Below are 977,015 nucleotides of genomic sequence, written 5' to 3'. Positions count from 1 at the left end.
TGAAATTCAAAACAAAATAAATACTAGAACGCCGATAAATACACATTTTCCTGCACTACAATGCAGAGGAGAAAATATTTATGCATCACTAAGGGAAATGTTTGTCTGGCTCTGTTTACTGTAGGTATTCATTTTTATGTTCATTAGTAAATAACTGCATTCATGCAGCTATTGACACGCTTCCCATACATACACTATTAACTTATAATCGTTGAAATATATGAGTATTTAAGTACTTACAATCAGAGGAACGAAACCAAAATAATTGTGTGACTTTTCAGACAATATTAGAGACTTCAATATATATATAGCAATTATTAATATATCTACTTAACCGTGAAGTGGATCGTCTGTTCATATTGAGCAAGACATGGAAACTGATTTTAGGTGTTCCTACTTAATTGTAATATCTCAATATTTTAACTGTTTTATGTGGTCTTAGGTCAACTGTAACGCCTTTTTCATTAAACTCTATAAATCATTGTCACTATAACACCATAGCTTTATACGCCATATTTATTCTAGTGCATCGTGGATAACACTATGCAGAAGACATAAGTAATTAATTTGTATTTTATTCTTCTTCTTCTTCCTCGTGTTTTAGGATAAATCCTGTATTTTCCAACTTTGCTGTCTTAATCCGATGTTGATGTCCCAAAAGTCGTGGGGTGTCCAACTTTCCTTTCATTGCGATTTTCGGGAGTCGGTCTTCCGTCATGCTTAATACATGGTCCTGTCATCCTTTTCTTCTGGTCTTGATCCATTTTGTCACGTCCTGCACTCCATATTTTTCCTAATCTCATCATCTGTCTGTCTGTCGTATAACGTAACACCAGCAATACTTCGTAATGTCCTCATTTCTCTTGTTGTCATCATTTTTGCAGATTTTTTTGTTCCTGCTCGAGTTTCAGTTGCATATGTTAATACTGGCCTTATACACGTTTTAACATATGCAACTGACTATGCTAAAGGCTGGCATTGGTCACAAGGAGTACCACTAATGTCGATAGGTAGTACTATTACACGCCAACTGACACAACATCGGCACCTCGGGTCCACACCTGTGGAGTAACGGTTAGCGCGTCTAGCCGCGAAACCAGGTGGCCTGGGTTCGATTCCCGGTCGGGGCAAGTTACCTGGTTGAGGTTTTTTCCGGGGTTTTCCCTCAACCCAATATGAGCAAATGCTGGGTAACTTTCGGTGTTGGACCCCGGACTCATTTCACTGGCATCACCTTCATCTCATTCAGACGCTAAATAACCTAAGATGTTGATAAAGCGTCGTAAAATAACCCACTAAAATAAAATAAAAAAAATCGTCAGCTCGGCCAGCAAATCCTACTCCCACTTCCAAGAAGGCTAAGGCCGCGTGGCCCCTGGGCAATGCAACTTCGGTTGTAGCAGATTGGAGAGGGTGAAGGCGAAATCTCGGCGCCTTAAAACTGGGACATTCGACTAAGGGAGCAGACCCCTACAGAAAAACACACTTAAGCGAGGTTAGCAACCTACTTAAGTGGAGATCAAGATTGCTCGAAGTACCAACGGTATTTTTATTGTCTGTATTAATAATATTATGTATTCATTTTATTTATCCAGAAAATATTTATAGTTCTATTTTCCATACATTTATATTGCATGACATGTCCATGGCGCATGAAGGGCCGAGGACGACCTGCCTACTGGGGCCTTTATTGCCTCTCGCCTGTCCACATGCGTCTGAGCAGAGTAAAATGATCATTTAACCAGTACAGTGGTAACGCCTGGTCAGCACAATTATAATTATTGCTCCAAATCGGATTTTGCTACCTATTATACCTCATAATATTCATCATGATGCTGAGTGAGTATCGCTTTCATACATTGGCCGAAATTTCATGACAAAATTCCTTCCCCAGGGGGATTCGAACTAGTGCACATTTTGTGAAAGGAGTTCTGGCTGGGTACCTTGGAGCAGAACAATACAGCACGTTATATCTTAATATAAATATATATGTTCTTCGAATGTCTCATTTGAATTCCTGATACGAGGCCTTGCAAATACAAAGGGCTAACTCAACAAATGCACATTTTGAAGAAAATGCTTTGAAATGCTTTCATTCAGATGAAATAAAAAAAAATGTAATTTCACAGGTTATGTACTGCTTCATACATTATTTATACAACAGACAGAACTGATTCTTATTCTAATCTTTCGTATTCTGGATTGTTAAATATTATCAAGGACTGAATATATCTAATGAACAAATGGACTTACAATACTCTTTTCTCCAACTAATCTTCTATTGCAAAAAATAAAATTATGTTCTTTTAATCGTAGTCAATGATGTCCCCCCCCCTTTTTTTTTCTTTTTAAGCCACCAAAGTTACTATTGTATTATCAGCAGATAATTCTACATTTTTTTTTTGTGGATTATACAGTCTCATCCCTTTGGATATGGATATTATTTTATTATTGTAAAGCTATTATGATAGTATGAAAAATTTCTTGTTGGTTATATCACAGTCTACTATATACAGTCGCGAAGCTCAATATGTAGTAAAAATGCAAACAGGGGTAGTTGCCCACCACTAAGATCGCTACTATCGCCTCATTATCGCTTATCTCTCTCCTAGCAGACGACAAAGTATGTTAAACTTTCGTTGTCGTGTTCTTTTGGAAAAATTAACACCTTCCTTCCATTATTTAAATATTAAATGCATAGAGTTAATTTATTATTTTAATGAAGTATATTAAATTCCACCATAAACTCGAAGATACCTGCAAGAAATAAGTTAATATAATTTTTGTTTGTGCAAAACGAACTGAAATTTACTATAATAGCTTCACTCATTCAAGATTATAGCGATAATTAACTATGAAACCAATAAATATTAATTTGCATTTTCCTTTACAACAATAATAATGGAAATATGAATTAATGGAGTAACTTACGTGTACCGGTATATGTAGTGTAGGCTTACATAGTTAACAAAGTGGGATGAGGTTAAGCAATAATAATCACACCAGAATTGGAAATAAAACGTGATCAATAAATTTTATTGTAACAGACTTTTTCTACGTCTCCAGTAAAGCAACAAATAAAAATAACAACAAAATTAACAGCTATAATTAAAAACATATCCTTTGAAAATAAAAGTAGGCCTAAGCAATAATAATCCCACGAGAATTGGAAACAAAACGTGATCAATAAATTTCATTAAAACAAACTTAATTTTTTTACGTCTTTAGTAAAATAACACATAAAAATAATAACAAAATTAATAGCTAGAATTAAAAATATATCATCTGAAAAAAAAAAGCAGACCTAACCTTTATTTCTCTGGAAATTTAGCAGAACTTTAACCGGTATCTAATGACCTTTCGGTTAGACTGAAACATTTCATTGTGAAATTTAAGGATATAATGTATTCTAACAGTCACAAAGAACTTCAAAATTAAGAGTTTTGTTTCTGCACGGAATTCTTGTGGAAACCCAGGAACCTTTCTGAATCTTTCGGAAATCGGAAAAGGATAACTCTGGCCTCTTTCTCTTACTGTTGCTACTATGTATAGCACTACAAAACTACAAACGTCTCCTCCTTGTCCCATATTATTATTCCAATTACTATATTTTAGCCATTAACATTTTCATTACAACCAATAACGAACATTTCACAAGCATCAATGTGACATACACAACGAGCTAGCACTCGATAGAAATACGACACAGTCCAAAGTCGATCATGGACTGTCTATTGTTTCTAGTTGCTAACCGCTTGGAGCGCTTTATCACGAGATTTGCAAAAAAACACCTCAAGCTTCGCGACTGTATATAGTAGACTGTGGTTATATTATGATTAAAAGATGGGAGTTTCCATATATGACAATCAACAATGCATAATCTGAAAGGACAAATGAAAATCGTAGATGATTGAAATGGCTACTACAATTCAACAGTAGACACAATGTGTTCTTAGGTATGCTAAATTTGAGAGTGTTAAAAGCCCTACAAACCTAAATTAAATGTATTACATAAAATTCACAAACAAAATATACTAACCAGGGGCCTGTTTCACAATGTTTACAAGCTTTGTAATTTGTAAACTTTGCTTGTAGATTGTAAACTTCTGTTTCACAATCTTTGTTTGTAATGTTGAACTTTACAAAGGAAATAAAATCTTTACAAATTAAATTTTGCTCACTTTACAAACATTCTGTTTCACAATGAAGTGTAATTTTACAAACGTGTAAACTTTACTTGTAAAGTTAGCACATTTTTCTACAATAGCTCTGAGATGTGTAAAGTTTGATATTGCAACAAATTCTGAATAAATACAATAAAGATATATTTATTAAATTAATTTTTGAGTAACTGGGTAATATTAAGAATTAAACTAGAGCAGTTTTGGTGTTATTAAGTAGTTCTAATGACTCAGACGAAGATATTGAATTTAGGCCTAATCAAACAAAGACATACGTAAAATTTTCCTGCCAAGAATTAATAATACGTTCGTATCATTGTATGAGTTTAGTGAAAGGTTTCGAATGAGTCCCGCGCTATACTTCAGAATACCGCATGAGTATTTATATACGAAGACTGTATTTAATAAATAATCGCACTTAAAAACGAAGTTCCCTGCACCAAAAATAAATTAATTCAATAATACAATAACGACACTGAAGTCGTTTCGAGTCCCGTTTCGCTGGAATCTCTCCTCCAAGATATGGGACATCATATCCAACATGGAAAAGTGGTGCCCTAACCTCATAGCGAGAACTGTATTGTTTTGTATTGGTTTAATATACTAGCTGTCAGTCCTGTCAGTTCCGTGCGTTGGTAGATAAGCACGGAATTTCTAAGTTATGAGTGCAAAAGTGCCTATAGGGTAATTGATGTTGTTAAAAGAGTTAAATTCGAGACAGGTTTTTGATAATAAATACAATAAATAAATACTTATAAAATTGATTTTTGAATAAGTGGATAATATTAAGAATTAAACTAAAGTAGTTTTTATGTTATTAAGGAGTTCTAATGACTCAGACGAAGCTATTGAATTTAGGCCTAATTAAACGAAGACATATACGTAAAATTCTCCGGGCAAGAATTATTAATATCACGTTCGTATCATTGTATAAATTTAATGAAAGGTTTCGAATGAGTTCCGCGCTATACTTCAGAATACCGCGTAAATATTTATATACGAAGACTGTATTTAATAAAGACTCGCACTTAATAAAAAAGTTCCCTGCACCAAAAATAAATAATTCAATAATGCAATAGCAACATTACTTCCGCGGTATTCTGGTCGTTTCGAGTCCCGTTTCGCTGGAATCTCTCCTACAAGATATGGGACATCATATCCATCATCCAAAAGAGAAAAGTGATGCCCTAGCCCCTGACCTCAAAGTGAGAATTTTATTGTTTTGCATTGGATGCATACTAGCTGTCAGTTCCGTGGGTTAGCAGATAAGCACGGAATTTCTAAGATATCAGTGTGCAAAAGTGCCCACAGGGTAGTTGATGTTGTTAAAAGAGTTAAATTCGGGGCAGGTTTTTGATCACCAAAATGTTATTTACTATAGCACAGAATTTTTATGCTGCTGATGGGATCACTAGTGTTTGTGAGGTTATGGATGCAACATTAATAAATACTGATGGATCAACACAAAAAATTAACCTGATTTTGTGGTTAGATATCGTAATTATTTTATCAATTACATATTTGTACGTGAACCAAATCTGTTATTTTTCTTATTTGACTGAATTTTGTGCTAACTTTGCTTATTTAAGTAATACTGTAGACGTATTGGTATTCTCGACCAATCACAAAAACATGAAATTCCATTGTCGCCAATATATAAAAATCAAAATACTTTTAATTATTTTTAACAATACTTTATATTTTCTGTTGGTGAAATATGAATCAGCAAGCTTAGAATAATCTATTTTAGTACAAAATATAAACATATGTATCGACAGTAGTAAAAATACAGCGATTTTAGCTCTGCTCCTTAGCGGTTTTAGTAAACTGTAGTTGGCGATATTGTGTAACCAATAATGCGTATTTGTAAATTTCTTTAGCTGATTTTGTAAAGTTCGTCAGACTTTACAAACTAATAAAATAGCATTGTGAAACACAATTTACAAGCATTTGTAATCTTTTACTTGTTATTTGTAAATTGTTAATTTGTAATTTGTAAGGATTGTGAAACGGGCCCCTGGCCTCTTATAAACTACAAGAATGCACCAGCATACAAATTAGCGAAATATATAGACAACACTCTAAGAAATAGTATAAAATTTGAAAACCCTACAACAATAATCAACACCATAGACCTAGTTAACAAAGTAAAACACAAACATATTCCACACAACACAACATTAGCATCATTTGACATCGAAAATCTATATAGAAACATACCAGTAACAGAAACATTTGAAATACTTCGAAAAATACTTATCAATTTAACATACCACAAACTCACATTGACGAAATTATACACATTACAGAGATTATTACAAAACAAAATTATTTCATACATAACAATAAATATTATACACAAACTGAAGGATTACCAATGGGTTCACCTATATCAAGCATATTAGCGGAGATCTTCATTCATAATATAGAACAAACACACATACTAAACACTGACAGCAACAAACATGCAGAGAGAATAATGTACTGCAATCTATATGTAGATGACATAATAGTGTTATATAATGGAAACAAAAGACAAACAGAAAATCTACATCAACAGCTCAACAAAATACATTCCATACAATAGAAACAGAACATAACCAAACTATAAATTTCTTAGACATCACCATAACCAAAACAAATGATAAACATAAATTCAAAATATACAGGAAACCCACCACAACTACAATACACATACACAATTCATCAAACCATCCCATACAACATAAACATGCAGCTTTCCGTACAATGACACACAGATTAATTTATATACCAATGAACAATGACAACTATACTGAAGAACTAAACACAATAAAATATATAGCACAAGGCAATGGATATAACCCTAACATGATAGACACACTAATAAAGAAGGCAAAACAAAAACGGAACAAACCAACACAAACACCGCATGAGAATAAATACATAACATTAACATATCACAATACCAATACTTACAAAATTGCAACTTCATTCAGAAAACTAAAATACACGATAGCATACAAAACAAATAACACAACACAGAAATATCTAAATAATCACATCAAACATTCAAATAAATATCACTCAACCACGGCCCTTTAGCCCGGATAACATCGATCCATCTGCTAGATAATTTGGTAACATGTTTTATCTGCTTTCTGAATGGCCTTCTCCTGTACATGCTGTAATAAAGGTAAGTTACCGGTAATTTAACTTTCAACTACTGGTATATGATTTCCAAACATATTTTTAACAAAGAATGCAACTAAAATATTATTAAATTACTAACGATTTAATTTTATTATATTTCTTAATCTTCGTTTCATTTATTTTAGACATGAAAACAGAATAATCCATCACGATTCAACATGTGGCTTCAACGATGAGGGTTGCATGTTACACTAACACTTAAATCACTTTGCTGTATACTGTACCCTGAGTTATGCAAATCGTGTGTCATTATTCAGCAGTAACAGTTGACCCTTGTCATAGAACATTACGCCATTAGACCTACAGACAAATTGTTTGCATTTGCACGGTGGGTAATAAAAATATATAGCAATAATAAATGTCCTCTAGATCCTATACTCTCAACTTCTTATACATGAATACAAGTTACGTACAAGTGTATGCATTCTCTGTTATTTGTTTACATATAAACACAAAATTAATTGCACAATTCTCAAAATACACAATTATGTTTGATTAAAACAAACTGATACCAAACAAAAATACGAACAAAAAGTATTCGCACACTGCTCACACTTTAGTGAGTTCCTTTTCAGTTATAGTACTTTGTAAGGTAGGCCTTGCATTTTACAATAGTGTCTAACCTTCTGGATATAGAATTAACTAAATTTGAAGTAATACTTGCTGAAATGTTGTTCCATTCTTCTATGATTGCAGCCTTAGAGATTCTTTGCTGCTAATATGCCTGGTTCTAAGTCTTCTTTCTAAATACCAAAGGTGTTCGATTGGGTTGATGTCTGATGACTGGGGACGTGTCTGAATGTACGAAGGGATGTTATAGAGAATCCAGTATTGTGGGCCGTATGTTTGAGATCGTTGTCTTGCATGAATATGAATTTGTCTCTGATGCCCACTTTTTCAGCACTAGGCACTACATGACCCATGTAACGTTGGTGATCCATATTGCCCTCTATAAAAGCCAACGACCCCACTCCTGCTGAACTCATGCACCTCCATACTAGACTTCATTTCCACCGTGTTTCACTGTGGGATGAAGACTTTTCTTTTCCAGTTCAGCATTTTTTTTTTCTTCACATAAAACTTCTCCAACCTGACTGAAATATATTGAACTTACTTTCATCAGTGAAAATATTCTGTCCCAAAATTCTTGGGGCGGGTTAAGATTTGTTTTAGCAAAGACTAATCTTTTATTCTTATTAACTTCACTGATGTATTTCCTATGTGCGATTCTACCTTAGTATTCACTGCTCCTTAGGTAATTTCGGATTGTACTGTCTCATACAATTATACTTCAATAACATTGAAGCTCTGCCACAATTTTTGGTGCACTAATATGTGGATTCTCTTTAATTTTTCATATGATTGCTCTGTCACCTGTAATCGTTTATTTTTCTCGCCTGGACACTTCTCCTTAAATTTTCGTTCGATTTTCTTTCCCCGTATCTGTCTATGATTCCCTTGATGGTTGACTTACCTCTATTCACAATCTTATAAAAATTTCTTGTGCGTATTTGCTATGTCATACATTATTATTATCGTATTATTATTATTATTATTATTATTATTATTATTATTATTATTATTATTATTACTCTTCGTGAACAGTTTATTTCATATCAAGAGTTAATAGTAAGCCTACTTCATTTAGGTCTTAATGTGTAGTAAGAAAATCGTCGTGTGAATATTTTTTACATTCACTGTATATGAAGGGTACACAGAAAAAACAATGAAAGTCACAATCCTGTTAAGGGTGATGCCATTATCTAATTTAAAAGATTACTACAAACTTTAGTGTTGTTCTCACTAAAACGTTTAAAAAGAAGGATTATCACAAGGATATAGTCATCCTTTCTTCATTTTTAATACGAACAGCAATAAATTTTGCAGTGTTACACTGAATTTGATAATCTCAACAGAAACATGATATTCATAGTTCTTTTCGCTGTAGCCTTCATATAATTTTCCGGATTATTTGAACCCCCAACAAAATTGGCCACGAGCCGCCAGTGCCCTTAAGACAAACTATGAATTATACCAGTTTAATAATAATAATAATAATAATAATAATAATAATAATAATAACAACAGGCCTAATGGTTTTAACCTGGCAGAGTCTATGTAAAGCCTTCTCTTACTATCGACAATTTTCAGTACCGGTAATTAATATGAAGAGGAAACAAAACTTGAAAGAAAAACAGGTAAATGAAAAACAACTAACGAAAGTAAAATAAGCAGCTGAAGAATGTACATAGTTTGAAAGAAACTTTTTTATTGAACAAACTGAGGCTTTCGGGAAGAAAAATTGTAAATTTCATTAAATAACTTTGAAAATCTGCATATTATTATTTGCAGAAAGAAGAGTTGAATGACTTCCGCCGGTTTTGGAATAGACCACTGTTGCCAACATATCGCTCTACAATCTCGCTAACTTTTCAACAAAAAGTAGCTAAATCTCTCCAAAGTTTGTTAAAAAAATTCCCAGAAATGTCACTCAAAATTAATAATAAATACGAAGGTGTGGGAACAGCTGATTGTGAGTATACTGCTCTTGATCCAATCACTGACACTACACTTTCTGACAAATTGTAAGTGTGGAAATTTTCACTCAAACGTTTGACCACAATTGTTTTTGTGAAATCTAACACTTTTTAAATCTTATATATCAAAATATATTATAATCAGCAAAAACTACAGTCTCATTTGCTTCACACGAACTGTCGGCACAAAATTCCAAAACTCAATTGCCTCGGGTCGGATCGGAGTGGAAAATCTCCGCGTTGCGGGAAAGAACAAGATTACATTATGTATGATTTGAGGCTTTCTCGGCGTTGGTTCGCTAATATGTTTTCGCGGGATATCAGCCGAGTTAAGATTTTGGAATGCTCCAAGCTTTCGACTGCTATCTCTGCAGCCATCTTCAGGGAAGTGATGTCCGAACAGAAAGTCGAAAGGTTATATAGATGTGGCTGTCTCAGGTGAAACGGGATTGGTTGGCGGATCGGCCAATCCGGGGCCGGGAATTGTCATCGCTCGTAAGCTCCGCCCCTCCCGGGATTACTGCGTGAAGTTTGGCGGGCGGAGAGCCCTGTTCCGCCGGTTGGAATCGGTTGCCGTCCTCGGTCCGTGATCTTCATGACCTTGATTGTAAGAGGGCCTGAGTTGGTCTAAGGCCGGTGTCCATGCCTGACTGAGCTGGAGTCCACTGTCTCTGTTAAAGTTGTTTTTCTCCAGCTTGATCTCTATGGCCTCCTTGATTGTACGATCCCAGTAGTGGCTTGATTTGTTAATGACCTTGGTGTGGTCAAACAGTATTTTATGCTCCTTTTCTATGCTGTGTTGCGCCACTGCAGATTTTTCCGGGTAATACAGCCTCAGGTTCCTCTTATGTTCTTTGATTCTGTCTTCTATTGTGCGGCCAGTCTGGAGGAATGAACGACTAGCGCTCCGGGAGCTACGTGAAGATGAGAGTATAGTCGTTCTCCAGGCAGACAAAGGAAACGCTACGGTGGTGTTGGACTCTTCAACGTACCACCAGAAAATTGTTGAACTACTAGCAGACACGACCTACAAGAAACTGACACGTGATCCCACTAACAGGATCATTAGAAGAACCACCACGCTGCTGAAATCTTCCTCGCTGCCTGCCGAGGTTATGAAAGTTCTACTACCACACTCGGCCACACCACCTCGGATTTACGGGCTCCCCAAGATCCACAAACAAGGGCTACCATTACGACCCATTGTTAGCACCATCGGGTCGCCCACATACCACCTGGCCAAGCAACTAACCAACATGCTCCAACCCCTGATTGGAACGTGTGAACATCATGTGAAAAACTCTACAGAATTTGTTAGAATTCTGGAGAACATCACAGTGGTCCCATCAGATCTACTAGTGAGCTTCGATGTAATTTCACTCTTCACAAAGGTTCCGATAAAAGAGGCTCTTGAACTGGTAGCGGAACAATTCCCGGATGATATTCTACAACTCTTCCGACTGGCCTTGACTACTACTTACTTCACGTACAACAGTGAGTTCTACGAACAAACCGACGGCGTGGCAATGGGCTCCCCGCTGTCACCTGCTATTGCTAACTTTTACATGCAGCACTTCGAACACCAGGCCCTAGACTCAGCCACACACAAGCCGAGCCACTTCTTCCGCTACGTAGACGACACCTTCGTGGTCTGGCCGCACGGACAAGACAAGCTACAAGAGTTCCTACAACATCTCAACAGCATCCACGCCAATATCCAGTTCACCATGGAGGTGGAGTCAGAGGGCTCACTGCCGTTCCTGGATATCCACATACACAGGAAAGCAGATGGTACTCTCGGACATGGCGTGTATAGAAAGCCGACGCACACTGATCTGTACCTGAATGCACTCAGCCTCCACCACCCCTTCGCAGAAGAAGTCCGTCCTGACCAGTCTACTACATCGCGCCATAGTCATTTCCGATATCAACAACTTGCCTGCAGAAATGGACCATCTTCGTAGAACACTACAGCAAAACAACTACAGCCGGAGAGACATCAGCAAAGCCCTCAAACAAGTTACCACGAGATGTAACACAATAGACTTAGACAACAAGCAAGAACCGACAAAGAAAGCTTTCATTCCATTCTGCGGGAGCGTGTCACACAAAATAAGCAGAATCCTCCAGAAGGTTAATATCAAAACCATCCATAAACCACAGAGCAAAATCCGGAGTCATCTACGTCAGGTTAAAGACAGTCAGGGCTTAAGGACTCCAGGGATTTACAAGATTCCATGCGAGTGTGGCGAAGTATACATAGGGCAGACTGGCCGCACAATAGAAGACAGAATCAAAGAACATAAGAGGAACCTGAGGCTGTATTACCCGGAAAAATCTGCAGTGGCGCAACACAGCATAGAAAAGGAGCATAAAATACTGTTTGACCACACCAAGGTCATTAACAAATCAAGCCACTACTGGGATCGTACAATCAAGGAGGCCATAGAGATCAAGCTGGAGAAAAACAACTTTAACAGAGACAGTGGACTCCAGCTCAGTCAGGCATGGACACCGGCCTTAGACCAACTCAGGCCCTCTTACAATCAAGGTCATGAAGATCACGGACCGAGGACGGCAACCGATTCCAACCGGCGGAACAGGGCTCTCCGCCCGCCAAACTTCACGCAGTAATCCCGGGAGGGGCGGAGCTTACGAGCGATGACAATTCCCGGCCCCGGATTGGCCGATCCGCCAACCAATCCCGTTTCACCTGAGACAGCCACATCTATATAACCTTTCGACTTTCTGTTCGGACATCACTTCCCTGAAGATGGCTGCAGAGATAGCAGTCGAAAGCTTGGAGCATTCCAAAATCTTAACTCGGCTGATATCCCGCGAAAACATATTAGCGAAGATTACATTAGCTTCAGCTCGCAACTCGTAGCGTGCCAATCAAAGTTGCCACCGTTTATGGGTATTGGAGCAGTAGCATTGAGAGAGAGAGAGAGAGAGAGAGAGATCTAACCCGTGAGCATTTTTCACCCCTGATCACTGATCACAAATATATGAGATCAGGGCTTTCACGAATTAGACTACTCAGTCATGCATCCATGCATCTTTTAAAACTAAGTGCACGACTTCAGTTGAATGTTTTAACTTAAAAGAAAGGAAAAAATGGACGAATATAAAAGTCAGCAGAAAAGTCGCTAATCATATTCTACCAAATTTGTCGCTGAGACTGATTCAAAATTCCCTAGATTTAGCGACTAACCTAACCTTACCTGTCACTAAAATCCTAAACTAACCTAACTCGTCACAGATTTGCCTATAAAAGGCATAGCAAAACCCTAAACTGCTGTAACCTGTACTTGTTTTTTTCTTTTTTTTTAAGATGGGACATGACGGGAGCGTTGCAATCGGAAAAACAACTGAATGTCACATAGCGTGATAGGCCTGTTTGGTGACAGCGGTTGAGTTGCCAAACTTACAGTTCGCACGTGGCGAGTGCTTAATAGCTCTCTTGGCGACATTTATTGTGCACACAATGTTAGCATTGGTACGTTTCGTCTTTTATTCTCTGTAGATTTTTGTATTGTTTTCTTACCTTCGCATCAATTGTCAATTAATGTTTTAACGTCAGCCATCTTAACGACAATTGCTAACTTCCATCACCACATATACTGTATACAGATGGATCACGACACAAAAGTAATCAACTGGAAGTAGGCTCCGCATTTGTTGCCTACCACAGTGATAATGAAATATTTTGCACCAAGATAAAACTGTCTCCTTATTGCACAATTTTTCAGGCAGAACTTCTAGCAATTAATGAAGCTATGAAATGGTGCATTAAGAACGAAAACACAGCGCGCATATTTAGTGACTCCCAAGCTGCCTTCACTGCATCGCTGACAAGTACAACCGTTACCCATTAGCGATAGAGGTAAGGGAATTATTTGAGAAATACTCACAGCACATAATCCTCACTTGGGTCCGTGGACACAATGGTGTAAGAGGAAATGAAAGAGCTGATGAGCTAGCGAAAGCTGCAGCATCCAGCAACGAAACTCCGATATACCCTATACAACCAATATCTTATATCAAGAAACAAATACGACAACAGACACATCAAAACTGGAATATTAGATGGACGACATGCACAACCGGATCATTAACAAGAGACACCTACTTCCCAACAATCCACGACCGATTCAAAAGCCATCGCTTCAAACCTACTTTCGTAACAACGCAGTTTCTTTATGGACATGGGAAATTTGGTACTTACTTCGACAGATTCAACATTCCAGCAGACATCGACTCTACATGCTCCTGCGGCGAAGACCTTCACAGTGTGAAACACCTTCTATTTGACTGTCCTATTATTGAAGCAAAGAGATTTCAAATAGACCCATCTTCTGGATTGCGACACCGAATACAGGACTCCACTATGTGAAGTAATAAAAAAACCTTGCTACAGACAATTTATAGACTTGCTAAAATTTATCTTCAAAAGACTGTAGATACATATTTCACCATTATCTGTGTAAAAATTAGTAGTATAGATAAATAGTATACCGTATAACAAAAACTAAAGCCCTAGAGTAATGGACCGGAGAAAAATTCTCTCCGGCGCCGGGATTTGAACCCGGGTTTTCAGCTCTACGTGCTGATGGTTTATCCACTAAGCCACACCGGATACCACCCCGTTCCATTACTCTTTCATCGTATGATGACGCAGAATATCTGCATGGAAATATCATAAGTACTTCGGTACATTAAAATAATATATATGATATGCGTAAATCACTTCGTGATTTAAGATGGCGCTTATTCCGTCGGATCCCGGCCAACTAGTCATTCATAACGAGTGCACCTCAGCACATGTGTGGACTTCGGTCCTACGTTCATAGACATCTATGACGTAGTGCAGAGGGCGGCCACTGGAGGGAATCCAAGAGTTGGAACTTAATCTGAGACGATTCTGTCTGACGCCGGGGTGGTATCCGGTGTGGCTTAGTGGATAAAGCATCAGCACATAGAGCTGAAAACCTGGGGTTCAAATCCCGGCGCCGGAGAGAATTTTTCTCCGTTCCATTACTCTTTCATCGTATGATGACGCAGAAAATCTGCATGGAAATATCATATGTACTTAGGTACATTAAAATAATATATATCTTACATACATTGTTGAAACCAACCTTATAAACCTGATTAATGTGTTTCTGGAAAAACTTTATCCAAGAAATATTCCGACATTCTGTAAACACATTCAAAGGAGGAACTGGATTTGGAACATTCTCTAAAATATTAAGATATGCATGCTTTCCTGAGTATCCTACAATAGTAGCTATGTTCGAACAATTATTTGCGGAGCAGTATTTCACCATTTTCTTGTTATTTCTCTTCAAGTGTATTTATATTTATTCGTACTCCTCAATAAGCATGAACTGCTCGCACTGCCGGCGAAGCATCAACTCCTTTTAATGGCGGCCGAACAGCGGTTCAATTTTGTACGCGAAACTAGCGCCGTTGGTGTCTCTTGTTATATATTACAAACTTTTTTGCCGTCTTTTCACAGATTACGGCATCTATTGAGTCAGTATCGCCAACTGAAGCGTACGAAAAGTCGCCAAGCCGTTGTTCAAAAGTCGCTAGATTCCGTATTATGAATAGAGACAATTTTATTTTCGTTGTTAGAGAATGCTGAAATAGTCCCTAAACCCCTATTTAAACAATAGAGAAGTTAAAAGAAATGGTCGCCGGAAAAACAGTTCAAAGTCACTATGATCTAGGGTGGAATTAATCATTTTTATTTTTATTGATCTCTGGGCGAACCTAGCGAAATTGCAGTGACACTCCCCTATCCACGTGGTCAATAAATGAAGCAGTTTGTACGTAATATTACGTAAGCTGTTTTAAAATATTAGAATCGCCTTTTACTTATGCATGTTATTGACTTTGTGAAATGTTAACGAAATTTGAAAGCAAGTCAGACCGTGTGAAAGGATTGTCGTTTCATCCAAAACGGCCATGGATTCTTGCAGGGTATGTTAAAATATGATCCAGTAGCTGATATTATAATAGGCTAGTTTTCATGACTATAGTCTAATCTCGTAGTTGATAATCAAATAAATATGTTATTTATTTATCAATATGTCTAATTTTGATTAGAAATTATGCAATGAATAGGTTCTATATAATTTAGCACTAACCATTGCACCTCAGTATCAACATTGTAAGTTTAGGTTAGGGTTGGATGTTGCAAAATCTATCATTTTGCTAATTGTGTGTCTCCAATGCCAAAACGTTTGGAAACTTAACCGTTACCTATAATAAGTTTTATTACATTCCAATACTTTTACGGTAATTCTTTAGAATAATTCATTACCACATTAAGTTACAAATATATTTACGTAGGCTAATTGGCTTCTTGTGGAGTCATAATATGTACCGTAAAAAAAAAAGTGAAGGTTACTTATGTCCCAGCCACTATAGGAACTTGATAAAATATCTTGAAAATTCCTTTGATTTATAGTATTGATTGCTAGAAATTGATGTGATCATTGGGAGAGCTGTAAAACTTACCTGACCCTAGCTAAATACGTACCTTAACGTACATACGAAAATTATCTTGCGTGAATGAAGAATACGGCCATATTTCATTAATGTAACAATGGGTTTCAGTGTCTCCAACATAGTAATAATACTACACACTTAATCACATCTAATCTAACCTCATAATACTACACACCTAATGTAACCCAACCTGTCATATAATACACACCTAATCTAACCTAACCTGTCACATAATACTACACACCTGTAGTAACATTCCTCATGTTTAGTATCATTTCGTTTGCATGTATTCCCGACCCTGTCGCGTCGGTCGGTAGCCATGTAGTGGAAGTAGATCGTAATTCCAGGAAGAAAATATTGCAACTTTCATAATAAGTACATTTAGTTCGTTCAGTGTATGTTTTGTGATATACTAAATGTGTTAAAGTGGTAATCATCCCATATAGTGCAATATATTCATTCAGTGACCGGTAGATACTCTACCTTGTCCAAAAAAAATTGAATGCCGATGTCGATATCGCACCGAAAGAAGACTTGAAAGTTGCTGTGAAAGTGGGGACAACGGAGATGTGCAGGCAGACAGGACTACTCCGTCAAAGAGGAAAGGGTAGGTGGCAACATATACATCTCATTTCCATGCGTTTCCTTATTGATCACAGAAAAAATCTGAGTTTTCGTAAGGTCGAATCAGTGACAGGTTAGGTTAGGTTAGTTTAGGCTTTTGGTATGCCTTGGAAAAAGGGTACATTCTTAATGAACTGTGAGTATATGCAAGGCATATCAAAAACCTAAACTAACCTAACCTAACCTGTCACTGATTCGACCTTACGAAGACTCCTCTCAGCTCTGTGATGAATATCGAAACGCACGGAAATGAGATGTATGTGCTGTCCTTGTCGGCTTCCTCTTCCACCTTGACAGAGTGATCTCGTCTGCCTGCACCTCTCCGCTGGTCCCACTTTTACAGAAAATTTCACGCTAGTTTCGATGCGAAATTAGTAAAAAGCACTCTGAAATAACACTAGAGTTATTCCATGTCAAATGAATTCACTTTCGAATTAAAATCTCCCATGACCTTTTAGATATTGTGTAAACTTGCCATATCAAGTGACCTTTTTTTTCTCGAAGGAGGGCTCATAGGCAAGGATCACAGCCTTACGCTTATTGTGCAATCTCCTTATTTTGAGTGATTTTTAAGTCCTTAGGACTGTATTCAAGCATGTGATTCACTGCTTGGTGCCATCTTCTCGATTCAGCTATGGGATCCAGTTCTTATGGAGTCATTTGAACAGCAATGCCCTCTGTTATCAAGTAACCTTATATAGTTATGAATGGAAATCTTAAGAAAAAATTTATTTTATCTTGTGTTCAAAAGTTATTATGTATTAACTTTTTTTTTACCGAAAATACTGCATTCTGAAGTAGTTAATTACCATTTTGTGTGGAATCAGTTGAGATACAGATCTGTGCAATGTCTCATTCAAAGCTCTTTTAATGGGCTTTATAATCACAAAACTACTTCATACTATTATCTTACACCACGCAAAGTTTCATTTTGAGATCATAATGGGATCAGGTGATAGAAATACAGTAATATAAGTTAAGAAAAATAATCAGTGTATCTCTTCTAGACTTTGACAAAGTCTAGCATTAGACAAATCTAGCTCATTTATTACTAGCACTTTTAAACAATATGATATTGGTTAATATAAATTCTATTTTTAGTAGCCTATAATATGATAACTAAAAAAATTAATTTAATTTGTAAGAAAAAGATATTTCTCTTATCAGCTTACCTCAGAACATTAACATAGTAGCTAACTTATTTGTCTGATATGCTGGAGGTGGTGGCTTCTGCTAACTCAAGTCTATCGGTCTTTTGTTTAGTCCAGGAAGTCAGAAATACGTAATATCTTATTCCAAAAATCATTGTTGTAAATAACTGCAAACCCCTTAAATAACAATATATAGTTTTAATGGATTTTACATTTGCACTGCTCACTAGGAGTGCCTTTAATCAGAAGAACATTTTGGGATCTAGGACTGCAAAACTTAGAATACCCTATGTTCACGTTATTATTCTCTGCTTTAACCTTCTTTCATGTGTAGCCTACTGTAAGATAATATTTGCGAACACGTTTTCTAATTCCATTTTCCCATAGTCATTTCATCACGCATACCTGGCAGTGTATACAATGTCTGATCGACATAAGAATGCTTCCACTAGAATTAGTGTATGTTGATTATTGTTGGTACCACTAGATTTTCTTCTCCATTTGTGATTTTAAATCCACTTCCTCCACCATATTATTCACAACTGCTAATCACTCATGTAATATTGGCAAATCTTTTAAAGTTTTCTTCACTGTCTTACCTAGAATTTGTGGAATTCTGAAAGGTGAAGCTTGAGGGACAGAAGCAGTGGAAGGACGTGGTAACTCAGCTGAACTATTCTTGTTATTATTTATGGAAGCTCTGCATTTCCTCTTTCCTTTTCTAGTTGATTCAGTTAGTTTCTTCTTCTCTTTCTTTGTCATAGTTAACTTAATGCTTATGTCTGTCACATAATTTTCTGTCGTTTTTCTTTTTCTTTAAAACTTGCATCACTTTTCTTTTTCTGGCAATACTTTCTCTGATTGGCAGCCTCCCTTGCTGTTTTAACATTGTCCGTATTTGATATTAAAAACTTTTAGATCAAATATAGATCTTGCAGTGTAGGCTTTCACGGCCGGAGTCTATAGATCTAGATTCATTTTCCGGGCAGAGAGGCCATGGTCTATTGGTTGGTTTTATACCAGACGTTTCGTCTGCAACTGCGGCAGACATCTTCAGTGGAGTGGTATCCGAGGTCGCAAGACTCTTCTCGGCATACCTGAGGCAACTGATCCTGTGGCTGGTTGTGCGGGCGTATTTATAGTGCGACTAGAGGGCCGAGGCCTGTTGTCGCTGCGGTCCGCGCCGTTTTGTTCGCTGAACGGAACCCAGAACGGGAGCAGCGAACAAAGCGGCGCGGACCGCAGCGACAACAGGCCTCAGCCTGCTAGTCGCACTATAAATACGCCCGCACAACCAGCCACAGGATCAGTTGCCTCAGGTATGCCGAGAAGAGTCTTGCGACCTCGGATACCACTCCACTGAAGATGTCTGCCGCAGTTGCAGACGAAACGTCTGGTATAAAACCAACCAATAGACCATGACCTCTCAGCCCGGAAAATGAATCTAGATCTTTAAATATAGATGTTTGTTGATATCAGTTGAACTCCACTGTCTAGCTTCTATAGTCACCGTGTGCTGTGAAGAGGAAGTTACTAGAAATTAGTACTGGTACCATCTAATGAGAGTCCACATCTGTGGAGTAATGGTTAGCGAGTCTGACTGCGAAACCAGGTGGCCCGGGTTCGATTCCCAGTCGGTGCAAGTTACCTGGTTGAGGTTTTTTCCGGGGTTTTCCCTCAACCCAATAGGAGCAAATGCTGGGTAACTTTCGGTGTTGGACCCCAGACTCATTTCACCGGCATTATCACCTTCATTTCATTCAGACGCTAAATAACCTAAGCTGTTGATAAAGCGTCGTAAAATAACCTAAAAAAATCTAATGAGAGCATTAAAAACTAAGGATACAGTGCTGTCTAATGTAAACATCTGCAATTAATTACATTGTTACATACATGACTTCTCAGTCACAAACCTGACCGATCACATGCATGACTATCATGGATTCTGATATTAAATCAAATTTTTATTTTTGTGGGGGATTTTGATAAAGTTTTATGATTTGTTTTTACACGCAATGTTTAAAAAATTTATATTTTGATTAATACAAAAGTTCCTACGTACATCAATATCCAGAGACATTAATTCACCCCTTTCCTTGAAAGAAACTATCTGCTGACGCAACAGTGCACAGTGGTCCAAACCACGAATTTAGCGGGACAAAAATAATTTTGAATAATTTCAAGGGAAAAATTGTTCCGGGGCCGGGTATCGATCGCGGAATCCTTTGCTTAGCGCATGAATGCTCTACCGACTGAGCTACCCAGGAACCATACACGACACAATTCTTCCCTTTATATCCACACAACTCAAATAGGCTGACAAGATGCCAGAAACCAAACTTTGAGTGCACACAAACTTTATGTGACTTAAATTGTGGCAAAACAATATTGTGGAGGGGGGGGGGGAGAATACTGTATACGCGTACCAACCAACGCATATTTTGTTTTTCATTGTTGCTTAGGAGTTTAGTGTAATGAAAATCTGAGAAATTTCTGTTATTTGTATTCAGAGGGTAAGTTATTTTATTGACTTAGACTGAACCTTGACGAACTAAACTAGTATATCTTTGTCGTGGACTGGGAAAAGTCAACACCAGGATCGTTACTTCATTTAAATGTAATGATTGTTTTACAGAAGGCCTATCTTTGTTTCACATCAACACAGTATCGTTTGTAGGCATATTAGTGTTTGAAGTTAAAGGTTCAGTTAAAGAAAAGTCTTTAATTTCAGAACTGTTAGTTTTTCTACACTGGTAATGCTAGTAACAAATCTTTCCATAGAATCACTGATTTTACTTTTATAGTCTTTCCACGTGATCGTTTTCTTTCTCTGTGCATAGCCGGATTCAAATTTCCTACCAGTATCCCTGTCCCTCTTTCCATTTCCAGAGATAATTACAAAACCTACCAGAACACTTACCAGAATATACACTACATAGAAGATCCCTACTAACGATACAAGCAACTTACAGCTCACTTTCAGATACAACAAACCACAAGAAAATGTCGCTAAACTCAAGTCAGCATTTCTGAGCTGCCTTGCAAGGATTACTGGAAATACAGTGTAGTCAACATTTCTTGCGCCAATTAAGTTTCGAACTCCCACACAAGGCCAAGTAGGAATACAATGTAGCCAACATTCCTTGCTCCAATTTAATTTTGAGCTGCTGCTCAAATGTTACTTGGAAAACAATGCAGTCAACTCAGTCCTAATGCTCCCTGCCTGTAAGATAACAGTAGTAGTTTATGTAGTCTTTAAACAAAATTTACCTAATTCGCGAGACCCTAGGCTTGGTTGAGGTTTTTTCAAGGGGTTTTCCTCAACCTATTAAGAGCAAATGCTGGGTAACTTTCGACACTGGACTCTGGACTCACTTTGCTGACATTAGGCCTATCACCTTCATTTCTCATGCTAGGTAACCATTGCAGGTGATAAAGCGTTGTAAAATAAATTCATAATAATACACTATGAAAGAGTATTATGTCGACCTACAATGTTGTAATTTCTTGTAATAATTCCTTGTCGCCTTCTAAATCTGTAGAATTCGTATTAAGTTCGAAACAGTATGGTTGAACAAGACTCATGTTCGGACTATTCGTCCTGCTTGAACGTATTTCTTTCTAATTTTTATTGTTTTCAATAATTTAACGTCCATCTGTCAAAGCATGTAGATTTCTATAGAGTGGGCATACACGCACGCGCACACACACACACACACACACACACACTCTCTCTCTCTCTCTCTCTCTCTCTCTCTGCGTTTCTTCAAGCATGCAGCACATGCTAACTGGACTGGAGAATTTTCCCCTGAAAAATGTATTTCTAGTTATGTTATCTCCACCTACATATGCCGTATAAACAAAATGTAGTCTCTGTGAATTAAGTATGTTTCATATTGTTCACAGTTTGCACAGTGGTGTTATCCAGCTCTGGGATTATCGAATGTGCACAATGTTGGACAGATTTGATGAACATGATGGTCCAGTTCGTGGTATTTGCTTCCATAATCAGCAGCCACTCTTTGTGTCTGGAGGAGATGATTACAAGATAAAGGTATTGAGTTCAATTACCGGATACTTTTTATTTTGTGTGAATTATGCCATAGTAACAATGTTTAAGTTGATACAAAAATAAATGCATACACATATGAAGAGTCCACTGCAAGAATGATGGATGTCATTTGGAATACATTTTGCAGGAGAAGCAATTGAAAGTTTGAAATGCTTAGTGCTCAAAGCTTAACTGTGATTTTCCGATCATTACTGGACAATGACTATCAGTGTTAATGCCATATAACTCTGTATGTACATTCTATATGTGTTAAGCTATGCATTGACAGTCTTGGTTCATTTTCGACAAGAAAGTGACATCCATCATTCTTGCAGTGGACTCTTCATATGCAGTATATATTGCCATCATCTATTATAAATTATTTTTCAATTTTCTTTGGTTTTTATACCCACTTTCTTCTTTCTCCCTCCTCTTCTCCTTATTCTTGTCCTGTTCTTTCCGTTCTTGATCATTAGGATTATTATCATAATCATATTCGTTCTACTCTTCGAAGATAGAAGTCAGTATTTCTTTCCATTGCAGTTCGACTTTCATTTCATATAATCATCACTGCACAAAGGCATCACTTAGGCCTACGTTATAGGGTAAATAGAAGACAAGGTGCAATACATCCTGTCTCCATGGGAGAAGGGTAAATCTGGAAGCATGTGACATAAATTTACATAGGGTGTCCGACTCTCCCGTATTTTCTGGAAATTCCCACATTGGAACTAATTTTTTTGTATCCTTCTGACTCCCGTACTAATATCCAAATCCTCCCGTATTTTTCTTTATTAATCATAATCGCCAAATTTTTATGTTACCTAATAATAATAATAATGACCAGTAAATACAGGATGATTCAGATCACCCATAACAATAACTTATTTCGGAAACTAGTGCATTAAAATTTTCGAGACAAAAATATTTGTACCGGTAACTAAAGCACATGTGAACTTTCACTTGAGCTTCATTTCATCAATCAGCCGTAACAGGAAGTAGAGTCAGTGGCGTATCACTTTAAAATTTCAAATGGGAGTTGGGGTCAAATAGGGTTCTTCACAACAAACAACCTTCATAGGAAACGTTTTTATCAATCTCTACTCTTTCAATGAGAAAACGTATGAAAAGACAATGCCATCAATATTGAGAAATGGTGGAAGACGAAAATGTAAACAAGACAATTAGTGTTGACAGACGTTACTGAAAGACTGGATAATGTCATTAATTTTTCCATATGTTCAAACTGTCCGCTGTTCTGAGCAGCACATACCCATACTCTTCTTCGAACACTGTCAGTGACTCCTAACACTTAGGTGTGGTCAAGTGACTGGCAGGTCTCCCGGATTCGCTGTTTCATGTCATCTCTTGTTGTAGGACGATCTTGATAGACAATGTCTTTTAACCGCCTCAAAGATAGAAATCCAAAGGATTCAAGACAGTAGATCGTGCTGGCCATGCCACAGGATTGCATCTCCCAATCCATCGCCCAGGGAAGAGCTGATTGGCTGTGTCACGTGGTGCCAAAGAGAAATGAGCTAGGCAATCATCCTGTTGCAGCCACATTACTGCTCGTGTTATCTGTGGCACTTCTTTCAAAAGCTGGTTGAGGATGTTCTTCAGGAAGTCAGCATACATGACACCATTCAGAGTACTTAAAAAAAATAAGGTTCAATGATTCAGTGTCCGAAGATGCCACACCAGACATTTACACTCCACTTAAGCTGGTTGCCCATTTCTCTCAGCCAAATACTTGAGACCAGTAATGAGCATTATGGATACTGACTTCCCCATTGCTCTTGAATGTCGCTTCATCTGTCCAGGAAATACTGCGATGCAATGAAACCAGTGCTTTTTGCCTGCCACTGACCCAATTGCAGAAAATTACACGACTCTGAAATTCTTCTCCTTGAAGTTGCTGTTGCATATTGATGTGGTAAGGATGATATTTACTGCCATTCAGAACCCTCCACACCATTGTATGACTAATGCCAAATTCCCTAGGAATTCTCCTGGTTGAGTCATGAGGATTGACAAGAATGGCAGCAATGACATCAGCTGATCTCTCATCGTGCACAGGTCGTCTGATATGTCTATTTTGATTATGGTTAGGCTGCAGCTGTCCAGTTGCTTGTACACGAGCAGCAAGACACCTGAAAACATTGCAAGATTGACGAGCACGTTGCAGGTATCTCTCTCTGTGTACAGACACTCAGTAGCCAAGAAGTTTCTACGAGATTCACCCAGTACCATCAACATATCAAAACCTTCCTGATTTGTGTAAACCATCACTGTTTATAGTACATAGGAGGTATTTGTAATCACTCTTAACTTTTAGGTACTGGTACTTATTTTATTAGTCACAAAAGTAATTGCAAAACATGAAAAATGTACCATACATACCTCTCGCCACCCTCATTTCTCAGCTCCCACAGACCTAGCGTAAACTCTTCAGTTGTGTTATTGGATAAATGAGCTAAAGGTAGAACGGCTATACTTAAACACATAACCACTTTAATTAGAAATACAATTAAGAAAATAAGAATATAGCCTATGTATGTATAATTGAACCATATCAAGAAATGTTACCCAAAGTATATTGCACAGTGCACTCTGATTACAAATATATATAAATGCTTCAGCAAACACTCACGTGAACATACACAATATACCTATATTGCATAGCACACCCTTACATAACCACACACTGCAATTACAATTATATATAAATGCTTCTGAAAACACTCACGTGAACCATACACAATATACCTACCTCCTAAAACCACACATTATGCGCCATACCACCCATAAAATAACTCTTCACTCCGATACCTCTCCTGTAACTCAAGTCGAAATAACCACATTATAACAATGCTGAGCACACAATAATCATTTTAAAGTACGTGTTCCAATCAGTAAACGAAATCTGGTACACGCACAATAACGTCGTACGAACTAAGCACGCACAAATAGAAATATCCGAGTGCATTTATATCAATATATCTACTGTAGATATGTGCACTGCTCCACTATCATACACTCCATCTCCGACTGGGCATACTGGGCATACCAGAACAAAAATCCTCGGCACATGAGTCACTGCACATACACCAAAATGGCATAACTCGGAAATCACGTAACTTAATGCCAACTTACGAGACATTACTAACCAGTGCTGCAACTAGAAGAACAAACAGCTGGTGTAAAGGACTCGACAGAGTCCGAGCAACGCAATGCACTCCATAATGCGGTGCTTTCTGCTACCTTCCTGCCCAGTATCAGGGCAAATATCGGCATTGCTCCAATGATGTCGACTGCCAAACTCCCATAGCGGAGTGCACATCACTCCGCTGATATAAACTGGCCACCTTCCTGGGTGACTCCCATCACAACCACGATGTTAAGTACCCAATTCCCAGGGCAAGACTCCATTACTGCGACGATGCTAAGTGCCCAACTCTCAGGGCAAGTATTCCATGGCTCCAACAATGTTAACTGTCTCACGCCCATAGCGAGTGTCCTATTTGCTGCTACGATGCTAACTATCTCATGCACATGGCAAGTGTCCTACTCGCTGTGACGATGTTCACTATACCGCCATCAGGGCGAGAGTTCATTCACTCCAGTGATGTTCACTATATCGCCATCAGGGCGAGAATTCATTCACTCCAATGATGTTCACTATACCACCATCAGGGCAAGAGTCCTCTTCGAATGGGGCTGGATGAAACTGGAAAACACCAAAAGATGTTACTTTTAAATCAACCAATGGAAACTCAAAGCCTCCATCCCAGGGTTTCTAAATATTACATTATCCAGTATACTTAAATAAAACCTAGCGGTGAACGTAAGAACCAAAACTCACAGCCATCTATAAGAAAGGTACAGGAATTACATAGAATTGAAAGAAAATCACAAAGGATCAATGCGAAGAAAAACCAATAAATGAGAAAATGGAAAAGAAAAACAGAGTGGCAAAAAACAATCGGCACAAGGCCACCTGAGCTTATTGCCTGGCTAAGTGCATTGTACATGTAGACTTGGTCGTATTTACTGTAGGTATTGTATTGCGGTGACTAAAGAAAACGCTGTTGGACGAGCAAAGGAGAAGGGGTAATTTACTTATCTTCACCCTCGATGGTGCTGCCGGCCACCAGGTCTACACTCAACTAGGTAATTGTGTGTGTGTACTATGTCAACATTAAATGGACTTATCTTGTTTACATTTTCTTCTTGTAACATTTCTCAATATTAATGACATTGTCTTTTCGTACGTTTTCTCATTGGAAGAGTAGGAATTGATCTAAACGTTTCCTATGAAAGTTGTTTATTTTGAAGAGCTCTATCAAATGGTACCCTATTTGACTCCAGCTCCCATTTGAAATTTTAAAGTGATACGCCACTGACCCTACTTCCTGTTAGGGCTGATTGATGAAATCAAGCTCAAGTGAAATTTCACATGTGCTTTAGTTACAATTATTTTTGTTCTCGAAAATTTTAATGCACTAGTTTCCGAAATAAATTACTGTTACAGGCAGTCTGAATCACTCTATATATTTAGATATAAACTGACATTAATATTGATAGTTTAGTAGGTACCAATCAGTACAGAATCGGTGATCTTGTAATATGTAACTGTATGCACGTCTGATTGTAAAGAGTTTTTTTTCAGCGTCAATAGGAAGACAAAAAAAATCAATTTAAATGTTCTATGACATTCTGTGGCCACCCTAAATATACGTAATGGTTTATAAATAGATATAGACTTTGTTAATTGTACTATAACATCTTTCTGACAGTTGCTCTCACATATCATTCAGTATTACCACTAGTATGTGCAACTTTCCAGACACTTAATTACAGTTATTGTTAGTTTCAATAGTCCATACTTGACGAATTTTTAACGAAACTGTTGAGAAAGGAAATTCATTATATTCTCTTCTTTTGGCTTAACATTCACTTTGTTTACTTTCTTATAACTTTTTATTTTTGCGTTTGAAATATATTCTGTAAGTAATATTGTAATTTTCACCAACAGGTTTGGAATTATAAACAGAGGAGATGCGTCTTTACATTACTGGGTCACATGGATTATATCCGTACTACAATGTTCCATCATGAATATCCATGGATTCTGAGTGCCTCAGATGACCAGACGATTCGCATTTGGAACTGGCAAAGTCGCATCTGTGTATGTGTGTTAACAGGACACAGTCACTATGTGATGTGTGCCCAGTTCCATCCCAGTGACGATATTGTTGTGTCTGCCTCCCTCGACCAAACAGTGCGAGTGTGGGACATTTCAGGTATAGTCAACAACTTGGAAGGTACAAGCGTGAGCAGACAGCTGCTCTGAAACTTATGCATGGCCAGGGGTGGGGTGGTAATTGACCAGCTGCAGTAATGTAGAGAAATTTTATAACATAACCAGTGGCGGCTGCTCCCTACGTGCTAAAGTGCTGTAGTGTTCCATAAAATTATCGTCGAATGATATTGTTAAAAACGCACATAATACAAATTCTATTTATAATAGTTCACTGTTTTCGATAATTTGGTGCTGCATACCCAATGGAATCCATCCTTACTCTCAAACGTTTCCAACATGCTGATTCCCAATTCAGCACAGCTAGCAGTGTCTGCTCATGCGCAGAACAACACTTCACTTTGCCTCTCCATGATATTTTGTCCTGCTTTTTTACACAACACCGTGCTCATTATTGTGCAGCCTGGTACACTCTTCTTCACTTTATTTTGGTGAAACTTTCTCTCTTCCCTTTTATGTTGTTTGGTTCATAATAGTCGACGGAACAGTGCTGCCTGTACACTGCTAAAGATATAACTTTGAAATAAAGAAATGTATTATATATGTGGCCTTGTGTTTTTCATAAATATAGTCATATTGAAGTACATTTTTAACATTTGTTTAAACAAGATTAATAGATATTTACAGTACCGGTATGACTATTTATAATAATCAATGGTTATTCAATGAGAAGTGTTGTCGAAAAATTGCTACAAAGTCATTTAAATATGTGCTCCTGCGTATAGTAAATGGCTTGAATGTCTTAAAAACGCAGGTAGTTAGGCTATTGATAATACTAAGGAAAAGAGTTCGGCCAGCACCGTGGATCATGTTCCAGTATAGCTCAGATGGAAAGAGCGTTCAGTATGCATTGCTGACAGGTCCCAGGTACGATTCCCTGTGCTGGAACGAATTTTTCTCAAATTAATAGATATTTACATGTGGCTACTTATTCATTCATTCATTCATTCATTCATTCATTCATTCATATGTAGCACTACAGCCCATAAAGGGCCTGGGCTTCCTCAATCAATTGAAAGCATTCGTCTCTGTCTTGCGCCCATTGTCTCCATCTCCTACATCCAACTCTCCACAGATCATTCTCCACGTCCTGAAGCCATCTCAACCTTGGTCGTCCTCTTCTCCTGGATGTCACTATAGTGCTCATTTGGGTAACCTGTTTTCTGGCATACGCTCAAGATGTCCAGTCGTCTGAGTATGCCTCTCTTAATAAGGAAACTGTGCTCGGCTCTCCATACATTTCCATAAACTCTTTGTTAGTTCTATTTCTGAATTGACCATTTTCGAAATGAGGTCCATATATCTTTCTGAGAACTTTCCTTTCCCAAACATTTAAAACATTTTCATTATTTGTTGTTAAAACCAAAGCTTCACTGGCATATATGACTACCGGCCTTATAATTGTTTGGTAAATTATTTTTTTTTGCACATATAATTAGATAGTGAGCTAAATTTCACTAGTTTTCCCAGCCCAAATAGATGCCTATTACCTTCTATTATTCTTGTTTTTATTTCTGATTTATATTTCTTTTGTAGCACTGCTACTTACAGACCTGTTACTAAATCTACGTATTACTCTGTGAAGAGATTTATTAAATCTACATACTTAGACTTCAACAAACAAAATTTGATAACTCAATCCCAAGGGAAAAAATGGAACTGTCTGCATCAAAATCCACAGTTAATTCCCGATTTACCACGAAAATCGTCTGTAGCTTCATTTAGATTGGCAACAGGCCATGATTGTTTGGCCAAACACCTGCATAGAATTGGAATGTATCAGTCCCCTAACTGTCCATTGTGCAACTCAAACCAAGAAATGGATTCGGAACACCTCAAAATCTGTGCTTCAGTGGCTAGTCATGATAATATCTTTGAAAAATATTGGAGTGCAAGAGGTCAAATGACTTTATTGTCAAACGCCTGGCATTAGAAAACAACAACATATTTTTTTTGTATAAAAATCAATATTTTCACAGATATTAAATTACGAAAATTGATCTTTTGAAGAGGTAGAGAAGTTCAAATATCTTGAAGCAACAGTAACAAATATAAATGATTCGGGAGGAAATTAAACACAGAATAAATATGGAAAATGCCTGTTATTATTCGGTTGAGAAGCTTTTATCATCCAGTCTGCTGTCAAAAAATCTGAAAGTTAGAATTATAAAGCAGTTATATTACCGGTTGCCTGTATGGTTGTGAAACTTGGACTTTCACTTTGAGAGAGGAACATAGGTTAAGGGTGTTTGAGAATAAGGTACTTGGGAAAATATTTGGAGCTAAGAGGGATGACGTTACAGGAGAATGGAGAAAGTTACACAACACAGAACTGCACGCCTTGTATTCTTCACCTGACATAATTAGGAACATTAAATCCAGACGTCTGAGATGGGCAGGGCATGTAGCATATATGCGCGAATCCAGAAATGCATATAGAGTGTTAGTTGGAAGGCCAGAGGGAAAAAGACCTTTAGGGAGGCCGAGACATAGATGGGAAGATAATATTAAAATGGATTTGAGGGAGGTGGGATATGATGATAGAGAATGGATTAATCTTGCTTAGGATAGGGACCAATGGCGGGCTTATGTGAGGGTGGCAATGAACCTCCGGGTTCCTTAAAAGCCAGTAAGTAAGTAAGTATTAAATTACGAAATTCTCGAAAAATCGCGTGCACCATTTCCTTCGATCAAACTATCTCCAGTTATAATCATTTATGTTATTTAGTCTTGGACTCAGATAAAGGTAAAATATATTTACGTATTGTTATGGTGATTTATGTGCAATAAAAGTATAGAATATGATCTAGAGCTTTGTTCCACAAGCATGCATACTTCCTAAATTCTTGAATTAACTGTTCACATCCATAATATGTACCTATTTATTCAAATGAAAATACATGGAAAACACAAGTTGTGAATCTGAATGTTGCAACCTGAATGCGAGTTCTGCACTTGGCATGAAAGAAACCTGTCCAATGGTCTACTGTGCATGCCCATACATAGTGACGTTTTGAAAATATAGCTGAGAATCAAACACTCCGCGATGCAGTTAAGATACGAACATACGTGCCCAGTCCAACTGTGAATAAAGAGAACTGTATTTTGCGAACATTGCGCTCTGTGTGTCCTTGGCATTAGCAATACAAAAATAAAACTGGCACACATTTTCTAATGAGCATCAAATATTCGATAATGCTGCTGCAGGTTTCTGAAGTTTCTTGGTTTCTGCACAATTTACTGTTTTCTGTACAAATAAACTGCTTAACTTGACTGATAGGATGATGAGAACTGAGACATAATGTTTGAATCAAAGGCAGTGATTACAGTTTTATGATGATGTTGGTAGTAATGACCTGATAGTAGTGGAAATTTTTATGATGATGGTAACAACGATGGTGATAGTAGTGCTGGTGGTGGTGATATTGAAATATAAAATATCAATTTCATGTCTGTTCTTAACAAATTTAGCTGAGTACAGTAGAATTGCTCTTAAACAGCACCAAAACGACCAGGCGAGTTCTTGAACGAGTTTTCGCCAGATAATTAAATAAATATTTAAAAACAAATTATCTGTTCGAATTTATGATGCCAACTGTTGAAGCTGCAGCCATGTGAAACCTATTTGTCAATCTCTTGATCATAACTAAATAACATAAAAACTGTGTGAATTTTCTGCATTAAAATACATCACACAACACAAAAATAGTACACCAATTTAAGGTTCGAATATTTACTGAACACGGTTCCTGTGAACTTCCTAATGTGGCAAGTGATGGCTGTGGTAACACAGTAGAGTCACACATATTTCTGTTCCAAGTGAAAGTGCCACTGTTTTGATATTGCTGGGTACGAGGGATTTTACTATACAGTACTTTCTTTCTTTACCCCAAATTGAAGTTCAAGAGAGAAGGAAGGTAGAGAAAGATAATGGCTAAATTTATTTGATAGTAAATTGTACACGCCTGAAAAACTTGAATATTGTCCTATTCACTTGACTCTTCTTCTTGTTTATCCTTTGATAAGATACTAGCTCTCTTTATATTATATACTTGTGTTAACTGAAGAATCTGTGTGCGAACTACAGTGATATTTCTGATTTAAAAGAATCTTTTATAAATGTTTGTTTTTTATTTCTTATTATAGGTTTATTTAGACGTTAAGATGGCATATTAAGTGTTTAAACGAAAGTAAGGTAAAAAGTATATATACAGGGTGGCACATGAAATATCATACCATTTATTTTACACAGAACACGTATTGATTTGTTGATTAAAGTTCTCGTTAACACTTTGTTAAAAACATAAAATTTACTTTGTCATACGTTAAAAGTGTTAAAATTGTTAAAAAAGGTACATACCTTCGACAGACGGCCCATTTCGATGCTATGTGTCGTCGTCCTCAGTGTCTCTAGCAACATTAACACATAAACAAAAAACCAAATACAACACCACACACAAATTCCATCCTAAGGTATTCAACAATACCAACATAACAATTAGCCAAAATGAAACGAAATTACTTGAAAAAGGACTAAAACATAACAAGACACCAAGAACACAACAAATGCAAACGATCATCAATGCAGAAACAGCAATTCAAAACACACAACCACAACACCAACAATACATTCGACAAGATTTATTAAGAAACATAGATGAAATAAACAAAGCTATAACTGATAAGCATGAAATTAAAACAATAAAGACATTAACAGAGAAACAACAAGCACACAATTTAACATTTGTGAAAGCTGATAAGGGTAATTGCACTGTAATAATGAATGCTCAAGACATGAATGACAAAATTAACACATTTTTTCACGAAAATAACATCACAGAAATAAAAACAGATCCAACAACAAAATATAAAACAATAGTCAAAAATACAATAAATCAAAACACTCACATCATACCTAACAATAAAAAAACAACAATTGAAACAAATTAAACCTCACGCACCTAAATTAAATGCATTACCAAAAATTCACAAACAAAATATACCAATCAGGCCTCTTATTAACTACAAGAATACACCAGCATACAAATTAGCGAACTATATAGACAACATTATAAGAAATAGTATACAATTTGAAAACCCAACAACAATAATCAACACCATAGACCTAGTTAACAAAATAAAACACAAACACATTCCACACAATACAACATTAGCATCATTTGACATCGTAAACCTATATACAAACATACCAGTAACAGAAACACTTGAAATACTTCGGAAAATGCTTATCAAAAATAACACCACAGACTCACATTAACGAAATTATACACATCACAGAAATTATTACTAAACAAAATTATTTCACACATAACAATAAATACTATACACAAACTGAAGGATTACCAATGGGTTCACCTGTATCAAGTATATTAGCTGAAATCTTTATTCACAACATAGAACAAACACACATACTAAACACCGACAACAACAAACACGCAGAGAAAATAATGTACTGGCATCGATATGTAGATGACATAATAGTCCTATATAATGGAAACAAAAGACAAATAGAAAACCTACATCAACAACTCAACAAAATACATCCCAAATTAAAGTATACAGTAGAAATGGAACATAACCAAGCTATAAACTTCTTAGACATCACCATAACCAAAACAAATAACAGACATGAATTCAAAATATTAATTAAACACAATAAAATATATAGCACAAGACAATGGATACAACCCTAACATAATAGACACACTAATAAAAAAGGCAAAACAAAAACAGAACAAACCGACACAAACAGCACGCGAGAATAAATACATAACATTAACATATCACAATACCAATACCCACAAAATTGCAACTTCATTCAGAAAACTAAAGTACAAAATTGCATACAAAACAAATAATACAACACAGAAATACTTAAATAACCACATTGAACATTCAAATAAATATAATTCAACTGGAGTTTACAAATTAAAATGCAATAGTTGCCCACATTTTTACATAGGACAGACAGGAAGATCCTTTCACACAAGATATAATGAACATATTAAAGCTATAACCAAACCCTACATCACATCAAATTATGCAGATCACATTATCAACAATAATCATGACTACAATAATATAGAAACAGATATGGAAATTTTACACATTACACCAAAAAGTTCACAGTTAAACATCCTAGAACAGTACGAAATATATAAGAATACAATAGCATACCCACAATTATATACTTAACACACAACTGCAGTTCGATACGCACACATTATTTGACGTCATAATAAATCATAACATACAAACAGCCAACCCCCACCATAGGAGCAACACACCCCCACCCCTACCATCGACAACTGCACATCGCAGAGTCAAGATCACCAGTGGTTCAATAGACACTGAGGACGACGACACATGGCGTTGAAACGGGCTGTCTGTCAAAGGTATATACCTTTTTTAACAATTTTAACACTTTTAACGTATGACAAAGTAAATTTTATGTATTGATTTGTATTAAAGCTTTATAAAATTATACAGAATTAATAATTAGGATCCACACCTGTGGAGTAGCGGTCAGCACGTCTGGCCGTGAAACCAGGTGGCCCGGGTTCGATTCCCGGTTGGGGCAAATTACCTGGTTGAGGTTTTTACCGGGGTTTTCCCTCAACCCAAGATGAGTAAATGCTGGGTAACTTTTGGTGCTGGACCCCGGACTCATTCACCGGCATTATCACGTTCATCTCATTCAGACGCTAAATAACCTAAGCTGTTGATAAAGCGTCGTAAAATAACCTACTAAAAAAAATAATTAGGATTTGGACTTTTATCTCTAATGCAGAACATGTTCCATATGACTGCCGTTTTGCCTCACAACCTCTTCCAAACGAGCCCTTACATTCGTCACCACTTTTTGACACAAGTCTTCATATAGCGCACGGCGCAACTCCACTAGAAGGGCTCTGAGCTCCACCACATTTTCTGGCCTCCTTTGGTAAACTTTCTCTTTTAGGAATCCCCATAAAAAGAAATCGTATGGATTAATGTCCGGGCTATGAGGCGACCACATTTTGCGGCCCATACAGAAACTTTTGCCCCAAACATTTCTTTTTCATGCAGTATGCGAGAAGGTTCCTTCGCCCAGAATCGAACGTTTTGTTTATTCACAACACCGTTCACACGAAAGTAGACCTTGAGTCAAAGCCACGTGAACCTCTTCGATGTTTCCAGGCGTACGGACACTAGCGTGTCACGGCCACTTTTTTTTTCCAATATAGAACCATTAGTTTCAAACTGTTGGGACAATCTGTAAATTGTCTGCTTGTTAGGAACCCATCTTGTATTAAAGTGAACACGAAAACGTCTCCGAATCCTCACAACACTCTTCGTTTTGGCGAAAAACAGAAATAAGTTTCACCTTGTGTTCAATAGTCACTCTCCCGTTGTTCGCCATTTCACAAATTGATGTTTGTGCTCGTAGCTATAATTACATCCGAATTGTGATACTAACTATAGGATTTTCCATGAATTTCGGCATCCACATCGAAACTACAATATTAAAATTTTAATGAGATAATAAAATGGTATGACATTTCGTGTGCCACCCTGTATATTTAGTTTAATTTATTGGTCTCACCCAATATTTTGGGTTTGTCTTGCGACACAGAATAGCTCACAATAAAATTTAAAATGAAAAATTATATAAACAGGTTTTAAACAAAAGAGATTAAGACATAAGAAAAAAATAGGACCTAGTGTAATTTAAATTGAGCGTACACCATAAAGATATATATATTTTTTCAATATTACAGGACTTAGAAAGAAAAACATTGTTCCTAGGCCTGGAGGCTTGGATGATCATCTAAGGAATCCGGGTGCAACAGATTTATTTGGACAAGCAGACGCTGTTGTGAAGCATGTCCTGGAGGGCCATGACAGAGGGGTGAACTGGGCTTGCTTTCATCCCACTCTGCCTCTGGTTGTGTCAGGTGCAGATGACAGGAACATAAAATTGTGGCAGATGAATGAAGCAAAGGTGAGGAGGTAAATCACTGCATTGCAGTGCTTAAGTGTTAATACAATATTAGATCCATTTTCATACAGTGACCACTAAAAAAACAGACACAATAAACATGGTGAAACTGGGTGATTTTGTATTGTTTGCTGTTTAAGATATATTTTGTTGAATCATTATCAGGCAATGGTCAAGTCATTGGTTTATTTTTCATGTGTGTGTTACTTGTAAGTTAACCATTAGCTAGTTTAGCTACGTAATTCTTCTGTTGAAGTATCATTGATTAATCCAAAGAAAGAGAAATAAGAAGGATTATATGGGCTTATAAATGATCAGGGAACCTGGAGAATAAAAGTTAATTGTAAGGTGATGATGATGATGTATCATAAAGCTGAGCTGATCTCAGTGATGAAGGGAAGAAGGCTTCAATGGTTAGGACATGTTCATAGGCTGGACAGTAGCAGGAGTGTCAAGAAAATCCTAGATGGAAGCTCAGGGGAACGAAGACTTATAGAACGCCTTTGTACAAGATGGCTTGACGATTATAAGAGGATCTTAGGAAACTTGGAGTGAGAGGATGGAGGAGGAGGACAGAAGACATCTACATCAGTGGTTGCCGAAAACCACGAAATTGTGACGTAATAGAAATGCAACCCGCACACCACTATCGCAGGGAGAGGGGTGGAGTGGGTATCTCCTCAGGTACTGCAGTGAATAACAGTGCAGAGACGGACTGTGACCAAAAAACGAAAGCAATGTAATATTCTTCTACTTATTAACTATACACACTTTTTTCCATGTTAATTTTTTATCCTCCTATTAATTATTTTTGTATTATTAATAAAATAACAAATTTATTTTCTTATTTAATATAGAAAGAGCGTGTACTTTACATCAGCAGTAATTTGAAATGAGAAGAACGTACCAGGCTGGTCACGAAGTTGTAAATTACACTACATACTTAAAAAACGTTGAAGTATTTTACTCCGATTAAGACATAGAAGCCGATATTTTTTATTGTTTATTTATTAATGAAATATTCAAATTACACTCATACATAGAAAAAAAAACGTGGAAGTATTTTACACCGATTAAAACATAGAAGCCAATACGTTTTATTGTTTGTTTATTAATGAAATATACAAATTACACTACATACGTCGAAAACAAACGTCGAAGTATTTTACCCCGATTAAGACATAGAAGCCGATACTTTTTATTGTTCGTTTATTATTCAAGTTACAGGTAAGGGCGCGGTAGTCTTCATAACAAGAAAAATAATGACAACGTACATTGTTCTTTTATACTTCATTTAACATTTTACAACAAACTAAGTAGCCCTGTCTCATATTTTTGCCATCTGCACAAAATAAATACTTTTCCTTCCATGCTCCTTAAAATTAAGTTTTTACTTACTATCTGTTTTGCAAAAGACATCGAAACACTTGTAACATTACATGTGTACGTCCGCTGCTGATAAATGTCTTTACTTATTTCGAAGTGATAGCTGTAAACAGAGGGTGGGGATATGATGTCATGGTTACGCTTGAGTGGAGACAGGGGCATGTGTCGCGACACAGCTTTTGGCGATCACTGGCCTACATGGACCAGAATTGTCAAGGAAACCAAGACTTTTCATGGGCTGTAGTGCCACAGAGTTAATTATGATTAATCCAAGCCATTGTTTACTGACAAAGTGACCAAACTGTTTGCTGAAAGCATGGTTAACTCTTTATCAATTTAATTTCCACATGAGAGACCCAAGTTCTTGGCGAGTCGAACTGGAATTTATGGTGAAAAATGACGAAATGTGGACACTTTCATCAGGTCTTTCCCATCGTCATTAGGCCATTCGGTCATAATTCCTGATCAGCTGTGTAGCTCAGGCAGTAGGTGTATTTGCATGCTGCTCTATTGCTGTGCTTGAGTGTGGATGTGACTTCTTCTTGGGCTGATTACCTGGTTGAGCTTTTTCCGAGATTTTCCCGAATGTCAGGTAAATGCCATTGTGAATACTCAGTCTCATCTCACCAAATACCATGCCGCTGTCACCAATTTCATCGATGCTAAATAACCTATACTGTGTCCTACGATGTTTGAAAGACAGTGACTCCAATCTTCCACTCTCCTGAACAACGTGCATGCTTTCTCATAGTCCCAGTCCTAAAACATTAACCACAGAAGTGCCAACTATTACGGATTGTCTGTAATTGTTACGAATATCTGCCTATTATTGTGAAAGGGGAAACTGTTATGGAAAAACAGTATTACAACAGAAGAAAATAATATCTGTCTATTTGAAATAAAAAATATTCAGCACCTTAACATCAATGCTTACTTTTTATATTGTGTGTGTGAGTGTGTGTGTGTGCGTGCGTGCGTGCGTACATATGCAGAAGGGTGTTAAAGAATAGAAATAGAAAGTTTCTTCGAAGTCTCATATAAAACACATATAAGTGCTTTTTAACTTTTATATTGTAAATTTTTATTCAAAACAAGAATGTAACTTTTATTGTTTCTATAATTGAATGTAAACATTCCCGTCAACAATGGGATTTCCACTCCACACAGTAACACAGTCAATTACTACTCTGTGTCGAATTTGATCAAAAGCAGCGAATATTCGCAGTCGTTCCTCTCTGGTGTCAATTCGAGTGGTGTACATTTCACGTGTCCCCTAAGAAAAAAAAAGATTAGGGAGCATGAATTTGGGTAATCACATTGGTCACGCAACATATCCCGCTCTCCCTATCCATTGCTGCCTGTAGTTGTTCAGATGTGCTCTTACAACTAGGGTGAAGTGTGTTGGGACATAATGTTGGAATCACATGTCTCCACACATCCTGAAGGTACATCCTCCATGAGCAGCGAAAGCATATTCCGAAGGGCACTCCATTCAAACAGGGCAGCAAAATTTCAGGACACTTGTAACCTCTCCGCAAAGGTACGTGAAGAAATAAATGAATAATTTGTTTCATAATTGTAAATGTCACTAAAAACCTGTTTTTTTTTTTTTTTTTTTTTTCGATGTTGCATAGCTTCTAACCGAGGCATAGGAGAACATGGGTTGCTTCACAAAAAAAAAAATGAGCCTCAGCATTTGTCACAGAGGTCCTGAATCATCCTATATATATATATATATATATATATATATATATATATATATATATATATATATATATATATAGATAGATATAAATATAGATATAGATATATAAAATGCTGGATACTTGGCTTGACTGTTTGTCATTCAATTATATGAAGCTAGCTGCATAGACCAATTTACCGAGAGTGTCGTTGGTCAGAGTGCATCATAGGAGGCTGGTCTACACTATACCCACAGTAAGATGAAATGAAGGAGATTTCTTGGATTCACAAGGGAACTAGAACTCCAAGAGAAAACCCTATGTTACTGAACCATGGGCTTGCCCTACTCAAGTCATTAATCAGGAATATATCAGGAATCGAACCTGGGTCCACAGGATTATGAGTGCAATGGTCCAGTAACAGATTTTATAAAGTTTATTTCTCTCTCTAAAGATAGTATGGATTTATGTATGTTTCCAGTCTTATGTAGTTCTATTAAAACTTTAATTTGTTGCATATAATGGATTGTTTGTATAACTTACTAAACTAATGTTTCTAAAATTGACAGGCATGGGAAGTTGACACATGTCGTGGGCACTACAACAATGTTTCATGTGTGTTGTTTCATCCACATCAAGAACTCATGCTTTCCAACTCGGAAGATAAGAGTATTCGTGTGTGGGACATGAAAAAACAAACTTGTCTTCACACTTTTAGACGAGAGCATGACCGCTTCTGGGTGCTTGCTGCCCACCCTTCTCTGAATGTTTTTGCTGCAGGCCATGATTCCGGAATGATCATTTTCAAGGTGAGTAGACGTTGAATGATTCTTTACACTTGTGTGTGTGTCAGTTAAAGTAAAAGCATAAGATTTTAAATACAATGAACAATTAATGCATCTGAAAAGAGTTATTATTTACAGAGCCCCTGTTTATAACCTTACTGCTAAGCAACAATTCACTCACTGGCTGCAGATGTGGTATAACTGTCTTTCCCTTAAAGCAGGGCCAGGCAACCGAATGCTCCATGGAGCAGCAGGAAGCAGTTCTTGCTCACGAAATATTACTGCCAGCTCTCACTATTACATCCAGAGCAAAAGAGTTGTGGAGAGGTGGGTTACAAATTGCAGATAATATCACACATGGAATGCTACACTACACCATGCAGTAACCTTTTGCTATGCATTGTTTTCACTTGGATCTCATGAGGTTTTCCAGCTGCCGAATAGCTACAATTGTGGATATTGACATGGCTGGTAAAGTGAAAATCCGCCTCATCTGCCATGAGAAGATGGTGAATGACCACGTAATCTGGAATGTTGGAAAGCTTCTCACAAACAGAATCACGATTTATGATTTTCTGATTTCTTAATGCTTGTGCTGTAACCATTTTATACGAATGGAAACTTAAATCATTGTGCAGTATACAGTGCATTGAACGGTCTGAAAATCTTAGTGTACTGGCATATTTAACTGCTGGTCGTTGAGGGCTTCTGCCAAACTTATTTGATATTCTCTGCAGTTCTAACAGTACACTGTTGTCCTCCATCTTTTGAAGAGCACCACCCACATGTAATACTAAGTGAGCAAGCACCAGGAAATAGAATATGTTCTTATTGGGCCTATATGAATACATAAACTAAATAAATAAACAAATACAATTTTAAAACACTCATACAGGATAATGATACCCTTGAACTTGAATTTTATTCAGAATTTTAGTGATGTCCAAGGAGAGGGCAATTGTAGCTACACGTGAATAATCCTGCAGATGTGAATTTGTTAATCGTGATCGTGGTATTTAATAAGCTAGAAAGTTTTTTTTTTTTTGCATAATTAGATTGTCCCGAACATAACCAGACAAATGAGGGAAACATTCTGCAGTATTTGGAGCGTGTCTATATATTCTGGTTCTCAAAGGCTATGCATTTTTCATTTTAAAATAAATATTTCAGCGCTAAGGAGGACTGAACATCTATCAATTGAAGTTCCGCAAGAGCAACCAAATTATTCTCTTTAATAATCTTGATTTCTCTGATTAAGTCCACATTGAATTGAAAAGGGTTCTACACCATGTGAAATACGAGAATGCCTATTAGCTCTCTAAGATATTATAATGGATGGACAGGAATGCTATTTATTCAGCCTCGTACAACAAAGTTTGAATTAAAAAAAGTACCCCAGGAGCGTTCGTGCTTGCGACTACTTTTTACTCAGATGACAAGAGCACCAAATATCATTGAAAGAGCACCAGGTTGAGAATGCCTGTCCTACAGGTATCTTGTTTAAATCAAGAGCTATTTCCCTGAGGCTTCACTGATTTGCAGCTAGGAACACTGTCATTCTGATTGATGATAAAAATGCCGTGAAATAACCATTGAGTTGCTATCAAAAATAATCTCCACAACAAGGGCGCAATATTGAATGCCTTGGCAACTGAAATCCTTTGAGTGAAGCACCATGTGTGCTCAAGGTTATCATTTTCTGCTCATTTGTTTCATCCACAGCCTTCTCTAAAAACCAGACCATCATTCTACTGGACCCTGTATATTGCACTGATTCTTTTGGGTACAGTATTGTTTTATAGTGGTTTCTGTAATATTCAAGTTGTGATATGTAAGCTTTTTACTATGGAACATATATTTCACCTGGAAAAAGCTGTAGTGAGGTTATATTCTGTATTTGTAAAAACAGAATGGCCATATACGAGGGCTATTCATAAAGTAACTTCCGTTTTCATATAGCGTGCGTAACAACAGAGACAATGGCGCCACTCTTGCGGTGGAGTGTACGTTGAAGCAGTACACGTCTTGCAGCGCTAGAGTCAAGGTCTTGTCTTTGTTCCTCTCTGAGGCACATGCTGTCAAAATGTGTGCTGCAATCACAAGTCCCACCAGGTGTGAGGTACGTTCTGTAATAAGATTTCTTGTGGCCAAAAACAGTAAAGCTAGTGAAATCTATCGTCAACTTTGTGAAGTTTATGGGCCAGACGTAATGAGTGAAGGTGGTGTAAGACAATGGTACCATATGTTCAGAAATGGGCAAACCATTGTCCATGATGAAGAGAGAAGTAGTTGATTGAGTATCGTGAATGCAGATCTGATTTGTTTGGTTGACGAAAGGGTAGAGCAAACCGCAGGTTTACCATGTCGGAGCTTAATGAGGATCTTCCACAGATTAGTCGTACTCTTCTGTACAAAGTGATTACCGAAGATTTGGGCTACCAGAAACTTTCTGCCAGATGGGTGCCTAAACTCTTTTCTGAGGAACAAAAGGTTCAGTGGATGGTAGCAGCACTGTCCTTTCTTGAGCGTCACGAAAGAGAAAAGTGATGCTTTTCTCGATCAGATTGTGACAGGAGATGAGACTTGGGTGCAGTATGTGAATGCAGAAACAAAGCTTCAATCAATGCAGTGGGGCCATACTCACTTCCCGAAAAAACCCACAAAGTGTTGTCAAACACTTTCCACAAGGAAACTCATGGCAACTGTCTTCTGGGACAGAAAAGAAATTTTGCTAGTGGAGTTCTTGGAGAGGAATGCCACAATTAACGCTGAGTGTTACTGTAACATACTAACAAATTTGAAAAGGGTCATTCAAAACAAATGTCGGGCATGTTGAGCTCTGAGGTGATTTTCCTGCATGATAACATCTGGCCGCATACAGCGCGTCGTACTGCGACCAAACTGTAAGAGTTCAACAGGAAAGTATTGGATCACCCTCCCTATAGCCCAGATTTGGCACCTAGCGATTACCATATCATCATGTACATGAAGACGTGGCTTGGCTCGAAGCGCTTTGACGATGACGAAGAGTTGAAAACCAGCGTCGTAGGTTGGCTTCAGTCGCAGGCGGCTGAATTCTGTGATTGCGGAATTTCAAAACTCGTCAAACGCTACGAAAAGTGTCTCAATGTGACTGGAAACTATTTGGAAAAATAAACTAGAGTGTATACTTTCAAACATATTGTAACTCAATTCTGTAATGTCATTCACAGGTTTGTAAAAAAATAAACGGAAGTTACTTTATGAATAGCCCTCGTAATATACATGTGGTACTGCAATATGATTGATTAGATATATGAGATGAGCTGTCTGTTTCTTGAAAATAGAGAAATATTCTCAGTAGTAATTATATATTGAATTATGCTACTGTTAGATAAATTAAGTTGTTTCAGTAGTCTCATAACACAAAATGTAACTGTTTGATGTTGTAAGAATTTACTTGCTCACTAGCTTGTAAAACCTACAGTTATTTTTAACTTTGTTGTGTAGTTAGACCGGGAACGTCCAGCCTATGCTGTGCATAAAAACATACTGTATTACGTGAAAGGTCGGATCCTCCGGAAACTAGACTTCACCAACTCCAAGGACACAGCAGTGATGCGACTTAGAGAAAGTGGTCGATCCCCTGTGCACAGGTATTGATTTAATTAGTGCTGCAGATGCATACAGTCTTTGTTGGAAAAATGCTTACGTGTTTATTTATTTATGTTTGGTTATGGTACTTTTCTTTGATATGACATTAAAGAGTTTTCGCACTCTCTAAATGGCTAATGCTATGTTGACGTCAGTAGTAACATATTGAGTGGTGTATGTTCATGTTCGTAAAACTTCAGAAAGAATTGTAAGGGATTGGTGCACGTATTTCTTTAATGTAAGGCTCTATTATACGATATTTCTCGCTCTCTTAAACATTTATCATGTGGTAGCTTCTATGATAGTCAATCAATCACGCAGTAATTTTTTTAATTGGTAGCTCAATGTCTAAGGAAAGCATAAAAAAATAATCGAAATGAAAATCTTTTTTGAGAAGTGAGAAAGAAAATACAAACTTCGATGTGATCTGTTCTGAGTCAACATTTAAGGTACCGGTAAGTGTTCACTACATCGTATCGCACTCCTCGTATGAATCGTACGCAACGGATATTTTAAGTGCAGTGCGTTCACTGTAACAGCTTCACCTCATCGTCTCATCGGATTCCCCTATCAGCTGTTTAAAACATGACGTCGTATGATATTGACATTACTGAAAGCAGAGGAGTTGAGGTTAGGTCTATTAATTACGTCTGTTAGCGAATATGAATTTGTAATTGCTTCATGCGTCTTAATTGAAGAGGAAGAAACGAAAAAAATATTGGTTACATAATAAATTTACAAAAAACGACTTGATTACTGTAATGGGAACACCTCAAATTATATAATTCTTCGCAATTTTCTACACGCGAAATAAGTTTTCCGTCTGCCATTTTGGCGCGACACTGTACATGGCACAACATAATAGTAACAGTTGACCGATTAAAATTGATTTATTAAAGAAGGCCATGATCGCACGCATCGGAAAAGTTGCCCATCCGAGAAACATGGACGGATTTGCCGAGAGGCGATGCATGCGATATGATGTAGTGAACGCGGTTACATAACAATTATAGCAAAGATAGTCTTTTTCCGATCCTTGCAATTCGTCCGATGCGTGCGATACGATGTAGTGAATGCTTACCTTTACACCTTCAAAAGTTGGTAAGCGGCAAACTTTTTTATTTTTCACTTTAGATGGTGGGTCAAAGAGAGATAAATATTCAGAAAGAATGGAAATTACTTTTAAAAGTGGTTGCTACTCAAAATCTTTACTGGTTTCCGAGTTATGACGAGTTAAACACAGGAGCATTTTTGCTTGGCATAGTACTTACGACTTAATCTTTTGTCTGTTGGAATCTCAATGAAAAATTCTTTCCTGAACCTTCTTGTACTTCAGCCTGAATAATTTATGTTCTAAGTAGATGAATATCGACCACAGTGGTAAATCTCAAACACAATGCCATGTTTTAACACTGAATTAGGCCTACGGTAAATTTCATTCACTTCCATGTTATCCAACCAGAGATAGCACATGCGATATTGAAATAACATGAGGCAAATGGCTCTGATTGGTTCTTTGATCAATGACGTCAATGTAGAATTAACTGTTTCGTGTATCAAAAGCTCTCTATTGTCGTTTATAGTCTTAGCAGCTTGAATCTAAAATAAACTTCATAATCCCTTCTATCTGTGACTTGAATTCAAATTGATTTCTATAAATGTAGTGTTACCCATAGCAAATTTCCTTATCCGCATTATGTAATAATTTTGTGTCACCATATTGATATTTTTGTGTTACAGCATGTCCTACAATCCAGCAGAGAATGCATTTTTGTTATGTACAAGGACCAGTAATGTGGAGAACAGTTCATATGATCTGTGTGTTATACCAAAGGAGTCAGACAGCCAAAATCCAAAATTTGCAGATAGCAAGCACTCTTCTGGTGTTAGTGCCATATGGGTGTCTAGGAACCGCTTTGCAGTTTTGGATCACACTCATTCAGTATGTTTAAAATTTCTTTACCATATTAGAATACTGAAGACCTTATTCATAACAGATTCTTAGTATGGATTCACTAGTGACTTCTGGTGGATTAACAATGAACTAATGTTTTTAGTATTCATGAACTGGCTCTTGTGATATCTTAGTACTAAACACTTTAATCTGGCTTTAGATTTTAGTCTCAGGTGCACTGTTAGCCGAACAGCTACTTTCCACGCTGCTAACCTGGGTTCGAACCCCAGTGAATCCAACTGAAATTTGTATTGGACAGATATGATGTTTGAGTGTAGGTTTCCGCGGAGTAGTCCCATTTCCCCTACTGACATTCCAAAGTTGCTCCATTAATCATCATATGGTGTTCTTACTTCGCCCTCTGTGGTGCACCAAGGGCAATGCCTTTGTGGCAGCTTAAAGAACTACAAACTTCAGCGTGTTGTCCACTAGATGGAAACTCTTGGAAGTCAAGTGCCCACCATTAGTTAAAAAAAAAAAAGATTTTAACCTCACTCGGTAGGGTAAGTTAAAGGTGGACTATTTCTACAAAATGGCTGACTGTGAACTTTAGAACGTCACTTTTATTAGTCGAATTCGTGAAATGAGATGGAGGAGGAAAGTATACTTTACAATATTGAATTTATTTAGAAAATATGTCAGTTTTTTTAATTTAACAGATTTACTAGGAAAATGCGAGATTGGTAGAGTTGGTACATCCTAACCCATATGAAAACGAAGATAATCATGGGTTATCAGTTTCAATGACGACACAGGTTCTAACTGCAATTTGTTATTATGCTAGATTGGAAGATTTTTCTCAATATTTTTCTCTTAGCATTTTTTTAGCTTAATGTAAATTAAATTAAAACTCATATAGGGCTTTGGGTTATAACTTTGCTTAATAATTTTATTCACATTTTGCAATATACAAACAATATTACATTATTCAAGTTACATGCGAGTACAAAGTACATTCAAAGGACAAAGAGAGAAAGTCAAATGAAGTATACCAACACAGTACATGAATTAGCAAACCTCATTACAAAAGAAATGAAATCGTGTAAATATACGTAAATACATAAACAATATTAAGGAAGGAAGGAAGGAATAGGAGGGGAAGACTTAATGAAAATTTGATGGACGGAGTAAGAAGAAATATGCAACTATAAGGACTACAAGATCCATATGCACTAGATAGGAAGCAATGGAGGAAAAACATTAAATGAATAACATGATACTTTGTTTGGTTGAGAAAAAAAAAACAACAACACTATAGAAAGTCATATAATAGATAAAAACAATATTAAGAAACAACAATTTAACAACAAAAAAATTGGATAAAAGACTGCTACAACCAACCAAGTTGAAAACACAAACAAGTTTCCTGTCCAAAGTCACGGAAATAAAAACAGAATTGAATCTCCCTAAATCTAAAGAAACCATTTTAACCAGAGAAAACCCTCTAACCTTCGAACCAATTAATTTTCAGCTAGATTTAGAAGAACCAGTTACAAAATCTGAAACTTCCAAACCTGTACTAAAAGCGCTAGCATTGGAAGCTGTGAACCATAGATACCCACCAGGAGAATGGTTACACATCTACACAGATGGGTCTGCTATCGATAACAACTCAGGTTCAGGAATTACGTGTGCGTTATTCTCATTTTATCAACCAGCAGGATATCATACAACAAATTTTGATGCGGAAATAATGGCTATTCATATCTTACTCCAACACCTACTATACAGAATAGATACATTTCAAAATGCTGTCATATTCTCTGATTCTAAAGCAGCATTATACCCAATAAATTCATATAAAATGATGTCAATCCAAATTGTCACAAAATGATTCAACAACTTCAAAAACTACAGAAAAGAATTCAATTGCAATGGATACCTGCACATTGTGGAATTGCTGGAAATGAAACTGCTGATTTTCTTGCCAAAAAAGGCTCCAATTTAATTCAGAATACAAATAAGAGCCTATCTTTTCAATCCATGAAAAGACTAATTAAAAGAAATATAAAATCAAGCAAAACCAAGCACTATGTAACAAAGCCGAAGATAAAAAATGGAATATTTTAATAAAAAAACCAGATATTATTCCAGAAATCACACGTAAAATTGCAGTAGCAAAATTCGGACTGCTTACGGAACATGATTATTTGGCCAAACACTTGCATAAAATAGGAATTTACACGAGTCCTAAGTGTCCTCTATGCCTTAAAGAGGAAGAAATGACTGCAGAACATCTACAAACCTGTCAAGTTCTACCTGTTGGATCCACCACAGAGAAATATTGGAGAGCAAGAGTGCTAATGGCTTCATTGCCAAAGCAACAACAACATATTAAGGAAATAAGTATAGAACTAGATATTCCTCCTCATTCCAGTGTTAACACATATCGTATTCTATCAGGTTATAAGTGATGAAAATCATCAAATTCTGGATGAGTGTCATTAAAAAAGACATGAGTTACTGCTAAATTACCTTCGGGTTCCTTAAAAGCCATTTGCAAGTAAGTTGTGAAGAAAGTTTGCTGACTGTAATTTCAGTGAAATTCTGCTACCATATATTTATCCTAAGGCACAAACTACACAGATCCAAATATCATTAAAGAATATACTTATTCTACAAACAAATTAGGCAAAATACTTACTTTAACTTGATCAGAAATTAACTTGTAAACCTATGTTGAGGAAAAGCTTTGCATCAGCACTAATCAGATTATGCTCATGAAAAGACTTCTGCGTATTTACTCACACTGAAAATGAGTCTTAACTTGATCAATCTTTCTTCGATCCTGATGTTATTAGGTTTCGAGGGCTAAGTATCATTCCTTTCATTTCTCTATCAGCTTATAAATACATTTGGCTGTTATGGTGTAACCATACATTCCATAGTGGTGGAAGTGGGAAAAGTCGATGGACTTACTTAAATGCTTCAAAAAACATAAGTAAGTAAAATTCTTTCACATATGCTTGACTTTCACCATTCCACTGACTGACATATTTCATGGTTTTGAAATATTCTTTGAAGCTTCATCTTATAGTTTGGCATAAGCTCTATTAGTCTGCCGTTGTACAACCATCTGGTATGGGATACTGAAGAAAAACTAAGTTTGACGATTTGTTCAAATCTTCGAGGATTCGGGGGAGGGGGAAGAGGCAAAACCAGAAACTGAGTACCAGGTTTAATTTGTGAATGTAACAATGTACAACGAGTGCAGAAGGATATTTATCTCTCAAGTTTTTGCAAACCATTATGTTGTCCAGTCGTGATGGCACAACCATCTTATGTCTGAACTACAAGCTTATTTTCACAAATAAATTCATGCAGCTGAACAGATGTTCTGTCAAATTACCAGCAGTGCAATCATCACTAGAGTGGAACACACCCAGGAAGGCGGCATGAAGATGGTTGCGCAGTAGCATTTGCACACTTTTTGATATGAACTGTCTTCTGCTGAGCCAATAGAATCATTTCAGTAACAAGTGATTGATTGTGCGGTTCACGTGTGAATGTTTTGAGAGTTTTATTTATAATTTTAAGGTAAACGTAAGATAGGCATAAGATTTCTCGCTTAATGTAGTCTGGGCTGTGAGTTCGATTCCCATCTGTACAGATTATTTGGTTTGGGTTATTTCCGTAGTTTTTCCCATGTGTGAGGTGAATGTAAGGTAATGTATGGGAAATCCTTGCCCTCGTATCACCAAAATAACATCTTGCTATCATCAATGCTAAATAACCGAATACTTGATAACAGCAATGTTCAATGACAGACTATAGGATTTAATATGTAATATACAGTAATAAAATTTCTGATTGACTAGACATCGTTTTATTATTTTTAATTTTTAATAGTTACAGTTATAAAGATCGCATATATATATATACACACACATATATGAGGTGTTCAGTAAGAGAAGGGTGAGCCCGCGAAGAGTCGAATTTTGTGTTTTTTACTCCTCCGAATATTTAAGACACATATCTGCAACATAAGCCTGGCAGACGTTGGCGGGCTCATCCTTACTACATCGAAATTGTCATTGTTTGTAAGGTTGGAGAAACTGCGTAGCCTGTGACAGGTTCATAATATTCATATTACTCCGTACGAGAAGGGCGAATACGCCACTCTGCCTGGAGGCGCGCACCATTCATTGTCTCAGTGTTGTTGTAACCACACATGAGTACAACCGTAGTGAGGAATTACGTGTATTTATGGACATTGTAATAGCTTATTATGACTAATAGTAACTGTGATAATCAACCAGACATATCTGGTTATTGTACGAAACGTCAGAGGCATGTGGAAAAATGGAAAAATGTACAAGCAAAGATTAAAAGGAATAAAGGTGAATCGTACATTAGTACGAAAACATCTCGACATGTGCAAGCTCGTGGTATAGGCCCGCCATGTACTTGTGGGTGCTTCAACGCATTAGGTATGGAGGAAATACAACCTGTATTTCGTAATTTCTGGGAGTTGGGTGATTATGACCTCCAGAATGCCTATATTTCTGAGCTCGTAACCAGTGTTTATGTGAACAGATGTCGCATTAAGAACAGGCCGAGCAGGACACTACGCCGCATCAAGTGCACTGTGATTTGTGAAAATACGCTACATACTGTGTGTTCCCAGGCATTTTACAGTATTCACAGTATTTCGGAAAAGCATGAGCGAAACAGTCACCAAGTAAAACTGCCCAATCAGACCAGCGTAGGAAGGGACAATGTGTACGTACAATCAGTGCTGCAAGAAAACAGTCTGTTCGGGATCACATAAATAGCTTGCCTAAAATGTCCAGTCGTTACAGTTGTGCTAAAAGTCCTCACAGACAACACCTCCCTACAGGCTTAAACATTAATTCCTTTATTCCTTGTCCTGTGATTGGTTGAAGGAAAACTTCAGAGACATTAGAGCAGTGACCTGCAGATATTATCGTGATGTTTTTAACAGTGACTTCAATTTGGGTTTTGAACCAAACATGTGCTTATTGCGGTCAGGTGATGAATGAAATTAAGAATCTAAGTGAGGCAGCTGATGATGAGAAAATAAAATTGCTAACAGAAAGAGAAGGTTACCTGAAACGCACTAAAGCAACACATTCTATTTTAAAATCTTTCAAAGGCAATCAGAACCCTCCATTGTCCGTGATTTGTTTTGATTTGCAGCAAGCATTACTGACACCAAAGATAACAACAGGTGTGCAATATTATAAAAGAAAACTTTGGACCTACATTTTCTGCATTTGTGATGTAAAACGTGGTACAGCTGTCATGTATGTGTGGAATTAAGAGTGTGGCGAGGCGTGGTTCCAGTGAAATTGCAAGTTGCATTGAAAACTAAATGAACAATTACATTCCGGGTGAAGTAACAGAATTGGTAATGTTTAGTGATAACTGTGCCGGCCGAAATAAAAATGTAAATGGTTCTGGGATGCCTTCGTAAAATTCATGAAGGGAGATTCAATAAAATTGAACACTACTTTATGGTTCCAAGACATTCATATCTACCGTGCAACCAAGATTTCAGACACATCGAGAAGAAATTAAAAGATGTGGAAGTATACTCCAAGGAGCACTATGTCACACTTATTCTAAGCAGCAGAACCACTAAGCCATTCAATGTGGTGAGAATGGACAACAATATGTTCCTCGACTATGGTATCCTCCAGAAGTCCATCTTGAAGAGGAAACCAAAAGAGTCGAAATTTCAGGACGCCCGAGTTTTATTATACTCCACTCGGTACAAACAAAGCTATGTCATCAAAACCACCTATGATGATGATGATGATGATGATGATGATGATGATCTGGCATTCCCGATTAAGTGCAGCTGCAGAAAGGCAAGTCCAGGTTATATGATCAGTCATCTTTCAACCTCTCTCAGCTGGTGTCACGCCAATAAAGCTCACTCCTGAGAAAGTAAAGCATCTGAAAGCTCTCTTATCTATGTGCCACATCACCACAGAACGTTTCAGCAAACTAAACGTGCAACTAGCAGTGACCAACTCAGAGGAACATCTTCATGAAGATGATGTGAACGATTATTAGCACCTCTGTTCCCAGAACAAGTGAGGCCACTTTTGATAGCAAGGGTAATAACATGACAGGCATCTACTTATTTTTGTTTATTATTAATTTCAGATACTATATAAATGTCATATCATAGTGCGATGAAGTATTATTTATTATTATTATTATTATATTATTATTATTATTATTATTATTATTATTATTATTATAATTATTATTATGTCTGCCTCTGTTGAGTTCATTCTACACCCTTTGCTTTTCCTAATATAGTGTTTTCAAATTATTCCCATAATGTTGAAGAATTCATGGTGTCATCTGGGATCACTATTAACTTAGAATATTAAATTGAACATTTAATTGCAATTTTCAATAAAAGTATTCATTTTTCAGTGTACAAAGTTAATATCAATGTTTAAAGATGTGTCCTTGGTGGATTCACTCTTGTCTCATTTACAGGTAAAATACTTTGAACATGGATTATCTCTATAGGTACATATGGGTTCCCCCTTCTCTTACGGAATGTCTTATATATATATACACACGCACGCTCGCACACACACCCGCGCACGTGCGCAAAAATCACGATATTAAAATCTTCAATGTCTTTCACATTGAAATATTTAAAAATGGAGGTTATGAAAGATGGCATACATTTTACAGACACTTTTCTTTCAAATTCTTTCTGGACAAACTACCTTGTCTTTGCTTGTATGTAAAGAAGAAAAATATTATTACTCTTGTGTTCGGGATGTATTTCTGATTACCTTGCTTCATTATTAACTCTGTGAGGCATCTATAGTGTTGTATGACTTAATTTTCTTGATGTGTTTGCAATTTGGTCAGTGTGTTGGTTCGAAAGCAAGAGTTTATAATAGTATATTATGCAACGAGCCTATAATGGTAGTAATTAAGACGCGAGTATGTTTATGAAACGAGCGCAAGCGAGTTTCATAATTTTCATATGAGCGTCTTAATTACCATTATAGTCAAGTTTCATACGACTTTTTATGCTCGACCATATTTCTAACTTGAAATTATTCATAAGTATTCATGTTATTCTTATCTGAATGAGGAGCGGAACTGACCTTGTGCAATACCTCGTAAATTGTGAGATGTGTGCAGACGCGAAAGTATTGATTTTTTCTGAGAAACAAATGTCGACATTGACCTTGATATAATCTAGAGAGTAAAATAAATATTAATCTTGATATAATCTTGAAATTGAATTAGGCATTGAAAAACGAGATGAGAAATTGAATTTATTTGAATATTATTTACAATTAACGCTAATTATTATAGTAACAGAACGTACTTTATTTCAAATATAGGTGATTTATTGTGTAATTGGTGAAATGAATTTGCGGGAATGTTCTTTGTGAAAGGCTGGAAGATGACAGTGAATTGATGTTAATTTGTGTGTTGTTTTTTTCGACTGAGTTTAATATTGTATTTGAGATTTCAATTTTATTTTGGATCGATTCTTCAACATAACCTTCTGCGACAGTATTGGATTTCCAGCCTCCGTGACGTTTCAATGTTGTGATGTCGCCGCCAGCGTCTACTAAAATTGTCGCAGAACTCCTGCGAAAACAGTTGTCTTTCGATTGCATATCCGAGAATAATCCATACTTGGCGCTTTCATATTGCTACAATGGTATTTTCTGATTGGTGGAACACCTGAACTTTAATGAATAGGTGTACTTTAATGAGGTCCATTAAAGGGCTGCTACCAGGTGTATAATTACTACATTTCGGCATGGTCGAGCATAAACAATTTTATGAAATTATTTATTGTATATTCACTTGGTTTCATTAGTTGGTGATCAAAGACTTGAAAAATGAGGTGACGAAAAAGGTACAGACTCCAAACTGTGATGAGATTTTCTACGCTGGAACTGGAAGGCTGTTCCTGCGGGACTCGGCTGGTGTCACCTTGTTTGATGTTCAGCAAAAGAGGCAAGTATGACATCCATGCACTCTCACTTACCTGGTGACAGCAATAGTGAGAATCATTATAACATTGAAACAAAAATGTATGTATTCATCCTTATCTATGCAGGACATTGAGGGCACGTATATTCTGTTTCTCCAATTTTTATATTTCCATTTCGTACAATCATATTAGTTCCCGATTTACCACGAAAATTGTCTGTAGCTGCATTTAGATTGGCAACAGGCCATGATTGTTTGGCCAAACACCTGCATAGAATTGGAATATATTAGTCCCCTAACTGCCCATTATGCAACTCAAACCAAGAAATGTATTCGGAACACCTCAAAATCTGTGCTTCAGTGGCTGGCCATGATAATATCTTTGAAAAATATTGGAGTGCAAGAGGTCAAATGACTTTATTGTCAAACGCCTGGCATTAGAAAACAACAACACAACAACATACGTTGTCTTTTCGGGATTTACTTCCAAACCATTCGCTTTACTTGCTTCAAGTAAAATTTCCGTGTTTTCCCTAATCATTTGTGGATTTTCTCCTAACATATTCACGTCATCCGTATAGACAAGAAGCTGATGTAATCCGTTCAATTCCAAACCCAATGTGCCTGTTATCCTGAACCTTCCTAATGGCATATTCTAGAGCGAAGTTAAAAAGTAAAGATGATAGTGCATCTCCCTGCTTTAGCCCGCAGTGAATTGGAAAAGCATCAGATAGAAACTGGCCTATACGGACTCTGCTGTAAGTTTCACTAAGACACATTTTAATTAATCGAACTAGTTTCTTGGTAATGCCAAATTCAATAAGAATATTATATAAAACTTCTCACTTAACTGAGTCATATGCCTTTTTGAATTCTATAAATAACTGGTGGACTGCACCCTTATACTCCCATTTTTTCTCCGCAAAGCAAAATCTCTGAATATAATAGAAAAAGAAAATCTCTATTTAGCGTGAATATAAATAAATAAAATTTATACTTTGTACAATCTTGATAACAATAAGCCTCAGAATCTGAATATTGTAACAAATCTCTTTATAAAACATAAAATATTTCCTTCTGAATCTCTGAGTTTCATAAGTTTGTTTATTCTTAAAGCAAGGACAATAATGAACATAAAAATCAGTCAAAGGACACAACTGGACAGACTAAATTGAACTACGAATGACTTTCTTCAATTTGACATTCAAACGATTCTCGACTTTCTTGGTCCAAAAATGGGAACAAATGTCTCACGTCACTTTCCTTTTGATGATTCAGGGGCACACTCTGAACAGACTTCGGCTTCAAGCCTTCTACAGCATGCTTCTCATATTTGCTCTTCCAGATAAGGAATGGAACATAGTTTGCTGGTTCATAGGTGGCAGAAAATAACAATGTACCACCTCGTTGGTACTTTAGTAATACATTGTTGGCTTAGAGTGTAAACCTGCTAACTGCCAAAAAGAAAATTTTACAAGGGAAACAAAAAACTGAGTTTAAATTAACTCTGAAACTTTAGGACCAAATCCAAAGTACAGGTGGCATTTGTAACTGTACTTTGGATTTGGTCCTAAAGTTTCAGAGTTAATTTAAACTTAGTTTTTTGCTTCCCTTGTAAAATTTTCTTTTTGGCAGTTAGCAGGTTTACACTCTAAGCCAACAACATATTTCTGTGTGCTGAACACACGTCCTTTTGTAGTAGGCTTGACTAGGAAAAAGGAGACAATGCTTCATTCCAGTCTTTTATTATATTACTGTCCACAGTTAGGTTGAACAGTGTTGGAGTGGATCTGCAAGTGATGCCATTTTTCTGGTTTTTGTCTTCAGAACTCCAAAGTTGCGGTCATATTGACCAAAAGAATGTCCACACACAGGAAAGACGTGTGTGATATTTACATTGTATCATTTTGCAAGCCATGAACAAAATTTTACGATACTAATATTTTTGTTTTGCCCCCTGCAGGCATCCGAGAAAAAAACAATGTGAGAAATGCCTGTAAACTTCATAAATGTCTTTTCCACAATCTGCCAGAAACGATGCGATACTATTTGCATTATTGTTGACATCAGTTTCTAAAAAAACTATAGAAATAGGAAGAACCATCATTATGGACGTGGACATTGAACATGTAGAGGCATATCAAGTACTTATAGAAGTGCCGCATGACGTTTAACTTGGGCAGAGGCAGATTCTGTGAGTAATCAAACTCGAAAACAAGAAATGTTTTATCTGGCTTTGCTTGTTCAATGAACTTGTTCTTCATATCCAAATAAATCTTTGCTCTCTCCTTATGTTGTACATACTCTTCTTTGCAGAATTTATTGTTAACTTTTGCTGACAGATTGCGCAAAAGTCACACACATCTGTTTTTGGTTTTTTAAATTTATATAGGTCTTTATTTTTATTTATTTTTTTTTATTTTATTGGGTTATTTTACGACGCTGTATCAACATCTAGGTTATTTAGCGTCTGAATGATATGAAGGTGATAATGCCGGTGAAATGAGTCCAGGGTCCAGCACCGAAAGTTACCCAGCATTTGCTCGTATTGGGTTGAGGGAAAACCCCGGAAAAAACCTCAACCAGGTAATTTGCCCCAACCGGGATTCGAACCTGGGCCACCTGGTTTCGCAGCCAGACACGCTGACCATTACTCCACAGGTGTGGACTATAGGTCTTTATTTGTGAAATACCTAAAATATGCGGAATATTTCATTTTGTGTTCATTACCTATTTTCTCTTTGTAGTAATCACAAATAAGATAATGGAGAATTTTTACATTTAGTTCAGGATTGTCAAAATATATTTTACATGAATCAATGTAATGGCTCTTGTTTTGTGATATTGTTGTCAGGTGTTCATCTACTAGTATCCACACATTTTCTGAAAATTTGTGCTGTTATCGTGAGAGCCCCTTTTCTCTGTAAATATCTGATTATTTAAAAGTGTACTTTGAATGACACGTAATCTTTTTTCTGAAACACCATACACCTGGAATACCCTCTTTTGATATACTTGGATACGTTTTCCCTCGCCCAACAAAAAATATTTCCAGGTATGTGATCAGTGCCTTCCAGAATTCTCTATTAGCTTACACTTGTATTTCGGTTCCAATATTTTCATACACCTGGTCAACTCACTATCTTGCAAAATTTTTTCTTTAGTGTTACAGAAATATTGAAAAATCTCCCTCTGGCAAGACGTACTTACTCTTTTGAAGCACTTCTGACTGCAACAAATTTCAGTTACGTTAATTTTCTTAGGAGGTACAAATTTTCCACTTGAAATGTGTGGTTCTCCCTTAATCTTACGCCTTTTTGATGTGTCTTTCTTTCTGTTTGTCTTGTTGTCGTCAGGCACTTTGACCCCATCATATTTGCTTGATTTCTACTAAGAGAACACAGATACAGTGTAGTATCCAGCACTAGCTCTACTTGTAGCACTGTTGCCAACATATCGCCCTACAATCTCGCTAATTTTTCAACAAAAGTAACTAAATCTCTCCAGAGTTTGTTTAAAAAATCCCCAGAAATGTCGCTAAAAATTAATAATATCACTAAATAAAGATAAAAACATACATATGCGAAGAAAAACATTTCCTCGCCGTCACCCTCTTCTGTGGAGTCTGGTTGTGATGTTGAGGTGGAAGGTGTGGGAGCAGCTGATTGTGAGTACACTGCACTTGATCCAATCATTGACACTACACTTTTTGGCAAATTGTATCACTTTTTAAATCTTACATTAAAATATATTAAAACCAACAAAAATTACAATCTTATTTGCTTCACATGAATAAAATTCCAAAACTCAATTGCCTCGGTTGGTTCGGAGTGGAATATCTCCGCGTTGCGGGGAAGAACCAAGATTACATTAGCTGCAGCTCGCAACTCGTCACGTGACAATCAAAGTTGCCACTGTTTATGGGTGTTGGAGCAGTAGCATTGAGAGAGAGACCTAACCCATGAGAATCATTGAATCAGCATCTTTCACCCCTGAGAACTGATCACAAATATATGAGATCATGACTTTCACGTATGAATCATTAGACTAGTCAGTCATGCACCCATGCCTCTTCTAAAAATAAGAAGTACATGACTTCAGTTGAATGTTTTAACTTAAAAGAAAGAAAAAAGTTGAATACAAAAATCAGCCAGAAAAGTCACTAATCGTATTTTACAAAATTTGTCGCTGAGACTGGTTCAAAATTCCCTAGATTTAGCGACATCGCTAAATATGGCAACACTAACTTCTAGGCTGACGAACTAAACTGCGCACACACTGCAGCCCTGCCCTGCAGGTGTGTACAGTACAATCAAAACAAAATTTCTCTGCTATAATTAGCGAATTATTCACTACATTTTCAATCGTTTTCTCGAAGAAGGGCATATAGGTCTATCCGTCTTTCTTTCAAGAAAGCCCTCAATTGTTTGTATACATCTGAAGTCTAATTAGTGTAATATGTAACTAGTCAGCGATGTATGAAATGGAGGGGGAAAGGAACTGGTCACCCTACCCCATTATCTCCTGGCTTAGTTGTCTCATGAATAATACCTTATTGGTGTCACTTGTGAGGTTCAAACTTGTCTTCGGACTACCTGAACAACAACACCATTAATATAAAAATTTTTGGACACATACTCTCAGAAATTTTCATCCCTTTATCATATTTACACACATGGAAACAACGAACAGTAATCACTTCATTCAGCCGAAAAAATATGTACCTATTGAATAAAATGCACACATCTTTAATAATTTACTTTGACGCATATATTATTACTAGCGAAAGAGAATGATTTCTGGCCCTACACTTACAACTGGAACCTTTATTTCGCAAAATCTTTCAAATGTATACTCTGGCCGCAGTTTAAACAAGAAGTTCTACTCTATGCCTAGCAGTGGTCTATGACGTCATTTGTTCATTAGTTCAATATGGAATGATGAAGTGTTGCTGAATTCTGGTCCTTTTAATTTCATTAACACAGTGCCATTGTTCAGGACCTCTGTGATAGCCAATGCAGAATCAAAAATATCACGAGTATTATAAATGTAAGGACTTAATTCACACTTAATTGAAAATATATAGTGAAATATCACATATAATTAGTACCAAATTAAAACGGATCGAAATGGACCATGATGGAACAGAAAGATTCCTGAAATTTACGAACCAGAACACCATTCTGGTCCATTTCGAGCCCTGCTTGAAATCTATTTTCTTCATAGAACACTGGCACAAGTGAAGATAGCCAAGTTGCGCCATGTTGTGTGGGCAGCTGACATGTCTCGTGTGGCGCTACTAGCTAAGCACACTGTCAACATTTGTAACCGTCGTCTGGAGTCACTCTGTTCAATTCATGAGAACACACGTGTCAAGTCGGGAGCATGGGATGACAGCGGTGTGTTCATTTACACTACGAGTAACCACATCAAGTATGCCATATCGAATGGGTAAGTATGAAATAGCAAACATTATTCACAGAAGCCCATTGATTTAATTGAAATTATGAGTGGTACTGTTATGGCTCCTTTATAGCGCATTTAATTATTTAATGACTTTTCAATAAAGGGACCACAAGCCAATCCCTAAGCAGAGTTTTTGAGAAGAAGAGGCTGTGGGACAAGCTTCCTCTTAAACATTTCAATTATCCATACGATTTTAATATAATTAATACCAACTCATAACCATATCTTCGCCTTGATGCGCCTGAATGAAGCCTATACATTAAAAAAAATGTTCAGTAGAAGTTTACAATTGAAATATTAGTATGCACACTAACATATAGCAAAACATTTTATCTTACATAGACAGAAATACATAATTTATTACTACTGAATTATTCATAAGTTTATGTTATTGTGATATAGCTGTATGGAGATTATTATGAATCCTAATGTGAAGATCTCTCTGAGTTTGTAATTTGAATTCCAACTTGCAGTGATCATGGCATCATTCGTACCCTGGATCTACCAATTTACATCACCCGTGTGAAAGACAACCAATTGTTCACCTTGGATAGAGAGTGCATACCACGGGTTCTAAACATTGAGCCTACAGAATTCAAGTTCAAGTTGGCCCTCATTAACAGGAAATATGATGAAGTAAGTATAAGGAAACTTAAACTGCTGAAAAAGATTTTAAAAATCCTGTAGAATGTCTAGTGGTAAGCAAGGAGTGTTGAAGATTATTATTATTATTATTAATTATTATTATTATCATTATTATTATTATTATTATTATTATTATTATTATTATTATTATTATTATTATTTAATGGGTTCTGAATATGCTTCACTCACTGATGGAGTGACTTTCCTGTCTCACTTAATCGTGCTGTATTTCTATCTTCTTCTTTCTGTATTCTAACCTATACATGGCCATTATTCTCATTTCTTAGAATTCCTTTCCTCGTTTCCTTAATGCATTCACATATTTATTTCCTGGTTCCCACCTCATGACCACGTCATCTAGGGTTGTCAGATGTACGGTTTTACCCAGAACAATACGGTTTTTTAGTTTAGTTCATAAGCAATATCAGTCTTAGTATTCCTGCTAAGGGTTTAAGATTTCATAAAATTTTTTATAATAGAAATTCTAAATCTCCCTCTCCGGTCTGCAGATGTATAAAATATGCTAATTTGTATGTGTTGAACTTGGATCCATTTGATGTGTAGTATATATTTTTTTAGTTTTATATCAATTGTTATTAATTTATGCGTTTTGTTTAGATATGTATTATAATATTCTCGTCATCTTGTATATCTTTGTAATACTATTTATATGATTCCATTCTTCATTTATATGATTCCATTCTTTCATTTGCAATTATCATCTCATTTAACTGCCATTATTTTAATACTTATTGGATTGTACTTTTATTGTAATTTATATCATTGCTATTGTTTTTGTTATATGTCTTTGTGTTGAACTGTAATTGGCCACTGGCTGTGGTACAGTACATTAAATATAAGTAAATAAATAAATAAATTATTATTATTATTATTATTATTATTATTATTATTATTATTATTATTATTATTATTATTATTATTATTATTATTATTATTATTATTCATTGCAACTGTCATGAAGAGTAGACGTGTTTTTGCTTTGCTGTGCTGTTAGCATTGTTTCAGTTTAGCAACACGTCAGTGTTTGTGTTGTGCAACATGTAACGCGTATTTTACAATGCCTGCAAATAAGGACAGATATCCTTCTTGTGACGCAGTTTTCTATGGAAGGCAAAAGTTTTTGAAGTGTGTGGGGCCCTGTGGTTCTCGTTTCCACCTGGATTGTATAAACATTGGTGATGCCAAGTACGACTTCTTTATGGAGGACGGAACATCGTCCTATTTGTGGAGTAGCTGCTTAAAGACTTCGAAGACGACCCAAAAGGAGGATACACCACTGAGGAGCAGATATCGTGCTACTCAGAAAAAGATAATTTCACTGGAGCGTGAGCTTCAATTGCCTAAGCATCCATCCCTGGACTGAGTATCGGTTCAGGTTGAAACTGTGAGACTTAATAGTGATTCAGTTTGTGACATGCTTTCAGATGTACTTGAATATGTCAGAGACTTGAAAAAAGAGATGATTGAACTTAAAAATGAAAACGCAGCTTTGAAATCACAAATGGCCGAAATTTTATTAAGGGATCATTCCTATACTAAATCAGTGGTTATTGACCCTTATGTAGGTCAGCAGGCTGCGGTAAGACAAGTTGCTAAATCTTACAGTAAAGCTTTGACTGAGTCAGGGGTTGCTGTTAAAGTTGCCAAGTCAACGCAAGTGTCTGTTTCTCAAGTGTCTGCGAATCAGCATGTTAGTAGTAATAGTATTAATGAGGTCACAGATCCGACTGAGTGTGTCAATAATGATGGTTTTCAAATTGTTTCCAGGAAGAGAAATAAAAACAGAAAACACGCGATCGGAGTACTCAAATAGAGTTCACTTGAAGTTATATCTGAGAGAGTAAAGTCAAAAGCATTATTTGTGTCAAGATTTAGCCCTAATGTCAATTGTAAAAACATTGATGATTCTCTTAAGAATCAGATCAACTTAAGGTCACTGGTTGTAACCAAGTTAAAAACTAAATACCAAACATATTCATCTTTTCACATAGTAAATTACAGTAGACAATTTTAACTCAACACAAATACATTGCATTAGAAAACTCCCTCTGCAGTGAGTAAAACACTAAGAAATCTGCTAAATATGAAAAGCGGATGGTCATACTGGCAGTTGTCCAAGTACTCACAGACTGAGGTGATCAGCCTTTGCTGAAAATTATGTCAAGGCCAACCGACCTTCACTGAGGATTATCAACATTCCATGCACTATAAACGAACTTTGTTTTCTACACTGTGGAGAAAGTTTTCTAACGCACTGTGTATAGATTTATTATTTCTGTTATATATGTAGGTCTAACTTTAAAGAATATATAACATATTATTCATGTACGGTAGGTACTTAGTTTCCCTTTAAAATTTGACTCCGTAGCCCTTATGGATGAGCTGCAACTGCATACCGATTATTTTCAGGTACTGCACATTGTTCGTAATGCTCGTCTTGTTGGACAATCAATCATTGCATACTTGCAACAAAAAGGCTATCCAGAAGTAGCTTTGCATTTTGTTAAGGAAGACAAGACTCGCTTCAGCCTTGCTTTGGAGTGTGGCAACATTGAAGTGGCCCTTGAAGCAGCATGTAGGCTTGATAACAAGGCATGCTGGGAATGCTTGGGTCAGGCTGCTCTTATGCAGGGCAATCACCAGGTTAGTCGCAGCAAATTGCTTGCAAGGGAAAATCTTCTAACATTTTGGTCTAGAATTCTTTTAAATCCTGTCAATTTATTGTGAAACTGTGGAAATATGACGATAGTTTCTTGTGTTGTTTTCATATATTTCTTGATCAGCCATCTTTAAGAATTAAATGGTTAGGTCCTATGTTCGCATTTTTAGTCTTGATGAAGGTTGATGGATTCTTAATTCTCGTCATGACATTTTAATAGATAGGGCGTTCATGTTGAATTAATTACACATAAACAAATGTGCAACAGGAAAAATTTACTATTCTTTGCAATTTTTGTCAGAATAATTCTGCAGTGCTTGGGAAAAGTGACGTAAGTCAGTTTCCACAAACCTTTTTTGATAATTTATTGACAACTTACACTGGTTTATGTCGATTTGATTTTTTTCTGTATCAATTATTGTAATGGGAGAAATACTTATGTATTTTTTTCCTAGCGAGCAGATGTTCCGTGAGTTGTCAATAAATTATCAAAAAAGGTTTGTGGAAACTGACTTATGTCACTGCAGAATTATCACTCTAATTTAACAGTATAACATCAGATTGATTTCCACTCCACTTCAGAAATTGAATGATCTTCTATCAGGCTAATAGAAGAACTACTGAAGAAACAGTTACTTGTGAAATTCTATTTATGTCACATTTTAATTCTGAATTTTCAATAATTTTTTGTTATCCCTCTCCCTGCTGCATTTCATTCACCTTTAGGACGTTAGAGTATATGAAATTTATCATGCTGTGAAAAGTAGTAAAATTTGTTTTTAATAGGAAGGAATTGAGTATGTAGTTTCCACAACCAAATTTTGTAACGAAATGTATTCGAATGCCTGACCACAGATGTAGTATTTATTAGATTTTCTTACAATTGTAATGTTTTACATCTTTTTTTAGACTGAAATTTCCTTCTGGTGATTGAAGCAGTGGCGGTTCCTCGGGGGAGAGAAGGGAGGAACGTCCTCCTCACATTTTCTTCTTTTGAAAGTAAATACCAAATAAAATATGTGCCTTGAAATTCGAGGAAGATTGGATAATTTTTAAGTTCACAGTTATAAGAAAAACTCAGTTGATCGAGTTTTAAACGACGCGCGCTCATGTGCTGCAGAAAACTGTGAGAAAGATGCGAGATTGTTTATGTGGAGGAAAGGCACTCCATTCCTCCTCTACTGCAGTTAACACACATAGACAACAGCGCACTAGCGGCCAGAGAAAGAAGCAGAGTTTTAAAGCAAGTAAATGGACGGCGAGGGAGGAGATCCTCCTATGAATCAGTCATGGGCGGGAAATAGAAACTGATGGTCGTGCAGTAAGCTCACTACCGCTGCCACCTAATGATGTTGCATTCAACCGGACTATAACACATCTAGGAGGAGACACAACAAAAACAGTTTTAATGCAACGCTATGAAAGACACCATGTAAACTTTTTTTTAATTATAAATCAAAAATATTATTCATTGCACTTTATATAGGCTACTATTCATGGTTTGAAACTTTCGTGGATTTTTTAAAGTTAAATTCGGGTTTATGTAAAACAAAGAGGAAGTAGTTCTACATAGTTGGCCCCTGAAATTCACTTCTATTCATTGTTTACTAGATAGGGCAAGAGCCAAGTTGTCAGTTTTGTACAAACATATTTGAAACTGAAAGTAGGTACTCCAAACTACATCATTTTTAACATAAAAAATTAATCGGCCACCAGCAGCTTTGAACAATAATGGTAGTATGACTTTACAAGAACTGACATTCTTCAAAAGCATGTGATACTGAACTTGTAAAATGTACATGTGGCGACACAGACTACGTGGGTGGGTGCAGTGTTCTCGCTTTCCTCAGATTATTTCCCATTCCCATTTCCATTTCCGTAAAATGGTTCTGGTTACGAGTTAGTAGCTAGCCTCTTCCAACACGTGTAATGCTGTAGTGTGCTCGAAAAATGCTACGAGGTTATGAATTTCCTTGTAATTGTTAATTTGCGCAATTATTCAACAATGAATGGAAGTGAAAACATAATGGACAATTTACGAAACTCAGTTTACGAGAACAGATTATTGCTATACAGAAGGGAAGGCCAACCCCAACACTACCTGGTCTTACATGAATGCATGTAGGCTAATTTGTAGCATGTTTCATTCAAGAAGGTGTCATTTCGTGCTGTTAACTTCTTTCCTCCTCTTAAGAAATATGCAGGAGCCGCCACTGGATTGAAGCACTGTTATGAGTGCACAAGGTTCAGTTCATGAAATGTAATATTTTAAATTTTTGTAGCTCTAATAAGTCAAAGTAAATTCAATTTCAGCATGTAAAAATTAATGTAACTTGGGTTCGTGCAGGTTGTTGAGATGTGCTATCAACGAACAAAGAATTTCGACAAGCTCTCATTTTTGTATCTCATAACTGGAAACCTAGACAAGTTGCGCAAAATGATAAAGATAGCAGAAATCAGGAAGAATATATCTGGCCAGTATCAAGGAGTTTTGTTCCTGGGTAACGTGAATGAGAGAGTCAGAATCCTCCAGGTTAGTTAGATAAAAATATATGTATATTTATCAAAAGTTTTTTCCTAATGGCACCATCGACTTCACACATAGATCGTAAGGAACTATATTGAATATTGAATATAGTAAGAGAGTTCACATTTCATGATTATGATTTTTCATTTGCAAAGATACCTGTTTAAAGTGAAAGTCCAATTAAAAACGACATCATTCATTTTTATCAATTGGTTTCAACAGTGGCGTAGCCAGACTAATTATTTTGGGTGGGCCAGATATGCAGGTTTTAGAAAGTACCTGAACCCACCCCCGAACAATGCCGCTGCCATCAACTCTCTTGAAACTCATTCTCGGAAGTCTTATTTAATAACATAAACAATCATGGAAGGTATACCTATACAATCGCTTCATAAGGTGAACTGAAGCTGTCGAGATTTCCTAGCAACGAATCTGTCGATCGCTGATGAGGGGTCCTTCAACAAATCCCAACTCTTCTCTCTCTCAATGAATAGAATTGCTAGATTACAAAGCCTTGTGCTTGACATGATTGTCGAATTTTTCTTCGTTTCAGAACTTTGAAAAGTTTTATATCATTGCTTTAATGAATTTTTTTAGTAGGTTATTTTACGACGCTGTATCGACATCTCAGGTTATTTAGCGTCTGAATGAGCTGAAGGTGATAATGCCGGTGAAATGAGTCCGGGGTCCAGCACCGAAAGTTACCCAGCATTTGCTCAAATTGGGTTGAGGGAAAACCCCGGAAAAAACCTCAACCAGGTAACTTGCCCCGACCGGGAATCGAAGCCAGGCCACCTGGTTTCGCGTCCAGACGCACTAGCCGTTACTCCACAGGTGTGGACGTCTTAATGAAGGACGAACATTTACTAATATCCATTTTTGGAGACTGAGGTGCTTCCGATAATGAATTTGCAAGGGTGAGAATATCATCTAAAAGTACCAAATAAAATAAGGTGTCAAATTTTTCTAGCTGATGTAATTCAGTAGCCTCCACAGTTTCCTTCTTTTTATCGCAGTCAGACAATTTTTTACGCCCAATCCAACACAGTTAAATTGGTTCTTGAAGAAATGAACGCATTTTTTACTTCTTACCTTAATGCTATCGGGTGTAACTATTGCTCTGGATCCATGGTTTAGTTTTAATATTGAGTATTTTCCATAAAAAACGCAAAAATTCGCATATTTTTTTGGGTGGGCCTGGGCCCACCTGGCCCATCTGCTGGCTACGCCACTGGCTTTCAATATTGCTGATATTCATTTATTATAATATGATTGTCATCTTTTTTTACATTTGGAACTGGGCAATAGTTGAACTCCAAAAATATGCTAAGAACTTGGTGTACATATATTCTGATACTTGCATTAACTGAAGCATTTCGGACAATGAGGGACACCATCTCGAAACTAGTCAGCTAGGTATTTTTATAATATTAACAGAGTAAAGAAGTTACTGTTAATCAGCAAAGCATTTCCTTTATGATGTTCTATTAATTTTTTTAGAACTGTGATCAGCATTTTCTGAGTCACCTCACTGCTGCTGTACACGGACTTGTGGAAGCATCTCCTCAGATAACAGATATGCCTTTTCTACCCACACGACCAAATGCAAAGTTCCTCAAGCCTCCTGTGCCCATAATGGAAGCTGAAACAAACTGGCCTCTTCTCACTGTATCAAAGGTACACATAGAACTTTTCATTCCTAGGCTTAGACATATATTTGTACACAATAATAAATATCGAAATAATTCACAGGTACTTCTTTCTGGACTAGAGATGGGTGATAGTCACTTACGATAGTATCAGTATGTTATGCAGCTACATCTGCCCTACTTTGGTTTATCAGTTTCGGACAACACCACTGAATAAAATTTCAGCCAAATTTCTTTCTGATGCTGATGTTCTTATTAAAACCACATTGAAGGAAATACTCTAGCTTCTCACCAATACGCTAGACAACATGCTTTATGCTGACAGAAAATACAAGGGATTGGGACTATTTAAATCTAGCTGGGAAGTTTTTTTGCAGCATATCAATGCATGTCAGACTTTGCAACGATCCCAAAATATCCATGTCAATGCTTGTCACAACTTGTCTAGTGAAATTGGGGTTTGTTTAAATAAACTTGGACTTCAAAACATCTCTTCTGATTCACTTCAAGTGAAAAAATTGAGACAAGAGCTCAGGGAGCGAGCATTTGAATCTTGGTGCTCTTTAAATCAGAAAGGGAAAGGCGTCATCCTCTATAAGGAGTTCACTCCTGCCAATAAATGGATCCGACAACCTGATCGCCTCACTAGCAGTGAATGGAGACAAGCTCTTAAAATGACAGCTAATGTTTGTCCGCTGCATGCTATACCAGGAAGGTCCCGAGACGGAAACCAGTGTCATCGTTGTGTCAGTGAGATTGAAACTCTTGGCCACGTTTTGGGTGCCTGTCCTTTCAGCAAAACACTGCGGAACTCTAGACATCACAGAATCAGGTCCATGATTGCCGAAGCCTTGAGGAAGAAAGGTCTCACTGTACACGAAAAAGTCCATGGCATCTCTCAAGAGGGATCCTGTCGGCGAATTGACATGCTTACCATTCCACCAGGCTCTACATCTGCCTACATTATCGACCTGACTATCATGTTCGAGGCACAGGAACAACAGCCCGCTGAAGTCCACGCAGAAAAATGCAGGATTTATGAGCCCACAGTTCCATTCTATTTGGAGAAATATCACCTCACCTCCATTGAAGTAGTTGGGCTAATGGTTGGCGCTAGGGGCACAATACCTCGCCTCTTTGTCACTTTCTGCAAGAAGTTCCAGCTGAACAACGGCTTCATTCGTGATGTTTCCCTTACTGCTATCAGAGGATCACTTGCCATTGTAAAATACCACCTGTACTTTGTTTCCTAAAGAGGAAGAACTTTTGTTTGAACGTCTAATCCGTTTGTTTATTACGTTTAGGCCTGTTATATGTATGCTCCCTTTCTTGTCCGTTCCCCACATTTCTCTTTTGTGGTCTGTTTTTGTTTTCACTCTGTGTGTTGTGCTTTGTCCAATGAGGCAGTCCCATTATTGGGAAAGCTGAAAGAGTGTCTTTCTTCTTTCTTTATATATATTGACTGTTGTTCCTACTATCAGTAGTCCTGTCGATAATTATAATCAAAACTATCGATAATAATTACAAATTTTTTTGTTAATTGGTCTGTTGATAATCTTCGGGGCTTCTACCGCGTTGTCTTGGTGTTGGTGGCTGACGTTTCGACCGCTGTGTTGTGGTCATCTTTAGAGCAGTTGGATTAAGGAAATAGTCTGTGAGCTCGTATATATATAGTAGTCTCGATGGGGGGAGTACTTTCGGTGATAGGTCGTAGGTTCTCCTTCTGGCATCTGATTGGTTCTTCGTTGTCCAATCCGGTTGAGGTCTGTATGGAGGGAAAACATCAGCCACCAACACCAAGACAACACGGTAGAAGCCCCAAACATTATCAACAGACCACGTACACCAGCCACGGAAGCCTACGTGAACACTTTTTTGTTAATTGTTATAAACTGAAAAAAATATATATATGCGCGTACTGAACCCTTAATTTAATAATAATACTGAATTGAATCTGAATTACGTACTAATAATACACAATATTATAATCTGTTCTTAAAGTCTCAACATTAACTGTCGTTATAATGCTTTTTTTTACATGTGACCATTGCTGCAAGGATGGTCTAAGTTTCCCATTAAAATAAGCATTTCCACTTTGTTGGGATGCAGATGGTTTCGTCTTTCATTGATCATGATGAAGGATGGGTGGAGCGGAGAAAAATTCTCTCTGGCACCGGAACTCGAACCCAGGTTGTCAGCAATGCAAAATTCCTGCACGGAAATGTCATGTGTACTTCGGTACATCACATTAATATGTTATGCGTAAATAATCACTTAGTGATTTAAGACGGCGCTCATTCCGTCGGATCCCGGCCACTTAGTCACTCAGAATGAGTGCATCTCTGCACATAGTGTGTTGGACATTGTGCCACTGTCACACATTTGTGACAGTGCATGAGGGTTGGCCATTAAAGGGAAACTAAGAGGTGGAGCTTAAACTGAGAGGATTCAATCCGGCATCGGAACTGGAATCTGGTGTGGTTTAATGAATAAAGTTTCAGCACATAGAGCTGAAAACCCAGGTTCGAGTCCTGGTGCCGGAGAGAACTTTTATCTGATCCACCTATTCTTCATCATATGGTAATACAGAATTCCTGCACGGAAATATCATATGTACTTTGGTACATCACAATAATATTTCGTTGATTAAGTTTTCTCGTATTCCAACTTGGAGTGACAATTCTTTCACTGTTACGTGTTTGTCAGCCACAACCATGTTGTTAACACGCTGCACATTGTCAGGACTTCGTGCAGTGCAGGATCTGCCACTGCGAGGAGTATCCCGAATATTGATGTGCCCTCTTTCACCAGATTATCTGCTTGCCCACTGACTGACCATACTGCGACCGACAGCTGCATCTCCATACACCATTTTCAACCTCTTTTGAATGTTTCCTACTGTCTCATTCTCACAGCACAGGAACTCGATAACAGCATGCTGCTTCTGATGAATGTTAAATACAGCAGTCCAATCTGTGGAGTAACAGCGCGTCTGACCGCGAAACCATGTGGCCCAGGTTCGATTCCCGGTCGGGGCAAGTTACCTGGTTTTTTCCGGGGTTTTCCCTCAACCTAATATGAGCAAATGCTGGGTAACTTTCGGTGCTGGACCCTGGACTCATTTCATCAGCATTATCACCTTCATCTCATTCAGACGCTAAATAACCTAGAATGTTGATAAAGCATCATAAAATATCCTACTAAAGCAAATACAGCAGCCAACTTGAAGGAGTGTTATCATGACGCCATTCACGGGAATGACTTAAATTAAAATTGAATACAAGCAGAAATGATGTATCTATGACCTCCATAAATTGCAAAGGTGTAGAATAAAAAATAAATTTAAAAAAAGTTATGCATTACTTTTGAAGTGACCCTCGCACATCGAAAATATTCTACTTGACTTGAGCGCAACAAATGGGATATTTTATACAGGCGTTATATATGAAATGTCCAGGGACCAGACAAAAAATATATACCAGTATTACACGGGATAGCATAATAAGTGGGCATTTCTTATCGAGGTTTTACTGTACTGGATTTGCTTAGTTAAATATGAAAAATAATGAGTCCATGCCTGAAATGTGCGTAGTAGTTAAATAGGGATTTAATGTAAAAATTGTACTTGATAGTAAGGTTGAGTTTATAAATTATAATTGCGAATAACTATCTTCCATAATTTTATAGATTAATGGAAGTCATGAAAACTGGTTCCAGCCAATCAGAAAGAGACAATCCAATGTCTCAACTCTTATCATAAAGGGCCTGCATCCTTCCTAAGCCTACTCTGCCGTCTATGTGAGATATGTAGAACATTTTTATTCTACCCATGATTGCAAAATGAAAAATCTTGTAGCCGTTTGTTTACGATTCAAAAGAATACTTGGAATCATAGACTGGAATGAGTACTGAACAAACTCTGAATGAATCGTTAGAAATGATTCGTAATGCCTGAGTCGCTGAAATAGAATTGTGTTGCCCTTATAATATTATGAATGATCTTTCTATTTTTCGATACTATCAATAGTCACCAGAACTGTCAATAGTATTGGAAACAAATTGACTATTGATAGTTTCAGATTGTTACCATGTATAAATATCGTATATAGAGACCCAATTGATATATTTTGATGGTACTCAATCTCTCCAAGAAGGACTATAGTTATTACCCCATAATTTTTTCAGATCGCCAGGACTGTACGCTAACATTTGAAAGAGGAATGATCATTAGTTCTATTCGCTGTTTTAATTTATATTTTATTTGAGGTATTTTTTACATTTGTTTACTATTGATGGTGTTGGATTACTTTTGTTCATATTATTTTTTGTTCAGAAGGAGTAAAGTAAATGGTCAACAATACTCTGAATTTAAGTACATATATTTAATATTGTCAGTAATTGTGAACTGTACTTCAGAGAGCCTTCACTTTAAAATTTGCTTTACTTGTAAGAAACACAGTTGTCTCTGTGAGTAGAAGCAATAAGTTGTGTATCCGAAGACGAAGGAATTTGTTGTGACAGCTTTTTGTGTACCTCCAGGTTCCACTTGCCCTCATATCTTGCATTCATTTCCATTAGAACATTATTAAGTATCTCTTAGGTACAAGAATTCTGTGTCAGTGAATAATATGTTCTTCTGATTCTCCTCCTCTCGACAATTTAGCAGCATTTTAGTACCCTTTTGGAAATGCTGTTCATATCTCACTGCTTAGCAAGTAGGTCGCATGCATCCTCAACTTGGTTCATAGATTAGCTGATGTGTAATGACTTTTTCTTACATACTTCAAAAAGAACATCACTTGAATTAAATATAATATCGTTCTGTGTGATGATTGAAGACGAGAAACCAAAATGTTGATGTCATTAAGGGCTCCTCTGCACAATTGTACTGATTTTCCATCAGATACTTCATAATTTATTATCTCTTCAGAAACTGGAGTTTGTCCCTGTCATCTGTATAGCACTAAGAAATTTAGAATTATAACTATGTGTAATACCAGCCACAGTCAGGAATCTCATTGCAGCTCTAAACCTATGATTTCTTCCTACATAACGTCAAAAAGAATATCAGTTAAATTAAATATAATTCAGTGCATTGGCTAAACACGTGAAATCAAAAGTGTTTGTCATTAAGCAATCATTTGCACAATTACTCCGATTTTCTATGAGATTCTTCATAATTCATTCTCTCTTCAAAAACTCCCCAGTTTGTCCCAGTCATGTGTATAGCACTAACAGGTTGTCTACTAGTAACGAAGATAACCAAAAAGTAACCAATTTAAGTAATTGGGAACAAAAGTAACGAAATGTAACGAATTTAAAAGATTCCAGTGCTCATGGATAACGAAATTATGCATATTGTTCAGTTTCACTTATTTAATCCTGGCACCACTGCCTAAGCTGTGGTGGTCAACAATTACATATGCGAGTCTAATACAGTCTTGAAGGCTAAGAAAGAAGTTAGTTGTGCGTTCATTGAAATGAAAATCAGAGAACTTGAGAAACAAGTATGATGGCAGATCGTAAGAGGACTGAAATGTGCGATTAATGTTTTTTCATTGCGCTTATGAGTTATTACTAAGTTGTGGTACCTAAAATGTAACTATCTTTTGTGTTACATTTTCGGTAGACACCCTGACTAAAAAATCTAGAATAGAAGTCTGTAGAGTATCACTTACAGTCAGGATTCACATTGCAGCCAATGAGTCTAGTGCATAATTTCACTGATGAGTCAGATGGTTGTAGGATAAGACCGAGAATTACGAACAATGTGCGACACTAAGAATTTTTTTAAACTTTGTTGTATAGTCATATTTATTCAGCAATGGATAATTTTTTAATTGATTCATTTTACGACACTATTCACTGCTATGGTTATCTAATATCTGAGTGAAATGAAGGTAATAATGCCAGCGAAAAGAAGTCCAGGGTCTAGCGCAGAAAGTTACTGTTGTGGGTTGAGGGGAAAAATCTCGGAAAAACTCCAACCAGGATTTGAATCTGGACCCACTCGTTTCATGATCAGACATGCTACCCATTACTCCACAGTGGTGGACAACAGCAATGGACAATGACGCTTGGGGAGCAGTATCTTTAATTCATGTTTCATGTTCACCTAAATGCAAACTCTATCACCACACATTGTAGTTATTTAACGTTGATATATCAACTTCTGGGTTGCAAATCTAGCTTTCAGGTATAGCTCCCTGTCAAGCTGATTTGAATAATTTCAAAGGAAAAATTGTTCCAGGGCCGGGTATCGAACCCGGGACCTTTGGCTAAACGCACCAACGCTCTACTAACTGAGCTACCCAGGAACTCTACTAGACACCGACTCAATAGAGTTTCTGGGTAGTTCAGTTAGTAGAGCGTTGATGCGTTTAGCCAAAAGTCCCGGGTTCGATACCCGGCTTCGGAACAATTTTTCCCTTGAAATTATTCAACTACTGGGTTATCTAGCGTCGTGGAATTGGTGATAGTGGAATGATATTTGGCGAGATGAGACAGAGGATTCGCCATAGATTACCTGACATTCGCCTTAGGGTTGAGGAAAACCTCGAAAAGAACCCAACCAGGTTATCAGTACAAGCGGGAATCGAACCTAATCCCGAGCGCACCTCCGGATCAGCAGGCAAACGCGCTACTGCCTGAGCTACACCAGTGATCATGACTTGAAAATGCGTTGGACAGCAGCAGTCAAAATGTTCATCCTCACCACAGACGAGGACTCGATACTTGATGCACAATAACTACTTGAAGCATCACCGTCTTCAAGACTTTCGATGGCGTCAACCTCCCCATCGTCATCAGAAAAGTTCTGGTCATACTTCGTCAACAACATAGCATCACAATCGCATCATCATTTTCTTCTAACAAAATTTTGCATACTTCACAATCGGGCAGATTTAGACCTACACCAGACATAGTTTAGTCGCTTATCAGACCGCAAAACAAAGGCAGTTAATTGCTGAAGTATTAGTGAAATCTTGCCGAAAAAATTAAGAACTGAACTAAAGACTGTCATAATCTGCCACTAGGTAGCATAAGAGTTAATTACGAGTGGTTTGTCCGCAATAAATTATAAACCACACAAAATGTCGTTTTGGTAATAGATGTAATTAAATCAATATTTCAGAAACTGAAAATTGTAGATTAGAAATATTTTACGGAGTGTCATTAACCTAAAATAAATTAAAGTCAAAAAGGGGGAATAAAAAAAACATTTTTTGAAGTAGATATGAACGATTTGTTTAATACGTAGGGTCAGTATTGACCCCACGGTAGTAGGAGGGTTAAGCAAATAAGAACTAAGATGTGTCCACAGTCGCTGCCAAAAAAACCAGCAGCCACCAAAAATGATTAATAATACAGATGGTCCTAAGGGCAGAAAACAAAGTGGCCGACCAGACAGATAGAAAGTTACAATTTGAATTCCTAATTACGAGTAGTTACAAATATAAGTAATTATCTCATACACAGTATTTCTACTTGGTATTTTTGAAAGCCAGTAACTCTGTATACAAACATGTTCGTTTCATTTTGTAAGGCATTAATGGGAAAAAGGTTCTGTTGTACATTGCCAAAGTAATCAAGGGAGAAATGAAACGTTGATTTATTGACCCTTTGTAAGTTGTGTATTGACCCAAGATATCCAAACATGCCTCAGATGAAAAATAAGAAGCATTATTCAAGAACTGTGTTGTGATAAACTAGAGACTCAGTCAGAAAATACGAAAAGAAGGTGCAGTCAGGAGCCAAATTTAAGCATTAATCTGTATTATAGCAATATCGAATAGAAACTGGCTGAAGTGACCCTTGACCTATTGTATTTGAATAATGACCCTGGTTGAAAATTAGATAATATTTACGTACAGTTTATGGATTATCATATGCTTGTTGATATTCTCTTAATTTATATTTACTCTGTCAGGGATTCTTCGAGGGAGCAGCAATGTCTAGAGGCCAGACTCTTGCCTCCGGAACTGTGGAAGATGAGGGAACCGAAGACTGGGGTGTTGATACAGAGCTTGGACTCGATGAAGATGTTGAGGAAAGCGAGCTGAGCACTGCTGCAGGCGACACAGGAGGTAAATTTGTAAAAAGGGAAAGTTTATCACTAGTGTTTTGTTTGAATGCATTGTGATATGAATGCGATTCTCTCTAACTATGCAAAATAAATAATGATAGTATTGCAAGTTCTTGGGATATCTGGACGAGAATAATATACAAACCTACCATGCTAACATTGGAAGATATTTGTGTCCCTTAAAAGTTCTTTCGCTTAAGTAATTCATGTCTTCAGATTATTACAATTAAACCACAATACAATAAATACAGTTCGAAACAAGAAGTTTACTACAGAGAGAAAAGAAAAGGTAGATGATTCCAGTGCTAAATATCTGTAACGCTCAGTTTCATTAACATACAAGACTGATTAATAATATTCCTGTAAGAAATAATTGCTCAAGCTTGATTGCAACATTTTAATTTTTCCCACCAGAAATTACAGTTACTTAAATTAAGCTGTGTGGTGCCCCACGTCATTTGTATTACTTAATCCTCCCTTTCTTGTTACTGATATAGTTTACATAGCTATATTTCTAAATCCTGTCATATGGAGGAGGAGCTTGAAGGCTACTTATTTCGGAATATAAAATATATACTCGTAAGTTACCATATATGCTTTCATGTATCAATTAACTAGGTTACCTTGTTGACTAGTTTCAGCCTGTGGGCTAGTCTCAGAACTGGGTGGTCTTCACATCTTCTAATTATGTTTCCTGTGGGGGTATGTTTGTGTAGTGTAATGTGGAGTCAAAAAGTGTGTGTGTTCTGAAATTAAGTTGTGTGTTGAGGATTTGATGTGTGTTCTTGTGTGCCTATATATTTCATATTGTTCTAGTGTGTGTAGTGTATGGTTTTTTGGTTGGAGATGTGGATGTATAATCAAGATGAGACAAGTCATATAATACACAAATACAAGTCCGCGCGAATTAAAGCCATAAAAACATCATGTCACATAAGCTTCAATCTTGAATGCCTAAACCAACAACTAACATTAAAATACGCACAAATCAACATAAAAAACACATCATACCCAGCACAAATGACAAAAACCGCAGTACAAAAAACATATATACAAAACAACATTAAACACGTACACAACAGAAAAAGTCAACATAACACAAATGCCTAAAAAGTACGTTTACAATTAGCACGCACTGTACATTACTTAGAACTTGAAGAGGTTATAACAGAAAGAAACAAAATAATAACAGAAATAAGCAGAAAATAAAAAAAGACACAACAACAAACTAGCAATGCTAAAGACACAACAAACAGCATGAAACACAAATTCCACCCAAGAATATTCAACACCACCAACATACCGGTAACACTCAACCACAATGAAACTAGACTCTAGAGTCGACGGTAATTCAGAAGGCGGTAGTCTGCTAGTGTTCGCGTCGAGAGAGACAGAGAGAGCAAAGCAGCATACAACATTGCCACATCGTACTTCACGCGCATGTGCAATACAAATAGCGCAGGAGAGAATTTAAATTATCAAAAGACAATAATGACCTTAGCCGTTGATTACTGTAAGCATGACACCAAACAAACTCTCTTTCCTTCATTAGCAATATTCTTTGCACGGTTCTCAATCCCAACCACATGGTCTGCAGTCGTTTCTTGCGCATTGGCAATGCAGCCAGCATCAAGATGGCCGGCAGCGTTCTGCTCATTAACGTTTTCAAAATAATTATACATCTTAAACACTGTTTTCCGCACCTGCCTGTGCAATACTTGTCTTGTTACAGTCTCTTTTTCCAGTTATTTATCTTACACACACAGTAAATGTTAGTTTTACTTATTCAATGTATTGAAACATTCACACGTAAACAAACGAACTCGGAAAGTACTTGTTATAGACTGATTCTGATTGGTTCTACTGTACAAGCTTGTGATGTCACATACCAGAAATGCTATGGCGCATATAGCAGCTGAACGCCTTCCGAAATGCCGTCTAGTCTAGATAAAAGATTGAAACACAACATACACCAAAACAACACAGGAACAAGACAACAAATACAAACTATCATAAATACAGAAACTGCAATACAAATACACAAAATCAACATCACGAATACATAAGACAAGACATAATAAGAAACATAAAATACCAATCAAAATTGGCGAAAACGTTTGTTTTTAAATCTGTGTAAATGTTATTATAACATGTTTTATTGTGTTTATGTTAAGTATTGACTGAATAGAACTCATTTTTCAATTAACATTGAACTTAACGGGACCAATATGCCTTTGAAAATAACAAATATTATATTCAAACCAAAGTCTTACCCATGGGACACCCAACATACTAGCAGAAATATTCTTACACAACATAGAACAGACATATATACTAAACAAAGACAACAACAAATACACAGACAACATCATATATTGGCACAGATATGTAGACGACATACTGATATTATACAAAGGAAACAAAAGACATTCAAAGCCTACATCAACACATAAAAAAATACACCCAAAGCTACACTACACATTAGAAATTGAAAGCAACACATCTATAAATTTCATAAACATCACAATAACAAAAGTTGACAACAAATACAGATTCAAAATCTACAGAAAACCCAGAACAATAACAACAACACATCAAAAATCACCCAACACAACACAAATAAGTTGCATTCCGGGCAATGGCACACAGACTACTCAACATACCAAAGAGCCAACAAGACTACAAAGAAGAGGAAACACAATCAAATACATAACACAAAAAACGGATATAACCCCAACATAGTAGAAAGCATAATAAGAAAGACAAAACAGAATTACAAAAAAACATAGGAATACAACACAAACACCAGAACACAAAAAAATACATCACACTAACATACGAAAACAAAAACACACACAAGATTGCAACCTCATTCGAGAAATTAAATTGCAAGATCGCATATAGAACACAAAACACTCTACAACAGCATCTCAACACACAAACAGCACAAACAAATACAACCACACAGGTGTATACAAACTCAAATGCATTACCTGCAACAACTTTTACATAGGACAGACAGGCAGATCATTTCAAACATGTTACACATCACAGCCATAAGCAATTCACAAAACACTTCCACATATGCAGATCACATCACAAACGCCAACCACACCTACAGCAACATAAACACAGACATGGAAATTCTACATTTCCAACCGAAAAACCAGAAACTAAACACATTAGGACAATATGAAATATACAGGCACACAAAAACACATCCGTATCAAATCCTCAACACACAACTCAATTTCAGAACACACACACTTTTTGACTCCACATTACACTACACAAACACACCCACAGGACACGCAATCAGAAGAAGTGAAGACCACCCAGTTCTGATGATGACTCACCAGCTGAAACTAGTCAACAAGGTAACCTAGTTAATTAATACGTGAAGGCATTATATACTTTATATTCCGAAGTGATATAGTGTTAAAAGTTGTGTAATCAAGATGTTTACTACTTATTTATATATATATATATATATATATATATATATATATATATATTTACTCATTTATTTATTTATTTACTTACTCATTTATTTATTTACTAGCCATACCCGTGCGCTTCTCTGCACCCATTAGAAATAAATATAAAGTAATTACATAATTAAAATAGGACATTTGATCCAGGGAACATTCGTGTTTGATAGAAGGATAAATCGTTTAATATGTTACTTAATTTAAATGCGATCATTTTAGTCCAGAGACCACTCATTTGGTGCAATGACAATTCCTTTAACATGTTTCTTAATTTTTATTATATGCAACCATAGTTTAATGAAGACTGACATCATTTAGATTTAATGTGTATATTTTATATTACTTGCTATATGTTTTCCTTGTTTTCTACATCTTCAGTAAATGGCGCTTAGCCCACTATGGTTCTGAACTCTTCAAATAACTTAAATAGTGATATGTAATTATATTTCTTTCTTTCGAAAATGTAAGAATTCACGATCCATTGCCATAGATTGAATAAATGTGTTTTTTCTTTCTACTCAAAAATTTTGTATTTTGCACATAGGAGTTATTGCAGGAACAACAACGCTATAATCTGAGGTGGTGGTGAAAATGTATTATATTGTTATTTTAAAAGTCTTGTATCCTAGCCTTAAATATCAGTTCTATCAAAATTTTGCATAGAATAAAACTTGTCGGAAATCATTTTAAACTTTTGTTATGTAACATTTTTCACAAAAAGCAATAATAAGCGAGATATTTCGATTTATTTAATTCAGTCCCCTTTAAATAAAGTACGGTATTTTGAATGCCACATAGCCTAAAATCTAAGTTAAAACGAACTTAATTTATATTTCAATTTTCATCGAAATCCGTTCAGCCATTATCGTGTGAAAAGGTAACAAACATCCAGACAAACAGACAGACAGACAGGTAGACATACAAACAAAAATTTAAAAAAAGCGATTTTCGGTCTCAGGATGAATAATTGTACATGTTAACACCAATTATTTTTGAGAAAGCGAAAATTACCACAAAAATTTCGGTTACAGATTTATTATTAGTATAGATTATATTATATTATATTATATTATATTATATTATATTATATTATATTATATTATATTATATTATATTATATTATATTGTGTTGTGTTGTATTATATCATATTATATTATATTATATTATATAAAAAGTGTGTTGATAACGGATGTACTCTGATAAGTAAGTTTTTAATTTGTGATGGGGGCTCTTGAATTTCAGGAGGAACAACTTTTACAACAGCGCAACATAATCTGCTTGGCTCATTACCCAATTTTTTTCCATTGCATGTATTGCATATGTATTTTAACACGATTCAATTGAGCATGGTTAAAATTTGGATTATAAAATAATGGAATGCCAAGTTAACGTACTATTACTGCATACTAAATCAGTACACTCTCGTTCGTTAATTATCTGAGATTAAAATGAATGTGTACATAAACGTTATTTTAAGAAATACAGGAAACTAATATAGGGGCAAATCGCAATATAGCGAACGTAGAAGCTCCGCCCACGACCCCTTCCATTTTTCCCCTACTAGCTCACCAGACACTTCCCCTACTGGCGTTCGCTATATTGCGATTTATCCATATACAGAATAACCTATCAAGTTTTCTGTGCATAAGAAGCTATTTTAATCTTACCTGTCCTCGATTCACTCAGAAGTTACTGTAATAACATTATAGCATTATGTCCATCTAGAGAAACTACACTTTCCAATGGTGAATTAATAATTAATTATACAAATCGGTTATTTAGCTTCCGATATTACTTCATACAAACACAGAAACATTCTCTGTAGGCTATTTTTGATAGCTTTCGTTTGTTGTTGTCCAATGCCCCTTATAGACGAAGTCATTTGTTTCTATTTCATTACAGCCCCTTAAGATGGCGTTATTATATTAATTTTAAAACTCATTTATCTCATTAAATATCAGTCCTATCAAAATTTTGCATAGAATAAAACTTATCGGAAATGATTTTTAAAGAAACTTTTGTTATGTAACATTTTTCATGAAAACTAATAATAAGGGAGATATTTCGATTTATTTAATTCAAGCCCCCTTATAATCCCCCTTTTAAATAAAATATTTTGAATGGCATATAGCCTAAATTCTGAGTTACAACTAACTTAATGTATATTCCAATTTTCATATAAATCGGTTCAGCCATTATCACGTGAAAAGGTAACAAACATCCAGACAGACATACAAACAAAGATTTCAAAAAAGCTATTTTCGGTTTCAGGATGGTTAATTATATGTGTTAGGACCAATTATTTTTGGAAAATCGAAAATTACCAGAAAAATTTCGGCTACAGATTTATTATTAGTATATATTTATCTATCTATCTATCTATCTATCTATCTATCTATCTATCTATCTATCTATCTATCTATCTATCTATCTATCTATCTATCTATCTATCTATCTATCTATCTATCTATCTATCTATCTATCTATCTATCTATCTATCTATCTATCTATCTATCTCTCTATCTATCTATCTATCTATCTATCTATCTATCTATCTATCTATCTATCTATCTATCTATCTATCTATCTATCTATCTATCTATCTATCTATCTATCTATCTATCTATCTATCTATCTATCTATCTATCTCTCTATCTGTCTGTCTGTCTGTCTGTCTGTCTGTCTGTCTACCTACTTATTCATTCATTCATTCATTCATTCATTCCTTCATTTATTCATTCATTCATTCCTTCACAGGAGGTGGTTGGGATGTAGGATGTGAGGATTTGGTTCTTCCTCCTGAACTAGAGAACACAATTACACAAGGAGTAGAAGATGATTATTTCATACCGCCAACAAAGGGTCCCTCGCAGGTTCAAGTGTGGGTGAGCAACACCAAACTTCCTGTGGATCATATCTTAGCTGGGTCGTTCGAATCTGCTTTTAGATTACTACATGAGCAAGTAAGTGACAAGGCTATGACTCACAATATTTTCAGAATGATTTTGTTACACTTTGGCAGATGACTTCTGTGGTGCCAACGTAGAACTTAAGTCCTTCTGATAATCGTCATGTTATTATTATTATTATTATTATTATTATTATTATTATTATTACATAAATGTTCTGTCCATGGGCAGCTCTTTCACTGCAAACTCAGCATTTTCCAATCTTTCCTATTTCCTGCCTTCCTCTTAGTCTCTGCATATGATCCACATATCTTAATGTCGTCTATCATCTGATATCTTCTTCTGCCCCGAACTCTTCTCCCGTTCACCATTCCTTCCAGTGCATCCTTCACTATGCAGTTTCTTCTCAGCCATTGACCCAACCAATTCCTTTTCCTCTTTCTGATCAGTTTGAACATCATTCTTTCTTCACCCACTCTTTCCAACACAACTTCACTTCTTATTCTGTCTGCCTACTTCACACGTTCCATTCTTCTCCATATCCACATTTCATATGCTTCTATTTGTTTCTCTTCATTTCGTCGTAATATCCGTGTTTCTGCTCCATACAATGCCACACTCCACACAAAGCACTTCACTAGTCTCTTCCTTAGTTCTTTTTCCAGAGGTCCGCAGAAGATGTTCCTTTTTTCTATTAAAAGCTTCCTTTGCCATTGCTATCCTTTTGACTTCCTGGCTGCAGCTCATGTTACTGCTTATAGTACATCCGAAGTATTTGACGCTGTCCACTTGCTTTACTGTCTCATTTAGAATTCGCAAGTTTACCTTCTTTATTTTTCTTGCGACAACCATGGCCTTCGTCTTGTTTGCATTTATCTTCATCCCATACTGCTCACAGTTGTCATTTAGCTTCTGTGGCATACTCCTTAGTATCGTCTCCTCTTCTGCCAACAATGCCATATCATCAGCAAATCTTATACTCGTTATTCTTCTTTCTCCTACTTTTACCCCTCCCACGCTCTGAAAACAGTTCTTCACCAAATCCTCCAAGTAGATGTTGAACAGGGTAGATGATAAAGGGCATCCTTGTCGTACTCATCTCCCTATTTCACTTCCTTCAGACATTTCTTCTCCTACCCTGATTTTGACTCGTTGTTTCATATATAGGTTACTGAACAGCCTCATGTGTTTCCAATCCACATTTATTTTCTTCAGGATGCCCATCAGTTTGTTCCAGTCCTCTCTGTGAAATGCCTTTTAAATCCACAAATACTATATGTTATGTTTTATTTAACGACGCTCGCAACTGCCGAGGTTATATCCACCAGTGTGCCGAAATTTTGTCCCGCAGCAGTTCTTTTACATGCCAGTAAATCTACTGACGTGAGCTTGTCGCATTTAAGCACACTTAAATGCCATCGTCCTGGCCCGAGATCGAACCCGCAACCTCGGGCATAGAAGGCCAGTGCTATACCAATTTGCCAACCTGGCCGACCACAAATACTATATACACTTCTCTATTCTTCTCTAGGTATCTTTCGCCAATTGTTCATAGTAGTCCAATTCCTTTTCTGAAACCAAACTGCTCTTCTTCCAACTGTCCTTCCATCTTGGAATATAAACGTCGATTCAATATTCCCAGGAGAATCTTCGCCGAGTGCAATATCAGGCTGATAGTCCTGAACTTCTTACATTTCTTGGCATTATCTTTCTTCAGTATTGGCAGCAACACCGTCTCTGTAAAAATCTTCAGGCCATTCGCCTTTCTCATATGTTTCGTTGCATAATGATAGAATTTCCTTCTTGTCTTCACTCAAGCATTTCACTAACTCAATGGGTATTCCATCAACTCCTGTTGCTTTCCCATTCTTCATTTCCCTAAGCACTAGTTCATCTTCTTCTCTTAAAATAGAAAATCCTTTTTCGTCTTCTAGGGCTAACTTATCTGGACGATTCCCTGACTCATATACTGTAACTTCTACATATGTGTTCAGTATTCCTTGTTTGTCTGTTATTTCATTTCCTATATCATTTCTATCAACCACATGGATTTTCTGTTCTTATTTGTGAAGTTCAGACATTTAACTTCACGGTAGGGATGCATTGTTTGTGTCAACTTTATTCATCTCTCCTACTGCTAAGCAGGTGTTTGTGTTTGTAATTTCCGAGAAGCGAAGCTGCCAGCAGATCTTTTTCCACTACGAAAATACTGAAGAGATTTTTGAGTCCAGCAATGTCCCAGCAAAGAGTTAGTCACATTGCTGTTACATATAGAATATGTCAGGATAGTGCTGAAAAGTTGGATTTAGACGGTGTTGTGACGAATTTATAGGGAGAAATGGAGTCAGGAGAAATACATTTGCTGTGCTGTATAATAGTGAGTTCGCGTTATATTTATTTCTATCTTAGAAAGGAATCAAGTTCCCAAGTTAAGAAAGTTTCATAATTATTACTTTCTATTTAATTATTAAAACTGGTTAGACTGAGACATCACATAGCTTGTAAATTTTTATTTCGAAATGTTTGTGCTTTTTAGGTATATATTTCTTGAACACCATCCTCTCCTTGAATAGTACAATAATTTAATCTACGGCGAAATGTTCATTTGGGTTATATAATTTAGAATAGAGGTCATTCAGTGAGTCTAACATAGTTCTCAATTTCCACAGTCTGTCATAGTTTTCGTCATTCCTGTCAGGCCCTTTTGTGTTGTCAGTGAAATGTAGAAAACAAAGTATATGCAAAAATAGGTTACGTCTCATTGTGTTGGTAAAGAATGAGATGTGAAACTGGTCAAGTATTGACCAGTAGTCTCTCAGTAAGTCCCGTACATCATCGCCCATTTAGATGATGATAGCCAAAAAGCGATAAATTTCGTGCTCAATAACATCAGAAAGAGACGTCATTCCTTTTTCTTTGTCTCCATGTACTGATGGTAGTAATGGTTTGTATCTACCACTAGCAGTTGAATAACAGACTTGCATATTTGTAGTGGGGTGACTATTATAACACAAAACGAAATCTTTGTCGAAGTCACGAGTTGCATTCGGCAATAAAATAGCCTAGCTTCAGAGAAATAGTGACAAGTTAGCATCTAAGAACACTTTGCCTAGAGACCACGACACATGGCAGGTTCAAGTCCAATACAACTGTAAACTATAAATCACAATATAATGATCGCATTCACTTAGAATGCAGCAAGGTTCATGATGCAATTGGCAAGGTTACATGATGAAATATGTTCCCACACACTATACAATAAATGTTAACTAATATTTCTTGACAGAAAAATAAATGGAAAGAAATAATTCAGATTATAGTAATGCGCACACTTTTGTAATGCTTTCAGAATTTTTACTTTCGAGAACATTGCATAGGTGTGGCATTTATTTGTTCCTATTAAAAGTACTGGTAGATCGTCAGCTCACTGTTTTAAATGCCCCGGCATTTGAAAATTAATTTAAATTCTGTTAGGCAGTGAAGGGAAAATAGCTTATCTCAACCTGACCATGGTACTTCTACTTAAATCTGTTTTTTAATTCATCAGATAAATATAGTTGATGATCAGAACTTATTAAATTAGATTTCTTCATGGGCTCATGTGAGAATATAAGCTTTGGCCACAAGCGTAGTCAAGGATAACGAGTGAGGTTATGCTCAGGCTTGGATAGAATTCCACTTTGGCTAGTTATTTGGTTGAGTTTTCCTTCAACTGTAGGGCGACTGGTGAATCCTCGGAGTAGTCTTGTTATAATACCATCCCACTATTACCAGTTCCATTGATGGTAGATTACTGTGCTGTTCATATAACATCATTAAAGTAACTGATTAAAAATAATTAAGTTTGTGAAAATTTGTGACATAGTATTGTTTCTTCTTTTTAGGTTGGTGTATTGGATTTCAAACCATATCAATTGTTTCTTCTTTTTAGGTTGGTGTATTGGATTTCAAACCATATCAATTGTTTCTTCTTTTTAGGTTGGTGTATTGGATTTCAAACCATATCACACTCTGTTTCTAAGCTTATATTCAAGTTCCCGTACATCGTACACTGCCTTTCCATCATTGTCACCACTGTATGGTTATCCTCATAGAAACTGGAAATATGCAGGTCCTAGAGGCGGAAAACCAGCCATTAGTCTCAAACTATCAGACCTGGTTCAGAGACTGCAGGTAATGCCAACTGAGGCAGAAAGTATTTCACAGTGTCATGTTTTGTATGTATGTATGTATATATGTATGTATTTATTTACACTGCAAGTGGGCATGCACCCGGTGGCAGTGGTATACACAATATAAACAATACACAATAAAGAAATGATAAGCAATACACAATACAATTATATAATACACAATAGGCCTACAATTTTATACACAATACAATAAGAATACACAATATAATTTCACACAATAATAATAAAACATAAATAATATACCTAATTTTACATTACAACCTACATTATTATGTATAGGCCCTACATAAGTTTCAATAGTCTTTCACTTTATTCTCATCTCACTCACTGTAGTGGCACTATGACGCATTTCACTGACACTTTAGCACACATTTCACTGACACTCTGTAACACATTTCACTGACACTATAGAACACATTTCATCGACGCTATAAATTATCACTGATCGGAACTATTCACTGCACTGTAAAACCATAACTTCACTGACTCACCTCGCTTCACTGATACAACAGTTCAAATAAGTCAAATAATTACACCCTTATGCATACTGTACTTATAAGCAGAACTACATTTAAACTAAACACTATTAATACTTTATTGCACATCCTTTGTAACTGCAATGGTTTGTTAATGTTTAAACACGAAATAGATTTTGAAAGATATATCTATTTAAAGAGAGGTAAAAATTTAAAGTACATTATCTTACTTACTTACAAATGGCTTTAAAGAACTCGGAGGTTCTTTGTCATCCTCACAAAAGTCTACCATCGGTCCCTATCTGAACAGTCCAGTCCCTGGCATCATATCCCACCTCCTTCAAATCTATTTTAATAGTGTCCTCCCATCTATGTCTCGACCTCCTCAAAGGCCTTTTTCCCACAGGTCTTCTGACTAACACACTATATGCATTTCTGGATTCATCCATACATGCTACATGCCCTGCTCATCTCAAATGTCTGGATTGGATTTAATGTTCGTAAAGTATCTCCAAAATCCTGATTAAAGTATTTGGTCTGGTATGTTCAAATGGAATCTGAAGAATCAGGTACAGCCATGAATTATATACCTTGTATGATGATGTGACATTATCAACTTACATACACATCAGGATATTTCAATGGATTGGACACCTAGTTAGAATGGAAGAGGAACGAATATCAAAGAAAGTTCTGGAAGGACACTTTGGAGGGAAGCGATTGGTTGGAAAACCCAGAACCCGATGGGAATACATGGTTGGAAAGGACACTGTGATCCTGTTCCATATAAAGAACTGGAAAGCAGTTGGGGAGGCGATGGCCCAAAAACGAGCCGAAGCTTCATTGATTCATTGAAATATCTCCGATTTTCAATAAGTTTGCGGACATGCCAGATGTTTAATCCACATCTACACTGTGAATGATAATTTACTCTAGGAGTTTGCTTAGTTATAACAATGTAATTGTAATAGATATAACAATGCAGTGCATGTTGTTTGAAAGAGAAAGTTTCAAGTATTGTTGTGTCATACTCTGATACAACAAAATGTCCATGCGACCTTGAATGCAAAAGAAACTGAAGTTATGGCTGCAATCAGAATGTGGACAGGAGCTCAGAAGGCTTCCTGTCTTCTAAGGGCCAACTAATTATTAAAGTGCAGCCACATTTTCCTGCTAGATTTCACGAGATTGCACCTACAAATAAAGCAATATGCCAGTGGTACCTACAGTTCGAGAACAAGGAATGTCTGTGCATACTGAAATGCCCTTGGTGATCGGGTCCAAGTGAGGAAACAGTCGATCGAGTGAGAGATGCCTTTCAACACAGTCCCATGAAATCAATCAGGCATGCTAGTCAGGAATTACAAATCCCACACAAGACAGTGTGATGTATCTTGCATTGCTCCCTTCAAACCCTAAACAAAAATATATAAATCTTCAATTAATACCTAATTATTGTATTATGTTCATGTGTATTTACTACTTGATTTTTTTATTGCTTCCAGTATACGTCAAGAAATTTTCTCTCACCATTAGCTTATTTCAAATGATAAACATGAAGATAGAAATCTTAAAATAATAATTTCATTATTGTAGGAAATACTTTAATTCCAGCTTCATAGCATATTTGAAGCTGTGTTCAAAGAGAGATGTAGTAACTTAATCTGCAATGTACCGATATGTTTTTTTTTTACAGGTTTGTTACCAGCTAACAACTGCAGGGAAATTTAGTGAGGCAATAGAGAAATTACATGCCCTGGTCATCAGCATTCCTCTGTTAGTGCTGAAAACACGCCAGGAGATAACAGAGGCCCAGCAGCTGCTTATCATCTGCAGAGAATATATTTTAGGTACATATCTGGAATAAAAGTACCTTCTATAAGCTAGAGCAATAAACATGACAGATGTTAGAACCCTCTTAGAGAAAAGATCTTTTTCACTCATTTTTAAGTCTGGATAGAATCCATATTATTTTAGAAATTCTGGAAAGGAAAATGTCTAGTTTTAAACATTAAATGCACAACTTTCTACTCCATATTGAGTTGCTCTACCGAATGAGCTGTTTTTTTTTTTTTTTTTTTTTTTTTTTTTGTTACTGGAACACAATACTCATACATTTTAATAATTTCTCTTCATAGTGTAAGATTGCTAATATGTTAATGACTTGAAATCGGTATTTATTCGTGCATTGGCCTCATCTTTTCATGCAAATTATTATACTCTGGAACATGGATGGTGCCGTTACATGAAGCACACTAACATTTCACAAAAATCGCCATTTTAATAATTAGTACTAGTATACATCTGTAATTGAATATTTCTGTATTGTAAGGATGATAGTTGGTGTTCCATGGCATAATAAATACTTTTAAAAATATCTTCATCCACATTATTACACTTCAACTTCAACAGATTTGCCACTGTGTGCATATTTGCATAAGAAGTAGTGCAAAAAATTGATGTAGTCTGCTGACCAACTTAGACTATTTACTGACAAAATGCAGTATCAAAATTTTCATGGCTGTCAAACTTAGCTTGTGATTAAAGAGCAAGCTTGAAGAAATCATTTTTGATCACAAATTTATTTCCACCTTAAGCGCTCAGAAAATTAGAATAATTAAAAATTAAATCATAAGCAATATAAATATAAGTTGCACAAATTAGTTCTAAAATGTGTTTGTATCGTGAATTTAATGTGGTATGTTCAGTCACTTTCGCTTTTGCCATCAGTCTAATTAATCTTCTGCAGCATTGTCACTGTCACTCTATCAGTCTCGTCTTTCATTCATTCATTCATTCATTCATTCATTCATTTATTTTATTTCATAGATCTTACATGAGCAATGAAGCTTTAAGATGTGGAACATGTCAACATTTTACAATATTACAATTACAATTTTTACAAATTTTTATAGTTTTACAATTTAGTAATTTTCTACAATTTTTTTACATTTGTTTACTTTTTTTTTTTTTTTTTTTGGCGAGATGTAGTGAGATGCACCATTGTCACCTTTTCTCTCGTTAACAGTCACATTTTCTGCAGCATTGTCACTGTCACTCTATCAGTCTCGTCTTATGCACCATTGTCACCTTTTCTCTCGTTAACAGTCACATTTTCTGCAGCATTGTCACTGTCACTCTATCAGTCTCGTCTTATGCACCATTGTCACCTTTTCTCTCGTTAACAGTCACATTTTCTGCAGCATTGTCACTGTCACTCTATCAGTCTCGTCTTATGCACCATTGTCACCTTTTCTCTCGTTAACAGTCACATTTTCTGCAGCATTGTCACTGTCACTCTATCAGTCTCGTCTTATGCACCATTGTCACCTTTTCTCTCGTTAACAGTCACATTTTCTGCAGCATTGTCACTGTTACTCTATCAGTCTCGTCTTCTGCAGCATTGTCACCTTTTCTCTCGTTAACAGTCACATTTTCTGCAGCATTGTCACTGTCACTCTATCAATCTCGTCTTCTGCACCATTGTCACTTTCGCTTTAGCTAGCTGACAGTCTTATTTTCTGTAGCATTATTACTATCGCTCTAGCTGCAAGTTTCATCTCCTGCACCATTTTCACTTCCACTTTAGCTAGCTTCTGTAGCATTATCACTTTCGCTCTAGCTGCCAGTCTCATGTCCTGCGCCATCGTCACTCTCACTTTAGCTCACAGTCTTATTTTCTGTAGCATTGTCACTTTCGCTTTAGCTGCCAGTCTCATGTCCTGCGCCATCGCCACTCTCACTTTAGCTCACAGTGTTATTTTCTGTGGCATTGTCGCTTTCGCTTTAGCTGCCAGTCTCATGTCCTGCACCATCATCATTTTCGCTTTAGTTTCTGTAGCATTATTACTTTCACTCTAGCTATCAGTCTCGTCTTCTGCACCGCCACTTCTCCTCTTGCTTGCTTATTAGTCTCATCTCCTGCACGGTCCAATTGAAATTTATTACATTATAGTTAGCTTATCGGAAAACCAAAACAAGATGAAATTGTTAAATGCTAGTCAAGCAAAATTAGTATGCATACAAGATAAGCATAGACGGTCCAATTGAAATTTATTACATTATCACTTTTGCTTTAGCTGCCAGTCTTATTTTCTGTAGAAATATTACTTTCACTCTAGCTATCAGTCTTGTCTTCTGCACCGTCACTTCTGCTCTTGCTATCAGTCTCGTCTCCTGCACCATTGTCACTTTGGCTTTAGCTAGCTGAGAGTCTTATTTTCTATAGCATTATCATTTTTGCTCTAGCTGCCAGACTCATCTCCTGTACCATCGTCACTTTCGCTCTTGCTATCAATTTTATTATCAGTCTCATCTTCAGCATTGTTGTCACTTTTGCTCTTGCTATGAGTTTCTCCTTATACAGTGTTGTCCATTAATCAGCTACAGACTAGATCATGTTCAGTTCCATTGAGGGCATTCGAAATGATTGCCACTTGAAACGTTCTCTTATTGTATCTGCATAATTATCAGCCCAGAATTTATGAATCCAGCAGTGGAATTCACCAGAAAATTAATTCGACTTTTCTTCATATTTTTCCGATAACTTCCACTATGGCAGTTGAATCCACTTGATGAAACCTCTTGATCTAAGCTTATTTTCTGCTATTGTTATTGATTGATAATGGTGTCGTCGAAAAAGTTTTCTGAACGGCCTATTTATTACAGTGTCCTGGGTCTGCACATTTTGATCACCCAGCAGGATAGGACAACTATGTCGAATCTCTGGTTTCACCTTGTTCATAAGGTGGTCCTGGAAACTGTTGGGAAACCAACGTCAACTTCTGTCATAGTAGGCCACCAGAGCTTGTAGTCCATACTATATTTATCCAGTCTACTACCAAATCGTCCATCCCTTTTCCGCGGCTCATTGTTTAGCACCTCTTATCATATGTGTAAATGCTTGAAAATGTTCTTTAATTTTTTAATAAGACTGTCGAAAATTGTCAAGATTTGGCCTTTAAAATTTCTATCATCAGTAGCATGAAATAAGTCGGTCAACTTTTGTACTGTGTATATTTGAACTGTCATGACTTTCTTCTTCTTCGTCCGGAGTAGAATTGCTTTTAATATGAAATGCTTTATCTTTAAGTGCACTTTTTATTTTTTGTAATTTCTAATGCGGGTAACGTTTTTGAGTGAGTTTCCTTTCCTTAATGGGAGATTCCCCTAATGATACCAAGCTTTCATTGACAATAGATAAGTGAGCCCTTTCCTTAGCTTCTTTTACAGAACCCGTAGTAGCAGACGAGTCTGTATCACTACTTTCTGAACTTTCATGGGATTTGGGTTCAGGAAGACTTTGAGAATTATTCCCCGGTACACACAGGTCACTAGTTACATGCTCAGAGTTAGGAAGTTTTGAAATTTTTGCTCGACAAGTATCACAGACTTTCAGTTGTGACGATAAAACTATATTCTCCAACTTCAATTTCACTAACATAGCATTTGTCACACAGCACAAAGACTTTCTTTTTTTATATTTGTGACTTTTTTTTCGTTGAATGGGTTAAGACACGCACCATACTCGTGTCTTTTTGCGTCACTCATGATGCACGATATTGGATTCACAAGTATTCCGTAAAATCCCAGCTAATGATATTTAAACTGAACAGATTGTTCTCCATGGACAACACATGAAAGACTGAGGTTTATTAGTTCCTTCACTCCCTCCCTTCTTCCAAGAGAAAGGTAAATATACACTACTATAAATAAATCAGTAGGCATTCCACTCCCTTTTATGCCGGTCACGTAACATAAACAGTTGCTGGATGATAAGCAACCAAGTGGCTGAGCATTACTTCTGCAGCAGTGTATCTCATATAAACATTTATTTCACATACTTGTAAAAAAAACCCACTTTTAAACTTGGGTGGCCATTAGAACAAACATCAAGAAATATTCTAGTATTTTTCATACATTTTTAACATATTGGGTTAACTTAATGTTTCCTAAATTAATCATCTTAAATTCAGTTATCCTGAACTTCAATTGCATTTGAAATAATTATATAGTTTGAAATCCCACATTTTAAGCTTCAAAATGAGCTATGAATTAAACCTGTATGATTTACAGATTCGGAGGTACTTGTTTTTGTAGAACACCGCAAGTGGTCAATGTCTATAAATTTGACTGTGAATAATTTTGTAAGAAGTTATGTTACATCAAAATTAACATCGTGAGGTTACTTCCTTTGATGTAGGAAATGTATAAAATAAGTTTGAACTTTTTGATTTCTAAATGTTTCATTTAATGTAGAATGAAATTATATACATTATCACAATGTTGGCATTTTTTTTAGTCTCCTGCTCTGAATAGACTTTTGTGGAATTTCAGGACTCAAAATGGAGACTGCAAGGAAGGAGTTGCCTAAAGTCACTTTGGAAGACCAGAAGCAATTGTGTGAAATGGCTGCTTATTTGACGCATTGTAAGCTACAGCCTGTCCACCTGATTCTCTCTCTTCGCACAGCTCTGAACTTGTTTTTCAAGTTGAAGAATTACAAAACAGCAGCATCATTTGCACAGCGCCTCTTGGAGCAAGGACCGCGTCAAGAAGTGGCACAGCAGGCACGGATGATATTGCAGGTGATATTTCAAATACATGATAAATTAAGATTTAATGAAGAGATTTAAAATACATAGCTTGGCTGTAATGATTTAAAAATTGTAATATTTTTTTTAACTTTCTAGTGAATGCAAACTATGTTTAAGATAATTTTGTCACATAGGTACAATAAGGACATGGTGAGTAAGAAATGTGAGCACTTCGTTTACAGTTGTGTATGAGTGCAGTGAAAATATGAAACTGCAATGCTAGAATAGTACATTATGCAACGAGCCTATAATGAAGGTAATTAAGAAGTGAGTATGGATATTTATGAAACGAGCGTACGCGAGTTTCATAATTTTCATACGAGCTTCTTAATTACCATTATAGGCGAGTTTCATACGACTTTTTATGCTGGACCATATTTCTAACTTGATATTATTAATTTTAATTGTATCTGACTTTCAGCAATGTTCCGTATGTTGTGAGATGTGCGTAGACGCGAAAGTATTGATTTTTTCCGAGGAACAGATGTCCACATTGACCTTGCTAGGCCATAAGAACCTAGAGAGATAACATTGAAATTAAATTAGACATTGAAAAACGAGATGACAAATTGAATTTATTTGAATATTATTTACAATTAACGCTAATTATTATAGTAACAGAACATAACCTTCTGCGACAGTATTGGATTTCCAGCCTCCGTGACTTTTCGCTAATTCTCTTTCGATTGCATATCCGAGAATAATCGATACTTGCGGTTTTATAACGGTAGAAAGCTGACCTGTCATTGGCTGAATAGTTGTAACCTGAGTCGTCATTGGCTGAAAGACCTGACCTTTAATGAGTAGGTGTACTTTAATGACATGCATTAAAGGTCTGCTACCAGGTGTATAATTACTATGTTTCGGCATGGTCGAGCATAAATTTATTTTTTCTACAGTTCAACATTAGTTTTATGTATTGCTACCCTGCAGTGAATTTATTTCGATTTTATTATTGGAGTTGTTTTGTTTCTGTGTCTGATTTTATGTCGTGTTTGTTGTCTCTAAATTAAGCAATTTTATATATTCGTTTTAAATTGTGAAAGTAGGGGAGACTGTTGTACCTTCAGCATAGTGTACCTTTGAACATTTTTTGTTTTTTAATTTTTGCTGCTATCTCGAGGACTCAAAATTAAGTAGATTGTAGAGAAAGCCGCTAAGTAGCTCTGGTCGTAGTTTCAGTTTGATTTATTGCAAAGTGTGAGTTCCGTGGACAAAATAAGTTTTTTTAGTACCAAAAGTAAAGATTTCGTTCATTGATGTATGTTTTCTAACACAAAACCAGATTGCATTTGTTAATATCTTTCAAGTATGGTGTGTTCCCTATCATCTAGTGAGTAATAACATATTTTAATTTCCATGATTTATTTGACTCTCTAGTTTTCAGAGCCATATTTGTTTAAACGTGCACCCTCTTGTACCTTTGAACACAAAACATCTTGTACCATGGAATATGTTCCAAATTACACGATACTATCGGTTTTTGTTTTTCTTTTATTTTAAGGTCATGTCACGAAGTAAGTCTGGAATTAAAGAGGTCCCCAATTGATTCAGATGTCTTGAAGAAAGCTGTTGAAGCAGTTATGCTTCTCCAGGAAATAAAATCTAAATCAGAGAAGCCTGCTCTGGTTTATGATTGAAAATACATTTTAAATATGATTTTCAGTTTTTACAGCTATATTCCCACCTATATTCCATGTGTTCCAACTTACAAGGGGGTATGTTCCAAGGTACATGATCCTGTTGTACCTTTGAACACATTACATATCCCTACATTTTATTTATTCCATCCTTAATAGATCTGTGAAACAGGAAAATACATACAGGAAGTTGTAAAGGAATCTTCAATAATTATTTCAAGCATTTTTTCATTAAAAAAATTTCATTTCCCGAAATTAAAAAAAAATAAAATGTGAAAAGTGTTTAAAGGTATAACAGTCTCCCCTACTACAAGATTTTATGAAAATCAGGTTTACATTCCTACGTGTTTGTTTTGTTTCTGAATTTAAATTTAGATATGAAAGTGGCAATAAAGAAAAGCTATCTTTATGATGCTAGAAGCAATTTCTCCTTAAAATGGATCAAAACTATTTCTCGATAAGATGGAAACTACTTGTGATCTTCAATTTTCAGAGAAAGATGTGCAGTTCTCTGAAAAAAATATTGTTTAAAAGTAAAATTTTTTTATAAACTTTTACAAATTTTCCAGTATATTTGCAATATAATTGCCAAGACAAAGATGTGGTTTCAGCTTATTGGACGCTATAGGATACTAGTACTTATTTTATTAAAGCCTTTGTAATGTATTTCTTGCAAAGATTTGATTGATTCCAAAGCATTTCATAACTGTATCATTAAGTCTCTACGAGAACAAAATTGTTAAATTAAGTTAAATCTAGAATAGTCTACAAATTGCAAATAACATCAGCACATAATGGTGTTATAAAAATTTACATTAGCAAGCTTGTAAAAGATTGGGAAGATTGTATAAATATAGGTACAATTGCATAGAATTACTATTTAATGCTTTTTTTTTTTGTATACATATGAAAATGTAAAATTACAAAATAATGAAAATTAATTTTACAAATTACAAAATAATGAAAATGAATTTTACATGTACTTTAAATTATGTGTTTTATGTCAAAATTATGGAAGATATGGCAAAACTCAAAATTACAGTACCAGTATCTCAGTAAAAATTTCTGTTAGTTAATAAACTGTAGACTAGTGTATTGCAGATTCAGGACGGGGAAAAGGTGTTGAGATGTATAGTGAAGTAACAGTCGCCAACCGTTGGATTGCAAACAAGAAAGGATTTTCGACTAGTGAATGGATATCTAGCCTGAAAATGACAGCAATTTAGCAGCTGTTCGTTCTGTTCCCGGCAGATCTTTCGACGGTACCCGGTGCAGACATGGCTGCCCGGAGATTGAAACTTTAGCACACGTCTTGGGATTCTGTGAACAGGGATTGCTCTTGAGGAACTCTAGACATCATCTTGTAAGATCCAAAATTGCTGCCGCATTAAGAAATAAGGGCTGGATAGTAGAAGAAGAAATCTCCTGTCTAGCTGAAAATGGGTCAACGAGACGAGTAGATATTTTAGTGTACATGCTGACACTAAACAGGGCATCATTGTGGACCCCACGATACGTTTTGAAGTAGAATGTCATCAGTGAGCCGAGGTTCACCTTGAGAAGAAGTCGTTCTATGAGCCTACAGTCAACTATTTCAAGCTGAAATATGCCTTAATTCATGTTGAAGTACTCGGCTTGCTCATAGGTGCTCGAGGGACTATACCAGCTTTTTTCGAATAATTTCGACGGCAGTTTGCTCTGCCAACATCTCTGAGGGATGACATTGTGTTAAAAAAATCGTGCCAAATCCTAATTAATCACATGGTGCCACATTAATAGCAATTGTAATTTTTCACGCCCTTTTCTTTGTTTCCCTTCTTTAAAATTTAATATCTATGTTTACATATGTATAATAATTTTTTTTGAGGATATACTGAGTCCGTAAGGGCTACCCTCAATGGGAGGCAGTTTACTATTATTATAAGTTTAACATTTAACGTAAGAATATTTTAACATAATGTAAGTGCCCCAAGGCTATAGTTTGTAGTAGATGACAGCTGCTATGGTCGCCAAGCGAGCCATAACCCTCTCATAGTAGCCAGTGACCTTGACAAGACTGTTACTTTATAACATTCTCATTCACAGCTATTACAAAAAATTCAAGTTAATAATATTAAATCTACTGTACTAAGAACAGCAATCTGTTATTTAATTATGCTATATGAATATTAGATTATTTAGTGTTTATGGAATTGATGATAATGAGATGCAGTTTGGTGGGATGAGGTTAAGGACTCCATGGGATTACCTGATATTCGCCTTACAGTTTGGAAAAACCTCTGAAAAAACTCAAAGAGGTAATCAGTCCAAGAGAACCGGACCCATATCCAGGCACAGTTCCAGATCAGCAGGCAAACATGCTGCTGCCTGTTCTGTACTGGTGACCATTTAATTGTTCCCAATGGTTATCCCATAATGGAGGTTCACTCATTGGCTAAAAATTAGTTATTTCACTTAAATCATTAATTTTAGGTAAAATTGATAATAAGCTTTTCACTTCTAATCAGCTTCAGAAACTATCTCTAATGCAGTTAATTAATTTTGCCCCCTTCCACGTTCACCGCCATATCTTATTTCATTTAGCACATATGTTAAAGCATTTCTCCATGTTCCAGGCTTGTGATAGGAATCCTGTAGATGCGCACCAGCTTCAGTATGATGGACACAACCCATTCTCACTCTGTGGACGCACATACCGTCCCATTTATCGCGGGAAGCCAGAAGAAAAGTGTCCACTGTGTGGTGTCAGCTACATGCCCCAGTTCAAGGGAACTGTTTGTGCAATCTGTTTGGTGGCAGAGGTGGGTAAGGATACAGTTGGATTACGCATCAGCCCTCTTCAGAATGATTGAAAAATAGCTGTTCTCAGAGTGTTCAGAAATTGTTGGTGCATATGAGACATTTATACAGGATGAATATGAACTTTACCGACAAACTCCCAGAAGTTGTTCAGGGATTTTAACTCATTGTTTTGATATAAATAACTCATGGTCTCCAATGCTTCGTTATTGAGTAATCATCCCAGCCAGTGATGAAATATGCTAACCTCCTGGAATATTAGAGCGTGTGCAACAATCTATAGTTGTTGTGCACACTTGTCATGACCATAGTGGTCGACATTTTGAACAGTTGCTGTAAAGAATCAGTATCCAACAAAAAGAACGAGTATTGATGTACAGTAATTTGTTTAGGGTTATTTCACTATTTCATTATTCTGTCAGTTATCCATTTTATAGTAGTTAATATGTTAATCATGAGATTATGATAGATGGAAATGAGTTATAATTAATTTCTGTGTAATGTATCAGATGTCGTCTATCATAGTCTTATGGAGATAATTACAATCTATCCAGTGGTGTATTTGTAAACAAAAAATTGCCCTGGCTCTGATTTCGGTAGTCCGGTAGTAGTTGTTAATGATATATTGTACCTTGTCAACTTTCATACTGATTAGGAGACTGAAATGGACAGGACATATAGTCAGGATGGAGGAGGGAAAGATACCAAGGAGAACTTTAGAGGGGCAATACAGAGGAAAGAGACCTCTTGGAAGACCACGGAATAGATGAGAGGATATGGTTCAAGAAGATACTACCAGTTTGCTGTGATTGCGGAACTGGAAGGTGGCAGCAAGGGATAGAGAAGAATGGAGAGGAGGAATTGGGGAGGCCATGGCCTGAAAACGAGTCGAAGAGCCATAGATAGATAGGTAGTAGTAGTTTTCGTCGTCATCACCACCACCACCACCACCACCACCACCACCATTTCAGCAGGAATACTTAGACAAAGATACATCGGTTCGAATCTAGATATAGAGGTTGTTAGGTCTGCCAAGTAGACCTCATTATGAAATTTAAAAAATATGAATAAAATAAGACTTTTTATAAATGCAAAATTTGACAATAATATGAAAATCTTAAAAGTGCCCTTGCACCACATGAGCTCGAAAAATAGCATCCTGCTGCCACCAGAGCCCGCCAGGCCTCAAAAATACTCCCCTGATTCTACCACATTAATAAATAATTTAGTAATGACACACCCTCTGGTTTCTTATACCAGGACACTCAACTAACAACCTCTGGAAATCTGTCGGTAAAGTTCATATTCACCGTCCATATTGTCAGTCAAATGACCTCCGTTTGTGTGTGTGTGTGTGCGTGCCTCTTTTTTTTTTTTTTTTTTTTTTTTGTTTTGCGTGCGTGTGTTGAAAGAGCTAGGAGAGAAAGAAAGGTGTTCACAGAAAAATGTTAAGTATGTTATATTTAGAAACTATTCCAAATTTTATAACATTATTATTTCGGTAGTGTTTTCACCATTACTACTTATGCAAGTATTACCATTATCGCCTTGATCAGTATGCTACAGATTGTAATACCAAAAAAAATATATATATTTATATTGTGGGTCAAATGATGTTATATGTATATTAAGACAAAAGATGTTGAGTGTATTAATTTAATTTTTGTTCTATTTGCATAGTATTCACAAACTATTTCAAATTTTCTTAATGGAATTACGAGTCTTATTCCTCACTATTATTTGTAGCATCTCTGCTTATGTGGGAGAGTATTACTAATATTTGTAATGCTACTGTCTGCTTTGTTTTATGTGTTCCTTCATGCTTCTTGAATAAAGTAACTATCGGTAAATCTGTAAAACTTTATTACTGGTATTACGAAACAATACTTACTTACTTACTGGCTTTTAAGGAACCCGAAAGTTTATTGCCGCTCTCACATAAGCCCGCCATTGGTCCGTATCCTGAGCAAGATTAATCCAGTCTCAACTATCATGTCCCACCTCCCTCAAATCCATTTTAATATTATCTTTCCATCTACGTCTCGATCTCCCCAAAGGTCTTTTCCGTTCCGGCCTCACAACTAACACTCTATATGCATTTCTGGATTCGCCCATACGTGCTACATGCCCTGCCCATCTCAAACGTCTGAATTTAATATTCCTAATTATGTCAGGTGAAGAATACAATGCGAGCAGTTCTGTGTTGTGTAACTTTCTCCATTCTTCTGTAACTTCATCCCTCTTAGCCCCAAATATTTTCCTAAGAATCTTATCCTCAAAGACCCTTAATCTCTGAACCTCTCTCATTCATTCATTTATTATCTTCCATAGATCTTACATGAGCAATGAAGCTTTAAGATGTGGAACAAGTCAAAATTTTACAATATTACTATTACATTTTTACAAATTTTTACAATATTTTATAATTTTTACAGTTTTATAATGTAGTAATTTTCTACAATGATGAGGTGAGGTCCGAGGATTCACCAAAAGATTACCCGGCATTTGCCTTTTGGTTGGGGAAAACCTCGGAAGAGCCCAACCAGGTAATCAAATCAAAGGGGGAAATGAAGTGATGCTGAGGACTCACCATAGACCATCCGGCTTCAGTCCCATGGCTGGGGAAAACCTCGGAAGAAACCATTCATTGAGACCAAAGGGGGATCCAACCCAAGCCCGAACGCAGCTCCGGATCAGCAGCCCAGCAAGTCTGCCGACTGAGCTACATCGATGGCTCTACTAAAAATATACAATACATAGCCAATCAGATTATTAAATTTACAAACGCAAACGATCATTCATCAGTTGAGCTATATGTATAATACAAAACACGTAAGTTAATTAAATTTAAGGCATAAACAATCCAATCAGTTGTGATATACAGCAATTGATAATACATATCATGCAAACTACTTCAAATTACAAACACAAACAATTTATCAATAGAGCTATACAAATTACTATTCTATTTTAAAGCATATACAATTCATCGGCCAAAGCTATACAAACATATACAATACAAAGTAAGCAGATTAATTCAATTTACAAGCATACTTTCATTAAGCTATACAAATTTGTACAATTAATATCAAGTAGATTAATTCAATTTATAATCATAAACAATTCATCAGTTGAGCTATACAGACTACTATACAATTTACAGCATATATAATTCATCAATTGAGCTATACAGACTACCATTCAATTTAAAGCATATACAATTCATCAGTAGCGCTACTGTATACAGACTAGTATTCATTTTAAAAGCATATACAATTCATCAGCCAAACTATACAAACATATACAATCAAATTAGTTCAATTTACAAACTTATTTTCGTTAAGCTATACAAAACAGTACAATTCATATGAAGTAGATTAATTCAATTTATAAGCTTAAAAAATTAATCAGTTGACCTGTACAGTATACTATTCAATTTACAGCACATACAATTCATCAATTATGCTAAACAACAGATTAAGTCAATATAAAAACATATTTTAGTTGGGCTATATAAAATTGTACATGTCATTTTAACTAGAATAATTCAATTCACAAGCATAAACAATTCATCAATTGTGTAGAAGGTATGAGTATGTAGAAATTTGATTAATTCTTTTCTCATGGTTCTTCAAATCTTTAAGATAAAGTGAGAGTCCAAGTTTCACAACCATACAGAACAACCGTTAATATAACTGTTTTATAAATTCTAACTTTCAGATTTTTTGACAGCAGACTGGATGATAAAAGCTTCTCAACCGAATAATAACAGGCATTTCCCATATTTATTATGTGTTTAATTTCCTCTCGAGTTTCATTTATATTTGTTACTGTTGCTCCCAGGTATTTGAATTTTTCCACCTCTTCAAAGGATAAATTTCCAATTTTTATATTTCCATTTCGTACAATATTCTCGTCACGAGTACTTTATCTTTTCGGAATTTACTTCCAAACCTATTGCTTTACTTGTTTCAAGTAAAATTCCCGTATTTTCCCTAATCGTTTGTGGATTTTCTCCTAATATATTCACATCATCAGCATAGACAAGCAGCTGATGTAACCCGTTCAATTCCAAACCCTGTCTGTTATCCTGAAATTTTCTAATGGCATACTCGAGAGAAAAGTTAAATAGTAAAGGTGATAGTGCATCACCTTGCTTTAGCCTGCAGTGAATTGGAAACGAATCTGACAGAAACTGACCTAAACGGACTCTGCTGTACGTTTCACTGGGACACATTTTAATTAATCGAACTAGTTTCTTGGGAATACCAAATTCAATAAGAATATCTTATAAAACTTCTCTCTTAACCGAGTCATATGCCTTTTTTTAAATCTATGAATAACTGATGCACTGTACCCTTATATTCCCATTTTTTTTCTCCAATATCTGTCGAATACAAAATGTCTGATCAGTAGTTGATCTATTACGTCTAAAACCACACTGATGATCCCCAATAATTTCATCTACATATGGAGTTAATCTTCTCAAAAGAATATTGGACAAAATTTTGTACGATGTCAACAAAAGTGATATTCCTCGAAAGTTACTACAGTTAGTCTTGTCCCCCTTCTTAAAGATAAGTATGATTATGGACTCCTTCCATTGTTCTGGTACAATTTCCTTTTCCCAAATAGCAAGTACAAGCTTATAAATTTCGTTAGGTAATGCGCTTCCACTCTCTTGTATTATTTCTGCTGGAATTTGATCAATACCTGGAGACTTGTAATTTTTCAGATTTTCTAACGCAATTTGGACTTCAGAAAGTGTGGGTTCGGGTATAAATGGCTCAGCAGTTTGTATTTCAATTTCGTCCCGATCATTTCTATTTGGCCTATGTATATTTAGTAACTGCCCAAAATAGTTTTTCCATTTATTCAGGATTGAATGAGAGTCTGCAAGCAAGTCACCATTCTCATCCTTGATCACATTTACCCTTGCCTGATATCCTTTCTTAAATTCCTTTATGCCCTTATATTAATCTCTAATGTTTTTATTTTTACTATTTGTTTCTACCTCATTCAGTTTTTCCTTCAAATAATCTCTCTTTTTATTTCTAAGTGTACGATTTGCTTTCTGTCTTTTATTGAAGTAATTATCTCTATTTGCCTCAACTGGATCCTGTAAGAATTTCAATTTTGCTGTTTCCTTCTTTCTACTACAATCTTCATCAAACCACGGTTTCTTTTTCTTAGTTTCATAATAACCTATGCTCTGCTTAACTGCAATTTTGATATTATGTCGGATATTTTCCCACACCCTATTAACATCTATCTCTTCCTCAACTTCGTCGGAACTTGCTAATACGGCAAACCTATTTGTAATTTCGACCTGATAATGTTGCTTAGTTTCCTCGTCCTTTAATTTCGGAATATTCAATATTCAATCTTCTAATATAAACTTGTTGTTCTACTCGCTTGGGTACTGATAGTCTTTCTCTTCATTCTCCAATTACCATATAATGGTCAGAATTACAGTCTGCCCCCCTGAAGGTTCGAATGTCTACTATACTAGTATGTCTTCTTTTATCTATCAAGATGTGATCTATCTGGTTATGTGTCAATCCATCTGGAGAAGTCCAAGTATATTTATGTATATCCTTATGGGGGAATGTTGTACTTTTGACAATTAAATTTTTTTATGTCGCAAAGTTGACTAAGCTAACTCCATTATCATTACTAGTTACATGTAGGCTCTCTTTTCCGATAGTTGGTTTAAATCTATCCTCCTGTCCTACTTTAGCATTGAAATCTCCCAGAAAAATTTTCATGTGATATCTAGGTAACTGATCAAAAGTGTGTTCCAATTCCTCATAGAAGCTATCCTTTATATGGTCGTCTTTCTCTTCTGTAGGGGCGTGAGCATTTATAACTACGACATCGCACCATCTACCCTTAAGTACTAAATACGATAACCTGTCACTGATAAATTCGACCTTTTTTACTGCTGATTTTATTCTTTTATGGATAAAGAATCCTATTGCTAATTGATGATTGTTTTCTTGCCCATAATACAACAAGTAATGTGCTATTTGTGATATGCCGTTTCCATCTAACGGAACCTCCTGTACTCCCACAAAGTCTATTCTATACCTAGCTAGTTCTTTTGCTACTAACATTACCCCTCCTGTTCTATATAGACTTGTAACATTCCAAGTACCAACTCTCATAACCTTATTCCTTTGCTGTGGTTGTGGCACAGAATCAGTCCCATTCCGAGGCTTATTTTCAGGTTTCGTAACAAGCTGTTTTTTACGGTGATGGGTTGTTAACCCTTCGCCCAACCCCCAAGCTAGAGGACCACCCCTCATCAGCTGTCCACGACTGCTTATTCAATATATTCACAGCTACTCTCCATATCTGGAGGCCGTCTCCTCGATCCGCAACCTGAGAACGCGCCATGCCATGGATTAAGAAACAATATTTTTATTTAATTTAAATCATTCGTCTACGAACTTCCCAATACAAAGCACCTATTGTCATGTAATGAAAGGTTTGTAAGGTTTAATATATGGTCCCAGTCCATAACACTACTCGCAAGTTTACTCAGAACGCAAACTGATGATGGCAGCCAGAAGATCGTGACCAGTGAGGATATGGAATTTTGCAACTGATTCCTTACGCAGGTGGTTTGGAATAGCTTCGGATGTTACGAGGGTTACCCAAATGAAAACGAGAAATAATTTTTTTTTTCTCCACAGAGGAATTTTATTTCTCAAAATAATCTCCACCAGTGTTTAGGCACTTATCCCACCTGACTGTGCCGTATTTCGCTTTGTTGTGTAAACTGTGAAATGTTCATTATCGGTTGTAATAACTATAAATGGCTAAAATACAATAATTTGAATAATAATATGGAGCAAGGAGACGTTTGTGTTACTGTAAGAAAAAGAGGTCAGAGTTATCCTTCTTCCGAAAGATCGAGGAAGGTGAGTTTATAGAATATAATATATACTTTATGAAAATAATATATAAACATGTATTTCATATTTCAACAGTGGAAGGAAGGTGTTAATTTTTCCAAAAGAATACGATCTCGAAAGTACAATACATTTTATCGTCTGCTGGGGAAAGGGAATGTGATGGGGCGATAGTAGCGATCCTGGTGGTTAGCAACTATCTATGGATCCGTATTTCAACTGTTTATGTATGCATATTTAGTAAGTATTGAACTTCGTGACTGTATATACTAGACTGTGGTAGCCGTTGCTTACGTGATATCTCGTAAGCAACGGTGGTAGCAATCTCATTGTAATGTCACGGCAGCCTTGAGTCCTTGCTTGATGTCCATTCAGCTCAAATGCTGTCGATGTTTATCCCAGTTTGTATAAAATGTGAATATTATAAAGTGCTTCATTTTTACAAGGTGAATTGCTTCATATAATACTATCACCTGTGACGCCTACACAACGTTCAGAGGTAAGGACTAGCCTATGTACACTGTAAACAAAAAAAAAAAAATCGTACTTATTTGTTTTATCGATACGGTTTGTATCACCAAATACCTTACTATAATAATACCGGACAGCTAGCAGTTCTGCGCGCGAACGACGCTGGTGCTGCTACCTAGGCGGCCGGTGTGGCGATACTCGCGAAACAAGCTGTAATTAACTGCAATGTATATTGTTGTTGGGCTAGTTAACAGTTTTATTAATAATTAATTATTAATAATTGCTCCAAATCGTACTTTCGATTTCCGAGGGATCATAAAACGTGAGTCAACAACATTCTTTAGTAGGCCTTAATTCCTCCGTCTTTATTTTGATAGAAAAATACCAATTAGCGCTATACTGGAGAATTAGCACGGTCACTTTGAACCGTGCCGTTACGTTTACCATCAAATTTAAGTAAATACACAATGTCACCAACACAAGAACATGACGTTGGTGTGTGGCGTAGTTGGCGGGAGAAATTTTTTCTCTCTCTCTGTCTACCTCCTTCGTTCTGAACATTATTGAGAGATAGCACCACTGTTAGCGACAATGTGCATTTGCGTAAATATTGCGAGTAAATTATGACGAGTGCCTTAGATGAGAGGCTCGGGACAGAAACAGGTTTGCTGTAGCGCATGCGCGGACCTCTCATGCAGTGGGAGCGTGATCCTTACTTGAATTTATTTTTGCGTGTACTTGCAGATTAAATGATTGAGATCCCTTCTTGCTCCGGTTACAGGCCTTGCATTTACGAAGGTTATGTTATGTTAGGTTAGCTTAGATTAGCTTAGCTTAGGTTGGTTAGATTAGCTTTGGTTAGGTTAGATTAGTTTTGGTTAGGTTAGCTTAGCTTTGGTTAGGTTAGGTTAGCTTTGGTTAGGTTAGGTTAGCTTTGGTTAGGTTAGCTTGATTTGATTCGTCCATGTAGTAGTTAAAATTATATAATATGACAGTTTTTGATTCGTAATATTGTTAAAAAATAATAGGCCTATAATGAAAGCGGCGAAAAATTTCATGGTCCTTAAATTTTTTTTCGTAAAAGGCTAGGTATTTTTCTATAGGCTAGAAATAAAACAGCAACGCCGTCATAATTACGTACTTTACGCTTTGGCGAACATTAACTGGAAATTTACTTTCCGTCATTTTAATTGTATTCCGTGAAACACACCTTTTTTTCCTGTTAATTTCCTTGTGATAACCTAGTTTATTATCTTATTACATCTTCATTTTCTTTTAATGCATTCAAAAAACCGCCGTTGTACTACATAAAACCTTGAACTTGACTAATGGAGTGAATTATTTAAGAATATAGTCGCGAATTTGACTACCACCATTTCGATTATATTTTGTTTGATTCGGCTCGGTACGGCCCGGTGACTAGTGGCCAGCGAGTAGAGTCGACTATCGATATTGGTCTGCCGTGCGTATTATCCAGTTGTTCCCCAATTAGCTTTTTAATTTAGACCTAACAAATGAATAGGAGTTAAAATGTATTTGAAATTTTAAGGTTTTATCAGATTAAGTTTTATTGTTGTCCATATTGATTTACTAATTATTACAAGAATCAGATTACTATCAATTTTATCTTTGCAGTTGTCAGCAATGCGTATATAAAGCATTATTGTAAATTCATTGCTAATGTCAGAATTGATTTTGTCTCACTAAACCAAAGAAAAAATATGTAACATTACGGAAAGTAATATGAAGTACCTATGCAATATTTCTCATAATATGCAGCTTTGATAAAAGCTAATAATATTACTTGGAATATTATTCAACATTTAAGTGTTTCATATAATATTATTCCACATTAGTAACTCATGTTTTAAACAATAATCCGAATTCCGCTATGTTAATATTTGTATTCGTGGACGTAATTCCACGTCGCTCCGCTAGATGTCAGGTCCGCGATATTTCGCACTCACGTCAATGTTGCTATACCGGCTATAGTATACAGCTGTCCGGTATTATTGTAGTAAGGTATTTGGTATCACTATTGTACCACTTCTTCCTGTGTGACTTCATCCCTGATCACATGTAGCCTAGGCTATATCAGATTGTAATGCTGATATAGCAACAAGAATGTTCAGTTGTTATGTATTTAGATGATTGTTACAACTATAATGTGGAATACAGTTTATATGAAAAGTCTTCAGATCATTTTATGTTGCTATTTCATAACATTGGAATGATATATAGCCTATATGTGATCAGGGATGAAGTCACACAGGAAGAAGTGGTACAATAGTGACACAAACGGTATCGATACAACAAATAAGTACGAATTTTTCTTTTGTTTACAGTGCACATAGGCTAGTCTGGAAAATTTCAGAACACGGTTTGCACCTGTTATCCCCACTCCAAGACACTATGGGCCGTGGGAATTAGGGGTAATATTGGGTGGGGGGAAAGAGAAGGGAAAAAAATTAGGAGAGGCAGGAGTCTGTAGGGAAAGTAGTTTGCTGCAGGGTAGGTATGGTGGGGAAAGAGGGGAAGGGTTGAATCCGTGTTCTGAAATTTATCCCTTAAATAAATCAATGTTGTAAAATTCAGATTCTTCAATAATTTAGCTTTAAAATAATGTATTTGTATGTTGCCAATGCAGAAAAATGAAACAAATGTCAAATGTTGCAGGGTTAGAAAAAACAGTTTTACTTAAAAAAATAAACACACACGCGCGCGCGCGTTTAGTTTAAAGGAAAGGGCAGGATATATGATTCTGATCGATTTCTTTCTGGAGACTGCACAGTGGACAAAGTGGTGAAAAAATTCCAGTTTCGTTGAAGTGTTTTGACAAATAGCCATACCCTGTGTGTCATCAAAAGGATGGCAGTCTGAGAGATAGAGTAGTGTAAAATATATTTCAAGAGAGAAAACAAGAGGTGAGGTGTATGGCCAGGAGAAAAATTACCATGACAGCATTGAATACACAGTTTGACGAAAATACATACATTGAAATGTAGCATGTTCAGATGGACTGTTACTAGTGTGGGCCCCAATCTTCACAAAAAAGCAATATTCACCAAATGAAAGTATGGTACCAGAAAGGTTATCAAGAGCAGCATTGGAGATGAGAATAGAGAATAAGAAGAGGACAGTGGGAAGACCAAGAATGAGGTGGTTGAACCGGATAAAGGAGAAGTTAAATGGAAGTGGAATGTAGTGGACAGCTGTGATGAGTGAAAAATCTTGGAAGGATAGAGATGTCTGGAGGAGGCTAAATCAGATGATCCATATAAATGGAAATGTCCAACATAGAAAGAAGAAGAATAAGATTCACTGACAAAATTGATTTATGCTCGTACATTGAAATGAAATATGGTGGTTACTACTTTGCAGCAATCCTGAAATGTCATAAAACGACAGGATAAATAGAAAAGTTGTTGTGTTTGGGTTTGACTGATTGCTTCTACCAGAAGTACTTCGTACATAAAAATGAGTGTTCTTTGGAAATTTTAGGTGATATGGCAAAACGTGTATCACATCTGTAATCAGCACATGGAAATACATTGTGATCACTTTTTTTTTTCCTTGTTAGGAGGGAGGGAACATCCCACCCACTACAACCTGAGGTCTATTGTACATCCCCTATATGGGATGATTTGCATGCCCACTGATCCTCTATGCGCAGCGACCTAATCACTTGACCCCCTTAACGAACGGCCCCTACAGCCAACAGAGTCCATGTACAACTCCTGCTTCGGCAACCCCCCCAAGGCTCCCTTAATGGTGCAAGGCAGAAATCCTCCCCCGAGAAGGTCTTCCCCGGGTTCCGTTGCAGAAGCTATCAATCATCACATGAATACAATCCACGGAGGCCTGTTGAGAGAGCCAGCAGCTTCGAAGGGCCACCTGTAGAGCGATCTGAAAACCAGAAGAAGTAACGGGATGATGAATGAAAGGATGATAGGGGAGGAAAGGAAGTGGCGAAGATGAGTGGGGTTCCAATTGCCTGATAAAGTTACCTGATATTCATCCATAGGAGTGAGGGAAAAACCCGAAAAAATCTTATCCAGGCAACTCGTTCCGACCGGGGATCGAACCTGGGCCCGCTGGGTTCGGAGTTAGACTCCCTAACCCCCTCAGCCACAATGATGAACTTGTGATTACTTAGTTTTATTTGAAGGAAAATTTCATTCTGTGTTAGAAATAATTAATTTTATCTAACATTCACGTGGTGATGCTTTCCTCAGCTCATAAAAGTGTGTGTAGGAGTGCACACACACACACACACACACACACACACACACACACACACACACACACACACACACACACTGCAGAAATGTGGACATGTCAGAAAGCATAATCATATTCATAATAACGTTCTTCACATTAAAGAATACCCATACTTTTGTATGTTTGTTGTTTAGTCAATTGTCTGAAGACAGGTCTGAACCTCACAAAATTACAAAAATTAGAATACTATGGTATTAAAGGCATAGCATATCAGTGATTTGAGTCATATCTCCAAAACAGAAAACAAAAAGTGGAAATCAACGCATTTAATAACTCCTTTAAATCTACTTCAAAATGGGGAAATGTTCATACAGGGGTCCCACAAGGATCTACTGTATATCAGGGCCTCTTCTTTTTCTAATTTTTATAAATGACTTTGGCCCCATAATAAAAGGAATAGGTTATCCTATACTATTTCCAGATGACACAAGTATCATAATTACAGACAAGAACTTTGCCACATTCAAATATAAAACAGAAATAATTCTCCTTAAAATTTATGACTGGTTTACAACCAATATACTTGCATTAAACATTAATAAAACTAACATAATTCAATTTAAAGCCACTTCAAATTTAATCTCTGAAACATTGGACACAACTATCAACAATATATCTCTACTAGAAACATCAACAACCAAATTTCTTGGTTTGCATATTAATAATACAATAAATTGGAAAAATCATATCAAAGAAATAACCCCCAAACTTAGCTCAGCATGCTTCGAAACTAGGTCGTTACAACAATTTCTAAACAGCAGTATCTTAAAGACAATATATTTTGCCTATTTTAATTCCATTATGTCCTACGGAATAATATTTTGGGGAAATTCTGCAGATAGTAAAAATATATTCTTATTACAAAAAAGAGCCCATTAGAATAATAGTTGGAGCAAAGGCTAGAGAATGATGTAGATTATTTAAAAAAAAAATAGAGATTCTAACCTTAACAAATCAATACATATACTCTACAATAAATTTCCTCTTATGTAATAAAGAAAATTTTCCAACTAACTCAGCCATACAGAGTATAAATACCCGCAGAAGGAATGATTTTCATATGCCATCATCAAATTTATCATGCTTTCAAAGGGGAGTACGTTACATGGCGATAAAAATGTTCAATAGTCTTCCTGAAGACATTAAGAATCATAGCCAAAATCCTGCATTATTTAAGGTAAAACTAAAAAATTACTTAATATCTCACACTTTCTAATCTGTAGATGAATTCTTGACATTTCACAGTACTGTGTAAATATTATAATACTATTAAATGGTAAACATATTACATTGTATAAAATATTATTGTTATTAAGGTATTAATTCTGAATATATTTCATATTTGCATTTTATATGTATTGCATTTTATTGTTAAATGTAAGAATTGGACATGTTCTTTATTCTATGCTATAAAGCAAATGTAAGAATATTATGGAACGAATAAATCTATCTATCTATCTATCTATCTATCTATCTATCTATCTATCTATCTATCTATCTATCTATCTATCTATCTATCTATCTATCTATCTATCTATCTATCTATCTATCTATCTATCTATCTATCTATCTATCTATCTATCTATCTATCTATCTATCTATCTATCTATCTATCTATCTATCTATCTATCTATCTATCTATCTATCTATCTATCTATCTATCTGTCTATCTGTCTCTCTGTCTGTCTGTCTGTCTGTCTATCTATCTATCTATCTATCTATCTATCTACACCAAGAAGCCATCACTTATGAGGCAACTAAGCCAGGAGATAATGGGGTAGAGTTTCTTTCACTCTCCGCTGCATATATCACCGGTTAGTTACATATTACACTAATCAGACTTCAGATGCATACAAATAAATTATTCTTCCTCTGATACATATAATCAAGTGAGATGTACTGCTTGATAATAGATGTACATATCAGCCAGAACCTCAATCAAAGGATATTCTTTTGTATAGCAGGTAGTAATTGGTTTGTAACAAGAAGCTAATAAATCTTTCCCAACTCCTCTTATTCTGCAAACTAATGTCAGCTGCTTAATGATCTCTTTCAGTTGTAATGGATGTGGTCAAGATGGAACCAGAGTTCGACCCATTGGCTATACCAACGTGTGATAACACGGATGTAGAAGAGAAGAAGCCTTCACGTGAGGTAAATTGAAGGTCATTATTATCTATTTTCTGCAGTATATGCGACAAAAACAATGTATTAAGTGACAGAATGAAGTATATACCTACATCTCCCAAATTATTTTCAGTAACCTTAATCAATTAAACAAAACCAAATGTAGAGTTTCTCGTCTTACCTACCATCATGGCACATGATATATTTCTTTTACATGTAATTATGTTTATGAGAATTGTTGAGAATTTCTTATATAACGTAGGTATCAGTTAACGTCAAACTCTTGTGCAAGTTTCTTCCATAGGCCATGCAAACCTTATACTTATTTTATTTTGCTACATTGTAACTAGTGGGATAAGTAATTTTAAACTAAATGGTTATTTCAAGTAATCATCCATATGTACAACTTTGGAATACACTTGATGGAGGAGATGATGATTCAATTTGTCACATTTGCAGCAACCCAAGGTCGGTCTCTGTAAGAATGCCAGCCAGCTTTTGCCACTAGAGATCATATTCTGCATATTCTTTACATGAGCGACACTTAACATATCAGTTTGAATAATCATTGCTGAGATTAATTTGTGGATACCTCGTGAGATTCACGATGTCCCAAAATATCTGTACACTGCGATTCTTATGGTTGTAAATGCAATTCCTGCATGCTGACTTCTGGTAAGTGACGGAATAAGAGCCAAGACATGCCAAAAACTACCATGTTTCACTAAGATTGCAAATTTAAGCATGCAAACCTAGTAAAAGATGGTAGTTTTTGGTGTGTCTTTCTTGCCAGATGACTCATGTGATAATAGCAGACAATTGTTGGCTTATTATTGCAAGAGAGTGTTTATTATTTTGATATCTTAGTGGAATCTTTCTTCGCTCACCAGGGAGTCCTTGTCTTTCATCAGTGTACGTATGTTCGGTATTTTGTAACGTATACTCGTATTCCTGTTGTAATTAATAATTTTCGTCTAACTGCTGAACAGTGTGTTTTCATGTGTTGCAAGTACCAATGTCCAGAAAGAATTATAAGAGAGTTTCGTGGAAAATTCCCCGGAATGTGAGTTCCAGCATCTTTTGGGATTCATAAACTAGTAAATAAATTCAAAACCACAGATTCGGTATTCAATAAAAGGGTCATAAGAATCGTACAGTGTTAATGCGTGAAGGATTCACTTATCAGAGAAATTGCAAGAATTTCCGAGGATAAATAGGAGCACCACCTCATGTTAGAACACACATTATGTCCACGCTAATGGAGAACATTTCCGATACGGTACCTGCTGTATTGTGGTAAGTCAGATTCATTTTTTTTTTAAATTCCGTTATTAATAATAACTGTTTTTATTTCGTGCATTTTCTGTGCGAGTGCTTGGCACTTATCTGCCTCCCATACTGTCACTTGTTGGGAGCAAGTTTGCAAGAACCATGTGTGCAACCATAAGAATCGCACTGTATCGTATATATGAGCCGTTGAGAGCAGAAGTGGTGTAAGTCAAAAATGGGTAATGAGGGTTAAAGTAAACATTCTGTAAAATACAGCGCAAAATAGCAATTAATATTAAATTTATTTAAACTATTAGTAGTCAGTGGATAGCACGAAGGACATATTAATTGCTACTTTGCACTCTATTTTAGAGAATTTTTACTTCAAACTTCATTACCCAATTTTGACTTACACAGCTTCTGCTCTGAACGGCGCATATAAAAGTGAATGTGTGTATGTATGTATGAATGTATGTATGTATGTATGTATGTATGTATGTATGTATGTATGTATGTATGTATGTATGTATGTATGTATATGTTCTTGATACAAATCTACACGCTTTGACCAATATTTGCAATATTTAACATTCATAACCAGGAGAAAGACATAGGCTACGTTAAAATTGGATAAATGGACTTTAAATTAATTAAAAACTAAATAAACATAAATATGATCAAACGTTCATGTATAATATTAAAATGCAATCTTCTACAGTCAATTATTGTTCTTTATTATTGTCTGTTGTATTCAACATCGACTGTCACAAGGCCGTGAAAAAAATAACACGAAATTTAAAATATTGTTGATACAGCATGAACAACGAGTTAGAAGAGAGATTATAGAGTGACCAAGTTGTCCTGTACAGTGCTCTTTCCAGTGTCGCCTCGAAACACGACAGATATGAAATAAACACCTTCTGTTGTAAAAATTCGTCTGCTTACAATGTTGTGTATACGGAGATAAGAGCTACGAAACAAACAAAAAAATATGCTTCTTTTATGTGCTGCATATGAGTAGTTTAATATCAAAGACGGACATCTGTCGTCTCCATAGTTTTGATCTAGAGGCAATTTTTTAATTCACAGTGTTCTTTGTAATATTTAACAGAATTTATTTTATAAATATAGTGTTAGAGTTTGCATATGGTTTCACTGTAACTGGAAAGAGTATGAAAATTTGTATAAAAAACCACAGCTACCTAAATTTCGATTGAAGTCAGATGTCCATCTTTGATATTAAGCTACTCATATAACAATAATGAAAGGAAAAAGACAAATGATATATCATAGTTCAGGTAAATTTTATGAAGTTACGTCCATAGTTTTGTTAATTAGTAGCATTTTTTTCATGTGTAAATGTGTAACAAGGCCCGGCATACCATGTGGTGTGCACAGTATTTTTCTTTTCTTGCAAATTCCCTTTGAAAAAAAGGGAACTAGTGAAACAGTGGGTAATAAATACGAAACGAGACAAATGGTGTACTCCATCAAAACACTTGTTTGTAATTTATGATGCAGTTTCACACAACCTATTGTTCATGTCCCTAAATTATTTACTGTAGTTTTGGTGAACTGCATTTTCTGGGGAGAAACTTGTTTTCGCGCCTAACTGCAGTCGCAGGGCGGGCATGTTCTGTCTTTGACTCATTCATTGTCACTCAACAGTAGCTCTGTGAGCTACTGCGATCTGTTTCCATTTTCAAAGTTCGTTTACCTCCCTATTCGTTTATCAACAACTGAAACTCCACACTGGACAACACCCCTCTCATCCCCTCGCCCCGAAGAGATATCCAAGATCAAGCCAGTCTACATAAGAAGTACGGTTGTTTACTTTGGCAAGTCAACGATGAGGCTCCTACAAACGATTATAGTTGGATGAGAAACTTACTACAGCTGATCATACTAATTGTGTACTTAGACCACAATAATTTAACTTTTATTTAAACCAAAATATCCGTAAATATTTTTAGGTGTAGCACAAACTTGCTACAATCTTAAGGAGCCTCACCTGATTGAGCACCCAGTGCAATAATGGGGTAAATATGAATGTATTTCGTAACTACTTACGCTATTATTGCACGTGAGTGCTCAGTTGTACACTAATAACATTGAACAACAAGAATTTTGCTTCGACTTAAAACAGTGTGTTCTTTATGGTTTGGTGTGAGCTGAATCCGAAAATGGACCTCTTTTCTTGGTATCATGTAAGGTTTTAAAGATGTACTATGATTTCCATTTTCGATAAGTGCTCTTCCAGGAAACATCTGACGTTGGTTTTGGGTTGTAAACCAAAACGAAAGCTAATGAATTTTATGAGTTTATAACTTATTTCCGGTTTCTTATGGTTATGGGCATGTTCTTGTGTACTTCCAAGAAATAAACAAGTATTGGTCCCTTCTATTCAGTAAATTTCATAACAGTTCAAAGTGAGGTCTACACAATGAACAAACAAAAGTGTGGTTTTCAATATTTAAAAGAAAAGTTCACTTTTTTTGAGTGAAGGCAAATTAAAAGAGGGCATTTTCATCGGTCCACAAATTCACAAAGTTATGACTGACTCTTTGTTTGAGGAAAAACTTTACATTACAGAAAAAATGGCATGGAGCACATTCAAAGATATTTGCTCAAATTTCCTTGGAAATTCTAAGTTAGACAACTACATAGAACTTGTTGTGGAAACCATGACAAGTACATATGAGAAAATGGAGTGTAATATTTCTCTCAAAATATACTTTTTACATTCTCATTTGGATTTCTTTCCTCCTAACCTTGGAGTGGTAAGCGATGAGCATGAAAAAAGATTTCATCAAGAAATATCTGAAATGTAAAGGCGAAATAAAGGAAGATCATGATCCAGCATGCTTGCAGACTTGTGTTGGTTCCTTGTGAAAGACAGTCCCGGGTCTAGGTGTAAACAGAAGTCGTCCAGAAAATTCTTTTAAATGTAAGTTCAAATTCCGAGATTTTTTCATTATACACATGAAATATTTTTATTGTTGTTGTGTTTTAAACTATGTAACATCATTTTTGTATCCAGTATACATTTTTCAAGTATTATGAGGCATTTTGAATACCTAGTGTGTTATAATTTTATCAGTAGCAGTGAAAAATTTAAAAACAAGATTTTTTTTTATTAAAAAATTCAATTCAATTTCCGCGGAAAATGGTACGTGATAGGGCAATTTGGATTTTAAATTCAGATTTAGGCCACATATATTAGTAATATTCACCTGTTTTTATTTCGGAGCAAGACAAAAAGTAAAAATTTGTTGTTCGGTATAATAATAATCTATGGTGACACAGTTCTTGAAGGGTCCAGACAGACCAGCCAGCTGTTGGCCTAACGTTCACATTCCGATAATTATACACTACTGTTATAAAAAAAACTGAAAGCGTGTTTGGTCATGTTTTACTCAAGTTACAAGCTTAGAGGTAAAGATTGTTTACTACAGTTAGGGCCTACTTTCATTCTGTATCTTATGGTATAATAAATAGTTTTGCAACGTGTAGAGACTGAGAAAACATTTCATAAAATCATTCGAATCATACTCGTTCATTTTATAGGCAATCTTGCAGGTCGCATTTGTAAAACCCAGGAATATTAGCGTTTTCTTCAGTATATTGCTGGAACTCTTTGTTATATGGTCGGCCTCAGTTGCGTAGTCAGTATAGCGCTGGCCTTCTGTGCTCGAGGTTGCGGGTTCGATCCCAGCCCAGGTCCATGGCGTTTAAGTGTGCTTAAATGCGACTGGCTCATGTCAGTAGATTTACTGGCATTAAAAGAACTCCTGCAGAACAAAATTTTGGCACACCGGCGAGCATCATTAAATAAACCATAATTTAATTTTTTTGTCATATGTACATGACAATTTTGCTCAGATTATTCTTTTAAGTTTTCCTTCTAGGAATAGCTCAAGTGTTTTAAATTTAGCGTATATAATTTCTTTATTTTAGATTAAGTTACTAGCACGTATTTGACGAAACACAAGGTATTTCCACTTCAGTTTAACTGGTTTATGCAAACGAAATTTTGACAGCTTCACAATTCCAACGTTACTTATCGCCACGTCCACTTTGTTTTGGGCGCTTATGCTAATGCCGGAAGCTCTTTCAATTTTCTTCAAACATGGTGGCGCAATGGTCGCTCTGCTCTGTAATCTCTTTCTAACTCATTGATCATGAAAGCCAAATCTAGACAATTCATGCAATAAATGTCTTTACACATTCCAGTTCCTCAATACTGTTGTAGATAGTGAGCAGGCTGTGTTTCACCAACTGACTTCTTGACTTCTTTGAAACCACAAGGACTATCAACAAATAATTTAATACAGGGGTCTCCAAACTTTTTTGTTAGCAGGCCGCATTGGCTTATGCATGAAAGATTTTTCGAAGCATTAGGAATGATATATATGTTTAAATAACAATTAATTTAATACAGAAATGTACAAAAGCATTGGGAATCATAGTCAAAATTTGACAACTCATTTAATGCAGTCTACTAATGAGAAATTTTACATTCTTTTGCTGTACTAGAGTCGACGGCAATTTGGAAGACGGTGTCTGCTAACATTTGCGTCGAGAGAGACAGATAGAGAGGGCAAGGTAGCGTACAACATTGCCACATCGTACTTCACGTGCACGTGTAATACAAATAGCGCAGGAGAGAATTTAAATTATCAAAAGACAATAATGACCTTAGCCGTTGATTACTGTAAGCATGACACCAAACAAACCCTCTTTTCTTCACTAACAATATTATTTGCACGGTTCTCAATGCCACACCACATGCTTCTACTGTCGTTTCTTGTGCGTTGCCAATGTTGCAGCCAGCATCAAGATGGCTGGCAGCATTCTGCTCGTCAACGTTTTTAAAATAATTATACACCTTAAAGACTCTTTTCCGCTTCTGCCTATGTAATACTTTTCTTGTTACAGTCTCTTCTTCCATTTATTTATCTTACACGCACGCACACACACACACACACACACACACACACACAGAGTAAATGTTAGTTTTACTTATTCAATGTATTGAAACACTCACACGTGAACAAACGAACTCGGGAACTACACAGACTGATTCTGATTGGATCTACTGTACAAACTTGTGATGTCACATACCAGAAATGCTATGGCGCATATAACAGCTGACCATCTTCTGAAATGCCATCCAGTCTAATTTATCTATGTCTGGTTTTATAATGGTTGTTGCGATTTGCAGAAGTGTGGAGCCATCATTCTTGTCCTTATTTGGTTTCACGTGCTTCACTTGACTGAACAGCTGTTCACACAAATAAGTGCTACCAAATATGGACAGCATGCACAATGCATTTTCCCATACTTCAGATTTTTTTTTTTTTTTTTTTGTGAGAAACGTACATAAGCTTAGAATAGAAATCAACAAGTGATGATCCGAAGAACTTGTCTTTTAATGTTGAATCGTTTTGGAGGTGTGCAATTTACAGTACAAATATAACATGAGAGGTGTATACAAACTAACATGCAATAGTAGTAATGACTTCTACATTGTACAATCCAGAAAATCTTTTCAAATATGTTACAAAGAACATATCAGAGCCATAACTAAAGAACACAACAATTCAACCTACGCAGAACACTTAATAAACAACAATCACAACTACAGCAACATAGAAACTGACATGAAAATACCACATATTCAACCAAAAACCAGAAACTCTATACTCTCGAAAAATACGAAATTTATAGACACACAAAAGAACACACCCACAACGCATCCTCAACACTCTCTTACACCTTATCTGTCTCCTTTAACGTTCCTTTCTATATTCTACTCCAAATCATCTCACTGTACTTCGTTATCATTTCCAACTCAATCTACGTTACGCAACAAATCACTTTCGTTAAGTCTCTTATTCCAATTCAGTTCATTCTAATGCTCTTGCTTGCTGTTTGGACTCTCATTTTTTCCATTTATTTTTACTGCTAGATTTACATTACTCCCCTTCCCTCTTTTCCAAGTTTCTAATCACTCCTCTTATTTACTTATTCAATTTTCCGCCCCATTAACTAATTCCCTTAATAGCTTCTCCATATCTCCCCTCATTTCACACATTATTACATTTATTGTCACAGATTGTCCTTTCTGCACTGTTTATTTCTACCATATTTCTGTCTTTATTGCTATTGTTATTCCCCTCCCTTGTATTACTGTATTTTATGTAATTATATATACAGTAAAACCCCGATAAGACGCTGTTCAAGGGACCGCGTATTAACCGGGACCGTGTATTAGGCGGGTATACTAATTTTGACTTATATACAGTATCTGTTAGCATTTTTCTTTCTTGAAATACATGATTCATGAAAGGTAATATAGTATTACTCCATTATGTAATTACTGTACTGTACGTCAAAGGCATTTACAATATGTAGTGTACTTAATTCTTTCGGAAAAAAAATCATTTATAGTTGTTTGCCATGTGCATGTTCTCCAAGTCCTCATGTTTACCACACTTCAGTTTCTGCGATTACATCCTCCCGACGACGTCGCAACTGTAGTGATTGAGTCGCGATTTCTTATTATCATTCTTAATATCGATGATGGGATTCCTAATGAAACAGAGAGTTGTTTCTGAGTAAGAGTACTGTTCTCATCGTACTTTCGTAAGATTTCCAATTTTTCCAACACAGAAAGCGCTTTTCGTTTAACACTCATTGTAATCACATTCACAGACACTTCAATACACTAAAGGACAACAAACTGCCCGGCAAAAATTTCCAGAATTTTATTACGGCCGAGTGAGGAATGTTGTTTGAGAGAGAGGGTTAGCAAGAGGGTGAGGTATTGTAACTGTATGTAGGCTTTAAACGCGCAGATAAGGAGTTGAATAAGAGAGCGTAACAAGAGGGTGAGGTATATTAAGGTATGAAGTATGAAGGTTTAAATGCGCAGGTAAAGGGTCGAATACCAATACTTTTCAGGTTAATGGCACCATTGAGTTCAGTGACCAAGATGTTTCATTGCTATTACAGTACATTGCTGAAAATTGCATAGAAAATATTCCATAAAATGAGTATATTATGCGGGACTTCAGCGCAACAAACAGGGTATTTTATAAAGGTGTTATATATGAAATGTGCAGGGACCAGACAAAAATAGCATATTACATGGGATAGCGTAATAAGCGGGCGCGTCTTATATATATATATATATATATATATATATATATATATATATATATAATTTTTTTTTTCCATTGTTATAAGGAGTAAAATTATTCTAAGGAATCACACCCATGCACATACACATCACTTATGTACAGTACAATCTACATATAGACTACAGAAACAATTTTTCACAGTCTATGTATGCAGCTGTTTTTTTTTATTGGTCTAGCATCTGAGTGAAATAAAGGTGATAATGCCAGCGAAATGAGTCCAGGATTCAGCATCGAGAGTGACCAAGCATTTGCTCATAATGGGTTGATGTAAAACCCCGGAAAAAAACCTCATCCTAGTAACTTGTCCCAACCAGGATTTGAACGCGGCCCAACTCGTTTCACGGTCAGGCATGCTAACCGTTACTCCACAGTAGTGGACTTATACTGCTATTGATGTCTGGTCTCTATTCTTCCATTTTCTTTATTTTTTTAATTTCTCGTCTGTGTTGCGAATAGTGTCCAAGCACAACTACCCAGAATCAGAGTGTAGCCTGTAAGTTCATCACAGCCAATGTAAATTGAGGACCTAGATACAAAACAGCGTAAGTAGATTTAAGTTATTTTGAAAAATTGAAAGACAAAGTTTTAAATTTGAATAACTCAACTATAAATAATAGTGTGAGGTTAAATGTTACACAGGTTGTTGTTAGCAATCAGATAAGGCATTTCTAAAGTTTGTACTTGAATATCTTGCATGATTTCCAGGATATAAATAATTAAATTTTCTTAACATACGCTGTTATTGCAGGGAATGCACAAATATTATTTAAATACAAGTTTTGACTAATTTATCAGATGAACATGAATGCACTGTGATTCGAAAACAGGTTTGGATGATTCTTTAAATTAATTAACATGGTTATGATTCAGTTTAACATTTTTATTTCTCTTATGCTTTCTTACAATCAGATTCATTTCTGACTTAGCTCACAGTTGACTTTCATATCACTCTACATTTTCAGGTTTCAAATACTTTGTTAAAGAGAGTACATCGGTTCTTTTTTGTGATTTTTACACCTGGCTTCTTTACATTATTTAATTTTAAATCAGTGTAAGAGAGAAATTTAACCTTCTTATTTATTAACATAAATGGTTGGAAGTTGGCATTGTATGTTTGCCATCGTGATAATGAAGTTTCACATATTTCTGAATTGAAAATTTGTACCCTTTCGCAGTAGATACTCTTAGGAACAATGGTTTGAGTGCTGAGGCCCAATGTTTTATCAAGTTGGCTGAGATACATGCAGGAAAAGGTACTGGATTTTTTCTGTCCTTTTCATTATGTTGATGTACTCTTCAACAGTTTCTATGTTTTCAACCTGAATCACTACAATTAGATACCACTTTATTAGATTTATAATTATTATTATCGCTTTTATGCACTGATCTCGCACATGTCTCATTAGTAGGCGCCATTTTGTTCTATTCACGCTGTAGCTGAGGTATCGGTTTTGTTCCGTGCAATAAGAGCGTAGCACATGGCAACCATTTCTGTGAGCTCCTGACCTTTAGGAGGTGCGGACGGAATTAAGAATAAGTTTATCAGATAGCAGAAGGTTTAAGGATTTTGAAAACGATGTTTATGCAATAACAGCATGAGTAGACTTACGCTGTTATTGTATCCAGGTCCTCAGTTATTCATTTGAAACGTCTCTTTGCTCTGCAGGAAGTGGATTTATTGACTCAGCACTCGACTCAGATAAAGGGGGAATGTGTGGACCACAGCTACAGTCCTGCAGCTGAGATGACATTTGAGGAAGCTCGAGTGCCAATTAATTTCACTTTTGTGAAGTGTGAACTTGATGTAAGTGGAGTACATAGGGTGTGATAGTTATTCTTCCTTTATTCGTCTCCTAAATTTTAACTTATTTTCTCTTTGTGATTGATTGATTGATTGATTGATTGTTTATTCAATACATTACTATATATACATGTATGTACACACTATTCAAAACATTGGTAAAATACATTATAGATTAAAAACACAATAAATTATATTAAAATATATTATAGATTAAAAATACATTTAAAATAATTGACATATCAAGTAGTATTACATATATTGTATTTTAAGAATTCTTTTACAGAATAAAAACATTGATCAGTTAAAATCTATTTCATCTTCACTTTGAAATTTGTATATCAATGGTAGCTTATTAAAACACATAATGCCAGTATAAGTAGGTGATTTTTCATATTTCTTAAGTTTATGATTTTCAACAGTGACCAAATATGTATTTCGCATGCTATAATTATGAAAATCTGAATTCTTGTTGTATTTATTCTCAGTCTGTTTAAAGAAAATTAAGCATTTATAAATGTAAATGTTAAAAGTTTATATTATTTAAAATAAGGTTCACATAAGTCAATACTCTTTAATTTAAAGATGGATCGTATAATTATTTTTTGAGAAATAAATATCCTATTTGCATTGGTAGAATTACCCCATTAAAACACGGTATGTGGCATGGCTATGATATGAATAAGCAATGAGTATATATTGAGATTAATATTTTGGTATTTATCATATCTCTCAGTTGCAAAATGGCAAAATTAGCAGATCAGTTTTTTAGCAACAAGATCACATTGCTCATTCCAAGTCAATAGATTTCCATAACCATGCCAAGAAATTTTTTATTATGTTGGCTTTGAGTCAATATATCCCCAAATTGAAAAGTAAAATTTGTATCCACAAGTCTATTGACAAATTTAAACATAGAGTTTTATTAAGATTAACAATTAATTTATTGTAATCACACCACTTTTTGAATTGACGGATAGCTAGTTCAACTTTACTTATCAAATTATTATAACATTCTGAACAGACAGTAATAGAGGTGTCGTTATCATATAGTAAAACTTTACCTTCTTTCACATAATCGCTCAAATAATTTATATATAATAAAAGTATAAGGGGCCCAAGTACAGAACCCTGAGACACTCCCTTATTTAAATTAAACTCATCAGAAAGAATACCATTAATGTTTACACATATCTTACTTTTCGGCAAATACGATTTTAGAAATGCTAAAACTTTGCCTCTAAAACCTAAGGCCTCTAATTTTATATACGTATAATTAATATTGGAACTATGAAATGCCTTGGATAAATAAAAAAATAAAACAGTTATATGTTTACCTGTATCAAGGTTTTTATAAATATAATTATTGAATTCGTAAAGAGCAGTTTCCGTAAACTTATCAGGGAGAAAACCATATTGATTGGGAGTAATTAAATTAAATTTTAACAGAAAATCTAACATTCTATTAAAATATGTATTAAACGTTCAAGTATTTTAGAAATTGTGCTTAACATTCATTCTTCCCAAGGGCAGGTCTTTCACTGCAAACTCAGCTTTCTCCAATCTTTCCTATTTTTTGCCTCCCTCTTTGTCTCCTCATATGATCCATATATCTTAATGTCGTCTATCATTTGATGTCTTCTTCTCCACTGAACTCTTAACAATGATATAGTCATATAATTATTTACATCAGTAGAATCATCTTTCTTATGAATTGGTTTAATAAGATCTATTTTAACAAAGATGGGAAAACTCCACTATTAACACAACAATTAAATACAACAGCTGGGGGAAATGCAATAATGTCACTAAGCACTCTTCATAGTTTCAAGGATATATGTATTGTCAGTACCAACACCATTAACATTTTTTAATGATTGAATAGTTTTAATAATTTCATTGATATCAATATCATACAAGACAAAACTATTACTAATGCCTAAAGATTTGATACATAATTAATATTTACTTGCACTAAAATATTCAGTAAGAACATTCTCCACATTGGTTGAAAAATATAACCCAAATGCGTTGGCAACATCACTGTCATTTGATATCCGTTTATTATTATGTACAATATTAATACATTCTGCATATTCCTTTCTATGTAATTTACTATTTACCAGATTCCAAATTTGTTATTGTTCATTTTAAGAATTATAAATAAGCTGATCCTTGCAGAAACTTGGCACAGGAAGGGAGCATTAGCTGTATAAACTCCGATGTGTGTGTGTATATCAGTGTTAGTCTTAACATGCATTTGATGCATGCCGACTCTTAACAAGCAACTGCACTCACATGGAGAGGAAAAGCCCCAACTCCACAATGTGCACGCAGAAATGTGCAGCTGCATATCCTGGTAAAATGTGGTTGTTTTGGATGCTACTGTCTCACCGGATGACTAAAGCAGCATTATTACAAGCAAGTATTTATTATATTGATGTCTTAGCACAATATGCTTTTGCACACGAAGCAGTCCTTGGCTTCCATCAGTGTATATATGTTCGTTTTTCATAACAGATAGTGTATTCTTTGGATTAATGGCTTTTTCTCCAACTACTGAAGAGCATATTTTCGTATGTTGCCAGTTCTTTAAGTGTTAGAAGAAAGTTCTGTGAACAATGTTCTGGAGTGCTTGTTCAAACACATTCCAGGATTTATGAACTAGTGAATAAATTGAAAATGATAGATTCGGTACTGAATAAAATAGCCGAAAAATATCGTACGGTAGTAATGCATGTCGAATGCAATATTTATCAGAGAAAATGCAAGAATTCATGAGGATGAATACGAACATCATCTTACTCTAGAATGCGTGTCTACGTTAATCAAGAATGTTTCTGGCACTTGCTGTAATGTGATAAGGCAGACTCATTTTTTTAAATTCCATTTATTGATAACTTTTCTTTTGTTTCTTGTTGCGCATTGTATAATTGGAGCCCCTCTTCTCTGTGCAAGTGCATGGCAAAGCCCTGGTGCTCACACTATTTCTTGCTAGCATCCAGCGTGTGGGAACCATGTGCACAAGTGAGAATCACTCTGTGTTCATTATGGTACAGGATACAGTAATGGAGGAAAAAAATGTTAATTATCTAAAACGAACTGAATTTCTAATTGCTTTGACACTAAAGAGTAATTGAACAATCATAATAATACACAATCTCTGCAATGTTTCAGTCATTAAAAGCTTGGATAACAACAATAAACACACCAAAACTTGTTTGACTACATGAGAATACGCACAAAGATAGAACACATCATCCACACTGACAGTTAGCAGCGAGCTTTGAACGAAATGGATTTGGCTGTTTTACTCATCACGCATTTATGTACGCTTACAAGTTGAATTGTGCATACCTATTTTTCCTACACAATTCGTCGTCTCGTTCCCTTTTGAATGGTAATAAAAGTGTCATTTTAGACTAAATGGATGGATTTAGCAGGTTTACTCTCTAAGCTGACAATATGGATTAAAAATGGTGGTGGAACTCTATGTATAATATATTGTAGCAGACGGGGAATTGAGTACTGTCCATTGGACGGGAATTTTGCCGCTTTTAACCTCCTTTTTGTCCGACTTTAAGACTTCCGACACTTAAGCAGAGTTCAAGAAAAAGCATTTATTAACCCATTTTTCGGATCTATAATTGCCAGGAGCTTGTCGAATAATTGCTGCAGCTTCAACAATGCAGCAACCAGCTCTTCTGCCATATCTATCGAGTTCTCATAAACCAAACGTTTTAATTTCCTCCCACACAAAGAACTATTTCCTTGTATCCAGAGACGTAATCAATAATTACAGTGCAAAGAAATTACCGGAGAGATTATGGAGGAAATGCACCTGATGGGAAAACCATTAAGGCATGGTGTGAGAAGTTTCTGGCAATCTGGAGGTTCTAGTCGACGTGTCTCAGAAGAGAAGATTGAAGAAATTAGAGCAAGATTTCAGAGAAGTCCTCAAAAATCAATTCGCCATGCATCCCGGTAGTTCAATGTGCCGAGATCAACTGTGCATTGAGTGCTTCATAAGCAACTTCGTTTGTACCCCTACAAAGTGCAAATGGTTCAACAATTAAAACCAGATGGCAGGTCAAATTCTCTTTCCGTAATTTCTTTGCACTGTATTATTATTATCGCCGCCCGCCAAACTTCACGCAGGAATCCCGGGAGGGGCGGAGCTTACGAGCGATGACAATTCCCGGCCCCGGATTGGCCGATCCGCCAAACAATCCCGTTTCACCTGAGACAGCCTAACATCTATATAACCTTTCGACTTTCTGTTCGGACATCACTTCCCTGAAGATGGCTGCAGAGATAGCAGTCGAAAGCTTGGAGCATTCCAAAATCTTAACTCCCGCGGCTGATATCCCGTGAAAACATATTAGCGAACCAACGCCGAGAAAGCCTCAAATCATACATTATTATTATTATTATTATTATTATTATTATTATTATTGTTGTTATTATTATTGTTATTATTATCATTATTATTATTGATTTCATCTCTGCATACCAGAAAACAGTTTGTGCGCGTTGTTGCAGAGACGCCATTTTGTTTTATGCTTTTGTTGCCCAACATGTAAGAGATGAATTAACTTCAAACAAATGAAATAATAATTCTTTGAGTTTCTCTTTCTTTTAATACCAGTCTCATTTCTTAATTCTGCAACTTTGTTAGCTACGATTTTTTAAAATGTGGTAGGTTTGAAAGAGACACGATGTATTTCACAAAGAAATACAAGATACTTTCCTTCGTGGAGAGTGTTTAAGCAACAGATAAGGTTCAACTAGATGGTCATGTACAAAGCCAGCCCATATGTCTATTGCACATCTTTGTTGATATCAATCCACAAACATTCCCAGCATTCCAGAAGGCCTCTGAATCATTGTGAAAACCAAAGTAAGATCAGAAGGAAAAGAAGAAAGGGCAAGAAAAGATACGAGTTTTTGTTTATGGTTATATATTATGGATTCACAGAAAAACAGCTAATTGTCTCAGCTTTGCAAGTGAAATTTAATGTTGATGAACCTGTTTGATCGATGGGTAAAATTTTAACTGTACGTTAATTATTCTTTTTTGTGTAATGGCAACAGTGGGCATTGATAATGCAGTGAGCAGAATGGAGTAGCCAGACATAACAAGGAAAGCTTAAAAATGTTAGTGAGTATATCCTGGTGTGTCTCAAATTGAGGGGTCTCCAATGGTCCAGTGAGATAGGCCCCTTATGCAATAATATAAAATGTAACACAAGCACAAAATATAAGCACACAACTAATGAAAATTCGTTTACTACAGTGATATGTAGTATTGAATTTTCTGTTCACACAGTTTAATCCTTCGGTACTATTAAGTTGAGGTGAATTCTACGAAATTGGTGACAAGACATTCTAATAATGATTCATAGTTCGAGTTCATTTCTGCAGCAACAGTTGGTTAGTTTCATGGTTAAGGTATAGGGAACAGAAGAACTACATGAATCATGTGCCACAAAGACTGTCTTCTTTTATTAAAAATTATAATTGGATTCAATGGGATTGAAATGCAAGCCTCTGGCATCGAAAACTGATAGGTAAAGTTTCTCCAAATTTCTATTTTATTTGCTCTCTACTTTCAGGACCAGTGTGACTTGGACAGAGTGAAGGAAGAGTTGAAGGTGGAAGTAACAGAAGAGGAGGATGAAAACTTCACTAAAAGGTGTGAGAGTCTTCATTTTCTCATAAAAATTATTACCAGTATATAGGTTTGGCAAACATTTGTGATGTGTTGTGCAGTGGCGGTTCCTCGGGGGAGGGAAAGGAGGAATGTCCTCCTCACATTTTTCTTCTTTTGAATGTAAGTACCAAATTAAATATATGCTTTTAAATTCGAGGAAGATCCGATAATTTTTAAGTTCACAGCTATAAGAAAACCTTGGTTGATCGAGTTTTTAACAACGCACACTCATGTGCTACTAGAAAACTGTGAGAATGATGCGAGATTGTTTGTGTGGAGGAATGTCAACCCATTCCTCCTTTACTGCAGTTAATACACATAGACAACAGCACGCTAGCGGCCAAAGAAAGAAGCAGAGTTTTAAAGCAAGTAAATGAACGGATAGGGAGGAGATCCTCCTCTGAATCAACGCATGGGCGGGAAGTAGAAACCGACTGGTCCTACAGCAAGCTCGCTACTGCTGCCATCTAACGATGCTGCATTCAACCAGACTATAACATATCTAGGCGAAGACACAATAAAAACAGTTTTAACGCAAAGCTATGAAAGACACCATATATATATATATATATATATTTTTTTTTTTTAATTCTAGATCAAAATATATTATTCATTGCACTTTATAAACGCTACTATTCATGGTTTGAAACTTTCGAGGATATCTGAAAGTTAAAGTTGGATTTATATAAAACAAAGAGGAAGTAGTTCTACATTAGTATCGCAGATCTTTTTGGCCCCTGAAATTCACTTCCATTCATTGTCTACTAGACAGGACAACAGCCAAGTTGTCAGTTTTGCACAAATATCTTTGAAATTGAAAGTACTGCAAACTACATTATTTTTAACATAAAAAAATTAATCGGCCACCGGCAGCTTTGAACAATAATGGTAGTATGACTTTACAAGAACTGACATTCTTCAAAAGCATGTGATACTAAACTTGTAAAATGTACATGTGACAACACAGACCACGTGGGTGGGTGCAGTTTTCTCTCTTTTCTAAAAGATTATTTCTCATTTTCATTTCTGTAAAACGGTTCCGGTTACGTGTTAGTAACTGGTCTCTTCCAACACGTGTGATGCTCTAGTGTGCGGGAAAAATGCTGTGAGGTTGTGAATTTCCTTGTAATTGTTAATTTGTGCAATTATTCAACAATGAATGGAAGTGAAAACATATTATATTTTTGACAATTTAGGAAACTCAGTTTACAAAAACAGATTATTGCTATACAAAAGGGAGGAAGGCCAACCCCAATACTACCTGGTCTTACATGTATGCATGTAGGCTAATTTGTAGCATGTTTCTCTCAAGAAGGTGTAATTTTGCGCTGTTAACTTCTTTCCTCCTCTTAAGAAATATGCAGGAGCCGCCACTGGTATTGTGATATATTGTACCACACCTATGGACGTTGTTCACATGAACGTCTGAGTATATTTTAATTCTCAAGTTGCATAGGACCACATTAAAACCATAACCATCACCATTAATACTGCTCCCACTACTACTACTACTTCTGCTGCTGCTGCTGCTACATTACTGTATAGTACTTCAAGAACCTTAAGCTCATTTGAAACGCCAAGGCACTCTTTTCTTTAAATACACAGTACAGTACCTCCTCCATAATTATTTGGCCATCATTTCTCCAGGTCCTCCAACCGATTTACTTGGCCTTCTTGCTTTCCTCTTAACAGTTCCCTTTGTAAGTGGCTTCTTTTCTGTCCTTACAACATAACGACCTCATTGCAATCTTCATTTTACTTGTTTTACTATGTCTAAGTCTTTTCTACTATATAATTTATTCGGTCTACCATTTATTCTTATTTTTCAAACATGAAGATCTTGCTGTAGTTATGATTATAATACTACTAGTGGCTTGTGCAGCAAATGCTGCAAACTAAGTTCATTAGACGTTCAAATAACAAATTTCCAGATTTATTTTCAATGAAAAATACCAGACATTTTGAAAGTTATTTGCTTCCATAATAATGAAACATACTCCCTCTGAATATTTTTTTATGCTAAATACTTTTTCTTGAACCTATACACATGCTGTTCTCGAGTTTCAACGCGAAAACGCAAGTAACAATGTCAGGATGATCAGTCGGTTTTTCATGTGGGAGTAAAGCAATAGCTATTTCAGATCATTGCGGATTGTAGGTGAAAGTCAAAAAAAAAAGAAGTCAGGTTTACTATGCTTTCGAACAATAGACATAGCGTCTTGTATAGCTGCTGCATGTTTCGTGAACTACCTTGAAATGTAGAGGGTAAAATCATTTTATCCTGCAAAGAGATCTTGCTGAAATGATCGGGAGACTACAAAATCTTGTAGGCCTCATATTTTATCAGTAAGTAATACCTTTTGGTCTTTCCTTAAGAACTCTAATTTTTACACTCTCTCGAGCCAATACTGAAGAAAATCACGCATATAAATCGACACCACACCACCATTAAATATATGAAAAAGACCCAACCCCACTTGATTAATAACTACAAAAATATTTGATTTTTAATAACAATATTATTATCTTACGTAAGTTTTATAGTTTTCAATGACATACTATATATGCTGTATAGCCGCCACTCAGTAAATTATATAAATCAAGATCTAATTTAAGATATTCTCTACATCTACTTAAATAACCCCAAAACGTTTCACTTTCATATCATCAATATAGCATTAATAGTAAAATGAATGAAAAATATTCACAGCATGGCATTAACTATAATAATATCTCATTTCTAATTGTAATAATGTCACCAAGCCACCTCAAGCTTTGTATAGCTGTACTCAGAAAATTACACACCACAGAATCAGACCTGTAAATTAATTTTAGTAAGTCTTGAAATTTTTAATAACCAATTTAATTTGAGCTCTAAATATGTCAGCATTCTTGCAGATCATGGCCTTCGTGTAATATTGTTTACTGCAGTGTGTGTTTTGTTTTATTCTGAAGTGCATTTAGTTAGTGACGACAGATGGATTTTAGAAAATAGGAAAATTATGTTGAAAAATTGACATTTCACTCAAAACTACTATTTTTCTGAAAAACTTTGGGTTCCAGGCTTCAGAATGAGGGGTCATTTATTAAAATCCGTTCAGCAGTTTTCCCGTAATTTCCATTACCAGTTCAAATTATACATATAGATTAGTATTATCTGTTAGTTTCATTTTTCTTTCTTTTCTTATTGTTGTTGAATTGTCATTCTCTCTGGTAAGTACATGCTTGCACAATCATCTCGAAATAAAGTTGTGCAGTATTTAAAATAAATATAGTGAGATGATTGTCCTTTCTATTTATTGTAATTTGAAATGTTATTTACAATATCAATTTCTTTGTTACTAAAATCTTATACCCGATCGATGTATCAAAGCAAATGTTACACAGTGATAACGTGGATGTAGGACTCCAATGAATATATAAATGTTACACTAACCAGTCAGTGACGTGCGGTGGCCCAACAGATTACCTAAGCAGCCGTGCAGTCAAGTTTTCTTTTCCTTCTTACTATTTATGTTTGATTCAAATACTTATAACATTACTAATTATAAAAATACGTTGGTATTTGGTACCCATTTTTTTTTACAAAATCTATAAGATTAGGCCTATTGCAACTACGAGCTATTCCATCTTGTTGGGGAAATGTGGTAATAATCGTCGACCCAGAAATTCATCAAGAAATTTTGTGCGCTTTGATGATTTGGAGAAAAACACTGCAAGCCCAAAAAGAGAAGCAAAAATTATACGGCATTCAGGAATACTTGAAGCACTTTGGGACAGTGCATAGCAGTGAACAAAACTTGTGGAAAAGGAGCCTTAATATTAGCTTGACACCATGTAATGAAGAGGCCATCACTGCACTTCCATCATAGCTCTGTGCGACAAGTTTCTTACTGCATTTTGAAAAGTCTTGAATATGTCTTAAAAATAAGATCAGAATGTGCTGCTGCTGTTTTGTCCTCACATCACGGAGGCACACAAACCGCTCTACCACCCTTCCTTCAATCGTATATCGATAAACGAGAGAAAATTGTGATTTATTTGAGACGTCAGTTGTCTCATCAGGTAATATGGCAAAAAAAAAATCAGATTTCTGTAATTACTGTTTAATTTCCTTATTAAGTGCACTGGAAACAGATTCAATTAAATCATTTTGAATATGATTTGATACATCTTTGAATACTTAGATGTCTCCAAGTGATTTTTTAGAAGAGGGTCGTACTGGGCGGTGTAATCCAAAAGTTCTAAATAATTACAACGGTTGTTGGACCTTTTCGACTTCTGTTTCCTCTAAATGAAAGTTCCAGTTTTGCAAGTAAACAAGCGGCATTTATAAGCCTTTTCAGAATGTCTCTATTGCGTGTTACCTTTTCATTATGTAGAATAAAACTTTGTTGTGTTTGGTCACTTTGCTCAGTTTCAATATGCACAGTTACAAAAGTCGCGAGTGCGTTAAAAGCACGAATATGTGCAATAACAACATCATGATCCCGTAATGCTTTAGTTAAATTACTGTATTTAGCTTTCGTTGCTGTATTAAATTATTATTATCACCAGACATAATGAAAACTTTTTATTGCACTTATATACACGTACACATTGTAACTACAAAGTACCGGTACAAACAAACGCGAGAGAAACAGTACGTTTTACACTCATTCGATTCCGCGCAGCCCAAGCAGACTACCGGCTGCTTGGGGTATATACATTTACTGCAGTCTCGTGAGGCGTCCCTCATTGGTTAGAAATTATGATGACGTGGGTTGTCATGGCAACTTCCATGCTAACCTGCATTCAGCACTGCTGGCACGCTGATGTCAGCTCTGGAACGCAGTATGTGCATTGTATATGCCCCATCACGCGACTTGCAATTAACAAAACGTACTTAGAAAAGTTTCAGGACTTTATGATTAAATAAACAGAAAGTTTAATCATGTATTTATGTAGATATCGTGATTCTTATAATCAATCAGTGCTGCCCAAGCCGTGCTTGGGTTGCTTGGGTGGACTGCACGTCACTGTAACCAATACATATCCTATTACAGTTCATTGTGTTATGCCCCTCAGATTTCATAGGGAACGGAAGTAGGGGAGATTCGTGGAGGACTTCTGTGCATCATATTTAGTGACATATAATCCTCAAGTACAGTACAGATACTTTTGTTGGAAGAGAGCTTGCTGGAGTAGGAAATATTTTGATTTGAGGCTGCACTTGATCATGTGTTCGAATCCTGTTTGGACTTTTTCCAAGGTATAGCCTAGCCTACTCTTATTGTAAGGCGAATGTTATGTAATCAATGGCGAATCTCAATTCATCTCGCTGAAATAACATTTCACTATCACCAATTTCATAAATGCTAGATAAGCCCACAGTTGACACAACATAATTAAATAACTAATTTGCAACAGTCTCAAGCCTCTCCTTTATTTTATAATTTTCCATCACTTTCTAGAGCAGTAGGCCACCATTACATGTGAAGTGCGTACCACATCACCCTTTCATTCTTGCTGTCTGTTCTTGTGATGTCTGCCTTCACTATGGTATTACTTAAGTTTGCCTGCGTATGTTCTACTCCTTCTTCCTCTTTTACTTCTTAACCAGTGTTGGTCGTTGTACATGCATTTTGCTAAGTATCAAATTCAAATGACAGTCACACCAAAATGGAAGGGGTTGCAAATTTGAGCCTGTCTTTATACGTGTTGGATATTACCTGCTAGAAGAATTTTCTTCGAACAGTACACATTACTCTGTAGAGAAAATATTTCTGAGACCAGTAGCTCAGTTATGACAGAATAATTACTCTCATGTCTTTGTAAAGTCAGTGGTCTTCTAATCTTATTCGGATTTATTATTTGCCTTTAAGATTTCCTAAACTTACCCTTTTCTAAAATAAAATAGGAACATGTTCAACACAGTGGGTCCGGAAAGTATTAAAGCAGGTATGGCATTTTTTTTAAAACAAACTGTAAATTGTGATACATCAAAAGAAAGCCCCAAGTTTTAAGAAAACATGTGTTGTCACTCCGACTATGTATTTCATCCCTCTTAAAAGTTATAACAGAAAAAATCCAATGTAATGCTTGCCTTAGCAAAATGTGAGATATACGATCACCTGAATGACACTGTATGTACTGACTCTCCTGGGTTAATATAATAGAATCTATACGTCCACACCTGTGGAGTAACGGTCAGTGTGTCTGGCTGCGAAACCAGGTGGCCCGGGTTCGAATCCCAGTCGGGGCAAGTTGCCTGGTTGAGGTTTTTTCCGGGGTTTTCCCTCAACCCAATACGAGCAAATGCTGGGTAACTTTCGGTGCTGGACCCCGGACTCATTTCACCGGCATTATCACCTTCATATCATTCAGACGCTAAATAACCTAGATGTTTATACAGCGTCATAAAATAACCCAATAAAAAAAATAATCTATACGACTACAGAATTTAATTCTTTCCAGCCAAACCAGTCAGGCTTATTAGATTCCTGCCCCACAGTTTTCCTATGAACCCTTGTCTGTTTGTAATTCATGTTTAGATGCCCATGTACATCCACATACTACCTCTTTGAGGCCAAAAATTGTTCAGGCACCCTATTGGCCAACTCTGTCTGTGACGGTGAAAGTATCACTCCAACCTTTTACTTGTGATTGAAGAGAATTACAATGTAATCAACCATGAGATCCACAAACTGAAATGTTGTTGGATTCTTCGGTGTAAGATTGAGGGTATGAGTATTTATTCCCAGAGTAGGACAAGAAGTTTTAATGAGGCACATTTATAGAATTTCCTATAAGACATTATAGCGTTCAGAGATGATTAAAGGAAACTGGAAGTGAAGAAAATTGTTTGAATCTGGTTTCGAGGAGATCCATCGAATCCAGTTTCAGATTGGCTCTAATTTGATGACTTGTGGTACAGTGGTGTTGCTTATGCTTTTTCTTACATCTATCATTCATTATTTTTCACTCTTCCATTCTCTATTCTCAGGTGTCTGAATCGCTAACAGCCATTTTGTTTGTTTCTGCAGCGAGTTTATGAGAAGTTGAAAACTGTTCCAACCTCAACTATTGTGCCTGATCTGCGACAGTCAGTTTGAAAGTAATTTAAAACTATCTCTTCAAGAACACTCGTGTAAAATAATTTACTAATCTATTATACTGAAGTCAATTTCACAGCATATTTTAGTCAGTAATATAGATGAGCATGGAAACGTAAAATATTAATGCAAAAATTACATGTGTGCCAGTTCAGTGACTACATGTGAAACACAACTATCTTAATGCGCATGTGTCATTGTGATTTGAGATTGGTTTGCTCTTGATCTAGAAATCTTTGCTTTGTTTAATATTCCCTTACAATATAAATTTGTACTTACATTTACATGCCAGTTCCATTCTACATTTCCTTATTTTAATAATGAAACAGCATTGTCTCAAAAAACTATTGATTCCAGAACTTCAGAAATTACTGATATCACCATAACTGCAGCAGAACAGTCTATTCCCACTATCAAACAACAGTCTTGTAGACCTATGAACATCTGGTGGACTAATTATTTAACTTACATGAGAAAACAACAGCAATCTGCTCGGCAAGAATGGATGAAAACGAGGACAGTTGATGACAAAATAAAATAAAGGAAGAGCAAACCTGAGAAGAAGTATTCTTGAAGCCAAAAGAACAAGCTGGCAGCAATTTGTTGACTCCTTAAACCCAAATACTCCGCCTACAACTGTATGGAAAAGATTTAAAACCATAGAAGGCAAGAGTTATGAATACATCACCCACCTTAAAGATAGTAATCAAACAATAATAACAGAAAATGCTAAAAAGGCAGAACTCTTAAATTTACACTATGTCATCTTCATCTTACGATGTTTGGTGATGTATACACGTCCGTTGATGTGACATATTAATGAATTTAAATACTATTATAGTCATAATAGTACAATAGTATTTAAATTCATTACACTATGTCCAAAGGCTGACTAATAATTCATCATGGCCTAGATATATGAACAAAGAAGAACAATATCTTACAAGTAATATTCAACTATTTTTCCTCATAATGATATAACAGACAATGCTTTTACCACTGAAGAAATAGACTTGGCAATATCAGAGCTACACAATTCTGCTACAGCATGTTATTGAATTCCTCTGATAAAATTAGACAAGAAATTCTCCATCTCTTCAGTAATATTTGGAAAACAGGCTTTTATCCTAAAACTTGGAAAAATGCAATTGTAATTCCTATTCTCAAACTAGGTAAAGACAATCGGACCCTAAATCATATAGACCAATATCTTTAACATCCTGCATTTCTAAATTACTGGAATCCATTGCTCATAGAAGATTAACCTGGAGACTTGAGACTTTCAATCTTTTAAGCCCATATCAGTTTGGTTTTAGACCATCATGTGGCACAACTGAAGCTCTGTTATATTTTGCTCAAGAAATTTATAAAGGTTTCAGAGAAAAAAAGACCACATTAGCTGTAATGATAGACTTTGAAGCCACTTTTAATAATACTCCACACAGATCCATTTTATTACAATCTATGAAACTTGGTATCAAAGGCAGAATGCTAAGATTTATACATTCTTTTCTTAATGAAAGAACATTTCAAACCTCAGTAAATAATCATTTATCTTTATCCAAAAAACTTACAGGTGGTATACCTCAATGTTCTGTTTTAAGCCCAAATTTATTTAATGTAATGTTACATGACTTACCTGATGTAAAAATCTATGCAGATGATGTTACAATATGGGCTACAAACAGTGATCCAAACGAATCATTAAAAGTTATACAAACAGCTATAAATAATATCAGTAATTGGGCATCCAACTGGAATCTATCTATCTTACAATCAAAAACTGAATATACTGTCTTCACAAGAAGATATAGTTTTAAAAACTATAAACCTCACATTTATTTGAATAATCAAGAAATTCAGTACAATCAAACTCCTGAGATCCTAGGATTAATTTTTTATGAAAAACTTTTATGGAAAACACATTTAACCAACGTTGCTTCACAGTGTCTACCACGATTAAATCTCCTGAAGATCATAGCTAATAAGGAATAGGGATCAGAAATCAGGACAATGCGTCTGTTTTATAATGCTTATATACGATTAAAATTGACCTATGGATGTGAAATATGGGGAGGAGCATCAGCAACTCATCTACAAAAAATTTCTGTTCTTCAAAACTCAACCTTAACATTATGCTTAGGAGTACCAAAAATCACATCGACTGTTGCCCTAGAAATTGAATGTAATATTCAATCAATCAGACACTATGTATTACAAAAGGATCTAAAAATACATTTAAAATTGCAAGCCTCATCCAGATCTCAGCAAGCATCATCCAGATTTCAGATGTTCTTCAAACTGTCAGATAATATTCTCTGTAATTTTTATAAAATAAAAAAGAAGAAATACCAATCTATATCACAGACACACTCATTGCTAAAAACTCCAGTTGTGAACGAAATCCCTCCATGGAAATGAGTGATTCCAGAACATAGCATACAAATTCCAGGAAATCATTCCATAAATGATCCTCCATACATTCTTAAGTTAGATGCCATGGAACTACTCTGCAGCACATACAAGAATCACCTTCAAATTTATACAGATGGATCACTAAATCCTAATAATGGGACATCAGGAGCAGGGTATTATATTCCAAAATATCAAGAAATTTATTTCATACGATGTTCATCCTCCTCCAGTCTTGACACTGAATTGCTAGCTATTGATGCTGCTCTTCAGTGTGTTACTCAAATTTCTGAAAGATCTATTTGCATACTTACCGACTCCAGGGGGCTATATTTAATATAATTAAATATTACCAAACCTATACGCACATATAATTATTCCAATTCAGAAACAACTAAGTAAACTAAAAAAACTCCAAAAGGAAATAACATTTCAATGGATACCTAGTTATTGTGGTATACCTGGAAACGAGAAAGTCGATAATATTGCAAAACAGGCAACATATTTGCAACCAAGACCTCTTCGAGTGATATCTCTATCCAGTGCTTTTGCTTCAGTAAAGTCTCATTTTATAAACCTATGGATCAACAATTGGCTCTGTACAAAAGAAACCAAATGACCTGAAAATGTATAAAAACTTGCCCAGACATGTTCAAACATTTTTAACAAGAGCCAAAACAAATCACATTGTCACACAATTGTACCTACACCGATTTCACATTCTTCTATACTGTCCATTCATAAACGACAAAAGAAGTAAATTAAAATCATCAGTACCAGTTGCAGAAGAGACAGCCCTGCAGTATATATTGACTACACCCCACCTCTGGCTACCAGCAACAGGCATCTATAAATGAACACCGATGAAAATATTCTCGTGAAGAACAAAAACTGAATAGACTACATGAACTATAGTGAACTTTATGTTGTCAGCAAACAGCTTGATACATTAAGAAGATTGATTGATTCCATTCTACATTTTAAAAATACAGCAAGATTACCATTACAATATCTAGAACCTTGCAGTGTGTATTGCAGTATACAAGAGGAAATGCAGTTTTTCGAAACTTGAAATTGATATGTCTTATGTTATTTAACTGTCTTTCTATCGTCATTTATCTGTGGCTTATGCAAAACCATCTTTCTTGACATCCTCAAAAATGTAAAATCTATTTCCCCATTCATTATTTGGCTATACGAGTGCAGAGGAAGTTCCCTTCAAGCTTCACTTATACACCTTCAGTTTCTCTGACATGATTTTTGTTAGTACGTTAATTTCAGTGATGAATCCTAGTCTTAACTTAGCAAATGCAGCAGGCACAGTGTGCAGTCCTTCCAGATTGCTGGTGATGAATCTTTTATGGACAGGAATGTCAAGAATACAAAATAAGTTGTAAAATTCTAGTTCTCCCACACAATATGGATGAGAGTCTGAAACCTGCTATTAACCTCAACTGTTTACATGTTATTCCTTGTGCAATTTTATGCAGCTGTGTGTTTTTATTTATTGAATCTATTGTTTACATCCTAGCGTTACAGGTACGCATGGCATTAATGTGTCGTCACAGAGTGACAGTATTGCCCATGAACATTTGACAGTAGAACATAATTCCAAAAATTGTTCTTCGGAGATATCTACCAACGAAACATCTATTCATTTTCGCAATTATGACAAAGTATTGGCAGGGGACGTTAACGTGAAGAAACAATCTCACAGCAACAAAACTGTTTTTTCAGTTCGGAAAGAAACAGTTGGAACTTCATCTTCTTTGTCTCTGAAATGTCAATTGCAGACTCAGACAAGTGAGAAGCAATTCAAATGCGATATCTGTGGAAAGTATTTCTTGCACTTGTTAACCTTGAGAAGGCATGTACTCAAGCACACAGGCGAGAAGCCTTTCAAATGCGATGTTTGTGGAAAGTCTTTCTCGGAATCGGGTGTTCTAAGGAAACATGCACGTGTACACACAGGCGAAAAACCAAATGCGATGTTTGTGGGAAATGTTTTTCCCAAGTGTCCCACCTCAAAAGCCACGAACGCCTCCATACCGGAGAGAAACCATTTAAATGCGACGTGTGTGAAAGATGTTTTTCGCAGTCGATAACCCTGAAAAGACATGTACTCAAGCATACAGGCGAGAAGCCATTTCAATGCTCTGAATGTGAAAAGTGTTTTTCTACCTTAGGTGATGTGAGAAAGCATGAACGAGTGCACACAGGCGAGAAGCCATTTAAATGCAATATCTGTGGTAAGTGTTTCTCGCAATCCAGCCACCTCAAAACTCACGAACGCCTGCATACTGGTGAGAGATAACTGAAACGAGATATATATCTATAGAAAATAATTGTAGCTGTTACGGTACCTGAAAATGCATGAAGTATGGATACAGGCGAGAAACGATTTATATATCTAGTCTGTGAAAAGTGTACTTTCTTGTTGGAACATCTCGGATAACTTTGCATACCATACACATACAATAAGCATGATTCTAGAAATCAATTTTGTGTACTGGACGCCAGAGTTAATAACGCCCCTCTGGTGACCGCAGAAAGACTTAGGTATACTCACAGCAATTTATATGAATCATGCAATTCAAACATACAAGAAAATTAAGTGTTACACAGTAAGTAATGAAATGGTAGTACTCTTATAGTGGGAAAATACGGTATTAAATTACACAGCCAAGATTGTACATCTTTGCTTTCACTGAAAAAACTGTACTATATTATTATTATTATTATTATTATTATTATTATTATTATTATTATTATTACTACTACTACTACTACTACAATAACATGTTTCATACATATTCAAAAAAATTAAACGTAATACATTGTAATCAATCGTCTTAATGTATCGTCTGTTTGCTGGCAACATAAAGTCCACAATAGTCCACTGTAGACTTAAAATATTAGGTACATTCAAGCAATTTATATGAATCATACAATTCAAATATACAAGAAAATTAAGTGTTATACAGTAAGTAATTAAATTGTACTCTTATAGTGGGAAAAACGGTATTAAATTACAGTACCAAGATTGTACATCTTTGCTTTCACTGAAAAAACTGTACTATATTATTATTATTATTATTATTATTATTATTATTATTATTATTACTACTACTACTACAATAATAACATGTTTCATACATTTTCAAAAAAATTAAACGTAATACATAGTAATCAATCAATCTTCTTAATGTATCCAGCTGTTTGCTGACAACATAAAGTCCATTATAGTCCATTGTAGTCTATTCAGTTGTTGTTTTTCAAGAGAAATGAGTGTTATTTTGATCGGTATTCATTATAGATGCCTGTTGCTAGTAGCCAGAGTTAGGGTGTAGTCAATATATATGCAGGGCTGTGTCGTCTGCAACTGGTACTGATGATTTTAATTTACTTCTTTTGTGATTTATGGATGAACAGTATAGAAGAATGTGTTCCAAATCTTCATCATGATTATTACACCACAGACAAGTAGGATAATAATACATAGTAAAACAAACAAAAATTTTATATCGTCTGAAACGTAATACATGCAATATTTGTATGTTTACTATGACAAATTCAACTCTACAGTCTTTTACATGTTAGACTTTATATTCCTAGAAGGACAAATTCGAATACTGCTTTTTAAAGTATTAGCATCAGTTAATTGTTTCCTGTATTGATTCTTGAGTATCTTCACAACTGAAAAGCTTTGCTCACAAGCATAACTGCTTCCGAACAATTCAATAATTTTTTGCAGGATTTTCGCGCAAATGGCGAAACTTCGAGGGATCTAATTCTTTATAAAATTGGATTAAAGTAATTGAGCTAGAATTATCAAATTTCTCAACAAGACGTCAATTGCACCTGAGGTCAATGAACCCCATTTGAATAACAGCATCTGAAATGGTGTGAAGATCAATATAAAGTTGGGTTTCGAAAACAGAAAAATGGTGAAGTTTTTCCACATCTTTGAAACGCCTATTGAATTCCTCCTGGAGGTGTTGCAAAATGTCACTATATTCCTGTAATGCACGTTCATCTTTCATGTTGGTTACTTCTAACGTGGGGAAGATAACGAATATTTCCGTTGTTTAAACACTAACTCCAAAACCTTAATTTCATTTTGAAAGCATAGATCAATTCCCACATTTCTGTTACTAAACTTTGTTTCCCGTAAAGCCTAATATTCAAGTCGTTCAGATGCCCCACAATGTCTCATGAAAACAAATCTTAGGGATTCCATATCATCCGTACTTTGTTGTTTTTCTTTTAAGAAATTAATGATAGGTGTCAGCAGTTAGAAAAATCTTTGTAACACTTTCTCTCGGCTGAACCATCAAACATCACAGTGATAAAGGATGTCACAATGTTCTCAATAGATTGCAGAAAAGCCTTGAACTGCCTGCGATGTAATGCATTTGCTCTTATATAGTTGGTAACTTTTATTTCACGATCCATCACAGTTTTCATGTTAGCACTTTTTGCACACAACACTTCCTGATGAATCAAGCAGTACAACACATTTAATTTAACAATGCCCTTTAGTTTTGTTTTTAGCATTTCCAGGAAACCTTTGTTTGCCCCTTGCATCGGCCATGCCATATCCATGGTGAATTCAACAAGATTTTCTCACTTTAAACCTTTACTCCACATTCTCAAACACGGAGTTGAAAATGACGTCTCGAGTTGTGGTCCCTTTCATCGGAACTAGATTAAGAAATACCTCTATTGTTTGTAAATTTTCATTTACCCCCTTAATATAGATACACGACTGAGCTATCTCACTTGCATCAGTACTTTCGTCCTTCGCAAGAGCAAATCATTTGAGGTTTTGGAGGCTTTCCCGCAATTGTAACTCTATATCTGATGCCATATCTTTCACCCTACATAGAATTCTGTTTCGAGGTAAAGAACATTTTTCGAACTTTTCTTTTTCTGCTTTGCAGATATTGTCAACTTCACTGATGAGGCACTCCCCATGTTTAAGGGACTTTCCTTTTGAGCAAATTAAATACGCTAAATCATAACTAGTCTTAAGCAAAGTCCCCGACATGTTGATTTCACTACGGAAAAGCAACTAACCACGGAAAAACAACCAACCACGCTCTGCTATCAATTGTGGTGCTAACCCCTTTCTTGGTGAGTGAACCTCGCTAGATGTTATAAGCATTGAGTTTCGGAGTGGGCGCAGTGGAAGACATCGAAATAAGAAATGCAAATTTGTAATAAGGAATATAATTAATAAACAATAAATAACAATACGGCAATGAATTGATGAATTTGTGATACATGAAATAATGAAGTTAAATAGACAAAATGATATGACAAAGTAATTTGAAAATATGTGGCACTTTAACGTCCACCAACTTCAATAGGTTTCAGTCTTTAAAGCACAATTACGCATTCGAAGTTATAAATTAGACTTGACTAATAAGCTCCATAATTACTAATATACCAACTCACAAGAAAACATTCTATAATGGAGCAGCCACACACGCTCAGTCAACATGAGGCAATATACTTAAGAGATAACTATCATTTCAACTTACAATAACATCTTTGTACCATAGAATAACCAAAATGTCGCAGAGAGAGAAAGAGAGAGCAAAATGGGAGGACAATAAGTCTGAAGTCGTGTACAACGAATAATCAATTTAGAATTCAATATTTACGCCCAGCTATAGACAGACCAATTTGACTATACAATATTGTTCTAGTAGCTTCTAAGCAATTCAGAACCAAACAACTATTACCGGTGTGCAAATAGCATAAAAATATTCTTTATGCAAAATAGCAATTATCACCGTAAGAAATAACACACAATACTAATCGTCACGATACCGGATTGTTCACACTATTAAAAGTAAAGAGAGATACGTAATTCCAAAATCAATACATCACCAAGCTTTAACACAAGCCACCCAATTCCGATGTGAATATATCTGATGTCCAATACCACACAACTGATTCCGAAATCGTCCTCTCCACACGGCGATAGTTTCCAAGTCGACCTCTCTATATGACGACGAATTCCTGAGTCGAACTCTCTACATGACGATCAGTTCATGAGCGATCATTCCGTCTTTTAATAGTCAGCAGGAAAGTTCGCCTTCCCTCTCTCTCACATATGTCAGACCCTAACCGGCCAATAGGAATTTATGTCGGAAAAATAAAGGAAAAAGATGGTGCTGTCAGTAATATGGCAGAAATGCCATATTGTGTTTGTTTATTACTCTGTGATAAGTTTGAAACAGCTTGTGACTCTTGTCTGTTGCGGTTTGATTTTGTAATCGACGATGGTGGATCAACTCACATGATTTCCGTATGAAAGCCAACTTTTACATTTGGAGCTTAAGGGCATGCAATTTAAATAATCTCTGGAGTGTAACTTTAGATTTCAACTTTGCACAGTACACTGATATGAGTTCTAATATAGATGATATGGAATGTGAGCGCAAGGTAAAACTTAAATTCTTGTACAGATTTTGTACGCATTATCCTTATATATATATATATATATATATATATATATATATATATATATATAATTACTATTTTACTACATTGCATAAATAATTTTTTTATCCTGTTATGAAAATTGTAACTTTCACTGAATAAAATTATTTTTCTTTCAGCATTTTCAGTACTTACGAGAATGAAACGCTGCAGCTGAGGTACACAAGTAAGGAAAATTGTGTCTTGTCAGAGAATCTTTCCCATGGAAGTACATTTGATCCCAAGTGTTCAGACCAAACATTTACTAGAAAGAACAACTTGCAGGTACACTCTCCCAGTCTGACAAACAATTCATTTAAGTGTGATATATGTGGCAAATTTCTAGAGACGCTGCACAGTCTCAGCACGCATATTCGCTCACATATTGGCGAAAGGAAATTCAGATGCGATATCTGTGGGAAAGCTTTCCCAAAATCAGGAAAACTGGTAGCACATATACGTACGCATACAGGCGAGAAGCCATTCAAATGTGACAGTTGTGGGAAATGTTTTACTACAGCAGGTCATCTTACACTTCATTTCCGTACTCATACCGGAGAAAAGCCACATAAATGCGAATTTTGTGGAAGATGCTTCTCACAATCTCAACACCTCAAAGCTCATGTACGCAACCATACGGGTGAAAAACCATTCAAATGCGATGTGTGTGGCATAAGTTTCGCACATATGCGAAGTCTCAAAATCCATGCACCTAAGCATACGGGCGAAAAACCATTTAAATGCGATTTCTGTGGAAAATGTCTCTCAGATTCAGAAAATCTCAGAGACCACATACGTACGCACAATGGCGAGCAGAGATTCAAATGTGATACCTGTGGGAAATGTTTCACACAAATGGGGAAACTCACATATCATGTCCGCATCCACACTGGAGAGAAACCTTTCAAATGTGATGTTTGTGCAAAATGTTTCTTTCGACCAACGCATCTTGAACACCATGCACGTCAGCACATTGCAAAAATGGGAATTGTGTAGCACATTTTTAGACAACGTGAACGTATATATCTGCTAGCATAGTGGAGAAGCCATTTCGAGGGTTTGTCTTATGGATATATTATAATTAATATTATTTATGTCTGCACATACATTGAACAGTGATTTGTGTAGTGCGGTAACTGTTTTCACAAATAAAATATTGAAATATTCCTTATACAGAATGGCGCAAAAAAGATGTAGCCGAAAAATTATGATAACTTTATACACAACACAATACATATCGCACATGTATGTATTCAACCGCCATGTATGACGTGCACCTAGTGACGTAACATCACGTCTCTCTTCTTACATTGTACAGAACTGTTTCACTGTTTTCACGAAGATCGTCTAGACTACGTGAAATGGAAGTGAAGCACTGTTCTTTCAATATCTTCCACAAAAACAAATCAGGACTTCGTGCAGAATATCAAAATTCTGATTGTCTAGAAATCAACTGATCAGGAAACATGTTGGAGTAGGGACCCATTGCCATGATCAATATGGTTTGTCGCTCCAGCTAGATGAAACATTTGCTTGTCCATTCTGGATTGTTTAGCTCACAAAATGTTACCAAATCCCCTTTAAAACGTTTAATGAACTGTGGACCAATGATACCATGGCAAGACAGCTGCCCACAGTGTTACTTTCTGCGAATGTAATGGTTTTGGTAATAATAATTTATTTTATTTATTTACTAATATTTATTGTGCTGTAGGGCAGCCTGGGGCCAATAACAGTTCAGCACAAGATAAAAGTTAGCACAAGATTTACAGTGTACAAGGAATAACAAAACAGTGCGTACAAATAATTATTAAAATTACAGACAAATACAAATAAGCAATAATGACAAACTGAATAGATAACAAAAACAGTGCATACAAATACTTATTAAAATTAGACACAAATACAAATAAACTATAATGATAAAATGAATAGAGAACTACAAAAATACATGATAGAGAAAAGCTAAAAACAACACAAACGACTGAAGTTGAAATGAATATGCTTAATATAAGAATAGCCAAACAACAAACCATACATTAAACGGATCTGATTTAATATAATGTAAATTGGCAGCTTTCGTGCATCTGACAACTGGAGAGAGAGCTTTAGGCTTATAGGTATAAAAAATTGTTTGAAATCTTAAACCATTCGAAGGGGCCCGAAGGTAGATATTGCTTATGAAGGATTCACAATCAATATCACCCATTAAGGGCTTACAAAAGAATAGGTAGTCAAGTTTAAGACGTCTAGCATAAAGGCTAGAAAAGTTAAAATATTTACAAGTACGTCCATAATTTAAAACAGATGAATTTGGTAAAAATCTAAAAGCACATATGGACATAAATTTTCTTTCAATAATTTCCAATTTAACTGAATCAGTAGAAGTAATAGAATTCCAGGCGACAGATGCATATTCTAGTTTAGATCTGATTAATGTATAGTATAGAATTACAATTGTAGCTGGAGTAGAAAAAGAATACGGTATGGACCTTATAAGTCCGAGCATTCTAATGGAATGATTATAAATATATTGGACGTGATTATGAAAATGTAATTTGGTATCGAGTAGAACTCCCAGGTCTCTAATACAGTCTTTTCTTATTATGTTGATATTATTAAGAGTGTAATTAAATTTAAGAGAAGTGGTTTTTCTAGAGAAGGAAATGACAAAGGTTTTCGATTCATTAATTTTCATTCCATTATCAGCAGACCATAGCTCAGTAGCATTTATATCATTTTGCAAAGTTATACAGTCTGCCAGACTTTATTTTGCGAAATATTTTAAGGTCATCGGAAAATAAAAGGCAGTTAGAACTTATTCTTTTACAGCTGATGTCATCTGTAAATATTAAAAATAGTAGGGGCCCTAAAGTGAAACCCTGTGGAACTCCGCATAACATTAAATTTACTTCAATATAAATAGAGATTGAGTGATGATAAATATCCTCTAAAACTAGAGAGTTATCGGCAAGTTTAACTACACTATTATTGACATTAGTAAAAGCCAAATCAAGAAGATTTTTACTAGTAACGGTAGAGTTAATTTGATTTAATCCAAGAAGACAAGACGAGGAATATAGTGTTTACTGGTAAGATCGTCTTGCCGGTATTCGGGCCAATGAAGGTTGCGCCATCCTACTCCGGCAAAGTATCTTTTCTCTGTTATCAATATTAACACACCTCATCAATGTATAGCGGCTATAATAACTTTACCTAGCGTCCAGTTTTCAATAGTTTGTGTGTATATGCCTCCAGATATATCTCACACAGTTAATGTCGTGGAACACATTTTATCGCAGGTACTGGTTCCATATCTGTTAGTGGGGGATTTTAATGCATATCGCCACCCTTGGGGCTCTAATTCTGATCATGACGGAGGAAATAAAATAGCAGAGGTATGTACTGTCTGAATCTGATTAGCCTGAATTCCGGGGAAGCAACTCACCTATCCTCGGCTTACAGCACTTTCTCCATAATAGATATCTTCATTTGTAGCCCAGTTATGTCCACGCATTTCGAGTGGTCAGTTATTCAAGACCTACATCATAGTAACCACTCCACTACCCCATCCGAATGTGTATGCCCGCATTACGTTCTGGGTATTCTCGCTCTCCAATCTGGGTTATTAAAAAGTCGGACTGGGTCGGATTTCGGAGTCCATATCATTCGATGGTAACAGACATGAGAATGTGGACGCGTAGTAGAACATTTCTCAAATGTGGTTATTAAGTCAGTGGAATTATCGATCTCCCAGTCGTCCTGCAGGCCAAAACGCTTCTCTGTCCCTTGGTGGACAGATGCCTGCAGAGATGCAATTCGAGACCGCAAATGTGCCTTACGTCAATTTGAGCCAAAGCTCCTCGTCCTGTGCACGACGCTGAAAAGACGTCCTGGACAAACTACGTCACTTCATTGAAAAAGAACGTTCCAGCTAACACAGTATGGGACAAAGTCTGCCGAATAATGGGGAAACGTAATTCTGTAATTCCGGGTTTTCTGAACAATGGAGTAATGACAACCAGTGCCATAGAATTTGCTGAAATATTCGCTAGCTGACTTGCATAGATAAGCAGCCCAAATAATTATGACCCGGAATTTCTAAAAATCAAGGCTGCTGCGGAAAAACGACCCTGAACTTTATATCTGATAACACTGAACACTACAATGCACCGTTCACATCTGAGGAGCTGGAGGCGGCACTAATCGCATCCCCGACACCTCTCCTGGGCGTGATAACATCTATAACCGCATGTTTCGCCATTTCCTGCCAGCTGGAAAATTTTTCTTCTGGCAATGTACAACAAGATCTGGACTGAGGGGTATTACCATCTGCTTGGCGTTCCGCCATTGTAATCCCAGCCCAGAAACTGGGAAAGGATCCTTCTTTACCTGGGAGCTATGGGCCAATTTGTCTCACAAGCTGTGTATGTAAGGTTATGATAAAAATTATAAGCAAACGCCTGATGTGGGTACTCGAATCGGGAAACCGATTATCTCTTATCCAATGTGGTTTTTGTAAGCAGAGATCAGCCGCTGACCATCTTGTTCGGCTGGAGACCGCCATTAGAAATGCTGTCCTCAAGAAGGAACATCTTGTGGCAATCTCCTTTGATCTAGAAAAGGCTTATGATACCACATGACGTTAAGGAATTCTACAAACTCTGCATGATTGGAGACTTCGTGGCAGTCTCTCAACGTTTATTGCTAAGTTCATGGCAGAGCGGTATTTCCCAGTTCGAGTAGGCACGGTGTTCCGCAGCTATCTGTATTAACCGTTATTCTTTTCTGAATAGCGATCAATGGGATTTCCCACAGTGTGGGTGACCGAATATCTTCTCTGTTGTACGTTGATGACTTAAGTTTATATTACAGCTCTCAATATCTTCCATCCATCGGTCGACAGTTGCAACTGGTCATCAACGTGCTTTTACAGGGCTGGGCAGTATTTGAAATACATTTGTATTTTGTAATTTGTAAGGATTTTAGGAAATATTTTGTATTTTGTATTTAAATACATAAAATTGATTATTTTGTATTTCAAATACTCAAAATACTTTCTTCTTCTTCTTCTTCTTCTTCTTGTCTAAGTTTTGGATTTGGATTTGAAGAATGAACTTTTGTATTATTTGCCTACACATTTCAGATGTGCTAGCCATACACTTAGTTTTCTTGCCACAACTGATTTCCTTAATGCCATAAAGAAATAAATGTTCAGCATTATGGAATGCGTCTAGGAGACCCAAATCCTCAGAAATTATATCAGATGTCTTGAAATATTCATTAAAGTGTCCTTGCCCAACTCGATGGAATTTTCTTTATGACTCAATCTCTCAAATATTGGAATTCAAACATGATATAAACAGTAGGCTATATATGAAAAACTGGGATTGTCAACCTTCAAAGTTGTTGAATGTCAGTACCTTGAAGAATGTTGTGCAGTTCTGAAACCCATTGTCATAGCCTTTGATTTAATGCAAAATGAGAAGACGTGCTATTATGGCCAACTTTTGCCCACATTAATTTCCCTCCAAAACAGATTACATATTCTGTTATCTAGTAATCTACGCCATCTTTTCCAAGTAACTCCAATCCTAATAAGTTCGCTTTCATTAATATTTAAAGCAATGTTTGATCTGACCCCAGAAGCAAATTGAGCTATTTTGGCAGTTTGCTTCCACCCATTATTTAAGATGGATAGCTGGCTACCTGACACTGCCTCACCAAATGATAAGAAGAGGGCACAGAATATGTGCGTGAAATCAGCTGGGCAGTTCTCTGCTGAAGACATCAAAACAATTCTTATGTTTTCAACTCAAGTACAACAGACTTTGAAAAGCAAAAAGAAAAGAACTTGTCTAGTGCGGAGTATGAGCTCACACAATTCTTTTGCAAAGAGACAACCCTGTGCACTCTACAGAATTATCCAACAATGAAACAAGCTTTTATAGAGTATAATACAAGTTTGTGGCCTGTAGAAAGTCTGTTTTGTTTTGCAGGATTTATTCATTCACAAACAAGTGGATCCTTATCTGATAAACTTTTTGAGAGAGTGGTTTCTTTGAAAGGGAGCAGTAATTATTCATATATGGCATAATTTCATTGCTGACTTGGAAAAGGAAAAATGTTCAGTTACAGTGTTTATATAAAACTTCGAGGTAAAAATACTTAGATTTTCAGTAATATTCTTATTTCTTTATATCCTGTATCGAGTATTTGAAATACAAATGTATTTTGAGTATTTGAAATACAAATGTATTTTGGTCAATTTTTAAAAAGTATTTTGTATTCGTATTTCAAATACTATTCTGTGAGGTATTTTGTATTTGTATTTGAAATACTTGGATGTCAGTATTTTGCCCAGCCCTGATGTGTTATCAGAATGAGCTGTTCGCAATGATTTTAAATTCTCCACTCTAAAAACGCAGTGTGTACACTTCTACAACCATCGTGGACTGCATCCACATTCCGAACAGCGTCTTAATGGAGTGGAGTTCCAATATACAGACACTGCGAGATTTTTTACTCTTATCTTTGATTGTAAATTAACGTGAGACGTGCATATACGTGATTTAAGAAGATGTTGTGAGAAATCCTTAAATATTTTACGCCTTTTGTTAGGAGTTCGCTGGGTGCAGACTGCATAATGCTTTTACGTGTATATCGTTCTCTTATCCGGTCAGAGCTGGATTATGGCTGTCTCATTTATGGCTCAGCAAATAAATCGAATTTACATCTCTCAGACACTATCCATGATCATGGGATACGACTCGCTAGAGGGCCTTCCGAACATGTCAGATAGAAGCAGGAGAACCATCACCGTATTGGCGACGTAATGTCATGTCTTCATATGCAGTTAAGCTCCACTCACAGCCCGAGCACAATTCTTACGACTCCTTTTATCATCTATCTCTTTACGCCCGATACAGTAAAAATCCACGGATACTTCGTCCAGGAGGTGTGCGATTTTGTGAACTACTCTCTGAGCTCGACATCCGCCTGCTAACAATTCTCTCACTGGAATATACGACCACTCCACTGTGGATTATACGACGTCCCATATTTGATGGAAGTCTAAGCCGAAGTTTTAAGAATTTTACACCAGCTTTTGTTTGTAGACTTCGTTTTAGTGAACTTTTATCACAGTTTCCAAATTATTCATTAGTTTTTACTGATGGATCCCGAGTAAATGATTGTGCTGGTTGTTCCTTTGATGCAAATGGACAGATATTTAAATATAAATTGAGCCAGTACACTAGCGTTTTTGCGTCAGAACTATATGCTTTTTATAGAGCTTTATTGTTTTTAATTAGACAACCCCGAGGGAAATTCCTTATCTGCTCAGACTCTTTAACCGCCATTCAATCCTTGCAGTGTTTGAATACTGATGATCCGCTTGTGTTGAGAACCTAGGAACTTTTCCACACTCTCCTAACCTCTGATTATGAGATTAGCGCAGTGTGAACTCTGGGTCATGTTGGCATTTCTGGTGACGAGGCAGTGGATGCTGCAGCAAATGACTGTGCTATGAATGGATCTGAGTTGTATTGGCGTGAGAAGTGGCAAGATGTTAAAAATTACCTGAAACATACAGTATGGTGGAAATGAGAAGGATAATGATCTGTACAAGAGGAAAATAAATTACGAAGAATAAAGAATACTGTTTGAGTTTGGGATTTGTCCATAAGAGCGTCACAACGCGAAGAAGTTTTACTCATCTGTTTGAGGACTTGCCACTGTCATCCGACACGGCCATCTTCTATGTGGCGAGCCTCAGCTGGAATGTGATATATGCCATGTTCCTCTTATGGTAGAACATTTTTTATTGCATTGTAGAAAATATGATAGTGTCCATCGGCAATGTAGAATTCTGCCGACTCTGTGTGACTCTTTGGAAATGATTTTAATTGTACAAATGCAGTTCTGAGATTTTCATTGAATACAGCACTTGACAGGGTGATTAATTTCTTTATTGATCCATTTCACTTATCCTCTGCACCCTTTACATCTGAAGGTTACATTTGTTGTTTAGTATATTTTTTTAACAAACTTGACATTCAGACCTTTTACATCCGAGCATTTTAAAAATGCACCAGATATTTCTGGTAGGATTTGTTTTATTATTTTATTGTTTCTTTTAAATACTGACTAGGGTCTGTGAACTACTCACTTTTATGTTTTTTATGCATCACCTTGTTGAAACTGCATTTGCGAACCTCGTTTTAACCGTGACAATGCTTTTTAGTTCTTTTAAGCATTCTGATTATTGTATTGTGTTTCTGTTTTGTGAAGGATTTTAGATAAGGGCGCAAATAGCCATAGTAGCTGACATGTCCTTTTTAAACCCACTTTCTAACGTCATTCATTCATTCAGTGTTCTGCCCAAGGGCAGGTCTTTTACTGCAAACCAACTTTCTCCAATCTTTCCTATTTTCTGCCTTCCTCTTTGTTTCCGCCTATGATCCATATATCTTATTGTCGTCTATCATCTGATATCTCCTTCTGCTCTAAACTCTTCTCCTGTTCACCATTCCTTCTAGTGCATTCTTGAGTAGGCAGTTCCTTCTCAACCAGTGACCCAACCAATTTTTTTTCTCTTCCAGATAAGTTAAGTTTCTTCACTCACACTTTCCAACACAACTTTATTTCTTATTCTTTCTGTCCATTCCATACATTTCATTCTTCTCCATATCCACATTTCAAATGCTTCTATTTGCTTGACTTCTCTTCACTTCATTGTTAATGTCCATGTTTTTGCCCCATACTAGCGTTGTGCATTACAGACACTATGTTCGGATCAAGTTTGTCGAGTATGGCGAATTTCGATCCTCGCCAGTGTTTGCTCTGCAGGAGGAAGTATGTTGCGTTTGTTCCACCTTGTTATAAAAATATTCGTTATCCTTCACTCATGTTTTAAGATACCCCGATTTTTACATACTTGGATTCTAGTCTTATCATTGGTAGCGCAAACAAAAGAGAAATTGAACGATGACGCCAATTTCACAGCGGAATAAAGGTGGAAAGTTGTTGTGAATGTGATGGTCAGGTCGAAGCATAATTGCATGCCATGCATTAAGTTATTTGGTAGGTACATAGCGAGTTTTCGTAAGGTTTATTATCAGTAACAGGTTAGATTTGGTTAATTGGAGCTTCTGTCATTCCTTGCATATATGCAATTTGGTTGATAGGTGGGCATGCATTGGATAACATTCCTTGGTAGCGAAATTGTAAATATTTTTCCACGATGGTGAAATTTTGATCACGGCATCCTTGATGAAGATCATTTTTTGCATAGGGTGCTGTTGGTTCCTTGTCCAGAGCCTCTCGTGTTGAATTGAATGGAAATGGAAGTTCATACTGAGGTGTGAACCGTTTCGGCGAATTGAAGGGAATAGTGGAGTGATTTTTATAATTAGTTACACTTTATGTTTTCCCTCATTAATATCATAGTTATTGACATAGTGACCGTGATTTGTAAATTGCTGAGCGGGAAGTTAATTAGCTTTCGAAACTGAAGGATACGGAGTCATTAAATAGGAGGAGAAGAAAATGAAGATTATTCCGTATTACATAGCAAAACTGCAGGCAATGGTAAACTTGTAGACGTGAATTCCGAATTTTATGCCTTGCATTATACGATCGTCTGCATCTCCACAAAAAGTATCTTATAAATTCAACTATTTTCACTCCCGAAATCACCGAAACTACCTCAGCGCTAGTTTCACCGAGTACCTACTACAAATAATATACAGTACAAAGCACGTGGTTATACCACAGTCTACTATATACAGTCACGAAGCTTGAGTTTTGAGGGTGCTAGAAACAATAGACTGTGACGGTACTATTTTGCATTGCCTGTAATGAGGCGATATTAGCGATCCTAGTGGTGAGCAACTATCTAATGTTTGCATATTTACTACGTATTGGGCTTCGCGACTATATACTAGACTGTGGTTATACTGTCTGCAGAATAATCTAAAACTATTTACATGTTTATTATGTAGGTATATTATCTGTTCAGTTGTTATTCTGGTATTTCTTTGTAAATGTGTTAGCACTTCAAGGTGCAAATGTATTTACATACTTTGCTTCTAGTAGAGTCTTTTGTAAGCCTACCGTAAACATAAGACAATTTTAGTACCGACACCAATTTTGCACCATATGAAAGTGGTGGCCGGTGAAGAGGTTGGACCAGATGGGATCGCTCCATGAAGGTGGAAGAGGTAGACAGCAGGGAGAGACAGCACACATATCTCATTTCTGTATGTTTCCTTCGTAAGATCGAATCAGTGACAGGTTAAGTTAGGTTAATTTAGGCTTTTGGTATGCCTTGCATGCTTGTGCTCAATTGTCTAGGAATGTGCCCTTTCTTCCAAGGCATACCAAAAGTTTGAACTAACCTAACCTAATATGTCACTGATTCGATCTTATGAAAACTCGCTTATTCTCTGTGAACAGTAAGGAAACCCATGAAAATGAGATATATATGCGTTGTCCCTCCCTGCCGCCTAACTTACCCCTTTCATCTCGATGGAGTGATTCTGCCTGCCTGCCTGCACCTCTCTGCCAGCCACCACTTTCACAACAACTTTCCGCCCTTACTGTGGTGCAAGATTGGTGTTGGCACTCAATTTTTATTTTCTTTATGGTACATGTGATTGGACTAGAAGCAAAATACCAGTAGGTAAATACATTTGTGCCACCACGACAACGCGTTTTAGTTCTTTTAAGCATTCTGGTTATTGTATTGTGTTTCTTTTTTGTGAAGGAATTTAGATAAGGGCCCAAATAGCCATAGCAGCTGACACGTCCTTTTTTAAAGCCCACTAACTAACTACATTTTGTACCTTAACATGGTAGCGCAATTGAAAAGAAATATTGTAATTGTTATTTTGGCTAATACAGTATCATTACTAGAATGTTCCCTTTTTAGACAACAAATGTTAACAATATATGCTTTATATGTTCTATTCCACCACATAATGTATAGGCCTATCTGTCATTTTGTATATTACCCCTAAAACCATTCAGTTTTCACTCTCCTAACCTAGCAAAAACAATTCTAGCATTTCTATCGCATATATGCTTCTTTACTCCATACAGTTTTCACTTCCCCGTGATTTTGTAGTGAAATTTTGTTACGTAACAAAACATTTGTTGTTTTTTTTTTATTGATCGCCTTTGTCTAATACATTTAAAGGGCATACTGAAAACCAATAAACTGGCACATTAAATTTAATGAGGATAAACAAGGTCCGTCTATGCTTATCTTTAGAACAATTAATATAAAGTTATTTGTCACTTTTTTACTTGAGTTGAATGTTGCCGACTTGATTGAATCATCGAAAGAAGCTATGCCCTTGAATACATAAATACATGTAGATTAGAGTACGCATGTGTATAATCTTAATATAATAAGTTAACACTAAACATGTTGCAAACTTCTGTTGTAAAATGCAATTGTAAAATCTGATAAATATGATTAAAGGGTCATTCCACAGTAAGAGTTTCGTTAGTCACAGGACATTCAGAGTGTTATATATCTAAAACTAATGTATATATTCATGTCCTGTTTTTTTTTTTAGTTTTATACAGCTCAAAATCTGCTACTAATTTCATATTAGTTCAGTGCAGTATTGTTATTATTATTTACTGAGCAAACAATAATAAAATGCAGTGTTAGTCACAGGACCAAGAAATGTTGACTTAATATGAAGATCATTTTCAATCCTCTAATTCACAGCAGTTCTAAGGAGGATAGGATTGCAATCTTAATATGCAAGAGTACTGTCATTGCAAAACAAAATGAGACATCATTCATAAATTTATTACTCTTTGTTATAATATTAGGGGAAGAAATATGGAATGAAGTCATGTTAGTCACAGGACATGGGCCATGTTAGTTACAGGACATATTCCCAAACTCATTTACTTACATTAAAGTTTATGTAACCTTCTCTACACAATAATACTTGAAATGTATATTAATACAGTAGAACTTGGTTATAACGACATCCAAGGGACCTTACAAATTATGTTGTTATAAACGAGTGTCGTAGTAACCGAGATTCACATTATCAATCTAGTGAGGTGGAAAATAAAAAATAACAAACTTAATTAGACTTCTTTTAGATTTATGTATTGACTTTTAAGCGTACAATGAACATAATAAAATACACGTAGACTTACAATTATAAATACAGTATTCTGTATTAAAACAGTTTGTTCAGTACTCACCAAACTACTTTACTTAGAAGTGAAGTAATCAGTCATTTTACTCTGTTGTCTTCTACTTGCCCAATACACACTTTCTAGGGCTAAATTACGTTCTATGTTCATAATTTCAGTTGCAATTTCACTGCTCCCTTCCTTAGCTTCATAGAACATGTTCATAATTCTAATGACTTCTAAAGCGTCACTCACTTCTTTTAGTGGCTATACTGCATTAAAATGCGTGCACTTAGTGAAAAACTTCCTGTCGAAACTGATCTAATACCGCATGAATTCGGGCAGGTTACAGTGGAGTGGGGAATCCGCCTCCATTCCAGAGTTCTATGACAGAAGGAGACTGTAAAGAGTTTGTCAGGGTCAGATTTCAACAAAATATTTCTTAAAATACTTTGGTTCTTAGAAAATCTTATTCCAAACTGAGGTTGAAAATGACGTTATATGCAAGGTAGACGCATATGTGTTTGTCATATTTAGCAAGGTAGGTAAGCACATGTCTTATGGGGAATTTGTTGGGACCACAGAATATTTGATGTTATAGGTGAGGTGTCGTGCAAAACGAGGTCGCTATAAGCAAATTCTACTGTATTAGTTTTGTTACATTTAGGTACACGCGATATTTGGATAAGTGGGCCTACAATCACAATTTCTTTCTGTAGTTATTTCAAGGTTTTTTTTTATATTAGCTAAATCCTCCATAATAACTATCTAATAACTACCTCTTCACTTCAATTGTACTAGAACCTGCACCTCCTGTATCATAATGCTACCATGGACATGGTTAAATGTGATACTATTTGAAAAAGTGATGACATCACGTCTATCTTGTACAAGAATTCAATTACATGAGCTAAATCTCCATACTTATGTTAGCCCCTTGTTGTAAAATAACTTTCAAAAAAAAAAATTTCAATTCCAGTCCAAACATAAAAGTTATTTGAGGTGCACAAGATAAATGGGACACTGTTATTTTCACAAAACTATATTACTTTTTACCTTCTACATTTAATTACAATTCTGTTTATTTCCAGTCATTGTCATTCCATGAATCTGATATTTTTGGTACTGATGTCCCGAATCTACTTTTCATATCATCTAAAATTATTATTTCTGATCCCAGAAACTTCCATGCATACGTTCTACTTCCTCTAATTGCTGATAAAATCTTTCATTATATAAATGTGATTCTCTCAGATGATATGCAGTTCCTAAGCGTAATTTTATATTTATTTCATAGTTCTTCATATAAGTATGCCTAACCATAGGCCTATTGTATAAAGTTTCGTAAAAATATTACAAGTTATAGTTTGAATATTTTCTCTTATATATATATCTCTAATCCTCCTACATAGCGCCCTTTATCAGTTCTTCTAGACTTACCTTACCTGAAGTTTATGAACTCTATAATATCGTAACTCTCTCCTTGCTGAGCCCATGTCTCTCCTAATCCTAAAATATCTAGCCTACTTCATGTAACAAATCATATAAGCTCCTATTAATAATATTTTGTTTAATACCTTCCATATTCCAATAGCAAATTTTTTAAATAACTGAAATCACTCCAGGGTTACAAAAAACAGTTTGATTTAACTCACTGGGTGTATATATTCGTTTACAATTTTCATTGTGACCTGCATTATCTCATGTTGTTGTTAATTGTTCCAAACCAGTTTCGTATATCTGTTGGCACATCATTCATGTCAGTCATCATCTATCTGATAATTGTAACATGGTCCCAGCTGTCATAGTCACAATCTCTGGTGATGTTGATTCCCCAGCCGATGATGATTTTGCATTTCTCTGCTGTACTGTATCATTTTCCAGTATGACATCAGTTCTCTCTAGTTGGACACATTTTTCTTCTTTGCGTCCTCTCTTGGAGTTTTGGTCACATGTACTTGTTTCTCCTGAGTCAGATTGCACCAAGTCATTTCTGTTTCTTGTGACTCAGTTGTAGCTGCTTGCCTTCTGTTCAAATCGATGATAATGTTTCTTCTACATTAATTTACTAAAAGAGACTTACCATTATTGTACACAGCAGTAACACGTTACAAAATGATTATAGTATTACTGTATTTCTTGTGTAATAAACATATCAGCAAACATCCTCCTCTATACATGATACTGCATCTTAGTCCAGCCTGTCTGAATTGGTTTTGTCTCCCGATGTTACAACTAAAATATTGTTATTATACTCTGATTGTGCAAGCAGGTATCGACACATCTGTGTTGTAGAAGAACAGGAAATGTTTCGGTTAAGTGCATATGTTCATTGTGCTTCTGTCTATCTGCTTTACCCGATGTTTCAATATTCAGATATAATTCATAGTACTGAACTTCCTTATTGAATTCACACAATATGTCACATCAGTATCTTGCATCTTGAAAACCTCCCACACATTAAATTTAATTTCTCACCCTTTCAGGAAACAAATTTGCACAAAATGATTAAACAAGAAAGGGAAAGAGAGAAGGACCCTTATTTCATTACTACTACCACGGCTTTAGTTTTCAACCAGCCACTAAAATCTACTTATGCCTATATAATTTTTTTTTCCCCATTCACAATTAATTTATTGCTTCTCAAAAATTCCCTGTGGCCTCTTCATTTAACATCCATTAAATATATTTTAACTCATTTCTTGTATTTCTTTCTTCTATGAAAAGAATCATATTGAATTCGAATTCTTGTGCCTGCTAAATATTTGCATTTCACGAAAACTTCTGTTCTCTTTGGAAAATAATGATGTGATTAGCCTATCATTTATGTCGAAAATAACAATAGATCTCTTATTTTTCTTGTATTGTAGTATTTCACAAATGTCTTGCAGCTTCTTGATGTGGTCTAGGATTTCTTTAGAAAATTTGTCCATTTCTTCTTTCATCAAATAAGAACATTCTTCCACTTCTTTAATGTTTGTGAATACATCATACTACTTTTACATAAAGCAGAAACATAGCTTTATATCAATGTCATTTCATTCTGTCGAAATTTCTTTTGTTTTGATTTTACAATAGACTATGTCACTTGTAGTTTGTCTATTTTCATTTCAGGCCCAGGATTGAGTTCCACATTTCCAATCACTAGTAGGTAGCACAAATTATTATTCTTAACAACAGTTTTTCAGGTTTAGCACCATCACTTTCATTTACTACTTTGTATGTTAACTTAACACTTCTATTATTCCACCTTCCAATCCTAGCTGTATACACTGCTATGTCGATCATATTGCTTCTCCACACGTCTGTCTCCTACCAGTGTCAGCAGACCTACCAGTTGTACAGAGTAATGAATAGACGTATACCCACCATATTGTCCACATCAGACATCACGAGCAAACAGATCACCATTTAAATGTAAAACGGTTGTTAATTATTATGTCCTTTGGTAATAATCTCTATCTCTACTGGCACTAAGAATGCTTTCTTGCTGGTGCAATCCATGCCTCCAAGTACAGAAATTGGCATCTGAACCTCGGAAACAAAATTAAGAATTTAATTATATGTCTCATCAGCTCATACCATGTTGGATGAATGGTTAATGCATGTGCCACTATTTTCTGAGGACAGTGGATGGAGTCTATCTCAGGTAAATAATTTATAGTAAACATGTGCATTTAAATGTGCATTGTGGTTTCAGGAGTATAGCTGAGACTAGAGAATAACAGAAGAAACGACAGAAAATTGGAGAGAAGGAAGGAAGAGAGATAAAGAGAAACAGAGTCATCTAGTGATTACATTTTTAATCTAATGTCTTCTGGGTCTTTCATTTCCCTATTGATGTGGACAGTATAATAATAATAATAATAATAATAATAATAATAATAATAATATTTATTTGTCAGAAACCAGTGTACAAGGCCTGGATATGACATCGTCAGGTTCGATAATATACACAAGCATCCATTCATTACCAAGTACAATTGGTGAATAGTTCTAGGTTATTCTGTGGAAACTATTGGGTGTCTGAAAGTAAAATCACGTGCTTACTATCTGTACTTTTTGTAGTACACAATTGTTAAAGAAAAGTGATGCCTCCTTTGGTTTAGTTGTTCTGTAGAATTACCCCAAGTAATTAATTTAATGTAATTGTTAAACTAATAAATATGCAAATAGTTAGAAATTATAATTCATTACATTACTATACTAGAATTAACTAATGTTTGTATTTCTGACAGTTGTATATGGAGTCACAGGGGATAGTGTTCTGTTGCTGCATTGCAATGAGAGACGGACGGGACAGTGGATTTCAAATTGAAAACTACATCTTATCTCACGTTGCATTTAATTAGGCTCGAATTCTAATTTGTAATGCAGGTATCTTGAATCCAAGATTGTTATTAGAGCTGTCTGACTAAAAGACATTGTCGCAAAATTAAAAGTAGTAAAAGTTCACGGAACAAAACGTTACAAATTTTGACCAATCCATACTATCACACTACTAATACCACTACTGCCACTACCATACCACTACTTTTAATAATAATAATAATAATAATAATAATAATATTAACCTTCTGAGGACTGGGTAAATTTTCTTACATAAACGAATTATGTGCTCTTATTCTTTGAAATAAGTATGTTTGTTGCTTTTTAAAGTACATTTATTCACAAAAGCCTAAATAATTAGCCTATATACCGAAATACTCGTAAATGAAAACAAGTAATATGGATTTAAATTTGTATTTGCAGGAACTACACTTCAAATTTTGATTGTTTGCGAGCAAGACAGAGAACCTCAACAATGAACGAATAAAGTTAAAATGTGCGACATATTTAATATTTAAAGAACATTGTTGAAAAACCAGTACACGAACATTGATATGAGTAGTTTAATATCAAAGACGGACATCTGTCATCTCCATAGTTTTGATCTAGAGGCACTTTTTTGTTTCACATTGTTCTTTGTAATATTTTAAAACAATTTATTTTTATAAATGTAGTGTTAGAGTTTGTATATAGTTTCACCATAACTGAAAAAAGCATGACAAAATGTATAAGAATCCACATTATCTAAATTTCATCTGAAGGTCAGATGTCCGCCTTTGATATTAAGCTACTCATATAATCTACAACACATTTCAATACCAAAAATATAAAAATTAAAAAGTGGTGCAGAAGACTTCATGTACTAATTAATTATGTATTTTCTAAGAAAATATGAATATATGTGGTGGTGAATGGGATCATTTTTAAATGAATCAAGGTCCGTGACTGGCTTTGACCTGGGTTTGACTTTTCAGGGAGTTTCCAGCAACGCATCTGCAGGCCCAGCTGTGTGCCACCTCCTTTTCATTTTCGCACTTTTCCTAGTCAATATTGATGACAGTATTTCTGGAAATTTTTAGAGCAGCAGCAGTTCTCTCCAACACTTTATTAACATCTGTCTTTCTAATATTCAAAATAAGCCCTTAGAGAGAATACCATTTCACGGGCTTGGCCACGAATCAATGTTCCTTTGCCTAACCTTGCAGTTTTTCTTTATGGAGAATGAAGTCGTGGCTGCTCTCTTTTATCTTTAAGGCTTGACTGTGCCATTTTAAATTTAAACTTAAAAATAAACCGTAAAAACTAATAAACACTAATAGGCCTAACGACACACACATGCACGCGCGCACACACACACACACACACACACACACACACACTCTCTCTCTCTCCCTCCCTCTCCCCCTTTCTCTCTACTTCTCTCCCCTCTCCCTCCCTCTCTCTTTTCTCTCTCTCTCTCTCTCTCTCTCTCTCAAAATATTAAACAATAAAACTAAGAACAACGAACAGTGAAATGCCATCACAGAAAACCACGTGCAGCGTATATTTTGTTGAACTGACAATGCTTCACATGCTTGTTGAAGGTTGGTGGCAGTAGAGTGACAGGGGAACGGATTGTGATTGGGCGTTGCTATGGCAACGTGCCCCCATCTCATAATGTTAACTGTCAGAAGAACAAACATTCATTAATTCTAGTACAGTCTTAAGCATGCCCAACAGTTCACAAGCTGCAAACTGATTTTCTGGCACTGTTTTTCCAGTTGTGATGGATGTAATCAAGACTGAATCCGAGTTTGACCCGCTGGCTGCGCAGTCAAGTGAAGACGCAGATACAAAGTGGCTAAGTCCTTCAGATGATGTAAGTGTAAAGATCTGTTCATTCATATACTGTATTGTTATTCAAAGATGGAATGCTACTCGGCCAGAATTTGTATACAAATGAATTTGAGATTCGAACTTGTTTCTGACAATTCACATCTTCCAATAATCACTTGATAATATACTTTGACTCACGTATTCGAAGTATTACATTTTAACGAGGCATAGATATTATAAGCTTTGATGGTTAGCCATATGCATATTTCTACAAAAAGACTTAACTTGTTCTGAAGGCCACAAGACACCTCTACTTGTTCCAGCATCATTTACAGTGTTGAGCTTATGAACTGTCATGACTAGAGGATGGAATGATATGCGCTAAAAAAATTGAAAAATATGCATGTACATATGCCCTTAAGAACTAGGATATGCACTAAAAATAACAAAATATAAGCTTACACTATTAAGAAGGAAAAACTGATTTTATTTGAAGCATTTTACATTAATTTACTGTTCACGTAATTAATACCCACAAGATTTTAAGTCCCTTATACTTTCTAAATTCAGTAAAGTTATCCTATTGTATACAAGAAACTTCAAAATCTGTGAAATTGGAGTTGCAATAAACTACTACACATTTTTCCAAATTTACAGAAAACAAAGATTTTCTATTGTCTACAATGTTTTTATAGGAGCTGTTAAGTAAAATGCTAACTCTGAACTTGCCATTAGTCTCTCTGCTGTGCAAGTGTGGCTTACAGACGTCCATAATGTCGAGAAATGTACACTACTTAAAGACTATACAGAGGGCACCACAGCAGTGGGTCTACATTATACTCGTAATTAGTGAATTGAAATAATAATGATGGTGGTGGTGGTGGAGGTGGTAGTGATGATGATGATGATGATGATGATGATGATGATGATGATGATGGAGAATTGCTGGGATGTCACGTTATATTTGTCCAGAAAAACGAGTTTAATAATGAATGCTTTATTATGGTGGTGCCACCATCTGTGTTTTGTTAGATTACAACATTCGTAAGTTAAATGAAATTGAAAAGTGACTGTTGTCTCCATTTCTCGTAATTTTCATATTGCGATTTTCCATTTTTAAACATTATTTTGAGGCTTGACTGATAAAAAGGAACAAATATGTATTTATATGCACTGAAAGTGGAAATATACATTAGCGCCTGAAATATGCATCTATAAAAACCTGTCATTTGGTTGCAAATTCAAATATTTTAACTAATACCGGAATATTAGAGCTATATCTGTAACTATGAGAGAGGATCGAAAAGTAATGCACAACAACTTTTTGTGGCAACATATTCAATAGGTAAGCAAAACGAAATAATGCAGAAAAAATCTACCGGTACAGGTTTTACTTATTTTTCAACATAGAAATCAAGTCTCTCGACACATTTCCTCCATCGTCACACCAGATTCAGTACACCTCGTTCATAAAACTCCATTTTCTGGGCGTATAACCACCTGCGCATGACTGATTTCACTTCTTCATCTGAACCAAAGTGTTGGCCTCCTAGGAATGTTTTCATTGGTCTGAAAAGGTGAAACTCAGATAGTGTGAGGTCTCGGCTGTAGGGTGGGTGATTGCCACCTCAATGCCTCTGACATTGGGTGGTGTTACAGCAGTCACTGGTCAGCCAGAACGTGCTTCGTCAGTAAGATTTACTCGGTCCTCTTCGAAGAACCTGCACCACCTGGAGATGTTGCTACAGTCCAGACAATCAGTATCAGACCGAATTTCACACGGATTTTTTTGTTTTGCTCAGAAAAACGGACTACACCTCACTGCTCTTCAGAAGTAGACAATGCCAGCATACATTCCATCTTTACTCAGTAGTTACCACTCATTCCACCAGGGTGACACCTAATCAAGTCATTGCTGTCTGTAGCGCAAAATTCAAACTAACTATCTGCCAACTTTGAATGTCCTAACCAAAATAGTATATCGTAAAGAAATTGTTGTGCATTACTTTCCAATCCTCCCTAGTAGTTGGTTCATCTTTAACACCTCTCTTAAAAATTGGTAGGCTATAACTTGGTATTTTCAAAATTTAAGAGATATTATTGGTCTGACAAGTTAAACATATCATATAAAACAATTAATAAAATCCTTTAATAACTGTCTTAGTTTATCAGCCTAATGAATTACAAATAAAAAACATTAGGTCATAGTTACAATTGTAATGTGACTCGCGCTTTTGCCATGTGTGGCATCATCAGGTCTAAAAGAGTAACATAATTATATCAATAATATGAATGTAAAAACATGAACAGTGTGCAAATATAGTATATTTTTTTTTTATTCAATGCAGTGGCACTTGATTAGAGTCATTGGTCGTACAAATATAGTATGACCTTGCAAAATACATAACGAAGATAATTTTTTATTTGTATAATTCATTAGGCTGGTAAGCTAAGACAGTTATTGAAGGATTTTATTAATTATTTTATATTGATATTTTGAGTCAGGGAAATTACGAGTAATTAGACAATCATTAAAATAATTAGTAGTGAATGTTTGTATAATATACTGAATAATTTATTTAATAAAGTAATTAGACACTTAATAATGTTAAGGTTTTTTAATTATTCAGTTCATACACACATTTTAAAATGTCATTACTAGTAATTTCTTTCCATTTAAAGACAACATCTGGACAGTTATTAGTATACATTAATTCAGTGGCTGAAACATATGGATAATTGAGTTCAGCTTTCATTCTACAAGTACATATATTCTGTAAAGAGTTCTTTAAAATGATTAGGTGTTATTAAAATGTTCTCATTTATTCTTGAATAATTATTATTCTTCTTTATTAAAGTCAAACAGCTTTGCTTTTATTAGGCAATGTCTCAATGAAATTTATGTTAGCAGCTATTTTGACTCTCTTTATTTCAGTTTTATACTTTCTATTTATTTGTATATATTCACTTTTAATTTTTGGATCATTGCTACAATTTGCTGTTGCTTTATTTCTAATATCATCTAATTCACTTGTGTACCACTTTTTACAAATTGTCGCTGCATGTCCAAAAATCACTGTGTGCATTTAAACAGATTTTTGAGGAGAAAGTAAAAAGCACTGAGCATTATCACTTTTAATTTCCTTAATTTTCAAGGTACTTTTGGTATAATTTCAATTGTTATATGAAGAATGATGAAATTATACTGAAAGTAGCTTTGAAAATCAAGAGAATTAAAAGTGATGTTTTTTTCTTCTCCTAAAAAATCTGTTTATATGCACATAGCAGATTTTAGAGGTGCAGCGAGGAAATATTAGACAATTTATTTCTTTTCACCTTGATATTAATTAGGTGAATATAAGTTATATGAAAATTGTTATACTGTATGTTATAACTGGGAGTTTTTCAGGTCGCAGAATATGAATATGGCATTATTTCCAACAAAAATTATATCATATGTAATATAGTATGATTGAAAGTGTAGGCCTAATAGTCCAGTGTGCAAAGTTTGCAGTGCAGTTGTAGTATTTCAAGAGCTGGTTGTGTGCTACTGAATCTGACAATTGAGGAGCGTTTTTGCAAAAATTGATAAATACAGAAATCAAAATTTTACAGAAATTACATTTTTTAATTTAAACACACAAATATTTATTTTACAACAACAGTTTTTACACAGGAAACATTCTTTGTTCTGAGGCAATGAAAGTAAGTTTGAAAAATATAAGCTTTTCTTTATTACTTGTTCATTTTAACTGCAAAAAATAAGAATCTTTTCAAAAGTCGGTAGCTGCAGTATATCTTCATATGAGTCTCATTACAACACCAATAAAATTGAAGAAAATTATTAGTCTCAACACAAAAATCTAGTGGGACATATCTGCTAGAACGGTTGTGTAGAAGTCCTTTGCCTCAGCTGTTATTTCGAAATACGACATGAGTTTCTTAACATCAATCTTTTTTTTCTTTTGAGACCATGTTGACTTCTGGAAGAATAGGGCAGTTTAACATACTACCACATGTTTTAATTCTCGGTTTTAGCACACAGACTGCCACTGGATATACTGTATATATGTTCTGCACTGTAACAGAAACATTACGATGTTTGTCCGAAGTTTTACTGTAAATGATCACTCGCTGCAGAGCCATATTGAAGGACAACGTCAATCTCAACATCTTTTGAGCACTCGATTTTAAGTCCATGATTTTCCAGTTCTTGTTGAGATTCTTAACTGTGCCATGATTTTCTAGTATCTTTTGGTAGTTATTGAGGGCCAATATGTCTTCCATTCCCCTGTACTCTTTTTCTAGTCTTCCAAAAACACGATCTGGAGCTGTGATCGTGTATCAGAAAGAAATGAAAAATGCGAGTAAAAATACTGCTTTGTTCCAAAAAAGCAATGAAAGTTGCCATAATAATGCTCTTCTTGTTCTTATTGGCACAAGAATCAGAAAATAGGTGAATGGTGGAAGGGGCATTCATTGCGGAATTTTTTTCTAGATTAAATAAAAAATCTAGCTATGTAGATGCGACTTGGTTACATCCCCTTGATGACTGGTCTCCAACCAAGTATAGAATGAAATGTCCTTAATTTCTTGTGTCTTTGAATGTTTCGTAACACAGAGGTTGTAGAGCCATACTTGTCTTGTGTAGAACACTTCACCCACCGATAATTTCAGCAGAGGTTTGTTTTGTTGCAAGTCAAAACATATCTTTACTACTTCTGGATTATCCTCTTTCACAATTTTGTAAAACTTGTCTGCACGGAGTGTATGTAGTCTATATTGGGTCCTGATATTATCTGTCCATATGTTTTTCTGATACTGCATTTAATTAACATATTTTTTTTTTTTTTTTGAAGACTCGGTATCCACCACCCTATGCTTTGGTGATATGATGATCATGAACTTAATAAGTAATTTGTCCTGATCTATTTAGCATAAAGTCTTAAATTTATTGTGAAATACACTAATGTCATCAAAGGTTAACTCTGCCACTTTACACTGTTTACTTCCTTTCGCTATTGGATTGAAGGAAGAGTCTGCATGTCCATGAGAGCATTTATATTTGGTCCACGCTCCTATGTTTTATGCTTCCCTGTATGAGGACTCTTCTCTTTAGTTCTGGATTTTCTACCACCCACCACTTCTTGAATCATAATCATTTCACCTCCTGAATCCATTATTTACACACAGAAACTAACTAGAATGTCACAGCATTGGAAAACGCTCTTACTTCAAACTCATCTGAAATCACTCGTGAATGTATCCGTTTTGAAAAGCATTTCACTTCATATTCGCCCCTTCACTGTCAAGTTGGGTGGGAGAAATAGGTAAATAATTTTTGCCTCAGTAATGTACAGTTACACGAGAAATCCTAAACAGTTTGGGGAAGGAAAGAGAGCAAATAGCTTCCATCTCAGCAATTTACTGCTAGGCGACAAAATAATAGCATTCCACTTCTGCCGACAACCCCTAATAAAAGTAAATTGTCTGAAATACTATGCTGAAAACTATTTTATTTGACCTTGCATATATTTCAAATAAGGACTTGAGCATCTATCGAGTTTTGTTTTAACTAAGTGACAGCATCTCATGAGTTTTGAAAAAACCTGGAAGATTTGATATCTACATATGGCAGGAATGAAGTTTTGCTAAATCCGATTTCAGAGGTCGATTCCGAAGCTATATACGATAACCATATATATAACTCATTTTCAGAAATTTCTGCATCTATTGACTTCAGCAAAAATGCTCCTCAATTGTGTTGGACAAAATAAAAACAACTTATTAATGAGGTATCTGATGTGGCGAGTGATATGTGATAAGAATCTATGCTGTAAAATATCTTTCTTGCCAACTGGACACACAGTTTCAACCAGATCTATATTTTGGATGTTTCAAGAGGGCATTCTGAAAGAACTCTTGCGCTACCATAAATGATGTTCTGAAAGTAGCACAAAGGAATTGCCTCTGTGGTGAATCTATAATTCCAAGAGTCAGGAAAGATATCTATTCCGACCTTTGACTGGTAATTAAAATTTAAGACAATAAAGATTAAGAACATTCCAAATATAACTCAAATTCACCATTTTGAATTAAGGAAAGAAGCTCCTGGCCAAGTGCTTACTAGAAGTTCTCTGCATTCATAAATTGTGCAGTTCAATATTCTTCATGGTAATGTGCCTGCAAGTTTTACAGACATGCCGGAAATCATAAGACCAAGCGCCCTTACCCAAGAGAGACAGACTTATTTGTATGACAAGATACTTTGCTTTGTGCTTGAAGGTAAGACGAATATAATGTGACCAAGATCTATATTCAGAAGAAGGTGACAGATTATCTACTCTACCTCCTTCTACATCTGCTGAATGTTCAACTTCTACTAATAAAAAATGGAAGCCTCTTACTCCGAGAAAACTATCTCCTAGAAAAAGAAATCGTCTACATGAGTTATCACAGTCTACTATATATAGTCACGAAGCTTGAGTTTTGAGGGTGCTAGAAACAATAGACTGTGACGGTACTATTTTGCATTGCCTGTAATGAGGTGATATTAGCGATCCTAGTGGTGAGCAACTATCTAATGTTTGCATATTTACTACGTATTGAGCTTCGCGACTGTATATACTAGACTGTGAGGTTATTCTAAGAAGATGGGTCACAGAGATCAGACAGTAAAGGATGTGGTCATTTGTTCAAGACGCAGAGATCAACAGCAGTAGTCAAATTCATGTGTGATTCGAACAGATCAGTTAAATGTGAATTTATGTAAAATAAACAGAGACAAATTGAGATTGAAAATCTGGACGTTCTTGTGGATAAACAGATGCCAGAAAAAACACTAGCCTACATTACATTTTCACTTATTTTGGAAATTAAGGTCTAAATAAAACATGTCAATGGAACAAAAAATAGCATAATCAGCGTAAGTGATGTATCTAACCAGAGTTATGAATGTTTAAATTCAATACATTTAGAAACCTCTATACTGAAAATAGGTTTTTCGTTAATAAGAATATGGCATCGGTTTTACAGGTCTTATTTTTCTTAAAAGTGGGTTATAAAGGGGTCTTAATTAAATAAATCGAAATATCTCGCTCATTATTGATTTTTATGAAAAATATTACATAACGAAAGTTTCTTTAAAAGTGATTTCCGATAAGTTTTACTCTATGCAAAATTTTGATAGGACTGATATTACTATGAAGTACCGAAGTACATGATGATATTTCCGTGCAGGAATTCTGCATTACCATATAGCGAGATATATCTGTTTTAAGATATCAATGCTTTTTTATATCATGGCCAAGTCAGGTTAATATACGAGTAATAAAGATAAATGACTCTGCATTTATTTAAGGTGGCCTTGGAGTCCTTGGACAACAATTGGATTAATATACGGATGATATATGTGTTTATAATATACTAAACTTTATTATATTATAATAGATTGAAATAATTCTTTCATCATTGGAAAGTGTAGTTCCTTTAGATGGACATAGGCTTTATATCATTACAGAAGCTCATGAGTGAATCGAGGACTAGGTACAAATGCATATAAGGTAGGACTAAACAGAACCTTACGCACAGAAAACTTTATATACCGGTACTGTCGAAACTAATAATTAGCTATATGTACTGCAGTTAATTTTAATGCTATTTGGAGGTACTGTACTGAAATTAGATGTCTGATTTGCGTTGCATTTTTTTTATTAACAAATGAAAGCCAGAGATCGAATAATTTTACAAATATACACGTGGCACATATTAAGTATTAATTATTCAGTAACAACAGTACATATTTGTATTGCTTAATTACATATTTGGGTGAGCTACGGTAATGTATACATACTAGGTAACAGTTCTATGTGGTGCACAATACTCCATATTGAATAATTAACAAACCAACATCTTTAGCATGACTTGTGGTTTGTAGGCCATCTCAAACCCCAAACTCCACTCCTCTGAGCACGAGATCTTTTATACTGGTACTCGGTCAGTTATGGCTGAATGTTACAATAAAAACAATTAACAACATAGGTATTTCAGTCATAACGTCATACAATAACAGATGAAACTGTGAAGTAATTACATAATTGAAATACGACTATTTGGTCTAGGGAACATCTGTTTTCGTTGCAAGAATAATTCGTTTAACATGTTTGTAAATTAGTCTTGAATACGTTGCACTGATGGAAAAGTTTTTTTTTTCTGACATTCAAGAGCCCTCACAACCAATTAAAAACTTAGGCAGGTACTTACAGTAGTACATCCGTTATCAACACACGTTTTAAATAATATAGGGCAGTACAAAACCTTATTTCAAATGGTATCGTTTGGTGACAAAACCTTCTTCCAGCTGAGAGTAACAACCTTCAGTTCTTACAAATATATTCTATTTCAGACGCTGTTAGGTCTAACATAATACCAAAGTAGAATAAATCGAACAACTCCAGAACCTTTTGCATTGTGATAACAGTTACATTCATAGTTCTAATTACAACTTTGAAAGTAATTCAAGAGCAAACGATTTATAATTGATAATAAACTATTTATTAACTAACAATAACAAAGCTGTATTTGGAAATATAACAGATTTAAGTCAATGATATTTATTTATAACAAGTGCAGCGAAGCGCGCGGGTACGACTAGTTAAAAGAAATAAATTTGTAAATATGTAATACACAATAATTCAGACACACAAAGCATTCACAATGACGTTTGCTGGTTCATTGCTATCTCACAACTGGCATCATTCTAATGAATGCGTGCTACACTGGTTCACTTTTGTGCATGTCTGTACACAGTATAGAGAACATACAGTAAAGACACCTAAGCCATTTCGTGGGAACAAATTCTGAGTGCGCATGTCACGAAACTGGGTGTATTATCTGGAACCTCCACCAGATGGATCTCCATCTACGACAGGCTGGCATAATTTAATATTAACTGAAAACATTCATTACTCATCTTTTAACAATTTTAAAGACATGAGGCAAAGGAATGGCAATATAACCATAGTAATAATTACTTCCGTATGCAATCATCATGAAAATATTCACTAATTGGCGCTAACGTTCAAGTCACTGTTCGAGTCTTATGTTGGTAAAATTGATCCAAGTAGAACATAATACATCATGGCGTCCGTTGCTGTGAAGTGCGAACATGAACGTCAACAATGGATATAAATATTTTGACTTCCTAGCGACATAATACTAATGATAGATACATACAAGATTATTCTTATTATTGACCAATAAAATAAATAAATAAATATTTTACTAATATTTTGATAGTAGTTTGATACTAGCGACATAGCTGGATTCATTGAGAACTAGACCTTACTGAGCTTGAATTTAGTACCAACAACATCAAAGGTGCCGACAAGAGTTGTCCCTACTGATTCTTCTTATACTGTGGTCTGTACATGTCTGTGGATGTGTATTAAGCAAGCAGTGGTCTGTACATGTTTCTATATGTCTGAACCTGTACAACAGTAGCAACGGTACCATTGGTTCCATATATTTATAATGCTCTAGGAGTTTTTATTTGACATTGGACAAATTGACGAAGAAACATTTATTTTACAAAGTTGAAGTTGAAATGAAAAAATTGTGGGTAATGGAGAACTTCCGAATTCATATTTGAAAACACGGTAAAAAAACTGCATTAAGTACAACTATTGGTACTCATGAGACAAAAATCATGTTGACCAGTTTTATCTAGCAAATGGGAGAACAATAACTGGAGAATATTACTCAAGTCTCCTGAAAGGGAAAATTCGCGAGGAGAGGCCGAGTATGGCCAAGAAGAAAGAGTTGTTTCATCACGACAGTGCACTGCTCACATCTCTACAATCGCAGTTGCTAAACTACATGAACTACGGTTCGAATTATTGGAACCCCCCTACTCACCAGATCTTGCATTCTCAGACTTCTTTTCCCAAAGATCAAAGCTTACTTGGCTGGTAAGAAATTTTCGTCAATTGAAGAGGTTATTGCAGCAGAAGAAGGCTTTTTTTACAGATCTCGAGGAATATGTGTACAAGGAGGGAGGAGCAGTATTGCAGTACTAGTGAATCAAGTGTGTGAATATCAAGGGGGATTATATTGAGAAATAAAGATTGTTTCAGAATAATCCTGCGTTAATTTTTATGAGAGACTAGGAACATTTTCAAACAAATCTCGTACTTCTAAATAGAAACTGAAATTAGCGTGCTATGGCAGAGATATTGCAACATTGTATTAGACTACTGGGTGTTCATTTCAAAGTGTGTCATGACGTACTGTTGTTGGGTCACCGATTTGAAGCGAGTTTCAGCTTATATGTCGGAGAAGTTGCCCATTATTTAAGGCGTTCTTCAATCTGAACTTGAGAACGTGTACGGTATAACTTGAACGTCATAGCAACAGATGGTGGTCTGTACGGTCTGTGTGCTACCATAACCTCTTTCGAACTGTGTTTTGCGCCGGCAAGTCGTTCGCGGGGTATTTGTTATCATCGGTTGCATACGGCAACATTCCACAATACAAATCAAATGCTCCGTGTCCATGTTGACCGTCGAAGTTAATGTCAACAAATACGTAAGTAATAGTCTTAACCAGGGAAAGGATTTATATGTAAATACATATTTACTTATAAAGCTAATATAATTTATATTTTGCATTATCTTTATGTTTCACAATGTGTAGGGTTGAAAAATCCTACTTTTATTTTCCATATTTTTCCATATTTTAGAGTTTAGTACATATTTTCGTTAATTTCCATATATTTTCCATATTTCATATAAAACAGTCCATATTATATTAGGTTTAACAATAAAACAAAACAAAATTCCATTAACTTTTAAAAATACATTTCAACAATAGAGATTTAAACACATGTTCAGTAATCCCTTTAACATCAGAGTTATTTGAAAATTAGCAGTCCTATCAACAATGGGAAAGTAAGTTACAAAACTGTATTAATTTAATTTAAAATTTTTAACAGACTTCAGTTGTGCAGCTCAACAGTTAAATGCCAGTCAGAGTACACATAGGTTCAGTTTTGTAAATCATACTATAAAGACGGTAAATATGCCAAAAGTACGTCATTCAGTCAATTTAAAATCAAAACTAACAAGTTACATTTCAGAATTTAAAGAAGATGGTTTATCAACTGACAATAAAATATTATTTTGTAATTTGTGTCAGTGTGCAGTATCATCTACACAAAAGTTCCTGGTGCAACAACACATTACAACTAGTAAACATCAGGCCAACAAACAACTAAATTCCAAGCAGAGACAATTGTTTTTAACACAACCAACAACATCGAATGTAAGATCTGAGTTTAACATCGACCTGTGCCGTTCTCTCATCTCTGCTGATATTCCTCTCTACAAACTAAAGAATAAGGTCTTCAGGGAATTCCTTGAAAAATATACTCAACATACAATCCCGGATGAGTCAACACTTAGGAAGACGTATGCTCCATCCATCTACGATGAGACAATACAGAAGATAAGAGATGAAATTAAAGATAGTTCAATTTGGGTTTCCATTGATGAGACTCCCGACAAAGAAGGTAGACTTGTTGGTAATGTAGTTATCGGTTTGTTAAGTGAACAATATTCTGAACGAATTCTTTTACATTGTGATGTTCTAGAAAAGTGCAATAACAAAACTATAGTTAAACTGTTCAACGAAGCTATGGGTATCCTGTGGCCAAAGGGTATTATGTACGATAATGTGTTATTCTTTATTAGCGATGCTGCCCCTTATATGGTCAAAGCTGGACAAGCATTATCTGTTGTATATCCTAAATTGACTCATTTTACTTGTGTGGCGCATGCATTTCATCGTGTGGCAGAAGTGGTCAGAGACAATTTCCCTAAAGTAGATTTGTTGATTTCATCAGTGAAAAAAGTATTTCTCAAAGCTCCCAGTAGAGTTAACGTGTTGAAAGAAATGTACCCTGAAATTCCATTGCCACCAAAGCCAATTTTAACTAGATGGGGTACATGGCTAGAAGCAGTTGAATATTATGCCGAACATATAGACTCTATTAACAATGTTCTCCTTGCATTGGACTCTGAAGATGCAGTCTCAATTGATACTGCGAAAACAGTTACCTGTGACATAAGTGTGAAGAATGACTTAGCTCACATTCAGCATACATTTTCATGCATCATAAAAACGCTCAAAAGTCTCCAAAATAGGCACCTTTCACTATCTGAAAGTTTTGAAATTATAAATAGTACTGTGGAACAACTGAATCGTGGTAGAGGTAAAGTTGCAGATGCAGTAAGAGCTAAGGTGGACACTGTACTTTCAAAAAACCCTGGATATGAAGAACTACAAAAGGTTGTTGCTGTGATGAGTGGTGAATCAACAGTGAAGATTAACTTGGACTTATCCCCAGCAGACATTGTGAAATTGAATTATGTACCAGTTACTTCTTGTGACGTCGAACGCTCTTTTAGTCAGTATAAATCTATCCTCAGAGACAATAGAAGAAGATTCACTTTTCAGCACTTGAAAGAAATGTTTGTAACCTATTGTTATGGTAACAGACAATAAAAATTGTGTTTTGTTGAAACTACATTGGAAGATAAGGTACGTCCATTATATTTTTTGTTTAGTTTGATTAAAATGTACCAATATTTAACGTACATAGTCATTTTTTTATAATTTTAAGTCCATATTTAATTCCATATTTTGGTAAAAATCCATATTTAATTCCATATTTTGGTAAAAATAACTACATATATATTTACATATTTCATATATTTTTAGTCCATATAAATCCGTTCCCTGGTCTTAACCCTCTCCCCATATCCCGACAGTACGTATTTCCAAACAGTTCACATTCCTGCCACTACCAGCGTTACCGTATGTATCAGTACATACTCTTCAAAATGAATGCCGTACTTGCTAGGCAACTTCTCTGCCTGATAGGTTATACACCTCTGCGGAAGTGTAGGAAGATTGAATTCTCTAGGCTCATCGGCTAGCCACATGACGGCATACAGCGAGCCATGACACACTTTGAACTGAACACCCAGTATTTCTGGCCACTAATTGACAGAGCTGTGCAATGGTGTGGGGATACCTACAAAGACAGTTCTTGGTAAAATGTTGTTATAACCTCGCCTGGACTGTAGTAGCTAGGTATTATTATGTGAATCCAGAGTTAAGGGCTGAAACATATGAATTCATTTTTCAACAAGCAATAATTTTATTGTTAATTAAAAATTTATATTTTGTGTGTATTCCACAGGAAGGAAATTTATTGAAACCATGTGTACCTTTGACAACAGTGGAGAGTGTGGATCCTGAATGTCCTTCGTCATGCAAAGTGGAAGTTGAGCAAAATACATTTCCTGTGAAATGTGAGTTTGAGGTGAGTAATTTTATTGTTTGTTCTGTTCTCAAAACTCTATATTGAGCTCATGATGCTTTGCCGCAAACATGTCCTAATACCTGATTCAGAATGATTTGAAGTGCTTGCTTAGGCATTCAATATACTGTAATTAAGACATCATTAATTAATAATCTTATTAAATGTGAAGCACAGGCACACCATTTCATAGTTTCGAATTAACACGCCAAACGAATTATCTTTGCACCAAAAAACAGATGCTCCCTGGACCAAATTATCGTGTTTTATAATTGTTTGAATCCAACAGAAGTCAGAAGTCTTGCTAAACATGTTATTGCTGAAGCACTACAAAATGCCACTGAACGAATACTTCACACTTTTATCACTGCCAATGTTGCGCTATAAACCAATTTTCGGCAATCTAATGTAAAAGACTGCCTACAAATATTTGGAAAGTTTCAGAGAAAATACACAAATTCAATCTTCTAACACGATTTTTTTGTTTTTATGAATTAAGTAATTTGCTGGGAGACATCGTTAGATATAGACCACTCTTACACTAAACTGGAGTATCAGTTGCCACCAAAGAGTTTGTAATATATAACTAGAGACACCAATGGCGCTAGTGTAGCGTACAAATTTGAACTGGTGTTCGACTGCCATTAAAGGGAGTTGATGCTTCGCCGGGTGTGCGAGCAGTTGATGCTTATTTGAGGAGTACGAATAAATATAACTACACTTTAAGGGAAATAATAAGAAATGATGAAATACTGAGCCGCAAATAATTGTTCGAACATAGCTTACTATTATAGGATGCCCAGGAAAGCATGCATCTCTTAATATTTGGAAAAATGTTCTAAATGCAGTTCCTCCTTTCAATGTGCTTACAGAATGTAGGAACATTTCTTGGATAAAGTTTTTCCAGAAACACATTAATCAGGTTTATACGGTTTATTTCAAGAATGTATGTACGGGTTAGATACCATCATATTACAATGGATTATAATAGCAAAGTGCATAAGAAAATCCTTAGACAGTATCTGTATAAAACTGTTTTGTTTCAGAATAAATGAAATCATGTAATTTCCGTTTGGTACTTCTAGTTTATTCGTGAAAATATAGCTGATGACCACAAATTTATTACCACCACCACCTCCACAACTTGCCTTGCCATCACTATTACTAGGCCTACTAATACCACTACTACTAGGGCTACTAATACCATTACTACTAGACTTACTATTACAACTACCACCACCACCAGGCCTACTAATACCACCAATTCTAGGCCTACTATTACCACTACTATTAGGCCTACTATTATCACCAATACTAGGCCTACTACTACTAGGCATATTAATACCACAAATACAGTAGCGTGCAAATTAATCTGAACATTGTAATTACTTATGCAAAAACACTCAAACGGGATAAAAAAAGGATCTAAGACATACCTCAGTAATCTATGTGGCCTCCCTTGTTCCTAATAACAGCTCTGAGACGATTTAGCATGGATTCCACTAATTTCCCACAAATATTCTTCATTTTTTCATCGCGAAACCATACACCAATGAGGGCAGAAATCATCTTCTCCTTTGTAGAACAATCCATTTTTTGCATTCTTCTTTTGCAAATTGACCACAAGTTCTCAATGGGGTTGATGTCGGGTGAGTTGCCTGGCCAGGGGAGTACCTGAATATTCTTCTTGTTGAATTCTGTAGCTTTTCGAGACGTATGGCATGGTGCCAGGTCTTGTTGGAACACACTTCTGCCATCCGGAAATGATTTTTGCAGCTGGGGTACGATTCTGGTTTCCAATAAGTGAATATATTTGTCAGAATTCATCATTCCCTTGATAGGTATTAATGCTCCAGGCCCTTCATGTGTAAAACAACCCCAAAACATTACTTTAGGGGGGTATTTGGGTGCTTGTTGGAGATGAGCTGCTGTTACTTTTTCGGATCCTTTCCATACGTAAGAAACACGGTGGCTGTGGACCTCAAAATGAGACTCATCGGAAAAAAAGTACATTCTTCCAGTCATTCACTGTCCAGTGTTGATGTATTGCCCACATTAAGCGTTTTTTGCACATAACAGGGGTTAGCAGTTGCTTCTTAATAGGCTTACGAGCCCTTCGTCCAGCTTCCAAAAGCCTACGCTGTACTGTTGTGACGTGAATATTCGCCCCATTGGTAGCCATTAACTCGCGGGTTAAGTCGACAGCAGTTAGTCTAGGATTTAATTTACTTTTCCTGACAATTAAATGATCATCTGCAGGTGAAGTTTCTTTTTCCGGCCACAGTTTCCTTTTTCTGGGTGTGATGGATCCAGTCTCCCTGTATCATTTTATGATCGAATTAACAGTACCCAAACCGATGTGACATTCTGCAGCAATTTGCCTCTGTGTCATAGAAGAATGCTCTGCTAATGTTATAATTTTAGACCGTTCTCGTGGAGTTGTATCCATTTGTGAAGACGACAGAATGTACACAGGATTGCAGTATTAAGTCTTCAACACTACTGAAATGCTTATAAGTACAAAACGACAGGCAAAATGTCACATATAAAAAAAATAATAACGACAGACCTTCACCAATGGAATTACACGTACTACAGATGTCAAGTAAAGCGGTATGAGCAGCTGTGAGGCCAACAATGACAGAAAATGTAAAAATATGTCGTGTTCGGATTAATTTGCACGCTACTGTACTAGGCCTACTAATATCACCAATACTAGGCCACTATTATGTCACTACTACTAAGTCTATTAATACTACTGCAGTAAAAAGCCTGTACTGACAGCTATACAATTAATAAATTGTTTAATGATAAAAATTTATTCTTGTTATGTTTTAAATCAGGTTTCCAGAATTTTTATGATCTCATATTTCACCACTAAACATTTTCTAAGCACCATATATCTTCCACTTCCTTTGCATGAAAGGACTAAAATATAGATTATTTTAAATATTACAGTAGATATCTATTATTATGGCCCTAAAAATACTGGTAATACTGAAAATTCATGTTGGTATTGCTATTATTCAATATTTCACTTACTTATCCTGAGTATATATGGGTGATTGAATTAATTTTTTTATAATATCGCCGAAGATGAATCATATAATACTTCAATAAATACAGCGCTCCTCTGCCATTCATCTTTATTTCATTACGACCCATTCTTGGTAAAATACGTTTAAAACAATGTCTATCACCAGGCTACATCAATGTATTGTGGTACTGTTTTCGAATTTCGCGCCACAAACACTCCCTTTAATGGCGGATGCTAGCCGATTCAATTTGTGACATTTTCCTTACCTTCACTCACAGGTATGTGTCTCTAGTAAGTATTATAAACTCTTTGGTTGCCACAGGTACCCCTAGCAGAAGACTTCAACCTAGGTTACGTAACCACTGAAGATGTCTGCCCCAGTAGTAGATGAAACGTCTGGGAATATCTTCACCAGTAGACCACAGCATCTTAACCCGGAAACTTCTTTTCAACTAGACACTGGCCGTGAAAGCCTACATCTAAAATTAATTTAATTCACTAGCGTTTTCGACCATTTGTTGCTTATCTTCAAGTGATATATAAATAATATAAATATAACTGCTTTGAACAGAAACATGTAGGGGATATTGCATACCATGTTACAAATGTGGAACTATACAATAACACAATCAACAGGCATATATCCTCCGTCAACATCATCTTCAGACTATTGTAAGCAAATAATATATTAATAAATTTCCATAAATTTAATTTGAAAACTATACAGTTTCTTATAATATTTTAGATGTCTCTTATTAGATGACATTGAAGTGAGCACAACACTTTGTAACACCTATCAAAACTCGTAATACAACATACGTCATAACTTACAGCTTTAAGTACTTAGACGTAATATGTCACCACACACGTCGGTTTATGCACGCAACTCTCAATTTAATTTGTTTTTATCAAGTAGCATTTAATCATGTGACTTTGTAAATAATATGGGTATGGTATTTAGTATTAGTATTTATTTATTTAACCTAGGGAGATTCCAACTGTAATATGATGAATAAAATTACAATTAGTATTAAATTTACAATTACAATTACAAATAAAATTACAATTAGTATTAAATTTACAATTACAATTACAAATAAAATTACAATTAGTATTAAATTTGCAATTACAATTACAATAAAAATCATATTACGAAAAGATTACCTCACTAATTAAAGCTAGATAATTTATCATAGAAAAACAAAGAATATTTTATATTTACTGAATTACAAATTAAACCTAGAATAACAAAATTGTATATTGATGAAATTACTGGATATTGAAATATTTTGTGATAGATTAAGGCAACTATTTATAAGAAATCAATTACTGACCAAGTGCCTAGTAAGTTTGCGTTTGAATTCAATTTTATTTCGACAGTCCCTGATGCTAGCAGGTAGCGAATTCCAGAGTCTTAGCAGGGCTATTGTGAAAGAGGATAAGTATGAGGAAGTGCGATGGGATGATATTGTTAGTATTGTTTCATGACGAGAGCGTGTGTTCAGATTATGGTGGGAAGAATGGTAAGTGAAGTGGGACGACAGGTACGAAGGAATAGAAGAGTTCAAGATTTCGAAGAGAAAGAGGAGTGAATGTAAATTTCTTTTCTTATCTAGTTTAATCCAACCTATTGCTTCCAGGGATGGGGCAATGTGATCATATTTACGAACATTGCTTACAAAACGTACACACAAATTATGAGCATGTTGAAGTTTCGTTTTGTTGTTGTTGGAGAGGTCAGTGAGTAAAATGTCAGCATAGTCAAAATAGGGAAATACAAGTGTCTGCACAAGGGACTTTTTTAAGCAAGAGGGGAGATGAACATTTATCCATTTTAGCACATGGATAATAGGATATACTTTTCTGCAGGTTTCTGTGATTTGCAAGTCCCAGTTATGATTGTTATCCATGTGAATGCCAAGATTTTTTACTGAAGAACTGAAAGGGATATGCACTGTACTTACTTTAACAGGGGAAATTTCAAGGTGTTTTACAGCGTTGGTTTGCCGTTTGTGTCCTAATATAATTGCTTGTGTCTTTCGGATTGATTTTAAGATGTTTCTTTGTCCATGTCACAATCGAGTCTATGTCTTCGTTCAATTTATCTATAGCATCATTTACTCGGTCTAAGCAGGAAGAGATGTAGCATTGAAGGTCGTCAGCATACAAGTGATAGTTACAATGCCTTACAAGAGATGTAATATCATTGACATATATTGTGAACAACAATGGTCCGAGTACCAACCCCTGTGGTATACCTGATGTTATGTCAAGCCAGGAGGAGCTTCAATTCCCGGATACAACACAATGTTGTCTTTCCTGTAAGTAGGATTCGAACCAACTCACAGCAGTCTCTGACAAATACAGATTTCTCAATTTATGGGTGAGCAGGTCAAAATTTACAGAGTTGAAAGCTTTGCTAAGGTCAAGAAATGTTAATATTGTTACTTTATTAGAGTCGATTGCTTCATGAATGTCTTTGGTCACTTTAAGTAGAGCAGTGCTTATGTTGTGTCCAGCTCTGAAACCTGACTGATACTTGTCGAACAGTTTGTGCTCGTTCATGTATGGTGTGATCAATATTATACAAACAATATAATAGAATAGTGTAACATATATTGTCATATACCTTTGTTTTTAATATGCACTTCTTTTATTAATTGTGTTATTGTATGATTCCGCATTTGTAACATGGTATGCTATATTCTCTAGACTTTCTGTTCAGAACATTTATATTTATATTATACATATAATCTTCTGAAGATGACCTACAAATGGTCGAAAACGTTAATGCATTATATTACTTCATGAATAATGAATTGTTAGGTTAACCTTCAGTATACTTGATAAGTTTGATGACTGAAACAACATTGAATTATATCATAAGCATTTATATAACTTATCTGAAAATAATTAAAAAAATGATCTTCAAGTAATAATAAATAATTTGTTTTAGTGTTTTTAGCTTGTGAGGTGAACAGTGCTCTAATGAATTTGAGGACATTAAACTGGTATCAGTATCTTGCGATGCTCCAAATTCAGCTTGCAGAGGATTGAATTTCCTGTACATGTTCAATGCAAAGATTACATCATTGGAGTGAAAATTATTAAAGAGAAAGTTAATACGCGTAGTTTATAGTTGTTAATGTCTCCTGCTATCCTTTTAGCTCTTCATTCGCTGTAACTCCAATACCAAAACCACTCAGCACGCAAATACAAAAACCAACACTTGAAATTCGTGCATGTTTATTAATCGTATCATTGCATGTCCCTGAGAAAGGAGAATAATAAATGTTTCTCTTGTATGAAGTGCACAATGAAAGCACATACACTTCGTTATTGAAATCACGAATGTTGAGAGTTCGTAGCGTATTTCATTATATTGTTTTAATTACACTACATTAATTTCTTTGTCCATGTGCGTTTCAGTTTGCATGCATCAATCTTTTCTCTTGTTATTATTTTCAGGAGGAGACATATGATGTGATTACAGTAAAAGAGGAAGATACAGCGGAAGTAAATATAGAAGTATGTGACATCTTGACTGAGAGGTGAGTGTAGCATATCTTCATTTTGCATTAATTTTGTTTCGCTGGTTCAGGTAAATGATGATTAGCTTCTATGACAATCTGTAAGAAGGAAATATCTCTTACTCTATTGTGGTGTTCTGATACACAGAGACTGTTGCAGCATTAGTGATGGAACAGAAACATGCAGATCTATTGAGAAGTGCAAAACATATACAAAGAATATACCTTCTCAGCAAGTTTCAACTTATGATTAATATTGAATATTTTTTAGATTACTTTGCTACTTTTAAGCAGGGGCAGCTCTCCCATTAAATGTTATCAATTTCATGGAGAAAATATAGAAATTAGAAATAATTTTTTTTCCTCCCCCTCCACCCCCCCAAAAAAATATACACTAGTTTTATTTGAAGTTATATTTTGTGCGCAAGCTTAGCAATATCAATGGCCTCACATCCCAGTGTGGACTTCTTGTCTCATTCTTTTATCATCACCCCTGACTTTCAGCTGAGGGAGGTGACGGGGGTTATGGGTAATAGCATTGCTTTCAGTCACAATAATGTTGTGGTTTCACACTGTAGCGTTGATTTAGAAATAGTTATCTCTGTGATTGCTAGATGGTTCTTGGAGTATTTTTTTAAATAAGGCCACAAAGACTACATATTCAGTTTGGCAGGTGGTGAGTAGTTAAGATGACCTGGTAACTTCTTATGCTTGTTTAGTGCTTGTTAGTGGTAGCAGTGTTAAACATGTGGTTTTGTTGTGAGTTGTTTTAGTTTTGAGCAAGTGTATATCATATTTTATTTTTATATTATTTATATTTTTTATTATATACTTATTCAATTTTTTATATTATTTTAGGAAAATGAATCAGGTGAAATATTTGAAAAGCAAAGCTTTAACTAACGAAGACCGGGTGTTAGCTAAGAAATTAGGACCACCAAGACCAGAACTTTGCATTAATCAAGTGTTCAAAGATAGAACCAGAACATACAACAGAAATTTTAATAAAACTGTATACGAAAAGTGGAATTGGATGTGTGGGTGTCCTTTGGATAATGCAGTGTTTTGCTTTCCATGTATTTTATTTGGTGGGGAAAACATGTGGACTAAAACAGGTGTCAAAGATTTAAAACATTTGCTTGACAAAAGTAAGAAGCATGGTATGACAAGACGTCATTTAGATAATGAAATGAGTTTTGCTGTGTTGGGAAAAACCGATATCAGAAAGCAACTTAATGATGGTTATAGAGCATCTGTTCGCAAACATAACGAGCTTGTGGACAAAAATAGGTACATTTTGTCACGCATCATTGATGCAGTTAAGTTTTGTGGGGAATTCGAATTAGCTCTGCGTGGCCATGATGAAACTGAGGGCTCAGACAATCCAGGCATTCTTAGAGGTCTCATTAATTATACTGCAGCCCTTGATAATGCGTTAAAAGATCATTTAGAAAATTCCAGTGTCTTCAAAGGTACCTCATCAACAATTCAAAATGAACTTCTGGATGCTATTCTGTCGATTTGTCAAGAACATATTTTATCTGAAATTAGTGAGGTGGACTTTCTATCTATTCAGGCAGATCAAACAACAGACAATTCGTGTAAAACTCTATTGTCACTTGTTTTTAGATATCAGATCGAGGGCAAGATAACTGAAAAATTTTGGGGATATTTTGAAGTGTCGGATAGAAGTGCAGCAGAGATAGCAACAATAATTCTAAACCAGTTGCGTGAAATTGGAGTTGAAAAATCTCCCGAGAAACTCATCTGCCAAACATACGATGGAGCTTCTGTTATGAGTGGACAGAATGGTGGTGTGCAGCATTTGATCAAAGAGAAATATTGTAATGCTAATTATGTTCATTGCTATGCACATCAGGGAAATCATATCCTTCAAAGTGCCACATCTTCCTGCACCAAAAGCAGAATTTTTTTTCAAGATTTGCAAGGGATAGGTACATTCTTTTCGAGATCACCAAAAAGAATGGATTATCTAATTGAGTTTGTACAAGAGAAGCTTGGTTCTGTCCCACCAACAAGGTGGCATTTTCAACACCGGACTGTTAATACAGTCTTCGATAACAAAGAAAATTTGATCAAGTTTTTCCAACATATTAGGGACACTGAAAGAAGCGACACTAAGGCCTCAACGGAGGCTACAGGGTTTGTACGAACATTGACAGATCCCCAGTTCGTTTATTGGCTTAATTTTTTCCATAAGATTATGCCTCATGTTGCCGTATTTTTTGATTCCATTCGGAAAAAAGACATTGATTCTGTTAAAGTCAGTGCATATGTCAAGTCTCTTGCTAATGCAATAGAGCATGTGCGTAAACTGTATGAAAATGAAGAAGAATCTTTAAGTGAGCCCTTGAGAAAAAGGCAATGCGTTGAATATGGAAGCAGCAGAAATAATAGATTGGCTGTTTCTGAAGTTTGCGATATGATTACAAATCATATTAATGACAGATTTAAGTTTTCGGATCATTTATGCACCTCTAGGCTATTTTTTGTTGACAAATTTTCCCAGTACTGCAACACATTCCCAGAGAGTGATTTTTATACCACCCTGAAATTGTATCCTAAACTGAATGGTGCAAAACTGCGAATGGAATTGGAAGTGTTGTACAGTCGTGAAGATCTGCGTAGTGCCTCCGGTGCAGCGCCCCTTCTGCAGTTTTTCTACGACAATAATATGTGGAAAACATTCTCCGAGTGTATGTTGGTGTTAAAGATCATAGTGACTATTCCAATGATTACAATGGAAACCGAAAGAACCTTTTCTACTTTAAATAGAATAAAAACATTCATCAGAAATTCTAAGTGGAACGAAAGACTGAACGCACTAGCAATGCTGTCCATTGAGAAGAAAATGATACACTCTATTCCAGACTTCAATAAGCGAGTGATAGAGAAATTTGCTTCAGCCAAAAGTAGGAGGATAGAACTGATCTACAAGAAATAAAATAACAAGGTAAGCTTTGGATAAACATGACTTATTTTTAAGGTATATTTTAGATGTGCCTATCTCTTTTTAATCCAAAGAGTCACTGATGCTTCTGAGGTATAAACTTCAGAATTCGGATTCCTTACTTCCCCTCCACCTTCACCACTCCTACCTTGTATACCAGTCACTTCCAACCAGTCTTCTGCTGTCAGCTCTCTGCTTCCACCTCATTGAGTCTCTCGTTCCCTCACATTATTTCATTCCTCGCAGTGTATCGAGGCAGCCCTGATGTTGAGACACATGATGAAAGCAGGGTGTGGATAGTAGCCCCGATGCTAGGATGCACATTCGATGTCCAAGTGTAGTGTGAAATATTAGAATTGATAAACCAAGACCCCTTCCTAAGTGTTTGCTGTACAAGTGCTTTGTGCACCTGTTTCTTACAACATCTCTATGCGACACTATCATCTATATCATTGCAGACACCAACTTACAGGTATCACAGCAAAAATGTTTGTGAATGACTCCAGATTGGTTATTCAACACACAATAGCACTCCAACACCCTTGCTGTAGGCACTCAAAGATGCTACTAATGTGGGAACCTGCTAAGACCTTTCCACAATTGTCTCAGTACCCTTCCACATGACTTCCACTGAGTCATAGACTTTCTGTTCCTCATAATGGAAAATAATAATTATCGTTTTATTAAAACACATTCTGACTTTTAGCTACTCAACCGCCAATGTATCTGAAATAACATTACATTCATGTGGCAGTTATTTATTAATGCTTAAAGAATTTCATCTCATGGTTATACTTTTATTTTGCCTTCGCAACATATACAAGGTATCTCCAACCTTTAGGTTTAAAATTGTACAGATGATAGAGGACTCTAAACTGAGCATAAGAAAGGAGTGGTCAGAAATGAATATTTCGGATGCCACGAGATCTTAAAAGTGTATGTGAGGGATGTTTCTGTAAGCTGCTTTAATTTTCATAACAAACAACTACCTTGCGCTTCCATGGTGATATTTGTTATTGCTCTGAGCTCAAAGTTATCGCTGAGGTGTATGTTCTTGCTATGAGAAGTATGTTGTTTTGGAAATAAAACATTAAATATCTTCTTGTTTGCAAGAGAATGTGGTTGTAACACTGCCCACTTCATATCAATGATCACTTGGCAACATATTCTTACCTGCCTGCCTCATTGTACAATAGACACCAGGGATATTTAAGAGAGTGGAGCAAAATGTCATGCATTTTTCTTGATGTATCAAGGCTGGTGATCATCACTTTGAACAGTTGCTATGAGATGTAAGTTGTTCTTCAAACTTATTACTTGTTCAAGACCTTATATCTCCTGAAATACCCATTTCCGACCACTGGTTCCTTATGTCAAAATGCTCACAGTTTAGAGTCCTCTGTCCACACCTGTGGACATATGGCCGCGAAACCAAGTGGCCCGGGTTCGATTCCCGGTCGGGGCAAGTTATCTGGTTGAGGTTTTTCCGGGGTTTTCCCTCAACCCAATATGAGCAAATGCTGGGTAACTTCCGGTGCTGGACCCCGGACTCATTTCACTGGCATTATCACTTTCATCTCATTCAGACGCTAAATAACCTAAGATGTTGATAAAGCGTCGTAAAATAGCCTACTAAAATAAAAAAATAGAGTCCTCTGCCCTAAGTGTTGGAGACATCCTGTATATAATTTCGAAATTCTTCCCGCTATAAACACATGTTTTCCTGTGATACTGCTGCACATTACTCTGAGATTTCAGAACAACGAATATGGAATGAAATGAAGAAATACAAGAAATCGACACAGATGAAGTACACGAAACCGATGATAGAACAGAGAGGTGGTGAAAAAGAGAGAGAAGGAGGAAAGGAAGAGGAGTGAAGGCGTAAGAAGTTAAAGGAGAATTTTTTGTAGCGAGTAATTTTTTTCCCCTCCCTTGCTTTCCTTTATATCCAACAGCCCCACAGTGTCTCGGGGTGGGAATATCCAGAGGAATCCATATTCTGAAGTTGTCTCCTTTTGAGGAAGCTAAATCTTTCCTTACTGTCCTGGGATGGGCCAGAAATTAACATCTGAAATAGTGTAGTATGAGTTTATTTATATTGTAGAGCATTTGTTGTTTCTAGAAGACCACTTGGTAAGATTGTACTGAGATTAAATTTGTTCTATCAGATAATTAAAATACAGGGTGATAAGTATCTGAAGAGCATATGGGAAAAAGAGGCCTCGTCAACATTTTCTAAACTTTACAGGAGAGCTTTTTAATCCATGTAATGAGCACATTCTTTCTCTCTTCGGAAAGATTTCAAATGTGTTTTATATCTTGTAAGATGCTTCTTTTTCCTAGTTTGCCTTGATCAAATTAAAGTCCTCATGATAATGTCCAGATGGTGCTAGTATCGCAATATCTGGAAAAGACGCAGTGCCCCCATTTCTGCAAAAATTATTTTTATATGGAAGTGCTATTACAACATCATCATCATCATCATCTGCTTCAAGCCATAACTGGCTCGTTCCGGTCTCATGAATTACAACTGCTGTATCCATCTCCTTCTCAGTCTGCCAACATTCCTTACACCTTTCGGTTTATAATTCAAAATTAATTTTGGAATGCGGTCATCTTCCATCCATTCTACATGCTCCATCCAGTCATTCCTATATTGAGATATTTTTTCTGTTAATTTGAATATTTTGAGTTCTTTTCGAATGTCATCATTTCTTTTCCTATCCCATAAAGTATATCCAGCCACACCTCTCAAAAATTTCATTTCTGCAGCTTCTATTCTGCGTTCTTCTTTCTTATTTAGAACCCAAAATTCTGCACCATACATCAACATAGGAACTGCTACCACTTTGTAAAATTTAAGATTGGTGTCTTTCCACGTAGTCTTTAAACATCTTCTTATTGTACCGCATATGTAATTGAATAAGTTGATTTATTTTATCTGTAAAGTCTTCGTTTTTCAAATATGATATGTTGCAACTGAGGTAATTAAAGGAGTTGACCTGTTCAATAGGTTTTTCTTCTAATATAATTTTAGCTCTTATTGTTTCCGATCCTCTAAATACAAACACTTTTGTTTTATTAGGAGAAATGTTTAAAGAGTAATTGTTACTTATTATATTTAATTTGAATAAGACTCTTTGCAGATTATCTTCTGAGCTACAAATTAAAACTTGATCGTCAGCGAACAATAATGTGTCTAAGAATGTATTATTAGTTTTAAAATGTTCATCTAATTCCATCATCCACGTTCTCACGACTTCGTCATTAAATATGTTAAACAATAGCAGGGAGAGGGGCACCCTTGTCTTACTCCTTTGTTTATTTTTGCAATGATATTCTTCTTGTTATTTGATCCTGTTTCTATTACAATTTTATTTTCTACACACATGCTTTTTACCACTGTTATAAGATGTTGTGGTATACCTTTCTGGGCCATTATACTCCATAATTTATTTCTATTAATTTTGTGAAAGGCCTTTTCAAAATCTATAAAGGCTATATAAGTTGGTATATTGTATTCTCTGTGTTTTTGTATTATCTGGGTGATTGTAAATATGCAGTCAGAGCAAGCTCTCCCTTAACGAAATCCATTTTGAAACTCTAAGATTACATTTTCTATTATTTTGTTTAATCTATTCTTTATTATCGATGCATAGATTTTATAACAAGTATTTAAAATACTTATTCCTCTGTAGTTGTTACAGTTGTGTCAGTCTCCTTTTTTAAAGACAGGGCATATTTTTGCTGAAACACAGACTTTAGGTTCTTTTTATAATGTCCACAATTTTAATGTCCATTTTATTATGTCCATTACATAAAAGTCCATTACACTATGTCCATAAATATATGTCCTCTGAAGTATATGTCCACTTTATTTTAGTCCAATTGCACAAATTTTATGTCTACATTTTTACGTCCACGACATGGTTGTCCATCTACAAATTTACTTCAATTCCTTACTCAATCTCTTCTGCCTGTTCATCTTCATACAGCTTCAGATGATAACTAATAGCTTTGAGGTAAGTTCTGATGTGTCCTTCTTCGTTGTAGTGGTTGTAATTCCGAATAATCTCTTCAACTCGACTTAAATTTTGTAGGTACGATCTTTTAATAGCGTGTCGCACATTCAAATGCCCGCTAAGCAATTGGATTATTATAATTTCATTATTCCTTTGGTTTTTCTTGATAAAGTCCATGAATTTCCAGACCTATGCGTGCTGTGTGACGATGTGTTTCTGAAAGCGATTGTGCCAGCCCTCGACTATGTTAGTTGTTCCATGTTGTCCTGCCAGAACCTGATTATAGGTGTTCCATATTTCAGGTGCGAATCTAGGTGGCATTGCTCTTCTTCTTCCTAGAGCAGGTGTTCCTCGGATGTAAGTTCTTTCCATGTGCAATGCTAAATCCATTATAGCAGGCTCAATATTATCTATAGGGCTATCAAAAACAGCCTGAACATCTTCCAGTGGTACAAAATGAATTGACTTAAATAAAAGTGGACATAAGTAAAAGCGGACATAAGTAAAAGCGGACTTAAATAAACGTGGACATAACAGTCATGGACCCAAAAAATGGACGCACATAAAATGTGGACATAAATGAAAGTGGACTAAAATCTTAGAGGACATAAGTCATATGGACATGGTTTCAATGGACTTAACGTCTTGGAAGCATTTTTGCTACTCTCCATTCCTCTGTATATGTCCAAATTTCCAACATGTATTTAATAGATCTAATAATCGATGGTGCAGTAATTCAGAGGCATCTTTAATTAGTTCATTGTTTATGTTATCAATTCCAGGAGAATTCTCATTCTTACAGATATTTTTGATACTATATATTAACTCCTCATAAGTAATTGGGTCAATATATTCATCTGTCTCTATTAGAATGTTTTCTTCCTCCTCTTGATTTCTTTCCGTCCATAAATCTTGGAAATACTCTATCCATTTTTCTTCAGAAATTAGATTTAATTTTATGGCATCTTTGTCTTGTTGATTAAGATGTTTTAATATATTGTATGCCCATTCTTGATTACCATGCTTAATCAGCACTTGCAGTGACACCTGTTAATCATGACTCATTTTGTAAGGAAGAAGGATGTTGCTTTCCTTACAGTTCAATTCATATAGTACAATACATCCACATATTGTTCCGTACAAAACAATGACTCCAAGAAAGCATATCCTATACATATTGCTTCATTACTTTATGTCCTTATCAGTTAGGGCTATGCCCATTGATTATTCGTTTGTTAAATGATGGATTGTGAATTGTATTTGACTATAAAGGCTTTCTTTTAACAAACAATTACAGTATTCTATCATTGTCTTATAACGTTGGAAATGTGATGGCATTTTATAGAGTTTGGAAGTAAATTGTAGTGGAAAATAAAAAAATTGGCTGCAAAGGCGATAATGTCCAAAAGAAGTAGACATTAGGCACATAAGTCTACCTTTTCACAAGTCACCAGGTTTGTTTCCAGTTTACCTGAACTGATTTCTGTAAACGAAATGGCTTCAAATGTTTTATGTTTGATCAAGCTGCAGTTCTAGGATTGAAAGAGGCTTATTTAAACAGTGAACAATTGGAGATCAGACACGATATTTTAGAACTTACAGTTTTGCCTTTTGTGCTATTAGAAGATGTGATGCAGACCTTTGATGATTTACATGAAGTAGTCTATTTTGCATCATACATTGAAGCAACCCACATAAGTGGAAGGCCACCAAGTGGTCCAATGTTTCCACCAAGCAAGTGGGACATATATGACCTTGTCTTAAATCAGTGGCAATGAACATGTAATGCAGTCAAGAGGCTCCATTCTAAACTAATCAAGGCATTTGCTACCCATTACCCAAATATCTGGTGGTTTTTAGATGGAATAATACACGTTCAACATATTATATATTATTATGATGTACCGAAGTACATATGGTATTTCCGTGCAGAAATTCTGTGTCAACATATGATGAAGGATGAGTAGAACAGAGAAAAATTCTCTCCAGCACTGGGATTTGAACCCAGGTTTTCAGCTCTATGTGCTGACGATCTATCCACTAAGCCACACCGGATTCTCATCCCGATGTCGGATTGAATCCTCTCAGTTTATGTGCCAACTCTTGGGTTCCTTCTAGTGGCTTACTCTCATGCACTGCGTCATAGATGTATGACAGTGGCACAATGTCCATACATGTGCAGAGGTGCACTCAATATGAGTGACTAAGTGGCCGGGATCCGACGTAGTAAGCGCCGTCTTAAATCACTAAGTGATTATTTTTCGCATATCATATATTATTATGATGTACCGAAGTACATATGATATTTCCGTGCAGAAATTCTGCGTCATCATATGATGAAGGATGAGTGGAATAGAGAAAAATTCTCTCCGGCACCAGGATTTGAACTCGGGTTTTCAGCTCTACGTGCTGACGCTCTATCCACTAAGTCACTCATACCGAGTGCACCTCTGCATGTGTATGGACATTGTGCCACTGTCATACATCTATGACACAGTGCATTAGGGTAGGACACTTGAGGGAACCCAAGAGTTGGAACATAAACTGAGAGGATTCAGTCCGACATCAGGATGGGAATCCGGTGTGGCTTAGTGGCTAGAGCGTAGGCACATAGAGCTGAAAACCCAGGTTCAAATCCCGGTGCCAGAGAGAGTTTTTCTCTGTTCCACTCATCTTTCATCATATGATGACGCAGAATTTCTGCACGGAAATATCATATGTACTTCTGTACATCATAATAATATATGATATGCGAAAAATAATCACTTAGTGATTTAAGACGGTGCTTACTCCATCGGATCCCGGCCACTTAGTCACTCAAAACTAGTGCACCTCTGCACATATGTGGACATTGTGCCACTGTCATACATTTATGACGTAGTGCATGAGGGTAGACCACTAGAGCAAACCCAAGAGTTGGAACATAAACTGAGAGGATTCAATCCAACATCGGGATGGGAATCTGGTGTGGCCTAGTGGATAGAATGTCAGTACGTAGAGCTGAAAACCTGGGTTCAAATCCCAGTGCTGGACAGAATTTTTTTCTCTGTTCCACTCTGTTCATATTATTGTACAGTTGAGAGTGGAGATTTACGATGCAAAGCTCCAGTTTCGAAGAGATACATCATGAATTAGGAATTATGAGGAATTATGCTCCTTAGAAAGACAGTGACGAAATGAAAACTTTTTTGTGATAGTTGCATATCTCAAATTAAACAGCAACTCACATGAACATGGTTATGCATGAAAATTCTCTGTTTTTCATCCACGATTATAATCACTTTTGTAGAAATATAAGTTTCCAGATTTAAATTTTTTTTCTTCACTTCTGAATATCTTGCCTTAATAGCATACGTGTATATTATATTTTGCCTAAAAATAAAGGAAGTTAAAAGTATTGTGTGTTACAAAAATGTAAATTGGACGAAAATACAAAGGGGACTAAAATATGAAGTGCACAGAATGACACAAAGGACAAAAAAGGTTGATGAATGTAAAGAGGACTCAAGGAAAAGGACCAAAAAGTAGAATGGACTAAAGGATTTGGATGAAAACTCTGAGAACCATTGCTTCTGCCAGAGATCACAGTAAAACAGATAGATTGTTACGATTTGCATACACTACACTGTGCCCTTTAATATATTTCTGCTAATGTATTCTGCTCAGTAGTACAGTGCAGTCTGGTCATAATGATTTTGCAATCTGGTGTGTTACACTCGGTACCATGAATCATCAGTTTTCCAAAATGTTATCATCTTGTGTTTTGACTGCATTAATTTCATTTAATTGCAAGCAGAATATTATGGTCACAATTAGACCTACATCTGCATTCACAGATTTGGCCTTCGGGTTTTGTTTCTTCAGATGATTTATTTGATTAGTGTTTTTCGTCAGATCCTGTACACGTGAGAGTGTATTCCAATGATTTGTTAATACATTTCTAGTCAATCTTCAGACTCTTTACATCCCACTATTTCATTTTATTCCAAAACAAGTCTAGACTTTTACATCTTATGATTGTAGTTATCCTGTATGATAGATGTTTCGGTCTCTCTTCTTTTAACAACAATAAAAGTGATGACGATGATGATGATGATAGTAGTAGTAGTAATAATAATAATAATAATAATAATAATAATAATAATAATAATAATAATATTAATAATTAATAGTATTTTCCTTACTGTTCCTCTTATCCCTTCTCAAAATTTCACTATGATGCTAAATATATTTTTCTCTATTTCTCTTTGTACCTGCATATTATGGTTTTGTTCTTGTTAACTTCCACTAAGAATTAAGAATGATGCATCCTGCATACACCACCATTATTACTACTACTGTTGCTGCTGCTGCTGCTGCTGCCACTGCTATTGCTGCTGCTATTACAACTACTACTACTGCCTCCAATTTCACCTCTTCTTCTACTACTAACATCACCACAATCACTACTACTAATTCTAATATTACTCTTGCTACCACAACAGCACTAGTACTACTATTAACCAGTGGCGTAGCATGAAATTTTGAGCAGGGGAAGCTAACTCAAGTTGTCTTCCATGTACATATGAGAAAACTTATTACAAAAATATAGCCTTAAAATAAATAGTAGTCAATGTCAAGTCACCAGTCCGAAGATTGGTTGGAACATCGTAAGTAACACCAATAAGGCATGACCTCAAATGGTACGTAGTAAAATATGATTTCATGGTTTACACATATCTCTAACAAACAGACACGGTCATTTGTTTTTTAAATTGCACTTTTGTTCGTAAGTCAGTCTTGATAATAGAATTGTCCTAAAAATTCAAGTAAATTGGTGTCAGGAACTGTTATTTCACTCATTCTTTATTATATCAGCCACAATGCACACTAACACTTCAACTGAACACAACTCACGAAAGGGATAACTCAGAAACTTTCAATGTAAAAGCTAGCTTCTTCCGTGCCTTGCGACCTTAGTTAGAAAGAGATGAATATCTGCGGGGTGGGTTACACAGAAGAATGAGTGAAAGAAACCAGTCTGCTTGGAAGCTGGTGTGTGCAGGCTTCTTGTTTACTGCTGCATCACAAATCATCCTGAGCTGCCGCATCACAATATTTAACGCATAAATATAAACTCTATTAAAATTAATAAGTAATTTTGTCCATAAACTGCAGGTTTATTATGAAATTATTATTAACTGGGGAAGCTGAGCTTTTTAGCTTACATTGACGCTACGCCACTGCTATTAACTCAGCGGATGTTGTCACATACTCGTGCAGTAGACCTATCGTTTGGGTGGTCACATACCTGGCTTTTTGCCAAGGCTAGCACAGCATTGGATTTTACATGTGGTAACTTTTGAAAGGGATGAAATTTCGGGCAGAAGTGAGAACACGTTTTCTTAAGACTTGAGCCTTTTTATGTATTTCAGAAAGAGGTCTTTTGTCTGGCGAAATAACTGCATTCAAGGAAAGATTTGGATCTCTTAAAAGTAAATAATAGACCTGAATGAGATCAGAAATCCACTGGGTTTACAAAGGCATGACAGTAATTATTCCATCATAATTTAGCTATTGGTCTGACAAGTATTTTCTCTACAGATACCGTGTATTCTCCTGTGCTAAGCAAAAATACCGTAACTCCATTTTTTTTTTTTTTTTTTTTTTTTTTTTCAAATTTGAGTTATGTATACCTATGGAAGCAGGGTAACATTTCTGTGTTTAAGTAAAAAAGTTTCACGAAAAAAATGACGTTTTATTTATGCCCTAAATCCCAATATGAAGCAAATCAACAGTATCTCCAAATAAGCGAAAATGCAGTAAGTAGCCTACTTATGCTGTCTGGAATTACGGTTTTATAGCTTTCAGCTTCTTATGTTTACTGAGCAGAAGTTGGAACTGAACAATGAACCACAGAGAAATGTGGAGATAGTCACACAATCAAGACTAGCAGCATCATTCTTCAGATAGCATTATTTTAACTCTATCATTACACCATAAAAGAAGCCTTGAAAATGAAATGATAAATGAAACAAACTCCATATTTCATACTATGAGTATTTCTTACCATATTCTCATTGCTATCCTCCTGCTCATTTGAAAAGGAGAATTAAACGCGACAATATCTTACCTCTGTTTACTAACTGCATAGATGCAAAAGAAGGAAAAAGAATAAAATGAAAATTATTTGAGTGCGCACAGCCATTATGCCATGAAGTGCCGGGCCAGTAGAGATAGCTTATTGAGTGTGTGCACTGCGCATTCTGATTTCCAATCTGAGAAGTTGCTAATTTCCATTGCTTCACTTGTTACTTTCCCACTGTTCCATTGTTTCACACAATCGTCAAAGTTCTTGAAATCATACCTACACTTTGCCCATATGCTTCAGGGGCAGTAATTTGTTATTTTATAGAATGAGCTACAATGATTACGAAGCAGTAAGACAGTTTGTCTTCCTAAACACCAAGGCAGTGGGTAATGGAATTCTACCTAATCGTACTAACAAATGCTATGGATTTTCCCCTGGAACAAGTTGGATATAATATATAAGCTGTTACCTCTTATGCATGAAAACAAAAAAAAAAAATATGCTGAATATTCAAGCCTCAGAAATCTAGACCTGTACGTGAACTATGAGTAATTAAAACAATAATAAAAGCATTGTTCTTAGTGATTACTGCATTTTTGTACTGACTTTAAGCTCAAAATATTATTAGTTTTATTTTAAATATATGTTGTTTTAAAATGCCATACCATTGACTAAAACTGTAACAAAAGTGGCATTAATGTTCTTCCCATGTTAAAACCTTGGTGTTATTTGAAAATGATTGCGTACAAAACATGTCATTTTAGTTCTTGTTAGTAAGTGTAACAAAATTTGTTTCATAATTTGTATTTGTCAATTATGTTACTCAATAATGAACTAATACATATTCTAAATTGAAAGTTGAGCTTATACCATCGTAAGCCTGCAAATGCCTCCATACGTAATTAATCTCGCATGGACATGCTACTGACTTATCCTATTCATATTAAAAACGAAATCCAATTAAGAAGCCAAAACACCTTATCTCCATTTCTACGTATTTGGCGGAAATATACTGCCTAAATTAAACACCAAAACATTTTCCTTCTCTCACAAACTCAAAATACATCGAAATGTTGCATAAAAATACAGTGCAACATTGTTGCATGGACACAAACGCGTTTTTGTGATTTTCTTAAAAACAGATCTGGAGGAGATGTGGTATTTAGCTTAATGCAGCAGTATTGTTCGAAAAAAAATATTCTAGCTGGTAGTAGCCAACACTTACATAAAGTCATCTAGAAAGAGATACAAACTTGCAACCCCCTCCATTTTATGTGATTGTCATTTGATTTTCATACTTAGCAAAATGCTTGTACAGCGACCTGGAGCAGGTTAATACTACTACCATTACTACAGCACTTCTAATATTACCAATACTGCTGTTGTTGCGACTTCATTTCTCAGATATCATTGTAATGCATATGTTTAGTTTCCACAACTGTAACAAATTTGACATACTATCACAGCATAAAATTTAATAACTTCTTTGTACTTTAGTGCACTCTTAATACGTATGGCCATTGAGTTCGAAATTCTTTTCAAATATATAATAGATATTCTCTTATCATCTGTATCAAAAACTTTTGAAAATTTATGAATTCAGTGGAGTGCAATGTATAAATTCAGAAAAAAGATTCTTCATTCTTTTGTTTTTAAATAATCAGTTTGTTTATTTCTCTTGCAAAGCTGCTTCATATTATTTCAGCATTTTTCATTGTGTGCAAGACAACAATTTATATAAATTTTTAGGTTGATTGTAGTTGGATGCAATGAACAACAGTTTGGAATCCAGAAGGCACAAATTTTTTTGTTTCGTTTTTGTTGAATTGGACAGATATCAGCATTATGCCACATACTGGCAGTTTCGTCCTTCCGTACAGTACGTGTGCGACTGGTCCAAGAGTTGCAACTTTCGATATGGGGGATTTATTATTCTTCAGTTTCTCATTTACTTCCAGAGCGTTCCCAGGTTTATAGCCTCAGTATTTGTTACTTTGTTTCCTTGTGATACTGCAATAATTTTCGCAGAAAACAAGCAGACTGAGACGTTGTTCTAATAAATTCTTGAGTAATTTTTTGTTCTTTAATAGATTACCTCTTATTTTTCATTTGCAGCATTCTTTAATTTTAGTGGTTGCATTTCATTATGGACTTTTCTTTTCTTTAACTATCCTTCTTTCACATTGATCTTTCTCCATAATTAAAGTTACTTCTTTCATTAACAACGTCTTCCAAGATACACATACACGTCGTCATTTTGAACTATACATTCAAAATTTTTATCTCTGGTGGCTAATACATCTATTATCAGGCACTACATCTCACTTGAAGTTATGTTTTAGAAAAGGACAATTATTGCATATATCTCAGGTCTGATGAATGAAGTATGTTACTAGTCAGTGATGTAATAATATCAATATAAAATTATAAAAATAAATCATATTTGTCTGTTGTTGATATTTAGGTGAGAACTTCGAGCTTGAACGCACGAAAACTACGTAAATTAATGTTTTCATTTTCTCAAGTCTCCCTTATTGAATTAAGTTCAATATTTGCGAGCTTTTCACATCTACATTTACAAGAACTACCTACTAATTGGATGTCTTGCCATTTTTTTTTAATTTTCAAAATTTTAGCATTTTTTGTACAACCAATCACCAGTTCCCTCCTTCCTGCCACTTTTAAAAAAATATTTTATGTTCGACCATGCCGAAATGTAATTATACACCTGGTAGTAGCCCTTTAATGCACCTCATTAAAGTACACCTATTCGTTATAATTCAGTTGTTCAGCCAATGAGAAATCACCATTGTACCATTATAAAACCGCAAGTATCGGTTATTCTCGGATATGCAATCGAAAGACAAGTAGCGAAAAGTCACGGAGGCTGGAAATCCAATACTGTCACGGAAGGTTATGTTCTGTTACTATAATAATTAGCGTTAATTGTAAATAATATTCAAATAAATTCAATTTGTCATCTCGTTTTTCAATTCTAAATCAATTTCCAGATTATATCAAGCCTAATTAATGTTCATGTTATTCTCTAGATTATATCAAGGTCAATGACATTCGTGTCTCGGAAAAAATCAATACTTTCGCTTGCGCTCGTTTCATAAACAAACATACTTGCGTCTTAAATACTACCATTACAGGCTCGTTGCATAATGTACTATTAAATGTGTTTTGTCTGGGCTATTCCAATATGTTGTAACAACAGCGTGAATCAGTATCATTAAATTATTTGCAGCGTATTTCAATTTTTCTGAAAATGTCCACTAAAAAATATTTTGTTTATATTTTTCTATTAATAATAGGAAAAATGTATTAATCCCCATAGTACAACATATATAATAACCTATATACAACACGACATAGAGTATATAATAATCATGCAAAATTTATGCAATTATGTTTAATAGTTTTTTTAGTTACGAGGGAAATAATTTGAACATTTTAAGTTTCGGAGAATGAGCGACAAACTTCCAACAGGTGGTGCTGTGTAGTACTCTCCTGGTGCATATTTTGGCCATAACTCGAAAACTAATAGAAATATTTAGGAAGTTCCTTGAAAGACAAAAAGAAAAAATGCTGTACTTCACATTTTCAGTGAAGTTGGGTGTCCCCACTTTATATATATATATATATATATATATATATATATATATATATATATATATATATATATATATATATATATGAAGTTGCTATTCTTTTTTTCAGATTACACCATGACTTCCTTATTGTAAATTTCATTCCAAGGTCGCTGTTGATGAAACTTGTATGACTTGAAATACTAAAGATATTACATTATGATTCAAGAATTTACTCACTGTACAATGAGTGAAGGCCAGAAACCTGCTGATTGTGATTCGTTGTGCATTTCATACACTTATTTATGATTTTATTGTCATTGTACACCTTCATTATTGTATAAACTGATTGTTATTTTCATCATAGCATTCTAGGTACACATGAGAATAATGTGTCATCCCAATGCAATGGTATGCATGACCACGTGACGTTGGGCCGAACATGCGATAGTTCAGTATCTTCAGGAGAGCAGGCTGCCTTAAGTTCTTCTGAATTGCTTAATTTTGACAACCTGTGCAGAAGGAAAGATAATAATTTAAGGAGACAGTTTCGTAGGCACACACCTGAGTTCTCAAGTCTCATTAAAACTGTAGACTGTTTAAACAAGTGTGATAATATTGACAACGATTCAGCAAATTCTTTGTCTCTTACATGTGGATACAAAGTCAAAAAACAATTCGAATGTGATGTGTGTGGAAAGTGCTTCACTCGCTTGGAACATCTAAAAAATCATGCACGCGTGCACACTGGCGAGAAACCATTGAAGTGCGATGTATGTGGAAAGTGCTTCTCTGTGATGGGACATCTAAAAGAACATATACGTGTGCACACAGGTGACAAGCCATTCAAATGCGATGTGTGTGGAAAGTGTTTCTCCGGTTTGGGAACTCTCAAAAGCCATGCACGCATTCACACAGGCGAGAAACCTTTTAAATGCATCCAGTGTGGAAAATGTTTTTCGCAGTCGGGACACCTCAAAAGTCATTCACGTCTCCACAGCGGCGAGAAACCATTCAAATGCGATGTTTGTGAAAAGTGTTTCTCAAGTTGTAGAGATCTCAAAACTCATTCATTCAAGCACTCTGCTGAGAAACCATTCAAATGTAATGTTTGTGGAAAGTACTTCACGTGTGCTGGAAGTGTCAAAATACATGCACGCCTGCACACAGGCGAGAAACCATTTAAATGCGATGTTTGTAAAAAATGTTTCTCGCGTTCTTCTGATCTCAAAACCCATGTACTCTATCATACAGGCGAGAAACAGTTTAAATGCGACGTATGTGGAAAGTGCTTTTCGCGTTCCGGAGCTCTTAAAAGTCATGTACGCCAACATACGGGCGAAAAACCGTTCAAATGTAAGGATTGCGAAAAGCGTTTCTGGCGTCCTGGCGATCTTCAAACTCATACACGCCTTCATACGGGCGAAAAACAATTTAAGTGTGATACTTGTGAGATGTGTTTTTTTCGTTCTGGTGATCTCCAAAGTCATGTACGCTGTCACACGGGCGAAAAACCATTCAAATGTAATGTTTGCGAGAACCGTTTCTGTCGGCCTGCAGATTTGAAAACACACGAACGTTTACACACAGGCGAGTCGCCATTCAAATGCAACATTTGTGGTAAGGTTTTCCCGCGTTCGCAAGGATTGAAAAGGCATGGGGTTGTTCACACTGGAGAGAAACCATTTACATGTGATATCTGTGGAAAGAGTTTCACGCGTTTAGCGCAACTCAAAAGCCATTCTCGTCTTCACACGGGGGAAAAATCATTCTTATGCGATGTGTGTGGAAAATGTTTCTCGGAATTGGGATCTCTTAAGACCCATTCACACCTGCACAGTGGTAACAAACCGTTAAAATGCGATATTTGTCAAAAGTTATTTTCACATTGGAGAATTTTTAAAATACATACACTTGTGCACACAGGGGGCACACCATTTAAATGTAATGTCTGTGGGAGGTGTTTCACGCGTTCGGGGCATCTCAAAAGCCATGCAAGCGTACACACTGGCGAGAAACCGTTCAAATGTGATATATGTGGAAAATGTTTCTCCCGTTCTGGATATCTGAAAAGCCATGCACACCTGCATACGGGGGAGTCGCCCTTTAAGTGTTATGTTTGTGAAATGTATTTCTCATGTTCGGGAAATTTGAGAAACCATGCACGACAGCATACTGGTGAAAAACCATTCCAGTGCAATGTCTGTGGAAAGTGTTTTGCGTTGTCTTCTACTCTCAAAATTCATGGTCGTGTACATTCTGGCGAGAAACCATTTCAATGCAATGTCTGTAGAAAGTTTTTCTCGCAATTGCAAAATCTAAGATCACATTCACGTCGCCATACCGGAGAAAAGTCATTCAAGTGTGATGTATGTGGAGAGTCCTTCTCGAAATCGCAAAACTTAAAAAATCATACTCACCAGCACAGAGTTCACAAGCAATAAGATTGTGATGCTCCTTCAAACTTATCCTTTGTATTTGGACAGCTCATTACTCGTGCAAGTCCATGGAGAATAAAAGTAATTTAAATGTTATTTTTGTTGAACTTATTCCTTGATATCAGAACGTCTAGCCGTTTCACATAATAGCTCGCGCATAAGGTTTGAAAGCCTGGTTAACGTCACTTGGAAAGGGGAGAGAACTGAGTGAAAACGACAAAGATTGTGCACTAAACATCTAATTGAAAACATTGACCTCTGATGTTGAGTCGCTACTCGGAGTCCTCAAGCACTGCTATTCCATCCATTTCATTGTCACAGTTGGAATTACTAATTATTGTCATAATCACTGATACAACAGAGATTTGTAATAATGGGATCTATGATGTCATCAGGAAATAACTCTCAATTCATATAATCTTTCTCAATTTTTTTCTAACATTTTCACAAAGAGGATGCCGATTTCATTCGAGAATATTTCCTCAGTTAACTTCTGAGCTTTTCAAATTAGTAGTGTGTATGATTAGTAGGCTCTTCCCCCTTGATACCGACGCTAGAAGTTCATGTGCTGAGGTGTCGCTCCTCCGAGATTGGCTGTGCAGATGGGATAACAATGCATGACTCATCGAGATACACATTTCTTCTCTCAGCTCGATAATTATAAATTCGCCTGTGGTAGGTAGTTTATCCTCTTCTTTTGAACTCTATCTTCTAGTCCCAGGTATCACAGTTTCCTCCCATTCTGACAGCGCCATGTTGAGATATTAGCTCACGATACTGCTCAGCATTTACAATGCTTTCCATGGTTCGAAGCCTTCCAGACATTAATACAGGTTGGTACCGTGGGTACATGTTGGTTTGTAGCGTTACTTGAAGAAGAGATCCCATTTACACTTTTAACAATTATTGCAAATGTTAAATTAGGAAACTCTAGAACAATTATTGCGGATGTTAAATTAGGAAACTCTAAGTAAATGGAAAATTGAAAGTTACAACTTAAAATTAATACACAAAACTATAACATAGCCTAATCACTGCAACCAATTTACTTTCATTGTTCAGTCTTTACTCACAAATCTTTTTCCAATTATAGGACACTAGGCTCTCTTTCTAGCCTTGCGGGGAGTCACTTTAACTGGTCTGTCATCCATTCTGAAAATGCGTTACACTAGAACTACTCCAACAAAACCAAACAGTGATATTCGTATAAAGAGGGCTGAGGGGTGAAGATGTCACGTGATAGCAATCCGACCATGCTATTAACTGATATAGATTGCTTACCTTTACTCCAGTTTTTAAAAATAATAAATATGTTTTATTTAACGACGCTCGCAAATCCCGAGATGATATCAGCATCGCCAGTGTGCCGGAATTTTGTCCTGCACAAGTTCTTTTACATGCCAGTAAATCTACTGACATGAGCCTGTCGCACACTTAAATGCCATCGACCTGGCCCGGGATCGAATCCGCAACCTCGGGCATAGAAGGCCAGCTCTCCAGTTTTGAAAAGGTTGGTGCACTTGGGCATCAGTGAAATCAATGAAAATTGTTAATTTTGCAGTAAACATAGATATTGAAATCGGATTTTATCTCGGAAATTTCCAGGTTAGATCTGCTTCCTAACATCCATGTCCATAAAATAGTTGCAGTTATATTCAGCGGCAAATCTGCATATGATGAGAACCAAGAAAATATCGCTGTGCATTGTAGGGGAAGCTGTTGTACATGGGAACAGTTTTTTTATTTAGATTTTTTAAAATGTTGTATAAGCTTTTATAGCTGTCTATTATTAACAACAATATCTTCGAATTGTAAAGTATATTAGAAAAAGATAAGGTTTCAATTAAATAATTTTTTGTAGAGATTTTTTTTAGTTTTCGTGAAGTGCTACATACTGTCCCTACGTACATAAGGCTGATGTACATTGGGACACAGGGTGATGTACTTTGGGACATGATTCAACATAATGTAACTAATATTTTATGAAGTTTATAATTATACAAAATACAGACAATTTACTGTTTTCTAATTATTGACAGGTTTTTCCTTTAAATTTAATGCAATAACAGTAGTGATAATGTTACTAAGTTTAAATTTTAAAATAATTCTCAATTTTTGACAGAAAACAATATTAGGCTTTCCAATTAAATGAATTTATTTTTATCGAAAGGGCGTATCCTTCAAATTGCATTTTTAAAACATACTTCTTAGTGCTCCTTCAGCTTGAACCTTTTCTATGAGAAGGTGAGGAAGATTGTTCACAATATCCTCTGAAGGAAGGTCAAATATTTCTGATTGCTCATCCTGTAAAAAAAAAATTGTCATATTTAGTAAACTTCTATAGATACTGAACTTCAAATTCTCTTTCACAAATATTGTTACAAATTCTACCGACAAAAAAAATTATAATTAGTCTGTCTCTTTCCTGCCACACGAATGAGAACAAAATTTTCTTCTCTCATTTCTTCTAAATTCGCTCAAGCAATCAACTCAGTGCCATTTACAGTTGAAATGGCATCTTCATCATCATTATCATTAGCACTAACATCTTCCTCGACTCATCTGCAGTCTCTTCAGAATTATCATCTGGAAACAACTTCTTCCGTTTCTGAACTTTATTCATCATATTTCTCTTCTCACTCATTTTTCTTTCTTCTATATCGGTTTTCTCTGGCGTATCTGTTAAAATGCATACCTGTCCTTTTTTAGGATTATGAGTTATTCTTTTCCTGGGAGGAGCATAATTTAGCTTTGTCAGGGTGTGTCTCTTGATTTTTAATTTGCTGCGTGATATTTCTACTGAAGTTGAAACCCCATAAAAGTCATTGCTAAATACTGTTTTTGATTACTGATCATCAGAGTAATTTAGTTACAAAAATATTTAAAATATAACGAGGTCCACCTGAAGATAGTTGTCCCCAGGTACATCATTCCTAGATACATCAGGAGCCAGTAAAATAAATCTCAGCAAGTTTTCAAAACTGGGGTTAGGAAAACAGGCCAATAACTACATGGATTCGTAGCTGGAATAACAAGGTTTAAAAATATAGATGTAAGTTTTTAATCGTGTATGTAAAGAATTAATTAAAAAAATTACCTACATTTTAGGTTCAAAAAACAGACTTTTAAAATTAAAATCTCTCCAGATTGCTTCAACAAAAAGTAAATCATTCGCAGAATAGCTAAATGATGGTCAAAGGGTGGTCAACTGCGAAAAAAAAATTCCACCACATAACCTTGAAAATAAACAAAAGTTCACAGGTACAACAGCTTCTAATATCGCTGGCTTGTACTAGAGAGTGGCATCTCGTGCGAGAGAAAGATGGCGATACTGGTGGGAGAAGGAGGAGATATGCATTTTCCGGCTTCGTTAACATTTATTATGTCGTAGCTCCTATGATAGTCAATCAATCGTACTGTAATTTTTATGATTATAAAATCAGTATCTAAGAAATACATAAACAAAATTCTAAATCAAAATCTTTTTTGAAATGAGAGAAAAAAATTGTAACTTCAAAGTGATGGGTTCAAAATAGACATTTATATCTTCAAAAGTTGGTAAGCGGCGAACTCTTTTGTTTTTCACTTTAGATGAGGGTTCAAAGCAAGAGAAATGTTGATAAAGAATGGAAATTGCTTTTAAAAGTTGACCCTATGTAAAATCTTTATTGGTTTCCGAGTTATGGCGAGTATTATGGACGTTTCACACTAGATGACACACACACATGTAGCAGTATGCATGGAACATGATGCATGCATCGAAGAAGAGTAAACAAACGTCTTTAGGTGCTGCTATTCAAACAAAATAACGCAGGACGCAAACAACCTGATGCATGTGTCTTGCATCAACTCAACATGTTGATTCTTTGTGTCGTGCTTCATGCAACCTGGTCCCTACAGTCCAGAGTTCAGTTCGGTTCACTGTGCACTTCCCGATCATGAGGGACGACCAGAAATTTAATGTAGAGTTTGTAGGTGTGGTGGAAAGGTATCCAGTTATTTACGATTATACAAGAGCAGACTATTCAAAGAAGAATGTCATAGATAAAGTTTGGGCGGCGATAGCTGCAGAAGTAAAAGATAGACCGAAGGAGAATTGTTCGAGTAAGCAGCTATTTAGTACTCGTATATTTTATCTATCTATCTATCTATCTATCCATCCATCCATCCATCCATCCATCCATCCATCCATCCATCTGCGGAAATTATTTCGTACTGTGGCATCAGTGTTTGGATTATTTTCCACGGCAGGTTGGCGCATTTTTCCGTCTCTTGTTTTCACAAAATTGTGCAGAATACATGTACACTTGATAATATCGTTTCTAATTTACAGTTAATTGCTGTGTCCAGTTCTTTAAATTTAGAATATAACATCCCAAATGCACATTTTACATTCTTTCTAGCTCTAGATAGCCTGTAGTTAAAAACACGGCGCTCCTTTGTCAATATTCTCTTGGAAAATGGCCTCATCATATTATGCTTTGACAAGGAAAATGCCTCATCTGCGACGAAATAGAGTGGAAAGTTTGGTGGTATCTTCTTCTGTTGGTAACGGGCAAGGAGGTGGGAAATTTGTCCCTTCATTAACAACCTGGTACATGTCAGAATATTTTTAGCACAGTACCATCACTAATTCTACCCATGTCTCTAACAGAAATCGTAGTGAAAAGTCCATCAACCTCAGAAAAAAAGCTTGATCCTGAGTTAAATGGGTGCCTAACTCTCACATGTTTTCCGACTATACTTCCCATGCAGTTAGGAATATTCCACAGTTCTTCGTATCTCTTAGAAGTTTGCAGCTAATTACACTTCTCAGGGAACTTCATGGACTTATCTTGAAGTGAATTCCAAATCACCTTTGTGGTTTCTGAGATAATTCCACTTATTGTTGAAACTCCTCGGAAAGACTGATACTGCAGTGCAATAAAAGAATGACCAGATCCCAAATATCTATTCCTATTACAAAAAAGAGCAATTTGAATAATAGTAGTGCCAAATCTAGGGAATCTTGTAGGACTATTTTCAAAAAACTACAAATAATGCCCATGGCTTGCCAGTATATCTTTTCATTAATAATCTTCCTCTTATGTAATCGTGAAAACTTTGTAACTAATTCAACAGTTCCTAGCATAAATACACGTCAAAAAAATTACTTTCATACTCCATTGGCAAGTCTATCGTGCTATCAAAAAGGAGTGCGTTATATGGCAGTAAAAATTTTTAATAGCCTCCCTATCGATATAAAAATGAAACTCAAAACCTAAGATTATTTAAGGCCAAATTAAAGAAGTACCTAATTTCTCACGCCTTCTATTCTGTAGGTGAATTCATGACATTCAATAACGCTTCATGAAATTGATACTAACACTTTGTGTTGTACTAGTAGACTATATTGTAAATCTCTTCTGTATATATTTCATCTAGACTATGACTATAAATTAAGACTTTATAACAGTATTAAGTTTTTTGACTTGTTCCATATTCTAGCTGTGAAGCAATTTATGAATACCTTGGAATGTTAATAAATACAATACAATACAATCTGAAAACAGAGTATATTTCTAAACTATTGCATACTGTTACATTGCTATCAATATAACATATCACATTTTTTCTTCTAGGATATGACTGCAAAAATCGATGGAGAGTGATTTGGTCATCTTATGTATGATTGAAAAAGAAGAAGATAAGGAGTCAGTGAACACAAAGAATTTTACGTCACTCAATGTATGCAATTTTTGCTGCCATTCACTAAGTCCAGAATATGAGTAAATATTTTACCATATTAACAATTGATTTTGTCTCCATACATAAATTGTTATATTTCTGTTTATTATTATATTAATTTCGAATATTAGCAATGTAAATGTGTCATAATTTTCGTCTTTGCATTGATTTTTGTGGATTATACTGAATAAAGTCATATTTTCTTAGGCAAAGCAGAAATATCCCATATGTCAACGATCGCAAACACTCAGAAGATACTGAGATAATAATAATAATAATAATAATAATAATAATAATAATAATAATAATAATAATAATAGTTTTATTTTCCCTGGCAGAGTTAAGGCCATCAGGCTTTCTCTTCCACTCAACCAGGATAAAATCACATACAAAAAAATACATATCGGTATACAAATATTAACTTAAAAATAATAATAAACATAATTAAGTAAAAAAGAGAGATTGAATACATATACACAATCAGTATTAACTTTAAAATAACAATAATAAAAAATATATATATATATATAATACAAAAGAGACTGAATACATAATCACAAACAGGAAAATACATCTAGTATACAGTATTAACTTAAAAAAAAAAAGAATTAATACAAATGAATATAATCTCACAACTAAAGGAATGGTAGAATTAGTATGATCAGCACAGCACATGTTACATTGAGACAATGACAATTACCTAGATATAAGTGTTAATGGAAAAATAAAGTAATGACTGTGTAAAATAATAATAATAATAATAATAATAATAATAATAATAAATAAAAATGATACCTAAAAACTAATTCTTTGCATTTAAAATATATCTAAACAACCTAATTTTAAACAACTGAGGACTAAGACTACCCTTGATTTCGAGCAGCAGCGAATTCCATGAGCGGACCATGGCTATTGAGAAAGAACTTGGGTACAGAGATGTCTGATGACGTGGTATTGATAGCAACAGATTGTGCTGTGAACGTGTATTTCGATTATGATGTGAAGTTAGGAGAGTAAACCGAGAGGCAAGGTAGTTGGGTGTGGAATCATGTATAATTCGATATAGCAGGCAAAGAGAATGTACTAAACGTCTATCTTGCAAGCGGAGCCAGGAGAGTTATAGAAAATGTTCCGATATATGATCATGTCGGCGGATATTGAAAATAAATTGGACGCAGACATTATGTACATTATGTAATGGCAGGTGAGGTTGAGGTTGAAGATGAAGAAAGTAATCTTATGGCTGGAATGTATAAGGAATCAGATGAGCTCCCTGGCGGCTCATTCACCAATGGTAGGAACAAAAAGGAAACACCAGGGAAGAGAAATGGATGAGTTTGAAACGAGGACACTCGAATATTATGAAATGAGAAAAAGCAAATCAGCCGAATCCCCTGATCTGCATTTCTTCATAGGTTTGCTTCCTTGTATTGAAGACTTTATGTCAGAGGAAAAACTTGAATTTCAAAAAAGTGTACTGAATGTGATATCCAATATTTATGATTAGTGGATACAACAATCATATGATCTAATGTCATATGATTCAGGGAGCTCTAGTGGTTTGTCTGCTTTGGCCCATGGCAGTCAATCCATCAACCCGAATAAGAATAATCCTCCAGCAGACCATCAGTACTAATTTAGTGGTTATATTGAACAAAATTCCTATTAAAATTCATAATAATATACACAGTGAAAGTGATACAACTGTGCAGGTAGAATGGGGCGATAGAATACATTAAAATAAATAAACTATTATGTGCTTTGTAAATTAATTTCATGGTTAATTAGAAAATTAGGCCAAAAGTCTATGTGCTTTGGCACCAGCGCACGTACGAATACACTTGAACTCAGGTCTGAATTGCAGCATTTCATCTCTTTGTTACTCCACTAGGGTTGCCAGACTTCCTAATGGCAAGAAATAATTACATGTGTTAATCTTTTTATTTAATTCTCAAGAAAGCCGTCCATTTTATTGAGGGCTGTAAAGGGATAAATCATTCCTTATCAGTTTCTCTAAGTAAAGAGTAAAAATCATAATAGCACAGATAACTTATCTAGTAAAACAAGAAATAATCTGTTAAAATCTGCACAGTTATATTACTACTTATTGTATAAATACATCAGTTCAAATATATGTTGTTATTTTGACACTTATCTAGGTATATTTTATTGAATGGATAATGTTTCTGTGCATACCTAAGTGTAATGAGTTATCTTTCAGCAGGACAATTGCACAGCAGTAGTTAGTATCTTCCTTCTCAATGGCTGGGGTTACAAGATTCAGTAGTTCTTCAAATGATGTTTTAGACATTCTGTAATATTCTGCGAATTTATCTGGATGCTGCGCTAACTCTACTGATAAAACACTACAAGCACCATGACTTTCAACGTTTTGAATCAATAGTGGATGAATCCAAAATTTACGCCTTTTTTGTCGCCTTCTGATTATTGACAATAGCAAACGATCATCATCAGCTGACGACTCCATACTAAATGACTCATTAGCTCTTGCAACATAGGTATTATCGTGTGCGAACATGCATGTTGCAGCATTATGTGTCATGCTCCATATGCCATGCATCATGCTTCTTGCATCATCCGTTGTGAAGCTCATCTTAGAGGACCATTTTCGCTTAGCAGGATGCAAGACTCAAAAGTTTGTCTGTTAAAAGAGAAAGAATACTAGGATATTAAACAAAAGAGACTCGTAGATCTAAATATCAAGTTGTCATGCGTGGCTGTTACTGTAAAACAAAACTTTTTGTCTCTTTTTTATCATTACTACTAATTGCTTTACTCAATGGCATGGTGTAACAGAAATATTCCTTCTTTGCTTCTTGTGCAACATACAAAAACGAAGGTAGAATCATAAGATTGTGTGGAGTGTGTTTTTCTTTTCTGTTTTCTTGTAACTACGTGTCTTGTGTGATGCAGATGTTCTAAACAATAGCGCTCTTCTTCCAGAATATGTTAAGTTCAAACACTGCACTATAACTGGTATCTTTAGAATAATTAATTATACAGAGGGATTGGTTTGACCTAAAATGACGGTATTTTTCGGACATACTTAGAATTTCATTATCTTTATATCTGACAAGCTGCTGAACTTCAGAATTCAATAAATGTCTGACCGCCAATGTCCCATTTGACAATGATACTTCTTTATTAGGGAATGCTGCGCTTCTCTGCTTTGCGGGAGCTGTGAATCTGTTGAAGACCATATGCAGGAGATTTGCCGCGGAGAATAGATATGAATTGGGCCAATGAAAAAGAAATTCTAAGAAAGTGAAGATATTTGGCTCTGTTTGCTATGACACAACCCATACAAATAGAAAAGAAGAGAACTTCACTTATGTTACATATTTATTATCCAGAAATTGAGCGATGGAGGAAGATATTCGAATGAAAATTGCAAACTTTTCTTGATATTTGTAACAATATTATGTATTCGAGAATTGGAGATGCCCTTTAAGTATGATTTTTTTTTTGTGTTAGTGCTCGGTAATGGCAGTATTATTTAAATGAAATAATTGTAATGAAGTTACTTTTATCGGTAATGAAATAACGAAAATATCATTACTATTTTTGTCACTTGTACTGTAATATTTTGTTGTAAGAATCTCAGACAATGAAGTACCATCCTTATTTATAATAATGATTTCAAATGTTATTTCGATTACTTCAACAATGCATTAAGCCTGCTCATATCCACCTGATTCATTGCAGCAATTGTAAAAAATGTAAAAGGAGAAATGTCCTTGTAGGGCAATGTTAAACATTTGGTACCAGTACACTGTAGCTACCTTCAGACTCATTAGAGGTCATGATTGTTTAGGCAAACATCTCCACAAAATTGGAATACTTCCATCACTGGACTGCCCTCTGTGGTGCAATGAAGAGGAACAATATGTGACGTACTTTCAAATTTAGACCTTGCAATTGGTGCAGTGGTTAAAAACCATCAATGTTCATGTATTAAAACTTGTTTTTCTTTATACTGATGTTTTGTGACATTCCCTGTTCTCCTGCAACACTCTTGATATATTTCCACTGTGCTGTTAATCTTTCTTTATTCTTAATGGCATGTATGTTGAGTTGTCTAGTTGAAGTAAATTAATATAAATAATTATAGAAACGATTTATTATATTTCATTGGCATCCATTTCAAGAGGGCTACAGATCATTATTTCCTCACAGATGAGAAAAATGTTATGTTTTATTTAACGACACTCGCAACTGCAGAGGTTATATCAGCGACGCCGGATGTGCCGGAATTTTGTCCCTCGGGAGTTCTTTTACATGCCAGTAAATCTACTGACATGAGCCTGTCGCATTTAAGCACACTTGAATGCCATCGACCTAGCCCGGGATCGAACCCGCAACCTTGGGCATAGAAGGCCAACCAGGTCGATCACAGATGAGATATTCTAGGTCTGGAGAAGGTATCAGAACACAGTTATAATTTTCTTCAAATGTAACTGTGCTTTGATAACTGTAATTGTAACTCTGTTACTTTTTCTGATACGTAACTGTAACCTAGTTACTAATCAGCAAACTCTGTCCATCTTGTTTACAAAGAATCCAGCTAATGCCTGATATTTATACTCTTATAAATCATTTCATATCCAATGTAACTAATGATATTTAAACGGCTCATTCTCTATCCAGTGATTTATAAAAAACCTTTTTTCAAAAATACAAGTTATTGAGAACAGTGAAAAAAATAAACATAATTTAAGTATACATATTTGAGTTGTTTAGTCAACTGTCCGAAGACAGGTTGCATCACCTCACAAGTGATACAACAAAGCACCACTTATGAGGCAACTAGATCAGGAGATAATGGGGTAGGTTGGCCAGTTCCTTTTCCCCTCCATCGCATAGGCTACATCGCTGACTAGTTACATATCACACTACTCAGACTTCAGATGTATAGGCCTACAAACAATCTTCCTCTGACATATATCGTCAAATGAGATGTACTGCCTGTTGTTAATAGATGTACAAATCAGCCAGAACCTCAATCAGAAATACTTGTAACATACTTGAGTAAGGATACTAAAATTATATTACACATATGTATAAAAAATTTACAGCAGAAAAATATCAACCAAATTAAATTTGGATATAATGTTTGTTCATTTATCTTCTTAACAACCAATATCATATTATCATGTCGGATTCACGAAATGTTAACAGGGTCAGGATACGAGTGTCTTATACGAGTTACTAGACATATCCAAAAACATAATTTATGGTTAAAGAACCGATAAGTATGGAATACTGTAGATTTCTAATCGTCCTATGCAGTTCTCTATTTCAGCAAATGAGAGTTTATATTTTTTTTATTTCGCACACAAACTAGTCACTTAAAAATTAAGATTTTCCTGTCTCTGATTGTAAATTAACTATGTTACCAGAGCGTTTAGAATAGAAAGTGTGGTAACTCGGCAAGGATTTAATGGGACTTTTAAACCCCCTGGTGTCGCCATGGCAACTGAGCAAAACATTGGCGTGACGACCGTTTCTTACTCGCAGGTTGATTATATGGCAGCGATAACATATTCAGTTTTGTTTATTGTTGTAATAGTAGTGGCTTGAAGATGCTTTAATTGTGGAGGTGTAAATTCTATATGAGGTATGTTAGATTTGATGATAATAGCTGTACTACCAAATCCCAGTGTAGGACCTGGTGCATTATAAATTCTGTAACCTGGAATATGCCAGTTGAATTTTTCAGATAGATGGGTTTCGCCAACTAGGGCTATATTGTACAATTATTGGAAACATAACTTTTCGGCGTGGTATTACTGCCTTGTGTTGAATTCTTCTGATTTTTAATGTCTATAGGAGGTAGATGAGATTTTGTTTTGAAGTATTTGAGAATATGTTGAGGAATCGACATTTACAGATCAATGTTTGACCTCATAAAATGGTATATTACGTTAAATCATAATATTTGAGGAAATCAGGATATATTTTATCATCAGAATTAGGCCTATGGTTTTTCTTTCTGTTTGCAATTACTTGAATTCGATTACCGGTAGTACAATAATCATACTCCCTATCGGACAGCTTGTAAATTAATATTTTTTGCCAATTATTTAACCTTTAGCATGTTTACTGATTCAGTATACTGAATGTTCCTTAGGGAATAGAGTGCAAAGCGACAAGACTTAATAAAACAATACACATCTCTATTATTATTATTAACAGGAACATGTATGGTACATAAGTGTCAGCCTTAAAAGGCTTTTACTTTAACAGAGATGGTTAACAAGCAGGAACATTTATATTTTTAATTGAGGTGACCGATCTTGACGGTAGTTGTTATTTTATACTCTTGTTGCCAGGGCTCTTATCAGAGGATTGGGGTGGTACAGCAAGTCCTTATGAAAGTTTTCTGTAAATTTCTGTATAATGTCGTAGAATGATTCTATTTCAAGCATGTCTTGTAGTTGTTTATTGGTGGTTCTATAGTCTGCACCAATGATAGTTAGGGATACTTTTCTCTGTATAGCATTATGACATCTGATATTTTGGAATTTTGCATTGCTCCAGATTTCGCAGCCATAGGTCATTTGAGATCTTATAACAGAAGTGTAAAGGATTTTTTTCAAGGGAAGTCTGATGTAAGGTGACTTCAACAATGGATATAGATGAATGAATCTGGCTAATGCTTTGTTACGAGCTGCTTCAACATGGTGATGAAATCGAAGTTGTTTATCAAGTGTGATCCCGAGGTATTTTACAGATTGTTTATAGTAGATATCTTCGGAGAAGAGATTGAGGTGATCTGGTATTTTTGGCTTTCTTCTGGTAAAAATGATGGCTTATACTTATATTGACTTTTATTCTCCAGTTTCTTAGCCACATTTCCAATATTTTGAGTTGTTTTTGCATAGTACATTGTGCAATGTTGATTGAAATGTCACTGGTGAAGTAGGTGGTGTCATCTGCGTATAATCCCATATTGCATTCAGCAATCAATGGAATATCATGTACATAAACTGAATATAAATGCGGTGCTAAGACGGAACCCTGTGGAACTCCGGCTTTGATATTCTTGATTATTGATAATGTGCCATCCATTTTGACTTGAAAAGTTCTATCTGTTAAGAAACTATGTATTAGGCGATTAAGGCTATCATCTATTGACAGGTCCACACCTGTGGAGTAACGGTTAGCGAGTCTGGCCGCGAAACCAGATGGCCCGGGTTCGATTCCCGGTCGGGGCAAGTTACTTGGTTGAGGTTTTTTCCGGGGTTTTCCCTCAACCCAATATGAGCAAATGCTGGGTAACTTTTGGTGCCGGACCCTGGACTTATTTCACTAGCATGATCACCTTCATCTCATTCAGATGCTAAATAACCTAAGCTGTTGATAAAGCGTCGTAAAATAACCTACTAAGATAAAATAAATCTATTGACAGTTTAATTAATTTGAATAAAAGACCCGAGTGCCAAACTGTGTCAAAAGCTATATCCAGAAATGTAACTATTGTATGTTGGCTGGCTTGAAAGTTATTTGTGATATGGGTTGTGATTCTTTTAAGTTGATGAATTGTTGAATGATGTTTCTTGAAGCCTAACTGTTCGTGATGTACTTTTGATGGAATTTGAAGAATTGGTAGAAGTCTTCTTGCAATAATTTTCTCTAGAATTTTTCCTTGGATGTTCAGTAGACTAATCGATCTTCTATTATTTGGAATCATTGGATCTTTTCTTGGTTTGGAAAAAGTGACTATGTGAGCATGTTTCCAGGCTTTAGGAAAGTACTGCAATTTTAGACAAGTGTTGCATATTTTTGTAAGATATGTAGTAACATTTTTTGGAATATACACAAGCATTTCTGTTGTCACTTTATCAGATCCTGCAGATTTCTTATGTTTGAGTTCCGCAATTATAGATTTTAACTCTGATGGTGATGTAGGAGTAATAGTATTCGTTGATGAAAGGCTGAGATATTGTTGAACTTGACATTCTATATTATTAATAAATGTCTGATTGATTGGAGGGGTATTCGGTCTAAATCTGTTTTCTAAGGAATGAGCAATAATGTTTACTTTATCTATTGGGGAATATCTTCCTGCCTCGTCTTTTATTGTTGTGTTTGATGTCTTTGTTGTTTTTCCTAACAATCTTTTGTGTAAGGTCCACATCTTGTCTGGGTTTTCAGATATTTCCTTTACTACTGATTCAAATTGAGAAATTTTATGAAGTTTAGTTTTATTTCGGACGGCTTTGTTCAGTCTATTGTAGCATCTTTTTGACTGCGGATCACCAGTAGCTTACCATTTTTTTCGTTCTCTGTGCTTTGCTTTTATGAGGAATATGCGTTCTGTATTGTCAGTTGTGTCACTGATATCTTCTTCGGAAAAGTGGGAAGCTTTGCTGTAAGAATCTAGCAAGGTATCTGAGAAAATTTTTATCCCTTCATCAATATCTTGTGTAGTGTTTAATATTGAATTACCTGGAACAACTTCACTTAGATCATTTTTGTATTGTGACCAGTCTGTACAAGGTTTTCTGTAAATTTTAGAAGTTCGTATACCAGCAGAAGAGGTGAACTGGACAAGAATCGGAAGATGGTCGGAGTCAAGGGCATTTATTGTTTGAACATTGCCTGGAATTGCCGACGTTTTTAGGAGGAATATGTCAAAGACGTCTGGAGTTTGTTCTTTATTGTAAGGATAATGAGTAGGTAAGTTTGGAGCAATGACGCAATAATTTTCTTGATCGGCATGTTTTAGCAAAACTCTTCCTTTTGGATTAATTACTTTGGAGTTCCATATTCTGTGTTTTGCATTTAAATCTCCCCCTATGATAAATTTTGTGTGTGTGTTTGTGATGATGGACATTTCATTTGGTGTGAGAATTTTATTGGGAGGGAAGTACATAGCTGCTACCATCACTTCTTCATTGTTGTGCAATAGGATCTTTATTGCTGTAATTTCTGCTGATGTGAGGCCGTGAATTTGGACTGGAATGTACGTTATATTACTCTTGATGATAACAGCTGTCCCACTACCTCTTCCATAGGGCCTGTCTGTGCGGATTATTTCGAATTTCTAATGCTCAGTCTATCTCTCGATTTTAAATGAGATTCACTAATAAGAGCAATGTCGATATTATTTTGTACAAGGAAATACTGGAATTCGAAGATTTGTCTTTTTAAACCATTGGCGTTAAAAGCAATGAGCCGAAGTTCCCTGTGATTTGTCTGTTTATGGTGCTGCATGCACAGGAGTTAAAATTTCAGTTACAGCCTCAAATAATATGAACATTTTAGAAAATGTATCGGGAGCTTGTTTGAGTTTTTGCGTGACGAGTTTTAATTGGGCTACAATTCTGTTTAGTCCTAAACCTTGAATAAATGTATATAACTCTTTGATGTCTTCCATGATTTCAATTTTTGGGGTCGCTTCATTGTTGGGTGCATTAGACGTCCATTCTGGTGGAGGCTGAACCGATGGAAGTCGTGGGAAGTCTTTCATAGAATTTAAAGTGAGCTTCTCTGTTTTGCAACCTCTGTTGTTTGTTCATTTTCCTTTGTTGAAGGGCGTTTTTTTGTTGAATGGCTGTTTCACATTGCCTGAAATTAGCTGTATGGGGCTGACCACAATTTGCACATTTGGGTTCGACTGAATGTCCTTTTATTGGACATTCTGCTATTCTGTGATTTTGGCTACATTTAACACATTTGGATGGCAGATGGCATCCTGCAGAAGTGTGTCCATATTGTTGACAATTAAAACATTGATATATTTTAGATTCTGGATTATATGATTCAATTAAAACTGGTTGATACTGAATAGCCTTCAAGTCGTATATACTCCTGCCATAATCATTGTTGGTTAGAGATACAACCAAGACTGGAATAGGACATTTGATAAATGTTCCATTTTCTTGTTTAGTAATTGTCAACTGTGACATTAATAACAGGGAAATCGAGGACTTGCAGTTCTTCCTGAAGTCGTTGGGCTGTAACATGAGTTGGGAGCCTTTTGATAACAATTTGAAGTGGCTTTTGAAATTTTGGTGTAAATGTGAAATAACCTGTACGCTTTTCACGAAAAATATTTTGCAATTTATCAAAAGCTTCTTGCGAAGTAACATGGTATTTGGTTCCTTGTTTCTGATGGTAAATTATTTTCAGGGTGTGTCCTAATTCCTTTTCAAGTTGCCTATGATATTCAAAGTAGTTATTATGGGATGGGAGAGTTGGAACTATAATAGGGGGAAATCTTTTCGTATTCTGTTTGTCATTGCTTTGAGAGTAATCTTCGTTTATGGTACTTGATTCATTTGTTTGCATTTCTTTGTCTACAATTTGGTTAAGTAGATCATAATAGTTATGTGTAGGGACGGCAGCTACAATGTGACTTTCTTTGGTAGAAATGGAAATAGTTGGAGGATTGTGGTTCTCAGATGAGTTCTCGTTATCTGGTATTATGACCGAATTTGTTCCAGTGGAGATTTGGTTTGAAGCTGTCCTCATAGTCGCTTCTGTAATTGTGATGCGTTTATATTTCTGAAGGTGTTCTTCATCAGTTGGAAGCATTCTTTTCACTTTATCTTTTTTACTATTTACTTTTGCAAGGGGCATAACTTCCTGCCCTCTAGCCGTGAGATAAGTTTTTGGTTTTTGACTTCTTAATAAGACAAGATGAGAAGTATCGTCTTCTACACCGGGAACCTGATTCGAATTCACATCTGAATTTGAATCCCCTTGCAGGGAACCTTGATCTGTGTCGTGTGATTTGAAAAACAGTACGGTATGTAAAAGAAAGAAAAAAAAAGGCGTAATTATATTAAACTATTGGATAATACCAATCTCAATGTTTGGATACTAGCCTGTCCTTTAAAATAAAACTGTATTCATTATTTACACAAAGTTTCTCTTCTTAATATTACACAACAAATAAAAACACACTATCTAACGCTTATTAACACATACAATGCTAAACACACTGAATTAATAAGATAAATTAGTTTTTTTTTTTAATTCAGATTACGCAGTTTCAGTCAATATGCAAATAGCTGTAATACAACAATCCGCACATCTCTATTTTTCGGCTTTAGTGTTGCCGCCATCTAGCGTCACGAGATTCTATTAATATGAAACCTGTAACACCACTGCCACTTGGCGAGTGAAATTCTAACTTCTTACTGAAGTGATACTTACTTTGGTAGGTTAGGCTTTACAGTCGCGCTCAAACCTCCTGACGTTTGCAGGTGTGTCTGCTTATCGGCGATAGCCAATAGCGGCAGTGCTGCGTTGCAACATATGGGCTACGCAGACCCGCCGCATAGTCGCCGCTTAGAAATCTCAAAATCAAATAACAAGTGCGCTGGGAAAATTGGTATGTTGTTGGGACCCTGCATGTATATCTGATGAATGCTTAATGTTTTCCGAACACATAGAAACAAATATCACATTTCTACCCCCAGTGGTTCCAATTTTATGGGTTAATACGGTAAAACCCCGATAAGACGCTGTTCAAGGGACCGCGTGTAAACCTCGTATTAATCGGGACGGCGTATTAGACGGGTATACTAATTTTGACTTACAGTATATACAGTATCTATCTATTAGCATTTTTCTTTATTGAAATACATGATTCATAAAAGGTAATACAGCATTACTCCATTATGTAATTACTATACTGTACGTCAAAGACATTTACATTTACAATATATACTGTATTCAATTCTTTCGAAAAAAAGTAATTTATAGTTATTTGTCGCATGCGTGTTTCCAAGTCCTCATGTTTATCACCTTCACTTTCCTGCGCTTACATCCTTCCGACGTCACAGCTGCAGAGATTAAGTCGCGATATTTTATTATTGTGCTTAATGTGGATGATGGGATTTCTAATGAATCGGAGAGTTGTTTCTGATTAAGAGTACTGTTTTCATCGTAATTTCGTAAGATTTGCATTTTTCCGTCACAGTTGCCTCTGTGTCATTCCTTTTGTGCGGACTTCCAGCAATGAAGCAGTGGACGATGTTTATACAGCTGCGATGCGATAAGGAATGTTTATCATATGTAAGAATTTTGAGAACCATAAACTTACAGCTTCAAACAAAGGGTCCCTTCAGAATATAAACAGAGTTATCTGTTTGTGAGAGGAGAGAAGAGAGACTAATAAATTGAAATGTCAGTTCGATTTCTGATGGTGTTGTGTGCAGTTGGCTCTGTTTAAAGTACGGTATGTGAAAGTGTAATGTAATATCTTTTTCGTGTGTTGGCAATTTGGCATTCTCAAAGCAATTGATATGTCTCTTAATGAGCCCAGTACAAGTGGGAATGGTGGATCGAGTGGATATGACAGTAAAATTCGGAAAATGGTGTTTAGTGTTTATACTTTCTTTAGGAAATACTCTTCTGAAGAAATGCGTAAAAATCTTAACTTTTCAAAATGTCAAGCACTGACTGCCGAGGCGTGTTCTTTAAGTGTCTCTATAGTGTCCCGGGTATGCAGAGAAGTTAAAAGGTCGCAAACACAGGGTGTCGATAAATTGTTCCATTCTCCTAGAAAGCATATAACTGTTCCTAAAAGAGTTACAAATCTAGACGACTTCCAAAAAGACGTTGTACGACGTACAATTTTTTATTTTTACGATAATGGAACATTTCCGACAGCTGACAAATTAACCATAGGCCTACTGCTTAGAAAAGAAATTAATTACTCAGGTTCAGTTTCTTCCACTAAAAGATTATTGAATCGGTTGGGATTCCGCTACAGGAAAACCAATGATGGGCGAAAATATCTAATGGAACGGAATGATATCGTTGCCGCAAGACTGAAGTTTCTGCGCAAAATGCACATGATCAGATCGTCAGGTGACATTCGACCCACATTTTACCTTGATGAAACGTGGGTCAACAAAAATCATTCTCTGAAATATGTTTGGCAATACTCAAATAAAAATGGAGGTCTTAAAGTCCCTTTAGGAAAGGGAGGTAGACTTATTGTTTACCATGTAGGGTCAGCTGAAACGGGTTTCGTTCCAGGTAGTAAATGGGTATTCAGATCAAAGAAAACCAGTGATTATCACGAAGGAATGACGGCACAATCATTTCGCGATTGGTTCTTAAACAGATTTCTAAATCATCTAGAGGAAGGGAGTATAATTGTAATGGAAAATGCTCCATACCATTCCGTTAGCATTAATAGAACACCAAATACCTCCTCTAAATAATGCAATAGAACTAATTTGAATCCGGGCGAAAAGGGAGGTCGCTAGAAACAACAAAACTTTAAAATGTCGAATGTGGAATAACTTGTAAATAAGGAACTTGATAATGTGACGACTGGGTAAAATGCGTAAAACGCGCGGTGAAATTACAAGAGGAAGATTTCGCTAAAGAGTTTGTTCGGGAAAACATTTTACAACCAGTGGTTATTAATTTACAAGAAGACAGTGACACAGATGACAGTAAAACTGATGGTGAGGGGGCTGACGACGACGATGTTGGCTCACCATTAGCTCTGCCACTGGAGCACAAAAGGTACGTTTTATTAATTCATCATTTTCCTTAAACGAAACACAGGCATATAATAACCGCTATTTTTGTAAGAATGTGCTCTGACAGCATGGACATAATGCTATTTAGGGCCATGTCAATTCAATCAATTCATTTGAACGGAAAATTACTATTTAAAATTAATCTTATCATTCAATTTATTTGATCAAACTGCGCCTTTGTGCTATTCGACAACTTCATTAACCCTAATAAAAGTAAAACTTACAAAACTGATATAAATTCAGCGAGTTAGGTCTGACTCAACTAATTTTTCTATATTTTGTGACTTTTAATTTAATTCGATGCAATCTGAAGATGATAATAATAATAAATATTATTTTTATTATTATTATTATTATTATTTATTATTATTATTATTAAGTCTTCTGCATCTCCCTATCAAACCAACCTCGGGTAAAGGGTCGCGCTCCACAGTTTTAAAAGTACTGCCGCTGAGAGACAGAGACGGAGAGAGTAGTTATGACAACATCGCGCTCGCATGTTGCTGGCTTTCGCGAAACGTCAGGAGGTTTGAGCGCGACTGTAGACGCAAGTGTTTTGCTGAGATTACATTTTAATGATTCAGCATTGCAGTATAGAATGCGCTAGCAGTTCTACACAGAGGCGACGTTGTAGGAGAACTCTTATACTACGTATCTGTCGCAAACGTTCGAAGTATCAATGTCTGTGAAGATCGTTGCTTACGAGATTACACAAGCTGGCGCATAGCACGATCGAGAGTAGGTCTCTGTGAGTCATGACAATTTCTGCCGCTAGGTTCGCCTCCCTGCCCTATGAAATGATGAATAGTACCATTACAAAGCATTGTGCATCGTGAAAATAGTTCGATTAATTGTGCATTACTCATTGAGTACGAATATTACAAATATGCCAAGCAAATTACAGTGTTATTTGAAGTTTGTTCAGCTAAGTTATATTCGAAAATTGTCTGTGTTTTGCTATGTGAAGAACTCTGTACCAACAGGTCGTATCTTTATAGGTTAAGGTAAATGTCAAAGTTCTCTCATATAACAAGCAATGCTATGTTAAAAGTGGCGAATTGCATTTTCCGACTCTCGAATGATGTGACCCGAAATTTAAAATAATTTCATGAATTGTTTCACTTACCAAGCATTACTGATATAGGCCTAATGAAAATGTGAACGACGTGATGTAAACATTGAAGATAATGTTGTTACTGTTTTCCCTTTCTCTTTTAGAAAATACCGACAAAAGTAATGAATTATCTTCATGCTGTACTTATTAGGTAATTAATGTGTATTTGTCAGTATTTTATACCTGTGTATTGTTACGTAATTATCAGTGAATTAGGTTAGAGAACTTAACAAGGTTAGTATGAGATTAGGTAATGCACCTCAAACTGGTAACTAATAATAGCTGCTGCGAAATAGGGTGAGGTGGTTATCGTGTGAATCAAATTATATCTAGAATATCTAGTTTTATTATATACGGATACGTAAAGTTTTTTTTTTGTTTTAGCATGTGTTTGTAATTTTGTGAGATTATGTCTAGCCTAATTTCTTTTTATTCTTTTATCATTACCAATACATTAATTTATTTTATATTCATTTCAGGTGTTACGGAGGTGTTACATCTATGGTGGCAACTCTACTTATGTTAGGATATGAAGTAACAGTATATATTCAACTTCATCATTTGCTAAAAATTAAAGAAAACTGTATGTCTTCGACTCATTCCATCGTCATTTCTTCTTATGTATGTGAACCACGTTCATTCTAAAAGTGCTACATTAAATGAACACTATAGACAACGTGATGGAACAATTTACAAGTTACTGTTAAAGTGCTCAACATTTTCAAGTGGTGCTATACCCATTGTTTCAAAATGTACATACATATTTTTACATTTCTATAAGAGGTGTCATAAATTATTTCAGCATATTTGTAAATTCTTCAAAATTAATTCTTCTAATTAATACCATAAAGTAATGAAATAATATAGCCTAGGCCTATATGTGATTTTATACTACCGGTATTGATGTTGATCTTGGTAAATTAATCCAATTTCACAGTGTTGTCTTTTGTATTGTGGTTCATAACAATTATAACAGTATGTACGTGGAAATGTTTTTAAAATAATAAATTCTAGCGCATGATTTTAAGTGATCGTTTCAATGGGAGGTTATATTGGAAAGATGATCACAAATGGATAATTTACTGCAAGATACAAGAACTGAATATAAGTGAGTGTACCGTTAAAAGTGAAAGTGAAAATTTCGTTTTACAAGAGCTAAGTAGGCGTAATATTTATTTTAGAAATTATTTAAAAGCTACAGAATATGAAGAATAGACCTGTAACCATAGAAATCAACTGCGAATGGTGAGTGGCCAGGTTTCATTCATAATTGAAAGGAAGTAAAAATTATTTTCTTCTTATCATCCTGTTTTCAATATTTAAATTTAAGCACCTTTCTCTTCCTTGTTATTTCGTGAGAGATTACTTCATACTATCACATAAGCTAATTTTTTTCTGTACAGATAATAAAAATTACATACATAAGTAGGCTACTTGAATACTGACGATACAAACTTCATATAGGCTACATACCTCATGAGGTATATTCAAGAAGACATCTAATGTACTGTAACCAGCCCATGATTAAAATACTGATCAGATGTCCAACAGTTTCTTACTGCACTCTTCACTTCAAAAGTTTGGCACATAGTTGATGAAAATCTTCATCAGGAAATCATTCATAAAAAAGTTAAATGTACACGTTTAAAACTTTCCTATAACATAGCGCATCCTCATTGTTACTTTTAAGTTTTAGGAATGTACGCTTATAACTGTATCACAATCTGAAATAATCATAATATTTATAACATGAGGGTCCTTGTAGATAGTCAGTTCCAGTGTTCTATATGTAATTAAGAAATGGCCCAGTTTATTGCACTTGCAGCACTTTTCTATTTAGGGGCTTCTGATTAAGTTTCCTAATCACTTCGTATTTACTGGAAATATCTTTGGCAATATTGTCCAGTAGTGGCTTCACAAGTTTTCCCAAAAGAAAGAGGGACATTTCCTCATCTTTACATGTGTCGCACTTCAGTTCTTGCGAAAATCTTGGCTTCAGAAAAGAATACTACAGCGTTTACTATTACTATGCTCAATAGATTAATCAGTAGGCCTATAGAAATGTTTTCACCACTGCGAGAAAAAATCGCGTAATAATTATACTTCTCAATTATTGTGACGTTCGTATTTTTTTTAAAAGAGAGGGAAAAGTTACGCCTTCTTGCAAATGCTTAATTATGAATTCAAGGAAATTAAAGATAATGCAGTACCTTAATTAGTTGCAATATCTTATTTAATAACAATATTAATAATATTAGGTGAAAAGGGTAGGCTATAGTGCGTATATGTAAGATGTCAAGTTAATTTATTTCCGGAAATGTTTGGTGTATGAACTGAAGTACAGAGCAGACAGTCCCTCAGTTTATATGTAATATGTTTTAATATCAAGAATGACAGCCTTTTATTGTAATATAATTGAGGAGTAGAAGTTTGAAAATTACGTCTATTGTCCATAAAATATTGTACGAAGCATTTAATAAGCAATGGTGAGTCCTTTAAATGTCCCAACAGGAAATACTACAGCAACAGGAAATACTACAACTGTCTTTACATGGATATGTATTAGGTTCTCATTTCTGTAGAGATGTCTTCAAAAAAGGGGGTGCCTGTATTTTTATCAGAGAGGATCTATTATTTAGTAAAATTGATATATCTGATTTTTGCCTTGAACAAGATATTGAAATCTGTGGAATACAAATTGGTTATGAGATATCAAATTTAATTATCTTATGTGTTTATAGGGCGCCAATGGGAGATTATAAGAAATTTACAACTAACTTAGATTCATTATTGAAAAGACTTTATAAACCACATACCGAATTTGTAATCTGTGGTGACATAAACATAGATTATCTATCAGAAAGCTCACGTAAAAGAAAATTGAACTCACTTCTTGAAACTTATAATCTTAGTCACACAGTAAGTTTTCCAACCAGAACACAAGCTGGAAGTAGTACTGCCATTGATAATATATTTATAGATAAAAGTAGATTGAATTCCTATTCAACAGTACCATTAGTCAATGGCCTGTCTGATCACGATGCACAAATTCTAAGTGTTTTCAATATGAGTGAAAAATTCCAAAGTGTTAATCTAAAAATAAAAAAAAGGATTATAAATGCTGAATCTCTTCATCATTTAAATACATGTCTACAAAATGAATCTTGGGAAAATGTATATAGTACCGATACCATTGATATTAATACTAAATTTAATGCATTTTTCACTACATTTACGAATTATTTCAATGAATGTTTTCCAGTCAAGGTGGTGAAAAAATGTAAAAGTAAAAACATGTGGATAACTCAGGGAATTAAAATATCATGTGCTAGAAAAAGGAATCTATATTTAATGAGTAGGAATAGTGATGATCCTCATGTTCTTAATTACTACAAGAATTACTGTAAAACTTTGACAAAAGTTATAAAAGATGCAAAGAAAATGTATCTGAATGAAAAAATACAAAATTCAGATAATAAGATTAAAACTATTTGGGATATTATTAAAAATGAAACTAATCGATATTCAAAGAGTGAAAATATTACTTGCATTAAAATCAATGATAGTAAAATAGATAACCCAAAATCAATTGCAAATCATTTTAACGACTTCTATATAAATATTATTCAGAACTTAAACATTCAAGATTGTCCAGAAGATGCTGCACTTGGTTACCTAACTGATGCATTTAACACTGAGTTTTTAGGTCTCAAATTTATTCCCACTACCGCAGCAGAAATCATGCCTGTGATAAAACAACTAAAAACAAAATATTCCTCTGGATATGATGAAATTCCAAGTAAAGTTCTGAAAGCTTGTTCTGAAATATTATCCCATCCGTTAAGCTATCTATGCAATTTGTCAATGCAATGTGGTATTTTTCCAGAAAGACTCAAATATTCAATAGTAAAACCAATATACAAAAAGGGAGATAAATGTACTATTGCTAATTACAGACCCATATCATTATTAACAACATTTTCAAAAGTGTTTGAGAAAGTTATGTATAATAGATTATATCATTACCTGGAGTCCAACAATATATTAGTTTTAGAACAGTTTGGATTTAGAAAACAAAAATCGACAGAGAATGCTGCTTTTAGTTTGGTGGATGAAATACTAAATTCATTAAATTCGAAACTACATGTAGGTGGGATTTTTTGTGACTTGGCTAAAGCATTTGATTGTGTAGACCATAGTATATTAGTAAGAAAATTGAAGTTTTATGGTATTAAAGATGAGATGTTGGGTTGGTTTACATCGTACTTATCAAATAGAAAACAAAAAGTAGAAATAAATGTACCGAATAGTCATAAAGTTACTTATTCAGAATTTAGAAATATTAAACATGGTGTTCCGCAGGGGTCAATTTTAGGTCCATTGTTGTTTCTAGTTTATATTAATGATTTAGCCTTGACCATAAACAATTCATCCCATGTAATTTTATTTGCAGATGATACAAGTGTAATTATTTCAAGCAAACAATACGATAATTTTATAAACACTTCTAATACAGTGCTGAATCTAATGAATGAATGGTTCCATGCAAATAAACTAGCACTTAATGTTGATAAAACCAGTGCAGTCAAATTTAGTACACACAATAGTGCTCAGGTTTCCTACAGTATTCGATTAAATGGAACTCATCTCAAAGAATCTATAAGCACAAAGTTTCTTGGTTTAGAATTGGATAATCACTTGAACTGGAAAACGCATATAGAATGTATTACTCGTAAATTGAGCTCTTCCTGTTATGCATTAAGATCCTTATCTACTATTGGTGATATAAACTTACTTAAAATGTCATACTTTGCATATTTTCACTCTGTAATGAAATATGGATTAATATTCTGGGGTAACTCGTGTGAAGCTAAACACGTTTTTGTTTTACAAAAGAAAGCTATAAGAATAATGACCGGTGTGCATAAAAGGACCTCATGTAAAAATATTTTCCGAAACTTAGAAATCTTGACTTTACCTTGTGAATACATTCTTTCCCTAATGATGCTGTATATTAAGAACCAAGATAAATTCAGTACTAATCAAGACATTCATCATTTTAATACAAGACATAAATCAGATCTTCATCTACCCTCTGTTAGTCTAAGCTGTTTTAAAAAAGGAGTTCGCTATTCATGTATAACAGTCTTCAATGCACTGCCTAATTATCTTAAAGATTTGAAGAACAACGAGAAAAGGTTCAGAAAAGAATTAACCAAATTTCTACATACTCATACCTTCTACACAATTGATGAATTGTTTATGCTTGAGAATTGAATTATTCTACTTAAATGACATGTACAATTTTATATAGCTCAACTAAAATATGTTTTTATATTGACTTAATCTGTTTACTATGTATTGTATTTTTTGTTTAGCATAACTGATGAATTGTATGTACTGTAAATTGAATAGTATACTGTATAGGTCAACTGATGAATTGTTTAAGCTTATAAATTGAATTAATCTACTTCATATGAATTGTATAGCTTAACGAAAATAAGTTTGTAAATTGAACTAATTTGATTGTATATGTTTGTATAGTTTGGCTGATGAATTGTATATGTTCTTAAAATGATTACTAGTCTGTGTAGCTCTACTGATGAATTGTATATAGACCTACTGTAAATTGAATGGTAATATGTATAGCTCAACTGATGAATTGTTTATGATTATAAATTGAATTAATCTACTTGATATTAATTGCACAAATTTGTATAGCTTAATGAAAGTATGCTACTTTGTATTGTATATATTTGTATAGTTTTGGTCGATGAATTGTATATGCTTTAAATTGAATAGTAATCTATATAGCTCTACTGATAAATTGTTTGTGTTTGTAATTTTAAGTAGTTTGCATGATATGTATTATCAATTTCTGTATATCACAACTGGTTGAATTGTTTATGCCTTAAATTTAATTAAATTGTTTTGTATTATAATATAGCTCAACTTATGAATGATCGTTTGCGTTTGTAAATTTAATAATCTGATTGGCTATGTATTGTATACTTTTAGTAGAGCCATCGATGTAGCTCAGTCGGCAGACTCGCTGGGCTGCTGTTCCGGAGCTGCGTTCGGGCTTGGGTTGGATCCCCCTTTGGACTTTGGTTGCTTCCGAGGTTTTCCACAGCCGTGGGACTGAAGCCGGATGGTCTATGGCGAGTCCTTGGCATCAACACCTTTGATTTGATTACCCCCTTTGATTTGATTACCCCCTTTGATTTGATTACCTGGTTGGGTTTTTCCGAGGTTTTCCCCACCGAAAAGGCAAATGCCGGGTAATATTTTGGCGAATCCTCGGACCTCATCTCATCTCACTACATCTCGCCAAAATGTAAAAAAATTGTACAACATTGTAAAAATTGTAGAAAATTACTAAATTGTAAAACTATAAAAATTTGTAAAAATTGTAATTGTAATATTGTAAAATGTTGACATGTTCCACATCTTAAAGCTTCATTGCTCATGTAAGATCTATGGAATAAAATAAATGAATGAATGAATGAATGAAAATGTCAATGTCTTTTCAATGTTCTGCTATGAATATATAGGGCAGAACAGCGCTCCGAGCGGCGGAATTGGCATTACGAGGGAACCACTTCAGACTCGTTTTTCAAGCTCTATGCGCCAGCTTGTGTAATCTCGTAAGCAACGGTGAAGATACGCTTTTAATAATTTCCTGTTAATCACGCAAAATTACAAATAGGACGACTAAAATTCTAATGGGAGACGGTTGTAAGTTTTGCGCGTTAAGGAAACGGTTCCTTTACAAACAGTAAGTCATAATATTATAATATGAAAGGAGAAACTTATTTGATGGAAGCTTGTATTAATTTCAATTAAAACTATATTATTTAATGAGGTCCACACAACGCTTGTATTAACATTTTTGCTGCTGACGGCGTTGTCCCATAACCAGAGACAAGTTTGTCGTTGAAAATACAGAAACTATAACAAGACAATAACATTCAGATTTACGGAACGTTTACTGGACAACAATAAACAAACACGCGAGTATATTGAGTTTACCGGTACCAGATGTTTCATCCAGAGAGTGAGAGAAAAGCACAGAAAGAGACAAACAGAGAGTCCTGGAACGCAAGAAGAAAGATTAGGGCTATAGTAAACTGTTTTAATCGAAATATTTTTAAACGTGGTTATTTCAGACTAATTGCATTGTGACAATATGATGTAGATATATGTAATTAATTTTGCTGAAGTTCAAGTAAAATAGTTACATTAAAATATTTACTGCATAGTGTTGCCTCAAAGCAACACATTACTTTTTATTTTTTTTATTTTTTCTGTGTGATGTTCAGATGCATTCTGTTGCTCTGAGGCAATGCTCTGAAGTTAGCAACGAAGACAGAGTCGAAGAAAATTTAAGAAGTTGGTATCTGTGAGTCTATGGCGCCAATAAAACAGCTGAAAGTTATTTGAGTAAAAATGACTCATGCATTAGAGGGTAATTTTAATACTCTACGTAGGATAATTGAGTGTCTCAGTGCCAGAGTTACCTAACCCACAATTTTTTAAGCCTCAGATTTCTGCATAGAATGACTGTAAATGATCATTTATATTGTGTGCCAAAGTACATACACTAGATAAATATTAGATGATAGTAAAGGAGAAATAGCAGTTGGCTACGGACTGGAAGGTCCGGGGTTCGATCCCAAGTGGTGACGGAATTTTTCTCGTTGCAAAAGTTCTAGAACGGCCCCGAGATTCACTTAACCTCCTATAAAAAAATTGAGTATCGGGTCTTTCCCAGGGGTAAAAGGCAGTCAGAGTGTGGTGCTGACCACTAGTGCCGAGGTCATAGAAAGCATGGGGCTCTACCTCCATGCCCCCCAAGTGCCTTCATGGCGTGAGACTGGGATACTTTTACCTTTTACCTTTAATAAAGGAGAAATAATTTCCAATTGAGAGCATATAAGAAAACGACGTCTAACAAGCAAACATTCTGATGAGGACAGATAAAAAAGTTAAAATTTTTCTTCCACCATGTTAATAATGTCAAAAGAATTGCTTACATAATTTTTTTCCACTCGACCGGAATTACAAGGCCGTCCATAATGTGATTTTCCCTGAGGCCGTTTACCGGGAAAAAAAAAAAAAAAAAAAATGCATGGAAAGATTTATTGAAACAGATACAGCAATTGTTGCGCTATTTTTCAACATATCCTTCACTAGAATTGAGACATTTGTGATACAATGGGATCAATTTTTGTATCCTTGTGTCGTAGAAGTCAGCCGCCTGCGATCGGAACCAGCGTTTGACAACTGTCTGCACCTCTCTATCGATCCCAATTCCGGTGGGGAATATGTTGAAAGTTAGCTCAACAATAGCTGTGACTGTTTCAACAAATTTTTCCAGTGAAATTGTGTTTTCTTTCTGTTAACTGTCACTGGCGAACTTATTTTTTACGGCCCTCGTAATTGCGGTCGAATGGCCAAAATTTGTATAAGCACTTATTTTGACATTATTAACATGGTGGAGAAAACGATTAACTTTTTTATTTGCCCTATCAGAATGTTTGCTTGTAAGTTTAGGCTTCAGTAACTTTTTCAGTGTAATTCTGGTTAAAGTATCTCTGATACTGAGCCACTCAATTGATGGGAATATAAGAGAGTACATTCGCGCCTGTCATCAATTCATGTTTTAACGTCAACCATCTAACGTCAGGTCGTAGCTCGCATCAGCTGATCTCCTGGTCCCCTATATTGACAACATAGCTCTGTAGTATCGATCATGACTGTTTAACTGTCACCCCATGTTTCGGAAAAAAAGCAGATATAGTAGTAAAGACATAGAGTTAGTATGGAGGATTTGAATTTCTAAACTGCTTTTTCAGAGCATGTGAGAGTGATAATATTAGGAATAAGAATAAAGTGCATAAGATTTGCTATTATATGCTGTTGCTAACAAAAGAGGAGACGATACTAAGGGATATGCTACTGGAGCTGAATGACAGCTTTGAGGACTATGGGATGAAGATATATGCAAATAAGACGAAGACCATGGTTATCGGAAGAAAAATAAAGAAGGCAAACGTTCAAATTCTAAATGAGGCATTAGAACAAGTGGACAGCTTCAAATTCTGTACTTGGAGTATACTTTAATAGTGACATGAGCTGCTGTTAAGAAGTCAAAAGGAGGGTAGCAACGACAAAGGAAGTTTTTAATAGAGAAAAGAGCATCTTCTGAGGACCTCTGGAAAAAAATAAGGAAGAGACTAGGGAAGTGCTTTGTGTGGCATTGTAGATAGGACAGAAGCATGCACATTACGACGAAGTGAAGAGAAGCGACTAGAAATATTTGAAATGTGGGAATGGAGAAAATTGGAGCGTGTGAAGACAGAATAAGAAATGGAGCTGTGCAAGAAAGAGTGTGTGAAGAAAAAATAATGCTGAAACTGATCAGGAAGAGAAAAAAAAATTGGCTGTGTCACTGGTTAAGAAGAAATTGCGTATTGAAGGATGCACTGGAAAGAATGGTGAATGGAAGAAAAGTTCAGGCAGAAGAATTCAGATGATAGAAATATTAAGATGCACTCTGTTTGTGAAAATTGCAACACCCAGAAAGAATGACCCGAACGACTCCGGACTCGGGAAATGTGTAGAACAGTGTATCACCAATAATTGATTACGTTTCCAGAGAGATGGCTTACACATAGGCCCAGCAGTGACGTCGCTTGTGTCACCAGCATGGTCAGTGTTATGCCTTGCTCAGTCAGTGCAGAGCTTCCAAACGAAGTGGAAACGTGAAAGCTAGTGCAGGAATGCCTTGTCGACGTGGAAGGGCGCAATATCAGCACGTGAGTGTGTACGAACGGGACAGAATGGTTGGTCTCCGGGAAACAGGTTTATCATACCGTGACATTTCGGATCGTACAGGGTATGCTGCTACGACAGTGATGCGTGTGTGGAACCAGTGGATAGAAGAGGGTCGTACGCAGAGACGAGCGGGTACTGGACCACGTAATGTGACCGCAGCACGGGATGACCGCCATCTTGTCCGCATGATGGACAGCTTCATAGTGTTGAATCGACGTTGGAGTACTGCCACGGGTGTGGACCTGTCTGCATCAACAGTTCGTCGCCATCTTTTGAGGGCTGGACTAATGGCTCGCATGCTGTTGCGTCGGCTTCCATTGTCCAGAAACCACCAATACCTCAGACTGCAATGGGCACGTGAACGCCGTCACTATCGTTCTGAGTGGCAAAAGTAGGGTTTTCGGACGAGTCCCGCCTGAACTTGCCCTATAATGATGGCCGCATACGTGTTAAACGCTGCCGTGGTGAAAGTAATCTGATAGCCTGCATTGTAGAGCGGCATAGCGGAGAAACGCCTAGTGTGATGGTTTGGGGCGCCATTGGATACAATATGCGATCTCGCGTCCTACGTATTCAGGGCAATCTGAACAGTAACTCCTACATTAGAGTCCTAGGTGCTGCTTCTCGTTGAGGCAACTCCACATGCCATATTTTGAACTTTTCTTTTGTTTGCTCCTATTGCTGTTTCACAGGAAAGTTTTCTTGGATGACTCCTACTCGGCCGAAGTATCGCATCCCCATGCACAGAAGCAATAGAATTGCATATTTCTTCGGGAAAATTGAAGAAATCAATTTAGGTAATCAGCATTATATTTTATGAATCTTTTCTAACGTCTATGGCACATTAACCAGAAGAACATATAGAAAAATCTCCGATAACTGTTTTAATTTTATTTCAATATCACTGGAAATATCTTTCAGCCCTAATTATACTATACATTTATTTAAAAGTTTTCATTCTGTAATTCAGCATTACCCCGGCACCAAACTCCAAAAAGGTGCCGGCGGGATATAACCGTCATGCCACTGAAAATAATTGATATCGATTAACTTCGCACATATACGCAACCCAGCAAACAATATCTCATACAGATAATGACGTCGGAATATAAATATAAAATTGTTTTGATAGCTTATAGCAGCTAGTGTTTTATAACTCAAGTAAAGTGAAAGCTTTGGGAAAAGATATGTAGGTAATGTCCTTCGTACCAAATAAAAGCCGTATTGTGAACTCTAATTTAGTAATTTAGCTAAATTAGACATTATGCTGAAGCATATAGGTACCAGGATTTACAAATTTCATGTGAAAGAAGAAAAGAAAACACAATTTTCTGGCTCTTAATGTGACTTCCAGCAAAGCGCTTTCTATTGGCTAAGCGATCGACGAGCCCTGCATTCTCTTGTTCTCTTATTTCAAATTCTGTGCACAGCTACCCCAATCTATTTGGCTTCTCGTTTTCAAAATTTATCCGCATATCATCAGCTAAGTACAAGATCTCATCAGAACAATTTACTCATTATACCCTACCACAAGACATCGTTATATTCTTCATCTTATACAGTTTCATTTGCTAGAAATTGGAACTCGCTACCGAGTGATGTAAGGGGTTGTTGGACAATAACTTCATTTAGGTCAAAATTACATAAATTCTTACTTAACAAATTAATTGCTGATTAATATTTATTATATATTATAATGAAACTAACATCTGTCCATTCCTATTAATATCATTAATTTCTCTAAATAGATTTACAAAACCTCTAATGGCAATTACATTAATATTTTCATTAAAGAAATATATTTTAGATTTATATTTTTTTTCTCCCTGTAACTTAGTTCTAGTAAGCTTTTATTAAATTAATTTTCATCATTTTACTAGCTATCTCAAACCTCAAATTAATTATAATTGATTGAATTAAATTAGCTCATAAATTAAGTTACTACTTTACCTTATAGGTTTATCTAAATTTAAATAAATGTGTAGTCTACTAGTCGTTAACTTAACTGAAGAATATTGCTGGAGAATATTTTAAGTGTAGTGTAAATATTCGTAATTTAAATATGTATTGTATTGATTAAGGCTGGTTGAGTGGAAGAGAAGGCCTTATGGCCTTAACTCTGCCAGCGAAAATAAAATATTATTATTATTATTATTATTATTATTATTATTATTATTATTATTATTGTGTCTGAGGAGTGTGGATTCAACACTCCGCAGGCAGCAACGTTTATGCTACTCTAAAACAAATAAATTTCGCGCATTGTCTTCATAAGATACCTCGCACATTCAAGAATATACATATACATAAAAATACATAGTGAAATCAACAAGTCGAAAAATGGATTTTGCCCAGCTAGATTAAGAAACTTGCACATTTTGCGTCGCGTCACGCTGCGTCTGATTCTGTGTGCAACTGGCCTAATAAATAAAAAAAAATACATAGCAGTCAGGTGCATTTAAATAATAATAATAATAATAATAATAATAATAATAATGTCACGTTTATGAAGCAATGGTAGAAAGATGATAAGGGAAATTGAAATATTTCGAGAATATATTTTTAAAATCCGGTTTTTTCACAAGAAGTGTGACAAGGTAAAGTGTGGTTTATATTTCAATAATGATGCCACGATTGTGGAGTAATGGTAAAAATGACAGGAGAAGCCAAAATATTTCGAGAATAACTCCTGAAATCAGGTTCGTTTTCTTCAAATAACAAACTACTTGATGTTGCCACAGTCGTGGAAGAATGATAAAAATGATGAAAAGGGAAATAGATACCCCAACAAACCTGTTGCTCAGCCGCCTTTTCGCCACAAATCCTAAAAGAGGAAGCTACTCGAAGACTGTTAAATGATGGTGGGCTGCCGGTTCTGCGTTTATTGACAAGCCACAGTATTCGAGAAAACAGGTCTATCCGATATCGAAGCCGGGTCCTCTTTGTTGGGAAGTCGTCAACTGACTGAGCTACGGCTGACCGGTGATGCAATGAACGCAGTGGCCTGCATCACGCTCTGTAAGGAAAGCCTGCAAATTCAATCAAGTTGATTGATGATAATGGCGAGTGCAGCCATCTGTCTGAGGAGGACAGCTGCTCAGCGTCACCTCCTTGCTGCTCGTTAGCGCTGCCACCAGTCTTCTACTTCTTCCTATAAAATGTTAATATGTTATGAACATAAGCTACAAAATAATGTAGTCTGATAGTGAGAATTATGTATGTCTTTGAGACGTGGCTGAGAATTTACAATAAATAGTTGGAGTCAAAATCAAAATTCTGAATTGCAAAATATAAATTACTTTATCATAAACGTTCTACTTAAATCAATATTATTACCAATGAAGGGAAAATCAATTATTTATGCAACGATAATATTGCTTGTATTGGTTTCAGGCGTAATAGATCGACTATTGATCAGATTTTTTTGTATTCGACAGATATTGGAGAAAAAATGGGAGTATAAGGGTATAGTACATCAGTTATTCATAGATTTCAAAAAGGCGTATGACTCGGTTAAGAGAGAAGTTTTATATGATATTCTTATTGAATTTGGTATTCCCAAGAAACTTACTTACTTACTTACTTACAAATGGCTTTTAAGGAACCCGAAGGTTCATTGCCGCCCTCACATAAGCCCGCCAGCGGTCCCTATCCTGTGCAAGATTAATCCAGTCCCTATCATCATATCCTACCTCCCTCAAATCCATTTTAATATTATCCTCCCATCTACGTCTCGGCCTCCCTAAAGGCTAAAGCAGGGAGATGCATTGTCTGTCACCTCTACTTTTTAACTTCGCTCTAGAATATGCCATTAGGAAAGTCCAGGATAACACGAGGGTTTGGAATTGAACGGGTTACATCAGCTGCTTGTCTATGCGGATGACGTGAATATGTTAGGAGAAAATCCACAAACGATTAGGGAAATTCTGCTTGGAGCAAGTAAAGCGATAGGGTTGGAAGTAAATCCCGAAAAAACTAAGTATATGATTATGTCTCATGACCAGAATATTGTACGAAATGGAACTATAAAAATTGGAGATTTATCCTTCGAAGAGGTGGAAAAATTCAAATATCTTGGTGCAACAGTAACAAATATAAATGACACTCGGGAGGAAATTAAACCAGAATAAATATGGGAAATGCCTGTTATTATTCGGTTGAGAAGCTTTTGTCATCTAGTCTGCTGTCAAAAATTCTGAAAGTTAGAATTTATAAAACAGTTATATTACTGGTTGTTCTGTATGGTTATGAAACTTGGACTCTCACTCTGAGAGAGAAACATAGGTTCAGGGTGTTTGAGAATAAGGTGCTTAGGAAAATATTTGGGGCTAAGCGGGATGAAGTTACAGGAGAATGGAGAAAATTACACAACACAGAACTGTACGCATTGTATTCTTCACCTGACATAATTAGGAACATTAAATCCAGACTTTGAGATGGGCAGGGCATGTAGCACGTATGGGTGAATCCAGAAATGCATGTAGTGTTAGTTGGGAGGCCGGAGGGAAAAAGACCTTAGGGGAGGCCGAGACGTAGATGGGAAGATAATATTAAAATGGATTTGAGGGAGGTGGGATATGATTGTAGAGACTGGATTAATCTTGCTCAGGATAGGGACCAATGGCGGGCTTATGTGAGGGCGGCAATGAACCTCCGGGTTCCATAAAAGCGAGTAAGTAAGTAAGTATTGATTTGGATAGGGATATTGGACAATAAGCAAGGAAACTCTTGAATTTTACTAACGTTTGAGAAAAATGACGAATTAAAGAGTATAAATTTCAGGCAAAAGATAAAAAATCAGCAGTAACATTGACGTCAAAACAATGTATTTAAAAATCGGGATAGGCTAGAGACACAGCTGCAAGCTGTATGCGTGAATACATCTCTCGAGATGGTATGTTCAATGCAAGATATCCGTTGCTTATAGCCTATTCCCGTTGCCATTTTAGCTGCATTTGCCTCGATTGTGAATTTTCTCTCCTCACACACGAAGTTTTCCAATTTAATTTGTCCACTGCTAATTTATTGTCAATTTAATTTTAGCCTGGTTCGTTATGAATCGTTTGGCACCACTTCGAAAAAAACTCAACACACTAAAACAATATGAAATATATAGAGACACACTAAAACACACCCCAATCAAATTCTCAACACACAGATCAATTTCGGAACACACACACTATTTGACACAACTCATCATCAAACGAACACACCCACACAACAGGCAGCGAAGTTGAGATAGCGCCGAGATCTAGTAGGCTTTGAGGATGGTGTCGAATAGCACCGAAACAGCTGTAAGCCGCACATGCTTACATAATTAACACGAGTAAGATCGCCATTTGATCGATTATTGATTTTAATTGTACAAATGCAGTTCTAAGGTTTTTGTCGATTACAGGACTTGGCAGGGTGATTTAGTTTTTTAATGACCCGTTTTACCTATCCTCCAGACCGTTTACATCGAGAGATTACTTTTGTTCAGTATATGTTTTTAACAAACTTGACATTCGGACCTTTTACATCCCAGAATTTTAGAAATGCGCCAGTTAATTTATTTCTGGTAGCATTTGTTTTATTATTTTATTGTTTCTTTTTAAATTCTAACTAATGTCTGAGAACTGTTCACTTTCGTATTTTTTATGCATCACCTTGTTGAAACTGCATTTGTGTACCTCGTTTTAACCGTGACAACGCTTTTTAGTTCTTTTACGTATACTGGTTACTGTATTGTGTTTCTGTTTCGTGAAGGATTTTAGATAAGGGCGCAAATAGCCATAGTAGCTGACGCGCCCTTTTTTAAACCCCACTAACTAACTTGTTGTCCACATGTCTTTACTAATTATTACAAGCATCAGATTACTACCATTTTTATCTTTGCATTTGTCAGCAGTGGGTATATAAAGTATTATTGTAAATTCATTCTTAATGTCGGAATTAATGTTGTCTCACTAAAGAAACGAAAAAATATGCAACAATTATTAGCGAAAATAATATGAAGCATGCAATATTTCTCACAATATGCAGCTTTGACATAGAATACAGTAATGTTACATTAAATACGATACTATTCAATTAATATTTTTGTATTTGTGGACGTAATTCCTCGCCGCTTCGCTAGATGTCAGGTCCGCGATATTTCGCACTCACGTCAATGCTGCTAATATACAGCTGTCCGGTGTTATTATAGTAAGGTATTTGCATTCACTACGTACAACGTCCTTCAACATTTTGCTGCAGTATGCTATGCGCTAGAGGCTGTATTTTAATGCGAAGAGGTTTTGGGGGACTGTGAATTTGGTGTGAATTATTTGGAGAAAGTTTGGTTCCCTACATCTAATGTGGACAGTGGGAGTGACTTTTCTGTGTACACAAAAATACTCACTGACTGTCGCAAAAATCTTCATGTGGACAATATAGAGGAGACCATACTTAAAATATTTTGACGATAGTACCTAACAAAAAGGTTCATATTAAACATAACCAGGGGCGGCTCGTCCATAAGAGCTGCGGAGCTGAAGCACTCCCTGCTTTGAAAGGAAATTAAAAATAATATTTATTTTAATTTGTAGAAGAATTGTTACAGCTTTGATTGATAAATTGCTTTATATTTCATCTGGCCGGGAATATGTACTATTATCTTATGCATAATCTTTTTGCGCGTCGACTGTATTGGAATTGACACTGCATTCAAAGTCGTCCTGGGATCTGCAGGGTGGGACAGATCATAGTCAGTGTGTCTTGCATGGTCAGGGGGTAGAGAGGTGAAGGGAAGCAGAAGGAAACTGCTGCTGTTTAAAACCCATATTTCGCTGCAGTGGCTTGCAGAGCCAGGCCACATGGGATCTTTCCTCTCCTCCCACACCGCTATTGTAATCCTGCGTCCATGTGCTGCTGCAAATGGATTCTCTATTCCCTTGAAACTTAATGACAAAATTTTTATTTTCTTTTCACATACTTGTTGTTGTAGAATCTTATCGAGTTAATATAATGAAATTAATATTCTCTTTTGCCTTAGTATTACGTATATATCCAGCCTCCAGCAGAACCTAATATTTATCTTAACTCAAAATGATTGCACGAGTAGAATCCTTTTGATATAGCACGTAAAATACGAAAGAGACTTATTTTCCAGTTTTAGAAAATTGTTGACCATCAGTATATCTGAGTGTTGCTTTGGTGTGACGTCTTAGTACCGTAACTTAACCAGTCCAATTTGCAAGCATGAGTGTGTGTGAATTACAGAATATTAATTTTATTTTTCTCAACTTTCCCTTGCGGAGAAGATTGATGTAATGAAATGAAATTAAAGGGTCGTCCGTTACCCGACTTAAATCTTACTCAAGCTTCATCCAGCCGAAATAGTGCATATATGTAAGGAAGTATAACAATGAAATTTACGCTAAGCATTTGTGGTTACGTGGATGTGAACAAAAAAAAATCTGTATTTTGTTTTCCTTGCCTCCTCTTCGGTGGTGATGCTGCATGGACTAGCAGTGGTGTGACAGATTTAGGACATTTGCCCCTAAAAAGCAAAATGCACGAATCTTCGCACTCTCACCTGAAAAATGTTGTTTCATTGGCTATGTTACGCAAAACTAATACTGCTGTGCACTTAAGTGAAACGAACAGAACAAACATTCTCAAACATAATCAAGAAGTGAGAAAAAATCGTGAAATTATTTTTTTTTTTATATTTATTGTATCAAATTTTGTGGCCAATATGAACTTCCCCTTAGGGGACATGATGAAAAAACGATTCGAAAAACCCTGATGTGTTTCGTGGGTTGCTACAGTTCGTGAGTAATCTAAACGAGCCTCTCAAAAATCATTTGGAACATGCCACTGTTTAAAGGTTATTCTAAGACAATTCAGAATAAACTGGTAGATTGTAAGTTGAGTGTCTGCCGATCTGAAATTCAGACTGAAATCGATGGTATTAGTTTTTATTAGCGATTAGCAAATGATCCCACAGACATCTCCCAACTAAGTCAGGAAGTTTTGGTTCTTCGATATGTAGTGCATTTATTTTTGTCCTATACTTATTAGTAATGGTATCAAGAAGTGAAATTTGTATGTACCGAAATCTACTGCTGCTCTCCCAATCCACAAGTTCATGAGCCGCCACTGAAAATAACATAGGCCTAATACATTTAATTGACAACTCATTAATGAAATACCCACCGAATTGGCAACTTATTTCACGAAATATCTACCGAAATAGTGGGATGTTTGACATCCAAATTACCCATTCTATTTCACCAAAGAATATGGTCCCTGTATGCCTTCGTTGCAGTACTTTCTTTATACTTTGTGTAGTAATAAGACGATACGTAATAATGAAGATGCGTGCATTAAATAAATAATTAAACTACCGGGGCACCAATACAGTTAAAGAGGATAGGCCTAATAGTAAACGGTAAGAACACGGAACATGTGTGACTCAGTGTGAAGAGTGTTTTGCATAGTCGTTCTCTACAAGCTGTGATGTTTCAACCATTGAGCAGACGACAATGACAATCGAGCGCCCAGGCATTTTGCTGCCTCAGGATTAAGACAAGGAGCGGATTCCTATGTAGTTAAATATTATTTTTGCGTGTGATAAAACACAATTAACAAATATATTATTTTAATGTACCGAAGTACATATGATATTTCCATGCAGATATTCTGCGTCATCATACGATGAAAGAGTAATGGAATGGAGAAAAATTCTCTCCGGCGCCGGGATTTGAACCCGGGTTTTCAGCTCTACGTGCTGATGCTTTATCCACTAAGCCACACCGGATACAACTCCGACGCCGGTTAGAATCGTCTCAGATTAAGCTCCAACTCTTGGGTTCCCTCTAGTGGCCGCCCTCTGCACTACGTCATAGATGTCTATGAACGCAGGACCGAAGTCCACACATGTGCTGAGGTGCACTCGATATGAGTGACTAGTTGGACAGGATCCGACGGAATAAGCGCCGTCTTAAATTACGAAGTGATTTACGCATATCATATATATTATTTTAATGTACCGAAGTACATATGATATTTCCATGCAGATATTCTGCGTCATCATACGATGAAAGAGTAATGGAACGGAGAAAAATTCTCTCCGTCGGATCCCGGCCAACTAGTCACTCATATCGAGTGCACCTCAGCACATGTGTGGACTTCGGTCCTGCGTTCATAGACATCTATGACGTAGTGCAGAGGGCGGCCACTAGAGGGAATCCAAGAGTTGGAGCTTAATCTGAGACGATTCTAACCGGCGTCGGAGTTGTATCCGGTGTGGCTTAGTGGATAAAGCATCAGCACGTAGAGCTGAAAACCCGGGTTCAAATCCCGGCGCCGGAGAGAATTTTTCTCCGTTCCATTACTCTTTCATCGTACAATTAACAAAGTTAAAAATTCCGAACATGAAGTTTCAAGTTTAAAACCCGAATTTTATTTCACATAAAAACACATATTTTCACAAAAAAATTATGTAAATACATATTTTCAGGAAATATTTATAAACACATAAATCTCGGAGTTTTTTTACTTAAATGATTTTTTACAAGAACTTTTAAACATTTTAAAACTAAATCAATTATGTCACTCAGAAGTATGTTATCTTTTTAAGAATTCTTGGTTGCTTCGTGTTTCTAAGCACTGTGTGGTGTATCCGTAATCCATTTTTGTAATAGTATCGCCTCAAGTTCTGAGAACTGCTAGGCAGCATATCAGTGTTATTATTAGAGAATAAATTAACATGGACACATAATTATGAATATTTATTGTAACTGAAGATGATTCACTCCACGCTTTGTTTATGAAACACAACAGATAAGAGCTTGGGTATGAACATTATTTAATTTAAACAAATCTCTCGCCTCTCGCTCATGTCCATCAAGTAAGGCAATATATCTTGTGATTCCTTGTTATCAGGCTTTGTCAATCGATATCATTCAAGATATACTGAAAGATGGTTGTTTAAAAAACGATTTGGCTTTCCTATTAGAAAATCTAAGCTTTTTGTGTGACACCATAAAAAAACTCTTAACATCCAAAAACCTGTTGTCTGAAACAGGGAGGTGCGTGCCGTGAAAATTAAACTAGACTCGCTACCAGGTTCAGGGGTACAAGTACTAAGAGACAAAATCCAGAATGTGTTTGGGAAAAACAGTGGATATAAAAAAATGTGTGAAGTTGCTCAAGTATTGGAGGGTGTGCCTGTAGGTGAAATTGACGATGTTTGTGTTTGTGACATTCCTCTCTTTAAATATGCACGTCTGACGTCCTGTGATCGTTTTCACAGTATAAGTCGTTGTTCAGAGATAATCGGCATGCATTTGTGATGGAGAATTTGGAGATGATCTTTGTTGTTCACTGCAAATCTCGGCCAACTACTAGCACTCAAGTGTGGTTGGTGAGTACCTAGTAACATTTTTTTTTTTTCAAGCTAAGTAAGGTAGCAAATATTTTCGTAGTTTTTAGCACATAAAAATAAATATATTAAAATTTTTAGCACATAAAAATCCGCTCCCTACTGATAATTGCATTTGAGTCCGGCGTGGGTGCACACTGCACATTGATTTTCTAAACAGATCTCGCCAACCCTACTTCCTCGGGGTATCAGTCGACTTGGAACGTGTCGTGTACGGCTTTGTGGGCGGGTTGTGGGCTTCGAATCATGCCCACGTCGTTCATCCTGTGTTTTTTTACATGCATCACTGTTTCACAATTAAATTCTTTTACAAGTGTCTCATTACTCCGGTGTAGTGGGTGAAGTTTAGTGTTTTGAAGAACAAATGAGAGGAATATGTGGGCAAAATTAACAGATATATGTTTATATCAAATGTTCACATCTCTTAATTAGAATTGATATTTCAAGTTTTGTTTTTGTTAGACTGTTAATATTGTTGCCAGCGTTAGCCTACGTGTTTTATAGATGAGGAAGCGAGACCTGGCATGTGGGCTGTGCGAGAGGGGGTAAAATAATCTATGAGGAAGAGAGTTTGTTTCATGATGGTTAATATTATACATATGTACCAACACAGAAGTTCATTTCACACTAAAACATTATAAGGTCACAGGGCAGGTCTTGCCTCCTCTATTGTAACTTTTCTCGCGAAACGGGAAAAATTTTAAATTTTGCACGGTAAGCAGTAGCCCATATTAGAAATGATATTTCGGTTACTCCATATCGAGTCCCTTAACCTCGAAGAAAGAAGAAGGAAAATTTGGGCATATAATACAAGTTAATTTACAAGATAAACCGTAAGTAATGTCATTAATTTCAGGGAGTTTTTTGGAACATTTTTAACGAAAAAGTTCAATACAATTTTGCTCGCTTTTGCTTCCTTTTGGAGATAAAAAAACTGTTTTATATGAAACATTTCGTAGCGTGTTTTGGGAAACCCATTGATTGCATTATGTTAATAAATGATTGAAAGAATTTTAGTTTTGTCCTGTAAATGATCCGAACAAATGTAATATTGAAAAATTCCTTTGTAGAACGAAAAGTTACATTTGTTTGGATCAAATTTCTGCACATTTAAAGGACAAAACTAACTTTATTTCAATCATTTATTATCATAATATACTGCTCTTTTAATTTGACTGCGCATATTGGGAATTAAATCAATGGATTTCCCAAAACATACTATGAAATGTTTCATATAGAACAATTTTTGCTCGAAAAGAAAGCAAAAACGAGTAAAATTATATTAAATTTCTTTATTTTAAATATCTCAAATAATGATCCCTTAAAATTAATGAATGACATTACTTACGGTTCATTCTGTATAAATAAACTTAAGGGAAGAATGGCAAGCGGTTTGTCGTTGATGCTAAAGGCACGGAAAAAAGGAATATAAATTCATAAAATAAACGGGTCTAACCGAAACGTCATGACACAAAAAAAAAGCAAACAAAACTACCTGAACAAATATGTATACTTCTTTATGAACAACAATAACAGCTAGCACTATTCTAATTATTAAAATAATTTCTGGATAATTATGAAGACATAATAATAAAACAATTCCCTAGCTGACTGATAGATAGATAGATAGATAGATAGATAGATAGATAGATAGATAGATAGATAGATAGATAGATAGATAGATAGATAGATAGATAGATAGATAGATAGATAGATAGATAGATAGATAGATAGATAGATAGGTAGATAGGTAGATAGGTAGGTAGGTAGATAGATAGATAGATAGATAGATAGATAGATAGATAGATAGATAGATAGATAGATAGATAGATAGATAGATAGATAGATAGATAGATAGATAGATAGATAGATAGATAGATTCCACATCTGTGGAGTAACGGTTAGCGCGTCTAGCCGCGAAACCAGGTGGCCCGGGTTCGATTCCCGGTTGGGGCAAGTTACCTGGTTGAGGTTTTTTCAGGAGTTTTCCCTCAACCCAATATGGGAAAATGCTGGGTAATTTTCGGTGTTGGACCCCGGACCTAAGCTGTTGATAAAGCGTCGTAAAATAACCCACTAAAATAAAAGATAGATAGATAGATAGATAGATAGATAGATAGATAGATAGATAGATAGATAGATAGATAGATAGATAGATAGATAGATAGGTAGGTAGGTAGGTAGGTAGGTAGGTAGGTAGGTAGGTAGGTAGGTAGATAGATAGATAGATAGATAGATAGATAGATAGATAGATAGATAGATAGATAGATAGATAGATAGATAGATAGATAGATAGATAGATAGATAGATAGATAGATAGATAGATAGATAGATAGATAGATAGATAGATAGATAGATGGATGGTAGGTAGGTAGGTAGGTAGGTAGGTAGATAGATAGATAGATATGCTTTATTAAGTTTGGCTTGTGTCTACAGACAATCAAACTAAGTCAAGAAAGAATCAACATAAGTCAAAGGAACACATTCTTAAGCATAGCATGAAAATCACTTATTCTATAATATGGATGGATAGTAAAATGGTTTTTTAATACAATCTTAAAATATCTCGTATCCAAAAGTTTAGCGTCATTAGTCAACATGTTATAAAACTTTATACTTTGTTTCATAAATGAAGAATTTGTTTCTTCAAGTCTAATCAATGGTAACTAAATATCATTACAATATCTGGTAGCGTGCTCGTGATAGTCTTTACGTAAAAGAAGCTGAGTTTCATTTCTTTAACATACAACAAACATGAGTAAATATACAAAAATGGAAGTGTCATAATTTGAAATATAATAAACAATGGTTTGCAATGTGTTACATCATTACTGCCAGATAAAATTCTAACAGTCTTCTTTTGTAACAGAAAAATGTCAGTCGGCTGACCAACAGACAGACAGAATAATTCACTAATTGGCTGATTAACTGAATAATTGACAAACTGATTACCTTACTGAAGGAATTTGTAATTAAGTGGCTAGGTGACAGACTGTGTGAATAATTGATTGATTGGCTGAACAACTGACCGACTGAATAATTTGTTAAATGACTGAGTGAACTATGACTGACTGACTGACTGACTGACTGACTTACTCTTTTGAACGACTGGTAGTCTAAATGGTTTACTAGTTCACCGCTGTGGGTTAACGGTTAGCATGGCTGATCGCGAAACGAGTGGGCCCGGGTTAAAATCCTGGCTGGAACAAACTATCTGTTGAAGTTTCTCCGAGGTTTTCCCTCAACCAATTGAAGCATAATAAATTTGCTGGGTAACTATCAGCATTGGACTTAGAATTCATTTCACCATCATATTTACACTTCCCCTCTTTCATCATCATCATCATCATCATCATCATCATCATCTTCGTTTCTTTCCCATATTTCGGCTCGCTCCGATTTAGAGTCGGCTGCGGGCCGCCACCACTTGGAATCCGTGGTATGTGGTCATTAGTTGCTGGTGATAGTGTTATATACCGTGAGCTAGGGTGACCTCCCGGCTCCCGTACTGGTCTCCTAATCTCTCGTATTTTTTTCAATCATGATCTCGAATTTTAATGCAGTCTAATAATAATAATAATAATAATAATAATAATAATAATAATAATAATAATAATAACAATAATACAATATATTTAGATATAAATCGGCATTAATATCGATAGTTTAGTAGGTACAGTACGTATTAATCAGTACAATTCAGTCCCGGTAATCCTGTAATCTTTGGTGTTATTGCATGCACATATGATTGTAAAGAGATTTTTCTTCAATTTGCATAGCAGGATAAAAAATTGAATGTTCTGCAGTATCTCGTTGACAAATCAGAGCCTTCTTCAGTTACAAGCCGGAGCATGGGTAGGTTTGGCAACGCTGAGTGGAGGCGGGCGGAGGCGAAATAAAGGCATGACGTTTGACGTTTTAGTGCTTTGATTTCGTTGTCACATGTACATTTTCGACATTAATTGATACAAAACTAAGTGCATATGATCAAGATTCAGTGTATTTATGTACGTAATTTATTACGGAATCCAGAATGGTATTTTATTTGAGTTTTAGAATACTGCGTAAGTACTTGTATACAGCCACTTATAACTTAAAAAAAATTAAAATTATACGTGTTTTCAATTGATGGTACTAGGGAAAGTAAATAAATACTTAAAGAAATGTTACTTCTACCAAAAATAAATAAAATAACGACGTACTTTCGCAATACCGTATTCCAATCAATTAACCATTATGTGGCTATTAAATTGACAATGCTTTGTCGCTTTATGTTGTTTCACCTCTGACGTGAAAGGTCTAGCATATCATATAGGCCTACATTTTAATTCCATGTGATCTGTGCTTGTCAATAAGTATTTCAGATACCCAGGAAGCCAGTTTTAGTTTGAACCTCGTCAGTCATCATAACAATGCTGTTATCCTAAATTAATTGTTATAATTTTTTTAAAATACAATTTTAAATAGGTCAATGCCAAGTATAAAGATCTATGAGAAAATTAAGGAAAATACCTTCAACATAATACGTAACAAAATACATCATTATCTATTAAGTATGTGCCAATTAGCGTAAACTTAGTGAACTTTAAATCCTATAAATACGAAGTGACAAGAAACATGTTTATAACTAATTTATTACAAAAGCCCGACTGTCAAAAGGAATAATATTAATAAACAAACCTTGAAAACCAATAAAGTGAGTGTATGACTCTACAAATTATAGATAGTTCTGACGTATAGCAGGCATTCCGAATCTTCAAAACTGCAACTTATTTTATGGGATCAGAAAACAGCTGTTTACAATGAACTTGAAAATCAACGGCGTAACTTTATTGATATAGCAGGCGAGACCCAACAATTTGACTACAATTCTGATGCACCACAAACCACAAGTAAGACTATAAAAATGTAGTTTATGCAATATTTAATATTTAGAAGAATTGTTAATTACTTTGTCATCACTAACCGTAAACATTTCCAAAGACTGCAATCATTTTATTTTCATTTATTGTCTTGTTTTTATCGCCAACACGCACTTAGTTTATAATACATCAACAATGAACGTATGGTACGACCGTGAAAATAATTCCATCGACACACACTTATATTGTAACATTAATTTACATTGAAAATCGGCATTAACACAAACACGTGTACTCTATGGTCGGCCTCCGGTTGACAGTTAATTACAGTGTTGCCGACGTATGGCTCCGGCTTGTAACTGGAGAAGGCTCTGTGACAAATATAATTAGGCCTACGTTAAGACTGAGAAACATTGTATTCTGAAATGTTTTTGTACTCATTGTTGTGAGCTAAACCATATTTGCATTATAGATAAATTATAGTTTTATATCCAACAATGAATCCAGACTTCGCACCCCCAAAAAATTGCGCTAAAATTTGTCGTGACTATATCTCCCGTATTTTTGTGATTAGAAGTTGGTCGCCCTACCATAAGCTCTCCTTGGGGCTCTTGGTATCTCGTGGAACGTGGTTGAGAGACACGGTGATGCCTACGTGGAAAGGTAAAAGGAATTCAGTAGGCTGTAGGGGAGTTCGGGGGCGACCCACCGGGGAATCGGTAGCGCAAAGGGCTTTAGGACATGCACACCATTCCATCCGGATAATACAATGGGCCCACCCTAGAGGTCTATGTGCAAGGACAATCCCCAGCTCTTGCCCCTCCTAGATCTGTCTAGCTGACTGAGAGTGAGTGAGTGAGTGAGTGAGTGAGTGAGTGAGTGAGGTGATTCGATGTGTGTGTCAATTGAGTTGAATGTGGGCGAGGCGTGGATGGTTCGTAGGCAGCCCGCATTCTGGGCGATAAGCCTCGGGGTGTGTACTCATTCCATTTAAAACTTCAAAGCTGGGCGTACGCACTGCAGCTGAAGGTTATGTCACAATGTTAAAGCTTTGTACTCGTTGAATCTTCCACTTGACAGTTCTCAAAGACGATCCTTATTACTAACTTTCATGCATTGTTGTTGTATTCCAGTGCCGTCTGTTATGTTAGTACCGGCAGTATAGTGAGGTGACTTGTGTGAATTTCAATACTTCAAGACAAAGCCTAGGTAGACCTGTATTATTGTAACAATACTCATACTGAGTGGAAGATCCTCAGTCTATGTACTCGTAAATTCTGTGGATTAGAATGTATTGACTTCATATCTTTGAAGTTTTCCAAGTTTTTTAAATACAGTATAACTTGGTTATAACGACATCCAAGGGACCTTAAAAATTATGGTGTTATAAACGAGTGTCGTAGTAACCGAGATTCACATTATCAATCTAGTGAGGTGGAAAATGAAAAATTACAAACTTAATTAGACTTCTTTTAGATTTATGTATTGACTTTTAAGCCTACAATGAACATAATAAAATACACGTAGGCCTACAATTATAAATACAGTATTCCGTATTAAAACAGTTTGTTCAGTACTCACCAAACTACTTTACTTAGAAGTGAAGTAATCAGTCATTTTGATCTGTTATCTTTTACTTGCCCAATACACACTTTCTAGGGCTAAATTACTTTCTATGTTCATAATTTCAGTTGCAATTTCACTGCTCCCTTCCCTAGCTTCATAGAACATGTCCATAATCCTAATGACTTCTAAAGCGTCACTCACTTCTTTTAGTGGCCATACTGCGTTAAAATGCGTGGACTTAGTGAAAACTTCCTGTCGAAACTGATCTAATACCGCATGAATTCGGGCAGGTTACAATGGGGTAGGGAATCCGCCTGCATTCCAGAGGTCTATGACAGAAGGAGACTGTAAAGAATTTGTCAGGGTCAGATTTCAACAAAATATTTCTTAAAATAATTTGGTTCTTAGAAAATCTTATTCCAAACTGAGGTTGAAAATGACGTTATATGCGAGGTAGACGCATATGCGTTTGTCGTATTAAGCAAGGTAGGAAAGCATGTCTTATGGGGAATTAGTTGGGACCACAGAATATTTGACGTTATAGGCGAGGTGTCGCACAAAACGAGGTCGCTATAACCAAGTTTTACTGTATTCGTGATCATACCTGTGATTCTATTATTTTTTGTACTTTGTCTTAGGCTACTCTCTTTCTTTCTATCATTTTCTATTTATTTCGTTTGTCTTCTTTGTTCTTCATTGTTCTTAATGCCTCTTTCCCTTTCTACGCCTTTCTAATTGTTTTTACTTTCTCATTGCACAAGAGTAGCTTAAGTAATGCGATCCTGGAAAAAAAATTCTATATTTCCACAGAGCCACCACTGTGGTCCAGTTGCTAGAGCGCAGGACTCATTATCCTATGGGTTCGGGTTAGATCCCCGGCGTACCCCCGATTTATATCTTGTGTTGGGCAAATCTCTGGTCCAGGTACCACTGGTGTTTTCTTCTGAAGCTGCGATTTCTCTGTGGCATCCCAATAAATCATCATCATCATCTCATCCCACCCCACTCCACCTACCCCAACCCAACCTCATGTCATCTCATCTCATCTCGAGTGTAGAGTAACCAGCTTACTATGGTGCAGCCTGGGCAAGGACTTTGTCGGTAAATTTATCTACACAACTGCCATCATATGGGTGAATGATGAACAGTCAAGTATCCGACATTAGTAAACAAAAATCACGGAAATACACGTTTGCAGATACCTTGCACTTCTTTCGAAAGATTTTGTTAAATGTAAATTGGAATGATGCTCATGAAATATACTGTAATGATTTAGTAAATAATTTTTATTTGCAATCAGTAACACACAAATTGCAATTTACTCCAAAGAAGGAAGATTGGAAAATTCCATTAAAAGTTTGCTTGATTTTATAAGTCAAATAGCAGTGCAGAGGGCTATAATAACACTCTTGGATCTGCTTTTCTTCGTTGAATAGTCTGTATTTCTGAGTAGGCTACATGGAAAGAATAAATAATAATAGGATATTATAACAATAATTAACATACTTGGCGGTTCAATAAAGTAATGCACATCATTTTTTTTCTTAATCAAAGTTTGTTTCATTGCATATCCAAATATACAGTATTATTCCCCAATTAATTAGCTACAAATACCTATTTTTATGTAGTCTTCATTCAAATCTATGGCCCCACTCCACCTAGGTGTTAGATCCTGTATATCATCTCGGTAACATTCAGCTGGTCTTCCTCTCAGCCACGTCATCGTCGTTATATCGCTTCCCACTTATCGCATCCTTCAGAGGACCAAACAAATGAAAATCAGATGTTGCGAGATCCGGACTGTAGGAAGGACGGTCCACTCGAGTTTTTTTATTGACGAGTGCACACGCTTGTGTGTGGCTTCGCATTGTAGTGGAGAAGGATAATTTTGTCGACACATAGAGATGCCGACTTGAACAGCAAGTTGTTTGGATGTTTCTCGTCTGTCGTCCCGAATAAGCCTATCGGTGCGTTCAACTGTCTCCGGTGTTACAGCAGCACGTGGTCGTCGCGAGCGTGGAAGATCTGAGTCTCGCTTTACCTCGTTCTGTCGCTGACACTCTGCTAACCCAACGGCTGACAGTACTCCTATCCACTGCTTGATCCCCATGGACATGTTGTAAGCGCCTGTGAATATTTGTAATGGTTTCCTGCCCCGAAAAGAGAAATTCAATCACAGCTCTCTGGTCGCCATTTTAAAACTAAACTACATCAACAGCCATCTAACGGAAAACGGCGAAACTATATGACGAAATGCAGAGAGCTTTAAAGATGATTTGTATAAAATTTCGTTATTTTCCAATGATAGGCAGCCAAGAAAAGAATGATGTGCATTACTTACTGAACTGTCCACGTATTTCTGAATGGTCATGAGTAAATTCTATATTTCTGAAACTTCTTTGAAAGCAGTTGATAAGTTGAAGTAACATATGACATGGCCTGGCTTGGCTTTTCGAAGGTCGTATCCTTAAACTTGACTTCCTTTGGTCCATTACGTGCCCTATATATGCTGATAATATGTTGTCGAAGTCCAAGTGGCCCTGGGGCATTCGTGAATCCGATGCTGACACATGGGTCATCCTGCTCATCTAGATCCCTTCCTCAGACGAATGCCTACTGATCCCCAGGATCCGGAGCCCCAAGCCCTCAGCATCGGAAACCCGTACTATCCCCTAAACATCACCCAAGCCTTTTTTCAACTGTTGCAGATGATAGATGGAATGAGGCGAAGGTGAAATTAAATAGTGAATCGGGAGTATCCCGAGGAAAACCCTCCGCGACGTCTGCTCTGTTCATCACGACTAGGGCAGGGATCGAACCCGGTAGCGCGCTAGCACTTGAACCACAGACGCGGCTAAATACTCAAATATTTGTAAGCACCTTGATTTCTGAATGATCGTGAGCAGATTCGTGTATTTCTGAAACTTCTTTGGAAGTAGTCGAAAAGGTAAAGCAACACGTCTCTCGCGTTAATGATTACATCCGTGTGAAGTAGTCCATGTCGAATTCTATCATTCTCACGACCTTATCTTTCTTTGAACACACCGGAGGATCTTTTTTTTATGTTTTTTTCAAAACGAAATAACGTGACTTTTTAGCACTCATTCATAAATACGTAAGTTATTTATTTTTCGTTGAAGAAGGCTCAACAATGATAATTTATTAATCATCTACATAGATTTGTTTGTGTTTGGCTGAAGTGATCTGACAATTGAGGGGTTAGCTGGAGGAAGGGCGTAACTCAGAAAACATGCTTTTGAGATAATCAACAAAAACTATCTGTACACTGCATCTCTTGCTGGAATATGGCACTATTCATATATATTGTAGGGTAATACGTTCTCTTGTGATTGTGTTTAAATATTGTACGAGAACGAAGCATTGAATCTTGTTTAATTACGTCCTTCTTCCATAGAAGAGGGTTGAAAATACTGCAATATTGTTAACTTTTATATACTTCTATAAGAAAAGCTAGATATAGGTCTATACTACAATAATGAAGATAATTACAATGTATGTTCTACAATATATATATATATATATATATATATATATATATATATATATAATATATAATATGTTCGTTTACTAAACTGTTATCACAACATTATAAAATAATTAATCCCACTCTTATTTTACGTTTAACTGAAAGTACCTAGAATACAAGCTTACAAACACTATACCACTTTAAGTGATCTGATAACTTAACATAAACAACATGTAGAATCTTGTGAGGCCTATTGGAGTGTTTGGCTCTCATATCTGTCATTACAGTATCACCTAGTTTCACTATATTTTGTACAGTTATCACTCGTTTCTTAGATATTTTAAACAATGACAGAATAAAGGACTTGCATAAAAATTCTTCTCTGTCATGATACTATACACCCGAGAACATTTTCGGTGCTGTGGTTTTACAGTTGTTTGTCGTTGCTTAATAGTCCTCCTCTCCAAAAATCCCATAATAAATGTATCCTGTTGGCTTTTTATTCCTGTTTTCCAAAATCATCAATGGAAAATGGCTTGCTCCTCTGTAGACATCTCATATTTCTTCTGGCAGCAACTGGCTTAAATGTTTTGCTGCTAACTTGTCAGAGATATGGTCGTTCCTAAATGATTGACTGCTAGCCTGGATCTAGCATTTTATAGCCACTGCATACGCTTATATTATTAGTACCTTATATTCATTCTCCATTCACATTCTTTCACCATTTTTCCTGACCTACTTGTATAAGCTTTGTCGTAATTTCGTCGTCGCTTGCTAGATTATTCTTTCATTGTTTGTTAAACCGTTTCCGATTTCTATCTTTCCGTATATAATTCTTTTTCACTGATAATTCCAACATCAGAAAGCTTATAATCGCTTCCCTTAGGCTAAAGATAGGATAAACACTATCTACCAAAAAGTAATTGGGCATTGTTTTTGCCCGTTTGGATCCTTATGGTACCACCTCTTGTTGCCATAACAGCAGCCACCTTGTCAGTCTTGCTCTCCACTAGTTTGTGTGAAATGCATCGGCATTCCTCTTGCAACATGGCACTTAGTTGGACGATGCAAGTTGGCCCCATGTTTCGGCGGCTACTATGCAGTGGTATGCAGACAATAATGTTCACAGGTTGGACTGGCCTGCACAGAGTCCTGATCTCAATCCCATTGAGCATCTTTGGGAAGAATTTGACTGGTGATTGAGGCCTCGGAAGATGCGGCCAACTTCCTTTGTCCAACTGAGTGCCATGTTGCAAGAGGAATGGCGACGCATTCCAGTGGATATCCTACACAAACTAGTGGAGAACATGCCTGACGGGGTGGCTGCTGTTATAGCAACAAGAGGTGGTACCACGAGGTTCTAAAGGGGCAAAGACAGTGTCCAATTACTTTTTGGTAGATAGTGTAGATTAACAGCAGTCATAGGGATATTCCAGTGGTCGAAGCTGCTGTTAATCAGACTGCGATGTTCTACTCCAAAACCTTTACTGCACATTTGAATTCAATCATACATATTAATTAGTTCCTAACTATCAATTTTCCCGAGAGCTAATACCGACCGACGAGAGTGTGGCGCGTGGCTGTATCAGTTGCTGATACGGAGCGAGCCGGCAGATTTCTCCTGTATGGTCCGTGAATGCAAATAAAATGGAGCGATCGTCGCTTGTGGTGGAATTCAACTTTCTCGTGCGACATGGCCATGGACGCTTTGTTCTTGGTCAGCTGACTAATTGCCTCAGTGCCTTTCTTCTGCTTGTTTGTATTTGCACTTAACGATCACACGCATGACTAGCTGTCCGAGACAGTGGACGTCGCGGGTCGGGGAAATACCACAGATAATACGAATGAGCGTGGAAACAGTAGTCCCCATCAGTAGGGATGAAACTGCATCTTTTCTAGAAATGTAGTGGCTTTAGCATTTACATGTTTTGTGGTTAATGGAGTGTTTTAAGACATATTCGGTACGGAATTTCTTTTTCTGCAATTCTTTCTCTTAAGAGTATTTTTGTTCTATTCAGTCTTTTTTTGTGCATTTTCGTTGAATTTTAGTTAAAAATCTCCATTAAGGCCATTATTTCGGTTTTATTTCCTTTGATATATCTCTACACATTTTGATCATTAATATCCATTATTATGTAGGATATTTTAATAGCTTTTGTACACATTAATTAATTAATTATATACAATTTTGTTTTCAGTCTAAAAATCACCTTTTTGTTAAAATGTGTTAATAAAATGAAGGTGTTTATTAATTAACATTTTTGCATTTTTTGGAATCATCAGATATGCATAATTACAAACAATTTCTATTACGTAATAATGGAGAGCGTGTGTAACTGCATATTAGTAGACCTAATATGAACATATTAAGTAACTGTATATAGTAAAATTACAATAAATATAAGTGGATATTAATATTATCAAATATATTTAAATATTGAAAGCATAAAATCATAAGTTTCATTCATTCATTATGTTTAAAAAAAAAGTTGGTAAACTATCTAGAAAAAAAAGAACATTTTGAGCGAAATTCAATTTGGATTTCATACATCGAAAGGGACAAAAGATGCTATTCTAGCTGTTTCATGGAATGTTATGAGAAAATTAGATACGAGAAATAAAAGTTTAGGAATATTTTTTGATTTGAAAAAAGCGTTTGATACAGTTAATCATGATACCCTTCTTTTAAAATTAGGAAACATTGGTATTAGAGGAGTTGTACTCCAAATTTTTCGTTCATATTTAGAAAACAGATATCAAAAACTCAAAATTGACGATTATAATTGCAATTGTCAATTGATCGATATTGGAATTCCACAAGGTACAGTATTAGGACCAATCTTATTTATAATATATATTAATAATTTGTTGAAAATTGATCTAAAGAAATATGGTGGTAATATATTTTCTTTTGCAGATGTTATTGTACTAAAAATTAATGGGGAAAATTTGGATAATACTTATTTAAAAGCTAGCAGTGGAATTAAAGTAGTGAAAAATTGGCTTGACTCTAATCTCCTGTCCTCAAATACTAATGAAACTATCTATATTCCATTTTCTTTAACAACGAAAGGTTTACCTCCACCTATGAATAATTATCACCAGGGAAAGGATTTATATGTAAATACATATTTACTTATAAAGCTAATATAATTTATATTTTGCATTATCTTTATGTTTCACAATGTGTAGGGTTGAAAAATCCTACTTTTATTTTCCATATTTTTCCATATTTTAGAGTTTAGTACATATTTTCGTTAATTTCCATATATTTTCCATATTTCATATAAAACAGTCCATATTATATTAGGTTTAACAATAAAACAAAACAAAATTCCATTAACTTTTAAAAATACATTTCAACAATAGAGATTTAAACACATGTTCAGTAATCCCTTTAACATCAGAGTTATTTGAAAATTAGCAGTCCTATCAACAATGGGAAAGTAAGTTACAAAACTGTATTAATTTAATTTAAAATTTTTAACAGACTTCAGTTGTGCAGCTCAACAGTTAAATGCCAGTCAGAGTACACATAGGTTCAGTTTTGTAAATCATACTATAAAGACGGTAAATATGCCAAAAGTACGTCATTCAGTCAATTTAAAATCAAAACTAACAAGTTACATTTCAGAATTTAAAGAAGATGGTTTATCAACTGACAATAAAATATTATTTTGTAATATGTGTCAGTGTGCAGTATCATCTACACAAAAGTTCCTGGTGCAACAACACATTACAACTAGTAAACATCAGGCCAACAAACAACTAAATTCCAAGCAGAGACAATTGTTTTTAACACAACCAACAACATCGAATGTAAGATCTGAGTTTAACATCGACCTGTGCCGTTCTCTCATCTCTGCTGATATTCCTCTCTACAAACTAAAGAATAAGGTCTTCAGGGAATTCCTTGAAAAATATACTCAACATACAATCCCGGATGAGTCAACACTTAGGAAGACGTATGCTCCATCCATCTACGATGAGACAATACAGAAGATAAGAGATGAAATTAAAGATAGTTCAATTTGGGTTTCCATTGATGAGACTCCCGACAAAGAAGGTAGACTTGTTGGTAATGTAGTTATCGGTTTGTTAAGTGAACAATATTCTGAACGAATTCTTTTACATTGTGATGTTCTAGAAAAGTGCAATAACAAAACTATAGTTAAACTGTTCAACGAAGCTATGGGTATCCTGTGGCCAAAGGGTATTATGTACGATAATGTGTTATTCTTTATTAGCGATGCTGCCCCTTATATGGTCAAAGCTGGACAAGCATTATCTGTTGTATATCCTAAATTGACTCATTTTACTTGTGTGGCGCATGCATTTCATCGTGTGGCAGAAGTGGTCAGAGACAATTTCCCTAAAGTAGATTTGTTGATTTCATCAGTGAAAAAAGTATTTCTCAAAGCTCCCAGTAGAGTTAACGTGTTGAAAGAAATGTACCCTGAAATTCCATTGCCACCGAAGCCAATTTTAACTAGATGGGGTACATGGCTAGAAGCAGTTGAATATTATGCCGAACATATAGACTCTATTAACAATGTTCTCCTTGCATTGGACTCTGAAGATGCAGTCTCAATTGATACTGCGAAAACAGTTACCTGTGACATAAGTGTGAAGAATGACTTAGCTCACATTCAGCATACATTTTCATGCATCATAAAAACGCTCAAAAGTCTCCAAAATAGGCACCTTTCACTATCTGAAAGTTTTGAAATTATAAATAGTACTGTGGAACAACTGAATCGTGGTAGAGGTAAAGTTGCAGATGCAGTAAGAGCTAAGGTGGACACTGTACTTTCAAAAAACCCTGGATATGAAGAACTACAAAAGGTTGTTGCTGTGATGAGTGGTGAATCAACAGTGAAGATTAACTTGGACTTATCCCCAGCAGACATTGTGAAATTGAATTATGTACCAGTTACTTCTTGTGACGTCGAACGCTCTTTTAGTCAGTATAAATCTATCCTCAGAGACAATAGAAGAAGATTCACTTTTCAGCACTTGAAAGAAATGTTTGTAACCTATTGTTATGGTAACAGACAATAAAAATTGTGTTTTGTTGAAACTACATTGGAAGATAAGGTACGTCCATTATATTTTTTGTTTAGTTTGATTAAAATGTACCAATATTTAACGTACATAGTCATTTTTTTTATAATTTTAAGTCCATATTTAATTCCATATTTTGGTAAAAATCCATATTTAATTCCATATTTTGGTAAAAATAACTACATATATATTTACATATTTCATATATTTTTAGTCCATATAAATCCGTTCCCTGATTATCACTTAGTATTACATAATATTTCATGTAATGAATTAACAAATAATTATTGTCATTGCCCACATCCAACACCTTCCACACAAGTTAAATATTTAGGAATGATTATAGATCAGCATTTACGTTGGGATAAACAAATTGATTTCATGTCTACAAGTATAAGAAAGACAATTTATAAATTCATAATACTTCGAAATTTTGTCACTAAGGACGCATTGAGAATAACATTTTTAGTTTTAGTACAATCATTAATACAATATGGTATAATAAATTGGGGTGGAGTAGCATTATCTATACTTAATCTATTAATTTTATTACACGGAAGATCAATACAAATTTTTCTGACCAAAAATATGGATTACCCAACAAATTTAATTGATAAAGATTTTAAAGTATTAACTACTGAAGAAATTTATAAATATAGTTTACTAACTTACTACCACAGAAATCAGATAAAACATAAATCTAATCGACATGAATATCGTACTCGAAGACAAAAGTATACTTTCCCATTAATTGAGCCTAAATGTTATACAAGTGCAGCTCTTAAACATGGTGCTAGTTTCGGCCCAAGACTTTATAATAAAATTACAAACCACTTTCCAAATTTGAAATATTTTAACATTGAAGCTTTTAAAAGAGAAATTTATAAAATTATTCATGATATGTAATATTAACAAATGTATTATTTTTTTTTTTACCTTTTATTTCTGTCGACTATACTCATGTTTTTATTGAATATCACTGGCTTCTGTCTGATTGTCAATTTAGTTATATTAAATGTGTTTTTCTCTCTTTTTCTCTTTCTTCTTTTTTTGTGTTATTTAGTGGTTTGAATTAAATTACTTACTGTATTTTGTAAAGTGTACTTGTAAATTTTATGTTATATTGTTGACTTAAGACCTCACGGTAGACGAGCCTGGCTCTTGCTGTAGTGGCTAGAAACAGTTTTGTTTTATAAATTTAGTTTGTACTAACTAGCTAGCTAACTAGTTAAATAAATAAATAAATAAATAAATAAATAAATATACAGATAGTATCAAAACAATGTAACTTAAATCATACTATACTTAATAATAATTACTCATAACTTAAGTTACATTGTTTCGCTCGCTTCGTACTATACGCAGCAGGCTGGCTGCCGCGTGCCCTGACTCCGCAGGAAGCATAACACCCGATGAAGCATCACAGCCGAACGGTTGTCCCGGTCGCTCGAAGAGTATCATAGGCTGAAAACTGTCTTCGATCACAATATGCGCTATGGAAATGTTAAACTGTCTGATGCTTTGTCACGTAATTAATGATCCTAGTAGTTATATAGGCTATCAGAGTGAATGAAAATTGCAAATAAAGTATTTAAATAATAGGCCTAATAATCAATTAATAAATCAATAAAATGAAATAAAATAAAATTTTGACAACCTATGTCGTCTATAAGAATATAAATATAAAGTTTAAGTAACACTAAAAGGATACTTAAAAACATGTTGGTCTTTCTCCTCTAGTTAAACGGAACATTTAACTTATAATATTTTGTAACACTGTTGTATTGGTAATGGCACAGGACAAAAGAAACTTCTAGATAAGATTGAACAAAAATGATTCATTTTAAAACAAAATAGCGATTTTTCCGTTGATTCCTTTAATTTTGGAATAACTTCATCACGAATTTTGTTTGCTCTATCCTTAATATTTTGTGATATGGTCGTTGAATATGTGTGTGTGTGTTTGTATCCAATGCCTACCCACTTCACTTGTGTGATTCGGGTTCCGCGTATTGCGGATAGATGGCAGAACTGTGGCCCATTTTCTAGTTGTACACCACTTCGGCGGGTCACGCTGTACATGATGTGTATCCGCGGAGAGTTATGTCGTGTGAATGTGTAAGTGTTCGTGTAAGTGTAGTGTCTGGAATGTGTAACGAAGATGAAGATGAGGAAGGGAGAAGGGGAAACCCGGTGCCGGCACGTAGCCTAATCCTGTCGAATAGCACCAAGGGGGCCACCAGGCTTAACGTCCCCATCCGAAGCTATCAAGATTAAGAGAAAGTTACTGCCAGTTGTAATATTTGCCTGTAACGAAATTGGAAAAAATTTTGGCAAAAGAGAACTGAAACTGACAACTAAAAAAAAATCACTGTAGTACACTACCAAACTGTATGTACGTACGTAGAAGGGGAAAACTGTTAAGGTTTGACTTTGAGAATATAAAGAAACAAGACCCGGGCTCTTAGTTGTCATGGCTGAAATTAGCTCGAAGTTGTCGTCCATTGGTTTTCTATTGTTGAAAAGTGTACGTACCGGTATTGACAAAGTTAACAGATATGTAGTACTTTTTTGGACAGCATTTACATTTGGCTAAAGTTACTGTATTTCAAATTCCTTAGTTGAAATGCAGGGGAACTTCGAAAAAAACGTGGTGTTCACTATTTCAAGCAAGTCATCAATTCTGTCGTTAGTAAGGAAGCTGGAAATAGTTCTCTGATGAGCAGCCTGTAATGCCTCAGGATCGGATGGATGATGTTCGACAACTCACCACAGAAACCGTTGAACCATTAAACAGGAGACAGGCGTATGCAGTACAGTATAACATGTCAGAGCGTAGCGAAGGACCCGGAATACTGCCGTAAAGAGTAGCCTACGTCATGCAAAATTAAAGAAACAATACAAAGTCAAGCGAGTGCGACATTACAGATAGTTCTAGGCGCGCCCTACGTAATGTGCAGAGATGAAGCATATTAGCCTGTCTACAAACACTGCTGCATTCTGAAAAGGTTGTGGTCTGGTTTTCTGTGCCTGCCATAAGCATCACTGGCTTCATTTTCTTCGTTGTGGCAATGAACACTGGCGTTTAGGTCGCATCTTCATTGACTTCTTAGAACAAGTTGACGACATGTACAGCTCCCGCGAAAGATCTGAAAGTTTTGCGACCGTTGAGATTTAAACTGCAGGTATCGGTTTCTGGACAGGCAAATGTATTTCTCTCTCTCAATAGGTAACTCGTGTGCTTGTATTCAATCGCTTTGTGTTACATTACGGAAGTTTTAAAAATACTCAATGGTTGCATTTATATGTGTATATATAGTATGTTATTTAAATTGTGTGTATGTGCAGAGTTAGTTGAAGTGTTTTTAAGTTGCAGTTCTTAAAAAAAAATGGTTCCATTCTGTTTCAAAATTAAAAGGGAAAAAGTCGGCCTAGTCGGTTCTTAAATGTGGCAGACTCATGTCAGTAGATTTACTGGAATGTAAAATAACTCCTGCGAGACAAAATTCCTGCACACCGGCGACACTGATTTAACCTCGTTGAATAAGACAATAAAGAAGAGAAGAAGATTCAAAATCAAACTAAAGAAGTTACAAACAATGTATCGGTGTTTATGTCTACAGAAGTTTATCAAGGGACTGAAATTCCTTCACACAAATTTCTAGAGCGAGTGACAACGGCTGCAGGCGTGTCCCATGGTAATGTCCAAAAATGTGTGACAGAAACGAGGCAAATGGAAAGTGACAACGTTGCGTCTTTCGAAACGCTGGATAAGAAAAAAAAAACAATTAAAAAGTGTCTTGAAACTAGACGCATTTGATGAAAGTGTAGTGCGAAGTATAGTGTATGGTTTTTACATCACCGAGAAACGCTTTCCAACAGTCACTGCAATTAAGAATGAAACTGAATGACGCAATTGGCTTTAATAGGGAAAATACTAGTGTCAGAAATCTGCTAAAAATGTGTCATTTTCTCGGAAGAAGACGAAAACAAATAGGTCCTTATTAGTTGAAAAATACGATATTAGACAAAAGAGGATAAACTACCCGAGGCGAATTTTAATTATCGAGGTAAGAGAAGAAATAGTGCAAAGGTTGGTAATATTGTGATAGTTCCTTTTTACAATTTATTACAATTTTACTGAGCGAGAGAAGGACCGGTTTTGTGCAGAAACTTGTCCACGAACATTTCCTTAATACGTTGACGCAAAAACCCGATCTTCCTCTTGCTCAGTACAATTGTAGTAAATTCTCAAACAGAACTATCACAACATTACTCAGATCACAATATTAACAACTTTTACCCTATTGTGTATATCGGCGAGTTATACGTTCTGTCATCTCATCTGCACAGCAAGTCTTGAAGCGATGTTCTTAAATGAATCAAATTGACGATCTCTTTGTGTAAATTTTAAAAAGAATTTGAAAATTGTTATATAAAATGTAAGTTATTTTCTGATACCGCCATAGACCACATTACCATAGAGCTCGGTGGTATTAGTGATAATGATGACGAAGATGGTGGTTCCGGCTCCGACAGTGAAATGGATAGGATGGCACAGATTGATGACGCCGACCAGCAGCTTTTCTATTAGATGGTTAGCGCGCACTTTTTGTAGTTTTCACTTAGGTCTCACCCTGTTCCAAGTGACGTCAGACAGGCTTCCAGATCTTCTGTGCGAACTGTAATTTTATTGACGGAAGGCTACCTGCAGCTAGATGGTTCTACAAACCACGCATCCAACGGGAACATCAAACTCATAAGCAGTTTTCACGTTAACCGCAAACTTTCAAAGAAGCTGTGGCCCTCTAGGTCACCGAACCTAACCTCTCCAGACTTCTTTTGGTGATATTATGTAAAGGACATTCAGGATGTACAGAAATCGTTCAAGGACACTTTCTCAGCTTCCAAAAATTCGGTATGGCATAGTTGCGCCCCTAAGAAATCAGGTAGTAGGATGGACATGGCATAGTTGCACCCTATGGACATAGTACACTCGAAAGTGATTGTCATAAAATAAATAAATTACTTACAAATATTATAATGGTAGCTGCATTGAAATCAGGTAGCATAATGGGGAGGGCATAGTACACACGTAAGTGATTGCCATAACATACGGTACAGGGTTTCGCAAATATGAACTTAAAACCGTTGTGAAGTATTAACTCTTTACCCTTATCACTAAACATAACATTAATTTTAAATTAACCTCACTATACGCCACAGCTGGTGTGGAAATCAGTAATAGAAACATCAAGATTGCTAAGGTCCCATATTCCAATGACTCACTCATTTGAATATGTCAGTTAGTTAATAAAGTACTGCCAACTTCATGCTGTTCATTTTTACGGTAGGCTATCGATAATCACTGCATAAACAGTAGAAAAACAGTTAATAAAGTACTGCTAACTTCTTGGTGTTCATTTTTACAGTAGGCTATCGATAATCACTGCATAAACAGTAGAAAAACAGTTAATAAAGTACTGTCAACTTCTTGGTGTTCATTTTTACGGTATGCTATCGTTAATCACTGCATAAACAGTAGAAAAACAGTTAATAAGTACTGCCAACTTCATTGTGTTCATTTTAACGGTAGCCTATCGATAATGAATATTAAATCGAATAAGGTTGGTTGATTACGAGGCTCGAGTTCCCGTAATGTCTTTTTCTCTACCTATTTCATCGGGACACAACTATGCCCACAAACAGGGACTCTTTTTTTATCTGCTGCATCTTACCTGACCGTGGGGCGCAAACATGCCCTGCCCGAAAAATTATCAGAAATGAAGTCAACAACATTGGCGACCATACATTTCAGTGAACATCACAGAATATGATACGACAAGGGCAATTATTATAAGTGGAGGACAAGTCCATTATAAAGAAATCTGTTACCTCACAATATTATTAATGTACGGTTTAGAAGTGAATTCATACCTTTGTTATTTCTTTTTGTTCAGATGTCATAACTGATTAAAACCGTAAACGTGTGCATGGATCACTCTATAAAAGTTCACATTAAATCGAACAAAGAAAAATCGAGTCAGCAGAGGTGAGGTTTTTAGGAATATTGTTGGACATATTTAACTTAATAGGGGGTCTATAAAAATTGAAGCAATATTGGTACGCATACATATAATAATGCTAACTCGGAAACTTCCAAAATAATACTATCTACAAACACGCAATACGAAGATGTCGAACACCTTGTGACTAGGTAGGAGATGAAATTCCCTAGAAGTTTAAAGCAGACCAAACAGCTTAAATGCGTATTTAGTATATTACAGCTGCACATTAAAGGACAATTTAGCAAACTGAGCTTCCATAATGTAGGCCTAACTATAAAATATAAAAAGGAGTTCTTTTAGTGCTGCGAAAACTCATAATGGAAAGTGATGTTTGTTTTTATTTTATTTTACACTAGCTGTACCCGTGCGCTCCGCTGTACTTATTAGAAATAAATACAAAGTAATTACATAATTAAAATAGAACATTGGGTCCAGAGAACATTCGTGTTCGATAGAAGAATAAATCGTTTAATAAGCTACTTAATTTAAATTGTATTTAAATAATTAAAATGCTGCCGTTTTGGTCCAGAGACCACTTATTTGGTGCAAATATAATTCGTTTAACATTTTTCTAACTTAGTCTTGAATGCATCCTTTAATAAATCACTCCAAATTAATAGAGTTGATTGTGTACAAAGATCATTTTTATGTTAACCTTACTATGCATTTTTTTGTTAAGTTTATTTTATTCACGCCTTAACATCTGTGGTCATATCGCGTGTGTAGGATGTGTGGGTATATCAGCAGGCCGTTTTTACTCTTGTTGAGTTCCTGTTTCTATTATGTGTTGTAGATGGCTTGTGCTCATGTAACTGATTATAGATTTTGATTAATGGTTTTGGTATTGGTAATTGAGGCGGTGATGAATAATGGCATGTATCTTTCCAATCCGGCATTTGCCTTTATGACTAAGGGAAATCATGAAAAACCCCAGTCAGATTGGTCGGACACGGGGTTTGAACCCGGGACCCCCGAATGCGTGTTTCAAATGCTATCGCCTGAGCCAACTCGCTCGGTTGTATATCATTGTTTATGCAAATAAAAAATGAGGTACCCTACATAAATATTATTTTAAGAAACACAGGAAACGAATATGGGTAAATTATGAGCGCAGGAACGCCATTTCATGACATCTTTTAAAATAACTCGGCTCCAGTGATCTCTATGGTAAAATGAGTGTATAAAATTAGAGTATTTTATGTAGACCAAATAAAGTTGCAATAATCAAGTTATACAATATTTCGACAGAATACCAAGTTTTCTATGCGTACAGATTTCTTTTTATCTTACCTCAGTCCTCATTTGTTGCATTACATCCATCTAGAGAAACTACAAATTTCAAATAGTGAAGGTTAATTAGCTTCTGAGATTACTTCATACAAACACAAAATATTATCTGTATATTAATATTGATAAACGTCAAGGCCGCCTTACTCGTAAATAGACGGAGTCATTTGTTTTAATTTCATTGTAGCCATCGTCGTCGTTCCTGCAATAACTCCTATGTCACATCGATTTTCACATTTTTGCTCTATTAAATAACTTAAATATGGGAAATGCGTGTTATTATTCGGTTGAGAAGCTTTTGTCATCTAGTCTTCTGTCAAAAAATCTGAAGGTTAGAATTTATAAAACAGTTATATTACTGGTTGTTCTGTATGGTTGTGAAATTTGGACTCTCACTTTGAGAGAGGAACAGAGATTAAGGCTATTTGAGAATAAGGTTCTTAGGAAAATATTTGGGGCTAAGAGGGATGAAGTTACAGGAGAATGGAGAAAATTACACAACGCAGAGCTGCACGCATTGTATTCTTCACCTGACATAATTAGGAACATAAAATCCAGACGTTTGAGATGGGCAGGACATGTAGCATGTATGGGCGAATCCAGAAATGCATATAGAATGTTAGTTGGGAGGCCGGAGGGAAAAAGGCCTTTGGCGAGGCCGAGACGTAGGTGGGAAGATAATATTAAAATGGATTTGAGGGAGGTGGGATATGATGGTAGAGACTGGATTAATCTTGCTCAGGATAGGGACCAATGGCGGGCTTATGTGAGGGAGGCAATGAACCTCCGGGTTCCTTAAAAGCCAGTAAGTAAGTAAGTAAGTAAATAGTGATGCAGCAAATAATACAATCTACTATAGCCTATTTAACTTAATTATATTTCTTTCTTTCGAAAATGTAAGAATTCACGATCTCCTATGTACTACTGCCATAGAATGAATAAATTTGTTTTTCTTCCTACTAAAAAATTCAATATTTTGCACATAGAAGTTACGGAACAACGATACTATAATCTGAGGCGGCGGTGGAAATGTATTGTTATTTTAAAACTCTTATATATCCTTAAATAACAGTCCTATCAAAATTTTGCCTAGGATAAAACTTATCGGAAATCATTTTTAAAGAAACTTTTGTTATGTAACATTTTTCACAAAAATCAATAATAAGCGAGATATTTCGGTTTATTTAATTCAGGCCCCCTTATAACCCTCCTATTAAATAAAGTATTTTGAATGCTATATAGCCTAACATCTAAGTTACAACGAACTTAATTTATATTTAAATTTTCATCGAAATCTGTTTAGCCATTATCGCGTGAAAAGGTAACAAACATCCAGACAGACAGACAGACAGACAGACAGACAGACTTAAATATCAGTCCTATAAAAAATTTTCCTTGAATAAAACTTATCGGAAATCATTTTTAAATAAACTTTTGTTATGTAACATTTTTCACAAAAAATCAAAAATAAGCGAGATATTTCGGTTTATTTAATTCAGGCCCCCTTATAACCCCCCTTTTAAATAAAGTATTTTGAATGCCATATAGCCTAAAATCTAAGTTACAACGAACTTAATTTATGTTCCAATTTTCATCGAAATCCGTTCAGCCATTATCGCGTGAAAAGGTAACAAACATCCAGACAGACATACAAACAAAAATTTCAAAAAAGCTATTTTCGGTTTCAGGATGATTAATTATACATGTTAACACCAATTATTTTTGGAAAAACGAAAATTACCAGAAAAATTTCGCTTACAGATTTAGGCTACTGTTAGTATTTAGTTTAGTTTAGTTGATTTATTTTTGTCTATTATATATATATATATATATATATATATATATATATATATATATATTAGAGTAGCAGTAACCCTTTGAAAACCCCTGCTAAGTAGACTTCACTAATGTACATCAGAATATGGCGAAATCCTTTCCAGAAGACTCGGAACACGCAGTAACATCACGCAACTTCCAGATCCAGGTATCAGAACTGCTTCAGTACCCAGCAGAACTTGTTGAAAGTTGAGGTTGTGGAGCACACTACAGGTGATTAGAGTCCATAAACCACGAAGAAGAGAGTAACGGGATAATAGAAAGGCAAAATGGAAAAGGGGAGGGAAAACGAAAGCAAAGATTAGATGTAACAGGAAGGCTAAGTAAAGGTATAATATAACAGAATTGCATAAAAATAGGAAAATTTGAAAGAAAGAATGCAAAAGAAGCGGAATAAAGATCAGAACAAAGTAGAATAAAATATGAAGTTGTAAAAGAGGAGAAAGAAAAAACAAAGCAAGAGAGTAGGGTTATATAAAGAAATAAAGAAAATACTAAGATGCGGTACAAAACCTGGAAGAAATAAAGGCAATAAGGAAGAATAAACGAACAAAAGGAAGAAAAGAAAACAAAGAGGAAATGGAAAAGGAACGCGAGAAGAAATGTAGAAGTGAAAAGAAAAGAAAGAAAACGTAGAAGGAAAAAGAGAAGGAAGAAGAAAAGAAAAGTAATGTAGAACTAAAGAATTAAATGGTTAAATGGAAAGACTGAGAAAGAAGAAATGATGAAAAAATGAGTGGAAATATATATATATATATATATATATATATATATATATATATATATATATATATATGAATAAAATGACAAAGAGAAGGATAAGGTAAGGAATGAAGAAAAGATGAAATACTCACATTATTGTAAAACTCTTTAGGAATTTTTCCGGTATTAAGACAATTTCAATAAAGTTCCTTCATGGACTATAATCACCAAAACACCCGACTATCACTACGAGCTGATGCTGGTAATATGAACACTTTTTTTTTGCACAATAAATATTTATTTTATTTATTTATTTAATAATAACATATACATAAAAACGTTACATTAAAATACCCCGAAAGAGCAAAGCTCGTGTTCGGGGACAGTTCCGTTACATAGATACACATACTTTGTAGACAAAATACTTAAGAAAAAAGCTCACATAAAGATTGTAATAAAATTAGTAAATAATAATACTAATAATAACTGAGTGAAAAAAGAGACGATGTTTAGATTGATGGATTGATATTAAATTATTATTAGTAGTATAATTAGTGCAGGTCATGTTGATTTAGTAACCAAGATAAAATAGAAAAATACACTTAGGATAGAAATAAACTTGTTTTACAATACATGGTACATAATAAATATACAGGGAAGTCTGTCATATAAATTTTTTAATTCTGGATCTGAAAATTTCATTGCTTAAAGTAGTCAATTCTGGATGAAATTTTATTATCGAATTATATAGCCGTGGACCATAATTTGTACTGTGTAGTAAAGCAGCAGATGTCAAATATTTAGGTTCAACTAATTTAAGAATTTCATTTCGTCTTGTATTATGAGCATGTGGCTGAGGTACAAATTTCATTTTATTTTTATGATAGAATTTCATTAAATAGTATTTATAAATTTGGTCAATTCTAAAAACATTCAATTCAGAATGGATCAAATTTGTTGGATAATCCAGTCGCTTTTTCAAACAAATTGTGATTATACGTTTTTGCAACATAATTAGAGGAAAAAGAGCAGTTTTTGTAATGCCTCCCCATCCAATTATACCATATTGGATAACAGATTCAACTATAGCCAAATAAACCAAACGTAATACATGAGTAGGTAAGTAATGGCGAAGGTTTACAAATTTGTAAATTGTTTTACGTATCCTGTTACATAAAAAGGTGATTTGTCTATCCCATTTCAAGTGTTGATCAACAATAATTCCCAGGTATTTCACATCTACAGATTCTTTCAGGCAAGGGCATTTACAGGTTGTAGAAAGTTTACAAAATGAGTTGTGGATTATTAATTTTAAATGAGAAAGTGATTTCAATTTGTTCAATCCAGAGACTGTTAAAGAAAATGGCACCAAAGTAGTTTTAGTTATATTTAGAGATAGCAAATTTGCATCAAGCCAGTTTTTGATCAAATTTATACCTACATTGGCATGTTTATAAGTGTCCTCCCAAGTTAAACCACTGAAAATCACCACCGTATCATCAGCGTAAGAATAACAGGAGCCGTTATGTACTTTCAAATCAATGTTTAATAAATCATTAATATATATTAAAAATAGAATAGGACCTAAAATTGTTCCCTGAGGGACACCTATATCAATATTTACATTTTCACTGATATTATCATCAATTTTGGTTACGTGAGTTCTTTTGTTTAAGTATGATTGAAATACCTTATGCGCAATACCCCTGACTCCTATATCAAATAATTTGTCCAGAAGTAAACGATGGTTAACCGTGTCAAAAGCTTTCCTTAAATCTAAGAAAATCCCTAAACATTTAGAACCGTTATCCAACTCCTGCATAATTTTACCAGTGACTTCAATAATTGCGTCATCCGTAGATAATTTATTTCTGAAGCCATACTGATGTTTGGAGAGAATTTCATGTTTGGAGAGAATTTCATAGAATTGAAAGTTCACATTAAGTATAATTCTGAAAATTAATTAAAAGTCAGATTAATGATTAAATTGGGAATCCTGCTCCTCTATGTCTTGTGATAAATATTTGATATATTAAATCCCACAATATTCCTGAGAAAATGCAATTTTTCCCTCGTTTCACGTAAAATTTATTTTTGGTTTATTAAATTTATGATTTTGTCAATACTGATTCAATACAAGCCACATATATCTTTTATGTTCTCATTTTATTTTATTCCTATTGTTAATGACTTGGATATTCTTACTGTATAACTGTAATAAAAATAAATTATAAGTTAAATTGTTCATTTATATTTATGTGAAGAAGGTGCTCTGATGGACTTCTAGGCTGTGTACTTTGCTATAAGACATATTAAATGAATTTAAATTTATAAATTAAGTCTTACTGTTGGGATTACAAATATTGCCGCTTTTATACATAGTTAATCGAATTTGGGTGTAAGCTTAAATTAAATGACATAATTTACGTGAGCCTTTCCAACAAAACTCGAAGAATATTATAAACAAAAATATCACTCGCAGCATGACAACAGAACAGATGTAAAATTATAATAAGAAAGTATGTGCCAACTTCCTGACACTCACATTTTAGTAATAAGGAAAGTAAATACTGTTGAAGCTTACGTCGCTTGCATAAGTATTAAACTACAGGCCTATCACTAAATTTCGGTAGAATGGAGGCTTTCAAGAATTATACACAATTGTGTTATCGATATTTGGGAATCGCTGGTCTGGTGTGTGGTCTGGAATGTTGACAACTGAATACGAATTCCGTAACTGTTTTCTGGCGCCGTGGAGTCCAACTACAAGAGGAGCAATGCCCGGCCTTTGCCAGGTGACATTGCCCTTGTCTGTTTGTGTGTATTCGTCTGCAAACAGCACCACCTATTTCTCAGAAACAGTGCACACAGTTACGCGGACAAAATGTAGCAATGGAGCAATTTTAGCATTATTTTTGTTTCATCTTTGTTTTGATTTTCCGATAAGCTCACTATAATGTAATAAATTTCAATTAGACCATCTATGCTTATCTTATGTTACAATTATAACTTTTATTAATTTGTCACATTAACGTTTTCGGTAGGCCTACGTTGGTGTACCATCTTCAGATGTGTGTATTAATTAGTATCATATACACACATCTGAAGATGGTACACCAACTTACCTAAAACGTTAATGTGACAAATTAATAAAATTTATAGTTGTAACATAAGATAAGCATAGATGTCTAATTGAAATTTATTACATTATTTTTGTTGTTTAACCGATATGCCGTTGAGTTCAGGTGGATTTAACGAACAAATCAATTAGGTCACTGTCGCCTGAAGATGCAAGTTACGGATACCATGCTACTGGTGATTCCATATGTAGACAGCTCTGAGCTGTGACAGCTTCGGAAAAATCACTGTGATAGAAAATAGTGATTTTGTCACAATATGTTCGGATGATTCTTGGCGATTGTGGTGCTCCGTTTCCTGTCTGTAGATATCCATGTCGTCGTAGAACTTAATATTACTGCCCTCTGCTTATCTCTGAACAAACCACGACGAATACCCATCTTTCTCATCACGATCCGACGGATGTTTATGTTTATCGCTCTTCTGCGAATTGAGTTTATATACCTGTGCCATGTCTTAAGGGCAGTGGAGGCTGGTGGTTTGAAAATATGGAGGTGCACAATGGATATCGAAGATGAGTTAAACATACTTTACTTTAAAGTTTAAAACCGTGAATACCTGAGAACGTATACATATAAAGTTAATTTATATGCAATTAATAAGTAAAATGACTAAATACAAGCATACCTATTTATACAGAAACTCCAAAAGTGGAAGGGATCGTGGGCGGAGCTTCTACGTTCTCTATATTGCGATTTACTTATTTACTTACTTACTCACTTACTTACTTACTTACTTGCTTACTTACTTACTTACTTACTTACTTACTTACTTACTTACTTACTTACTTACTTTTAAGGAACCCGGAGGTTCATTGCCGCCCTCACATAAGCCCGCCATCGGTCCCTATCCTGAGCAAGATTAATGCAGTCTCTATCATCATATCCCACCTCCCTCAAATCCATTTTAATATCTTCCCATCTACGTCTCGGTCTCCCCAAAGGTATTTTTCCCTCAGGCCTCCCAACTAACACTCTATATGCATTTCTGGGTTCGCCTATACGTGCTACATACCCTGCCCATCTCAAACATCTATTTAATGTTCCTAATTATGTCAGGTGAAGAATATAATGCGTGCAGTTATGTAACTTTCTCCATTCTCCTGTAACTTCATCCCTTTTAGCCCCAAATATTTTTTCTAAGCACCTTATTCTCAAACACCCTTAACCTATGTTCCTCTCTCAAAGTGAGAGCTCTATATTACGATTTACCCTCATGAAAAACATTTGAGCACAGAATCGTCATCAGAATCTACCAAGTACCAAATGCAACGTTTTCGTTCATAAAATTCAAATGCAGCTTTCGTAGGCTGTCGGGAGATAGCAGCACTTATTGTCAGAACGACAACTCTTAGAACTTTAAAGCAAAATACAAGCTCCTTTATGTATTGTGCCGTTTTTGTGCATGTAGATTGAGAAAGTAATACGCGAAATATGCGACTTTTCGTTGCACAAGCTGAATGAATACATTTTTCATGCTTATTACTTCGGACAAATGTCTAGTTGAAACAGACACTTTCCCAGTGAATTTAGTTTCTTCTGCACTGACATTGGTATCCATGTCAGGGAGTGCGACAAACCGTTCTCAATGAGGATAGCAGTAGACTACGCCTCTAACCCCCCTGTCCCCGCACTAGCCGAACATCTCTATAAACTACCTTCCATAGGCTTTCAACATCTCTGCAAACCAAGAGGCTCGGAGGCTCTCTGCAGATGTACAAAACAAGACGCCAGCTGCAGACAGTCATGAATCAATATTGTAAAATAAAATTATATTTTTAATAGTAAAAGAGCCGGGAGATTAGCAACATTACTGGGGGTGTACAAACCTGCAACCCCCTTGAGAAGCCGCCACTGCTTAAGGGTAAAAACATGTTGGAGTTGTTCATCTCGCCTCTCCGAGTAGCTCACCTCGCCATTCATCTCGCCACACTTCTCGACGTTTAATATGGTGGGAAAAATTCAATTAGCCACTTAGTTCCTTTCAGAGAACACAACGTAATAAAAATTAATACTTGGATTGTAAAAAACACACCAGACTTGGTGAATTGTGTCACTTGTGTCAGCAGCTAAAGACATTTTCAGATAGATCGTACGAATATTTAATGATGTCTCAGTCAACTTTCAATTGTTTCTCGACCCTAGCAGAATCTAAAACCCACATACATAAGCAACATTTACTGCTGAAAAGAGGTTGGCAGTATATATCAGGTAATAATTATATCTAATAGAAGTGATGTACCATACTTAAATTGTAGCAGTATGCGATGAAGATAATACAAATAAGACGAAGGCCATGGCCATAGGAAGAAAAACACAGAAGATAAACTTGCGAATTCGAAATGAGGCAGTAGAGCAAGTGGCAGCTTGAAATACTTGGGATACTACAGGGACATTATTTTATTTTTACTAACATTTTTAATATTAACTTGCCTATACCTCTGGATCAACGCCGTTTGCTACCCACTTTCATGACTGGAGTTCGATGATACTGGCGTAATATACAAACAAATCACTTTACTAGGTATAGGAGGGAAGAAAAGTAGTTCATCTATTTACGTAAACTAGGAAATACTGCGCTTTTGAGTTTGATTATTTTCATTAGGTTTTTGTTTAATCAAAATACAGTACTGTATTAACAATGAGTGTTTTTACTCACGAAGTGAGCTGTCCATGTGGACGTATTCATTATGCAGTGTATATTATACTGTCTACAGCACATTAGCGTACAATATAGAGAATGAAGTTAAATTTAAAAATAATCATAATATGGATATTTAAACACATTTTTTAAAATGGTGGACGTTTATTTCGATTCAGTCTTCAGTTTTTTTGTGCATATTATCGCACTATAGACTATTGTACCTAATTTCAAGTACCAGTTTCGTTCTTCGTACTAGTAACTCATGTTGAAATAATTCTGTACCTAATTTATAAAAGAGTACCTTACGTACTGTAAATTCAATCTTCACTTCTGCCCGATCCGAAAAGATAAAATTACTGAGACATACTATCTACTGTCCGTCCAAGGGGTTTTGTAGTAGGGTCTTGAAAGGTGGGAAATCACGTGACAGTTAATTACATAACGAGGCCCTTTCATTTAAATTATTTTAAATAGTTGTATAATATTACGTAGACGTCCAATTCCTAACAGAAATTAATGTTTTCAGAAAAGAGCTAAGACAGCCCAGCCACTAGCTGGCGAATAAAAGCTGGTGGGGGAAACCGGGATGCGACGTAGGCAAATGGACAACGGTACCTGTCCGAAAATGATTCAATATTGAAAGCTCTTTCGTCACTGGAAAACGTGAACATATTTTTGGAACGTACTGTTTGCTGTGACCGTAAGGCTACTATGATGCGGTCTTGGATCTGTGTGGAGGACGGTTGAACTTCATTAGTAGAAGGGGTGGGAGTGAAGTACATTCAAAAACTCAGGTACAATAAAAATTGAAGTATAAGTATAAGTATAAAATGACGTCCCTGTATAAGCAATAACATGAGCTGCTGCCAGGAAGTCAAAAGGAGGATAGCAATGACCAAGGAATAGAAAAAAGGAGCATCTTCTGCGGACTTCTCGAAAAAGAACTAAGGAAGAGACTAGTGAAGTGCTTTGTGTGGAGTGTGGCATTGTATGGTGCAGAAACATGGACATACGACGAAGAGAGAATGCCGAGACGAAGAGAAGCGAATAGACGCATTTGAATTGTGGATATGAAAAAGAATGGAACGTGTGAAGTGGACAGACAGAATAAGAAATGAAGCTGTGTTGGAAAGAGTAGGTGAAGGAAGAATGATGCTGAAGCTGATCAGGAAGAGGAAAAGAAATTGGTTGGTTCACTGGCTGAGAAGAAACTACCTACTGAAGGATGCACTAGAAGAGTTCGTGGCAGAAGAAGATATCACATGATAGACGACATTAAGATATATATGGATCATATGAGGAGACAAAGAGGAATTCAGAAAATAGGAAAGATTGGAGAAAGCTGGGTTTGCAGTGAAAGACCTGCCCTTGGGCAGAATGAATTAATTAAATTGTATTATTTATCATTAGAAAAAATTCCATTTTTCATAATTTTGTGTCCAAGAGTAGGTATTTCACTACAAACCCAACGTTTTCCAATTTCCTATTTTTCGCCTTCCTCTTGGTCTCCACATACAATTCAAAAATCTTAATGTTGTCTGTCATCTGATACCTTCTTCTGTCCCGAACTTTGCTCCTGTTCACCAGCCCTTCCAATGCATCCTTAAATTAAAGAACTCAGGATTAACTCGAAAACCTTACGGAATGAAAACATTTTGAAAACAAATTTGAAATCAGGGCCATTATTTCTGTGAGAATCCATATTTTTTTACAGACAAAATTTTAATCTCTCTGCATACGAAGTCCGCCAGGCACTTCTTTAACTCCCCGAAAATCGGAAACCAGTAAGGATTTTGAGCAGCAGGCACTTGTGAAAGTAATTTACATTCTTTCTAAACATTTCTCTCGCTTTGATTCCCTATCTAATGTGAAAAATGAAAAAAAAAAAAGTTTGTCATTTATCAAGTTCTGCATATTTTCAACGAATCACTTCGAAGTTATTTTTTTTTACACTTTCCAAAAAAAAATAATTTCGAATTTTTATGTGCTCTCCTTAGACATTTATCTATGGATCCTAAAAATTACAGCGCGATTGATTATCATAAATGCTACTAACACTGTGAAGATCATTCTCTGCTTGCTAAAGTCGTTAGCCCTAGATACAATAATGACGTTCCGTTGCGACAACCAACTAATCATAGCGCTAGTTTCAGGCAGTTGCATCCTGGAAATCAAAAAATTTCAGTTTTATTCCCGCTAAACGGGGAATTACTCGGCGAGGTGAACGGCTTCAGCATATTTTTCCCATTATCTAACGTTGGCTTGTTTCCTAATCGGCACACGGTGATATGCGCGGCGAGATGAACTACTCCAGCATGTCTTTACGCTTTTATTAATGATCAGGCGCGGCTCCTTAAGGTTGTAGCAAGTTTGAGCTACGCCTAAAAAAATTACGGATATTTTGGTTTAAAATACAACTTAAATTATTGTGGTCTAAGTACACGATTAGTATGATCAACTGTAGAGTCTGTGTGATGTATCTTGTCTCACTGTGAAAAGAGAGAGAAAGGAGATATGTCTTAATTCGTCTGTATTGTTATGGCGATGGGGGATGGAGCGATGCCGTCCATCCATCCAGTGGCGGAAGGGACCAGTTGATACATTCTGTAGCGCAAAATAAAATTACAAAATATCTCTCGTTGTACTGTGTAGTTCCGTCACTGAGCTTGTCTTTCAACAAACGGAGTTCCGGCAGCCTGTACAATAACAAGGTTTTGAAAGGAATCCTGAAAATTTACAACCCTCCTATAATCTCCACCCTCACTTGCTTTTATTGCTACTGAGACAAGATAAACCTTACCAGGTATAGTAAGTTTTTCATCCAACTATAATCGTTGACTTGGCAGAGTAAACGACCGTACTTCTTATGGAGACTGGCTTGATCTTGGGTATCTCTTCGGGGCGAGGGGATGAGAGGGGTGTTGTCCAGTGTGGATTTTAAGTTGTTGATAAACGAACAGGAAGGTAAAGGAGCTATGAAAATGGAAACAGATGGCAGTAGGTGATGAGTAGGCCCCGGGAAAAGTATTGCTATCAGCTTAGTATGCAACATAGCATATACTTTTTTTTTTTCATGGAGTGCAGTTTCATGGAAAGGACTTTGCCGACAGACCTTCTACTGCCCCCTACTAATTGGTAGTCATAAATAAATGTCTTCCTTACTGTGACGGGAATCTTGTCTTCTCTTGTTAGTAACCAATCACAACCCTCGTTCAGAAGAATTGACAGGTGCCCGTCAAATCCACGTGGAAACAGAGTTGCCGCATCTTTTCCGAATTTCAAGAATACCGTCAGTTTCACTGCATAATTTCGAAGGTCACCAGGATTGTGGCAACTGTGCAATGTTGGGACGAGGGGACAGGATGGAATTGTCAGAGTTGTTTGTATAGGAAGTCATAAATCTGTAAGTGGGTGTTCAAAGGAGCCACCGAACTGCACTCCTTGAAATAAAATAAGGTATACCTGCTTTGAGAGGGATGGGGTAAATAACGATAGACAGCGTGACGTTGGCAGTAGTACAGTTTGGTTCATGAGAAATGAATACATGAAAGTCTCATTATTTGTGCGTCCTTTTGACTAGTTTTCAGTGATTAGCTATGAAGTTTACAAAGTGCAATTCTAATTTATTCTCATTAAGAGACCTAAATATTTCATTGTACTTGACATACTGGTAATAATATTATTTACGTATTGATGCGTTGCAATGAACTATGATATGCATGTGCAAGATATGTAACGTGTATCATATTCGGATAACGTATTTCAAGAAACTTAGCAGATTTCTTCATATAGTTTGCAGCATCTGTAACATACAGTAACACATTTTCGAATTGCACACATGATGGCCATAGCAACTCCATAGCACTATCAAAAAGTTCACATATGGTGGAATAATTAACCCTATATAATACTTCACTCATTAAGAGATAGGGTCTACAGCAACATTCCGCACTAAGGGCAACATGACGTCCAACGGAGTCCATGCTTTCATCTATAGAAACCCATATCTTCTCATTTTGTAATTTACACTTCACTTCACGCAGACATTTCTCATATGCATGTTGCACATACTTCTTCCGCAGTGTTGCTTCTTTAGGAATTTGTTTTCCAGTGTACTTTTCTGAAAAGCCACGGAGTTTCGCGTTTTCTAATTTGTTTAACGGAATATTTGAAGCAATATGCGTCACACATATCTTCATAAAATGTACGTTCAAGTAGTTGTGAAGGAGATTCCTGCTGTACCTTGCTTAAATTCTGTTGTCTTTTACATGCGAGTTTATGCTTATTGCTATTTATATGCTTCTTAACGTTGCATGCCATGTCGGCTGCCAATTTCACAAAACAGTTCATTATCATGGATGGAAAACACACTTTATTGACGAACATATTCCCTTAGTGCTTCTATCTTGCGTACTTTTGGTCTCGGCATTCTGAAGACCAGTGTCGATTGCTTTTGACTGCGTTGTACTAAGCTACGCCGGCACTACTCCTACCTGCACCGTGATGCGTGCAAGAGTCCTCGGTTCATAAACATTAGCTATACTACATCGGGTGTTTCCCTGTAAGCAATACTTTCTCCGGGGTCTAGTGATGAGTGACAATGAATGAGTCAGACAAAACATGCCCGCCCTACGACTGCAGTTAGGCGCGAAAACAAGTTTTTTTAGGGTAGAGGGTGAGCTTTTATTTTATTGGTGTTTTTATTTTCCATTTCACCGCAGTTACTGGAATCGAGCAAGTAAAGCTAGTGGACAGCTTGAAATACTTGGGATGTACTATAAGCGTGGTGGCGCGTAAGAAGCTGTTTTAATAAATTGTGTTGTTTGTGTTATTCTACTATATTAATAGACCCTAGTTGAGATGAATACAATTAAATATTTAACAGAACATCCGTTTTCATCGTGCAGCTTAGAAGAGAAGTGTGAAATTAAGCGTCTTGGTAGATCGACTCCGAACCTTGAAATTTCGCAGTGCGTGAGAACCAAAACTAGGTCGTTTAACAGAAAATTCAATTCTGATGCGTACAAGAAGTTTCAGTGGTTATGTGGCTGTGAAATAAGAAAATCTTTGTATTGTTTTCCTTGTGTTTTGTTCGGAGGAGAGTAGGAAAACACTTTCAGCCTCTGAAGTCGTCATAGGGATCGTTAGTAAAATGTCTAGTAATTTTATACACTCGCCGAAAGTTGAACATAAATTGTCTCTGAAAAATTCCATTACAGACACACAGCCTGAAATGTTTCTGAACTCGTCTGTGCCATAAATAACTGAAAGTTCAGTGCGAATATTCCTTCCATTTATGAACGGATACGCTCTAATGACACTACGAAGAGACTCTCCTGGGAAAACATTCTGGAGATAAATAGGTGAGTTTTTGCAAATTTTTACGACTGCAGCATGATAAGCCTAATATTTTGTAGTAAGAAAGTAAACGAACAAAATTTTGAAGCACCAGCCGCCACTGTTAATAATAGTGATCAGCACTTCGAGTATACTGAAGACAAAACACGCTCTGACATCTGAGCTGTGTTATAACTTATCACTATGTGTGAGCGCGTATATTCTCCCAATAATGTTTACGAATGATTAAGTGAATCTTTTATAAAATAATATAGCGAGTTCATAGCTTCAGTATCAAAGAGTTGCAGACGTTAACCTTTAGAGTGGAACGAAAATTAATTAGATCCCAGTTACGTTGTCCTTCAAGTTAATCTTCTGACTTGCAGTTGTCTGGACTCTATTATGTAAATCAGTCGCCTTCGCTGTGAGTCACCCTATCGGGCAGAGATGACGATTTCTCGGAGATGTGATTTAGGAATTGTACTGTGCTCCAACCACGAGAAAGTCTCTGCCGGATGAGACGAAGGAGGGTAATGCTGTGAATGAATGTTGATGTCATAAGGTCACACACGTGGGTACTCTTATCTCTATTGGCTAGCTCTCACAGCACAAACCATAACATTGATACAGACAAATTGATACTACCCTAGTTACAAAATTAGATCACAGTTAATCTCCTGGTCTTTTAATCTCTTCGTACAGGAAATAACATATGCAGGAGAGCGCATGGTTTTTAAACCGGCGTTATAATGACAATATTATTTATCTACTTCGTTCCAATAGATGAGGCAATAGTAAGCACATTCCTTTCACGGTTGATCTCCTGGTTGGAGAACAGTAGTCACAGTCTGAACCAGTGACAAAACTATAACAGCGATAACATCTCAGGTCTTACCTAACCATTACTGCTTACTGAAGTCCTTGATGGTTTCTATAATTTGAAGTGCTTTAAATAGGCCTAAGCATTATGAGAATATTTTAAGTTCCTCAGGGGGGAGAAGAGAGAAGGAAGCCCTTAGAATTGACTTTGGTCTATCGACATAGTGTTATAAGTTAAATTATAATCAGTCTAAATTTCACAAGTAGACATTACTCTAACAAACGCAACATAGCTCTCTTCCATCGGAATTGAGCCAATGTAATTGTATTGTGTTTTTCCTATGTTATGTTAATATTATCTCAAGCATGACTGACTGGCTGTCTTTACGAGGACAGGATCCGGGACGGTCCGTACACTGTATACCCTATATATACGATGATTGTTCAAGTCCGACAGGTGTCCGGATGGCATTCGTGAATCCGACGATGACATGTGAGCCATCCTGCATCAGTCCTTGATAGAGCCAGGTCCCGCTTCGCGTAATAGTAACATTATAAGCCCAGAGTCCCAAGGCCTTCCTGATCAGGCGACGCTAAAGGCTGGTTCACAATAAACCGGAAACGAGAATCGAAACGAAAACGAAAACGGTAAAATTGTTAAAATGTGTACATTTAAATGTGAGCATTCACAATTAACGAAAAGCTTGCCGGAGCCCGGGGTCAGGAACGGAGAGTTGGCCAAGTTTCAACTTTGGCGTTCACGTTTCCGATCACAGGCCCACTAGATCCATTCTATTGCCATGTAAAAGCTATTTTGTCGTATATTTTGTAGCAAGAAGACCGTGACATAACCTATGCATTATTTTGTTCTGTGCTATGCATCATGGAGCATGATGAGATTCTAATATTGAGTATCGAGGGAGATCCTCACGTTTACGATAAGCGGCGCACCTCATATAAAGATGAGAAAATGACGGAGAATACGTGGCTTTCAATAGCTACATCTTTGAACACCGATCGGAAGCGAATCATATTTTATTACTGTATTGGTTGTATTACACACTACATGTTCATGCTTCAATTCAATAACTACTGTTGTGTTCATTTTTGTTCTATTACAAATGTTTCTTCTCTAATTATTTTACGTTATGGTAGACTTAAAATAGGTTGTGATAATAAAGATGCATGGTCATATTTATAGTACCGTACCTAATGAAATGTTTCAGTTGAAATTTCGAAGTTGGTTAACCTGTGTTTATTTTCGCTGCCTTGTACTCATGAGAGAACGCCATTGGTCGATTATACACAAATAACATCAGAATGCGTAATATCGACTTTACATATCGTTATTGACATACATATCGATATGCATAGTCGTCTACGTTCTCGGTTTATTGTGAATCAAAAATTTTCATATTGACATCCTCTGCTTCTCGTTTTCATTCTGGTTCTCGTTCCCGGTTTATTGTGAACCAGCCTTAACAGATGGGCTATCTTGAGAAAGGTCCCGTCCGCATACGAGTAGGCTGATGAGCCCCAGGGTTCTGGAGCTCAAAGCCCCTACCTACATCAGCATCGTACTACCAACAAGACTTCATCCTAGCCAATTTTTACTATTGTCGACGTTAGATGAAAATGGAGAGAGATGGAGAATGTTGGCGAAATGAAAGAGGGAAACGGGAATATACCGAGAAAAACCCCTCTACAACGTCTGCTTTGTCCACCACGACCTGGCCGGAGACATCTCAAGTCTTGATATTGGTCAGATTACGCAGTGCGAGACAAGTAACAAAAATTCATAACACAGCTGTGGATAATAAACAATGCCTTCAATGACAAAATGAATGAGTAGATACCTTTTGTAACTTTTGTGAGTTGAACTTTGAGGTAGTGCTAAATATAATGTATAGACAATAGTAAAAAATGGAAAAATTGTAGAAAAATATACGCCGAGAAATTCACTCTGTAACAAGAGACGAATAATTGCGCCGTGTAGTAAGGTTGTCCTTCGCATATACTCCTCCGTCGAAATAGGAGAAATCCAATGTTTAACTGCTTAGATATAACACGCGGAGCAAGTCCCCTGCAATCGGTAAGCCTCATGTTTAGGTAGAGCATGAAAGTCGAGGAATATTATGGACAGAACAAAATCAATCATATGGGATGAGTATTTAAGAATTGTTAACCCATTAAAGAAACGTAAATGTGATATAACCTTAATACAATTTAATTTTATTTCCTAGAATATATCTATCTCTAAATACAGTAATAAATAAATACATAAATAGATAAATAAATATACAAATACGTTGGCCTACATAAATGAATAAATAAAAATACATAGATAAATAAATAAATACATAAATAAATAAATACGTAAATGAATAAGTAAATAAATTTTACCTTAAACTCTCCAGCAATATCCTTAATATCTGCGCCGTTTTCTGGGCGTTGAATAATAGTCACGTTGGCAAAAATACTTAGGCCTGAACGTTTTGTGACAGGATGCCTTACATGATGCGAGGGCTTCGATTCTCATCGCAACAAAGAGCACGTTGTACTGTTTTCTACTTTCTTCAGACCGAACCGCATTCTACTAAATAGGCGGAGCAGTGTATAGCAAATATGTAGGGGAGAGTCGGGTAGTATCGGACATCGGGTAATATCGGACAGTGAGTTTCTTTCATCTACCACACGATGATAGTACCTGACTGACATGGTTACGTTTCTGTGATGTCGCATAGAGAAACGTAACCATGTCATTCAGGTACTACCATATGGTGGTAGATGAAAGAAACGCACTGTCCGATACTACCCGATGTCCGATACTACCCGACTCTCCCCTATGAATATCCATTGTCAACATTTGAAACATAATTTTGAGGCTAATTGGAAGGTTTAAATAGAGTTATGAATTGTATTTATATATTTTAATGTAATCACAGTATTAGCGGTAACAAAGAGTGCTGCCTTACTGGAAGCATGATGGAAATTGACAGCATAGATAGGGCATGTCAGAAATCAGACACTGAAAGTGCAGTGTATGTGCGCGGAACGCCGGTCTGTGCAGATTGCGTCATTCACGTGTTGCTCTTACCAGTTCTTAGCGGGAGGGATGTACAAGAATCTATTCTGCGCTTCTAGTGTTCAATTAAATTGACATTTGAACATTATAAACAGTGTCTATATTTGACAATTGTAACACATGAAACAAGACTTACTCAGTTACAATTCACAAAGCAGTCGTTTGTAAAGAATCATTTATTTACATGATTTGTATACAGTATTTGAAGAAAATATACACTTATTAATATATCAGTAATTTCGAAACAACAAAAAACGAACACAGTATTTCATTTTACTTAGTAGATATTGATTATTTCAAAGTAATACTCTTTCATTGTTCCTCAAGCATTATTGGGACCATTGATGCACAAATGTTAAAGAAAATATTTTACTCCCAATTACATGCAATAGGACATTGTGAGGCTTTTACACTGGAATAATTTCCTTGCTGTATATTAATATAAATTCACATTATTATTATTATTATTATTATTATTAATAAATTGGATAAATTAAACTTGAATTTAAATGTATATATAGTTTATTTGGAAAACGTTGAGAGCAAGTATCAGCAAGTTGGGAACGTTACTGAATTGAGTTAAAAGAGTGCTTCACAAACTGTGAAGCGAGGACATTTTTGAAGTCAGGTTTAAAGATTTATTAACATAAGTATATTAAGCTAATATAGGCCTAGTAACGTGAGATGGAAAATTCGCCATTATGTATTATTTTTCCAGAAAATTTTTCCGCCTTACAAATAGTTGCTTTCTTCCTTCCCTTACAACCTCAAGACCCTCACATGTATTCTTCACTCAATATTCTAATCACTTATCAGCTTATCAAATAAAAGTTGTAAGTTGTCTAACCATTGATGGCTGTGTTAGTACAGACTCCAAAACAACATCATTGTCATGTTTGTCTTGCCGTAAGAGTACTGATTAAGAAATAAGAGCTGGCGAATATATTTTGAGAACTTTACTAATCTGATTTAAATTCTCACATCACTATTAGGTCCACATGATATGATGAAAGCCTTTCATTTTAAAATAATTACTGTTGGCTGAGGAAAACATCATAACAGTTATGTTATATGATTCGTGATTTCTCTTATTCGTTATATCTGTGGACTTCTCACTTTATTTTTCATAACGCATTCACAATCACAGCTCAATGAGCACCCGTACTGATCTGTGTTACTGAAACCAAAGCTGTTCTGCTATTGTCGCGTTCCCCTCCAAGCCGATTCACTCCCTCCAGGTAGGGGAATAGGAACTGCACATTGCACAGAGACAAGTGCACAATGTGCAGGGTTTTAACATGCCTGGCATAGATCATGGCATGTAAAAACGCTGTAAGATAGTAAGGTTTTTAATCAGACACACTGCATTTTGGAGTGACGGTATCTCCGGTAAGATTCAAGACAGTGAAACTTTGAACAGGAACACGAAACAAAGTTACAGAGAACAGAAAAAAATTTAATAACCGGGACTGTCATGTGAAACAGTGAACAATAATTTCATTATAGAATTCACTGTAATATCGGGAATTATAAACAGCACTTCAATATCTAATTTAGATCAGGATATAAAATATAGGATAATATTTATTTAAAATTGAACTATTGTTAAAAACAGACGCTAGATGCGCGCGCATGAAAAATTAATGATTTCGTAGCTGCAAGCAGTTGCCGAAGGTGGGGGAGTGGACTTACCACCAACAGACACACGGGGAACGTTCGCTTGGACTCACTGTATTACTATTATTACTAATACTATTATTACCACTACTACTACTATCACACAAAACTAATCTAATGTCAAACTAATCTAATCCAATCCAGTATCAATGTGCTGCAACCATCCAAATTCATTTAACTCAGTCTAATCAAATTTACCCCGTTTCAGAGTAACTTAATTGCCTATAACGCCTTGAACCTAATTTGTCCACCGAAAATCTCCAGGGATCGAACACTGGTGCCTTGACTGGACGAGAGACTGCGGTTGTTCTTGAATTGAAAGAGGTGAATTGGGAGGACAAATTTAAAAGGTACGCAGACGCGTCCTTGCAAGGGGTTCGGGGCTGCAAGAAACTAAATATGTGAGCTCCAAGCCTGTTGGCCACTAGTCTCACTCCGGGTTACCCGGCTCCACTGAAGGAGCTCTAGAAAATTTTTAAGGGGAAAACTGAAAATGGACGTAACCTCTTAGGTACCACATACGCGAGGGGGGCGGAAATGTGATCAAAATGATCACGGGACGGGACGAGGAGGAGATGGCTGGTGTAAATCTTCACATTGAAATGAACTGTGTCATTTCGCAGTGCAGAAGGAGTCGAGAAGACTCTGTCGTCTGTTGTTCAATGATAAGGCAGGTGAAGACCGCCAGGAGAGACGCCGTGAATTCTGAATCTGCAAATTGAAAGGTTCCCTGTCGTTTCGCATTGCGACTACATGAGTGACGTTGCACATGTATTTCGTAATTTTATAGACTCTGAACTAGGGCATTAAGTTGTTTGTTAGAAAAAGGGGAATTTATGGCGGAGGGCATATAGGTCCGTGGCCCATTTCTCTTAGGGCTCATCCCGACATTTGTCTTAACGCCTTTGGAAAACCACGGAAATACCTTTGGCAGACTAGCCAATTTGGCTTTTAGGTAATAGGTCGATTGATTTATGAATTTATGATAGATGTAATTATTAATTAATTTAGAGTAATTAAAGGGGTCATGGGGATATGAATGCAAGTCCTAGTGACTTGCTTATCTACCTGCTTGCTTGCCTTGGGGTCGGGGAAGCTTGTGGACGTGTTGTGAAGGAGATCAAGTGATTCTATCTCGCGCTGTTGACAGTTTTAAACTATCGGTATCATTGCTTTAAATTCAGTCACAAGTATTGCAGGTGAGAGCCATCCTGATCTCGCTGTCAATACGCTCTGAGCACCGAGACCCCGAACCATTCGCGCTCACAATCTGAAACAACACCAAGTTCACTCCAAATCACCAACGCGTTTATACTCTCCGAGCATGTTTAAGGAGTTACATACACATTCCATCCTTAAAATTTATGTTTTTTTTTTAATTTTTTCCTCCATATCCTTAAGCCCTATTTTGTCGCAATTTTATAAGCTTTACATATGAAAATTGCGCTTACATGTAGAAGAAAAAGTATTTGCCTGCATAAAAATATTTTAGATTGTGAATTTTTTTAATTTTCATTTTGCAATTTGTACCAAACTTCTCTTTAAAAAAATAATGCCATAATTTCTAATAATCTTTCAGTAATCCATTTTTGCCTTAAAGTTAGCTACTACGATCACATTTCGCCTTCTTTCGATAAATTATTGTGGTTCAGGTTAAATGAGAGGAGAAAGTTGCATTCCCTTTCTCTCTTATACCGAATTTTGCACACCTCTACTCCCTCTTACTTATCTGTCCGATTCCACAGTCTTTCTCGGTATCATAACTTAAATACTCGATCACAATATGATAACACGCTAGAAATACCACTCCACACATCATCTCTTTATTCTTCATCTTTCACTGTTGCTATTTCTCGTCACTGGAATTCTCTGCCGCCTGAAGTCAAGGGCTGCCGAACTTTAATTTCCTTTAAATGTAAATTATAAAAATATTTTATGATGAGTTGCCAGACCTAACGCGTTGCAAATATTTAATGGAATGTGTTCCACTGTATTTATTTTTATTTTTATTTATTTATTTATTTATTTATTTTTGTTTCTTATTTTTATTATCTAAATCGTGTTTATTTATCACTTAACGCCAATATGTATCCCACTGTGTTGTTCTTTTATTATTATTAATCTATTTTTGTGTACATTTTATTCAATCGTCGGTTTCTGGTTTAATTATGTAAATCCTACTTAATTGTAATCTAATACTAATATGTACACTAATGTGTTTATTTTTATTTTTACTGTGTACAATTTTTATTGAATTATCGGCTTCTGTTTTTATGTGATTCGTATTTGATTCCAACAACATTAATATGTATTTCACTATGTTTATTTTTATTTTATGAGGTAAATTTTATGTAACTACCTCTTTTGATCTCATTATGTACCTAAATTGTATCAGTATGTAATTACTTAATTCCGATCCAGTTTTATGTTCAACTGTGTAAGCAAGTTTTAATCCTGGTTGAGTGTAAGAGAAGGCCTTACGGCCTTAACTCTGCCAGGTTAAATAAAGCCATTATTATTATTATTATTATTATTATTATTATTATTATTATTATTATTATTATTATTATTATTATTATCAAGCCGCGTCTCCACTGCAAGAAGGATAAAACATTTTTTTCGTCATGTATTTACATTTTTAAGAAATTATCCGTTATTGTTTTATTTTTGTTAAAGATAGGTTACAGTTTGTTAGTTTTACTATGAAAAAGGTCCATGCAAAATTTTATACAGTTACCTAAAAAGTTGTGGAAGATGTGATTTTTTTTTTTTTTTGCTTTATTTATAGCGGCTTTAACTATAGTAGTCATATCGCGACTTTACTATGGAGTGATATAATTTAGTGTGAACTTCGGCGTTCTCTCTGATACAGAGACATCTGACACTCCGACCTGGGGTGCTCTCTCACCATCGCAATATCCACAGCGCCTGTTGGACACTTAAACACGCTACGAATATTTATCAGTTACGACAATTCTGCAGGGCTTGGGAAAAGAGACATAAGTCAGTTTCCACAAACCTTTTTTGATAATTTATTGACAACTTACACTGGTTTTTGTCGATTTGAGTTTTTTTCCTTTATGAATTATTGTAATGGGAGAAATACTTATGTATTTTTTTCCAAGCGAGCAGATGTTCCGTAAATTGTCAATAAATTATCAAAAAAGGTTTGTAGAAACTGTCTTATGTCACTTTTCCCAAGAACTGCAGAATTTTACTGACTTTCTGTTAGAATCTGTGTAAATAGGCCCAAGTGCACACACGGTACAATTTAAAAACTCTTAAAGCTCTGTCATCTTCATTCAGCATTCACCTCAATAAACTGTTACCATGTTCCTATTATATTAGACTATATAAGTATTGTGGTGTTGCAAAACCTTGATTTCAAGAATTCACATAACTATAGGCTATAGGTAACGCTCCTTACTTACCTACTTACTTACTAACAGCTTTTAAGGAATCTAGAATTTCATTACCGCCTTCACATAAGTCCACCATCGGTCCCTATCCTGAACAAGATTAATCCAGTTTCTACTATCTTATCCCATCTCCTTCAAATCGATTTTAATATTATCTTCCCATCTACGTCTCGGCCTCCCCAAAAATCTTTTTTCCTTCCGGCCTCCCAACTAACACTCTATATGCATTTCTGGATTCGCCCATATCTACGTGATACATGCCCTGCCCATCTCAAACGTCTGGATTTAATGTTCCTAATTATGTCAGGTGAAGAATACAATGCGTGCAGTTCTGCGTTGCGTAATTTTCTCTATTCTCCTGTAACTTCTTAGCCCCAAATAATTTCCTAAGCACCTTATTCTCGAATACCCATAACCTCTGTTCCTTTCTCAAAGTGAGAGTCCAAGTTTCACAACCGTACACAACAACCGGTAATATAACTGTTTTATAAATTCTAACTTTCAGCTTTTTTGAGAGTAGACTGGATGACAAAAGCTCTCAACCTAATAATGACAGGCATTCCCATATTTATTTTGTGTTTAATTTCCTCCCGAGTGTCATTTATAATCGTTACTGTTGCTCCAAGATATTTTAATTTTTCCATTTCTTCGAAGAATAAATTTCCAATTTTTATAGTTCCATTTGGTACAATATTCTGGTTACGAGACATAATCATATACTTTGTCTTTTCGGGATTTACTTTCAAGCCTATCTTTTTAGTTCCTTCGAGTAAAATTCCCGTGTTTTCCCTAATCGTTTCTTAATTTTCTCCTAACATATTCATGTCATCCGCTTAGACAAGCAGCTGATGTAACCCGTTCAATTCCAAACCCTCTCTGTTATCCTGAACTTTCCTAATGGCATACTCTGTCTAATACCGAAAAAGTGGTTTTCGGAATGCAGTTTTTCTCTGTACAGGGATTTCTCTTCAACTATCGAAAGAATTTTTTGACATCATAAGCACTCAATAGCTTTTTACACATATTTAAATCAGACGGTTTTATTCGTGGTTTTTTATGTTACATAGTAAGAAGAAATATAAACAGTTCCATCGGAATTCTAGCTTCACTCCCCAAAAAATTGCGTTAAAATTTGTCTTGACCAAGTCTCTCTAGTTTTGTTTTCAGAAATTGTGTGCGTAAATAATGTGTGCAGATTAGTAAAGACTCATCTAACAAGTATCTGTCGCAAATAACTGCGTCGCAGGACTAAATTCTTCTAACAGAATCTTCTTCAAAGCCATTGTCTGTCGGAAATCAGAATATAATCTGCCTGATGCCTTTCCGAATAGCGAAATATGTTGAGCCAGTTCGAAATGATAGATAGAAAAGTTCATTTCACTTTCAGCACTTTTTTGTTTTATCTTTGAAAGTGGGAAGAATATGTCGATCAGGCGGACAAGTTTGCGGAAGTGTGTGAATGGAAAAGAGTCCGATTCTGAATAGATATGAGATCAATGTGACAGTCATTTCTAACATCCACTCACAGACTGACTTCGATAAGTTAAAACTTTCTCTGGTTTAGATTAAGAAGTACGAATATCGACTGTAAAGACAGGTTTAAAAGTTTTATGTTGTTTTAAAGGAGTTTAAAAGTAGAGCTGGCACAATGTTTTCAGAGCACTGTGGAAGGTATCCTGCACTTCCACTGTGTTTAATCCGTTATATGAAAGTCAACCTTTGTAGTTTTTATCCTTCTTGTTATATATACCTGATTTCTATCAATGACAATGCAATTTTCTTTTTTCAAGCAAAGCTATGGTCGAGACAAAGATAACACTGAGAAAATTTCAAACCAAGTTTGAAGAGTGGGGAGAAAAGAAATAACATAACCACAGATTATGCTACTTTGTATTGCGTTTCACTTGCTCTGTGGTCAAGGTAATATTTCTATGGTAATTTTGACTTCTAAAATCGAGTCTTTTAAACGCTTTTGTCGACAGTTGTCTGAAGTTTTTACTATAATACAGGGGGATGAATTATGGTTCAGTACACTACATTCTGAATTCTATTTTTCAGTCTTTAACAACACAAATACCCGTTAAGTGAATAACTTATTATTTCTATTCCTAATTTTCGTCTTTATCCTGTCTTTTCATAAACTATAATCAGCTAAAGTATACAGGGTGGAAGTGAAATAAGCCTGCAGATTTTCAGGGCGAATAGCTCATGAATGTAACAAAAAAGTATAATACTGTATTGGTGGGAAGTTAATGGTTTTCTCAGAAAAAAAAATTCCCAAATGTTTTACATCATCTTATTCGGTAACTATTGCGAGTAGGATCGTGATTTTTGTCCACATTGATAGAATATCTAATAAGTGATTATGCATCCCTCTGGCGTATTTCAATAGCGTGGATGGTTTTCGTGTAAATTTAACTCTCCAATCCTCGCGCCTCATTTTGTGACGCCAGTGCTCGCATGGATTACAATAGTAATCCATAATTTACTTGGAAAACTGATATACTACACACCAGAGGTCTGCATCGGACGTTTTCGCTCGAGCGCTAAGTAGTTCATAGCATAATCCGATAGGTAGCGCGAATGCGCGTAAAATTGTCGCGAGCGATAAATCCTTGAACGGTATAAGCCGAGCGTTAGGCATTCGTTCTTGTTACTGTCAAAATGGAGAGCGAGCTAAAAGATGTAGTGAAGTTGAAACTACTCAACAAGGAATACAAGTTAAGTCCTAAAGAAGGTATGAAGACTGATGTGTGGGAAAAATTCTTACTTGTGATACTTTGTATATCAATCTTTGCGTCTGTAACAGTTGTGCAGCATGATTATTCGGTTTATTATATTTTCTGTGACGTTATCTCTGTACTAATATTGTTATTAATCTACTGCTATATCAATAATATTTTGTAAAACGTTTCTACATTGTCGCAGTATATAGGCGGAACACTATGTATGGTCCTATCATATTATATATGTGGTAAATCAAATATTGAATAATTATTAATTAACAATAATAACTGTATATCGAAGTTTTTCATACTATTTTATTTATAACTACATGTTACTGTTTTGGTATGTTCCATTAGACGTTTGTCATAAACGCAGAAAATAAAGCCTTATTTTTACGGTGTGAGCAAAACATATGTGTATCTTATCTGTCGCCTTCCATACGAGATAAGACATGTCGGTGAGATGACCTTGTACTATGCTTCCATTTATTACGAGCGTATCACGACAGACCTTATCTCACTCGAGGGTGCGACATTCGACCGAGTTCAAGCGAGCGATTTAACTCCAATGCAGCACTCTGCTACACACGAAACTTGAAGCTTTAAATGTAATTATTTAACTAATATAAACATTATAGTAAGTCGAAAAAGTAACATAATAAAATTATATGTTTTGTCTGATTGCTATTTAATCTTACTCTAATATTTTCACATAACATATAAACATACCCAAATCTACGACCTAAAGTGTTCACACAACAATGAGATATTTATAACAGTACCAGACTACGACAATATTACATAAATGTTATGATTCGAAAACATCTATCAATTATAGTCGCGACGCTCTTATTTCCGGCGTGACTCCTCCTCTTTGCTTACGTCTTAGGAAGTGAAGGCTCTATAAAGTCAAGGTAGGTAGTATTGTTCGCCATTTTTGCTCTTTCTTTGCCGAGCTACCAGACGAGGGATCTATTTGCCAAACCGTTAAAGATTATCATGTCGTAGCTCCTATGATAATAAATCAAACGCACTGTAATTCAGCAAATAATTGAGCGGCAAATAACGTCCTCGTGTGCTTTCTGCGAACGCCAACGAAAGAGCCAAAATGGCGAGCGATTATTTTAAGTATTTATCAAGCCTTAGGAAATACATGACTTCTTCATCAGCGAATTACAAGACACACACGTTTAAATGTAGCCGATCTACAACGTGATTGGCTGCCGGAAATTAGAGCGGCGGGACTATAACTGTGTTTGGATTTCCACAAGGGATAGCCAAAACAATTACTTCAAATCAAACTTACAGTATGTTCAAATGTAGAAACAGGTGAAGATTTATAAAATATTAATTTACATAGGATCAGGAACCAAGAAACAGTAAAAAATACAATATTATTTACATATCTCTGCTTACACATGGGAAATTATTACACTTACCAGTGGCGGTCAGACGTTTTGGTGACGTTGCTGACGTGCGTGGTTGTTTGAATGTCTGTGAATCAATCTGTGTCCCTTTCATTTGCACAATTTCTGCATACTGTGTCTGCATGACTGGGGCATATCCACCTCATGCATTGAGAACATGACTTTCTTGTGCTTTTATTTCTTGCTGTACCACACATGTAGCAGCGCCCAATTCCTTCTGGTCTAGGTCTTTCTTCAGGAGCTTCTTCTTGTATTCCCAAGAGCAGTTTTTCTGTTCTTTTTTATTTCTGCAGGTATAACTTCTTTAGAACTGCCCTCTATGGTGAATGTTTTTATTACATCTAGAGCTAATGTTCTCAGAATTTCTCGTCTCACAATTTTCTGATTCCCATTATTTGTGGCAAAAAGAATAAGAGAATTTACCCCTGAAATATTGAGCAGGTTAAAAATTTTGTGAGGGGCCAGCGACGAGAATTTCTGGAGACGTCATATGCAGAACACAACTGGTCCAACAAATCGACTGTACATTTCGTTATATTATAAAACGTCATTATTTCTGGTTCCTGTTCTTCACCAGTTTCAGTGTCAATGGATTTGTCATGATGCATAGTTAAAGTAACCAGGACACATTTCTTTTTCTTTGATAAATAAGACACCAATGTACCTAAATTGTATCAGTATGTAATTACTTAATTCCGATCCAGTTTTATGTTCAACTATGTAAGCAAGTTTTAATCCTGGTTGAGTGTAAGAGAAGGCCTTACGACCTTAACTCTGCCAGGTTAAATAAAGCCATTGTTATTATTATTATTATTATTATTATTATTATTATTATTATTATTATTATTATTACAGTCATTTGCGAATCCAAAAAATGTGCTTAATTTCTCTATTATGAGTGTTATGAACTCAAGTGGAATTTCTCTCTTGTTTTTTCTAAGTATCCCTACAAGTGTAAGGTTGTCATTCTTCAATAGATCCAAGGCCAAGTCGACCTGTTTGGCGAATTGGTATAGTGCTGGCCTTCTATGCTCAAGGTTGCGGGTTCGATCCCGGGCCAGGTCGATGGCATTTAAGTGTGCTTAAATGCGACAGCCTCATGTCATTAGATTTACTGGCATGTAAAATAACTCCTGCGGGACAAAATTCCGGCACATCCGGCGACGCTGATATAACCTCTGCAGTTGCGAGCGTCGTTAAATATAATATAACATTTTTTTCCAAAGCCAATGGAAAATTCGAAAACCAATTTTATTGTCGACTGTCACATTTCTTCCTGTTTTTTTGAATAGGCTGAACTAATCTCTTCACCACTACACGTCCGCTGTTGCCTTCATGAAATGGTCCTTCAGGTTGGGTTCCAGCATGAATTTCAAGGTTGTCTGCCTATAAGGTTTTTATATCCACCATAGCAAAGTTTTTTATCTCATATTTTGCTGGTTTACTAGGTAAATACACTTTCATGGAACAACGACCTCTGAATGCAAGCAACTGCTCTATTGTCACGTACTCGCTTGGTATGTAGCAACTTTGTAATTTTGAACAAAATTTTCAAATAACGCTCGAATTGCTGCCAGTTTATCTCTCTCCTTTGCCCTCTATCGGGAATGTCACCTTAACAGAAACTGAAATCTGTTATACATTGTTAGATATATAGCTTCAATACCAGTACGAGTTGTGTTCCACAATTTTTTTACATTGAGCCTCCCAGATTTCAAAATGCCAGCAAGAAGTAAAATTCCTAAGAGGGCTTTGATTTCAACCTCCCTTGTTAATTTTGCATCTATGACTCGCTATATTTGCTTCTCACACTCTCGATGTAAATGTTGGTACAGATTACAAGTATATTAATTACAGATTGATCAAAGAAGGAACTAAAACAGTCCAAATATGATTTTGTATTTTTAGCAACTCTTTTAGGCCCAGGAAAATGAACAATATTATGAGCTCTTGTTTTAACATTTAGAGCTCCTGGTTCTTTTCGCCACTTAGTGATATTATCTTTCCCCGTATACAAATTGTCATTAAAATTTTCGCCTTCTTTTCATCACTACTTTGTTCTGGCTCTGAATTATATTTACTTAGGCCTTCATTGATAATGTCTGGTGAACAGTGTTTATCATCACTTTCATGAGGGATGTCTTCTCCTCTAGGTAAAATCTCATCCAACCATTGGCATATTTTTTCCTCTGCAGCCTCCATTCTGTCCACAATAGAACGTCGAGTGTAAGGAACAATGTTTCTCAATGTAAATAAATAAAATAACAATAATAATAATAATAATAATAATAATAATAATAATAATAATAATAATAATAATAAATCCATTATTGACTAGATATCAAAGAAATACATCTATGCATACCTGTTCAGAAATACTGGCATCAGTACTAGCGCAGCATACAATTGTAATCGATTCACAAAATCGTGTTACTGTGGCACACAGAGCAGTAATAACTACGTCCAAACTCATGAGGAGTCTCGAGCATATTGTAACTTGAAGGTACGTAAGCGCTGAAGTCAGCACCACCACAGGCAATGGAGCAGTGGCGGAATAACTAGCAGTGGATTACAATAGCAATTCGCGCGAGGACTGGAGGGTTAATATAAAAAAACACACTAATTTGAAGCTATTGACCGATGTGACCAGGTTACAACGTTGTAGTGAGAGAGGAAGATGGGGCATTTCACCTTGGCAGACAGGCCTGAGTTTGTTGACCTCTTGCATCAATCTTATGAGAATAAAGAGGAGTGTGTTAGCGGTGATGTTCCCAGACTGCTGAAATTTCCAACTTCATTTTCTAATTAAGGGGAGGGACTGGTGAAAATCTCCTATTTTCGGCCAAAAACTCATTTTTTTTTCATGTTAAAAAATAACTGGAAACCTAAGTAACAAATTTCTGAAGTTTCAAGACCCTGACGCAATTGGAACACCTATTTTCATCGCCATATTTAAATATCCGCGCTAGGCTGGCCATTTAAAAAAGGCGTGGTGCCTCCACTTCCACTCAATATTCTCTCGTTTCTTTCTGTTTCTCTAGGGAATTTTCTTTATTCTGTCGAACTGAGCCATCGTGATTGTGCTGTGTAGTTTTCTCTTCTGCCAGTAGATGTCAGAAGAAAATAAGTGAGTAACGAAAACCTAAATTCAGAAATCCTTTGAGAACAATATTTGTAATGCTGTTTCAGAAGGCACACATTGTAAACAAAGCCATGCTTGTTTTTCTGTAGTGAAATTTGTGGGAAAGTAATTCTGTAGTTGAAAGTATAGTTAATTCTGCAGTTATTTTATCAGTGTTATTATTTTCGTTTAGTTTCAGTGTGATAGTTTTGTTTAGAGAAAGCTTTAGATAGTTTTAGTTCATATATAGTTTTATTTAGATACCGGTATAGTTTTAGAGTAGACCTACATAACCTTTGCTATGGCAAGGACAAAGAAACATACTGTAGAACAAAGTAAGTGCAGTAAAAGAGCCATCAGAGAAAGAAATAGACAGAAAATAAGTGCAAGATGGTCAAAGAAGATAGAAATCCCTGCTTCTTCTGATGTATGAGTTTCTGGATCAGTACCAGAAGAAATAATAGTGCCTTCTCCTGCATCCAGTGTGAAAGAAAACACTCCTAACAGGGGAAAAATTAATTTAGAACGAATAATCACTGAAGAGGATAACAAGGTGAAAATGAGAGTGCTCCACAATATATATTCATTGATTTGCAATGTTTGGATAGACTGATAAGTAACTTCGCATGTGAAGTGTGTGGTTATGACTTTTGGTACTACTCTTCTGGAAAGGTGTCTTGAAGGCAGGACACAAAATTGTAATGAGTGTTTACACAGCCTGGAGCCGATGTCCTAAAGATAAATTTGCTTCAAAGCGAAAAGTTGAGCTAGCAGTGGCATCAGCTGTGACAGAATTTAATTTTTGATATAGCCATATGGTGTCAAAAATTCAACAGAAGGCTGGGGTATCTCCTGGATCCAGAATATCAACAGTAGGCAGAGCTGGAGACATTAGGCGCATGAAACAACTGCAGCTACGATCTACTCAGAAGTTTCGGTGGTACCGCAGGCAAGTGAAACTGGCCAAAATCAGGCAAGAGGAAGCTCAGCTACAAGAGGAAGGGTGTAGCTACTCAGCAGGTGCCTTCTGATCAGGTCAGACATATAAAACCATTATCATTCTGATTTTCTGAGCATTACATATGTTGAAACTTTAAAAAATGCATTTTCTCAAAATTGAATTTTTTTAATCTTTTCCATACTTAGTAAACAAATTTCTCGGAATTCCTTTGATATAGAAAGTTGAAATTTGGCACATGTGTTCTACAGTATGCCATCTCTGAGGTTGGATATTTTTGTTTTGATAGATTAAGTAGGTGATTTTATATCATTTTTTAAATATAAAAGTAACATTGTTTTCTTCGAAAATATTTATTATATGCATAATTTATTTTTTTGTGGAAAAACTAAGAAACATATCAAAATAATAATACCCAGACTCAATGGCAAGCACATTAACTGCATATTAATCACAAAAAGATACTGGTATCTTTTTTAATTTTTGAGAAATATATTTTCTAGTTAATACATTTTTCAAAACATAAATTGATATGTATTATTTTTTTAAGTTGTTAATTTTTATTATATTCGTTTGAAATTTTGGTTACATGCATTTCATTATAGTACTAGCCTATATTGTGGGAAAAAAATGGGATTGATACATATCATAATAAGGAAGTTAGTAATTTCACCAGGCCCTCCCCGGACTGGAGGGTTAATATAAAAAACACTAATTTGACGCCATTGAACGATGCGACCAGGTTACAACATTGTAGTGAGAGAGGAAGATGGGGGCAGTTCACCTTGGCAGACAGGCCTGAGTTTGTTGATCTCTTGCATCAATCTTATGAGAATAAAGAGGAGTATGTTAGCGGTGATGTTGCCAGACTGCTGAAACTACCAACTTCATTTTCTAATTAACCATGCGTTTTATCACAAAACGCATTATAAGTTTTCTATTCATTTAAGTGTATCCTATCCTCTTTTTCAATCTGAAGGATTATTTCACTTTCACCCTGTATACAGTATTTTTTCCTTTAAAAATGTCACTTATCATTAATACATGAAAATACAAGGGAAATATGCAATAAGCATGCAAATGTGTACAGAACTTAAAACAAACAACATTATTTATCTTGACTGTTACACTTTCACTACGTTATACTACTTTTGACCAGTAAAACGGTACGGAACTGCGTGTTTCAACCAAACATGACTGCTTATCCTACAATTTTTATCACCTTTCTAGCATTTGTTTTTAATCATCTCCCTAGCAATTGTATGTTTTATCACCTCTGTAGCAATTTTTCTTTGTTTGCAAACATTGCACTTTCAATAATTATAGGCCACCTTTCAAAATGATTTATGTTTATTTCATCATTCTTAATTGAAAATTTTCCATAATTTATTTTGTTTAAAGTATATTTAGGTTATGTTATGACTTCTGCTGTATGCCAGTCGAGGTGGGTTCCTCCAAGTTGGTGACCGAGGGGTGCAATGGTGGCTCTCGTGCTCTTCTTTTCGGCCATTTTCCGTATTATCACCAACCACCTCTTTTTGTTCTCTCGTCTTTTTCATAACTCTATTTCCCTCCGCCGCACAGTGGTCTAAAATGCAAATTTAGAGGGACATATTAATAACTTTTCAGCTACCTAACAGATTTTTATGAAATTTTGCACAGTAGTTACAGGCAGCATATATGTTTTGTATGCAAGCTCTCTTTAACGTCGCAATTAGACAAAATTAGTAACTTTTCTCCTATTTAACAGATTTTTATGAAATTTTACACATTAGTTACAGGTAGCATATATGTTTTGTAGACAAGCTCTCGTTAACGTTGGTATAAGGGGAACTACTCCTTATAGGGGGGCACAATTAGACAAAATTAGTAACTTTTCTCCTATTTAACAGATTTTTTATGAAATTTTACACAGTAGTTACAGGTAGCATATATGTTTTGTATGCAAGCTCTAGTTAACGTTGGTATAAGGGGAACTACCCCTTATAGGGGGGGGGGGCCAATTTAGACAAAATTAGTAACTTTTATCCTATCTGACAGATTTTTATGAAATTTGATAAACAGTTACAAGTAGCATATATGTTTTGTAGACAAGCTCTCGTTAACGTTGATATAAGGGGAACAACCCCTTATAGGGAGCCCAATTAGACAAAATTAGTAACTTTTCTCCTATTTAACAGATTTTATGAAATTTTACACAGTAGTTACAGGTAGAATATATGCTTTGTATACAAGCTCTCGTTAACGTTGGTATAAGGGGAACTGCCCCTTATAGGGGGGGGGGGCGCATTTAGACAAAATTAATAACTTTTCTCCTATTTAACAGATTTTTATGAAATTTTACAAAACAGTTGCAAGTAGCATCTATGTTTTGTAGACAAGCTGTGATTACGTTGGTACAAGGGAAACTACCCCTTATAGGGGGCGCAATTAGACAAAATTAGTAACTTTTCTCCTATTTAACAGATTTTTATGAAATTTTGCACAGTAGTTACAGGTAGCATATATGTTTTGTATACAAGCTCTCGTTACGTTGGTATAAGGGGAACTACCCCTTATAGGGTGGCGCAATTAGGCAAAAGTAGTAACGTTTCTCCTATTTAACAGATTTTTATGAAACTTTACAAAAAGGTTACAAGTAGTATATATGTTCTGTGTACAAGCTCTGATTTCGTTGGTATAAGGGGAACTACCCCTTATAGGGGCCCCAATTAGACAAAATTAGTAACTTTTCTCTTATTTAACAGATTTTTATGAAATTTTACAAAGCAGTTACAGGTAGCATGTATGTTTTGTATACAAGTTGTGATTACGTTGGTATAAGGCGAACTACCCCTTATAGGGGGACGCAATTAGACAAAATTAGTAACTTTTCTCCTATTTAACAGATTTTTATGAAATTTTACACAGTAGTTACAGGTAGCATATATGTTTTGTATACAAGCTCTCGTTACGTTGGTATAAGGGGAACTACCCCTTATAGGGTGGCGCAATTAGGCAAAATTAGTAACGTTTCTCCTATTTAACAGATTTTTATGAAACTTTACAAAACAGTTACAAGTAGAATATATGTTTTGTGTACAAGCTCTGATTTCGTTGGTATAAGGGGAACTACCCTTATAGGGGGCCCAATTAGACAAAATTAGTAACTTTTCTCCTATTTAACACATTTTTATGAAATTTTACACAGTAGTTACAGGTAGCATATATGTTTTTATACAAGCTCTCGTTACGTTGGTATAAGGGGAACTACCCCATATAGGGGGACGCAATTAGACAAAATTAGTAACTTTTCTCCTATCTGACAGATTTTTATGAAATTTTACAAAGCAGTTACAAGTAACATATATGTGTTGTATACAAGCTCTGATTACGTTGGTATAAGGGGAACTACCCCTTATAGGGTGCACAATTAGACAAAATTAGTAACTTTTCTCCTATTTAACAGATTTTTATGAAATTTTACACAGTAGTTACAGGTAGCATATATGTTTTGTATACAAGCTCTCATTACGTTGGTCTAACATAACACATGAAATGAAATGTGATTTCAGTATTTTCATTCAATAGTTATCAAGGGATTCTAAGTACATTCGTCAACGTTTAAGCTGCTGCACTACTTCATGTAAAGAGTTTAATTCATTTTTGTCACTGGTAGTGTTGTGGTCAAAATGTTAGTCTTTAAGTCATAAGCCAGAAGTTCGAGGGTTCGAATCTTTAAGTGAACCTCTATGTTCAGTTGTAATTACTTTCTACGTTTAAATTAATTGATTCATTTCAATTGAAACATTGACATACTATTTACTTTACTTATTAATTTGTAATAAATTAATGTTCATCGAAACATTAAACCACATAGGGGCTACTTTTCTTTATATGTTTAAATTAGTTATCGATTAATTAATTTTCATCTAAATATTATCGCCCATAGGGTCTACTTTACTTTATATTTTATATTTTTAATTAACTCATCCATAAATTTTCTTTTAAATCAATACACATAGGATTTACTGTACTACACCACTTCATCCATGGAGAGAAGTTTTAGTCAGGATCCCCTAATCAAAAGCAAATGTATCAAAAATTAAATTAATATACTGCTGATATGTAACTACAGTGAAAGCGTACTGTGTTCCAACCTCAAACTTGCATACATATTCTACCATTATCATTCCAGGAGTCAGAATGGTGAATAAATTGACTGGTGGTGTTTAGAAAGACAGATTTGTAATGCACGATGTATTACAAATTTACACTTAACTGCATTAAATCACCTACACGAGGCCAGCTGAGTGGATGTCGAAGTAAATGAAACATATGCCACACTTAAGAACAGAGCCAAGAACGCCCACCACAGAGTCATCGAGAATATTTCGCGATGTAACTGGAGAAATTAGAAGTGAAGAGGCTATGACAAAACTTCCAGACAGCACGAACTTGAGACGAACTACAAATAAGGAACAGAAGAAAATTAAACCTAACATGCAATCCTTCTTCAAACCGGTCATATGAACATTAGAGAACCCGTCAATTAGAACTAAGGGGAATGTAACAATGTACCTCAGGGTCATATCACAGTCTACTATATACAGTCGCGAAGCTTGAGGTGTTTTTTTGCAAATCTCGTGATAAAGCGCTCCAAGCGGTTAGCAACTAGAAACAATAGACTGTCCATGGTCGACTTTGGACTGTGTCGTATTTCTATCGAGTGCTAGCTCGTTGCGTGTTTCACATTGATGCTTGTGAAATGTTCGTTATTGGTTATAATGAAAATGTTAATGGCTAAAATATAATAATTGGAATAATAATATGGGACAAGGAGGAGACGTTTGTAGTGCTATAAATTGTAGCAACAGTAAGAGAAAGAGGCCAGAGTTATCCTTTTTCCGATTTCCGAAAGATTCAGAAAGGTTCCTGGGTTTCCACAAGAATGCTGTGCAGAAACAAAACTGTTAATTTGAAGTTCTTTGTGACTGTTAGAATACATTATATCCTTAAATTTCACAATGAAATGTTTCAGTCTCACCGAAAGGACATTAGATACCGGTTAAAGTTGTCACTTAGGCTGAAAAATTTCCAGAGAAATAAAGGTTAGGTCTACTTTTTTTTTCAGAGGATATATTTTTAATTGTAGCTATTAATTTTGTTATTATTTTTATGTGTTATTTTACTAAATACGTAGAAGAATTAAGTTTGATTTAATGAAATTTATTGATCACGTTTTATTTTCAATTCTGGTGGGATTATTATTGCTTAGGCCTACTTTTTTCTTCAAAGGATATCTTTTTAATTATAGCTGTTAATTTTGTTGCTATTTTTATTTGTTGCTTTACTAGAGACTTAGAAAAAGTCTGTAACAATAAAATTTATTGATCACTTTTTATTTCCAATTCTGGTGTGATTATTATTGCTTAACCTCATCCCACTCTGTTAACTACGTAAGCCTACACTACAAGTACCGATACACGTAAGTTACTCCATTAATTCAAATTTCCATTATTATTGTTGTAAAGAGAAATGCAAATTAATATTTATTGGTTTCATAGTTAATTATCGCTATAATCTTGAATGAGTGAAGTTATTATAGTAAATTTCAGTTCGTTTTGCACAAACAAAAATAATATTAACTTATTTCTTGCAGGTATCTTCGAGTTTATGGTGGAATTTAATATACTTCATTAAAATAATAAATTAACTTTATGCATTTAATATTTCAATAATGGAAGGAAGGTGTTAATTTTTCCAAAAGAACACGACAACGAAAGTGTAACATATTTTGTCGGCTGCTAGGAGAGAGATCTGCGATGATGAGGCGATGGTAGCGATCCTAGTGGTGGGCAACTACCCATGTTTGCATTTTTACTACATATTGAGCTTCGCGACTGTATATAGTAGACTGTGGTCATATCGTATCGTTATGTGCCTCGAGAGGAAAATGAAGATGACAATTGACGTAATAAAGTGTATCTACTGTACTAAAAATATTAAAGCATTATAAAGTTTGGGTATTTTACTTATTGGGTATTTAGTATAATTGATTGGACATTCATGCACTGGACATTTAGACACAGGATAATATTTAGTATCCACATATAATATAATAAAACACAATATATAAAGAAGTAGAAACAAAAGTCAGTTTAACAAAATAATGAAGAGAATGGACAGCGTTAAGACAGTGAGGTTTCTCCTCGTGCGAAGTAATCTAGTCTGAAGACACTTCCATAAACACAACAGTATTATAATTCAGGACAAATCAACTATTAGTGACTTGCATTTGCCGAAACATGGAAAAAAGAAAGTGTTGTACAGTGAAAAGTGTTACAAATGCATACTGTGTAGCGGTTCAGAATGAAATGGCATCTAGTGAGCAAGGACTTCACGTCCGGCTTTTCAGACAACATCGTGAGTCGCTTTAAGGTCGGTCCGTGTCTGTTCTTTCGGCAGGCTCTGACATCTTTGGAAAATGCCGTTGCAGTTATAATCTGACATAAACGTCGTCGCCTGAATTAAAGAACTAGGTAACTTGATTTTTCATATTTTGTAACATTGCCTATTTACTTATTTATTGCACTAAGGAAAATGTCTCGTTTTCTTGTACCTATTTGTTATATTGGAAAATAGGTGTCGCTGGTATCGTTCGATCAGTTACCTAGATCCTGGATTACATTTTTTGCTATTTTTGCTATGCTATAAAAGAGGTAACTAAAAAACGCAAATTTCTAGTTGCCTAGTTCTTTCATTCAGGGTTAGTTAAAAATCCCGCTCTACCTAAATAACTTTTGAAGCATGTGGTTCAGTGACATGAAACTTGGTATGTGGGAATAACCATTTACTAAGAATTCAATAATGGTATTGTCGAGTTTTTTTCTGCTTCCGGTTTAATCGGAAGTAACTCCATCTCTCTTATTTTAAATGAAACGCACATTATATATTTTTACTTTTGAATAATGCTCATTAAGAGCTTTTCGAAAAGTACCCACACTTGATACTTCTGTACAAATTCAGTGTTGCTAAATCAAGAAAGCAGAAAAGTGTATCGAATATTAAAATAATAAAATACTCCCTCCTTAACAAAAACAAAACAAAGCTAGCTCACCTTCTAAATTCTGTATTCAAACTGATAACTGGTAGCCCTCAGCTATTTGACAATGTGCCAGTCGATCATAGAAACCATTTAAGGAATGATTTAACCAGACTTTAGGAATATCTTGCACCACTTCCATTATTCGATGCTCCAGATCTTCTACGTTGTTGGGTCTTTGTCGATATACTACTGACTTCAAATGACCCCACAAAAGTCCAAAGGCGTCAAATCTGGGGATCCAGCTGGCCACTCTATGTGACCTCTCCTACCAATCCATCGTTGTGGAAAAACCTGATCTAAATGCTCACGAACATTCTGTCCATAGTGAGCTGGAGTTCCATTTTGTTGGAAATAGATGTCATCTCTGGGTAGACGATGGTTGACTGGATGTGGAAACATGTTTGCGATGGCCGGTACTACTTAATTTTCTTAATTTTGGAGCAAATCCAAGTATCTATTAGAATTTAGCGTTTCTCTAAAGAAGAAAGGACCAATAATATGGTCACCAACAATACCAGCCCAAACATTAAGTGTCTGTGGATATTGCGTGTGGTTCTCCTCCATCCATTGTGGATTTACGTCTGACCAGTATCGTCAATTGTATCTGTTAACAAATCCATTCAGGCTGAATGTGGCTTCATCTGAGAATATGATTTGTCTAAGAAAAGCCGGATTGCTGTTAATGCGATCCATCATTAATTCACAAAACTGCATTCTTCTGTCGGAATTGTCCTCTGAAAGTTCCTGCAAAATTTGAATTTTATAAGGATGTTGTTTGACACTTTTAAGGATTTTCATTACGGAACTTTGGCTTACATTAGATTCTAACGCCAAATTTGTAGTAGATACTTTTGGATTTTCTTGCACACGTAGGAGAACGTCCAATGAAATATTATCATCAGTTGCACTTTTCGGGCGACCTGATCTTGGTAAGTCCTTTACGCTTCCATTTTCAGTGAATTTCCTTACGATCCTTATCACTGTTGTGTGAGGAATTGGATTGCGATCCGGATGCATACCATTAAATAAATTCGCCGCCTTTCGATGAGATCGTTGTCTGTCTTCATAGCCAATATTCATTAAAATTTGAATTCTTTCGCTTTCGCTCAACGTTAGACAGAATTATTTAACACACTAGAATGTCAGATTCAATAAATTCCTTAAATAAGATGTCTGTATCAATAAACATGTTTCCATGGATATAAACAATGGACAATCAAATCACAGTAAATAAAAGAAGCGTTTTACTCGTATTATTCGTTAGACCTACACTTTTCTGTTTTCTTGATTTAGCAACACTGCATTTGTACAGAAGTATAAAGTGTGGGTACTTCTTGAAAAGCTCTTAATGAGCGTTGTTCAAAAATAAAAATATATATTGAGTGTTCTATTTAAAATAAGAGCGTTGGAGTTACTTCTGGTCAAACCGGAAGTAGAAAGATCTCGGTAATACCATTATTGAGTTCCTAGTATATGGTTATCCCCACACACCAAGTTTCATGTCATGCTTCAAAAGTTATTTAGGTGGTGCGGAACTTTTATCTAATCCTACTTATATATATATATATATATATATATATATATATAGTTATATTAAGGATGCAGCATATGATAATACCTTAATCTATTACCGACCCATTGAATTGTACATACATACATTCATACATACGTACGAGGCGCATCCAGAAAGTAAGTTTCCCTATTTAAAAAAAAAAGAACACACTTTCAGGAAAACATTTATTGGTAACAGGTACAGCAATGTTTCAGATATTTTTCAACAGAGCCACAATCAGAATTGAGACACTTGTCATATCACTTTTGTATCCCTCTGTCGTAGAACTCTGCCGCCTGTGAATGGAACCAGCGTGTGACAGACGTCTTCAGCTCTTCGTCGCTGCCAAAACTCTCACCGGAGGACAGGAATTTCTTAAGGTGCAAAAGAGAGAGAGAGAGAGAGAGAGGGAGGGAGGGAGGGGGAGAGAGAGAGAGATGTTCGGCCCATACACCTGACAGAGCTGCCGATGAATTTCAATTGGCGCAATGCTTTGTGCATTAAAGAACTTTATCACCGACATAGATAGATAGATAGATAGATAGATAGATAGATAGATAGATAGATAGATAGATAGATAGATAGATAGATAGATAGATAGATAGATAGATAGATAGATAGATAGATAGATATATAGATAGATAGATAGATAGATAGATAGATAGATAGATAGATAGATAGATAGATAGATAGATAGATAGATAGATAGATAGATAGATAGATAGATAGATAGATAGATAGATAGATAGATAGATAGATAGATAGATAGGTAGGTAGGTAGGTAGGTAGGTAGGTAGGCATACAGACAGACAGACAGACAGACAGACAGATTTATTGATATAGTTCACAAAGTACAAAACTTAATAATTTAACAAAAGATCTATATACAAATGTAGTTCTACATAATAAATATACAATTTCCTAAACTAATTAATTTATCGCAAATCTCAATAATTTATTGGTTCAAACTTGCACTTACGTCTGGTTTTAGTGCATGTTTAAACCAATCGTGATAACTATTAAGACTTTAAACCTTATTTATCTGCTCCTTTTCACAATTTAATTGTAATTTTTATGTCTTATATCACCGACATACGTACATACATACATACATACATATATACATACACACATACATATATACGTACATACAAACATACATACATACTACATAATTACATACATACGTACATACATACAATGTATAATACATATGTACATAATTCATGGACACTACAGAAGTTCAACGTTGACCAATAATTTGGGATAAACTATATACAATATATATTTTTCTCCCCCCCCCCTCTCTCTCTCTCTCTCTCTCTCCTATCCTGTTGCAATGTGTCGTGATGAATTCCATTTGAAACTGAATTACATGATAACCTTGAAAAATCACAGGTCTGCAACACGGACTAACGTCGTAACCTACGAAGCAAAAACTTGCCAACGATGCCTCTTACTTCCAGGCGAGGTGGTTAGACCGTCTCAAGCGAAGCTGATTCGGAAAATAAAATCAATTCGACTGCAACTTCCATCAACTAAGTTATTAATTCTGGGTAATTGATGATTACAGTGCTTTGCCACAATTATATTTAATGATTCATCACAACTGTAACAAAATGCGCGACTTATTTTCTTTCGAATTCTTGGACAAAGTCAATGAACTGAAGAATGCGGTCTGACGAGCGGTAACAAATATCAGCACTACACACGCTGGAATGGCTGCAGGAATGCGCAATTTCACCTCTTAGCAATTGAAATAAAATCGACAGTTTCCAGAAAGTAATATGGAAGGTTATCATCCTCAAAATGATCATAATCAACAACAGCTGCAACGACTAGGTGGTATGATAAAGTATCGATAAAGACTCGTTTAACATGAGATTATTCGGAAAATAATTACGTACACGTAGCATTACCAACGTAAGTTACATTTTCTAACATGTCTTACCGGTAACAGCAATCATACGTAGGCTACCACTAGATCCGAGATTTGTAGTAGAAGGCTCTTAAAGGTCAATAAAAATCCTGAACAAGACTTTTTTTAAGATATTTAAAACTGTAAGTGTCTGTTCGTCGAGATATGACATATAAATGAAACCTATATCTGAAGGGAAGGGCCGTAGGAAAAATTTGCTGATCATTTTTCGCTCTAGTCAAAATTTCGGTCGGTGTAAGTGTCCGTCGATTTGCCTTTCCTCATCTACAACCCATCAAATGCTTAATTCTACTACTCGTAGCTTGAGGAAATTTCGTAAAAAATACCTGAATAATAGTTAGGCTTAATCATTGGCTCGCACGGTGTGTTGGCAGCTGCAAGAGACACTAGGAGGAGCGGTCTGTCCTACTGCGGCGCCTGCGCCCTTGTAAGCCTACTACTCGGGTAAAATTAATTTGCTTTGTGTGACATGTTAGTTTTTAGCAGGTTATTTATCAACGCTGCATCAGCTATTAGGTTATTTAACGTCAATGAAAATAGTGATAGTGAAATGTATTTGGCGAGATGAGGCCGAGGATTAACCATATGATTGCCAGAGTTACAGTTCCAGAAATCGACAAAAACAAATCCAATCAGTTAATATTCCCAAGCGGGAATCGAATCTATGCTCAAACGCAAGGTTAGTTCTGCTTAATATTGTCTTATGTGAATCCCTAAGCATTATATGTTAGCAATGGAGATTCGGCAAGGTTATTCAATAAGGAAAGGGAAGCTTTGAGGTCTGTGGTTGTCTGTTGCCAAACTTAAATATTAGTAAGGTGAGTGATGCTGTTTAAAATGTATGAGTTAAGATATCTTAGTTTAATTTACAATAAAGAAACTGATTTAAACACTTAATTTCGTAGGTGGGTCTTTTTTGGTGAGTTATTTTATGACGCTGTATCAACATTTCATATTATTTTGCGTCTGAATGAAATGAAGATGATAATGCCGGTGAAATGAGTCTGGGGTCCAGCACCGATACTTTCCCAGCATTTGCTCATATTGGGTTGAGACAAAACCACGGAAGAAAGCCTCAACCAGGTAACTTACCTGACCGGGATTCAAATCCGGGCTAGCTGGTTTCGCGGCCAGACGCGCTAACCGTTACCCCATTCCGTACGTAATCTTAAGTAACTCATATAGGAACAGTGTGTTGAATGTGTTTTAATAATCATGGCTGGAGTAAATTCAACGAGTGAATTATTTTTGTTCAGTTTGTTTTTATTGTGTTTTATTAATTGAATTCTATTTGACATTTATAACAATGAATCTATTTTTCTTGTTAGTAATTTTATAGAAAAAAATAATGATCAATAGGTTTGTAATGTTGGGGACCGATTACACAAGTTGACTGCAGCATGGTTATTGTAGGTCGGGGACGTAAGCTAATACGAAGACATTGACTTGGTTTTGCGATCCATTACACGAGTAACAAGGCGCACATAAATAAATCTGGCCAGCTCTAAAAGTAAATGTACGCTACATAGCATTACAAAGATATATTTTTGTGCGAGATCGTGCGTATTTGCTTGTTTTCCGCACAGAACCAATACGCGGTAAGTGTGAAATACCACATTCAGTATTCCCAACGTAACACACATAACAATTTCCCTCTTCTTACCGCTTAAGCGCGACATTCATTTTACTGCTTTAGGCTTTTAACATATTATTTTTAGAGACGTTTAACATAGTAATAATTATAAATTGGAAACTTACCGCTGCAATTTCACCTAAATTACAATGTTAATTATTGTTTTTAAATATTTGCAAAAATTAAGTAAAGTCTATTACTCCACGAAACTTATTGCGTTCCTGATACAAGTAACATTAAGGAAGCCGTGAAAAAATCAACAAGATTCCAGATGCCGATGTTATTACTGCAATATGTTATATAAATAATATTGTTAAAATATTAAAATGAAAAATAAATCATTACATCACCTTATAGACTGGGGGAAAAAAAGGACAGACGTATATCACGGCCTGCTGGAGTATAGTAAACACAGAAAACATTTAATAGCAACAATGTTGAAGAAAGATATTTTGGTTTTCCGAAGTTGCCGTCATTAAACAGAAACCAACATGGAGATTTCATTGCAACTAATTAGAAATTCGTCTTTCAGGTATGTAATAAACGATCTTCGCACAAAATAATGTACGATACACGAGCGGTATGTTTGTTTTCATGTTCTCGGAAATTAAAAAAGCTCAACTACGTTTCGCTTTTTCAATCTTTTCCTCGAACATGAAAACGTCAACATGCCGCTCTTGTAACGTATATTACTATTACGTACCTTTCGCTATGTGCAGAAGACTTATCATAGAATTATTCGTGGGTTTGAGTTTCCTCCTTTCTTTTCGTGTGTTACAATGTTTCTGTATATAATATCGCTTAGCACCTCGTATGTTTATATTATATAATTTACATGTAGACTATTGTACCCGTCATTCACTTCCAAACACTCACCAAATTCCGCTGCAAAAATATGCGCTTGAGAAGCTTTAACCTTCGGCATTATTATTCAGCAGGTACAATGTTTACTCCTCCTACGGTAGTGCCTGGCGGACGGAGTATTCAGCAGGTGCACTGTTTACTGCATGCTAGAGTACTGACTGGTGAACGGATAGTCAACTTGAAAACAACGTAACGCATCCTATCGATCCCCAACATTACAAACCTAATGATCAATTTTCTATATCCTTTCCCAGCATTGAAACACACACGTACTTCCTACTATACACAAAAAATACTAGTAAATTCTTATGACGGACATTCTAATGAATACCGCTACATCACAATCGGTCAACTCACTATAGTCAATCAGCCACTCTCTGATATGCAAAAAGACTGAATGAAGGACCGTCCTTAATGGATAGTTTTCGCGCCTAATGATGTTTTTGTAAAAGTGAGTACAATTTCTTAAGAAGCTTCAGATAGCTGCAAAGGAGGCAGATCGTACTAGGGAAGGGAACTACCAAGTTAACTTATAGGGACAATACAATGCATTTTTCCTTTAATGAGCAAGCAATACTTGCAAAATCAAATGTTTATTTCATTTTATTTAGTCACGTTGTTAAGCGTCATCGGATATCAAAATTTTGAGTACTTGTGTAATTAAATTTATTTTCAGTAAGATTCAATTATTTTCATACTTTGTCAGCATTATTACATCACCTTCATCAACTTCGCCGTTATCATCGTCGTCCTCCTGTCATCAAAATTATCATAATCGTCATCGTCATCACCACCATCATCATCATCACCTTATCATGTGCGTCATATCTTAATAACGAATTTTTAGCCATTTTTTTGTATAAATATCTGTAGCTGAAATGGAGTTTTAAATAAACATCATTAAAGGTTTTGTCTGTCAGATATTTTATTTAAGAAAGATAGGAATGAAAGTGAATTTACATTCCATAGTATTGAGAAATCCATGTATTGTGGGTCCCTATCACCACGGCATGGCGCGTCCTCAGGTTGCGGATCGAGGAGACGGCCTCCATATATGGAGGGTAGCTGTGAATATGTTGAATAAGCAGTCGCGGACAGCCGATGAGGGGTGGTCCTCCAGCTTGGGGGTTGGGCGAAGGGCTAACAACCCATCACCGTAAAAAAAAAAGCTTGTTACGAATCCTTCAAATAAGCCTTGGAATGGGAATTGGAACATTAAATCCAGACGTTTGAGACGGGCAGGGCATTTAGCACGTATGGGCGAATCCAGAAATGCATATAGAGTGTTAGTTGGGAGGCCGGAGGGAAAAAGACCTTTAGGGAGGCCGAGACGTAGATGGGAAGATAATATTAAAATGGATTTGAGGGAGGTGGGATATGATGATAGAGACTGGATTAATCTTGCTCAGGATAGGGACGAATGGCGGGCTTATGTGAGGGCGGCAATGAACCTCCGGGTTCCTTAAAAGCCAGTAAGTAAGTAAGTAAGTAAGTAAGTATTGAGAAATAATGAAGAAGACATTGTAGCAAATAACCCGTTTACGATCACTTTAGACACACTAGTAAATATTTCACAGCGTGTACGCTTTTAAAAACTGAAGTTATGAGAATTAGAATGAATATCTGAAAACATCGCGCAGCTTCAGTGTTTAGTATTGCAACCAGTTTTTCTTAATTTCTCTAAAAGAAATTGCATGGATCTTATTCAAACAACATTAATTATATGCACATAATTTTCTTCTCTACTTTTTGCAGACATTAGTCAACATGACATCAAGAAAGCGACAAATTAGTATTGTGTTCATAATTACATGCATTCGAGCAAGTGGTACGTGTGCTGACGTCACACGCGCTGATTAGTTTTCAACCAACACAAAAGGAAGACAAAATACCAACTCTTTTTGTGTACCCTTTCATTTTTGCTGGGCGGCCGCTCCTTGGTGTTCAAGGTGAACGAGATTGGACTCACGGGCGGGTGTGTTGGCGACGGAGCACGAACCAACACCCAGCTGACTGTGGCTCATCGCCCTCAGATTCTCCGTTACGGTCCACCCACTCACTCTTACTTATCCGGTATTGTTATTGTTCAGGACAAAGAACACACTTATATGAGAGTGTTAGTTACTTACAAACTGCTTTTAAGGAACCCGGAGGTTCATTGCCGCCCTCACATAAGCCCGCCATCGGTCCCTCCAGAGCAAGATTAATCCAGTCCCTACCATCATATCCCAACTCCCTCAAATCCATTTTAATATTATCCTCCCATCTAAGTCTCGGCCTCCCAAAGGTATTTTTCCCTCAGATCTTTCAATTAATAATCTATATTTATTTATTTATTTATTTATTTATTTATTATTTTGCTAATAATTGTAACATAAAATATAATATATACAGAAAAACTTTAGCTCGCCCCTGAAAGAGTAGAAATCGTGCTCAGGGGCGGATTCCTGAATTGAAATTAATAATTATACAATACAATTTGTCTTATGTCTACTGTGCAATTATAGTATATAATTTTTTTTTACAATTTTTCAATTTTTATAAAATCCATACATAACTTTTTTAATTTAATACTAGAACTATTAGAATTGACAAGATTAGGATATTTAAATGTAAATTTGTTATATATTCTTGGGCCTAAATTACTACTATGATTAAATACTGTAACAGTGTTGCATTTTGGTTCAAACAATCTTAAAGAATTCATACCTTTTGTTTCATAACTATGAGAATAGAATTCAAAATTATTTCGATTTTTATGTATGAATTTTATTAATACAATATAATAAATTTGTCTTACGTTAAGTACATTAAAGTCTAGAAACAAATTTTGAGATGGAAAATCAATAGGTTTATGAAGACATATTTTAATTATTTTCTTCTGTAATAAATAAAGTGGATTAAAATTGGATTTAAATGAGCTACCCCATCCTATAATTCCATACATAATTACCGATTGAAATAAAGTTAAATATATTGTACGTAATAAACTTATTGATAAGTAATTCCTCAATAAAACAAAATAATATACTATTTTACGTAATTTATTACAAAGGTAATTAATGTGTTGCTTCCATTTTAAATGATTATCGAAAATTATGCCTAAATACTTAACTTCAGAGGACTCTTTAATAATAATCGGACATTTACACTGTATAAGACAACAATCAGAATTATGTAATTTAATACTTAATATAGGCTAGATGTAGGAGGTTTGTTACATTTTTCAGATAATGAGAATGGAATAATTATGGTTTTATTTTCGTTTATAGAAAGATAATTTATGTCAAACCATTTTTTTTTATTAATTTAAGTCCATTATTTGAATTATTATATGCATCATACCAGGTTTTTCCACCAACAAGTAAAACTGTGTCATCTGCATAAGAATAGTGAACACCATTGTATTGTTGTAAGTCAATTTTCAATAAGTCATTAATATATATTAAAAATAAATTAGGGCCTAGAACAGTGTCTTGATCCATTCATACGTGCTACATGTCCTACCCATCTCAAACGTCTGGCTTTAATGTTCCTAATTATGTATGTGAGGAATAAAATGCGTGTAGTTCTGTGTTGTGTAACTTTCTCCATTCTCCTGTACAGTAACTTCATCCCTCTTAGCCCCAAATATTTTTCTAAGCATCTTATTCTCGAACACCCTTAACCTCTGTTCCTTTCTCAAAGTGAGAGGTAGTCCAAGTTTCACAACCATAGACAACAACCGGTAATATAACTGTTTTATAAATTCTAACTTCCAGTTTTTTTTAAAGCAGACTGGGTAACAAAAGAATCTGAACCGAATATTAGCAGGCGTTTCCCATGTGATCGCGGAATCATTGTTACAACAAAGAAATTGTAACACCGAGAAGAGCGAAGAAGCAATAAGGGAACTTCGGCTGAAGTTTTCGACCAACTCTCTATCTGTGCCAACACCATGTCTACCAACTTGTGAGCACTCTTTAGAGATAAAAGATTCCGATTTTCGTTGGAAGCATCCTTAGATCCGTCAAGAAGACAGCCGAAAAGAAGATGTATCTCACAAATGAGAAAATTCCTTCTAGTAGACCGAGCTGGTGTCACATCAAGAAAAGTTACTACTGAAGTTCTAGAAAACTCCAATATAGTGAGCAGAATAAAACGTCTAATAAAAATTGATAGATCTAAGCAAAATACAAAGAGACGTTGCTAAAAGTCGAAAGTTTTAAGAAGTATAGAAATGTCAAATATAGGGAAGCCTCATTTCATATATACTATTTCGACGGGAAGAAAGACCTAACGCTTATGATGTCTGGAAAATCACAGGGATTCGAAAATGGAAGAGTATTATTCTAGAACTGAAGAACCGGGCAACGAATATCTCGGCCATGCATCATTAACCGGATCAGCAACAGCCAACATCTATTGCCATCTCCAGCGATGTAAAAGAAAACGTTAAAGAACTTTCAGATTTGGTGGCTACAAGCTGCAATGAACTAATATGAATGTGGGATCTAAAAACGGAGTAATTCAAGAACTGGAAATCCTCTTATGGAGGTTTTTGCAGTAGTCCATATGCTTATTATATTTCTGAGTGGATGGATGGATGGATGGATGGATGGATGGATGGATGGATATAATTGGTAGCCACCTCTCCATAGTAATTTCATGGTTGATGTAGCCTGTAACACAGAATCCATACCTTCAGTTTAAACCATTTGAGACTAGAATTGAAGCCTCGCCTCGAGTAGGGATGTAAGCGCCACAATCGTCGAAAATGAGTTATTAGTGGATTAGGAATCTATGATAGTTTCTCTATCATATGAACCGTTCAGAGCAAAAGTGGTGTAAGTCAAAATTCTGTAAAATACAGCGCAAAGTAGCAGTTAATATGTCCTTCGTGCTATCCACTGACTACCAATACAGTAGTTTAAATACGGCAAATTGAATATTAATTGTTACTTTGCGCTGTATTTTACAGAATGTTAACTTTAACCCTCATTATCCATTATTGACTTACCCTACACCATTTCTGCTCTGAACGGCTCATATGGAAACATCTATCGGTAGCTATGGATACTTCGGGTTGAAATTCCAAAGCCGAAGTTCGTTCATTGTGGAAGACAGATATAGCTCTAGGTAGTTTTTCTTACATTTCTCAGGAATATATAATTGGAGCTCTTAGATCTCTATTCTGGGCAAGGCTTCAATTGTTTTTTTTTTGTTGTTGTTGTTGTTTTTTTTTTTTTAATTTTCGGAGGATTCTCACTCCCCCTACCCCAATATTTAAATACTAGCCGTACCCGCGCACTTCGCTGCACTTGTTACAAATAAATATCATTGACTTAAATCTGTTAGGCCTATATTTTCAAATACAGCTTTGTTATTGTTAGTGAATATTTAAATTATTATCAATTATAAATCGTTTGCTCCTGAATTACTTTCAAAGTTGTATTTAGAACTATGAATGTAACTGTTATTACCATGCAATAGGTTCTGGAGTTCGGTAAATTCTACTTTTAACTTGGTGTTATGTTAGACCTAACAGCGTCTGAAATAGAATATATTTGTAAGAACTGAAGGTTGTTACTCTCAGCTGGAAGAAGGCTTTGTCACCAAACGGTACCATTTGAAATAAAGTGTCGCACTGCCCTTACTTACTTACTTACTTACTTACTTACTTACTTACTTACTTACTTACTTACTTACTTACTTACTTACTTACTTACTTACTTACTTACTTACTGGCTTTTAGGAACCCGGAGGTTCATTGCCGCCCTCACATAAGCCCGCCATTTGTCCCTATCCTGAGTAAGATTAATCAATTCTCTATCATATCCCACCTCCCTTAAATCCATTTTAATATTGTCTTCCCATCTACGTCTCGGCCTCCCTAAAGGTCTTTTTCCCTCCGGCCTCCCAACTAACACACTATATGTATTTCTGGATTCGCCCATACGTGCTACATGTCCTGCCCATCTCAAACGTCTGGATTTAATGTTCCTAATTATGTCAGGTGAAGAATACAATGCGTGCAGTTCTGCGTTGTGTAACTTTCTCCATTCTCCTGTAACTTCATCCCTCTTAGCCCCAAATATTTTCCTAAGAACCTTATTCTCAAACACCCTTAATCTATGTTCCTCTCTCAAAGTGAGAGTCCAAGTTTCAAAACCATACAGAACAACCGGTAATACACTGACTGACAAAAAAAAAATCACGCACCAAGAAGGAGTTGTGGGAATTGCATGAAACCTGATTCGGATGATCGTAACATTGATTTATGTAAATGATTACAATATTAGAGCAAAGTAATAATTTTATTGCTGAAAACTGACCACCTGAATTGAGGCTCTAGTACCCTGTTTGTCCACCTCTAGTTTGGATGCAAGCTGTAATACGGGCGGGTATGGAGGCATACAGATGTCGTATGGTATCCTGCGGCATATCTGTCCATATTTCCCGTAACTGGTTCTCTATATCTTGTAAACTCCTAGGTCGCTGAAGTTGGCGTCCTAGGTGATCCCAGACATGTTCGATTGGTGACAACTCTGGCGATCGTGCAGGCCATGGAAGTGTGACAACGTTGTGGAGGCATTCCCGTGACATCCTTGCTGTGTGTGGCCGAGCATTATCCTGCTGGAAAAGACCTCTTGGAAATCCTGCCATGAGAGGCAACACATGAGGCTGAAGGATGTCCTGCACATATCGCTGCGCTGTTACTGACCCTCGTATCATTACTAGCGGTGACAGACTGTCATACGTGATGACCCCCCAGACCAGCACGCCAGCAGTGGCTGCGGTGTGTCGCGCCACAGCAAATGTAGGATTGAGGCGTACACCACGAGGTCTCCAGACGCGAACACGACCGTCGTCAGAGCTCAAAGAGAACCTGGACTCGTCACTAAAGACAACCCGGTTCCATCTTCAGCAGTCCAGGTTTGTCGCTCACGTCACCACTGCAAACAGAGGCGACGGTGGACGGGTGTCAATGGCAGGGCACGTAATGGGCGACGTGAGACCAAATTTCCTTCAGCCTAGTGCCTGGAAATGGTTCGGGCAGACACAGGGGCCTGTAATAATGGTGCTACCTGTCTTAGGATGGCGGGTGACGAAACAGTTGGATCTGTTCGGGCTTGCCGGAGGATTCGACTTTCTTCTCTCCTGGCGCTCAGTCGAGGGCATCCTGAGCCCAGTCGCCGTGTGTGCGTGCCCTCACGCATCCACTGATCCCAACACGTCCTAACAGTGTGGTCAGAACGGCGTAGGTAGCTGGCGATTCGCCGATATGACCATCTAGCCTCGCGCATTCCAATAATGCGTCCCCTCTCAAGCTCCGTTAACTGGATAAAATCTCTTCGATTGCGTCGTAGAGGCATGTCGAATGATCGGCAATTTTTATGCAACCGGAAACAACAGTCCACTACGTTCGAGTAGCCTGTGCAAGCCCTTTTATAGGCCACGAATGACAGCAGGTTCACGGCCTCTGCTCTGGTGGCAACACCATTCAACAAATTACGTTACTATGCTAATCATTTGACAATCTCACTGAGATGTAACTGTATGCCGAGGTTTACAGCAAAACGACAACTCTTTCTTGGTGCGTGATTTTTTATGTCAGTCAGTGTATAACTGTTTTATAAATTCTAACTTTCAGATTTTTCGACAGCAGACTGGATGATAAAAGTTTCTCAACCGAATAATAACAGGCATTTCCCATATTTATTCTGCCCTATATTATTTAAAACGTGTGTTGATAACGGATGTACTACTTTAAGTACCTACCTAAGTTTTTAATTGGTTGTAACGACTCTTAAATTTCAGGAAGAAAGCTTTTCCAGCAGCGTAACGTATTCAAGACTAATTTACAAACATGTTAAACGAATTATTCTTGCAAGGAAAACGGATGCTCCCTAGACCAAATAGTCGTATTTCAATTATGTAATTACTTCATAGTTTCATCTGCTATTGTATGACGTTATGACTGAGGTACCTATGTTGTTAATTGTTTTTATTGTAACATTCGACCATAACTGACCGAGTATATAAGATCTCGCGCTCAGAGGAGTGGAGTTTGGGGTTTGAGATGGCCTACAAAGCACAAGTCATGCTAAAAATGTTTGTTTGTTACTTATTCAATATGGAATATATCTTTATTACTCGTATATTCGTGGATAACGTATATTAATCTGACGTGGTCATGATATAAAAAGCATTGTTGTTTTAAAACAGATATATCTCGCCATATGATAATACAGAATTCCTGCACGGAAATATGTACTTCGGTACATCATAGTAATATCAGTCCTATCAAAATTTTACATGGAATAACACTTATCAGAAATCGTTTTTAAAGAAACTTTTGTTATGTAACATTTTTCACAAAAATGAATAATAAGCGATATATTTAGATTTATTTAATTCAGGCCCCCTTATAAGCCTCCTTTTAAATAAAGTATTTTGATTGGCATATAGCCTAAAATCATGGGACATGTCAGAAGTGTTCTAAACTATTTTCTGTATGTGACGTTTTCAACTCCTGTGGGACAAGTATATCTGGGCAAAAGGAAAGTAACAGTATAAAAAACAAGGGGTTAGAGCAAGTACAATGCAGTCTATAAAGTTTTTTTTTGTGTTTGTCTCAAAATGACCTCTGCATGACTAATCCCGTTTATGATCTCACAAGCAAGCTGATAAGAAAGTTATTTTTTTTCCTTCCACCATGTTATTAATGTCAAAACAAGTTCTTGTACAAATTTTGGCCACTCAAACGCAATTACAAGGGCCATAAAAATGAGATTCCCTGAAAGAAAGAAAACAAAATTTCATTGCATTAAATTTATTGGAACAGATACAACAGCTGAGCTATTTTTCAACACATTCCACACTGAAACTGAGATATTTGTCATACCAAGGGATCGACAGGGGGTGCAGACGGCTGTCACACAGTGGTTTCTATCCCAGGCGGCAGACTTTTAAGACATAGGGCTGCGAAAGTTGATCCCATGGTATGACAAATGTCTCAATTCCGGTGGGGAATATGTTGAAAATATCTCAACAATTGGTGTAGCTGTTCCAATAAATCTTCCCATGAAATTTTGTTTTCTTTCTGTGAACTTTCCCAGGGATTTTTTTACAGCCCTCGTAATTGCGTTCGAGTGGCCAAAATTTGTATAAGCTCTTGTTTTGACATTGTTAACATGGTGGAAGAAAAAATAACTTTTTTTATCTGCCCCATGAGAATGTTTGCTTGTCATTGCCTCAGTTGTTTTCGTGGTTCAAAGATATATATCTTCATTGATTATAGTTCACGTTAACACTTTGTTAAAAACATAAAATTAGTCACACGTTAAAAAGTGTTAAAATTTTTAAAAAAGGTATATACCTTGGACAGACGGCCCATTTCGACATGATGTTACGTCTTCATCAGTGTCTCCTGAACTACTGGTGATCTTGAATTCTGCGATGTGCATTTGTCAGTTGTAGGGGTGGGGGTGTGTTGCTCTTATGGTGGGGGCTGGTTGTTTGTGTGTTATGACGTATCATGACATCGACTAATGTGTGGGTATTGAACTGTAATTGTGTATTAAGTATATGTTGTGGGTATGTTATTGTATGTTTATATATTTCGTATTGTTCTAAGATGTTTAACTGTGAACTTTTTGGTGTGATGTGTAAAATTTCCATATCTGTTTCTATATTATTGTAGTCATGATTATTGTTGATAATGTGTTCTGCGTAATTTGATGTGATGTAGGGTTTTGTTAAAGCTTTAATATGTTCATTATATCTTGTATGAAAGGATCTTCCTGTCTGTCCTATGTAAAAATGTGGGCAACTATTGCATTTTAGTTTGTAAACGCCAGTTGAATTATATTTATTTGAATATTTAATGTGATTATTTAGATATTTCTGTGTTGTCTTATTTGTTTTGTATGCTATCTTGTATTTTAGTTTTCTGAATGAAGTTGCAACTTTGTGAGTATTGGTATTGTGATATGTTAATGTTATGTATTTATTCTCACGTGGTGTTTGTGTTGGTTTGTTCTGTTTTTGTTTTGCCTTTTTTGTTAGGGTTATATACATTGTCTTGTGCTATATATTTTATTCTGTTTAATTCTTCAGTGTAGTTGTCATTGTTCATTGGTATATTAATTAATCTGTGTGTCATTGTACGGAAAGCTGCATGTTTATGTTGTATGGGATGGTTTGTTGAATTGTGTATATGTGTTGTGGTTGTGGTGGATTTCCTGTATATTTTGAATTCGTGTCTGTTATTTGTTTTGATTATGGTGATGTCTAAGAAGTTTATAGTTTGGTTATGTTCTGTTTCTATTGTATACTTTAATTTGGGATGTATTTTGTTGAGTTGTTGATATAGGTTTTCTATTTGTCCTTTGTTTCCATTATATAGGACTGTTATGTCATCTCCATATCGATGCCAGTACATTATTTTCTCTGCGTGTTTGTTGTTTTCGGTGTTTAGTATGTGTGTTTGTTCTTCCAGTCAAAATTCCGCTTCGTATGTTAATATTAATGTAAAAATTCTTATTTTGTGAATATTTGGTCTGATGGGAACAACTGGATAATACGCACGGCAGACCAATATCGATAGTCGACTCTACTCGCTGGCCACTAGTCACCGGGCCGTACCGAGCCGTATCAAACAAAATATAATCGAAATGGTGGTAGTCAAATTCGCGACTATATTCTTAAATAATTCACTCCATTAGTCAAGTTCAAGGTTTTATGTAGTACAACGGCGGTTTTTTGAATGCATTAAAAGAAAATGAAGATGTAATAAGATAATAAACTAGGTTATCACAAGGAAATTAACAGGATAAAGGTGAGTTTCACGGAATACAATTAAAATGACGGAAAGTAAATTTCCGGTTAATGTTCGCCAAAGCGTAAAGTACGTAATTATGACGGCGTTGCTGTTTTATTTCTGGCCTATAGAAAAATACTTAGCCTTTTACGAAAAAAAAATTTAAGGACCATGAAATTATTCACCGCTTTCATTATAGGCCTATTATTTTTTAACCAAAGCTAATCTAACCTAACCTAACCTAACCTATCCTAACCTAACCTATCCTAACCCAACCTAATTTATTCTAAACTAACCTAACCCAACCTAACCTATCCTAACCTAACCTATCCTAACCTAACCTATCCTAATCTAACCCAACCTATCCTATCCTAACCTATCCTATCCTAACCTATCCTATCCTAACCTAATCTATCCTAACCTAACCTATCCTAACCCAACCTAACCTATCCTAACCTAACCCAACCTAACCTATCCTATCCTAACCCAACCTAACCTATCCTAACCTAACCTTACCCAACCCAACCAAACTTAACCTAACCCAACCTAACCTAACCTCCCATTCCTCGACCTCATATCACTTATCACATGCGGCTCGCGACAGGATATTGCCTGTCTGCGCATGCGCGGACTTGGCTAATAAAAACCTAAACTAACCAAACCTAACCTTCGTATATCCAAGGTCTGTAACCGGAACAAGAAGGGATCTCAATCATTTAATCTTCAATGTACACGCGAAAATAATTTCAAGGATCACGCTTCCACTGCATGAGAGGTCCGCGCATGCGCTACAGCAAAACTGTTTCTGTCGCGAGCCTCTCATCTAAGCCACTCGTCATAATTTACCCGCAATATTTGCGCAAATACACCTTGTACCTAACAGTGGTGCTTAACATTTAATAAAAAAAACAAATATAGCAAAACTGTTTTGTCTCGAAACTCTCATCTAAGTCATGTAATAAGTTTCAAACAATTATAAAATACGATAATTTGGTCCAGGGAGCATCCGTTTTTTATGCAAAGATAATTCGTTTGGCTTGTTTCTTAAATGAAATTACGAAATGGCGTTCCTGTGCTTAAGTCACGTAATCTACTTGCAATATATTTGCGCAAATATACCTTGTAGCTAACAGTGGTGCTATCTCTCAGTAATGTTCAGAACGAAGGAGGCACAGAAAGAAAATAAACAAATTTCTCTCTCTAATGACGCCACACACCAACATCGTGTTCTTATGTTGGCGAGATTGTGTATTTAGTAAAATTTGGCGCTAAACGTAACGGCACGGTTCAATGATACCGTGGGAATTCTCCAGTATAGCGGTCTGATGGTTTATTTATATTATTTGATTTTAATTCATGACTTAATAAAGCCTAAAATCTTCAGAAATTTCTGAACGACTGATGTATTATTTAACAGTTTGCATTTAATCCTTGGATCGACGGCAGTAAAATAGTCAACGCTTCATTTTCTCTTTCTCAGCAACTTGAAGACCAACTGGAAATATTTTGTCATACTGACGACAGCTCTACAACAGAATGAATGACATGCAAATATTTGTAAGGCAGACCGAAGTCGAAACTAATGAAGGCTGCACGCGTTGTCGTGGTACCAAGTAGTACTAAGTTCCAGAGATTGATAACACTAACTTATTTGTTACTTGGTTATGATGTGAGGATTCAGTGGTGACTCGTCATTTCAAAACAGTTTCCTTCGGACTGTATGTGTTAAAAACACGGATGTTTTTAACGTTCTGTCGTCTTTCGTCGTCGACCGAGAAAGAAGCAAACTACTAATTGTAGCCATTGCATTCATCTAATGTAATTGTCCGAATTCGAAGACAACTAATGTTCTGAGACAAGAATGTTATTCCAAGTCCGTGATAAGCTGCGCTGTCTAAACAAATAACAAGTTAGCACAACTGATTTATCTTCCTTTGATTGCTTGTGCGTCTGTTTTATTTTATTTCCTTCACATTTTACAATATCGAGAAAAATTGAAGGATTCAATTCAAATTTTGCAATTCCATCTCTATTTCAAATAATATAATTTCACACTCTCTTTAATTTTCTCTTGAGAGTTACGGCATATTATTTTCCTTGTTTCATTGTAAACTACTACGTATGTATTTTCTGAATCCTTGCGCTCATCCTATTGAAGGGCACATGTTTTCATTTAATAAATCCGATATACAGAGTGATTCACGATTATTTACCGCCACTTACGGAGCACAGAATATGAATTCGTGTGTTTTAATATTTTAAGAATGTTGTGAGTAATAGCTTTTACTGATTTGTCAGCGGAAAACTATATTTAGAAGGCTATAAACTTTGAGTTCTTCCTAAATTTCTAGCTCCGGTTCAGCCATAAACAGAGAGGCTTACTATGTGGGTGGAAAAGAGCCAATTGTTAGTGATTTATTGTATTGTGAAACATGGAATTTATTCATATCGGTACGTTCTTACTAATGTAACTTCAATCACAAGTTTATAAAGTATTTTCCTTCTTACAGAAGGGTTTAAACATTACAATTGAAAAACTTATGTTTTTAAAGTTCTTCAAATATAATGTGAGTTTTAGTATAGTCGGTCACGTCCGGCTACAACAATTCTTTTACCATTTAATACAGCATCATTTAGAGTGTTGAATCCTTGTTTTAAAGTTTGCGCGTTTTTGCACATTTATCAGTAATTAATTTTTTTCAGTGCTGGGGCGTACGGTAACTGTTCCATGTTTGGCTTAACAGCAGAAAAGAATCACTGACTAAGGAAGTTTTTATTCACTGTGAGAGTGTTTAGACCTACAGTATTATTCACATGATATGGAATATCACTTTAAAAAAAAACATTGGACACATTTTTATCTAACCTTAACAAGCGCAGAACGCAAATCATTAGCTAGACAAAATTAATAACTTCTCTGCAATCTAACGCATTGTTATGAAACTTTGTACATGACTTACAGGCGGCACATATGATTTGTGTACAAACTCTGATTACGTTTGCACAAGAAAAACTACCCCTTTACAGTGGGTGCATTTAAACAGAATTAATAACTTCTCTCTTATCTAAAAGATTTTTATGATACATTTTATGGAAGTTATAGGTAGACTAGCATATATTTTTTGTGCACAAACTATATTTACGGTTCCATAAGTGGAAATACTCCTTTTAGGGATGCATTTAAACAAAATTTATAAATTCTCTCCTATCTAACAGATTTTTATGACACTTTATAAGAAGTTTCAGGTGGAATATATTTTTGTCTACAAAGTTTGATTATGTTTTATAAGAGGAACTGTCCCTTTATAGTGGTGCATTTAGACAAAATTAACGTCTCTCCTATATAATATATTTTTATGCAACTTTGTACAATCACTAGGCTACAGGTAGCATACAGATGTAATCAGAATTTGTACACAAAAAATATATGCTACCTCTAACTCCTGTACAAAGTTTCATAAAATCTGTTACGTAGGAGAGGAGTTAATCTTGTGTAAATGCACCCCCTGTAAAGGTGTACTTCTTCTTTTGGAACTGTAAATATAGGTTATACACCAAAAATATATTCCACCTGTAACTTCCGTACAATTTTTCATAAAAATTTGGTAGATAGGAGAGAAGTTACTATTTTTGTCTAAAATCACCCCGTATAAAAGTGTAGTTCCTCTTACACAATTCTGTGGTGTTCGGGTAAAGGGGTATGTCATTTTTTGTCCAGGTGGAATTTTGTTCCCCAGATGAACACACAAGTTAAATTATACAAGTGGGTGTGCAAAAATCAAAGAATACAAGTAGTTGATGTGTTTTATTTGCGTAGAAAATTATTTGTAATAAGGGTTCCAAGTTTAATTTTTATTTATCTCCGAACTCATTTTTGTGACTTATCTCCCTTTACCCAAACACCACAGAATTGTAGTCAGAATTTGTACACAAAGAATATGTGCTATCTATAAGGTCTGTACAAAGTTTCATAACAATCGGTTGGAATGCAGAGAAGTTATGAATTTTGTCCAGCTAGATTTGCGTTATTGCACACTGTGCGCTCGAGGAAAGATTGAAAAACAATATTTCAATATACGTATGAATTCAACTCCCAGTAAACATATGGCATATTAAAAGTGACTGCTACAATTTTCAACGATCCTCTTCTATAGGTCGACAATCGAATGGTGTTCTCTGAATTTTAAATAATTTGTGGCGAAAACCGCGAAAGGATTACCATACACTTTTCTGTAATTTCTTTGGCCTAATTTTGGAACAGCTAGCGTTATATTATAGATTTTAGAAAATAATGTGTACATATCCCTAATCTGTACAACTATCGACTGAAGTCTTCGATTGTGGGCAATTTTTGTCAATTTCATCTGGAAATGAATTCTGTCTTGGTGCCATGCTTTGTAGGATTACGTTTCGCAATCCTTAGCCTTGAATATCTCTATTAACATACAATTAGGCGCTAATTTCTTGACAGTGTTTAGCATGTGTTAGATATTTCATTTGCAGATGTATGGTCTAACCTGTATTAGAATCATGCCGCACTTTAATAGCACCTGGTTGTAATTTGTACAAAGAGATTTAATGTCATATGCGAGGCAAACACGCGAAAACGTGTCCAGAGGGCGTTTAAATCTATTTTGCATAATTTGACTAAGATATGAGAGTTACAGTACATGTCAGCCTTGAAAACTACACTGGCTTTTAATTCGTTGCTATGGCACTGTTAAGATTGTCAGGAATATCATATTCAGTGGGCAGCTCATTGTTAGAATTGTGTATAGATGAAAGATATTTCCTACTTTAGGGGCACACGGTAGAGTCGCGGTGGAAATGTTGTACTGCAGCCAGAAAGTCGCGTGTTCGAGTTCCGTTGGGGTCATGGATTCTCTCCATTGATCTAATCCATACCTGCACAAACAGCGCCCAACGAGCGCGCGCGCTCCTTGGGAGCGGGAGAGCTGTGTTTTCCGCTCGCCGAAACGGAGAGGAAGATACGTCAGAATGACACAGACTTGCTATAAGCTTAGATAGAGGAGAGGGAAATGACCACACAGTTATCTAGTGGAGTGCAGTGTGTAGGTCTATTCTCAGTAAATGTTTCACGTTGCTTACCTACTTCTACAGTGCAGTATGGAGAAATCTAAAGAACGGAACATAACATTTAACGATTTACAACTCGAATTTATTGATCTCCAATGTGACCTAAGGGCTAAAGATCGTTTGAATAATACTACTAGCCTGGTTGAGTTTTACAAGACTAAACATTAGCAATAATATCCACGACTACACAGGCTGGCTGTGAAAATTATTGCTATGTTTGGCTCAATATTTATATTTGTGAGCAACTGTTTTCTATAATCAACTTTAATAAAGGCAACAGCATAAAACCTCGTTTTGATGTACTGATAAATCAAAATATAACAAAATGATATTGTACATTTAAGTAGCTATAGAATTTCTATACACTCGTAATAGTATTTCCTTTTGCGTATATTTTGTACGATATCACCTCTTCTTCTTCTTTTTTTTTTAGTAGGTTATTTTACGACGCTTTATCAACATCTCAGGTTATTTAGCGTCTGAATGAGATGAAGGTGATAATGGCGGTGAAATGAATCCGGCGTCCAACCCAGCATTTGCTCATATTGGGTTGAGGGAAAACCCCGGAAAAAACCTCAACCAAGTAACTTGCCCCGACCGGGAATTGAACCCGGGCCACCTGGTTTCGCGGCCAGGCGAGCTAACCGTTGCTCCACAGGTGTGACTCACCCCTTCTTCCAGTCCACCCTTATACAGAGCGTAGCTAATATCTGCATTTCGCTCATGAGCTGTGAGCCGGCTCGGAGAGCGCAAACCTTGTACAGGCCTGATCTAATCCTTCCGTCCTCACTACTTCCATGAAGTTCATTCGACTCCAACAGACATGAGCATTAGAGCAGTGCTGTCATACAGCGTATGGAAATCTACAGTTTCTTAATGAATCGTATGAGCGAGAAATATTTTTGTGCGAGATCGTGCGTATTTGCTTGTTTTCCGCACAGAACCAATACGCGGTAAGTGTGATATACCACATTCAGTATTCCCAACGTAACACACATAACAATTTCCCTCTTCTTACCGCTTAAGCGCGACATTCATTTTACTGCTTTAGGCTTTTAACATATTATTTTTAGAGACGTTTAACATAGTAATAATTATAAATTGAAAACTTACCACTGCGATTTCACCTAAATTGCACTGTTAATTATTGTTTTTAAATATTTGCAAAAATTAATAAAGTCTACTACTCCACGAAAGCTATTGTATTCCTGATACAAGTAACATTAAGGAAGCCGTGAAAAAATCAACAAGACTCCAGATGCCGATGTTATTACTGCAATATGTTATATAAATAATATTGTTAAAATATTAAAATGAAAAATAAATCATTACATAACCTTATCGTTTGTTTTAAGTTCGCATTTATAGACTGGGGGAAAAAAAAGACAGACGTATATCACGGCCTGCTGGAGTATAGATATTTTTGTTTTCTAAAGTTGCCGTGATTAAACAGAAACCAAGATGGAGATTTCATTGCAACTAATTAGAAATTCGTCTTTCAGGTATGTAATAAACGATCTTCGCACAAAATAATGTACGATACACGAGCGGTATGTTTGTTTTCATGTTCTCGGAAATTAAAAAAGCTCAACTACGTTTCGCTTTTTCAAACTTTTCCTCGAACATGAAAACGTCAACATACAGCTCTTGTAACGCATATTACTATTATACGGAGCTATACGGCATATGGCTATCTAAGTTTCATACACTAAGATATACATGAATCATGCAATAATTAGTGGCAAAAATGTCTGTATGCAGCGCTATCAGCGGTAAAGAACGTAAGCTGATAACAATGAGAAAGAAGACCATCTGACGTCTGTTATCTGTGAGTTTGAAGACAATAATCTCTTTTATAAGGTATTTGTAGTGAGTTTAATTTGTAGATTATTATCTCTAGTACTCTGAAATGTTTAACAAATACGAACAAAATGCTTCATTAAAATTCAGATTGCAAGAGGCAAGAATGCTCGACAATGTCATATAGCATTAATGGAAAATTGTGGTATTGTGTAGACTGGAGAGGCTACACCATATCGTACCGTGGCTAGGTGGACTTAGCATTTCGCAGCGACAAGGAAGATGTTCATAAAAAACGTGGAGCTGGCAGATCGCAATCGGCAAGTGATGATGTGCATGTGAACACTGTAAGAGCTCCGCTGGAAGAGTATCGTTGTTGGACTTGTATTGAACTAGCGAGTAAAGTTGGAATTGTTAGGAAAAAGACTGTATAGCATGCGCGAGACTCGCCTAAGATGAATGTCTTTTGTGCATAGGAGAAAAGTTTTTCGGGCTATCAGGCCGTGGTACGTTGGTTGTGAGATCAAACGTTTCGTTCACTGAAGATGTTCACCCTGCATTTGTCTACTGTCTTCTGTGTCACACAGTACTATATTTTGTATGATTGTAGTTACTAGTTCTGATTCATTGGAAGCGAAGCCCTGAAAGCCGTAACTCTACCAGACGAATAAATAATTAATAAGTCAATACTGTAAATAAATAAATAAAAGTAAAAAATAAATAAAAATAAAAATAAATGAAATACATAATGTAAAAGTAAAATAAATATAATTCAAGAAGTCCACAAATAAATAACTAACTAAATAAATAAAATGAATGAATGAATTCATGAATAAATTGATTAAATATAGACTATAAGTAAGCAAATAAATAATAAAAAGTGAGACATAAAATATCATCAAATTGTGTATTCTATAAATATTGATGTTACGTCAATGATAATATCTGTACAATTCGTAGGCCATTTCTACAGTATATTTATTAATTACTTAATTATTTTGTTGATACAAAATTTCGTAGTGTTTCTTTCGCTGTGACAAAAGTATTTCTTTGGGATATATAACATATTCTCGTATATTATCAATGACTCTGTGCTATCAATGGGGTAGTTTTTTTTTTATTTAACGCCTTAAGAAATTAGCTGATTTGGATTTAAAGAAGTCGTCAAGTCAAGTTTGTAAAGAATTTTCGTTGTCAAGGGAATTCTCCTGAAGAATGTTGGATAGAGAATGAAAAAAGTGGAAGTCTGAGGCGCAAGATTGGGAGAATATGAGGGATGTAGAATCATCTTCCAACCAAGCTCCTGGATAGCTGCTTTCGTCATGTTTAGGGGAGTACGAGCGTGCATTATCGTGTTTCAGCTGTCTTCCCGGTCGTTTCCCTTCAATTACAGCTCCAAGGCGTCTGAGTTGTTGGCGATAAATGTCATCAGTTACTTTTACATTCCTGGAAAGCAATTCGTAATACACAACGCCTTCTTTATCCCACCAGGCGCATAACATCATCTTCTGTCGACGGACAGTAACTTTTGCACGGAGTGTTGTGTGTTATAACGACAGAATCATTTTCCTGCAATGCTTGCTTCGATTGAATTCTCCTCGTACACGATACAAATGTTTCGAGCTGCCTTTACTTCTTTATTAAACTCAAACAGAAAAATATTTCCAAAGTGTCCTTTTTTTCCACTTGACAGTCCATCTTCTTTAGTCCACAAATAGCACAAACTTTCTTCAAATCCTCTAAATTGAAGGCGTAACTACAGGCACCACAATCGAAATACCAAATGGCAAATGACAAACAATAAACAATATTCCAAGAATGCAGTGTTGAGATGCCGAACAAAAACACTACGAACTTATGTATCAACCTAAGACACATAAATACTGTACTGTACACATTATATCACTCAATGGTAAAATGTAAGACTGAAGATTGTTAAAGAAATTGTGACGTGTATTCAAAAGAATTCAAGTTTGTTTCACGTAATCCATATACGTATTTACTCTTCATTTATGGATCATGTCAGATGTGAAGTTATTTTAGCTTTCAAGTTCAATAGAATTTCAGTGCATTCAATCTGTATCTCAAAGTGAGTAGAATAGCTATTAAAAATCCTGTAAATTAAATTGTAAACCATGGCTAGTAGCAAATAAAATATTGTGGTACACTCATAAGTCAACATTAATTACCACGAATTGAAATAATAATATCTGTCTGCATTGTTTTTGTAAGTGAGCTACAATAATGTCACGATAGTTCTTCGGTACCAATTAATTCTTTATAGCGGCGGTGAAGCTCTAAATAGAGAACGAACGGTATCTAAGGATGAGAGAGATAGAGATGATAAGGTGCAGCTGAACAACAAATTGATCATGGGGAATGTTAAAGTAGTTCCGACAGTTGTGAACTGAATTTACAAACACTTGAATTAGAAAAGCAAAGTTTATCAATTTATTGTTGTTTCTCTTGAAAAGAGTTTATAAATATACACTCTATGATAACAAATAACGTGTCAGAAAAAAAGTCCCAATCTATTGAAACTTTGCACACACAATGCTAATGAGATAAAGTATTTGATTACGATGTCACAATACTCTGAGTGCTTATTTATAAACTATAAGTACCATAATTAGTATCTGGCTGCTGTGCATGTCGGTACAGAGCAAAGGTTTGAGCTCTGCCTTGACAGATTAAAATTGATTTTCAAGATCGCTGATGTTCCATATACTGTAGATCGTAACTCTCATACAGACATAGCTACAGTTCTAGCCCCAATCACATGTAGTATATAACATTGGCCATTCCCATGCTATAAAATGGCAACATATAAAAGAAAACGGTCGCTATGATCACCATTGTCGAAAATGAACTTTTGGTAACGACCGCTAGATGAAAGAATAGTTGCAAGCTCCATGAATTACTATTCATTAGTCCACGTCACCTCTACGAATTCTTTTCTCGTATCGTACGGAAAAACTCTAATTTGAACGTACTGGGGAAGAAGCCTAATTTTGAGTGGAGGAAGTGAACTTTGAATGACATATTGCAGTCTAACTCATGACACTTCTCCAAGAGATTGTTCACACGCACTATGCAGCGTTTTCTTTCCACACCGCAAATTCCATCACGACCAGGCCAGAAGCGAACTCGACAGAAAACCAGCGTTCAGTCACAGACGGTCCCTTTTAAGGGTGCTACGAAGCCCACCTGTGAAGTAACGGTTAGCGCGTATGGCCGTGAAACCAAGTGGCCCGGGTTCGATTCCCGGTCGGGGCAAGTTACCTGGTTGAGGTTTATTCCGGGGTTTTCCCTCAACTCAATATGAGCAAATGTTGGGTAATTTTCGGTACTGAACCCCGGACTCATTTCATCGGCATTATCACGTTCATCTCATTCAGATAAATAACCTAAGACGTTGATAAAGCGTCGTAAAATAACCTGCTAAAATAAATAAAAGACAAAGCTAAGCTATTCTGTTGTTGGCTCCGAGAAGCCCGAAGGGTTGCGAGAAATTAGGTAATACTCCCACCCACAAGACAGTCAGCACTGAGTAGTAATAGGGATGTCAGTCCTGCTCTATTCTGACTTATTCACTCATCCATTCATAGTGTTTTTCTTTTTTAATTGGGTTATTTTACGACGCTGTATCAACATCTAGGTTATTTTGCGTCTGAATGAAATGAAGGTGATAATGCCGGTGAAATGAGTCCGGAGTCCAGCACCGAAAGTTATCCAGCATTTGCTCGTATTGGGTTGCGGGAAAACCCCGGAAATAACTTCAACCAGATAACTTGCCCCAACCGGGATTCGAACCAGGGCCACCTGGTTTCGCGGCCAGACACGCTGACCGTTACTCCACAGGTGTGGACCATAGTGTTCTACCCAAAGCCAGGTCTTTCGCTGCAAACCCAGCAGTCTCCAGTCCTTCCTATTTTCTGCCTTTCTATTAGTCTCCACATATAATACATTATATTAATGTTGTCGTCTATCATCTGGTATCTTCTTCTGCCTCGAACTCTTCTCCCTTTCACCATTTCTTCCAGTATATCCTTCAGAAGGCAGTTTCTTCTCAGCCAGTGACCCAACCAATTACTTTTCCTCTTTCCGATCAGTTTCAGCATCATTCTTTCTTCACACACTCTTACCAATACAAATTCGTTTCTTATTCTATCTGTCCATTTCACACGCTCCATCCTTCTCCATATCCACATATCAAATGCTTCTAGTCACTTCTTTTCACTTCGAAGTAATGTCCATGTTTCTGCTCCATACAGTGCTACACTCCACACAAAGCACTTCACTTATTTTTTTTTTCCAGAGGTCCTCAGAAGATGGTCGTCGTTCTATTAAAAAGGTTCCATGGCCATTGCTATCCTCCTTTTGACTTCCTGGCAGGAGCTCATGTTACTGCTTATAGTACACCCAAGTATTTGAAGCTGTCCACATGCTCTACTGCCTCATTTAGAATTCGCAAGTTTACCTTTCTTGCTTTTCTTCCTTCGACCACGATCTTTGTCTTGTTGGCATTTATCTTCATCCCATACTGCTCACACCTGTCACTTCGCTCCATTAGCATATCCCTCAGTATCATCATCTCTTCTGCTAACAATGCCATGTCATCGTCAAATCTCAGGCCTATGCACTTTATTCTTCCTCCACCTACTATCACTCCTACCATGTTCTGAAAACTGTTCTTGAAGTAGATAGTGAACGGTAGGTGATAAAGAGGAATCCTGACTTAAGTCCTCCAAAATCTACTCGTATTTAAGTGGTATTATATGTCTAGGATTTATAATGCCAAATAATTCATATTTTGTGAGGTGTAATGAATCTCAAACATTGATTACATGACAAACGTTGTCTTTCTTAGCCCAAAAAACTACATTTGAAGTCCCATACTATGTATTACTTACTTACAAATAGCTTTTAAGGAACCCGCAGGTTCATTGCCGTCCTCACATAAGCCCGCCATCGGTCCCTATCCTGTGAAAGCTTAATCCAGTCTCTATCATCATATCCCACCTTCAAATCCATTTTAATTTTATCCTCCCATCTACGTCTCGGCCTCCCCAAAGGTCTTTTTCCCTCCGTTCTCCCAACTAACACTATATCCATTTCTGGATTCGTCCATACATGCTACATGGCCTGCCCATCTTAAACGTCTGGATTTAATGTTCCTAATTATGTCAGGTGAAGAATACAATGCGTGCAGTTCTGCGTTGTGTAACTTTCTCCATTCTCCTGTAACTTAATCCCTCTTAGCCCCAAATACGAGTATTTTCCTAAAAACCTTATTCTCAGACACTCTTAATCTATTTTCCTCTCTCAAAGTGAGAGTCCAAGTTTCACAACCATACAGAACAACCGGTAATATACCCGTGTTATAAATTATTTTACATCTTTTGGCAGCAGACTACATGACAAAAGCTTCTGAACTGAATAATAACATGCATTTCCCATATTTATTCTGTGTTTAATTTACTCCTGAGTGCCATTTATATTTGTTGCTGTTGGTCCTAGATATTTCAATTTTTCCACCTCTTCGAAGGATAAATCTCCAATTTTTATGTTTCCATTTCGTACACTATTCTGATCACAAGACATAATCAGATACTTTGTCTTTTCGGGATTTATTTCCAAATGTATCTCTTTACTTGCTTCAAGTAAAATTTCTGTGTTTTCCCTAATCGTTTGTGGATTTTCTCCTGACATATTCACGTCATCCGTATAGACAAGAAGCTGATGTAACCCTTTCAATTTCAAACCTTGTCTGCCATCCTTAACTTTCCTAATGGCATATTCTAGAGCAAAGTAAAGATTATAGTGCATCTCCTTACTTTAGCCCGCAGTAAATTGGAAGAGTATCAGATAGAAACTTGGCCCATACTATGCATGCATTTTCTCAAGATAAATTCTCTGAAAGCAAGTCTATAACAATTATTCCCAAGTCAGCTGTTTACTTGCTATGCCTTACTGTAGATCAGTGGTCGTCAGCACTCGCTGAAATGGTTAATGGGTGAGCAGTGTGTTGCAATATGTTCCATCGTGCAGAAGGGAGAGATAGAAAGCATACCCGCCAGCAGCCACGGATGCACGCTAATGCAATGTCTTATCCGCGGGTAAAAGACGCTAGCCCGAGGGTGCACTGTGCTGATGACCGCTGTTTCAGATCTACACAAAACAACCTCGCGCAATACAGAGAGTTGCTATGCAGACCGGTGCAGATAGTAATGTTCCTTCTATTTAATGGCAGTAGTTGGAGCTAAGCAGTAGGGTGGAGTGAGACTGGACTCCGTAGGGAAGCATGCATGGACTTGTGTGTACGCCGGCGTACGTCCACTCGCCGCCCAACAACACATTTTGTTAGGTACAGTTTGGAATGGAATAATGTTAAACTGTAGATGGGTTTCACACTATCTATGAAACAATTCACGGAGAACTAATAATCAGGAAAGATGTTAAAATAAAATTCTACAACATATCTCTGCCACTATTGTTTTATATGTACGAAATCAGTATAAAATTTGTAACAAAATATATGCTACTGAGATTAAATTCATATGTAAGTAAAATGCTGTCAAAATACAATTAAATAACAAACTGAAACATGGAAAAGAGTTTCAAATGATTCAGTAATTGGAAAAATTGTCTCATGCGATAGATAGATAATTTACTGGAAATTGAAAACAACGTTCCCTTGTAATCCAGAGTATCTGATATCAGACGCAAGCAATAAACAATCGAAAAAGTTAGAATATGCAAAGTATTTAGACGTACGCCATGTATTGCAGAAGAATGTAACAACATAATAACTTATGAAGAAAATACTGATCTAGTCGAGAGAGACTCGCTCTGGATGTTTCTCAGTTTCACCGAAGTCTAGTGATAACTAAAAGTGGGTAAAAAATAGAAGTTAGTATGCGTCGTTCCAGGTTCCAACCGCGAGTCCCTGGACGTAGTTGGACTCTGTGCCGGTCTGAAAGGTTCCTGTGGTATACTGACAAGTGAACACAACCGTGGAAGAAGACGTGCCCCTCTGCGCTCCTCGTCGGCGACTGTTACTTCAGGTCGTTTCAATCCGTGCTGTACCGTAGTGCGGTGGTTTACAAGCTATGATCTTCTGCGTAAAAAATTGCAACTTTAATTGTATTTAATTAAGGGGGGAGACAGGTGAAATTTCGACCGTTTATCACAATTATGGCTTTTTCCTTTACTGCGAAGAAAATAAACCTACAGACCCTGATCTATGTGCCACCAAAGTTTCAACTGCCAGTAATGACGTCATATTGAAATGGCTACACTCTTTTAAACACTTCGTTCTATACTTTGAATGTGACATTTCGACATTTCCGCGTTTATTACATTTATACTTATTCAAATTCCGAAGCATTTTACAATTTTAAAGATACAAAGATCAATTTTTTCTGTGTGCATTGTAAAATATGGTTAATTGAACATAATGTCGGAGTTTTCATATTTCCTAACTTTTGAAATAACATATAATACTTACACAATAGACGTTTAAAAACCTTGAAAATTCTGTCTTGAGTAACAATTTTTTTTGTCTCAGGACAGAATTTTTTCAAATATGGATACTCAAGAGTTTTTTTTTTTTGGGCGTACTGGAATTGGTTCCCAAATCTGTGAATCGGTTCCCAGTTCGTCCCAGAGCTATAACCGAATTGGCTCCAGGTTGATTTCATCTATGTACTGCAATTGGTTCCCGCGCTAGATTAAGCCAGAAAACATTTCCTCTCCCATTTTATACAAACTTAGGACTGTCAACTACTGTGTACGGTAGTAGGTAGGTTAAAAATGTTTTGTGCTTGGTGGACACGCTGCGTTGAATAACTTCATAATTTTATTTAAAGTTGCAATATCACAAGTATCGTGGTTATTTTCGACGTTGCATTCCATTCTAATATCTGAATCAGAAAGTTTCACGAAACACTTACATCCTCTTTTAACACAAGTATATCTTTCCACACCACCAGATAATGTTTTCTGAAAACCGATCATTCACCACTAAGAGTTTCTTCCTCTTTTCACCGAGCATAGTAGTGAAATCCATCACTAAGTGCAATACGGCTGTCCTGTACTTCCACTGCCAGTACTCTGATAATCACTGAAGCTTATGATCGGTATTTATATTTTAACGTATATAAAACCACGGGTCATGATCGAATATAAGTGGTGTTATAGGCAGTAACAAGTACCTCATCGCCGTTGTTGATATTTGGACACTGTCACTACTCTGCTACATGATCGATTAACATCCTTCCCACACAGCCTTGGAACCTACTCACGTTGTTGATATTTTGTTTGGGAACCAACTGAAGAACAGCGTTTTTTTTTTTTTAATTTACTAGAGGTACTATTGACCAATTTGTAGTTCATTAGATGAATATGAATGATTGATTTCATCCAATGAAGATCTAAGGCTCCTCCTCCTCATCATCATCTTCATCAAGTAGGGGTCCTACGGCTCCAGTCACATCCCACTCTTCGCCGCCAGAGAACTCTATCTTGAACATCTCCAGGCCTCAAATTCCTCTCCTCCATCACCCTTTCCACACCTTTCTTCCACTGTGGTCTCTCCTTCTTCAATCCAGCAGTCGGTAATTAAACATCATATATGGTATCCTATAATAATCCATCCTAAGCACGTGGCCATACCGTAACAACTGCCGCCTCTGAATTTTATGCATAATAGTGTCCTCTTTCTTCATTCTGCGTTGTATCTCTTTTTTTTATTATTAAACAAGGGAATCGGGAAATTGACGACGGAACTTAGCGACACCTTCTCCACGAAGAGTTTTTTGCGGAAGTATTACACATAAAAGTGCGTTGTTCTGTACTGTAACTCATGACTAGGGACGACACTTCGTCCCAGTTCGCCACGAAGTTCACTGGTACTGGTGTATAGAGTACCTGTGTTTACTAGTTGATAGGAGCAGTCCAGCGACAGCACGCGACTGTTTGCTGGTATAGATCGGCGGAACGAAAATGCAACGTTCCTACAGGTTACCACTGCCATATAGTATGTATGCGCGTAGCATTATGCCTTGATTAGTTACATGTTTACAATATTACTTACATATATGTACAACAACTACGAGTTAGTAAATTACACACAAGTATTTGCAGTCGAGTTACGTACATTATTCTGATACAAACTGTAGTCCGTTACAATATACTGTATAACAATATGCATTTTTAAGTGTGAAAAAGTGAATTTCCTTCTGTTTTCACTAAAAATATGCTTGTACTGCGAGAAAGTTCGCTCAACATAGCACAATGTTATGCATAGGTGCATTTCAAAAAGATTAACAATAGCTGCACTGTTTACGTTTCCTAACATTTCCGATGTCAATAAAAATGTCTTTCCTGGTTCATTGGAGGACATCACTCTACAACAACGTGAGCTACTTATCGTCCCACACCATCCGATGTTTCACCTATATATACAAATATTTTGTTACTACCTATAGCTGTTCGAATGGGTTCAGAGCTTTTTCATGTACAGACGATAGATAGGTTGCACGCATTGATGTTATACTAGGCAGTTTTCTAGACGTGTATTTTTTTCATAAACCGCTGAAAATGTGGATTACTAAACTTGCGTATTGAACTATTCGCCGATATCATCTCGCACAAATCATTATAAAACTGAAAGTTTGTAAACCGAGCAGATGAGAGAAATAACGTTCACTATGCTTTTTCGTTTCACAATGCTTTTGCAAATCTTTACGAACGTTTACTTTTAGTTTTGTGTTGCACACTTTATAGCGTATGTTGTCGCCCCTCCACACTGAAATACTCACTTCCAAACGCAGTTGCAATTGCATTCAATTTAGAGGTCTTGTCTGACTGCATTGTATTATGTTTACACTACTGCACACAGAGTCACGGCCACAACCACCTTGCCATTAAATATGACAACGGCACCAGTAGTGCTGTAGGAACTGTAGGTAAGCCACTACAATGAAAAACAAGCAGGCAGCAGCATAGGTTCGAATCTTAAACAAATCAAACGTACATACGTTTGTGCTCCGGTGCAGCACACACAGGTTGCCCTTTTCTGTCATAGTGCAGTACCTTCGACGCGATAGCCTCCATTACGTCAATAAAGGCAAGCAACAACCAACCTAAAATCCGTCCATGCTGGGACAAAGTGTCGTCCCTATTCATGACACAACTTACATACTCGGCATCCAGCACAAAACTGCAAACTGCACTGCTTTGTTGCTTTCTGCAATATTTTGTTGCGCGGGATCTGGTAGTCCGAGAATATTCTCTCGATTGTTGCACACGTCTGAGTAAATTGGCGGACTCATTATTACTGCGCACAAGAACGATAAAAAACATTATGCATTATTGCTAGATTTGTGTTAATCATTCAATTAGACCTTGTGAAGTAATTCATATGTACTTTGCGCAGGATCTAGTCCGAGATTAAAAGGGCCATAAACCCGGGAGCAGGTAGTGACACTCCGGCGACTACAGTCGCGCTCAAACCTCCTGACGTTTGCAGGTGTCTCCGCTTATCGGCAATAGCCAATAGCGGCAGTGCTGCGTTGCAACGTATTGGCACGCAGGCTCGCCGCTTAGAAAGTCACAAAATCAAATAACAAGGGCGCTCGAAAAATTGGTATGTTGTAGAGACTATGCATGCATATATGATGAATGTTTAATGTTTCCTTAACACACAGAAACTAAAATCACATTTTTACCCCCAGTGGTTCCAATTTTATGGATTAACACATTAAACCCCGATAAGACGCTGTTCAAGAGACCACGTGTAAATCGCGTATTAACCGGGACCGCGTATTAGGCGGGTATACTCTTTTTTACTTATATACAGTATCTGTTAGCATTTTTCTTTATTGAAATACATGATTCGCACTTCGCTTCTGCCAGAAGAAAACTCTCGCGTGTACTTGAGTAAAAAGCTGCCGGGGAAAGACGAAAGAAAAACCTTGAGGGGGAGAGAGAAACGGCGGTATGGAGAACATTCTCCACCTCTTTCACTAGAGCATAGTGGGGCTATTTCAAATTAAGCCTATCATTCAGTTTATTTATCACACTGCTCCTTTGTGTTATTCGACAATTTTATTAACCCTAATAAAAGTAAAACTATTCAAAAAACTTATATAAACTCAGCGAGTATAATTATTTACGTCTGACTCAACTAATTTTTCTATATTTTGTGACTTTTAATTTAATTTGATGCAATCTGATGATGATGATGATTATTATTATTATTATTATTATTATTATTATTATTATTAGTATTAGTATTATTATTATTGTTATTATTATTAAGCCTTCTGCATCTCTCTATCAAACCAATCTCAGGTAGAGAGTCGCGCTCCACAGTTTTAAAACTACTGCCGCTGAGAGAGAGAAACGGTGAGAGTAGTTGTGACCAGAGCAGTGTACATTGGAGAGTACCACATTCTTTTGATCCGACAAATGCCGACGCGGCGGCCATATTTACTCCTGCGGAGACTCTGTACAACGCAAGACTTGCGTAGGAACACAAGTTTCTAGTGTGATATTCCATTGTTATCTTGAAGAATGCCGTGTTGTTGTGCAGTTAATGTGTAATCAATTGTCGTTGTACAAAATTAGCATTAAGTCACAAGCAAGAGGAGGAATATACGTCAATGATTAATTTTCTCAACGACATAGTATTTTCACTGTGGGCTAAAGCAAGGAGATGCACTATCACCTTTACTTCTTAACTTTGCTCTAGAATATGCCATTAGGAAAGTTCAGGATAACAGAGAGGGTTTGGAATTGAACGGGTTACAACTTCTTGTATATGCGGATGACATGCATATGTTAGGAGAAAATCCACAAACTATTAGGGAAAACACAGAAATTTTACTTGAAGCAAGTAAAGCGTTAAGTTTGGAAGTTAATCCCGAAAAGACAAAGTATATTATTATATTTCGTGACCAGAATAATTATTCGAAATGGAAATATAAAAATTAGAGATTTATCCTTCCAAGAGGTAGAAAAATTAAAATATCTTAGGAGCATCACTATAGTACATTATGCAACGAGCCTATAATAATAGTAATTAGGAATCGAGTATGGATATTTATGAAACGAACGCAAGCGAGTTTCATAATTTTCATACGAGCTTCTTAATTACCATTATAGGCGAGTTTCATACGACTTTTTATGCTCGACCATATTTCTAACTTGAAATTACCGGTATTCATATGTATACATTTTATTTGTAACTGACAAGATCGGAAGTGACCTTGTTCTAGGTCGTGAATTGTGAGATGTGCGCAGACGCGAAAGTATTGATTTTTTCTGAGGAACAATAATGTCATTGACCTTGACGTAGTCCCGTTAAACTTGATAATATTATAATATTATAATCTTGATTATTGAATTCGACATTGAAAAACGAGATGACAAATTGAATTTATTTGAATATTATTTACAATTAACGCTAATTATTATAGTAACAGAACATAACCTTCTGCGACAGTATTGGATTTCCAGCCTCCGTGACTTTTCGCTAATTCTCTTTCGATTGCATATCCGAGAATAATCGATACTTGCGGTTTTATAACGGTACAAAGCTGACTTGTCATTGGCTGAGCACATGTAAGCTGAGTTATCATTGGCTGAAGACCTGTACTTTAATGAGTAGGTATACTTTAATGACATGCATTAAAGGACTGCTACCAGATGTATAATTAGTACATTTCGGCATGGTCGAGCATAAACAAATATAAATAACACTCGGGAGGAAATTAAACGCAGAATAAATATGGGAAATGCCCGTTATTATTCGGTTGAGAAGATTTTGTCATCTAGTCTGCTATAAAAAAATCTTAAAGTTAGAATTTATAAAACGATTATATTACCGTTTGTTCTGTATGGTTATGAAAATTGGACTCTCACTTTGAGAGGGGAACAGAGATTAAGGGTGTTTGAGAATAAGGTAATTAGGAAAATATTTGGTGCTAAGAGGCATGAAGTAACAGGAGAACGGAGAAAGTTACACAACACAGAACTGCACGCATTGTATTCTTCATCTGACATAATTAGGAACATTAAATCCAGACGTTTGAGATGGGCAGGGCATGTAGCACGTATGGATGAATCCAGAATGCATAGAGTGTTAGTTGGGAAGCCGGAGGGAAAATGATCTTCGGGAAGGCAGAGACGTAGAAGGGAGGTTAATATTAAAATGGATTTGAGGGAGGTGGGATATAATGATAGAGACTGGATTAATCTTGCACAGGATAGGGACTTTTGTGAGGGAGGCAATGAACCTCCGAGTTCCTTAAAAGCCATAAGTAAGTAATAACATAATATATATAATTGAAAATATCAAGGTGGGCAAAAGCGGATGTTGGAAACCATTCCAAACTGGTATAATACTGGTAACAAAAACAGTTCTTGATTTTCAAGGAAGTTGTCTTAATAAAGTGAACTTAAAATATCTTACGTTAAATATATCCGCGCAGGATGCGTTAGAAAAATTATTTTCTACTGTCCGTTCCATAAATCGAATCCCTGATGCAAAAGAATTCAAAACTGCATTACTATTTCTCAGTTTTCTCAAAAACGAAGCATAGAAATTACGCAGTTTGCGATTCTGAACAATTAGTTGAGTTTCTAGGTACAGATGTAAGTAAACCTGAAATATAAAGGTCTAGTGAAGATGAATGTGAGGCAAAGGAAATTTATATAGGCTAAATTGTAATTTAACTAAAAATATAAATATTGACTTGAGTGAACAACAAGCTCTTTACTATTTTGTTCAAAATAAAACAAAATAAGTTATATAGTATTTGTGAAAACTTTTTTTTCATCTCTAATAACTGATAACAGGGATGAATCTATACATTTTATTAGCACATTAGTGACTCTCAAGTTGCACAAGGAAATGTCACTTGTGTACCCTTGTAAATTCGTGTTTGGTATAATTCTAAATGCAGAAAAATGTGAAACGTTGGTAGAAAATGAGTTGACACTAAAGAATTTGAAGTCTTTATTCAATAACACTTCAACTCATACGTTCCCAACTTGTCATAACGTCTTATCACCGTATTATAGAACTAGAATGCATTTATTGTTAAGAAAATCATCTGTTATAGCAAACGCACTACAACAATCTGCTAAATGTGGCAGTCGAAGTGTTGGTGTAAGAATTGCAGTAGAGAAATTGCTGATGTTATCCCTATTGAAATGGACATAACATAAATAATAAAGTGTTATCTCTAATGAGACATTTCACTGTGACAATACTGTTTATTAATCCTTGTCTCCTGTATTCAATAAACCACAACAAGATGTATGATATCGCCTTTAATGATCTTCCATCTAGCATTACTGCTTACGCTTCTGTGCCAAGCCAGGAGTAAATATGGCCGCCACTGCCGAGAATGCGGTACTCTCTAATATACTCTGCTCTGGTTGTGACAACGTCGCGCCCGCATGTTACTGGCGCTCGCGAAACGTCAGGAGGTTTGAGCGCGACTGTAGTTTTCTGCAGCTTCGGTGGTGTTTCGTTTCGTCCACCCGGTATAAAGTGAATAAGAAGAATTTTGAAACCGGACCCTTTAATTATTAAAATACTGTTTGTTCTATAATATGCTCAATATAATATGTCAGTGCAAATTGCTAGGTGAATGAAAGTCACTCAAGGTAATAATATATTCAAGTACGAGAATGAATTGTGACGCATGAACATTGTTTACGGAACTATAGCAACATACTAATTCTAGCAGTCTTCCGGGACAGACGTAAAATTTCTGCTCCGTAAACTTTATCAAATAAATAATGAACAAAGATAAAATGGCGAGATATCACGGCTCTTCTCGACACAGCCGCAAGCATACTCACGGGCGTCGAACGAAAAGACCCTTGAACGCTTTCATGAACTTCCTCTCCCACCTGAGGAAGGAAACGCAAGGCATGTCGTGTGTTGAGCTCGCCAAGAAAGCTGGGGCGATGTGGAGGAACATGAACGAGGAGGAAAAGGCAACCTACAACCATTCACTAAAATCTTCGACGAGTGGCTCTCAGTCAGTGCAGCAGGAATGATTGATGCAGCCACACCAACGACGGAGGCCATCTGTCTGTCGGCATTTCAAATTCACTAGTTCACGTATATCCATGACTGTAGTTGCTATTTCGTTCATCAGACGTCCGAATTAAATTGTTATTTAAATATTTATTGTATTTCATATTGATTTGATAAAGAAGCCTGACTTCGCCAATGTAAACATGCAACGCATTTGATTAAATATTTTGTAACGCTATCTTCCGGAGTTATTATTATTTTTTTACAATTAATTTATTAACATAAAGTGTATAACAAAGGTCAACAGAGATTACATTACGATTTTTATGAACTGCACTATATTAATACTTTGTAAGGTGTCCATATTTAACAATTAATACAGAAAAATCTGTGAAACTAAACACACATTCAAAGTAAACTGACCTCACTAATGATTAAGATTTTAAAACAGCATTTTTAACAATTAAATAAGGAAATTCTGAATGTAATTTTACAACAAACTAAAAAGGTTAATTTGACAAGCTTTAACTTATAACTGTATCTTAATCTCAGGCTTCATGATGCCTGCAAGCCAGCTGTAAGACACGTGGTTTCGAAACTTCACAGGTGCACTGAGAATTAACACGTAACAAAGAACACACAATCACATATTGAAAGGAGTAACTAATCTTCCGTAAGAAAGTCTAAAATTTGAAGTTTTTTCCTAACATGTACGTCAGTTTGTAGATATACCCTTCTGAGTTCTTTAATAAAGTCGGGTAAAGTTTTTGTTTTCATTTGCAGCATATAATAAATAAAACCCACGGCAAGCCACAATATACTAAAATAATGACTTTGTGGTAAGTCCAGGTCAAAAACGATCCGCAGATTCGTGTTCGGGTTCGTTGCCTTATGCATATTATTTAGCTGTTGCTGAACCCATAGCCAAATACCCCTTGTAAGATCTGAACATCTTGTTAGTCTGGGGCTAATTGTATCAGTAGTCCCACATTTATTGCACTGTGGTGTTGGAACAGTGTGATACATATATTTTCTTTCTTCCGTCATAATTATCCCATTAATTAGCGCATATGTCTCCAATTTCCAATTTGATGGTATATGCTGTATTTTAAAATATGACCAAATCTTCTTCCAGTTCTTATTAGGAAATTTAGATTGTACATTCAGTAAACACCTCACTTGGTCTTGTAAGTAGCTGTAGATCAGTTTAGTTGTTATTTGTTCTGGTGCAATATTTGTGTCTTCAAAAAATTTGTTGGCGTCAGTGGTGAGTTTTTTCAAAGACCTAATCATACTGGATACATGCACTGAAGAAACATAGGTAGATATGAACACTAAAGTGTCTATACTGTGGTCAGCGCGTAATATATATTTTATAAATAGAGCATCGCATTTAGATTTTACATTAATTAACTGTAAACCTCCTTCCTTGATCGACAATCTGCATTGAGGTCGTGCGATACGAAATACGAAACCTTTCCACAAATAGAATCCTACCATCTTTTCAATTCGTTGAGCTGTCTGTTCGGGTGTCGGAAGAACTTGTCCAAGGTACCATATTTTGGATAAAATAAACGTGTTTATACGCCACACTTTTTGAATAACATTCAAATTTCGACTGAGGTGTCTTTGGATTCCATATCTGATTTTGTTAACAATATCTTTCCAATTTATCTCAATAACATCCATGATATTGGGTGTAAATAGTATCCCTAAAATTTTCATTTCATTAACATTAGTAAATCAAAATACCCGTTTATTTGTACACGTGAATGCGCATTCTGATATAATCGTTTGAAGGTATTGATAAGTTTTATAGGCATATTCAATTTACATAACACTGCAAACAAATAGGAATGATTGATATTATCAAAAGCTTGCTCAAGATCTATGTCAAGTAACCCAGCAATATCATTATCTGCTTTTTTCAATAACAAATCCAGTGGCGGCTCGTGAACTTGTGGATTGGGGGAGCTGCAGTAGATTTTGGTATATACAAACTTCACTCTGATATATCATTACTAATAAGTATAGGACAAAATAAATGCAGTACATGTAGCCTACCTTTATAACCTTTACTCCATGCAGTATTAGCAGTAAAAAAAATGGAAAAATTACCTGTGAACATTCATTTCTTGTAAGTGAAGTTCATCCTTCTGTTCTTGCGCTTTATGAAGTCCTCCATTACTTTTTCATTGAAGTTTATTGTCGTCTCAAAAGTTTCCTTTCAATTGTCAACATAGCGAGTGCCGACAGATGATCCTCGGACATTGTGCTACGTAAAAATGTCTTAATTCTTTTCAGTGTGGAAAAGCATCTCTCAGCTTCCGCCGTAGTCATAGGGGTTGTTAGAACAATTTTGAAGAGAGAGAACACTTCACTTAGGGAGTTTTCGAGTCCACTATCTATCAGGCTCTGATACAGTTTCAGCACACCAGATTCTTCATGAAACTCTCTCCTGTCATACAATACGACCAATTCTGTTCGCAAACGTTCCTTCTTTAACATTGGATAAGCTGCTGCTGTGTTTTCTAACTCCTCCGGAAATTCTTTGCAGTAAAGAGCGAAACGGTTGGTCTGCAAGAGTTTAGCGGCTGCAAGGTGTGCGGTGAAATCAAATCTTTCTCTGGCTTGGACACAAATCGTATCGCAAATTTCTTTTGCAGCTATGGCCATAGTCTTAGGATCGGTTTTCCTTCTTTTGACAGAAGTATGTTCTTCATCACAAGATTCACCGCACCACTCGCTCCTGATTCTGGATATGACCTCATAAAATATTCCAAAGCTCTATTGATATCGGCTGATGTAGCATTTCGATTTTGAAGCTGATCGTAAAGAACATCTACATGAGGTATCACTCGATGAAAAAACGACAGCTAAAACAAAAAATTTTCGTTTTCTAGTGCCCATAAATAACCTGTTCCTGGTTGATAGGTTGCGCGATTTTTTACTTCCTGTAATTCTTGAAAACACTCTTTAAGCGGCTCCAAGTTTTCATGGACAGTGTTCACAATTCTACTGTTGAAATTCCACCTAGTTGCAGAGGCTTGTGGAAGTTTTCGAGAACATACTTTATCAAGTACAGAAGTGCGCTGTGGTGATCTAGAGAAAAAGGCAGAAACTCCAGAAAGGTCACTGAAAAATATCCGAACTTGGGAGTTTTGGAATGCTACCTGCTGCATTATTAAATTTAGCTTATGGGCATAGCAATGAACGAAGTGAGAATTTGAATAATTTTCTTTTACAATTGCTTGGACCCCGTTTTTACCCCCACTCATTACGCCGCTCCGTCATATGCTTGGGCTATTAGTTTCTCGTTGTGTCCTTTAAGCACCTGTCTTAACTGTTCTAATAGGAAAGAAGATAAACTGTTAGCGTCTTGAGATGACGGATTTGTAAACCCCCAAAACCTTTCTTGCACCGTACCGTTATGTTCATACCGAAAAGCCAAAACATCCTGAGTCTGTTGGGACACGTCTGTGGTATCATCTGCCATGATCGCTAAGAAACTAGCACCATCGATTTCAGTCTGAATTTCAGATCGGCAGACACTCAACATGCAATCTAACAGTTCATTTTGAATTATTTTAGAATTGCCTTTAAAGACAGTGGCATGTTCCAAATGATTTTTGAGAGGTTCGTTTAGATTACTCGCGAACTGTAGCAACCCACGAAATACACCAGGGTTCTTCGAATCGTTTTTTTCATCGTGTCCCCTAAGGGGAAGTTCATATTGGCCACAGAATTTTATGCAGTCAATAATTTTTTAAAGAATTTCACGAGTTTTCCTCACTTCTTGATTATGTTTGAGAATGTTTGTTCTGTACGCTTCACTTAGTTGCGCAGCAATATTAGTTTTGCCTAACATAGCCAATGAAACAACATTTTTCAAGTGAGACTGCGAAGATTCGTGCTTTTTAATTTTTAGGGGCAAATGTCCTAAATCTGTCACCCACTCCTAGTCCATGCAGCATCACCACCGAAGAGGAGGCAAGGAAAACAAAATACAGCATTTTTTTGTTCACATCCACACAACCACAAATGCTTAGCGTAAATTTCACTGTTAAACTTCCTTACGTATGCACTATTTCGGCTAGACGAAGCTTGAATAAGATTTAAGTCGGGTAACGGACGACCCTTTAATTTCACTTCAATCTTCTCCGCAAAGGAAAGTTGAGAAAAATTAATATTCTGTAATTCACACACACTCATGCTTGCACATTTGCACTGGTTAAGTTACAGTACTAAGATATCACACCGAAGCAACACTCTGATATACTGATGGTCAACAATTTTCTAAAACCGGAAAGAGGTCTCTTTCGTATTTTACATGCTATATCAAAAGGACTCTACTCGCGCAATCACTTTGAGTTAAGGAGGCTGGATATATAATAATAAGGCAAAAGAGGATATTGATTTCGTTATATTAACTCGATAAGATTCTACAACAATAACTATGTGAAGAGAAAATAAAAAAAATTGTCATTAAGTTTCAAGGGAATAGAGAATCCATTTGACGTAGCATTACAATAGCGGTGTGGGAGGAGAGGAAAGATCCCTTGTGGCCTGGCTCTGCAAGGCCCTGCAGCAAGATATGGGTTTTAAACAGCGGCAGTTCCCCTCTGTTTCCCTTCACCTCTCTTCCCCCTGACCATGCAAGACACACTACCTATGAGCTGTCCCACCCTGCAGATTTCAGGACGACTTTGAATGCAGTGTCAATTCCAATACTATGCTCAAAAATGTTATGCACCAGATAATAGTACATATTCCCGGCCAGATGAAATATAAAGCAATTTACTTAAGAAAAGCTATAAAAATTATTCTACAAATTAAAATTATTTTTAATTTCTTGACAAAGCAGGGAGTGCTGCAGCTCCGCAGCTCTTATGGCCGAGCCGCCCCTGAACAAATCCTTAATAGTAGGGAGGATATTGGTGATCTTTCTTCCTGGCACTACACACGTTTGCCCTATATCTATAAATTAAGGAAGCAGAGTTTTTTTTTATCTATTTCCAAAAATCTTCATTGGAATTTTGTAGTCGGCATTTAGAAGTGTAATCGGTCCATATTCTTTAATCATTCCGGTGAATTGCTTTTTTGGAATAAGAATTATAATGCCCTCAGTAAAACTTGTACAGTCTAATTGACTCTTAAATACTTCATTGAACACTTGTAAGAGTTGCTCTTTTGCGAAGTCCCAATAAGCCTTGTAAAAATTATAGGTAATTCCATCTAGACCTGGAGCTGATTTGGAACTTGCAGAAAATATCGCTCTTCTAATTTCCTCTTCAATAATGGGTTGTTCTATTAGTTGTTGATCATCAAGTGATATGGCTCGTTGCAAATATTGAAGTACGTCATGTTGATCTTGCTCAGATTGTCCTCTATGGCGAAATCTTGATTGAAAATATTTGAAAGCTTCTTCCAATATTAAGGGGGTACCTGTAATATTTTGGTTATCTGGTGTTTTTAAATGAATAAATTTTGTTTGGCCTTTATTTTTTTTCTGTAGCAATATGAAAAAGCGTGCCTTTTTCTTCAGCAATGATAGAACTATTTGTGCTTCGTGTTAAGGAACCTTGAAATACACGCTCTTGAAGTAAGTTGAGTCTCCTCTTAGCAGCTTGCATGTGTTTAAAAACGTCTTTACCGTCATATTGTTGTTGATAGATGTTCCGCAGGAGTTGATAATGATAACGCAGCTTGTTACGTGCAGTACGCGCCCTTTGTATGCCTTGGAATTTAAAAAAGTGCTGAATAGCTGGTTTAACAATGTACAGTAGGTCCATTTATGAAGAATGTTAGATGAAGACCGTCTCACTCTATCAGTCACTGCCTCCCAAAAAAATTTAAAATCTTCGGTAATTTTGTCATCACGTAATAACTGAGAGTTCGGTTTCCAATAACTTTTCCCTATCTGTGGTACATGATTAAGTTTTTCAACTTTCAACATTACGCAATCATGGTCAGTAAAGGAAACAGGAATAGTACTGACCGTTTTAAGTTTACCTGTTGAAGCTGCGCTCACTTAAAGTCTGTCGATACAAGAAGCTGCATTCAGGTGATGATACGCAAACCGAATGTTGTTGCCGTGCAGTTTTTCCCACACATCATATAAACCGAGTTGAGGGGTCATGCGGTCTAAGACAATCGATGGATTATATTCTCCAGTTTGGTCTTTTGCATGGAGCACACAATTAAAATCTCCGCCAAAAAATAAATTATCAAAATTATGTCTTACATAATAAGGTAATTCATGTGTAATAAAGTGTTATCTTTCTGCTCTTTTATTCGAACCAGAAGGGAGGTAAACATTTACGTATAGCGTATTATCCTTTGTTAACAGCGTCGTTATTCTGCCGCTTGGATGGATTTCGAATTGTTCAATTTCAATACAATACTAGAACGATACACAATGGCAGTGCCTCTTTGATTTTCCCCAGGGTTGCATACGCATGAAACCGTGGACCCAAAAAATGCATATTATCAACATTTATTTCTTATAGCAAAAAAATATCGATATCATTGTCATTAATAAATCTTGTTAATTGCTGTTGCTTAGATCTACTGCGAAGAAGATTAACATTGAGAGTTGCCACTACATTTAAAGTGAGTGACATCAAAAATAAAATGCACAGGTAGAAATGCATCTTATAATAATACAACTAATCATGATATTATTACCCTTTGACTTTGGAAGTTATGGTTTTTAAAATATGTATGAGAAGATAGATTTTTAAAATAAGCCCCATTAAAAAATTGCGTATAATTCAAAAACAACTTTAGTACCAGGAATTAAATTCTGTAGCATTTCCAATAGCAGTAAGCAAGTAAGCAAGTATGCAAAAAATAAGCTCTATAGTTAAAAATTATAAAGTTAGAATTTTCATCATTTAAAGTTTAAAAAGTAACAGAGGCAAGAGATAATAAGCCAATAATGGAGCAATAGTGAAACAAGTAGGCCTACAACAATATGATCGAACTAAATGCAGTCTAAATGATTTGTATGGTTTTAACAGTCTAGTGTGTGGTTACAATGCTTGCTTTTTTAAATTGAATTATGGTTTATTAATGACCCTCGCAACTGCAGAAGTTATATCAGCGTCGCCGATGTGCCGGAATTTTGTCCTGCAGGAGTTCTTTTACATGCCAGTAAATCTACTGACATGAGCCTGTCGCTACCGAGGCCGACTGCTTGCTTTTGAATCCCAAGTTTAAGTCTAGCCCATGACCACGTGTGGGCAACTCAAGTTCACGAAGTGCTAAGAATCTCGACATAAAGAAAGACAGACGGAGCCAACTGCAGTAGTTACAAATGTTTATCGTTCCACTACAGAAGTAGTTCACTGCCATAGTGCACTGTGGCGCTCAGACAGGGGTCATGATATCTACGCCATGATTTGTATTTCAGAATGAAGCATGGTAAACAATAATTATAGTACCGTTAGTTTTAAACAGACTGTACCTAAACACACAAACTAAAAGTATATTACTATCAAGTTTGTAAATTATAATAATATTTAGGAGGCCTACTGGAAACGAAGTGAACACAGCCTTTTCAATATACAACAAATATAACTGCAGCATTTATTTAATATTACATTATTTGTTACTATTTGTCTTATTTCAAACATAGAACGTGAATATTTTCTGTACGGTATTAGCCTACGTTACTAAATAATCTCTAATTCAAGGAAGTAATTTTATTGTTTTACATGTCACGGAAAATAAAAAAGTTACTCTTGAATTATTCCTGTACGTTTAGAAAGTTGAAATTTCTATCTTGCATTAAAATCTGGTCTACGTGTGATAGCGCAATGTGGTTACTGGGCAGGAACCAAATAGCTTAGATTTGGAAATTATGACTTAGAATTTTGAACACTTACATTCCTGATTTTCCGAAACTCTGAGTGGCGTACTGTTCTGTAGATTTATCAATTCAAGCTGCAAATATTCAGGAGTTTCTATCGACTGCAAGCCAAGGATTGCAGAAAAATCTCCATTCCTTGTCTACTGTTAATTACCATCTCTCCAAACCTACAAGTGAATTCTTTCGTAAGATCCTGAAGAAGAGTATTATATGTAAGCAGATTTTCTTCATCACTCTTAAAGACAGTTTCTAGTCAAGGATAGTGGTGAAGCTGTCCATGTTCCACTTGATATTGCCACATTTTTAATTTATCTACAAAAATGCTCTTAGCTGGTCGATCATATGTCGTGCAATTCTGTAACTCGCACGCGCTGACGAAATTTGGTATCAGATTCACCTTGTTGATATCCCATATTTTCTTTTAGGTCTTCAAATGTTTCTTTCTTGCAAGTCCAGACAGTATTAATTTATCAAAATCTTCACCGCGTCTATTTCTAAATGTTTTCAGATAGGCCTATTAAAATATGATGCGTAAGAAAGTGTAGTAGAACATAAAATACAAGGCACATACTTTCTACCTTCCTTCTTAAAAAAAAGTATTTTTTCCCACTCGTCACTAAAGAAGGAAAACGGTCTGATCTAATTTTACTATTTCTCACTCAAAACGATCTGCCATTTACTACAGATGCGAGTGAACTTGCGCTTTGCAAGACCCGCGTACAGACACTACAGCTGGCACAGAATTCGTTCTACCTGCACTTAGGTTGTATTGAGAGTTTGAGAGCACGAGTTCAGCACCCATGTCCATGACAATCGATCTGTAAGAGGCAATAAAATACGTAAAAGTCTTCTGTCGAAGAGAAAATAGACTACTTGGAAATCCTATATCGATTTTACAACTCTAAGAACTCTAAGAACTTGTTCCAAATTGAGAGGGCTCTGGGAACAATTTACCCTGCCTTTATGACATGTTATGTCTCTGCGTGGCAATGTCACTGTGGATATGTATTGTTGTTTTTTATTTATTTTAATATGTTATTTTACGACGCTTTATCATCTTAGGTTATTTAGCGCCTGAATGAGATGAAGGTGATAATGCCGGTGAAATGGGTCCGGGGTACAGCAACGATAGTTACCCACCATTTGCTCATATTGGGTTGAGGGAAAACCCCGGAAAAAACCTCAACCAGATAACTTGTCCCAACCGGGAATCGAACCCGGGTCACCTCTTTTCGCGGCCAGACGCGCTAACCGCTACTCCACAGGTGTGGACTGTATTGTTGTTTGTTTTATACATTATCAATATTGTACTTTGCTGTAAATATGACAGTGTCATCTGCATAATGTGCGAATTAGCAGTCATATATATAGGAAATTCTGATGAATAAATATAAAATAATATACGATATAATAAGCACCTTGAAGTACTGCTACATCACAGTATTAGGCCTATATGAACATCCTTTAAAACACACTTATAGCAGCAGCCAAATGGTAGGCCTATTCTATGTTCCAAGGTTTATTTCCAATATTTAAATCGCCCTGTTTAAATTCATGAACGAATAAAACATTCTTACTTACTTTCTTACTTACTTGCTTACTTACTTACAAATGGCGTTTAAGGAACCCGGAGGTTCATTGCCACCCTCACATAAGCCCGCCATTGGTCCCTATCCTGAGCAAGATTAATCCAGTCTCTACCATCATATCCCACCTCCCTCAAATCCATTTTAATTCTACATAATGGTAATAAGACATTTCATTCTATAGGCTATGCTTATGCCGCCTGATATTCTATCAACAAAAAAATTACTAAGTAGCCTTCGAGGTGTATAAAGAACAGTAATTCGTTCTGTCACAGGAGGAGTTGATAAAACATCAAACTAGTTATTTCACGAAATTCTCAACATGAAGCCCTCAGAAATAGTCATCCATCAATATCATTTAAAATTTATTAAATTCAATGACTCTAACCTAAAATTCCCAAATCCATCTTCTAAATCCACAAGAGAGCATATACGGCAACTAGAAACACTTCTTTATAATTATTTTGAATTAGAGTCAAAAGCTCTCCACATTCCAAGAATTCAACCACCAGGATGCTGACTGGCTGAGATGTAATTGTACAAAACCGTGGAGGACTCTGACGAACAAATCAGGAAGCAATATAGAAAATATGAGGTGGTCTAGTGCTTACCTCAGTGATGTCAAGGTGAAGAGCACGTAAGACTGTTCTGGGTGCGGACAGCAGCAGTGAATAAAAAAGGGATGAGCAAAGTAAACTGTATTGCCCTATCACTGCAAGATGAATTAAACTGTTTTTAAATAATACATAACGTGTTACATTCATACTCGTACAAGACAACAAGAAGTCAATGAATTATAAAATAGTAGGCTACAATAAAATAATATACATAGTTTCTGCTTAACTCAATACTTATATAGTTCCAGATAATACCTAGAATATAATTAATTTTATATAATTATCTAATAATCAAACTAGTATAAAAACACTGTTTTCCTGTTTTAAACTTACCAATATAAAAGTGAAATAAATTACAGGGCATTGTAAATATGGAAAAATGAAATAATAGGCATGCAACAAATAATAAACATAGTATATTTTCTTTGACGTTTCAGATGGGCAGGGCATGTAGCACGTATGGGCGAATCAGAAATGCATATAGTTGTTAATTGGGAGGCCGGAGGGAAAAAGGCCTTTGGGGAGGCCGAGACGTAGATGGGAAGATAATATTGAAATGGATTTGAGGGAGGTGGGATATGATGGTAGAGACTGGATTAATCTTGCTCAGGATAGGGATGAATGGCGGGCTTATGTGAGGGCGGCAATGAACCTCTGGGTTCCTTAAAAGCCAGTAAGTAAATATATTTTCTTTATCTTAGCGGTTTTAGATAATGTGGCCTACCTAATTAATAGGTATGTAACTGTTACATACTAAATAATGTACTTATTTTATGAACAGCACATTAGTAAAACAAATTTAAATTTCTGACTTCTCGTCTAATATAGAAATATTTTTTCTTGTTTTTGCCGACACAAACCTTCTTATGTCCGGCGAAATTATGTTTCCTGCAACATGACGTAGCATCTGATAATCTTGATCTTAGCCTTGGTTTTGTGAAGTTCATAAATGCTCATTTATATGCTTATTGTCAAATATATAAATAATTTGCGCCGCAAATTTACGTACCCTGGATATATATTACCCGGCAAAGCGACTTCCAACTTGGTCCTGTTCACAGAACTTTTCTTGGTTTAACGAAAGGACATCACAACGGTTAGGAACATTGTCAAACTGAAAATCTATGGACAACGTATCTTAACAATTTTTTGACAGAATTGGTAACGAGTCTACGCTATTAGCATCATACTCTTTTTGTACTTTATTCTGTAAACTTAAAATGCAATGCAGTGAGGAAGAATCTCTACAGTACATTAAACATACATTTATTACTATTTAATGTCAATAAAACAACAAAGTTTCAATACATCATTATGTATACTTAGCGGCAAAAAGAATGGGCCGACTTTTGGTCGATAGAAATGCTAAGTTCTATCGCGCGGTTCACTCGTGTAAACGTAACCCAGTGCAAGGCATTGCTGTGGTGTCTCTTCATTGAAAGTCATTCATCTACGAGTATAATGTAATAAACCTTACGAGCAGTGTGTGGCCCAGTGGTAAGAAGTCTGACATCCGTGTTAGAGGTTGTGAGTTCGCTTTCTGGTATGGTAAAATTATTTTTTTTATTTTAACTTTAACTTTAATTTATTAGTTTTTAATGCGAAATGGCATTTGTTAACAAACTTCGTTATGCCTGCCTTTTAAAAATATTATTGGCTATCACCTGTGGGCTATTAGTAGGTGAGATCTGGTCTGTATAAACAAAAATACTTGTTTCACATCCTAAAAAAACGGACACATATCAAACACAAATAAATAATTAAATTAACAAAAACAAACAATTTGTTAATATATTAACAAAACAAGGCTGTGGTGGGAACTAGTATCTCGTCCACAAACCACCTGCCCTCATTCTGCGCGGCATGGAGTCCCCAAGATTATGGAACAGGTCTAAATTCTTGGCCATCTTCTCCCACGCATCTAGAACTCTGTCCCACAATTCCTCAGGTGTCCGAAGCAAGAGATATCGCCACATAATTATAGCTTTGCGAGACACATATGATGGCAATTTTGTAATAAAAAAAAAAGATTTGGGGAGATTCGAACCTTGAGCTACTACTACTGACTTGTTCAATATACCAATGCTGTAACAACTTACGCTACTGTAATTGTTTATATCGCTTCGGCATAATACATGGTTTTCCTGTTCATATTCGCTCCGGTTGATTTTGTATTTATCAATTTTATTACTATTTCACTCTTCAAGGGCCCTGATGTACCCAGAATCAACCCGCCATTCGATTTTATTATATATTTTAGCCTCTTAAACAAAATACAGTAAATTTAAATGGTTTAATTATATGTTACCTAGTGAACTACAGCGTTGACAAGACGAACATGCGCAATGTATATCTCTGGAACTTAGGAATTGTCGACCGGCCCATTCTTTTTGCTGCTAAGTGTACATCAATTAATAATTTCAGACGTTTCACATTGCTTCTCTTTGTAGCTAAATGCTTTCCATATATCAGACAGTCCACACCTGTGGAGTAACGGCTAGCGCGTCTGGCCGCGAAACCAGCTGGCCCGGGTTCGATTCCCGGTCGGGGCAAGTTACCTGGTTGAGGTTTTTTCCGGGGTTTTCCCTCAACCCAATATGAGCAAATTCTGGGTAACTTTAGGTGCTGGACCCTGGACTCATTTCACCGGCATTATCACCTTCATCTCATTCAGACGCTAAATAACCTGAGATGTTGATAAAGCGTCGTAAAATAACCTACTAAAATAAATAAAAATATATCAGGCAAAGAACATTATCTCCTCTTTCATTTATAAGAAGTCAAGAGTCCAGTCAGCCTAAAACTTACTGAACGACTTCTTCCTCAATGTACAACCCTTGAGTTCACCAGTGACTTGAACCTGCGTGCCGTACGTGCTCTGAACAGCGCATACGGGCGATGAGGCACGCTTGCGCTCTATTTGACATCACTGGCTTACCTGGATGCGATTTTGGAGGTTCAAATCCGCATCCTCGAGACTAGAATTTAATGCGTTTAATTTTTTCTGTGAAAGAAGTCGAAGACAGAAAAAATTCCGGCTGTGGGTATTTGATATTTGATAGAAAAACAGAGGATCTGTTATACCAGTTACTACATAATGTGAGAAACTGCTGTATAAAACAGCGATTATTTGAATTTGTTTCCTGACGTATTATTAAACTACTTGTACTACGCCCATTTTATAAGTTTTATTATTTAATTTTACTTAATGTCTTCTTCAATATAATCATTTCAGTAATTCGAGGTAATTTCTGCAGTTTAGCTATGTTTGCTCTATTTCTTGTAGCAACATCATAAAATCACCATCACCAACCTTCACGAGTGCTCTCTTCATTTCGGGAAACAAATGAATCCCATGTGTTAATCTTTGGCCTCGTAACGTCCATTTTGGAACTCCACTAACAGAAAAATATGAAACGATTTCGTGGAACGGAAATTCTACTTTGTTGCTATGGAAATGCTTACTTCATATCTGATAAAATGACAACGTAAGGCGATTATTCCTATACATAAGGTAGTCCGCATATACACAACCTATTTGGAAGAGTTCATTATAATTCATGGGAGGGTTGTAATATTGTATAAAAATAATGTTATTCACTTGTACTTTGATAGTGCTGCCAAATAGACGCGTACACAACATATGCGTAACTGTAGAATGTTAATATAAGCTTGAAATTACATTCAGATGGATAAATAACAATAACACCATATCTGCGGGAAATTCTCATATTATGGTTATTAACATACATAATAGCAGTTACTTTTTGTGTCTCAAAAAGTGCTCTTTACTTGGCTCTTAATAGTTAATTCTGTTTATTCATAATAATAATGATGATGATGATGATGATGATGATGATTATTATTATTATTATTATTATTATTATTATTATTATTATTTATTGGGTTACTTTATGACGCATCAACTGCGATGGTTATCTGGCGTCTGGATGAAATGAAGGTGATTATGCGACTGAAATGAGCCCATAGTCAGTGCCGAAAGTTACCCAGCATTTTCTGTTAACGGGAGAGGGAAAACCTCCGTAAAAATATCAACAAGCTAACTTATCCTAACCTGGACATGAACCCGGGCCCGCTCAGTTCACGGTCACATATGCCAGCCGTTAGTCCAAGCGGTGGACATCATCATCATCATTACTACTACTACTACTACTACTACTACTACTACTACTACTACTACTACTACTACTACTAGGCTTTACTAGGCCTACTACTACTACTACTACTACTACTACTACTACTACTACTACTACTACTACTACTACTACTACTACTAGGCTTTACTAGGCCTACTACTACTACTACAAGGTTTGCCTCGGGAATAGTAAAAATAAAAAGACGACTATCAGAGCACATGCATAACTACAATAATAATATTTATGGCAGTCAGATGTACTTACATGAATTTCCATTTTATGTCTTGAATATAACATCCCGCAAATGCCCTCCATCGGCATTGATGAATTGCTGCAAGCGCTCTCGGAATTTTCTCATGAGAAATTGAATTATTCCATTGGGAATGGCATGAATCTCTTCTTGGATTGCCAATTTAAAATCCCGAATAGAGTATAGCCGCCAGGAGAAAACTTTCTCTTTGAGATAACCCAAAAGAAAATAGTTTGGGAATGTCAGATCTGGAGACTTCGCAGGCCATGCAGTATCTCCCAATCGCGAGATTAGTCGATTTGGAAACAACTGGCGCAGTGTAGCCATCGTGTTATGGGCTGTGTGGGATGTAGCTCCATCTTGTTGGAAAAAACTTTGTGTTGAGATTATTCATTCTTAACAGTTCTATAACAAAAAAGTTTTCTATCATATTCCTATATCGCTTGGCGTTGACTGTGAGTGGACGTTCTTCATCGTCTTAAAACAAGTAAGGTCCGATAATGCGAATGGAAACTCCAATAGCGCACCATAATACGACCTATTGGCTGTGTAGAGATTTCTCATGAAAAAGTTGTAGGTTCCTGTCTGCATAGTAACGAAGATTTTACTTATTCACGAACCCGCTAAGGTGAAAGTTCGCTTCGTCAGACATTGCCAGAGCAGACAAAATGGTCTCATCTTGCTGCACTCTTTCAAGAAATGTTATGCAGAATTGTAGCCTGTTCTGTCTTCCGGCCGCACCTCTTGACACACCTATAATTTGTAAGGATGGAACTTCAAGTCAGACTTTACAATTCTACGCAAGCAAGACATGCGTAATGTCATTATATGTCGGCGAACAGATCGCTGCGGACTTCGTTGCAGAGCCACACGGACACGCTGGATATTTTCAGGCGTACGAACTGTTTTCTGCGGCCCCTCATGTTTCGTATTCACGACTGAACCACCTGGATATCGTCTTTCTCTCCGGAATACGGTGATGACGGTTATCTCCACATCGTAACTCTTGCTGCGCGAAAATAACACTATTTCCACGAATATATGCTTCTACTACCCTGACACGGATCTCCTGCGACCAACGGTTGATGACTAACAAAACGGTAATAATAGTTGTTTTATTTGAGGAAAACCATTGACGGAAGAATCCATTATTAACTGCATAATTACCAATGTAAAATGTACTACTTCCCGCGGTACACCTTGTACTACTACTATTGGAGGATTGACTGTTATTCATAGCTTATTTCATTCTGTTCATTAGATTTTGAAATTTGACTCAAATTTTCATTTTCTTTTTTCAATTTCATTGGGCTAAAAATGATTTCTGCCTTCTTAAGAAAGTTAACTCATATCGTAGATATTTATTTATAACGCTTCATTACATCACATTCCTCATTTTGTAAGCTGTACAAGAATTGTTAGATTTTATAATAGCTCAGCAACATTTCTCACCGAAATTATAAGTCAAACGAGAAGTGAACAGTTTTCGTTACAGATATTGTGAAGTATGATTATCGCTCTTTACAAGAATTTGTGTAACGCACCTTTTTGTAGCGGATCCTTGGAATTACGTGCAAACACCGAGTGCAATTACTGCCATCTACTTCCTGTCTCGGAGCTATTAGTTGGCGTCAAGGTTGTTCAACTTTCGACAAATTCATATTTTTTTCATCCTTGTTATCCTCATAAACATAGATATAGAATGTCACCCTTCAATTACAAAAAGTGGTAAAATTATGCATTTTATTAATTTCTTCCATGAAAAAGTTAATTGTACATAATTAAAGATCTTAAATTCGTGCTCACACCACCCTGAATAATTACGATATTTGCTGACATTCTATGGAGAATGTGAAAGTAGAAATTTATTGTAAGGTTATGTTGAGTTATCACAGTAAAAAAAGTCATGTAAATAATCTCTATAGTTTTGGAATATACACGTAATTTCCTTCCGATATCAAGAATACACTGCACTCTATTTGGTTGCTCGTCCCTTTGGATGAAATGGTTTACAGATGGAAGATGGCAAAATCCCATTTGCATTGAGGTCGTTGATATAGATCCATTGTGCTAACTCAAAATTTTAAAGGGAAGGGGAAATGGTCGCAAATTTTGCCTGAAGTCCTCCTTCAGGAACAGAGTTAATTTACGGAATTCCCAGCTTTACGGCCCTTCTACGGGAAGCCATGCTAAGGGATTTTATCGACCTTATAAACGCATCGCCACCGGCCTACGGAAACGAATACTTCAGAAATCTTCGTCCGGATTCACAACCTTGATCAATACAAACTGACGAATGTCAAATATTTAACTTTTACCGACATATTTTTTTATGTCATCAACATTCCTAATCTTTTTAATAGTCATCAAATCGTTAATGAATATTTAAGATGAGATTTCCGGTCTATTATGGAGCACTACGCAATCTTTAATGTACTGGAACAAAGTAGAGAGTGCTTCTCTAACCTATTAATTATAGACTTCATAAATATTTTAGTAAGTTGATGAATAATTGAATCAGTGGTTTTGGAAAAAAGTATTAATCAATGAAACATAACTTTCGGAAAGACAGTAAAAACATTATTTCTCTTTCGTTTGCAAAAATTTATCTGTGGAATTTTTGCAGGAATACAATGCCTAAAGAATACAACTTGTATAATGTTTTTAGTTTTGTCTCACCTATGGATGTCCGCGCGCTCAAATCTGGCGTAATTCGTTGGGTCATTAGAAGGACTTGTTCAGGAGGGAAGCAAAGCTGGTAAAGTTGAGAGGTCACGTGTTGCACGTTAAAATGCCCTGTCCCTGATTGACCCCGAGACATTAGTTTCTGGCTGTCTCGCTGCTGTCAAAATCTCAGCGATTTATGCAAGAGTGACCTTCCCATCTTCCACGCGTTATCTGTACCACAGCATCCACCAGATATTTTACCTGAATGCTCTCGATATCACTTGCTGAATATTGACAAATTTACATTTGGAAATTGTCTGTTAAAAGAAATCATGTTAATTGAGAACACAAACAAAAAATTATTATAGGCCTATACCTTATACCAGTGGTTCCAAAAGTGGGGGTCACGGCCCCTAAGGAGTCGTATAGGTCGTGTAGGTGTAGACAAACGTGGTGGGTCGCGAGGTGAGTTACAAAATAAAACCAAAAGTTTGTTTTCAATTTAGTAATATAAACATAAGCAATGTTGAGCAAATAATGTTTCACTATTTAAAAAGTAAACACATAAGTAATGCAATAAACGTGCTTGTTTTTCAGAAAGTAGCTTCTTAAATCTGAACTCTGCATTCCATTATACACCGTGAAATTTTTATACTCAAAGAGATTTCTCGCTGTTATGATCAACTTATTTTCTATTAATAGCCCTACAAAGTTACAAATATAATAAACAATTTAAGAATTACATTTCCAATCTCGAGGTACTTTTGTATTTTTTTGCTTCATATCAGGTCTACGCTGTGCGAAAAAGTCTACTTTCAACATTCCATCGGTATGTACAGATTTCAATGAGTTTTTTCCTTCAATCATCAATCATTTAGTGTTCTGCCCAAGGACAGATATTTCACTGCAAACCGAGCCTTCTCTAATCTTTCCTATTTTCTGCCTTTGTCTTCGTTTCCTCATATGATCCATATATCTTAATGTTGTCTATGATCTGATATCTTCTTCTATCCCAAACTCTTCTCCAATTCACCATTCCTTCCAGTTCACCCTTCAGTAAGCAGTTTCTTCTCAGCCAGTGACCCAACAAATTCCTTTTCCTCTTCCTAATTAGTTTCAGTATCATTTTTTCTTCATCCACTCTTTCCAACACAGCTGCATTTCTTATTCTGCTTGTCCAATTCACACGTTGCATTCTTCTCCATATCCACATTTCAAATGCTTCTATTCGCTTCTCCTCACTTTGTCGTAATGCTCATATTGCTGCCGCATACAATGCCACGCTCCATACAAAAAATTTCGCTAGTCTCTTCCTTAGTTCCTGTTCCAGAGGTCCGCAGAAAATGATCCTTTTCCTATTAAAAGCTCCCTTTGCAATTCTTATACTCCTTTTGACTTCCTGGCAGCAGCTCATGTTACTGTTTATAGTAAACCCCAAGTATTTGAAGCTATCCACTTGCTCTACAGCCTCATTTAGTATTCGCAAGTTTATCTTCTGTATTTTTCTTCCTGTGACAATGCTCTTCGTCTTATTTGCATTTATCTTAATCCTATTCTGTCCACAACTGTCATTTAGCTCCAGTAGCGTATCCCTTAGTATCATATCCCCTTCTGCTAACAACGCCATATCATCAGCATATATTATGCACTTTATCCTTCTTCATCCTACTATCACTTCTTCCATGTTCTCATAACTGTTCTTCACTAAATCCGCCAAGTAGATGTTGAACAGGGTAGGTGATAAAGGACATCCTTGACGAACTCCTCCCAATTTCACTTCCTTCTGACATTTCTTGTCCTGTCCTGACTTTGACTCGTTGTTTCATATAAAGATTACTGAACAGTCTTATTTGTTTCCAGTCCACACCAATTTTCTTTAGGATCCCTATCAGTGTAGTCCAATCCAGTCTGTCAAAAGCCATTTCTAGGTCCAGAAATTTTACATACATTTCTTTATTCTCTCTAGGTATCTTTCGCCGAATGTCCGTAGCAGTCCAATTGAATCTCTCCTACCTTTTCCCTTCCTGAATCCAAACTACCCTTCTTCCAACTGTTCTTCCATCTTACAATATTGTGACAGCCACGTGAGATTCGATCTCACGACCGGCAGAAGAAGGGGTCGGCCGTGGTTCGGCGCGGAAGCTGCGCGCGCATCTGCTTCCTGGGGCATGTGTTGTGGCGGAGAGAGGAGAGGAGAGAGAGGGAAGAAATCCAGAGAATTCGGGAGGTGCCATCTTCTGGACATCCGTGGGAATTTCTAGCATCGTACTCTCTGGAAACTATGGTTTGGTTATAAAAGAAGAGAGGCAAGTTAGTTAGTAGCAGTTGTTGTTGTTGTAGTCGTTGGACAGTAAGCCAGCCAGTCTTGTGTAGCAGTGAAGCCAGCTTCGAGACCGGAGTTCGACTTTTGAGTGTGTCCGCAGCTGTGTGAGCGTCCGAAGTCCTAAGTTTGAGTGCAGTGGACCGCAGTTCGGGGACCTGAGTTCGAAGTTCAGTGGACTGTCTCTGAAGGTCTGGGATTCGAGATACTGTGAACTCGAGTGACTGAGCTAGAAGAATTAGCCAAGGCAAACGAACTGTGAACTGAGAACTGACAGTTCTGATTTGTAAATAGTGCTCTGTGAACATTAGTCAAGATTAACAGTTCATTGTTGTTCTCAATAATCCAAGTAAATTGTCATTGTCGTCTGTGGAATGCAATAACGAATACTGTGTTACTGTGTGGAGTGGAAATCCCATTGTTGACGGAAGAGTTTAAACTAAATTATTGGAAGTGACTATTGTTGAAACAATAAAATTTCATTATTGTTTTGTAATAAAAGTTACAATAGAAACGCCAATTCAGTATTCGCAAGAGAATCTTCGCCGAGTGCGATATTAGACTGATAGTCCTGAACTCCTTACATTTCTTGGCATTATTTTTCTTCTGGATTGCAATCAACATTGCCTTCGTAAAATGCACTACTGTTTATGGAAATTGCCACACCAAGAAGGACACATGTGACTGAAATGAAATTGATACCACAGATTAGGTATATAACAATGCATAAATGATTAGAATAACAGAACTGTACCTGATCTGTGACTGTGAGATTTCAGTATAGTGTGAAGCCTCCATGTGCTCCAATCAGAGTCTCTAACCGTCGTGGCATGGAATTAATAAGGGCCTGGATATGTTCCTGGGGAATCTCCCTCCACGCAGTTTGTATGCGAGTCTACAAAGTGTCAAGAGTGGGTGCTGGAGGACCATGACGAACAAGTTTCCGACCAACCATATCCCAGATATCCGTCGATCTTCGAAGAAGCCTTGCACAATCCTTTCCACATGTGGCCGGACATTGTCCTACTGAAATATGGCATGTGGAGTTGCATGAATTAGGGGTAAAACCTCGGGTTACAAAACCTCTCTAATGTAGCGGTTGCTATTCGGATTGCCCTGAACACGTCGGAGGCGAAATCGCATATTGTATCCAATAGCGCACCAAATCGTCACACTGGGCATTTGTCCGCTATGCCGCTCAACAATGCAAGCTCTCAGATTGCGTTCATCCCGGTAGCGACTAACACGTATGCGGCCGTCATTGTAGGACAAGTTAAAGCGGATCTCCTCCGAAAACACTTCATTTTGCCACTCAGCACGCCAGTGATGGCGTTCACGTGCCCATTCCAGTCTGAGGCGTTGGTGGTTTCTGGACAATGGAAGCCGACGCAGCGGCATGCAAGCCACTAGTCCAACCCTCAAAGCCAACAGTTCGCACACAGGAATATACGACCACTCCACCATAGATTATGCGACGTTCCATGTTTGATGTAACTCTGAACCGAAGTTTTAAGAATTTTACACCACCTTTTGTGTATAGACTTCGTTCTAGTGAACTTTTAGCACAGTTTCCAAATTATTCATTAGTTTTTTCTGACGGATCCCGAGTAAATGATTGTGTTAGTTATTCCGTTGTTACAAATGGACAGATATTTAAATATAAATTGAACAAATACACTAGTGCTTTTACCGCAGAACTATTTGCTTTTTATAGAGCTTTATTGATTTTAATTATACAACCCCGGGGCAAATTCCTTATCTACTCCGATTCTTTAAGCGCCATTCAGTCTCTGCAGCGTTTGAATTCTGACGATCCGCTTGTGTTGAGAACCCAGGAACTTTTCCACTCTCCTAACCTCTGATTATGAGATTGGAGTAGTGTGGACTCCGGGTCATGTTGAGATTCCTGGTAACGAGGCAGCGGATGCTGCAGCAAGGGAAGGTGCTATGAATGTGTCAGGTGTATTGGCGTGAGAAGTGGCAAGATATTCAAAATTACCTGAAACATACAATATGGTGGCAGTGGGAAGGAGAATGATCTATACAAGAGGGAAATGAATTACGAAGAATAAAGAATACTGTTGGAATTTGGGATTCGTCCACAAGAGCGTTACGACACGAAGAGGTTTTACTCACTCGGTTGAGGATTGGCCACTGTCAACTGACACATGGCCATCTCCTACGTGGCGAGCCTCAGCCGAGTGTGACATATGAAATGTTCCACCGTAAGTAGAAAATATGACCATGTCTGTCGGCAATATGGAAATCGACCAACTCTACGTGACGTTCTTGGAAATGATTTTAATTATACAAATGCAGTTCTGAGATTTTTATCGAATACAGGACTTGACAGGGTAATTTAGTTTTTTTATTGACCCGTTTTACTTATCCTCCGGACCCTTTACATCCGGAGGTTACATTTGTTGTTTGGTATATGTTTTTTTAACAAACTTCATATTTGGAACTTTTACATCCGAGCATTTTATAAATGCGCCAGATAATTTATTTCTGGTGGCATTTGTTTTATTATTTTATTCTTTCTTTTTTAATACTAGCTAGGGTCTGAGAACTGCTCATTTTTATGATTTTAATGTATCGCCTGTTGAAACTGCATTTATTTTTACCTCGTTTTAACCGTGACAACGCTTTTTAGTTATTTTAATCATTCTGATTATTGTATTGTGTTTGTTTTGTGAAGAATTTTAGATAAGGGCGCAAATAACCATAGCAACTGACGCGCTCTTTTTAAACCCCACTAACTAATTCCAGCCCTCAAATGACGGCGACGGACCATTGAAGCAGACAGGGCCACACCTGTTACAGTACTCCAACGTCGATTCAATACTGTGGATGAAGCTGTACGGCACGTTACGGCCATGCGGACAAGATGGCGGTCATCCCGTGCTGTGGTCACATTACGTCGTGCAGTATCCTCTCGTCTCTGCGTACGAGCCTCTTCTATCCACTGGTTCCACACACGCATCACTGCCATAGCAGCATGCCATGTACGAGCCGAAATGTCACGGTATGACAAACTTGCTTCCCGGAGACCAATCATTCTGCCCCGTTTGAACTCACTCAAGTGCTGATTTTGCGCCCTTCCACGTAGACGAGGCATACCTGCTCTAGCTTTCACGTTTCCACTTCGTTTGGAAGCTCTACATTGACTAAGCAAGGCATAAAACTGACCTTGTTGGTGACATATTTAAGACGCGTCACTGTTGGGCCTATGTGTACGCCATCTCTCTGGAAATGTAATCAATTGTTGGTGGTACACTGTTCTAAACATCTCCCGAATTTGGAGTCGTTCGGGCTATTCTTTCTGGGTGTTGCACTTTTCACAAACAGTAGGTGTATTCAAGCCATTCGCCTTTCTCATATATTTCGTTGCATAATGATAAAATTTGTTTCTTGTCTTCACCCAAGCTTTTCACTAATTCATTGGGAATTCCATAAACTCCTTTTGCTTTCCCATTCTTCATTTCCTTAAGCGTTAGTTCAAATTCTTTGCTTAAAATTGAAAATCCTTTTTTGTCTTTTGATACGGCTTCTTCGTCTTCTATATTCAAGTCTTCTGGACGATTTTTTGTCTCGTATAACTCTTCTACATATTTCGTCCATCTGTTTAGTATTCCTTGTTTGTTTATTATTTCATTTCCAATGTCGTCCTCTATCAACCACATGATTTTCTCGTCTTATTTGTGAAGTCCAAACATTTTACTTCACGGTACATTAGATCACATCTTGCTTTTCTCTCTAGATCCTCTGTTTCTTAACATTTCTCTTTCATCTAGTCTTCTATTGTTTTATCAATTTCTCTTCTTAGTTTATTGTTTAGTTTCCTGTAGTTACTTCTATCTTCTTCTGTGTTGATGTATGAGTCCAGTACTCATTACTATTCTCAGGTATGGATTTTAATGTAGCTACTTTCTTTTGAAAATTTGTTTGTTGTTGAAATAATATATTTTCAACTATCATTGCATTTCTTTCACGGATATTCACCAAATATTCTCCTCTGTCATTTCTTTTTTCCAATCTATATTCTGTTCTTCCATCTTGTCCTTCTCCTACAACTGCGTTCCAGTCGCCCATTAGGATTACGCATGCTTCCTTCTTCTTCTTCTCAACTATCTCTTCTATCTGTCATTGCTTTCTTCCACTTCCTCGTCTGCTAATCCATTATGTGGCATATAAATTTGCACTAACACTAAGTCCATCTTCTTTCCTTTTTAGTCTGACCATTATAATTTTTTTTAAATTTAAGTCAGTTGAATACAACTGTGTATAAACGGATTCAGTATCCATTTGTGACTGTAAGTTTCTTCTGGAAATACTAAAAAGTTATTGTTTAAAATTGTGCAGACTTAATTGCGTGTCAGCGAAAAGAAACTCAGTATTTGTTGTACGAATACTCAGTTCAAATTTGCATGTGTTTTTATACCCTGAAATGAATCAAATTTCTTTTCCTCAAGTGATGTCAACCATAAATCAAATTTCTTTATAAATCTGTTGTGTGACAGATACCGCAAGCATGATTTTAGATTTACAGTATATTCAACTACTGTATTACCGCATCGCTACGGCGATAATAGTTTGAAGTACTAGAAATGATTTTTTCGTAATATTTCATGTCATTGTTGCACAATGTTTACTTGTATTTTGTCGTTCTCTCGGTGGTATCCATTGGTTTCAAGTAAGATAATCATTGCTTTCGACTTTTACGAGAATTTTTATTTTAGGAATGGGCTCGGTACGGTAGTGGAGGTCGCAAACAAAAATCTCGTCGAAAAGTGGATCGCGCTTCAAGAAGTTTGGGGACTACTGTCGTATAGCTAGAGAAATGAATCAATAATTTCTAGTTCGCAACAATTATTGCTATCGAGTGTTCTAGATTTTATTCATAAATAAATAAATAAGTGAATGAATGAATGAATGAATGAATGAATGAATGAATGAATGAATGAATGAATGAATGAATGAATGAATGACGGGACCAAATAATACCGAGAACTGTCATAATTAAATACTCCAATTTATTAAGCAAGTAACAACAAAATATTAAATATTCTCAGTATTTGCTGGCTAGCTACAGTCGAAAAGAATTTGATAATAATACAATCATTCCTCACAGCGTTGTGATACATCTGGAGGATTGTAGCTCTCTACATGTGGTGATGATGATGATGATGATGATGATGATGATGATGATAATGATGATGATACTTACTTACTTACTGGCTTTTAAGAAACCCGGAGGTTCATTGCCGCCCTCACATAAGCCCGCCATTGGTCCCTATCCTGACCAAGATTAATCCATTCTCTATCATCATATCCCACCTCCCTCAAATCCATTTTAATATTATCTTCCCATCTACGTCTCGGCCTCCCTAAAGGTCTTTTTCCCTCCGGCCTCCCAACTAACACTCTATATGCATTTCTAGATTCGCCTATACGTGCTACATGCACTGCCCATCTCAAACGTCTGGATTTAATCTTCCTAATTATGTCAGGTGAAGAATACAATATATAATAATAATAATAATAATAATAATAATAATAATAATAGTAATAATAGTAATAATAATAATAGTAATAATAATAATGATAATAATAATAGTAGTAATAATAGTAATAATAATAATGATAATGATAATAATAATAATGATAATAATAATGATAATAATAATAATAATAATAATAATAATAATAATAATATCTTAGTGTGAGTAATGTAAGTGAGTGACTCAGAATTATTCATGAATATTTATTTAATTTAATACCCAGACACTTGATACATGCTCATTCGTCTACGAACTTCCCAATACAAATCACCTATTGTCTTATACTGAGAGTTTTGTAAGGCACAGTCTTGAAAACCATTCCCTTACCTTACTTTCCCCGATGGCGACCTCCCCGTGAAGGCACAAATAGCCTTAGCGGCCTTTGATGGGTTTCCTCCTCGGTTAAACAAAAACAAAAGACTATGACGGAAATGAATTTTTTCTGCTTCACTGGATTAATCTTGCTCAGGATAGGGACCGATGGCGGGGTTATGTGAGGCGACAGTGAACCTCCGGGTTCTCTAAAAGCCGTAAGTAAGTAAGTTAGTATTGGGTATCTTTCAATTTAAACAATTAAACACCTTTTTATAGCCTAAATGATTCTTTGGCAATTTTGTATTGCATGACACAAAATAGTAAGTTGTGTTGAGTTGAATTTGGAAATGTTTGCGAGGAATTTTTTACGACAGACTTGTAAAGGCCAGACGCACGTAGATCCCCTGCAGAGCTTAACTGACGAAGTACAAGAGAAGCCTGTATGCAAGGCAGAGTTTGTGTACAGAAACAAGCGTAGGAGGAGCTTGGCTTAGTCCTCCAAAGAGGATTTTTGTCTCTCGAGGTTGATACTCCTTGAAATGAATTTTGTATATGATTTATCACTAGAAATACGATCCAGTCGTAGATTCAGATCAGAATGTTAAGACCTTTATCGCAGTCCGAAACATAAATTTCTTGGAAATACAATTAAATGTAATGTTTATTCTTCCTAAAGGTTTCTCCTTCCTGCAAGACGTCACTATTGCCATCATTACTATCACCATAATCGTCGATTCATCACCATCGTCATCACTCATCAGTTGTTGCAATCATCATCATCGTTACAACCACCACGATGGCCACCACCAATCACCATCATTGTTAAATCATCATCATGCTACTATAGCCATCAGTATCATCGAAATCAATATTGTAGTTGTCTTCGTAGCCACCACCATCATCATCATAATCATCATCATCTACTTTCAAAAGTTGAAACGTCTTATTCGTATTATTCAAGGGTATTTGTCCAGCTTGTAACTTACGGTCGGGCAAGCGCTAACGTCAGCTGACTGCACATATCGTGTGAACTTATCCTAAAATTACTATTTCGTAGTACAAGAGCATATTTATTCTTCTACCTATAGCAAAATATTGTTGCACTGTTTTAACCCTTAGTAGTATACTGGGGCATCTGCTAGTCGTTGTAGATCCATTTCTTTAACCGGAAATACTGTCAAAAGCTTTCATCGCTTAATTAATTTAAATAAAATCTAGACCTCACTAACCTCGTTCCTCGATATTTAATCTTTTGTTAGAATTATTTGACATCATAGCCTTCAATAAATCATCTTCAATGACTCCAAATAGAGTAATCTGAAACAAGTTTCCAATTTTTTTGTTTGTTTTTACAGTGTTCTGTCACTCGTAATTAGACAAAAACTCTCTGTTTCAAAGACTATATTATAGTTACCGTATCCATTAGAGTATCCCGTATCAAGAAACTCGTTATTCCAAAAACCTTCTATAATCATTCCTATGAGGTTCAAGATTCTGCTGGCATATAAAGTGAAATGCGCACACTGCTGTTTAGAAATGGAGCAATCGGTCTCAAAATTTTCCATAGTCAGTCACCCAGCCAATTTCTTTTTCTCTTCCTGATCAGTTTCAGCATCATTCTTTCTTCACCAACTCTTTCTAGCACAGCTTCATTTCTTATTCTGTCTCTTCATGTCACACGCTCCATTGTTTCCCATATCCACATTTTAATGTTTTTAGATGTTCGGTTCGGAGCAGTTACTGTGACGTCATTACTCGATTGAACCAAGTACAGTAGAGTACAAATTTGTGGCGTCAGTTTTAAAATTTACATAGATTGAGTCAATTTTAGAACGTACTTTGGAAGTGAAACCAAGCGTGTTTTAAAAGTGTTGTAGTAAAGCGCTTTCGCTTTGCCAATTGACGAGAAAAAAGTGCTTCTCTTCATTGCAAAATGGCGGTTGCAAATTTCATTTGCGTGATTACAACTATTTGCGGAGTTATTTTGTATGAAAGGCCTATTTAACTTTCAGTGTTGTTATGACAGACGAAATAAAATTGATAACATAATTTATAATACTAACAGCTAATAAATTAACATGTAATGTAAACGTTAAACGCTGCAGCTAATTAAAGAAGAAGATAGAAAGAAACGGGCTCCAATAAGCGCTGCGCTGATTAAAACACTTAAAAATTACACACAGAATTATTTACTATTTCGGAAAGTGGATAAAATAATCAACAAAACGTGGAATCTTAAACTGAAGAACATAATGTTTATTTATTTTATAACATTCCTAGCCTTCAGTACAACCATGTTCTCTTTGGTGAAGAGTAATATTATTGATAAATTAAAGTAATTAGGTAACATAATTCGTAGAAATAAATACAAATAAAATTATGACTGATGAGGTAATACAAATCCAATAAACACGAATAGAATAAAAATATAATGCACTTCTTTTTTTAACATATTTTAATATTAATCAAACACTCTAATATGATTGTGATGATGATGATAATAATCATAATAGTAATAATAATAATATTATGTTATTATTATTATTATTATTATTATTATTATTATTATTATTATTATTATTATTATTATTATTAGTACGTGTAGTAATATGATCAGACTGTCAATGTTCATTAGGTCCACTTAACAGGTCATATAATAGGATGAACTCTTCTTCAACACTAGAGGCCTTTCAGCCCGCCTTGGGATAAGGAAATAATTTGTCCTGTAGCAGAAAAATTTAAATACAACAGTACCTACGTTGTTGTCTGCTAGAATTAAGTAAAACACGTGAACTCTGTTTGAACGTTTGAACTGACCGGTAACGGCTACGGTTAACCGAGTAACTTCGGTGCTCCGCTGCCAAGCACATAAACCGATAAAACCGAGTAACTCAACAGTTCTACTCGCTCCGTCCCCAGCTCAAACTTCGTCGTAATGTCCATGTTTCCGTCCAATACAATGCTACACTTCATACAAAGCACTTCACTGTTCTTTTCCTTAGTTATTTTCCCAGAAGTTCGTAGAAGAAGCTCCTTTTCGTTAGCGTTTATTAATTTTTAATCGCTCGTTTAACGATATTCTATCAACTGCGAGGTTAACTACCGTCGGTAGAATTGGTGATAGCGAAATTGTATTTTAGTGAGGTTACCTAAAATTCGACTTAAAGTTGGAGGAAACCTCGGAAAAACTGAACAAAATAGTCGGCCCAAGCGGTTTTCGAGCTTAGTCAGAGCACAGCCTAGACTAACAGGTCCAATCCTGTAACCCCTAGCTATGTCTGTAGCTTGTTCTACTTTCCCTCCTCATAATACTGGCAATGATTTACTTTCATCGTCGTTGTCATCGTCGTCGCTGCAATCATCAAGTAGGCCTACTTTCAAGTACTGGATAACTTGTCTTATTCTGTCTTCACTCTTGTGAATATTACATCTTGCAACAGAATTTCTTGGTCGTGTCTGCATCATAACACAAATTCGCTGCAACTGAAGCAACTGCTGTACAGTAAGAGAAGGGAAGCGCTCTGTCCCATAGCAGGGAAAGTGAATATCAAGTTACTACCAGTAGAACGGATTTCGTTTTTATTGACACATGCATTTCCATATAGAACAAGAAAACTACTCCAGTTCCCCGTATCATTTTACCGTTGCGATATTACAACAACCGGTAGAGATGGGTTCCTCCGAAGTTGGTGACCGGGGGATGCAATGGTGGTTCTCGTGCATTCCTTTCTGCATTCCTTTCTGTAGCCTTTTACCTCCCCAAAGGTCATTTTCCTTCCGGTCTCCCAACTAACACTCTATATATGCATTTCTGGATTTGCCCATACGTGCTACATGCCCTGCCCAACTCAAACGTCTGGATTTAATGTTCCTAATTATGTCAGGTGAAGAATGTTATGTGCGCAGTTCTGGGTTGTGTAACTTTCTCCATTCTCCTGTAACTTCATCCCTCTTAGCCCCAAATATTATTCTCAAACACCCTTAATCTCTGTTCCTCTCTTAAAGTGATAGTCCAAGTTTCACAACCATACAGAACAACCGGTAATATAACTGTTTTATAAATTCTAACTTTAAGATTTTTTGACAGCAGACTAGCTGATAAAAGCTTCTCAACCGAATAATAACACACATTTCTTACGTTTATTCTGCGTTTAATTTCCTCCTGAATATTATTTATATTTGTTACTGTTGCTCCAAGATATTTCAATTTTTCCACCTCATCGAAGGATAAATCTCCAATTTTTATGTTTCTATTTCATACAATATTCTGGTCACGAGACATAATCATATCGTGGGTTTCTGCGAAAACCCTGTAACTCCATTTTTCTAAGTTTTGAGAAAAATACAGTTGAAGTTTTAGCAATTTATTAAAAAAAATAGGAATATGTAGATGACATTTATTTGAAACAAATGTTTCTAACAACTTTGTCTAATCGAAATATGGCATTTGTATAACATTTCTGAACACTCAACTACATTAATTAGCAATTAATGAGGAGAATATGTAAATAATCTCGACTTGGTGGAATTTCCCGGACAAACAATTGTAGGAGTTCTTACGGAAAAAAACTATTAACATTTCTAGTCTGAATCATCACTACCAATGTTTTGAACTCCAGGTTCAGATACCAGATCCTTAATTGGTGCTGAGGTGAGTAGTAGTTCATACCCTACTTAATTACTTACAAACGGCTTTTAAGAAACCCCGAGGTTCATTGCCGTCATTGGTCCCTATCCTGTGCAAGATTAACCCAGTCTCTATCATATCCTACCTCCCCCAAATCCATTTTAATATTATCGTCCCATCTCGTCTCGGCCTCCCCAAAGGTCTTTTTCCCTCCGGCCTCCCAACTAACACTCCATATGCACTTCTGGATTCGCCCATGCGTGCCAGATGCTCTGCCCATCTCAAACGTCTAGATTTAATGTTCGTAATTATGTCAGGTGAAGAATACAATGCGTGCATTCTGCGTTGTGTAACTTTCTCCATTCTCCTGTAACTTCATCCCTTATTCTCACACACCCTTAATCTCTGTTCCTCTCTCAAAGTGAGAGTCCAAGTTTCACAACCATACAGAACAACCGAAAATATAACTGTTTTATAAATTCTAACGTTCAGATTTTTTGACACCAGACTAGATGACAAAAGCTTCTCAACCGAAAAATAACAGGCATTTCCCCTATTTATTCTGCGTTTAATTTCCTACTGAGTGCCATTTATGTTTGTTACTGTTGCTCCAAGATATCTGAATTTCTCCACCTCTTCGAAGGATATATCTCCAATTTTTATATTTCAATTTCGTACAATATTCTGGTCACGAATCGCTTTACTTGCTTCAAGTAAAATTTCCGTGTTTTCTATAATCGTTTGTGGATTTTCTCCTAATATATTCGCATCAACTGCATAGACAAGAAGCTGATGTAAGCCGTTCAATTCCAAACCCTCTCTGTTTTCCTGAACTTTCCTAGTGGAATATTCTAAAGTGAAGTTAAAAAGTAAAGGTGATAGTGCTTCTCCTTGCTTTAGCCCACAGTGAATTGGAAAAGTATCAGATAGAAACTGGCCTATATGGACTCTGCTTTAAGTTTCACTGAGACACGTTTTAATTAATCGAACTAGTTTCTTGGAAATACCAGAAGTTGTTCATACCAGTTGTGGATTTCTTCTGCTATAACTCCACTTCTGCAAAATTTCAGCAAATCTCGTTTTTTTGTCTGTACCTATTGGCAAATGTTTAATATACATTTTTTCAGCTCAATCTTTTCATTCAATTTCTTTTGATGACTTCTTCCACTTGTAATGATAGATTGATAAGTACTTGAGTGGTCATAGCGATAGAACTAAGTATCAGGGGGTGTGCTTTGTAGTAGGCCTACTTGAAACATTTGATCTTAGCGAGCTCACTTTATTCCCTACAGTATCGACTGTTTTGATTTTCAGTGCTTGTTTACTTAGCTCTTTCAGGTCAATAAAAAAATTTTAATTCTTTTACAACATAGGAAGATGTTTTATGTTCTTATTTTTTAAATTTGCTCTAGCAACTAGAAAAATGTTTAGCCAGTCGTGCATTATATAAACTGAAATGTGTTTCTTAGGTGTTTCAATTGAACTATGCATGGGGTCAACCTCCATGAAATTATATCCACTTCCCAAAATCTTCTGTTCTGTCACTTCTAAGTGGGTAGCTTGAACTAGGTACAGTCTTAGAAAACGTCTCCTCGCACAGATAATTTATAAGTCCCAGAAAGGAGGCAGTGCGCATGATCAAACGTACAACGAAACAAAACTAATTCTATTGCCTCAACTAGCCGTTTTTTTATGAACCAGGTCGTTCGTCCTCTGATCATGCTCACTGCCTCCTTTCTGGGCCTTAATATAGTATCTATGCGACAAAACGTTTTCCTAAGGCTGTACATTAAAAGTGTTGCAATAAGCTGAATTCGGTTTTGTCCTCCACAAGTATCTGAGAATAAGGAAATCTGTTTGACTTTATCTGGAATAAAATTGGTCAAGAAATGCATAAGGCACGTTCCAATTTCTGTTAAAAACCAAAACTTAATAATGTTAATAATATTATCAGTAGTGTTGATGGACTTGCAGGATTCTCACTGTATAAGAGGCTGTAGGTAACTATGTAAAAGTTCTGTGAAAATCCACTAAGTGATTTTAAAGTCATTTGCCTCGCAATAAAATGTCATTTTAGGACTTACTGAAAACTGACCAAGACTACAACTCCAAAACTATACCTCACAGGAGTAAGTGGATTTTCCCAGACGATGGAGCATAACATTTCACATATTCAGATAACAATTACTCCAAAATTTGAGTTACAGAGTTTTCGCAGAAATCCCACGATATACTTGTCTTTTCGGGATTTACTTCCAAACCTATCGCTTTACTTGTTTCAAGTAAAATTTCCTTGTTTTCTCTAATCGTTTGTGGATTTTCTCCTAACACATTCACATCATCCGCATAGACAAGCCGCTGATGTAACCTGTTCAATTTCAAACCCTGTTTGTTATCCTGAACTTTCCTAATGGCATATTCTAGAGCGATGTTAAAAAGTAAAGGTGATAGTGTATCTCCTTGCTTTAGCCCACAGTGAATTGGAAAAGCATCAGATAGAAACTGGCCTATACGGACTCTGCTGTAAGTTTCACTGAGACACATTGTTATTAATCGAACTAGTTTCTTGGGAATACCAAATTCAATAAGAATATTATATAAAACTTCCCTCTTAGCCGAGTCATATGCTTTTTTGAAATCTATGAATAACTGATGTACTGTACCCTTATAGGCCTACTCCCATTTTTCCTCCAATATCTATCGAATACAAAAAATCTGATCAATAGTTGATCTATTACGCCTAAAATCGCACTGATGATCCCCAATAATTTCATCTGCGTACGGAGTTAATCTTCTCAAAGGAATATTGGACAAAATTTTGTACGTCAGCAAAATGATATTCCTCGAAAGTTACTACAGTTAGTCTTGTTCCCCTTCTTAAACATAGGTACAATTATGGACTCCTTCTATTGTTCTGGTACAATTTCCTTTTCCCAAGTAGCAAGTACAAGTTTATATATTTCGCTAGATAATGCGCTTCCACCCTCTTGTATTAATTGTGCTGGAATTTGATCGATACCTGGAGACTTGTACTTTTTCAGATTTTCTATCGCAATTTCAACTTCTGAGAGTGTGGATTCGGGTATAAATGGCTCAGCAGTTTGTATTTGAATTTCGTACCGATCATTCTTAAACCATAAAATTTATAATCCAAGTCACATATCTTCAGTATTTCTCGAAATTACTACAGAAATGTTACTTGTGTGAAATACAGAAAATTAAAATTTTACTTTTTATTTAGATACAAAATATAGTTATGATTTAATTTTTACGTCTTATAAATGAAAATTCAAGAAATTGTTTTAATTGTTCACGCTTATTTAACAGTTTGCTTCGTGTTTGTTTGATTCTATACATCAATTTACTTCCTATATGTACAATATTACTACGTTTATTTTTTGTTAATTTTATTTTTATTTTTATTTTCAATTACTTTTTATCACCATTTTATTTATTTGCTTTGTTATCAGTTGCTTTTCTTTTTATTTAATTTTATGCTTCCTTTTCATATACCTTTTCTATAATTTTGTTTCTAATTAAATCATTCAGACTAAGTGGGATGGTCGAGGCGCTATCGTCTCGGACTCGCATTCGGGAGGTCCGCGTTCTAATCCCGAGGCTTACAAATCTGATTGTGAGTTTTTTCCTGGGTTTTCTTCACTCTCAAAGGCGAATGCCGGATTAAAATTGACTTTCTCTTTATCCCGAACGTTATGTTCGTTGTCTATATTATGTGCTCGTGTTATATTTAGGAAACGGTCTCTGCGTCATGCTGAACCTTCACCAGGGGAGTCCCTCCAATTTCCATGCCACCTGTGTGATCCATAAGATTCCTCCATTACGGGTAGTAACTTGTAAGGCCCAGAAAAGGGGTTGAACAATTATATAGAAAATAATTAACACATTCAGACCGGAGCGAAGAGCACTCCTAAATCTTACCAATGTTTATTATTGTCACACTAACATTACTTATCCAACTTTCACTTTCAAGTTGTCTTATGGTCTAGATATTAATGTAATAACTATGTAACCAATTGTATTCAATTAGGATTAGAGTCTGGCTGGGCGGAAGAGAAGGCCTACTGGCCTTAGCTCTGCCAGATTAAATAAATAAATAATTTATTATTTCAATGTACCGAAGTACATATGATATTTCCATGCAGATATTCTGCGTCATCATACGATGAAAGAGTAATGGAACGGAGAAAAATTCTCTCCGGCGCCGGGACTTGAACCCGGGTTTTCAGCTATACGTGCTGATGCTTTATCCACTAAGCCACACCGGATACAACCCCGACGTCGGACAGAATTGTCTCTGATTGAGTTCCAACTCTTGGGTTCCCTCTAGTGGCCGCCCTCTGCACTACGTCATAGATGTCTATGAACATAGGACCGAAGTCCACACATGTGCTGAGGTGCACTCGTTATGAGTGACTAGTTGGCCGGGATCCGACGGAATAAGCGCCGTCTTAAATCACTTCGTGATTTACGCATATCATATATTATTTAAATGTACCGAAGTACATATGATATTTCCATGCAGATATTCTGCGTCATCATACGATGAAAGAGTAATGGAACGGTATCCGGTGTGGCTTAGTGGATAAAGCATCAGCACGTAGAGATGAAAACCCGGGTTCAAGTCCCGGCGCCGGAGAGAATTTTTCTCCGTTCCATTACTCTTTCATCGTAAAATAAATTATTGTTAAATTATTAAATCATAGCGTAATGATAAAGCCAATGATATTTCCTAGATGTTGGACAAAGCTCATTCAGTTGTTTAGGTGAGGTACTCATCACATTTGAACGAAGAAATTCTTCTATATCATCGATACTGAACACTTTTATCTTCATGAAAATCTCGTAAGAGCTTTTTTGTAGAATCGAAATACTTTCCCTGAAATTCTGTAACGAGAAAGTAAAAAGAAAAAGAAAAGAGTCTTCAACGTAACACGTCATAGAGATATCGTGACATTGGCTGTACTAAGGGTTATTAGACGAGGAGAATGTAGGGTACTTGTAGTGATTTCCACAACGACACATAGGAGTACAGTGGATATGACCCGATAGGATTAGAAAGGTCCCCGGGGCTGTGAACCATTGTGCGCGTAATGAGTGGCAGCCGATCAGCCAGAACAAATAAGGAAGGCTTTGTACTTCTGTACTTTCACTTTTGCGAGATGCCGCGTTTCTTTATCGGAGGATGATACAATGATCGGTTTCAGTTCTGTGAACGCAACACTTGATTGCTACTGTGTTTTGTCAACTGAGCTCGAAAACTGAAAACCTAGTAAATTTACAAGTCATTCTTTCCCAAGTAAAAGTGTAAGAAATGAGGCATTTTAGACAGGACTTTGCAAGGAGAAGTGCAGTATAACTTGAGCGAATTCTTGAATGAAAACACAAAATTGGTATAAACAAGAAATGAATGAAAGATTATTACAAAAGAAAAGTATGAAAGCAAGCAAGTAAGAAAGAAACAAACAAACAAACAAACAAAACATCAGACTAGCAGTAAATAAATAGGCCTACCTATATACAATATTAATCAACGTTGTCGGTTTATGTCCGAAGAGTTCAAATTTCAATGCCACTCAATTTTGTTGGGATTTTCGAAATGAAATTTAGTCTAAGGCAGTGATGTCAAAGCAAGCGCATTTTTCTGACCTTGACGTCGTGCGCGGGCATCAAGCGCTAAGTATGGAAAGAGGAGGGTTTGTGTATATGAATAAGCAGCCTGTTGGATTAAGAAAACAGTGGTGCATAAACTTCAAACGGAACGTGAAATTTTATGTCGTTATTTTTATATGGCTTCTTTGTGTTTGATATTATCTATATTGTCTATAAAACAAAATTACTGATACCAATTTCTTAATATTGCAGTTGTGTTTTAAATGTTAATAACATAATAAAGAGTTAAGAAGGAATATTCGCATAAATTCCATAGTAGTACAATTATCCTGTACTAAATGGATGAAACACATCATTCATAAAGAAAGTGATATCCCCCAAAAAAAAGAAAAAAGATTGACTATGACATGATAAGTTGGAATTGATATTGATGGTACCTTTAGCCTTATAAGAGTAATCAATAAACTAATAAAACAATATTACAGTAAAAAGCAAAGTTATCTAAGTGCTGTATATGTTTTAAGTGTAACTAATATTACATAACAAAACTCCTATCGCATTATGCTCTTAAGGTGATATTGGTGAACAACTTCCTATCATCAGAATATTAAATTATTTTCTCGAAATGTGCTGAAGCTATAGAGTTGACTTTTTACAACACATGGCCACGTATCTTTTGCTTATGATGTAACAGTAGTTGCTTTGTTAATTCATTTCCTTACAAACAATTTCCATGCGAATATTTTCAAAATTTTCAATACACTATCTTCAGTAATACGTATATATTAATACGTATATACGGTATATTAGATTTACGAAAACATTCTGTAAGGCTACTAAATAAATAGGCCTATATCTGAAATTTTCACTTTTCTATAAGAAAGAGTTGAGAAAATATTTCTTTTGAATAAAAAAATCAAACTTGTGAAAAATGAGCATTAAAAGTAAAACTTACGTTCTTATAGTGCACTTATACTTCTCAGATAAATCTAAAAATTAACATGGATACAGTTTTAATAAGTTCCCTTCCCTTTATCTATTGAATCAGTGCTGGCCATCCCTGAATATAGCTCGACCAAGCGGCATATACTACTTCTTTTGTCTGTCTCTTTCCTTTCCGCTGTAAAGCGCTCATGCTCTCCTGAGATCTAAAGCGCGCGCTTGCTCCTATGGACATCAATTGACATGACTGGTCTAAGGAGTGTTTTTTTTTTTAAATTGGTTAGGCTTGAAAACCTATATTCACATTTCAAATATTTATTGAAATTTAATTTAGCCTGTGATGAAAATTTTCAACAGCTTGCAAAGATAGTTGAGAAAATGTTCTTCTTATACAAAATATTATTATTTTTACTGTTTTGCTACTCATAGGTTATTGCCTACTACGTATAATATTGGTTTAGGTCTTGCTAAGTAAATGTTCATATCCACACATATGCGTCTGATTGAGGTTCTGGTTAATATGCACATGTCATCACGCAGTACATCTCACTTGACGATATGTATCGGAGGAAGAACAATTGTTTGGATCTGAAGTCTGATTAGTGTAGTTTGTAGCTAAGCGACGATGTATGCAATGGAGGGGGAAAGGAACTGGCCACCGTGCCCCATTATCGCCTTTCCAGTTGCCTCATAAGTAGTGCCTTGTTGGTATCATTCTGTGAAGTTCAGACCTGTCTTCGCACAGTTGACTTAACAACAACAAACCACACATAAAATATATTAGGTAAAAAAATTATAATTTTAAGATATTCTCTGAATTGCATTTTGGTTATCTAATCATAAACATAAAGGATTTAAACTAATATTCGATTGTGCACAAACCCATTTCCTACATATTTTATTCCATATATCCTATTATCTGCCTTCCTCTTAGTCTCCTTATATGATCCATGTACCTTAATATTGTATATCACCTGATAACTTCTTCTGCCCGAACTCTTCTCGCGTTTACCATTCCATTCTCTTACCACTTTATTCATGTGAACATTAAATAGAGTAAATTGCATGGTAAATTAAAACAGGATCAATGCCCCAATAATAAAATGATAATAATTGTGATAATTGTATCCAAAGAAGTACGGACTAGGTTGGTTTGTTCATCTGTTGTTCAAGTATTTTTTTCTCCGTAGCTCAGTAGATATGTAAGCTTGTACAGTGTTCTGTTTGGATGCATCCTTATAAAATGATCATATATATATACCAACTTTCTCTGCATATATTGACGATGATAATGGTGACTCGTGTATTGGATTTGTCACGGATAGCTTCATTTCTTTGATGATCATGTGACGTGTTGCACTTCTGATACTTCTAACCTTTTGAGGTGTGTCCATGACTGAAATCCTCATAAAACTAATAAATTAATTAATAACAGGACCTAATAATTCCGAGAACTGTCATAATTAAATATAATTTATGTAAGGAAGTAACAGAAAAATGTAAAATATTCTCAGTATTTTCTGGCTAGTTAAAAGTCGAAAAGAATTTGATAGACTAATAATAATCATTGGCGTAAGAATTCCTCACAGTATTGTGACACATCTGGAGGATTGTAGCTCTCCACATACAGTAATAATAATAATAATAATAATAATAATAATAATAATAATAATAGTAATTATTATTATATTGTTAGAACAAAGATACTTATTTTTATATAAAAATCTATTCTATAACCTCCAGGAAGAGTATATGCATCATTACTTCCTCCTGATCTCCTGTTGTTTGTATATGCTTGGTGACATTCGTTTTACTGAAGATATTCACAGATGCAGTACTATTTTATATCTGTTTTTCCTGGAAGGAGAACCCGAAGGCTAGCACTTGAATCTGAAGCTTATCGTGCAACCTCCTTATTACGGGATGATTGTTGAAGTCCTTAGGACCGCATTACTGTGAGATGCGGTTCATTCCTTAGTGCCATTTTATAGATTCATATGCAGCTTTTAATTCTGAAGGAGTCCGCGTAGACAGGAATGCCCCTCCGTCTCCCTATTGGTATTCTGCAGTCTCCTCAGATCGATGGAATTTGTTTTCAATTCATATACTACGCCTTGCTGCATCTTCTATTGGCCTGAAGTTGCTGTCTGTCCGAAGGAGCTATACTCTCTGGTCTGCCATAGTCAGCTATGATAGCCTCCACGTCTCCGTGGGATATATGCAGCTTCTCCAGACAGGTGAATTCTATAGATAAATCACGGTATCACATCTGCCGGATCTTCTGGGAGACCTGAAACTATTCAAATTAATAGATGTAGTTTAAATTAATGAAGACAAATTGACTTGGAGGTCCAACGCCGAAAGTTAGCCAGCAATCCTGCTTCAAGTTGTTAAGGGGAAAAATCTCAAAAAAACTTCAAACAGGCAATTTGTCCCAACCAGGATTTGAACCCAGGCCCGCTCGTTTTACGGTCAGGCATGCTAACTCTTACTCTTCAGCGGTGGACTTTTTACATTTGAATTTTTATACGTTCTTGATTCATATTTTCACACAATTTCATAATTTATTCACAATTTAACATTTGAAATGATACATATGAAATAGATACCCGAAATGAGCATATGCTCGTGCTAGGGTACACTCCAGTAGTCTACATAAATTTTATAGAGGTCAATGATAATGTTGATGATAGAAATAATAATAATAATAATAATAATAATAATAATAATAATAATAATAATAATAATAATAATAATAATAGAATGACTGTGACGGAAATGATACAAAAATAGTAATACAAATTAATTCAATAATAATAATAATAATAATAATAATAATAATAATAATAATAATAATAATAATAATAATAATAATTTATTTTATTTATTTATTTCAAATATTAATGTGCAAAACAACAGCACAAGGCCAATTACAGTTTAGCACAAAATAAAAAAAAAATAAAACAAGACAGAACAAATGATTATGAATGAATGACAGAAAATGGCAGTGAGATGAAATACAATCAATATAATGGTCAACATTAACCATTCACCAAATGCAACAAACTAAATGGCAATATCTAACAAATTATAAAAGATATTAAATAACAAGTAAGGAATATCATGCATAAGTAAAATCAAATCAGATCTTGCAAATTGGCACTTTTAATACATCTGGCTATTGGAGAAAGGGATTTAAATAATTTAGTGAAAAAAATTCTTTGACCACGAAAACCTTTCACGGGAATTCTAAGGTAGGTGTTATGTATAAAAGAATCACAATCAATTACACCATTAATGATAATAATAATAATAATAATAGTAATAAAACAAAAATATTTACAATAATAAAATAAATATTAGGCCGGATAAAATAAAATATAAAACCACTTAGCGAGAGTTAACACAACTTAAATAAGCATATAATAACCAGGAAAAAATTAACTAGAAAATCAACAGAAAAGTTCGTTGCATCGCAGACGACAGCAACCGCAGTATTGTATTATGCATTATTGGTAGTAGGGGGGAGCCGAAGGTCTACGTAACTGCCATTCTCTTCGAATCTTCTCATAAAATCATGGGAAGTTAATGCTGAAAAACAAAATGTCTACGAATCAAACTGTTCATTATTACCAGGATAAATACAGATAATACTGAAATATATTAATCAAGTTTCAGTTATATATCTCCCTTTTTTGTGCAAGAGGTATCATATCAAATTATTATTTGAATGGCGGGGAAAATATAAATTTCAAGAACTCTCTAGTGACAGAGATAGTGACAAGTACAATCAAGTGTATCTGTGGCGATGCTAAGAAATCATTTATTGGAGATATACATTGTTATTAATTAAGAAAATGATCTATTTATATTTATTGCAATGTTATATCTTATAAGTTACATGCATCAGATAAATACAATAAACATTAGTAACATAATTATAATGCTAGAACACTTAAAATAATAATAAAATTGATCAAATACCATACAAACATTTTCACTTTATTTTTAAACTTAAGAATGTGTAAATTGCTTAGGTCTGGATTATTTTTCAATACTGAATTCAGGGGCGGATGCAAGGGAGGGATTAAGGGGATATATCCCCTCCCGAAATTTTGAGAAAAATACGAAACAAGAAACAAAAATAATATTACTTTTAATTTGTGAATGTACATAGGAATTAGAGAGTTTTCCACGTAAATTCTCTTTGCTAAAATGTTAAATTCCAAGAACTGCAGGAAGACAAACTCAGCGTTCTTGCTTCAAGACAGAGAGTCCTGAAGAGTATTTTAGGCTTTCAATTCTCCTTCCCTTCTTAGACTATTTCATTAGTCAGCTCAAGGACAGGTTTTTAAATCATAAGGGAATCCTAAAGTCCATATAAACTTCGCTGCCTAAAAACATAGTGCGAGCATCAGATGAAGATTTAGAAACTGCTGTTCAGGCTGTAGTAAATCAGTGGCCCAATGATGTTGATGCATCACCAGAGTCTTTCTTCAATGAATTGAAGATGTGGAGAAGAAATTTCCTTGATCAGAAAAATCTTCACCTAATACCTACTGTTTTTATATTATCTTTGAACAGGTGCAATGAAATTATTTTTCCTTGCACTCGCAAGGCGCTGAAACTTTTCTGCACGTTGCCTGTAACTACAGCAACACCAGAACGGTCGTTCTCAACGTTGCGGTATTTGAAGACTTACTTGAGGAGCACGATGGGAGCAGACAGATTAAATGGACTGGCCTTGATGTATATATATATATATATATATATATATATATATATATAGTAAAAGCTCATGAAGTACTGGATGAAATGTCTAAGAAGCCTCGTCGCCTTCTTCTATAAATGTCATTCTGCCATTGTTTTTGTATTGCAGTCATTGTAAATGTTAAAATAAAAAATTATGGTTTATTTAACAACGCTCGCAATTGCCGAGGTTATATCAGCATCGCCGGTGTGCCGGAATTTTTTCCCTCAGGACTTCTTTTACATGCCAGTAAATCGACTGATATGAGGCCTGTCGCATTTAAACACACTTAAATACCATCGAGCTGGGTTGGGGTAGAACCCGCAACTTCGAGCACAGAAGGCTATACTGACGACGCTACTCAGACCAACTTGTAAATGTTTGTGACTCGGAAACAAATTGTGAGTATATAAACTTATTTCTTATTACTCCATTTTTACTATCTCCTCAAATCCCTCCCCGAAAAAAAAAATCCTGCGTCCGCCCCTGACTGAATTGTATAGTCTTGGTCCATAATTCCTACTGTGTCTTAATCCAGCTGTAGTGTGGCATTTAGGTTCTGCCAAAAGAGTTGGGACATTTCTTCTGGTGTTATGTATATGTTTTTCAGTTATAAAATTCATTCGATTTTTGTGAAAATAAATTAGTATTGTATGTTTATACAGAGTGTTCCGAAACTATTCGTTCAAAATAATACAGGAGGTAGAGAACATCAAAACAAATATATTTTGTAATGGTACATATGGTCCCTGAAGGCAATTTCTGATCCTAGGGACGATTTACACACAAGGTAGTTTAGCATGCTAATTACATCAGTGGCATTCACAGGAACTGCTCGAATGCGCGACCATTAGCCTGTATGCACGCAGTACATCGTCGGACCATTGATGTCGTGTCCGCTCGAAGATACCTGGCATGTCCGCAATGGCATCAGCAGCGACAGTAATCTAGCGACGAGGTCTTCTTCTGTTTCCACAACGGTTTCATACACCAGCTGCTTCATATGCCCCCAGAGGAAGAAATCCAGACACGTGAGGTCAGGTGACCTGGGTGGCCAGGCCACGGGGCCACCTCGGCCGATCCATCGATTCCCAAAGGTGGCTCTGAGATGATTCCTCACAGCAATGCTGAAATGGGCTGGCGCCCCATCGTGCTGGAAGTACATCCTTTGTCTAACATTCAAAGATACATCCTCCAGCAGTTCCGGCAACACATGTTCCAGGAAGTAGCGACACATACAACATACACATACACCGTCACAACAGCTTACGTCAGCACCACTAACACAATGTTCCATAACATTACAAGTTGACTTCAGAGACCATATATTCCTTATCGAAATATATTTGTTTTCATGTTCTCTACCTTCTGTATTAATTTGAACGAATAGTTACGGAACAGCCTGTATATTTGCTCAAAAATTGCTAGAGTTACATATTTTATTATTTCCATAACTTGCAGTTAGTTTTTTAATTTGATTTTAGTAGAAAACTGACATTAATGAATAAAACTCTCTAGGATTTTCCTATAGGGATAAGTCAGGGCGATTGTTTGTCAGTTGTGACCACTGTACATAATTGTAGCTTCAGGTACTTTTTATTACTCAGGTTCACGTTCGTTGTTGAGTTGCGGATCTGTTATGGGCTTGTTATGCTTATTTTTGTCGAAGTGGGAAAAGTGACTGTTTCTAATAAATCTATTAGAGCACTTAAACATAATGTAAAACATTTATTCTTCTGTTGGTATTGTTTGATTAATCGTATCTTCTTAAAAATCATAAGAAAATCCTGTTAGAATATGCAGATCCCAAATTTTAATGGACATCCCTGAATTATATTTCAAACGAATACCGTCTCGTGATACTTGATGGTTATCAGTCTTGTTACATGGTTGTTTTAAAGTAGGAATTTATAATTATCAATATCCGTGATATAATTTCAATTGATGTCAGTATTAAATGGTGTAATCATCGTATTACTTTTGCCTGGTTTCGTATCGAGACCTTGATTCTATACTTGCAACCTCTTCTTAATGTCTTCCTGATTTTAATAATGACATAAATACAATATTTATAGTACAGCCTCAAATGTATAACAGTTTGCCCGAGGATATTTTAAATCTTAAAAGCAATAACGCAAGGGATTGGTGGCAAGGTCGCACGATATGTAGGCATAACTTGTTCTCTATGCTGTAAACAAACTCTGCTATGTAACTAATAATTATTATTTTTAATATCTCTGTTCTACGGCAATTGATTTTAAGAAGATAATAGGTATAGTTAATTGCTTAGCTCCCGAGCTTGTGTCGTCATTTCTCAATCCCAGTGACATATAGATATGCATTTATTCCTTAAAGCTCTGCTTTTTAATAGATGCTATTGTTCATCACAAAGTGCACTTTATTGCAGAGTACACATTTCAAAGAAGCATAGGTCTACTATATATTCATGTTGTGTAACTGAGCGGCTAGACCTACTCATTATACAGGGACATCATTTTATTTTTACTTCAATTATTATTGTACCTGAGTTTTTGAATGTACTTCACTCCCACCCCTTCTACTAATGAAGTTCAACCGTCCTTCACACAGAACCAAGGCCGCATATACAGTCATAGTAGCGTTACAGTCATAGTAAACAGTACGTTCCAAAAATATGTTCGCGTTTTCCAGTGACGAAAGAGCTTTCAATATTGAATCATTTTCGCACAGGTTGTCGTCCATTTGCCTACGTCGTATCCCGGTTTCCCCCACCAGCTTTTATTCGCCAGCTAGTGGCTGGGCTGTTTTAGCTCTTTTCTGAGAACATTAATTTCTGTTAGGAATTGGACGTCTACGTAATATTATACAACTGTTAAAAATAACTTAAATAAAAGGGCCTTGTTAAGTAATTAACTGTCACGTGATTTCCTTCCTTTCTAAGACCCTACGACATAACCACTTGGACGGACAGTAGATAGCATGTCTAAGTAATTTTATATTTTCGGATCGGGCAGAAGTGAAGATTGAATTTACAGTACGTAATGTACTCTTTTATAGAGTAGGTACAGAATTATTTCAACATGAGTTACTAGTACGAAGAACGAAATTGGTAATTGGGATTAGGCACAATAGTCTGTAGTGCGATAATATGCACATTAGAACTGAAGCTTGTATCGAAATGAACAGCTACCATTTTCAAAAATGTGTTTAAATATTCATATTATGATTATTTTTCAATTTAACTTCATTCTCTACATTGTACGCTAATGTGCTGTAGACAGTATAATATACACTGCATAATGAATATGTCCACATGGAAAGCTCAGTTCGTGAGTAAAAACACTCATTGTTAATAATGTACTGTATTTTGATTAAACAAAAATCTAATGAAAATGATCAAACTCAAAAGCGCAATATTTCCTATTTTACGTAAATGGATGAACTACTTTTCTTCCCTAGTAAAGTGAGTTGTTTGTATATTACGTCAGTATCATCGAACTCCAGTCGTGAAAGGGGTAGCAAACGGCATTGATCCAGATGTATAGGCAAGTTAATATTAAAAATGTTAGTAAAAATAAAATGATGTCCCTGTACAATAAGTAATTTCCAGGCACGTGATGCGTTATTTGTTGTCATTCTTAATATCATAATCGTATAGGAATGAGAAGGAAGAGACGAAAACTGCTGTGACGGAGTCCTTGCTTTATACATCCCTGACTCAGAGCACTGATCTGCTTGAAAATATGCATTCAACACATTTCCATGGGTAATTTGTAGCCTATTTATAGGCTATTTGTGTTTGTGGTGAAGGGTGGTACAACCATCGAATAAGTATATAGATAGAACGCTCCTGGTCTACTGCGCACTGTATCAACATTGGTAACGTAAGTCACGTGACTTTGATATGCCGCAGACGACTCTATAGTGTGTTTATAGGTATAGATGACAAATCGAACTGAAACCCTGACCGAGTTACTACGTAAGCGCTGGTTGTCTTGAGGAGGAGCAAGTGAGAAAGCACGGGGGGAAGGGAGAGAGCACTATGCACTATGTACAGGGACATCATTTTATTTTTACTTGCATTTTTATTGTACCTGCATTTCTGAATGTACTTCACTCCCACCCTTTCACTAATGTCCTTGCTCCTGTCAGACACACAAACTTACGGCCGCTGTTGCATTCGAAGTCTTCAAGCAATGAAGTAAACACTGCAGTGTATAGTGTGTTTCAGAAATATGGTTGCGTTTTCTATAGAAGAAAGAACCTATATTAATAATATCGTACTTCAAAATTATATTCAAGAAACGATAAATTCAATTTCAGAGAATATGCTTCAAAATGTTTTTAATAATATGCGTAAAGAATTGAAGCCTGCATTGTAATGAACGGCAACCATTATCAGCAACTTGTTTAAAAATTGAGATTAGCTTATTTTGAATTGAGGTGGCTAGAAGCAAAGGAATGCTAGTGACATTTCTAATAACATGAGTTAAGTACATCCAGTGTAAGCAAAAGTATCTAAAATTTTAGTGGCAAAGGGATATTTTAATCGCATCACACATTAAAATTTAAATAAAAATTTCACCGATTTTACGAAAGCTTAAATATGTAAACCTCATTTTCTCAAAAGTAACTTAAGTGCACTTACAGCCCTTTACTTATGACCCCTCAATTTAAATGCACTCTCTATATTGTATGTTAACATCAATAATTAATATCCTAAATAAAGTAGACATTACATAACGAACATAGCCGCCTGAAAAGTTGAGTTTTTGAAAAAAAATGTTACTACTCTACTGTATTTTGATAAATTCCGTAAAAGTGATGATCAAACTGAAAATCGTAATATCGTATTTCCCTACAAATAAATGGATACACTACTTTTCTCTCCTCCTATACCTAGTAAAATGATTTGTTTACATATTGCACTAGTAACATCAAACTCCTGTAATGGAAGAGGGCAACAGTGTTTCCGAGTATAGCCAGGTTAATGTTAAAAATGTTGGTAAAAATAAAGTGATGTCCCTGTACTTGCAGGTCCACTCACAGTTTGTCAAACCTGCTAACAAAGGCATTGAAAGGTTGACTAGTTGCCTGCAATGCTAGCATATTGGAACCTTCCTAGCCGACAGTCGAGGCAAAAATGAAGAATCCGTTATTGTGGTAATACTGGAGAGTGGTTCTTCTATTGGTCGCGATGCCCACACACACCCTCTCAGATATTTACGTGGTGATTGGTGACTGAATGACGAGGAGCGAGGGAGAGAGAAGAAAGAAAGAGAGAGATTCCAGAAGTTGGCGTGTTTTACGGGGTTTCACTTGAAGTTGTCAAACTAGGGGAAACCCGGGCAAAGCGGATAAGCTAAGAATAAACAGTGCCACTGGCAGTATTTTGGTGCTCCCGAAATAAAAATTTCGTGACAATGATTGTGACATATATTGTCCACATATCTAAAAAACAGCAATTCATTCCCCGTACGGACAGTGATATGATTTGAGAAATAAAATGTAGCGTTATCTTTTTTGTTTTGTGTTACTGTAAACGTTCTTATTTTGTTTGAATGAAAGTTATTAATTTGTTTCTTTGCTGTAAGTAAGTAAGTAAGTAAGTAAGTAAGTATATATATATATATATATATATATATATATATATATATATATATATATATATATATATATATATATATATATATATATATATATACTGATGGCCTTAACACCATCAGAATAAATAAATTTATTATTATTATTATTATTATTATTATTATTATTATTATTATTATTATTATTATTATTACAATGTTTGTAAAATCGAGGCATAAGTACGCTTGGTCATATTTTCGTGTTTTTTATTTTATAATAGATTAAACTGGTACTGAGTGTTTTTGATGACGTAGAAACTTCTTGTCCTCACGCTTACGTTTTCCTCCAATTACGAATACATCCATATTTACTACACACTTACAATACTGTTGGAACTCCAAGTGACAAACTCAGAACATAGTCGCAATGGAACAACTAACAAGTCACCCGCAGGTACGCTGTTTTTACAGTCGCATACATTAAATCCAGAAAATTCGAGATGTACACTAGCATTGGAACACCAAGTGACATACTCACAACACAATCACAATGGGACAACTAACAATTCATATTGCATATTTTCAATCCAGAAAGTTCGACTCATTGATATCTGCTGCGAACGTTCGGACAACATGAAAAGACGTCATAATGGGCATTATAAAACAAAATAACCTCTTTATTTGTACTTCCATTGTCTGACCTAGAGTAAAAACAAAAAACAAAATATTGTTATTTTTACTTGAATGTAGCAACAATATTAATCTCCAAGTATATGTAACTGAATCGAATTCGCGGATACAACTTTGTATTTCAATGCGTAATATTACGCCACACACACACGCACGCACACACACACACAGGGTGAAAGGGTACAACTGTATTAATTTTAAGAACAGAATCTTTAGGTTGTAAATATCCAAAAAGTCAAATGTCATTTTGGTATTTGAATAACGCGGTTTAGCCGAAAAAAGAAGTTATTTTTGTCTGAAGTTTGACTTCCATTTATGGTAAAACTATGGGGTATTGAGATGTAGGAGTGGTAAGATATCAACGTGAAGAAGAAGTCGAAAAAAGTAGCCTATTCCTTCGTAATTTCTTCCTAAAACTCTTCATTCCTGTAACAACTTACAAAATTAACCGATTAAATTTCTGTCACACTGTAAATGGGTTTTTTATCAGTTAATCTTGTATGACATTACACAAATGAAGTCCACACCTGTGGAGTAACGGTCAGCGCGTCTGGCCGCGAAACCAGGTGGCCCGGGTTCGAATCGTAAAATAACCCAATAAAATAAAATAAACACAAATGAAGCGTTATTCAAAGAAATGAAAAAGGCATGTTTGTTCGGCTTGTTCTTCGCGTTGATATCTTACCACTCATACGTCTCAAAATCCAATAATTTTACCAAAAATGGGAGTCAATCTTCAGACATATTGGTTTTTCGGCTAAACCGTTATTCAAATACCAAAATGACATTTAACATTTTGGTTACTTACAACCTAAAGATTCTGTTCTTAAAATTAATGCAGTTATACTCCTTTCACTCCGTATATAATTTATAGGAATATTTCTGTGATATATGCAGGTTTCATCAACAAAAAATACTACATTCTTTTTCTTATGTATGTATGTATTTATTCACACTGCAGTGGGTATATACCCGGTGGCAGTGGTAACTAATTACACTCAATGATGACAATAATAAACTTATTAATTAAAAATACAATTAATAATACTAATAATTAGTACTAACAATAATTAATAATAATACTAATAATAATAATAATAATAATAATAATAATAATAATAACAACAACAACAGGGAATATACTAAATTAAATGAAACGATCACTTAAAATAACATTTGAAATAAATCTAATTTGTATCTTAGAACTAAGATCGAACTAAAACCCAAGAGTATGATATGTTCATATCTGCACAAGTACCTTTCAAATTACACTCATTTCGCTGTCAACTCACTCACTGCAATGGAACTATGACACATTTCAATGATTCTATCCTGATTTCACTAACACTTCAAAAACATTTCACTGTTCAAATATTATGCACTGCCACTATAAACTATAAAGCTTCACTGACAGGAACACATTTCACTTACACAGCACACTTCATTGACACGACATACTTCTTCACTGATACAACACATTTCACTGACACAACATAATTCTTCACTGATGCAACACTTCAATAACAACATATCATTTACACCCTTTAAATACTGTGTATAATTACCGTCTATTAGTAAGGTCTTTAAGCCTATTTTTAAATGCATTTTTGGTTGTTGGTAAAGCCTTTAGTAAGTCTGCTGGTAAAGCATTCCAGTCCGTGATAGATGCCGGGATCCACTTCACCGCCCGCGCCGCCCAGGTACCGATCCTCGCCCGGTACACTGCTAGTTCACAACCCATTCTACCTGCTCTCTAAGACAACCTGTTCTCGACGACTACCTGCTCTCGATCCAAACAATCTTTACCTTCCATATTCCTTTTTCACATAATTTTACTTATTCTCTTCATTCCTTCTTCTCTTCGCATTACACGCCCATAAAATCTTAGCTGAAGTTTTATTTCTTGAACAATATTTCCTGTCACTTCAATGTTTCTTAAGTAATGCATTTTTGCCACTAGTGTTTACATTCTTATAACACTTTCTGAGAAAGACAGAAGTTTAAAATTTTGTTACAAATGTGAGAATACATTCGTAGTTAATAACGTCAAATAATCAGTCCTCTAAAATTAAACAGTATATAAGACAATGAAGTTCGCTATATTCTAATAATCTTCTGTCTCTATAATACTTTCTCATAAAACTTAGTGATGGATTTATTTTTATTTTATTGGGTTATTTTACGACGCTGTATCAACATCTAGGTTATTTAGCGTCTGAATGAAATGAAGGTGATAATGCAGGGTGAAATGAATCCGAGATCCAGCACCGAAGCTACCCAGCATTTGATCGTACTGGGTTGAGGGAAAACCCCGGAAAAAACCTCAACCAGGTAACTTGCCCCGACCGGGAATCGAACCCGGGCCATCTGGTTTCGCGGCCAGACGCCACAGGTGTGGACCTTAGTGATGGATATATTTATATCTACCGAGGAATGAACCTCTTTCTTTCAAGGCAAACATTCGTCAGCTGATTGTGCTATGACTGAACCATCAAGAGTGAATCTGGCATCAAAAATATTCCAACAGTATGTTCTCGCAGTCCAGAGCAAGATCTGCTTCTTGCGTAGAGGGGAAACTATAGAAGAATAGGAGGGAAAGAAGCTTGAAGAGGCAAACAAAGAAGAATGAAAAGAGAATGAGGAGAAAAAGAGAAAAACAATAAGAAATGAACTGAAAGAAGAGCATGAGAAGAAAGAAGCAGAGCTGAAGGAAAAAGAGGGTGAAAGAAAAAGTGGGACGATAAGGATGACAGGAAGAAGAGGGGAGAATGCAAATACTTATACAGAAAGAAAAAGAAGAAGAAATAGCAAGACAAGGATGACAATAAGAAGAGACAAGAAAAGACCAGGAAAGGGGATGAGAAGAAAATGGAGTAGAAGATAAACAATAGACCTACACGGATGTGAAGAGAAATGAAGGCTATAAGAATTATAACTGTGCTATATCAACTACCAAGTTGCTTAGCGTCGATAGAATCGGTGACAGAGAGATAGTATTTGGAGAGATGAGGCCGAGTATTATTCGCCATGTGATTACACCTTACGGTTACAGAAAATCTCGGGAAAAAACAGAAATTTTTATTTCGGGAGCACCAAAATACAGCCAGTGGCATTGTTTATTCTTATGTAATAAACCCACGTGCCTACCACTTGAGCTACGCCAATGGTTAATAAAAACAATTGATAGGCGGACGAGAATGAAAAAACAAAAAATAGAATAAACAAAAAAATATGACGAAAAATAGGTCGAGAAGGAGCATGAGAGAAAAAAGAAGAATGGAGACAGTAGGAGCACGCTTGAGGAGACGAGAGAAGAGGAAAATGTCAAGGTAAAATATAAGAAAGAGAAGAAAAGAATGGAGAATGAAAACAGAAAGAGGGGGGAAAAACAAGAGAAAAATGAGATGAGAAGAGATAAAGACCTGGAAAGGAGAAACAGAAGGGCGAGAATAAAGAGACAAAAAGGTGAAAAGGAGGTAACAAAGATGAGCATAAAAAGTGGAGAACTGAAAAAAAAGAAGCAAAATAATTGGAGAAAAGGGAGATCATAAAAAAGAAGAAAGTAGATAAGTAAGGAGATTTTAAAAATAAGGGTACAAGAGGGTGAAAAAGAAAGAATAAATTGGAAAATGTGGGGAAAAAAGATGACGATTATAAAGATGAACAGAGAGAGAGAAAGTAAAAGATAAGAAAAGAGAACATGAAGGAGAAAAGGGGAGAAGTAAATGACAAAGAATAATTTGAACAAGACAAAAAGAGGGAGGAAAATAAGAAAATATGGAGAGAAAGAGCAAGACGAAAAATGAGGAGAAGAATAGGGGAAAGGATTAGTAATCAATTGGAATGCTTTCTATAATTTTTGCATAAAGGACAAAAATAAATACAAAAACCTGAAAGGAAAAGAACATCAAAACCTTGCACAGGTTTTGCCTACCGCATAGACTCAGAATCGATTCCCGTCGCCTTGCTTCAACCGTCACAGCTGGGCCGCCATAAGGTGAAGGTGATCATCTGACTTAATAAAAATGTTGGAACGACATACATACAAATATTCTCCTCCTCTCTCTGCACAGTTCCGTTAGACGGTGCTGGCAACGCCAGTGCCCTTCAGTGTGGCCTTCTCCTGTCGCTTGGAAACGCTGGCTGGGCTGAATGTTTGCACGATGGTACAGCAACAATGCAGAACCGGTATTACCCAGGAATTTATTGACCGCGCGGGTGCGGCTAGTGATTATCTACGCGTCCAGAGCAATGTTGCTACTGAATGGGTGTGAACCAGTGCTCAGGTGTATTTAAAGCTTTTTATTCTTATCTGGAATTCAATCTCGTACCAATTTTCTATATTTTTCCATACCTTAACCAGGAATTGACATGCGACAGTTCATTACTAGGGACTGGATTTTTATGTAATTACATATTATATTCCTTTGAACCTAACCGTATATAAATAACAAATCTTTGCGAATCTTGTAATTACCATTAATGGAACGCACAGGTGAAATTACTAAATCTTACAGTTTTCATTTTTTTTCTCAAAGTCCAAGGACACCAGAATAAAATTATGTGACACGTTTCCTTATTAAGATGAAAGATGATTTTCGACGTGTGGAACCATTTATATATTAATTTAATTAGTTAATATATAAATGGTTCCACACGTCGAAAATTAAAGAAAATCACGTTGAAAAAAATTCCTGCCATTTATTTTATCTTAATAAGGAAACGTGTCACATAATTTTATTCTAGTGTCCTTGGTCTTTGAGAAAAAAAATGAAAACTGTAAGATTTAGTAATTTCACCTATGCATTCCCTTAATATATTAAAATTTGATACTGCATATTTTTAAATATTTACCCAACATTACATATTATAACTTTGTATTAGGCCTACATACATCTACATATTTAGGGGTTTTATTCAGTTTTACTTCTTTAAAAAGAAAAAAAAAACTTCTGCTGGGGAAGTTTGCAATTTGAAATACACAGATTTAAAAAGCCTTTTTACCTAATAGAGAAAGAATATATTTCGGGACGAAACATAACGTTCTTAGTTCCAGGAAGTAATAGAGGCACTCACCCCTTACCGTCCACTGTAAATATGAGTGAACACAAGGCAACCTTTCTCATACAACTACTTTGTATTGTAAAAATCAAGAAGGCAATAATCTCATACGCATAAGCGGACGACATAGCACTGTTCGCGCAACTTTTCTAGGCAGCTGGGTCCCCTAGTGCTCTCTCGCTGCCCCGTAGCCAACTGCTAGCTACCTGACCGTCGATGCTGCAGTTGTACGTACAGTTACAAAAACATCGTTCGGTATTTATTTTCAGCGCTTTCCATTGGATATGGTAGGTTAAGGTGTATGGATCCACAAAAATATAAATAAATCGCATTCTTCTTCGTCTGTGTACATCCATTCATAGTGTTCTGTCAAAGGGCAGGTGTTTCACTGTAAACCCAGCATCCTCCAGTCTTTCCTATTTTCTGTCTTCCTGTTTGTCTCCTCATAGATCCATATATCTTAATGTCGTCTATCATCTGATATCCTCTTTGCCCCGAACTCTTCTCCAGTGCATCTTTCAGAAGGCAATTTCTTCTGAATCAGTGACCCAACCAATTCTTTTTCCTCTTTCTAATCAGTTTCAGCATCATCCTTTCTTTATCCACTCTTTCCAACAAAGCTTCGTTTTTCACTCTGTCGCTTCACACACCATCCTTCTCCATATCCACATTTCAAATGCTTCTACACGTTTCCCTTCACCTCGTCGTAATGACCATCTTTCTGCCCCCATACAATGCTACACTCCACATAAAGCACTTCCCTAGTCTCTTTCTTAGTTTTTTTTTCAGAGTTCCGCAGAAGATGCGTCTTTTCTATTAAAAACTTCCTTTGCCATTGCTATTCTCCTTTTGATTTCCCGGCAGCAGCTCATGTTACGGCTTATAGTACACTTCCCAAGTATCTGAAGATGTCCACTTGCTCTACTGCTTCATTTAAAATTCGCAAGTTTACCTTCTTTATTTTTCTTCCTATGACCATGGTGTTCGTCTTGGTGGCATTTAGTCGGCCTGGTTGGCGGAGTTGGTATAGCGCTGGCCTTCTATGCCCGAGGTTGCGAGTTCGATCCCGGGCCAGGTCGATGGCATTTAAGTGTGCTTAAATGCGATAGGCTCATGTCAGTAGATTTACTGGCATGTAAAAGAACTCCTGCGGGACAAAATTCCGGCACACCAGCTGATATAACCTCGACAGTTTCGAGCATCGTTAAATAAAACATAACATTAACATTAACATTGTTGGCATTTATCTTCATTCCATACTGCTAACATCTGTCATTTAGCTCCAGTAGCATATCCTTTAGTATCGTCTCCTCTTCTGCTAACGCTAACAACGCCATATTATCAGCAAATCTTACACAATTTATTCTTCCTCCTCCTACTATCACTCCTCCCATGTTCTGAAAACAGTTCTTCACTAAATTCTCCAAGTAGATGTTGAACAGGGTATTATTATATTATTAATACAAGTAATTGATTAACTAACGGACTTACTAGTTTTAATTATGTAAGTCTGTGCGGCTTAAAGCTGTTTCACTGCTTCATCACACCATCCTCAGAGCCTACTAGATCTCGGCGTCATCTCGTACTTCTCTGCCTGTTGTGTGGGTGCGTTTGATTGTTGAAAAGTGTTGAAAAGTGGAGTCAACACGAGTAAGTCCGCTAGTTAATCAATTACTTATATTCAAGTGTTAAAAGTAGTGTACGCAAGTTTCAAAATGGAATAATACTACATTTATTTATTCTGGTGGTGTTAAGGCCATAAGGCCTTCTCCTCCACGCCACCGGAAAAAAAATATATATGTATATATGTTTTGTGTTACTGTCATTGTAAACGTTCCTATTTTCATTGAATGTAAGTAGGTAATATATATACACTTACACTTACTTACAGCAAAGAAACAAATTAATAACTTTCATTCAAACAAAATAAGAATGTTTACAGTAACACAAAACAAAAAAGATAACGCAAAAATATTAAAATAATAATATTAATAATTTATGAAGAAAATCCTCAATGTGTTATTCGTTTTCGAGCTTTTGGCTGCAGATAGCATGAAACGCAATAAATTGAAAAGGCATTTAGAAACCTTGCACAAAGAATATATCGATAAATCCAGTGATTTTTTTTTTTCAGAGAAACTCACATCTTTAGAGAAATAGGAGTCAAATATCCACAAAGTTCTCACAGTAAATGAGAGAGCTTTATTGACATTGTACAAAAAAAAAAAAAAAATAGCCACATGTAAAAAGCCACGTACTATTGCAGAGCAACTCATTCTACCAGCTGCCATAGACATAGCAGAAACAATGTTTGGTGGAAGTTATGCTAAACAAGTTAAGAATATTCATCTGTCAAACAATACAATTTACCGATGAATTAAACATATATCTGTGGATATTCAGCAACAGCTTGAATCTGAGTTAGTTAAAAAATTATTTGAGATACAACTTGATGAAGCAACAGACAGTAGTAAGGATACCAATTTTATTTGCTACATCAGATTCTGTCAGGGTGCTGCAATAGTTGAAAGACTTCCTACTTTGCAAACCTATAGAAGGAAGAGCAACTGCTATCGAGTTGTTCAAAATTACAAATAATCCTATTGCCAGCGCAAACTTACAATGGAAAGATTGTGTTGAAATTTGCACCGATGGAGCTCAAGCTATGTCTGGTAGATACAATAGTTTACAAGCACTTCACAAGAAGAAATCTCCAGTAGTAATCTGGACAAACTCCACGATTCTTTGGGAACCTTTAGCATCGAAATCACTAAGTCCTGGTCTAAATATTGTTTTGACAGTTGTTATTGATTTAATTAATTATATAAAAACCCTAAAATAAAAAAATAACTACTCTTTGTGAAGATATGGTAGCTGAACATAAATCATTGTTGTTTATTCTCCATCCAGATGGTTGTCACGCGGTAAGGCGTCCAAGCGTGTCTACGAACTGAAAAATGAAATAGCGATATTTTTGGGCGAGGAGTGTCATACGCATGCCGAAGAATTCTATGAGAAGTTATTTTTAATAAAGCTCTCCTACTTAATGGATATATTCGAAAAAATTCACTTAATGTTCAACTTCAGGGAAACAGTACTAACATATTTGATTTAAGTAAAAGGACCAACGCTTTTTGTAAGAAAATACTTACGAAATAACAAATTAAAATAAGACTGCTTTGATATATTTCCATGATGTGTGAATTTATCTATAGTATCCGCTGTAAGAGAATGATAAAAAATGTGTTGCTAAGACAGTGGAGGGTCATTTAGAAAGCTTGAGCACTAATTTCCGCAAATACTTTTTCGAAGAATAAGACATTAAATATTGTGTGACTGGAATTGGATAATAAATCCATTTGACAATACAACTACCGTCCTATCGCTGTAAGAAGAACAACTGATAGATCTTTCTTCAAGTAGCTCAGAAAAATAAAATCTTGTCATTAAGTCTTTACCAAATTTCTGGAGTGAGCTGTCTTGTAATTATTCACTTATTAAAAAGCAAAAGGGCTTCGGATACCTTTACTCTTCTCACTTCTTGCCTTTGTGAAATTGGTTTTTCACTTGTAACTGATTTAAAAACTAAATACAGAAACAAACGTAAAATATAAAATGAGCTCACTCGAATATAAAATCAAACTTGGACACGCTGAGTACTTCAAAGCAGGCAAATATAAGTCATTAGATCTATGCCTTAGAAATGTTTTATTGTAATGCTTTTGTTTTGATTATATTTTAAAATCTAAATTTAAATTTGAAATAAAAATGCAAAAGAAAAGGTCTTGTCTTGTTCGTTTATTTGCCGCCCAACCCCCCTCCCCCGTCAAGCAATTTTGAGAACCACTGTATTATAGCAAGATAATTATGGTCTTTAAGCATCGTTTGTTATCGTGCATTATTTTCTTATGCTCAGACCCTGACGGTTAGCAGTCATGTATGATAAATGCCTTTCTTTCTCTATATGAACACTATTGTCTACCAAATTAACAACCAATTAAAGCAACATCTGAAAGTTTAAGTGCTTAAGTAAATTCGTGACACTCGTATCACGTGACTGATAGTCTTCCATTTCACTTATAGAAACCATGACTCGCAAAACTGTTAAACGGGACCTTAGCTTTCCTTTGGACGTATTCAAGGAACGGTGACATTATCATTTCTAGTTGCACTTTGTTAAGTAATACTCAGATCCCGGTATTAGTTCGATGAGCTGAGTGATATTCTAAGAGATTCGCTCACTATCGTCATCAATAAATAAGAATAAATAAATAAACCATTCGCGAACGATCTACTGACAGACTGACCAACAAATCAGGAATTTACATCTCAGGATACCACTTTCGACAACGTCAGTTATATTTCTTTCTTTCATCCCTTTATTCAAAGTTCTTACTTTTGATTTATAAATCATAATGCATTATTATTCCTATTTTAGTTATTTTCGTTTCGTTCTTTTCCTAAAACATGTTGCGCCCAAGTCTTCTTTAATTTTCGATATTGTTAGTGATTAGTTGAGCATTCTTAAAGAGATTGGTAGGGATCTGTTTAAGTCGAATGGTGTTGTTGAGTACTTATAGAAACTTTCATGAAAATTTTACAGTTTTTTAAGAATATTCTTACGATATATTGTAGGTACAACCGGTCGAGGTGGGTTCCTCCAAGTTGCTGACAGGGGGGTGCAATTCTCGTGCTCTTCTTTTCACCCATTTTTCGACTTACCACCACCCAGTCCTTTTCATTCTCTCGTCTTTTTTCATCACTCTATTTCTCTCCGCTGGCCACCATTGCATGCGGAACGCTCACCAAATCATCACAGCCATTTTTACCTCTCCATCCCCGCTGTTAGTTCTTTACCACGCCCGCCTACATGATGGGATTTGTTACGAATGCCTGGTGAGGCACATATTACTTCTTCCTCTTCTAGTTTTTTAATATTCATTCTTAGGTTAAGTTTCTTAGGCTTAGAACTCCCGTCTCACCAGCGGGGATCTTTCCTATCTCCGTGGTCCTGTCCCACGGTTTCGAGCGCGACTTCCGAATTGTGTGGACCGTCAGGGCGCTCAACTGTGCAAATTTGGAGAAGCCTGCCTTAACAGAAGGATATTTATCTTTAAATTACTGATACAATTCCATCAGATAGCACAGAACCAACTTCTTCTGAATATGTTGTTTTTTGCCGTCTTCTGTCCTCACTGTCACAAAATCCTTTTTCCCTGTCATTGTCCGACTTACTTCTTCTGAGTGGTAAAATTCATGAATCAAAGTTATTGTTTCTTCTGTCAGAGAATGTCCCTTCTTCTTGTCTGGGCTACACATTAAAAGTCCCCTCTTTGCTAAATGTTTAGCTACTCGAATCATATGTTTGTTGCTGCAAAATGTTGTTTAATCTTTGAAATGGGCCATGACAAAGGGAGCAAAGTTAAAATTTCAATTTTTTTATTCCTACTGTCAGCGGATGTGAATGCGCTTTTAAGATTTTCTAATATTTCGTCTTCAGGTTCTTGCTGAGTGTCACTTCTTTCTAATTGCTGAAAAATGTTTCTATTCAAAGCTGTTGCAATTTTCTTGGCTTTAGTTTTCACGTACTTCTTTTGTGTCATTCTTCTTTTTCTTAGTAGTAGTAGTAGTACCGTCACTTGTATTATCAGCACTATCCACTTCAATAATTCCCTCTCCTGTTCTTTCTTCTGTAAAACTTGGGTTATCTACACTACCTTCTACATCAGTTTCATCACTGTGATAGGTATCAGAATTGGGATTTGTAATTTGTTCCGCAAAATATTTAGAAGTGCCAGTAATATCCGTAGGGAATGGTCTAGTCTTGTATAATTGCACGGAACAAGTTTTACACATTCTCACATAATTTTTTAAGTTAATGGGAATGTTAAACTTTTACAATATTCAATTCGGCACTACCTTCAACTTTTCTGCGGCCCTTTTTCTACGTAATCGTTGGAAGGGGTTGAAGCATCGATCTGTCCTAAAACGATTTTCCATTTTGGGCACCCTTCTCAGTACCGATAATGTGCAGATGTATTTTTGTAATGCGATTCTGTAATAGCATGATTGATAGCTATAATTCTTGCTTTTAAGGCAATACGTAATCATTATCTTACCTTAATATAGTAGTCTAGTTTTTGTTGAATTTTCTGCAACACAACAAAAGAAAGCTTTCAAACACTGGAACTGAATATCCACTGTCACCCTGTAATAATTATACGCAGAAGACTGGCTGGTGGGTCACGTATTCGTCTCATTCCTTGTGTTGTGACTACACACCAGCTGTTTCAAGGCCAGCTGATAAGAATATTCTGGCTCCTTCACATCGCAGCATGACGCTGCAGGGAGCGCGTATTTTTATAGCGAGATTTGAAATATTTATTTTAAGGCTTTTCATTTAAAATAGCTTTTTAAAAAAAGTTGTATGATTTTTGTCTCAACAGTAACTAATATTATAGTATTTTGTTGGTAACAAGTTATAAATCACAAAAAACAGTATATTCATAATTTCCACAAACAATAAAATATACGTATGTGCACTTAAATGTGCACTACAAAATTAGCTATAGCTTAAGTTTTTATTTCGAAGCCAGGAGTAATAGTACGCGTTTAAGGTAAGAAGAAAATACAAAATACGCTAAATTTTAAGGAATTTTATCTGAAAAACTACTGGGCTAAAGAAAGCCAAAATTTGTACATTTACTAGTTCCCATATATTAAACGTCTGTACGAAGTTTCAGACAATTCTGATATGTCATGGTATTTCGTTGTCCGATTTCATATGGAATAGCCCATTCAGAAAATGATTATGAATTGTAATTTTATCTGCTATTGAATGTTGTTCAAAAATGGTAACATTTTGGATTTCCCGCTGTTATTTTCATTCCAAATATACATTGCTAATATTTTAAATGGTTTATCCATTCAGCCGAGATAAGTTCAGAAGAGCCAATGATTTAGTTGTCAAGATCTCGTCCCTAGGAAGGAACTATTGGTACCGTATTTTTACATTGTGTAATGAGAATGTTCCTTGCCATATATTGTCCTCAGTACTGATGCTTATAACCTGAGAAAGATAGTATATAATTATTTTTGTTGTGTTGCCAACTGGAAGTTTGTTTTTTTACTTGGTTCCATGTTGATATAAATGAACTGATAGAGATTATAAATAATGTTCCTGATACCGATATTCCATGCTTGATTGATTTTACTCCACTATTTCCGTATTCGAATTAACTTTTAGTGATATAGTGACAGGAGAAAATATGTACAATCCCTTGAATCGCGTGAAACATCTTTACTTTTGTTGTGTAACTTTCGGTATTGCTGTACCACAACCTATCATACACGTTAAAAATAGGTTATGTATTCATACTTATTGTTAATAAAATATTTATTGAACTAACTGAATAGTTTTTTTTATGAATTTTCTTTCTTTGATATACAGGGACATCACTTTATTTTTACCAACATTTTTAACATTAACCTGGCTATACTCGGAAACACTGTTAGAGGAGACGCAAGAAGAGCTTGCCACGGAAAGCTGCGCAAACTTTCGGAAATGTTCGGGTGCACTCGACCTCGCTTCGATTCGATTGGCAAACTGTCGACAGTTCTCAGTCGTCTGCTGGCTTGATGTTTCGAGTGAAATTTATCACAGCGCATGTAACGTAACCTAACCTAGTTGCAGAGTAACTAATAACATAACATTGCTGAAAATACAGAAGCACGATTTTTTACATATAAAATCAATAAATGAAATGGCAAAGATGTTACAAGAAATACGTAATTGTTGAACATACAGAAGCACGATTTTTTTACATATAAAATCACTGAATGAAATAATAAAGATGTTATAAGAAATATGTAATCGTGTAATAATTGATATTTGACGTTGTAATAAAACACTAATACTGTGTGATTTTATTAAAATGTTCCGATAACTAGGGTACTATGATCGGTTTATTTTAATCTGTATATACTCCTTATGTTACGAGCGGAGCCTGTTTCATTTTTCATAAATTTATGAACGTTATAAATAACTCCCTAGTTTGACTGTGTAACGTTTTATTAGCACTTCCTAATTTAGAGCGAAACGGGGGGACATTGTTAAGTACTCTGTTATTTAACAAACTCACTTTGAACTACATAAAACTCCTGATATCAGGGATAAAACGCAGAATATGTAACGCAAACGCTAGCTTCTACCCACTCTGCACAATACACTCCACGGTACAAACAGCTCAAGACCGCGCTTTCGAATGCGCCCTGTAATCAGCATTAGGTGATTCATAGCAGCCCTGTAACGAGCATGACGACACGAGGACCGAATTTCGTTCTCTGCGCATCAGTGAAATGGGCAAGCTTTCTTTGCGCTTCCTCTACCCCCTTCCATTGCAGGAGTTTGGTGTTACTAGTGCAATACGTAAACAAATCATTTTACTAGCTATAGGAGGAGAGAAAAGTAGTGTATCCATTTATGTTACAGGGAAATACGATATTAGGATTTTCAGTTTGATCATTACTTTTTCGGTATTTTATCAAAATACAATAAAGCAGTAACATTTTTTTCACAAACTCAACTCTTCAGGCGATTTTATTCATTATATAATGGCTACTTTATTCAGCATATTACCGTACTTTCGGTAACTCCAATCTTCACTTTCAGTCCACACAGATAAAGTTATTCAGTCATGCTACACACCGTACCTGTGCGAAATAAGCAGGGGCGGGTATTTACGGAGATCGCGAAAATCACGACATAATAGATATAAAATAGATTTTTACTAATCTTTACGAATTAAGTGATTATGATTAATAATGTGCGGATAAAACAATCACGACAAATCGCGAAATAGAGTTCTAATGGCGAAATATGAACACATTCGCGAATTATTATTATTATTATTATTATTATTATTATTATTATTATTATTATTGTGTCGTTTTATAGTGAATTTCATATTCTGAGTTCTTTTTTCGGACTTTTTTTTTCAATTGAATTTGTTGCACATTCAAGTAGGCTACATTACATCGTATTCCAGGTGTTCTGATTACATTAGTGAACTCCGTCAAAAGACGGAGAATTCAACATTTCACTAAATTTTGAAAGTATTAATTTGAGGATTGAAAGTTTTTTTTTTTTTTTTTCGTTTTTAATGAATGTACACTCTCAATCCAACAACTATTGTCTATTGGCCATACCGCACCTTTACCAGAATCCAATGAACCTTTAATGTTAATTATTTGGAAAGTAATATTCATACTGAGTTAATACTCCAATTTCAAAATAATTGTGTTTTCCAAAATTTTCCATTAATCTCCACCAAGAGTACAAATCAATCTCCAACAATCTCCGCCGACACCAATATTAAAAAACACAAATGATAAAATTAATGTCCATAAATACCTGCCCCTGGAAATAAGCTTCAATATTATAGGCTCTTCGTTCTATGGAAAACGCAACCATATTTCTGAAACACACTTTACTCTGTACTGTTTACTTCACTGCTAGCAGACTTCGAATGCAACAGCGGCCGTAAGTTTGTGTGGCTAACGGGAGCAAGAACATTAGTGAAAGGGGTGGGAGTCAAGTATATTCAAAAACACAGGTACAATAAAAATGCAAGTAAAAATAAAGTGATGTCCCGGTAGATCACATAAAATTTATAGTTTGCACATTTACACTGGACGTAGATGCATTTTTATGTGTAGCTACTAGATCCTGTAAAATTATTGTTTGTAGTTCATTTTCTATTTGTCACGTCCCTTCACACGTTGTGTTCCACTCTGTCTGGCACTCTAATTTTTCGCTTTTAATAGAAAATAATAGTGACTCTTCCGAACGTTATAAATTTCAACCTTCACAACTAAACATGTAATGGATTCTCCCGTTTGTTTGTTTTTTTTTTAGCACTATGACCCAGCACTTCGATCTTGTAAGATCTATTGTGCTAAGTCTCAAGCTAGGCCCATTTCCAAACCACTTCGGCTGACTACGCTAAAGTTCGCTGCGTTCAAACAGGCAGCCCCACTCGTACCTAGAGCAGCCCTCCTCTGTGCGTCGCGTCGCCAGATAGTGTTCGGGAAATGCTATGGAATGATGACGAAATGAGAAATGTTGTCGGAATGATACTCGTGTAAGGAAACGAGAGAACCCCGAGAAAATCCTCTGCAACGACTGCTTTGTCCACCTGAAATTCCATTACGACCTGGTCGGAGATCGAACCCGGGTCGCCTTGATGGAACCCTAGCATGCTAGCACTTGAATCACAGACGCACTAGGCCTACAGGGACTCGAACCTGCAACTGCATTGTATCGGCAATCACATCACACTCCAGAGTGCGTGATATGTGAAGACTTCATGTGCATCGTTGTTTGTATCTTTCATTTAAGAAAGTTTGTATGGATGTTTGTTGTTGATGTGTTACTCATTTGTTTTGTTACATTAGACTGCTAGATCTGTCAGCTCCTTGTAACAGGAGTAAAATGCAATCTATTTGTTTTCTCATTAGAGATTGTTTGTAACTTTCACACGTCTCGGGTTTACTGCTTAATTGTCGGCAGTATGGGCATAAGCAAAAACAATGTTGCTGACAGATTAAATAAGCGGGAGAAAATGAAAGTGAAGCCGAATACAGCTGACATAAACGGTTTTGATAATCCTAGGTGAAACTCCTTAGGCAGGAAACAGAAATATAGAAATATGTAAATAATGTACGATTGAAGGATTGGACGAATTACAGGTCAAATTAACAAACGAATTATGTATTTAATTACCGAATTAATTAAGAAACAAAGAGAGGAGAAAGAAAAAAAATAGAACTACGGTAGATTTTTTATTAGGTTATTTTACGACGCTTTATCAACATATTTGGTTATTTAGCGTCTGAATGAGATGAAGGTGATAATGACGGCGAAATGAGTCTGGGGTCCAACACCGAAAGTTACCCAGTATTTGCTCATATTGGGTTGAGGGAAAACCCCGGAAAAAACCTCAACCACGCTAGTGCAATGTCATATCCGCAGGTAAGAGACGCTAGCCCGAGTGTGCACTGTGTTGATGACCGCTGCCCTATAGCATCAATTCATACAGATTTTTCTATGACTCATGTTATCAAAAAAGTTAATGAACTCAACCACACAGCTTGTTTAGAAGATGAATTGCAGAAACATGCAATTAAGAACGCCTGAAAAGTAAATCCATTGATGACATTAGTACGACACCATAGGCGAAGGTAGAACGATTTCCTGATTGAGAGGACACAATAGATAAAATAATGTAACTCACAAATACGTACTCTCATCATAGCATACGAATGCGTCCACACTCATAAAATACAGGGCGTTTAAAAAATACGGGGCATAATTTCAGGTATGTATTTCCCACATGTAGACAATCAAAATAGTTCATTACAACATGTGTCCGGAAATGCTTCATTTCCGAGTTATGGCCTTCACAACATTGAAATTCACCGGAACGTTTTTCTTTCCGCAGGTCGTTGCCGTCAAAGGAGACATTAAGAGGGCACTCTGACAGTTCATTCCGAGGCGAAGGTTACATTCAGTGTTGTGTAGGCGTTAGACTGTGCGACATGTATTCAAATCAAGAGCTGGCAGAGATACATTTCATGTACGGTAAAGCGGACGGCAATGCTGCGCTGGTTCATCGTTTGTACCAGGAGAGGTACCCACAGCGACAATGTCCAGATCGGAAGACATTTGTCCGTCTCCATTACCGTCTGTGCGAGTATGGAAAATTTAACTCTCCTGGTTTGGGGAGGGGACGACCAAGATCTACAACTCCAGAAGTACAGGAGGAGATTCTGGAGGCTGTGAACATGACTCCTTTTATCAGCACACGAAGGGTAGCGTTGCAAGTCAATGTTCCTCATACGACTGTCTGGAGACTGTTGAAAGAGTATCAATTGTATCCTTATCATTTGCAACGTGTACAAGCCCTGTCACCAGCAGATTACCCTGCACGAGTTAGGTTCTGTCAGTGGTTCTTGCAGCAGTGTGGTGTAAATCCGAACTTTCCTGCCTTAGTATTATTTACAGATGAAGCACAGTTCACACGAGATGGCATAACAAATTTCCACAATCAGCATGTATGGGCGTATGAAAACCCACGTGCAACTGTTCCATCTCATCACCAGGTGCGGTTCTCCCTCAACATGTGGGCCGGTATCATTGGTGATCGATTAGTTGGACCCCATGTACTTGTAAACAGACTTACGGGGCAGGCGTACACAAACTTTCTGGAAAACACCATACCTCATGTTTTAGAAGACACTCCACTGATCAATCGTCAACACATTCACTTCTTGCATGATGATGGCGCTCCTGCACACTTCAGTCGTACGGCTCGCCGGTACTTGGATCGAAGGTTTCCTGATCGATGGATAGGTAGAGGTGGCCCAATTGCTTGGCCTCCACGCTCATCTGATCTGAACCCTCTCGATTTCTACTTTTGGGGGCATTTAAAATCATTGGTTTATTCGTCTCCGGTGCCTGATTTGGAATCCCTTCGGAATCGAATTGTGGCATGTTCTGAGGACATATGCAATACTCCTGGAGTTTGGGATCGTGTTCGCAGGTCAATGAGACTTCGATGTGAGGTCTGTATTCAAGCAGGAGGTGGACATTTTGAACATCTTCTGTAATGACAACGACCTGCGGAAAGAAAAACGTTCCGGTGAATTTCAGTGTTGTAAAGGCCATAACTCGGAAATGAAGCATTTTCGGACACATGTTGTAATGAACTATTTTGATTGTCTACATGTGGTAAATACATACCTGAAATTATGCCCCGTATTTTTGAAACACCCTGTACATCGTAGCCAGTCCTAATTCTAGTGAAGCCGCGTCCGTTGCTATAGTGCTTGCGGTGCTGAGAGACACCTCGGTTTCCATCCTCAGGTCTGGGTGGAATTTTTGGTGGACAAAACAGACATTGCGGTGGTTTTTCTCCGGTTACTCTCGTTTCCCTCTTTTATTCCACCAATACTCTCCACTTCCCCCTCCCATCTACCTACCAATTAACTCTGGTGATGCGAGAAGAAAAATGGTGTCCTCTTATGATTATACATTTTGATTACACAACTTTTAACACTGTATCACTTCGGAATATGTATGATAAGACTTTCTTGTGTTAAATTCTAAGGTACCTTGTTTACATGTTTCGACCTATATATGGGTCTCAACAACGACCAGTTCTGAGGATGACCCATAAATAGGTCGAAACATGTAAACAAGGTACGTTAGAATTTAACACAAGAAAGTCTTGTCATACATCTTATGATTAATTGCAATTTGCGCTTTCGACTTGTTTAAAGGTAGAATGTGGGCTTATGATTGTCAGGAGATATACGAATAAAAGGAAATAAATCCGAAAGTACAAAAATATAATTTTTTCCGAAAAGATCGTTTCCTCATCCAAATGCTCATAATTTCTTCCTCCATAGTTTGCAGATCATCCTTAATATCGTGCGTCCGCATCATCTTCCTTATTCTTTCAATGCACGAGGATTGCAGCCTTTTTACTTTTTTTTTTCCTATGAATGGTGTAAGATTTAAAAAATGATGAACACTTTAAATATTCACAAGGAAACAAATAACAATGAAGTAATGAGGGCCACTACAGAAAAAAAAAATAAGGCGAGGTAGACGCCTAACATACGATAAAAGAAAGCAAGTAAGAAAATCAGCCAGAAGATGAAAGAGGTGAAGAAATGTCTGTAAAGGAGAAATGAATGTGTGGATAGATGTACGAAAAGAAGGTGAAAAGCAGAGGCAAAACATGTGGAGAATAAAATATATAGGTCATTTATTTATTCATTCATTTATTTACACGATTACATGTGATAGATTTTCTGACGTGTTGTGTCATGAAGTCGGAAGAATTAATTACTGGACATAGAAATGCATTAACTAAATACGAGAGGGGTGACCGCAACCCAGACGTGGGGTGGGATCGTGTGAATGTGAAATTTTCCACGGTGTGACGAGGCATGGGAAGCCCTCATCACTCACGCGACAATGCGTGCTGCAGTTATTCTCCCATCGGTCCATCGAAATTGCGAGTGTTGCCAACATTATTGCAAAGTGAGAAAACAAAGGTGGCGTGTAATTTGGATTATCACTGTTGCAATATCCGTAGACAATGTGATAGTGGTGTAAGAATATTTTCGATCAAATAGGAACTTACAGTATCTTTATAAAGCTAAGTTTTCTCACAAAAATATCATCATAATACAACTTCTTTAATTACGTAACTTTGATAAACCAGTGATTCTCTCTCAACCTGAATAAATGACCAAACCATTTGAAACTTTTCCTTTCGAGTTAAAAGTTGAAATCGTGTCAGTAGCTTCCATTTATTTCTAACTTCTTTATTTCCTTCAGTTTTAAAACGTTATATATTTACACTTCAGGGAAGGTAATCCATTTCAATATTTATATTAAAGTTAAGACTTGAGATCTATAATATTAATTAGACTCCACCATAAGTAGTGTTTCCTAATCTTTCCTTGACGTCATTTGAAGTGTGTGTGTGTGTGTGTGTGTGTGTGTGTATGTATATATATATATATATATATATATATATATACTCATATATATGTGTGTATATATATATCACTGTGGGATTAATTATTTATTCATACATTTTAAATGTGAACGATACCTCTTTAGTAGTTAAAAAAATCCGGATGGGCTGTATGAGAGACACAGTCGCAAGTTTTATGTTGCTGATAGAATTGTTAAGGTAAACGTCAGCAGAGACAATCAATAGCTCTTCTTTCCTTATACCCTCAAAACTCGGTATATTTTCGCTGTGCTAGGATTGATGGGAGTAGCCATCTTGTAGCCTACGCATTGAAGGTATATGTCCATATATAAAGCGTCTTTTTCTTCATTTAGTTACAGTCGCCAATTTTTTCAATTAAGCTTGTTCATTGCTGATTATTTTTAATTGAGATTTTAGCGTAGTTCGTTGTGAATCGTTTGACATCACTACGAACGTTCTATCGTTTAGCATTCTCGAGTTACACTTGTCTGCCCTGCGACCCATCAGTAGTTAATGGCTGAACCTATAGGAATAAAATAATATAAAATAAAAATATAGCCTACTAGTTGCGGTAAATAAATACATAAAAAGTAAATAATTAAATAAACAAATATACGGTACCGTATATATAATCTGGAGAATCTAGAAGAAGTCACATATAAAACAGTAGAATAAGATAAATCAGCGGTCATCAACACAGTACACTCTCGGGCTATCGTCTCTTACCTGTGGTTAAGACATTGCACTAGATTGCATCCGTGGCTGCTGGCGAGTATGCTTCCTCCCTCTTCCATTTGCACGGCGGTGCATATTCAGATACAGTTCTTATCCGTTACCCATTTCAGCGAGTGCTGGCGACCATTGAAATAAATAATGGATGTTACATACACAATAGTTGATGACATCAAAACAAAAGATTTAGTATGCTATGGCGATGTGCAGAGGACGAATGATGACAGTCAATTAAAACAAATCCTAATTTGGGTATCTTAATTCAAAAGAAACAGAGGAAGACCTACTGCCCGTGTCTCACTTCCTGAGCTGTTTCTTTGCGAGGCGAGACGCAGAGGGGGAGAGTGGAAGGTCCTGGGTACCGCATGTGCCTACTACCCTAAGTTCAACACATCGGCCTTTTTAGGATTTCTTTCGTCAGCTATGGAGCAAGATCAGCCATGGACAAGCGAATGTATAGGCTATCCCCTCACAAAACAAATTATGTTCTACTCATCAATTCCTGTAACTAAGCTCTAATACCAGTGGTAGACTACAGTCTCTACTCGAGATTATCGACCTAATCGCGATTACGGTTGTCATGTGTACACATTCGTAAACTCTTTCCTCTATGGCAGTGTTTCTCAAACTTTTTCACCGCGAAACCCCTTTTAATCTAAAGTGTAACTGAGGAATCCTTGTAATATTTTATTAGTATTTAATAATTAACAGACAAGTGAAAGCTAGTATCTCAATAATTCTATTCAGTGGGACGAATGTATTTGCTTTTTAAGCCTGCAATCTGGTTTTATGGCGGAAAGTTGTAATCTCATTTCAACTGTACTTCTCCATTTTGTCTTTTCGGTATTTTGTTTTAGTGAACACATATGCAGAGAATCCAATGATGAAAGTGACAAGTATTATGGGTATTTTCCGTTTTAGATGTTCATTAAACATATTATTATTACGCATATTTTATTGGAATATTATTACGTATCTTCTTGGAATATTATTATTATTATTATTATTATTATTATTGTTATTATTATTATTATTATTATTATTATTATTATTATTACGCATATTCTTGGATTATCACCGTCATCATCATCATAATCGGTTTCATGTTATTTATTCATATTTTCGTAAAATTTATATATTTTTATAGTATCCACTAAGTATAAAATAGCCACCAGAGCAGCCAGTCGGCTAAGGAACTTGCCTACCGACCCAGAGTTGCGCTCAGGCGCGGGTTCGATTCCTGCTTAGGCTGATTACCTGGTTGGATTTTTTCCGAGGTTTTCCCGAACTGTAAGGCGAATGTCAGACAATCTTTGGCGAATCCCCAGCCTCATCTCGCCAAATACAATTTCGCTATCACCAATCCCATCGATGCAAAATAACCTAGTAGTTGATACAATGTCGTTAAATAACCAAGTAAAAAAAGTATAAAATAAAATTTAAAATCATAAAGAACTCACGGAACCCCGGAACATACTTCGAGAGACGCTGCTCTATGGTAATTCAGCAGTTTTTCAGACTGAACGAAGAGTGGCCTAGTGTGTACATACATTTTAGGAAATCGCCATCAGACATAATAGCGATAGTGGTAACCACGATTAGAGTATCCAGTATCATAAACAGTAAAGACCCCTGCAATGGCATAGGGTAATGTTTTCAGAACATGTAATATGCTGCCGTGCCGCACGCTGCAGCTGCCGTGCCGGTCCGAGCAGACCTAAGAGGCGTGGTTATGAGCACTAGGGAGCTCTCGGCTCAGAACGTGAGACACGGGCAGTAGAAAGAATAGGAGGAAGAGATGAGGGAGAGGCCTACTAGAAGAACTGTGGCGCAACAGGGAACAATGGCGGTTAGCAATCGGAATACGTCATAGAACTTTATTAAGAGAGTAATGATGATGATGATGATGATGATGATGATGATGATGATGATGATGATGATGATGATGATGATGATAAGAAAGAGAAATGAAGGAAAAGGGGCACTTCAACTCCATCATGTGTAAGATTTTCATGCATAAACAAAATGCAGTAGCTTAAATTCTAACTATGCGCTTAAATAAAATCGTAAGGGAATAATAGACTAATACACACCTAGATGAAGTACTACTTACATTCTTGAACGAAGCCAGAAAATAAGAACACAATCCATTTATTGACCTCTTTAATGAAGTATAGCTAGAAAACAAAAATACAATCTTATTACAGCCTTCTTTGAAGTCATAAGACCATAAAGCAATAATACTATATAAGCTATTATTGACCTCTCGAATAAAACCAGATCACACAAGTCACTACTGTTCTCTAAATAAAGCAAGGAAAAATAATTGAAGTCATTATAGAGCTCCTGAATAAGGTCAAAAAAATAAGAATATCGTTGAACTCTTGAATAAAGTCAGAAAATAATAATATAAATTATTATACATTCTAGAATGAAGCCAGAAAACAAGAAAGTAAACTATTCTTCAACTCTTAAATGAAGACAAAAATGAGAAAACAAGTCACTGTCTGAATGCTACAAGAAACGTGCCGGATTGCTGTGATAGAGTGGCGGAGTCTGGTACGTGTTGAGCAACAAGCGAGAAGAAATCACGTGATCGTTTCGATGCTATCACAGAAGAAAGGGAAATTTTATGGAATTTCCTTTCTGCACGATTGATTTATGTAACGTCTTGCTCGCACGTATTTCATATTCACTCCAAGCTAATCCCTGTTTGATTTGTAGATTGAACATAAACATCCATCAGACAACGCGGCTTATCCTTCAGCCCGAGGTACGCCATGTGCGACAAACTACAGAGACCGGGTTTGTCACTTAACACAAATCAAGTTTACATTCTTTTACGAGCATAATACATTACATCTATTATTATTATTATTATTATTATTATTATTATTATTATTATTATTATTATTATTGCGTTAAATATTCACATTTATCTTATCTTTTTAAAGTATAAATCGAAATGAAATTTGTCGATGTATTAAACAGTGTATTGATAAGGGTTAACATAGGCGGAAATTGTAAAGTAAGAATTTCCAACAGATTAACATTACAAATAAAATGAAATGAAAACACAAAAAAAGAGATGTGGCTTGTAATGAATCAGTATTGAGAAACAAGAATAAGAAGTTTAACAAATCGGCACTAAATTGTAGGAGACCTAATTTCTAGGAAGATCAAAACAAGGAAAAAATTGAGTACAGGTATTCCATGAAAACATAAAGCTGAATTTGTCATGACATTTATGATATTAATGAGATAATGTTTATGAAATTGATTTCTCAATTACTTTTCTGTACCGGAAAATAGATCACTTTCCTCACTTGACGAATAAAATAATTATAGTTACTTAACATTTTAATTATTGATAATTCCATATCGTCGGTCCAATGCGAAAACCACAAATGTGCAAAATTGCGCATTTTTACCTAAGTGCACTTTCTGAGTCTATGTGGTGTGTATATTCTTATGCCAAAATCACATAAGTGAATCATTATTGAATTTCTAGTTACTCACACTTCTTAAAACACTTATGTACAGTACTTCCAGATTAAAATGTGCAATGTCAAAGCAGCGAATGTGGCACATTCGTGATTTTGGCACTGGGCACCATAACAAACTAGTAGGACAGTATTAACGAATGTGCTACATTCGTGATTTTGGCATTGTAACAATGGAGCACATTCATTAATTTATTTTTACATTTTATTAACATCAGAAGCAATGTGTGTGGTGCTATATTGATCTGCTAATTATGTCATTAGCATTGTTTCATGTATTTTCAACAAATATACCATTATTGTTTACAAGTACAAGTCGTTTGACTAGTAAGACTCGAGATGGAGTTAAGTACAAATGCAAAACTTGTGGTTTAGACCTTCTTTGGTTTGACGAAATACAGGCAGTTTTCATTTTTCATTTCATTTCATTTATTATATTCCATAGATGTTACATTAGCATTGAAGCTGTAAGATGTGGAGCAAGTCAAAATTTTACAACATTACAAGTTTTTGGCGAGATGTAGTGAGATGAGGCCGAGGATTCGTTACATATTACTTGGCATTTGCCTTATGGTTGGGGAAAACCTCGGAAATACCCAACCAGGTAATCAGACCAAACGGTGATGAGGGAGGTGAGGTGAGACCGAAGACTCGTCATAGACCACCCAGCATCCGCCCCACGACTGTGGGGGGGTTGTTATCAATGATTACAGTGTTACTCGTATTTTCTTTAAAAAAATACATGCATGCATGTCGACCATAAGCTTCACATGCAAGAAGGAACCCTGTACGAGAGGTTAAGAATAAAGACAAAGCATTATCTTGTCAAGATCGGAAATATTGTTCTTCAATTTTGAACTACAATCAGTCTTAAATACACCAGGCAGACAGTTCAATACTTTACCTCCATAAACTGGCTGTTTATAATAATCTGAGAATATACAATTTGGAAATCAGGATGCAAAGTGTTACATCTGGGATGAGACTCAACGTAAAAGCGGGACAGTAGAAATTTCCCCCGATGTTTATAACTATGTGATATCTTAGTCTAACATCACTGCAGTCTTCATGTTGTCAAACAGTTATGGGAGACAACAAAAGAACTCTATCTTCATTGGTACGTGCATTATTTTCCTGAACTAGTACAAACCGAAGATCACAGAATTAATTATATTCATTTATAATCAAATTTAAATGCTTATAATAGAATCAATGATATCTTGCAAACTTCATAGCGGTACAAAGTAACTCTAAAATCGAACCAAAATAGCACTGTCGGATTAATTTTATAATTTACAAGACATAGGATTATGTATATCACGAGGTTATTATTGTATTTTGAAGAAGAGAGGATAAGTATTAACATTTAGGCCTAAGACTCGAGAACGAAATTGCTATGTTTTGATATTACCTAGCTATGCATGTATTAAATTTTACTACACTAGTTCTATCGACATTAAATGCTAGTTTATTTGCACCAAACCTTTCATTAAGTGATCATGTATACCACTTCGGGTATATATATATATATATATATATATATATATATATATATATATATATATATATATATATAATTTCTTTAAGTGAACTTTTCTCTTTAATGAGCTGAACATATTAATATATCAGCTATTCTTCTCGACATAAAACGTAAGGACATGTCGTTCAGCAATACACATCTTCGCTCATCTCTAGTAATTTACGTTTTTTAAGTTGTTTCACTGATAACTCGTACTTTTTTTTCCCAGATAATTGACCATATTTACTCGAATCTAATACGCCATCGAATGTAATGCGCACCTCAATTTTTAAAGGCTTGAAATAAAAAAAATATTTACTGGCGAATGTAATGCGCAGCTGAAAAACTAGTGCGAAATTAAATTTTATTTTACCTAATCTGCTTATGTCTTGATATACTAAGGGCTGTAGCCACCTCATTAGCTTTATCGGTACTTCTAATTGTGCCAATAGTCACAAAGAGGCAATTTTTCCTCCTTTCCTGTATGAATTTCAAAGAACCCAAACTCATAATCAGCCCAAATGGGATTCGAACCCCCGTCCAAGTGTAGTGTGAACACGTATATGGAGCGCTAACGCCTAGACCACGCTGGTGGGCGATACTCTTCTTGGCATGAATAAAAAACATCACATATTTGCGATTTCATCGTGGGAAAGGTCCCACTTGAAGAGTCTGTGTTACGTTAACAGATTCAAGATCCTAAAGAAATGAAATGGTCCAGAAATCGTAGAAACCGCAGGAATCGCGTCTTCAAGGATGAGAACCTTGAACTAGACCTTGAATGTGAGCGGACGAGGAGTCTCGACTCTGTTGTGAATTGAACCAAATAATAAGGCTAACTGCCATGAGCTCGAAACTGGATTACCCAGTCTTGCTGTGGTTTATGTGTCTGTGCTCCACAAACGCATACCTATGTGTTCATCATGAAATAGTACATAAAAACCGTCTTCTGTCATCTTAATCTCTCGTGAAATTAGATGGAACTTTTTTAAAGGACGGCCTCCTTTATGGTACATAAAGCGCTGTGGCTTTCGAAGGCCTATTGTAACCCATTGTTTTTCACAGTTCATCAGACCTCTGAAAACTTCCTTAGGCCTAAATCGGTTTCAGAATCACTGCTCTTAATTGCTTCTAGCTTAGTAGTCTAAGTTCGTTTTTCTAGAACTTCGCAGACGCATATGAAGAAAACGAGTGCTCTTGTGTCTTCCACCAGAACCCACATTTCTCACATGGTTCTTTATTTTCTTAGATGAAGCTCGTCCTGCAGGGTATTTCCAGATCACAATTTTCCTTTTCTATATCCAGTCTCAAATAGTCGTTTCAGCTCTCTTGTAAATTTTCATTTTGTTGGTAGTTTTAACCGATAAGCAGAAATACAATAGTTTTGGAATGAATGGGGCCGTCCATTGCTTATCTTATACTGTAGTATTAATATGTTACATTTTATTGATGAACGTTTTTGGCATATTTATGCCATCTTCAGATCTTAAAAGTTGTCTTTATACATGCTTAATATTATGCCACAATGGTTAAATGTAATACATCGTTATTTGTTAGTTATGTATTACATTTAACCATTGTGGCATAATATTAAGCACGTATAAAGACAACTTTTAAGATCTGAAGATGGCATAAATATGCCGAAAACGTTCATCAATGAAATGTAACATATTAATACTACAGTATAAGATAAGCGTCCCGCGCCGTGGCGTCGCGGTCTAAGGCATCCCGCCTAGGACTCGCGTTACGGAATGCGTGGTGGTTCGAGTCCTCATGGGGGAAGAAATCTCATGAAATTTCGGCCAGTGTATGGGACCGGTGCTCACCCAGCATCGTGATGCACTTGGGGAGCTACGATAGGTAGCGAAATCCGGTTGCGAATACCAGCTATAACGGCTGGGGGGTCATCGTGCTAACCACATGATACCTCCATTCTGGTTGGATGATCGTCCACCTCTGCTTCGGCATGTGGGCGTGAAGCCAGCAGCCAGTTGGTCGGTCTAGGCCCTTCACGGGCTGTAGTGTCACGGATTATTATTATATAAGATAAGCAATAGACGGCCCCATTCATTCCAAACCTATCTCTTGTAAATGTTACTTCTACTTGGAGCATTGTACTATTTAGGGTTCTTTTTCTAGCGCAGTTAGCTGATATTGTATATATGGGACTCAGTCTCTCAACATTATTTTAGTGCGCCTCTTTATCCTTATTATAGCTGTCTTATTTATTCACTTTCTACAACTTTGTAGAAATTCCCAGAAGCTTGGCATCGATACTAAGGCCTTCTACTGTTCACTTCCAATTTCTGCCTCTCAGGCCCATTAGTGACGTCAAATACAACTGAGAAGACTGTACATGACGGTTTCTCTTTAGTTGGTTATTTTACGACGCTTTATCAACTGCTATGATTATCTAGCGTCTGACTGAGATGAAGGCGATAATGCTAGCGAGATAAGTCCGTCTACATCTGTGGAGTAACGGTTAGCGCGTCTGACCGCGAAACCATATGGCCCGGGTTCGAATCCTGGTTCGAGGCAAGTTACCTGGTTGAGGTTTTCTCCGGGATTTTCCCTCAAACCAATATGAGCAAATCCTTGGTAACCCCGGACTCGTTTCACCGGCATTATCACCTTCATTTCATTCAGACGCTAAATAACCTGAGATGTTGATACAACGTCGTAAAATAACCCACTAAAACAAAGCGAGATGAGTCCAAGTTCCAGCGCCGAAAGTTATCCAGCTTTTGCTCTTAATTGGAAAACTCTGGAAAAACGTCAAACAAGTAATTTGACCCAATCAGGATTCGAACCCGGGCCCGCTTGTTTCATGGTCAGACGTGCTAAGCGTTACTCCACAGCAGTGGATTAGAATGATGGCGATCACTAGTTATTGTGAATTATAAATGTTGCATGAGGGTTTCGAAGTTAGGCCTATTATTCTTTCCTTCATTTCTGCGGCATTGTCATAATAATACTTACTTACTTACTTACTTACAAATGGCTTTTAAGTAATCCGAAGGTTCATTGCCGCCCTCACATAAGCCCGCCATCGGCCCCCATCCTGTGCAAGATTAATCCAGTCCTTATCATCACACCCCACCTCCCTCAAATCCATTTTAATATTATCTTCCCATCTACGTCTCGGCCTCCCTAAAGGTCCTTTTCCCTCCGGCCTCCCAACTAACACTCTATATGCATTTCTGGATTCGCCCATACGTGCTACATGCCCTGCCCATCTCAAACGTCTGGATTTTAAGTTCCTAATTATGTTAGGTGAAGAATACAATGCGTGAAGTTCTGTGTTGTGTAACTTTCTCCATTCTCCTGTAACTTCATCCCGCTTAGCCCCAAATATTTTCCTAAGCACCTTATTCTCAAACACCCTTAACCTATGTTCCTCTCTCAGAGTGAAAGTCCAAGTTTCACAACCATACAGAAGAACCGGTAATAGAACTGTTTTATAAATTCTAACTTTCAGATTTTTGGACAGCAGACTGGATGATAAGAGCTTCTCAACCGAATAATAACACGCATTTCCCATATTTATTCTGCGTTTAATTTCCTCCCGAGTGTCATTTATATTTGTTACTGTTGCTCCAAGATATTTGAATTTTTCCACCTCTTCGAAGGATAAATCTCCAATTTTTATATTTCCATTTCGTAAAATATTCTGGTCACGAGATATAATCATATACTTTGTCTTTTCGGGATTTACTTCCAAACCGATCGCTTTACTTGCTTCAAGTAAAATTTCCGTGTTTTCCCTAATCGTTTGTGTATTTTCTCCTAACATATTTACGTCATCTGCATAGACAAGAAGCTGATGTAACCCGTTCAATTCCAAACCCTGCCTGTTATCCTGAACTTTTCTAATGGCATATTCTAGAGCGAAGTTAAAAAGTAAAGGTGATAGTGCATCTCCCTGCTTTAGCCCGCAGTGAATTGGAAAAGCATCAGATAGAAACTGACCTATACGGACTCTGCTATATGTTTCACTGAGAATAATAATAATAATAATAATAATAATAATAATAATAATAATAATAATAATAATAATAATAATAATTGTATCCGCTGCAAATAGTGACAATGTGAATCCTCTTGAAGCGTCTTATTTCGTTAGCTACAGAATTTCTAAAACTGCAAAACCTCTTTCAATAGCTGAACATTTAGTGCGGCCATGTATAGGCCTAAAATATTAATGATGTAGTACAGTGCATGCTTGTAGAATCTTTCACAAAAAAGTCAATATGGTGTCATTGTCCGACAATACCATCAATCGCCGGATTAAAGACATGGCAAATTATGTCGAAAATGAAATTTTGGAAAGAGTTCGTGCCGGTCCTTCTTTTGCGGTTCAACTTGACGAATCGACTGATGTTGCCAATTTAGCCATTTTGTTACTTTTCGTCCGTTATATTAATGGGGAGTCTGAAGAAGGAGAGCTACTGTTGTACAAACTCTTAAAAGAGAGAACTACGGGAGGAGATATATTTAAGTTAACCGACGAATACTTTCGCGAAAATTCAATAGACTAGACTCGCTGTGTAGGCATTTGTTCAGATGGTGCGAAATCTATGACAGGGTATTGTGCTGGGTTTGTTGCCAAGTGCAATCGGTAGCGCCGAACGCTTCTTGGACACATTGTTGCATTCATAGACAGGCTCTGTTTCTAAACGCATGCCCGATGGATTGAAGTGTGTGCTGGACAATGCAGTGAAAATAATTAATTTTATTAAGGCTCGCCCTACAAATTCCCGCATCTTTGCAGTGCTTTGTGGGGAAATGAGAAGCATTTGTAAGTGTTTATTGTCTCACACTGAAGTTAGGTGGCTGTCTCGAGGTAGAACTATTTCCAGACTGTATGAGCTTAAAGACGAAGTTTACGTTTTTCTCACCAGCCATGCCTTTCACCAAGCAAAGTGCATGGAAGATGAAATCTGGCTTCAGACTTGAGCTTATTTGGCAGATATTTTCTAAAAAATTAACAGTTTAAACTTATCTCTCTAGGGGTCAAATATAAACGTTTATATTGTGCAAGACCGTATAGAATCGTTCTTTAAAAAACTTAATTTTTGGGAAACGTGTTTCAATAGCAATCAAACCGAGTGCTTTGATGCCCTTCACGACTTACTGGTGGAAAATCATCTTTCTTTGGACGAAAATGTCAAGAACATGGTTAAAGAACATTCGAAGGGACTTGGAAAAACTTTCAGAGAATATGTCCATGGTATGTCCAATAATAACAATTGAATTTGCAATCCCTTCGAAGAGTCAACAATTTTAGAATCCACATTACGCGTAGATGAAAAAAAAGCAGCTTCTTGAAATTTCCACTGATTTTCAGTTACAGAAATGTTATAAATCTTTGTCATTAATTGGTTTTTGGTGAAAGTGATTTGAGACTTCATTTAACTTCTGTGGTTCCTGACTTCAAAGCTCTGTGCCATGGAAAGCAGGCGCAATCTTCTCACTGAATGCCAAGGAAGAGGTGAGTAATTACAATGAAAACTTGTATTTATTATTGCAACTAGAACTACACTTTGTGTAACTTTTAAGCCGCAACTAGAGTAACTATAGGTTTTTAACCGTTAAGGGTTAAGTTCATTTAACGTTATTAAACTTTTTGCTTGGAATTAAATTTTATGCATGTCTACTGTATGTATATTTAAAAGTCCTTGGTTCACCCAACTCAGATCGTTGTGGAAGGGGTTCGCGAGTGAAAAAGGTTGAGAATCGCTGCTCTACACCTCCCCCTATTTTTCCTTGCTTATTTAACAACGCTGTATCAACTTCGAGGTTATTTAGCGTCGATGTATTTGGTGATAGTGAGGTGATATTTGGCGAGATGAGACCGAGGGTTCGCCATAGATTACCTGACATTTGCCTTACGATTGGGGAAAACCTCGAAAAAACCCAACCGGGTAATCAGCCCGCGCGGAAATCGAACCCACGCCCGAGCGCAACTCCAGATCGACAGGCAAGTGCCTTAGCCGACAGAGCTACGCCGGTGGCTTCCTCCTGTTCTTCGTTCCTTCTAATTATCTACTTCTCTTTTCTCTTTCCCTCTTTTATTGTTCTTCACGTTCCTTTCTTTCCATGTATGAATGGTGCACCTCCAAATTGTTATTATTTTCCCCTTTGTTTTGTTCTTATTCTTCCTTTTATCTTTTTCTCTTTCATAATTCCGTCATTTCTTCCCTTCACTTCATTCCCTTCAGCTTTTATTCTTTTTCATTAATATCCTTCTTATCCCCTCCTCTTATACGGCATCTTCTTCCTTTGTTTTATCCTCACCTTCGTTTTGTTATCGTCTTTCTCTTCTATGTATGTATTTATTCACACTGCAATGGGTATATACCCGGTGGCAGTGGTAACTAATTACACTCAGTAATGACAATAATAAACTTATTAATTAAAAATACAATTAATAATAATACTAATAATTAATACTAACAATAATTAACAACAACAACAACAACAACAACAACAACAACAACAGGGAATATCCTAAATTAAATGAAACGATCGCTTAAAATAACATTTGAAATAAATCTAATTTGTATCTTAAAACTAAGATCGAACTAAAACCCACGAGTATGATATGTTCATATCTGCAGAAGTATCTTTCAACATTACACTCATTTCGCTGTCAACTCACTCACTACACTGGAACTACGACACATTTCACTGATTCTATCCTGATTTCACTAACACTTCAAAAACATTTCACCGTTCAAATACTTTGCACTGCCACTACAAACTATAAAGCTTCACTGACAGGAACACGTTTCACTTACATAGCACACTTCACTGACACGACATACTTCTTCACTGATACAACACACTTCACTGACACAACATAATTCTTCACTGATACAACACTTCAATAACAACATATCATTTACACCCTTTAACTACTGTGTATAATTACCGTCTATTAGTAAGGTCCTTAAGCCTATTTTTAAATACATTTTTGGTTGTTGGTAAACCTTTAGTAAGTCTGCAGGTAAAGCATTCCAGTCCCTGATAGTACGATTGAGAAAAGAAAACTTTCCAGTGTCCGTCCTCTGCCTTCTTTCCCTCAATTTATATGAGTGGTCGTTCCTTGAAGAGTAATTTGGCGGCTGCAACCTATTCATTATTCTCCTTTATTTTACCCTCTCCCTCTCTCCTCCAATTCGTCTTATTTTATCTCATTTCGCCCATCATCTCCTCCCTTCTTCCTATTTGACTCCATCTATCTTGTCATTCTCCTTTTCTCTTCTTTGTCTACCTTCTCTTCTTTCTTTATGTCCTTTTTTCCTCATACTTTACATCATCCTCATTTCCTTCTTCGTTTCCTTTCTTTTTTATTCCTTTCTTTTCCTTCCTTCTCATTCCCTTATTCTTCAGTTTATTTTCTTATTCTTTTCTCTTTTCATACTTTTTATCTTCCCTCTTTTACTGTCGAACCGCATCATCTTCCTTGGGCATCTCGTGATTATTATTATTATTATTATTATTATTATTATTATCATTATCCTAACAGTTGAAAGCTTGCTCTGTGCAGTTAATGCACTTCTTGGGAGAAGGCGCTGTGTAATAACGCCCTGATGCCATGAATTGCGTCGTGTTGTAATCTATGTATGTCGCTATTGTACATTGAGTCATCATATCCGACTATATAAACGAGTATTTGAACTCTGAATCGATTCGTAGTCCCAGATGGCTCGCAAATTTATTGGTAATGCCGCAGCAAGCACAAACGTTCAGAATAGTAATCCTATGGAATTACGAATAAAGCTGCTAAAATAATTAATGTTCCATACATCAACTTTAAAGAGGCACGTATGTAGGTAGTGGTTGTTTAAGAAGCTATTTAATTATAGATGCTGTTATGCGATAAGGGAACAAGAGGGAAGATTAGTAATATGCGTTGCAAGAGCGGTATGTTGACGTTTTCATGTTCGAGGAAAAGACTGAAAAAGCGAAACGTAGTTGAGCTTTTTTAATTTCTGAGAACATGAAAACAAACATACCGCTCGTGTATCGTACATTATTTTGTGCGAAGATCGTTTATTACATACCTGAAAGAGGAATTTCTAATTAGTTGCAATGAAATCTCCATCTTGGTTTCTGTTCAATGACGGCAACTTTTAAAAACTAAAATATCTATCTTCAACATTGTTGCTATAAAATGTTTTCTGTGTTTACTATATTCCAGCAGGCCGTGATATACGTCTGTCTTTTTTTTTCCCCCAGCCTATAAATGCGAACTGACCAGCCTCATGGTCTAGTGGTCAGAGCTTCTGGCTATAGGTCCCGGGTTCGATTCCCGGTTGCAGCACAGGAATTTTTCCTTAAAGGGGATTATTCCTGTGTTCGTCCATGGTCTGGAATTTAGGTTAAGTTTAAATTTAAGACCTCTCCTGGCACCACTTTATCATAATCATCCTATCACATCATCGGGGGTAATGTAACTCCGCCTTCCAGGCGCCCCAACCTCAGAAGTGGGTTACAATTAAGCCACGGCCAAGAGAGAAGACCAGAAATGTCGAAAAGACAACCTGGTGGCATTGGATTAAAAAAAAATAAATAAATGCGAACTTAAAACAAACGGTAAGGTTATGTAATGATTTATTTTTCATTTTAATATTTTAACAATATTATTTATATAACATATTGCAGTAATAACATCGGCATCTGGAATCGTGTTGATTTTTTCACGGCTTCCTTAATGTTACTTGCATTACAAATGCAGTAACTTTTGTGGTGTTGTAGAGTTTACTTAATTTTTGAAAATATTTAAAAACAATAATTAACAGTGTAATTTAGGTGAAATTGCAGTGGTAAGTTTCCAATTTATAATTATTACTATGTTAAACGTCTCTAAAAATAATATTTTAAAAGCCTAAAGCAGTAAAATGAATATGGCGTTTAAGCGGTAAGAAGAGGGAAATTGTTATGTGTGTTACGTTGGGAATACTGAATGTGATATTTCACACTTACCGCGTATTGGTTTTGTGCGGAAAACAAGCAAATACGCACGATCTCGCACAAAAATTATTACATAAACCAAAGCACGAGTATCTAAGAAAACCTACTCCACAGCTGTTCTGTCCACCGCAAACTTTATAACAGGTGCTGTAATTCTGCCTATATTCCTGTAAGTGGATCCAGACGATAGTTTCCTACATTTTCAACATATATAATTTATATTTATTTTCTCTCAAAATATCAAATATATATGCTTAGAATTTTTCATATAGATTTACTATGGGAGAGTGAATAAATATTGTAAAATACATCAAAATTGGTTAAATGGTTTGTTCATGATTAAAAAACAATTCTGGATAAAAATTAGTAAAAAATCAAAACAATGTTACACTATAGTCGGACCATCGGATCTGTGCCCCCGTAAGATATGCGAACTGAACCCTAATTCCTTCTCAGCCTCGGTAATTCATTTCTCTCCCTGTATTCCTATCTCTCTCTTTTCTATCTCTCTCCCTTTCTGTCACCCACTACTCACAATTTTGGCCTTCCTGCGGGACAGTTTACAATATTTGCACTTGCAGTCCAGTGTTGTCAACTCAACATGAATTCTGTAGCACGGAGTGGTGAAAGAAATATTATGAAGCAAGTACGTAATAGCATTTTGCGATGAAGAGAAACAAACAGGTCAATATCTGTTTCCTATAAGTCAGGCAACGAAAAGAGCAGCTGCGATCACAAGTGAGGCTTATTTTATTTCAATTGATTACGTATTAAAATTACTTACTTAAGTAATACTAATAATACAACATTTTTATGTAATTTATGTAGACAGGTCAGAACTCCTAATAAAGAAAATCAGGAGAGAGGGAGTCTGTGCGGGAGATGAAAAGCTAGAATCACCAGAGAAGAACAGACCAAGGGAACTTTTAATTATTGTAGATGATATGAACCGATGTATTTTAAGAAGAAAGATACAATAATTTTATACCGTTCAGAAAGACGTTTCAACATTGAAGAAATTACTGAAGCTTGCGAGAGAAGCAATAATTTCCAAGGTTGGAGAGTAAAACTACGGAAAGTGATTCGAGACATGGGATTTAGGTTTAAAAAATGTAGAAATACAAGATGCATTTTGATTGAAAGAAATAATATTGTAGCATGGAGGACCAGTTATTTATGACACCGTTTGACGGAAGTTTGGCAACATCCCTATTCGGCAAGGTTCGTGGCCTGCTGTTTAACGTGGTGGGAGGAAAGCGGGTGGAATGGAGTGAGTACAGGCGTTAACTTTTCCAAGAACGACGACAGCGCTGAAGGGGCACAGATCCGATGGTCCGACAATAGTATCCATAAATATCTCAAAACCCATCGAGCTATAGTTATAAACTTTTACATGACATTTGAGAATGACTGAATCTTCATTTTTTTGCCAGTTTCATATAATGTAGATGCAAAAACAAGCATTCCAGAAATAATTTTATTGATTAAATTTATTAATTTGTAATTATAGTTAATTAATTATTCATAAAAATGTACTCAATAGTTGTAATTTCAGGGCCTAACATAATTGTCTCCTCTTTTTTGCTACAAGGAAATGAGAAATTCTCCCGCATGGTTTTAATACATTCAGAAGCATTGACAATCTACTCTAATGTAATATTGTTTTAATTCTTTTTAAATTTTTATGCAGAATTAAGATTTTTTGTGACTGAACTATTTAACCAATTTCAATGTAATTTTCAGCATTTATTCACTTTGCTATGCTAAATTTACATGGGAAATATCATACATGTATCTTCGATATTTCCAGAGAAAAGAATGTATATTATGATTTAAATGTAGAAAACTCACGTCTCGGTCCCCTTAATGAGAAACTCATTGCACTTGTACTGAAGAGAGAGAAGGAGACATTAAAGAGGGAATAAGAAGTTGCTCAAATAGCAAGAGAAAATAGGTAAAAGGGAGTGGCAAAGCCAGAAAGAAGAAATAAACATTTATAGACAAAAAGATAATATGCATTTGAAAAATAGGATTTAACCAAAAGAAAAGATTAAAATATTCGAGTGAAGAAGAAGAAGAAGAAGAAGAAGAAGAAGAAGAAAAAGAAAAGGAAGTATATGTGAAAAAATAAAGTGCATATAATCGAGACAAAACTGAGGGCAAAAAAAGCGATGAAGCCAAGAAGAATAAAAAGAAAAAAGGAATAAAATGATTACATGATGGGACCAGTGTTTGTGTACACCAGCAGATCAATAAACCAAACGGAGGAGAGAGAATACAAATGTAAGAGAAAAAGATGAAGTGGAGAAGAATGAAAATAAAAGCTGAAAATAAAACTAAGATTTGATGCTAGAAAAAATTGTGACGACTAGGACAATGATGATATAGTAATCATATTGATAATGCCGACAACAAAGTTGGTATGAGTGATTTTACGTTTTCTTTTACATCCAGGAAAACTTTATTGTAAAAAATATACATTACAATTAAACTGATAATGTAATAAAACAAAACATATGGAACATGTATTCGGGGAACCATCCTGTGATGGTCCCGACATTAAAACAATTTTACAACAGTTTTACAATATTAAATCTGTGTGTCTTTTGTTTTTTAATCTTCGAAATGGTGGAGCAGGTGAATGATATCCTAGAATTTGCCGCATAGTCATCGAAAGAACTGTATAATCTTCTGTAGCTATTTCGGAGGATTGTATTCACCTCCGGAAATCCTAAATCAGAATGCAGTGTGGTGTTTTGCACATACCAGGGTGCACCTCTTATTAATCTAAGAAAGCGATTTTGGATGGTTTGTATTCTCTTAATTTGACTGTGAGAAGCAGAACTCCAAATTGAATAGCTATATTGCCAGATGGGTCTGATTAATGAAGTATATAAGATCCGTTTATATTGTAGTGCTGATTTGTGTGACATTACAGTATGTGCTTCAGTCTATAGATGCGATGTGTGCATTTTAACTATTTCAGAAATGTGACACTGTCATGTTAGTTTGGTATCAAGAGTGAGGCCAAGATACCTAAAAACTTGATATTCTGAAACAGGGACTCCTCGCAATGTTATTTGTTCATAGAAAACATTCTTCTTGTAAGTAAAGGTGACAACTTTAGATTTCAGAGGGTTCATGATAATTCTTAAATTGTTGCAGTAAATATAATATCTTCACAGAAGTCTTGAAGTTGCCTAGCTGCCATTTCAGCAATATCTTTGCTGACAACTGAAATGTCATCTGCAAAGTGAGCTATTGTGAGTTTATCGTGAACTGGAAAATCAGAAATATGGATAATACTCTATATAGTTGTGGCCCCAGAATACTACCTTGAGGAACACCAAATGAGATAGGATGCGACTTTGATTGTGTTGATTGATATTTATTAGAAAAATTGCGGTTACATAAATACGACTTGATAATTCTGAAATAAGTGTCAGAGATATGATTTTTAATCTTGTAGAGCAGACGATCATGCCAAACTTTGTCAAAGACTTTTTCTGTGTCAAGGAACAGAACCAGGCAGACTAATTTTTCTCCATAACTATCAAGAATTGTATCCGCTATGCGATGAAGTTGTTGTGGGCACGAATGATGTGATCTAAATCCAAACTGCGAAGCAGGCAATATTTCTTGTACTTGTTTTAATAGCTGTGTCAGGAACAAATTTTCAAATATTTTATAAAATAGAGGAAGTAGGCTAAACTTATTGGCCTATAGCTCCTTGGGTCACTATTTTCTTTACCAGATTTCGGAACCATGACCACTATGGCATATTTCCATTTTTAGGGAAATAACTCAAACGAATATTCCCATTGTATATTTGTGTTAATTGTACTAAGGTTTTTCTTGGTAAATTTTCTAACAGACTATTAGATCATATTCTGCAGACTTCTTTCTAGGAGATCTTTTTATTACTTTCTTGACTTGAGCAGGTCTGAAGAATTCACGTAAGGGTGACAACTGAAGAGGTTTAATGACTATTATTTCTGAACATACTTGTTGAATTCAGTGTTAATGATTGGATTAGGCTGAAACTGAGTACGTAACTGTTCAGAAAAAAATTAAACCTTTTCTTCTGGAATTGAGAACCATGTATTACCAACTCTTAATGGTGGAGGTTCGTCACTCTCTTTGGACACTTGCTTAGCCTTCCTCCATAAGGAACAATCGTGGGTATTCATTGTTTTTAATTGACTTTCAAGGAAAGAAAAATGTTGAGACTTTAATGCAATTTTAAGTTCTCTGGTTGCTCTTTTATAATTAGTTTTATGAGGTGGGTACTTAGTTTGCTCCCACATTTTTTACATTGGGATTTTATCTGATAAAATTTGTCAATATGGGGCATTGTCTGGAACTTGTAAAATTTCTTGTTTTGTGTTCAGTATTAAACCCACTAGCTACATTTGCAGCACGTTGAATATTCCTTATTATTGTTGCTGCTGCAACGTTAATATCTCGTGGCATCTTAAGAGAAAGTTTGGTATCAATAATGAAGTCGAGTGCAAGATTGATTTATTAAGGTTGATGTTGCTCTCTCAACAGGGTGAGCTGAAAGAGTACTTGGTTATGATCCGAACTTGTGCAACACAGACGTCATGGTACAAAGATTAGAAACATTTTTGCCACTGAAGAAATCTAAAACATCAGGAGTACTACCATCGTTAGGATAATGTGTTGGTTCTATAGGATGCTTAACTTCAATTTGTAGTTGGTAGATTACGTCATGAAGTATCTTTCGTCAAGGGTTAGTTATATTGGAGCCCTACCTTGGGTGTTTACTATTAAAATCTCCTCTCAGAAGGTAGTTCGATTTCAGTTCATGAATTATCGCCCAGAAGTGTAAAGGCAGAACTTTATCTTTTGGAGCAGAATAAAAAGATCCATTTTGAAAATTAGTAGAGTTTAAGTTAATTTGAATCCGAGAGATTTGATATTCAGATTCTAATATTGGTGGAAGTTCATTATGACAATCGACATTTTAATAAATACTGTTATTGCTTAGATGATCGGCTGGGTAAATATAATAATCTGATATTCTGAAATATATTTGAGGTGCTAGCTTGGTTTCAATGGCTAATAGAATATCCATCGCGTACATATAGACTAAAGGAAATGTAACAGTTCATGATATTTATAACAAATTACCTCACAGTTCCAAGTACAAATCCGAAATGTATTAAGTACATTATTAATTTTTTTCAGTAATGTCGGAAGAATCTGTGTTAGTGTTTGAATCAAAGAATGCAAGAGGGAAAATAATGAATCCAGTTTATTTAACAGTTTCATTGTGAACTTGTGAATTAATCCCGCCAACATACGAAGTTTGCATCTGTAGATGTTGTTGTGTTGGCAAACTTGGAAATTCTTGATTATTGTAAATATCAGGCTTAGTATGTGATGGTAAGAAGTTTTTGGTAAGGTTGCATTCAACTTGCCTGTTCTCAGGGACGTCGCTAGGGGGGTGCGAAGGGGTGCGCAAGCACCCCATAAAAATCGGAGCATCCCTTTCCGCACCCCAAAGGGCAATTTATTAAAAAAATACTAGGCATCAGTTATTTTGAAGAACAAAAACAAACAATTTCTTGGATGTGAAAAAACTACGCCCCTTAATATATAATAATCATAATAATAATAATAATAATAATAATAATAATAATAATAATAATAATAATAATAATAATAATACATAGTAATATTAATAAACAGATGTATAGTATGCGCGCAAGAGCATGAGAGAACATTTTGGATTTTTTATATACCACATTTTTACAACTCGCACCCCATTTTTTAAATATCGCACCCCATCAGCACCCCCCTTGCTCTGATCCTGGCGACGTCACTGCCTGTTCTGCCCGTAAGGATTATTATTTTTTTGCAATTTAGTATTTATTTTTATTTTATTGGGTTATTTTACGACGCTGTATCAACATCTCGGGTTATTTAGCGTCTGAATGAAATGAAGGTGAGAATGCCGGTGAAATGAGTCCGAGGTCCAGCACCGAAAATTACCCAGCATTTACTCGTATTGGATTGAAGGAAAACCCCAGAAAAAACCTCAACCAGGTAACTTGTCCCGACCGGGATTCGAACCCGGGCCACCTGGTTTCGCGGCCAGACTACCTGACCGTTACTACACAGGTGTGGATTGCAATTTAGTATGAACAGGACAACTCTTGTAGTTAGCAGTATGCTGCCTTTTATAATTGACACATATGAGAGGCGTATTGGTGAATTTAGTGCAAGATTCATATTTGTGTTGTCCATCACATTTTATATGTATATCGAGCTTCATTATAGCAATAGTTTCTAGAATGCCCATATTCCTGGCAATTGATACATTGAATGATTGTGCGTTTAGGTTTTGGAGGCTCAACTTTGATTACAGTTTTGCTAATTTATATATATATATATATATATATATATATATATATATATATATATATATATTCTCATTAATTGGTTGGGTTTAAGATCTACAAAGGATAGCGGTAATGGGGTTTTTGTGACAGGATGGTGAATCATCTGCGATAGGTCATAACCTAATGTCTTCAGCTCTTCCGTTACTGTAGCTGTGCCACAAGTAGGGTGCAATCTTACAGTCGCTCTCAAACATCCTGACGTTTCCCGAGAGCCAGTCACATGCGAGCGCGACGTTGTCAAAACTACCCTCACCGTCTCTGTCTCTCAGCGGCAGTAGTTTTAAAACTGTGGAGCGCAAACGCGAACCTTTACCTGAGATTGGGTTGATAGGGACGTGCAGAATAATAATAATAATAATAATAATAATAATAATAATAATAATAATAATAATAATAATAATAATAATAAATGTCATCAGATTGAATCGAATGAAATTAAAAGTCCAAAATATAGAAAAATTAATTGAGTCAGACATAAATAATCATACTCGCTGAGTTTATATCAGTTTTTGTAATACTTACTTAGTGGCTTTTAAAGAACCCGGAGGTTCATTGCCGCCCTCACATAAGCCCGCCATTGGTCCCTATCCTGAGCAAGATTAATCTAGACTCTATCATCATACCCCACCTCCCTCAAATCCATTTTAATATTATCTTCCCATCTACGTCTCGGCCTCCCCAAAGGTTTTATTCCCTCCGGCCTCCCAACTAACACTCTATATGCACTTTCTGGATTCTCCCATACGTGCTACATTCCCTGCTCATCTCAAACATCTGTATTTAATGTTCCTAATTATGTCAGGTGAAGAATACAATGCGTGCAGTTCTTTGTTGTGTAACTTTCTCCATTCTCCTGTAACTTCATCCCTCTTAGCCACAAAAATATTTTCCTAATCACTTTATTCTCAAACACCCTTAACCTATGTTCCTCTCTCAAAGTGAGAGTCCAAGTTCCACAACCATAATTTTACTTTTATTAGGGTTAATAAACTTGTCGTATAACACAATGGCTCAGTGTGATAAAATAAATTGAATGATAGACTTAATTTGAAATTAATTTTCTCTGTAAATGAATTGACATGGCCCTAAATACCATTATGTCCATGCTGTGAAAGTATATTCTTGGAAATATATCGGTTATTATTATGCGTCCACATTTCATATAGGCCTAAAACGCCTTTATAAAATACTCCGTTTGTTGCGCTCAAGTCTCGCATAATACGTTATTTTTTGTGGAATATTTTCGATGTAATTTTCAACAATGAAACATTTGCCATTTGTAGAGTGCAATCCTCTTATGACAACTCTGAAGTTACTGTATGTTCTTGTTTCATTTGATAGATATGACAGTGTGCACTACTTTTTACGAAGAAATCGGTCGCTTATCTATAACTTTCAATTGATTCAAAGCAAAACTTAACTTTCCTGCTACCTATAGAAACTTGTTTGTATATTCCAACGTTTTGTTTATTAAGACCTTGCAAGACTGCATTTATATTAGTAATGCTACTTGCATATACTAGTTAAGGTTTAGACGAAAATTCTTTGCTGTCATTTTTATGCTTACATCCTGATCTTCTGTTTTATTAGTCAAACTAGCCAAAGGTTCGAATGGATTTTCTGTAGCAAACGGTGTTGAATTGTAATTAGAAGAAGGTTTTTTCCGTTTTGTTTGCAACAATATTTTCTTTATTTTCATCCATGATGAGGTTAGATATTTATTATCTAAACTTTTGCACAAATTACTTATCAGATTGTGTTACTAATGTTTATACTAGAGAAGAAACAGTCAATAACTACACAGAATACAAAAACTCTGATATTGACACTCAGAATCTAAGAAATTAAAACTTTTAACCATCTGCAAATAATAGAGCAAGATGTCTCTTAGGCCTAGCCATGGCCTCCTCGACCTTCAAGTGATTTTACACAGAGGATGACTGTGCTGATGATAATGTTTTTGTGGGCTGCGGTTACTAATATATGCAGCCGGTTTCATGATCCATGAGAAAGTGTGTAGTTGTGTTATTGTTTTTTTCCTGGGATATTCTTACCACTACAAGTGAAATTTCAGACTGTGCTTCGTGGCTGCACTGGGAACTGCAGGGAAAGCGCCGCTCCATTACGTGGTGTATTTTTTATTAGCGTTCTGCAAGTCAGCATATGGTTGAGAAGAGGACACGCACAGAAAAGGCGACCTGAGGTTTCACATATTTTCAAATGCTGAGTATAAAACTTTCGTATGATAAAAATGTTAAGTCGTAAATAATCAGTTTCACTGGAAAAATACAATCTCATTGCTAACATAATTATATATTTCTATTCGGTTATTTAATGAGCTGTATAAACTTACTTACTTACAAATGGCTTTTAAGGAGCCCAGAGGTTCATTCCCGTCCTCACATAAGCCCGCCAACAGTATCCTGTGCAAGATTAATCCAGTCTCTATCATTATATCCCACATCCCTCAAATCATTTTAATATTATCCTCCCATCTACGTCTCGGGCCCTCAAAGGTCTTTTTTCCTCCGGTATCCCAACTAACACAATATATGCATTTCTGGATTCCCCCATACGTGCTACATGCCCTGCCCATCTCAAACGTCTGGATTTAATGTTCCTAATTATGTCAGGTGAAGAATACAATGCGTGCAGTTCTGTGTTGTGTAACTTTCTCCATTCTCCTGGAACTTCATCCCTCTTAGCCCCAGATATGTTCCTGAGAACCTTATTCTCAAACACCCTTAACCTCTGTTCCTCTCTCAAAGTGAGAGTAAACATTTCAAAACCATACAGAACAACCGGTAATATAACTGTGTTATAAATTATAACTTTCAGATTTTTTGACAGCACACTAGATGGCAAAAGCTTCTCAAACGAATGATAACACGCATTATCCATATTTATTCTGCGTTTAATTTCCTCCCGAGTGTCATTTATATTTGTTACTGTTGCTCCAAGATATTTGAATTTTTCCACCTCTTCGAAGGATAAACCTCCAATTTTTATATTTCCATTTCGTACAATATTCTGCTCACGAGACATAATCATTTACTTCGTCTTTTCGGGGTTCACTTCTAAACCTATCTCTTACTTTCTTCAAGTGAAATTCCCGTGTTTTCCCTAATCGTTTGTGGACTATCTCCTAACATATTCTCATCATCCGCATAGACAAAGAACTTATGTAACTCGTTCAATTCCCAATCCTGTCTGTTATCCTGAACTTTCCTAATGGCATATTCTAGAACGAAGTTAAAAGCAAAGGTGATAGTCATCTCCTTGCTTTAGTCCACAGTGAATTGGAAAAAGCATCAGATAGAAACTGGCCTATATGGACTCTACTGTAAGTTTCACTGAGACACATTTTAATTAATCCAACTAGTATGTTGGGAATACCAAATTCAATAAGAATGTTATATAAAACTTCTGTCTTAACCGAGTCATATGCCTTTTTGAAACCTATGAATAACTTATGTACTCTACCCTTATACTCCCATTTCTTCTCCAATATCTGTCGAATACAAAAAAATCTTATCAGTATTGCGCCTAAAACCGCACTGCTGATTCCAAAGATTTCGTCTACTTACGGAGTTAATCTTCTCAGAAAAATATTGGACAAAATTTTGTACGACGTCAACAAAAGTTGTATTCCTCGAAAGTTACCACAGTCAGTCTTGTCCCCCTTCTTAAAAATAGGTACAATTATGGACACTTTCCATTGTTCTGGTACAATTTTCTTTCCACAAATAGCAAGTACAAGTTCATAAATTTGGCTAGTTAATGCGCTTCCATCCTCTTGTGTTAATTCTGCTGGAATTTGATCGATACCTGGAGACTTGTACTTTTGAGATGTTCTATCGCAATTTAGGCTTCTGAAAGTGTGGGTTCTGGTATAAATGGCTCAGCAGTTTGTATTTGAATTTCTTTCCGATCATTTCTATTTCGCCTATGTACATTTAGTAGTTGCCCAAAATAGTTTTTCCATCTGTTCAGGATTGAGTGAGCGTCTGCAAGCAAGTCACTATTCTCATCCTTGATCACGTTTACCCTTGCCTGATATCCGTTCTTAAATTCCTTTATACCCTTATATAAATCTCGAATGTTTTTATTCGTACTATTTGTTTCTACCTCATTCAGTTTTTTCTTCAAGTAATCTCTCTTTTTATTCCTAAGTGTACGACTTGCTTCCCGTCTTTCATTGAAATAATTTTCTTTATATTACTCGTTATTTTGCGTTGATGGAATTGGTGATAGCAAAATAGTATTTGGCGAGATGAGGCCGAGGATTCGTCATAGATTACCTGCGATTTGCCTTTGAGTTGGGGAAAACCTCGGAAAAATCTAACCAGGTAATCAGTCCAAGCGGGAATCGAACTCGTGCCCGAGTGCAACTCCCGATCGGCAGACAAGCACCTCAGCTGACTGAGCTACGCCTGTTGCAATTATGTATATGAAATTCCATATCGATAGGGATCCTACTTACGGTGCATATAAATGTTAATTTTCATTACAACATGTGGTTAAGTTCGGTGTTATTTCGTACCGAAACCATAAATCCGGTGTTATTTCACATATTAAAAATATAATTTTTCGACTCTCGTCGTGCAAAATATATTATTGAATACTCCTACAAAAAGTAGAGGTCTGTATTATCAAGGTAATCTTAAGATCTTTGTACATTTTAACAATACTTACAATTTTCTATCGGTACTTCGCAGTTGTGTGAAGACATTTGTGTAAGAGTCTCTCATGCTGTCTGAATGATATAAATTATAACAGTCATCACAAAACATTCAGACTACTTCTACCTAGACCTGCTAGCTTCTACTTTATATTTCAAAGTACCAGTAAAATCACTCGAAATATGATTAAAATATTAGATTCATGATTATGTATCGACATAAAGTTTAAATATTAAATTCAAAATTTTCTACATAATAACTTATCAATGCACAACAGATTATATTTAATCACTTATAATTTTAAGGCATTTTCTTGATCTAATTAAGACAAAATCGTAAATCCAGCTGACTCCAGTCACTGCCATGCCTGCCAACATTACAGCGCGCAGGGTACTTGGCTTCACTAAAACGTATATCAGTTCACGCACTGTACACATTATTAATTTATATAACTTCCCTTAAATATATATTTTGGGCACTTCAAATTAACATATTCCACAAAATAAAAATGTATCAAAAACACTCATTTTGAATAAATTTGTCCTAAAGCAAAAAATTCGCGTATACATAAAATTTCGCGTTATTTCGCGAGTTCAAACATACGATATTTTTATATGGAAGGGCTTTAAACGTACTATTTTTGCTTTTATCAACTGTAAAACCGTATTTCGCAAATCCGTGGTTTGCGAAGACTAGATAGGCGTATCTCTGCATGTCAGTCTTCTACTAAAGAGTGGGTTATTATACTATAGTTCGTTTTGGTACACTGTTGCCATAAAACGACTCTTTGTGAAGGTAGAGGTAATAATTATCGGGCGGAACTTCGGCATCCCTAAACACTGCAGCCCAAGTAGGCAGTGATGAAATGAGTTTCTGTCGATTGTGCTGCCGAGCTAAGCCGACTCCACCATCCGCCATCCACGCATTCCTGTCCAGCTATCAAATCCGTATAGCAGACTTCTGCTGGTGGTCTGCCGTAACTGACAGATTTGCATGTCATGTCCCCAATAGGAATGATAGAAGATTCTGGAGGGCTCCGTTGTCTCCCATTGGCCTACAGATCTGTGAGTCGCTTAGAATTCACCACAACTGCCATCAATGAATGTTTAGGGAAACCGCGACGAACACGCACCATAGAGAACTGACGAACGATCGATTCAGCGACACGCAAATACAAATGATGCCCTATTTTTCGAGATTGACATGTTAATTCGAAAGGAACGGTGGAGAATATTAGTGGAATGATGAGGAAGAAACGGGAGAAACCCGAGAGAAATCCTGACAACTTCACCACCTCAGATTAAACGTGATTAGATTTACTTTTCAAAATAAACAGGTAGTAAGCCTATACCAATTCAAGGGACAATGTTACGTATGTAATATAATAATAATAATAATAATAATAATAATAATAATAATAATAATAATAATAATAATAATAATAATTTATTTTAACTGACAGAGTTAAGGCCGTAAGGCCTTCTCTTCCACTCAACCAGCAAAAACTATACATACATATGTATGAACTTACAAGGAATTCAACAATTTGATTTAGATAGGAGTTACATGTATACAAGAGATTATTTACGAATTAAACAGCAAAATGCTATGAACTATTAATTAAACAATGAAATACAAACTGTGTAGCGGAATTAAGCTAAAATACAAAGAATGTTAATATATTTGAAATAATGTTATATAATAGAAAGAGATTATTATGAAACAATTTTGAAAATACAGCACTATCAGGATGCATGTCTAAAGGAAGAATAACAATGTAGTCAGTGATAGTTTAAGTCAGTATGATTGGAGTAAAATACTAAGAAGGTTATCTTTCAAGCTGCAGGCCTATTTAAAAGTGTTTATTGTCTTGAAGCCCCTAATACTTTGTGACAAGGAATTCCATTGTCGCGAGGTGGATACTGTAAAAGATGATGAATAACGAGATATTCTATGAAGAGGTATACTTAGCGTGCCACAGATAAGTGATCTGGTATTTACGTCGTGGTTAGAGTATAGATAGGCCTAAGAGAAACGAGACGAAAGGTAATTTGGTGTTGAGGTGTGCAGAATTGGAAAGAGTAAAGACAAAGAGTGTAAAGTTCTACGTTCTTTAAGTCGGACTTAGACTTGCGAACGACGGTGATATGTGATCATCAGACATGGGATTCTAGGGCAAATGCCTATTTTGTTTCTTTAGGAGAAAAGTAAAAATAATTATTAATATTTGTGTTTCATGGAAATTGAAAGGTATTCAAAGAGTTTTATAGTGCCCTAAAATGCCCTAAAACGGTTATTAGAGCCTAATTCGTTAATATTCGCCTAAAAATGCCTAACTCACTGTAAAGTTTCGCATTTTACTCTTACTTTTTATAATTTATACATGCATTCAGTGCGAAATTTAAGGCATTTAAAAAGTGGAAAGCTTGCTTCACACCGGCCATGAAACCATTGATAAAGGAAACAAAATGTTTTGAATCTCACGACACTCGCAATAGATTTCACCGAATTTAACATGTTTGGAGGCATAAATGCCGACAAAGAACCAACCCTAGTTTTGAAGCAGGCAACAATCACAACATGTGCTGCTACCGATTCAGAGATATACTATACTATAAAAATGACTGTTTTCGGTCTGAAACCGATTAGCTGTACTGCCCTTCAGAGTGTCATAAAATCACAATTTTTTGAGAAAGAGTGTTTTTGAAATATTTATGAAAAGTCGTAAAACTGCGAATTAGTAGGGTAAACCGTTACAAAATATTTAAAAGAATGGCCCTCCTAGTGTTAACACTACCAGGAAATGCAACAATAAGTGGAACTTTGTATTTTTGTCCAATTGAATCTCAATAACAACGGTTCATTTGAATGCTCGTTAACAGTTGCTCTTTCCCTCACCTTATTTGTGTTGAGAAGTTTTGAGCGGTAGGACGTTTTCCTGTGAAGTTTAACGCGATAATGCCGAAAAATATAAGGGCAAAATCTACATTGATCCAGCAATGGCTAACAGAATATTCAGAATTCACTTATGATGGCAAAATAATATTCTGCAAGATTTGTAGCAAACAGGTATGTAACAATAGTTGAAATATATAAATTCTATTAATTTTAATGAGTAGGCCTATAATATTTATACATTGACTGAGCTATCCTGAAGTATAATTATTTTTAAGACCACTACACTTTAACCTTTTAAATTCCGATAGTTAAAGTATTTGCAGGTCATTAAAATTTTGATTGTTCGAACCCACTAACTTTGTGATAGAAATACGGCAATACAACAATTAGGATTTTATTTTAATTCAGTTTACTTTACATTTTTAGATTTCGCAAGAAAAGAAGTGCCACCTAAAGCAGCATGTGCAAGGAGCGGCTCATAAGGCTAAAGCTCAGCAGAAAAATCAACTGCAACAAACTTTACTAACACAGCCTACTTCATCCAATCTCAGCAGCAATTTCTATGCTGATTTAATCAGAGCGTTTGTTGCTGCTAACATTCCCTGGAATGCAATTGAAAATCCGGTTTTAAGACAGTTTTTACAAAAATACTGCAAACAAAATATCCCATCTGAGTCGACCCTAAGAAAAAATTACTTAGACAGAATATACAATGAAACTTTAGCTTTCATTCGGGAGGATATAGGTGATTCTTACATATGGGTCTCTGTGGATGAAACCTCAGATCCTATGAATAGGTATATAGCAAATATGGTAGTAGGAAAACTTAGTCCTGATGGACCTTCGATTCCACACCTCGTATGTGTTAAGGAACTTTCGAAAGTGAATAGCCAAGTCATTGCTTATTTTGTAAATAAAGGCCTACAGTCTTTATACTCAGGTAATATAGACGATTCTAAAGTTCTGTTGTTTTGTACTGATGCTGCCTCATACATGGTTGCTGCAGCTCCACTTCTTAAAATATTTTATCCTAACCTCACGCATGTAACCTGTCTAGCACATGGCCTTCACAGGGTTTCTGAAACAATCCGGGATGAATTTCCTCTTGTCAATTCGTTTATTTCTAACACAAAAAATGTTTTTGTAAAGCCCCATCCAGGATTTCAATATTCAGAGAGAACTTTCCAGATATCCCACTCCCACCTCAGCCGGTTGTTACACGATGGGGAACCTGGATTCAGTCAGTGGTGTATTATTCTAAGTATTTTAAAGAAGTGGTCACACTTATTGATAAATTACCTGAAACTGATAGTGCAGCGTGTGTGAAAGCAGTGAAAGATTGTCTGAATGACTCACGAGTGAAAAACGATATTGCCTACATAACATCAAACTTTTCTTTCATACCTGCAAGCATTGAACAATTAGAACGTGAAAAAACAATCTCTTTGTAGCCAAATAGCAATAGTAAAGGAAGCTCAAGTGAACATACATTCTGCTTTGGGCGAAACTGGGAAAAAAGTTAAAAATAAGTGGGACAACGTATTAAATAAGAATGTAGGATTTTCATTGTTGGAAAAAGTATCAAGAGTGATATCGGGGGAAAGTGTAAATGTTCCAGTAAGTATTGATGTTTCTATTGTACCTAATTTAAAATTTGCGCCTCTCACATCAGTTTCGGTTGAAAGAAGTTTTTCTGCTTTCAAAATGATTCTCAGTGACAAAAGGCAAAGGTTAACTGTGGAGAATTTAGAAAAAATTCTGGTGGTGTACTGTGCAGATAATTATAATAAAGTCTGAGCATGGAACTGAATTTCAATAACTTAAAATGAGTAATCTTGATATCAATAATCATTATTTCATTAGTTTCAATATATTAAATTTGTGCAGCTCTGTTTATAAATATAATATAGTATTCTTTTTTAATGTTTAAACATACTTTTTTGTGCGTATTTTAGTGTATAACTAAAAATTTCAGTGAAAGAAATAAGTATGATACCTTGATGTGCCTAAAATGCCTATTTTCATTAAAATAGAGCCTAATTTTACAAATTTTGAGCTTATTTTAGGCGCCTAAAACTGCAATTTTTAGTGCCTAAAAATCCGATGTCTAGTGATCATATCGTCGGATGTTGCGTACGTATCTGACGCACATATTCTGAATTCGCTGTAACTTGAACTCGCTGTAACGTGTATTAACTAAAGATCGATTTAAGCAGAAATAGTTTTCACGTGATGACATCTGAAATAAGATTATTTTACCATACTGATCTACCTCTCACGAAATGCACAAACTTGAGAACTCAAAACTCGGGTCTATAACGTATTAAGCAGACTTCATTCCTTATTACGACACAGTTGTGTTGAAGGAATTCCACTTCAATGAGCCCTTCTGGAAAATAGTACCCTATTACTGAAACATAGGAATTACTTCATATTCATTAGGTATATATATTTTTTATTCTCTACTTAATATGGATAATTTAAACATATATCAGGCTTCAAGTAAGTGCCCAACTATTTTTAGTTTCTCATCATTCAAAAGTATGGAGAGAAAGTGCTGTGATGTTAAAAATATTCGATTCAAAATTTGATATGAATGCGCAGTGCTACTTTTTCAACTCTCTCTCTCTCTCTGATATCAACTCAATTCATGTGGGATACAAATGAATAATTATAATTATTTTTATTTAAAATTATTCAATCATTCATTTCCAAAACCAATATCACAAAGTATCGGTGTACTCAAAATAGGATTTAGCGTCTTTTATTATTTACATAAAGTAACAAAAGTTGTAGGGCTTAAAGTTAGCGTTACGTATTACTTCGTGAGATTAGTGTAGCTTTAACCTTGCTCGTAGCTGAGTGGTAGCCATTGTGCCTTTCATCGTGGCGACCTGGGTTCTAACACGTCTGGGTCATGAAGGAATTTGTGGTGGGCAAAGAGGGCGCAAGGGGTTTTATCTGACTTCTCCCGTTTCCCCTCACCACCATCGTCATTATCATCATTACCACCATCATCATTCCAACAACAATAATCCCGAGCCAGGCTTTCAGAAAAAGTAAAATGTGACAAAGTTGTACATATGTTAATAAAGACTATTAGTATAATCCTAGCTGTTAGGCAATAGAGCGAGTTAAAATTATGATTATTTACGGTACAGTCGCAAATACAGTAGACTCGTTTCTTGTCACAATAATTCGATGTTCACCGCTGTGGAGTAACGTTTAGCATGTCTGACCGTGAAACGTGCGGGTCCAGGTTCAAATCCTGGCTGTCATAATTTACTTGATTGAGATATTTAGTAGGGTTTTCCTTCAATTCATTAAGAACAAATGCTGGGTAACTTTCGGTGCTGGACTCTGGACTCATTTCGCTGGCATTGTCACCATCATTTCATTCAGACGCTATATAACCATAGCAGAACCAAAATAATTGGAAAGATATAGGCCTATTATGGGGTCATTCAGTGTCGGTAATTTAAAGAGTATAAGATAATTTTCAGATGCCAGTGCTTAAAGGCTGTGTGATGTATCTTGTCTCACTGTGAAAAGAGAGAGAAAGGATATATGTCTTACCTCGTCTGTATTGTTATGGTGATGGGGGAGTGGAGCGATGCCGTCCACCCATCCAGTGCCGGAAGGGACTAGTTGATACATTCTGTAGCGCAAAATAAAATAACAAAATCTCTCTCTTCGTACTGTGTAGTTCCGTCACTGAGCTTGTCTTTCAAGAAACTCAGTTCCCGCAGCCTGTACAATAACAAGGTTTTGAAAGGAATCCTGAAAATTTACAACCCTCCTATAATCTCCACCCTCATTTGAAGGGACTTGATTTTATTGCTACTGAGACAAGATAAACCTTACCAGTGCTTAGTTGTGAAGGCAGTGTAGATGTCACTAGTCGTCTTCGTAGCTCAGTTGGCAGAGTGCTGTCTTACGACGACAGCGGACCCAAGTTAAAATTCCGCAGATGGCGTAGTTGAATGTTTGGTGGACAAAACCAGCGTTGTAAGGGTTTTATAGTGGTTCTCCCATTTTTGTCTCATCATTTCACCACTCTTCACAATATCGCTTCCATTATCATATTCGTTTCAAAAAATGGGACATAACTTTAGCGGATGTTCTTTGCAGTTTGGTAAAGGGCAGTGCCGGTGGATTCCTGACGCCTCATAGATCTGCAAGAAGCACCAGATCCCCAGCTTCTTCCTTTCCTAACGAGGACATGACAACTCGTGTAAATTTGTGAAGTACGGTAGACTACAATTAGAATGTAGTGTACGGGTTTGATGGGCTGGAGAGGATTGCATGGTGGATACCAAGCCCCCACACCAATAGCTGCGCAGACCATACGGGATAGGTAAAATAGAACGTTGCGCGCGACGCCATTACTGTGGCAGCTCAAGCTAGCAGAATATTAAGTTTCTAGCTACAAATATCTATACTAATAATAAATCTGTAGCCGAAATTTTTCTGGTAATTTTCGATTCTCCAAACATAATTGGTGTTAACATGTATAATTAACCACCCTGAAACCTAAAATCGCATTTTTGAAATTTTTGTTTGTATGTCTGTCTATCTGTATATGTTTGTTACCTTTTCACGCGATAATGGACGAACGGATTTCGATGAAAATTGTAATATAAATTATGTTCGTTGTGACTTAGATTTTAGGCTATATGGTATTCAAAATACATTATTTAAAAGGGGGTTATTTATAAGGGGGCCTGAATTAAATAAATCGAAATATCTCGTTTATTATTGATTTTTGTGAAAAATGTTACATAACAAAAGTTTCTTTAAAAATAATTTGCGATAAGTTTTATTTCTTGAAAAATTTGGTAGGACTGATATTTAATGAGATAAATGAGTTTTAAAATTAAAATAACTGCCATCTAAGGTCGTATAATGAAATAAAAAACAAATGACTTCGTCTATAAGGGGCCTTGGACAGCAACAATCGAAAGCTATGAAAGATAGCCTACAGAGAATGTTTCTGTGTTTGTATGAAGTAATATCGGAAGCCAAATTAACCGATTTGTATAATTAATTATTATTTCACCATTGGAAAGTGTAGTTTCTCTAGATGGACATAATGCTATAATGTTATTACAGTAACTTCTGATATAATAATTATAATGTAATGTAATATAATATAATATAATATAATATAATATAATATAATATAATATAATATAATATAATATAATATAATATGTAATATTATATAATATAATTTAAGTTATTTGAAGGGTTCACAACCATAGTGGACCAAGCGACATTTACTGAATACGTAGAAAACAAGGGTTAAAATTAAGTTATTACCATAATTCAATGGAAACCTATAACAAGTAAAATAAAATATACACATTAAATCTAAATGATGTCAATCTTCATTAAACTATGGTTGCATGTAATAAAAATTAAGAAACAGGTTAAAGGAATTGTCATTGCACCAAATGAGTGTCTCTGGACTAAAATGATCGCATTTTAATTATTTGGATGCAATTTAAATTAAGTAACATATTAAACGATTTATCCTTCTATCAAACACGAATGTTCCCTGGATCAAACGTCCTATTTTAATTATGTAATTACTTTATATTTATTTGTAACGGGTGCAGCGCAGCGCACTGGTACGGCCCTTAATAATACATAAAATATAATGAACTGTGAAATTATTGTTTATCCTTATTATAATCTATACTAATAATAAATTTGTAACCGAAATTGTTCTGGTAATTTTCGCTTTTTCAAAAATAATTCCTGAAACCGAAAATCGCTTTGTTGACATTTTTGTTTGTATGTCTGTCTGTATGTCTGTATGTTTGTTACCTTTTCACGGGATAATGGCTGAAGAATTTCGATGAAAATTGGATATAAATTAAGTTCGTTGTAACTTAAATTTTAGGCTATATGACATTCGAAATACTTTATTTAAAAGGGGGGTTATAAGGGGGCTTGAATTAAATAAATCGAAATATCTCGCTCATTATTGATTTTTGTGAAAAAATATTACATAACAAAAGTTTCTTTAAAAATGATTTCCGATAAGTTTCATTCCAAATAAAATTTGATAGGACTGATATTTAAGGATATAAAAGACAGTTTCTACATTGGACAGACAGGCAGATCATTCCAAACTCGATACAAAGAACACATTAAGGCAATAACCAGAGGACACAATACATTTACATATGCCGAACACATAACTAATGCTAACCACACATACAATAACATAAATACAGATATGGAAATCCTACACATACAACCCAAACAACAAAAACTCAACACACTAGAACAATATGAAATAATTAGCCAAGGCGAACGGTCTGTGAACTGAGAACTGATAGTTTTGTTTTGTAAATAGTGCTTTGTGAACATTAGTTGAGATTAGGAGTACATTGTTGTTCTTCTCAATAATACACGTGAGTTGTTATTGTCGTTCTGTGGACTGTAATAACGACTACTGTGTCGCAGTGTTGAGTGGAATACTCATTGTTGACGGGTAATAGCTGACAATATAAACTGTATTGAAAACAAAGCCAATGAAACGCTGACTTCCATATCCAAGTAGGGAAAAGACAACAAACTGCAGTTCAACCCTCTTAAGACAAAAGCCTTGCTGATTACAAGGAAAAGGAATTACGACCTACCACACATACAGATGGACATGAAGGATATCGACATAGTAGAGACACTCTTGTATTTAGGCGTCACTCTCGACAAACGTATGTCTTTTAAGGCACATGTTGATTCACTAGTCACTAAATCATACCAGTTTCAATCTGCTTTGCATAGGGCCACCAGACCAACCTGGGGTCTTAGTCCTGATGTATTGCGAACAATATATCATGGCGCTTTTGAACCATTGATATTATACTGTGTCTCGGCATTTCAAAATATACTTCACAAAAAGTGGATTCAAAACAAATTAATACAAATTCAACGTGGATTCATTCCACGAATCACGAAGGCTTACAGAACCACATCGACAGACGCAGCCCTAGTGATCGTGGGTATACCACCATTGTTTTTAACAGCCATGGCTAAAGCTGAAATCACTAACGTCAAAAGAAATGGGATATATTTTTAGAACAAGAATCACATCTTGAGGTAGGAAAAAGGTTGCATTTTCTATTAACTGGTCATCCGAAAGATTTTCACCGTGCATCAAATACATGTACAGACCTGTACTGACGCCTCTCGGATGCAAAAGGAGAACGACGTCACCTTGGTGGGCTGTGCTTTTGTTACCTACTACAACACTACTGAAGTACACTCTGCCACGTTCCGCCTGGCGCCCATGTGCTCCGTGTTCCAAGCAGAACTATTTGCCATCTTGCAAGCAGTGAAATGGTGCATTACCAACGGGATTGACTCATGTATTCAAAGCGACTCTCAATCTGCCTTACAAACCATTGACGATAAATACAACTTGCATTCCATAGCCGTCGAAATTAGATCCCTACTACTTAAATTTGAAGGTCGTATTTGCTTAATGTGGGTGCGCGGCCACACAGGTACCGAAGGAAACGAAAGAGCGGATACATTAGCGAAGCAAGCAGCCTCAACCAACTCAGAATATTAATATTCCACCTGTCCTATTTCATACATTAAGCAGAGGATCAAGCACACAACTACACTCAAGTGGAATACATACTGGAACTCTAGTGTTAAAGGCTCTGTGACCAAGAAATTATTCTTTCCCATTATACAAGACAATGTTGCAGTCAGTTCACACCCGACTTCTTTTTCACTCAATTTATGACCGGCCATGGAAAATTCGGTTCCTACTTTGAAAAATTTAGGATCAAAAGTGCAGAAGAATCTCTGTGCATATGCAAAGACAATCAGACTGTTGAACATTTGATTTTTCACTGTCCAGTGTTCGAAAGAAAAAGACACTTTTTAAGATATCATATCTCGGACTGCAATTTAAATTACTGCACACACCTTTACCATTTACTTAGGAAAAAATGTTGTTATAAACAATTCATAGAGTTTATACACCACATCCACGCAAGACTGTAGCTATTAAGTGTATGTGAATTAATGATGATATAAAATCCTAATACACTATCTAAAACAAGTTGTCTCTCCTTGGGACATAATAATAGTAATAACAACAATAACTATGTTTGTATTATAGATTTTACTATTGTTCAGTATTTGATGACAGGTGTATAGTTTGTAGCCGTAAGTAATTTTGTCTTTATTTCTTTACTATCGCAAACCACCTATATATTAGGTGTTTAATTTGTAACTAAGTCAGTTCTGTGCATTATCTCTTTACTATTGCTTAAAATTATGTATAAAATCGCAAATTTATGTCATATTCTTGCAATCTCTCTACACCTTCGGTTGTAATTTCTAATTTTACTTAATTTTGTTTTAACTGAATGTAATTATTGCATAACGTATTTAGTATTGTTTACTGTCTATTAATTAGTGTATTTATATTATAACTATGACTCATGCCTACTACTACTTCTTTAAAATTGTGTATTATCTCTACATAATATATTTCACATGTAACAAACTACAACCCTAATATAACAAAGGGTAAAATAGGGTTTCAATATTTGGATAACAATAATAATAATAATAATAATAATAATAATAATAATAATAATAATAATAATAATAATAATAATAATAATAATTGTTGACGGGTGTGGTTGTTGTTTAAATAAAAGTCACACATCATTGTTAAATAAAAGTTACAATACAAAATTAGATTCGGAATAAACTTACTCGAAACGAACTGAATTTGTGTTTACTTAGTGGTAAAATAAATTATGAGAAGAAATTAAACACACACATACAGATGATGATAATGATGAAAACAATAATAATAATAATAATAATAATAACAATAATAATAATTATTATTATTAGTATTATTATTAATTATTATTATTTATTTTACCTGGCAGAGTTAAGTCCTTAAGGGCTTCTCTTCCACTCAACCAGATCTACAATTAATACAAATGCATACGTAGTAAATAATAATAATAATAATAATAATAATAATAATAATAATAATAATAATAATAATAATAATAGTAGTAGTGGTAGTAGTAGTAATAATAATAATAATAATAATAATAATAATAATAATAATAATAATGTGAAATAATATCATTGAAACTTACGTAAGTTACCAGTTAACCTGAATACTTAGAAATGTAAAGATAATTACTTAGGATTATCATTTAAAATTATTTACATATTTAAATATGATCGATGTCAACATATTAAGAGAAAATCAATTCAGTAAACTAATCTGAAAAGCTCAAAATATTAAATATTCCTTATGAGTATTATATCTAAGAGCAAATGTAATTTACTATGCCTGTGGAATTAGATACTTATGCATTTTAGTTTTGAAAAACGTTACCGTCCGGCAGGTAGGGAAACTGAAAGATGGATAAACGCAATCTTGAAGTACCAGACAAAATAGAAAATACACCCAGGACGTCCGAGAAAGAGATGGAGGCATTGGCGGAGGAAGCAGCCTGTGCTCGTCAGAGGATTATATTGTTGCAATTTTCAACCGTAGATATTGGTGGTAGGCCTATATGTTTACATATACCTGTAGACATATGTAAGTATTATTTTGCTGCTTTTATACAGGGACATCATTTTATTTTTACTTCAATTTTTTTTGTACCTGAGATTTTGTATGTACTTCACTCCCACCCCCTCTACTAGTAAACTTCCAACCGTCCACCACACAGAACCAAGGCCGCATACTCTGTAATGAGTTAGTGAGTATAGTACGTTTCAGAAATATGTTTGCGTTTTCCAGTGACGAAAGTGCTTTCAATATTGAATCATATTTTCGCATAGGTACTGTCGTCCGTTTGCCTACGTCGCATCCCGATTTCCCCCACTGCTTCTGCTCGCTCTTCTGTAAAGTCCAGTGGCTGGGCTGTCTCAGCTCTTTTCTGAAAACATTAATTTCTGTTAGGAATTGGACGTCTACGTAATATTATACAACTGTTTAAAATTACTTAAATAAAAGGGCCTCGTTAAGTAATTAACTGTCACGTGATTCCCCCCCCCCTTTCTACGACCCTGCGACAAAACCACTTGGATGGACAGTAGATAGCATTTCTGAGTAATTTTATAGAGTACATACAGAATTATTTCAACATGAGTTACTCGTACGAAGGACGAAACTGGTAATTGGAATTACGTACAATAGTCTATACTGCGATAATATGCACAAAAGAACTGAAGCCTGTATGGAAATGAACGGCCACCATTTTCAAAAATGTGTTTAAATATCCTTGTTATGATTAATTTTCAATTTAACTTCATTCTCTATATTGTATGCTAATGTGCTGTATACAGTATAATATACACTGCATATTTAATACGTCCGAATGGATAGCTCAATTCGTGAGTAAAAACACTAAGTGTTAATACAGTAGGTACTGTATTTTGATTAAACAAAAGCCTAATGAAAATTGCAATATTTCCTAGTTTACATAAATGGATGAACTACTTTTCTTCCCTCCTATTCCTAGTAAAGTGATTTGTATTTTACGCCAGTGTCATCGAACTTCAGTCTTGGAAGGGGGAGCAAGCGGTGTTTCCGGTTCTAGATTTTTAATCCGAAGATATAGCCAGGTTAATATTAAAAATGTTAGTAAAAATAAAGTGATGTCCCAGTATACACATATCGAAACATCCGTAAGATGAAGTGATGATGTTAGAATATTACAGAGAGTAATGAAGTACACGAAGAAAATCTCACTCATAGACATTTCTTAGAATTCGGCAGTAATCGAACTCGAGTACTTTAGACGAGGGCCATTTAACTGAGAAACGTCACAAAAAAAGGCAATTACACTTTCTGGGCCCTTAGCCTGCGGCAACTGAACCCACATGACTCAACCGTGTGGCAAAATATGCATGCAGGAAAGTCTGCAGAACTCGAATCCAGGCTTCCGGCTCGCCTCGCCAATATTTAGACCAGGGGTCACATCCGAGTTCACTGTGCGGTCGCGTCCTGCACCAAGTGAAATCTGGAACGAGCCGACGAGAAAACACGATGACAAATATTAAATGACCTACCCGTGTCGACTTAAAATGCTCCAGGCCTCGCACACAATTGTTTCCACAACATAGATAAACTTCCCAGTGCTCGCTGGCATTTCAGTTCAGAGAAGTAAAAACAGTCGGTATGAAATGAAATATTTACTCAAACTGTGCGTGTATTTGTAACAGGAACGTATTTTTATGACTAACTATGCTGTAGAAGTAATGGATAATTTCCTTAATTTGTCTTCTGCTGATCACAGCGCTAGACTAGAGAATTCTGTTGCTAGGTGTTGTTAGTACAGGGACATCATTTTATTTTTACTTCAATTTTTATTGTACCTGAGTTTTTGAATGTACTTCACTCCCACCCCTTCTACTAAGGAAGTTCCAACTCCACACAGAACCAAGACCGCAGATAGTAAGCAGTACTGAGTTACTGAGTATAGTAGGCCTACGTTCCAGAAATATGTTCGCGTTTTCCAGTGACGAAAGAGCTTTCAATATTGAATCATATTTTCGCACAGGTACTGTCCGTTTGCCTACGTCGCATCCCGATTGCCCCCACCTGCTTCTGCTCGCCCCTCTGTAATAGCTGGGCTGTCTTAGCTCTTTTCTGAAAACATTAATTTCTCTTAGGAATTGGAAGTTTACGTAATATTATACAGCTGTTTAATTTAACTTAAATAAAAGGGCCTCGTTAAGTAATTAACTGTCACGTGATTTCCTCCCTTTCTACAATCCTGCGGCATAACCACTTGGACGGACAGTAGATAGCATGTCTGAGTAATTTTATATTTTCGGGTCGGGCAGAAGTGAAGATTGAATTCACAGTACGTAGAGTAGGTACAGAATTATTTCAACATGAGTTACTAGTACGAAGGACGAAACTGGCAATTGGAATTAGATGCAATAGTCTATAGTGCGATAATATGCACAAAAGAACTGAAGCCTGTATCGAAATGAACGGCCACCATTTTCAAAATTGTGTTTAAATATTCATATTATGATTATTTTTCAATTTAACTTCTTTCTCTATATTGTACGCTAATGTGTTGTAGACAGTATAATATACACTGCATAATGAATACGTTCGCATGGATAACTCACTTCGTGAGTAAAAACACTTATTCTTAATACAGTACTGTACTTTGATTAAAGAAAAACCTAATGAAAATTATCGAACTCAAAATCGCAATATTTCCTAGTTTACGTAAATGGATGAACTACTTTTCTTCCTTCCTATACCTAGTAGAGTGATTTGTGTTTTACGCCAGTATCATCGAACTCCAGTCTTGGAGGGGGGAGCAAGCGGTGTTTCCGGTTCTCTAAAGGTATAGACAGGTTAATATTAAAAATGTTAGTAAAAATAAAATGATGACCCTATATTAAAGTTCATCCAACGTAAGAGCCGCTCTCAACATTCTAGGTTAAACTAGTGGTTTGTGCAACAAATTTTGCAAACTAAGTTCATTAGATGTTCAAATAAACATTTTTCATTTTTATTTTCAATGAAGAATACCAAACACCTTGAAAGTTATTTGCTTCCATAATAATGAAACATACTCCCTCTTAATGTTTCATTATGCCAAAAACTTTTTCTTGAACCTATACACTTTCAGTTTTTTAGTTTGAACCCGAAAACGCAAGTAACAATGTCAGGACGATCAGTCGGTTTTACATGTGAGAGTAAAGCAATAGCTATTTCAGGTCATTGCGGATTGTAGGTGAAAGTTAGAAAAAATGTCGGGTTTGCTATGTTTTCGAACAATAGGCATAGCATCTTGGTATAGCTGCTGCATGTTTTGTAAACTACCTTGAAATGTAAAGGGTAAAATCATTTTATCCTGCTAAGAGATCTTGCAGAAATGATCGGGAGACTACAAAATCTTGTAGGCCTCTTATTTTGTCAGTAAGCAATATCTTTTGGTCTTTCCTTAGGAACTGTAATTTTTGCACTCTCTCGAGCCAATACTGAAGAGAATGACGCATATAAATATCTACACCACACCGCCATTAAATATATGAAAAAGACTAAACCCCACTTGATTAATAACTATAAAAATATTTTATTTTTAATAATGTCAGTTTTATAGTTTTCAGTAACATATACTATTTAGCCGCCACTCAGAAAATTATAGAAATCAAGATCTAATTTAAGATATTCTCTACGTCTACTTATATAACCCCAAAACGTTTCACTTTCATATAATCAATATAGCATTAATATGTATAATTAATTAAAAATAGTCACATCATGGCATTAACTATTATAATATTTTATTTCTAATGGTAATAATGTCATCAAACCACCCCAAGTTTTGTAATTTTTAATATCCAATACACAGCTGTACTTAAAAAATTACACACCACAGAATGAGACCTGTAAATTATTTTTAGTAAGGTTTTAATAACCAATTTAATTTGAGCTCTAAATATTTCAGCATTCTTGCAGATAATGGTCTTCGTGTAATATTGTTTACTGTAGTGTGTGCTTTGTTTCATTCTAAAATGCAATTAGTGACGATAGATGGATTATAGAAAATAGGAAAATTATGTTGAAAAATTGACATTTCACTGAAAACTACTATTTTTCTGAAAAGCTTTGGGTCCCAAGCTTCAAAATAATGGGTCATTTATTAAAATCCGTTCAGCCGTTTTCCCGTAATTTCCATTACCAGTTCAAATTACATATATAGATATGTTTCTATGGTTTTTGTTTATCACAGCACTGCATTGTTAGGAGACTGTTTATCGTTTGTTATTTGTCATTTGTTATTTGGAGTGTTCTGCTTGTAATTACACCTTGAATTTTGGGGATTTGGAGGAAGTTTGTGCTATTTGTAGGCTAAAGATGGTGTGTCGAGTGGATGAAAACGAACACTTCTGACTTATTATACGTTTAATAGAGGAACAAAGGCAGAGGATACAACTCGAAACATTTGTGCCGTGTACGGGGAGAATGCCATCGGAAAAATCACTACAAGAAAATGATCCTGTCGTTTTAACATACAACACCCCGTACAAAACTTAGTATCCATCCACAGAAGATGTTATACATCTGGTGGGATAAAAGAGGCGTCGTGTACTACGAATTGCTTCTCAGGAATGTAACCATAACTGCTGATATTTATTGCTAACAACTCAGACGCCTTGCGGTCGCAATTGATGAAAAGCGACCGGGAAGACTGCATCAAGTGCTGCTGCGAAACGATAATACACCCTCGCACTCCGCTAACATGATGAAAGCAACTATCCAGGAGCTTGGTAGGAGGTGGTTCCACATAGTCTACCCCATATTCTCCCGATCTTGTGCTCTCAGATATCCATCGTTTATGTTCTCTATCCAACAATCTTCAAGGGAACTCCTTTGATAACGAAGATGTTTTACAAACTTGACTTGACGTCTTCTTTAACTCCAAATCAGCAGACTTATTCAGACACGGAATCGAAAAACTACCCCAGTTTTGTCAGAATCATAGATAATGTAGAAAAATATATTACTGATTAATAGAGCAACCCATATCATGTTTTGTTTTTTTATAATTATGCTTTATCTTTTTTTTTAATTATGCTTTATTTTAAATTTCTTTTAACATAAATGATACGTAATAAGTCTTTTATACTAATAAACTTAAGTCAGATACTGTTTATGTATTTCATCAAACTGATTTTTTTGTCACTAATGTTAATTTGCAGGATAGGTATTAAGTTTATAAAAGAATACACTGTAAGCAATCTAGTCATAAAATGAATGAAAATCTAGGTATCTTTGTCATTGTCACTCGCACTCTCTAGATGAACAACACCCTCTTGAAGTTGATTTTGATTAATTTTTGCAAGTTGTAGGTGAGACTGTTGATTTTATTCTGTCAGACACGACCGTTTATAGTTCAAAATCAAAATGAATGTAGGAAAGCTTCTCTCAACTGAAGTAGATGATGGAGGAATCATAATTGCCTTCATTGCCAGCTTACTTAGGATAGGCATCTTGGTGGAATGTTTCTGCCAGAAGGATAGGACAAAAGTTCAAGACAAATTTTCTCTAAGTACTATTGCTGCATATGTTGATATTTCTTCTACTGGAACATCAATGACAGAGAAACTTTTCAGTTCACCTGAAGTAAAAACCGAAAAAATCTTCTCAGGATAAGCTAAGGTTGGATCTAAATTCTGAACTTCCTTTCAGAAATTTAGAGCAGGATGACGTTCATTCATAGGCCTATATCCTGCAATTTTTTGCATGTTGCACCTGAACTTTGAACCATCTGAAGAACTGATGATAGAAGAAGCCACACCTTTGTTGCATCTTAATTATCTGAGTCCAAAACCTGTAATTGATTGCGGAGTCCATAATAAATTTTAGATATAGCTTTGAGTTGAAGTACAAGTTCTTTATTTTCAACCTGTCGCTTTAAGTTTGTTACAGCAGCACTGCCTTCACCATCTTCCAAATCAATCCAATGTTTCACTGCATTGAAATTGATGCAATGATATTTTCCTGCCTTCAGCCACGTCCCCCAGCGAGTTATTACGGGAACTGGAGGTAGAACAAATGTTCCTGCTTCTTTTAGGCAGTCCAGGATTTCTCCCTTCTGGCTGGAGTTTTTGCTAAAGCAGCCTTAACAGCCGCAGTGAATTCATCGGAAATTTTTAGTGAAAACCGAATCTCTTCAGTACAAAGATGCAATTACGTGAGCTCAACAATCTCTTCAGTACAAAGATGCAATACGTGAGCTAAACAATCTCTTCAGTACAAAGATGCAATACGTGAGCTCAACAATCTCTTCAGTACAAAGATGCAATACGTGAGCTAAACAATCTCTTCAGTACAAAGATGCAATACGTGAGCTCAACAATCTCTTCAGTACAAAGATGCAATACGTGAGCTCAACATGTAGAATGTAAAAGCTGAGGTGCAACTCCAGCCAGTTGCCTGCCAACAGAAAGCATATATAGTGCACTGTCTGATATTAAAACAATAAAATTGCTTCTGTGAACATTTTTAAGATCTAGTGTATCAAGTATTAAATGTACTATAACATCAGTATTACAGTGTTCAACAATTTTGATTTTCACAAGACGGGGTTTTTCATTCACAACACCCAGTGGAGCAACAAGAATATTCACCACCTTACGATTCTTTATATCTGTTGTTTCATCATTAACCACTAGATAGACAGAGTTTTCCTCACATTTGTACTTAGTTTCCTGAAAGTCGTCTTCAGCACACTTTGCAAGATACCTTCTTGGAGTGGTTTCACTGGAAGCCGGCTGCATAAATGTAGCTGTTCCTATCCACTGACAAAATCGTTGGTTATGAAAGACATGCAATGGAATATCAGCAGAAGTAAATGCTTCCACAAGCTCTTTCATATTATCCTTGAATTTTTTCATACGCTGCCATACTTGAGGTATCGTACTGGCACGTATGCTGCTAGGACCACCTGAAGTTGAACCCTGTTCATCACTCTTTTTCCGAGATTTATGCTTAATACTTTCCACATGTTTCTGCACAATGGATTTTTTTTTTCGAAATTAATACACTCTGAACATAATGTACACAAAGGTTCCCTTTTCAGCTACAAAATTGTCTGTAGGAAACTCGCGAACCCTTTGTATCGCAGTTACAGATGTTTTCGGCATGCTGGTATCAAATAAATGTGAACCCTTCTGATTCAGAGTGTGAACTAGGGATGGGCAAAAAGACCGGTTGTTTTGATAACCGTTTATTTTCATTAGGTTAACCGGTTAATTACCGATTATTTTTGCTTGCCGGTTTAACCTGATAACCGCTTATTTTCATCAATAACCGAACTACCGGTTATTTTTAAAAATACAGTAATCCCTGCCATCAAATTTTTCTCTTGCGTCATTCCTACATAGAGCATGGGATGTTGCTTTAGTTATTTAATATGTCCATAGATGGGAAAATAATTTCGACTACAATTCAACTGTCAGTCTGTGCCTATCTTAATCGCTGACTTTCTCCGATTGGCTTAAGTAACATATTAAACGATTTATCCTTCTATCAAACATGAATGTTCCCTGGACCAGATGTCGTATTTTAATTATGTAATTACTTTATATTTGTTTGTAACAAGTACAGCGGAGCGCACGGGTACGGCTAGTAAACGAATAAAACTAACATTAATAACAATGCCTGTGCTTGTAAATAGTGGAACCAAGATTTATGAAGCACAGGAATGAAATATCCGACTGGTTGCCTACTGGAAACGCTGCAGTCAGAAAAGACGCAAAAAATGCCAGGGGCTTCGCTACTGTTTATACTACTCACCATTTAAGTTTGGTTGATAGGCTTTCCCCTCTACTCACACTCTCTACCATCATCGAAGGGGAAGGTGCTACTGTCTATCTGACAAATGTTCGACTAATTGACTTACAACACAAAGTGGCTAATTTTATGATTGAATTTTTTTACCGGTACACTATAGAATTTTGTTATTCTAGGTTTAATTTGTAATTCGGTAAATATAAAAAATATTCTTTCTTCTTAACTTCTGTGATAAATTGTCTAGCTTTCATTAATCAGGTAATCGTTTCGTTCTTTGAATTTTATTGTAATTGTTAGTTGAATATTAAATGTAATTTTATTCTTCACATTGTAGTTGTAATCCATACCTGCACAAACAGTTCTCAACTAGCGCGCGCGCTCCTTCGGAGCGGGAGAGCTGCGTTTACCGCTCGCCGAAACGGAGAGGAAGATACGTCAGAATGACATAGACTTGCTATAGGTAGAGGAGAGGGAAACGACCACTCAGTTATCTAGTGGAGTGCAGTGTGTAGGCCTATTCTCAGTAACTGTTTCATGTTGCTTACCTACTGCTACAGTACAGGATGGAGGAATCTAAAAGACGAAACATAACATTTAACGATTTACAGCTCGAACTTATTAATCTTCAATGTGACCTAAGGGCTAAAGATCGTTTGAATAATACTACTAGCCTGGTTGAGTTTTACAAGACTGAACATTAGCCATAATATTCACGACTACACAGGCTGGCTGTGAAAATGATTGCTATGTTTGGCTCAATTATATTTGAAGGGTACACGGGAAAAACGAGCAAGGTCACAATGCTGTTAAGGGTGATGTCATTATCTAATTCACTGTATTACTATAAACTTTAATGTTATTTTTACCAAAATTGGGAAAGGAGAATTAAAACCACGGATACACTCATCATTTCCTCCATTTCAAGTAGAAACACCAATAAATTTTACAGTAATATACTGAAATAGATCATCACCTCACCCTTAATGGAAATGTGACATTTTTCGTTTTTCCCGTGTACCCTTCATTTGTGAGCAATTACTGTTTTATATAATCAACTTTAATAAAGGCAGACACCGAACATCTGTAACTGATGTTTCATTACAATCAGTAGGCTACTGTTCCTTTCAGCTGCCAACAGCATAAAATCCCGATTTGATGTACTAATAAGTAAAAATGTAACAAAATGGTATGTACATTTACGTAGCTATAGAATTTCTATTATTTCTCTAAAATAAATATTTCTTTATTAATTAATAATAGTCCAAGATAGTTTTGCAAACACTGAACGGGAATTCATTTCATAAACACTCGTAATAGTAGTTTCTTTTGCGTACATTTTGTACGGGATCACTACTTCTTCCAGTCCACCTTATACAGAGCGCAGCGAATATCTGCCTTCCGCTCATGAGCTGTGAGCCGGCTCGGAGAGCGCAAACCTTGTGCAGGCCTGTTGTAATCCCTTGGTAGAGGGGCAGAGAAGGCCTGACAGCCTTATCTCTACCAAGTTAAATAAATAAATACTACTACCATTAATAAATACTAAATATTTCTAAAGTCTACACTAAGCGTTTGTAAGAGCACGGCCGTTCAGCTACCCAATCATTCGCAGAATAAGAATGGTAAACACAATAAGCCTCAGGCTGCAGTGCGAGTCTTGGCGGTCTCTCCTCCGTACAAGGAAAAAAAATTGCTTTTTGTAAGAATGGGAATTTCGGACCAAGAGAGTCTCCCTTCGGAGAGTCGTTCCAACAGAACAACTTCGGCAATAGCGAAATCATTTTGGCCCTCAAAAGGGCCTTCACTGACAAACCACCAACCGAGGAACAAGAGGCGACGAAGGGCATGGCATACATTTCGTTTTAAGGCCCCACCTCAGGCAAGATTGGCAGGCTGCTAAGAAAACACGGGGTTATGTTTTATTTCTATTGCTGTTTATATCAACTGGCACTTTACAAAGCTACTGAGAACAGAAGATAAATATTTTGTGCGAGATCGTGCGTATTTGCTTGTTTTCCGCACAGAACCAATACGCGGTAAGTGTGAAATACCACATTCAGTATTCCCAACGTAACACACATAACAATTTCCCTCTTCTTAACGCTTAAGCGCGACATTCATTTTACTGCTTTAGGCTTTTAACATATTATTTTTAGAGACGTTTAACATAGTAATAATTATAAATTGGAAACTTACCACTGCAATTTCACCTAAACTGCAATGTTAATTATTGTTTTTAAATATTTGCAAAAATTAAGTAACGTCTATTACTCCACGAAACTTATTGCATTCCTGATACAAGTAACATTAAGGAAGCCGTGAAAAAATCAACGAGATTCCAGATGCCGATGTTATTACTTCAATATGTTATATAAATAATATTGTTAAAATATTAAAATGAAAAATAAATCACTACATAACCTTACCGTTTGTTTTAAGTTCGCATTTATAGACTGGGGGGGGGGGGAAGACAGACGTATATCACGGCCTGCTGGAGTATAGTAAACACAGAAAACATTTTACAGCAACAATATTGAAGAAAGATATTTTTTTGTTCTGAAGTTGCGTCATTAAACAGAAAGCAACATGGAGATTTCATCGCAACTAATTAGAAATTCGTCTTTCAGGTATGTAATAAACGATCTTCGCACAAAATAATGTACGATACACTAGCGGTATGTTTGTTTTCATATTCTCGGAAATTAAAAAAGCTCAACTACGTGTCGCTTTTTCAATCTTTTCCTCGAACATGAAAACGTCAACATACCGCTCTTGTAACGAATATTACTATTCTTCACCACTATTGCTACACTACAGCATACATAATGGAACAATCTGCACTGTGTCACTATCTTCCCCCCCTGACATCTTAATACAGCGGTGGCGAGAATGTAATCGTGCGCCGAGCCACTGTGTAATCTGCAACATGCATAGCACCTATGGAGGGAGGCGGACACCCGAAGGGGAAGTGAAGCAACTATCTGACTTATTAACGGATTTTCATTTTCCTTACGTCAAGCACTTAAATATAATTTTATACAGTACAAAGCTACAAACTAATGTTTAGTACGTGTAACGAAGAAAGAAATGAACAATATTACAACCTAAAATTAACTGTCTTCAGAATGTCTCTGCGACAGAGTTTCAAAATCAGGAATTATGTCACTTACTGCCAGTCGTAGTTGATCACGAAGGTATTTATCTGTCAGTCGTGATCTAAATTTGGTTTTTACTATTTTAATTGTTGAAAATAATTTTTCACAAACGTAAGTTGTAGCGAACATGGCTTCAACAAAGCAAGCGAAAGAACGAAGCTGCGGATATTTATTTTTTGGCAAAGATTTGAAAGTTCACTATTTGTCAAGTCCTTACATCTAGCTTTCATTTAACATCACATTGTAAATCTGTGAGTTCAAATTGAAGAGCTAACCGCATTATTCGTACATCTACTGAAAAAGGGTCGACGTACAGAGATGACGATGATGATGATGATGATGATGATGATGATAACACTTAACCTTTTAATGTTTCATCAGTAACATGTAATATAATGCCGTTTTATGTTATACAACCGTTTTCCTCGTAATACTTGTGAACAAATCATACAGTTAATATTCTCATCATATTGACAGCAAAAAATTGCGTCCTCCAATCCTACTTGGAACTTTCGTACATGGTTTCGAGAGAGACATATGCCACTCGCAGGTCAGAGACAAATACAAATGGAACGGAGTTTGACTCCAGTGAGTGAGAGGGTGGGGGTTGGCGGAGGTTAGAAGCAAGCAAGCTATCACTGCGAGCCACAATATCTCGCCACGGCTGTAAATACAAACCAACTTTCCTTAATTTAATTCATTATTAGTTGAGAATATCGTACCAAAATGCATGCAATTGCAACATCTGCCTGGCTGTACTTTATATACCCTTATGCACTTTATTTAATATTTTATTTTCTTGTGTGTACAGTGTGGGGATGAAGGTACAGTATAAGTGGTAACAGCTACCGCTCGGTCGTTGACGGACTCGGGAAGTAGAAGGGGAAAAAATGCCTTCGCATCCACTCAACTTGTATGACATGTCGTTTAGATCAGACGTGCTCACGGCGGCATATTGCCCAGTGGGCGCTCGGTGCAGAAGACGGACGTGCTGAGGAAACCCATTACATTGTAAACAGACAGTGTCGCCTCTCAGATCCTTCGTAAGCAAGCAATAACGTCACTGGCGATGTGCAACATGCATGGGTCTACTGTATTTAGTATTTATTTATTTAACCTGGTAGAGTGATTCCCTCTACCAGTGTATTACAACTACAATAGCAATAATACAATTAAAATTACAATTAATATTAAATTTACAATTACAATAAAGGCAAAGTACTAAAATATTACTTGATTAATAAAGACTGGACAATTTATTACAGAAGTTAAGAACAAAGAAAGAATTAGTTACTGAAGTACAAATTGAGCGTAGAATAATTTTATAGGGATTCAATTCTGAAGATTGAAGTATTATAAGCTGCAATAAGAGAGCTACTTACAAAGAGAACAGAATAAGCACCGGAACTATATTTAAAGTGACTCTTTTTGTACAAACTGGGGAACATGCCAAATGCTTTGTATTTGAGCCACATTACAACACCAGGCATCCTCAAACATATAATGATACTGTTGGAGATGAGCATATGCGCTATTCCATCTCAAATCGACCGAAATATAGAGAAAATTGACCTTGCAATTTTTAAATACAATGAAACTTTTTCTGTCCGTTGACAACTGTGATACAATGCTTTGTGCAAAGTTTGAGGCATCAGAACTTCATGGTGTTTAAATTAAAAATATTTAAATTTATCGTATCGCGCCGTTTTTATCCACTACAAATTCCTTCATGACCAGACGGGGATCGAATCCGAGTCGCCACGGTGGAAGCCCTAGAGGCTAACCACTCGTCCACGGACGACGAATGTGTTTTGTTTCATGTAACCTGAAGCAGTGGCCTTGCTACTCATAGTTGTTCCCAAAACCCAAATTCTGAAAACAGGTGTTGATTTGTTGGTACAATATATTTTTTTCTGTAACAAGGTACAATGGGAAAAGGTATCATGCCAAAATGTCTAATTTTGAATTAGATCTATTCACAAGTAAGTTACTATCTAAAGCTTTAGTAACAATATCCATTAACGTCATGGTACAATAAGGTCAATTGAAAAATAGGGGATAAAATAATAACACTCTCTCATCCGATAAAATCAAGTACCTACTGTAGTGTTATCGCACAATGACTATTGGAAAGAGTGTCTATTCAATAGTCTCAATAACACTTCAGGCTCAAATTGCAAACTGAATCATTAGAGGAAAATTGAAAGGGTTGAACTCTACCTTTTCAATAGCATATATTACATATATCACGGCTACAGGTATAAAAATATCATTTTTACTGTGTATAAATATACAGGGACATCATTTTATTTCTACTAATATTTTAATATTAACCTGGCTATACCTTTAGAGAACCGGAAACACCGTTCGCTACCCCCTTCCACGACTGGAGTTCGATGATACTGGCGTAAAACACAAACAAATCACTTTAATTAGGTATAGGAGGGAAGAAAAGTACTTCAGCCATTTACGTAAACTAGGAAATATCGCGATTTTGAGTTCGATAATTTTCATTAGGGTCTTGTTTAATCAAAATGCAGTACTGTATTAACAATAAGTGTTTTTACTCACGAACTGAGTTATCCATGCGAACGTATTCATTATGCAGTGTATATTATACTGTCTACAGCACATTAGCGTACGATATAGAGAATGAAGTTAAATTGAAAAATAATCATAATATGGATATTTAAACACATTTCTGAAAATGGTGACCGTTCATTTCGATACAGGCTTCAGTTCTTTTGTGCATATTATCGCATTATAGACTATTGCATCTAATTCCAATTGCCAGTTTCGTCCTTCGTACTAGTAACTCATGTTGAAATAATTCTGTACCTACTCTATAAAAGAGTACCTTACGTACTATAAATTCAATCTTCACTTCTGCCCGACCCGCACAGATAAAATTACTCAGACATGCTATCTACTGTCCGTCCAAGTGGTTATGCTGCAGGATAGTAGAAAGGGGGGAAAATCACGTGACAGTTAATTACTTAACGAGGCCCTTTTATTTAAGTTATTTTAAACAGTTGTATAATATCACGTAAACGTCCAATTCCTAACAGAAATTAATGTTTTCAGAAAAGAGCTAGACAGCTCAGTTTTTACAGAAGGGCGAGCAGAAGCAGGTGGGGGAAATCGAGATGCGACGTAGGCAAACTGACAGTACCTGTGCGAAAATATGATTCAATATTGAAAGCTCTTTCGTCACTGGAAAACGCGAACATATTTCTGGAAATTACTATACTCACTAGCTCAGTGCTGTTTACCATATGCGGCCTTGGTTCTGTGTGGAGGACAGTTGGAACTTGATTAGTAGAAGGGGTGGGAGTGAAGTACATTCAAAAACTCAGGTACAATAAAAACTGAAGTAATAATAAAATGATGTCCCTGTATAATTTGCTCTAATCAAACATTTTAGGAGTCGAAATCTGTTGCACATTTTTTACCTTTCACAGCTTAGACAACATTGGAAGTTAGATATAGAGGTATTGGACATTATTGTAAGTTAGACATAATTTTATCGAATTTAGTTTGCAGTAGACATATTGGTGTTAAACCCGTTTTCTTAGACGTATTGTCATTAGAACTATGGAATTAGACAATATTGGAAGTTAGACATGGAGGTACTGGACATGATTTTAAGTTAGACGTAGTTTTATCGAATGTTATTTGCATTAGGCATATTGGTATTAGACCCGCTTTCTCAGACCTTCTGTCATTAGATCTAAGAAATTAGACAATACAGGAAGTTAGACATAGAGGCACTGGACATGATTTTAAGTTAGACGAAGTTTTATCGAATGTCATTTACATTAGGCATATTGGTATTAGACCCGCTTTCTCAGACCTTCTGTCATTAGACCTAAGAAATTAGACAATATAAGAAGTTAGACATAGAGGTACTGGACATGATTTTAAGTTAGACGTAGTTTTATCGAATGTCATTTACAGTAGGCGTATTGGTATTAGACCCGCTTTCTCAGACCTTCTGTCATTAGACCTAAGAAATTAGATAATATTGGAAGTTAGGCTTAGAGGTATTGGACATGATTGTAAGTTAGACATAGTTGTAATAAACTTCATTTTACATTAGACTTATTGGTATTAGACTCGCTTTCTTAGATCTTCGGTCGTTAGACCTAAGGAATTAGACATTATTGTATTAGATGTTACATATTTAGACGTACTGACCGCTAACCCGTTTCTGTAACACCAAGTTAGTATTTTAATCTACTAGCGCTGTGTATGTAACATTACTACTACTACTACTACTATTACTAATAATAATAATAATAATAATAATAATAATAATAATAATAATAATAATAATAATAATAATAATAATAATAAAATTATTACTGGTACTACTACTGCTAATAATAATAATAATAATAATAATAATAATAATAATAATAATAATAATAATAATAATATTATTATTATTATTATTGATATAATATAATATTGTTTTATTTGATGCTCAGTCTAATTGACATATCACAATTTAAAAAAAATTAATGACATTGACATATGGTATTATGAAACTTAAGCAAATGTTTTCGCCCTTCGTGCATCAGGCATTTTTTTATACAATCTCTTGTACATTTTATGTGTTGTTGTGGAATCTGTACAAACTAATTAAAACACAATCTATAATACGATGAAAGAGTAATGGAACGGAGAAAAATTCTCTCCGGCGCCGGTATTTGAACCCGGGTTTTCAGCTCTACGTGCTGACGCTTTATCCACTAAGCCACACCGGATTCCACCCCGGCGTCTGAAGAATCGTCTCAGTTTTAAGTTCAACTCTTGGGTTCCCTCTATTCCGTCGGATCCCAGCCAAAATAGTCACTCATTACGAGTACACCTCAGCACATGTGTGGACTTCGGTCCTAGGTTCATAGATATCTATGACGTAGTGCAGAGGGCGGCCACTAGAGGGAACCCAAGAGTTGGAATTTAAAACTGAGACGATTCTTCCGACGCCGGGGTGGAATCCGGTGTGGCTTAGTGGATAAAGCTTCATCACGTAGAGCTGAAAATCCGGGTTCAAATCCCGGCGCCGGAGAGAATTTTTCTCCGTTCCATTACTCTTTGATCGTAAGATGACGCAGAATATCTGCATGGAAATATCATATGTACTTCGGTACATTATAATAACATATATGATATGCGTAAATCACTTCGTGATTTAATACGGCGCTTATTCCGTCAGATCCCGGCCAAAATAGTCACTCATTACGAGTGCACCTCAGCACATGTGTGGACTTCGGTCCTAGGTTCATAGATATCTATGACGTAGTGCAGAGGGCGGCTACTAGAGGGAACCCAAGAGTTGGAGCTTAAAACTGAGACGATTCTTCCGACGCCGGGATGGAATCCGGTGTGGCTTAGTGGATAAAGCATCATCACGTAGAGCTGAAAACCCGGGTTCAAATCCCGGCGCCGGAGAGAATTTTTCTCCGTTCCATTACTCTTTGATCGTATGATGACGCAGAATATCTGCATGGAAGTATCATATGTACTTCGGTACATTATAATAACATATATGATATGCGTAAATCACTTCGTGATTTAAGACGGCGCTTATTCCGTCGGATCCCGGTCAAAATAGTCACTCATTACGAGTGCACCTCAGCACATGTGTGGACTTCGGTCCTAGGTTCATAGATATCTATGACGTAGTGCAGAGGGCGGCTACTAGAGGGAACCCAAGAGTTGGAACTTAAAACTGAGACGATTCTTCCGACGCCGGGGTGGAATCCAGTGTGGCTTAGTGGATAAAGCGTCAGCACGTAGAGCTGAAAACCCGGGTTCAAATCCCGGCGCCGGAGAGAATTTTTCTCCGTTCCATTACTCTTTGATCGTATGATGACGCAGAATATCTGCATGGAAATATCATATGTACTTCGGTACATTATAATAACATATACAGCCTATAATATAATGTTGAACCAACTATTTGAGGTAAACTTGTGTTGATTAACGATCTAAAATATAAAATACAAATATAGAATTTAATATATAAATAAAATTGTAGCTGACCTGTCTGTCTTATATTTAAATTATGACATATGAAATTGCAAACATGATAAAACTATTTGGTTCCTCTTTAAACTTCATAATAGCTTCCATTAGTTGAATATTTGTTGCGAGTCTTGGTCTCTGGTACATCACTCGTTTTTTAGTGAAGTATTCTGAAATGTATTGATTATTCTAATCAATTTTGGATGGAAAATCTTGTATAATACAAACGATAAAATTGTGATCGGAATACGCACATTTAAGAAGGCGTGTGCAGCACTGGGTTATCATGAGGAACCAAATAGTTTTATCATGTTTGCAATTTCATATGTCATAATTTAAATATAAGACAGACAGGTCAGCTACAATTTTATTTATATATTAAATTCTATACCTGTATTTTATATTTTAGATCGTTAATCATCACAAGTTTATCTCAAATAGTTGGTTCAACATTATTTTATAGGTCGTGTTTTAATTAGTTTGTACAGATTCCACAACAAGACATAAAATGTACAAGATATTGTATAAAAAAAATGCCTGATGATGCCCGAAGGGCGAAAACGTTTGCTTAAGTTTAATAATACCAATGATCATTTACATATGTAAATGTCATTAATTTTTTTAAATTGTTATATGTCAATTAGACTGAGCATCAAATAAAACAATATTATATTATATCATATTGTATTGACTATCTGAATATCTTTCATCATGCTTTCTAAGATTATTATTATTATTACTATTATTAGTATTATTTGAAGTTTTCGATAGTAGTGCCGAATGATAGCGATCGGTTTGGAAGTAAATCCCGAAAAGACAAAGTATATGATTATGTCTCGTGACCAGAATATTGTACGAAATGGAAATATAAAAATTGGAGATTTATCCTTCGAAGGGGTGGAAAAATTCATATATCTTGGAGCAGCAGTAACAAATATAAATGACACTCGGGAGAAAATTAAACGCAGAATAAATATGGGAAATGCGTGTTATTATTCGGTTGAGAAGCTTTTATCATCCAGTCTGCTGTCAAAAAATCTGAAAGTTGGAATTTATAAAACAGTTATATTACCGGTTGTTCTATATGGTTGTGAAACTTGGACTCTCACTCTGAGAGAGGAACATAGGTTAAGGGTGTTTGAGAATAAAGTGCTTAGGAAAATATTTGGGGCTAAGCGGGATGAAGTTACAGGAGAATGGAGAAAGTTACACAACGCAGAACTGCACGCATTGTATTCTTCACCTGACATAATTAGGAACATTAAATCCAGACGTTTGAGATGGGCAGGGCATGTAGCACGTATGGGCGAATCCAGAAATGCATATAGAGTGTTAGTTGGGAGACCGGAGGGAAAAAGACCTTTGGGGAGGCCGAGACGTAGATGGGAGGATAATATTAAAATGGATTTGAGGGAGGTGGGATATGATGATAGAGAGTGGATGAATCTTGCACAGGATAGGGACCGATGGCGGGCTTATGTGAGGGCGGCAATGAACCTTCGGGTTCCTTAAAAGCCATTTGTAAGTAAGTAAGTAAGTGCCGAATGATATAGCTTGACTGCAGCTCACTAAATTTAAATTATCCAGTCCTTGGTGCAGTCCTCAAGACTGACGTCATCCTTATTCTCGACGTAACATTAATTTGAAATTGGTCCTTTTCGTCTGTCTCTGTGGCAGGTCAACTGCCCTCATTAAACTTCTACTATTGGAAGTGTCACGTAATGAATAAGAATTGGCAATTCACCCCGTTCATGAATCTATCGTGTACATAAAGCGAGTGATGGGAAACGGAATGTATGCTATGAGATCATTCAGAAGACAGACAGGCAACAATAGTTTGACATATCGAGTTATGTGCAGGTATACTTGAGAGAGACGGAGAGAGAGAAAGAGAGAGAGAGCGCGAGCGAGAGAGAGTAGCCAGCCTACTTTGTCTCTGGTAGAGCAGAGCTCTCCGTCTTGGACGACCAGTACCTGTCGAGTCGGTCACCAAGTGGAACACAGCCGCTGCTGCACGCGGGAAAGCAGCTTTTTCCCTTCTCCTCTCTCTTGCTGGTGGACTAACTCAAGTCGGTCGCTCGACCGCTAGCAAGCTGCAGGTTTTCTTCCGTCTGTGCCTGCGCGCTGGCATAGCGTTGTGATCGGTGACAAGTGACTGCGAGTGTGGTGCAAGTGTTCGTCGTGAAAGTGAAGTGATACTGTTTTATCAAAAGCGATAACATTATCAAGTGATAAAGAAGTGTGGCTGGAAAATGCGGCTCTCGTTAGGATTGTTTTAAACGTGCCGTTTTAAGTGTTTGAAACGCGTCGATAAAAACAGAAAACCTTATCTTCAGTGGGACGACACGAATCCAAAGTCTGTGAAGATGGATGATGTCGCTGATAGGTCCGCGGTGCCTCCTCCTCTTCCCCCCAAGACACGCAAGAACATCAACACCGGTGTAATTGCGAATAACCAAGTCATAACTACGTCTGGAACACCTCCCGTAACTAAGACAACGGTATTTGCAGCAGCGGGGACAGATGACGCTTCTGTGACACCTCCCACGGAACCCGAGCATCATGAGATGTTCAGCTTCAGTTTCCCCGAGGTACGGAGTCTAAACCTAGTGACGGGGCAGACGAGATCCCAGCCGCACAGTATCACAAATGGTGATCATCACGTTGTGAAGATACGTATCAACCCGGGAGACGATGCAATTTCTACTACGCAATATCCGGCTGTGCAGCAATATCCTTCTCTGTGTTCTAAGCCACAAGTATCCTCCTTTGGAAAACAAGAAACACAGTCACTGACACTGCAGCAGACTCATTACACGTCCAGTCCTGCCGAAGGCTGCATCAGAATCAGCGTTAGCAGCAACGATATCGATCAGCATCATCAGCACGAGGAGATGGTTCGCAGGTCGCCAGCACCTGGTGCATCCACTTCGAACCCTGGGAGCTTCATAAAGTCACAACCAGAACGAAGTAACCCGTACTTCTTCTACGGATCTTTCCCTTCAAATGGGATGGTGATTTCTAGTGGTCAGTCGTCACCAAGTGATACTCTCGACAGCGGTACTTGCAGTGATCTTGACGGAAGTACTCCGCCACCTTTGCCTAAAAAGAAATCGCCAGCTGCTACTGTCACGGTTACCGTCAACGGAGGTAGACATCGGCGAACTGGTAGCTTAACGAGCAGTGGAGCTGAAGTGGATAGTGACGATGATGGAAGCAACATTAGTTGTGATTCTCTCAACAGCAGCGATCTCAACGGAGTTACATCGATTATCGAAGAAATTCACCAAGGGAGGAAAGAGATCAATGAATTCGTGAAGGAGAAACATTCTGGAGTAATTGAAGAAATAAAGGGAATGGATGTCCAGAAGATTGTGAAACCACCCACACCACCTACGCCACCAACCTATCAAAAAGTAAACTCAAACATTCACCCCACCGGCCATTCACTTCCTCAAGGACTTCTTCAGGATATAAGGGACCGTACGGCTAAGCTTACTATAGTGCCTTCTCCTTGTAGCACCCTGACAAGAAAAACAAGGACATGGGCAGATGATATTTCCACGAAATCAAGCTCAAACTCGCAAAAATCTGGACAACAGGGAAATGAATTCAAAAATGGTAATGAAAGCTTCACCATATCACTGTTCAAACATCATGACATCTCCCCAACGTCAACTCTGTCATCTTCATCCTCTGATGACCAATCAAAGAGATCAATCGTGGAAGAGAAAACATATGAGGAACGCCAGAAAGAATCTGCAGAAAAACAAGCGTCCGGAAGCAAACTAGTGAACAATGGACAATCGTTCGACACTGATAGGTTCTACACGTTTCACTTGAACGAACATGTGACGGACAGCAAGGATACAGTGGAAGAAAAACGTATTGAGAACGAGGAAACTTTCGCAGGATACAGGGATTTACTTCAGGGCAAGGAATCGTCCTCAACGATTAGGAGCGCCAAGGGGACGGTCCGAGGGGTGAAGAACAGAGTCCGGGCCGGCATCGCCACCTTCCTCCAACTGCATTCAACCAAGGTAAGCCGTACTGTGCAGTCCTTTACAATATACAGGGACATCATTTTATTTTTACTTCAGTTTTTATTGTACCTGAGTTTTTGAATGTATTTCACTCCCACCCCTTCTACTAATGAAGTTCAACCGTCCTCCACACAGATTCAAGACCGCATATACAGTCATAGTAGCCTTACGGTATAGTAAACAGTACGTTCCAAAAATACGTTCGCGTTTTCCAGTGACGAAAGAGCTTTCAATACTACATCATTTTCCATTTCCTACGTCGCATCCCGGTTTCCCCCCACCTGCTTCTATTCCCCTCTGTAAATGCTAGTGGCTGGGCTGGCTTAGCTCTTTTCTGAGAACATTAATTTCTGTTAGGAATTGGACGTCTACGTAATATTATACCCATACAATTGTTTAAAATAACTTAAATAAAAGGGCCTCGTTAAGTAAATAACTGTCACATGATTTCCTCCCTTTCTACGACGTTGCGACGTAACCACTTGGACACACAGTAGATAGTATGTCTGAGTAATTTTATCTTTTCGGATCGGGCAAAGTGAAGATTGAATTTACAGTACGTAAGGTCTCTTTTATAGAGTAGGTACAGAATTATTTCAACATGAGTTACTGATACGAAGGACGAAACTGGTAATTGGACTTAGGTACAATAGTCTATAGTGCGATAATATGCACAAAGAACTAACGCTTATATCGAAATGAAGGAACACCATTTTCAAAAATGTATTTAAATATCCATATTATGATTATTTTTGAATTTAACTTCATTCTCTATATTGTACGCTAATGTGCTGTAGACAGTATAATATACACTGCATAATGAATACGTCCGCATGGAAAGCTCAGTTCGTGAGTAAAAACACTCATTGTTAATACGGTACTGTATTTTGATTAAACAAAAACCTAATGAAAATTATCAAACTCAAAATAGCGATATTTCCTAGTTTACGTAAATGGATGAACTACTTTCTTCCCTCCTATACCTAGTAACGTGATTTGTTTGTATATTACGCCAGTATCATCGAACTCCAGTCATGGAAGTGGGTAGCAAACAATGTTTCCGGTTCTTAATCGTTGATCCACTGGTATAGCCAGGTTAATATTAGAAATGTTAGTAAAAATAAAATGATGTTCCTGTAGTACAGCTGTATGATCTCTGTGTTTCTCTAATGCATGCTTGGATTGAATTACGTTATTTCTTGAAGCAATACATGGAGCTTCTGCTGGCACAAGAAAATAGTTACTTATTCTGAAGCCTAAACATTTATTAGTGAAGGAATTATAGTTACAACAAGAAAACGAGGCAATATAAAATGTAATTATAGTAAGTGGCTATCATATACATTAAATATAAATTTTTGTCATTATAGTTTCTGTAAACTGCAACGTATCAACCCTCCATTGTAATACACTTTCCCAGTGCTTCACAATTGCTCTGAAAAAGGCTTGTAGTAGGTTATGTTAGCTCCAGTGACCTCAAATGCGTATTAGATTCAGTGAATTAGCACTTCAGTCACTTTGGTATGGACTTTTGTTTTAAGAATTATTCTCTGTGAAACCGCAAACAATGTAACCTGACGGTGTTGTTAATTCAGGGGGACTCTACCTACCATTTGCATGGACAAGCTTTATTTAAGTATTCTCTCGAATTTGCATCACGTTCTTCTCGCCTAAACTGAAACAAGTTGATAACATCAATATTAAAAGAAGTCTATTAATACTTTTGGGCCACCAAGTAAGACACCATTTGGAAAAACACTTGTTGAAAATAGGTTTGTTTCTGCAGCGTATTTGTGATGGTTTGACAACTGTTTGTAAACTGTTTCAACCTCAATTATTGCGCATGATCCGAGATGATTGGTTTGAAATTAATTTCAAGTACTGTAATAGTAATATGCGTTACAAGAGCGGTATGTTGAAGTTTTCATGTTCGAGGAAAAGTTTGAAAAAGCGAAACGTAGTTGAGCTTTTTTAATTTCCGAGAATTGAAAGAAAACATACCGCTCGTGTATCGTACATTATTTTGTGCGAAGATCGTTTATTACATACCTAAAAGAGGAATTTCTAATTAGTTGCAATGAAATCTCCATCTTGGTTTCTGTTCAATGACGGCAAATTTGCAAAACAAAAATATCTATCTTCAACATTGTTGCTTTAAAATGTTTTCTGTGTTTACTATACTACAGCAGGCCGTGATATACGTCTGTCTTTTTTTTCCCCAGTCTATGAGTCTGGAATCTTGTTGATTTTTTCACGGCTTCCTTAATGTTACTTGCATCACGAATGCAGTAACTTTAGTGGAGTTGTAGAATTTACTTAATTTTTGCAAATATTTAAAAACAATAATTAACAGTGCAATTTAGGTGAAATCGCAGTGGTAAGTTTCCAATTTATAATTATTACTATATTGAACGTCTCTAAAAGTAATATGTTAAAAGCCTAAAGCAGTAAAATTAAAATGTCACTTAAGCGGTAAGAAGAGGGAAATTGTTATGTGTGTTAGGTTGGGAATACTGAATGTGGAATTTTAGACTTTCCGCGGATTGGTTTTTTGCGGAAACCACGCAAATACGCACGATCTCGCACAAAATAATTTACAATCTCATATGTATTGAAGATGTTATTAAATTTCACAGTAGGCCAATGTCTTAATAACCAATGTAGATAAGCATGGAAACATAAAATATAAATGCAAAGAGTACGTATGTAGCCAGTCCCGTGAATACAAGTAAAGCACAACTAGTTTTATGCGCATGCGTCATTCTAGTTTGAGAGTGGTGTGCTCTTGATACGCAAATTTTTCTGACCGTTAGGAAATGGTTTGGTGACGGTTTGAAATATTGCAAGAACGCCTGACTTCAATCAGCAAGTAGTCAGAGTTTGATGTTATCCCTTGCACGAACAGTGAAGTCGATGTGCATATGCTCATGACGGTTGGGAACTGCTGCAAAAAGAAACCTAATGTTGAAATACATGTCTTTTATAGCGTTATATCTGAATACTCGGGCGTAGGTGTCAATTTCAGACGTTTCTTTGGGTACTTGCTCACTTGTCAGTAGAACCATCGCCGCAGCGATTTTATAAAGTTGGTATGTGGAGCAGGTTTGACACAACAGTTTCTGTCTTGACAGTGCTAAGTAAGGATGATTTTATATTTTGGGGAAATGGTACAATTATGGCAATGGAAGGGGCAGTACTCAGACAAAAGATACCCAAACCCTTCGTTTTCCAGAAATTTCATTTGTACTTAGATTTCTAACATAGAAAGCCGACAGATATGAGTCACTCGACTGAATGGGCTCTGGAAAAGAGTAGCAGATCCTACAATTTTATCATAATAAAGTAGATCAAAATACGCTTAAAATCTTATTTAATATATTAACATGTACAACATATTTATAACATCATGTATATATGTATGTATGTATGTATGTATGTATGTATGTATGTATGTATGTAAATGTTAAATGTTATGTTTTATTTAACGACGCTCGCAACTGCAGAGGTTATATCAGCGTCGCCGGATGTGCCGGAATTTTGTCCCGCAGTTCTTTTACATGCCAGTAAATCTACTGACATGAGCCTGTCGCATTTAAGCACACTTAAATGCCATCGACCTGGCCCGGGATCGAACCCGCAACCTTGGGCATAGAAGGCCAGCGCTATACCAACTTGCCAACCAGATCGACTGTATGTATGTATGTATGTATGTATGTATGTATGTATGTATGTATGTATGTATGTATGTACACTACCGGTCAAAAGTTTTCGAGCACCTATCACAACTATGGATTTGTGGTTAAAACATGGATTTCGTTTTGAATATTCTGTCATATAATGCTAGAGAGAGAAAATATTTATTTTGTAGATCTATTTAGTTTTTCGGATGTGTTTGTACATTGAAATAAAGTATATAGTTGTTTTCATGGCTGATCAAAAACTTTTGACCAGTAATGTATGTATGTATGTATGTTATATTTTATTTAACGACGCTCGCAACTGCCAAGGTTATATCAGCGTCACCGGTGTGCCGGAATTTTGTCCCGCAGGAGTTCTTTTACATGCCAGTAAATCTACTGACATGAGACTACCTCGGGCATTAAAGGCCAGCGCTATACTAACTGCGCCAACCAGGCCGACTGTATATATGCATGTATGCATGCACGTATGTATGTATGTATGTATGTATGTATGTATGTATGTTTTGCATTTCTGGAAAATGTTTTTCTCGTGCAAGTTGTGAAAAGGTGATATCAGACTTAATAGAATACATATTTTTCCCTTTATGTCCGAAAATGAACCTTGCCTAATATAATCTATTCTTTCCACACAGAATTCAGCTGTTTGCAATGTATAGGCTTTTGGAGGACTTCCATTCGCCTTTTACTTCCTGCTGTAGGTCATTCATTGTTTTACCATTTTTCAAGGCGCTATAGAATTGGAGGTGTTTTTATATCCGTGACGAAGCTGTTATCAGTGCAAAAAGTGCAATTTGATGATTCGACATTTCTTCTCTTATAAAGGTGGGCTACCAAACATATCGAGGGCATCACGCCAGAAGTGCGTATCAACAAAACTGCAGGCTTACATTAGAGACATTTCATGTAGAATAATTTTTCCTATCCTTGTCTACTAACAGGGTACTTTCTTTGATTCTTGTCGGCCTGGGTGACGCAGTCGGTAGAGTGCTGGTCTTCTGTGCCTGAGGTTGCGGCTTCGATCCCGCCAGGTCGATGGCATTTAAGTGTACTTAATTTCGACAGACACATCAGTAGATTTACTGGGATGTAAAAGAACGTCTACAGGACGAAATTCCGGCACACCGGCGACGCTGATGAAACTTTGGCAGTTGTGAGTGTCGTTAAATAAAACACAACTGAAAAAAAAAAAGTTATTTGATTCTTCCCCATGCACACTGTAATTCCCAAACAAATCTGAACAAATTACATTTAAATATTTAAATAACCCTGCATTTGTTGATATGTTGATGCCCTCGATATGTCCTGTTGTCAAGAACAAAGGTTGTGTTTCTTTCTGCGTAATTCTGAAATCAATGTTTGCTTACACTTATATAGAATAGTCAAAGTCTCGATTCGGTGATTGGACTTACCTGTAAGACATTCTTAAGAGTTCTTAACACATCTTTTCCTCACTGAAGGTTTCGTACACGTAAGATTTAGTGTTGATTCTAGAGCAGCGTGAACTTCAGATTGACCCTGCATAGGTGAAGGGACTGGTGAGCAGTAATATACTGTATAAGCCTTTCCACTTTACAGTAGTTGCCTCTAATACCGGTTCCTCTCGCTAGAGGGGAGCACATTCATCGTGTTGCGATAGGCGTACTTGTCTGTCAGATTGCCAATGTGTCGCGGAAAGTGAGGAGATTGCGTATCAAGTTGTATATTAAATTATGAAGGACTATAGTTATAGTATTTATTAAACACAAATATATACATCCTTCAACCATTTTGATTTGTTCTGGAGGCCTACCTCGGGTCCTTGCAGAGTGAGGGTGGTTGTGGAGTTTGGTTGAATGATGATGATCGTGAGGGGAACGGGAGAACCCCGAGAAAAACTCCTAGCGATCACCACAAAATCCTTCATGGCCTAGACAGGACTCGAACTCGGGTCGTCACGACAGAAAGCAGAGATGTTAACAACTCGGTCGCTATTGCGAAGAGAGCATTCGCCCGAAGAAACGGGGAAAATACGAAAAACTGCCGTCAGGACAGTCAGTCGAACACGGACCTGCAGAATATAAGGCGGACGTATTACCTATTATAGCACGGCACTCCATAGTAGACCTTATCTATTAAAATATAACTCATGAAACAACATTTTGCTTGCTTCTTATATTAAGTAAGAAGTAAACAAAGTGCTGTATAAGTAGTTTGTAATTGCTAACATACATATGCTTTCGATTGCTGAACTTCTTGAGCTCTGCTACTCTGACAATATAGAAAATATAGAAATAATATACTGGCATCGATATGTAGATGACATAATAGTCCTATATAATGGAAACAAAAGACAAATAGAAAACCTACATCAACAACTCAACAAAATACATTCCAAATTAAAGTACACAATAGAAACAGAACATAACCAAACTATAAACTTCTTAGACATCACCATAACCAAAACAAATAACAGACACGAATTCAAAATATACAGGAAACCCACCACAACCACAACACATATACACAATTCATCAAACCATCCCATACAACATAAACATGCAGCTTTCCGTACAATGACACACAGAGTAATTAATATACCAATGAACAGTGACAACTACACTGAAGAATTAAACATAATAAAATATATACCACAAGACAATGGATATAACCCTAACATAATAGACACACTAATAAAAAAGGCAAAGCAAAAACAGAACAAACCAACACGAACACCACATGAGAATAAATACATAACATTAACATATCACACTACCAATACTCACAAAATTGCAACTTCATTCAGAAAACTAAAATACAAGATAGCATACAAAACAAATAAGACAACACAGAAATATCTAAATAATCACATTAAACATTCAAATAAATATAATTCAACTGGAGTTTACAAATTAAAATGCAATAGTTGCCCACATTTTTACATAGGACAGACAGGAAGATCCTTTCATACAAGATATAATGAACATATTAAAGCTATAACCAAGCCCTACATCACATCAAATTACGCAGAACACATTATCAACAATAATCATGACTACAATAATATAGAAACAGATATGGAAATTTTACACATCACACCAAAAAGTTCACAGTTAAACATCTTAGAACAATACGAAATATATAAACATACAATAACATACCCACAACATATACTTAATACACAATTACAGTTCAATACCCACACATTATTCGATGTCATGATACGTCATAACACACAAACAACCATCCCCCACCATAAGAGCAACACACCCCCACCCCTACAACTGACAAATGCACATCGCAGAATTCAAGATCACCAGTAGTTCAGGAGACACTGATGAAAACGAAACATCACGTCGAAACGGGCCGTCTGTCGAAGGTATATACTTTTTTTTTTTTAATTTTAACACTTTTTAACGTGTGACTAAACAATTTTATGTTTTTAACAAAGTGTTAACGTGAACTATAATCAAAGAAAATTTCATTTCTTATTAGCCTATGTGGCAAGTAGAATTGCATTATATTTTATGATAGCACGATAGGTGAGTACCTACGATAAATGACTTCAGTTTTTACGTACGAGAGAATTCTCTCTGGAACTCTCTCATTCAAGGTCAGGTTCCTTTACGTGTCGTAAAACACACCGGCAACCGCTTGTTGCTCTTTTCATCCGAAGGAAGCTATTCTTGGATCTAGTCTATCGCTCTCGATCGACTTCGAATCCACGAACCTCGAGTGTAATGGCGAACGAGTTAACTATTCGATTACCGACGAATACAACATGAAAAGTAAATGGTACATAATTTGTATATAAAGGATTTTTTCCCCAAATATGAAACGTAATTTCTAGAAATTAATATTGAATTTATTTTACATTGTTGATTTAATTGTATTTACCCTCACCTGCATTGCATTATGTTAGAGTCGTTTGTTTAAACACGGGAATTAAAACGTTGTCACACAAAACGAACGTCACTCGAATGATCTGTTATTAGAACTGCATCCAAACTAGATTACAAGTGAACATTCGTGGTTTACAAAATATTCTGGTCGCAGGATATTTACAAAAGCACTCTAATGATAATGATAAATATCGGTAACAAAATTAAATAAATACTAGGAAAACGTTAGCAGACACGAAATTTGAGAGCTCGTTTTGTTGAATGAAAACAGTGAGACTATGATAAAGATTATTCTATCTTGTACAATATTTTACTACTAATTTTAGTATACGAGTAATGATATAATCATTATAACCACCACCACCACCACCACCACCACCACCACCACCACCATCATCATCACATCATCATCATCATTATTATATACTCTAAGACAGGTATGCTCATTCTCTGACTCCCGATTGCGTTCTGTAATCACATCCTTCGAATGTAGAGCATGCTGTTACCCGTTCGAAGCTCGACGGATGGCTGCAAAAGGCAGTTCAAGTACTTAGTAAACGCACGAACAGTGCGGGACAATGACAGTCAAAACCTTCTGTAAGCAAACGGTCATTCCGTGCAGTGTGGGAGGAAGACTATTTTTGTTGTAATTTCGGTGAAAACGGAAAGTGATTACTATATTGTAAGGTACTGTCAAAATACTACTGAGCAACATAAAACTACATTATAGGCTCTGCTACCCAGAACATGCCGAAGTGACAGAGAGGCTGTTTTCTGTAATATAGCCTATTTTCATGTACCAACGTTATTATTATTATTATTATTATTATTATTATTATTATTATTATTATCATTAGACCTATTATTATTACTATTATTATTGTGGTGATTTTATTCCAGCAAAAATAGATATTTTGATAAAATAATTTTTCAGGAGTGCATCGTGCACTACAGTTTCAAGAATTGAAAGCACTTCATGAAAGGCCAAACATTGAAGAGAGTCGAACAATTCCGAGTCTATGTTTTGGAGCAAGTTAGCCTATGCAGTATGTTGGAAATTAGCTAAGGCACTAAAACCCTTCACGGATGGTGAACTTGTTAAGAGATGTATGGTGCCTTAACAAAATATAGTTAATTATGTCTCTGTATTGCAACAGTTCAAATGTGAATTCACAGAACATAGATTTAGTGATTTTAGACGTATGGAGAGTGATATTAGTAAGTTATTTTTGTTAATCTTTTCATAAATTTAGTACAATCCGTGAGAGTGCAGTTCCAGGACGAGTTAATTGATTTACTAAGTAACGTGGAATTCAGAACTAAATGCAGAGAATATGACTTGACAAGCATAGAATTATTTTAAAAATGAACAAAACTAAATATTACAAGATGAGCCACTGTGTTAGCTACCTTCGCCTCGACATATGTGTGCGAACAATTATTTTCGAGAATGAAGGTTATTAAATCCAAACAGAGGTCCCGATTAACAGTTGAGCATCTTTAGCGCATTGCAGTAAATTCGTTGGAAATAGATTCCCGATTACTATATGGTGGAATATGGAAATGATATTATCTATGATATTATTATATCATAACTATATTAAATATAATAAATAATGTAATAACTGAATATTGCAGTGTATACTCTTTCCTTTTTCAAATTCAGTTTATTATCCGTATTTGTAAGAGTGTAAGAACTATGCTACGGGCGGTGCTGCAATGTAGTTGCGGAGCCCAGTCCATACACTGTGTGTGTTATGCATGTAATCGGGGCTTTTACAATTTTGAGCATACCTGCTCTAAGATGTCTCTTTCGGAAGTTTGTTCGTTACTTTTGTGGGAATTTCGAGAGAACATTAGAAAGTCACGAGTACAACTATGATTCTCTCTTCATTTGTCGGCAGGATGAGAAGTCCTTAATGTCATTATTAAATTACAAACAGATGTTCTCTAATGTCTAGCAGAGCTTCATTTATTATTCTGTTTCTCCATTTCACACGTTCCATTCTTGTCCATATCCACATTTCATATGTTTCTAGTCGTTTCTCTTCACTTCGTCGTAATGTCCATGTTCCTGCACCACACAAACCACACTCCACACAAAACAGTTCACTGGTCTCTTACTTAGAGATCCGCAGAAGATGCTCCTTCTTCTGTTAAAAGTTTCCTTTGGCGTTGCTATCCACGTTCTGACTTCCTGGCAGCAGCTCATGTTATTGCTTATAGTACACCCCAAGTATTTGAAGCTGTCCACTTGTTCTACTGCCTCATTTCGCATTCTCACGTTCACTTCCTTTTTTTTTTCAACAACCATGGTCTTCGTATTGTTTGCATTTATCTTCATCCCATACTGCTCACAGCTGTCATTTAGCTCCAGTAGCATATCCCTTAGTATCGTATTATCTTCTGCTAACAACGCCATATCACCAGCAAATATTACGCATTTTATTCTTCTTCCTCCTACTATCACCCCTCCCTCCCATGTTCTGAAAACAATTCTTCCCTAAATCCTCCAAATAGAGTTGAAAAGGGTATGTGATAAAGGGCATCTTTGTACTCCTGTTCCTATTTCATTTCCCTCTGACATTTTTTCTCCTTGACTTTATTGTTCGTTAATTCCACCTCCAGTTGGCTACCTCTGTGACGTCATTTCATAAATAAGTTAGATTTTCATTACTTATTTCTCAGTCACCCGCTGACAAAAACAGTTGCTTAGTTGTCTCGTGAGTGATGCCTTATTGGTGTCACTTATGAATTTAAAATCCGTCTTCGAACAGTTGTCTAATAAAACAAACATTATAATATTCAATATTTTGTCCATAAATATCAATGCAAAACAGATTATATTTTGATCACTCATCTATTATCTGGCAGCACATCTCACTTGACGATATGTGTCAGAGAAAGAACAATTGTTTGTATGCATCTTAAGTCTGATTAGTGTAATATGTAGCTAATCGGCGATGTATGCAATGGAGGGGGAAATGAACTTGTCATCCTACCCTATTATCTTCTGGACTAGTTGTCTCATAAGTGGTGCCTTGTTGGTATCACTTGTGAGGTTCAGACCTGTCTTCGGACATTTGACTAAACAACAACAACACCTAAAATTGTAAAAAGAATTCCACTACGAAATTTAAAAAATAGTAAAACTAGGCTGTGGTCAGGGAACTTAGCTCACGAAATCGTGTTCTGTACTCCAACCACGAGAAAGTCTCAGGGGAAGGAGACGCAGCGGGGTAATGCTGTGAATGAATGTTGATGTCATAAGATATCATAAGGTGACACACGTGGATACACGTATCTCTATTGGCTAACTCTCACAGCACAAACGATAACACTGATACACATATTTATACTACCCTAGTTACAAAATTATATTACTGTTAATCTCCTGCCTTTTAATCCCTCCATACAGGAAATAACATATGCAGGAGAGCGCATGTTTTTTAAACTGACGTTATAACGGTAATATTATCCATCTACTTCGCTCCAATAGATGACGCAATAGTAAGCACATTCCTTTCAAGGCTAATCTCCTGGTTGGAGAACAGTATTAATTCACGCACGTACTTATGTGACTTGTAATAAATATAGGCCTAAGATATGTTTTGGCACTTTAAATAAAATGTTGTAACAAATAAAATTTTTGTCTTGAAAAACAGTAATTTCTAATAAAATCGTACTAAAAATAACATTTAACTTGTACACAAAATGTCGCGTTATTTCGCACGTTTAACTTCGATATTTTGACTGGAAGGGCTTGAAACGTACATTTTTTGCTTTTATCAGTTGAAAAAACCATTTTCACGAATTCTTGGTTTGCGAAATCTAGGTAGATCTAATGATCAGTGATCATGCTAGACTCGTCGAGTTGGAATCGCAGTAATTTTATGTATTCATTTTGAGATGTTTAACATGGTCAATTGCCCGTCTTTACACGGGAATTCTATTTCCACTTTATCGATTGTGCAACAAGGAGCGGCCTGGCTGTGCATGAGAGTCGAATGACATTTGGTGGATTAGGAAACGCGTTATGAAAGATGCCGCAGATAATGGGGCACGCACTCGGGCACAATGGCTTACGTAACGCAGCAATCCATTACAACTTGTTGCATTTCAAGAACTCTTTGATTATACATTTCAACAAGTTACCTTTCCCTCTTTCTCCGAAACTAATTCCTTTTAATAATTTAATAACAAAAGTGGCGGTCTGCTCAATATAAATAGCAGTAAATTGTATCATAGGCGCCGACTTCTTTGAAATGTTGAGGAGAAGACTGCATAAAAGTCTGAGAGTCCACCGCTGTAGAATAACGGTTAGCATATGTAACCGTGAAACGAGGGTTCAAATCCTGGTTAGGACTAGTTACCTGATTGAGGCTTTTTTCGGGGTTTTCTCTCTACCCAATAAAAGCAAATACTGGATAACTTTCAGCGTTGGACCCTGTACTCATTTCGCTGACATTATCACCTTAATTTCATCCAGATGCTAGATAACCATCGCAGTTGGTAAAGCGTCGTAAAATAAACCAATTAAAAAATCTGAGAAAACTTTAATTGCTATTTCTAAAAAATCTCGTTACGTATTTTTTTAAATAACATCGTCTGATCTTGCATACAGTACATACCTAAGCGTTACTTCGGCGCAGAGACTACAACGTGTTCATAATATGTGCGTCCGTTTCGTCTGCAATATTCCCCGGGCTGATCACATAACACCAACCCTCGAAATGTTGTCCTGGCTCCGTCTAGAAGATCGTAGAAAAATCCACTGTCTTTCCCTTCTCTTTCACATATTGCATTTCTCCACTCCTGTCTATCTTGCGTCTCGTTTTCAAAATTTATCCACCCATCATAACCTAGACACACGATCACAACACTCCTCAATATTATCCATTCCCTCCCACCGAACATCCTCATATTCATCTTCTTTCACTATGGCTGTTCCTCGACTTTGGAATTCCCTACCGAGTAATGTCAGGGACTGTCAGACATCAAATCAATTTAAGAATAGGCTAACGAGATATTTTTCTAACAATTATTGTCAACAATAATAGCTGTTTCAGGTTTCTCAATGTTTAATGGTTTTATATATATCACAGATAAATATCTAAATTATCTCATTATTATTATTATTACTATTATTATTATTACCCTACTATTATTATTATTATTATCATTATTATCATTATTATTATAACTATTTCTTACCAGTGTTTATTATTGTCACACTAACATTAGTTATCCAATTTTCATTATTTACTTTCATGTTGTTTTATGATCTAGATATTAATGTAATAACTATGTAAGCAAATGTATTTAATTAGAATTAGAGTCTGGCTGGGCGGAAGAGAAGGCCTACTGGCCTTAGTTCTGCCAGATTAAATAAATAAATAATAATAATAATTATTATTATTACCCATGGAAATTATTTATCCCAAGATTGTTGAAAGGATTTACGACCCTTATACACTAACTTTTCCTTTCACTGCTTTGTTCACCCCTCGTTGATCCTTGCAGCAATAATAGTTTTGCTGCCACTACTACAACCCAATTTATCATTCTATTTCCGTTTATTGCAGTTTTATTTTGGACAGTTTACTTTAGTAAGAATTCATCCAATAACAATAATAACTGCATCGCAATCGCTGATCATTTAACAAGCACATACCCATGACGACGACCATCACAAAAACGATCACTGAAACTAAGTGCTGAGAACGGTTACTTTTAAATATTTTCGAAACAAATTCAATTGTGTATGAAAAATGTTGAATATCAATAATAATATTTTGTTACATGATATTAATTATGAAAAACTATAGTCAGATACAATGTTAATTAAACTGTTAATTCCGTATTATTATTTTCGCTTGATAATATGAGTCATAAGTTATGACCATAATTTGAACTGAACTCAAAAATATGGATCACAAATAAAGAAGCGGATTTGCACTTGCATCATTTGTTTCACCTAACTTAAATTCAGAAAGAAGTCCACCGCTGTGGAGTAATGATTAGCATATCTGAGCGTGAAACGAGCGGTTCCGGGTTCGCATCCTGGTTGGGACAGTTTACTTGGTTGAGGTTTTTTTCCGGGATTTTCCCTCAACCAATTGAACCTAGGCGTTGGACCTCGGGTTCATTTCGCCATCATTAATGCACATATCATCATCATCTATATCAGCCATCGTCAAATGGCCTGCATACTAGTTCGGAGCGCCGAGACGCTGGCTGAGGAGGTGGTAGTGTGCAATGTGTCGAGCCAAGCCATCACAGAAGCCAACTTTCTGACCATAATTTACAAAGTGTTCTTCGATTGTGTTCTACACTGGCACTGACATCCAACATTCACCAGTTAGTGAGGGAAAAACGAATTTAAAAATCCAGGAAAACCAATGCTAATGATCAGCGAAAAATAATTTTTATCATTTGTTATTGACATGGTAATAAAATAACTTAGGCCTACTTCAGTCTTGTAACAGAAACGATAATATCTTTCATATGTTATACGTAATAACAAATAATTGGTTTTGTGATACATAGTGTCAGATAAAAAATGGATAATTTTATTTTATTGAAGACACTTGAACAAAGAAATAGGATGACATGATTTAAATATTAGTAATGGATTCGATTTGTTTAATATTTTGTAACAGTGAAAATGCATTTTAGGTCTGTAAGTTCTCAATTACTTTAATATGAAAAAAGAAAAACTATTTGCTTTAAAAACCGTTGCAATACATAACGAAAAAGTACAACTTGTTTGTTGTCTTAAACTGAAAAGTGATTTAAAAATCCAGGAAAGCCAATGTTAATGAACAGCGAAAATAATTTTTATCATTTGTTATTTACATTGTAACAAAATAACTCACTTCAGTCTTGTAACAGAAAGGTTAATATGTTTCATATGTTATACATAATGAGAAATAATTGGTTTTGTTATATATAGTGTCAGATAAAAATGGATAATTTATTTTTATTTTATTGACGACACTTGAACAAAGGAACAGGATGATATTGTGAATTTTATTCGTAACAACAATGTAATTTATTCGTCACAACAATAATTCCTTTCTACAATTCACCTTAAACGCTCTCGTCAACAATTGGATCTTCACTCAACACAGTATTCGTTATAGCACTCCACCGACGACAATGACAATTTACTTGGACTATTACGCACAACAATGAACTGTTAATCTTAACTAATATTTACAAAGCACTATTTACAAATCAGAACTACCAGTTCTCAGTTCACAGTTCTTCTATCTCAGTCACTCGAGTTCACAGTATCTCGAACCACAGACCTTCAGAGACAGTTCACTGTACTCGAACTCGGGTCCCTCCAACTGCGGTCCACTGCACTCGAACTCAGGTCCCTCCAACTGCGGTCCACTGCACTCGAACTCAGGCCTTCGGATGCTGACGCAGATGCGGACGCACACTCGAGTCGAACTCCGGCTGGCTTGCTTGCTCTGGCTTTCTCACTGACTGAATAACTGAAAACTCAGAAACTGCTGTCGTTCCTTCGCGACCGTAATTTATAACCACAGCGACGTAACCTCGAAGGTTCCACCCGTCTCTAGAGATGGCATTCCAGAGAAATCCAGAGCCCTCTCCTCTCTACCAGCACCAGATGCGCGCGCAAACTCGTCGCGTGACGTAATACACCCTCTCTCTTCTCTCCACCGCGCGACGTCACTCAATGTTCCGTGGAGCCTGTGCGATCTGCTTTCATGCGGGACGCTGGTCGTGAGTTCGAATCTCACGTCGCTGTCACAATATGATTTAAATATTACTAATGGATTCGATTTGTTTAATATTTTGTAATAGTGAAAATGCATTGTAGGTTTGTAAGTTCTCAGTTACTTTAATATGAAAAAGAACTATTTACTTTCAAAACCGTTAAAATACATAACGGAAAAATACAACTGGTTTCTTGTCTTAAACTGAAAAGTGATTTACTTATTACACAGTTCCTCTTAAAATAAATTAAGTACATGTTTCTTCCGTGTTTATTGTAATTATTAGAGACTGATTAAAAGGGCTGAACAAGTGAGCGGACGCCACTGCCATCAACCGATCCCTTCCCCCCACCTCCTGCTGCACAGTTGATGTCTAAAGCCTCGTTCACATTTTTCAAGTAACTTGAATTCAAGTCACGTGATTTCAAGTACCTGAATTCAAGTCGCAGTTCAGACATATTCAAGTTATTTTGTTTTCAAGTAGGATAAAATGGCGTCCATGGATGTTGTGCAATTAGGAATTTCTGTAGTAGCAAGTCTCCGTGCCAGGGAAATGATAAATATATTGAAGAAATGGAAGACACGTTGTTCAGTATGGGTTAGGAATTAGATTAGTAAGAGAAATACACGAATACAAATAGAATAAGTGAAATCTTCAAGCAGATTTAATAATTCTTATCGCAAATGTAATAAAATATAAGCGAGTCTGATTTACCATAATTGAAAATGATTATCTTGAAGCTGTTACAGTTCCCCTCCCCCAAATCTATCAACTACATTGAACCATGCCAGTTTCGGCGATAAATGTCATCCCTTTAAGCAATGCTCTTCTCTTCTTAATCCCTCTTATCTTCCTCACTTCTTTTATATCTACAGTTTAATAGGTTTTTTATTCTTTTTCATAGGCTATCTCATCTGTGTCCACGTTAAAATCTCTGGTGTTCAGTTCTTCAATGAACTCTTCCTTTCTTGGCAGCTTCCTTTGCATTTCTATTACGAAACTTTGCAGTTTCTATAATCCGCAGGCCTTCGTGAATCTTATACAACTTCAGAAACTCAAATATTTGGTCATTATTTCACTTACTGCTGTTTCCTATTATTTTACGTTCCCAATAGAACTGAAAAACAATCAGTTGTTAAAACAGCTGTTAATTTAAATTCCCGCTCTTTTCTCCTTGAATTCAAGTTATCAAGTGACGTTCACACTTTTCAAGTGTCCTTTCAAGTCGAGTAAAAAGTAGAAAGGGATCCAACTTCACTTGAAACTTGAATTCAAGCCGTTACTTGATTTCAAGTCAACTTGAAACATAGTTCACACTTTTCAAGTTCATCTTTTCAAGTTACTTGAAAAGTGTGAACGAGGCTTAAGGGATAGAACTGAGCTAGCGAGCAAACTGTGCCTGCACCATAGTGCACTGAGATGACGACTCCTGATCTATATCATAGCCAGGTTTAGTTAACGGTGCGGCGTGGTCTGCTTGTACCCAGATCAGGAGTGATAAGCACAGGCCTTCGAGTACAGGACAGAAAAAAATACAGAAGGAAACGTGTTAATTGTGGCGGCTGACCATCTCTTTGGATTTAAAACTAATATTTTTGGCTTATATCCTAGTTATGTATTCTTTCAAACAAGTTAATAATTTAATTAACATGAGGAATCTGTGTTGGAACTATTTGGGAGCGGGGCCACCTATTAATTGTATTAGAGAAGGGACGGCGCCCCTGGCTCTATAAGTTGTAGGGACAGAAAGTGCCCACCTCCGAAGTCGACGACCATGAATTGTACTAGGCCTACATAGTTTCTTATAGCCGGAAGCTCAACCTTAACGTTGCTTGAAAGCCACTGTCGTGGGTTCCAATCTCTGCTAGGACATTCCTTGTTACAGAGACGGTGTGTATGTTTTTTAATACATCCATTCACATACATAGATTTTATTATTTCTGTGTGTGCCACTCACCCATAAACCCACCCACTCATCCACTCATATCATGATTTCGTGTTCCCTAATTAATTTTCCAAGCGGTCTGCCAAGCAGGTTTTCCCCTAAGACACGACTAAAGCTTTCATTCAACTTTTCAGAATACAATGTATAAGTAGCCTATGTATGTATGTATGTATGTATGTATGTATGTATGTATGTATGTATGTATGTATGTATGTATGTATGTATGTATGTATGTATGTATGTATGTATGTATGTATGTATGTATGTATGTATGTATGTATGTTACCTTATTTTATTGGGTTATTTTAAGACGGTGTATCAACATTCCAGGTTATTTAGCGTCTGAATGAAATGAAAGTGATAATGCCGGTGAAATGAGTCCAGAGTTCAGCACCGAAAATTACCCAGCATTTGCTCGTATTGGGTTGAGGGAAAGCCTAAGGAAAAACCTCAACCAGGTAACTTGCCCCGACCGGGATTCGAACCCGGGCTACCTGGTTTCGCGTCCAGACGCGCTGCTGACCGTTACTTCACAGGTGTGGAGTATGTATGTATGTATGTATGTATGTATGTAGTATTTTTTTTGTGCCAACGCGACGCGCACAGTAGCCTTCGCATTGCCACACGCTGTTTATGAAACATTTTCTCCTACACTACTTGTGCGATATTATTTATATCTGGAATAAACCAATCCTGTTATTTATGTCGTTGACAGAATTGCTCAATTTTGAAGCTAATTTATGAAACAAATCTTTCAAGTCGATGAAAACAAATTATCATTATGGTCATTATTATTATTACTAATATTATTATTATTATTTTTATTTTTATTATTATTTTCAATTAAGGAAGTTTGTATTTACATTTTATGCAATTCATGGTCGTAACTTTATCCTCTAAAAACCACATAGAACGGCTTATTAAATTGTTAATCATCCTTACAGCTTCATATAGGTAACTTAATTAAAAACCCACGTAAACCTGGAAGTTTTTATGTCCAACTTTCAAGTTTTTCATAATAAGCATTACTTTGACTGTGATTTACTTAAGCTGAATTTAACTGTAATCTGCGTTGAGCTAGTTGAAAATACATTAACGTGAAAGTTGGAAGATAATGAAACAAAATTTCGCTTTGAAATAAACTTCTTTCTTCCAAGAATTCGGCCTTTTGGTTCGTTTCATCCTCGCTCTTGTAATAAATTTGAGCCAAGATACTGGATGGATAGAAAATTTGATAATTAAAAGAAATGTAATGCTGCAAATTATCACATCAATTTTTTTATAAACATTTTTAACTACAACCTCTGCATAGAGGAATTCTGCGTTAAGGTATTAGCTCATCAAACGATTCTGCACTGCAAACGTGTAGGTATTTTCTTCGCGTTTGGATTAAACAATAATATTACCCGCAAGAACTTCTTATTGATGTGATTGCTGTCAGGCTCTCATGTCCGTTATAATTAAATCTGAAGACTTTCTTTTTGCTCTTATATAATTAAAAATACTGAAGTTCTTAAGCCAATAAAATTAATGAAATTACGAAAGAAAGTGAATTAACGAGATCAGTTGATTACTTTAAGACAGTAAGCTTATGAATGCACATTAATGTCAAATCTTTATATAGATATAGTTGCGATTTACTATTGTTGTAAATTACATCTTTGCTGTACAAATCTAGCTAGCAACGAGGTTCTCAACGAAGCTAGGCGGCGGCAGAGATAAAGTTCAACTTCTGACTTCCGAGACTAGTTCAGTGCATGTGTAGTAATGAGTGCTCATAAACACAAGAACTCTTTCACAGTGAGTGGAAGAATATTCGTATATGCTTACAATGTAATATTGAAAAGTAACATACCGAAAGCCATTTTAACAACAGTTCATAAAGAACTTGAGATGGAAGCGCTGGTCGGTTGTGAGATAAGGAAGAAGGTTTGTCAATCTTGAAGCTAAAATGCAATCACAGTAAGAATTTGTACCTTCTATCTTTCTATCATTTTTAATCTACACAATAATGCCCCAGCAAACATTGCATCTTTTCATGTTTCACTAATACCGTACATAAATACCAATTCGAGACTGGTTTAATGATCGAAGAAGCTTTCCTTGAACTCTCTATACGAAAATAAGGTAGAAATCACTAGGGCATTCGAAAAGTAATGGCAACATAATTATTGTTTCACACTGAACTTATTTAGGTTACTTTTGATATTACATATTTCAAATATATACTCCTTTCATGTCAACAATACGTTGCCAGATTCTTGGAAAACGGCGGACTCCATCTGTAGCATCATTTCTGTATATCTCTCTGATCAATCTAAAGCTCTTCGGATGTCAGCTCTTGATTGAAAGCGATTACCTCGTTTCCACCCAACTTGCAATAGTTCAGTATGGTAGGACTTCTCTCCCACGGGCTTCGTGTAATGCCCTGAAGCACTGGGTTGCATATTTTTCTCTTACAAATTGAACTTTATGTAGCACCTTTGTTCGTAAATAGGGCTGTATTGTTTACTACAAATTAGAAACAGCCACTGTATTTATAAAATACGTTCAATATTGCAAATTTATGAAGCAATCGCTGGTCTGTTACGTAGTAGTATAGGTATTCCAAAAGTCAGTTCAAACATTAAGCTGCTATAAATATTATCGTATTTGAGATAAGGAAAAAACGAAAACATCACAATGTTGGGCAAACAACGGGTTTACAAAATATTGGGAAGATGTCCGCCGTTCTCTTGTTCAACGTACAGCATTCTGCACATTACTTTAGAGAGAGGAAATTGAAAAGAAGGGAAAAGAGAGAGAGAGGGGGGGAGAGAGAGGGGAGAGAGAGAGAGAGAGAGAGAGAGAGAGAGAGAGAGAGAAGAAAAATTAAGATAACCGGTACCAAATGTTATTGGACTTGGATTTCTACTAAAAAACTAATCCCGCAGACGTACATTTCTCAAAATTTGTCATAAATTTTGTGATGCAACATGTGTAAATTTATTTGTACACATAGAGACGTCAATTTGAAAATATGTAGACTAGAGTATAATTTCATTTTCTGTAGTGAGATAAAATTTGTCCGTCTTGGAAATCTAAAATGATTATTAATTAATCAAATAACCGAATAGAACCCTCAAGAAGCTATATAAACTTATCACAATGCTTTAAAGTCTCATTTCACTCTTTTAATTTGTGCTTGAGGAATGGAGGACGGAGAACGTGAAGTCGTTAACGATGGAAACATTCATTGTGCTGCGTTTTTGTAACAGCCATTTCATGAACTTATTCAATTAGCAGGTAGACATTTGGGAACAATAGAAATGTTTTCATTTCTTATGAGAAATACAGCTGTCCTTCAATAACTTTCCTTCCGTACCTACTACCGATGTTTCCCAATTTCTTTCTTTTGTCTTTCTTCTTCCTTTCCAGCTTTGTGTTAACTGAAGCCTTGTTGTGGCAACTCCAGATCTATAAACTTAAGATATTGCAATACCTTGGCTAATTTTACTTCGTTCTTTTTGTGAATTTGTGAAATAAGTTTCCCTTATATTTGTCACTTTTCTATTCCTATTTACAGTAATTTTATAGTAACATTTAATAGTAAGTCAGATTTGGAAAACGACTGTCAGGCTCTCGATCATAAGCGTCAATTTATGGAAGAAATGTTGCATAAGCGCCAATAACCGTATTAAAAAGTACTTACAGTATTACAGTGAAACACGTGGAAAATACTGTGAGGTATTAAGAAAACACAGTTTCTTTAGGTATCTTACTTTCTCGGACTTCGCAGGTATTTGTCTAGAACAGGCATGTCAAAACCAAGCCCCTACAGTCTCGGCTGCGCGAAACGAGGAAACCGGGGCAAATTGAACGCTGCGCTTGCAGCCATATTGTTGGAGAGCAGACAAATAATAGCAGTGCGTAAATCACGCAATTTAACGCTGTGATGATCTAAAATTGACATATTATGGCCATTTTCGACGTTTAACGTAAAATTAGGACGAAATAAACATATTCAAAGTTTCATTGATATGTGTTAGAACATTAAAGAAAAGAAAATACGTATGCAGCAATTTATAGAAAACATACTGATACATCCATAAATAGGCCTACACAATACACATTATAGATTGTATAATTTTACGATAATCAGCAAATTGTTAGGTTTCAGAGAATCTAAAATTATATTAACAAATTAACTCTTAGATCACAAGGCATAAATATATGCACCTTGATTACACAAGTTCTTGTTATAATCAAATTCCTAAGTGAAATAAATATGCGATAATCAGTATAGACTTGTTGTTAAGTTTTAGAGAATCAAAAATAAATTATATTACCGGTACTTTTAGACCACAGGACATAGGTAATCTGGCAAAATATAATATGCGAAGGTAGCCAAATTACATTGAATTCATTCTTCAATTAATGAAGGGAATGCTATCAATTATAAAAAAGTATCGGTACCTAATACATTGCAAACAATAGGTAACGTGAAGACCTGAAAACTAAACAATCACTTTATGCAAGATAAAAAAAACCACATACTTTTTATGTGTGGATTTTTTACATATTGTACTTTTATTTTAAATAAATAAAATAGATATATTATCACTGCTTGCGGAATGATGGTACATAATTTTTATGCACATATGCAATATCAATAAGATGCCATTCCTTGCTTTTGTTAATAAAATATATCCGGCAAAATGTAAAAGAGTTATTTATAGGTGAACTCTGAATCATAAATTCACAAAGGAGGCTTAGCTATTATAGCGATTTATTTATTTATTTATTATCTGTATATTTATTTATCCATATATGGATCTTGAATGAAAGTTTATTATCTTGCAGATAAATTCATTTACATAATAAAAACAAAAAGTTATCTTTCCACTAATGTTTTAACATCTGATGTGTAAGTCTAAATAATTCACTCAGTGGGATTTCTCTACAGTCTGATATACCTGTAGTCCTGTACTAACAATTAAATATTCTTTATTGTCGTAAACTACTGATTGATTTTTAATGATATTGATATTGTAACAACAGAGATAATATTATATTTGATTTTCAATGATACTGATATTGTAACAACAGAGATAATATTATATCGTACCTTTTGCAAATAGCTTGGAAAATTAAACAGGGATGGTATTATCGCCGCGCTCTCATGGTTAACATTCGGCAGGTCTTTGAGCGGCCTCATGCGTTCGGCAGGTCTTTGAAATTTAATTGTATTATTGTTTTCAATTTCTTGTGTCGCCGCTCCAATCACTCGCCTCAATTTCAATAATGCAACCAATAAGCTGCTTCAATTATTATTAAATGACACTTACTTGTCTAATCCACATAGACTAAACCCGAGATTGCAATGTCTTGTGCTGAGGACGAACATTAAGGTATGTGATTAAAAATTATTATTAAAGAGTTATTATTAAGAGTTAAGAAAGCCAACGTACTCGTATATGAAATAATAATAATAATAATAATAATAATAATAATAATAATAATAATAATAATAATAATAATAATAATAATAATAATAGCCATTTAACAATATAACAAACTAGTGCTTATTCTTATCGAGAAAGTAGACGTGACAACGTGACGCTTAGAGTGAAACCAACAGAGCAACAATCGGTCGGCAAAATTATTTTTTAAAGCACACCGCACGTTATTGTATGATGCCGACATGTTAAACATGAGTCCGCGGCGATAATATATATTTCAAAATTATATTGCCATTACTTTCACACTATTCACTAAAAACACCCGAGACAAAACAAAGGACAAATATGACAATCGTGTTTACCGCTCTATTTCTACCAGTAGCATGGCGGCGTAAACATGCGCAGACTGGTTTCAATTTTGGACAGCACACCAGCGCTCTGTGTGAGTCTAGTATACTATTATAACGTCTTTGGTCAAAACCCTGCACATTGTGCACTTGTCTCTGTGCGATGTGCAGTTACTATTCCCATACCTGAAGGGAGTGAATCGGCTTGGAGGGGAACGCGACAGGGCTGTACATTACCTGCAATAGCAGAACAGCTTTGGTTTCAGTAACACAGATCAGTACAGGTGTGCTCATTGAGCTGTGATTGTGAATGCGTTATGAAAAATAAAGTGAGGAGTCCACAGATATAACGAAGAAGAGAAATCACGAATCATATAACATAACTGTTATGATGTTTTCCTCAGCCAACAGTAATTATTTTAAAATGAAAGGCTTTCATCATATCATGTGGACCTAATAGTGATGTGAGGATTTAAATCGGATTAGTAAAGTTCTCAAAATGTGATATTCACCAGTTCTTATTTCTTAATTAGTACTCTCACGGCAAAACAAACATGACAATGATGTTGTTTTGGAGTCTGTACTAACACAGCCATCAATGGTTAGACGACTTACAACTTTTATTTGATAAGCTGATAAGTGATGAGAATATTGAGTGAGGCTTGAGGTTGTAAGGGAAGGAAGAAACAACTATTTGCAAGGCGGAAAAATTTTCCTGGAAAAATAATACATAATGGCGAATTTTCCATCTCACGTTACTATATTATCTTAATATACTTACGTTAATAAATCTTTAAACCTGACATAAAGAAAATGTCCTCGCTTCACAACTTGTGAACTACGGTACTCTTTTAGTAACGCTCCCAACTTGCTGATACTTGCTCTCAACGTTTTCCAAATAAACTATATATACATTTAAATTCAAGCTTAATTTATCCAATTTATTAATAATAATGTGAATTTATATTAATATACAGCAAGGAAACCATTCCAGTGTAAAAGCCTCACAATGTCCTATTGCATGTAATTGGGAGTGAAATATTTTCTTTAACATTTGCCCATTTAACAATGGTCCCAATAATGCTTGAGGAAAAATGAAAGAGTATTAGGCCTACTTTGAAATAATCAGTACCTACTACGTAAAATGAAATACTGTGTTCGTTTTTTGTTGTTTCTAAATTACTGCAATATTTATATTTTCTTCAAATACTGTATACAAATCATGTAAATAAATGATTCTTTACAAACGACTGCTTTGTGAATTGTAACTGAGTAAGTGTATTGTTTCTTGTGTTACAATTGTCAAATATAGACACTGACAATAATTGTGTTCTTTCCTTCTGCTAAGTGTGTTTATAATGTCCAAATGTCAATTTGACTGAACACTAGAAGTGCAGAATAGATTCTTGTACATCCCTCCCGGTAAGAACTGGTAAGAGCGACACGTGTAACTGCACAGACAGGCGTTCCACGCACATACACTGCACTTTCAGTGTCTGATTTCTGACATGCCTGGTCTAGAATAACATTGAACTTAATTCTGATCAACACTATTCTTGAGCAAAGGAAACATGTATGTTGAAACAATGAAAAACATGACTATAGTAACCGATACTTCAGACTTGTGCAGCTGTTGAAACTTCAATGTTTTGGATTCAATCACCTTGAAATTCAGATTATTCTTTTTTTTGCAGAGTTTTAAAGAAATCTCTGTAATTGATCTTTAAAATTTAGTATCAAGTCACAGACAACATCAAATTTGGTTTCAACAAATTGCATCCAACCCTCATACATCCCCATCCTCTCTACCTTTTTTTTTTTTTTTTTTTTTCAATAATGGAAAGTTTCCAGTTACATGAGAGGAAGCTGTGACCTATTCTTGGTGCCTTGTAACCCATATTAATGAATCTGTGTGATACTAGGGTACATTGGGACGTTCTTGAAGTATACACAAATTTACGAATGATTTAAAGACACTTTTCACTTGGAGTTGGGACTTTTCTAAACGTAAAAAATATGCGCCTTGAGATTACCTATTCATATAATGTCATAAAATTAATTTCATGAAAGAGTGGAATTAGGACATTTTTGAAATCACAAGTTCGATTATATACACATGCTGTCCAGTTGCGAAAAAAAAATTGGACGTACATAGATTTGTCATCTGCTAAAATATTGATTTGCTTATGGGATGAAAATTCTAAATTATTCGTAGTTTGCGTTGTTAACGTAAAGATCTCACTATCAATATGAACATACAGAAATTGCTCGCGTTTATTAGTCAGAGCTTGTATACTTTTCAATTGTAATACAGCTTCTTTCACAGTTTTGGAAACAACAGAAAGTGATTTCCTTCTTTTCCTGTACATAGCTTTTCTAACATTAGAAATGGCTGTCGAATTCATCGAAGGGGTTTCTATCGCATTTCTCTCATCATATTAGCTTTCTGGGCTTCTGATTTAACTGACCGTCTGTTTTACGCTTACAACTATTTCCTAAAACATGGCTATCCAGTAGGCCTACCTCAACGTTCAATGCTTCATGTGCATGAATTCAGACTCGATTAAAATGTTTGTGGTCTTGTCGTTAGAATTCTACTTGAACATGGTATTTCACCGCTGCCCATTATAGTTATACTAGTGGCTTGTGAAGCAAATGCTGCAAACTAAGTTCATTAGATGTTCAAATAAACATTTTTCGGATTTATTTTCAATGAAGAATACCAGACATTCTGAAAGTTATTTGCTTCCATAATAATGAAAGATACTCTCTCTCGAGCCAATACTCAAGAGAACCACGCATATAAATATCTACACCACACCCCATTAAATATATGAAAAAGACCCAACCCCACTTGATTAATAACTATAAAAATATTTGATTTTTAATGATATTATTATCTTACGTAAGTTTTAAAGCTTTCGGTAACATCTTCTATATATACTATACAGCCGCCACCCAGTAAAATATAGAAACCAAAATCTAATTTAAGTTATTCTCTACATCTACTTATATAACCCCAAAACGTCTCACTTTCATGGCATTAACTACAATAATATTTCATTTCTAATGGTAATAACGTCATCAAACCACCTCAAGCTTTGTAGTTTTTAATATCCAATACACAGCTGTACCCAGAAAATTATACACCACAGAATCAAACCTGTAAATTATTTTCATAAGTTAAGTTTTTAATAACCTATTTAATTTGAGCTCTAAATATGTCAGCATTCTTGCAGATCATGGCCTTCGTGTAATACTGTTTACTGTAGTGTGTGTTTTGTTTTATTCTGAAATGCAATTAATTAGTTCTCAAAACTGACGAAAGATGGATTTTGGAAAATAGGAAAATGATGTAGGAAAATGGACATTTCACTGAAAACTACTATTTTCTGAAAAAACTCTGGGTTCCAAGCTTCAAAATGAAGGGTCATTTATTAAAATCCGTTCTGCCGTTTTCCCGTAATTTCCATTACCGGTTCAAATTATGTATACAGATATTTTTCGATAAATGTAACTTTCTTGTACTATGCGCGGCACAACTTTGTTTGTGGTGGTGTTTCTAAATCATTTTTGGGGTTGATTTCATTTATTGCTATTGTCACGGTTACGTTGGCGCTTTAGTTATGTCATCATTGGCGCTTATAATAGCCCTTATAAACAGTAGCTGGAGGAAAGGCAATTCACCATAAAAAGTACTTCGTAAGAGCAAGTTAGTAGAATTGATCTGGCTCCTTGCTGACCCGACGTTACTAGAGTCCGCCGATGTGTCTCTTAGCGTGACAACTGTGAAATATCTGAGAGAATTAACTCTAACAGATCAGTAATTTACTGCAACATGTTTGCTGCAACATGTCCTAGGTACACTAAGGCTCGGTTTCTTCAGCCTTCGTTAAATTATAACAGTGTGTTATTCCATTTTAACTGTAAATTTAACAATTGAAGCATTTCTTCAACTACTGTTAGTACTAACAGGCTGTTAAAACCAATGTTAATTTAACTGCCCAATTTCATGCAGTTAAATCATTTAACTCTCTGTTAGCATAGAAGTATCCAATATGGCTGGTGCGTTAGATGCTAAACTTTTATATCTGGATTATTTAGAAAATGATATCCATGAATACATAAACAGAGCGGATGATTTCTGTGATTTGACAGACCAGAAGTTCATACAAAGGTAAAGGCTATTTTCTGCCAAGCCTCACTTTTCGCTTTCGACTTAGATCCGTTTGTTTGTTTATTCTCATTAATTGGTTTATACTGCGAAATAATTTCCAGCAGAAGACTTCTCTAGAACGAAGAGAATTAGTCCCATGATTTCTATTTGTTCCAGTGTTTTCCATTTCATAACAGCAATACCAATACGCCACTCCACGCTATTGTGATACAGACGACGGAAAGAAGCAGAAATCAAACCTGAGAGAATAGAAAGACTTCTATCCTCTCTGAATCAAACAACGGAAACAAGCGAGAATCGCAATTGTCAGAGTTCAGAAAACAGAAGTGACTCTATAGTTGGTTATAGGTTATGGTTAAACTCTAGAATCTCTGATCCTAACAGAGAGTTAACAAAACAGAATGTTAAAATGTGAAATGTAAAGTTGAAGAAACACAATATTTTTATCAGCAATTCATACTTTTAACTTACAGTTAATTAAAGCTATGTTAGGTGCATTTTAACAAAGGTTGAAGAAACCGGGGCTAAGACGCATTTAAGGGACAATGAGCCACCGGCGCGCGGCGTGGCTGCGGGGCAGTGAGTGGGTTTCGTAATGCCAGGCTCCGCTCTGGGCGGGTTCGAATCTCCCTGGGTTGATTAATTAATATTCTAAGATTTTCTCCAACTGCAAGACAAATATCGTCATCAACACCTGTGGAGTAATGATTAGCACGTCTGACTGCGAAACCAGGTGGCCCGGGTTCGAATCCTGGTAGGGGAAAGTACCTGATTGAGGTTTTTTCTGGGGTTTTCCCTCAACCCAATATGAGAAAATGCTGGTAACTATCGGTACTGGACCCCGGACTCACTTCGCCGGTATTATCACAATCACTTCATTCAGAGATGTTTATAGAGCGTCGTAAAATAATCCACTAAAAAAGATAAATGTCGAGTAATATCATGATGAATCTTCGGACTCATCTGTCCAAAATATCATCTCACTATCATCCAGTGGCGGTTCCTCGGGGGAGGGAAGGGAGGAACATCCTCCTCACCTTTTCTTCTTTTGATAGTAAGTACCAAATAAAATATGTGCCTTGAAATTCGATGAAGATTCGATAATTTTTAAGTTCACAGCTATAAGAAAAACTAGGTTGATCGAATTTTAAACGACGCGCGCTCATGTGCTGTAGAAAACTGTGAGAAAGATGCGAGATTGTCTGTGTAGAGGAAAGGCACTCCATTCCTCCCTTACTGCAGTTAACACAGACAACAGCGCACTGGCGGCCAGAGAAAGAAGCAGAGTTTTAAAGCAAGTAAATGAACGGAGAGGGAGGATATCCTCCTCTGAATCAGTCATGGGCGGGAAAGAGAAACCGACTGGTGGTGCAGCAAGCTCGCTACCGCTGTCATCTAACGATGCTGCATTCAACCAGACTATAACACATCTAGGAGGAGACACAACAAAAACAGTTTTAACGCAACGCTATGAAAGACACCATGTAAACTTTTTTTTAATTATTAATCAAAAATAGTATTCACTGCACATTATATAGGCTACTATTCATTGTTTGAAACTTTCGTGGATATTTGAAAGTTAAAGTCGGGTTTATGCAAAACAAAGAGGAAGTAGTTCTATGTAGCTGGCCCCTGAAATTCACTTCTATTCATTGTTTACTAGGCAGGGCAACAGCCAAGCTGTCAGTTTTGAAACTGAAAGTAGGTACTCCAAACTACATCATTTTTAACATAAAAAATTAATCGGCCACCGGCAGCTTTGAACAATAATGATAGTATGACTTTACAAGAACTGACATTCTTCAAAAGCATGTGATACTGAAAATGTACATGTGGCAACACAGACCACGTGGGTGGGTGCAGTGTTCTCGCTTTCCTCAGATTATTTCCCATTCCTATTCCCATTTCCATTTCCGTAAAACGGTTCCGGTTACGAGTTAGTAGCTAGTCTCTTCCAACACGTGTGATGCTGTAGTGTGCTGAAAAATGCTACGAGGTTGTGAATTTCCTTGTAATTGTTAATTTGCGCAATTATTCAACAATGAATGGAAGTGAAAACATAATATATTTTGGACAATTTAGGAAACTCAATTTACAAGAACAGATTATTGCTATACAGAAGGGAAGGCCAACCCCAACACTATCTGGTCTTACGTGTATGCATGTAGGCTGATTTGTAGCATGTTTCATTCAAGAAGGTGTCATTTCGTGCTGTTGACTTCTTTCCTCCTCTTAAGAAATATGCAGGAGCCGCCACTGCTATCATCCAAGGGCTTCATTTCATTTCCTGTTTGGGGGGGGGGGGCAAAATATTTTAGAGTAGGCCTTTCAGAGGAAATCGCGTGGTGTACTACCTCTCTATTTCCTCTGAAACGAACTACTTTCCATACCGTAAACTTGACCGCTGAGGTAAATTTGACTATAAAACAAAACAAAAAGTAATTAAACTATATCAGATGCAGTGTACTTACTTTTAAAATCGATTATTTTTCTCCATTTCTGAAATATGTTTTTTTATTATTTAAGTCACAAAGAGTGCTGTTACCATTTTTTTTCCTTTTTTGGTCAAGTTTACCCGACTTTACAGTGCATTTCCAGTTTCCACATATAGGCATAGTTTTAAGTTTTTATCCTGCAAATACGATACGTAATTTAGGCTACATGCTCTTGCTGTTAAAATGACGCAGGTGCGAGCAAATGAACACACAATTTCATTTTAAATAAAAATTTAATTTAAACTAACGAAAAAATTGTTATTTTATTTATTACCCTATAGGTAACAACCACTGATGTAGCAAAAGTTAACGTCTTGATACCATCATAGGTGCTATATAACCTCGTAGTTAATACGGCGTCGTTAAATAGCCAATTAAACAAGAGAGAGTATGAATTATTTTGTGAACTGCAAAGGAAAAATTGCAAGATATATATTTACTGTAAGTGTGTCATGGACAATAAAGATAATGACTATAAGTACGCCTATGAAGAAGGAGAGTGTTGTTGGCCTATGCATATCTAAGGAAAGTTTTTAAATACTGTAGGTCTATCTAAGAATTGACTGCAAACTTAAAGGGTAAATTAGACAAGATTTGAAAATTAATATATTGGTTACTAAATTGACAAAGATTAGAAGAAACACATCTATCATAATAGTAATATACGTTACAAGAGCGGTATGTTGACGTTTTCATGGTCGAGGAAAAGATTGAAAAAGCGAAACGTAGTTGAGCTTTTTTAATTTCCGAGAACGTGAAAACAAACATACCGCTCGTGTATCGTACATTATTTTGTGCGAAGATCGTTTATTACATACCTGAAAGACGAATTTCTAATTAGTTGCAATGAAATCTCCATGTTGGTTTCTGTTTAATGAAGGCAACTTCGGAAAACCAAAATATCTTTCTTCAACATTGTTGCTATAAAATGTTTTCTGTGTTTACTATACTCTAGCAGGCCGTGATATACGCCTGTCTTTTTTTCCCCAGTCTATAAATGCGAACTTAAAACAAACGGTAAGGTTATGTAATGATTTATTTTTCATTTTAATATTTTAGCAATATTATTTATATAACATATTGCAGTAATAACATCGGCATCTGGAATCTTGTTGATTTTTTCACGGCTTCCTTAATATTACTTGTATCAGGAATGCAATAAGTTTCGTGGAGTAGTAGACTTTACTTAATTTTTGCAAATATTTAAAAACAATAATTAACATTGCAATTTAGGTGAAATTGCAGTGGTAAGTTTCCAATTTATAATTATTACTATGTTAAACGTCTCTAAAAATAATAAGTTATGTTAAAAGCCTAAAGCAGTAAAATGAATGTGGCGCTTAAGCGGTAAGAAGAGGGAAATTGTTATGTGTGTTACGTTGGGAATACTGAATGTGGTATTTCACACTTACCGCGTATTGGTTCTGTGCGGTAAACAAGCAAATACGCACGATCTCGCACAAAATTCATTATCAACTGTGAAGTAAAATATGCGTTTTTTAAAGCTGTTGAGGCCTAGGCCTATTTAACGACGCTTCATAAACTACTAGGCTATTTAGCGTCGACGGAATTGGTAACAGCGACCTGGTATGCCGAGATGACGCAGAATTACCTACCCAAACGCAGCTCCGGGTCAGCAGGCGAAATGAAAAAGAAAATCATGAAATTGAAAAAAATGGCTTTGAAAAGAAAGAAATGCAAGGAAAGAAAATGAAAAAGATGAGAACATTATGATGAGGAGAGGGAGAGAGAACAGAGGAGAGAAGGATAAATAAGAAAAAGAGAATGAGCGAAGAAGAGGCACAGGCAATAAGAGATGATTGCGGTCCTTGGAAGGACGCTCCACTTCGGTACAATGAACTTACTATGGTATCGGTTTCGACATCGCTGCAGCATGGACTTGAGGTAACGTCATCACAGCCTGTTACAAAACTTGTGTGTGTGTGCACCTTACCACCGTGTGACCTGCTTTCTCCAGGCGCACCCTGTATAGTTTCTGTCTCTGTCTTACCATTTACCTTCGCATCTCCTACTTCCAACACATTCGCTTTAGGAAAGAGATGGAAGAGAAAAAGTGTACGTGAGAAAGAGAGACAGCGCGCGCTGGTGGGGGGGGGGGGCGACGCAGGTGAATGGCTTCTAAAGAGGGCAAACATTCCACCTGTTTCGATATGTCTGACGTCACACGGCGCAAGGCCGGAACAAATGCATGCCGCACAGCGTTAAATGTCGGAAGTGCTTTTCAACTGATTTCATATGATGAATATATTATACTAATTCATGAAGTCATTTAGAGGCTTATAAATGCTTAATAAAGAGGCGATTATATGTTGCGTCATGTTGTGCTGTCTTTTCTTAAGGATGTTGAAGTGTTGGACACTTAACAGCTCTACATCAGACTTTAATTAGTAATAAAATATGAGAAGTGAGATTTAAGTTTATAATTGTTTAGAAGCTTTCTGACTGATCATTGTTTATGTTGTTTGAGAGCTTGTAGTCGGCCTTGACAGAAGCGTTATTTAATCAATGTTGCCAATATCAGAACTTGTTGCTAAATTTAGAATATTTCCATGGCCTGTCATTGAAAGAAAGGTTATATTTATCTTGCTTTAGAATTTTAATTTGTTCCTTTGATAAGGTAAAAAACCCACATCTCTCTATTTTTTGGGTTTATATTTCGAGACTAGTCTGGTATATCTTTGACCACTCTGCTAATGTGTTCTTAGCGTAGAATTTTCTTTGCTTGTATTTGTTAATCCATTTGCAATATATTTATAATTATGAGGTTGTGGAATTCATCGCGTCGTGTAAATCCAACAAGTTATTTCAAGCATTTCACTCACAACCAGCGTATTCCGAATCTCACCGTATCGGTAGACGTCAATGACGTCACGCTGCAGCGAAATAGGAACAAAACTGCCGGAAGGTTCAATGGCTATCATGGCAGCTGTACAGGTTGCTGTATGTGCTACGCTAGCAAGATTTTGCAAAATTTCCATACTGTCATCTGGTTCAAAGAAAAAGGAGCATAAACAATTTATTTCTTGAAACAGTAGTAATAACTGACAGTTCGTTGACATGTTCGTTCATAAGCCATTAACTATTTTTTAAGTTGTGCGGAAGAAACCGCCATGACACAACAGTGCGCGATGTTATTCGTCTGTTAATTCCCACCCTATACAAGAACCAATCAGATTCACTGATGGCGGCTGATGGATACTGCCACCGCCCCTGCAAGCTGATGGAACCGGTGCGACAGCGGTGGCGCCTCAGTGACGTCATCGGTGAAATTCGGAACACCGTGATGCCATCAGATTGCTCAGCGCTGAGATTCGGAATACGCTCAACGTCATAAGATTGAGATGTTCTTTCAGTATTATTTAAAGTCCAGGCCCAATGACATTGGGAAGCGCTGGTTTGTCCCATTGTTTAATACTCGTACAAAAGCCTACGTGTGTCCGGTTTTGTTTTGGAGTATCAGTCTTAAAATGAAACTTGTGAGTACTTCTTCTTCTTCTTCTTCTTCTTCTTCTTCTTCCTTGTTACGGTCTCACTGCATAGTTTTAGCGAAGGGAACAAAGAATTTTTTCCTAAAGGATGGTACCGTAATTTGTTATTTGACGTGGGATTCTTTTAGTGGCATTCTGAGTACATGAGATCTCCATTTTCTATCCGTAATTTTTAATTTTCTCTAAAATCGGATCAATTTTTATTCTGAGTATATTATAATAGTATAATAAGTAATGCGTTAGTTGTAAGATACATGCCTTACCTACACGTACTGGATCTCTTAAAAAAGGAAAAGTAAAAAAATTAAATAGCGGATCTTAATGTGACATTTACATTTAAAATATGTGTATGGAATCCAGAATACTTGAAACGGCAATAGAAATAAGCAGGGAGTTGTTACAGATACAAAGATGCACCCATTCACAAAGGAGCGAGATCAATTTGTCGAGCATGTTTTTCAGATTCGTTATGTAACAACACTGTATCAAATGCGAGGTTATCTAGCATCAGTGGAATGTTACTCGTTTCTAATAAAGTAGGTAAATCCATGGCTCTACATCCCTGAAGGGCCAAGACCGACCAGCCGACTGCTGACCTCACGTTCACATGCTGAAGCAGAGGTGGACGACCATGCAACCAGAATGGAGGTATCGTGTTGTTAGCACGATGAACCCCCAGCCGTTATAGCTGGTTTGCGAAACCGGATTTTCGCTACCTATCGTAGCTCCCCAAGTGCACCACGATGCTGAGTGGGCACCGGTCCCATACACTGGCCGAAATTTCATGAGAAAATTTCTTCCCCATGAGGACTCGAACCAGCGCGCATTCCGTAACGCGAGTCCTATGCCCGTGTGCACCATTCTCGATTAAAATTTGACCATGGTTAAGTCGGCACTTGACTATCTTCAACGCCAATTTGCGGAGTATCTCGATCAAAGTTAAACAAGCGAGTTGATGATGATCAAATTTGATCACGGGTGTGGGACCGATTATCTTGAATTGAACATGGTCAAGTCGAGAAAACCAAAATGGTGGCACGATTTGACGTACTTGATGGAATTGAAGATAAAATGATGTATCTTGAACACGCAAATCACTGCGGAAATAATAGAATTGGTGTTATTGTAGAAAGAGTAAGTTTGTAGATGAATAATAAAAATGTTCTTTTTTCTCAAAATAGACTAATGTTTTATATATGTTTCTGCTTTGGAAGATGGGGACTTTACTTGACAAAATATTATTTAGGCCTAATTGTCCAATTTTGTTAACATAATAATAAAGTAGTTATTCTATGCCGGTAATAATATAGCAAAACTAAATTACCATTTTGTAGAATGCGAGATTATCACTTATTAGCTATAGATTTGCCGTTTGAAACTATTAGGACCTACATGACTTTTGGACAATTAGGCTATTTACGCTTGAATTAAGAGAAATTACACGGATGCCTTCCTTTCCCTCTTACTCCAAAATTCCAACCTTGTGAACACAAAATAAATGGATAAATTTCAGAACAAGGATACTTTCCTTTCCCTCTTACTCCAAAATTCCAACCTTGTGCACACAAAATAAATTGGCACTAAAAACTTTCGTGTGCATGATATGATGATGCGTATTCGACATACACAGACGAATTGCTTTTTTTTTTTTTTTTTTTTTTTTACCGAGGTATCCGTATACTGTAATTTTCCCAAATAAATTATTGGCACTGAAATGTGTCTTTTCGTAAGCAAGATGATTAGCATTCGACAAACACATACAAATCTGCTCTTTTTAGTAGCCTATTTCAAGATAATATTGTCAGTGAGGTATCCGTATACTGAAATTTTCCCAAATAAATTATTGGCACTGAAATGTGTCTTTTCGTAAGCAAGATGATGAGCATTCGACAAACACATATAAATCTGCTCTTTTTAGTAGCCTATTTCAAGATAATTATGTGAGGTATCCGTATACTGAAATTTTCCCAATTATTATCAATAATATGAAATAACCACTGTATAAATTACAGTTACAGATTATGTGGAATTATGTAAACACGTATAACACATGTTGAATTGTGAGGTTAAATCCAACCAGGTAGCCTGCTTTTCTCTTAGAGAACTTCCGTCAGTACTTTTATTCTCTAATATGGATGCAGAATTGCTGACAAGTTCTAAAAGAATTCCCACTTCGAACTGTGAGAAGTTCGGTGCTCTTTTCTTTTTTTCTACCATGATTATTGAAACTTATTTGAAAACTGCGAGGATATCTGAAAGCAGTCCGACAAACAAAAACGAAGCGATAATTGACGGAGTGCGCTGTTTTATACGCGGTAACCTAGCGCTCAGATGATTCTTCTCAAGCGACCGTACCGTCAGCTGACGGTACTGGGTTGATCGAGGGAAAATGTCGGTGCACCGCATCTGTAACTTAAGCATTGTCAAGAATTAACCATGTTTCCGTGATTGCTGATAAACGGGCTAGATGATCGAGAATGGTGCACACGGCCACTAGGCAGGATGCCTTAGACCGCACGCCACTGCGCGGGACATTCGATTCGTTACTACGTAACGGAAACAATTGAAGATCGTAATTAAAGTGAGCAAGAAACGCGGACACAAACAAGCTGGTTTTAGTGCTCGACATGCAGAGTGTGTTAAACAGGGAAATGAATAACAGAGCCATAAACTGTTAGCTGTTTGTTTATTGTTCTGTTTAACGACGCTTTAAGCCATAATGGCCAGCCACTGTCAATGAGATGATGACTAAACGGTGGACTGAATAGAAGCATTAACACTCTGTTTTAAGATCTGCTACCGCTGTAAGTAGGGTCTACCAATTTGCAGAAATGGGGAAACATTTCAAGTACATTATGATGATTAAAAGTTCCAGGCATGAACAAAACATGTGTGTGTTTATTTAAGTGACAGACACAAATTATTTATCGAAATAATAGCAGGCTGCCATGTTTCCTCTAGCATAGTTCAATTTAGTGACGGTGCTCTTTTTTGGACTTCTGTATAACCGCATGGACTGATCACAGTGATTGAATTACCGTCCATGTAGAAAATGACCCACTTCCGGAAATGGAGGCTAAAGTGCACTCAGAAATTGCAATGTTTGGTTTTTTCGGTTATTTAACGACTTTTTTCAACTATACCCAAACCGTTGTAACTACTGGGTGTTCAGTTCAAAATGTGTCATGGCTCGCTGTATGCCGTCATGTGGCTAGCCGATGAGCCTAGAGAATTCAATCTTCCTACACTTCCGCAGAGGTGTATAACCTGTGAGGCAGAGAAGTTGCCTAGCAAGTACGGCGTTCATTCTGAAGAGTACGTACCGATACGTACGGTAACGCCGGTAGTGGCAGTAATGTGAACTGTTTGGAAATACGTACTGTCGGGATATGGGGAGAGGGTTAAGACGATTACTAACGTATTTGTTGACATTAACTTCGACGGTCAACATGGACACGGAGCATTTGATTTGTGTTGTGGAATGTTACCGTACGCAACCGATGATAACAAATACCCTGCGTACGACTTGCCGGCGCAAAACACAGTTCGAAAGAGGTTATGATAGCACACAGATCGTACAGACCGCCATCTGTTGCTACGACGTTCAAGTTATACCGTACACGTTCTCAAGTTCAGATTGAAGAACGCCTTAAATAATAGGCAACTTCTCTGACATATAAGCTGAAACTCGCTTCAAATCGGTGACCCAACAACAGTGACGTCATGACTCGCTTTGAAATGAACACCCAGTATATACCTGACAGCTTTGCGTCATGTTGGTAGCGAGAGATGCGACGTTGCCACAATGACCACTACACAAAAGCTGACTAGTCCTTCGCACCAATTCTGACCCAGTGACTATTTAGTGCTACGCCTTTAAGGAAAAAATTGTCACTCCATGTGTTAGCATTCTCCGATGGACATCTTCATGTGGCATTTCACTGCAGCACTACGAATTATTTGTAACTAGGGCCAGTATTCGTAAGCAAAGGGGTATTTTTGCACACATTTGCAAAAAAATATTTTCTCAACTTCACTCCTTGTTCCATATGAAAGAATTTCTCCCAATTAGTCTAAGAAGAATCTTATTCAGACGCTTCTAATGCCCCATTTTAATTATTGCGATTCCTTGCTAACTAATGTAAGTTCACTCTCAGCTGAGAGACTACAACGTGGTCATAATGTGTGCATACGATTCATTTACAATACTCGTAAATTTGACCATATAACACCTTCCCTCCAGTTACTTTCATGGGTGCGTCTGAAGGAACAAAGAACAATACATTCACTGTCTCTTCTGTTTAGGATCATGCATACTTCTACTCCGAATTATCTGTTATCGCGCTTTCATTTTCTTACAACTCTTCGAAACCGACATCAAGCATTTCTTTCTATCCCTCATCATAGAACGTCTTTATACTCATCTTCCTATACTGTAGAAATACCTAGCCTCTGGAATTCGTTACCTAATGACGTCAGGACTGCCAGACTTTATCACAATTCAAAATTAAGTTTAAAAATTTTGTCTTAGTTAATGTTTTTAGGTATTGCTAGAAGTATTGATTTGTTTTTTTTTTTCTTTTTCTTTTTTAATCTAGATTAAAATTGCAAGTTTCTTGTTTATGTTAGTTAATTAGTTAGGATACAATTAATTATGATACTTAATCACTCATTTAAAGTTTGTGTGACTGCAACCTGTGTATATTTTTGTGTGGCTTTACTTTGTTTATAGTGTTTTTTTCTCTCTCTCTTTATTTCTTGTGTAGCTTTATTTTGTATATAGTGTATTTTTTTCTGTTTACTGTATTTCTATTATTGTATTTGTATTCCTGGTGTTGTGGAAGAGAAGGCCTGATGGCCTTAACTACACCAGAATAAATAAATAAATAAATACATAAATAAATAAATATTTTTACTTGCCAGTCGAAGGTCATGCAAAAACATTTTATGATTGTTTTGAGCATAATAATTAGGCCTATGTTATGACGAATATGCAAATTTAATCGTATATGTATATGTCAGACGTTACTGAATATAATAGATTATTTCGCATATATCGTAGCATACTTTAATGATTTTGTTGCATAAACCATCAAATTTACATACATTGTTAAAAAATTAGATTCTGGATTGATTGTCAGCACACAGTCTTTTTAGTTAACTGTACTCGATGGCTGTAAATTTCTTGAAGCTGGGTATAAACCTAAACAGCCACGTACTGCTTTTGTTCCACTCGTCCATAAATCGGGGATAGAGGATATTGAACTGCTGCACAACAAGAAGCACTCTAAAACATACCTACCTACCTACCTACCTACCCACTTATCTAACTCTAACATCCTTTACCCACTTTTTCTCTGTTCACTTATTTTCAACTGTCGCGTCAGCAGCCCGAGTATAAATTACTTATCATTTTCAACTCATAATTTTTATACTATTTTTTTCTGTTAATAATTTAACTGGAATAGATAATTTTATTATTCACTGGTAGCTAATGCTTCAGTTTCTTTTTTTGCTCCGTGATTTTAAATGTTTATTTTAAGAGTTGAGTTCAAGTGCATGATTTTATTACATTTTGTGTGACTGCGTTCGTTCGTGATGTATTCTGCAAAATTATTGAAAGTAGTGGAATCTCTAACAGAAATATTTCCCGCTCACAAGTGTCCACTGGTGAGGCTGTCAAGTTAAAACTAGACATGGTATTATATAAAAATAAAAAAACCCCTGATTACAGCATTGTGCTCAAAGTAAAGATCTGGCGCTGAAAAAGTGTGGCTTGCTTGAACTTGGATGTTACAAACTCACAGTTTGTACACTACATTTGTCCAGCGACCTATGTGGTGTTGAACGATTATTTTCAACATATAAAAAAATCCTTGTAGATAAAAAAAAGAGAACAGAGAACCTTGAAGTTCTTAGTTGTGTTTTGTAATCGTAAAAGATAAGGTAGACAAAAAATAAATTGTAAATATTTAACCTTAATGAAAGACTGCTCTTGGGCAGAAATCTACAGTGAATGAATAAATGCCAAATAAAACACACACACACACACACACACGCACGCACACACATACACGCATATATATAAATTACATAAAGTATCATTCACATTCTGTTGATTAGAAATAGTAAACCTTACAAAAAAAGGTTTTTGCGTATTAATTGTTTTGTTAAGCCTATTTCATTCTTTGTTTATGCATAAAAACTCTGGTCCTGCTTATAACACTAACACAATTGCGCACGTGGTAGTAACACCATGTAACACAGTATGTAGCGAACCGACAACACAGCAGCGGTCCGCAGTTGATCGAAATAGTAATATACGTTACAAGAGCGGTATATTGACGTTTTTATGTTCGAGGATAAGATTGAAAAAGCGACACGTAGTTGAGCTTTTTTAATTTCCGAGAACATGAAAATAAACATACCGCTCGTGTATCGTACATTATTTTGTGCGAAGATCGTTTATTACATACCTGAAAGACGAATTTCTAATTAGTTGCAATGAAATCTCCATGTTGGTTTCTGTTTAATGACGGCAACTTCGGAAAACCAAAATATCTTTCTTCAACATTGTTGCTATAAAATGTTTTCTGTGTTTACTATACTCCAGCAGGCCGTGATATACGTCTGTCTTTTTTTCCCCCCATTCTATAAATGCGAACTTAAAACAAACGGTAAGGTTATGTAATGATTTATTTTTCATTTTAATATTTTAACAATATTATGTATATAACATATTGCAGTAATAACATCGGCATCTAGAATCTTGTTGATTTTTTCACGGCTTCCTTAATGTTACTTGTATCAGGAATGCAATAAGTTTCGTGGAGTAATAGACTTTACTTATTTTTTGCAAATATTTAAAAACAATAATTAACATTGCAATTTAGGTGAAATTGCAGTGGTAAGTTTCCAATTTATAATTATTACTATATTGAACGTCTCTAAAAATAATATGTTAAAAGCCTAAAGCAGTAAAATGAATGTCGCGCTTAAGCGGTAAGAAGAGGGAAATTGTTATGTGTGTTACGTTGGGAATACTGAATGTGGTATTTCACACTTACCGCGTATTGGTTCTGTGCGGAAAACAAGCAAATACGCACGATCTCGCACAAATGTTACGTTCTGATTGATTCAGAAGGCTACCACGCAGCGTTCTTTAGCTTTTTTATGGGAACGGTTGCCATAGTTACAGCGGCTTGGGTATACGGGGTTTTCTAGCGTCAGTGGAATTGGTGGCAGTATGGTGAGCTCAAAGATTCGTCTTACACTTGAGAAATGATATATGACTATGGGACAAAATGGTAAAAAAAATGGAAAAAAGAATGCAACAAAAAAAGTTACATATTTGTTCTGTTGCAACATAAAATGAATTATGTCTACCGTATTAAAGGGCATCATTTTGACGTTAAAATAAAAATAATCATTAGGATATTGCTAATGAATGTAGGTCTAGAGTAACTTCTAATGTATTTAAATTGTTAATTATACAGTATTATATTAAATTGAAAATAATAATAATAATAATAATAATAATAATAATAATAATTTAATAAATTTAAACAATATTGTATTAAATAATAATAATAATAATAATAATTATTATTATTATTATTATTATTATTATTATTATTATTATTATTATCTATACTAATAATAAATCTGTAGCCGAAATTTTTCTGGTAATTTTCGATTTTCCAAAAATAATTGGTCCTAACATACACAATTAACCACCCTGAAACCGAAAATCGCTTTTTTGAAATTTTTGTTTGTATGTCTGTCTGTCTGTCTGTCTGTCTGTATGTTTGTTACCTTTTCACGCGATAATGGCTGAACCGATTTCGATGAAAATTGGAATATAAATTAAGTTCGTTGTAACTTAGATTTTAGGCTATATAGCATTCAAAATACATTATTTAAAAGGGGGGTTATAAGGGGGCCTGAATTAAATAAATCGAAATATCTCCCTTATTATTGATTTTTGTGAAAAATTTAACATAACAAAAGTTTCTTTAAAAATAATTTCCGATAAGTTTTATTCCTTGAAAAAGTTTGATAGGACTGATATTTCATGAGATAAATGAGTTTCAAAATTAAAATAACTGCCATCTAAGGCCGTGTAATGAATTAAAAAACAAATGACTTCGTCTATAAGGGGCCTTGGACAGCAACAATCGAAAGCTATGAAAGATAGCCTACAGAGAATGTTTCTGTGTTTGTATGAAGTAATATCAGAAGCTAAATTAACCGATTTGTATAATTAATTATTAATTCACCATTGGAAAGTGTAGTTTCTCTAGATGGACATAATGCTATAATGTTATTACAATAACTTCTGAGTGAATCGAGGACAGGTAAGATTAAAATAGCTTCTTATGCATAGAAAACTTGATAGGCTATTCTGTACATTCGTTTCCTGTATTTCCTAAAATAATTTTTATGACCAAATGAGTGGTCTCTGGATCAAAATGATCGCATTTTAATTATACACATACAATTTAAATTAAGTAACATAATAAACGATTTATCCTTATATCAAACACGAATGTTCCCTGGATCAAATGTCCTATTTTAATTATGTAATTACTTTATATTTATTTCTAACGGGTGCAGCGGAGCGCACGGGTACGGCTAGTAATAATAATATTTTAGTAAATTTAAACAATATTGTATTAAATAATAATAATAATAATGATAATATTATTATTTTATTTTTTTATATTTTTTTCGCTGTCTCTCATCGACTACTGAGTCAAGAGTATCAACTGCTGTCTTTAACCTGAATTGTGTAGAAAGATGACACTTTTAATTTCATCTGGTAAACACTAATGGGATTTTGAAGTAGCCGATGGCAGATTTGAATATGTCGGTCGGCTTATGAATTTGTCAATTAGTTTTTATTTTTTCCTTGGCTGGTTATTTGTGAACTGGCTAATAACAGAAAACAATTAATGGCGAAAGTCAAAGTGTTCTGGTAGTTGTTCGTTTGATAGTGGTTCTTCTTACAATGCAGTCCGAAAAGTCCCATTGTTACCGTCAGATGGCAGTCCCTCCTTAGATCCGTGAGGTTGGTGTCACTTTCATTGACACGTTTGAAAAAAAAACTCATCTTTATCTCTACAAATTTCTTCGGTAGCGGCTTGTACTCTTTTTCCAATAATGCTGCAAAAGTAGTTGCTTCGACATTTTCTCTTCACACATTCTGAACTTCATTACATCCACATATCTTTTTGTTGTAACAGACTAACACGTGTTACCATGGTGAGGGAGGAATGCATTCAAATAAAACTATTAGGTACTATCCACATGAAATACGTATAAGAATTTTTTTTTTCAGAAATCAAACGTTCAAAATTGTAACTTTAAGTTATCTGGCTGATTTGATAAGAGTTTAACTTAAACAATAAATTATACACGTAAACATCAACTTATCAGCCTAATAGATCTGAATAGAAAAGAAAACAAGATATGAAGCACCGATAAACCTTTATAAGAGATAAAGAACGGTTATATGAAGAATATATGCATTCACCAACACTTTTCATTACGCAGAAATTTGTACTTCCAAATATTTTATTATGCACCGATGATAGAGCATTTTTAAATGACCTTCACACTTTTTAAACTTAAAACTTTAAGTACAGAAAACACTTAGCCTATGTAACCCTATACTTAAGTTTAAAGGTCCTATTACGAAGTTAACTTTTAAAGAAAAGTATTCAATACGACCGAAGTTCGTTTGATGAAATAAAGCTGCGGAAGAGATTGTGTATTTAAATATCACTGCTATAACAGGATAGATTATAATATGCACTCTTATCTTATAAGTAGACTCCATCAGAGCTCTTCTGCCGCCGTATTAATAGGCCTAGGCGTATTTTTCTTTGTTTTGGGTGTAAATTATAAAAAAAATACTTGTTGGAGTAGGCTATAAATGTAATGTTAGAAATTAAACTAGAAAGGAAACAAAACGTATACCCCACTCTATAGGCCTAATATCACGGTCCTTCCATAATTATTGTTATGTAGCCTAACTGTTAAATTTGGATAGAGTAAAAAGGGGTAATTTGAATAATTTCTGACATTTTAACATTTTTCTTCAAATACACTCACATTATTGCTTATATTAATATAAACTGTTGTACTTCATGTTTAAAGAAGCAATAGAAATTTTATAAAACGAAAATAACTGTAATTAAAGTCACAATTGAGCTATCCGATTTAGCCGCACAGTTGTATAGGATTTCAAAATATGGGGTAATTTGGTGCGCCAATATGAATAATACGAAATAAAATTAGAAAATATTATTTCCAAAATCAGTTTTACTTCAATACTGGATAACTTATCTTCAGATAATTATAATTAATCAGACCTAATCTGCAATCTTCTGCACATACCGACAGCCAACGAACTGCTTTCTTACTTCTGCTCCAAAAGAACACTCGTGGTACCACGTTTTGCAACTCTGTGACAACGAATCCAGTTCTCTTTTTTGGAAGAAAGTTCAGAATAATATTTTCTGTTGCAGAATCCTCATTTCCAGTCATCTTCATTGCTCTCATGTCCTCAATCGTCGTCATTGGATTCTCATTTCATTCTGTCTTGAAAATACTGACTGAGTAATAAATAACTAATTATGAATTACTATAGTATTGTAAATATAGTCTATTATTCAAATTTCTCCTTGAAAAACTATTCAAATTTACCTGCTCGTCGACAAAACAGAATTTGATCACAATACGAAGATTTTATACTAGAATGCATCACAATTCGGGCTACCGACTGCTAACACATCCATGAAATGCTTACAGGATAAAACAAGTGTACTACATTATGACAGATATTATGAGAACTTAAGTAAATGAATTAAAATATTATAATTTGCCAATAGATTGGGATTCTGCTACACTACTTCCAACAGAAAAAAATATTTATAGATTTCCAGTTCAGCTTCAAGGATCTGATTTATAGAGAGAGGATTCACAAAGACCACCTTCTTTTCATTACCTATTACTTTTCAACATGGCGTCGTGCGTTTTGTCTTAAGGGGAGGCAGAGGTGAAATTTTCGAACAAAACTGAAGAAAAAATGAAAATTTGAGTTTTTCCATTTTTATTATCTTTATTTTCATATTCCGATGTTAGTTTTTGATTTTGTGCCCTTAAAAGTATGAAATTAAAACCAAGATAAGGATCTGATTTATAGAGAGAGGATTCACAAAGACCACCTTCTTTTCATTACCTATTACTTTTCAACATGGCGTCGCGCGTTTTGTCTTAAGGGGAGGCAGAGGTGAAATTTTCGAACAAAACTGAAGAAAAAATGAAAATTTGATTTTTTCCATTTTTATTATCTTTATTTTCATATTCCGATGTTAGTTTTTGATTTTGTGCCCTTAAAAGTATGAAATTAAAACCAAGATAACTGTATTACTAAATTATTCCCATAATAAACTAATACTTATCATTATTTATATACCTTCTCTGAACATATAAATAAAAAGAAATATTGAAAATTTCTTACAATATGGTGCATAGAGCATTTTATATCAAACGATATAAAGTTTTATAAAATTATTAATATTTACAGAACTATTGTACTTAAAAGTTGAAAGTTGGTATGTCCATTACTGATAACATACTTAGTATCCATGATCAATTTCAAACTAATCGGATAAATTTTGTGGATTTTGAAATATTCACCTCTGCCTCCCCTTAATGCTGCCAAAACCCTAGCGTTATTCATATTTCTCCGTTATTCAAATTACCCCTCTTTACTGGACATAGACAAGATAGTCCATACTTTCTCGTTACACATTTTACCTTTTAAACGTAAAATACGTTGTTCGTAATGCAATTCTAACCATATTACTTGTCAAGCAATCAAAAGCACTATGAATAAATTTTTTTTATGGCCCGTGACTACAAAAATGGTATTTACAACTAACTGTGAAAAGCAGATAGACACTAACCCTTTATTGAAGAAACTACCCATCCAGCCCATTCAAGAATCCTGACTACATTTTTCGGCTCGTGTGCCACAACTGGAGGAGCAAAAGGAACAATTTTGAGAAACGTGAAGAAGATCGTGATATCTGTGTGTCCGCAATGGGCTCTGCGAACTGAGGTGTAAACTGGTTGTGAACGGAGGTGCGTGCGACACACTTGTTCTCGCTTTCTGGTGTATCGGTATTCCAGTTGCCTAAATCTGCGTGCAGACGACTCAGTGCACCTATTCATTGTTCTCCCTGAGTTCTGTTCTGCCCTGTTCTTTTATATTCTGTTTTATTCTCTCCCATTGTGTACTACGTATTACTTTGATCTCTTCTATCCCAGTTTACTTAACTTAACTTGTCTTGTTCTGTTCTATTTCAGTCCTAACGTTTTCTATTGCGTTGTTTTTATTTACTCTCTTCACTTTTCTTTTATTATTTTCCATTATGTTCTATTTTATTCCATTCTTGTTTACTATTTTTGTTCTGTTGTATCTTATTTCGCTCTTGTATTTAGTCTTCTGTTATGTTATAATTTATTTCACTATATTTGATCCATTTTATTCCATTATACTTACTTACTGGCTTTTAAGGAACCCGGAGGTTCATTGCCGCCCTCACATAAGCCCGTTATTGGTTCCTATCCTGAGCAAGATTAATTCATTCTCTATCATCATATCCCACCTCCCTCAAATCCATTTTAATATTATCTTCCCATCTACGTCTCGAGTCCTCAAAGGTCTTTTTCCTTCCGGTCTCCCAACTAACACTCTATATGCATTTCTGGATTCGCCCATACGTGCTACATGCCCTGCCCATCTCAAACGTCTGGATTTAATGTTCCTAATTATGTCAGGTGAAGAATACAATGCGTGCAGTTCTGCGTTGTGTAACTTTCTCCATTCTCCTGTAACTTCATCCCTCTTAGCCCCAAATATTTTCCTAAGCACCTTATTCTCAGATACCCTTAACCTATGCTCCTCTCTCAAAGTGAGAGTCCAAGGTTCACAACCATAAAGAACAACCGGTGATATAACTGTTTTATAAATTCTAACTTTCAGATTTTTTGACAGCAGACTGGATGATAAAAGCTTCTCAACCGAATAACAGGCATTTCCCATATTTATTCTGTGTTTAATTTCCTCCCGAGTATCATTTATATTTGTTACTGTTGCTCCAAGATATTTGAACATCTCCACCTTTTTATTCCATTATATTTCACTATATTCTCCACTGTTTTCCTGTAATTTTATCAGTTTTATTTGGTTTCCTTTCAGTGCCTTTATCCTCTGTTTTATTCTATATCGTGATCTGTCATATTCATTTCTATTGATTTCGTCTATTCTACTCTAGTCTATTCTTTTTACTTTTTTCTCTTTTATTTTCCGCTTATTGGATGCTATTCTTTCTATACATTTTTTATCTAAATTGGTTTTGTTCTCTTCTTTTTACTATACTCTGTTCTATTCTACTTTGTTTCATTCAGTTATTCTCTTCTTTTCTGGTTTCTTCTGTTCTATTCTACTTTTTATCATATATTCTATTGTTTTTCTATTTTGTTTTATAAAATGTCAATTTAATTTTGTTTAATTTTGTTAAATTCCGTTTGTCATACTCTATTCGAATTTGTTCCTCTGTTCTACATTATTTTGTTACATTCTGTGTTTCTCTGTTTTACTTTTTCTTAATATTCTTTTCTGTCAACTGAAATTTAAACACACTTTTATAAGTTTGTATTAAAATCAGTATGTCCTTCATAATATATACAGTAACAGTAACAGCAGTAGTATTTCATTTGTCGACAATTTTTTTATTATCCAATTTAATAAACCTTATTTCACCCTGAGGTATATTAGGGTTATAGTTGGCATCAAAATACATATTTTATAACCAATAAACAATAGTAAAATTATAATATAAAATAGTGGTCAAAGTTACAATTCACATGAATTATGTAGAAGAATGCACCTTAAGGAAAGAATGGATCCTGTTAAAGATTAATGAGATGTTTGAGGAATAATCAATTCAAAGATATATAAGAATGTCTAACCGTTTTAGAGTAAATACACGACCTAAAAAGATAATCAAGAGTACATTAATATAACAAAGTTTGACTTTCACTTTCAAATGAATACTTAATTCATTGATTAAAGTTCTCGTTAACACTTTGTTAAAAACATAAAATTTACACTGTCACACGTTAAAAGTGTTAAAATTGTTTAAAAAGGTATTTACCTTCGACAGACGGCCCGTTTCGACGCTGTTTGTCGTCGTCTTCAGTGTCTCTTGAACCACTGCTGATTTTGGCTCTGCGATCTGCAGTTGTCGATGGTAGGGGTGGGGGTGTGTTGTTCCTATGGTGGGGGTTGGCTGTGTATGTTATGACGTATTATGATGTCAAACAATGTGTGCGTATTAAACTGTAGTTGCGTATTAAGTATGTAATGTGGGTGTGCTATTGTATTCTTATATATTTCGTATTGTTCTAGGATATTTAACTGTAAACCTTTTGGTGTGATGTGTAAAATTTCCATATCTGTTTCTATATTATTGTAGTCATGATTATTGTCGATAATGTGATCTGCGTAATTTGACACCATAGACTTAGTTAACAAAATAAAACACAAACACATTCCACACAATACAACATTAGCATCATTTGACATCGTAAATCTATATACAAACATACCAGTAACAGAAACACTAGAAATACTTCGGGAAATGCTTATCAAAAATAACATACCACAGACTCATATTAACGAAATTTTACACATCACAGAAATTATTACTAAACAAAATTATTTCACACATAACAATAAATACTATACACAAACGGAAGGATTACCAATGGGTTCACCTATATCAAGTATATTAGCTGAAATCTTTATTCACAACATAGAACAAACACACATACTAAATACCGACAACAACAAACACGCAGAGAAAATAATGTACTGGCATCGATATGTAGATGACATAATAGTCTTATATAATGGAAACAAAAGACAAATAGAAAACCTACATCAACAACTCAACAAAATACACCCCAAATTAAAATATACAGTAGAAATGGAACATAAGCAAGCTATAAACTTCTTAGACATCACCATAACCAAAACAAATAACAGACACGAATTCAAAATATATAGGAAACCCACTACAACCACAACACATATACACAATTCATCAAATCATCCCGTACAACATAAGCATGCGGCTTTCCGTACAATGACACATAGATTAATTAATATACCAATGAACAATGACAACTACACGGAAGAATTAAACACAATAAAATATATAGCACAAGACAATGGATACAACCCTAACATAATAGACACACTAATAAAAAAGGCAAAACAAAAACAGACCAAACCAACACAAACAGCACGCGAGAAAAAATACATAACATTAACATATCACAATACGAATACCCACAAAATCGCAACTCCATTCAGAAAACTAAAGTACAAAATTGCATACAAAACAAATAATACAACACAGAAATTCTTAAACAACCACACTAAACATTCAAATATATATAATTCAACTGGAGTTTATAAATTAAAATGCAATAGTTGCCCACATTTTTACATAGGACAGACAGGAAGATCCTTTCATACAAGATACAACGAACATATTAAAGCTATAACCAAACCTTACATTACATCAAATTACGCAGATCACATTATCGACAATAATCATGACTACAATAATATAGAAACAGATATGGAAATTTTACACATCACACCAAAAGGTTTACAGTTAAATATCCTAGAACAATACGAAATATATAAGAATACAATAGCACACCCACATTACATACTTAATACGCAACTACAGTTTAATACGCACACATTGTTTGACATCATAATACGTCATAACATACAGACAGCCAACCCCCACCATAGGAACAACACACCCCCACCCCTACCATCGACAACTGCACATCGCAGAGCCAAAATCAGCAGTGGTTCAAGAGACACTGAAGACGACGACAAATAGCGTCGAAACGGGCCGTCTGTCGAAGGTAAATACCTTTTTAAACAATTTTAACACTTTTAACGTGTGACAGTGTAAATTTTATGTAATACTTAATTCATGAACAATGCAAAAGTTAAGAGTAATAAAAGGATATTACAAGCAATGATTTACGGTTACAAGTTACATACGTGATTCAGGAACAAGTACAATAATTGAAATAATAACACACGTAATGACTTATAACTAGACTTCGTTGAATTGCCACACGCAGCATGCTACCAGGTTGCCGATGTACGGTAGTATAGAGGAGATGAGCGGCCGCCCGGTCTCGTAGTAGCAGCAGTTCATGTTAAGAGTTGTGACCGGTCCAAATAGATAGAGCAGCTACAGCTAATGCATAGGTACCTATGTAAGCACTTGTTTTTGCATTACTATGGTTGGAATAGTCAAAGCTTAACATGTGTTCAGTGCAGACAAGAATTCAATCAAACATACTACAACGAGAGTGTTGCTGTTCCAAACAATTGCCCCTGGAATACCCTTATCCCCGCAGCCAGTCTTGACCCATTGGGGAACGTGGTTGGATGTTGTTAATTATTATGCAGAACATTACAGCAAAATAATGGAGGTAATTGATGCATTGGATAGCACAGACAGATCCGCTGTTGCAGCTGTAAAATCATTGCCTTCTGAACAGCTATTGGAAGATATTCTGTTCATTGATTCTAATTTAAAAATCGTGTCCAGAGCATCACCCTGTTAGAATCGTCTAATATACAACTCTCAGAAGCCCTTAATATAGTGTATAAAGTATCACAAACCTTTATCCAAAACAACAATTCACTAATTTCAGAAAAAGTGAAATGTAAGTTGAGAAACATTATTGCTAAAAATTGTGCCTATTCACAACTTCGTATTATAAGTGATGTACTATCACGTCACGACAAGACGTCTGATGTTGGTGTACTAAAAAGTAGTGACTTTCCGTTCTTCAAATATGCACGTATTACATCGTGTGTTGTTGAACGTACATATTCCCAATATAAAAACTGTTTAGCCTAAGTGACCATCGGAGGAGGTTACTTTGCAGTCGCTCAAAATGTAAGTAACTCTTCACTGCAATGCACATATTCAAGGATGATGTGAGTATATTACATTAAATTTTGAAAGTTAATATATCTCACTACAAAATAATTGTGTATTTACATGTTTAGACTTTCCTGCTTCAATGATCGTTCATTATATTTATTGAATGCAGGATATCAGGTTTTATTGTAACCGTAGTATACTGCTCAGTGTTTACATAAGAGGCATACTCCATCCGTTGCACGTCCCCTTCTCATACAGTCTATACCACGTGCGTAGTAAACCTTACGATTGTCGTGGCAATTCCACGAAATCTACTTATAACTAACGAATACCGAAATTCTTGAAGGGCAATATGTAATAGTAGGGGCAATACAAAAGATTTAAAAACAAATGTAAACAGTAAAGGAATAGTAGAAAAATTGACTTAAAATTACAAGTTAAACACATTCTTTTTAAAGCAATAGGTAACAACAAAGAGATACTAATATCAATACGCTGACTGTAGTTACAGATTGAACACATTATTTTAAAAACAAACAAGCAAAGGATAAATAGCTATTTTCAGGCATTATATACATGGACCATGTCTTTAATTCACATCTTTTTGACGTTACTTCGTATATTATTTTGTGTTTCAATCTATTTCAATTTGTTATTTTTCACTGTAACAAAAATATGTTTCATAAAGCCTCAAGGAATTTCTCTATATTTATTGTATCATGGTACTCTTTGTCAATGGCAAACTGTAATGGTTATAGGAAGAAATGTATGTATGTATGTATGTATGTATGTATGTATGTATGTATGTATGTATGTATGTATGTATGTATGTATGTATGTATGTATGTATGTATGTATGTATGTATGTATGTATGTATGTATGTATGTATGTATGTATGTATGTATGTATGTAAGTATTAGCTATTAAACATATTATTGTCGACAATTTCAACTGCACAGATTACTAAGAGTCAAAATTAAACGTAGACGAAAAATGGCGGACAATATTTTGCCTCGATCCCTCTTTTAGAGTCAGGTTATTTCACGTGCAGTAAACCTATTATACGGGCCTAACAGCTTTACATCCCTCCCGAAGGAAACCATGGCAAGGATCCTATCACCTTTAAAAACTATCACTCTCGGCAGAGTTTCAAGGCATAAACCTCTTATTCATCGAGCAGCATGGTAACATTAACACATCTGAGAATGATCGTATATGCACATGTACACACATGTATGTTTGCAATACAGATGCCTACGTAAGCTTATATGTTTTAGAGAGAAATGTTGGAAAAGTAAAAAGGGAATAATGGGAAAGAAATAAAGAATAGTACATTATGCAACGAGCCTATAATGAAGGTAATTAAGAAGTGAGTATGGATATTTATGAAACGAGCGCAAGCGAGTTTCATAATTTTTATACGAGCTTCTTAATTACCATTATAGGCGAGTTTCATACGACTTTTTATGCTCGATATTATTAATTTTAATTGTATCTGACCTTCAGCAATGTTCCGTATGTTGTGAGATGTGCGCAGACGCGAAAGTATTGATTTTTTCCGAGGAACAGATGTCCATATTGACCTTGCTAGGCCATGAGAACCTACAGAGATAACATTGAAATTAAATTAGGCATTGAAAAACGAGATGACAAATTGAATTTATTTGAATATTATTTACAATTAACGCTAATTATTATAGTAACAGAACATAACCTTCTGCGACAGTATTGGATTTCCAGCCTCCGTGACTTTTCGCTAATTCTCTTTCGATTGCATATCCGAGAATAATCGATACTTGCGGTTTTATAACGGTAGAAAGCTGACCTGTCATTGGCTGAACAGTTTTAACCTGAGTCGTCATTGGCTGAAAGACCTGACCTTTAATGAGTAGGTGTACTTTAATGACATGCATTAAAGGTCTGCTACCAGGTGTATAATTACTACGTTTCGGCATGGTCGAGCATAAAGAAAATTAAGGAACAGATGTTAGAAAGAAATGGGTCGATAACAGAGACACACAGACAAATAATTTAGTAGCTATAAAATACTTTCGTTTAGAGAGGACATGCATATATTTTAAGCTTCTGTCAAATTCATTATGATATTTGCGTCTTAACATATTTTTCTTAACTACGTATACAATGTTCTCTGTTTTCATTTGCACTCAAAATGACGCTGTTGTCTCGCCGATTAGGTTTTAATCAAGAACTGGAGACATAAAAAGAAGAAAGAAAAGCATATTTGTCTTTTATCATTAAATACAAAGTTTAAGCACAAAGGAAAGGAGAGAGAAGTTACTTACCAAAGTTTATAACGTTCAAAATTGGCATATTCAAAGTTCTGTAAGAGTTTACGTCACCTCCAACCTGTAAACATCGTTACGGATATCATAAAATCTAACGGCACATACTATCATGCTCAGAAACAAGAGCGGGGTGAGTTCAGAAACGACTTTACGGATTTTGAGCACAGTCAATACGTTACGGAGACATCGTAAACTTCTACTCGATGTGGCATATTCTGTTGCCATAGTAATCCTATTTGCAGACGACTGTGCTCATCTTAATACGTTTTCTATAGGCTAATGAAATATTTTACTGCTTGCCACACTTGCTTTCATATATAAATGTCACATGGTTATTGTTGCCGTCTTCAGACTCGTTCGTTTACGTCATTTTGGATCAGGGATGCAAGAAATGATTGCATGTCACACCTGGCCTCAGACATAGATCAGAGGAAGATTTCCACCAAAGGTCGGAGTTTAGTTCTATGAGAAATGTAGCGAACAGAATGGCTATAGATCAGGATCTCTCGGAGTACCATTCTCATTCAATAATAGTTCCATTATGTGTATCATACACGCACACCATTATGCTTTAGAGGTGTGAGAAAACATGTACTTGTTACATCTGGTCTTATACAAGGAATTCCTATGCAGATTGGTCAGCCACCGGCGTAGCTCAGTCAGAAAAAGAGGAAATAGACTAGAGCATTAATGCCAGGTCTGTGATACGGTGTCGCGGAACTATTAGAATCCGAGTGCCCGCAAGAATCGGCATAAGTAGCATCGATTTTCAAGTCATTGCATTTCGTAAACGAGAAAAAAGCGAATCGAACGACTATCACATGTTTCTTAACGAACGAAAATTATCTTAAAATACGAGTAGGGGAGACTGTTGAACCTTTAGCATAGTGTACCTTTGAACATTTTTTGTTTTTTAATTTTTGCTGCTACCTAGAAGACTCAAATTGAAGTAGATTGTAGAGAAAGCCGCTAAGTAGCTCTGGTCGTAGTTTCAGTTTGATTTACTGCAAAGTGTGAGTTCTGTAGACAAAAGGAGTTTTTTAGTACCAAAAGTAAACATTTCTTTCATTGATATATGTTTTCTAACACAAAACCAGATTGTATTTGTTAATATCTTTCAAGTACAGTGAGAATCATGTGGTGAGTAATAACATATTTTAATTTCCATTATTTATTCGAATCTCTAGTTCTGGGAGCCATATTTGTTTAAAAGTGCACCCTCTTGTACCATTGAACACAAAACATGTTGTACCATGGAACATGTTCCAAGGTACAAAATACTATCAGTTTTTGTTTTTCTTTTATTTTAAGATCATGTCACGAAGTATGTCTGGAGTTAAGAGGTTCCCAGTTGATCCAGATGTCTTGAAGAAAGCTGTTGAAGCAGTTATTGCTACTCCAGGAAATAAAATCTGAATCAGAGAAGCCTGCTCTGGTTTATGATGGCAAATACATTTTAAATATGATTGTCAATTTTTACAGCTATATTCCCACCTACATTCCAGCTGTTCCAACTTACAAGAGGGTATGTTTCAAGGTACATGAACCTGTTGTACCTTTGAACACATTACATATCCCTTCAGTTTATTTTTTCCATCCTTAACAGATCTATTAAACAGGAAAATACATACAGGACGTTGTAAAGGAATCTTCACTAATTATTTCAAGCATTTTTTTTATTTAAAATATTTCATTTTCCAAAATAAAAAAAAAAAATAAAATTTGAAAAGTGTTTAGAGGTACAACAGTCTCCCCTACATGCATTTTCATTAAATTCAAGCACCACGACCTGGGACGGTTCCCTTGTCACTATGTTAACATTGCATCCAGAAGTTGAGGATGTTCACAGTCACCAACTCGCACTATTCGGATTTTTTATGTTACGTTTAGCTTAATCTGATTCTCTGTTCACAGATTATGACCTAAGTAACCTATTCTTGTTTCAGTAACACTTTAACTTAAGGGACCAAATCGTAATTATCCATAACAAGGCAGGTGATTATTGAGATGCTTAACAATGCTACTTGGTGGACAAATTGTAATTTTGATGAACACTTGTTTCAGTCATGTAAACTAAATAGCAAATGATCATATCAAAATGCAACAGATAGGCTATTCAATTTTTTATTTTAATAGGAGACTTTAATATTTTTCAAGCTTGCAAACTTACGAATGAAAAATTCAGTGGTGTTTATAGTTTATAAATTATTATTTAATGTTTATATCATGCAATAATTTCTAGACTTTTGTTATTAATGCACATAAACTTAATATATTTTTACGTTAATAGTAATGCAATGCATATACAGGGACATCATTTTATTTTTACTTCAATTTTTATTGTACCTGAGTTTTTGAATGTAATTCACTCCCACCCCCTCTACTAGCCAACTTTCAATCGTCCTCCACATAGAACCAAGGCCGCGTATGCAGTCAAAGTATCCTTACGGTCATAGTGAACACTACTGAGATAGTGAGTATAGTACGTTCCAGAAATATGTTCGCGTTTTCCAGTGACGAAAGGACTTTCAATATTGAATCATATTTTCGTACAGATACTGTCGTCCGTTTGCCTACGCCGCATCCCGGTTTCCCCCACCCGCTTCTGCTCGCCCCTCTGTAAAGGCTAGTGGCTGGGCTGTCTTAGCTCTTTTCTGAAAACATTAATTTCTGTTAGGAATTGGACGTCTACATAATATTATAAGTTTACAACTGGTTAAAATAACTTAAATAAAAGGGCCTCGTTAAATAATTAATTGTCACGTGATTTTCCCCCTTTCTATGACCCTGCGACAAAAGCACTTGGACGGACAGTAGATAGCATGTTTGAGAAATTTTATCTTTTCGGATCGGGCAGATGTGAAGATTGAATTTACAGTACGTAAGGTACTCTTTTATAGAGTAGGTATAGAATTAACATCTGAGATACTTTAACAGTGTTAAATGTCACTTCAAGAATAGTGTCTAGTGACCGTTTGAGTTCCCCTCATTTGAATTCCATTTGAAATAATCGTTCGTCTCAGGCTTGTGGCTATTATGGTTGAGATGGTTAATACAAAGAAGATATAATTTATACATTAAAATTAACCCTAACGTCTGGCAGCATAGCTTATAAATAAGCAACATCTTGTCTCGTTTATTCCTATACTATCATACTCGAAGAAAATGTCTTGGAAAGTTACTTATTTTATTTTGACTAGATGTTTCTTACATTAAACTGTTCAGAGAAATGATTTTTTCATACTGCTTCCAAAAGTCAAGTTCCCACCGACCCGAACGACTATAGACAATCAGTATCCTGCCAACCATATCAAAAGCACTGGAAAGAATCGTACACAGACAAATTACTAACTACATGAACGAACACAAACTATTCGACAAGTATCAGTCAGGTTTCAGAGCTGGACACAACACAAGCACTGCTCTACTTAAAGTGACAGAAGACATTCGTGAAGCAATCGACTCTAATAAAGTAACAATACTAACACTTCTTGACCTTAGCAAAGCTTTCAACTCTGTAAATTTCGACCTGCTCACCCATAAATTCAGAAATCTGCATTTGTCAGAGACTGCTGTGAGTTGGTTCGAATCCTACTTACGGGAAAGACAACAATGTGTTGTATCCGGGAATCGAAGCTCTTCCTGGCTTAACGTAACATCAGGTATACCACAGGGTTCGGTACTCGGACCATTGTTGTTCACAATATATGTCAGTGATATTACATCTCATGTAAGGCATTGTAACTATCACTTGTATGCTGACGACCTTCAATGCTACATCTCTTCCCGCTTAGATCGAATAAATGACGCTATAGATAAATTGAACAAAGACATTGACTCGATTGTGACATGGACAAAGAAATTCCATCTTAATATCAATCCTGGAAAGACACAAGCAATCATATTAGGACACAAACGGCAAACCGACGCTGTAAAGCACCTCGACATTTCCCCCGTTAAAGTAAGTACAGTGCATATCCCTTTCAGTTCTTCGGTAAAAAATCTTGGCATTCACATGGATAATAATCTCAACTGGGACATGCAAATCACAGAAACCTGCAGAAAAGTATATTCTATTATTCATGTGCTAAAAAGGATAAATGTTCATCTTCCCTCTTGCTTAAAAAAGTCCCTTGTGCAGACCCTTGTATTTCCCTATTTTGACTATGCTGACATTTTACTGACTGACCTTTCCAGCGACAACAAAATGAAACTTCAACGTGCTCATAATTTGTGTGTACGTTTTGTAAGCAATGTTCGTAAATATGATCATATTACCCCATCCCTGGAAGCAATAGGTTGGCTTAAACTAGATAAGAAAAGAAATTTACATTCACTTCTCTTTCTCTTCGAAATCTTGAACTCTTCTATTCCTTCGTACCTGTCGTCTCGCTTCACTTACCTTTCTTCCCACCACAATCTGAACACACGCTCTCGCCATGAAACAATACTAACAATACCATCCCATCGCACCTCCTCATACTCATCCTCTTTCACAATAGCCCTGCCAAGACTCTGGAATTCGTTACCTGCTAGCATCAGGGACTGTCGAAATAAAATTGAATTCAAACGCAAACTTACTAGGCACTTGGTCAGTAATTGAGACTCGTTCAGACATGGTTTCTTGTAAATAGTTATTTTATTCTACCACAAAATATCTCAATATCCGGTAATTTCATTACCATAGAATTTTGTTATTGTAGGTTTAATTTGTAATTTAGTAAATACAAAAATATTCTTTGTTCTTAACTTCTATGATAAAATGTCTAGCTTTTATTAATCAGGTATTCTTGTCGTACTTTAATTTTTATTGTAATTGTAATTGTAAATTTAATATTAATTGTAATCTTATTGTTCATGTTATAGTTGTAATCCCCTGGTAGAGGGGCAGAGAAGGCCTGACGGCCTTATCTCTACCAGGTTAAATAAATAAATCTAATCTAAAATCTAATCTAATCTAATACTAAACCAGAAATTGACAGTGAAACCGTGGTTCTGAAGTGTTGACGTGAGTTCGTCTAGATCCGTCTTTAATAATCTTTCCTAGCAACTATGCACTCTTAACGGGACAGTGACATAACTCGTATATTTGCTTAGTAAGTAATAAACAATGCTAATAATTGTTAAAATATTGTAAATATAAATAAATATAGTATACTATCTTAAACTTCTTTATTTAGACTGCTGATAATTTTATATCCGAGGCGCAATATTATAAAGGTTTTAGTATTTCAGTTTTCTTAAGTTTAACTAGATCTACTCTTACTCTCTTCATTACCTGATTCCGTTACAATGTTCCTTCAGTCGGAATTCTATAGTGAGCCTTCGGAACGTCTAAAGAATTGTTATTGTAAAAACATCGCGGTGTGGCTGTGTTGGGGACACTGTCGTGGGTCTTACGTGAATACGTTTGGCTTAGATCAGACCAGGACAGCATACAACACTGTGACGTCACCTCTCTCCGCTCTGCCATCTCGCATTCGCCGTCTGTGTTAAGGGTCTGTGAAATGTGGACAGCAGTTTGCAGGGAGGGTGGAGAGGGTATTTGGCGTGCAGGTAGCAGTGATTTAGGCGATAAATAAAAGTGATCTGTGTTCATAACACAGTTTTGCCTGGGTATCCCAATGGTAATGTTAACTCAATTGCACATCTTGTGTTCTGATTATAAATAATTCAATTTTTGCTCTATTATGCGAAAATCAATCTATAGCAAAGACAGTCTCATATGATGGACACTTTCCTGTATCTAATAGTCGCATAGTATTTCATTCAGTTAATTTGGCGAAACAAATATATAGTAAAATAATACAAGTTTTATTATGCACGTTCATTTGTACGTCAAGATATCCTTTATTTATAATGGCTGCAATCACACAATGTGTTTAAAAATAATTAGAAATAATTAAACCTTTTCTGTATTTTATGAAAAAAATACATACAAACTACATTTTCTTTTCTCTGTAATTTGGAAGAAGGCACAGAACGATTAATTATGTTGACATTTTTCTGCATTTTTTGTTTATTTTTTCTTTAACTAATTTATCAATATTGGGACATAATGACTGGGCAATATATAATTAAGACTGCATGTTAGGTTGTGATCTGACAAGGTACTTCTTGATTTAGGTTTAGCAAGTTTCATAACAGAAAATATTGTTCGCATACAACCATAAGAACCAAGCATACAAAATACCTATGCAGCAAATGCATACAATCTGGGGAATCTGGCTTGGTAGAAATTCCTGTAAAAGTCAACCAAGTCCTTGTTGTGTTTATATTTGTCCTTCAACAAATCGTCACATTGTAAATTTAACAGTTCCAATTGGTACCTGCTAGGAACATCTTTGAAAGGGTTGCAAAGAGCTGAAGTATAGTAGAAACTGTTCTACATCTTGAAACTTCGACTCCACTGGCTAAGATCTTGTAAAATTTGCACATATTCTTATGAGAGACTAATGTCCGGATCACGCACTTGCGATAACTTTGAAAAATGCAGTTTCCAGCCAGCAGTTGATTTATCCATAGAGCCAATGACAGTTTTAACGCTTCAACTTTATCGTATATATCTGTTACGATGAGAACCTTGCCCTGAAGTGAGGTATTTAAATCGTTTAAGTGGTCTGTTAAATCCGCACGGAAAGCCAAGTCACAAATTCAGGTATTTTCTTGCAACTCGGGAACAGGCTGATTTAGACTAGTCACGAATAATGCTATTTCTTCTCTTAACTCAAAGAAACGCCGTTTATGTAGGCAGCTTTGCATTACTATGCTCTCACCTGACGTCACACGAAATGAGGGATGTGCTCTTCCTCCACGAACGTCACACAGTCTGAAACTGTCTTCCGCTGGCTTAGATCGACAGATCCAGACGAGATCTTTCATTTTGCTTCAAAATCAGCGCGCTAGCACGTCGGAGTCGTGAGAAATACTACCCGGAAATTTTCTCCCACGCTCAAAATGTCACTAGTCTGCGAGTGAAACTCAAGGTCATGATTGCAACGTAGTCGTATACTCGACCGAACGAGACCACATTTATTTCATTCGTGGTGTTAGTAACGAAGTTCTATTGTCGGAATGGATCCCTCTGAAAATGTTACATCGTCGTTTCCGTCCTGATACCCCATGTGTCGGTCTGATTTTAAAGACATATTCAGGACAAAAATTCTCATTATATGGCTTTTAATGTTTAACTATCACATTCTGGAGCATAACAATCCAGTATATGAATGAATGAATATAATGGGAGGAGAAATAATTACAAGGTACGAGAACACGCGTCCTTGCAAGGGAATTTGGAGCTGAGAGGAAGCGTCTATGTGGGTTCCAAACCAGTTGGCCACTTGTCTTACTTCGATTTTCGTTGTTTCAGTTTAAAGAACAATATAGAATTTTGAATGCAAAATGCTGAAAATGGACTAACCTAATAAGCTATCACATGTAACCGAATACAGCCTAACCATTAAGTATGTAATGGAAAACCATGAAGTCAAATACAAATTTACAGTAATCATCTGTACTTCTTCGGTGGCCCTTCGATGTACTAGTGTTGTCTTTATGTGAAAAAATAACAGTAAGGGATGTCACAGAATATTTACAAACTTAACATCACAATGTTCCAGGACTAACACACGCCGTCCTTCACCCGAAACAACACAGGACAACACAGCGATAAGGGACAAACAAACATTTGTGCCTTAAGAGGGATTCGAACGGTGAAACTGCACCCTTTAGTCGTTAACAACAATAACAATGGCATTAATATTTTTTCATATTATTTGTCATTAAAATAAATATTAAGCAGTGTATCCCATGGGAGTTAGTATTTAAAACACAGTAACAAAATGTCTTATATCACATTTTGTAGCCAGCAGACAACAATGAAGTGTCGACGAAGACACACCCAAGTAGATGGTCATATCTTAATTGAAGTTCCCTCCACGTACAGAAAACAGATTGGATTATGGCCAGCCTGCACCGACAGCTACACCTGAACTCGACTCCCATGTTACGTACAGTACATGTCTGACAACATTCTCGTAGGACACTGACTTAAACAGGTCTTCGAGGGCATGTATCATGCCAGGGAGGCATCCAGACAAACTATATGTTCTTGTAACAACATTCTTTATATTAAGTTCTTCTCGGTGGTCTAGTGGTTACCGTGCTTGCCATTGGATTCGAAGTATGCAGGTTCAAACCCGGCCGAAGAACTGTGAATTTTCAACGGATTCTTCCTTCATAACAGCAGTTTATCAAAATTTTGCACAAAACAAAACTTGTTGGAAACCGTTTTCAAAGCAGCTTTTGTTGTACAACATTCTCCAAAGAAATCAATAATAAACGAGATATTTTGATTTATTTACTTCAGGCTCCCTTATGACCCCTTTTAAAGAAAGTATTTTGAATGTCACATAGCCTGAGAACTGACTTATTATTATACATATCAATTTTCATAGAAATCGATTCAGCCATTATCGAGTAAAAAGGTAACAAACATACAGACACTGGAGGTGCTGTGGCACGTAAACAGCGCAATTTTCCGGCGTGAAAATTAGGAGGTAACACAATGGGCCAATGTCGGTAACGTAAGTGGGTTTGTTCTCGCTCTCCAACCGTAATTCTTATTTCTTATATTAAACTAATACATTAACATTCCATTTCTAAATAGGCTGAAACAACTTTGAAGTTGCAAATTAAACATTACCATTCTCTATAAATTTGACACATTAAGAAACCGCAATTTTGTTATGTAAAGTTGTGTAAAATGAATTATCTCCTACGACTTTTAAAATCCAGTGCTTGATATTTTAAAGGGGGAGGATGGTTAAATTTGACTTTTTTTTTCATAATTCATGCACAGTTTTAATATTTTGCCTGTAGATACATCAAGCTATAACAACTTAAATTTGAGATTAGTTAAAACAACACAGTTATTCACTAAAATGGATAAAGCTCAGCCAATTTTAAAGATAGATTCAAACTTTCTATTACAGTGTACTCCTAAAAGCAGGTTCATTAAATTGCCTACAGCACAATTTTGAGATTGACTTTCAGAATTTTAATATAAACAGTTACATTTTTGGGTTGAGTTGTGGAGGCAGGCCTACTTTTATACAAATATGGAGGCATATTTGTCCAATTCAACAAAATAGCAAATTTCTATTGCAGAGAAAAGTTACCTAATGGCCTAAAGAATGTCTGTACCATTATATCATAGATGTAACGTTAATAGTTCCGAATATATACAACTTTCTGTGTGGAATAAAGCAAAAAATTAAAGTTACGGGAAGTTGTAATCAAAGTTTAGTGTCATTTAGAAACCCTGTGCAACAGAGCTTTAAAAATGGCGTAGCAGCAGCTGACATGGCCATAAATATGCATTAAATTTAATTCTATGTAGGCCTATTGTGTTTTTTTTCGCATGTCAGAAGTGTTTTTAAAGTTTTTTTTTAATGTAGGCCTACTCGTATTCGTCATATTTAGGCTTAAACTTCCTTTCCCCTTAAGTGCAACTTTACGCCCAAATGTTAAAATTTGTCTAATATATTTTCAGAAAAAAATATAGTGCTATAATGTACTTGCACGTCATAAATTCGGCTTGCAGAAAAAAAATAGTTAGGCCTATCTATAAGTTTACGCACTACAAAAATTAGCACTGACACACGTTTTCCTATGCTTTTATCTTAGTGTGATGATTCTGAGAATAAAATATGGAGCACGTGTAATTGTCACACCCCTGATTTAACATGGATATGTTGCTTTTAGTACAAATTTAATTTCTGACGACCATATATCATACTCAACTTTTTATTACGACAGTACAAACGTCATCGCCGTCAGCTAGAAGCGGAATTGTCATTTTAGTACATTAAATCTCATATCAGTATTCAGTGACACATGTATTGCGAGTCCCGTCCAATTTATACGCACTGTCTCTACGATATTGCAGAAAAGAAGTTCAAACGGTATTCATCTTTCGTAATAATTTTTAAAAGCATATTTGTAGCAATGCGGCTACAATTTTTAAGAACGAAATTAATTTGTTGCATTACTTTTTTGGAGTCAGTCGTTAGAAGTACAATCCTATTATTGTCAGTTACTTGTGATGCTGAAAGCCGTGTTAATCTTATTTCCTGTTACCTACGTAAGTTCGCTTGTTTTTTTATTCCACTAGTCGGTTAAAAATGACATTCTTCTTATTTCTTGTTACTCAAATGTTGTATTCCTTACGGCAGGAGTCCTCATCTCAGTGCACTATGGTGCAGGGACAGTTTCAAATATTTGGTTATTTATTTTAAAGTAACTAACACAGTTGAAATTAGTATAGGCCTAACTTCCAACAAGATGAACTAAACATATAGCCTTGAAATGTTATAACAATGAGATCTAGTCTGTTCACATGGATTGTCTGTTGTTCACATTCGACAACAAATTGTGAATATTGACTCCAGCATTGAGAGTGAAGTGGGCCTCATCTGTGCACAGAATTGCGAGGTAACCATTCCGGTTCAATTTCCATTTGAGCTGATATATGTATAGAAAAATTGTACCTCTTTTCATAATTATAAAAAGTCCCGTCGCTCTAATTTCCGGCAGCCAATCGCGTTGCAGGTCGGCTACATTTAAACGTGTGCGTCTTGTGATTAGCTGATTCATTTCTTAAGGCTCGATAAATACTTAATATAATCGCCCGCCATTTTAGCTCTTTCGTTGGCGTTCGCAGAAAGCACACGAAGACGTTATTTGCCGCTCAATTACTCGTATTTTCTGAATTACATTGCGTTTCATTTATTATCATAGGAGCTACGACATGATAATATTTAACGGTGTGGCAAATAGATTCCTCGCATGGTAGCTCGGCAACGTTAGAACAAAAATGGCGAACGACACTATCTACCTAAACTTTATAGAGCCTTCACTTTCTAAGACGTAAGCAAAGAGGCGGAGTCACGCCGGAAATAACAGCGTCGGGACTATAGTTTCCTTCAGTTCAAACATCATTTTCAATTTGTAAGTGGCGAAGCTCTGAGGTTTTGAGACTTAGCCTACCCAAAAAATTTGAGTTATAACTAGCAACAATAGGCCTTTAAGTTCGTAATGTCCACACCTGTAGAGTAACGGTCAGCGCGTCTGGCCGCGAAACCAGGTGGCCCGGGTTCGATTCCCGGTCGGGGCAAGTTACCTGGTTGAGGTTCTTTTCCGGGGTTTTCCCTCAACCCAATATGAGCAAATGCTGGGTAACTTTCGGTGCTGGACCCTGGACTCATTTCACCGGCATTATCACCTTCATTTCATTCAGACGCTAAATAACCTAGATGTTGATACAGCGTCGTAAAATAACCCAATAAAATAAAAAAAAAATAAAAAAAAAGTTCGTAATAACGATGTAGACTACGTAACATTTGGTTGCACTCCGATCATTCTATATATTAAGTTCACTGTTGGCAGTCATTCCAGGATGGAGAGTTCAGTGCGAGGCTTGCGGCAGAAGTCTCTAAAGACATGGCTACGACCTTGACTCACAAGCTTGAGGGGAGACCGGGGAGGAGGTATCGATTCGCTAAATCTCGGTACGAAACAATACGTTGCGCTGTATTGGTGTTCTGTGAATGCGCTGCGTTGTTGAGTGTTAGTTTAATCAAAAGTGCAAGCGTGTGTGTGTTACATATTAATTTTGTGTAAAATGCTCATACTGAGAGAACATCGAGGTCATTACTTGTAGAATTAAAAGAGAAACCATTTTTAAGTTAGGACGAATGAAATAAAATGTGCTTATAAAGATAGAAGAGATCGACACCACATTTACATTGTCAAATAGCGGATGGGGTAGACAAGATAGAAATTTTCAATTTTCATATTTGGCCTGTAAGAAATATTCTTGGCTAACAGGGTGCTCTGAGACAAATAAGTTACATTGTTATACCTGTATTCTGTTTGGGAATGAAAACGGGTGGTCATCATCTTCTTGTGGGACCTTACTTACTTACTTACTTACTTACTTACAAATGGCTTTTAAGGAACCCGAAGGTTCATTGCCGCCCTCACATAAGCCCGCCAGCGGTCCCTATCCTGAGCAAGATTAATCCAGTCTCTATCATCATACCCCACCTCCCTCAAATCCATTTTAATATTATCCTCCCATCTACGTCTCGGCCTCCCTAAAGGTCTTTTTCCCTCCGGTCTCCCAACTAACACTCTATATGCATTTCTGGATTCGCCCATACGTGCTACATGCCCTGCCCATCTCAAACGTCTGGATTTAATGTTCCTAATTATGTCAGGTGAAGAATACAATGCGTGCAGTTCTGTGTTGTGTAACTTTCTCCATTCTCCTGTAACTTCATCCCGCTTAGCCCCAAATATTTTCCTAAGCACCTTATTCTCAAACACCCTGAACCTATGTTCCTCTCTCAGAGTGAGAGTCCAAGTTTCACAACCATACAGAAGAACCGGTAATATAACTGTTTTATAAATTCTAACTTTCAGATTTTTCGACAGCAGACTGGATGATAAGAGCTTCTCAACCGAATAATAACACGCATTTCCCATATTTATTCTGCGTTTAATTTCCTCCCGAGTGTCATTTATATTTGTTACTGTTGCTCCAAGATATTTGAATTTTTCCACCTCTTCGAAGGATAAATCTCCAATTTTTATATTTCCATTTCGTACAATATTCTGGTCACGAGACATAATCATATACTTTGTCTTTTCGGGATTTACTTCCAAACCGATCGCTCTACTTGCTTCAAATAAAATTTCCGTGTTTTCCCTAATCGTTTGTGTATTTTCTCCTAATATATTCACGTCATCCGCATAGACAAGAAGCTGATGTAACCCGTTCAATTCCAAACCCTGCCTGTTATCCTGAACTTTCCTAATGGCATATTCTAGCGCGAAGTTAAAAAGTAAAGTTGATAGTGCATCTCCCTGCTTTAGCCCGCAGTGAATTGGAAAAGCATCAGATAGAAACTGACCTATACGGACTCTGCTGTATGTTTCACTGAGACACATTTTAATTAATCGAACTAGTTTCTTGGGAATACCAAATTCAATAAGAATATCATATAATACTTCCCTCTTAACCGAGTCATATGCCTTTTTGAAATCTATGAATAACTGATGTACTGTACCCTTATACTCCCATTTTTTCTCCATTATCTGTCGAATACAAAAAATCTGATCAATAGTCGATCTATTACGCCGAAAACCGCACTGATGATCCCCAATAATTTCATCTACGTACGGAGTTAATCTTCTCAAAAGAATATTGGACAAAATTTTGTACGACGTCAACAAAAGTGATATTCCTCGAAAGTTACCACAGTTGGTTTTGTCCCCCTTTTTAAAAATAGGTACAATTATGGACTCCTTCCATTGTTCTGGTACAATTTCCTTTTCCCAAATAGCAAGTACAAGTTTATAAATTTCGCTATATAATGCGCTTCCGCCCTCTTGTATTAATTCTGCTGGAATTTGATCGATACCTGGAGACTTGTACTTTTTCAGATTTTCTATCGCAATTTCGACTTCTGAAAGCGTGGGGTCGGGTATAAATGGCTCAGCAGTTTGTATTTCAATTTCGTCCCGATCATTTCTATTTGGCCTATGTAAATTTAGTAGTTGCGCAAAATAGTTTTTCCATCTGTTTAGGATTGATGGAGAGTCTGCAAGCAAGTCACCATTCTCATCCTTGATCACGTTTACCCTTGACTGATATCCGTTCTTAAATTCCTTTATACCCTTATATAAATCTCGAATGTTTTTATTCTTACTATTTGTTTCTACCTCATTCAGTTTTTCCTTCAAGTAACCTCTCTTTTTATTCCTAAGTGTACGACTTGCTTCCCGTCTTTCATTGAAATAATTATCTCTCTTCTCCTCGACTGGATCCTGTAAGAATTTCAATTTTGCCTGTTTCCTTCTTTCTACTACCATGCAACAATCTTCATCAAACCACGGTTTCTTTTTCTTAGTTTCATAATAACCTATGCTCTGCTCAGCTGGAATTTTGATACTATCTCTGATATTTTCCCACACGCTATTAACATCTAATTCTTTCTCAACTTCGTCGGAACTTTCTAAAGTGGCAAACCTATTCGAAATTTCGACCTGATAATTTTGCTTAGCTTCCTCGTCCTTTAATTTCAAAATATTGAATTTAGTAATATTAACTTGTTGCTCTACTCGCTTGGCTACTGATAATCTTTCTCTTAATTCTCCAATCACCAAATAATGGTCAGAATTACAGTCTGCACCCCTGAAAGTTCGAATATCTACTATACTAGTATGTCTCCGTTTATCTATCAAGATGTGATCTATTTGGTTGTGTGTCAATCCATCTGGAGAAGTCCAAGTATATTTATGTATATCCTTATGGGGGAATGTTGTACTTTTGACAATTACATTTTTCGATGTGGCAAAGTTGACTAATCTAACTCCATTGTCACTACTAACTGCGTGTAGGCTCTCTTTTCCAATAGTTGGTCTAAAAATATCCTCCCGTCCTACTTTAGCATTGAAATCCCCCAATAAAATTTTCATGTGATATCTAGGGAAATGATCAAAAGTATGTTCCAATTCCTCATAGAAGCTATTCTTTATATGGTCGTCTTTCTCTTCTGTAGGGGCGTGAGCATTTATAACTATGATGTCGCACCATCTACCCTTAAGTACTAAATATGATAACCTGTCACTGATAAATTCGACCTTTTTTACTGCTGATTTTATTCTTTTATGAACAAAGAATCCTGTTCCTAATTGGTGATTATTGTTTCCTTCCCCATAATACAACAAGTAATCTCCTATTTGTGATATGCCATTCCCATCTAACCTAACCTCTTGTACTCCCACGAAGTCTATTCTATATCTAGCTAGTTCTTTAGCTACTAATGTTACCCCTCCTGTTCTATAAAGACTAGTTACGTTCCAAGTGCCAAATCTCAAAACCTTATTCCTTTGCTGTGGTCGTGCCAGAGAATCAGTCCTATTCCGAGGCTTATTATAGGGATACGTAACAAGCTGTTTTTTACGGTGATGGGTTGTTAGCCCTTCGCCCAACCCCCAAGCTGGAGGACCACCCCTTATCGGCTGTCCACGACTGCTTATTCAATATATTCGCAGCTACCCTCCATATCTGGAGGCTGTCTCCTCTATCCGCAACCTGAGGACGCGCCATGCCGTGGTGATAGGGACCCATAATACATGGCTTCTTGTGGGACCTAGTCGCAAAAAATAAATGATAGAAAAACCGATAAACAACTTCTCTATAAAAAGATATAAGGTATATATTTCAGCCTAACCGGTATATACACCTTAGCTTCGTCACTGCAATTTATAAAGCTATAATTGAGTATTTTGCATAAAGTTTTCCAAACAGTGCTCTTTGACATTTGCTTAAGATATCAGCATTGTTGAATGATAACGAGTTTTCTCTAGCTTGATTTTCGAGTTCATAAAGGACTTCTGCAAGCTGAATATCACTAATTCTTGGTCTTTCTGATGGTCATAAACTTGAACCAGTTTCTTTGAACTTCCAAATTATTGAGCGATAAGAAAGGACCGTCTCCCAGATACATTTTTATTTGATATCTTATTACGGCAGTGATCAAGATGGAGATAAAGAAGAAAATGCTTGGAAAAATAGTGGAAATTTTGTAGGGGAAAAAAATAACACTCCGTCAAAATCGACTCCAAAAACAAATTCCGTTTAGATACGTCGGAGTTTGAACATTTTATCTCCTGTGTGGAAAAGAGATTGTCTAGCCGTTTGGCTAATTTTCCAATCTATACTAATAATAAATCTGTAGCCGAAATTTTTCTGGTAATTTTCGATTTTCCAAAAATAATTGGCTTTAAAATGTATAATTAACCATCCTGAAACCGAAAATTGCTTTTTTGAAATTTTTGTTTGTATGACTGTATGGATGTTTGTTACCTTTTCACGCGATAATGGCTGAACGGATTTCGATGAAAATTGGAATATAAATTAAGTTCGTTGTAACTTAGATTTTAGGCTATATGGCGTTCAAAATACGTTATTTAAAAGGGGGGTTATAAGGGGGCCTGAATTAAATCGAAATATCTCGCTTATTATTGATTTTTGTGAAAAAAGTTACATAACAAAAGTTCCTTTAAAAATGATTTCCGATAAGTTTTATTCTATGCAAAATTTTGATAGGACTGATATTTAAGGATATACAAGACTTTTAAAATAACAATACAATACATTTTCACCGCCGCCACCTCAGACTATAGCGTTGTTGTTCCTGCAGTAACTTCTATGTGCAAAGTATAAAATTTTTGAGTAGGAAGAAAAAACACATTTATTCATTCCATGGCAATGGTACATAGGAGATCGTGAATTCTTACATTTTCGAAAGAAAGAAATATAATTACATATCACTATATATGTTGTATCACTAGTTAAGTTATTTGAAGGGTTGAGAACCATAGTGGGCCAAGCGCCATTTACTGAAGACGTAAAAAACAAGGGTTAAAATTAAGTTATTACCATAATTCAATGGAAACATATAGCAAGTAATATAAAGTATACACATTAAAACTAAAAGATATGTCAATCTTCATTAAACTATGGTTGCATGTAATAACAATTAAGAAACATGTTAAAGGAATTGTCATTGCACCAAATGAGTGCTCTCTGGATCAAAATGATCTATTTTATTTTTTTTAATACAATTTAAATTAAGTAACATATTAAACGGTTTATCCTTCTATCAAACACGAATGTTCCCTGTATCACACGTCCTGTTTTAATTATGTAATTACTTTATATTTATTTCTAACGGGTGCAGCGGAGCGCACGGGTACGGCTAGTATGTAATAAATCTATAATATTTTTGTCTTTTAAAGTTAATGTGAAATGTAATGGATTTGGCCTGATTTTTTACATCTTCATATCAAAATCACATTCATAAAATCTATAAATGAAAATGTACTCCGTAGACGGCGCTAGCAATAACACTGAAACAGCACAATCATATTTAATTACGACAGAAGACATTTGTCTCCTAGCAACCATGGACAAATGAACGTCTCGCTGCAGTTTACATGCCGTAGTCAGCGACCGGATGTTCCAGTCGACGCATGTGGCACGAGCTGAGAGGAATGCACTCGATCGCGTGCCGCGGAGGGTGAACCGCGCTTAGTTACGCCAAAACTTTCTTAACGGCAATGCGAGCGAGCGCTGTAATTTCTACCTTTACGTAACCTTAGAACGGGATTTCTCAAGCCTTCTGCACTGTTATACAATGAAATCTGTTAACCCATCTTCTCACTGCAGGAACTCAGACTTCTTGCAGCCTACGGCCTCTTAATTGCGTGTTTTAAATTAATTTGTCACAAGATATTCATGGAGGCCTTCCACTAAGCTGAAAGTGGCATTATCTTACTCAAGTTGAAGAATTTTACACATTTTCACGACAGTTAATGAAAAATAATTGTATTTTTTATTTACATAAATTTTAGTGATTACTTGATGACAATTGAAAAGGACATAAGTAATTACTCGCAGTTTAGACTTTACTGAATCTAATCATTTATTACTTGAATAATTTGAATAATTTCAAGGGAAAAATTGTTCCGCGGCCGGGTATCGATCCCGGGACCTCTGGTTGAACGTACCAGCGCTCTACCAACTGAGCTACCCGGGAACTCCACTCGACACCGTCTCAACTTTTCCCTTTATATCCACACAACTCGCGTGGGCTGACGAAACGCCAGAGACCCACATCGAGTGCACATAATCTGTGTGACTTGGAATTGTGGTTTTCTGTTAACGTACACAGTGACGTATATATTATGCAAATCTAGTCTTTCAGGTGAAGCTCCCTGTAAAGCAGATTTGAATAATTTCAAGGGAAAAATTGTTCCGGGGCCGGGTATCGACCCCGGGACCTCTGGTTGAACGTACCAGCGCTCTACCAACTGAGCTACCCGGGAACTCCACGCGACACAATCTCAATTTTTCCCTCTATATCCACACAACTCGCGTGGGCTGACGAAACGCCAGAGACCCACATCGAGTGCACACAATCTCTGTGTGAGTTGAATTGTGGTTTTCTGTTAACGCACACAGTGACGTATATATTATGCAAATCTAGTCTTTCAGGTGAAGCTCCCTGTAAAGCAGATTTGAATAATTTCAAGGGAAAAATTGTTCCGGGGCCGGGTATCGATCCCGGGACCTCTGGTTGAACGTACCAGCGCTCTACCAACTGAGCTACCCGGGAACTCCACCCGACACAGTCTCAACTTTTCCCTTTATATCCACACAACTCGCGTGGGCTGACGAAACGCCAGAGACCCACATCGAGTGCACAGAATCTCTGTGTGACTTGGAATTGTGGTTTTCTGTTAACGCACACAGTAACGTATATATTATGCAAATCTAGTCTTTCAGGTGAAGCTCCCTGTAAAGCAGATTTGAATAATTTCAAGGGAAAAATTGTTCCGGGGCCGGGTATCGATCCCGGGACCTCTGGTTGAACGTACCAGCGCTCTACCAACTGAGCTACCCGGGAACTCCACCCGACACAGTTTCAACTTTTCCCTTTATATCCATACAACTCGCGTGGGCTGACGAAACGCCAGAGACCCACATCGAGTGCACACAATCTCTGTGTGACTTGGAATTGTGGTTTTCTGTTAACGTTCACAGTGACGTATATATTATGCAAATCTAGTCTTTATTGTATTTATTACTTTTCTATTCAGTAAGAACATTTTTCCAGTGAATGCTTGAAATATTTTGAATAATGTTCAGTAATTACTAATTGATTTATTAATTAGTTACACGTTTTTAATTTTTCTAAAGAATTGACTTGAATGTTCGTTGTTAATTAGGTTCTAAGGAAATGAAATTACAGCTTTTATATCTATACGTCCCAGTAATTCAAAACACTTTTGAGATCTGAAAGACGAAGTTTCAACATCTTAAGATACTCCTGACACCGATGAAACAAGAGGTGAAGCATTACAACAGAAAAAGTCCTCTTTTAATTCAAGGCTATTTGCATTATATGAGGTCTGAATATAGGTATTTGTTCATTTGTTCATTCAGTAAAATAGAATGTTAGTTGGGAGGCCGGAGGGAAAAAGACATTTGGGGAGGCCGAGACGTAGATGGGAAGATAATATTAAAATGGATTTGAGGGAGGTGAGATATGATGATAGAAACTGGATTGGTCTTGCTGAGGATAGGGACCAATGGTGGGCTTATGTGAGGGCGGCAATGAACTTCCGGGTTCCTTAAAAGCCAGTAAGTAAATAAGTTCATTCAGTAAAAACGCAAAATTTTCCAAGTATTACTTATTAGTAAAAGTAAATTTTATTCATTTGAAAATCAGTGATTGCTTTAACTGATCAGTAGAATCCTGCGTTTGGTTATTTTGAATACGAGTTAGATGTACATCGATCATAGTAGTTTGGTACGGAGAGCAAGTTACGAGTCAACAGTTCACGCTGCAGTGAACCAAGCAGTCTTCCCACATGCACCGGTATGTATATCTGCATCTCTTTATTCGTGTGCCTGTGTGCATATTTCGGTAAACAACGGAACACAACTTGGATTTAATAACAACAGTAACAAAGTAATATGTATTTAAAAGCAGCTTATATGCAATAACGGATAATTTTTACTACGGATAGATGAAAAAAAAAAAAAAAAAAAAACAGGAGGCAGCCTCTTTACTTTCAGGAGCCACCACATTTCGTCCAGACATGCAATGAGGAAACCATTCGAGTTTTACATAAAGATACATTTACTGAAATATATTAAACAATATTAAATATGTATGCAATCCAAATACACGCTCTCAGAGACACTCTGAAGCTATTTAGGACAATGTATTGAGATGCGTAACAAATGTAACGACATTAATTTGAAAAGAACATTCGAATTTCTTCCTAGAACTGCTTTTGTTAACATTATGTATTAGTCGTAGTGACACAAAAGAAATCGAAGTATTAAAAAATTTTGAACCTAATAAACAATTCATGCACAATTTTTAGTCGTCATGGCTCCCTGACGCCCGGAATTTGTCTACCCCTGATTTATACAATAAGTAAAACGTATCTAGAGACTTTAGATCTAATTAAAGTTTGGAATTAACAAATAATAAAAAATATAAATTTCAGCACAAACTTAAAATAAAACACATTATGAGTACGTGCTTCACGAAACTCTACAAATTACAATCAATAAATCTAAACATTTTAAGTGTTTCAAATGAAACATTTTTCTTCTTTCTGATAAAATACATTTTCTTCTTTCTTAAAGACATACCCACTATCAAATTCTTCTATTGTAGCACTCATTTTCAACTACCTAGCTTTGTTTTTATATGTTCACTGAACAGCAGACCCCAAAGGCAGGACTCTACTGATTTACTAGCTTTCAGTGCCAAGTAATCGTTTGTAAGGTTTAAACAATATTAATTCAACGGACCCATTAGATTTGACGTCCTTGTACTAGCATCATTGCTTCAGATATCCAATATTCACTATGAGAAAATTTATTCTAGAACAAAAATTCCATATCGAACCGTTACCCATCATTCCAGAGTTCGCAGAATTTCGTTTGTTTATTGTTGAAGTTGATTTCGAAAGAGTGCAGTATTAGGAAAACTTAAGAAGTCGAGATTGTTCGTAATGGTTCTCTTGGTCATTTCAGTGTATCTTAAGTTTTGTGTATGCTCAAGTGTTCTTCACACTTGCATAATGAACGATAGATAATGTCATTTTAAATATGTTCTACTTTTGTGTATTCACTTAATTACAAAAACAACTACACAATTTCCATCCTCCCTAACTATAAAACTTTGGGTTTAGGCATGTTCAGCTAAATTATAATTAGACGAATATACCTTCAATTTCTGTACATTAAGCCCAGAATACTTCGTATTTAATGTGTATGAATTACTGAATACGAATTAAGTCCGTTAAAAATATTTTAGAAGAAAATATAGTTCACGAATGGAGATATAGTACACTTTTTGGATCCTACGAATTTCATGACATAGATTTTCTACTACTTTACAGAACTGTATGAACATCTTGCAGTGATAAAGTAAAGCTAATCGATGGCCTCAGAGTGTTTCAGTCACTAGAGAAAATGATTAAGCTAAAAACTGTAATAGGTTGTAACACTTGTCTGGAAATATACTCGACTAGATAAAGTCCGTCTGTTAAACGAGGTAATCAGAAAGATAACACACATGGACATTTCCTTATCTGGCAAATCTGTATGAAGATGCCGTGTTAAGTGAAGGTAGAATGATAGATATATCACTGAACACAACAACACTCATCACGCTTGTGCATTCTTGGAAATACTTTGGCACCTGTTGGAAAATATGTAACGTGTATTGGGTGCTAATAACCCTAGCAATACTGATTCTACATGCGGCATTCGTACAGTGCATGTGACTTCCCCGATTCCCTCCAGTCTTGCGAATGTGACAGCTGACTACACCTCTACAAAAGCTCTGAGCATCGATCTCACTCAGCCACAGTTAATTCAGCTTGCAGCTTCTCACCAAACGACTTGGGTTTGTTCTTTGGCTGATTTTGCTACGTAGATTTGTAAACAAAGGGTATGCGTGGCAGTTGTTCTTCAAATAATTTGATTTGTTGTGATATTTTCATTTTACTATTGCTCCTTTGTTCCCTATCAAATTTTACGGATTCTTAGGGCCACTGTCTAATCATATATATCATGTAATTACATCACGTATCATATGCAGAGTGTAAGGTCACTTATAAGTGCCTTTACGGTAAAATATAATAGAGGATGTTATATTTAATAACAATAAATAAACAAGTGTAGCCTATTAATACATTTTATTTATTCAGAGGCCACGATGAAAATGATACGTGATGCTGTACGGTATGATGTTATACAATACGATATGGTACGATATATGATATTGATGTGATGTGATGTGCTACAATGTATGATATGATGTATATGTTATGAACTTATGATATGATGTGATATGATATGATATGATATATGATGGGGTCAGAAGTAAAGGGATACAAGTGACATTTCTAAAAACATGAGATAAGTGCATCCAGAGGAAGCTAAAACATTTAAAATTTTAGTGGAAAAGGGATATATCTTTTAACCACATCGGACACTAAAATTGAAATAAAAAATGTCACGGAATTTACGAAATCTTAAGTACTTTCAACCACATTTTCTGACAAATAACTTAAGTGCACTTATACTCCTTTGCTTCTGAGCCCCTCATATATGATATGATACGATACGATATGATATGATATGACATATGATATGATATGATGTGATATGATATGATATGATATGATATGATATATGGTATGATATGATATATGGTATGGTATGATATGATATGATGATATGATATGATATGATATGATATGATATGATATGATATGATATGATATGATATGATGTGCTGCAATGTATGATATGATGTATATGTTATGAACTTATGATGTGATGTAATGTGCTACAATGTATGTTATGATGTATATGTTATGAACTTATGATATTATGTATGATATGTGATGTGATGTGATATATTATATGATATGATGTGATGTGATGATATATGATGTGATGTGATGATATATGATATGATGTGATGTGATGTGATATGATATGATATGATATGATATGATATGATATGATATGATATGATATGATATGATATGATATGATATGATATGATATATGCTATCTTGAGATATGATGCGATATGTTATATGAAATGTTATTATGTATGATTTGATGTATAAAATAATATGATACAATATGATGTCATGTGGTATGATACTTAACATATGACATTATATACAATATGTTATGATAAAGTATGAAATTATACGATATTACATCATATTATATGATGTATTATGCGCTGTCGTGCTTCTCGATCCTTTCGCATGTAAGCCACTCTTCCCTGACGATTGTACATACATCCTATGAAAAGTGTTCAGAGACCAGTTTATTTCGGTGAGTTATTCTCAAAACGTATTTATGTAGAGCGTCCTTTAATCGAATCGGTAGGTGTATTATTTTGTACGTCGTGGTGCACTGCTAAAAACCTACAGAGTACAATAAATGAAATGATCCCACGTCAGGGGCTTCTACGCAATGTCACTTCTGAATTTTGCGTACTACGCGGGAAATTGAAATCTTTTCGGTATCATATTTTATTTCCATTCCCTGCAATTGCCCAAGCAGCAGCGTTAATAGCTATACATGCAGCGGAGTCGGGATCGATTTCTGGCTAGGAAATTCATAGACTATTTATCTCCCTCCCACAGATACCGGATGTGTTCCTTGTCATGGGCTGTCCTTGTACTGACCACATGACCCGAAAGTTACATGATTCAAGACCGTCGCTTAAAACAACACCTGGGACACACATCAATTAATTACGTGTAGGAGAGTGATAAATCTTTACTTCTGAAGCGGCTATAGAAATCTAATCCGCTAAATTTTTAACCTACACGCCAACAGGGAAAGAAGACAGAGGACGGACACTGGAAAGGTCTCTTTTCTCAATCGTACGATCAGGGACTGGAATGCTTTACCTGCAGACTTACTAAAGGCTTTACCAATAACCAAAAATGTATTTAAAAATAGGCTTAAGGACTTTACTAATAGACGGTAGTATATTATACACACTACTTAAAGGGTGTAATTGATATCTTATTATTTGAAGTGTTCTATCAGTGAGGAAGTGTGTTGTGTCAGTGAAGTGTGTAGTGTCAGTGAAGTCTATTGTGTAAGTGAAGTGTGTTGGTGTCAGTGAAGTGGCTGTGCAAAGTATTTGAACAGTGAAATGGTTAGAAGTGTTAGTGAAATCAGGTAAAATCAGTGCAGTGAGTGAGTTGACAGCGAAATAAGTGTAGTGCCGAAAGGTACATGTGCAGATATGAACCTGTCAGACTCGTGGGTCTTAGTTCGAGCTTAGAGTTAAGATACTTCCTTGAAATGCTATTTTAAGTGACCATGCTTCATTTTAATTTAGGATTATTATTATTATTATTATTATTATTATTATTATTATTATTATTATTATTATTATTATTATTATTATTAATTATTGTTTTTATTAGTTGTGTTCATTATTAATTGTCATTATTGAGTGTAATTAGTTACCACTGCCACCGGGTATATACCCATTTGCAGTGTGAATAAATAGGGCTACATACATACATACATACATACATACATACATACATACATACATACATACATACATACATACATACATACATACATACATACATACATACATACATACATACATCGTTTCAGCCCGATGGAGAACGTTTGTAAACATGAAAACAATAAAAGCAACCCACTCCATTGTGTGATATACGTAATTGGGGTCCTGTTGATAACTGAGGAAAAGTTGTAAGGAAGTGTAAAATAAATGTAAGCAATAACGTAACAAAAACTTGACGTGCAGAACTTAAACGAGTGTAAAGCATCACTGAACCCTAACAAAATCAAAAGCCTAGTTTGAGGAACGATTCATTGTTAATGGCAATTGTTGCTCTTTGTTTAACTCTTTTTTTAATTACAGGTAATATTAAGAGAGAATGAAACTATGGTAGAATGAGAACTACAGGAAATATGTTGTCCCATAATCACGATGTTCAACACAGAAAATATCAGTAGTGGTGTGAGGAGAACATTTTCCGCAGAAAATTGCCTGAATTGGACAATTTTATTGAAAAATTTCCGTCTATCCTAATTGTTTCTTTTCTCCCTTGCTCACAGCCTCAAGAGCTGCACTTTAATGATCATTCAGTATTCTACAGCTAGCAGCTTATAAAACGTAAGTCGTAAGTCTTTGTCAGTACTGGAAATCAATGTCATTGTCAAGTTCTCAATACCATAACATTAATAATGATTAAGAAATGAGAGTTGACGAATATCACTCTGAAAACTTTACTGATCTATTCTAAATTGTTACACCGCTATTAGCTTCACTTGGGGCAGATATAGTTATGCCTATCGTTTTAAAGTAATTAGTTATTTTTGGCAGAGAGAAACAAAATATGATATATGGTTCGTGATTTCCTCACTCCATTATGACTGTAGTTTCCTTTATTTATTTCTTACAACGCATTTACAGCTCAGTTAATTATGCATACCCTTAGTATGTCTGATGTATAGAAAGGAGTCATGTTTGTTTCGTGTAATTAATTTGCAGATCAAATTATTTTTATATCCTCTCCGTTTGATTTGCGCGAGTATATTTTTCGTGTCTTTGTGCAATAAACAAATGTGTAAATGGTGGCTATTTTACCTGCAATTTGTTCATCTATCGATCAGTGTAATTACAAAACTTAGCGAAATCAACATGCTTAAAAAACTTAAGGGGAAATTTTTCAGGAATATTTATAATTATATCTGTACAATAATTATAAAACTCAAATAAATCAATAAGTTATAAAAATTATTTAATAGAGGGAGATTTTCAGGAAAATTTATGATTACATCAGTGTAACTATGAAACTTAACAAAATCAGTAAGATAAAAAAATAGCTTGATAAAGGTAAAATTCTTAAGCGAGTTTGTAATTACATCAGTGCAATAATTTCATTATAAAATTTACCAGAATCAGTATCCTATAAAAATTCCTTAATAATAACGGAACAATTTTCAGGAAAATGTATAATTATATCAGTATAATTCTAAGGCTTTGTATAATTAATAACCTAAAAAATTGTTTAATAGAAAGAAAATTTTGAGAAAATCTATTAGGCTAACTAGTCTATATCATTACATAGTTTATTGTTTATTGTTAGTAAAATAACATGTACAAAAATACAGACTTAATTCTTCCCTGAAGGAGTAAAAACTCGTGCTCAGAGAGTTATCTGAACACTTACTTAAAACAAATAAAGATAATTATTTGACACAAAGTGGGTCAAGGAAAAAAATCATAGGGATAAGTTAACTTTAAAAAATACAATTTCAATTTTAACAATTTAACTCATACAAATTCATAAACATATTAAACCAATATATATTCTTTAAAAATTAAATTCCTAACGCTGCTTTTTAATTTTCTTATAGGCTACTAAAATTGTCCAAATTTGAGTATTTTTCAATTATATTATATATAACCTTGGGCCAAAGTTGGTAGCATCGCTAAGAGCTGTGCTTGTGGAATAATTTGGTTCCTCTAGTCGTATAAAATCGGATCTTTTAGTTCCATATTTATAATGATAACAATTTGAATTTATTGCGATTTTTATGTATGAAGTTTAATAGGACAACATAATAAATTTGTTTAATTTTCAGAACATTAAAATCAGTGGACAGAAGTTCGGATGAGTAATCAATTGGTTTATTAAAGCATATTTTAAGTTTTCTTTTGTGAACAATTATTAGTGGAGTGAGATTAGAATTACAAGCGTTTCCCCACCGTAAAATTCCGTACTGGAGAATGGATTGAAATAAAGCTAAATAAATTAGACCTAAAATATTAACTGGTAAATATGACCGAAGTATAACAAAGATATAAATTGTTTTACGTAATCTATTGCTCAAGTATGTAATATGTTTATTCCATCGTAAATGCTGGTTGATCATAATGCCTAATACATAACTTCTGAAGGTTCGATTAATATAGGACATTCACAATTTTGAGAAGAGCAATGAGAATGATGAATTTTGAGCTTAAAAGATTGGACCTCAGTGAAAACGGAACTACATTTGCTTTGAATGTGTTTAAGGAAAGAGCGTTTGAATCAAACCACTCTTTAATTACCTGTAGTCCATTATTCGCATTAATCTAAGTGCCTTTCCAAGATTCTTTACTAAAAAGAATTACGGTATCCGCATATGCATATATAGCTCATTATATCTGTGTAAATCAAGACTAAAACTGGACCAAGAACAGTGACCTGAGGGACACCTACGTTTATGTTTTGAGTAAAACTAAATTCTTTATCAATTTTAGTTACATGATTTCTGTTATTCAAATATGACTTAAATAAACTTAGAACATGACCATTAATGCCTAACAAGTTTAATTCGTCTAATAAAATATCATGGTTAACTGTATCAAATGCTTTCCAAATATCCTAAAATATACCCAAGTATTTATTTCCTCGGTCTAACTCACATATGATTTTATTTGTAACACATAAACTAGCATCGTCTTTGCCAAGTTTATTTCGAATACCGAATTGATTTGAAGAAAGTAAGTTGTATTTGTACAAATATTTTAATAGACGACTTTTTATGCATTTTTATAACAGTTTGGATATACATGAGAGTAAAGATATTGGTCGGTAATTGTTCATGCATTTTTCATCTCCTCATTTGAAAACTGGGACAATTGTAGCACTTTTTAATTTATCTGGAAATTTAGCATATAAGAAGCACAAATTAAATACATGAACAAGCAAGTAAAATGAATAAGCTAAAAGAAATGGTTTAATAAGAGAAACGATTTTCAGGAAAATGTATTACACCAGTACGATTATAAAATTTGGCAGAAGGAATAAGCTAAACATATTTAATAAGGGAAACCTGTTCAGAAAAATTTATAATATTTATAATAATAATAATAATAATAATAATAATAATAATAATAATAATAATAATAATAATAATAATAATAATAATTTATTTAACCTGGCAGAGTTAAGAGCCATACGGCCTTCTCTAACACTCAACCAGGAGTAAAAACTGCGTTACAAAAACACTACAAATTTACAAAGTGCACTACAAGTTTACACACAAAACTGAATAAGATAATAATAATAATAATAATAATAAAATGTAAACAACAAGTAAGAAGAAATCAGACATAATATATAATATACAGAAAGAAAGAAAAAAGCATAATAAAATGTGAACAGCAGGTCAAAATAAATGAGGCATACAAAGTATAAAAAATAAGACAATTATTGATAATAATAATAATAATAATAATAATAATAATAATAATAATAATAAATAAAAATAGTAATGATAATAATAATGATAAAAATAAGAATAGTAATAATAATAATAATAAGAATAATAATAATAATAGTAATAATACTAATAGTAGTAATAAAATAGTGCAGTACAAAGCATACAATGAATACAATATCTTTAAGTACACACAGTAAGGAAAATTATGATTATATATAGCTCAACTTATCACATTAGAGATATACCATTATCGGAAAATATGAAAACAAAAATATAAAATAAGTTAAATATCACTAGAACATTAAAAAAAAAATGTGAATACGTGGAAACATGCAATACAACACTTGTCATAATAGTAAGTTAGTTTGGCAACTCGTCATAAGATAAGTTTCTAACTTGGATTTGAAAGATTTCAATGTTCGGCAGCCCTTGACTTCAGGCGGCAGAGAGTTCCAGTGACGAGAGGTAGCAACAGTGAAAGATGAGGAATACAGAGATGATGTGTAAAGTGGAATTTCTAGCGTTGTGATCGAGTATTAATATTATGATAGCGAGAGAGAGTATGAAAACGGGCGAATAAATAATAGGCGAATGAAGTGTGCATAATTCGATATAAGAGAGAAAGTGAGTGCAGATTTCTCCTCTCATGTAACCTAAGCCATGATAACTTCTCGAAAGAAGGTGAGATGTGATCATAGTATCGAACATTACAAATGAAGCGGACGCACGCATACAAATTATAAAACTTAGCAAAATCAGTAAGCTAAAGTAATTGCTTGACAGGGAAACTTTTGGGAAATTTCAGAGAATCTCTCGACGAGAAATGACTTATCTGCAACTGGGCCCTTATAGAAACAAACCCATGTCTGTAAGGGAAGAAATGAGGAAAAATGGTGGTGCATAAATGAAGAAGACTTCTAAAACAGACTCTGAAAAGGAAATGACTCTGAACGAACTGAGGGTACAATAGAGAGAGACATTGGAATAGCATATGTAGGGAACTAGAAGAAAGGGAAGACTGTGATATACGAGTATCTGGACGAGAACTGTAACGGTTTCTAATAAGGATTTAATGACGACGTATTAATTACAATGGAATTTACCGTCGGTGTAATTGGCGGTAGCGAGTTTCTACTTAGCAAGATGAATACGATGACAAGCTATGAAGTTACTTGGATTCACCTTGCAGTTGGGGAAGACCTTGGAAGGAACCGAACCATGTACTCAGCCGAAACGGGTTTGAAACCCAGGTCCCAGTGCAACTTGAGGTCACAATCATGCACGTTACATAGAGACTATGCCGATTGGTGAAATATAAGACTAAGATGATGTTGATGCGAAGATAAACATATGAACGAAAACAAGAGTCTGATGGCGAAAGTATAAATGCACTGCTATTCATGTAGGAAGGAAATAAACGAGACTAAGACTTTGGGAGCTAGAGAATTTCTCTCTCAATTCCGTTACACAATAATATTTCGTTAGCTTTAACCGCTTCGGTTGTTTTACGTTCCGTTGCCTGCGCCCATATGAGTTCGTTAGGGTTCACTGTTGCTACACACTTGTTTACACTTTCCACGCTAAGCTCTTGTTCTGTTATTACTAATAATCGTTTTATACTTCCCTGCACACGTTACCTCACTTAGTAACAAGTACACAGATTATAAGATATAACAAAGTTTTTTTTTTTTTCCGTATGTTTACAAACGTAATGACAGAACAATAACCACAAGTAGCGAATCCCTCTGGTCATTGTCAGCATGGCGCAAGAGCCCTATTTAAGAACCCAGGACATACATAAAACAAGGGGCACTTGCTCATTCCCTGTTAACAGAAATTACATTTCCACCTTTCTGCATCCATTGGATATGTAGCCGGAAGCTATAGATCTTCGACCTTTTCTTTTTATTCAGTTCACCAGGTTGTCATTTGACATTTCTGGTCTCTCCTGGCAATGCCTTATTTGTAACCTACTTCTAGGTTGGGGCGCCTGGAAGGCGGAGTTACGCTGCCCCGATGATGATGATGATGATGATGATGATATTATGATACGATGATTATGAAGTACCAGGAGAGCTTAAACTAATTTCCAGACTATGGACGAACACAGTAACATTCCCCTTTAAGGGAAATTCCTTTGTTCCAACCGGGAATCGAACCCGGAACCTCATGGACAGGTCAGAAGGACAGGTCAATATGAATGAATGATGAATGAACAAGCCAGTGTGCCCCGTGAAGGACAAAGGGCTCCTAAAATGGATGGCCCTGTAAGTTTACTCGGTGGGCCACTCCGAGTAAGACGTGGTCAATATGACATAGTTACTTGTAATTATTCGCTTTCAAAAAATTCAATCCAAATACAGTGCTCTACTAATGGATCGAAAGTTCAAAGAGAAACGACCAAAAGCATTTGAAATGTGGACATGGAAATGAATGGAGCATGTGAAATGGATAGACAGAATGAGAAAAGACGCTGTGCTAGAAACAGCGAGTGAAGAAAGAATAGTGTTGAAACAGATGAGGAAAAGAAAAAGAAATTGACAGGCTCATTGGCTCACAAGAAATTGCCTACTGAAGGATGCATTCAAATGAATGGTGAACGGAAGAAAATTTCGGGGCAAAAGAAGATACCAGATGATGGACAACATTAAAATACATGGTTCAAGATTGTTTAACTTATAAGCTCTTCCAGTAGCGGGGCTGTAGCAATGTCCTGTTTTCACTACAATCAGCATTGCATGAACTACGGTGTACCTACGTGCATTCTTAGTCTCGAAAAAAAAATTTCTGCGATACTCATTCAAAGTTTGTATTGTGAAAAGGAGCGTTCCACATCACAGGACGTAATAGGAGAATATCTAAAGTAAGGGAAGTCACTTTCACACAAGTTATATTCCTGCAGATTTGCATCTGTGGAACCAGTCAACACAATTATTATCTCGTATAGCCGATATTAGTACATAGCCACAATTGTTACACTACGTAATCCATCTAGGTCAGAGTTTCTCAAACCTTTTTGAAATGGGGACCACTTTTATAAGTCAGAACAGTTCCGCGGACCACCTTACTCTTGTTCCCTTCGAAAGAAAATTTATCATTTTTGTAGAATATTTTAATACCAGTATATTTATATTTTAAAATAGAATTAATTAATTAAAATACGTTTGTAATTATATTTCTTGCAGCCAATCACAGGTAACTTATAACAAATTCTGTACATTGTTGATCCATCATTCATCGCTTGCCTGCTAGCAGTTAGTTGTTTGAAATCCTTCTTATGTGGTACACGCTAGTAGTTGTCCGTGTCTCCGTTAAATAGTGCCCATTATAAATAATGGAAAACTGGCTTCGATTAGGATCTTTGAAAAGAAAAGAACATGATGATACGCTTCATTTAGGCAGTGCTAATAGTTCAGAAGCTTTGTGTGAAGAAATATATTAATTATAGTGCCATTAAAGAAATATCTAGTCCTACTAGTAGCTATTCAAAGTAAAAAATACTTTCGTAAATATGACAAGAGTTATTTGGAACTTGGACTTACTTGGTGTGGCAATGAGAGTTAACCAAAACCTCAGTGCATTGTTTGTTACGAAGTGCTTTCAAACGAGTGTATCAAACCCGCGAAATTGAAATTGCACTTAGACACAAAACATGCAAGTGTAAAAAGTAAACCTGTAGAATTTAAAAATAGGCGGAGTCTAAAATTTTTTATATCGTCATCTGGAAAAACAAATAAAAAAATTAATGCAGAAACATGCCCTGTTTTCAACAAGTGAAGATGGAATTTGGCACGTTCTGTTTTTGGTGTATGACGTATAGTACGTGCCCATTTCAATGTGCAGACTGGGTGTCGGCAAAACTATTAAGAAAGTCATCAATACATGAAAAGGTTCGGTACTTTGGTCCTCTGTTATGAATTTAGGTGGTCCCTGGCTGGGTTACAGGCTCAGCACCAGATATCCAGGGAAAAGATGGCGAGAAACGCCACGTTCATAGTGCTTTAAATTTCGCTTTTGTTGTTGAGAGTAGAGTGGGAAGTGGGTAGACGGGTAGGGTAAGAAATTTCATAGAATATTAGTACTGGAAGAAAAAGTGAAAGGCGATTGCCATGTGTCATTTCCAAACTCTGAGATTTTCAGCTATAGTGTGATACGCAATTCGTTTGAATTTTATTTTCTCTTCTGTCTTTTTTTGAAGGACCACAAGGACAGAACTCGAGGAACACAGGTGGTCCGCGGACCATAGTTTGAGAAACGCTGATCTAGGTTATATGAGATAGTGTCCACTTGTTTTTAGAGCTTTAGCCATTTGCACTGTAATGATTCTAAAATGCTGATAGTTTCAGAAATAACTAAAAAGTTGTAATTAATCATATTATTAAGCACGGACAAGTCGTATCAGACTGACCGCATTGCCTGGAGCTTGACAAGTCTACTGCACGAGTGTCTTTGTACTGTACGTACCTGACCCATCGCACAGCAGTGAACAGACGTAATGCTACACGTTGCGGGCTAGAATAGGGGCTAAACTTTTGGACTCTAATAAGTACAGTGAAAACTGTTCAAGACGGAAGTGACATGGTCCTAATTTTTTTTCCGTTATGGACAGGTTTCCGTATTATTCAGGTGTGACATTAAAATGAAATATTTTGTCATTCATATACATAAAAAAAAACAAAATAGAATGCCGCAAACTCCAAGAAGTACAAAATATTCCATTTCACACTCATCACATTAAATCAGCTTTCTGTCACTTATTCCATTGGTGAACCTTCTTGATTAAAATCTCATTTTCTGTATAAATATTATCGTAACTCACTCATTAGTCATTAAACATTATTAAAGTTTACTAATCTCATTCTATTTATATCTAACACTATACTCTAATACTGTACTGCATATCACTGCACATTATTAATTAATTTGACTAGGAGCCATCTATTAGAAGGCTTGAATTCTGGTTTATTTAATTTCTTTCCCAGTTCAATAGCTTGCTTTGCAGAATAGATCCAGAAATTGACTTGTTCTTTGAAAGATCATGAAGAACCCACTCCTACAACAGTTCATTTATTTCCACATAAACCGTTGCTTTCTGGTTCCTTTTATGTCACCAATATTGGCCGCACGCCACTCACTCATTATGATCTTTATTTTTTAAAGTGTCACACATGAGTTTTCGAAAACTGTACTTCTATATTATTTCACATAGACTTTGTTTATAATTTTCCTTTATCTCGATAACTGTTACTTCATCACTTAATGCTAATGCCACATTTTATGCAACTTTTTTTTTTACCTGGAAATCACTAAACTTGCGCTCTGTTTAGCTACGACAGTATACGGGTGTGAAGCATTGAAAATCTCTGAAGGGACTCGTCTGCTAGTCAACAGGGTAATAAAATTTATGACCAATAGGCCAACACATCCTCGTACCCTCTAGAATTTTGCAAAGAAAACTTGTTTTTATCTTAGTGACCTACATACATATTTCGTATATTCCTTGAAATTACACGTTGTTTCAAAATATAGTTACAAAATATAGTGTGTCCAAAATATTGTTTCCGTTTTGAACAGTAGCAGACAGTTTCCGTTTCCGCGTTGGACAGTTTCCGTTTTATTCAGGAAAAATTACATATAATACATACAAATTTCGCCGGGACCAATAAATTGTTCCGAAATAGACAGGATTCCGGATTATTCAGGTTCCGATTTGAACAGGTTTCACAGCGAGTTGTGTGTGAAGTTACTGTTTTCATCACATTACTTTTTTAGACCATGAACATTTACTTAGTAACATTAGTGCTTTAGATTCAAGGTTGGTAGCATTGAATGCCGGCCGTCCTTGATCTTTGGTATATCTGCCCATATATTGTTTTGAGTACACACATCTATCAAAATCCTACCTATGCCACAATATTCTATATTCCTTCTTTTATTATTTCTGTGCAGCTCGGACACGCTTAGTCACTATTAGAGGAAAATATCTGAGACTTTGCTGTATCTCCGAGGCTGCAAATCCACATGTCGAATCCTAACATCTCATTCCTTACTGCCAGAGAGTTGAAATGCACTGCAGACCTATAGTCGTAGTGCTGGAAGACTTCTGTCTCCATCTCCATTAAAAGAAACCTCTGTCTTCTTGTCACCGAATATCGGCTGTCATTACGGACGACCCACATAATGCTTCCATATTCAGTTACTTCTTTGTCCAGAATCTCTCCTGTGACCACCCGTGTCGGGGCGTGGGTTCAAGTCCGGAGTAGTCAATGTCAAAGCCACCCACCTATTTGGCAAGATCACAGGATTGTAACATGGTGACCATGATGCTATCACATACTGGGATTGGTTCGAGTTCTTTACTACCAGGATTTGATAGTTAGAAATCTTTGGAACATACTAATCATAATCCAGTGACAAGAAACAAAGTAGTATTTTATAAGTAATCACGTAAGATTTATCATGTGGCCAATACGTCGCGAGGTCCCATTACCATAATCCTATTGAGGTTCACAAACAGCACTGGGCACGTCCACATATCCGCCAATCCTCAATGTTTTTATTTATTTACTTGGAGAACCTGTTAGTGGACGAGCTCACAACACATCATGGTGTAACAATAGTTTATATACAAGTCTAAGAACAATAAATGTATAGAAGAAGTAAAATATCAAGATAAAACACAATAACAAAGGAACTGTACAATTAAATTTTCATCAATGCTACAGAATGACATTCAAATTAATCAGCTAGAGATGTACGATTTGAGAGCAGCATTAGTTAAATTAAAAATGTGCTATAGAAATTTATTTAGAAAGAGTTGCTGAAAGTTATTGTGTGATTTAGATAACTTTAAAGGCTGTTGAAATCATTTTTGTGTCTCGTAGCATAGGAGTGGATGCAATTCCTTAATATTAAAGTTGAATGATTAACTTTAACATAAATAGGATTAGCTTTAGAATATATAGGCCTACATTCATTACAGTCATGATTTTTTTATTCATTAAATGAAGGTTTACAATGTTCATTATGAGTTGCATTTGATACAATTCTTATAGCCCTGTTTTTTTTTTGCAGAAAAATTTATAAATGTACTGTAGCCTCATAGTAATATTCCATAAGTGCTTTGGAAATAAACAAAAGACGCATCACTGATATAGTTTAGAGATCTGTTTTCAATCTCTTAACCCAGTGATGTCAAAGCAAGCGCATTTTCCTGACCTTGACGTCGTGCGCGGGCATCAAGCGCTAGGTATGGAAGGAGAAACAAGCAGCCTGTTGGATTAAGAAAACAATGGAGCACAAATTTCAAACGGAACGTGAAATTTTATGTCGTTATTTTTATATGGCTTCTTTCTAATTGATATTATTTATATTGTCTGTAAAACGAAAGTAAAAACACCAATTTCTTAATGTTGCAGTTGTATTTTAAAAGTTAATAACATAATAAAGAGTTAAGAAGGAATATTCACATTAAATTCCGTAGTAGTACCTGCAACTATACTGTACTAAGTGAATGAAACACATCATTCATAAAGAAAGTGATATCTCAAAAAAGAGATGAGTATGGCATGATAAGATGGAATTGATATTGATGGTATCTCTAACCTTAAAAAATTAATCAAGAAACTAATCCAAATAATATTTTAGTACAAAGCAAAGTTACCTACATACTGTATGGTGTATGTTTTAACTGGAACTAATATTACATAACAAAACTTTTATCGCATTATGCATTTAAGTTGATATTGGTGGACAATTAAATTATTTTCTCGAAACCTGCTGAAGCTATAGAGCTGACATTTTTACAACACATGGGCACATATCTTTTGCTTATGATGTAACAGTATTTGATTTGTTAATTCATTTCCTTACAAATATTTTCCATACAAATATTTTCTAAATTTGTAATACACTATCTTCAATAATACATATTTACGGTACATTAGATTTACGAAAACATTGTTTCAGTACCTGTAAGGCTATTAAATAAATAGGCTTATATCTGAAAATTTCACTTTTCTATAAAATAAGTTGAGGAAATATTCCTTTTCAATAAAAAAAAACAAGCTTGTGGAAAATGAGCATTAAAATTAAAACTTATTCATATAATGCACTTATACTTCTCAGACAAATTAACATGGATACAGTTTTAATATCCATTATCCATTGAATCAGTGCTGGCCATCCCTGTATATAGCTCGACCAAGCGACATACACTACCTCTTTCTTCTGTCTCTTTCCTTTCCGCTGTAAAGCGCTCAGACTCTCCTGAGCTCCAAAGCGTGCGCTTGCGCTTATGGGGATCAATTGACATGACTGTCTTAAGGGAGAAGACGGGTGAAAGTTTGGTCATTTTCAGTCAAAAATCACATTTTCGTTTCCTTGTGAAAAATGAATCAGCGATCTCTTGTTTATATGTGGAGCAAGTTCCAATGATCTGTGGGACTCGAAAGCATCACAGTTACGCAATATATAAATGACTGCACCCTTTAATTATTTTAATTCCATGCAAATTTTACAAACTGTTTTTCTCACATTTTTCTTTCAGCACATTTCGTCATGTTCAAAATGTAACATGAAATTTTTACTGCATGTTCTATACACTGTGGTTAACAAGATAGGTCGTGGATCTTAGATTAAATGAATACTTTTATAAGTAAAAATGAATTATTTATAGTGGCGAAGGAAAATTTCTATTTTTAGGTATACAGTGGTTGTGAATTTATTTCCTCCTTTTGTATTAAAGATATTGGAAAATTAATTTCAAACATTTTACTGACAAATTGTGAGACACATTTCATTTTGAAATATGCAAATCTTTCAAAATATTTTTGTTATTAACTGATAAGAACAACAGCTTGGATTCAGGAAAGGCCTACAAAGGAACCTATTATGGGATATATTAAAAGGCAAAGGTTTTCCACTATATCTCATAAGATCTATTCAAAGCCTTTACGCAGAAACAAAAATACAAATAACAAGTGGTACAAAAAGAAGTAAAGAAAACACTTTAACAAACCTAGAAGTAAGACAAGGGTGTCCGCTGTCGCCCGCACTGTTTAATTTATATATTGACCAAGTCACACAAGACTGGATAGAATCTACAAAAAATTGTACGAAACAGATTTAACAACTCTTTTATTTGCAGATGACCAATTAGTAATAGCTGCTTCAGAGGATGGTCTTCAGAAACTAATATATGAATTACAAATCACACCTCAAGCTATAATTTAACAATATCTTCGACAAAAACAAAAATTTTAGCTTTCCACGGGAAAACACAGGTACGATGTAAAATTTTAATTGACGACAATATAGTAGAGCAAGTAAGAGATACCTGGGCTGTGAAATTGGACGAACAAGAGAATTAGATCAACAAAGAAAATTACAAAATTTTAATCAAATATGTGGAACGATTAAAAGAACCCTATTAAACAAAACAAGGAAAGAAACCATTTTGAAATTTTATAAAGTCTTGGCAGTCCCATCTCTCTTGTATGGCTCAGAATGCTGGACCCTAACAGAAAACCAAAAACACAAAATAGAAGTGTCAGAAATGAGATTTTTTAGATCGGTAGCTGGATACAGAAGAACAGACAGACACTATAATGAAACGATAAGAGACGAACTGAACATATTCAACTTAAACAATAAAATAAAAGAATACCAAGAAAAATATTATGAACAAGTACAAAGAATGCCAGAATAACGTATTCCTAAAAAGATTCTAGAATACAAACCCAAAGGCAAGAGAGACAGAGGAAGGCCTACGAAGAGATGGAGAGATCAATTTCTTTGAGAGGACGGAACAGGTCGAAAGGCCTAATCCCTGTGGATGATGATGGTGATGATGATGATGATGATGATGATGATGATGAAGCAGAAGAACTCAGAAACTAATTGACTCACAGCAATGAAACTTCGTCACATCATTATCTATCACAACGTGATTTTGCGTACAAAAAATCAAGAACATAGCTTGAAAAATTTCATCCATCATCTCACTTAAGGAGAAACAAAGTTCTAGGAGCTTGCTAGAAATATAATAATGAACATGGATTGTCGTAGCGATCAATGTCGTAACCATATTCTCAAAACAGTCATTCCACTGCCCGTCTTAATTCCCATTTTCAGTTACAAATGATTCGATTGATAATCCCTTATGACGCTCTCTGTATCTGAAAACAGGAACGACGTGAAAATGCACAAGCGATAGCTTGATGTCGCAGATTCCGTAAGATTATAGATCTCTCGAATATAGTTTGATAAGATAAGGTAAAAGGTAAATGTATCCCTACTACAGGCTCTGAGACTCACAGGGCACCGGAAAGAAAGGCTCTCAACTTTTGTTGACGGTTTGCAGCGTAATAACTTAATACCTTAATTGCTACCCGCCCCATGTTTACAAAATAGGTTAATACTAATGATGATGATGATGATGATGATAATGATGATGATGATAATAATAATAATAATAATAATAATAACTGAACGCATATTCTGTTCATTTCTGTTATGCAAATAACAATAAAATGAATACTTATAACTGCACTAAGTATCTATATATGCACTAGATATTAGAAGATGTCTTCGGTAGAACACAGTAACAAGAAAGTTGGAGCTCGTCTTTAAGTAGGATTACCTTTTTAAGTTTTGGATATGTGAGTGTGAAAGAGAGAAACGCCACATGTTCAGTTTCGGCCCTGATTACGTACGTCATATTGAAGTTGTTTGTTGGTTTAGAGATTTTGTAAAGTTAAGAGAACGAATGTTCTTTAGAAACTATTCACTAAGTGTAATAGATAAACAACACCGAATGTCTATCCATTACACAATTTTTTTGATAAGATTAAATGTTTCGCATAAAATTAAAATAATGAACTCAGGAATAGAGATTCGTGATGGTACGAAAAACTAGAAGTTAAACAGTAATAGTGAAATAGATGCAGCCCTGGAAAAGTTAGTAAAAACGTAAAACATGCAGTGCCCCTAAACCTAGAGCCACGATATCCTGCTTTGTGTCGATATTTTGAATATGTCATTATTTCAGTCTTGAAAAAGATTCCAGAGAGCATGTTCTCTTTTTTACAAATTTAGTTGTCACAACTTTGGAATCTATATTGTAAATTATCATGTTCTGTTCATGTCACTTCACCTCCCAATACTTACTTACTTACTGGCTTTTAAGGAACCCGGAGGTTCATTGCCGCCCTCACATAAGCCCGCCATTGGTCCCTATCCTGAGCAAGATTAATCCATTCTGTATCATCATATCCCATCTTCCTCAAATCCATTTTAATATTATCTTCCCATCTACGTCTCGGGCTCCCTAAAGGTCTTTTTCCCTCCGGCCTCCCAACTAACACTCTATATGCATTTCTGGATTCACCATACGTGCTACATGCCCTGCCCATCTCAAACGTCTGGATTTAATGTTCCTAAATGTCAGGTGAAGAATGCAATGCTTGCAGTTCTGTGTTGTGTAACTTTCTCCATTCTCCTGTAACTTCATGCCTCTTAGCCCCAAATATTTTCCCAAGAAGCTTATTCTCAAACACCCTTAACCTATGTTCCTCTCTCAAAGTGATAGTCCAAGTTTCACAACCATACAGATCAACAGGTAATATAACGGTTTTATAAATTCTAACTTTCAGATTTTTTGACAACAGACTGGATGATACAAGCTTCTCAACCGAATAATAAGAGGCAATTCCCATATTTATTTTGTGTTTAATTTCCTCCCGAGTATCATTTATGTGTTACTGTTGCTTCAAGATATTTGAACTTCTCCACCTCTTCAAAAGATAAATTTCTAATTTTTATATTTCCATTTCGTACAATATTCTCGTCACGAGACATAATCATATACTTTGCATTTTCGGGATTTTATTTCCAAACCTATCGCTTTACTTGCTTCCAGTAAAATTCCCGCGTTTTCCCTAATCGTTTGTGGATTTTCTCCTAACATATTCACGTCATCCGCATAGACAAGCAGCTGATGTAACCCGTTCAATTCCAAACCCTCTCTGTTATCCTGGACTTTCCTAATGGCATACTCTAGAGCAAAGCTTCACCTCCCAATTACAAACCAAAATTGTAATTGAAATTTTAATTTGGTCCGTTTTTATCGGAGAAGAAATATACACTGAAATACGCTATATCATATGTACTGAATCTGTTTCAAGGTCTCGAAAGCTCATTCTTAGGCGTATAGCTATTCCTTTGTTTCAGCTGATAAAACATCGATAACATGAAAACTGTACTGTGTTCATTGATGGTTAATCTATATGTTATATCTCATAATTTTTATTGTCATATTCATTCCGTGATCAATATGATTGATTCACTTATTCAGTTGACATGTGCTTATCAGTCTGATGCTTCCTACACATTACTGTGACTGCTGCTACATGCTTTTTGCAGCAAATGCGTTGTGAGAAGATTTCGAGTCTGCTTCTCTATGCATGCTTCAAAATTAAATGTGAGATTTTGGAAAAAGATTCCCAGACAGTGTGCTGCATGTCCTTCCTTTCTTTGTCTTGTTCTATGCTGTTCTTGACGCTAGACTCATTGAAGAGCTGCGAACTGTCGATGATTGCGCTATTGCCGATGACGATGACACATGTGACATGAAAATGATTCAAGACAGGTGATATCTTATGTAGCTCTGTATTTTCTTTCTTCTTGAAGATAAAGATTTTGACTAGTCACGGTTAAACTTCATATTTTGACTTCATGATGTCACATTCTAGACGAATACAAAGTGGGACTCCAGTGAAGTTTGGTCGGTTTGACGCTGGACCTCAACACAAAACATCAATTTGACAAATATCCATTCCCTACGTAAAACTCAAACCCACGTCCATGGCTATCACACAGCTCCTCTGCTGCGGCACTTTATAGTACTAAACGGACAACAAATAATCTTCAACTGTACTTACTTACTTACTTACAAATGGCTTTTAGATAACCCAAAGATTCATTGCCGCCCTCACATAAGCCCGCTATCGGTCCTTATCCTGAGCAAGATTAATCCAGTCCCTACCATCATATCCCATCTTCCTCAAATCCATTTTAATAGTATCCTCCTATCTACGACTCGGCCTTCCAAAGACATTTTTCCCTCAGGTCTTCCAACTAACATTCTTTACGCATTTTTGGATTCTCTCATATGTGCTACATGTCCTGCCCATTTAAAATGTCTGGATTTAATGTTTCTAATTAGGCCTACTGTGTGTTACGTGTTGAATACAATGTGTGCAGTTCTGCGTTCTGTAACTTTCTCCATTCTCCTGTAAATTCATCCCTCTTAACTCCAAATATTTTCCTGAATACCTTATTTTCAAACATCCTTAATCTCTGTTCCTCTCTCAAAGTGAGAGTCCAAGTTTCACAGTCATGCAGAACAACCGGTAATATAGCTGTTTTATAAATTCTAACTTTCAGTTATTGTTGTCTGCATTTATTGGTGATGTAGATTTTGTGTGGAATTCTCACAGTTAGGCCCACTAAATGTTTTAGTTAATTAAAAACAAATGTGTATATTAAAATACTGGTACAGTTGACTCTAGAGTAACCGTGGGTGAATTATCTAAATCGCGTTTAAACTGTAGGGGTAGCTTGGGTAGTTTCAAGCTTTTATCGCGGGCTTTCAAAATTCTGTGTGACGCGGAAATACTGGACATTGCTCATGGACTCGGACAGTTACCTGACAGTGAACTTGAGGGAGATGGTGTCGGCTTGAGAACAAATGTTTGCCGCAATGGGTCATGTTGAGAGGGTGGGGGACAAAGAAACAATAAGCTCAAGTTACTTGTCTAGTTTTCCGTGTTTCTCTAGTCTTCGCGGTGTAGAATTTATAACAAATGTATTTTCTATTATATAAGTTTAAATTGCTTAATATATACCGTATTTAAATAAATAAAACTTAATATTAATAAATAGATAAATAATACATATGCTTAATATATAAGTTTGACAACTATGTAAATAACTTTTTTACAAAGGAAGTTGTGGCTATTTCTAAAAGTTTTATAGTGATAATAAAAGTGTGAATACCGGAGGGACACTAAACCAGCATTGGCAGCAGAAAAATATGTAGCCTAACTAACATCTGTATAATCTGCATGATTATAGTGAACAAAAATGTTTTCTAAAGAGATTTGTGAGTAGTCTAGGATCCAGTGCCATTGCCACTTACAGATCTTTGGACGAAGTACGAGGAACATCCACCATGGCGACGATCGGTTCGGCGCCACGCAAACATAGGTGATGCCCTGTTTTTAAAACTGAGATGATAATGAAAGGGGAGTTATGGAAAGTGTTAGTGGAATGACGAGGATAAATGGCAGGGTCCGAAATAAAGCCTCACAACCTTAACTTTCTCCGTTACAAATGTAATTGCTCCATCACCGAAATTTGAAGCCGTGTCCGCGATCGTCGTAAACCAGCTGAGCTACCAAGGCGGCTGCCCTTTCATAGTCTGGACAGATGGCCCTTGTCCTGTGTTGTCTCATACGGTAGCCCGCTCTTCTGGGCACATGACCAGAGAATCCTGTTAGTCTTGAAAATCTAGTGGTGTTTTATAATCCGTATGAAAGTGGGAATGTAATGGTACACAAATTCAAATTTTGAGAAGTGTGATGGTAATATTTCGTTAGAACTGTACTTGAGCAGAATTCAGAATTGAAATACCCAGACAGATGGATGTACAGCATCCTCACTGTAGCAGATGCTTTGTACACACACCTGTAATCTGTTTGACTCACAAATTATCTATGCGCTTCCTTTAACCTTAGAGCGACCCACTTTCACGCGTTTTCTTCGCATTGATCATACTTTTAAATTGATGAGTAATGAAAGCCGTAATTCAAGGAAAGAATAATTCAGTATCATCTTGTAATGAATAAGAAACACCTTCTGGGAGTTTATGTCACGAAATATTCTCAGACTTGACTTTGAGTTGGAGACTCTGAGAACTTTGAAGCAAATATCAACTTTAAACAAAGGCGTATTCCTCTTTAAGAAGTGAGAATTTCCTTTACAGTTATGTAAATTGTGGTGGATGAGGAAAGAATCAGTGCCTCCTTTCACGTTCAAATCTATGCCCTTACAGTTCGTAGCAAGGAACTCTGAAGTGTTTGAACCGTGTGGTGAAATAGAAAGTTTCCAATGTTTCAGAATTACGTATTTACTACATATTCAGAAGCACAATTGACATACATTGCGATCGTCATCTTTAATCTTGTGTTCACTTTTCGACTAGTTGGACATGTCGTGGGACTCCCTTCACGTGGTACCAGCATGATATCGAGCTTCCATTTGCGGCAATACAGGTCATCACATTGAAGGCAAAACCGTTCCCTAGGAGGGATTCGAATCCACTTCTGATGCAAAGTTTAAGTTGCTCCTTAACCATTGAACATGTCATTATCAGGAATGGAAATTGCGATTCTAAATTCGTAAATAGATGTAGGAACTCTGAAGTGTTTGAACCGTGTGGTGAAATAGAAAGTTTCCAATGTTTCAGAATTACGTATTTACTACATATTCAGAAGCACAATTCACATACATTGCGATCGTCATCTTTAATCTTGTGTTCACTTTTCGACTAGTTGGACATGTCGTGGGACTCCCTTCACGTGGTACCAGCATGATATCGAGCTTCCATTTGCGGCAATACAGGTCATCACATTGAAGGCAAAACCGTTCCCTAGGAGGGATTCGAATCCACTTCTGATGCAAAGTTTAAGTTGCTCCTTAACCATTGAACATGTCATTATCAGGAATGGAAATTGCGATTCTAAATTCGTAAATAGATGTATCAAGAAACTTGAACCTTACTCAGTGAGTCTTAACTACTTCTCAAGCATAAAAAATGGTATTATCTAGATTTGTTATTGATCAAGCATGTACTCGAACAACTGAATTAAATAGCTGCTAAATCAACTTGAGAGCAATTGTACTTTTAAAGATGCTATTGTTATCATTATAAACCAAAGCTCTACCTATCATTCATTCATTCATTCATTCATTCATTCATTTATTCATACTTTTCTTACCATGGGCAGGCTTTTCACTGCATACACAGCATTCTCCATTCTTTCCTCTTTCAGTCTTTCTCTTCGTCTCCGTATATCCTTTTTAATGGTATCTATCATCTGATATATTCTTCTGTCCAGAATTTTTTCCGTTCATCATTCCTCCCAGTGCACCCTTCAGCAGGTACTTTCTTCTCAGCCAGTGACCTAGCAAATGTACCTATCAGTAGGAAAATATAACACGTATAGCAATCCATGTTTTTCATACAATAGTACATTATGCAACGAGCCTATAATGGTAGTAATTAAGACGCGAGTATGTTTGTTTATGAAACGAGAGCAAGCGAGTTTCATAATTTTCATACGAGTGTCTTAATTACCATTATAGGCAAGTTTCATACGACTTTTTATGCTCGACCATATTTCTAACTTGAAATTATTCATAAGTATTCATGTTATGGTTATGTAAGTGAGGAGCGGAACTGAACTTCTAAATTGTGAGATATGCGCAGAAGCGAAAGTATTGATTTTTTTTTCTGAGGAACGAATGTCATTGACCTTGATATAATCTAGAGAATAACATGAACATTAATCTTGATATAACCTGGAAATTGATTTAGAATTGAAAAACGAGATGACAAATTGAATTTATTTGAATATTATTTACAATTAACGCTAATTATTATAGTAACAGAACATAACCTTCTGCGACAGTATTGGATTTCCAGCCTCCGTGACGTTTTGCTAGTTGTCTTTCGATTGCATATCCGAGAATAATCGATACTTGCGCTTTTATAATGCTACAATGGTGATTTCTCATTGACTGAACAACTGAACTATAATGAATAGGTGTAATTTAATGAGGTACATTAAAGGGCTACTATCAGGTGTATAATTTATTACATTTCGGCATGGTCGAACATAAATTTTATTTTTACTCCGTTAAAGCATTTGCACTAATTTGTACGATTAGGAAGAAAAATTAATATGAATAATCCGGTGTGAAAGCAAAAGACAGTGAAGTTCTAATTTTGAACTGACGAATGGACAACTTATTCTTTCAATTGGTAGCGTTCCTAGCTACGAATGCGACTTCCCGGTTTCGGGGAAAAAGTAGACACCTATTGAAAACTTATATTTCTTCTCAAATGTCGAAATGGAATTCTTGTAGTATGACATAATTTATTCAGCAAGCCGAATAAGGGGACTGCAAAGCTATGATATGAGATAGGCTTTCTTAGTGGTTGGGTTGTGAATATTCCTCAAAATTATTACAGTATATAGTTAGCTACTAATATATTTATGGATTATAATAAACTCTTCCAAGTAGGTTATGTATATATGCAAAGTCCCATATGTATAGGAAAGAACTTGTTCACATTTTTTAGTTTATCGCATTTCCAAGACGACCGAAGTCGAAAGACGTTACACTAGTGTAATTTCTGTTCCACTAAATCCTTTCACTTCTTCTATTGCTGTAGGTACAATATAGAATTTACAAGACAAAATATTTGTTACACGTAGATAAGGAATCTCAATGACTTGAAAACAAAAATGGAATAACTGTTACATTCTTACCATAAAACATTAGTACTTAATAGATACATATCACTTTTCAGTGGCAAGTTTTGTAAATTAAAAAATAATATTACAAGCCATTACAATAAATATACATGCAGGGTGGAAGGAAACCTGTTACATTAATTCACAGAGGTAATAGATGAAGTCAATGCGAACAAGTTTTGTCAAATGAGGTTTTTGATACGTCCAATAGTTCTGAGAGTACACAATGTAATACGATAAAACGCTTTAACGCTCTTTGAGACGTTCATGTTCACATCCTTCCGTCGCAAGTCTTGCGGAGTGGACGATTACTCACTCGCACTGCGGAGCAATGGCTTCAAGGAGTGTTACAGCGTTGCAACGCGTTACATTTCATACCCTCAGAACTATTGAACGTATCACAAAACTTATTAGACAAAACTTATTCGCATTGACTCCATGTATTACCTCTGTGAATTAATTTAAAATACTCCCTTCCATTCTGTATATGTATATATATATATATATATATATATATATATATATATATATATATATACTGGTGTTACTAACTTTGAGGGATGATGGGGAAGGGCACGTGTATCAATTTGAGATAAGGAGCCCTGGTCCGGAAATGACTGAGTCGAAAGTTGTAAGTAGACCATTAATTTTTAGCCCTTTACCTTTAAATTGTGTGCACATGGAGTTCACGTCGTTGTTTGTTGACATCAGATCGAAGGGCTGGAGTACCCGCTGGGACACACTGGACACGTACACTCGCATTAATATAAAGTGAGTCACTTCTGTTAATTATTCTTGACCGAAAGAAATGAACTTCAACTGTTGCAATTTATAACTAAGTGCATGCGTAAAGTATCGAAATTAAAGCTTCTCCTGCAATCACTCAACAACAGTTTGTATTTAGAGAAACTTCTCTCACCATCACAAAACGTACTGGAGCAAACAGGAAATAAGGAACGTTACTATCTTTTACTGCACCTTGTGCCAGTTTTTTTTGACAATATCGAATAACCAGGGATCTTGTGTAGGACGCCTGTAAGTTGATTCTTAACTTTTTCGCCAACAGTATTACCTTGTACATCTAGAACATTCACGTTTCTTTCAACCTGATTGTCAGTAGAGATGGACGATTGTTCATTGCCTACCCTGGTGAACAAATTTACCTGGTTAATATGTTTCTTCGAATTCCAATGTTGTTTCAACTATTTACTTTTATTTCCCCTTATTTACGTCTTACACAGAACACATATTATAGAGTCGGTATGTGACATATGTTCATTTGAAAAGTCCTCCACAATCTTATTCAAACGATCCTGTAAAGAACGTTTTTCTTTCGGCTTTGTAAATGCACTGATCTTGTACAACTAAAGATAATTGACACGGTACGTTCGCTATGTGCTCTATGTGGACGGTCTGTCTTACAACTCCGCAACTATTTTGTATGGATCCGTACGTACGCAAGGTCAAGTGACGTCATCCATACTCCGTACAGCTAATTTAACATTCGCTGTCTGTCGTGTTATGGGGCTAAAAATAAATGCTCTAGTGATAAGCAAAAATAGTTCCGTGGAAATGAAATAATTTTATTCTTCTGTACACCTTATTTATGTGTATTTATCTGTACATCTTACACATATTGTATTCATCTGACGTAGTTTACGTTGTCTACCTACAGTATTCCGTTTTTGAGAGACGTACTCCCCGAGATGTTGGAACATATCCCACTGGATGTTCCTCAACGTATATTGTTCCAACATGATGGAGCTCCATTCCACTTTGCACATACTGTTCGTGACCATCTGTGTGCGACATTCCCTGAAAGGTGGATAGGAAGGGGAGGTTCTGTTTCGTGGCCAGTTCATTCACCTGATTTGACCGCACTTGGTTTCTTCTTGTGGGGTTATGTGAAAAGTCTTGTATAAGAGACACCAGTCGACACGGAAGAGGATTTCCGAGCACGAATTCTAGCTGCCTGTGACAATGTTCGAACAATACCGGGGTTGTTCCAAAGGATACCTCAGAACCTTGTGCGACGATGCCATGTCTGCATCGAAGCTGAAGGGCGCAACTTTGAACACCTGTAGTGAATACAGTACAGGTATGTGTACGATGTACAGATAAATATACCTAAATAAGGTGTACATAGGAATAAAATCATTTCATTTCCACACAACTATTTTTGCGTACAACTTTCGACTCAGTCATTTCCGAACCAGGGTTCCTAATCTCAAATTGATACATGTGGCTTTCCCCATCGTCCCTCAAAGTTATTAACACTAGCCCGGAAACACCCTGTATATATATATATATACGCTCTGAATATACAGAGGGAATGGCAAGTAATATCATTAATGTCTTAGGGTTATTCTTTGAAATATTTCAAACGAAAAGACTTTAATATAATTTTCATCGTTTTTGCTTTTATTTTTTTCGAGATAAAAATTGTTTTATGAAACATTTGAAACCATGTTTTGGAAAGCCATCGATTTAAATCCAATATGCCCGGTCAATTTAAGAGAGCAGTGTATTATGCTAATAAATTATTGAAACAATTTTAGTTTTGTTCTTTAAATGTGCAGGAATTTGATCCGAATGTAACATTTAAAAATTTCCTTTGCAAAACAAAAAGTTACATTGTTCAGACCAAATTTCTGTATATTTAAAGGACAAAACTAAAATTCTTTTAATGATTTATTATCATAATACACTGCTCACTTAAATTGAATGAGTGTATTAGAAATTAAATCAATGGCATGCCCAAAACACGCTACGAAATATTTCATATAAAACAATTTTTATCTCGAAAAGGAAACAAAAACGAACTAAATGGTATTTAACTTTTTGTTTTGAAATATCTCAAAGAATAATCCCCTGAAATTAATTACATTACTTACGGTTCATCCTCTATATATATTTAACGCGTACAAATTATAAATGAAATCAAATGTCTTAATTTTGGGATCATGGAGAATGCCTTTTATAATATCTGAGTAACTAAAGTTCGTCTTTTTACTTAGATGCATATTAAATCTTTTCATTTACGTATGCTTTTTTAATAATAATATATACTTACTTACTTACTTACTTACTTACAAATGGCTTTTAAGGAACCCGAAGGTTCATTGCCGCCCTCACATAAGCCCGCCAGCGGTCCCTATCCTGAGCAAGATTAATCCAGTCTCTATCATCATACCCCACCTCCCTCAAATCCATTTTAATATTATCCTCCCATCTACGTCTCGGCCTCCCTAAAGGTCTTTTTCCCTCCCATCTAACACTCTATATGCATTTCTGGATTCGCCCATACGTGCTACATGCCCTGCCCATCTCAAACGTCTGGATTTAATGTTCCTAATTATGTCAGGTGAAGAATACAATGCGTGCAGTTCTGTGTTGTGTAACTTTCTCCATTCTCCTGTAACTTCATCCCGCTTAGCCCCAAATATTTTCCTAAGCACCTTATTCTCAAACACCCTGAACCTATGTTCCTCTCTCAGAGTGAGAGTCCAAGTTTCACAACCATATAGAAGAACCGGTAATATAACTGTTTTATAAATTCTAACTTTCAGATTTTTGGACAGCAGACTGGATGATAAGAACTTCTCAACCGAATAATAACACGCATTTCCCATATTTATTCTGCGTTTAATTTCCTCCCGAGTGTCATTTATATTTGTTACTGTTGCTCCAAGATATTTGAATTTTTCCACCTCTTCGAAGGATAAATCTCCAATTTTTATATTTCCATTTCGTACAATATTCTGGTCACGAGACATAATCATATACTAATAATAATATATAAAAAAAAATAAACTGTAAACTCTAGGTCCTGATGTCATTCGCTGCATGACGAAGGAACTGAATTTTTGTGACACGAAACGTATAGCGAGGAAGTATATTTTCACCTTCATGATATTAATTATTAGTCTATATCAGACTACTAATGATCACACACTGACACTCCAGTACCATAGGGTCAGAATAATTGAGAACGTCACATTGAAAGTGGACAAACTTGAAACGGGGTTGGAACTTATAACCACGCAGCGTTAGTGAATCTTATAGCGGGAAAGTAAAACTAATACAGTATTAGCTTCGTGAAGAAGCAGTTGAAGTTCGGTTTACAGCAGTAACCGGCTGCAGAAAAAGTGGTAACAGGCGCCATAATTCTGGAGCCTAACGCGTCTATGCCTGCATTTAATATGAAGTCAGGACCGGTCAATGCACCTTAATTAACCTCCGTCCACATCACGATATGAATCTGTTTCATGCTCATATGAGGGCTAGCACGAAAGCAACAGCGCTAAGAAGAAATAACAAGCTACATGCCCTGCTAAACCATATTAACTTAATTTTATACTTCCCCGTTACATTAAATAATATTTTGTTATGCTGCTACTGGTTTATTTGTTTAGACCAGCGTTTCTCAAACTTTTTTGAAATGGGGATCACTTTTTAAAATCAGAACATATTCGCGGATCACCTTACTCTTATTCCCTTCGAAAGCAAATTTATCATTTTTGTAGCTTATTTTAATATCATTATACTTATATTTTAAGATGGAATTAATTAATTATGATACTTTATTAATTATATTTTTGTAGCCAATCACAAGTAACGTATAACAAATTCTGTGCATTGTTCATTCATCGCTTGCCTGTTAGCAGTTAGTTGTTTGAAATCCTTCTTACGCTAGTACTGTAGTTGTCCATGTCTCTGTTAAATAATGACCATTATAAATAATGGAAAACTGACTTCGATCCGGATCTTTGAAAAGAAAGGAACATGATGATACGCTTCATTTAGTCAATGATAATAGTTCAGAAGCTGTGTGTGAAGAAATATATTAATTATAGTGTTATTAAAGAAATATTTAGTCCTAGTGGTAGCTATTCAAAGAAAAAAATACTTTCGTAAATATGACAAGAGTTATTTGAAATTGGATTTACTTGGTGTGGCAATGAGAGTGAACCAAAACCTCAGTGCGTTATTTGTTACGAAATGCTTTCAAACGAGTGTATGAAACCCGCGAAATTGAAACGGCACTTAGAGACGAAACACGCAAGTGTAAAAAGTAAACCTGTCGGATTTCAAAATAGGCGGAGTCTAAAATTTCTTATATCTTCATCTGGAAAAACAAATAAAAAAATTAATGCAGAAAGATGCCTGATTTTCAACAAGTAAAGATGCAATTTAGCACTTTCTATAATTGGTGTAGGACGTACAGTACGTGCCCATTTCAATTTGTAGACTGGGTGTCGGCAAAACTATTAAGAAAGTCATGAATACATGAAAAGGTTCGGTACTTTGGTCCTCTACTATGAATTCGGGTGGTCCCTGGCTGGGTTACAGGCTCGGCGCCAGATATACAGAGAATTATGGCTAGAAACGCCACGTTCATAGTGCTTTAAATCCCTCTTTTGTTGCTGAGAGTAGAGTGGGAAGTGGGTAGACGGGTAGGGTAAGAAATTTCATAAAATATTAGTACTGGGAGAAAAAGTGAAAGGCGATTGCCATGTGTGGTTTCCAAACTCTGAGATTTTCAGCTATAGTGTGATACGCAATTCATTTGAATTTTATTTTCTCTTCTGTCTTTTTTGAAGGACCATAAGGGCAGAACTCGAGGACGACAGGTGGTCCGCGGACCATAGTTTTAGAAACACTGGTTTAGACGAAATGATTTTTTCATCAATCATGATACGGTACCGAGAAAGTTGATTGTAGAAAAACTATAGGGATTTATGTTTATTTTATATTCCTTGGACTATTATTTGAAAGACAAAATATATGAAATCGTATACTATGTACGAAAGTAAGAAGATATCTTTTTCGGATTGGATTGCACACAGAAGTCATCCATAATTCCAATAACTGGAAGGGGAATCATCATATCCAATACTACTGTAGTTGTGTGATCGTCTCTACTAAGGCATTTGGACGAGAGACCGGCTGTTCGGCTTTGGCCCTTCATGGGCTCTCACACCACGGACGGATTAACGGACAAGGAAATATCTGTACCAAAACTATTACTCGTTACTGTTCTGTTTCAATAGAACAGGCGTGAATTGAAATATCTGCCTAACGTAAAATTATTTTATTTAGTGAACAATGGTATAAAAATATAAGCTTACATAGAATTATGAGTCCGGAGAGCTTAATTAGTCAAATGCACTCTCCCGACCTTCACTCTGGAGCTCCCGGTATCTTTTAATATGCGAAAGAGAGAGTAGTGTGCGGATAGCAACGGTAAGCCACCGAATTTATTTTTCCCAAGAAAAATTGCGAACATGAAGGAAGGTGAAAAATAGAAAAGATTGGATAATGCTGGGTTTGCAGTGAAATATCTGCCACTCCTTATTTTGCTCATTTTCCTCTACTTCCCACTTTTCCTCAGACACAAGATGTAGACAGCGAGGAAGGAAGTATTGGCTTACTCACAAGAGTTGGGTAGGGTTGAATCTTTTAATATCACAGTTGTACTGTCCAGCTGTAGTGATTCTTTTCCACGAAGTGTTGTAAGGGGTTAGGTATAGCTTACAACAGTAAAATTTTTGGAAATATTCAACATTTTTTCCTCCATTATTGTATCTTACACAATAATGAAAATTGGTATGTGTCCTTTTGCTATGTGAAAAAAATATTTTTACGATTAAAAAAATATAATATGATGGCAGTTCACTGTGTAGTAATGACGCGTTTCCCTCATAACTCATAAACTTGTTTACAATATCGTGTTCTTTCAACTACAGTCCTTAATAAATAATATATATATTTTTTTAATTTTGTGTTAGAATAAAATACAGTGCAACTCCACAAACAGACGCTCACTCTCGTACACTTCACGACACAAGGTAAGTCAACGCATCCTGTCCCGCGCTGCACAGGGCTAACCGGTTGAACCAGTGCAGTAGTGTGCAGATACTCGTACACGTTGGCAGCAAGGCAGGGAACAAAAAATGTGTACTTATGTTGAAGCAGAAGTTACAACTATTCTAACGGTTTAAAAAAAGGCGAATCAATCAGAGCCATCCCTCAAGAATTTGACATTTCGATCAGAACAGTGCATGGGATAAAACAAAATTCATCTAAATACATTCTGTAGTGATTATAAGAAGCGTTGTTATAGTATTATCGTTGATTGTAGGATGAAAACACAGCGCATTTTGTGTAATTTCCTAAATTTAATCAATAAGGATGATTTATGTTCTCTCTTGAAGGGTATACACCATTTTAAAATAATTTAATACATAAACACAACTATTAAACAAGAAATGCTCAATAAGTTTTTGTAGCTTTATTCTCTTCAGCTCTAACCAATAATAACAATAATCCAGGTTGCCAGGCGACGATAGAAAAGATGTGAAAACGAATGAGGTATATAAAGAATTGAATGCTCTTCCATATTTAAGTATAAAAATATAGGGGTGCTATTTGAAATTTCAAAGTGGGAGTGACTGGGGGTGGGAGATGAAATCGAAAATTCAATTAAGCCTGGTTTATGACTTCCCCATCAATATCTAAATTTACATGTTTTTTGTTTAAATTGAATTAAATTTAAATAACTAGTTATTTAGAGTGGGAAGTTTTGAAATGAAAGCCCTGTATGTAGATACATTTAGAGACTTTTTTCTCCAGAAATTTGATTTATGTTTCAAATCTATGAAGTATATTACACTTAATCACGAAGTTGTTTTGTTATATTTTTTGCATATACTACAATATATTATTTAAAATTATGTACGTTAATTATTTATGTTTCGGTCCGCACGCCATAAAAAACATTGTACAGCCTTATGTTTACCAATGTCCGCAGTACTCCGTAGAAAGACAGAGTTCGTACCTCGTCTCGCACACGGACCATTGCTGTGTCTATTTGTGGAGTTCCACTGTACTGATATTTGACCATTCTTTAAATGAATTTATTTCTATCAGACGATCTATCAAATGTAGAGAAGTGATTTCATATTGTAGATATGAAATGCATAAATACACACAAAAATTTTTATCACAGAATGTTAGATAGTTTTTGAGTTATGAGGGGAAACTCTTCATCACAGCATAGTGAACTGCCACCATTTTGAATTTTGAAAAAAAAAAATTGTTTTCTTAATCGTAAATATATTTTAATTATTGTACAAGATACAGTAATTGAGGAAAAAAATGTTGAATATTTACAAAATTTTACTGCATTAAGCTGTACCTAACCCCTTAATATTATGGTTTAAAGTTCAACTCATTTTTCACGGGTCGGCAGTTAGGAAGCGATGCATCAGACTGCTCCTCTCCACACACAACCACATACACAGAATGGAAGCGCTAAAATGCTGTCCCCTTCAAAGAATTGCGCCGTTTAATCCATTTTGTCTCGACCCCTGTGACAATTTTGAGCTGAAATTGTAACTTTACTGTTACGTTAAACAATCATGCTGTCAACTGCATCCGAGATTTGTGGGTTCAAACCCTACGGTAGGTGATGTATTTTAAAGACGACTATTTCGTTTATATGACGTCACTCCATTTTCGACCAATGAAGTGTAATGAAATTTTGATTTGCAACCAATCACAGTCAGACTTTGCGATAATATTTGCAGCTAGATTTATCGCTATCAATTTATCGCATGGTCGTTCTTTTGTTTAGTCGTTGTCGCCAACTGTTTCCCCGTGAATTGATGATCATGAATAGGCTACATTAAGATGCAACTACACGGTTAAACTTTTCTTTCAACTTTAAAACAATGAATGCAAGATTGATATTTAATATTAATTAATATATTTACGTTCAAAACGGCGCACCATGTAGACACAAAATCTTCATGCATCTTAATTGAACGTACCTTTTAAACTTAATTCTTTCAATATTCTTCCCAGATTGCACGCATACGCGATTGGAATATTGAACTGAGTAGATGCAGCTTTAGTTCCGTTACACACTACAGCGAGAATGCGTTTGTCGAGCTATAAAAAATACTTTCGTGTAGCACTGATTAACGGTCGAAATAAGACACAGCTGACATTGGTCCTGCTCCCACAGGTAACATAACCTATAAGTAGCCTTTGTGAATGAAATGAAACAATTAATAGAAGATGTTCAAATTTATGTAACATCATCGCATATCGAACCCAATGACCTTGCATAGTAATAATAAGATCTTTTCATCAAACTGCCTTCCGTATGGCGTAATAAAATTCGTGTTTTAATTACGCCTATCTATACAGAGATGGCTTCACTGTGTAGCAACATGTCTCGCTGTGAATACATAAGCATTGGTATATAGCTGTCCCCACTGTTACTGTTAAATTAAATTATGATTTCAGCAGATAATGAAAATGTATTTATGTTATAATAATAAGAGAAAAATGCAGTACATGTAATTAACATTGTTAAACCTGTATTTCGCAATTGGCAGTACTGAATAATAACATCGAATTTGTTTATTGCAGTAATCGATATTCATCTACGAGTTTTTCAACTTCACAATGTCTGAATAGGTTAAGTATTCGTTAATGTACAATTATTAACATTTTGTGATCGAATATTATTTACATTTTTATTTTATTCACGAAATAGTCCTAATAAATGCCACTCGAGGTCTGAGATTTCCCAGATAAATCTCAGACCTCTCGTGACATTACTACAGATAAAATCTTCAGCATGAATTTCATCAGAAATAGGTGAAACTGGCTGGCAGGTCCTAATCGTAGATTTTCGGCATGTGGAAGGACTCAATCTCTGGAAGAGGTCTCCATGAAAAATGTTTCACCTATTCTTCGCTCATGTCGAAATGTTTATGTAACGAAATGGACCCATGCCAGTAATCTAACTGCGTCTCGTTTGTCCCGTCCTTAATTCCTAATCCTTACCGTAACATACCATAAGGTAAATAATAATCGTTAAATTGTAACACCATCGATTAAAACAACAACAAAAAAAAAGACAAAGAACCCAAAGTCAGCTTATGTGGAGGTAAGATGAATATCCAAATCGTGTTGTACATCAATTAAGATTATTTGAAATAGTAGCCGAAAATATTAACATTTTAGCCACAGCAAAGGGCCTTGTTGTAATGTTTGTACAACTGATCGAATGGGCAGGGCATAGTTGCGCCTCACGGTCAGATAAAATGCAGTAGATAAAAAAGGGTCCCTATTCTGTGGGCATAGTTGCGCCCCACGGTCAGGTAAGATGCAGCAGATAAAAAAAGAGTCCCTGTTTTGTGGGCATAGTTGCGCCCCGTTCCCATCAGGTAGAGAAAAGGGACATGGCATAGTTGCGCCCCGATGAAATAGGTAGAGAAAAAGACACTACGGAAACTCGAGCCTCGTAATCAACCAACCTTATTGATTTCTTATTCCATTTAATATTAATTAAAATGAACACACTGAAGTTGGCAGTATTTTATTAACTGCTTTTCTACTGTTTATGCAGTGATTTTCGATAGCTTAGCGTTAAAATGAACACCATGAAGTTGGCAGTACTTTATTAACTGTTTTTCTACTGTTTATGCAGTGATTATCAATAGCCTACCGTTAAAATGAACACCATGAAGTTGGCAGTACTTTTTAACTGACATATTCAAATGAGTGAGGCGTTGGAATATGGGGGCTTAGCAGTCTTTGACATTTTATTAATGATTTTCACACCGTCTGTGGCGTATAGTGAGGTTAATTTAAAATTAATGTTAAGTTTAATGAAAAGGGTAAAAAGTTAATAATTCACAGTGGTTCTAAGTTTCAATTTTCGAAACGCTGTACTGTAGGGTTAAGATATCGATGTACAAACAAAAAATGCAGTTCATTGATTGTGTGTGATCGATAAAAAAAGTGTTATTTTAAATAGTAAAATTGATCATATGCTAGTCCTACCTGATTTCAATGCAGCTATCACTGTAATATTTGTAATTTGTTTATATTATGACGATCACTTTCATGTGTACTATGCCCATCGGGGCGCAACTATGCCATGTCCATTCTGCTACCTGATTTCTTCGGGGCGCAACTATGCCATGCCTAGGCCTCCCAATTGACCGCGGGGCGTAACTATGCCATACCGGATCGAATGTATTTCGCTGCAAAACTCGTGAATGCAGATTGAATGTCTCTTCTAAAGGAACTAAGCTTGTGTCTCTTCTCTTGAGTTTATGTTGTGTCGCTGCAAGTGTTGATCTTATATCGCGCTGACACATGTTCGAGAAGTCCTGTAACTGTGAATGCCTTGTGTTGATTCAAGTTCCTTATAAAAGGACGGAAGTGGAAAATGTTGAGGATTATTGGTGTGTTGTTCGAGTGTGATAGCGAATTTTCTCACCAATTATTGTGAAATTCGGTTATAGATGTAAATTGCAATAAAGTCACTGTCTAATATTCACTCCGTAAGTGTAGGCCTATAATGAGAAGTACTGTATGTGCAAATTTCATGCTGTCGAGGGTTTTAGTTTTTATGCTAAAGTTATTGTTCCTGATGTTACATGTAGGCCTAGTTATAAGCTGTCTGAGGTAAGACAGGAAGTTAACTTACGATTGTAATTGTTTTGGTAGGAAGTGTTACCATGACAAAATATTTGCTGAAATGTGGTAGATTTACGATGTTTTCTAAACATCCTCGTGTTAGCTGAAGCGAGCATTTAAGGAATGTTTTGCAACTTGGTCGACCGCCCGCTGTCTCTGACGTGTTCATCCGCTCTTTCATCGCAGTCGATCAACGGACTATTACGAAATTAGGATGGTAGTGCATGGTATATCACATGTTTGCTTAAAACTCATCATGTATTAGTCAAAAAACTCAGTCTTACCTCTGACTGCTAATGTGAATATTCACCAAGATATCTCGTGAACGATGTGAAAGTAATGGAACGGAGAAAAATTCTCTCCGGCGCCGGGATTTGAACCCGGGTTTTCAGCTCTATGTGCCGATGCTTTATCCACTAAATCGGCAAATACAGCCAACACACGTTCAAAGTGATTTAAACTTTTAAAGTGTTTATACAAAGTGTTCACATTTCAATAACTACGCTAATAGTGGTTACAATTCTTAAACAGTTTTATTTTATATTTTAGATCATATCATATGACTCGCAGTGATTTAACCTAACATAGCATGTATATCATAGATCAACCTAAGTTAAGTCCAAGCAATCACACTAATATGATCCGAAAATTACCACATTAAGTTCCATCTAATAGGCAAGGTTTTCATCATATTAATCTAACATTTCACATCTGAAGATGATAGGCCTACACATGTATCGAAAACGTTAATGAAAATTTATTTATTTTTATGATAAGCAAAGGCGGTTTTGTACACATAATTATAGTCAAACATTAATAGCTTATCGGCAAACTTCAACATGAAATTGAAATTTATCCACTAAGCCACACCGGATACCACCCCGGCGTCGGACAGAATCATCTCAGATTAAGCTCCAACTCTTGGGTTTCATCTAGTGGCCGCCCTCTGCACTACGTCATAGATGTCTATGAACGTAGGACCGAAGTCCACACATGTGCTGACGTGCACTCGTTATGAGTCGTATAATGACGCAGAATATCTGCATGGAAATATCATATGTACTTCGGCACATTAAAATAATATACAGAATGTTTAAAAAATACGGGGCATAATTTCAGGTATGTATTTCCCACATGTAGACAATCAAAATAGTTCATTACAACATGTGTCCGGAAATGGTTCATTTCCGAGTTATGGCCTTCACAACATTGAAATTCACTGGAACGTTTTTCTCTCCGCAGGTCGTTGTCATTACAGAAGATGTTCAAAATGTCCACCTCCTGCTTGAATACAGACCTCACATCGATGTCTCATTGACTTGCGAACGTTGACCTGTACACGTTGCAAATGATAAGGATACAATTGATACTCTTTCAACAGTCTCCGGACAGTCGTATGAGGAACATTGACTTGCAACGCTACCCTTCGTGTGCTGATAGAAGGAGTCATGTTCACAGCCTCCAGAATCTCCTCCTGTACTTCTGGAGTTGTAGATCTTGGTCGTCCCCTTCCCAAACCAGGAGAGTTAAATTTTCCATACTCGCACAGACGGTAATGGAGACGTACAAATGTCTTCCGATCTGGACATTGTCGCTGTGGGTACCTCTCCTGGTACAAACAACGAGCCAGCGCAGCATTGCCGTCCGCCTTACCGTACATGAAGTGTATAGTAGGCTCGCTCTATGCATCCCCAGTTAAAGACAGAGGCTACCGCACGCTGAGCGGTTGTCTTTTGAAGTAAGACGGTCCCCCCCAACCTTTTCTGTCCACTCGGGGGATGGGGTAATCTCTGTTTCCGCTTTCTGAGGCAAACATAAATGTTGCCAATTCTCCCCTGAATGCTAACACTAACTGCAGTCTTTCTTAATATGTTCAAACAATTCACAAGTGCTTTTGTTCGCTGTTTGAAAGTCTTCTGCAATTTTATTATTATTATTATTATTATTATTATTATTATTATTATTATTATTATTATTATTATTTAGTGGAGTATATTGTAAATTACTTAGGTTTTTACAACCCCAAGATAGCAATGATAGATAAACAGCAATTTTAAAGACATAATTAACTTTATTAGGACAATAATATAACCCTACCCAACCCCATACCCATCAAGGGAGTTACGTTGCAGGCTATCAAATCAGCCATGCAGTAAGAAACATGCAGTGGAGGAGCTCGCAGCCTCATATGGACACGTGTTACGATTTCCTCCGTACCACTGTGTTCTAAATCCTTTGGGAATGTTAAATGCTCGCAACTGCGAGGTTATATCAGCGTCGCCGGTGTGCCGGAATTTTATCCCGCTGGAGTTCTTTTACATGCCAGTAAATATACTAACATGAGCCTGTCGCATTTAAGCATACAAACGCCATCGACCTAGCCCGGGCATAGAAGGTCATCGCTATACCAACTGCGCCAACCAGGTCTACCTTCGGAAATGATCTGGCATCAACTGAAGTCTTATGTTGGGAAAAACAATATTATCCCGACTTGAGTTTAGTGTGTTAACTTCTGCGTGATGGAGCTGCAACAATCGGTCCTCATAATTGTTCCTCCTGTGTTCAACATGCAATTAAAACGGAAGGGAATTATATGAAGCACGACAGGGACAGTAACCAAGAGAGATTTGTGATTCATTTAGGAGACAGTGACGACGAATAGAGCTAAGAGAAGAAAAATGTAGCTGCGAATTTAGACACGAAACACAAATTGACAATATTCTTTCTGTGTTGTTATTATTATTATTATTATTATTATTATTATTATTATTATTATTATTATTATTATTATTATTATTATTATTATTGATATAGTCTAAGTATGGAAATATATTAGTTTGAAGAAGTTGACCGTACAATTATTCTACTATAAGGATCTTTATACGCACAGTAACTCAAAATTAACCATTCATTAATTCGTGATTGATTGCATGAATGTACAATTTGTTGTATAAAAATAAATATACGATTGTTTCATACCCACGTGGCGAAGTCAATGTAAAACGTGACAACTGCGCGCCTAGAAATTTCCGCACGCGTCCCTTAATGACCGGGGTGGACCGTGCGGCTAAGTTCTTCTAGCAACAAAAGAGACCGACTGGGGATCCTTTGAAAAATCCTACTATATCTCTGCCAGCTCTTGATTTGAATACATGTCGCACAGTCTAACGCCTACACAACACTGAATGTAATCTTCGTCTCGGAATGAACTGTCAGAGTGCCCTCTTAATGTCTCCTTTGACGGCAACGACCTGCGGAAAGAAAAATGTTCCGGTGAATTTCAATGTTGTGAAGGCCATAACTCGGAAATAAAGCATTTCCGGACACATGTTGTAATTAACTATTTTGATTGCCTACATGTAGGAAATACATACCTGAAATTATGCCCCGTATTTTTTAAACACCCTGTATATCTGGTGAAGTTCGTAGTGAGCGCAGCTACTGTTTTCATATCTTTCTTTTAAATACTTAAGTCCGTGGCGGTTCCTCGGAGGAGGGAAGGGAGGAACGTCCTCCTCACATTTTTCTTCTTTTGAAAGTATATACCAAATAAAATATGTGCCTTGAAATTCCAGAAAGATTCGATAATTTTTAAGTTCTCAGCTATAAGAAAACCTCGGTTCAACGAGTTTTAAACGACGCGCGCTCATGTGCTACTAGAAAACTGTGAGAAGGATGCGAGATTGTTGCACTCAACCAGACTATAATACATCTAGGAGGAGGCACAATAAAAACAGTTTTAACGCAAAGCTATGAAAGACACCATATAAACTTTTTTTTAAATTATAAATCAAAAATATTATTCATTGCACTTTATATAGGCTACTATTCATGGTTTGAAACTTTCAAGAATATTTGAAAGTTAAAGTTTGATTTATATAAAACTAGGAGGAAGTAGTTTTACGTTAGTATCGCAGATCTTTTTGGCCCCTGAAATTCACTTCCATTCATTGTCTACTAGATAGGGCAACTTCCATTCATTGTCTACTAGATAGGGCAACAGCCAAGTTGTCAGTTTTGTACAAATATATTTGAAATTGAAAGTAATGCATACTTCATTATTTTAACATAAAAAATTAATCGGCCATCGGCAGCTTTGAACAATAATGGTAGTATGACTTTACAAGAACTGACATTCTTCAAAAGCATGCGATATTGAACTTGTAAAATGTGGCAACACAGACCATGTGGGCGAGTGCAGTGTTCTCGCTTTCCTCAGATTATTTCCCATTCCCATTTCCGTAAAACGGTTCCGATTACGTGTTAGTAGCTATAATCTCTTCCAACACGTGTGATGCTGTAGTGTGCTCGAAAAATGCTGCGAGGTTGTGAATTTCCTTGTAATTGTTAATTTGTGCAATTATTCAACAATGAATGGAAGTGAAAACATAATATATTTTGGAAAATTTAGGAAACTCAGTTTACAAGAACAGATTATTGCTATACAAAAGGGAAGGCCAACCCCAACACTACCTGGTCTTACATGTATGCATGTAGGCTAATTTGTAGCATGTTTCATTCAGGAAGGTGTCATTTCGTGCTGTTAACTTCTTTCCTCCTCTTAAGAAATACGCAGGAGCCGCCACTGACTTAAGTCTTAATTATCGTTTTACTTATCGTTGTCATTCTACTTCTATCATTGCTCCATTGCCGTATTATTGTGCTACAGGCCAGTTCGCACTCTGTCAGGTCAAGGAGGGAGATCTGGTTGAAAAAAAAAAACCAGGACTCAATCGCCATGAAACACTCAAATCTCTTATTTCGGTTTCCCCGCTATTCTTAATTCACCCTTGCTCCAGACCCAGAACAGACTCCTCAGAAAAAAACATCAGGTTGCAGTTCCGAGCAGATTCTGTCTAATGTCGGGCAGATTTTTCCGGCCACTATGGTTTTCCTGCCGTTCTATTCCACGCTATTACTCCATTGTCTTTGAATTATCGTCTTCGAAGTCCAGTCGTTGCGCGGTGAACAGCAGATCTCCCACAGTACTTCTGTTTCATCCACCATTCGCATTTCCGTCTTCAATATCGCCGTACCTTTTTATAGACTTAGCTGTAGTTCAGTCAGGCGACGCTTCTCACTCAATCGGACTTGCGTTCCACTTCCAACACATTCTGCAAGATTTGCGTAGAGAGGTGACTTTCTTACGAGTACGAGTAGAACTACCTCACTATGCATAGGGAATAACTTGGGAATTGACAGCCATCCTTGTTCTCCTTCCATTCTTCCATTCCCTTTGTCCTCATATTCTCCTTGCTCTCCTTGTATTTCCTTTGTTCTTCTTACATTCTCCTTATTCTCCTTGTAGTCCTTCCATTCTCATTGTATTCTCCTTGTTATTCTCCTTGCCCTTTCCTTGATCTAGCTGCATTCCCCTTGTTTTCCTTGTATTTCCTTTGCCCTTTTTGTATTCCCCTTATTCTCCTTGTCCTTTTCTTATTCTAGCTATATTCTCCTTGTATTCTCCTTATTCTCCTTGTATTCACCTTATTCTTCTTGTCCTTTCCTTGTTCTAGCTGTAGGGGAGTAGTGAGTACTGTGAGACACAAATATTAAGACATATGTATGCAAGTGATAATTCAAGTATTTTTAAAATCAAGTGCAATAGAAATAGGCATTAAAACATAGAGTATAATAATACATAAACAAAAATGTTAATAGATAAAGGACATAATATACAATACGTGTTTGTCAAAAAAAATGTGAATGTCTCACTGTTCCCATTCAGGAGGGTACAGTGAGACACCACAGTGTCTATTAATGGACATTGAAATGATTTACATTTATTTCAAAAGAAAGAAAAGCTTGCTGTCTCTTTATCTTGACATGTTCTGTAGGCTTATTTAGAATCATTTTGATGTCTGACCTCGAAACCATTGAAACATCTGGAACATTTGGAAAAATGAATTTTCCATGACATTTCAAACCTTTGCGAAAAAATGAAATTAATTTTTGTTGACAACAAAGCTTATGATTATAATAATTTAATGTAATTCTTTATTATTTTTTAACATTTTCTTAAATTTCGTGAATATTTTTTTATTTATGAAACCATTAAAACGTAATGTATCCATTATTTTAAGCTACAGTTCCTAAATTGGTTACTAGTGTGTTCATTTTTAATGTTAGTTACTGGTAAATGAAATATAATTACAGTTTGTTTTTGCAAATCATTGGTACATGGGAACAGTGAGACGTCTCAGTGTACCCTTCAATGGCATATCTCACTGTTCCCTTTACGCATAGTTTATTTAAAAATGACGCCATCACTTCAAAATTAAAACAAGAAAGACGAAACTTTGCCAAACATAATCTCAAATATCATAGTATTAGGTAACAAAACATTCATATTTATATCTCATTTGTATATCCAATATAACCTTCATTAAACACAAGCCAAAATTTTACTTCTAGAGTGAAAAATTACGAATTATTTTTTCATCACTCACCTTTATAAGTATAATCAATTAGAGTATGAAAATACTGTTACTTTACTCATGCAACATACAACTCTACTGTTACCAACATCTCAACATCAAAATTTACCATCTAATAAAATATGTCTCACTGTTCTCCCTGTCTTACTGTACCCATTTCTCCCCTATTACCCTCTTTTTCCTTGTATTTACTTTTCCGTTCTTGTATTCTCTGTATTCCACTTGTCCTTGTCTTCCTATCGTTCTCCTTTTATTCATATAATTCCTCTTGTTTTTCTTGCATTCCTCTGTACTTCTTGTATCCCAATAGTTCTTCTTTAAATTCCCTTGCTCTGTGTGTATTCCCCTTGTTCTCTTCGTTCCGCGCGCTTCTCATCGACAAACCTTCCTACGTGAAGATATGCATGTATAAAATCTACGGGTATGTACAGTACCTGTCGCATCCACACGTAGTTCTACGTAGAAATGTGCAGAGTAGTAAATTAAAAGTATGCACCTCTCGATATTTTTTTCCCCATCTGCAGAGGGGGGAGTCGTCCCCACAATACGAATCATTGATTTATTGTGCATATAATCCCCTGACGAACAAAGATGTAAAATGAGTGAAACCCAAAGGGTAGATTTTCCCTGAGATACTACACAGATCCACCAGATTTCACTGGGCATCCCTGTGTAGCCTACAAGGTGTTCTCGCCAACTGGACGTCCTCGATGGCTTTCGAAAATATTTTCCGTGTTACCGGCATCGGTCCAAGGTCGTGAGTGTTGTTCAGATAAGTTCTGACTCTGAGGTCGATCGTCCCCACCTCGTGCCACTAAGCTCTCACACCAGCTAGCGCTACAGTTTTTGATGAAATGAAATAGGCCCTATCATCCCAGTGCAATAAGAGCAATAGTGAAATGAAACGTTTCATGTTGAAAAAAACAGTAGAACAGTGACAAAAACACGGATTTTGTCCTCTATTGTCGGACCATCGGATCTGTGCCCCTTCAGCGCTGTCGTCGTTCTTGGAAAAGTTAACGCCTGTACTCATTCCACCCGCTTTTCTCCAACCACGTCAAACAACAGGCCACGAACCTTGCCGAATAGGGATGTTGCCAAACTTACGACAAACGCTGTCATAAATAACTGGTCCTCCATGCTACAATATCATTTCTTCCAATCAAAATACATCTTGTATTTCTACATTTTTTAAACCTAAATCCCATGTCTCGAATCACTTTCCGTAGCGTTTCTCTCCAACCTTGAAAATTATTGCTTCTCTCGCAATCTTCAGTAATTTCTTCAATGTCGAAACTTCTTTCTGCACGGTATAAAATTCTTGTATCTTCTTAAAATACATCGGTTCATATCATCTACAAGAATTAAAGGTTCCCTTGATATGTTCTTCCCTGGCGATTCTAGCTTTTCATCTCCCGCACAGACTCCCTCTCTCCTGATTTTCATTATTAGGCGCTCTGACCTGCCTATATAAATTACATAAAAATGTTGTATTATTAGTATTAGTTAAAGTAAGTAATTTTAATACGTAATCAATTGAAATAAAATAAACCTCACATGTGATCGCAGCTGCTATTTTCGTTGCCTGATTTATAGGAAACAAATATTGACCTGTTTGTTTCTCTTCATCGCAAAATGCTATTACGTACTTCCTTAATATTTTTTTCACCACTCTGTGCTACAGTATTCATATTGAGTTGACAACACTGGACTGCAAGTGCAAATAAACTGTCCCGCAAGAAGGCTCAAAATTGTGAGTAGTGGAGGACAGAAAGGGAGAGAGATAGGAATGCAGGGAGAGAAATGAATTACCGAGGCTGAGAAGGAATTAGGGTTCAGTTCGCATATCTTACGAGGGCACATATCCGATGGTCCGACAATACAAGTGTTACACCAACGTCGCCGAAAGTTAATACCGCGCTAATGTAAGACCTCATTTTCCACTTCCCTTCTCTTCTTATTCCGCTATTGCCTTTCATTTTAAAAGTTCGGTCATAGCCTGGTCTGCTTACGGCTTATTGCCGATAGAACAAGTTCGAACACGAGCAGATTCTGTGTTTCGTGGTGAACATGGTCACTGTGGGCTAGGTTTCCTCGGAATACTGTAGTGTTCCCTGTCATTCCATTCCAAATTTATGTATTCAGAATCTTCTCCCTCAATGTAAAAATGTGTGCCAATGAGGCATAAATGAACTAGTGAAGTAGAACTCTCATTATTTCTTGACTTGAAACAAGTAGGCCTATTGTGATCTGGAGCGTATTCTATACCTGATTAATGCACATTTTTAGCGACCGAATTATTCGAACAAAATTAGTTTCGAATAACATAATCGTAACATATCTTAACAGATATTTGTCACCGGTTTAACCTTGTGTTCATGGTAACTTTGTGTCTTGTTTAGCTGGTATGTAAATATGCCATACTTTTATTTATTTAAACACTCGGTATAAGTGCAATACAAATTAAATGTTTTTACGTTGATTATCTCGGTGTCTTGACTGAATGGGTGTTCCGGCATAGCAATGAAACAGGTATAATTATTATCTTAGTCCATGGGACTGGGTGTTCGTTCCTTTTCATATGCTGTCCTGGGTTGTCTCGACGGTGACCTTGTGCCGTGCTGACCACACTACCACACTGTAATGTGGGGCAAAAGATAGTACACACTCAGTGCCGTAAATGTAAAAGAGGGGAAGGCAAAGAAAGAAAAATTATGTCATGCTAAGTTTCCTGAAGAGCATGAAGTTTCATACGCCTTCTGAAGTTGGTTTGTCTTCTTGAATAGGCTGCGTAAGTAGTAATGGGACCTATGGATACACCTACAGTTGTAACTATGACAACATCCGTATACATACAAATCTGAATTTTTTTTTTCTTTTACTTCAGTACTCATAACACGATGCATCTATTTGTGAATTATTTGAAGCTCATTTCGACATTGAAATAATGTTGGCAACTGTGTGACATGCTTTGTTTTCTGTTCTTGTCTACTTTAGTTTAAGGGGAGAGGATAGTAATTTTTAAAACTTTTTTCTTATTTGGTGTAAAATATTAATTTTTTGTATGTAGAGAGCTCATGGCTATAGCAACTCAACAAAATATAAATATTTTGAATAAATTATTTGGGAGGCAGATTTGAAAAAAAAAATGTACCCAATGCAGGATTTTACTAAACTCGATATATCTAAGCCATTTTTAAAGATAAATTCAAACACTATGTTACAATTTATTTGTAAAAGCACGCTTTACAAACTGTATGTAACAGAAATTTGATATTAGTTCCTACATTTGTAAAATAAACAATTAAAATTTAATAACATTTTTTTTGTTTTCTTTCTTGCAAACAGAGAGACTTATTTTTAAAATGAAATCAATTAGGGAAATTCCGTTACAGAGAAAAGTTTCCTAGTAGTCTAGAGAATGTGTATTATAAATTTCATTCATACATCTTTAATAGTTCAAAAATTATATCGATTTTTGTCTGGCTATGTAGCGAAAAAAGTAAAGTTCCAGAAACAGCAATCAAAGGGGGTGTGATTTAATAATCCAGAGCGCAGGAACTTGAAAAATGGCGTCTCAACATCCAATAAGGGCACAGATACCCACACAATATTATACAATGTATTCCACACACATCACAGAGTATTTTAAAGAAAAATTTGGTTTTGAAAAAAAAATGAAGTTCCGGAAACAACAAACAAAAGGGCGGTGTGATTTAAAAATCCAGAGCGCAGGAAGTTTAAAAATGGCGTCTCAACAACTGATAAGGGCACAAATAACCACAAAATATTATACAATGTATTCTACACATATCACAGAGTATTTTAAGGAAAAAAATTGTTTTTTGAAAATTTACTCATTTTTCACCAAAAAATACCATCCTCTTCCCTTAACTTCGTTTGCTATATATGATTTTTGTTGCTTTTGTTTTATTATTTACTTGTCCCAGGTGGTGACAGGATTGTTTCTCGTTGCCAAACTTTCAAAACGGCCCCGAGGTTCACTCAGCCTCCTATAAAATTGAGTACCGGGTCTTTCCCGGGGGTAAAAGGCGGTCAGAGCGTGGTGCTGACCACACCACCTCATTCTAGTGCCGAGGTCATGGAAAGCATGGGGCTCTACCTCCATGCCCCCCAAGTGTCTTCATAGCATGTTATGGGGATACCTTTTTTTTTACCTCATCTTATTACTTTCTTTCAAGTTTCTCTCTTTGCATTCTATGTTACTATTCCCATTGTTATCTTTTTCCGTATCTTAAGATCATTGTTTTCCTTCTCCTATCCTCTTCATCTTCTTCTCATTTAATTCAATTCCATTTTTCATGTTCTGTTACTTGTTTTCTCAATTTCTATCTTAATATTCTTTATTTTTTTGTTTATTTTTTTCTGTATTAATTATTAATTCATGTGTTATTCTTTTCTATGCTTCTTAAGTTTTTTTTCTGATATAGGCCTACATGTTTCTGTATTTTTAATTGGTTTGTTTTTCTTTTACTCTCCGTTTCCATATATTTAATACAATATTATTTGACTTTCTTATTTTATTTTAATTTTAACGTATTATTTTCTAATTGTAAATCCTTTCTGTATTTCTTTACTTTTATTTCTGTTTTTCTTTGCGTTGTGCAAGATTCGAGAGGTCTTTTCGCTGCCTCGTCGAGTCCTTCCTGCTGGAGGCCATTAGTGCCATTTCACGGGCTGCAGTTTCTGCTGCGTGGAGCACTCGGGCCGTCCTCGATCCTCAGCAACTTGACTCTCTGACCTGGACGACAATGTGACTAACCGAGCCTGCAACAGGTTCTGTCTCAAATATGCATAACAGTAAACCGTGTTAATGCAGCTTTCAAATGCTGAATTTAGCAAGAGAGAAAATACCTACTCTCTTTTTTTATTTTGTTATTTAATAACGCTGCATCAACTGCAAGGTTATCTAGCTTCATGCAATTACTGATAACGGGATGGCATTTGGCGAGATGAGTCCGAGAATTTGTCATGGGATTACCTACCATTTGTCTTACAGAAAGAAGAAATCTTGATAAGAATCCCAACTTGGCAATCACCCCAATCAGGATTCGAAACCACGTCTCGGCTTATGAGCACAACTCACTATCGTTTGACAACTTGAAGAAGTGAAACCCCGTAAAACATGCCAACTTCTGGAATCTCTTTCTTTCTTCTCTCTCCCTCACCCGCGTCATTCAGTCATCAATCCCCTAAGTATCTGAGAGGGTGCGTGTGGGCATCGCGACCAATAGAAGAACCACTCTTCAGTATTACCACAATAACGGATTCTTCATTTTTGCCTTGACTGTCTGCTAGGAAGGTTCCATTATGTTAGCATTGTAGACAACTAGTCAACCTTTTAATACTTTTGTTAGCAGGTTTGACAAACTGTGAGTGGATCTGCAAGTACAATACAACCATGGATAAATATATAATAGGATGCGAAACTGCGGTCAGCACCATCTGGCAGTGGGGGGCTGAAATAAGATGATCAGCGCCCAACGTCGTAGGTGGTGAACATTAGAACTACGTGTTGGGTACATTACCCAGAGTTCTCTATTTATCCATTCGAGATATTGCTCGAGGACTCGACGAGGAGCCAGGATAGCAGACAGAAACTTGCTAATAAGTGAATATAAAGTGATATTACGTGTGTGTATAAGCAGTGCATGTTAAACAGTGATGTTTGTGTATGTTGTAAAAATAGTGTTGTTGAATGTATTGTAAAGTAATAGTAATATAATAAATTGAACTATTTAAGTAGTTCTTGCAGACTTTTCAATTGCGCTGTACAATAAATACCCAAAGAATACAATCCCAATTATCTAACATTTTGCTTTATTTTTTTCTCTCTGTCTGGTTATATTTTAATTGGGTAGTGTAAAATAGATCATATCTTTTATCTTCCTGTTGGCTCCGGTAAGAATATTCAGTAGAAGCTGCTGTGAGGAATAAAAATGTAAATGTTTTATTTTAAATTGGGTTAGTTTTGAATATCTATGAGGGTGGGAGGGAATACTTTCTGCACAGTTTAACATTTTCGTCACCAGGTGCGCTGCTAAATGCATGGAGTAATTACTCTTTTCGCTACTTGGTGCGCTGCTAGATATAATAACGCCCCTCCCTCTAACAGGTGGCAGCAAGATCATTTTCTACAACAGCGCCTCTAGTATATGTTACGGGAAACTCGGTAAGTTTCGCATCCTATTATATGTATTCATCCATGATACAACTGCGATCACAATGTTGCCGATTAGAGTCTAGCTGATTGTGAGTTGTGTTGTGTCCGTGCGTGCATGAATAAAGGTTCCTAAGCTACAGTATTATCAAATATTTAATTCACATCGATGGAGACAGGCAAGAATAAAGTTGTACATTGTGAAGGAAGAAGTATTGTTGCCAAGGTAATTGAGTTTTTTGATGCTGAGAAGAACAGGAATTCATTTAATTTGCCACTATGTCAAGCAACAAAACGAGCTGCAACAGCAACTGGAAAATCGGAATCATTCATTAAAGAGAAACGAAAGTAGCCGACAGTAACGATACCAAATTATCTACACCGGATAAAAACCGAAAAGTGAGCAAAAAATTATATTGGATGATATGGATAGGTGCCTTATAAGGAGAAAAATACAAGAGTTCTACAGACTAAAATGAAGTACCTACATTAAAGAAACTCCGCGTTACACTGCAAGATGAAATAGGTTATAAGGGTAGTGGATAGCACCTCAGAAGAGTATTGCATAATAATAATAATAATAATAATAATAATAATAATAATAATAATAATCTTATATATCCCTGTTACTAAATGTGGCAACGCTGAGTTCGTAGTGCTCTCTCCCTTCCTCCCGTGCTTTCTCACTTGCTCACCCCAAGACAGTCAGCGCTCACGTAGTAACTTCGTCAGGGTTTCAGTTCGATTTGTCAACCTATACATCCATGGCTCGTTCTCTTCTGCTGGTGAGTCAGAACATATAGAAACATGGAAGTCCTTGGAGATTTATTTAATCTCGTTTTAAATCAATTACTGTTGTGACACGTTCATGATTATTTGGTTATAAAAGCTGGGTTGCTGTGTCTTCGATTTGGTTGTAAACTTCTGGTTCCTATAACAATGATTTGGTTGTAAACAACTAGTTCCTCTGGGAATGATTTAGTTCTAAAGTTTTGATTCCTATGCCAATTATTCGATTGTAAACATTTAGTTCCCGTGAGAGTAGCGAAGCGTGACATAATTTTTGGGTAAGCTGAGCTGAAGGCATGGTTCGGAAATAATGATCTAGGCCGTGCTTTACGTCGCGAAAAGGTAAACGAATCGCGGAAACGCTCCTGTTTTTAATTAAGTAAATTCTAAATTGATCTTGTCCCTTCTTCGAAAATGTTTGAAAAAACTCAGCTTACCCTGACTACCCTGAAGCTTCGCCACTGACCGTGACAACGATTTGGTTGCTGTGATAATGATTTGCTTGTAAACTTTTAATTTCTATGGCAAAGATCTAATGCTAACATTTGGTTTCTGTAATAATGGGTTGCTTGCGAACTTATTATTCACATGAAAACGGTATTTTATTTTTGTCACAACACTTCGAATGTAAAGGTTTGATTCCTATATCAACGATTTTATTGTAAATAACTTTTATGACGACTTGATTATAAAAATTTGGTTCTTATGACAACAATTTATTATAAAAATGTGGTACTTGTAACCACGATTTATATGTATATATTTGATTCCTAGGTCTATGATAATGATCTTGTTTGAAACATTTTTTCCTTCGCTATTAGATTTCTTAGATATCTAGAGTAACGGTATTGCTCTTCATATTTGGTTTGAATAGAGTTAGGCGGAATTTTATTTCTCTAGCAGAGATTGAGTGTTTTTTTTTTTTAAGTTACAGATTTGCACCGTAAAAACTACAGCGCCAAAGATATCAGCAGCTATAGTTCATCCAACGTCCATCCAGCGCAAGACTCGCTCTTAACACATCACTCCACTCATGTGTTCTACTAACCCTACTCCAACCTGTTGCAGCTTATTGTTTTCAAATACATTCTTCGCATTTACACGCGTCTGCTTCTGATATGGAATGCTACATCCAAATAAAAAGTTGACGGCACATATTAAATAGCTATTTGTACCCTTTTATAATTTATTCGAGACACACAATATCATTCGCCATCATATTTGTTATGCGTTGCGTTGTTTGTCAAAAATACAGAACACTTTCATGGACTATTTCACATTATATGAGGTGTAAATGTCAGGTAATCGCATGGCGTATCCTTCATATATCATTGTGATCAATTTTTATTGTATTTTAACTATAATTTTTATATGTTAGCGTTGCCTTTCTTTAACTTTTCCATCGGTAATTAGACAAACACATGGTTGCACTTCTGTGACATGGGGTCGATACTGTGACGACTCTCCACCTAAGACCCTAAGACATACATGGGCACAATTTTCTGTTACGTGAGGCACTCGATTTGAAATAGTTTGTTTACTGGGAGAGCAGACTGCAGCATAGGATGGGAAATATAAACTGCTGTGACCTGCGTACCTTATCGTAATCGCTAAGGCGGTCAGTGGCGAATTATTAGGAAAGCTCTGGTTAACTTGAGACTCTCGAAAACTTTTATTCAATTTGGCAAATTAATTCGGCAGCTTTAATTATAAACCTCTTTACTGTTTCTCCGTCGCTGAATTGATTTAAATCACAGGCGAGAAATTGCGTAACTGGCCAGTAATATTCCATCACGTTGTCTACGTTTATTTTCTTGAATATTCTGGCGTTTCTCAAGATTACTTAATATATTTGCACGTTTTCGACCTTAAATAATTTCAGAAAATCATATTTCGTTTTCTACCCACATTTGATATTTTTTTTTATAAATTTCTTTTGAAAATAATACGTACAAACAACATTAAATTCCTCGTACCTTTTAATGCAGCGTGTTTAAGGTATAATGTCGTATTTAGTATACTATGCAAATGTTAAGATCATAAATTTTCTTCGGAATAGTACGAAAAATAACATTTAATTTGTCTTACCTTCTAATTCAGCATGTTCTTTATGACATAAGGAGTAATGTCGTTGTATATTAAATTTATTAATGCCTAATAGGATTTTCGAGCATAACATACATCGTATGTTCTCCCCTTCTAAACAGTAAAAAAAACTCTTCCTCCCATTTCTCATGAAATAATCGTTTTCTAACGCGTACGCACTGCTTTGATAATGCCATTATGCCACCACTGATATTGCTTATGAAACTGATATAGAACCTGCCCACGCCTAGGAGCTACGTGAGGGAGGAACAGGAACTGTGAAGATGATGTCACTCAGAGTGATAAGCTCTGTGAAGGTCAGTGAGGCACAAATTCTCAAGTGAGGCACGATGCCCATCTCTGCCCTAAGACAACGCAGGATACGAATCAAATTGACAACGGGCAAACAGCCATGATCTGGGAGGTTGTCTCCCACGACTGTGACTCCCACCCAACATTAAAGAAATCACAAATTATCACATCAAATAACGGAATAAATAAACAACTACAAATAATGCGTTGAAAGAATAACTGCAGACTGTATTCCGATATTAATAATCAAGCTTTGGTGGAGAGATTTTGGCAGGTGAACGGGAGTGAAGGTAACGAAAATGGTGGTTGTCATGATGATGTCACAGCAGACATGCTGATATTCTGAATGTGCAGTTCATAACTCTTATGAGAAAGAGGAGGGAAGGAACCGCACTACCAGTCCCTGAAAGCAGAAGATTGTTTCTATGTAGGGGTCAGCAATCCTAGGGAAACGCGTGGTTTGTAACGGGCCATTAAGCCTAGCGGTAGGCACTTGAGACTTACCCAATAGCCTGATTTTCTGATTGAGCAAATAACCATTACTTGCAAACTTCCAGCCTATTGCACTCTGTGGAACATCTGCGTAAATATCGTTTTCTGAAACTTAACTGTTCACTGCTCGACCTTTGTATTCCTTTCCAGCTGCCACCTGGATACATGAGATTCCCGTAGTAGGTATTCAGCAGTATAAAACCAAATTCATCATTATCGTCACCATAACAATCATTTTAGTCACCTACTAGTATCACTACCAGCACTATTATTACCAAACTCACTTCAATTACAACCACTATCACCATTAGCATCACTAAAATTGATACTATTACTACTGCTACTATCACCTTCTTTTGAATCACACATTTATAATAGTTTTCAGCGTCAAGATTGTCGTCTCCGTTTTCGTCACCATTATATCCGTTTTCTTCAGAGGTACAATAATAGCACTATTATTACTTGGGTTCGAATTTTGAAGACCTAAAAGTTAGTATTGCAACATAGTATAATAGGGATATCTTATGCGAAGTTTTACCGCTAGATGGCAGGAGCGTTCCATGCGGCGCAACATGTAGGGCATATGTTACGTCATATGCTACAGTTGATTACGTTTTCCCCCTTGTTGGTTTTCTGTGCGTGTCAAAATTATATTTACATTTATTTTGTATAACCTAGTATAATTTAATATAATTCATTATTTTCATACCTCATAATTTAATTTAATTTACAATAAATAATAATGTAAACTTGTATAATATTGAGCGATTCCCCGAGGTGGGTGGGAAAATCTGCAGTATGCAGAATATAGATACCAGTAAATTGAATGTTCTTGAACCTGAGAACGAGGTGCACGAATAAAAAAAATAGGAACTACCGGTATGTCGAAGATGAATATTGCCCTCTTTAATCACTAGTATTTAGGAACCGTACGCTAAAAACAGGATATGCAGCCACCAATGTGTGTGTTATTTTTAATTTTTTTTTTTTTTTTTTTTTTTTTTTTTTTTTTTTTTTTTTTTTTTTTTTTTTTGTAGGGAAGGGGCTATCGAGATTGAATTCCTTGTATTTTTCCTCTAGTTGCAGAAAGATCAAATGCAATTTTTAATAGGATGATATAATATGATCGCAGTAGTATCACGATTAGTCGTGCGTTTTGTAGGTTAAGGACATGCAGTTTTGAATACTATGTAGGATGATTCTGAAAATTTGAAGTTAAAACATGGTTTTAATAATTAGAATACAGTACATTTAAAACATTATTCACGAAATGGATTTCACTACGGATCGTCCTGGATAATAAACATCCCAGTTTATCGAGAGTTTACTGCAGGCGTAAACTTCGGAGACTCCTAGAACTACTGCATACTATATCGAAGCTAATATAGCTCGCTGTCGAGGTTGCATATGTTTTTATTAATTTTTTCTTTTTCCTCTTCCAAAATGAAACTGTAGTTAATAATTCCTTACTTGAAGTAGTTACTTTTATTTAATAGCTAACACTTTCGAGGCGCAATTTAATTACTTATATTTTTTAAGGTTTAAAGCATATATTCAGAATATTTCGGGACCTGATTGAAGACAGAAAGCTTTCCCTGGTGTTTACATATAGGAACATAACAAAAATTTGTCATTTTTTAATGTTTTTAAGAGTATTTAATATACTAATACACTACGTATATCCTCAATGTTTATGTACCGAAAAACAAATGCTCACGCAAAGTGCATCCCTCAAAGTACACGTGCGCTATCTGTTGGTGCTAGTTCAGGATATCCATATTCAAGCTAAGAAAACATTCCCTCTATCTCGGGTAGAATCCTCGTTATCATTAGGTACTGTATTTTGTTACGTCTGGTGAACATTGACTCAGAAATCTATTCACAATTTTTCGACAATAAATGTAAACAAAAGGAAGATTACAGCACCCTCCCCACAGGTAACAAAATCTGTGGCGCGGTTTAAACAAGAAACAATTCTTTTCATTTGAAATACATGTGTTGAGCAAAGACTCTTTGAATTCCAAAGAAGTGTAAACCAGACACTTACCTTACATATTCTAACACACAACTAATTATATAATATATTCACTGTCATTTTTAACTTTTAGGTCCTCAAAATCCGAGCCCTAATTATTACCATCGCTACCATTACCACAGCAACCATCACCATCACAATTGTTGTTTTCGCCGTAGTAATCCTCATTGTATTAACTACCAGTACAGGATCTAGTTTTATTGAATCGTTTCTTCTCCGAAAATAATTATAAATTATTATTGTTCCGTTCTTGGCACACAGTCAGGTCATCGTAATTGTTTAACACTCTTTTTGTTAATATACTGAACATAGTAAGTTAATTCAAACGTAATAGCGCTATGCCTAATTATTTCTCCTTCATCAGTTATTATTTTTAATAGGCTTTGCTGTATTATTGTTACTTTTCATTATTTGAAGTAAAAACTCCTTTTTCTTTCCCGAACTCTCAGAAGTCGTATTTCCTCATTTTTTCTCTTTTCTTTAATTTTTTTCATTATTTTAGCGCCTTAATGTGCCTAGAGTGAAAGCTTACATTCATATTGTGAGCAATAGAACGCTGAAGTTGTGTGGAGAAGTTGCTCCAATAAATTTGTGTTTTAAACCTGCTTGCTGAGATTTATAAAATATTTGGTAAGTGTGTTTGTTTTGCTGAAATAACGGAGTACTCGTGTGAGTGAAATGTGAACTTAATAATTAATGCAATTTACTATATGCTAATAAATTGTGTGAATATTTTCTCGAAACTTCAACAATTAAAATTGTCACCAAATAAAGCAATCATATTAACGTGAAGATGCATTTCTATATCTCGTCTTTCGATCTATCGTTTACAACAATGAGTCGATGCTATGAATGTTCTTAAAATAGTTCTTTACTAAACATAAAATCGACACTTCTGTCTTCACACACCAATTCTGCTCACCTAAGTTGCAAAGTTCTCATGTACATACTTCAGACGATACCCGTCCCTTTCTTCTAGTCTTTAGGCTACAACTACTGGTACGGCTATAAAACTACAGTACAGACGTAAAATTATATCTCGAGGACTAGGAATTACAAATATTTCGACATAAATGCGATGAATAGTCACTTCCTGCAAACCATGTTAAGCTCTAGATCTTTCATATCGGTGTCACCAAAGTGACATGACTAAACAGAAACTTGTATGAACTGTCCAGTCCTTCTCAAACGGTCACTTGCGCTTTACAGTGAGTGAATTTCCATGCTAATATCATGACCGAAGTTAATACTCGCACATGCTACTTAGTCTGTAAACTATCATTGTGAAGGCCGACGCGGTTGAACGCATTTGGTATTGAAATATATAGTAGGATTTATCAATTCCTCATGTCTTAAATATGGCGAACTATTTTCCTAAACTCGTACACCTGCATTATCATAATTTAAAAGAAAACTCAGAAAAAAAAAAATAGCCACTATATATTAGCTTATGTTAATTTAGTTTAATGTTCAGAGTTCTGTAAAAGTGCTGAACATGCAGAAAGAACATGCATATTTGCATGAGGAATAAGGTTATGAAAAAAGGCAGTTATTTTAAAGAAAAATTAACAACTTAAAAATCGTTTCAGTTAGAAAGGTGAAATTCAAGGTAAAGTATTGACATATGAAGAGTAATATATATACAAAATTTCAAGTTTCTAGTCCAATAAATATGTAAAATTTATAATACAATATCGTCTCCTTTGGTGCCTCATATAAGAAATATAATTGTCATCGCCCTCTATAGAAGTCAGAAGTTCCGAGTTAGCTTATTTGGAGAAATATTATTGTTTTCCGAGCGAATTTTAAGCAACTTCTAAGGTGCCTAGATTTAACTTTGCTTGGAAGCCAGAGTCGTGTGTTCAGATCCGTCCAATTGGCATATGATTTTTTCCGTTACCAGTAAGATGTCATATGTTGTCTTCGGTCAACGTCCCTCGTACTGTAGTCTGCGTACCACTGGAGGTGTGGCTTTGTGGTTGAGAATGTAAACGAAATATTTAGCAAAAATATTAATTCGAGATATTAGGTTTCCACGGTGACTGCATATAGAAGATAGGCTTTGTGTGGTGATGATGAGATTTAACATGGCCAACGTTCCGGAGCTAATTTCAGGTTCATTATTAGGGTAACGTAACACTTAGAATGGAAGTGTCACCTATTGTATTGTCGGACCATAGGATCTGTGTCCCTTCAGCGCTGTCGTCGTTCTTGGAAAAGTTAACGCCTGTACTCACTCCATTCCACCCGCTTTCCTCCCATCACGTCTAACAGCAGGCCACGAACCTTGCCGAATAGGGATGTTGCCAAACTTCCGTCAAACGGTGTCCTCCATGCTACAATATCATTTCTTTCAACGAAAATACATCTTGTATTTCTACATTTTTTAAACCTAAGTCCCATGTCTCGAATCACTTTCCGTAGCGTTTCTCTCCAACCTTGGAAATTATTACTTCTCTCGCAACCCTCAGTAATTTCTTCAATGTTGGAACTTCTTTCTGCACGGTATAAAATACTTGTATCTTTCTTCTTAAAATACATCGGTTCATATCATCTACAAGAATAAAAAGTTCCCTTGGTCTGTTCTTCCTTGGCGATTCTAGCTTTACATCTCCTGCACATCTCCCTCTCTCCTGATTTTCTGACCTCTCTATATCAAATATATAAAATGTTGTATTACTAGTATTAGTTAAGAAAGTAATTTTAATACGTAATCAATTGAAATTAAATAACCCTCACCTGTGATCACAGCTGCTCTTTCCGTTGCCTGATTTATAGGAAACAGATATTGACCTGTTTGTTTCTCTTCATCGCAAAGTGCTATTACATACTTGTTTAACAATATTTCTTTCGCCACTCCGTGCTACAGTATTCATGTTGAGTTGACAACACTGGACTGCAAATGCAAATAAATTGTCCCGCAAGAAGGCTAAAATTGTGAGTAGTGGGGGAAAGAAAGGGAGAGAGAGAGAGAGGAATGCAGAGAGAGAAATGAATTACCGAGGCTGAGAAGAAATTAGAGTTCAGTTCGCATATCATACGGGGGCACAGATCCGATGGTCCGACAATATCTGGATAATCCTCATAACTGGATAATTCTTTTCCTTTTTTCCAGGAAGACCGTGAAACCTTATTTTATATAGATGAAAAGGCATATTTCTGAGAATTTGATAGATCAGTTTTAGTTTTCTTTTACAGTTACTTGAAATTATGTTTTTTGTCTTTTGATATTTTGCTGTTTAATTTTCAATGTCATGATGATATTTCCTGTAGTAGTTACAGTTGTGTGCATTAGCCATGTGAAACGGACCCCAAGGAGTAGGCGTCTCTCCATGTTTCGTACTTAGTACCCTGATGTTGGAAAGTGAAAATAGTTCCATAACTCTGGGGATTATGAAGTTCCAACAAACGGTGGAAAACTTAGAACTTTTCGAACCTATGTTATGCTTTTTGTTTATATACCTGTATTAGGATATTTCATACATGCATTGATTATAATAAAACACTAGAAATAAGCATGAACATCAATCACGCTTTCTTGCGGTTTGAAAGATTTTTATACTCTCTCTCTCTCTCTCCACAACCGAAAGCAAGTAAATTATTGGAAGTACGTCTACTCATATGTCTGTAGAGAATTACCCATTCTCAAAGTTTGGCCATGGCATGGCCTGTAGCTCGGAATATGAAGAAGATTTAATCATTGTTCGAACTCATAAAAATGTGGAGGGGGAAATGTTCTTGTTGATACAGACTACTAATTTCTATATGTGTTTCTTTAAGTAGTCCTACCGTACCGGGTTTAAATATATCAATTTTAACATATTCGGTTTTAAAGTTTATTGTTATACAGTTATATATTATTATTATTATTATTATTATTATTATTATTATTATTATTATTATTGTTAACGTCGATTTTAATTACTGTGGCATCTGATACGATATTTTGAGTTTCTAGTATTATCCTACCTTATGAGCTAATAGGACTAGAGAATTCACTAATAAAAATCTTATTATGAAAGCAACAGTAGCAACAATCCTACAGTATTTCTGACAGTTCTAAAGAAAAGACAGTTTAAAATGTTTTAATATAGGCCTAATATTTCTACATTAAGGAATAAGTTTCTTTAAAAGTTGAAATCAAGGTGATTTTTTCAAACGACATTCAGAAAATAAAAGTAGAGTAAGTGAATGTATTAACGCCATGCAGGTTATAACGCCATCTAATATTTTGTGATTAGTTACGTGAAAATCTGAGTTGGCAGCCCTAGTCAGAGAAGTGTGGTGTTTAGAGGAACCTTTCTTATACATCTGAGACCACGGATTTATGTCTTTAGTGCGAGTTTAACAACCTTTAAGTGAAGAAGTTCGCGCTTGAACTGATTGTCGAATGACGTGAATATCCTATTGTGCATAAAGTAAGTACAGATTATTGAATGTGAAATATAGTGAATGATAAAATGTTATGATAAATTCGTTTATGCTCGACCATGCCGAAATGTTGTAATTATACACCTGGTAGCAGACCTTTAATGCATGTCATTAAAGTACACCTACTCATTAAAGGTCAGGTCATTCAGCCAATGACGACTCAGATTGCAACTGTTCAGCCAATGACAGGTCAGCTTTCTACCGTTATAAAACCGCAAGTATCGATTATTCTCGGATATGCAATCGAAAGAGAATTAGCGAAAAGTCACGGAGGCTGGAAATCCAATACTGTCGCAGAAGGTTATGTTCTGTTACTATAATAATTAGCGTTAATTGTGAATAATATTCAAATAAATTCAATTTGTCATCTCGTTTTTCAATGTCTAATTTAATTTCAGTGTTACCTCTGTAGGTTCTTATGGCCTAGCAAGGTCAATGTCGACATCTGTTCCTCGGAAAAAAATCAATACTTTCGCGTCTGCGCACATCTCACAACATACGGAACATTGCTCCAGGTCAGATACAATAAATTTAATAATATCAAGTTAGAAATATGGTCGAGCATAAAAAGTCGTATGAAACTCGCCTATAATGGTAATTAAGAAGCTCGTATGAAAATTATGAAACTCGCTTGCGCTCGTTTCATAAATATCCATACTCACTTCTTAATTACCTTCATTATAGACTCGTTGCATAATGTACTACGTATTATATGTGTTCTTAAGTTTTGTGGAGTGCTGTTGTTTTAAAATTGATAATATTATATTATGGTAATTATTCATTTAAAATAGAATTGTCGACTGCAGGTAATACGCCATCTCGCCGCGAGAACAAACTTTGATCTAGTTGTAATAATAGCAGTTAGTTTAATCGTCTTTAAATTAAGGATAATCGACCGAACTTGGATACGCGAAACCTGCGACATGAGTAGCACAAAGAAAACTGAACTCTGTTCACTATGTAAAGATGGCTGTGCATCACTGAATGACAGTGATCTTGATTGAGTTTATTGAGATTTTCTTGCTGTACTTAATCATTTATAGTTGTTTAATTCTATAACATAATTTTACGTTTGTTACTTTTACTTATAAACATGTTTATTTGTTCTAAAAAATAAGTGGCAATATTACCTTCACTGCAGATAGGGGAGAGTCGGGTAGTATCGGACAGTGAGTTTCTTTCATCTACCACACGATGATAGTACCTGAATGACATGGTTACGTTTCTGTGATGTCGCATAGAGAAACGTAACCATGTCATTCAGGTACTACCATATGGTGGTAGATGAAAGAAACGCACTGTCCGATATTACCCGATGTCCGATACTGCCAGACTCTCCCCTAATAGCGGCAGTATGCGTCATCCTTTTATTTACTTGCATTGTTGTAAAACTTTGTCACAAATACAACTTTTGAAATGCACATTCCGTAGGAAAGGCTACAAATGATCATTATCTAAAAAATCAATATTATTGTCCATATTTCTAGTCAGTTCTAACCCATTTTTGAATTGATGGCATTAATACCTTCACTTACCCTAAGTTTACGGAATTGTAATGTCGGGCAAAATATCGCTGTTTTCAGCGACGAGGCAATTTTTTGGTAATGCCTTCCATCCTGCTCGTGTTATGATAGAGCCACGTCTGATTTCTGCATTCAACTGAACTGAATAGTATCTTCATAAGAGCGCTCCAAATCCATATTTTTTAAAATGGAGAATTCTAGAGGACATGTCAAAGAGAAATGCAAGGGAATAGCTGACTGTCTATTTAGTTATTTAGTCGATTCCAGTACGAGAACTGCCGCTGTTTGCTGACGTGATTGCATGCCACCTGCGTTCACTTATTTGCACTTTATATAAGTACCGACTAGTCGGCAAATACCGGAACCTCTCACTACAATTTACTACAGTACACTTTTCCGCATACATTATTCAGTGCCTGCGTGGTCGTGGTGGTGATGCCGTTATTTCGCGCCTCTCCTAAAATTATTCTAAACTGTCGTAAGAAATGAGATTATGTTTCTTTTCATATCACTACATAATGCAGCGGCAGAAAGTAGAAACTGAACAGTTTTGGAACCTATACAATGGCCCAGTTTCTTCAACCTTTGTTAAAATGCACCTAACATAGCGTTAATTAACTGTAAGTTAAAAGTATGAATTGCTGTTAAAAATATTGCGTTTCTTCAACTTTACATTTCACATTTTAACATTCTGTTTGTTAACTCTCTGTTAGGACCAGAGATTCTAGAGTTTAACCATAACCTATAAAGAAGTATAGGCTCACTTTTGTTTTCTGAACTCTGAGAATTGCGATTCTCGCTTGGTTCCGTTGTTTGATTCAGAGAGGATAGAAGTCTTTCTATTCTCTCAGGTTTGATTTCTGCTTCTTTCCGTCGTCTGTATCACAATAGCGTGGAGTGGCGTATTGGTATTGCTGTTATGAAATGGAAAACACTGGAACAAGAAGAAATCGTGGGACTAATTTCTCTTCGTTCGAGAGAAGCCTTCTGCTGGAAATTATTTCGCATTATAAACCAATTGTTATTGAGAATAAACAAACAAACGAATCTATGTTGAAAGCGAAAAGTGAGACTTGGCAGAAAATAGCCTATATCTTTCTATGAACTTCTGGTCTGCCAAATCACAGAAATCATCCGCTCTGTTTATGTATTCATGGATATCATTTTCTAAATAATCCAGATATATAAGTTCAGCATCTAACGCACCAGCCATATTGGATACGTCTATGCTAACAGAGAGTTAAATGATTTAACTGCATGAAATTGGGCAGTTAAATTAACATAGGTTTAACGGCATGTTAGTACTAACAGTAGGCCTACTTGAAGAAATGCTTCAACTGTTAAGTTTACAGTTTAAATGGAGTAACACACTGTTATAATTTAACAAAGGTTGAAGAAACCGGGCCAATGTAATTCATGCATATCGTAGTTTTCTGCCCATGTAAGATCCTTCTGCCTTCCTCTTGGTCTCCGCTTACAATTCGTATAACTTAATGTTGTCTATCATCTGATATCTTCTTCTGCCTCGAACTGCTTTTCGTTCACCATTCTTTTCTGTGCTTTCTTCAGTAGGCGGTTTCTTCTTAGCCAGTGATCGAACCAATTTCCTTTCCTTTCTCTGATCAGTTTCAGCATCATTCTTTCTTCAACCACTCTTTCTAGAACAGTTTCATTTCTAACGCTCTACCAACTGAGCTACCCGGGAACTCTACCCGACACCGATCCAATTTTTTCCTCTATATCCACAGACCTCAAAGTGGGCTGATAACCGTCAAGCAACCAACTTCGAGTGCACACCAACTCCGTGTGACTTAAATTGTGGTCGGGTTCGATGCCCGGCCCCGGAACAATTTTTCCCTTGAAAATTATTCAAATCAACTTTACAGGGAGTTATACCTGAAATCTTGATTTGCATAATACACGTCACTGTTCGTTAACAGTAAACCAAAGGTCCCGTGTTCGATGCCCGGCCCCGGAACAATTTTTCCCTTGAAAATTATTAAAATCAACTTTACAGGGAGTTATACCTGAAATCTTGATTTGCAGTTTCATTTCTTATTTTGTCGGTCTATTTCAAACGCTCCATTGTTCTCCGTATCCACATTTCAAAGGCTTCTAGTCGCTTCTCTTCACTTCGTTGTAAGGTCCATGTTTCTGCCCCATGCAATGCCATACACCACACAAAGCACTTCACTATTTCATCTTTGGTCTTTTTCCAGAGATCCGCAGAAGATGCTCCTTTCTCTATTCAAAACTTCCTTTGCCATTGCCATCCTCCTTTTGACTACCTGGCTGCAGCTCATGTTACTGCTTATAGTACACTCCAAGTATTTGAAGCTGTCCATTTGCTCTACTGTCTCATTTACAATTCTTTATTTTTCTTCCGATAACCATGGCTTTCGTCTTATTTACATTTATCCTTATTTCATACTGCTCACAGCTGTCATTTAGCTCCAGTATTGTACTATGTAATTAACATAATATTGTTTAAGACTGGTCCAAGTGATGCAAGATTTTTAAATTTTTTTAGTTGTCGTATATGCAGAAACACCCAATATTTCGGAGTCAGGATTACGTGTCGCTTCCATCATCAAAGATGGTAAGCAAATTGTATCCAAGGTATATTTCACCATTTCTGGAAGGTTTCCTTTCTTATTTTCTTCGCCTGATGGTGGAGCTACTCCTACTTGTAAGACATCCACAATTAGCTTCGAATAGAGCTGGGGACGGAGCGAGTAGAACTCTTGAGCTACTCGGTTCTATCGGTTTATGTGCTTGGCAGCGGAGCACCGAAGTTACTCGGTTAACCGTAACCGTTACCGGTCAGTTCAAACGTTCAAACAGAGTTCACGTGTTTTGCGTAATTCTAGCAGACAACAACGTAGGTACTGTTGTATTTAAATATTTTCTGCTGCAGGACAAATTATTTCCTTATCCTCAAGGCGGGCTGAAAGGCTTCTAGTATTGAAGAGGAGTTCATCCTATTATATGATCTGTCAAGTGGACCTAATGAACATTGACAGTCTGAACAATTACTGTACATAATAATAATAATAATAATAATAATAATAATAATAATAATAATAATAATAATAATAATAATAATATCATCATATTAGAGTGTTTGATTAATATTAAAATATGTTAAAAAACGAAGTGCATTGTATTTTTCTTCTATTTGTGTTTATTGGATTTGTGTTACTTCATCAGTCGTAATTTTATTGTATTTATTTCTACGAATTATGTTACCTAATTACTTTAATTTATCAATAATATTACTCTTCACCAAAGAGAACATGGTTGTATTGAAGGCTAATAATGTTATAAAATAAATAAACATTATGTTCTTCAGTTTAAGATTCCACGTTTTATTAATTGTTTTATCCACTTTCCGTAATAGTAAATAATTCTATGTGTTATTTTTAAGTGCCTTAGGCAGCACTTCATGGAGCCCGTTTCTTTCTATCTTCTTTTTTAATTAGCTGTAGCGTTTAACGTTTACATCACATGTTAATTTGTTAGATGTTAGTATTATAAATTATTTTAACAATTTTATTTCGTCTGTCATATATAACAACACTAAAAGTTAAATAGGCCTTTCATACAAAATAACTCCGCAAATAGTTGTAATCACGCAAATGAAATTTGCAACCGCCATTTTGCAATGAAGAGAAGCACTTTTTTCTCGTCAATTGGCAAAGCGAAAGTGCTTTACTACAACGCTTTTAAAACACGCTTGGTTTCACTTTCAAAGTACGTTCTAAAATCGACTTAATCTATCTAAATTTTAAATCTGCCGCCACAAATTTGTACTCGGTTCAACCGAGTAATGACGTCACAGTAACTGCTCCGAACCGAACCGCTCCGTCCCCAGCTCTAGCTTCGAAGCTTTGCATTTCTTGCATCTTTGACAGTTAAACAACACGACAATTTTGGATGAAAATATGTCTATTACCTCAATATGAACCAGTAGCGGCCGGTGATCAAAATCCTCGGTGAGGCCAGATGCAACTAGTTTAAGTGCCTCCGATAGGAAATGTTTATGATATTAATTATTATTGTTATTATATTATTAATATCATTATTACTGTATTATTATTATTATTATTATTATTATTATTATTATTATTATTATTATTACTATTATTAGTCTATTCTTATTACTATCAATGAAAAATAATAATTTCACTCACCAAATAAGCTGTTATGCTCTGAGTTTCAGTGTGATGAAGCATCCCATATTATGTGTTGAAATTCCCCTTTCTTTCTTTTCTTTTTATTTTTTTCCTTTGACAGCAACAAACAAGGCCAAGAGAAGTTTATTTTGCATCACATTACCACATAACCATTTATGTTGTCCATACCAGGATGCAATAGAAACTCGCTTTTTAAGATTATGTGTCAGAAAAATTATCAGCGATGTCGTAGGTATCTCGGTAGTCTCTCTCTTTATTTAAAACTTCCTTTCTTTTAGTATTATTTCTTCTCGAAAAAGGACACTCTAACAATGAATTAACTGCACCAGCATTATTTCTCTCATTTGTTTCTGTTTATATTTTCCCGAAATACATAACAACATTGGCCCAGATTCACTACTGTACTACGAAGTACAATAGTAGAACACCCTCGCTTATGTCATAAACTGAGACATAAGGGGAGAAAATCGAGTGGGTTTCTGCCTGCCAAAGAGCTGGAATTTTGTTATTTATGGCCTAGTTAGGAAGACAAGTCACCACTGCTATTCCCACCCCACTCTACCCTTGAGGCCGGCCCATGGATGGGACGAGTAAAACCTGACCAGGCCAGCCGAATTGTGCCTCAGCTACAACGTTTTAAGCGTAAACTCAAAGCCCGCGAAAGGACATGAAATGCATTCAGCCAAACCCGGCACGAATGATTCTGGCCTCAGGAACAAATTTTACTGCAAAACAGGTCTATATACATCACAAGCCAGACCCGGCACGAGCGATCCCGGCCTCAGGAACAAATTTTACTGCAAAACAGGTCTATATACATCAAAGTTTTCAAATGCTTCTACAGCGATATATGCTTCATTCAAATAACTAATACATTATATAAAAACACAAAATTTGATTTCAGTTGAGCCAAGTGAGTGAGGCCCGGCCTCACTTGCCTCAGTCAATCAGCCGCCACTGATATGAACAAAAGTCCATATAGAAGATGCAATTTATAAGAACCACGTTCGTCACACCTCTCAAAACCATTAGGTCTACTATTGCAATTAATATTATTAACAATTTAGCGTAAGTGAAGCATTCCCTACGATAGACCTAGTCCGGGCTGTCAGATCACTACAGTGAGCCAAGCGACTGCCGGCACTGCTGATGACGACCTACATCACGAGGAGAGAAACCTGCTGCTATCAATTATTCAGAGCAGCGCGTCCGCACATAAGCCGGTTAAAAAAGATGATCAGCTCACCGGAAAAATAAACATTATTGCCCTAGCGAGACAGAAAACTTCCTACTCTAAATAGCGAATTATATGCAGAACACCCGGAACCACAAGCTAGGCACGTGAAGAGTCGTACTACAGCTGAGTGTGGACAGAGAGAGAGAGAGAGAGATGTGCGTGGTAGAGAGAGACAAAATGAGAGAAAGATTGAAAGGGACAAAGAAAAAAATAGAAGTAGGGAGACAGGAGGAAGAAAGACGAAGAAAGCATTATAAAAAGAAAGAATAGGGAAAAACGGGAGGAAAGAAGAAGGAAAGGAAGAAAGATAGTAAAAGACAACGGAAGAATAGGAGAATGGAATAAAAAAGGAGTAAAGAAGATAGGGAGGAAGGAATGAAGATGGGAGAGGAATTAAAGAACACAGAGAATAAACGAAAGAAAATAAAGGGAGAGAAAAGCAAGGAAAATCTATACTAATAATAATAATCTGTAGCCAAAACTTTTCTGGTAATTTTCGATTTTCCAAAAATAATTGGTGTTAACATGTATAATTAACCATCCTGAACCGAAAATCGCTTTTTTGAAATTTTTGTTTGTATGTCTGTCTGTCTGTCTGTCTGTTTATCTGTCTCTCTGTCTGTCTGTATGTTTGTTACCTTTTCACGCGATAATGGCTGAACCGATTTATATGAAAATTGGAATATAAATTAAGTTTGTTGTAACTTAGATTTTAGGTTATATGTGCATTCAAAATACTTTATTTAAAAGGGGGTTTATAAGGGGGCTGGAATTAAATAAATCGAAATATCTCCCTTATTATTAATTTTCATGAAAAATGTTACATAACAAAAGTTTCTTCAAAAATAATTTTCGATAAGTTTTATTCTATACAAAATTTTGATAGGACTGATATTTAATGAGGTAAATGAGTTTTAAAATTACAATAACAACGCCATCTAAGGCGCTGTACTGAAATAAAAACAAATGACTTCGTCTATAAGGGGCCTTGGACAACAACAATCGAAAGCTATTAAACATAGCCTACGGAGAATGTTTCTGTGTTTGTATGAAGTAATATCGGAAGCTAATTAATTGTTTAATTATTATTTCACCATTGGATATTGTAGTTTCTCTAGAAGGACATAATTCTACAATGTTATTACAGTAACTTCTGAAACATATAGCAAGTAATATAAAATATACACATTAAAACTAAAAGATATGTCAGTCTTCATTAAACTATGGTTGCATGTAATAACAATTAAGAAAATATTAAAGGAATTGTCATTGCACGAAATGATTGCTCTCTGGACCAAAATAATCGCATTTTAATTATTTAAATAAAATTTAAATTAAGTAACATATTAAACTATTTATCCTCCTATCAAACACGAATGTTCCCTGGATCAAACGTCCTATTTTAATTATGTAATTACTTTATATTTATTTCTAACAGGTGCAGCGGAGCGCACGGGTACGGCTAGTATTAAATAAATGTTACGCTCGCAACTACCTACGTTATATCAGCGTCGCCGTGTGCCGAAATTATGTCCCGCAGGAGTTATTTTACATGCCAGTATATCTACGTACATGAACCTGTCGCATTTAAGCACACTTAAACGCCATCGACTTGTGCAGGGATCGAACCCGCAACCGCGAGCACACTACCGACTGCGCCACCCAGGCCGATGAAAACAAGGAAGGAAGAAAGAAAGGAGGACATGGAAAGGAACGAAGAAAAAGGAATAAATGAAGAAAGAAGAAAGGTATAGAGATAGATGTGAAGAAGAGAAAGAAGTGGAGAAAAAGAACAGAATAAAAGGGTGATAAAACAAAGATGGGGAAATGTAACAACAAAGTAAGGAAAGGAGAAATGGAAAAAAGAACGAAGAAGAAGAGAAGGAAAGAAAGAAGGGGGAAAGTATTGGGGAGAAATGAGGAAGGAAAAAAATAAAATGAGAGAAAAGAAGAATGAATTAAAGAAAGTGAAAAAGAAGTAAAATAGGCAATGAAAGAAAATATAAAAAGGGAAAATTGGACGAAAAAAGAACTAAGATAAAATAAAATTTCAGCAGGAATATTAAATTAAAATGTAAAACCAAGTTATGATCCTATTTTAATTTCGCAATGAGTGTCCGTTACTATGTCATCACAGTCTAGTATATACAGTCACGAAGCTTAACACTTACTAAATATGCAAACATAGACCGTTGAAATATGCATCCATAGATAGTTGCTCACCACCAGGATCGCTACTATCGCCTCATCACAGACTCTTTCCCTAGCAGACGATAAAATGTATTGTACTTTCGATGTCGTGTTCTTTTGACAAAATTAACACCTTCCTTCCACTATTCAAATATGAAATACATAAGGTTCATATATTATTTTCATAAAATATATATTATATTCTATAAACTCACCTTCCTGGATCTTTCGGAAGAAGAATAACTCTAACCTATTTTTCTTACAATTTATAGTAATACTAACGTCTCCTTGTTCCATATTATTAGTCAAATTATTGTATTTTAGCCATTTACAGTTATTACTACCGATAACGAACATTTCACAATTTACATAACTTTTCACAGAATTGCGAAATACGGCACAGTCAATGCTTTTTCGATCTAGACCAGGCCGTAATGTATGTTCGGGTTTTCTATTTCAGTATATGGAGCTCAGTGAAATATTATATTATAACTTTATTGCTTATCATTGCTAAGCTTTATTTAGTGTATATGTTGCAGAAATAATTACAAAACTGTGTTATTTTAACGTGAAGAGAATTTTACATGTTAACATAATCTGTTCGTGTCAACATTTCAAGGTTAGAATGGAAGCTATTTTGAGGTTCAATAAAAACGAATTTATATTTTGATTTTAATTTAGCGCATCTACCTTCCTTAATTGTAGACAGAAAATTTAACATACCACTCCTATAAAATTAGTGTACGTACGATTGTGTTACTTCGTCTCTTAGGTAGTAGATAAATATAATAATTCAGTACCGGTACTCAATTGTAATATTAAAATAAGACAAATATAATGTGACGGGTGTCATACATGACATTATGTTTAATTATAATGTATAATTGCGAATATAGGAATATAAGTTAAATATAGTAAACATAACCTATAATATCCATATGACATAACATACATATGTAGTGACAGGACATTGGAGACCACTAAAATTAGACAGAAAGGGGCAACTGGTATAGTAAACATAACCCATAATTTCAACATATCTAAATATTCGTGCGGTGCAACTGAAAATTATTGAATCGTGCATAAATTAATGTACACGAATTTCGCAATATTTTAATCGAAATAAAGGCAGGTCTTACACATACGAACAAAGTAATTTTCACACCAAAAATAATATTACACCTTAACTCGCAAGGAATTATGTCTGAAGTGTCCCCTAATCATTGTTTTAAATTTTATTAATCCAATTACACTACATTTTAGAGAAATATGGGTGACTCTTTATGCATTCCAATTAATTTATATGGTTGAAACGCCGCTCTTCGTGATTGGGTTAAGCGAGTCACATGGCCTGCCTTAGATCACGATGGCAGTGACACAGTCTATTGTTCCTTGTACTCACAGCGCTCCAAGCGGCTAGCAACTATCGCGAGAAATGCAACTCGTTGGTAAAAAATCATCCCAAGCTTCGTGACTGTATATAGTAGACTGTGATGTCATCGTGGTTACCGAAAGCGATTCGGGCTGAACGTGATTCTCCTTGAAGTTTCAACACTGAATGTCCGAAAGCAGTTGTGCATTATAATGTTAATTATTTGTCACTCTTCCTTGAGTGAACTGCAATGAATTGCGTTTCTAATATAATATAGTACTGCATATCACATTAAAGAAGGTAAGTTGAGGAAGTTAGTAAATATACGAAACTAGTAGTATAAATCAAGAACATCTAGCAACTAAACAAAAAAAATTGCGAGTTTTTTAGTCAACTGTCCTACGACAGGTTTAATAGTGTCTATATAAGTTAAAAAAGTCAAATACTGTATTTCTGGAAGGACTAATGTTCAAAGATCTTTACAGAACGTCACAATTCTTTGGATTCAACATACCATAAGAAAGTTTTTCGCTGCAGATGAGGTGAATTTCTTCTGATGCGTAACTAACCACCTAGTATTTTCAGCTTTGATACTAACTAATAGACGAAAACTTACAATAGGACATAATATCAGAAGAAGACACATGAATTTCCACAGGATCTTACACATGGTGTGTCTCAACTAAAATTTTCTTGAAATTATATAATAATAATAATAATAATAATAATAATAATAATAATAATATATTATTATTATTATTATTGTGTAATTATTATTATTATTATTATTATTATTATTATTATTATTATTATTATTATTATTATTATTAAGGGTGAAATTGATTGTGAATCTTTCTTAAATAACATCATCTTCGTATTCCTATAAACGGATGAAGATTTAAAAAATAATTTTACATTTCTCCGGTCTGCAGATACATAAATATTGCTAATTTACATGGAATGAATTCAGATACATTTAATGTATAGTATTTAGTTTATTGTTATTGTATGTCATTTATCTCACTAATTTTAATTTATGTCTTTTGTTTAATATTGTATTTATTTAATTATTCTCGTTATCATTTATATCCATTGTATTTTATATTAATTTAATATTTTGTCTTTTTTTGTATTCTTGTCTTTTGTATTGTTTTGTATTGTGCTGAACTCTAATTGCCCTCTGGCTGTAGTGCAGCACATAATAATAAATAAACAAATAAATAAATTGTTATTAATTACATTTCCTTACGCGTCAATTAAAGTACCTTGGGGCAACAGTAACAAATATAAACGACACTCGAGAGGAAATCAAACGCACAATAGATATGGGAAATGCCTGTTATTATTCGGTTGAGAAACTTTTGTCATCCAGTCTACTCTCAAATGTACTGAAAGTTAGAATTTATAAAACAGTTACATTACCGGTTGTTCTGTATGGTTGTGAAACTTGGACTCTCACTTTGAGAGATGAACAGAAGTTAAGGGTGTTTGAGAATAGCAGAACTGCACGCATTGTATTCATCTGACATAATTAGGAACATTAAATCCAGACGTTTCAGATGGGCAGAGCATGTAGCACATATGGGCAAATCCAGAAATGCATATAGAGTGTTAGTTGGGAGGCCGGAGGGAAAAGGACTTTTGGGGAGGTCGAGAAGTAAATGGGAGGATAATATTAAAATGGATATTGAAGGTGGTGGGATATGATGGTAGTGACTGGATTAATTTTGCTAGGATAGGGACTGATGGCGGGCTTATGTGAGGGCGGCAATGAACCTCCGGATTCCTTAAAAGACCTTTGTAAGTATGTAGGCGGTGACAGAAATAAAGACGTAAACAACAAGTTACACAAAATCCAATATATCTGTGGCACTTTAAAAAAAATTAGGCAAGAAAGTGAGAAAGGACACAGTGTTTAAATTCTATAAAGTATTGGGAGCTTCTGCAATCTTACATGGCTGTGAATCATGGACAAATGAAAAGAAAACTAGTAGCCGCAGAAATAAGATTTTTAAGATTTGTTGCCGGCTGCACGGTTATGGATAAAACGCAATGAGAATACTCGTAAAGAATTGCAGACTTACAGCCTCATAGATAAAATAGAGGAATGCAGACAAAAATGATATGAACATGTCTATAGGATGGACAGTGAAAGAATACTTTTACAAGTCTTGAATGACATCCGCAGAGGAAAATCTCAAGGACGACCTTGTAAGAGATGGAATCTACAGCTTGAAATGGAGCCGGAACGGACCGATAGTTCAGATCTTGGTACTTGATGATGATGATGATGATGATGATGATGATGATGATGATGATTATATTATTATTATTATGATTATCATTATTATCATTATCATCATCATCATCATCTGGTAATTTTACTGTATAATCTATTTTACGGTATTTTCTTCTTCATTTCGAGAGTACCCGGTTTTTTATGTTAAACAATTGTTAGATTTTTACTCCCGTCCTAGGTTGCTCTGACATCTGAATAGGAAGACGTGTTTAATTCAGAACAAAGAAAGCGTTGATATGTGTGTTTCACTTGCAAAGACGTGAATAAATATAGAGGACTGTGAATTAGTATCACTAAGATTAACGGTCTTGCTGCATATAATGCTATTTCATTGTTTGGAACAATGAGGCGTGCATGTAGGGAAAGTGTGTCTGTCTGTCTGTCTGTCTGCCTGTCGTATTACACGGAGACCAGTTCAATTCTTCAGACACTTGGATGCAGACCACATGTGCTCTGATGTTGAAGGATGAGGTCGAAGAACAAACTTCCAGGAGAAAGTATTTTCAATGTTTTTTTGTCCCGTTGATGATGATGCTAATGCTATATGCATATAACATATATTTTCCTCGTATTTCTCCGTCACTAATTTCAACTCTGGCGGATCTATGTTGCCATAGACCTTAATGGTCTACCTGTTACGCTGGATATGAAGTTCACAGTTTTAAATATGATCGAAGACGATGGATTTTAAAGGACTATGAAATCCTTATGAAGGCTTTCAGCGAGAAAAAAGTAAAGCTTGAGTCCCGTAACATAGATTTACAATATATAGAAGAACCCTGTCCGTGATACAGGGCTCTAGGAAAAAGTTATCGGCCATATTTCGACCACATTTAATTATGATGCTAAATAAACTGCTCAGTTGAAAGTGTTGTTAAATTAAATACTATTACTAGACATACTACTACTACTACTACTACTACTACTACTACTACTACTACTACTACTACTACTACTACTACTACTTGTTTAGTCAACTGTCCGAAGACAGGTCTGAACCTCACAAGAAACACCAAAAAGCACCACTTATGAAGCAACTAGGCCAGGAGATAATGGGGTAGGGTGGACTACTACTAGGCTCTACTATTACAATAGTAGTATTTTATTTATTATTATTAAAATTTCCTTTATTTAAAGACTGCCAGGTCTGGTAAGAGGTGTGTGTGTGTGTGTATATATATATATATATATATATATATATATATATATATATATATATATATATTAGTAGATTATTTTACGACGCTTTATCAACATCTTAGGATATTTAGCGTCTGAATAAGATGGTCATATTGGGTTGAGGGAAAACTCCGGAAATAACCTCAACCAGGTAACTTGCCCCGACCGGGAATCGAATCCGGGCGACCTGGTTTCGCAGCCAGACGCGCTAATCGTTACTCCACAGGTGTTGACTATATATATATATATATATATATATATATAATCGAAAAAAAAGAAAAATAAATAAACATATGTTATAAAATACAGTAAACAAGTACAATGGATTAAAATTACAGAAAATAAGTGAAATATAAATGCATTTGAAACGTTGTTACCATATTGGTGCTTTCGTAACATCCGCATGGATCTCTTTAAGGCATTAATGCCTTCATAAGTAATTGGATACTTTCTAATTTAGCCGAGTCAGTTGTAACATAATTCCAGGCTATAGATGCATTTTTAAAGGACAAAACTAAAATTCTTTTAATCATTTATTATCACAATACACTGCTCTCTTAAGGGGAGAGGTTAGTGATGTCTGTGCGATCAAAAAATGTTAGTACAAAAGTTTAATTCAATATATCTATCTAGGCTTTTAGTATTCAGAGTAGAATAAAAATTTCCATTTTTATACATTAAATTATTCTGAATTCAGTGATATAAAAGACAACTAATTGGTTTCTTATCCAAGTGTAAAAGAAGGGCCCTAACCCATAACCTATTTTCCCACTTTGCTAAATGTACCTCCAATTTCAGGTGCACATTACTTGCTATAATCTTCACTCATATACGTACGTTGTATTTTTTTAAGTTATCAAGTAATGTGTATTGTAAATTCTGAAACAAAATTTAGGTAAATATTTCACTCTTAGTGAAACAGAAAAAAGAATATTGAACTTTGATTAAAATTTTTCCATTTTTTTTCTAATGAATATATATATTTTCCCTCATGTTATGTATGTGTGTGATCTCACAAACCCGTAGAACTACTTTGTAGAACACAGGCTGCACAAAACACTATAAAAATTGCATGTAAATTAATTCAGTAGTTTCAGTGAAACTCCACTTAAGTATGAAATATATTAACTTACGGAAAACCGCATTTAAAAATAAAAAGGATGTATGAATTACATGCGTCGCCAACTTCAAAAAGAGGTCATTGAAAGGGCTTATCTGCAGAGGTGTATTGCTTTAAAGAGCAAGTTTTGTAATTTTTTTAAACACAAAATAAAAAAATGGATTTTTAGTCCTTAATCACTACCCAGTCACCTTAAATTGACGGAACATATTGGGAATTAAGTCATCGACTTTCATAAAACGCGATATGAAATATTTCATAGAAAGCAATGGTTTTCTCGAAAAGGAAGCAAAAATGAGCAAAATTGTCTTATAGTTTTTTGTTTGAAATCTCAAAGAATAACCCCTCGAAATTAATGACATTAGTTACGGTTCATCACTTACATTATGTGTAGGCCTACGTGTAATTCCAAATAATCACTTTGTCCCAAATCGGATGAAAGAGACAGTACTGCAGTCTATGCCAAGGTATTCCAGGAAGGTGGAGATACCTCAAATTTCTCAGTTTAGTCCTGACATTCTTACGGCAGGAGGGCGTTACATTCTGCCATTTTGAAAACCTTGGCCTCGATTGTAGACTACTGCATTCAAAACACTAGTAATGGACAACCTAGAAACCACACACTTATTATCAATAAATCCTTTAACAGTATTCTTATTCAATTGAAAGGCTTAGAAGGATTATTATCGATTTTCCTACAAATGTAAATGATTCGTAAATGTCACGTATACATCAAGATAACATTACCTCTCTGTTTAGCATAGTGATAAACGCAAATAATACTTATGTTGAAACCCGAAAGTATGTCGGCAATGAAATTCAAACGCATTTCGTATCTCATGCCTACGTGAATCAACGTCGGTTAGTGTAACCATCGGTTAAAATTGTCACCTAATCCCTGATTAAGCATTTTTACGGTGGATCGACCTCGGTTACGACTTAAATAGGAGGTTAACCACAGTAATCTCTAACCGGCCAATATGAGCGGTTAAAGGAGATAACCAGCGATTAGTAGAGCAAGTAAAGCAAAATGGCTGCCAGAACCACAGGTGATTATTTCGAAGACGATTATTATTGTGCAGTACTTGAATTACTTGGATAGAGCGTGAGCGTGAAGGTTCTTTAGTGGAAAGAGAGAATTCTTACGAGGAATTAGGTGACAGAAAATTTCAGGAGGGATTTCGTTTATCAAAATCTACCAATGTATTACTTGAAATAACACAAGAGCAATTATATTTCTCCTACGGATCGGCTGCTTATATTACGATTCTATGTAACTGTTATTTTCTGTATTTTAAGAGGGAATACTCGAATACCGGTATCTCTTTCTCTATGTCACTGGCTGAACAAAGAGAGGTTATGGATGGACCTTAGGATAATGCACAATTCCCTGGTGTGAATGGGGTCCAAGATCGTACACACATTCCTACCAATCTTCTGCATCCTTTTCCTTTATGGATATTCCATCTTTTTTATATAATACATTTAAATCTAGTAATTAAGTCTATCGATACTTCAACCTAACATTGGGATATAATCATTTTTGGATTAAATTTTCCATTTTGTACGATTTTAACCTAACAGTACTGAAAAACAAATAAATGGAACTCACAAATATAACAGCGCCCAAAGGCAAACAAATGCAACGCGAAAATGTAGGATACGTTCATTTCGATGTAGAACATAGTGAGCGCAGTCGTTTTTAGACGTTGACTATTATCTTTGCAGCGGTATGGATGCTTTCCTTTAGTCATTTTGTAGAAACAGTGTACCATCATAGACTTTACTCTGGTTAAATGAGGTGTCAGCTAGCCATGTTTTAGTAATCGGTGATTATGAATGGTGCACATAAATTTCATTTTAACCACGGCTACTGTTTAACCGTCGTTTCGTAATCTATGATTATTGCGTTTTTAATCAATGTTGATGCACTTCGCCATCAGTCGTCTACTGATGCTCAAGTGGCAGCATTTCCACTCAAAATCCAGTGGACCCGGATTAGATTTCCGACAGGGAAATGGGGATGCATTTCCTTTCAATAGTGACTTTATAACCGTCCCTTGCGTTGTGTTAGCGTTAATAACCACATGCACAAAGAGTGACGCTGCTTGTGAATGTCCTGAAGGTACTGGCGAGATGCTGAAATTGTGCTGCAAAAATCTACAGCGCAAAAAAAATTGAACGAGAATGATTATTTTTATAGCTAAACAACATTTTCTTACTCAGTGATATTCGAATATCTTCAGTGCGAGTATGAAGTATTAAAATTGTGAAATAAACCAAAAAAAAAAACATTATACATATTACAAAATTAAGAACTTCAATTAAAGGTGGCAGTATTATAAGTAAATTCCGAATGTTTATCCCCTATTCCTGCCTGTAACGTGCAGTATTAAGTTTGTTTACTGTTGCGCCATGCATCTGGTACGTACAGTCAACTCACAAAAATACTCATGAACAGTAGAAGCTCATGTTCCAGGCAACCCGGTCAGTCTGATAGGATTTGTCCGTGCGTAATAATATGATTAATAAAGGCAGTATACTCGTAATAAACAATGTTATTGGTTGTATTGTCGTTCAGAAAACATATATGGGCACTTGTACAGGTGCTCTAACATTTGAATTATATAAAGGAACAGTAATATGTACAAACATTATCTGGCTCAAAGAACATAAATGTGTAGTACATAGGATGGGATACAAACATAGTAATTGTATTAGGCTATTTACATTTTACATTACTTTCTACATCTTCAATTTTATTATTTACATTATATTCACATGCAAACAAAATGAAGACCATCGTTATGAGAAGAAAAATAAAGAAGGTAAACTTGCGATTTCGAAATGAGGCAATGGAACAAGTGGACAGCTTCAAATATTTGGGGAGTACAATATATATGTAGTAGCTAACATGCTTCAAAAGCAGGGTAGCTGTAGCAAAGGAAGCTTATAACAGAAAAAGTAACATCCTCTGCGGACCTCTGGAAAAAGAATTAAGGAAGAGACCAGTGAAGTGCTTTGTGTGGAGTGTGGCATTGTGTGGCATTGTATGGGGCAGAAACGTGGACATTACGATGAAGTGAAGAGAAACGACTAAAATCATTTGAAATATGGATATGGAGAAGAATGGAGCATGTGGAATGGACAGACAGAATAAGAAATGAAGCTGTGCTAGAAACAGTGAGTGAAGAAAGAATAATGCTGAAACTGATCAGGAAGAGAAAAATAAATTGGCTGGTCCACTGGCTCAGAAGAAACTACCTACTGAAGGATGCACTGGAAGGAATGGTGAAAGGAAGAAAATTTCGGGGCAGAAGGAGATATCTACATTAGATAGACGACATTAAAATACATGGTTCAAGACTGTTTAACTTATAACCTCTTCCAATAGCGGGGCTATAGCAATGTCCTGTTTTCCCTGCAATCAGCATTGCATGAACTACGGTGTACCTACGTACTTTCCTAAAGTCTCGAGAGAAAAATTTCTGCGATGCTCTCTCAGACAGCGTTTGTATTGTGAAATGGAGCGTTCCACATCACAGGACGTAATAGAAGAATATCTAAAGTAAGGGAAGTCACTTTCACACAAGTTATATTCCTGCAGATTTGCATCTGTGGAAGTAGTCAACAGAATTATTATCTCGTATAGCCGATATATTACTACATAGGCATAATTATTCTTAAGTACCTACAGATATTAACAAATTCATGTTGTGGGTTTGTGACAATATTGTTACATCACGTAATCCATTAAGGTTATGTGAGATATTTGTCCACTTATGTTTAGAGCTCCAGCCATTTGCAACTATGGTGATTCTAAAATGGTGATAGTTTTAGAAATAACTCGACCAGTTCTGAGGATGACCCATAATAGGTCGAAACATGTAAACCAGGTACGATAGAATTTAACACAAGAAAGTCATATAATACATATTCCCATAATGAATGTCTTCGAGTCTATATTCTTTACCGGTGCAGTACTGGTAACAGCTAGTTTTTATTTTAGACGGTACTGCGTATGGGCCCGTACCGGGCCCTACACACCTACACACATACACAGACAGCAAACGGCACAATTGCAGGAAAGGTTTCGATATGAGCTTATTAACAGTTGTCTTGTGGACTTTGATGAAGTAAATCGTATTAATTACAAACAGATGACACGAGGAGCACACGGAGAGTACACACTTTCCTCTATAGTTAGCAGCGAGTCTATTTCGGTTGCCATAGTAACGGAAGGTTAACCTCGCTGTGCGTGGCAGCCGGCCCTTCGCCTGCGCAGAAGATTGGGTTAATCAACTCGGGCTCTCAAGGTGAAGGTCGTCGCACGGACTCAGAACGGCAAGGTCACAGCGTCCAGCCAGTCCTGTCCACAGCAGGTTCCGTTCTGCGCGTGCGGTTATGTCCGTGCAACCCTCGGCAATACAGCACCAGCCCAACAACTCAAGGAAGAAGCGAATTATCTCGGATGACACAGCCACTGACTTTTATTATTATTATTATTATTATTATTATTATTATTATTATTATTATTATTATTATTATTATTATTATTATTATTATGTTATTTCCGTCCACTTACAGCTTAATCTTCTACTCTCAATGTGTACCGAAATATAGCCAAGTCTTTTAAGTTCAATTATTTATTTACGATAATAATCGAACATAAAAAATATAATTATAGCACAGGTCTAGCTAAAATTTATGTTATTGTTATGGACGCGTGAATCCCGTAGACAGAGAGCGTTAAGGCTCATTCATAATGAAAATTAAACATACGTAAGCGTTAACTTAACGTACAGTAAAATCAAGAAGTCATATCATAATTTACGATGGGAACATAAACATAACAGCAAACATACTTGGTAACCATGGAAACATAACAACGACGCCATTTCCTCATATTCTGTCGTATACTTCAGCGCTCCACGATTGTGTACTGTTTGCAAATCACGTAAGCATAAGCATGAAAGTTTGGAGTTTTCAAACTTTCATGTTAACGTCTAACGGCAATGTTTATGTCAATGCTTATGTGAATCATTGTGAATGATCCCATTTGGTAGCCTGGAAGCAAACTTCTGTGTTTATGTTACGGTTATGTTTAATTTTCATTGTGAATGGGCCCTTAGCTTTCAAAAGCTCAACGAATTCAAGTGGAATATGTAGTAAACAAAGAAATTTCTACAGAAGTTTGATTGCACTCCCATTCTCTGACATTTACATACTATAAAGCAGATTATATAATTAAATATAGGAACAGTGAGTATTATGTTTCCTGATTCCAAATTTTATTAATAGCCATCCCAAACCACACAGGTCAAAACTGTTTGTATTTTGGGTTACGAATTTCATTGAAGTGTTGAGTCGCAGAACAGGTAGCAGAGGGTAGAAAATAGCGCTCATGTTCAGTTGATTGTGGTCCCCTCTTTAAACACAATCTTAGATGTGAGTGACTTACTGAAGAAGAAGGTCTGATATATTTCTATATTATATCACTTGTAAATACCGACCAATTTTCGTAAAAAGGTAAACATTAAAAATGTTGCAAATCGAGCTTTCAGTTATAACTCCATATAAAGTTGATTTGAATAATTTCGAGAGAAAAATTGTGCCGGGGCCGGGCATCGAACCCGGGACCTTTGGTTAAATGTACCAACACTCTACCAACTTATTTACCCAGGAACTCTGCAAGACACCGATCTAATTTTTTCCCTCTATATCCATAGACATCAAAGTGGGCTGACAACCGTCAAGCAACCAACACTGAGTGCACACAAACTTTGTGTGACTTGAATTGTGGTTTTTCTTTTAACGAACAATAATTTGTATTATGCAAATCGAGCTTTCAGGTACAGGGACATCATTTTATTTTTACTAACATTTTTAATATTAACCTGTCTATACCTTTAGAGAACCGGAAACACCGCTTGCTCCCCCCTCCAAGACTGGAGTTCGATGATACTGGCGTAAAACACAAATCACTCTACTAGGTATAGGAAGGAAGAAAAGTAGTTAATCCATTTACGTAAACTAGGAAATATCGCGATTTTGAGTTTGATAATTTTCATTAGGTTTTTCTTTAATCAAAGTACAGTACTGTATTAAGAATAAGTGTTTTTACTCACGAAGTGAGTTATCCATGCGAACGTATTCATTATGCAGTGTATATTATACTGTCTACAGCACATTAGCGTACAATATAGAGAAAGAAGTTAAATTGAAAAATAATCATAATATGAATATTTAAACACAATTTTGAAAATGGTGGCCGTTCATTTCGATACAGGCTTCAGTTCTTTTGTGCATATTATCGCACTATAGACTATTGCATCTAATTCCAATTGCCAGTTTCGTCCTTCGTACTAGTAACTCATGTTGAAATAATTCTGTACCTACTCTACGTACTGTAAATTCAATCTTCACTTCTGCCCGACCCGAAAATATAAAATTACTCAGACATGCTATCTACTGTCCGTCCAAGTGGTTATTCCGCAGGATTGTAGAAAGGGAGGAAATCACGTGACAGTTAATTACTTAACGAGGCCCTTTTATTTAAGTTAAATTAAACAGCTGTATAATATTACGTAAACTTCCAATTCCTAAGAGAAATTAATGTTTTCAGAAAAGAGCTAAGACAGCCCAGCTATTACAGAGGGGCGAGCAGAAGCAGGTGGGGGCAATCGGGATGCGACGTAGGCAAACGGACAGTACCTGTGCGAAAATATAATTCAATATTGAAAGCTCTTTCGTCACTGGAAAACGCGAACGTATTTCTGGAACGTACTATACTCGGTAACTCAGTACTGCTTACTATCTGCGATCTTGGTTATGTGTGGAGTTGGAACTTCCTTAGTAGAAGGGGTAGGAGTGAAGTACATTAAAAAACTCAGGTACAATAAAAATTGAAGTAAAAATAAAATGATGTCCCTGTATAACTCCATGTAAAGTTGATTTGAACAATTTTTCTCTCGAAATTATTCAAATCAACTAAAAATGTTTACAATATACGTATAGTTACTTAAAGCAAATTTGTGCAATATTATTAAATTGAGGCCTAACTGCTTCGATCGTACAATGTATAAATAAAGCCGAATGTCTTATTTTGGAATTATAAAGAAGTCTTCGAAGCATAACTTGGAAAGCCAAAATTCATATTTTTATTTCGGTGCATATAGAATGATTCCATGTTACACGCCCTCTGAATAATAGATGAACAAAATATAATATAAACGGTGTACTACGAGAAAGATACTGACTTGTTACGGATCGCATAAAACGTATGAGAAAAAAGTGTCAGTTCATGGTATTATTATTCTCATCACCACCATCAATATTATTATTAACCTCTCTTAAGAGGGCTATTTGTACACTGTACACGACTCGATAAGTGTACGTAATTCATACAATGTAGCCTACCGTTTACTTAGGTCCATCAATGACAACTAAAACAAGCGCCGAGCAATGTTACTCCGATTGCAATATTCGCTTCCTTTCGCTGCTATGCATGGCCGTCCACTGAGAACAATCACTGAGATGAAAGCAGATGCCTGGGTATTAGCAAGACCAATGAAGCGTGCGTCGAGGAACTCCCTCCACTCTCCCTGGAGCGTCATGCCAGAGGCCTGCCTCTATAAATTTAACTAAACCATCTGTTGCCCCGGTTACTGGAACCAGCAGGTACGCAAAATTAATTACGAGCAAAGTTTTTCTCTTTAATATAACACAAAGTAAGATTTTTTTTGTACCCTGCTGCTAGTCTGAAGTCCTTGCCTTCAATCCGAATGGAATAAATGGAAAAACACTCAACACTCTGCTGAAGTCTCTTTCGAAAAAATAATGTATGTATGTATGTATGTATGTATGTATGTATGTATGTATGTATGTATGTATGTATGTATGTATGTATGTATGTATGTATGTATGTATGTATGTATGTATGTATGTATGTATGTATGTATGTATGTATGTATTGAATGTATGTATGTATTTATTTATGTATATACTGTATGTATGTATTAATGCATGTATGTATGTATGTATGTATGTATGTATGTATGTATGTATGTATGTATGTATGTATGTATGTATGTATGTATGTATGTATTTTTTAAACCTTGTTTATAAGCATGTTCCATTACAAAAATGCAATACTACATGCTAATAGACTACACATTACAATATTGCTAACTTCCGAATACAATGTATACACATTATTGCTAGCCTATTCTACTTTACCTAAATATGTATACTATTTACAACAGGTTAACATCTATGCTACTGTTGAAGCTTTTAAATACTTTGTACAACACTATTTTAGTACCTATTCCTTTTCTATTTACATATAAAAAATTAATAGTTTTTGTGAACTTTATGAATGGTTTTGTGTATTTATTCACTAAGTCACAATTGCTCATCGGCCAGTGGCCGCCGGCGTTAATCACACTTTTCTTGAGGCTTAGTCTTTGTTTATTTAGTAACTCACATTCCCAGAGCAGGTGATCCACAGTTTGTGGACTCCGTTTACAAGGGCATATTGGATCGTCCATTATCTTAAAGCGATGGAAATACGATCTTAATTTCCCCATGACCTGTTAGGATAGTAGCTAAGTTTGTACACATATGTAGTTTCTTAAACAATCTATCTTGTACACTAGGGAAGAATGATCTTGTTAATTCACCCTTGGTTGTGGTGTCCCATTCACTTTGCCACACTTGTACACCTTTCTTTTTCAGTTCACTTTTCACTACACTTTTGGGGATCTTGGAGTAGGAAATGTCGAACTCGTTGCTGCCGGCTGCTGTGTATGTATGTATGTATGTATGTATGTATGTATGTATGTATGTATGTATGTATGTATGTATGTATGTATGTATGTATGTATGTATGTATGTACGTATGTATGTATGTATGTATGCTTGTATACTTGTTTGTTGCTTGTTAGAGGCAAGTTAAAATCACAATTTCTTTTAATTGGTCAGTAATCAATGACATTTTGCGTTTTTGAAACTATTCTGAAGAAACAACAAACAAATAAATGAGGCAATCAATTTTGCAATATGTATCCTATTCCACTTGAATATACACATGACAGAGTTGGATACACGAAGTATCTAGTAGTATCAATGAATTGGTAAGCCACGCATTCTTCATGGCACTTCTGCGAGAATCTGTTCCTCTAGCAACAACCCCAGTCTACCCAGCGGGAAAAGTGCCAATAAAACAGAAAGGAGTGCAACACTTGGAAAAAATGAAGTACTTCTCAAGTGAGGATAAGGCATTTTATGAAGAACTTTCCAAGTGGCCTACAGACATTAATGCACGGTACCATGACTGGAAAACAGCATCTCAAGTGAAAAGACTGATTTCTCTTCATCATTCATGACATTTTCCTATTTTTTTAATCTATCATTATTATACAGGGACGTGATTTTATTTTTACTTCAATTTTTATTGTACCCGAGTTTTTTAATGTACTTCACTCCCACCCCTTCTACTAATGAAGTTCAACCGTCCTCCACACAGATCCAAGACCGCATATACATTCATAGTAGCCTTACGGTCAAAAATATGTTCGCGTTTTCCAGTGACGAAAGAGCTCTCAATATTGAATCATTTTCGCACAGGTGCTCTCGTCCATTTGCCTACGTCGTATTCCGGTTTCCCCCACCAGCTTTTATTCGCCAGCTAGTGGCTGGGCTGTCTTAGCTCTTTTCTGAGAACATTAATTTCTGTTAGGAATTGGACGTCTACGTAATATTATACAACCGTTTAAAATAACTTAAATAAAAGGACCTCGTTAAGTAATTGTCACGTGATTTCCTCCCTTTCTACGACCCTACGACATAACCACTTGGACGGACAGTAGATAGTATGTCTGAGTAATTTTATCTTTTCGGATCGGGCAGAAGTGAAGATTGAATTTACAGTACGTAAAGTACTCTTTTATAGAGTAGGTACAGAATTGTTACAACATGAGGTACTAGTACGAAGAACGAAACTGGTAATTCGGATTAGGTACAATCGTCTATAGTGCGATAATATGCACATTAGAACTGAAGGCTGTATCGAAATGAACTGCCACCATTTTAAAAATGTGTTTAAATATTCATATTATGATTATTTTTCAATTTAACTTCATTCTCTATATTGTACGCTAATGTGCTGTAGACAGTATAATATACACTGCATAATGAATACGTCCGCATGGACAGCTCAGTTCGTGAGTAAAAACACTCATTGTTAATACTTTACGGTATTTTAATTAAACAAAAACCTAATGAAAATGATCAACTCAAAAGCGCAATATTTCCTAGTTTACGTAAACGGATGAACTACGTTTCTTCCCTCCTATACCTAGTAAAGTGATTTGTTTGTATATTACGCCAGTATCATCGAACTCCAGTCGTAGAAGGGGGTATCAAATGGCGTTGATCCAGAGGTATAGGCAAGTTAATATTAAAAAATGTTAGTAAAAATAAAATGATATCCCTGTACATTTTGTGGTTCCTGATTGTGTATGATTTCCAGTAAAACAGTTCAAGAATAGCACGAAAATATCTGTATCGTATTTATCGTTTTTGATGTTACTTGTTATAAAATTGATTTTTTTAATTGCTCCTTTTTCCATATTTTAAATTTCAGTAAGACCTTAAGTATTCGCATAATGCGTTTCATTACTTTAAGAACCAACAAATGGGGCCTAGACTATAAGCCCACATGTCCGGAATTATATATTTTCAAATAGTTTTCCTCTAACATAGTTTTTTTTTCAGTTTCCCACAAATTTATTTTTCCTGACTTACGCCCTTAAGAAACCGTTTCATTTATATATTAACGGAAAATACAAGCGACTTCTCCTTATAGCGTACTTATGTTAATAATTTCTACAAACAAATCGAAATCAGATAAACAGAATGTAATATTCGAATACTTAGGTACCAGCTGTGCTAAAAGTAGGCTATATATTGAGCCAAAGTCCCATATTCGATATTTTGAACTACCACGAGTACAATACGTTATAACTTAATGCATGCCGTAAGAATAGGAAAGAAAAATGAACATTATAGCATTGGTTTATATCAGATCATTGCCTCTTTGGATGGCATGCAGAGTCGCCGCCAACTTACCAGAGCAGTGAAACTTACGATCTCCCTTATTAAGCAATATAAATAACATAACATCCTGTCTGCATGACAACCAAACCGCTCAGACTCGCAGAAAATACGCAGTGTTTCGACTCAAATATCTGCATACATGCATAACCTCCACAAACACGTGTAACAAACATGTCTATGCACTTGTTTTGTATACCCGGAAAGACTGTCTCCACTTTCACCTTCGTTTGTCGAACGGATGTGACGTAGACAAAAGCAAGATACAGTGTTATATACGGTATGCGTGTGCATAATTCACTCAACAGCAGCCAGAATAAAGAATTTTTCTGCATACAATTTGAAGTCGTGATTTTCAGGCAACAGTATTGGATCTTTTGGCAAATATTCACCTGTATGGATATGTTACATATAGGGACGGGTGTTGGTGACCTAACAAATTACCAATAACTTGTCCTTACATTTATACAAAAAAAAGTCTCTAAAAAAAATCTTAAAAGTCAATAAACTAAATTTAGGGGACTAGGTATATAATACTCGTATGGACGGATAATAAATATATTAAAAAAATCACTCTCTTCTTTCTGTTCTTGTATTAAAAACAATTCACAAACAAAATAAGAATGAATGATTTAAAACATATGTATCAGAGTGTTGCATTGGAGTTAAATCGCTCGCTTGAACTCGATCGAATGTCGCATCCTCGAGCGAGATAAGATCGGTCATGATACGCTCGTAATAAATAGAAGCACAGTGCAAGGTCATCTCACCGACATGTCTTATCTTATATGGAAGGCGACAGATAAGATACACATATGTTTTGCTCACACGGTAAAAATAAGGCTTTATTTTCTGCGTTTATGACAAACGTTAATTGAACGTACCAAAACAGTAACATGAAGCTATAAATAAAATAGTATCAAAAACTTTGATATACAGTTATTATTACTAATTAATAATTATTCAGTATTTGATTTACCACATATATAATAAGATAGGTCCATACATAGTGTTCCGCCTATATACTGCGACAATGTAGAAACGTTTTACAAAATATTATTGATATAGCAGTAGATTAATAACAATATTAGTACAGAGATAACGTCACAGAAAATATAATAAAATGAATAATCATGCTGCACAACTGTTACAGACGCAAATATTGATACACTAGTTATTAGAGATTATTATTATTATTACTAGAAAACTTGATACAGTTCTTGCATTATCGTGATTGTGCTCTCCGTTTATAATAATTACATTTACATCCAATAACATCTATCAGATGTGTCAAAAACAAAACCAGTCCCGTTTGGGGGGGGGGGCGAATATTTACCTACAACATTATTTACATTTTAAAGCAAGTTTTGTAGTTGTACTATGGAGAGGTTAGTTAAACACTGCGAAGTTTTGAAATGATAAACATCTATGATGTTACTACACAGTTCTTCACTGTAACAAGAACGAATGCCTAACGCTCGGCTTATACCGTTCAAGGATTTATCGCTCGCGACAATTTTACCCATCATGCATATGCGCTAACCTATCGGATTATGCTGTGAACTATTTGGCGCTCGAGCGAAAACGTCCGATGCGGACCTCTGATACGTATGTTAATTTTTAATTCATCAATTGAAAACGACTCATTATAAAAATGAGGGTAATAGAAACATTAATGTGTTACATAACACTGAACAACAAGAATTTTGCTCCGACTTAAAACAATGTGTCCCTTAGGCCTAGTTTTCGTTAGTAGAGTTAGCAGTAGAGTAACTTGGGCAGGTACTAACTACCCTTTCAACTCTACCAATGTAAACGTAATTGGTTGAGTGGAGTAAGATTGCACAGTGGGATAGTAACTCTACCACTTGCCTTCCCCTACCACTGATTTTTACTCTACTCTACCGGCAGTACTAATGAAAATAGATTTGGCATAGTCGAGTGTGCTGTTATGAAGTTACCATATGTTTGGCGCGTTATTCTTAGATGACATCACCCTTATGAGAATTGTGACTGTGATTGTTTATCCCCTATACTATTCATATACATAACTATATTCTTTCCGATTTTATTAATTAAAACTTTTATTTCTCTTATGATCTTAAAGTAACAGTTTTTCTGAAAAAAAGAAAATCATTTTAACTGCATCTGTCGTTTTGTTTGAGAATCTAAAATCATAACCCATCCGACAGGAGAGGAAGTAGAGGTATAGGCCTAGTGTTGAAAATAAATCTCCATTTTCTTCTTGGAATTTATTGAGACGGTTGTGCTACTGTGTGATTCACAGCGGAAAAATTCACGAGAAATAGTTGTAGGCTAATGGACAACAGCATTTCAGTTTCCTATTGCTAGGAGATTACACATACTTTCGCTTACATTGTAATTCTCATTAATTATAGAACCAGTCCCTTTAAAATGTGAATGATAATGCCTTGTAAGAAGAAGTAAAAGCATGCAAATTGAAATTTCATGGAAGCAAGGGCGTAGGTTCGAATCTTGTGTACGGTCTTTATGATCGTGCATGTTCAGTGTTGATATGAAATTCTCTCATCAGCGTGAATGACTAATTTAATTATTGACAGTTGATGATTATTATTATAATTATGATGCCGATGATGGTGGTAAATTAATTAGAATTAATTTTGAGCTCGTAAACATAATGGTATTCGAACTTACGTTAAATGTTTTCTACTTGTCGCATTTATTTTTTCAGAACTGTGATGTGCATTGTTCATTTAGGCCTAGGACTAGTTTTATCTCATATGATCTCATATATTCTGTATATTTATGATACAGTAGCTTAATTATCGCGAATAACGAACTGTTTTTCCTTTCTGTTTCAGGTGAGTCACTACAGCAGTACACTCGATTCCATAAGAGTATTACAGCACCAGGTAACACTTTGAAAGTCTTCCAACATATGCGCTGATTTACATCTGACGGTTGAATTCTGAACCTGCTTCATAAATTGATCTGTTATTCTACACTGTAAACCTCTTTCAATTAAAAACAGAGTGATACAAATAGAGATAAACATTTTATCCTGATACTTGGCGTATTTGTGTACTTTGGAATTTGTTTATAGTTGGAAACTGAAAATATGAACTGCTTACACCCGTGTTTTTGTGTCCATGTCTGTGAAAAGCCTTCATTCGTTTCCAAATAACCGAAGCTATTTTCACCACTATGGGGAAATCCTGTTCTATAAAAGTGAATATGAGAGATAAAACTGTTTGCCAAAACATAAATTCAGGGATTCGGGCGTGAAACAAGGTCACTGACATTTTGGTCAAAAATGAGATATGTGGCGTATAAAATGGTATCTTACAGTCTGCATCTAATGCAGTAATTAGTTTTCTTATAGATGGCAGAAGTATAGACCTACAGATTTTACTTTCCTGGTAACTATACAAACTGTTACATGTGTAAATATTTACCTACCTAATAACTTCAGAACACTAAAACATCACTTACCATGTTTTACTCTCGAACCCCTCAATTAAATCTTACAATTGTAAAATATCGATAAGAAATAATAAATAATGTCACTAGAGGAAAACATTGAGGTGAAAACACACACATATTCTACTTGTTTTAGGACCTTTGGTCAACTACGTTTTGTTCATTTTTTCTGTTGTGCACCGACACATTTGTCCATTTCATGATTCGTCCATTAAATTTTGTCCATTTTGTGAACCGTAAGTAATGTCATTAATTTCAAGAGGTTATTCGTTGAGATATTTGAAACAAAAACCTGTGATAAAATAAAATTTTGCTCGTTTTCGCTTCATTTTCAAGAAAAAAATGTTTTTATATGAAACATTTTATAGTGTGTTTTGGGAAAGCCATTGATGTAATTCCCATTTTGATGAGTCAATTTAAGAGAGCAGTGTATTATAACAATAAATGATTGAAAGAGTTTTAGTTTAGCCCTATAAATGTGCAGAAATTTGATCAGAACAAATGTAACTTTTCATTGTGAGAAGGAATTTGAAAATGTTACATTTGTTCGGATCACTACTGTACACAAAATGTTGTGGAACATGTATTACATTTTCCTTCTTCTAGACCGCTGTTGTAATTTTTACACGAATTCACTTTCTTCTCCACACCTTTCTCAGCGATATAAATATTAATGTGAGGGAACAAAATTAATGCAAACCACAATTATTAAAATTTTAATATCAAACACAGGTACAGATAAAAAAGTAAATAAAAAGGATTTTAATGAATATGATAAAAGTTTAAGGACTTCAGACAGAAGAATACAAGGAAAGAATTGGTTAAAATAGGCGATTTAAAATTATTACTTGTGGGACAAAAAATCCTGTCAGCCTTAGGAACAAAATTTTTGAAACTGCTCTTATAGTTGACACCCCCTGTCAGCGTTTGTACAGAACTTCCTATTGCTAGTAGATTTAAATACCAGGTTCTTGTAACGTTTCTGGAATAATATGAACAAAAAACTCATTTAAATGTGATTTTTTTTTTATTTCACCAAAGCCTGATACATTGTGTCAGACACTGGAACACCTATAAAATGAAGAGTTCCAATAGCTCACACCCCTGTGGCAGGTTATTCTAACCTCATTTTCAAATAAACCATGTTCTTACTATCTTCTGCATACAATTTTACATATTTGAAGCGTGCATTTCCATAACGTTGTAAGTGCCGAAACTGGGAGAATCTATTTTTTCACATTCATCAGTTGTGGGTGCCCTGTTTGACAATATTACGAAAGGTTATGAAGAAAGTGCTGCTCCAAGTAATAAAGGGGTGCACTTTCAGGTAGTGCAAGTCACAACGTTGTATGTACTACATAAAACTACTTTTGTTCCTACTGTAACTTTACAAATTGGCACTTACAACGTTCTGGAAATGCACGCTTCATTTAATATTAATAACAACTTAAAATCCTACATAAAATGGCATTTATGATTAAAATAATTGAATGTGCATGCTTACCGCTTTGTTTAACATTAATGGCGATTCCATGCAAAATGATACAACAGTCTACTTTTTGCAGCATCCATCTTGTTAAATTCAGGTTTATTTACAGACGAATACTGTGCAATGTTGCCAAAATAACAGGAAGTTAGAACAAGTTCAGAAATTCTGTTTCTGACTACATGTAATCTTATTATGACACATTGAAACTGAAAGTGTCAGGCTTTGGGTCAGTGTCAGCTTTCGGTGTAGTTACCTCATGTCTTTCCTGTATCACTCATAGGCCTAACTAAGTTTCGTAGTGCAGAAATAGAAAGTCTTTTCCCTATAATTTTAGTAGCCTCCTTCAAACAAACGACTGTTCCTCCATTCACTGTTTGAGTCGCTTAAGAAACTTCTTGCCCCCGCAACTAAAACTTACCCTAGTAATGCCGCACTTCGATTATTGTGACGTTTTGTTAAGTGACCTAAGTTCTGAACTGTCAGTCAAGTTACAGCGAGTTGAGAATATGTGCGTCAGATACGTGTGCAACATCCGACGATATGATCACATATCACCGTCCTTCGCAAGTTTTTCGTGGCTCCGACTTAAAGAACGTAGAACTTCACACTCTTTGTCTTTACTCTCTCGAATTCTGCACACTTCAACACCAAATTACCTTTCGTCTCGTTTCTCTTATCTATACTCTAACCACGACGTAAATACCAGATCACTTATCTGTGACGCGTTAAGTATACCTCTTCATAGAATATCTCGTTATTCATCATCTTTTACAGTATCCACCTCGCGACAATGGAATTCCTTGTCACAAAGTATTAGGGGCTGCAAGACAATAAACACTTTGAAAAACAGCTTAAAAGATAACCTTCTTAGCATTTCACTCCAATCATACTGACTTAAACTATCACTGTCTACATTGTTACTCCTTCCTTTAGACATGTATCCTGATAGTGCTGTATTTTCGAAGTTGTCTCATAATAATCTCTTTCTATTTATCTAACATTATTTGAAATATATTAACATTCTATGTATGTTAGCTTAATTCTGCTACACAGTTTGTATTTCAGTATTTAATTAATAGTGCATAGTATTTTGTTGTTTGATTCGTAAATAACTCTTGTATACATGTAGCTCTTATCTAAATCAAATTGTTGAATTCTTTGTAAGTTCATACATATGTATGTATACTTTTTGCTGGTTGAGTGGATGAGAAGGCCTTACGGCCTTAACTCTGCCAGCTAAAATAAATCATTATTATTATTATTATTATTATTATTATTATTATTATTATTATTATTATTATTATTATTATATCGCCTTTAATTTTAATAGAGATAATATACCATCTGGTGCAGATAAATTAAACTTCTTAGTATGGATGGAAAGATTCAAATGTTCACATACCCAGTCAAAATTAATTCTAATAGTCTTCCTTGTAAAATTAAAATATAGTAGTAATCACTTTCGGGGCAAATCTCATGTACTATTGCCGTAGCCATGATGATAATGTAAGTGTAATATCTTCCAAGTTTTTAATTCGGCGTCTATTGAAAACGGGAACACATTCAACAAAGTCCATTCCCATACAAAATATGAAGAAACATTCAAATAATTGAAAATCCTTTTGAACGTTGTTCATAACAGGACTATAATTTCTGATACCCCTTACCGGAAGTTTTGTGTTTCAGAGCTGCATTATCCTTCACTAGCTAACACGGACGCGATAACTGGCGAACAATTTGATTTGCATAATGACGCGGTGCTTTCAAAACGAGGCAAATGGTGTCAGGTGGCGGAAAATGATGATGTATCACCGCGGATTGGTGGGGCTCATCAAGAAGACCTTCTTTTCGGGCAATTTAGTACAGATTCACTCGTAATCATAACAGATGTATGACATTAAGAGGGCAGTGAATGTGATTTTCCTGTCATATGGATGTAGCAACGTTCTCTGTTATGCTGATTCAACTGAATTCAAGTCAGCTAATTCGTTGCTGCTCATAAAATAAATCGGAGTTCGATTATCGCCAGGTTCCTTGAGATTCTTAATGCACCTGACAAATCATTCTCGAAACACATTGAAGAAGGTGCATTTAGTATGCAGTAATATAACCACTATTTTATGTGGAATGAATACGCTTTATTAATATAAATTATCGCTGGCAAAATATTTATGATGTCTTCTCTGTTCTAGTATGAGCTCTTCGACTGTACGGGCTAACAGCGGAATGAAGTAGAAATACTGACTTCTTATTCGCGATATTTGGTGTTACGTTTATGCGCTTGACTTAGTATGTTAGATCTATTCTATCACTATACTCAAGAAAGAGGTACCACGCGGACTTGTTAAAAAAAAAAAAAAAAAAAAAAAAAAAAAAAAAAAAAAAAAAAAAAAAAAAAACTGGCTTGAAACTACATTGTGAACTCGGAAATCAAGGGCCTTAGTAGAATAGTAGAATGTTGCTTACTTACTGGCTTTTAAGTAACCCGGAGGTTCATTGCCGCTCTCACATAAGCCCGCCATTGGTCCCTATCCAAGCAAGAGTAATCCAGTCTCTATCATCATATCCCACCTCCCTCAAATCCATTTTAATATTATCTTCCCATCGACGTCTCGGCCTCCCCAAAGGTCTTTTTCCCTCCAGTCTCCCAACTAACACTATATGCAATTCTGGATTCGCCCATACGTGTTACATGCCCTGCCCATCTCAAACGTCTCGATTTAATGTTCCTAATTATGTCAGGTGAAGAATACAATGCATGCAGTTCTGTGTTGTGGAACTTTCTCCATTCTCCTGTAACTTCATCCCTCTTAGCCCCAAATATTTTCCTAAGCACCTTATTCTCAAACATCCTTAACCTATGTTCCTCTCTCTAAGTGAGAGTCCAAGTTTCACAGCCATGCAGAACAACCGGTAATATAACTGTTTTATAAATTCTAACTTTCAGATTTTTTGACAGCAGACTGGATGATAAAAGTTTCTCTACCGAATAATAACAGGCATTTCCCATATTTATTCTGTGTTTAATTTCCTCCCGAGTATCATTTCTATTTGTTACTGTTGCTCTCAGGTATTTGAATTTTTCCACCTCTTCCTCCAATAAAAATTTCATATGATATCTAGGTAACTGATCAAAAGTCTGTTCCAATTCCTCATAGAAGCTATCCTTTATATAGTCGTCTTTCTCTTCTGTAGGGGCGTGAGCATTTATAACTACGATATCGCACCATCTCCCCTTAAGTACTAAATATGATAACCTATCACTTATAAATTCGACCTGTTTTACAGCTGAGTTTATTCTTTTATGAATAAAGAATCCTGTTCCTAATTGGTGATTATCGTTTCCTTCTCCATAATACAACAAGTAATTACCTATTTATGTTATGCCGTTCCCATCTAACCTAACCTCCTGCACTCCCACAAAGTCTATTCTATATCTATCTAGTTCTGTTGCTACTAATGTAGAATAGTAGAATGTGTTGTAATAATAATAATAATAATAATAATAATAATAATAATAATAGTAATAATAATAATAATAATAATAATATTTTTATTAAATAGTACGTAATACGACTTTGTACAACTTTCAGAAAAAATGTATTATTTTGTTGTAAACGCCTGGCTGGAGATCTCGCAGACTAGGGTGATTGTCGAGTATTGGTGGAATGATGATGACAATGCTGAGCGAAAACGGGAGAATCTCGAGAAAAACATCTCGTTCCCTCTTTTTCCACAACAAGTTCCTTCATGACCAAGACGGAGTTCGAATCCGTGTCGTCACTGTGGAAGGAAGAGAAGCTCATCCACGTGTGAGCTGTAATAATAATAATAATAATAATAATAATAATAATAATAATAATAATAATAATAATATACATTAAACAATAGAGGAAAGAAAATGAAGGAGACAAAAAGATTTTATTCTATTCTATTTTGTTTTATTTTAAGATGTGAACATAACGGACCATCCAATTACAATGTTCACTTATAATTAGACCTACAATATTAATTATTAGATACATAAATTTCATAATTATATATGCATATATATATATATATTTATACAAAGTTATGGAGACAAAGACAATCTAATGAAAAAGAAACATAAAAATTTAAAGATATATAGGAACAGAGGTTGAAACAACGAAGTCAAAATGAAGTAAATTTAAATCTTAAAACATAAATTAATGTGAATGAAATAATTATCTTAATACAATAGTTATTCTAGTACAAAGCAACACAATGTAATATAAACTATATCATTTTCAAAAATTTATTACAAGTATATTTTGAATTGTTTAAGACTCATATATTTATGTATTTCTTTCTTTCTTTCTTTCTTTCTTTCTTTCTTTCTTTCTTTCTTTCTTTCTTTCTTTCTTTCTTTCTTTCTTTCTTTCTTTCTTTCTTTCTTCTAACCTATGCAACCTGTCATAAATGCGAAGAAGTATAATTTACTTTTGGGATAAAATATTATGATATTAATTTGTAAGAAGCATTGTATGGGACATAATGAGAAATATTATCGTGTATATTAATATAATCTATTTTTTATTCATTAATTTATATAAAACAGTAAGATATTGCAATCTCTTCTATGTAATTGATAAGGTTGAAATGTTAAAAAGTTGAATCATAAAATTATATGCTTATATTGTGGATAATAATTAAAACTTAAAAAATACAGGTATTTTTTAAATTTATTTTGAATCCTTTCGAGCAAATTTATATGTTTGATTGTCATTGGATTCTAAATTATCGAACAGTATTCTATTTTTGACCGAACTAATGCATAAAAAAGTTTTTGTAAGATAGGTATAGTCAGATATTTAGAGTTACGAAATATAAACACAAGATAAGGTTAAAATACAGGAACTGGATCACGACTGCCTGAGGAAACCAAACGCCCGAAAGGACAAAAGGAAAATAAGAAGAAAAAATGTGTGTATGATATTTATAGGCTATTATTCTTGCTTTATGTTTTATAAACTCACCTGACGGTTTATGAACTTCCTGCTCTACAAATAAGCGTCCAAATTTTGCTTTAATTTTTGCAAGTAATTTATGTAGGAGACTCTAAATAGTAAATAAATTCTTTCTCCAACATTTTAGACCGTTCTATATGGGGAAATTTTTATAGTCCTTGGGCGACCGGATAGAGCTTTATAGTTTTCCGTGTCGAAGTTAACCCGTCGAATGCTGTTGTAATTAGTGGACAGAAATGGTGCTAGGAATTGATTTTCGCAGTATACGCACGCCTGTTTCCCAAACCATCATTCCACAATTTCTCTGTTAATCTCCTCCATTTTGGTGAAACACATATTAGCCTCCCATGGTGCATCATGGGCAAGTTGTAACACGGCAAACTGATCTGTAGTTTCAGCACGTTACTATAAGCCCTATAGATGAATTATCGAGTGAAATTACTTACCGTCGGAGGCGGGGGATGTATTTTAGGGACGCATCACAGTGTGCAGTAACGCAAATCTAGCTGGACAAAATTCATAACTTCTCAGCTTTCCAACGGATTGTACAGACCTTATGGATAACACATATTCTTTGTGTACAAACTCTGATTATGATTGTGTAAGAGGAACTACCCCTTTATACGGGGTGGTTTTAGACAAAAATAGTAACTTCTCTTCTGTCTAACAGATTTTTAAGAAAAACTGTACGGAAGTTACAGGTAGGATATGTTTTTTTGTGTATAAACTATATTTACAGTTCCAAACGAGGAAGTACTCCTTTACAGGGGGTGCATTTACACAATATAAATTCTAAATTATAGACATCAGCTCAAAGAATCTGAGTGACCACAAGGGTCCTGAATACAATAAACATGTACAATATAATGCGATGTGATACATTAAAGAAAAAAAGAAAGTTAATTGTTTAAGGCAAATATAATTGGATTAATTGAAATACAGATGATGATGTAATATTTGAAGAGAATCCTTGATAATATTTATAAGGAAAGACATTACATAATGAAAAGGAATGTGATGTTCCTTAAGATAATTCCATGTGAATTTGGAAATAGAACCTCTACTGCCAAACAGCAAACGAATGACAGAGCATTGTTTAAGAGGGACGTTGTACTTTTGAGAAAGATAAGGCAGACAAGGTTCATATATGGACTTCTTCTCAATATCAACTTCGGTGGCCTGATTTAGGTTTCGTTCGAAACGGATAGTAGGGTCAAGAACAAGAGCCCGTTTTAAGTGTCCGTTAATAGCAATAATGTCTGCCCGTCTGAAAGAACCATCTGATGGTACACAATGTACTTCCTCATGAATCTCCCAATTTAAAGTTTTTAACGATGTCGTCAAAGCATGTCTCTGCTACATAACAGATTTTATTAAACTTTGTACAGGAGTTACAGGTAGCATATATTTTTTGTGTGCAAATTCTGATTACATCTGTATGCTACCTGTAGGCATAAAAATATATTATATAGGAGAGAAGTTGATAATTTTGTCTAAATGCACCTCTATATAGAGGCAATTCCCCTTATAAAACATAATCAGACTTTGTAGACAAAAAATATATATATTCCACCTGAAATTTCTGTATAAAGTTTCATAAAAATCTGTTACATAGGAGAGAATTTATTAATTTTATTTAAATGCATCCCTAAAAGGAGGGTTTCCACTTATGGAACCGTAAATACAGCATGTGCACAAAAAATATATGCTAGTCTACCTGTAACTTCCGTACAATGTATCATAAAAATCTTTTATATAGGAGAGAAGTTATTAATTCTGTCTAAATGCACCCACTATAAAGGGGTAGTTTTTCTTGTGCAAACATAATTAGAGTTTGTACACAAATCATATGTGCCACCTGTAAGTCATGTGAAAGTTTCATAACAATGCGTTAGACAGCAGAGAAGTTATTAATTTTGTCCAGTTAATGATTTGCGTTCTGATTCACTGTGCGTTTGTTAAGGTTAGATAAAAATGTGTCCAATGTTTTTTTTTAAAGTGATATTCCATATCATGTGAATAATATTGTAGGCCTGAAACACTCTCACAGTGATTAAAAACTTCCTTAGTCAGTGATTCTTTTCTGCTGTTAAGCCAAACATGGAACAGTTACCGTACGTCCCATCACTGAAAAAAATTAATTACTGATAAATGCGCAAGAACGCGCAAACTTTAAAACAAGGATTCAACACTCTAAATGATGCTGTATTAAATGGTAAAAGAATTGTTGTAGCCGGACGTGACCGACTATACCGGCTCACATTATATTTGGAGAACTTTAAAAACATAAGTTTTTCAGTTGTAATATTTAAACCCTACTTGTAAGAAGGAAAATATTTTATAAACTTGTAATTGAAGTTACATTAGTAAGAAGGTACCTATATGAACAAATTCCATGTTTCAGAACACAATAAATCACTAACAATTGGTTCTTTTTCACCCACATAGTAAGCCTCTCTCTCTACTACTAAAGCGGAGCTAGAAGTGTTAGGAAGGACTCAAAGTTTATTTATTCCCTTCTAAATAATATATAGTTTGCCGCTGATAAATCAGTAGAGGAAGCGCAAAGAAAGCTTGCCCATTTGACTGATGCGCAGATAACGATATTCGGTCCTCGTGACGCCATGCTCGTTACAGGGCTGCTATGAATCAACTAATGCTGATTACAGGGCGCATTCGAAAGCGCAGTCTTGAGTGGAGTGTTGCTGTGCAGAGCGGGTAGAAGCCAGCGTTTGCGTTACATGTTCTGCGTTTTATCCCTGATATCGGGAGTTTTATGTAGTTCAAAGTGTGTTTGTTAAATAACAGAGTTCTGTATAACTTCTATGTACTTAACAATGCCCCCCGTTTCGCTCTAAATATTACGAAGTGCTAATAAAACGTTACACAGTCAAACTAGGGAATTATTTATAACGTTCATAAAGTTATGAAACACGAAACAGGCTCTGCTCGTAACATAAGGAACATAGACAAATAAATAGAGATAAGGAGTATATACAGATTAAAATAAACCGACCATAGTACCCTAGTTATCGGAACATTTGAATAAAATCACATAGTATTAGTTATTAGTGTTTTATTACAACGTCAAATATCAATTATTACGTATTTCTTATAACATCTTTGTCATTTCATTCAGTGATTTTATGTGTAAAAAAATTCGTGCTTCTGTATTTTCAACAGTGTTATGTTATTAGTTACTCTGCAACAAGGTTTACGTTACGTTACATGCGCTGTGATAAATCTCACTCGAAACATCAAGCCAGCAGACGACTGAGAACTGACAACAGTTTGCCAATCGAATCAAAGCGAGGTCGAGTGCACCCGAACGTTTCCGAAAGTTCGCGCAGCTTTCTGTGGCAAGCTCTTCTTGCGTTTACTCTATTACTCACAACATTCTTCAGATATTAAAGAACACGAATTCATATTCACCTATGCATAACTAAACAACTCGAAATTTGATTTTTGTCCACCTAGATCGGGAAAATTGCACACTGTGCGCATGTACAATATGGTATGCACCTGGATGCGTCACTGCTTACAACGTGTGTAAAATTTGAAGCACACACGGGAAACACAAGTTTCTCCATCGTGAACGAGCTTTTTGATGTCCCCTTGCGATTCCTCGGTGATGAGGAAGAATGCAAGGATGGCATGAATGTGACACAATACAACGCCATTTCCTGGAAACAACTGTGCTTATCAGATCGTGCACTGCGTGAGGACTTCCCTTTCCATTGTGCAATTTTCATCTCCCAGGGTTTAGTACTTTGCTTTCTTTCTGAACATTACTCAATCTTTGTCTAGGCATTAACTGCTGATTTTTTATTTGAAATGCACTTTTTGACAACATAAAGTCCACACCTGTGGAGTAACGGTTAGCGCGTCTAGCGGCGAAACCAGGTGGCCCGGGTTCTATTTTCGGTCGGGACAAGTTAAGGCTGGTTCACAATAAACCGGAAACGAGAATCGGAACGGAAACGAAAACGGCAAAATTGTTAAAATGTGTACATTTAAATGTGAGCATTCACAATTAACGAAAAGCTTGCCGGAGCCGGGGATCGGGTACGGAGAGTTGGCCAAGTTTCAACTTTGGCGTTCACGTTTCCGATCACAGCCCACTAGATTCATTCTATTGCCATCTGAAAGTTATTTTGTCGTCGTATATTTTATAGCAAGAAGACCGTGACATAACCTATGCATTATTTTGTTCTGTGCTGTGCATCATGGAGCATGATGAGATTCTAATATTGAGTGTTGAGGAAAATCCTCACGTTTACGATAAGCAGCGCGCCTCGTATAAAGATGAGAAAATGAAGGAGAATACGTGGCTTTCAATAGCTGCATCTTTGAACACCGATCGTAAGTGAATCATATTTTATTACTGTAATGGTTGTATTACACACTACATACTCATGCTTCAATTCAATAACTACTGTTGTGTTCATTTTTGTTCTATTACAAATGTTTCTTCTCTAATTATTTTACATTATGGTAGACTTAAAATAGGTTGTGATAATAAAGATGCATGGGCATATTTATAGTACCGTTGAAATTTTGAAGTTGGTTAACCTGTGTTTATGTTGGCTGCCTTGTACTCATGAGAGAACGCCATTGATCAATTATCAACGAGTTAGAAAGAGTTCTATCTTGTCAATTATACACAAATAACATCAGAATGCGTAATATCGACTTTATATATCGTTATTGACATGTATATCGATATGCATAGTCGTCTACGTTCTCGGTTTATTGTGAATCAAAAATTGTCATATTCACGTTCTCTACTTCTCGTTTTCACTCTGGTTCTCGTTCCCGGTTTATTGTGAACCAGCCTTTACCTGGTTGAGGTTTTTTCCGGGGTTTTCCCTCAACCCAATATGAGCAAATGCTGGGTAACTTTCGTTGTTGGACCCCGGATTCATTTCACCGGTATTATCACCTTCATCTCATTCAGACGCTAAATAACCTAAGATGTTGATAAAGCGTCGTAAAATAACCTTCTAAAGTAAAGTAAGTAAAGACAACATAAAGAAGAGGCAATGGTCATACCTTAAAATTTTTATTATCGTTGTTTGTATTACTTTATTTCAAATTTTGTTGATTTTCAGTAAATAATATCTTACATTTCTACTTTGCCTTTTCATATTTCCCGTCCCGTCAGTGGCTCAGTATAGATTGAAACACATTTAAAGCCCACACGGGAAAAGAAATTCCCATCATTTCAGTTCCCTTTCTAGAACACAATATCACTTACATTTATTTAAAATCCACACCTGTGGAGTAACGGTCAGCGCGTCTGGCCGCGAAACCAGGTGGCCCGGGTTCGAACCCCGGTCGGGACAAGTTACCTGGTTGAGGTTTTTTCCGGGGTTTTCCCTCAACCCAATACGAGCAAATGCTGGGTAACTTTCGGTGCTGGACCCCGGACTCATTTCACCGGCATTATCACCTTCATTTCATTCAGACGCTAAATAACCTAGATGATGATACAGCGTCGTAAAATAACCCAATAAAAAATTATTTAAATTTTCTTTCTTCTAACTTCTCCTCTAGTCATTACTCCTTCTCAAGGTCTTCTATTTGTCAGTGGATAGATGCACTTCAAATTGTCTCCTTGTTTCAGCAGTGAGACCAAGTTCCCCAGAACGAAACGAAAAATTCCCAACAGGTTTGGAGGCAAGAAGGCGAGGTCGTGCGTATAATAACAATTATTTGAAATCAGTTATTTAACGACGCTGTATTAACTGCTAGTTTACTATTTATTTAGATGTGATTGGTGATAGCGAGCATTTGGCGAAATGCATGCAATGGGATTACCTGACATTCGCCTTATAGTTCGGGAAAATCTCATAAAACCTAACTAGATAATCAGCTCAAGTGGGATTGGAACCCACGTCTGAACGCAGTCTCGGGTCAGTAGGGAAACGCGCTGCCGCCTGAGCTACGTCGGCGACCATACGCATGTACAGTAGAACCCCGATTATCAGTCACCCTATTAACCGATTGTTGGATTATCCGTCTGTCATTCTCTCCTTTGCCCTTACACATTATGATCTACTGTTAAGAGTGACCTGTTTAATTTCTCTGCAAAACGTTTTCCAGAAGTGCCAAAAGAATACATGTCATGCTAAGCATCGAAGAGAAGTGCATATAATTGAGTGGTTTAGGAAAAGAGGAACTGTGGTTCATCTCACATCGGAATACAAGGTTGGAGTTACAACTGTGCGAGGTTTAATAAAAAACAAGAATAAAGTGTATAAATTACTTAAATCTATAACATGAGACCTATAGGCCTACTTTTCCTATCTTTCCACAGAAATCCATCATAGAAAGTTTCCTTGACTCTTAGAAACCCGTCATTGACATTCATTCATTCATTGTGTTCTGTTACTGCAAACCCAGCATTCTCCAGTCTTTCCTATTTTCTGCCTTCCTCTTAGTCTCCGCATATGATCCATATATCTTAATCCCGTCTATCTTCTGCCCCGAAATCTTCTGTCGCTCACCATTCTTTCCAGTGCATCCTTCAGTAGGCAGTTTCTTCTCAGTCAGTGACCCAGCCAATGCCTTTTTCTCTTCCTGATCAGTTACAGCATTATTCTTTCTTCACCCACTCTTTCCAACAGAGCTATTATACTTAAAACTTCTGTCCGCCAACTAATGTGTTAAAACACATGCCCACGGAGAAAATTACGAAACTGTATTATGCAACACTTAATTTATTAAAGTCTTCTATGGTACGGATTATCCGATTTTTTCGATTAACCGTTCAACCCACCCCCTTCATTACTACGGAGAATAGAGGTTCTACTGTAGTTAGATTTTCTTTTATATCTCTCAGCTTTTCCTATTGCCATTGTTGCTATTTTCTTATCGAATTGTTACTTTAGATTTGAAAGTCCCACTATGGGTACTGGTACCGCGGATATCTGAACAGATTTAAAGTTCACATAGATATTCTTTAGCGGAATGGCTAGAATATCTGCTTTTTACGCGATAGACCGGGTTCGCATCGCGGTGGTTGCCAGTAAAGTTTGTAATGGACGAAGACAATGCTTGGCGGCAGGTTTTACCCTCGGTGCTCCCGTTCCTCCTACTAGAATTTCACCAAGTGCTTTATTAATCATAATTATTATCGTCATCACCCGGCTCTATGTAGGGGAGTAGTGGGTACAGTGAGACACAAATTATTAAGGCATATGTATGCAAGTGATAATTCAAGTATTTTTTAAAATCAAGTGCAATAGAAATATACATTAAAACATGGACTATAATAATACATAAACAAAAATGTTAATAGATAAAGGACATAATATACAATACGTGTTTGTCAAAAAAATGCAAATGTCTCACTGTTCCCATTCAGGAGGGTACAGTGAGACATCACAGTGTCTATTAAGGGACATTGAAATGATTTACATTAATTTCAAAAGAAAGCAAAAACTTGCTGTCTCTTTATCTTGACAAGTTCTGTAGGCTTATTTAGAATCATTCTGATGTCTAACTTCGAAGCAATTGAAACATCTGGAACATTTGGAAAAGTGAATTTTCCATGACATTTCAAACTTTTGCGAAAAAATGAAATTAATTTTTGTTGACAACAAAGCTTATAATTATGAGAATTTAATATGCCGTAATTCTTTATTATTTTTTAACATTTTCTTAAATTTCGTGAACAATTTTTTATTTATGAAACCATTAAAATGTAATGTATCCTTTATTTTAAGCTACAGTTCCTAAATTGGTTACTAGTATGTTCATTTTTAATGTTAGTTACTGGTAAATGTAATATAATTACAGTTTGTTTTTCCAAATCATTGGTACCTGGGAACAGTGAGACGTCTCAGTGTACCCTTCAATGTCATGTGTCACTGTTCCCTTTATACATAGTTAATTTAAAAATGACGCCATCACTTCAAAATTAAAACAAGAAAGACGAAACTTTGCCAAACATAATCTCAAATACCATAGTATTAGGTAACAAAACATTCATATTTATATCTCATTTGTATATCCAATATAACCTTCATTAAACACAAGCCAAAATTTTACTTCTAGAGTGAAAAATTACGAATTATTTTTTCATCACTCACCTTTATAACTAGAATCAAATCGAGTATGGAAATACTGTTACTTTACTCATGCAATATACAACTCCATTGTTACCAACATCTCAACATCAAAATTTACCATCTAATAAAAAATGTCTCACTGTTCTCCCTGTCTTACTGTACCCACTTCTCCCCTATATCGCCTGCCATGGTACACCAAGGGCGACGTTACAGTGGCAAAAAGATCTACACGCACTGTCGTCACGTTTAGAGGAGGGCGTTTGGGTGAACGATACAGGGTCAAGTACCCGTACCCGCCACTGGAAAGAAACCAATATATTGTATTCTATCAGTCTCGAGATCCTTACTAGATTGTGTATTATTATTTGGGCGCCTTGTCATTGTCATTCTCTCTATCTTCTCGCTTTTGTGTTGCGATTGTCGGTGAAAATTTTATTTTCAATTCCTTGTTCTGTGGCATACCCGGAAATGAGATCAGTGTCCTGCCAGGCCTGAAGCTTACGTTGCTATTCAGTCACTTGCACGGATGTGATGCGAGATGTTTCTTTCTTTCTTTTTTCTTCCTAATATTCCCCGTATAATTGTAATTTTATGTGTGGTGAAATTTTAGTTCCCAGATAATGTTCATTACGGTATACAGTAGTTCCATTTCTAATATCATTATAGAACTCGTTTAATATCTTGTTTGATTGTGGTAGAATTAGTAATTACTTGTTTACCTTGATTCCTATACTTACTTACTTACTTACTGGCTTTTAAGGAACCCGGAGATTCATTGCCGCCCTCACATAAGCCCGCCATTGGTCCCTATCCTGAGCAAGATTAATCCAGTCTCTACCATCATGTCCCACCTCCCTCAAATCCATTGTAATATTATCTTCCCATCTACGTCTCGGCCTCCCAACTAACACTCTATATGCATTTCTGGATTCGCCCATACGTGCTACATGCCCTGCCCATCTCAAACGTTTGGATTTTATGTTCCTAATTATGTCAGGTGACGTATACAATGCGTGCAGCTCTGCGTTGTGTAACTTTCTCCATTCTCCTGTAACTTCATCCCTCTTAGCCCCAAATATTTTACTAAGAACCTTATTCTCAAAAACCCTTAATCTCTATTCCTCTCTCAGAGTGAGAGTCCAAGTTTCACAGCCATACAGAACAAACGGTAATATAACTGTTTTATAAATTCTAACTTTCAGATTTTTTGACAGCAGACTAGATGACAAAAGCTTCTCAACCGAATAATAATATCAGGCATTTCCCATATTTATTCTGCGTTTAATTTATTTGTTAATGTTGCTCCAAGATATTTGAATTTTTGCACCTCTTCGAAGGATAAATCTCCAATTTTTATAGTTCCATTTCGTACAATATTCTGGTCACGAGGCATAATCATATACTTTGTCTTTTCGGGATTTACTTCCAACCCTATCGCTTTACTTGCTTCAAGTAGAATTCCCGTATTCTCCTTAATCGTTTGTGGATTGTCTCCTAACATATTCACATCATCCGCATAAACAAGAAGCTGATGTAACCTGTTCAATTCCAAACCCTCTCTGTTATCCTGAACTTTCCTAATGACATATTCTAGAGCGAAATTAAAAAGTAAAGCTGATAGTGCATCTCCCTGCTATATTTTGATTGCTATACTTACTTTTATTGGCGTAAAGGTAGAATGAAAGTGAGGGTCGAAACCAACGCACGTACTTCAAGTGTAATCTGTTTCATAGATACCGTGCGTTGTGTAAGGTTTTATTTAGCAGGTTATTTTACGACAACATCTCAGCTTAGAATCTGAATGGAATGAAGGTCATAATGCCGTGAAATGAATCCGGGGTCCAGCACCGATAGTTACCCAGCATTTTCTTGCATTGGATTGAGGGAAAACCTCTCAACCAGGTAACGTCCACAGACCGGGATTCGAACCCGGGCCACCTGGTCAGATGCACTGACCATTACTCCACAGGCGTGGACGTTGTGTAAGGTAAAATATTTTGTTCTGACGGAAGAGAAATCATTATAAAGGAAAAAAAAAAATAAAGATAAATAATTCAGCATGTAGGCCTACTAAGAATGGATTCATACAAATTGCCGTTCAAGTTGCTATTTACAGTCAAATTACAGACAAAAAGTTGTTGTATGACCCAAAAAATGCTGGAGACGCAAATTTCAACAGATGATTTTTAAATGTTATTCAACTTTATGAAACTCGTGTATTGTATTGTATTGTATTGTATTTATTAACATTCCATGGTATTCATACATTACTTACAGCTAGAATATGGAACAAGTCAAAAAACCTAATACTATTATAATTTATAGTCACAGTCTGGATGAAATATATACAGACGAGATATACAATATAGTCTACTAGTAGAACACATAGTTTTAGTATAAATTTCATGAAGTGTTATTGAATGTCATGAATTCACCTACAGAATAGAAGGCGTGAGAAATTAGGTACTTCTTTAATTTGGCCCTAAATAATTTTATGTTTTGAGTTTCATTTTTTATATCGATAGGGAGGCTATTAAAAATTTTTACTGCCATATAACGCACTCCTTTTTGATAGCATGATAGACTTGCCGATGGAGTATGAAAGTTATTTTTTGACGTGTATTTATGCTATGAACTGTTGAATTAGTTACAAAGTTTTCACGATTACATAGAGGAAGTTTATTAATGAAAAGATATACTGACAAGCCATGGGCATTATTTGTAGTTTTTTGAAAATAGTCCTTCACGATTCCCTAGATTTGGCACCTACTATTATTCTAATTAACTCTTTTTTGTAATAGAAATATACTGTTACTGTCTGTGGAATTTCCCCAGAATATTATTTCAAACCTCATTACCGAGTGGAAGTATGCAAAGTATATTGTTTTTAAGGTATTGATATTTACTATCTTTTGCATAGATCTAATAGCAAAACAAGCTGAATTTACGCAAATCAAGATTTCAGGTATAACTCCCTGTAAAGTTGATTTGAATAATTTCGAGGGAAAAATTGTTCCGGAGCCGGGTATCGAACCCGGGACCTTTGGTTTAACGTACCAACGCTCTACCACTGAGCTACTCGGGAACTCTAACCGACACCGATCCAATTTTTCCCTCTATATCCACAGACCTCAAAGTGGGCTGACAACCGACAAGCTGAATTTAGTTTGGGAGGTAATTTCTTTAACATGATTTTTCCAATTTAACACATTATCGATTTTTAAGCCAAGACATTTGGTTGTTGTTGTTTCTAATAGGGATCTATTGTTAATTATTGCGCTAGAAATTTGTGACGTTGAATTTGGACAGGATCTAAATTGAATTATGTTAGTTTTGTTACAATTTAATACCAATTTATTGACTGAGAACCAGTCACATATTTTGAAGAGAATTTCCTCTGTTGAAGATTGGAATGTGTTGGAGTTATTGGCTGTAATTACTATACTTGTGTCATCTCCAAATAATATCGGATAACCTACATCTTATATTGGGGGGGGGGGGGAAGATCATTTATAAACACTAGAAAAAGTACGGGACCTAATATTGATCCTTGAGGAATTCCATTATTAATAGTTCCCCATCTCGATGCAGATTTCAGAATATGATGCTTGATAAATGTTACATGATCTTGCAGAGACTGAACCCTTTCCTATTTTGTATAAAATCCATAGCTAACTGACTTAACTTGTGCTCCTTTTAGACTTCCTTAATTAGATGTCAGCAGGTGTAACAGAGATAAGACTAAATTTTCATAAGGTTGAATCCTAGTTACGAATCTTCAAGTGAACTTTCTCTGCGTTAATAAAGTGTTAGATGTGAGAGTATGAGACTGTTTATTACTAACACTCTTGCTGCTTTGTAGTCTTCCGTCTTGTTAAATCCTCATTCTGAAGACAAAGTAGTTTCCACTGACCGACTTTCCTTGATTGAGTGGTTGTATTTCATCGCTATGGTACAATGAGCATTTACATCATAAGATCGTGGGAAGGAATTCCATACGGGATGTCAGCCATTGTTCATTTTGTGCTATAGGATTTATTTAACAGTAGCACTTGTCCGTTTCAGCAGCTTTATGCAATCATAAACTTCTAATCAGCCTATGATTATGATAATTACATTAATAAGAATAATGATAACATAGTAATAGCCAGGGAAAGGATTTATATGTAAATACATATTTACTTATAAAGCTAATATAATTTATATTTTGCATTATCTTTATGTTTCACAATGTGTAGGGTTGAAAAATCCTACTTTTATTTTCCATATTTTTCCATATTTTAGAGTTTAGTACATATTTTCGTTAATTTCCATATATTTTCCATATTTCATATAAAACAGTCCATATTATATTAGGTTTAACAATAAAACAAAACAAAATTCCATTAACTTTTAAAAATACATTTCAACAATAGAGATTTAAACACATGTTCAGTAATCCCTTTAACATCAGAGTTATTTGAAAATTAGCAGTCCTATCAACAATGGGAAAGTAAGTTACAAAACTGTATTAATTTAATTTAAAATTTTTAACAGACTTCAGTTGTGCAGCTCAACAGTTAAATGCCAGTCAGAGTACACATAGGTTCAGTTTTGTAAATCATACTATAAAGACGGTAAATATGCCAAAAGTACGTCATTCAGTCAATTTAAAATCAAAACTAACAAGTTACATTTCAGAATTTAAAGAAGATGGTTTATCAACTGACAATAAAATATTATTTTGTAATTTGTGTCAGTGTGCAGTATCATCTACACAAAAGTTCCTGGTGCAACAACACATTACAACTAGTAAACATCAGGCCAACAAACAACTAAATTCCAAGCAGAGACAATTGTTTTTAACACAACCAACAACATCGAATGTAAGATCTGAGTTTAACATCGACCTGTGCCGTTCTCTCATCTCTGCTGATATTCCTCTCTACAAACTAAAGAATAAGGTCTTCAGGGAATTCCTTGAAAAATATACTCAACATACAATCCCGGATGAGTCAACACTTAGGAAGACGTATGCTCCATCCATCTACGATGAGACAATACAGAAGATAAGAGATGAAATTAAAGATAGTTCAATTTGGGTTTCCATTGATGAGACTCCCGACAAAGAAGGTAGACTTGTTGGTAATGTAGTTATCGGTTTGTTAAGTGAACAATATTCTGAACGAATTCTTTTACATTGTGATGTTCTAGAAAAGTGCAATAACAAAACTATAGTTAAACTGTTCAACGAAGCTATGGGTATCCTGTGGCCAAAGGGTATTATGTACGATAATGTGTTATTCTTTATTAGCGATGCTGCCCCTTATATGGTCAAAGCTGGACAAGCATTATCTGTTGTATATCCTAAATTGACTCATTTTACTTGTGTGGCGCATGCATTTCATCGTGTGGCAGAAGTGGTCAGAGACAATTTCCCTAAAGTAGATTTGTTGATTTCATCAGTGAAAAAAGTATTTCTCAAAGCTCCCAGTAGAGTTAACGTGTTGAAAGAAATGTACCCTGAAATTCCATTGCCACCAAAGCCAATTTTAACTAGATGGGGTACATGGCTAGAAGCAGTTGAATATTATGCCGAACATATAGACTCTATTAACAATGTTCTCCTTGCATTGGACTCTGAAGATGCAGTCTCAATTGATACTGCGAAAACAGTTACCTGTGACATAAGTGTGAAGAATGACTTAGCTCACATTCAGCATACATTTTCATGCATCATAAAAACGCTCAAAAGTCTCCAAAATAGGCACCTTTCACTATCTGAAAGTTTTGAAATTATAAATAGTACTGTGGAACAACTGAATCGTGGTAGAGGTAAAGTTGCAGATGCAGTAAGAGCTAAGGTGGACACTGTACTTTCAAAAAACCCTGGATATGAAGAACTACAAAAGGTTGTTGCTGTGATGAGTGGTGAATCAACAGTGAAGATTAACTTGGACTTATCCCCAGCAGACATTGTGAAATTGAATTATGTACCAGTTACTTCTTGTGACGTCGAACGCTCTTTTAGTCAGTATAAATCTATCCTCAGAGACAATAGAAGAAGATTCACTTTTCAGCACTTGAAAGAAATGTTTGTAACCTATTGTTATGGTAACAGACAATAAAAATTGTGTTTTGTTGAAACTACATTGGAAGATAAGGTACGTCCATTATATTTTTTGTTTAGTTTGATTAAAATGTACCAATATTTAACGTACATAGTCATTTTTTTTATAATTTTAAGTCCATATTTAATTCCATATTTTGGTAAAAATCCATATTTAATTCCATATTTTGGTAAAAATAACTACATATATATTTACATATTTCATATATTTTTAGTCCATATAAATCCGTTCCCTGGTAATAGCAATAATTACGTCAAAGTTATATGAGCAAATGCAACAGTAGGAGAAGAAAAGAGTGAACTGAACACTCTGTACAGCGAAGTAAATTTGTTCCAGCTATTCTCTGTCAGTCTTCTCTTCGTTATAAACCAGTGATGTCAAAGCAAGCGCAATTTTCTGACCTTGACGTCGTGCGCGGGCATTAAGAGCTAGGTATGCTAGGAGGAATAAGCAGCCTGTTGGATTAAGAAAACAGTGGTGCACAAACTTCAAACGGACCGTGAAATTTTATGTCGTTTTTTTTATATGACTTCTTTCTGTTTGTTATTTTCTATATTGTCTGTAAAACAAAAGTACTAACACCTATTTCTTAGCCTAATATTGCAGTTGGGTTTTAAATGTTAATAACGTAATAAAGAGTAAAGACGGAATATTCGCACAAATTCCATAATAACTATAACTATACAGTACTAAGTGAATTAAACACATCATTCATAAAGAAAGTGTTATCCTAAAGAAAGACACTGAATATGATATGATAAGTTGAAATTGATATTGATGGTATCTTTAGCCTTACAAAAGTAACCAAAACAATATTATAGTACAAAGCAAAGATGTCTAGGTATATGTTTTAACTGTAACTAACATTATATAATAAAACTCTTATCGCATTATGCTTTTAGGAGATATTGGTGCGCAACTTTCTGTTATCAGAATATTAAATTATCTCGAAATCTGCTGAAGCTATAGAGCTGACTTTTTACCAGCACATAGGCACATATTTTTTTGTTTGTGATGTAACAGTATTTGCTTTGTCAATTCATTTCCTTGCAAACTTTTTCATGCGAATATGTTCAAACATTTTAATACACTATCTTCAGTAATACGTATTTACGATAATATTAGATTTACGAAAACATTGTTTTAGTACCTGTAAGGCTACTAAACAAACATATCTGAAAATTTCACTTTTCTGTAAAAAAGTTGAGAAAATATTCCTTTTGAATAACAAAGCAAACTCGTGAAAAATGAACACTGAAATTAAATCTTACATTTTTATAATGCACTTATACTTCTCAGACAAATCTAAAAATTAACATGGATACAGTTTTAATAAGTTATCTTCCCTTTATCCATTGAATGAGTGCTGGCCATCCCAGTATATAGCTCGACCAAGCGGCATATACTACCTCTTTCGTCTGTCTCTTTCCTTTCCGCTGTAAAGCGCTCAGGCTGTCCTGGGCTCTAAAGCGCGCGCTTGCTCCTATGGGCATCAGTTGACATCACTGTTATAAACTATTGAGTTTAAGAGATACCAGTTTTTTTCCATTTCTTCTCTGATATACGTTTAGAATTAAACGAAAAAATAGAAGAAATTTAGCAATAATGAACAATTTTTATTACAATCCATAGTACAGAAAGGAAAGAAAAAAAAAATATGATCAATAACAGTGGTGATAGTAGGCCTAATAGCGGTAGCATTTGTTACCTCGTGAAATCAAATGCATACGTAGGCCGTAGCACATAGTAAGAATTTTATGGTAGACGTAAGCGAGCTAGGGTGGAAGCACTTTATTCTATTTCTTTTGCGCAAGTAGTTTTCATGAGAATATGAATTGGTCTACTCTACAGTACCGGTAGTAGGCCCACTATGAGAAAGAGTAACTAATAGCAACAGTAGTAGATCTGACAATACTCTGTGCGTTCCGAAACCGTTTTTGCGCAAGAAAGGAGTATGAGAGTGGGATGGAAGACTCTGCGCAAGCGTAGAACAGTACTTCTCACATTCTATCGAATTTCCAGAAATATCCGTCATTAAAGTTAAAAAAAGAAATAATTGTATATCTAACCCTGAAGAAGTCGCATAGCAGGAAAAGAGCGCACTTTCTTTTAAGTCTACGCTACTCGGCAGGAAACCTCTGACCTCTTCACTCTGTCATAACCTTGATTAGAGCCTTGTTGACAATTTGTGCACCTTAAATAAACAAAGTTGTGCCGCATTTCAAACAGATGCTTGTTTTTTATAGCGCTGTGTTTTTTACCGCGTGCGCTCTCTAATGTTGTAACATGGAAATGCATTCCCCCGTATCCCAGTAAGGCACGCGTTGCATTAAACTGGCAACATTGTGTTCCCGTGACTTCCCCACTCCATCATAACCTTAATTAGAGCATTGTTAACTTTTGTATACTTGCAACACTCACAGTTGTGCATTTATAATTACGTGCTCGTTCTTTCTGTGTTGTCGGACAATTCTCACGTTACATAGATAACAGCTTACTTTCGTGTTTTACGTTTTATATTACGAACGATTCTTTATTATTCATAAAATATTGATATATTATTTCTGTAACTTTATTAGTTCTGTTAACATTACTTCAGTAATATTAGATTGGATTTATTGTGAAATGTAAAACATATTATTTCATGTTTAATCTTTCGTACACTCTTTTAACACTTGAATATAAATAATTGATTAAATGGCGATCTTACTCGTGTTAATTATGTAAGCATGTGTGGCTTACAGCTGTTTCGGTGTTACTTGACACCATCCTCAGAGCCTGTTAGATCTCGGCACTATCTTAACTTCGCTGCCTGTTGTGTGGGTGCGTTCGTGTGATGAAGAGTTGTGTCAAATAGTGTATGTGTTCTGAAATTGAATTCCACCACACACATACACAACACATCTAATCACCCCACACAACACAAACATGCTGCATTCAGGACAATGGTTCACAGATTACTCAACATAGCCATGAGCCAACAACACTACAATGAAGAAGTGAACACAATCAAATACATAGCACAAGAAAATGATTACATCCCAAACATAATAGACAACATCATAAGGAAGACAAAACAAAAACTCAACAAACACAAAAACACACAAAACACAACAGAAACACAATAACACAAGAAATACATCACACTAACTTACGAAAACAAAAACACACACACGATCGCATCCTCATTCAGAAAACAGAAATACAACATAGCATACAGAACAGAAAACACACTACAAAGACGTCTCAACACAAAAACAAATAAATACAGCCACACAGGCGTATACAAACTCACATGCAATAGTTGCGATAGTTTCTACATTGGACAGACAGGCAGATCATTCCAAACTCGATACAAAGAACACATTAAAGCAATAACCAGAGGAGACAATACATTTACATATGCCGAGCACATAACTAATGCTAACCACACATACAATAACATAAATACAGACATGGAAATCCTACACATACAATCCAAAAACCAAAACCTCAACACACTAGAACAGTATGAAATATACAGACACACTAAAACACGCCCTAATCAAATTCTCAACACACAGATCAATTTCAGAACACACACACTATTTGACACAACTCTTCATCACACGAACGCACCCACACAACAGGCAGCGAAGTTGAGATAGCACCGAGATCTAGTAGGCTCTGAGGATGGTATCAAATAACACCGAAACAGCTGTAAGCCACACATGCTTACATAATTAACACGAGTAAGATCGCCATTTAACCAATTATTTATATTATTTCATATTTTCTACTTAATATTGTAATATTCATTTCTGCAGAATTTTTCTCGTTGTGTTACTTTATTTTTATAAAAGCACTATGATAGTTTCCCTATTTGTATTAGAGATTTAATTCAACCATTGTGATGCTGCAATTTAGATATATCATTAAAGAAAAAAATGTAATGCGAAAATGTAATAAAATATTCCCAGTTTTATTATTGCAAAGTATAAAACAAAAATAATATCACGAGACAAAATGTTCAAGCAAAAATGAGTAAGTTCAGCTTAATAACATATTTTCAGTAGCGCGGTTTTTTGACCGCTTGCGCTTCCTCGTGTTATAACGAGTATGCGCCTTCTCTCGGTATATAAAATAAGAGTAAAGCAAGAACTCTAAGAATAACTTATGAAACTTACATTCCTCTTAAAAATAATTCAACTCCTCTTCTGAAACCAACGCTAAGCGTGTGCACTTGAACTGATATTTTTGTTGTGAGCTGTAGTAAGACTTTCCCTCACTGCTCTGACGTCATCAGAGCGCACAAATGAAGTTCTGTTGATAATGATATAGTAGCTAGCAATAATAGTAACAATGCCAATGATCTTAACAATCGTAATCTATACTAATAATAAATCTGTAGCCGAAATTTTTCTGGTAATTTTCGATTTTCCAAAAATAATTGCTCCTAATATATATAATTAACCACCCTGATACCCAAAATGCTTTTTTGAAAATTTTGTTTGTATGTCTTGTCTGTCTGTCTGTCTGTTTGGATGTTTGTTACCTTTTCACGCAATAACGGCTGAACCAATTTATATGAAAATTGGAATATAAATTAAGTTCGTCGTAACTTAGAATTTAGGCTATATGGCATTCAAAATATTTTATTTAAAAGGGGGGTTATAAGGGGGCTCGAATTAAATAAATCGAAATACCTCCCTTATTATTAATTTTCATGAAAAATGTTACGTAGCAAAAGTTTATTTAAAAATAATTTCCGATAAGTTTTATTCTATGCAAAATTTTTGATAGGACTGATATTTAATGAGATAAATGAGTTTTAAAATTACAATAACAACGCCATCTAAGGCGGTGTAATGAAATAAAAAAACAAATGACTTCGTCTATAAGGGGCCTTGGACAACAACAATAAAAAACTATGAAACACAGCCTACAGAGAATGTTTCTGTGTTTGTATGAAGTAATATCGGAAGCTAAATTAACCGATTTGTATAATTAATCATTAATTCACCATTGGAAAGTGTAGTTTCTCTAGATGGACATTACAGTAACTTCTGAGTGAATCCAGGACAGGTAAGTTTAAAATAGCTTCTTATGCACAGAAACCTTGATAGGCTATTCTGTACATTCGTTTCCTGTATTTCCTAAAATAATATTTATGTTTCTGGATCAAAATAATTGCATTTTAATTTTTTTAAATACAATTTAAATTAAGTAACATACTAAACGATTTATTCTTCTATCAAACACGAATGTTCCCTGGATCAAATGTCCTATTTTAATTATGTAATTACTTTATATTTATTTCTAACGGGTGCAGCGGAGCGCACGGGTACGGCTAGTAGTGATAATAAAGTGCGTCCGTGTTATTTTATTACCTTCATGCACTTTCGCTATCCGCAGCTGCGCAGTCTGCTTCTGTCATGCACCCCACAAGATAATCTCAGAAAACCTCTAGAATAGTTTTCCATTATCAATAACTTCTGTTACATTAAAAATAGAAATAAAACATTAAGATTTATTAAAAAATGTTGTACCTCATGTGTTATATTATCGTGTATGGGTTTCTGACTCAAAATGTGTAGCCTTTTTTCTACTTTTATTATATTTCCAGTGTCTCAATTTTCTAACAACATTATGCACTGTAGGATGTATTAGAACTTTGATACCTGGGAAATTCTCTGTAAACTTTATTTTCATTTGTCTAGTGGCTACATAGCATTGTATACCGTTTAGCAAACCGCAAATTATCCATTCCAATCACAAGATCACAACAAAGGAATTTCTCTCACCTAGATTCAACAGAAAATTAATTTCTTTCCTTAAGAGACTGTGAATGTAATTGTCTTGTGCTTGTATTGTGTTATATTTTTGTTATCTCAAGTCTTGCTCTTAACCAGCATACACAACATGATGCGCGTAGGGAAACTTAATAACGGATGCTGGGTTAAGAGTCGCTAGCTAAATACGGGCGCATTGTAGCAGCAGTAGCAGCAAAACAACAGCTGTTATCAGAGACTGCTTCAGCAGTAGTATCAACAGTATGAGTAACTGCAGAATAGGGATATCTTATACGAAGTTTTACCGCTAGATGGCAGGAGCGTTCCATGCGGCGCAACATGCTGTAGGGTTATGTTACGTATGTCATATGCTGCAGTTGATTACGTTTTTCCTCTTGTTGGTTTTCTGTGCGTGTCAAAATTATATTTACAATTATTTTGTATAACCTAGTATAATTTAATATAATTCAGTATTTTCTTACCTCATAATTTAATTTAATTTACAATAAATAATAACGTAAACCTGTATAATATTGAGCGATTCTCCTTAACAGATGGGTGGGGAAATCTACAGTATGCACAATATACATACGAATAATTTGAAGGTTCATGAACCTAAACGAGAACTTTGAGAACGAGGTGCACGAATAAAAAAAATAGGAACTATGTCGAAGGTGAATATCATCTTTAATCATTAGTATTTACGAACCGTACGCTAAAAACAGGATATGCAGCCACCAATGTGTTTTTTATATAGGGAAGGGACTATCGAGATTGAATTCCTTGTATTTTTTCTGTAGTTGCAGAAAGATCAAATACAATTTTTAATAGGATGATATAATATGATCGCAGTAGTATCACGATTAGTCGTGTGTTTTGTAGGTTAAGGACATGACGTTTTGAATACTATGTAGGATGATTTTGAAAATTTGAAGTTAAAACATGGTTTTAATAATTAGGGTACAGTGCATTAAAAACATAATTCACAAATAGATTTCACTAGGATCGTCTTGGATAATAAACATCCCAGTTTATCGAGAGTTTACTGCAGGTGTAAACTTTGGAGACTCCTACAACTACTGCATAATATAATCTAAGCTAACATAGCTCGTTGTCGAGGTTGCTTATGTCTTTATTAATTTTTCTTTTTCCTCTTCCAAAATGAAACTGTAGTCAACAATTCCTTACTTAAAGTAGTTACTTTTATTTAATAGCTAGCACTTTCGAGGCGCAATTTAATTACTTATATTTTTAAGGTTTAAAGCATATATTCAGAATATTTCGGGACCTGATTGAAGACAAAAGCTTTCCCTGGTTTTTACATATACGTAGGAACATAACAAAAATTTGCCATTTTTAGTTGTTTTTAAGAGTATGTAATATACTAATACACTACGTATATCCTCAATGTTTATATACCGAAAAACAAATGCACACGCAAAGCGCATCCCTCAAAGTACACGTGCGCTATCTGTTGGTGCTAGTTCAGGATATCCCTATTAGTAGAAATAGTGGCAACATTAATAATAGCAATATAGTAATGGTAGAATAGTAACATTATCATTAATAAGAATTGTGTTAGTTCTAGTAACAATATCAGCTATATTAATTGTGTTAACAAAACCATTTGTAGTCGTAGCAGTAGCAGTATTAATAAAAACAGAACTACCAAAAATACTATTGTCGTACGAGTTATTTATTATCTGTTACATACGATAACAGTAGTACTGTATTAGAATTCCACTTCTTGGCCTAGAAAATATTAATGTTTAAAGAAAATGACAATTATAATCCTGTTGATTGGAATTGTTTGTTTAAACTGTTATAATTTCCACTGTTAAACTATTTTTAACTTTAAAAAAATTACAACCACACTTACTGTCTATTTTCGTACTTTTCGTCTTACGACATATGTAGAGTCCACTGCAAGAATGATGGATGTCACTTTCTTGTCGAAAATGAACCAAGACTGTCAATGCATAGCTTAAGACATAAAATGTGCATAGAGAGTTATATGGCATTAATACTGATAGTCATTGTCCAGTAATGATCGGAAAATCACAGTTAAGCTTTGAGAGCTAAGCATTTCAAACTTTCAATTGCTTCTCCTGCAAAATGTATTCCAAATGGCATCCATCATTCTTGCAGTGCACTCTTCATATGTAGATAATAAAAAATTGAAAATAATACTTTGAGACTGGAGAAATTTCCGTGATCACATAATTGCCTCCCTTCTCTTGAACGTGACAACAAGAATCTGGTAATGACGAACAGAGAAACGAAGAAGACAAAAAAAAATATATCTTCAACTTGCAATGTAATTACAGATTTACAGCTTCCTGTAACTGTCTCAGATTAAAGTAAGAGGACATAAACAAAATGGAGATTCTGAGAGCACCGTTGATTGTCACGGCAATCTGAAACAGAAGCGAACAGCAGCTGCGGAAGGAAGGCTGTAGCCAACTTGCAAATATTAAACGAACTTTTTCGTGTAAATCGTTGAATGCTTCCTCGTGTTTCGTGGTGACAGCTGATGTACAGCCTTAGACACAAAAAATGACCGATCTACTGTAGCGTGAATTTGTCTAAGTCCGCCTTGGACAGCGCCTAGTTCACACGAAAGGATGTTTGTTTTGCACCTAATTTACTCCTTGATTACTCGTTATAGATTATTCATACCAATTGACCTATGAACAGACAGAAAAAGCAAACTAACAAAACAAAGAAAAAACAGCGCGGAGTCGTGCATAAGAAATTACTTCACATGTAAACCTAAGCTCTCACGAAATCAACCGAAGTCTTCCGAAGGGGATTTAGCATATGGCAACTGGTTATTTCTTTGTCCAAGACTGTAGCTATATTATAACTGTCTTCTTTGTCGTGAAGAATGTAATACAATTCTCTATTTCTACTACTTCATTCGGCACAGTTGAGTGGAATATTGCAATACGTATCTAAGAGTTTAAATTCATCATCATCATCATCATCATCTTCTTCTTCTTCTTCTTCTTCTTCTTCTTCATTCATAGTTTTCTGCCCAAGGGCAGGTCTTTCACTGCAAACCCAGCATTCTCCAGTCTTTCCTATTTTCTACCTTCCTCTTTCTCTGTTCATATGACCCATACATCTTAGTGTCGTCTATCATCTGATATCCTCTTCTGCCCCGAAATTTTCTCCCGTTCACCATTTCTTCCAGTGCATCCTTCATAAGGCAGTTTCTTCTCAACTAGTGACCAAACCAATTGAAGAGTCCACTACAAGAATGATGGATGTCACTTTCTTGTCGAAAATGAACCAAGACTGTCTATAGCTTAAGACATATAGAATGTACATAGAAAGTTATATGGCATTAACACTGATAGTCATTGTCCAGTAATAATCGGAAAATTACAGTTAAGCTTTGAACGCTAAGCATTTCAAACTTTCAATTGCTGCTCCTGCAAAAATGTATTTCAAATGGCATCCATCATTCTTGCAGTGGACTCTTCAATTCGTTTTCCACTTTCTGATCAGTTTCAGCATCATTCTTTCTTCACCCATTCTTTCCAACACAGCATCATTTCTTATTCTGTCTGTCCATTTCACACGCTTCATCCTCCTCTATACCCACATTTCAAATAATTCTTGTCGCTTCTCTTCACTTCGTCGTAATATCCATGTTTCTGCGCCCATACAATGCAATACTCCACACAAGCACTTCACTATCTCTTCCTTACTTCTTTCTTCAGAGTTCGCAGATCTTCCTTTTTTCTATTAAAAGCTTCCTTTCCATTGCTATTCTTCTTTTAACTTCCTGGCAGCAGCTCATGTTACTGCTTATAATACACTCCAAGTATCTGAAGCTGTCCACTTGCTCTACAGTCTCATTTAGAATTCGCAAGTTTACCTTCTTTACTTTTCTTCCTATGACCATGGTCTTTGTCTTGTTGGCATCTATCTTCATCCCATACTGCTTACAGCTTTCATTTAGCTCCAGTAGCATATCCCTTAGTATCGTCTCCTCTTCTGCTAACAACGCCATATCATCAGCAAATCTTATACACTTTTCTTCTTCCTCCTACCATCACTCCTCCCATGTTCTGAAAACAGTTCTTCACTAAATCCTCCAAGTAGATGTTGAACAGGATAGGTGATAAAGGGCATCCTTGTCCTTCTCCTCTCCCTATTTCACTTCCTTCTGACACTTCTTCTCCTATCATGTCTTTGACTCTTTGTTTCATATAAAGGTTGCTGAATAGTCTCCTCTCTTTCCAATCTACGCCAATTTTCTTTAGAATCCCCATCAGTTATTCCAATCCACTCTGTCAAACGCCTTTTCTAAATCCACAAATACTACATACAGTTCTTTATTCTCCTCTAGGTATCTTCCTCCGATTTTTCGTAGCAGTCCAATTGCGTCTCTCGTACCTTTTCCCAACTTAAGCCAAACTGCTCTTCTTCCAACTGTTCTTCCATCTTAGAATATACACTTCTATTCAGTATTAGCAGAAGAATTTTCGCCGAGTGTAATATGAGGGTGATAGTCCTAAACTCCTTACATTTCTTCATAATCACCATTAACAGGTGAACTTCTCCATCCGTTTCAGTCACATCTGCCAATCTTCTCTTTACATCCGAAGGGTCTGTACAGTAAAGCCTATTTAGTTAACCGTTCATTGGCCATCCGTAAGACATGATCATACCAGTTTTCTTTGTTCTCCATTGTCTTGTCATTTAAGTTAAAGATTTTTGGTTTACTTATAATAATATTTTTGAGGTTGCTTATTTCGTCTTGTCGATTGCATCTTGCTACATATCTTTGAAATCTCATTTCCGCAGACTCGATCTTCCTTCGATACGACCTATTGAGTTTCCATTTTTTTTAACTATACAATAAGGTAGAGAAAGTTATTACCTTCTAAACGGATCCTCTCTCGTTTTCCTTGCCACAGTGGGCTTTATTGTTACACATATTTGCATGAATTTTCCCAACTTATTTTGTAAAAAAAATATATGTCATACTATATATCGCATCGCAGGTAATTAAAATGACTTACTCGTTCTATATTCTTATTGTTGATTATTATTTTAGACTTCTGGAATATATTTTGCTTATAAATGTCAGTACCGGTACTTTTGACTTTTTATTTAACTGAGATTTCTAGATTTTATGTGGATTTTACGGAATACAATGTATTGTTAACAGTAAGTAATAATAATACGAGTATTAATAATAATAATAGTAATAATAATAGTATTAATAATAATAAGAAATTATTATTAAAATGATTATTAATACTATTATTATTATTATTATTATTATTATTATTATTATTATTATTATTATTAATAATATTAATCAAGTCATTCTAATAATCTCTATGCCGAATTTTACAGTAATAAAAATGTAGGCCTATTTAAAAACCTCTGAATTTGATCACCTTTTAAAATTCATCATCCTGTACCGAGTTTGAACCGAGAGCCTCGGATCCATGATGACCACCGAAGATGAAGTACTAATAAAATAATAAATAATATAACTGTTATATTACGATGATTCTCTTAATTAATTATTAATTAACGCATAATACGCAAAAGAAAACGCGAGCTGCGTATGTTTTCTGTCTGTTAAACTTTCTTCAGTATCTTAAAGGAATTTCTAGCGATTTTATCATCGTACTGTATTTTTTTCTGTCTCTCATTTGAGAAAACAAACATTTACAGTATATAATGATTAGGGACCGGATTTTTATGTGATATCAAGATGTGAAATATGTACATATTTATGTAAGAAAAATAAGCTGAATATGTACCAAAATATGTAAAATAATGAAAATATTTAATATCAATATCTGTGCAGGTTTGTATTGTTAAGCCTAGATATTTGTAGTCTGGTACAATTTTTAATTTGTTGTTCTTCATGACGATTTCTACTGTTTCTGGTGCTCTTCCACCGTTTCTGAGTATCATCATTTCTGTCTTGTTCACAGTTATATCAAATTTGTTTTTATTGCATCACTTTACCAGGATGTTTATTGTTTCTTGTAACTTTGTAAGGTCTTTAGACCATACTGCTATGTCGTCCGCTTATGCGTATGAGATTATTCCCTTCTTGATTTTTGCAATACAAAGTAGTTTTATGAGAAAAGTTGCCTTTTGTTCATTCATATTTACAGTGGGCGGTAAGGGGCGAGTGCCTCTATTACTTCCTGGAACTAAGATGTTATGTTTCGTCCCGAAATATATCCTTTCTCGGGTAGGTAAAAAGGCTTTTTAAATCTGTGTATTTCAAATTGTAAACTTCCCCAGGAGAAGTTTTCTTTTTCCTTTTAAAGAAGTAAAAATGGATAAAACACCTAAATATGTAGATTTATGTAATACCAAGCCGTAATATCTAATGTGGAGTAAATATGTAGAAATATGTACAGTAGTTTCAAATTTTAATATATTAATGGTAATTACAAGATTCGCAAAGGTTTGTTATTTACATACGGTTAGGTTGAAAGGAATATAATATGTAATTACATAAAAATCCGGTCCCTAATAATTATATAATATTATTTACAAAGGCAAACGAATTTGCTCATAACGTTAAAGATCTTCAACCAGCTTGAAGAATTAACTTCGACGAAATATCCCTTATAATATTTCAAAATATAACTTACACCCAACGAAGGACACACAGTTCATATATTACTCAATCAAATCAATGTTTGACATACCCTCGCCGGACGAAAGAGGCATAATTACTTCTGTTTCCTAGAAACTTCATTATCTTTCTGTTCATATCTATGGACGTTGTCTAGAAGCGATATGAATATTTACATACCTGCTAGTAGTAAAAGAGATTGTGGGGGATAGTCGTGTATGCATAGCCTACGGATTGAGAGATTATTGGATGTATTGGAAATTGTTTCTCTGAAAGGAAACACATTAATCAAAGTGGAATGCAGAGAGAATATTCTTCTGTGAAGCTTCTGTTTGACTAAACTCTATTTATAGAACGGATATGAAGGCTACAAATATTTCGTCAGGGCAGGAAAGAAATCCATCCAGTCATTCTGTTAATTTGTAGCCAATCATTAGGACAGTCAATTAATTGATTTATTCATATAAGAAGTAACTGCGTTCGATTCCCTACATGTTTATGCACTTATGTGGTGATTTTCTAAGCCGATTATTTAAGAATCTGTATCAACTACTAGAATGGGAAATGCGTGTTATTATTCGGTTGAGAAGTTTTTGTCATCCAGTCTGCTCTCAAACAAGCTGCAAGTTAGAATTTATAAAACAATAATTATTACCGGTTTTTCTGTATGGTTGTGAAACTTCGACTCTCACTTTGAGAGAGGAACAGAGGTTAAGGTTGTTTGAGAATAAGGTGCTTAGGAAAATATTTGGGACTAAGGGGGATGAAATTACAGGAGAAAGAGAAAGTTACGTAAATTCACCTGACATAATTAAGAACATTAAATCCAGATGTTTGAGATGGGTAGGGCATGTAGCACGTATGCGCAAATCCAGAAATGCATATAGAGTGTTAGCTGGGAGTTCGGAGGGAATAAGACCTTTGTGGGGACCGAGACGTAGATGGGAGGATAATATTTGAGAGAGGTGGGATATGTTGGTAGAGACTGGATTAATCTTGCACAGGATAAGGACCGATGGCGGGCTTATGTGAAGGGGGCAATGAACCTCCGGGTTCCTTAAAAGCCATTTGTAAATAAGTAACAACTAAGGCCTACTATATCATGTAACATAGATGGGGTTGGTGATAGCGAAATGGTATTCAGCGAGTTAAGGCCAATGATTAGCCATGAATGAGCTAACATTTGTCTTATATTTGGGGGAAACCTCGGAAAAATCTCAACGAGGTAATGAGCCCAAATGGGAAATTGAACCCGTACCCGAGCGCAGCTCCGAATGGGCAGGCAAATGCGCTATTGTCTGAGCTGCGCGAATGATTGAAAGGACATCAGAACTGAATTAATTTGATCAGAGAAAAATTAATGAAGAAACAACTGTAGGTGAAATGAAGGGAAGAAACAAAAAGATTGACGAGGCCTAATAAACTGATTGAAGGGACGATCAAGAGGAAAATTAGATAATGGACGAGACCATGAAACGAAAAATGAATCATGAGACGGTTAGGAGAACGGAAAGGTAGGCATGGATCATTTTGTAGGGACTCAATCGCGTCAATACAAACATTTCTTAAAACGTTTAAACTAACACCAAAAGCTGTTGCCATAACTCCGAGTTTTATTGTACATAGAATAAATAGCGGATGACTCACTGCTAGAAAGATATTGAAAATATTTGTAAACATAAAAAATAATCTCTTTTGTCTGGCTACGCATATTTAGACTGTGAAGCATACTCGAAGCATAATAGTATTTATGCTCGACCATGCCGAAATGTAGTAATTATACACCTGGTAGCAGACCTTTAATGCATGTCATTAAAGTACACCTACTCATTAAAGGTCAGGTCTTTCAGCCAATGACGACTCAGGTTACAACTGTTCAGTCAATGACAGGTCAGCTTTCTACCGTTATAAAACCGCAAGTATCGATTATTCTCGGATATGCAATCGAAAGAGAATTAGCGAAAAGTCACGGAGGCTGGAAATCCAATAGTGTCGCAGAAGGTTATGTTCTGTTACTATAATAATTAGCGTTAATTGTAAATAATATTCAAATAAATTCAATTTATCATCTCGTTTTTCAATGTCTAATTTAATTTCAATGTAATCTCTTTAGGTTCTTATGGCCTAGCAAGATCAATGTGGACATCTGTTCCTCGGAAAAAATCAGTACTTCGCGTCTGCGCACATCTCACAATATACGGGACATTGCTAAAAAATTAATAATATCAAGTTAGAAATATGGTCGAGCATAAAAAGTCGTATGAAACTCGCCTATAATGGTAATTAAGAAGCTCACTTCTTAATTACCTTCATTATAGGCTCGTTGCATAATGTAGGCCTACTATTATTATACACAAATTACAACTTTCAGACTCCTTTTTATTTTGTCCTGGACATTTCGCTTGGGATCTCGCAGAGTGACAGTGATTATGGAAAATTGGTGGAATGACAATGATGAGGGGAAATGGGAGAACCCTCGTGTCCACTTTGTTCACCATCCAGATGGGGATCAAACCCGAGTCGCCACGGTGCAAGGCAGAGAGACTAATCACTCGGCCACAAGTTATTGAATGCTTGAAAAAGAGTCTACATACAGTATATAAAACAGAATATCACAGCACTAGTTTAGATAACTCTCAGCTATACATTTAACACAGAAGAGCACAGCACAAGTTTAGACAAGATACTGAATTTCGGCTTTGTCTTTGCAGTGTAGGAAGTTCAGATTTTTACAGTAGAACCGGTCCCCAGCCCATTAGGGTGGCAGGAGGGTGAGCGGCAAGTTATTTTCATGCTTTCCATTTTTTTTTTTTTTTTTTTTTTTTTTTTTTTTTTTTTTTTTTGCCACTGGAGACTGAACCCCATTGTGATAAGAAGTTCCCATGATCAGACGCGTAGGAGTCACAGGTCTAATCTTCACTGGAGTTTAAACTCTTCGAATACTTTTTTAATTTACACAATTACACATCTTCCGTCATTTGTTGCCATTATGGAAACATATTTTCCCCCACAATAATCCAGCTCTTCTTCCTCACATTTTTGTCCATGTAATCTTCACACCCTTTCTCCCATAATTATGGGTGTTCTTGAACACACTGAATAAATCTGTCTGTGTCGAATATCACGCACAGGACCACAAACAGATAACAACTGAACTGTGTGAACGTCACTACCTGAATGCTTGAGTTGTAGTTGTAAAACTCCCCGTGCGGGATCCTGCAAAACTGCACTGTGTAAACGCCACCATTTGAATCCATGTGTTGTAGTCCTACATACCGCCCGCCGTGCGGCATCCTGCAAAACTGCAGCATGCTGTAGTCCCATCCCGCAAGCTCCGATTCTGCGGCAATGTGTACACCGTTCCATTTAAACCAATGTGTTGTTGTCATCCAGCAAAATCGGTCCCACAAAATCGTTCCTGCAAAATCGCAATGTGTAAACCCAGCCAGTAGAAGGGAAAGTGTGTGATCTTGGCAACCACAAATGCTTGTGGACGACTATAGTCCGAAACGAATACTATTCTTAGAAAAAAAAATAATTTTCTCCGAAGTCTGGCAAACCTACTAGAGTGACAAAGAGAAAGAATGCTGCTATTGAGAACTGGCTTCGTGTGTGTATTCGTAGGTAAGCCTAAACCAGCGATACGCTGTTGCCGAACTGTGCAGACTTCCAGCCTAATTTTCTCATTAACCATGCACTTAATTACAAAACACACAATAGTTTGTAATTCATTTTAATGTATTCTGTTACTACCATCGACCTGCACAATTATATCACTTCCATTCCGTGGAATGCGAGAACATAATCAAGTGTACAGGATGGAAGGTAACAGATGCACCAACAATTAAGAAGTGATTCTATACGTTAAATATACGGTAACAAATAGTATGTTACGATTCAAGGCTGGGAAGTGCTTTTTACAAAATCGAGGAAAAGTTTGAAAAACGGGTAGACTGAGTTTTTCATTTTCCGAGATTTTGTAATGAACTTCACTAATGTGTATTGCACCAAATTTTTTGCTTGATCATATTTTTAAAATTGCAAATACAATAATATATTTTGCATTGAAAATTGAGAGCAATATTACTCCAAAGTCTTCGCAAAACTGTACTGTAATGGTAACTATGTAACAATAAGTGCACTGTAATGGGTCTATTTCAGTATATCGTATGTTATGAACAATAGCAACAACTTTCTGTGTGGGAATTCTGTCAGGGTATAACAACAGTAGCTGTAAACACAACAAAAAATATGATTGTGCAATAACTTCTATTACACTTTTCCTTCGATGAAGCACCGTTAAGCAGGAAAGAAATAGTCTTTGCCCAATGTTTGCAGTAATCTATTGCAATAATGGCCCGACAGAAATGGCTGATTACTATACAAGCATATAGGTACAAATGATCTGAGTAGTTAATATCTTGAAACTTTTTTTTTGCAAATTAAATCGTTTAGTTATGAATTGAAATTGAATAATTGCGAAAAAGGCAAACGAAATCTTGCAATGCTGCTCACTGCCGCGCGTCACCGACTGAGTACAGCAAAGGGGGAGGGAAAGGTAAGAAGTGAAGGCCGCGGTTGTTAGAGTTATTGCAGTAGCCGTCAAGGATGAATATATAATAGGATGCGAAACTTACTGAGTTTTCCGTAACACATACTACAAGTGCTGTTGTGGAAATTAACCTTGGTGCCACCTGTTGGGGGGAGGGGCGTTATTACATCTAGCAGCGCACCAAGTAGCGAAAAGAGTAATTACTCCATGCATTTAGCAGCGCACCTGGTGACGAAAATGTTAAACTGTGCAGAAAGTATTCCCTCCCACCCTCATCGATTTTTAAAACTAACCCAATTTAAAATAAAACATTTACAGTTTTATTCCTCACAGCATCTTCTACTGAAAATTCTTACCGGAGCCAACAGGAAGATAAGCGAGACGATCTATTTTACACTACCCAGACAGAGACAAAAAATAAAGCAAAAGGTTAGACAATTGGGATTGTATTCTTTGGGTATTTATTGTACAGCGCAATGGAAAATTCTGCAAGAACTACTTAGTTCAATTTATTATATTACCATTACTTTACAGTACATTCAACAACACTATTTTTACAACGTCCATAAATATCACTGTTTAACATACACTGCTTATACACACGTAGTATCACTTTATGTTCACTTATTAGCAAGTTTCTGTCTGCCATCTCGTCTCCTCGACTCTCGGGCAATATCTCGAACGGATAAATAGAGAATTCTGGATAATGTACCCAACACATAGTTCTAATGTTCACCACCTATGACGTTGGGCGCTGATCATCTTATTTCAGTCCCGCGTCGCCAGATGGTGCTGACCGTAGTTTCGCATCCTATTATATATTTATCCATGTAGCCGTGATGTAGCCAAAATGTTTCATAGAAACATAACGATTTTCTTTTTTCTTTAAAACTGTGAATGTTAAGAGAAAAAACTTATTTAGATTTTTGATACTCTCTTCATGATCTATTACCAGTTTCATTTTAGTGCACAGGTTACCATCCATTCCATATACGAAACATAAGTAAACAAATAATTGGATTTACAGGTAGGCTATGTAGAAGCAATGAAAATACAGTTTTAATGGATGAAAATCCAAAAGACGCGTGGGCCTAATAAGCCTAAATCTTCATTGATGTGATGATGATGGTAATGGTGTTGGTAATGAGTAAATATATTCAAAGAACATATCGTTCAGAGAAATAATGAAGTCAATTTGTCAACCGCTGTGGAGTAACGGTTAATATGTCTAACCCGGTTTCGAATCTTGGTTGAGATAAGTTACCTGGTTGCAGGCGCGGCTCCTTGAGGTTGTATCAAGTTTGCACTACACCTAAAAAAATTTACGGATATTTTGGTTTAAAATACAAGTTAAACTAGTGTGGTCTAACAAGTAAGTACACGATTGGTATGATCAGCTGCAGTAAGTTTCTCATCCAACTATAATCGTTTGTAGGAGCCTCATCGTTGACTTGCCAGAGTAAACGACCGTATTTCTTATGGAGACCGGCTTGATTTTGGGTATCTCTTCGGGACGAGGGGATGAGAGGGGTGTTGTCCAGCGTGGATTTTAAGTTGAAAATGGAAACAGATGGCAGTAGCTGATGAGTGACAATGAATGAGGCAGAGACAGAACATGCCCGCCCTACGACTGCAGTTAGGCGCGAAAAGTTTTTTTTAGGGTAGTAGTAGTAGTAGTAGGTTTATTTTTCCTGGCAGAGTTAAGGCCATGAGGCCTTCTCTTCCACTCAACCAGGTTTCAATAATATACATGAAATACAAAATTAGATTACAAAGATTACAAAACAACACAAAAGAAAATACCTTAGAAATTACATAAAATATAGTAGAAAATTACAATAGTCAAGATCAGTTACATAATATAAAATTACAAATAGTCAAGATCGGTTACATAATATATAAAATAAAGTAGAAAATTACACATAATCAAAATCAGTTACATAACATAAGGGGAATATACACACTCACACACACACATACACACACAAACACTCAATTTATAAGACCTAAAATGCCCGAGATAAATTCGACGATTAATTCACTTGAGATATATTATACAGTTAATATACTAATAGGAGAATAAATATGGGTTACAAGACATAAAATGTTGATTAGCAAAGACGTACTAAATGGCATACAAACACAAATGACTAAGTAATATATCAAGGTAATAAAAAAAAAAAGAAAAGAGAAGAAAAAAAGAAGAGAGAGGAGAAAAAACTAACAACTTGGTTATTTAAGACTATTTAGAAACTTCCGCAAGAGTCTAGTTCTGTTCATTAAAAACATTTCTAAGTAGAGTGTACTTAAAAGATTTTAGACTTCGAATGCTTCTGATTTCCTGTGACAAGGAATTCCAGGAACGAGCTGTGTGTAGAGGGTGAGTTGTATTTGATTGGTGTTTTTACTTTCCGTTTCACTGCTGTTACTGGAATCGAGTTGGTTGAGAGCATTTGGTGACGCGTAAGAAGCTGTTTTAATAAATTGTGTTGTTTGTGTTATTCTACTATATTAATAGACCTTAGTTGAGATGAATACAATTAAATATTTAATAGAACATCCATTTTCATCGCGCAGCTTAGAAGAGAAGTGTGAGATTAAGCGTCTTGGTAGATCGACTCCGAACCTTGAAATTTCGCAGTGCGTGAAAACCAAAACCAGGTCGTTTAACAGAAAATGCAATTCTGACGCGTACGAGAAGTTTCAGTGGTTATGTGGCTTTGAAATAAGAAAATCTTTGTCCTGTTTTCCTTATGTTTTGTTCGGAGGAGAGTAGGAAAACACCTTTCAGCCTCTGAAGTCGTCATAAGGATTGTTAGTAAAATTTCCCGTAATTTTGTACACTCGCCGAAAGTTGAACATAAATTGTTGTCTCTGATAAATTCCATAAATTGTTGTCCTGAATTGTTTCTGAACTCGTCAGTGCCATAAATAACTGAAAGTTCAGTGCGAATATTCCTTTCATTTATGAACGCATACGCTCTAATGACACTACGAAGAGACTCTCCTGGGAAAACATTCTGGAGATAAATAGGTGAGTTTTGCAAATTTTTACGACTGCAGCATGATAGGCCTAATATTTTATTCACGACTGTATGCAGCTCCATAGAATGATACTATGCGTTGTTTATGTGAACTGTGTATCGTTTGTAGCGAACGGGAACAGGACGGGCGCGGGTGACATCTAGTGCACGGAGCTCGAATGCACGGCCGTAGATTCTATATAAAGTGAATTTCCACGCTTTATGCAACGATGGACGTTACATTAATAATAACTAGGCTTCGTAACTTCGGACCCGATAGAGCAGTTCAGTGGGAAATGAGCATAACGGCGTACTGAGTACAGTGGTAAAGCGTACAGTGGGTGGGGGTACTGTAGAATGAATGCCAACAAATACGCAAAGAAAAACGCTCTGGATTTGAAGGTTCTGACGAATAATTTAGTTTTCGTACAAACCCATTTTCAAACTGTGTCTGAAACTATTACACGGTTAGAAAAGTCAGAGCAAGAGATGCCGGAAGCCCTCAAATTAATTGAGAAAATAACGCAGAGAATTAATGAGACACCAAGTACACCGGTTACTGAACGTGTAAAACAGAAGTGGAAATCAATGTTATGTAAAAATAACGGATAAGGAGCATTGTGTAACATAAACAGCAAATTAGTGGACATAGTTACCCGAGAATAAAAGACTGTCTCTTAGAGACTGCAATGATGTTAGGTTTCTTCGTTTTGCTCCTATCACGTCATGCGACATAGAGCGCAGCTTTTCACAATACAAACTGTATTTGGCTGATAACCGAAAAATATTTACGTTTGAGACGCTGGGAATGTACCTTGTGCATTGCAATTCGGTACTGTAACTGCACTTCCTAAAGACGACCAATAGGATAAATGAAGAAATTAAAATTGCTACATGTTTATTTCCACCACTGTGTATAATTAAACACAAATGGTTATAAAAGACAGGAGAATAAATACTTTTCACATTCTTTTGACATTGTCATTGTGTAATGTATATTTACTTTCAGAATGTACATATGTGTTTCCCCATACTACCTTACTCTACTCTAAATAGTAACGTTGTTACCTCAACACATCTCTACCTACCTGCAGCGAGTCAACAACCTATAGTACATGCACAGTAAACTTATTGTATCGGGTCCAAAGTCTCGAAGTCTAATGATTGACAACTGATAAAATGAGAACGTGAAAAAGAGTAAATAAATAAATACGAATGGTTGGCTCCTTCGTAAACAAGGCTGTAATTCTCTGCATGCCCTGTGAATGTTGACTTCACGGCGGCCAAGACTGTTGAGAAGCCGGTTCTGCCAGGGAAACGAACTGATGCGATCGGGTAAATAACCCCGTCACTGCGTCCACTGCCGGACAGTGTTCTTGTTGCTTGTTTCCGTTCTTTAATTTTAAACGGTCATCGGATTTCAACTATTGCCTTCGGCGTCTCGCTATGAAGCCCTCGAGCAGAATTGTGTGGGGTGGCTACCAAGTGGAACACACACGTGGCTACATTCAATCACTGTAACAACCTGATGCCACATTTCACTTCCTTGTTACTGCATTTCGTGTGAACTTCGATCGCGTTTCTTTGTTATTTCAGCGTTAGCAGGAAATTTAAAATTTCCCAAATGGTTAAACAGCAATCTGTATAATCTACGTATAACCACTGGCGGCTCGTGACAAAATATTATGTGTGTTCACGATTTTGTGTTCCAAAATCGAAGAGAATTTGAAATCGTAAGTTTAGCCTAATATGAAATGTCATGATTCCAATATTTCATTATCGAAAAAACTGTATATAAATTCAAAACATACAATAATAATAGTCTAATAATAATAATAATAATAATAATAATAATAATAATAATAATAATAATAATAATAATAATAATAATAACAAAAATAATAATAATAATAATAATAATAATAATAATAATAATAATAAAACCCAATCTTTTTATTTCCAATTTTTCCTGGTAAGCCAGTTTACCCAGTTCTTTACTGTTCAAAATTGCTTTCACAGAGTTCATTGTTTACGTTTTTTTAATTAATACATACCACAGTGCCGTATTTACAAAAGCGTGTGTTCAGTAATATTGTATTTTGGTTCACAACACAGTGATACACTATAGCCTATACCAGTACTGTAATCCCATTCGCATAGATTGATTACTATAAATACATGTCAGTAAATATTATTCTTAAATAATATACACCACTATACAGATATTTAAATCCATACCACCATCACATTGTCCACACCTGTGGAGTAACGGTTAGCGCGTCTGGCCGCGAAACCAGGTGGCCCGGGTTCGAATCCCGGTCGGGGCAAGTTATCTGGTTAAGGTTTTTTCCGGGGTTTTCCCTCAACCCAATACGAGCAAATGCTGGGTAACTTTCGGTGCTGAACCCCAGACTCATTTCACCGGCATTATCACCTTCATTTCATTCAGACGCTAAATAACCTAGATGTTGATACAGCGTCGTAAAATAACCCAAAAAAACCATCACATTCAGTCAGCACATGCTTGACAGTCAAACTATGCTATTACGCTAACACTAAAGTATAATAATTCACAAACTACACTCTCGTAGCAGCACTATACACATATCCACACAAAGTAAACGTTCCGACAGTTGAGAAATGCTGACACCTACAGTCTAAAATACAGACTATTAAATATCCTCCTCGAGATATAGCACGTAAACGATAGGCGTCGATGCACCTGACATCTGTAGGATAGATTCACTGTTCGCTTAACGCTTTGTGCTCTTGACATGCGCGCGCATGCGTGAAATTCCTCTAACCTTCTTGAAAAGAGCACGACTTGTAAGTGAACGCATGTTGCGAAGTTTACATAAGAAGTTTATGCAAGATGCGGGAAGTTTAAAATTCTCGATATTTATATTTTATACATCTCCACTACGTCAATACGGTGTTAAATATTAAAACTAGTCGTGTATTAATGGAAACTAGATGTTCACGTGCTGTTGTGCTCTTATTGACGCACCGCCACTGCGTGTAACTTACAATTCTTATAAATAATGCCACATTAATATCATATCTTCGTTGAAATCTATTTCCGTTCCATCTCTATAAATATCTTTCTTGGACATCAAGAATTTCATCTTCCTTTTGCATTGCAATTTAGTGTTTATTGAGACAATCTTCTATAGATGTCAGTTTCAATTCTCTCGGAAAATTAAGACTGCATCGTTAGTGACAGAGTTCACTTGTTCCAATTATTCACAGGATCTTGCTCCTACTGGCTTGCTTTATAGCTAATAAAAGGAGGAAGGATGGATTTGGGATTTCTACAAGTATGAAACAACTTCGAAGATAAACCCGCGGAAGTAAAATACATATCGACAGTCATGAATGAAGAAGGAAACTTTTAGGGGGAAGACAACAACAAATTCAAATCTCATTGTCCTCCATGTTGGGCGGTGTGCTGGGGACTGGTATTCCAATCAAATACACATTTCTGTGTTAATGAGCTTCTAAAAATAAAATTAGACCATATTATTATATTATATTTAATAATTAAAACCGTAATAAGACTGGCATAGAGCAGAAGATCTCAGCGTATGGAGCAGATGTCATGTTTATTTTACGAAGATGTGGAACTATGACTTTGTCCAAAGTGGAAGAAAATTCTCTCACATCATTCGAAGAAAGATACTTCGTAGAATACAGGGTGAACTGTAAGAAATATCACTACGATTTGGGTTAGAGATTGGGATAGGGAGAAGAGATACTAAAGGAATAACTTACATCAAACTCTACTGAGAGAAATTCAGTGTGAAGATGTGAAATTCTATATATACCAAGTATTTAATAATGGACGATGAAACATTTCATGTGACTCATAATGTGATATTAAAAGTTTTGTGGTTGTCACGAACCATGTGCACTTAATGTCCGCCATTTTCTTTCTTCTCAGTCACAGATTTTATCAAAGGTATGATGATGACCATAACTTTTATCACAGAACTGTCACAGCTAGATGTGATCATATATCCTATATTACACTGTGAAAGATTTTATCATATATATTTTATCACACTTCTGTGACACATAAATTTGATAGTGTAATATAGGCCGTAGGCCCATCTTAGACTGTAGCGCAATTCATGATGATAATTATTATCATTATGATTACGATGATGATTATTATTATTATTATTATTATTATTATTATTATTATTACGTCTCTTGATTGATTACCACAGATTTTCTTCTTAACGAAATATCTATTTACGACTGATAAATCGAACTATAGCTGTAGCAGGACAGTATTTAACATTACCTGTACTGCGTTAAAACATACATTACATACATACATACATACATACATACATATATATAAATTTATTGATTAATTAATTGATTTTAAAAAACACTTAAGGAATTATCAGATTAAAGATGTCAAGTAATATATGAGTTAAAATCAACCATGACACGGTGCTTAATACCTGTACGAGCGCTGTTTCGCTTGTTTAATCCTGGTGTTGTCAGAAGATTTGTAGAAGCGCTTATAAATTGAATAAGCTACGTCATCAGGTTTTAATTGTTAAACGTATTTGTCCGGGCTCTACGAAAATATGCTCTATTGAAACGGGCGTATGCAAATCAATTGATGCTCGATGGAGCGAGGGCTTACGTCGCATCGGAATTGAATCTAATTGTATGTGTATGTATGTATGTACTTCCCATCTTCCGCATTAGCGACCTTTCACCGGACCGTTACTTTGTTATTAGTATTCTGCGCGCAGCGTTCAAATCAAATTTAGTAATAGCTGGAATGAGTTTTTACGTTTTGTCATAACAAATTTATTTATGTAGGCCTACTGGATGGTCTTCCTCAGCAATGCAGTGTGGCGTTTACAAATTGCAGCTCCACTAGAAATGAGTGAATTTTAAAGAAATCATATTTAATTAAAATGTGTGGAAAAGAAACATTACAAATAATTGTAAGTTGGAAACATGATAGATGGGATAGCCCTTGTGGAGATATTCCAGTAAAAAGGTATAACTCTTAACACGGCTGCGTATATTAATTTATTATTGTGCTTAAGGGACAGGACCTATCAAAACACTTTTTGTTGTGCTTTTGTACCTGTAAATTATTAAGTGGCTAGAAATGATGAGAGGTCTTGGAAAATAAAGTTATAATATTAGTTTGTTTTTTTTTTTTTTGGACAACCAGGAGTCGCAAACGTAAAAAAAAAGATCATAAAATTAAGGTATTGATACAAAACGAGTTAACTCCATCATCCTTTGAGGCTAATACAGTACATATACTAGGGCTCAAATGAAAGCTTATGAACTGTGGAACAAAACTATGTAAGAAAATTTTGAAAATACTTCAATGATAACTATTTTAATTGTCAAAACATCACTTTAATCTAACTCTTTTGAATTAACAAGTGTGTATTTCATACAAAATGAAGATATAGAACATTTCTTACTTGGAATAAATTTATTATTAAGTTATGTTGCACATATTATGCAAATTACATATATATATGATCCGTTCAGAGCAGAAGTTGTGTAAGTCAAAAATAGGTAATGAGGGTTAAAGTAATCATTCTGTAAAATACAGCGCAAAGTAGCAAAGGCCCAAAAATAGTTGTTGCAAAAAGTTTATGATTTCAGGTAAGGTATTTTCGTATAATAGCAGGTACTGTCGACAATACTATTATATAACTGTTATATCGCTATTGTTACCACTACTGCTTAATCGTATTATTCTTATTTCACCACTACTATTTCTTCTGCTGCTATAATTCTCGTCTCAACTGTAACTCTTAATATTACAGACCACCTCATGAAGTAAAGAGAATAAGAACCGAAGTATTTCCATCCAAGTAAGCTTTTTTGTGCACTCGTCAGGAATGAATTGCATGCCGATTGTGCTGCCCCACTAAGCCAGTTCTACCATCTGCCACATCACGTATTCCTATCCAACCATAAAATTCGAATACCATTTCTCTGGTTATTGTCTTCTGCTTTATGTGCTCGCTAGCAGAGGGAATGACCTGGGGTGCTTCGATGCATCTTTTGCAGAGCTATGAGTCGTCTAGAATTCATTACCACTGCCATCTACCGATCTTGGACCAACCATAAAGAACACCCACCTCATCAGGTGATCGATTTGGCGTTGTGCAATTAAAAGTAGTGCCAAATTTTTTCGGGACAGATGATACTGAAACAGTCTTCTAGAATCCACCGCCACTACCATGTACCAATGTTTGGACAAGCCGCGATCGATCGGCGTCTAAATTTTGTCTGTTTTCAGCCATGGATTTTATTCTCCTAATTATGGTGTCAATATAGCCTGAAATTTCGAGGAATATCACTTTTGTTGACGTCGTACAAAATTTTGTCCAATATTCTTTTGAGAAGATTAACTCCATATGAAGATGAAATTATTGGGGATCATCAGTGTGGTTTTAGGCGTAATAGATCAACTATTGACCAGATATTTTGTATTCGAAAGATAATGGAGAAAAAATGGGAGTATAAGGGTACAGTGCATCAGTTATTCATAGATTTCAAAAAGGCATATGACTCGGTTAAGAGAGAAGTTTTATATGATATTCTTATTGAATTTGGTATTCCCAAGAAACTAGTTCGATTAATTAACATGTGTCTCAGTGAAACGTAAAGCAGAGTTCTTATAGGTCAGTTTCTGTGAAATGCGTTTCCAATTCACTGTGGGCTAAAGCAAGGAGATGCACTATCACCTTTGCTTTTTAACTTTGCTCTAGAGTATGCCATTAGGAAAGTCCAGGATAACAGGGAGGGTTTGGAATTGAAGGGGTTACATCAGCTGCTTGTCTATGCGGATGACGTGAATATGTTAGGAGAAAATCCACAAACGATTAGGGAAAACACGGGAATTTTACTGGAAGCAAGTAAAGAGATAGGTTTGAAAGTATATCCCGAAAAGACAAAGTATCTGATTGTCTCGTGACGAGAATATTGTACGAAATGGAAATATAAAAATTGGAAATTTATCTTTTGAAGAGGTGGAGAAGTTCAAATATCTTGGAGCAACAGTAACAAATATAAATGATACTCGGGAGGAAATTAAACACAGAATAAATATGGGAAATGCGTGTTATTATTCGGTTGAGAAGCTTGTATCATCCAGTCTGCTGTCAAAAAATGTGAAAGTTAGAATTTATAAAACAGTTATATTACCGGTTGTTCGATATGGTTGTGAAACTTGGACTCTCACTTTGAGAGAGGAACATAGGTTAAGGGTATTTGAGAATAAGGTGCTTAGGAAAATATTTGAGGCTAAGAGGGATGAAGTTACAGGAGAATGGAGAAAGTTCCACAACACAGAACTGCACGCATTGTATTCTTCACCTGACATAATTAGGAACATGAAATCGAGACGTTTGAGATGGGCAGGGCATGTAGCACGTATGGGCGAATCCAGAAATGCATTTAGAGTGTTAGTTGGGAGGCCGGGGGGAAAAAGACCTTTAGGGAGGCCGAGACGTCGATGGGAAGATAATATTAAAATGGATTTGAGGGAGGTGGGATATGATGATAGAGATTGGATTGATCTTGCTCAGGATAGGGACCAATGGCGGGCTTGTGTGAGGGCGGCAATGAACCTTCGGGTTCCTTAAAAGCCAGTAAGTAAGTAAGTAAGTAAGTAAGTAAGTAAGTAAGTAAGTAAGTAAGTAAGTAAGTAAGTAAGTAAGTAAGTAAATAAGTAAGTATATATCCTGAAATTAACTTGTAATTTGTTATACACGGCAAACGCCTGTAAGGGCAAGTGCATGAAATACTGACAGTCTTCCATTGGGAGAAAGTCAACTCAGGTAGTAAATCCTACTGAACTGCGTAAAGTAAATTAAACTCATTCGCATTGTCTTTAGAAAGCAAGAGTGATTTTACAAGGCAGTAATTAGTGAAACAGTGGCTCCTCGGCTGTAATTCAACTGTCATTTGTTCCCTTTGTTTTCATTAGAACGTCATTGCTAATCCCGCTCATATTTTTGCTTTGTAGCGGAAGTCTGCGTCTGCAGGTGTGCAGAGGTCTCGTCGCAAGTGGATTTCTTTCTAATGGAGATATACGTAAAAGCTTATCTACTTTCTCTGAGAGTTATGTAAAACTCCACAACATGACGACGGCTAGACGTGCATTACAGCTAAAGAAATGTTAATCACTAGTCTGTCACGTTTGTTTACTGTGGTTTGGAGAAATCAACCTGTCCTTTCAATGGCCCCACCTGGTCCAGCCATTTCCATCAAATACTGGGGATGCCTATTGGCTATTTATTCCTAGAACAAATTTTTGACAATGTCTGGTGATGTCCTGTGATAATTCTATGCCTTAATAACATAATTCGCCGTTATTTTTTTTGCGGATATACTGTATACAGATTGTCCCATAATTCGCATACATGATCTACTTAGTGTGAATCCTAGATGAAAATGAAAACGAAAGTGTTTGTGACAAAATTTTCTCCCAAGAATTGAATGGTTTGTTTCCAAAATCTTATATTTCCCTTTCCGTTATTTTTACAGGAAGGAGACAAATTGCTGGCTTTCATATATAGGAAGCAATTTTAAAAATGCGTGTTTATTCTTATCTTACAGATATGTTATACCATTACTAGCCGTACCTGTGCGCTCCGCTACACCCGTTAGAAATAAATATAAAGTAATTATATAATTAAAATAGGACGTTTGATCCAGGGAACATTCGTGTTTGATAGAAGGATAAATCGTTTAATATGTTACTTAATATAAATTGCATCCAAATAATTAAAATGCGATCATTTTGGTCCAGAGACATTCATTTGGTGCAATGACAATTCCTTTAACATGTTTCTTAATTTTTATTACATGCAACCATAGTTTAATGAAGATTGACATCATTTAGATTTAATGTGTATTTTTTATTTTACTTGTTATAGGTTTCCATTGAATTATGGTAATAACTTGATTTTAACCCTTGTTTTCTACGTATTCAGTAAATGGCGTTTGGTCCACTATGGTTCTGAACCCTTCAAATAACTTATATTATATTATATTATATTATATTATATTATATTATATTATATTATATTATATTATATTATATTATATTATATTATATTATATTATATTATATTATATTATATCAGAAGTTACTGTAATAACATTATAGCATTATGTCCATCTAGAGAAACTACACTTTCCAACGGTGAAATAATAATTAATTACACAAATCGGTTAATTTAGCTTCCGATATTACTTCATACAAACACAGAAACATTCTCTGTAGGTTATCTTTCATAGCTTTCGATTGTTGCTGTCCAAGGCCCCTTATAGACGAAGTCATTTGTATTTTAATTCATTACGCGGCCTTAGATGGCAGTTATTTTAATTTTAAAACTCATTTATCTCATTAAATATCTGTCCTATCAAAATTTTTCAAGGAATAAAACTTATCGCAAATTATTTTTAAAGAAACTTTTGTTATGTAGCATTCTTCATAAAAATCAATAATAAGCGAGATATTTCGACTTATTTAATTCAGGACCCCTTATAACCCCCCTTTTAAATAATGTATTTTGAATGCCATATAGCCTAAAATCTAAGTTACAACGAACTTAATTTATATTTCATCGAAATCCGTTCAGCCATTATCGATTGAAAAGGTAACAAACATACAGACAGACAGACAGATAAACAGACATACAAACAAAAATTTCGAAAAAGCGATTTTCGGTTTCAGGGTGGTTACTTATATATGTTAGGACCAATTATTTTTGGAAAATCGAAAATTACCAGAAAAATTTCGGCTACAGATTTATTATTAGTATAGATATATACTAAATGTGTTAGAATACTTCATAGTTTCCCAACAATTTCTAAATTAAAATATAAGGTAATAGGTGTTGGTGTGGAAAACAAAAAATTGAAGGTTTTGGAAAATAAATCATAGGCCTACTTTTAAATATTATTTTTCAGTGACAAATAGCAGGAATTGGCAAAAATAACTTTAGAATTGGATTCAGTATCTAAGAAATATATTTATTATGTTATTGGGTCAAAATCGGTTTTTGAAAAAAATAACAGATTTTGGAAACAAACCGTTCAATTTTTGATTGCAGAATATGGCAATAGATACATAGACAGACAGACATACAGACAGACAGATGAATTTCATGTCATTCAGCGATTTACAGCCATAGACAACGTCAGTGTATCGATCGTGTATCAAGTTTTCCGTAAATGTTTTAAAACTAAATGTTCATGGTTCAAATCACCTGCCTCATTTTTATTAAATTTTTAAGTTAGGTTTCCATTTTATACGAATTATTTGTGTTTATTTTTATTTATTTATTTACTTACTTATTTATTTGTTTATTTATTTATTTGTTATAACAGACAAAGTTCAAAACTGACAATTCATATAATTTATGAAACATAAACAAGAAAAAGAAAACATACTCTATGTTCCTTCATAGCTTCGTAATAAATAATTGTTTATCCATGTAATATTTTTTATTCTTCGTTAGTTATAATAATGAACAAATGAACGTAACATTAAAGTAGACTGCTAAGATATTCAATGCTGTATAGTGTTTCTCAGTTGTTCTGTAAAATAGAATTAAAGAAATTAAAGCACCGTGAAAAATATTAATTTTCCAGCAAGGAAAGAGAGTGAATAAGCATTTTCAGGTACACAATCTGATTTTTTTTTCAAGAATTATGTTAAATAATGGTGAGTTATTTGTTAAAATTCCGTTTCCTAGAGCTGAAAATCCTAATTAAAAAAATTGTTAAAAATATGCGAATCAAGATTTCCCAAGTCCAACAACTCTGAATAAACTTTCTTCTAAATGTTAAAACATTCCACTGTCAAATGTCCTAAAGCGTGTAGAAGAGATATCTCAAAATATTAACAGACCATCTTCAGAACCAATTTCAGAAAAATGCAGCACAAATTTCTCACCACCGCCATCATGCAGTTTTCTCTCCAAATGGATGAGAAATCTCCAACTACTTATGTCTGTCATATTCTGTCATATTGTTCCAAAAGCTCCTTAGTGTCATATTTTTTTTACTAATGCCTACTGAAAGTGTATTAACAATTCCTTAAATGAGACGATCTACCCATCTATACTAATAATAAATCTGTAGCCAAAATTTTTCTGGTAATTTTCGATTTTCCAAAAATAATTGGTGTTAACATGTATAATTAACCATCCTGAAACCGAAAATCGCTTTTTTGAAATTTTTGTTTGTATGTCTGTCTGTCTGTCTGTCTGGATGTTTGTTACCTCTTCACGCGATAATGGCTGAACCGATTTATATGAAAATTGGGATATAAATTAAGTTCGTTGTAACTTAGATTTTAGGCTATATGGCATTCAAAATACTTTATTTAAAAGGGGGGTTATAAGGAGGCCTGAATTAAATAAATCAAAATATCTCGCTTATTATTGATTTTCATGAAAAATGTTACATAACAAACGTTTCTTTAAAAATAATTTCCGATAAGTTTTATTCTATACAACATTTTGATAGGACTGATATTTAATGAGATAAATTAGTTTTAAAATTACAATAACTATGCCATCTAAGGCACTGCACTTCGTCTATAAGGGGCCTTGGACAACAACAACCGAAAGCTATTAAACATAGCCTACAGAGAATGCTTCTGTGTTTGTATGAAGTAATATCGGAAGCTAATTGTTTAATTATTATTTCACCATTGGAAAGTGTAGTTTCTCTAGATGGACATAATTCTATAATATTATTACAGTAACTTCTGAAACATATAGCAAGCATTATAAAGTTTACACATTAAAACTAAATGATATGTCAATCTTCATTAAACTATGGTTGCATGTAATAACAAATAAGAAACATGTTAAAGGAATTGTCATTGCACCAAATGATTGCTCTCTGGACCAAAATGACCGCATTTTAATTATTTAAATACAATTTAAATTAAGTAACATACTAAACGATTTATTCTTCTATCAAACACAAATGTTCCCTGGATCAAACGTCCTATTTTAATTATGTAATTACTTTATATTTATTTCTAACGGGTGCAGCGGAGCGCACGGGTATGGCTAGTTGAGAATCTTTATCTTTAAGTTAACGTGTGAGCTACGTGCTTAAATTATGTTGCTATAAGCAGTGAGATAATTATATTTTTTTTAGATGAAAATAGTATTTCTGGTGAGATCCACACGATTCAACACAATTTACGTAAATATTTTCTGAATAGTAGTTACAGCATGAAATGTATAATTAGAAAGGTGTGTTTGGCGTGTGTGAAAATGTTCTGGCTTGAAAGTACTGGAGGAGTAAAAGTAGACAGGATACGTGAAATCAACATTTTAGAACCTTTACTTCCGAAAGCCGAGCCTCTAGAATTGCGTTGGCGTCACTGTAGTTGTGGAGCATTTTACTGTGAAAGTAATTGTTTCAATTGGATTGTTCAACTTAATTGGCAGCTTAATAAGAACGGTGGGCTGGAAATGTTTTCATCAATAAGGGACTTTATTTTCATTTACACATTAAAACATCGATCTGCTCGTAAAAGTCATTATCTCAATATGCAGCCAGTGTAGATAGGTCACCGGCTGATGGAAGAATAGCACGTTTTAGAAAGTTCTCACAGTTTAAAGGATATCTGTGGGAAGATTCGGTCCTTCTATGTAAGAAAAATATCTAAAGAAACATAAAGTCAGGCAAAGAAATAAATATAAAAAAACATAAAATTTTGTGACATTATTATTATTATTATTATTATTATTATTATTATTATTATTATTATTATTATTATTATTATGTTAATAAATAGTTGGCAGTTTAATATTTACACAAATGTGTTTAAGACTATCGATCGGTGAAAATAACGAAAGAACCATTAATAATAAAGAGAAATTTTGTTTTTAACTCTAAATAAGAAAATAATGTTTCACTTTTCTAAATCTGTGCGTATTTTGGCCCTATGACAATTTAAAGCCCCTCAGGACAATTTAAAGCGATCAGCACGTGCGGCCAGTTTTGCCACGACCTAATCACGAAAATAAGGAGAAAATCATCGAAAAAAACAGGACATTACAGTAGATTAATTAAACATGAATTTCCTCTTTGTATTATAATATTAATTACAAAACAGTGTACTGTAAGAAAGATGATACTGTTGTATTACTATATTGGGCATCCCTAACCAATGAAATATAACAATTTTGCTAAATATAATTACTGTCATCTCTACTCATCCTACGTAACTAAGTCATGCAATTTTCTTTTTACACAGTAATGTCTTATTGGCAGTGTTTCGCATTAAAATGTATTAATCAGGAATTTTTCGTATATTCACAAATGATTTTCAATAAAACGAGATTTGTTTTAAAGGTAATATTAAATACAGTAGGCCTACTTCATTAGCTGCAATTATAACAAATGAAAAATTATCCCCTTTCTTGCTTTTACATTACTATCCTTTAAACTGTTCATCTTTTCCCACTCTGATTTATAATATTCTGGGAGTATTTCTAGCTGGGACACTTTCACTCATTTTAAAAGATCACTGTGCAAGATATGTAACACAAAAATGCCATTGCCTACACTTCACTCTCTCACTGTTTCACGTGCACACAATCAGAAACAAACTTCACTACTGAATATGTTTCGTTCTTCTTCTGTTCCCAGAGTCCCCAAAACAATAATGAAATAACTTAATTCTGTCGTTGATTTGCAAAAGGGGATACGTACAAAATAACAAAGTGTTGGAAAACCGCAACAAAAAACATCATAACAGACTTAAAATATTAAAATGTTCATGGATTCTGAATGTATGTATCTATAGTGATCTAATTAGAAAAATATTTATGAACATTTTAATTTAACTTATAGTTTTTGCAATTTTCGAAACACTTTGTTATTTTCGACATGTCTCCTTTTGCAAATTGACGACAGTTATCACATGCTTACGTTGCATGAAGATTAGGGGAGAGTAAGGCAAAGTGGAATGGATTTTGATATCATCTAATCCTGTCTTTGTGTTAAGTTGTATCACAAAGTTTTTATATACAAACTAAACGTTATACATCTGTCAACATTTAAACACAAAAATAGTCTTATAATGAATGAAGACAATAAAGTAATTAGAAAAATAACAGGACCCTGTAATTTTCCACTTTACCCTCACCAAGAGGGCATAGTGGAAACTCGGAGAGGGCAAAGTGGAAATTACATAACATACTACATAAATGAAAATAGTGTTTAAGATACGTAAAACATAAAATAATTGTCCATATTTAAAACATTTTCAAGCACTGCAGTTATCAAATAGGTTAGCCTACATAGTCTGGAGATTAATATCAGCACAAAGTTAATGAGTCCAGTCTTTGCATTTACAACACATGATCTAGTCTTCCGATGGTGGGTCAGAATATTGCTCTCCATAGCCCAAACAGAAAACATCTTGCCACCTAGGCGTGTGGTTTAGTATACTGGCGGCATCGTCTTACCGGCCTTCGTTTTCACTCCTTTGCCGCCAGTTTCCCATCTGCTTCTCGCGGACTGTCTTCTTAAATGGAAATGTCAGTATTTCAGTTTTCTGACAACGTCGTTTTCGGTTTTTTCACCAGTCTGAAGCAGTACGGCTAGGCTTAATTTGCGGAGTGGAGCAATATCTTCTGGTGTCACATGAGGCTACACATTCGATGTTCCACACTTTACTGGGTTGAAAAGCATCTATCTGTGTATTCTCCTGCTTCATTGGGTGACCTATCTTCGCAAAGAATAGCTTATCAATGGAACTACTAAGCTGTAATAGTTCTTCTGGAATTTGTCTACTGCAACTTCAAAATTCGTCTTGAATGGCTTGTGAACTGCAACATCGACAGGCTGCAGCTTGTGTGTTGTGTGTGAAGGAACCGACAAGATTATGATACAAATTTCTGAAGAGAATTCAAGAGCTTGCAATGACTGGTGAGAAGTATGATCGTCAAGAACCAACAACACTGGCTTTTCTTTGTTAGGTCTGACAATTTCTGCAAAAGTTTCAACCAGTGCAAAAAAAATATCTGCATTGATCCAGCCAGACTTTGAGCACCAATTGAAGCAGGATTGCTGGGTAACTTTCGGCGTTGGACCTCACTCATTTCGCCATCATTAATTCATATATCAATGATATCATCATTATTGATACCATATCCTGGGTTCAGTTCATGGTGCAGTGTGCTGTACTTGTACAATACGGCCGTTCGGCCACCCAATCATTCACAGAATAAGAGTGGTAAGTACAATAAGCCTCAGGTAGCAGTGTAAGCCTTCGGGTCCCTCCTCCGTAGAACAGGAAAAAAACGTAAACTATAAGCCAAATGCATTAACTATCTTGCATTTACATATTAGGAGGAAATTCAGACTCTATGAGTGAATTCCAAACTACATGGGCAAAGTGGAAAGTTCACTCTTTCAGTTTCCAGTTTGCCCTCCACGTGGGTTGCAGGTTAGATGTGGTTGTATCTTGCCAAATGAATTTTTAGAAAAAAAATTAGCCATCACAACTTCTTCCCAACACTTGTAACTGTCCTTTAAACATTAATAATAAAATCAGATGTTATATATATGGCGGATGCCTACAGATTACTTACCATAAACAAATAATTTCTTGCAGCTCGTTTCATTGTAATCACAATTCCACCATGTACAGCGATACTAGCGCTGTGCGGCTAAATAGAAACATACATACCACTATACGCTTTGACTATTATACTGAATAGTGCTGCTTTCTGTTGTTGTAAGAGCATAACAACGATTTTCCACTTTGCCCTCCCCTTCCACTTTGCCCTCGGCTCCCCTATATACTTGTATGTGTGTGTGAGGAAGAGGGTGTGCATCCTTTCGTGGTAAGGTTTCAGACATTCGAGGCGACTCCTTGCTTCTTGTAAGCATCATTGTGGCGACGCGTTATGAGCAGGGAGACAAATGAAAGCATTGACTTGTGTATAAGATGCAAAAATAAGACATGGTGACATGATATATGTGTACTAAAGTAATGAGTTGAAAATCCGGGCATAGAACTAGGTGACTGTAGTATGCCAAAAAGGCAGGAGAAATTCGAACTTTTGACAAAAAAATCAGTAGAGCAGTAGATTCAATGGAAAAACAGGAAATCTCCTGCTAAATCAGTAGGTATGGCAACACTGCGTGCAGCCCTTTAAACAGACACTCTGCTGTCATTCTGACATTTTGTTCTTCATTGTAATTAATTTTACTTTTCATTCAGTTCAGATTTCGCGTTTTATATAGGAGAAAAATGTGTGATAGGCCTGTATAGGAAGAAAAGATATCGATAGTTATATGTACGTTGTACTTTGATACTCGTTTTCTCAATTTTCCCATTTTTAACATTTTGTAACATTCAGAATGCTCTAATGAATACAGTTTTTCTCCAATCCCAGTGAAATTTTCCACAGAAGCTCACAAAGGCATATGAAGTAAACTGACACATGTTTTCTTCTGCTATTGAAAGTATACAAATCACCATGTGTTGAGTATATGATAAGTTAAAAAAATTGAAAAAAATTACAACTAAAAGTGTAAATATTTTTTTTCTCAAAAAGTAATTGGAAAAATATGAAAAGCATGTCTCATATTTTACAAACACCTATAAGGAATATTTAAATATAAATTTAAAGAAAAATAATGTAAACTTTGAAAATTGAGACAATTATAATTCAGTATTTAAAAAAAGAAAAACAAAAATTAATTATAAGTAAAGTAATCGGAATAGGCTATGAAAGTGAAAACTTGTATATTGCATGTTCACACTGTAAGAAATATGTGATACAAGTTTCAGATTAATTGGTGTGAAAATGTAGAAGTTAGAAATTTCACAGTTCCACAGCCTTAAAATAACTGACAATGAAGAAAGCAATTTTAACGAACGTCATACATAGATACATACTCTACCTATTTTATTTGACAGCGTTGACGTCCGTCAGAGATTTTGCTAGTTCCACTGTAGTATTCAACTGTATATACATATTATGTACTGTAATTTATGTAACACATAAATTAGAACGCTTAATAGCGATTGAACAACGAATTCCTAACCAAGCAACGTTGACTGCCTAAAGCCTGTACCCGGACTTCCCTGTTAATGCACACACGCAAATATCAACTCTCACGAATGCTTGCATACATTTCAGTGGAATAAGAAATTAGGTTAAACGTATTTAACACTAGCCGTACCCGTGCGCTCCGCTGCACCAGTTAGAAATAAATATAAAGTAATTACATAATTAAAATAGGACATTTGATCCAGGGAACATTCGTGTTTGATAGAAGGATAAATCGTTTAATATGTTACTTAATTTAAATTGTATTTAGATAATTAAAATGCGATCATTTTGATCCAGAGACCACTCATTTGGTGCAATGGCAATATACCTTTAACATGTTTCTTAATTGTTATTACATGCAACCATAGTTTAATCAAGATTAACATCATTTAAATTTAATGTGTACATGCACATTATTTTAAGAAATACAGAAAACTAATATTCAGAAAAGCCTATCAAGTTTTCTGTGCATAAGAAGCTATTTTAATCTTACCTGTTTTCGATACACTCAGAAGTTACTGTAATAACATTATAGCATTATGTCCATCTAGAGAAACTACACTTTCCAATGGTGAAATAATAATTAATTATACAAATCGGTTAATTTAGCTTCCGATATTACTTCATACAAACACAGAAACATTCTCTGTAGGCTATGTTTCATAGCTTTCGATTGTTGTTTTTCATTTCATTACACCGTCTTAGATGGCAGTTATTTTAATTTTAAAACTCATTTATCTCATTAAATATCAGTCCTGTCAAAATTTTGCAGGGTATAAAACTTATCGGAAATCATTTGTAAAGAAACTTTTGTTATGTAACATTTTCCACAAAAGTCAATAATAAGCGAGATATTCCGATTTATTTAATTCAGGCCCCCTTATAACCCTGCTTTTAAATAAGGTATTTTGAATGCCGTATAGCCTAAAATCTAAGTTACAACGAACTTAATTTATATTCCAATTTTAATCGAAATCCGTTCAGCCATTATCGCGTGGAAAGGTAACAAACATCCAGACAGACAGACAGGCAGACATAGAAACAAAAATGTCAAAAAAGCGATTTTCGGTTTCAGGGTGGTTAATTGTATATGTTAGGACCAATTAGTTTTGGAAAATCGAAAATTACCAGAAAAATTTCGGCTACAGATTCATTATTAGCAGGGAACGGATTTATATGGACTAAAAATATATGAAATATGTAAATATATATGTAGTTATTTTTACCAAAATATGGAATTAAATATGGATTTTTACCAAAATATGGAATTAAATATGGACTTAAAATTATAAAAAAATGACTATGTACGTTAAATATTGGTACATTTTAATCAAACTAAACAAAAAATATAATGGACGTACCTTATCTTCCAATGTAGTTTCAACAAAACACAATTTTTATTGTCTGTTACCATAACAATAGGTTACAAACATTTCTTTCAAGTGCTGAAAAGTGAATCTTCTTCTATTGTCTCTGAGGATAGATTTATACTGACTAAAAGAGCGTTCGACGTCACAAGAAGTAACTGGTACATAATTCAATTTCACAATGTCTGCTGGGGATAAGTCCAAGTTAATCTTCACTGTTGATTCACCACTCATCACAGCAACAACCTTTTGTAGTTCTTCATATCCAGGGTTTTTTGAAAGTACAGTGTCCACCTTAGCTCTTACTGCATCTCCAACTTTACCTCTACCACGATTCAGTTGTTCCACAGTACTATTTATAATTTCAAAACTTTCAGATAGTGAAAGGTGCCTATTTTGGAGACTTTTGAGCGTTTTTATGATGCATGAAAATGTATGCTGAATGTGAGCTAAGTCATTCTTCACACTTATGTCACAGGTAACTGTTTTCGCAGTATCAATTGAGACTGCATCTTCAGAGTCCAATGCAAGGAGAACATTGTTAATAGAGTCTATATGTTCGGCATAATATTCAACTGCTTCTAGCCATGTACCCCATCTAGTTAAAATTGGCTTTGGTGGCAATGGAATTTCAGGGTACATTTCTTTCAACACGTTAACTCTACTGGGAGCTTTGAGAAATACTTTTTTCACTGATGAAATCAACAAATCTACTTTAGGGAAATTGTCTCTGACCACTTCTGCCACACGATGAAATGCATGCGCCACACAAGTAAAATGAGTCAATTTAGGATGTACAACAGATAATGCTTGTCCAGCTTTGACCATATAAGGGGCAGCATCGCTAATAAAGAATAACACATTATCGTACATAATACCCTTTGGCCACAGGATACCCATAGCTTCGTTGAACAGTTTAACTATAGTTTTGTTATTGCACTTTTCTAGAACATCACAATGTAAAAGAATTCGTTCAGAATATTGTTCACTTAACAAACCGATAACTACATTACCAACAAGTCTACCTTCTTTGTCGGGAGTCTCATCAATGGAAACCCAAATTGAACTATCTTTAATTTCATCTCTTATCTTCTGTATTGTCTCATCGTAGATGGATGGAGCATACGTCTTCCTAAGTGTTGACTCATCCGGGATTGTATGTTGAGTATATTTTTCAAGGAATTCCCTGAAGACCTTATTCTTTAGTTTGTAGAGAGGAATATCAGCAGAGATGAGAGAACGGCACAGGTCGATGTTAAACTCAGATCTTACATTCGATGTTGTTGGTTGTGTTAAAAACAATTGTCTCTGCTTGGAATTTAGTTGTTTGTTGGCCTGATGTTTACTAGTTGTAATGTGTTGTTGCACCAGGAACTTTTGTGTAGATGATACTGCACACTGACACAAATTACAAAATAATATTTTATTGTCAGTTGATAAACCATCTTCTTTAAATTCTGAAATGTAACTTGTTAGTTTTGATTTTAAATTGACTGAATGACGTACTTTTGGCATATTTACCGTCTTTATAGTATGATTTACAAAACTGAACCTATGTGTACTCTGACTGGCATTTAACTGTTGAGCTGCACAACTGAAGTCTGTTAAAAATTTTAAATTAAATTAATACAGTTTTGTAACTTACTTTCCCATTGTTGATAGGACTGCTAATTTTCAAATAACTCTGATGTTAAAGGGATTACTGAACATGTGTTTAAATCTCTATTGTTGAAATGTATTTTTAAAAGTTAATGGAATTTTGTTTTGTTTTATTGTTAAACCTAATATAATATGGACTGTTTTATATGAAATATGGAAAATATATGGAAATTAACGAAAATATGTACTAAACTCTAAAATATGGAAAAATATGGAAAATAAAAGTAGGATTTTTTCAACCCTACACATTGTGAAACATAAAGATAATGCAAAATATAAATTATATTAGCTTTATAAGTAAATATGTATTTAAATATAAATCCTTTCCCTGATTATTAGTATAGATTATGGAAGATTTTTTACATTTAATGCTTTCAGGTTGTCTGGAATTCACCGCGAGGAACTTTTTGTGTGTTACTACAAATTATCTGTAGAGAAATCTGTGTGTGATTTTAGCAAGGCTAGAATTAATAATTGCTGACTCAGTCGTAATTTCTAAAAATGTTAGGCCCTACATTGTAGTGGTTGAAACACATGGTCAAATTTTATTTTGTCCCGTTCAGCCTTCGTTCAGTCAGTTGGAAGTTACTGACAAAAAATCTATATTTGGTCCCGAACAAATTCCTTGAGATTTGTGGTGGAAGAAACAGCTGTCCACTGGATACTTTGATTTCCCCTACAATAATATTTACCCTACATTCTTATTGTCATATCAGCAGTCGGTCATATTTGAATAAAGTACTGAGTTGGAAAGGCAAATTGAATAATAAAATTATGTATTTGCCATGCCATTTCTGTTTTTCCCTGAAGTCCCACAGTCAATTAAATTGTATTTTCTGACTAAATTCCAATTGCCATAATGTAATGTAATGTATGTATGTATGTATGTATGTATGTATGTATGTATGTATGTATGTATGTATGTATGTATGTATGTATGTATGTATGTATGTATGTATGTATGTATGTATGTATGTATGTATGTATGTATGTATGTATGTATGTATGTATGTATGAAGTCTATATACAACAGCATGCTCCACCACTAGTTCCTGCAGTACTACATCCCTTGGTTTACATTTGACAATACGAATATATCTATATACAATATTAACATGTGATGAATACTTCCTTGCTTACATTTAACGTTATATACTCACTAATCCTGAGCTATCTAGTTATTATTCCTATTTACATTTCATTGAAATATATATATTGTTGATTGATTATAACATTGACTTAGCCTAACAAGTTATGGTTCTTATTTGCACTTACTTAAATTATAATTGTTCGTTACTCATCCTAACAAGATGTGATTCCTATTTACACTTATAACACTGACTAATCCTAACAAGTTTTGATTAACATTTACACTCATTTAAATAATAAACTGTTCATTACAATCCTCTTACGTTATTTCTATTTACACTTACATCACTAATTCTAAGAAGTTGTGATTCCTATTTTATGTCTTTGTTATGTCTTTTATTGTAGTTTTCCTAAGTCTATACTATTCGCAAATTTGATTAATTGTTTTGTATACTTATTAGCTAATTTGTCTTTGTCTATGGGCCACCTTTCACCACTCCTATGTATACAATTTACTAGAGTTTTTCTTTCATTTTTAAATTTGATGCAGTCATATATTACATGGTCCACTGTTTGTTCGCCTACACCGCATACACACATAGCACTGTCCTTGATTTTGATGTATGTATGTATGTATGTATGTATGTATGTATGTATGTATGTATGTATGTATGTATGTATGTATGTATGTATGTATGTATGTATGTGTACGTACGTATGTATATGTATTTATGTATGTACGTATGTGTGCATGTATGTACGTACATCAGATATTAAGGTTGCTGAATAAATTACAAGGTACATGAACACTTAATCTACGATGCCGAATTGAACATTCTACAATAGCATTTTTTTAAATCATTACCACTTCTCACTAACAAGTAGGCCTGTTTATTGTCATTAAGGTACAGACTAGTCCAGTCATGTCAATTGATGCCCGTAGGAGCAAGCGCGCGCTTTAGAGCTCAGGAGAGTCTGAGCGCTTTACAGCGGAAAGGAAAGAGACAGACGATAGAGGTAGTATATGCCGCTTGGTCGAGCTATATTCAGGGATGGCCAGCACTGATTCAATAGAAAGAGGGAAGAGAACTTATTAAAACTGTATCCATGTTAATTTTTTCATTTGTCTGAGAAGTATAAGTGCGTTATAAGAATGTAAGTTTTAATTTTAATGCTCATTTTTCACAAGTTTGATTTTTTTATTCAAAAGAAATATTTTCTCAACTTGTTTTATCGAAAAGTGAAATTTTCAGATGTAGGCCTATTTATTTAGTAGCCTTACAGAATGTTTTCGTAAATCTAATATACTGTAAATACGTCCTGTTACTGAAGATAGTGTATTGAAAATTTTGAAAATATTCGCATGGAAATTGTTTGTAAGGAAATTAATTAACAAAGCAACTACTGTTACATCATAAGCAAAAGATACGTGCCCATGTGTTTGAAAAATGTCAGCTCTATAGCTTCAGCAGATTTCGAGAAAATAATTTAATATTCTGATGATAGGAAGTTGCTCACCAATATCACCTTAAAAGCATAATGCGATAAGAGTTTTGTTATGGAATATTAGTTACACTTAAAACATATACAGCGCGTAGGTAACTTTGCTTTGTGCTGTAATATTGTTTTGATTAGTTTATTGATTACTTTTATAAGGCTAAAGGTACTATCAATATCAATTCTAACTTATCATGTCATACTCAACCTCTTTTTTTTGGGATATCACTTTCTTTATGAATGATGTAGACTATTTGATCCATTTAGTACAGTATAATATTATACTACTATGGAATTTATATGAATACTTTTTCTTAACTCTTTATTATGTTATTAACGTTTAAAACACAACTGCAATATTGAAGAATTTGGTAGTAGTACTTTTGTTTTACAGATAATATAGATAATATCAAACAGAAAGAAGCCATACAAAAATAACGACAAATTTCACGTTCCGTTTGAAGTTTGTGCACCCTGTTTTCTTAATCGAACAGGCTCCTTATTCATATACACAACCCTTCCTCTTTCCATACTTAGCGCTTGATGCCTGCGCACGACGTCAAGGTCAGAAAAATGCGCTTGCTTTGACATCACTGGACTAGTCCATTGTTACATCTGATCAGTTTTTCTTTAAAAGCCAACATCATTAAGCTAATTGACGCATTGAAGACGTGAGTGTGCAGGAGAATGTTAACAATGCCATAGTTAAGCTACGTATGCGGCTATAAAATCAAAACCATTCACAGTAACTTCAGGTGTACCCCAGGGATCTAATCTTGGTCCCTTGTTCTTTTTACTTTATATCAATGACTTATCTAAACAGATTTTGCACACTAAATGTTTACTATATGCTGATGATGTTAAATTGTATAAAGTCATTGACAAACAACAAGACGTTTTTGATCTACAGCATGATTTGGACAGACTATATAGATGGAGTATCGATAATTTTCTTCTGTTAAATCTTAATAAATGTTGCTTTATGACATATTCTAAAAATAAGACAGTTCCTCAAAATTCATATGAAATTAATGGTGTGAAGTTACCTAGAGTAGAATCATTTAAGGATTTGGGTATTTATTTTACACACAACTTATGTTTTAAAATGCACTTAAATCATGTGGTAATTGATGCATATAGAAAATTAGGATTTATAATCAGAAATACAAAAGAATTAAAAAATATAAATACTATTGATACTCTCTATAAAACTATGGTTAGAAGTAAGCTAGAGTATGCGTCTGTAATATGGTCACCTCAGTTCCAGTCCCATCAGATGCAAATAGAAAGGATACAGAAAAGATTTTTACGTTATTTATATTTTAAAAAATATCACGTATCGTCTTATGACAAGCAAATTTCATATAATCAGTTACTTTTTGAATTTAATTATAAAACTTTAAAATCTCGACGATTAATAAATAGCCAAATTTTACTCTATAAGACTGTTAATGGTATATTGAATAACTGTGATTTTCTTAAATTGCTTCAGTTCAATGTAAAAAGAACAGAATTACGTCATAGGCAACCTTTTATTATTCCTATTCCTAGAACTGTTTTCTTCCAGAACTCTCCATTGTTTGTTATGTGTAATACTTACAACTCTCTGTCTTTAAACTGTGATTCTCAATTGGATTTCAGTTTAACAATTGAAAAATTTCATACAATATTAAAAAGCATTGTATTTCCTTAGATATTTAAATTATGAAGAAGTGTTTTATAATGTTTTTACTCAAGTTTTTTAAATAATTTTGCATCATTATATTGACATTTGGCACTATATTAACTGTAATATTATAATATTCTAGCATCTATTACCATCATGTACTTTCTTTCTTTTGTTTGTGTTGTTTGTTTTGTTGTTGTTTTTTTCTCTCTCTTATTATGTATTTTGTGTATACATCTGTGTAAGCCACCTGTAATTGGAAGCATGCTTCTGTTGGTGGTGGATTTAAAAAAAAAATAAAATAAAATAAAAATAAAGTCCTTAGGCAATAGACTACAGAACTTCAATTACTTTTAACTATGAAACTCGCGAAAATAGAGTACCAGGATACGTTCTTCGAAATAGAAACAGATAAATATCTGCCGAAACTCACTACAAAAGATTAAATTGGTGAGAAAAAGAAGTGGGTAGGTGGCAGGGCAATAGAGGGCAATGAACAAATTTACATGCAGAGGAGCTGTTCTGGACAGCTGAAGATCGTGACGTTTTAGCCAATGTGATCGCCAACACTCATCAAGAATAGTCATTCGAAGATTTTTTTATATCTCACAGTTTTCACTTTGGTTTTGGCATTGGATACTTCTGCATTAAGTTAGCGACGTCTATTGTATAGTAGCGGCTCGCCGTTAAAAAAATAGGTGAAGTGCTGTTCACATAAACAAATGCATGAACAGTTTACCAATATAATGAGTAGGCCTACTATCTGTAAACTACGTACAATTTTAATAGTTTTAGTACACATGCAAATAGGAAAACTAATTTATTTCAAAACTCGCCCAATTTCTTGCGTACCAAGTCAATCCTCCTATCTTTTAAAGCAGCAAACCGTCGATGACGTCTTCATAAAATGTCTGAGTTTAACTAAGGGTGGACAGTATATTTCTATGCAAAGATATGGGCTAATGATGAAAGTCTCTCCTGTGATGTAGCATTCCCAGTGAAATTTTCAATATTTTCAAACAAAAAAGCTTCTTTCATCGGAAGAATTTTTAAAGTTATTTTATACAACTTGTCTATTTTCTTAGCATTTTTTAAAACAAAGAACAAATGGAACTGTAGATCGTCAAGAATTTAAAACTTATTTTATCCTCATATTTAAGTCTACAAAACGACATTTCTAATAAATTACAAACTGTGTCATTTTCGTAATAAATATTTTGCACTAATTTATCATCATTTTCTATGTACTGGTACCTAAGTACTCGTATTTGTATAATAGCACTATAGTAATTAAACATACAATATACACTTAGATGTAGGATTAATACATAATATACACTTCTCACTAATATACTTAAAATAGGCCTACATTAAATAAGTTAATATATACGTACACAGTATTAAACTACATGACGTGTACATTTACGCGCGCGTTAAACTTTCAAATACAAGAGCTCGAACAAAACTGGCGAGCTCATGAGAAGAAATAATACACGCCGCGGAAAACAACTTTTAAACTTTGCTATTACGTGTGGGTTGTATTCCTGATAAAATAACATAGAGCCAGCTAATTTACCACTGCAGGGGTGGCTGCTAACAAACAGAGAATGAGAATACTATTCTCGAGTCAGCTAGGACATAGACTACTGTAAAATTTCACAGCCCTTTAACAATAGCCCCCGGCCTTGGAGACCATCTTCAACCCTTCTCTATTATTAATACCGTTAGATCTGCAAACTGGTTACTCCACCTACAAGTCTGACAATTCTTCGTAACTGAAAGACTCAGAAACGCACTTCACTCATACAATCTTTCTTTAGTGCGTGACGTCACGTTACCATGGAAACCAAGTGCTGTATGAGAATGGGAACCCAAATAATTTCACCTCTACAGTAAGTTGTAATGGACACCGCTTGGCGCTCGTAACAGTAAAGTTGACATTAATCAATTCAGCGGACGGTTGCAGGTACTATTTATACAACTAAACACTGTTCATAATGACTGAAAAGAAAACTTCTTTTGTTTTAGAAATACCGGTACCGGTAATAACTACAATTAATTATTAATACGAGATAAAATTGCGTTTTACACATAAACAGGTGAAGTAGTACTTCACCTGAATAACCGCCCCAGCTACTGTAACTTCTTAACCACCAACACTAGAACACCATGACACTGTGTGAACAGTAAGAATTCCCCTCTCAGTGTACTCCTTACATTGGTCATTATCCAGGGCGAATTTGGTTCGTGTCCGTAAGATTGGACATTATCTTTCAGGAAATTGTGTGTGATGGAAACATTTTTATGGTTGATATTTATTGTGTCTATTGGTATATTCAGACTGAATTACTTTCGTACAGCCAGCTATGTTGTTCTCCAGACAGTACACTGTTATTATTATTATTATTATTATTATTATTATTATTATTATTATTATTATTATTATTATTATTTTATATACTCCCGGAAATAAATGGATTTTTTCTAAGGAGGGTCTGTCTTCCTCTGAATGGCGGGACGCAATTAAGATGAATGCTAACGTAGCACCAGTGAGAAGTCTTCATGGGAGATCCGTGGACGGTTTCCGTTGCAGATACTGCAACGAGATTGAAACCTTAGCACACGTCCTAGGCTCCTGTCAGCATGGAGAACTCCTGAGAAATTCACGCCATCATAATATCCGAAAACTAATAGCACAAGCCCTTAGAAAAAGATCCTTCGAGGTCTATGAAGAGATGCACTGCGTTGCGTCTGAAGGCGGCGGAATTAGAAGAGCGGACATCGTGGCTCTAGACAAGACTAATAGTAAAGGCTTTATACTGGACCCAACTGTTAGATTTGAGATGAGCCAGACGCAACCATCTGAGGTCAACAAAGAGAAACAACAAATTTATGAGCCTACTATTCCGTATTTTCGAGAAAAATATCAGATGGAAGGCACCTGGGAAGTACATGGTTTAATGATCGGAGCGAGGGGCACCATCCCACAATCAACTGTAAACACTATCAAAACATTTGGAATCCATGACATCATTCCAAAAATAATTACTTCCAACATTAAAGGGTCTATGGCGATTCTGAAAAATCATTTATACGGAATATGAAAATTCCCCCCCCCCTTTCTATCCGTTAGTGTGTGATTGTTAGAATATATGTACAAATTTATTATTTCTTAAATTTAAGCTCTTAGTTCACATTTCAATTTGACTCATCTATTTTACTGTAATCGTTATTATTCTTATATGTGTGTTATTCTGTGTTTTTGGCAACCCAGGATGCCTGGGCAGACTATTTCTTGGAAATAAATTATATAATATATTATTGTATATTTATATATTTATGCATTTACTTTTACTGTCGTATATAGGACGTTAGTAGAATATTGAGATTTCCTTTCCTAGAATGCAACACTTTCCTTGCTATGAATCGAATGGGAAAGTAAACTTCATCGTTTTGCAGAGTGTATCATCAACGTCTTATGCGCTATACACATGTCAGCTTGACCTCTCGTTAGACTTGCTACCTGTGCCAGTGAAACCACCGCTACAAGTAGCGGGAGCTCAAGTCCATAACATGAAGAAGAGAACATAATTAGACATGGTTAGAAATAAGGACAGAACTGCACTCAAATTGATCATTGTGGTTACCATGAAACAAGTCATGGGGGAACTCCAAACAATGCCACCAACCTGAATTTCTTAGTGCAACTAATTTGTTTTCCTTTTCTGTGTCACTTGGTGAGAGTCTCTCCATTTGCAGAGCGAGGTGCTATTGTACCTTTTATGTGAACGCTCGGATGGGCGAAACAAAGAACTGGACCTCAATAAACAAAATTCGTTCATTGTGTAACATCCTTTTTTGTTAAGCGTAAATAACGAAAGCAAACTGGTTTTAAAGGACAGAAAGAAGAAAACAAAATAAGTAAGTGATAAAAAATGTATAAAAAGATACGATTAGTAAAATATTATAGAAACAAGCAATCAGAAGGAAATAAATAGAGAACATTGGAAAAAGAAGACAACAAAATTAAAATGTTTGGTGTAAAGGAGAAATAAACAACGAACAAAGAAAGAGAGAAAATGAAAGAATCAAATAAAAGAAGAAATTGGAGAACAAAGAAAATGAGTGAAGTATAAAGAAGAGGCAACTAAGCAAAATACAACAAGAAAAATGTAAGACAGAAATAAATAAGTAATAAAGCAAGACAAGAGGAAGGAAATGAAAAAAATAAAGATTATAAAAGTACAAGAGATATGCAGGAAATTTAAGGAACAAATTATTCAAGATGGAGAAGGAAGAAATTTTGACCGAAAAAAGACAGATAATGAGACGAGAAAAATAATGGCAAAAAATAAAGAGATAAAAATATGCAAAAGAGTGGTATAGTACAAATATGTATTATTTCCTGTTTATCGAGATGAAGGATTTTTGTATTTAAATGTTACTAGAGAATCCGTACTGCTCCCAGCATTCATTTGTACAAATTTATAGAACTTCTTTCCATATGAAATTTTGCTGTGTCCCTGCCCTTTGGTTCTATTTCAACCTTCAAATCTTTCAAGACTTTGCTCGGGATAATGCGACATAAAGCTGTCTATGAGTGAATATAGGTTCTGGTAAATAATTGCCTACTTCATCTAATATCTGGCCTTGAACTATATTGATCGTTACACAAAAATCCATAGTAAGTACTGGAAATTGCCTTCTTTTGAACGAAAATGGCAAAGAATCTGATGACGTTACGTTAATGCGAGGAAGTAGTATTATTGGCCAATATTTACGCCTGTAATAATGCCCAGATCTAAACAATAAATATTCCAAACTATAAGTCAAGTGCCATTCAACAGGCCTTTCGAAACATTAAGATTTCTCAATATTATCACAATAGAACCTTCTTTCAAGTATTGTCAAATATGAAACGGCAATCCATTCATATCTAAGCTATCTAGGAATTCAGTTGGAAACTACAAATATTCGCTTTTAGCTTCAGTAATTAAATTATTCACACTGATGTAATTTCTCGATACTCTTGGAATAATGTACAAAACTATGCCATTGATTTCGTTACAATGTTCACTTTTAGTGCTTAATTAGCTATTTTTTAAAAGAAAAAAAAGAACATGATACATTTTTAGTGCGGCTACTTCATTTCAGTATATTTTTTGAAATTATAGAGAAACAACATAGGGGTATTTTCCATTACTAATTAATTTGTAACAAGAAGTTGGCAAAGTCGCATTCCTCTGGCTTTACTGCCAAATGTTTACTAAATTTAAATATTTTGAATATTTGCCACAAAGGAGAGAACCGTATGGAATTTTGGACAATGGTTGCTCTGAATTCGTGAGGCACAACAGGTAATACCTGCCTGAAATCAACTCCCAAAACTATAATTTTGCCTCAAAATGGCACATCATTATGCATTATAACTTTGAGCAGACGATTGATACATATTAACGCATGCATATTAGCCATAGATGCTATCACAGATCATTGCTGAACTATTATGAGAAGTCTCTTTGATATTAACTACGTCGATTTTGATATACAATACATATTAAGTATAATATATTGCACATTCCATTTGATCAATGTTGTAGTTTCAGAAAATGCTGCGATGTCCCTTATGATATAAAAACAAATGAGGACAAGATGGAAGAATGGAGATGGAGTAAAAGGGGAGGAGGTGGAAGAAGGGAATAGGAGTAAAAAAAGAGGTGGGAGGTAGAGGAAAAGGAACATCTTAACGAGTAATCTATCAAGAGCCTTAGTAAATACATATCTGCAGTCTCTATTATCTAAAACAATAATTCCAGTCATGGTGCCAGCTCCCACATAAAGGCAAAGTCGTTTGTACATATGGAGAATTCCCCAAAGCCAACTCCTGGATCTCCTCTAAAAGTGTCTTTCGTTCTCGGGATACATCAATGCCATCGGGATGTCTTGCAACGTCACCGCAGTGAGATCTGTCCCTCGCAGAACCTTCAGTACAATTCGTTGTCGCCATCCCGGCTGCAACGAGACTGAAACACTTGGCCACGTACTGGGGTTCTGTAAGAAGGGGGAGATACTGCGTAACAACAGACACCATCGTGCCCGTACAGCAATTGTCAACCTGCTAAGAAACAGAGGATGGGAAGTACACGAGGAGCTTCATTGTGTATCTGAAGATGATTCTCATAGAAGGAGGATATAATTGCCATTAATAGAAGAACCAGAAAGCGATGGTCTTAGACCCTACGATTTACTTTGAGCGAGAGATAAATGATGACAAGCGAGCTAAATATGTACCTTGTCTTCCATACCTCAGTGAAAAATATGGCATTTCGCTTTAGAACTTGGATGTTACAGGCTTACTATTTGGAGCGAGGAGTTATTTACAAAAATTTACATGTAATATCCTTAATTAAATCTTTTAAAATTCCCTTTTATGAGGTTCAGAAGATTCTGATGGAAATTCTGAAGGCCTCTCTTCAAATTCTACATTATCATTTATATGTTAACATACATACATTTTTGTTTTAATGTACAAATCGAATAGTTATTTTACTCGTTTCGTTTCTCTTTATGTTTTTATGTTTGTTAATTCCGGGTCCCAGTGATCAACCTCACTTGAGGACGGATGATTTTAAATAAATCCTAGTAGTAGCTTTTGTATGATACCAATGTCCATGTTTCAATACAAATAGTAGGACACACACAAACTTAGTATTTTAAAACTTCACAATGATTTATTTACTTATTTTGTTAAGAAGTGTTCTTATGGTTGAAATTATGTGAAACATTTCTAAAACTAATTTAAGCTACTGAAGCTTTCCTGGCGAAGTGATAATTCGAAATTACACTGTAAATAGATCTGGTAATAAAATAAAATAAATGTCTGCGGAAAGAAATATTTTCTTTAAAGAAAAAAAAAATCATCTGAAGGCTAAGATTAGCGTTGACGATAAAATACTAGACGAATTTATATGTAGCCGGCAATGTTTCTTTCTTAATTGTTAGAAAGCCTGTTTCTGAAAATTTCTTACAAACAATTTTATTTGCTGGTGAGCTGCTACAGAAGATGATAAATTGATAATCACCAAGCGGTACATGACTTGACGTGATAGAGTTAAAGCATGTAAGCTGGGAAGACCAGGAAATAGGACAACGACGATGACTCTGAAACATAGAATGAATTCAAGATTTAAAATTTTAATAAATGGTTAAATTATTACACATATTTTATAACATACAGATAGCTATGATATTTTGTTTATATCGCGAAGAATACATTTGAAATAAATAAGCTGTAACATATTTTATTTATTACTAGCCGTACCCGTGCGCTCCGCTGCACCCGTTAGAAATAAATATAATGTAATTACATAATTAAAATAGGACGTTCGATCCAGGGAACATTCGTGTTTGATAGAAGGATAAATCGTTTTATATGTTACTTAATTTAAATTGCATCCAAATAATTAAAATGCGATCATTTTGGTCCAGAGACACTCATTTGGTGCAATGACAATTCCTTTAACCTGTTTCTTAATTTTTATTACATGCAACCATAGTTTAATGAAGATTGACATCATTTAGATCTAATGTGTATATTTTATTTTACTTGTTATAGGTTTCCATTGAATTATGGTAATAATTTAATAATTAAGTTATTAAATTATTTTAACCCTTGTTTTCTACGTATTCAGTAAATGGCGCTTGCCCACTATAGTTGTGAACCTTTCAAATAACTTAAATTATATTATATAATATATAATATTATATTATATTATATTATATTATATTATATTATATTATATTATATTATATTATATTATATTATATTATATCAGAAGTTACTGTAATAACATTATAGCATTATGTCCATCTAGAGAAACTACACTTTCCAATGGTGGAATAATAATTAATTATACAAATTGGTTAATTTAGCTTCCGATATTACTTCATACAAACACAGAAACATTCTCTGTAGGCTATCTTTCATAGCTTTCGATTGTTGCTGTCCAAGGCCCCTTATAGACGAAGTCATTTGTTTTTTAATTCATTACACGGCCTTAGATGGCAGTTATTTTAATTTTAAAACTCATTTATCTCATTAAATATCAGTCCTATCAAAATTTTTCAAGGAATAAAACTTATCGCAAATTATTTTCAAAGAAACTTTCGTTATGTAACATTTTTCACAAAAATCAATAATAAGCGAGATATTTCGATTTATTTAATTCAGGCCCCCTTATAACCCCCCTTTTAAATAATGTATTTTGAATGCCATATAGCCTAAAATCTAAGTTACAACGAACTTAATTTATATTCCAATTTTCATCGAAATCCGTTCAGCCATTATCGCGTGAAAAAGTAACAAACATACAAACAGACAGATTGACATACAAACAAAAATTTCAAAAAAGCGATTTTCGGTTACAGGGTGGTTAATTATATTTGTTAGGACCAATTCTTTTTGGAAAATCGAAAATTACCAGAAAAATTTCGGCTACAGATTTATTATTAGTATAGATTAAAGAATATTTTTGTGTTGTTGCATTAAAATTTCACTATTATTGGTAACTCTGGTTGAGGTACATCTATTATCAGGCAGTACATCTCACTTGATGATATGTGCCAGAGGAAAAACAATTGTTTGTATGCATTTGAAGTCTGATTAGTGTAATATGTAGCTAATTGACGATGTATGCAATGGAGGGGGAAAGGAACTGGCCACCGTACCCCATTATCTCATAGGCCAGGAGGTAATGGGGTAAGGTTGCCAGTTGCTTTCCCCACCAGTGCCTCATAAGTGGTGCATTTTTGGTATCACTTGTGAGGTTCAGACCTGTCTTCGGACAGTTGACTAAACAACAAGAATGGACTTCGAGTGATGATGATGGTGATAAAATGTTTAGTCTGACATTTTGAAATTTTTATGAGGAGAAGGTGTAAGAAATTGTTGGTCGAAAGACTAGAACATCTTTTCCACGCTGGAGAACGAAGTTCGCAGCTAGAAACGTTCAAGTACAATTGAGGACCTGAATTCTAAAGCATGCTAACTCCTGTTACTTACTTACTTACTTACTTACTTACTTACTTACTTACTTACTTACTGGCTTTTAAGGAACCCGTAGGTTCATTGCCGCCCTTACATAAGCCCGCCATTGGTCCCTATCCTGAGCAAGATTAATCCAGTCTCTACCATCATATCCCACCTCCCTCAAATCCATTTTAATATTATCTTCCCACCTACGTCTCGGCCTCACCAAAGGTCTTTTTCCCTCCGGCCTCCCAACTAACACTCTATATGCATTTCTGGATTCGCCCATACCTGCTACATGCCCTGCCCATCTCAAACGTCTGGATTTTATGTTCCTAATTATGTCAGGTGAAGAATACCAATGCGTGCAGTTCTGTGTTGTGTAACTTTCTCCATTCTCCTGTAACTTCATCCCTCTTAGTCCCAAATATTTTCCTAAGCACCTTATTCTCAAATACCCTTAACCTATGTTCCTCCCTCAAAGTGAGAGTCCAAGTTTCACAACCATAAAGAATGCTAACTCCTGTTGATTTCTAAATTTTGTATGTACAAATTACATAGACATAGAATGGTGTAGAATTTCAGGTTGTTTCTCATGAGGCCAACAAACTTGACAAAGAACAAATATTAGACGTCCACACCTGTGGAGTAACGGTCAGCGCGTCTGGCCGCGAAACCAGGTGGCCCGGGTTCGAATCCCGGTTGTGGCAAGTTACGTGGTTGAGGTTTTTTCCGGAGTTTTCCCTCAACCCAACACGACCAAATGCTGGGTAACTTTAGGTGCTGGATCCCGGACTCATTTCACTGGCATTATCAATTTCATATCATTCAGACGATAATCTAGATGTTGATACAGCGTCGTAAAATAACCCAATAAAATAATAAAAAAAATAAAAACAAATATTAGACTGTTTTGAACACACTGACACATAATAGTATCGTATATGCTTAACCAAATTTTCCATTTTTTGAAGTTAGCATGTTTCAGAATACAGGTCCTCAATTTCTGTTGGAAAAAGACGATGTTTTACCAGTTTTATCGAAGTATATTCCTATTTCCTCTACCATCATTCCAACAGTTAATTATTGCCCCAATAGCAAGTGCTCTATCTTGCCAACCAGCATTGATACATGTAGACTATTCCCTGATAAATGACAATTGAGCTGAAAATAAATTTGTAATAAATAAAAACTTTGGAAAACATTTCTCGTCTGGAATCGTATAATTCTGAACTTCTATCGCTTCTTTGAAAGTTTACTGCATAGTAAAAGTACCTGTCATATTAGCAACAGTTTTTATCGGTAGTTGAGGAAGCTTGTCTGATTTTTTTCGAAAAGTAAAAGCTGTGTTTTGATGGTTTTTCACCCGGTTGAAAATGCATTTAAAACAATGTGGCTACGCTCTTCTATTCTTCAACTTCTCTCTATGTGAATGTGCTCGTATTCCATTTCATTCCATGTTCAGACATCTCATCGCTTTGTTTTACACAGTTCATGCACACAGTATTGATCAAATCAACTTAAAACAAGCGAGTCGCTCCTCCCCCTCTCCATTTAGAAAACGGTACAGCGTTTGCTACAGAGATAGAGGTTTCGTTATCATCGGACAGCTATAGCTCTGCTCCGAAAGGTGGGCAATATCTTGTGCAACATAACCACAAATCTTCTCAGCCAAGTTGCGTGTACATTACTTGAATTAAATGTCACTTCCAATAATTATTAATTGATTAGTTAGTAATAAATTAATAGACAACATTTTTCTGTAGTCTGTCTGTACATTATAAGTAACATATTTTATTACAAATGCATACATTGTCGATAAATAAAATGAACAAAAAGGGGCAAACGTAGAGGAAAAGAAAGAAACTAAGAGATACACAAAGAATATGTCGAGGAAGATAAATAAAAATAAATAAAGGAAAGTGGGAGAAGAAGGACAAGAATATATAAAGTACTGAATTGGGGATGTAAAGAGAAAGGGATAACAGAGACACTAAGTAAGAAGGAAAGAAAAATAAAACTTTGAACGAGAAGAAAAAAATAAAATAAATAAATAAAGAAGAGACACGAAGGGAGGAAAATAAGCAGAGAGCAAAAATAAAAAAAAAAAACAAAGAAAGACATTAAAAATGGAAGAAAGAGGTTAAAGAAAAAATAAATGAATTAATGATAGAAAAGAGATAGAGTGCATTGGAAAAAGTAAATGTAACAAAAATTTGAAAATAAATTGGAATAAAATGGCCGAAACAAATGAAGGAAGGAAGCATGAAATAAGAAAGAAATAAATGCGTGAAAAAAATAAGAAAACAAAGAAGTAAAGGAGTAATAGACAGAAACAAAGGTAAAAAACACAGAAAGAAAGAAAGAATAGTCAAGTAAAAGGGGTGAAGAAATGAAAAAGGATAATGAAATCATAGTGGAAAAGAAAAATAATGGATAAAAGGGAAAAGAACGGTAGAGAGAAGTAACAACAGAAGGATATTGAAAGGCAAGAAGAAAAATAGATAAATAATAAGAAAAGGAAAAAAGAATGAATAAATGCATAGAAAATACAAAGTAAACAGTGAATTAAAAGAGAAAGAGAAGAATAAACACAAAACAAGGAAGACAGAAACAAATGAAAAACGAGAGAATGTACAGGAAAAACGTGTCACTGTATAATTTTAATAGTCTGTGATTCCAAAAGGATATTAAAATGTAATTAAAATGTCATATAGGTATATTATTAGTATCATACACATTGTTAATAAGGGATAATATAAAACAAGTTAAGATCTTCATAGAATATCGGTACCTAAAAGAGCTTTGAATATATATTTGTCACAGTTCCATTGCGTTAAAGTAGTACCGGTTATTTATTTATGCTCAGATTACTTGTTCATTATGGCTGTTTTATTTGACTTTACACGAATAAAAATTTTGACCTCCAAAGTAAATAAATATATAAATTAATGAATAAATAAAACTTTGTAACTAAATATATTACGAAATACGTACTTTAGGCTCTGATCCCTTTCATAAAACTTTACCAGGTTGCAAACTCTGTGTTTTATCTGCAATTGTGCAACTTTTTTAAGTGTTACAGGTGAACCGTATGTAATTTCATGAATTTCAGGGGGTTATTTATTGAGATATTTCAAACAAAAAGTTTAATACAATTCTGCTCGCTTTTGCTTCCTTTCAAGATAAAAATTGTTTTATATTAAATATTTCATAGTGTGTTCTGTGAAAGTCGTTGATTTAATTTCCAACATGTTCACTTAGTGTAAGAGAGCAGTGTACGCTGATAATAAGTGATTGAAAGAATTTTAGTTTTGTCCTTTAAATGTGCAGAAATTTGATCCGAACAAATGTAACTTTTCGTTACATATAAAAAAAGAAACAAAAATATTATGTAACAGAAAAGAATTCGTTATTCAAACATTATTTAACTTGACAATTCGCATCGGTTCTCGTTCGTTCTGTAGGTCTGTAAGCAACTTTTCCTCACTTACTTCTCTCACTCCTTCCATAGTTATATTGATAAAATTCAGTGATTTTATTCGTCTGCTATTGCGTTCGTTGATTCATACTTTTGTTAGATTTTTATGCTCATTCATTTTATTCGGTCTTTCCTTATGTTCCTTCGTTCACTCTTCCATCTGTTCCTTCCGTCTGATTTACTCATTCGTTGCTTCCATCCATTCGTTTTTTGGTGCATATGTTCTGTTAGTTCACTTGTTCCGTTTGTTCCATTCTTTTAGACCTATTCGTTTATCTTACCGTTTGCTCAATTGTTCGGTTAATGTTCCATTTGTTACATTCGTTAACTTGTTCTCTTCGTGCATTTGTTCCATTCCATCACTCGTTCTGTTCGCTCAATGTTTCATTCGTTATATTAGTTCCATTCGTTCACTCGTTCCGTTCTTTCAATGTTTCATTCGCTTACATTTCTTTCCTCGTTCACTCGTTCCGTTCGTTAAATGTTCCATTCGTTCCATTCGTTCACTCTTTACGTTCGTTCAATGTTTCATTCGTTACATTTGTTCCATTCTTTCAATGTTTCATTTGTTCCATTTGTTCACTCGTTCCGATCGTCCAATGTTTCATTCGTTACATTTGTTCCATTCGTTGACTCGTTCCAATCGTTCAATGTTTCATTGGTTACATATGTTCCATTCTTCACTCGTTCCGTTTGTTCAGTGTTTCATTCGTTACATTTGTTCCATTCGTTCACTCGTTCAGTTTGTTCAGTGTTTAATTTGTTCAATTTGTTCCATTCGTTCACTCGTTCCGTTCGTTCAGTATTTCATTCGTTGCATTTGTTCCATTCGTTCACTCGTTCCGTTTGTTCAATGTTTAATTTGTTCCATTTGTTCAATTCGTTCACTCGTTCCGTTCGTTCAATGTTTCATTCGTTCCATTTGTTCACTCGTTCCGTTCGTCCAATGTTTCATTCGTTACATTTGTTCCATTCGTTCACTCGTGCCAATCGTTCAGTGTTTCATTGGTTACATTTGTTCCATTCGTTCACTCGTTCCGTTTGTTCAATGTTTAATTTGTTCTATTCGTTCACTCGTTCCGTTCGTTCAATGTTTCATTCGTTACATTTGTTCCATTCGTTCACTCGTTCCGTTTGTTCAATGTTTCATTGGTTACATATGTTCCATTCTTCACTCGTTCCGTTCGTTCAATGTTTCATTCGTTACATTTGTTCCATTCGTTCACTCGTTCCGTTTGTTCAATGTTTAATTTGTTCCATTCGTTCACTCGTTATGTTCGTTCAAATGTTTCGTTCGTTTACTTGTTCCGTTCGTTCAATTACTCCATTAGTTCCAGTCGTTCAATAGTTTTATTTGTTGATTCGTTCCAGCTTTTCCATCATTTATATTCGTTCCATTTGTTCATTTGCTCTGTTAATATTCATGGGTTGTCCTTTAAATGTGCAGAAATTAGATATAACGGCTCGGTTAGAAAAGCCAACGTACTATGGTAGGAACGATCATGATTTTAAAATCAAATGTAGAAAACAGAAAACGGATGTAGGTAAATTCTCATTTTTAAATAGAACTATAAATGATTGGAATGACCTACCTGCAGCGGTCTTTGAGGGCTGTCCTTCCTTAAGGAGATTCAAGAATAACTTAAAAAGTTGTGTATAAAGTGCAAATTAAAATTAAGGTGACATTCAACATTTAATTTTTTAAGGTGACATGTATTTATCTAGCCTGACGAGTTTACTTCCTTGGTTTGAATTGTAAATTATTTAAAAATAGCGTGTAAGAGGGCCGTAGACTAGAAATGTTTAGTTTAAATGTAGTTCTGTTTATAAGTATGCATAAGGATGCAATTATTTGACTTATTTGAACTGTTGTATCAGTGAAGCGAGGTGAGTCAGTGAAGTTATGGTTTTACAGTGCAGTGAACAGTTCCGATCAGTGATAATTTATAGCGACAATGAAATGTGTTCTATAGTGTCAGTGAAATGTGTTACAGAGTGTCAGTGAAATGTGTGCTAAAGTGTCAGTGAAATGCGTCATAGTGCCACTACAGGGAATGAGATGAGAGTAAAGTGAAAGACTATTGAAACTTATGTAGGACCTATACATAATTATGTAGGTTGTGTTGTAAAATTACGTGTTTTATTTTATGTTTTATTATTATTGTGTTAAATTGTATTGTGTATTCTTATTGTATTGTGTATAAAATTGTATATGTGTTGTAAATTGTATTATGTATTGTAAATTTTATTGTGTATTGTTTATCATGTTATTGTGTATTGTTAATATTGTATATACCACTGCCACCGGGTGCTTGCCCACTTGCAGTGTAAATAAATACATACATACATTTCAATATATTTGTTTATTTATTCTATTCATTTGTTCTTTACATTCGTTATTAATTCTATTCGTTGTTCCATTCTTTAGCAATTACCGGCAATTAAACAATTCAATCACGCGCGAATTCATAATAAGAATATGTGCCTCTTTCTTGGCCGACTTACGTCTCTCTTTTGAATTTGTTTCCATCCATTTCCACATCTTCTGGAGCATTTAACCTTTGCACATTGATATACCCATATCTTATTTTCTCGCATGAAGTGTAACCTTTTATATCATTTCTAATAGGTATCTGTTTTCTGAACTTATTTCGTATGTAATATTCTTAAACATAGAGTTTATATTAATTTTAATTGCCTTTTTAAAAGGAGCTCACTTGTATACGGTAGTATTGCTGCGAATGTTCATGGAATTATATATATAAAATCTTTTCTACCTTCATCAGATATTACAGCGATCACAGAAAATACTGAAACGAAAGTGCAAGCAAACTAAAATACTTAGAAGAAGCCTGGCATCATTATCTTTGCCCACCATAAAAATGAGTAACATCTGCTCGTTATCTGTCCTGAAACTTTATGGTGAAAAACTATCCGTTAGTTTGTACACTATTCGGAGAAAGTTGACAGATAAAAATAGTAAAACCGTGAACTACACATCGTGGGAAAGGCAGGACACGAGCAACACAGATATCTGCAACAGGTCATGAAAAATCAATACGAAAACAAAAACTAGTCTCTATGTATGTATGCGTGTATGCTGCCACAATGCAAATGAAAGTGATCTCTCCAATTACACGGAGATAACGCTAATAAAGGGAATGACACATTCAGCAATGACATGCTGCATACACGCAACCGTAACAACGCCACAGCGAGTCCGTTCATGTCTAAAACTGGTGAATGTACCAAATCATTTGATGGCAGACTTTACTAAAAGTGAGATCTGTTCTAATACATTGCTTTCCATGGAGTGCCAACTCGTATTACCAATCTGAATACGAACCAAAGAAGGAGATTCTTTTATTATGAACATTTCATGAACGAAAACTGAAATAATTATTTTTTTTTTTTTATTTTTTTTTTTTTTAACAAGCGAGCAACCAGAGAAAAAACAAATTGCTGTAATCAGAGTATAATACAACAAGTAAATGATTTTATTATATAGCATGAACCTTGAGTAATTCCATTAATTTCAGAGGGTTATCCTATCGGATATTGCAAACAAAGAAGTTTAATACAATTTTGATCGTCTTTGCTTCCTTTCTGAGATAAAAATTGTTTGATATTAAACATTTTATAACGTGTTTTGGGAAAGCCATTGATTTAATTCCCTATACACTCAGTCAATTTAAGAGAGCACTGTATTATGATAATAAATTATTGAACTAATTTTAGTTTATTTTTTAAATGTGGAAAAATTGATCTGAACAAATGTAACATTATAAAATTCCTTTACAGAACGAAAAGTTTAAATCTGTAATTTATGTGCTATGGTAATACGTGTAAACCATGAAGTAAGTTAATAACAAGAATATTACTTCTGAAGAATAATTCCAAAGTTTTCGACCGAATCATCATAAACAGGCTGCCAAATTTAATACACTCTATTAACCAAAGGGCAGAAGAAAACAAAGAGAATAAAACTGAATAATCAAATGGCAAAAAAAACGAGACTAATAGATTTTTTTACCTATGATCGGAAAGAGTGAGCAAGTACCCGAATTATGTGATTGCTACACGATGAAGATGTTCATCAAAATAATAATAATAATAATAATAATAATAATAATAATAATAATAATAATAATAGTGACGATGATGGCAGTAATGAGGATAATGATGATAATAATGTTAATGATTAAGATAATGATCATAATAACGATGATATAATAACATTAATAATAATAACAAAAAGAACAATAAAATTAAATTAAAGTACGTTTTATTTAACGACGCTCGCAACTGCCAAGGATATATCAGCGTCGCCGGTGTGCCGGAATTTTTCCCCGCAGTTCTTTTACATGCCAGTAAATCTACTGTCTGTCGCATTTAAACACATTCACCCTGAACCTCGGGCACAGAAGGCCAGCACTCTACTGACTGCGCCACCAAGGCCGACAAAATAATAATAATAATAATAATAATAATAATAATAATAATAATAATAATTTTTTTTTTCAATTAAATCAAGACGTTTGAGATGGGCTGGGCATGTAGCACGTATGGGCGAATACAGATATGCATATAGAGTATTAGATGGGAGGCGGGCAGGAAAAAGACCTTTGGGGAGGCCGAGATGTAAATGGGAGGATAATATAAAAATGGATTTGAGGGAGGTGAGATATGATGCTAGAGACTGGATTAATCTTGCTCAGGATCCGATGGTGGGCTTATGTGAGAGTGGCAATGAACCTCCGGGTTTTCTTAAAGAAGCCATTTGTAAGTACCCATTAGTAAGTAATAATAACCCTTCAAGATCGTAACATCACAGTGATATTTTTACGAAATTTCCAATTTAACTGTAATCAACGAATGTCTTCACGTAGTTTTTTTTGAGGTTGAATGCTTTTACTACACGTAGAGGAAATGATTTTTAATTTGCCTGATTGAAAGAAAGTTGAGTACAGGTGAATGCGTGATATAAATGTGATATTTTCACAAATTATATACTAATTCTGTTAATTTGAACATGAAATCTTAGAAATAATATATACTATACATAGGTAAGTTGTTTCATGTGCCAAAAGTTGGTCTACTTCGTGACTCGTTGATGTAAATTGCAAAGCATAGGCCTACAACACAGCGTGCAACGAGAAAACTTGCGAATAACTTATTAGCGTGTTGAAAAGTGAGACAACTTAATAGTTCAGGTGAAACGCTGGCTCACAAAAATAATTTTATTGATATCATAATCCAACAGTTACATGCATTCCATTTATTGCCATAAATTAACCTGTTTTTGCTTCAGCCTTCAGCCGGGTAGAAAGGTTCTACAGGCGTCTTAATTACACACGATTATGCTTAGTCAAGTTGTTGCTTGGTTACGGTATCCACAACAAAAGTGTTCCTTTCTATTACCAAACGAGAATGTTGCTCTGTAAGTCCTGCTATAAAGTTTTTGTTTGAGTCTTTCGTAATCTTATTGGATTTCGTTCCCGTACTATCTGTGAAAATTCAATGCAAAAACAGAGGAATAAAATAAATCTAAGAAGTTAATTAAGGTTCAATATTCCGCCTGGGGGGTTCAGTTGGCTTACCATGGCGCATGACTGCGGACTTGGCCTCGAAACCCGGTGATGGTGGAGTCATAGCCTGTTTATGGTGCACAAGAAGAAGGTTCTTCAGAGTTTTCCTCGAAGTACTCCCGTTTCCCTTCAACATTTCACTATCACTTTCAATTTCAGTATTCATATCAGAGGTCTGCATCGAACGTTTTCGCTCATAGTTCATAGCATAATCCGATAAGTAGCGCACATGCATGATGGGTAAAATTGTCACGAGCGATAAATCCTCGAACGGTATAAGCCGAGCGTTAGACATTCGTTCTTATTACAGTGATGAACTGTGTAGTAACATCATAGATGTTTATCATTTCAAAACTTTGCAGTGTTTAACTAACCTACAACTACAAAACTTGCTTTAAAATATAATATAAATGTTGTAGGTAAATGGTTCCCCACCCCCACACACACACACACACACACACACACACACACACACACACACACACACACACACACACACACACACACACACACACACACACACACACACACACACAGGAGTGATTTTGTTTTTGCCACATCTGATAGATGTTATTGGATGTAAATGTAATTATTATAAACGGAGAACACAATCACGATAATGCAAGAACTGTATCAAGTTTTCTAGTAATAATATAATAATAATAATAATAATAATAATAATAATAATAATAATAATAATAATAATACTAATCTCTAATAATTAGTGTATCAATCTTTGCGTCTGTAATAATTGTGCAGCATGATTATTCGTTTTATTATATTTTCTGTGACGTTATCTCTGTACTAATATTGTTATTAATCTACTGCTATATCAATAATATTTTGTAAAACGTTTCTACATTGTCGCAGTATATAGTATAGGCGGAACACTAGGTATGGACCTATCATATTATATATGTGGTAAATCAAATATTGAATAATTATTAATTAACAATAATAACTGTATATCGAAGTTTTTCATACTATTTTATTTATAACTTCATGTTCCTGTTTTGGTACGTTCCATTGACTGTTCCATTAAACATTTGTTATAAACGCAGAAAATAAAGCCTTATTTTTACCGTGTGAGCAAAACATATGTGTATCTTATGTGTCGCCTTCCATACAAGATAAGACATGTCGGTGAGATGACCTTGTACTGTGCTTCTATTTATTACGAGCGTATCACGACCGATCGTATCTCACTCGACCGAGTTCAAGCGAGCGATTTAACTCCAATGCAGCACTCTGATTCATATTCATCATTATCATCATGACTTCAATAATAAATAATAATAATAATAATAATAATAATAATAATAATAATAATAATAATAATAATAATAATAATCCGAGGCGCGATAGCCCTTGAAGGACCATGATCGACCAGCCGGCTGCTGGCTCACGTCCACATGCCGAAGCAAAGGTGGACGATCATCCAACCAGAATGGAGGTATCGTGTGGTTAGCACGATAATATCTATCCAGAACTGGAATACAGATGTATCTGTGCAAGGAAGAATAGTACGCTCTCGGGGGTTGGAAGAGCACACTAGTGGGACTTCATCGGACTACATGCCAGATGCTAGACCCTATACCAGGCATGTTAATTGATACCTACAGGAGCAAGCGCGCTCTTTAGAGCCCAGGAGAGCCTGAGCGCTTTACAGCAAACAAACTGGAAATACTTTTTATTAAGAATGAAAATGATAGCAAAGAAGATCTTAACATACAACCCTAAGAAGAAAGTTCCTATTTGAGTACCATTTTAAAGATGATGCACTCGGTTTGTTGTTCAACATGCCAGTGAAGACCCATCTAGTGATAAAACAAGTACACATAAAATAGGGAAAATAAAATAAATATCAAGAGAAAAGTGAACAATAAAAATAAAAAGAAAATAATAACCGGAGAATACGAAAAGAAGAATAAGAGGAGAGGAGAAAAATGAAAATGAAAATGAAATGTAGAACGAGACAAGAATGAGAATAATAAGAAATAGAAAAGAGTTAATTCTAAGAAACAAGGTAGAATGAGAGAAACTAGTACAGAGAAAGGAGTAAAATAATTATAAAGAAGAATATAAAAATTAGAAGATAAAAGTAAAGGCAACAAATGCAATCAGACGAAAAAGAGAAGGAAGAAGATCAGGATGTTTGTTGTATGAAGAATTAAGTGTAAGTTTATTGCTAGTAAAATAACTTGTACAAAATTACAAAAGGGATTCGTTCCAGAAAGAGTAAAAAGTCGTGCTACCACAGTCTACTATATACAGTCACGAAGCTTCAGTTGTGAGGGTGCTAGAAACAATAGACTGTGCCGGTACTATTTCGCATTGTCTGTAATGAGGCGATATTAGCGATCCTAGTGGTGAGCAACTGTCTAATGTTTGCATATTTACTACATATTGAGCTTCGTGACTGTATATACTAGACTGTGGTGCTACCATATTTTGAGTACTTCGTATTTGCATTAGATTTGAGTTTAATATTTGTAATTTATGCATCCTATACTATGTCTCTTTACAAAAAAATGTTTCTTTTTTCGATCTTTTCTTGTTTCCGAAGGTTGCACAGGAATATGATTACCATTATTCCACAATATATAGAGTGGAAGTAATATAACCTCAGAGACTGAAAGGGAAGATAAGGCACACTTAAATGAATAGACCTGTATTACGTTTTGTGATTAAATGCACGGTTAATTAGAAAATTAAGTTTGAAGTTTGGGCAGCCCGGCAACATCGCCGTTAACACACTCTTCTCTTGATACAGGTGTTAAAGGTCAACGAACTCGGTGTGTCTCCCTAGATGGGCTGTTCTCTGGCGCTGTGGTGTAACCAACTTGCATTGTGCTTGAAATTAGAGGTTTTTAAAATTAAATTTACATGAAAACCGTCCACTCTACTGAAATAGCCAGAGAGATAAATTATTCTTTATTAGTTTTCCTATCGATCTGGACAAAAATCACGATACTACTCGCAATAGTTACCGAATAAGAAGTTGTTAAACATTTGAGATAAAAGAGCATTTGTTTTAATGAGAACTATTAATTTTCCACCAATGTGATATTATAGTATTTTCTTAGGTACATACACATGAATTATTCGCTCTGAAAATCTTCAAGGCTATTTCACTTCCACGCTGTATATTCCCAGTTACTCATAGTTGAATCAGTACAATTTGTTACTTGGTAGCGGACAAATCGAAGTTGGTGTACCTATTTGATATAGTCAGTAATGGTCTGGCACACAAGAGAAAGAAATAAGAAGTATTTGTGTCTGTAATGACCCTAATTTCCTCATTTCCATGTAAGGTGAGGTGTACCACTAAATTATCTTGTGAAGGGTTGCAGTCCCAAACTTTACAGTGCCGGAGCTCTTTATGTTTTTTAACCTATGGGGAAGGGGGAAGGTTTGGATGCAAAAAAAAAAATAAGACAAAGAAAGAAATGTCATAAAGTAAGATTGTCAAGAGAATGCAAGGCAACACCAATCAATACCTACTCCATTAATTAGCTTCTGAAGCTGAAGTGAACCGAAATGGTCACTGTAAGGGTGAATATTCTGCGCAATGTAGGCTTAATAAGCTGATATAAATTTCGCTTTTGTTGCTTCACGATGGGCTGCACTCGTTTGTTCGCCAACATTTTCAATTGATTGCTTTTCAGACGTGTTATCAATAATTTTTGTGCTATATTATGAGCAATGGATTTCTTGTGTTCAATGATTTTTTTTTCGTAGTGACTTAAGCTGATCTGATCTGTTCGGTCCGTAATGATTTACTGAATATGAGCACCATTCATTAGATACAGAAATACACTCTTTTTTAAATGCACCTAATGTAGTTTCTTCGTGACACATTTTACAGCCTAGCTTACAATCAATACACGGATAACCTTCTTTTTTTTTCTTTCTTGACCACATATTTTCTTCAATCCATACATTCGGCCACTCACTTTGCAGGCCGACTTTTTGACTTTCACTATTTTGAACATTATGACGTTGAATATTCCGCAGTCATAATGGAACTGTATCTTCTATAATAGTATCTCTGGTTGAATTACTAGGTTCAATAAATAGAAGCGATAGACTTGAGATATGAACAATATCAGGAGAGGAAGGTTTTGTAACTCCACTAGTAACAGCAATGGCACGAGAAAAGAAAAAAAAAATGTTATTGTTTTTAGTCTATATTTATTTTGCTCCCAGTGAAACATACAGCAGAGTCCGTATAGGTCAGTTTCTATCTGATGCTTTTCCAATTCACTGCGGGCTAAAGCAGGGAGATGCACTATCACCTTTAATTTTTAACTTCGCTCTAGAATATGCCATTAGGAAAGTTCAGGATAACAGGCAGGATTTGGAATTGAACGGGTTACATCAGCTTCTTGTCTATGCGGATGACGTGAATATGTTAGGAGTAAATACACAAACGATTAGGGAAAACATGGAAATTTTACTTGAAGCAAGTAAAGCGATCGGTTTGGAAGTAAATCCCGAAAAGACGAAGTATATGATTATGTCTCGTGACCAGAATATTGTACGAAATGGAAATATAAAAATTGGAAATTTATCCTTCGAAGAGGTGGAAAAATTCAAATATCTTGGAGCAACAGTAACAAATATAAATGACACTCGGGAGGAAATTAAACGCAGAATAAATATGGGAAGTGCGTGTTATTATTCGGTTGAGAAGCTCTTATCATCCAGTCTGCTGTCCAAAAATCTGAAAGTTAGAATTTATAAAACAGTTATATTACCGGTTCTTCTGTATGGTTGTGAAACTTGGACTCTCCCTCTGAGAGAAGAACATAGGTTAAGGGTGTGTGAGAATAAGGTGCTTAGGAAAATATTTGGGCTAAGAGGGATGAAGTTACAGGAGAATGGATAAAGTTACACAATGCAGAACTGCACGCATTGTATTCTTCACCTGACATAATTAGGAACTTAAAATCCAGACGTTTGAGATGGGCAGGGCATGTAGCACGTATGGGCGAATCCAGAAATGCATATAGAGTGTTAGTTGGGAGACCGGAGGGAAAAAGACCTTTAGGGAGACCGAGACGTAGATGGGAGGATAATATTAAAATGGATTTGAGGGAAGTGGGGCATGATGATAGAGACTGGATTAATCTTGCACAGGATAGGGACCGATGGCGGGCTTATGTGAGGGCGGCAATGAACCTTCGGGTTCCTTAAAAGCCATTTGTAAGTAAGTAAGTTTATTTTTCTCCATATTTACTGAAGGGTAATAGATAAAAACAAAAGTTTCAAGCAGTCTTTTAGTCACGTTATAGGCAGTAAATTAACTGTTTAAAATTCACTTCGTAAAATAACTGGGAAACAAACACAACACATTTCGGTACGTAACACCATAGACAATTTCCTGTATCGTACAAAGACGCGAAAACTAACGAAATGCGATACGAAACGAAAATGAATTAGGAATGTGATCATTTCACGCAGGCGCACTAAAGTTTAGTTTGGTGGTTGTCCTGTCACTGATTCTTCCCCCATTTCTCACCACACATCCCGTCTACGCTCCTAGTGGTCTCGCGACTCTCTACTCCCGAACTTGTTCCGATTTTCTAAAGGAAACACAGAAAATATAATCACTAGACTTCGTTGAATTGCCACACACAGAATGCAATCAGGTTGCCGATGTACGGTAGTATAGAGGAAGTGAGAGACCGCCTGGTCTCGTAGTATAAGCAGTTCATGTTAAGAGTTGTGACCGGTCCAAATAGATAGAGCAGCTACAGCTAATGTATACCTATGTAAGCACTTGTTTTTGCATTACTGTGCTTGGAATAGTCAAAGCTTAACATTTGTTCAGTGCAGACAAGAATTCAATCAAACATACTACAATGAGAGTGTTGCTGTTCCAAACAATTGCCCCTGGAATACCCTTACCCCGCAGCCAGTCTTGACCCGTTGGGGAACGTGGTTGGATGCTGTTAATTATTATGCAGGACATTACGGCAAAATAATGGATGTAATTGATGCATTGGATAGCACAGACAGTTCCGCTGTTGCAGCTGTTGGAATATATTCTGTTCATTGATTCTAATTTTAAAATCGTGTCCAAAAGCATCATCCTGTTAGAATCGTCTAAACTATAACTCTCAGAAGCCCTTAATATAATGGATAAAGTAACACAAACCGTTATCCAAAATAACAATTTACTGATTTCAGAAAAAGTGAAATGTAAGTTGAGAAACATTATTGCTATTCACAACTTCGTATTATAAATGATGTACTATCAGGTCACGATAAGACATCTGAAGTTGGTGTACTAAAAAGTAGTGACTTTCCGTTCTTCAAATATGTACGTATTACATCGTGTGATGTTGAACGTACATTTTCCCAAAATAAAAACTGTTTAAGTGACCATCGAAGGAGATTACTTTGCATTCGCTCAAAATGTACGTAACTCTTCACTGCAATGCACATATTCAAGAATGATGTGAGTACCTTACATTACATTTTAAGAGTTAATATATCTCACTATAAAATAATTGTGTATTTACATGTTTAGACATTTCCTACTTCAATGATCATTCATTATATTTCTTGAATGCAGGATACAGGTTTTATTGTAACCGCAGTATACTGCTCAATGTTTACATTAGAGGCATACTCCATTCTTTGCACGCCCCCTTCTCATACAGTCTATACCGCATGCGCAGTAAACCTTGCGATTCTCGTGGCAATTCCACGAAGTCTAATAATCACTCAATATTCTGACATTAACTAAGATATCGTTAGCTGGGAACGTATTGTGATATCAAAACAGATTTTAAAATTCCAAACCAGTGCCGGAGCTCCGCTCCACCTTCGAACATAGTGCCGGAGCGTCGCTCCACTCCGCTCCACCTCCACTACATCCCTGATCTTGTGCCGAAATGAACTGTCATGTAAAACTGTAGGCCTACAGTGCCCAAGAATAATTATTATTATTTTGGACTACAGTCGTATTACAGAAGCGTGTAACAAATAACTGTTGGTCTCTGAGGCTTGAAACCATGTGAAAAGAGAGAGACGGAGAGCGAAAGGGACTGAGAGAGCTGTCTGTGAACTCAATTAGAGTTTTTATCTTTTCTATCAGACTCCGGCTTATGAATGCAATGCAGCAAGACAATGCAATCTCTTAAAAAGTAATCACAAAAAATAGAGACACGTTGAAAGTGAAAGTTTCGCTTTGCTATGCTAGACTGCTCAAAACGTGACTTAACTGTGACGAGTACGAACCTGCCTGAGTAAAAACATGTTTCACTGTTCTTATGTACAACTTCGCTTTGTGATTTATTGATCAATGTACGGATCCTGACTTATTTCCAATTGTGGATTAAATTACATTTTCTCCTTTCAGTCAGCCTTTCATTCACTATTCATATACATTCATATTCATTGTAGGTACTTCATTTACTTTACTTTTCTTTAATTATTTTTGTCCTTTTCTTTCTTCGTAGTTTCCAATTTTTTTCTAGCTTCTTTCCGTGTATCCTTTATTCTTTCTTTATGATTTAATTTTAAATTTTTATTATTTTTCCACATTTCTCTGTTTTTATTAAAGTTTTATTGTTTATTTCATGGCTGGTTCATCTTATTCTTCGTCTGTCTTTTTGTTTCTCTTCTTTGTTTGTTTTTTACTTTACAATCTTTTCTTAGGTCATTCTGTTCATCATTTGTTTTTTCTGTCTTTTCCTTCTTCTTCTATTTCCTCTTTCCTTATTTTCATATTATTTTATTTTTTATTTCTTCTCTTGTTTTTTTGTTAATTTTGTCTCTCTGTTTTCCTTCTTTTTTGTTATTCCTATTTTTTTCCACATTATTCATCTATATTTTACACTGCTATTTATTATATTATCTATTTTTAATAGTTTCCCCTTTTCCTCTAATTTTACCTTCATTTTTAGCTATTATTATTATTATTATTATTATTATTATTATTATTATTATTATTATTATTATTATTACTTACTTACTTACTTACTTACTTACTACTTACTTATTGGCTTTTAAGGAACCCGGAGGTTCATTGCCGCCCTCACATAAGCCCGCCATTGATCCCTATCCTGAGCAAGATTAATCCAGTCTCTACCATCATATCCCACCTCCCTCAAATCCATTTTAATATTATCTTCCCATCTACGTCTCGGCCTCCCCAAAGGTCTTTTTCCCGCCGGCCTCCCAACTAACACTCTATATGCATTTCTGGATTCGCCCATACGTGCTACATGCCCTGCCCATCTCAAACGTCTGGATTTAATGTTCCTAATTATTATTATTATTATTATTATTATTATTATTATTATTATTATCATCGTCATCATCACTATGATTATGTTTTCCTAATCCGTTTGTACACCAATAGATATAGTTCAAACAAAATGAAGAACTCCCTGATCATAAAAAATAGTCAACATGGTGCACGTCTTCTGTCAGAGATAACATCTTTTCTCAACAATATGGAAATCGATGCCAGTAAGAATATTATTTGGGATCTCTGTGTTTATTACGGTCATATCGCAGCAATGTGCTAACTTGTACTCCTCCGTTGCATGCTTTTCTGAAGTGTTTCTAGTGACAGTTCGTTAGCAAGAGGAGAAATACCGGAGATTTCAATGAGCGGATAGAACCGGATTCATTTGACGTCGTGATGTCCTCCACCTCCTCCATTTGGTCATTCCTCCTCTTGCAGCCCGTCCTTCCAGTTTACTTTTACTTTTTACCAAGCACAGGACGCGCGCAGCACAAAGCTGCCTCGGGCGGGTGATATGCACCCCTTGCTGGAGAATATTGAACTCGGCGCCGGCGTAGTCGTGGAACTTCGGTCGGACTTCCCAACAGCTGGCGTTGGCAGAGTGGAGCCGCTGAATGATGATTAGGCCCCGGATTTTTATGTAATATGAAAGTGCGAAATATTTACATAAAAATGTAGTAAATATCGGGGAAATGTGTAATTAAATATGTAGTATTAATAAAATATGTAATTTAAAATCACCATTTATTAATGCATTAAATTCACAAAAATGTCGTCACAATTTAACTGGTCAGTTGAAGTGGGAGGATGCAACCTGGAAAGTGATTTTCCATTTTCTCCCCATTGTATAGTTTACGCCAATCGAAAGTACGAAATCACGTACTTTCGATTGGCGTAGATCCGGTTACGTTAGCTTATTCCACAGTGAAGCTATGAATGCCTTTACTTAACGTTATTTCTACTATTATTTTCCTTATTTTGGAAAAATATGCAAAAAATTATAAAACGAAAATAAAATTTTTTTAATTTTTCTTTCTGGTGCCAATGTGTTCTCACACTTCTCAAATTGCTTGAAAAAAATAATCACTACAATAAACATGTTGGTTTAGCATGAATAAATTATTCCGTAATTATAAATGTAACATTTTTTACAGTAACAAAATATTTCATTAAAATCATAACTCGAAAACTAAATGTCATAATTTTACTTTCTTTGCGTCGATAGATATCTCACAGTCCAAATAATTGACAAAATATTCATGAGGGAAATAGAAACAAAAATATAGGACCAGAAAATAATTATATGAAATTTGCTCATGGTCTTAAACTTTTGTTAAGTACTGATGTAAAATATGTAATATTACTAAGAATGTGTAAAAATATGTAAAATGTAACTCAACTATAACTATATCAGAATCACAAATCGCCGACATTCGTCATTTTCAGTAGTCTACAAGTAAAGGAATGCGATATGTAATTACATAAGAATCCGGTCTCTAATGATGATCCCTCCATTCAGGACTTCACTTTTTGTAATGAAAAACTTGCGGAGTTGATTTGGAGATGTTAAGAGAAATGCACATGTTTGCACACATCATAATGAAAAGGAGGTCTCTGTGATCATCATTACAAACCATGCGATATATTTAACCCTGATGCGATATGCGATAATTTTCGTTATCATTCTTCTCAATTCATTCCACTTTGTTTCGCATAGGAAGAAATTATCACACTGATGAAACACATTTACGTTTATTCTATTCTGTGATAAACGTTTTAAATATGTCCCGATTTTCGCCAAGGTTCTCAGAAAACAGCACGGATTCGTCCCCAGTTAGTTTACATCATAGCTTTCTAATCACGTAATCAGTTAATCACAATACTGTGTTCGTAGCTGTCGTTGGTGCTCCTTCTGTGCGAGGTATGATATTTTTATAATATGACATTATTATTATTAATATGATGTTTGCAATAATTTTGTGGAAAATGTGATAATTTTTCGACTAAAATTCCACAATTTTGTGTTTGAAGGTTGACAACGCTGGTCTCTGACATGTTATTGAATATTACAGTAGGTTAGAGATTAGAACAGAGAGAGAAATTCAGAAGTATAAATATTATGACTTTTGGAAAGAAAAGTATCTGTAAGAATAAAAGCGAGACAAATTGCATAAATCTTTAGTTAATGTAATGGTTATTTTATTTGTTTCACATCATGTTTAATGAGAAAGTATTTGTTATTTAATGACATTAATTTTTAAATCCACTTTGTACAGTAAAGGTTACTGTTGTAATGTTTTTGCTTAAAATAACTAAAATTGCTTTCATAACAAAATATACTTAGCATTCGAGTAAGAAATTATCTCATGGCCTTAGGTATTCAAGGCCGGAGGATTCCCCGAAATAGAAGGTAAACAAGTGTTTTTTTTAATGCTCGTTAGAGGTCTCTTCTTATAACACTTTTCCTATCTGTCGAGTTACATTTGTATGGACAGCGTACATAATTAAATTAAGTATTCGATGGATACCAGGTTTATATTCAGTAAGGGATTGTTTATGCAATGAGAATCGGTTGATCAAATTTTCTAACATAGTCCCTGGACTTAACATAACTTTGACTATCCAGACCATTCAAAGCAGTAATAGTAATAATATATTATGTCACAGTTCAATGGTATACGGCTGAAATGATTTTTTTCTCAATTTCTTGAAAACGCGTTGTCATTAACAGCTTTTCTAGAATGGTTTTCAAATAAAGATTGAAGGACTCTTAGCAATTAATGTCTTTATATTTCCTATCTTCACATTTTTATATTTAAATCTCTTCATAGATTTCGATGCAGCAAAATGTCGACATTTTAAAGTGAGATTTAGTTGCTTTAATATTTTAATGTCTATGGGACAAATTATAACACGCTATCAAATTACATCTCACTTTATCTGAACAGAAGTCGAGAAAGGGACATTATTTAAGGAGACTAAAGAAGTGTATTTTATAACAACAAGGCAGCAAGCATTATCAGCAATTAATTGACAATCTACGAATATTATATTCTTCTTTTATTCTATTAAAACTACTGCTTTGTACAGACATTCTAGGTATAGGCAGTGCCATAATAGTCATGCCTTTGTGCCAGTGAATTAAAAATGTTTTGAAGAAGACACAAATGCAAATGTTAGAAAAAATTACGTGTGATCGTGCAGCTATTTTATTGTCCAAGAACCGCGGAGATTTATGTGGAGTTCATGAGAGCTGTGAATCGAAATTTGAAAACTACTGGTCAAGATACTAAATTTAAAAACAATCAAAAGTAGTTTAATCATGTAGCAATTATTTCGGTGAAAACCAATACCTAGGCATAGCCTATCCAGCAGATGGCCCTGTAAAGATTTATTTTTTTCGTAATTTAATAGTGATTTGTTTTTGTGTATTCATCAGAAAATTAAAATCTCTGTAATAAGAGTTATTTTCTGAACCATTAATGATTGTGATAAAATGTAATCTGATAAGAGCATCGTTATCACGCACACATATGTAAGTATGTACGAGCTTACAGAAATGTTGATTTCATTGCTCTTTCCTTATGAAATATTAGCCAGTCTGTTTAGCCAAAGGCAAGAATCCAGATGGCAGAGAGGCAATGACCGCTGGAAGTACATTTTGATTGCTTTTCCTTCCAGTTAGAAACAGGTAGTTGGGCGACTACATTAATTTGCTTGTGTAACATTCCAAGTTATTTCTCTTCGTGCATTTAACTCTGCAATATTACTTTGAATATAACAATTTTCTGATTAGTTACTGCTGTTGCTACTTTAAAATGTGTAATTAAAGATGTCGAGTTGAAAGAGAGGAGGAAGATGGCTACATGTGGTCAAATGTTTTATTTTTTATTGACCTTAAACTTTACCTAAAATACTTATTCGGGTGACAGAAATAATATTGATATCGTATTATACAGTGTGTTTAAAATATAGGACAAAACTTTAGAAATGGATTCCTCATGTACATACATACATACATACATACATACATACATACATACTCTGTCCATGCGCAGGTCTTTCACTGCAAACCCAGCATTCTCCAGTATTTCCTATGTTCTGCCTTCCTCTTAGTCTCCGCATATTATGATCCGCATGTCTTAATGTCGTTTATCCTCTAATATATCTCCTTCTGCCCCGAACTCTTCTCCCCTTTAGTATTCCTTCCAGTGCATCCTTCAGTAGGCAATTTCTTCTCAGCCAGTGAACCACCAATTCCTTTTTCTCTTTCTGATCAGTTTCAGCATCATTCCATCTTCACCCACTCTTTCTAACACAACTTAATTTTTTATTCTGTCTGTCCACATCACACGCTCCATTCTTCTCCATGTCCACATTTCAAATGCTTCTAGTTGTTTCTCTTCACTTCGTCGTAATGTCCATGTTCCTGCCCCCATACAATGCCACACTACACACTAAGCACTTCATGAGTCTCTTCCTTAGTCTATATGAGAATGAGATAGGGAGAGAAAAACCAGGCTTTATCAACGTGGGTCCGTAAATGTTTAGTTTTTTTTTAATTAAAAGTCTGTCCAGTGAGAAATGTAATCTAATACTTTCATAACCAGCCTGTGTTAGCGAACGAAAATCTCACTCGTCTCTTCAGTCTCATCTTCCATAGAGGTTCTGCATCAACATGAGGGCCGACGTTGTTGCGACTGTTCACAGTGCCGAACTGCAAAGCTTTTTTGCAAAACGAGTAGACAGGTTTCTTGCAGGATGTATCATTGACACTATATCGAGGATTGCATTTCATATATGATGGTGCTTCCACATATTTTATGCTTTTGTCCGCGATTTCCTTGGTGAAACATTTCGTGGTAGGTGGATTGGTGTAAGTGGACCAATTATTGTTCGCCTCCACGCTCACCTTATTTAAACTCGCACTTATTTCTGTGGTGTTATATAAAGCTTTTCGTGTATTCGTCAGCAGAGTGATGCACAAACTCCGAAACCGAATTGTATCGGCTTTTCAGACGTAGTGTGTGTCCAATGCCAGAAATTAAGGAGCGTGTTTGTGGTTCAGTAAGACGAATTGGAGCCTGTATTGAAGCAGGAAGTGGACGTGTTGAATAGTTCCTCTAAGTCAGTCGTGGAGAAAATGTAACTCACGAGCACATTGTGGCTCGCAACGATAGCTATGCGTGTCTCTTGCTCCCCCAACCCCCACCCTCTCACTCACTGGAGTCAAACTCCGTTCCATTTGTATTTGTCTCTGACCTGCGAGTGGCGTATCGTCGCAATGTCTCTCTCGAAACCACGTACCTCTACAAAAACGAAAGTTTCAAGTAGGATGGGAGGACGCATTTTTTTGCTGCCAATATGATGAGAATATTAAATGTATGATTTGTTCACAAGTATTACTAGGAAAACGGTTGTATAACATTATACTACATTATACTACATGTTACTCATAAAACATTAAAAGGTTAAGTGTTATTATTATTATTATTATTATTATTATTATTATTATTATTATTATTATTATTATTATTTCGATCCTTTTTAGCAGATGTACGAATAATGCGGTTAGGTCTTTAATTTAAACTCACCGATTTACAATGTAATGTTACAATGAAAGCTAGATGTAAGGACTTAACAAATGTTGAACTTTTCAAATCTTTGCCAAAAAATAAATATCTGAAGCTTCGTTCTTTCGCTTGCTCTGTTGAAGCCATGTGAAAAATTATTTTCAACAATGAAAATAGTAAAAACCTAATTTAGATTACGACTGACAGACAAATACCTTCGTGATCAACTACGACTGGCAGTAAGTGACATAATTCCTGATTTTGAAACTCTGTCGCAGAGACATACTGAAGACAGTTAATTTTAGGTTGTGACAAAGTGTCCTATGTTTTCTTGTTCATTTCTTTCTTCGTTACACGTACTAAACATTAGTTTATAACCTTATACTGTATAAAATTATATTTAAGTGCTTGACATAAGGAAAATGAAAATCCATTAATAAGTCAGACAGTTGCTTCACTTCCCCTTCGGGTGTCCGCCTCCCTCCATAGGTGCTATGCACGTTGCAGGTTACGCAGTGGCTCGGCGCACGATTACATTTTCGCCACGGCTGCTCTAAGTTAATGGGAAGAGAATGTGTCATAACACCTTAGGATATCATAAAATAAGCATTCCCGAACCCTTCATCAATCCATTTTTCTTCTTTACACATTAGAAATCCACAAGTTTTCTCTCTATTTTTGAAATACTCTGTATGTTGGCTAATCTAGGGGTTAGGATTCAAGCCAACAAATTGAGCCACAAATTGTGAGTTTCTGAGTAGCGAAACAAACTTCTGGACTCAGCAGAATAAAATGTAAATATAGAAAGAATCTTTCACCAGTGCAACCGAGACCCCACTTGAAACCAAATATATTAAACAAATAACGGTTGAAACTAAGAATACAGAGGAGCTACCAATTTTTCTAGTGAAAGAAGGAATAAATCGTAACAGCGTGAAGAGCTCCTCGGAGATGGCAACCATGACAACCACCAGTAAAGTCGAGCGTAACATAGACAACAAGAAGAAATGATCTAGTTACAGAGCTATAGAGTGTTTTAATTATTCAGGAAGGAAAGATTCTTCCCTTCATATTGTTTTTCATGGACAAGTTCAGTTTTAACGTTGAACAACGTTATTATGCCACGGTCAGTAAGATGAAACGGATAGATTTTCTTGTAACACTGATGCAACTCCATTTTTGGACTATACTTTGTCCCAGGAGGCTACAAGTTTAAGTATTACTCGAGTTTTTAACTGGACGATGCACATGCACCTACCAAGCGAAGTAGGCCTACTAGACTGACGGCTCACGCGACTGTTGTTTCGTAAAGTGGGGCAGAATAAAACGTGAACCACTTTAAAGCCATTCCGGGCAAACTGGGAATTCCAATGAAAAAGTCTTTTTGAGAAATATTTGTTTGTTATTAGTGTGAGACGTAGATAGGTTTCTAAATTGAGACCCGGAATCTAAGAGGGGCCCAAGTCCATTACATCAAACTTTTGGGAAATTGAAAAAAATGTTTGCTCTTGCTACAAAATACCTATGATTAATTATTTTTTGTTTCGTAAGTACATCTCTATTACATCTTTTCATATAACCATGGCAACAGCTGGTTAGCTCGCATTTCTTATGTGTTTTCAAGGAATGACTTTGCGTCATGTTACTCATATAACTAATAATTCTAATTAATTTTGGCTTATAATTTCCGTAAGCGTTAGTGAACGGACGGAAGATTTAATTGTATCGTAGACGTAATAAGTAGAGGTGGCAGATTTTCGCAGTCCCGATAAATAATAAATGTGCTGTAATGCTGTAAAATTAAGCAATTCTATGTCTAAACCTAAGTTGAGCATGTTACTATACTTTTGAAAACAAAATTTCTTCAATTAGCGAATACACGTTAAGGGGTTATATCAGGCTCCGCCAGGTCGAGTCAAGATCGCGAGAGGGCATACAGGCCTGCTTACGGCTTCCACAGCGGGCAGTACAGTTGTACACTGAAGTCCATCAGTGGTGGAACCTATCGAGGTCGCTTGGGGACACCGGTGCACTGCATTTTGCACCAGAAATATTTATGTGCTAAAAACATGAACCTTAGCAATGTAATGGATGTTGTTGTGCGAAAAATTAATTTCATAAGGTCTAAAGGACTTAATCACATGGAGTTCAGGGCACTACTTGATGATATTAACAGTGAGTATGAGGATTTACTCTTCCACACCGAGGTACGGTGGTTAAGTCGAGGAAAAGTTCTGGAACGTTTTCTCCCACTGAGAAATGAAATTGCGTTATTTATGGATGTACATGGGAAACTTGTTAAAAGCCTTGAAATAATATATAAGAATAATGCAACAATTGTGCGAAGTCTTCGAACGTAGATTTCAGGATATGAGAGAACTTGAACAGCAATTTCAGATATTTACAACACCTTTTTCAGTGAGTGTCCTGGATATTCCTGCTGAACCAAAATTAGAAATACTTGATTTACAAAGCGATATTGAGCTAAAGGATAAGTATCAAAACAGAAAAAGTATTAACCATTTCTATACTTGTTTTCCACGAGAAAGGTTTCCTAAACTGCAAAATCTTGCTGCAAGAACGTTGTGCATGTTCGGGACAACCTACGTATGCGAAACACTGTTTTCTTTAATGAAGTTTACAAAGTCACGTCACAGAAGCCAACTAAGTGATGAACACTTGAAAGCATGTTTGCGATTGGCTGGTACTAAAACAAAAGCTCCGCGAATTGAAAAGCTGCTTATTAACAAAAAACTTCAAAAATCGCCGCGGATCTCTGATATATAAGAAAAAGTACTAATATTACAGAATTGTACTTGAGTAATAACGTCTGTACTGTTGTTTTATTTTGTTAATTGAACTATATAGGGATGAGAAGAATACAAACAGTTAACAGTTTTATTTCGTAGTATGTTAATCTGTATAAAAGTGCATGTTTTGTTTCATTATTGTGCAAACATGCAAAAATTTATTTCGTATGTAGTTAACTGTACCAAATTATGTAGAGTAGTGTTTTGAGTATAGTGCAATTAACAATGAAAGTGTACTTCAATTAAAAGCTGAAATTAATTTATATTCTTATCACAAATTTGCTTCACATATAGTAAAAGTTCTTAGCTCCGCCACTGTAGAAGCAGCTACCCTTGCCCGCAGCCTTACGTCAGGGCTTGAGGGTTTGTACGTACGCCCGAGAGTGTAGTCACTTGACGCTCCCTGGGTTATATCATATTTCCTAGTTAAAGACCCAACTTTCGGCGAAAAATAAAATACATGCATGTTCACCATTCTGGCTACATGTAAAAATGTCGTTAAATATTGATATTTCGCATGGAAATAACGTGCCTAAAAGTGCAGCAGCATGGAGGGAAATTAGGAAATTGTGAACAAGAGATGTTCAGTTTGCTGGATTTTTATTTACGGTGTTCAAAGTTTGGTTCAATTTTCGAAGAGGGAGAATAAAAAAAGAAAAGGAGGAAATGGAAGGGCAAAACAAAACGAAGAGGATGAGAAAGTATATAGAGAAAATAGAAATAGAAAAAGTGAATGAGAATGAAAGCAAGGGGAAACGGAAAGAAGAGGAGGCACAATAAATAATGAGGAAGAAGAAGAAGAAGAAGAAGGAAAAGGAGAATGGGAAAGGAAAATGGAAAGAAGGAAAGGAGGGAGGAATAAATGAAAAATGAAGGAAGAAAAAGTAGAAGAGGAAGAGAAAGCAATTATGAGAACAAAACTTCAGTTGACGTATAATCTTGAAGATGGAATCACTACCTACAGATCTGCGAAACTTTGCAGATACTCCCGGATAAAAAACAACAATTACACAACGAGGGACATGTGAGTGCATTGAACACTGCACTTGTTTTCCTTGGAACGTGTTGGATTCAGTGTAGAACAATGAATACTGTACTTGTTTGTCCTCAACTCGTCAGATTCAGTACAGAGCTGAGTAAGGTAAAGATAACGGGAGTATCGGGGTAAATGAGATAAAATAAAAATCAGTTATCTGAGGCCGTTAGAGGTCACGAACAGATAAGTAGCAGTCGTGTTGGTGGAAAGAGTTGCGTACGGCCTTGGGACGATCATAGCGGTATCCGATATTTATTGGAAAATCCAGCGTATCCATGGCAACACAGATACAGATCAGGCCTCTTCGTCAACTGTGCTCAAGATTATAAAATGCATGTAAGCTGGTGAACTGATTATAGCGTTTCGGTGTATGGTGGGCAATGCATTGCAGGGATACCGCATGGAAGGATTTTTAGAGTAGAGGGAGGGGAGGATTACGCTCCGGATTCGAAAGTCTGGCCCGGAGATGAAAAGACTTAGAGACAGGAATAAAGAGCCATTCTCTAAATCTGATTGACGAACAAGATTAACTGTTGAAGTAGATTATGTTTTGGGTAAATAAGTTTAAAAGAAACTGTCTTTTCTTATTTGACTTATTACTAGAGACCAAATTTTTATGTAATTACATATTATATTCCTTTCAACCTAACCGTATATAAATAACAAACCTTTGCGAATCTTGTAATTACCATTAATATATTAAAATTTGATACTACATATTTTTTGCATATTTACCCCAAATTACATATTATGGCTTGGTATTACATAAATCTACATATTTAGGGGTTTTATTAATTTTTACTTCTCTAAAATAAAAAGTGGGACGAGGAGACATGATTTGTCTCGAACTATAATTGTTCTGCACACGTCTTAACAAGCCGTTCCCATGCAATTTGCAACTTTACCACCCTCAGTAAACCCGTGTCAAATCTGACATGAGCCGCAATAAAGTAGCCAACTTTTGAAAAGAAGCTGGAGTAAAGGAACAAACTGGAAAGATGTTGAAAGATTAAAATAAATAGGTTTTCAGGTTATTGCTTGACCTCTTTACTTTAAATTTAGTAGATGTATACGGAAATGAGATTTTCTGAGCAATTAGAAAATATGGTTCACGGCTGGAATAACCCTACCCTTTTGAATGAGACAGGAATGTCACTTTTCAAACAACAGTTTGTAAATGCCTATAGTTTGAGGTAGGTACCGGTACTTTGTTTCTTACAGGGAGCAGCTAAAATGCATGTGTCCCACATCTCTTCTTATTTTCTCCTAATCCAGCAAAGCGAAAGAGTGCTTGCAGTGCTGTTGAGTCATTCATTTCACTTAGTTCTCTAGTTTTAGTTCTTACAGTATAAAGTGCAAGTGAGTTTATCTACTGCTTTTAACTGACTAAAATGGCCCCTGTATCTTCAACTCTAACGACAAAAATAAAATCATGGATTGCGATGGACGAAGCTTTCACTACAGATGGAAAAATAGTAATGTGTCAAGTGTGCGGTAAAAAAAGTTGGGTGCTCTATGAAATCACGAATGTAGAGTCTTACCTATCCTATACCTGCCAGATATTGATATTAAATATTTTCATGATTTTCCATATTTTGGTACATATTCAGGTTATTTTTCGTACATAAATATGCACATATTTCACATCTTGATATTACATAAAAATCCGGTCCCTACTTATTATGTACTTGGATACCTAACACTGTTAATCGAGTTTCAACCACCTCATAGAAGCCTTGTAGAAACATCGCAAGAGCGCTAAGACCTGATTTGACCTGATTTCTATTTTCCTGAATAGATCATCAATACCATGCATCACTACAGTCGCACAGCATGCAGTCATATTGTTCACTTGAAGCAGTGGGATTGGCATTTGTACATGCCAATGTCTAGGCCCGCTGTAGTGTGCTGACTCTATGTAATGGGAGCTCCAACAGGACGCCATAAGGCACTGATCAACCTACGAAGGTATTAGTGACAAAAAAATCTGTTGAAAGAGAAAGGTCCAACTAATTATCCATTTCCGCTGTGAGCTGTAAATAAGTATTACTGAAAGACGCAAGTGGAAATACACGTACATATTCAGAGTTGTCAGATTTACCCTATTTAGTGTGATTTGTGTGTCATCAATTTAGAGAGAGAGAGAGAGAGAGAGAGAGAGAGAGAAGTACGATCTGGATCGTACATTGCGATAATTTGGTATCTTGTACGATCGTACAATCCAACCCACGGATAATATGCAAAATGCACGATCCCGTCGGCAAAGAGGTAAAAACATGTCAAAAAGAGGGAATTTAAAACATTTGTTACAATTTACGACATTTGAAATTTTATTTTTACATCTCTGCAGTATTACATTCCGCTTATCCATTTAAAGTGGTTTCTGCGTGTAGCACTTTGCGTTCAGTCGATTGGCGCAACATAGATTCCTATAAGGAGTGTACCGAACCCTAGACACACGGAATTCGCTACGGAGCTGCCAAAATTCCGCTACTTTCCGCTACGGTTGTGGATACTGAATATGACTAAATATGGAGCAATCACAAATATGTTATGGGATTACAGAAATAGATTTTATTGTGCTCTTTAAGATTGACGCATGCGCAGACCAACGGAGTTTTCTAATGGTCTTACTAATAAAAACTCTATATACAGACGTTTAACTGTCTTATACTTATGCAAAGAGTAGCTCGTTTATAAGGCGTGTGTAAATTCCTTACTAATAACCACTACATACGTCGTGTATAACAGATAACTGTTACACAGCTATGTCATAGTTTCGTCATTACTTCGTTATGAAAGGTAATAGAATATCTGAGGTTCTCTATTGCATCCGGTAGAGCGCTCTAGTGTGCTGTGTTAAAGTATCGATAGTACAACTGGCTCTGATCGATTACAACACTATATTTTGGTCAAAGAGTAAAAGCTAAAACAATATTATTCTACTTATTCTGTGCTCTTTGGTATGTTCTTGTGTGGTTACAAGGCATCCATCATCATAAAATGACAGTCGATACTAACAGCTGTTAGAGAGGCGGCCATTTTTTTTCTCTATATACAATGCTTAAACAAGGGGTTTCATGTATATAACTACTGCAAAGCAATTCCCATTGTATAGTTACAGACTGTTTATACATCCATCGCTTATGCATGGTTTATTAGTAACATTTTCTGTCTCAAGGCTGCATAAGTCTCGTATAAAAACTATACACGGTTTATTAGTAAGACCGTAAGTTGTTTCCCTATAATTAGAATATTAGAAAATCTACAATAGGAAGTACACATCGAATAGATTGTATCATATGTTGGCCTACTAGAAAATGACACTGCAGGTGCATTGGCAAAAAAATGGAAAATTAAATGAAATCGTCAGTTATCAAATACTTTCAAGAGTAATGAATACAAGTGCAGATACGGAAATACTAAAAAAACACACACACACACACACACACAAGAATCACATGAAAAAAAAATAGGTAGCCATCCCTTTTGCTCAGCTGCATCAAACTTACGAAATAACTTCAATTATCAAAAAATCTAAATGGACTTTATTGGGAAGTAACGCACAAATTTGGTTAAATGTCCCAATTGTGAGCGATTGGAAATCAACGAACCATATTTGAAATTGGTGTAATGATGTAATGAGTCTTTATAATTTCTATTAATCGTTCGTAGTGTATTATTCTTCCAGCGATGAAACACTTTCTGCAAATTTCATCTTCACTTCCTTCTTCTAAAATATCTTTCCAGTCCTACTTGTAAAGCCTTTATTAAGCCTTCCATTTCTACAAACATTTTCCTCATGGAGCCATTATAGGTCGAGGTTCCCCTTCATTGTGCACGCCATTGAGAGTGAAGCTCTGAGTATTTTTGGATCCAGAGGAGTTTATTTTTAACAGTGCCAATCATGTTAAATATCACGCATACATCATTATCAATAAGATAAGAATTTTGATCTCCATAGAAACTCAATTCTTGAGCTCGAATTACCATACCGAGTACTTTCGTTCGATCCCCGGCATAGGCTGGAATAGATATTGTGGGTCGAAGCATGGTAATCTTCCCAGGATTCATAATTTTTTTCCAAAATTCACAAATTTTCCAATAGGAGTGTGTTTTGGCCTTCAGTTGACAGTGGTAATTTAGTTTAATTTTCGCAGATTAATTTGCCTGTGTTTAAAGGTTTCGTTTAAATGATATGCATTACATCACATGGAGTAGATCATCTGATTGTACGTTTTCGTACAATTTTGTTCTAACATTTTCATTTCACCATTACTGAGTTACTACTTCACTACCAGCGTCATTTGATGAGCGATATTAAATAATCACAAATTAAAGTATTTGCACCCTTGAACTCAGCGATCTGTCAGCCACCAGGGCTCTCAGGACTATTACTTAATGAGATGTTGGAGGCAGTTCGCTTTTAACCCCCAGGGACGCTGTGCGTGAAGTCGCAATTATATTGATAGCAAGCACAGACTCCACTTGCAGTGTTCGTGATTGCCTAGCTGATTCATTTCTGTTTGATTTCATCGTCTTTCTAATTATCTTAATGTCGAGACAGACCAACTCGCCAAATCTTTACTGTATGAGAGAACAAGATTTCAGCCATATAAAATGAAACATGAGAAGCAGAAGGATTTTTCTTATTTAAAGGTTTGGATATACATTTTTAAGATTTTCTAATTGCGATCATTCGTCTAAGAAGAGCACTTTATGTCCTCATATCCGTCACTTTCCTTTCCCTGCTTCTTTTCCTCTGTTTTCCTCCCCTTTACCCTCCATCCGTCTATTCCTCCTCAAGCTTTCTTTCAATCAGCCATCTGGAAGTGTAAAGTATAAATGGAGAATGTAAAGAGTGTTGAGAGTTTGATTACAGTGTTGATCGGTCATATATTTTCTATTCTACGAACATATTATAACATAGACGACCTAGTACTGTCTCTTCTGGCCAGATCATGGTTTAATCAATACACACTTCCAATGTGTGCACGTCACACAGGTCCATCGCTGAACATTATTACACCAGAGTGCTGCATTGGAATTAAATCACTCGCTTGAACTGGGTCGAGTGCCGCACCCTCGAGTGAGATACGATCGGACGTGATACGCTCGTAATAAATAGAAGCACAGTACAAGGTCATCTCACTGACATGTCTTATCTTGTATGGAAGGCGACAGATAAGATACACATTTGTTTTGCTCACACGGTAAAAATAAGGCTTTATTTTCTGCGTTTATGACAAACGTTTAATGGAATAGTCAATGCAACGTACCAAAACAGGAACATGAAGTTACAAATAAAATAGTATGAAAAACTTCGATATACAGTTATTATTATAATTAATAATTATTCAATATTTGATTTACCACATATATAATATGATAGGTCCATACATAGTGTTCCGTCTATATACTGCGACAATGTAGAAACGTTTTACAAAATATTATTGATATAGTAGTAGATTAATAACAATATTAGTACAGAGATAACGTCACAGAAAATATACCTAATAAAACGAATAATCATGCTGCACGACTGTTACAGACGGAAAGATTGATACACTAATTATTAGAGATTATTATTATTATTATTATTATTATTATTATTATTATTATTATTATTATTATTATTATTATTATTATTACTACTACTAGAAAACGTGATACAGTTCTTGCATTATCGTGATTGTGTTCTCCGTTTATAATAATTACATTTATATCCAATAACATCTATCAGATGTGGCTGGCAAAAACAAAATCAGTCCTGTGTGTGGGGGGGGGGGAGAAAAAAAAACATAATTTACCTACAACATTTATACTACATTTTAAAGTAAGTTTTGTAGTTGTACTATGGATGGAGAGGTTAGTTAAACAGTGCAAAGTTTTGAAATGATAAACATCTATGATGTTACTACACAGTTCATCACTGTAACAAGAACGAATGTCTAACGCTCGGCTTATACCGTTGGAGGATTTATCGACCTATCGGATTATGCTGTGAACTACTTGGCGCTCGAGCGAAAACGTCCGATACAGACCTCTGATTATTACCATGGAGTGAATTATTATGTAAATAAATATTTTTTGTACGAATATGGCGTTCCTGAATTAGTTCAAAATTGTGGAGATAGCCTACTTCCTGACTGTATAAACCGAATTTTATTTCACTTAAGAACACATGTTTTCCAGTTTCTTTAGAGAGTGACCCGTGTATGCAGGCTCAGTCAGCGAGATCGGCCCCCGTCCATCAACGCCATCTTTTTCTATCGGCATTCCATCTATTATCCGTTACGTCATAGCAGCACAGGTGCATGGGTAAACGAGAAGAGAGGGGAAATAGAGCCTTCGTAGAGAGCTAAATTTTGAGCTGCACACACTCGGAAGTTCGCTAGCAAGGGAGACAGATGCTCGCAAGTTCCACAGAAAGGGAGATAGATATTCGGAAGCGAGTACTGAGTTGGTCATTTAGAATGTTCCAGATTAGGAACAGAAGTACGAGGTACCGTAACTTGAGATTCATCTAGTGGCAATGTATGAGAAATTGAAAGGAACACTCCTCCTCTCGTTTGCCTATTTGATAGTGAAGAAGTTGTAATGTTGTGCAGGAATATATATTTTTTCTTTATTACGAACCAATAGTTGATATTGTATTTGTATCTGGTACAGCGAAATACAGTTTCAGGAAGGTTCTGTGCATATCGGCCATTACTGTCTTCCTGTCTTTCGTATTCATTTGCTTAATAGTATCCATTTCATTATTACGTTATCTTATTGTATATATTTTATATACTGGTTTATATTCTTTTTATTTAATCACGTTTTATTATACATTAAAGAATATCCAGCCTTGACTTATTTATGCTCGTTTTCACTGTGCTATGTTGGTCAAATCCCTAATCACCTTCTACATCTGACTCGGTAGACGTACCCAATATACAGTGTGAGGCGTTTTACATATGGTTTCATAGATGAATGCTGTGAACGTTTCAAGAGAGAGAGGTTTAAAGAAAAACTAAATCGTTCGGCCTTAATTAAGAATGACCACGAGGATCCGGAAATTAATAGCAATAATATAATGAATTAAAGAATAATATTGTTGTAAAAATAAAGAGAAATAATTAAGCCCAGATAATATCACTAATAAAATTAAATCTTAAATAACGTTAAAATTAAATTTATAAAAAAAAATCAGTTAAAATTTACATATGGCATGTTAATTCTGTATGTAGATTTGTTAATAATTTATTTCATAAAATATAGTGTCGTGATGGAATTAATCAAAATTTTACTGGAATAATAAATAATCCTAATATAGTACTAATTCAATTTAATGATAAATTTATTATACTTGTAGATGGATCAAATACTGAAAATAAGTTACTTATCATTTTCAATTTATATTAATAAAATTAAGGCCGTGTTGTATAACTGAAATTGTTTAAAATTTTTTAATTGTGGTTTAACCACACTCGCAACTGTAGAGGTTATATCAGCGTCGTCGGTGTGCCGGAATTTTGTCTCGCAGGAGTTCTTTTACATGCCACTAAATCTACTGACATGAGCCTGTCGCATTTAAACATACTTAAATGCCATCAACCTGGGCCGGAATCGAACCCGCAACGACGAGCACAGAAGGACAGTGAAATTGTTTAATGTGCAGGGAATCTTGAAGGATTTGGGTGATGATTTTCTGAATTTCAAAAATGGTGTTAATAATTATTTAAAAATATATATGCAAATTTAGATGAAGAACACGAGCACCAAAAAGTAAACCTATTACTGACCAATTGAAGAGAGTGATGTTATACTTGCACCAAGGTAGGCAATTAAAATGTTCATAAATGTTCCTCTTTTCCTGATCAACCTAATGGGTAATTTAAATAAATTAATAATTTCAAGGATAAATTGTTCTGGGGCAGGGTATCGAACCCTGTACCTCTGGCTGAGTACGCCAACGCTCTACCAACTGAGCTACTCAGGAGCTCTACCAGACTCAAGCTCAATTATCCCGATTTTTATATCTACATACTGTACCTCAAGGATTTACAAGACATCAGATTCCCAGCATTAAGTGCACATCCTCTGTGTGATTTAAATTTATGGTTTCCTGTAACGAAAAGTGACGTGTATTATGCTTATCTGGCTTTCAGGTATAGCTGTCAGTGAAGCTCACTTGAATAATTTCGAGGGAAAAATTGTCCCGGAGCCGGGTATCGAACCCGGGACCTTTGGCTAAGCGCGCCAGAGCTCTACCGACTTAATTTTTACTTTTTTCTGTAGTGCATATTTTTTCTATTACCACCATTTCTATTCGAAATATTACATAAATTTTAAATGAAAAGATTAAATCTTCTACATGTTTCCTTTAAAGTAAATTTTTAAAGTTAACATTGCTACTAAATAATTTACTACTTAACAGAGTGTATATACATATGTGAGACAATAACTATGTGGCCTATGGAAAAAAAGAAGCCGAAAATCTTTCAATAAGCTTTCCAAAAACGATACAAGTCACATGTGTGGTTCATGCTTTCCACAGGATATGCGAAAATATTCTGATCTTGTTTCCCAGCGAGGATAGGTTAGTTTCAGATGGGAGATACTTCAAGATTTAGTAAAAAATTATTGTTAAAAAAATTATTTGACTTCTATATCCGCAGATTTAAGCTTTTTGTGTGACCAGTAAAAAAATATATATATATATATATATATATATATATATATATATATATATATATATATATATATATATATATATATATAACCTTTGCGAAACAGTCAGGGAATTGCAGTCCTTTGATGAAATCTGAACTCAATTAGCACCTTCAAAGGCACAAATGCTTTAAAAAAATAAATTAAATTAATAGAAACCAATGGATAGAAAGCAATGTGTAAAATTGCTCAAATTTTAGAGGGTGCAACTTTAAGTAAAATTGACGGTGTGTTTATGACCTATAGCTCTTTAAATACGCAAGGCTAGCGTCCTGTGATGGAAAGTGAACATTTCCAGAGTATATTATTTTATTTATTTATTCATTCGTTCTGGTGTAGTTAAGGCCATCAGGCCTTCTCTTCCACAACACCAGGAATACAAATACAATAATAGAAATAAGCAGAAAAAAAATACACTTACAAAGTAAAGTACACAGTAGTATAAGACATTGTTCAGAGACATCGATATGTATTTAATTTCGAGGACTTAGACACGACATTCGCTATAAACTGCAACTCTAATGAAACTGTCAGCAATATATAATGTCTGGCTGTTATAGGTGGCTACTGGAACCACAAGTTACCTTTTTATATTAATGAAGAGGTACTTGAGACAAATTTTCTCTGAAAATTTTTTAATGTTTTGGCAAATATTTTTTTAATTTTTTGCCACATAAAAGTAAATAATTTACATTTTAGTTTTGAGACGGTAAGATTTTTTTAACATACTCACGTTCTTTTCCACTAGAAAGCTAAACATTAATTACCGTGGTGACATACAGAGTAATAGTATATCTATTTACAGAATTTTGTCTTTTTTGTTCACCTTCATTCGTCAAGGAAGATGTTTTACATTTGTAGTAAATCTACTCAAGAATGTAAGGGCTTTATATTTTTTATTTTATTTCAGTAGGTTATTTTACGACGCTTTATCAACAGCTTAGGTTATTTAGCGTCTGAATGAGATGAAGGTGATAATGCCGGTGAAATGAGTCCGGGGTCCAGCACCGAAAGTTACCCAGCATTTGCTCATCTTGGGTTGAGGGAAAACCCCGGAAAAAACCTCAACCAGGTAACTTGCCCCGACCGGGAATCGAACCGGGGCCACCTGATTTCGCGGCCAGACGCGCTGACCGTTACTCCACAGGTGTGGACGCTTTATATTTTCATCTTATGGAAATCGCAAGTATGTTTTCTTTCTGCCTAGACCTTAATCGCTTTCGACCCAGACTGCATCTGTTTGTCTCTTACGGTAACTACTGGACCACTAACATCGACTAGCCAGGGAGAAATTCTCCTTCACCTTCATGGGACTGGAACTGGCCTAGAAGACCTCATTCTCGATTATGACAATAATGATGCTGCTGCACACTCCTGAAGTTTTACTGAAAAGATTTACAGATAGCTTATAAACTTAGGGTGAAGGTTATGCCTCAAGGGAAACGATTGCATTAGACTCTTGTGTATGATAGTTTTGTCACATTCGCCTTCTTCTTTGTAGTAGTTCATAAGCAGCATTGTCGATGTGTCTAGAATCCGTTTCAGCTGATGAATTAGTGCCAAATAACATGTGGAACTTTCGTCTCTTACATATCAAGATTTCTCTCGTTACCTCATTTCGGTAAGTCAGTCAAGTGTGTGGTTTTCTAGTCCTCCCCTGTATTCAAATGCATTTACCCAATTAATTATGGCGGGAAATGCTCGTAGTTAAGATGCATCATCACTGCCCTTCAGCCAAACTCCATTCTGAAGAGTCTTAAAAAATGCTTCTCTTCACTTAAGTTGTCTGTGTGCAGTCATTTCTACTTCTCGAGCCTTCAGTGCAAAACTCATCATTCTCTGCAGGAAAGGAATGAAATAATAGGATTTTAGAGACTTAGCAGTAGTTCAGTCAGTCAGTGAGTCAACTGACGTTTTATGACAGAAGGAAAGCGGACTTCACTCCCGAGCGTTTGTTGTTGCATTCATGATCTTCGCATAGGAACTGGTTAGCTCGCATTTCTTGTGTGTTTTCAAGGAGTGACTTTGCGTCATGTTACTCATATAACTAATAATTCTAATTAATTTTGGCTTATAATTTCCGTAAGTGTTAGTGAACGGACGGAAGATTTAATCGTATCGTAGACCTAATAAGTAGAGATGGCAGATTTTCGCAGTCCCGATAAATAATAAATGTGCTGTAATTGTGTGTTTTAGTTTGGATAGTTTGATTCCGTGTATAGATGGTATAGTTCATGTAATGTATTTAGTTAGTATAATTTTTGTGTTCAATTGTATCGTTTTGTGTGTTTTAGTTTGGATAGTTTGATTCGGTGTATAGTTGGTATAGTTCCTGTATTTAGTTAGTATAATTTTTGTGTTCAATTGTATCGTTTTGTGTGTTTTAGTTTGGATAGTTTGATTCGGTGTATAGTTGGTATAGTTCCTGTATTTAGTTAGCATAATTTTTGTGTTCAATTGTATCGTTTTGTGTGTTTTAGTTTGGATAGTTTGATTCGGTGTATAGTTGGTATAGTTCATGTATTTAGTTAGTATAATTTTTGTGTTCAATTGTATCGTGTTGTGCGTTTTAGTTTGGATAGTTTGATTCGGGTATAGTTGGTATAGTTCATGTATTTAGTTAGTATAAGTTTTGTGTTCAATTGTATCGTTTTGTGTGTTTTAGTTTGGATAGTTTGATTCGGTGTATAGTTGGTATAGTTCATGTATTTAGTTAATATAATTTTTGTGTTCAATTGTATGGTTTTGTGTGTTTTAGTTTGGATAGTTTGATTCCGTGTATAGATGGTATAGTTAATGTATTTAGTTAGTGTAATTTTTGTGTTCAATTGTATGGTTTTGTGTGTTTTAGTTTGGATAGTTTGATTCGGTGTATAGTTGGTATAGTTCATATATTTAGTTAGTATAATTTTTGTGTTCAATTGTATCGTTTTGTGCGTTTAGTTTAGATAGTTTGTGTGTTTAGGCTGTACAATTTATGTGTGCAATTTGTGTAGGTTTTTGTGTATTTAGTTTGTGTGTGATTTAAGGCTATGTATGGTTCAGTTTGTGTAATTTTTTTTCTTTTTTTTTTTTATCGTGTGTTTAGTGTGGATAGTTGTGTGTTCGGATTATAATTTGTGTGTTTAGTTTGCATAGTTTTTTTGTGGATGTTTAGTTTACATAATTTATATGTTTAGTCTGTATAGTTTTTCGTGTTTAGTTGGTATAATTTGTTTATGTGTTTAGTTTGTAAGTGTATAGTGTAAGCTCTCTTGGACAGGCTCCCCAAGTGTAGTAGACCTTCAGCTCACCCTACACTCCTGTAGGAGGCCGTTGCCCTTATGGGATTTCAGGCTTTTCGTATTTCGTATTGCTGTAAAATTAAGCAATTTTACGTTTAAACCTAAGTTGAGCATATTACTCTAGTTTTGAAATTCGTGATAAAATGCGAAATTGTGTACGAGACGCGAAATATAGCTATGTGTTTTCTGCGAAATAAGAGCGAAATTATATTTTACAAGATATTTTTTGTATTTTTGTGGAAGAAAATCAGAATCTATATTAAGACTCCGCCACATACACATTCTTACATTTTTTAAATAGTTTGGTCACTCCTGCATGTCAGCTTTTACAGTACGCATAGCACAAGAATATAACCTGCTAGATCTACCCTCTTTGTTAATTTAACTATCGTTATCTGTCTGGTGCCGGTCGTAGAATATTCGCTGCCTATGCGATCGTTTAGGTCCAGTGTTCATTCACAAGTTAGTTGTATGTGATAGCGGGTGATTGTGATTGAGTAACAAAATGGGTCGAGATAAACTGACACCAGACTTTTGGCTTGTTTCATAATGTTGACAATTGCATTATAATTGTATATAGGTCTATTCCTTTACTTATTACTTTTACTGATTTCAAGGAGAAAATCTATCAAATGAACATATTAACACATTTATGACATTGAATTTCTATAATCAAACTTTCTGTAAAAAAATATCCATCTCAAAAACGCTAAATTTCAACATTAAAAGTGCTATAAGAGGGTAAATTTGATTTTTCAAGTTCTCAGTGTTTAATTATAAGTTGCTAAAATTTATCATCTCTACTAATAAAAAAAAAAACATTATAAGGATGAAGAGGTAAATGAGGGAATTGTGTGGATAAAAATTACATGACATAATTAAAACGAATTTAATTTATTTTAATGATATATAACGCATAAAATGTCCCAAATGTCATTAATGAGTTCCCTATTTCATTCTTGGTTTTTATGTCTCATCACTGGCTGAGCTGTTTCTGGAAAATATAATATGCAATGGATGGAATGGAATGGCTTGTAGCCAAATTGATGTAACGGGACGCGGAATCCCAAATACGCGTACGAGCGATCTCTGTAGTAATTGACTAGTGTTACATTACTAGTCAGTGGATTAAAGACAAGTATTTGACATGCTGTATTCTGACAGTTAACTGTCCTTCGTTTAAGTAATCCTGATCACTTTTTGTTGGAATCTTCCACTCGGTGAAATGAGGACGTTCTCAGCTTGTCGAGTGTGTGGCCGTCACTAGGCACCACGCTGCAAGTTGTTCAACTGTTGACTTGAGCTTAACAAGACCTTTCTAGTGTGATGCATTTCTATCACGTTCTTAACTACAAAAGAAATAAAATAACACGAGTTCGATTCCCGGGAAAGAAGCGGAAATGTATTTGGCGATGATTATGTTTCATTGACTTGTGCTTGGTCTGTCGTATCTTAAACTGTCGCATACCATGCTGACCACATGATCATGAAGTCCCAGTACTTCATCAAAATCCTTCCTTACAAAAGAGGAGTATCGGATCAAATTTCGTAAGTCTTGGAGATCGAATAGCCTACATGATGAAGATGATGGTGTTTCTATTAGACTGACCTAGATTTCTCAACGCTGCACAGTTTCAACTCTGGATGGACGCCGATTTTTCCAGTCAGTCTAATGCATTTTGTGGTTTTATGTGAGACATAGCTCCTGATGCTCTTAGTTAACCTTGTATTCAGTCATTTACGCAGTATCAACTGCTATGTTATTTAGCGCCAGTGGAATTGGTGATAACGAGATATTTTGAGAATTGAGGTCGAAGATTCGCCGTGATATTACTTAGCATTAAATTTATGTTTGGGGACAATCTCGGGTAAAAAACAACCAGGTAACCAGACCAAGCGGAAACCGAACTCAGCGCAGCTTCGGATCAATAGGCAAACATGCCTACCTTCTGAGCTACGCCGGTGGTTTCTTCCTGTAAGGCACATCTCTGACATACCTCGCACACCGCGGGCTTAGATTGAAACCTGCCTCGGTTATATTTTGCCACCATTCTTGCGTCACAGGACGTCATGCTCACACGTTATCATGGAATTTGCTCCACTTGTTAGCCTGACGTGTTTTAAATTAAGTTACCTGAAACTGTAAGGATCCTATACTCTAACAGTCTTACTGATAAACCGTGTATAGTTTTTATACGAGACTTATGCAGAGTTGAGACAGAAAACTTTACTAATAAACCCTGCATAAGCGATGGATGTATAAACAGGCCGTAACTATACAATGGGAATTGCTTTGCAGTAGTTATATACACGAAACCACTTGTTTAAGCGTTATACATATTCAGTCTTACTAATAAACCGTGTATAGTTTTTACACGAGACTTATGCAGAGTTGAGACAAAAAACGTTACTAATAAACCGTGAATAAGCTATGGACGTATAAACAGGCTGTAACTATACAATGGGAATTGCTTTGCAGTAGTTATATACTCGAAACCCCTTGTTTAAGCGTTGTATATAGCGAAAAAATGGCCGCCCCTCTAACAGCTGTTCGTATCGACTGTAATTTTATGATGATGGTTACCTTGTAACCACAGAAGAACAAACCAAAGATCATAGAATTATTAGAATAATATTGCTGTAGCTTGTACTCTTTGACCAAAATGTAGTGTGGTAATCGATTAGAGCCAGTTGTACTATCGATATTTAACACGCCACACTAGAGCGCTCTGCCGGATGCAATAGAGAACCTCAGATATTCTATTACCTTTCGTAACGAAGTAATGGCGAAACTATGACGTAGCTGTGTAACAGTTATACTGTTATACACGACGTATGTAGTGATTATTAGTAAGGAATTTACACACGACGTATAAACGAGCTATTCATTGTATAAGACAGTTAAACGTCTGTATATAGAGTTTTTATTAGTAAGACCGATATAGAAAAAATGGCCGCCCCTCTAACAGCTGTTCGTATCGACTGTCATTTTACAGTGATGGTTGCCTTGTAACCACAGAAGAACAAACCGAAGAGCAGAAAATAATTAGAATAATATTGCTTTAGCTTGTACTCTTTGACCAAAATATAGTGTGGTAATCGATTAGAGCCAGTTGTACTATCGATACTTAACACGCCACACTAGAGCGCTCTACCGGATGCAATAGAGAACTTCAGATATTCTATTACCTTTCGTAACGAAGTAATGACGAAACTATGACGTAGCTGTGTAACAGTTATACTGCTATACACGACGAATGTAGTGATTATTAGTAAGGAATTTACACACGAAGTATAAACGAGCTACACATTGTATAAGTATAAGACAGTTAAACGTCTGTATATGGAGTTTTTATTATTAAAACCGTAAGAAAAGGCAGGAAGCTATAATGTTTTAGGATATAAGAAGTATTTATAAGCTTGGACGGATTCTCGCAGGAAGTGGAAATTTAGAGAAGAATTATTCAGCAGGTGATATCATTTAACTTTTACGGCTCAGGAATACCTTACAGACGTAATTTGCCACGAGATATTAAGACGTTACTTCCAAAAGAATATAAGTCCAGAATGAGTAGAAAGAGACATGATTTAGTGTGGTAGTTCGATAAAAATGAAGAAAAATAGTATAACAAAAAATAACAAACCTAATTGAAATAAAATTAAACCGAATAAGCCTGTTTCTTACTTTTGTTGCATTTTTTCTATTAATTTATTAATTTTAAATAGTGATGTTATATTTTTATTATAAGCATGTAATAGGCCGAAAACTTATGTAAGTTAAGATTTATAAAATTGGATGGATGGATGGATGGATGGATGCACAAAAAGACAGGTAAATGCATGGGAGACTAGATGGAGGTATGAATGATGAATGTGAAAGGTGGATGAATGAGTAAAACGAAGAAAAGAAGACTAGATGGCTAGACAAATTCGTGCATAGAAATGTTGAGTGGATTGACAGATTGATAGAAATGGCCGATATTTCACAAACCGATATTTTGTCACAGGTATTTTTTTGTCACAGATAAACCTGTGACTGAAGACGCGAAATATCTGTGACAAAATATCGCTATCGAAATCTGCTCCGTATTCAGTACTCTGTGACTGATATTTTCTCCTTTACGTCGTGGGTTTGCGCGTGCGCATGATACAATAACAGCAATCGGTCGGTAGTTTCTCCATCTTATTATAAATGATGTAGTTATTACACGATTTAAATAATAACACCATTAGTTACCAGTATTTAATCTTGTGTAAAATCCTGTCTGAACAACTGTTTTGTTTTGTAATTATTTTCCAATGTTTTCCCGAATACTTATGTTTCATTAATTTTTATTCTAGGACTCAATGTTATAATGTTAATGCAAGACTTAAAATAATTTATCCATTATATTATGTACAATAAAAAGGATCAATTTCTAAAACGATTAGGATAATCATATAACCTCAATTTCTCCATACCCAATTACATTTAAAAATGATCAACTGGTTCAATATCTATAATATAACCTCTTGGTACATGAAGTTAACTTTTGACATGTTACTGTTCAGTTAGGTAAGTATTTATTTCTTAATGGTACATGTACATAATTTCTTTGTTGGATTTTCCCGTATAAATCACTGATGAGTGGTGTGTATAGAGAAATCGTATTCATTTTTCACTGCTCTTCAATATTTCCTGCTAATTTTTATCCGTGTAATTCATGCTACGTATCGATATAAAATATCGGTGTGACAAAATCACCGATAAAAGTCACAGTTATTTGTCACAGTCACAGTTGTCACAGATACTTGAAAATATCGTTTAAGCTCATCTCTACAGATTTATCATAGATGAGTATGCAAGTATTGGTTGAAAATATAGTAGGAATGGATGAAAGAATGCAGGTTAAATGGAGGACTGGTGGACGGATCTGTGGGTGGTTGGATAAATGAGTGAAAGAAAGGGAGAAAGTAAGAATAATTTGATAGATGAGTGGAAAAATAGGCAGATGATTGGCTGGATGAAAGAATGGATGGAAGTATATTAGTATAGGAAAGAATATACGTTAAGAAATAGACAATATGTTAAGTTCCCCATTTGAAACTAATCTAAATCAGCAGATACGTTGCGTTAACGTGATCGCCAAGGCTCACGTGAGGCAGCTGTTCTGCATAATAATAAAGCATCAGAGGAGGAGCTTGGCCGTTGTCTTGCTGGTCGGATGGCTCCCAGCCAACACAACTTATGCCACAAAAAAGAGGGCTCAATGGCAGGTAGAAAAGTAATATCAGGGGATTATAGGCTCTCTCTGTCTCCGTCTGCAGGAGAAACTTCGTTTATGAGGCAACTTACTTTTTTTACTGATTAGGTAATCGTCTCCTGCAACGTCAAGTGTATTATAACCCTCAAACCTGCGCTCTAACTTTGTGATAAACAAATTTTTATATTTAGAAATTTAATCCAAAATCCGATGCGATAATGCAGCATATAGCCGTAAGCTTGGATGTCCCGGGTTTGACAGACAGTTCTTTGTTTACGATCCTGGCAGAGACGATCGTATGAAGACCGTTAATAGTATTCCTATCGTTATTAATATTTACTTTATGTAGCCACCAGCGTAGCTCAGATGGTAGCGAGTTGCACTCGGGATTTGAGAAATCGCTAGGACGTGTGTTCGAATCCCGCTTGAATTGATTACATGGTTGGGTCTTTTACTGAGGGTTTTTCCGGTTGAAAAGCGAATGTTCGATAACTTCATGGCGAATTTTCGGAACTGTATTCTCAAATATCTGTCCACATCACCAATTAAACCAACGATACATGACCTCGCAGGTGATAGAGCGTTAGATAAACAATAAAGAAAACTGAATACAGAATCTCTCAGTGGTGGTTCCTCGGGGGAGGGAAGGGAGGAACGTCCTTCTCACATTTTTCTTCTTTTGAAAGTAAATACCAAATAAAATACGTGCTTTGAAATTCATGGAAGATTCGATAATATTTAAGTTCACAGCTATAAGAAAACCTCGGTTGATCGAGTTTTAAACGATGCGCGCTCATGTGCTGCTAGAAAACTGTGAGAAAGATGCGAGATTGTTTGTGTGGAGGAAAGTCAATCCATTCCTCCTTTACTGTAGTTAACACACATAGACAACAGCGCACTAGCGGCCAGAGAAAGAAGCAGAGTTTTAAAGCGTGTAAATGAACGGAGAGGGAGGAGATCCTCCTCTGAATCAGCGCATGGGCGGGAAATAGAAACCGACTGGTCGTGCAGTAAGCTTGCTACCGCTGCCATCTAACGATCTTGCATTCAACCAGACTAACACAGACCTAGGAGGAGGCGCAATAAAAACAGTTTTAACGCAACGCTATGAAAGACACCATATAAACTTTTTTTTTAAATTATGAATCAAAAATATTATTCATTGCACTTTATATAGGCTACTATTCATGGTTTGAAACTTTCAAGGATATTTGAAAGTTAAAGTCGGGTTTATATAAAACAAAGAGGAAGTAGTTCTACTTTAGTATCGCAGATCTTTTTGGCCCCTGAAATTCACTTCCATTCATTGTGTACTAGACAGGGCAACAGCCAAGTTGTCAGTTTTGTACAAATATATTTGAAATTGAAACTACATTATTTCTAACATAAAATATTGGCCACCGACAACTTTGAATAGTAATGGTAGTATGACTTTACAAGAACTGATATTCTTCAAAAGCATGTGATACTGAACTTGTAAAATGTACATGTGGCAACACAGATCACGTGGGTGGGTGCAGTGTTCTCGCTTTCCTCAGATTATTTCCCATTCCCATTTCCGCGGTTCCGATTACGTGTTAGTAGTTATAGTCTCTTCCAACACGTGTGATGCTGTAGTGTGCTCGAAAAATGCTGTGAGGTGAATTTCCTTGTAATTGTTAATTTGTACAATTATTCAACAATAAATGGAAATGAAAACGTAATATATTTTGAAAAATTTAGGAAACTCAGTTTACAAGAACAGATTATTGCTATGTAGAAGGGAAGGCCAACCCCAACACTACCTGGTCTTACATGTATGCATGTTGGCTAATTTGTAGCATGTTTCATTCAAGAAGGTGTCATTTCGTCCTGTTACCTTCTTTCCTCCTCTTACGAAATACGCAGGAGCCGCCACTGGAATCTCTATACAAATTCAATAACTGAAAAGTAAAACTAGAAAGACGTCTAGTTGAAATTATAAAAGACGTGCCGATGTTGTAGGGTATAGTTCAAACACACAGATACTGAGGAAAGAAATACAGGGACATCATTTTATTTTTACTTCAATTTTTATTGTACCTAAGTTTTTGAATGTACTTCACTCTCACTCCTTCTACTAATGAAGTTTCAACTGTCCTCCATACAGAACCAAGACCGCATATGGTAAACAGCACTGAGTTAGTGAGTATAGTAAAAAGGTAAAAAGGTAAAGGTAAAGGTATCCCCGTAACATGCCATGAAGGCACTTGGGGGGCGTGGAGTGAGTATAGTACTTTCCAGAAATGTGTTCGCGTTTTCCAGTGACGAAAGAGCTTTCAATATTGAATCATTTTCACACAGGTACTGTCCGTTTGCCTACGTCGCATCCCGAGTTCCCCCACCTGCTTCTGCTCGCCCTCTGTAAAAGCTGGGCTGTCTTAGCTCTTTTCTGAAAACATTAATTTCTGTTAGGATTTGGATGTTTACGTAATATTATACAACTGTTTAGAAATAACTTAAATAAAAGGGCCTCATTAAGTAATTAACTGTCATGTGATTTCCCTCCTTTCTACGATCCTGCGTCATAACCACTTGGACGGACAGTAGGTAGCATGTTTGAGCAATTTTATCTGTGCGGGTCGGGCAGAAGTGAAGATTGAATTTACAATACGGAAGGTAATCTTTTATAGAGTAGGTACAGAATTATTTCAACATGAGTTACTAGTACGAAGGACGAAACTGGCAATTGGAACTAGATGCAATAGTCTATAGTGCGATAATTTGCACAAAAGAACTGAAGCCTGTATCGAAATGAACGGCCACCATTTTCAAAAATGTGTTTAAATATTCATATTATGATTATTTTTCAATTTAACTTCTTTCTCTATATTGTACGCCAATGTGCTGTAGACAGTATACACTGCATAATGAATACGTTAGCATGGATAACTCAGTTTGTGAGTAAAAACACTTATTCTTAATACAGTACTGTATTTTGATTAAACAAAAACCTAATGAAAATTATCGAACTCAAAATCGCGATATTTCCTAGTTTACGTAAATGAACTACTTTTCTTTCCTCCTATACCTAGTAGAGTGATTTGTTTGTGTTTTACGCCAGTATCATCGAACTATACTCGTGGAAGGGGGTAGCAAACTGTGTTTCCGGTTCTCTAAAGGTATAGATAGGTTAATATTAAAAATGTTAGTAAAAATAAAATGATGTCCCTGTATAAAAGAAGAATTACAGCAGCTAAAATTAGATTTCTTTGATCTGTAGAGCTCTCAAAACAAATATAATACCGATAAAAGAAATCAGACGGGTTACAAATATTTCCATACATTCAAAAAATAAGTATAAAAAGTATAAAACAGAAAAAATTGTCCTACATCAAATCGTAGAAATATAATATTTCGAAAGCGGCTTTCCAAAGAGCTTTTGTATTAGGAGTATGAAGCAGAAGGAATAGAAAACAGTGAAAAGCCGAAAATGATAATACGGATTTTTTTATCCTTCTTCTAAGGGAGACTTAAAATGATCTGAAGCACGTGGGCCTGTCAATTTGGATATTTTCGCGCCAACCGTGGGAATTATAAAGGCAACCCAGAAGTGCGTATAATGTTGGAAAACGTGGAGTATTTAATTCTATTTAGTTGTATCTGGTTTGCCATTGAATGTGAGGATTGTGGGCTTAAATCCTGTGTTTGGCTTATAGCCTATTGTTTCTGAATGAGAAGGGCCCAAGCAAAATTTACTGGTAATTTTTTTCGACGTCAAAATTTGAAGGCAGCACAAACCCATATGAGTGCTCCAAGTGAGTAGAGGTTTATATTACTTTCCCTCATGTAATCCGTATCGTAATTACATTTAAATTCTCACGAAATTCCGGAAATTGGAGCAGCATAATGTAGACGGATTCTTCTTCCTTGTTGCAATGCCTATATAACAGTCGATTGGAGAGATTTTCGCAAGTGTGTCTTCAGGCCACAGGTCGCCATAAATAAGAGTGGGTACAGCAGTGTTGACTACTCCACAGATGGCCGCGTCGGTAACTTCAGAGCGCTGTATCATGATGATTGTAGTCCAGAGTTCAAATATCGCCTGTGGTGGAGTTCTATATATGGTGGACAAAGCCAAGGAACTGACCATCCTACCACACTATCTCCTGGCCTAGTTGCCTCATAAGTGGTGTCTTGTTGCTACCACTTGTGAGGTTCAGACTGTCTTCGGACAGTTGACTAAACAACAAAAAAGCCAAGGTGTGGCTTAGTGGATAAAGCATCAGAACGTAGAGCTGAAAACCCGGTTTCAAATCCCGGTGCCGGAGAAAATTTTTCTCCGTTCCACTACTCTTTCATCGTACGATGACGCAGAATATCTGCATGGAAACATCATATGAGTCCACACCTGTGGAGTAACGGTCAGCGCGTCTGGCTGCGAAACCAGGTGGCCCGGGTTCGAATCCCGGTCGGGGCAAGTTACCTTGTTGAGATTTTTTCCGGGGTTTTCCCTCAACCCAATACGAGCAAATGCTGGGTAACTTTCGGTGCTGGACCCCGGACTCATTTCATCGGCATTATCACTTTCATTTCATTCAGACGCTAAATAACCTGGATGTTGATACAGCTCGTAAAATAACCCAATAAAAAACATCATATGTACTTCAGTACATTAAATAATAATAAATAATATACAAGGTTGTGAGGTATTGTCAGGGTTTTCCAATTTTCCCTTGTAATTTTACCAACACTCTACAATTCCGTTTTTGTCTGGTAAAATAGGGTATCTCCTGTATTTGCATGATACCGAATCTATCTTACGTCATGATGGCTGTTCATCGCGATTTGTCCAAAGATTGGTAGGTCGCAGTGATGGTGAATTGTAAACAACACATAGATCTGCCTAATAGACATCAGAGCCTTGTAGGTTCTCCTCCCTGACGGGAACGTGACGACTCATGTAGATCTGTGAAGTACGACACACCATTATTAAAACATGCAGCCTACGGATTTGAAGGCTGAATAAAAATGCGTAACGTACCAAATTATGTGACCGGCTTAGCCATGCAACACAGTCAGTATACAGCTTATTACATCACGCGTGCACAAGAAACCTATTTGGTTTGAAGTGCTTATGGATGCTTCATGTACCACCCGATAATAACCTCCGAACCCATGAAGGTCCACAGTTGATCGGGAGGTGAGGGGTCTGGCGATGGACTTGCATTAACCACTTCCCTGATTATCCCGAGTTAACTCGGTTTGCTAACTTGTGTCAAAATTTATTAATCCCGAGTTAACTCGTTTGAGTCTCATTTTCGCTGCTAAGGATTAGATCCCGAATATATGTTTCCATTCTTTTATTAACCTTTTCCTCACTAGATGGCTACAGAAGTAAGTGATATTGCTATATCTGGTGGTGTTTTTTGTACTTCTTCCTTGCGAGTGGCATTCTATGCTCATCATATAGCATTCACACACAGTAGTGAGTAGATTCTAGTTAGTTTTGGCGGTTTCTGTTTGTGTTTAGTGGTTTTTGTGCTGTTTTGTGTAAAGATGGATGAAGTTAGTGATTCCGAAACTTTTGATCAGGAATATATTCCTGTAGAAGATTAGCAAATGAAATATCGGTATCAGAAGACGAAGTTATAGACCGACAAACAAATTCATATCAGTTTATGTCGCGTCTTTTCGACAGTGGTTTGAATAGAAAACATCTGGCACCATTTCTTCTGCACTTCCGAGGTCCCCATTCCCTGAAATTTTAACATTGTTTCTGATAACGATAATTCTGAATTTTTTTAATTATTCTTTAATAATGACCTCATCAACATTATGTTCGAGGAGAGGATTCGGCATGCTAATAAGTGTTCACAGAATGCTGAAAATAATTCGTGGCGGCCTATTACAGACTCTGAAATACGTGTACTTTTGGGCATAGTGATACTGCAGAACATTATTCACAAACCTGAAGAACAGATGTACTGGTACAAATATTCAATGACTGCTACACCATTCTTCCCAAAACGCTCTCATATAGGAGAGCAGATACTACTGTCCGGAATGCAATGTGCCACTGTGCGTAATACCCTGCTTTCGAGTCTATCACACGACAAGCAACATTTAATGCCTTGATAACAGCACTGGTATTGTACCTCATAAATTAATCCATAAAAAATATAAGTTGGTAAATAGTTCAGGAGAAAATCAAAGTGGGACAACTACCAGAGCTGGAATCAAGGTGCACGAGATAACTCGGGATAATAATTCAGGTATGAAGGTATGTCTATTTCATAGTGATTTTTTAGGCAAGTAAGAAAATTAGTGATGTACAGTGATTCTGCAATATTAAATGACCTCTTTACGAAAATAAAATATGACACTTTTTTTTTCACAAAATTTGTAAAATATATAGTAAGGGAAGAGGTTAAATATCAGTTTTGGTAAAAATGACTTTTTCTGCAAGTTAATCCTTTTGGGATCTAGGCATTAAGCTCTTATCATGACATGTACTTGATCGAATTTAGGAATTCTAGATCACGATCTTGTCACTGTCGATAACAAAGTGCACTCGCGCACATTCACTCCCGATCTCATCCGGTTCGAGTCAAGTTTGCTCGTATTCCACGAGCCTCCGGCGTAAAGGTCGCTGCTATTGCTTTATTTGTATACTGACGGGCACTTTCGATAGAGAGTGAACATCTGTCAATATTTGTATTGAATTTCTCCTCTGAATCGAGTTCCAGTGCGGGAAGCAATGAAATAAAATACAGCCTACACACAAACAGCCAACTTCAATTACTATATGGACTAGAATTTCAATGAAATAAGATAATTGGCTGTGCGTAGATATTTTCATACGTGGAGGGCGCCGTCCTACCACTATAACTCCATGCAATAAGAGTCCTACAATGTGCCAATGTGTCTTTGAATTTCACAAGAAAACTGGAGTTCTTCTCTATCACTAACGCAAATAGGGTTATTGCTATCGTTGGAATATAATAGTACATTATACAACGAGCCTATAATGATAGTAATTAAGAAGCGAGTATGGATGTTTATGAAACGAGCGCAAACGAGTTTCATAATTTTCATACGAGCTTCTTAATTACCATTATAGGCGAGTTTCATACGACTTTTTATGCTCGACCATATTTATAACTTGAATTTATTCAGATGTATACATTTTATTTGTATCTGACAAGATCGGAAGTGACCTTGTTCTAGGTCGTGAATTGTGAGATGTGCACAGACGCGAAAGTATTGATTTTTTCCGAGGAACAATAATGTCATTGACCTTGATGTAATCCCGTTAAACTTGATATAACCTTGATTATTGAATTCGACATTGAAAAACGAGATGACAAATTGAATTTATTTGAATATTATTTACAATTAACGCTAATTATTATAGTAACAGAACATAACCTTCTGCGACAGTATTGGATTTCCAGCCTCCGTGACTTTTCGCTAATTCTCTTTCGATTGCATATGTGAGAATAATCGATACTTGCGGTTTTATAACGGTACAAAGCTGACTTGTTATTGGCTGAATACCTGTAAGCTGAGTTGTCATTGGCTGAACACCTGTACTTTAATGAGTAGGTGTACTTTAATGACATGCATTTAAGGACTGCTACCAGGTGTATAATTACTACATTTCGGCATGGTCGAGCATAAAATGCATTAATTTACTCAAATGACTGGTTGAATTCAATAGTAAACTGAGGTCTACATATTCGATCGACCTACACTAATAGATAGTGACCTGAAAATACCATATTTGCGAAATTCGCGAATTTTTAAATAGTAGAGTATGAAGTATTTTCCTTCACCTGTAAGGTCATTTAGCATAATTTTCTAGCAGAATTGAAAGTGCGAAAAAATGCGAATTTGCTATAAAATTTCGAAATCACGTGAAAACTTCTATTTAATCATCATCATCATCATCATCATCATCATCCTTCACGAATTAGGCCTCTGTAGACCTGTTTCGGTCCCATCTAGCAGTCTTCTAAAAGGTCTTCCTGGTCGACGATGTCCTCTAGGTTAATACTGCATCATAATTTTTGGGATTCTTGAATTTTCCATTCTTCTTACATGATCTAGCCAATTGAATTTGTATCTGCTGATTTTTTCTTCTACTGACTCTACTTCTAATAAATTGTTCTAAAATTTCTTAATTTCTTTTTCGGTCTAAAAAAGTATATCCTGCTGTCCGTCTGAGAAATTTCATTTCCGTTGCTTTGATTCTGCTCATGTCTTTTTTCTTTAATGTCCAAATCTCGCTTCCGTATAAAAGGGAGGGTAATGCTAGTGTATTATATATTTTTATTCTTGTAGATTTTGTACTAATTTAGCTTTTAATGTCTTGTTTATTATTCGTAGAATTTGTGTAAATTTGGTAATTTTCTTGTTCACATCTTTTTCATTTTGATAAGATATTTCACAACCCAGATAATTGAAATTTTGTACTTGTTCGACGCATTGGTTATTGTGTATTATCTTACTTCTGACTGGGTCTTATCTTAATAGTTATTTATAATAGTTAATAGTTATTTATCAATAAATTCTATTTTTCAAGCGAAAAGCGCATTATACCATACACAAAGCCTGACATGAGGGATATTCAAAATACGGAGTAAATTTTTGCAGCGGTTTAATGAATATAATGTTTCCAGGTTAAATCTCACATGATTTTTGTTAACGATCATGCTAGTGAGTTAGCTGAGTTGCTAACTTTACTCCAGGGGTCCAAATATCCAATATCTCACTTGTTGCACCCAAGACAGACATGAACAGTAATTTAACAGATATTGTTGCTAGACATTATTCTGAAGGGACAATTAATTCACTGTCGAGATTAAGTCCATTGGATGAAGCTACATGCAAAGATGTGTTTTCCAAAGATGCTCAGTGAGCAACGAACAAACTGTCAATTTTGAAGAAAAAGGACATTGGCCGAAAGAATTTTGAGGGTATAGCGAAGACGTTCTACAGTGGAATGTACTGTAGTTCTATTGAACAATGTTGACGAATCAAATATTGACGTGTTTCCAGAATTTTCTAGTATATACCAAAACAAGACATTCGAAATCCATACAATTCATTTAACCCATTACTGCATAAAGTTATTAATGACTTGAAAAATGCGTTTCTGAGTTTAAGTTTGCTAGTTGGTGACTTAAGAATGCTTTCTTACCATTTTTACCTTCATTTACATTCTGGGATAAAAATTAAGGACCGTTCCATAAATAGGACGCTATGCATAATGGTCAGTGATACAGAAGTTGAATAGAATAACCCCTCTTTTAGTTCAAATAGTATTTATGTGTTTATTATGTAGCAAATACATATACATATTAGAATCAATGGTTCAACTGCCCTTCTCACACAAGCCTACGCATTGTACAACACTATTTTGTGTAGTAAGGGTAGAAACATTTAGGGTGGAGTCCAATTTGACACTTGCTGCAGATGAACTTTGCTTTCCCTGTACAATTAGCACACCTTCGCTGAGTTTCATTTTCAACTGGCCAGTGGTGTTGACCATCAAATCTTATGTCTCCTGATGGAATGGGAACAATTTTTACTTAGTGGGAACTCACCCCATGCTTTTTCAGTAGTGTAAAAGCCAGGAGACGGCAAAAGTTGAGGAGCGGTTCTAAGAGTTTTGAGGCTTCATTTTTCTATACAGAAACAAGCATTTACTACGGCAACATCAAGAAAATAAGCGAAGATGGACCACCACTCTGTTGTTGCCGCTGTTGCTAACATCGGTACTGCAACGCTGGTGCTGCTGTTTCTGTGCTAGCGCTGGTACTGCTGTTGCTGCTAGTGATGGTGCTGCTATTGCTGCTGCTAGCGCTGGTGCTGATGGTGGTGATTGTAAAAAAAATTCGTACCTTCACAGCCCATGAAGGGCCAAGACCGACCAGCAGGATGCTGGTCTCACGTCCACATGCCGAAACAGAGGTGGACAATCATCCAATCAGAATGGCGGTATCGTGTGGTTAGCACGATGATTCCCCCCAGCCGTTATAGCTGGTTTCCGAAACCGGATTTTCGCTACCTATCCTAGCTCCACAAGTGCATAATGATGCTGGGTGGGCACCGGTCCCATACACTGGCCGAAATTTCATGAGGAAATTTCTTCCCCCATGAGGACTCGAACCAGCGCGCATTCCGTAACTCGAGTCCGAGGGAGGATGCCTTAGACCACGATGCCACGGCGCGGTACGTTGGTGGTTATAGTAGTAATAATAGTACTTGTAGTTGTAGTAGTACGATCGCCTTCTAGCCTGGAATTACCTTCCCTATCTCGGAAGTTTTCTTATATTAGCTTCCTTCTTTTCGGACGGCAATAACTTGTGCGAGAAACTTCAGCTTCATTTTTGTCTAAAGTACTTTCAAAATCATTTGTTGCAGCTTTCATGTTAGAAGATTCTGGCATACTTTCATCAACAATGTCATCTTAATTATCATCATTACATATATTTTTTTTTGTAATTCCGCTTTATTAAGTAGCATTTTACCGCCAAGATTATTCAAATAAGCCTAATGCTCGTCGTCCGATTTATCACTGTATTTATTTGTATCATGGAAATCTTCTGGACGGGTCACATATATTAGACTCTCAATATTATTATTTTCATTTTCCATTAACCCCAGAATTTCACTCACGGTTAGACTGGAAATAAAACAAAGTAATGGAAACCATATACATATTATGAAGAATACTACAGGAGTGCACACTGCATGGCGTCCTATTTTTAGGACGGCACTTTATTTCACCGTGTACCTAGCAACATATAAGAAAATTTTATTGTTGTTATATACCACATGAACACTGAAGTATTCAACTCATTATGTGAAAATAAAAATCAGATTTCTGTATCACCATTACAGAGTAACTAAGAATGAACTTACACGCGGTGCGTCACAAAATACTGTTATCCTGCCATCTTGTAAAAAAATAGCTGGTATGAACAAATGTTCGCGCAGAATTCAAACACTGCAACACTATAATACAATGTAATAATTTACCTTCTAAACAGTGCCTCCAAATGTACTAAACAAGAAAAAGTTCCATAGAAATCAGTATTTTACGCAAGTCCCATTTTTAGGACGCTATGCAGTAATAGGTTAAGAAGCTTATTGAACAGCAGGTGACAAATAAAAAATGTAACATAGTGAAAGTGTTTAATGCTTTAAGAATATAGAATAAAGCATTTCCAGAATGTTATTTACAAGTATTGTGGACACCAACAAAACAATGTTGACAGTGAACGTGTTTTATGACATTATGGTGCTATTGTTATCGTTTGAGAAAAGAAAGGTAGAATGCACAAAGTTTCCTTTGGAAAAAAAATTGATGCCAATTTGGAAAAGAAATAGATGCTAATTTCAGAAAAATAGATGCTAATTTTGATGAAAATAAATGCTAAAAAATTCAGGTCCCTACTAATAGAAAAAAATGAAACTATTTTGTGAAACGGAATATTTCAGTGCTTACGTCATATCTGGTAAACTCAACAATGTGTACGAGTTAATTCCTGTGGAAAAGACTAATCTTCATAATGTATAACCTACTTGGAAACATTATTATTATTATTATTATTATTATTATTATTATTATTATTATTATTATTATTAACGATGGGCGGGATCGCAATATATTAAGAAAATAATGTTATTTCGTTGTATTTTGACATGGGCCCGAAAACAGACGAGTTCAAAACATATAGGTAGGTAACTATAAGAAAAAATATAAGTTTGGCGTTACTCATATATAGATAGATAAATAATAACTTTTACTGGATATCCTCATGTGCCTCTATACCTTACTTACAAATGGCTTTTAAGGAACCCGCAGGTTCATTGCCGCCCTCACATAAGCCCGCCATCGGTCCCTATCCTGTGCAAGATTAATCCAGTCTTTATCATCATATCCCACCTCCCTCAAATTTATTTTAATATTATCCTCCCATCTTCGTCTCGGCCTCCCAATTAACACTCTATATGCATTTCTGGATTCGCCCATACGTGCTACATGCCCTGCCCATTGTCCGTCTATACCTATACAAATTAATTGTTACTTATCTGTGACTCAAAAATAGTTCTTTACTTGTCCTCTTAACAATATACTGCATTGATCTAATGCACTATTATTATTATATTATTATTATTATTATTATTATTATTATTACTATATAAGCCTATTACATTAAGAGTTACATTTTATTCTTAAGTACTGCACATTACAAATAAATGACATCACTAGTCACTGATGTGGTTAATATTATTAATGGCCACCGCCTGAGACAACAAAGACTTGAACAAGGTTCACACATCCAGTTACTGCACTAGCAGAGAAATCTCTGTTTACCTTCTGAACTTCCAGTCTGTTCAGCTGGAGTTCTAGTTGGACATGCTGCCACTAGATCCACAGCAGAAGAAAGAGCTAACACTAGGCGAACTGTTAACGTTGCTGAATGTTTCCAAATTAGAGTAGCTTATAATTAAACACATCTGTTCAGAGAAACGTAAAAAAATTTCCTTTCTGCTCATTATAAAATTAAATAGCCCAGTATTTATTTCGTCTCTTTAGACATCTACATTACTTTGGGGCGGACTTCTCCTAATTCGTGACAACGGTTATACATTAGGGTGTATCGATTTTTTTTTTTTTCGAAAAATGAAGGTGGCTAATGCGAAAAGGTGCGACTTGTGACAGAATGGCCGCAGAAAAAAGACAATACTGTAGTAATTCGACAATATCCTTTGTGTCTGCGCATCAGTGTTTCATCCACTTAATACAGTATAATATTATACTACTATGGAATTTAAGTGAATATTCCTTTTTAACTCTCTATTATGTTATTAAGATTTAAAACACAAGTGCAATATTAGGAAATCAGTGTTAGTATTTTTGTTTTACAGACAATATAGATAATATTAAACAGAAAGAAGCCATATAAAAATAACGACATAAAATTTCACGTTCCGTTTGAAGTTTGTGCAACACTGTTTTCTTAATCCAACAGGTTGCTTATTCATATACACAACCCTTCCTCTTTCCATACTTAGCACTTGCTGCCCGCGCACGACGTCAAGGTCAGAAAAATGCGCTTGCTTTGACATCACTGGGATAGAACCTTGACTTGCTTCAGACTAAGTAAACACTTCCCTTCCATTAGCTAAAACTCTGCCTGCTGGGGTCGGCCTGAGTGGCACAGTCGGTAAAGTGCTCGCCTTGTATGCCCGAGGTTGCAGGTTCGATCCCGGCCCAAGTGGATGGCATTTAGGTGTGCTTAAATGTAACAGGTTCATGTCAGTTGATTTACCGGGATATAAGAGAACTCCTGCGGGACAAAATTCCGGCACACCGGCGAGCTGATATAACCTCAGTAGTTGGGAGCGTCGTTAAATGAAACAATTTTAAATATTTAATTTGCCTGCTAGGAAGATTGCTACCCACCCCTAGCTAAAACAGCAGTGAATGGACAGTACAGCCGATAGGAACTGAGTATACTGTTCTCCAACCAGGAGGTCAACCGTGAAAGAAATGTGCTTAATATTGCCTCATCTATTGGAACGAAGTAGATAAATAATATTTTCGTTATAACGTCAGTTTAAAAACCATGCGCTCTCCTGCATATGTTATTTCCTGTATGAAGAGATTAAAAGACCAGGAGATTAACTGTAATCTAATTTTGTAACTAGGGTAGTATCAATATGTATGTATCAATGTTATGGTTTGTGCTGTGAGAGCTAGCCAATAGAGATAAGAGTACCCACGTGTGTGACCTTATGACATCTTATGACATCAACATTCATTCACAGCATCACCCCGCTTCCCTTCATTCCCTGGAGACTTTCTCGTGGTTGGAGTACAGTAATTACGTCGTCACTGCTGTCAGCTGGGGGACACGCGACAACTAGTTAATGTTTGTAAACAAAACGCAAGGACTTAGGATGCTTGTCCTGATACAGCTACTTTACCCGAACCTTACTCATCACCAGACATCGGATTCTAGGGCAAATGCCTATTTCGTTTCTTTAGGAGAAAAGTAAAAATAATTATTAATATTTGTGTTTCATGGAAATTGAAAGGTATTCAAAGAGTTTTATAGTGCCCTAAAATGCCCTAAAACGGTTATTAGAGCCTAATTTGTTAATATTCGCCTAAAAATGCCTAACTCACTGTAAAGTTTCGCATTTTACTCTTACTTTTTATAATTTATACATGCATTCACTGCGAAATTTAAGGCATTTAAAAAGTGGAAAGTTTGCTTCACACCGGCCATGAAACCATTGATAAAGGAAACAAAATGTTTTGAATCTCACGACACTCGCAATAGATTTCACCGAATTTAACATGTTTGGAGGCATAAATGCCGACAAAGAACCAACCTTAGTTTTGAAGCAGGCAACAATCACAACATGTGCTGCTACCGATTCAGAGATACACTATACTATAAAAATGACTGTTTTCGGTCTGAAACCGATTAGCTGTACTGCCCTTCAGAGTGTCATAAAATCACAATTTTTGGAGAAAGAGTGTTTTTGAAATATTTATGAAAAGTCGTAAAACTGCGAATTAGTAGGGTAAACCGTTACAAAATATTTAAGAATGGCCCTCCTAGTGTTAACACTACCAGGAAATGCAACAATAAGTGGAACTTTGTATTTTTGTCCAATTGAATCTCAATAACAACGGTTCATTTGAATGCTCGTTAATAGTTGCTCTTTCCCTCACCTTATTTGTGTTGAGAAGTTTTGAGCGGTAGGACGTTTTCCTGTGAAGTTTAACGCGATAATGCCGAAAAATATAAGTGCAAAATCTGCATTGATCCGGCAATGGCTAACAGAATATTCAGAATTCACTTATGATGGAAAAATAATATTCTGCAAGATTTGTAGCAAACAGGTATGTAACAATAGTTGAAATATATAAATTCTATTAATTTTAATGAGTAGGCCTATAATATTTATACATTGACTGAGCTATCCTGAGGTATAATTCTTTTTAAGACCACTACACGTTAACCTTTTAAATTCCGATAGTTAAAGTATTTGCAGGTCATTAAAATTTTGATTGTTCGAACCCACTAACTTTGTGATAGAAATACGGCAACACAACAATTAGGATTTTATTTTAATTCAGTTTACTTTACATTTTTAGATTTCGCAAGAAAAGAAGTGCCACCTAAAGCAGCATGTGCAAGGAGCGGCTCATAAGGCTAAAGCTCAGCAGAAAAATCAACTGCAACAAACTTTACTAACACAGCCTACTTCATCCAATCTCAGCAGCAATTTCTATGCTGATTTAATCAGAGCGTTTGTTGCTGCTAACATTCCCTGGAATGCAATTGAAAATCCGGTTTTAAGACAGTTTTTACAAAAATACTACAAACAAAATATCCCATCTGAGTCGACCCTAAGAAAAAATTACTTAGACAGAATATACAATGAAACTTTAGCTTCCATTCGGGAGGATATAGGTGATTCTTACATATGGGTCTCTGTGGATGAAACCTCAGATCCTATGAATAGGTATATAGCAAATATGGTAGTAGGAAAACTTAGTCCTGATGGACCTTCGATTCCACACCTCGTATGTGTTAAGGAACTTTCGAAAGTGAATAGCCAAGCCATTGCTTATTTTTTTAAATAAAGGCCTACAGTCTTTATACTCAGGTAATATAGACGATTCTAAAGTTCTGTTGTTTTGTACTGATGCTGCCTCATACATGGTTGCTGCAGCTCCACTTCTTAAAACATTTTATCCTAACCTCACGCATGTAACCTGTCTAGCACATGGCCTTCACAGGGTTTCTGAAACAATCCGGAATGAATTTCCTCTTGTCAATTCGTTTATTTCTAACACAAAAAAATGTTTTTGTAAAGCCCTATCCAGGATTTCAATATTCAGAGAGAACTTTCCAGATATCCCACTCCCACTCCCACCTCAGCCGGTTGTTACACGATGGGGAACCTGGATTCAGTCAGTGGTGTATTATTCTAAGTATTTTAAAGAAGTGGTCACAGTTATTGATAAATTACCTGAAACTGATAGTGCAGCGTGTGTGAAAGCAGTGAAAGATTGTCTGAATGACTCACGAGTGGAAAACGATATTGCCTACATAACATCAAACTTTTCTTTCATACCTGCAAGCATTGAACAATTAGAACGTGAAAAACAATCTCTTTGTAGCCAAATAGCAATAGTAAAGGAAGCTCAAGTGAACATACATTCTGCTTTGGGCGAAACTGGGAAAAAAGTTAAAAATAAGTGGGACAACGTATTAAATAGGAATGTAGGATTTTCATTGTTGGAAAAAGTATCAAGAGTGATATCGGGGGAAAGTGTAAATGTTCCAGTAAGTATTGATGTTTCTATTGTACCTAATTTAAAATTTGCGCCTCTCACATCAGTTTCGGTTGAAAGAAGTTTTTCTGCTTTCAAAATGATTCTCAGTGACAAAAGGCAAAGGTTAACTGTGGAGAATTTAGAAAAAATTCTGGTGGTGTACTGTGCAGATAATTATAATAAAGTCTGAGCATGGAACTGAATTGCAATAACTTAAAATGAGTAATCTTGATATCAATAATCATTATTTCATTAGTTTCAATATATTAAATTTGTGCAGCTCTGTTTATAAATATAATATAGTATTCTTTTTTAATGTTTAAACATATTTTTTTATGCGTATTTTAGTGTATAACTAAAAATTTCAGTGAAAGAAATAAGTATGATACCTTGATGTGCCTAAAATGCCTATTTTCATTAAAATAGAGCCTAATTTTACAAATTTTGAGCTTATTTTAGGCACCTAAAACTGCAATTTTTAGTGCCTAAAAATCCGATGTCTACTCATCACGTACCTAAAACATTGTTTCAGTATCTTTGTTACAGAGGGTATTAGTTTTAAATACGCAGTGTTACAAAGTTAATAAATTGGCTGTATAATGCGTTAGTTTGTAAATATATTGGAGGTATTTAATCTGTTCATCATTGAAATGGACGGTTTACATCTTTATTTTTTAATTTAGACTAACATTTTGATATTCTTAATGGAATTTTTCAAGTATCATTTCTGTTTGTGTTCTGTCCATTTGTTGAATACACTGCTATTTTCATTCTAATGTCGCCACCATCAACATGTGATATAGTAACAATGGTCATCAACAACCTTAAGAATTGCATCGCTGACACGTTGCTTCCCCAAAATTAAGCAAGATTCTTTGGTCCTGTAGTCAGGTCATCGTTTAAGACAACACAGCACAAACACGAGTTGCATTCTCATTATTAAACAACTTACTTACTTACTTACAAATGGCTTTTAAGGAACCCGAAAGTTCATTGCCGCCCTCACACAAGCCCGCCAGCGGTCCCTATCCTGTGCAAGATTAATCCAGTCTCTATCATCATACCCCACCTCCCTCAAATCCATTTTAATATTATCCTCCCATCTACGTCTCGGCCTCCCTAAAGGTCTTTTTCCCTCCGGTCTCCCAACTAACACACTATATGCATTTCTGGATTCGCCCATACGTGCTACATGCCCTGCCCATCTCAAACGTCTGTATTTAATGTTCCTAATTATGTCAGGTGAAGAATACAATGCGTGCAGTTCTGTGTTGTGTAACTTTCTCCATTCTCCTGTAACTTCATCCCGCTTAGCCCCAAATATATTCCTAAGCACCTTATTCTCAAACACCCTTAACCTATGTTCCTCTCTCAGAGTGAGAGTCAAGTTTCACAACCATACAGAACAACCGGTAATATAACTGTTTTATAAATTCTAACTTTCAGATTATTAAACAACACTAGACTTTTATAAGTAGCAAGACTCGATGGTCGTATTGTCAGCATAGCGCAGTAGTGTCAGAGTTGTAAGCTCCAAGACCGATTGTGGAGCTAGATCGGAGCGTGAACTTGCTTATGTTTGTGGAAACACCGGAGCACGCAACGAGTCTAGTGGAGCGCTCCGTTCCGTTTAGTCTGTGTCTGACAACGCTGGCATAGCGCAAGGTCGCCACAAAAGACAAAGCAGCACAACCACGAAACGAGAAGTACATCCGAGTTCCTATGGAAAAACATGATTATGCACTTCCCTACAGATAAATTTGTTATTATTACTACAATTACTAACCCATCCTTAGCCTTTTTCATTTCATACACTATAGCTGGTCAGATATGAAGCTTCTATAATGATGCAGGCTAAAGCATCGTTGCTAATGATGAATTCATTTTGGTGTCACGTTCATTTTTTTCCCCCTTTGTGTTTCATCACCTCTGGCTGGATTCGAAATTACTTTGTTTTAAACACTACATAATTTCAATCATCCAAAGTCAAATCCACTCACTTCACCTCCACACTGGGGCCCCGTGGCATCTTTTAAGATGCGAAAGAGTGAGTGGTGTGCGGAAAGCAACGGAAGCTACTTCATTTACCTTTCCCAAGAAAAACTGCAAACATAGCATGATGAGTCTTTCCTGTAGAGCAAATGAACAGCTGCAGATACTTGGTGTGTACTATAAGCAGCAACATGAGCTGCTGCCAAGAACTCAAAAGGAGAATAGCAACGGCAAAGGAAGCTTTGAATAGGAAAAGGAGCTTCTTCTGCGGACTTTTGGAGAAAGAACTAAGAAAGATACTAATGAAGTACTTTGTGTGGAGTGTAGTCTTGTATGGGGCACAAACATGGATATTACGACGAAGTGAAGAGAAGCGACTAGAAGCATTTGAAATGTGGATATGGAGAAGAATGGAATGTCTGAAATGGACAGACAGTATAAGAAATAAAGTTGTGGGTGAAGAAAGAATGATGCTGAAACTGATCAAGAAGAGGAAAAGGAATTGGCTGGGTCCCTGGTTGAGAAGAAATTATATTCTGAAGGATGCACTGGAAGGAATGGTGAAAGGGAGAAGAGTTCAGGGCAGAAGGAGATATCAGACGAGACACGACATTAAGGTATATGCATCATATACGGAGACTAAGAGGAAGGCAGAAAATAGGAAAGACTGGAGAATGCTGGATTTGCAGTGAAATACCTGCCCTTGGCCAGAACACTCTGAATGAATGAAGGTCTACTGTAATTAATCATATCATCATATTAACAAAAATTAGTGACAAGATTTCTCGAATGTCTAGTTTATAGATGTTTAGCATTAAAAAGTACTGGATTGGTCGCCATCGGCCAGAAGAAGGAGAGGGAAGCGGACAAAAATATGAATTAAAGGAGTTAGGACAACAGTGAGAGAAAGGGCATTATAATGCGGGAATTGGCAATATAGAAGGAATTACTGGCGAAAATCAATTGAGTTAAATTATCTAATACTTTACTTTTATTGTCTTGTATGTCATTATTAGGGCTCGGAAGTTGGTGACCTAAAAATTACACAAAAATTACCTACAAAATGACTTTAAATTTCTGAAAATATGAGATTAAAATTTAAAAAATTGACCAAGATTTTAATAATAATAATAATAATAATAATAATAATAATAATAATAATAATAATAGTGCCGATAAAATTATTATTATTATTATTATTATTATTATTATTATTATTATTATTATTATTATTATTATTATTATTATTATTATTCCGGACATACATCTTGTTCAGCATTGCAGAGGCATCGCTCATTCGTAGGGTCTCTGGTTTGAAGGATTGCCCATTGCTTTACTTTCGGCACTTGTGAGATACGATATGTTGACTGCGGTACTCGAGCTGCAGTGTTTGTTCTGTTGCGTTGAATTGGGGAAAACACGTAACGCACGTGATCAGGAGTCAAGGCTGATGCAACCATAAAGATAATTTCTGCATGATACAATCGAATTGTGTAAGTAATCCATAGTAGGTTCCCGAATATAGGCCTAGACAACACCGTAAAAAAAAGTCCGTTGAAAAGCAGAAAGGGGTAAAATGCAACAAAATAATAGAACATTTCCTAAAAATGGCCAATAGATAATAAAAGGCCGAAAAATGCGAAATAAAACTAGGCTATATTGGTTTGTGTTGAAGTGAAACGCATTTATATTGCATTCTGCATTGTCTGACGTCTCAGAAAACATATTATATTTCATCAACTTCCGAACCCTAGTTATTATATTTTGATCTTCGTCTCTTTTCTTTCTTCGTATCTACTTTTTAAGATGAAATATTGGGCACAGGAAGATGTAACACATGGAAAGAAAATTGTAAACCTGTTAATTATATATACAGGGACGTCATTTTATTTTTACTTCAATTTTTATTGTACCTGAATTTTTTAATGTACTTCACTCCCACTCCCACCCCCTCTACTAGTGAACTTCCAACCACACCAACTTCTCCACACAGAACCAAGGCCACGTATGCGGTCACAGTAAGCAGTACTGAATTAGTGAGTATAATACGTTCCAGAAATATGTTCCCGATTTTCCAGTGACGAAAGAGCTTTCAATATTGAATCATATTTTCGCACAGATACTGTCAACCATTTGCCTACGTCGCATACCGGTTTCCTCCACTTGCTTCTCCTAGCCTCTTCGTAAAGGCTAGTGGCTGGGCTGTCTTAGCTCTTTTCTGAAAACATTAAGTTCTGTTAGGAATTGGACGTCTACGTAATATTATACAACTGTTTAAAATAACTTAAATAAAAGGGCCTCGTTAAGTAATTAACTGTCACGTGATTTCCCCTCTTTCCACGACGGTGCTACATAACCACTTGGACGGACAGTATCTTTTCGGATCGGGCAGAAGTGAAGATTCAATTTACAGTACGTAAGGTACTCTTTTATAGAGTAGGTACAGAATTATTTCAACATGAGTTACTAGTACGAAGGCCGAAACTGGTAATTGGAATTAGGTACAATAGTCTATAGTGCGATAATATGCACAAAAGAACTGAAGCCTGTATCGAAATGAACGACCACCATTTTCAAAAATGTGTTTAAATATCCATAATATAATAATTTTTCAATTTAACTTCATTCTCTATATTGTACGCTAGTGTGCTGTAGGCAGTATATTATACTGTACACTGCTTAAGGAATACGTCCAAATGGATAGCTCAATTCGTGAATAAAACACTTATTGTTAATACAGTTCTGTATTTTAATTAAACAAAAACCTAATAAAAATTATCAAACTCAAAATTGTGATATTTCCTAGTTTACGTAAATGGATGAACTACTTTTCTCCCCTCCTGTACCTAGTAAAGTGATTTGTATTTTACGACAGTATCATCAAACTCCGATCGTGGAAGGGGGTAGGAAACGTTGTTTACGGTTCTGAACCCTTAATCCAAAGGTATAGCCAGGTCAATATTAAAAATGTTAGTAAAAATAAAATGATGTCCCTGTACTTAAGTTATATTGCTTTATGTTTCGCTAGTCGGAGACGAATCGTGCAATTTCTGCCGGTTGTGTCAAAACTTGCTATGTTTTGTGATTGCTGACTACCCGAATAGAAAGGTTGAACAGGCAAGTACTTTCCAACTGACGCTGGAATACCGCACAAGGACGTGACGGCATGTGTGATGCAATATTAACTATACCCGCAGGAGATCGGCGAAGGGAGGTGTGGGGCACACGGCGAGCAGTCTCGGCCCTGGGCTTCCCAGCGCAATGGCATGCGAACAGACTATAACCGATGGGCTAATGCAATTTTCTTCTCTCGTAGTGTTGTAGAATCATGTGACGAACTTTACGCTCATGATAGTAACCGGAATTCACTGATTTGCCCTCATTTCCTTCTTCATCACTATCATTATAATGACATTATTTTCTCCTCTTCATCATCACCACCGTCACCAAATCATCTTTGTGCCTTTCATCTTCATTATCGTTATTAGACTACAATATTCTCGCTATAGTCTTCTTCCGCTTGCTTATCATCATAATCATCATCATCGCTAAAGCCCAGTGTTTGGTCGCATTTAACTCAAGTTAGGTAAGCAGTAACCATATGGCCACGCTCAGAACAGAAACGGAAGGTACATCTAAGTTCTTTTAGGTCTCTTGTGTATCATATATGCATGCGGGCTATTCCATGTGAAATCGATCAGTAAAAAACATCGCATTTTTTATACTCTAATTTTTTCCCTATTTATACAAGGTGCAGAGGAGAGTGCATTTTCAAAAATATACTATCGAAAGTAAAACGGTTTTCGTATTGTTGAGCTACAAATTTAGCGTATTTCATAAAAACAAGCCTCTTTCAGTGCTCAGAACTCTGGAACCATTTACTGTAGAACATTGAAGGGGCGCTCAGTTTGAAGCTGACATTTGGTAGGTTATGTTAAGAAGTAATCCTTATTTTTATTGTACGCAGAGAGACAGATAATCTGATTTTACTTACTTTTAGGCTTTTTGCCAATTTGTAAAAATGTAAAAAATATTGAGAAAGAACCTTGCATTATTAAGAGGGATTAGACATTGTTTGCTTAGTGGTATGGCAATCAGCTTCGAGGGTATTAAATAGATTATTTTCATACGCCTGGACTTGAATGGCACAATACCGCACGCACTGGCCGAGAGCTGAAGATAAACGAGCGTTGGCCGTCATTTTACTCCTGTCTTTATGAAAACCTGTGATAAAGCTAGCATAGCCATGCGCTGCTAGACGAGACATCACGTGTTTAAGTCTCCTGGCCTTGCTTGTCTCGGCACCCTTAAAGTTTAAAACAGGACTGGCAATTGGCTTTCCATATGAGCGTTTTACCCGTACAGGCAAATGAAAACAGGTTTGTTCTCTCACGGGAAGAACTCCTACTCTATGTGAAGGGGAAAGTAGGGAGTTCGTTTCGTACAGATCAGGGGTGAAGTATCTCCATGGATGTTGCAAAGCAGAAACCTGGAACTGAATTTAACAATGACTGGAACTTGTTATTCTTTTTAAAGAATCATAGTAGGGAGATGGACAATGTCTTATTCATAAAATCATGTCAGGTACAGAAAATATCATTTAAAGCGGCATTGTGATGTGTTCCATGCTGAAAAATACAAAGGTATCGTTAGTGATGAAAGGATAAATTTACTCGCTGTACTAAGTGAGGACTGAAGGCTAAGTGGTATTATTTCAATTTGTATTTAATCTGTTTAACAATCTAAGGTTCGATCCAGAAGAGTAATATCGAGATCGAAAAGAATGAAGACAAATTAAGAGCAAGTGTGACGGATTATACAGTAATTCGTAGGTTAAGAGCTATAGAGAGGCTTGCTATATCAAAGTTCATTACACCATCCATTGAAAATATTATTGAAAGACAGAGGAAAAAATAAATCTAAAACCTTTGTAAATCTGTTTTTTTTTCTGGCAGTAACATATATTCATTATTATTTTGTATTCTGATTTTCAAAAATGTTACCGTGTATGAAATTTGTGTATTCGTTTCTGTTACGTTAATTATTTTCGCTATAATGTGTTTGTTTGCTAGGTACGCTTATGTTGTTTATAACGTTTTAGATTTACAAATAGTGATGTTCTTGTCTTTGGCAAGACGCAATAGAACTGTAGTAGTGGACGCATCTCTGAATACCGTCTCGTAACCAGGATATGCAGGCGCTAGTGTCTACAACGCTCTCAGCTAAGTAATGACTCTCCCACCAATGGGAGCGCAGCGATAACATGAGATGCATCGAGACCCTTGTTATAGTCTGCTCCAAAGACATCTGGTAATAGAGTGTAGTTGTGGAGTTATCTTTAGGTGCAGATGTAATCCCTTGGAAGAAACGTAAGCAACGAAAGAAGAATAAACAGGATATAGTGAAGAAAAAGAAGATTAAAGGAGAGGCACACTTCAGCCACAACAGAGTATATCTTTTCTTAAGACAATCATTGTCCACAGTTACCTACATTTACACAAGTAGTCGGCCTGGGTAGCGTAGTCGGTATAGCGTTGACCTTCTGTGCTCGAGGTTGCGGGTTCGATCCCGGCTCAGGTCGATGGCATTTAATTTTGTCTAAATTCGACAGGCTCATTTCAGCAGATTTACTGGCATGCAAAAGAAGTCCTGCGGGACAAAATTCCGGCACACCGGCGACGCTGATATAACTTCTGCTGTTGCGAGCGTCGTTAAATAAACCATGATTAAAAATAATTAATTTACACACGTATTTCTATGAGACAATTTAAGTCATAAATATACTTCAGTTTTTCCAAGTGTTAACAACACCCATTCCAGATAGTTTTTTTGTTTTTCCTGAAAATTTGTGAACTACGGTTGTTTTTTTTTTAATAAAACCCTTAAAGTAGTCATGCTTCATTTATACCCATTACTTTTGACTTGTTACGGAAGCAATCCATCTCCCTTTGCATGACCGTAATTACGCAACCGCTTTTTCCAGTCAGAGCATTGAAGAAATATTTATCCTTAGTAAATTACATTAATGAAGGTGAGAAGTTCAAACACCTGCCTTGTTATGCGCTATCTGTAGATCTGAATCTGGATTCTGTCGAGAATTCCAGAACTGTGGTATGTGCTTAACAGTTATTGCGCCTCAAATAAGCAACAGAAGTGACTGCCAACTCGTTTTGTAGCACATAGAAGCTTAAATTACTTGGGAGTTTGTTAAAATGTTTCAATTTTTTTTTCCCTAAACTTGCAAGCGAATTTATGCATGCAATATGAAGTGAATTGAAACTGCCAAGCTTTTGGAACTTTGACGTAGTTTGGAATATCGAGTATCTCTTCAGTACTGAACTATATGGTGAAATGGAAACAGTCTAACTTTTCGATTCTACTTATTTTTGATTCAATCTTCAGTGACATGGTATCAAAAGTAAAGCACATAAATAATATTATCACTATTTATTTATTTATTTCTTCATTCAGTCATTCATTCATTCATTCATTCATTCATTCATTCATTCATTTATTTATTTATTTATTTATTTATTTATTTATTTCAAAATACACAGATTACTATTGCCATTAAAGCATCTTCTTAACATTTTTAACTTACAAGAAAATAGTTAATAACGTAAAACAAATTTATATTTGTAGCAGAATATTATAACAAACCCTATACAAGAGTAGACTGAATAGTCTGAATATACTGAATACAATCAAAGAGAGAAGTAACTTCTTAATTAACAAAATTTGCATAAATATGTTTCTTAAATATATCATCTGTTCCTCAAAATGGATCAATATCATTGGGATTATTTAACTTATTATAAAGGGACAACATTCTGATTAGGAGTGAATTTTTATGACTGACTAACTTTGATCTAGGAATGTGGAAAAGTACTTTTTATGTGGCTTAACGAATGGGGCATAAAAAGGAATTAATTTCAATATATCTGAAGAACCGATTTTGTTTGTGAGTATTCTCCTGAGAAATAAAATTATGCATACTGATCTCCTATACTGGAAGGATTGATTTTAGGTGCAATATTGAGGTCCGAATAGGGCAAGAGTTTTTAAACTATTTCAAATACATAAATCTTAAAAGTATATTCCGAATAATTTCAACTACGTGTTGTTGATCTTTATGCATTTGGTCCCATAAGATTGAGGCATATTCTGATTTACTTGTAACTAAACTGTTGTATAGTAGAATCAGGACTGCAGGATTATTAAACAGTTTTGAATTTCTTATAACAAATCGAAGCGCTTTATAAGGAGAATTAACAGTTGATGTAATATGTGACTTATAAGTTAAAGTTTTGTCAAGTATATGGAAGATGGTGGTGTATTCAGATGATGAACTTTTCGTTCCACAAGAAGCTATAGATTCTCATAGGATGAAATCTAAGATGTTTGCTTAGTTATGATAGTCGCAGAGTTCTGATACTATCTGTGCTCTCCGATGACGTCAGAGAGGAGGATAATGTTTCACCACAACTCATAACAGAAATATCAGTTCAGGCACGCACACTTTGCGTTGGTTTCGAAAAAGGAGTTGAACTAGCTGTAAGAGGATAGTGAACTTTATAAAGTATTAACCACATTACATATCATTAATACGGTGAAGACGATTACAGATGTTGTAATGTTGAATGCTGGCCTCCCAATCTGCACAAAGAATTCCCAAACCTCGGACTTTTTTACTTGCGTATAACGTTGAATTTGGTGTATCATCATAATTTCCTTCACAGCACTTCTAATAATTTTGTCAAGATCTCGTAAGAATGTATCAAATACTCGTAACTGAGGTAATGGAGTACATTGTAGAGGGTAAATCAAACCAGGCCATATATAGGCTAATAATTTGTTAAAGTGTTTACAGTTCGACAGTTGAAAAAAAATTAAAAGAAACAATGAAATATCCTGTAAAATCGGTAGGACCGTTATAATGCTCGTAAATGCTGGGAGTTTAGGATATTGTCACTCACAATACTTACAAACGAACAGTTTTAAATATATCGCGTATGTGAAATATTTTCTCTTTTGAATAAATAAATAATGACACATATGAAATTCATTTGGAAGAGAAAATTTTAATCACAAATTCTTTTCCGATACTCTCCAATAGGTCGTCGAGTGCCAGATATGCGAAATTAAAAAAGAATTAGAGGAAGAAAGTTGAAGCCGAAACTAATATTTATGCGGAGTTGATGTTATTATATTACTGCCACTAACATTATTATCTCCCTTTTTTGTTTCTTTTTTATCGTAATTTTGTGCACTGTTACCAATTCTTCATCGCCATTAATATAATCATGTTTAGTGTCTTCTCTGTTGTCATTAAGACGTGCCTGATATTTCCTTTCACTTATAGCCACAGAACTTACGGTAAAAACTTCATATCTGACCAGCTACTTCAGCAGAACACAAATTAAGAAATACATTTGTTATAAATAAATACGAATTTTGTATAGGCCAGCGCATGATGTAATAGACTAATATTCAAATCCTTTGTGGTATTTTTCTATAATGGAATGGTAATATATTTTCTCTTTGTTTCAAAGCCCCCACGCTCAATCCGATAACACATGTATCAGTGGTGCTGTGATCTGTGTTGGAAAGTATCCGAATACACGAACAGCTGTACTGTATGACGTGAATGTATTCATCAAAATTTCACTTGTTAAACAAGTCCTACATTGCTCATCCATGTTATCTTTTATTAAAATCTGTTCGCACTGATAAAGTTGTTTCACATTCACGTTCCGGTGGGAGAAACGGGGAAAATGTGTTTTACCGACGTTATTTAAAATTGCCTCAACCATTTAAAATCCGAACGCATCCAAAAATGTTTTCGTTTTACTTTACTGTGTTATGCAATGAACATCTCATCGCAATGTAGTGTAGTATAATGTTCGAATTTTGAGTTTCATTTATAGAAACAGCTAATGTCTAATGCAGACGCACGACTAAGTCGGTTTTCCACGCCGAGGATCCAGCTGTAATTCCAGATGAATCCAAGTGAAATTGGATGTAGATAAAATTACATTTCAGGAGGTTTCCTCTGACTACCATCCGTAATGTCTTTGTAGGTTACTCAAGTAGGGGTGTAAACTGGTTGTCAGTGTTGTAATTGATGTGAATTTTATTGTAAGACATCAAATAGGTATTTATCTATAAGTTCCGCACGTGTGGAAATATTTTGTGTTACTTATCTTAAATCTTTTTAATTGGTTATTTTACGACGCTTTATCAACTGCTATGGTTATTTACCGTCTGAGTGAGATCAAGGTGATAATGCCAGTGAAATGAGTCCAGGGTCCAGCGCCGAAAGTTATCCAGCATTTGCTCTTAAGGGGTTGAGGGAAAACCCAGGAAAATACCTCACTCAGATAACTTGTCCCAAGCAGGACTTGAACGCTGTCAGCTCGTTGCACGGTCAGGCATGCTAACCGTTACTCCACAGCGGTGTACCCTCTTAAATAATCACAGTCATTTTTCCATATTAGTGTTACCTTATTAGAAACAATATGTTATTCTAGAATACGATCGGAACTTGTAAAGATCCAGAAGTTACCTGAGTGATTTCTTATTAAGAGTTCCTATAGGAAAAAATCATAAATTATATGAATTGATCTTCAATTTTATTTGATTATAAATTAAATATGAACGATAAAGACTTAGATTGTTAAAAATTATGCTTTGGGAGTCAAGAAAGTGTTCGACTGTGTAATTTTCATTGTTGGAGTAAGTTTTGTTTCAATTTCAATCTCAGCTGCATAATTATTTACTTCGGAATATGTATGATAAGAACTTTCTTGTGTTAAATATTATTGACGTACCTTGGTAACATGTTTCGACCTATTTTCGGTCATCTTCGGAACTGGTCGTTGTTGGTCTTGGCGCCTCTTGTTTCCTGTATGGGTGCATTCGTAGTATAGAGTCAAAGAGTGTATGTGTTTTGAAATTGAATTGTGTGTTGAGAATATCGAAAACACACCCCAACGATATTCTCAACACACAACTCAATTTCAAAACACATACACTCTTTGACTCTACACTACGAACGCACCCATACAGGAAACAAGAGGCGCCAAGACCAACAACGACCAGTTCCGAAGATGACCGAAAATAGGTCGAAACATGTTAAATAGGCACGTCAATAATATTTAACACAAGAAAGTTCTTATACATATTCCGAAGTGATACAGTGTTAAAAGTTCTGTAATCAAGATGTATAATTATTTACTCGTATTTAACCTTATTATAATTTTGAATTTATAGTCCAGTTGATATAACTTACTTAATTTTTTTAAATAATAACTTAAGTGTTCAGTTGCCATTCCATTATCGTAATTCGATACACAATATTTACATTTGTCTTCCTTCTTGTCGATGGTTTTTGTACCGTATAGTTCCAACACTCTGACCTAGGACGCATTCTGAGAACCTTTACTTGAACATTGAGTTGCTCCTGCCTACAGAAACCCTTTATATAAACTCACTTAGCTTCTAGGAGTGCTATTCATAGACATTTCGTTAGCCCGCGCTACGAGCGTGCTAAACTAGCCCTGGCTATCGACTGGTTACTTGTACAGGATTTATATCATAGCATATCGCTAACACTGGTTTATGAATACGAAAAATGTTAGTTCGTTGATCATCCACCGGAAGCCCGCGCTGAGAATGTCTATGAATACGGCCCTAGAAGTCTAGATCTTTACGAGTCTCTTTAAGAACAAAAGTCAGTGCTCACGATGAGAATCGAACCTGGGATCTCATGATTTTTCTCATGATTTAGACTGACGAATGCTGATCGCTAGGTCAGGAAGCTGACTGTTACAGAATCTGCCTATTTATGGTCATTTCTAATAGCTTTGATAGATAACATCGTCTGTTTGGTATTAGGCTTTTGGGTGTATGGCTTATGTACGTATATGAATATCAAGTAAAATACACCACAGTCTTAGGACTAAACAAAGTAAATGTGACAATAAATACGTAGTGCGGTCACTATTTTACAGTGTTCATTAACTTAAAATTCCAAAATATGTTTAAATATTATTTATCACATTTTGAACATATTTTAGAATCTTAAAGGAAATGTGTTTTACTTCTTTAATTCGAGTATAGACGTTTCACGCAGTCATTATGATTTCCTTAAATCATGATTTAAATTAATTATTTTTAGCTTCATGGTGTCATGTTGCTTGGTGAAAATCAATTTTTTGCGTAGTGATGCTGACAAGTGTACGTATAAACCGCGTTTTGTTACGTCTCTTGCTATGATGACTGCTCTTAAAAAGGAAAAACAATACATAGCGATGTATGACTTGAGGCTTTCCCGGCGTTTGATATAGAATAACTCTTCTCGGGTTCTCAGCCAGGTGAGTTGGAGATTAACTAGCCGTCGAAAGCTTGGAAGCTAATCTCCAACTCACCTGGCTGAGAACCCGAGAAGAGTTATTCTAATACATAGCGAAGCCAAAAAGCTTCTTTTCTTTTTTTTTCTCCGTTGTTGGTACCTCTATAGCATCTATTAGATGCTTTATGGTTGTGCTAATAGATGGACGCTGAAACGTGTGTTCAGGTAAATGCCCAGCGACAGACCTGATGTATTTTATATTTTTGATGATTGGTTAATTAATTAACCACACTCACATTCATACAAATTTCCAGACTCTACACACCCACGTAATTCTTCTTCTTCAAGAAAAACTCACAGAGAGCTGAGCCAGGGAATCGAACCCGGGACCTCCAGATCTGTAAGCCAGCTTGCTTACCAACAGACCACGGAGACAATCAAGAAAAATGTTATTAGAAACGTAATAAAGTAGAGTGATGACGAAACGTGTGAAAATAAATTAAAACATGTACCATCGCAGCTCAGCTTGTAAGTTGCAAAATATGCGGAATTTTCCTGCGAACTGTAACCTCTCTCCGGAAGAGAGGGGTAGAAGTTGGCGAATCGTCGTCACTAAGGGTAAACGGCGCCTAACACTGTACTGTAGATCTGTATAGTTCATTGTGGTGATTTCGACAGGAAAGTGAATACATTAATGTAGCAGCAGCAGCAGCAGCAGTAGTAGTAGTAGTAGTAGTAGGAGTAGTAGTAGTAGGAGTAGCAGCAGTAGTAATAGTAGTAGTAGCAGCAGACTCGTATAAAAATCAAGACAACATACATTCTTTAAGCTCTCAATCAACTTCTCGATAAACTATCATTATAGAAGATAATTTTGAATTTATTTTTTTGCGCTTCTGGTACTTCCAAAATGTCTATGTTGCGTTTCTGATCTAAACGAGTGTAGCGTGTTTTATGGCGCATAGATCTAATTTTCTCTTACGTAATTCTTCTTTCATCTCCTTTACACAAAACTAAAAATGTACAATTTGATAGTAAAAGATAAACTTACTTACGGCTGTGCAGTATGGAAAATTTTACTAATTCTGAAGGGGAAATTAATGTCCATGGAATTATTCTTTCTGAAAGAAAAAAAAAAAGATGAAAAAGTAAATATGTCATCCTAAATATAAATGCCTGCGAAATGACAGCATACGCGATATTATGGATGAAACAGTTGTCTGAATATTGTGCATGATATTAATTTGACATGGCAAACTAAAGAATGACAAATGAAAGACTATCCAAAAGATTATGTGATTGACTTCTTAATAAAGACATCAAGAGAGTAGCCTAGCTGGAGTGAGTGAGAAGATGAAGATTGCGGATTGAGTATGGTGCAGTGGTGGGACGTCTGAGATGCTCAAGACCGAATAATTCGTAGTGAATCTGGTGACTATTCGGTACTTTCCGTGTCCGTCGTGTATGAGAAATGGAAGGGGAAACAGAAGCAAAATACCTTCGCAGATTTGAACCCGCGAACGGAATAGAAACTGTACTATATTAATAATCTCGATCTTTAAGGATGAGTACTATGATTTTATGCATCGATAACGCTGGAACTGGTTCTGACACGAACATACAGTATGTCAGATAATAATGCATTACACGGCTGAGTACCGTGGAACCGAACCGCAGCTTTCGTCTGTTGTGAAACTTGGACCATATCCCAAGGGAGAAATCGTATACTGAAAGCATTTGAAAGCGAAACTGCGCTTAAATGTTCGACATGTAATTCCATATTAAGAGAGCAAATTATATTTTATTATATAGCGTAGGCAAGTAGTGTTAGAGTAAAATATTATATTGTTAGGATTTCACAAAAAGAAGAAACAACAACGAAAGTTCTCATATAAAAAAACTGGAAAAGCGTAAAGAACAACATAATACAGTAGTGTAAGTGAAAGATTTAAAGTGGCTATTTAAGATTCTGATTAGCTATACAAAAGACTGAAATCTTTGAGGCTGCAGATATGAAATTGCAAGAACTATGTGTGGAATATGCAAGAATTAACAGAAAATGAAAAGAAGTAATATGAGAATAGCCGCATACAACGTCGGTGTTAACAACAACCATTAAGGAACTTGAAGAAATCTGATATCCACACATAGGAGGAATGTATTACAGTAAAGCACCTAAAAACATAATTGCATAGTACAAGAAAAAAGTAACTGTCATGAGGGGAGGGCAGCAGCTGGAACAGACTAGCGGCTGACTCTCGGCGAGGGGTTGTTTGTTTAGTCAACTGTCCTAAGACAGGTTTGAACTTCATAAGAGACACCAATAAGACATTACTCATGTGGCAACTAAGCCAGGAGATAATGGAGTAGGCCAGTCCTTTCCCCCTCAATTGCATACATCGCTAACTAGTAACATATTACACTAATCAGACTTTAGAAGTATAAAAACAGTTCTTCCTCTGACACATATCGTCAAGAGAGATATAGGCCAACTGCCTGATAACACTGGTTAACAAAATTAAACTTATTTTTTGTTAAACGATAAAGAATGGGTGCTTCTTATAGTCTTTTTTGTGCTGATTTTAGATCTGTTTTCAAAATTTTTCTATCACCCAGGGTTTTTGAGTAATTATATGAAATGTACTTCAGGCTTTTCTAGTATTGATACCTTGTAACATTTTACCTAAAATGTGTGTGAAATAGATTTTAGGCTATATTCGCTTGAGAAACATCTCTTTTGAGTGTCCAGCAGTAGTCTAACAGAATATTTGGGCTTCATTTTTCATGGTAGCGCCTTTCCAATTCAGAAAAATTCTGAAGAAAACGCTCCCCATGTTCGTTGCTCACTACTCGAAGATTCTGGGTAAATAAAAAATAGATGAGAATTCAAGAAGTTATTTTGAGAGATTTATGACACTCCATCACGTTATAGTTCTGAATCAGCTCGCTGACAAGTTCTCTGTAATCTTCTGATCTCTGGTTCCTAGAAAGTAACAGTCTGTTGAATGATCCTTAGGTTACCGGCATATCACTGGAACTGGAAAGGCACATGACGACTTCCTTTTAACCAACCAGTTAGGTTAATAGAATTACATGGAGCACAACAGATTTCAAGGGGCCAGAATTCCTGTCCTCATCTATTTTGCAAACAAAAGAACAATCGTAAGCTCTTTTAACTAGTCTAGTAAAATTCACCTGTGTGCTTTCAAAGTTAATTAATCACAAACCTAACAAAAGTTGTTTGTGATTTACACAATTTCGGGGTATGTTTCACTTTATATGATACTTTTACCACACTTAAAATTAGGACAAAGAAAATATGGGTTATGAAGCTTGTTTCATGATTGTAAGTTCCAACTCAAATGAGAATTAATATCAATTCTCGCAGTATTATGAGGAATAAAGTTCATTTTTATGAATTCCGACTTTACAGGTAACAGTGATTTAAAGTTATATGTCAGTTGGGAAAGGTAGTAACCGCCAAAAACAAAATTTTTCAGGGGAAGCAAAAAAACAAATTTATGAACACTTTGTCACTTACATTATTACAGAAACTGCTTTAAATGAAAGGCATACACTCATGTTTGTGTTACATATGAAATTTGAAAAGTCTGGCACAGATTTATCTGTGAAATCCTATTTTATGAAAATACAACATTGAAATCACTCCTTAGCCAAACTGAAAATTAACGTTATTTATACATTATGCACAATTTTTTTCGGTAAAATGCATGATACTTTTCATCGAGGAAGTCTAACATAGATAACAAGTCTCTCTTTTTGGCATCAGGGACGACTGGTCTTCTTTCAAGGCGTTGCAAGCACTGCAAGTTAGTGATTGACGTTAATGACTGTCCTTTCTTAAAAATCCTGTGCTCTGTCCACATTTCATGGTCATCAAATGACTCTTGTTTTTATTAGAGGAAAATCAGTTCTTGAGAGTCTAATCTAGTTGAGGGTGCTGATTTTGATAGGAGTTGTATTCAGAAACTTGTCACATTCTGCAGAAAAGTCGAAGAAATCCTCATCCTTCATCATTATTACATTATTAGGCCTTACCTCTTCTGGAACCATGGCCTTGCCTCTTTTTTTTTTCTTTTCTCTATGATGCCAAATTCCCTATTACATGGCATGTAGGAATGTTCTGAAACCAGGAATTCAAGTCCACTGAATCAAAATGTTTCTTGGCAATAATGTAAATCAGGACCATTAGAATCATCCGATTCTTATTCTGCCCTGCACAGTTATCAATTCATATTCGTCTAGACACACTCTGATGTAAAAGGAGTTACTACCTTCTCCGCGCCAACAGCTGAGTACATACAACTTACAACATCTAGTGACTACGTTTCCAACTTCGTTTCATTACATACGGACATACTACCTTCTCTGTGCCATTGGCATGGCCATTTACTACCTTCTCAATGAAAAACCCGAAAATTAGAATTTTTGGCAGTTACGACCTTTCCCATGTCAATGCCTCAGTTGTTAAAGCAATAAAATGGAATATTTGAAGTATTTTCTTTTTATTAGCATGTTAAGGACTGTACATAGCAAAACAAACAAATCAATTTTTCTAAAATTACAAAAACAAAAATGGTAGGTGGTAGAAAAATTCTGACTTCATTTTTAAAATCAGCAGATGACATTATACAAGCAACAGCAGAAATTGTACATTTAACAATATTATTGTTGAGCAGTGTAATAGATATATCAACCAGAACTTCAGTCAGGAAATGAGACAAATGTTCAACCACTACTAAGAGTAAAATATTTTTTATGCAAAGACATATTGCCTTTATTCGCCCCGACTTTACGAGCGTTTCTTTATAGATGTCATTAGTGTCGAGAAGCATAGACTATTTAGTTCATCAAAGACTATCTAGAGTGCATCAGAGGTGGTGTGTCCACAATACACACGTAATGAATGCACGAGTGATGACTGTTATGTGATAATGGAAAATTGTTGACATATTAAATTCTGTTATAAATGATTTTTTTAGTTACTGGCTTGAGAGAGAATATTTTAGCAAGAAATAATGTTAGCTTTGATTAAGGCGCAAGTTTGAGCCATATGTTTTTTTACTGAAATTCAAACTAGCCCTCGGTCTATACCTGGGATCTTATGAGACACCACTCCTTTATATTTTACAAATGCATATGTCAATAATGTTGATGTAACTCTCCCATATTCCAGATATGCTATTTGTGAACATTTGGCTACAATTATGTTACATTGTCATGATCCTAGTATAAGCGGTACATAACATTATTTTTCATTTTTATCACATAGGGTCTGAAAAGACCCCAGGTATAGAGTAAGCGATACTAATTTTTTGTAATGAATTTATTACTTGGTATCGCTCTTGGTGTAATTTATGACAACAACGGGACAAATACAAGTCAAATATTGATATTTCTTGAACTGGGATGCACTGTTGTGAGATATTTGAAAATTTTAAGTTAACTCTTTTCAGTTTGCAGTCGACTTCTGATGTAGTAAGACGGTTTGTCTCTCTCTTCATTACGAATAATAATTTATAATATTGATTATGAGAAAGGCTATAGCCTTAATCATGCTCTAAAAGACGCAGACCACAATAATAGTGAATGTGACAATAATTTCATATTCGAAAGTGATGGCAGTGATGCGGAAGTAGATGTGACAGGAAGATATTCAGGTTGAAGACGAAATAGATATTGATTCTATTGATGCAGATGATAACGTCAATGTATTAGTAACACATTTACTTACATCAAGAAATGGACAACTGAACTTTGCTATTCAGCCATCACCACAGCGTAAGCAACATTCTAGAAATGTGTGGGTCAAAACAGTTAATATTCCTCAGCATGTTAGGTTATCCTTACAAACTAGATCTACAGTATCAATGCATACTGACAGTCGTGCTGCAGATATGAAAGATAAATACATTTCCCTTCAAAACTGGAGTAAGCCGGATTCAAAGAAACTACAGGCTTTCTTCGGTCTTCTCATAACAGCAGGGATGTACACAGCAAGGGGGAAACTACTTGATGAATTTTGGTCCAAGGAATATAGTTTGCCTATTTTCCGAGCTACAATGAGTTATTCGCGATTTTCAAGTACAGTATTTATGTATCTCCGTTTCGACGACAAACTGACAAGGAAAGAAAGGAAAGCTGCATCAGGATCAAAATCAGAAGCCATACGTGCAGTTTCTGAAATGTTTGATGATGGGTGTATGTCGTCTTATATTCCTGGACCTTACATTACAGTAGATGAACACCTGTGTGTATTCAGAGACGATGTCCAATCAAAGTTTACATTTCTTCCAAGCCAGGGAAACAATGAATAAAGATATGGGCTGCCGTGGATCGTGAGACAAACTTTTTGATAAATGCACAAATTTATACAGGAAAGTCTGCAGAGAAAAGAGAGATAAGTCAAGGGAAAGGTGATGTAAATGATATGATGGATCATGTGAGAGGAAGCGGAAGGAATGTTACTATTGACAGTTTTTTCACAACCTTTGAATTAGGACAAGAAATGCTACAGAAGAACCTAACACTAGTTAGCCAATCGAAAAGAGATCCCTAAAGAAATGTCACCATCAAAGGAAAGACCTCCACTTTCAACTACATTTCAATATACATAAAATACTCTTCTGGCTGCTTACGTGCTGAAAAGAAACAAAGCCGTCTTGTTGTTGTCAACACTGCGTAATTCTTTCGACATAAGTGAATGTGAAGACAGAAAATCAGAAGTACTACTCTTCTATAATGTCAAAGTCTAATGTGGACACGGTTGACCATTCTGTCAGGACATTTATTTTGGAATTAGGGAAGGAATTAGTGAAACCCCAAATCCAAAGAATTCTGTTGCCCCAGTGTAGAACACGATCGATTACATCATCAATAGTTGGTTTAGTCTTCAAGGATCTTCTGTCTGACATCCAGGATGAAGTTGAAGCACCAAAACGTAGACGGTATGCCCAAGATCACTTGGCAGGAAAGTGAACCAGCGATTTGAAAGTTGTAATAAGTTTGTTTGCAAGAACATGCTACAGTTACAGTGCGTTGTGTCATGTGTTCAACTCAAATTGATTCAGAACAGACAGAGTGCTAGTAAAAAAAACTCTATTTGGCTATGTCGGATATCTGAAAATCACCCTGATATACAGTACACTACCAATGAATACTTTTATACAATATAAACCATTCTAGTCGCCCTCGGTAGCGCATTTGGTACAGCGCTGATCTTCTATGCTCGAGGTTGCGGGTTCGATCCCGGCCGAGGTCGATGACATTTAAGTGTGTTTAAATGCGACAGGCTCATGTCAGTAGATTTACTGGCATGTAAAAGAACTCTTGCGGGACAAAAATTCCGGCACACCGGCGACGCTGATACAACCTCTGCAGTTGCGAGCGTCGTTAAATAAACCATAATATTTTTAATCACTCTAAATATAGGAGTATATGTGACTGTAATATGGACTGTAATAGCAATTTTATTTTTTATGGGAGTGATAAAATAAACCCTCATGAATAATTGTGAAATAATTATTTGATAAGGCTGAAAGTTTCTTCTCCATTGGACCTATATAAAACGCAGTGTAGTGTTCTGAATGTTACAAATGTAAAGTAAAGTAAAGTAAAGTAAAGTAAATACATGGCGCTACAGCCCATGAAGGGCCAAGACCGACCAGCCGGCTGCTGGCCTCACGTCCACATGCCGAAGCAAAGGTGGACGATCATCCAACCAGAATGGAGATATCGTGTGGTTAGACGATGATCTCCGCAGCCGTTATAGCTGATTTGCGAAACCGTATTTTCGCTGCCTATCGTAGTTCCCCAAGTGCATCACGATGCTGGTTGGGCACCGGTCCCATACACTGGCCTAAATTTCATGAGAAAATTTCTTCCTCAATGGGGATTCGAACTAGCGTGGATTCCGTAACGCGAGTTCTATGCAGGATGCCTTAGACCACGACGCGGGACATGTTACAAATGTATGAATAAAAAAACACCCTGTATAATGACTTTCTAATATGAGGTAAATATATCGCAGTAATTATTAGTTACTGTATTTTATTATTATTATACTTATGGCATTCTAAAGTGTTAGTAACAATAACAAAACAACAGTGCAATGCGTTTGTGAGAATTAATATGTGCTGTCAAATACTGTAGATACTAATACCGGAAAGCTGGCTCTCATATGTGCGACATCGACTAACAGCGCTCCAAGCGGAAAGGTTTGAATAATCTGACGAGAGGGTCGGCCGTGCGAGAGGAGATCGAAACATTTGTGTTGCCTGCAGCGAGCTAGAAGTAAGAATAGTTGCCTGTCTAAGAAGCTGTGATGCTAGCAAATATGATTACAATATAAAATGTTTCGAAATATAATATTGTAAGCCTTATAAAGCACAAAATTTATCTTGTTATAGATAACTTGGAGAATACTAGAACTCCTAAAAGAGAAAAAATTTCGTCTGAGAAAAAAACAATACATTTCTTACTAACAAATTAAGGAATGCGCAGAAAATTATATCAAAACAAAGGAAACTCATTCAAACCCTAAGAGGTGACGTACAAAAATTGAAAAAGTCTCATTCATCTTTAGAATGTGTTCAATTGCTGGTAGAAGATTCATTTCTTAAATCTCAGTTGAAACTAAGAAAAAGAAAACCTACGGGAAGGCGATATACCGAGTATGACAAAAATTTCGCACTGGCATTGCATTATGCTTTACCGAATGCATATCGATACTTGAGGAAGACTTTCTGTCTGCCGACTATTCGCTCCTTACGTAATTGGCTGCAACAATTGGGTGTTGGTCCAGGTTGCAATGGGACAATAATGCAACTGCTTAAGATAAAATCGAGAAGTCTGACACCAGCTCAGAGAGTTGTTTCCATTGTACTTGACGAGATATCTTTGAAACAAAGTTTCTCATATGATGCAAAATCAGATTTATTCGATGGCTTTGTAGAATTTGAACCATACGAAAGTCAAAATGAAACAAAAAGTGAAGAATTGAAACCCGCAAATCAGGTTTTAGTATTTACGATTAGGGGCTTGGAAACCAACTACAAGCAGATAATAGGATATTTCCTATCTAATAATTCCACGCCCGGTGATGTTGTGAAGGATCTTCTTTCCGAAGCCATCCGCGAGGTTAGGAAATGTGTATGTATGTATTTATTCACACTGCAATGGGTATATACCCGGTGGCAGTGGTAACTAATTACACTCAATAAAGACAATAATAAACACAATTAATAAAAAATACAATTAATAATAATACTAATAATTAATACTAACAATAATTAATAATAATAATAATAATAATAATAATAATAACAGGGAACATCCTAAATTAAATGAAGCACGATCGGTTAAAATAACATTTAAAGTAAATCTAATTTGTACCTTAAACCTATGTTCGAACTAAAACCCACGAGTATGATATGTTCATATCTGCACAAGTACCTTTCAACACTACACTCATTTCGCTGTCAACTCACTCACTGCACTGGAACCACGACACATTTCACTGATTCTATCCTGATTTCACTAACACTTCAAAAACATTTCACTGTTCAAATACTTTGCACTGCCACCATAAACTATAAAGCTTCACTGACAGGAACACGTTTCACTTACTCAACACACTTCACTGACACAACACACTTCACTGACACAACATAAAACTTTACTGATAGAACATTTCAATAACAAAATATCAATTACACCCTTTAAATACTGTGTATAATTATCGTCTATTAGTAAAGTCCTTAAGCCTATTTTTAAATACATTTTTGGTTGTTGGTTGTTGTGGCTATTTTCCTAAAGTAGTCGTTAATGACCAGGCAGCCAGTAATATTAGAATGAGGAATTTATTGGGATGCGAGGTTGATAAACCATTTATTGAAATAGATGGAGAAATTATGTACTTCTTGCATGACACACCACATCTCCTAAAGTCAGTACGAAACAACTTTAAGCGGCACGACCTTTCGTACAAAGATGAAGTATACAAGTGGCAACATGTTGTTGAACTGTATAATAAGGATAAAGATATGAATCCTCGATTATGCCCAAATTTGAGACAAAAACATATAGAACTTCCACCTTTCTCGCCCATGAGGGTTTGTCTGTCAGCACAGGTGCTAAGTCATTCAGTCAGCAAGGCCATAAAAACTCAGGTGTCGTTTCAGTCACTACCTGAAGAAGCTCTTCAAACAGCTGAGTTTATAGAGCTAGTGGAGCGTGGATTTGACTATTTTAATTCATCGACCATGAACGATGCTAAATCCTCACGCAGGGCTTTACAAACTACTTCTTGTCATTGGACGACTCTACAAAAACTGGAAAGTCTGTTTTCAAAACTGAAAATTCTGAGCGAAAAAAGGACAAGCCCTCCTTGCTTTAAGGGTTGGAACAAAATTTTAACTTTCGGTTCCTGTTTATAAAACGTATAACACAAGACTGTATTGAAAATATTTTCTCTGTCGTGCGTTCTAAGGGTGGTAATAACATTACCCCTGACAGCTGTAAATTCAAGTTTGCCGTCAGAGGAATTATGAGCTGCCAGCTCTTAACACCTTCAGAGAAAGGCAACTGTGAAATTGAAGTCAGTGATTTTTTAGTTACGAAGAAGAGATTGAAGAAAGTTCATTTAGAATCTGCAGTGATTATCCAACAACAGAAAACAGTTTTGTAGAAACCGCTGAACTTGAAGAGGACAATCATGATCAGTGTATGATTCCAGATAATGCACTAACAGGGTGGGCATGTAGCAGAATACCACATGAGACATGCAAACTGGAACTAGCTAGTTTCAAATCTGAAAACTTGACAGGCATTTATCAGCACATTGCAAATAAAAAAATGACAGTGCTAATTTTCTAATTCCCACAAGTTATTCAGTTTCTTTATCTAAAATTATTCGATCAACATTTCACACGCACTTCAGAAAAATTCTTTCATCAAACAGACAAGGTGTAAAAACCAAGATAATGACCCTTATTTTTTAACAAATAGATCAAACTAATTCAGTATGTAAAGATTGTAAACATGTTTTCGTTAATAAGGTCCTTAACGTAATGATCAATTGTTTTGTAAAATATGAATGTGACAGAATAAGTTTTAGAACAGTGATTGGAAAAAAGAACAGAAAGGCTAAAAAAGTAGTGCATCAGTAACCTGGAGAATAGAGAGCTAATGGGACAATTGAGAAGTATGCACTGTAGCTTTAATGTTGTTTTTCACCAATGTGAGATCTCTTTTAAAACATCTTATAATATTATTATTAGCATCATAATGTTAGTTCAATGGTTATGACAATTAAATTAACGAGAATGTAAATCTGACCGTTCTGTAATGATTTCTTTAGCTCTTTTAGCTCTCATGTAATACTGTATAGGCCTACCACAATTCCTCCCAACCCCTCCTAGATATGTACGCAATCAAATACTGTAGAGAGCTTCGTACGGTATTTGAAGCAATACATATTGGAAGCATTATTCAAACCAAGCCGCTAGACAGCGCTAATGTTTTCGTATCGCCGCCCGATACCATGTTAATCGCGTTGCTTTCCGGTATTAGCTCTCTACAGTATTTGGTGCTGTTAATTTTTCATTAATATTTTGTAACAGTAATAAAACAACTTTACTAAAAATGTACTCCCATAAACTCTTGAATAAATACCAAATACTTAAATTACCCAATAATTATCCTTACAACTTCCTATTTTCAAATTAGTTTAAAGAAATTTGTCTGGGGCCAAAAAGTCCCCAGGTATAGAGTACGTTTTTCCATAGCAGGTATAGACCAAGGGCTAGAGAATCGGACAGTTTGTTCGTTGCGGTCCCGCCATATGTCACCTACATCTTATTATTTGTTCACCTGGATTGAAGTTTTAAATTCAATGGTGTAGTATTGTTAAACAAATTGCGGTAAAAAATTGTTGGCAACATCAAAAAGAAAATTTTTCTCCCCAAATTAAAAAATTCCGTTTAGTTGAGTGGAAAATCACTCTCCGTAGCAAGTATACTTTCCGTAAAACAGTAAAACAAACATGATATTTAGGCTACATTAGATGGCATATAATTAAAATCATCGATAAATTGCTAGCGAAAAAATAATATCCGTATTGGCTATCATATCATGAAAACAATGGATTAACTGTCAGCAAAAATTTACTGTTGAACTTACATATTATATCATTAAATAAATCAATCGTTAAGGTTAGAATGAGTAACGGCTATTCCACAAAAGAATCGGCGAACTTCACAGACAAATGACAGTGTTTTGTATATGTCGGCTGGTGTAGAGTGCATGTTTCTTGATTTAGTATTAATGTCAGTTATTAGTTCGTAACTGGGTGACCTTGAGAACTGTATCGTAGCATATTCTGAATCCAAATTACATCTGACGTTTGAATCAAATGGCATGAGCTATAGAGGTTATGCTCTTGGGCGTTGTCAATTTGCAAGTTGGGCGTTGCCGGGCAGCCAACGGGTTGGTGAGATGACAAACCAGAAAGCAATGCTGGGTTGGGGTCAAAGGGAAAGCAAACCGTGGGTAAAGCTCTGAGTGAGTGCGGTTGATGTATGCTTCGGCTGAAGTTCTCATGTTCTAGATTATTTAATTACGTTTAGGTGCGATTTATATATGAAACTGCGTCCATCTGTCTCAGTTTGTACGAGTAGCTTTGGTTTATTAATTTTGCTTAAGAGAACGTAACTAGAGCATCGACTTGTCACGCCGGAGACCCACGTTCAGTTCTTGGCTAGTTCAAATGGTATTTATAGTGAAAAATGTATTTCACATATGAAATATATTGTTTACAATTCAGATTATAATAGTAGGCAAAAGGATGAGTTATGCAATCAGGTCCCTATATACAATACAATTCCATCACAGTTAAAAGTAACATATTATTAAATAAACTTTACAATGCAATATTTAAATAATCATAATATAAAAGTAAATATAAACCATAATACGGAAAGTGCAATTAGTAAATAAGAAGATAATATGTAGTGATGGACTGTCTACTTTGACAAAATATCAGCTCCATTAATAATAATAATAATAATAATAATAATAATAATAATAATAATACCATGTATTGTGGGTCCCTGTCATCATGGCATGACTCGTCCTCGGGTTGCGGATAGAGGAGACGGTCTCCATATATGGACGAATGCTGCGAATATAGGCTATTAAATAAGCATTCACGTTGAACCGATAAGGCGTGGTCCTCCAGCTTGGAGGTTGGACGAAGGGCTAACAACCCATCACCCTAAAAGAGAGCTTATTACAAAACACCAATATATATCCACGTAATGTGACTGATTACGTCCATTTTCGGTTTTCCCCTTCAAAAATTTCTAGAGCTCCTTCAGTGGAGCAGCGTAACCCGGAGTGAGAAGGTGGCCAACAGGCTTGGAGCTCACATATTTAGTTTCGTACAGCCCCCAACCCCTTGCAAGAACGCGTTTTGCGAACCATTTAAATTTGTCCTCCCAATTCTCCTCTTTCTTTCTTTCGATTCTGATTTCTTGGCGCGACGACAACAAAGGAATAAGGTTATGAGATCTGGTACTTGGAATGTCACGAGTCTTTGTAGAAGAGGAGTAACATTAATAGCAAAAGAACTAGCTAGATATACAGTAGAATAGACTTTGTGGGAGTACAGGAAATTAGGTTAGATGGGAATGGCATAGGCCTATCATCAAGAGGAGATTACATGTTCTTGCCTATGGGGAAGGAAACAATAATCACCAGTTAGGAACAGGATTTTTTATTCATAAAATAATAAACTCAGCAGTAAAAAAGGTCGAATTTTTTGTTGACAGGCTATCGTATTTAGTACTTTAGGATAGATGGTGCGATATCGTAGTTGTAAATGCTCACGCCCCTACGGAAGAGAAAGACGACCATATAAAGGATAGCTTTTATGAGGAATTGGAACATACTTTTGATCAGGCATCCAGATATCACATGAAAATTTTATTGCGAGATTTCAATGCTAAAGTAAGACGGGAGGATATTTTTAAACCGACTATTGGAAAAGAGATCTACACGTAACTAGTAATGATAATGGAGTTAGATTAGTCAACTTTGCCATATCTAACAATCCTGTAATTCGGACTCTCACTTTGACAGAAAAACAGAGGTTAAGGGGTTTGAGAATAAGGTGCTTAGGAAAATATCTGAGGCTAAGTGGTATGACGTTAGAGAAGAATGGACAAAGTTACACAACGCAAAACTGCACGCATTCTTCACCTAACATAATTACGAGCATGAAATCCGGACGTTTGAGATGGGCAGAGCATGTATCACGTATGGGTTAATCCAAAACTGCATATAGAGTGTTCGTTGGAAAGCCTGAGAGAAGGAAACCTTTGGGAAGACCGAAACGTAGATGGGAGGATAATATTAAAATGGATTTGAGTCAGGTGGGATATGATGCTAGGGACTGGATTAATACTGCTCAGGATAGGGACTGATGACGGGCTTATGTGAGGGCGGCAATGAATTTCGTGTTCCTTAGAAGCCATTTGTACTGTAAGTAAGGAATCGCAATAATGATCATCTTTCAGGCAACCTTTGGTCAGAGTGTTGCATTGCGGTCTCAGTAGATTCGTGCCATTTCTTCATAGATATTCTCTGTCATTCACATTCAGTTGGTGAGTACAAACACTTGTTTGGCTATCTAGAGTCAGACATTTTTCAATGTGGTTCTTCCATTTTCTCTATGTAGTGTGTATTGTGGTCACTTGTAATTCTGCTAAAATAAATTCATTTCGTTTTCTGTCCGTAAACATACACTCTCCAGTTTTGCTCATGAATCTCATATCACTGGCTGTTATTTGTCTGCGATGTTGCTTTCTTGATGGTCCAGGCCTCACTACTAGACTAACGTCAAAGTTGGTTTTTCTAGTATGTTGCATAGTCTACGCTTAATATCGTGTGCTGCGGATAGGCCTAATTGACGGTTTAAAATTATAATTAATGACGTGAGTTTGATAAATTTTTAAAATTTGACATTTTTATGTCTTTCTCTCCTTCATATGAAATATTATATCTCAGATACGTGAATGCATTTACTCGTTCCGAAATACCATTCTGGATACAAATTTTGCCATGACTTTGAATGGCAGAAAGTTTCAAATAATTGTTTGAAACGATATTTAAAAGGTATACCTATCTTTGGAGTTCATCTTCAGACTTGCCCAGTAACACTTGGGCGTCTGCAGAAGGAATTCTGTCAGTATAAGTCTATTTGTATTTATTAATGATTAATAGATAATATTAACTTATAGTAAGTTTACTAATGTATGTGTTAATTATTTATGCTAAATTTACATGAAGTTTTTCTCTAAAGAGCAAAACTTTCTTTCGTATAGTAGTTACTGGTCGTTTAGTCTTGGAGAAAAACTCTCCTACATAATGAAACGTTATCAGTTATCATTGGCGGATCGTACCCTAAATTTACATTACAAATGTTCCTACCAGAGTGCTGCATTGGAGTTAAATCGCTCGCTTGAACTCGGTCGAGTGTCGCACCCTCGAGTGAGATACGATCGGTCGTGATACGCTCGTAATAAATAGAAGCACAGTACAAGGTCATCTCACCGACATGTCTTATCTTGTATGGAAGGTGACAGATAAGATACACGTATGTTTTGCTCACACGGTAAAAATAAGGCTTTATTTTCTACGTTTATGACAAACATTTAATGGAATAGTCAATGCAACGTAGCAAAACAGGAACATGAAGTTATAAATAAAATAGTATGAAAAACTTCGATATACAGTTATTATTGCTAATTAATAATTATTCAATATTTGATTTACCACACATATATAATATGATAGGTCCATACATAGTGTTCCGCCTATATACTGCGACAATGTAGAAACGTTTTACGAAATATTATTGATATAGCAGTAAATTAATAACAATATTAGTACAGAGATAACGTCACAGAAAATATAATAAAACGAATAATCATGCTGCACAACTGTTACAGACGGAAAGATTGATACACTAATTATTAGATATTGTTATTATTATTATTATTATTATTATTATTATTATTATTATTATTATTATTATTATTAGAAAACTTGATACAGTTCTTGCATTATCGTGATTGTGTTCTCCGTTTATAATAATTACATTTACATCCAAAAACATCTATCAAATGTGGCAAAAACAAAATCACCCCTGTGTGGGGGTGGGGGGGGGGAACATTTACCTACAACATTTATATTATATTTTAAAGCAAGTTTTGTAGTTTTACTATGGAGAGGTTAGTTAAACACTGCAAAGTTTTGAAATGATAAACATCTATGATGTTACTACACAGTTCATCATTGTAACAAGAACGAATGTCTAACGCTCGGCTTATACCGTTCGAGGATTTATCGCTCGTGACAATTTTACCCATCATGCATGTGCGCTACCTATCGGATTATGCTATGAACTACTTGACGCTCGAGTGAAAACGTCCGATGCAGACTTCTGGTTCCTACCTTAATCATAAAAAGTAATAAAGAAACCACTTGGTTATATAAATTTCCTTAGAAAGAGTACTATGTCAAACATACCCATGCTTCCAATATTGCAGTTATATTCGGTAAAGTTCGCACTGTCATGTCATGAATTAATTTCGAAAGTAACTATTTTCTTTTTTTCCCCCCCCCCCCCATTGCTTCAGGTTCTTCTGCCACCATTTCACAAAATTTACATCACAACTCATCACACACGACAAAAAACCATCCGTCACTATGACGTAGGCGTCACATGACCACGGGTTTATAACCAGCCCCTTCTGCAGCGCATCATTACAGTGCAGATTTATCATTTGGCGAATTGGGGTTCGATTTTCAGCGCTCAATGTACTGATCTGAATTTCTAGTGCATAATGTCGGAGAATGAGAGTTTTTTGCAGTAGTTCTCACGTTCCACTGTACGGATAGTCACTTCACCCTTTCTTTCTCATAACTTCGTATTGTATTCGTTAGGAACGTAAAAATTTATATGTTACGACCATGGGTTGGTTTCGTTCGAGGACGCCTAGGGTTAGACTCTACCCAACTAGGGTGTGTCTTTCATTCTTGCGACTGCTAGGAAAGTGTTTGAATTTTCTCTGTAGTATCTTCGGGGCTGTGAGTCTACTTACAGAAGTTCATCTCCCTCTTCAAAGAGTATGAGTAGTAAAATATACCTTAAAGTTAAAGTGTAGAAAAGTTTTAGACTGTTACCTCTAAGATGACACAAAGAGTTTGGTTTGATATCTGCTCAGTCACTTACAAGCGGCTTCATACGACCCAATCTGCAGTAGACTGACTCACACTGTTATGAAAAAATGAATCATGACTCCTTCATTTTCCAAGTTTTAAATAATTGGAATTGTACCGGCATTGATTTTGTTGTCACAAAATGATAAACCGATACAAAGAGGAAAACTTTGGGCTAGAAAATCTATATTGCTGAGAAAAAATATTCATACAAAAATTATTTTCTTCTTCTTCTGCCTGATAAGTGTTAGGCCACATGGCCTGTTACGGTCTCACATATAATTTTCACGCCATCTCTTAGCAGGACGACCCACAGATCTTTGGCCACGTGGTACATCATCATAAATTGTCTTTGGGAGTCTACTATTACTCATTCTTCCCAAATGATGTTTCCAATTAGACCAGTCATGGCGAAAATGTGATCGTGCGCCGAGCCACTGTGTAACCTGCAACGTGCATAGCACCCGAAGGGGAAGTGAAGCAACTGTCTGACTTATTAACGGATTTTAATTTTCCTTACGTCAAGCACTTAAATATAATTTTATACAGTATAGGGTTACAAACTAATGTTTAGTACGTGTAACGAAGAAAGAAATGAACAAAAAAATATAGGACACATTATCACAACCTATTAATTGTCTTCAGAATATGTCTGCGACAGAGTTTCAAAATCAGGAATTATGTCACTTACTGCCAGTCGTAGTTGATCACGAAGGTATTTGTCTGTCAGTCGTGATCTAAATTTGGTTTTTACTGTTTTCATTGTTGAAAATAATTTTTCACAAACGTAAGTTGTAGCGAACATGGCTTCAACAGAGCAAGCGAAAAAATGAAGCTTCGGATATTTATTTTTTGGCAAAGATTTGAAAAGTTCAACATTTGTCAAGTCCTTACATATAGCTTTCATTTAACATCACATTGTAAATCTGTGAGTTTAAATTGAAGATCTACCGGCATTATTCGTACATTGCTGAAAAAGGATCGACGTACAGAGATAATAATAATAATAATAATAATAATAATAATAATAATAATAATAATAATAATACTTCACCTTTTAATGTTTCATGAGTGAAATGTAGTATAATGCTGTTTTATGTTATACAACCGTTTCCTCGTAATACTTGTGAACAAATCATACATTTAATATTCTATCATATTGGCAACAAAAAATGCTTCCTCCCATCCTCCTTGAAACTTTCGTTTTTGTAGAGGTACATGGTTTCGAGAGAGACATTGGATGATACGCCACTAGCAGGTCAGAGACAAATAAGCAAATGGAACGAAGTTTGATTCCAGTGAGCGAGAGGGTGGGGGTTGTGGAAGCAGGAAGTAAGAGAGATGCACAGCTATTACTGCGAGCCACAATGTGCTCGTGAGTCACATTTTCGACACGGCTGAATTAGACTATATTGGACAATGTAATCTAAAACTGGTTGAGTTTTTAGTTCCTTTAAAATTTCACAATTTCTTTTCAGATCCCATTTAGTACAGCCTACTGTTCACAATTTATTTTCAGATCCCATTTAGTATAGCCTACTGTTCTTCGCATGAATCGTATTTCACAAGCCGTTATTCTGCTTTTATCTTTTATCAAATATTATTAAAGAACTAAAAGCAGAAGGTTTTAAAAACTTTGTTCGAATGAATTATGACACTGTTAATGAAGTGCATCATATATTGGTTCCTTCAATAAAGAAACACGATATTGTAATGAGACAGGGTGTTAGTGTACAAGAGATATTAATTGTGACTTAAAAATTTTTGCAACCGGAGCAATTTTGAATAATTAGAGTCCAAAATATGCCGCAGATCTTTATGTGATTAAAAGTACCCTTCGACACTTCTTTCTCCTTCTCCGTCATTTTTGATACCATTCTGACTGCACTCAGTTTATACCTAAACGTCGCACCTGCAAGCTGCAACTGATAGCCAGTCAGCCCGCTGGACCCAGCTTGGAGTTGGGGAGTCAGGAGATCGGGTTCACCCAACATGAGTTCTGTCGTCCAAGAAAACCTACAGGTCATCCGATCAGACCCTGCAGCTGGGGTTGTGTGTGGCCGTAGTCGCCTTAAACTGAGAAAGGGAGTCGTGGGGAGGTGAGAACGGGGTCTCAGCATGGAAAGTGTATTTCTGGATTTTAGTCAGTTAAGTGACGCCTTCCTGACCAATACAAACCAGAAGCTGATTGCGGACAAAATCGCATTATATTTATGTTTGTGAAAAGCGACTGTGGGATATGTTTCTCCAATTACTTCTGCTATCCCTCCAATTTCAAACTCCACCATTGCTTATTTTGCTTAGTAGCATACAGCCGTCTCTGTAGTTGGAAAAGAACATTAAATAAAGAAGTGTATTAGAAACGAAATACTCGAAGGCAGTGGCGTAGCGTTAGTGTAAGCTAAAAAGCTTAGCTTCCCCAATTAATAATAATCTCATAATAAACCTGCAGTTTATGGAGAAAATTACTTATTAATTTTAATAGAATTTATATTTACGCGTTAAATATTGTGATGCGGCAGCTCAGGATGATTTGTGATGCAGCAGTAAACAAGAAGCCTGTACACACCAGCTTCCAAGCAGACTGGTTTCTTCTGTGTAATCCACCCCGCAGATTTTCCATCCCTTTCTAACCAAACTACCCTAGTCGCAAGGCTTGCAAGAAGCTAGCTTTAACATTTAAAATAAGTAGTTTCCGAGTTGTCCCTTTTCGTGAGTTGTGTTCAGTTGAAGTGTTAGTGTGCATTGTGGCTGATATAATAAATAATGAGCGAAATAACAGTTCCTGACACTAATTTACTTGAATTTTTTTTAGGACAATTGTATTATCAAGACTGACTTATGAACAAAAGTGTGATCTAAAAAACAAACGACCGACATCCTTGCTGTCACTGAAGGACACAAGCAAAAGACAGACGCATACTTACGTACTGTATCTATTGACCGTTAATATTGTGATTTCTCTAAGTATGACAGGGAGTGAGCTAATGTTATACGTATACGTGTCTATTTGTTAAGAGATATGTGTAAACCGTGAAATCATATTTTACTACGTATCATTTGAGGTCATGCCTTATTGGTGTTACTTACGATGTTCCAACCAATGCTGACTTGAAATTGACTACTATTTATTTTAAGACTGTATTTTTGTAATACGTTTTCTCATATTGCATGAAAGACAACTTGAGTTAGCTTCCCCTGCTCAAAATTTCATGCTACACCACTGCTCGAAGGAAGCCACCCACAGTTTCATTCTCCGTCACAAATTTCAGTATGTATCGCAGTTCGGCTTCCTTTCTTCAGACGTTGTTAGCATAGTTGTAATACTTACTTACTTACAAATGGCTTTTAAGGAACCCGAAGGTTCATTGCCGCCCTCACATAAGCCCGCCAGCGGTCCCTATCCTGTGCAAGATTAATCCAGTCTCTATCATCATACCCCACCTCCCTCAAATCCATTTTAATATTATCCTCCCATCTACGTCTCGGAGTCCACACCTGTGAGTAACGGTTAGCACGTCTAGCCGCGAAACCAGGTGGCCCGGGTTCGATTCCCGGTCGGGGCAAGTTACCTGGTTGAGGTTTTTTCCGGGGTTTTCCCTCAACCCAATATGAGCAAATGCTGGGTAACTTTCGGTGTTGGACCCCAGAATCATTTCACCGGCATTATCACCTTCATCTCATTCAGACGCTAAATAACCTAAGCTGTTGATAAAGCGTCGTAAAATAATCTACTAAAAAAAATCTACGTCTCGGCCTCCCTAAAGGTCTTTTTCCCTCCGGTCTCCCAACTAACACTCTATATGCATTTCTGGATTCGCCCATACGTGCTACATGCCCTGCCCATCTCAAACGTCTGGATTTTAAGTTCCTAATTATCTTAGGTGAAGAATACAATGCGTGCAGTTCTGTGTTGTGTAACTTTCTCCATTCTCCTGTAACTTCACCCCGCTTAGTCCCAAATATTTTCCTAAGCACCTTATTCTCAAACACCCTTAACCTATGTTCCTCTTTCGGAGTGAGAGTCCAAGTTTCACAACCATACAGAAGAACCGGTAATATAACTGTTTTATAAATTCTAACTTTCAGATTTTTGGACAGCAGACTGGATGATAAGAGCTTCTCAACCGAATAATAACATGCATTTCCCATATTTATTCTGGGTCTAATTTCCTCCCGAGTGTCATTTATATTTGTTACAGTTGCTCCAAGATATTTTAATTTTTCCACCTCTTCGAAGGATAAATCTCCAATTTTCATATTTCCATTTCGTACAATATTTTGGTCACGAGACATAATCATATACCTTGTCTTTTCGGGATTTACTTTCAAACCGATCGCTTAGCATAGTTGTAATAAGTTTTAAATATTGAAAGACACACTTCTAGTCTCCACGGCGGTGCAGTGGCTAAAGCGCTGGACTTATAATCCTATGAACTCGGGTTCGATCCTCGGTGTAACGCCAAAAATGTGATTACATAAAATACCTCGAAATAGTATTTAATATTTCGTATTATGATACATTTAACACTGGTGAAGGCATGTCCGCCATTAATCACATTAGAAACTCTGACTTCATTCTTGGAAATAGACTCATTGAAGCATACAGCGCCGTGAGTTAGGTACTGTAAGTGGATAGAGCATTTAATTTATAATTAGAGAACAGAAAAAAATAACATGAAACAAAACCTTAAGACTGAAGGGATCAAAGATTGTCCTTTATAAAGATGGGCTAAGTGTTACTGAAATAAAGTATAGCCTAGACGTTTCAGTGAAGAGGAAGAATGCTTTTCCTTTACCACATTTTCATTCCCTGAAATTCATGTATGATCTTTGGCAGTTTTCAGTAAATGTAATGGCAATAACATGATTATATTCACTGTCGTCTACGACTTTTTTTGCTTCCTAGAAATATAACGTAACATAAAGCCACACAATTCAATCAAAATTCATGCGCAAGAATATCAAAGCAAACTTAATGAAGCATAAAAATGGAATGCGCTTTCCATTTACGGCGACCCCATCTGCTTTGGATCGACTGTTCTTCACTACTTCAATATCTACATTTTTAATACCATTATTAAAATGTAATATTACAATTTATTGAACATTTTTAAGGTCTTGTCCTCTGTTTTACTGCAGCGTCTACAGGCCTTCTTCTATAATACGCTTTGAATTATAAACATTGCAAAGATTGATTTTTAAAGGCACTATAAAGTGAATTTAAATACTGCTATAAATGCACGCAGTTTCAGATTATAGCAATTTACACATCACTGTCGCTATATGAAATAACTCACAATGCAAGTTAAAACTGTAATATGAATATTTTTATTTAATGTGTATGGTTTTATAATCTGGCTGAAGAATCTCCTATATGAAAATAATTTCGCAGTCGCATTATACGAATCTTGATAAACCTTGACTCCTGTATCAAAGTGCCACAACATATATTTTGCTCGTTTTTCTGATCCCCATCTTCTTCTTCCTACTACTGCTGTTAATTTTTCTCGTTTTAGTTCTTCAACTGCTTTTCCTCTGTCATTATTGTCGTTACTTAATTCTAGTTAGTCGTTTCTCAGGAAGAAGTAAAAATATTGAAATCTGTACTGCAGTATTTGCAGTTTGCTGCTTAGCTACAGCCGAGAGAAATTCAACTCAATCTCCTGCCACGAAAACTTTCCCATAATCTAGCATGTAAGAATATTAATGACTCTGTTTATATTTTATAAAATCTTTTATGCTCGACCATGCCGAAATGTAATATTTATACACCTTGTAGCAGTCCTTTAATGCATGTCATTAAAGTACACCTATTCATTAAAGTTCAGGTTTTCGATTATTCTCGGATATGCAATCGAAAGACGAGGGAAACGTCACGGAGGCTCGAAATCCAATACTGTCGCAGAAGGTTATGTTCTGTTACTATAATAATTAGCATTGATTGTAAATAATATTAAAATAAATTCAATTTGTCATCTCGTTTTTCAATTCTAAATCAATTTCCAGGTTATACAATCTCTACATTACATCAAGGTCAATGACATTATTGTTCCTCGGAAAAAATCAATACTTTCGCGTCTGCGCACATCTCACAATTCACGAGCTATGAACAAGGTCACTTCCGATCTTCTGTCAGATACAAATAAAGTGAATACTTCTGAATAATTTCAAGTTAGAAATATGGTCGAGCATAAAAAGTCGTATGAAATTTGCCTATAATGGTAATTAAGACGCTCGTATGAAAATTATGAAACGAGCGCAAGCGAGTTTCATAAACAAACATCCTCGCGTCTTAATTACTATCATTATAGGCTCGTTGCATAAAGTACTATTAAGAAATTATACTACTTTTCATGATTGCTGAGATTTTACCTGCAGCGTACTATTTGGAATTTGATGATGATGATAATGATGATGATGAAAATTATTATTATTATTATTATTATTATTATTATTATTTATTTTACATTTTCACTGTAATAATAATTGCACAATGATATTAGTGCTAGTGTTACGGATACAAAAATCATGTAGACTAAGCCTTTAACAATTGTCAGTTGAAGATAAGATCCGCTGGACAATATGATGGCTTTTTTTTTTATCTGTAGTAGTAGATGATCCAAATTCAAGATGTCCAATTGTAGACTATGTTGATATAACTCTGGCATAGGGCAAAAGGAGAAGGAGAGTTTAACTCTATTTATTTTCCACATGCACTTACTTTCAGTTTCTACCTCCAAGTACAATTCGTATATTCCCTGCGTCCGTGGACATGGCAAATATACGCTTCGCCAATGCTGTTCGACCGAGTGGTTATGTCACATCTCGATTTCCCCCACTCGTTTCTGCTGACCTCTCTGTAAAAGCTAGTGGCTGGGGAGTTAGGCTCTTTCCTGAAAATATTTGCTGGAAGTCTACGTAATATTATACGGCTGTTTAAAAAAAAATTAAAGAAAAAAAGGCCTCGTAAAGGTAGTAACTGTCACGTGTCTTCCCCTATTTCGCCGAACCTGCGACCTAACCACTCGGTCGGTCAGTACAAGACCAGCACTTGCAAGACAACACATTCGATAGTCCGTAACGCAATGAAAGTTACATTTTCAATACAGTTCAAGTTCACCACTGAGACTCTATATCTTTACTAATTTTTCGCCAGGATTAAATATGTTGAAAATGTCCCCTGTTAACTATATATTTTTATAATTTCTTTAAGAAATTCTCCTTCACATGCTTAAGATGCTCTCGTGTAATTCAAAGGACTTCCCTGGAAATGTTTTTTCTTATTTCGTCTGGGGTTTATCCTTTATACTACCCCAAAGATAACGCATTTCGGTCAGCTTCTACACCCGAAAAAGACTGGGTACTCAAATCGTTGAGGCTCAGTTGATTTCGAAATCCTCCGTGAAGTTATGACGATATGCAGAATTCCTTCGGTACCTCGATTTTCACACCGTCCCACAGTGGGACGGATTGCGATTCTAGCCGGAACAAAATCTAATATTGATAAATTCCTTTTCAATCGTTGAAAATAGCAAAATGAAGGTAAATTATTATGACATTTGATGAAATATTTGTAGGAGAATTATTATTTTAGTATAGAATGCCTATTTATTAAAAAAGAATCATACAGTAATAGAAATTGCATACAACTAATGCAAATAAAAAATTAAAGTAAATAGAAATTATTTTACAGACTACTGTGAAGAGAAAAATAATATATGTAGTAAATATTTATGACTCATGTTTAGAAATCTGAAGCGTCTGTTGTATCTCCAGAAGTGTCGGATCCGCTAGCGCTACTGTCGTCCTCATCTTGGGGTTGCAGTTGAGCAGTGCTGTTGTTGGCACTCGCAGGTGGTACTTGTAGCAGTTTAATTACCTCAAATTACATTTTTGATTTTCTTGTATTTGGATGTCGATTGATCTGGGATATAATGGGATCAGAAGATACTAACAACATGTGTAGGACATCTAAGTTTCTCTCACGAGGACACTTCCTAGCGTGGTCTAACTTGTACTTTTGTAAATGTTTGTGTCTTGCCTCTTGAGCATCTTCAGATAACATCCCAATAGGAAGTAACGCAGTTTCTGCAATTTTTCCTACATGTAAGTTATAAGTATTTTATGCACGCCGGATGGCATGTAGTACCATGGATATATCTATTGTACATATGAATGGGCTGTATCATTGGTGTACTTCTCAACGCCTCAATATACTGTATATTGAATATCCACATGAAATGGTGCATAAAATTACAGAAAATCTGTGAATGAGGTCTTACTAATGCCCGTAATATTGGCTGTAATTTGTGGGTTTTCAAGAAAACCAACGTGCTATATTGCCATCATTTGATGTCCCAGGACCACCAGATTTCGGCTTGTCAATAAGAAGACCTAATTGAGAGCGATATCTAGAAATAAATAAGCCCCTGTTTTCTAGCTTCAAAAATATCTTTGTTGTTGCCTCTGACCTGCCAAGAACAATGTTTTTTTAGAAAATAATCCTTTTTACAGTGACACTGCATCCAACGTCTGTTAAAATTATTTCGAATATTTTTTATGAATGCACTTCTCACTATTAGAATCACATGTTTCAATACATAATTTGTTCAAAACATATCTATATAGTTCATCCAAGTCGCCATTTTTATTGGCAAGTATTGGAAATAGATCACGGCGCGAAATCACCGGTAGCGGTTCCGAGTCTGAAAAAAATTAACTACATGCAGAGCGGTCAGTAGGAGCAAATGAAACTAGGTTAGTCTTAAAGTGCACACTTAAACATACATTCTGACATAAAAATTAATGTGACTCTGTGTGACTCTCCTTTTATAAGTCAACGTTTACTTTGAGAAATAGTTTTAAAAAATCGCATTTCCCGCCGTTCAGTTAAGATTCCGTTTCTAAAAATTCAAAGTTATTATGAACATAAAATTTATATAATAATTATCTACCAACCTTGTTCTTCATTTTCCATTTCAGAATCACAAAATGTTTCACTCCCAGATCACAGAAAACAAGCTTGCTTCTTACACTATTTCAGCGTGGCTGAGCAATAAAACTGGTTACGGAGGGGAATCCTCGTCAACATCATTGTGTGACGTCCGTATGTTTAGTGTCAAAGCTTTTTCTTATAGATAAGCATTTCCACTTCCGACTTCAGTATAGTTGATCTCATGTTTGTGAGCTGCTCGTAAAAGTGACATTTCATTATTGGGTAGCTGAAGTCCCTAATTGCACTAAATACGTCACACAAGTCCATAAATTGCTTTGCACAGACGTAGAACTGGAGATATTAACTTTTTGACTGTGTTGTTTGTGTTACAGAACTACAAGAAGGAAGAAGCCGGCAAGGTGGTGGTGTACACGACTACGATGGGCGTGGTGCGAGATACGTACCAGGACTGCGTGTTGGTCAAGAAGATCCTGCGCAACCTGATGGTCAAGTACGAGGAGCGGGACGTCTTCATGAGCCGCGACACGCAGACGGAGATCCGAGAACGCATGGGCAGCGACGTGATCATTGTGCCCCAGGTCTTCGTCGAGGGTCAGCACGTCGGGGTAAGTTGCAGGCTTTCGAAGTATCTCATGGATTTGATAGGTCTTCGCCAAGGGCGAATGACTTGTAGTTGGACCTATATACAGTGCGAGCGAGAAGTCTCTCCGCAGTGCTTGTGTAGCCACGGTGCAGCCGAGAATCCACTAGGCAGAGAATTCAAGTGGCAGCACTGGCCTCTAAGCATATGATGGAGTGTGGATATGAGGTTGTCAAACCGAAATTAATGGGAAAGTGTCAACTTTCTACAAGATTACGTATCAGCTGTCTACAGGATTACTATAACTAATGGAGCTGCGGAGGGACTTTTGGATCGCACTGTATTAATACATGTACTTCGACTTCGTAAATTTATTTCTAATGATCAAGTGCCAGACGTTTGCGATGAATTAATGCTTATGAAAATTGATAGAACTTTGTTCAAGACTACCACAAAGAAGTGAGCTGAAAGTTGTTACATAATATAAACACCAACACATTGGGGTTAGTTACTACTTATGTTGATTGTTGAGTCTTCGTCGAGAACATCACGTCCGAAAGAGACTTGAGCATTTTAATAAGTTTTTATTCTTCTTATGTTATTATTCAACCTTCTTTTCTACTGGCTTACAATCCAATGGAGTTGTAGTAGTGGAGTGTGATTTGAAGATCTGTGATTTTGTTGCGGTAACATGTTTGTTGTTGGTTCCGACTGGGACTTTAGTTCGAAAGTCACAGCTGCGATAATTCGCCATCGCCGACCGATATGTGACTCAGCGTTGGCGGCTGATGTACACTTAACGGCAAAAAGAATGGGCCGACCCTTGGTCGATAAAAATAAGTTCTATCGCGCGGTTTACTCGTGTAAACGCACTGCACTTCAGGGCATTGCTGTGGTGTCTCTTCATTGAAAGTCATCCGTCTACAATGTAGTCAACCTTACGAGCTATGTGTGACCCAGTGGCAAGATGTCTGACATTCGTAGCAGAGGTGGTGAGTTCGCCTTCCGGTGTGGTAAAATTAATTTTTTATTTTAGTTTTTAATTAATTTATTAGTTTAAATGAGAAATGCCCTTTGTTCATAAACTTCGTTATGCCTGCCTTGTAAAATATTATTGCTCATTATCTGTGGGCTATTAATAGGCGAGATCTGGCCTGTAAAACAAAACTTGTTTCACATCCTAAAAACCGGACGTATATCAAACATAAATAAATAATTAAATAAACAAAAAACAAACAATTTGTTAATATATTAACAAAAAAACTGTAGTGGGGACTAGTATCTCGTCCACAAACCATCAGCGTCAACAACTGCCCTCATTCTGCGCGGCATGGAGTCCACAAGATTATGGAACAGGTCTAAATTCTTGAGCATCTCCTCTCACGCATCTAGAACTCTGTCCCACAATTCCTCAGGTGTCCGAACGGGTGGTTGTTCTGCCCAATTAGAGCGTAGGATCCTTTTGACTGCAGCCCACAAATTTTGAATCGGATTCATATCTGGTGAATTTGGAGGCCAGTCGACTGGGTCGACATCACGCCTCCTCGTAAACCATCTTTGAATCTGGTTGGCGGTATGTATCGGATGATTATCCTGCTTGAAGAAAAGTGTTCCTTCTGGATATCGTTTTCGGGCGGAAGAGATCATTACATTTGCCAAAATGTGTTCGTAGACTTCTGCCGTAAACCGCCCATGGATGCGTTCCAGTAGTCCTGCCCCTTCGTATGACATCCACCACCAACACGCGACCCTCACGCAACCCGACTTGTTAATTCGTCTCACGAAGCATTCATCGTATCGGTGGCCATTCATACAATAAACTAGGGCAGTACTATCGTTGCTATTGGAGATAATTACCTCGTCGGAGAAAATGACATTTCTCCAATCGAAGTCCTGTCGGAGAGTAGCATACGCTAGACGGTCCAAGGCATGCTCCATCGTCAAATGTTCTCACAGCTCGACAACACCGTATGCCAAGCTCTCTAAAACGTCTCCTCACGGTGTGTGAGGAATCTGGAAAGTTGGACGGCTTCTTGAGTTGAGGGGCAGTTCTATAAGGTTGGTTCTCAACTTCTCTCAATAACATGGCGTCCTCTTCTCTTGTATAGATGCGCGGCCGACCAAGAATGGGACGATTCACAACTCCACCATTCTCGATAAACAATTTAGCCCACGGCTTAGCAGTTGACAGTGGGACTCCAATCTATCTGACCGCCATCGACGCATGATAATCTACGCGAACCAGGGAAATGACTTGTTAATGGAGTTGTTGCCTCTTTGTCATTTTCAACCGTAATGACGAGACAGAACGTTTTAATAACAGACAGGAGTACTGCTTGGAAGAGAAAGTGAGGTTTATTATTTGAGTTTGGGCATATTCTAAGAGATATCACCAGAAATATAGCTTTGCAAGACATATATGATGGCAAATTTGTAATTAATAAAAAAAGGTTATGAGAGATTCGAACCTTGAGCTACTACTATTAACTCGTTCAATAAACCAATGCCGTAACGATTTACGCTACTGAGACTGTTATCGCTTCGGCATAATACGTGGTTTTCCTGTTCATATTCGCTTAGGTTGATTTTGTATTTATCAATTTTATTATTATTTCACTCTTCAGAGACCCTGATGTACCTGGAATCAACCCTTCATTCGATTTTATAACCTATTTCAGACTCTTAAATAAAATACAGCAAATTTAAATGGTTTAGGCCTAATTATGTGTTACCTGGTGATCTACGGCTTTGACGAGACGAGCATGCGAAATGTTATGTATTTGGAACTTAGGAATTGTCGGCGGCCCATTATTTTTGTCGTTAAGTGTACGTATATGTGATCATAAATGACAGCTCCGGACTAAGGTTAGAAGGTTCGTACAAACTTGAGGGGTAAGATAAACGAGTTCTAATTAATTATTATCATCCAACTCATACTATTAGCGTCGACAACTCTTTGATAGGCCTACTGAAGCCACATCCACACATCGCCGAATGCGCTCGCTATATTCGTCCACGAATAATTCACCGAATCATTCGTAAACATTCCTGGGCTAATATACGCCCCCACACATCGCGGTAACACCGTTCACAGCGTGTTTGTTACTCGCCGCGCTAATCAATATTGATTATAATACTGTAGCTACTTATGGGACCGGGTTGCCAATTTGCAGAAGAGCGATAAACATAAACTTCAACATTTCGCCTCGTTATGAATCGTTCGCAATCGCCGAGTATAATATGAACTGCGACAAAATCGCTATTTTGCCCGAGCTGTTACAGTTCGGAACTGTGAAGAAATTTTTCACACTCCACCTCTAATGAAGTCCAAGGGCAGATGTCTTTAGATTAATACTAGTGGCCTGTGCAGCAAATGCTGCAATCTAAGTCTATTAGGCGTCAAAATAAAGATTGTTCGGATTTGTTTTCAATGAAGAATACCACACATCTTCAAAGTTGTTTGCTTCCATAATAATGAAACATACTCTCTCTGAATGGTTTTTTATGCCAAATACTTTTTTTTAACTTATCCACCTTCAGTTTTTAAGTTTCAACTCGAAAACGCAAGTAACAATGTCAGGACCATCAGTGGCTTTTTCATGTTGGACTAAAGCAATAGCGCTATTTCAGGTCATTGTGGATTGTAGGCGAAAGTTAAAAAATGTCAGGTTTGCTTGCTTTCGAACAATAGACATAGCATCTTGGTGTAGCTCCTGCATGGAGAGCTTGAAATGCAGAGGATGAAATCATTTTATCCTGCTAAGAAATCTTGCTGAAATGATGGGAGACTACAAAATTTTCTAGGCCTCTTATTATATCAGTAAGTGATACCTTTTGGTCTTTCCTTAGGAACTGTAATATTTGCGCTCTCTCGAGCCAATACTGAAGAGAATGACGCATATAAATATCTACACCACACAACCATTAAGTATATGAAAAAGACCCAAACCTACTTGATTAATAACTATAAAAATATTTCATTTTTAATAATAATATTATTATCTTACGTACGTTTTGTAGTTTTATATATAAAATATAGCCGCTACTGAGTAAATTATAGAAATTAATTCTAATTTCATATATTCTCTACATCTACTTATATAATCCCAAAACGTTTCACTTCCATATCATCAATATAGCATTAATATGTAAAATTAATGAAAAATAGTCGCATTATGGCATTAACTATAATAATATTTGATTTCTAATGGTAACACTGTCATCAAACCACCTCAAGTTTTGTAGATTTTAATATCCAATTACACACCGCAGAATCAGACCTGTAAATTGTTTCTAGTAAGCCTTGAAGTTTTTAATAACCAAATTGAATTTGAGCTCTAAATATGTCAGCAATTCTGCAGGTCATGGCCTTCGTGTAATATTGTTTATTGTAGTGAGTGTTTTGTTTTATTCTGAAATGCAATTATTTCTCAAAACTGACGAAAATTGGATTTTGGAAAATAGGAAAATTATTTAGGAAAACTAACGCTTCACTGAAATTTACTATTTTTCTGAAAATCCTTGGATGCCAAATTTCAAAATGACGGATAATTCATTAAAATCCGTTCAGCCATTTTCCCGTAATTTCCATTACCATTTCAAATTATATATATCTACAGACTAGACTCTCACGGCGCGGGTCTCCCTAACCGGTGATCAGCACGATTCAAGAAGACATCACAGGACAAATATAAGACAATGGACAAACACTTAGTCCCGTGAAATGGAAATAAATCTTCCATGCCGGAAATGGAGGCATGCACGCGCTGATCATTAAGCCATTGCAGCGAACTTGAATAAATTCGATTTACGTAAATCAGTACGGTAAGCCTTCAACGAAAATGAAATTAACTTACAAGTTTTTGCATAATTTATATTTATGGAAATTCTTACATAGGACTTTGTGAAGGGTCACAAGCTCGCGGAGATAAACAGCTCGATAAATTATCATTAGGTCTTCATCGATAACCAACATATTCGATTAAATATAAGTGGTTCTTATATTCTGACTTATATGAATGTAAATAAAACCTTTGGATATTGCAAAACACTGCTGTAAATTGTGAATTATTACATTAACTTGCACTTAACTAAGTATATCTTTATCGAAACAGCACACTCGACGAATTTTGAGCACTCATTTAGGCTATATTTTGACTTAAAAAGCAACTTATTTCTTTTATAAGGCAGAATAACAAGGTGAGTTACGAGTTTCTGCGTAATTTAATTGTACCGTCGAAAGTCTGTTTTTAATGTGGAAGACATATCGAAGAGAATATTATGAGTTTTTATAAGAATTTCAACTTACGGACATTAGCATTTTTTCATTAACAAAAACATATTGAAATCATTACACCTATGAATTTCCACGTAAAGTTCGATTTTCATAAACTAAAGTCTTCGTGAAAGACTAATAAACTTACAAACATATGGAAATGAGTCACGAATTATTCTAATTATTAGACTTTCGTCACAGGCAGTATGTCAAGGTGAGATCCGAGGTATGTTGACTCCTGTATGGGTACTTTAGTAGCTTTTCGTCAAGTTCCAAAACATGAATGTAGTAACTAGGATTACACAAACATTGACTTAAGTAAATTTGTCTGAACGTTACATATTTGCGGGACGAAGAATATAAAAGAGAAACAATGACGAATTTATTGGTGTACTTTGTATAATACATCGAGTTTTGTTTCAGAATTCTCAAGAAAGTGCGGAAGGATTGGTTAAAAAGTCACACAATCAGTTTATTACGTTTTGTATTGATTTTGAACCTGAAAGATGGGATTGAGCTTAACAACAGTAATGTAGAAATCATTTCCGTTCACGTATTGTAGACAGTCTGAGACACGCAGGTTTAACACGATTACAGATCCTAATCACGTGCAGATTTTCCCACCGTGACTGTGACATCCTTTGTCATCTCGTATGGACTACCCGACGTTGATGGCGTAGTTGCTACCGTGTTTTCACATAGATACAAGTACTGCGGGTTCAAAACAATCAGGGACGGTGGATAAAATTGTTTGTCGTGGCTTTTTTCTGAAATTAAATAAAACTAGCGATTCTTTGTCGTATACTTGCCACGCGTGAAAGCAAACTGGGTAGTCAGAAAAAAATTACCCGCCAACTTTTCCTCACCTCTGTGCAGGCCTCGCTTCAAACTGCGGAGACGTTTACAGGACAATATCTCTTGAAACCGCAAAAGCTTGTGTCTGAGAAAGTTGGAGAAAAATAGAACAGTTGGAATGCAGTATGTCTACAAGTACTTCAGCTTTACAACAGCTTACAGAGAAATAATTTAGATTGATACTGGAAAGTGAGCGACATTTAACTGATCCAGCGTCACGGGATTCTCTCCTTGTGTATGGTATTTTGACCACTGAATTATCTTTAGCTTTCCTAATTGGAAAATAGCCCTTTATTTGTTTTTCCACAAGCTTTGAACTCAAAATGCTGACAGAAGTGGCTATGGTGTAACCTAAGTTCCTGACTTCAATAAATTACTTTCGTTACTAAACAGGACAGGTGGAAAGAAAGAAGGAAACTTGCTTCACATAGTATTCTGCTCGAATTTACTGAAATAATTGGCGTCAGATGTAAATAGCTAGGGAATTTATCTTTGATTCGTGTAATTGTAAAGGGAAATTTGTTATTGAATGAATTATACAGGGACATCGTTTTATTTTTACTTGCATTTCTGAATGTACTTCACTCTCACCCCTTCACTAATGTCCTTGCTCCCGTCAGACACACACACTTACGGCCGCTGTTGCATTCGAAGTCTTCAAGCAGCGAAGTAAACACTGCAGTGTATAGTGTGTTTCATAAATATGATTGCGTTTTCTATAGAAGAAAGAACCTATATTAATAATATCGTACTAAAAATTATATTCAAGAAACAATAAATTCAATTTCATAGAATATGCTTCAAAATGTTTTTAATAATATGCGTACTGAATTGAAGCCTGCATTGTAATGAACGGCAACCATTTTCAGCAACTTATTTAAAAATTCGGATTAACTTTTTTGAATTGAGGTGGCTAGAAGCAAAGGAATGCTAGTGACATTTGTAATAACATGAGTTAAGTGCATCCAGTGTAAGCAAAAGTATCTAAAATTTTAGTGGCAAAGAGTTTAATCGCATCACACATTAAAATTTAAATAAAAATTTCACCGATTTTACGAAAGCTTAAATATTTAAACCCCATTTTCTCAAAAGTAATTTAAGTGCACTTACAGCCCTTTACTTACGACCCCCTCAATTTAAATGCGCTCTGTATATTGTATGCTAACATCAATAATTAATATGCTAAATAAAGTAGACATTCATAACGAACATAGCCGCCTGAAAAGTTTAATTAAAAAAAAAAATGTTACTACTCTACTGTATTTTGATAAATTCCGTAAAAGTGATGATCAAACTGAAAATCGTAATATCGTATTTCCCTACAACATAAATGGATACACTACTTTTCTCTCCTCCTGTACCTAGTAAAATGATTTGTTTACATATTGCACTAGTAACATCAAACTCCTGTAATGGAAGGGGGTAACAGTGTTTCCGAGTATAGCCAGGTTAATGTTAAAAATGTTGGTAAAAATAAAGTGATGTCCCTGTATTTGGGATTCAGCGTCTCACAAAGGTTGAGTACGGGTGTGCTCCAACATAGGGGTGCCAATACATGTAGACCGCTGAATATCAGGGTTATGTCGGTAATTACTGTGAAGTGAATCGGACAAGTAGTCGTTTAGTAGTTAATCAATATTTTCTCTTGAGCAAAACCAGAAGATTCTTAAACCAAGCATCTTGTCGCAGTACTACTCCTTAGCGATGAACATTAAAAAGTAATTTGCCAATAAACTTAAGTCAGATTGAACTGCTCGCAGGGTTACTTGAGTATTTTCTGTAAAATAACATTTGGGTTGAATTACTGTAAAAAGTATTGATTATTCAATCTATCTTAAGGAAAAAGAAAGAAAATGAGACATTTTTATAGATCTAAGAGTCTCAGACCGTTTATGTCGCCCTGAAGAAGAAAAAAATAGTTTCTATTTAGTATAGATAGAAAAATTATTACCAAAATATGAACACTGGGTGAACTCGTTGAGGTCTGATAGCACTCGGTACATACGGGCTATTTCATATGAAATCTATCAGTAAAAAACCTCGCATTTTTTATACTCTAAATTTTTCCCTACTTATACAAGGTGCTGAGGGGAGTGCATTTTCAAAAATATACTGCCGAGAGTCAACCGTTTTTCGTATTATTGAGCGACAAATTTAGCGTATTTTATAAAAACAAGCCTCTTTCAGCGCTCAGAACTCTGGAACCATTTACTGCAGAACATTGAGCGAGAGGTTATTTTGAAGCTGACATTTGGTAGGTTATGTTAAGAAGTAATCCTTTTTTTATAATACACAGAGAGACAGATAATCTGATTTTACTTGCTTTTAGGCTTTTTGGCCATTTGTAAAAATGTAAAAAAATATTGAGAAGAAACCTTGCATTATTAAGAGGGATTCGGCATTGTTTACTTAGTGACTCGGCAATAAGTTTCGAGGGTATTAAATAGATTATTTTCACACGCCTAGACTTGAACGGCGCAGTACCGCACACACTGGCCGAGAGCTGAAGATAAGCGAGCGTTGGGCGTCATTTTACCCCTGTGTTTATGAAAACCTGTGATAAAGCTGGCACAGCCATGACTGCTATAGACGACACATTACGTGTTTACGTCTACTGGCCTTGCTTCCTTCGGCTATCTCCCGCCTCACAGTCGGCTGGTTACTTCACGCGCGTACTATTTATTTTCTTTATTTGATATTTTCATTACTTTCTTATCAACGTACCACCAGTAAAAAATATATGTTTATTTGTACTTTCAATGTAGAATCTAACCATATATTTTAAAAATATTTTTTCGTAGCCAAAGGCGTCTTAATGAAGAAAAATCTAAATTTCTCCATTTCCATAAAAAGTAAGAAAAACTTTTTACATGTCAATATAACCTTTAACTTCTCAGCATCAAAATAAACCATGATTTTGATCATTGGGTGAAAGGGTTTCGGAGCCACAACAGTTTAAAGTTGCTAATTGTATGAAAATACTATAAATTTAAATATTATTAATTTAAACACTATTAAGTTCTGATGCCTCAAACTTTGCACAAAGCATTATATCACAGTTGTCTTTTTTACTTTACTTTACTTACTGGCTTTTAACGAACGCGGAGGTTCATTGCCACCCTCACATAAGCCAGCCATTGGTCCCTATCCTGAGCAAGATTAATCCAGTCTCTACCATCATATCCTACCTCCCTCAAATCCATTTTAATATTATCTTCCCATCTACGTCTCGGCCTCCCCAACGGTATTTTGCCCTCCGGCCTCACAGTTGTCTAGGAACAGAAAAAGTTTCATTCTATTTAAAAATGTCAAGGTTAATTTTCTCTATATTTCGGTCGATTTGAGATGGAATAACCCATACGTTAAATCAATTGAACGGGTGAGAATGATATAGTCCTAAGCCACACAGACAAAATTTTATAGGAGAACGTTTTAAAGATTAAGAGTCCAATGTTATTAGATGCGGTATCATAAGTTCTTCGACGCATACTTACATCATTTATTCAGTAATTTTTACAATATCTTACTAGCAGCTTCCCCATACGTGTAAGAAATGAACTCTCACAAAAACCATTATTGTTAAAAGTGTGGCTTTGAACTATCTCATTCTCACCCCTTCAATTCCCTTATTTAAACGTACTCTGTTATATTGCGCTAGTTGCTGTGATGACGAGTGTCTCGGGTTCTCTCTCAGCACTTTTCTTGTGTCTGAGATTAACGTGACGTAACGTCTCGTCACGTGGCCGAGCGCTGCTCTCCCAGGATTCCACACCACGAAACAGACACGTTCGCGCGGCGTGAGACTTCCTCTGGGTTCTGCAAACATCATCGAAAGGCGCTGTGCTGAGAAGGGAGAGTGGAAAACATTCTACAGCCGTCGGCGTTTTACAGTACATGGTTTACCTGTTGCTTTAACCACGTTTCCCATTGGTCTCGTACTATCAGTTGACTATAGCCGTGTTTTCACTTTTTGACATTTCTGATTCCAGCTTTCACGCGTATTTCAGTTCATCAATTCTAACTCTGCATTTATTTCACACGGAACTGATGTTTGCGTAATCATAGGTCGAGATCATACATCGTGTGAAATTACAAAATTGTATAAAATAAATAAGAATGCTTATTTATTTGTAGAGAAACTGTTTCGTAAGTGTTAAAATTCTTGGGATGTACGTATATACATTTGCATTAGAGGTTAGGGAAAAAAACATCCTAGGCCGATATATCTTTACAATGCAGAAATACGTGTGTGATTTTATAAATTTCTTTTGCGCCCTTCGGTTCCCCAATTCTCATCTGCATGCATCAATTCAGTCTCCTGATGTTTAATTCCGATACGTTTCTCTGAATGTCTTACAATGACGTACATTTCGATCCTCTTCTTTTCTTAAATTATTGTATGTCACAGTCTCATTGCATTAGATACTAAAAATTCATTGATAATAATTACTTTAGGCATAGCCGTACCAACGTAGACCCTAATTATGTAATATATTTTTCTCATTTATGAGTTCCATTTTTCACGAATTTGTAAACGATCGACGTCAGAAATTAATAGGCCTACCTCTTACGAGAGGTTCCTTCTTCAGTTCTTCGCGCACTTGCCATATTCATCTCCATAGATTATGGTCTCGAATTACATTTTATTCTTCATAGACTTTTCTGTTTCTATAGATATCGAAGGATTTAACTTAAAGCTGCAACTTTTCCCTTTATCTATTCCTCTTGTATCCGATTTCTGGTTATTTTCACTCCTATTTAGTTGTTTTGACATCTGTTATTATGTTATTCTCTAATTTTAGACGTATATTTCAGTGTTACAACGATAACAAACAATATAATCTTTATTTTTTATTCGTCGTTAAACCTCCTACATATTACATACAATATCTGTAAGGGATGGGATGATTGTATGGACACTAGACATCGATACATTTGTGGACCTCCACTAACCTGGGATCGGAAGAACTTAATAGGCCTCCACTGATTGTGAGACATACACAGAACGAAATATTAAGAAAGGAACAGCCATTCATATCCAAGGCGGATTCGAACCCATGAACATTCGGATTGTTCCGCCTAAGAAAGGAGCGCCTTAGACAACGTAGTCACCCGGCCGGCACGATAAAATCTGAAGGCTGAAGATTAACATAAAGGAAACATTCGAAAATTCGTAAGGGCCAAAGCGTGTAATTGTACAGATACCCGGAATTTTGTTCGTTCTGTAAGTTCAAGTGATATTCGACCAACTCACATTGTAAAAATTCTGTCTGACTTTATATGAATTAAGTCACTTTTGTTGATTCCAAATAGTTCCGTTGTGATATTTAAAGGTCTCGTTTATTTGGCATGTAATATTTAGTTCGATAAGTTAAATAATTTTTAGTTATAAGTATTTATTTCTAAAATGTAATATTTTTATGAACGTTCATATCAAATTCAGTAGGCCTGTATCTTCGTACAATTTGTTCCATACTATCTTGGTCCTTTTTGTATTCGTAATCGTGATCCACCCATCTCCATGCAGTCTGATCTTCGATGTCCAGATCCACACCGCCTCCTCTTTCTTGTTCTCTTAACATGCATTGCGATGTTCCTTGATCTAAGCCAGTGATGTCAAAGCAAGCGTATTTTTCTGACCTTGACGTCGTGCGCGGGCAGCAAGCGCTAAGTATGGAAAGAGGAAGGGTTGTGTATATGAATAAGCAACCTGTTGGATTAAGAAAACAGTGGTGCACAAACTTAAAACGGAACGTGAAATTTTATGTCGTTATTTTTATATTTGTTTTAAGTGTAACTAATATTACATAACAAAACTCTTATCGCATTATGCTTTTAAGGTGATATTTGTGAGCAACTTCCTATCATCAGAATATTAAATTATTTTCTCGAAATCTGCTGAAGCTATAGAGCTGACATTTTTACAACACATGGGCACGTATCTTTTGCTTATGATGTAACAGTAGTTGCTTTGTTAATTCATTTCCTTACAAACAATTTCCATGGGAATATTTTCAAAATTTTCAATACACTATCTTCAGTAATACGTATTTACGGTATATTAGATTTACGAAAACATTCTGTAAGGCTACTAAATAAATAGGCGTATACCTGAAAATTGCACTTTTCTATACGAAAAATTGAGAAAATATTTCTTTTGAATAAAAAAAAATCAAACTTGTGAAAAATGAGCATCAAAATTAAAACTTACATTCTTATAATGCACTTATACTTCTCAGGCAAATCTAAAAATTAACATGGATACAGTTTTAATAAATTCTCTTCCCTTTATCTCTTGAATCAGTGCTGGCCATCCCTGAATATAGCTCGACCAAGCGGCATAAACCACCTCTTTCGTCGGTCTCTTTCCTTTCCGCTGTAAAGCGCTCAGGCTCTAAAGCGCGCGCTTGCTCCTGTGGGCATCATTTTCCATGCCTGATCTAAGCTGAATAAGTCTCGCTGCGTGTTTAGTTCCACTTCGGGGGAGAGGCACGGGTTGAGGATTGCCCTCGCACGTAGGCTATTTGAGTGGGCCCATAATGGAATACTCTGCACGCTTTAAGGCTCCCCGAGCTACAGATTCCCCTGCGGCCGCCCCCGGACTCCCCTACAGCCTGCAGAATCCCTTTGCTTTTCCACGTAGGCATCACCGCGGTCCCACGAGCTGCCATGAGTCGCGATAGGCTACATAGCACTCCCATACCGCGGGGTGGTCCAAGTTTCACAGACGACGCTACATCGGACGCAAACCGTAATATCGGAAGAAACAGAGTTGATGATGAAAGAAGGGAAGTGTAATTATGATGACGAAGTTTGTTCGAGGTCCAACGCCTAAAGTTACTCAGCATTTCTGCCTCAAACAAGTAACTTGTTCCAATCAGGACTTGAAGCCGGACCCGCTCATTTCACAGTCAGACATGCTAATCGTTGTTCCATAACGGTGGACAGCGAGAGGATCATTCATTTTGTATTGTTTGTTAGTTATTTTAAACTACACCGTTGTAATGAAATGAAGCGTTCTCAGACTAGACTTTATGACCTCTGTTCTACAACTTTAAAATGTTACACGCCTACTTATGAAATATCAGTACAGTATCCTGCATTTCATTCACTTTCTAGGTGTTGAGATTACTGTCCTTCCAATTCACAAAATTCCGATGGTTTAAATTAACTTGCCCATCGTTTAATCGGCTCGAAAGATGACCATGCAATTTAAATACACTTTCTGTAATTAAGTCTACAACGCTTCTAATATTTGATTCATAACAGAGACAGTGTTCGGGCAGATTGTTGCTGAATATTTTCCTTTTTCTCTTCCACTAGTATTTCACTTCTTCATTATCCTTAATCATGATCATTTTTGTGTAACATAAACTCATTCTCTATGATGCTCCACGAGCAACGTTTATGACGACTAAATGTAAAGTTGGGCGGTTTTCTTCTACAACGGAAGGTCTAAGGCCATTGATGGACATGAAATAACTAAATAAAACTCATAGAATTCATTTTATTACTCTGCAAAGTGTGAGTAATCACTCACCAAAAAAATTTAAGTTTTTTGTTGAAAATTTTCCTTCACAGAGTCCAGATTTCTGAACAGTTAGTCAATAAAGTAAAGTAAATACTTGATTATATTTTAGGTTTTATCTCTGCGTACCTTTACTAGTAGTGTTCGTCCAGTTGTATTTGTTGTGCACACTGTTTTTTTTAGAAGCGATTCTAGAAACAAAGATGTACTATAGCAGAACATCTTAAAGCCATCGTTCCACGCTGCAAACCTGGGATGAGTCTTCCATTCTCAGGACACCTTAAAGAAGGTGAGAACTGTGCATGCCCGTTAGTTTCAAATTTTTCATGCCCATTCGTCAGTTGCTTAATTGATTTGTTTATTCATTAAAATAAAAATGTAGTAATGGAAAACTAGTTTCTATTCTTTTTTCGGGGAAAAAAATGGACGTGCAAGACTACAATTCTACTTAGTACACGCTCTAACACATCCCAAAATAGCTAATTGGCTCATTTTGGATTTATTAATTTTATGCCCCCTTTTCTTTTGTTGTTGTCAGGATTAAGAAAGCCACGAATTATTCTGACAGTTTATCTGGTCTTGGGAATTGAACACTGGGCCTTCCGAGTGCGAGAAGAACCAAGCACAGCACGTGTAGCCAATTCAATCCAATTATGATGTGACAACAATAATAGGAAAACAGTAAATCTTAATATATGACGTGGTAACCTAGAAAGCGAAGACATAATTAGAGATACCGTATGAAGGAATGTAGTCCGACCTTGGGAAGTATATAAATCGCCGCAACTCTCATTTCTGGGACTAATCCATAGCGATAGGTACGTGAATTCCCTAACCTTTCATTACATAACGGCCAATCTGCCAGGAACAACTCAAGATCACTGTGATAACCTTCATCTGTTCCTTGGTCCAATAGCTTCGGCTACTCCAAGGACCTCCAAGTCGTGATCTCGTGCTGGCAGTTAATTTTGGACACGTATGCCTATGAGGAACCCGAGAGCTAGGGGTTGTTACGTTATGTCGGAGTGCTTTCGCAAGGTTGCGCTTAACTTAATGGATCACATTCTCCATATAAGCCACTATTACAAATTCTTCTTAAAAAAAGCATTGAAATGTGCTACCAGGAATTCACATTCGTCCCAGATATATGCTTTTTACTTTCTCATTACACGAAGTAGGCTATACAAACCAGTACTGTGGTGCTGCGAAAATTATATTTCGATATATTCGGAGAAATACACGTTTTCAATATTTCTGATAATAAACTAATTGCGTTACGCATGCGCATGTCTGTATATAAGTTACGGCATCGCAATTTAATCTAAGCTATCCGATTAATATGAATAATTTTTCCGTGATTTATGTCTATCAAATTTAATCATTTTTGTAAATATAATGTACCATTATTATTATTTTAAATAAAAATATGGGCCTATATATTGGCTATTCAGTCGAAATCAAACGATTTTCCTTTACATTTTTCCTTTTACATAAGATGACATGATAAATGAAATTATTTATTCCGTATGGCCCCAAGATTATTCATGTCAGAGAATTAATAATTATTACTTAGCCTACGTAACAATATCTGGAATCTATAGTTTTCCACATTAACCCAGATAAGACTGACGTCCTATATATAGGACCCGGACGTTTTATTTTTTTAACATTGCTGTGTAAGATTTTCATAGTCGGCAATCATGATACCATAATCCTTATGTGTTATAAATTGCCTCCAATTTTTTTTCTTATATTTAGTCTGTCATAGTCAATGTTATTATCATATTTGTGTGAAACGTCCGGTGTCCTAATTGTAGGACGTCAGTCTTATCTGGGTTAAGAAATTGGAGTTAAAATATCTATACAATGATACAGGTTAATTTTACAAAACTGTAGCCACATCAATATGCTTGTATGGGAGTGAATGTTGAGTTCTTAAAAAAAGAGAGATGAAAGTAGATTGCAAGCAATTGAGATGAGATTTCTTAGGTCAGTATTGGGAGTTACGAGATTAGAAAATGAAACAATTAGACAAGAAATAGGGATATCTAGTATAATTGGAAGACTAGACAATTACAGACAAAAATGGTTAGACCATATATATCGAATGTTAGCTGAGAGATTACCTAAAAGAGCTTTAAATTACAGACCAAAAGGGCTCAGAAACAAAGGCCGACCTAGCGAAGATGGGAAGACCAATTCGGAGTCGCAAAGAACTGATGTCCAATGCCCGAAGAAGAGGAAGAAGAAGAAGGTGATGGTGATTATAATGATATTATCCGAAATGTTTAGAAAAATTAACAACTCTCAATTTCAGAAATAGAACAAATATGGACACCGTAAATTTCTTCTAAAACCTAGTTACCTTGATATCTATGCATTAATTCCCTAACTGAAAATTCATACGGAAAAAAAAATTAGAAAATTAAGATTTATATACGACTGAACTTTCACTGTAACTGTATCCGCTACGAAAAGCGAACGAAGTAGAAGGAACGTAAATGAACAAGGAGAGGAATGTAGAAACATTTCAGAGATTGGATAGAAATAGTACGTCACTGAAATTTACTTAAACATTTACATAAATGATGAATACATATTCATCTCAACAATACCCTGAAATTTTCTTGAACATTTATATCAATTATGAATACATATACTTTTCAACATTACACTGAAATTTACTTTAAAATTTATATAAATTATGATTACATATACTTCTCAACAATACAGTGAAATTTATTTAAACATTTATGTAAATGATGAATACGTATTCTTCTCAAAAATACACTGAAATTTACTTAAACATTTATGTAAATGATGAATACATATTCTTCTCAAAAATACACTGAAATTTACTTAAACATTTATGTAAATGATGAATACGTATTCTTCTCAAAATACACTGAAATTTAATTAAACATTTATGTAAATGATGAATATATATTCTTCTCAAAAATACACTGAAATTTACTTAAACATTTATGTAAATGATGAATACATATTCTTCTCAAAAATACACTGAAATTTACTTAAACATTTATGTAAATGATGAATACATATTCTTCTCAAAAATACACTGAAATTTACTTAAACATTTATGTAAATGATGAATACATATTCTTCTCAAAAAATACACTGAAATTTACTTAAATGTTTATGTAAATGATGAATACATATTCTTCTCAAAAAATACACTGAAATTTACTTAAACATTTATGTAAATGATGAATACATATTCTTCTCAAAAATACACTGAAATTTACTTAAACATTTATGTAAATGATGAATGCATATTCTTCTCAAAAATACACTGAAATTTACTGAAACATTTATGTAAATGATGAATACATATTCTTCTCAAAAATACACTGAAATTTACTTAAACATTTATATAAATGTCTAAGCCAAGCCATCGCGGAATACATACCACATCCAGCTGCTCGAACTATGCAAGGCTAGACTGGAATCCGGGAAGTGACAACCAGCACTTAAAGAAAATTGTAACTTCAAAACATTGTAAGGTGAAATAGTTAACTACGCGCAGAGACTCATGCTGTAAGTGCACTCCACGCTATGTCCTAATTTTACAAGTGCTTCAATATCATGTGTGTGTGTACATCAACGAACAATAAGTGAAAATACCCATTAAGAAAGAAACTTTTTAAGGCGTAATTTAACCTAACATTATAGTGCAACATATCAATGTAATGATGTTCCTAATAACTGGTTGTCCCATTTGAATTATCACGACAACAATTAACTTAAAACATAATGTAATCTAGATAACGTCGAACGCCATAGCAGCAATGATCACTGGTTTTAAATAATTGATTTTAATTGCCTGTTTTGTCTAATTAATAGCATATAAGTGTTTTATTGTATTTAAATAACTACTATATTTGATCATGGGTATAACATTTTATGTTCATACATACATATTATTCAAGACCACAACACATGCATCCATTGGCTAGGTTTACATACAGTATCACAATACATGTGATGGTGGTACACCCCAGTACCGAAAACGTTAATGTAACTAATTACGGTAATAAAATTATATTTATAAAACAAGATAAGCATAGACGGTTCAGTTGATATTTCATTATATTTATATAAATGATGAATACATATTCTTCTCAACAATACCCTGAAATTTGCTTAAACATTTGTATCAGTTATGAATACATATACTTTTTCAACAATACATTGAAATTTACTTTAAAATTTATATAAATTATGATTACATATACTTCTCAACAATACAGTGAAATTTACGTAAACATTTATATAAATAATGAATACATATTCTGCTCAAAAATAAACTGAAATTTACTTAAACATTTATATAAATTATGAATACATATTCTTCTAAACAATACACTGAAATTTACCTCAAAATTTATATAAATCGTGGTTGAAATTAACTTAAATTTACATTATGAATGCACACAAAATGAGATTAATTTTACACCGCCATAAGATATACATTCGGACGGGACTTACTTCAAGGTTCAGAGGTCTCATCAGCTCGCTGCCGTCCATTTCCAAGTATCAGGGTTATGCTAACTCAGGATGTTGTGATAATGCTGTTAAAAGTCTGTCAATATTTGCTATGAATGGCGTTAGGAACACGGCCTGTAGGAGAATAATGTGAGGGAAATATTTTGCATAGTCTGGTGTTGAGTGAAGATATCATAGAATATATTCAAGAAATATCGCATACAAGGGGTGTTAGTTGAAGCCTTGAATTGACCCTACGAACTTTTCTTCATTTATACGACCTAGATTTTTAAATACATGAAGTGAACTCACTTGTGTCTAGATAAAAAAAACACAAGAAACATTAACTGGGCTGCTTGATAGTGTATGCTAAGCACGAATCATTAGAAAATTTGATCAATGGATATTATCAATTTTTGTTACTTGGTTTTTTAACGACCTTGTATCAACTACGAGATTATTTAGCGTCAATGGGATTGATGATGGCAAGAGGAAACCGAGGATTCGCCACAGATACCTGACATTTGCCTTATGGTTGGGGAAAACCCCGGCAAAAATCCAACCAGGTAATCAGCCCAAGCGGGAATCGAACCCGCGCCCAAACGCAACTCTAGATCAGCAGGCAAGCGCTTTAGCTGACCGAGCTACGCCAGTGGCTGATATTATCACTGACAGAGATGAAATACACGAGTAGAATAGTGGATTACCAATTTTTGAAGCTTGAAATAAGAACGTGGAAGAATCAGGAATACAACCAATTTTGAAATTCTTAAGAATTTCATATTGGAGAACGATGAAACTTCAAAACAAGTTTTAACATGATTAGGGCTAGGCTACATATTATCAAAGAGAATTTCAGAATGACACAAGAAACGATGAATTAATATCGTTTTAAGTTATGATGACGAACTTCTGAGTGGAATCATTAATCGCGATCATCATATTCGTGATCGTCGTCGTCGTCGTTCTCGTCTTTCATCTAATAGGCGCTCTGGTTCAATAATTTTTTGGTCCGTTTTTGACGATCTATGTAAGTCTCTTTGCCTTTTCGAGTGGTATTTTAGAATTTTTTTTGGGGGAAGTGTAACTTATGTGGTTCTATTCTTTAAATGCATCCAATAATTTGTATATAATTTTTAATTGGTTCAGATGCCAGTCCTGCGCTATATTTTCTCATTTATTTTGTGGTCGAATGTAGTTTTTCATAATGAATTTAATGTCTTCTGCTTCAATTCCGTTTTATCTTCTTCTTTTTCTTCTTCTAGTTCGTGTTCTCTTTCGAAGGTCGAGTTTTTGATAAGAGTCTCCATTTTCTTCTCTCCTTGAGTTCTTCCACGGTTTAGTTTCGTCTACTTCATGCTATTCTTCTCCTCTTCCTTCAACGTAATTCTTAACTGGTTCAGTCATTTGCTTCTGAATCTTCTTCTTGGGCTTTTTCCTCTTTCTATCGATTCCAACGCTTTTCTGGGCAATCTGTCATCATCTATGCTTTTCATATGGCCAAACACCTAATCGTTGTTCTTCAAAAGATGTCCTTAAATTTCTAATTCCTGCTTCTTCTCTAATTTTCATTTTTTATTTTATCTATCCTTGTCTTACTCACTATTCCTTCAGAAATCCCACCTCTGCAGCCTGGAGTGTACTAATTTCTGTTTTTGTAAATATCCTTGTCTCTGCATCGATGTCAAAATAAATTTGTAATAAGTCTTAGACTATACATTAATTGCTTACAGTTCGCAGGGATATATTTTATTCATAACAAACCCATTATCAGCTGATAAAATTTGGAACTTGACTGTATTCTTTTGCCAATCTTTTGTTCAATGTTACCATTTTTACTAATTTTGCTTCCAGATATAAAATGTTCTACTTCTAAAATATTTATGATATCTATTTTTACCTCAACACTTTCTCTTTCCCTTGCTATTTTTCATGAAAACGGTTATTTAAGAATTAAATTTTAAACCTTGTCCTTTATCTACTTTCTTAAATATGCAGGTCTCACATTCGTATGTAATAGTTGATATAATAATTAGTGATTGACAGTCGTACAATCAAATATTGTCTAGGGCTTAAATGTTCGTTCGTTGTGGATGTAACTTTCCCTATCGTCCCAAGTTATCTTCCGTTTTGCACGCATTTTGAATTTTTTTTTTCATAGTAAATATTTTAAGATATACCAACAGGAGGAGCGACCTTGTAAGGGAATTTTGGGTTTTAGAGAAGATGTATGGCAGCTCTAAGCCTGTTGACTACTTGTCTCACTTTTTTTAGCGTTTCGTTGAAGGAAATTAAGATAATTTTTGAAGAAGAGTTAGAAACTCTGTCTTAATTGTTGCAGATCTAAGATATTGAAAACTGTTTTCCTGCCGGCTGTTGTTTCTCTCTGTATACTCAAATTGGTCTTATACAGTGTTAGTCTGAATCCTATAGAGAATTTTCCAACTCCCAGAGAAAGTTTGAAACTCTGAATGTTTTGAGATATGGACCCTACTGAGTTCTTCATTACAGAAACTCGTTGGGAAATTTTAAGAGGCCATTCCTTTGACAGGAAAAAAGTTCCGGCAGACTAAAGTTATAATACAAGATGTAAATGCTGCAATGCTTTTACTAGAAGCGAAGAATATTAGTGAAAATTTTGAACATAGAACATACAATGCAAAATAAAATTGTGAGACAACACCATATGGCCTCCAATTCTAGGTACGGAGGTAGCTAGAAGAAATATGTCTTCTTTCCTCGTTCTTCTAATACTGAAGAATAGAAGCAATCAAATGCTCAGGGAAACCAGATCATTTCGTAGGACTTTCATCTGAAAGTTTGACTGAATCTGGAAGTCAGTGATGAAAGCAAAAAGCTGATCATAGAATCTATCTGAATTTTACATTAATCTCTTTCTACATAAGCAAGCCCCATTCTGTTTTTACATTTATGTAAGCTCTTGTCTTTAACAGAGTCTCAGTATTTTAAATTGTCCTGAAGTTTAATTAACACTATAACAAGTGTCGGGAATCGAATCCCGTATTTCTAAATTGAAAGTCAGGATGCCAGCCTGAGGCCACAGATGAGACAACAGGCAGCTGTTTTTCTTGGGGTGAAAGCCTTCGAAGCCGAGGAGAACGCAAAAAGAGGAAGGGCCGTGTTACTGCCGGCTCGCTCTTTCCATCGTGGACGCGTTCTCATATACTAATGAGGCGAAGCGGTGGCCAATCGCGTGCAACGATTGCGGTTGCATTATGGGTAATCCATGTGTATTTTCCACGGTATCGCCGGCGTGATGTCCATGCCAAATCGTGAGTACGTGATGTTCGACCGAAAATGGAATTATGTTTTTATTCCTCGCTGTTTTCTTTCACCGGCTGCGTTGTTAATTTGTACTCTTTCGCTATTAGTTAATTAGTAGGTAGTGACGTATGTTTTGTATTCCATGCTATTTCTGTCAGTGTGATATTCATTGTTCTATCTTCTGCAGGTACATAACAGAAGAATAATGGCAACTCTGTCAGCTAGGTGTTTCTCACGAAAGAGATCTGAGTTCGACGACTGACATCCAGATAATTTTCTTAGTAATTTAATGATGTTTAAAGAATATTTTTGACTTACTAGAACATTGTCTGGTTGACTGAGTCAGTGACTAACTGATCAACCAATTGGCTGATTAACTGTCCGACTGATCGACTATTTGGCTGACTTGTTGATATAATTTAATCTACGACTAACTAAGTGACTAATTAATTGACACAACACAAACAAGCTGCATTCCGAACAATGGTACACAGACTACTCAACATACCAATGAACCAACGGGATTACAACGAAGAGCTAAACACAATCAAATACATAGCACAAGAAAACGGATACAACCCCAACATAATAGACAACATAATACGTAAGACAAAACAAAACCACAAAAAACAAAAAAATACAACACAAACACAAGAACACAAAAAATACATCACACTAACATACGAAAACAAAAACACACATAAAATTGCAACCTCATTCAAGAAATTAAACTACAACATCGCGTACAGAACAAATAACACTCTACAAAAACATCTCAACACACAAACAACACAAACAAACAAATACAACCACACAGGCGTATACAGACTCAAATGTAACACCTGCAACAACTTCTACATAGGATAGACAGGCAGATCATTTCAAACACGTTACAAAAAACGCATCACAGCCATAACAAAATTACAAAACACCTCCACATATGCAGAACACATCACAAATGCTAACCACACCCACAGAGACATCAACACAGACATGGAAATACTGCACATCCAGCCAAAAAGCCAGAAACTCAACACACTAGAACAATATGAAATATACAGACACACGAAAACACACCCCAACGATATTCTCAACACACAACTCAATTTCAAAACACACACATTCTTTGACTCTACACTACGAACGCACCCACACAGGAAACAAGAGGCGCCAAGACCAACAACGACCAGTTCCGAAGATGACCGAAAATAGGTCGAAATATATGTTAACAAGGTACGTTAAAATTTAACACAAGAAAGTACTTATCATACATATTCCGAAGTGAATTACAAAATGGTTGATTGCATTTCTGACTGACCAATATTTAACTGACTTAATCACTGACAGACCGACTGAGATAATGATCGATTTACTGACAATGATTGACTGTGTTATTGAAGAACTGGCGGAAGTTCGCACGGAACACGCATTTCTGTTTCTAGGTTCTCCATCCTCGAAACGTTTTATCTTGTGAAGGTCCTTAACCTAAGTCTGTATGCAAAGTAAGCGTCTCTTGGTTCATATTTATGATAACTTTTCTAATCAGAGAAAAATAGATGGTCTTCTAAGTTGTAAGCTGTCCCAAGAATGATGTATGTATGAATTAATTAGCCTTCAACACCTTGCTGAACTCAGACAGGAATAAAAAATATACAAATTATAGCACAAAATAGCTCAACATAGAACCACTGAAACATGTCAAAAGAATGGATGACTTACATATTCCACAAAAAATCGTACCTTATAGGCCAAGAGGAAGAAGCGCTACTGGTAGACATAGAGAACGTTGGATTGAAGAGTGTAATTCTTCATGAGAACGCAACAAATATATTAGGCTTAATCCGTGTTTAGCTGATAATGGTGATGATGGTTACGTCCTTCTGAAGACAGTTTTATCCACCAACAATTCTCACTTTAAGTCGAACTTGGATATTCGACGCAGAAAGTCGAGGGCTAACAGTAGGCCTATATAATAATAATAATAATAATAATAATAATAATAATAATAATAATAATGATTTATTTTAGCTGGCAGAGTTAAGGCCGTAAGGCCTTCTCTTCCACTCAACCAGCAAAAAGTGTATGTGTATATATATATATATATATATATATATATATATATATATATGCATGAACTTACAAAAAATTCAACAATTTGATTAAGTGACAGTTACATGTATACAAGAGTTATATACGAATTAAACAACAAAATACTATGAACTATTAATTAGACACTGAAATAAACTGTGTAGCAGAATTAAGCTAAAATGCATAGAATGTTAATATATTTCAAATAATATTAGATAATAGAAAGATATTATTATGAGACAATTTTGAAAATACAGCACTATCAGGATGATGTCTAAAGAATGAAGTAACAATGTAGTCAATGATAGTTTAAATCAGTAAGATTGGAGTGATATGCTAATAAGGTTATCTTTTAAGCTGTTTTAAAGGTGTTTATTGTCTTGCAGCCCCTAATACTTTGTGACAAGGAATTCCATCGACGCGAGGTGGATACTGTAAAAGATGATGAATAACAAGATGTTCTATGAAGAGGTATACTTAGCGTGCCACAGATAAGTGATCTGGTATTTATGTCATGGTTAGAGTATAGATAGTAGAAACGAGACGAAAGGTAATTTGGTGTTGAGGTGTGCAGAATTCGATAGAGTAAAGACAAAGAGTGTAAAGTTCTGCGTTCTTAAACCCTACAATAATTTTAAAAGCAGAAGTCGGTGAACTTGAATGATCGGACTATAAAGGCTTGGTTTTTCAGAACCACCAGTGTAACAAGTAATATGTAACGTCTTGTAAAAATAAAAATAATACAAAGTACGACAGCCCATACAGATTCAAGGACGGCCAGCCGACTGTTGACCTCACGTCCACATGTCTCTGTAGAAGTAAACGATCATCCAACCATACGGCGGTATCACGTAGTTAGCAAGATGATTCCGACAGCCATTATAGTTGGTTCGTAGAACAGAATTTCGCTAGGTCTACCTATCGCATCTCCTCATATTCATTATGATGGTAGGTGGGCACAGGTCCCATTGTGGCCCAAATTTAATGAGACAATTTCTTCCTTCGTGAGGACTGGAACCAGAGCTCATTTATAACGTAGGTCTAGGTATGGCGCCTTATACAGGGACATCATTTTATTTTTACTTCAATTTTTATTGTACCTGAGTTTTTTAATGTACTTCACTCCCACCCCTTCTACTAATGAAGTTCAACCGTCCTCCACACAGATCCAAGACCGTATATACAGTCATAGTAGCCTTACGGTCATAGTAAACAGTACGTTCCAAAAATATGTTTGCGTTTTCCAGTGACGAAAGAGCTTTCAATATTGCATCATTTTCCATTTGCCTACGTCGCATCCCGATTTCCCCCAACTGCTTCTATTCGCCTCTCTGTAAATTCTATTCTAGTGGCTTGGCTGTCTTAGCTCTTTTCTGAGAACATTAATTTCTGTTAGGAATAGGACGTCTACGTAATATTATACCCATACAATTGTTTAAAATAACTTAAATAAAAGGGCCTCGTTAAGTAATTAACTGTCACGTGATTTCCTCTCTTTCTACGACGCTGCGACGTAACCACTTGGACGGACAGTAGATAGCATATCTGAGTAATTTTATCTTTTCGGATCGGGCAGAAGTGAAGATTGAATTTACAGTACGTAAGGTCTCTTTTATAGAGTACGTACAGAATTATTTCAACATGAGTTACTGATACGAAGTACGAACCTGACAATTGGAATTATGTACAATAGTCTATAGTGCGATAATATGCACATTAGAACTGAAGCCTGTATCGAAATAAACAGCCACCATTTTCAAAAATGTGTTTAACTATCCATATTATGATTATTTCTCAATTTAACTTCATTCTCTATATTGTACGCCAATGTGCTGTAACAGTACAATATACACTGCATAATGAATACGTCAGCTCAGTTCGTGAGAAAAACACTTATTGTTAATACTGTACTGTATTTTGATTAAACAAAAGTCTAATAAAAATTATCAAACTCAAACTCGCGATATTTCCTAGTTTACGTAAATGGATGAACTACTTTTCTTCCCTCGTATACCTAGTAAAGTGATTTGTTTGTATATTACGATAGTATCATCGAACTCCAGTCGTGGAAGAAGGTAACAAACGGTGTTTCCGGTTCTTAATCGTTGATCCAAAAGTATAGCCAGGTTAATATTAGAAATGTTAGTAAAAATAAAATGATGTCCCTGTACAACAACGCTACATCGCAGGACCACATGCTGTTAGGATCTCTTAATTTATTATTATTATTATTATTATTATTATTATTATTATTATTATTATTATTGTTTTACAGTAATTATCTCAGTACAAAATAGTGGAAATATTTAAATATTAATGCTGCTAGCAATCCTATTGCTTGAATATTTTTGGTGAGAATCTTTGCTACAACACCTTCCAGGAAATTATTACTGACACAATAAATTGTTACCTCTTTCAATTTAGACAAACACACATATTCTTTATTTATATTGTTAGTTTTATATCCATGCCCTCCGTCTTACCGCACACTCGATTAAAAATCATATAAGATTACATATTAATTTGTGGTTAGAGTAAATATGTTTGGGAGAGATTTCAGTGAGAATTTTGTGATAGCCTTTCTAATTGAATAGTGTCCTTAAATAATTTCAATTTTAATTCTATCAACCCAAGTTTGTTTTATTTTGCAAATGTGGATGTTACGACAGTGATGAAGAAGTAATTGTTACGGTATTTTAAATAAAAAAATGATCGCAGTTTAAAAAAAAAGTTTGATAGTAAAGAACTAAAGAAACTTATCGAGCGGGACATAGCGAGCCTATGGTGGTCTGCTATCCGTCATAGATCTATTATGAATCACCCATCGGGAGTGGAAAGAAAGGGGAGGTATCTGGTACTTGTTTTGCAGGTCAGGACTCCACCACCGCTGACATCTACCAACATTTGGACAAACGGCGAGGAACACCCACTACGACGGATGATTGATTCGGCTTCACGCAAATGCAAGTGATGCCCTATTTTTCGAAATGGAGGTGATAATGATAAGGCAATTGTGGAGAGTGTTGTTGAAATGGCGAGGGAAAAACGAGAGACCCATATACAATCTCTCACAACTTTGGCTTTTCCCACCGCAAATATAGGATGAACTCCAGCATCGTCGAGACTGGAACTCGGGTCATGGTCGTCGTAGGCCAGCGCACTGCCAAGGCGACTGTGCTTAAATCTGATCATTTTGATGACGTCGTAAACTGTCAAGATCCCGCAGGCAGGAGGAGATGGAAGACAGTCTCGGTTGAACAAATGATAAATTGCCTGATGCATTAGGTTCGGGGGAAATCCTGTTCCAAGAGCCCTGATTGCATTGATTCCCATCTAACCAACATCCTTCTATAGCTTCTTCATCTCGTTTGAAATGTACTGTATGAGTTCGAAGAAGAACTCATCTACAGAGAAATTGAAGACATCTTGAGTACCCATTTCTTTATTCTTAGACAAGTTGAAAAATGTGAAATGTATTACATCGAAGGAGTTATACTCATATTAGTTTTGTTTCTTCCTGTATAATAAAATAACAATGATTTTAAACCTATTTTTCATGTCCATGCTTATAAAACGCCTGCAGCCTGTCTACAGGAAACAAACGGTGCAATTCATAGGCAAATTTCCTCTTATGTAATAAAGAAAATTTTCCAACTAATTCAGCCATACAGAAAGAATGATTTTCATACGCCATCATCAAATTTATCATGCTATCAAAGCGGAGTACGTTACATTGCGATAAAAATGTTCAATAGCCTTCCCGAAGACATTAAGAATCATAGCCAAAACCCTGCATTATTTAAGGTAAAACTAAAAAATTACTTAATATCTCACACTTTCTATTCTATAGATGAATTCTTGACATTTCACAGTACTGTGTAAATGTTATAATACTATTAAATGGTAAACATATTACTTTGTATAAAGTATTATTGTTATTAAGGTATTAATTCTGTACATATTTCATATTTGCATTTTATATGTATTGCATTTTATTGTTAAACGTAAGAATTGGACATGTTCTTTATTCTATGCTATAAAGCAAATGTAAGAATATTATGGAACGAATAAATCTATCTATCTATCTATCTATCTATCTATCTATCTATCTATCTATCTATCTATCTATCTATCTATCTATCTATCTATCTATCTATCTATCTATCTATCTATCTATCTATCTATCTATCTATCTATCTATCTATCTATCTATCTATCTATCTATCTATCTATCTATCTATCTATCTATCTATCTATCTATCTATCTATCTATCTATCTATCTATCTATCTATCTATCTATCTATCTATCTATCTATCTATCTATCTATCTATCTATCTATCTATCTATCTATCTATCTATCTATCTATCTATCTATCTATCTATCTATCTATCTATCTATCTATCTATCTATCTATCTATCTATCTATCTATCTATCTATCTATCTATCTATCTATCTATCTATCTATCTATCTATCTATCTATCTATCTATCTATCTATCTATCTATCTATCTATCTATCTATCTATCTATCTATCTATCTATCTATCTATCTATCTATCTATCTATCTATCTATCTATCTATCTATCTATCTATCTATCTATCTATCTATCTATCTATCTATCTATCTATCTATCTCTCTGTCTGTCTGTCTGTCTGTCTGTCTGTCTGTCTATCTCTCTGTCTGTCTGTCTGTCTGTCTGTCTACCTATTATGAGAACTTCCAGTTATATTGTAGGGTACATAGTGTAGCCCATGAAGACAATTGGGTTGTTACTAGAACTCAGTGCAATGAGTGATATATTATATCAGGCCTGTATTTATTATTTTGTTGTGAACTGTCAATCTTTCTCAGCTGCATATTGATTAGTAGGCTAATAATAACTTATGAAGACAGCATTAACTGATGTGTAACAAAAATTTGCAGAAAAATTTCACTTCGATTAGGATTTTTTTACATGTACCAAACTCAATGTGGGATTAAAGTGACGTGAGGTTAACACCAATCGTACAAAGGAAAACATCCAATGGGAAATAAATTCACGAATATTGATACAACGTTAAAAACGCGTCTTAGCGGCCGCCGGCGGTATTCCAGACAGAAGTCGAAAAGCAGATTGTTAAAAGTCAGTATTTTCCGTTATGTTTTCCAGTATTGTTACTTATTGAGTGACATTTTACTGTGTCTGAATACCTTCTAGATGTAATTACAAAATACAACTGGAGAAGATCTTTTCCAGGCACTGAAAGGCACCATAGAACAGAAGAGTTTGAATTTGCAATGGCTTGTGTCAATAGCAACAGACGGGGCTCCAGCTTCATATATGTCAAAATAACATACAAACGTATGATATTTCTTATTCTTTTGATGTTATTATTTGTAAACATAAGCAGACCGTTGCCGTGATCCCCCACTGATCGCTCCCATCCTTTGAGGTACGAGTCTCTCCCCCTTCTGTAGTCTTACAGCACACTGTGTTCGGCGGGCAGCATCCAGAGCACGAAACACGATACGCTTTTTGGAGACCTCTGTACTAGACTGTGGTAGTATCCTTATTCTAGGCATCCTGAGTATATGAGATTTCCATTTCCGTCTATAATTTTGAATATTCTCTAAAATTGGATCAATATTTATTTCTTTCAAAATATCCAAATGTTTCTTCTTGTCTAATCTAGTATGTCCTGCAGTTCTTCTTAAAAGCCTATTTTCATTGGCAGTGATTCGATGTTTATTAGCCTACATTTAAGTATGGTCCAAGCTTCATTTCCATACATGGGAACAGGTGTCGCCAATGTTTTATAGACTTTAATTCTTTTATGTTTTTGGACAAAAGAAGGTTTGAAAATATTATTAAAGGTATTCATTGCATAATTAAAGTAATCCAATTTTGTATAAATCCAGTTTTTACTATAGTGAGACTTGAAAGCAATTCTTTAGTCCTTCCAATTGGTTGCTAGCCAAGTGAAAGCAAATGCAATGGTGGGGTTGTCATCTTTAGCCTCTGGACAGGCTGAGGATACAGCATTTCCTATGGAACGGTTATACTACCGTGACTCGGCCCCCATTGTCTTTTCTGCAGAAGCAGAGTTAATTAATTAATTAGTTATTTGGTCAGCCATTTAATCAGCTTGTTAATTAGTTAGTTAATCAAGTAGTCAGTTAATTAGTGATTCAGTTAGTTAATTGGTTAATTAGTTAAAAGGTAGTCAATGAATTTATCAGTCACGTATATCGCCAGTCGATGATTTAGTCTGTCAGTTAATTGCCTTAATCATTCTAAGTAAAGCTATCATTAAATTAAGGGGAGAGGATGGTACTTTTTGGTGAAAAATGAGTAAATTAAAAAAAAAAATCTTTAAAATATTCTGTGATATGTGTGGAATGCATAGCATAACATTTTGTGGGTATTTGTGCCCTTATCGGATGTTGAGTCGCCATTTTTAAACTTCCTGCGTTATGGATTTTTAAATCACTCGCCCACTTTTATTGTTGTTTCCAGTAAATTAAATTTTCAAATTTTTTTTTTCTTTAAAATACCCTTTGATATGTGTGGAATGCATTGCATAACATTTTGTGGGTATTTGTGCCCTTATCGTATGTTGAGACGTAATTTTTAAACTTCCTGCGCTATGGATTTTTAAATCACACGCCCGCTTTTATCGATTTCCAGTAACTTAATTTTTTTTGCTACATTTCCAGACAAAAATGGATATCATTTCTGAACTATTAAAGATACATGCATGAAATTTAGAACACACATTCTTTAGACTATTAGGAAACTTTTCTCTGTAACAGAATTTTTTAAATTGATTTCATTTAAAAAATACGCCATTTGCAAGAAAGGAAATCAGAAAATTGAAGGGGTTAGTGGAATAAGGGGGTATCCCACATTTTGGCAAAAATGAACTAAGTCCATATTATGAAAGCTGAGTCCATCTACTGTTAGTTTAATGTGCTATTTAAGTAAGGGATAGTCCCATTTTAAAGTAAATATGAACATATGAAAGGGCTTTGTAAGTTGTATCAAAATTCTGAATGGAATAAGGAGGTATCCCACAGTTCCTTGAAACCTTTGTTCTGATTGGCCAGCTGTTTATCTAACTGACCAATGGGAGAATACTGCTTTGATACAATAAATTTCCAAGGAACATGGCGGATTTTGACCGTACTAATGTTTTTGTAAGTGACGAAATGGTGAAAATAAGACAAATAATAGCAAAAAGAGGAAAAGAAATCCATAAAATGGAAAGACAACAGGCACGAAACAGTGGACAAGAATATATTACACGCACAGACAAAGTAATGTCTGCTAAAGTGTTCACTAACATACAGGCAAAGAAAAGCCACCAAATACAGAGTGTTAAAAAGTATCCACTTTTTAGGAGGTGATAGTATGCATCAAAATAATGTCTAATAAACATGGGTCCTACAACACACTTGTTCATAAGAGGTGCTGAATGTGACGTCCATTCATGGCAATGCATTTCTCTGCCCTACAATACAGCAGGCTACCAGAAAATCATACCGTAGTTGACACCTTTGGCATGAAATAATAATACGTCGCAAGGAATACTGAAAACAAAAGTGTGGTTGCGGATATGAGCGGGGTTCAGCAAAGATGGTGTTGTGAATTTTCATAATCAGCATGTGTGGGCTGATGAAAATTCCCATGCAGTTGAAGAAACGAGGCATCAGCACCCATTCTCAATCAACGTATGGGCAGGCATTCTTGGTGAAAGATTAATAGGGCCATATGTGCTACCACAGAGACTTTTAGGACTTTCTTATTAACGTATTGCCTGCCTTGCTGGAGAATGTGTCATATCAGCAGGACTACAGATGTGGTTCATACACGATGGTGCACCAGCACATTTTCACCACAATGTGCGTGAACACCTGACGTTGACATTTCAAGACCACTGCAATGGTCGGGGAAGCCCCACACCTTGGCCTGCTCGTTCCCCAAACCTAAATCTCCTAGACTTTTGTTATGGGGACACATAAAGGAATCAGGTCAATTTCAAAGAGTGCGTGATTCCTTACGCAAAGGGCAGAGAAATGCATTGCGATGAGTGGACATTAGATTAGGCACCTCTTATGAAGAAGTGTTCAGAAAGTATGTGTTGTAGGACTGATGTTTATTAGACATTATTTTCTTGTTTTGATGCATACTAGCACCTCCTAAAATATTGGATATTTTTAACACCCTGTATAGCAAGCACAGTTATGAAACCAAAGCACCCCGATGGAATGCCCACCAAAGCTGCTTAGCGTCCTGACATATTGTCCATATTAAAGTTCATACCTCCAATTCATCACAACTTTTATTTAAATTTGAAATCAGATAATGGATGTGAAGTAGAAAACAATGATCATAACCCATTACCTCCTGGCCTAGTTGCCTCATAAGTGGTGCCTTGTTGGTATCACTTATGAGGTTCAGACCTGTCTTCGGACAGTTGACTCAACAGACAAACAAATGAATCTTATTTAAGTGTCTTTTGATTAATACCTTTCAAAATTTGTTTCTTTCTTTGTTGTTCATAAGTGAAATTTTCCTACAATAACAATAATAATCAAGATATTATGCTCTACATTTGCAGAAAGATAGTTCAATACCTACCTAACACATTACCCAAAAGACTTTGTGATTCGTATTATTTTCCATAAGTTACAGAGAATCTAACAAAATGCTAAATATCTCAAAAACATACTTTTGAGGGATACCCCCTTCTTCCACTAAGCCCTTCAATTGTTATTAAATTTTAATTGTTTATTTTACAAACGTAGGGACTAATATCAAAATTCTGTTACAGACAGTTTGTAGAACATGCTTTCGCAAATACATTGCAAAAAACTGTTTGAATCTATCTTTAAAAACGGTTTAGATATATCGGTTTTAGTACAATCCTGCATTGGGTATATATATATTTTTTTTTCAAATTTGGGCCCCCAAATCGTTTTTTTTTCAGATACTTTTATTTGGTTGAGCTGCCACAACTATGAGCTCTCTGCATACAAAAAAATTAATATTTTACACCAAATAAGAAAAAGTTAAAAAAAAATACCATCTTCTCCTCTCCCATTAACTCAGCAATTATTCAGACAGGACAGTAAATTTGCCAGTCAATCGGTCAGTGAATAAATCAGTCGATACAGTCGCCGTTTACACCTAATCAGTCTGTTAGTTAATTAATCAGCCAATACTTATGTCACTCAATAAGTCTGTTAATTGTTCAGTCATCGCAGCACGACGTCGTTGTGCATGCACTGATTCTAAAAGTTATGGTTCTGTGAAAGTCCTGTTAGACCAATACTACGTCACATCCTCCTGTACTGGACAAAGCAACGTTCTGGCTGACCGTTACAGTTCATTCCACATCGCACGCACCACCATTTGAACCAATCCCTCATCAATCACCTCATTACCCAGATCAGGGCTCCAGCTGATGGTCCCATACAGGCAATTTCTCGGCCCGTGAACGCTCATGATTTTTTTTACTTTACTTTCTGTTGAAAAATGTTTTAGACAGAGATAATTAAATTGAAATGACTGTTAGAAAGAGTACATTACATTTTCAACTTAATTAAGTTGAAATAGTCACGAAACTGAATATGTAGCATTTTGTTGATGTGAAGACTTTTATGGCAGCAAAATTTAGATCCTTCAGAAGAAATTCCCATTAAAATAAAATTAAACACTGCACAGATGATATGCCTAAGAATAACAGCAGCACACAAGTTAATACCAGTTGTCAAATAATCAAAGTCGAGTTAGATTTGTAGTCGAAAATGTCACACTTTCAATACAGAATTATACAAGTAGTTCTGTAACTCAAGTGTAGAACCTCGTGTTAGAAATCCAGAAGTATACAAGGAATTTCATCTCCATTACCAAAAGAATTGAACTATGTTCCCTGTCATGTGTCTGTATTGCTCTGGCTTATGCCATGATGATAGTATTAGGAAGGATTTCCTCTATTCATTAACGTTTAGTATTTATTGGAAATGCACTTAAAAGTGAGAACGAGAAGGAAGAACGAAGTCGAATTTTAACATGATGATTTTGATAATGATGATGATGATGATGATAATGACACAACAAAATGAAAAGAGTCTCATTGATAAGGAGCGGATTCCTATGTAATTAAATATTCTTTTTGCGTGTGATAAAACACAATTAACAAAGTTAAAAATTCCTAACATGAAGTTTCAAGTTTAAAACCCGAATTTTATTTCACATAAAAACACATATTTTCACAAAAAATTACGTAAATACATATTTTCAGGAAATCTATTATAAACACATAAATCTGGAGTTTTTTTAATTAAATATTTTTTTTTACAAGAACTTTTAAATATTTTGAAACTAAATCAATTATGTCACTCAGAAGTACGTTATCTTTTTAAGAATTCTTGGTTGCTTCGTGTTTCTAAGCGCTGTGTGATGTATCCGTGATCCATTTTCTTAATAGTATCGCCTCAAGTTTTGAGAACTGCTAGGCAGCATACCAGTGTTATTATTAGAGCATAAATTAACATGGACAAGGAGGAGATATCTTGTAATACATTGTTGCTGAAGATGATTTCATTCCACGCTTTGTTTGTGAAACACAACAGATAAGAGCTCGGGTATAAATATTATTTAATTTAAAGAAATCTCTCGCTCATGCCTATCAAGTAAGGCAATACATCTTATTGTGATTCCATGTTATCGGGCTTCGTCAATCGATATCCTTCAAGGTATACTGAAATATGGTTATTTAAAAAACGATTTGGCTTTCCTATTAGCAAATTTAAGCTTTTTGTGTGACACCATAAAAAAACTCGAAACATCCAAAAACCTGTTGTCTGAAACAGGGAGGTGCGTGCCGTGGAAATTAAACTAGACTCACTACCAGGTTCAGAAGCACAATTACTTAGGGACAAATTTCAGAATGTGTTTGGAAAAAAAAACAGTGGATATACATAAAAAAAAATGTGTAAAGTTGCTTAAGTATTGGAAGATGTGCCTATAGGTGAAATTGACGGTGTATGTGTTTGTGACATTCCTCTCTTTAAATATGCACATCTGACGTCCTGTGATGTGGAAAGATCTTTTTCACAGTATAAGTCGTTGCTCAGAGATAATCGGCATGCATTTGTGATGGAGAATTTGGAGATGACCTTTGTTGTTCAGTGCAGTTCTCGGCCAACTACTAGCACTGAAGTGTGGTTGGGGAGTACACCTACCTAGTAATATTTTTTTTCAAGCTAAGTAAGGTAATTTTGTCATATTTAAAAATATATATATATTTTTTTATTTTTAGCAAATATTTTCGTACTTTTTAGCACATAAAAAATAAATATATTAAAATTTTTAGCACATACAAATCCGCTCTCTACTCATTAATTCTCGTGGTACAAGAATACTTATCTGCAAAGTCAACTTAACAGCTTTAAAAAACTGTATTTTCATTTTGAAAAGGTGGTGTAGACCGATAAGCAATTAAATAAAGTGAATATAGGTTAAATGGGTCCGTCTTCTTGCTTATCAAGTAATGTATAGTCTTAATTATTAACTATGTCATATTTATTGATGGGATTAACGTTTTCGGCAATTATTTGCCATCATCAGATCATCATAAGTGTCATGTTATACACACTGAATACTAATTAAAAATATAAGTTGAGTGAAGTAATATTCGGGTAAACAAACATGGTTACCACTTGACTAGATAAAATGTTACATTATAATTTGATGTGCACTGACTCAGCTGTTTACATGAACAATATTTTCATTTTATCATAAATGTTAAGATTGGTCACAAATTAAATTATGACGTGAAATAATTACATATATATTACATATATTATGACATGAAATAATTACATATAATAAATAATATATAATTATTTCACGTGATAATTTAATTTGTGTCCAATCTTAACATTTATGATAAAATGAAAATATTGTTCATGTAAACATCTGAGTCAGTACACATCTAATTATAATGTAACATTTTATCTAGTCAAGTGGTAACCATGTTTGTTTACCCGAATATTACTTCACTCAACTTATATTTTTAATTAGTATTCAGTGTGTATAACATGACACTTATGATGATCTGATGATGGCAAATAATTGCCGAAAACGTTAATCCAATCAATAAATGTGACATAGTTAATAATATAAGACTACACATTACTTGATAAGCAAGAAGACGGACCCATTTAATCTATATTCACTTCACTTTAAAAAACGAATTTTTATTTAAGTCAGAATATCGATTTATTATCTGTACCACGACCATAAAATCACTGTTTCATAAAGAATTAAAAAAAAATCCTCTTGTCCTCAGAAGCTACATAATTGCTTCTATATGACTTCCAGGTCAATTGTGTGGCTTTTGAGGACATGAGGATTTTATTTTATTTTTTTTTTATGAAATAGTGACTTTATGGGAAAATGTTTCTAGAATTTGGTGGGAGGAAAAAAAAAAACAAAAACAAAATATTGTTAATATCACATCTGACCAGGTGAACCAGTGTTCATTTCTCTCAGCCCAACACTCTGCTTTCCTGGGATTAGTTAATTCAAAACGAAGTTACTATAGTAAATAATGAATAAGTACTGATAGTTGGTGTATCAGTACCTGTAAATGTTGCGAATGATAGCCTATTAATAATAACCATCAAACAGTCAAGGATCTAGATCTAGTGGCCTGTTCCGGTGTCATTGTCCATCCAATAGACTATTCTTTTAATAGGCAACATTGACTTCGTATTTCTGTACAATGGTATTTAAAAATATAGGTTAGGTAAGACCATTTTATTTCATTTCAGGCTCTCTTTAGACATTCTTTCTACGTTTTATTCATGCAATGGTAGGTTTTGTCAAGAATTGATTCAACTTTAAGTTCCGATAATTTCTGTGTTTATTTTGTGATCCTGCCACGTACATTTTGCGTCCACACCTGTGGAGTAACGGTCAGCGCGTCTGGCCGCGAAACCAGATGGCCCGGGTTTGAATCCCGGTCGGGGCAAGTTATCTGGTTGAGGTTTATTCCGGGGTTTTCCCTCAATCCAATACCAGCAAATGCTGAGTAACTTTCGGTGCTGAACCCCGGGCTCATTTCACCGGCATTATCACCTTCATTTCATTCAGACGCTAAATAACCTAGATGTTGATAAAGCGTCGTAAAATAACCCAATGAAAAAAGAAAATGTATATTTTGCTGTTCGCCTCATGAATTTCATTCATCTTTTTTTTTCAAATCCATAGTCTATAGTGATAATAAATGTACCTAACTAAAATAGTGTATGCAATATTGATTGGGATTTTTAAAATGCTATTTATGTATATTTCGAACCTCCAGTAAATTACTGTCGTATGTCGAAAATTACATTTTAATTTCGTAAATAATTTCCAACACTGTTTTACTGGTTGGATGTATGAAATTCTAATAATAAAATAGTAAATTATCAAAGGTTTTGGTACATATTTATTAAAATATTTTTCAGCAGCATCTTAGTAGGAAATAGCACATCTTTACAAATCATAATTTTCGAGTTACGACACTATTTTACTGGGAGTGCGATTTGTAATACTTAAAATAGATTAATATAATTCGTACCCACAAAAAGAAAGACTATTTGACCAATATCACCCATAAAAACTAGAATAAGTATCTTATCTTAGAGAGCCAAACTTTTTCTCGAGGCGCATACACCGCTCTCTTCTAAAAAAGATTTCGATGTCATGAAATCTCTTACAAGATCATCAATAACCGATAACAGATGCTACACACAGTGTGTATAAACGCTGAGTAGTCAATATGTAGGTGTAGGCTTTTTTTTTCTACGAAAGACTAGTAGGAAGACGGTGTGACTCACGTAAAGTGAGGTTGGCACGACGCCAGGTCTCCCATGGACGTTATACATCACCATTGACCATGGGTAGACATCCGTGTCGAAAGCAGAGTATGATCTGGCCTTCCAAGCGGTCATACTACGTTCGGCCCTTAACAAATATGCTGATTTTAATGACGACATATTATTCTTTACCACGGGCCAATGTACTTAATACATCTGAGTGCTGGAATTTGAAGCCGGACAGTAATCGGTATTATCAGTTGCGGCCATTTTTGGAATAATCGCAATACAAACACGTTTCACGATGGAATTATTTCGCTAGGCAATAAAATTGCTGAAAGACGTGCAGGATGTTCCAGGAGAGTGGCGTTAGAACCGATAGGTTCGTTCCAACAAGCGGTTCATGGATCAGTTCATGTACGGTTCCTGTACCATCTTATGCGCATGCGCTAGTTGAGCATCTGCAATGGGATTGAAACTGGACTGGACGCTGTTGGAACGCTTTCGCGGATCGTTATGTACTAAATTCAGAGATGCTATAACTGTGATCATCTTTGCTAAGAACGGGATGCTTAATTATTATCGTTTCGCAGCTAATTCTAATTGCAGAAAATAGAATTTCGATCATTTTCTATAAAAAGATGACAAAAAATATGGAAGGTAAGAATTCCGATAATTGACTTCAATAGTTCTTTTTTGAATTATTAATGTATGTACGTTATTTATTATATTTTTAATCAAAGCTGCATGTTGAAATTGTAATTAACTGTTTCAATAACCAAATAATTTCCATTCCCTTTCTTTTTGGCGAAAATTTAAATTAAATCTCTAGTTTTATTATTCGTCTGTACTGTCACTTTTCATCTTTAACCTCAATGATGTGAACAGTCGATCATGTCTTTCATCAGTATCCAGAAGACGTTGGTGAGCTTATGCGCATGCGCGTCTCGCGTACTCTTCCGTACATGCCTCAATCCGCGGACTATTTCTGACCGTTCCGAACCCGTATCAAAAGCTTGTTGGAACGCCCGACTGCAGTACATGTTTCCGGTTCAGGACTGGTTCGGATTGTGTTGGAACGCTTTTTTTGTACTGCGCATGCTCACGATGGTACGGACGGTTCCTGACTGTTGTTGGAACGAACCTGATGTCAAATATATTGAAAGTGGTTAGCAGAAGTTCTATCTCGCTGTCTGTTATTTAATTTAATATCATTTGTTTGGGTCCTTAATTGATGTGAATGGACTTTGATGAAGTCTCATTAATGCTTTCGTTTTACGTAATCCCCAAAGATAGGAATCACTTAATCCCAGGGACATGGTCTTACTTTTTGCTCTTGTTTTAATTATGGTTCATTATTTCAACCATCATATTCACTGCCGTCTCTACCATCCCATCATCGCCACCACGATCACTGATTATTACCTTGTAGTTATGATTGCGCCACATTGCCAGTTGCCAGGAACTTTTCACAAATTTCACAAGCGTCGAGACTCCAGGTCACCGAAGAATACAAAAGACACCCAGTTTTTGTGGTAAGCAGATAAATTTATCCTTCCTTGCAGTAAATAATACAAGAATCTGGTAGATTTTTAACCCGGAAGAAATGTCGTAAGTCATTATTTTTCTCTTTGCCCATTTTCAACATCATTCTTTCTTCACACACTCTTTTCAGTTCAACTTCATTTGTTACTTTCTCTGTCCATTTCACACGCTCCATTCTTCTCTATATTCACATTTCAAATGCTTCTACTCGCTTCTTTTCAATTTGTCGTAATGTCCCTGTTTCTGCCCTATACAATGCCACACTCCACACATATCAGTTCACTCTAGTCTCTTCCTTAGTTCTCTTTCCAGAGGTCCGCAAATGTTTCTTTTTCTATTAAAAACGCCCTTTGCCATTGTATCCTCATTTTGGCTTCCTGACAGCAGTTCATGTTACTGCTTATAGTAGGCTACATACCAAGTATTTGAAGCTGTCCACTTGCTCTACTGCCTCATTTAGAACTCGCAAGTTTAGCTTTATTTTTCTTCCGATAACCATGGTCTTCGTCTTTTTGGCATTTATCTTCATTCAATACTGCTCACAGCTGTCATTTAGCTCCAGTAGCATATCCCTTACTATCATATCTCCTCTTCTGCTGACAACGCCACATCATCAGCAAATCTTATGCACTTTATTCTTCTTTCTTCTACTACTAACCCTTCACGTTTTCTGAAAACAGTTCTTAACTAAATTCTTCAAGTAAATATTGAACAACGTAGATGTATTTTTATTACACCGTGGTTACAAATTATTGGAAGATTTCAGAAGGCTATATTTTCACCATTATTGAACATAAATACATGATCCTACCACCATTTGAAAGAGGGAAGTTTGAAGTTTTATACTGGCCTTGAATGCACTCGTTGTGAACCCCACGTGTAATACGGCAGACATCCAGGCGGTGAATCCCACTCTTGCTAAACCCTGTCAAGCATGTCTTGTATGACGTTCCTGATTACTGAGTTTATGCGCCTTTTCAATTCGGCCAACGTCACTAGAAGTGGAAGTATGTAAACATTGTCCTTGACAAAACTCCACAGAAAGAAATCGCACTGAAACCCACCTCGGCCATATGTAGAAAGGGTTGTGAGCGTCCGTTGCACGACCAATCTATCGACATGGTAGGTGTTGATTTAAGAAAATTGGCTAATGTTACAACTCACGGATGAAGAGGAGCAGGGATTCATTTTCCTACAAACGGAACCCCTCCACATTGGCATACGGAGGTCCGGAGGTACCTAAATCAACATCTGCCAGATCGATGGATTGGTCGTGCAATGGACGCAGACAGCACCTTCTGTACATAGCCACTCTATTCACAGGAATTAACGATGTGATTTCTTTCTGTGAGATTTCGTCAAGGACAATGTTTACATACCTTTACTTCCAGCGACGTTGGCCGAATTGAGAAGACACATTAACACAACAATCAGGAACGTCACAAATATCTGCTTGACAGGGTTTGGCAAGAATGGGATCACCGCCTGTACGTCTGCCGTATTACACGTGGGGCTCACAACATGTGCTTCTAAGGTCAGTATAAAACTTCAAACTTCAAACTTCCCTCTTTCAAGTGGTGTTAAGATTATGTATTTATGTTCAATATTGGTGAAAATATAGCCTTATGAAATCGTCCAATAATTTGTAACCACGGTATACAGTCTAAATGCCAAGAGTTTATGAGATGAACAACTTATGCTTAGCATAGCCCGAACAAGTTCTTATAGATGCAGTTAAAGGAAAACGTCAGTGAGCTTGTTCCATTTAGAACAAAATGTTCGATTTCGTTCAATTCTTAAGGTTCCTAATTTGTGATCGGTACCATTTAATTTTCATTGACAATTCGTCTGAAGCTTACAGAAAGTCACTAGAAATGATAAAATACGTATTTGTATGAAAATTATTCTGTAAAGCTGATTCATATTATCTTTTATTCTATGTATGTATAAGGCGTTATTATCCACAAGCATGGGCAATAACGCCAAGTTGAAATTTAAGATAATATATTCTTTAATTCCTTTTATCCATGAATTTCTGACATATCACCATTTTTTACGTTTGATAAACATGTTTGAATTTAGAATTGTGAGTTTATATCTGAACAAAACAGCATGACTTCTCCCTGAAAAATTCCCAATCGTTAACATGGCGTTATTCCTCCAAGGTACCTTGCATGAATAGAGTGAGTGATTTCCAATGAAAACAGCACAATCATTTAAATCGAGCAGAACTGGAAGACACACTATAGCCACGTCGCTCTTATTTCCGGCAGCCACTCACGTTGCAGGTCGGCTACATTTAAACGTGTGCGTCTTGTCATTCGCTGCTGATGACGTTATGCACTTCCTAAGGCTCGATAAATACTTAATATAATCGCCCGCCATTTTGGTTCTTTCATTGGCGTTCGTAGAAAGCACACGAGAACGTTATTTGCCACTCGATTATTTGCGTTTGACTTATTATCGTAGGAGGTACGACATGATAATGTTTAACGATGCGGCAAATAGATTCCTCGTCTGGTAGCTCGGCATCAAAGAATAAAAATGGCTAACGATACTACCTACCTAGACTTTATAGAACCTTCATTTCCTAAGGCGTAAGCAAAAAGGAGGAGTCACGCCGGAAATAACAGCGACGCGACTATAAATTGTTTTATCGATACGAATCTTACGACATAAAATCAAAAGAAAGTAAAACTAAGAATAGGAATGAACAATTTATTTGAAGCATTTCTTTTGGGAAAAGAACAGTTTACTATACAGATCTTTGTAATTGATGCCAATTGCAACACGGATATTTGTATGGTACCATTTTACGATAGAAAAAAAAAATATATATATATATATATATTAGCTATACTTACTTACTTACAAATGGCTTTTAAGGAACCCGAAGGTTCATTGCCGCCCTCACATAAGCCCGCCATCGGTCCCTATCCTGTGCAAGATTAATCCAATCCCTATCATCATATCCCACCTCCCTCAAATCCATTTTAATATTATCCTCCCATCTACGTCTCGGCCTCCCCAAAGGTCTTTTTCTCTCCGGTCTCCCAACTAACACTCTATATGCATTTCTGGATTCGCCCATACGTGCTACATGCCCTGCCCATCTCAAACGTCTGGATTTAATGTTCCTAATTATGTCAGGTGAAGAATATAATGCGTGCAGTTCTGCGTTGTGTAACTTTCTCCATTCTCCTGCAACTTTATCCCGCTTAGCCCCAAAGATTTTCCTAAGCACCTTATTCTCAAACACCCTTAACCTATGTTTCTATTGTGCAAATATGTAGAGAAATCCTGGATGACCGAGGTTTGTGGAATTTACTTTTACATATAGTATATTCTAGCATTGTGTGTTTTAAATGAGGCTTTTTCAACTTCTGGGTAAATAAAAACTTGACAACAAAACACGAAACATAGGTACAGTACGTACAGTACTCTTATGGATGCATTTATATTTTCTCTGGTATGCACATTAGGAATTATCATTTTCACCGCAACTGAAATACTGAAATTGTTAAATGTCATTATTAAACCTATTTACAAGTTATTTCGCCATACCTTTCTCCAGAAGAATTTCATTGCATATTCAATATATTATGTAACATAGTGTAATATAATTGACGCACCACAACTATGTTATTTGTTCATGCAATTTCGTCAGACTATCCGTGATGGAAATTTGACTGCTAGCATACAGGCAAGCTCTGCCATCACAAAAGCGATTACTATGTTACATTATATTCTATTCTTTCTTTCTTTCTTTCTTTCTTTCTTTCTTTCTTTCTTTCTTTCTTTCTTTCTTTCTCCGTAATGCCGACTGCAGATGAAAGGTGTTTTATATTATTCAACACTAGACGTTGTAGGATTAACACTACTCAGGAGCTCCACAGAGACATCACAGGACAATCACAAACAACGGACAACCGTCCAGTCCCATAGATGGAAGATAAATTTCTTTCAATGTCTACATCGGTAATAGAATCAGGGACCACTTGTCTGGGTAGCATGCACTCTACCACTGCTCTGTGAGACGGGCTGTTGATATCCTATCTATTAGAGACCGGCAAATGAGACAAGACTCACGCCCGTACCTGCTTGCCGTCAGGTTTGGGTTCCGATGACGCTACAAAGCAAGTTAACTTCTAAGACTGAACCCATTGAGCCCGGGTTTTATAGGTTCAGTCCAGGCGGGACCCAAGAAAGCCTGCCTGTTTGCTCATGTTATTAGGTACAGTGACTTGCATTCACGGAAGCCAGTCTGCCAGTTAAGATGAAACAGTACTAGTTTGAAACCTAAGTTCGTCGGCTATTTAGTCACTTGGTGCAACACGGCAGATAATTCTTGATTAAAGAAACACAGTTTTACGATTTATTGCGCTACAGAATTCATAAAATAATAAGACAATATTATACATTTCATATTCCTGCAAAGTGCATTTGACTCAAGAAAATAGTAACATTTCGTAACTTGTGACAAGTTGGGAAGGGAAGGGAAGGGAAGGGAAGGGAAGGGAAGGGAAGGGAAGGGAAGGGAAGGGAAGGGAAGGGAAGGGAAGGGAAGGGAAGGGAAGGGAAGGGAATTTAATTTTAACTTTTTCCTTATCAACAGTTAAAAGCGTCATGAATACTTGTAAAATGTATAAAAGTTTTTCGTTCTTCAGAATATTGATTTACTATTTAACTTCTGAGGGACAGATTTATTTTTATTTATGAAGCTGAAAGTTTGAATGGTTTGCATTAAAATTATATTGCTACGATGAAAAAGAAAGTGAAAGTAATTTATAATAACTGTTGGCATTTAATGGCTAATGTTGACGAGAAATAGTTTTCTTTGTCTATTAACGGTACGTTTCAGAAGACAACAAATTATGTTTTCAGTAGTTTGTCTATATCTTTAGGATTCTTGTCAGGTTTGAATGACATGGTTGATATTTATCATGCATCTGAAAGCAGCACAGTCTGGCGCAGGTCGGCGGAACCCAACAGTCCTTTCGGGTCACTCTTAGAACTGTTTGGGAGTCACGTGCAACCACACTGCTTGTCTGCTTGTGAGGGAAGGTTGCAGGCGAGCGAACGATACGAAGCGTAAGCCCGCTCACGGACGTAAACAGTCATGGGCAAGCCTGATAGACATTTTGCCTGTCTCCACTATCTATACTATCCGTCAAGCAGAGGAAAGTCTCAGTGGTCTAAGGCGTGCGGAAGTAACTTGATATCATTGTATTACACATGAGGGCGCATGTTTTTGAACTGTCATTCCCCTGTCCCTTGTGTTCCTAATCTTTTCCTCCAATGACGTAATGCCTGGCAAATTCTTGCACTGGCTTTTCTCCTGATTGGTTGACAGTATACGTACTTCCGTTCCGAATGATGTCATTCTAGAGGCGATCATTGAATGTATCGGTTACTGAGTGCTGGCTTATGAATGATGTACTCTTATGGTAAATATATTTTAAATTAAAATATATTTATTAAACATAGATTTTATTTAAGAAAACGATAGAGTATAAATATTGATCTATATTCTTCTGCGTTCAGAAGTTTAGGTACAGTGGTAGGCCACCAATCATGAGACGACACAACACTTACATTTGTTGGCATCAGGTTTCGTTTTTGAGATAGTTTGATAATGAATACGTAGTTATACCTACCTACTTACTTACTTACTTACTTACTTACTTACCTACTGGCTTTTAAGGAACCCGGAGGTTCATTGCCGCCCTCACATAAGCCCGCCATTGGTCCCTATCCTGAGCAAGATTAATCTAGTCTTTATCATCATATCCCACCTCCCTCAAATCCATTTTAATATTATCCTCCCACCTACGTCTCGGCCACCCCAAAGGTCTTTTTCACTCCGGCCTCCCAACTAACACTCTATATGCATTTCTGGATTCGCCCATACGTGTTACATGCACTGCCCATCTCAAATGTCTGGATTTAATGTTCCTAATTATGTCAGGTGTTCCTAATTATGTCAGTATAATGCGTGCAGTTCTGTGTTGTGTAACTTTCTCCATTCTCCTGTAACTTCATCCCTCTTAGCCCCAAATATTTTCCTAAGAACCTTATCCTCAAACATCCTTAACATATGTTCCTCTCTCAAAGTGAGAGTCCAAGTTTCACAACCATAAAGAACAAGCGGTAATATAACTTCGCCCAACCCCCAAGCTGGAGGACCACCCTCATCGGCTGTCCGCGACTGCTTATTCAATATATTCACAGCTACCCTCCATATCTGGAGGCCGTCTCCTCGATCCGCAACTTGAGGACGCGCCATGCCGTGATGATAGGGATCCAATACATGGAATACGTAGTTATACAGAGTCATTAAATAACTGATTAAATTGAAGGGTTCAGGACCATAGTGGACCAAGCGCCATATATTAAAAACGTAAGACACAATGGTTAAACTTAATTTATTACCATAATTCAATGGAAATATATAGCAAGTATATAATATATGCATATTAAAACTGAATTATATTGTCAATCTTCTTTAAACTATTTCAACCCTTGCTTTCTCCGTTTTTAATAAATGGCGTTTGGCCCACTATGGCTCTGAACCCTTCAATTATGAGTTTCTTTTTTCCTGTTAGCAAATTTTATTTTCCTTTGTAGAATTCTTTAAATTTAGTTCAGTCTAATTATTCTTTGTACACTTTGAGGTTCACTATACATCAAAGATGATATGTTTATTCGAGAAGAGTTTTCATAGATTAATAAATTATAACAAATATGTAATGTAATTAATAACAATATAGCTCTAATATTAGTGATGATTTCAATTTTCCTTTCTATTGTCGGCATAGGGTGTCGTGCCTGAATAACGTGTAGACTTTGAAAGTGACGCTAACTACAGCATTACATCATGCAGCATGAGCTGGTCCACACCCTCAAACAGAAATGCGGCGCTGCTATTTTTAACCTGCAGCAGGTGTAATGACACTGCCCTTCGCAGTCACGTTCTGATAACCTCATTTTATAAATTGCTCTTCCTTTTGCGAGTGCGAAAGCTTCAGGTCAAGGGATTTTAATCTGACACGGGACTCGGCACGTAATCTTTCCTACTTGCAGTGATGGAAGCGGGATCGTGGAAACAACAGTCCGGATTCTACTTCCAGTGACGGAAGTGGGGTGTCACTTGTTTCTCATTGTCTCAGAACCTAACTTTTCGTCCTGTTTATCACGCCTACAGTCCTGTGTAATAGGGTGAAATTTTGTAAACAAAATTGATCCTAGGAAAATGAATAATTGGTGATAGAAATTACTGAAAGAACATTAATAAATAAGCGTACCTAGGTAAGCAATAAGTAGATACGCAACAATAATAATTGAGGCATCAGAACTTCATAGTGTTTAAATTAAAAATATTTAAATTTATCGTATTTTCACAAAATTTGCAACTTTAAACTGTTGTGGCTCCGAAACCCTTTCACCCAATGAGCAAAATCATGGTTTATTTTGATGCTGAGAAATTAAAGTTTATATTGACATGTAAACAGTTTTTCTTACTTTTTATGGAAATGAAGAAATTTAGATTTTTCTTCAGTAAGGCGCCTTTGACCACGAAAAAATATTTTTAAAATATATGGTTAGATTCCGCATTAAAAGTACAAATAAACACATATTTTTTTACTGCTGCACCGTTGATAAGAAAGTATTCAAATATCAAATAAAGAAAATAAATAGTACGCGCGTGAAGTAACCAGCTGACTGTGAGGCAGGAGCTAGCCGAGACAAGCAACGCCAGAAGACAAACACGTGATGTTTCGTCTAGTAGCGCATAGCTGGGCTAGCTTTATCACAAGTTTTCATAAACACAGGAGTAAAACGACGCCCAAAGCTCACTTATCTTCAGCTCTCGGCCAGTGCGTGCGGTACTGCGCCGTTCAAGTCTAGGCGTATGAAAATAATTTATTTAATACCCTCGAAACTTATTGCCGAGCCACTAAGCAAACAATGCCGAAGTCCCTCTTAATAATGCAAGTTTTTTTCTCAATATTTTTTACATTTTTACAAATTGGCAAAAAGCCTGAAAGTAAGTAAAATCAGATTATCTGTCTCTCTGTATATAATAAAAATAAGGGTTACTTCTTAACATAACCTACCAAACGTCAGCTTCTAAATAAACTCCCGTTCAATGTTCTGCAATAAATGGTTCCAGAGTTCTGAACGCAGAAAGAGGCTTGTTTCTATAAAATACGCTAAATTTGTCGCTCAATAATGCGAAAACCGTTTGACTTTCGATAGTATATTTTTGAAAATGCACTCTCCTCAGCACCTTGTATAAATAGGGAAAAAATTAGAGTATTAAAAAAATGCAAGGTTTTTTACTGATCTATTTCATATGGAATAGCCCGTATACGTACATTATACCTCTATGAATGAGTTTGATGTGATACAACATCATTGACTTGAGAGCTGTTATTCAAATCACATGTTCAATAAATGTAAGTGACCCTTCTGCAACCAACACTCTTGACAAACGTGGATCAAAATTGTTCAGTACTCGAGCTAATGATCTTCAGATACTCTCGCCACAGCAGCAGTCCTAATAACGATTTTCACTTCGTACTCCAGTGGATTATTCTTACATAAGATTATTTGGTTTAGTCGATTATTTAACGACGCTGTATCGACTAGTACTAGGTTATTTAGCGTCAATGGAATTGGTCTTAGCGAGATGATATTTAACGAGATGAGACAGAGGATGCACCGTGGTTTACCTCACTTTCGCCTTAAAGATGGGAAAAACCTCGTAAAAATCCAACCGGATAATCAGCCCAAGCCCACGCCCGAGCGCAACCCCAGACATACGTTGTTCTTCATGAAACTTCAGGGGTGATGAGGACAGGGATTCACATCCCGTTGGCCAATTGGTCATTCACGACCACCACATCGTACGGATAAGGACTGGAGAGTGTTCTGTCATGAAGTGTATATTTAGATCAGACGTCTCCAAAAGCGTACTCGCGAGTAAGCCCCTGAACGGGACCGAAGCCAGTACGTAATGAGCGCGTTCCGCCTCACCCATCCCCACCTGTACTGCACTCAATGTTTATGCGCAAACGAAGAGCAGTGGCGGACTGCCATTATCATTGTGTTGGTCGGAGTGTTCGACCGTTTTACAATGTCTTCTAATTATGGACGTAGTACATTCAAGGATGAATAGGAAGAGAAACTTTTTTGTGTTAGTGGGGAGAATGTGAAATGCTTAATTTGTTCGAAAATTCTTAAGGGTGTGTTAAAATTCAACATGCGACGACACACTCGACTCTACACAAAGAATATCATACAATTACAGGCATGTTGGACATGTGAAAATAATTTATTTTGGGGCTATCTGTTTAGCTGTTGGTTATACATAATAATCAGTATATTACAATACGTTTACACTCAATTCCGCATGACAAACATATAGTTTTTCGTTTAATTTTAGGTGAAATGCGTAGGCCTACAAATATTTTGATAAATAAAAAACAATAAAATACAAACAAAAATCACACACGTGTCCTCAGTCTTAAACAAAAAAGCTTCTTGCTATCTATGGTCTAGCTTGGAATATTAGAAAATCAGTGAAGCCCTTTACAGAAGCATCATTTGTAAAATCGTGCATACAGGACGTTACTAAAATACTGTGTCCAGAACAAAGTCAAAGTTTAAGAAAATTAAGTTGTTTCCAATTAAAGTTCAGAGAAAGAATTTCAAGATTTTAAATGTAATTGAATCTGAAGTCGAAACCACAATTAACCAGTTTGTAGCTTACTCACTTGCATTGGACGAAAGCACAGATAGAAACAACAAAGCTCACCTTGTCATTTTCATCCGAGGAGTTAATGAACATTTTCCTGTGTCTGAATGTCTTCTACATGTAATTACAAAATACAACTGGAGAAGAACTTGTCCAGGCACTGAAAGGCACCATAGAACAGAAGAGGTTGAATTTGCAATGGCTTGTGTCTATAGCAACAGACGGGGCTCCAGCTTCATATATGTCAAAATAATATACAAACGTATGATATTTTTTATTCTTTTCATGTTATTATTTGTAAACATAAGCAGACCGTTGCCGCGATCCCCCACTGATCGCTTCCATCTGTTCAGGTATGAGTCCCTTCCCCTGCTCTAGCCTTACAGCACACTGTTCGGCGGGCAGCATCGAGAGCACGAATGACGATACTCTTTTTGGAGACCTCTGACTTAGATAATAGAGCGATACTCGCCTATGTGGTCTTGCCTTACCTCGTGGGAAAAATGTTTTTTCCATGTTTTTCCCGTACCATAAATACGGTACCTGTAACGAAATAATAAAGGACTTACACGCCATTTAGGCAAATTCACGCAACAGAAGACCGGCCATTTTCCGTATCAAAGGGTATACAAACAGAATCTGAGATTAGGTTGTAAACACAGTTAAATGACCTCATCTGTTCTAGTACTCATTGCGGCCATCATTTAGTGTTTTTGCTAGATTTAGGGCCGAATTCATAGTCAACACTTATCGTAAGGAAACACTTAAGCAGTTGCTTATAATAATTTCCAATTCATAAATCCCACTGAAATGAACACTTATTCAAATAAGGTAGCTTGTCAGTTTACTCAAGTGTTTCCTCATATGTATTGTAATCGGCTGATTCGGTATACAGTGATGATGATTATGATTTAATTTAATTTATTGAGTTCTGTAATTAAAATGAAAATGAGTTTCGGCAAGCAAAAGCTATATCAGAGATATGGAAAACCCTTTAGAGATGTATAATGATCAACAATTTAAGAGGAGATACCGTTTCGACAAGAACACTGTTGTGAATATTCTGGTGTCTCTCATTTAAATTCACAATACAACCATGAGGCTTAACGATTTCGCCACTGCTGAAAGTACTGGTTGCTTTGAGGTTTTATACTACAGCATCATTTCAGGTAGATTTAAGTGGCGTTTTTTTTCGAAAAGTATTCACGTCCCAACAAAGTGTTATTTGCATTTTTGTTTGTATTCTACCCAAGGAATAAGCTGTTAAAATTTGCGTAATTATATCATTTCCACTTTGTGTAGCATAAAAATAACTGAAAAATAAATTAAAATGATTTACTTATAGGAATATTTCCGGAATTTGCATTAAACTCAACTGCAATTTTGTTCCATGTCAATTTCTTCTTTTGGAGAGAACAATTATTATCAATTTTTTTTTTACTTTCGACGATATCTCCATATTTAATAACTAGTTATCTTAGCTCACTTCTTTCTTTTCTGTAAAATGTTTTCTGGACATCTTGTATAATTTTTAGCTCTATAATATTTACTTCTGTATTTGTGTATGACAATAATGCCGATTTAACAATTTGAAGGCGCTGGAAAACAATTGAATGTAGGAAAGCGCTCACGTCTAGCCATGTTGCCATATTTCTTTCGATGTCAAGGAAATGCTCAGGGCATATGAATGAGTAGCGTCTCTGCAATACGATCTGAAATAAGTGCTAAGGAAATGCTCATTACTTAAGTGTTTCCTCATTTTATAAGTGACGACTATGAATTCGACCCTTAGTAGTTCCTCACTTCGCATGGTCATTATATTAACATTACGGTAGTTAATTAAAATATGCTAACAAATTAAGTGCATATAAATAAATTAGATCGATGAATGTAAATTGAATGTAACAAACAAATAAATAAAAAAAATAGTAAGCGAATAAATAACAATAACTAATATGAAATTTAAAAAAGAAATAAGTAAAGTATTGGCCTATCTACACATAATATAATGTTATGTAACATATTTATAATTAAGTTTTCTTAGGTGATGTCCTATCTCACGAACTGAAATTTAATTTATTGGTACGTGTAGCTAATCCGCGATGTATGCAATGAAGGGGGAAAGGAACTGGCCACCCTACCCCATTATCTCCTGGCCTAGTTGCCTCACAAGTGGTGCTCTTTGATATCACTTGTGAGGTTCAGACCTGTCTTCGGACAGTTGACTAAACAACAACAACGTCATGTATATTCATTATGCTTCACATGAACAGTGACTCATATTCTGATATTTAATGGTTCTGTATTTTGTAATTTTAATTTGTCTCACTTGATATATCACGTTATAAGTACACAGTTGTATACGTTTCATCATTCTTGTACACATTTATTAACTCAGTGTTGTTTATCCTTTGTAATATGATTTATGATACTTTATGATGCCTATTTGGTGCACTTGCTATTTTTACGTTCATGCATATTTAATTTCTTACGCTACCTGATAACGCCGGAATGATTAATAATAAATAGTCAAATGAAGGTTCTTTTTATCATCATTTATTTCTTAGTATTGACTTATCGGTGCGATATGATTTAAAAAAAATAAAAAGTAAATAAATTAGGCCAACCTAGTTAGTAAAATACATTAAGATAATGGAAAGCTTTTAAAAGATAGAGTGCCCGCGAGAATATTGAATACGAATAAATGAATATGAAAATGTCACACAATGAAAATGTTGAATCCTGGATACTTCAGCGAACAAAGTCTGTTGGCTGAGCTCTGACTGGTCACGAATTGTCAATCTTGAGGAACTTTAATTGTGCCATAGTTACATAGCACGCCAAAATACTTAAAATATCTCCGAAGTGACCAAACATGAATCTCAGAATCCTTATGGAATAGCCAAGATAGAGAAATCAGGGACATATTCATTCATAGTTTTCTGTCCAAGTTAAGATCTTTCACTGCAAGTCCACATTCTCCAATCTTTCCTATTTTCTGCCTTTCTCTTAAGTTTCCGCATATGATCCATATACCTTAATGTCGTCTATCATCTGATATCTTCTTCTAGCCCGAACTTTTCTCCCGTTCACCATTCCTTCTGGTGCATCCTTCAGTACGCATTTTCTTCTCAACCAGTGACCTAACCAATTCCCTTTTCTCTTCTTGATCAACAGAGATACAGCCTACATTATGTTCCAAATAATACTCATAACGTTCACGTAGTGTTTTATAATGTAGATTGTTGCAAGTGGCGAAAAAACTCTATGAATTTCCTCGCAATTCCACAATTACTGTTGTCGGCGGGTTATATCGAAAAACTGATTACTTCAACATACGCATCGGGTAGTGTGAGGTAAGGTGAATGCGATGGATATCGAATATATATGCACAAAATTATCAAGAGTTATATATTTATTAAAGAAATTAGCGATTTGTGTTTCTCAAAATTATTTAAGATGTGCCTACTTTTCGTTCTTTCAGTCGATAATTAGGTATGCCTTAATTTTCTGGGGAAATGGTAGCAAAATTGGGAGCGTCTTGATTTTGCAAAAGAAAGCCATTAGAATTCTATGTCAATCAAACTATCTTGAACATTGTCGACCTCTTTTCAAACAATCACAGATATTAACTGTCATAAATTTATATATATATATATATATATATATATATATATATATATATATATATATATATATATATTCGACCTAGTCCTTTACACTCGACAAAATATAGACAATTACTCATTAATAGCCAATATACATGATCATGAAATTAGAAATAGTGAACAAATTAATATTCAATACTGTAGATTACATAAAACTAGTACAAATTTTTCTGTCATGGGGATGAAATTATATAATAAGCTTCGCAGTCAATATTATATGTTACCAACCAATAGTTTCAAAGCTAGATTTTATAATGGCTTTTAATTAATCCTTACTACTCTGTAGATGAGTTTCTTAACATAAATTCATACGAAATTTGTTTTTTTTTTTTTAATAAATAAAGGTATTTAGATTAGTTACAATTGAGGGGTTTGCCAGAAGAAAGGCGGAAAGACTTATACGCCCTTCTTCGGGAAAACGGTTTAAAATGTAGTGAATAATTCGCTAATTATAGTAGCGAAATTTTGTTTTGATTGTACTGTACATACCTGCAGGACAGGGCTGCGTGCGTGCGCGATTTAGTTAGTGTCTACAACTAGTGCAAAGCGTTACGCATACTGTACTGTGTGTGTTTTCTCTTGGTAGAGACTGAGCAATATGACGGGACGGAAGCGGCTGAGGATGGACAAGACTAACAGAAAGAAAGACACATCAAAAAGGCGTAAGATTAAGGGAGAACAGAACGTTTCTTGAAGTGGAAAATTTGTACCCGGTAAGAAAAATAACGTAATTGAAAGTTGTTGCAGTCAGAAATGCTTCGAAAGAGTAAGTACGTCTCGGCAGAGGGAGATTTTTCAATATTTCTATAACACCGAAGTCTGTTCAGCGTGTGTCCTTGAATCCTCGAAAGGAAAGTCACGTGAGAGATTTGTTCCCGTTTTTTGGACCAAGAAAGTCGAGAATGGTTTGAATGTCAAATTGAAGAAAGTCATTCATAGTTCAATTTAGTCAGTCGATTTGTCTCCTTTGACTGCTTTTTATGTTCATTATTGTCCTTGCTTTAAGAGTAAACAAACTTATGAAACTCAGAGATTCAGACGGAAATATTTTATGTTCTATAAAGAGATTTGTTACAATATTCAGATTTTTTAGCTTATTGTTATCAGGATTCTGCAAAGTATAAATTTTATTTATTTCTGTTCACACAAAATGGAGATTTTCTTTTTCTGTTATATTCAGAGATTTTGCTTTGCGTATTAATGTCTACTTAGTATACCTGAAATAATGTAAATTCCTTTAGAAGTAGATAATAAATGTCATAAAATGTATCTTTGTTTCAAGTCCATGTGAAATTTAAATCTGAAATCTACATTAAATCCTCTAATCAAATCATTATATGGATAAAGGGCGTATAGTCTGAAGTTTTATATTGTGCAAATGTAAGGAAATTTAATAATATAAATTGTGTAAATGCTACAAAACATTTATACTCGCTAAGATTTTTAATTTAAGGCATAATTTTGTTCACACTTCGTATAACATTTTATTCAGGTGCGTTTTAAAATCTTAGATTGCCTGTATCATCAATTCACCATATTGACGTATACGCCCTTTTTCCGGCAAACCCCTCAATTATTACATAAGAGTGAAGTGTTTTCATTAATTTTAGAGTTTCAAAATGTTTTGTGTTTTCATTCTAATTACTGTTTTCAATTATATGTGTATTTTCAAATGTATGTTTTTATTGTGACGAAGCCTATCACTGTATATTTAATGGCTCAATAAATTTAATTGAATTGATACGGAAAAATCTGTTGCACAGGAATTTATGCGTTCACCAAAATGTTCCCGGATAAAATTGAGTGGGTTTTGTGGCAGTGTGGCAGGTGACTCCATCTTGCTGGAACCATTGAGTATGATGTGCGATGTTTCGTGCACGACAAAGTCTTTACAGATCCCTCAGAAATGGTGTGATGATGAGGTTCCTATACCGATCCTGGTTAACAGTCAGACGAGGTCCACCATCGTCTTCCATAAAATACGGGCCAAGTAGGCTACACCTTTTGCAGATGTGGCACACCATACTGTTACATGTTCAGAATGAAGGGGTGTCTGAAGAATAACATCTGATTGTTCATTAATGTATCCATCGAGATGAATGTGACATTAACCACTAAACCATATGTTAGACAAGAATGTGGGATTTTCGTTGATCATAGCTAACACTGAACCACAGTACACAATTCTGGCACGAAGATCAATATCACTCAAACGCTGTCCAATGTGGATTCGGTATGCATATCTATCAGGTCCCTTGAACATTCCACGTATGAACATTGTAGCCTACTGATACCAATTTCAAAGCTGTTCGCCGAATACTTCTTTTCGGAGACTGTAACACCTGGGTCAGGAGCCGCCCATGATTATCATTATTTGCCACAGTAACAGGTCGACCTGTGCAGCGTTTTCTTTGAGTGAGGATGCTTCCTGTATGGCGAAACTTATCAAAACCTTGTAACAAAACCGCGTTACTCGGCGGAGCCTTGTGAAACTTACCACGAAACTCATCTGAAACTTGGTTCAAACTAGAGCCATTTGCGCATCCTTGTCCATATGAACGGAAGTAATACTCTATAACAGGCCTCTCAAGGCCAATTCATAACAGTTGTTACAGAGAGCAAGTGTAGATAGCATAGTCAGCTGAAGAGATAAGCGCAATACTCGAAGATAGCCGATCGTTGATTATGTTACAAGCGTAAGCGAGCTAAGTTGTAACTGTCGCGGAAGAAATTGCACAAAGCTGCACTTTTGAGTTGTACTGTCACAATAGGCGGTTGTTTTCGGAAGGAATAAAATTTCTTAAGTAGTTTGCAGTAATAATAATAATAATAATACATTTATATTTAATTAAATATATTGAGTAAAAAGAAGACATCTGAAGCATGAAGAACCATACATGTTACGTAATTATTTAAGCACAAGGAACTGGCCACCCTACCCCATTATCTCCTGGCCTAGTTGCCTCATAAGTGGTGCCTTGTTGGTATTACTTGTGAGGTTCAGGCCTGTCTTCGGACAGTTGACTAAACAGCAACAATACTTCATTTCTCTTAAATGTTTTTTTTTTAAGTTTATACTACATTTAATAAAATAAAATTCAATGAAATAATAATAATTAAATTACAATTAAACTTGTTAGCTGTTAAGGTACATATTCTTACGATACGCCAATATTAATTACAATAATAGTTAAATAACATGTTTCGTGATATTTCCAATAATTAACAATAACCAAAACATCTTAGAAATTCACAAACAATTTTTTAAATTAGAACTATTCAAAACTTAAATCTGGTCTGAAATTCTTTTCTCAAGTCCTTCAGTACTTCATTATATTTGTTACACTGGTCTTGATTCAAATTAGGTAACAATTTTAGATTAATGAAGTGGTAACAGTTACCCACTGAAACTTGCGACTCCCACAATTTCACTTTCCCTATGAAAACTTTTATTTTTTCATATATTTGCGGTAATAAGGGCATTCTTTCCTCGGAGATGGAGACAACGTCGTAGCGGTTGTCTGTTCAAACATCGCGGTCAATGACGTCATCCGGAGATACACGAACTGCTCCCGCATCTTGTTCCACTCGTAAAGGTATCCCCGTAACATGCCATGAAGGCATTTGGGGGGCATGGAGGTAGAGCCCCATGCTTTCCATGACCTCGGCACTAGAATGAGGTGGTGTGGTCGGCACCACGCTCTGACCGCCTTTTACCCCTGGGAAAGACCCGGTACTCAATTTTATAGGAGGCTGAGTGAACCTCGGAGCCGTTCTGAAAGTTTGGCAACGAGAAAAAACTCTGTCACCACCTGGGATCGAACCCCGGACCTTCCAGTCCGTAGCCAGCTGATCTACCAACTGAGCTACCCTGCCTTGTTCCACTCGTACATTAAAAAATAGAGAGAGGAGGAAGTGCTCCGAGAAGGCCCTATTGAGACGTCTGCTCTATAATAAACACGTTTTCCTCAGTTGTGAGGACCATTTTAGCAAATCTTCTGTATATCATGTATCAACAATACAACAATGAGTTCAGACAAACAAACTTCACCATGGTTATGATACGTACATGCGCAGTATCAGTGCCAGAATTTCAGTGCTGTTTAGGCGCATACCGTATTAGAACGGCTCAGTATTTGACGTATGGAACTTCACATTGTCTTCAGTGTGCTAAACTATACAATGCAAATGATCCAGCAGTCGTGCAGTAAGCCAGTGCTCACTAGAGACACCGGTGCTGAGGTACTCTTGAGTGTGTGGGAGAGATCGCCGTTTTGCGGCAGGTTTCTCCAGAGTACTTGCGCTCCCGTTACAAGCACGTGTGGTGTGCGATATATTGGAGCCTTGACCTACTGCGTGTCTGACAATTTACTTTTCATGTAGGAGATGCGATGGAGCAGAACGAGCGACTCAAACTGCGCGCCCCACTGACCAGACAAGTCGAGCCAAGCTCTGATTGCTGCCAGCAGTCCTCGCTGCTTCTTGTTCCGTATTTAATGAAGCAAACAGTCGGGATGCAGAGCTGCCCACGGACTAGGAGTGGGACATGAGTGACACAACATAGAATAAATAGTTTGGGTAAAGAAGAGAGGGGGGAAATGAGAAAATGTTAAGAAGGAGATAGTCCACATCTGTGGAGTAACGGTCAGCGCGTCTGGCCGCGAAACCAGGTGGCCCGGGTTCGATTCCCGGTCGGGGCAAGTTACCTGGTTGAGGTTTTTTCCGGGGTTTTCCCTCAACCCAATATGAGCAAATGCTGGGTAACTTTCGGTGCTGGACCCCGGATTCATTCCACCGGCATTATCACCTTCATCTCATTCAGACGCTAAATAACCGAAGATTAGATTTATTTATTTAACCGTAGAGATAAGGCCGTCAGGCCTTCTCTGCCCCTCTACCAGGGGATTACAACTATAACATGAACAATAAGATTACAATTAATATTAAATTTACAATTACAATTACAATAAAAATTAAAGTACGACAAGAATACCTGATTAATGAAAGCTAGACATTTTATCATAGAAGTTAAGAACAAAGAATATTTTTGTATTTACTAAATTACAAATTAAACCTACAATAACAAAATTCTATAGTGATGAAATTACCGGATATTGAGATATTTTGTGGTAGATTAAAAGAACTATTTACAAGAAACCATGTCTGAACGAGTCTCAATTACTGACCAAGTGCCTAGTAAGTTTGCGTTTGAATTGAATTTTATTTCGACAGTCCCTGATGCTAGCAGGTAACGAATTCCAGAGTCTTGGCAGGGCTATTGTGAAAGAGGATGAGTATGAGGAGGTGCGATGGGATGGTATTGTTAGTATTGTTTCATGGCGAGAGCGTGTGTTCAGATTGTGGTGGGAAGAAAGGTAAGTGAAGCGAGACGACAGGTACGAAGGAATAGAAGAGTTCAAGATTTCGAAGAGAAAGAGAAGTGAATGTAAATTTCTTTTCTTATCTAGTTTAAGCCAACCTATTGCTTCCAGGGATGGGGTAATATGATCATATTTACGAACATTGCTTACAAAACGTACACACAAATTATGAGCACGTTGAAGTTTCATTTTGTTGTCGCTGGAAAGGTCAGTCAGTAAAATGTCAGCATAGTCAAAATAGGGATGTTGATAAAGCGTCGTAAAATAACCTACTAAAAAAAAAGGAGATAAAATAAGAAATAAGTAGAAACGGAAAGACAAAAGAAATTACATGAAGAAGGAACGACGTTAACAAGAGAATAATTGGAAGAAACAGGTGTGTCGAAAATACAGTGGAACTTGGTTATAACGACATCCAAGGGACCTTGAAAATTATGTTGTTATAAACGAGTGTCGTAGTAACCGAGATTCATATTATCAGTCTAGTGAGATGGAAAATGAAAAATAATAAACATAATTAGGCTTATTTTAGATTTATGTATTCACTTTTAAGCATACCATGAACACGATAAAATACATGTACAATTATAAATACAGTATTCTGTATTAAAACAGTTTGTTCATTACTCACCAAACTTATTTACTGAGGAGTGAAGTAATCAGTCATTTTACTCTGTTGTCTCCTACTTGCCCAATATACACTTTCTAAATTAAATTCTATGTTTATTATTTCAGTTGCAATTTCACTGCTCCTTCTCCTAGCTTCATACTCCCTCCTCTAGCTTCATAGAAATGTTGACAATAATTTAATGGATTCTAAAGCGTCATTCACTTCTTTTAGTAGCCATACTGCTTAAAATGCGTGCACTTAGTGAAAACTTCCTGTCGAAACTGACCGCATGCAGGTACCATTAATATGGCATGAATTCGGGCAGGTTACAATGGGGTGAGGAATCTGCCTGGTCTCTGATAGAAGGGAACAGTAAAGGATTTGCCAGATTTCAGCAAAACATTTCTTAAAATACTTTGGTTCTTAGAAAATTGTATTCCAAACTGAGGTTGGAAATGACGTTATATGCGAAGTAGACGCATATACGTTTGTCGTATTAAGCAAGGTAGAAAAGCATATGTCTTATGGGGAATTAGTTGGGACCACAGAATATTTGACGTTATAGGCGAATTATCGCACAAAACGAGGTCGCTATAACCAAGTTCTACTGTAAAAGAGAAGTGGAAGAGGAATACATAAGTAAAATGAAAGAAAAAAAGTAACAAACCATTGAAGCAGCGAACAATGGAAGAAATTAAGCTGAGAAGCAATAAAAAATGCAAATAAAAAGTGACAAAGATTCGTAGGATTCCTGTAATTACGTGAAGTCCACCGCGTGGAGTAACGGTTAACATGTCTGAGTGTGAAACGAAAGGCTTGGCTTTAAATTCTGGTTGGAGCAAGTTATCGGTTCAGGTGTATTTCGGCATTTTTCCTTATCCCATTAAGAGCAAATGCTGGGTCACTTTCGGCGCTGGAACCTGGACTCATTTCGCTGGCATTATGGCCTTCATTTCACTCAAACACTAGATAACCATCACAGTTGATAAAGTGTCGTAAAATAAACAAATACAAAAGTGAACCGTTTATGTTTTCGGTTGGTTGTTATAGTGATATTTAGATTTTTAACGAATAGGCTCTTATTTAGAAAGATTGTGAATACGATTGAGAGCGACATCAATTTAATACAATTGACAGGACTTACGTTGTATTAGTAGGCCTGCTGATTACTTTTCCTTACTTTCTTTATTCAATACTACGTATATAGCCCTACCATATATCTCTACAAGTATTTATAATGCAATTACTGCCTTTCAACTGTATTGGTTTGTCGGAGAACCATTAGTGTGGGTCAGCAAATAAGTGTAACTAAATTCCTTGTAGGTACTGAAATCTCCGCTAGGGAGATAACAGGTTCAATGATGATGATGATGATGATGTTGATGATGATGATGATGATGACGATGACGACGACAACGACGACGACGACGTATAACACTGATCTTATATTACGTGAATTTGGTTTAATGCTGGTCGAAGAACAAAGGAACATATGACAATAGCGCAAAACATGAGGGAAAATCGTGTTTACAGCCATGAGTTTGTAATACATTGTTCAGTATTGAATTATTTCCTTGATTATTACACTTTTACTACGTCATACTACTTTTGACCAATAAAACAGTACGAAACGACGTGTTTCAACCATCATGGCTGCTTATCCTACAATTTTTATCACCTCCCTAGCATCTGTTTGTTTTTTTCATCTCCCTAGCATTTTTTGCTTTATTTGTCAACATTGTACTTTCAATAATTATACCTCTTAAAATTATGCATGTTTATTTCGACATCCTTAATTAAAATTTTGCTGTCATTTATATTTTTATATTATTATTATTATTATTATTATTATTATTATTATTATTATTATTATTATTATGACAGTGTCGCAGAAATGAAGAAAACAATAATAGGCCTAACCTCGAAACCCGCCTTTACGGAAAAGTTTTGGCGAACCCCTTGAAATATTTTGCGAACCCAATGGGGGGTTCGCGAATCACAGATTGGGAAACGATGGTCTAAGGCATGCTGCCTAGGACTCGCGTACGGAATGCGCGCTGGTTCGAGTCCTCATGGGGAAAGAAATTTTTCTCATGAAATTTCGGCTAGTGTATGGGACCGGTGCCCACCCAGCATCATGATCAGGGAACGGATTTATATGGACTAAAAATATATGAAATATGTAAATATATATGTAGTTATTTTTACCAAAATATGGAATTAAATATGGATTTTTACCAAAATATGGAATTAAATATGGACTTAAAATTATAAAAAAATGACTATGTACGTTAAATATTGGTACATTTTAATCAAACTAAACAAAAAATATAATGGACGTACCTTATCTTCCAATGTAGTTTCAACAAAACACAATTTTTATTGTCTGTTACCATAACAATAGGTTACAAACATTTCTTTCAAGTGCTGAAAAGTGAATCTTCTTCTATTGTCTCTGAGGATAGATTTATACTGACTAAAAGAGCGTTCGACGTCACAAGAAGTAACTGGTACATAATTCAATTTCACAATGTCTGCTGGGGATAAGTCCAAGTTAATCTTCACTGTTGATTCACCACTCATCACAGCAACAACCTTTTGTAGTTCTTCATATCCAGGGTTTTTTGAAAGTACAGTGTCCACCTTAGCTCTTACTGCATCTGCAACTTTACCTCTACCACGATTCAGTTGTTCCACAGTACTATTTATAATTTCAAAACTTTCAGATAGTGAAAGGTGCCTATTTTGGAGACTTTTGAGCGTTTTTATGATGCATGAAAATGTATGCTGAATGTGAGCTAAGTCATTCTTCACACTTATGTCACAGGTAACTGTTTTCGCAGTATCAATTGAGACTGCATCTTCAGAGTCCAATGCAAGGAGAACATTGTTAATAGAGTCTATATGTTCGGCATAATATTCAACTGCTTCTAGCCATGTACCCCATCTAGTTAAAATTGGCTTTGGTGGCAATGGAATTTCAGGGTACATTTCTTTCAACACGTTAACTCTACTGGGAGCTTTGAGAAATACTTTTTTCACTGATGAAATCAACAAATCTACTTTAGGGAAATTGTCTCTGACCACTTCTGCCACACGATGAAATGCATGCGCCACACAAGTAAAATGAGTCAATTTAGGATATACAACAGATAATGCTTGTCCAGCTTTGACCATATAAGGGGCAGCATCGCTAATAAAGAATAACACATTATCGTACATAATACCCTTTGGCCACAGGATACCCATAGCTTCGTTGAACAGTTTAACTATAGTTTTGTTATTGCACTTTTCTAGAACATCACAATGTAAAAGAATTCGTTCAGAATATTGTTCACTTAACAAACCGATAACTACATTACCAACAAGTCTACCTTCTTTGTCGGGAGTCTCATCAATGGAAACCCAAATTGAACTATCTTTAATTTCATCTCTTATCTTCTGTATTGTCTCATCGTAGATGGATGGAGCATACGTCTTCCTAAGTGTTGACTCATCCGGGATTGTATGTTGAGTATATTTTTCAAGGAATTCCCTGAAGACCTTATTCTTTAGTTTGTAGAGAGGAATATCAGCAGAGATGAGAGAACGGCACAGGTCGATGTTAAACTCAGATCTTACATTCGATGTTGTTGGTTGTGTTAAAAACAATTGTCTCTGCTTGGAATTTAGTTGTTTGTTGGCCTGATGTTTACTAGTTGTAATGTGTTGTTGCACCAGGAACTTTTGTGTAGATGATACTGCACACTGACACAAATTACAAAATAATATTTTATTGTCAGTTGATAAACCATCTTCTTTAAATTCTGAAATGTAACTTGTTAGTTTTGATTTTAAATTGACTGAATGACGTACTTTTGGCATATTTACCGTCTTTATAGTATGATTTACAAAACTGAACCTATGTGTACTCTGACTGGCATTTAACTGTTGAGCTGCACAACTGAAGTCTGTTAAAAATTTTAAATTAAATTAATACAGTTTTGTAACTTACTTTCCCATTGTTGATAGGACTGCTAATTTTCAAATAACTCTGATGTTAAAGGGATTACTGAACATGTGTTTAAATCTCTATTGTTGAAATGTATTTTTAAAAGTTAATGGAATTTTGTTTTGTTTTATTGTTAAACCTAATATAATATGGACTGTTTTATATGAAATATGGAAAATATATGGAAATTAACGAAAATATGTACTAAACTCTAAAATATGGAAAAATATGGAAAATAAAAGTAGGATTTTTCAACCCTACACATTGTGAAACATAAAGATAATGCAAAATATAAATTATATTAGCTTTATAAGTAAATATGTATTTACATATAAATCCTTTCCCTGATCATGATGTAGTTGGGGAGCTGCGATAGGTAGCGACAGTCCGGTTTCGCAAATCAGCTATAACGGCTGGGAGCATCATCGTGATAACTAAGGAGCGGATTCCTATGTAATTAAATATTTTTCTTGCGTGTGATAAAACACAACTAACAAAATTAAAAATTCCGAATGACAAGTTTCAAGTTTAAAACCTGAATTTTATTTCACATAAAAACACAAATTTTCACAAAAATTTATGTAAATATATATTTTCAGGAAGTCTATTATAAATACATAAATCTTGGGAGTTTTTTTTTACTTAAATGATTTTTACAAGAACTTTTAAATATTTTAAAACCAAATCAATTATATCACTCAGAAATACGTTATCTTTTTAAGAATTCTTGGTTGCCTCGTGTTTCTATGGGCTGTGTGGTGTATCCGTGATCCATTTTTGTAATAGTATCGCCTCAAATTCTGAGAACTCCTAGGTAGCATATCAGTGTTATTATATGAAAATAAATTAACATGGACAAGAAGGAGAGATTTTGCAACACATAATTAGGAATGTTTATTGTGCTGAAGATGATTTCATTCCGCGCTTTGTTTGTGAAAAACAACGGATAAGAGCTCGGGTATAAATATTATTTAATTTAAACAAATCTCTCGCCTCTCGTTCATGGCTATGAAGTGGGGAAATACATCTTGTTGTGATTCCCCGTTATCGAACCATAAGCATAAGCTGCGTAGTGTAGACGTGGTGGCGTCGCTATAGGAAGCTTTTCTCCGACATTGTCAGTCAGTAGCTAGAAACATTTTTTTTTTTACGGTAAGACGTGTGTATATTAGCCTCTTAAGATGCCTAAAATCAAATCGAGTTTAAGATCTCGTCTACAACAATATGTAGATGAATTTAAAAACATTTTCACTACTAACGGAAAAGTGTTATTTTGCCAACCATGTGGTAAATCAGTAAGTGCAGATCAAAGCTCTCAGGTAACCCAAAATTTTTCTGGAAACAAGCACATTGCCGCTGCTTCACGTGTGCATTCACGGCAAAACAGTGGATATAAAAAATGTGTAAAGTTGCTCAAGTATTGGAGGGTGTGCCTGTAGGTGAAATTGACGGTGTAGGTGTTTGTGACATTCCTCTCTTTAAATATGCACGTCTGACATCCTATGATGTGGAAAGATCGTTTTCACAGTATAAGTCGTTGTTCAGAGATAATGGGCATGCATTTGTGATGGAGAATTTGAAAATGACCTTTGTTGTTCACTGCAATTCTCGGACAACTACTAGCAACTGATACTCAAGTGTGATTGGTGAGTACCTAGTAACATTTTTTTTTTCAAGCTAAGTAAGGTATTTTGTCATATTTAAAATATATATATATATATATATTTATTTTTAGCAAATATTTTCGTACTTTTTAGCACATAAAAATAAATATATTTAAATTTTTAGCACATAAAAATCCGCTCCCTAGTGATAACCACACGATACGTCCTCTGGTTGGATGATCGTCCACCTGTGCTTCGGCATGTGGACGTGAGACCAACAGACGGCTGGTCGCTCTTGGCCCTTCTTGGGCTGTAGCGCCACGGATTAACTTCACTTTACAGTAGTATAAAACAAACCTTAATTAAGAAGTCTTACATATTTTGTTATATTGCGATGACTCAAACATGTTATAACTCTGCAAACAATACTCTTCAACATGATTTATTTCCTTATTAGAAAATGACTACTACTTTTTGAGTTATTATTAAGTATAAAAAATGCGAAAATATTCTGCTTCATTGAAAGTCTACGTAAGTAACATTTTATTCCGTTATTGACTGATAATTAGGAAGGAGGAGGTAAATAGTATATTGTGTCACTATTTAAGATTGACGCATGCGCAAAACAACGGAGTTTTCTAAGTTGTTCCCCTATAGATAAAAAAAAACTTATACATGAAATATTATACTTCGTTCACTATTTTACTTGCAGTAGCAATATTTATTCTTCTTTACCTTGATAAAGCGTAAATTATTTAGTTTCTGCTAAACTAAGTTCATCCACTTTGAACTGAGAAAAACCACCAGTTAGATTTGATGTTAGATAATGAAGAAAATATTTTAGATTAGTGTAAATACAAGCAAATATCTAAGTTCAGCTTAATTAAAGGTTAATTTCTTTGTCTAATTTGACATTAATTATTTATATAATTTGACCAAAGAAACGAGAGATTTTAATTTTGTTGTTGGTAGTACGTGGATTATTTTATTAGGCTTAGTTAGAGTCATTGTCATTTTCATAGGTTGAGTGTTGCAATTATTTAACGTGAAGCATTGGACTAGTGAGCAACGGGGATTTGCTGTATAGTCTTATTATCTACATGGTGGTTGCGTAGAAGCTGTTCATAGGGAGTTTGGTCGCCACTTCCAACTCCGTCGTCATGATCCTATGCCCTCTTCACATGCGATTAAAATCTGGGTTCGAAATTTAGAAGAAACAGGCTCAGTACTGAAGAAGAAACTTCCAGGTAGAGAAAAAAACTGTCCGTACTCTTAAAAATATTGAGACTATTAGAGTTGCTTAAAGCCTTTTTCTGAAGCAAGGCTTTAGTGAGTAGTCCGACGCGTTCAGTCCGGAGACCTGCTCTGTCAGCAGATCAACTTGGTTTCAGCAAGACTGTGCAACAACACATACTGCAGCCATCTATATGTTGGAAATTCTAAATTTGTTTGGGAATCATTCATATCGAGAAATGAAAGACATCCCATGGCCTGCACAGTCCCCCGATTTAAGTTCACGTGATTTCTTTTTATTGGGAGTCTAAAATGCAAGGTACACACAAACAAACCGCGAACCATTGAACTACTGAAGATGGCAATAAATTCGTGGAGAAATTTCAAACATCGCATTCTAAATGTTGCAAAATATAATGACAAATTTCAAAGATCGATTACAAGAATGTATGCACGTTCGTGGAAGGCATTTGAAGGATGTCATCTTCAAGAAGTAGTGGTTACATGCAAATGGCATAATATAATATACTTTTTCCATAATTCATTCCCTCAGTCACTTAACCAACGTTTTACCTCTCAGCCTTAAAAAGAACCTGATCCAAACTTTAGTGATGCCCCACTTCGATTATTGCGATTCTCTATTCACGAATCTAAATACTGATCTTGCCCATAGACTACAGCGTGTTCACAATATCTGCGTTCGTTTCGTTTGTAACAACAAAATTCGATCATGTAACACCGTCACTAGAATTGTTGTCTTGGAGTCCACTTAAAGAAAGAAGATTCTTCAACTCTCTCTTATTACTATTTAAAATCATCCACACCCTCTTACCTAGCATCTCGTTTTGTTTACCTTTCACTACCTCGAACCCGGAACATGTACCTCCTCTCTATTCCTCTGCACAGAACATCCTTCTCCTCATCATCTTTCAGCATATCTATTCTACGCCTCTGGAACTCTCTCCCTGACCATGTCAGAGATTGTCGGACAATATCAAAATTCAAATTTAAATTTAAAAAATCACATTCTAGTTTAAGGAATTGCTTGTTGAACACCTGTCAGGTTGCGCAACTTCGGCTTAACCCGTGACATATAGTAAATATTGTAACTATGCTGTTGTAAAATTGACAATTAATATGTAATGTATTTATTATTATTATTATTATTATTATTATTATCACTATCATCATTGCTATCTCTCTTTTCTTTTTTCTCGTATTAGCTCGATGAGAGCTCTATAGTGTTCTTTTGACTCTCTTGACCCTCTATAGGGCTTTAACTTAGTTTGTATTTATTTTCATCAGTGTTTGTATTTATTTCTTGTATTTATATGTGCTATGTGGTAGGATGGAAGAGAAGGCCTTATGGCCTTAATCCTGTCAGATTAAATAAATTAATTAAAATTAAAAAAAAAATTATATTCTACATTTTGATATATAAAAGTTAATTTAATACAATTGGCTATCTGATGTTTCATTTCACTGTTTAAAATCTCCTGTTTCTTTGGTCTACCCTGTACAAGCGGTCCTTAGTGTGACATTAGGCCTAGTAGTGTTCTACTTTGTACTTCAGAGATTATTCGGCGTCGAAATTCAGTGAGACGAATTTTGCCCGGAGCCTCTATCAGGAAGGGCTCACACGTGCCGTCAGTCTACGACAAGAGACCCACAGTTCTACTTCAGTCCCGGTGGCAACCATGTTAAGAATTTCATTGCCCATCAGAAACCACCGCAATTGCTGGGTTTGAACCCGTGAACTTCAGATTCAACGGCCAGCGTGGTAATAATCAGTCTACCGTGAATGACTGAGGAGTCCTTAGTGAAAAGTGAAAATAAGTCTGTAATAATAATAATAATAATAATAATAATAATAATAACAATAATAATAATAATAATAATAATAATAAATTCCTCTTAGGAAGATTCTTTTTCTTCGATATTAACTATTTCAAATTACTTATAATTTGTTCTCATCCTGCTAAAGGTTTTTCGTGATTTTCCTAAGGCGCTAAGACAAATGTTAGGATGAGCCCTAAAAGAAATGGATCACGGACCTATATTCCCCTCCCCATAAAAATTTCGGAATTTCTTCGAAATTAAAAGCCCTCGAAGTAGGGGTAATGGATTTCGCATGGGCGAATTTACTGCAGCTCCACTCGCACAGTGAAAAGACGCGGTACCTTTCAGTTCATACTTTTACATCTTCCGGCGTTCCTCGTCCTGGTGTTGTTTTGTCATGCTTCTCTCCTGTCCCCCACCTTTAGGCTACATGGCAGCTATTATGTTACGTTCATTTTTAGTTTTCCCCTTCAAAATTCCGTTGACAACCTGCAGTGAAACAGCGAAACTTGGCGTGGGGCAAGTGACCAACAGGTTTGGAGCTCACATACTCAGTTTCTCTCAGCCTCAAACTTCCTTTGCAAAGGATGTGTTTAAATTTGTCTGTTTAATGTTCTTCTTCCCATTTTCCCCAATTCATTTATTTATCTAATTTGTGCGTTCATTCTATGTTATACAAAAATATCAAGAATATTATTGCCTTTGAATTTGGTTGGAATTAACTCGCCATTGTTCTCTTTCATTTCATACAAAGACCCATTCATGTTTTACCAAAATTAGTGACATTTCATGTGACTTATTATTCCGAAATAAAATTGATGCGTACATCTGAATGCGACAAAAATACGTTTCGTATTGTAAGAAATATAATACACTCAGACCGTTAAACTGGCAAACGATATATATAAAAAAGTTGTTTTCGATATCAGAAATTCTTGTAAGTTTCAAAATGATTTCCTTTATTATTAGTACACTTCTTTCTTTTTATAGCCTGTATAATGAGAAAGTAAAATGGGAGAAATTAAATTAAGTCTTAAGGGAATAAAAATAGAATACAATGGATAACATAACTAAACGAAGAAAGAAGAAATGACAATAAACAATGAACAAAGAAATGAAGTCTAAAAAAGGAATGAAATAAAAATGAAACAAACAAACAAACGAATAAATTAAGAAAAAACAAAAGAAAGGCTGAAGGAGGACGAAAGAGTGGAAGAAAGGTAGACCAGTAGATTGAAAGAAGAAATGAAAAGAAGGTCTGATTCTCCTTCTAGTGCCGGCGTTACGAAAGTACGAGCATTATACCTCCTGCCTCCTACAGGCCTTTATAATTCATGTTTTATCAACAGTAATCTCACTAGAGGTTTTGACTTATCTAGAGAAAATCAAAACTCGAGTGGGATTTAATTGACTATTACACGATTAGAAGAAAGTATATAAAGATTAGAAGTAACGAAGTACTCCAATACAATAAAATATTAATTGACTTACGAAAATACAAAACTGTCTTCAAATTTGTACCATCTCAACATTATAAATATTACGCTAATAGATGGCAGTAGTGTGTTATGAATAGCTGTTTTCTGATAAGTTGTGCCAACTATGGAATCTACATTGAACTCGGTGGACGGTTACTGGTCAAGAAGGCTTTGTTGATTCAGTTTCATTTTTATTAAAACAGTTGCATTCCACTTCAATTATCCCGATCCCAGTAATCAACGTCACTTGACAGATGATTTTCAATAAATCTTAGTATTAAACACTCTCTGATACGTGACTATTCATAATATCATATAGCAGAAGCTATAATATAACCTAAATCATATAAACGAGTGTTAGAAAAGTTTTAATTAGAGATGATGAAATAAACAAGAAATGTTTTAATTAACGATGATGAAATAAAAAATAAACATGAATAATTTTAAAAGAAACAATTATTGAAAGTACAATTTTCAAATTTGAATGTTTTAGTGGTTGGTGGTTCAGTTCATGTTATATTGGACGTGTGCGTAAAAGAAGTGAACTCGTTGATGTACATGGTGTATCCCTCAACTTATTCAGGATTTCCGAATGGTGCTGTTCATTTACTTGTAAATAGGGTTTCAGGGAAGATGCATAGCTATGACCAGTGATCTTTATTAATTCGTGTTCTTGAATGCCAATGTGAGTCATATTTGAAAGTGCTGTGCATCGACTGGAGTGGTTTGTAATTTTCTGTTTTTTTGACGTTCAGATCAGTGCAGTTTGAAATGTTGGCAAACAAAGAAACAAATGGTAGGGTAGTGATAAAAATAAACAGATGCTAGGGACGCGATAAAATTGAACAAATGCTAGGGACGCGATAAAATTGTGCGATAAGCAGCCATGATTGGTTGAAAGACGTCCTTTCTTACCGTTTTATTGGTCAAAAGTAGTGTGACGTAGTACAAGTGTAATAGTCAGGATAATTTATTTTGCGCTTGGTTTCTTCAAAGCCTTCGCTGGTATTTCACCAGCGTGACGAATGAGTCACGCATTCTAGCCGTTCTATATTAATATCACACAATGCACATTCTATAATACACTTTGTAATTAAACTAAAACCAAACCAGAATTGAGTTACTAAACCTTGAAGAAATATATATATATCTTTTTCTTCCATTGAGGACAAGTAAAACCTGTTCTGGTACCGAGGAGCGTGGTATTTAGACCATTCTGTTTATCTGTAATTTATTTGCACCGCGTTGTACTGAAGAATCACTTAACTGCAGGTGTACGGTCCAGGCCATTAATCTTGTACGCAAGTCACTTTCTAGACGAGAGTTCTCAGCCAGGATTAGAAGATACAAGGCGAGGAGTGAGGCTTTCTTTGAATATACTGTAAATAAAATCAATCACTACCGTCACCAGCACGTTTTTAATGGTCATCATGATAGTGATCATAACATAATATCATTACATCATCGTTACATGAAATTTACCTCCGTGAAGATAAGACATGTTTTTAGTCCATTTTCACGCGCAAATTCTGAAAACAATACTTAAAATGTCACATCACGTCACAATTTTTTAGATATTTTAGATATCCTACATCGAAAACTAGTTTGCGTGCCACCTGTTAACATTCGTGTCATATGTTGGCTATCCCTGTCTTACATGGTTACTTATATACTTACTGTTATTGCAAATTATCTTGAACCTTACATCCCCTTAAGTCTGTCTTTCGAACTGCTCGGTACGGCATGTACTCATCAACGTAACGGCACGGCAAGGGTGCCCCTCCCTCGGGTAACGTGACTCTTTTCAGAAAATGTTGGTTCTTTCACTTTACGGTTCTGTACTGTAAAAGAACTTCGTTCAATACGGGGATCGTCATCTCATAAACTCCGGTTTTGAGAGGAGAACATGGTTTCGTAGCAGGTTTTAATTAACCTGTAATGAGTAAGTACTTAAATATAAACGTGTGTACACTCCTCTCTCATCCGGGCTGGGGACCGGCAATGGCGGAGTTACTACAGCTATTTCTATTCATTATATAGGCCTACATGACTTATACCTACAGCTGATATGTACATATTCTTATAACAATATTTTACAGACATATTATTTGAATTTACATTAATTTACAATTATACACAATCACTATCCCTATCATTGCTGCCATCGTCGCTTGGTCCAAAATTAATTATATTTCGTCAATGGCATCATTCATTCGGAATTATCTTCTTAATCTTAATTTCTGAACAAGATAGAATTCTTCGATTGTATCCCGAATGACATGTTGATCGAAGTCGTCCACTTCAACTTTACATAAGTCCTAATTCTGGAATGAAATATGTCTTGTAGAACTATAAGAAAATAATAACTTACAACAGTAATTCATTATGTCGCTCACAGTACATTATTTCTATGTTTCTTGAAAAGAGATTATGATGCGGAGCATGCGCAAACAACTCACTTGGCTCCAACCACGTTACGCGCTTCCTTCCCTCTGCCCCCGCTCAGGAAGTTCAAGATAACTTGCAATAACAGTACAAAATCTGAGATGAAAATGTGTTATTTGTTACACCATCTAACCAAGCATTTGTCAGTTATCAGGATACAGATAATAAATCTGTCCTTTCTTCTAGAAGTAGACACCGCAAAGAGATAAACCCAGGAAGAGACCGGTCTGGTACTTATAATGGGGTAATATTATTTCCTGCATAAAACGTGATGTAACTTACGTGAGAATATGTGTTTCTGTATAGACGTGAAGGTTTTAATGAGTGAACTAGGGGTTGAGCATACTGTAATCCAGAAGACTGGCGATTGTTTAGATTCATCTAAGTTCAGCTTAAAAGCAATGTTACTTCATAATTGTAATGGATTTCCATCTATTTCGGTTTTATATCCCTTAGAGAAAATTTTGAAAGTATGGCCAAGATTGTGCGTGTCTTAAAATATGAGACTCAATGTTGGAAGATATGTGGTGACCTTAAAGTAATTGGTTTGCAAGCGGACTTCACAAAATAGTTTTTTTTTTTTGTGTTTATGGGACAGCCGTGCTACAGAAAAATATTATGTGATACAACAGTGAAACAAGCGGCAGGAATATGTTCTGAGAGAAAGTAATGTAAAACAAACACCATTGGTTTAGCCTGTTAAGATTCCTCTTCCTCCCCTACACATAAAACTTGGGCTGATTTTATTAAGGTACTCAACAAGGACGGTAGTGGATTTGCATATTTACAAGGCAAGTTTCCACAGTGAACATACGCAAAATTGAAAGAAGGTATCTTTCGCCTATTGTTCGTAGTAGTCCAATTGCATCCATTGTACCTTTTCCTTTTCTGAAACCAAACTGCTCTTCTTCCAACTGTCCTTCCATCTTAGAATATAAACGTCGATTCAATATTCCCAGGAGAATCTTCGCCGAGTGCAATATCAGGCTGATAGTCCTGAACTTCTTACATTTCTTGGCATTATCTTTCTTCGGTATTGGCAGCAACACCGTCTCCGTAAAATCTTCAGGTCATTCGCCTTTCTCATATCGTTGCATAATGATAGAATTTCCTTCTTGTCTGCACCCAAGCATTTAACCAACTCAATGGGGATTCCATCAACTCCTGTTGCTTCCCCATTCTTTCGTTTCCCTTAGCGCTAGTTCAACTTCTTCTCTTAAAATAGAAAATCCTTTTTCGTCTTCTACGGCTAACTTATCTGGACGATTCCCTGTCTCATATAATTCTTCTAAATATTTTGTCCATGTGGTCAGTATTCCTCGTTTGTCTGTTATTTTATTTCCTGTTCCGTCTTCTATCAGCCAAATGGATTTCCTGTTCTTATTTGTGAAGTTCAAACATTTAACTTCGTGGTACATTAAATCATATCTTCCTTTCCTCTCTAGATCCACTACTTCTTTACATTTCTCTTTCATCCAATCTTCTTTAGCATTATCAGTTTCTCTTCTTAGTTCGTTGTTTAGTTTCCTGTAGTTTCTTTTACCTTCTTCTGTGTTGATACTTTTCCATTTTCTTCATTCCTCCATCTTCTTCAACATTTCCCCTGTGACGAAAGGTTTCTTCGTTCTCACCCCTTCTCTGTATCCTATTGTTTCTTCTGCTGTTTTCTGTATGCAGCTTCTTAGATGAATCCAGTACTCATTACTATTCTCAAGTGTGGTTTCTAACGTAACGGCTTTCTCTTGAAATTTGCTTTAAATTTTCTTCTTTCCTCTTCGTTCTTCAGTTTTTCCATATCAAATTTCTTCGTCACCTGCCTTCCTCTTATTTTCTTCAGACGAATATCGACTTCGCCTATCAGTAGAACATGATCTGAGTGAATATCTGCTCCTGGTAAAGTCTTTGTATTTTAAGCAATCTTTCCTGTACCAGTATATAGTCTATCTAATATCTACAGTAGCGTGCAAATTAATCCGAACACGACATATTTTTACATTTTCTGTCATTGTAGGCCTCACAGCTGTTCATACCGCTTTAATTGACATCTGTAGTACGTGTAATTCCATTGTTGAAGGTCTGTCGTTATTATTTTTTTTTTATAATATGTGATATTTTGCCTGTCGTTTTGTACTTATAAGCATTTCAGTTGTGTTGAAGACTTAATACTGCAATCCTGTGTACATTCTGTCGTCTTCACAAATGGATATAACTCCAAGAAAACCGTCTAAAATTATAACATTAGCAGAGCATTCTTCTATGACACAGAGGCAAATTGCTGCAGAATGTCACATCGGTTTGGCTACTGTTAATTTGATCATAAAACGATACAGGGAGACTGGATCCATCACACCCCAGAAAAAAGGAAACTGTGGCCGGAAAAGGAAGACTTCACCTGCAGATGATCGTTTAATTGTCAGGAAAAGTAAATTAAATCCTAGACTAACTGCTGTCGACTTAACCCGCGAGTTAATGGCTACCACTGGGGCGAATATTCATGTCACAACAGTGCGGCGTAGGCTTTTGGAAGCTGGACGAAGGGCTCGTAAGCCTATTAAGAAGCAACTGCTAACCCCTGTTATGTGCAAAAAACGCTTAATGTGGGCAAAATTACATCAACACTGGACAGTGAATGACTGGAAGAATGTACTTTTTTCCGATGAGTCTCATTTCGAGGTCCACGGCCACCGCGTTTCTTACGTACGGAAAGGATCCGAAAAAGTAGCAGCAGCTCATCTCCAACAAGCACCCAAATACCCCCCTAAAGTAATGTTTTGGGGTTGTTTTACACATGAAGGGCCTGGAGCATTAATACCTATCAAGGGAATAATGAATTCTGACAAATATATTCACTTATTGGAAACCAGAATCGTACACCAGCTGCAAAAAACATTTCCGGATGGCAGAGGTGTGTTCCAACAAGACCTGGCACCATGCCATACGTCTCGAAAAACTACAGAATTCTTCAACAAGAAGAACATTCAGGTACTCCCCTGGCCAGACAACTCACCCGACATCAACCCCATTGAAAACTTGTGGTCAATTTGCAAAAGAAGAATGCAAAAAATGGATTGTTCTGCAAAGGAGAAGATGATTTCTACCCTCATTGGTGTATGGTTTCGCGATGAAGAAATGAATATTTGTGGGAAATTAGTGGAATCCATGCCAAATCGTCTCAGAGTTGTTATTAGGAACAAGGGAGGCCACATAGATTACTGAGTTATGTCTTAGATCCTTTTTTTTATCTCGTTTGAGTGTTTTTGCATAAGTAATTACGTTGTTCGGATTAATTTGCACGCTACTGTACTTTCGTCCCTTGGGCATGTCCATGTGTATCTTCTTCGTTCATGTTGTTGGAATAAGGTATTTCCATCAATCATTGAATTTGTTTTACAGAAATTCACCAAAGATTCTCCTCTGTCATTTTTCCCAATCCATATTTTCCAATATGTCCTGCTCCTACAACTGCGCTCCAGTTGCCTATTAGGATTAGGCACGCTCCCTTCTTCTCCCATAGCTTTATTCAACTTCTTCGTCTGCTAATCCACTATGTGACATGTAAATTTGCACAAAAACCAGGTCTATTTTCTTCCCTTGTAGTCTCACCATTATCATCCGGTCATCTACATAAGGCACTGATATCACTTTAGCTTTCAGACAAGGTCCTAATAATAGATAACACCATGACTTCCTTTGCACTCACTACTGGAATAAAACAACGTAAATTCATCACTCACCAACTTACCACTATTTTCCCCAACTTATTTCTGATATTCCCATCACATCCATTCTATTACTTCTCAAACCTTCTTTCAAGTTTTCCAACTTACCTGCTTACAAAAGAGTCCTCACACTCCATGTTCCAATTCTCAATTTTGTTTTCTTCTCTCTGTTGGGTTGCTTTGTAATGTGTCCTTCTCCAGCATCCCCCTCCCGGATATCCGAATGCGGGAATGGAATCTTTTACCGTGGAAAAACTCATCATGCCATGTTTGCAGTTATTCTGGGGAAGGATAAATGCGGTAGCTTCCCGTTGCTTTACGCACACCACTGTCTCTTTCGCATCTTAAAAGATCCCAGGGGACCCCAGCGTGGAGTCGCCCTGGTTGGCGAGTTGGTATAGCGCTGGCCTTCTATGCCCAAGGTTGCGGGTTCGATCCCGGGCCAGGTCGATGGCATTTAAGTGTGCTTAAATGCGACAGGCTCATGTCAGTAGATTTAGTGGCATGTAAAAGAACTCCTGCGGGACAAAATTCCGGCACACCCGGCGACGCTGATATAACCTCTGCAGTTGCGAGCGTCGTTAAATAAAACATAACAACCCCAGCGTGGAGGTGAGGAGAATGGATTTGATTAATTGGGCCCTCAGGACTTCACCGAAATTCACCGCAGGTGTTAAATATCAGTTCTATCAGGGTTTTTGACCCGGTCAGACACCGAGAAATCTCAATTAGCCTTTGCCCTCCACAAATATATAAAGAAATATTATTTCATGTTATTGAATGACTTTATGCAACAAAACAATTGCAGAGATTTTCAGAGGTAAAGTCTCTTTTCACCTCAATTCGGATTAGTATACTGTGTTACTAGTCAGTGTAGGGCAGCGTTTCTCAAACTTTTTTGAAGTGGGGACCACTTTTTTAAGTTAGAATATTTCCGAGGACCACCTTACTCTTGTTCCCTTCGAAAGCAAATTTATCACTTTCGTAGCATATTTTAATACCAGTATACTCATATTTTAAAAGAGAATGAATTAATTAATTAAAATTAATTTAATTCATTTAATTTTATATTAGTATTAACTAATTAAGTTAATGTTGATAGAAAAAATCATTTTCGTTTTTAATAAATGAAGGTTATTAGAATTTGCATAATCTTTAACTTATTAACTAAACAAAACAAATAAATTTTGGTACCGGTAGTGACATTAATTAGATGGATAAGCCTGCCGATCCTAGCACATTCTATATTTAGATGTAGGTATGCTGGAAAGCTTAAGTCGGAGATAGTCACATACATCGAGTCGATTTGAGTACTTTGTTTTTATTGGAGTTAGTGATGAAAATCCTTTCTCACACAGTTACGTGAAAGCAAACTGAATTATAATCTCTAAAGCACCATTGTACAGTTCACTATATTCTCTTTTCACTTGTGATGAGGTCCAGAAATTAACCATACCTTCCGCTTGGAATTTCATTTTAAGTCCGGTGTCATTCAAGAGTTCAATTAACTGTCTCTTTCACTTAATGAAAGTTTGTTATTTTCAATATCGCAATGAAAGGGATCACGAACCCATGAAAATTCGTCATATTTACTTGGAAAATGGGTTTCAAATTATGATCTCAGAGTTTCGAGATGCGAACATAATATGTCATTGCATAATTCTTTTTCAATAGCGAACACCTTTATTTTCTCATGCGCATTGAGTACATTCAAACAATTACATTGCAGAGAGAGATTTAGTTCGTTTAATTTTGAGAATACATCTGAAAGATATACCAATATACCAAGCCACATGTTATCAGCTGATGTGCAGGGAAAAGATGACGATAAATACCACGTTCATAGTGCTTTAAATCCCTCTTTTGTTGCTGAGAGTAGAGTGGGAAGTCGGTAAACAGGTAGGGTAATAGATTTCATAAAATGTCAGTACTGGGAGAAAAAGTGAAAGGTGATTGCCGTATGTCATTTCCAGACTGAGATTTTTAGCTATAGTGTCATACGAAATTCGTTTGAATTTTATTTTTTCTTCTGTCCTTTTTGAAGGACCACAAGGGCAAACCTCGAGGACCACAGGTGGTCCGCGGACCAAAGTTTGAGAAACGCTGTTGTAGGGGAAAGGAACTGGCCACTGCAACCCATTATCTCCTGGCTTAGTTACCTCGTGAGTGACGCCTTGTTGGTATTACTTATGAGGTTCCAACCAGTCTTCGGATTGATTACTAAACACACATACCCTCTTTCTTCTAACTCTTCTTGAAGATTGAAAAACTTTGTTGCTTCGTTGTTGCAATCAAGAGCTTTCTCGTCAGTAAATAAACGCATTAATCAATATCAATAGCAATAAGTAAATTCACCAAAAATCTAAGGAATATTGAATTATGTCTTATTATATCTTTACCCCCAAATTGTGTCTTTTTATCTTTGTTAGCATATTCTCATGTTTTGTACCCCAAACATGAAACTTGAAATGCAGTTTCGAAGTTAATGTCGATGCAGTTTCGAAGTTAATGTCGTAGAAATAGAATATTTAGGACCTTGAGAATCTGGATGTTTACATAGAAAAGTGTTTGTGAATTAAGGAGGAATGAGGGGTGACTATTCCCAGATAATGTGCTATGAACCTTGAAGTTACCTGTACTTGAACTCGTATTGCAGCATGCAAAACCGACACTTAGCCATCCGGCTAACTGTTATGTTTAATCAAAATTAATTTAACATAACTTTGGTTCTCGTGGAATCTGCACAACTAACACAAACACTGGAGACTTGTTGCAATCTGCTCAGCGTGTCTCGCAGAGGCAGACAAGTGTTTATTAATTACTCCGCCGCCGTTGTCATGACTACACAGACTCGTCTGTGTTTTACGCCTGCCGGATTTCAAGTGAAAGTCAGTAACTGTGGTAATAACAGAACATTCCAGCTAGACGGTTCTGTTGTAACGACACACGGGATAAGAAAGGCGAGGCGTTTTGCGTAACCGCATCATTGTGTTAGGACGCAGAGAGTATTAACATATCTGCCGTCAGTAAAATTATTCTGAGAGAATGAATTTGTTAATGTTACCGGTTTGATGCTTAGTATATGTACAGGGACATCATTTTATTTTTACTAACGTTTTTAATATTACCCTGGCTATACCTTTGCATTAATGGTTCAGAGCCGGAAACACCGTTTGCTACCCCCTTCCACGATTGAAGTTCGATGATATTGGCGTAAAATACAAACAAATCACTTTACTAGGTATAGGAGGGAAGAAAAGTAGTTCATCCATTTACGTAAACTAGGAGATATCGTAATTTTGAATTTGATAATTTTCATTAGGTTTTTGTTTAATCAAAATAAGTACCGTATTAACAACAAGTGTTTTTATTCACGAATTGAGTTATCCATGCGAACGTATTCATTATGCAGTGTCTACAGCACATTAGCGTACAATATAGAGAATGAAGTTAAATTGAAAAATAATCATAAATGGATATTTAAACATTTTTGAAAATGGTGGCCGTTCATTTAGATACAGGCTTCAGTTCTTTTGTGCATATTATCGCACTATAGACTATTGCATATAATTCCAATTACCAGTTTCTCCCTTCGTACTAGTAACTCATGTTGAAATGATCCTATACCTATTATATAAAAGAGTACTTTACATACTGTAAATTCAATCTTCACTTCTGCCCGACCCGCACAGATAACATTACTCAGACATGCTATCTACTGTCCGTCCAAGTGGTTATGGATGCGACGTAGGCAAACGGACGACAGTATCTGTGCGAAAATATGATTCAATATTGAAAGATCTTTCGTCACTGGAAAACGCGAACATATTTCTGGAACGTACTATACTCACTAACTCAGTACTGTTTGTGTTTACTACGACCTTAAGGCGACTTTGACTGTATACGCTTGGTTCTGTGAGGAGAACAGTTGGAAGTTCACTAGTAGAGGGGGTGGGAGTGAAGTACATTAAAAAACTCAGTTACAATAAAAATTGAAGTAAAAATAAAATAATGTCCCTGTATTTTTACCTTGGTCTTCAAATAATGTTCAATGAACGTGAACGATCGGGTAGCTCTACTGTATCTTCGGGAACAAAAAGAAATACAATAATTGTTGTTTAGACAACTGTCCGAAGACAGGTCTGAACCCCACAAGTGACACCAAGAAGCATCACTTATGAGGCAACTAGGCCAGGAGATATGGGGTTGGGTGGCCAGTTCCCTTTCCCCTCCATTACGTACATCGCCCACTAGCTGTATATTACAGTAGTCAGACTTCAGATGCATAGAAACAATTGTTCTTCCTCTGACATATCGTCAAGTGAGATGTATTGCCTAAATAATAGATGTGCATCAGCCAGAACCTCAATCAGCGGACATAAAATAGTAATTGGGCTTAGTCATAACGGCGTGACGTATCTACAAAATTCATGTTTTGAGATAAATGCAAAAGAAGTTTTGCAACAACTGAAACACTATCACTCTCAGCGCCTACGTGATTGTGTGCGACATAAATGATAATTCGTTGTTATTAGAGTATGTTTACGTCCGCTAAAGATTTCTTTTTTGTGTTTAAACTAAGTGTTACGCAAGAAAAAAAATGTGTTGTAGATAGGTTGTTTTGACTTTAAATAAATTGTTCCTTTGCAAATTACATTTTATTTTAATATTAATAATAACAGAAATAATACGCTCAAAGTTTTACATATTATTGTTTAATTACATCCAATTATTCTGAAACGAACAGTTTTATAAGTCCTTATTCTAATATTGCTTAGCAAGATGCTTGGATAATATGCCAAAATGTTTAAAACATTCAACTGATGGCAATATAACTTACTATAATTTACAATAACTAACTTTAATGATTATACACAAACTGGTATCACTGAAACAATAGTTCAAAATTATTATACTGAAAAAGGAATACTCCTCAATAATAATAATAATAATAATAATAATAATAATAATAATAATAATAATAATATTTATTATTATTATATTACAGTAGGATGACCAGACTTTCTTTTTTGTCCGAACATGTCATCCTTTTTAGGCCTTTGTACGGTGTCCGGGCAGATTTTTTAAAAATCAAGACATGTCCTCCTTTTGGTAACTTGTATCCCTGATGTTTTGAAATTATCTGATTTGACGCTTTTTTCAAGTAATTTGCCGGTAGGTGGCAAGTGGCTGGGCTGTCTTAGCTCTTTTCTGAGAACATTCATTTCTGTTAGAAATTGGACGTCGAGATAATATTATACAACCGTTTAAAATAACTTAAATAAAAGGGCCTCGTTAAGTAATTAACTGTCACGTGATTCCCTCCCCCCTTTCTACTACCCTGCGACGTGACCACTTGAACGGACAGTAGATAGCATGTCTGAGTAATTTTATCTTTTCGGGTCGGGCAGAAGTGAAGATTGAATTTACAGTACGTAAGGTACTCTTTTATAGAGTAAGTACAGAATTATTTCAACATGAGTTACTAGTACGAAAGACGAAACTGGTAATTGGAATTAGGTACAATCGTCTATAATGCGATAGGCTAATATGCACATCATAACTGAAGCCTGTATCGAAATGAACTGCAACCATTTTCAGAATTGTGTTTAAATATCCATATTATGATTATTTTTCAATTTAACTTTATTCTCTATATTGTACGCTAATGTGCTGTAGACAGTATAATATACACTGCATAATGAATACGTCCACATGGACAGCTCAGTTCGTGAGTAAAAACACTCATTGTTAATACTGTACTGTATTTTGATTAAACAAAAACCTAATGAAAATTATCAAACTCAAAATCGCGATATTTCCTACTTTACGTAAATGGATAAACTACTTTTCTTCCCTCGTATACCTAGTAAAGTGATTTGTTTGTATTTTACGCCACTATCATCGAACTCCAGTCGTGGAAGGGGGTAGCTAACGGTGTTTCCGGTTCTCAGCCGAACCTAAGGTATAGCCAGGTTAATATTAGAAATGTTAGTAAAAATAAAGTGATGTCCCTGTATAATTAACGCATTGTATTCTTCACCTGACATAATTAGGAACATTAAATCCAGACGTTTGAGATAGACAGGGTATGTATTGGCGAATCCAGAAATGCATATAGAATATTAGTTGGGAGGTCGGAGGGAAAAAGACCTTTGGGGAGGCCGAGACGTAGATGGGAGGATAATATAAAATAGATTTGAGGGAGGTGGGTTATGATGGTAGAGACTGGATTAATCTTCCTCAGCATAGGGACCGATGGCGGGCTTATGTGAGGGCGGCAATTAACCTCCGGGTTCCTTAAAAGCAATTTGTAGGTACGTTTAATTGTTTTTATGACAAAATCTTAGTAAGGATGTCCGGCCTAAAGGTATACATAAATAACGGCTTACAATGCGGAGAATAATAAATATAATTTTGTAACGTAAAGCGCGATCGATAAAAAAATCTCTCCGAGAGTTGTTCTGTCAATCTGTCATAGTGGCAAGATCATTGGTGCGTAATGAGGACAGGTTATGACCAGTCGTTTCCTTGTCACTCGAGATGTGGTCGCTTCCAGTCAAGTAGAAGCTTCAAAAGTAGTGCGAGACGTAACGTTATCATCATCTTATCATCATATTTGGCCTTTCCATTTACATGGGTTGATTAGATTTGTGTAGTGCCTACTTCACTTCGCATGCTCGAACAAGCTACCAATGAAAAAATGACGAGTTGGAAGGGGGAAGACATTTTGTAGTTAAAAGAAGAAGAAGAAAATAGATTTGCAAAGAAGTTTAAAGATAAACTGGACTTCGTGATAGATAAACCAAATCATGGGGTTGAAAACACTAATAATGGCACTATTACAGGCCCTTCTTTGAGAATTGAAATATTTCCGGCCGAATAACTGAAATCGATAAGATAATTACAGTATAACAAGATTTCCCAGAGTGCTACATATTATTTCGTGCGATATAGTGTTAGCAGTAAATCGGCTGACTTACCTGGTTTTGTCCCAGTACATCAAAATTTTGGAAGCAAATAACTCTTGACCAAACTACTTCTTCCCCCATTTCATACCTCTATTAGAAGCCTCTCTTCATCATGGATCGAATGACACCATTAACTGATTTAAAAAGAAATGTTGACTTACCTGGTTTTTTCCTCTTTAGCCTTCAATTGATCCTCTGATTGAGTTCTGGCTGTACGTCTATTATTAGGCAATACATCTCACTTGACGATATGTGTCAGAGGAAAAACAATTGTTTGTGAGCATCTGTAGTGTGACTAGTACAGTGAAACCTCTCATTTACGGACATCGAATGGACGTAACAATCTGTCCGCATATGGGAGGTATCCGTTATTGGGAGAGAGGCTCCCCAATCTAACAGTAAATTTATAACATGCATTATATATTCCTTCACGTTTTAAATTAAATGAATTCCTGTAGTATAATTCTAAATACAGTCTACTGTACTACAATAAATTCTTTGCAACTTTGAACTACAGTAGATAAGACCGAAAAAGGAAAATACAGTACTGTGCCATGCAATTTTATTCTAGATCTACAGTTAGCAGTACTGTAATTTACAGTTTTCGAATTAACTTTTACGTTCAGATGCCATGTCTCTCGAAACAGAACAACTGATTGAAGTGAAGAGAATAATTCTACTAACCCTGTCATGTTTTGAATACAATTTCACGATCGCGGAAACCTTGGACCCATCAGACAGGTTAAATTGTATGTTTTGTTTATCCACTCGCTTCCAGCTAACAAGGGGTAGCCGGCTGGGCTAGTGGTAGCCTACGAGACCCTTATTGTCTTCTTTCATGATAAGGAATTTCTGTACAGTTCTCAAAACTAAATTTTCCATTTTTGTAACACATTAGGTCTTGAAATCCAAGTTCTGTCCGCAGTCAGGAGGTAAAGCAAGCTTTAGCACTGTGAAACAGCTGTCCGTCCGCGTCTGAGAGTGTCCGTAAACGACAGTTAAATTTATCATTATTTCTATATTAATTATTTCAGTTGGGACATAAAAATCTGTCCGTATATGAGGAGTGTCCGTATTTTGGGGTGTCCGTAAGGAGAGGTTTCACTGTAATATGTAGCTAGTCGGCGATGTATGCAATGGAGGGAGAAAGAAACTGGCCATCCTACCCCATTATTTCCTGGCCTAGTCGTCTCATAAGTGATGCCTTCTTGGTATCATTTGTGAGATTCAGACCTGTCTTCGGACAGTTGACTAAACAACAACAACAAAAACCCTTCAATTTTAAAACAAAGGAGAAAATATATCATTAAAAAGTGAAAGTAATTAAAAACCCGATAAAAGGTAGAATACGACAATGTATGAAGAAGGGAAAGAATAAGACAAAGCGAAGAAAAATGAGAAAAGAAACTAATCTAAGAACAGACAAAAATCTAGAATGGAAAAAAGGAATAGAGAAACGAGGCAAAATTAATGAAAAAATACATAGGAGTAGAGAAGGAAGAAAAGAAGGAACTAAAGAAAATGTGGCAGACAAAATGGACAAAAAGCATAAAGAAAACTATGAAGAACAAGAAAAGGGAACGGATAAATGAAGTTGTGGCGAAAGAGAAACAAATAAATAGACTAGGAATTAAAGGAAACAAGAAGCAATTAAAATAAAAATAAAAAAATAAAACGAAGATATTTTGCGCACAGGAGGACAACCTGTAATTTTTAATAATCCGAGCTGGTCGTGTGCACTCCATCAGGCAGTGTCTCGTTTAATTTCACGTCCAGATTCTTTTGTCGTCATTTATTGACGTCCCTTGGCAGCAATATCAATTATCGCAGAAACATTTGTGCTTAGAAATCCGTGCGAGGACGTTACACGGAGAGAGCTTCTCAATTTGCAGAGAAGAGTAATTAGCGAGAGTTGCTTTGGCGCATAAGCGAGCTCCCGCCTTAATGACGAGACCTTATTCAAGGCCAAGAGCGTCATATGTCACACTCATCGATTTCGCCAGGCTGAAATGCGAACCGACTATAAACCTACAATAATCCGTAGCATGGATCGCAGACTATTGGAAACAAGGAAGTAGGATAGCTTCCATATTCTCTTAATAGCTGCACAGAAAAGAAGTAAATACTTATGTAAGAAACCATTTAAAATTTTATTGTGATTAAGATAGTAATAATGATAGTGATAATAATTGAAGAGTCCACTGCAAGAATGATGGAAGTCATTTGGAATACATTTTTCAGGAGAAGCAATTGAAAGTTTGAAATGCTTAGCGCTCAAAGCTTAACTGTGATTTTCCGACCATTACTGGACAATGACTATCAGTGTTAATGCCATGTAACTCTCTGTGTACATTCTATATGTCTTAAGCTGTGCATTGACAGTCTTGGTTCATTTTCGACAAGAAAGTGACATCTTCAATTCCGATAACGATGCTAACGATAATATTTTTCCGTTGGAATTATAAACACTATTCAAAGATGAGAAGACGGAATAATGACGAAATAACTTCGCAGAGAATCCTACTCGGAAAAAATTTACAACTCTCTTACCGCTATACGCTATGCTCCGTAAGAACTGAAATGAATCGAAATCATATTGTTTTTATTGAAAAGTCATAGCTGGTTTGACTGATTGAACTCAGCCTGAACATTATTATTATTTCATCACATATTCATTACATATGAGGTCTCGCCTACCTCACTGAATATTACACGACTACTATGAAGTAGCCAATGTGTATTATCACCATTTAATTCGAGAAAAATTCGTTCCGGCACCGGGAATCGAACCCGGGACCTCTCAGCTCTACGCCGTAAAACATTACGAGAGGAGTTCGGCCGGCACCGTGGGAGCACTCAGCGCGTAGAGCTGAGAAGTCCCGGGTTCGATTCCCGGTGCTGGAACGAATTTTTCTCGAATTAAATGGTGTTATTATTATTATTATTATTATTATTATTATTATTATTAGCATTAGACATTTACAAATAAATAGTACCATGAAGCAAGACAGTTTCAAGACAAACCAGAAATAATGCAAGAGAAGAGATTATTGTACTGCGGGACTCACTCCGGGCTCGCCGGTAGCTTATCACCTTATCACCGTCTGTCTTGCATTTCATACGCGCTCCGTTCCAGAACGTAATAAGCTCCCGTTAGTAGTAGGTTTATTTTGCCTGGCAGAGTTATGGCTATGAGGCCTTCTCTTCCACTCAACCAGGTTTCAATAATATACATGAAATACAAAATTAGATTACAAAACAACACAAAAGAAAATACCTTAGAAATTACATAAAATATAGTAGAAAATTACAATAGTCAAGATCAGTTACATAATATAAAATTACACATAATCAAAATCAGTTACATAACATATGGGGAATATACACACTCACACACACATACACACACAAACACGCAATTTATAAGACCTAAAATGCTCGAGATAAATTCGACGATTAATTCACTTGAGATATATCTTTGATGGGCGATCATAAGAGTACAAGTCAATTTTTGGCGAAATTAAGATATGTAAAGTTTTGTCATCGTCAGCTCGATATCTATGTCTGGTAAAAAGAGTACAAGTCAAAACCTGCTGTAGAACACCGCATTCTCTGATGCACATAACAGTATCTTCAAAATCATGTACGATGCTAAACAGTTTTTTTGCTCTCCTGTAAAATAAGGTTTTTTGACTTGTACTCTTATGATCGCCCATCAAAGATATTATACAGTTAATATACTAATAGGAGAATGCATGTGGGTTACAAGATATAAAATGTTGATTAGCAAAGTCTTACTAAATGACATACAAATACAAATGATTAAATAATATATCAAGATAATAAAAAAGAAAAGAAAAAAAAAGAGAGGAGAAAAAAATAACAACTTGGTCATTTAAGACTATTTAGAAACTTCCGCAAGAGTTTTTTTTATTTTTTTTTTTGGGTTATTTTACGACGCTGTATCAACATCTAGGTTATTTAGCGTCTGAATGAAATGAAGGTTATAATGCCGGTGAAACGAGTCCGGGGTCCAGCACCGAAAATTACCCAGCATTTGCTCGTATTGGGTTGAGGGAAAACCCCGGAAAAAACCTCAACCAGGTAACTTGCCCCGACCGGGATTCGAACCCGGGCCACCTGGTTTCGCGGCCAGACGCGCTGACCGTTACTCCACAGGTGTGGACTCCGCAAAAGTCTAGTTCTGTCCATTAAAACATTTCTAAGTAGAGTGTACTTAAAAGATTTTAGACTCCGACTGCTCCTGATTTCCTGTGACAAGGAATTCCAGGAACGGGCTGTGCGTATTATGAAGGAAGCAGAGTAGAGAGATGTTTGATGGAATAGATGGATAGAACAAGGTTATGCTGTGAACGCGTATCACGGTTGTGATGGGATGCTAAAAGTGTGAAGCGAGGAACTAGGTAAATAGGTGTGGAATTATTTAAAATCTGATACAGCAAACAGAGTGAATGAACTGAACGTCTCTCCCGTAAACGAAGCCAAGATAATTGAAAGAAATACTCGGAGACATGATCATAGCGACGGCTGTTAAAAATGAACGAACACAAGCATTATGAACACGCTGAAGCCTCAATGACAATTCAACACTAAGATCACTATACAAAACGTCGCAATACTTATGGGAATGAGATAAATACATAAATAAATCAATAAATCTCCACTTTCTTTTTGGGAATGAATATCTATGGGATTGTATCAGGAAACGCTGCCTTTCGAGTCACATTGGAGTACATAATTATCCCAAATCCTATAATATATTGCAAACGAGCTTTAAAATTCAGGTGTGGATTACTTGTGTAAATTACAATGTGTTGTTAAATAAACAGGCGTCTAAAATAGCTAAGAAGAGAAAGTGACATTTCTCAAAACAGACGTAAGCGGTGGTTTATTGTAGCAGTTTAACGAGTGTTAATTCGTTTCCTTCACTGGAATTAAGGCACCTTGGCAGTGTGAAAGTGCAATGATCGGTTACGTAAAATTTCGCAGTGCTTGTCATTAGACCTGTTTGTAGCAGAACACGGAAGTCGGGCACATGTATGTGTGTGACAGGAAGTGTGCGGATACAATGTGACTCGTGCAACAATTGACCCACTGTGTACTACCGGGTGAATGAGAAGTCTCAACATTTCTGCAACGCTTAAAGTATCGGTTGCATTCATTCACCTCAAGAAGAACTGTACTTCGAAGGGAAATCCCAACGTCTATTTTACGCACAGCGTTGTGAAATGTAGCCTACATTCATCGCTAGAACTTCATTTCTTTCAGTGAGTTGTTCTGTGACATTTACTTAGACACATTATGCGATAAAGCGAATCGTAGTTCATGAATTAAAATCATCTTATTCATAATTAAAGAATTGCGATCTTTAGCCCGTTTCATCTTAAGTCATAGTCTATCATCACTATCACAATCATCATGATCTGCAAGCGTTCGATTTACAGGCTTGTTTTGACTTTTGGGTTATCTTTCTGTAATTTAATTTTGATTCAAGATGTCGGCCGTCAGCACCTGTGGAGTAACGGTCAGCGCGTCTGGCTGCGAAACCAGGTGGCCCGGGTTCGAATCCCGGTCGGGGCAAGTTACCTGGTTGAGGTTTTTTCCGGGGTTTTCCCTCAACCCAATACGAGTAAATGCTGGGTAACTTTCGGTGCTGGACCCCGGACTCATTTCACCGGCATTATCACCTTCATATCATTCAGACGCTAAATAACCTAGATGTTGATACAGCGTCGCAAAATAACCCAATAAAAAAAAAAGATGTCAGCCTTCTTTTAGCCAATGAGAGAGCCTCAGAAAGGTACTTGTAAGAGGGTTGTTGTTTAGTCAACTGTCCGAAGACAGGTTGGAACCTTGTAAGTGGCACCAAAAGTCATCACGCATGAGACAACTAAGCCAGAAGATAGTGGGGTAGGGTGGCCAGTGATGAGTAAAATTTATATTTTCTACCATTTTTAAGCTAGAGACTTTATACAGTTCATCCCTTTGCTATAAGTATCCTTACATATAGGTTTCATTATGATCGGATAAAGTCCACACCTGTGGAGTAATGGTTAGCGCGTCTAGCGGCAAAACAAGGTGACCCGGGTTCGATTCCCAGTCGGGACAAGTTACCTGGTTGAGGTTATTTCCGGGGTTTTCCCTCAACCTAATATGAGCAAATTCTGGGTAACTTTCGGTGTTGAACCTCGGACTCATTTCACCGGCATTATCACCTTCATCTCATTCAGACGCTAAATAACCTAAGCTGTTGATAAAGCGTCGTGAAATAACCTACTAAAATAAAAAAAAATGATCAGATAAATGCTTTGTTTCACTTATTCAAATAAAGGAAAATTTATATTTTCAAAATCTAACACCACTTACAAAATTTGAGTTTCATGCAGTCTTCCCTTTGGAACATAGCTATCTGATGTGGTTAGAAAAACTAAGTACTGTATCCAGAATTTTAAATTTAGATAAATATGAATGAGGAAAATGTTTAAAAATATATATCGGGAGAAGAGATCGGGGCAGAAGAAGATATCAGATGATAGACGACATTAAGACATGTGAATCATATGCGGAGACTAAGAGGAAGGCAGAAAATAGGAAATATTGGAAAATGCTGGGTGTGCAGCCCATGGGCAGAACACTTATGTATGTATGTATGTATGTATGTATGTATGTATGTATGTATGTATGTATGTATGTATGTATGCAACTTCAAAATTTAAATTTCTAGTGTCCACTAAATATGTTTTGTTTTCGAAAGTATTTAGTTTATAAAAATAATGCTATCGTGTTTCGTTAACCAAAATATATAGGCCTAAAAAATGCAGGAAAAATTTCATGTTCCTAGCGTCAAAATTTTAAGAGCTTTTACACTTTGAACATAACGAAATACGTGAAGAAAAGTGTCAGAAAACAACTTGTAAAGTTAGCATGGAATTCAAATTCAAGAGTGCAGCTAATTAAATATAGCGCAATAAAATCGTTATGCTTTAATCTCCGCAGAGCACTGAAACTTTCTGATCACATGAAGAAGGGATTGCTGATTCAATTTTAACAAAAAACCAAAATGCGATTTTTGACTGAAAATTACCAAACTTTTTACTCGTCTCCCGCCTTAAAGAAACGCGTGAGTAGGGAAGATTCTGTAAACGTAATAATCTGCCTTGGAAAGGCAGCCTCGAAAGTAAATCCCAGATTGAGGCTGTGATTAGTGCTCGTTATCCTCCTGTATGAAAGCCACTGGCTCGTAAACTCCGGAGGAACAATAAATCGAACTGCTCCTTTTCAACGGAAGTATAGATGGATAGGAAATACGACGACAAGATCAAAATTAGGTGCCGCAAAGGACCTGATAGAAAAAAAAAACCATGAAGACAGCTTAAGTGTCCTTACGTACTCATTCCACTGAAGTCGTCCTGCGATAAATGACGTCAAATAAAGAACTAACAATCAAGAACAGAAAGAAGATGAATTCTATTTCTCTGATATTCTCTTTCCACTATTACTCCATTATTTTCGTCTCAGACGTAGTTTTAAATTGATATCCAGATGTTACATTACATTTCTGCTCGTGACTGACCTTTGAGTTTGAAGTAATTTTATCTTGGTCGTGGACATCAGGGTGCTAAAAGCAAAACAAAAGATAATCTGATTACCACCCTGGTCATTGCTTCTTTGAGTATAAGGTGAGAATTTAGAATACATTAAACATTATATAGTATGTATAAGCACGACTCCATGCTAGCCTTTGCTGTATGCATTAATAATGCACTCACTATGAGTTGAATACAAAGTATTGATGTTTTTCTTTCTTATATTCTTCTTCAGTCCTATTTCCGTTTTCCTATAAACCTACATCATGCTTGAAGCTATAGATGAACCCGACGTTTTACTCAAACGCATCCAGGATCGAACGTATTGCGAAATATTTTCCATTTATTGAGCACGTTAAAAAGAAAATATCGAGATTATATTCCGGCTGGAATATAGGCTTGCCAACTCCTGAATACACGATTCAGGGAGATTTCTTGGATTCTCCTTCAACTAAGGAAAAACGCGGATGAACGCCTTCCTTTCCTGTTTTTCTGTTACCTCATTTATTCACCTTTAATTTTTTTAGATTAAAAGTTGAGATTTATATTATAGTGCATTATAATAAGCTTATGTTACATTGCATTTAGACCTATTATTATTTTTATTGTCCCAATTTAATGCTTATGTCCAAGGTTGAACAGAAGTTACATCAGATAACAAACGGTTGTCAGTTTCTCTCCGGACTTAATGTTGTGTAATAATGATCTTGACATTAAGGTAAAGTCTTATTTTAATTTTTTTTAGTTGGTTATTTAATGAAGCTGCATCAACTACTGGGTTATTTAGCGTCGATGGGATTGGTAATACGGAGATTGTTTTTGGCGAAATGAGGCCGAGGATTCGCCATAGATTACCTGACATTTGACTTACGGTGTAGGGAACTTCGGAAAAAATCTGATCACGTAATCAGCTCAAGAGGGAATCGAACCCACGCCCGACTACAACTCCTGATCAGCAGGCAATCGCGTAAACGCGCTACCGCCTGAGCTACGCCTGTGACCTTATTAACCTGGGTTTCTCAAACACAGGGACTTGAACTTCATCAATAAAGAAAGAAAACAAATGAGAACAAGATATGAAAACAAATGGCTAATTTATGTATGGAAATAATTCAGTGATGGTAGCAAAATTACTGAAAATCAAGTATTCTGACCTTTGGTTTGAGAGAAAAAAATTAAGAAGTGGAATTAACATAATTCCGTAGAAGTCAGATTTCTTTCCGGAGGCGAGAGACTACCTTTTATTCTGGGAGGCTCTCGCCGAATGCGGAAGGGTTGGCAAGCCTAAAAGAGTATGAAGAAATCCTCGACACTTACCGCATAAGACACTTTTAACATTTAGTTTTGTATATTTTGGGTCCAATCAACATTGCATAGAAGCCTTGCTCATGAGTTGGAATCCCTTAAACTTTAAAGCAGAGATGGGCATCTTGCCTCACTTGAGAAATAATGCCTCACTGACCTTCACAGAGCTTATCGCTCTGAGTGACATCACCTTCACAGTCCCCGTTCCTCCCTCACGTTTCTCCTAGGCGTGGGCAGGTTCTATAATTTAAATCAATATCAGTGGTGGCATAATGGCTTTATCAAAGCAGTGTGTACGCGTTAGAAAACGATTATTTAATGAGAAATGGGAGGAAGAGTTTTTTTTTGTGTTTAGAAGGAGAGAACATACGATGTATGTTATGCTCGAAAATCCTATTAGGCATTAATAAATTTAATATATAACGACATTACTCCTTATGTCATGAAGAACATGCTGAATTAGAAGGTAAGACAAATTAAATGTTATTTTTCGTACTATTCCGAAGAAAATTTATGATCTTAACATTTGCATAGTATATATACTAAATACGACATTACCCCTTTAACACGCTGCATTAAAAGGTACGAGGAATTAAATGTTGTCTGTACGTATTATTTCCAAAAGAAATTTATATATATATATATATATATATATATATATATATATATATATCAAATGTGCGTAGAAAACGAAATATGATTTTCTGAAATTATTTTAGGTCGAGAACGTGTAAATCTATTAAGTAATCTTGATAAACGCCAGAATATTGAAGAAAATAAACGTAGACAACGTGATGGAATATTATTGGCTAGTTACGCAATTTCTCGCCTGTGATTTAAATCAATTCAGTGATGGAGAAATAGTAAAGAGGTTTATGATTAAAGCTGCCGAATTAATTTGCCAAATTGAATAAAAGTTTAGTCTCTCTCACGTTAACCAAGCGCTTTCCTAATAATTCGCCACTGACCGCCTTAGCGATTACGATAAGGTGACGCAGGTCACAGCAGTTTATATTTCCCATCCTACTCTGCAGTCTCCTCTCCTAGTAAACAAACTATTTCAAATCGAGTGCCTCACGTAACCGAAAATTGTGCCCATGAATGCTTTAAAGGATATGGATGTCTATCGGTCGTAAATGTAATGTCCTTTATTGTCTTAGGTGGGGGTTCTGTGTCATGTATCATACTCATCACACAAAACGGAGCCCAATCATGTTATTTTGTAGGTCAGGTGATAAGTAAAAAATTCGTTACCGCAAGGTATATTAGGAAATAAATGGTAACAAGGATGGACACTATCAAATAGCTTAACCGTCAGCTGTGTTACACAGCAAGACCAAACAAGGTGGTGAATGGTGACAAAGGTGAGTAACTTGAGAACAATGTCCCAGTACAGTGTTGTAATTTGAAGTGTTTTGGCCGTAACTGGCGTTGATGTAGGAGCGCCATTCAAAGGTCGACTACATCCCGTTTTCATTTCTATTCCGCCCATAAAGTGTACCCACTGTAGAAGGTAATAATGAAATGAAAGGTGATTCGTGAACCAACTTTCGGACCAGGCTGTGCATTCCACCGTGGTTACGTATGTTGTTATCTTCAGGGCGACCTCTGTTCGTCCTTGTGCAAGCAGGCAGGTGCTGACCCATCTCCCTTCTCTTCAGGCTCATCATCAACCATCTCTTTCTCTCTCTCTCTACCTTCCAGTTGCTTTTCTTCGCATCCTTTTCCTTCCACCTCGGACCTATAAGCACGATCGGGTTGCGGGAGTGTTCGTTGTAGGTGACGTCATATTCTAACAATTTCAATGTGGTAATACGACGTACTGTAATTCTTCATGTCATATTGTTCTTACAGAAATGTCACTGGTAAAGATGGTGATTTTTATCATTTTAAAATGAAATGTTTAGCATTCCTTTAAAATTTAAACTGTAAACAAATACAAGACAATAATAAAATATAACCATACTCGTATTTCGTCAGATGTAAAATGCGACCTATGGTCCAGTCATCCTGAATAAAAATGAAATTAATGGAATATGTATTATAGTATGTTGCAGTTAACAGAATTAAAGAAATTAAAGTCATACCTGCGTTACTATAATTAAACAACATGAACTGGAACGAATTCATACATCGTTAAATTTTTTTTAGTTGGTTATTTAACGACGCTGTATCAACTACTAGGTTATTTAGCGTCGATGAGATTGGTGATAGCGAGATGATATCTGGCGAGATGAGGCCGAGGATTCGCCATAGATTACTTTGTATTCACATTACGGTTGGGGAAAACCTCGGAAAAAACCCAACCAGGTAATCAGCCCAAGCGGGGATCGAACCCGCGCCCGAACGCAACTTCAGACCGGCAGGCAAGCGCCTTAACCGACTGAGCCACGCCGTTAAATTATTTTCCGGAATATATTTGGATAATTTGGAATTCCAAAACCTCAGATCTTTGAGAAAATTAACCAGGCTCTTACGGCTAAAATTGGTGTCGTCCTTTTAAGTGACAACTTACGAAAATTGTAGATTTGTGTAAATATCATATTTTAATCCATTTCACATTTTTATCGCTTTCAAAATCAATAAAAACACCTAATTAATTTTGATAATTACTAAATTACATTTAATCAGAATACGTGCATTATCGCTATTACGCGAAATCACGAACTCTCATCATCATCATCATCATCATCATCATCATCATCATCATCATCATCATCATCATCATCATCATCATCATCATCATGTGTGCCATTAGTTTCGAAGTTTGCAGGTTTAAGCTCGATTCACATCAAGAGGCCTGAGCTAAACTACCACATAGCAACTATTATTTGAGTATCTCAGTGGAAAAACGGCACATCCCAACTCGCCATCAAAATGCATGTTTCACTAGAACTGTACACTGCTATGATGTAGTAATATGTTGAGAAACGATTTGTTGTGTTGGGCTATGTCGTTTGGCTGTAATCTGTATTCTTTGCTTCTGCAAAACTGCTTGTCGCGCTCTAGCCTAGTGGAAGATCGGCATATCCCAACCGGTCTCAGAATGGCGTCCGTAACGAGTGGAGTGGCTAAGTTGCTGCTGTGAAAGCTAGAAAACGATCACGAACTTCCCAGGATTGGATGAAGAATAAGCGAAAAATATGTAGAAATAGAGGGGAGGAATATATAAATTCATCGTACAAGCACGTGTTAAAAAGTGTAGGGTGAATTTGGTCTCGTGTTGTCGAATACCCGAGTCGGTATGCCAATACAGTAGCCTTACCACCGAACAAAAAGACACGCTCTTTATGGAATTCTATGATATGGGGGACTACAACAGACAGAACACCTACCTTTTTGGCCTTATTGAAAAATGTATGAAGGAGAAGACTTATAAAAATACAGAGTGAATTCAGACTATTCGCAGAGAAACTGGACTTACAAGTACTGTGTTCCTATTAACAATCGGGGAGTTCCTGTATGCCAGAAGGCCCTGTTGCCAATATTTTGTATGGAGACTGCGAACAGTACGAGGTACGCCTATTATTATTATTATTATTATTATTATTATTATTATTATTATTATTATTATTACCATTGTTATCAAGTATTATTATTATTATTATTATTATTATTATTATTATTATTATTATTATTATTATTATACGTGTTTCCTATGTGAGTTTTACGCGGTTTCCCCGTTCTAGGTGAAAACATTAACACGACACCGTCTCCAAAGATGGCACGTCTCACACCTTCGCAAGATCAGCGAGTTAGGCATACAAGTCGGCCACACAAAATCAAAGATGAGGACAAAGAAGAGATCAGGAAACACATACGGTCATTTCCAAAGTACCAATCACATTACAGCAGATAAGAACCCCAAATAAGACGTACATCTCAAGTGTCCACTCTGTTCAGGAAATGTTTAATTTGTATGAAGTCACTGTGATGAACCTGAGATTATTGGTCTCAGTTATACGTATGGCCATCAAGTTGAGTGGATAAAAGTAAACACAAAAAGAAGGGGTTGATAAGCAAGCACAGTGATCACTTTCAACCTCAGGTGCCCAAGTGGCCATTGCATCAAGCTGTCTAAGTATGGCGACCTAATGAAACTCTTACCACTGATTCCTCCTGTTTATCAGAAATTTTAAGACTGTAAATTACACAGGTACGGGTGAAGACATCGAATTTATTGATGATGAGACAGAGTTTGAGTAGTCATATATATGCCTGTAATGCTATCTTCAATTTTGAATAAATACTGATACATTATGTTTATAACTATGGCACTACCGATTTGCAGTCGTATTTGTACATCTGTCTTCTTTCAGCTAAGCCAGGTTTGATACATCTATGTCCTATACATCAGTAGTACTTTACAATGAACTTTAACTGCAATTATCTCACAACTGCTTTGAGTTGGGATCTGCCGTTTTTACACTGAGGTACTCATTTTAAGATTGAATGTAATGCAATCTGCAGACAAAAATCACAACACAAATGCAGCGTACGCTCAAAATGCTCGGAAATAGGATAAGATATGATCGTATTTTGGTTCAACTGAAAGAAATACCAAACTGTAGCCATGTAAAACAAGCTAAGAAAAATGACTTGATATCTCCACTTTCTGTTAGGGGGTATGAATTATAGAAAATTTCACTTTAAAAGAGAGTCGTGAAAGTAAATAACATTGACATCAGATGCGCCTTTATTAATGTTATTGACGTTCACTATGATGTGTGATAAGTTTTGCTTTTGTTGTTGCTGAGGCAAGATGTTAATTGTAAATGTTGTCTTATATGTGAGACAACATTTTAAATTAATACTAAATGTCACAAAATATATTATTGTAAGTTACTTAATCATTAAGTGCATTGTATATAAATATTTTCGAATTTTTATGCTAAATCGGACCAAATCCAAAATTAAATTCCCAATAACTTTGTAATAAAAAGTGGAATGGCTTGAAATTTGCTATAAAAACTTCAAAGAGATGCAGATGAACCCTAAATCAAATATTGATATATTACAATAATTATTGTAGCTGCAGAAAGTGTTTTTCCTCTCCTGCAAAATTTGTCCAGCTGGATGTCGTACCTTTCGGAATCAAACGCCGCAAGTGAGGACGCAAAAAGTATTTGCTGTATATTATACATGTCTATAGCACCTACCACCAAAGAGAATATGAAGGAATGTGTGAAACGTGTGGAGCTATTATTCCCTTACGTAGACAGATGTTAGAAGAAACCTTTGCAGAAGAATGGCATTAGTGAAAGTTACTTTGATCCCTTAACAAATGCAAAGTAATAGCTTACTAATTGCCATTATTTATTCTGTATCTTTACCTACTATACTTCATCTCAAACACACTATAACGTCTTAAGATCTCACTTTAGGAAAGAAAAGTTTGAAACCATAGTTGTCGGATTTGTTGAGCCGAACCAGAATTTTAAAAAATCCATAACTTTATTCAAAATATCAGAGCCATCCTCCGTCCCCCACGATTGGGGCCCAATGAAATGCCTTCTATGACGCAATCTGAAAGGTCCCCCTCATCTAATGCGATTTTAAAAAGTCAGTATTTGGTTTCATTCGTCCATTTAACAGAAACTAATTTGTAAAACTTCGTATGGGCCACCGCACACACACACACATCATATATATACACACACATACACACAGATATATACAGAGAGAGAGAGAGAGAGAGCTCTCAACTATTATGAATTTCCCATATTTATTACAGATTTCCCTCTTATTATAGCATTACGGTCAATGGGAAAATTATTACAGATTGAATTTCTTGAGCCCACAAAAGTTGTAGATATTTAACTCACACACACATACACATACACACACACACACACACACAAATCATATTACTTTTTGAGTATTTTATTCAAAGATTTCCAAATTTAATTAATGCAGGTGAACATGACAAACTTGAAGAGAAATTTTCAACTTTTCCTGGATAGACTACATTATTAATGGATCTAGAATAGATGCAAATAGGACCGGAATTTCAGAGTTTAGAATGAAAGTGGGTATAAAACATTAAGTAGTCAAGTTTTTTTTTGCTGTATTAAGTATGCCTCTTAGAGACTCTTCTACGGAAAGAATTTTCAGTGCTATGAGAAAAAATCAGACCGTATTCAGGGCTATATTTTATTAAACGCACCAACACTGGATTCATTTCTGAATCGGAAATCAAAAGAGAACTATGTTTGAATAAGAAACTTGCAGAAAAGCCGGTGCTGGACTAAAAGCATGTAACATACCTAGGATTTTTTTTTATCGCAGAGAAATTGAAATGTCTTATACATCTTAATTTTCCAGAGGGGTTGGAGCAATGCGTACTATGTAATTATTAGGACCAGAAAGTTCATGCCCTAAAAAGTCACTAAATATGCATGCAAGTACGCCTTTAAAAGCCTTAAAATATGTCAATAAATATGCACTAATAAAATTCTGTAATTCTTGATATATCATTAATAAATAGTAATAATAATAATTATAATAATAAATGTAATAATATTGTAGGTCAAACTAGATGAGATTAAACTTAGCTACATTATTTTATTGTTGAGGAGTTTAAGCATGTGGATCACCGACAGTTCAAAAGAAGCGATGGGTTGCAATTCAGATTATTAGGCTATATGGCGTAGGTTTTCAATAGAGATAAGTGTCTATTGTCTCTAAAGATGGATTTGTGTCTTGAAAATCTTCTATCAACGCCACAAGACGTTACTGTGTCATACTTAAATGCTGCTAATTGTTCCACATTAAAAGATAATTCACTGAGATTAATGGAGGATAAAATATATAATTTTGCAAGTTTGTTCGTATCCAGGATTTTTTGATACCATGTAAATTAAGCCTATTTTATCCTTTTAAGCTCTTTACCTACACTACCAGGGACTGAATTTAGATTGGATATTGTTTCTTCAAATACTTGCAACGCCACATTTAACGATATGTCTACTCTTTCCAAGGATGTTATTGCATTAGGCACACTACTGTCCCGTGAGATTCATTAGGCGTGCCTCGAAACTTTCAGTACTTTTCAAGTAAAAATAATTATAATAATTTTACTCAATATCAGTTTTAAAAAATAGAATATCATGCTTTCATTTTAAAACTCTAGACTATGTTTTAGTTTTAAAGCAAAAATATGCCACAATAATATAAATACCATAAAATACCATGCATTTATAAAAAAAAACAAAATATGCAAATACTGGGTGTTCATTTCAAAGTGTGTCATGACGTCACTGTTGTTGGGTCACCGATTTGAAGCGAGTTTCAGCTTATATGTTAGAGAAGTTGCCTATTATTTAAGGCGTTCTTCAATCTGAACTTGAGAACGTGTACGGTATAACTTGAACGTCGTAGCAACAGATGGCGGTCTGTACAGTCTGTGTGCTACCATAACATCTTTCGAACTGTGTTTTGCTCCGGCAAGTCGTACGCAGGGTATTTGTTATCATCGGTTGCGTACGGTAACATTCCACAACACAAATCAAATGCTCCGTGTCCATGTTGACCGTCGAAGTTAATGTCAACAAATACGTAAGTAATCGTCTTAACCCTCTCCCCATATCCCGACAGTATGTATTTCCAAACAGTTCACATTCCTGCCACTACCGGCGTTACCGTACGTATCGGTAAGTACTCTTCAGAATAAACGCCGTACTTGCTAGGCAACTTCTCTGCCTCATAGGTTATACACCTCTGCGGAAGTGTAGGAAGATTGAATTCTCTAGGCTCATCGTCTAGCCACATGACGGCATACAGCGAGCCATGACACATTTTGAACTGAACACGCAGTATATGCAACACAAAATCCGTACCTGAGAAGCAAAGGGGCGTATGTCCATTTTCATAACTTTTCAGGAAAGCCTAAAAACTGTTTCTAATGATGTGTAACTGTACATGGCTCATGAAATATGAAACTTAGGCCTGTGATTTTCAGATATCTTATTTAACCTTTTGGTGTCATTGCAGGGTAAAGTTTCCTAATTCCGTGATACTCCTAATCCCGTGATGCATTTTTTTCACTGAGTGTTACGGGATTGGGTATCTTGCTAGGAAGTTCACCGATGTCTCAAAAGTAGGCGAAAGATACACTCTTTCGAGAAAGATGTCTGGCGCTATGTTCGAACGGCAAAACTTTGATTGACATTCAATTTCAAAAACGTATCACGGGATTAGGGATATCACGGAGTTAGGTAACTTTACCCTATATGTTAAATTATATAACATTTCATTGAATAGTTTTGTCCTATTTATTTATAAAAGCCTTGTTTTCGTAAAATTTCTTTCGTAGTGTTTCTGGTTTCCTATTTGATTTTTTATGCGATATGAAGTATTTGAAGGTTCAAAATTTGTTTACTGGGTCCAAGATACAGTACACACTATATAAAAAATTGATTTCACGGTTTAATGTACATAGAATGAAACGTTGTTGGGGAAAAAAATAAGTGAATCATGAATACAAGACAAAAAGTAGAAAATAAAATTTATGAACCTGACTCTGTACAAACTAACAAAACAATTACTCATCTGAGAGACATTCACTTTCTTTTTCATCATGTGGAATAGCTCTGTAAAATGCAGGATAACATTCTGGGATCCATTTTGTCAGTGTTTGGAGTTCCGCATATATCGCAGAGTTGATGGGTTTGGCTACAGTGCGAATGAGTGGAGTTTTTGCTGGAAGCCGAAGATCAGTCCTACGATGACGTTTAATATCAACTTCTTGAAATGTGGCCTCGGAAAAAAGATGTATTGTAAGAGATAATTCCAGGTTTTACAGCAGATACTTTAAGCCATACTATCTTCGAGATTTGGAACACCTCCCAATTACTCGATCTTTTACGATGAATAAATGGAGAAGAAGAATTTATCATCAGGGAAGAAAAATCTTTGAAATCTTCAATTTGCATTTCATGGACTTTTAACGGCTGCTTTACTTGACACGTTCGGATGAATTGAGTCCAGCACGAGGAACAGCAATTTCAAATTTTGTAACTGAATGAATGTTATCAACTTCCAAGTGTGTGTGACCTTTCAAAAGGTATTTGTGATGGTCACCTTAAGATTTGGAAGCTGAGAGAGAAGCTAGGTATTACATTAGCGTAATTTTCACTTCTCGATTTTGGCCAGTGCAATTGTCTGACCAAATCAGTTTGTTCTTTCAAATACAATCGAGCCCATTTCAGAAACAAGAGGCTATCTATTTCATTTCCTCCTCTTCCAGGAACAATTTCGTCCAGTAACATGCAGTACTCTTCACTAGATACTGCATCATGTATTGTTACATTCTGAGTCCAGAGTTTGCGTACGTTAAATGATTGGCAGTTAGTAAGGCTAGCAGTTGGAAGACATTTTTGTAGGTCCTTAGTTAGTATATTTTTCTTTGGATCTAATTTTGCCTCTACTTTATCAGCATTTTTCAGAGAGTACAAATCATCTGCGTCCTTATGATGATTTTCAAAAACTTTCTTGGCTTCAGTTTTTGCTTCTTCATTACTGGCATCCTTAATTAATTTCTGAAAGTAACCACATTCAACCACATGCGCCCATTTTCTTCCGACTCTTATGTGGACAACAGCCGTTTTAGTATGCCGTAATCATGCCATGGATATTGAGCAGAGGACAACCGCCTTTATTCCATATATGCAGTCAAGTTGCCTGGTCATAAAAATGCCATTATCTCAAAATCGACAAAATTGCTTCTCAGGTACGGAAGATGATTCGTGAAGATAATTAATCAGCAATTTATTACAGCCAAAGGAAAATATATGCAAATGCATGAACTTCCTGGCCCTAGTGATTACTAATAACTCACTTAAAAAGTGAACACTTCTATATGTAGGCTACAGCAGACCCTCTATTATCCGTGGTAATGAAGGGGGTGGGCTGAACAGTTAATCGAAAAATCGGATAATCTGTACCATAGAATACTTTCATAAATTAAGTGTTTCATAATGTAATTTCGTAATTTTCTCTTTGGTCATGTGTTTTAACACATTAGGTAGTGGATTAAAAGTTTTAAGTATAATAGCTCTGTTGGAAAGAGTGGGTGAAGAAAGAATGGTGCTGAAACTGATCAGGAAGAGAAAAAGGCATTGGCTGGGTCACTGACTGAGAAGAAACTGCCTACTGAAGGATTCACTGGAAGGAATGGTGAACGGGGGAAGATTTAGGGACAGAAGAAGATATGAAATAATAGACATTAAGGTATATTGATCATATGCGGAGACTAAGAGGAAGATAGAAATGGAGAATGGTGGGTTTGCAGTGACAGAACACTATGAATGAATGAATGTCAATGAGGGTTTCTAAGAGTCAAGGGAAATTCCTACGATGGATTTCTGTGGAAAGATAGCAAAAGTATGTCTCATGTTATAGATTTAAGTAATTTATACACTTTATCCTTGTTTTTTATTAAATCTCGCACAGTTAACTCTAATCTCGTATTCCGATGTGAGATGAACCGCAGTTCCTCCTCCAAAACCACTCAATTATATGCACTTCTCTTCGACACTTAGCACAACATGTATTCTTTTGGCACTTCTGGAAGACGTTTTGCAGAGAAATTAAACGGGTCACTCGAACAGTAGATCATAATGTGTAAGGGCAAACTAAATGCTTGTAATATCACTCTCTATAAAAGAAAAACGTACTAATGTATTGTGGAGTACTCTATGTTTTCTGCAACAAAAAAGGAGGGAATGACAGACGGATAATCCAACAGTCGGTTAATAGGGTGACGGGTAATCGGGGTTCTACTGTATTTAAATTGTCAAATTCCATAATAAATATAATAAATTTGTCTTACGTTAAGTAAATTAAAGTCTAAAAACAAATTTTGAGATGGAAAATCAGTAGGTTTATGAAGGCATATTTTAATTATTTTCTTCTGTAATAAATAAAGTGGACTAAAAGTGGATTTAAATGAGCTACCCCATCCTATAATTCCATACATAATTACCGATTGAAATAAAGTTAAATATATTGTACGTAATAAACTTATTGACAAGTAATTCCTCAATAAAACAAAATAATATACTATTTTACGTAATTTATTGCAAAGGTAATTAATGTGTTGGTTCCATTTTAAATGATTATCGAAAATTATGCCTAAATACTTAACTTCAGAGGACTCTTTAATAAAATCGGACATTTACACTGTATAAGACAACAATCAGAATTATGTAATTTAATACTTAATACAGATGTAGGAGGTTTGTTACATTTTTCAGATAATGAGAATGGAATAATTATGGTTTTATTTTCGTTGATAGGAAGGTATGTGTCGGAGGAAAAACAATTGTTTGTATACATCTGAAGTCTGATTAGTGTAACATGTATCTAGTCAGCGATGTATGCATTGGAGAGAACTGGCCACACTACCCCATTATCTCCTGGCCTAGTTGCCTCATGATTGATGCCTTGTTGGTGTCACGTGTGGGGTCCAGACCTGTCTTCGGACAGTTGACTAAACAACAATAGTATGCAAGTCCCATCACACGGCAGACATGACACAAATCAGTTGCCGTGATAGTTCTCAGTACTCATTTGTTACTGTTGGAATTGTGGTTCTCTAATTCTCCACCCAACCGGACCCCCGCCGTCGTGCAGAGGGGGTTTTCACTCTGTCGTAACTCCTCAGCCATGACCTATAGAAAGATGTTACATAGTCACTTCGGTTCCGTCTCTCGGATTAGCGGGAGGGTTCCTCACGATTCCTCATAATCTGGTTCTGGGCGTTTGACAAGAAGACTCCGCTTCATAAATCACATCGCATCCTCTTTGTGACATTCTCATGTGCTTGAATATGCGCGCATATAGACATAAAAATAAATTACTAAATAATAACTTAGGCCTATTATTATTATCGTAATAATCAATAGCACAGAAATTAAACCAATGGTCCATTCCGGCCTCTATCCCATCGTTACCCTAAACTATCCACATCTCGCTTATCATTGGACTTCTCTTCATATGTCAGCAATGAAAGTCTACTTAAGGGGTTAGGTACAGCTTACAGCAATAAAATTTTTGGAAATATTCAACATTTTTTTCTTCCATTACTGTAATTATCTTGTACAGTAATGAAAATTGGTATTTGTAAAACACTGTCCTTCTGCTATATGAAAAAAAAAAATATTTTTACGATATAAAAAAATATTTATATATATTTTTTCAAAATTCAAAATGGTGGCAGTTCACTGTGCAGTGATGAAGCGTTTCCCTCATAATTCGTAAACTAGTTAACTTTTTCATGTTCTCTCTCTTTTATTTTATTGCTGAAACTCATGTTTACAATATCATGTTCTTTCAGTTACATACCTTAATAAATAATATATTTTTATTATTTTGTGTTAGAAGAAAATACTGATATTTGATCATATTTTTAAATAAATTTATTTTTTATCAGACAATTTATCAAAGGTAGAGAAGTGATCTTGCATCATATTGTAGATATGACATGCATAAATACACACAAAAAATTTCATTACAGAATGTTGGATAGTTTTTGAGTTATGGGGGAAACGCTTCATCACTGCACAGTGAAATGAATTTTGAAAAATAAAATGTAAATGATATTTTAAAATCGTAAAAATATTTATTTCACATAGCAGAAGCACGTGTTTCACACATACTAATTTTCATTATTGTACAAGATACAGTAATGGAGGAAAAAAATGTTGAACATTTTCAAAATGTCACTGCTGTAAGCTGTACCTAACCCCTTAAATTCTTTGTAGCCTAAGTAGCAAACGGAACTTTTTAATTTTATAGAACGAGTTACCTCGGCAACTTTCAACTCGTTCCTTAAATTCTTATACAAAATTCATCATTTCTTGGGTAGCTTACGACAAAATTTACAAATAAGTTGCCTGTGACTTTTTAAAATAAATTGCTCTCGGGTCACTGTCACATAGCAATACAATTATATTAGTTGGTTATTTTACGACGTTTCATTAACTGCTCCGGTTATCTAGCGTCTGAGTGAGACGAAGGTTATAATGCCAGCGAGATGAGTCCAGGGTCCAGCGCCGAAAGTTTCCCAGCATTTGCTTTCAATGGGTTGAGGGAAAATCTGGAAAAACCTCAACCGGGTAACTTGTCCCAACCAGGATTTCAACCCGGACCCGCTAGTTTGACGGTTAGAGTGCTAACCGTTACTCCACAACGATGGACACACATATCAAGTTAAGGATTCTAGCTTTGTGTAGACCTTTGTCTGCGAATATACTAAAATGTACAGTAGGCCTACATACTCGTCCTGTGTACTGTATACATTTCCAGAATATTAAGACAAAATTCCGTGCGAGAAGTACAAGACGTGGTAAAGTGGATCAAGACATGTATAATCGGGATATTAGCTTGACCCCAAACTCTCAATTTTACGAATTAGTCAAACAGGACATATTATAGCATTTCTTCAGATTAACAGTAATCTTAGCCAAACTTCGCTTATATGTAGCTATCTCTCTGAAACCCCGGGAGTCTGCTATTGTTTCTTAAATTGGTTCGGTGACATTATTTAATTCAATTCAATTTATTAAGCCATTAAACATACAGTGATAGGCTTCGTCACAAAAAAACATACATTTGAAAATACACATATAATTGAAAACAGTAAAGTTTAATTAGAATGAAAACACAAAACATTTTGAAACTCTTAAAATTAATGAAAACACTTCACTCTTAATGTAATATTTGTAAATGTGAATAACTTTATTGATTAAAAAACAATTTCGTATGAATTTATGTTAAGAAACTCATCTACAGAGTAGAAAGGATTAATTAAAAGCCAATTATAAAATCTAGCTTTGAAGCTATTGGTTGGTAACTTATAATATTGACTGGGAAGCTTATTATATAATTTCATCCCCATGACAGAAAAATTTGTACTAGTTTTATGTAATCTACAATATGATATATTAATTTATTCGTTATTAAAAAGCGTTTATTTACTGCTGAAAGAGTAATGACATTTTGTTGTTATACAGGGACATCATTTTATTTTTACTTCAATTTTTATTGTACCTGAGTTTTTGAATGTACTTCACTCCCACCCCTTCTACTAAGGAAGTTCCAACTCCACACAGAACCAAGACCGCAGATAGTAAGCAGTACTGAGTTACTGGGTATAGTACGTTCCAGAAATATGTTCGCGTTTTCCAGTGACGAAAGAGCTTTCAATATTGAATCATATTTTCGCACAGGTACTGTCCGTTTGCCTACGTCGCATCCCGATTTCCCCCACCTGCTTCTGCTCGCCCCTCTGTAAAAGCTGGGCTGTCTTAGCTCTTTTCTGAAAACACTAATTTCTCTTAGGAATTGGACGTTTACGTAACATTATACAGCTGTTTAATTTAACTTAAATAAAAGGGACTCGTTAAGTAATTAACTGTCACGTGATTTCCTCCCTTTCTACAATCCTGCGGCATAACCACTTGGACGGACAGTAGATAGCATGTCTGAGTAATTTTATATTTTCGGGTCGGGCAGAAGTGAAGATTGATTTCACAGTACGTAGAGTAGGTACAGAATTATTTCAACATAAGTTACTAGTACGAAGGACGAAACTGGCAATTGGAATTAGATCAATAGTCTATAGTGCGATAATATGCACAAAAGAACTGAAGCCTGTATGGAAATGAACGGCCACCATTTTCAAAATTGTGTTTAAATATTCATATTATGATTATTTTTCAATTTAACTTCTTTCTCTATATTGTACGCTAATGTGCTGTAGACAGTATAATGAATACGTTCGCATGGATAACTCACTTCGTGAGTAAAAACACTTATTCTTAATACAGTACTGTACTTTGATTAAAGAAAAACCTAATGAAAATTATCAAACTCAAAATCGCGATATTTCCTAGTTTACGTAAATGGATGAACTACTTTTCTTCCATCCTATACCTAGTAGAGTGATTTGTGTTTTACGCCAGTATCATCGAACTCCAGTCTTGGAGGGGGGAGCAAGCGGTGTTTCCGGTTCTCTAAAGGTATAGACAGGTTAATATTAAAAATGTTAGTAAAAATAAAATGATGTCCCTGTATAAACAATATTGATTGGGAATCCTTCTTCAATGTTCAAGAGCCTAATGCAGCTCAAATCTTTAATACATTTGTAAATTTAATTTTAGAATATTTTCTCTGTATGTCTCTACAAATTTTCCTATTATGATTTCATTATATATGTATTTGCGCGTGTGTGAGGTCATGTGATATTGTATTAGACATTAAGGACCATTCACTATTACTTCTATCTCTAGACACGTGCAGCCTCAATTAAGAATTCATGCGATTCTTTTGTGTTGGCATGGCCCATTATCGTATTATACCATTTCGCCAACCTTATGTTTCTATCCTTGAATGCAATACTATCTTTATAGCTGAATCATATCACGACACAGTGAAAGCTAAAGACAGACTTCAACTACAGTGTTGTTACCTTGAAAATGAGACGTGTAAGCAACACATTGCATTAAAACCAATTTATGACGTAGATTTCTGACAGTTCAGATCATAACATAATTTACTTCAGCTGATCCACTTCTTCCTTAAGATATCTGCATTATTTTTTTTATCTATAATTGTAAAATTAAGGAAAAGAAACGATGAAATAGTCTCCATACAGGCTATTTTCGGGCTAGAGAGGTTGCAAGGCAATGGATTACAGTTGTTGCTAGATAAAGAGAACCACACGTCGCAATTTTAATAATTAATTCACTAACATTAATTTATACACTGGTAAAAGTAACTGGCCAGTATTTTATTTAAATACCATAAAGAGAAGAGAAATTAAACACAGGCTTGAACAAAGCTTCTTTATGCTACGAAATGACCACGATCGAGGTAATGTGGAGAGACTTCATTACGTCATTGGTAGTCATAAACTTACATCACACTTTGTCCCGAACTAGTAATCTCTACAGCTTCCAATAGTACCTACGACTCATAAACTACGTTCTCGGTATTATCTGTAGTAATGTCACGAGAAGTCTGAGATTTGCCGATAAATCCATGAGCGAAGCGAGTAGATTTAACTGGGAAATCTCAGACCTCGAGTGGAATTTATTAGGACTATTTCGTGAATAAAATAAAAATGTAAATAATAGGCCTATATCCCTAAAATTCGATCACAAAATGTTAATAATTGTTTATTAACGAATATCTAACCTATTCAGACATTGTGAAATTGAAATACCGGTACTCGTAGATGAATATCGATTACTGAACTAAAGAAATTCGATGTTATTATTCAGTATTGCCAATTGCGAAATACAGGTTTAACAATGTTAATTACATGTACTGCACTTTTTTCTTATTATTATAACATAAATACATTTTCATTATATGCTGAAATCATAATTTAATTTAACAGTAACATTGGGGAACAGCTATGTACCAATGCTTATGTATTCACAGCGAGACATGTTGCTGCACAGTGAAGCCATCTCTGTATAGATAGGCCTAATTAAAACACGAATTTTATTACGCCATACGGAAGGCAGTTTGATGAAAAGACCTATTATTACTATGCAAGGTCATTGGGTTTGATATGTTACATAAATTTGAACATGTGACTTTCTATTAATTGTTTCATTTCATTCACAAAATACAAATTTTATAGGCTACTTATAGGTTATGTTACCTGTGGGAGCAGGACCAATGTCAGCTGTGTCTTATTTCGACCGTTACAATCAGTGCTACACGAAAGTATTTTTATAGCTCGACAAACGCATTCTCGCTGTAGTGTGTAACGGAACTAAAGCTGCATCTACACAGTTCAATATTCCAATAGCGTATGCGTGCAATCTGGGAAGAATATTGAAAGAATCAAGTTTAAAAGGTACGTTCAATTAAGATGCATGAAGATTTTGTGTCTACATTGTGCGCCGTTTTGAACATTGTCTTCACTGCGTAAATATATTAATAATATTAAATATCAATCTTGCATTCATTGCTTTAAAGTTGAAAGAAAAGTTTAACCGCCTAGTTGCATCTTAATGTATTCATGACCATTAATTTACGGGGAAACAGTTGGCGACAACGACTAAACAAAAGAACGACCATGCGATAAATTGATAGAGATAAATCTAGCTGCAAAAATGATCGCAAAGTGTGACTGTGATTGGATGGAATTCAAAATTTCATTACACTTCATTGGTCGAAAATTTAATGACGTCATATAAACGAAATAGTCACAATAAATAGCTGACATTATTTTCTCGCCGTCTGGTGGAGAAATTTGTGATAATTTCTATTAAATGAATATTAGAATGTAGGTGGTCGATATGTATGTGATAAACTGTATTGGTAGTTCATGTATCGTGAGAGGAGTACGACAAGAATGCCATTTATCACTTACCCTGTTCAACATCTACTTGAAGGATTTAGTGAAGAACTTTTTCAGAACATGGGAGAGGTGATAATAGGAGAAAGTAGAATAAAGTGCATAAGCTTTTATGATGATAGGCCTATAGTTTAGCACAAGAGGATGATGATATTAAGGAATATGCTGCTGAAGCTAAATGACAGCTGCGAGCATTATGGGATGAAGATAAATGCAAACAAAACGAAGACCATGGTTGTAGGAAGAAAAATAAAGAAGTTAAACTTGCGAATTCTAAATGAGACAGTAGAACAAGTAGACAGCTTCATATACCGTACCTGGGATGTATTATAAGCAGTAACATGAGCTGTTGCCAGGAAATCAAAAGGAGAATAGCAATGACCAAGGAAACGTTTAATATAAAAAGGAGCATCTTTTGCGGACCTCTGGAAAAAGAACCAAAGAAGAGATTGGTGAAGTGCTTTGTGTGGAGTGTGGCATTGTATGGCGCAGAAACATGTACGTACAACTCGATTCAACGTTATTGGCCCCTGTCCTTGGTTGTTTGGCTAGTGAGCGAGCTGTGTGTTGCGTCATAAGAAAGAAATTTAATCACAAATGTGCATAGGAGGGGAAGAGGGAAGAGGAAGAACGAAAATAATATCTATGTTCGTAACTGAGGGACACTCACGTCAAGAAAATGTAAGTCATCATGACAATGTTTAGTCAACAGATATAGTGCTTAGTAACGGGACGTGTGGAAGAATATTGTGTTTTAAGACGGAGTGTACCGCGACATGATAAGAAGGAAGTGTTACGTATTATGACTGCGCGACCTGACCTGTGTGACCCAGCCCGCCAGTAGTGATGAGTAACTCGCTCGTAGTCTATCTACTTATTTTTGCAGGGGCCAAAATGAAGCTGTACATCACGACTAAATAAAGAGACGCGACTACTGTTCTCCAACCAGGAGATCAACCGTGAAAGGAATGTGCTTACTATTGCCTCATCTATTGGAACGAAGTAGATACATAATATTACCGTTATAACGCCAGTTTAAAAACCATGCGCTCTCCTGCATATGTTATTTCCTGTATGAAGAGATTAAAAGACCAGGAGATTAACTGTGATCCAATTTTGTAACTAGGGTAGTATCAATATGTATGTTTATGTATGTATTCACACTGCAGTGGGTATATACCCGGTGGCAGTGGTAACTAATTACACTCAATAATGACAATAATAAACTTATCAATTAAAAATACAATTAATAATAATACTAATAATTAATACTAACAATAATTAATAATAATAATGATGATAATAATAATAATAATAATAATAATAATAATAATAATAACAGGGAATATACTAAATTAAATGAAACGATCACTTAAAATAACATTTGAAATAAATCTAATTTGTATCTTAAAACTAAGATCGAACTAAAACCCACGAGTATGATATGTTCATATCTGCACAAGTACCTTTCAAATTACACTCATTTCGCTGTCAACTCACTCACTGCACTGGAACTACACACATTTCACTGTTCAAATACTATGCACTGCCACTATAAACTATAAAGCTTCACTGACAGGAACACGTTTCACTTACACAGCACACTTCACTGACATGACATACTTCTTCACTGATACAACACACTTCACTGACACAACATAATTCTTCACTGATACAACACTTCAATAACAACATATCATTTACACCCTTTAAATATGTTTGTATCAATGTTAAGGTTCGTGCTGTGAGAGCTAGCCAATAGAGATAAGAGTACCCACGTGTGTGACCTTATGACATCAACATTCATTCACAGCATTACCCCCTTCGTCTCATCCGGCGGAGACTTTCTCGTGGTTGGAGCACAGTAGAAGCATTTGAAGTATGAATATGGAAAAGAATGGAACGAGTGAAATGGACAGACAGAATAAGAAATGAAGCTGTATTGGAAAGAATGGGTGAAGGAAGAATGATGCTGAAACTGATGAGGAAGAGAATAAGGAATTGGTTGGGTCACTGGCTGAGAAGAAACTGCCTAATGAAGTATGCACTGACAGGACTGGCGAACGGGAGAAAAGCTCGGGGCAGAAGAAGATATCAGATGATTAACGACATTAAGACATATGACTATGCATGAACGAGTGAATGTGTCGAGTATGGAAGCAAACTCTGTATATTTATTTAACTTCATCTCCTATAAATCAAATTTTTAGTGTTAGTGGCAACCGAAGTGACACGTTCACATTATACATGTTATTCAGCAATTAAAATGTTAAGTTGTGTTCGAATTTTTATTTTCCTCAATCTTTTTTTATATCCAATCTGCCCGTCGTCTTCCTACGGTATGCAACATGTCTCGAGTATTCAAATTTATATAATTAATTTGTAGGTAAGTTAAATATTGTGAATTCAATGTAAGTGATAAGTTCAAAGACCTTCGCGCGATTGTGTTCGCATGCTACAGGAAGCATCTGTGTAAAACCCAATAATTATTATAATTAAGCTATCGTGTAATTTAGTGCGCTGATCTTGCAAAAATAAGGGAAGCTAAGACTGTCCAAGACGCTCTGATTGTCCAATGTGTAGCACGACTCTTTAACGTCAAACATTTGCTTCTGAGTTGACTTCACAGAACGAATTATTAATTAGTCATATAGACAAGATATCTGCTAGCAGAAGGTATCAGTAGTTCGTGAACTACGAGCAATATCTCAGAAACTGGTTGCGGAAGTGTTCTGTTAATATATTTTTTCAAGTTTAACAGTAGCGAATAGACAAATGAAATGCTAGCTCTAATAATAATGAGTATAAGATGATGATTATTAAAGCGGTGATAATTAATTGGAAAGAAGAGAAGAAATAACAAATAGGCTAAGAGAATAATACAGGGAAATTTGAAAGAAAGGAGAAGATAGTGATGGTGATGATGATGATGATGATGATGATGATGATGATGATGATGATGATGATGATGATGATGATGATGATGATGATGATGATTCAATGTCAAGTTTTCAAAACAACATGCTTGCTGAGCAGAGCATTTTGAATTTCTGAAAACTCTTACAGGGATGTAGTAACAGTAAAATTAAATAATAATAATAATAATAATAATAATAATAATAATAATAATAATAATAATAATAATAATAATAATAATAAAGGATTCTTAAGTTCTTAGGGAGAACACGGGAATTTTACTGGAAGCAAGTAAAGAGATAGGTTTGGAAGTAAATCCCGAAAAGACAAAGTATATGATTATGTCTCGTGACCAGAATATTGTACGAAATGGAAATATAAAAATTGGAAATTTATCCTTTGAAGAGGTGGAGAAGTTCAAATATCTTGGAGCAACAGTAACAAATATAAATGATACACGGGAGGAAATTAAACGCAGAATAAATATGGGAAATGCCTGTTATTATTCGGTTTAGAAGCTTTTATCATCCAGTCTGATGTCAAAAAATCTGAAAGTTAGAATTTATAAAACAATTATATTACCGGTTGTTCTTTATGGTTGTGAAACTTGGACTCTCACTTTGAGAGAGGAACATAGGTTAAGGGTGTTTGAGAATAAGGTGCTTAGGAAAATATTTGGGGCTAAGAGGGATGAAGTTACAGGAGAATGTAGAAAGTTACACAACACAGAACTGCACGCATCGTATTCTTCACCTGACATAATTAGGAACATCAAATCCAGACGTTTGAGATGGGCAGGGCATGTAGCACGTATGGGCGAATCCAGAAATGCATATAGAGTGTTAGTTGGGAGGCCGGAGGGAAAAAGACCTTTAGGAAGGCCGAGACGTAGATGGGAAGATAATATTAAAATGGATTTGAGGGAGGTGGGATATGATGATAGAGACTGGATTAATCTTGCTCAATAATAGGGCCCAATGGCGGGCTTATGTGAGGGCAGCAATGAACCTCCGGGTTCCTTAAAATCCAGTAAATAAGTAAATAAGTAAGTTCCAATATACAGTATTCTGTTGCTATAACGTTACTCTTGAAATACTCGTATCACTTTTCTTTTTCGTTTTATGTACCAACGAATAACATACTTAAATTTTATAGGACCTAAAAAGGGCTAATTCGTTGGTTAGAACCTAAAATAACCTATTTTGCTTGCCACAACCTAAAAAGAACTAATTCGTTGTATTTAACCTACACATGTGTATTTTATCTGTTTTGAAGTAATTGTGAAACTCCCTAGAATAGTGTTGTTCATTGCACTGTAAATATAGTGCGTTTATGTTTTATTATATATTATTTATTGATTAGTCCTTCTCAGATGCCGTTGAAATGTATTGGGTTTAATTTTTACTCCCCTATTAAGGACCATCCTACTGCTTATAGTACACCCCAAGTATTTGAAGTTGTCCACTTTCTCTACTGCCTCATTTAGAATTCGAAGATTTACCGTCTTTATTATTTACCCGTCTTTAGTAGATTATTAATATATTTTAATATTGGTAAACAGTTCCATAACACAATTCTTCATCACCATGTGATGAAGTGGGGCTACTTTTTAGACTTATAATATTGTAATAACGGGCATTTTCATGTAAGTGTATTAGTTGCCGTGATATTATTATGGTAATATTATATTGCTTGTGTATTTCTTTTTCGTACAAACTTATAGGCAAACGCAATCCTAAAAATTCCACAAACATGGATTGAAAATACCTAATTTTAATTTTTTAAACCTAAAACTCCGGGATATGACGAACAAGGAGACCGTGCGTGGAGGAAGGAACATGGACATTTCAGTTATAATATGAAACAGGAGTAATTAGTCTCAGAAACCTTTACTGTTGTTTCTACTTTTGTGGTGTTGCTGTAGTTGATATTGATGATGATGATGACGATGACAATAATGATGAATGATGGCGATGATGAAGATGATAAAGCGGGAGTTGGAAAGCATGTGACGTGTGTTACAGACCGAAATTTTAGTTTCATAATATAATGAAATAATATAATGTTAGGCCTATGAACTCACGAGACAAGACGTGTGAAAATTTCCATGACAGTTTGTGTATAATGTGGCACATCAAGATAGCAGACGCGCGTTTCAAGGAGATTGTCAGCTGTTTTCAGAATTAATTGGCACTATCTATCTTATCAATATGCAGCGGATCTTGCATCACAGTCGTGTGGGAGCTGCGCTCTATTTTAATGACAAAGACGCGCACTTACCGCTTTTCCGTGTTCTTTTGTTTGCATCGAGTGTTACAGTTTGGTAGATATCATAACGATGCCGTGTTGTTATTATTACTTGTAATCTCTGTTAGCCTACTTCACTCGATAAGACAAACGTTGATCTTGACTTCAATCACATGGATAATTAAGCAGTCTATTTTACGTGAGTACTTTTCAAGGGTCGCTCTGAAAGTAGGCATAATGCTCACCATTTTAATGCCTGAAACTTGACTTTCAAAATAATTTTGATTTAATTTTCCTACCGAAATACATTCTCTCCTTGAGATGATATAACTCGATCATATTGAAGTAAATAAACGATTTTCGTTCGAGACAGACAGCAATGCTTAATGGAGCTTCTAAATATACTATAGAATCAAATTCACTAGCAAAATTCAAAATACGATATGGGGCACAGACGGTCGATATCAGCACTTGAAGTGAGGGACTTAGACGTGTAAGTTATACTACAGACGTTTGTTTGAAAGACATGTGAAGACCGGGTTCTCCCGAACCTTGAGGATGCTTGTAGATGTACTCGTACAGGATAAATAGACCTCTATTGAACAATTATTGAAGGTGAGTTTCAGATTGTACTCATTTGACCAAGAACGTATTCTTCTACAGCATGGTAATGCTAACTCCCATACCACAATTTTAAAATGTTGATCTATTGAACTAGATCTAGTTCGTGAATTCTAAAAGGATTCCGAAAGCAGCTTATCTCTGTTATTGCTGTCGTCGAAAATATCAAGATGTGGCTTACTCAGACCGACTGCCACTTTTATAGAACAGGGTGATCCACACATCAATAGGACACCAGTGAGTTGTATAGATAACTCATCGCTATGTTAAAATCGGCAGCACTTTGAAGAGAACAACCGCCAGGATCGCCAACCGTCCGCCGTAAACGAACACGAGATGGCAGTACAGTCGCTAATGCAATTCAAATCGGAATTATGACGTGACTCCTTATGTAACAACTAGATGGCAGCGTAGTAAACCTGACAAAAGTTGTTAACGTCAAAGCCTATAAAGCCTATCTATCTGTTACATATATGATCTAGGGTTGTATGAAATTGTAACGAATGTATCATTACAGAGAACTGGATCATTTAAAAATGAATACCACACTTAAGTACTTTAGGTATGTTAAATTAACAATATTTCTGTCTGTACATTCATCACATTTACATTTAACAAGCGCAGCATTCTCGTTCATTACTCGTACTTACTTACTTACAAATGGCTTTTAAGGAACCCGAAGGTTCATTGCCGCCCTCACATAAGTCCGCTATCGGTCCCTATCCTGTGCAAGATTAATCCAGTCTCTATCATCATATCCCACCTCTCTCAAATACATTTTAATATTATCCTCCCATCTACGTCTCGGCCTCCCCAAAGGTCTTTTTCCCTCCGGTCTCCCAACTAACACTCTATATGCATTTCTGGATTCGCCCATACGTGCTACATGCCCTGCCCATCTCAAACGTCTGGATTTAATGTTCCTAATTATGTCAGGTGAAGAATACAATGCGTGCAGTTCTGCGTTGTGTAACTTTCTCCATTCTCCTGTAACTTCATCCCGCTTAGCCCCAAATATTTTCCTAAGCACCTTATTCTCAAACACCCTTAACCTATGTTCCTCTCTCAGAGTGAGAGTCGTTCATTACTCGTACTAAAATAAATGCTTCTTCATCCCATGAGGCATGATCTCGAGACAACAATGCAATAATTATATTCCAAACGATTCACAAATAAATATTTTTGTTCTCTACAAACTAATTCGAATAATATATTTACCATCTTCATATTATGATCTATTATTACGAGAATTGTTTACGAGTGATTTAGAGTAATTACATTTGCCGTGTCGTAGATGGTCCAGGCTCCCAAGTTACACTTCACAAATTCTCCCTCAAGAGCTATGCATCGTTACCACCGATCCGGTAGCTTCCTTATGGCGGCACTGTACCATTCTCTTGGGTGTCACGCACCCAGGCTCTGACAGCTGCTTGTAGGGCGTTATTGTCAGGAAATCAGACACAACGTAGGAGCTTATTCATTTCACTGAAGAGGAAGAAGTTGCTGGGTGCGAGGTCTGGTGAGTACGGAGCAATGCAAGTATAAGGGCAGTCCTGCACCAAAAACGTTCCGGTACACTAGGTCCTGTGTAAAGCAGATGACAACGGTCTTGTGGCACAAAAATGGCATCCTGATGGTGGATTGGCTTCCGCCGAAAACCACGATCAACAGAAACATGTGTTGTGGCTCTCTAAAGAAGTTGCGTCGCCGGGTATAGCAGTATCGCAAGGGCAAGTGGGCCAAGAAGGTCCTGTTGCTTCATGTCAATGCTCTCCGCATGCAAGCCAACATACTCAGAACAAATTGAGATCACTGGGTTTACTGTGTGACACATCCTCCGTACTCACCAGACTTCCAAGAATGTCCTGTTGCTTCATGATGCTCGTCTGCATACGAGTCAACAGACCCAGAAAGAGTTGAGGTCACTGGGGTTCACTGTCTCGGCACATTCTCCATACTCACTAGACCTTGCACCCTGCGACTTCACCCTCCTCAGTGAAATGAAGAAGCTCCTACGTGGTGTCAGAATTTCTGACAATAACGCCCTACAAGCAGTTGTCAGAGCCTGGGTGCGTGACACGCAAGAGAATGGTACAGTGCGGCCATATGAAACCTACCAGAGCGGTAGCATTGATGCGTAGCTCTTCAGGAGGAATATGTGGAAAGGGCTGAAGTCTAACCTGCGAGCCTGGAGGGTGCACGACACATTAGTCTAAATAATTTGTAAACAACTCTATTATTATTATTATTATTATTATTATTATTATTATTATTATTATTATTATTATTATTATTATTATGTTCAGAACCTCATATTTTGATCATTATAAACTTACCATTATCACCATTTTTATGTCGTATTCAACATCTTCACCCAAGCTCTACTTTATAATTATTCTCTTACCATCTCCTTATCACCATCATCACAATCATCTTACGCCACCATTGGGTGGAACACATATTTTCCTGTCCTCCTTATCGCCTTCATTATCAATAGGAACTTCGTCTTACCATTAACGTGTTCGTATATTAGTTTTCCCATTATCTTATCTCTTGATGGCCATGGTAATTTTTATCGTCATCGTTACATCATCATCATCATCATCATCATCATCATCATCATCGTCTTCGTGGTAATTACTTTCTTTTTTCTTTTTTGCTCTTCTTACATTCATAAAATTATAATCCTTTAGTCATTATCCTATTATTATAATCACTGTAATTATCATAATTATTTTTAAACATAAAAATAATATCCAAAGCTATGAAGTAGTGACAGTATGTCTGTTTGGGACAAATTGCCTGGCTAGGGTTTTTCTGGGTGTTTTTCTCAAGCAAATACTGGACAGTTTTCTGCGTTGAATAATCTGGCTCATTTGGCCATTATTAATTTCAACTTCAGATGCAGAAAAATGTAGTACCGTTGACGTGAGTCCAGGTGAAATCTGTCTGAAAAAGTTTCAGATCTTTCAGGGGGACGGAGAAACATTAAACGCGAAGTCCGTCAGAAATAAGTGTTGTGTGTCTGAACTGATAGATTGCACCAAATAGTGAATCACGATAATCACCTTCTTCTTCCCTCGTTATTTTCTTATCACTAGGAGCATTTTCATATTCGGTGAATATAGGTTAAATGGGTCCGTCTTCTTGCTTATCAAGTAAAGTGTAGTCTTAATTATTAACTATGTCACATTTATTGATTGGATTAACGTTTTCGGCAATTGTTTGCCATCATCAGATAATCATAAGTATCATGTTATACATACTGAATACTGATTTACGAAATTAAGTGAAATGAAGTAATATTCGGACAAGCAAACATGTTACCACTTGACTAGATAAATGTTACATTATAATTAGACGTGCACTGACTCAGCTGTTTACATGAACAATATCATAATGGTAAGATTAGACACAAATGGAATTATGACGTGCAATAATTACATATATTATTAAATATTCATGTGGAAGTATTGTGTTCCATATAATACGTAAATTAAACTAGCAGGTTATGAACATGCTTGATGCTAAATGATTACTCTGTTTTAAAAATTATGCTGTTGAGGAATACATGTACATATGTCAAAATATCACCCTGTGGTAATGCATTTTATCATAAATGTTAAATATTGAGCACAGAATGAAATGTGAAAACAAAATGACAATATGCTATTGACTCTTCATGTGGAAAATATTATGTTCCATATGTTATATAAGTTGAAAACAAGTAAATTAAGAGCATACTCGATACAAATGATTGCTGTGTGTTAAAAGTCTTGCTGTTAAAATTGCATTTACATATTCTAGTAGTTACCCATGGTAGCTTGACATGAGAATTAAAATAGTGCTAAAATGAAAATGTTTATATTCGTCAATAATAATAATAATAATAATAATAATAATAATAATAATAATAATAATAATAATAATAATAATCACCATCATCATCATCATCGTCATCGTCATCGTCATCGTCATCGTCATTGATATATTCCTGTCATCATCATGTTTCTTTTTCATTATACACCTCAAAGTTCCTGACAAACTTTTCCACAGTCCTTTTGTCAGTTGCAATTCTGCAATTCTTATAAGACAAGTTCGAGTTCTAAATCCGATTCCGTTCGGTGAGGAATTGCCAGCTGAAGAGATAACTCTACATCTGCAGTATAGTGATTAATAACTTGTGGCGAAGTGAAAATAGCTGTATTATCTGCTAGCGTTAAGAAAGAGAAAGTTGAAAATAATAACCCCGTATATTCATCGCGTAGTTACTTCTGTGCAATGGAAATGAAATCTAATTGCGTTTTTTCATTTTTCAGGATGCAGAAACAATTGAGAAACTTAACGAGTCTGGAGAGCTCAGGAGGATACTGAAACCATTTAAGGTAAGTTTCAAGTTGACGAAGATTTTTACACTTTTTATGATTTCATGTTAAGAGTAGCCAACACATTTATATAAATATTGACATACAAATATTTGCGTATACCTTATTTTATTTCGAGGAGTGCAGTTCGGTGGCTCCTTTACAGATTTATGACTTCCTACACAAACACCTCTGACAATTCCATCCTGTCCCCTCGTCTCAACATTGCATAGTTGCCATAATCCTGGTGACCTTCGAAATGAGACAGTGAGAGTGACGGGATTCTTGGAATTCGCAAAATATGCGGCAACTCTGCCTCCACGTGCATTTGAGGGGAACCTGTCAATTCTTCTGAACGAGGGTTGTGATTAGTTACTAACAGGCGAAGACAAGATTTCCGTCACAGTAAGGAAGACATTTATTTACGACAATCAATTAGTAGGGGGCAGTAGAAGGTCTGACGGCAAAGTCCTTTATATGAAACTGCACTCCATGAAAAAAAAAAAAATAGAGTATACTTTGTTTGGTTGTGTATTACATCTGACGATCTTTCTACTCGAATTTCTACTTCTTTTTTTCTGTTTCTCGATACATTAAATAGTGTTGCTCATTGCAACCAAAATATGTTTTCCATATTTCTCTTCGTCTTCCAGTTTTTATTCCTGCGTATTTATCTAACATATTTTAAGGGACAGTATTCTTTAAGTGTCCAGTAGTCATACTGTGTGTACTTTCAGTTATAAATTTACTTCTCCTTACACTTATTTATTATAATTTTGCTTTGATTTTTACTGCAGTTTCAGGAAAATTCTCAGCCAAAAATTTGAAAGGTCCCTGTTGATATGGTACTGAATTCTTGCAATTCTTTTTGTACTCGAATAGACAAGATGTTCCAAAAACATTTTACCTCTCTGCTGCTATGCATCAGCACCACTCATTACTAGTACTGCTGCATCTCTTCTCGCAGCGTGCAATATATTGCTTTCTGTGCGGTCATATCACGAAGTAATTAACGCTGAGCTGCGGTGATGGATCTAGTAATTAGTCATTTAGTAATTTAATCGACAACATCTGAGATCGATTTACCATATCACTAGAAAGCAATTATGATAATGATGATGGTAACCACATGACTGAAAACGATCCCGACACCGCAACATCAGATATCGCTTAACTTTCATATGTTAGTTTTAAATCTTTCCCCGCTTAAACTGAGTTTAAGTTTTGTTCATTCTCACATGTCACAGAGAATTTAAACGTGCAGTTTTCAATACCAAGGGTAATTAATTTGTTTAGACATTCTGTATCTTTGATTCACCTTGAAATTGATAGCCCCCCACCAGTTAAAGATCAAGCACAATATTTCCTTTCTTGCACCTTTTACTAGCTCTTCGATATTCTTCTTACTTACTGGTTTGTACATGACGATTTTTTTAACCCTTGAATTAGGCTGCAAGTTCTTCAGTTTCAAGTAACTTTCGTAGTTTGTTAATTTAGACGAGGAGGATGTAAAAAAGCTAAAGAAGGAAAAATGTAGAGTAGAAGGAATCGGGGAAGGAGACATATATGAGAGGTACGAAAGGAAAAGAATCGGAAAAGCACAAAATGAATGATGAGGAGAAGTAAGAAGACATGGATGAAATATAGGAGGAAGAATAGAAGAATAAAAGAGGAAGAAATGCTTGATGAAGACGAAAAGTAGAAGGAAGCAGAGGACTGTAAAACAGATTAGAGATAAGGAGGAAGAAGGAGAAGAAGAAGAAGAAGAAATTATGAGAGATGAAGAGAAGAAAATAAGTAAGAAATAGGATGAAGGTAAGAAGGAATTTGATGACAGAAGGAAGAAAATAAGGCTGAGAAGAAGAAAAATGGATAAGACGTAGGGAGCAGATGGAAAGGAAATTGATTAAAGAAAAAAAGATTAGGAGAAGAATGAGAAGAAGAAAATAGATAAGGGGTAGGAAGAAGATGAGAATGAAATTGATTGGAGGTAGGTGAAAGGAAAGAAGAAAATTGATGAGAGATGGAATGAAGAGGAGAAGAGAATACCTGAGAGTTGCAGGAAGTAGAAGAAAATAAAGAGGAGAAGAAATGGATGAGAATATGAAGAAAGAGGAGAGAAACGAAGAGGAGAATACGGATGAAACTTTTGGATGTGGGAAAACATGAGCAGCCCGTCGGCCTAGGTCTGAGGTAAGGAAGTTTGGCCTGTTTCGCAATGTTAACAAAATCCTACATTATTAACAATTTGTAAATCGCAAGTAAAAGATTATAAATGCTTGTAAACTCTGTTTCCACAACACAATTTTATTAATTTGGTAAGTTTGACAAGCTGTACAAAATCAGATAATGTTGCAGTTCCCCCCCTCCCCCACTATCAACGGAATGTTTATACTTTAATACGAAAACTAATTATAAAAGCTAGCTAAAGAATGAGATTGGTCGATCATACTAATGCGTTAATTGGTCTGAGATTTAAATGACCATAGCAATCACCCATTTCAATTGAACGAAAGAGACCAACATGAGTCATAAAATCACATTCAAATGGAAACATCTACACCAAAGAAACCACCACCAATCTATATTCATAATATTCCGAATACTAATTCTATGATTAATGAGCTGGACTGTAGCGGTTTTCAACATGTAACTATCAGAAATAACAAAGTGAAGCTAAATATGGATGTCATAGATGGATACAGAAAGGAAATTGATTATTTAAACCACATCAAGCTGAATTCCATACATATCAGATAAAATATGACAGAGCTTTCCGTGTAGTCATCAGGGGACTACATCACAGTTGTAATGTAGAATTCATGATGTCAGAACTTAAAGAATTGGGTTATGAACCTATACAGATGCTACAGGTTAGATATCCAATCACCAAATTACCATTACCTCTATTTTCTCTAGATATAAAACACAATACTAAAAATTCTGAAATATACAGCTTAATCGGACTTTATAGGGGAATAATGAAAGTGGAGCCGCCTTAACCAAGAAAAACTATTGTACAATGTATGCGATGCCAACAATTTGGATACACAAGAAACTTCTGTAATCAGACTGCAAGATGTGTGACATGTAAAGGTCTTCACTCTACAGAGAAATGTAATAAACCAAAAAACATTCCTCCCATTTGCACAAACTGTAAAGGGAATCATCCAATCAACTACAGAGGTTGTTCTGAACGTACAAGACTACAAAATGGACCAACTAGGCATCAGACAATTCCATACAGATCCCAACCATCACCAGCAACATCATCTTTAGATAAAACTTCAGCTTCCCTTCCAGAGTTGAAAAAAGGTTCCTCACAAGATGCTCCATTTTCAGATATACACGGGGAATCTTCTAATCGCCCCCTATATTCAAGTATTGCAGCATCTTAGGTTAACAAGCAAGGTACTGTAGATAACAGTCTAATTGCGAATAATGCATTATTCCCTGATATGATTAAGAAACCAGATGTGCACACTAATTGAACCTCTTGTTAATTCATTGAACTTATTAATCCCAAGAGTACTACAAAATGAATAACACTCTGCAGACAAGTTTCATTATCAGCACATGGAATTACCAGGTTTAAATAATAAATACTATGTATTAGTTTTCTTCCTGAATACGTATCATATTGACATAATGCTTATTACTGAGACTAAACGTGCCCCAAATCTAAACTTCTTCATATCTAGATATAAGATATATAGAGCTGATCATCCCTCTGGAAGCAGGAAAGTTGGATCTGCAATAATTATTATCAGAGCAGATTTGTGTTATAACGAACTTCCCCCAGTTTTAGAGGATGAAGTACGAATTTCAAGAGTACGGATAAAAATTGATAATACAGACTATCAAATAGGTTAATTTTATTCTGCTCCGGACCACTTTGATTTGGGGGATAGTTCATGGAATGAAATTCAGATTCATATTAGGAGGTGATTTTAAAGCAAACATCCTAGATGGGGATCCAACGTAACCAATCCCCGAGGCATTATGCTATATGATGAAATTTTTAAAATCAATTTTGTAATAGCACAACCTATAGAACCTACACATTATCCATATTCAGAACATATGCCTGACCTGCTTGATTTCTTTATTGGTAAAAAATTTCAATATTTTTATAGTGTTGCAAGAGTTATACAATTGGGTTCAGATCATTTACCTGTTCTTCTGACTTTATCAGCAGCTATTCCTAATTAAGATAGATAGATAGATAGATAGATAGATAGATAGATAGATAGATAGATAGATAGATAGATAGATAGATAGATAGATAGATAGATAGGTAGGTAGGTAGGTAGGTAGGTAGGTAGGTAGGTAGGTAGGTAGGTAGGTAGGTAGGTAGGTAGGTAGGTAGGTAGGTAGGTAGGTAGGTAGGTAGGTAGGTAGGTAGGTAGGTAGGTAGGTAGGTAGGTAGATAGATAGATAGATAGATAGATAGATAGATAGATAGATAGATAGACAGACAGACAGACAGACAGACAGATAGATAGATAGATAGATAGATAGATAGATAGATAGATAGATAGATAGATAGATAGATAGATAGATGGGTTGATAAATAGATAGATGGATAGTTGGATAGATGGATGGATGGATAGATCGATGGTTGGACGGACAGACAGACAGATAGATGTCATCAACATTTATATTAGTTATGGTGTACCACAACTTATGTATACGGGTTTCACCATAACTTTCTATTACATATATCTACAATTAGCATGCAATCCCGATAGCCTGTTAAACAAATAACTCATCTACTCTCGCTATTAACTCCAAACAGTTAATTTCATCTTATTGATCTTAAATGTACACCATCTCTTCGTTCCACATTTACGAGTACGTTCCTTTCAGCATTCTAATTTTGCTAATTAAATTTATATACATATAATGCCGTCTTTCTACATTACATCTAACTCGTAACACTTCACTCGGTTATACTCATTGGGATCTTTTTTCTACCTAATACACGTCATTATAATAATCTTATTAAATCTGGACATGAATTAATTAATATAATAAATACACGCTCATAAGACACTCTCTTAACTGGAATGAATATGTATCTTCTCTTGATATCTGTACTAACGTGAAGATTCCACTAAAAATAAAAGAGGTATAGGTATGACACACTTACCAATAATATTAAAACAGCTGCAAATACGGCTTCTTACATTAGTTTAAACTTTAATCGAATTAGAAGAAAAACAGTATATTCACCACATATCTTGCAGCTGCAATGTATAAAAAGATCAGCAAGGGCACTGTGGCAAAGAACAAAATATCCTCCTCATAAAGAAAATTATAATAAGGCTATACAAGAACTAAAATTATTAGCTCTAAAAGAATTATACAGGGAGACAACTGAAAATCAGTAAAAATCCTTAGATTGAAAGGATGGCAGTCTATGTCGTAAAACAAGGTAAATTATTAAAGAAACTGAAAAGATTCCAACACTAAAATATGACAATCAATGTCTTACAAGTCTGAATGATAAAAATGAGATATTTTCGAAAATTTTAGAAAGCCAATTTAAACCTAATGGCAATGAAGATAATAATACAACTTTAGAAGTGACCAGCCGCTACAACTTCTCCAATATGTAAACTATCCACTTCATCTGAAGTTAGAAACACGATTAATAGATTACCCGCAAAAAAGCCCCTGGGCATGATTATATAACACAACCTCTCTTGAATAATTTCGAGGGAAAAATTGTTCCGGGGCCGGGATCGAACCAGGGACCTTTGGTTAAACGTACCAACGCTCTACCAACTGAGCTACCCGGGAACTCTACCCGACACAGATCCAATTGAGGACCGTTTTTGCAAAACTTGCTAACTGCAAAATTTGCAAAATTGAGATTTTGGTGGATTCGTTAACATAAAGCAGGCCTCTACACGATGTTAAAGTTATCTTAGTAAAATTGAATTATTTCTCTTCATTGTATTGTGTCAATAAAGTGTGATGGTTGCACCTATAACCTACTAATCTCCATTCAGTTTTTTGGGACCCCTGTAAAATTTAGTTTTTTTCAGTTAGCAAGTTTTGCAAAAACAGTCCTCAATTTTTCCCTCTATATCCACAGACCTCAAAGTGGGCTGACAACCGTCAAGCAACCAACATTGAGTGCACACTAACTCTGTGTGACTTGAATTGTGGTTTTCTGTAAACGTACAGTGACGTGTATTATGCAAATCAAGCTTTCAGGTATAACTCCCTGTAAAGTTATTTGAATAATTTCGAGGGAAAAATTGTTCCCGGGGCCGGGCATCGAACCCGGGACCTTTGATTAAAGGTACCAACGCTCTACCAACTAAGCTACCCGGGAACTCTACCCGACACCGATCCAATTTTTCCCTCTATATCTACAGACCTCAAAGTGGGCTGACAACCGTCAAGCAATCAACATTGAGTGCACACTAACTTTGTGTGACTTGAATTGTGGTTTTCTGTAACGTTATGCTGGCCGCTGTGCGGGGTGAGACAGGTAGGAGGCGAACTGCGGCGGAGAGTGGAGAAACGTCTCGAGACAGATTGTTGTAACGAAACATCCACAACAGATTGTTCCCGAAAATCGAAGGTACGAGAATGTGTGACCTAACAAACTGGCCGTAAAAGCCAGTTTAGTTTGGTCAGCTAGTCAGTGAACCAGCAGCGAAAGGGCAGGGAAGCCAGCCTTCGAGACCGGGGTTCGACGTGAGTGAACTTGAGTAACTGTGGCAGCGTACAGGCAGAAGCAACGCGTCCGGGAGTCTTGGGTTCGACGTGAGTGAACTTGAGTAACTGTGGCAGCGGACAGGCAGAAGCAACGCGTCCGGGAGTCTTGGGTTCGACGTGAGTGAACTTGAGTAACTGTGGCAGCGGACAGGCAGAAGCAACGCGTCCGGGAGTCTTGGGTTCGACGTGAGTGAACTTGAGTAACTGTGGCAGCGGACAGGCAGAAGCAACGCGTCCGGGAGTCTTGGGTTCGACGTGAGTGAACTTGAGTAACTGTGGCAGCGGACAGGCGGAAACAACGCGTCCACGGGGGTCTTGGGTTCGACGTGAGTGAACTTGAGTAGCTGTGGCAGCGTCGAGGCGGAAGCAACGCGTCCGGGAGTCTTGGGTTCGACGTGAGTGAACTTGAATAACTGTGGCAGCGTCCAGGCGGAAGCAACGCGTCCGGGAGTCTTGGGTTCGGCATGCAGTGAACTTTATCTGAAAGTCTTAGGTTCGAAGTGCACCGTGGACTTGAGTGAGTGAGCTAGAAGAACTAGCCAAGGCGAACGAACTGAGAACTGGCAGTTTTGTTGTACATAGTGCTTTGTGAACATTAGTTGAGTTTAGGAGTACATTGTTGGTCTTCTCAATAATTCACGTGAATTGTCATTGTCGTCTGTGGAGTGCAATATCGAATACTGTGTTGCTGTGTTAAGTGGAATACCCATTGTTGACGGGTGTGTTATTAAAGTTTAGAATTAAAAACCACATTGCTGTTTCAATTAAAAGTCACATTATTATTATTATTATTATTATTATTATTATTATTATTATTAATTTTAGGTTGTGATATTGTCAATTGCATATCTTTATAATATTACTTATAGACTGTTATATTTATTGTATTTCATCTCACTGCCATTTTATATCATTCATTCTCATCATCATTTGTTGTTTTGTTTTGTTTTGTTTTGTATCTTGTGCTAAACAGTAATTGGCCTTGTGCTGTTGTTTTACACGTTAATATCCTAAATAAATAAATAAATAAATAAATAAATAAATAAATAAATAAATTATTATATTAGAGTGTTTGATTAATATTGAAATATGTTAAAAAAGAAAGTGCATTATATTTTTTCTATTTGTGTGTATTGAATTTGTGTTACCTCATCATTTTATTTGTATTTATTTCTACGAATTATGCTACCTGAGGAAGTAAAGCAACTGTCTGACTTATTAACGGATTTTCATTTTCCTTACGTCAAGCACTTAAATATAATTTTATACAGTATAAGGTTACAAACTAATGTTTAGTACGTGTAACGAAGAAAGAAATGAACAATATCACAACCTAAAATTAACTGTCTTCAAAATGTCTCTGCGACAAAGTTTCAAAATCAGGAATTATGTCACTTACTGCCAGTCGTAATTGATCACGAAGGTATTTGTCTGTCAGTCGTGATCTAAATTTGGTTTTCATTATTTTAATTGTTGAAAATAATTTTTCACAAACGTAAGTTGTACCGAACATGGCTTCAACAGAGCCAGCGAAAGAACGAAGCTTCGGATATTTATTTTTTGGCAAAGATTTGAAAGTTCAACATTTGTCAAGTCCTTGCATCTAGCTTTCATTTGACATCACATAGTAAATCAGTGAGTTCAAATTGAAGAGCTAACCGCATTATTCGTACATCTGCTGAAAAAGGGTCGACGTACAGAGATGATGATGATGATGATGATGATGATGATGATGATGATGATGATGATGATTACGAGACACAAACCATGATACACACGTTCTGAATGGTTGAAATATGTGCATTATTGGGAAACAGAAATATGAATATAATAAATGTAATTATATACTGTAATTTGCAACTCTTCACATTCATAATACATATTTACTTGGTTTTATATTTTATTTTTTATTCTTCTTATATCATGTTACTTCATCATTTCATGTGTGAAGACTTGCAAACATATATATTTTGTAACTTACACGTGTATTTTAATTAATTGACAATAAGGGCAGTCATACAAGAATGTCAATGTGTATCACAACCATGTTGATTTTTTAGTATGTTTTATTCTGCATGCCACTAAATATGTTTTGTATTTGTAGAGATTGTGTAGAGATTATTGATATTGTTGAAGTGTACGTCGTATCTGATGATGTTAGCGTAGTCCAACAAAAACGTTCATACGTCTTTTAAACATGGAATGCAAAGGTTAATACCTTAAACATATGCTGTGAAGTCAGTGACTGAAATAAATACTTTTAAGAAGGGTAAACGTGATCAAGGATGAGAATGGTGACTTGCTTGCAGACTCTCATTCAACCCTGAACTGATGGAAAAACTATTTTGGGCAATTACTAAATATACATAGGTCAAATAGAAATGATCGGGACGAAATTGAAATACAAACTGTTGAGCCTTTTATACCCGAACTCACACTTCCTGGAGTCGAAATTGCGATAGAAAATCTGAAAAATTATAAGTCTCCAGGTATCGATCAAGAGGATGAAAGCGCATTATCTAACGAAATTTACAAGCTTGTACTTGCTATTTGGGAAAAGGAAATTCTACCAGAACAAAGGGAGGAGACCATAATCGTACCTATCTTTAAGAAGGAGGACAAGACTAACTGTAGTAACTTTCGAGGAATGTCACTCTTGTTGACATCCTACAAAATTTCCTCCAACATTCTTTTGACAAGATTAACTCCATATGTAGATGAAATTATTGGGGACAATCAGTGTGATTTTAGACGTAATAGATCAAATATTGATCACATATTTTGTATTCGACAGATAATGGAGAAAAAATGGGAGTATAAGGGTACAGTGCATCAGTTATGTATACATTTCAAAAAGGCATATGACTTTGTTAAGAGAGAAGTTTTATATGATATTATTATTGAATTTGGTATTCCCAAGAAACTAGTTCGATTAATTAAAATGTGTCTAAGTGAAACATACAGCAGAGTCCGTATAAGTAGGTCAGTTTCTGTCAGATGCGCTTCCAATTCACTGTGAGCTAAAGCAAGGAGATGACTATCATCTTTACTTGTTAACTTTGCTCTAGAGCATGCCATTGGGAAAGTCCAGGATAACAGAGAGGGTTTGGAATTGAACGGGTTACATCAGCTGCTTGTCTATGTTCATGACGTGAATATGTTAGGAGAAAGACCACAAACGAGTAGGGAAAATACGGGAATTTTACTGGAAGCAAGTAAAGAGATAGGTTTGGAAGTAAATCCCGAAAAGACAAAGTATATGATAATGTCTCGTGACGAGAATATTGTACGAAATGGAAATATAAAAATTGGAAATTTATCCTTTGAAGAAGTGGAAGAATTGAAATACCTGGAAGCAACAGTAAAAAATATAAATGACACTCGGGAGGAAATTAAACACAGAATAAATATGGGAAATGCCTGTTATTATTCGGTTGAGAAGATTTTATCATCCAGCCTGCTGTCATAAAATCTGTAAGTTAGAATATATAAAACAATTATATTACCGGTTGTTCTGTATGGTTGTGAAACTTGGACTCTCACTTTGAGAGAGGAACATAGGTTAAGGGTGTGTGAGAATAAGGTGCTTAGGAAAATATCTGGGGCTAAGAGGGATGAAGTTACAGGAGAATGGAGAAAGTTACACAACACAGAACTGCACGCATTGTATGCTTCACCTGACAAAATTAGGAACATTAAATCCAGACGTTTGAGATGGGCAGGGCATGTAGCACATATGAGCGAATCCAGAAATGCATATAGAGTGTTATTTGGGAGGCCGGAGGGAAAAATACCTTTAGGGAGGCCGAGACGTAGATAGGAAAATAATATTGAAATGGATTTGAGGGAGGTGGAATATGATGGTAGGGACTGAATTGATCTTGCTCAGGATAGGGATCGATGGCGGCTTTTGTGAGGGCGGCAATGAACCTCCGGGTTCCTTAAAAGCCAGTAAAAAAGCAAGTATAATAATAATAATAATAATAATAATAATAATAATAATAATAGTAAATGCCGTGCAGAAGTAAACAAGAACAAAAAATATAGGAGAAACATGAAAGCAGAACAAAAATAACAAAGGAATAAGAAGGAGAGAAAGGAAAAACAAAAAGAAAGAAGAGAATCAGAAAAAGAACACTAAGAAGAACAGGGAAAATAACACGAAACAGGAGAATAAATAAAAGATTGAAGTAAAAGAAATAAGAAGAATGCAAGTGACATCGTGGAAAAGACGAGAGAAAAGGTGAAGAATAGAAAAGGGAAAGAAGAATGCTAAAATAAAGTAGAAACAAAGAGAAAGCTTGAAAAATATAAGAGAGTGGATATGAAGAAAAACAAAGGAGGCAATGAAGAAAAGGGAAGAGAGATACAATGAAGAAGATTCAGAATTCGAAATAGGAAGTAGAAAAGTAGAAATAAACGAAGAAGGAAAAGGGGAAGAGTCGAAGATTAAAGGGACTGAAAAATATAAGAAAAGAAAAGAAAGAGGTTTGTTTAAAAATAAAATAAAATGAGAGGAAAACGAAGAGAACGAGAGCGTAAGAAACAAAAGACACAAAAATGAGAAGTAGGTGGAAGGAGGATAATAAGAAGAGAGATGAGAGGAAAAAAAGAAAAGAAAAGAAGGGTGAAGGCACGATAGGCAGCCATAAAATTCCCAGAATAACGACCGATTCTTCTTTGTTATGAACGCTGTGTGTGTGAGTTGACGGTTATTTTCTCTGGAGCTGTATAGACGGAGGTTGCCCCGCAGGTCGGTGTTACGCATATTCCAGTCACGTAGACAAATGAAATGGTGGGTGTAAGAACCCAAGGCTGGGTCAAAGCTCTCGATACTAAGAAATTCACGGAAATTAGCGCCAGAATTAAAAAAAAAAAATAGAAGTATGTAGAATGGCGGAGGTTTTATGGTCTGCAGCCTTTCTCCTTCGGCTTGCAGCCGTGTGAAGGCTGCCTTATTTGGGTCTGACCATTCACATCAATTTTCAATACTTTCTTGGTTAATTTAACGACGATACTTTATAGTGCAGCTTATTTATACTGTGAGCAATTAAAATACTGGTTTAAGTCTGAAGTGTCCAAGCAGTATTATTATTATTCTTCTTATTATTATTATTATTATTATTATTATTATTATTATTATTATTATTATTATTATTATTATAAAGTACAAATCTTTCAAATAATGAATTTATACGTTCATATAAAAGTCCACTGCACAATGGTTCTGTCATTGCTGTCTTGCCCATTACATTTTTTTAATAAATGCAAAATCATTTTAATTTAGGAAAATATTCAAATAGTATTATTATTATTATTATTATTATTATTATTATTATTATAAAGTATAAATCTTTCAAATAATGAATTTATACATTCATATAAAAGCCCACTGCACAATGGTTCTGTCATTGCTGTCTTGCCCATTACATTTTTTTAATAAATGCAAAATCATTTTAATTTAAAAAAATACTCAAATAGTGTTATTATTATTATTATTATTATTATTATTATTATTATTATTATTATTATTTATTATTATTATTATTATAGATTTATTAATTTGTCCTACAGAATAATATCTGTAATATTGGCAATTAATATTTGAAACATTGAAGGAGGAAGGTTCGGTCCGGTGCTGTGGATTGAATTCGGCGTAGCTCAATGGTCAGAGCGCTTGGTACGTAGAACCAAGGACCCGGGTTCGATCCCCGGTTTCGGAACGAATTTTTCTCCTCAAATAATTACAGATATTATTCTGTAGGACAAATTAATAAATCTATAATATTCTCATAGCTGCAGTGCATATGTCCGTACAGATTACTGTGCACTTAACTGCCGAATCCCGGCCTAACAAGTCACTCACTTGAGTGCGCTCCTAATATAATGGCAGTTGACATTGAACATATACGTCAACATATATGCCTAACTTGGAGTCAGGTCACAAAGGGAAACATTGAAGGAGGAAGGTTCGGTCCGGTGCTGTGGATTGAATTCGGCGTAGCTCAGTGGTCAGAGCGCTTGGTACGTAGAACCAAGGACCCGGGTTTTATCCCCGGCGCCGGACCGAATTTTTCTCCTCAAGTATTAAGATTTGTAATGCTATTTCTACACTGAGTTTCGGAGAAATCTCGATTTCAACAAATGTGTGGCTTATGATTCTTTTGTACTGAGAACTTCGTATGTGCCACGTCACAATGAAAACAAATATGGGGGACACAACACAACCGTGAAGTGTATTGAGCTAAATTAAGCGCAATATAAAATGTTCGAGTATGTGATAAATCTATATGAATTGTAAATAACGAATAGCATATTGTTTGGCCGATCGTGTTTGTAACAACCTTACTGATGTTGTTGGTAGGCCTTGTAAATTTAAACTTGCAACACACTTGCGTAAGTAAATAAATCAAATCAATTCTTATTTATTTATTTAAACGTAACGAATTCTCAGTGTCGCGCGCCACTATGAGCTATGAGGAAATAATTAAATGTCATACTGCACTCTTTGTAAATTAATTAATTGGAGTGGAGATTTGTAAGAAAACAGGAATTAATGTAGTTAAGACGTAAGCGTAAAAACCATTTCTGACGACTTTCGGTTGTTTGTCTGAACGCCACTCGTGGGGTCGGTCGTGGCTGAACGCGAAAACATCCATGGAGTAAAATACGTATGCAAACATTAACCTATAACGGTATGCAATTTATTTACACTGATGTATAATTAATGTGTTACCTACAAACATTTTCTATATCCTATTTATTTATATTGATATATAATTAATGTGTCACCTATCTACTTCTTTGAAGACAAAACTAAACTTTCTATAATTTATTTTATGACAACATTTTCACATTCGCCGCCGAATAACAACAAATGAATGACACCTATCGAAAATAACAAACGGCGATCACACATGAAAATATTAGCGTCCAAAACCAAACTATTTATTTAAATTAAAATGATTAATAATAATTTATCTTTTTATTAAGATCGGCCAAAAAATAGTATGCAGTACATCTGTTAAGTGCATAACAGATTCTCGGAAACTTTTCCTCGATTCTGTTATAATGCATTTATACCCCTTTTGGTTTGAAGATAGCATATTATAATATATCTTACTCACAATTCTACCGTTCACGTCATATCGCTCATTTTCTTGTCATTTTCATCCTCATTCTGATCATCATCTTTGTCATCTTTTAAATAAATCTTCCATCTCGTTTCGTTGTCCCATGATAAGTATGCAGCAAAAGCAGACAATCACTGATTGCAAGACTCTTTGGTAATGTTGTCAGCATGGCTCAGGTTCGCTGCTTACGGCTACACGAGATAATCACAAGACGAGGGATATACAGTACTCCAGTTGCTTGGGAAGGCAGGAAATTCCCCTTTTCCGTGCTCCGAATCAAATTCAAGTGTATTAATAACAATGAACATTTGTAACTTTAATTGATTTAAATGTGTTGCTAATGTTTATACAACTGACGAGTGAAGTAGAGAGGGAGATTGAATTTTAGTTGGGAAATTATTATCATGACAGATTTATAACAATACGATGCCAATATATATAACATTTTGTTACTAACAATACGGTGCCAATAAATATTGCTTCGCTTATGTATAGTCCAGCTAAGTTGTCCTATTTTTAACTCTCTTCAAAATATCTTTCTTTAAAAAGTACATACATTTTTCTTCTTTTAATTTCGACCTAAAATATTCTTCAATAATAAAATGTATACAAAAGCGTACTAGCAAATCCTTCACAGCAATTTTGTTTGGTAAAAAAACGTACAATTCTTTTGCAGGACAGACCTCACAAATCAGTATTGTTTATAAATATTACTGTGTTATAAAGACATTTCCACTTTGAGTTGTATTTTGGGATATAAGGGTCGAGTTTAAATTGCCGCAACGTCCAATAAGAATTCTGCAAAATCAAGAAAAAGAGAACTTTTATTATAGATGTGTTTACATATACTATTTTCAAAATGCCCTTCTTTGAGAGTGCACATTCTTTCTTTCATTTTCGACCAAAGGTTTCCTTCAATAATAAAATCTAGACAATAGCGTTCCAGTAAACCCTTCACAGCGACTTCATTTGGTAAAAAAAAAAACACAATTCTTTTATAAGACAAATCTCTCAAATATGTTACAAACAGATTGCCTCTTTGAGTTGTGTTTTGGGTCATGTTTAAAACTCCTTTTTACTTGGAGTTGCTTCAGAAATTCGTGTATTGACAAGGGAAGAGCATGTCTAATCTGTCGTACAATCCCAATGATCCTTCTACAGAACCACGAGAAATTAGATCTTCATACAGCCTTTCAGCAAACCCTTCACCTACACCGTACTTCCGATTGTTACTGACGAACAATATTGCCTGTTGTAAAATCGACGCAGGAATAAAAGTTAACTTTATGGCACTGCTATAAATTTTGTTCTCATGCGCATTACAATTGTGTGACCGTAATAATGTACACTAACAACACACACAAAGCGACTTTGACTTCATACTCCATCTCGGAAGAAAGCTTCCACTACACTACTGCTGAGTGCTGCAAAACGCAAAAGAACTAGCTACAAATGTCGCTACGTGTGGCTTTCATGTGGCCATATTTAGCGACATTTAACGCAGAAACTAGCAGTAATTGTAGCGCCCGTGTGGCCACCCATTTTGCGACAATTACTGCAGCTACATTTGTAGCAGAAAACCTGCGACAAATGTAGCTCGTGTGGCCGTACCCTTAAGGAAAGCACTTCACTATTTCTTGGAATTCTGATTGCAATATAAATGTCCTCTGACATACAACTTTCCTGCTTACGTTATTTGCACCTTTTCAGACATCATCATAATTCTCATTACATGCCGGATGACTTAAGTAACGGTGTCAACTCTACTATTCCTATGGTAACTTGCATTTTTACCATTTGGCTATAGGATGATATGAGATGATCTCGAAAGAAAGTGCGGTCTTGATTTCTGCACCAGCGAGAAGAATAATTCAATAATTCGGCCACCGGCGTAGCTCGGCCGGCTGAGGTGCTTGCCTGCCGATCCGGAGTTGCGCTCGGATGTGGATTCCATTCCGCTTGAGCTGATTATCTGCTTGGGATTTCCCAACAGTAAGGCGAATGTATGAAAATTTATGGCTAATCCTCGGCCTCATCTCGCCAAATATTATCTCGCTATCACCAATCCCATCGACGGTAAATAACATAGTAATAGATACAGCGTCGTTAAATAACCTACTAGAACAATAAGAATAAATCGCATTTCACTGATAGTCTTTGCCAGATTATGATCTATAATTATATCTCCATATTAAATCAGAATTGATAAAAAGTTCAAACCAAAATTCTTCTTGAATAACCCAACATTGAGCTTTTCTCTATTTAAAACGATCTCTCAGTAATAATAATAATAATAATAATAATAATAATAATAATAATAATAATAATTGAAAGGGTTATTAGAGAAATGTCAGTGTTTAGCATAAACGTTTGTTCACTGACAGTTTATTTCTCCTTCTTAAAAATGGAATCCCGAAGTTCATTACGGCTCCCATTGTTCAAGTCATACCTATCTGGTCCTCTCGACTATTTTTCCTATTGGGCGATAACTAAGAACTTCCTTTGGCGTCACTTTACAGTCATTCCCCGTATATAGTTTAATTATAGTTTTTACTATAGTTAATATAAATTTAAATTATGTATTATCAACTGCTATCATAGTATATCTACTTTCGTAGCCTCTTCTTTCTTGTAAGCCACACTATAAATTTTATAGGTGATCACTTCATTTACTTGTAATCAATCTATTTTAATTTTTCCTGTCATTTTCAAAGTCTCGTTGTCATATAATATTAGGATCACAGCCATCGTTGTATAAAAGTTTAATATTGTTTTCGTTTTCATGCATTTTTAACGCTCTACATCAGTGCTGTCAAAGCAAGCGCATTTTTCTGACCTTGACGTCGTGCGCGGGCCGGAAGGTTTGTGTATATGAATAAGCAGCCTGTTGGAATAAGAAAACAGTGGTGCACAAACTTCAGACGGAACGTGAAATTTTATGTCGTTATTTTTATATGGCTTCTTTCTGTTTGATATTATCTATATTGTCTTAAAACAAAAGTACTAACACCAATTTCTTAATATTGCAGTTGTGTTTTTAATGTTAAGAACACAATAAAGAGTTAAGAAGGAATATTCACATAAATTTCATAGTAGTACAACTATACTGTACTAAATGGATGAAACACATCATTCATAAAGAAAGTGACATCCCAAAAAAGGAGATTGACATGACAAGTTAGAATTGATATTGTTTGTACCTTTAGACTTATAAAAGTAATCAATAAACCAATCAAAACAATAGTACAGTACAAAACAAAATTACCTAGATGCTGTATATGTTTTAAGTGTAACTAATATTCCATAACAAAACTCTCATCGCATTATGCTTTTAAGGTGATATTGGTGAGCAACTTCCTATCATCAAAATATTAAATTACTTTCTCGAAATGTGCTGAAACTATAGAACTGACATTTTTACAACACATGGGCACGTATCTTTTGCTTATGATGTAACAGTAGTTGCTTTGTTAATTCATTTCCTTACAAACAACTTCCATGCGAACATTTTAAAAAATGTCAATACACTATCTTCAGTAAAACGTATATACGGTATATTAGGTTTACGAAAACATTATGTAAGGCTACTAAATAAATAGGACTATATCTGAAAATTTCACTTTTTCTATAAAAAAAAGTTGAGAAAACATTTCTTTCGAATAAAAAAATCAAACTTGTGAAAAATGAGCATTAAAATTAAAACTTACATTTTTATAAAGCACTTATAGTCTACTTCTCAAACAAATCTAAAAATTAACATGGATACAGTTTTAATAAGTTCTCTTCCCTTTATCCATTGAATCAGTGCTGGCCATCCCTGAATATAGCTCGACTAAGCGGCATATACTACCTCTTTCGTCTGTCTCTTTCTTTTCTGCTGTAAAGCGCTCAGGCTTTCCTGAGCTCAAAAGCGCGCTCTTGCTCCTATGGGCATCAATTGACATGACTGTTCTACATTATACTTTAAATATGTTTTTAATTTTTTAACTTCGTCGTCGTCGTTATCGTCATCATCATCATAATCATCATTATTATCATCATCATCATCATCATCATCATCATCATCATCAGCATCAGCAGCAGTAATAGTAGTAGCATGAACTGATTAATAGGATCTTTGTCCTGTTTGTTATAAATCACAAATATGTTCCTCGTCTTGCCATCTTCTCCAAAGAGAACCGAAACTCGCTTGCCTCTGAGTCAATACTGAAAAGCCTAAATGAGGAGGCGATCTGGGTCCATTCTTTTAATGTGTTTTTTTAAATGTAACTGATAATTTCAAATGAAATTAACAATGTTGCTCACAATTTTTCCTATGTTGTTATGTTTCTCTTTCTATTCATTCCTGTTAAGTCCAATAAAGTTCTGAAGAATCTTATAAGAGTAGCTTTTAATTTACTTTTATCTTTCTCACTTAAGACCCAACTCTCACAGCCGTATAAAGTGGCAGGTTTCAATCCGGTGTAATGCAATCTTAATTTTGTGATCACTGATATTTTTTAACAAAATTTAATTTAATATCACTATATACGAGTAAGTGGTTGTATTTCTGCTGTCTTCTATCAACGCCCCTCGAAGTTTGAGATATTATATAGCCAAGATAGTTAAATTCAGACACATACTATTAGGGACCTTGAATTTCAGTTTTTACTCTGCTTATATTCTTTCCATAAAATCCCATGAATTTAGTTTTGACAATGAGATTTGCATATCATATTTTTTAGTGTTATTTAATTTTAATGTAGCGTTTTGTAATTCATCTTCTGACCTTGCAATCAGTATTTGGTCATCCACATACAGTTTGTTTGTAGGCCTAGTATTTTATTTTCTTTAAGTTTGATGCCAAATGTTGTTGTTCTTTTTAAACTTTTAGACTCTCAGCCTGAGAAGTGAATCTAAATGTAATTAGACTTTCAATATTACTTTTTTGTAAAAAAAAGAAAGTGACCTAAGAGTCCGTTCATACGCGATTAGTCACTTACTGGTTTTAATTTGTTCACAGAGTCCTGACGCCTGCTCTACGTGTAAAGTATGTGGAGGACATCGTCTGCTGCCTTGCACTGTGTGTAACGGATCCAAGAAGAGTGTCCACCGAAATGACTTCACAGCGGAATTCGTGGCTCTGAAGTGTATGCATTGCGACGAGGTGGGCCTTGTACGTTGTCACGCCTGCTAGCACAGCACCACCACGTCTACCGAAGTGTATGCATTGTGACGAGGTGGGCCTTGTATGTTGTCACGCCTGCTAGCACAGCACCACCACGTCTACCGAAGTGTATGCATTGCGACGAGGTGGGCCTTGTATGTTGTCACGTCTGCTAGCACAGCACCACCACGTCTACCGAAGAGTATGCATTGCGACGAGGTGGGCCTTGTACGTTGTCACGCCTGCTAGCACAGCACCACCACGTCTACCGAAGTGTATGCATTGCGACGAGGTGGGCCTTGTATGTTGTCACGTCTGCTAGCACAGCACCACCACGTCTACCGAAGAGTATGCATTGCGACGAGGTGGGCCTTGTACGTTGTCACGCCTGCTAGCACAGCACCACCACGTCTACCGAAGTGTATGCATTGCGACGAGGTGGGCCTTGTATGTTGTCACGCCTGCTAGCACAGCACCACCACGTCTACCGAAGAGTATGCATTGCGACGAGGTGGGCCTTGTACGTTGTCACGCCTGCTAGCACAGCACCACCACGTCTACCGAAGAGTATGCATTGCGACGAGGTGGGCCTTGTACGTTGTCACGCCTGCTAGCACAGCACCACCACGTCTACCGAAGTGTATGCATTGTGACGAGGTGGGCCTTGTATGTTGTCACGCCTGCTAGCACAGCACCACCACGTCTACCGAAGTGTATGCATTGCGACGAGGTGGGCCTTGTATGTTGTCACGTCTGCTAGCACAGCACCACCACGTCTACCGAAGAGTATGCATTGCGACGAGGTGGGCCTTGTACGTTGTCACGCCTGCTAGCACAGCACCACCACGTCTACCGAAGTGTATGCATAGCGACGAGGTGGGCCTTGTACGTTGTCACGCCTGCTAGCACAGCACCACCACGTCTACCGAAGTATATGCATTGCGACGAGGTGGGGCTTGTACGTTGTCACGCCTGCTAGCACAGCACCACCACGTCTACCGAAGTATATGCATTGCGACGAGGTGGGCCTTGTACGTTGTCACGCCTGCTAGCACAGCACCACCACGTCCAACGAAGCGGCCTCGTTCATCATCCTATGTCATGACTACTTGCCATACTCTCAGCCTAAGAAGAATCTAAATGGAATTGGACTCTTTCGCACACTTCGGCATACAGACGCGTTGCGCTTAGTTTTCTCTTAATCTGGTAGAATGGTTGTAGAGTACTCTAAAAGTACCCAACACCAGGTTTGATCATCATAAATTCCACTTTTACTCACTGGAATTTGAACAATGAGCCAAATTTTGCCGTCGCCTATGGAAGAAAATATCAATTTGAATGGTGATTCATAATTTCAAATTAGCACAGCACCTGTTTTATGTTGCAGCCTGAATCGTTCAGTTTGCAGAGTTACTGGTTATAGCCTGAAATAACATAGTCTTGATCCCTTGCAAGGACAAGAACTTCTCGTCACGATCATTTCCAGAACAAACATTTTTCGTCCTACTGGCATTCTCCCTCGAGGACAGACTGCCCTGAGCGAGATACTTGCCGTACTCCTCTTACTGGACGATATTATAAAGATAGACTACTGCTTCTGTATCTCCCTGCTTCCACTCGGCTTAAATACGTGTAACCAGGACAGCTTTATTACATTCTTTTACTGCTTAAAATTAATCCAGTGTACATTGTTCGTAGAACAGTCATCACTAGATGCAATTGCGGGAGCGAGAGAAACAGCACTTTTAGAAGGAGGTGTTGCATTGCCATAAAGTGTTAGGCTGTCACACACGTTGCTTGATTTGTCTAAAACACACAAAGTGTGACTAAACTATAAGATATTCTTGTGGCATCTGAATGGCTTGAGAACGCGGCGTTGTATTGCAGATCTGACAATATGTAGTTTAGACCAGGCTTGGGTGTTAATAACTCAATCGAGTCACTGCAGACGACCCCTTAACTCTCCATTCCACCTTCCTCAGCAGAGGCAGTCATGTTTTGTAGCGATACGAGAAGACAGGAAGGCAAGAATTGCAGAGTGACGGATTGTATGAGATAGGCATCATAGCTTTCGGCTCTTGCTGGTCGCCTACCATCCACCACTGATGCACAGTGCTTTACTGTGTGTTTGTTTATACAGCGGTGTAAGCGAAAAAATATGAGTGGGGATATCTCTTTTCTTTTCCCTTTCCCTTTATGCCCAGGGCTGGTTTAGACATACATTTACGTAAATAAACTATATCGACTGCTAGCACTTTACATGAGTTGCACTTCAGACTCACCTTCTTAAATGAAATTATAGCTGATTGCATATTTATAGCAGTATAATTAGACGACAATTTATTACGGTTCTTAAAATAATTGTCGTTTTTGTGCCTTTGTGTGGATTAAATACATTCTGCACGGTTCAAAAATCACTTTATTATCACTGATGCACTGTATTACCGGAAATAGTTTATAATTTAAGCGAACGTGACGAATAAATCTGACAATGAATCTAACGTGTTCTCTAATAAAGATATAAAAATCGACCAATTTTATGGCGTTTCTATTAACTTTTGGAATGCGAAATGGAAGCTAAATTTACCAAGACGCAATAGGAGTGGCTGCGTATTGTAAGAGTGCATTTTTCCACTACTTTTAAAATTGTTCTGTGAGCATATGAATACCGGCTAGCTAGAATGAGATTTTGGAAACTCACCCTGATTTAATGAGTATTTTAAGAATACACTGAAGCACTGCCACTATGATGCCTTGTGTCTTCATGGTGTGTGTGCGAGTTAACTGCTGCATGTGATGTTAATTCGTGGGGAGAATATAATTGTAAGCGAGCGTCATAATAGGCCTATTCCAAAGGAATATTAAGTGAAGTAATTAATGTTTTCAATATAAAGCTTTGTATAAGTAGAAATAAGTTATTATAGTTTTAACAGTGACTCGAAATAATCACTGTTAATGTTGACGTATAGATATAAAGCAATGAATTTGTTTTATAATTATTAAGGCTTCTAACATTTGAGTATCAAGAATTGCTACTCTTAACCTAACTTTACGTTTAATTTTTTTTTCATTGTGAAGATCATCTGTTGTGTATAGGTTACATTGTCTAATTTGTTGTAGTGCCTCTAATCGCTATTATTACTTAAAATGTTTATGCAATGTGAACTATTTTATAAGGATGCAAACACTACATATCTGTATTATTGTAAACTTGTTATTGACCCCTTCACAAAGTTATTATTTGCTGGATGTTGTGGGAGATGATTTCACTTGCTCAAACACAATTGTAAGTCTGTTTTGGTACGAAGTGCGTAACTAGAACTGCAAATATTTTAAAGATGAATGGGTAAAAAAACATTCTGTAACTTTTATAATATATGCTGAATTTCTCTTCCGTGGACTCTTGCGTAATGTTAGCTGGAATGTAAAATGGCAATTTATTTAGTGTTATGTGCCAAGATAGTTAGTGAATTAGTTTGTATATTTACATGTCTTAATTTATAATATTCTCTAAGACACATGTAACGAGTTGATTACTATAGCAAAAGTTTCTGATGTAAATAGAAGTGTATGTACTTCATAGCCTGGATTCAAATGTAACTTACATTCTAAATCGTGTGAATTTTATTTTCTGTACAATGAAGCGTAATCATTATTTTCATGCGTATTTCGATGCAGTAAATGTTACCTCTCTAATTATTTGTTTAAGTATTGAGTATATAGTTGATGCTAAATTGTATCAATCTATAGTGTTTTAATTTGTTTTCTGAATTTAATTTTGCTGGAATTTAGCTTTTCATTTATTCAGATATAAAACGTAGCTACTTCTGTGCTGCGCCGAAGTTAATTTTAACCCTAGCACAGTTATAATACAATATTTAGGAACTTGTATTTTGTATTGTTACTTAGCCTTTGAAAGTTTCTGAGTACTGTACATTTGACGCTAGAAACATAGCCTATAGAAAACTGCGTATTATGTGTTATTTTATGTACAGATAAACTTATATCATTGTATAAGAATAAAAAAAAATGTATGGGTGTTGTGCGAATAAATGTAGGCTATGTATATTTTTATATCAGGTGCTATGCATATTCAAGTTACATTATTTGTAGCAAATGGATAAAGCAAAATGAGTACGTGTGAATTTCATAATATTTCTACAATAGAATCTCTTCTAAAATTTTTGACATGTGATCATTTTTATGGTAGGGAATCTATGACATTGACAGTAATGTAGCTTTATTTGAAACTTCCTACACTTAAATGTTCAGGCTTGATATACATATTTATTTAGTCCAGGCTATTGTGAATAAACTCTACTACGATGTTGCTCTTTGTTATATATGCTTGTTATAATGAAATATCACTGTTTGATCAACTTATGGAAATTCTTACATTGTTTGGTTATTCCCAAGGTAAGAAGGTGAGTTTCCTCTGTCTTTGTTTTCTGAGAAAACTCCTTTAAACATGTTGGCACTTTCAGTAGAATGAAACTGTGTACATGTGTTAAAAGACTTGTAAGAAATATTATTTGTGTCATTTCCTGACTTGGTCGAACAGTATAAGCATTACATGCTTTGTAGAAAATGTGTGTGATTAAGTGGGGTTTTGAATTAAGCTTGAGTGTAGGCCTACTGTTAAACTTTACTTGAATTATATAATAATGTTTTAGTAGCAAACCATTGCTATGTTAGTGAGTGTGTGAGTATGTGAGTATGTGGACGATACAATGAAGAGCATAAACTGTGAGATTAGAGTAAGTTACACTTGTGTTAGTGGCTTCAAAGTTCACACAAGCTCAAAGTTTTCGTCCCTCCTCGCACGAAAACATAACGAACAGCTTGTGTTAATTTCCTTAACGAAGGTATATGAACCTTTATGCTGAACTTCTAAATACTTTCATTGTCTCCTCTTCATGGAGCCAAGACTACATGAACTGTATGAACTTGAAAACACTCTGATGTTCTTCAGTGTGAAACTTACTATGTGCTGCAGCATGTTAATTTTTTTTACAATATGTGAAGGTTATAATATTCTGATTATATGGATTAATTACTTCACCTTATAAACGATTTAAAAATAAATGTGTTTTAATAGAACTTGGAAAAAAATTGGTAAGCTTTTGTTCTGGTGTTTAAATTTCCGTTTTGATTTCTTTCATTCTTTTGATAATTAATCATTGTAATTTAAATTTAAGATTGAGTATAATTACTGTAATTTATTCTAAATGGAATTAATATCATTTCCAGTAATACTTATTCAAAGTTTTTAACTTTTGTCAATATGTCTTGTTGAGAACTTGCTTGTTAATGTTGATTACGAAATATATTTTAAATTTACAACGTAGATTCCATGACAAAAAAAAATTGTTTTCATATTTATTTTGTGTCTAACTGATTTACATTGGCTGCAGTAAGTACCATTTGTGTTCTCTGTTAGATTTGATACGCGCGCTCTAAAAAATGTTGTTTACTAGAACATAACACAATTTTGTGGATTCCTCATTACAGTTGTCCAAAGCTTAGCAGATGATGTTTGTTATATATTATGAAACAGTAATTTTTCTCCAGTTCCATTATAATCTTATATTCTATGTCTCAGTAGATCACACATACATATCTGTAATGGGAGTAATTTCGAATGAACATAATATCTTTGTGATTTGATATTTTGTATCCCAATTGTGAACTAATTCAGTTTGTGCACAAATAAACACATTAATATTAAGTATTCCTGTCTTCAAGAATGTAATTTATGTTTCAATTGCTTAAAGGGAGACTCCACTGAAAATCATAAACATTTTCCAAAAAACATTAGTGACTATTTAGTTCAATTCTGATTACAAATATGTTATTTTTTAAATGAAGGTTGTAAGAGGGCGTGACATTTACATATTTGTCAAAACTATTTTTTCACCAAAGAATTCTCTTTTGTAAATTTTTTATTACAAACTTAGTAACTAAAAGTCAGACCTTCTTGTATAAAATTGAAAGAATGTGTTGAGAACAACATAAATATTTATGTGCTCGCTACGAAATATATTCATACTTAGAGTAAAACCTGAATAATGATGTTCAGTTCAGTTCTAAACTTCTAATTCCGGATCGAATCGTAATGCTAAAGCTCTTAAATTACATAAAGATGATAATACTTTCCTAACATTTGTTTCATGTTATACCTATAATATTCTTTTATGGGCAAATCTTATATATATCAATGTGTGTTTAGAAATAAATATGTATTCCATTTCTCCTCTGAAACAAAGTAGGCACTTGATGTTGCCAACACTTGAGCCATACTCAGAAACGTAAAGTTGACTATCACAATCCATTATAGTTCGGAAATTACTTGTTTAGATTGTCCTTGAATCTAATAAAAGATTACTTATTAGCACGTATTAAGAAGGAAAAACAGAAAATTACACAGCGTAAAATTTTACCTACAGGAAAGCGAGATCAAGAACAACGAAGTAGATGCTGCAAAAGGCAGTAATTCACGTGACGTGATAGAGAAGAGGAAAGGAGGCGGAGGAAATCGAGACAAATTGAAGATTCGAGATTACCGAATAAGAAGTTATCTTGTTTCTACAGTGAAAACATTTGTAAGTGTGTATTTTAGGATTTCTTTTTAAAATGGATAATATGAAGACAATCGAAATGTTGGAATATTATAAGCCTAATAATTCTTAAGTTAATAGTAAGGAGTAAAATAAACACTTCACATCATAATTAACCATTTTTGTTCCATGAAATAAATCAGAAAAATAATATAGGGTAAGGAAAGGTACTTTCATGATATAGGTATATTCGTGATAATTTTTGCAAAAGCTTCCAAGAACATGCCTAATGTAGAAAATAGTTCTAGGCGTCTGCTAGTAATACTGCATTGTTTCACGGATGGCGAAACATGATTGATTCCATCTTAGTTTGTTTGTGCTGGCCATGACAGAAAGTTGTATTGTGCGCTGCGTATTTTCTTAAGAGTATCGGTAGTTTTTGAACTGTTTGTAGTGTTGCAGTGATTACTGTACACATATTTAAAGTAAGAAGTCCATACTTGTACTATACTGTAGTACTTGAGTTCCTCTAACTGTGCGTATATTTAGATTATATTACTGATGTTAATGGCGTCAATTAAAGCTTAGGATATGGATGCGATTTCTTAGCTTTCTTCTCGTGAAAGTGATGACGGCCGAACAAGCCTCAGTATTTCGGCCCATAGCAAGGTTTCTGTACCTTTGCCAGAAAAACTTATTTCAAGAAAATTATCACCCATAAATCGTACTTCAATTCTATTTATTTTTTATTAATTTAGTGCCTATCACGAAATTACCTACTCTGTTTTGATTTTAGGCCTAACATAGGAAAAGAGAGAATTAAATACAGAAAATACGGTGCAATCAACTTATTGCAGCCGCCAAAATGATGAGGGAGCAGAAAGTATCTAGCTAAAAAAAAAAAAAAAAAAAAAAAAAAAAGGATGTGTCATGGAGTTCACTCAAAGATTTCAGGAGCAGAAATGATGGTAATGGAAATCAGATTCCTAAATTAGGAACGCTGTTTGCTCTTACGTGATCTGGAAGTACGGCTGTATATTAATTATACGAGGGTGGATCGGAAAGTAACGCACAATAATTAAAAAAAAAAGTTTAATAGGTAAACAAAAATAAAAAATACTCAAACTCACATCTTTCAGCTAGTTTTCTACATAGGCGCCAAGTTTCTCAACACATTTCTTCCATCGTGGTACCAGTTTCAGTATACCCTGTTCATAGAAGTCTGTTCGGTTGGAGTACAGCCATCTGCGGACAGCCATCGGTCGCAAAGGGATCGATGGTCGGCCAGGAATTTCTTCATGAGACCAAACAAATGAAAGTCTGACGGTGCAAGGTGTGGACTGTATGGTGAATTCTGGAGCACCTCCCAACCAAATGTGTTGATTTTCTCACGAACAGAAGACGCAACATCATGAAGATGTTTGACATCGTCACCATTAATGTTACGGCGTTTGTCACGAGGACACAACGCAACTTTACCAACGTTTGAATGTAGGCTGCAGCATTCATAGTGGCCTCATGTTTAGCAAAGTCCACCAACAAAACACCATGCATATCCCAGAATACTGTTACAAGCATTTTCTTTGCAGATTGCGTCACTTTGAATTGTTTCTTTGCTGGGGAAGCAGCATGTTTCCACTCCACAAAGGCCTGCTTTGTTTCGGGCGTATAGTGGTATGCCCAGGACTCATCACCAGTGACAATTGCTTCCAGAAAGTCATGTCCTTCTGCAGTGTAACGCCTTAAGTGGTCCAAGCATGTCATCATTCGCTGGCCCTTGTGGTCGTCTGTCAGGTTCTTAGGCACCCAGCGGGCACTAACTTTATGAAATTTCAATGTGTCATGCACGATATCGTACACCACACCGTATGAAATGTTGAACTGCTGAGATAAGGTTCGCAGTTAGATCCGCTTTTCGTTCAAAATTGCCACTTCAATGCCGGTGACATTCCGCTGGGTTGCAGCTGTTAACGGCAGCCCGGACGTGGCGAACCACAAAGGTTCTCACGGCCGTCTCAGAAGAATGCGCACCATCTGGAGATATTGCTACAGTCCATACAGTCTTGTGAATTTCACTCGGGTTATGTCCTTTAATCCACAAAAATCGCACACTTCGCTGCTCTACACAAGTTGACGATAGTAACATGGGCGCCATCTTTGTTACTTAGTTCATGCACACGCTTCTCTCGCTAGAGCTGCACATGCAAAACAAATTGTGTCTGTAGTGAAAACTTCAAATTATATCTCGGTGAAATATCAACATCTCAGCCGTAATACCAATGCAGAAAAAAATTATTGTGCGTTACTTTCCGATCCACCCTCGTATTATACAATGCCAAATTATGAAAGTGGCACACCAGATGGGCAGGAGTGTCGGGCGAGAATATTTGAAGCGTGCATTTCCAGAACGTTGTAAGTGCCAATTTGTAAAGTTTACAGTAGGAACAAAAAATAGTTTTATACAGTACATATAACGCTGTGACTTGCACAACCTGAAAGTGCACTACGTTATTACTTGGAGCAGCACTTTCTTCATAACTTTTCGTAATATTGTCAAACAGGGCTCCCACAACTGATGAATGTGAAAAAATAGATTCTCCCGGTTTCGGCACTTACAACGTTATGTAAATGCACGCTTCATTTGTTGAATGCAGATAGCGAAAGTGCCGGATAATGATATGGTTTCATTTTAAACAGAGGTACAATCTCACAATAAGGGCTCCTAAAAGTCTTGCTGCTAAGAACTTACAAGAGTCGCATGTTTCATGTTGTGTTCTTTGTTTAATGTTTTTAATTTTATTAGCCCTGAGATATTTTAGACACTGTTATCCGGACAATCTCTTATTTTTACATAGAAGTCTCTGTAAAATTTTCAAATTAATCAAAATAGGCCTATCTCTACATAACGGTCATAAATGTGTTTCTGTTTTATATTTTATTCTTTGTTTCATGCGTTGTTCTTTATTGAGCCTAATATATTTCAAAGACTAGTGTAGAAGATTTGTTTTTTTTTTCATGAATAATCCTATGAACTGTTAAAACTGATTAAATATTCTATATCATTGAAATAAATTTATAGGCTTGCATAAATACGAGGTTATCAAATAGTTTAGTGTTTAAAAACACTATTGTGAATTTATATAAATATACAGTACACCTAATATGAAATAACTATGTATTCCTTTCATTCACGAAATTGCCTTACCACTATCACAAAATTAGATACCCCTATCACGAAATTACCTACCAACCACGCACATTTTCAATCCTATTTTCTAGTAATAATTAAAATTAAAATATAGAAAATACGCCTCTCTGTTATATGTTCTGTTACAATAATGCAATAGAAATAGAAAAATATAGTATCATTCCCAAAATGGGAAAAAACTAGCCATAATATTAAAACTACCACGAAAATACCTTTCCTTACCCTAGATCTGTCGTCGGTTTATAAGCAAAACACATGTCAAAAATACTACTTCTGATAAAAAGGCGCTTCAAAGTTCCTGACAAAACTGAATCCTGAAAATATTGTTTTTAGTAAGATGTTTCTCTTTATGTGTACAGTATTTCATTTTCCAATTCTAAGTTAATACAGATACATTACACAGGATAAACCGTAAATAATGTATATATTGTTTTAATGTACCGAAGTACATATGATATTTCCATGCAGATATTCTGCGTCATCATACGATGAAAGAGTAATGGAACGGAGAAAAATTCTCTCCGGCGCCGGGATTTGAACCCGGGTTTTCAGCTCTACGTGCTGATGCTTTATCCACTAAGCCACACCGGATACCCACCCCAGCGTCGGATAGGATTGTAGAGGGCGGCCACTAGAGGGAACCCAAGAGTTGGAACTTAATCTGAGACAATTCTATCCGACGCCGGGGTGGGTATCCGGTGTGGCTTAATGGATAAAGCATCAGTACGTAGCGCTGAAAACCCGGGTTCAAATCCCGGCGCCGGAGAGAATTTTTCTCCGTTCCATTACTCTTTCATCGTAAATAATGTCATTAATTTTAAGAGGTTATTCTTTGGGATATTTAAAACAAAAATGTTTAGTGGAATTTTGCTCGATTTTGCTTCCTCTCCGAGGAGAAAAAAATATTTTATATGATACAGGTCATAGCGTATTTTCGAAAAGCTACTGAATTAATTCCCAATATGCTCAGTCAAATTAAGAGAGCAATGTATTATAATAATAAATGATTGACTGAATTTTAGTTTTGTCCTTTAAATGTGCAGATATTTGATCCGAACAAAAATGTAAGTTTTCATTCTGCAAAGGAATTACGCTAATGTGCTGTAGACAGTGTAATATACACTGCATAATGAATACGTTCGCATGGATAACTCAGTTCGTCAGTAAAAGCACTTGTTAATACTGTACTGTATTTTGATTAAACAAAAACCTAATGAAAATTATCAAATTCAAAATTACGATATCTCCTAGTTTACGTATATGGATGAACTACTTTTCTTCCCTCCTATACCTAGTAAAGTGATTTGTTTGTATTTTACGCCAGTATCATCGAACTTCAATTGTGGAAGGGGGTAGCAAACGGTGTTTCCGGCTCTGAACCATTAATCCAAAGGTATAGCCAGGGTAATATTAAAAATGTTAGTAAAAATAAAATGATGCCTTTTTTTTTTCTCAGAAGTAATATTTTTGACTTAACCGCCGACTTAGCTCTGTGGTAGCGTGTCTGTCTCCAGACTAACCGGCCCGGGTTCGATTCCCGGCGGGGTCAGAATTTTTCATGTAAAATTTCTACCTCGGGACTACGAGAGATGGCGGTGCACAACTTCTAATCACTAAGTTATGCACCAATATGCCTGGGTTAAATCCAAAATCTCTCTGCAGTGCATATGAAGAGAAAGCAAATGTCACTGTTGATAGTGATGGTGATTCCCGTCCGTCGGACGGGACGTGAAGCCTGGCGGCCCGCTTGGTGCTATTCGAAAGGAGTAAAGTACGTACCAACACCGGGTTTCCCCTTTTCCTTCCTCCACCATCATCAACCTCACCCATTCCCTACACTATACTTCCACGAACATTTACACATACATTCACTCTGGTACACGACATAACTCTTCACAGATACGCATTATGCATAACGTGGTGTGAACTTGAAAATGGGTCACAGTCCTGCCATCTATCTGCAGTATGCGGAACCCGAATCATGCACGTGAAGTGGGTAGGCATTAGACACACATACACACATTTTTGACTTAATGTGTTTTGCTTATTGATTTGCTAAAGTTTCACTTCTTTAAATATTCACTGCATCGTGTATGACGTGTATGTTTTTACTTGCAAAAATAAGGTAGAGTGAGTATAAAGTTGCTCCTCATTGGTTGATGGAATGGAGTAGAGGGAGTAGAAAGATATGACCAACTTAATATATTTGAAAACAACTCAGCAACTTAAGTAAATTTTCAAGTTTTCATGGATATTTAAATAAGTAAAGGAATAGGAACACATAAATGGAATTAACTGCGCTAATTATACCGATTTGCTTCATGTGGATTTACTTAGCGCATCGCAGTGCCATTTTATTATTTTATTAGAAGCATGCCATATTGGTACTGCTGAATGATATTATACGAACGCCCCTCATTTTAATTTCGAGCGGGAATCGCAGATGTACAGTTCGCGGTTATTTGTGACCGGTGAAGTGTCGTGTGCGTGGTTTAGTTCTTGTGTTGGATAATGGGGGATATGAATAAATGTACGGCCTGAGAATGTCTTCGCGGGTTGAAAGGTTAGTTACACATTTTTATTATAGACTATATTTGACATTTTCTAAAGGTGATTGTTTGTTAAAATCTTCCGTTGGTAATTTAAAACTATCATGTGGTAGAATAGTAAAGTTAGTTTAGTATCATGTATTGCATTACTTTGCATGTAATACAACCGTTTAAAAATGGAGCTGTTTGAAGTTCAATAAAGCGGTAAGGGTGAATGTTACTTATGTCCCGCCCACTATAGAGACATAGGCCAGTTTTACACTAAACATAATTAGTGTAACTTGTTGCTTGTGGGCCATCCCAAACCCCGACCTCCACCTCTAAGAGCGCTGGTCCTTATACACCCGTCAGTCAAGGCCTTCTGACAAATAAAAGCAATTGACAATAGATATCTCAGTCATGACAACCTCATAAAATAGCCTATCAATTCAATAATCGATCTTGCTAAGTACAAGATAATAATATTATAACTCATTTTCTTTGCATTTTTTTAACTCATCATATTAAACAGAGAAATGGAATAACTTCACAAAGCACAAATTAATAAATATATCACGCTTAATAAATTAAATTTACACAATTCTACTCAGTAAACAATTCGAAAAAAAAAAAAAAATCTGTGGTTCCAAATCAAGAAATAAATGTAAATTTTTGGACATAATGAGATTTTGCGATGTATGTTTAGGGTTGCCAACTCTGGTAAATAAAATTTCCGGCGATTTTACACTTGCAGAAAATTTGCATGAATGAAAGTAAATAACTGAAAATGCGTTTGAATTATACTATCGAATAGTACACACCTAATCTAACCTAACCTAACCTAACCTAACCTTTGAGAATACTACACACATAATCTAACATAACCTCATATAATACTATACACAACATAACCTCATATAATACCTTTCATACATATAATGGCACACACCTAATCTACCCTAACCTAACATAACCTCATATAATACTATACACCTAATCTAACATAACCTAACCTTTCATATAATGCTACACACCTAATCTACCCTAACCTAACCTTTGAGAATACTACACACATAATCTAACCTAACATAACCTCATATAATACTATACATAACATAATTATAGCAGCACCGATACTCCGCTTTTTACATCATGTGCTACACGTCGGATCATCATCGGGGCTTGCAGCCCCGATACCACGCTTTTTACATCATGTGCTACACGTCGGATCATCATGGGGGCTTACAGCCCCAATACCCCGCTTTTTACATCATGTGCTACACAGCCCCAATACCCCGCTTTTTACATCATGTGCTACACGTCGGATCATCATCGGGGCTTACAGCCCCGATACCCCGCTTTTTACATCATGTGCTACACGTCGGATCATCATCGGGGCTTGCAGCCCCGATACCCCGCTTTTACATCATGTGCTACACGTCGGATCATCATCGGGGCTTGCAGCCCCGATACCCCGCTTTTTACACCATGTGCTACACGTCGGATCATCATGGGGGCTTACAGCCCCGATACCCCGCTTTTTACATCATGTCCTACACGTCGGATCCTCATCGGGGCTTGCAGCTCCGATACCCCGCTTTTTACATCATGTGCTACACGTTGGATCATCATCGGGGCTTGCAGCCCCTATACCCCACTTTTTACAACGTGCTACACATCGGATCATCATCGGTTACACATTTCAGCGAATACTGACGACCACTGCAAAATACAATAATTTGGTCCAGGGAGCATTCTCTTTTTGGCACAGGGATGATTTATGTAACATGTTTCTAAATGCTACGTACAACATAATTATATTATATTTTTACCATTTCAGCGAGTACTGACGATCACTGCAAAATACGACAATTTGGTCCAGGGAGCATTCTCTTTTGGCACAAGGATGATTTATGTAACATGTTTATAAATTATTAGTCTTTTAAATACCGGTACATTCTTTAATAAATCACTGAAAAACAAATGTGAATATATAGGATGTGGAGTGAGTACGAAATTATTATTATTATTTATTTTTGGCGCATCATTTTTACGTAAATAACGACAAATAAAAACTAACATGCCACATAACATTATTTTAAGAAATACAGGAAACAAGCATGAATAATATTCACCATTCTTAATGATCGTGGGATAGAAAAAAACGTATGGAATAGAAATTACATACAAATGTGCTTGTAATAAACAATAAGCAAACCATCTTCGATTAATAATTTCAAAACAACGTGAATATAGCGTGGATTGTGTAGGAAAATAATTTCTTATATGTTGCTCCCAATGCGCATGATTGTTAACTTATGAAGACAAATGAAAATTAACATGGCATATATACACTATTTGAAGCAAGATAGGAGATATTAAGTAATACTCATTGTTCCTAACTATCTTTGTATGGGCAATAACAATGAAATATTTATAAAATAAAAATTACATAACAGGTGAGCGTATAAAAACAGTAAGTAGAATCATATCTAATTAATAAGATCAAATTACTCCAGTTTAGTGTAAGAGTGGTCTATATCTAACGATGTCTCCCAGCAAATTACTTAATTATTTAAAAACAAAACAAAAAAAATCGTGTTAGAAGATTGAATTTGTGAATTTTCTCTGAAACTTTCCAAATATCTGTAGGCAGTCTTTTACATTAGATTGCCTAAAATTGGTTTATAGCGCATTGGCAGTTATACAAGTGTGAAATATTCGTTCAGTGGGCGGTGGATACTCTACATTGACCGCGGTATGATATATTCCTTTAATTTATTTACCTGCGATCTTATACTAGTTGTTTTCATGCATGGAAACATGTCTGCGTGTGCTTGTGTATGTCTGCGTGTGTATGGTAAAATGCAACGCGGTATGATAGGGTTATTTCCAGAACCAAAGATAAGTAGGACTGCATTGGGTGCGTACAGATGCCTGGGAACTACATTTTTTTTGTCACAAATACAGCATGTTCATTATCATTCACAACATAGTCCACAATCTGCATCAAGTAATAGCAAAATCAGCAAACTCTACTTTTAATTTGGAAATAAGTTCAGTACCATCGTATAACTGTGACAGTCTGTTCACACATACAAAGTGACATCACCTACGTATTAAACATTTCATTTTTTTTGCCAGTTTTTTTATACACTCGATCTTTTTTTTATTATTACAATTGTATAATCAATCAGACACAAGAATATCGAATGCTGCCAATAATGCAATCATTCAAAAGAACAACGATATCGACTGCAAAAAGATATACAAGAATATCTAATGCAGTTAACAACACAATCAAACATACAAAATTATCAAATACAGCAAAAATTCAGACATATAGGAATATCAAATGCAGTCAACAACACAATCAAACATACAAAAATATCGAATACCGCCAACATCTTTTTTTTTTTTTTACACACTATGTTACTCCACACTTGTATTTACATACAAACTAATACTATGATATACTATGATACAAGTTTGTTGGTACTTTTCTTCCCCCCCCCCCCCCACTATATACAGCAAAGATAGTGTATAATTCTTGCATTGTTCCTGCTCACTCGTATTTGACTCTTTTTATATTTCATGTACAATTCATAGCCATCACAATCACATATTTCATTTTGTAATATATAATGCACCATGTTTCCAAGAATCCAAATACAAGCGTCCTGTTTAAACTTAGAGACTACTTTAAAATCTGGCCTCGTTAGTATATAAGGACTAAACCACGGGTATCGATCAAGCTTCAATCCCTGTAAATAGTATTCCATACGTTGCCAAATAGCATGTGTTCTGGTGCATCGTCCAAAAATGTGAATCAGCGTTTCAAAAACTCACAATTTGGATCATATAACAATTTTATCCTATAACGCCTGTATCTGGTGGCTATTAAATCGTGAATAACTAAGTACCACGATGATTTGACCGGCGCATCTAGTATTTTATTCGTGATATTTTCCCACAATTGCACTAGATTAACTCCTACAGGAAGGATGTTGACTACCCGCATTGTTACCAACTCCCCATATTGCTGTAGGTGTCCATAGATTTCCCTTTTTGTAGGACAAGTATTTCCCACATCCAACATATTTATGTAACTCCCTTCCTGCATGTATAATCTTAAATATTTTAACATGGAAGGTATGTTTCGTAAATCGGGTGGATTCCTAAGGTCGACCTTTTGTCTCCATTGTTGAAACCACACCGCTGATATTGTATCTGTATTATTTTGAAGAATATGATTTCGATAAAGAAATAACGTTGTACATTTTTGAGTTACATTCCATAACCCTAACCCACCTTCGTCAGTAGCACGATACAAGGTGGATAGTGGTACTTTAAATATACATCCTTTCCATAAATACCATAACATGACACTTGTGATTTGTCTGCTATGACTCGCCATAATTGGAAATACTTGTGCCAAATACCATAAGGCAGATAAAATAAAAGTATGAATAAACCATACTCATTCATAAAGACAGAAATCCCTCCATTTATATATCTGTGTAAGTCTTTTTATTTTTTGGACAACCTTACTCCAATTTATACTCTGCATAGTATTGTGAAGGCGATGAAAATATATACCAAGTATTTTTTGTTGATCAACAATTTTTATATTTTCAAAACTTGGTTCCTCTGTCCACACCCCTCTGGGCAAGGCAGTCGATTTCCTTTTATTGATTTCTAACCCTGATACTGCTGCAAAGGGTTTCAATACTTTCCCCAGTTGAACTTTATCCTCTTCATTATTTATAATTACACTTACATCATCAGCATACGCTGTCGCTACTAGCCTAGAATTTCCGATCCTATATCCTGGAAGTTTTTCATGTAATAAATATAGGAGCGGATTTAGTGCAAGGGCAAATAGAATCATAGAAGTCGGGCATCCTTGTCGAATAGATCTGGTAATAGGTAAAGTAGCAGTAAGAAACCCATTAATTTGTATAACAGCACTGATATCAGTATATAGACATTTCAAATAGCCAATAAATGTTGGATTGAGCCCATGCCAAGCTGACTTCAAATAGATACTTGTGACTAACACAGTCAAAGGCACGTTGGAAATCTAAAGAAACCAAATATCCTTGGGATTTACCATGTAGGCTAGCTGCTACAACGTCTCTTTTGACATACTACGTTAAATATTGATCTCCCAGATACTGCACAGTTTTGAGAGGGGTGTATTATATCCGAAAGCAGAGGTTTAATTCTATTTGTTAAAACCCTTGCAAGTAGTTTGTAATCATAATTTAACAAGGATATCGGTCTATAATTATTAATTTCCGTTTTATCCCCTCCTTTGTGAATAAGTACTATAATTCCACGTCTTTGAGAAGGACCTACAGTAGTTTTTTTTTACATAACATTTTATTAAAAACTTTTGTCAGGGTGGGTCCTATACACTCTCAAAAAACCGCATAAAACTCATGGAGTATCCCATCCTCCCCTGGTGTTTTAGATCTTTTCCCTTGCTGTAAAGCTATAAAAATTTCCTTGTGTGTTACAGAACTTTCTAATTTTTTATTCTCAGTTTCTGAAATCTGTTTTTGTGCCGGTAGCTTCAAGTTAGAAATAGACCCATTTAACTGTTTATGTTCTACAAAAATGTCATTATAATATTCTCTCACTGCTTTACATATTTCAGATTTATTTGTAACAATCCGGCCTGCTCTATTTGCTATCGCAAGAATTGTGTTTTGTTGACGTCGTTTGACTACTTTGGACAGAAAATATAAGTTACTTCTTTCATTGTTAGTGCAATTCGTTTCCCTACTCCTAACCATAAGGCCCTGCATACGTTTTCGATAAATAGACAATATCTTAGCTTGACATCTGGATATCATTTTCTTACTCTTAGGAGTAGGTAACTTATATAATTACTTTGAACTTCTAATACACAACGATAATAAAAATTAATCAGTCTTTCCTCATCCTGATGCTTAAGGTAGGTATATTGTTTGAAAAATATACGAATCTTTGGTTTAACATAAAATTCCCAACAATCCACTAAGTCATATTTAGTTTGCCTTGTCAGCCATTGATGCCATTGTTCTATAAAGTTTTGTTGTAGTGATTTATCGCTAAGGCAGGAAACATTTAACTTCCAATATGACCTTCCAAATACAGGACAAGGAACATCTAAACGAATATGTAATAGCACAGCAGAGTGGTCGGAAATAGGAACCGGAACCGTTTCTGTGGAACTAATGTGCGATGTTAATAACGGTGTTACATACATCCTGTCTAATCTAGAGGCCAAATTCCCAGTGAAAAAAGTATATTGAACCGTATTGTTTTTTAATATCCAAGCGTCTGAAAGTTTAAAGTCGGTAACTAATGTTTGTAAACTATTACTGGGAAGAAAATGCCCTGTCGTATCTACTGGTCTTAAACACAATTATAGTCTCCACCCATGATTAGAAATTTTGGTAGGGACCGAAGAAGATATGGCACATCTTGGGCAAAGAACAAGTTACGAGCCTTCCTTTTATTAGACCCGAAGGTGCATATAAATTTAAAAACATATAGTCTTTATAGATACCACTGATACCTTTCCCTGATGGAAGTTTTTCAACAGAGTGAAGATCAATCCCGTTCCTCGTTAAAATAGCAGTGCCTAAAGATTCTGACCCATCATTGACATAAGCTGTATAACCATAGATCTCTGAGAAATCATTTGTTTTAACTTCCTGGAGGAAGAGCACATCAACATCATTTGTTCGTAAGAAAATATTCAGCAATTTCATTTTAACAGGCGAAGAATTTCCGTGAAAATTTAGTGTTCCGACTATAGCTACAAGTGACATTTGTAAAGTAATAATAGCAAGTAACATATTCTTCTAAAAAAATATATATATACAATATTATAACAATAATCTATAATATCTCTACTCTTTTGTACTTAATATACAAAACTTAATTTGACATCTATTGTACATAAATTGAATCTCATATAAATTCTTAAATACGGTAAATACAACATCCGGCACAGTCTTAACATGATATATAAACAGTTAAATTACTCATTGTGTTTTAACAAGGGGAACCCGAATTTACTACCTTCCCCCTTATAAGGATGTGTACAGTGTCTAGTAACAGTAATTGTTTTCTTTACATTTTGCTGACCTTTGTCTTCAAACTATGTGTTAGTCGTGTCATCCTGCTCCATTTGTTGATACCAATCCTCCGTAAGCTGCAGGTTCTTCGGAGTGGATGTTGGTATCGAACCAGATTGTAGGCTACTGATGTTTTGAATATTGTCAGAATTGCTCAAGTCACCGGACTCTTTCATTGTGTTAGCTGTTGAAGCACTGTTGTCTTGTTTCTTGTTAGGCATCTTTCCTATGGCAGAGTTATTCAACTTGGTTCCCATTTGCTTTTCTGTTCCTCTCGTGTCCTCTGTCTTCTGCTTTCCATGCATATCAGCTGAAGGAAGTTCTTCAGCTGAATCAGTGTCCGAATCAGGTATTGGTTGAGTTACAGTCCCATTATCTTTCTGCGTTTTATCCACGTCAGATGTTGTGATGACTCTATTTGTAACCTCTTTGCCTACTGGTTCGTCTGTAACTGCATGCAATTCATTTTCGATGTTTGTTTTCACTGGTTTATTTTGATTATCAACGTTCACTAATCTTGTAGACATGTTAGATGGCCCAGGTACATCACATATTTCAGGTGGGATACCATCTTCACTCACATCAGTAATTACATTAACATGTGTCTGGAGTATGTCACTAAATGTCAGTCGTGTACGAGGTACAGTGTTTATCGGCATTTTGACACTTCTGTTAGGGCAAGTATGCCGCAAATGACTAGAACTACCACACAAGAAACAAGTTTGTTCTTGCCCAGGGTAAGTGATATACGCTTCATAATTGGCAATTGTTAGATTCGTGGGAATAGATTGTTTGATCACCATTTGCACTACTCGTATGCCAGTATCTATTTTGTAACGATATCTGTGAGACCATTTTTCATTTTCTATTTGAAGCACTTTCCCAAAATTTTGTAAAGTATTACGGATCCTATCATTGGTAACTTCCGGTGGAATATTTAAAACCCGGACGGAAACATAATCATCTTCAGCTGGTGTAATTGTCACTGTCGTCGTAGCACCATTAAGTAATTCCACTACTGATGTACGGTATGTCTCTGTACATAGCGTTCATAATTTGCAGAGGATGTAAATTTTAAATATGCTGCATTTTGCTTACCAACAAGCTGAATGGTTTCTAGTTCTTCATCCTTTATCTTCAATACTTCGCCTATCCAACGGTGCACATCTAAAGCTGTAGGTCGTTGTTGTTCTTTGTCAAATGTTGCTCTCAATGTATGTTGACGCACTATTTTAGTTGCCATTATATTGCTACTACCGATCGAACTATAACTTATCACAACAACCGCTCCGCTTCCTAGTCACTTGGAACGATGTACACTGCACGGCTGCTGCCGGCGAACCTCATTCGGAATGTCATCCATGTCATAGAATGTAGCGTTTAAGAATTTTCGTTAGCCAGGTTTGCGTTTGTGTAAGAGATGATAATAGTATTAGGAAACACCAGTTAATTGGTCAGTTTATTGTTTAAATTTGGCTTCCTCAGAAAAGTTATGATGGAATCTTCTCTGATCACGAAAATAGAGGAGCCATAATAAAATTAGGCCTATATTTTGTACCAGTTTTCATCTTGTTATATTTTTAAAAGATACACATTTTAATTCAAACGAGTTCATTATAATTTTTATGGTTTTGGCCTACTACTCGTTTATATAGTTAAATATAATGCAATAGTTATGAGAGATTTCTCTTCTTTATGTATTGCATAAAAATATTGATTATTGATTCTTCCCAAAAAAAAAAAACTGGTTCATCCGAGTTTAACCATGTCGTAGTGAAGTATTTCTTTCAACCGTTATAAGCGTCATTCTTCGAAATGCAAGGTTTATTTCATATTGAACTGTTTCATTCATTTAATGTTCTGCCCAAGGGTAAGTCTTTCACTGCAAACCCAGCTTTCTTCAATACTTTCTATTTACTGCCTTTCTCTTTGTCTCCTCATATGATCCATATGTCGTCTATTATCTGATATCTTCTTCTGCCCCGAACTCTTCTCCTGTTCACCATTCCTTTCAGTGCATCCTTCAGTAGGCAGTTTCTTCTCGGACAATGATCCAACTAATTTCTTTTCCTGTCCCTGATCAGTTTCAGCACATTCTTTCTTCACCCACTCTTTCCGACACAGCTTATAGCCCTAGTACACCCCAAGTATTTGAAGCTGTCCATTTGCTCTACTGTCTCATCTAGAATTTGCAAGTTTAACTGCTATATTTTTCTTCCTATGACCATAGTCTTCGTCTTATTTGCATTTATCTTCATCCCATACTACTCACAGCTGTCATTTAGCTATTGAACTGTTTATTCATTTATTTACAAAAATGGGGTGGCCTTTTTAAATATTTAAATTATATCTTTTGGTTAGTATTTTATACTCATTATGAAGAATATTAACTTAGATTTAGTGCTCAAGTGTTTGTTATAAGACAGTTACCCTTAATAAAGCTTAATTAAGGCTGCCATATGTCAGTAGAAAAGTAGCACTGCTTTCGAGCCTAAGTGTCCGGCATTCATAAAACTTCTGACTGTACAGACAAATGTTTCGATGCCCGTTGGAGATCTAAATTTTTTATGAATAGATACCGGGTTTTCGTACGTGCAGTCTACTACAGAACTAGAAAAGTATTGGCAGTTAAGCGGCTTCAAGGCGTCACCATGGTAACCGCTAAAACCAGGGGCCCGTTTCATAATCCTTACAAATTACAAATTAACAATTTACAAATAACAAGTAAAAGATTACAAGTGCTTGTAAATTGTGTTTCACAATGCTATCTTATTAGTTTATAAAGTTTGACGAACTTTACAAAATCAGCTAAAAAAATTTACAAATACGCATTATTGGTTACACAATATCGCCAACGACAGTTTACAAAAATCGCTAAGAAGCAGAGCTAAAGTCGCTGTATTTTTACTACTATCGATACATATGTTTATATTTTGTACTAACATAGATTATTCTAAGCTTGCTGATTCATATTTCACCAACAGAAAATATAAAGTATTGTTAAAGAAAATTAAAAGTATTTAGATTTTTATATATTGGCGACAATGGAATTTCATGTGATGTGATTGGTCGAGTATACCATCATGTCTATTACTTAAATGACCAAAATTGGCAACAATTTCAGTCAAATAAGTAAATAACAGATTTATTCCAAGTACAAATATGCAATTTATAAAATAATTACGATGTTTAACTACAAAATCAGGTTAATTTTTTGTGTTGATCCATCAGTATTTATTAATGTTGCATCCATAACCTCACAAACATTAGTGATCCCAGCAGTACTTTTGCACACTGATATCTTAGAAATTCCGTGCTTATCTGCTAACGGACAGAACTGACAGCTACTATGCAACCAATGCAAAACAATACAATTCTCGCTTTGAGGTTAGGGCATCACTTTTCCCTTTTGGATGTTGGATATGATGTCCCATATCTTGTAGGAGAGATTCCAGCGAAACGGGACTCGAAACGACTTCAGAATACCGCATTAATGTCGTTATTGCATTATTGAATTATTTATTTTTGGTGCAGGGAACTTCTTTTTTAAGTGCGAGTATTTATTAAATACAGTCTTCGTATATAAATACTTACGCGATATTCTGAAGTATAGCGCAGGACTCATTCGAAACCTTTCATTGAATTCATACAATGATACGAACGTATTATTAGTTCTTGGCCGGAGAATTTTACTTATACGTCTTCCTTTGATTAGGCCTAAATTCAATATCTTAGTCTGAGTCATTAGAACTCCTTAATAACATCAAAACTGCGTTCGTTTAATTCCTAATATTATCCAGTTACTCAAAAATTAATTTAATAAGTATTTCTTTATTGTATTTATTCATAATTTGTTGCAATATCAAACTTTACACATCTCAGAGGTATTGTAGAAAATGTAATAATTTTACAAGTAAAGTTTACAAGCTTCTAAAATTACTCTTCATTGTGAAACAGAATACTTGTAAAGTGAGCAAAATTTAATTTGTAAAGATTTTATTTCCTTTGTAAAGTTCAGCATTACAAACAAATATTGTGAAATAGAAGTTTACAATTTACAAGCAAAGTTTACAATTTACAAAGATTGTAAACATTGTGAAACAGGCCCCAGGCACCCAGAGTCCATGCTGACGAGTCACAACTTTTTCAAGTGAGCACGTGGTAGGCAGCTGTTATGTTTGGAAGGTCGAATCATCGTTACTGTGTACAGCAAGTATTGGAGTTCTGTAACGGCTATTTTTTTCGTAGTTATTTTGTGTTGATGGAAGTAGAATTATTTCGAGTTTAGTTTTAAATTTAAATCCGAGGCACGACAACCCATTAAGAACCGTGACCGACCAGCCGGCTGCTGGCCTCACGTCCACATGCCGAAGCAGAGATGGACGATCATCCAACCAGAATGGATATATCGTGTAGTTAGTACGATGATCCCCCCAGTCGTTATAGTTGGCTTTCGTAATTACTTAATCATATCTCGGAAAATAAATACTGGGACATCATTTTATATTTACTTCAATTTTTTTATTGTACCTGAGTTTTTCAATGTACTTCACTTCCACCCTTTCTACTAGTAAACTTCCAACCTTTCTCAACACAGAACCAAGGCCGCGTATGTAGTCAAAGTCGACTTACGGTCATAGTAAACAGTACTGAGTTAGTGAGTATAGTACGTTTCGGAAATTTGTTCGCGTTTAACTGTGACGAAAGAACTTTCAATATTGAATCATATTTTCGTCGTCCGTTTTCCTACGTCGCATCCCGGTTTCCCCCACCCGCTTCTACTCGCCCCTCTGTAAAGGCTAGTGGCTGGGTTGTCTTAGCTCTTTTCTGAAAACATTAATTTCTGTTAAGAATTGGACGTCTACGTAATATTATACAACTGTTCAAAGTAACTTTAAAAGAGGGCCTCATTAAGTAATTGTTACGTGATTTCCTCCCTTTCAACGACCCTGCGACAAAACCACTTGGATGGACAGTAGATAGCATGTCTGGGTAATTTTATCTTTTCGGATCGGGCAGAAGTGAAGATTGAATTTACAGTACGTGAGGTAGGCCTACACTTTTATAGAGTAGGTACAGAATTATTTCAACGTGAGTTACTAGTACGAAGGACGAAACTGGTAATTGAAATTAGGTACAATAGTCTACAGTGCGATAATATGCACAAAAGAACTGAAGCCTGCATTGAAATGAACAGCCACCATTTTAAAAAATGTGTTTAAATATCCATATTATAATTATTTTTCAATTTAACTTCATTCTCTATGTTGTACGCTGATGTGCTGTAGACAGTATAATATACACTGCATAATGAATAAGTCAGAATTGTTAGCTGAGTTCGTGAGTAAAAACACTTATTATTGATACTGTACTATATTTTGAATAAACAAAAACCTAATAAAAATTATCAAACTCAAAATCGTGATATTTCCTAGTTTACGTAAAGGAATGAACTACTTTTCTTCCCTTCTATACCTAGTAAAGTGATTTGTTTGTATTTTACGCCAGTATCATCGAACTCCAGTTGTGGAAGGGGGTAGCAAACGTGTTTCCGGTTGTCAACCGTTAATTCAAAAATATAACCAAGTTAATATTTAAAATGTTAGTAAAAATAAAAATGATGTCCCTGTATTTACTCGTTCTACACCACTGTATGTCAAACGGAACTACAATGCACTCTTATGAAGCGATCAGTGGTTATGACGTCAGAGCTTGCAGTAAGACCTTAATATTTCACAAACTAAAAGGCGTAGAGAGATGAGACAAACGCCGTTAATCTAAGGATTACTTAGGTAAACATCCTATAATATAATCAAAATTTAGAATTTTATCGCGGACTGCTGCTTTAAAGACGAGTGTGAAGCAAGTTATATTGCTTTCAGCACTGCATTACCATATGGTAACGCTAGGTAAAAACGGGTTAAATTTACAATTTGTACACTTAAAACACATCACCATCATAATCATCACCATCATCATCATCATCATCATCATCATCATCATCATCATCATCATCTCAGAATGGCTTATGAAAAGGGATGTTAAATTGAAATTGGTTTATGTTTCAGCATTTATGGTATTTTAATCGCAGAATACCAAATTCAATAAGAATATAATATAAAACGTCTCTCTTAACCGAGTCATATGCGTTTCTTAAATCTATGAATAACTGATTACTGTACCCTTATAATCCCATTTTTCTCCATTATCTGTCGAATACAAAATATCTTATCAATATTTGATCTATCACGCTTAGAACCGCACTGGTGATACACAGTAATTTCGTCTACATATGGAGTTAATCTTCTCAAACGAATATTGGACAATATTTTGTACGACGTCTACAAAAGTGATATTCCTCAAAAGTTACTGTAGAGTCTTGTCCTTCTTCTTAAAGATAGGTACGATTGTCGACTCCTTCCATTGCTCTGGTACAATTTCCTTTTTCCAAATAGCAGGTACAAGCTTATAAACTTGGAACTTTTTTTGTAGTTCACCTATCAATAATTAAAACCTTATTAAACTTTAAAATACGCAACTGTAGGCCTATAGTTCACCTATCAATAATTAAAACCTTATTAAACTTTAAAATACGCAACTATAGGCCTGTAGTTCACCTATCAATAATTAAAACCTTATTAAACTTTAAAATACGCAACTGTAGGCCTGTAGTTCACCTATCAATAATTAAAACCTTATTAAACTTTAAAATACCCAACTGTAGGCCTATGTAATATAATGTATCTTTGTAAATAAAATAATTAAAAGTGTTTGTGGATAAATATTTTTAAAAAGTGCAAAAGCTTACTTTATTCGAAGAAACTTGACAAAATATACGTTTTCCGTCTGATATTAAAGTCTTCTCTCCATCAATCCAGGTTTTCAGAAAAGTACTACTTGAACTTTTGTCTTTAGGTATAAAGGATATTACAACAAACCACCATAAAACACACGAATAGAGTAAATGCATGTAAGTCAGTTTGAATTTTGCTGTGAAAATGTAAACCAAATCATTCTATTGATGAAAGGGAATACTGTCAGCCAGGGATAGTTTTAAAGAGGCGCAAAGAAAAAGGAGTGCTCGACGTGCTTCTTAACAATATAGTCTGTGCTAATGAAGTAGACATTGTCGAGTGAGATGAGGAAAGAGAGTACTGTTTTCTCGCAGTTTATATTTTTGCAGAATAAAATATTTATTTCTGTATTAAGTTAGTATAAATACGCAAATATATGCTCTAAAAGTATAAATATGCCATAACGTTGCAGATATGCTCAAATATGCACAATAAAATTCTGCACACTAATTCCAAACAACGAGAAAGATGTTTATGTTTTGTCTGCATATCGTCAAGTTTAAGGAAAAGAACATGCAAATATGCAAAATCCGCAGCCTACTTATAAGATTCGGCCTCTGATCTAGCCCTCAATGTTTCGGAGAGAATAGCACTTGAATGGAATTGTATTTTGGCAGCAGGGGCACTGCGACCCAGCACTGCGATCTTTCAAGATCTATTGCGTTAAAACAAAAGATTTTATAGCCTCAAACACAGCACAGTCATAATAAATATTAAGATTTCACCCAAAAGCAAAAAAAAATAACCTCTAACAAAACTTTTAACTACTTTAACTAAAAATATTCACTTATATTCATTGTATAACCGCGGATGCTGGCACAAATTTTACCAATAATAAATCAAAATTATTAAAGAGAATAGATAATTTTATTGTACACCAATGGCTAATGCTTCAGTTTTTTTTTTCCTCCGTGGTTTTAATGTTTACTTTAAGAGTTGAAAGTTGATGAGTAGGAGTTGTGTTGAGAATACGTTGTGAGTTGGTTAAAATGTATGGAGAAATTCGGGTTTTACTTTTTTTTTTTTTTCATTGTATATAATCTTGAGTTTTTTTTATTTAAGTCCAATTTTTGTTTTACAGTTTACCTAATGAGTTTTATTCTTGCTTATTTATTTGCTTTTAAATTATTCTATACGTAAGTTTTTGCGTGGGTTAGTAATTTTTTCTTAATGATTATTTAATTTATTTATTCGCAGTAATAAGTTTTCTAAATTTATGGGAGTTTGACTGCGCTAATCTTCAAGCTAGGCTCATTCCCAAACCCACACTATCTGACTACACTAAGGTTCGCTACGTACCCAGGTGTCGATCAGGCAATCCTCTCGTTCCTAGCCTAGTTCCCTTCGTGCTTCGCCTGCCGGCGTTCGAGGATTGCTGTGGAATAGAGAAATGTTGATGGAATGATGTAGATGTCTAATAAGGGAAAAGGGGAAAACCCCGAGAAAACCTCCTACTACGACGTTGTCCGCCACAATGTTACTAGGCCTGACGACAGGGACTCGAACCCGGACTGCCTGTGTGACAGGATGAAGGTCTGACCACTCAGCCGCCACAGGAGAAATGGACAGCATTACGTCTGTTTACTGCTGCTCCACGCATCAGGTACACTTAACGGCAAAAAGAATGGGCCGACTCTTGGTCGATAGAAATCCTGAGTTCACACGTGTAAACGCACTGCACTTCAAGGCATTCCTGTGGTGTCTCTTCATTCAAAGTCGTCCGTCTACAATATAATTAAACTTATGAGCTGTGTGTGGCCCAGTGGTTAGATATCTGACATGAGTACCAGGAGTTGTGAGTTCGCCTCCCGGTATGGTAATTTTTTTTAAATTTAGTTTTTAATTAATTAAATGTGAAATGGTATTTGTTCATAAACTTCGTTATACCTGCTTTGTAAAAGTATTATTGTTCATCACCTGTGGGCTATTAATAGACGAGACCTGGCCTGTATAAACAAAATTATTTGTTTCACATCCTAAAAAACCGGACGCATATCAAACATAAATAAATAATTAAATAAACAAAAAACAAACAATTTGTTACTATATTAAAAAATACCTGTGGTGGGGACTAGTATCTCGTCCACAAACCACCTGCGTCAACAACTGCCCTCCCCGTCATTCTGCGCAGTATGGAATCCATAGGATTATGGAACAGGTCTAAATTCTTGGCCACCTCCTCCCACGCATCTAGAACTCTGTCCGAACGGGTGGTTGTTCTGCCAATTAGAGCGTAGGATAAATTTTACTGGAGCCCACAAATTTTCAATCGATTCATATCTGGTGATTTTGGAGGCCAGTTGACCAGGTCGACATCAGGCCTTCTCTTAAACCATCTTTTAATCCGGTTGGCAGTGTTTATCGGGTGATTAGCCTGCTGGAAGAAAAGTTTTCCTTCTGGATATCGTTCTCGGGCGGAAGGGATCATTACATTTGCCAAAAATGTGTTCGTAGACTTCTGCCATAAACCGACCGTGGATGCGTTCCAGAAGTCCTGCCCCATCGTATGATATCCACCTTCAACACGCGACGCTCACGCGACCCGACCTGTTAAGTCGTCTGACGAAACGTTTATCGTATCGGTGGCCGTCCATACGATAAACTAGGGCAGGACCATTGTTGCTACTGGAGACAATTACCTCGTCGGAGAAAATGACATTTCTCCAATCGGAGTGGTCCACGGCATGCTCCATCGTCAAATGTTCTCTCCTCACAGCTCGACGATAACGTATGCCATGCTCTCTAAAACTTTTCCTCACGGTGTGTGAAGAACCTGGAAAATTGGACGCCATCTTGTGTTGAGAGCGGTTCTAAAGGGGTGGTCATCAACTTCTCTCAATAACATGGCTTCCTCTTCCGTTGTAAAGATGAGCTGTCGACCAGGAATGGGACGATTCACAACTTTACTATTCTCGATAAACAATTTAGCCCACCGCTTAGCAGTTGACAATGGGACTCCAATCTCTCTGGCCGCCATCGACGCAGAATAACCTATGGCCTATGCGAACCAGTACAATGACTTGTTGGCGGAGTTGTTGTCTCTCTGCCATCTTCAAGCGTAATGACGAAGTTTATAATTACAAATTATTGTTTTTTGTTTTATTATTCGCTTATTGTGTTATTCTAAGGCCGTGAACGATTGGCACACACGTTTGTTTACCACCCGTCTGTACACGTTTTCGTTCTAGTCCACTGACATTGAGAACTGTGCTATTACTTTTCATTCGGTGTAAAAATAGTCCAAGTACACACAACCTAACAGTTTTGGTACCAACTTTCTATCTCTGGTCATAAGGCATAAGTAATTTCTGTATCAATGGAAGGACGTTACCAACAGTTAAAACTACGTACTTAAAAGCAGTGGAATACATTTCGTATAAGATAGATCGAGTTCTTTTCTCTGACTTGTTATGGGAACTGAGGGCAAACACTAAAGACAACAGAATCACGGTCAAAATAAATGAATGCATCGATCAATCAATCTTAAATCACAAATTAATAATAAATAAAGTCTCCCAAATGTGTTCCTCTTTGTCTATAAGTAATCCTTCGTTTGTAATCACTATTATTCTGATTATTTTGATGATTTTAGCAACATATTTTATCCAGCGAATTTTTCCTCTTTCAGTTATTTTGAAATTTTGTATTTTTTTTTTTTGTGGCTGGAATAATTATGTTTCTTCTTTATCTTCAGCACTGATTCTATACTGTTTTTTAAACTCTTCTAAAACAGGTTTCTAACGACATTAGTATACATTTGCTCTTGTTGCCAATCTTAAAGCTGGAAAAGGTTTGAAGGGATGTTTTCACTAATACAGTTAATTACGTTAGCTGATAAATCCACATGCTTTTGAAATTGCTATAAAATGAACAAATCTCCGACTTACGCCTCTTACTTGTCTTTCTCAGAAGTAGCCTATATAATTTTCCTTTAAAACTTTAACCCTCAGAAAGTCCCATAGACCTGGTGTCTTGTTTAGAATGGAACAAACAAGAATAGGCCCTATGTTTCACGAGATGACCCTACTTTCCATTTGTTAGGAATTGGATACAGTTGCGTTGGCATTTATTGGTTCATGGTTGTAGAGAAAGTTATGCACATGTGGACATGAACACGACCACGAAGCCAGTATTCAGCATCTGACTTTTAAATCCACCGATTTATGAACACGCTATAAAACGTACCTTCGTGATTGTCGGTGGTCAGGCAACGTGTTTCTTGGAAAGCATGTGTATGTAGTGCAGGTTCTTCTCGTGTCAAGATTCTGGATCACTACATTACTATCACAATCTTTCACATAACCTGAATTCCCAAGTAAGGAAACACTGTGATCGAAATACTTTAAAAACAAATATGTTTTTCAGGATGTGGGTTGATTTTGCGGCTGGTTTCTCTGGTTCTTAATTAGGTCTTAAGTTTTCGGGTTCAAAACTTATCTGGGATATTAAAAATACGTAGTAAGGTAATAATAATAATAATAATAATAATAATAATAATGTTTTATTTTCGCTGACAGAGTTAAGGCCATAAGGCCTTCTCTTCCACTCAACCAGCCTTAATCAATACAATACATATGGGTATTTAAATTACGAATATTTACACTACACTTAACAGGTTCTCCAGCAATATTCTTCAATTAAGTTAACGACTAGTAGACTACATATTTATTTAAATTTAGATAAACCTATAAGGTAAAGTAGTAACTTAATTTATGAGCTAATTCAATTCAATCAATTATAATTAATTTGAGATTTGAGATAGCTAGTAAAATGATGAAAATTAATTTAATATAAGCTTACTAGAACTATGTTACAGAGAGAAAAAAGAAATATATATATATATATATATATATATATATATATATTAATCTAAAATATATTTGTATAATGAGAATATTCATGTAATTGCCATTAGAGGTTTTGTAAATCTATTTAGAGAAATTAATGATAATAATAAGAATGGACAGATGTTAGTTTCAATTAATCAGCAGTTAATTGGTTGAGTAAGAATTTATGTAATTTTGACCTAAAGAAGTTATTGTCCAACAACCCCTTACATCACTTGGTAGCAAGTTCCAATTTCTAGCAACTGAAACTGTATAAGATGAAGAATATAACGATGTCTTGTGGTAGGGTATAATGAGTAAATTGTTATGATGAGATCTTGTACTTAGCTGATGATATGCGGATAAATTTTGAAAACGAGAAGCCAAATAGATTGGGGTAGCGGTGCGCAGAATTTGAAATAAGAGAATAAGAGAATGCAGGGCTCGTCGATCGCTTAGCCTTAGCCAAGACAGGGTTGGAAAGACGGGGAAACATGATCATACTTACGAATATTACAAATATAACGGACGCACGCATTATGCACACGTTGTAGCCTGCTGCTCAAATTTGCATTTAAGGTATTCTTTGGAAAGAAAAGAAATCTGGGATCCTGTGACGAAATAGAGGGTAAGCTAAATAAATTGCTTCAGCAATTTATCAACAGTAATCTCACTAGAGGTTTTGATTTTATCGATAAATCTGCGAGTGGCATGAGCAGATTTATCTAGAGAAAATCAAAACTCGAGTGGGATTTAATTGACTATTACACGATTAGAAGAAAGTATAGGCCTATAAAGATTAGAAGCAACAAAGTACTCCAATACAATAAAATATTAATTGGCGTACGAAAATACAACGGTCTTCAAATGTATTATTGTACCATCTCAACATTACGCTAGATGGCAGTAGTGTTTTATGATTATGTTTTCTTGTTATCAGTTGTGCCAATTATTGAATCTTCATTGAAATCTGTGGACGGTTACTAGTCAAGAAGGCTTTGTTGATTCAGTTTCATTTTTATTAAAACATTTGAATTACACTTCAATCATCCGGATCCCAGTAATCAACGTCACTTGACAGATGATTTTCAATAAACCTTAGTATTAAACAATCTCTGATACGTGACTATCCATAATATCATATAGCAGAAGCTATAACAAACATAACCTAAATAATATAAATAAGCGTTAGAAAAGTTTTAATTAGGGTTGATGAAATAAACAGGAAACGTTTTAATTAACGACGATGAAATAAAATATAAACATGAATAATTTTAAAAGAAACAATTATTGAAAGTACAATTTTCAAATTTGAATGTTTTAGTGGTTGGTGGTTCAGTTGATGTTATATTGGACTTGTGCGTAAAAGTGAACTCGTTGATGTACATGGTGTATCCCTCAACTTATTCAGAATTTCCGAATGGTGCTCTTCATATATGACCAGTGATCTTTATTAATTCTTTTTCTTGAATGCCAATTCGAGTCATATTTGAAAGTGCTGTGCATCGACTGGAGTGGTTTGTAATTTTCTGTTTTTTTGACTCCAGACCAGTGCAGTTTGAAATATTGGCAAACTAAGAAACAAATGCTAGGGTAGTGATAAAAATAAACAAATGCTAGGGACGCGATAATATTAAACAAATGCTAGGGACGCGATAAAATTGTGCGATAAGCAGCCATGATTGGTTGAAAGACGTCCTTTCGTACCGTTTTATTGGTCAAAACTAGTGTGACGTAGTAAAAGTGTAATAGTCGAAAACAAATTATAAAATTTATGTATAGTACCTACTTATAAATCATTTATAAAAAAGTATCATAGGTATGGACTACATTGGATATCCCATAATTATAGACAAAGAAATACAAACTACGTAATAGATAACATATACTCGTATTAATAACTTACCAGTAAATGTAGGGGAAAGTCGGAAAATTTGGCAATATGGGAAATTTGGCAATATTCTTGTATTTCTTCTATTGCCAAATTTCTTCCAGAGTTTTAAGACGTTCAATGACACGATTATGGAGTGCAACATGTGAGTGTACTGTTAGTTTTCGTTTCATCCGAATCCGCGCAATACAGTGGCAGATATTGTTACTAATACAAAGAAGCGTTGAATACTTCCTGTTGACGTGGTAGTTGTGTTTTCGTGTGTATACAAAGACGGATGAAAAGTTTTGTTCATTACCTACGTTTGTTTGTGCATTACATATGAAAAGCTGAGATTCCATTTATATAAGTAACTAGCTGAAAGTACCCGGCGTTACCCGGGTTTTTCTTTCTGCTTCTATTTTTAATTAAACTGGTTATTAAATTTTCGGAAATCTCGGAAACCTAACTATACACAATCAAAACGAATTGTCTTTACTAAGCTTTCCTCGCCCATAAAGATGAATCTTTACTTAACGTCACTTACATGAATTAATGAACTCAGCCAAATGCCTGCCAGGGTTAACTCAATTTAAAACAGTTGTAAATCAGCCACCGAAAAGAAAACATTTCATCATGTGCCTGACGTTAAACTGTTGTTTTAAATTTATTTATTTATTTGTTTTTATTTATTTATTTATCTATTTTATTTATTTATTCTGGTGAAGTTAAGGCCATTAGGCCTTCTCTTCCACACCGCCAGAAATACAAATAAAGTAATAGAAAAATCAAACTATAAATAAAGTAAAACCCAACGAAAATATAATTCCTTCTCCTCTTTCTGATCAGTTTCATCATCGAATCAATATTATACATATATAATTTAATTTATATTGGAAGACTTTTTTACCTCTTGACCGCTGTACACCCACTTATATCATATCCAGTTTTTTTTAATATAACTTGAAACTATATCTCATAAATTCAGAACATATTATATTAATTCTAATTTTACACACAGAATACAGATACAATATTAACTCGCAATAAGTCATTCTTTAACATAAAGACTAATATTCTGAGAAACGTATAGGCCTGCCGATATTTTAGAAATTAAGAGATTTTTATTTCCACAACGCTTAACATATTAAATTTGCAACGTGAACAACAATATTTTGAGAATAATACAATGTTATTTTTAGTGGGCTTATGTACATTCACATACTACATTAGTAACATGACAAAGGTATCATTGAATTGATTATTGATATGTGTAAAATCTTTTTTTTTCACTTCTTTGTATAAAATATAGTTGAGGATGTGCAAAACACGCAGTTGTTTAGTTAATGTCTGCAACTTTGAGCGACTGTCCTTGAGCTTCATTTTAATATGGCCATTACAAATGCTAGTGGCATTGAAATTGCAGTTGCTTCAAATTGAATGAGTATCCTAGAAATACGTGGAATAAAAACATCTTTTATTTTTGCAGTTAATATTATCAATTCTATTACGTTTCATATGAATTTTTCACACCAATTCTCATTCGTGTATAATTTTGGTGGGTCAATATTTCGCAATAGTACTATTGGTTATTCAATATTAAGTAAATTATGTGGTAGCAATCCTTGTAGTTTCAAAGAATTCTAGAATTCAGTTGCATAAAACAGTTTGCTCACTATCTATAAAACTGCATCGAGGAATTCATAATACGGTCCTGGAATGCGTAAAGATACTTATTGCATGAATTATCTAGTTTTAGCCTTCATGATCTGTAACAACAATGTAATTTAATTTCGTGTTAAAATTTCCAAGGCCTCGTGAAAGTCGATGTTGAATACAACAGACAATAATAAAACACAATTGACTGTAGAAGATTTTGTATTTTAATATTATGCATGAAGATTTGATCTATTTATTTTTATTTTTTATAATTTTAATTAATTTAACTTCCATTTGCACAATTTTAACGTAGCCTATGTTCTTCTCCTGGTTATGAAGGTTAAATGTGCAAACTTTGGCACAAATCGGTCAAAGCGTGTAGATTTGTATAGGGAACATACACACCCACACACATACATACATACATACATACATACATACATACATACATACATACCCACATTCAATTTTATATATTAAGATATTTTCTGTTAATAACTCATCAGGCCTTAGCTCGTTTTATGTTCTTCTTAGCAAAAAATGTCTTCTCCAGGGTAGTGTGAATTAGCCATTTTCCTTTATAGTAATATATTGCTGCTCTCTTTGAACAAGAATGTGTGCTCGATGGTAAGATTTAAGAGTAGGGACGTATGGGGGATTTTTACAGTTTTAATTCAGCACTGTGTGTGGTGTGTTGCAGATATGCCAAGGGAACGAGGACATAATTCTGAAAAATATTCCAAAGATGATTTGCGGGCTGCGGTTGGGAGTGTTTTGAAAGTTAGATGATCGACTTATAGGGCTTCTAAGAAGTACAATGTACCCTTTAACAACTTAAAGAAGTTTCTGTATGCATCCTCAGGACCCGGTGACTTTGTCTTTCCCAAGAAAGGAAGACCCCTAGCTCTAACCGTTGAGGAAGAGGAAAAACTGGTGACATATGTAATCAAAATGCAAGAACTTGGGTTTGGGCTATCGGCAACAGAAATTAGAAGACAACCCTTCAATATAATTAATAAGAGTGGTCGGAAAAATCCATTCAATTTTTTTTCTTGCTTTTGTTTTGTGTTTATGGTATTTAGTGATTTCTTGACCCAGTACATTAAGTCTTATAAACCTTGTACCATTGTTTTATTTTGAAAAATTTATTTTTTAATCGTATTGCCAAATTACCCCTGTACTATTGCTAAATTATCCTGATGAAGTACCAAATCTGAAAATATGTAACTTGTTATTTATTAGTATGTTATGTGTAAAGTGATTTAGATTTGTAGAATTTTCTTTCAGAGGTTTATTGGGATTTAATATTTAAACACATTCCGTAATGGAGGAATATTTAATTTCCGAATATGTAACTACAAACTGTGTCAAAATATAAATAAATTGCGAAATTAGACGAGTCCCCCTATAGTGCTTGCTGCCCATGACAGACATTGAATGGCTAAATTGAGGGTGTAAATAGAGGAGTGCATAAGTTATGATAATGATTGGAATGAGTGAATAAATTTATATGCGAATATTTAGGCTTATTTAAATAAATAAATAAATAGAATACCATAACATTACATTTTATTAGATTTACGAAGTAAGTCTCCTGGATATTGATTTCAAATTCACACATCCATTACCAGCAATATTATTTCCTGTAAGCCCACGCAAATGCACTGTTGACATTGTCTTTAAAATGCTGAATTAGAATTGCACGACTTAAGATCAGTCTTGCAGACGAATGCACCGTGTAGTCTTTTCCTTCTTGTGAACATACCGCTACGACAGTATGCAGACCACAAATTTACCAGACGTCGCGTGGTATTTTTCTAATACCCGCATGCTATAATGATTCCATATACTGTAAATGTTCTTTCTTTCCCTCTTTTTTGACATATAATAGCGCAATAGGACACTTTATTATTATAATGACAGCAAGAAGAACGGAAGCAGGCGTGTGTTGGCATGAACGGTATCTTCAAGGAAGAATTCGGAGTTATGGCGGCAGCGGTTGTTATTATGCGTATTAGATGCGGAAAGAACGGTGGTTTCAGACCAGGGAGTGCGACGAGGAGGTGGTTCTCTTATCCCTGTAAAACAATATTATTGAATATAATAACATAGAATAATTGAAATAAAACATCGTTAAGATATTATACGGCCGTCTGTTCTCTGAAACCATTTCAGTTTACTCGTACAGCCTGAAACAGTTGTTAACGAATTCTCTTATTATTGAATCTCCAAAAAAACAGAAGCCTTGTTAACATTGTGTGGCAGGGAAGTAAACGATTGGGAACAGAGTGTGTTCTGCCAATATATCGTAGTTAAAAATCTTGGGATCTGGTTCAAGTGAAGAAGTCTATTTTCTCATATCATCATTTCCATTAAGATTCAGGGAACCATTCAACCTTGTATAAAATTAGGAACGGGATCTTTTCCTAGAGTAAATGGTAGGTGAACTATGTTCCTGGCCACAACATGATCTTGATCTAGTTCAGACTTCAAAAAAATATGGTAGATTAGGTTAGACACTTTTGAGCAAATATGGAAAAGGGTGTACCGCACTAGAGTAAAAATGAGATTTTATTTAGAGCATACGAGGTAAGTACTTATGGGGATGTAAATGTATGTTTTCTAGCCATTTGGAAGCGATGCATTTAGTACAGGGGTGTAGTCGTGCCAGGCCAGGGCGTCACCCCGGTACCTTTTGCTGCAACCTGGGAGCGCTCTGCTTCTTTATTTACTTTTTAAAATGATAATAGTCTTACTTGGTTCTTATTCAACTTTGTATTTAAGTATGGACTACTAGTGAATAACAGTGGCACTACTACTACTACAACTGCTACTACTACTACAACTGCTACTACTACTACTACTATTAACACTACCACTACCACTAACACTATTACTACTACTACTAACACTACCACCACCACTACTACTACTACTAACACTACCACTACCACTAATACTACTACAACTGCTACTACTACTACTACTAACACTACCACTACCACTACTACTAACACTAACACTACCACCACCACTACCACTACTACTACTACTACTACTAACACTACCACTACCACTAATACTACTACTACTAACACTACTACCACTGCCACTA

At 35.7% G+C, this 977,015-nt stretch overlaps 4 protein-coding genes and 1 non-coding gene across 22 annotated transcripts; 4 read left to right on the top strand and 1 right to left on the bottom strand.

The window, feature by feature from the left end:
- The first annotated feature begins 15,695 nt into the window (after positions 1-15,695).
- On the top strand, positions 15,696-98,043 carry LOC138710228 (coatomer subunit alpha-like). Of its 2 annotated transcripts, none has more exons than XM_069840899.1 (19): positions 15,696-15,898; positions 22,111-22,258; positions 27,294-27,561; positions 35,360-35,583; positions 39,218-39,457; positions 42,923-43,068; positions 44,807-45,008; positions 52,861-53,000; positions 58,203-58,427; positions 58,916-59,078; positions 61,518-61,751; positions 64,115-64,300; positions 65,795-65,971; positions 73,874-74,030; positions 80,279-80,484; positions 84,409-84,603; positions 86,796-86,949; positions 91,436-91,686; positions 95,951-98,043. In XM_069840899.1, the coding sequence occupies exons 1-19, from the start codon at positions 15,819-15,821 to the stop codon at positions 96,185-96,187; spliced, it is 3,633 nt and encodes a 1,210-aa protein (XP_069697000.1). In that variant the 5' UTR covers positions 15,696-15,818; the 3' UTR covers positions 96,188-98,043. The 2 variants fall into 2 exon arrangements, with proteins under 2 accessions (XP_069697000.1, XP_069697001.1); XM_069840900.1 differs by lacking the exon at positions 15,696-15,898 and adding an exon at positions 19,421-19,523.
- Positions 98,044-103,363: 5,320 nt separating this feature from the next.
- Positions 103,364-141,822, top strand: LOC138710226 (zinc finger protein 431-like). 4 transcript variants are annotated; one of them, XM_069840896.1, is made up of 5 exons: positions 103,364-103,497; positions 109,860-109,957; positions 120,071-120,208; positions 125,821-125,900; positions 136,956-138,531. In XM_069840896.1, the coding sequence occupies exons 2-5, from the start codon at positions 109,865-109,867 to the stop codon at positions 137,527-137,529; spliced, it is 885 nt and encodes a 294-aa protein (XP_069696997.1). In that variant the 5' UTR covers positions 103,364-103,497; positions 109,860-109,864; the 3' UTR covers positions 137,530-138,531. The 4 variants fall into 4 exon arrangements, with proteins under 4 accessions (XP_069696997.1, XP_069696996.1, XP_069696999.1 ...); XM_069840895.1 differs by having other exon boundaries at positions 103,364-103,550; XM_069840898.1 differs by lacking the exon at positions 136,956-138,531 and adding an exon at positions 140,368-141,822 and having other exon boundaries at positions 103,366-103,550.
- Positions 141,823-142,071: 249 nt separating this feature from the next.
- LOC138710224 (zinc finger protein 845-like) lies at positions 142,072-209,395 on the top strand. Of its 13 annotated transcripts, XR_011335183.1 has the most exons (7): positions 150,936-151,000; positions 160,174-160,271; positions 173,490-173,612; positions 180,115-180,197; positions 197,203-198,455; positions 204,895-205,000; positions 208,170-209,395. XR_011335183.1 is itself a non-coding variant. In XM_069840888.1 (6 exons), the coding sequence occupies exons 2-5, from the start codon at positions 160,179-160,181 to the stop codon at positions 183,139-183,141; spliced, it is 2,406 nt and encodes an 801-aa protein (XP_069696989.1). In that variant the 5' UTR covers positions 142,072-142,201; positions 160,174-160,178; the 3' UTR covers positions 183,142-183,150; positions 197,203-197,337. The 13 variants fall into 13 exon arrangements, 11 of the variants coding, with proteins under 11 accessions (XP_069696989.1, XP_069696985.1, XP_069696994.1 ...); XM_069840888.1 differs by lacking the exons at positions 150,936-151,000; positions 204,895-205,000; positions 208,170-209,395 and adding exons at positions 142,072-142,201; positions 181,035-183,150 and having other exon boundaries at positions 197,203-197,337; XM_069840884.1 differs by lacking the exons at positions 204,895-205,000; positions 208,170-209,395 and adding an exon at positions 181,035-183,150 and having other exon boundaries at positions 150,929-151,000; positions 197,203-197,337.
- A 253,980-nt stretch (positions 209,396-463,375) lies between these two features.
- LOC138710223 (uncharacterized) lies at positions 463,376-944,996 on the top strand. Of its 2 annotated transcripts, XR_011335182.1 has the most exons (5): positions 463,376-465,450; positions 801,969-802,202; positions 920,207-920,272; positions 939,122-939,411; positions 939,485-944,996. XR_011335182.1 is itself a non-coding variant. In XM_069840883.1 (4 exons), the coding sequence occupies exons 1-4, from the start codon at positions 463,777-463,779 to the stop codon at positions 939,293-939,295; spliced, it is 2,148 nt and encodes a 715-aa protein (XP_069696984.1). In that variant the 5' UTR covers positions 463,376-463,776; the 3' UTR covers positions 939,296-944,996. The 2 variants fall into 2 exon arrangements, 1 of the variants encoding a protein (XP_069696984.1); XM_069840883.1 differs by having other exon boundaries at positions 939,122-944,996.
- On the bottom strand, positions 926,524-926,597 carry TRNAK-UUU (transfer RNA lysine (anticodon UUU)). Its single transcript has one exon. It is a non-coding gene; the product is annotated as a tRNA-Lys (tRNA).
- Positions 944,997-977,015: the final 32,019 nt, after the last annotated feature.

This window comes from Periplaneta americana, chromosome 12 (genome assembly GCF_040183065.1).
Source record: "Periplaneta americana isolate PAMFEO1 chromosome 12, P.americana_PAMFEO1_priV1, whole genome shotgun sequence".
Classification (NCBI taxonomy): domain Eukaryota; kingdom Metazoa; phylum Arthropoda; class Insecta; order Blattodea; family Blattidae; genus Periplaneta; species Periplaneta americana.
The sequence above is the reverse complement of the archived record's forward strand: the minus strand, read 5'-3'. Positions and strand labels throughout refer to the sequence as shown.

Excerpts from the sequence above, each read along its gene's own strand:
- LOC138710228 (XM_069840899.1), top strand. The coding sequence starts at position 15,819 with ATGTTAACGAAATTTGAAAGCAAGTCAGACCGTGTGAAAGGATTGTCG. Across the intron at positions 43,069-44,806 it reads GGTCGATCCCCTGTGCACAG|CATGTCCTACAATCCAGCAG; the intron begins GTATTGATTTAA and ends TTTGTGTTACAG. Across the intron at positions 65,972-73,873 it reads CTCTTCTCACTGTATCAAAG|GGATTCTTCGAGGGAGCAGC; the intron begins GTACACATAGAA and ends TTACTCTGTCAG.
- LOC138710223 (XM_069840883.1), top strand. The coding sequence starts at position 463,777 with ATGGATGATGTCGCTGATAGGTCCGCGGTGCCTCCTCCTCTTCCCCCC. Across the intron at positions 802,203-920,206 it reads TCGAGGGTCAGCACGTCGGG|GATGCAGAAACAATTGAGAA; the intron begins GTAAGTTGCAGG and ends TTCATTTTTCAG. Across the intron at positions 920,273-939,121 it reads GGATACTGAAACCATTTAAG|AGTCCTGACGCCTGCTCTAC; the intron begins GTAAGTTTCAAG and ends ATTTGTTCACAG.
- LOC138710226 (XM_069840896.1), top strand. The coding sequence starts at position 109,865 with ATGGATGTGGTCAAGATGGAACCAGAGTTCGACCCATTGGCTATACCA. Across the intron at positions 120,209-125,820 it reads TTGTGAAGTGTGAACTTGAT|GACCAGTGTGACTTGGACAG; the intron begins GTAAGTGGAGTA and ends CTCTACTTTCAG. Across the intron at positions 125,901-136,955 it reads GATGAAAACTTCACTAAAAG|CGTTACAGGTACGCATGGCA; the intron begins GTGTGAGAGTCT and ends TTTACATCCTAG.
- LOC138710224 (XM_069840884.1), top strand. The coding sequence starts at position 150,955 with ATGGTCAGGTCGAAGCATAATTGCATGCCATGCATTAAGTTATTTG. Across the intron at positions 151,001-160,173 it reads GCCATGCATTAAGTTATTTG|TTGTGATGGATGTAATCAAG; the intron begins GTAGGTACATAG and ends CTGTTTTTCCAG. Across the intron at positions 173,613-180,114 it reads CTGTGAAATGTGAGTTTGAG|GAGGAGACATATGATGTGAT; the intron begins GTGAGTAATTTT and ends TATTATTTTCAG.